The 944,388-nt window shown below is 43.4% G+C and overlaps 2 protein-coding genes across 4 annotated transcripts; both read right to left on the reverse strand.

The window, feature by feature from the left end:
* Nucleotides 1-21,566: 21,566 nt before the first annotated feature.
* Nucleotides 21,567-850,447, reverse strand: LOC137377143 (protein kinase C-binding protein NELL1-like). 3 transcript variants are annotated; one of them, XM_068046502.1, is made up of 20 exons: nt 850,292-850,447; nt 848,814-848,942; nt 846,271-846,421; nt 823,755-823,925; nt 810,322-810,418; nt 764,810-764,882; nt 732,208-732,290; nt 722,899-723,027; nt 719,753-719,855; nt 682,516-682,589; nt 669,760-669,859; nt 654,727-654,855; nt 449,499-449,624; nt 364,349-364,471; nt 240,312-240,407; nt 119,321-119,461; nt 53,541-53,734; nt 49,398-49,574; nt 31,528-31,752; nt 21,567-22,458 (listed from the first exon to the last, which is right to left on the reverse strand). In XM_068046502.1, the coding sequence occupies exons 1-20, from the start codon at nt 850,353-850,355 to the stop codon at nt 22,408-22,410; spliced, it is 2,436 nt and encodes an 811-aa protein (XP_067902603.1). In that variant the 5' UTR covers nt 850,356-850,447; the 3' UTR covers nt 21,567-22,407. The 3 variants fall into 3 exon arrangements, with proteins under 3 accessions (XP_067902603.1, XP_067902604.1, XP_067902605.1); XM_068046503.1 differs by lacking the exon at nt 364,349-364,471 and having other exon boundaries at nt 732,208-732,292; nt 764,809-764,882; XM_068046504.1 differs by lacking the exons at nt 364,349-364,471; nt 449,499-449,624 and having other exon boundaries at nt 732,208-732,292; nt 764,809-764,882.
* Nucleotides 850,448-852,918: 2,471 nt separating this feature from the next.
* On the reverse strand, nt 852,919-911,890 carry slc6a5 (solute carrier family 6 member 5). The gene is made up of 14 exons (XM_068046919.1): nt 911,824-911,890; nt 899,471-899,602; nt 898,960-899,133; nt 889,412-889,553; nt 887,317-887,449; nt 887,068-887,202; nt 876,349-876,452; nt 876,101-876,225; nt 869,608-869,720; nt 865,202-865,333; nt 862,697-862,796; nt 856,008-856,108; nt 853,193-853,360; nt 852,919-853,074 (listed from the first exon to the last, which is right to left on the reverse strand). The coding sequence occupies exons 2-14, from the start codon at nt 899,577-899,579 to the stop codon at nt 852,919-852,921; spliced, it is 1,692 nt and encodes a 563-aa protein (XP_067903020.1). The 5' UTR covers nt 899,580-899,602; nt 911,824-911,890.
* Between the last annotated feature and the right edge of the window lie 32,498 nt (nt 911,891-944,388).

The following is a 944,388-nucleotide window of genomic DNA, read 5'->3' on the forward strand; positions in this document are numbered from 1 at the left end:
ACATGGGCAGCAGAGGTTTGGACAACCTCAAATTTGCAGAGGGGGGAACTAGGGACACTGGCCATAAGTGTGTTGTAATAATCAAGTGTAGAGGGAACAAAAGCTGGATTGAGGGTTTCAGGAGCTGATAATCTGAGGCAAATGCAGAGTCGGGCGATGTTACAGTGGTGGAAATAGGCAATCTTAGTGAATGGTGCAGATGTGTGGTAGGAAGCTCTTTTCTATCACTTATCTATTTTTCATTAAGCAGTCTGCAAACTATCTGAAGCATTAACTGCAATTGATATATGAGTAGGTTGCTCTACCCGCCTCATTTTCCCCTCCTTTTTCTTTATATTTTCCCACCCTTAATGTCATAAATCTTCAGTGTGATGAAGGGTAAGCACACAAAAGTCGAAACCTCTCTCTTTTCTTTACACAGGCGCTGATTAGCCTACAGTGTATTTCCAGCATTCGCTAATTGTATGGTTCAGTTGAACAGGCCATCAATAGCAAGCAATGTAATGACATTCTCCACAGAAGTTAGCTGAACTACAAGAAAGACTTTGTTGAGGTCAAGCATTTCTTCAGATTAGAATATGAAAACTACAAACATTAGTATAGAGGGGAATGCCTTCCATAGCAACAATAACACCTTTTCAGATTTATACTTTATCCCTAATCAGAAACAGGCTAAAACTGGTGAATTTTAATTCATGTGTGGGTTATATTTTGTTCTCCCCCAGGCGTCGGGTTGAGTGGCGGGGGGATGGGGTGCCTGAAGATGCCTCTGGGAGAGGGCCGGCACCCCGACGGCCTCCCCCAACCCGCTGCTCAGCGATGGGACACCAATTGAAATATTTAAATAAATTACAATGAATGAATTATTAAAAGTCACATCGCCAACTGATGTCTCGCTGTGATCTTCAGCCCGGTGGCCAGCACTCCCGTGTATTCGGATCCCCATCCGGGGAAAAAAGGCACCATACAGGTGGGGAGCGGGAAGGAGGTAGGTTTATCAGTGTGGGGGGGGTGGGGGTGGGGGGGGAACGGGGTCAAATTAACATCATGGGCGTAGGGGATGGTGGGAAGGGTTGGAGTTGAAAGTGTTCCAGGAAGGAAGGTCAGATTGTAAAGGTAAGTGTTTTGGGCGGGGGGGGGGGGGCAGGTTGAAGGGAAGATAATTAATTAATTTTTATTGTGGGATGAGAGATAATCAGAAGAAATGTATTTATTTATTTTTATTCACTCCACCGTTGAATATTTAAATTTCCCAGTAGGGCTGACAGTCCTTTAAAAGTGGTGTCAGTGCATATGCATAGGCAGCTAATACCATTGGTGGCAACGGGCAGCCTGCCCCCTCCTAGTAATCGGTGGGGGGGGGGGGGGGTGGGTGGGGGGAGAACGGCCTGCCCCGGCTATTTAAATGAGCCGCTGCACGGAAGTTTGCGGTGGTTCTGTGACATGCGGCCCACACAGGCAGGCCGCATGTCACATAACATTCAGCCCATACACAGGAGCTCAGAAATACATTCAGAAATCCCTTCTCAGTCTTTTTTTTTTCTCTCTTTGATTGTTTTACTTTACTGATTGGCTTTAGTTTTCTCATCTCAGGCAATCAGGTTTATTTTAGCAACCTGCTCCGCCAGTGAGAAGAGATTTACCAGCTGTAGATTCTTACTTAAAGCAAAAATGATCAACAGTTTATTCATTGACAGAATGGTAGCACATTGGCAGGATGGCCAGTCTATGTGGATTTACAAAAGAACAACTGCTGTGATAGAAAAGTCCACATTTATTGTCAGATTATGCAACAAAGCAGATTAAAATGCACCATTCTTCAATATCCTGTCAAAGGCAGGTATCAAAGTAAATAACATTTAAATATTTTTAAATGGAAACATTCCTTCAATGTACAGATAGCAGCTCTTCATCACAGCACAATTCTACCAACACCACTTAATCTTTTATGTACATCAAATGTTTCAGACTAAAAACCTTGAAATAAGATTGAGATATCACAACTAATGTTTGAAATAGTTACACAAATAACAAATTAAAACATCGGCAATGCTGAACAGCTGAATTAAGTCACTTGTACTATCATGATGGGATCTATTAAACTTTTATTCATAGTTTACTTGAAACGCATGGGGGGTTAAGTTGATGATAACACAAGACTGTTTAAATCATTTTCAAATTATTTCTTGTTATTCTTTTTGTTAGAATGCAATACTTCTGGTGAAGAAATACAACTTACATCATGACAAATGGAACATTCTGAGAATCACATGATGGACAGATTCACAATATGAAGTGTACAATATCACCTCACTGGAAATGAAAACAAAACACACAGTGCTTCAACCATGACCTTAAGAGCCATCAAGAAAACATATTGCACATGACATGAAAATTAATATCGAAATGAAAACTAAGCTTTACCAATGCTTCAAATTTAAAACAAACATTTGATCACTAATAATGCATAAACACAACAGCAGACTAGTCTGCATGACAGCTGACAATACTCCTGCTATTCAGAACAAACCAACTCTTTTCCATCATAAAGTTTTAAAGCAGTAATACAGAAAAATCAACATTATGTTTAATACTATCCTTGAAAGATTATATATAAATCGTGTCTAATATTTTAAAATAGAAACAGATACTTGAGGATGGATTTGGTTGCAACATTGTTCTGTGAAAGAAAGGAATATTATTTACAGCAAATTAAATGTTGGAGAATTACAGTAGAATGTTTGCACAAAAATAAAAATGAACACAAAGTAATTTGAGCTTGCTCAGAACAATTATTGTCAGTGATCCAATATGCTTTAATGCTAATCATTCCACTTCATAATATGCAGCCCAAACCTTACTGTTCAGTTATTGAGCAGTGCAAAGGGAATCCAGAGTATTTGGAGGGTTAATCTTAGCTGCAATTACAAATAATTACACAAGCCATCACAAATACTTTCCAAATTAAAATAAACATCATACACTGAGACCTGAGCTGGAATATGGAGTTGTATTTTAGAATAATCCTCAATCATAAAATCAATTTGATTATAGTCAGAAATTAGCTATATTAATTTCTGTTTTATTGTTCACAAAATTATCTATCAAGAGACTACAAACGTGCTGCAAGTTAAATTGAATGCTTTTTCTCCTTCTCATGGAAAGTGATTTTTTTTGTCCTCTACATTTCATAATTGGAGCCATATTGTGCAATAATACAACTCAACTGTTTTCAGTTTTATTTTTCGTATAAAAAGTCACAGCGGGAAATGCTGAATGACCATTTTTTATTCCAAAGTTATGAGGAAGATATACAACAACCATATTTTGGGGCTGAATATCCTAATTTAAGAAAATGGTGCAAATTGATGAGATAAATGAACTGATCATGAAATCACAGGGGTTTCTGAAACATGCAATTGATTAATGCTTGCAAAAAATAGGAGATCGTGACCCGCTTGCAATAACAATATTTTATCACTTCACAAGATTTAATGAGCTATGATTGAAGTCAGACAGATCATCAATTCAGCTGTGAAGTGAGCAATTATATTGGAAAAGTAGCTCAAAGATGGCATGAGAAACTCTGTTCTGGATCAGCACTGGCACATTTCTGGTGAGTGAGAGTGAAGCCACCATATGCAGAGGAGACGGCAAATATGGGAGGACATGACAGTGATGGCGAATTCAGTGATGGTCCTGGGCAGGATTGAGTTACGCATGAGTATAACTAAAACGAAACAGCACAGAATGTGTATGCACATGATGTGAATGGTCGTTGTAAAAAAAATTAAAAACTGTATTCTGCATGCATTCAGCTGCCTAGGCTCTAAATTTTGGAATTCCCTCCCTATACCTCTCTATCTCTCTATTCTCCCTTAAGACACTCCTTAAAATCTATCTTATTGACCAAGCATTTGACCTCTTGCCTTAAAATCTCTTATGTGATTCAGTGACAAACTTGATTTGATAATTGTTCCTGGGAAGCACCTTGGGATGTTTTACTATACTTAAGGTGCTATATAAATGCACACTGTTATTGTAGAAGGAAAGGTAGCAAATATGAAATAGGTTTATGCACACATGGGGTAGGATTTTGTGGAGGAGGTGGGACTCCCGAAACTGGCTAAAAAGGTTGGGGATTCCCCGCCTCAGCCTTTTCGCTGCATCTCCTTGCCCATGCCCCCCAAACCCCGGAGTGAACTCCATTGTTCCGGAGGCAATGTTTCCGGTACTAGGATCCCCCTTTCTTTAAAGACAGGGAACCTGTCTCCAACAGCTGCCGGCCAATCACAGGACCAGTAGCTCAGCAGTATTGGCAGCGCCACCGCTAGTGGTGAGCACTACCGGTACTGCAGAGGCCTTGGACTCAAGCCCAGCGCAGGAACCCTGGACCTCAGTTAAGTGAGGCAGGATCACCAGGGCCACTTCAGACAGCCCTTGCAGAGGGATGGGGTGAGCGGGTGGGCATGAAGTCCAGAGGGAGAGGGCTCCAAGGTGGTGGAGGTTTTGCCAGCAGGAGTCCTCCATGGGCTATAGATTTCCCACGAAGGTGGGAACCCACACCCGCAAGTCCTAAGGGAGTTTTACAAGGTGCCCTCCCTGCGTGGCGGAGGCACCCCCTGCCGCTAGATAGAAGCCAGTGGCAGTGGGAAGAGGCCCCTAAGCGGCCTTTAATGACCACTGAAGGGCTTCTATTGGCCTCTGGGAAGGCTGTAGTTGGCTATCCCACCCCCAGCAAATTTGTTTGGCGATGGAGTGGTAACAGGCCTGCCCCCACCCCATCTGTCATGATTCTATGGGCACCCCCGTCACCTCCGACCCCATCTCGGGGGGGGGGGGGCCCATAAAATCCAGCCCATGGTGTAGTGTTTGATTAATCTGGGTTTGATTGTATTAGTTTGTCCAGTGTTCACTGTGTTTGATTGTTTAAGTCTAGTTGAAACTGAAACTCAAAGACATAGAGCCAAAATGTTCTACTGAATTTTATGCCACCCCAGTGGGTCGGATGGTGGTGTGGGGGTGGTGTAAAATTGAGCGGGAGGCACCGGGAGGCCTACCCGCCCCGCTCCTGCCTCCAGTGAACTTTACGCGGTTGGGTGGTGAGGGGGGGTGGGGAATGGCCCGCCTGCCCGAAGCCAATCGAGGCCCTTAAGTGGCCGCCCCGGGAGGGGCCAGGGCAGTCAGGCACAGGATGCCCGATTGAGGGCCACCCCCGTCTCCCAACCCACTCCCAGTAGCGCTTCTGGGACTAAGAGCTGCTGGCCCACTGATTGGCCGGCAGCTCACTGAAGCGGGATCTTCTCCCTCAAGTGGGTGGAAGTCCCGCCTCGGGCCAAGTAAAGCCTGGGGACCCATAAAATAGGGACAGATCCCCGGGCTAGGCTGAAGTGGGTTTGCCACCGACTTTTACCTCGGTGGCGAATTCCTGTCCGTCTAAGGTAAAATCCAGCCCAGGGACTTCTCTGAGAAAGGCATTGTACTGAAATCTTGTAAGTGCTGAGATATTTTAAAGTACTGTAAATAAGCCAGTTGGTGATTTAATACAAGTGTGATATTTGCATTGCTCTGAGATAAATCATATATTTATATATAACCCGGCGTAAACATAACACATTGTATTATGGGAGAAAAAGTGTTCTGCAGGAAGCAATTTTTATTCACCAAATCCATTATCTAACAGTTTATAATGAGCTCATGTTTAAAAGCAAAACATAGACCTAAAACGAATACAGGACTGTACAGGTAATCGATCCCCAGACTACAAACTGATATTCTTATTTGAACTTTCAAACATTTGAGAAGAAGAGTTTGGGATGCACGACCAGGGTAATGGTGTATATGTGAGTTGAGATTGGAGTGTATATCACATGATCCAGATATTTTAAGATTTGCATTAAATACTACATTAATCTGTCCACACAAAATGTTTCTGCCCAAGTGCGTAACAAAGCAAGTAATAGCAATGCTCTACCCAGATAAATGTGCTTAATAAAGGGGCACTATTTCATCCCTTTATAGAATAAGGAGATCAATGGTCGTCTCCAGCTGAATCCAAACACTACCATCATCAGACAACCACCCACCAGCTGAGATGTTAAAGAGGAATCACAGGGTGATGTGGTAGGAGTTGCAATGGTGCTGAATGATAATCAGGTGCAGGACTAAGCTCCAACATGCAGAATGTTCCGACTGAGTTATTTTTTTTAGATTTTTAGGTTTTAGAGATACAGCACTGAAACAGGCCCACCGAGTCTGTGCTGACCATTAACCACCCATTTATACTAATCCTGCACTAATCCCATATTCCCACCACATCCTCACCTGTCCCCATATTCTCCTACCACCTACCTATACTAGTGGCAATTTATAATGGCCAATTCACCTATCAACCTGCAAGTCTTTTGGCTGTGGGAGGAAACCCACACAGACACAGGGAGAACTTGCAAACTCCACACAGGCAGTACCCAGATTTGAACCCGGGTCGCTGGAGCTGTGAGGCTGCGGTGCTAACCACTGCGCCACTGTCGATATTGATTTTACACCAGTAGTAGCATGGTGGCATCAGATACCTGTGCATAAGTGACAGTGGAACAGCCTCTAGAAGTAGTCCACAGCTACTCTAGGAAAAGAAACAAGAGGTAGTAAATCCTCTATATCACCTGCAGTTTGATATAAAGTTGACTATACAACCATCTAATACCACTACACCCTCAACTAGGGGAAACAACTATTAGTACAACCAGTTCAGGGGAATTCACAATATCAGAAGATGAAAGCTCACACAGACCTGAAACATTAACTGTTTGTTTCTCCACAAATGCTGCCTGACCTGCTGAGTATTTTCAGCATTTTCTGTTTGTAGCCGGAATTTTACGCCACCCCAACGAGCTGGTTGGTGGCGGGGGGGTGGTATAAAATGGAGCGGGAGGCTCCAGGAGGCATTCGCGACCCAGTCCCGCCTCTGCCCCCCCCCCCCTTTACATAGGGCAGTGAGGTGGGTGGGAGGGGGGGTGAAAAACGGCCCGTCCGCCCCAGGCCAATCAAGGCCCATAAGTGGCCACTTAATGGCCATTTAAGGGCCTTCGCCCGCCTCCACGCCTGGGGAAAAGCAGGTGGCTTCCAGTCGTCTAGGGGAGCCACCCTGCTTATCAGGCAGTGCCCGATGGAGGGCCGCCCCCGCTACCCCAACCACCCTTAAGACTCAACATGCCCCTTCCCTCCAAACGACCACCCTTGCCTTGCCGGGGCCCGACTGATTGTCCCCAGCGAGGCAACCAAAACTTACCGGCCTTCCCGGCTCCCAGACATCTTCTGTGCACAATTGGCTGCTGATTGGTGACCTGCAGCTCAATGAGGCGGGACTTTCCCCCTCAAGCGGATGGAAGTCCCGCCTCGGAACAATTAAAGCCTGGGGACCCATAAAATGTGGAACGGATCTCCAGGCGAGGGGGAAGCGGGTTCGCCAGTGACTTTTACGTCGGAGGCCGGCTCCCATCCACCCACCGTAAATTTCCGGCCTGTGTTTCAGATTTCCAGCATCTGCAATATTTTGCTTTTGTATTACTGCACTGTACCATCTGCTTCACTTTTGTGAAGACACTTGAAAATTTGTGAGCTAACATCTGGCTTGAGCCAGTATAAAATACTCAATTTTGAATTTGAGCAGCTGTAGAATGCTGCAACTAATATCCATTAGTGAGTATGAGTTGCTTACATTACACTATGTTTACTGACATCGTTTTATAAATCAGCAAACTAAGAAATTTCAGCACCCATGTGAATTATTCCATCCAGTTACAACGTCTTCCTCACTCTTTGAATATGAAGGGTCTTTGTCACTGTCCTTTTCCTATGAATCTGGTACAAGATCAAATAGTATCTTAAACACAAGAAACCACCAGAATGGGCCCCCCCGCCCCACCTACCCAAAGTCAGAATTCCCATAGAGCTTATTGATGAGAAAATAACAGACTGCTTTAAAGAAAAAGTAAATTTGATACCTTTGGACTCGAGGTATAACTGGATGTAATTAAATTAACCACCACCTTTAATACGCACAGGCATGCAATGTAAAGGGAAACAAGACTGTGACAGTCTTTCAAGTCATGTGATGCAATATGACTTCAGTCCAAATCAGCTGAGGTTGCCACTCATCACTTACTACTCCCAAAAAAGGAATCAAAAGCAGTTAAAAGATGACCCCACAAACCGTGACTGTATTTATTATAAAGAACACACACTGCAGTGTATCTTCTGGATGTAACACAACTAAGGAGTCAGATGAGACTTACAAACTCCCTTGAGCTTCATTTTTGAAGTTGCAATCTCGCTGTTAAATGTGTTGCTGCATTTCAGGCTGTTGTGTTATTCTGGGGTGAGATCTCAAGGATCACTACACTCGGGCTTGTTAAACCAGTTGTCAAACACAAGTTGAGACTAAAAAGGCTCAAGAAAACTGTAAATTTACCAGAAGATACAAGCACATGTTGCTTGATGTTAGAATATCAAATTACCTCATCACTTCTCAATTTGGTTAAAGACTTCTGAATTTTCCTCACCTATGCAAGTAGCTTTTCAGGCCCAAAGCCTGCTTTTGCACAGATGGAAACAAATTTAAGCTAAAGCAAAGAAACCTACCTATATTACTATTCTTTTTGTTCCTTCATAATTGCTGGGCTAAGATCCTGGAATCCCTGTCTAGCAACATTGTGGGAACACATTAGTACAAGAATTACAGCATATCAAGTGAAAGTCACGTTCTTAGGGATCTAGGGATGTGCAATAAATGTGTTGCTTCCATCTTGAGAACAAATTGAAATGAAAACATTTTGCAAAGAGTTCCATGCAATCATCCTTAATAAAAGTGAAATAAAAATATGGCAGGGAAGGTAAAATAAAAATGCTTCACGTTTTAGGCAGTTAAGCATGAGTGTCAGGCCAGGATTTTGCTGATAGGCCCGAGGTCCCGCTGCTCGGACCGGTAGTGAGTGATGCTCCCACTTCTGAGTTCAGTGACCAGGAAGAAGTGATATTGAGCTGGCTGGCCAATTAACTGCCAGCAGATGGGAGGATTAACTAATGAAGCAATGGAGGTGGGCACTGAGGTGGCAGATGTAGCATCAGCTGATGCCGCTAGAGATCCTGGTGCCATATTTAAAGGACTGCCAACACTCTCTCAATGCTGCTGCGGCCGTCCTACTTGCTGGTACCTTTGGAGACCCTTTGAAGACTCCCTACTCACTGGTACCTTTGAATACGAATGTATTTCAATGTTACAAGCATGCCCAGTGCATGAAGACATCATTAAACATGTGATCTGGCAATCTTGGTGTCTGTCTTGCTACTAGTTCCTCCCAATATATATAACAAACACCTTTGAAGACCTCCTTACTCGCTGGTCACTTTGATCAGCATTTGAAGAGCCCCTACTTACCAGTGCTTTTGAACACCCTTTGAAGACCTCTTACACGCTGGTGCCTAGATTAAGCTTGCTGCCTTCCAACTGGCTTGCTTCCTTGGAGGACCCTGCTCCCCTCAGCAGAAACCCTAGGTCTGAGGAAGGAAACTTGTCTGAAGGCATGGCGGAAGGATTTTCCCGGGTGGTCCTCTCTGCAGACTCTCCTCCAGGTTGCTCAGAAAAGGTGGGAGGTCCTCTTCCCCAGGGACTGGAGGAGGAGACACTCAGCAGGTCTGGCAGCATCTGTGGAAAGAGAAGCAGAGTTAACGTTTCGGGTCACTGGAAGGGTCACTGACCAGAAACGTTAACTCTGCTTCTCTTTCCACAGATGCTGCCAGACCTGCTGAGTGATTCCAGCATTTCTTGTTTTTATTTCAGATTTCCAGCATCCGCAGTATTTTGCTTTTATTATACTGGAGGAGGAGACTGGGCCACCTGAGAAGCAAGCCTGGACAGAGGTTGCAGAGGAAGTCAGTAGCAGCCACGGGGCTATCCATAGAGACTGGCTGCTGTGCCGCAAGCAAGTGAATGACCTTGTTCATTCAGCCAAGGTGAGTAATCCACACCTCAATTCCTTTCAAGTGGCAACGTCTGAGGGTCAGGTTGGTGGAATGTGAATGCCCACCTATTTGGTAGCAATGAGGTCAGGCAGCAGCATTTCCTTGTGAGTGAGGAGGAGTGGCTGCCTTCTGCATCAAGGGCTTCTCTCAGGACACTCCCGGTTTGGACACCGGCTACACAGACCATCTGCCATGACACCATTGCCTTAAGTAGCCGCAACGACAGAGGACGGTCCTGAACTTGTTAAGAAGCTCCTGAACATGCCAGGGCCCTGACCCATCAAGATCATCCCAAGCCATGGGGCAGCAAGATCATCAGCCTACCTCCACCTCAGTTGCAAGTGCAGAGGGAGCATCCCATAGGAGCATGCACAAAAGAATTAAGAGAAACAACGAAATGCACTTGGGGTTCACAGGTGGGAACATTGTTAAAGATTTACTGTTTCAGTCTGTTTTTACGTGCAATAGAAGTCTACTACCTTCTGCCAATATCTCCTTTTCATTATTATCAGCCCTCTGGGACTTCAGGAGTACCAGAATTCGCCCCAAGGGCTGGTTGGGAGGAGCCATATAGTGTGTGGTTTTCGACTTCCCCATGTCAGAGATAGAAGTGTCACTGGGTGCAGGGCGATGGGCTGACGAATGAAGGACACAGCAACAGTGCAGCAGAAAGGTAATTGGAATTCCATTGGAATGGAAGGATCAGGTAGTAAGGGTTATCTGAAACATTCCTGTATTAGTGTGTCCCGAGCCTCCCTTGCGCCTATCTCACGGCACCTTTCCTGTGATCCCTGGGTCCGTCATAATGTATTCCCTGGTCACCAGCTTCCTCCGCATCCTCATCGTGCTCCACTATCGTCATTGTTCAATTATTGTCCCCTGTGTGGTGCCAGATTGTGTAGCGCACAGCAGATCACCACGATATGCGAGACCCTTGTTGGGGCATATTGAAGGATCAATCCAGGCACCTGATCGCATCTTCAGTAGACCAATGGCCTACTCGATGGTTGCTCAAGCCCTATGGCTTGTGTTGTACCTCTCCACTGCCTCTGTGCTTGGGATCCTCACAGAAGCAGCCATCTCTTTAGTGGTAGCTTTTGTCTCACAGAATTCATCCTTGAAGGCACATGGGGTGACAGGGTGGGGTAGTACAAAGCTCGGGAACCTGAGACTGCCTTAGTATGTAGGCATCGTAGCTGCTTCCCAGCAACTGTGCGCAAACCTGCAGGATCCGTTTGTGGTGCATGCAGACCAGTTGTTCATTGAGCAAGTGGAATCCCTTCCTGTTCAGGAAAGCTGCTGACTGGCCTGCAGGAGCCTCAATGGCTACATGCATGCAGTCAATCACACCCTGCACCTGAGGAAATCCAGCAATGGCCCAGAACCCAATGGCTCTCTCAGCCTGACTGTCCGGATCAGTGTGAAAATGGATGTATTTGCTGGCCCTCTTAAACAAGGCATCAGTCACCACCTTGATGCACCGATGTGTCACAGACTGGGAGATCTCACAGATGCCTCCAGTATGTCCCTGGAATGATGTTTAGTGCCACGGTGACTTTCAGAAGGACTGGCATGGGATGGCGAACACCACTGGGGCTCAGCTCATCCACCATCATGGCACACAGATCGTCGACGGCCTCCCTGGAGTGGTGCAGTCTTCTGTGACACCGTCGCTCAGACATCTGAAAGTAGCTTATCCTCTGACGGTAGACCTTACCTGCAGGATACTTTCTTCTGTGGGCAGGTGGCTTCTCACGCTCCCTGCTGCATCCTTCTCCTTCCTCCCCACCCTGGGACTGCTACTGTCCTGCAGCTATGGATGCAGCTCTCTCCCTTTCTGCTGCTCCTCCTCACCCGAGCTTCCACCTTCTGAGTATATGATGCCCCGGCAGGTGTGCACTCTGAGTTAACAGGGCCTATGACCCAGGTACCTCCTCCACTCACTCCATACCACCCCTTTTTTCTCCCCATTTCAAACACAGAAGTGCCGGTTCCCAGATGACACCCTGGCAGTTCCCACCAGCTGTGCAGGCACCTTAGCCCCCCAGTCCTGGCAGCAAAGTCCGATCGCCATGCTGCTCTACCCTCGCTTCAAAGACATGCTGGCCCATTCGATGGGCACCAAGTAAAGCCAGCCCTCACCTCCCACTTGCCTGTCACCTACATATACCTGCCGGGGCTCTGATGGCTCACGGACCCCGTGCACTTTTGGCAAAATTCAAAAAACCACTTCAAATCGCTGTCAATTGGAAAGTTAATTGCCTCAATTACCTGTTTGATGCGTCAAGGCATACTACCCTCTGGCCATGCATCCCGTCCATGGAAAACATGGACCTGACGTAAAAATGTTGGACTTGCATTCCAATGTCTTCCGTCACAATATTCTGGCTTCCCCCCATGCACCCACCCACCAACCCCCCCTCCACCCCCGCCAACTGCCTCTGACCCTGTCTTCAAAGAGCCTGGAAAATCCCAGCCAATGACTCTAGGACAGCCATTGAATCAACGGCCTCCAATTTAACACTGAGCACGGTCCATTTCTTGCTGGGCTTTCGCTTTTATGCAGGCATCACATATTTTCTTTCAAGCTGTATTATGGATTTCAAGCTTCAAATATCACATTTTCTTTTCCTTGTCACAGTATGTACAATCAGTGGTCTTGACTGAAATGGCACTTCAGCAGAGAGCAGCAGGTGTTAGCATCTACATGCTTTCTCTTGCCAAAACACTCTAAGGGTGCTATCACCAATCTGTGCTGAATTGCTGACAATTCTGTGATGTGAACCCGAGTGTACTAAGGACTGTTAGAAATCTAGCAAGATTCAATTTTAGTTAAGACTCATAGCCAGTGGAATGACGCAAGTTTGATTTAAGATTTAGGCCCTTGGGATTAAATAGAATTGGGTTATCCCACAATACTACTGTTTCTCCGATTTTTACAATGATCACCCCAAAGTTATTTCCTGTGGCACTTCAATTAATTTAAAATTTAAATGCATGTACTTGGTCTGGGTTATGTCAAAGATATCGGGTACAGAGCTCAGTTGTAGCTCATTGTTTTTCAGTTTGTATTAATTATCCAAGTAAGTCTGCAGAAAACAACAAAGCACACCCTGGATAAATGCCAAGGCTGCAGGCTAAAGCATTAGCAGAGTGCCAGGGGAAATTCTTCACTGTTGGTGTACTGGCCTCCTAATGAGCTCTGTCATTATTAAATCATAACATTTGGCAAAAAAAAAACTATTCCGTTAAAAGAAAGTGTAAAATAAGTCAGATCAAGTTTGCTGTTGACTACTAATTGTGCTGAAATTCAGTGAGTTCTTATTACCTTTCCCCCAGATCTAGTTCAGACTCTGAAAGAGTAGATCACAGCATAAAAAAGTGTAACACATTTATAGAGGTGTAATTATTTTTTCTAAAGCAGGAGACACCAACATCAGCAGCAACACCTCTTGTGTTGAAAGGTGTTAATGGACCTATGTAGTGCCAGGCTATGAACAGGTGCTAGTAAAAGACATAGAATCATAGAATCATACAATGGTTACAGCATAGAAGGAAGTCATTCGGCCCATCATGTCCATGGCATTCTCCGCAACAGCAAGACAGCTAGTCCCACTCCCCCACGGCCCTGCAATTTTCTTCTCTTCAGGTGCTAACCCAATTCCCTTTTGAAAGCCACAATTGAATCTGACTCCACCATAGTCTCAGACAATACATTCCAAATCCTAACCACTTGCTGCATAAAAATGTCTTTCCTCATGTTACCATTGGTTCTTTTGCCATACGGCTTCATTCGATTCTTCCACCAATAGGCACAGTTTCTCTCTATCTACTCTGTCAAGACCCTTAATGATTTTGAACACTTCTATGAAATCTCCTCTCAACCTTCTCTTCTCCAAGAAGAACAACCCCAGCTTCTCCAAGCTATCCACATAACTGAAGTCCCTCATGCCTGTAACCATTCTCGTAAATCTTGTCTGCACCCTCTCTAATGCCTCACACGCTTATTAAAGTGTGGTGCCAGAGTGGGACACAATATTCCAGTTGAGGGTGAACTAGTGTTTATAAAGTTTCACCATAACCTCCTTGCTTTTGTATTCTATGCCTCTCTTTATAAAGCTCAGGATCCTGGATGCCTTATTAACCACTTTCCCAACCTGCCCTGCAACCTTCAATGATTTTGCACATATACCCCCAGGTCCCTCAGCTCCTGCATCCCCTTTAGTATTCTACCCTTAAATTTATTATGCCTCTCCCCATTCTTCCTACTGAAATGTATCACGTCACATTTCATTGCATTAAATTTCATTTTCCATGTGTTTTCCCATTCCACCAGTCTATGTCCTCTTGAAGTCTATCACTATCCTCCTCATAGTTCACAATACTTCCAAGTTTTGTGTCATCTACAAACTTTGAAAGTATACCCTATACACCTAAGTCTAGGTCTTAACAGAGATCAAGAAAAGTCCTCGCATTAACCCTTGGGGAACCCCACTATATACCTTCCTCCAGTCCAAAAAACAACCATTTACCATTATTTTCTGTTCCTGTCACTCAGTCAACTTTATATTTATGAAGCCACTGTCCTTTTATTCTATGAGCTTTAACTTTCCTGACAAGAACAATGCACATGTTCCAATTACTGTATGACCAAGCAGCCATATTGTATCCCATTAGCTTCCAAATGATATAATGGCCTGGAATTTTCTCAGAGGTGCTGCTCCTGCTTGGTTGCTGTAATATCATCAAAAGCGTGGTGGAAACTCCAAACCGGGCTTCCGCCGATGTTACACTGATGGAGCAGTGGCAGCACTGAGGAAATTCTGGGCCAAAATTCAGCCAAATAGTACAGAGACAAATCTCATGTGCTGGTGTAAGTCAGTTCGAAATGGTTACAAACTGGTTCTAAGCATGTGCAGAATAGTAACGTGCCATTAGTGCTGAAATTTCATGGACAGTTTATTTGCAGGATTAATCACAGATCCAAACTTTGGCAGGAAGCATACTGGTGGTGGGAATGGAAAATTATATGTAAGTGAAATTTAAAGCAATTGGAGCAATTAAGGAAAGTGGTGCAATCAGGTGCCAAGAAGTCTGAAAGCTTTTAGCATTGAAAAAGCATCTGAATCCATTAGCACCTTTTGCCAAGGCTATAAGGGCAAAAGATTGCATTGTGTCATGTGACTACCAGGATGAAAGAAGGCAAATTTTCACATCTAGCAATCCTAAATACCTAAGATTAAGAAGTGCCAGGTAAAAATGAGGTGAAAGGAAACCTAAGACGCAGTCTGCAGTCATATGATATAGTAGCCTGGCCTCCTGTTTAATGGCTGCTGAATTGGAGGAGATACTGCATGAGGTGGCCTTTTTCTGAGCAACTCCAAAGAGACGAAGGAAAGTAAAAGAAGGAAGGAAGGAAGGAAGTAAAAGAAGGAAGTAAAAGAAGGAAGGAAGGAAGGAAGGAAGTAAAAGAAGGAAGGAAGGAATGAAGGAAGTAAAAGAAGGAAGGAAGGAAGGAAGGAAGTAAAAGAAGGAAGTAAAAGAAGGAAGGAAGGAAGTAAAAGAAGGAAGTAAAAGAAGGAAGGAAGGAAGTAAAAGAAGGAAGTAAAAGAAGGAAGGAAGGAAGGAAGGAGGAGGAGGAGGAGGGGAAGGAAGGAAGGAAGGAAGGGAGGGAGGGAGGGAGGGAGGAAGGAAGGAAGGAAGGAAGGAAGGAAGGAAGGAAGGAAGGAAGGAAGGAAGGGAGGGAGGGAGGGAGGAAAGGAAGGAAGGAAGGAAGGAAGGAGTGATGGTGTAGGATGGAGGGTTTTAGATTCCTGGGGCATTGGGGATGGTTCTGGGGGAGATGGGACCTCTACAAGCTGGACCGGTTGCCTTTTAACAGGGCAGGACTAATATTGTAGCGGGGCTATTTACTAGTTCTACTGGAGAGTGTTTAAAAAAAAAAGAAAGACTTGCATTTATATAGCACTTTTCACAACCATCGGACGTCTCAAAGTGCTTTGCAATCAATGAAGCACTTTTGATGTGTAGTTACTGCTGTAATGTAGGAAACGTAGCAGGTAAACTGCACACAACAAACTCCCATGAACAGCAATGTGATACTGACCAGATAATCAGTTTGTGTGATGTTCATTGAGGGATAAATATTGGGCAGGACACCAGGCATAACTCCCCCACTCTTCTTTGAAATTGTACCATGGGATCTAACAGGGTAGATGGGTGCTCGCTTTAATGTTTCATCCAAAAGGCTGCACCTCTGACAGTGCAGAAGTCCCTCAGTACTGCACTTAAGTACATTGTTCGGCTCAAGACTTAGACTGGGACCTGAATCAACAACCTTCAGACTCAGATGTGAGACTGCTACCAACTGAGCCAAAGCTGACACACAAGCTTAACAGGGGCATGGGAACCTGTGCATAGTTTCAGGAGGGAGTGAAGAGAGGGCGGCACAGTGGCGTAGTGGTTAGCACCGCAGCCTCACAGCTCCAGGGACCCGGGTTCAATTCTGGGTACTGCCTGTGTGGAGTTTGCAAGTTCTCCCTGTGACCATGTGGGTTTTCGCCGGGTGCTCCGGTTTCCTCCCACAGCCAAAGACTTGCAGGTTGATAGGTAAATTGGCCATTGTAAATTGCCCCTAGTGTAGGTAGGTGGTAGCGAATATGGGATTACTGTAGGGTTAGCATAAATGGGTGGTTGTTGGTCGGCACAGACTTGGTGGGCCAAAGGGCCTGTTTCAGTGCTGTATCTCTATGACTCTCTAATTTACAGGTTTTTATTTATTTAGAGATACAGCACTGAAACAGGCCCTTCGGCCCACCAAATTGAAGGCAGGAAATTAGTAAGCAAGAATGAAGGGCAGAGAAGTCAAAGGCTTGAAAATAAGATAATAAAGGAGTTGTTCAGTGATTAGTGGCATATACTTCAATGCAGGGAGTCTGGTGAATAAGGCAGATGAACTAAGGGTTTAGATAGACAATTGGAAGTATGATATCATCGTTGTCACTGAAACATAGCTTAAACAATGGCAGAAATGGCAGCTACTTGCAGGATTTTCAGATGAGATAGAGAGGGGGAATTGCAATTTCGGCTAAAGAAACAATCACAGCTGTGAGGAGGAATGATATAGTATCATAGAATCATTACAGCACAGAAGGCGGCCATTCGACCCATCGTGCCCACGCTGATTCTCCTAAGGAGCAATACATGTACTGCCACTCCTTCGCCCCCTCCGCACATCCCTGCACATTCCTCCCTTTCAAATATATATAATGTTAGAAGAATCATCAAATAAGACCATAGAGTTGAACTGAGGAAAACAAAAGGCACTCAGAAAACCCCTAGATGGCAGAGACCATACAGAGTAGGATAAAGCAAAAAAGGGAAGCTTATGTCAGATATTGAGAGCTCAATACTACAGAATGCCTAGAGGAATTTAGAAAGCTCAGAAGGGCATGAAAAAATATGGCAAGTAAAATTAAGGGAATCTCAAATATGTTCTAAAAATAAATAAATAGCAGGAGGCTAACTAAGGAAAGAGTAGGCCAATCAGTAGAAGTAAATTGTGTGTAGGGGTGGAACATGTGGGCATGGTTTTTAATTAATACTTTGTGTGTCTTCACAAAAGTGGAGGACAATGCAGATATTGTAGTTAAGGAGGAATGTGTAATACTGAATGGTATAAACATAGTGAGGGAGGAACTATTAAGGGGTTTAGCATCTTTGAACGTGGATAAATTACCAAACCTAGAAAAAAAGTATTCCAGACTGCTAAGAAATGCAAGGGACGAATTAGTGGAGGCTCTGACCATCATATTCTAATTCTCTCTGGTTACAGGAGTGTGCCAAAGAACTGGAGCACATCTAATGTTGTACCGTTGTTTAAAAAGGCAGGAAGGGATAGACCGAGTAATTACAGGCCAGTCAGCCTAAACTCAATGGTGGGCAAAATACTGAAAAAAATTCTGAAGGATAGTATTAATCCTTATTTAAAAAGACATGTTTGAATGAAATACAGTCAACATGGATTTGTTAAGGGAAAGTCATGTCTGACTAACTTGGATGAATTTTTTGAGGTGGGAACAAGGAGGGTTGATCAGGGTAGTGCATTTGATGTATACATGGATTTTAGGAAGGCTTTTGGCAAAGTCCAATTTGGCAAACTGGTCAGAAAAGCAAAAACCCATGGAATCCAAGGGGCAAGTGGCAAGTTGGATCTGAAATTGGCTCACTGGCAGGAAACAAAGTGTAAAGGTCGGTGGGTGTTTTTGTGACTGGAAGACCTTTTCTAGTGGGGTTCCACAGGAATAGGTCCCTTGCTTTTCTTGGCATATACTAATGATTTACACAAAAATGTAGGAGGCATCTTTAAGAAGTGCGCAGGATGGGTGCAGCTCCAACAACACTCAAGAAGCTCGACACCATCCAGGACAAAGCAGCCCGCTTGATTGGCACCCCATCTACAAACATTCACTCCCTTCACCACCGACGCACAGTGGCAACAGTGTGTACCATCTACAAGATGCACTGCAGTAATGCACCAAGGCTCCTTAGATAGCACCTTCCAAACCCGCGACCTCTACCAACTAGAAGGACAAGGGCAGCAAATACATGGGAACGTCGCCACCTGCAAGTTCCGCTCCAAGTCACACACCATCCTGACTTGGAACTATATCACCGTTCCTTCACTGTTACTGGGTCAAAATCCTGGAACTCCCTTCCTAACAGCACTTTGGGTATACCGACCCCAAATGGACCGCAGCGGTTCAAGAAGGCAGCTCACCACCACCTTCTCAAGGGCAATCAGGGATGGGCAACAAATGCTGGCCTGGCCAGCGTCGCCCACCTCCCATGAATGAATAAAACAAAAATTGGTCATATTTTTGATAATCTAGAAGAAAGCTGTAGACTGCAGGAAGATATCAATGAACTGGTTGGACAGAAGTGTGGCAAATGGAATTCAATCCACAGAATTGTGATGTGATGCATTTAGGGAAGGCAAACAAGGCAAGGGAATACACAATAATTGGCAAGATACTGAGAAGTGTAGAGGAACAGAACCTTGGAGTACATGCCCACAGACCCCTGAAGGTAGCAGGACAGGTGGATAAGGTGGTGAAGAAGGCAAATAGGATACCTTTCTTTATTAGGTGAGGCATAGAATATCGGGAGATTATGCCTGAACTGTATAGAACACTAGTTAGACTGTAGCTAGAGTGCTGCATGCAGTCTGGTCACCACATTTGAGGAAGAAAGTGATTGCATGAGAAAGGGTACAGAGGAGATTTATAAGGATGCTGCCAGGAATGGAGAATTTTAGCTCTGAGGAAAGATTGGATAGGCTGGGGTTGTTTTCTTTGGAACAGAGGAGGTTGAGGGGAGATGTAATTGAGGTGTATAAAATTATGAGGGGCCTAGATTGCAGTGGATAACAAGTCCCTATTCCCTTTAGCAGAGAGGTCAATAACCACAGGGCATTGGGCTGAAGGATTAGACGGAAGTTGAGGAATACTTTATTTTCACTGAGAGAGTGGTGGAGGTCTGGAACTCACTTCCTGAAAGGCTGGTAGAGGCATAAACCCTCATCGCATTTAAAAAATGCTTGGATATGCACTTGGAGTGTAACCTACGAGGGAAGTGGGCTGAGCACTTTTTCGTTTGGCAGAGACACAATGGGCTGAATGGCCTCCTTCTGTGCCGTGAATTTTCTATGTTTCTATGTTTTGTATGAGATAGCACTTTCCACAACCTCGGGATGTCTCAAAAGCGCTTTATAGCCAACGAACATATGTCATTATTACAACATGTCTGGCTGGAGTGGAAGCATACTTGAGGCTACAAAGTCGACCTGCACTATGCCAGTTATATGGTGCATGTTAACAACAGATGTCCTTTTAGCGTTTGGCATAGCTCTGCTGCTGGCCTCTCTGTGGGAGCTGTCTTCACAGCCTTCAGGCCAATAGTCTTTGGCAGATAGGTATGACAATCCTTTTTCATGTATTTCTAATTTTCTTTTGAAAGCTTTCATTGCATCTGTTTCCACTATCCTTTCAGGCTTTGAAACAACTCCCTGCTTAATAAAATGTGTCAGCATGTCACCTCTGGTTCTTTTGCCAATCTTTTGACAATCTGTGCCCTCTGGTTACTGACCCTTCTACCACTGGGAAAAAGTTTCTTTTTACTTACTCTATTAAAACTTTTCAAGATTTTGAAGACCTTTATCAAGTCTCCCCTTAAACTTCTTTCTTCTAAGCAGATCAGCCCTAGTTTCTTTAGTCGCTCTACATAACTGACATCTTTCATCACTGGTACCATTCTAGTCAAGTTCCGCTGCAGCCTCTCTAAAGCCGTGGTACCCTTAAAGCTGGTTTTGTATCTGAAACCACTTTGTATCAGCACAGCAGTAATGGTATAACTAGCAATTACATTTTTTTTCAAGAGTGACGAATTTATATGTGTTTGCCCTAATATTATGTTCTTTTAATATTTGATTATTTTATTAGAAAAGCAAAGCAGAAAGAAAAAAAACTTGCATTTATATAGTGCCTGTCACTTCCTAAAACACTTAAGAGGCATGAAGTACTTCTGGAGTACAGTCATTTTTGTAATGTAGGGAAAGGTGCAACTAATTTTCACACAGCAAGGTCCAGATTATCTGTTTATGTTGTTGGTTGAGGAATAACTATTGGACCAATGCTAGGAAGAACTCCCCTGCTCTTCTTCAAATAGTGCCATTGGATCTTTTACATCCATCTAAGAGGTCAAATGGGCCCTTGGTTTAACACCTCATCTGAAAAACAGCAGCTTCAACAGTGCTGCACTCCCTTTGTACTGTACTAAAGTATCAGCCTAGACTATGCACTCAAGTCTTTAGAATGAGGAATGAACCCATGGACTTCTGACTCAGAGGTGAGCACACTATCGCTGAGCTAAGGCTGTCACCTGCACATTTTTCAAATAATTTTAAAGCATTTGGTTCTTTTACATTAAATTGTCACAGTTGTGACTCATAAGGTAATTAGTATTACTTGTATTTATTTTTGTTGCTTCATAATTATTGGACATTAGATTAGGACTCCCTGAACTGAAATTATTTATTACTTAATCCTCAACAAATAGGTAAATTCTGGTCTGGATTCAGATGCAGACTGTGGCAATGAAAGGATATTATGGCCCTTAATTTCTGTGAGGTTCTCCCAATCTCCTCATGTAATGCTGGCGGAAATGTCCATTTTTAGCAGTCTAAGCCATATTTTTGGGGGTTTCTGCCTATTTCCCACTAGAGAAACCCCCATTTTTTTCGATACTCATTGCCCTTCATTTAGTCATTTTGCAACTGGACTGGCAAATCAATTAATGAATGTTTAAATTAAATGAAGCAGTAATATTCTACCTTTGAGCTTGAAAATATGCATCTGTTAGATCCTGCAGATATCCAAAATTAGAAATCGGAATGCATCAACAGAAAAAGATGGTACAGAAAGTACAATTTCAACAAACAACGTTACTTTTGAAAAATCAAACAGCTTTTGCACAAGCTTTTGGTCAATTGTTTAATTCTGATTCAGTGTTTTCGCATGATATAACAGCAAACTTCTGCTTTTTTTAGATATGTGTCACTATTAGCCTTGAGCACAAAACCACCAGAAAAGAGACTTGTTCTTAGACTTGTTCTACCTTTCAGTTGCATTAAAAGAGACTGTGCATCTTCAATTTGGTACTGAAGCTGCAGGTTATTCTACCTTTAAAAAAACAGCAGAACTTTAAACCTAGCAATAACTGCCATTGTATTTTTGCAATCAAAATTAAAAATGTAAAATTGTTACACTGCAACCACGCTGGGTTCATTGTCTTCAAAAACAAAAATTCAATTATAATATATGTTCCGTAGTTTCCTGTCTTTGTGCAACTTTTTCTTCATGATGTTCAACATTGGAGTTGAATGGAAGGTGATTTGTTGAGTTGTTTGACAGAGAAATGCATGAATTTTAAAAGCGGCAAAATACATTCAGTACTCAAAGGGTTAATACACAATATTACAGATAATTGATTTACTTAAAAACAAGACAAAAAATTTGGACAGATATTTAACTGTAAAGTCAGATAAAACAATCCAGTTTTCCACTTACAGCTACCAAAATGCTGTAAAAACTATAGAAGTGTTGTTTTCTAACAGCATGGTAATGGATGCTTCCAACCTTGAGTTGAAAGTGAAAGATTTTGAACTGGACAGCCACAAAAGTGCAGAGTAGTTCAACGACACACAAACTCTTGGAAATCTTGCTCCATTTGGTAGCTTTTGGTTCTACAATGTGAGGGCCTTTTTGCAGTATGTTTCAGCGATTACCTGCACCATCCGTACAGGAAGTAGACCAGTCCATAGAAAGAGCTTCAGTTGTTGTAGAGGCACTCCACATCAACCGAGCAGCAAATATTCCCATTCTAGACCGGAAGAGAAAAGAAAAGTTCACATTCCTCAAAATTTTCCACAGCACAGTTGAAAAAATAATCTTCATCCATCCACCTACCACCCCCTCCCAAAGATGTGTCCTTCATTTCCTTGGACTGGAGAGAAATGCATTCAAAACATTTTATGGAATAAAATGTGTGGATTATAAACATCAATAACGTACTATGCAAGAAACAAACTGAAAAGATGCACACAGCACATCAGTCAATGTTTTTGTAATGCACAGAAACACATCATGATGCTCAAGAGTCTCCAAACCTAATCAGAAATCCACACATTGAAGGTGAAATTGGTCTTTGACAATAACGAAATGGCAGCCTGTTTTACATGCCGTCTGATTCTCTTTATCACAGTTGTAATGACCGAGGTGAGAGGAGTACACTGTTTATTCTAGTTCCATTTCTCCAAGGGTCACAACATATATTTATTTTTTTTCCCACTTAAGAGTCATAGAATTATACAGCGCAGAAACAGACCCGTCAGCCCATCAAGCACCTATCTATTCTAATCCCATTTTCCAACACTTGGCCCATAGCCTTGTATGCTATGGCGTTTCAAGTGCTCATCTAAATACTTCTTAAATGTTGTGAGGGCTCCTGCCTCGACCACCCCTTCAGGCAGTGTGTTCCAGATTCCAACCACCCTCTGGGTGAAAATTCTTTTCCTCAAATTCCCTCTAAACCTCCTGCCCTTTACCTTAAATCTATGCCCCCTGTTTATTGACACCTCCGCTAAGGGAAAAAGTTTCTTTCTATCTACCCTATCCATGCCCTCATAATTTTGTATACGTCTAACATGTCCCCCCTCAGCCTTCTCTACTCTAAGGAAAACAACCCTAGCCTTTCCAGTCTCTCTTCATAGCTGAAATGCTCCAGCCCAAGCAACATCCTAGTGAATCTCCTCTGCACCCTCTCCAGTGCAATCACATCCTTCCTATAGTGTGGCAACCAGAACTGTACACAGTACTCCAGCTGTTTTATATAGCTCCATCATAAGCTCCCTGCTCTTATATGCTATGCCTCAGCTAATAAAAGACAAGTATCCCATATGCCTTCCTAACCACCTTATCTACCTGTGCTGCTGCCTTCGGTGATCTATGGACAAGTACACCAAGGTCCCTCTGACCCTTTGTACTTCCTAGGGTCCTCCCACCTGTTGTATATTCCCTTGCCGTGTTAGTCCTCCCAAAATGCATCACCTCATACTTCTCAGGATTAAATTCCATTTACCACTGCTCCGCCCATCTTACCAGCCCATCTATATTGTCTTGTAATCTAGGGCTTTCCTCCTCACTATTTACGACACCACCAATTTTCACGTCATTTGCGAACTTACTGATCAGACCTCCTATATTGACATCTAAATCAGTAATGTACATTAGAACCAGCAAGGGTCCCAGCACCGATCCCTGCGGTACACCATTGCTCACAGGCTTCCAATTGCAAAAACAACCCTCGACAATCACCCTCTGCCTCCTGCCACTAAACCAATTTTGGATCCAATTTGCCAAATTGCCCTGGATCCCATGAGCTCTTACCTTCTTAACCAATCTCCCATGCGGGACCTTATAGGGACCAGCTTTACTGACGTCCATGTAGACTACACCAATTGCTTTACCCTCATCTACACATCTAGTCACCTCCTCGAAAAATTCAATCAAGTTTGCTAGACATGATCTCCCCCTGACAAAGCCATGCTGACTATCCTTGATTAATCCCTGCCTCTCCAAGTGGAGATTAATCCTGTCCCTCAGAATTTTTTCCAATAGTTTCCCTACCACTGATGTTAGACTCACCATAGACTCCATACCATAGACTCTATTTTTATCCCAGAATAAAACACACCAACCAGGTTTATTTAATAAACAACAAAATTATCAGTTTATTATAAAATAAGCCTTAACCAGAGTAAAGCATAAACACCAGACTGAAGTATTGAAGTTCCCTTTTTACTTTAGCCCCTCACACTCACACACATACACACATACCAGTTAAGCGGAAAAATAAAGGGATTTGCGTTTTAGAGCTCTATTACAAAAAAAAAACAGACAAAGAACAACTGGATTAAATATTTGCTAATTCTTGAAGAAGAAAGAGAAGATATGGAAAGATGTCCTTTGTTTTAATTTTTTGTCCCAAATGCATATAGATGGCTGTCACTGGGATCTTCCTGGAACAGTTCTTTCCAAGTGATGTTGAAGATCAGTTTGGGTCAGCTCTCCCAGTGATGCAGCAACAGAGGTTTCAGATAGGCCTTACAGCAGAAATACGGCAACAAGAGTTTCAGTTCCCACACATTCGATATGTAGAGTTTCTTCAAATAGAGGAGGAAAGAGGAGACTGACACACAGGATATCCAGGTTTTCTTTCCAAGAGAGAGAAATTAGCTGGGTTTTTCTCGGCAAGCAAAAAACAATTATCTTTTGTAACAATTCAAAGTAAAACCAAAAACATTCCAGAAGTCAAGTCTCCTGACCTCTATAAATCTTGATCTGTCACTTCTTTGTAAACATCTCCCCAAGTCAAAACAACAAGCTCCCTGCTGGTATTTTATCTGAAAACAGGTGTCTTCCAGTAAGGGCTTGTTTATAAGCCAAGTCCAGGAACATTCTGGTGACTTCTTTTTTTAAAAAACACAAAGCTCAGCATCTCTTCAAGCTTCCAGATGAATCAATGTCCATAAAGCAACAATAAGTCCTTAAAAACATATTTTACAAAAAATAGAAGCACTCTCGGTAACACAGTAGAAAAGAAAATCAGGCAGGTTGTAAAGTGGGCTGCTAATTCACCATTGTCTGCTTCACACTACCATCCAAGACCAATTTGACCTCCCATGTTCCCTTTGTGCTCAATATTGAGGGCTTATTCTAGTTAAATAAACCTCAGATGCTTCTCAGCAAAAGCCAGGTCTTAGAGACTCTCAATTGTGTGCACAGAGCTTTTTATCCCCCCACAGATTAACTACCTATAGCAATTAATTCCAGACATGATATTGTGTTTTGTTTTGAAATTCAGATCCACACTTTAGCTCAACATAAAATAACTGGCTGGCGAGATAAGTTAGAAGGCAGGAAATAAGCTTTGTTAATTTATTGCAGACATTCAGTTTTTGCTAGAGCCTACTAAGTAATGCTAACATGGGCAAAATAGAACTGACGAAAGGTCACAGACCTGAAATGTTAACTCAGTTTCTCTCTCCACAGATGCTGCCTGACCTGCTGAGTACTTCCAGCACTTTTTGTTTTTATTTCAGATTTCCAGCTTCCACAGTATTTTATTTTTGCATAAATACAGGATAGCCACTAATAAATCCAATGAGGAATTCAGGGAGACTTCTTTAGTCATAGCGTGTTGAGAGTATGGAACTCAATGCCACATGGGAGTAGTTGAGGTGAATAGCATAGATGTGCTTAAGGGGAAGCTAAATAAGTACATGAGGAGAAAGGGTGAGATTAAGCTGGGAGGCAGCTCGTGTGCAGCATAATCCTGTTGGGCGAAAATGCCTGTTTCTGTACCCTGTAATTGTATGTGATACAATATATTGAAATTGCTAATATAGGACAGATATACGTGATGAGAGTGATGGGAGAGAGGAGTGTTGAGTAGGGACAGGAAGTCTATGCCTGCATCGTAGGCTATGAAAAAACATTTGATCATGAAAGATGGACAAAACTGCTCAAAATATTGCAAGATGTAGGAGTGGACTGGAGGGATTGAAGAAGCATTGTATATGAAGCAAGAGGTCAGCGTGAGGGTAGCAGATGGAGAGTCAGAACCAGGCATTGTTGGCAGAGGTGTGCGCCAGGGATGCTCATTGTCACCCCTATTATTCAATATCTATGCAGAGGCGATGGTGAAGGAGTCACTCGAAATGGTGCAGGCAGGAGTAAAAGTCAGCATTCATCTAGTCCAAGCAGTCCAATTTGCAGAAGACCAGGCAACGAGGACTAACACTATGGAAGGCCTTCAATGGATGATGGATTCCTTGAACAGGGTAGTGGAGGAGAATGGGATAAAGATTAACGTCAAAAAGACGGAAGTGATGAAGGTGGGAAAAAACATATCAGAGATAGACATTAAAGTAAATGGACAACAACTGGAATAGGTGTTGGAGTTCAAATACCTTGGTACCATACTGACAGAAGATGGGAGCTGCACGAGAGAGATAAGATTGAGAATTGCAATGGCAAAGAGTGCATTCAACAGATGAAAGGAGTTGTTAACCGAGGGGCTGAGCGTCAACCTGAAAGTAAGAATCGTCAAAATGGTTATATGAACTGTGCTCCTATATGCAACAGAGACATGGACCCTGTGCAAGGCATCAAGAAGTTAGAATCGTGTAAGATGTGGTTCTGGAGACGAATGTTGAAGATCGGTTGGTCAGAGAGGGTGACAAATGACAAAATGCTCAGGATGGTCAAGGAGAGTTGTTCCATCATCAAAACTATCAGAAGGAAAAATAACTGGATTGGTCACATCATCAGACATAAAAGGCCTGCTGAAAATGGTGATTAAAGATAGAATATAGGATAAATGCAATGAGGAAGGAAGAGACTAGCAATGCTAGATATGGTGAAGGAAGGATGATATAAGTATCTAAAGAAAAGGGCCACAGACAGACAGATGTAAGAATGGGGCAAGAACCTGCCTAAAGGCAGAATACCAATGAAAAAAAATATGTTGCATATCTTTCATGTTGTTTTGGCTGTATTTTATCATAATGTATATGCAGATTCCGGATGTGTCTACCAAAATACATTTCCGTTAAAGAAATATGGGTGCAGATGCTCCAGAAACTGAAACAAGCCTTGTGAACTGCCGCCAGCTGTGGCTGGAAATCTGTTCTAACTGTGATACAGATGCAAACAGCGTTTACAAAAGAAGCAGAAACTGCAAATACATTCAATATGTTGCAAATCTTTCGAGAATAAGTTCCCTGCTTTTACGTCACAATTAACTATAAATCACTTTAGGTTATAATCAACGCAGAAACAGTTTTAAAATCTAGAAAATGAATTGGACCTGATTATATCAGGGTTATTATTCATCAATTCTGATCTTCGACTTTATGCCAGTTTTAGACATTTGCAAGCATAATGCATATATTTGTAAGGTGGAACATCACAAAGATCACACCTTCAATTTTATGTTGTCTACATGAAATTCAGTTAAAAGTTAGTTACATTTCAAACTAGAATCACGATACACACATCAATATGTGAGCAATATACTCTTAAAGAATAAACAATGTACTCTCCCTAAAATTAGTAAAATCTATAGACAATAAACTCAGTGAAAGAGGAGAACCAATTAAACAATGAAAACATTACAATGGATTAAAAGTAGCATGTCAAAATTATTATTGCATGCTTCAACATTTCAATACTTGGATATTGTAATACAGAATAAAATTTCAAAATTTGCCACTGGCACCAAACTTGGAGGTGGAGCGAACAGTGAGGATGATAGCAATCACCTGCAACAGGATATAGACAGGCCAGCAGAATGGATAGACAAGTGGCAGATGGAATTTAATACAAACAAGTGTGAGGTGATACACTTTGGCAGGAGGGATAGGGAGAGACAATATAGATTTAATGGTACAGGGATAATGCAAGGATAGATGGATCTGGAAATTCATATGCATAGATCTTTGAAGATGGAAGGACATATTGAGAGAGTAATGAGCAAAGCATATGGGCTCTTGGGCTTCATAAATAGAAGTATTGAGTACAAAAGCAGGGAAGTTATGCTGAAGTTTATAAAGTCCAGGTTAGGCCCCAACTGGAGTATTGCATCTAGTTGTGGTCACCACACTGTAGGAAGGATGTGAGGGTTCTTGAGAAGGTGCACAGCACATCACTGCCAGGGCAATGTCCTATGCCCTACCATCTTCAGTTGCTTCATCAATGACCTTCCTTCCATCATAAGGTCAGAAGTGGGGATGTTTGCTGATGATTGCACATTGTTCAGTTCCATTTGGCACACCTCAGTTAATGGAGCAGTCCACACCCACATGCAGCAAGACCTGAACAACATTCAGGTTTGGGCTAATAAGTGGCCTAGTAAAATGTGCACCATACAAGTACCAGTAAATGACCATCTTCAACACAAGACAGCCTAATCACTTCACTCTGACATTACCATTACTGAATCCCCCACCATCACCATCCTGGGGGTTACTATTTTTCAGAAACTTAACTGGACCAGTCACATAAATACTGTGGTGACAACAGCAGGTAAGAGGCTGGGAATTCTGCAGCGAAGAATCACCTCCTGACTCCCCAAAGCCTTTCCAACATCGACAAGGCACAAGTCAGGAGTGTGATGAATACTCTGAACTTGCCAAGATGAGCCTAGCTCCAACAGCATTCAAGAGGCTCAACACCATCCAGAACAAAGTAACCCACTTGATTTGTGCCCTGTCCACCATCTTAAGCATTCTCTCCCTCCACCACAGGCGCACTGCGGTTGCAGTGTGCACCATATACAAAGTGCAATAAAAACAAGAAATGCTGGAACCACTCAGCAGGTCTGGCAGCATCTGTGGAAAGAGAAGCAGAGTTAACGTTTCGGGTCAGTGACCCTTCTTCGGGTCCTAAAACCTAATTTTAGAATGTCTTGAACAAATCTAATCAATATGTATGTGATTTAGTCACCGATGCAGATTTAAAAATATAACGCTGTGCTCTTTTTGTCTATTTGTGCTCAGAAATACAGAATTGAAGATTAAGAGCTTTTAGTGGATATGCTCACTTTTCCATTCACTTCTGCGATCTTAGTTCGAAGCAAACTCGAGACTGCCAGGATGAAAGCTCCCTCTCTCTGCTGGCTAAAATTATCCGACATGGATTGAGTTTGAACATTTTCAACCTAGTACCTGTGGTTGTGGACCCATAGCACATAAAGTTCCACCATTGTAAATTGGTAGTATCTGATTAAAAATTCTACCATACCATTCCCAGTGCCGGGTGCATAAATCGTAAAATTATGCCTTTAATTTATTTTAGCTGATGCAACATTGTGGATTCCAAGTGTGCAGTTTAGCAACATGCACAAGGGGCAGTGCAGCAAGGCATATACTTCTAAAAGAAGGGGTCGGTTGTATCCCTACCCACCACATAAGCAAGCAGATAAAATCATTGGGTGTTTTGCCCAATGATGTCCTGCCAGGATCCCACCGTCTTCAATTTTATGCTGCTCATCTGATCAGGCAGCAACGACACCCCCCTTGAAGTTGGTGGGGTCCTTCCTTAAATATGCAGGATCTGATGAGACTTTAACTGCAGCCTAAGCATAGAAGGCACTGCAGTTTCCCTGCCAGGTGAAGTCAAGGGAAATGAGGATCAAAGGCAGAAGAGATCAATTTCGGTAAGTCTGTTTTAACTTTCCTTTTGTGGGCCAGGAGGAGGAGCAGGAATGTCCATCCCCACACTTTACCTAGGTACTGCCTGAATTTCTGAGACCAGTAGCCCCTTCCTGTCCACAAGATGGTGACTGAACACATTGTCTATGCATGTAGCCACATTGCAATTCAAGCAATTGTCAGGTCTACCCAAATACTGTGGCAATTCATGGATAGCACTGCATGCATGTATGCAATGGGCAACATGTGGATAAATTGATAAGATTTCTATATTGATCAACATCAACACAACAGCTCCCTCACACACATATGGGCAATTATTGTCCTTTCACCTCTGGATGCTGGGTTTGATTCTAGCCCAGACTGTCTCTATTAGCTGTAACTGCATTTTCAACCTAGTTTCTGGTGAGCAATTGTAATTCCCGAGAAATAGAAGTTAAATGATTGTCCAGTAAGGGAGTGTTTTTCTAAAGCTAAAGCTCGGGCATATTTGTTTGGCTGTCCTGCTCTACAACTGAATCTGAAGTGCTTGAAATGGGATAGTTTTTCATTTCTAAGTTCTAACACTGTCTGCCTTGATAAGGGCAGTCACAGAAAGATCACAGTAATTTACTTGCAAATCTGACTCCTTACTGTAATGCTGTTGCGGGAACATGCTCTTTCTTTCGGGGACGAAAATAATTGTTTTTGAGGAAATGGGACATTTTCACTTCATGTGTATCTAATCTTTAATGGATTTATGATGATCAACAGCAATGTTTTAGAGCACCAGTAATTGCAAGCCCCACATGGACTTTATAATCATTACGGAAGCTCTGCTCATGGCTACAGTCCAAGTATAAGGATTGTTGATTTTAATGATATACTGATTGATATATAATGTAAACCAAATAGGGACTGATTGTTAGTGTGCTCGGCTTCAGTTAATTACAGACTCTGGTAGGTCCAATGCATGAGCCAAAGTTCTCACTGAAAAAATAGAACATGTGGTGGGAAAAGGGGACACAATTAAACCAGAATAAACAGAAAAGTGTGCTTAATGACTGCGCGGCAGCATCAGTCTGAAAATAATGTGTCACCCTGTGCTCAGTTTAATTGAGAACCACATTAATTACCTTTCAAGTTTATTATCTAATGATCAAGATCATCACATCAATTTATGAAAAATACAGCCGTAATCAGCTACAACATAAACTCCATCTGTGCACACCATTTTACCCAGCAAATAATGTTCAGAAGATGGTGCTAAATATAAACTTGGTTAAAGGGGAGAGCTTTTTGAACTGTTATTCTGAATAAGATGCAAATGCAAGATGAAACATAAAAAAAATTCTGTCATTTTCATATCTTCGCAATTAATAAAAACCCTAAAATATGAATCTCATGTCATTTAGGATTCTTTGAACAAACAGCTACAGATTCTAAATATCCTTAATGTTATTGGTTGTCTGAATTTCATTCACACAATTATTTAATAAATAGATTACAAACAGCCATTAAAAAATTTTGGGTGCATTCCATCACATTTAATGATTTTGTGCAATTTTTCCCACAAACTCACTGTAGCAAGATATTTCTATATCAGGGATGAGATGATAGCTGTACAGAGCAGCAATACAGTGGCATTGTTGGTGAGATGTGAAAAGACAGCATGAAATGCACACAGAGTACAGTACCTTGCACTTGCAAGTTGTGCAGGGGGATCCAGCCATAGTCCATATGGAGCCGCTCAATCGCGTTACTCCATGGTTGTCTATACACGTCTGTCGGATGTCATAGACCATGTTGTCAGCTAAGCAGGGATCACTCACACAGTGTGGGCAACACTCTCCCTCTGGAATGGTTGTATACTCACAGCTAAGAGTTGGGCAGGTTAAAGGCCAGCAATCCACTTCTCCCTGCTGCACACCCAAAATACACGTGATCAGGATTGCTCGAAAATCTCAGTGAAATATCCATTGTTATACAAGATTAGAAAGTGAATGAGAACCTGCAAATCACACATTCCCTGAGAAAATCCAATGGCAGATAGGTATTCAAGGTTAGATTATGCTGTTCTTTACAACTAAAACACATTTCCTCAGTGTATTCCTATCTAAATGCTTTTGTGCAGACCCAAAAGTACTCTGGTACAACATCCTTGTTTCTGTTTATGTCTATCACTCTGATTAAGAACAAAAGAAATATTAGTCTGGAACATTTTGATTATGATTAGAGCATTACAAATATCACCTCTGTAGTAAAAATCATCCTGATCTGGTATCAGGAACACAAAGTAAAATTTTCTTTTCAATGTACTTACAGAAGAGTAAGAAAGCTAGGTCACTTTTAAACACTTTATACATAGAAATACAGAAAAATTATAACACCTGCACAGTCTATTTCAGTGTTTATCCACCATGCAACCCTGTCCCTTCAATGAATCTAAGCTAATCTTGGATGTTGACATAGGGCGGGATTTTTCCATGGGCTTAAGGACCCCAACCCCAAATGAGGGTCCCAAGCCCGCACTTGCTAGGTGTCAGACCGGGGAAGCTCTTTTGCCGGAGGTGGCCTCCTAATTGGCCGCCTCTGAGCTCATCATCCAATTAAGGATGGCGGGCAGCCTATCTGTGCTGCAGGCCAAATCACAGGGATAGGTAGGTGCTGCTGAGGCAGGTAGGAGAAGGCGAGGATGTCTCAACATGGAGGTGCCCTTGGATGGGTCCAAATAATTAAATTTTTTAGAGGGGTCAAGCAGGCAGGCACCTCCGATCGGAGGTCGCAGCGTTTGGGCCACGAGTGCGGCTTTTGCTGCCAACAGCCATCTGTTCAGGGGATGGAGTCTCTGACCCCGATGGCTCCCTGGACTACTGCAGGAAGGCCACCACCATTAAACTGGCAGTCTCCGCAAGGGGAGGGGGGGGCAGCAAAATGCCACCAACACTCTAAATAACCACTAATTGGGGCCTTAAATACGGATATTGGCTCCCCGCTGCCTTGCAACAGGCCGCCGATCTTAATGGCAGCCCAATCCCAGGAAACCTCCCCAATGGCGGGGAGCCATCCTGACATGGTTCTCTGCTATTTTCCCAACATCCCCCATCTGCACTCCCACCACTCTGGGGCTGGGAAAATTCTTCCAGTTTTCTCTGCCTCAGCCACTAACCCTGGAATTAAATTCTACAGCCTCACCGCTCTCGATGTGAAGAAGTTTTTCTCACTCTCAATTCTAAATCTTATTTGTTTAATCTTCTGTCTATGGCCCTTCATTCTTGAACCCTCAACTACTGAAAAGTCTGCTTATACCAATCCTGTTCCATCCTTCCATTATTTGAAACACTTCTATTATGTTGCCTTTAATCTGCCCTATTCTAATGAAACAAGACTCAACTTTCCAAGCCTTTTCTTCTACCAGGCAGCATCCTATAGAATCTGTGTTGTATTCGCTCTACAGCCTCAATGACCTCCCTATAGTGTGGGGAAAAATACTGCACACAGCACTCTAACTGAATTCTTTTTAAGTTATTGCACAGGCTCATCATCACCTCTTGGCTTTCATTTTCTGAGATAAAATCTATAATTCTATTACTTTTATTACAGCCTTTAAAGTTCTCCCCCTCTTCTCTTTCACATCACAGAGCCTACTTCCACTCAGAGTATAATTACTGTAGTTACCGTTTTTTACCAAAATGCCTCACCTCATACTTACTGTTAGTGATTTCCATCTTTCAATTTTTAGTCCATTCCCTATCTTATTATTATCACTTTGCTGTTTCTTTCGGTCTTCTAAAGAATTAACTATATCTCCAATTTTGCTATGATCTGTGAATTTTGATACTGCTCCCTATCCTCTCCCTAGGCCTATCCAAATCAATGAACAGAAGTGGCCCCAGAAAGAAACCCTTAGGTATACCACCACCCATTTCCAACCACTCTGAAAAACTACCCAGCTCCTACTCTCTGCTTTCTCCATTCTAACCAATTTTTAATTCAGTTTACTATTCTTCCCCTAAACCTTCTCTAGTACTCTCTTACGTGGCATTTTGTCAAAGCCCTTCCTAAATTCCATGTACACTGCATCCAGTGCATTTCCCTCATTTACCATGTCTGTTACCTTCTCAAAGAATTATATCCTGTAAAAAAGGAACATTCATTTATCTAATACCTTTCATGATCTCAGGCCATTCCAAAGCAGGAACTCAGCAATGCATTAATGACTAGATAATCTTGTGATGTTGGTCGAGAATTAAATGTTGGCCAGCACACCAGGGAGAACCCCACTGTTCTCCTTTGAAATAAGGCCACAGGATGTTTAACATCTGCCTGAGAGGAAAGGCAGGGCCTTGGTTTATCATCTCATTTGAATGACCCCCCCCTCCGAAGCACAGCATATCCTCAGTACTACACTGGAGCATCAGCCTAGATAAGCTGCTCCAGTTCTTGGAATGTGACTTGAACCCACAACCTTCTCACTCAAAGGGAAGAGTGCTACCCACTGAGCCACAGTGGAACACCTTAAAGCACCCATTCCTTTTACAATCTGTGTTGGCTACTTCTAATGATTTTCTTCTTCCCCACCCAAGTATAACAGCCAGCTGAAAGCTGAACAAATTCATCCCTTATGTGGCAGCCCGATACATAAGCCTTAGATATGCAAATCTGTGTAGGAGGTAACTGGCCTTGTCTACACACCAGCACTGTCTCTCATGACATTTTTATCATCAATGAGATAGCGGCTCTTGTATCTTTTTGGCAGTGTGCTGTTCTTTGTGCATAACCACTACGCCTTAACTTGAATACATTAGGGAGTGATTGGTTCCCCCATCTCCTCAAATGGACTTTGAGTGGCTGCTGGCAGAACTGGTTCATTTTGAAGGTCAGGCCTCTTTAGAATTGGGCCAGTGAGCTGTGGTCAGAGATGAGTTCCCCAGCACAGCCCGCAGGCTCTAGGCCACTGCAATATCGGGCAGCCCAGCTAGCCGGGTCACAAGAAGGTAAATGGGAAGAGGGGCTATGATCTCTGCATGGCAGCGGGTAGGGGGGGAAGCCCAAGTGGTAGTAGTAACCAGGTTCCTTCCAGTCCCACAAAACTACTCGGAGGACCCCAGCAAAATGGCAGCTACACCAATGGACTGGTAAGTTCCTACACTCCATTTTCAGGTCACCACTGCCCTGTTTCTGTTGACTGGCAGGTATGAATATTCAGCCCAAGGTGTGTAATGTTAACCCTTAAGCTAAAATAGTCTAAGGATCCTACAATGAAATCTGTTTTTTTCTCAACAAGATGCGACAGTCTAACAAACAAATAATTACTGCCTATTACATATTTGCCAGGAAAATTACAAAAAATAAATCAAGCATGAGTAGGAAGGCATGTGACTTTGAAAAGGGTAAGATTATTGCCAAGATTAATTATACTCACCTATATACACAGATTTCAAGATATGAGTGATTAATTTTCCATCACATTAGTTGGAAAGGATGGATCTTTTATTCTACACAATACATGAAGCCTTAATATCTATCATCAGAGTTTTCAAACATGGTTGCTTTTGTTTTTCAGAATTACGATACTGGCATTTGAAATTCCTTTTGTCATGAAAAGTAACGTGAATTTATCTTCCTTTTCATAAGCTGACTGACCTGCCATTCAGTTCGAGTACTTCCTACTTTGTTCCCTTTTTGTCTCTGTATCACTCCTTTCCCAGGAAAGGCTGTTTTGAAGAAGTTCAGTTCCTCTCTTCATTGTGATTTTCATTTGTCTCTCTTCTCCATCTGCAGCAGTTCCTTCAGGCTGTGACATCTAAACATTCTCCCTCTACTTTGCCATTTCCATCCCTGAACTTGCAGATTGGGTGTCCAATTGGCAAATGAACTCCAAGATAGATAAGTGTGAGGTGGTGCATTTTGATAGGAAGAATGAGGAGGCTACATACGCCTTTGAAAATTAGTGTTTAAATGGGTAGAGGAACAGAGGGATCTGAGAATACAAATACACAAATTACTAAAAATAGCACCATAAATGCACTTATGCACTTGAGTGAGTAAGGAATAGAGGACATGTTGATGGAATTATATGAAGGAGGATGCTCATGTTGAGTATAAACACCAACATGGACCTGTTGGAACGAATAGCTTGTTTCTGGACTGTAAACACTTTGTAATACTTTGCAATCTCCTCTTTCCAAATCTTCCCAAAGGTTAATAAGGCCCTTAAAAAACAAAACAAAGCATTGGCGTTCATTTGTTAGACCACACTTGGCCTACTTTGAACAGTTCTGGCTTCCATATTATAAAAAGGATATAAAGGCACTGTAGATGGTGCAAAGAAGATTTACCTAAATGTTGTAGAGGTTGTACCTATCAGGAAAGATTGTACATACTGGGGCTCTTTACTCTAGAAACGTGAAGAGTGAGGGGTCAGATCACAAAAGGGTTTGATAGGGTAGACATAGAGAAAATGTATCCACTTGCGAGTGAGACCAGAAATAGGGACCATAAATATAAGACAGTTGCTAATAACGCCAATAGGGAATTCAGTAGAAATTTCTTTACCCAGAGAATGTTTAAAATGCAGAAACCACTACCACAAGGTGAGGTGAGTAGCACGGATGCATTTAAGGGAAAGCTAGATCAGCACATTAGGGAGAAAAGAAATAAAGGGGCATGTTGGAGTTAGATGAAGAAGAGTGGGAGGAGGCTCATGTGGAGCATAAGTACCAGCATGGAACTGTTGGGCCGAATGGACAGTTTCCGTGCTATAAATGCTTCACAATACTTTGTAATCCCCTCTTCAAAATCCTCCCAAAGGCCAAATTGTTTTGACTGCACCTTCTTGGATACCCAAATAATCTGTCACCCCCTTCATCTCCCTCACTCATTTTCATAAATAAAAACAAAAAGTGCTGGAAATACTCAGCAGGTCTGGCAGCAGCTGTGGAGAGAGAAGCAAAGTTAACATTTCATTTCAGTGACCTTTCATCAGAACTGGCAAAGGTTAGAAATGTAATCAGTTTAAAGCAAATAAAGCGGGGGTGGACTTTCATCTCTCTGTACGTGAAAAATGCTATAGAAATGTAACTTGTCCACAATATGTGTTATTTCTTTTCCTATCAATTTTGTCTGTATTCTCATCTCTGATAGAAGCTTTTATCTGAAACATTATCCTGCTTTTATCTCTCAGATGCTGTCTGACCTCCTTTCCACATCCATCATTTTCTATTAACCATTAATATGAATTATATTCCAACTTTGTGATTTCACAACAATGACATTTCAAACCAATTTGTCCAAAGTCTTTGGTTGCGTTACTTGCTTTAGAAGTGGGTAAAGATCTGCTAGTTTTCTGCAGGATTTAGCTTTCTTTCAGCTGTGCAACAAGAATTCTGGTTCTGACATGCATGTTGTTTTCAGATATCCAAACTTCAGGTCACAGCTTATGGCAAGAGAAGTACCTTCTACATAAGATATAAGCAGCCATCAATATGCTTTTTGGTTGAAAAGTTCCCTGTTGAGATTGGCCGTGCTATCTTGTCCTCCTGAAAAAATGTCAGCTTTCTTTAGTTGGTAGCCCTATCCGTCATTGACTGTACCTCGATTGGAGGATGATGCATATTCAAGGTCGCGAGAGTCTGCCATGGGTCTTCATGTGACTGAACAGGCCGATTCTCGTGCTGCAGATTTTTGGAAACATGGGGCAGGATGTTCCACAAGGTAGTAGGATCCGGAGTGCAGGATTTGCTTCCTTTTCTTTCCTTCTCTGCTGCCGCTCTGACTCATCATTAAGGCGTTAAGGCATGATGCAGCTTGACGGACAAGCTGTCGCCATTTTGAATGATTGGTAGCAAGCTCCTCCCAGTCATCAATATCAATGCTGCCATGCTTCAAAGAGAGCTTCAGAGTGTCTTTTGAAGCGTTTTCTTTGTCCTCTTGGAACACTGGCCATTTGAGAGTTGAGAAAACAGGACCTGGCAGGGAGATGTTTTTCGGCCATCCGGACACAGTGTCCAGTGCATCGAAGTTGGTTTTGCAGGAGTTTTGCCTGAATGCTTGTGGAGCTGACTTCAAGAAGGACACTTGCATTTATTTGACGGTCCTCCCATTGAATCCGGAGAATGCGGCGGAGGCATTGCTGATGGAATTTCTATAGTGCTCTTAGGTGTCACTGCTAGACAGTCCAGATCTCACTGCAGTACAGGAGTGTGGTGACAACAACAACTGCTCTGCACACTAGGATCTTTGTTGACTTGCAGAAGTCTTTTTTGTCAAACAGTCACTGCCGTAGTTTGTAGAAGGCTGAGCTGGCACAGCTGATCCAGTGTTGGATCTCCTCCTCACTATCACCACTGTGGCTGAAGATTGTGGGTTCAGACTGATCTCCAGGACTTTAGCACTTCAGTGGCTTCACTTGGCTCAAAGACGGGGAGGATTAGGAACTTAATATCCCTGGCTACAAGGTATTTAGGACAAAAAAAGGAAGGAGAAAATGAGTGGGCGTAGGTGGCAGCATTGATCAAAGATATTGTTCCAACACTAGAAAGGGATGATGTACTTGAGGATTCAAAGAAAGAATCTACTTGGTTAGAATTAAGGAACAATAGCACTGCTGGGTGTATACTGTAGGTTATCAAATAGTGGAAAGGAGACAGAGGAGCAAATTTGCAGGCAAACTGCAGAAAGGTACAAAGATAATGGGGACTTCAATTATCCTCATATAGACTGGGAGCAATTGGAAAATTCTAATGACATTATCTGGGTGTAGAATAGTTCTGGAAAAGGGCAAGGAAAAATCAAACCTGATGATAATCAACTGAAGAAGAGCTAATTTCAGCAAGTTGAAAAGGGACCTGGCTCAGGTGGATTGGAGTCAACGACTGGGAGGTAAAACAGTAAATGAGCAGTAGGAGGTCTTCAAAGAGGAGACAGATTGGGTATGGACTAGAAGCATTCCTATGAAGGTGAAAGCTGGAGCTCCTGGATGATTAAAGATATAGAAATGAAAATGAAAGAGAAAAAGGGGGCTTATGATAAGCGTCAGATTCATAATTCAGTAGAAATCCAAGCTGAATACAGAAAGTACAAGGGCGAATTGAAAAAGGCAGTAAGAAAAGCATTGAGGATGTATGATAATAGATTAGTGGCTAACATAAAAGGGAACCCAAAAGTCTTTTATAAGTATATAAATAGTAAAAGGATAGTCAAAGGAAGGGTGAGACATATTAGAGACTAAAAAGGACATCTACTTGTGGATGCAGAATGTATGGCTGAAACACTAAACAAGTACTTGCATCTGTCTTCACTAGAGAATAGGATGCTGTCAATATCACAGTAAAGAAGGAGATAGTAGAGAAATTGGATTGGATAAAATAAAGAGGAGGTACTTAAAAGACTGGCAACTTTCGAAATAGAAAAGTCACCCTATCTGTATGGGTGCATCATAGGTTGGCTGAGGGTTATAGAGGTTCTGGCCACAATTTTCCTATCCTCCTTGGATATGGGAGTGGTGCCAGAGGACTGGAGGATTGAAAATGTTGTCCTCTTGTTCAAAAGGGGAGAGGGATCAACCCAATAACTAGAGGCCAGTCAGTTTAACATTGGTGGTGGTCACTCTCATAATTGTGTCTACACTTCAATGTAACTCATTCTATGTTAATTTCTTTAGGCCATTTCTGAGATTTGATAAGGTGCTAAGTAAATGCAAGTTCCTTTCCTCTTTGTGGCTGCTTAAGTTCTTCTTAAATTCTCAGGATCTCCGAAATATGTGGTTGTGGAACAAGCAGTACAATATGGAAACAGAGCATGTCTTCAGATATTTGCAGAAGTTTCCTTACAGAGAAGAGGGCTACCAACTGAGGCAAGCTGGTACTTTTTGAAGAAGGGCCACAGCTTCAGAATCTCAAATCATTCATTCTCTTCCATATTTTTTAATTCTAGCTGTGCTTATTTGTGCTCTGTGGTTTGTATGAGGATATAAAACATCCATATCTTGACTTTGTAAGCCATGGTCCCTAAGCATTTTGTTGCAAGTCTATACATATATGATTTCATGGTTTCCACCGCAGACAGTTTTGCATTTTGACCGAAACATTGCTGCCCGGCCTCTACTGATTTGAATAGTGTTTCTATCTTCTTAGTGAAAGAGTACACATCGCTTTATCTATGTAACTGAACACCTGACTGTGCAATGCTAGGTGTTGTGTATTCACTGGGTAAATCTACATGAGGTCTTATCCCATCCTTAGCACCATCTTTCTGTTGTGAATTCACAGTAAATCTACATGCGGTCTTACTGTAAGCAGCCATTGTGGAACTTTATATTTACACCTCCCCGACAGAGAGGGGAGCAGCGAGGCAGTATAATTGTGTACAAATGCTTAGCTATCACAATACACTAGCTCAGCCACTTCAATACAATACACTACATTCCCTCTCCACTTAAACAACAACTTTTCCAGTAAATGGAACATGAACATAATTTCCCAGAATACAATAACAATACCCTGAAATTTAACAGGTTGGGCTGAATGCTTGTTACTGTAATCACAACTAAAACACATATAACCAAAATTTCCAGAGTAATTTACATGTAAAAATATATTCTTCCTTAACACCAGTATGGATTTAACAAAAATATAATCATTTGACAAGAAGTAATGAAAAGAACAACTTATTTCTTCTTCCTTCCGACATACTTTCAATTAACTTATCCAGCTTCTTTCTCTTTCTGTCTGGGTATCTTCTTCTATTTCCATTAGCTTGACTCTGCTCTCTCGACATCTCAGACTGTGCCAACCCTGAACTTTAATTTTGATTACCAACTCTATTTAATAGTTGGGATTGTGAAATTGACCCTGACTCACTTTGCTGTACTGGTGGATTCTGTGATACCGGTAAACTTTCAGTTTCTTTGTGACTTGCACTTTCTTTTTGACTTTCTCTTGGGATTGTAGGAACTTGGACTATAGGAGGTTGCTCATGCTCTCCATTTGTCAGATTTCCTCTTTCAAGCAAATGATTTATATGACACTGGTGGAGTCTCTCTCCAAGCTTCACTCGATATGTGAATGCACCTAATCTTTTCACAACAACTCCAAATATATATTTCTCCTCATCACCTCAGTGGTTTTTCACCAGGATCTTCTGATCAGCACTGAACTCTCTAAGTTTCATGGCTCGAGTATCATGATTCATCTTCACTGTGTCTTGCTTTTCTCTTACTTTACTATTGGCATCTGGCTTAAGCATACCAAACAATCTCCTAGACTGTGTGGTTATTCTGTAAGAGAACAGAAAATTGTCTAGCCTGTATTGAAGAGAGACATGGAAATTACTGCCGAGCTTGCCACCTCGCAAATACTTCGGCAAAGACCTCGTATCAATTTGTACACTTCTTTCTGCAGCACCATTCGATGCTGGGTGATATGGTGGTATTAGAGTGTGTTTGACTCCATTCTTACTCAGAAATATTTCAAACTCTAGTGGCGTAAACTGTGGACCATTATCTGACACCAACACTTCTGGCAACCCATAAGTTGCAAACCAACTTCTCAAAAGTCCAACAGTTTTGGCACTTGTGGTATTGAGCATAACCTCAACATTTCTTCACTTGCTATAGCTATCAGCCAAAACAAAATACTCTGTCCCTTCGACTTCAAAGAAATCAACATGTACTCATTCCCAGAGTTTTCTTGTGTTTGACCATGGAATGGAAGGAATCTTGGTTGGATCATTTCTCATTCTGAGACACGCTTCAGAACTTTTCACCAACTCTTCAATATCTCTATCTACCTTTGGATATCACAAATAGCTTCTTGCTACTGCTTTCATACAGGCTTCCTCTGTGTGCTCTTGATGAAGCTCCTCTAACAATCTGTCTCTAAACGTTGGTAGAATAATGACTCTTAAATCCTATAGGAGACAGCCTTGATCTACACTCAGTTCATTGCTATGTGTGAAATAATCCTACAATTTATCATCATCACACTCTTTAGACCCACCATTCATAACATAATTGAGCATTTTACTGAGCACCACATACTTGCGAATTCCTTTGGAAATTTCTCTGGCAAACACTGACATGTCATTTGTGTATGAAAAGTATTCACAGGTTACTCATTAGCTAAAATCAAATCAGTCTTCAGTTCCGCAATGTCAGACGTATTATTACTGATCCCTACTGTAAATAACTCTGCCCAGTTCAACTGTACTTTCTTAAGCCAATTTCTTCCCATCAGGGAGACTTTGTTCCCTCTGACTACTACAAATGGCAAGGAATAGGTTGCATCATCGTATTCCACCCCAACACCAACTTCATCTAATACTGGAATACTGTTATTGGAATAAATAGTCAGTTTCACAACAATTTTGCATAAGGGGATGTGACTTAAGGGACTTTTTGTACTCTCCTTCCAAGATAATAGACACTGCTGCAGCTGTATTAACAATGAAAGTAAGTTGTGAATCTCCAACTTTCATTTTTACTGTGGGCGCTGGAATTATATCTTCAGTTCTTTTTCTCTCAACTTCCATGTGCTGTTTTTCTTTCTCTCTGACTGAGTACAACTCTTGATCTTCCTGCTCGATTACATCAAACTTCTGTTTCCATATCTACCATATGCGCATTTGAGGACTTCCAGCCTTCTGAACTTGCTTTATGTCTACCACCTGCAGCAACCTGGAGCTTTACCACAACCTGGAACATTACAGTTTCGTCTACTCCTGCCATCTGGATATGTCCAACTTAGCACTTCGACTGGAAATGGGAGCATTTAGATTGTTGGTGGCTACTATGTCAATGGTAGCATCTAAATTTCTGACTCGGAGTTTGTGGACTTGGCTGTCTGGTACCTGCTGAAATCCGGCACAGGAAAAGAACTTCCTTGCAATCTGCAACTATCTCTTCTTGCCATTTCCATGGCTGTGGCCTCATCAAAGACCTCCCTCCACATTTGCTTATGGCCTTTACTCAAAAGCTCAGCTTGGATTTTATTGTTCTTTAGACCTCCAACAAGTGTATCTCTAAGGTTGACTTCCAAGTTCACACCATAACCACAGTGATGAGAGAGTTTCTTTAATTCAAGAATAGAACCTGCAATAGACTCATTTGGCAATTGCTTCCTTTCATGGAACTTGCAGTACAATTGCATTCTTAGGCGTATCATCATATGAGTCCAGAGTCTCATTAATTTCAGAATAGTCCAATGCACTGGGGTCTCGCAGGCAACATTGGTCAAACACCACCTCAAAATAAAGGCCTGCTTAGGTCAGGAAAAAGAACCCGACCTGAACCCGACCGATCCACAGCGGACCCGAGCCCAGCCCGGCCCGACCCAACCTATCCCTTTACTTACCTCCACGAAGCTGCAGTGCATGTGTGATGATGTCATAGTGACGTCACTCGCTCACTGCGCAGACTCAGTTTTGTCCTGGACTCCCAGCTCAGCTAAGGTTTTTTTTAAAATTTTTAATACTTACCGGCAGCACACTTAACGAGAGTGTCCAGCCCGGCCCGACCTGACCCGACCCGAGCTCGGCCCGACCTGACCGGAGCCCGAAAGCTGGACCCAGAAGAGGGGCCCGACCCGACCCGAACCTGACACATGCCGTCGGGTCCAGTCGGGTTCGGGTCAGGTAGCATCAGGTCAGGTAGTTACCTCAAAAGTATCTGGCCCCACATGAGGAGGAAAACATTCACTTTACCCTCCTCCCCTATTTTATTAGCTTGCAGCCAAATTCAATACCTTCATTTATAATTACACTATTCCTCTTTGTTAGGAATGAATTCTCCCATTGTCCCAAAATATGTCTTTGTGCCATTTTTTTTCAATTACGTACCGTGCTGTAGACACACCCAGAGCATTCTTTCAAATCACCCAAACTTCCTCAAAATCCACTTTAGGAGTTCCAAAAAGTATGTCACAATGTTCTTCAGACTGCAATCTCTCAAATGAATGTATGAAAAATTTAAATCCCATCCTTGTCACCTTCTTTCTGTTGTGTATTCACTGAATAAATCTGCATGAGGTCTTGCCATAAGTAGCCATTGTCCAACAAACTTTATTTACACCTCCCCAACAGAGGGGGCAGCCGAGAGGCAATATAGCATATACAGATGCTTAGCTATCACAATACACTAGGTCAGCCAATTCAGTACAATACACTACACTAGATACAATGTCCTCTAGGAATAGCCAATGTTAATATCGTAGTGTTCACTTGATTTTAGGACTTTAACAGTCAGGGGTGGTGAGTCGTTTTCATCCACTAAATGGCAGATATTTGAAATAGCGTCACAGGGAACACATTAGCATGGTTAGAGGATTGGTTGACTGACAGGAAGCAGAATGGGGATAAATGAGTGCTATTCTGGTTGGCAATCAGTCACTAGTGGTGTGCCTCAGGGATCGGTGTTGGGTCCGCAAATATTTACAATTTATATAGATTATTTGGAGTTGGGGACCACTTGTAGGGTGTCAAAGTTTGCAGATGACACTAAGATGAGTGGCAGAGCAAAGTGTGCAGATGACTGAAACTTTGCAGAGGAACATAGATACATTGAGTGAGTGGGCAAAGGTCTGGCAGATGGAATACAATGTTAATAAATGTGAAGTCATTCATTTCGGTAGGAGTAACAGTAAAAAGGATTATTACTTGAATGGTAAAAAGTTGCAGCATGCTGCTATGCAGAGGGACCTGGGTGTCCTTATGCATGAATCGCAGAAGGTTGGTCTGCAGGTACAGCAAGTAATTAGGAAGGCAAATGGAATTTTGTCCTTCATTGCTAAAGGGATTGAGTTTAAAAGCAGAGAGGTTATGTTGCAGCTGTATAAGGTACTGGTGAGGCCGCACCTGGAGTACTGTGTGCAGTTTTGGTCTCCTTACTTGAGAAAGGATGTACTGGCACTGGAGAGGGTGCAGAGGAGGTTCACTAGGTTGATTCCGGAGTTGAGGGGGTTGGCTTATGAGGAGAGACTGAGTAGATTGGGATTATATTCATTGGAATTCAGAAGAATGAGGGGGGATCTTATAGAAACATATAAAATCATGAAGGGAATAGATAAGATACAAGTGGAGAGTATGTTTCCACTGGCAGGTGAAGCTAGGACAAGAGGGCATAGCCTCAAGATTAGAGGGAGCAGATTTAGGACTGAATTAAGAAGGAACTTCTTCACCCAGAGGGTTGTTAATCTATGGAATTCCTTGCCCAGTGAAGTAGTTGACGCTTCTTCAGTAAACGTTTTTAAAGCTAAGGTAGATATCTTTTTGAATAATAAAGGAATTAAGGGATATGGTGAGAACGCGGGTAAGTGGATCTGAGTCCACGAAAAGATCAGCCATGATCTTACTGAATGGCGGAGCAGGCTCAAGGGGCCGGACGGCCTACTCCTGCTCCTACTTCTTATGATCTTATGAAAACCATTTAGCAATCTGGTACTTGGTAAAAGAACTTGTATGCAGAGGACCAACTACTTTGTAGTCAATAAGAACCCTCTTCCTTCTTAACACTGTCCTCTGTCAGTATTTCCTATACTGCACAATAGCAGTGACTAAAATGAATGTCTCATTCAGCTGAGACGTCTCTGTACATTGAAATAGAAGGCTTACAAGGACATTAATGGGTCAGGATAACTTCTGCAAGTGGCATTTCACTGTCAACAGTATCATATCCAATTCATCAATACATGTGCAGTAACTCAACCCCCAGAGTACAATTTAGCAGATCCATTTTTCACCAGTAAAGTATGTGGCTTTTAATGATCTCAGGACTGTAGTGATAAATTCATCTTGATTAATAGAACTCCTTAGTAACTGACTATTTGATATGCTCTTAGAAATTCATGTTGAACTAACACCATCACAGTTAACATTTATGGTCTTCCACACATTTTACGTTAGGGACAGAAATCCTCTCAAGATTTTGAGGAATTAAATCCTGACTTATCAAGAACTAAAAATGTAATCTTCCCCACTGAAGATCTTAGTTTTCTTATTACGTCATTCACAGGATTATGGGCGTCGCAAGCAGGTCCAGCATTTATCGCCTATCTCTAATTGCCCATGAGAAGTTGCTGGTGAGCTGTCTTCCTGAAAACTGAGTGGCTTGCTAGTCCATTTCAGAGGGCAGTTCGGAGTCAACCACATGGCAGTGAGTCTGGAGTCACATGTAGGCCAGAACCGGGTAAGGACAGTAGATTTCCCGTGGCTCTCAAACTTTTTTGTCCGCAGACACTTAGGTGGGGCAAAAGACTCCATGGACCACCTACTGGTTCTACCCTACCTGCATTGCTTGCCACCCCAAAAATCTCATCAGAATTAATGGGAACTTATGGAAACTATAAATATTTTTCTGCTTTTTCATGACTAAGTGTAATAAATTTATGTTGTTACGAAAGTGCCTCTGTTTTGTTAAATACATATTTTGAGGATTCATTTTTGAAAGATTGAAGAAATGTTAAACCTTGGCTTTTTCAAAGGGGGTCAATTAAAGGCCACTTGACTTTGAAAAACAGTCCCTGGAAATGTTTTTTAAAAGGGCATGAGGGGTCCTGTGAGGAAAACAAGCTTTGTCAGGAAACCACCTGATTTCCAGCAACAACAACAAGCCTTTCCGGGAAACGACATAACCTCCAGCTCAATAAACAACAGAGAACTTTGAACACATGGAGAATTTGTTTACAAAGAAGTGACAGGTCAAGATTGATGGATGTCAAAAGGTTGACCTCCTATTATCAGTTTTGCTTTTTAATTGTTTTAAGTTGGGGTTGAACTGTATAAAGAGAAAACTTACAAGGAGAGAAGACCACAACCCAGCTCAGCTTTCCAGCACCTCTCTAAAAGACCTTGAGAAGTCCATTATGTCAACTCATCTCGTCTCCTGTCTTTTAAGAAACGCCTGCTAAATTAATTCTCAATACCACCTGAAAAGAACGGGTCTAAAAGATCCCAGTGATCTGTCTACATGGACTCAGAGACCAGACCGTATGCCAGTTTTGGAACACAACATATCTCATCTGCTGTTTCTTCAAGAATAAGCAAGTATTCAGCCCAAGTGCTTTTTCTGTCTGTAATAGAGCTCTTAAAAAAAAAAATCTCTTTTATTTTTCCGGTTAACCAGTGTATGTGTGTGTGTGGGTATGAGGGGCTAAGGTAAAAAGGGAACTTTAATATTTCAATCTGTGTGTTTATGTTTTACTTCATTACTGGTTAAGACATGTTTTCTAATATACTGATAATTTTGTTATTTCTTAAAGAAACCTGGTTGGTGTGTTTTATTCTGGGATAAAAAATAGAGTCTTTGATTGACTGTATCGGTAACTGGCTATACATTTAAATATATGTTGTGACCTGTGGAGAAGTGGAACTAAAAAAAGGAATGCACTCCTCACACCTCAGTCGTTACATATAATTGGGAGCTCTGTGCGGCATAACCCAACGCTAATGACATGCAATTGTGAGTGGGGTAATAATAATTGAAAAGAGGAAAAGTAAAAAAAGACAGGTTTCTTGTGCAGAAGAATTAAGTTTACATGACCGGAATGTCTGTATTAGTTGCTACGACCTTTCTGGGGAAGGACTGTGCTCCTCCCACCTGCCTCGGTCATAACAATAGGCATTAATTTTTTTAATTAAATATCAAAATTAAATTATTAATTCCTGCCAGAAACAAACATATAGGCATTTTCATATGATAAACATTAATAACCACTATGCTACTGTTCCCATACAACTATTCAATGGTCCCCCTGACCTACACACAGCAGAAAGTCATGTTGTTTCTATTCATTTAATATATAACTGGATGCACAGATTTCTATTTAGGTAATTGCTCTAATTTTCATTCCTTTGCTTCTTTCCTGTTCCCCCCCCCCCAAGTATATAGATAATAAAGTATAATCCATGATCGAAGACATTCCAGGAAACATTGTCAAGGTTTTAGCTGTCTGATTTTTTTTTTTAGTCTGAGATGGATAAATTCATTGTCTTGCAAAGTAAGCATTTCACATTCTGGACCATTTGAATTATTTTTGAATTAGAGATTTTTATTAACAGTTATTTTATTCTTGACTTTTAAGACAAGGCCTCAGACCTCGGTTCAAGACCTCATTACAGTCTTGATCCAAACATGGACAAAAGAGCTGAATTCCAGAGGTGAGATGAGAGTGACTGCCCTTGACATCAGTTGATCGAGTGGCATAAAGGAGGCTAGCAAAACTGAAGTCAATGGGAATCAAGAGGCAAACTCTCCACTAGTTGGAGCCATACCTAGCCCAAAAGAATATGTTTTTCCTTGTTGTCACACACCATCCTGACTTAGAAATATATTGCTGTTCCTTCACTATTGCTGGGTCAAGTTTCTGGAACTTCCTCCCTAACAGCACTCTGGGTGTACCTACCCCACATGGACAGCAGTAGTTCAAGAAGGTGGCTCACCATCACAGTGAACAAATAAAAATAAAAAATTTTGGTATCTGCTGCTTCTTTATATTAGTCTGTTACATATTCCAAATCCCCTGACCCACCAAACCAAATAAATTCCCTCCTCACTGCTTGACTGATATCTGATGAACCATATCAAAATGGCACGTCACCAAGTCAGCTTTCGAAGTCATTTAAATATTAACAGAAATTCTTATGAGCAATATTATGGGTTTTTCCAATGCAGCATTTTGGCCTCCACTATGTATGTGCATGGGAAATCTTAACGAAATATATTTTAAACTTCAGATCATTAATTTCCTGGCTGAGATCTGAGTTCAGTTAATGCAGTGATCAGTTATTTTTCTTGAGTTTACAAAGCTCTTGGTGCCTGTCAGTTTGGGATTCATTGATCAATTTTACAGACAAAGGACATTGGATATGGTAGCAGAATGGTTATGTTACCGGACCAGTAATCCAGAGGCCTCAGACTAATTGTCCAGAGAAATCAGTTCAAACCCCACAACAGCAGACAAATTTAAATTTGATCAATTTAATAAGTCTGGAATAAAATGCTAATATCATGAAATTTCCAAATTGTCATTAAAAACCCATCTGGTTCAGTAATGTGCCATTCTTACTCTGTCTGGTATATATGTGACGCCAGACCTAAAGCAATATGTTTGACTCTTCACTGCTCTCTGTAATGGCCTAGCAAGCTACTCGGCTGTATTCAAAAAGGTGGTTTACTACCATCTGCTCAAGGACAGTGAGGTAAGCACATTGAGGGAGGACTGTACTTTCAGCGGTGCTGTCTTTTGGATGTTAATCCGAGGAACCCCACATATACCATGGCCCTGTTTTCGAGGAAAAGCAGGGGAGTTTTCCTCCGTGTCCTGGCCAATATTTATTGCTCAAACAACATCACTAAAACAAATTATCTGGCCACCATCACAGTTTGGTTTGTGGGTGTTTGCAGTGCACAAATTGACTGGCACGTTTCATACATTATGACACAGTACTACAAATGTACTTCACTAGCTGAAAAGCGCTTTAGGACGCCCTGAGGTCATGAAAGGTGCTATGCAAATGCAAGTCTTTTTTTCTTTGTGCTCATATGGGAATTACCCCAGAAAATTCAGACACGTACCAGACATCGGCATTGTTGACAGTTATAGGTCCAGACGTCTCCGCTGCGATAGACCAGGTGTCCATTCTGATGCAAACATTGGCTGGTCACTCTGGTGTCACATTCTGAACAGCAGAAGAGATCCACATTCGGATTGCGACAGTCACAAACAGTCCTTCTGCAGAAAATTTTCCCATCCTATTAGAAGGGGGAGAAAAACAGCTATGACTCTGAAGAGGGGTCATTAGATTTTTAGGCAACTACAAAAACAAACTCTAAATGACACTTTTTAAAATAAATTAGTAACAGACATATTAACAGCAGACTTGCACCAAAGCCAAGCCATTGATGCCTAGACTATGGAATGTGACAATGTTGAATGAAAAATTTGCTGGAAGATTTCAATCCAGCACTACTTTCTGGTGTTGCAATAGTCATCTAGAGATCACGATGAGAATGAAACTCCAGGAACTTGAGTTAATCCAAAGTATTTATGGTCAACCACAGTCTACATTGACAATTCTGTTCTAATGTTAGCATATCGCTCACCAAACCACATGAATTCCTGGTGTACTTTTTTGTATTTTTGGCTTCATTTTCATATCTTTGTGGCATGTGAAGATGCCTTTGTGTTACTGCACTTGCCTCTGCTCAGTGACTTAGCTCAGTGACAGTGTGCTCACCACTGAGACAGAGCTCAAGAGTACTGGCAACGTTGGAGGTGTTGTCTTTTGGATGAGATGTTAAATTGAGCATCTGCCCTTTCAGATGAACATAAAAGATCGCATGACACTATTCGAAGAAGAGGAGAGATGTTGTTTCAGTGGGTCTGAGGGGGCGGGGTGGTGGTGGCCAGTATGGGCTGTTGTATTTGAATAAGGTGTGGGAGTAAGTCAGGGGCTCATGCCAGGTACTCAGGTGAACTTGGCACTCGTCCCTCCAGGCTCATGCTCCTTGCTTGCTCTGTATCAGGGCAAACATGAGCTGGAATCTGGAAGATGTTTGATGCCTTTTGGCAGTATACTGCTTCCTTTATCATTTTACTTCTTATATACTAACAAAAGGCATTGCTATTTCCCTTTTGATGACTGCTAATCATCCTTCATTATCTTCCTAATGTCCTTTTTTCTTCCCCTCTGTTCTTCATATATTCCTCAATGGGACACAGTTGGGGACGGGGGAGGAGGTAAGTTGTTAGGGCGGGAGGGGGGAGTGGGCTCAAACTAAAATGATTGGTGGAGATGGTGGTGGGAAGGGGTAAAGTTAAAAGTTTGTGAACTTTGGGGAGGGAAAGGTCAGGTACACAAGGTAAGTATTTTGAGGGGTGGGGGCGAGAGGGCAAGGAATGAGTGTATTGCTATGTCGGAGGGGAGGTGGCATGGGAGAGGGGCTGGAAACATGTATGTAATTTTTAAAATCAATTTTATTGAACTTTCCCTTTAAAAATTTAAATGACATTGAAGGACTGGAAGCTTTAAAAATGGCGTCAGCACCTGCGCAATGGCGCCGAACGCTAGTGCTGGGGACGGAGCGCCACCCCCCCCCCCTGTACATGGGGGGGGGGGGGCGGTCCGCCCTGGCCATGTAGATGAGCCATTGCGTTTAATATCGCGGTAGCTGCGCGGAGTAAATCTCGCGCATGTGCTCCACCATCTTTGAAGCACCGCCGAGATTGACTGCGAGTTGGTAAAATTTAGCCCCATGAAGCTAGTCATTTTTAGCAATGCTTCACATGCTAATCTTCCTGATGGATATTCAAGTGCAGCTGGTTTCATAATATTTCTGATGTATGAAAATGGGAAATGTTCTCCTTTAGCTTGGAAAACTAAGAAAATAAAAAGAGTTGTTGACAGTAAATGCGTAAATGCTGGCTCTTGTGCAGGCAGTGGTTATAGGGTTCTATTTGTCAAATATTTTAGGTGAGATTCTATACAAGGGCTGTACTGAACGTAGCATACCCATGGAATGTTCTGTAGATAATCATTCCTTGTGGGATAATGTATACTCTACAAAAGGTGTGAATGAGAAAAGGATACAGATTGACCTTGCGGGCTTGAAGCAAGTGCTGGAGCAAAAAATAAATAACTAAAATTAAATGGGTAGATGCAAGTCATCAACTGTCTAATTGTTTTACAAAAAGAAATGCTTGTACAAAGAAATTGTTAGGGAGCCTAGACGAGAGGCATCTCGCAATGTAATGCTATGTACAGTATATTAATTTTTTTGATTTGTTTTGAAATGTAGTTTGTTAACTCTTAAGTTTTATTTAAAGCGAAAGTAGGGAATCTGTTAATTGCATATCAATTGTGTTTAATTACATGCCAGTGGAAGGCGTTAATTGGGGTCTTACTTGAGTGCATATAAAGAGACAGTAGAACCATAGAAGAATTATGACACTGAATGCCATTCAGCCCATCAACTCTGCACCGTCCAAAAAATCTAGCCGCCCAATCTAATCCCACCTTCAAGCACCAGATCCGTAGCTTGCAGGTTACAGCACTTCAGGTGCATGTCCAGGTACCTTTTAAATGAGTTTAGGGTTTCTGCCTCCTGAAACTGTGTGGTGGTTGAATTAGGAACTATATGCTTGTAATCTTTCACTCTGTAAATATAAGACTGAGTAATGATTGACTGCAGTATCACCCTTCACCAACTAGCTTTCTGAAATATAACACTCATTACTTGTAAAATTTTCATTACCATCAGGGAATTAAGAGTGACAGAAATTATGTCTGCTTGGGAAACTAAGTTTAAAAATGTAGGTCGCTGAAACATGGAAGAGTAATAAAGCGAGCCAGCTCATTCATATCAAAATTGTTAGAAATCTAGAGACACCTTTGTGTTATTTATTGCATCACCATGCTTAGAAATGTCTCAAATTAATCTTGATATACATGTTCTTGCCGCTTGCTCCTTGTGGCCAGAACTCATACAGTTTGCAAGGCTCTGCAATCCCTATGTTTAAAAAGAAAACTAAACCCAAGGAGTCACCAATGACAATTTGCATTCAACAGAATTTCCAGAGTAGTGCCGCTATCTTAGATCTGCGGTTCTAAAGACATAATTCCTGTTGGGTCTCAATACCAGTGGAACCATGCAATGAACCTTCAGTCTTCCCAAGCTAAAAAGGCCGAGACTCCCAGGTCAATATGGGAATGGGCCATTTGAACAAATAGGGAGGGTGCATTGCCCCATTAAGTTCAGCAGCACCCGAGCAAAGCACTCTGTCTCGCTCAGTCGAGCCAAATTCCATGTTACTAACTGTGTGTTAGCAAAACCTCCTATATTTATGCCAGCTGAAATTCCAGAGACCTGCTGACTGGGGAACCAGTTCTAACTAGCTACCTAATTAACTAACTGTGCAGCTAACAGTAGCAGGCAGCTTGTTTACCACTAAGACTGAAAGAATCTACAATTTAATGTTAAAGTTAAGTTAAATGCAAAATGCAAACTTGACTAGATTTTAGAAAGAGACCAACCTTTGAAATTCCCGAATGGGAAATTCCTGAATGCCAGGGCAGCACCGGGCTGCTCCAATGGAGAAGAGTAGGATTGCAGTGGAAGGATATAATGACTGAGTTTTCTCGTTATTTAGATCCAAATGAAGACTTGGAGTATTTTTTCAAGGTAGTCAATCCCAGAGAGGATCGATTACCTCCGGTTAGGGTCTCAATGAGACTCATGACATTTCTCGATTGGTGAGAGTTCCCAAGAAGCAGAATAAGAAAATTTTCTGCAATAGCTTGGATCTGCCCCAGACAGAAGGGACATCTGCCCACACTCCTGTGTCAAAAAATAAGAAATGTGGTGGAATCCCAGCTGAATCTGACTGCACCATTTTTACCTCCCTGATCTGAAGATATGCTGGGTTTTCACCTTGGTCTGGACTGGAATTTTAGGCTCTTTGTTTTTTTTTCTGTCACAGGAATGCCTGTGAAATAAAAGCCTCACATCACAAGTCCTCCAATTTAAACAAAAAATTAAAATATATTCAGTAGTTCTTTTTACAATAAGCAGAACTGACATGAAATGCTACTTAGTCATCTTGCAAAATGGTCCTACAAATTATGGAATTATCCATGAGAACTATGAGTTTTGGAGTTTTCTTGAGTCATAGTGAAACATGTTTCAAGTGATCCTTACTGTAAGATTGTACATACACACCTGACATAAGCAGACAGAACACCGATCATCTGTCAGGGTCCAGACCTGTCCATTATGCTTTAACCCTTCATCATGGGGACAGTCTCCAGTGCAGTGTTCACCAAAAGGACATCGGCAGTCAAATCCCCCTTCGAGATTCACACAGACTGAGTCATTCCAGCAACTGTGCATTCCTGTGGTACATTCATCGATATCTGCGAAGAATCAGACATGCGATTTCACATTGGCTTATGCGTTGGTCTTACACAAGGAAATTTTTACAATTGACTTTGACAACAGATCTCTTGCAATGCTGCCATTAGGCAACATTCACTTTTCCTCAGACCATATTGCATGCGTATCCTCAGTTGTGTGAATGGGAACAAGTCCCAATGTGTGGCAAGGACAAGTTCATACCATTAATTTGTCCTCTGGCTGAATTAATTAACTCATTACCATCAATAAGTCAAGGGCAAATTGTAATCAATTGCAAACTAAATCAAGTAATTAATGTCTTGTCAAGCACTAGCTAGAACAGGTATTGTACACCACTGTACAGATGTGAGCACGTAGCATAAAGTTCAGCTTGACTGAGTCCTGTGAGACACAGTGCTTAACTCAGGAATTTGGTAAGTGTGGGAATTTGGGGCAGTGAGGGAGGAGGTGCTTTCTGGTCTTTTATAGAACAAGGAGTGCTCCAAGACCGGGAGCTGGAAAGAGAAAGACAGACTCTATGAGAAGGATGCACCATCCGTAGCTAACTAAGGAAGTTAAGGATGGTATTAAATTGAAAGAAATGGGGTACAATGCTGCAAAGATTAGTGGTAGGCCAGCTTAGGAAAATTTTAGAAACCAGCCAAGGATGAATTTTAAAAAAACAGACAGAGAAATTAAATCATGAGAGTAAACTGGCAAGAAATATAAAAACAGACATTAAAAGCTTCTACAAATATATAAAAAGGAAGAGAGTAGCTAAGGTCCCTGAAGAGGATGAGACTGGGGAATTAATAATGGAAAACAATGAAATGGCAGAGATTTTGAACAAGTATTTTATATCTGTCTTCACAGCAGAAGACACTAAAAGCTTCCCAAAAATAGTAGAAAATCAAGAGGCAAAAGGGAGGGAGGAACTTGAAACAATCGCCATCACTAGAGAAAAAGTACTAGAAAAACTAATGGAGCTAAAGACTGACAAGTCCCCTGGAACTGATAGCCTGCATCCTAAGGCCTTAAAAGAAGTGGCTGCAGAGATAGTGGATGCATTGTTTATAATCTTCCAAAATTTCCTAGATGCTGGAAAGGTCCCATCAGATTGGAAAACTGCAAATTCAACATCTCTATTCAAGAAAGAAGGGAGACAGAAAGCAGGAAATTATACGCTAGTTAGCCTAAAATCTGACATTGGGAAAATGCTAGAATCCATTATTAAAGAAGTAGCAGCAGGATATTTAGAAAATCATAATGCAATCAGGCAGAGTTAACATGGTTGATCATGTTTGACAATTGGTTAGAGTTCTTTGAGGATGTAACAAGCAAGGTGGATAAAGGGGAACCAGTAGATGCAGTGTATTTGGATTTCCAAAAGGGATTCGATAAGGTTACTGCACAAGATAAGAGCTCCAGGTATTGGGGGTATTATATTAGCATGGGTAGAGGATTTGTGAACTAACAGGAAACAGAGTTGGGATAAATGGGGCATTTTCAGGTTGGCAAACTGTAACTGGTGAAGTGCCACAGGGACCAGTGCTGGGGCCTCAACTATTTACAATCTATATTAATGGCTTGGATGAAGATACTGTCCTGGATTTTTCATTGCCGCTGCCGTAAACTATGGTGGTCTGCATGTGCGGACTGCACGTCGCGGAGCCGCTGTGATATTAAATACGGCGGCTCATTTAAATGGCCGGGGCATACCTCCTTCCACCCCTACCTCCCCCCCCCCCCCCATGACATGGAGGGGACTGGCAGTCCGTCCCTGGCAATGGCATCCGGTGCCACTGCGCAGGCGTTGACGCCATTTTTAAAGGGTTTCCGGCCCTTATATTTAATTTAAATTTTTAAAGTGCCATGACCCTGTGTTTTTCTTTCCTCCACGGGACGTATTGCAGTGCGCCTTTAAGGCTGTAAAAGATCAGTACTTCTTTAAGGCAGCAAGCTCTGGAGACTGTAAGCCCAAGTGCATTCTGGTTGCCATGCAACAACCATTCAGAAAGGGAGAACAGGACTTCAATGTACCCATTTTGACATTGAAACTGGCTGGCAGAGACACACAGAGGACAGACTGATACAGCACGTGAAGGAAATAGGAGAACTCTCTCTTAGTCAGTTTAGACCCTGGGTAGTTTCTCTCTCAAACTTCTAAAAAGCTTCACACCAAATTAATTCCTTAAGGAAATAACAAATTATTGATCCGCTGTGTTCATTGCTGGAAAAAAGAAGAGTTAAACTGCCAAACTGAACTGTTGAACCCCTATCTCTGGAAGGACCTTTTTCTCATCGGACCTTGGAAGACTGCAAGTGAACTTGGACTCTGTTGAATTGGAAGACTGTTCATCAGGAAGGGTAATCTGCAAAGACTTTATTGTTTTTTCTATTTTTTCAGGCAGCTAATTAAAAACCAAACTACTGTTAGTCTGAGTATATGCACGCGAATGCGAGAGTTAGATATTTTTAAATAACAAGTTATAAGGTTTAATCTTAGTAGTGTTTAAGATTTTAGTCTTTTTAATAAATATTTAATTTGTTGATATCTAAAGATACCTGGTTTGGTTTGCTTCATTCAGGGGTTACTAGATTGTTCAATTCAGCTGCTGTTTTCTTCGATTTGGAAAGCTTAAAGAAATATGATGAGACCTGTGGAGTGACAGGACTGAATTGACAGTACGTTTCTCCCACCACAATCAGAATCATATATTTTGGTTGGGGGCTTTGTCCTAAGTGGTCATAACAAAAGGAATAGGCACTTAACATTTAATTTTAAAAATTAAAGAAATGTTTCTATCCCCTCTCCCATCGCACTCCCCCCCCCACCCCCCACCCCCCCCCCCCACCAATATCCCTTTAATTCTTTCCTTGCGCTCTCACCCCCCAAATTACTGACCTTGCGAACCTGACCATCCCCCCCCCCCCTCCACAAGATCATTAATTTTTTAGCTTAAACCCCTTCCCACCATACCCTCCACCAATCAGAGTAGTTTTACTCCAATCCCCCCAGCAGCCTTCCGCCACACTGAAATACTTACCTGCTCGCCCCTCCCCACCAGTGACCCGCATTAGATCTCCGAACAGAGATCTGAAGGCGCGGGAGTGCCGGCTGCCACCACCAAAATGGCAATGGTACGGACGGGGAGTGGGTAAGTATTTAATTCATTTATTTGCATTTTTTTGACTATGTTAACGTTGGTCCCGTCGCCAAGCGGTGGGGGGGCCGCCATGAGGCCTCGCCTCCACCGACAATATGGGGCCGGGCCTTCCCGACATCAAGGTCCATGGCGGGCCTCTCCTGGAGGTATTTCCTGGGCCCCCCCCGACACAACCCAGGACATCGGGGGCCCTGTAAAATCCATCCCACTGAGTGTATTGTAGCCAAGTTTGCAGATGATATAAAGATAGGTAGGAAAGCAAGTTGTGAGGAGGACATAAAGTCATAATCAAAATCATAGCGTTACACAGAACAGAAACAGGTCCTTCGGCCCATCGTGTATGTGCCCGCCATCAAGCACCTAACTATTCTAATCCCATTTTCCAACACTTGGCCCGTAGCCTTGTATGCTATGGCGTTTCAAGTGCTCATCTAAATACTTTTTAAATGTTGTGAGGGTTCCAGATTCCAACCACCCTCTGGATGAAAACATTTTTCCTCAAATCCCCTCTAAACCTCCTGCCCCTTACCTTAAATCTATACCCCCTGGTTATTGACCCTTCTGATAAGGGAAAAAGTTTCTTCCTATCTAACCTATCAATGCCCCTCATAATTTTGTATACCTCAATCATGTCCCCACTCAGCCTTCTCTGCTCTAAGGAAAACAACCCTAGCCTTTCCAGTCTCTCTTCATAGCTGAAATGCTCCAACTCAGGCAACATCCTGGTGAATCTCCTCTGCACCCTCTGCAGTGAAATCATACCCTTCCTATAGTGTGGTGACCAGAACTCTACACAGTACTCCAGCTGTGGCCTAACTAGCGTTTTATACAGCACCATCATAACCTCCCTGCTCTTGTCCCGGCTAATAAAGGCAAGTATTCCATATGCCTTTCTAACCACCTTATCTACCTGTGTTGCTGCCTTCAGTGATCTATGGACAGGTACACCAAGGTCCCTCTGACCCTCTGTACTTCCTCGGGTCCTACCATCCATTATATATTCCCTTGCCTTTTTAGTCCTCCCAAAGTGCATCACCTCACACTTCTCAGGATTAAATTCCATTTGCCAGTGCTCCACTCATCTTATCAGCCCATCTATATCGTCCTGTGTCTGCAAAGAGATATGGATAAGTTAAGTGAGTGGGCAAAAATTTAGAAGATGGAGTATAATGTGGGAAATTGTGATTGTCCACTTTAGCAGGAAGAATAGAAAAGCAGAATATTATTTACATGGAGAGAGACTGCAGAATGCTGAGGTAGAGGGATCTGTGTGTCCTTGTACATGAATCACAAAAAGTTAACATACAGATACAGCATGTAATTCGGAAGGCAAATGGAATGTTGGCATTTATTGAAAAGGGGATGGAGTACAAAAGTCTAGCTACAACTGTACAGGGCATTGGTGAGACCGCACCTAGAGTACTGCGTACAGTTTTGATCTGCTTACTTAAGGAGAGATATACTTGCATTGGGAGCAGTTCAGAGATGTTCACTAGGCTGATTCCTGGGATGAAGCGATTGTCTTATGAGGAAAGGTTGAGCAGGTTGGGCCTACAGTCATTGGAGTTTAGAAGAATGAGAGGTGATCTTATTGAAACATATAAGATTCTGAGGGGGCTGACAGGATAGATGCTCAAAGGGGAAATCTAGAACTATGGGTAAAGTTTCAAAATAATGGGTCTCCCTTTTAAGATGGAGATGAGGAGGAATTTTTTCTCTCAGAGGGTCTTTAATCTAGGGAAAATCTCTTCCCCATGAGCAGTGGAGGTTGGGTCATTGAATATTGAGTTAGACAAATTTTTGATCTACAGGGAAGTCAAGAGTTATCCAGGCAGGCAGGAAAGTGGAGTTAAGGCTACAATCAGATCAGCCATGATCTTACTGAATAACAGAGGAGGCTTGAGGGGCCGAATGAGCTACACCTGCTCCTATTTCTTATAATCTTATGTGTTTTAATTCTCCAGCCTTCAAATAATTAACACATTCTATATGTTGTGGCTTATAATACAATCTAATAGAATGTAGATTCACCCAGTGTGACAGTCTCATCTTGTTGTGAAAGGGACTGAAAAAGATGAAAACAGCAAGTTGCGGTGCAATTAGCATCACATTGTAAATATGAATAATCGATTTATCATTCCAGTCATCAATTTTGATTGCTTTGTGGAGCCCGAAACACTCTCAGTACTCGTACAGCCATGACTAAAACAACACAAACAACACAGGAGATGACATTCAGAAATCAGCACTGGGCATTCTGAATCAAGTGCAAATGAGCTGGTGTTAAGAGTGAAGATGGGTAAGGTTGCTTGTAGGAGCAGATAATTGTGCAGCAAAATTACTGTTCAACTCAGTGAGAAGTTTAGGGCACAAGGTTGAATTTATGATAGCTGCACAGCTGGTGCTTATTAAATGTACTGTGTAAAAATAAATACTGAGAATATTAGAGTGAAATTGCTGACATTCTTTCTTATCGACCTACACATCTCTACACACAGGGCGTACAACTGTCTTTCAGGATGTCATGCAGGAGAGAGCATATTTAAATGAATCTTTCCCTCATTTAGTTCCATTTTTAAGCAATATCCTGAACACTACCTCCATTTGCTGCACGAGATTGCATGACCTTTGTGATGCTTCTGAGGGGAATATGGTACTGTTTCAGCAACAGGCTATCATCAATGAAGCATGATGCATTGCCAGTTTTATGCAGCATCTCTCTGTGGAATTAAAGTCAAAGATACAAGCAGCACTCTGGCAGTAGAATTTTAGAGAATCATTCTGACAGTACACATCTGAATCCCAACATTGACTGCTCTTTACACTCAGCTATCAGATACAGACCAGTTTTGCTAAACTGTTTAGGCAAAACTTTGCATCAGGAAGTGGAAGCAGTGTAATGGGACTTTTCTCTTCATCTTAAGAATACCTTCTGCCCCCAGTGTGAAACTAGGTTGGCAGCAGCCAGAAAGAATTCTGCAGTCCAAACAGTTCTGCCCTACTAACAGAAACGATGCAATTGTAGAAGGAGCAAAACAGTAAACAGTAATAATATGGCATTTTTTAAAAAACATAGGAAGCACTACCTGCAAAGATTCATATCCTATTTGAACAACTTTTTTTCAGGGGACTGAAACCAGCATGCCTCAAACTTAAAATACCATATGCTTGCTTTCTTCTCTCAGCCAGCAGTGTTCAAATATTAATCCCATCTTGGAATCCAACATCACAGAAGGCGGCCTTTGGCCCATTGCGTCTGTGCCAGCTCTCTCAGTCCCATTCCTCTGTTACTTCCGATAACATATGGTTTGGCCAGTTGTTCTGAAGTGTGTGATGGTGTGTTTGTTCTACAAATCATCAAAAACTGTACTTGTGGTTAGTGCCATCTCCAGGCATGCTACAATGGCCAAAGCAAGACTAGACGTAAGCCATAACTGCTTTATTCAGCAAGTTTTTGTTTGGAATTTGAACAGCTGATGCATTGGGATGCGTGAGTGCTTTAATGAGAAGTTCTGTCATTGAAAATTAGATCTTGTTTCGTCTTCGGAACTCCAGATTGGCTAAACCATATCCCATGATGTGGAATTACTTGATCTTGGATACTGCTTGCAAGGAGCAATTTGAACTCTTGGAATGGAATCATTTAGTGCAGTTGTGATGATTTTGGGGGAATCACAGGGCGATTTTCAACTACTGGCCGCCCATTTCTCACCTGAAAAACGGCGATACTGCCCACCTGCTCGAGCCGCATTTCAGGACTGCCGCCAGCTGGAAGTTGATAGAAGCTGCCTGGTTCTGGGCAGGCATGAAATCAATGAGCTGCAGCACAGAACCTGCTGGACACTGCAGCTTGCCAGCGGCATGCTAAATGGCTGCTCTGCTGACTTTCCACCCATTTTGGCTGCTACTTGACAATCCCTCTCCCAAGAGATTGCATGGGAGGGGAGGAGAGGGTGGATCAATGATACATGTAGTTCCACCATGCTGGGGACTGGGAGGCCTTTACACGCTAATCTTTTCATATTTTATGGAATTTTTAAAAAATCTAAAAGTATATACTGATTAAATATCCAATACATCAGTTCCAACTTTCATTAGCTGATTGCACACTTCGGGCTGGATTTTCCTCATAGGCTTCTGTACCCAGCTGTCAGGCTCAAATGGGGGTCAGAAGCCCGCACTGTGTGGAAAACAGTCACTCATTAGGATTTTCCCTGGAGCGGCCAATTAAGGACCAGAGGACTGTCTCGCCATCCAGATAAGGGTGGTAGGTGTGCTCTCAAAGCTGGAGGGCCATATCAGAGGCCTTCCAGCTTGAAAGCAGCAGAAGGATGCCATGGACAGTAAATAAGGGAGAGGATGCTTCAAAATGGAAATGCTCTCCAACTTTTACAAAAATTAAATAACAAATGGTCTCTGCAGCTGGGCCTCCACTGTTGGGGAGAGAACACCTCTAAAGGGCAGCCTCTGGCTGCTGATGCATCCAGGCAGCTACCTCCAGCTAAGCTGGCTCCTATGAACCTGGAGGCCAACTGGAAAATCTCAGTCGGCCTTCAATTGGCCTTAAGTGGTTGTTAACAAGCGTAACTGGCTACCTGTCGCATGCAGGTGGGCAGTCCTGCTGCTCCCCCCCATCTCACCTCCAGGATGGCCTAGGGAACCGGCACGCAGGCTGGTAGCACTATTGTTTGTGCCCGCCTGCATCCCCAGCCTTGAGTGGGGGCTCAAAATCCTGCCCTTCTTGCTGTATGCCTCCTTTGTATGAGATCTCTTATATCTACCTGAGAGGGTAATGGTTTAATGTCCCATCTGAAATGCAGCATCGCCAACAGTGTAGCCGTCCCTCAGTACTGCATTGAAGTGTCACCCTGTCACAAGCACTCATATCTCTGCAGTGGGACTTGAAACCACAACCTCCTGACTCAGAGAAGCGAGTACTACTACTGAGCAAAGGCTGACATGCTCAAAAGCTTTCAGCAGTTTTGAACACCAGCTCTCCGGAGACTGCCCGCAGAATGTATGCAGCTTTCTTCAGAATTCCTACTTACTGCTCTGAGCACAGCATTTTGACATATCAATGCTATCTCTTATCACGAAAACAAAGGCAGAATACTGCAGATGCACAAAGCCCAGCTGAGGGAGGTCAGATAGGAACAGGCTACACTGACATTGGACAGAGCAGCCAGGATGAGCTTCAGCAGATGCAACCTCCTGAAAGCAGGAGGTCAGAAGAGCACAGGGAACGTCTGTCAGGCAGGTGGTGGGTGGGGGGGGGGGGGGGGGGGGGGTGGCGGCCTGCAAGGAGAAGAAGGTGCTATCCAAGACATCTAGTCTATCGCCCAAGAGTCAGCTACCTGCAAATGACACAGCGCCAATGCCGTAGGAGGCTGCGCCTGTCCAGGCAGATGGCATCGGGCCTGAGTACTCTGATCCACAATGACCAGAGGTTTCATGGCCCCCATGGCTGTCTCTTTCCTGCAGCCGTTAAGGTTACTGTCATGCTAAACTTCTATGCAACAGGGTCGTTCCAGGGATCAGCTGTGGACCTAGGTGGCATCTCGCAATCTGCAGCTCATCAGGCAGGTCACAGTTGCCATATTCCCGAGGGCGGGGGACCAGATACATTTTGATAAAGATGGGCCTGTGTAGGGTTTTGCCATCATCGATGGATTCCTCAGGTCCAGGGGGTCATCAATTGTACCCGTGTAGCCATCAAGTCACCAACAGACCAGGCAGTCAGATTCCTGAATAGAAAGGGCTACTACTCATTAAATGTCCAGCTGGTCTGTGCCCACAGGAAGTGAATCTTGCAGGTCTGTGCCCAATTCATGGGCAGCTGTCATGACGCCTTTAAATTGCGAGAGTCCCAGGTGCTGCACCTATTCAGGTCCCCATCCAGACTGCATGAGTGACTGCTGGGGGATAAGGGTTATCCCTTAAAGAAGTGACTGCTGATCCCTTTTCGAGACCCAGTCAGGGATGGAGAGAGGTGCTACAACCAGAGCCATCTCCTAACAAGGACCTGCATTGGACAGGCCATTGGACTCTTGAAGATGCACTTCCATTGCCTTGACCGGTTGGGTGGTACCCTCCACTACAAGCCAGCCAGACTGTCACCTATCGTGGTTGTTTGCTGCGCCCTGCACAATATGACACCGGGGAGGCACAGACCACGTGGGGCAGTGGAGAAAACCTGGTGTCATGCAGGCCCTCACCTGTCAAGAATGAGACGTTAATTTCACCACATGAACATTGATTTTTAAACTGTTACTGGAGTAAAGAAAGAGCTTGTTTTAAAACAAAAACGCCTGATCCTTGACTGGAAAGATATATTGCATAGTAACGGACAATACTTCAAAAGGACAAAGGAGCCACTCCCTGCTCCAATTTCATCCACAATGGACTTTTGATTACCAGACGTTGAAGGTGGAGAGGCCAGCCTTCCAGCTTAACTGCTAAGAAAGCCGAATACACAAACAGACATGGTCGGACCAGTTTAGTCACATGACTAACTGGTTGTTGGAGTGTTTTTGATTTCGAACTTGCCACAGTGTGTTTGAAACTGAGAAAGCTGTTTGCTCCTGGACTGAGAACATCTCTCTCCTGTCTGCTCCCATCTCTTTCTCACGGAAATGAAGACCCATTGAAGACACATGAACCACAAGAGAGAAAAGTCTCCTACAGTGAACAAGGTTTAAGAAGAATACTGGGCCCCAATGAAAAGCAAGACTACCTATAAAAGAACTACAGTGAGCTCAAAGCACAAGAAACTCTTCTGATATTGCCTCAAACCTCTACACTTTATTTTTTCTTCTGTTCTTTTCTGTCTCTATTTGCATGTGTATATCGTGTATGCATGCCAGCGTGGTCCGTGGCGTGTATTCGTAAGCGTTAACCAAATTAGAGTTTAAGTTTAAGTTTTAATAAATTTCACTTTTCTTCTTTAAAACTAAGAAAGACTGTTTGTGCTAATTTCTTTGCCTTATGATTGGAAAGTGGTGAACAGGATTCACCACGGAGTGTTTAAAAATTAAACCCTGTTATGGTAAGACCATGTGAAGGCTGAAAGAGACCCCTAGACACCTTTATCACCCAATCGTAACATCGGCACTGCTGGGGACAGGTGGTCCTGCTAAGCTGAACAGCAGGACCTCATCATCACACTTCCCACATTATGGCCTAATTAACAGGCTGGCTGGCTGCCGGATGGGATATTGAGTGGCAGGAGAGCACAGGCAAAGACCTTTCAGATGGTCCCTGGCAATCGGGAGCGGAGTAGGTGTGTAATCTGGGTATGGGGGGAGGTGATGTCAGCCACGATCACATCATGGTGAGGTCACAATCAGTGCTTGGGGGAAGAAAGACCATCACAGAAGGGTGGAAGTTAGCGATCACAGTAGGACAGAAAGAGAGGCCTTGATCGGCAGAGGGGAGGCCAAAGGCTTCCAAAAGGCAACTACCTTCTTGAGCTGGCAGCCCCTACCTTTCTTTCATTGCAAGGTTTCCCAGGGAGATCTGTGCAGCTTGTGTTAAATTTAAATTGGGTCCCCAATTGATTTGTAGCTTAATTTAAATATGCTAATAAAATGCCCTGCCTCTCTACATTGTGACATTTGGATGCTTCTAAACCCACTGCTGTAAAAACTGCAACCGGTGATGTGGTTGGTTGGAGTCTCGTTCCCTGTTTTTTTCATTTTTAACGTCCACCCCACCCTCTCCTGCTCATCATGATGGGGTTAGTATTGAAGCCGTGAACTATGGGTGGGGTTTCCCCTGGATACTTTAGATCCTAAAGAGCCTCTCAGGCGACCATGATGGGGTCATGAGCTGCAACGCCAGTTTAGCCTGACTTTAGCTCAAGACGCCATCTTTGTAAAGGAGATGAAGCGCGTGCTATGAACGGCCAGCCCGCGGTTCATTAAAGATCTAACAGATGAGTAAATTGGCTCCCAATGATCATTAAAAAGGACACACACCATTAAACTGGCAAGTAATAACCTCTCCTAACATGGACCAGCTCAACAGTAGTAAACTAGTTGTTGCTGAGGATTTCTCACACGAGTCATTTCGTAGTACAGAACCTGAGTATTGCTGAAAATAGAGACATTTTGTCGAAGCTTTTCGTCTTGTACTCATCAGGATGATTCACAAGAATACCAATGCAAGGGAAAGCATAGAATAGATTTCTTGCTTTCCCTCACATTGGTATTCTTGCGAATTGCCCTGATGAGTGCAAGGCGAAAATCTTCGACAAAATGTTTCTATTTTCAGCAAATTCTCACACTATTAAAAACAGTGTTCTGCTTTCACTGTTAACTCCCTTCTGGAAAGGGATTGTCTGCACCAGATTTTAAGAGGACTTTTGAAACACATCGTGAGTCTTTCTAGGACATACAAACTTACAAGCTAGGAGCAGGAGGCTGCTATTCGGCCCCTCGAGCCTGCTCCGCCATTCTATAAGATCATGGATGATCTGTTTGTGAACACAACTCCACTTTCCTGCCTACCCCCCGATACCCTTGGACTCACTTGTTTGTCAAGAATCTGTCTACCTCTTCCTTAAAAGATTCAATGACCCTGCCTCCACCACTCCGGGGAACAGAGTTCCACAGACTCACGACACTCTGAGAGAAAAAATTTCTCTTCAACTCTGTCTTAAATGGGAGACCCCTTATTTTTATACTGTGACCCCTAGTTTTAGTCTCTCCCACAAGGGAAAACATCTTTTCAACATCTACCCTGTCAGGTTCCATCAGGATCTTGTATGCTTCAATAAGATTACCTCTCATCCTTCTTAATTCCAATGAATATAGATCCAACCTGTCCAACCTTTCCTCATAAGATAACCCCCTCATCCCAGGAATCAGTTGAGTGAACCTTTTGGAACTGCTTCCAATGCAATTATATCCATTGTTATGTAAGGAGACCAAAACTGTACACAATACTCGAGATGTGGTCTCAACAATGCACAACTGTAGCAAAACATCTCTACTTTTATATTTCATTCCCCTTGCAATAAATGACAACATTGAATTTGCCGCCTTCTTCTTCTTTGGCCTCCTTGTCTCGAGAGACAATGGGTAAGTGCCTAGAGGTGGTCAGTGGTTTGTGGAGCAGTGCCTGGAGTGGCTACAAAGGCCAATTCTAGAGTGACAGACTCTTACACAGGTGCTGCAGATAAAATTGGTTGTCGAGGCTGTTACACAGTTGGCTCTCTCCTTGCACTTCTGTCTTTTTTCCCGCCACATGTGGCACATTGGCGCAGTGGTTAGCACCGCAGCCTCACAGCTCCAGGGACCCAGGTTCGATTCTGGGTACTGCCTGTGCGGAGTTTGCAAGTTCTCCCTGTGTCTGCGTGGGTTTCCTCCGGGTGCTCCGGTTTCCTCCCACATGCCAAAGACTTGCAGGTTGATAGGTTAATTGGCCATTATGAATTGCCCCTAGTATAGGTAGGTGGTAGGGAAATATATAGGGATAGGTGGGGATGTGATAGGAATACGGGATTAGTGTAGGATTAGTATAAATGGGTGGTTGATGTTCGGCACAGACTCGGTGGGCCGAAGGGCCTGTTTAAGTGCTGTATCTCTAAACTAAACTAACTGCTAAGTCTCTTCAACTGGCCACTTTAGCCCCGCCTTTATGGCTGTCCACCAGCTCTGGTGATCACTGGTAACTGACTCCCACGACTTGTGGTCAATGTCACAGGACGTCATGTCGCGTTTGCAGACGTCTTTAAAGCAGAAACATGGACGGCCGGTGGGTCTGATACCAGTGACGAGCTCGCTGTACAATGTGTCCTGCCATCTTCCATGTGGCTCACATGGCCAAGCCATCTGAAGCGCCGCTGGCTCAGTAGGGTGTATATGCTGGGATGTTGGCTGCCTCGAGGACTTCTGCGTTGGAGATACGGTCCTGCCAGCTGATGCCAAGGATTCTTCGGAGGCAGCGAAGATGGAATGAGTTGAGACGTCACTCTTGGCTGATAGACGTTATCCAGGCCTCGCTGCCGTAGAGCAAGGTACTGAGGACACAGGCTTGAAGCATTCAGACTTTTGTGTTCTGTGTCAGTGCACCATTTTCTCACGCCCTCTTGGCCAGTCTGGACATAGCAGTGGACGCCTTTCCCATGCGCTTGTTAATTTCTGCATCGAGAGACTGGTTACTGGTGATTGTTAAGCCTAGGTAAGTGAACTCTTGAACCACTTCCAGAGTGTGGTCGCCAATATTGATGGATGGAGCATTTCCTCCTCCTGTCCCATGCCGTTAGTTTTCTTGAGGCAGATGGTTAGGCCAAATTCGTTGCAGGCAGCTGCAATCCTTCGATGAGTCTCTGCAGACACTCTTCTGTGTGGGATGATAATGCAGCATCGTCAGCAAAGAGGAGTTCCCTGATGAGGACTTTCCGTACTTTGGTCTTCGCTCTAAGACGGGCAAGGTTGAACAACCTGCCATCTGATCTTGTGAGGAGGAAAATTCCTTCTTCTGAAGACTTGAACGCATGAGAGCAGCAGTGAGGAGAAGATCCCAAACAGTGTAGGTGCGAGAACACAGCCCTGTTTCACGCCACTCGGGATAGGAAAGGGGTCTGATGAGGCACCTCTATGCTGAATTGTGCCTTTCATATTGTCATGGAATCAGGTGATGATACTTAGTAGCTTTGGTGGACATCCGATCTTTGCAGGTAGTCTGAAGAGACCACATCTGCTGACGAGGTCAAAGGCTTTGGTGAGATCTATGAAAGCAACGTAGAGGGGCAGCTGTTGTTCACGGCTTTTCTCCTGTAGCTGGCGAAGGGAGAACAGCATGTCAATGGTCGATCTCTCTGCTCGAAAGCCGCACTGTGCCTCAGGGTAGACACGCTCAGCCCGCTTCTGGAGTCTGTTTAAAACACTATGCTGAACAGGGAGATTCCACGGTAGTTGTTGCAGTCACTACGGTCACCCTTGTTCTTATAGAGGGTGATGATATTGGCATCGCGCATGTCCTGTGGTACTACTCACTCATCCCAGCGCAGGCAAAGCAGTTCATGGAGTCCTGACAGTATAGCAGGCTTGGAACTCTTGATTATTTCAGGGGTAATTCCGTCCTTTCCAGGGGCTTTTCCACTGGCTAGAGAATCAATGGCATCACTGAGTTCCGATTTTGTTGGCTGTTTGTCCAGCTCATCCATGATTGGCACAGACTGGGCTGCATTGAAGGCGGTCTCAGTGACAACATTTTCCCTGGAGTACAGTTCTTGGTAGTGCTCCACCCAGCAGTCCATTTGCTTGCGTTGGTCAGTGATCATTTCCCCTGATTTAGACTTGAGGGGGGCGATCTTCTTGATGGTTGGCCCAAAAGCTCTCTTAATGCCATCATACATTCCTCTGATGTTTCCTGTGTCGGAGGCCAGCTGAATACGACTGCATTGGTATTGCCAGTAATTATTTGCACAGTGCCTGGCTGTTCTTTGTGCAGCGCTTCTGGCTACTTTAAGTGTTACGGATGTTAACTCGCTGGGGGCTTTCTTGTAGTTCAACAGTGCAGTGCGCTTAGCGGCTGTGACAGGTTCCAGCTCTTCAAAGTGAGATTGAAACCAGCCTGCATTTTGTTTCTCACGTTTGCCAAAGGTGGTCATTGCTGAGTCAGAGTTGGCATCTCTGATGTGGGCCCACTTCATCTCTGCATGCCCTGCAGGATTGTTTTGAAGGGTTTTTTCAAGTGAATTTAGAAACTTATGTAACAGCTGTGGATAAGAAATTCTGTTAATGTTGATGTGTGGGCGGCCCTTCTGCTTGGTGTGATGTAGCTTATTTGGTTTGAGTCTAACTTTGCTGCACACCAGGGAGTGGTCGGTGTCACAGTCCGCACTGTGGAAGCAGCGTGTGATTTGAACACTGTTTAAAGAGGCTCGCCTTGTGACGATGAGGTCCAGCTGGTGCCAACGACGTGATCTTGTGTGTCTCCATGAAACCTGGTGACAGTGTTTAGTGTGAAAGTACAAGTTGGTGATGCAGAGATTGTGATAGGTACACAACTCCAGCAGTCTCTGTCCATTCTCATTCATCCTTCCAATGCCATAGCGCCCAAGGCAGGAGGGCCACAAGTCATAGTCGGCCCCAACCCTGGCGTTAAAGTCCCCCAGCAGGAACAAATGCTTGGTATTAGGAATGCTACTAATGATATTATGGAGTTCTTCGTTGAACTGGTCTTTAACTTCAGGTGGGGAGCAGAGTGTTGGAGCATATATGCTGAGTAGTTGTACTTGGCCAGAGGCGGTGAGCAGTCGGATGGACAGTATGCGTTCCGAGCCATTTGATCACTTGCTATACCTACATACTAAATCTATGAGTTCCGTGTACTAGGATACCCAGATCCTTCTGCATCTCAGAGTTCTGCCATCTCTTTCCTTTTAAATAATATATCGATTTTCTATTTTTCCTGCCAAGGTGGACAAGTTCACTCTTTCCCACATTATACTCCATCTGCCAAATCTTTGCCCACTCACTTAACCTATCTATATCCCTTTTCAGACTCCTTATGTCCTGTTCACAACTTACTCTCTTACCTATCTTTGTGTCAGCAGCAAATTTAGCATTCTGTCCCTTTATCCAAGTCACTGATATAGATTGTATATAGTTAAGGCCCCAGCACTGATCCCTGTGGCAGGCCACTGGTTACAGCTTGCCAACCAGAAAATGACCCATTGATGCCTACTCTCGGTTTCCTGTTAGCTAACCAATCCTCTATCCATGTTAATATGTTGCCCCCTATACCATGGGCTCTTATTTTGTTTGGTAACCTTTGATGTGGCACTTTGTCAAATGCCTTCTGAAAATCTGAGTGCACCACATCCACAGGTTTCCCTTTATCCACCTTGCTTGTTACTTCCTCAAAGAACTCTAATAAATTAGTCAAAGATCATTTCCCTTTCACAAAACCATGTTGACTGCCTGATTGCATTGAGATTTTCCAAATGACCTCCTATAGCTTCCTTAATAATAGATTCCAGCATTTTCCCTATGACAGATGTTAAGCTAACTGGCCTGCTTTCTGTCTTCCTCCTTTCTTGAACAGTGGAATTGCATTTGCTATTTTCAATATGATGGGACCTTTCCAGAATTTAGGGAATTTTGGAAAATTAAAACCATGCATCCACTATTTCAGCAGCCATTTCTTTTAAGACCCTAGGATGAAGTCCATCAGGACCTGGGGACTTGTCAGCTTTTAGTTCCAATAATTTTCTCAGTACCCTTTCCCTGGTGATGGTAATTGTTTTTGTTTTTGTCAAGACTTCTCAACGCTCTATTAACATTTTTTCCTGGAAATTCATCTAAAGAGAGTGAGTGTTATGCTACTTTAATTTTTTTGGTGATTATATTGGAGTCACCAGGAGAGAGGGAATGTTTGGTCTTGCTAGAAGTCCCTTTTGGTCTGGATGTGGAATGGGAGGAGGAGATGTGGCCAGACTAGCTGCAGCAGGAGAGAGGGACGAGAGGGCAAGGTGGGCTCCTTCCTCACTGCAGGTTCAGAAGCTCTCTCCTCTTTCGAACCTCCTCCACCAGGACCGCCAGTGCCATATCCGAGAACCCGGGCATCCTCTCCTTCGGTCCCTGAGCCACCCTGAAACGTTCCATTGTGTGTCGGCCAGTGCACTCCACACCTTCAGGGAAAGTGGGTGTGTCAAAGTTACATGAAAGTTACACGAAAGTTGCTCCTAATCAGCGCTTTTGTGCTAAACCTGCAGGTGACCATATTAGCATCTGCAGGCAAGCTTAAATCATGGTAATCACCAAACAGACCCAGAATGAGTGCTGAAGGCACACTTTTAAACAGGCACATCTTATTAGCACAGCACCCACTTAGCACCTGATTGCATCCTATCCCCAAAATAAACTCCTCTTTCTCTCTCCACAAATACTGCATGACCTCCTCAGTGTTACCAGCATTTTCTGCTTTTCTTCCATCTCTCACCACTAGATAGCTGTACACAACTTTTTACATACCAGGACAATACCCAGTATAAATATTGGATCAGCAGAAATGGCCACCGCATTCAGTTTCAAGCTGAAGATTTCATTTAAATGTCTGAAGTACTGAGTGTGCAGGCTGGACCTTTGGGGGCATTGAACCATATAAATTTTATATGTAACTGGCTCTACTGGAAGTCACTAAGATCTTTTCCTTGATAAAAGCCGTGAGTGGTGTTTAAAATATAGTGGTATCCTTCCTCATTCTGTCCTTTCAAGCATTGAATCTCTAGATAATTTAAAATCAGGGTCTGAACACAAAAAGCTAATAAAAAATAAAATAAGGTTCAGCGAGTAGTCAGTGTTGCCTGGTCCTTCTGTGAGCCATGCAAAACAGTAAAATATGCAACAGATAACAATTATTGATTTGTCACCACAAAGATTTCTTTCCTCAGCACATTACATACATGTTAACTACACTTCAACCCATATAAAAATGCAAATTAGATGCAAGAAAATCTTCCTGACCAAAATAACAAGAGTTGAATTTGCCCTCGCTATGCCACTCCAAATTAGGTTGAGCAACAGGAAAAAAGATGATAAAATCAGGCAGCAAAGCCACAGCCACATTCTCTAGTAATCCAGAGGCAAGAGCTCGAATCCCACCAGGGCAATTTGAGAAGCTGAAAGCAGTTTTCTTTTTTGAAGTTTAGAAATAAAAAGCTGCTTTTCAGTTAAAGATGCCTGTGAAGCTGTCAGATTGTCATACAAACCCAACTGGTTCTTTATCCGGTCTGACTTAGATGTGACTCAAAACCGGCACCAAAGTGCTCCATTCTTAACTGCCCTTTGGAGGTCCAGCAAGCCATTCATTTGCCAATGATGCCCACATCCCAAGAATGAATTTCAAAAATTATGAAATGCTCTGATGTTCCGCTTACAAGTGCACACTCAAATTTATTTTTGAAACTATTGTCAGCTGCCATTTTGCCTTGCTGGTTACCTGAGGATGTAATACTAAGCATAGAGTCTTACTAAGCAGAGAGTCTTGAAGACAACATCCAACAACTTAAATGATTAGCAGAGTGGGCAAATTGGTGGTAAATTTAGTTCAATGCAGAGAAATGTGAAATGGCACATTTTGGGCAAAAGAACAGTGGTAGAATGTATACCCTAAAACAGATCAAAAATCAACCCTGCCAAGAAAAAAACTAAATCCTTGTGGGATGGTGGGGGAAAACAGCTTCCCCATGTATTATACTGCCTCATTTAATGTGGAGGGAAATCCTGTTCTGTTAGAAAAGAGGATACAAGAAAAGTGTCTCTAAATTAGAGAAACTGTCTTTGTTAAAGGTGAGGCAGAGATTAAGCAACAGCTAACTCAGAAAGAGTTGCAACATATACCAAATAAACAACTATAGTTTACACAACAGTTAGCTAAAAGACAATTGAGCAGGAAGTAGAATGCAAAAATAGTTAACAGATACTAACAAAAATTCAGGTTGAGTTAGACTGGTGCAAGGAAGCATGATGTGATACAGGAATAATCCAGAGGAAAAACTCAGAAGCTATATAGAACACAAGCTGAGTTAGAAAGAGAACAGTGCTAGAACAAAGGCAAAATGCAAACAATAGCTTGGCAAGAGCATGAGGTTTGAATCTCTGATTATGACCAGCTTAATGAAGGATTGGGCTTTATGGAAAGGAATAGCAAGAGGGCCTAAACTGATATGAATGAGTTAAGGAGTTCATAGAGCTATAAATTAGGCCCAGTTAAGAACTATTTCCAACTACAGTCACAAAAAAGACAAGTTAGATTTTACTCACCAGGCTTTGCCTTGTGAGAGAACAACTTCTTTCAGGGAGTTGGTGGGGAGTCAAATCTCCAATCCGAGGAGTACCAAGATAAAGATAGTAAGAGTGAATTCATTCAGATTGATGCAAGCCCACTCTCACCATCATTTCAACACAGAATTAGTCACCCTCTTAACTACCAAGAGGACATTTATCTCTCAGAAGTCAGGATGGTGAAAAATCCAAGTCATCCCCCATGTCCACATAATCCCAAGCTTTGCATTAGGGTCCACAAACTCTATCTACAGCAGATGGAGTTGGAACTCCAGTGCAGGGGAGAAGGTCTACAGAATAAGGAGCAGTTGGTAACAGAGAGAGAACTAGGCAAGAATTTTGCATTGGGTGGGAAGCCCCACTGACCAGCCAAAAAGTCAGGGGAGAGCCCGCCTCCGCTGGGCCTGGGAGTCACACTATGATTTTATGTGGCCCAGATCCTTAATTGGCCTTGGGTGGATCTTCTGCCCCACTTAGACAACAAGTCCCACTCCGAAGAGCTGCCGGCCCGCTGCAAGAGCTGCCAGCCAATTAGCGGGCTGGTAGCTCTCAGTCCGAGCAGTGGCCAGCGGGAGCGGAGCAAGGGGGACTGTTTTCTATAACCGGATGTCAGACTGAACAACATAAAGGGGACGATCCAAGTTGTTTTTACAACGGACTGGATTTTGCAACCAGTGCCGTACTAACAGCGCCAACTGGTTTTTAACGTTGCATTTGCCAATAGACTTTCAATGGGCTTTTGCACTGGAAGCTGTTCTCAGCCAACTATCAATGCAGTGCCCTCCACTGAGTATCAGATACCTATGTAAACAGGGAAAGCAATTGTTTATCTCCTTAACCAATCAGAATATTAATTCAATGTCAAATCTGGTACAGAAAGTGAAATGGAAAGAGGGAAAGAAAGTTTGGATTAAGAGAAAAAAAGACAGAAAAAAGTATAAACTATGTATTTGCATTTTTTTAAATCTCCAATAATTAAAATCTGAAGGAATCCATTTCCTGCCTTGTTAATGATTATAACAAAGAAAATGACTGGGGTCCCTCTTCCAGAATCGTAAAGGAAAATTCAGAATGCAAGTGCCCAGCTCAGACAGGGAGGGATGCTGAGCTAAATTATTTCCAAGAATTAAATATAAATGAAGTCTTGTAAAAATATATTGATGAGAAACCAACTGATGCATATTACTTTTTGAAATTGATCCAGATATCCTTAAATAAAATGAAGACTGCAAAAAATACATGCATGAACTTTGCTGCAGATGGCAGGCTAAGGACCAAGTTAATAGTCAGTTTGAAAAGTATTTTTGTTTGTCCTGCTTTTGAAATGATTAGCTTAATTACTGGTTGAGATTTAAATTTTGTGTGATTTCACTGATGTTTTTCTAATTACCAGTCAAAAGAGACTTGAATATTTTGCATTTAGCCAGGTCAATTCTATAATGCATTCATAAATGATTGCATTCATTATTTTACCAGATGGTAAGCACATAACAAAGGTTAGATCATACAGATTCAAAAGACAAATCGCTGAATGGATAGTAAATTGGCTAAAAAATAGAAAGCAGAGAGTAAGGGTAAAGGGTAGTTATTCAGATTGGTGCAAGGTAGAAAGCGGTGTTCTACAAGGATTCGTGCTGGGACCACTATTTTTCATGATTTATATTAATGATTTGGACTGAGAAAAAAATAACTATCAAAATTTGCAAATGATACCAAAACTGGAGGGTTTGGTTAACACCGAGGAAGAATGCAACATAATACAAGAAGACATCAGAAAACCAGAGGACACCGATTTAAGGTGATTGGCAAAAGAAGCAACAGTGACATGACGAAAAACTTTTTGCAAGTGGTTAGGATCTGGAATTCACTGCCTGGAAGAGTGGTGGAGGCAGATTCAATCGGGATCTTCAAAAGAGAACTCGATATTTATCTGAAGATAAATATTGTCGTTTGGTAGTACAGAACTTGAAAACTGCTGAAAATAGAGACATGTTGCCGAAGCTTTTCGTCTTGCACTCATCAGGACAACATGCAAGAATAACCAACGTAAGGGAAAACAACAACGTACACTGCATGAGAAGAGAGTGCTGATTGATTGGCAAGTGAACTCTGATTGGTAGAGGTGTTGCCATGGAGAATGCACCAGTTTGCGGTAACTGACAGTTAACTGCCAAGCTTTGTTTGAAATTTAAACCAGGCAGTTTGACTCTGGTCAAGGCATTGCCCTGAGGAATGAACCAGCGAATGGCTGTCACTTATTTTGTTCAGCTGAAACAGGCACAATGTGTGTACATGTTCTTTCCGTCTGTAAAGAACAGGGCCCTGTGCATTAAAATAGGCTGTGTTTGCTGTCAACGCAACCACTAGGTGGCGCATTACTTGCACATGCACAAATGCAGGCTCTTCAACTGGAATGTCAGTGGCCTGCGATGTTCATGCAGCTGCCAGGATTAAGGACGATGCTGGTCATTTTATCACAGGAAACACTTATGCCTAGATTGTTCTAGCAAACTAACTTTGCATTATATTGGATGGAAGCCCAGTAATATGCTACTATGTAGTTAGAGGATACTAACTGTAATCCTCAGATCCATTTAAGATTCCAATAATCCTATGAAATACAAAAGGAATTTTATGATTGAATTTCCATTGGAAGGTAGTGAATTGACACCCCGATCGATGGTAAAGAAAATTGGGCAGAGTATAAGATGTGCTGCCAATTCGTTACCGTGATTCGTTTATATGACTAACCAGGACTGATTTCACCCGAACGCAGCTACGCGCTCCCGCCCCACTGGCCGCTCTCCCCCTCGGCAACTCGCTTTCTCCCCCTCCTCTCTACCAGCTGCTTCCCGCCCTCAGCCGCTAGCTCCAGACCTCGCTGCTAACCCCCCAATTCCCTGGAGAATTGTTCCCCACTTGTGCCACCCCGCTCTCCGGTCGGTCAGTCGCTCCCTGCAGCCCCCCTCTCCAGCTACTAGCTATAGGCCGCACCGCTTCGCTCCTCTCGGCCACTCGCTCCCACGTTTGATCAGTCACCACGCGCAGCCTGAAGAAGCAAGGTGGGCCGCAAGGGGCGACGTAGGGGTGAGTGGCCGAGAGGAGGGAAACAGCATGGCCTAGAGCTGGGGGAAGCAGGATCAAGTGGCCGGAGAGCGCGGTGGCGCGAAGCGTGGAACAATCGGCCAGGGGAGCGGGGGGGCGGGGTGGGTGGGGGGTGTCGGGGAGCAGTGAGGTCTGGAGCGAGTGGCTGAGAGGAGGAAGCGTCAAGGCATGGAGTGAATTGCCGAGGGAGGACAGCAGCTAGTGGGGTGGGAGCAAATGACGGGGATCGAGCTCCAGCCTCAAAATCTCCCATTCAGCCACTTCCTCCAGCCGAGTGGGGGGCTGGATACCCGATAACGCTTTATCGCACATGCGTGAAGATGGATCAGGCATGGATACACAATGACGTAAACCCACGCATGCACCACTTAGTCCTGGCAAGATGTAGCTGTGCATGTGCGTTGCTTGACGCACTCTGATGACATCAGTGGGCTGCTGCGTTGTCAGGAATCACTTTGTTTAATATATGTAGCTTCCAGTACATGCAAATGCACCACACTGCGAGCCCTACTGACAATCTTAAATTGGTTGTCAGTGTAATTCTTAGTACGCTGCGGATTATTTAGCAAATGTTGTCCAATCGCGGAATCACATCTAATGTTGGACACTATTTTGAGTTTTGCAAGCAAAGGCTGGTTGGGTATGACCCGTTGCGAACAGCAGAAGGGACATGTTGTTTAAGACGATCTGCCAGTCTTTGGGACGTACGGCCTATATACCCTTCTTGGCATGGCCGGCTTCTACTGCTCTCATCAGGGAGCTTCATGGGCAGGCACAGCTGCCTCCTGGCCCTCCCTCCATCAGAGGTACTGCATCACACCATGGGGCTCCAAAAAGACAGGGTACATGACACCCATGGGCCTACAGAATGCTGTTGATGCCCCTGCCTTGGCAGCTGTGCCTTTGCTACTTCTCCTGGCAGACACCCCAATGGCCCTCAGTGCCCACCCTGGTTAATAGCCAACCCTCTCATCCAGCAGTATGGGCACTTAACCCTGTCACCCAACAGTTTGGACTCCTGATACAGCCACCCAAAAGCGAAACCCTGTTCAGCCGGCACTCCCACACAAGACCCTGCTCAGCTGGCACTCCCACCCGAGACCCTGCTCAACCACACTCCCACCCGAGACCCTGCTCAGCCAGCACTCCCACCCGAGACCCTGCTCTGCTGGCACTCCCACCCTAGACCTTGCTCAACTGCACTCCCACCCGAGACTCTGCTCAGCCAGCACTCCCACCCAAGACCCTGCTGAGCTGGCACTCCCACCCGAGACCCTGCTGGGCTGGCACTCCCACCCACGACACTGCTCAGCTGGTACACCCACCCGAGACCACAACACCCCTTTGCAGAGCAGCCGAGACCAGAAACTCCCTTACAGAGCACACTGCACTGCAGGATGACAATGGCCTCTGCTTCCCCCCACTTCCCCTATGCAGTGCTGGTCATGGTTGCCCACCCGTCGTGGCACTAGGGCCTCCCCTCAGTTCCGCCAGTTTTCAATGGTTGGGAATCTGAAAGCATGTGAGGGCCACCCATTGTCCACTTAATTCCAAGTCACCCCACTGAATTGCGATGAAAAGTGTTCAGTAATTTAAATAGCACTCCCGTTGCATCGGGGCACACCACTGCCTTGGTGCTTTCCCGCCGCTGACTAAATCCAGCACCGACTTCACATTTCAGGGCGGGCACGTCCAATGTGATTCTCTGCCCCCCCCCACTCCGCCGCCTGCTCCAAAAGGCCACACAAAATTCAGCCCACTGAGTGCAGTCAGTGAGGGAGCAGGCAGATTTAATGAGCTCAGACCACTCTATTGAACCCAGCAAGGAGCTCTGTATGTTTAATTTCTGCTTTTCTACAGAGGTAGCCATAACTACGGGTTATAAGTGACTTATTCAATTCAACACATGATTTACTTTTGAACTGCTACAATAGACATTCTAGCGTCTGAGAGCCATTTATAACTGCCATCGGCAGGTGCTGTCTTTTTCTTTTGGAAAACAGAAAGACCTTATTATTAAGGCTTGTAGTGTGTGAGTACCCTGCACAGAATTACACATTAGAGTTGCCTCTCAGAGTGAAAAATGTAAACTTTTGTTTTGTGCAATTATACAGTCAAAACCTCACACACTGTGGTGAAAATAATGCCAGTACAACCTTGCTGTCACTTGGCTGAAGACAGATGTTCGTGCTGCACATAGGGTGCTATTATTACCCTTCAATAAAACCTCTTTTGTTCAAGATGTGAACAGATCTTGGCTATTTCAGAGCTGTCACCTTTAAGGTTGTTTAGATTAGATTTTAATGGAATTTTGAGATTTAGCCAGTGTAAACTAGCAAAAAATAATGCTATAGCTTTAAATGTGCCATGAGTAAACAATGTACTTCTGCACTGAAGAGCTGCTTGAAATGCAAGATCTTGCTCTCTTGTGTTTTTCTTTTGATTATGTGTCTGCATTTGACAGCACTTCGACAGCAATACATAATGAGTTAGTTATTCCTAGAGAAAATGTTGGCAATTCCAGAAAACATGGGCCACTCTGGAAAACCTGTCCCAAATTACAACATCACGATGGGACCTAAATTTTTCATTTCAATTCACCTGGGTTTAAATATCTATTACATTCTGTTGATATAGTCTATACAAAACCTCACTGGCAATGACAGCTACTATTCCTTAAAGTTGAATTTCCTTTCTTCAATCTCTCTCGAAAGGGAACAAGCACGGATACTAAATAAAAATTACTTTCCTTTTCCTATCTATTCAATGAATAGTATTTTGAAGGAGGGCTCCTATTTCAGGCACAATAGCCAAGTGCTGTTTCCCTAGAGCAGGATTCAGAGTTTGAATGTACAAAGTTTCAAATTGTATGCAGTCTTCCAGTTCCAATAATGTTCTTGAGCACCAGCACGGTGAAGTGGCCTGTCCTGAGGCAGGCAAAATATCTTATGAATTGCCTTAAATTGACCTTAAAATGGAGTTAGTAGTCAAACTAGATGTTGGGAGAAGCTAATACTAATTAAAACATGAAGGCTCATACAAACAAAGCATTCCTTTTCCGGGACAGAAGATAAGCATATAAGACTACAGGCCCAGAGATGGCTTGTTAATGGATACATAAATATGTCTTGCCTGATTGGGACCTTTGTGCAACCTGAGAAGCTAGGGAGTATATGAGACATGGCATGACTAGGTGTCAGAGTTTCATTGATTTGAAGCTCATTTTGGGTAAAAACATGGCTGCATGAGGTGACTGACACCAAAAGGATTGAACACTTCTAATACGTTAGAAATTAAAGATATATAAAATGGTGTTTTTGACAATGAAGTCTTAATTGGTCAGCCTTCAGTCCTTAGTTTAGCTCTTGTTCTTTTAGTATAGTTCTCGTAGCAGAAGTGTTGGGCTTTTTGCCTAATATATGTAGAAGGGTATCTATAAAATTGGTAAGTGTATCTCAAACAGGGAAAGGAAAAAAGGTGCAGGAGTTAAAATTGTACAGCGAGACCAGCCAGATACAGACAAATATGGCGCTACATGTACAAGTTTCTCTGAGATCAAGGTAAGTGAGTTTTAAGGCAGCTGGCCCAGATACAGCTACTTGCTGCGAAGGCGAATTTACCCAGGAGCAGAGTTCCAGGTGGAACTGTAGCACCTCTACAGACAGGTTCCTAACCTTGTCATCTCATCCACCAGAGAAAGGCAAGGCAACAATTCATTCATGCTAGTTCATAAAGATGAGATCATATAATTTCTGGAAACACTGCTAACTAAGAGCATATAGGCGTAAAACTAAAATAAAAACAGAAAATGCTGGTAATACTCAGCAGGTCTGGCAGCACCTGTGGAGATAGAAACAGTGTTAACATTTCAGGTCCATGTCCTTTCATTGGTGGTTTGTGTGGATACTGAGGGAAGCCAAATTTAGGCATCGCTATTATTTGCAAACTCACTGTTTCAGTGCTGCTAACTATGATTATAAGTTGAATAAACATTTGTTAGTTCATGACTTTGTAGCCTGAATTTTTTGATAATTGGCAAGAAAAACTTAATTTACTCACTGAGTAGCTTGTGCGTATGCTGATGGAAGCCAAATTTAGGCATTGCTACCTCCTCGGCATAGGCTGGGTGGTAAACCCCAGACGACTTCTTGATGAGGCGGTAAGATAAAGGGGTTAAGAATATGTCAGTGCCCTTGTCAGGTACTCTCTTGTCAGTGTATTAATCACTGTGTTCTTACACTGTGTATATACATCTATGGGTACTGCTACTGAATGACTGAATCAGGGTGTAGGATAGCATAACATGACAGACTAAACAGCTTGGGTTAAGCAGACAGCCATGATAAGATAGTTAGCATATAATGTGTGTATGTGCAGGGAAGCACAAAAGATCAGCTAAACTTGACCGATAAGCAGATCAAGATAAAACACAAGGACAGCTGGTGGAAAGTGTAGCTAACTGCTTAAACTACTTGAGTATAGAAAGTGTAGGGCGGCACTTAAAAAAGTAATTAGGAGAGCGAAGAGGGGACATGAGAAAAAATTGGTGGGCAAGATAAAGGAAAATCCTAAGGCGTTTTATAAGTATATTAAGGACAAGAGGATAACCAGGGAAAGAGTAGGGCCCATTAGGGACCAATGTGGCAATCTTTGTGCGGCGCCAGAGGACATAGGTGAGGATTTAAATAATTACTTTTCATTGATGTTCACTATGGAGAAGGATGATGTAGGTATAGAGATCAGGGAGGGGGATTGTGATATACTTGAACATATTAGCATTGAAAGGGAGGAAGTATTAGCTGTTTTAGTGGGCTTAAAAGTGGATAAATCCTCAGGCCCAGATGAGATGTATCCCAGGCTGTTATGTGAGGCAAGGGAGGAGATAGCAGGGGCCCTGACACAAATTTTCAAATCCTCTCTGGCCATAGGAGAGGTACCAGAGGACTGGAAGACAGCGAATGTGGTACCATAATTCAAGAAGGGTAGCAGGGATAAACCAGGTAATTACAGGCTGGTGAGTCTAACATCAGTGGTTGGGAAAATATTGGAGAAAATTCTGAGGGACAGGATTAATCTCCACTTGGAGAGGCAGGCATTAATCAGGGATAGTCAGCATAGCTTTGTCATGGGGAGATTGTGTCTAACTAAAATGACTGAATTTTTCAAGGAGGTGACTAGATGTGTCGATGAGGGTAAAGCAGTAGATGCATTTCAGAAAGGCTTTTGATAAGGTCCCACATGGGAGATTGGTTGAGAAGGTAAGAGCCCATAGGATCCAGGGCTACTTGGCAAATTGGATCCAAAATTGGCTTAGTGGCAGGAGTCAGAGGGTAACGGTTGAGGGCTGTTTTTGCGATTGGAAGCCTGTGACCAGTGGTGTACCACAGGGAACAGTGCTGGGACCCTTGCTGTTTGTAGTGTACATTAATGATTTAGATGTGAATATAGGAGGTATGATCAGTAATTTCACAGATGATACGAAAATTGGTGGTGTTGTAAATAGTGAGGAGGAAATCCTGAGATTACAGGGAGATATAGATGGGCTGGTAAGATGGGCGGAGCAGTGGCAAATGGAATTTAATCCTGAAAAGTGTGAGGTAATGGATTTTGGGAGGACTAACAAGGCAAGGGAATATACAATGGATGGTAAGACCCTAGGAAGTACAGAGGGTCAGAGGGACCTTGGTGTACTTGTCCAGAGATCACTGAAGGCAGCAGCACAGGTTGATAAGGTGGTTAGGAAGGCATATGGGATACTTGCCTTTATTAACTGAGGCATAGAATATAAGAGCAGGGAGGTTATGATGGAGCTGTATAAAATGCTAGTTAGGCCACAGCTGGAGTACTGCATACAGTTCTGGTCACCGCACTATAGGAAGGATGTGATTACACTGCAGAGGGTGCAGAGGAGATTCACCAGGATGTTGCCTGGGCTGGATCATTTCAGCTATGAAGAGAGACTGGATAGGATAGGGTTGTTTTCCTTGGAGCAGAGAAGGCTGAGGGGGGACATGATTGAGGTGTACAAGATTATGAGGGGCATTGATAGGTTAGATAGGAAGAAACTTTTTCCCTTAGCGGAGGGGTCAAGAACCAGGGGGCATAGATTTAAGGTAAGGTTCAGGGGGGATTTGGGGAAAAGAATTTTCACCCAGAGGATGGTTGGAATCTGGAACGCACTGCCTGAAGAGGTGGTGGAGGCAGGAACCCTCACAACATTTAAGAAGTATTTAGATGAGCACTTGAAACATCATAGCATACAAGGCTATGGGCCAAGTGCAGGAATATGGGATTAGAATAGTTGGGTGCTGGATGGCCGGCATAGACACGATGGGCCAAAGGGCCTGTTACTGTGCTGTATAACTCTATGACTCTAAGTTTATCTAATTTGAATAAGAATTACAAAAGTAAAATATTACAGATGCTGGAAATCGGAGGAAAAAAAACAAAAAGTGCTGGAAATATTCAGCAGACCAGGCTGCAATGTTGGAGAGAGAAACAGAGTTAATGGGCCTGATTTTAACCCATTCAAAACCCACTCACTTGCACAGATGATGAAAGGTCATCAACCTGAAACATTATTGTTATTTCTCTCTCCACAGATGCTGCCTGATCTGCTGAGTACTTCCAACATTTTCTGTTGAATATGTGTTAGATAGGGCTAGAATGAATGTTACATAATCTTGGAATTAGGATGAAGATTGGAAAGATATAATGCCATAGCTAGCTAAATAAATAAAATATCAAGTAAAATAACACTGAAATGTGTTCAATACAAGGTAAGGAATGCAGGATTCATCAACCTTGAGTACTGGTGTGGATGCGAATTGGAGGCCCTAGTCTATGCCAAAATCAGTTATGTGACATTTGGTGAGTCAGCATGAGTGACAGACAAAAAAACAGTACAAGTAGCTGTGTTCTAAGAAAGGTATCAATATTCAATGAAACCCTCTGTTAGGTGAACTCAGCATTAGGAACAGCCTAGATTGGTGATGCTCCTAGTCCCTGATAAGCCTCCTACAATGAAGTATATAGACTTAGAACTTGCTTATATTACTCATGTGTGCTGTCTAATAAAATTATAGCTGATCTGAGTGTAACATCTCATAACTTATCACCAAACATCTGCATCAAATGCATTGCCTCAGCCCGTTAAAAATATGGAAGTTATTTCTTATATAGCCTTCCCACTGTAGAAAGATCTTTCACTTTTATATACAGTGTGCCCAATAGAAAATGTATTATGCTGTTTACTTACATTTGTGAAATAGGCTTTTAGTTACAATATCATTCATGAGTTACAAAGACTCACTCAGGTAAATAGCATATCACCCTTGCTCTGTTCATTTGTCCTCTATTTATTACAACATTCACTTGTATTGATCTGAATATTTCTTTCCATGTCTATGTAAATTGACATTCAATACATGAATTGCTGAGGATGAACTGAATTGATAGTTAACTCATTGGCAGCACAGTGAATATATGGCTTACATAGCTCTTCCTTAAGTTGCCCTGAAGCTTGCTGAATTTAACAGGCCCCTGGCAGAGTTTCTGCAGTTGTGGGAAAACTGATCTGGTTTGATCCGTATGCAGCAGAGACTGCATCTAATTCAAGCTCAATTTCTCACACACGCACGGATTCTAAAATGGAAATGCATGAAATGTAAACACAAAGAAAATTATACCAATGAACTCAAGAGCAACACTTACTGACACAGGATTTTTTCATTGCAGATCTCAATTTGGTGACTGAACACATCTACACACCACTCATGTAACACAATTCCATCTCCCACTGCTGGTGACAGCCTTTTTCCACGTGGAAAATTTTTCAATTTGCTGAATCCAAATTGGTACATACTCCCATGACAACAAAAATTGGCCTTTACTCAGCCATACAGTGAAGAAAACTTTACTTGTTAAAAACTTATCATCTATACCAGAAACAACATTGCTTGTTGTGCTTTTCCCAGAGAAATGACCTAGGGCTTGATTTTGCCATAAAAATAATGTTGGGGCTAACAGCACTCACCCTTACTAATGTGCAAATTGGACAGCAACTTCCAATGACTGCACATGCGCAGTTAAATGCGTAAATCAGGAGGTTGCTGTCTGAGATGCCCTGCTCCTCCAGAAGCTGCATGATAATAGTATAGATAATAGCTGAGAGAATCATCATTGCCGTGCATGGAATAGCTGGAAGTTGCTGTATTTACCTGATATCTACATATTAATTCACCATAAAAAGTTAGGTCTTGTCAGTGTAAGTACCCTTTTAACTCTGTGGTAAGTCCTAATTACTGCCAAACATCCTCTCTGACTTTGAAAATTAACTTTTACAAGGGTGGAGTCTCATTTTTTCAGATTTTAATTATTGTAAGAGATTTAAAAAATGTGAAAAATATTTTTTTCTTTTTAGTGTCAGCCTTGGCTCAGTTGGTAGCACTCTTGCTTCTGATTCATAAGGTTCTGGGTTCAAGCTCCCAATCCAAGGCTTGAGCACAAAAATCAAGGTTAATGCTCCAGTGCAGATGACACATTAAATCAATGCCCCACCTGCCTGCTTGGGTGGATGTAAAAATTCCCATGGCACTATTTCGAAGAAGAGCAGTCATCTGGTCATTATCACATTGCTGTTTGTGGTGTGCATACTGGCTGCTGCATTACAACAGTGACTACACTTCAAAAAGTTCTTTAATGGTTGTAAAGTGCTTTGAGACATCCAGTGGTCATGAAAGTTCTTCCTTCCTTCCTCTCTCCCTCACTACCTCGTTTTCCCTCCTTCATTTTCCATCCTCTTTCTTTTTTACCATCTCTCTTTCTTCTCTGTTCCTCTCTTTCACTCTTCCTCTCTCTCACTCTCTTTCTCCCTCTCTCTCATCCTCTCTTTCTCACTCTCTCTTTCTCTCTCAATCTCTTTTTCTATGTTTTTCTCTCTTTCTCTATCTCTTTCTTTTTCTATCTCTATTTATCTCTTTCACTCTTTATCTATCTTGCTCTATCTCTTTCTTTATCTATCTCTTTCCCTCTATTTCTCTTTCTTTCTCTCTTCATCTATCTCTTTCTCTCTTTCCTGCTCAGACACGATGAGCCAAGTGGCATCTTTCTGGGCCATAAACTTTCTCTGATTCTGTGATTCTTTCGTTCTCTCTCTCTTAATCCCATTAATCTTTTTCTCTCACTTTACTTCACTTTCTGCACCTGATTTTGCATTGAATTCACTATTCTAACATTTCTTGGTTCGGACTCTGTGCTGCTTATTAATAATTATTCAATTTGATTGGTTAAGGAGACACACAGTTATTTCCCCTGTTCACTCATGTCCCAGATGTCCTGTAGTGGGCACTGCACCTTTGGAAAGTTGGCTGACAGTAAGTTCCAGTGTAAACACCCACAGAAAGTCTATGAGCAACTGTAAGAATAAAGATGGGCAACTGCCATTCGTTCAGCACTGTCAGAAAAATCTAGCCTAATTGAGGCAAACAAATATCACAATAATCTTTTACTATTTCCATTCTCAAATGTTTTCATAATTTTTAATATTTCTACTAGATCGGCCTCTTATCTTCCATGTATATAACCCAAATTTTTTCAAGACTCTAATCAGAACTATTACCTCTTATTACTCACATCATTTTAAATCAATCTACATTGCACTTTTTCCATACTTCAATATTATTGCTATTAGTGGGGTGCCCAAAATTGCATCCAGTACGTCAACTGGTCTAACTGGTATCTTGCACAGATTCATCATTATTTCCTTGCTTGTGTATCCAATGCTTTGATATATAAAATCCTGAAGCCTGTTAGTCCTTTTATGGCTTTTTCCATTCCATGGATCCTTCATTTAAATTTCTGTGTATCTGCAGGCTATATCTTTTAATCCAGAATCATGGAATCACAGAGTTATTAGACTGCAGAAGGAGGCCATTCGGCCCATTGTGTCTGCACCTGCTGTCCGAATGAGCAATATACTTAATGCCATTCCCCTGCCTTCTCCCCGTAACCCCACACATTCTTCCTTTTTAGATAACAGTCTAATTCCCTTTTGAATGCCTTGATTGAACCTGCCTGCACGACACTGACAGGCAGTTCATTCCAGACCTTAATTACTTGCTGCATGAAAAAGTTTTTCCTCATGTCACCTTTGCTTCTTCTGCCAATTACTTTAAATCTGTGCCTTCTCGTTCTTGATCCTTTCATGGGTGGGAACAGTTTCTCTCTATCTACTCTGTCCATCCCCGTCATGATTTTGAATACCTCTATCAAATCACCTCTCGAACTTCTCTTCTCCAAGGAAAACAGTCCTAACTTCTCCAATCTATCTTCATAACTGAAGTTCCTCATCCCTGGAACCATTCTCTTGAATCTTTTCTGTACTCTCTCCAATGCCCTTGCATCTTTCCTAAAGTGCAGCACCCAGAACTGGATGCAATATTCCAGCTGAGGCTGAACTAGTGTCTTATATGAGTTCAACATAACCTCCTTGCTCTTGTATTCTCTGCTCCTATTAATAAAGCCCAGGATACTGTATGCTTTATTATCCACTCTCTCAACCTGTCCTGCCACCTTCAGTGACTTATGCACATATACACCCAGGTCCCTCTGCTCCTGAACCCCCTTTAGAGATGTACCCTTTATTTTATATTGTCTTTCCATGTTCTTCCTACCAAATTGAATCACTTCACATTTCTCTGCATTGAATTTCATCTGCCACCCTGTCTGCCCATTCCACCAACTTGACAATGTCCTACACTATCTTCCTCATCGTTCACAATGTGTCCAAGTTTCATCCAATTCCATCTACTTCATTAAGGATTTATCTTTTCAGATATATCTTCACAATCTGTTCTTTTTCAATAATTTCTTATTCATCAAAGAAGACACCAGTGATGAACAGACCAGGGAAACCTTTTGCTACATATTTGACCTCTTGCCTAACTTGTGTCCTGCATTTTCCTGATACTCTGACAATATACCCTGTACAAACATGTCTAAATCATTTATGTACACAGCTAAGAGAAGACAGCCCAACATGCCCTGGACATGCCACTAGATTCATTTTGCTAATCTGAGAAACATTCAGTTACTCCCACACTTTCCTTTCCATCCTTCATTCCTGTCACCACTTTATCTTTAATACCATAGACTTTAAACTTGAGAAGAGGGGCTAAATTCTCATCCTTACTGCCTGGGTGATAAGCATCAGCTGGATGGAGTGCAGAGAGGACAAACTGATGTGAAGGATTGCACATTCCTAAAAGAAGCCACTGGATTTTCCTTCCACTGATATCAATTGAAAGAAAATCCCGCAGGTTCTGGTACCAGTGCGGGACACTCCCTGCCCGATAATCCTCTCTGCCCTCCGCTCAACCGAATTGAATGGGTTAAGGTGGTCACAGAGCTTTAATCAAGCCCAGTTAGGAAATATTACCAATGGCGGTAAGGATGAAAAACTACTCCCAAGTCTCTTATGTGGCACATCATTAAACTCTACAAAATCTAAACATTCTGCATTGATTGCATCCTCCTCTAGTGACTACCAGTCTTTTTCCACACTCTCTTGGCTTTGCTAATCGTTTTTTGCTTCTCTTCTCAGCTCTTGATTACTTGTCCACATTTTATTTTATTTTACTAGCTTTAATTTTGATGCATGCCTTCTTCTTAGGCCCTTTTGTCTGAATCTCCTTATTCGTCTATGCAACTTTGACCTTTGATGCAGGCCCTTTATTGGTCTGTATCTAACCCCTGTTTTCCCCCCACCACTAAACTTTGTTGATCAGCCAACATTTCCATTCAGTTAACCTGGGAAAGATCCCCTTTCAGGATTCGGCTCAATTGGTGGAACTCTCACCCAAGGATCAGAAGGATTTAAATCCTGCTTCAGGGTTTGAGTACCGAAACTTGGCTGATGCTCTAGTGCAGTACTGAGGACAGTTGCATTGTTTGGAGGTGCTGTCTTTTGAATGAGGTTTTAAATTAAGACATTGTCTACATGTTCCAACAGTTCAGAAGGGTGTTAAACGTTCCCCTGGCACTATTCAAGAGCAAGTTTTTCCTGCTTCACTACAAAAATCGATTATTTATTTATCTCATTGCTATTTGTGGGACCTTACTGTGTGTAAATTGGCTGCTCCATTTCCTACATTACCACAGTGACTATATTTCAAAAGTAGTTTATTGACTGCAAAGCACTGTGGGATATCCTGAGCTTTTGAAAGGTGCTATATAAATGCAAATTCATTTTATTCTTTTGCCACGCACGTGCAGTAATTTAAAGGGGCCGACCTGTGCACGCCCTTGCAGTTTAGAGGGAACATTGCTCCTGAATAACCCCGGTTACTGAAATATGACTTCATGGTTTTAAGGAACATCCTTTTACTACATCAATCTTTGTGAGCTGGTGCTACGGAGGTTTTGACAGGCTGCATATCTTCCATCTTCTGTCTTCCAAATTGCCTGACTCACAATAATGATGAATTATTAATCTCAACATTTACTATTGTAAATGTTCTAGTCACTTGAAAAATGTTGAAGAATGCATAGGCAGCAACACAATGAACATGACATATGGGCTGTAATAGTCTATATACGTGACAAGATTTCCTTATAGTACAAGTCGCGTTCCGATGGAATAAATTAGGAGAACTTCCCTGGACTTTTGAAACAATGAATGACAACATAATATAACGTACCATAATTGGAGGAATCTGTTCATGTGGTCCACAGCTTCCTCATACAGTTACTGTCAAAATTAATGGTGCTCTTCATTCAAAAACAGTCCCGATATTCCCTGGGATGATATATCACTGGGCTTGGCCTTCTGATTCGTGTCTTTGTTATTACCTACTTTTATTACATACGTCACTCTTTCAAGGCCACTCTTTTGGCTATAATATTCAACAGCTTTACTGATAATAAGGGATCCAAGATTAGCTTCCTTTTAGAAATTGTTATGTCGATGTATGAAATTCTCTTTCCACGAAATATTGCATCGATTCCTGTGACCTTGGGCTTAAAGACTGTGTTCTGCGTGCTACCATCTATGTGCTATAAGCCATACCCATTAACAAAGGTTAAGTGGCTCATTAACAGTTATTAAGGGCATAAATTTACATAATGTCATTTCACTGGATGGTTCAACTTACCAGTGACACAAAGTTACATTGTAACAAAATGGTATTCTTACAACTGGTGGAAACCTGTGAAGTTACTGCTCATTTTAGAACTTAAGTATCTGAATGTCTGCTCTTCCAAAAGGTGGGCCCCAATCACTGTGTCCTTACCTAGGCCCTTTATAATACAAGAGACCACGGAATAGATTAAAACTACTGGATGGCCAACCAATGCAGCTCAGTGGCCTACCGGCCAACATTGCCACAGAGAGGTCTGTTCCATTTTCAGGGCCGTGTATTACCTCCCCACTGCCAGTAGGTAGTGGATGGCCCATTGCAACTCGATGGATGCAATATCGAGCATTCCAAGATCGGCTGGGAAGCAGCCCACAATATTCTTGTGGAGCATGGAGGAATACTCCTGCATCTCCTTCCCCCACAAAGAGGATCTTAAACTTACCAGCAATGATCACCTTTAGCTGTACCTCTGGGTAAAACCAGGAGGATTGAGTGCAGCATGCACTCTGTCTAGTTGCCTCCCAAATAGGCAACTGAGGACTTATACATGTCACTTGACCTTGATTTGCACATTTAACATAGGAACACAGGGACATGTTAAGGGCTGAAATTTTATGGGCCCCTGGGGGACAGGGTGGAAGGGGAGGGCCCCATAAAATAGTAATGGAAGGCGGGAAGTGGAGTGCCCATCAACTTCCCATCACCATGTGATTTTGTTGGGGGTGGCAAAAGCCACTTAACGGCCTCTTGCACCACGGCTGGTATTCAACCAATGGCGGGCAGGTGCCTCCACCACATGGGGAGGTTGCCCAGTAAAACAAGGCAGCCTCTCTGTGGACTTGGGGTGTTGGTGTCTCTTCTAGGCAATCTGCGGCCCACGGAGGGCCCTCAGCAGCAAAGGCCCTGTCCACCCTCAATGACCACCCACCCCCTGTCGCCGCGGCGACCCCGCCACACTTATCTGGGGTCCGGGGCTCCAGCGAAAGACCTGGTCCTGGGCTCTTGTAGTACCAGCAGTGGCCACCGCTCCTGGTAGCGCTGCTGATACTACTGAGCTACCTGCTCTCTTATTGGCCGGCAGCTCCAGGAGGCGGATCCCCGTCTTTAAAGGGACAGGGACCCCAGCGCCAGGCAGTTAATTGTCCGAGCACCATTAAATACAGCCAGCAGGGGTGTCTCCAAAGGGCTGAAGCGAGTTCCCCTCACCTTTTAGGCCCAGCATTGGGACCCCAACTGGCTCCATAAAATTCAGCCCAGAAAGTAACGGGAATGGGGCAGGAAGTTCTTCCCAGCTATTTAAAGAAAAAAGAAAAGACACGCATTTATATAGAGCTATTCACATCCTCAGGATGTCCCAAAGTGCCTTACAGCCAATGCAGTTACACAATGTGATACCTCACCTGTAAGATTGTTCTCGAAATCGTGTTAGTTAGTTGCTGGAATCCTTCTAATTCGCTTTTCCTATTTAATATTTTATTTTCTGTGCTTTTTCCCCACCCCCAGGTAAACACTTTCTACTGTCCTTTACCATAGGGAGAATGTACTAGGCGGTGGAGTAGTGGTATTGTCACTGGACTAGTAACCCAGAGACCCAGGGTATTGCTCTGGGGGCCTGGGTTCGAATCCCACCACAGCAGAAGGTGGAATTTCGAATTCAATTAATAAAAAAATCTGGAATTAAAAAGCTAGTCTCATGATGGCTATGAAACCATTGTTGATTGTTGTAAAAAAAAACCATCTGGTTCACTAATGTCCTTCAGGGAATGTCCTTACCTGGTCTGGCCTACATGTGACTCCAGACCCACAGCAATGTGGTTGACTCTTACATGCCCTCTGAAATGGCCTAGCAAGCCACTCAGTTGTATTTAACTGCTACGAAGTCAATAAAAAGGAATGAAACTGGACGGACCACCCGGCATCGACCTAGGCACCGGAAACGACAACAACAAACCCAGCCCTGTCGACCCTGCAAAGTCCTCCTTACTAATATCTGGGGGCTTGTACCAAAGTTGGGAAAGCTGCCCCACAGACTAGTCAGGCAACAGCCTGACATAGTCATACTCATGGAATCATACCTGACAGACAGACAATGTCCCAGACACTGCCATCACCATCCCCGGGTATGTCCTGTCCCACCAGCAGGACAGACCCAACAGAGGTGGTGGCACAGTGGTATACAGTAGGGAAGGAGGTGCCCTAGGAGTCCTCAACATCGACTCTGGACCCATGAAGACTCTGGACCCATGAAGTCTCATGGCATCAGGTCAAATATGGGCAAGGAAACCTCCTGCTGATTACCACCTACCGCCCTCCCTCAGCTGATGAGTCAGTACTCCTCCATGTTGAATAGCACTTGGAGGAAGCACTGAGGGTGGCAAGGGCACAGAATGTACTCTGGGTGGGGGACTTCAATGTCCATCATCAGGAGTGGCTCGCTAGCACCACTGCTGGCCGAAACCTAAAGGACATAACTGCTAGACTGAGTATGCGGCAGTTGGTGAGGGAACCAACAACAGGGCAAAACATACTTGACCTCGTCTTCACCAATGTGCCTGCCGCCGTGCATCTGTCCATGACAGTATTGGTAGGAGTGACCACCGCACAGTCCTTGTGGAGACCAAGTCCTGCCTTCACATTGAGGATACCCTCCTTCGTGTTGTGTGGCACTACCACCGTGCTAAATGGGATAGATTTTGAACCGATCTAGCAATGCAAAACTGGTCATCCATGAGGTGCTGTGGGCCATCAGCAGCAGCAGAATTGTACTCAACCACAATCTGTAACCTCATGCCCCAGCATATCCCCCACTCTACCATTACCATCAAGCCAGGAGACCAAACCTGGTTCAATGAAGAGTGCAGGAGGGCATGCCAGGAGCAGCACCAGGCATACCTCAAAATGAGGTGTCAACCTGGTAAAGCTACAACACAGGACGATCTGCGTGCCAAACTGCGTAAGCAGCATGCGATAGACCTAAGCGATCCCATAACCAACGGATTAGATCTAAGCTCTGCAGTCCTGTCACATCCAGCCGTGAATGGTGGTGGACAATTAAACAACTAACTGGAGGAAGTGGCTCCACAAATATCTCCATCCTCAATGATGGGGGAGCCCAGCACATCAGTGCAAAAGATAAGGTTGAAGCATTTGCAACAATCTTCAGCCAGAAGTGCCGAGTTGATGATCCATCTCGGCCTCCTCCTGAAGTCCCCAGCATCACAGATGCCAGACTTCAGCTAATTCGATTCACTCCGCGTGATATCAAGAAACGACTAAAGACACTGGATACTGCAAAGGGTATGGGCCCTGACAATATTCCGGCAATACTACTGAAGATCTATGCTCCAGAACTTGCCGCACCCCTAGCCAAGCTGTTCCAGTACAGCTACAACACTGGCATCTACCCTGGTATGTCCTGTACACAAAAAGCTGGCCAATTATCGCCCCATCAGCCTACTCTCAATCATCAGTAAAGTGATGGAAGGTGTCATCAACAGTGCCATCAAGCGGCACTTGCTTAGCAATAACCTGCTCAGTGACGCTCAGTTTGGGTTCCGCCAGGGCCACTCAGCTCCTGACCTCATTACAGCCTTGGTTCAAACATGGACAAAAGAGCTGAGCTCAAGAGGTGAGGTGAGAGTGACATCAAGGCAGCATTTGACCAAGTATGGCATCAAGGAGCCCTCGCAAAACTGAGGTCAATGGGAATCAGGGGGAAAACCCTCCACTGGCTGGTGTCATACCTAGCACAAAGGAAGATGGTTGTGGTTGGTGGAGGTCAATCATCTGAGCTCCAGGACATCATTGCATGAGTTCCTCAAGGTAGTGTCCTAGGCCCAACCATCTTCAACTGCTTTATCAATGACCTTCCTTCAATCATAAGGTCAGAAGTGGGGATGTTCGCTGATGATTGCACAATATTTGGCACCATTCGTGACTCCTCAGATACTGAAGCAGTCCGTGTAGAAATGCAGCAAGACTTGGACAGTATCCAGGCTTGGGCTGATAAGTGGCAAGTAACATTCGTGCCACACAAGTGCCAGGCAATGACCATCTCCAACAAGAGAGAATCTAACCATCTCCCCTTGACATTCAATGGCATTACCATCACTGAATCCCCCACTATCAACATCCTAGGGGCTACCACTGACCAGAAACTGAACTGGAGTAGCCACATAAATACCGTGGCTACAAGAGCAGGTCAGAGGCTAGGAATCCTGCGGCGAGTAACTCACCTCCTGACTCCCCAAAGCCTGTCCACCATCTACAAGGCACAAGTCAGGAGTGTGATGGAATACTCTCCACTTGCCTGGATGGGTGCAGTTCCAACAACACTCAAGAAGCTCGACACCATTCAGGACAAAGCAGCCCGCTTGATTAGCACACCATCCACAAACATTCACTCCCTACACCACCGACGCACAGTGGCAGCTGTGTGTACCATCTACAGGATGCATTGCAGCAATGCACCAAGGCTCCTTAGACAGCACCTTCCAAATCCGCGACCTTTGCCAACTAGAAGGACAAGGGCAGCAAATGCATGGGAACACTACCACCTGCAAGTTCCCATCCAAGTCACATACCATACTGACTTGGAACTATATTGCCGTTTCTTCACTGTCGCTGGGTCTAAATCCTGGAACTCCCTTCCTAACAGCCCTGTGGGTGTACTTACCCCACATGGACTGCAGCGGTTCAAGAAGGCAGCTCACCACCACCTTCTCAAGGGCAATTTGGGATGGGCAATAAATGCTGGCCTGGCCTGCGATGCCCACATCCCATGAATGAATAAAAAAAAAAATTCGTCCCTGCTCGCGAAGGCTTTTTTCTTTTCATTGGTGGAGCAAATAAATAAAGTGCCAGGCAAAGGTTGAATATATATAATATACAGAGGTGGAAAAGAATTCTGGCCTATTTCCGGATCCATAACCAGAGAACATGCCAACAGCCAACCAGGAGGTCCGAGATCACCCCAAAATTGATCCTCAGGCCTCATATTTTTGCATTAGCAGCTGGCACCTCTGAAGTCGGCTCACACATTTCACTGAAGAAAATTGGCAGTACTGGTAAGTAAAAACCAGGAGGAGGGGTTGGAGCGGCAACAGGACGGCTGTGTCGGGGATGGGAACATGTCAGGGTATGGTGGAGAGGGGAATTGGTGAGAATTGTGGCATTACAGGGAGCAGTCCTGCTTCTCTGAGCTCCACACAAACCTTTCTTCTTTAAATGCTATCTTTTCAAACTTACCTTTCAGTGGCAGTCGCTGCTTAGGCTGCAGCCACCATTAAAGAATCTGCTCCATTCAATCGATATTAATTTCTGCAAGGCGGCCTAAAACAGACATTTAGCCTTTCATCGATATACATAATGGGGCCCAACAACTGTTTAGGCAGCCACTCACGACATCTGCAAAACCACATTTACCAATATGGTAATGTTCGGAATGCAGGTGCAGATTGGACACGGGACGTTGTCCCCCGAAATTGTTCTTTTGGCTCCTCTTTTCTGCCTGGAAAATGGGCGCAATGAGAACCAATTTCTGCCTCACAGAGTAAAGCCAAACAGGTAGGGGATGGAGGAAGAGCAGCACAACCTAAACATAAGCTGGCAATGGAAGAACAACATGAACAAACTACACACCATGACCAAGTGTTTCTGCTTTGGGTGCAATCGATGATCCTGGCGCAAAGTGCACCCAAAATTTTGCCGGTTTTGAGCACTTTTTTTTCTTGAGCTCCTGCTCAACCTCATTTAAATATCGCTGATGCACAAATCTGCCATGAAACAGTGTAATCCGACAGAATTTTAAAATGTAATTTAAAAAAGTAGTTTTGCTTTAAAAAATATTCCTTCACATAATTAACAGTGGGAACTCACTGTAGTCTGATTAATTCAGCAGAAAATGAGTTTATCCCCAAAAAATAAGCATTTTTAATTACAGTGTCAATCCACCACCAATGAGTAACGATTTTAAATTACTGAAAATGACTTTAAAAAATATACGAGCCATATGCTGGTTATATTACGGTACAGTAGTTACTTTCTTTGAATTTTATTTGAAAAATTACTATCAAAAGCTTTTAAAAACAGACCTGTTACTGTTCTTGCACTTGAAAGAACCAGCACAATCTTTTGAGCCTCCTCAAATGAGTGCAATTAGTGGAAACTCCCAATGGAGATTAACTCAATCGGGAGCCCTGGCCAGTTATGTGGGTGGGGTCAGCTTCTCACACAATCTTTTTGAAGCTGCTGCAAAAGATCTTAGAAATTCGATTTACACTGAACGTAAGTTGCACTTAAAATTCTGCCATCATTTTTCGCCAGTTCTGCCAATTTTGGACATAATGTGCTGAAAAAATACAGGGAAATCTCTACCTCCAATGCTTTTTCAAATTAAAAGGAGAAGCCAATTCCAGCATTTCTTAATTCCAAGAATAAAAAGGCATCTGTAGCTTTCGCAGATGTTACGAAATATGAAAGCAAATATGAATTAATTTTAAACCGTAAGCAGCATTTCAGTAGCAAGAGATCTTTTTCGGAAAATGACTGCAGTGCACAGCACCATTGAAGACTCCTCAGATAATGAAGCAGTCCGTGACCGCATGCAGCAAGACTTGGACAACATACAGGCTTGGGCTGATAAGTGGTAAGTAACATGCGCGCCATAAAGTGCCAGGTAATGACCATCTCCAACAAGAGAGAAACTAACCATCCCCCCTAGGCATTCAATGACATAGTCATCGCTGAATCCCCCACTATCAAAATCCTGGGGATTACCATTGACCAGAAACTGAACTGGACCAGCCATATAAGTACTTTGGCTACAGAAGCAGGTCAAAGGCGGGAATTCTATGGTGAGAGACCTCTGGAAAGACAAGGGCAACAGATGCATGGGAACACCACCACCTGCAAGTTCCCCTCCAAGCCACACACCATCTTGATTTATAGTGCTGTTCCTTCACTGTCACTGGGTCAAAAATCCTGGAACTGCATTTATAACAGCACTGTGGGTGTCCCTACCCCACATGGACTGCAGTGGTTCAAGAAGGCAGCTCACCACCACCTTCTCAAGGGCAATTAGGGATGGGCAACAAATGCTGGCCTTGCTTATATCCCATAAAAGAATAAAAATGTTAAATAATCTTGCATTTACCGATATTACAACACCGATGCACTGCAAAATTAATTAATTGGCTGGAAAGCGCTTTAGGACAAGGGTTCTCAAACGGGGTTCCGTGGATCGAGGGGTCTGCCAAAAAATAACCAAAAATACACTGCACCGTACCTGCACACTGCCACTTTCACCATCCAAACAACAATTTGTCCTTTCCTCCCAGTACCACACCTGGTAAAATTAAACTGCTCACCAGATTTTCTTTTGCCTTCTTTTGGCCATTGTCTCCTCAGCCAGGCTGCACAATGGCAGCAGCAGTGCCGTTGATGTCTGACCGCTTTTGCGGCCCATATGCACTCTGCGTTAGAATATTAGCGGCGCTGGAGCCATACAACAGCCCTTGGAAGAGCAGGTCAGGCAAGTGAGGTGGGCCACAGCAGGGCTTAAGTGAAATAGTTTGGTGCTATGTTTAAGTTTAGAATGGGAAGACAGTGTGCTCCTTGGTGCTGGGTTTCAGGTGCTTTGATCCGCAGCCGGCTGGGCCATGCTCTCAGCAGGGAACGAGCAGTTAGAAAGGTTTCAGGGCAATTGTGGGCACCATGTTTATCATCAATTGGATAGAGGGCAGGTTGGGTGGCCAATTAGCAGCTGCGGGGGTGGGAATGGAGGTGGGGCTGAAAGGGAGGAAGCCTGATTTAAACAGACCACAGCAGCCATTACTGTGGCTACGATTTCATTGCATTCCTTCCTGGTGGAAAGATGTCTCAGGAGAGGCAGAGGCCTGGAACCTGGGGCAGGGCAGAACTTCATTTTATGGATGTGGACATGGAGGTCCTCCTCAATGCAGTGAGGGAGAAGATGGAGGTGTTCTTTCTGGAGTGTGGCAGTAGAAGGCCACCCTCCTAGACCAAGCTGACCTTCAGGGAGGTTGCCGACACTGTGAGTAAATGGAGTGTGGTGCGCAGGAACTGGGTCTGATGTAGGAAGAGGTTCAAAGACCTTATTCATTCTGGCAAGGTGAGTGCAATGCCAAACCCTCAGGACAGGCCTCTGCATATTTACCCTCCAGTAGACACACTGAGGAGCCTGAGGGCACATGCTGCTCCTGAACATGGGAGAAGCATGTGCCCAGGGTACTTACTGATCCCTCAGCAAGGCTCAGATCCATGGTGCTGTTCAAGACCTGCCAGCACGAAAACATGCAGCTTTCAAAGAGCAGGAACAGTTGATACTGGCCACAGAGGACAGTGGCGCCTTATCTCTCTCTCTCTCTCTCTCTCTCGTCCTTACAGGAGAAATGGGCACTTAATGCCTAAGAGAGGGCCCAGATGGGAGAAGGGTTCCATACCTGCACGCCATCACCACCATGGAGGAAGGTCATTGATCATGAAGCAGTCGGGCAAGGCGAGATGGGCATCCATGTTGGAGATGGATTAGCGAATATATTTGTGTCCATTAAGGCGATGTATTGCATTTCACCCTGTCCAACAGCATATTGAAGACTGAGTTACACTGGGAAGCCTCAGCACATGCAGAGGCGTCTGCTCTCCAAGGTTAGTGCTCATGATCTCTTCTTGTGTCTCCCACAGGTGCAGACATCGAGGCAATAAGACCAAATCCCTCATCATCACTGGGCCAAGTGCAGCTGCAGCAGAGCTTAGACCAAGCACCATCACAGCTTACAAGCGCACCCTCCACCAGCGCAGATACAGTCACTTCATCAGGTCCTCTTGTGCAATTAGATAGGCTGACACTGGGTGATAAGCACATCACACGTGAGCAGCAGGAGGTGCCAGAGGCATAGGCAGCTGTGGGCAGTCCACCTCAAAGGATGAAGGCCAGACACAGCCTTTCTCAGCTGGGCACAGATGCAGGGCCTTTAACCTAGACCAGCAGCAGCAGATATGCTCCCACATGTCGGAATTCCCTGAGGCAATGCGGGGTCATGGACCGAGAATGGAGGAGTTCATCCAGCTCATGTCCACCACCGTGGCTCAGGATTTTGAACGCATGAGCTCCTCCATTGAGAGAATGGCCAAACTCATGGAGAGACAAATGTGACACGGAGTGCATGCAGGAACTGCGCACTGATGTTCACAGGAACCATGCTACACAATGTAGTCTTGGCCGGTCAGTGGCTCAGTGCAGGGATATCTGGAGGGGATACCAGTTGTGACCCAGGTGGTGCTCTCCTCCAGTCATCTGGAGTGCCAGCCAAGGGCTGAGGCAGTTACCAAGGAGGATGAGGGTGCCACCCCTCATAGGGCACCATCATCACTATCGTTCTCCTTGGCCCCTCTGATGGAGGGAACATCTGTGCAGCAGGGCCCAAAGACAAAGGCTGCCCCTGCAATAAGGCAGATGCAGCAGCCTCTGAAGATGCCCCCACTCGCATCTCCATGATGAGGATGACCACCATGTGCATCTCAGCCGCAAGCCAAGCCAAGTGAGCAGGCTGCCTCCAACTCCTCCGAGGCCACAAGTGGAGCACCACATAGAAGTGGCCGACAGCAAAGTCCATCGTGGTTCACTGGGGTCTTTTTCATTTGTAAATGTGAACTTTTTGTCTTTTGAAGCTCCATGTAAATATTGACAAATGAAGTCAGACCTGTGAGCTTCCTTTTACTAATGGCAGTACAGGAGAAGTGGGGTGAAGTCATGAAGGGGGGCAAGGGTCCATGAATGGTGGAAGTGAAACCTCTGGACAGATGTCCTTCCTTCATTGGTGTTAAAAGTTGAGCTGTTCCAGGCTGCGTCTTCAATGGAAGTGTTCTCACAGGCAGATCAAAGGAGTTCCAGACCATGCCGTCCTACTGGGTCAGTGGGGCTCAGCTGAAATGAGCCTGAATCAGATGATCCCTGACGTTAATGGCATCCTGACAAGACCCTTGAGCCCCATGCTGGGTCCAACCACCTCCCTATGCAGCTGCACAGCACCTCTGTGTTCTGCATCTTCCTCCACCTCCTCTTTTTGCTCCTCTTCCACGTCTTTCTCCTCCTCTTCCTCCGATGAACTGTGCCCATTCAGCGCTTCACTGTTTTCAAAGTTCACACCTCTCTGGCGCGTCATATTATGGAGAGAGCAGCAGACCACCACCATGCATGAGACCCTTGCAGGAGTGTACTGCAGGGCGCCACCTGACTGGTCCAGGCACAGGAACTGTATCTTCAGAAGCCCGATGGCCTGCCCAATGGTGGTCCTTGTGAGCAGATGGCTTTGGTTGTGGCACATCTGTGCTTGCTTCAGGGTCACAGAAAAGGGTGAGTAGCCATCTCTTTAAGGGATAGCCCTTGTCCCCTAGAATTTTTATCCACGAAGTCTAGGGGGGTGGATGGGGTGTAATGAAGAGCGGCAGCACTCTGGACTGGTGGAGGATGAAGGAGTCATGGCAGCTGCCAGCAAAGTGACTGCACACATGCAGGAAGCTCTTGTTGTGGTCATAGATCAATTGAACGTTGAGTGAATAGAAGCCCTTCCTATTAATGAATCTCACTGGGTGCCTTAATGGCCACGTAGGTACAATCAATAATTCCCTGCACCTGGGGGAATCCAGGAATGGAGGTAAAACACACTGCCCTCTGTACCTGCGAAGCCCCATCTGTCAGGAATTGTATATGCTGCCCAGCCTTTGCAAAGAAGGTATCAGTGACCTGTGAGATGCAGTGGTGTGCTGCCACTTGTGAAACACCACTAGGGTGCACAGCTGATCCTTGGAAGGAGACAGGCATGAAGCAGTTCAATGCCACAGTGGCTTTGACAGCTGCAGGTAGGGCATGGCGAGTCGTGCTGCAAGGCAGGAGTTCTTCCATGACGAGGGCACAAATCTCTGTGACCATCTGCCTCGCTATAGGTGCAGTCTCCTCCAGTACTGGTTCTTAGTCATCTCAAGGTAGCTCCATCTTCGCCAGTAGGTCTTATGCTGAGGGTATGGCTTCCATTGCCTTCCTGTCCCTCTTATACCTTCTCTGCCCTCCAGATGCCCGGGGTTGTGCCCTTCCTGCAGAGGATGTTGCTCCTCATCACTTTTGGACACAAAATATGAGTCATGCTCCCATTGCCAGATGCTGCCTTCCTTGTGCAGTTGGACTTCCAATTATGTTTGGAAGGCTGGCCCCCTTCTGTTATTCCCCCATGATGTCAGGAGGGTGATGACCCCTGTGCTGTCTGTGCACTCACTGACCATCCTCCCTGCAACCTCCGCTGACCTCCTTTGTGGCAATGGCTGAGTCCCCCTCTGTGCAGATTTTAACTTTCATGGGGTCCACCTAATTTGTTGGGGCAGCCATGACTGGCTCCCGGCTGTGTTGACACCTCCATGCACCTGGTCAGTCCCATACACCGTGTGCAGCCCGTGTGCCGCCACCATGGCCTCAAATGAGCTCTTTATCTTAATTGGCATCTTTGCTGGATCAAGTAGATTCTCCAGGCTTCCATGTCCCCACCCTCGTGAAAGCTGCCAGCACCGGGAACAGCAACGGGAAAGCGGCATGCCAACTGCGCTGGTATTTTCATCCTCCACCCAGCTCGTTCCCGCCCCTGGTGGAACCTCAAAATCCTGCCCATTAACTGTATTTTTTCTCTGCCCAAAGATGCTGTCTGACCTGCTAGGTATTTCCATCACTGGAATTGAGAGTTGTTGCTCAGCACAGCAACAAGTTTCACATTAAATAAATAAAATATAAAATAATAATAAATATTGTTACGCCCAAGGTGGGAGTAATGCTTTGTTAATTCAGTCCCACTACTCCACAGATCACAGTATATAAGTAAAGTTTCTCACCTACTGGAAAATAGCCAAATTAAGCAATCTATTTGTTCCCCAGAATAAAGCACACCAAACCACGTTTCTTTAAACAACAAAATTAACTATTTATTAATAAACTAAGTTTTAGACAATACTGAGATAAATCTATATATAAATGAAAAAAATTTATAACTTCTTATTCTTCCTGACCTTCATGCACACACACATACATTCAAAAACCTGTTAACTGGGGAAAAAGGCTTTTTGGTGTTCACCTGTTTCTTAGGAATAATAAAATAATTGAATTTTCACAGTCTGGTAGGACGTTTCTGGATCAGTGACGTGTCCCAGAGTTGAATAGTTGGATGCCACTCGAAGTCTCTCCAGGTGAGATTGATGAACAGTCTGTGATGGGTAGTCAAGGCAATTCTGCACCAGGCTTCACATAGATCTTTCAGCAAAGCTATAGCAACAGGTCTGCTTAGGTTTTGAAGTAGCAGTCTAACAGTCGAAAATTTCTTCAGATTTCAGGATCTCCCAAAAACACAGGAGTAACAGGAATCATTCTTGAAGCAGGGATTCTTGAGAGACTGGAGGCAGTAGAAATCTATTACCTTTAAAATGCAGGGGCTTTCTCTCTGCAAAGCGGTGTTCCTCCACAGAGTATAGCAACTCCTCTTTTCCTGGGTCTTTTCTTTCTCTTCAGGCAGGTCAAAGCCATACATTAGATGTAGATTATTTTTCGAAGAGATGCAAGGCTTCTTTTGCAGAGAGTGGTAATACTCTTTTGGATCTTCCTCTCTTTCCAAGCAAACACAGCAACAAGGGTCCAGTTCCCATAAATTTAATTTGCAACTCCTTCAAATTTCTTTTAACTTCTTGAGAAATTAGAATTTCACTTGATGCAGGAATTATTTTCAAGAGAAAGATTCTGGGCTGTCTTCTTGGCAAGTCTTTAGCAGTAACTGAACTTAACCCAAAAGTGAAACTACCTTTTTCAACAGTGAAGTCACAAGACAGTCATAATTCTTGCTGGTTGCTTGGAAACAGGTCTTGCAGTCTGCACTCTTCAAACACCAAGTGTCAGCATTCAGTGTTCACAGAAAATTCCTTTTCTCAGCTTTCAAAAACATACAGAACTCCCAGCTTCCAACAAAATAAACAAAATTCTTGTGACAATATATATGTAGAATATAAATTTTATGTAGAAAAAATACTTACATTGTGCTACAGGGATTCCATGAAACGTTTATAACACAGAAGGCAGGGCCTCAGAAGCAAAAAGGTTGAGAACCCTGTTTTAGGACATCCTAGTTATAAAAGTCCCTTTATAAAGATCTTTCTTTCCATCTAGCACATATCTGTAGGGTGTCACATCTTGAAAAAGTGAGGCCTGGGGTCAAATCCATTATCTTAAATGTCCTCTTGATGTAAAACAAATGAGTCACTAGCTACATACCTGTAAGATTAATCAACAAACAAACACCTTCAATATGGACAGAAAGCAGAAAACTATAATCAGGAAGCATCAAGTACACAAAACTAATCAAACGACTCACTCATAAAACATTTACCAATTGCGCAATGGTAGGTGGGTGGACAGATGAGCTCAATGAGGTGAATGGCTTCTCACATCTATACTTTGTGAACTGCCTTCAGCAGCCTTGTTTGTTTTCACCCAGCTCAGCATATACTTGTCAACTCAGAGAACTTGCAAAATCCATTCACTCTCCATTTCAGAAAGAGGGCAGTGGGATAGCAACATGTTATAACTTAACTGTCAAGCATGCCTAATATTATTTCATTTGCTCTGCAGCAAAAAGAAACTCAAATGCACCAGAGTGCAGTTTTTGAAGTCATGAATTTAGGAAATTCATAGGAAGCCTTGAACATTGAAGGCATGAAATCTATTTGATAACAATCGCAGGAGGACACCTGAATTCCCCACGACATTTGGATTTTTAAAGATTTTTTTGGCATGCTTTCCAGCAGCTTGTAGTCTAGTTTCAGGCTGCCTTTTGAAGCCTGATGATGGTGAGTAGAGGAATAAAAATCCCGAGGTGAATCTGTCAATACCACAATGCTACCTGTAAAAAGGGAACATCGCACTGCTTTCAGAAAGGCCCAGATTAATGTAGAATATCAAACACGCAGAATGGTCTGTAATTCATGTAATCACTTAATGTACTATGGTTACCGCATATACAGTGATTGGAAAAAACATAACTGTACTGGCCCAAAGAACTCCTCTAGAAACTTAATTTACAGACACCTGAAGCAAACGTTGCAAAACAGAGACTACTACATGAAATCGAGGGGGAGATTTTTAACATTCAGCTGCCTGTTTCTGCCTTAAAAATAGGTGGACGGCAATTGAAAGTGAGGGGGCCACCCCATTATGCCCAAGACTTGCCTGATGCAATTTTCAGGCGGGTTTGTTAATACACGAGCACCCAGCATGCCTGAAGCAGACGTAAGGCATCTTAAATGTGCAAATAGGACATCCTATGCCCCAAATGCAATTGTTAAGAACAAATGGAGGTGGGGGGAAACTGTGGGCAGGATTTTGATTTTATGCTGCCCTTGGAGACGGGCATGGAAACTGTGGGGGGGGGGGGAGGGCAAACAAAATAGCAGAGGGTGTCATTCCCGACATTGTCCTGGGCCTGTGCCATTTTGGCTGGGGCAGGTCTCAGGCCAATTAAGGCCTTTAAGTGACCAATTAATTACCAGTTAAGGGCCTCTTCCAGCTTCGACTCCAATTTTGTGGAGGATGGAGGGGCCTGCTGCCATTTGCAGGTGGGGTCCTCTCCTTTGGGGGAATTCTGTGGCCCCCGGAGGGCTCCCTCTGGTGGCAATGTCCACCCCTCCCACCAAGACCCCTCCCCCACCCTGTCACTGGGGCCTGCCTGACTGGTCCCAATCACCCCGACCCCCCCTCACCTGTCCCAGGGTCTCAGAACTCTTCTGAAGGCCTTCAGCAATGCTAGCAGTGCCCACAGCTCCTGCTGATGCTGCCAGTACTGCAGAGCTGCTGGCCCTCCGATTGATTGGCAGTTCTGGAAGAGGGAGCATGCTCCTTAAAGGGATAGCAGGCAGTTAATTGGCGGCCTACCATTAAATTGGCATGATCGAATTGAAAGGCGGAGCAGGAGAGGGCCAAATGGTGTACTCCTGCTCCTGTGTCTTATGATCTTATGATCCTATGCAACAGGGGTCTGACGGAGGACGATTCCTCCCCCGCCATGCGGCCCACCACCAGAATAAAATCCAGCCCTGCACCGTACATGTTCCAGCCTGTTGGACTGGGCATTGAGTGGCCTTACCAACCATCCTTAATGACACCACTGCTGGCTGTTTGCAAAATGCCACCCTGGAAAAATACGATTTAATTTTTGGTGAGCCCAGATGTGCTCCTCCTGCACCCCTCCAAAAATAGCCACTGTAGGAGAGGCAGTGGCGTCGTGGTACTGTCACTAGACTAGTAATCCAGAGCCCAGACTAATGCTTTGGGGACATGGATTTGAATTCCACCAAGGCAGATGGTGAAATTTGAATTCAATTAATAAAAAAAGCTGGAATTCAAAGCTCATCTAATGGTGATCATGAAACCATTGTCGATTGTTGTAAAAACCGATCAGGTTCACTAATGTCCTTTCGGTAAGGAAATCTGTCATCCGTACCTGGTCTGGCCTACATGTGACTCCAGACCCACAGCAATGTGGTTGACTCGCAACGGCCTTCTGAAATGGCCTAGCCAGCTACTCAGTTCCAGGGCAATTAAATGAAAAAAAAAATTTGAGTCCCCATCCTGAATCGTGCCTCTCACCAGGCTCCACAGGCCAGCCAGCTAAGCATGGGAGGTGGCTGATTTCATGCCTGCTCAGTCCCACTGAGCTGTGAGGGGCGGTTACAGCTTACAGCTAATGAGGCCTTGGCCTCAAGATGGCTTTGACGCCATGCCATCCCGAATGCTCACTGCACGTGTAATGTTAGCGTGCGCCTATGTGGCAGGGTGCCTCAAAATCAATTTGTGTTGCCAATTCTTATACTCCGAGCTCTCTGTTATGATGGGCTGATTTGGTTATGTGATCTCTGTGGTGGTTCCACAATTGCCAGAAACCAACATGGATGAAAGGTATTAGAAATCAGTAGGATCTTGCAATTGTGCAATTTCTTTTTGATCTATTATAGGATCAGAAGCCAAAAGCATGTTGACTGTTCTGAGGTAATAGGATTTCATGCTGCATTTGAAGGATAAACTCCCACTGCCTGAATTCTGAAAGTTCCAAGTAATTGATTTACTGGTTGCACTGAAAGCAATTTATGTTTATATGTAATTCTACCCATGCAGTTTGCTTAAAAACCAGATGCTTATAATTACTGAAGATAACATTTCTTCTGTCTATTGGAGACTCAATTTTAATGTTCTGAGATGAGCAGTTTGCCTTACATGGGTAATGTTTTTTTACACATAATTCAAGATTTATGAATCTTCTCTCCCCCTCTGATATACTGACTCCAATTTAAATTCACACTTCATTCCAAGAAACAAGAGAAAAACAATACTGCCACAAAGACTACACAGCGTAGTCCAGTGATCATGTTATATAACTGTTCAGGCCTATCTGTAAAGGCAGTAATTATACTGGGATTAGTTTCACTGCATGTTGCCAAGTTGATGAGATGGAGAAGTTCAGGCACATGAGATAGTCCAGTGATCACACTATATAACTGTTCATCTCTGTTTGTAAAGGCAGTCATGATACTTGGGTTTGTCCACTGAATGTTGCTAAATTGATGAGATGGAGATGTTCAGACTTTTAGAGAAGATATCCCATCTCTTACATTCAATCAGAGTGCGTTGCATCTGAGGACCATCATTCACAGCCCCTGACACCAACTAAGGGAGTTAACACAGTTCACTGATTAGTCAACTAAATGAAATGTCACTTAGAAGTGAGTCATTTCACTTCTCACACCAATCTCGTGATAGCCTGTTACTAGAATCTGCAAAAAAAAACTCACATTCTTTGAGGCCACTAAAGATTTAGAATTTTCGAAATTCAGAAATTAAAGCTCTGGCTTTAATCTGATCAAATCCCTGCAGCCTTATCTCTCATTCACAAACTTAATTTATTTTTCTCATACATGTTTTGTCCCTTTTGACCTCCTGTTTGGTAGCCATCCATAAACTGACATCTTTATTCTGCAAGTGCTTCACCTGGCATTACACTGAAACACTGGGCTGGATTTTCTGCTCTCTCCCGCGGCAAATTTGAAGGCAGGGAGAGCATTTAATTGGGTGGGAGGGTGGCGGCTGGGGACCCCGTCACCATCCTGCGTTCACCCCAATTAAGTCCATGGCAGGAAGGCCTGAGGATGACCTTCCCGCTCCACCGCCAATTGGGGCTGTTAGTGGGCAATTAATGCCCAATTAAGGGCCTCATCCCACCACTGGCTGCATTAGCCCAGTGGCGGACAGGCCTATCGCCACGTGGGGAGCACGACAAGCAAACCCGTGTGGGTTGCCTGCCAGCTCCCAGGATGGCAGGGGTGGGGGAGTCTCTCATTTAAAGGCACAGTACCTGATCGAGAGACCCGACATCAGGAAGGGGGGTGGCCTTGCTGCCCATACCCCCTTCCCCGTGACCACCCACCCCCCCCCCACCCTGCAAACCCGTCCTGTCATGCCTCACCTATGGCCTGGGTCCCTTGACGATCCTAGGCCTCGGGTGCATGCATTATCTGTAACAGCCATGGCGTCTGTGGTGAGGCTGCTGAGTAAAAGAGCTGCCGGCTTCTGATTGGCCAGCAGCTCTCAGCAGGCGGGACTTCTGTCACCAGGTTCCTTAATGCCAGGGAAGGCCCACTGCTGCCCAGTTAAGTGCCTGATTGGCACGTGATGAGGCAGGTCTTCCTGCTCTTGGCAGCACAAATTGATTTTGAGGCACCCTGCGAGTTAACTCACCGCTGACCTTGAAGAAAGATGCCTATAAAGACTTTGCGATCTTTGTGGTGTGCATTTCTCCTTTCCCAATGTCAGTCTGAATCTGGTGCCCAGTCAAGAGGATCTCCAGGTGTTCAGCAAAAGTAGGGTGAGCAGCCAATCACTTTGAAGCATTCTCAGCAAACCAGGAAGTAAAAACCACTGATCCCTTCACTTTTAACTTTAAATTTTACAGATAGGGAAATAATTAGGACATGCACATGGGATTAAGATAGGAGATAAAATATCAGGAAAAACTTTGAAAAAAATTAAAATATGTGGATTTTTTTCGTCATTAGAGAATTTTGACATTCAACAAATATAAAATTACTCGTTCAGGGCCAGTAAGGCTCTTTGGCATCAATTATAAAATTAGTATACTATTAAAAACCGAGTTACACTTCATTCAACCAGATGTAACTTTTTCAAGGGTTTTACAGTGAGACAAAGAGTGGAACGTCTCATCAGATCAATAATTTCCAATTGATTGCAGTCTGGGGGCACCTCAATAGTGCACCTTCTGAAGAAGCCCAGAATCACTGACAGCAGCTCCTGGATTTCCCCATTTAACTGTGCACCCCATCCATAAACATTCACTGCCTCCACACTGATGCACAGTGGCAGCAGTGTGTACCATCGACAAGATGCACTGCAGCAATGCACCAAGGCTCCTCAGCAGCACCTTCCAAACCCATGACCTCTACCAACTAGGACAAGGGCAGCAGGTGCATGGGAACACCATCACCTGCAAGTTCCCCTCCAAGCCACACACTATCCTGACTTGGAACTATATTGCAGTTCCTTCACTGTTGCCGGGTCAAAATCCTGAAGCTCCCTTCCTAACAGCACTGTGGGTGTACTTACACCACATGACTGCAGCAGTTCAAGAATGCAGCTCACCACCACCTTCTCAAGGGCAATTAGGGATGAGCAATAAATGCTGTCCTATCCAGCGACATCTACATCCCATGAACGAATAAAAAAAAATGCGTGGACTCCAGAAGTTGCTGTCATTTTGGGAGGCGTAATGAAATGGCAATCCTTAGAGAGAAACAGCTGTCTTTGGCTTGTGAGTTCAAGGGCCAGATCTCAGGGACCCATCTAAGAAGATGTCTGATTCCAAAACTTAAATCTCATGATATGCAAGCAGTGGAGATAGTTTCCTCTCGTGTGCTCCAGATGGCGGAAACGTTGAAGGATTCCACAACTCTCATCTGTAGTACAACGTAGAAAGTATGGCATGACACGAGGAACACCCTAGTGGCTATGACAGTCCAGGAGATCACTGCAACCTCAAGACATTAGTTAGAGGTCCTGAGGGCAGTTAGCGCTTCTGGAGTGGCAGCAATGACTGCTTTCAAAGATTACCTGAAGAGCACCCAAGTTCAGAACTTATTTGAGACCTATTTTGGCCTGCTCTCATGCAGACAAATAGCCCAATTGAGTCCATGCATGGTACTAGCAGGCTGCAAGGTGTTTCTACCTTTAGTGGTGGTTACAATGCATCAGCATCAATTCAGCCCCTCCAAAGCCAGTGCCTGAGGAAACTCATATATTAGTTTAGAGATACAGCACTGAAACAGGCCCTTCAGCCCACCGAGTCTGTGCCGACCATCAACCACCCATTTATAATAATCCTACACTAATCCCATATTCCTACCACATCCCCACCTGTCCCTATATTTTCCCTGCCACCTACCTATACTAGGGGCAATTTCTAATGGCCAATTTACCTATCAACCTGCAAGTCTTTGGCATGTGGGAGGAAACCGGAGCACCCGGAGGAAACCCACGCAGACACAGGGAGAACTTGCAAACTCCACACAGGCAGTACCCGGAATTGAACCCGGGTCGCTGGAGCTGTGAGGCTGCGGTGCTAACCACTGCGCCACTGTGCCGCCCCATATGTCATGTGCTATCTGCGTGCATGAAGCTGCACTCTTCCAATTTCCATCTCTTCCTCCTCTATATCCTCATCATTCCATTTCCAAATCACAGAAACAATGAACAATCAAGGGGAAATCTGTTATTTCACAATCTGTTATTTTAAATGCTCAGTAATTTTCAGAAAGTATTACTGTCTTTACAGTAGCTGTGATTTGCCTGGTGCGGTATTGAAATGCAGGGAAATCCCATGGGGTACTTGACCACAATACCTGATTCATTTAAATACTTCCACTTGGCAGATCGGGGTCACAGTAGGGAAATTGTGACAACCATTTCTAATGCACAGTTTCAGCAGAGGCCTTTCTGCTTCCATTTTACTTGCCAACCCTCCCACAAATGGACTGTTTTATTAAAGAGAGTCCAAGGCGCTTGGTTATATTCTCAGTAAAAACCTGCCACCCATCGTGAATGCCAAACGTAAATGCAAATAAAAAGGCCTCTGAATATTGGCATCAGTGCAGGAGCAATATTTATCATACATTATGGCAGAAAATGTCACTTACTTTGCAGAGGATACACCAGCATTCTTTTCAACAGATTTTTTTATAAATGGAAATATGGTCAAATTTAAGAGAGCATTAGCAATATAAAGCATTGAGATAATACCGCCAGAGAAAAGCTGTTCCATGAATGATTGCCTTTGATATGTCAATTCAAAACACTGTATATTGGCACTTAGAGTTACAATGTACATTCTATCCTACTGATTGTTGTTTATCACAAAGACATTAAAATTTCACACGCGTGGGAGTGACTGATATACAAAATCATTTTAACAATACAAAAATATTGTACCACTTCTCATTCATCATGCAATTATTATTTTCTTTTCCTCGTTAGCTGAGCAAAACACATTGCCAATCCATTTCTATGAATCTCACCCCCCCACCCCCAGCCCAGTTCAGAATACACAGTTCAACAACGCCCTCAATCACATCTTGACATTGTCAAGTAACACAAATTACACATTTTATCAAAGGTCACACTGCTGTTCACCCAGGGGACAAGTGTCTGCTGACACATTGATTCTTGTTTCCAAATCAATGCCTTGAAAAGCTTCCTGAGAGCAGGAAAAATACCCCTTTTACATGCTTCATGCATGTTTTTTTGTTGCCAAAATATTTCTGCTCTGAATTTGTTTTGTTAAAACACTGCTGTTTAAATACAAGTAAACGCTTTTAATATAGGATAATGAAACAATGGTGGAAATAATTTTTCAGCCTAGCAGTTGCTAATAGGTTCTGCCGGTGGTTAAGTGACCAGCCAACCTCTTGGTATGTTTTGCAAAATGGTGACCAAAGCCAGATTAAAATATTCCAATGATCTCCAATAGTATTTATGTCAAAAAAGCTGTACAGAACCCTTAAGCAGTAAGTAAGCCCAGTCTATAAGCAATAAAAATAGGCTGCATATAGCAATACTATTCCCGGTCAGAATGCAGATGATTCCCCTGTCAAACACAGCAGGAAAACTTCCTGCTGTAAGTGACTGGGATCAATTTTAGACGCATAATTTGTATGTAGTTGTCCTCCACTCATGGCAGTTTACTGGAGAAATCACCTTGCTTTTACTGGGAGATGTTGCTGTAGATTTGGTCAAGAGTTTTGTTTGTTATAGTTCAAGTAGACTCTGTAGACTGTTTGCTGAAATGCAGACTTTAAGTAGGCTTTGGTTGCTGAGTAAATATAATTTGTTTGCTATAAAATAGACTGCTGAGAGTCTTGTTGTTAGTCCTGCTCCACCTCCAACTCATTGGCTGAGACACTGGTACCAATAGACTCTCGGTCAAAAATCCCCAACATGCCTGGCTGAGGTCTGCCTTGCTGAGTATAAGACCTCAACCAATTAATAAAAAATAAAAAAATTCCAAGGGGGAAATTGATTTTATATTTTCATATAAATATATATACAGCATTACCATCTAATCTCTTTGAATCTCAAGCTATTTATCTATACTGAAAATGGAAAAAATCAAGTTGCAGTTTTTTTTTAGAGATACAGCACTGAAACAGGCCCTTCGGCCCACCCAGTCTGTGCTGACCAACAACCACCCATTTATACGAACCCTACAGTAATCCCATATTCACTACCACCTACCTACACGAGGGGCAATTTACAATGGCCAATTCACCTATCACCTGCAAGTCTTTGGCAGTGGAAGGAAACCAGAGCACCCGGCAAAAACCCACGCGGTCACAGGGAGAACTAGCAAACTCCGCACAGGCAGTACCCAGAATTGAACCGGAGTCCCTGGAGCTGTGAGGCTGCGGTGCTAACCACTACACCACTGTGCCACCCCAAGAGAGAATGTTTGATTTTATGTTGCATCCCTGCAATAGTAACACGTTATCAGCAGGATCCATGGCAGTGAAAAATAGGCTGCCCAGTGGTTATGATAACTTGAAAAGATTGAAGCCTGACAATTACCACTGAGAGAACTATCTTCTCCCAAACTGGAGAGGGTTCATCAACATCTTGTGAAATCGGTGCTTTTGGCTTTGCACTACATGAATGACTGCAAGAACATGAGTAGCATCTTATATACCCTGCAGCTTAATGTAACATACTGACACAGCCAATAAGTCAACAGAAGAATATACAAAGCGGAGATAAGAAAATCCATTTGAAGAATGGATGCTCAGTTTTTAATGTTCTTGGAACAGGTCGGCGCAACATCGAGGGCTGAAGGGCCTGTACTGCGCTGTAATGTTCTATGTTCTATAGTGTAGGTCAGATGGTTTCACAGGTCGGCGCAACATCGAGGGCTGAAGGGCCTGTACTGCGCTGTAATGTTCTATGTTCTATGTTCTAAACTGAGTGTTGGAATGTGATCACAGATTAGATTACCTGAAATATCAAAGGAAGTGTACTGATCACTGACCTCTGCAGTTAGCTCCAAAAGATCTGTTGACAGTTGGGACACTTAATACAGAGGCAGGTTAGGAAACTAAAACAAAAATAAATCCCGATAAGATGCTTCCCTTACAGTAATATATGGTTGTAAAACAAAGATTGCCTATTCAATATAGTGGCCACCATGTCTTGATACAGATCTGTGAGTGCCTTCTCCTTGCAGAATCTGTTCTATTATCACTGGATCTATTCTGCGTATTGTGTCAGCTGTAGCATGCAACAAATTGAACTTTAATTTCTGAAGATAATAATTGGTAAAGGGAAGACTGCACAGTTTAACAGAATAATAATAATGCTGTTAATATCTAAAATGACTTTAATTTCGAAGGTAATAATTGGTAAAGGGAAGACTGCACAGTATAACAGAATAATAACAATGTATTAATGCCTTTAATGGTGACTTTAATTTCTGTAGCTAAAAGGAATTATCGTATGGTATAAAGGAATGGTCACAATGTTGCTAATGTGTTTAATGTTGAATAAATCCATTAACTAAAAAAAAACCTTTCGGCTCTGAGTCAGAAGTTTGTGGGTTAAAGCACAAAATCCAAGGTGACAGTCCAGTGCAGGAGGTGCCATCTATAGGTTGAGATGTTAAATTGATACCCCATCTTCCCTTTCAGGTGGATACAGAAGATCTCCTGGCAGGAGACTACTCCCTGGTGTTCTGACCAATATTTATCCCTCAATCAACATCACTAAAGCAGATAATCAGGTCATTACCACACTGCTGTTTGTGGGAGCTTGCAGAGTGCAAATTGGCTGCCACATTTTTTTTTTACAGTGACTACAATTCAGAAGTACTTAGTTGGCTGTAAAGCACTTTGGGATGACCTGAGGTTGTGAGAAGTACTACAAAAGTACAAGTCTTGCTTTTATCTCCAACCCAAAAAAATTTAAAATGTTCAAGTTTGATTTAATCAGTCGTACTTATTTTAACTTAGTTAAAAGCTTCACACAGCAGGAATCAGTAAAACTCATTAAAAAAAAAGTTCAATTTCACCCGAGCCATTCAGGCGAATGTCAAAAATAAGCCACAAATTTCGAGAAGTTAATGCTTTATGTGAAAGTAGTGCCACATGTGATTTAATGATGGATTAAATAGATAAAGGTGAAATCACATTCACTGTCGTGTGCCTTAAAGGCAGAAGTTAATTCCTCACAATATGCTCATTGTTATCTGGCACTTGGAGCACAGAAAGCAGTCAATCCTTCTCATATAGATTGAACCATTTAAATTAAATAAAAGGGCAGTAATAAAGAAACAAAAGGCAGACACTCTTATTTATTGGACTTTCACTTTTTCATCCACTTCTTTCTATTTGCAGTACATCTCCCTATAATCTATTCCCAACAAAGACAAACTGACTTGAAAAACTTCAGACCTTAATTATGCCTCCTATTTTCTCTATGGCAGTAGCTGCTGGCAATGCGGGTTGTGCCAGCATTTTTAGGGATGGGGTTAGTGGTGTGGATTGGCACATGGGGTGGCAAACCACTTCATCAGAAGCAATATACTGGCGGGGTGGTCTGAAACCTTGGAGTCGGGCTGCTTTTATCCTCCACCAGACTTGCGAGGAATTTGGCCAGTTTTCAATACTTCCCATGATACATACATCTCCTCTTTTAGCTGTTCTCAAACTCTCTTGGGTAAACCTTGATTTTGTGCAATAGTGTAAATCTGGTGATAGCCAGTCAGCAACCCAATTTACATCTCTCCTGATTTTTATTTCCTTTGGCTTCAATGGGGAGAGATGTAAAGTGAGCAGCTGAATGACTATCACCAGATTTACACTATCACACAAATATCTACCCCTCTATGTCTTGTATGTGTCTTTTATTTCTTTAGTTTCTCCTTAATGTGCCATCTTTTGTCTCATTTATATATAATTTCTGCCAGTGAACCATCTTCTGTTCTCCACATAAGCACTTCAGACATTCTGTTCCTTTCCCTGTGTACGTTACACAGCTTCCTTTCCCCCACCCATTCTGTTCCTTTCCCTGTGTGCGTTACACAGCTTCCTTTCCCCCACCCCTTAGTCCCCCCAATCTCCACCCCACCCAACCCTTTCTCTTGCTCTTTTTCTTTTTAAAGGTGATTCATTTGTAAAATCTTCCAATTCCAAGGAAGAGTTCCATACCCCAAACATCAACTTGTGTCTGTTTGACAGATGCTGCCTGAGCTGTTGAGTGTTTTCACCATTCCCTGTTTTTGTGAAATAAAAAGGGAGGCCTGGATCCCTGCTGATCATATAAATGATTATGGGCTGGGGAAGGGCTTGGGCAAAAGAAGAGATAACTTTTGAGTGTTGTGGGGAGTGTTGCACAAGGTATCACAGTTGTGTGGGGCAGGCTGGATGGATCAGTGGGTCTTTTCCTGCCCGTCATCATTATTATAGGACTTTCTTGAAAATGATTGCGTTTTTATTACACATAAGGGAGGAAAGAATTTCCCAATGTGTAAATGTGCTGAATGAAGAATCCTGCTAGTATTCACTAGGATCTGCCATCCAGGAAGCAAACATTTAAATCCCACTAAAGTTGGACAGATGAGGAGTTAGACCAGCTCGATTTGAGTCAAAATATTGTAGCTCAGAGCTAGAAGACACAAACCAAAAGCAGATTCTCTCTCTGCATTTAGACTCTACCGAATTCATTTCCCTGAAGTAATCTTTTGGTGTTTATTTAGTAAGAACACTTTGGGATGCCACAGTAGCTGAAAAATTTAAAATAACCTCAAGTTTACTTTTTTCAGTTGCCAGATTGCATCTATGTAGGTGAGAGATAGCAATGTTGTGACAGCTCTATTAAGATTGGAATTCTGTTATAGAAACTCTAGCCAGAAACTGCCATTGAGATGTCACGAACCAGCAGGTAGCTGCTCAGATCACTCAGTCTCAAAGCTATTGGAACTGAAAGAAACTGCAAAAGGTTTAAAACCAAATATTAAAAAAAAAAAATAAGATGTAGTTTCCTCCGTGATTCACAGCATAATCTTGTAAATAACTGGGCTGTATTTATAGGGTTGAACCTCAGACTGTGCTATGCCTGCTGATCTCAGCCAGATCAGCTAAAGGGACACAAACATTGAGCTCTGTCTTAGCAATATCCGTAATGACTGTCCCCTACTGGAAGGACACATACAGATGCCAGGTGACAAGAGGATCTGCCTGGACTGTGATGCCCTCCCACAGCCAAATAACCTTTCAACACACACTGGCATCATACATACTCTTCCATAAACGATAGCCACTGTATGATGAGGTAGCAGGGTTTGTCCTGCACCTGTGAGCAAAAGATTCAACATGTTGTGGAGGGGACAAAATTGGTGGAAATAAAGTGAAAGCCTACAATAAAATGTTTGCAAGATCCCAAGTATTAACAGCCTTGATGTGCTTCTCATGGGTTAGGCTTGCTCTAATATGAAAAATCTGTTGAAGAAATAATCATTAACTGTCTAACAATGACCATAAATCACCCCAGACACTTTGACAAAACAAAGTCCCTGGTTAGACAAATTAGATAAATTCCTTTAAAAAAAGAACACTTTTGAATACTGCAAATACACTGCAGATATGACCTGTGGTAAGTGCAACTCGTTTCAGAGAAAAAAGGTGAATTAAGGTTTTCCTGCTTTTATTTTTGGGTCTGTGTAGACTAATTTGTAGACAATTTGTTGCAGATTGATGCTAGTGGATGCACCATAGAAGAGTGCCAACTCATAAGTACTTTACAGTTCTTGCAAATTTCTCATTAAAACTGTCTTTTCCCCAAGGCGATTACACTTGACAGGGGATTTCAAGCCTTTGTGAGGGCAGTCTTTGGTAAGTACTATTTTCTCAGCATTTCCAAGTAATGAGAAGATTTCACTCTTTTTGAATTGCTGGATTTTTGTGCCCAAGGTGAGATGTGTCAGTACTTAATTTCAGGGAGCCAGTATGCTGTTTTGTTCTAGAGACAATTGAGTGCATTGGGTAGAGTCCAATCCACCAAAACAACTACAAACGTCCTTGGGAGGAGGCCATCAGCAGAACTGAAATCAACCACAATCTTTAACCTCATGGCCCAGCATATCCCCCATTCTAATATTACCATCATGCTGGGGGACCAACCCTGTACAATGAAAACTGGGGCTAAAGGCACTGGATACTGCAAAGGCTATAGGCCCTGACAACATTCTGGCAATAGTACTGAATACTTGTACTCCAGAACTGGCTGCGCCCCTAGCCAAGCTGTTCATTTACAGCTGCAACACTGGCATCTACCCAGCAATGTGGAAAATTGCCCAGATATGTCCTGTACACAAAAAGTAGGACAAATCCAATCTGGGCGATCGATCATCAGCAAAGTGATGGAAGGTGTCATCGACAGTGATATCAAGTGCCACTTACTCAGAAATAACCTGCTCACTGATGCTCAGTTTGGGTTCCGCCAGGCCCAATCAGCTCCTGACCTCCTTGCAGCCTTTACCAAACATGGACAAAAGAGCTGAACTCAAGAGGCGAAGTGAGACTGCCCTTGACATAAAGACAGCATTTGACCAAGTGTGGCATTAAGGAGCCCCAGCAAAACCGGAGTCAATGGCAATTAGAGGGAAAACTCTCCACTGGTTGGAATCATACCGAGCACAAAGGAAGATGGTTGTGGTTGTTGGTCAGTCATCTCAGTCCCAGGACATCACTGCAGTAGTTCCTCAGTCCTAGGCCCAACCATCTTCAGCTGCTTCATCAATGGCCTTCCCTCCATCATATGGTCAGAAGTGGGGATGTTCACTGATGAATGCACAATGTTCAGCACCATTCATGATGCCTCAGATACTGAAGCAGTCCGTGTCCATATGCAGCAAGAACTGGATAACATTCAGGCTTAGTCGGATAACTGGCAAATTACATTCACACCACACAAGTGCCAGGCAATGGCCATCTCCAGCAAGTGAGAATCCAACCATTTCCCCTTGACATTCAATGGCATTACCATTGCTTAATCCCCTACTATCAACATCCGAGGGGTTACCATAGTTCAGAAACTGAACTAGACCAGCCATATCAGTACAGTTGCTATAAGAACAGGTCAGAGGTTGGAATTATGCGGTGAGTAACTCACCCCCTGACTCTGCAAGGCCTGTCCACCATCTGCAAGGCACAAGTCAAGAGTGTAATGGAATACTCTCCACTTGCCTGGATGGGTGCAGCTCCAACAACACTCAAGGAGCTCGACACCATTCAGGACAAAGCAGCCCGCTTGATTAGCACCCCATTCACAAACATTCATTCCCTCCACCACCGGCGCACAGTGGCAGCAGTGTTTACCATCTACAAGATGCACTGCAGCAAAGCATCAAGGCTTCTTAGACAGCACCTTCCAAACCTGCGACCTCTACCAACTAGAAGGACAAAACAGCAGATACAAGGGAACACCAGCACCTTCATTTTCCTCTCCAAGCCACATATCATCCTGACTTGGAACTATATCTCTGTTCCGTCACTGTCGCTGGGTCAAAACCCGGAACTCCCTTCCTAACAGCACTGTGGGTGTACCTACACCACATGGACTGCAGCGGTTCAAGAAGGCAGCTCACCACCACCTTCTCAAGAGTAATTAGGGATGGACAATAAATGCTGTTCTAGCCAGTGATGCCCACATCCCAGGAAAGAATAAAAAATAAACTGAAAATGGGAATCAATAAGTTTAAATAATAAGCACAATAAATTGCACCAACTGAAGAGTCAATGTTTTGCAGTACTTGTGCATTGTAGAAAACTCTGAATCAATGGATACCGGATAACCATATTTCATGGTGAATATCATGGCAAACAGGTGGACAATCCCTCCTCAATAATATCAACAGGCACAGAGGGTTATTTTCATGTACTGGTAGTGAAATAATAAGTCGCCCCCATTGTGTCAACATCAAGTATTCCCAGATCAGTTATACTGTAGCCCAGTTCAAGACTAAAGTTATCTCTAATACATCCAAACAATTTGCCTTAACACGAATCACTCGGTGAATCACTCATTTTTCAGCACTGTAGATATTTTCATTTCCAACACAGAACATAATCTCTACAAGTGAGACTGTCACCTTATTAGAAATTTATGTCCAATTATGAGTTGTTTTGTGCTGTGCATCTTCATTCACTCAGAAATAGGACAAGACTGTCTAAACTCCTTTGATGAAGAACCTTACAACCAATAGAGAATGAGAGGAAGTCATGATCATTCTATATATTTCTTTACTCAAAATACAACTTAAGTAATATGTCCAGTTTTGGTTGATGAGGTACCTGGTCTGAGTTTTGAGGAACAACTGAATAAACCTGGACTCTTCAGCCTCAAAAGGAGTATGAGACAATTGTGTGTAAATAAGAGCCAAAACAAAGTTTTCAATTAAATAATCCAGCTGTTAATCAACACCCCTGTCAGGGCACTAGTTGAATAACACATGGGTCGGAATTTTTTATTTGGCGGGAGGCCCCGCCCACCGGCTGAAAATTCGGCGGCGAGCCCACTTCTGCCAGGCCTGGGGAGCCAGGTTGGCATTTTCCGCTCCCCAGGCCCTTATGTGGTCTTGGGCGGGACTTCCACCTCCTTGAGGCAGGATGTCCCGCCTAATGGAGCTGCCGGACAATCAGTGGGCCAGCACCTCTTAGTCCCGGCAGCGCCACTGGAAGCGGTGGCCAGTGCTGGGACTACACCCAGCCAACGCAAGCAAGGTGAAAGACAGCCCGGAAGACAGATCAGTTTTTAGGGCCTCACTGGGGACAATTGGCCAGGCGCTGGCAAGGCAAAGGGGGGGTCAGTTAGGGGGAATGTTGTGCATTGGGGGCAGTTGGGGCTTCGGTGGCGGCCCGCCATGGGGCACAGCTCGCCTGATCAAGAGATGCCCCCCCACTCCAGCCCAAAAGAAAGCCAACTGCTTTTGCTGTCCGGCCGCCGAGGGTAAAATACCCGCGGCGATGGGAGTAGGCCCTTAAGTGCCAGTTAATTTGCCACTTAAGGGCCTTGATTGGCCCGGGGACGGTGGTCCGTTTCTCACCACCGCCCCGCGGAAAATTGCAGCGGGGGCAGGAGGGGGTCAGGAACAGCCCCCCGCCTCCTGTTTCCACTCAATTTTAACCCCCCGCCTCCCCTCCGCCAGTAGCCAGCTTGTTTGGGGGCCGTTTCTTCAAAAGCAGGCAATATTTAATGGCAATTATTAAGGGCTGAATGCTGATTTTCTGGAGAAGGCTTTGCAACATCGAGATTTGAGGCGCAATTGACTCGATGTACTCTAACACGTGCATGCAAACTCTTTAGAATAATATTAATACGGTGATCCTCCAGTGAATTAGAGATGAATGAGACTTGGGCCTCCTTCCCCAGGCCCTCCTTTTCACATAACCCCCCCACCTGATAAAACAAAAGCTAGTTTCATACTATCATAGAATTATGGAAAGAAAAAGAATGAAAATCCGTCAACAATCAGACTGTGTGCAGAATGACTTTCAAGCTCAATTAAAATGAGTTACAACTAAACTCCCTCTGCACTGCATTATTTTCTCTCGAGAGGAAAATATCTTGAAGGCATTTTTTTTCAATTCCAACAGCAATTTAGAGAAAACACAAATTTCAGTGAGTTGTAATTTGATACACTTATCGTTATAAACAGAAAAAATATTTACTGGAACCATAGCAATTTTGTTTAATTGCTTACCAATGCAGGTCTCTCCGGTGAATGAATAGTTGCCGTTGTCATGGTAACCAGCCCTGCACTCACAATGATACCATCCCGGTAGGTTGACACATCGGGCGTGTTTGTAGCACAGTTTGATGCCTTCGGCACACTCATCAATATCTGTCTCACAAAAAATATAGGACACATATGAGGGGCAACTCTTTAATTTTACATCACACATAACTAATACACCTTATGATTTCTATGTCTCCCTCAGCATAAAATGTTGGCTATAACCAGGCTGTAACAGAATTACATAGCTTCACTAATTTCTTCGCTACATTTGCTTAGAGTAAAAAGCATATGTTGGGATACAAAGGACAAAATGGGGCCATTAAGCTACGATTGATGTTACAATGATTGAAACTTCCTTAAATGGCTATTTGTCAAAAAGTATTTTGAAGTATTAATGGTCCATAAAAGAACAGACTGTGACATTAGAACTCTCACCTTTCATTTCTGATTTCCTTATCTGTGCATGATCAACTGAGCTATAACTGTAAATCTTTTGTTTTCTGTCATTCAACACACCTTGCTCAAATCCTTCTGTACGAAAGCATTAAATCACAAATGAACTGCTCAGAGAAATGTTGGATTGTGTGTGACCTGGAAACCTAAAGCGGTGTCCTGGAAATGTCTAATCTTTCAAATGCAATATCAAAATTGTCCACTTTGATCCAAGTTCCTTCCTCAAAAACTGGGTGGACTTAGCACACACCGAGAGGATGACTAAAAAAAGCTAATGTGAACTTTAAAGTGATCCTTTTTAGCAATATAAATAAATAGCATCGAGATACACCACAAGCGATAGGCTGGAATTTTATGGCCCTCCAATGAGCGGGCTGCTGACGGGGGTGGAGGCGGGAGGAGAGCGTAAAATTGCCGTTCCCAACCCCCTTCCACCCCCCCCCTGCAATTTTATGCAGGGCAGCAGCAGCAACAAATGGTCCGCCCGCTCCAGGCCAATCAAAGCCCTTAAGTAGCCAATTAACCCTGTGCCCCCAGAGGGCCGCCCTCTCTGCACAACGGGGGGAGGGAGGGCAGGCGATGGCGTAGTGGTATTGTCACCGGACTAGTAACATGGGTTCAAATCCCACCACAGCAGAAGGTGGAATTTGAATTCAATTAATAAATCTGGAATTAAAAGCGAGACTAATGATGGCCATGAAACCATTGTTGATTGTTGTAAAAACACATCTGGTTCACTAATGCCCCTAAGGGAAGGAAATCTGCTGTCCTTACCTGGTCTGCCGACATGTGACTCCAGACCCACAGCAATGTGGTTAACTCTTACATGCCCTCTGAAATGGCCTGGCAAGCCACTCAGTTGTATCTAACCGCTACGAAGTCAATAAAAAGGAATGAAACCGGACGGACCACCTGGCATCGACCTAGGCACCGGAAACGACAAAGGCAAACCCAGTCCTGTCAACCCTGCAAAGTCCTCCTTTTTAACATCTGGGGGCTTGTGCCAAAGTTGGGAGAGCTGTCCCACAGACTAGTCAAGCAACAGCCTGACATAGTCATACCCACCGAATCATACCTTACAGACAATGTCCCAGACACTGCCATCACCATCCCCGGGTATGTCCTGGCCCACCGGCAGGACAGACACACTAGAAGTGGTGGCACAGTGGTATACAGGAGGGAGGGAGTTGCCCTGGGAGTCCTCAATATCGACTCTGGACCCCATGAAGTCTCATGGCATCAGATCAAACATGGACAAGCAAACCTCCTGCTGATTACCACCTACCGCCCTCCCTCAGCTGCGTCAGTACTCCTCCATGTTGAACAGCACTTGGAGGAAGCACTGAGGGTGGCAAGGGCACAAAATGTAATCTGGGTGGGGGACTTCAATGTCCATCATCAGGAGTGGCTCGGTAGCACCACTACTGACTGAGCTGGCCAAGTCCTAAAAGACATATCTGCTAGACTGGGTATGCGGCAGGTGGTGAGGGAACCAACAAGAGGGGAAACCATACTTGACCTTGTCCTCACCAATCTGCCTGCCGCAGATGCATCTGTCCATGACAGTATTGGTAGGAGTGACCACCGCACAGTCCTTGTGGAGATGAAGTCCTGCCTTCACATTGAGGATACCCTCAATCGTGTTGTGTGGCACTACCACTGTGCTAAATGGGATAGATTTCGAACAGATCTAGCAATGCAAAACTGGGCATCCATAAGGCGCTGTGGGCCATCAGCAGTAGCAGAACTGTATTCAAGCACAATCTGTCACCTCATGGCCTGGCATATCCCCCACTCTACCATTTACATCAAGCCCGGAGACCAACCCTGGTTCAATGAAGAGTGCAGGAGGGCATGCCAGGAGCAGCACCAGGCATACCTCAAAATGATGTGTCAACTTGATGAAGCTACAACACAGGACTATATGTGTGCCAAACTGTGTAAGCAGCATGCGATAGACAGAGCTAAGCGATCCCATAACCAAAGGATCAGATCAGCTCTGCAGTCCTGCCACATACAGCCGTGAATGGTGGTGGACAATTAAATAACTAACTGGAGGAGGTGGTTCCACAAATATCCCCATCCTCAATGATGGGGGAGCCCAGCACATCAGTGCGAAAGATAAGGCTGAAGCATTTGCAACAATCTTCAGCCAGAAGTGCCGAGTTGATGATCCATCTCGGCCTCCTCCTGAAGTACCCAGCCTTACAGATGCCAGACTTCAGCCAATTTGATTCACTCCGCGTGATATCAAGAAATGACTGAAGGCACTGGATACTGCAAAAGCTGTGGGCCCTGACGATATTCCGGCAATAGTACTGAAAACCTGTGCTCCAGAACTTGCCGCACCCCTAGCCAAGCTGTTCCAGTACAGCTACAACACTGGCATCTACCCTGCAATGTGGAAAATTGCCCCAGGTATGTCCTGTACATAAAAAGCAAGACAAGTCAACCCGGCCAATTACCGCCCCATCAGTCTACTCTCAATCATCAGTAAAATGATGGAAGGTGTCATCAACAGTGCCATCAAGCGGCACTTGCTTCGCAATAACCTGCTCGGTGACATTCATTTTGGGTTCCGCCAGGGCCACTCAGCTCCTGACCTCATTGCAGCCTTGGTTCAAATATGGACAAAAGAGCTGAACTCAAGAGGTGAGGTGAGGGTGACTGCCCTTGACATCAAGGCAGCATTTGACCAAGTATGGCGTCAAGGAGCCCTAGCAAAACTGAGGTCAATGGGAATCAGGGGAAATCCCTCCGCTGTTGGAGTCATACCTAGCGCAAAGGAAGATGGTTGTGGTTGTTGGAGGTCAATCATCTGCGCTCCAAGACATCACTGCAGGAGTTCCTCAGGGTAGTGTCCTAGGCCCAACATCTTCCGCTGCTTCCTCAATGACCTTCCTTTAATCATAAGGTCATAAGTGGGGATGTTCGCTGATGATTGCACAATATTCAGCACCATTCATGGCTCCTCAGATACTGAAGCAGTCTGTGTAGAAATACAGCAAGACCTAGACAACATCCAGGCTTGGGCTGATAAGTGGCAAGTAACATTCACGCCACACGAGTGCCAGGCAATGACCATCTCCAACAAGGGAGAATCTAACCATCTCCCCTTGATATTCAATGGCATTACCATCGCTGAATTCCCCCCACTATCAACATCCTAGGGGCTACCATTGACCAGAAACTGAACTGGATTAGCAATATAAATACCGTGGCTCCAAGAGCAGGTCAGAGGCTAGAAATCCTGAGGCGAGTGACTCACCTCCTGACTCCCCAAAGCCTGTCCACCATCTACAAGGCACAAGTAGGAGTGTGATGGAATACTCTCCACTTGCCTGGATGGGTGCAGCTCCAATAACACTCAAGAAGCTCGACACCATCCAGGACAAAGCAGCCCGCTTGATTGGCACCCCATCTACAAACATTCACTCCCTCCACCGCCGACACACAGTGGCAACAGTGTGTACCATCTACAAGATGCACTGCAACAATGCACCAATGCTCCTTCGACAGCACCTTCCAAACCTGCGACCTCTACCAACTGGAAGGACAAGGGCAACAAATACATGGGAACACCACCACCTGCAAGTTCCCTTCCAAGTCACACACCATCCTGACTTGGATCTCTATCGCCGTTCCTTCACTGTCGCTGGGTCAAAATCCTGGAACTCCCTTCCTAACAGCACTGTGGGTATACCCACCCCAAATGGACTGCAGTGGTGCAAGAAGGCAGCTCACCACCACCTTCTCAAGGGCAATTAGGGATGGGCAATAAATGCTGGCCTGGCCAGCGATGCTCACATCCCATGAATGAATTAAAAAAACACTTCCCGCCCTCCCCCCCACCACAACCGACCCTCCTCGCCTCGATAGGGTCCGGCCGATAGTTCCCAGCAAGGCCCCATAATCTTACCTTAGTTCCAGGGCCGTCCTTCTTCTTACTTCTGTTGGCTGCATGTAGTCTCAGCAGTGGCCACCGCTCCCAGTGGCACTGCTGGGACTAGCAGCTGTCAGCCTGCTGAATCGCTGGCAACTCCATTAGGTGGGACATCCTGCCTCAAGGAGGTGGAAGTCCCGCCCAAGGCCAATTAAGTACAAATAAGTGAAAAATCCCGGCGTGGCTCCCCACCCCCAGCTCGCCATCGACTTTTCGGTCAGTGGGTGGGGTCTCCTACCCAACATAAAATTCTGGCCATAATGTATGGTGCACTAAGCGGTGATCTGATCACTAATAAACCTCGCCAAATGATAATTTGACCAAGCAATTTGAAAGGACTCTCCTGATAATCAAACGCAGAATGCCGAAGCTCGGGAATTCGATTCTCTCATGGGACAGAATTTCGGGATTGTGACATCCAATGGGCTGGAATTTGGTCGAAATTTGGCTCTATCAGATCTCCATCCCTTAATAGCTGGAATACTACCTTTCAAAGAGTGGTTGGTGATAGCATTCCCCCCCCCCCACCCCCGATTTAAAACTGTTAATGAAGTGTTCTGATTCTCCATGATGGGACACTCTGATGTCTTGACACATGTTGCTGGTCATGTGGGCAGCTTGTTGGGGATGTGTTCCCATATTTAAGTCTGTAACTGCTGTGCTTCGCCTCATATCTGTCATGGGAGTGGTTAATAGCAAAGCCCAGGCAGCCAGGCTGGGCTGGGCCGGGCCCTGTGTAACCTCCATAAAGCCAGATTACAATGGCAAACTGGAGGAGTGCGAATTTAGGCCTCACCATTGAGGGAACTGCACTGAAAGATTTTCAATCTTTAGCCTGACTGACCTTTGACCCGCTTCCACAAAGAAACAAGCAGCCTTCTGACATCCCGCTATTTCTGCTGGTTTAACTACATTGTGGCACTGCTACTGCAGTGGGCACCCATTGCTTGTAGAGTGATGACCCTGTTTTGAGATTTGGGACATGGTCCTGGCAGAGACAGAGGGGCAGACCGAGGCTCTGCCCTGTGGCATTTCTGGTGGAATCTTTGCACCTGAGAGTTTCTACCCCTGAACTACCTATAGTTGTATTCACATGAATACATAGAATACTTTAATTGCTGAGGATACGCTGGCCAGTGACTGTTATTAATAATAATAATGTAAATAACTAGTACAATAAGGTAGTACCAACTACTGGAGGAGAATTTTTTTTTTTTACACAGCAAATTGTTATGATCTGGATTAAACTGCCAGAAAAGATGGTGGAAGCAGATTCAATAATAACTTTCCAAAAGGAACTGGATTAATACTTGAACGGGAAAAATTTGTAGGGTGAGAGGGAAAGAGACTAATTGGACAGCTGATTCAATGATCCAGCACAGGCACAATGGGCCAAATGGCCTCCTTCTGTGATATTTCATTTTATGATCCTTTGATAATCACCTTCCTAGTATAAACAATGCTCTTGATGGCAATCACTTTAACTATGTTCAGCAGGACTCCAGCAATGTTAAAGCTCCTTGATGTTTTTTCCTCATTGCCTTTAAGCATGGTACAAGTTCAAATCTCAATTCACTTCCTCTTTCAGCTCTGAACCACATGATGGATTACACAGTCCTAACTTCGTCTGCAATGGATAAAGTTCACTGCTTTTTTTGAAAGTTCATAAACATTCTACATCTTAGGCTCATCTCCTACTGCAACGCAATGATGTTGTGATTCTTGTAGGTCTTGTGGTGGGAGGAAAGCTGTACATTTGACAATCTGGCAACAAACTAATGACTAGACATCCACTAAATGGCTTTAAAAGAATGCAGTGGAATATCATCTGAGGAAGAATGTCTGCATTTTACTATGTGGTAAAATTGTCCTAGCGAGAACATTAAAAATTCTACTGTCAGGAACCACACCTACCGAAATGAGACATATTAATTTCGTCATATGGAACATCAATTTTAAACTGTTGCTGGACTGAAAGTGGCTTGGTTTAAAAGACCACTGGAGGCATGGCTGCATACATCTGCATTCTAAAAGACAGTTGTCTGGAAAAGACAATGGAACTGCTCCCTGATTCAATTAACCAGATGGATTTTGATCCAAAAACATTTAATGTGTAAAAAGCTAGCATTTCATTCCCCCACACACACACACACTGAGGGTGTCTGTTAAGATGGACAGTCCACAAACCTCGCCAGGCAGGTTGTTCCAAATAAGGAGTTAGTCACGTGACTAACCTGCTGGCCAACCTGGGGTTTTGAATTGTGCTCACAGAATAGTTGAAAAGAGACTGCAATTTGAAGACAAAGAGAAGGTAGAGAGAAGACTCCTGAAGCTAAACAAGTTTGAAAGTGTGCACTGGGCCCCAATGAGAACTGCAAGACAACTGCAATCCAAGAATAAAAGCTAGTAACTCCAGCTATTACTTTAAACCTTTATCCTTCTCTCTCCTCCTTTGTCTCTATTTGCGTGTGTGTTTATCGCGTATGCATGCTAGTGTGTTTGCGTCATGTATTTCTAGTAGTTTTAAATGAATTAGAGTTTTAAGATTAATAAACTTATATCTTTCTTGCTTAAATCTAAGAAAACCTGTCTGGTTGATTTCTTTGCTATTACAATTAGAGACCGGTGAATAAGGATTCACTGAGGGGAAGCTTAAAACACGGTGGTTTTAAAAGTTAAACCCTGTTACGGCCAAACCAGACAAAGGCTTAGAGGGAATCCCTAGACCCCTTTCTCATAACACTACCAAAAGGGGCAATTTTAAGCAGGTTGAAATTGGCTGGGTTACATACCTGCCAATGTCTTGCTTTGTTCTTGCAGTCTGGCATTTTAACCTACTTTTCTGAACAGGCAGCCCCACCAGAAACTGGCCCTATCCTTCTTTAAATATACAGATTGGGCTCCAATTGTGTCACTGAGACCAGACTGCTACATTACCTGGTGGCCTGAGTGCAGAAGTCAGTGTGACTATCTCAAAAGGTGAAGGCAGCAGGAGTCAGAAGAGGTCCTGAGAGTTATGTCTTTTTTACATTCTTTCTGGGGCCCGGGGAAGCAGGAGTCTTCCTCTGGATCTCTCAAGGAAGGTTTAGGCCCCCTGTCCTGGGATTTTGCACCCCCACCACCGCCCCCACCGCTCCACTGTCCCCAATCCATCCCCATTGCTACACCCTCTTAAAACACGCTTCTCCCTGCTCCCCTTCCACTATTACCAACAACTCTCTGTGACTTACATTACTGCCGTGGACCGTTCCTTTGGTCCCAGCTGATACCCTCCTGCCTATCAGCCAGCTGCTGCTTCCTGATGGTTTTGGCGAGTCAACTAAATGCATGCATGCAGTCAATCGCCCGGGCCTCACACTGACATACTCAGAAGCTTTGGTGCTCACCTCAGAACCTGCCTGTCCAATTCTTGTAGTGGGCTAATATCTGGTCTGAAAAGAAATTAATACAGACAGCTGACTAAACTGCTGGACCTCTGTCAGTATGTTGTATGTTGTCATCTACAGCTAATTAAAGATAATCAAGGAGCTGCAGGCTAACCATATACACAAATAGAGTACATTGCTTATCAAATTGGAAAACTATTTAGTGGAAAACTATTTAGCTATTTTGCGTGAAGGGTACCTCTTCCACTCAATTAATTGAGAGTTAATGAGCCATATTTTGCTGTCAAAATAATGATGAGGCTAATGGCGCTCGGTGTTATTTATGCGTAAATGGTACAGCAGCTTCAGGCAAGAAGAAAATGTATGGTTAAATGCCAATATTCAAACATTTCTGTCCAAGTTGCACCCCCCACCATTAGCTTTGTGAAAATGGCATCTCACTGTCTGCTTCGCCATTAACATGCATCTAATGTCATGAAGTTGTTGTACTTGACAAGCTGATCTGAAATGAACTCTCCACAGAAAGTTATATTTTGTCATTACAATTGCAAGTACTCTGTTAAGGATGTGATAATTGTTAACTACTGCCAGTCAACCCCTCTGGGACTGAAAATTAACTCATTCCTGCAGATTTAAATTGTTTTTGGAGATATTAACAATTTCAAATTTAATTTTCCTTTTCCTTTTTGTCTCTTTCTTCTCTCTCTCTCTTAATCCAATCTTTCTTTCCCCCTCTATTTCTCTTTCTGCACCTGATTTGACATTGAACTCACCCACTCTAATTTGCAATTCCTTCTCAGAGAAAAAGAAAGATTGGATTAAGAGAGAGAGAAGGAAGAGACAAAAAGAAAAAGGAAAAGCAAAATTAAATTTGACATTTTTAAAATCGCCAACAAAAATTCTGCTGTTTATTTCTCAATTCTTCAATCTGATTGCTTAGGGAGATGACCAGTTACTTTCCCTGCTCACTCAGCTCACAGATGCCCGAGCAGGATTTTAGTTCCAGGGTCGGCACCCCGTTGTCATATTTATTTCCGGGTCCCAACCCCACAATGCATTCGCAACACTCATGCGTTGCAATTTCAATTGAAAAAAAAACAATTAATTGGCCCAGACTCGCATTCGCCATCCAATTATCAGTAGTGAGCATGGGAAGGAAACAGGATACAGGAAGCAGCGGGCTCGATGTAAAGGGCTAGCGGCAGCTATTGCTTTGGTTGCCATTTGTTGCAATAATGGAAGGAGCAGCTGGACAGCGGACAATGAGTAGGGAGGGCCCCTGTTCCAGGGCAGACCCCATATCTCTGACACCTCACTTGAGGTGTTATTGGAGAGGGTGACATCACGGAAAAACATCCTATTCCCTGCCAGTGGCACAAGAAAGCCTGCAAGGCTGACCAAGAAGGCATGGCTGGAGGTGGCTCATGAGATCAGCAGCAGAGGAGTGGTGAGGAGGAACTGGGTCTAATGCAGGAAGTATTTCAATAGCCTGCTTAGGTCTGGCAAGGTGAACCCAAAGATAGATCCAGATGGCATGCCTCCTGGTCAGCAGTCACCAGAATGCAAAGAGCGACATCCTGAGGGGGCATAGAGTTCTCCTGACTATGGGAGAGATCAGCAGCATTGATAACCCATATGCATAGCTCATAAACCTAGCACTATTGGACAATAGGCTACAGTGTAGACCGCAACATCTTATGCGACCGAAAAGCTGCAACCGGTGAGAGAGAGAGGCATCGTCCTAACAGGATCTTTCTTCACCTTGCAGGCCAAACGGGAGAACAAAGCTAGGGAGAGCAAGAGGGCACGCTTGAGGCCACCCCAGCTCGCATTCTGATGCACTTTGAGGAGCTGCCCCTTGATCTGGCCAGAATGGCAAGGCCCTGGGATGTTGGAGAAATAAGAGTCCAACAGAGACAGGGTGAAAAGATCTCAACATCTCCAGGTTCAGGGGATGCACCATCACATCTTTCTTGCGCAGACTCCACCAGCACAGACAGTTGCACCTTGGTGGGTCCTCACATGGTATTAGAACAAGTGGCACAGGGTGAAGCGCACATCACTTCAGAGCAGAAGGAGACAAGAGTCAGCTGTGGGCAATCACCTTGACGGAATGGAAATTGTTGCAGCTCTGCTCAGCAGGACGGAGATGCAGAGCCTCGGGAGTCACAAAACAGTGTGAGATGTGTCAGAGTTACCTGAGACACTGCAGAGTCATGGAATGAGAATGGAGGAGTCCATTCATCTTCTGCACTCCACAGTGTCTTAGTGCTTTGAGCGCAAGAGCTCTTCAATTGAGAGAGTGGCCAACCTCATGGAGAGCCATATTGTGACATCACGCAAGAGTGGATGCAGAAACAGCGCATTGACATGCCCAGAATGCATGTTAAAGCCTGGCTCGGGTATGAAATTAAAACCTGACCCGACCCGAGCCCTTTCATTCTTTTTCGCGCCCAACCCGACCAGACCCAACACGAATCTCCTTCATCTGTTCCAGCAGCTGGCTATTCCTGCAGCTGGAGTTGTGGGGAATCATGGGTAAGCCTGATCCCATGACTTCCCGGAAGCAGTGTCCAGCCCGACCTGACCCGAGCCCGAATGCTGGTCTCTGAATTTCGACGTGACCCGACCCAAACCCAACATGTAGTCGGGTCTAGTTGGATTCGGGTCAGGTAGCCAGGCTTTAATGCATGTTGCCGTCTGTAACATTGACCAGTAAGTGGTGCAAATGGCACAAAGAAGCATGGAGTGGATGCCAGCCTGGGGGAGGTGGTGGCATAGTGGTAACATCACTAAACTTGTAATCCAGAGGCCCAGGCTAAATGCCTGGGGACGCGGGTTCAAATCCCACCACAGCAGCTGCTGGAATTTAAATCCAATTAATTAATAAATTCAATTAATTAATAAAAATCTAGAATCAAACGCTAGTCTCAGTAACAATGAAACTATCCCTAATTGTCATAAAAACCCATCTGGTTCACTGATATCCTTTAGGGAAAGAAATCTGCTGTCCTTACCTGGTCTGGCCCACATGTGACTCCAGACCCACAGCAATGTGGTTGACTCTTAACTTCCCTCTGAAATGGCCTAGCAAGCCACTCAGTTGTCAGGGGCAATTAGGGATGGCCAAAAATTGCTGGCCTTGCCAGTGACGCCCATATGCTATTAAAGAATAAAAAAATGCTGCGCCCCAGCTGGTGGTTCCCTCTAGCAATCAATGGCGCCATGAAAGGGCTGAGGAGGCGACAGATGGTGATGAGGGAGCCACCCCTCATGGGGCTCCATCATCATCATCTGCCTCCATGGCCCCTCTGACAGAGGAAGCATCTGTAGAGCTAAATAACAGAGACAGATGCAGTGATGCTGGTGCAGCAACCTTTGGAGATGCCAGGGGGGCACCTCCACAATGAGACTGACCGCCATGGGCATCTCTGTCCCAGACAGGCACTAGCAACCATCTCATCTTCAGCCACAGGGGGAGCAACTTGTAGGAGTGGAGGCCACTGCATCGGTGATGTCACTTTGTGGGTCACTTGGGTGTTGCTGTTGTAAATTATATCAAACTGTTATGTGCTAAAGCACCTGAGCATGTTGTTGCACTAAGGCAGACTTGTGTATTTTCATTCATCATAGTGAAAGGCAGAAGAATGGAAAATAAGGGTTAGCAAAGCAAAGAAGTGCATTGGGGAATAGTGTGTCAGATGGAGACTCTGGAGCCTTGCAGTGTTTGTGCCAATGGAGGGTTGCTGACTTTTGATCTTAATGGATGCTTTCTCTCACTCAGATGAAGGCGACTCTCTTCTCTGAATGCCCTGCAGATTGAGTCTTGCTTAGGTGAAACCTATCTGGATTACAGCATCCCTAGTTTCCCTGGCACCCTGATGAGCACTCCATCCCCAGCCTACCATGGGTGATATCCCTGCAAAGCATGGGAACTGATCTCCAGTTCTCCTTCAGCCTCTTCCTCTCTTCTTTCTCCTCTGAGGAGCTCTGCCATTCCAGCTCTTCTCCCTCTTCCAGGTCCACACCTCTCTGGAGGGCCATGTTATAGAGAGCGCAGCAAACCATTCCAGTGCACAAGACCCTTGAGGGAGTGTACTGGAGGGTACCACTCACCCGGTCAAGGCACCTGAAACTCATCTTCATGAGACTAATGGCCTGCTCAATGATGTTCCTTGTGTTTAGGTGGCATCAGTTGTAGTGTCTCTCACTGGAGTCATCATCCATCTCTTCAAGGAATAAGCCTTATCCACTAACAGTGATCCATGGATTTCCAATGGCTCTGTGAAGAGCTGCAGCACCTGCGAATGCCGGAGGATGAAGGTGTCATGGCAGCCTCCAGGATAGCATTCACACACCTGCATAAAGCACTTGCTGTGGTCGCAGACTAGCTGAACGTCCAGGGAGTGGAATCCCTTCCTAATGAGGAATCTCCCTGGCTGGTCAGTCGGTGCCTTGATGGCCACATAGCTGCAATCGATGATCCTCTGCACCTGAAGGAATCAGCGAAGGAGGCAAATCCCACTGCCCTTTTAGCTTGAGTGTTGCTATCCACCTTGAATTCAATGTAATCCCCTGCCCTCTCAAATAGAGTATCCATTACCTCCGTGATGCATGATGTGCTGCTGCCTGCGAGCTACCACTAATGTCTGCCTCTGCTCCTTGGAAGGAACTGGTTGCAAAAAATGCAAGGTCACAGTGACTTTTACAACCATGGGAAGACCATGGCAATGGTTCCTGTGAAATCTCGGATGACCCTCAATCGTCAGCAACCATCTGCCTGGACAGGCGCAGCCTCCTGCGGCACTGAGGCTCCAACACGTCCAAGTAGCTTCCCCTTTGGCGGTAGACCCTCTGCTGAGCGTATCACCTTTGTTGCCTTCCTCGTTCTTCACCCTTGTGCCCCTGTCATCCAGGGGTCTGCCTCTGCTCCTGCAGATTCTTCTCCTCATCGCTAGTCAATCCTATCTTGGACTAGCTTAATCCCATTTCTTGTTATGATCTTCCTTCCTTTCAAATGGAATTTGGAGTCTTCCTGAAGCCCACCCCCCGATGAACCCGTGAAGCTTTTATGCAGAAGGACTCGTCCAACCCCAAAATGCCCTTGTCCAGAGTGAAAAGATATTACATATAATTCTCCTGATGCTGTACAACTTGTTGCCTGTCAATGAGGGCCTTCTCTGAACTTTCTCCCTTCAATAATACCTTTTGCTGCTGTCCCACCATTCTGCCTCGCTCTCCGCTGTGACACTGCCTCTTCCTCCCTGTCGTGGTTGAGACCCTGCATGGATCCCGTGCCTTAAATAAGAAAATTCCAAACTGGCCCTTAAAAAGCTGACAATAAGCTTGTTCACCACCTTAACTGGCCATTTATTCATTTCAGGCGGATTGCCTCTTTCCGCTCCCCTCGTAGCCTTTTAAACGTTCAATATTTCGGTTTCGCATCGGCAAACTGGTACGCCAATCCGAAGGGCGAGTTTAAGTGTGCCTTCCCACCCTCGCATTTAAATAAAAATCATGGCCCCTGTTTCCCTTGCTGCACTTTCAGCAACTAGCTGTGCAAAAAATGTTAAAACCTAAGCGTGCATGAACAAGTCTAAATAACAGCAGACGCCGTTAAATGCTCTGCTACAGCAAAGTTTGAGCCAATATGTATTATCAATGCACAAACTCCCTGCAGAAGTACTGAACTCATAATGCACTAATGGGGAGCACTAGGGGAGCAGCTGAGTGGATGGGGCAATATCAGGCAACTGGTGTGAAAAATAATACCTTTTAAGCTGCATCTCTGTGGCTAACTAAGCACAATACAAGAAGCGAGGTTCCCTTGCAATCTCTGCAATGTTGCACCTGGGTGCTCTTTTCTGTCCTAAAAGATTTACAGGATGTTTCTATTAAAGAAAGAGAAAATTACATTTATATAATGCCTTTCACAAATTCAGGATATCCCAAAGTATTTCACAGCCAATGAAGTGAATGCAGTCAGTACTGTAAAGTAGGAAACATAAGTCAATTTATGCACAGCAAGCTCCCACAAACCGCAATGTGAAAATGACCAGATAATCTGTTTTAAGAATGTTACTTGTGGGATAAATATTGGCCATGACCTGAGGGTTACCTACCCTGCCCTTCTTCAAAATTGTGCCATAGGATCTTTTACATCCACCTCTGAGAGCTGATGGGGCCTCGGTTTAACATCTCATCTGAAGAAATGACCTCCGACAGTGTAGCACTCGCTCAGTACTGCACTGGAGTGTCAGCCTATATTTTTGTGCTCAAGTCTCTGGAGTGTAACTTGAACGCACAACCTTCTGACTCAGAGGCTTGAGTGCGACCAAGTGAGCTATGGCTTAATTCAGTAAAAATATTACATTTATTTTTAAAAATTTTAATCTGAATTGTGCCTCTAATTTGTTTTGAATCTATTTAAGTGAAATGCATGTGAAAGCAAAAATCAGTCAAAACAAAATTTGTGCATTAGAATTTTGAACAACTATGAAGAGGAATGATATAGGTCTGGACAGCACTGGGACTTAATATTCCTTATTATTGTTGTATATTGTCACCACTAGCAGATAAGTTTGATTCCTCGAGCTTGTAGAGATCACTGAGTCTTTGTAAGGTTTAGAACAATAACTCATTTATCACATTTCAGGAACTATTTACATTTTCTCTTAAGCATGTCTAACTTACCACTAACGTGATGCTATTTCTCCTTCTTGGGTCCCGACCACATGTGATCTCTGACATCATCACAGTGAGAGGTGTTACTCACACTGACCCAAACATTAACCCTTTCAGACTCTTATACTGCAATTACACTTTCAGGAAACCATAGGGAGGAAAAAAAGGTGATGGAGAGTTCGTGAAGGATTCTCATCATTGCACTGGAATGGAAGACAGAATGCAAATGGAATAAAATTTGTAGGAAGAACAATAGTACATTTTGTGGTGTGCAGTGCCAGCCACCAAACAGTGGAAATGAAGTAGACGGGTGATTTAAAGTATCACAAGATAGACTCGAATAAAGCAGACACGTGATCAAAGCGAGAAACACTTCGTAGAATTCAACTGTGATTGCAGTCCAGGTCTGTGTTTCTAATCCGTCAAGGAAAGAAGTATTCTTGATTTTGTTACAGGAAGTAAATGGAGCAAATAACTAATGTGGGAGTGGGACAACAACTGGGAAATAGTGACCACAACATAGTTAGGATCAATTTTAAAAAGAACATGAGATGAGATTGAAGATTTAAATGCAAAAAGCAAAGTTCATTGTGTTAAGAAGAGATCTGACCCCCATGAATTGAAGCAACAGGTCCACAGAACAGGCAATAGGAAATTATTTTTTTATTCGTTCAAGGAATGAGGGCATTGCTGGCTAGGCCACCATTTATTGCCCATCCCTAATTGCCCTTGAGAAGGTGGTGGTGAGCTGCCTTTTTGAACTGCTGCAGTACTTGAGGTGTAGATACACCCACAGTGCTGTTAAGAAGGGAGTTTCAGGATTTTGACCCAGCGACAGTGATGGAACAGTGATATAGTTCCAAGTCAGGATGGTGTGCAGCTTGGAGGGGAAGTTGCAGGTGGTGGTGTTCCCATGCATCTGCTGCCCTTGTCCTTCTAGGTGGTAGAGGTCGTGGGTTTGGAAGGTGCTGTCGAAGAAGACTTGGTGAGTTGCTGCAGTGCAGCTTGCAGATGGTATACACTGTGGCCACAGTGCATCGGTGGTGCAGGGAATGAATGTTGAAGGTAATGGATGGAGTGCCAATCAAGCATGCTGCTTTGTCCTGGATGGTGTCGAGCCTCTTGAGCATCATTGGAACTGCACCCATCCAGGCAAATGGAGAGTATTCCATCACACTCCTGACTTGTGCCTTATAGATGATGGACAGGCATTGGGGAGTCAGGAGGCGAGTTACGTGCCACATAATTCCCAGCCTCTGACCTACTCTTGTAGCCACAGCATTTATGTGGCTGGCCCAGTTCAGTTTCTGGTCAATGGTGACCCCCAGGATGTTGATAGTGGGGGATTCAGCAATGGTAATGCCATTGAATATCAAAGGGAGATGGTTAGATTCTGTCTTGTTTGAGAGCATCATTGCCTGGCACTTGTGTGGCACAATTGTTACTTGCCACTTATCAGCCCAAGCCTGGATGTTGTCCAGGTTTTGCTGCATATGGATACGGGCTGCTTCAGTATATGAGGAGTCGCGAATGGTGCTGAACATTGTGAAATCATCAGCGAACATCCCCACTTCTGACCTTATGATGGAGGGAAGGTAATTGATGAAGCAGCTGAAGATAGTTGGGCCTAGAACACTATCCTGAGGAACCCCTGCAGTGATTTCTTTGCCTTACAATTGGAGAGCAGTGAACAAGGATTCACTGAGGGGGAGCTAAAAACACGGTGTTTTTAAAATTAAACCCTGTTACGGTTAAACCAGACAAAGGCTGAGAGGGAACCCCTAGTCCTCGTTTTCACTTGGTCGTAGCAGAAATTTGGGGACTAGCATCCTGGATTTGACCCACAGACAAATGAGGAAATTAGAAGTGGGAAGCTAAATTGATCCCAATCAAAAAGAGAAAAGATTTCAATACAGGTTTTGTTGTGGTTGTGTGTGCTAGAATACTAGCATGTCTGCGACTGAAGCCAGTAACTCCCCAAGCCAGGGTGAAGTCACAGTTTCCCTGAATGTGTAGTGGATCAGGCCATGATCAAACCAGCTCCCCCAGAGGACTGAATTGGCACTGCAGGCAGATGACCATGAGGGCTGCCTGTCTGAGACTTTCTTTGGAAAGTTAGAAACCCAGGGAATGGATGAAATGGATCTTCACTAGCTGAGGCTCAGCAAGCCGACCCAGTATTGAGAGAGTTAGCACAGGCTACCCAGTCTGAAATTGAAACAGAGGGAGTCCCTGTCAGCTACTATTAAAGAATGAGGTACTGATGAGGAAGTGGAGTTCTCACAGACCTGCTGACAAATAGTAGACAGTAGTTCACCGGTTAGTGGTGCCACACAGGTACCAGAGAGAAATATTAAGCATGGCCCATGAGATTGCAGTGGCTGTACATGTCAGTATACGAAAAACCAAAGCCCACATAAAACAGCAGTTTGACTGGCCAAAACTCCACAAAGATGTGGTGGACTACTCTCGGAGTTGCCGCATGTGCTAGGTTGAGGGGAAACCCCAACCTACAGTGAAATCTGCACCCCTAAGTCCTTTATCGGTGTTTGGAGGACCCTCCAGTAGAGGGTTGGTGAACTGTAAGGGACCCCTGCCAAGAACAAACGGGGACAGGCTGGCAAAGGGATAGACAGGGAAGGGGAAAAAGAGACAAAGAGGGCAGGTTAAAGGAAGTCCGGGAGGATTCCCAAATGGAAACCCTTACTGTCCGGTCAGCAAACCCTGAAATGTTTGAAAAGCTAGACTCCACATCCTCCTATGTAAATGCCAACACCAGAGGCACCCCACCAGAGTCGCTAACAGCATTTACAGGAACCCACAGAGACAAAGAAAGTCCACAAGAGAGCAGAGAAACCGTTAGGTTGTTGCCTCATCTAGTCCAAGTGCCACAGGGGAGTGCAGTAGAATCTGGGCAAATACCTGTAAGCAGGAGTGTCCCAGGAATTCTCCTCCACAGTCAGGAGAAAAGGGAACCAACCAGCCCCTATGGTGAGAAGCTCTTGCATGACTGATCAAAGCACTGAAAGAGAATTCAGAGTGGAACCACCCATTGCCGAAGCCCATGAGCAGAGCTCCAATTTAAGGCTAATTAAATCTAACCCTCCCCCTGCAGACCTCAACAGGAAGAAAGACACCCTAGGCAGTCCTGGAAATGTGCAGACTGGAAAACTTCCCCAAAACCACATGTTCATTGGGATGCCAAAAAATGGCAGTTTAAAGCAGCACTGCCACCAAGAAAAGAAAGGTTATAACTGAGAGAGGTGCATGTGCATTTTCCTGTACCTACTCTTCTCTCTAGTCCCCTTTAATGAAATGTTGTTTAAAAAATAGCATTTCATTCCGCTGGCTGTGGAGGTGTCATGAAGACCCCACCTGCCAAGAATGAGGCATTTTAATTTTGTCATGAACAATAATTTTAAACTGTTGCTGGAATGAAGAAATGACTTGTTTAAAGAGGTCAGCAGTGGCTGAAAAATATTTGCATACTAAGAGATAGTACCTGGAGACAATAGAACGTCTCCCTGTTCCAATTAACCCAAATGGATTTTGATCACCAGACATTGAATGTGTAAAAAAGCCAGCATTCCAGGGTGTTTGCTAAGATGGAGAATCCACAAACGCAGGAGTTTGTTAAAACAGCTAGTCACATGACTAACCTGCTGGCCCAGGTTTTGTTGGAACTGCTCACAGCACAGTTCGTCAGATTGCAACTGAACTTGGAAGCAGAGAGCTTCTCTCCTGGTTAGCTCTCTCTCTCTCTCTCTCACTAATCTCTGGATCCACTGAAGTCACTTACACCTCAAGAGAGAAAAGACTCCTACATCGAAACAAGTTTTAAGTTTTAAAGCTTGCACTGGGCCCTAATGAAACGTCAAGACTTACCGGCAATCAAAGACTCTACATCGAACTCAAAGGACCATAAATAAATCCCAGCTGTTGCCTCAAACTTTTCCCCTGTATTGCTTCTACATTCTGTCTCTATCTGCGTGTGTGTTTATCGCATATGCATGTTAGCGTGGTCGCGTCGCGCATTTGTAGTTGGTAACCGAATTAGAGTTTAAGGTTAATAAACTTCCACCTTTCTTGTTTAAATCTAAGAAAACCTGTACGGTTGATTTCTTTGCCTTACAATTGCAGAGCAGTGAACAAGGATTCACTGAGGGGGAGCTAAAAACACGGTGTTTTTAAAATTAAACACTGTTACGGTTAAACCAGGCAAAGGCTGAGAGGGAACCTCTAGACCCCTTTTTCACCTGGTGGTAATACCTCCAACAACCACAACCATCTTCCTTTGTGCTTGGTATGGCTCCAACCAACAGAGAGTTTACCCCCTGATTCCCATTGACTCAAGTTTTGCCAGGGCTCCTTGATGCCATACTCGGTCAAATGCTGCCTTGATGTCAAGGACAGTCACTCTTACCACACCTCTGGAGTTCAGCTCTTTTGTCTATGTTTGGACCAAGGCTGTAATGTGGTCAAGAGCTGAGTGGCCCTGACGGAACCCAAACTGAGCGTCAGTGAGCAGGTTATTGCCGAGCAAGTGCTGCTGGATAGCACTGTCGTCGACCCTTTCCATCACTTTGCTGACGATTGGGAATAGACTGATAGGGCAGTAATTTGCCAGTCGGATTTGTCCTGCTTTTTGTGCACAGGACATACTTAAGCAATCTATCACATTGCCGGGTAGATGCCAGTGCTGTAGCTATATTGGAACAGCTTGGCTAGGGGGGCAGCTAGTTCTGGAGTACAAGTCTTCAGTACTATTGTGGAATGTTGTCACGGCCCATAGCCTTTGTAGTATCAAATGCTTTTGATATCACGTGGCGTGAACTGGATTGGCTGAAGACTGGCATCTGTGATGCTGGGGACCTCGGGAGGAGGCTGAGATGGATCATCAACTCGGCACTTCAGGCTGAAGATGGATGCAAATGCTTCAGCCTTGTCTCTTGCACTGATGTGCTGGGCTCCCGCATCATTGAGGATGGGGATGTTTGTGGAGCCACCTCTTCCTGTCAGTTGTTTAATTGTCCACCACCATTCACGACTGGATGTGGCAGGACTGCAGAGCTTAGATCTGATCCATTGGCTATGGGATCACTTAGCCCTGTCTATTGCATGCTGCTTCTGCTGTTTGGCATGCAAGTAGTCCTGTGTTATAGCTTCACCAGACTGACACCTCATTTCTAGGCATGCCTGGTGTTGCTCCTGACATGCCCTCCTGCACTCTTCATTAAATATTTATTAAATATGAAATGGATCGAGCACAAAATAAATTTCTTCCTGTTATGAAAAAGGAGGTGCATCAAAGAACAGGGTTCATAGAAAAATAGATTGCAAAACTAATTTAACACTTAAAAGAGAGGTACAGGATAGAATTAGCTATCCTTGAAGAATATAGGGAGTGCAACGAGAAACTGAAACAGAGTAATAGAAGGGCTAAAACGGAATATAAACGAAGTATTGAATATAAAAGATAGCAATGTCTTTTATTAGTGTGCAAAATGTTAAAGAATAATAGAATAGAGAGATGAAGGAGGGAGTCCACTTGTGACGGATGAAGATATGGCAGAAATATATTCAATAAATATTTTACGCTAGTTTTGCAAATGATCATGGTAGTGAGAATGTGGGTGTTCGACAGAAGATGAGTGCAGAAAAGTAATTTTTGTAAGAAAAATTAGCAGAATTCATGGTGAATAAATTACCAGTCCTAATGTTTCCTCAAAAGCAGAAAGAGGTCAGAGGAGATGGCAGAGGTTGTACTGTGGGACAGAAAGTAACCAATGTAACATCCTTGTTCAAACAAGGGAGAGAAGGTAACTGTAGACCAGTTAGCCTAATGAAAGTTGTAGCCATGCTTTTAGAATCCACAATTTGGGGAAAAAAAATTAGTAAACATTTAGAAATCCATGGGCTACTCAAGGACAGCCAGCATGAACATGATGAAGGCAAGTCAGGTTTAACAAATTTAATCGAGTTTTTTTTAAAGAATTGACAGATTGGATAGATAAAAGGAATTCATTAGTCAATTTGGATTTTAAATATGGTGTTCAATAATGTGTCTCATAAGAAGCTTCTTCAAAATATTGAGTGGAAATGCAGCAACATGGATAGAAAATTAGTTGACAATTGAAAACTAATGATTTAAGATAAATGGCTATTGTTCAGACTGGAGAACAGGTAGATATGATGTACTTCAAGGGTCAGTGTTGAGTCGAGTTTTGTTCTTGTGTGTATATATATATATATATATATATATATATATATATGTGTGTGTGTGTGTGTGTGATTTGCATTTGGGCATAGAGAGCACAATCTTAAAATATCTTGATGACGTTAAGGCAGGCTATTTGGCTAAGACTGAGGTGGACAGCAAAAGTGTTTAGGAAGACATAGCAGGATGGGCTGCCAGGTGGAATATAGAATTTAATGTGGCTAAGTGTAAGGTAATACATTTTGGGGGGGAGAAAAAAAGAATGGGCATATCTGTTCAATGGAAAAGGCATGGATCAACAGTGAGACTAAGGAACTCAAATACATAATACCCAGAAAATGTGTGTGCAGGCAACTAACGCCATAAAAAAGACCAAACAGTATTTTAGGTCTTAGAAATAAGGACAGTAAATAACAGTAAATAAGTCACATTAAATCTGTACAAAACATTAGCTAAACAACAGTTGATTCCATGTGTCAACTTTTGCAATCCCTCAGGGTATAACAACCACAATAAGTGCACAGCAGAGATTTATGAAAATTATTTCAGGGATGGGAAAGTATCATTATGGGGAAAGAGGCTTGACTTATTCGGACAATTTTCATTGCTTCAAAAAAGGGCTATGAGGAGATTAAACAGAGGTTTTCTTTACAATTATGAAGGGTTGTGATAGTGAATAGGGCAAGGTTATTTCCCTTGGTTTGGGAGTACATTACAAGGAATCATCAGTTTAAAATTGTCATTAAAAATGTGAGAAGAGAGATTTCATTACACAGCAGGTCGTTGGAGCGTGGAATGCTTTGCAACTGGGAATGGTTGGGATAGAAACCATTGCGTCTCTAAAGGGAAAATGACTATGTCTGAAACAGAGGAAGATACTGGGCTATGGGGAGAGAGAGGAGTTGAATGATTAGCTTTGAATTGCTCTAGTAAAGAGCTGGCTGTAAACACCTACGGTGCTTAATCTTTTAGACTCATCTTGGGCATTATACTGGCCTCATGTGCGTATCTTTATGGTATTGTTTTGAAGTTTGCAAATGTGTGTAATGATGGAACCAGCAGACGATTAATCATCTGTGAATTGTAATAACACAGTGTGGAGCCTGGTGGAAATGGTTTGGTACAAACAACATAGAAATTAAAGCCTTGAAAGCTATCAGGTTTTGGAGATTGACATTTGAGAATTACTTTTGTGTGATCACTACAAACTATGATCAGTAAAAGCACATTCTACTCTAACATTTTAAGGGTAATGTTAACCTAACATGCCCAGCGAGAAACCGATGGAAACAAATTGGCCACCCATGTTACACCCTGCCTGATTTTACTTTCCATTGAAAATATGATCCTGTCAGTTTATCACTTGCAGGATAGGTTAAAGTTACCCCCTTTATTTAAATTGGGACTCGAAATCCATTTATGAATAAAATCATATCACAATTGCCAGCTTAAGTTCTGATGAAAGGTCATCGACCTGAAATTGACTTCTTTTTCTCTCTCCTGACTTCCTGCACTTTCTGCTTTGATTTCAGATTTCCAGCATCTGCAGTATTTTCTTTTAGCTTAAATAAATAATTACATGTTTTCAGTTCACAAATTGAAGGTTCAGCTTCTTCACATTGATGTTCCCCTCCACTCACCATCCATTTTCCATCATTCGTTTGCAAATAATTCTACTCTACACTGATCAACTTTCTTAAAATTACAACTTCCTGTCCTCTCTCCAATAACTGCATTATTCCACCTGATGTTCGCTACGTCCTTCAGTGAGGCAACACATTATTTCCTCTTCAAACGCAGTTATGAAATTATTTTATCAGCCCAACATTCTACCTGTGCTGATATTAACGGGTTGAAATTCAACTTTTCTGGCAGATCAGAACAGGCATATTCACCCTCTCCAATTTTCTTTTCCATTGACTTGAACAACAACTGACTCCAACAAGCACTGTCTTCAACACAACTCCCACTGACTTCACTCGACTCCCACCGACTTCAACACAACTCCCACCGACTTCAACACAACTCCCACCGACTTCGACACAACTCCCACCAACAACGACACAACACCCACCGACTACGACACAACTCCCACCGACTTCAACACAACCCCCACCGACTGCAACACAACTCTCACTGACTACAACACAACCCCACCGACTTCAACACAACCCCACCGACTTCAACACAACCCCCACCGACTTCAACACAACCCCCACCGACTTCAACACAACTCCCACTGACTGAACACAACTCCCGTCCACTATACAATTTCTCCTCTCTATTGAAACTCTTTATAAGTTCGCCTCTTACTTTTTTCCTGTGAAATATGCTCCAGGTTGCTCAATCTTTCCTAATAGTTTTATCCTCTCACTTTTGGTAACATCACTTCTGTACTTTCTCCAATGCTTCAATATCCTTTTTATAGTATGGAGACCAGAACTGTGCGTGCTACTCCAAGCATGGACCAACCAAGGTTCTGCATAAAGGTAACATTACTCCCATGTTTTTAAATTCTGCTTATCTGGAAATGAATCCTAATGCTTTGTTTGCACTCTTTATGGTCTCAGTAATTTGTTGTTTTTTATCATTTATGCATCCGCTCTCCCAGATTTCTTGACTCCTCTATTCTAATTAGATTCCTATCCTCCAAGGAAAAGTGGTTTCCTTATTCCTCCAACCAACGCATTTAACAGCCCACTCTGCAAACCTATTTATGTCATCCTGTATATTGGTGCAATCCTGCACATTATTGGCGATACAACTAAGATTTTGCATCATCTCGAAATTTCACCATCATGGGCGGAATTTAACATCCCACAATCGGCAGGAGGGGGGCAGGTAAAAATGTCAAAAATCTGAAACCCACCCCGAAGGCACCCACTAGCGGTTTTAACAGAAGCAGGTTGGGGGGAACCAGGTGACAAACCTGTTCTCAATAAGCAGGTCATTCATTTAAATATATTAATGAGGCTGTATTCTGCAAATTTTAGCAGGATATTGCATTTAACAGCTGTGGACTGGGTTTTTCAAGGTTTGGACAACTTGACAGCTGAAGGGAAGTGCCAACAATTGCAGCCAGCAGCTAAGTGCCTTTCCGGCACTGCTTGTGGGCCTGGAGGAGCAGCAGTGCTTTCTCCTCCTATGACCCCAAGCTGACCTGCTGTGATTGGCTTCCCTGACTATGATCCATAAAATTCCCAACTTGCAATCCGAAGAGCCCCCCTGACCTATGATCTGAAGCCCTACCGACCCCCAATCTGAACCCACACTCCACCAACTCCTGCAAATCCACAATCTGAAGCCCGCCAGCGATCTCTTCCTCCCTTCTTTTGCTCCTCTCAATCTGGCTGGTTGCCAGCTGGGAAACAGAGGCAAAAATTCAAATTTGGCAGGACCTCCATGTTACCCACATCGGGGTTTCCCGACCACTGTAACGGTCCCCCTGAGAGTTCCCTCCTTGTAAATATCACCATATGTCCAATTTGGGAATCCAGATCATTTATGTATATGGTGAACAACAGTGGTCCCAGCATGGATTCCTGTGGAACATCAACTCTCACTTCCTGCCAATCTGAGAATCTTCCCTTCACTCTTACCCTCTGTTTTCTGCTTTTGTATCCATCTTGCAATGTGTGAGAAGACAGATCTCTTTGTTTACCAAGAAAGAGCAAGCCATATCTGATTTTAAAAACTTGGAGTCAAGGCCTTTTTACCAGCACTGGAGCCGCTCTAGTTCAAATATTAGCTCAGTTTTGACTTGCATGCCTAGAGGGTCACAATGGGCTTAGCCTGAATTGAAAAGGAAAGCCAAGGTGAAGTATTTTCATGACTGAAGAAAAATCCTTTGACTATTAATATTAAAACAGCTAACCTGAAAGCTTAGTGAAGTTTAGGTCACTCTATCAATTAAGAGACAACCAGCTAAGATAACATTTTGTGACAAAGGTCATATTGGCGTCTTTATATGAAAAGCAGCTACGAGAAAGCACTGTTAATTTTAAATTTCAATACATTAACAGCATAAAACCATCCCAAATTAGCACCTGCAGAGAACACATACAAGAATCATTAGTTTAACCTAGCAGCTTTATTTGTTCTTTATAAATGAAACCTACCTTTAATTGGAATAAAACCTCCTCCAAAATTAAGGGCCTAGAAATTTGATCATGCTGGAAAATGGGCACATGGAAGGCAGGGAGGACACTCCATGTGCCTCTTCACAAGGGCTCAGGGATCACAGGAAATTTATTTGGAGACCTAATTGTCAGCTGGTTAAAGGCTGCATGCCTGTTTAGGATAGCTTGAAAATCATGCATCTCCAATGCCACAGAAAGAGGAGGTACACTGTGGTTGCAGATAGTAGGGGCTGCTTCTGAACATGGAAATGGCTGCAAGATCGGTTGAACCAATGCCACTTAGGAGGCCCTGTTTCAGGTGGTGGACAGAATCAGAAAGGTCCTGTTTTCCCCCTTTCCCCATCCCAGGGGCAGAAAGCCCTCCAGGCAATCCTTCCGCCACCAGTGAGAAGAGTTCACACTATAGGTCAATACCAGGAGCTGAGATCCCAGGTCATGACTATGATGCTGGAAAAAAGTTTAATTACCTCACCAGTGTTCTCAAGGTAAGAATCTAAACTTTACATCGCTCTCTCCTCACTCCTGCAGCCTCATGACTCACAACACTCCTCTCCCGCAATCATGCACCACCTCACCTCACTCCACCTCCTTCTTCTCCTATTCACACCTTTTTTTTATTTGTTTTGGGATGTTAGCATCGCTGGCAAAGCCAGCATGTATTGCCTATCCCTCTCTGACCTTGAGAAGATGGTGCTGAGCCACCTTCTTCAACTGCTGCAGTCCATGTGGTGTAGGTACACCCACAATGCTGTTAGGGAGGGAGTTCCAGAATTTTGACCCAGCAAAAGTTAAGTCAGGATGACTTGGAGGGAACTTGCAGATGGTGGTGTTTCCATGTGTCTGCTGCGATTCTCCTTCTTGATGGTAGAAGTCGAGGGTTTGAAGGTGCTGTCGAAGGAGACTTGGCAAGTCGTTGCAGTGCATTTTGTAGGTGGTACACACTGTTGCCCCAGTGCGTTGGTGATGGAGGGAGTGAATGTTGAAGGTGGTGGATGGGGTGCCGATTAAGCAGGCTGCTTTGTCCTGGACGGTGTCAAGTTTCTTGAGGGTTGTTGGAGCTGCACTTATCCAGGCAAGAGGAGAGTATTCCATCACACTCCTGACTTATGCCTTGTAGATGGTGGGCAGGCTTTAGGAGTCAGAAGGTGAGTTACTCACCGCAGATTCCCAGATTCTGACCTGTTCTTGTAGCTGCGGCATTTATATGGCTGGTCCAGTTAAGTTTCTGATCAATGGTAACCCCCAGGATGTTTATGGTGGGGGATTCAGCAATGGTAATGCCACTGAATGTCAATGGGAGATCGTTAGATTTTCTCTTGTTTGAGATGGTCATTGCCTGGCACTTGTATGGTGCGAATGTTACTTGCCACCTATCAGGCCAAGCCTGGATGTTGTCCAGGTCTTGTCATATGCGGGCAAGGACTTCTTCAGTATTTGAGGAGTTGCGAATGGTACTCAAACCCTTGCAACCATGAGCAAATATTCCCAGCTCTGACCTTATGTTGGAGGGAAGGTCATTGATGAAGCAGCACTACTGGAACCCTCACTTCCTCACACCTCATGTCTTGCACACAATGGAGAAACTACTCAACTACGGCAGGAACATTCTCAAAACACTTGGGAAGACTGTCATTGACACTCTCCCTTCTTTCTTGTGGGAGAAGGTCACTCAAAACACGCACAGGAGACAGCGATCAAAGGAGGCTGATCTCTCCTGTGCAAACTTTCCCTTCTGGGGGAAGATATGTTGATCATTTCAGACAGAGGAAGAGCGATGGTCACTGCAAGGGTTTCTTCACACCTCAGTTAATGGAGTTAATGTGCATTATTAGGAAAGGAAGAGAATCCATCACTCAACCAAGTCTGCCCCGACATGGTTAATTTGGGATGAGGAATTTCAATTCCCCGTACCATCATACCTTTCACCTTTGTGCAAATATACACATGAAAATAGAAAGCACTTGTTACTGAATAAATTGACAATTACAGTGAACTTCTGAATGTCAGAGAGGTCAATAATCCTGTAGAATGAGAGAAAAAGTCTCATCTGATTTGTGTTGAATTAAATACAATCTAGTTTCTGTTGCAGATCAATCTTAGTCATAGAGTCATAGCATTATACAGCACAGAAACAGGCACTTCGGCCCAGCGTGTCTGTGCCGGCCATCAGGCACCTAATTATCCTAATCCCATTTTCCAGCACTTGGCCTTGTATGCTATGGATTTTCAAGTGCTCATCTAAATACTTCTTAAATGTTGTGAGGGTTTCTGCCTCTACTACCCCTCAGGCAGTGCGTTCCAGATTCCAACCACCCTCTGGGTGAAAAAATATTTCCTCAAATCCCCTCTGAACCTCCTGCACCTTACCTTAAATCTATGCCCCCTGATTATTGAACCCTCCACTAAGGGAAAAAGTTTCTTCCTATCTAACCTATCAATGCCCCTCATAATTTTGTATACCTCAATCATATCTCCCCTCTGCCTTCCCTGCTCTAAGGAAAACAACCCTAGCCTTTTCAGTCTCTCTTCATAGCTGAAATGCTCCAGCCCAGGTAACATCCTGGTGAATCTCCACTGCACCCTCTCCAATGCAATCACATCCTTCCTAGAGTGTGGAGCCCAGAACTTTACACAGTATTCCAGCTGTGGCCTAACTAGCGTTTTATACAGCTCCATCATAACCTCCCTGCCCTTATATTCTATGCCTCGGCAAATAAAGGCAAGTATTCCATAGGTGTCTAACTAACCACCTTATCTACCTGTGCTGCTGCCTTCAATGATCTATGGACAAATACACCAAGGTCCCTCTGACCCTCTGTACTTCCTAGGGTCCTACCATCCATTGTATATTCCCTTGCCTTGTTTGTCCTCCCAAAATGCATCACCTCACACTTCTCAGGATTAAATTCCATTTGCCACAGCTCCGCCCATCTTACCAGCCCATCTATATCGTCCTGTAATCTAAGGCTTTCCTCCTCACTATTTACAACACCACCAATTTTCGTGTCATCTGTGAACTTACTGATCATACCTCCTATATTCACATCTAAATCATTAATGTACGCTACAAACAACAAGGGTCCCAGCACCAATCCCTGTGGCACACCACTGGTCACAGGCTTCCACTCGCAAAAACAACCCTCGACCATCACCCTCTGCCTCCTGCCACTAAGCCAATTTTGGATTCAATTTGCCAAATTGCCCTGGATCCCATGGGCTCTTACCTTCTTAACCAATCTGCCATGCGGGACCTTATCAAAAGCCTTACTGAAGTCCCTGTAGACTGCATCAATTGCTTTACCCTCATCTACACATCTCATCACTGCCTCGAAAAATTCAATCAAATTAGTTAGACATGATCTCCCCATGACAAGGCCATGCTGACTATTCCTGATTAATCCCTGTCTCTCAAAGAGGAGATTAATCCTGATCCTCAGAACTTTTTCCATTAGTTTCCCAACCACTGATGTTAGACTCATCGGCCTGTAATTACCTGGTTTATCCCTGCTTCCCTTCTTAAATAATGGTACCACATTTGCTGTTCTCCAATCCTCTGGTACCTCTCTTGTGGCCAGAGAGGATTTGAAAATTTGTGCCAGAGCCCCTGCTATCTGCTCCCTTGCCTCACATAACAGCCTGGGATATATCTCATCTGGGCCTGGAGATTTATCCACTTTTAAGCCCACCAAAATAGCTAATACTTCCTCCCTTTCAATGCTAATATGTTCAAGTACATCACAATCCCCTTCCCTGATCTCTACAGCTACATCGTCCTTCTCCACAGTGAACACAGATGAAAAGTACTCATTCAAAACCTCATCTATGTCCTCCGGCTCCACACACAGATTGCCACTTTGGTCCCTAATGGGCCCTACTCTTTCCCTGGTTATCCTCTTGCCCTTAATATACTTATAAAACGCCTTAGGATTTTCCTTTACCTTGCCCGCCAGTGTTTTTTCATGTCCCCTCTTCGCTCGCCTGATTACATTTCTAAGTACCCCGCTACACTTTCTATACACCTCTAGTGCCTCCACTGTTTTCAGTGCTCTGAATCTGCCATAAGCCTCCTTTTTTTTCCTGATTCAATCCTCTATATCCCTTGACATCCAGGGTTCCCTGGACTTGTTGGTCCTCCCATTCACCTTTTACATCTTTTACAGGGAAAGGATAAAGAGACTAATATAGCCAAGTAAGACAGGTGCTCAATGGTGTGTGATTCTCAAAACCATTACAGGCAGATACTTTATTTAAATAAAACATGTCCTTGTGGTAACATAAATATTAAACACTCATATTCAAAAGGGGCTCTGAGGTCATACCATGCAATAGGTTTTAGGCAGACACAGTACAATATATTTTCCAATCAGGTTCTCCTGAGAAACAGGCATAACTTGGAAAATTAAGTGGAGGCCTAGAATGGTGTATTTCTAGTTCCTCAGTGTGACGCATGCTTTCCACCTATGAGAAAAATGGGGACTGGAGATCTGCCTGCGAACGTTAAAATGAAGGCTGGTAAAGTCATTTTGAAGTGACCGGGCACACCACTACCTTCCCAAGGGCAATTAGAAATAGACAATAAGTGTCAGGCCTTGCCAGCAAGGCCCACAACCTGAGAACAAATTTAAAAGGTGTGCTCTGACTGATGTTCAATAGATGTGCAGGGTATTAAATAAGCTTACGGTCCTAATATGAAGATTTGGTTGTCAATTTTCAGGCTATTTCTCCAGTTCTTCTTTGGATTACCTTTTTGTTTGCTGCTGCATTCAGATTTTCATGCGAATTTACTGCAGTTATTCTGCTGCTTTTTAAAAAATCTTCAGCTTCATTGACGCTGGAATGAGAAACTCTCAATATCTGAGCGTTTCAAAGGAAGAGAATGACCAGTGGAGGAGTTCATTGGAATGCCAGGCTGTACTATAGTTGTTCTGTGTACACCCTCTAGTACCCTTGACACCTGAATATTCAAATAGAGCTACACATCCTTACCTCTGTTAAGCAATTAGCACAGAGACTCCAATTCTGGAGTGTGTGATAGAAGATCTAATGATCAGATTGTTTGTCAATGCCTGTCTAACCTTAATGCTGGACAGATCTTCAAAAGTACCACAATCACGGTATATCATTCTTTACCTAATACTTATGAAGAAGACATTCCAGGGTAATCAATGGCCATGAAATGCCTACGCACAATGAAAAAGTAAAATACTGCAGATGTTGGAAGATGGAACATCACAATATTATCTCTGATTCTCCTTCCACAGAAGCTGCCAGACCGGTTGAGTATTTCCAGCATTTTCTGTGTTTATATGCCATGAAATGCCTGATTGTTTGTACCCACCAAGGTGCCAGCAAGCATATCTGTGAGCCCTGGCACACTTGCTTGACAAATACAGTAGGTAAATGGTCTTGTACAGATTCTGGGGCAGCAGAGAATCAGATGCAAGTCTCTTCTGTCTGCTGCAGCCTAAAATAAGCCTCCACATCCTTTCAGCCAGCAATGCTAACCTGAGTGATGGTCCCCTGGAGGGGCAAACCTGGCCATCCTCCTTGCAACCTCCAGACTTAGCACCACTTCCTCTTCACTAGCCATCAAAAAGGTAGCAGGGTGCTAGATTTCTCAGTCACTTGCTTTCAAGGTACATTGCATGTTTTCACACTGAACTTCCATTCACTTCACTTCAGACCATTACTTCCTACCTCTCTGCCCCCTTCAGCCTTGGAAAAGACCGTTTTTGTGCTAAAATGACATGAGGCTGAAGGAGCAGTTGGCCTCGTATTCTGCCATTTCTCCTTAAAGATCAAGGTGTTTGTCTTGGCTCAGTACTAGCACTCTTGCTTTAACGCAGAAATTTGTGGGCTCAAGTCCCAATGCAAAAATGTGAGCACAAAACCTAAGCTGATGCTTCTGCACAGTACTGAGGGAGTGCTGCAGTATCAGAGGTGTTGTGTTTTGGATAAGTTAAAACAAGGCGCCGTCTGCCCTCTCAGGTGGATGTAAAAGATCCTTTGGCACTAAAACTGATTATCTAGTCATTATCACTTTCCTGTTTGTGGGACGTTGCTGTATACAAACTGACTGTCATTTTCCCTGCATTGCAACAGAGACTACACTTCAAAAGTAAAAGGTACAATTTGCTATAAAGCTGGGATTTCCTGAGATTGTCAAGGGACACATATAAAAATGCAAACCTTTCTTGCATTTACGTTTCAACTGCTTTCTTTGCCACAATAACAAATTTAAGGGATTTATCAGGTGATAATACACAGAGGTATCTAACATAGCACCTAAGGCTTTTCTGTGAAAACTATTGAAGAACTTGAAGGAAAAAGATGTAGAATCAGAGATCAAGAAGAAGAACATGACTGAAAAAAACAAGTAACATCTTTGTTCATCCAAATATGATAAGAATGAATTTAAATGTCATGCTTTTCTCATTGAAAGGCTGGAATTTATTTTGAAAAGGGCAAGATGGAACAATGATTATTATGGCAGAAAGGTGTGGAAGATGTTGGCACATTTAATTTACAAAATAAGGTTCCAGGCAGTCATCGCTGAACCCAGAAAGAATGTTAGAACTCACTAAAAGGCAAATGATGGAGATAATTAGATTTCAAGAGACATTTATATTGGCTTATACAAACTGAAATGAAATTTAATGAGACCTTTAAAATAGTATGTTTTTAGCTTAGCGCTGCAGAAAAGGAATAGCCATATAGACCTACTGAAAGTGAAGAATTAGGCAATGCAATAGCAAACACATTGATTGCTTCAGTGCAAATGTTTTCTTATCTATCTTATGCCTTAGATTTCAAATGTCTTTTCGTCAAGCCATATAAGTAGAGCATCGACTTGAAATTTGCTATCTTATAACTTGATCTATTTGATCTAGAAAATGGATAGGTAGATGGCTTGGTGAATGTTAGAGTCATTCGTCTCCCAAATAAAGTTATTGACTGAAGTATTAATTTCCCAATTGCAAAAAAAAGGTCAGCTGGGTTTGTCAGGATCAATTGGACAACAGTATCAACTTATATTTATATAGCGCCTTTAACGTAAGACAATGTCCCATGGTTCTTCACAGGAGTATTACAAAACAAAATATGACACAGAGCCACATAAGGAGATTTTACGTTAGATGGCCAATAGCTTATTCAAAGAGGTAGGTTTTAAGGAATATCTTAAAGGAGAAAAATGAGGTAGAGAGGCAGAGAGCTTTAGGGATGGGATTCCAGAGCTAAGGGCCTAGGCCACTGAAGATGCGGCCACCAATCGTGGAGCAATTAAAATTGGGGATGCTCAAGAGGCCAGAATTAGAGGAGTGCCGATATCTCAGAGGTTTGTGTGGTTTGAGGAGATTACTCAGGTAGGGAGGGGCAAGGACATGAAAGGATTTGAAAACAAGGATGAGAATTTTAAAATCAAGATATTGTTTAACCGGGAGCCACTGTAGATCAGCGAGCACAGTGATGATAGGTGAACGGGACTTGGTGTGACTTAGGGCATGGGCAGATGACCTCAAGTTTATGGAGAGTAGAATGTGAAAAACCAGGCCAGGAGTGCATTGGAATAGTCAAGTCTAGAGGTAACAAAGGCATGAATGAGGATTTCAGCAGCAGATGAGCTGAGGCAGGGGCAAAATCCGGCGATTTTATGGTGTTTGAAATAGGCGGTCTTCGTGATTGTGCAAATATGGCGTTGGAAGCTCATCTTGGAGTCAAATATCATTCCAAGATTGCACATAGCTGGTTCAGTCTCAGACTGTTGGCAAGGAGAGGGATGGAGGCAGTAGCTGAGGACATGAGTTTGGAATGTGGACCAAAAACAATAGCTTCAGTTTTCCCAATATTTGTTTGGAGGAAAATTTTTACTCATCCAGTAGTGGATGTGGGATAAGCAGTCTGATAATTTAGCAACAGCGGAGGATTCGAGGGAGGTGGTAAGGTACTTCTGGGTGTTCTCAGCACACATATGAAAAGTAATGCTGTGCTTTCCGATGATGTCGCCGAGGGCAGCATGTAGATGAGAAATAGGAGAGGGCCAAAGATAGATCCTTGGGGGACACCAGAGGTAATGGTGTGGGAGCAGGAAGAGAAACCATTGCAAGCGATACTCCAGCTATGATTAGATTAGCAACTCACCAAGTCTCCTTCGACAGCACCTTCCAAACCCGCAACCTCTACCACCTAGAAGGACAAGGACAGCAGATGTATCTGCAAATTCCCCGCTGAGCCATTAACCATTCTGACTTGGAGCTATATCGCCGTTCCTTCAGAGTCGCTGGTCAAAATTCTGGAACTCCCTTCCTAACAGCACTGTGGGTGTACCTACACCAAATGGACTGCAGCGGTTCAAGAAGGCAGCTCACCACCACCTTTTCAAGGGCAATTAGGGATGGGCAATAAATGCTGGCCTAGCCAGTGAAGCCCATCTTCCATGAAAGAATTAAAAAAAGGATAGATAAGAATGGAACCAGGCAAGAGCAGTCCCACCCAGCTAAATGACCAGGAGTGGCATTTGAGGAGGAGGATGTGGTCATAAGTGTCAAAGGCTGCAGACAGGTCGAGAAGGACAAAGAAGGATAGTTTACCTTTGTCACAGTCACATAGGATGTCATTTGTGACTTTGATAAGAGCTGTTTTGGTACCGTGACAGGGGCGGAAACCTGATTGGAGGGATTCAAGCATGGAGTTCCTGGAAAGATGGGAAAGGATTTGGGAGCCTACAACACGTTCAAGGACTTTGGAGAGGATAGAGAGGTTGGAGATGGGATGATAGTTTGCAAGGATGGTGAGGCCAAGGGTTGTTTTTTGAGGAGAGGGGTAATGATGCCAGATTTAAAGGAGAGAGGGACAACACATGAAGAGACAGAACTGTTAACAATATTGGTTAACATGGGGACCAGGATGGGAAGTTGGGTGGTCAGCAGTTTAGTGGGAATGGGGTTGAGAGAGCAGGAGGTTGGTCCCATGGACAAGATGAGAGCATGAGTGGAGATAGAAGAGTAACCAGAGAAAGATGTGAGAGTTCAGGACAAAGGCGGGGGAAGCTTTAGAGGAAGTTTTGCCTCGCGGGCCAGTGAAAGGGAGGAGAATGGCAGAGGCAGCTGATCGGATGGTCTCAATCTTAGTGACAAAGAAGTCCATGAGCTCTTCACACTTACTGTTGGAGGTGATGGTGGAGAAGACAGAGGAGAGGGCTTTAATTCGATGGTTTGCAATAGAGAAAGGAAGCTGGAGTTATCTTTGCATTTCAGGATGATCTTGGAATAATGAATTGCTTTAGTTGATGAGAGCAGGACCCGATAGTGCTTTATATGATCTAGCCAGCTCTGGCAGTGAATGGCTAAACCAGTTGTTCGGCATATCCTTTCAAGTCTGCGTCCCTTGGACTTAAGGAGTGGAGATGAGGGCCATAGCAGAGGGAACAGCCAGGGTGAGAGAGGGTAATGTTTTTATTGGGAAATAGGACATCAAAGGTGGAGTTGAGTGTGTAGTTGAGCAAATCAGCAGCTACAGAAAAGCCAAACAGAGGACCAGAGGCTAGACAGTTGGGATATTGAAAGTGCAGTTGTAAGTGAATTGAGAGATAGTTTTTTCCAGGGGCCAATACAGAAGAAGGTAGGGTTGGGGCATGGAACAGGGATGTGGGTGGACAGTCACAGAAGGAAATGATCAGAGATGGGCTTATCTGTGATTGAGACAACATGACTAACAAGATCACATAGAAACATACATAGAAACATAGAAAATAGGAGCAGGAGCAGGCCATTCGGCCCTTCGAGCCTGCTCTGCCATTCATTATGATCTTGGCTGATCATCTAACTCAGTAGCCTGTTCCCGCTTTTGCCCCGTACCCTTTGATCCCTTTAGACCCAAGAGCTATATCTAACTCCTTCTTGAAAACATACAATGTTTTGGCCTTAACTGCTTTCTGTGGTAGTGAACTCCACAGGCTCACCACTCTCTGGGTGAAGAAATTTCTCTTTATTTCAGTCCTCAAAGGTTTACCCCGTATCCTTAGACTATGACCCCTGGTTCTGGACTCCCCCACCATCGGGAACATCCTTCCTGCATCTACCCTGTCAAGTCCTGTTAGAATTTTATAGGTTTCTATGAGATCCCCCCTCACTCTTCTGAACTCCAGCAAATATAATCCTAACCGACTCAATCTCTCCTCATACGTCAGTCCCGCCAACCCAGGAATCAGTCTGGTAAACCTTCGCTGCACTCCCTCTATAGCAAGAACATCCTTCCTCAGATAAGGAGACCAAAACTGCACACAATATTCCAGGTGTGGCCTCACCAAGGCCCTGTATAATTGCAGCAAGACATCCCTGCTCCTGTACTCGAATCCTCTTGCTATGGAGGCCAACATACCATTTGCCCTTTTTACCGCCTGTTGCAACTGCATGCTTACCTTCAGCGACTGGTGTACGAGAACACCCAGGTCTCGTTGCATATTCCCCTCTCTCAGTTTATAGCTGTTCAGATAATAATCTGCCTTCCTGTTTTTGCTACCAAAGTGGATAACCTCACATTTTTCCACATTATACTGCATCTGCCATGCATTAGCCCACTCACTCAACTTGTCCAAATCACCCTGAAGCCTCTCTGCATCCTCCTCACAACTCACCCTCCCACCCAGTTTTATGTCATCTGCAAATTTGGAGATATTACATTTAGTTCCCTCATCTAAATCATTCATGTATATTGTGAATAGACATGAGATGGCAAGATCAAGGGGGTGGCGATGAATATGGATCAGGGAGTTTACATGGAAACAGAGGTTTAGGGAGGATAAGAGGCTCATGAATTCAGTGGAGGGAGAGCAAGATGAGTTGGGGCTCTTAAAAGCAAGATGTGCTGTGACCATCATGTGAAGGGCATTAAATACTTCCACAAAACTGAATTCACAACCTTCAACCTATCTCAAGATATAGGAGCAGGAGTAGACCATACGGCCCATCGATTCAAAACAATCATGGCTGATCTTAGGATTCAACTGCACTTTCCCGCCCCCTCGCCGTATCCTTTGATTCCCTGAGAGAACAGAAATCTGTCTATCCCAGCCGTAAATGTATTCAAAGATGGAGCATCTACAACCCTCTGGGGTTGGGAATTCCAAAGATTCACAGCCCTTTGAGTGAAGTAATTTTTGCTCATCTCAGTCCTAAATGATCGGCCCCTTTTCCTGCGACTGTGCCCCCTTGTTCTATATTTCCTGACCAGTGGAAATAATCTCTCAGTGTCTACCCTATCCACCCCTTTAGAATCTTATATGTTTCAAAGAGATCCCCTCTCATTCTTCTAAACTCCAGAGAATACAGGCCCAGTTTACTTAGCCTCTCATCATAGGACAACCCCCTCATCCCAGGGACCAATCTAGTGAACCTTTGCTGTGAACCTCCTTTAAGGGTGAAGAAACTTTAAATCCACTAAGAAGGATGCAGCTCTAGTTCCACTTACAAGAACTGGGTGTGGGACAATGTTTACTGTGGAGGTGGCCCCTCCCTGATCAAGCAGTCACTGCCATAGACTTGCAAGCAAATGCATTTTATCCCTGATCTGTTACTCTTCAGCTGATATTTCTCTTTTGCAGTTTAAGACAGCAGTATCATTGATTGACTCTTATTGTGATCCATTACATTTTAACCAATGCTTTATGAAAGTAAAAAAGACTTGCATTTACATAGCTTTTCACAACCTCAGGAAGTCCCGAAGCACTTTACAGCCAATTAAGTACTTCTGAAGTGTCGTCACTGTTGTAATGTAGGAAACGAAGCAGCCAATTTGAGCACAGCAAACTCCCACTATCAGCAATGTGGTAATGGCCAGATAATCTGTTTTAATGATGTTGATTGAGGAATAAATATTGGCCAGGAATTTTGCAGTTAGGGACCCAGAAGAACGGTTTTCCCTCAGGTTCTGCTGAAGTTAATGTTGCCTGGCCCCACAGCCAGTCAGATTGAGAGGCTGTATGCCTAATGGGTGGCTAGGCCTATGGCAACAGGCTGCAGCCCGGGAGTGGAGAGGATGGATGGAGGGAGGGATAAGAATGGCCAAAGAAGGAGAAGATTGGAGGGCAGAGGGGAAATTGGAGGCCTGGATCAGGAAAAGATCAGTGTCTGGAGCAGAGTGGAGATGAAGACCAGAGGGTAGGTTGGAAAGGTTGGGGTGGGGAGAGATTGTCAGAATCACCATCTGATTTCCAGGTTTCGTGACCAACTAGAGCAAGTGGGTGTGATGACGTATTTAAAGAGACACTGCAAGGTGAAAGCTGAAGGATTGTCCAGGTGCCCCAACAGAAGCAGAAACTGCAGCAATGGATTCACAACATTGCAAGGCAGCACCTCACTTCACTGATGCCTCCCTAGAGCTGATGTTGTCATCTGTAAAGGCCTCAAGGGAGATTCTCTTCCCTGCCTCAGAGAGTAAGGAGGCATGGCTGGAGATTGCAGAGGAGGTTAGCAGTAGGAATGTGGTGCTGCATTCCTGGAAACAATGCCAGCTCAGGAAAAGTGAGTGCAATGGTACATTAAGTACATCCTGATGTGCATCTTACCCCAAATCCTACCTCCCCCCAACTCTGCCTTCCCAAGCCTATTTCTGCACATCACTCCTCATACAAACTTAATTTACAGGGACACCCATCCGACTCTGTCTAGGCACCTTGTAACTCCCCATCTGACCATCTACACTGACACTAACCCTCGTCTTAATGCAATGTCATACCTATCTCTCACAGTGATTCTCAACAAATGTTGCTCATCTATCCACTCAAAACATTTCATTATTCTCACTGATAGGTCACTTTTTTCGCTGCTTGCAGGGAAAGAGAGCACAGAACACCAGGGAGAGGCAGAGAACCAGAAGTAGCCCTCCAATCATCTCCATATTGACAGCTGCAGAGGAGGAGCTTGGGATAAGCCAAGTCTCTGCATTCCCGGCCATCAGAGATGGAGAGATGGGGGTTTCCCAGATATCTAGTGACAGAATTAAATACCACACATTGCGTATAACACTCATGCATGTTGACTCGATGTCAGCAGCCAATGAAATATAATGATGTGCATAATGATGACTTAACAGCTGCTTCCCTTGACAACTCTAAATTGTGTCTTTGCTCTCCCATTAGCCCATCAAGTATCCCACAAGAGGTGGTGCAGGAGGAGGATAAAGACCTCTCAGGGGAGATGATTCACTTTGAGAATGCACCGTCACAGGGCTTATGCAGAGCATCCACCAACTCAAAGACAGAAACCTCATTGTGACTGCCAAAAACCTCCAGGTTTTGGAGCCCGTGAAGGCCCCACACAAAGACCATCCCATCTGTACCTGTGCAGGGGCAGACTCAGACATCAGGACAGGGGGCAGCATGTGGGGCTTAGACTGGGGGATTCCGGTGAGAACTGGAAGTGCTTTGAGCAGAGTTCCCTTTTTCGTTCTCACAGCCCACCCACACTTCCCTGCTAGCAATGGGCTGGACAGAATTTTGCTGCACATTAGTGCATTGCTGAAGGGCCAAGGCTAGGTTTCCATCAATCTTATTTAAAGTGGCATTCACAGTGTGCAAGTCATTGGCAAGGGCCAGTATGCATTCTTTTGACTGCCACATTTGATGCTCCATGCAGGTGGCCAAACTTTTCATGGACAAAGACATCATCATGAAGGTCTGTGATGTCATGGCACTCATGCTTGAAATGGACTCCTCCAATTTCTCTCCAAGCATGCACAGTGGGACTGGAAAGGCTGCCAGCACCTCATTTTTGCTGCTGCTCCAGAATTATCTCCTTTATTGACGTCAAGGCTCAGCATCTGTGTCAAGCTCAGCAGAACGTGGAGCATTCTTCTGGGGACTGTCCACTGCTGTCCCTGACTCCGTCATCTGCTCTTGCTCACTGGTGACCTTTGAGACACTGTGTGAAAACCTAGAGGATGGCAGCTAAGACCATCGCGGCAGTCAAAGTAGTGTCTCTGCTTTGAGGTGTGAAGATCTGAGGAAGGTTTGATTTGCGCAGGATAAAAGTAAAATGGCAGCTTGCTGGGAATCTTACACAAGCATGAATGAGCATGAGCATGAGTTCTCCATAAGCTGCACATTGTTGGAATGGAAGCCCTTGTGGTTGATGAAGATTTCAAGAAGATCTGGAGGTGCCTTGATTGCCACGCCACTCTCTGGACCTGTGGGAAGCCAGCCAGAGTGGTGAAGCCGAGTGCCCACTCATTCTGACTGGCCTCATCAGTTGAAAAGTGCCTATAATTCCCAGGCCTGTTAAACATGGCATCGGTCACACAAGAGATGCATTTGTGGGCAGCAGATTGTGAGACTCTGTAAATATCTTTGGCAGATCAGAAGGAGCCAAAGACAAATAAATTAAGGATGGTGGTGAGTTTTACAGCCACTGGCAATGTGTGTCCACCAGGTCCACTTAGTAGGAAGGCTTCTTCCAGGAGGCTGCAAATGTCAGACATGACTTGGCATATCCCTTCAGCCTGCTGAGGCACTGGTGCTCAAACTTGTCCAGGAAACTGATCCTCTGCCTTTAAACAAAACAACAAGTGCTGGAAATACTCAGTGGGTCTGGCAGCATCTGTGGAAAGAGAAGCAAAGTTAACGTTTCAGGTCTGTAACCTTTTATCAGAACTGGCAAAAGTTAGAAAATAATTAGGCTTTAAGCAAGTGAAAAAGAGAGGGGTGGGGGAGAGAACAGGGCAGAGGGAGATTAAATAGCAAAACTGTCCTGGGGCAAAGGCAAACAGTATGTTAATGCTTGTGGTGAAGGACAAAGCGCTCGTCCAGAGAGAGTGTTAATAGTGGAATAATGAGCAGCTCTGACTACATGAAAAGCAGGCACGTGGTTAAAAAACAAAATATAAAAAAAAGGCCAGTCATGCTCTGAAGTTATTGAACTCAATGTTCAGTCCACAAGGCTGAAGAGTGCCTAATCGAAAGATCAGGTGCTGCTCCTCGAGCTTGCATTGATGTTCACTGGAGCAGGCCAAAAACAGAAATGTTGACATGAGAGCAGGGGTTGTTGAAATGGCAAGCAACCGGAAGCTCGGGGTCATGTTTTCGAACTGAGCGGACGTACTCAGCAAAGCAGTCACCGAATTTGTGTTTGGTCTCCCCAGTGTAGAGGAGACCACATTGTGAGCAGCGAATACAGAATACTAAATTGAAAGAAGTACAAGTAAACTGCTGCTTCACCTGAAAGAAGTGTTTGGGGCCTTGGATAGTGAGGAGAGAGGAGGTAAAAGGGCAGGTATTACATCTCCTGCGATTGCATGGAAAAGTGCTGTGGGAAGGGGATGAGGTGTCGGGAATAATGGAGGAGTGGACCAGGGTGTCGCGGAGGGAATGATCCCTTCGGAATGCTGACGGGGGGAGGGGAAGATGCGTTTGGTGGTGGCATCACGCTGGAGATGGCAGAAATGGTGCAGGATGATCCTCTGGATGTGGAGGCTGGTGGGGTGGAAAGTGAGAACAAGGGGAACCCTGTCATGGTTCTGGGAGGGAGGGGGAGGCATGAGGGCAGAAGTGCGGGAAATGGACCCGACATGGTTGAAGGCCCTATGAATCACATTGGGGGGAATCCTCGGTTGGGGAAAGAGGAAGACATATCAGAGGCGCTGTTGTGGAAGGTTGCATCATCAGAGCAGATGCGTCGGAGACAGAGAAACTGCCTCTGCCTTTAAACCTTGTTTGGGTGATTGGCTCCTGCAAGCTGCACCTCTGTGTTTAGCCCCTTTCTCCTACAGAATGGTCATGGGTGAGGAGGAGGCTGTTGCTGTTCCTGTTGCTGCTGCTGCTGCTCATCTTAGCCCTCATCTTAGGTCCAAAGTAAAGTTGCACAAGCGGCACCCATCCTGAACTGATGTATGACGGATAAGAAGTGTAGATAAGATGCACAAAACTTGAAGCTAGCAGAAATGAGATCCAAAGTATGAAAACACAACCTCAGAACAAGTCCTGTGAGCAAAAGTCTTTCACTTCGGCAAGGAAACAGGTGTGATGTCTGAGGACTAATAGGATTTTTTGCCTGTAATGTGCTCAGCCACCTCAATTCCCGCAACTCCCACCTTGCATTCACTGGTGAGTACCAGGAAACTTGGGAAACCCATGCACTCAGAGTTAAATTCAAAAAGCCTAGTTAAAACAGCTGTTAATTGCCTTTTAACATATTTAAACTGGCAACACTCCTCTTCCGGGGTGAGGTTTTCTTGCACGCAGCCGAACACACTGAAATTAAAAGCAAAAGTTGAGGGGTTGCAGCCAGCTTTCCAACGCGTCCGTCTATTTCAGCCCTTTTAACCAGCTACCCGTTCCCAAACACACTCCTTTTTCTAGGTTAAAATTCCCCTCAGCTCTTTCCAGATGGATAGACTAAGAGGGACAGAATGACCTTCCTCAACAACAATTAACCTATCAATTTCAAAAGATCTTATGCATATACAAATCTTTTTGATGTGCTAATTATTTTCAGTTTTGAACTAGCCACTATAGAAATAGAAGCAAGGCATAGGCGATGTTCTGGCCAAACTGTAGCCATAAGGGACTGGGCAGCCAGTTACATCTGACAGCTAGGACCTCTGACCGTTCAAAATAAACGAGGGTTAAGCACTTGTGATGAAAATGTGGCGGTGTACGCTTTGATGGCTGTAGTATTTCAACACTGAGGGCCCACTGTAATTTTGTTGGTGACATGTGAATACATACAACACCATTAAATGTAGAGGTTCCAGTTTCAGCAAAGCTTTGTGGCCTCCTGCTTATTCTACATTATGTGAAGAATTCCATCTGATGCACTTGTGATAGAATAGCAGATGGCTACTGATGAAATGTCCAGGCATATCTAGTCCCAAGTTAATTTTTCTGTCAACATTAATAAGGCTGTCAAAGTCCAAAATGAACAACTAACCACAAATACGTCTACTTCAACTCTAACAATCTGTTATTTATAATATATGCAAAGATTTTTTTTTTCTCATTGAAGATGACTGCATAATTGAAGAGAAAATGTTAATAAAGAACAATTGGCTGCAAATTAGACGCGGACAGGTGTAAAACGGGTGCAACAATGACTAATTTCAGGGACCAATATCTCCTGCATAAAAATGTCCAACTAAAACAGGTAAATGACAGGTCTAATACTCATGTTAGGCCCTGAGAATTTGGACATCACAAAGCAGGAGCCAGATATGCTTCGTACAGGATTCTTTGGCAGCTGCTAAGGTTTTTTTCAAAATTTAAATAAAAATAAACTTAAAGGAGCAGCTCCCTTGACTCAGCAGGGTGCCCAATTCATGGTAATGAGGTCCGAAATCCAGTTTCAACCTTGTCTCAGGCCTTCCAGTTGGGGTGCATGCCCCTTGCCCGCTGCCCATTTCTGGGCCAAAAATGGGCCTAAAGGAATTTCCATCCCAATGAATGTGTACTAGTTGTAGGTCGAAAGTATTGGTCTGATATTGGAGTTTTACATTTTTGAGTCTCTTTAGATTTCTTCCTCCAGATTACTTTGCTTCATATATTAGCTACTCTCCATGGGCAGAATTTGCATTCCCGAGTCCTGATCCCACCATCGGGATGAAATGTGGGTCGGGAACTCGTAAATGCTGATGGGGGACCCCAAGGGAGATATTGGCAGAGACGGCCAAATAAGTGGCCACCTCCAGAAAACGTTGAAGAATACCTTTAATTAAGCTCTCAAGGGCGGCACAGTGGTGCAGTGGTTAGTACCGCAGCCTCACCGCTCCAGCGACCTGGGTTCAATTCTGGGTACTGCCTGTGTGGAGTTTGCAAGTTCTCCCTGTGTCTGCATGGGTTTTCTCCGGGTGCTCCGGTTTCCTCCCACATTCCAAAGACTTGCAGGTTGATAGGTAAATTGACCATTATAAATTGTCCCTAGTATAGGTAGGTGGTAGGGAAATATAGGGACAGGTGGGGATGTGGTAGGAATATGGAATTAGTGTAGGATTAGTATAAATGGGTGGTTGATGGTCGGCACAGACTCGGTGGGCCGAAGGGCCTGTTTCAGTGCTGTATCTCTAAATACTAAATAAATACTAAATACTAAAAATTGGGCTTAATTAACTACCTGCCACAACTGGTTGAGTAACCAGTTCCATAGTCATCCCATCTCCTTGAGAATTCCTTGGAGGTGGGAATGTGTCATGGAGCCAGCCCGATGGGATTTCCCTATTTTCAGGACCCCGCCTCCGGGCCTGCCTCCACGGATCTTGAAAATTCTGCCCCATATATTTGATAATCTTTGCCTTGAGATCTAGATAGCTGTTTGGGAACATGCCTGGGACATTACCCGCAACTCATGTCTGAGAGTTGCTTTCAACTACTGGCCTTATCCTATGCCTTCATAAACTCTCGTTCTGGTCTTCGAAAGCAGTAGAGTGTGACACCAGCAATCACTTTATGTATAATTTATCAAAAAGTTATGCAGTCATGAGCCATAGTTCCAAGGCAATCAATCAACAAGCTGGATACACACTTAGGAGTAATGAGTCATGAGGGGACATGATGGATTGCCACATGATGAAAGTATCATGGTAGCTTCCAGGGTACCTGGAATTAATGTGCAGAATAAGTTAACTGGCATCAAAAACTGCTCTACATTGATTTGTTTGACTAAACATGCCATTGAATTAAATGCAGGAAATCATTGTGAAAATTGCCTACAACACAGGAGAATGATGCTTCTTCAACGACTGCTACACATTGTGCTACCAAGCAACTAAATAATGTTTAGAATGCTGGTTTATTTTTAATGAACATAAACTGTGAATACATTGAAACCACAAAGACTGTTATTAGCTGATCAAAGGTAAAACTATTATTCACCACTGCATTTGTCTTCAGATCATAAGTACAAAAGGCCTTAATTTTATTGAAGATTTGTCCCTCTAATATTTAATCAGAGAGGCTAGTGATGAACTAAAAACTAAGCAAGTTCAATGTTGATCCTACAAACTATATTATTTACATATCTAAAATATTCCTAACAGTAAGTCATAATGGTTTAACCTCGGAAAACTTCTAGAGGTGTGACAGTTTTAATGTGTTTAGCTTTATCCGAAGAGTACAAATACCCATAGAAATGATCATTGTATTCCAAACATTTTCTTCTGAATAGATTCTATTATATGCATCATGCTATTTTGACAGAAGATCAGGTTGTATCTGATGGGTATTTACAAGCAACAAAGGATCCCATTCTCAAAGAAAGGTTGCAATAAACACGCAGTGGTTAGCACCGCAGCCTCACAGCTCCAGGGACCCGGGTTCGATTCCGGGTACTGCCTGTGTGGAGTCTGCAAGTTCTCCCTGTGTCTGCGTGGGTTTTCTCCGGGTGCTCCGGTTTCCTCCCACAAGCCAAAAGACTTGCAGGTTGATAGGTAAATTGGCCATTATAAATTGTCACTAGTATAGGTAGGTGGTAGGGAAATATAGGGACAGGTGGGGATGTTTGGTAGGAATATGGGATTAGTGTAGGATTAGTATAAATGGGTGGTTGATGTTCGGCACAGACTCGGTGGGCCGAAGGGCCTGTTTCAGTGCTGTATCTCTAATCTAATCTAATCTAATCTAATCATAACAGCATTAATATGAATTATTAATACATAGAAGAACATTGTGTGGTAGAGGCATCTGTTAACTATTAAAGAAATAGACAAGTATGGAATATTCAATACATTAGGGACAGGAAATTCAGTTTAAACTGTGAAGGAGCAAAATTTGTATATAGAAACATTGAAAATAGGAGCAGGAGTAGGCCATTCGGCCCTTTGAGCCTGCTCTGCCATTCATTATGATCATGGCTGATCATCCAAAGCCTGTTCCTGCTTTCGCCCCATACCCTTTGATTCCTTTAGACCCAAGAGCTATATCTAACTCCTTCTTGAAAACATACAATGTTTTGGCCTCAACTGCTTTCTGTGGTAGCGAATTCCACAGGCTCACCATTCTCTGGGTGAAGAAATTTCTCCTCATCTCAGTCCTGAAAGGTTTACCCTATATCCTTAGACTATGATCCCTGGTTCTGGACTCCCCCACCATTGGGAACATCCTTCCTGCATCTACCCTGTCAAGTCCTGTTAGAAGTTTATAGGTTTCTATGAGATCCGCCCTCACTCTTCTGAACTCCAGCGAATATAATCCTAACCAACTCAATCTCTCTTCATATGTCAGTCCCGCCATCCTAGGAATCAGTCTGGTAAACCTTCGCTGCACTCCCTCTATAGCAAGAACATCCTTCCTCAGATAAGGAGACCAAAACTGCACACAAAAGGTTTGAATGGAAATAAGCTTTAGCTTAAAAAAACATATTATGGCTCTCCAAGGAGAAATTGCTGAAAATTGTATCTTTTGTTTAAAGATAAGCAACTGTCTAGAGACTTTGTTTGAGGTTGTGAGGTAATATTAATGACAAAATCAGATTCTAAAAGGATTGGCACCTAAAATAAGCAGTGAGAAGGTACAGATGAGAGTTCATCTTGAAAGCATAAACAGCAAAACTGAAATAAAAACAGAAAGTGCAGATCTGGCAGCATCTGTGGAGAAACAAAGTAAATTTTTCAGGTCTGTGAACTTTCATCAGAAGACCAAAACTGGACCTTAGCTCAACCCAGTAAGGTTGGATAAACATGGTCAGGAAAGCTGGTTGCAGTAAAAACAGAAAGTGCTGAAAATACTCAACAGGTCTGGCAGCATCTGTTGAGAGAGAAACAGAGTTGACGTTTCAGGTCTGTGACCTTTCATCAGGTTTATTACTTGTAGTCCTGTGAATCTTACATTAGTTCACCTGCCAAAGGAACAAATAATATTACACCTTGCACTTACAATGGGTTTCATGGCACAGTGGTTAGCACCGCAGCCTCACAGCTCCAGGGACCTGGCTTCGATTCTGGGTACTGCCTGTGCGGAGTTTGCAAGTTCTCCCTGTGTTTCCGTGGGTTTTTGCCCGGTGCTCCAGTTTCCTCCCACAGCCTTGCAGGTGATAGGTAAATTGGTCGTTGTAAATTGCCCCTAGTGTAGGTAGATGGTAGGGAATATGGGATTACTGTAGGGTTAGTATAAATGGGTGGTTGTTGGGCGGCACAGACTCGGTGGGCCGAAGGGCCTGTTTCAGTGCTGTATCTCTAAATAAAATAAAATAAAATAATAGGAAGCTGAGGACTGGGCTGAAAGAGCTGTGGGTATGCTGGCAAGTTTTGGTAGATCCCTGATCAAACAGGGAAAGCAATAAAGATAAGCTAGGTAAAAGAGCAAATGGAAATCTCGTCGGAGAGAACAGCAGAACTTCTTCAAGTTGGACATTGCTGTAGGAGAGGTGGCAGTGAATTAAACACTAGGACTAAAGCAAAATACTGCGATGCTGGAAAGGTCATCGACCTGTTTCTCTCTCCACAGACCTGACCTGACCTGCTGAGAATTTCCAGCACTTTTTGTTTATATTTCAGCTTTCCAATATCTGTAGTATTTTGCTTTATTATTTCTTTTTATGTATTATTGTTCAGACATTGAACAGTGTACAGTGGGGTAAATTTTTTATCTTCACTGCATGGGCAGTAATTTGGCAAAATGGATCGCCTACCTTTTTTAGGATTGGCTTAATTTTCTTAATATTCAAACTGCAATAGTGGAGCTCAAACAGGTTCTTTACTTCACATGGATTCTAAAGACCTGTTACATCTTTCAACCCTCATTCAACCAGGTATAACTTTCTTCATCTCTCCATTTGTCAAATTCAGGATTGGGCCTATGAATGAAGCAGCACAGTGATGCAGCATAATCCATTTGTATTCTACTAAGTTGTAAACGCATTTAGGTAACATGATAAAAAAATCCCATCAAGGACTCTGGGGAATGACATGTTTCCTTTCCCCACTACAGAAACCTGCATAGACTTAATTTTCTTTGCACCAGTTTTCTATTCCAAGCAGCATTATTTCACTACCAATATCTGACTCTACTTGTTTACAAGTGTCACAAATTATTCAGAGAGAAAACAGGGATTATCTACATCCAGTGTTCAGAAAGGCGAATGAGACACAAAGCTTGACACCGTAACTTCAATCCATGTTGGCTCAGCTGTGACTTCCCTTGGAGGTCACTTGTAAATGGATTTCCTCCTTTCTCATTTGTTTTCCCTGCCATCTTCTCTTTATTACTGGAGGTCAAAAAATGCACAGACCTTACAGGATCGATTGGGAGCTTCTAATAACTGGCTTCCCATCACTCAATCTTTGCATTCAGTTAAGCTCACAGGATCAATAAATATAAACAACCTCCCACCTAGTCTTCCTCCCTAACATCTTCTCTAAGTAAAGAGCACTTCTGGCTCCAGAAGTTTGTAAGAAAAATTGTATGGATTTTTTTTAAAACAAAAAGGATAAAATCAATAAGCAGAATCTGACTCCTTGGAAATGTTTACACAGTTCAACGGAGGTATATAGCTAAGGTGGAAAACAAACATACATCCATCAATAACATAAGTTACAATATCTGCCATATTTGTTGAAGTAAATTGAATGTGTAACTAGTACTTGGTGATGTCATAGTATTATTGTTTTCGTATCTTTGCACACTTCCCTTGGAGAATGGAATGAAGTAGTGTAAGTACTCACAGGCTGATTAACAGTCTGACAGTTGGCATTGTCACCACTCCTTCCATGTTCATAAGCATTTTCATAGCAGCAGATAAGGTGGTTCCCCCTATATCGTGACAGGGAATGATGGGCACCCCCACCCCGATGATGAGGAGGGTTCAACTACAGACGTGAGCATCCTACTCGTCACCTCAGAATTCAGAGTTAGAGCTCTGGTCTCCACTTGTTGGGTCTGTCTGAAGCAGAGTTTGAACCCTGAACCTGCTAATCCAGAGGCTACCACTAAACCAGAGGCTTACTCCGATTTCAAATTAAGTGCATTTGTGATGTTTCCATTGGTTGTGAAGGTTGTGGACTACACTGCAATTACTTTGGGGTGATTACATTCCATATACTGTACTACTAAGTGTTATGACAGAGGCAGGAGGAATGTACTATCTTTTCTAGTTCCATTTCTCGACAGGTCACAACATATATTGAAATGTTTCCCTGGTTACCGATACAGCCAATCATATACTCTATTTTTTATCCCAGAATAAAATAAACAACTAGGTTTCTTTAATAAACAAAAAAATTATCAGCTTATTAGGAAACAAGACTTAACCGGTAACAAAGCAAAGCATTAACATTATTATGGAAGTGATCGTGTTTTTTTTGTTGAAATAATTTTTGAGGTATTCATAGTCAAACTGAATAAATGTTGGACCCAGTTTTTTTTCAAGAGGGCACTGAAAGAACTAGTTTGGCATCAACATATTGTCATGCTAGGCCCAAACCTGCCAAGAATGAGGCACATTAATTTTGTCATGATCATTGATTTTAAGCTGTTACTGGAGTGAGGAAAGGACTTGTTAAACCGATCAGCCGTGGCTGGAAAATACATTTGCATATTAACAGATGGTGATTGGAAGGACAAAGGATCATTCCCTGACACATTCAACCCACAATGGACCTTGATCACCAGGTATTGTGTGTAAGAGGAGCATTCCAGAGACCGCAAAGGTGATACAATCCAAGATGTGATCAGACCAGTTAGTCACATGACTAAAAACAAGAAATGCTGGAACCACTCAGCAGGTCTGGCAGCATCTATGGAAAGAGAAGCAGAGTTAACGTTTCGGGTCAGTGACCCTTCTTTGGAACTGGTCACATGACTAACCTGCTTGGCAACCTGTTTTTTCTGAATTGTACAAACAGTTTGAACTCAGAAAGATTTTTTGCTCCTGGACTGAGAAGATCTCTCCTGTCTGCTCCCATCTCTTTCTCACAAGCCTCTGACTCCCCTGAAGACACATGAACCCCAAGAGAGAAAGGCCTCCTACAGCGAACAAGGTCTAAGAAGAATACTGGGCCCAACGAAAAGCAAGATCTACCTACAATCAAGGAGTCTACAGTGAGCTCGAAGAACCGCAATGAAAATTCTTCAGATATTTTACTACTTTATTTTCCTTCTGCTCTTTTCTATCTCTATTTGCATGCATGTATCCCGTATGCGTGCTAATGTGGGCGCATCGTGTATCTGTAGGCGTCAACCAAATTAGAGTTGAAGTTGAATAAATTTCAACTTTTCTTCTTTAAACCTAAGAAAACCTGTTTGTGCTGGTTTCTTTGCCATATAATTGGAAAGAGGTGTACAAGGATTCACCAAACAGTGTGTTTAAAATTAAACCCTGTTACAGTAAGACTAGGTGAAGGCTGAGAGGGACCCCCAGACACCTTTCTCACCTGGTCGTAACAGTATACTGGTTGTCACATGACTCAAGTTAAAAACAGCACAGACATCTTGACAACAGGGGAAGATGTGGGCAAAGAAGTCAGTTGCGCATTCCTTGATTGGACAAGCCTGGGAGCATCAGAGCGCACCTGAGAGGGCAGAAAACTCACAAGCTTTTGGTTGGAGTCTGTGTGTTTTTCTTTCTGCAGTGAGCAGCTGATAAAGTTAGCCTGCTGCTAAAGACGTGAACGGAGGACAGAAGACCACAACCCAGTTTGTTTTCTAGCATCTCTGAAAGACCCTGAGAAGGTCAATTCATCTCGTCTCCCGTCTTTGAGGAAAAGCCTGTTTGACAGGTTCTCAACGCTATCTAAAAAGAACTGTTCTAAAATATCTCAGTGACCCGTCTGTGTGTACTCGGAAGTTAGACTGTATGCCAGTTTTGGAATACAATATATTTCATCTGCTCTTTTCTTCAGGAATGAGCAAGTAATCATCCCAAGTGTTTTTTTTTCTGTAATCGAGCTCTGAACCAAAATCCCTTTTTTTTCCAGTTAACCGGTGCATCTATGTCTATGTGTGTGTGAATCTGAGGGGTTCAGGTAAAAAGGGGACCTTAAAATTTAAATCTGTGTGTTTATGCTTAATTCATTACTAGTTAAGACTTGTTTTATAATAAACTGATAATTTTGCTGTTCAATAAAGAAACCTGGTTCGTGTGCTTTATTCTGGGAAAAACAGAGAATATGATTGACTGTATTGGTAAGTGGGAAAATTTAAAATATATGTTGTGATCTGTGGAGAAGTGGGACTGGAATAAACAGTGCACTCCTCCCACCTCAGTCATAACAATGCACAGATTGAAATATGAACGTTCCCCTTTTAATTTCCCCAATTATACTCGCACACCCACTGGAAAAAACAGAAATTCTCTCTGCAGAGGTCTGTTACAAAAACAAATACAAAAAAGACTACTTCGGCCAAATACTTGCTAATTCTTGATTTAAAAAAAAAAGATATGGCAGGATGTCAGTTGTCCATTTTGGTCTGGCATCCTGGTATACAGAGATGTGTCACTGGGATCATTTCAGAAGCAGTCCATTCTGGAGATGTCGAGAATTATTCTAGTAGGCTTTCTAGGAAACATGGCATCAGGGTTTTCTGCCAGCACACACTTGAATTGCAGGATTTTTTTCCAGCATCTCAGAGCTGTGCAGCACCAGCGATTTTGGCTCTCCCGCACTGGATCTTTGCAGGATTTCTTCAAAGAGGTAGAGAAGGAGGTGAGCTGGGTGGTTTCTTTCTCCTTGGCAGGAAAAACACCAACTGTCTCCAAACAGTTCACACCCCAACTAAACTGAAAACAATGTCCAATCCCCAAATTGAGAGTCGACCTCCTGACCTCCATAAACCTTGACATGTGGCTTCTGTGTAACTATTTTTCCCCGGGTCACCAAGGGTTCTGTTGTTAACTGAGCCCAAAGCACACGACTTCCAGCACAGGTGGTTTTTCAAACAACATCTCAAGTGTTCTTTTGGTGATCTTGGTAAAAAAACACATCCATAGAATCTTTTCAGTTTTAACACAAGTCCTCAAAAAAATAAAATATTAAAAAAGTGGAAGCATTTCGTAACATAAGTGATAATTGATACATGAGGAGGGGCAGGGTTTTTGCAGATACTCACTGCAGAATCACAACAAGGCAGGGGAATTAAACACTTCAGATGCCAGATATATTTGTCCTTTGAGCATGATTTCAGCTTTACAAAGACTGGAATTCCATATGAAAATATATATGCTGTTTAATATTCTACAATTTAAGACAAACAAGGTATATTCACAAAGGAATAAATAATTTATTTGCTCACTAATAAATTTATGCTCTTTCACAATGACAATGTTAACTTTGCACCGTTTCATCCTTTCAATACTTGGTTTATATTCATTTCATGAAATGAAGATAACATACTATTTTGAAGAGAACAGAGAAACATCATGCTCTGTTGCCATAATAAATTGCGCTGTAAAATGGTTCCACAATGCTTCCAACTGCTCTTACCCGATACTAATTCCTGGTTGTTTTTTTAAACTTGGCAGCACTCTCAAACAATTCAAATCATACAACAAAGATCATGCTGACTGAAGACAGCGGATCATTTTTTTAAAAACTCAGTGGTTTGAATATTAGCTGAGTGAGCATCCTCTTTCATATAACGGTTTGCTGCTTTCTGCAGCTCTTAGCAAAGCCAGATGCAGTTAGCGAGTGTCACATCTATGGCCACTGATTTATGGTTTTCACAGACAGGCAAACCTGGGAGAAAATGCTGAATATGTTTTCTGGTATGCACAGAAGTGCCCAGGTTAGAGGACTCTCCTTTGAACATGTTCTGCCTCTTTATCCATGAAAGGCATGGTGCACGGATTGATTTCTCCCCTGGGCTTCTCAGGAATATAGCAGCAGCAAAACAGCTTTCTCTCTTCATTCTGCTTTTGCACGCTAGGTATCTTTGCAGTGCAACATGCTCAAATCATTTACTTCCAAATTCTGCTCCAACCATTGTAACCACCGCAAAGACCGAGGAGGGAGGTATTGCACTCACAGGAATTTTGTTTAAGGGGTTGAATGAGTAGCTGTAATGTGCATCACTATCTTCTGTTTGCTGTACAAGGCTGCCTACAACCACACAGGATGAGGTTCATCATACTTCAAGCAATTTACAGCATGAGTTATCAGCATTCCAAGGGCTGGATTTTGTGCTGGAGGCGGGGCTCCTGATGCCGGGCTAAAAAGGCAGGGACAGATCCCCCTCTGCCTTCCCCCACCGCCCACCCCGGAGCGATCCTCCACTCTTTTGGGGTCATAGTTTTAGGAGGTGGGATCCCCCATCAAGGATGGGGGATCCCGCCTCCAAGAGCTGCCGGTCAACCATAGGGCCAGCAGCTCAGCAGTATCAATAGTGCCACCAGGAGTGGCGGCCATTGCCGGTACTGCAGATGCCTTGGACCCAGGCCCAGCACCGGAAACCCAGAGAAGTGGTAGGTGAGGCGGGGTTGCCGGGGCCAGTCTGGAAGGCCCCAGCAAATTGGGCTGGGGGGGAATGGTCTTGTGATCCAGGGGGAGGGGTGTCCTGGGATGTCAATTGGTTGCCAGTGGGAGTCCTCCATGGGCCACAAATTACCCACGGAGGAGGGACCCTCCCCCCAAGCCCACAGGGAGCACACCTCATTTTACACGGCGTCCTTTCTGCACGTCGGAGGCCAACCACCACTGCCACTAGTAAGATCCCAGCGGTGGCGGAAAGAGGCCCTTAAGAGGCCACTTAAGGGCCTCAATTTGCCTCTGGGCAGGAAGGTCACCATCAGTCTATCCCCCTCCGGGAAGATCGCTGGACGATGAGCCCTGCACCACACCACTCCCCGGCCACCCGTCACGATTCTCCGTGCCCTCCACCCCCCACCGCCTCTGATCCTGCCTCGGGGGAGCCCTTAAAATCCCGGCCCAAACATTCTCCAGAGAAACAGTAGCATGGGGGATGTCAAGTTTAGAGGAATTCTTCCATCACTCTCCAAGCATCCTCTTGCTTTTCAGTCTTCCACTTCCCCTGTCCCCAATCGTCCAAAAATGCTGTATTATGCACATAGGGGCAGAAATTGGCCCTTATTGCACCCATTATCCTGCGCCCCAAAATTGCCTGAACAATGTTCGATCCGAAATTGGTTCCAGTCAGATTTCAGACATCCCGTGCGTACACCTAAAACAGGTATTAGGCTGGTTGCGTACGCTAATGAAGGACCGTATATCTGTGTTTGGACCCTTTCTCCAAATTGGACTGCCCTGACAGAGCAGGCCTCAATATAAAAACACCTCCAAATGATCATCCATAGGTTTGAAGAAGGTGTAGAAGTAGATTAAATTTTACTTAGTTTGAAAGCAAGACATATAACTATTCTTGAAATAGGTGATGTATGTACCATCTGGAAAAATGGTCTAACACAATTAAATGTAAGATTTTTTTAAAACTATGGTTACCCCTCAAAAGATAATCACAATAGCAACTTGTATTTATATAGCGCCTTTAACAAATGTTCCAGGGCTCTTGACATGGCCTGTTACCAAACAAAATTTGACCCCTAGCCACATAAAGAGATATCTGAAAAAATGACAAATGCTTAGTCAAAGAGGTAGGTTTTAAGGAGCATCTTAAAGGAGGAAAGAAGGTACAGAGGTGAATATATTTAGAGAGGGAATTCCAGAGCTTAAGCCCTCAGCAGCTGAAGGGACGGTTGCCAATGATGGAAAGATTGAAATCGGGGATAAGCAAGAGGTCAGAATTGGAAGAGTGCAGAGTTCTCGGAGGCTGTGGGGCTGGAGGAGGTTACAGAGATAGGGAGGGACGAGGACATGGAGGAATTTGAAACTAAGGATGAGAAAATTAAAATTGAGGCATTGCTGTACTGGGAGCCAATATAGGTCAGCGAACATTGGGGTGATGGGTGAACAGGACTTGGTGCGAGTTAGGATATGGGCAGCAGAGTTTGGATGATCTTAGGTTTATGAAGGGTGGAAGATGGGAGGCCAGCCAAGAGAGCAGTAAGGGTTTCAGCAGCAGATCAGCTGAGGCAGGGATAAAGTCAAGGAATGTTACAGAGGTGGAAATAGGCTGTCTTAATGATGGCGCAGATAGGTGGTCAGAAGGAGTCAAGTATAATACAAGGATTGCAAACCATCTGATTCAGCCTCAGACAATTGGCAGGGAGAGGGCTGGAGTAGGTGGTTAGGGAACAGTTTGTGGTGGGAGACAAAAACAATGGCTTCAGTCTTCCCAATGTTTAACTGGAGGAAATTTCTGCTCATCCAGGACTGGATGTTGGACAAGCAGTCTGACAATTTGGATACAGTAGACGGGTCGAGAGAGGTAGTGGTGAGGTCACATGGTCAGTACAGTAATCGCAACCAAGTTTACAAATTAAAATAATCATTCACGTTAACAAAACAAAATGAACAAATTATTAGACTAAATTCAAAAATGTGAATGCTTTAACAAGATGTCTACATGTCAAACAAAAAACTGAAAAATCCTGCCATTAGTGAGCAACTAAAAACTGACATGCTTGACACAGTGAACTTTTAATCACGAAAGCAAAGGAAGTCGAGGGGAAGAGAACATTTATTTCAAGGTAAAACATTCCTTTACCTGAAACATCGAAGGTGGTGAACAGCTCTGTAATAGCTGTATACATACACTATCAGTCATGCATAGGTGCCAACAGAATCACCAATTCTTGTTTTTTTTATGTGCTGGGTTAATGAACAGTAGGTACATTCATTAGAAGAATAAGATCCCTTGGCATAACATCAATCCCATTTACACCAGTCCAAATATTCCTTTCTTGGACAGTTAGAAGATCTGTTGACCTCCTGTGTCTCATCACTGCTCTGACTGCCAGGACTGAAAAGAGAGTCTGCTAATAGGCCTAAAAAGGACAATAAAAGTCGGCCTCAAGAATATCAATATGACATTATTGCACACTATTCCAGAAACCTTCCGGTCTGGAACTTGTCCACAGAGTGTATCATTCAACAGCAAACTCATTTTCTTATTCTTTCTAAACCTACAGGCCATTGCTTAAATCATATATCTGCAAACTGTGTGCAAGGCTATGAGATGTAACATCTGAACCCTTTATGTCTTACATGCACTGAAGCTGTACTTAAACGGTGACATGCCACGCATGCTTGACAGAAGGTATTTTTTCAAAAGCAATGAAAATAAAATGGAGCTGGAAACAAACAGAAAATAAGAGTGATTAAAAAAAGATGTGTGCCGAGATGCTCAAACTCAACCTGAAAAACGGGGATGAAGTCAGCAGATCAGTCAGCTGGCAGGTATGGTTGGAGAGGGAGAGCAGGGTCACTGGGTGGAATGGCTCAAACAGGCCAGAAAAGGACTGGAGGTATTTTGCTGAGTCCAGGAGGAGCATTCGTACAACTGACGTAAGATCCTGATTTGCATATTTACATAGCCTTATGCCTGTTTCACATGGGTGGGCTCCTTGCCCACTAACAGGCACACCTGATTATTATTTCAGTCAGGCCTTTGAAGTCAAAGGGTTCACCCTATCTTCAACTGCTGGCTTCCCGTTGCTCATGTGCAAAATTTCTCCCCCTCCGCAGACTGGACTTTAAATAAGGAGAGGGAATAGCAGCTTTAAAGATCATTTATATAAAAAAAAGATTAATATGAAAACATTTGCAATGTAATGAAAACGTTATTAAATATTAATAACTTTAATAATAGATGACTAAAGACTAAATAAGGGAATTGAAATATTAAAATTTATGAATAAAATTAACAATCCTTTGAACAGCATCAGGAACAAGAAATGTCAAGGTTAGAAGAATTTATAAAAATATAGCAGAAAGCTAGTGATAAGAAAAAGAAACAAGACTATATTGCTACTTATTGCCCTCCTTTAGTGGTTGCATTTCTTTAAATTACTTTTTAATAAGACTGTTTTTCTTTCGTGACCATTCTAAGTACTTCTCACTATTTGGTTTAATGATTTCATTTTCTTTGGCGCATGATGTTGATTTTCATTTTATTGTGTCCTCACTTTCATTTTTTTTCATTTATTGCTTTGTTCTCAATTCCTCTCTCTTAAATTCACAACAACATGACCTCCTCCAGTGAAGTGGCAAGAAATGATTTAGTTCCGAGACTTGAAACAGTCGTAATCAACAACAGCTTGCATTTATATTGCTCTCAGATGCAAATCCCAAGGAGCTTCACAGATATGTGCAGCAGACATGGTGGTGATGGTGGCATGGGTGTATTTACTACCCATCCCAGGATGTCTTTAAATCACTGCATTTGCTAGGTTGATGGAGCTTCCAAGATCAACAATGTGAACTCTATGGAGAGTGGGAGGCACAAATGATAACATTAGAATAGTTGAGACTAGAGGAAATAAAAGGCATATATAAAGAGGTTTAATGGGTGCTGAGGTAGGGATAAAAGTAGATAATATCTGGAGGGAGAGGTTTTTGGAATATGGGACTGCATTTTTGCCAGGGAGGCAGAAAACAGGAGCTATGCCTGTTTTTGGGTCAGATACACGGCTCCTGTGGGAAACTGATTAAAGTTCAGATTTATAAGTGGGAGAGACCTTAATTGATATGGAGACGGGTTTCCAATTAGACCCAGTGGGGTGGGAATGGAGGTGGGTCAGATGAAGTGTGAGACTCGATTAGACTCCCCACATCAGCCATCACTGAGGCTGCTGGTTGTCCTGGGGGAGAGATCAGCAGTTTGTGCCAAAGCCTTCCACTGCACCAGAGGGCAACAAGATGTCACAGGGGAGCCAGTGGCCTGGCACCCAGGGCAGACCTTCGCTTCATCAATGCGGACCTGGATGTAATACTGGAGACTGTGAGGGAGAGGAGGGAGGTCCTTTTCCTGGAGGGGGGCAGGAGTAGGCCACTTCCTCATGCAGAAGGGGCACCTCTCTGCTCAGCGTCGTCTCCCTCAGCCTCCAATTCTCCCTTCTCCCTTACCTCCTTCTCCTCCTTTCAGGGCCTCATTGTCCTCAATGTCCACATCTCTCTGGAGGGCCATATTATGGAGAGTACAGCAGACAACCACAATGAACAAGACCCTTGCTGGAGGGTATTAGAGGTGCCACATGATCAGTCAAGACACTGGAATCAAATCTTCAGATGCCCGATTGCCTGCTCAATGGTTGTCCTGCTAAGCAGGTGGCATTGGTTGCATCACCTCTGTGCTTCTCGCTAGGGGTCTTGTAGAGGGGGTCAGTAGCTATCTCTTCAAGGGATTTCCCCTATCCCCTAGGATCCATCCATGCATTTTGGGGGTTTGAGTGACGATCTGAGGCAGCATAGACTGGTGGAAGATGGAGGAGTCATGCCAAGAAAGCAAGCACACATAGGGAGGAAGGTCTTGTTGTGGTCACAGACCAGTTAGACATTTGAGAGAGTGGAAGCATTTCTGTTGATGGATCACACTGGCCGTTCACTGGGTTTCTTAATGGCCACATGGGTGCAATTGATGATGCCCTGCACCCGGGGGAATCCAGTGATGGAGGTGAGACCTGATACCCTCTGTCCCTGCGAGGGTGTGTCTGTCGTTTTATGAAAGTGCTGTGCAGCTCTGGCAAAGAGGGCATCAGTGACGAGCGAGATGCTGTGGTGTGCTGCCGTTTTTGGGCTGCCGCTAAGGTCCACAGCTGATCCTTGGAATGAGGCAGAACCAAAAAGGTTCAAGGCCACAGTGACTTTACAACTACTGGCAGGGCATGGCGATCAGTGCTGCGAGGTGCGAGATCTTCGATGATGAGGGCACTAATATCTGTGACCGTTGTCTGGAGAGTCGCAATCTCCTGCAGCACTGGTTCTTGTTCATCTCCAGGAAGCTCCGTCTTTGACTGTCAATCCTGTGTTGAGGATTTGACGTCCATTGTCTTTCTGCCCTTCTTTCCTCTCCCCTGCCCTCCTGATCCCTGGGGTTCTGCCCTTCCTGCCGGGTGTGTAACTCCTGATCGCCACTGTGCCTAAAATCTGACATTTGTGCCCCCATTGCCAGCTGGAGCTTTCCTTCTGGGCAGCCTTGCCCCCTGCTCCACTGCCCCGCGATGCCAGGTGGGTTCTGACCCCATTCAAAGTCTGGGTGCTGAGTGCCCATTCTCCCCACCACCTGTGCAGCACCAAAGGCGCACCCTTACCAAGTGCCCAGTCCCCTTTACACGCTGACCCTCATGGGGCTGGGTTGATGCCCTAGGGCAGCCATGACTGGCTCCCACTCTTTATCCACCTGCCTTCAGCGAGTCACTTTCTGAAGGTGTGGGTAAACTGTCCATCCCTTTAAAAATTAAAAGGTCAGCCTCTGACAAGCTCTTAATGAGCTTCTAAACTGTGTTAATTGGCCTCAATTGGAGGGAGAGTGGGATTTCTGTCCTGCCCTTCCCCTGCATTGCTCATTATTGTCGCCAAGGGATCAGCGCCTTGAAATTGACATGCAACCCGACGTGGATATTTTTGGGACTCCCCCACTTCGGTTCCCGTCTTGGTGGAGGGAGGGGGGTCCGAAAACTTAGCCCATGGGCTCTGAAGCATACCTGAAGACACCAAGGGTTGTGAACTATTTGGCTCAGTCCGAGAGAGTGGCCAAATAGGAAGCTTCAGTTATGGCAAATGAACAGAGTTTGTCATGGGAGCGAAGAACAATGGCTTTAATCATCTCAATGCTGAATTTCAGGAAGTTAAGACTCATATAAGACTGGATGTTGGAATCAAAGTTTGAGTGCACAGCAAGAGTCCAAGGGATCAGGCGAGGTAATAGAAAGGTAGAACTGGGTGTCAACAAAATTCATGTGAAAATTGATCCTGAAGGTATCACCAAGCGACAGCATGAAGCTGAGGATGAGGAAGGTGCCAAAGACAGATGCTTGGAGACTCTAGAGTTGATACTACAGGGGTGGGAAGGGAAACCAGAGCTGGAGATGCTCTGGCTACCATGGGAATAATTTGAAGTTAATCCATTCAAGGACAGTCCCACAGCGCTGGACAATGGAGAAGAGGCATTGGAGAAAAATGGCATGGTCAACCACATCAAACACTCGAGAGGTCGACGAGGAATAGGGAGGATAAAGCACAATGGTCACACAAGATGCTGCTTATGGCTTTGGTTAGATGATTTTGTGAAGTGAGAAGCACAAAAGCTGAATGAGATGGATTCCAATAAAGAATTATGAGAAAGGTAGGCATGAGGCAATGACATATTCAAGGACCTCATAGAGTCATAGAGTTATACAGCACAGAAACAGGCCCTTCGGCCCATTGTGTCTGTACTGGCCATCAAGCACCTATCTATTCTAATCCCATTTTCCAGCACTTGGCCCATAGCCTTGTATGGTATGGCATTTCAAGTGCTCATCTAAATACTTCTTAAATGTTGTGAGGGTTCCTGCCTCTACCAGCCCTTCAGGCAGTGTGTTCCAGATTCCAACCACCCTCTGGGTGAATTTTTTTCCCCTCAAATCCCCTCTAAACCTCCTGCCCCTTGCCTTAAATCTATGCCCTCTGGTTATTGACACCTCCACAAAGGGAAAAAGTTCCTTCCTATCTACCCTATCTATGCCTCTCCTAATTTTATATACATCAATCATTTCTATTCTTGGGGCGAAAGGGATCAAAGGATATGGGGGCAAAGCGGGAACAGGTTACTGAGTTGGATGATCAGCTATGATCATAATGAATTGCGGAGCAGTCTCGAAGGGACGAATAGCCTACTCCTGCTCCTGTTTTCTATGTTTCTATGTTAATCAAGACCTAAAAGAGGAATAGAAGGTTGGAGATGGGGCTGTAATTAGTGAGAATTGTCAGGGGTTGATTTTTGCGAGGGGATAATAATTGTAGCCTTGAAGGGCGGAGAAATGGTGCTGGAGTAGAGGAACGGGTGAGGGGAAATGGTATTTGCACAGTGGCAGGGTGTGAGTGAGGTGGTCATATGAGGAATGAATGGAGGGAGCAGGAATGGAGCAATTGAGCCCTGAGGAGCAGGCTAAATGATGGAAGATGGGTTATTCCTTTTAAAAAGGCAGTGGTTAGTGCCTTGATGAACCTGTCAGAAAATGCAGAGGGTGGCACAAAGGGCAGCTATGGCCTTGTTCAGGGGGATTAAAGCCTGAAATAGTTGCAGGAGGGAAGGTTGGCCGAGGAGTAATGATAGGTAGTAGGAGAGATTCGAGTAGCATTGGGGGGGCTGTGGGGGTGCACAATATTGGCGATAAAAGATGGCATGGCCAGATGAGCTCCAAGGTCTCTGACCGCCTGGCAGGAGTGAGGAGTCAAGTGGAAAAGGTAATCAATGTTGAATCCAAGAAGGACAAATTGGAATGTTTTCTTGATGGCGAGAGGCTAGAAACTGAAGGAGCAAAGGGATTTGGGTCTCCATGTACACAAACCAATAACAGCTACTGCAGTTGGAAACTGTAATTAAAAAGGCTAACATCGAGCTGAATTTTCAATGGCCTGCGGAGGTGGGAGGGAGGTTTGGGGGTGAGGGAAAACAGGAGGGAAATCCCATCAGGCCAGTTCCACGGCACGTTCCAGTCTCCACAGGATTCTGCAGGGGTTGGGGTGATGGCAGGGAATGGTTACCTGCCTGACTGCAGCAGTTAACCAATTAAGGCCCTTGAGGACTTAATTAAGGGTGCTCTCTCTCAAGGCGATTGAATTTTCAGCTGGCGTACAGGACACCTATCTGTGAAAAGTTGGTGTCCTCCCAGTGGCAGGCTGGGTAGGCATCAGAGCCAGAGACTCCATTCAATGTGGAAGGTGCCGCTTGAAAAATAGGCTGCAATGGCGACACTGCCCGTTATTATGTGGGGTTTTCCTCCCTATGTTCGATGGCCCTAAGTCTTGCAGTCCAATTATTTACTCATTTTGTGGCTGTCAACCAGGAATGGAGGCGAACTTGCCCCTTTCTACTTACTTCAGCAGCTGCCACCTCTGTCAGTGGGACTGCTGGATGGCCTCCTATTGGTCCTCTGGACACGGGAGCCTTAATTCCTTAATTAGATGAGGCTCCCAGAGGTGGCCACTTAATTGGCTGCCTCCTCAAAAATTGCCCTCTGGGTCCCACCGCCGGCATCTGTGGGTGGCCAACCCACACTTCATCCCAACAGTGCAATTGGGACCCAGGAATGAAAATCATGCCCATAATGTTAGCCTTTATTTCAAGAAGACTGGAATGGAAAGGGGAGGAAATTGTGTTTGGTTTGTATAAGGCCTTGGTCAGACCTCATCTGGAGTATTGCATTCAATTCTAGGCACCACAGCTCAATAAGTATATACTGGCCTTGGAGGAGGTACAGTATAGATTCACAGGAAAAATACCAGGGCTTAAAGGGTTAAGTTACAAGCACAGGTTGCATTATCTTGGGTTTTATTCCTTTGAGCTTAGACAGTTGAGGGGTTTAAAATGATAAAAGTATTCACTAGATTAGATACAATGAAGTTATTTCATCAAGTGGGAAATAAAGCAGAAGTGGGCATCTGCTTTAAATTAAAACTACACTATTCAGGAGTGAAACCAGGAAGCAATTTTCACACAAAGGGTAATAGGGGTGTGAAATTATCTCTCCTGAAAAGGCTGCTGGGACAATTAAAATTTTCTAGACTGAGATCGACAGATTTTCATTAGGTAAGGGCATCAAGGGATATGGATCAAAGCTGGGGAAATGGAGCTGAGTATAGATGAGCCATAATCTAACTGAATAATAGAATAGCTTGAGGGGCTGATTGGCTTTCTCCTGTCCATATGTTCCCAGATCACTATAACTAGGGATGGGCAATATGTACAGTCTTGCCAGTGTCACTGACATCCAAAGGATAAATAAAAGTGTACTTCATTTCTCTCAGAACGGAACCATTTTCATCAAGCAATGCTGTTCAGCCTAGTTTAGATTCATGTATGACTTAAGCATGCAAATTGTTAAATTCCAGACACCAAGATTAGCTACAGAAGATGTTCTAATTTGTTATGGTATACTGCCACGCGTGAAAAAGTAAATTGAATTGCTCTAGTTAAAGAAAGGATGTAGAAATACATATTCAAGAATAACCTCACAACAGATTCTAGTGGCATAAGAAAGTAAAAGCAATGCTTTTGTAGTCCTGTGTGCCTGTCTTGACAGGCTAGGTTTCCTGAAAAACCAAGAATATTCCTAAAGAACAGAAGAAAATCTGTCATTTTGGTTCCGAGAGTATGTTTGTATACCACAGGCATTTGATTACCATAACAAAACTTTCTCAATGCAATTTCTAACAAGGTTTCAATGATATTTAAAATTTGTTAAATAGAGTCAATCCCCCCTCAGAATATCACTCCCTGTTTGTGTATATTTGAGTACCACAAACTGAACCTCTTATTCTGCTTTTATCCTGTCAATTTCTTTTTTCCTCTCTGTTCTTTCTGCCAATCACAATATCTGACTGTTGACACAGTTTTCAAAGCCACAAAAACCAAACAAGCACACCCAAGGCAAGGTTAGTAAGGTTTAGAGAACCAAGGCGGGTAGATGGAGCTAAGGTATAGATCAGCCATGATCTAATTGAATGGCAGATCAGGTTCAAGGGGCTGACTAGCGTATTCCTGTTCCGACGTTCCTAATTGGAAGCTCCCAGAGACTCACAACGCTCAGGTTATAGTTTCTGTGTTCCCTTAATCCTAGTTTTAAAATTCAAAGTTATGTAGATAGTGGGCAGTACTGAAATTAGTTTGCATTGAGAAAGCATTGAGACAAAGCACAATCTGGGTTTTCAAAATACTGAAAGATATAGTTTTTTATTCATTCATTGGATGTGGGCATAACCAGCATTTATTACACATCCCCAATTACCTTTAAGAAGGTGTTGATGAGCCGCCTTCTTGAACTGCTGCAGTCCATGTGTAGGTACATCCCAGTGACAGTGAAGGAATGGCGATATAGTTCCTAGTCAGGATGGTGTGTGTCTTGAAGGAGAACTTGCAGGTCGTGGTGTTGCATACGTCTGCTGCCTTTGTTCTTCTAGGTGGTAGAGGTTGTGGGTTTGGAAGGTGCTGTTGAAGAAGCCTTGGCGAGTTGCCGCAGTGCATCTTGTAAATGGTACGCACTGCTCCTACTGTGTGCCAGTGGTGGAGGGAGTGATTGTTTAAGGTGGTGATCAAGCAACCTATTTTGTCCTGGATGGTGTCGAGCTTCTTGAGTATTGTAGGAGCTGCACCCATCCAAGCAAGTGGAGTGTATTGCATCACACTCCTAGGTTGTGCCTTGTAGATGGTGGACAGGCTTTGGGAAGTCAGGAGGTGGAGTTACTCGCTGCAGAATTCCCAGCGTCTGACCTGCTCTTGTAGCCACAGTATTTATGTGGATGATATAGATATAACCAGATTACTTAACCTTCATTGGAACAACAAGACCAAAGAATACAGAAAAAAAGTTGACGAGTTAAAGCAAAGCACTATTGCACACATACTTTATTGGACAGAGTTACATTGCAATAGGATTTATTGTCCTTGAAAATTCACTCCTTTACTTTCAGTTGTCAGTGCGTAATTTCAGTCTTCTCTTCTCAGTTATTTTCTCTGTGGTTACTTACCTCAACCAGAGAAGTAAAAGCAAGAACTTGTATCTATATAGTGCCTCATCACATCATTCACCAGCAATAAGTTATTTTGAAATGCCAACATGCAAACAAACACTGCAGCCATTTTGTACACAGCAATGCCACACCAACAGTAATGAGATTAAATAGCCAGTTAATTAGTTTTCAGTGGTATTAGTTGATGGAAAAATTTTGGCCAAGTCATTTGGAGAACTCCCTGCTCTGTTTCAAGAAGTGTCACAGGGTCTTTAATGTTAATCTGGTTCACATGGTTTAATTTTTCAACTGTAAGGTGGCAACTCTATGACAAAACAGCACCAGTACTGTACTGAAGTAGCAGCCAAGATTATATGCTCAGTTTTGGGGTGGGACTTCAATCCACAAGCTTCCAAGTGAACTAAGCTGACACTAATAAGTTACCTAACCCTAATGCTAACACTATCGCAGAGCCCTTAAACTGCCAATTATACATGGTCTGTTGGAATAATGGTTTCACTGTGTTGTATAGTCTTTCCTTGTTCCATGCTTTATGTAACTCATTATTTTGCTTTAAAAGTGTGCATTACTTCTCAGAATGTAATAAGAACCATCAATCTCTCTGCCAGGATTGGGCCTGAAATGAACATACAAAAATGACAAACTGGAAAGAATGGCCTGGTTCATCCAGCCTGTCCCACATGGTTGTGATGTTTTATGCATTAAAACACATATACTCCCCCACTCACCAGAAGCCATGTTATCTTCTGAGAGAGGCAAGGAGCCAGATACAAACCTATGCCAATTAGGGGGAAAATCCTGGAAAATTCTTTGCCAAATACTTTGGCAATCAAAACTAGTCTAGAAAATCACAATCTCTTCAGAGGTTCCTAAATATTACTCTGCCAACCTGTGCCTAAGTTCTCTGGACTTGGGTAAGCAGGGTGAATTCCTACAGAAACGGTGTGTGCACTCTGTAAGGGGCAGGGGATGAGGACCAGAAAATCTGCAAGTGTAGATTCACAGGAAAAGGAGTAGGCCATTCAGCCTTCAAGCCTGTTCAACTATTCAACGCGATCGTAACTCTATTTGAACTCTATCTATCCACTTTGGTTCTGTAACCCTTAATACTCTTGTGCTTCCCTTGCTATCTTAGGTGTCAACTGTGGCTCAGTTGGTAGCAACTCTCATTTCCGAGCTGGAAGGTCCTGAGTTCAGGTCCCACTTCAGAATAAAAATCATGGCTGATGCTGGAGTGCTACACTGTCAGAGGTGCTGCCTTTGGGGTGAGACTGTAATCTGAGAATCTGTCTGCTGTATCAACTAGGCATGAAATATTCCTTGGCACTATCTTGAAGAGCAGGGGCATTATCCCCAGTGTCCTGGTCAAGATTTATCTCTCAATCAACATCACAAAAATAGATTATCTGGTCATTATCACATTGCTGTTTGTGGGAATTTGCTGTGCACAAATTGGCAACTGCATTTCCTACACAGTGACTGCACTTCAATGGCTGTAAAGTGCTTTGAGATGCCCTGTGGTTGTGAAAGGTGCTATATAAATGCAAGTTGTTCTTTTCTTGCCCACCAAAATCTAGCAGTCTCAGTTTGGAAATGTTCAATTGACCCCTATCTTCAACACTGTTTGGCGGGGCGAGGCAGGGCGGGGGAGGTAAAGGTTCCTGATTTCCACTCCCCTTTGTGTGGAAGCAGAATTTTCTGACATCACCCCTAAATGGCCATGTTCTGGATTCTCTTGTTCAGAGAAACTTAAACATGGTGTTGGAGTTCTTTGTGCCTCAGTTACCTGACTAAACAAGATGAAAGAATAATTATGAATGCTGGAAATTTGAAATCAGAACAAAAATAGTGGGAACATACAAATGGTTAGTATGCATCTGAAAAGTGGGTCAACAGGCTAAAGCTCTCTGAATGTATTCACAAACAAGTCAAGAAATGTATTTTCCTGCCTGGGGCAAAGAAGTAAGCAATTCATCTTAAATTCAGGCCATATCCTCTATTAGGTTTTCCTCCTGACTAATTTCCATCCTGCTGGCAAATTTCCATAAAGACAGAGAGGAACCAATAGAGCACATCAGTGGCATTCCATCAGCTGGTGCTCCCCTCCACAATTCCAGCATTGATATATTTATGAGGCAACTCTCCCTCCCCAGTGCAGTTCCAGCTCACTGATGATTTTGAATCATTGCACCCTCTTGTCTATGTTGTTTGAGTAGTCTCCAATTGAAATTCAACAGCAGGCGGAGAAAGAAAAGATGTTGTACTGTGATATTGGCTGTGATGTTTCAAACGGCAAAGGAGGTTTACCACTGTGTGTGTATGTGCCTGTGTCAGAAATCATCAGCATTTCTTGTGAAACTGCTGATGATTTCTGACATTTTGATACTGACCAGTGAAATTACACAGGAGTGGCAGTCAGGTAGAGGAAGAGAGAGGAGCCTGTCAGCACAGACTTCCCACACCAGAAAGTAGATGGGCTACTGTGTGAGGGGCTGACATGATAAGATATGAGTTTAATCCAGCACCAGTCCTTGGAATAAATCAATGACATGGTTGAAAATAATAATGTTCCATCAGAAACAATTGATGACAAGTAGGGCTAGATTTTCCGCAACCATCCTGCCCCAAGTCAAGTAAAAACAGAAGCAAAATTGTGTGGAGGCCTTTTATTGCATCATAAGATCATAAGAAATAGAAGCAGGAGTAGGCCATTCAGCCCCTCAAGCCTGCTCCACCATTCAGTAAGATAATGGCTGATCTGACTGTGGCTTAAACTCCATTTTCCTGCCTGCCTCCCCACAACCTTTGACTCCAATGTAGATCAAAAATCTATCTAACTCAGCCTTGAATATATTCAATGACCCAGCCTCCACTGCTCTCCAGGGATGAGAACTCCAAAGATTATCGACCCTCTGAGAGAAGAAATTCTTCCTCATATCCATCAAATTTGCAGACGATACAAAGATAGCAAATTGCGAGGAGGACACAAAGTGTCTGCAAAGAGATATAGATAGATTAAGTGAGTGGGCAAAAATTTGGCAGATGGCCTATAATGTGGGAAAATGTGAGGTTGTCGACTTTGGTGGGAAGAATAGAAATGCAGAATATTATTTACATGGAGAGAGACTGCAGCATGCAGTGGTACAGATCTGAGTGTCCTTGTACATAAATCACAAAAAGTTAGTATGCAGGTACAGCAAGTAATTAGGAAGGCAAATGGAATGTTAGCATTTATTGCAAGAGGGATGGAGTATAAAAATAGGGAAGCCTTGCTACAACTGTAAAGGGCATTGGTGAGACTGCACCTAGAATACTGCATACAGGTTTGCTCTCTTTACTTAAAGGGTATACTTGCATTGGAAGCAGTTCAGAGAAGGTTCACTAGGCTGATCCCTGGATGAAAGGGTTGCCTTATGAGGAAAGGTTGAGCAGGTTGGGCCCATACTCATTAGAGTTTAGAAGAATGAGAGGTGATCTTATTGAAACATAGAAGATTCTGAGGGTGCTGGAAAGGGTAGATGCTGAGAGGATGTTTCCCCTCATGGGGGTATCTAGAACTATGGGGCACAGTTTCAAAATAAGGGGTCTCCCATTTAAGACTATGCTGACATCTCTCCCACCTTCCTACCCCTATCGGGGCTGTCACCAGTCACCCCTTCTTTGTTCATTGCATGAAATTGTTGGTACAGCGGGATGAGGGAAGGACCCAAGCATACTGGCCCTTATCGTCACTCCCCAGGACCACCAGGTGAGAGCTGGCAGTGTTCTTGGGACAAGGATGTTAAATCTCCAAATTTTGAGTAGAAGCCCTTCAGTTCACAGTCCCCACCAGCTCATACGCATGTAAGTCTCATTCCGTCGAAGCCTACAAACCTGGGAAATTTCTTCCTTTTCAGTGTTCCTGAGCCCCTTTATCATCCCTCGCTGCCTGTTTGGGTACTGCATTCGAGGTCCCACTACATCACCGCCACATTCTCCTCTTCGGCATTGGCATGCTTCCTCTCAGTGGCAAGAATCAAGTCAGGGAACCCAAATTGCATGCCAACTGAGCCCAAATTCAAAAAAATTAGTTGGGAGTCAGGACTGGATGGGACAGATAGGCAGAAGTCCCGCACAACCTCCAAGCTGTCCCAAAAAGGAGAATCCCAACCAGAGGGTCAAATTTTATCCAAACAGCCCTGCAAACAGTGGGGAGGCTGGTAACGGGTTGGGAGCCTGTTTGTAAATAAACTGGCTTTGCTGTGGCTCTTTAACTCAGTCACGGCATCAGTATCCTGTTTCTGGAGAGGACAGACAGGATGGTGCACCAAATTTGCCGAAGAAAGCATCCCGGCAGGCTGATCTGTACATTGATTCCTGTGGATTCAGCAAGCACAGGAATGGGAAGGAGACCTGGGAAGGCTGTCATCTAGTTCTCAGACTCTTATCTGGAGGTCCTGCTGTGGGTTCTGAGGGAGTGAAGGGAGTAAGAGGCCAGCCTCTCAAACCAAGCAGGCGTGAATGGAAGTGGGCAAGGAAGTGAGTAGCAGGAGTGTGGTCTCTCAAACCTGAAAGCAGTGCCCCAGGAAGTTCAAGGACCTCAGGAGGGCAGGAAATGTGAGTGGCATAACACCTTCAGGTGCCAAGCCCCATACTTTCCCAGCATTCTCCTGCATGACAGTCCTCAGACCAACACACTTTGCAGCTCTACTCATTCCTCTATCTCCAGGCACCTTCTCATATCCTCAGTTGGTGCTGCTACTGGTGTTGCCCCTGCTGTTGTTGCTTGTGTTGCTCCTCTTTTTTATTATTCTTTTAATGGGATGTGGGCATCCCTGGCAAGGTCAGCATTTGTTGCCCATCCCTAATTGCCCTTGACAACTCAGTGGCTTGCTTAGCCATTTTAGGAGGGCAGTTAAGAGTCAACCACATTGCTGTGGGTCTGGAGTCACATGTAGGCCAGATCAGGTAAGGACGGCAGATTTCCTTCCCTAAAGGACATTAGTGATCCAGATGGGTTTTTATGACAATCGATGATAGTTTCATGGCACCATTACTGAGACTAGCTTTCAATTCCAGATTTATTAATTACATTGATTAATTCATTGAATTTAAATTCCACCAGTTGCCATGGTGGGATTTGAACCCGTGTCACTAAGGCATTAATCTGGGTCTCTGAATTACTAGTTTAGTGACATTGCTACTATGCCACCGTCACCCCAATCCTCTTGTTCCTTATCAGAAGTGCAAGGTGGAGCTTCAAAAGTTGCTTTCATGCCGTGGTGAAGGCTGACAGCAGGGAAGTGCAGCTTCAGATGAATGAAGTGCAAGACAGAGGAACTTTCTTCCAAGAAGTTGGAGATCAACTGTCAAGCAGTAACAGCACACGCTCAGAAGAAGTGTTATAAGCAGCAGCCCCTCACCTAGGCATGATTGGAGCTCTTCCATTTCACTGTTCGAACCCTTCCCAATGTGCTTCACTGAAATAACACTCCCCACTGTGCTCTCACCTCATTGCCCCAGTGGGCTCTACACAGCTCAGAAAACCCATGTTCTGGCTGTCAAAACTAAAATGCTGCGTTAAATCCTGAGTTAATTGTCCCTTTGCATATTTTAATGACTTAGGCGGCAGCAACATCGGGATTCCCCGCTCGCCTGCAAATCCGCCTGCGTTAAACCCGGACGTTGGCAGGTTCATGTTGGGTTCCCGATCTGACACCACTTTTCGAGTCTCTAATTGTCCGCCCTACCTGAACCCATTTCCTCTTGGCAGCTAAAATTCTGCATTCAGGTGGAGTGTGGAGAATGTTTATTCAAGTATGTCAGCTGCCTATCCGTTTTATAATGGGGATGAGTTAAAATAAGGGGCGCTTCATCCCATCATACCACATAACTCCACATCTATAGGATCTCAAACCTTTTTTTTGCAAAAAAAACTTCATCATCTACTGATCCACCCAGCACTAAAAGAGAAAAAGGAAACCATGAGGGAACTCAAAACACAGTGTGTTTAAAATTAAACCCTGTTACAGTAAGACCAGGTAAAGGCTGAAAGGGAACCCCTAGACCTCTTTCTCACCTGGTCGTAACAGAAATTTGGGAGCTAGCATCCGGAATTTTACCCACAAATCAGAGAAATTGGAAGTGGGAAGTGGGAAGCCAAATTGTTCCCAATCAAAAAAAAGAGCAAGATTAATACAGGTTTTCTTGTGATTGTGTGTGATTGAATACTAACACGCCTGCAACTGAAGCTAGTAGTGCCCCAAGTCAGGGTGAAGTAACTTGGGATAAGGTAAAAGCACTGTCTATGGAGTTGAGAAAAATGGCTGAGCAGCGTGGGATTATGTGGCAAGGCTGGGAAGTCTGAACTCATAAGGCTAGTGGCCAACCATTTTTCTCTTGAATCTGAAGAAGCAGAAGCAGGGTTAGAAGCAGACCCAGAAAGGGTACTGCTAGCAAAGATACAATTGGAATAAAGGAAACTTGAATTAGAGGAGAGGGAGAAAGAGAGAGCTTTCCAGAAGGAACGTGAAGAAAATGAAAGACAGGAGAAAGAAAGAGAGAGGCAGGATAGAGAGAGATAAAGACTGGAGAAAGAAAGAGAGAGGCAGGATAGAGACAGAGAAAGTAGCTTCCAGAAAGAATGCGAAGAAAGAGAGTTGAAGTGGCTTGCGTTAACTAGAAGGCAACAGAGTAACGCCAGTGAAAGCATGGAGGAGCATAATTCAGTGCTGGGTTGTTAAAACGCGCTCAACTAATTCCAAAATTCAATGAGGACGAGGTGGAGGCATTTTTTGTGTCTTTTGAGAAACTGTCAAGGCAGCTAAAATGGCCAGCTGAGACCTGGTCACTTTTACCACAAAGCAAGCTAACTTGAAAAGCCCATGAGGTTAATTTCTTGTTTCCAGATGAAAGTTCATCAACTTATGAACTGACCAAAAATGCTATCCTCGGGGCATATGAATTAGTACCCCAAGCCTACCACCAAAAGTTTAAAACCCTCAAAAAGCAAGCTAATTAAACTTATCTGGAGTTTGAAAGAAGTAAGCAGCTGGCCTTTGACCAGTGGCTGAGGGCTCTTAAAATACAGCTGAGCTATGAGACTCTCAGAGAAGTAATTCTGTTACAGGCATTTAAAAACTCTCTCCCACTCTCAATAAAGACGCATGTAGAGGAGCAGTGGGTTCAGGGAGCCCAGCAAGCGGCCGTTCTGGCCGATGAGTTTGCTTTAATTTATAAGTTGGTTTCCCAGGGGAGAACCTTTCCTAGTCACCCCCACAAATCCAAAAAGGACAAAGGGTGGGAAGGTGATCTCCACCCAGGCAGTCCTGGGAGAGAAAGGAAAGCAGGAAACACAGGGAGGCCCTCCACCGTTCAAAAAGGAAGGTGCTGTGAGCAAGAGTGAGACCCGGAGACCTTTGTACTTCCAATGTAATAAGGCAGGGCATTTAAAAATTGACTGCTGGAAACTAAAGGGAAAACTGGTAGGGTTAATCAGGGCACACCCGCTCAGTGAAGAAGGGACCCAGATGAAATACACAGAGCAAGCTGAGGCTTCAACTGCAGTAAGATTGCAACCCAGGGAGCTTACTATGGCCAGTGCAGGAAAAGGTAAAAGGATCCTGAAGGTCATCAGGGTTTTGTGTCTGAAGGGAAAGTAACCCCGTACCCTTCGACTGGGGCAAGCAAGCCCATAGTGATTCTCAGGGACACAGGGGCCACTAGATCCCTTTTACTGGGAAAAGGCCTGACCTTTCCCCTAGAGAATGCAGTGAACACCACAATGGTGGTGAATGGCATTCGAGGGCAGTGTATGCCTATACATGTTCACCAGGTGCACCTGGAGTGCGACCTAGTTTCAGGACCGGTGACCGCAGGGATTTTTAAAATTTATTTATTTATTTTATTCATTCATTCATGGGATGAGGACATCACTGGCAATGCCAGCATTTATTGCCCATCCCTAACTGCCCTTGAGAAGGTGGTGGTGAGCTGCCTTCTTGAACCGCTGCAGTCCATGTGGGGTAGGTACACCCACAGTGCTGTTAGGAAGGGAGTTCCAGGATTTTGACCCAGCGACAGTGAAGGAATGGTGATATAGTTCCAAGTCTGGATGGTGTGTGACTTGGAGGGGAACTTGCAGGTTGTCCCTAGTTTGCCTGAGGGTGGGGTTGACCTGCTCCTAGGTAATGATCTGGCGGGGGTGAAAGTGCTAGCCCGCCCCAGTAGTGGAAAAAGGACCACAGACAGTAAGAGAGACAGGGCAGTGGCAGGAGATGGTTCCCTGCAGAGTCCCTGAGTGTAGTGGATCAGGCCATGATCAAACCAGCTCCCCCAGAGGAGACTGCATTGGCATTGCAGGCAGATGACCATGAGGTCTGCCTGTCCGAGACTTTCTTTGGAAAGTTAGGAGACCCAGGGAATGAATTAAACAGATTTTCCCTAGCTGAGGCTCAGCGAGCCGACCCAGTATTGCGAGAATTAGCACAGGCTGCCCAGTCTGAAAGTGAAGCAGAGGGAGTCCCTGATTGCTACTATTTAAAGAATGAGGTACTGATGAGGAAATGGAGTCCTCATCAGAAGTGGACAATAGTTCACCAGTTATTGATGCCACAGTGGTACCGGGCAGAAGTATTAAGAAGGGCCCACGAGACTACGGCGGCTGTACGTGCTAGCATACAGAAGACCAAAGCCGCATAAGACAGCAGTTTGACTGGCCAAATCTCCACAAAGATATGGTGGAATACTGCAGGAGTTGCCACATGTGCCAGGTTGAGGGGAAACCTGCACCCCTAAGTCAGGTGTTAGGAGGACCCTCCAGCAGAGGGCTGGTGAACTGTAAGGGACCCCCGCCGAGAACAAAAGGGGTCAGACAGGCACACAGCTGGCAAAAGTTTAGAAAGAGAAGGGGAAAAAGTGACGAAGAGGGAAGGTTAAAAGAAGTCCGGGAGGAATCCCAGCTGAAACCCACTACTGTCTGGTCAGCGAACCCCAGAAAATGTGAAATGTTAGACCCCACATCCTCCTATACAAATGCAGACTTTGGAAGCACCCCAACCAGAATTGCTAACAGCATTTACAGGAACCTGCAGAGACAAAGAGAGACCTCTAGGGGGCACAGTAACCCTGAGGGTGATGTCTCACCTATTCGAAGTGCAACAGGAGAGTGCAGTCAAGTCTGCACACATACCTGCAGGCAGGAGTGTCTCAGAGAACAAAAGGGTGACTAACAAACAATCCTCCCCCACAGTCAAAGAAAATGGGAACTACCCATCCCCTGAAGTCAAAAGTCTTTGCATAACTCAGTAAAGCACTGAAAGAGAGTTTAGGATAGACCCACCCACTACCAACTCTCCTGGAAAAAAACATTACCTTAACAGGAACCAAACCCTAGGCAGTCATGGCAACGGGCAAACTGAAGAAAAGCTTCCCCAAAGAACCACATGGTTACTGGGATGCCAAAAAAGGGGAAATTAAAGCAGTTCTGGCACCCAGAAAAGACAATTTTAATCAGCTTTAAGAATTATGAATGAATGGAAATGAATGCAAGAAAAGCATGGTTTTTCTTTCTGTATCTTATAATTCTCTCAAACCTTTTAATGAAATGTGCCGTTTTAAAAAAAATTGCATTTCATTTCCCTGGGTGTGGAGGTGTCATGCAGGCCCCCTTCTGCCAAGAATGAGGCAAATTAATTTTGCCACATGAACATTGATTTTTAAACTGTTACTGGAGTAAAGAAAGAACTTGCTTTCAAATAAAACACCAGACCTTTGACTGCATAGTAACAAACAGTACTTGGAAAGGACAAAGGGGCCACTCCCTGCTCCAATTTAATCCACAATGGACTTTTGATTACCAGACATTGAAGGTGGAGAAGCTAGCATTCTAGGTTGACTGATAAGATGCTCCCAATACACAGAAGAGACCTGGTTAAATCAGTCAGTCACGTGACCACCTGCTGGCCAACTAGGGGAATTTTAAATTGGAGAAACAGTGTTTGAAGACAGAAAGCTGTTTGCTCCTGGACTGGAAAAGACCTCTCTCCTCTCTGCTCTTATCTCATTCTCACTAGCTTTGGAATCCATTGAAGACAGATGAATCCCAAGAGAGAAAAGTCTCCTGCAGTGAACAAGGTTTAAGAAGAATACTGGACCTCAATGAAAAGCAAGATCTGCCTTCAAGCAAGGACTACAGCAAGCTCGAAGCAGAGTAACAAAAAACCCTCGTCAGAGATTGCCTCAAACCTCTACTTTATTTTTCTTCTGCTCTTTTCTGTCTCTATTTGCATGCTAACGTGTGTGCGGTGTTAACCGAATTAGAGTTTAAGTTTTAATAAATTTCACTTTTCTTCTTTAAACCTAAGAAATCCTGTTTGTGCTCATTTCTTTGCCTTATTATTGAAAAGCGGTGAACAAGGATTCACCAACGGGGAGCTCAAAATACAGTGTATTTAAAACAAAACCCTATTACAGTAAGACCAGGTGAAGGCTGAAAGGGAACTCCTAGACCTCTTTCTGAGCTGGTCGTAACACTGGTCACAACTTGAGTGCTGCAGTGATATCTAACTGTTCCCTTCCTACTGAAAGGGAAAGCCCTATGTTGCTAGAATGTATTCCAAGCTGTTGGCAGCAAGCCACAGAAGCCTGTTTGCTCTGTTCAGAGCCCATATAATGGAGAGGTCACCCTGCTGGTTCTTGTGTCTGTATTAAAAGCATCTTTTAATGTTGTCCCCAGAGGTTTATGTACAGCCCTTTGGTAGCTGATCCCATTACATTTTCACTTGCCTGCCTATTAGAAATTGTAATTCACTGCTCGACTGAAATATACCACAATGCTTTAACTCTGCTCTTACCTTCACCTCAATGTTCAAAATGTATTGAAAGAAAATTGATAGAGGATTTTACCAGGCATCTGCCAACACCTTTAATAGATGAGTATCGTGACAATGAAGCAAAAAGACTTTCTCTGAAATAAGTGAATGCACTGAGTGCTATAGAGTCAGCCATCATGGAGAGCATCAAAAGTGCTAGCAATTATATACAGACAAAATACTGCATAATCTGTTTTTCAGTTGAATGTTTTAATTGGGAGAATGTTTTTTTTTTACCAACATGACAATTAAGATCTCGCATGCTGACAGATACACACACATGCACACATTTCCCCTTGTCATGTATATTTCCGGTCTCACAATTTAGTAACACTTTGGTTACATTGGCAGTCGGATGTGAGTGATCATGTACCTAAAGCTTGCTTCTATTGTTTTTAACAGATAACGCTGTAATGCCAGCTATTCAGACCTCATATCAATTGTGTTTGATGATGTGCAAGTAGAGGCCATTAATTAAGGGTCTGACTTGAGCACATATAAAGAGGCACTTACTGAAACTGTGTGGGGTTTGAGTTGGAGGTATATGCTTGTAATGTTTCACTCTGTAAATAAATATATAAGACTGAGTAAAGACTGACTCTGGTATAATCCTTCATCAACTGGCTCTCTGGAATATAACAGGTCTGCCTCGCATTTTGGCCTCTTATGGCAAACACAGCTAAAAGACATACTTAAACATACTTACTTTCTACATTACAACAGTGAGTGCACCTCAAAAGTACTTCATTGGCTGTAAAGTGCTTAAGGATATCCTGAGGTTCTGAAAGTGGCTATATAAATGCAAGTGTTTCTTTCTCTCTATATGTACTATTACCTCTGATTAACAGTGAGCAAGTTCACAGAGATTTATCAAAAACATATCATATGCATTTCCTATACACTTCTCTCATTATAAATTCCAATGTCCATACTTATAATGGAATCTGCCTATGTAAACTTGTCATGCTATAATTATACTCTCTCACCAGTGATGGGATTACTGTGCTGTCCCAATTTTGCATCTCCCAGCTCCTCAGCCTATATTGCAGCAACCTAATAAGTTACAACAAACTATACTTGTCTATTTAAATATAAAGAACAACAGAAAAGCAAATAAAACCAAAATGTGTTGGAAATACTCAGCAGGTCTGGCAGTATCTGTGGAGAGAGAAGCAAAGTTAACGTTTCAGGTCAGTGATCTTTCATCAGAACTGGCAAAAGTTAGAAATGTTTTAAGCAATTAAAGTGGGGGTGGGGCAAAAGAGAACAAATGGGAAGAGGGACACAGAGAATAACTGACAAGGACGTCATGGGGCAAAGACAAAAACAAAGAGCATGTTAATGGTGTGGTGAAATACAAAGCATTAGTGCAGAGAGGGTGTTAAATGACAGAATAATGAAAGCCCTAGCCAAAAGCATAACATGCAAAAAGGTGGGCAGGCACATGGTAAAAAAAAGTGTAATGATGAAACAAACTAAACTAAAATAAAATGAAATAAAAATAAAAAATACAAAGTAAAACTAAAGCAAAAGGTAGAACTAAAAAAAAGGGAGGCCAGTCATGCTCTGAAATTATTGAACTCAATGTTCAGTCCGGTAGGCTGTAGCATGCCTAATCAGTAAATGCGATGCTATTTCTCGAGCTTGCATTGATGTTCACTGGAACACTGCAGCAATCCCAGGACAGAGATGTGGACATGAGAGCGGGGTGTGGGGGTGGGGTGGGGGGGGGGGGCGGGGGAGGGTGGTGTTGAAATGACAAGCAACAGGAAACTCGGGGGTCATGCTTTCGGACTGAGCGGAGGTGTTCCGCAAAGCGGTCACTCAATCTGCATTTGGTCGCCCCAATGTAGAGGAGATCGCATTGTGAGCAACGAATACAGTATACTAAGTTGAAAGAAGTATAACTAAATCGCTGCTTCACCTGAAAGGAGTATTTTGGGCATTGGATAGTGAAGAAAGAGGAGTTAAAAAGGCAGATATTACACCTCCTGTGATTGCATTGGAAGGTGCCGTGGGAAGGGAACAAGGTGTCGGGGTTAATGGAGGAGTGAACCAGGGTGTCACGGAGGGAACGATCCCTTTGGAATGCTAACAGGGGAGGAGAGGAGAAGATGCTTTTAGTGGTGGCATCACACTGGACGTGGCGGAAATGACGGAGGATGATCCTTTGGATGTGGAGGCTGGTGGGGTGGAAAGTGAGGACAAGGGGAACCCTGTCGCGGTTCTGGGAGGGAGGGGAAGGGGTGAGGGTAGAGGTGAGGGGAATGGGCTGGACACGGTTGTGGGCCCTGTCAACCACAGTGGGGGGGAATCCTCAGTTAAGGAAAAAGGAAAACGTATCAGAAGCGCTGTTGTGGCAGGTTGCATCATCAGAGCAGATGCGTCGCAGACAGAGAAACTGGGAGAATGGAATAGAGTCTTTACAGGAGGCAGGGTGTGAAGAAGTGTAGTCAAGGTAGCTGTGGGTGTCGGTAGGCTTATAATGAATGTTAGTAGACAGCCTATCCCCAGAGATGGAGACAGAGAGGTCATGGAATGGAAGGGAAGTGTCGGAGATGGACCATGTTAAGGTGAAAGAAGAGTGGAAATTGGAAGAAAAGTTGATAAAGTTTTCCAGTTCTGGGTAGGAGCAGGAAACGGCACCAATACAGTCATCAGAAAAACAAAGTTATATTGTATACAGTTTTCGATATATGTATGTATAAAACAGTCCACCCATTAACCATGCTTTATCTAAAAACTAGACTTTGTTTTGAGTCACCATGCACAACACAGAAGAATGAAATCAATTGGAATGAAATTTGGGTGGTTGCTATAAATGGCATGTTCTGCAATGCCAGTTGTATATTCCATCATACTGCATGTGGTTAATTATTATGGGCCAGATACTTCCATCTGTTTCTGAAGATATGCATTTTTTTAAATGAGCACAGAAATATCTCCCAAATAGGTTCCTAAATTATTGTGACCATTGTGCACTATTAGTGAAGGCATTTAAATATTCAAGTCATTACTATTCACAGTTTGCTAACAATTTTGTTCATATTACATGATGCATACTCAAAATAAAAGATCCCCAGCTTCTGTGCTCGGGGTTAGTTACTATTATAAGCTGCGAGCATAGCTCGTGAGGTATGAGAGGCTGTGAAACCCTTTCTTGCCTGGAAACAGCCTGAAACAATTCCTCCACTGTTATAAAGAACGCATATTTTCTTTTTAATTCTTCAACAGTTTTCTTGAAGGAATCCACATGTGTCCATTGGAGCAAAATGCACAGTGAAAAACATGGATCAAATAAAATATTTGCTATTCGGTAAATTAGTCAAGAAGTACAACTGGGAGACCTAACTTGACTTGTAGCCCATAATATTACAGAAGCATAATTAGATTAGATTAGAGATACAGCACTGAAACAGGCCCTTCGGCCCACCGAGTCTGTGCCGACCATCAACCACCCATTTATACTTCTTTTGGGCCTCCTTATCTCGAGAGACAATGGATACGCGCCTGGAGGTGGTCAGTGGTTTGTGAAGCAGCGCCTGGAGTGGCTATAAAGGCCAATTCTGGCCTTAATCCTACACTAATCCCACTAATCCTACACTAATCCCATATTCCTACCAAACATCCCCACCTGTCCCTATATTTCCCTACCACCTACCTATACTGGTGACAATTTATAATGGCCAATTTACCTATCAACCTGCAAGTCTTTTGGCTTGTGGGAGGAAACCGGAGCACCCGGAGAAAACCCACGCAGACACAGGGAGAACTTGCAAACTCCACACAGGCAGTACCCAGAATTGAACCCGGGTCACTGGAGCTGTGAGGCTGCGGTGCTAACCACTGCGCCACTGTGCCGCCCCAAATTAATATTCACAACAGGCCCATGAAACCTGATGATTTGATGATGCCTACAGGGGATACATCTATCCTGCCTTTTCTTTTTCTTATACCTTGAAATGCATCAACTTTTAAATCAGAACAACTTGTTAAAAGGATAGCACAGCGTACTCTTTTCTCTCTAATGCAAAAGGCCTTCTCGCCCCATTGTCTTTTTTTCCACTCAACCAGCTGTTCTCACTTTCCTTCACAGGGGAAAGAAGCATTTTATACTATAAAATGTTAACATTTCCACACATATTCTGCAGCTGTTTTAGTACCCTTCTCTTTTTTTCACACACAGGCATGTTATGTATCCTCAAAATCACTGCTATTTTCCATTCGCTTGAGCTGCATTAAACATATAAAAGCGCATAAACTAGATTGTGTTTATCTGTTTAAACTAAACTTGTCTTTCAATTCTAATTTTAACCATTAATATTCTGCCTTACAGTTCTTTCTAGCTTCCTAGTTAGAGGGAAAAAATACCATGTTTTGAGCAAATATAATACAATTCCTAATTTCTTTCCAAGTTTAATAAAGAAAGTCAATTCTACAGCTATCGCCTATAATATTGAGTAAGTATTGGGCTGAGCTAGTGTTTTATAGTGGGTATCAAAAGAAAAATTTAAGGAAGTATGAAATTAATTTCCATCTTTCCTTCTTCACTAAATATTTTTGTAACAGTACTTCATGACACTAACAAGATTCTGCTAGGACTTTTGCCTTTAAATTAACACATTTTTGTGTTATCTCTTCAATACCACAGTGATTGACAGAAAATGCAGTGGCACCAACTATTAAAAACATATTACCTCATCTAAGTGTTCATCATTCTTCCGCGAACTTTGAAAGTACTGGAGATTATACAACTATGGAGAAGATCACAGCCAAGTCTGAACCTGTCCTTGCTCTGTGTCTTCCTAGTTTAGCTATGGCTGTTTCTTCCCTTCCTTAACCGAGCAGCACTGCAACCAACTGCAGCACTCTCACTATTGCTTGAGTTGAGCTCCACTGATTTAATACAGCCCAAGGATCAAATCTTTAACCTTCCTGGCCTGTATGGTGTAGAGATGGAGACACTAACAATGTGATATGCTGATGGACATTGAGCTTACAAAGGACGTGAGATGCAAATCTTGTTAGATGCACTGGTACAGTGAAAATATACAGTGCAATTAAGCAATAGAGGATAGGCAATAAGCTAATCAGAAGCAACACGCTGGCATTAAATGAATGGAATAAAGGGGGAAATATGGCAGAAGGAGGAATTTCACAGAAATCAATAGACACTTACATTGTTTTAAGATTCACATGAGAGCAAAAACCAAATGTTGATTTTGAGGCATCAATGATTGCTCAACTGATTGAGACAGTGACTAGCTCTGCCATACAGTTCCGGAAGTTTCTGAATTTGATCTCTGATCTGTGACGAGCTGGACTGTTAGCAGAAGTGTTACAATTAGATTCAGCATTTCAAGGTTAGGTAAAATAAAAGTAGTCAAACTTGCCGTTGCTGATTTAATACAGTGACTTCTTACTGGAATGTGCCTTTGCAGATGTTGGAGAGGACAATCTATGATTGGCTGTAATGCCTCATTGGCAGATGGTAACACCTATGCATTTTTTTATTCATTCATGGGATGTGGGGGTCGCTAGCTAGGCCAGCATTTATTGCCCATTCCTAATTGCCCTTGAGAAGGTGGTGGTGAGCTGCCTTCTTGAACCGCTGCAGTCCATGTGGGGTAGGTACACCCACAGTGCTGTTAGGAAGGGAGTTCCAGGATTTTGACCCAGCGACGGTGAAGGAACGGCGATATAGTTCCAAGTCAGGATGGTGTGTGACTTGGAGGGGAACTTGCAGGTGGTGGTGTTCCCATGCATTTGCTGCCCTTGTCCTTCTAGTTGGTAGAGATCGTGGTGCTGTCTAAGGAGCCTTGGTGCGTTGCTGCAGTGCATCTTGTAGATGGTACACACTGCTACCACTGTGCGTCGGTGGTGGAGGGAGTGAATGTTTGAAGATGGGGTGCCAATCAAGTGGGCTGCTTTGTCGGGATGGTGTCGAGCTTCTTGAGTGTTATTGGAGTTGCACCTATCCAGGCAAGTGGAGAGTATTCCATCACACTCCTGACTTGTGCCTTGTAGATGGTGGACAGGCTTTGGGGAGTCAGGAGATGAGTTACTCGCCGCAGGATTCCTAGCCTCTGACAGGGAAGGAAGGATGAGTGAAGTATTGGTGGTCAACTGAGATCCTGGAACTGTACAAAAGGAAGTGCTTGCATTTATATAGCATCTTCATTGTAAAAGTGAATCCCAATTTGTTTCACAGAGGAGCAAGGGTAAAATGGACCCGAGCCACAAAATCAGATATTAGCAGTGACCTAAAACTTGGTCAAAGAGGTAAATTTTAAATTGGGTCTTAAAAGGAGAAGGAGGTACAGAGGTGGAGGGTCTTTTCAGAGTGGAGACTTCGAATTGGGGACAAATGCAGCTCTACACACAGTTGACAACCTGGGGCAAAGAAACATGGGGATGCATAAAAGATTAGAGTTAAAGGAACAGAAGATTCAGGAGCATTGTGGCACTGGAGGAGATTACAGAGATATAAAGGACCAATACCATGAAGGGATTTAAACATGAGGAATTTTAAAATTAATACTTTGGAGGACTGGGATCCAATGTAGGTCAGCAAGCACAGGGGTGATGGGTATTGTTATGACTGATGTGGGAGGAGTGCACTGTCTTTTCCAGTCCCACTTCTTCGCAGGTCACAACATATATTTTAAAATGTTTTACCCAGTTACCAATTCAGTCAATCATTTACTCTACTCTTTATCCCAGAATAATATACACCAACCAGGTTTCTTTAATAAACAACAACATTTGGTAAGCAAAATAAAGGTGAACCCAAAGATGTTTTATCAATACATTAAGAGTAAGAGGATGACGAAGGAGAGAGTAGGGCCCAAAAAGACGAAAATGGTAAACTATGTATAGGAGCGGGAGATATTGCTATTGTTCCTAATGAATACTTTGCATCTGTCTTCACAAAAGTGGGGGGTGATGCAGATATTGCAGTTATGGAGGAAGAGTGTGAAGTATTGGATGTGATAAACATTGGGAGAGAGGAAGTATTAATGGAATTAGCATACTTGAAAGTTGATAAATCACCAGGGCCAGATGAAATGTCTCCTAGGCTGTTAAAAGAAGCAAGAGAGGAAATAGCAGAGGGTCTGACCATCATTTTCCAGTCCCCACTGGATGCAGGTGTGGTGCCCGAAGATTGGAGAATTGCTAACGTTGTACCTCTGTTTAAGAAGGGAGCAAAGGATAGACCAAATAATTACAGGCCAGTCAATCTAACCTCAGTAATGGGCAAATTATTGGAATCTATTCTGAGAGACAGGATAAACTGTCATTTCGAAAGGTACAGGTTAATCAAGGATAGTCAGCAAGGATTTGTTAAGGGAAGATCTTGTTTGACCAACTTGATCCAATTTTTTGAAGAGGTAACAAGGAAGATAGATGAGGGAAGTGCAGTTGATGTGGTCTACATTGATTTTAGCAAGGCTTTTGACAAGGTCCCACATGGCAGACTGGTGAAAAAAATAAAATCCCATGGGATTCAGGGAAATGCAGCAAACTGGATACAAAATTGACTCAGTGGCGGGAAACAAAGGGGAATTGTTGACGGAGTTTTTGCGACTGGAGGGCTGTTTCCAGTGACATTCCGCGGGGCTCAGTACTGGGTCCCCTGCTTTTTGTGGTGCATATTAACGATTTGGGCATAAATGTAGGGGGTATGATCAAGAAGTTTGCAGATGACACAAAGATTGGCTGTGGTAAATAGCGAGGAGGATGGCTGTAGGCTGCAGGAAGATATTGATGGTCTGGTCAGGTGGGCAGAAAAGTGGCAAATGGAATTCAACTTGGAAAAGTGTGAGGTGATGCATTTGGGGAGGTCAAACAAGGCAAAGGAATACACGGTCAATGGGAAAACACTGAGAAATGTAGAGGAAGTAAATGTCCATAGATCCCTGAAGGCAACAGGACATAGAAACATAGAAAAATAGGAGCAGGAGTAGGCCATTCGGCCCTTCGAGCCTACACCGCCACTCAATACGATCATGGCTGATCATCCAAACTCAGTACCCTGTTCCCGCTTTCTTCCCGTATCCCTTGATCTCTTTAGTCCTAAGAACTATATCTAACTCTTTCTCAAATATATTTAATAATTTGGCCTCAACTGCTTTCTGTGGTAGAGAATTCCACAGGTTCACCACTCTCTGGGTGAAGAAATTCAGTCCTAAATGGCTTACCCCTTATCCTTAGACTGTGACCCCTGGTCCTGGACTCTCTCACCATCGGGAAGCTCCTTCCTGTATCTAGGCTGTCCAGTCCTGTTAGAATTTTATAGGTTTCTATGAGATCCCCTCTCATTCTTCTAAACTCTAGCGAATACAAGCCTAATCAAGCCAATCTCCCTTTATACGTCAGTCCTGCCATCCCAGGAATCAGTCTGGTGAAACTTCACTGCACTCCCTCCATAGCAAGAACCTACTTCCTCAGATAAGGAGACCAAAACTGCACACAATATTCCAGATGTGGTCTCACCAAGGCCTTGTATAATTGCAGCAAGACATCCTTGCTCCAGTACTTGAATCCTCTCGCCATGAAGGTCAACAACAGTGGTGCAGTGGCTAGCACTGCAGCCTCACAGCTCCAGCGACCCAGGTTCAGTTCTGGGTACTGCCTCTGCGGAGTTTGCTAGTTCTCCCTATGACTGTGTGGGTTCCCTTCAGGTGCTCTAGTTTCCTCCCACATGCCAAAGACTTGCGGGTTGATAGGTAAATTGGCCATTGTAAAAATTGCCCCTAGTGTAGGCAGGTGGTAGGAGAATTGAGGGAAGGTGGGGATGTGAGAGGGAAAAAATGGGATTAATGTAGGATTAGTATAGATGGTCGGTGTGGACTTGTTGGGCTGAAGGGCTTGTTTCGGTGCTGTATCTCTCTATACATACAATTTGCCTTCTTAACTACCTGCATGCTTACTTTCAGCAACTAGTGCACATGGACACCCAGGTCTCGCTGCACCTCCCCTTTTATCAATCTATTGCCATTCAGATAATAATCTGCCTTTCTGTTTTTGCCACCAAAGTGGATAATCTCACATTTATCCACATTATACTGCATCTGCCATGTATGTGCCCACTCACTCAACCTGTCCAAATCACACTGGAGCTTCTCTGCATCCTCCTCATAGCTCACACTCCCACCCAGATTTGTGTGGTTTGCAAACTTGGATATATTACATTTAATTCCCTCATCTATATCATTAATATATATTGTGAATAGCTGGGGTCCTAGCACTGATCCCTGCAGTACCCTACCAGTCACTGCCCGCCACTCGAAAAAAGACCCGTTTATTCCTACTCTTCCGGTCTGCCAACCAGTTCTCTATCCAATTAGTACTTTACCCCCAATTCCATGTGCTTTAATTTTGCATGCTAATCTTTTATGTGGGACCTTATTGAAAGCCTTCTGAAAGTCCAAATACACCACATCCACTGGTTCTCCCTTATCTATTCTACTAGTTACATCCTCAAAAAAATACCAGTACATTTGTCAAGCATGATTTCCTTTCCGTAAATCCATGTCAACTTTGTCCGATCCTGTCATTGTTTTCCAAGTGCTCTGCTATTACATTTTTTATAATGGACTCTAGCATTTTCCCCACTACTGATGTCAGGCTAACCGGTCTATAATTCCCTGTTTTCTCTCTACCTCCTTTTTTAAATAATGGGGTTACATTAGCTACCTTCCAATCTGTTGGAACTATTCCAGAGTTTACAGAATTTTGAAAAATGGCCAGCAATGCATCTACTATTTCTAGGGCCACTTCCTTAAGTACTCTGGGATGTAGATTATCAGGCCCTGGGGATTTATCGGCATTCAATCTCATCAATTTCCCTAGCACCATTTCCCTACTAATATTGATTTCATACAGTTCCTCCTTCTCACTAGACTATGTTCCCCAACATTTCTGGGAGGTAATTTGAGTCCTCCTTTGTGAAGACAGAACCAAAGTATGTATTTAACTGGTCTGCCATTTCTTTGTTCCCCATTATAAATTCCCCCGTTTCTGACTGTAAGGTCAATAAGGTGGTTAAGAAGGCATATGGAATCCTTTCCTTCATAAGCCGAGGTATAGAATACGAGCAGAGAGGTTATGCTGGAACTGTATAACTCATTGATTAGGCCACAACTTGAGTACTGTGTGCAGTTCTGGTCACCTCATTACAGAAAGGATGTAATTGCACTAGAGAGGGTACAGAAGAGATTTATGAGGATATTGCCAGGACTGGAAAAATGCAGCTATGAGGAAAGATTGGATAGGCTAGGGTTGTTCTCCTTGGAACAGAGAAGGCTGAGGGGAGATCTGATTGAAATATACAAAATTTTGAGGGGCCTGGATAGAGTGGAGGTGAAGGGTCACCTTAGCAGAGAGGTCAGTGATGAAGGGGTATAGATTTCAGGTGATTGGTAGAAATATTAGAGGGGAGATGGGGATAAACCTTTTCACCCAGAGGGTGGTGATGGTCTGGAACTCACTTCCTGAAAGGGCAGTTGAGGCAGAAACTCTCAACTCATTCAAAAGGTGTCTGGATATGCACCTCAAGTGCCAAAATCTGCAGGGCTATGGACCAAATGCTGCAAGGTGGGATTAGAATAGGTGGATCATTTTTTGGCCAGCACAGACACGATGGGCCAAGTGGCCTCATTCTGTGCCCTAAGCTTTTTATGATTCTATGATTATCAGTTTCTCGTCAAACAAGACTAATCTAGTAATGAAACAAAGCATTAACACACAGATTGAAATATGAAAGTTCTCTTTATAAATTCCCCACCCCCCCCCCCCCCACACAGACTGAAAAAAATACAGAAATTTTCTCTGCACAGGTCTGTTACAAAAAAAGACAAAAAAGAATACTTTTGCCAAATACTTGCTAATTCTTGACGAAAAAAAGAGAATATATGGAAGGAAGTCAGTTGTCCCTTTTGGTCTGGCATCCGGGTATACGGAGATGGGTCACTGGGATCTTTTCTAAAGCAGTTCTTTTTGGGCGGCATTGAGAATTAATCTGACAGGTTTTTTCCAGCTTCTCAGGAGAGATGCAGCACCGAGAAATTTTAGCTCTCCCACATTGGATCTTTGCATGGTTTCTTCAAAGAGGTACAGAAAGAGGTGAGCTGGGTGTTTTTTTTCCTTGGCAGGCAAAAACACCAAATGTCTTCAAAACAGTTCACACCCTAACTGAACTGAAAACAATATCCAAACCCCAAACAGAAAGTCAACTTCTTGACCTCCATAAACCTTGACATGTGGCTTCTTTGTAAACATCTTCCCCAAGACACCAAGGTTTCTGTTGTTTATTGAGCTTAAAGCACATGATTTCCACCACAGGTTGTTGTCAAACAATATCTCAGTGTCCTTTCAATCAACTGTCAACAACAAAGCAAAGTCCAGCATTTATAAAATCTTCACTTTTCCAGTGAATCCATCTCCACAATTTAAATATGAATCCTCAAAAAAAAAATTGAAAAAATAACTTACTCGCGTAACAGTATGTAGGATTTGATGCAGGATAGGATACAGGCAGCAGAGTTTTGGATTACCTGAAGTTTAGAAAGGGTGGAGGATGGGAGCCCAGCCTAGAGTGCATACAAATAGTTGAATCTGAAGGTGACAACAGCAACAACTTATATTTATATAGCACTTTTAATGTAGTAAAACAACTGAGGGTGCTTCACAAGGGCATTATAAAGCAAAATTTGACACCAAGCTCCATAAGGCAGATGGCCAAAGGCTTGGTCAAAAAGGTAAGTTTTAAGGAGCGTCTTAAATGAGAAAAGAGAAACAGAGAGGTTTAGGGAAGGAATTTTAGAGCTTAGGGCTTCGGTAGCTCATCACTTGGCCACCAATGGTAGATCATTGAAAATCAGGGTTATGCAAGAGGCCAGAATTACATGAGCACAGAGATGTTGGAAGGTTACGAATTAGGGGCAGGAGTAGGCCACTCGTCCCCTCGAGCCTGCTCTGCAATTCAGTAAGATCATGGCTGAACTGATTAGTCCACATTTCCACCTACCCCCAATAACCTTCCAACCCCTTGCTTATCAAGGATCTATCTAGCTCTGCCTTAAAAATATTTAAAGACTCTGCTTCCACCGCTTTTTGAGGAACAGAATTCCAAAGATTCACGACCCTCTGAGAGAAAATTTTTTTCCTCATCTCTGTCTTAAATGGGCGACCCCTTATTTGTAAACAGTGACCCCTAGTTTGAGATTCTCCCACAAGGGGAAACATCCTTTCCACATCCACCCGGTCAAGACCCCTCAGGATCTTATGTTTCAATCAAAGGTTGTAGAGCTGGAGGAGGTTACAGAGAAAGGAAGGAGTGAGGCCATAGAAGGATTTGAAAACTAAGATGAAAACAAAGGCACAGATGAAGGATTTAGTGCAAAATAGCTTGAGGTAGGTGCAGAAGCTGCTGAGGATGTGGGCTCGAAAGCTCAGCGATGTGAGCAGTTGACTCACCTGTACAGTACAACTGGACCTCAGATTCAATTGCCAGCCTCAATGTTAGAAACAGGAATGAAACTAAGTCAACCTTGACATGAATGACATGCTGCTTCTATATGAAACTTGCTATCACCTTTAGTAACTGTACAGATCCATTTCCATATCATGGTATACAAAGTTGAGAATGGGAAGGTGCATGATGATATCATTAGCAATTCTATATCCTTTGAATTGCGAGCCCTGAATCTTTGATCTCATGATGCTAAACTGGCTCAACATAGTGCTTTGATTTATAATCTATCCCAACTGTCCAATGTAAATTTGGTGAGGAACCACAGAAGCCCCAGAGAAATGACATAGACTCTTCTTTTCTGGGTCTTCTACAGACCTTCCACTGGGCTATTGGGTAAATCCCCACAGAGAGTCAACCCCTTTCTGTCAGCGTGAAACTGAAACTGTTTTTCACCTATTTAAACCCTGCAGTACAATCTTTACATCAAATTCTTGGACTGACTATATTTTGCATTTAGCAAGCAGCATGAGAGCCCTTGAGGAGTACAGCTACAATCCATATGAAGGAAAACTGAACAGCTTTTGGGAACTTATTCAATTTCGTAGTTAAAGTTTTTAATGTTTGCAAAGAGGTAACTGTCCTCTTTTTTATTCATCATGGGATGTGGGCATTGCTGGCAAGGCCAGCATTTATTGCCGATCCTTAACTGTCCTAAAAAGGTGATGGTAAGCCACCTTCTTGAATGGCTGTAGTCCAGGGAGTTCCAGGATTCTCACCCAGTGACAATAAAGGAACAGTGATATATTTGCAAGTCAGGATAGTGTGTGACTTAGAGGGGAAATTGAAGGTGGTGGTGTTTCCCAGGCACCTGCTGCCGTTGTTCTTTCAGGTGATAGAGGTCGTGGGTTTGGAAGGTGCTGTGAAAGAAGCCTTGGTGAGTTGCTGCAGTGCATCTTGTATATGGTACACACTGCTGCCACTGGACACCATTGGTGGAGGGAGTGAATGTTTAAGGTAGTTGATGGAGTATCAGTCAAGCGGGCTGCTTTATCCTGGATATTGATGAGCTTCATCCAGGCAAGTGGAGAGTATTCCATCACACTCCTGACTTGTGTCTTGTAGATTGTGTACAGGCTTTGGGGAGTCAAGAGGTGAGTTGCTCGCTGCAGAATACCTAGCCTCTGACCTACTCTTCTGGCCACAGTATTTATGTGGCTGTGCCAGTTGAAAATGTTATGTGAGCACTTCTATTTTTCTTTGTAAAATATGTTTTAAGAAATTATAGTTCAACTTTGGACATTGAGTCATCTGAAAATTGCTGAACTTTGTAGTTGTTTTTAAAAAGGAAGGCCAACAGAAGGTTCCTGTTTTGGCTAGTAAACAAGTACTGGAAAACATCTGATTTCAAGTAAACCCAGCAGGGGGTTCTGCTTGTGACTCTGAAAGGATGTTTGCAAGGGAATGACAGGCCAGGATTTATGGTTGTCATAGGACCTGTTTCTGGAAAAAGTTGGTTTCATTTTGAACTATTAAAAAAGCCAGTTTGTTTGACTAAAAACAGAAGGAGTTACTGCGTGCCTGCCAGGAGAAGACAGCTGAGATCTTTCTCTATTTGAACAATCCCTGCATCTTTAAATAATTCCTGCATCAAGTTGTACTGTTACCTCCTGTATTTGAAGACATCCTGCCTGTTCGCAGAAACCTTAAATCTTTGAAGAAACTTTGCATCGAATGTGTGAGAATTGAAATCTTTGTGGCTGGACATCTGATTCAAGACCTATGTGAAGCCTTCTGTAGCTGCATCTCTTTGAAAGCCTATCCAGGCTGGCCATTAACATCACCTGGAAAGAACCACTGACAGCTATTCGCCTTTGGGACACATTACCTAAACAAAGGACTTCCATACCTTCTCTTCGGACGAAATGTTTTTAAAAATTCCTTCTATTTCTTGGCAACAGCTATAAACAAAATCCTTTTATCCCCCCGGTTAACCAGTTGTGTATGTACGTGTGTGTGCATGAGGACTGGAATAACTAAGGGGCTTTAATATTTCCATTTATGTTTATGCTTTACTTCATTATTGGTTAAGATTTGGTTGATAGAAAACAGATAGTTTTGTTATTTATTAAAGAAATCTCATTGGTGTAATTTATTCTGAGGAAAGTACAGTATCTGATTGATTGTTTAAGTAAGTGGGAAAATTTAAATATATGTTGTGACCTGTGGAGAAGTGGGACTGAATTAACAGTGCACTCCTCCCGCCTTGGTCATAACATTGTGTCAACAGTAACCCCCAGGATGTTGATGGTGGGGGATTCAGCGATGGTAATGCTGTTGAATATCAACAGGAGATTTTTTTTTTATTCTTTCATGGGATGTGGGCGTCGCAGGCCAGGCCAGCATTTAATGCCCATCCCTAATTGCCCTTGAACTGAGTGGCTTGCTAGGCCATTTCGAGGGCATGTAAGAGTCAACCACATTGCTGTGGATCTGGAGTCACATGTAGGCCAGACCAGGTAAGGACAGCAGATTTCCTTCCCTAAAGGACATTAGTGAACCAGATAGGTTTTTACAACAATCGACAATGGTTTCATGGCCATCATTAGACTAGCTTTTTAAAGTCCAGATTTATTAATTGAATTCAAATTCCACTTTCTGCTGTGGTGGGATTCAAACCCATGTCCCCAGAGTAATACCTGGGTCTCTGGGTTACTAGTCCAGTGACAATACCAGTACGCCACCGCCTCCCCCATGGTTAGATTCTGTCATGTTAGATATGATCATTGCCTGCCACTAGTATAGCGCAAATGTTACTTGCTACTTAACAGTCCAAGCCTATATATTGTCCAGGTATTGTTGCCTGTGGACACGGACTGCTTTATTACCTGAGCAGTTGTGAATGGAACTGAACACAATGCAATCATCAGCGAACATCCCCACTTCTGACCTTATGATGGAGGGAGGTCATTAATGAAGCAACTGAAGATGGTTGGACCTAGGACACTACCCTCAGGAACTCCTTCAGTGATATCCTGGGGCTGACATCCATTTCATAATATTTAAAGTTAACTAGCATTTCAACTCTAGTGAATATGTAAGTGTGGAGATCCCCTTTCCCTGTATACTGACTGAGACAGAAAAGGCGATAAAACTGGGCTGTACAACTTAGCAAACTAATACTTAGGCCGGGATTTTCCTAAGCTCCCGATGTCAGGGCTCCATGGTGCAGGGTGCTGGGAGGGTGGGCCAGAAGATCGTTCCAGCAGTGGCCCACCACAGAGCCCGACACCAGGAGTGCAGGTCCTGATCTGCCCGGCAGCGGTGAGGCTACATGGCAGCCTCCCCCGCCGCTGGACAACGAGACCCGGATTAACATGTTTAAATTAATGAAATGAATAAATTTAAATAAAATCAACAGCGATCTTACCTTCGGGCCATGATCTTCTGAGAGACGGCCGGCACTCGTACGCTTTCACTTTCCCATCCAGGGGAAAAGTTAGGATTTTTAGTGCAGCAGGGGCGGTTTGGAGGAGGGGGAAGGTCAAGTATTGAAGATAAGTGTTTTGGAAGTGGGGGGGTGGAGGGCAAATTTTGAATTTAATTGTTATTGGGGGGGAGGGGCGGTAGATTTATCAGTGGTACATTGGGGTGGGGTAGCCCTTTGAAAATTTAAATGACCCTGCAGGGCTGGCTGCCCTTTAAAAATGGTGCCAGCACTTGCGCACTGGCAGCTGCCGCTTTTGCCCGCGTTGGAGAGCCCACCCCCTCCACGTGATAGGGGGAAGGGCCAGACTGGCTCATTATCCTGGGCCATTATCCTGGGCCGCCGCAAGGAAGAGGCAAGGCAGCATGGTGGCGCACGGCCCTTTTTTCCACCCACCACCTCACCCAGCGGCGGGAGAAGAAAATCCAGCGCTTGGAGTACGTTTCCACCCTTTGAAACCGTAACACGACATAACAGTTATATATTCGGATACTTTTAAATACATATTTCATTGTTTGTCTATTTCTGGCTATTTTCATTTGAATTGTCATCAGTCATTTCCGCCATGTATCGGGTTGCTGTTCCTCAGTTCTTTCTGACACTATTAGAGGAACCTGCTGGAATTGGTATTTAGATTGAGATTCATTACAGGCAGCTCGTCAACATCATATCATCCATCACGAGAAGCTAGGGTTGCTGCTTGACCATACATTAGAGGCAAGTTTTTACATTTTAGGAACTGATTTGAGTTCAACAATTTCAGATCATAAACACCATTCCCACTATCTCGGACAGCGGTTGCTATTATGATTCTGCTGTTGCCATTTATAGCTCCTCTAGACCAGTCTTTTGTTTTTCTACTTGTCCCATTACCACCCCTTTTGCCTAGCACTATCATCCCTTTTGTCATTTAAATCACTCCTGCCTTACACCTTATTACAGACCTATCCTTTTGTTCATACCTCCTACCCCTGCCCTCCCTGCACTTCTCCACAGATGCTGCCCAACCTGCTGAGTGGTTCCAGCATTTTCGGTTTACATTTCATTGTTTCAACGTCTGCAGCATTTTGCCTTACTGATTATTATGAGAGTGATTTTGTTATAAAGTTTAGGGACTTTTGAAGAGCAGTGATTTAACCTGCAACACGTAACAGGGAGAAACAGCAGCTGCTCCAGCAAGACCCAATCTGCAGTTCTGCAGAGCTTGATCGCCCAACTGTGAAAAGGTAACACAAAACAAGTTTCCATCACTTCATGAACTGTTAGTATCAAGCAGCTCAGTATTTGGAACAACATAGTCAAATGCAATTGAAATGCTCAATCACATCTCAAACTGCTTCTTAAAAAACAGCTTAAAATAAACCTTTTTAAAATACCGAATGGCAAAATTTTAAAAGGAGCAGTACAAACCCCAACCAATGAATGGAACACGATAACAATCGTTTCTTTGGTGTGCAACTACACTTTTAGGCTGGACTGCATCCCCCATTCGCTGATTATTAGAGCCTCAACAGAAAAATTAAATGATTAAACTGTCAAACCAAGTTTACAACTGGCCGCCTTACCAGAGATCATATGCTCTGTTATTCCGAAGTGTTAAAATTACATTGGTTTGATTTACTTCTGGGTCCTGACTGGACTCCCACCTACACCCTTCATAAACTTGAGGTCATCGAATACTCTGCTGCCCATATCCTAACACCAAGACTCACTCACACATCACCCTGCCAACCTACATTAGTTCCTAGTCCGGCAATGCCTCAATTTTTATTTTCTCATCGTTGTGTTCAAATCCATCATTGACCTCATCCTCAGTACCTCTGTAACCTTCTCCAGCCGTAAAATCCTGTGAGATTTTCCAATTCTGGCCTCATGCACATCCCCAAAGTTCATAATTCCAATACTGGCAGCCACGCCTTCAGTTGTCTAGACCCTTAGCTCTGGAATTCCCTCCCTAAATCTTTCTAGGTCTCTCTCCTCCCTCAAGATGCTCTTTAAAACCTACCTCCTTGATCAAGCTTTTACTCACTTGTTTTAAAATCTCTTCATGTGGTTCTGTGTCGAATTTTATCTGTTAACCTTCCTGTGAAATACCTTGGATTGTTTTACTATGTTAAAAGCTCTATGTAAGTGCAAGCTGATGTTGCTGTACCCTTGAGAATTCACCCGTATCCTAGCTTGATAGGGAATAGTGTCTGCCAAAGCCTTGGATATATTGTGCTGTTTCCATCTGCACTTCCAGCATACCTTCCTCATGCCCATATGAATAAGGAGGTAAATTACTTTTTTCTCTGTTATCTTGCCCAAACACAGATAGTGCTTGGACCTTGGCATCCACTGTACAGTTAGCTCCCCAATGTTCCTGAGATTTGGAAAAATAAAACTGGAAGGTTGGCTGGAATTTTACGCCAACCCAACAAGCCGGATGGCGGGGGTGGGGGGCTGGGGGGTGGCTTAAATGAGGCGGGATGCTTCGGGAGGCTTTCCCAGCCGACTGCCGCCTTCGCCCTCCTTTATGTAGGGCTGGGGGGCTGGGAGACGAATAACGGCCCACCCGCCCCAGGCCAATCAAGGCCCTTAAGTGACCACTTAGCAGCCACTTAAGGTCCTTTGCCCACCTCCACATGGATTTTACGCGTGCCAAGTGGGCATCCTAGAGCTGGGAAAAGTTGCCTGTAAAAACCAGGCGGCTGTGATCGTCCCGGGGGGTGGGCCCTGTTCATCGGGCACAGGCTGCCCCCGCTACTCCAACCACCCCCAGCAACCAACACGCCCCCCCTTCCCCCCAACCGACCACCCATGCCTCTCCGGGGTCCGACCGATTACCCCCGGCAAGGCAACCAAAACCTACCTGTCTTCCCGGTTCCGTGTCTTCGGCTGGGCTGCAGTCCCAACAGTGGCCACCGCCTGGTGGCGCTGCTGGAACTAAGAGCTGCTGGCCCGCTGATTGGCCGGCAGCTCAATGAGGCGGGACTTCCTCCGTCAAACGGGTCGAAGTTCCACCTCGGAACAATTAAAGCCTGGGGACCCGTAAAATGCAGGTCAGATCCCCAGGCGACGCTGAAGCAGGCTTGCCACTGACCTTTCAGTCGGTTGCCAGCTCCCGTCCGCCCGACGTGAAATCCCAACTGCTGCATCTGTTTCCCAAGCACACCTGCAGCTGATATAAAGTATTTGCATCTTCTATAATCCATCTGAGGAGCTATTTAATCAGAAAGGAATCCAGACAAAACCACAGCCTTGATGTATTTCTATTAGATGTTTAGTCAGGTAAAATTAGAAAAGAAACCTGGACCAAAAGATGCAACTAATTTAAAGAAACACAGAAGCTTTAAGTGATATTTGAAAAAGAAAAGATTTCACTTCAGGGATTTAGATTATTAATAATACATTGGTTTTGAAAAGTCTGTTTATTCTTCTTTAATTTAAGAACAGCAAGCTGATGCAACACAGTAGCATGTCTCTATCTATGGTACTGCACCTTATTCTGGTAATTGTGCACGATAATTGTTATGAATATTAAGTTTCTGGTTGACAACGAAGTTTTCTTAAATCAAGAACCTCAGCTGCATAGGTCTCACTTTTTCAACCAACAGTACTTTCACTTTTGGAATATAAAGGAACAGGCGTGGAATAGAAAAGGGGTGGAATTTATGTCTACAAATGGATATGGTTAGGTTAGGTGAATGGGCTAAAATTTGGCAGATGGAGTTTCATGTGGATAAGTGTGAGGTTATCCATTTTGGTCGGAAGAATAGAAAGGAAAATTATTATCTAAATGGAGAGAAACTTCAGAGTGCTTCGGTGCAGAGGGATCTGGGTATCCTCATGCATGATTAGCTGAAAACTATGCAGGTACAGCAGGTAATAAGGAAGGCAAATGCAGTTTTGGAATTTATTGCTGAAGGAATAGAGTATAAAAGTAGGGAAATGTTGCTGCAACTTTACAAGGCATTAGTGAGAATGCATCTGGAGTATTACATACAGTTTTGGTCCCCTTACTTGAGGAGGGATGTAGTTGCACTGGAGGCAGTTCAGAGGAGGTTCACTAGATTGATTGCAGAGATGGGGGGCTTGTCTTATGAAGAGAGGTTGAGCAGTTTAGGCCTTTACTCTCTGGAGTTTAGAAGAATGATGGGAGATCTAATTGAGGTATATAAGATGATTAAGGGGATTGACAAGAGAGGATGTTTCCTCTGGTGGGGCAATCTAGAACAAGTCGTCATAGTTTTAGGATAAGGGGTAGCAGATTTAAAACAGAGATGAGGAGAAATTACTTCTCTCAAAGGGTCGTCAGTCTGTGGAATTCACTACCCCAGAGTGTGGTGGATGCCGGGACATTGAGTAAATTTAAGGAGGAGATAGACAGATTTTTAATTAGTAATGGGTTGAAGGGTTATGGAGAACGGGCAGGAAAGCGGAGTTGAGGCCGAAATGAGATCAGCCATGATCGTATTGAATGGCGGAGCAGGCTCGAGGGGCTGAATTGCCTACTCCTGCTCTTAGTTCTTATGTTCCTATGTTACTGTCATATAAAGCTTTGGTTAGTTTCAATTTATAGTTCTTCTTCTTTGGCCTCCTTGTCTCGAGAGACAATGGGTAAGCACCTGGAGGTGGTCAGTGGTTTGTGAAGCAGCGCCTGGAGTGGCTATAAAAGCCAATTCTAGAGTGGCAGACTCTTCCACAGGTGCTGCAGATAAAATTGGTTGACAGGGCTGTTATGCACTTGGCATATTACGTACGATTCTGGGCACCACATCTTGGAAGGATATACTGGCCTTGGAGGAGGTATTGTGCAGATCCATCAGAATGATATTGAGGCTAAAAGGCTTAAATTATGATGACAGGTTGCATAGACAAGGCTTGTATTCCCTTGAGTATAGAAGATTAAGGGGTGATCCAATTGAGGTGTTTCAGATGATTAAAGGGGTTGATAAGGTAGCTAGAGCGAAACTATTTCCTCTGGCGGGGGAGGTACAAGCTTAAAATTAGACTAAGGCCATGCAGGGTGATGTTGGAAGCATTTCTGCAAAATTGTAGTGGAAATTCCAGAACTCTGTCCCCAAAAAACTGTTGGGTAGGTCAACTGAAAATTTCCAAACTGAGTTGATAGATTTTTGTTCGGCAAGGGTGTTAAGGGTTATGGAACCAAGGCCAGTAGGTCGAGTTAAGATACAGATCAGCCACGGTCTAACTGAATGGCAGAACAGGCTCAAGGGGCTGTTCTTTATTTCCAGTAGTGTTGCTGTGCAGAAAAAACATTTTTGAATGGCAATCACACATGTAGCTTGGTTCCACACCAACATGAGAGGAATAGGTCATCCTCTGGAAAACAGGTAACTGGAAGGTAACCTCTCTCAACACATTGCCAATTATTTTAAATTCTTATCCCGCTGTTATCCCAGATCTGCAATTATGCCTTTAGTGCGAAAATAATTCATTGTTGTGGTATGGACACACAGAATTTTAAAAGGATGAGGTTCTTGCTTCTTACACTTAGCCTGCATTTCATAGTTAAGCTGGGAACTTTCCTTCACATTTCAGTATTGTTCTTTCTATCTGGTAGAATACTGCTCACAGAATATTTAACTCTGCCATTCTGCTGTCTGGGAAAACATGTGGCAGCAATGTTGGCATCCCTGACCATCAACCCTTTATCCTCCATAGCACAAAAATGCTTGCTCAACCTTTTTGATCTGTCGTAATATCTATTCTCATAGGTTATGGTGTAGCAACAGGTTCCAAAATAACTGTACATCTGATTTCATAAATCATAAATAAATCTGTGAATTCAGCTGAACAATCACAAACTGTTGTACCCTCATAGACTCCTCCCGAGGCATCATGCTATTAATATTCCTGCTACAAACTCATTATTTCTCAAAATATGATTATCCCAGACATGTGATTCAAAGTGTACTGTGTCTATACAATGCTGAAAATATACTGTGCTTTCTAGCACTGTCAATTGTTTGATTGACTACTGAATGTGAGATATTATAGTATGCATATAAAGATAATCCTATCTGACAGGAAAAACACAAACAGAACATAAATATCCAAGTTTTGGAAATATTATTTCTGCATGAAAGGAGTGAATCTTCATTGTGGTACTTAAGTAATAACCCCAAATTACACGAAGGAATGACTACTACTGACAAGACCTGTCGGTATAAATGATCCCGAGTGACTAAAATTGGGCTGGGAGTAAAACCAGCAATGCGCCTGATATCATCAATTTCCTGACAGACAGGTTAAAACTGCCCCCCAAGACGTCCCGAGGGTAGACGGGAGGATGAGTTTTTTTCTTTGATAAAGTTAAAGAAAGGTTCTTATACTAAACTGTTCTTAAAAACCATAAAATAACTCGTCTTCCTCTTTATGGACAGAGGAAAATAGGTCACTTGGTGTATCACAAATGAAAATAAATGAGTTTACATTTCATTAGGGGACAGCAATGACGAATTTCTAACTCAAGATAAACCTGTAAATAGTACAATACATATAACTGGTATATAATATCAGCAGCAGCACAGAGAAAAGTCACAATCAGCTAACATTATCTTCATGGCCTTTAAGTCAATATGCCTTTCTTTCATTACTGATCATTTACAGACTGTGTAATTATCACAAAAAAGCCATGAGCAGTTTCTTTCCACTGCAAGTAGTAATGGGACAGACTGTTTATAGAGCACTATTGCAGTTCATGCCAAGCAGTAATAAAGATGGCAAATGAACAGACTGATGTGTTAACTAAAGGGAGAACTTAATTTTGCCCACAGGATTCTTATGTTCTATCAAGCATGACAGTGAGAATAGAGAACATTACCAACCTCATCAATAAATTGGGCAGTGTACTGTAAAACAAAAATGTTTTACACCTGATGCACTAGAATTTACATGACGACAATGACAACAACTAACTGGAAAAAATTTTGATCATGAAAATTCACATTTAAGCAAATTTATGATTAGGTGAATTTTTCACTTTCGTTCAACTCTTCCAATGGCATATTACATTCCATTTTGAAGAACTGAATCGTGCGGTGTTACTGACTATGCAGAAACAGTCAATCTGATCAGCCACAAGAAAACAGACATTATAAATGGATTTGACTTACCTGGGACAGCAGAGAGGCAGCGAACCTGTGAGGAACGTACCAGAGAGGGAGAGTATAAATCCAGCTTGAGGCTTGGGGCCTACACTTACTTGGGAGAGCGGAGAGGCAGCGGACCTGTGAGGAAATGCACTGGAGAGGGAGTGTATAAATTGAGCCAAGGCTTTGGGCCTAAACTTACCTGGGAGAGCGGAGAGGTAGGCTGGCTGGAAGTCGTTGCGCGCTGCTTTTGAAGAAAGAGTGAAAAAAAAATCTAACAGTGACATCACAGGAAAGCCATAAGTTGATTGATTGGTCTGGGTTTGTGTGTTGTTATGAAGGTGATTCTGTTTTTGTTAAAATATTTTTTGTTAAAATATTTTTTGAGGAATTCATAGTCAAACTGAAGAAATGTTGGACCAGTTTTTTTTTCAAAAGGGTCATCAAGAGGACACTGAAAGAACTGGTTTGGCAGCAATGTTTACTGGTTGTCACATGACTCAAGTTAAAAAATAGAACAGAAGCCCTGGTAACTGGGGAAGATGTGGGCAGAGAAGTGACAGTTGTACGCCCCTTGAAAGGACAAGCTCGGGATCAGCAGAGCGCAACCAGGAGAGCAGCAAACTCGCAAGCTTTTGGTTGTGTGTCAGTGTATACCTTCTGGAATGAGAAAAAGTTAACGCCTGCTGCTGAAGAAGTGTCACGGAGGAAGAGACCCGATTCTTGTTGAATGTTTAAAGAGTCAAGCCTGCAGAAGGAGAAGACAATTCCCAAGGTAGTAGAGAAGACCACAACACAGCTTAGCTTTCTAGCACCTCTCTGAGGCCCTGAGAAGTCCACTGTGTCAACTCATCTCACCTCCTGTCTTTGAAGAAAAGCCTGCTAAATTAATTCTCAACGTCGCCTGAAAATAACTGTTCTGAAAATTCCCAGTGGCCTGTCAACGTTTACTTGGAGACCAGACTGTATGCTAGTTTTAGAACACAACATATCTCATCTGCTGTTTTCTTCAATAATGAGCAAGTATTCAGCCCAAGTGTTTTTTTGTCTGTAATAGAGCTCTAAAAACAAAAATCCCCTTTATTTTTCTGGTTAATTGATGTATGTGTATGTGTGTGTGAAAGAGAGAGTGTGAAGGGCTGAGGTAAAAAGGGAACTTTAAAATTTCAATTTGTGTGTTTATGTTTTACTTCATTACTGGTTAAGACTTGTTTTATAATAAACTGATAATTTTGTTGCTCATTAAAGACACCTGGTTAGTGTGTTTTATTCTGGGAAAAACAGAGTCCATGATTGGTATTGGTATTGGTAAGTGGGAAAATTTAAATATATGTTGTGATTCGTGGAGAAGTGGGACTAGAATAAACAGTGCACTCCTCCCACCTCGGTTGTAACAGTGTAAATAGCTGGAAAATTATAAAAATGTAAAATTTTCTTTTAAAAATAACTCTCAAGTAAATACCTAATAAGTGCTAAGATTTATCAGTATTACTAAGGTTTAAATTAGTAACGTGAGTGATTGGTTAGTAGTGGCATTAATTAAAAAATTATTTTAAAAAGAATTAAATAAGTTAATTAATAAAATAATGAATCAAATAGTTAATTAAAGTACAATAAAGATGGCAGAGCAGGTGATGTGTTGCAGCTATAGCATGTGGGAGTTGGTGGACACCACTGTGCTCCATGGCAACCACATCTTCAGTAAGTATCTGTGGGTCAAGGAGCTTCGGCTCAGAGTGGATGCACTGGAGACTGAGCAACAGACACTGCGATGCATCAGGGAACAGGGAATGTTACCTGGTCACTTTGTTCCAGAAGGTAGCCACAACTCATAGGATAGCATCTTCTGGTTTGCTCAGTGGTCAGGAACAGGAGGGTGTGACTGTAAGTGAGGCAGGTAAAGGGATCGAGAAGAAAGAAGTAGAGGAGCCACAGCCCTTGTAATTGTCCAACAGGTTTGAGGTTCTTTCAGCTTGTATGGATGAGAGCGAAGGCTGCAGAGTGGATGTGCAAACTGACCATGGGACTATGGTACAGGAAGCCATTCAAGGAGGGGGAGTAAATAGGAATGTAATGGTAGTAGGGGACAATATAGTCAGTGAGATAGACACCGTTCTCTGCAGAACGGTGAGAGTGAGAGTCCAGAAGACTGTGTTGCCTGCCTGGTGCCAGGGTTTATGGCATCTGCTCAAGTTGGAGGGGAACGTACAGTGGGAGGGGGAGGAGCCAGTTGTCATGGTCCACATAGGTACCAATGACACAGATAGGACTGGGAAAGAGTATGAGCAGCTAGAGGCTAAATTAAAAAGCAGACCCCCAAAGGTAATAATCTCTAGATTATTACCTGAGCCATGAGCAAATTGGAGTAGGGTACTTAAGATTAGAGAGTTAAATGCGTGGCTTAAAGATTGGTTGGGAGAAATGGTTGTTGATTCATGGGGCACTAGCACCAGTACTGGGAAAAGTGGGAGTGTACCATTGGGACAGTCCACACCTGAACTATTCTGGGACCAGTGTTCTGGTGTGTCGTATAACTAGGGCGGTAGAGAGGACTTTAAACTAAATAGTGGGGACAAGGGACCAAGTGAGGGAAGATGTGATAATTTAGAGAGAGAGGACAAGGCAAGAGAGCAAAGTAGCAATAAGTGAATTGATAATCTGAGTGTTGCAGGAAAGGAAGGTTGGGGGGAAGCAAAGCTGGCAATAGGAAGTAGAAAAGTAGTAAGCAAAATTAGAAGACAGACGAAGCGAAGGCAAACATCAAATAGGATCAGAACGCGGAATAATGTTAAAAAGACAAAATTAAGGGCACTCTCACTGAATGCATGCAGCATTTGCAGCAATGTGGAAGGCACAAATAGAGGTAAATGGGTATGATTTAATTGCCATTACAGAGATGTGGTTACAGGGTGACCAAGACTGGGAACTGAATATTCAAGGATATTCGTCATTTAGGACGGGTAGACATAAAGGAAAAGGTGATGGGGTAGCGCTCTTAATAAGGGACAAGATCAAGAAGTAGAACCAATTTGGGTGGAGCTAAGAAACAGCAAGGGGCAGAAAACATTGGTGGGAATTGTTTACAGGCCACCAAACAGTAGTGGTAATGTTGGGCACGGTATAAATCAGGAAATTAGAGGCGAATCTAACATGGGCAGTTAATACAGTATTACTAATACAGTAATAATGGGCGTCTTCAATTTATATATACACTGGGTAAACCTAATCAGCACTAACTATATGGAGGATGAATTCCTGGAGTGTGTATAAGATGGGTTTCTGCAGCAGTATGTTGAAGAACCAACTAGGGATCGGGCTATTTTAGGCTTAGTATTACGTAATGAGAAAGGGCTAATTAATAACCTTGCTGTAAAGGAGCCTTTGGGAAATCACAATATGATCGAACTTTGCATTAAGTTTGAAATTGATACAGTTCATTTTGCAACTAGGATCTTAAATCTGAACAAAGGAAACTATGAAGGTATGAGGGGCAAGTTGGCTATGGTGGATTGGGAAAATACACAAAAAGATTTGACAGCAGACAGGCAATAACTAGTATTTAAAGAAGTATTACATGGTCGACAAGAAATATACATTGCTATTAGATACAAAAACCCAACAGGAAAGATGAATCAACTGTGGCTAACAAAAGAGGTTAAAGATTGCATTAGGTCAAAGGAAGTGGCTTATAAGATTGCCAAAAAAAGTGGTAAGCCCGAGGATTGGGAACAATTTAGAATCCAGCAAAGGATGACCAAGAAACTGATAAAGAAAGGGAAAAGAGAATATGAATGCAAGCTAGCAAGAAATGTAAAGGCGGGCTGTAAAAGCTTCTTTAGGTACGTAAAAAGGAAAAGATTAGCAAGGACAAATGTGACAGGCAGAAACAGAAGAATTTATAATGGAGAATAGGGAAATGACGGAGAAACTGAACAATTACTTTGCGTCTGTCTTCATGAAGGAAGATACAGAAAATCTCCCAGAAATGCTAGAGAATCAAGGAACTTATGAAAATGGGGAACTGGAAGGAAATTAGTATTAATAAAGAGGTAGTACTCAAAAAATTAACTGGATTGAAAGTTGATAAATCCCCTCGACCAGATGAGCTACATCCCAGAATATTGAAGGAGGTGGCTACAGAGATAATGGATGCATTGGTGGTTATCTTTCAAAATGCTATAGATTCTGGAAAGGTTCCTGCTGACTGGAAAGTTGCAAATATAACCCCACTATTTAAGAAAGGAGGGAGAGAGAAAACGGGGAACTACAGACCTGTTAGTAGTAGGGAAATGTTAGAATCTATTACAAAGGGTGTGATAACTAGACACTTAGAAAACAATGATGTGATTGGGCAGAGTCAATACGGAAATTTAAGGGAAATTGTGTTTGACAAACCAGATGAGTTTTTTGTGGATGTTACTTGCAGCATAGATAAAGGAGAACCAGTGGCTGTGGATTTTCAGAAGGCTTTTGATAAGGTCCCAAACAGGAGGTTAGTAAGCAAAATCAGAGCACCATGGGATTGGGGGGTAATTTACTGGTATAGATTGAGAATTGATTAACAGACAGAAAACGGGTCAATCTCAGGATGACAGGCTGTTACTAGTGGGATACCACAGGGATCAGTGCTGGGGCCACAGCTGTTCAAAATCTATATAAATGATTTGGATGTCGGAACCAAATGTAATATTTCCAAATTTGCTGATGACACAAAATTGGTAGGAATGTAAATTGTGAGTAGGATGCAAAGAGGCTTCAAGGGGATTTGGACAGGCTAAGTCAATGGGCAAGAACATGATAGATGGAATATAATGTGAATAAATGTGAAGTTATCCACTTTGGTAGAAAAAAAAGAAAGACAGAGTATTTCTTAAATGATGAGAGGTTGCGAACTGTTGATGTCCAAAGGGACCTGGGTGTCCTTGTTCATGAGTCACTAAAAGCTAGCATGCAGGTGAAGCCAGCAATTAGGAAGGCAATTGGTATATTGGCCTTCATTGCAAGGGATTTTGAGTACAGGAGTAAAGAGGTCTTCCTGCAATTGTATAGAGCCTCAGTGAGACCTCACCTGGAACACTGTGTACAGTTTTGGTCTCCTCATCTAAGGAAGGATATACTTACCAAACAGGGATTTTTTACAATTCATTCGGGGGATGTGGGTGTCGCTGGCTAGGACAGCATTTACTGCCCATCCCAAATTGCCCTTGAGAAGGTGGTGCTGAGCCGCCTTCTTGAACTGCTGCAGTCCATGTGGTGTATGTTATGAAGGGAGTTCCAGGATTTTGACCCAGCAATAGTGAAGGAATGACGATATACTTTCAAGTCAAGGTGTGGCTTGGAGGGGAACATGCATGTGGTGATGTTCCCATGCATCTGCTGCTATTGTCCTTCTAGGTGGTCAAGGTCGCGGGTTTGGAAGGTGCTGTCTAAGGAGCCTTGGTGCATTGCTGCAGTGCATCTTGTAGATGGTACACACTGCTGCCACTGTGCGTCAGTGGTGGAGGGAGTGAATGGTTGTAAATGGGGTGCCAATCAAATGGGCTGCTTTGTCCTGGATGGTGTCGAGCTTCTTGAGTGTTGTTGGAGCTGAACCCATCCAGGCAAGTGGAGAGTATTCCATCACACTCCTGACTTGTGCCTTGTAGATGGTAGACAGGCTTTGGGGTGTCAGGAGGTGAGTTACTCACTGCAGGACTCCTGGACTCTGACCTGCTCTTATAGCCACGGTATTTATATAATTTTTTTATTCATTCATGGGAAGTGGGCGTCACTGGCTATGCCAGCATTTATTGCCCATCCATAATTTCCCTTGAGAAGGTGGTGGTGAGCTGCCTTCTTGAACCGCTGCAGTCCATGTGGGGTAGGTACACCCACAGTGCTGTTAGGAAGGGAGTTCCAAGATTTTGACCCAGCGACAGTGAAGGAACGGCGATATAGTTCCAAGTCAGGATGGTGTGTGACATGGAGGGGAACTTGCAGGTGGTGGTGTTCCCATGTATTTGCTGCCCTTGTCCTTCTAGTTGGTTGAGTTCGCAGGTTTGGAAGGTGCTGTCTAAGGAGCCTTAGTGCATTGCTGCAGTGCATCTTGTAGATGGTACACACTGCTGCCACTGTACGTCGGTGGTGGAGGGAGTAAATGTTTGTGGATGGGGTGCCAATCAAGCGGGCTGCTTTGTCCTGGATGGTGTTGAGCTTCTTTAGTGTTGTTGGAGCTGCACCCACCCAGGCAAGTGGAGAGTATTCCATCACACTCCTGACTTGTGCCTTGTAGATGGTGGACAGGCTTTGGGGAGTCAGGAGGTGAGTTACTCGCCGCAGGATTCCTAGCCTCTGACCTGCTCATGTAGCCACGGTATTTATATGGCTACTCCAGTTCAGTTTCTGGTCAATGGTAGCCCCTAGGATGTTGATAGTGGGGGATTCAGCGATGGTAATGCCATTGAATGTCAAGGGGAGATGGTTAGATTCTCTCTTGTTGGAGATGGTCATTGCCTGGCACTTGTGTGGCGCAAATGTTACTTGCCACTTATCAGCACAAGCCTGGATATTGTCCAGGTCTTGCTGCATTTCCACATGGACTGCTTCAGTATCTGAGAAGTCATGAATGGTGCTGAACATTGTGCAATCATCAGCGAACATCCCCACTTCTGACCTTATGTTTGAAGGACGGTCATTGATGAAGCAGCTGAAGATGGTTGGGCCTAGGACACTACCCTGAGGAACTCCTGCAGTGATGTCCTGGAGTTCAGATGATTGACCTCCAACAACCACAACCATCTTCCTTTGCGCTAGGTATGACTCCAGCCAGCGGAGGGTTTTCCCCCTAATTTTCATTGACCTTAGTTTTGCTACGGCTCCTTGATGCCATACTCGGCTGTTTGTGTTCTCAGTGGAAACTCATCTTCATTGGGAAAACTGAGTTTCTTGGAAAATGCTCACTGTAGGATATTGTTGAAATGACAAGAAGTTTTGACTGAAAATTTATTTTTGCCTGTCACTAGAGTACCTATGCAAGATGTTGAGGAACATAGAAGTGTAAAACTGAGTAGAGATAAATAAAAACATCTGTAGTATTGAACATTTAAGAATCTTAAGAAAAAAAGCAATCTATTCAAACAAACAATTGCTTAAGGCTGTGGTTCCAAAGATCCAGAGCTTTTCTGGCACACTCCCGCCATAATTGTGGGTGGAATCCATCGGAAGGGCAGCAAATTAGACCAAGATCAAGGTACGTTGAATTGTGGCATTGCATCACAGTTCCCAATTAGCTTTTGGGAGCAGCACATCTGCCAGCTCCAAACAAGGCCTTCAGCATAAGAGAGGACAAGGACTCCTGATGTTGGGAATTCCCTTTTTCCTGAGCTTCATGGGGATCTCAGTGTAGAGTTGGTGGAGGTACACACACCTATACGCCACTTGGGGTTCAGGAAGGAATTCTAGATCATGGTCATAGGTAGCTGAAGGCACAGCCACCAATGCTCGGATGAAGGAAGATGCACAGGAACCAGAATTAGTAGAGGTCATAGCATTGAGGAAGTTACAGACACAAGGAGTGACAAAAGGAATGGTGATATATTTCCAAATCAGGATCGTTTGCAGTTTGGAGGGGAACATGCAGGTGGAGGTGTGCCCATGCGCTTGCTGCCCTTGTCCTTCTAGGGGGGAGAGGTCATGGGTTTGGAAGGTGCTTTCAAAGGAGCCTTGGCGAGTGGCTGCAGTGCATCTTGTAGTTGGTACACACTGCTGTCACTCTGCGCCTGTAGTGGAGAGAGTGAAAGTTTAAGGTAGTTAATGGAGTGTCAATCAAGTGGGCTGCTTTTTCTTGAATGGCATTGAGCGTCTTGACTGTTGTTGGAGCTGCACCCATCCAGGCAAGTGCAGAGTATTCCATCACAATCCTGACTTGTGCCTTGTAGATGGTGGACAAGCTTTGAGGAGTCAGGACAGAGTAACTCATTGCAGAATTCCCAGTTTCTGACCTGCTCTTGTAGTCACAGTATTTATATGGCTGGTCCAGTTCTGTTTCTGGTCAATGGTAACCCCCCAGGATGTTGACAGTGTGGGATTCAGCAATGGCCATTGAACACCAAGCAGAGATAGTTAGATTCTCTCTTGTTGGGAATGATCATCACCTGGCACTTGTGTGACATGAATGTTACTTGCCACTCATCCGACCAAGCCTGAAGATTGTCCAGGTCTTGCTACATGTGGACTGCTTCAGTATCTGAGGAGTTGCGAATGGTACTGAACATCATACAATCATCAGCGAGCATCCCCACTTCTGACCTTATGATGGAGGGCAGGTCATTGATAAAGCAGATGAAGAAAGCTGGGCCCAGGACACTGACCTGAGGAACTCTTGCAGCAATGTCCTGGGGCTGAGATGATTGGCCTCCAACAATAAAACCATCTTGCTTTGGGCTAGGTATGACTCCAACCAGTGGAAATTTTCCCCCCAATTCCCATTAACTTCAATTTTGCTAGGGCTCCTTGATGCCACACTCGGTCAAATGCTGCCTGATGTCAAGGGCAGTCATTCTCACCTCACCTCTTCAATTCAGCTCTTTTGCCCATGTTTGGACCAAGGCTGTAATAAGTTCTGGAGCTGAGTGGCCCTGGTGGAACCCAAAATCAGCATCGATGAGCAGAATATTGCTGAGTAAGTGCCACTTGATAGCACTGTCATCGGTACTGTAGAAACAGGCAAAAACAAACTTTCTTAGAAGTTTAACTTAATACTGCAATGAGGGCTTTCCAGTAAACTCACTTTCCCCAGTAAAAATAGAGGGGGCTAAATTTGCTTGCAATGCACGATTAACCCGCGCCCATCGAATGCAATGCATGTAGCATGCCAGCTTCTTACTGCCTGCTGTTTGAAACAATTTCAGCATCCAACCAGTGCTAACCGCACTGTTGATTGCTGGGACACATCAGGAGGGGCCCAATATCTTGAGTAATTAGCACCATTTAAAGTTAACTTGCACTGTTGAAAGCTGGCTGGCACCTCTTAAAGGGAAGGTGTATTATGGTTGGCAGTCATGCAGGAAGTAAATCTGACCTGTGAAACTTTGAATAAGGGCATAACATGGGAGAGAATGGGCTCCAAGGTTTTCAGATGCTGCACTGTAGGCCCTAGTGGAGGAGGTGTAAAGTAGGAGAGATGTCCTGTAGACACAGTCGGCCAGGATGCCCTCAGAAGCATGCTGCGAGGACTGTGGGAGCAGATAGCCATGGAGGTCAATGCCAGGAGTCAAGCCCTGAGGAGTTGCAGGCAGTATTGTAAGAGGTTCAATTACCTCATACAAATGGTCAAGGTCAGTGAATGCATCGTCAAATGCCCTTTCCTACCAACTGCACTACTAGTTTTAGACACGCCTATATTCCTCCCTCACACACTTAGCACTGCAGCAAGCCTCACACCCACATCTCACAACTTGCACGTACTACCACCTATTCAACCATGACAGCCACATCAGCCAAACCGATTGCACAACACTCACTGACACACTTCCCTCTCTCTTACAGGTTAAGATGGTGCATAATCGGAGGCAGCAGGTGCTAACAGGCGGCGGGGCCAGGCATGCCTGTCTTGCACCCATCACTATTGGAACACTCATTTCTGGCTGAAACTATCGAAGATGATTGTATCCTCATACCCAATCCTCCTTCTCATATCCAACCTTCCCCTCATTCCACATTCTCTTCTCAATTCTCAGCTGCAGATGCTGTAAATATTGCACCTGTTACTTTGCCCCTAACCTTGGACCACAGCCTTATCCTGTGATTTTCTCCTTTTAGACACCCAATAAGTGCAACTGCGCCAGGCAGTGGAATAACAGTAAAAAGAAAGTGATGATGAAGACACAGCACTGTCACTTGATTTCACACTCGCAGCCACCAGCTAAGATTGCACTAATTTAGAGGCTAGATTCGAGGCAAGATCTGTGAGACACTGGGCATGAGTGGGCTGCAGCCAGGGCAGGAGGCAAGGATAGTGCAGCTGCCAGCTAGCAGAGGTAAAGGTCTCACACGAGTTCTACTGCAGAGGATTCAGATGAACTATAATGGGGAAGCCTACTGAAGGAGGCTGATGGGTATACACAATGAAATAGTTGGTGCATTGCCAGGCCTGCCAGAAAGCCTGTGGTCAATGTCAAGGAGCATGGAGGAGTCAAGCACCAACTTGACACAGGGGTTCGCACAGAGCTTGAAGCCCATCCTTTCCAACAAGGAAGAGGTGGCCGACTTCATCAGCACTCTAGTGGATCCAACTAAGATGCAGCACGCAATTCCCAATGTCCCAGCTTCCACTGCAGCACAAGTAGCTTCCACCAGAAGTTTGATTGCAACTGTGACAGCTCAGACTGAAGTTATGTAAGATCAGCTGGCTGTCAAGCAAGCTCAGACTGTTGCCATCATGACTGTGGTTTAATGTGCAAAAGGGCTGACAGAGCATCACAGCAGTTCAGCAATCTGTTCACCAACATGTTACTAGGATTGTGACAGTGGCTCTGTGAGAGACAGCCCAGACTGCTGCAGCCCCTGCCAAGATGGTGCAGTCCATAGCCGAGCCTTCTAGGCCCAAAGATGCTCGCCGCTGTCGTCACGGCCATCTGCAGTCTCCTCCACTGAAAGTCAGCAGCCTTCCAACAGCTATGCTGCAGCCACTGGGGAAGCACTGCATAGGAGCACTAGGATAGGCAAATGTACATGGAAGACAATCACTAAGGGAATGAACAAGGGTGATTAGTTGACTTTTATGTGGAATATGAAATGATTTCATTTATAAATTTGGTTTGGAATGTTTATTTTGTGGTGCCTTTTATTTTTGCATTATGGTCAGATGCTATCATAGTCGGTAACAGAGGGAAGGTAAGGTGTGGGACTGTTGGTGAATGGTGAATTAGGACTGTGGTTACCAGTATTATGCTCAGATGAGTTCTTCACAGACAGCCCAGCCAGAAAGGGGCTGTCCAGGTTGCCCCCTCTCTTCCTATGCCTTTTCCTCCTCATGCTTATGCTCCTGAGCTGTTTGGTGTTTAGCCGGTGGCAAGTGCTGCCTGCTTATGCTGGGGAGATTGTGCAGCATGTAACAAATCATTACGAGACTTGACACCCACTCTGCCAAGTGCAACAGGCTGCTCCTTATGGTCCTGGCAGCGGATGTGTTGTTTCAGCGTGCCATTGGTCAGCTGTATCACATTTTGTGCAGCAGCATGGCTTTTATTGTATGCACGCTTGGCACGTGTGCATGAGTTGCGCACAGAGTCATTAGCCATCTTACCAGTGGATAGCCCTTGTCACCCAGTAGCCACTCTTTGGTTTACTGCGGTGGCTCAGATCCAGCTGGCACAGCAGGCTGCTGCAAAACGACTGCAGGATACCAGGCATTGACCTGCATGACTCAATGCCCGCGGTCATACACACCCGCTGGACGTTGAGTCAGTGGAATCCCTTTTGATTCTGGTATAAGGTAGAGTTGAAGTGTAGCACACACAAAGCAATGTGCATGCAGTAAATGGCACTCTGCAATCGGAGTGTTCGCTCCACCTGCTTCTCTCTGGAAAGAGAGAATGAAATGCAGTTAGCTGTCAATGAATAGGGAGCATCAGTGACCAGTCAAATTGCGAGGTGTTTCAACTATCTCCATCTCCAGTCTGGAAGGAGACAGGTGCATACAAGTTCATCAGAATGGTCACCTTCACAGCCACTGGCAATGTGATCTGTGCCTTACTCTAACGCTGCAGTTGTTGCTACAGCAGGTGGCAGATTACACTGAGGACATCCTTACTGAAGCACAGACATCTCACACACATTGTTCCTTGCTGAGGTTCAGGTAGAAACAACTGTTCTGTGCAAAAGCCTTGAAATTAGCAACAATGCCTTGAACCCTGCCACACCACTCACTGTAGACTCTTGCAACTTCAAATGACTACAGAAAGCATCAAACACTAGCAGAATTGAACTGTCATGCTCATGGAGGGAACAGTGATGAAATATGAAATGAACTGTAGAAATTATGAAATAAAAGTAAACTGCTGAACTAAGCTACAAGAAAATGAACACTTTGCTACCTGGAAACATGGAGGAAGAGGTCAGATGATTCCCTCCTGTACTGCCAATCAACATGTTTGTCTGTCAAAGACGGGACTATTATTAACGCTTGGAAATGCCTTGAGGAGGCACATTGATATGTAAAACAGTCCATTCCATGCTAAGGACTCCTATCAGTAAAAATTGGGCCAGCAAAGGCTTTTGCAGACAGACTAACTCTGAAGCCAAGGCTGAAATAATAGGTGTGAAATAACACCTATTTACCAAAATGGACTACATTCAGTCACCATTATGCAACAATGGTTCCCAAATTCTGAGACATTGTATGAACATCCCAAGAGACAGCATTTTGAGTCACCTGACTAACACCAAAACATGATAAGATTTTACCTAAAAAGAGGTTACTGCTCTGAGACAGAAAGCCATTCCAGCCAGAGAAGGTGTGTGATCAATCCAGCTAAGCAATAAGCCCTGCCAGCACCATCTTTAAACTACTGAAGCAGAGACATTGCAAGGTGACCTTGAAAACTCCCCATCTGAGAAATTGAAACCGGACTGCCACCACCAACGTCGGACTGAGTTTTAACAAAGGAATCTGCAACACATCAATTCGAAGACAAGGAACATTCAGGCCTGCAATGTTGTTCAAAAATCCTTCTAGAAAACCCAGAAGGTTTCAAAGTGAACTCTCTTTACAGAAATCTAATTCTAATTGTATGCTACCCTCTACTCTCTATCTTTTCCTATGTGTGTGAATGTGTGTGAATACTTGAGTGGGTGGGGTTGAAAACCTTTTCAGGTATTGTTTTAATAAATAGTTATCTTTCATTTCAAACCTATGAGAAAACCTGTTGTTTGCCTGTTTATTTGACCCTTAAACACACAGGACTAAAACATTATTTTTATAACACTATCAGTGAGAGGTGAAAAGTAGAAGCCATTTCCCATCTCTCCATAACAGATGCAAAAGTCAGATGAAATTAACCACCACCTAACATGTGCGTAGTTGATGATCCCATTAAATAGCACTGGTGGGGTGCTCCTTCCTATGCCTGAGTGTGTGTTCAGCTGTGCCAGGCTAAGACAGTGCATCAGCTGAAGAGTTGAGCTCCAAAATGACACAACTGGTGCAACAGGTTGTTTGACTTCATAATCTGCCTGCTCTGCATACTTCCGTCAGCCGTTCACTGAATGCATGCTTACACCTGCAACAATATGGATTCCACCCCAAACACAACTTTGGACATCAAACAGCACCTGTAGTGCCCAAATAATTGGTGCTACCGATCTCAATTTCACGCCGAGAGTTTCCACTTTGGACAGAATCGGCAATCCGGGCACAAACTACACTGAAAATTGTGCTGTTTACTGGCAACACCGATGCAGTCATATTCAGCTGGCCTCCGACACTGGAAACATCAGAGGAATGTATAACGGCATTAAGAGAGCTTTTGGGCCAACCATCAAAACGATCGCCCCACTCAAGTCTAAATCAGGGGACACGATCACTGACCAATGCAAGCAAATGGACCGCTGGGTGGAGCACTACCTAGAACTGTACTCCAGGGAAAATGTTGTCACTGATACCACCCTCAATGCAGCCCAGTCTCTGCCAGTCATGGATGAGCTGGATGAACAGCCAACAAAATCGGAACTCAGTGATGCCATTGATTCTCTAGCCAGTGGAAAAGCCCCTGGAAAGGACGGCATTACCCCTGAAATAATCAAGAGTACCAAGCCTGCTATACTCTCAGCACTCCATGAACTGCTTTGCCTGTGCTGGGATGAGGGAGCAGTACCACAGGACATGTGCGATTACAATATCATCACCCTCTACAAGAACAAGGGTGACCGCGGTGACTCCGTGGAATCTCCCCGCTCAGCATAGTGGGGAAAGTCTTCATTCAAGTCGTTTTAAACAGACTCCAGAAGCTGGCTGAGCGTGTCTACTCTGAGGCATAATGTGGCATTCGAGCAGAGAGATCCACCATTGACATGCTGTTCTCCCTTCGCCAGCTACAGGAGAAATGCCACGAACAACAGATGCCCCTCTACATTGCTTTCATAGATCTCACCAAAGCCTTTGACCTCGTCAGCAGACGTGGTCTCTTCAGACTACCTGCAAAGATCGGATGTCCACCAAAGCTACCAAGTATCATCACCTCATTCCATGACAAGATGGAAGGCACAATTCAGCATAGCGGTGCCTCACCAGACCCCTTTCCTAACCTGAGTGGTGTGAAACAGGGCTGTGTTCTCGCACCTACGCTGTTTGGGATCATCTTCTCACATCTGCTCTCACATGCGTTCAAGTCTTCAGAAGAAGGAATTTTTCTCCACACAAGATCAGATGGCAGGTTGGTCAACCTTGCCCGCCTAAGAGCGAAGACCAAAGTATGGAAGGTCCTCATCAGGGAACTCCTCTCTGCTGATGATGCTGCATTAACATCAAGGTAAGCAGCAGGTTAACATATGTGCAGGAGGGTTTAAGTTCAAGGCAGACAATGAAAGAAGCAGAAAGGAAGGATAACTCAGGAGTTATTATTAGAGATGTTGGAAATCATGAGGGTAAGAAAGCTAGCATAAAGGCACTTTACCTGAATGCTCGTAGCATTCGTAACAAGGTTGATGAGTTAACGGCACAAATCATCGCGAATGAATATGATTTGGTAGCCATTACGGAGACATGGTTACAGGTTGGCCACGACTGGGAGTTAAATATCCAGGGGTACCAGACTATTCGGAAGGACAGACAGGAAGGTAAGGGAGGTGGTGTAGCTCTGATATTCAAGGATGACATCAGGGCGGTGCTGAGAGATGATATAGGTTCTATGGAGAATGAAGTTGAATCCATTTGGGTGGAAATTAGAAACTCTAAGAAGAAAAAGTCATTGATAGGCGTAGTCTATAGGCCACCAAATAATAACATCACATTGGGGCGGGCAATAAACAAAGAAATAACTAATGCCTGTAAAAATGGTACGGCAATTATCATGGGGGATTTTAATCTACATGTAGATTGGTCGAACCAGCTCAGTCAGGGTAGCCTTGAGGAGGAGTTTGTTGAGTATATCCGTGATAGTTTTCTTGAACAGTATGTAATGGAACCGACGAGGGAGCAAGCTATCCTAGATCTAGTCCTGTGTAATGAGACAGGAATAATTAATGACTTCATAGTTAGGGATCCTCTTGGAAGGAGTGATCACAGTATGGTTGAATTTAGAATACAGATGGAGAGTGTGAAGATAAAATCCAATACCAGGGTCCTGCGCTTGAACATGGGGGACTACAATAGAATGAGGGAGGACTTGGCTAAAGTAGACTGGAAACAAAGATTTTATGGTGGGACAGTTGACGAGCAGTGGAGGACTTTCAAAGCAATTTTTCAAAGTGCTCAGCAAAAGTATATTCCAGTGAAAAGGAAGGACTGGAAGAAAAGGGGTAATCTGCCATGGGTGTCTAAGGAAATAAGGGAGGCTATCAAATTGAAAGAGAAGGCATACAAAGTGGCCAAAAACAGCATGAAACTAGAAGATTGGGAAAACTTTAAAGGTCAACAGAAAGCCACAAAAAGAGCTATAAAGAAAAGTAAGATAGAACATGAGAAAAAACTAGCACAGAATATAAAGACAGATAGCAAAGGTTTCTATAAATATATAAAACGAAAAAGAGTGGCTAAAGTAAACGTTGGTCCTTTAGAGGATGAGAAGGGGAATTTAGTTATGGGATATGATGAAATGGCCGAGGCATTGAACAGGTATTTTGTATCGGTCTTCACAGTGGAGGACATTAATAACATGCCAGTAATTGACAAAGAGACGAACGTAGGTGAGAACCTGGAAACAATCATTATTACGGAAGAGGTAGTGTTGGGCAAGCTAATGGAGCTAAGGATTGATAAGTCTCCTGGCCCTGATGGAATGCATCCCAGGGTACTAAAAGAGATGGCGGGAGAAATAGCAGGTGCACTGGCGGTAATTTTCCAAAATTCGCTGGACTCTAGGGTAGTCCCAGCAGATTGGAAAACAACAGATGTGACGCCACTGGTTAAAACGGGAGGTAGACAAAAGATGGGGAATTATAGACTGGTTAGCTTAACCTCTGTAGTGGGGAAGATGCTTGAGTCTATTATCAAGAAAGAAATAGCAGGGCATCTCGATAGAAATTGTCCTGTTAGGCAGACGCAGCATGGGTTCATGAAGGGCAGGTCATGCTTGACAAATCTTTTGGAATTCTATGATGACATTACGAGCAAGGTGGACAATGGGGACCCAGTGGATGTGGTGTACCTAGATTTCCAAAAGGTCTTTGACAAGGTGCCGCACAAGAGGCTGCTGCATAAGATAAGGATGCATGGCGTTAGGGGTAAAGTATTAGCATGGATAGAGGATTGGTTGACTAACAGGAAGCAGAGAGTGGGGATAAATGAGTGCTATTCTCGTTGGCAATCAGTCACTAGTGGTGTGCCTCAGGGATCGGTGTTGGGACCGCAATTATTTACAATTTATATAGATGATTTGGAGTTGGGGACCACGTGTAGGGTGTCAAAGTTTGCAGATGACACTAAGATGAGTGGCAGAGCAAAGTGTGCAGATGACTGTGAAACTATGCAGAGGAACATAGATACATTGAGTGAGTGGGCAAAGGTCTGGCAGATGGAATACAATGTTAATAAATGTGAAGTCATTCATTTCGGTAGGAGTAACAGTAAAAAGGATTATTACTTGAATGGTAAAAAGTTGCAGCATGCTGCTATGCAGAGGGACCTGGGTGTCCTTGTGCATGAATCGCAGAAGGTTGGTCTGCAGGTACAGCAAGTAATTAGGAAGGCAAATGGAATTTTGTCCTTCATTGCTAAAGGGATTGAGTTTAAAAGCAGAGAGGTTATGTTGCAGCTGTATAAGGTACTGGTGAGGCCGCACCTGGAGTACTGTGTGCTGTTTTGGTCTCCTTACTTGAGAAAGGATGTACTGGCACTGGAGAGGGTGCAGAGGAGGTTCACTAGGTTGATTCCGGAGTTGAGGGGGTTGGCTTATGAGGAGAGACTGAGTAGATTGGGATTATATTCATTGGAATTCAGAAGAATGAGGGGCGATCTTATAGAAACATATAAAATTATGAAGGGAATAGATAAGATACAAGGAGAGATGATGTTTCCACTGGCAGGTGAAGCTAGGACAAGAGGGCATAGCCTCAAGATTAGAGGGAGCAGATTTAGGACTGAATTAAGAAGGAACTTCTTCACCCAGAGGGTTGTTAATCTATGGAATTCCTTGCCCAGTGAAGTAGTTGACGCTTCTTCAGTAAACGTTTTTAAAGCTAAGGTAGATAACCTTTTGAACAGTAAAGGAATTAAGGGATACGGTGAGAGCGCGGGTAAGTGGATCTGAGTCCACTAAAAGATCAGCCATGATCTTATTGAATGGCGGAGCAGGCTCGAGGGGCCGGACGGCCTACTCCTGCTCCTAGTTCTTATGATCTTATGATCCCACACAGAAGAGTGTCTGCAGAGACTCATGGACAGGATTGCGGCTGCCTGCAACAAATTTGGCCTAACCATCAGCCTCAAGAAAACGAACATCATGGGACAGGATGTCAGAAATGCTCCATCCACCAATATCGGCGACCACGCTCTGGAAGTGGTTCAAGAGTTCACCTACCTAGGCTCAACTATCACCAGTAACCTGTCTCTTGAGGCAGAAATCAACAAGCACATAGGAAAGGTGTCCACTGCTATGTCTAGACTGGCCAAGAGGGTGTGGGAAAATGGCACACTGACATGGAACACAAAAGTCCGAGTGTTTCAAGCCTGTGTCCTCAGTACCTTGCTCTATGGCAGCGAGGCTTGGACAACGTATGTCAGCCAAGAGCGATGTCTCAATTCATTCCATCTTCGCTGCCTCCGGAGAATCCTTGGCATCAGTTGGAAGAAATGTATCTCCAAAGCAGAAGTCCTCGAGGCGGCCAACATCCCCAGCATATACACCCTACTGAGCCAGCGGCGCTTGAGATGGCTCGGCCATGTGAGCCGCATGGAAGATGGCAGGATCCCCAAGGATGCATTGTACAGTGAGCGCGTCACTGGTATCAGACCCACCGGCTGTCCATGTCTCCACTTTAAAGACATCTGCAAACGCGACATGAAGTCCTGTGACATTGACCACAAGTCATGGGAGTCAGTTGCCAGCGATCGCCAGAGCTGGCATTCAGCCATAAAGGCGGGGCTAAAGAATGGCGAGTCGAAGAGACTTAGCAGTTGGCAGGAAAAAAGACAGAAGTGCAAGGAGAGAGCCAACTGTGTAATAGCCCCAACAACCAATTTTATCTGCAGCACCTGTGGAAGTGTCTGTGACTCTAGAATTGGCCTTTATAGCCACTCCAGGCGCTGCTCCACAAACCACTGACCACCTCTAAGCGCTTACCCATTGTCTCTCGAGACAAGGAGGCCAAAGAAGAAAGAAGACAGTGGTTCAGGTTTCCACTTAAACTCATTTGCATAATCACAAATGTACAATCTTCTTTTCAGCATCATAATCAGGCAGTGTTTTAGAACATAATTGGTTATTATTTCGCTTTGCATTAAAAAATGTTCTTTGGTATATTTAAAAGTGTTAACCTGGTGCAGTTTTATTAATACAGCTGAAAAGGGGTTTATCACAAAAAATAAGAATTTTAATGAGAGTGTCTGGTCCTCAGCCTGTGAGGAACATGACTTCAAGTAACTGAAAATGACTTTAAAAAACTATACAGAACTATTTAGTAATTTGATTGGTGTATGCCAGTTAGTTTCTTAGTAAATTAAATCTTTTAAACTGTGTCTAAAGAAACAAAAGGTTAATTTTAAGAGCCTCAAAGTGTTAAAAATGGGCACAATTAGTGAAAACTCACCATCGTGATTAATTTGGCCTTTTTAAAAACAGGGAAGAAGACTGCGGCAAACTTTAAATGTTTTCACTTCACTGAAATATTGTTCAGTACCAGTGGGACTGTAATGACAGGAACTCTGATGCAGTCGTTGCATCCTAACAATTTCAAACAGTTACATGGGAGTGGGATGTGAGTGGAGGGATTGGCGGGGTTATAGTGGGGAGGGTCTGTAATGGCCAAGATAAAAGTCAGAGCAAAAAAAGTCAGGTTCAAATGGTAGTCTGGCAATGACTGCTATGCAGGCAGGGAACAAAACAGAGAGGGGCACTTTCTTCTCAAGCATTCCAAAATGCCTTGCATCTCCACTCCTGACAAAAATATGGTGTTCTTCAGGGATTTGCTGGAAAGAATAGGGTTATGACACTGGAATTGTTTCAAAACACGACTGGATTTTGTTGCTTCCTTTTTGAGAGAATCCGTTAAGTCCCTTGTGACAATGCAGTCCTGTGTTTTGATGATATGTAGAACAAGCCATTTGTTTTTGCTCAGTTATCAGCATTTTCACTACCTGTGGGGCTTTCCCACAAAACTGCAGTACTTAGGGCAGAAAAATCACACTACACATCAAAAGTGTGCAGATTTCTCAGATTCCTACAGAGAGATCACACTCTGCCAGATCACTTATTCTGATAATAAATTGTACTATAAATATGTCAAGGCACTTATGTAATAAATTGCTTGTTGCTAAATTGTCTTGTAGCATTTCAAATGGAAAAAATATTTTTCCCCTATATACTAAAAGTCACTGCATTCAAAAGTAACACATTGTTTGTGAAGTTTTTTGGGATGTTTCAGGAGAAATTTGATGAAGTACCATATGCATATGAGTTCTTCACTTCAAATAGGCCCGAAGTTTCCATTTGAATTGCCATTATAAGCATGGTCTCGGGCAAATCTAATTTAACATTTAACGGCCCATTTATTCTGCAGCTTTTCTTCTGAACTCTTGCAAAAACTAGGGTAGAATTTGAGAGTGCAGCCATCAATCTGATCATGCGTTGAATTCTGGCAAGTGATATGAGAGCTACAGAGGAGGTAGTTTTGAGTACATCTACGTCAGGCCAGCTGCACTATAACTGTAACCAGTACAAAGACTGGAAATTATTTAAATGTAATATTTGAACGTTTCTGCTTTCACCAAAAGGCAACTATTTTGTTGACTTTTTGATGACATAACTTGCTACCAGTGAGTAGTACTTTTCCTAATTAGAAAGCTATTAAAAGTTGACAGCATAACTTTGTCTTGATGGCTTATACCTAATAGATGTTTCAAATTGCTACCGACAGAATCATAACAGCAATTTGTTTCGAATATGCTACATGCAAGAATTTAAAAACCATATTTTAACTTAAGAATTTTCTAGTAATTAAGACAGATTTCAGTGGCACAGAAAAGCATTTCTCTGCTTTTTCATCAGCTCCCTTTACACTGCCCTCTACTACATAAATGTTATATTTCCATTTTTGTCCTCAGTTAAACTTGAGGACTCTCAATGAGATAATATTAAATAAGGGACAAGTCAGAATTCAATCTGCCCAAATTATGCACTCTGGTCAAGGCATTAATATATGTCGCTTCCAGTATGCGCAAATGCGTTACACTGCAAGCCCTACTGACATATATTAATAAACAGGGCCCTGTTCTTTGCAGACAGAAAGAACATATACACACATTGCACCTATTTCAGCTGAACAAAATAAATGACAGCCATTCGCTGGTTCATTCCTCAGGGCAATGTCTTGACCAATCAGAGTCAAGCTGCCTGATTTAAATAGCAAACAAAGCTTGGCAGTTAACTGTCCGTCACCGTAAACTGTTGCATTCTCCATGGCAAAGCCTCTACCAATCAGAGTTCACTTGCAACCAATCAGCACTCTCTTTTCATGCAGTATCAGTTGTTGTTTTCCTTTACATTGGTTATTCTTGCATATTGTCCTGATGAGTGCAAGACGAAAAGCTTCGACAACATATCTCTATTTTCAGCAATTCTCAAATTGCCAATTAGTTAAATGAGGTGATTGTCAGTGCTGCAGAGACCTGTGCCACTATGAGTCGGCATATTCTGGGTGAAGGAGGTTGGCACGAAGGCAAATGATTCAGGAATAAAGGTAAAACGAAAAAAGCCAAGTTCCAACAAAGGCTATGGCCGGAATTTTACACTGGGCGGATGGGAGCCGGACTCTGACGTCGATGTTGGTGCCAGACCCACTTCCGCACAGCCTGGGGATCCGTCCCATATTTTACGGATCCCCAGGCTTCAACTGGCCTGAGGCGGGACTTCCACCCACTTGAGGGAGGAGGTCCCGCCTCAGTGAGCTGCTGGCCAATCAGCGGGCCGGCAGCTCTTAGTCTCAACAGCGCCACCAGGAGCGGTGGCCACTGCTGGGACAGCAGCCAGCTGACCGAGGAGGAGACCAAGGAGCCGGGACTGAAGGTAAGTTTGGGTTGCCTCACCAGGGGAATCGGTCGTGCCCTGGTGAGGCTAGGGTGGTTGTTTGTGGGGGAAGGGGCATCTTGGATCCTGGGGTTGGGTTGAGAGGCGGGGGCGGCCCTCAATCGGGCACCCTGTGTCCAATTGCCCGGCCCCCTCCCCCCACCCCCGGGGTGCGGAAAGGCCGGCAGCTATAGCTGGGCAACTTTTCATGTCCCCGGTACACCCACTTGCCACGGGTAAAATACCCGTGGAGGTGGGCGAGGGCCCTTATGTGGTTATTAAGTGGCCACTTAAGGGTCTAGATTGGCCTCAAACAGGCGGGCCGCTTCTCACACCCCCTGCCCCCCCCCCCCCCTTGCTGGACCTCCATAAACTTGATCAGAGGTGGAATCGGGGCGGTTAGGCCTCCCGGAGCCTGCCGCTCAATTTTACGCCGCCCCCACTCCACCATCCGACCCGCTGGAGCGGCGTAAAATTCCGGCCTATATATTTAAAATGTCCATTAATGCATTTTCTATGTGGTGAAAAAAATCTTGTTCCTTTAATTCAAAATGTACGAGTTGCCACACCAGAGAATAATTAAGTTAGTTTAAAGGTTATGCCATGTGGTTGGCATTTCTGATATTTGTGAGATCTGCTAATAAATTATAACGTGTAAAACTATTTATCTTAAAAATACATCCTGCTGTTCTTTAACTGACCCCATTGCAACTGATGTTCATTCAATAGTTATTTACCTGTAACATTTTCCTCCATAATAGTTGATTATTCTTAAAATAGTAGGGCCCAATAGATTTTCTCTTTCTAATATTCCTTCTTATGCTTCCAGTAATAAACTATCAAACTTTTAACACTGTTCAACTAAAATAATCGACACTGACTGTGACATGGAGCCCTTAGGTAGTAAAGAAAAGAAAACACCTCCAATGGTAAGTTTTACATAGAAAGTTTAGCATCAAAAAGGGAGCAATGAGCAAACATAGTCGTGGATTTTTATGACAAATTATCTTGCTATATCCTGACCTTTCTCGTCAATTGTTGGAAGTTTTCAGTGAGCGTTCTTAAAATTTCTAACCATTGATGCAATATTATTATATTTACTGCAATAAATAGTTGTTTCACAATCTTTTGGTTCTTTTTTGAAGGTACATCACCGATCATTACCATTTCTTCATCAATATGAGTTCTTGATTAAACCCTTAGATCTGTATGGCAGTTGTTGTTATTTATCAATGGTAGCTTAACTCTTTCAAAGATTTTCAGTGATCAGCACCTGGGTGTCATTGGCCAGGAACTCCATCGCAGCTACTGTTGCTCCACTGCCGTAACTTCACCAGATGTATGGCAGAAACCCCACCTCCATGTGCCAACAGGGTTCCTGCTGCACTTCTGGTGAGATTATTGTGGCACAGCTGAGGAAATTTCAGGTTACTGTTTTTATTAACTTAATCCTGACTGGAGAGATTGAATATCAAAGTAAGTATCAAAATAAGATACTGGCTAGACCACTTCAGAAGTACTGTACGAAATCTTGTTCACTGTGCCATAGCAAACAAATTCTGGCACTTCAAAGGCTGCAGGAAAGGACTGGGAAGATAATCCAGTCACAGGAATCTGAGCTTTCCATGAAGGAAATAAGGTTTTTCTTGTTGGAAAACTGGAGACTGGAAAATAGGAGGTTTGGAGAAATTTGCAAAATAATGGAGGACTATTATTGGTGGTCCAGTAAAAAAAGCACAGTGACAAGGCTTTCAAAATCAAAAGGACATAACCAAAAATTATGAGTACAGAGGTAATTTAGATAGAAATATATTACACACAGGGTAACAAACTTAAGTTTAAAGAGAAAGCCATTGAAATGAACAGGGACAATTACATATTATGCCAGAGGGAGAAAGGTTGATTAAGCTATATATTGTAAAAACTGTGATGTTATCAAAAAGGGTCAAAGGCTTCCCAAGAGATCTGGGGAGAGAAAATATCCCAGCAATACCTTGTTTGGTGAAGGGTTAGGGAATATCTGATAAATGGCAGCAGGTAAGATCTAATATTAAAATTAGATTGATCATTGTCCTGCCTATGTTACAATAGGCCAACCTATTTCAGGTGCAGCCATAATGAAAGTAATTCGAAGCGATGAAGTTCAACCAACTCATGGTAAAATAAACTGTATCCATATAATATGTTATTTTAAGCTTTTTTCCCACTCAGGAGAATAACCATATCTGACCTAAATCACAGGTTATTTAACTTAAAAATCCAACTCCAATTTGCTAGTGTAAACTAAGTAGATGAATGAGTGTTAACCTTACCTGTTTGGCAACCACTTCCTGTGAATCCAGGAGGACAGGCACACATCTGTGGGGCAACACAGCTTCCACCATTCCTGCAGCCTTCCTCACAGAATGCTTGAAAGAAAAATAGCTTTTAAGCATCAGTACGGCTCAAACATAATCAAAACAACCAAATGACCAATGACAACCACAAAATCATCAACTAGTTCCTTGAGGTAAATGCACTAGCGACTCGCTCTAACTGTCGTAACCTAGTCAATAAAAACAATGTCCTTATTCAGAGTTCATATTAAGGTTGAAAATCTAAACACTCAGTATTTTAAAAAATAATCACTGCTTTTTTCCCCAGATGACATTAATGCATCCACATTATATTACATGCTGGGTAGATGGCATTGGCCCGGAATTTGAGGTTAGCGGTGAAGGAATAGTGCTCGCCATTCACCTCAATAAAAAGCTGCCCGCAAAGTTTTAGCAGGCTTTAGAACACAGACTTCCTCTTTTCTGATGTCAGTTTGAATTTGGCACCTTCTACAGGGGATCTGTAGTGTCTGTGAACAGGGCAGCATCAGACTGATCAGACAATCAGATTGAAGAATTCTCACAGATGGCACAGCAGGAAGTATAAATTACACTTAAATGGGACAAGCAGATAAGATGAAGGGAGACACTTAAACACCAAACCAGAAACTTTAAAAATTATATATTTTTAAAGTCTACAACATTTTTGTTTTCTGCTGAGGAAATGAATCATCACACTCGCAAAATTAATGTTTCAGGGCCAGAGAAGTTGTTCAGCTATAATAATGACTTAGTAAGTGATTAAAACTCAGCTACTCCTGATTGAACCAGCCTTACGCTTAGCATTGTTTTTTACAGTGGGAATAGTGGGTAATTAGGTTAAATTCAAGCCAAATCAGTGATCGTTGTGTTGATTCCATTGGCAAAGACTGCAACAGTACACCCTATGGAGTAACAGGGTATCTCTGACAGCAACTTTCAAATTTCTGCATTTAAGTGCATATGTGAAGAGGCAAGAAATTACTGTCAGTTTCACCCAATAATAATGGCAAGCACTGACCACAAATCCCAGGCTGCTATTTACAACAAAAGCAGCAAAGCAAAGATGACAGTTGATGATAGTTGAAACATTCAGTGTGAAAACTCAGGAAAATATATTTTAGACAGGATTACCTGGTAGATATGGTTTGCCCCTTTAAAAAATAGTAGGGGTGATTTTAACTCCCTCCACCTGGCAGAAATGGGGGAGTAGAGTTAATACTGAGGTGGTCGATTTTCCTTACCTGTTACCTGCAGTTCTGAGGGCGAAGCATGCACTGTGGTCACTTAGCTCAGTAAAACCTCATGGGCAACTCTAAAATTATTTGATTAGGGCAAGGAGGAGCAGGACTGATTATCTGCATTATCCAGTGGAAAACGAGTCAGCATCTGCACACAGGCAGTGAATAAGGTTTAGGAAGATAAAGGCCTGGCAAGTGTGCTATAACATTCTAGAAAGTTGACATGCAGGACATGACAGAAAGACAGAGTGTAAAAGTTGAGAATTCAAAATGTAACTTAAACTCGATCAAGTAATTAGCTAAAAAACTAAAAACTATAAATTAAGTTGATTGAATACATGGAATAATTAATTATATAAATAAAACAAGGTTATACAGGGATAGCAGTGCAGGTGGTGTGCCACAACTGCAGCTTGTGAGAGACTGTAGAGTGCATTGTGATCCCAGACAACCACATCTGCAGTGTGGGTCAAGTGGAGGGAAATTCATAAATCTAAAGAGAAAAGTCAAGGCCACAGAGCAGTGCAGCATTTCGGGTGGATAAGCAAACTGACCACAGCAACATGGTACAGGAGGCCTTTCAAGTGGGAGGAGTAGAAAGGAATGTGGTAGTGTTAGGGGACAGTGTAGTCAGGGAGCGGGGGATAGATAATGTTCCCTGCAGCTGCGACCAGGAGTTCCAAAGGCTGTGTTGCTTGCCCGCTGCCAGTGTTAAAGACATATCCTCATGGATGGAGAAGAACTTGGAGTGGGAGGGGGTGGATCCAGTTGTCGTGGTCCATGTAGGAAACTACAACATAGGCAGAACAAGGAATGAGGTTCTGCTGAGGTAGTTTAAGGAGCTTGGGTCCAAATACAAAAGCAGAACCTCCAAAGTAATCTCTGGATTACTACCTGAGCTACACACAAATTGGCATAGTGTCAAACAGATCAGAGAGTTGAATGCATGGCTCAAAAAGTGGTATGAAAGACAGAAGTTTTGAATCGGGGACACACACCAGTACTGTTTCAATGGGATGGGCTCCACAAACTGGCTGGATCAGTGTCCTGGCAAATTGTCTAACTGGGGCTATAAATAGGGATTTAAACTAGGAGAGGAAGGAGGGAGGGCTCAAGTGGAGGGAAATTTAAAATTCTAAAGAGAAAAGTCAAGGCCACAGAGCAACGTACAATTTTGGGTAAAGATAAGCAGAATGTGACAGGAAAGGATACAACTTTTAAGGGTAATAGAGCATCAGTGAAAAAGGTCAAATAAGGAAAAATGCTACAGTTCAAATTAAAGGTGCTTTATCTGAATTCATGGAACAATCATAACACAATAGATGAATTAATGGCAGAAATAGAGAGAAATGGGCTTGATCTAATAGCCATTATAGAGATCTAATTGCATGGTGACCATGGTTGGGAACGAAATATTCCAGGGTAATTGACATTTCAAAAAGACAGGCAAAATGAAAAAGGAGAAGGGGAACCTAGATAATACAGGATAACATAAAGACAGGAAGGATCTTGGCTCAGAATCAGTATGCATAGAGGTAAGAAATAACGAGTCAGAAAACCTGCTGGGAGACGTTTATAGGCCCCCTAACAGTAGCTATACTGTCAGATAGAGTATTAATCAAGAAAGTGGAGCTTGTAACAAAGGCAATGCAATAATTGTGGGAACTTTAATCTTCCCATAGACTGGTCAAAACAAATTAGCAAAAGTAGTTTGGAGGATGTGATCATGGAATGCATTCAAGACAGTTTCTTAGAATACATCATGACACCAACCAGGGAAGAGGCTATTTAATATTTTGTTTTCTGTAATGAGACAGGGTTAATTAGTAATCTCACAGTTTCACAGATCCTCTGGGAAAGAATGATCATAATATGATAGAATTGCACATTGAGTTTGGGAGTGATATACATAAGTCTGAAGCTAGACTAGTAACTCAAATAAAGCCAATTACATAGGTATGAGGGGCAAGTTTGCGAAGGTAGATTGGGAAATTAGATCAAACAGCATGACACTAGATGAGCAATGGTGAACATTTAAATTAATATTTTATAATTTTCAATGAATCTACATTACATTGAAAAATAAAAGCTCCATGGATAAAGAGATCAATCCGTGGCTAACTAAAGTGGTTAAGGTTAGTCTTAGATTGAAAGACAAGGTTTATAATATTGCCAAGAAGAGTATGAGGACTGAGGATTGGGAGTGCTTTAGATACCAACAAAGGATGACCAAAAACTTGATAAAGAGAGAAAAAATAGAATATGAATGTAAATAGCCAGAAACATAATAACAGATTTCAAGAGCTTCTACAAGTATATAAAAAGGTAGAGAGTAGCAAAAGTAAATGTGGGTCCCTTAGAAACTGAGGCAGGAGGAATTATAATGAGTGACATGGAAATAGAAGAGTCATTCAACACATATTTTGTATCTGTCTTCACAGTAGAAGACACAAAAATAATACTAGAAATAGTGGGGGACCAAGGGTCGAATGAGAGTGAGGAACTTAAAAGTAGCTAATATTAATAAAGAAAAGGTACTGCAGAAACTAATGGGACTGAAAGCTGACAACTTCCATGGACCTGAATGCCTACATCTTAGGGTTCTAAAAGAGGTGGCTGCAGAAATAGTGGATACATTGCTTGTAGTCTTTCAAAATTTCCTAGATTCTGGAATGGTCCCAGTGGTTTGGAAGGTAGCAAAAATAACACTCCTTCAAGAAAGGAGGGAAAGAGAAAATAGGCCAGTTAGCCATTTTTAATTGCCTCTTGGGATGTCAGCATCGCTGACAAGCCTAGCATTTATTGCCCATCCTTAATGGCCCTTGAGAAGGCCTGACATCAGTCACAGAAATCATAGAAATAGAATCATAGAGATTTACAGCACTGAAGGAGGCCATTTGACCCATCGTGTCTGTGCCAGCCAACAAGGAGCCATCCAGCCTAATTCCACTTTCCAGCCCCTGGTCAGTAGCCTTGTAGGTTATGGCATTTCAAGTGCAAATCTAAATACTTCTTAAATATTACGAGGGTTTCCGCCTGTCCCATCCTTTCAGGCAGTGAGTTCCAGATCCCCACCACCCTCTGGGTGAGAAAGTTTCCTCTTAAATTCCCTCTAAACCCCCTATCTCTAACCCTAAATCTATGCCCCCTGTTACGGACCCCTCACCTCGGTTATGGACCCCTCAGCCAAGGGAAATAGGGCCTTCCTATCCACTCTATCTGGACCCCCTCATAATTTTATACACTTCAATTAGGTCTCCCCTCAGCCTCCTCCATTCTAAAGAAAACAACCCTACCTTATCCAATCTTTCCTCATAACTAAAATTCTCCAGTCCAGGCAACATCCTCATAAATCTCGTCTGTATCTTCTCTAGTGGAATCATATCTTTCCTATAGTGTGGTGACTAGAACTGCACTCACTAGTTCAACTGTGGCCTAACCAGTGTTTTATACAGTTCCAGCATCACCTCCCTGCTCTTATTTCCTACACCTCGGCTAATAAAGGCAAGTATCCCGTAATCCTTCTTGAGCGCTTTCAGGAATCTGTGGACATGCACTCCAAGTTCCCTCTGTTCCTCTAGACTTCTCAGTATCTTACCATTCATTGTGTATTCCCTTGCCTTGTTAGCCTTCCCCAAATGCCCAAATTACCTCACACTTCACCTACGCAATGGTACAATGCAGTTGTCCTCCAGACCTCCGGCACAACACCTGTAGCCACAGAGGATTGGAAAATAATGTTCAGAGCCTTGACTATTTCGTCTCTTGAATTCCATTTGCCATTGTCCTGCCCACCTGATATCTTCCTGCTGTTTTCAACTTTCTTCTTCATTATCAACCACACAACCAAAATGTCTCAGACATTTGGTTGCCACCACTCCCCCCCTCCGCAGCAACCCCCCCCCTCCACCCCCGGATTTATTTAACACCACCTGGACAATTAAATGTCCAGCACTGGGGTCCCCGTATTCCACCTGCAAGAGCTGTGAGCCAATAAGAGGGCCGGCAGCTCAACAATATCGACAGTACCGCTGGGAGTAGTGGCCTCTGCCGGTACTGCAGGAGGCCCTGGAACCAGGCCGAGACTTGTACTCATGTTAAATGAAGTGGAGTCGCTGGGGCCAGTCCAGCAGGCCCCGATGGGGGGGGGGGGGGGGGGGCGCGGGAAGGGTGAGTATTGAGTGCAGGGGGAGGGAAGGGTTCAGGGAGTTAGGTTGTTGTCTGCTGGGGACCCTCAGAGGCGGGGACCACACACCCCCCGCAAGCCAGCAGGGAGGTCAACTCATTTTACTGGACAACCTCCCCATGTTGCGCAGGGCACTCCCCTGCCACTGGCTTAATTCCAGCTGCGGCGGGAAGAGGCCCTTACGTGGCTGATAATAGGCCTCTGAATGGCCTCAATTGGTCACTGGGCGGGAAGGCTGTCGTCGGTCTATCCCGCCCACGACTTAATTGTGGTGCAATTGTCACAATTCTCTGGGGGGCCCATTAAATCCAGCCCAATTTGTGCACAGTTAGGACTCATGGGCAGCAGTGTAATAATAACAGTTAATCTGTTTTTCAGTGATGTTGGTTGAGCGACAAATATTGGCCAGAACACCGAGGATAACTCCCTTTCTCTTCTTCTAAATAATGCCATGGAATCTCATACATCCACATGAGAGGGCAGTTTTTTTTATTTGTTCATGGGATGTGGGTGTCGCTGGCAAGGCCACCATTTGTTCTCCATCGCTAATTGCCCTTGAGAAGGTGGTGGTGAGTTGCCTTCTTGAACCGTTGCAGTCCATCTGGTGCGGGTAAACCCACATTGTTGTTCGGGAGGATGTTCCAGGATTTTGATCCAGTGACAGTGGGGGATAGGCAATATAGTTCCAAGTCAGGACGATATGTGGCTTGGAGGGGAACTTGCAAATGGCCGTGTTCCCATGCTTCTGCTGTCCATATTCTTCTAGATGGAAGAGGTCGCGGGTTTGAAATGTGCTGTCGAAGGAGGCGTGGTGAGTTGCTGCAGTGCATCTTGCAGATGGTACACACTGCTGCCTTTGTGTGTCAGTGTTGAAGGGAGTGAATGTTTAAGGTTGTGGATGGGGTGCCGATCAAGTGGGCTGCTTTGTCCTGGATGGTGTCAAGCTACTTGAGTGTTGTTGGAGCCACACTCATCTAGGCAAGTGGAGAGCATTCCATTACACTCCTGACTCGTACCTTGTAGATGGTGGACAGGCACTGGGGAGTCAGGAGGTGGGTGACTCGCCGCAGAAGTCCCAACTTCGACCTGCTCATGCAGCTACAGTATTTATGTTTTTGCTCCAGTTCAGTTTCAATAGTCATACCCAGGATAGTGGTGGATTCAGCAATCGTAATGCCATTGAATGTCAAGGGGAGATAATAAGATTCTCTCTTATTGGAGATCGTCATTGCCTCACATTTGTGTGGCACGAATGTTACTTGCCACTTATCAGCCCAAGTCTGAATGTTGTCCAGGTCTTACTGTATATGGATAGGGATTGCTTTAGTATCTGCGGAGCTGTGAATGGTACTGAACATTGTACAATTATCAGCAAACATCCCTATTTCTGACCTTATGATGGAGGGAAGGTCATTGATGAAAAAGCTGAAGATGGTTGGGCCAAGGACACTACTCTGATGAACTCCAGCAGCAATGTCCTAGGACTGAGATGATTGGCCTCCAACAAGCAGAACCATCTTACTTTGTACTAGGTATGACTCCAACCAGTGAAGAGTGTTCCCTTTGATTCCCATTGACTTCCAATTGGCTAGGGCTCCATGATGACACACTTGGTCAAATGCTGCCTTGATATTCAGGGCACTCTCACCTTACTTCTTGAGTTCAGCTCCTTTGTCCACACTTGGACCAAGACTGTAATGAACTCAGGAACCAAGTGGCCCTAGCAAACCCAAACTGAGCATCTATGAGCAGGTTAATGCTTTTTAAGTGGCGCTTAATAGCGATGTCGATGATATTTTCCATCACTTTTCTGATGATTGACAGTTGACTGATAGGGCGGTAATTGGCTGGATTTATTTTGTCCTGTTTTTTGTGAACAGGACAAAACCGGGCAATTTTCCACATTGCCGGGTAGATGCCAGTGTGTAGCTGTACTGGAACAGCTTGACTGAGGGTGCAGCTTGTTCTGGAGAACAAGTCTTCAGTACTATAGCTGGGATATTGTCAGGACCCATAGCCTTTGCTGTATCCAGTGCCTTCAGCCGTTTCTTGATATCACATGGAGTGAATCAGGTTGGCTGAAAACTGGCATCCGTGATGCTGGGGACCTCAGGAGGAGGCTGAGATGGATCATTCACTCGGCACTTCAGGCTGAATATATCTCAGTTTAATGTCTCATTGGAAAGACAGTGCCTCCAACTGTGCAGCACTCCCTCAGCAATGCACTAAAATGAGCAACAGGTGAAGCTAGCTGTTTCACGCTGCTACTGTGCAGTAGCAACACATGTGGTGTTCACCACTAACAGGATGCTGCTGTCAAGCTAAGAAGATGTTCTGCCTATCACACAAATGTGTAATGTGGTATATGAATTTCAATGCCAGTGTGATGCTAGGTAAACAGGCCGTATGTCCCAAAGACTGGCAGATTGTATCAAACAGCATGTCCCTTGCGCTGTTCGCAACGGGCAAGATACACACTCTACGCAACCAGCCCGTGCTTGCAAAACACAAAACACAGTGTCCAACATTAGCTGTGATTCTATGATTGGACAACATTTGCTAAATAATCCTCAGTGTGCTAAGAATTACGCTGACAACCAATTTAAGATTGTCAGTTGGGTTTGCAGCGCATTACACTGCAAGCCCTACTGACATATATTAATAAACAGGGCCCTGTTCTTTGCAGACAGAAAAAACATGTACACACATTGCACCTGTTTCAACTAAACAAAATAAAGTGACAGCCATTCGCTGGCTCATTCCTCAGGGCAATACTTTGACCAATCAGATGCAAGCTGCCCAGTTCAAATTTCAAACAAAGCTTGGCAGTTAACTGTCAGTCACCATAAACCGGTGCATTCTCCATGGCAACGCCTCTACCAATCAGAGTCCACTTGCCAACCAATCAGGATTTTTGTCTCATACAGTAAATATTTGTTGCTTTCCCTTACATTGGCATTCTTGCAAATTGTCCTGATGAGTGCAAGACGAAAAGCTTCACCAAAATGTCTCTGTTTTCAGCAATACTAAAGTGTTAACCTCGAATATGTGCTCAAGTTCCTGGGGTGGGACTAGACCCCACAACCTTCTGACTTAGAAATTATGGCATTACCCACTGAGCCACTGTAGACATGGGTGGGGCATAGCCATAGTCGACCCACTATTTTTATTTGAATTTAAGTGTTAAAAATTCCATGTCCTTTCAAAGTTTCCAGCTAAAGACAGTAAGAGTCTTTCTTTTGGTGAGATAGCTGTATGCAGGCTCCTGTTGCTCTCCAGGCTGATGAATCTGGCTAAAACCAGTTCAATCGCAATGTGCAAACTGACCTCTGTCTTATAAATTGTAGACATAGGGTTTATCTGTAATACTCAAAAGTTATGCAGCTGCATGTTCCTCTGTAAATCGCCAGTCCCTGACAGTGCCCTCCATGTTCTTACCATATAGCAATAAATTTATAATGAAAATATCAAGCCTTACAGAGCTACCCTTGAGATGTGATTGCTTAGAACAGAAACTCCTGCCTGTCATTGTAGCAGCCCAATCCAAAAATATATTATCGCAATTCTAAAACAGAGTGCAACCTGGTCAGACATTTTTCATATTTCTGCTTTGCTGACATCATTACACTAATCAGGTACACACTGCTTCGAATGAAATCCTGGGCTGAATGCGGTCACTTTAGAGGCTGTCAGGCTAGGCCCCCACCTGCCAACAATGAGGCACATTAATTTTGTCATGAACATTGATTTTAAACTGTTACTGGAGTTAATAAAGGACTTGTTAAACAGATCAACCGTAGCTGGAAATGATATTTGGATATTAACAGACAGTGTTTGGATGAACAAAGCAGCCATTCCTTGACACATTCAACACACAATGGACTTTCGATCACCAAACATTGAAGGTGGGGGAGCTCGCATTTCCAGATTGACTGCTAAAATGGATGATTACATAAACGAACATGGTCAAACCAGCTAGTCATATGATTAACCTGCTGGGCAACCTGATTTTTTTGAATTTGTACAAACGGTTTGGGCAGAAAGCTGTTTGCTCCTGTACTGAGAAGATCTCTCTCCTGTCTGCTCCCATCCCTTTCTCACAAGCCTCTGAATCCACTGAAGACACATGAACCCCAAGAGAGAAATGTATCCTACAGGGAACAAGGTATAAAAAGAATACTGGGCCCCACCGAAAAGCAAGATCTACCTACAATCAAGGACTCGACAGTGAGCTCAAAGAACTGTAGCAACAACTCTTCAGATATTGCCTCCAACCTTTCCACTTTATTCTTCTGCTCTTTTCTGTCTCTATTTGCATGTGTGTATCGCGTATGCATTCTAGCGTGGGGCGCGGTGTGTATCCGTAGGCATTAACCGAATTAGAGTTTAATCTTAAGTTTAATAAATTTCAACTTTTCTTCTTTAAACCTAAAAAAGCCCGTTTGTGCTGGTTTCTTTGCCTTATCATTGGAAAGCGGTGAACAAGGATTCACCAAGGGGGAGCTAAAAACACGGTGTGTTTAAAATTAAACCCTGTTTCAGTAAGACCAGGTGAAGGCTGAGAGGGAACCTTGGACCTCTTTCTCACCTGGTCGTTAACAGAAATTTAGGTGCTAGCATCTGGAATTGACCCACAGACAAACGAGAAAAACTGGAAGTGGGAAGCCAAATTGTGCCCAGTCAAAAAAGAGCAAGAATTCAATACAGGTTTTCTTGTGGTTGTGTGTGCTTGAATACGAATGTGTCTGCAACTGAAGCGAGTAGCTCTCCAAGCCAGGGTGAAGTAACTTGGGATAAGGTAAAAGCACTGTCGATGGAGAAGTTGAGAAAAATGGCTGAGCAGTGTGGGATCACTGTACGTGGCAAGGCTAGGAGGTCTGAACTCCTAAGGCTAGTGGCCAACCATTTTCCCCTTGAATCTGAAGCAGAAACAGGGTTAGAAACAGACCCTGATAGGGTATTGTTAGCAAAGATACAACTGGAACAAAGGAAACTTGAATTTGAGGAGAGGGTGAAGTCACACGGGATCAGAGGTGAGCTGGCAAGTTGGATGCAGAACTGGCTCGGTCATAGAAGACAGAGGGTATCAGTGGATGGGTATTTTTCTGAATGGAGGGATGTGACTAGTGGTGTTCCGCAGGGATCAGTGCTGGGACCTTTGCTGTTTGTAGTATATATAAATGATTTGGAGGAAAATGTAGCTGGTCTGATTAGTAAGTTTGCGGACGACACAAAGTTTGGTGGAGTTGCGGATAGTGATGAGGATTGTCAGAGGATACAGCAGGATATAGATCGGTTGGAGACTTGGGCGGAGAAATGGCAGATGGAGTTTAATCTGGACAAATGTGAGGTAATGCATTTTGGAAGGTCTAGTGCAGGTGGGAGGTATACAGTAAATGGCAGGACCCTTAGGAGTATTGACAGGCAGAGAGATCTGGGCGTACAGGTCCACAGGTCACTGAAAGTGGCAACGCAGATGGATAAGGTAGTCAAGAAGGCATACGGCATGCTTGCCTTCATCGGTCGGGGCATAGAGTATAAAAATTGGCAAGTCATGTTGCAGCTGTACAGAACCTTAGTTAGGCCACACTTAGAATATTACGTGCAATTCTGGTCACCACACTACCAGAAGGACGTGGAGGCTTTGGAGAGGGTACAGAGGAGGTTTACCAGGATGTTGCCTGGTCTGGAGGGCATTAGCTATGAGGAGAGGTTGGAAAAACTCGGATTGTTTTCACTGGAACGACGGAGGTGGAGGGGCGACATGATAGAGGTTTACAAAGTTATGAGCGGCATGGACAGAGTGGATAGTCAGAAGCTTTTTCCCAGGGTGGAAGATTCAGTTACTAGGGGACATAGGTTTAAGGTGCGAGGACAAAGTTTAGAGGGGATGTGCAAGGCAAGTTTTTTACACAGGGTGGTGAGTGCCTGGAACTTCCTGCCAGGGGAGGTGGTGGAAGCAGATACGATAGCGATGTTTAAGAGACATCTTGACAAATATATGAATAGGAAGGGAATAGAGGGATATGGGCCCCGGAAGTGCAGAAGGTGTTAGTTTAGGCAGGCATCAAGATCGGCGCAGGCTTGGAGGGCCGAATGGCCTGTTCCTGTGCTGTACTGTTCTTTGTTCTTTGTTCTTGTTCTTGAGAGGAAGAGAGAAAGAATATTCCGGAAGGAATATAAAGAGAGTTGAAATGGCTTGAGTTAACTAGAGGGGCGACAGAGTAACTCCTGTGAAAGCATGGCATTAGGGAGGAGCATAATTCAGGGCTGGGTACAAAATTGTTACAACTAGCTCCATTACTTCCAAAATTCAATGAGGAGGATGTGGAAAAATTTTCTGTGTCCTCTGAGAAACTGGCAAGGCAGCTACAATGGCGAGCTGAGAACTGGTCTCTTTTACTACAAAGCAAGCTAACTGGAAAAGCCCATGAGGTTTATTCCCTGTTGCCAAAAGAGAATTCATCAAATTATGAACTGACCAAAAATGCTATCCTCGGGTCATATGAATTAGTATCTGAAGACTACTGCCAAAAGTTTAGAACCCACAAGAAGCAAGCTAATTAAACTTATCTGGAGTCTGAAAGAAGTAAGCAGCTGGCTTTTGACTAGTAGCTGAGGGCTCTTAAAGTATAGCACGGCAATGATAATATCAGAGAAGCAATTTTGTTAGAGGAATTTAAAAACTCTCTCCCACTCTCCATAAAGACCCATGTAGCGGAGCAGCGAGTGGGTCCAGAGTCCAGCAAGCGGCCTGTCTGTCCGGTGAGTGTGCTTTAATTTATAAGTCGGTTTCCCAGTGGAGAACCTTTCCTAATCACCCCCACAAATCTGAAAGGAACAAAGGGTGGGTAGGTGATAGGAGCGCAAACAGTCCTGGGAGACAAAAGAAAAGCAGGAGACACAGGGGCCCCTCCTCTAGCCAAAAAGGTGCTGTGAGCAAGAGTGAGACCCGGAGACCTGTGTGCTTCCATTGTAATAAAGCAGGGCATTTAAGAGCTGACTGCTGGAAACTAAAGGTAAAACTTGTAGGGTTAATCAGGGCACAAGCGCTCAGTGAAATAGTGAACCTGATAAAACACACAGCAGAACAAGTTGTGGCTTTAACTGCAGTAAGAGTGAGACCCAGGAAGTCTACTGTTGCAAGTGCAGGAATATTTAATCGGGTTCCTTAGGGTTATCGGGGTTTTGTGTCTGAAGGGAGAGTAACCCCATACCCCTCGAGTGGGGCAAGCAAGCCCATAGTGATTCTCAGGGACACAGGGGCCACTAGATCCTTTTTACTGGAAAAAGGCCTGACCTTTCCCCCAGAGAGTGCAGTGATCATCAAAATGGTGGTGAATGGTATTGGAGGGCAGTGTGTGCTGGTACCTGTACACCGGGTGCACCTGGAGTGCGACCTAGTTTCGGGACTGGTGGCTGCAGGGATGTCCCTAGTTTGCCTGTGGACGGGGTTGACCTGCTCTAGGTAATGATCTGGCGGGAGGGAAGGTGGTAGCCCATCCAGTAGTGAAAGAAACACCGCAGGACATCAGAGAAACAGGGTAGTGGCAGGAGACGAACCCCTGTGGTTTCCCTGAATGTGTAGTGGATCAGGCCATGATCAAACCAGCTCCCTCAGAGGAAAATGCATTGGCACTGCAGGCAGATGACCATGAGGTCTGCCTGTCCGAGACTTTCTTTGGAAAGTTCGGAGACCCAGGGAATGGGTTAAATGGATTTTCCCTAGCTGAAGTTTAGCGAGCCGACCCAGTATTGTAAGAGTTAGCAGAGGCTGCCCAATCTGAAAGTAAAGCAGAGGGAGTCCATGATTGCGACTATTTAAAGAATGAGGTATTGATGACGAAATGGACTTCTTCTCACAGACCTGAGAGCAAGAAGTGCAGTAGTTTACCAGTTAGTGGTGCCACAGAAGTACCAGAGAGAAATATTAAGAAGGGCTCACGAAACTACAGTGGCTGTAAATGCCAGTATACAAAAGACCAAAGCCCACATAAGGCAGCAGTTTGACTGGCCAAAACTCCACAAAGATATGGTGGAGTACTGCAGGAGTTGCCACATGTGCCATGTTGAGGGGAAACCCCAACCTGCAGTGAAACCTGAACCCCTAAATCCTGTACGGGTGTTAGGAGGACCCTCCAGCAGAGGGCTGGTGAACTGTAAGGGACCCCCACCGAGAACAAAAAGGGACAGGCAGGCACAAGGCTGGCAAAAGGTTAGACAGAGAGGGGAAAAAGTGACCAAGAGGGCAGGTTAAAGGAAGTCCGGGAGAAATTCCGGATCAAAACCCCTACTGTCCAGTCAATCAACCCCAGAAAATGTGAAAAGTTAGACCCCACATCCTCCTATGTAAATGCAGACACTAGAAGCACCCCACCAGAGTTGCTAACAGCATTTACAGGAACCTGTAGAGACAAAGAAAGACCTCTAGAGGAGAGAATCTGTGAGGGTGATGCCTCACCTAGTTGAGGTGCCACAGGGAAGTGCAGTAGTATCTGCACAATTACCTGCAGACAGGAGTGTCCCCTGGGACAAAGGGGAGATAAGCAAAGAATCCTCCCCCACTGTCAGAAAAAAAAGTGAACCACCCATCCCCTGAAGTCCAAAGCCTTTGCATGACTCAGCAAAGCACCGAAAGAGAGTTCAGGATAGACCCGCCCACTTCTGACATTTTTTTAAAGAAAATTACCTTAGCAGGAACAAAGACCCTAGGCAGCCATGGAAAATGGCAAATGGAAGAGAAACTTCCCAAAAATAAGAAAAATTAAAGCAGCACTCGCACCAAGAAAAGACAGGCTGTAATAGGTTTTAGGATTTATGAATGAATGCGAATGAATGAGAGAAATGCATGGGTTTTTCTGTATCCTACATTTTCTCTTGGCCCTTTTAATGAAATGCGCTTTTCTCAAATTGCATTTCATTCTGCTGAGTGTGGAGGTGTCATGCTAGGCCCCCACCTGCCAACAATGAGGCACATTAATTTTGTCATGAACATTGATTTTACCTGTTACTGGCGTTAATAAAGGGCTTGTTAAACAGATCAACCGTGGCTGCAAATGATATTTGGATATTAACAGACAGTGTTTGGATGAACAAAGCAGCCATTCCTTGACACATCCAACACACAATGGACTTTTGATCACCAAACATTGAAGGTGGGGGAGCTCGCATTCCAGGTTGACTGCGAAGATGGACAATTACATAAATGAACGTGGTCAAACCAGCTAGTCATATGACTAACCTGCTGGGCAACCTGATTTTTCTGAATTTGTACAAACAGTTTGGGTAGAAAGCTGTTTGCTCCTGGACTGAGAAGATCTCTCTCCTGTCTGCTCCCATCCCTTTCTCACAAGCCTCTGAATCCACTGAAGACACATGAACCCCAAGAAAGAAATGTATCCTACAGGGAACAAGGTTTAAGAAAAATACTGGGCTCCACCGAAAAGCAAGATCTACCTACAATCAAGGACTCTACAGTGAGCTTGAAGAACCATAACAATTCTTCAGATATTGCCTCAAGCCTTTCCACTTTATTTTTCTTCTGCTCTTTTCTGTCTCTATTTGCATGTGTATCGTGTATGCATGCTAGAGTAGGGTGCGTTGTGTATCCGATGGCATTAAGCGAATTAGAGTTTAAGTTTAATAAATTTAAATTTTTCTTCTTCAAACCTAAGAAAGCCTGCTTGTGCTGGTTTCTTTGCCTTATAATTGGAAAGCGGTGAACAAGGATTCACCAAGGGGGAGCTAAAAACATGGTGTGTTTAAAATTAAACCCTATTACAGTAAGACCAGGTGAAGGCTGAAAAGGAACCCTAGACCCCTTTCTCACCTGGTCGTAGCAGAGGCGCTCTTAAATAACCATCAAGCAGTGATAGGCATTCAGATGGAGACAGTGCGTTTTGTATTGCGAAAGAGGTCACAAGGTTGCATGTATAGTGCTCCCCCACAGGCAAAGAGAATAAATCCAGCTCTACAATAAATCTTGTTCCTGCTGTCTCAGTTAAAGTCTCTTCATTTATCCCTGGCTGGAGATACCAAGCATTGCTTTGCTATCCTCTGTGAAGCTCAAATTACCACAGAAGCCGAGTGGGAACAGACAGCCGGAACACAAAAATGCAGCCTTCGGAACCTTGTGCTGAGAAGCTGGATGGTTAATAAAAACCAATTTGTAGAGTAGGTACAAGGGCTGTCGACATTTTAAATATGATTTATAACCACTGCAAGTCAAAGGCATTTTTATTCCCCCCATTTTAGCACAGGGAGCTGCACTTTTTAATAGAAGCAATGGTGTTTTATTTCATAATCCTCAGCAATTGGATTCCGATTGAACTCTTATGTTTCTCGTAGAATACGTGCCTGATGTTCGGTTTAATTAGGATACGGCACATTGAAGCTGTCTTTTGCTTAGCTCGGCATTGAGGGAAATCACAAGAGCCAAGATGGGCTTGGGGGAAGGGGATTGTAATCTGCTGGCATTCTTTGCATGGAATGAGCTGCTGCCAGCATGAGGCCTGCTCCCCTGAAAATGCTAACAAGCCCACCTGCCTAATTATCCTCCTTGCCGTTGATCACCGGGGACCAGTTACAGCAGACGGTGTGCGAGAAGGCAGCAGGTGAATGGGGAACCAGCCAGACAGCTGAACAAGCAATATAGAGTGGGCTGCGCTGATGTTCAGGGGCTGAAAGAACAGGTGTCGGCTAGTCATTTAGATGGAAGAGGAGGAGTAGTGAGCCAGTCAGGTGAATGAGTATAAAATGAGGAGAAATCTCTTTCCAGCAACCAACAATAAAGGTATTTTTGCGCAGAAAGAAAGCCATATTAATGGTAAACTAGACAGTATCAAAGGGAGCAAGTGCTTCAACATATTTGAACATACTTATGTGAGGAACAAGAGGATGGCCAGAGTGAGGGTAGGGCCGATCAGGGATAGTGGAGGGAACTTGTGCCTGGAGTTGGAGGAGGGAGGGGAGGGGAGGTCCTAAATGAATACTTTGCTTCAGTATTCACTAGTGAGAGGAACCTGGTCGTTTGTGAGGATAGCGTGGAACAGGCTGATATGCTCGAACAGGTTGAGGTTAAGAGGGAGGATGTGCTGGAAATTTTGAATGATATGAGGACAGATAAGTCCCCGGGATCAGACGGGATATACCCAAGGATATTACGGGAAGCGAGGGAAGAGATTGCTGCGCCTTTGGCGATGACCTTTGCGTCTTCACTGTCCACTGCAGTAGTACCAGATGATTGGAGGATGGCAAATGTTGTTCCCTTGTTCAAGAAAGGGAATAGGGATAACCCTGGGAATTATAGACCAGTCAGTCTTACGTCGGTAGTGGGCAAATTATTGGAGAAGATTCTGAGAGACAGGATTTAGGATTATTTGGAAAAGCATGGTTTGATTAGAGATAGTCAGCATAGCTTTGTGAGGGGCAGGTCATGCCTCACAAGCCTTATTGAATTCTTTGAAGATGTGACAAAACACATTGATGAAGGAAGAGCAGTGAATGTGGTGTATATGGATTTTACCAAGGTATTTGATAAGGTTCCCCATGGTAGGCTCATTCAGAAAGTAAGGAGGCATGAGATTCAGGGAAAGTTGGCTGTCTGGATACAAAATTGGCTGGCCCATAGAAGTCAGAGGGTGGTAGTAGATGGAAAGTACTCAGCATGGAGCTCGGTGACCAGTGGTGTTCCACAAGGATCTGTTCTGGGACCTCTGCTCTTTGTAATTTTTATAAATGACTTGGATGAGGAAGTGGAAGGCTGGGTTAGCAAGTTTGCCGATGACACGAAGGTTGCTGGAGTTGTGGATAGTGTGGAAGGCTGTTGTAGGTTGCAACGGGACATTGACAGGATGCAGAGCTGGGCTGAGAAGTGGCAGATGGAGTTCAACCTGGAAAAGTGTGAAGTGATTCATTTTGGAAGGTCGAATTTGAATGTGGAATACAGGCTTAAAGACAGGATTCTTGGTAGTGTGGAGGAACAGAGGGATCTTGGGGTCCATTTCCATAGATCGTTCAAAGTTGCCACCCAAGTTGATAGGGTTGTTAAGAAGGCGTATGGTGTGTTGGCTTTCATTAACAGGGGGATTGAGTTTAAGAGCCGCGAGGTTATGCTGCAGCTCTATAAGGCCCTGGTTCGACCACACTTGGAATATTATGTTCAGTTCTGGTCGCCTCATTATAGGAAGGATGTGGAAGCTTTAGAGAGGGTGCAGAGGAGATTTACCAGGATGCTGCCTGGACTGGAGGGCATATCCTACGAAGAAAGATTGAGGGAGCTAGGGCTTTTCTCATTGGAGCGAAGAAGGATGAGAGGTGACTTGATAGAGGGGTACAAGATGATGAGAGGCATAGATAGAGTGGATAGTCAGAGACTTTTTCCCAGGGTGGAAAGGGCTATCACCAGAGGGCATAATTTTAAGGTGATTGGAGGAAGGTTTCGGGGAGATGTCAGAGGTAGGTTCTTTACACAGAGAGTGGTGGGTGCATGGAATGCACTGCCAGCGGTGGTAGTAGAAGCAGATACATTAGGGGCATTGAAGCGACTCTTGGATAGGTACATGGATGATAGTAGAATGAAGGGTAGGTAGTTAGTTTGATCTTAGAGTAGGTTATATGTTCGGCACAACATCGTGGGCCGAAGGGCCTGTACTGTGCTGTACTGTTCTATGTTCTATGTTCTGTATTTGCATATATGCATTTTTATAAACAGACATTTGCCACTGATCCACAGAAGAATGAACAGAATTGCAAATCTTTAACCCACCAGTAAAGATGCTCGAACTATGTACAAGAAAAACAGAATTTAACTTAGTAAGCACAAAACAATGGGTTTTTAAAGAACACAATTGCAGAATGCAATTTCCTAATCACCGGTAATACTCTCAATATCCTTTGTAATAAAAATTGATTTTGACTTATAGCATCACTGTAAATCAGAGGGCTTGGAAATTAGGGGTTAGACATTTTTATGAAAGCTTCAAACGTGTGCAGACTGTTGGTTTTGATCTCTGAGGTTTAACTCAGGCTGGAACCCACTATATTCCTGAAGGAGTTCTCTGCAAGGTGCTTGCTCACACACAACTGCATTTTTGCAAGCTTCTAGCGGTTTTCATTCTTATTAGCTAAATTGAAAGTGTGGGAAATCCAATATAGCCATAAAGCCCCTGTATTCATTCCTCCCTTAACACTGCTGCTTTTTGCAAATACAACAGTGCAGCCTGGGTTGCAATTCTTGCTTATAGAAACACACCTTGTTATCAATTTAATTTGTCTAATTAGCAGCACCAACATACATGTCCACTGTCTCCCGGACGCAATTTAGGGGGTAAAATTGAGCTGCATATTGCCCGTCTTTCAGGCACACACAGTCTCCTAAGGCCCTAGGATGGTAGGCAGAAAGAGTGTGTATGCCTCCCACTGGAAATGCGCTGCCCGCCAAATCAAATAAAAAAGAACAAGAGGCATCCACATGAGGGGCATACCAGCTGTTTCAGGTCCCCGCTACAACATTGGTTGCATCTGGAACCAATACTAAACATCACGTAAGTTAAAGAAAAGTACTTAACATCACGATCCCACCATTCTTCTGAACCTTCATGCTCTTGTCACAGCACCACCCCCCACCCCCACTCCACTGGGTGTCCGATGCCCACCCCAATCATCACTTCTCCTATTGACTCTGAGGCCCCAGTCCTCCCCCCTACCCCAGCCTCGATGCTGACCGCCCGATCGCTTTCCCCGCCTTGCCACCCCACCAGCGTCCAGCTCCTGACTCACACCAGGTCCAGAGCAGCAGTTCAAGCCTGGAGAACTGATTTCCTCTCACAGCATCAACTTCAATATGATAAGGTCTGAGGCCCAATATCCGGAGCTTCTCGAAACTCACCATTCGTGCATTGCGCAATAATGCTGGGTCAGCAGCAAGGGTGCCCAAAAGTGAGTGCTCTCGAATTTAAACCCTTTAATCTTTTTATTAAATTATAGGAGCAAACTACAGCACTTGCCTCAATGGAATTGAGGATGTTATAAAAGCATTAACGCAGTGCAATATTTTGCACTGTAAGCAATAAGAAAGTAATGAAGTACATTTCTGTATCTGACTGCAACATGTAGCACTGAAGAAATTACTATAGCTTTGATTTACACTTCTTCCAAAATTTTGTGCTCTCACAATATAAACAAGAATATGAAAGAAAGCAATAAAGTAAAAGGTATTCCTGCTTACAATCAGAACATTGGCAGACCTCGAAGAAAGCTGCCTACAAAGATTTAGCAATCTCTGTTCCGTGGATTTCCCCTTTCCCAACTTCAGTTTGAATCTGCCGTCAAGTCAAGGGGGTCTCTAGGCATCCAGCTAATGTGATGTCATCAAGCAGGGTAAGCAGCCATTCACATTGAAGTATTCTCACAGACAGTAAACCAGGAAATAAAATGCACTGATTGTTATTCACTTTAAATTTTACAGATAGTGAAATAAATGATTGGAACACATACATGAAATTAGGGTAGAAGCTAAAATATCAAAAGAAATCATAAAAAGTTCCCATATTCTTTTTTTAATCATATTGGAGAAATCTGTCATTCCATAAATATAAAAACCCCATTACATTTCACGGAACAAAGTGTAACCTTTTTATGTGTTTTTACAACTAGGCTAATAGTGTAAATGAAGTTTTTTTTATCAGTTCTTGATTGCACTCTAGGGGGCCTTCAGCAACATACCCGATGGAAAGCACAGACTCACTGACAACAACTTCTGGATTTCCATGTTCAATTGTACATGTGTGGACTCCAGAAGTTGCTGACCGTTTCAGAGGAGTAATGAGGGTAAATGCCGACGGTCGTCATTACTACCACAAAATATGGGCTGCTGTAAACTGGAGGTCATTATTTTTCATGACCGTTCACAGATTTGAACCCTCAGAATCAGTACATGGTTGTCATGCAAAGAATAGTATGAAGTCATTTAAACCTAAAGCTTTGCATCTTTCAGCGCTCATGAAGGGCAACTACATTAGCAGTGATCAATTTTGGATGTCACAGATCAGGTGAGCTGTCAGTTATTCCAATTAGTAGTTAATTGGTGAGGACTTGCTGTACTGGAGAAGGAAGGCGTTACTCATCCAAATGATAAATGTTCACTTTGAGACTATATATGATTAAAAGGGGTGTGACTTGACCTGAACAATCTAATAGTGTACAAACGTAGAAAGCCCTTTTTCATTGACTATTCATAGGAAAATTAATATTGAGAGAAGATTGATGTATATGGCATTATCTCTCACACAGTTGACCGAGCGACAGATGTTCTCACTTAAATAGACAACTAAGACTGGATGTCCTGGCTGACTGTATACCCAGATGCCTAAATCTTTTGATCAGAGAAGTATGATGTTAAACCACGATACTAGCCACGTCAGGAACTAAATATTGTAACTGGGTAATTACCGACTCTAATTTAATTGATACCTTCATTCAAAGTTTATTACTGGATAGTTAAAATCTTGATTTGTGAATTTCTACACTTTGGATTAATAATTTATTTTGTAGCCTTTATCAGTTTAGTTGCTTCTATTCTTATCTGTCTACTTTACCAGCAAATAGCCATAGAACGGTGTAAATTAGTCATATTACATATGTATATTATTTGGGTAAGGGCTGTCACTTCCATTAACAGACTGCTCTTTTTTCATTCCAGTGAATTAATGGATCAATGGTATCCCAGCATGCCTGAGTTATAATTATTGGCTGTTCAGCTTAAAGTGGTGGCAAGGGACCTCATGTTTAGCTGTCTGGTCCAAATGCCTGGTATTCATCTGACTGTGGGAATGTGCTAATTTCTGATAATCCAACAAGATCTAAAACTGGTGTCACAAAAACTACCAGGAAAAGTTATTATGCCATTCTCTTGTGGCGAGAAAAATAGAGATAACATATATTGTCAAAATATTCCCACCAGCCCCTGAATAGGCAGCCTGTCTTATGGAGCAAAAGTGCAATGAGGAAAGTCCAGTTCCAGGATTTCTGTGCATCTTGTGTTTGTCTCATCAGCATTAATGATCACAGTGATATAGGATAGAACTTCACCCCCGCACTAAATCTCAGTTACTACCAAATACTTATTAAGTAAAGAAAATACAAAACAAATCCAAGCTCAGACTCCTTTATATTACGACCACATGTACTGAATCTACAAAGAAATTTGCTGCTCCACCACTATGTGACTATATTCTGACGTTGTACAATATTTACTCTTGAGTCTTTCTCTGTGATAGTGAAGCTGCTGTTGAAATTCAAATCATTTATATTCTCTTAACTCATACTCACAGGGATTGAAACCCTTCCAGTTTCATTTACCATCAGTTCAGGATTATTTACATTTTGGGGACCACAAATTATTTTCACATTGCAGTAATAATTTTGATGAAATGAATAGCAGGTGGACTACACAACTGGTGTCCGATCTGCTCTGATTACCACTCAGGCTCTGGTTTTGAATCTGGTTTCAAGTAAGGAGCAGGAACTCAAATCTGATGACTGTACAGGCGATCTCCAGTCAATTCTTATTAAGTGAGCTCGCAGCTTAATACTGGCACAGAATAGTTCATCTCACTAAAAGTGCAGCAAAGGTTGCTGGTATAAACGATTTCACACTGATGCAGTATGGTTGCTATTTCAAGGTAGAACATTTGTCGAGGCTTCTGGTCACCACATTACAGGAAGGACATAATTGCTCTAGAGAGAGTACAGAGGAGATTCACAAGAATGTTGCCAGGTCTTGAAAGTTGCAGCTTTGAGGAAAGATTGGATAGGCTATGGTTGTTTCCTTAGAACAGAGGAGGCTTAGGAGTGACTTAATTGAGGTGTACAAAATTATGAGGAGCCTAGATAGAGTAGACAGGAAGGACCTGTTTCCTCTAGCAGAGAGGTCGGTTACCAGGGGCACAGATTTAAGATGATTGGTAGAAGGATTAGAGGGGAAATAAGGAAACACTTTTTCACCTAAAGGGTGGTGGGTGTCTGGAATTCACTGCCCGGAATGGTGGTGGAGGTAGAAGCCCTCAATTCATTGAAATGTACCTGGACATGCACCTGAAGTGCTGTAACCTGCAAGGCTACGGATCAGGTGCTGGAAGGTGGGATTAGCTTGGGCAGCTAGTTTTTTTTCAGCTGCGCAGGGCTGAATGGCCTCCTTCTGTGCGGTAACTTTTCTATGGTTATATGTGGCAGAACAGTGAATTTAAAGCAAACACTGTTATTAATAACCCAGAAATATGTGGCAAATAAGAGATATCCTGTGAGTTGTGAAACGTTACAGAATGCTGGATGATTTGTGCCAGTGCATCATCAGCCCATGCAAAATAGAGCTTGGCATTAATCTCCCTTTGCATTTCAAGAAACTAATGGATTTGAGATTTAAAACAAATTAAATTCATTGCAGAAAGTTAGGGTTGGTAATTAACAATGCAAGGACCCCGCTCATGACGAGATTTACTCTCCTGCCATGGCACTCAACCTCCACGGCCCAGAATGGGAATAATTGAAACCATGGAATCACATTCCTGCAGGTAGTAAATGATCTTCAAGGTCTTTAAAATGTAAGATTTTTAAATGGTTTTCTTACTTTACCTCTCTGTCTCTTTTTTCTCTCTTAATCCAATCTTTCTTTCCCTCTCTATTTCTGTACCTAATTGGACTCGAATTCATTCTACTCCCTCTCTGTCATTCCTCTGTTCCTTAAATCTCATTGGTTAAGGCGATAGACTTTTGGTCCCATCATTCACCAAGGCCCTGTTGGCCCCATTGAGCTTGTTGTTAGATCACACAAAGTATTTTCAAACTGAAGGGTGAGGAAAAGATTCCAACTCTTGCTGCGAGATGACCCGATTCCAGCAAATTCTGGCCCATGTTGAACTTTGCTGCATGTAACCCTGATGCTGAAACTTGAAGCAAATTGGAATTGGGGGAAAACTCTCCGCTAGTTGGAGTCATACCTAGCACAAAGAAGGATGGTTGTCATTGTTGGAGGCCAATCATCTCAGCCCAAGGACATCACTGCAGGAGTTCCTCAGGACAGTGTCCTAAGCCTAACCATATTCAGCTGCTTTATCAATGACCTTCCCTCCATCATAAGGTCAGAAGTGGAGATGTTTGCTGCTGATAGCACAATGTTGAGTTCAATTCACAGCTCCTCAGGTACTGAAGCGGTCTGTGTCTGTTTGCAGCAAGACCTGGACAACATTCAGGCTTGGGCTGATAAGGGGCAAGTAATATTCAGGCCACACAAGAGTCAGGCAATGACCATCTCCAACAAAAGAGAATCTAACCATCGCCCCTTGAGTTTCAACGGCATTACCATTGCTAAATCATCCACCATCAACATTGTGGGGGGTCACCATTGAGCAGAAATTTAACTGTATCAGCTACATAAATACTTGACTACTAGAGCAGGTCAGAGGCTGAGTATTCTGTGGCAATTAAGTTACACCCCTGACTCCCCAAAGTCTTTTTGTCATCTACAAGGCATGAGTGTTTGACAAATGTTCGACTTTTTTGAGGGTGTAACAAGTAGGGTGGATAAAGTGGAACCAGTGGATGTCGTAGTCTTTGGATTTTGACAAAGCATTCGATAAGGTGCCACACAAAAGGTCATTACACAGAATTAGAGCTCATGGGATTAGGGGTAATATATTAGCATGGAATGAGGATTGATTAACGGACAGAAACCAGAAATAGGAATAAGCAGGTCATATTTGGGTTGGCAGGTTGTAACTAATGGGGCTACCGCAAGAATCAGTGCTTAGGCCTCAGCTATTTACAATCAATGACTTAGATCAGGGGTCCAAGTGTAATGTATCCAAGTTTGTTGATGATAGAAAGTTTGGTGAGAAAGTAAGGTATGAGAAGGATGCAAAAAGGCTGCAAAAGGGCAGGTTAAATGAGTGGAAAAGAACATGGCAGATGTAATATAACATGGGGAAGCTTTGTTTACTATTTAAATCAGGCAGCTTGACTCTGATTGGTCAAGGCATTGCCCTGAGGAATGAACCAGCAAATGGCTCTCATTTAGTTTGTTTAGCTGAAACAAGTGCAATGTTTGTATATGTTCTTTCTGTCTGCAAAGAACAGGGCCCTGTGTAAATAAGTGACAGCCATGCACTGGTTCATTCCTCAGGGCAATGCCTTGACCAATTAGAGTCAAGCTGCCTGATTTAAATAGCAAACAAAGCTTGGCAGTTAACTGGCAGTCACCGTAAATTGGTGCATTCTCCATGGCAGTGCCTCTACCAATCAGAGTTCACTTGCCAATCAATCAGCACTCTCTTCTCATACAGTATAAAGTTGTTGTTTTCCCTTACATTGGTATTCTTGCGGATTGTCCTGATGAGTGCAAGATGTACAGCTTCAATGACATGTCTCTATTTTCAGCAATACTCAAATATATCGCCATTCCTTCATCGTCATCGGGACAAAATCTTGGAACTTCCTACCTACCTACACCACACAGGCTTCAATGATTCAAGAGGCTCAAGGAGAATTAGGGAGGGGCAATAATTGCTCCCAATGCCAGCAATGCCCACATCCTGTAAAAAAAAACTTGGAGCATGGCATTCTTCATCTTGATCATACCAAATGTCAGTACAAGGTGTTTTAAATAACAGATGGCGACTATTCTTTCCAATATAGTAATTTCTTGCATTCTATTGATAACATTTTTTTTAATAAACTGTACTATGAAGTCCAGTCAATACATTTGTGAGAGTCATTCTCAATTGTTTGCATATGTAGTTAAGAGTTTGTCAATTTTATTGAAATTTAACTTGCCAATCAGTCAGAGAATATCAACTTACTTAAAGATTCCCTGACAGCTAGTTTATATGTGAAGGCTGCATGCTAATCACTGCACTGTAAACCAAATCTGTTTCGATGACTTTTAACACCATGTAAATATGGAGCTGCAAATTTTTGTCAACATTTTTCACAATCCAATTATTGACTTATTTTCAGAGGCTTCCTGATGTTGTTAACCAAACAGCAATTAAATGATCATCTGTCACCTCAACTTGTCATTTAAACAATTAGTCTCTCAAACATGAAAACTGGTCAATAAAGTAGTCAATCGCACATTTTTTGCTACATGAGTTGAGGCAAGATGGGTCACTGTTAGCAGTGCAGTTCTGAAGCAGTAAGAGCACCTTTAAAAATGTTAGAAATATAATGGGCTTTGAGCAAGTGAAAGTAGGGGGGAGGGGGGAAGAAGAACAAAAGGGAAGGTGTGTGATAGGGCGGAGGGCAGGAGAGATTACATGACAAAGACGTCACGGAGTACAACAATTTCAGAGAATGACTGTTTTTCATTTTTAAATTTTTTTTTAAACATGTGCCTGTCTTAAACTTGACTTTTCATGTTTTTGCTTTCACACGGAGCTATTCATTATCTTGCCATTAACACTCTATCTGGATTAATGCTTTGTCTTTTACGATAACTATTAGCACTCCCTTCGCTCTTTATTCCATGACATCTTTGTTATTTAATCTCTCCTGCCCTTTGCCCTATCACACATCTTCCCTTTAGTTCTTCTTCACCTCTCCCCGCCTTTTACTTTCTCAAACCTTTTCTAACCTTTACCAGTTCTGATGAAAGGTCACAGACCTAAAACATTAACTCTGTTTTTCTCTCCATAGACGCTGTCCGACCTGCTGGGTATTTCCAGTACTTGCTGTTTTTATTTCAGATTTCCAACATCCACAGTATTTTGCTTTTATTTTATTCAAAAAGAAAATATCAACTTTATGATGCGGCAGATGTAACAGCTGCCAGACAGCCAAATCTTGGTGTTTCATCAGTGCAGGCTTTTTTTTTGGAATAGGCTGTTCTTAGGACGAGGCTGCCAGAAAAGTCTCAAAATGTAGCAACACCACTTCATTAAGAAGTTGTAAAAATGTAGTGATTTAAGAACCCCTATGCATAAAATGAACTTGCGGATACTGGCAAAGATGGATTGAAATGACCTTGCAAGGCACCAACAATCGAGGGAGCTGCCAACACTCGGCTTTTGGGCTCAAACTCAAAAGACAGCCATTCGACAAAGTTACTGGAGAGCTGCCAGAAGACATGTAACTATGCACCAAGGCCAGTAAGTTTGGGCAGAATTACCTGTGATGGGGGCGCAAAACAGGCGTTAGTGGATCACCTACCAATTATACATGTGTATAACGGATCTACTAACATTCATTTTGTGCCCCCACTAAAGTTGAACTGACGGGACAGGGTTTATAACGGCGAGTTGATCTGCTAACGCCCATTTTGCACCCCTTACCCAAAGACCCAGGAATTTCACAATATCTTCACCAGACAGGGAGAAAACTGGGATCAAAATGCTCTTTTAAATGGATTAAAATCTCCATTGTCTCTGTGGATAGACCAAGTCCGAGAGGAGGACCAGGGGACATGTGTATACGTTATGTAAGCATAGAACTAGATTGAATCTCAGGAGGTTCTTCTTTTCACAGAAGGTCATTAACTTTTGTGCAGTGAGCATGGATTCATTTGAAGTTTCAAAATGGAGCTTGTGAGTGCCGAACTGACATCACAACACGTTAGGTGGGGTGTTGGGCAACATGTTTCCCGCTCGCGGCAAACTTCTGGAACTTGTTTGATAATTTTTGGTGGTGTTGGAGATGAATTCCCAAGATTTGTTTTCCTTGAATTGGCCTAGGTTGTTTTTTTTAGCTCTCCCAGGAGCTTACATGGGGGTGGAAAGTGATGAGGGTCATGGTGTGAAGTTACAGGACAGGCTTGATGGACCAGCTAATCTTTTTCTCTCTGTTATTTTCCTTTGCTGTATTTTCTGCCTGGTTCTAAAGTGATTGTTGCACAGTATCCTGGGCATTGTAGTTTAACAGGAGCAGGGTTTAAATCAACTCCCATGATGCATTTCACTCTCTCACACAATCTGTCAATGGCCGCTCAAAGGCCCAACATCCAAGCCTCAGTTGAAACAGTCCAACTCTGGAAGAGAAGCAGAACCTGCAGGTCTGTGTAGATGGCCTTTCCAGAAGGTACTTCACATGTTAAAATGACGAATGTTCCAGACAAGTTTAATGACTTTTTGCTTTCTGAATAACATCAAAACATGAGTAGGCCATTTAGCCCCTTGAGCCTGTTCAGCTATTCAATGAGATCATGATGTGTGACCTAATGCCATATACACATAAAAGACTACCCATCTCAGACTGAAATAACAATTGATCTAGCAGGGGAGATGGTGGCATACTGATATTGTTACTGAACTAGTAACTCAGGGCTAATGCCCTGGGGACATGGGTTCAAATCCCATCATGTAAAAATTCCACCATGAAACTATCATTGATAATTGTAAAAACCCATCTGGTTCACTCATGTCCCTCAGGGAAGGAAATCGGCATCCTTACTTGGTCTGGCCTATCTGTGACTCCAGACCCACAGCAACAGTGGTTGACTCTTAACTGCCCTCTAAAATGGCTTCGTGAGCCACTCAGTTCAAGGGAAAGTAGGAATGGGCAACAAATGCTGGCCTTGCCAGTGATGCCCATATTCCTTGAAAGAGTAAAAAAAAATTGCTGCTTGCAGAAGAGAGTTCCAAACGTCCACTGTCATTTGCATGTAAAAGTGTTTCCTAATTTCACTCCTAAAAGATTTGGCTCCAACATTTAGGCTATGTCCCCTCATCCGAGACTCCCCAAGCAGCAGAAATATTTTCTCTCTATCTACCCTATCTGCGCCCCTTGATATCTTAAAAACTTCAATCAAATCAGCCCCTTAACCTACTAAATTCCAGAAATACAAAACAAGCATGTGTAATCACTCCTTGTAATTTAACCTTTGGATTTAAATAACAAACTTTTTTATGCTTTTGTGATTTCTTTTGCATGTTACACCCTCAATCTGTGGAAGGAAGAAAAATGGTGGCCAAAAACAGTTTGACCAAAACGTTGCAATGATTTGACAGGTTTGTCTTGTGATTTGATTGGATTTTTGGAGACTGTTGGTTTGTGATTTAAATTACTCAGCGAGGATATTTCAATGGTAGATAATCAAATCAGTTGGGTAAGTGTACCTAACGCTGTTGAAGTGTGATTTACACTTTCTCACATACAATGGATGCATGGTGGATACTTTAAATTACACTAGGACCCCTTATAAAGCCATTGTCATGAGAGAGGCTGGGTACTCCCTACATTGTGACCGAGGTATGCCTGGCTGACTGACTGGCAGATGTTGGGACTGCCTGGGGACTTGGCCTAAAATTGTGACCGATACACTGGAAGATGTATTAACAGTTTTTAATTTTGAAAGTGTCCCTTTTTGAGAAGAGGCCATGAGAGACAGCTATAATTCTGGTTGGGGTGGAAGTGTGGGGGTAGTGGGGTGAAGGGAGATGGAGGGGACAGCCTGGATATTTAGGTTGAAACTTTCAGCTGGGTTTATATGGTGGACAACTACCATTTTCAGGCAAACTGGGAAACTTGTCATGACTCTGGAAAATTCACCGGGGGGCACCAACAGAGGTTCCCAGCAGATGCGATGACATATAAGTGTTGGGTTCAGTAGGCCATGGATATTCAAGACCACAGTTTTTTGTTATTAAATGGCTCATGGTAACAAATATCAAGGAAATAATTAATATAGATACAGCCCATTCAGCCCAACAGGTCTATGCAGGTGTTTATGCTCCACACAGGCGTCTTCCTATCCCTCTTCACCTCTTCATCTCACCCTATCAACATATCCTCCTATTGCTTGCTCCCTCATGTGTTTATCTATTTCCCCCGAAATGCATCAACGTTATTGGCCTCAACTACTCCATGCGGTAGAGAATTTGGCATTCTAAACTTTCTCCGGGTAGAAATTTCTCCTGTATTTAGAACCATAGAAAAATTTTGGCACAGAAGGAGTCCATTCAGCCCATCGTGTCTGCGCTGGCCGAAAAAACTAGCCGGCCAATCTAATCCCACCTTTCAGCACCTGGTCCATAGCCCTGCAGGTCACAGCACTTCAGGTGCATGTCCAGGTATCTTTTAAATGAGTTGAGGATTTCTACCTCCACCACCGTTCCTGGCAGTGAATTCCAGACACCCACCACCCTCTGAGTGAAAACGTTTTTCCTCATGTCCCCTCTAATCCTTCCACCAATCACCTTAAATCTGTGCCCTCGGTAATTGACCTCTCTGCTAAGGGAAACAGGTCCTTCCTGTCTACTCTAGCTAGGCCCCTCATAATTTTGTACAACTCAATTAAGTCACCCCTCAGTCTCCTCTGATCTAAGGAAAACAATCCTAGTCGATCCAATCTTTCCTCATGGCTGCTACTTTCAAGCCCTGGCAACATTTCCTATTGGGTTTATGAATGACTACCTTATATTTATGGCCCCTAGTTCTGGTCTTCCCCACAAGTGGAAACATCCTCTCTATGTCTACCCTATCAAATCATTACATAATGTTAGGTACATTGCAATCTGATGAATTTTACATAATGTGGTCGTACTTTAGAGCCACCACGTTCCTGATAGGGTACCCAGTTCAATGACTTTGTAAGAAAACAGTGTATTGAAATAATAACTTAATAGCTGCTGTGCAAAACCATTGAGAAATAATACAATACTGAGAGGAAAGTAGGTTATTTAAGGTCAAATGACAAAATGTTTGCACATTTGCTGTTAAAAAATTCTGTGTATACATTTAGTGTTCATACTGTTGGTTCATAAATTATTTTGTTTTCTAATCAGCTTAATGGTGATTTTACAGCTGGTGTCTGAATCACTGTAGACTTTGCAGCTGATATTGGGGATAAGAAAAACGCAGTATGAAAGCTCAATTGCATTGTTCTGTTACATTACTAATATGTTCTGAAAATGGACTGCAACAGAAATCACTGGTGACAGTTCAATTTTCTTCAGAATTTGTGTTCAAATTTAGCATTGGACAACGCAAAAACGTGGATTGCTTGCAATGTCAATTCTAAACCTGCTGTTCATCGCCATTTTCAACTTGTGCTCCATGCACTGGGCACCAACTGTCTACCCGCCAGATAATCAGGCTTTGATTGTCAGGGGTCTGATACATACACAGCCAGGAATCACAAGGCCAGACTAGTACATTAGTAAGATCATCGACCTGAAATGTTGGGCAGGATTTTCGGGCCCCGCCCTGGGTGGAAACGGAGGCCGGCTGGCATGCCCATTTCCTGACCCTGTTCCCGACGCCAGCCATGTTTGCTGAGGCAGGTGCGGCGTCGGCAAAGCGACCTGCCCCCACTTGGCAGGTAGCTGATTAGGCTCGTTAAGAGCTTTGTTGACTTCAATTAAAGGAGACCAACTGAAATTTTCAGGTCAACCTTCAGTTTCCTGAACCAGCAGGGGGCCATTTAACTCTGTGGAGGCGGGCACCCAGCAGCAGGTTGGGGGTTGGGGCGGGGCTGGGAGCAGTGCTCTAGGCAGCACTAGAGGTCTTCCCTGCCTGCCTGGGTGTGGGTGCAGCCAAAGTCTACCCTGTGGAGGGGCTATTTCCACCACCCCCCCCACCCACACACCGCCTCCCCAACTCAACCACCACCCCACCCGCACCCCCCCCCCCCCCACCCCCCGCTCCACCCCAGTGGTGGCCTGGCTGCTGTATGTGTTTTTTAATTAAACTTTCAAAAAGTCAGTGAGAGGGCACTATTTATTTATTGCAGGCTGCTGCTCCTCTCAAGCTGGAAGGCCTCTGATTGGCCCTCCAGCTTCAAGAGCCCATCTGCCACCCTAAATCGGATATGGAACCTGTCTCCTTTGCCAATTAAGCCACGAAAATCCTAAAGAGTGACTGTTGAGTGACTGTTTCCCCCCGGGGGCAGGTTCGGGACCAGAAACAGTCCACACTTCTGTTTCCCACCCCCTGGAGAGAACATCCAGCTTACTAACTCTGTTTCTCTCTCCGTAGTTGCTATCTGACCTGTCGCGTGTTTTCCTCCATTTTCTGTTTTTATTTTACAATATCAGACTGGCAGACATGACCCCAGCCAACAAGAGGTCTCCCTTCCTTTCCAGTTTCCCTGGAGTAAATTCTAATATGCCTGCAAATGCACTGCTTATTTGATCTGGTCAAAGATATATATAGGAAGGAATAGTAAACTCTGTAGCTGTCACCATATTGGATACTATCAAGCAGATGCAGGCCTTGGAATTACTCTGTGCCATACTAACTTACTAATGCTTAATATTTGACTCAAATTCATTCCTCTGCTACTTCAGTTAAGTCTTTAGCGCTTTTAAAAGAAAAAAGAAAAACAAAGACTTGCATTTATATAGCACTTTTTATGACTACCAGACATCTCAAAGTGCTTCACAGCCAATCAAATACTTTTGAAATGTCTCTTTTCCCTTTCGTTTGGGCCTCCTTATCTCGAGAGACAATGGATACGCGCCTGGAGGTGGTCAGTGGTTTGTGAAGCAGCGCCTGGAGTGGCTATAAAGGCCAATTCTGGAGTAACAGGCTCTTCCACAGGTGCTGCAGAGAAATTTGTTTGTTGGGGCTGTTGCACAGTTGGCTCTCCCCTTGCGCCTCTGTCTTTTTTCCTGCCAACTACTAAGTCTCTTCGACTCGCCACAATTTAGCCCTGTCTTTATGGCTGCCCGCCAGCTCTGGCGAATGCTGGCAACTGACTCCCACGACTTGTGATCAATGTCACACGATTTCATGTCGCGTTTGCAGACGTCTTTATAACGGAGACATGGACGGCCGGTGGGTCTGATACCAGTGGCGAGCTCGCTGTACAATGTGTCTTTGGGGATCCTGCCATCTTCCATGCGGCTCACATGGCCAAGCCATCTCAAGCGCCGCTGACTCAGTAGTGTGTATAAGCTGGGGATGTTGGCCGCTTCAAGGACTTCTGTGTTGGAGATATAGTCCTGCCACCTGATGCCAAGTATTCTCCGAAGGCAGCGAAGATGGAATGAATTGAGACGTCGCTCTTGGCTGGCATACGTTGTCCAGGCCTCGCTGCCGTAGAGCAAGGTACTGAGGACACAGGCCTGATACACTCGGACTTTTGTGTTCCGTGTCAGTGCGCCATTTTCCCACACTCTCTTGGCCAGTCTGAACATAGCAGTGGAAGCCTTACCCATGCGCTTGTTGATTTCTGCATCTAGAGACAGGTTACTGGTGATAGTTGAGCCTAGGTAGGTGAACTCTTGAACCACTTCCAGAGCGTGGTCGCCAATATTGATGGATGGAGCATTTCTGACATCCTGCCCCATGATGTTTGTTTTCTTGAGGCTGATGGTTAGGCCAAATTCATTGCAGGCAGACGCAAACCTGTCGATGAGACTCTGCAGGCATTCTTCAGTGTGAGATGTTAAAGCAGCATCGTCAGCAAAGAGGAGTTCTCTGATGAGGACTTTCCGTACTTTGGACTTCGCTCTTAGACGGGCAAGGTTGAACAACCTGCCCCCTGATCTTGTGTGGAGGAAAATTCCTTCTTCAGAGGATTTGAACGCATGTGAAAGCAGCAGGGAGAAGAAAATCCCAAAAAGTGTGGGTGCGAGAACACAGCCCTGTTTCACACCACTCAGGATAGGAAAGGGCTCTGATGAGGAGCCACCATGTTGAATTGTGCCTTTCATATTGTCATGGAATGAGGTGATGATACTTAGTAGCTTTGGTGGACATCCGATCTTTTCTAGTAGTCTGAAGAGACCACGTCTGCTGACGAGGTCAAAGGCTTTGGTGAGATCAATGAAAGCAATGTAGAGGGGCATCTGTTGTTCACGGCATTTCTCCTATATCTGACGAAGGGAGAACAGCATGTCAATAGTCGATCTCTCTGCACGAAAGCCACACTGTGCCTCAGGGTAGACGCGCTCGGCCAGCTTCTGGAGCCTGTTCAGAGCGACTCGAGCAAAGACTTTCCCCACTATGCTGAGCAGGGAGATTCCACGGTAGTTGTTGCAGTCACCGCGGTCACCTTTGTTTTTATAGAGGGTGATGATGTTGGCATTGCGCATGTCCTGGGGTACTGCTCCCTCGTCCCAGCACAGGCATAGCAGTTCATGTAGTGCTGAGAGTATAGCAGGCTTGGCACTCTTGATTATTTCAGGGGTAATGCTGTCCTTCCCAGGGGCTTTTCCGCTGGCTAGGGAATCAATGGCATCACTGAGTTCCGATTTGGTTGGCTGTATGTCCAGCTCATCCATGACTGGTAGAGGCTGGGCTGCATTGAGGGCAGTCTCAGTGACAGCATTCTCCCTGGAGTACAGTTCTAGGTAGTGCTCAACCCAGCGGTCCATCTGTTTGCGTTGGTCAGTGATTATGTCCCCCGATTTAGATTTGAGGGGGGTGATCTTCTTGATGGTTGGCCCAAGAGCTCTCTTCATGCCATCATACATTCCTCTGATGTTTCCGGTGTCTGAGGCCAGCTGAATATGACTGCATAGGTGTTGCCAGTAGTCGTTTGCGCAACGCTTAGCTGTTCTTTGTGCAGTACTTCTGGCTGCTTTAAGTGCTGTGGATGTTAAATCGCTGGGGGCTTTCTTGTAGTTCAAAAGTGCAATGCGCTTAGCGGCTATGACAGGTTCCAGCTCTTCATTATGAGATTGAAACCAGTCTGCATTTCTCTTCGCACTTTTGCCGTAGGTGGTCAAAGCTGACTCATAGATGGCGTCTCTGATGTGGGCCCACTTGGTCTCAGCATCCCCTGTGGGAGTGTTTTGAAGGGCTGTTACAAGTGAATTTAGAAATTTTTGTAACAGCTGTGGGTGAGAAATTCTGCTCGTGTTGATGCGCGGGTGGCCCTTCTGCTTGGAATGATGCAACTTCTTTGGTCTGAGTCTAACCTTGCTGCACACCAGGGAGTGGTCGGTGTCGCAGTCCGCACTGTGGAAGCTGCGTGTGATTTGAACACTGTTTAAGGCGGCTCGCCTTGTGACAATGAGGTCTAGCTGGTGCCAACGACGTGATCTTGGGTGCCTCCATGAAACCTGGTGACAGGGTTTAGTGTGAAAGAACGAGTTGGTGATGCAGAGGTTATGATAGGTACACAACTCAAGCAGTCTCTGCCCGTTCTCATTCATCCTTCCAACGCCATAGCGCCCAAGGCAGGAGGGCCATGAGTCATGGTCGGCCCCAACCCTGGCATTAAAGTCCCCCAGCAGGAATAGGTGTTCGGTGTTGGGGATGCTGCTAATGATGTTATGGAGTTGTTCATAGAAATGTAGTCACTGTTTTAATGTAGGAAACGTGGACAGCCAATCACACAGCAAACTCCCACAGACAGCAGTGTGATAACGACCATATAATCTGTTTTTCTGATGTTGATTGAGGGTTAAATATTGGGCAGGACACTGGGGAGAATTCCCTTGCTTTTCTTTGAAATGGTGATCTCTTACATCTACCTGAGCAGGCAGATGGGGGCTTGGTTTAACGTCTCATCTGAAAGACGGCACTTCCGACAGTGCAGCACTCCCAGTGCTCACTCAGCTGGAGTGCCAACTTTGATTTTTGTGTTCAAGCCCTCCAGTGGGACTTGAATCTGGAAACTATTTAAAGCCTCCCCAAAATATGGAGAGCAAAAGAATTTCAAACAAATGCATTAAGGAGTTATGGAGTAGTAGCTCATGACATAATTTCAATCTTAACAGCTGTCCATTTCTGACAAAACATTCCTTTTTATTTCTATATGAATAATGAAATCCACCTTAAAACATCAGTGTAAAGGACATGTATTTTTAATATTCCAGGATTAACTACTTTTTCTTCTGTTTCTTTCAGACTCTTCATCGGAAAATGTTCATATGGCTTGTAAAAACAAAGCAATATTTCTTTGTGATGCTGATATTCACATCTGTGTTCTCTCTTTATCCTTTTTACTTTATTCTTAAAATTTCTGTTATCAGTGTAAGGCTTGATTTCCTGCCTGGGAATTCCCAGTGTGAACAGGAAGTGCTGGTCTGAAGATCAACCCTATAATCTGCCATTAGAGCTTAATGCAATTACGCCACTTCATTTTCTTCAATTATCCTAATCCCTCTTTTTGAAGATACGTGCAACTTTTCTTAAAACACAGCCATTTAAAAGTTAGCTACAGAGTAGAAACCACTCCGGCCTCTGAAGCCTTTGTTTCAACCAACAAAACATCTCAAGACTCACTTGATCATGTAGTAAGGGGAGACAGTGGCATAGGGGTAATATACTGGACTAGTAATCCAGAGGCCCAGGCTAATTCCCTGGGGAACAAGTTCAAATCAGACAATGGCAGCTCGTGGAATTTAAATTCAGTTAATTAATAAAGATCTGGAATTGAAAGCTAGTCTCAGTAATGGTGCCATGAAACTATCATTGATTGTCATAAAAACCCATCTGGATCACTAATGTCCTTTAGGGAAGGAAATCTGCCATCCTTACCTGGTCTGGCCTGCATGTGACTTCAGACTCCCAGGAATGTGGTTGACACTTAACTGCCCTCTGAAATGGCAAGTCACTCAGTTGTCAAGGGCAACTAGGGATGGGCAACAAATTCTGGCTTTGCCAGCGACGCCCACATCCCATGAAAGAATAATAAAAAAAAGATATGGCCAGATACTGTTTGCCATGTGCAGATGGGAAGGACTGTTGACTCTATTCATCAATGCCTTCAGGAGAGTGCAGCATAGACAAGTTAACTGACCCCTTTCCGTGTATTCAATATACCCTCTGACCTCCCCCTCTCTGATGCTGAACGTTCTGTACTCAGCAAAGGTCTCAGTTTTATCCCCTTACACCCCCACCTCAATTAATTTCGCGCTCAGCATGACGTTGAGCTCTTCTTCCGTCGCCTCCGCCTCCGGGCTCACTTCTTTGACCAGGAGTCCTCCTCCCGACCAGCAGACCCATTCACCCGCCTCCAGCATTCTCCCTCTACCTAGACCCCTCCCCCTGGCCACTTAGCCGCTCTTGATCTCTTCATTGAAAACTGTCGGCGAGACATTAGTCATCTCAATTTCTCTGCCCCCTTCGCTCACTCTAACCTGTCCACTTCTGAACTTGAGGCACTCTGTTCTCTCAGGTCTAACCCCGACATGGTCATCAAACCTGCAGACAAGGGTGGTGCTGTTGTTGTATGGCGTACCGACCTCTACCTTGCAGAAGCTCAACCCCAACTCACAGACACTTCTTCCTACCTCCCTCTGGACCATGATCCCACCACCGAACATCAAGCCACCGTCCAAAGTACTGTCACTGACCTCATCTCCTCTGGAGATCTTCCCCCTACAGCTTCCAACCTCATAGTCCCGCAACCCCGGACAGCCCGCTTCTACCTCCTTCCCAAAATCCACAAACGGGACTGTCCCGGCAGACCCATTGTGTCAGCCTGCTCCTGTCCCACTGAACTTATTTCTTCCTATCTTGACTCTATCTTTTCTCCGCTGGTCCAGTCTCTTCCCACCTACATCCGTGACTCTTCTGACGCCCTACGTCATTTTGACAATTTCCAGTTTCCTGGTCCCAACTGCCTCCTCTTCTCCATGGACGTCCAATCGCTCTACAACTCCATCCCCCACCAGGATGGTTTGAGGGCTCTCCGCTTCTTCCTGGAACAGAGGCCCAACCAGTCCCCATCCACCACCACCCTCCTCCGCCTGGCTGAACTTGTTCTCACACTGAACAACTTCTCCTTCAACTCCACGCACTTCCTTCAAGTAAAAGGTGTCGCTATGGGTACCCGCATGGGTCCTAGTTATGCCTGTCTTTTTGTGGGATATGTCAAGCATTCTTTGTTCCAGTCCTACTCAGGCCCCCTCCCCCAACTCTTTTTCCAGTACATTGATGACTGTATCGGTGCCGTTTCCTGCTCCCACCCCGAACTGGAAAACTTTATCAACTTTGCTTCCAATTTCCACCCTTCTCTCACCTTTACATGGTCCATCTCTGACACTTCCCTTCCCTTCCTCGACTTCTCTGTCTCCATCTCTGGGGATAGGTTGTCTACTAATATCCATTATATCCTCACTTTCCACCCCATCAGCCTCCATATCCAAAGGATCATCCTCCGCAATTTCCGCCACTTCCAGCGTGATGCCACTACCAATCGCATCTTCCCCTCCCTTCCCCTGTCAGCATTCCGAAGGGATCGTTCCCTCTGCGACACCCTGGTCCACTCCTCCATTACCCCCACCACCTCGTCCCCATCCCATGGCACCTTCCCCTGCAATCGCAGGAGGTGTAATACCTGCCCATTTACCTCATCTCTCCTCACTATCCCAGGCCCCAAACACTCCTTTCAGGTGAAGCAGTGATTTACTTGTACTTCTTTCAATGTAGTACACTGTATTCGCTGCTCACAATGTGGTCTCCTCTACATTGGGGAGACCAATCGCAGACTGGGTGACCGCTTTTTGGAACACCTTCGCTGAGTCCGCAAGCAGGACCCTGAGCTTCCAGTTGCTTGCCATTTAAACACTCCCCCCTGCTCTCATGCTCACATCTCTGTCCTGGGATTGCTGCAGTGTTCCAATGAATATCAACACAAGCTCGAGGAACAGCATCTCATCTACCGATTAGGCACACTACAGCCTGCCGGACTGAACACTGAGTTCAATAATTTCAGAGCATGACAGCCCTCCATTTTACTTTCATTTTTAGTTGTTTTTTCTTCTTTTTTCTTTTTTACATTTTTTACAACTTTTTTTTTGCATTTATTTCATTTCATCTTAGTTTGTTCAGTTTGCTTACCCACTGTTTTTTTTCATGTTTGCACTTGTTGCTGTTCAATATTCAGTCCGTTAACACCTTTTCTGTACTAATGCTTTGTCTTTCAACACACCATTAACATATTGTTTGCCTTTGCTCCATGACCTTTTGGTCAACTATGTGGCCTTGTCCAATCTACACCTTCTATTTTGTTATCTCTTGCCCCACCCCCATCTCACTTGCTTATAACCTGTGACATTTTTAATATTTGTCAGTTCCGAAGAAGGGTCACTGACCAGAAATGTTAACTCTGCTTCTCTTTCCACAGATGCTGCCAGACCTGCTGAGTGGTTCCAGCATTTCTTGTTTTTATTAGACAAGTTAACTGTTCTGTGAAGCACAGAGTTAAAAGAGGGAAAATGCTTAATATTTTCCCCACCTTGACATACATCACTCAGTATATGTCAATGGTTTGATCCCTTCCTTTCTGCTGGATTATGTCAAAGTATTTCACTCCCCAACTACTCACTCAAGGCTGAGCCCATCAGTGTGAAACCTTGGTGTTCCACTTGATGAAGACCTGAGCTCCAAATCCCATATCTTATCCATTATCAAGGCAGCCTATTTAACCCCTAAGACAGCACCCTCCTCTGCTCTTACTTAGTCCATCATCACTTAAATGTTCATCTGTCGCTTCCAGGCTCAAGTGCACCATGGGTTTCCTAGCTTATCGTTTGAGCGCCATTCAACAACATCAACAACAGTATTGCACCTTTAATGTAGAAAATGTAAACAGACAAAAATGGACACTGGACCATTAGGATGGTGACTAAAAGCTTTGTCAAAGAGGTGGGTTTCATGGAGGGTCTTAAAGGAGTAGAGGAAAGTGAAGAGGCAGAAGGGTTTAGGGAAGGAACTACAGATTGTGGAGCCAATTTGGCTGAAGGGAGTGGAGAATGTACAAGGGACCAGATTCAGAGGGACATATTGTTCTTCGGGCTTGTAGCCCTGGACGAGGTAACACAGATAATTGAAGCTTCAAGCCAAACTTGAAGCTGAGGATTTTAAATTTGAGGCATTGGGAGGCCAGGAGTCCATATAGATCAGTGAGCGCAGGGGTACTGACATATGGGAGTGTGGGAGAGGACACAGGCAGCAGAATTTTGGATGAGCCGTAGTTTACAGAGGCTGGAAGATGAGAGGCTGCTCAGGAGACCATTGGAATAGTTCAGTCTGTGATGCCAAAGGCATGGATGAGACTTTGAGTAGCAGATAGTTTAAGATGGGAGGTGGACAATGTTAAGAGAGGTGTAAGTATTCAGTCTTTGTGATGGAGAGGAGATAGGGTGAGAAGCTCAACTTGGGGTCAAATAGGACGGTGAGACTGTGAAGAGTCTAGTTCAACCTGCTATAGTGATTTGGGCGGGGTGGGGAGGTGGAAAAGAAGGTGGTGGTGGCAGTGAATGGAATTGATGGTGAGGGTACAGAGTATGTGACTGGGGCTGTAAATAATAGTTTTAGTATTTCCAGTGTTAACTGGTGGAAATTGCGGCTCATCCAAGCCTAGAACACAGAAACCAGAGTAGGCTATTCGGCCTTTCGAGGCTATTCCACCATGCAAATGGGGCATAACTGATCTGTACCTTAACTCCACGTACTGAACTGTGGACAATTTCCTCCTTGGCCTTATTTCACATTACCACTACAACTCCTTCAGCCTGACATGGCAGTGCTCATTCCTGCTCGTGAGATCTGGTATCTGGCATGCCCACCCTTAAATACATTAAACTGTGATGGACTAGCCTTAAGGGTAATGATTCAGTGCTCTGGAACTCTGTTCATAAACCCCTCTGCCTTGCTACAACATTCCTCAGCTTCAGAAACTGCTCAAACCTGCCTCTTTGACCATGCCATCACCAACCCGAATTTGTCTTTTCCCATCACTGCATATCCTTAATGCTGCAACAGCTATCGCAGGTCCGAAATTGCCATTTTTTTCTGTACGGGATGCTGCTCAAACATGCTGAAACTAACTGAAAACATCTCCAGAGTGTTTTGCGATTCTTAACCTGAGAAAGATTTGCCCTATATTTGACACAGAATCTCAATTTGTTAAACCACTAACAAAAAAGGCACTGGCTGGAGCTAATCTATATCCTTTTCTTTGTCAATGAATTACACTTCGGTTGCTTGACAAGATGGCAGTTTTTTTGCCACAGCTTTCAGCCTGCAAGCTCAAATTGCAGCTCAGTATAGAGTCAGCACAATGAAAATGTAGCTTAATGCTTGCTTGCTGAATCACTAAGCTAAAGTGCTCATTTAACCAATACAAGCTAATTTGTCAGGGTATCCCAATAATACCAGAGGTTAGCAGGGGTCATGTGTTCTCATTTCAAGTCAGTCTTTACCGTTGTATCTGATTTTCATTCACAAAGAGGCTCAGAGAGTAAAGGCTATTTGTGGACCCCCGTTTTGATCTGCAGGGATTAATTCCATTCTTTGACTAAATGGATTTGTTTTCAATGTCTTTTGCCCCCACAATAGAGGTGTGCAAAGGAAACCCGACCCAAGTCTGAAACCTGGAAGCCCGACCCGAACCCGACACATGTCGTTGGGTCCCATCGGGGTCGGGTCAGGTAGCAGGCCTTTACCCATATACTGATGTAAAGGCCTGCCATCCGACCTGACCCCGACGGGTCCCGACGACATGTGTCGGATTTGGGTCGGGTTGGACTTCCGGGTGTGGAATTCGGGCTCGCGTCAGGTTTCCTTTGCATACCTCTACCCCACAAGAGAAATGTGGACATCTTATTTCATAAGGATATGAAATGTTCATCCAATTAAAGTCCACTGCTTAAATAAGAACACATAATCCCACAGGCAAACTTAATTAGCATTTATATAAAAATATTATAAGCCATTTGCAACCTAAATTCGCTGTACTAGATAAATATGAAAATAAATAAGTTTACACTATTTTGGTTGAAATATTCTCAGACTACCTTCCAATAATTACTCTCCTTTCAGTGAAAGTGGAACATATTGATTTCCAATCAAAATCAATCAGGACATTGGAAAAGAATGGCAATTATTAATAGGGTGAAAGGGTGCATTTGCAAAGAATAATGCAAGATATATTCATTGTGTCTGTGCTACATTATTGCACAATTAATTAGGAGATGCTGGTGTAAACAGAAAATATTATTTGATCATGTCATCTCCATGAAAGGAATCTACAGATTTTAATTTATTTTTGTTATGATTGTAGATATTACCTGGCGTTAGAATAGGTTATTTTTGTGTGGTTACAGCAATTGTTTTAATCAATTGTATGGTTCCTACGATTGGCAAAACTTAGCATTCAGTCAGATTCCATAGATGTACAGAATTATATAAAACATGGAAAGTAACATTAAGTTAGAACTGCATCAACATGGCACAAAGCTGAACAGGGGTCTCAATATAACTGCAACAGATGTTTATGTTTTCTACACTTCTAATCACCAAAGTATATGTAATGTATTCCCTGTAAATAATCAGATTATATGGGGTATTGGCCACAATAGAAAGCATTGGTTAGTCTTATGTAGAGAAAGTCTCATCCAGTGGTCCAAAGAAATGTTTAACAAGAATTCAAAGAAGTGACAAAAGAAGTGTAATAAAAGCAAAATACTGCAAATGCTAGAAATCTGAAACAAAAACAGAAAGTGCTGGTCAGGTAACTGCTTTGCTATTTAATCTCTCCTGCCTCTGCCCTATCACACACCTTTCATTTTGTTCTCTTCCCCACAGTCATGCAAGCCCCACCTGCCAAGAATGAGGCACATTAATTTCACCACATGGACATTAAATTTTAAAATTGTTGCTGGGAAGAAAAGAAGGCCTATTACAAGGGGTTGCCAAGCCCCTGGCTAGAAGGATACTATTACATATTATTAACAGAGAGTTCTTGGAAAGAGCAAAGGGGCTACTCCCTGCTCCAATTTAATCCACAATGGACTTTTGATTACCAGATGTTGAGGGTGGAGGAGCTTGCATTCCAGGTTGACTGCTAAGATGACCAAATACACAAACGGACATGGTCACACCCACTAGTCACATGATTAACCTGCTGGGCAAACTGAGTTTTTTGAATTTGAACTTACCACAGAGTTTTGAATTGGCAGAAAGCTGTTTGCTCCTGAATTTAAAACAGCCTCTCCTGTCTGCTCTCATTTCTTTCACCAGTTTTGGAATCCATTGAAGACTTATGAACCCGAGAGAGAAAAGTCTCCTACAATGAACAAATTTTAAGAAGAAGGCCCCAACGAAAAGCAAGATCTACCTACAAGCAAGGACTACAGCGAGCTCGAAGCACAGTAACAAAAACCCTTCTTCAGAACCTCTCCAGAGGTTATTTATTTTTCCCAAATTTAATAAAACACACCAACTGTAGGCTCAGCTATCAAATTCTGCCACAATCCTGATTCTGTTTAGTCTACTTCACAGAGCAATTTAATCCTACCAAGACTGAGGCACACATTATTTCGCCACACGAACATTAAAACTTTAGTTGCAAGCCCCTGACTGGAAAGACATTTGCATAGTAACAGACAGTGTTGGAATAATGAGGAACCAGTCCCTGCCCCAATACACAGAAGAGACCTGGTCAAACCAGTCAGTCACGTGACCACCTGCTGGCCAACTAGGGAAATTTTAAATTGGAAAACAGAACATGAACTCAGAATGCCATGTGCTCCTGGAATTGAGCAGAACCCTCTCCTGTCTGCCTGCTCCCATCTCCTTCCCACAGAACTGAGTCTTGTAAAAACACGTGAACATCAAAGAGAGAAAAGTCTCCTACCTGAACAAGGTTTAAGCAGAAAACTGGGTTCCAACGAAATGCAGGAATTACCTACAAAAGGACTATACCATGAGCTCGAATCACAGTAACACAATATTGCCTCAAACTGTTCCACTTTATCTTTTCTTCTCTTTTCTGTCCATATCTGCTTGTGTATGCTAGCGTGGGTGCGGCGTATATCTGTAGGCGTCAACTGTACTAGAGTTTAAGACTAGGTTTTAATAAATTTCACTTTTCTCCTTTAAATCTGAGAAAACCTGATGTGTTGGTTTCTTTGCCTTATAATTAGAAAGCTGTGAACAAGGATTCAAAAAAGGGGAGCTCAAAACACAGTGTGTTGAAAATAAAAATCCTGTTACAATAAGACCACGTGAAGACAGTAACAGAACCCTAGACACCTTTCTCACCTGGTCATAATAGAAGTTTGAGGGCTAGGATCAGTGATTTAACCCACAGACGAACAAGTGAAATTGGATGTGGGAAGCCAAATTGTTCCCAATCAAAAAGAGCAAAGATTAAATACAGGTTTTCTTGTGGTTGTGTGTGCTTGAATACTAACATGTCTGCAACTGAAGCGAGTAGCTCTCCAAGTCAGGGTGAAGTAACTTGGGATAAGTTAAAGGCACTGTCTATGGAGGAGTTGAGAAAAATGGCTGATCAGTGTGGGATCACTGTACATGACAAGGCTAGGATTTCTGAACTCCCAAGGCTAGTGACCAACCATTTTTCCCTTGAATCTGAAGAAGCAGAAGCAGGGTTAGAGCAGACCCAGAGAGCGTACTGCTAGCAAAGTTACAATTGGAACAAAGGAAACTTGAATTAGAGGAAAAAAAGAGAGGCAGGAGAGGGAGAAAGAGAGAGCATTCCAAAAGGAACATGAAGGAAATGAAAGGCAGGACAGAGAAAAAGAAAGACAGAAAAAGGAATGAGAGAGAGAAGTGAGAGAAAGAATATTCCGGAAGGAAAGCGAAGAGAGAGAATTGTAGCGGCTTGAGTTAACTAGGGGGCAACAGAGTGACCCCAGTGAAAGCATAGCCAATACGGAGGAGCATAATTCAGGGCTGGGCACAAGATTGCTAAATTTCGCTCAATTAATTCCGAACTTCAATGAGGAAGAAGTGGAAGCATTTTTCGTGTCTTTTGAGAAACTGGCAAGACAGCTAAAATGGCCAGCTGAGACCTGGTCTCTCTTATTGCAAAGCAAACTAATCGGAAAAGCCCATGAGGTTTATTCCTTGTTGCCAGATGAGAGTTCATCAAATTATGAACTGACCAAAAATGCTATCCTCGGGGCATATGAATTAGTACCCGTAGCCTATCGCCAAAAGTTTAGAACCCTCAAAAAGCAAACCAATCAAACTTATCTGGAGTTTGAAAGAAGTAAGCAGCTGGCTTTTGGCCAATGGCTGAGGGCCCTTAAAATACATCTCAGCTATGAGACTCTCAGAGAAGTAATTCTGTTAGAGGAATTTAAAAACTCTCTCTCATTCTCAATAAAGACCCATGTAGAGGTACAGCGGGTTCAGGGAGCCCGGCAAGTGGCCATTCTGGCCGATGAGTTTGCTTTAATTTATAAGTTGTTTTCCTAGGAAAGAACCTTTCCTAATCATCCCCACAAATCCGAAAAGGACAAAGGGTGGGAAGGTGATAGAAGCCCAGAAGAGAAAGGAAAGCAGGAGACACAGGGGGCCATCCTCAGCCAAAAAGGAAGTTGCTGTGAGCAAGAGTGAGACCCAGAGACCTGTGTGCTTTCATTGTAATAAGGCAAGGCATTTAAAAGCTAAAGGCTGGAAACTAAAGGGGAAACTGGTAGGGTTAATCAGGGCACACCCGCTCAGTGAAGACGAGGGCCTGATGCAAAACACAAAACAAGCTGTGGCTTTAACTGCAGTAAGAGTGCAACCCAGGAAGATTACTACGGCCAGTGCAAGAAACGTTAATCAGATTCCTGAAGGCTATCATGGTTTTGTATTTGAAGGGAAAGTAAACCCATATCCCTCGAGTGGGGCAAGCAAGCCCATAGTGATTCTTAGGGACACAGGGGTGACGAGAGCCCCTTTACTGGCAAAAGGCCTGACCTCTCCCCCAGACAGTGGAGTGAACACCAGAATGGTGGTGAATGGTATTAAAAGGCAGTGTGTGCCTGTACCTGTACACCCAGTGCATCTGGAGTGCGACCTAGTTTCGGGACCGGTGAATGTAGGGATTGTCCCTAGTTTGTCTGTGGATGGGGTTGACCTGCTCGTAGGTAAAGATCTGGCATGGGTAATGGTGGTAGCACCACCAACCCCACCCACCACCCCCCCCCCCCCCCCCGCCTCCCCACCCATAGTGAAAGAAAGACCGCAGGAGGTCAGAGAGACAGGGCAGTGGCAGGAAACGGTCCCGTGCAAAGTCCCTGAATGTGTAGTGGATCAGGCCATGATCAAATCAGCTCCCCCAGAGGAGACTGCATTGGCCCTGCAGACAGATGACCATGAGGTCTGCCTGTCCGAGACTTTCTTTGGAAAATTAGGAAACCTAGGGAATGAATTAAATGAATTTTCCCTCGCTGAGGCTCAGCGAGCCGACCCAGTATTGCGAAAGTTAGCACAGGCTGCCCAGTCTGAAAGTGAAGCAGAGGCAGCCCCTGATTGCTGCTATTTAAAGAATGAAGTACTGATGATGAAATGGAGTTCTCCTCACAGACCTGAGGGCAAGGAGTGGACAGTGGTTCACTAGTTAGTGGTGTCACAGAGGTACCGGGGAGAAATATTAAGAAGGGCCCACAAGACTACAATAGCTGTACATGCTGGTTTATGAAAGACAAAAGCCCACATAAGACAGCAGTTTGACTGGCCAAAACTCCACAAAGATGTAGAGTTGCCACATGTGCCAGATTGAGGGGAAACCCCAACCTACAGTGAAACCTGCACCCCTATGTCTTGTTCCAGTGTTAGGAGGACCCTTCAGCAGAGGTCTGGTGAACAGTAAGGACCCCCACCGAAAACAAAAGGGGACAGGCAGACACACGGCTGGCAAAAGTTTAGAAAGAGAAGGGAAAAAGTGACCAAGAGGGCAGGTTAAAGGAAGTCTGGGAGGAATCCCAGTGAAAACCCCTACCGTCCGGTCAACCAACCCCAAAAAATGTGAAAAGTTAGACCTCACATCCTCCTGTGTAAATGCAGACTCCAGAAGCTCCCCACCAGAGTTGCTAACAGCATTTACAGGAACCTGCAGAGACATAGAGAGACCTCTAGGGGGCACAAAAACCATGAGGGTGATGCCTCACCTAGTCGAAGTGCCACAGGAGAGTGCAGCCAAGACTGCACAAATACCTGCAGGTAGGAGTGTCCTAGAGAACAAAGGGGAGAGTAACAATGACTCCTCCCCCACAGTCAGAGGGAAAGGGAACCACCCATCCCCTGAAGCCAAAGGTCTTTGTAAAGCAGTCCTGGCACCCAGAACAGACCATTTTTAATAAGCTTTAAGATTGGTTAATGAATGGAAATGAATAAGACAAATGCATGGTTTTTCTTTCTTTATCTTATATTTCTCTGCAACTCTGTAATGCAATGTGCCGTTTTTCTTCAAATCGCATTTCATTCCCCTGTCAGGCAAGCCCCCCACCTACCAAGACTGAGGCACACATTATTTCGCCACATGAACATTAAAACTTAAAAGTTGCAAGCCCCTGACTGGAAAGACATTTGCATAGTAACAGACAGTGTTGGAACAATGAGGAACGAGTCCCTGCCCCAACACACAGAAGAGACCTGGTCAAACCAGTTGGTCACGTGACTACCTGCTAGCCAACTTGGGGAGTTTTAAATTGGAAAAACAGAATTTGAACTCAGAACGCCATGTGCTCCTGGAACTGAAGCAGAACCCTCTCCTGTCTGCCTGCCTGTCTTCTTCCCACAGAACTGAATCTTGTGAAAATACGTGAACCTCAAAGAGAGAAAAGTCTCCTACTTGAACAAGGTTTAAGTAGAATACTGGGCCCCAACAAAACACAAGAATTACCTACAAAAGGACTATACCATGAGCTCGAAGCACAGTAACAAGATATTGCCTCAAACTGTTCCACCTAATCTGTTGTTCTCTTTTCTGTCCCTATCTGCATGCTAGCATGGGCACGCCGTACATCCATAAGCATCAACTGTATTAGAGTTTAAGTCTAAGTTTTAATAAATTTCACTTTTCTCCTTCAAATCTGAGAAAACCTGGTGTGTTGGTTTCCTTGCCTTATAATTGGAAAGCTATAAACAAGGATTCAAAAAAGGGGAGCTCAAAACACACTGTGTTTAAAAATAAAACCTTTTTACAATAAGACCAGGTGATGACAGCTACAGACCCCTAGACACCTTTCTCACCTGGTTGTAAGATAGAAAAAGTTTTTTATAAGCTAATTACAGTGATGTCTATACATTAATGCAATACAAGTTTCAGTTCTAGCAGTACAAAAATTGCAGTGTAAATATAGTTTGAAGTTGCTGATCTGAATATGATCCAAATTTTGGGAAGATGCGTGAGTACACATGAGCCAGTTCAAGATCAAAAGCAACTTAATATCAAACCCTTGAAATAATTTCAATCTGTAGTGATTTAAGATCATCTCCCTACCTGAAGGTCAACTATTGTAATTTTGTTTTTATGTTATTGCGCGGGGATTTGCTGAAATAAAAAATCGTGCCAATGTGAATATTGGCCCGCAACTTGTGGCGATGAAGTGATACTCCATTGTGAATTGCCACATGATGCTGGATGTTTTGCAAAAATGGCATCTCGCACTTAACTCATCTGTGATTTTCATAAGTTCTGCATTTGCACATTAATTGGGCAAGAAACAAGTTGAGTTTAGCAATTAATGGTATAAGTTCTCTCTTAACAACATGGTAATTGTTAATGATTACCAATCAACCACCTTGACCCAGAAACTGAAAAAATAAAATGTGAAGTCTCATTCCTTCAGTTGTGAAATATTGGGGATTTTAAAATGTAGATGTTCTTTTATTTTTCCTTTCTGTCTCTTTCTTCTCTCTCTCCGAATCCAATCTTTCATTCCCTCTATTTATCTTTCAGTACCCTATTTTCGTTGAATTTATCCTCTCTAACTCTCAGTCTGTTCCTCTGTTTATTTCGCAATCCTTAAACCTAATTGAATCAAGAGATCCACAGTTGGTTCCGTCATTTACCGAGGTCCCAGGTACGAGCAGCACTGTTATCAGTTTGCAATTCCAGTGGTTGACAGGGCAATAACTGTTGAGCTGAAGGGTGCAGGGACAATTCCAACTAATGGGAAATGCTAACTAGCAGATGCCCTGTGTAATGAGTTCTTTATATTGTCTGATGCAACATAAATGAGATGTGTGGAGTCCAGTTTGAAGATCTCAAACAGCTTTATTAACAGCTAAACTATTATATACAGTCCAAGCAAACTATTTACAGAACCATTGCCTTGTTGTTACAGCTGCAAAGTGACTTTGGCTTCGAGTCACGTGACTTCATCCTGGTACTTAGCTCATTAGCATACTGAGATCTTAAAGGGCCATCACTCTTAAGGCAATCTTACAACACCATGCCCCAGAAAATTCCAGCCTATTACTTTTAAAGAATTGGTAAGGGATAGTATTTGTTGGGTAGATATTCAAGGCTAAGATAATAAACATGACAGTCTTTGAGGAATTGTTCAGCAAACTTCTTACTGTTTTACAAACCAGAAGATCTATGCATCTTTTTCACTGTACCTGCACAAGTGTATTCAGACAGGATTTAAAGGACTAAGTTGTGTGTTCACTCAGGAATCAGTGCTCTTTTCACATTTGTAATCAGTTAATTCTAGTGAGAAAACTCCTGTCACAGCTTAGCTGGTCATGTTTTTAGGTTGCTTGTTAATATCAGCACCCAATTCAGTTACTTTTGAAGTGGTGCAATATCCATTAATTGCCACTAGGTGTCTGGCACACTGAAAATTGTCTGCAATGTCATATTTAGTTGCTGAACTGGCGACATGTAATGGCAGAAAAGCTATCCAGAAAAGCTAGGGAGATTTGATAAGATTTTTCCTTTTGCAAATTACACAAACATAAATGACAACCGTACCTAATCATTAATAAGGTAGGTTTGCAACGTACACATTTTTCATGTTAAACATCCCGAATGCATTTGTCTGCCCTTGGAGACAACGCTGACTAAACATCAGCAACTGAGAACAGGAGACAATTGGCAGAATTTGATCATTAACCATGGAAATTCTAATCAGTTAAAACGTGAAAGATTCCATTAGAATAACATCTGTTCAGAGGCAATATGATAGAAGTGTTTAAAATTATGACAAGATGATACAGGGTCAACAGAAGCTGATTGTTGAAACAGGACCCATAGATACAAGACTAAATGTAACAGATTCATACCAGAAAGCAGGAGAAAGTTCCTTATGAGGCTTGTGAAGCTGTGGAATTCACTTCCCTGGTTAGTATTCGAGGCAGAAACTGTCAACGTTTAAGATTAGATTGGATAGGTGGACATAAAATAATATGGTAACGGGGTCGGTAATTACAATTAAGGCTATTTGCTCACATGGACTGGTTGGGCCAAATGCCTGTTTCCACATTATCTCATACGGAGTGACTTGATTTCACCACATTGTATCTACAAAGAGCACTGGTTTTGCAGTAAAATGTAGCATGCCAGACAGACTTCATTTCTGCTTTTTTTTGTGGCCTTAAATTTTTCATTACAGATAAGTCTAAAAATACCCTTATATTCAAAAGCATTTCAATCAGCCATACTGCTGCCATTACTGATAAAGAGGCAAATTTTAATGTTATAAAGAAAAGGACAGACGTCAGGAATATTTGACTGAAGCATTTAACACGATGAAGGAACTAGACTGTGTCCTTGTGGATAGATTACTTGAATTAGATAGATTAGGGAGGACTAGGGAGCCTGCATATAAGTTATGTAAGCACAGAACTAGGTTAGCTGTCAGGAGGTTTTTCTTTTCACATAAACACTTGGAATATGTTGCCAGCTTGTTCAGTGAGAGCATATTGTAAATGTTCAAAAGGATGCTTCTTGTGTACAAAAGATAGGTGGGATTTTGAGGTACATATCTCCTCTGGTCACAGTTACCTCTTGGAACTTGTTATTGATCACCCTCAGGGATCAGCGCTGAATTTCTCAGAACAATTTGCCAATAAGTTGGCCCACATTATTTTTATCTGTTTTTATGCTTCTCCTGGGAGATTACATAGCTGCTGGTAGGTGCATCATGCAGCTGAACTGCATCACAACCGACTGAGACAGGCTCAATGGTTCATTTTTGCATATGCTCTATAGAATCATACAGCACAGGAGCAGGCCATTCAGCCTATCGTGTCTGTGTCAGCTCTTTTGAAAGAGCTATCCAATTAGTCCTACTCTGCTGCACTTCCCCATAAACATGCAAATTTTTCCTGATAAAAACCAGTGTATTTGAAGTTTGGATGGAGAAGACCCCAATCCAGTCCAGGAAGACGGAAAACAGCACTCAGACTGAGCTGTAGAGCAATAAAATCTTATCTAGAGGAACTTGGCTTGTGGAAACATTCAAAAAAAAATTTTGTCACTGTGGGTTTCAACAACAACAGCAACTTGAATTTATATAGTGCCTTTAACTTAATAAGACATCCCAAGGCACTTCACTGCAACGCTATAAAGCAAAATCTGACACCAACCCACATCAGGCGATATTAGGCCAGATGGCCAAAAGTGTGGTCACAGAGGCAGGTTTAAAGGAGAGAGAGGTCGAGAGGCAGAGAGGTTTAGGGAGGGAATTCCGGAGCTTAGGGCTGAGGCAGCTGAAGGTAAGGCCACAAATGGTAAAACAATTAAAATCGGGGATGCTCAAGGGGCCAGAATTAGATGAGCACAGATGCCTTGAGAGGTCGTGGGGCTAGAGGAGATTAGGGAGGAGTGAAAACTATGGTGGGATTTGAAAACAAGGATGAGAATTTTAAAATCGAGGCTTCATATGATGGCAGCGTGAAGCTTCGAGGGACACATGTAAAGGTGGATTTAACTTCTTCTATCCAGCGTAAACAGTTCTGAAGTTGTCCATCAGTTCACTTATCACCCTGTTTACCCAGACACTATAGGCTGCCATAATAGTAAGGGTCCTGAGATGGATCACCCACCTGTTTCAGGCAGTAGGCTACTTGTAATATGACATATTAATATGACATATTAATATGACTCCCAATGGAATTTAATTTCAATTATTTAGTAAGTTCAATTAATAAAAAAACTGGAATTGAAAGCTAGTCTCAGTAACAGTACCATGAAACTACCATAGATTGTCGTAAAAACCCATCTGGTTCACCAATGTCCTTTAGGGAAGGAAATCTGCCATACTTTCCTGGTCTGGCCTACATGTGACTCCAGACCCACAGCAATGTGGTTGACTCTTAACTGTTGTCTGAAATGGTTAGTAAGCCACTCAGTTGTCAAGGGCAATTCGAGGTGGGCAACAAATGGAGGCCTTGCCAGTGATGCCCCCACATTGCATGAAAAAAAAATCAAGGCACAAGTAGGTGGTGTGTATGCCATTTGTACAAGGAAATGAATGGCTACTGGAGGCTGGTCCAAACCCAGCCCAGAAAATGTTAGCATTTCTTTTCTGGTGGGGTCAGAAAGAGTCCTCCCCCTGGGCCTAGAAAAAAAAACACTGCTGACACCTCCCATCAACACTCCAGGTATTGGCTGCTTCAGCATGGTAGCTGATTAATTTCCCACCCTCCCAGAAGGAGGAGCAGGGCACCTGTTCAGCTCCTGTGGAATATAAATGAGGCCCAGGCCTTATAGTAGCTTGGGCCTCATACTGTTAATCAATATTCCCAATAATTTGCAAAAACCTTCATATACTAACAGATGTTGATATTCCAATTTAGAATTATCCACTGCAGTATTAACAGAGCATTAAAATACAGATCTTTCCAAACTGCCAGGTTCAGAATTCAGCAAATAAGAACATAGGAATAGGAGGAGGCCATTCAGCCCCTCGGCCTGTTCCACCATTCAACAGAAGTTAAAGATTGCATTAGATCAAAGGAAAATGGCTTATAAGTTTGCCAAAAAAAGTAGTAAACCTGAAGATTGGGAGCAATTTAGAGTCCAACAAGGGAGCACCAAGAAATTGATAAAGAAAAAGTAAACAGAATATGAAAGTAAACTAGCGAGAAACATAAAAACGGACTGTAAAAGCCTCTATAAGTATGTAAAAAGGAAAAGATTAGCAAAGACAAATGTGGACCCACTGCAGGCAGACAGGAGAATTTATAATGGAGAATAAGAACATGGCAGAGAAACCAAACAATTATTTTGTGTCATAAAAGCAAAATACTGCGGATGCTGGAAATCTGAAATAAAAACAAGAAATGCTGGAATCACTCAGCAGGTCTGGCAGCATCTGTGGAAAGAGAAGCAGAGTTAACGTTTCGGGTCAGTGACACTTCATCGGATTATTTTGTGTCTGTCATCACGGAGGAAGATACAAAAAACCTCCCAGGAATACTAGAAAACCAAGGGACTAGTGAGAATGAAAAACTGAAAGAAATTAGTATCGGTAAAAAGGTAGTAGTGGAGAAATTAATGGGACTGAAAGTTGATAAATTCCCTGGACCTGATGATCTGCATTCCAGAATGTTGAAAGAGGTGGCTGTAGAGATAGTGGGTGCCTTGGAGATCAGCTTCCAAAATTCGATAGATTCTGGAATGGTTCCTGCAGAGCAGAAGGTAGCAAATTTAACTCCACTATTTAGGAAAGGATGGAGAGAGAAAATGGTGAACTACAGACCTGCTCACCTGACATCAGTAATGAAAATGCTAGAACCTATTATAAAGGATGTGATAACTGGGCACTTAGAAAATAATGACATGATTGGGCAGAGTCAACATGGATTTATGAAAGGGAAATCACGTTTGACAAACATGTTACAGTAAGATGTAACTAGCAGAATAAATAAGGGGAAACAGTGGATGTGGTGTATTTGGATTTCCAGAGGGCTTTAGATAAGGTCCCACACAGGGGGCTGAATTACAATCGCACGCCGCGTTCCTTGGCGGTACGCTTTCACCTCGATGACCTTCTGACACGGAAGGGCCGCTAAGGAGCCCCTGCGATATTTTGCGTGGGGGCTCATTTAAATAGTGGGGGCAGAGCGGCCTCCCCCGATGACGTGTAGGGGTGGCCGCTGCGTCCCTAGCAATGGCGTCTGCCGCCAATGCGCAGGCGCCGGCAAGATTTTTAAAGGGCTTTAAGCCCTTACAATTAATTTTAATTTTTAAAGGGACACAGTTGCAATTTTTATTAAATATAAAATTAAGCGATGGAGGCCCTTCCCCAACCCTCCCAATGGTCATTTCATTGCCTGAAATGACCAACAATTGATTTCTCATAGACCCAAACTTTCCCCCCCAACCTTCGATCTTTTGCCCTTCAACCCTTTCCCACCATCCCCACATCCAATCAAAATTGTTTTCCTTGCTCCTCCATCCCGCCCGCCCTGAAAATTTTATTCCTCCCCCTCCCTACCAGGTTCTTGCCTTGGAACTCCGTGTGGCGTTCCGAAGGCTGAATGGATGCTGTAAATCGGCGTAGGACAGCTGCCGCCTGCAGGTCAGTAAATTTGAATATTAATTTGAATGTTAATTTACATATGGAGATGAAGGGCCCACCGCCAGGCAGTTGGTGGGGGGGGGGCCACACCAAGGTCCCCCCGCCACTGGTACTGTGCAGCGGGCCCTTCTTGACATCACAGGTCGAGGTGGGCCTCTCCCCACAGAACACTATCGGTCCCCGTGCTGCAACCCGTGGCGTCAAGGGGCTGGTAAAGTTCAGCCCAGGAGGTTAGTAAGCAAAATTAGAGCACATGGGATTGGTGGTAATATACTGGCATACATTGAGAATTGGTTATCAGGCAGAAAACAGAGAATAGGAATAAACGGGTCATTCTCAGGTTGGCAGTTTGTGACTACCACAAGGATCAGTGCTTGGGCCCCAGCTATTCACAATCTGTATCAATGATTTGGATGTGGGGACCAAATGTAATATTTCCAAGTTTGCTGATAACACAAAGCTACGTGGGAATGTGAGTTGTGAGGAAGATGCAAAAAGGCTTCAAGGGGATTTAGACAGGCTAAATGAGTGGGCATGAACAAGACAGATGGAATATAATGGGGAAAAATGTGAGGTTATCCGTTTCAGTAGGATAAACAGAAATGCAGAGTATTTCTTAATTGGTGAGGGATTGGGAAGTTTTGATATCCAAAGGGACCTGGGTGTCTGTGTTCATAAGCACAGAAAGCTAACATGCAGGTGTAGCAAGCAATTAGGAAGGCAAATGGTATATTGACCTTTATTGCAAGAGGATTTGAGTACAGGAGTACTCAAAATTGTATAGTGCCTTTGTGACACTAAGTTTTGGTCTCCTTACCTAAGGAAGGATATATTTGCCATAAATGGAATGCAACAGAGATTCACCAGATTGATCCCTGGGATGGCAGGATTGTCCAATGAGGAGAGCTTGAGGAGACTAGGCATATAACCTCTCAAGTTTCAAAGAATAAGAGGTGATCTCATTGAAGCATACAAAATTCTTATCCGGCTCAACAGGCTAGATGCAGGAAGAAAGTTTTCCCCTGGCTGGTGAGTCTAGAACCAGAGGACGCAGTCTCAGAATAAAAGTTAGGCCATTTAGGACTGAGTTGTGGAGGAATTTCTTCACTCATGGTGAATCTTTGGAATTCTCTACCCCAGAGGGCTGTGGAAGCTCAGTCATCGAGTATATTCAAGACAGAGATCAATAGATTTCTAGATGTTAAAGATATCAAGGGATATGAGGTAGAAGATCAGCCATGAATGGCAGAGCAAACTCGAGGGGCCGAGTGGCCTACGCCTGCTCCAACTTCCTATGACCCTATGTTCCTATGAGGTCATGACTGATCTGTGGCCTAACTCCATATGCCTGATTTTCACCCCCATACCTTAATATTTGGGATAACAAAAGATCATCAATCTCAGATATCAAATTTGTAATTGGTCTACCATCAATTTCCATTGTCCAAAGAAAGTTCCAAATCTCTACCACCCTTTGGCCAGAATTTTACAGGCCCTGCCCAAGGTGGGATCGGATGTTGCAGGGGGGTGGGGGCACAGAGTATCGCAACTGGTCAGGCAGCGATCTTTCTGGGGGGGGGGTGGATAGGCCAACGATGGCAGTAAGCTTCACTATACGGGGAGGATGCCTTGTAAAATGAAGCACTCTCCCTGTGGGCTTGGGGTGGGGGTGGGGAGCGGTGGGGGGGGGGGGAAAGTCACTCCTTCATGAGAAATTTGTGGCCCACGGAGGAGCCCCACCGGGAACAACTTTACCCCCCGGGACCCCCCTCCCCCTGTACTGAATAACTACCCTCCACCCCCCTCGCTGGGGCCTTCCGGACTGGTCCTGGCAACCCAGCCTTACCTACCCCTGGTCTGGGGTTCCACCACTGGGCCTGAGTCTAAAGCCTCTGCAGTACTGGCACTGGCCACCGCTCCCGGTGACACTGCCGATACTGCTGAGCTGCCGGCCCTCTGATTGGTCGGCAGCTCTTGGAAGCGGAATCACCGTCTTTAAAGGGATGGGGATCCCGCCTCCTAAAACTTTGAATCAAAAAGACCAGAGGATTGCTCTGGGGGGGCGGGGGGGGGGGGCACGAAAAGGCAGAGGCACAGTTCCCCCCGCCTTTTTAGCCCAGTGCCGGGAACCCCGCCTCCAGCACAAAATCTAACCCTTTTTGTGTAGAAGCATTTCCTAATTTCACTCCTGTAAGGCCTGGGTCTAATTTTTAGACAATGCCCCCTAGTCCTAGACAGCCGAGAAATAGTTTATCTCCCCTATCTGTTTCCCTCAAATCGCTCCTTAACCATCTAAATTCCAGGGAATATAACCATAGATTATGTAATCTCGCCTCATAATTTAACCGTTGGAGTTCACGTCTCATTCTAGTAAATTTAGACTGCACTCCCTCCAAGGCCTATACATCCTTCCTGAGGCATGGTGCCCAGAACTGCTCACAGTAATTCCAGGTGTGGTCTGAACAGGGCTTTGTATAACTGAAGCATGACTTCCATCCCTTGTATTCGAGTCCTCGAGATATAAAGGCCAGCATACCTTTTTTCTTTTTGATTATTTACAACTATAAGCACCAATGGGACTGAGTTCTTGGGCTTCAAAAAAAGAATCTACATATATATAGCACCTTTCACAACCTCAGGACATCCCAAAGCACTTCACAACTAATGAGGTACATTTGAAGTATAGTCACTGCTGTCACGCGACAGCCAATTTACAAATAGCAAGATTCCACAAACAGAAATGAAATAAATGGTAAAATAATCCATTTTGTTTTAAATTGATATTGGCTAAGAGATGAATGTTAATTAGTCAGACTGCACTACTCTTCAAAATATGCCAAAAGATCTTTTACATCCACCTGAGAGGGCAGACGTTTATCTAAAAGACAGGTCCTCTGACAGTGCAAGGTGCCATCACTGCTATAATGGAATATCAGCCGAGATTATGAGCTCAAGTCTTGCAATGTGCCTTGAACCCACGACCAATGACTTGGAGGTGAGAATGCCAAGGCTGGCAGGGTCAAGGACTGGATTTCAAGGGCTCAGGGGTCACCGTTGGGATAACCATACTGCACAGCACATGCTATAATAATAAACTAAAGATCCACAAACTAATGATCCTGTAACCTAATTCATAACAAACCAAGGCTTGAAAATAGTTTCTGCTTTGGGTGCGATCGATGAAACGGGCAGAAATTGTGCCCAAAATTGTCCCAATGTTTATAGTTGATTACTTTCTCGAGTTTCTGCTCAAACTCATCTGCCTATCACCAAATGTAAAATCTGCCATGAACCATATTCCTTTATATGTTTAAGAGTGGTAACTTGGTGCAGTTTGATTAATACTTGTGAAATGGGTTTATCACAAAAAATAAGCATTTTTTTCTCGCTGTGTAACCTGATTTAAAATTACTGAAATATACACAACCATTTGCTAGTTATATTGGGTTACAGTGGTTTGTTTCTTTGTAAATTAATTTAAAAAAATTAAAGCTTTGAAAACATTCCTATTAGTGTCCTTTCACCCAAAAAGCTTAAATTTTGAAGCCTCCTCGATTGCTTGCAAATGAGCTCAATTAGCAGAAACTCCCAATGATAATTAATTCATCCTTGGCATCATTATCAGTTTGGTGGACCAGGGCCTGCTTCTAGTACGATGTTTTTAAACTAGCACAAATGATCTCAAAAACTCAAAGGGGAGATGGTGGTGTTGTGGTAATGTCTCTGGACTAATAACCCAGAGGCCCAGGCTAATGCCCTTGGGACATGGGTTCAAATCCCACCATGGTGGCTAGTGGAATTTAAATTCAGTTAATTAATTTTAAAAATCTAGAATTGAAAGCTACTTTCTGTAAGGGTGCCATGAAATTATCATGAATTGTTGTAAAAGCCCATCTGGTTCACTAATGTCCTTCAGGAAAGAAAACCTGCTATCCTTACCTGGTCTGGCCTACATGTGACTCCAAACGCACAGCAATGTGGTTAACTGTCCTCTGAAATGGCCTAGGAAGCCACTCAGTTGTCAAGGGAAATTAGGGATGGGCAACAAATGCTGGCCTCGCCAATGCCACCCAAATGCTGAATGTAATTTGCACTTAAAGTTCTATGATCTTTTATGCTGGTTACGTTGATTTTGGACAAATTGGGATTAGGAAACCAGCAGAACTAAGTGGAAACATCAGGCCATTACCTATGAAAAACAGGATGCTGGCAGAGCCACGAAGATGAAGCCATACTTTTTTTCCTCCTCATCCTTCTCAATCTGTCTGTAGTCTTTGACGCGGTTGACCACACTATCCTCCACCAATGATAATCCATTATAGTTATGCTGGGTGGGACTGCTCTCACCTGGTTCCCACTCCAGGACTGTTACCTCTGGTGTCCCCAAAGGGTCTATCCTCATCTACATGCTACTCCTCGGCGACACCATCCAATAGCAGAACATTAATCTTGATATGTACGTTGACAACACCCAGCTCTATCTCACCACCACCTCTCTAAACTCCTCCACTGTTATTAAATTATCAGACTGCTTATTTGACATCCAGATGAGCAGAAATTTCCTCCAATTAAATATTGCAAAGCCTGAAGCTATTGTTTTCAACCCTCGCTCCAAACCCTAGCTACTGACTCCATCCCTCTCCCTGGCAACAGTCTAATATTTATTTATTTAGAGATACAGCACTGAAACAGGCCCTTCGGCCCACCGAGTCCGTGCCGACCATCAACCACCCATTTATACTAATCCTACATTAATCCCATATTCCTACCACATCCCCACAATTCCCCTACCACCTACCTATACTAGGGGCAATTTATAATGGCCAATTTACCTATCAACCTGCAAGTCTTTGGCTATGGGCGAAAACCCACGCGGTCACAGGGAGAACTTGCAAACTCCGCACAGGCAGCAACCAGAATCGAACCCAGTTTGCTGGAGTTGTGAGGTTGCGGCGCTAACCACTGCACCACTGTGCCACCCTGAATATTAAGGTAGTCAGTTCACAACCTTGATGTTACATTTGACCATGAGTTGAGCTTTCAACTACTTATTCATGCCATCACCAAGACCGCCTATTTCCACCTCTGTAACATCGCCCAACTCATCTGCTGCTGAAACCCTCATTCATGCCTTTGTTACCTCAAGCCTGTATATTCACAAATTACATTTTATGTGACTGTGATCATGGTAAACTAACCCTCCTCATCTTTCTCGACCAGCCTGCAGCCATCGATACAGTTGACTAGACCATTCTCCCCCATGCCATCCTCCTCCAATATCTGTCCTCTGTCAATCAGCTGGATGAGACTGTCCCAGCATCATTCCATTCTTAGCCATCCAGTCTTCTTCTTCTTCTTCTTCTTCTTTGGCCTCCTTGTCTCGAGAGACAATGGATAAGCACCTGGAGGTGGTCAGTGGTTTGTGAAGCAGCGCCTGGAGCGGCTATGAAGGCCAATTTTAGAGTGACAGACTCTTCCACAGGTGCTGCAGATAAGATTGGTTGTCGGGGCTGTTACACAGTTGGCTCTCTCCTTGCACTTCCTGCCAACTGCTAAGTTGGCAGCCATCCAGTCACAGCCAGAGGATCACCTGCAATAGCTTATTTTCTTGCTCCCTCACCGTTACCTTTGGAATCTCCCAAAGAATCCATCCTTGGCTCCCTCCTATTTCACATTTACATGCTGTTGCTTGGCCATAACAGAGGACTTAGAGAATTGGGATTTTGTAAAAGCATTGAATAAGGTGCCACACAAGAGATTATTACATAAAATTAGGGCTCAAGGGATTGGGGTAATATATTAGCATAGATTGAGGATTGGTTAATCTCAGAAAACAGAACCCCTCCACACGATGACCTGCGGCTGTAGCTGTAGCCCCTCAGGCAATCATGGCCAGTGTAATGGTGGTGGGTGGGGGAGGCGGGGGGGGGGGGGGGGCGGGGGGTGGTGGATGGGTGCATTTAAATTCAACAAAGAGCTTCCAGGCCAATTGTCTCTTGACAGGTAATTTGCCAGCATCACATATTTAAATGGCACAGTTTTTAAAATGTCATAAATATACAGTATAATCTATTCTGTGGAACAAGACTCCCAGCAAAAGTAAAATTTGCTTCAAAAAATGTGCTGAGTAATTGTAATTTAGGAAAGGGAGGACTGAAGTATAGTCAAGTAAAATTACACTGGTACTCTGCTAGAGTAGTGAGTCGATTAAAACATTGTTTACTGCCTTGTGCTATAATCAATTCTATGTCCACAATACTGAATAAAGTTCATTAAGTTATTTGTGCTAAGGCAGTGTTTCTTTAAGAATGGCCCTATTTAGTTTAATGAGATCACAGAATGTGATACATGCTGCAGCCTATTAAGTGATAATTCACTACTATAAATTATCATATGGAGACAGTGGGATTATTGCTAATGGCTGTGGAATAAATACGACAACATGATTTATTTGGCTAGCCTGTATTACTTTGCCACCAAAAAGTCACTCCCTCAGGAATGCTACAAACTTAATGTAGAAATTTGTCCCGACATTTTAAAATCTAATATCATTAAAATGTAAGGTGACGAAAAGGAAATGATTAAGCTGATTCTATCATGCTTATTAATACTGGATAGAATGGTGGCATTCTGACTTTGAAAGAATCATTTTCCTTTCAAAGTCAAGTGATGAATGGCTTTGTCCTTGGATACAGAGGACCTTTGCAATAGGAACAAGCTCAAGACATCATTGACATTATTCCTTAGCAATCCTGAATCCTTTTTAGATTACCTTACAAAACTAAGAGTTAGTACTTGCATGACAGGATGTACTCAAATTACATTTACCTCAACATATGCATACAAACACCTCTGTCCTGGATATTGCTACCCCTGCTATAACCACTATTTCTACATCGCCTGTTTTTCTTCTTGTCATTGCCACATTTCAACTGTTTCGCACTGCTAGTTAATGTCAATTTCGGTCAACTGGCCACATCTCTATTTTCATAACATGCTTCAACAACAACTCATATTTATATAGCACCATTAATGTAGCCCCAAGATGCTTCACAAAGCATTATCGAACAAAATTTGACACCAAGCCAGATATTGAGGGCAGATGACCAAAACCTTGGAAAAGCGGTAGGTTTTAAGGAGTGTCTTAAAGGAGGAAGGAGAGGTAGAGAGGTGGAGAGGTTCAGGAATCTGGAAGCAATGCAGAGAAGAGCCATGAAACAGACCCCTAATGACAAAGAACTGAGTTATCAGAAAAGACTGCGGAAGCTTGGACTTTTCAATCATGAAAGGAGACGTTTAAGATTTGACCTCATAGACAAGATGGTAAATGATATAAAAGATATATCCAGAACAATATTTCTAATAAAACTATGAAAGTAGAACAAATATAATTTAAGAGTGCTGTTAAGATGTTCTTCTTCACACAAAGAGTGATGAACATGTACGTGGAATCGATTTCTGAGTAGGTTAATGGAAGCAAAATTTTTGGAATCATTTAAGAAATATTTGAGTGCTATAAATGTGAGGTTGTGTACATTTTTTCTTGATCCATCTTGTGATCTTATGATTCAATAGTATTGGAGCTCTGATGATTTAGATTTGGACAACTTGGACTTATATAGCATTTTGAACATAGTACAATGTCCTAAAGTGGTTCACAAAATCGGGGAGGGTAGAAACAGGAACATAGTAGTAAAATCAAGGCAAATGATCAAAGGCATTGTGGAAGAAGATTTTTAGTAGGCTTTTGAAGGTGGAAAGAGAGGCAGCAAAGTAAAGGTGATTAAGAAGATGAGTTCCACAGACAGGGTAGTAATACCTGATTTCTCTGCTGGGACAATATAAGTTGGAATTGGCAAAGCAAAGGGTTTGAACTGACAGCCAATCACCAATCAAGTAACATTGTTCAAACTGATTTCACAAAGGAGCTTTACCACATAAATCTGTCCACAACATAAACAGTATCTGCAATTCAGCAATAAGTTGCACTAATAGAGTCATAGAGTTTTACAGCACAGAAACAGGCCCTTTGGCCCAACGTGCCTGCGCCGACCATCAAGCACGCGTCCTAACTAATCCCATTTCCCCGCACTTGGCCTGTAGCCTTGGATGTTATGGCATTTCAAGTGCTCATCTAAATATTTCTTGAATGTCGTGAGTGTTCCTGCCTCTACCACCCCTTCAGGCAGTGTGTTCCAGATTCCAACCACCTTCTGAGTGAAAAAATTCTTCCTCAACTCCCCTCTAAACCTCCTGCCCCTTACCTTAAATCTATGCCCCCTAGTTATTTACATCTTCGCTAAGGTAAAAAGTTTCTTCCTATCTATCCTATCAATGCCCCTCATAATTTTGTATACCTTAATTAGGTCCCCCCTCAGCCTTCTCTGCTCCAAGGAAAACAACCCCTGCCTATCTAGTCTGTTTTCATAACGGAAATGCTCCAGCCCAGGCAACATCCTGGTGAACCTCCTCTGCACCCTCTCCATTGTAATCACATCCTTCCTATAGTGTGGCGACCAGAACTGTACACAGTACTCCAATTGTGACCTAACCAGCGTTTTATACAGCTCCATCATAACCTCCCTGCTCTTATATTCTATGCCTTGGATAATAAAGGCAAGTATCCCGTATGCCTTCCTAACTACCTTAGCTACTTGTGCTGCTGCCTTCAGTGATCTATGGACCAGCACCCCAAGGTCCCTCTGACCCTCTGTACTTCCTAGTGTCCTACCATCCATTTTATATTCCATTGCCTTGTTAGACCTCCCAAAGTGCATCACCTCACACTTCTCAGGATTAAACTCCATTTGCCACTGCTCCACCCATCTTACCAGCCCATCTATATTGTCCTGTAATCTAAGGCTTTCCTCCTCACTATTTACAACACCACCAATTTTCGTGTCATCTGCGAACTTACTGATCATGCCTCCTATATTCACGTCTAAATCATTAATGTACACTACAAACAGTAAGGGTCCCAGCACCGATCCCTGCGGCACACCACAGGTCACAGGCTTCCACTCGCAGAAACAACCCTCTACTATCACCCTCTGCCTCCTGCCACCTAGCCAATTTTGAATCCAATTTGCCAAATTACCCCAGATCCCATGGGCCTTTACTTTCTTAACCAATCTCCCATGTGGGACCTTGTCAAAAGCCTTACTGAAGTCCATGTAGACTACATCAGCTGCTTTACCCTCATCTACACATCTAGTCACTGCCTCGAAAAATTCAATCAAGTTAGTTAGACACGATCTCCCCCTGACAAAGCTATTCCTGATTAATCCCTGCCTCTCCAAGTGGAGATTAATCCTGTCTCTCAGAATTTTTTCCAATAAATTCCCTACCACTGATGTTAGACTCACTGGCCTGTAATTACCTGGTTTATCCCTGCTACCCTTCTTGAATAATGGTACCACATTCGCTGTCCTCCATTCTTCTGGCACCTCTCCTGTGGCCAGAGAGAATTTGAAAATTTGTGTCAGAGCCCCTGCTATCTCCTCCCTTGCCTCACATAACAGCCTGGGATACATCTCATCTGGGCCTGGGGATTTATCCACTTTTAAGCCTGCTAATACAGCTAATACTTCTTCCTTTTCCATGCTAATTTGATCAAGTGTATTACAATCCCCCTCCCTGATCACTACACCTACATCGTCCTTCTCCATAGTGAACACAGATGAAAAGTAATCGATCAAAACCTCACCTATGTCCTCTGACTCCACACACAGATTGCCTCCTTGATCCCTAATGGCCCCATTTTTTCCCTGGTTATCCTCTTGCCCCTAACACTTATAAAATGCCTTAGGATTTTCCTTTATCTTGTCTGCCAGTGATTTTTCATGCCCCCTCTTTACTCTCCTAATTACTTTTTTAAGTACCCCCCCCCCTACACTTTCTATACTACTCTAGAGCCTGCGCTGTTTTCAGCACTCTGAATCTACCATATGGCTCCTTTTTTTCCTTATACAATCCTCTATATTCCTTGACATCCAGGGTTCCCTTGACCTGTTGGTCCTACTCTTCACCTTTACAGGAACATGCTGCACCTGAACCCTCACAATTTCCCTTCTAAATGACTATCACTGGTCTGATGTAGCCTTTCCTATAAGAAGCTGCTCCCAGTTCACTTTGGCCAGATCCCGTTTTATCATATTGAAATCTGCCTTCCCCCAATTCAGTACTCTTATTTCCAGACCCTCTATGTCCTTTTCCATAACAACCTTAAATCTTAAAGAGTTATAGTCTCTATCCCCGAAATGCTCCCCCATTGACACTTCTACCACTTGTCCGGCTTCATTCCCTAGGAATTAGTCCAATACTGCTCCTCCTCTTGTAGGACTCTCTATGTGCTGGCTCAAAAAGCTCTCCTGAATGCACTTGAAGAATTCCGCCCCCTTTAAGCTTTTTGCACTAACATAGGGGAAGTTGAAATCCCCTACTATTATTACCCTATTATTATTGCACCGCTCTGAGATTTGCCGACATATCTGTTCCCCTTCCACTGCCTGACTGTTTGGAGGCCTGTAGTACACTCCCAGCCAAGTAATAGCCCCCTTTTTGTTTTTAAGTTCTACCCATATGGCCTCATTAGAGGAACCTTCCAAGATATCATCCCTCCTTACTGCAGTAATTGTCTCTTTAATCAACAGTGCAATGCCACCTCCTCTTTTACCCCCTCCCCTATCACGTCTGAAGATTCTATACCCTGGGATATTAACCTGCTAGTCCTGCCCTTCCCTCAATCATGTCTCAGTAATAGTAATAATATCATATTCCCATGTGTTAATCAACGCCCTCAATTCATCTGCCTTACTATTAAGACTCCTTGCATTAAAATAGATACAATCCAACCTTGCATTATTTGCCTGAGCCTGAACAGATCTACATTTACTCTGACCTCCAGACTGACTTAGCTTCACATTTATATTTGATTGTACATCACCCCCTACTGTGCTTCCACTCTGTATCCCATCCCCCTGCCAAATTAGTTTAAACCCCCCAACAGCACTAGCAGACCTCCCAGCAAGGATGTTGGTCCCGTTCTGGTTCAGGTGCAACCCGTCCATGTTATACAGATCCCACCTTCGCCAGAAACAGGCCCAGTGATCCAAGAATCTAAAGGCCTCCCTCCTGCACCATCTCCCCAACCATGCTCTAACCTCCTATTCATATACTCACTAGCCCGTGGCACTGTAAGAAACCCAGAGATTACAACCTTTGAGGTCCTACTTTTTAATCTGCTGCCTAGCTCCATAAATTCTTTTTGCAGGACCTCATCCCTCTTTCTACCTATGTCATTGGTACCAATGTGGACCATGACCTCCGGCTGTGCACCCTCACTCTCCAGAATACTTTGTAGCCGCTCAGTGATATCCAAGACCCTTGCACCAGGGAGGCAACATACCATCCTGGAATCAAGTCTGTGACCACAGAAACGCCTATCTGTTCCTCTAACCATAGAATCCCCTACCACTATTGCCCTCTTGTCCCTTTTTCTACATCCCAGCACAGCTGAGTCAGCCATGACATTCCGGTCATGATTCTCAGTGCATTCTCCAGAGGAACCCTCTCATTCATCGGTACTCAGAACTGTATACCGGTTAGAAAGTGGGATGTCCTTCAGGGACTCCTGCACTACCTGCCCTGACTTCTTTGTCAGTCCAGCATGCTCCAAGTCAACTCCCCGACTGTGCTCGCCTAGGCACTGCTTGACTACCTCCTGAAACGTGCCATCCATGTAGTCCTCCACCTCGCGGATGCGCCACAGTGACTCCAGCCGCCGCTCGAGCTTCTGCAACCGGAGACACTTTCTGCAGACATGCTCGCCAAGGTCACATGGCACTTCCACGACTTCCCACATTGCAGAGGAGGTACATTCCGCTTGGCCAAGCTACCCCACCATTACTTACTTTTACAATGAGAAAAAAAAACTTGCTAGTGTAATAACTTACCAGCTATTTACAGTCAACCTTTATCCCCTGTACCTTTGGGACCGAGAAAGAAAAAGAGCAAAGAGCACCTTCCACCACCCCCAGCCAATGAGAATATGAAAATCAGGGCGGCACAGTGGCGCAGTGGTTAGCACCGCAGCCTCACAGCTCCAGGGACCCGGGTTTGATTCTGGGTACTGCCTGTGTGGAGTTTGCAAGTTCTCCCTGTGTCTGCGTGGGTTTCCTCCGGGTGCTCCGGTTTCCTCCCACAAGCCAAAAGACTTGCAGGTTGATAGGTAAATTGGCCATTATAAATTGTCACTAGTATAGGTAGGTGGTAGGGAAATATAGGGACAGGTGGGGATGTTTGGTAGGAATATGGGATTAGTGTAGGATTAGTATAAATGGGTGGTTGATGTTCGGCACAGACTCGGTGGGCCGAAGGGCCTGTTTCAGTGCTGTATCTCTAATCTAATCTAATCTAATACCCATACTTAACTTACAGCCTCACTCCATGCAAACAGCACTAGAATAGCCAGTAAATATTAAAAATTTACAGGTAGCTATCCTAGGGCTTTCATTTAAAAGGAACCTTTATTTAACTCCAAATCAACCAGAGTTATCCCCAGGCAATAACAGGTGCTGCCCACTGACCAATCAGCCCCCAGAATTTCAGTGATGTCACTATTCTTATTTTTTTACTAAATCCAAACAGAGCGCGCTCAGGAACAGTCAGAGAGCCTGCCGCTGCCCCAGGTAGGTGAAGGGCCTCGAGCCCCGCTCTTTATTTATAGATTTTCAGCCCTGTTCCTTTCAGGTCTGCCGCCGCCCCGAACATCAGGTAGGTAAACTGATAACACCACTCATAGCCTATCTAATGGCTGATGTCTGAAATGGAAAAATGTCACATTGGTATATAGGGCGTGCTCTCCTGACATTTGGTGTAAGGCACATTGTCAAGGCAAAAACATGACAGCTTAATTCTGCATCGAAATATAAGATACTGACTTGGGAATATTAAATTCTAACAATAGATCCCAAGAAATGACCAGTATTCAATTCCTCAGCATGAAAATTCATCATCTGGAGAGCACAAAATTTTGGGAAAAAATTCATGAGAACTGTTAATAGGTGACATGAGGTACAAATGGCTGTCAACACTGCTGTCGTCCAAACTGTTAATGCATTGTATCAAACTCCTCTCTGCTATTTTAGTCGAGGTGTTACCCAATGGCAGAGAGAAGAATTTAATGAGCGTTTGTATAAAATACATCCCCAGCAGTAATATCTTCTACTTTTCAAGTCTAGAGACAGAAAGGAAAGAGACAGAAAGAAAAAGTTAAGAATATTAAAATAAACTGTTTAATTTGAAAATTGTTAAGCTCTTCAACAACAATTCACAACCTGAAAGAATGTGATACTACACTTTTAATTGTTCATTTTCTGATTCAGAGAGGTTGATTGCCCATTATTGATAATTATCACATCATTAAAAGGATATGTGAACTATTAATTACTATCCTTAACTTTTTGTGGTGAGTTTAATGGGTAATTAATGTGCAAATGAAAATTATAGGGAGGTTAAGCGCAAATCGTCCAGCAACTTGTGGCGATATACAATTCACAAGGATTCTCTTCCTCACCACAAGTTTCTGGAGGAATTACACATTAATATATATTTTTTTAATTCATTCTTGGCATGTGAGTATTGCCCATCCCTAATTTCCCTTGAGAAGGTGGTGGTGAGCCGCCTTCTTAAAGCGCTGCAGTTCATGTGATATAGGTAATCCCACAATGATGTTAGGGAGGGAGTTCCAGGATTTTGGCCCAGCAACTGTGAAAGAATGGTGATATAGTTCCAGATTAGGATGGTGTGTGACTTGGAGGGGAAACTTGCAAATAGTGGTTTTCTCCTGCGCCTGCTGTCCTCGTCCTTCTAGGTGCTAGAGGTTGCGGGTTTGGAAGGTGCAGTCGAAGGAGCCGTGGCAAGTTGCTGCAGTGTATATTGTAGATGATACACACTGCTGCCACTGTGCACTGGTGGTGGAGGAAGTAAATATTTAAGGTGATGAATGTGGTGTTGATCAAGTTGGCTGCTTTGTCTTGGATGGTGTCGTGCTTCTTGGGTCTTGTAGGAACTACACTCATCCAGGCAAGTGGAGAATATTCCATCACACTCCTGATGTGTGCCTTGTAGATGATGGACAGGCTTTGGGGAGTCAGGAGGTAAGTTACTCACCGCAGAACTCTCAGCTTCTGACCTGCTCTTGTAACTAGAGTGTTTATATGGCTGGTCCAGTTAAGCTTCTGGTCAATGGCAACCCTCAGGATGTTGATGGTGGGGGATTCAGTGATGATAATGTCATTGAATATCAAGGAGAGATGGTTAGATTCTCTCTTGTTGGAGATGGCCATTGCCTGGCGCTTGCATGGCATGAATGTTACTTGCCACTTATCGGCAAAAGCCTGACTTTTCTCCGTGTCTTGCTGCATGTAGGCACAGAATGCTTCAGTATCTGAGGAGTTTGCGAACGATACTGGACACTGTGTAATCATCAGCAAACATCCCCACTTCTGACCCTATGTTGGAGAGAAGGCCATTGATGAAGCAGCTGAAGATGGTTGGGCCTAGGACACTACCCTAAAGAACTCCTACAGTGATGTCCTGGGGCTGAGATGATTGACCTCCAACAACCACAACCATCTTCCTTTGTGCTAAGTTACAGCAGTCATCATTTTTTTCCGCAAATTCTAGCTGATTAAGTTCTGTTCTCAATACTGGAAAGCAATGCCTTTTAGAGGTAAAGCAAATGAAACGGATGACAAGAGAGGCAACATGAATCACTATCAGGGATAAGAAACAACTCATCCAGTTTTGAATTTTCTTGCAATATTAGTACTGCTTGCTTAATCAAAAATGGCAGGGCTATTGTTAGGATCATGGATTGAATATACAGTCTTATACAATTCAGGATTAAATTCACACTGGTGCAGGAATGTCAAGTCTTCTACACCTAGAAAGTCTAGGACTTGAAGCTGATGAAGTCCACAAAAGCTTAATTTTCCAGTACGATATACAGTCAAACAAAAGGAACAGCAGAACAAGGCAGCCATGAGAGCTTGTACTTAGAGATCAAGTTTTCTACAAACTGCAGTTAAATATAGACAGTTTGCAAACCTGAGCACCTCAAATCAATAGACTTCAGCAGAACAATTATCTATAATAGTTATCTATACACTCCACTTAAATATAACCCATTTGCAAACCTCAGCACTTCAAATCAATAGACTTGTAAGTAGAACAGTCAGAACAAAGTCAACAGAAACTATTTAAAAAGATGACTTACTTCAATACATTTTTAAAAACCTGTGGCTGTGTCTAAGTAAAATCTGTTGTTGAATTGACTTTTAACTTTGAACATACCACAAGCAACTGGGAAGCAATTCTGCTAGATCAGCTTTTTGAACCTGTGAGTTTTGCTTGGCTTGGGATTCTATCCAATGAGACTGCACAAGAAATAGATGACTATATTGGTTATGATATAATATACTTTGATCAAGTATACATTGATCTGACATTAACTATCCATTTGAAAAGAAAACCCTGACATTTAAAAGCTGCATTCTTATTTCAGGATTGCTCATTAAAACAATAAGTTCTAAAAGCTTTGAAGCATTTTCTGAATTTTCTAATCATAAATCACAATTATATCTTGACTGATTGATAGATTGACTATAGATCTCCTGTGCATATCTGAGAAAGTCAAATACCATGAGATACATAAATAAGAGGGTTGCTTGAGGGAAAATTGTGTTGATCTGTTCAGTGGTCACCCTTTGCTAAATAATCACACTGTCTCCTTTTAGTTGGCTCATGCTCCAAGAGCTCTGACATCAAAATTATGAGGGTTGAAATTGGTCAACGTTAGCAGCGCAAATTGGGCTCGTAGCAAATGGGCAGCTGATTTTTCATCAATCTTCTTTCCCAATCTTTCCACTGAAAGTTCGCACAGCGAAAGTTCAAACTCGTTTTGGAGACTCGTTTCCTAGTCTCACTGTCACTTTTACTTGGTTCGAAATTAAAAATCTTGGCAACATTTTCCAAAGCAATGGAAAATAAAACTGGCACAGCGTATAATAGGTTGCTGATTTGCTATGAGCCCATTTTGGACTACTGGCATAGACCAGTTTCACTCCCATGCTCTCTGACATGCAAACAGCACAAGCATAAGTGGTTAATCCATCATTTAAATACAATCACAGGCCAGGATTGAAATTTTTTATATTCAAACCTAATTCATGCTGGCCCAGATTTTGTGGTAGCAGTGATGGTGAAACTCTCAGCAATACTCCTCATTACTCTGGAGTCTGAATATGTGTAGTTAAATGCAGAAATCCACATGCTGCTGTCAGTGACTCTACACTACCCCACAGGGTGTGCTGTTGAAGTTCCCACAGACTACAATCAATTAGAAATCACTGAATTGACGAGAACTTGCCTTTTAAGCTATTAATCTCACTGTAATAAATCTGGAAAACATTAAACCTTGTTGAATGAGGTGCAACTGGGCATACTAAATTCATAATTACTGCTAAAAAGCCTCTCTGGACCTGGAATGTCAACTTTCTCTATTATAATAAAAAAAAATCATTTATTTGTAATTTAATTTTGAAAAGAATTTTATTTATGATATTTCATTTTCTACCTTAATCCTATGTATATGTTCTAATCATTTATTTCACTCTCTGTGAATGTATTAACATAGAAACATAGAAAATAGGAGCAGGAGTAGGCCATTCGGTCCTTCGAGCCTGCTCCACCATTCATTATGATCATGGCTGATCATCCAACTCAGTAGCCTGTTCCCGCTTTTGCCCCATACCCTTTGATCCTTTTAGACCCAAGAGCTATATCTAACTCCTTCTTGAAAACATACAATGTTTTGGCCTCAACTGCTTTCTGTGGTAGCGAATTCCACAGGCTCACCACTCTCTGGGTGAAGAAATTTCTCATCTCAGTCCTGAAAGGTTTACCCCATATCCTTAGACTATGACCCCTGGTTCTGGACTCCCCCACCATTGGGAACATCCTTCCTGCATCGACCCTGTCAAGTCCTGTTAGAATTTTAGAGGTTTCTATGAGATCCTCCCTCACTCTTCTGAACTCCAGCGAATATAATCCTAACCAACTCAATCTCTCCTCATACGTCTCAGGAATCAGTCTGGTAAATCTTCGTTACACTCCCTCTATAGCAAGAACATCCTTCCTCAGATAAGGAGACCAAAACTGCACACAATATTCCAGGTGTGGCCTCACCAAGGCCCTGTATAATTGCAGCAAGACATCCCTACTCCAGGACTCGAATCTTCTCGCTATGAAGGCCAACATAACATTTGCATTTGTTGCACCTGCATGCTTATCTTCAGCAACTGGTGTATGAAAACACCCAGGTCTCGCTGCATATTTCCCTCTCTCAGTTTATAGCCGTTCAGATAATAATCTGCCTTCCTGTTTTTGCTACCAAAGTGGATAACCTCACATTTATCCACATTATACCACATCTGCCATGCATTAGCCCACTCACTCAACTTGTCCAAATCACCCTGAAGCCTCTCTGCATCCTCCTCACAACTCACCCTCCCACCCAGTTTTATGTCATCTGCAAATTTGGAGATATTACATTTAGTTCCCTCATCTAAATCATTCATGTATATTGTGAATAGACATGAGATGGCAAGATCAAGGGGGTGGCTATGAATATGGATCAGGGAGTTTACATGGAAACAGAGGTTTAGGGAGGATAAGAGGCTCATGAATTCAGTGGAGGGAGAGCAAGATGAGTTGGGGCTCTTAAAAGCAAGATGTGCTGTGACCATCATGTGAAGGGCATTAAATACTTCCACAAAACTGAATTCACAACCTTCAACCTATCTCAAGATATAGGAGCAGGAGTAGACCATACGGCCCATACCCTCCCACCCAGTTTTGTGTCATCTGCAAATTTGGAGATATTACATTTAGTTCCCTCATCGAAATCATTAATGTATATTGTGAATAGCTGGGGTTCTAGCACCGATCCCTGTGGTACCCTAATAGTCACTGCCTGCCATTCGGAAAAAGACTAATTTATCCCTACTCTGATTCCTGTCCGCCAACCAATTTTCTATCCATCGCAATACACTACCCCCAATCCCACACGCTTTAATTTTACATGCTAATCTCTTATGTGGGACTTTGTTGAAAGCCTTCTGAAAGTCCAAATAAACCACATCCATTGGCTCCCCCTCATCAACTCTACTAGTTACATCCTCGAGGAAGGGAGGGGAAGGGGTGAGGGCAGAAGTGCGGGAAATGGGTCGGACACGGTTGAGGGCCCTGTCAACCACAGTGGTGGGTGTGGAATTCTCAGTTAAGTAGGCTATCACACAAGGATAAATAGCTTGCTTATATGTAACATGTTCCTCATGCATGTGAACAAGAATTACTTCATTGCACTCCTCGCCTACCTCCCAACTTCCACCGTCTGTAAAAATTGCCAACTTACTGTTGGAGGTTCACCATGTTCCAATTTTTGTGTGGAACTCAGTTTAGGTGATCAGCATTCCCTCTAGAAACAGGTGGTGTCCTCATTGATGTATTTCAATAGGTATCAAATGACACAGTTAGGACCGTGATGCAATTTTGGCATCAAACATCGTGACCACTGCGGATTCCTTAACACGCCCACAGGCCATGGGCTATATAGGTTGGATGGTGTTGGTTTGCAACACTATTTAGAAGGATCATTAGCTGCAGTTGGGTAAAGTGGTAGGAAAGTCTGGCAATGATTTTTGCTTCATTCTTTTTTGGACTTTTTAATCTTAATGGTTTCTTTAAGTTGAACTCCTTGCTGCTTGGTGTGCATTATAAATTTTCCTGCCAATTAAATCTGCTACTCCAATGTGCCCTCACATTTAAGGTGCTGCTGTAGCCGCACGTCAGTCTATGTGCCACCAGATTTTCCACCCTTCCAAATGGCGAGAGGACGATATGCAGTGCAGTTCGGTCTGGCAGCCAAACTTAAATGAGGCCTGACCATGAAAATCATAGTCACCTTGCCCATTGCCCACCTGATGTACACCAGATATTAAAAAATTGACCCTGTAGTAACCTAAAACTTCATTAGAAATTGATTTAAATTCGATCTGGACACAATGTAGGCACTGTACACTGCAACCCTGCAAAATGCATAATGTGGGTAATTAGAGATACAATAAAATGCATATCAGGGCCTTTTGTGCTTACCTGAAACATATAGGTTGCAAAAGTGAGTTGCGTGCCACAGGTAACAGATTTGCATGGGGGTGGGGGGGGGGGAGGGGGACGAGACTAAATCTATGTGCATTACTATATATTATAAATGCTGCAAACAGTAACATGGAATGACAGCTTAGTGCGCTAATGCACTGTGCTACTGACTAGCAGAGGATGGCTTCACAATGGCCATTTCCAATGACCAATGTAGGGGACGTTATTCCCTCTGGTGAAATAGGGAAATTATGGAAGGGAGTATAACCTGAGCTGATCTCACATATTTTGGGAAAGATGTTATCAGCCACCAACACCAAGACTCGTATTTTAAAGATCCCTCCAGGGAAACCACACAGAAATAATGGCCTGGATTTTATAATCTCTCCGCAATCTTGGCGGCGAGATGAAAAAATGGCAGCCAGCCCATGCAGGCCACAAGCCTTAGGGCTGCCGCAATCTTCCGAGCAGCAGCTCATTTAAATAGCTGGGGTGGGCCACCCCCTCCGATCATGTGGCGGTTGCGGGCTGTCCATCCCCAGCAATGGCGGCAGCTGCCTATGCATAGGCACGACGCCCTTTTTAAAGGGCTGTCAGCCCTACCAGCTAATTTAAATATTTAAAGGTAAATTGAATTAAAATAAATAAATACATTTCTTTTGCCCCTCTCCCATCCCCCTGATAACAATTAAATTCATTATTTGCCCTTCCCCCCACCAAAGCACCTCTACCATCGGACCTCCCCCCCCACCCCAAAACTGCACAAACTTTCAACTACAACCCTTCCACTATCCCCCTACACCCATGATGCGAATTTAACCACGTTCCCTCCCCCACCACCCACCGCACTGATAAACTTACCTCCCCCGCCTACCCACCTGTGCCTTGTTTCCCCGGACCGTGATCCGAAGGTGTGGGAATGCTGGCCGCCGGGCTGAAGATCACAGCGGGACATGAGACGGTGACATGAGCTTCATTAATTCAATCATTTAAATGTATTTAAATATTCAAATTGGGGTCCAGTCACTAAGCAGCGGAGGGCCGCCACGAGGCATCGCTGCCGCTGATAATATCAAGCCGGGCCCTCCCGGTATCGGGGTGTGCGGCAGCCCTCCCCCGGAGGCATTTTCCGCCCCCCCCCCGCCATGTTGGGGGGGGTCGGTAAAATCCAGCCCAATAAGTATGAACCTCTATTATTGAGAAATGTAAAAGAACTGCTTGCTGGGCTGGTTGTCTAGTGCTGAACTGATTATTTTTCATTTAGCACCCAACTGAGTGCCAAAGAGCAGCAGAATCAAACTCCGGCAATTCCTAAGTTATTAGGTTATTTCCCGGTGATGTAATAACCAAATGACCAGGACAACAGTTAGCATTTCTCCCAGTTTTGTGAAACAGGGATTTCAATCCCATTATTGCATCCCAGGTAAGCTGAGGCAAACACATCAAAGTTGTTGGAAAAGTTATCTGGGCTGCACATTTTAAGGAATTTCCTTTAATTCGACTGCATCGTCAGGTCCAGTGCAAATCTCTGACACTGATGGAATATTGTCGTCTGATTTGACAAAGAAAAATCCCATCTTGTGCTCCTGGGTAATAAAGTACCATGAAAGCTTTGATTTGTAAATGTCATGGTGGAAGAACAGGTTGAGCTTCACTGAATAAAATTGGGTGGGAGTGGGGTTTGGAATTAGAAAACCATCAGGAGACATCTTACTGCATCATCGTTGTAACTGTCTGGTTAAACGTGTTTATTGGTAACCCAGGATTGTCAGATCATATATAAAACCACAAAAAGGCTCTGAACTTGCTCTTTGGCTCCACAGCACAAATGGCCATGGATTTTTATGTTCTCAGCAAACTAAGGGATCAGTTTTTATGATATGTGCTAGAAGTAGGGTTCTGCCGCACTCTGTCATTTGCTGCCAAACATACCTTAAGAGAGTCACCAGGATGTTGCCTGGGCTGGAGCATTTCAGCTATGAAGAGAGACTGGAGAGGCGAGGGTTGTTTTCCTTAGAGCAGAGAAGGCTGAGGGGGGATCTGATTATGAGGGGCATAGAAAGGGTGGCTAGGAAGAAACTTTTTCCCTTAGCAGAGGTGTAAATAACCAGGGGGCACAGATTTATCATAAGGGGTAGGAGGTTTAGAGGGGATTTGAGGAAAAGGTTTTTCACCCAGAGGGTGGCTGAAACCTGGAACACACTGCCTGAAGGGGTGGTAGAGGCAGGAACCCTCACAACACTTAAGAAGTATTTAGATGAGCACTTGAAACGACAAAGCATACAAGGCTACGGGCCAAGTGCTGGAAAATGGGATTAGAATAGATAGGTGCTTGATGGCCGGCACAGACACGATGGGCCGAAGGGCCTGTTTCTGTGCTGTATAACTCTATGACTCTAAAAGAATTGAGAGGAACAGGCAGGATATACACAGATAAATTGTATCTCAATCCTAAGTTTCAGTGCCCAATGAAAGTAGCAAATTAATGTCATTTCTAGGCCTAACGCAGTTCAAATAGACTATCTTAACTGAACTGGAGCAGGAACATATCCAGTTCATTGCAGAGTAGGGTGGAGATTTCCCTGCAGTGACAAAAGGGGACTGAGAATTAGATCAAGACTAACCCATACGTAGCCCAAACAAGCCCAGGCAACTTGCCTACTCCCTGGTTTTGTCCTGTTTAAATTTGAGGTTGGAAAGAGCTGTTCTTACACAGGAACAAGAATAGGCTATTCAGCTCTTCGAGCCTGCTCTGCTATTCATTGTAGCTCCATTTACTTTTCTTTGCTCAATATCCCTTAATACCTTACCTAACAGACATTTATCAATCTCAGTTTGGGATGTTTTTTAAATTGACCTTGCCTCAACCAGCTTTTGAGAGTTCCAGATGTTCTGTTGCTGTATTGGTAGACAAATCTAAATTAGAATAGCAAGATCTGCTAGCATCCACATTGCAAATGCAATTGATTTAAACACTTATGTTACTCCAAGGGCTCCATGCTTAGAATCTCCTGCCCTAAACAATTTGTATAATTACCTTCATTCTTTGATATAATGCGAGGATTGTGTTGATACTTAGTATGTATGCAGGTTGGCAGGTCTGTACTAAATTGGAGCTGATGTTTGCTAACCAATACCCAGCCTACTTCACAGCAGCTGATGATCTACAGGCTGAATTACCTGAGGTACAGCGAAAATGGATTACAGTTCAATGGCTGTTTCTACGAATGTCGTCTTCTAATTAATACGACTGTGCTTTTAGCACCTAATTTTCACTGGACTTTTTTTTAACCAATTATAGAATACAAAGAGACAGGCAACTCACATAAAAATAGTCAGATGACTTATTAAACTGGCATTCCAGATGACATTGTATAATCAATGTAAAATAATTAAAATGTCTTTGATGATCGTAATGGTATTGCTGTACCTGTATGTTTAACCATATCCTATTATGGAGGCATCTTAAGTCCCTCAGAATGCAGCAGCTTTGTTTTAATTTGGTCTCTTAAGGGAATTAGTTTCTATAATTATTAATCTTCCCATATAGCAAAGATTCAGCATTCACTCATATTTTCCACAGGATAAACATAATGTTTTAATGAAGGCCGATGGCTATTCACAGAATCTATCACCAGACTGGCGCTGTGCAGTACAAGTTGGGTATTCCATTAGCTTTGAGCTTTACATACTTCATTTCACAAAAAAGTGATTATTTTTCTCCAGTGTTAATAAATTGATAACAAAATCACAGAAACATGCAGCTTTCAACGATGTGATTTGTGAGAAAGTAACGCAGTGATAAACTAGTACAACACAGCTGGAAAAACATAGCATCAGCATTCTCATTGTGCCCCCTGTGAATAATTGATTTACCGATGAAACGAACGATGCAGCCAGCAGACCCAATCAGAGAACCTTCAGATCTGGGCCAACCAGCCAATAATCGCAATGGCAATTCTCCCAGCCAAGTAGGTGGATTCTAAGCTCAGTGCAGTGAATCCCACAATATAACATTGAGGGGCTTTCAATGGAGAAGCATTCAATCATCAGCACCCTCGCTATCCGTCACCAGGTCAACATATACTGCTTTGAATAAACCCGCATTGCAACAGATGAAGTTGGTCATTTTGCTATTGTTGGAGTTGACTTGGCATGGCACCCGCTTAATGCCAACCATGGCCAAGCAACTTATGTCTGCAACAACATCTTTTAAATGCAACTCAGGTCTTATCTACTAATTATAGTGATGTCATACAGATGAATGGTTCCAAGACTGCAAACATTCATTCGCCACCAAGTGAGACCAGAGGGTACAATCTATTCCCATCTCTTTCTCATCCACCTCTCTACATTGGTGACTTTAATAGCCACTGTACTGACTGGGGTTACTCACAATCCAAAGAAGACATTGATCAGTTACAAAATTGGGCATCCAATAATGACCTTGCCCTGTTCCATGACCCTAAGCAGCGTGGCACCTTACGCTCAGCAAAATGGGGATCAAGCTACTCCCCTGACATTTTCTGGGTCATATTAATCAACAGTGACCCACAAGCAGCATCATACACTGTTTTTAACAGTGTTCCGCACAGTTTACATCAACCATCACATAACCTTGGTGGTCTTTGTTTATCATGCGTCAGAAATACCATTTAAAACCTCAATGGAACTTTAGGAAAGCCAACTGAACTTTGTTTACCAAGACTGCTGAATAATAACTGTTCCTATCCACAACAGCAGATGCTCCTATAAATTATCATATCATCTTCAACCTGAGACCATCAACCGGGATTCAACTGGCCATTTGTGATTGGACGCTTCCCAACTAAACAGTGACAGTGCACTTCAAATTTTCTATTAATTCATTCATGGGATGTGGGTGTTGTTGGCTAGGCCAGCATTTATTGCCCATCCCTTGAGCTGCCTTCTTGAACAACTGCAGTCCTTGGGATGTAGGTACCCCAACAGTATCGTTAAGAAGGGAGTTCCAGGATTTGGACACAGCAACAGTGAAGGAACGGTAATATAGTTCCAAGTAAGGATGGTGTGTAGCTTGGAGGGGAACTTGCAGGTGGTGGTGTTCCCATGTATCTGCTGCCCTTGTCCTTCTAGGTGATAGAAGTCATGGGTTTGGAAGGTGCTGTTGAACGAGCTTTGGTGAGTTGCTGCAGTGCATCTTGTAGATAAATCTACCTCAAGGGGCCTTCATGACAATGACAAATGTCCTTGCAGACAAATGCAAGCCATGTCCCCCATTGTTGTAATATGTCCACTTACTAAACTGTCTGGTGGCCTCCAGGATGCTCATGCTGGTGATGTCAATGCACTGAGATACTGCAATTAGGTGCCGAGCCTGCATATGCTAAAAAAAAATTGATGAAGTTAATGAGTCATTTAACCACTCTAAATATGGGAAAGTTCAATAATGCAATTGGTAAAGAAGTGGGCAATTGTTAAAGACAATATCTGAATAGAAACAAAGAAAGAGACTAGATATGGCACAAAAGCCCAAGTATTGGTACATCCAGTAATGGTGCAATTTTTTGTGTGAGGCAAGGATAGTGTTTGAACAGGCAAGAATGTAAATACATGGCATTATGTTACAGAGAGTCAATGCTATTTCAGCCACTTGGAGGGTCTGCAAGAAGTCCAAATGAAGTTGAATTATATGAAGTTGAACAACTTATAAAGCAGGACATAAAAACATGAGTGTTACTGTAAAATAGGAGCACAGGGCATAAATGCACACTAAAGAAAGCAGTAAAGAAGGCAGTACTGAGATGCCTGTTAAAAATATGCAGCAAAGTTGGCTCTATTATACTGCTCTGCACTGAAATAAAATGATGCTGCTTCAGTGAGTGGTAGAAGCCAGATTAATTTTTAATGTACAGTCTATAAACAGACATGGAAAATAGGAGCATGACCAGAGGTGGCAACAAAGTCTCCTCTCTCACTTTTGCTTAAACATGATCCAGATAACGTACAAACATACGAACATATGAATTAGGAGCAGGAGTAGGCCTCTCGGCCTGTCGAGCCTGCTCAGTCATTCAATAAGATCATAGCTGATCTGATTGTAACCTCAACTCCATATTCCCGCCTACCCCCAATAACCTTCCACCCCTTTGCTTATCAAAAATCTATCTACCTCTGCCTTAAAAATATTCAAAGACTCTGCTTCCACCGCCTTTTGAGGAAGAGAGTTCCAAAGACTCACAACCCTCTGAGAGAAAATATTTTTCCTCATCTCTGTCTTAATTGGGTGATCCCTTATTTTTAAACAGTGACCCCTAGTTTGAGATTCTCCCACGAGGAAACATCCTTTCCACATCCACCCTGTCAAGACCCCTCAGAATCTTATATGTTTCAATCAAGTCGCCTCTTGCTCTTCTAAATTCCAGTGGATACAAGCCTTGCCTGTCCAACCTTTCCTCATAAGACAGCCCGCCCATTCCAGATATTAGTCTAGTAAACCTTCTCTGTACTGCTTCCAGTGCATTCATATCTTTCCCTAAATAAGGAGACCAATACTGTACACAGTACTCCAGATGTGGTCTCACCAATGCCTGTATAACTGAAGCATAACCTCCCTACATTTGCATTCAATTCCCCTCGCAATAAATGATAACATTCTATTAGCTTTCCTAATTACTTGCTGTACTTGCATACTAACCTTTTGCGATTCATGCACTAGGACACCCAGATCCCTCTGCATCACTGAGCTCTGCAATCTCTCTCCATTTGGATAATATGTTTCTTTTTTATTCTTCCTGCCAAAATGAACAATTTCACATTTTTCCACATTATACTCCATTTGCCAGATCTTTGCCCACTCACTTAACCTATCTATATTCCTTTGTCACCTCCTTACGTCCTCTTCACAAGTTACCTTTCTACCTATCTTTGTGTCATCAGCAAATTTAGCAACCATACCTTCAGTCCCTTCATCCAAGTCATTTATTTAAATTGTAAAACGTTGAGGCCCCAGCACTGATCCCTGTGGCACACTACTTGTTACATCTTGCCAACCAGAAAATGACCCATTTATGCCTACTCTCTGTTTCCTGTTAGCTAGCCAATTTTCTATCCATGCCAATATGTTACCCCCTATACCATGAGCTTTTATTTTCTGCAATAACCTTTGATGTGGCACCTTATCAAATGCCTTCTGGAAATCTAAGTATCTATACATCCATTGGCTCACTGTAGGAAGGAAATTCGATGGTAGTCTTTCGATTAGTGTTCAGCCTCCAGCCTTTCCTCTTGAAGTGAAAACCTTTGCCAATTTAAGATCAATCTGTTTTTTTCTAAACTAGTTTTATTTAAGGCAGGGATTTTGTCATGCTTGCTGGATTTTAAGAATGCAATAATCTCTCACCGTTATCCATTAGAATGGATCGTGCTCTCCACACACACTGCAGGCAACGGTGCCTTTATACTCTCGATCCCTGCTGACTGCGCAGAGACAACTGTTCATCCTATTTGTAACTATCTGGTATCGTACCTAGCCTGTAATGAGATCTACCTTTCCATCTTCTGGGGCACGTCCAACCAGTCCTGACATAACAATCTAATTTCTGCAGTGGGGCAATACAAGTGGCTTCAGTTTCCCTGGGGAAGAAACAAAATCACAATTGTTTCTGCTCCTGACAACTGTCCAAACACCGTTACTACAAAAGATGATCAGATGAGAACTGGGTAAGGCACAATCAAGCAGACAGCTGACACTCACTGTTCAGGCTTGTATTTAATGGCCCACTTATGAGCCATCAAATTCAGCACCATGAAAAATCTTTTTTTTTGAGGTCTCGCTAGCATTATCAGCAGCCTTCTCTTACCAACTAGTTTAAGTCAATCTGAAACAAATTGATCCCATGACAAAATCAGAGCTTTCTTTTTCAACATTCCTACCTTATAAGTGACTACATTTCAAAAGTACTTCCTTGGCTGTAAAGCGCTTTGAGATGTCCAGTGGTTGTGAAAAACACTATATCAATGCAAGTCTTTCTTTTCTCTGTAACTACCTATTCTATTCATGTTGCTCTCCCACACAAAATAGATGTGAAAGAATTTGATGGCCTGGCCTTTGGGAGTTGGTTTCTTTTGTGAAAACCATGATACTGAAGATATATTGAGGCTCATGTCTCTGCTACAATTGGAGGACCCAATCCGAGATTCTGCTCTCTGGCCTGATTGGAGTGGCTGCTGCAATCTAGCCCCTGCAAGGTCCAAAAGCTCAGCCATCTGCTACCGTTGCACAATTTCCCATTGTGAGAGAAATTAGAATGCAGCAGGAGGAGTTTGGGTGTCCAACTTTTGACAGAGGACAATGAGGAAGAGGAGGAAGAAATGGATGAATGTGATATGCAGCCAGTCACTGATTGTCCAAAATCCTACTGTTAACAATGCAGAGGCCTGTTTTAAAAAATGCCCTCTATTATCATGATGTAGTGTATCTCAGCTACCACACATAGCAATCAATCCATCTGCTCCTACCTTAATGTGCCCTATCTCAATTAATCTCTCAGGGCTGCTATTAAATTATCTGTGGCACTGATGTTTCAAATCTGCCACTTTGTGATAATATACTGTGTGTCTTCTTGAATCTAATCAACTGCTCATTCCACCCAGTGCTCCAATACCTACCCCACATGGACTGCAGTGGTTCTAGAGGGTGACTCACCATCACCTTCTCAACAACAATTAGGGATGCACAATAAATGCTGGCCTTGCCAGCAATATGTGCATCCCATGGAAAATTTAAAGAAGGCAGGAGTGTCAGTAATTGCAGACTGCTGATCCTCACTGAATGGATTCAAGGGATGGCCCTGTATTCCTAAGGCTAGAGCATAAGATCACCCTGGAATGGTTAGAAACCCTTCTCATACTGCATGGGCTTCCTGCACCACACTTTTTCAGTCTTTTGAAACAAGGGCCTGGTTTTTCCCTACCAGGAAGTGGAAGTTGGGACTGTTTCCGGGTCCTGAACCCACCCCCAGGGGAAACAGTCACTGATTGAGATTTTCACAGAGGCGCCCCTGAATTGACAGTTTCCCTGTCCAATTAAGGGCGGCAGATAGGCTCTCAAAGCTGAGGCCTTCCAGCTTGAGAGGAGTGTTGGCAGGTAAGTAACAGAAAGGCTTCCTCAACATGGAGGTGTCCTCTCACCAACTTTCTTAAAACTTTCATTAAAAAATGGTTCTTGCAGCATGGCCACCACTGTGGCAGTTGGTGGGGGAACCCTCTACAGAGTGGCATATTGCTGCTCTCATACTCAGTCAGAGAGGGAGGGCCTGTAGGGCTGCCTGGAGTGCTGCCCCCACCTTCCTACCTCTGCCAGCCTGCAACCAGGTGCCTGCCTCCAGGCACCTAAACTGGACCCCACCGGTATGGGAAACTGGAGGCCAAATGGAAAATTCCAGTTGCTCGCCTTTAATTGGCCTTAACAAGGCTCTTAATGAGCCTAATCTCCTACCTACCCGGGGGGGCGAGTACCCCTGCCATCCCCAATTCTGCCTGTTTAAAAATGGCTGGCTCCAGGAACTCCAGGCTGGCTTTGGGAAACTGGCATGCCAACCGGCACCAGTATTTTTGGGCCCTGTCACCATTACTGCCACCAGCAGGGCCCAAAAATCCTGCCTAAGGTTACCCTCAGATACAGTTTCCTCATCTGTGCATCCGTCTGCCAGGAGAATGAAACAGGGCAACTTTCCTAGGAGTAGGGGGCATGCAGCCAGACATTTCAGGAGTAAAATTAGGAAACAAGACATTTCTACACACAAGGGGCTGAATTTTGTTGTGGTCCCAAAGTTGGGATCCGTAGCCGGGGCCGGTAGGGTGGGGGGCAGAAGGGCCGGGAAATCATACCAGCAGTGGCCTACCACAGAGCCAGGAGTGCTGGACTTGATCTTCCCAGAGGTGGCAAGGCTCCGTGGCGGCCCCCCTGCCGATTGGCAATGGGACCCGACTTTGAGTATTTACATGAAGTACCTGAATACATTTTAAAAATTCACAGCTATCTTACCGGCTGCCCAGGATCTTCTGAGCACCACCGAGGTGGGGGAGGGTGCTTAGAATTTCGAGTATAGTGGGGAGGGTTTCCCATTAGCATGTGTACTGTAGGGGAGGGGTGAAGGGGATGACCTCTGCACTTTGGACAATAGTTGGGGGAATGTCAAATCTTCAATGGAAGTGTTTTGGGACGGAGGGGAGAGGGCAACTATTATATGTAAGTGTTTTTTTGGGAGGGAAGGGGCAATTTTCTTTTAGCGGTGTACTGGGGGGGGTACAGGTTTAAATATTTAAATTTAGTGGCAGGTCTGGCTGCCCTTTAAAAATGGCGCTTGTGCTTGTGCAGAGGCAGCTGACGCCTTTGCTCGCATCGCAGAACCCACCCCTATCAGGTGATTGAGGGGGGTCGGCCTGATCGGCGTATTATCGGGAGCCACAGCGGCATGGCGGCATGCAGCCTGCACATGCAGGCTGCCAGTTTTTTCACCTGCCACCACTCCTGGTGGCGGGAGAATAAAGTTCAACCCAAACGGTGGTGGAAGTTTGGAACTCTCTTCTGAAAATGGCAACTGATGCCAACTCAATTGCCAATTTTAAATCTGGGATTTGAGATTTGAGGCCATCTCTAAAAGGGGTTTCTTGTTACTGTTTGTGTTTCCAGATCGCCGTAGAGTCCTTGATTGTAGACAGCTCGTACTTTTCATTGGGGCCCAGTATTCTTCTTTAACCTTGTTCATGTAGGACTTTTCTCTCTTTGAGTTTACGTGTCTTCAATGGTTCTTCAGTTCCGTGAGAAAGATATGGGAGCAGACAGGAGAGAGATGTTCACAAACCAGCAGCCAGGAGCTGAAGGCCTGCTCGGGTCTGCAAATAAAACTCGACCTGAGTCCGACAGAGTCACATCCGACCCGAGCCCGCTCCAGCCCGAGTCCTTTCATTTTTTTTCCCGTGCCCGACCTGACCACCATAATAATGTTGATTGTATTAAAGAGGTTGAGCTCTGCCTTGGATGGAATCGCTCACTGTAGTCCAGTGCGGAGTGTTTCCCGCCTTGACGTCCTGGCTGTCACTGTGTCCGACCCGGCCCAACCTGACCCGAGCCTGAACGCCGGACCCGGAAGAGCAACCCGACCCAACCCGCACCTGACACATGCTGTCGGGTCCCATTGGGATTGGGTCGGGTAGCCATGCTCTACCAGGAGCTTCCTGATTTCCAACATTGTTTTCTCCAATTTAAAACTCTCAGTTCAAACCTCTGCAACAGCCAGTTAGTCATGTGACTAAAACTAGTCTGACCACTTCTTCTGTGTATTGGGGAAGCAACGACTGGGTCCCCATTGTTCCAACACTGTCTGTTACTATGCAAATGTCTTTCCGGTCAGGAGCTGGCAATTTTAAGTTTTAATGTTCATGTGGCGAAATAATGTATGCCTCAGTCCTGGCAGGTGGGGGGTTTGCCTGACACCTGCCCACTTATTTTCCTTCTCCCACCCCGCCCTCCCCCATCATGTGGCCATTCCACCCCTTCAGTCTTATTTTGCCCCTTCATACAGCCTTTAGAAAGGCTGACAACTAAGTAAAAACCAATACAGAAAGACTCAAATATTTCTCCCCCATATACAGCCACTTGCCTTAAAGTCGCCAAATTGATTTTTGGTGAGCTCCAGCCCTTAAAAGTTGCTCACAAGATTCAGTTGCCCTTCATGTAATCATATTCCCCAAGGGAGTCTCACGTGGTACAAGGAGGGCATTTAAATTTTATCCATGAGCTGTCCTTGCAGCATCAACTCTGTCATACCGCCAACATGTCGCATGGGCCTCACTTGGTAGGCCTGGTGACTTTTTGACCAGAACCACTGAATTGGCCCCAAAATCCAACTTAAAATGAACAGAGTACAGAATGAGTTCTGGAAATTACATTTTGTTTCCTAATTGAACTTTACCATCTACAAATGTCTTCATACTTAGATTTATTTTTTTAAATGAATTTAAAATTCATATTCCATGATGAAGAAGCCAAGGATATTAAAATTTGTTTGGGCTTTTAATTCATGCTCACAATTCAAGGGAAAGCAGAAAATGTTTTTTACTTAATGCCAAGTAGGAGGAGGCCTCATAATACTTTGCAAATTAGGATCTTTATCGTAATTTCTTTCCTCTCATACATGTGGTGTCACATGGAAATTCTTTCAACCCCAAAGATAAATAAAGCTTTCAGAAATCATAAATTCAGGGGTTTTATTCAATCAGTTTTATAATGATGAGATCAGACAAATTAAAATAATTAGGCAGCTTTTGGTTTTACAATGATCTTAAACTCAAACACCACCCTCACTATTCCTATGTGGATTAATTTGTTTCAACGATGAAAGAATGATTAGCATCACATTTAGCCCCAGAATTTTGCAAAGGAAAATAGTAGAGTTGCAAGATGTCACAATAAGTAGGAAACAATTAACAATTGCAGGGGCTGAATCTTGAATGGATTATATTGGTATTGCTTCTGTATGAAGTATGAATGTAAAAAGTGCAGAAACGATTTGCTCTGATTGTATGTGAATGTCTCTTTTGTAAAACACACCAACATACATTATATAGTTTGATATAAAAAGAACAATTCCATCCCCAATATATGTACAACCCTCAGATAATGATGAAGGCCAACAACATAAATCTTCCACCAAAATTCTCACTCACTTGTTGGCTGGCATCCACAAATACATCTTCTCGCTGTGTTTTCTAAATTTCAGTCAGTGCATTCCTAACAGTTACTGCCATCTCCTATTTTTTCTCCAATCTACCCTTCCAGTGCTATGATATTTAAATGGCAATTTCTCTCCAAACTTCAAAATGTGGCTGCTGCTGATTTGAAATAATCTTCTAGTATATCCATCCTGCTGAGCCGTCCTCAATTTGAAATCAGCTTCAGAAAAGGCCTGGACTGAGGTCAGGAGAAGGAGTTGGCATTTAAATATCACAGCACTGGAAGAATGTAGTAAGAACTAATAGAAGTGCACTCCAATCCGCTCCTCTAGTTTTCTTCCTCTTCATCTGCTGCCTGACTGATCCAGCATAGAACTGAGAGAGAAAAAAACATTCAGTTCATCTGCAGTAGGCAAATTATCTCCAATCACAGTCCTTGAACTTGAACCCACTGTTCTATAGTTGAGAAGTCTTTGAAAAAGTTGAGCACCAGCTTATAAGCAGCATATCACTTCCTGCTACCCCTGTGCTGTGATAGGTAAATGACAAACTGACGACGTTGCAGACTCCCACTGCTGATTCTAAATCTTCTGTCTCTGCGTCTATCCTGCTGGATTATCTCTGCTTTTAAATCTTTTCTATCTAGACAGTTGTACTGTCTCTGGTTTTAAAGCTTCTCTCAATTTTTTACATCCACTTGGGTATTGCTGGAGAAACCAACTTTTATTGCTCATCCCTAGTTGCCCTTGAGAAGGTGGCGGTGAGCTGCCTAATTAAATCTTTGCCACCTGTGTGGCGAAGGTTCTCCCACAGTGCTATCAGGTAGGGTGTTCTAGGACTTCGATCTAGCAACAAACAGCAATGTACGTCCAAGTCAGGATGGTGAATGAATTGGTAGGGAATTTGGAAGTGAAGTTGTCCCATGAACCTGCTGCCCTATCTCCTTCTAGTGGGGAAGGTTGTGGGTTTGGGTAGTGCTGCCAAAGAAGACCCAGCGAGTTGCTGCAGTGCATCCTGTCAAAAGAATGGCAGCCACAGTACACCAATGTCAATGTTGTAGCTATGAGCACAGCTAGTTCTGGAGCCGGGATGCTGTTGGAGGTCTGTAGCCTTTGCTATGTCCAATGCACTCAGCTGTTTTGTAATGTATGCATGGAGTGATTTCTAATTGACTGAAGACTCATCAATCCTCTTGTGTTCTCTTTCATTTTTAATCCTCTGTTTCCATCTCGATGTGCTATATCTGATTTGAAATCAGCAGTGATGGCAACAATTAGTGGGGGGGGGAGGATGTGCAGTGGGCGGGGGAAGAGTTGCCGTATAGGTATCACAAAACCAGAGGAGTGAAGCACATTTTATCTCAGTTCTTCCCTCTCAAATCCAGTCCATGGTCCATTGCAGGTTTAAAATTGAATCCAGACATGACAGATAGTACCCACTCTTAAAATGGCCTTCCTCGTTTTTCATCCTAAACAGATGCATAAATCTCTTGCCCTATATAATGCTGTTGAAAGAATGTCACTAGAATTGTACCAACAAGTATAAAATATCAGGTAATAATATAAAATTGTGGTTTTATTGGTTGTATTTCCAGTCTCAGCCTTGAGAACAGATGTCGGGGCCAACTCTGGACAATATTACAAGGGTCACCTTATTAAAAATGGAGGAGAAGGACGGTTGTGTGGTATTTGCAACTTTGGTATAAAATAGCAACAGTATTAACTGAGAAAAAAAAGATTGCGTGCGCTCAGGCAGTCCTAAATTTCCGGCTCAAGGATGCTTTGATGTACAGTAATCCACTGTCACTCCATGTTACAGTATTTGTAATTCAGCCAGACCCTTGATGTAACAAGGAGCATACTATAGCTGAGAATCAATTTTTAATTCTCTGTCATTATTGTGCTGTTTCCCTCAGAGCTCCAACAGGCCCATCACAAAAACATCTCTCGTCTGAGCTTCAGTCTGTGCAATCCTTGTTCTCCTAACGCAATGCAACATAATGTGCTGCAGAGCTTTGCAAAGAGGAGTTTTATGATCCACTGGAATTGAATCTAGGATTTTGTTTGTAAGGTAGCACAAAATACCCAAATCACTGCCAACTGCCATGCCATGTAGATTAGATAGTGGCAAATGTCTCCTTTGACAAGATTATACAGATGGGACAGATCCTGAGGAAGCTGTTTTCGTATCATGAGCCTTTATCACATTTTGACAAATAGGTATAGGATAATTAAGTCAGACAGCTAGAAATTTACACTAGTTGGGAGAATGAAAAGTAAGTTTTAAATACAGTGTGTAAAATTCTCCCAAAAAAGGCACTCTGCAATAAATTTAGATTTGAAATGACACTGTATATCCATTTTACTGGTGATTATGTTATTTATAGCACCTGTCAGAACTGACAGACTTATAGCCCCAAGGAAACAGCCCCAATTCCCAGAGTTCTTATCATCATGATAATGAAGAAATTAAACATATGTGAAGGTTTTGATTTTGAACAGCAGCAAATGTAACTCACCACCGTGTTAGCAACATCTTGAAAATATTGCTGCCTTCAGGTTGCAGCGTATTCTCTGCCATTGCAAAGGAGATTAATGGTCACTCTTTAACAAGCATACTTAAACTCAGATACGGTATGTTGATTGTAACCAAAACAAACTCTCTTCAAGTTAAAATGACAATCAGTCCTGTTAGTAGATTGTAAAGTGCACATGCTGAAATGTTAACATATAAATATTAATTAGTATAGCATTTGTGTGGTTACTCAATACACAGTAATGCAGTGACTGCAGCCACTACTCCTGCCAATGAATGTGGCCAGCAGGAATGGGGCAGGGTGGGACCTATTTTGCACTGGTAATGTACCCCATTTTGCATTTGATGGTCTGGCTACACTGGGATCTCCCTGATTACAAGCAAGAACGTTATTAAACCAGAAAAAAAGTAACATTGAATCGGACAATGATTTCCTGAATTTGTCCAGTCAGTGCGCAGGTGGCACTCGGGGCTCCATCAAAGACCTTTCCTATCCTTTTTAAAGTTTTATTTTCTTTCACGCTCCATGAACTGCTTTTAATCAATTGAGTTGGTCAGAAAGAAATGTTCCAAACTTTCTTTTCCCCTTATTGACCCTTTTTTGCCTCTCCGAGGAGACTGCATGGTTGTGCTGGGGTGTTGGGGCGGGACAAAATGTCTATCGTGATGTCTCACTCCAGCCATTATGAGTGTGGAACAGGCTTGACGGACCAGCAGGTCTGTTCCTGCCCATCAGTTTTGCATGTTCATATGCATGACGCTGGTTCAGAACTGTTTCGCTCATAATTGTTTCTTTTACTTTTTGGGATCGTTCTTTGCATTTTGTTCAGTCATTTTTGTTTCCTCTTTTTAACATATCGTAACAACCCAGCATCCAAAACCATTATGATTGATGTTCCTTTGGGAATTCCGCTTGGTTCAAGGAGCTTGAGAATGAGGAGCAGTTAGGGAAAAAGATCTGAAAGAGATCTGCCTGTATCTGAAGGGGTTCCACAGACCCACACTCACTCAAGTAGATGGACTCACAGACTTCACCACAGCTACTTGGCTGTGTCAGAGAAGCTGTGCTTTTGGAAACCATGTTTCATGAGGGAGCCCTTTCTTTAGGATGGGATCGTTTTCTGAATGTGTTGTGCAAGCTTAAAAATGCTGTAATTGAAAGACGATATGAATAGTGACAGGTGCACAACTTGGAGATGAACATGGATGTCAGCAACTGACTACTGGATGGATTTCCATACCCCCACCAATGGACTTTGGGCAGCTGACCTGTGGAACTGATCTTTGGCCTCCTTGTCTCGAGAGACAATGGGTAAGCGCCTGGAGGTGGTCAGTGGTTTGTGAAGCAGCGCCTGGAGTGGCTATAAAGGCCAATTCGAGAGTGACAGACTCTTCCACAGGTGCTGCAGATAAAATTGGTTGTCGGGGCCATTACACAGTTGGCTCTCTCCTTGCGCTTCTGTCTTTTTTCCTGCCAACTGCTAAGTCTCTTTGACTCGCCACGCTTTAGCCCTCCCTTTATAGTTGCCCACCAGCTCTGGCGATCGCTGGCAACTGACTCCCACGACTTGTGATCAATGTCACAGGACTTCATGTTGCGTTTGCAGACGTCTTTAAAGCGGAGACATGGACGGTCGGTGGGTCTGATATCAGTGACGAGCTCTCTGTACAATGTGTCCTTGGGGATCCTGCCATCTTCCATGCGGCTCACATGGCCAAGCCATCTCCGGCGCCGCTGGCTTAGTAGGGTGTATATGCTGGGGATGTTGGCCGCCTTGAGGACTTCTGTGTTGGAGATACGGTCCTGCCACCTGATGCCAAGGATTCTCCAGAGGCAGTGAAGATGGAATGAATTGAGGCGTCCCTCTTGGCTGACGTATGTTGTCCAGGCCTCACTACCGTAGAGCAAGGTACTGAGGACACAGGCTTGATACACTTGGACTTTTGTGTTCTGTGTCAGTGCACCATTTTCCCACACTCTCTTGGCCAGTCTGGACATAGCAGAGGAAGCCTTTCCCATGCACTTGTTTAATTCTGCATCGAGAGACAGGTTACTTGTGATAGTTGAGCCTAGGTAGGTGAACTCTTGAACCACTTCCAGAGTGTGATCGCCGATATTGATAGATGGGGCATTTCTGACGTCCTGTCCCATGATGTTCGTTTTCTTGAGGCTGACGGTGAGGCCAAATTCATTGCAGGCAGCCGCAAACCTGTCGATGAGTCTCTTGAGACACTCTACAGTGTGAGATGTTAATGCAGCATCATCAGCAAAGAGGAGTTCCCTGAAGAGGACCTTCCATACTTTGGTCTTCGCTTTTAGACGGGCAAGGTCGAACAACCTGCCACTTGATCTTGTGTGGAGGAAAATTCCTTCTTCTGAAGACTTGAATGCATGTGAGAGCAGCAGGGAGAAGAAGATCCCAGTGTAGGTGTGAGAACACAGCCCTGTTTCACGCCACTCAGGATTGGAAAGGGGTCTGATGAGGCGCCGCTATGCTGAATTGTGCCTTTCATATTGTCATGGAATGAGGTGATGATACTTAGTAGCTTTGGTGGGCATCCAATCTTTTCTAGTAGTCTGAAGAGACCACGTCTGCTGACAAGGTCAAAGGCTTTGGTGAGATCAATGAAAGCAACATAGAGGGGCATCTGTTCTTCACGGCATTTCTCCTGTAGCTGGCAAAGGGAGAACAGCATGTCAATGGTGGATCTCTTTGCTCGAAAGCTGCACTGTGCCTCAGGGTAGACATGCTCAGCCAGCTTCTGGAGCCTGTTTAAGGCGACACGAGCGAAGACTTTCCCCACTATGCTGAGCAGGGAGATTCCACGGTAGTTGTTGCAGTCACCGCGGTCACCCTTGTTCTTATAGAGGGTGGAACTGATAGTCGCACAGGAAGACCTGGTCCATTTGAAGCTTGTGTGATGACATGACATCATGGGACAGTAGAATCATGGAAAGCTTAAGGTACAGAAAGAGGCCCTTGGCCCATCGTGTCTGTGCCGGCCGTTCCACCCATTCTAATCCTACCTTTCAGCATTTGGTTCATAGCCCTGCAGATTACGGCACTTGAGGTGCATATCCAGACTTCTTTTGAACGAGTTGAGGGTTTCTGCCTCAAATACCCTTTCAGGAAGTAAGTTCCAGACCCCACCACCCTCTGGGTGAAAAAACTTTTCCTCATCTCCCCTCTAATCCTTCTACCAATCACTTAAATCTATGCTCCCTCGTCACTGACATCTCTGTGAAGGTAAATAGGCCCTTCACATCAACTCTATCCAGGCCCCTCTCAATTTTGTACATCTCAATCAAATCTCCCCTCCGCCTTCTCTGCTCCAAGGTGAACAACCCCAGCCTATCCAATCTTTCCTCATAGCTGCATTTTTCCAGTCCCGGCAACATCCTCGTAAATCTCCTCTGTACCCTCTCTAGTGCAATTACATCCTTTCTGTAATGAGGTGTCCAGAACTGCACACAGTACTGAAGTTGTGGCCTAACCAATGATTTATACAGTTCCAGCATAACCTCTCTGCTCTTATATTCTATACCTCGGTTAATAAAGGAAAGGATTCCATGTGCTTTCTTAACCACTTTATTGACCTGTCCTGCTACCTTCAGGGATCTGTGGACATTTACGCCAAGGTCCCTCACTTCCTCTCCACCTCTCAGTTTTTTCCCATTAATCTTGTACTCCTTTGCCTTGTTTTACCTCCCCAAATGCATCACAACACACTTCTCCAAGTTGAATTCCATTTGTCACTTTTCCGCCCATCTGACCAGACCATCAATATCTTCCTGCAGCCTACAGCTATCCTCTTCGCTATCTACCACACAGCCAATCTTTGTGTCGTCTGCAAACTTCTTGATCATGCCCCCAACATTTACTTCCAAATCATTAACATATACCACAAAAAGCAGGGGACCCAGTACTGAGCCCTGCGGAACGCCACTGGAAACAATCCTCCAGTCGCAAAAACACCCATCAACAATTACCCTTTGTTTCCTTCCACTGAGTCGATTTTGTATCCACCTTGCTGCATTTCCCCAGATCACATGGGATTTTATTTTTCGAACCAGTCTGTCATGTGGGACCTTGTCAAAAACCTTGCTAAAATCCATGTAGACCACATCAACTGCACTACCCTCATCAATCTTCCTTGTTACTTCTTCAAAAATTTCCATCAAGTTGTTCAGACAAGATCTTCCCTTAACAAAGCCATGCTGACTATCCTTGATTAACCTGTGCCTTTCTAAGTGACAGTTTATCCTGTCTCTCAGAATAGATTCCAATAATTTGCCCACTACCGAGGTTAGACTGACTGTAATTATTCGGTCTATCTCTCGCTCCCTTTTTAAACAGAGGTACGTTAGCAGTCCACCAATCCTCCGGTACCACACCTGAATCCAGTGAGGACTGGAAAATGATGGTCGTACCTTCCGCTAATTCCTCTATTGCTTCTTTTAATAGCCTGGGGTACATTTCATCCGGCCCTGGTGACTTATCAACTTTCATAGATCCCATTAATACTTCCTCTCTCCCTGTTTTGATCACATCCAATACTCTTTTGTGAAGGCAGATGTAAAGTATTCATTAAGAACAATACCAACAGCCTCCACCCCTACACATAGGTTACCTTTTTGGTCTTTTATGGGGCCTACTCTTTCCTTCGTTATTTTCTTACTCTTAATGTATTGATAAAATATCTTTGGGTTCATCTTGATTTTGCTTGCCAATTTTCTTTCATGCCCTCTCTTAGCTTTCCTAATTTCCTTTTTGATTTCACCTCTCCACTTTCTATACTCCTCTAGGCTTTCTGTAGTGTGTCAGGCATCAGCTTTCCTTTTCTGCCTTATCTTACCCTGTAAGCTCCTTGATATCCATGGGGCTCTAGATTTGGCCATCTCACCCTTTATCTTTGTGGGAGCATGTTTACTCTGAACCCCCTGAATCTCCTCTTTGAATGCGTCCCACTGCTCTGACACTGATTTACCTTCAAGTAGCTGTTTCCAGTCCATTTTCATTTAATCACTCCTCAGTTTAGTAAAATTGGCCTTGCCCCAGTGAGAACTTTAACTCCTGTTCTATCCTTATCCTTTTCCATAATTATGTTAAAACTGACTAAATTATGATCACTACCACCAAAATGCTCTCCCACTGCCACTCCTTCCACCTGCCCATCTTCATTTCCTAAAACTGAGTTTAAAACTGTGCCCTCTCTTGTTAGATTAAAACAAGAAATACTGGAAATACTCAGCAGGTGTGGCAGTATCTGTGGAGAGAGAAGCAGAGCTAACGTTTCAGGTCAGTGACCCGTCTTCAGAACTGACAAATATTGGAAATGTAAAAGGTTTTACGCAAGTTAAGCGGGGGGTGGGGCCAGAGATAACAAAAGAAAAGGTATTGATAGGACAAGGTCACAGAGAATAAATGACCAGAAGGTCATGGAACAAAGGCAAACGGTATGTTAATGGTGTGCTGAAAGACAAAGCGTTGTACAGAGAGGGTGTGAATTGATTGTAAAGCACAAAGCACTCCAAGCACAAACATATAATTTTTAAAAATAAAACAGAAACAGTGGGTAGGCATAGTAGAAACAAACTAACCAAACTAAAAAAACTATAATAAAATAAACAAATAAAAAACAAAAAACAAAAAAAAACTAAACATGAAAAGGGCGGAGCCCCGTCATGCTCTGAAATTGTTGAATTCAATGTTCAGTCTGGCACGCTGTAGCTGTAGGTAAATGAGATGCTGTTCCTCGAGCTTGCGTTGATGTTCGTTGGAACACTGCAGCAATCCCAGGACAGAGATGTGAGCATGAGAGCAGGGGGATTGTTGAAATGACAAGCAACCAGAAGCTCGGGGTCATGCTTACAGACTGAGTGGAGGTGTTCCACAAAGCGGTCACCCAATCTGCGTTTGGTCTCCCCAATTTAGAGGAGACCACATTGTGAACAGCGAATACAGTATACTAAATTGAAAGAAGTACAAGTAAATTGCTGCTTCACCTGAAAAGAGTATTTGGGGCCTTGGTTAGTGAGGAGAGAGGAGGTAAATGGGCAGGTATTACACCTCCTGCGATTGTAGGGAAAGGTGCTGTGGGAAGGGGACGAGGTCTCTTTTTGGACTTGCTACATACTGGGCAAAAAAGTTCTGAATGCACCTCAAGAATTCTACTCCCTCAATTCTTTCACACTAAAACTATCCCAGTTAATATTGGGGTAGATAAAATCCCCTATTACAGCCTTATTTTTCTTGCACTTCTCAGAGATTTGCCAACATATCTACTCTAATATCCTCTTCTGAATGTTTGGGGGGGTCTATCGCACATTCCCAACAGTAAAAGTGAAACTGGTTGACAGGCAACACTTTGTGACATGCCAGCATAGACTGTGACAAATGAAAGGTTGGGTAGTCTTACGCTGTCAGGTTAAACAGAATTATTTTTAATTTACTACACAGGAACAGGTCATTCAGCCCAACTGGTATGTGCTGGTGTTTATGTTCCACACAGCCTCCTCCCACCCTCCTTCATATTTCATACCCCATCTAACCCTATCAGGGGAGATGGTCATGTAGTGGTAAAGTCATAGGACCAAGTTAATACTCTGGGAACATGGGTTCAAATCCCACTATTGGTAGTTGGCGGAATTTAAATTTAATTAATAAACTCAATTAATTAATTTTTTTAAAATCTGGAATTGAAAGCTAGTCTCGATAATGGTGACCATGAAACAACCATTATTTGTTGTAAAAACTTATCTGGTTCACTAATGTCCTTTAGGAAAGGAAATCTGTCATCCTTACCTGGTCTGGACTACGTGTGACTCCAGACACACAACAATATGGTTGACTTAACTGCCCTCTGAATTCAGTTCTCAAGGGCAATTAGAAATGAGCAACAAATGCTGTCCTTGCAAGTGACACTCACATCCCATGAAACAAATAAATAAAAAAATGGAGTGACTCCTGACAGCGCAGTGATCACAGACGTCATCAGTACATGCGAACATTTGCCAGCTTGCCAGTATGAATGCGTGTGTTGACACCACCATGCAATAACATCCTCATCCTCAATCGCTGCCTCCATTCCACGTAACAGTATCTCGCTCCCTCCCGCCATCCCCATCTCAATCGTCACTTTCAATTTCCCGCTCCCGACTACTCGTCGCTTCCCCCCCTCGGCCGCTCGCACCTGGTCTCATTGCTTCCCCACCTCGGCTGCTCGCCTCCTGCTCCTGCCGCTTCTCTAGGTGGCAAGGCGGGGAGCAAGCAACTAAGGAGAGGAGGCGGGGAGCGAGCAGACGGTTGGCAGAAGGAGCAGCGAAGAGAAGCAGAGATGGCGGGATAGAAAGGATACTGTTGGGGGTGGGATGGAGGTGGGGATCGCAGCCATTGAGGGGGTTTGGGTTTAATTTGTTCTTTGTGTTAAATTGAGCAGCGGCAATTTTATTACTGGTAGCTGCCCGTGACATCGCAGACAGTGATGTTTCAGTCGATGGGGCTGCATTTGCACGTGCCAGTACTGCGCCACCTAGTGGTTGCGTTGTCAGCAAATGCAGCCATAAAAAGAACACATCCTTCTATTCCTTTCTCCCTCATACACTTATCTAGCTTCCCCTTAAAAGTATCTATTCTATTTGCCTCAACTACTTCATGTCAGTAAGTTCCACATTCTAACCATTTTCTCAGTCAAGTAGTTTCTCCTGAATCCTTTATTGGATTTATTCATGATTATCTTATTTTTATGGCCCTGAGTTTCACACTCTCCCACAAGTGGAAATATCTTCTCTATGTCTACCCTTAAAATTTTAAATTTAGATTCTTTTAAAATGTGCCCTCTTATCCTGCATCTGTTTACAGATAGTGTAAACAATGTGTTGAGGATGATCATGACCAGCTGCCAACAGCGTTGCACCACTGTCCTCTGGGAATACTGCCTTTTAGTTCCAAACAGGCTAACTAGCAGCTGCATACCATTTTGCCCGCCGTCAAGCAGAGGAATGCGTACTTTATCATTCTGTCTCTTGTGCGGACAATCCATTTCATGCCTCCACATTGGCTTGCTTTTCACTTCACATTTTTGATTGTCACTTCTTGCAAAAGGCAGATAATATTACATTTTAGTTAGAAAGCTGAATAACGCTCAGCCAATATTTACTCCTTCTGCAACCAGCCCCCCTTAAGTGCGTACATCCTTTGAAACTTGAACTGCTGCCCAGGTTTTTCGCATCCCCCATCAGGATTGTACCCAGCACAAACTGAAAGAAGTGCAGGAAGCTATGAATTATTATTCAACTGAACTGATAAACAAAACTCTTGCCTGGCTAGTCTTGTACCAGCAGAGAAACAAAACGCTGAAACTTGGGCCGGACAGCAAACTTAGACCACATAATCCAGTGGAAGTTTATATAAGATAGGTGATTCATGCTCCTGCACCCACAGCCGAGAAGCCATGCCTACAAAGTTGGAGTTACAGTTCCATCACTGACATCTTGATCCTCGAACCTGTGCTTCCTGCTAAAGCATGGGATATCTGTATGGTTCAGAAATAAATCTGCAAGTCCAATTAATATATAATTATCCAAACCATGAGACTGTAAATTTAACTTGTATCTTTTACATACTATACCCAAAGTTCTTTACAAGTGAAGGAATTACTTTTTTTTCAATGTTATTAGTTGAGCAAGGAATGTGAGGTCGGACATTGGGAGATAGGATCAAATGAAGTCAGGTGGGAGGAGGCTCATGAGGAGTATAAACACCAGCAAAGATGAATTGGGGCAAATGGTCTGTTTCTGTGCTGTACATTCGATGTAACTTCCTGCCCTTTTCTGAATCGTACTATTATGTTCACCTGAACACATAAGGCTTCTTTTAACCTCTCATCTAAAAGATGGTGCTTCTGACCTGTCAGCACTCCATCAGCAGTGCACCTAAGTGTCAGCCTAGATTATTTGCTCACTTGAACCCATGAACTCCTGAATCAGATGCAAGAGTGTTAACAAATTTGCCATGGAAGTAGAAAGCAACAGCGTACACTTTCACAAAGGGGAAGCACTGGGATAAGCACATCTGTGCCATACATTTTTAAGGCTAATGAAATTTGAGTTGATTGGTGTACTAATATGTCACTAAATATCTTCGAATTTGGAATGTTTTAAAAAACGTGAAAAAGGATTTTTCAGTGGATATTGACACCTGCAAATAGCTGATTTTTTTGGATGTTGACTTTGGACACATGAACAGGAAAGCAGGCAGTTTCAAGGAAACCAGCTTTGATCTCCTCAGAGCAACACTTTGAATGACAGGGGAGAATCTATGTCTGGTCATGTGATCGGCTCAGGAAGGTTTTGTTTTCACTTTGGACCCTTTAACAAACCAGTGAGTTGGGCAAAGAGCAGGCATTTGAAATTTGGCTTTGATCTGCCTGGAGATGAGAGAGAAAGACCCAGAAAAAGTGTTACCTCTCTCTGTGAAGGCAGCCTGCATCTCTTATGAAGAAACCCCTGTATGTCAGAGGTAGCAGATTCTTATTGAGGCCTGGCTCTGAAGAATCCCTGCATCAAGTGTGGTTTCTGTTGCCTCCTGTGTTTTAAGAAATCCAAAAATCTGAAGAAGACTGCTAGACTGCTGCTTTAAGATCCAAGCAGACCTTTTGCTACACCCCTGTTGAAAGACCAATGTGAAGCTTGTTGCAGTTAAATTGCCTTGAACGCCTACCCATCAAAGATTGTTCATCAATCTCACCTGGAGAGACTTCGAGTGGCTATTCGACTCTGGGACACCTTACCAAATCAAAGAATTTCCTAACAGAACGTGACAAACTGAATTATTTTATTATTCCTTCTATTCCTATGAAACAAGAGTAAACACAAAATCCTTTTGCTCCGGTTAACTGTTTTCTTTTTGAATGTATGTGTGTGTGCCTGAGGGCTAGGGAAGTAAGGAGCTTTTCGTATATAGATTTATCATATTATTGGTTAAGACTTATTTTATTAATAAATAGTTAATTTTTTTGTTGATTAAACAAATCTTGTTGGTGTGCTTTATTCTGGGGAACAAATACAGTATGGAATTGGCTATTCTTCGGTAGGTGGGAAAATTTATTGATATGCTGTGACCAGTGGAGAAGTGGGACTTAATTAACAGTGCACTCCTCCCACCTTGGTCGTAACATCATGAACGTTTGTTGTGTAGGATTAGATAGTTCGGTTTTAATGCAAGGGCAGTTGTGGGGATCATTTTTTTTTTGCAAATATGCCGTTGCCTAGAGTACAGAGAATGGCATGGGCACTTAACTAAAGCTGCTATCTATTAAAGACTGCCTTAAGCTTTTTACTGACTGAATAGTTGGTTCTGCAGATATCACTTTTGGGTTAATGCCAATGTCCTCTTCTGTTCCTGGCTGAGGCTGGCTCTGTTCTACTCCCTGTTCCATGGAAACACTGTATTTGCGGGGTGCAAGTTCAGAAAGGTGCAGCAGACTACAGTAAATGTTGAGAGTTTGGCTGAGCTATATTCCAAGACTCTCCTTGATTGGTCAAGGCAGCTGAACCCAATGCCTGCTCCACCAAACATATGGTAGTTACACACACATCACTGCATCACTCTTCAGGTCTTGCCTGTGGCTATCTCAAAGGGGTCATGAGTCATTGCTCCAGTGGCTAGCCTTGGTCCCTGAGCAGCCATGCAGCTGTACTTTCCGACCCTTGAAATAATGCTGAAACACTGACTCCATAACTTGAAGGTGGAACAGCAGGGTGGTGGTGGGAGCAACAGGGTGGTGGTGATAGGAGATTTTAATTTTCCCAACATTGACTGGGATTCACTTAGTGTTAGAGGTCTAGATGGAGCAGAATTTGTAAGGAGCATCCAGGAGGGTTTTCTAGAGCAGTATGTAAATAGTCCAACTCGGGAAGGGGCCATACTGGACCTGGTGTTGGGGAATGAGCCGGGCCAGGTGGTTGACGTTTCAGGAGGGGACTACTTTGGTAATAGTGATCACAATTTCGTAAGTTTTAGAATACTCATGGACAAAGACGAGAGTGGTCCTAAAGGAAGAGTGCTAAATTGGGGGAAAGCCAACTATACCAAAATTCGGCAGAAGCTGGGGAAAGTAGATTGGGAGCAGCTGTTTGAAGGTAAATCCACATTTGATATGTGGGAGGCTTTTAAAGAGAGGTTGATTAGCGTGCAGGAGAGACATGTTCCTGTGAAAATGAGGGATAGAAATGGCAAGATTAGGGAACCATGGATGACAGGTGAAATTGTGAGACTAGCTAAGAGGAAAAAGGAAGCATACATAAGGTCTAGGCGGCTGAAGAAAGACGAAGCTTTGAAAGAATATCGGGATTGTAGGCGCAATCTGAAACGAGGAATTAAGAGGGCTAAAAGGGGTCATGAAATATCTTTAGCAAACAGGGTTAAGGAAAATCCCAAAGCCTTTTATTCATATATAAGGAGCAAGAGGGTAACTAGAGAAAGGATTGGCCCACTCAAAGACAAAGGAGGAAAGTTATGCGTGGAGTCAGAAAAAATGGGTGAGATTCTAAATGAGTACTTTGCATCGGTATTCACCGAGGAGAGGGACATGACGGATGTTGAGGTTAGGGACAGATGTTTGATTACTCTAGGTGAAGTCGGCATAAGGAGGGAGGAAGTGTTGGGTATTCTAAAAGGCATTAAGGTGGACAAGTCCCCAGGTTCGGATGGGATCTATCCCAGGTTACTGTGGGAAGTGAGAGAGGAAATAGTTGGGGCCTTAACAGATATCTTTGCAGCATCCTTAAACACGGGTGAGGTCCCGGAGGACTGGAGAATTGCTAATGTTGCCCCCTTGTTTAAGAAGAGTAGCAGGGATAATCCAGGTAATTATAGACCGGTGAGCCTGACGTCAGTGGTAGGGCAGCTGCTGGAGAAGATACTGAGGGATAGGATCTATTCCCATCTGGAAGAAAATGGGCTTATCAGTGATAGGCAACATGGTTTTGTGCAGGGAAGGTCATGTCTTACCAACTTAATAGAATTCTTTGAGGAAGTGACAAAGTTGATTGATGAGGGAAGGGCTGTAGATGTCGTATACATGGACTTCAGTAAGGCGTTTTATAAGGTTCCCCATGGTAGGCTGATGGAGAAAGTGAAGGCGCATGGGGTCCAAGGTGTACTAGCTAGATGGATAAAGAACTGGCTGGGCAACAGGAGACAGAGAGTAGCAGTGGAAGGGAGTTTCTCACAATGGAGACGTGTGACCAGTGGTGTTCCACAGGGATCCGTGCTGGGACCACTGTTGTTTGTGATATACATAAATGATTTGGAGGAAAGTATAGGTGGTCTGATTAGCAAGTTTGCAGACGACACTAAGATTGGTGGAGTAGCAGACAGTGAAGGGGACTGTCAGAGAATACAGCAGAATATAGATAGACTGGAGAGTTGTGCAGAGAAATGGCAGATGGAGTTCAATCAGGGCAAATGCGAGGTGATGCATTTTGGAGGATCCAATTCAAGAGTGAACTATACAGTAAATGGAAAAGTCCTGGGGAAAATTGATTTACGGAGAGATTTGGGTGTTCAGGTCCATTGTTCCCTGAAGGTGGCAACGCAGGTCAATAGAGTGGTCAAGAAGGCATACGGCATGCTTTCCTTCATCGGACGGGGTATTGAGTACAAGAGTTGGCAGGTCATGTTACAGTTGTATAGGACTTTGGTTCGGCCACATTTGGAATACTGCGTGCAGTTCTGGTCGTCACATGACCAAAAGGATGTGGATGCTTTGCAGAGGGTGCAGAGGAGGTTCACCAGGATGTTGCCTGGTATGGAGGGCGCTAGCTATGAAGAGAGGTTGAGTAGATTAGGATTATTTTCATTAGAAAGACGGAGGTTGAGGGGGGACCTGATTGAGGTGTACAAAATCATGAGAGGTATAGACAGGGTGGATAGCAAGAAGCTTTTTCCCAGAGTGGGGGATTCAATTACAAGGGGACACGAGTTCAAAGTGAAAGGGGAAAAGTTTAGGGGGGATATGCGTGGAAAGTTCTTTACGCAGAGGGTGGTGGGTGCATGGAACGCATTGCCAGCGGAGGTGGTAGACGCGGGCACGATAGCGTCTTTTAAGATGTATCTAGACAGATACATGAATGGGCAGGAAGTAAAGAGATACAGACCCTTAGAAAATAGGCGACAGGTTTAGTTAGAGGATTTGGATCGGCGCAGGCTTGGAGGGCCGAAGGGCCTGTTCCTGTGCTGTAATTTTCTTTGTTCTTTGTTCTTTGTGGAGCTGGACCACATCCATCCCTAAAGGTGAACTTTGAAATTCAGCAGATATCTAATTCACTTCCGGCTTCCATAGAAGGAAGCATTTAGAGGAAGTTTATGGTTGGAGCAGTTGGCATTAATGTGCATGATTCTGTACCTATCGACATAGACCAGCTGCAGTTTTATGAAACAAAACCCATTTCTGCTCATGAAAGGGGTGACATTGGATTTACAGGCCCATATAGCCACATACCCTAAATTTTGGGGTAAGTTGTCAGACATCAACAATAGCAAAAGCAGCTTGCATTGATATAGCACCTTTAAAGTAAAAATAAACCCAAGGCCCTTCAAAAATGAAAATGGACACAGCAAGCCTTGGAGGGAGAGATTTGGCGGCACAGTGGCGCAGTGGTTAGCATCGCAGCCTCACAGCTCCAGTGACCCGGGTTCAATTCTGGGTACTGCCTGTGTGGAGTTTGCAAGTTCTCCCTGTGTCTGCGTGGGTTTCCTCCCACATGCCAAAGACTTGCAGGTTGATAGGTAAATTGGCTATTAGCAATTGCCCCTAGTGTAGGTCGGTGGTAGGGAAATATAGGGACAGGTGGGGATGTGGTAGGAATATGGGATTAGTGTAGCCTTAGTATAAATGGGTGGCTGATGGTCGGCACAGACTCGGTGGGCTGAAGAGCCTGTTTCAGTGCTGTATCTCTAAAAAAAAAACTAAAAAAAACTAATGGACTTTAAGGCTACTTCGAAAGGAGGGGTGGGAAGTAGAGATGAGGGTTTCGGGTGGTAGTTCCACAGAGCAGAGCAAAGCAGTTGAAGATTCTGCCACCAATGGTGAGGCAAAGGGAGAAGGGATTGGGTTGCACAAGAAAACAGAATCAGAAGATTAATAGGTGTGTGGGGAGAATAAATACTAATGAAGAAATACATTTTAAATAGCCAAAAGTGGTGTGCTATCTCAAATTGCTGACTATTCTCAATGGAAAAACATTAAAATCTGAGCAAACAATATAATGATCATCTGGCTGTAAACTGCTGGTTGGGGAGATGTAAAAAACACTTCCTGTTGTTGCTGGGAAAGAACCAGTGACAAAAATATTCACTGTAGCAGCAACTGACAGAGCAATCCCTCCTCTCCTGTGGCATCAGGTGACCACTTAGTTCTGGCACAGCCTTACTCATGAGATGTAATCTCCATACACAGATCTCCTTGGGCACGTCCAGGGACAATAGCCTTTGGCTCCATATATAGGTGGTAAAGACAACTACATCTCCAGTGCCAACCGTGTAAAAACACATATGCATTGCACACCTCCTCTGATCCTCCATCAGAATCAGCATCCAGAGTGGTGTGGAATACCCACGGGTATGACTGAAATTCTAAACAATTAGAGCTTCTTTTCCGAATACCCAAAGATGGAAGATGAAAGCAGCTTTCAGAAAACAATAATGGCATTCGTGGTAAATGCAAAATTTGAAAACAAAAACTGAATTAACTGATAAACGTTATCACTTTGTAGCAGTTTTATTCACACTTCTACCTAGCAGACTTCCTTTTTGGCCTAAAAAGCAGAACGGGTCTACCAATCAGTGCCACCTTTAGAAGGGTATTGAGTATTGAAATGCACTTCAGTCTATTTGGCACCACTTATATAAATTCACTGGCCTTAACAGGTTTTGAGCATGCCAGGTGTAACGATACACAGTACCAGCGCAAATCTTAAGCCACATGATGGCATGTTAAGTAAATACAGCCTGTCCAGACACTCACACTTGATGCCCATTTGCACTAACAGCATCAAACCCAACAAACTAAGCCCCAGTGCACCTTTGGAAGCTGGGGACTTTGAGACAAATCACATTTTTTGCATGCAAAGATACTGATGTCACCTCAATCTAAAATAAACATTCAACTCCATTTAGAAATAAGCTTCAAACTGGCTTTTTTCCCATCTAAAATAATCAGGTGAAAATCAAATCTCAGTGGATTCATGCAATGGGAGCACACCATAAACCTGGTCATGTACCAAATGTCAAAATTAATTCTCGCTATTGTTGGCTGGAAGACTGATTAATAAATCAGCAGCTTTAAAAAAATGTGAACAAAGACAAAAGAACAAAGATAATTACAGCACAGGAACAGGCCCTTCGGCCCTCCAAGCCTGCGCCGATCCAGATCCTCTCTCTAAACATGTCGCCTATTTTCTAAGGTTCTGTATCTCTTTTCTTCCTGCCCATTCATGTATCTGTCTAGATACATCTTAAAAGACTCCATCGTGCCCGCGTCTACCACCTCCGCTGGCAACGCGTTCCAGGTGCCCACCACCCTCTGCGTAAAGAACTTTCCATGCATATCCCCCCTAAACATTTCCCCTTTCACTTTGAACTCGTGTCCTCTAGTAATTGAAACCCCCACTCTGGGAAAAAGCTTCTTGCTGTCCACCCTGTCTATACCTCTCATGATTTTGTACACCTCAATCAGGTCCCCCCTCAACCTCCGTCTTTCTAATGAAAATAATCCTAATCTACTCAACCTCTCTTCATAGCTAGCGCCCTCCATACCAGGCAACATCCTGGTGAACCTCCTCTGCACCCTCTCCAAAGCATCCACATCCTTTTGATAATGTGGCGACCAGAACTGTATGCAGTATTCCAAATGTGGCCGAACCAAAGTCCTATACAACTGTAACATGACCTGCCAACTCTTGTACTCAATGCCCCGTCCGATGAAGGAAAGCATGCCGTATGCCTTCTTGACCACTCTATTTACCTGCGTTGCTACCTTCAGGGAACAGTGGACCTGAACACCCAAATCTCTCTGGACATCAATTTTCCCCAGGACCTTTCCATTTACTGTATAGTTCACTCTTGAATTGGATCTTCCAAAATGCATCACCTCGCATTTGCCAGGATTGAACTCCATCTGCCATTTCTCTGCCCAACTCTCTAATCTATCTATATTCTGCTGTATTCTCTGACAGTCCCCTTCACTATCTGCTACTCCACCAATCTTAGTGTCGTCTGCAAACTTGCTAATCAGTCCACCTATACTTTCCTCCAAATCATTAATGTATATCACAAACAACAGTGGTCCCAGCACGGATCCCTGTGGAACACCACTGGTCACACGTCTCCATTTTGAGAAACTCCCCTCTACTGCTACTCTCTGTCTCCTGTTGCCCAGCCAGTTCTTTATCCATCTAGCTAGTACACCTTGGACCCCAAGCGCCTTCACTTTCTCCATCAGCCTGCCATGGGGAACCTTATCAAACGCCTTACTGAAGTCCATGTATATGACATCGACAGCCCTTCCCTCATCAATCAACTTTGTCACTTCCTCAAAGAATTCTATTAAGTTGGTAAGACATGACCTTCCCTGCACAAAACCATGTTGCCTATCACTGATGAGCCCTGTGGGTGCACCATAGCAGTTTTATTTCAGTGCTGAACTAGAAGAGATAATCTTTTCAAAGCTTTCCTTCTACCTGTCAGTAGAGCTCTCCATTGGACAATCATGTTTTTTCTGCGATGCTGAATTTTGGATTTGGAATTGGAATTCCTAACTGTGTTTTTAATTCCAAGTTATTCAGGGCCTGAATGAAACCCTTATAATTGTATTAAAATGGGAATGGAATGATCATCTGTGTATATGCCTCCTCAAACATATGATATTTTTCATTGAATGTTCACCATACTTGATGACTAACCTCCTTTCATCACAGTATGAGTTAATTTTTACAAATGGTCATGCTGGAAACCATCTGCTTGTCCTTGTGTCTCTGAATACTAATTTATTTAGCATGAGGAAACAGGCCATTCCAATTGTACTGCAGACAATAAAATTACTTGATAAAATGGCCTTGTCACGTTATAGATGAGGGCAATATTTTTTACCCTCTATAGGTGGTGCATGGAGTGCCAATAAAGTGGGTTGCTTTGTCCTGGATGGTGTTGAGTTTATTGAATGTTGTTAGTGCTGAACTCATCCAGGCAAGTGGTTGCAGAGTCTCTCTGTGAAAAACAAGCCTTCAGAGTGAGCATTGTTACAAGTGTTTCGTTATTTTTAAATATTTTTTTGAGGACTCATGTATTTTAGAGCTGGATATTGGTTTATTTTGGGAAAACTGAAAAGACTCCATGGATGGGTTTTTAACAGGATCACTGAGAGGCTGAAAATAAACAGTTACTGGAAGGCACCTGTTTTCAAATAATTACCCAGCAGGAGTTATTTTTGACTTGGGTAAGATGTTTACGGAGAAATGACAGGTCAAGATTTATAGAGGTCAGGAACAGCTCTGGGGAGTCAGAAGGTGACTCACTCACCACAGAACACCTAACCTCTGACCTGGTCTTGTAGCCATGGTACTGATGTGGCTCGCCCAGTTAAGTTTATGGTGACACTGGCAATGTGGTTGCTTAATAAGAAATGGTCAGACTCTCTCTTGCTGGTGATGGTCATCAGGCCAAGACTGAACGTTGCCCAGGTCTTGCTGCTTGTGGGCACAGACTGCTTCATTATCTAAGGAGTTACGCATGGAATGGAACACTGTGCAATTGTCAGCGAAAATCCCCACTTCTGACATTTTGTTCGAGGAAGGGTCATTAATGAAGCAGCCAAAGATGTTTGGGCCGAGGATACTGCCTTAAGGAACTTCTGCAATGATGTCCTGAGGCTGAAATGATTAGTCACCAACAACCATAACCATCTTTCTTTATGCTAGGTATGACTCCAACCAATGCAGGGTCATTCCCTAATTCTAGCTGACTTCAATTTTGCTCGGATTCCTTGATGCCGAGCTGCCTTGATGTCAAGGGCAGTCACTTTCACCTCAGCTCTGGAATTCAGCTCTTTTGTTTGTAGGAACATAAGAACAGGAGTAGGCCATTCAGCCCATCGAGCCTGCCCTGCCATTCAATATGATCATGGCTGATCATCCACTTCAATGCCTTTTTCCCACACTATTCCCATATCCCCTATGTTTGGACCATGGCTGTAATGAGGTCAGGAGCCGAGTGATCTTGGTGGAACTCAATCTGAGCAACAGTGGTCAGGTTTTTGGTGAATAAATGCCGCTTCATAACACTATCAACGACAGCTTTCATCACCTTGCTAATGATTGAGTTTAGACTGATGGGGTGGTAATTATCTGGATTTGTCCTGTTGTTTGTGGCAATTTTTCACTTTTTCAGTTAGATGTCAGTGTTGTAGCTGTACTGGAACAGCGTGGCTGGAAGCAGGGCTAGTTCTGGAGCACAAGTCTTCAGCACGACAGCAGGTATATTGTCAGGGTCCATAGCCTTTGCTGTTTCCAATGCTTCTTCTGTCAAGCTGCTTCTTGATATCACCTGGAGTGAATCAAATTATCTGAAGACTGGTATCTGTGATGCTGGGAATCTCGGGAGGAGGCTGAGATGGATCATCCACTTGGCACTTCTGGCTGAAGACAGTTGCAAACACTTCAGCCTGTTTTTTGCACTCATGCTGAGCTCCACCGTCATTGAATATATGGAGAGTCATGGAGTCTCCTTCTCCCGTTAGTTGTTTAATTGCCCACCATCATTCATGACTGGACGTAATAGGGCTGCGGAGCTTTAATCTGATCCGTTGGTTGTGGGTTTGCTTAGCTCTGTCTACAGCATGCTACTTCTGCTGTTTAGAATGCGTGTAGTCCTGTGTTGCAGCTTCACCAGGTCGGCACCTCATTTTTAGATATGCCTGGTGCTGCTTCTGCCCTGCTTTTCTATGAACTTAAATAATTTACAGGCTTCAAGCCATGCTTGTATTTGTCCAAGAAACTGAATTTATGCAACAACTTCATTTAATAAGCTAACCTGCGACAGTTATATAATACTTATATACGAGACCTGTGAAGTTTTAGAGCTAATTATACGATGCGATGGAACAATCCCAGTTACTAGGGCAATCATTTCAGAACGGCCCCAAGTCTGAATGCTTCAAGGTGCTATGTTCAACATCTGAAATTCTACGACACACAGAGCACCAAAATATGTCAATGATAATATTCAAAAGAGAAAGAGATATAAATGTTTGTTAAAATATGCTTAAAGGGTTTAGATAATATCATAAACCAGGGATGGAAAGATTCATTGCCAGCTGTATTCTGCTTTGTTAGGTTGTGTTTACTATCAGCGTGCTCATCTTCTTATACTACATGTCTGCTTGCCTTTCTAGGCTGCCTTTGCACTGTATGGCAGGAAGGTGGTGTAATTTCCAACATTATGCCATTGCACTGCATGTACACTACCAGTCAGCTGGTAGGAAGAAAAGATTTCACTGAGACATCATATAATTTAATGGATATAACACTGCATATACTGAATTATAAGAGACATTATACTGCTGTATATAAAGTCATAAGTCAATTCAACTGAACTTGATCTTTCATCTGTATTGATACCTGAAATGTGCAAGTTTCATTCAAATAGATTCGGTTAAATATTATAGGAATTATCTTTGCTGAACATACACACTCTCAGCAGAGTGCACAATCAGTAGGATTTGACAGCACACATTCACAGAACATTAAAGGTAGCACCGCAGGGTTATAAGGCTGTGAAGAAAGCTAATAGAATTCTAGTTATATCCCAGAGGTACAGAATTTAAAAATCAAGAGGTAATGATGAAACCATACAGTGCATGCAGTATTGGGCTCTGGACTCTGGATTAAGGCTTTAGAAAGGGTTCAGTATTGATACAGTAGAATGCTGCCTAGGATGAGGTAATATAAATACACAAAGAAACACTTAAAAATTGTTTTTTCATTAAACAATGAAGATTACAGAATGACATAGTCGAAGTGTTTAAAATTTGAAAGAACATAGCAGGTATATAGAAACTCTCTACTTCCAGCAGTTGAGGGATCAAGATTGAGAGGCCATAGACATAAGATTAAATGTAAGAGATGTAGAACTGAGGGCAGGAGAACTTCTTCACAAGGAGTTGTAGAATTCAATTCCAGGTTTAGTAGTCAAGGCAGATAAGATGTCAACATTCAAGATCACATTGGATGGGTCGATGAAGTAAAAAAGGTTGAAGACATATGCGAACAGGATGGGTTAATATGATTAGAATTATTGACTCATGTAGACAGTAAGTGTCCACACAAACTGGTTAGGCCGCATGTTTCTGTTTTGTAATTTCTATGTATTAAAACAGTGGCGAACTTTTATTAGTCTCCAGAAGAATATTTATTTAGCTGATTCAAGCATTAGTTTCCTGCTTCATTGCAGATCTTTTGCAATTCCTTCGATTATGGCAAAACTCTGCATCAACTATTCCTGTTAGCATTATTTCCTATGTAATACCGTCCAACAATTTTACAGGAAATATTAAATACACAAAATAACAGTTGCAAATTAGAGTTTCCAGAGAGAATTATTGGAGCCTTTATTGTTCAGGGAGATACGGTTGTTGTTGACCCCAGGAGCTGGAAACTCTACTCCATTTCAAATACAGTAAATGCTAATAAGGGAGAAACAGAGGACTCTGAAATAGTCATTGATTTGGTGATGAGTATTTGCGTCAGAGGCAGCAGTTTGCCGGCATTCAAATCTCTTCAACTTCACGTGATCTGTTCAGAACATATACCTAATTATTCGGGCAGAAGCAAATTCTTCTGTCTTTAACTTAGTGCCACTTCTGTTGGTAAGATAGGATGGGTATACTGGCACCTCCGGGATGGGACAGGCAGCAGGTTGAGAATTTCCCCACTGGCTTACAGTTGATGTGGGCCATCTGTACCCAATGTCAGCCTTCCTTTCTCTTCCACCAGACTAATGGAGCACTGAAGCTTATTTTTCACACTTTCCTCTCCACTTAGCCATCCTGCTTTAACCATTCACACATTCTCTGATCTTGTATATTGTGTAATTTCTCAGCGTGTCTCATTACCTTAAACTATCATTTCTGTCATCTCCTATTCTCCACCTAAACGATATTTTCACTTGCCAATGTGAAATTTACATCAATCTACCCAAGGAGAAGCAGATCTATTGTATTGCAAGTTACAGCACTTCATTTAAAGCTCATTTAGCACTAAATGCCAGGATAAATGAAAGCACTGCCAAATCTTTACATTTCATGGGCGATTTAATGTGATATCCATACCCAGGAGATTAGTAAAATCATCCTAAGTATTATGTCAGATGGGATCACATCCTTAGGTTCAACTCTTTATCAGTGTCCCAATCTATTGGACAGAAGTGATTTCTTTGTTTTAATCTTCTACTGGCCATGTAGGATGGGTGCACCAGCCCTTCAGGGGTAGGGGCAAGGAATGGGATGGTGCTTGGAATGGGGATGAGTGCACTGCTGAGAAACTGTACAAGTATGATATCAGAGAGGATTACATCCTCAGGATCAACTTTTTCATGGTCCAAATCTACTTTCTGTGAAGGCTTTCGTCTAAAATATTTGCTTAGGATCTACTTTTACAGGGCAAACTGGAGCTATTCTGTGCAAGTTTTAGGGACATTTATCTGAAGCAGTCCTACCTTGTTGCCATAAATGAGCATTACAAGCATTGTTTTGGACTGAAATTTTATTACAGCTAACAAGGAGGCTAAAATCATGATAAATTGAACCTCCAATAAGAAAGTTAATTTTTTTATAGTAAGATGGTTGAATTACTTTTCATCAACCCTGACCTTTATCTTTAAATTAAAAAAGGTTCAACTCTACTTACCCTAAGCTACAGTTTGATCACTCCTGGGCATACTACGCACCCAGACATTGTCAAGGGGCTCAGATTATGAGGTGCCACTCACATACAGCATCATGCCACTTCCTCATGACACCATGCCACTCACTGATAATATAATGACAAGCTTCCTTTTTTGCCCAGAGACTCCTTCATTTGTGCTGCACAAACTCAGCACTGTGGGATGAATTCCCTCGCTGCTTCTGGTGTACTTTCTGTCGGAGCAACGTTGCAGCAAATCTTTTGCAGTGAGGAAATTCAGTTTCCGTGCCTTTAGAATGCTGCCCACAGCCACACACATGTTCCCCACCCCCCTCCCACCACCCCTCTTGCCCCTTGAGCTCTGTCATACAAATCCACATGCCGAGTCACCACTGGCTATATTTGTATCTATCAGAGCAGGAGTCTGGCAGCTCCAAGTTTCCAGGGTTTGCGCTGTTATTGCACTCCATGTGGCTTAGACCAAGCCAAGTGAGGTCTAGTCCCTGACAGGATCACCTGATCTAGGTGGAAGTGAGCAGTTTGTGAGCTTGAAGACTCTAGAAACTTTACTGAATGATTTCTGCAGTTTGGGAATGCTTTCTCAACTCTTTTTTTCGTTTTTGTATTCTATTTTCTACAAAGACCTGCACTTGATTCTTGCAGTCAGTCCACCACCACCTCCCCACACGCCCCCATCAACACGCCCCCCCTCCCCCACATCCCAACCCATGAAGTCCAGTGAGGGCATTTCAGAAACAGCAATGGTGTTTCCTATAAGCAAAGCACTCTATGCCATTATCGTGGTAAAGGAGGAGCAAAAAAGGATGAAGCTAGGGAGAGTGAGGCACCAATCAAGGACGATGCAGCTTCTAGGTACTAAGCATCTCAGCACCTCTTCTGAAGAGTTCTGCATAAGGGCTGAATTTAGTAAGCCCATCGCACAACCCGAAAGTGGATGCCGTTCGCACCTGTGACACAGGCGGCTGGCGGACCGCGATCAAGCGGCAGGCAGCCATTTTACATAATGGACGCATGGGGCCCGTCCAATCATGTGACGGGGGGCTCTGAGGTGGTGCATGCAGCGTCAGATGACTGCAACGCAGATTCTGGTGCCATATTTAAAGCACTACCAGGCCTGCTTGTAATGGTGACCTTTACTGAATCAATGATTCTGGATTGCTGGTGGACCTAGTGAGCAGCTGTTGGAACTCCTGAACTCCTGGAGGAACGACGTACAAACGTTGGTACATAGCGGGAGCTACTGGGCACTACAGCTGAGGCAAGACACGGTTTAGCGATGCCTTCCAGAGATTCTCCTCCAGGCTGCAGTGGAAAGGCAGGAAGTCCTTTTTCCAAGGGCTGGCAGGAAGAGGTCCTCCCGCCTGACCAAGCAAGCCTGGATGGGGATTGCAGAGGAGTTCAGTGGCCATGGGGTCATCCAGTGCAACTGGGTCCACTGCAGGAAGAGAGTCAATGGCCTACTTATTTCTGCCAAGATGAGTGCTCTACCCCTCTCTCCTCTTTTGGGCTTGCAAGTGGCTACGCGGGAGGCAGCACGACATGGGGAGGGAGTCACCACAAAAGCAATGGCAATGGGATTGGCATCACCACATCCTGGCAGATGCATGGATGTATCTTGGCGACAGGCCACGTTCTTTCACAGCTCAGCCCCATGACGTCCCCTCAGAGCAGACATGGGGAGGAACCCATTAGGAAACTCCATCAGGGGACGAGGGGCTGCCACTAGCAGATCTGTTGCTCTCCCTGCGAGATCTTACTATGTCCCTCTTTCCACTTGCAGGACAAAGTGGCCCATAACGCCAGGAAGATCCCACGGACTGGTGGAGGAATAGCCGATATCCGACCTCTTTCCACGTCTGAGGAGGCGGCACTGGAGCCAGCGGGGCCCCAGGGTAGCCGCTCAATAGCGGATGGTGAGACTGGTGTCTCCACACAAGAAATTGGGGATTGTCTTCGTTCAACATCCACCACACTTCTAAAGATTCACATCATGTATGGTTGGCATGATTTGCACAGCCGAAGCCACAGATGTTTATTAAAAGCAAATTACTGTGGATGCTGGAAATCTGAAATAAAAACAAGAAATGCTGCCATTTCAACACTTCCCCCTCCCTCCCCCACTGCTCTCATGCTCACATCTCTGTCCTGGGATTGCTGCAGTGTTCCAGTGAACATCAACGCAAGCTCGAGGAACAGCATCTCATCTAACGATTAGGCACACTACAGCCTGCCGGACTGAACATTGAGTTCAATAATTTCAGAGCATGACGGGCCCCCCATTTTACTTTTATTTTTAGTTATTTTTTTCTTTTTCCTTTTTTTATATATATTCTTTTGTGTTTATTTTATTTTATTTCATCTTAGTTTGTTCAGTTTGCTGACCCACTGTTTTTTTCATATTTGTACTTGTGGCTGTTCAATTTTCAGTCTGTTAACACCCTTTCTGTACTAATGTGTTGTCTTTCAACACACCATTAACATATGTTTGCTCCATGACCTTCTGGTCAGCTATTCTGTGACCTTGTCCTATCAACACCTTCTCCTTTGTTATCTCTTGCCCCACCCCCACTTTACTTGCTTATAACCTTTCACATTTCTAATATTTGCCAGTTCTGAAGAAGGGTCACTGACCTGAAATGTTAACTCTGCTTCTCTCTCCACAGATGCTGCCAGACCTGCTGAGTATTTCCAGCATTTCTTGTTTTTATTACCACAGATGTTTATCTTCTCTCATGCAGGTCGTTATCTGCAGGAGGCTCCAGCTGAAGGGGGACAGCTGTCGACCTCTGAGGAGGAGCAGCCAGAGGATGCACCGTCACATGACGCTCCTGCATTTTCCACCAGTGTAGATACGTTCACCTTGGTGGGTTTGCGCTCGGCCTTAGATTCATGGTCACAAGCTGGTGAGAGCACTGCACACGCGCCCGAGCAGTTGGCTGAGGCGGTGACAGCCAAGGCCACTGACAGTCAGAGGTCTGTGGATCACCGGGTCCACACCGAACCCCAGGCTGATGATGAGCCTCTGGTGTTGACAGCACAGGGCATGCTGGAGTTGCAGAGAGAGTTAAGGCAACATCTGGCGGAGATGCCCGAGGCAATGTGCAACCATGAGCAGACGATGGAGGAGTCCATCCATGTCATGAGTGCTGCCATGTCTCAGGCATGTGAGTGCATGGCTTCCTCCATCGAGAGGAAACCTTTACGGAGAGCCAGATCTCACAGATTCAGCAGATCTGCAAACCATCTCCTTGGCCATGAGCTCAATGCAGCAGTGGCGAGGCGAGAGAAGGACGAGGCGCCTGGAGTCTTCTCCAGGTCCTCATCCTTCGCTGGAGAGCAGGGAGGTTCAAGTGAGCCTTGATAGGGAGGAGGAGAGCTGACCTCCACAGCTGGGGGCTTCCCTCAGGGCAGTCTGAGTGTGGGCACCAGCTCTTCAGTCCCTTCACCAGTGAGCCCAGCTCCACTAGACCTAGACACACTTGGGGTTTCACAAGTGTTTTACATTTGCCAATTGTCTTGTTTTATCCCGTTATTACAGTTCACATTCATTGTTGTAAAATACTTGTAAGATGCTGCCTTCATCCTTGCTCCCTTATTGGGCTGCCAGTGTAGGCACAACCCTCCTTCCAGGCTGCATAGTTAAGCTGGGCGCTCGGCACGGAATCCAGATAGAAAGGACGCAACAGATTGAATCCATTGAAGTGAATCTTTATTGATTTCACTTTGAGAGGCCATCATGGTGGCTGCAAGTGGGTAAGTATGAGATTGTCTCTTGCCACCCTTGCCCATCACCGAATGTGTCTGGTCTCTGCTGCAAGGGATTCAAGATCCAGTGCTGCCTGCTCATTAGCCTCCCCCACATCCTCCTCATCAGTTGAAGAGTGGTGTTCAATCATGTCCTCTTCATGCAAGGTCTCCCCCGCCCCTCTGTAGTGCTATATTGTAGAGAGCACAGCAGACCACCACGATGCACGAGACCCTCGCTGGGTCATACTGCAGGGCTCCACTGGATTGATCCAGGTGCCAGAATTGCATCTTCAGCAGCCTAATGGTTGCTCAAATGGAGCCATGGCAAGTGCTGCACCTCTCCTCTGCTGCAGTGCGAGGGTTCCTCACAGGCGTCAGCAGCCATGTCTTCATGAGTAGTCCTTGTCCCTGAGAATCCATCCCTGAAGGCGAGCAGGGGGATTGAAAAGCTGTGGCGCCTGGGAATGTCGAAGTATGTGGGCATCGTGGCTGCTTCCCGGTAAGCGGGCAGACACCTGCAGGAAATGCTTTCAGTGGTCACAGACTAGTTGAGTGTTGAATGAGTGGAAGCCCTGCCTACTAATGAATGCAGCTGGCTGGTCTGTTGGAGCCTTGATGACCACATACCTGCAATCTATCACACTTTGCACCTAGGGGAATCCAATGACGGCCCCGAAGTCGATGACCCTCTCTGACTGACTGTCAGGGTCCATCCGGTAGTGCACAAAGTCGCCGGCTCTCTTGAACAGGGCATCGGTCACCTCCCTGATGCAGCGGTGGGGCTACTGCCTGGGAGAGTCCACACATGTCCCCGGTGGATCCCTGGAATGATCCAGGCGCATAAAAGTTGAGAGCCACAGTGATCTTCAGGACCACTGGCATAGGGTAACCACCGAATCCCATAGGTCACAACTTGTCCTGCAGCATGGTGTGTAAGCTGGTGAAGAGCTCTCTAGAAAGCCGCAGTCTTCACTGGCACTGCCGCTCGGACATTTGGATGTAGCTGAGTCGGCTCCAGTACACTGCCTGGTGCAGGCATGACTCCTTGGCGTGGCCGGCAACTGTTTCTCTTGTCGTGGAACTTCATGGGCAGGTGAAGCTGCCTCCTGGCCCTCCCTCCGTCGATGCGGTGCATCACACCACAGGGGTCCACAAAAACAGGGTGCACGAGACCTATGCCAGCTGATCTGTCGGCCTCCAGAGCACTGTCTTTGCAAAGACGAACTTGTCTTGGCATCTTTGTCTTTGCTGCTCCCCTCGGTTTACGCATTAACAGCCCTCAGTGTCCACCCTTGCTGAGAGTCAGTCCAGCACACAGTAGTATAGCCACCCGACCCTCTCACCCAGTACTATGGCCACTGGAGCCTTTCACCTGAGACCAAGCCCACCCAAGCAGAGTGCACAGCTCTGCAGGTCAATAATGGCCTCTGCTCCCCCCTCTTCCCCTACCCACTGCTCATAATGGCTACCTTCCTATTGTGGTACTGAGACCTTGCCTCGGTGCCGCCATCTTTCAACAGCCAGGGATCTGCAGGCGCATGGAGCCCGCCCACCATTCATTTAATTCCAAGGTCCTCCAAAGGCAAACCCATTGCGATGCCACCTTGGAGCTTTCCCACCACTGACTAAATCCAGAACCAACATCACAACATTGGATTTCCAGGCAGACACCTCTGTCACTATTCTTCAGCCCTCCACGCCTCCATTCCCGCTCCTAATGGCCTCACTAAATTCCATCCGAAGAATGCAATTTAGCAAATAGACAATGGCAGAAGTCTCTGATCTGAAGCCACGCTCATCTACCTGCACTGCTCTCTCAGTGGCTGGGAAGGTGATCAACATTCACCCCTTCAGGCAGCCAGAGATCTTACACAGAAAGTACAGCAGAGAAGCAGGACATTCAGCTCAACTGGTCTGCACTGGCATTTACGTTCCACATGAGCCTCCTCCCATCCAACTTCATCTAACCCTATTTGCATATCCTTTTATTCATTTCTCCCTCATGTACTGATCTAGCTTCCCTATTAAGGTTATCAATGCTATTTGCCTAAATTATTCCATGTGCTAGCAAGTTCCACATTATAACCACTCTTTGGGTAAGGAAGTTTCTCCTGAATTCTTTATTGGATTTATTAGTGACTATCGTACATTATGACCCTGAATTTTGGACTCCCCCACAAATGGAAACACCTTCTCGACACCTACTTTATCAAATCCCTTCATAATTTTGAAGATGTCTATTAGGTCAGCCCTCAGCCTTCTCTTTCCTAGGTATCTGCAACATCAGCCAGGCAGTAATATGCCCTTTATATTCAGGAAGCCCAATTTTTACATCACAAAGGCAGCAGAGAGAAAGAGCCAGGCTGTTCTATTGGACTAAAGCAGAAATTGTTGCGAACCCTCATGCAGCATCTGTGGTGAGAGAAAGAGGTCTGCAATGTTTTGCTTTTGTTTTACTGATTAATTCACTGCCACTTCACTTCCACAAATTCCCATCCTGAAGAAAAGCTACTCTTTCTCTCTGATGGAATTTTTGAATTCCGAAGAAAGGTCATCAACTTGAAATATCAACTCTGTTTCACAGAGACTCGCTGACCTGCTTAGTGCTTCCAGCATTTTCTGTTCTAATTTCAGATTTCCAACAATTGTAGTATTATAGAATCATAAAATGATACAGCACAGAAGCAGACAATTTGGCCCATCATGCTTCAATTGCCTCTTTGGTAGAGCTTCCAATTATTCCACTCTCCTGCTCTTCCACATAGCCCTTTCATTTTTTTCCATGCTTATCCAGACCTCTTTTAAATGTTACTTTTGAAAGCTGCTAAATTGTCAGCCTGCTCATGCAACACCCGGTACTGGATGAGCAGAAATTACCTCCAATTAAATATTGGGAAGACTGAAGCCACTGTTTTCGGTTCCCACTCCAAACTCTGTTCCCTAGCTACTGACTCCATCCTTCTCCCTGGCAACTGTCTGAGGCGAAACCAAACCGTTCACAACCTTGGTGACACATGTAATCCTGAGATGAACTTCCGACCACATATCTGCGCCATCATTAAGATCGCCTATTTTCAATTCCATATCATTGCCTGATTTCATCCCTGCCTCAGCCTGTCTGCTGCTGAAACCCTTATTCGTGCCTTTATTTACTCTAGATTTTGTTATTTCAACAAACTCCTGGCTGGTCTACCATATTCTACCCGCCATAAACCTGAGGCCATCCAAAATTCTGTTGCCCATGTCCAATCTTGCACCAAGTCCCATCCACCTATCACTCCTGTGCTCGCTGATCTACATTGGCTCCCGGTCAAGCAAAGCCTCAACTTTAAAATTCTCATCCTTGTTTTCAAATCCCTCCATGGCCTCACCCCTCCCCATCACTGTAACCTCCTCTAGCTCTACAACCCTCCAAGATATCTGCAGTCCTATAATTCTGGCCTCTTGAGCATCCCCGATTTTAACTGCTCCACCATTGGTGGCCATGCCTTCAGTTGCCAAGCCCTAAGCTCTGGAATTCCCTTCCTAAACCTCTCTCCCTCTTTACCTCACTTTCTTCTTTTAAGACACTCCTGAAAACCTACCTTTTTGACCAAGGTTTTGGCTAACTGCTCTAATATTGCCTGACATGGCTTGGTGCCAAATTTTGCTTATAATGCTCCTGTGGCGCAACTTAAGATGTTTTATTAGATTAAAGGTACTATATAAATATAAGTTGTTGCTTCCACTACCTTTTCAGGCAGTGCAGTCACGATCACAACAACTCACTGTGTAAAAAAATGTTTCCTCATGTCACCTCTGGCTCTTTTGTCAATCACCTTAAATCTTTGCGGTCTGAATAATGACCCTTCTGCCAGTGGAAACAGTTTAGCTTTACTTGCTCCATCAAAACCATTCATGATTTTGAACACATACATCAAATCTCCTCTTAAACTTCTCTACAGGAGAACAATTCCAGCTTTTCCAAGTCTCTCCACATAACTGAAGTCCCTATTCCCTCGTACCATTCTAGTGAATCTCCTCTGCACCCTCACCAAGGTCTTGACATCCTTCCTAAAACGTTGTGCCCAGAATTGGAGACAACTCCAGCTGAAGTACAGCATGGCTACCCGATCCGAACCCAATGGGACCCGATGACATGTGTTGGGTTCGGGTCGGATCGCAGTTCCGGGTCCAGCTTTCGGGCTCCAGTCAGCTTGGGCCAGGTCAAACATGTTCTATCACCACCTCCGGTAAGTGGCTCCAATGTTAATGTATTTTTTGGACTTGAAAGGTTGTTTAGTTAGTTTTTCTAAGCTTGAGCAGATTAGCAACAAGTGAAAAATGGAAGGTAGGTTAACTGATGGTCAGGTCGGGTCGGGTGCGGGAAAAAATGAAAGGACTCTGGCCGGGTCTGGCTCGGGGTCAGATGTGGTTCTGTTGTGCTCAGGTCAGGTTTCATTTGCAGACCTGAGCCGGCCTTTAAGCTGAAGCCTAACCAGTGTTTTCTAAAAGGTTTAGCATAGCCTTCTTGCTTTAGTATTCTATTCCTCTATTAATAAAGCAAAGGATCACATATTCTTTTCAACAGCCTTCTCAACTTGTTCTGCCGCCTCGCAGCAGAGGGCGCCGGCAGCAGGTCAGGAACCTGTTTGTTCAGTCAGCAGGTTTTGCCATGGTTGTTAACACATCCCCTCTGGGTTTCCCGACCAATCACAGAGTGCGAGTGCGATGATGACCAGCACTCTGTCAAAGGAAGGAATTCTACTTAATGGGACCCCAGCAGGGGTCAGAATCTCAATTCTACATTGCTTCCTGAGGCTTCAGCAACCACAGAAATGGCAGGGAGACGTGGAAAGGCTGCCCTGCCGGGTCTCAGACTCTCACCTGAAGGTCCGGCTGCTGGATCTGAGGGACTGAAGTGAAGTGCCAGCCACTCAAACCAAGCAGGCATGGATGGAAATGGCCAAGGCAGTCAATAACACAAATCTGGGGAATGTGCCCCAAGAGGCTCAAGGGCCTCAGAAGGGCAGGAAAGATGAGTGGCATAACAGTTCCAGGTACCAAGCCCCACACTCTGAACTCCTATGCATTCCCCTGCACAGTACTCCTCATCCCTGCAAAATAATTGCAGCTCCATTCATTCCTCCTACTCCAGGCACCTCCTCACGTCCCTCAATGAATAGCCAATGCCCACACTCATGTTCATCTTGTTGACATCTCGCACCCATACCTCACAGTCAGCCTCCAAAAACTTTGTAATTTTCTTCTCTCCGCATAATCCATTTCTCTCAATTTTCACCGTTTTCTCTCCTTGCAGAAGACAGTGCACAACTCCAGGGGGAGGCAGAGAACCGGGGAGGGCCCTCCAGTTTTAGCGATCTTGACAGCCACTGGCAATGCATATCCGCTTGACCCACTAGGAAGGAGGTCTTGTTCCAGGAGGCTGCTGATGTCAGCAACGATCTACCATGAAACCCTGAGCCTCCTGAGTCACTGGTACTCAGGCATGTCAAGAAAGCTGCTCATCTGCTTGTAGGCCCTGTGTGGAGGTATCACCTCCTTCGGGTTAGATCTCTGTGTTCATCCCCTCTTTCCTATGAAGCGGCATGTGGCTGAGGAGAAGGCAGCTCATGTTCCTGGTGCTGCTGGTGTTGCTCGTGCTGTTCCTCATCAGTGGTCCAAGTTAGAGCTGCATAAGCTGCTCCATCTGCAGTGAAGGTTAAATGCAGGGAACATCAGATCAAAATGAGTGAAGTCCAATGGAGGTGAAATGACTTCCAAAAAATTGGACGTCACCTGTGAAGCAGTGAAAGCACACTCTCAGAACAAATGCTGTGAGCACAAGCCTTTCTCAAAGGCAGGCCAGCATCTATTGAGTTTCACAACTTAAAGACTTATAAGCCTGTCAGTTTCGTTGATCAAAAACTGAACTGGACCAGCGACATAAATACCGTGGCAACAAGAGCAGGTCAAGAGGCTGAGAATTCTGTGGCGAGTAACCCACTTCCTGACTCCCCAAAGCCTGTCCACCATCTACAAGGCACAGGTTAGGAGCGTGATGGAATACTCTCCACTTGCCTGGATGAGTGCGGCTCCAACAACACTCAGGAAGGTTGACACCATCCAGGACAAAGCAGCTCACCTGATTGGCATGCCATCCACTGCCTTAGATGTTCACTGCCTCCACCACAATTGCACAGTGGCAGCAGTGTGTACCATCTACAAGGTGCACTGCAGCAACTCACCAACGCTCCTTCGACAGCACCTTCCAAACCCGCAACCTCTTCCATCTATAAGGACAAGGGCAGCAGATGAATGGCAACAATACTCTCTGGAACTTCTGCTCCTTGGAACTATATTGCCATTCCTTCACTGTCGCTGGATCAAACTCCTGGAACTCCCTTCCTAATGCACTCTGGGTGTACCTGTGCCCAATGGACTGCAGTGGTTCAAGAAGGCAGCTCACCACCACCTTCTTAAGGGCAATTAGGAATGGGCAACAAATACTGCCTTGCCAGCGATGCCCACATCCAATGAAATCAATAATTTAAAAAACTGATCAATGGTTTCCCGTTGTGTTCTCACCTTGCGGACCCTGGTGAGTTCCACACAGCTCGGGAAGCCCATTCACTGGCTGTTGAAGTGAGATTTCAGAGCTTCAGTGAAACCCAGATGTGAGCAGGATCATGTTGGGGTTCCAACATGCCGCCATTTTGGGGGGTTTTAACCTGCCACCTGTACCTAAATCCGCCATCCCCCCACCCGCTTGGCAGTTAAAATTATGACCCTTGTTTCTCCTTTCTAATGTTTCATCCTGCTGCTCATCCCCCAGCCAAATTTTTAAACTCTCCCTTTGCTTTTGTTTCAGAGTTACAAGGAACCTGGCTTCTGCAAGGTTCTGCTGGCACCCACAATGTATTAAAGAACCAACTGAATACCTGTCAGCTGTACCTGTAGCAGGAAGAGATTTCATCCCCTCAGTGTTCAGGTACAGTATGACAACAACAGCTTGCATTTATATAACGCCTTTAAGATGGTAAAACATCTCAACGACTTCACAGGAGTGTTATTGAACAAAATTTGCCACTGAGCCACATAAGATGATATTAGGACAAGTGACCAAAAGCTTGGTCAAAGAAGTAAGTTTTAAGGAGTGTCTTAAAGAAGGGGAGAGAGAGGTAAAGCAGTGAGAGATGTTTAAGGAAGGAATTCCAAGGCTTAGGGTCGAGGCAGTTGAAGGTACGGCCACCACTGGTAGAACTATTAAAATCAGGGATGCCCAAGAAGTCAGAATTGGAAGAGCTCAGTAATCTCAGCAGATTGTCGGGCTAGAGGAGATTACAGAGATAGAGAGGGGTGACGCCATGGAGGGGTTTGAAAACAAGGTATTGAGGGACTGGAAACCAATGTAGGTCAAGGGATACAGGGGTGATAGGTGAACAGGACTTGGTGCAAGCTAGTAAGATGGACACCCATGTCAACATCCAACATGATGAAAGTTGCCATGATGCCTTCATCCTTTTGATATTAAGCCCTTCCTGATCTTTTCAGTGAAGAGAATTAAATCCAGCAATGGCTTCAGGCCAATAAAGCCCATCCCCTGCTCCCATGGCTGAAGACTGGAATCAGATTTTCACCCTGTGCTTCTGTAGAGCTGCTCCTTCTCATACCTGTTTGTCCTACAGTCTGCTGCTAAAGATGGCTGGCCCAACTTTCTAAAGACTACACAGGGCTTTCCAGGTAGTTCAGCTGCTTCCCCAATTTTACACCAACAAGTGCACCAATGCGAATGCAAATGAGCAAGATTCCAGTGAGTGCAATTTTATTTTTTAAAAGGAGCATCAGTGGTTTCAAGGAAATTGAAGGCCTGTGTCTGAGAACTAGTTCAATTCATTTATGTACTTCACTAATGTGCGTGGTGCTCTCAAACTCCAACAGTTACACAGAACCTGATAATTCCAGGCTTCTGTCAACTACAATGCCCGCATTATGCAAATGCTGTTTATGAAACTGACAACAGATCCAAATAAACACCTCGTGTGTAGCTATCTGCCAGAAGATTCATGAACAGTCCTATTGACAGCAATCTGATCACCCATGAGCATGTGAAAAGGAGTGACAACATCTCTTTCTCCATCTGTTCCATCTACATTCCAGTCTTGCAACACCTCTTAAAGTCACAAATTTAGCTTTTTCACACTCCCAATGTTGTTTGTATTACCAACATCACTTAGAATATACACTTAACATAGAACAGCCTCTTAAGGGAGCAATGTGTTTTGTTCTGCTGTTGATTTATTTTTTTCTAGCCTCCTTTCCTAGTTGTACCTCGAAGAATTTTTTTTATAAATATATGCTCCTTAGGGAAAGATTGTTCTGATTGCACTCGTCAGTCGTACAGATACAAGCTAAAACATTTAAGACATCGTGGAATGTTCAGCAACCATGCCTTTTATCAATAATCGATTGAAAGTATAAACAACAGAAAGTTCTTAAAAGATTGAGTTGTGAACACTGTAAAGAAATTGCTTTTCTGCCAGCAACCCAGAATGTGTAGGAGGTAAAAGCTTCTACTTTCATCGTGCTATTCCTGTTCAGAGCTGACTTATAAGCATTTTTACTGTGTTGTTCCTAATAGGAATCAAAGCATCAAACAAAGCTCATCTTATTAAGTTCTTTACATATATATGGAAGGAAAATACATCAGGCGATAAAACAAAGGAAGGACATCGCAACACTGGAACATAGGAACAAGAGCAGGCCATTCAGCCCTTTCAGCCTTTCCCCCATTCTGTTAGATTGTGACTGATCTGTTCCTGAACTCCACTGGCTCACCATTTTTTCCTTTTCCCTTGATACCCTTACCTAACAAAAATCAATCGATCTCAGCCTTGAAAATTTCAATTGACTGGTTTTTCAGCTAAATGGCCTAGCTCTAATTTTAAGACTGTGCCCTGTTTTTCTGGATTCCTTCACCAAAGGAAATCTTTTCTCTGCATCTGCTCAATCAAATATCTTTACCATTTTAAAATCCTTGATTGGATTGCCCTTTGACATTCTAAACTCAAGGGAATATAAACCAAGTTTATGCAGCTTGTTCTCATAATTTAGTCCTTTAAACCTAAGTTTTATTCTGCTGAATTTGCACTGCACCAACTTGAAGGCCAATATATCCTTCCTGAGGTACAGTGCCCAAAACCGAACACAGCACGTCAGGTGGAAATCTGAGCAAAGTCCGAAACTTAACTCTTTAAAAGCTACCTCTTTGACCAAGCTTTTGGTCCTCTGTCCAGATATCTCATTCTGTAGCTAAATGTCAATTTTTTATTGACTGGCAATGCTGTTGTTAAGCGCCTTGGGACATTTTGCTCGGTTAAAGGTGCTATGCAAGTGTAAGTTGTTGTTATACAACTGAAGCATCACAAGAAATAAATGAGATTACTGAAGCTCCTCAAGAAAGCTGGAGTAACTGACTCAAAAATAGGAATAAACTAGATGTTCAACTCGTCTTCTTTTCCCAGGGAGTAGTGAACCTCTGGAAGATGTTGCCAATTTGTGCTGAATTCTCCGCATTCCTTCAAGAGGGAGCTGGACTGCTTCTTGGCTGCAGCAAAGATGATATTATATAGAAGGTAAGTGGATTAACTGTTAACGTACGCATTGTCAACATGATTTTCTGGAGTGCCTGACGGGGTTGGAGAGGAATTTTAGAAGTTTTTTTTTCTCCTATTGGCCCTGTTTTATTTTATTTTTTTTGCTTCTCTCAAGAGAATACATGGATGTGGAGGCGGGGAGGAGGGGGGAGCAGGGAAAGAGTATCTTGTCACACTGCTCCCAGCATCATGAGGGTGGGCAGACTTGATGAACCAACTAGTCTTTCCCTGCACATCATTTTCATACAGGTTAAAAACTGCCCTTCAGGAACGTAACTGAAGCACTGATGCCGAAGCTTTCAGAACTTGACAGCTTCCAGGATTTTTAAAGTTACAGAAGTTGTGAAGCTATCAGCTTCCCAAGACAGGGAAAGGAAAAATAAGTCAACTGAAAAGAAAATTGTTTTCAAGTTTGTGTACACTTTTTAAGATAATTTCTTTCGGCTCAGGTACTGTGACGCCACTCAGTACTGTATTCTCCTGGGCGTGGATGTACATGTCAATGTTTTTAAACGTGCGTGTAATAAAAATTGTGCTTCGTTCCAAGCCAGCTGCAGTTCCTACCTCGACAGATGGTTCCATTGCCCACATAGCCAGGCTTGCAGGTACATCGGTGGCCTCGGACTGCATTCGTGCAAATTGCCATCTTGTGACAGCTGTGCTGTCCGCTTCCACATTCATCACGCTCTGGAGGAAAGAAAGGATTCTGCTCAAGTGTGATGATCGACAGCTCTGCAGATTGCGTTAACAGGAGTCAAAAAGGGAAAAGAATCAACTGGAAGGTGTGCCGTACAAGTAAATCAGTTGTGGATGCCCAGTTTACCGAAACTTAGTCCCTGGGGTTGAATTCCGAAAGAACAGCAGAACAGGTAGTCTTTAAGTTTTAGAATTAGAGATGCTCATGTATACCACGTTTAATATATAGATCTTTTACTTCAACTTCAATCTTTGCTGAGAAAGAAAAAACACTTCCATGCAATTACACTTTGGGTACAATGTGTCTCCTCTCAATTTCCTAGGCCCAACCATCTTCAGCTGCTTCATCAATGACCTTCCTTCAATCATAAGGTCAGAAGTGGGGATGTTTGCTGATGATTGCACAATGTTCACAACTCCTCAGATACTGAAGCAGGCTGTGCTGAAATGCAGCAGGACCTGGATAATATCAAGGCTTGGGCTGATAGGTGGCAAGTAACATTCATGCCACACAAGTGCCAGGGAATGACTATCTCCAACAAGAGAGAAACTAACCATCTCCCCTTGATATTCAATGGCAAGTTCAACACCATTCAGGACAAAGTAGTCTGCTTGATTGGCACCCCATCCACAAACATTCACTCCCTCCATCCCCAAAGCACAGTGGCAGCAGTGTGTACCATCTACAAGACGCACAGCAGCATGCACCAAGGTTCCTTCAATAGCACCTTCCAAACCCGTGATCTCTACCACCTAGAAGGACAAGGGCAGCAGATGCATGGGAACACCACCACCTGCAAGTTCCCCTCCAAGCCACACACCATCCTGATTTGGAACTATATCGCCGTTCCTTCATTATCGCTGGGTCAAAATCCTGGAACTCCCTTCATAACAGAACTGTGGGTGTACCTACCCCACATGGACTACAGCGCTTCAAGAAGGCAGTTCACCACCACCTTCTCAAGGGCAATTAGGTGATGGGCAATAAATGCTGGCCTAGCCAGCGATGCCACATCCCATAACGAATAAAAAAAAAACTGTCAGCATGAAACTAAATGCAAGGCTTCCATTATAATGTAGCTCATGTGCAGCTTATTTTGTGCAGATTGTCCCACAACACTTTAGCAATTTGGAACTTTGCAATTTAACTACATAGCTTACATTAATGTGAAGCCAAAACCATTTTGCACCAATGTAGACTGTGCTGTACAGCAAGTTTATGAAACACTGGCAATGCTGTACATTAGATACTGTACCTTAGATAGTGCTGTTAAGAAAAATATAATATTGCTTTGTTCACTTCTGTCATAAAATAATGGCCTAGAAATTGTATGGTACATTTTTTAAGGCTCAAAGCCTCCAATATGGCATGCTAATTCCAAGCCAGATGTGAGCCACCTACCATATTTGTGTAGGCACTAAAAAGGTATCCAGGATCTGCCTGAAACAGGCATTAGGCCATTTCCATCTTGAAGTACAGGGTTTAGTACCTGTTTGGAGGTGCCCTCTACAACACTGAGTTACCCTGAGGCGGCAGCAGCCCGCTGTGTTCAGGAAAACCAGGAAAAATGCAGAACAGGCAGTCCATAAAGGGATCACTGCATGCTGCAACCAGCAAGTTAAGTGTTTAAAATATATTTACCACTGCTTCGGATCACCGTCACTACTTTCTTGATCCCAGACACTACTGCCTTTGATCGTAAACGACGACTACTTATCCTGCCCAATCCCAGCCACTGTTCCCCATTCTAACGAACGCCCTCCACCCCTCTTTCAATCATCACCCCTTCGTTCCGATTAGAAGCAAACACATTTCTTCTTAGGTATTTTTTGATGATACACACTGCTGCCATTATGCCCCAGTGGTGGAGGGAGTGAATATTGAAGGTGGTGAATGGGATGCCAATCAAGTGGGCTGCTTTGTCCTGGAGCTTCTGAAGTGTTGTTGGAGCTGTACCCATCCAGGCAAGTGGAGAGGATTCCATCACACTCCTGTCTTGTGTCTTGTAGATGATGGATAGGCATTGAGGAGACAGGAGTTGAGTTACTTGCCACAGAATTCCCAGTTTCTGACCTGCGTATTTATGTGGCTACTCCTGTTCAGTTTCTGGTCAATGATAACCCCCAGGATATTGATAGTGCGGAATTCTACAATGGTAATGCCATTGAACATCAAGGGAAGACGGTTAAATTCTCTCTTGTTTGAGGTGGTCATTGCCTGGCACTTGTGTGGCACGAATGTTACTTGCCACTTATCAGCCCAAGCCTGGATGTTGTTCTGGTCTTGCTGCATCTGGACACGGGCTGCTTCAGTATCTGAGGAGTCGCGAATGGTGCTGAACATTATGCAATCATCAGCGAACATCCCCACTTTTGACCTTAGGTAATCTATCAATACTAAACCCGCCAACCTGTAAGATCCTAGAAACTCATCACGAACACCTTATGACTGCAGAAAAGAGAGCATTGCAAAAACACAGACACAGGATTTTTTTAAATTAAAGAATGATACATAATAACTGTGACTTAAAAGTATGCATAATACTGAGAGGGATTTCCTAAAGGTGAATATTTGCTTCGTTCCTTTGTCTGACAGCAAACAGATTAACCCTGTCCATACACACTAATCGTCTGATAATGTGACAGTTGGTGTTAATAAATGCCCACTTGCTAATTAGGCAGGTATTTTATATCAATGCTTCAGAGAAGCAAAATAGCCCATTAAAATCTGTTAAGTGAAAAGCAGAATACTATTTTGCAAGTGGCAATGAGTAGTTAGTATAGGAATATGGCATATTTCTTTGCTCTTTTTGGCTTGTTCTTATCCATCTAATTGTAGCCAGAGAATCACTTGCAATGGCCTCCCTTCCTGCTCCTGCACCATTACCTCTGGTCTCTGAAGGAGCTATCTTTGCTCCCCTCGTATTTCTCATCTGCATGCTGCCCCTTGGTGACATCATTCGAAAGCACAGCTTTAGTTTTCACATGTACACTGACGATAACCTGCTCCACCTCACTCCCACCTCTCTCGACTCCTCCACTGTTGCTAAACTATCGAACTGCTTTCCTGACATCCAGTACTGGATGAGCAGGAATTTCTTCCAATTAACTACTGGGAAGACTGAAGTCATTGTTTTTGGTTCCCACTCCAAACTCTGTTCCGTAGTGACGAACTCCATCCCTCTCCCCAGTGACTGTTTGAGATTAAGCCAGTCTGTTCACAATCTTGGTGTCATATCTGACCCCGAGATCAGCTTCCGACCACAAATTCGCACCAATAAGATCACTTATTTCCAGCTCTGTAACAGAACCCGACTTTGCCCTGTCTCAGCTCATCTACTGTTGAAACCCTCATTCATGCCTGCTTTACCTCTGGACTTGACTATTGCAACACACTCCTAGCTGGTATCCCACATTCTACCATCTGTAAACTTGAGGTCATTCCAAACTCTACTGACCATGTCTTTAACTCGCACCAAGTCCCATTCACATATCACCCCTGTGCTCGCTAACCTACACTGGCTCCCAGTGAAGCAACGTCTTGATTTTAAAATTCTCATCGTTGTTTTCAAATCCCTCCATGACCTCACCACTCCTTATCTCTGTAATCTCCTCCAGCCCCAATACCCTCCAAGATATCTGCTCTCATCTAATCCTGGCCTCATGAGCATCCCTGATTTTAATCGCTCCACCATTGGTGGCCATGCCTAGGCCCTAAGCTCTGGAATTCCCTCCCTACACCTCTCCGCCTCTCTACTTCACTTTCCCCCTTTAAGACACTCCTTAAAATTTACCACTTTGATCAAGCTTTTGGTCATCTGACCAGCATCTCCTTATGTGGCTCAGTGTCATATTTTGTTTTATAATGCTCGGGTGAAGTGTCTTGGGACATTTTATTTTGTTAAAGGAGCGAAAAATATAAGTTGTTGTTATTGCTGATCCCAACAGCAGCATAAAATTTATTTCAGTATATATGGGGCAAATGTATATTCTGCAGAATTTGCACATTAAATAAATGGCTAAGACTTGATATTGTGTTGATAAGCTTTTCCAAGAGGTGATTTCCCGTTCCCATGCTTGGAATGTAAAGCAACTAATAAATGGCTATGTAGGATAGGTGTGAGTTCCTACCTTACCTTTTCCCCCAACAGTAACACTTATATTTTAAGTATCCTTCCTAGATAGTAACATAGGGATGAATTTTCGCCATGGAGGTGGGAAACAAGAGTCGGGTTTGTTTCTGAGTCAGGAACCCGCCTCCGGTGGGGAACTGATTAAGATTAAGATTTGCACATGGGTGAGCTCTTAATTGATATGGAGACAGGTTCTCTATCCAATTCGTACCAGTGTTGGCTGAAACGGAAGTGTGTCAGCTGAGGTGTGCAACCGACTTAGACTCCCCATGGCAGCGATCACTGAGGCTGCTGGTTGTCCTAAGGGAGAAATCTGCTGATTATGCAATGCCTCTTGCAGTACCAGAAGGAAGCGAGATGTCACAGGACAGCCAGAGACTTGGCACCTGAGGCAGGGCTGTCCCTCGCTTCATCGATGCCAACCTGGATCTAATGTTGCAGGCTGTGAGGGAGAGGAGGGAAGTTCTCTTCCTGGAGGGTGCCAGGGGCAGGCCACCGTGTCAAGTGGAGCACTAAGCGGGTCACTGGGGTATCCTCTGACTGTCTCTGTCTTCTGTTTTCCTCCATTTGCACTGTATAAATGATGACACTTTAGCCACACGCCTGGGACTCCTTTGATTGCTGCCATGACAGGATAAGTGGTATGAGGTGGTGAAAGGGATAACGGGATCCTCCAAGGTGAGGGCAAAACCTCTGGGAAGATCTGCTTCATTCATTGGCGATAAGCGATTAGATGTTCCAGACTGTGTCTTCCATGCATGTGTTAGCACGGATATCTCAGACTCCCTTCTATGCCATGACCCTCAACCTGGGTCAGAGGGGCTCAGCTGAAGCGCTCCTGGATCAGGAGATCCCTGACATTGATGGCATCCTCACGAGCCCATCGTACCCCGAGAGGTGCTCGGCCACCTCATTGTGTAGCCAGGCACCTCTATTCAGCGTCACCTCTCTCCATCTCCACTTCCTCCTCTCTGACCTCCTGCTCTTGCTCTTTCCCCAATGAGCTTTTGGGCCGCACTGTCCTCAAGGTCCACATCTCTTTGGAGGACCATGTTTTGGAGGATGCAACACACTACCACAATGACCGAGATCCTTGTAGGAGGGTACTGGAGGACGCCACCCAACCCACCCAGACACCAGGAGCACATCTTCAGAAGCTGAATGTCGTGCTCACTGGTTGTCCTACTGAGCAGGGGCCATTGGTTGCGTTGCCTCTGTGCCTCTGACTGGGGCTTCTGTAGAGGGGTGAATAGTCATACCTTCAAGGGATATCCCTTTTCCCCTAAGATCCAACCATGCACTTTGGAGTGAAGATCTCAGGCAGCTTGGACTTGCAGAGGATGAAGCAAGCTTGGCAGCTGCCAGGAAAGTGAATACACACATGCAGGAAGCTCCTGTTGTAGTCACAGACAAGTTGGATGTTGAGGGAGTGGAAGCCCTTCCTGTTCATGAATCTCACTGGCCAGTCACATGGATGCAATTGATGATGTCCTGCACCTGGGGGAAATCCAACATTGGCGGCAAAACCCAGTGCCCTCTGTCCTTGTGAGGCTGCGTCTGTCATGAAATGAATGAGCTGTCCAACTGTGGCAACGAGGGCATCAGTGACCAGCAAAATGCAGTGGTGTGTGGTTTGCGAGATGGCACTAAAGTTTGCAGATGATCCTTGAAAGGAGCTGGAACCGAAAGGCCACAGTGACTTTGATATCTACTGGCAGGGCATGGCAATCAGTGCTTCAAAGTGCGAGGTCTTTGGCGATGAAGCCCCTTACCTTCCGGGAGTGGAGCGGAGAGTAGTCAAACCTCTTGCAGCGCGCCGGAGTTTTGAAAAAAAAAGCCAACAGTGACGTCAGAAGGGAGCTGCAAGGTGATTGGTTGGTGAGTAGCAGCTGTTAGAATATCTTAAAACATAAGGGGAGGTTGTTTTTTTTGTTGGAAAAAAAAATCTCTGGTGATAAGGTGAGTACTACTAAAGTGCTTTTTTTTTAAGCACTTTAGACTGAAGTGGGTAGAACAAGGCCCTTAGTGTAATTAGTATTTTTTAATTAAGGGAGTAACTAATTAACCTAAGGGTAAGTCATGGCAGGAGAGCTCAGCCTTGTGATAGGCTCCTCCTGCGCTATCTGGGAAATCAGGGACGCTTCCAGTGTCCCTGATGACCATGTGTGCAGGAAGTGTATCCATCTGCAGCTACTGGCTACCCGCGTTATGGAGCTGGAGCTGAGGGTGGATTCACTGTGGAGCATCCGCGATGCTGAGGATGTCGTGGATAGCACGTTTAGCGAGGTGCTCACACCGCAGGTCATGGCTGCACAGGCAGAAAAGAAATGGGTGACCACCAGACGGAGCAGTAGGCGCAGGCAGGTAGTGCAGGAGTCCCCTGTGGCAATCCCCCTCTCAAACAGATATACCGCTTTGGACACTGTTGGGGGGGATGGGACCCAAGGTAGTAGTCTCTCAGATGAGATAGTTGAGGCAAATGTAGAGGTTAAAGCAAGCAAGTCCAGTAGGCAGGCCGGGCAGGGGCAGGACAGGGAGCGTGGAAGGTCTGGTAGGCTAAACTGCATTTACTTTAATGCAAGAAGCCTTACAGGTAAGGCAGATGAACTCAGAGCATAGATCGATACATGGGACTGTGATATTATAGCTATTACAGAAACGTGATTGAGGGATGGGCAGGACTGGCAGCTCAATGTTCCGGGGTACCGATCCTTCCAGCATGACAGAGGTGGAGGTAAGAGAGGAGGAGGAGTTGCACTATTGATTAGGGAGGACATCACGGCCGTACTTACAGAGGATATCCCGGGAGAAATGTCCAGTGAGGCCATATGGGTAGAACTTAGAAATAAGAAAGGGGTGATCACTTTGATGGGATTATACCATAGGCTCCCCAATAGTCAGAGGGAAGTGGAGGAGCATATATGTAGGGAAATCACAGATAGGTGTAGGAATTATAGGGTTGTAATAGTAGGTGATTTTAACTTCCCTAATATTGACTGGGACTGCCTTAGTCCTAAGGGATCAGACGGGAAAGAATTTGTTAAGTGTGTCCAGGATAGTTTTCTGAAGCAGTATGTGGATGGCCCTACTAGAGAAGGGGCTACACTCAACCTCCTCTTAGGAAATGAGGATGGGCAGGTGATTGATGTGTCAGTGGGGGAACACGTTGGGACCAGTGACCATAACTCAATTAGCTTCAAGATAGTTACGGAAAAGGATAGGACCGGTCCTCAGGTTGAAGTCCTAAATTGGGGGAAGGCTAATTTCAATGGCATCAGACAGGAACTCTCAAAAGTTGAATGGGAGAGGCTGTTTACAGGTAAAGGGACGTCTGGCAAGTGGGAGGCTTTTAAAAGTGAGATAGGAAAAGTTCAGGGCCAGCATGTTCCTGTTAGATGGAAGGGCAAGGCTGGCAAGTTTAGGGAACCTTGGTTGATGAGGGATATTGAGGGTCTGGTCAGGACAAAGAAGGAGGCATATGTCAGGTATAGGCAGCTGGGATCGAGCGAGTCCCTCGAGGAGTATAGAGGATGTCGGACTACACTTAAGAAGGAAATTAGGAGGGCGAAAAGGGGCCATGAGATTTTCCTGGCAGATAAGATAAAGGAGAATCCTAAAAGATTGTATAAATATATTAAGAGGAAAAGGGTAGCTAGTGAGAGAGTAGGTCCCCTTAAGGATCAGTGTAGCAATCTATGTGTGGAGCCACGGGAAATGGGTGAGGTCTTAAATGAATATTTCTTGTCCGTATTTACCGTGGAGAAGGTCATGGAAGCTAGTGAGTTCAAGGGAGAAAACACTGATATCCTGGGGCATATCAACATTACAAAGGAGAAGGTGTTGGAGGTTTTGAAGCGCATTAAGGTAGATCAATCCCCAGGGCCTGACCAGGTGTATCCGAGGATGCTATGGGAAGCAAGGGAGAGATTGCTGGGGCCCTGGCAGAGCGTTTTGTATCAGCGTTAGCCACGGGTGAGGTACCGGAAGACGAGAGGATAGCTAATGTTGTGCCTTTATTTAAGAAGGGCAGCAGGGATAAGCCTGGGAACTACAGGCCGGTGAGCCTTACATCAGTGGTAGGAAAGTTATTGGAAGGGATTCTGAGAGACAGGATTTATATGCATCTGGAAAGGCATGGTCTGATTAGGGATAGTCAGCATGGCTTTGTGCGTGGGAAATCATGTCTCACGAATTTGATTGAGTTTTTCGAGGAGGTGGCCAAGAGGATTGACGAGGGCAGGGCGATGGATGTTGTCTACAGGGACTTTAGCAAGGCCTTTGCCAAGGTCCCACATGGTAGGCTGGTCCAGAAGGTTCGAACACATGGGATCCAGGGTGAGCTAGCAAATTGGATCCATAATTGGCTTGGTGAGAGGAGGCAGAGGGTGGTAGTGGAGGGTTGTTTTTCAGATTGGAGGCCGGTGACCAGTGGTGTGCCGCAGGGATCGGTGCTGGGCCCTCTGTTGTTTGTCATATATATTAATGACGTGGATGTGAATGTAAGGGGCATGATTAGTAAGTTTGCAGATGACACCAAAATTGGTGGCATAGTGGACAGTGAAGAAGGTTGTCTAAGGTTACAACAAGATATAGATCAACTGGGAAAGTGGGCAAGGGAGTGGCAAATGGAATTTAATGCAGACAAGTGTGAAGTGATGCATTTTGGGAAGTTAAACCAGGGCAGGACATATACAGTGAATGGCAGGGCCCTGGGGAGACTTCTTGAGCAGAGAGACCTTGGGGTGCAAGTACATAGTTCCCTGAAAGTGGCAACACAGGTAGACAGGGTGGTGAAGAAGGCGTATGGCATGCTTGCCTTCATTGGCCGAGGCACTGAGTACAAGAGTTGGGATGTCATGTTACAGTTGTACATAACGTTGGTTAGGCTGCATTTGGAGTACTGTGTGCAGTTCTGGTGTCCGCACTGCAGGAAAGATGTGATTAAGCTAGAGAGGGTGCAGAAAAGATTCACAAGGATGTTGCCTGGTTTGAAGGGCTTGAGTTATAAAGAGAGATTGGATAGGATGGGTCTGTTTTCCCTGGAGCGAAGGAAGCTGAGAGGGGACATGATAGAGGTATATAAAATTATGAGCGGCATAGATAGGGTAGATAGCCAGAGTCTGTTTCCCATGTAGGGGTGACTAAAACTAGAAGCATAGATTTAAGGTGAGAGGGAGGAGGTGTAAAGGGGATCAAAGGGGTAAATTTTTCACATAAAGAATAGTGGGTATCTGGAATGAGCTGCCAGAGGAGGTGGTGGAGGCAGGAACAGTAGCGACATTTAACAGGCATCTGCACAGGTACTTGAATGAGCAAGGCATCGAGGGATATAGGACTGGTTCTCAGACATTGCCAGGTAGCTCCGTCTTCAGCGGTCGATCCTGTGTTGAGGATATGGCCTCCGTTGCCTTCCTGCCTCTCTTTCCTCTCCTGTTCCCTCCTGCTGTTCAGGGTTTTGCCTTTCCTACCCCTTATCGCCACTGGTTCAGAATCTGACAGTGTGTCCCCATTGCCACCTGCAGCCTTCCTTTTGAACAGGTGGCCACCCTATTGTGATTGGCAGCCTTGCCCCCTGCTCTTCTGCCTCCACCATGCCCGGTGGGGTGATGACCCCACTGATGGACCAAGCACTGAGTACCCACTCTCTCCACCACCTGTGCAGCACCAAGGGTATCTCCTTTCCAAAAGTAAAGTCATCCTTTACCTACTGACCCTCTTATGGGCCTGGGCAATGCCCTGGGCAGCCATGACTGGCTCCCCGCACTGTACCCGTCTCCTTTTAGCTGGTCAGCAACAGAGAGCTCCTGAAACACGTGCATCCCCTCCAAAATTGCAGCCTTCACCTCGAACAAGCTCTTAACAAGCTTCTCAAGTATTTTTGCCATCCCCCCACCATCTCCATTCCCCACCTCAGCGGGGGCCACAAATTCAGTGTGTCAGCTGTATGACTGACCTGAGTTCTGGGATAATATAATGCAGAAGTTAACATTGTCCCTAGATCATTGCTGTCAATGCCCTTTTCTATCCAATCTTTTATTGCAATTTACCGAGAAAACTTAATTGGAAGGGTACAGAATCTTCATGGTGACCTCATCACCATTCCACATCTAAAATAAGGCCTGCACTCACTGGAAGCAGTGTCAATTGCAAATTAGTTAGAACTGCAATGTTTCAGTGAATCCTGAAATCACTACGTTCGGCCAATTAGGGAGACACTCACCTGCTCAGCATTCAGTACACAGTCATAATTGAAACAGATGCTGGGGATATGTCTGCGGATCTTCTGCCTTAACCCCTTGTGGTCTACCACATCATAGATTGTCAAACAAACGCACACTATCCATAACTGGACAGCTTTCTTTTATCATTTTGATGTCAGGCACTCAAATAACTTGTTTGGAAGATAACCTGGCTTGATCTGTTTCAGGGATATCCTATTCCTGTCAATTCTGGTTTAGGTTTTAACCATACACCTGTTGTGATCATTATTTGAAACCAGTTAGATTTATAGGACTTCCCCACCTATATAATTTTTACATCGAGAATTAACGTTACTCATCTCCTTTCCGCTCATTAAAGATATCTCTGTGGTGTAATCAAAATATATACTTCAAAGCGACTCATGCTTGCAAGCCTTGCCACAATATATCAATGGAACCATTAGGATTCACCACAGCTTTATATCATTGAGCCAGATTTCTCAGTCAATGGTAAAGCAACGACACTCACTGCTGAGCTCAAAGAAAGATGCCTGCAAAGATCTAGCGATTTCTGTGGCGTGGATTTCCCCTTTCCCGACATTAGTTTGAATCTGGCGCCAAGTCAAGGGGATCTCCAAGCATCCAGCAACAGTGATGTTATCAAGCCAATCACATTGAAGTTTTCTCAAAGACAGCAAACCAGGAAGTAAAAGTCACTGAATCCCTTCACTTTTAATTTACATTTTACAGATAGTGAAATAAACGGTTGGGACATATGCATGAGATTAAGGGAGAAGCCAAAATATCACAAGCAAACTTTAAAATAAAATACTACTTTCAAAATATGTGAAATTTCTTTTTATCATAATGGAGAAATCTGTCATTCCACAAGTATAAAGTTAGGCTTTCAGGGTTAGTGATGCAGTTTAGTGGTCTTTATGAACTTAGTGTGTTATTAAAAACTCAGTTACACCTCATTCAACAACATGTAACTTGTTCAAGGGTTTTTACAGCGAGACTAATGGCGCAAAAGTGGAAGTTCATGTCAGTTCAATGATTTCTACTTGATTGCAGTCCAGGGGGACTTCAATAGCAAACCCAATAGAGAAGTGTAGACACGCTGAATGCAACTTATGGATCTCTGTGTTTAACTGTTCATGTGTGGACTCCAGAAGTTGCTGTCAGGCTCAGAGGAGTGGGCCGGAGTCTTTCCAAGTCTCAGGTTGCCCCACCTGTTGGGACCGAAAGTGGGTCCTGAGCCTGCGCGGATGGATGGCAGGACTCTGGATGGAATTTTACTGGCGGCAGCCAATTAAGAGGTCATCGTGAGGGCCACTGTCCAATTGGGGAGGGCAGACCACCTCTTAAAGCTGCCAGCCCAGTCAGAGTGTCGGTAGCTCAGCAGCGCCACCGACAGAGTTGACCACTGCTGAGGTTGCAGGAAAAAAGAGGGTACCACCACGTTGATGTGCCTTCAAAGGCCAGGTAAGTTTTTGCTCACTGTGCCAGGGATAGTCAGCCATGCCCGGCAATTGGAGGGGTGAAAGCTCCGACGTCAACATTGAAGCCACAGGGCCCTCCATGGGTCATGGATCAGTCATTAAAGAAGGCCCCACCCCCACCCAGGAACCCACTGGGAGGCCACCTTGATGTATCTGGCAGTCTCCCCATTTGGCAGGGGCCTGTACCGATACTGGTAAAATGCCAGCAGGGGCAGGAGGTGGCCGTGAATTGGGCAGTTAATTGGTTCCCACAGTTGAGAATATCCTGTGGCAATGGGAAGATGTCGGGCTCCCCACCCAACGCCTTTCGTCGCCATTTTATGAGGCTTTCCACCTCCCAGCCTGTCTCCAGAGGGCTGGTAAAATTCAGCCTGTAAGAATAGCAAAAACTGACAGTTTCACTGTCATTGCTACCTCAAAATAGGGACCATTATTTTAAAACACTAAAGTCTATCTAACGTACATATTAATACAAAATAATGCAACCAGTTTGAAGCTCAAAATGTTATCTGACGTTTTACTAATTTCATGCAGATCTCTCTCTAACCAGAGAGTGGTTACATCATGGAAATTGCCAGCACATGGCATAGTTGAGGCAAATAGCATAGGTGCATCAAAAGGGGAGGCCAGGTGCATGCATGCAGGAGAAAGGATTAAAAGGATCTGCTGACAGATGAAATAAGTTAGAAGAAGTAGGGTGGGAAGATCAGTTGGGCTAATTTCGGTGCTGTCAATTCTAACTAAAATGTAAGAGAAGTAAAATGACCATGTTATGTACAGTTATGACCAGCAAGATAAAGGGTTCAAAAATATTGTATGAGTATGAGATGGCTGAGCACATAAGAAATAGGAGCAGAAGTAGACCATTCGACCCCTCGAGCCTGCTTCACCATTCAATACCATCATGGCTGATCTTCTACCTCAACCCACTCCCCATATCCCTTGATTCCGTGAATAAGATGATCAGAAGTGCATCCAGGTGGGTACTTTGGCCATGACATTGCTCGAAATATTCTCAAGACAACATGCTTACAATGAGCCAAGATTCATATATTTTTCACTTCATCTTAGTAGTTTTGAGCAATCTCCAGGAATGATTTTGATATTGTCACGCAGATCCCACCTGCCAAGAGTGAGCCGTATTAATTTTGTCAGATGAACATTAATTTTAAGCTGTTGCTGGAATGAAGAAATGACTTATTTAAAGAAATCAGCAATGGCTGGAAAATATTTGCATACTAAGAGACCAGTGCATGGAGACAATAGAACAGCTCCCTGATCCAATTAACCCAAATGGATTTTGATCACCAGACATTGAATGTATAAGAAAGCCAACATTCCAGGGTGTCTGATAAGATGTAGAATCCACAAACACAGGAGTTTGTTAAAACAGCTAGTCACATGACTAACTTGCTGGCGAGGTTTGGTTTGAACTGCTCACAGGACAGTTTGGGGCAGATTGCAACTAAACTTGGAAGAAGAGAGCCTCTCTCCTGGACAGCTCTCTCTCTCATGAATCTCTGGATCCACTGAAATCATTTAAACCTCAAGAGAGAAAAGACTCCTACATCGAAACAAGTTTTAAAGCGTGCACTGGGCCCCAACGAACAAAGAACAGTACAGCACAGGAACAGGCCATTCGGCCCTCCAAGCCTGCGCCGATCTTGAGGCTTGCCTAAACTAAAACCTTCTGTACTTCCGGGGACCGTATCCCTCTATTCCCATCCTATTCATGTATTTGTCAAGATGCCTCTTAAACGTTGCTATCATACCTGCTTCCACCACCTCCCCCAGCAGCAAGTTCCAGGCACTCACCACCCTCTGTGTAAAGAACTTGCCTCGCACATCCCCTCTAAACTTTGCCCCTCGCACCTGAAATCTATGTCCCCGAGTAACTGACTCTTCCACCCTGGGAAAAAGCTTCTGACTATCCACTCTGTCCATGCTGCTCATAACTTTGTAAACCTCTATCATGTCGCCCCTCCACCTCCATCGTTCCAGTGAAAACAATCCAAGTTTATTCAACCTCTCCTCATAGCTAATGCCCTCCAGACCAGGCAACATCCTGGTAAACCTCTTCTGTACCCTCTCCAAAGCCTCCACGTCCTTCTGGCGACCGGAATTGCAGGCAATATTCTAAGTATGGCCGAACTAAAGTTCTGTACAGCTGCAGCATGATTTGCCAATTTTTATACTCTATGCCCCGACCGATGAAGGCAAACATGCCGTATGCCTTCTTGACTACCTTATCCACCTGCGTTGCCACTTTCAGTGACCTGTGGACCTGTACGCCCAGTTCTCTCTGCCTGTCAATACTCCTAAGGGTTCTGCCATTTACTGTATACTTCCCACCTGCAATAGACCTTCCAAAATGCATTACCTCACATTTGTCAGGATTAAACTCCATCTGCCATTTCTCCGCCCAAGTCTCCAACCGATCTATATCCTGCTGTATCCTCTGACAATCCTCATCACTATTGCAACTCCACCAACCTTTGTGTCGTCCGCAAACTTACTAATCAGACCAGCTACATTTTCCTCCAAATCATTTATATATACTACAAACAGCAAAGGTCCCAGCACTGATCTCTGCGGAACACCACTAGTCACATCCCTCCAATCAGAAAAGCACCCTTCCACTGCTACCCTCTGTCTTCTATGACTGAGCCAGTTCTGTATCCATCTTGCCAGCTCACCTCTGATCCCGTGTGACTTCACCTTTTGTACCAGTCTGCCATGAGGGACCTTGTCAAAGGCTTGACTGAAGTCCATATAGATAACATCCACTGCCCTTCCTTCATCAATCATCTTCGTCACTTTCTCAAAAAACTCAATCAAATTAGTGAGACATGACCTCCCCTTCACAAAACCATGCTGCCTCTCGCTAATAAGTTCGTTTGTTTCCAAATGGTAGTAAATCCTGTCCCGAAGAATCCTCTCTAATAATTTCCCTACCACTGACATAAGGCTCACCAGCCTACAATTTCCTGGATTATCCTTGCAACCCTTCTTAAACAAAGGAACAACATTGGCTGTTCTCCAGTCCTCTGGGACCTCACCTGTAGCCAATGAGGATGCAAAGATTTCTGTCAAGGCCCCAGCAATTTCTTCCCTTGCCTCCCTTAGTATTCTGGGGTAGATCCCATCAGGCCCTGGGGACTTATCTACCTTAATGCTTTGCAAGACACCCAACACCTCCTCCTTTTTGATAATGAGATGACTGAGACTATCTACACTCCCTTCCCTAGGCTTATCATCCACCAAGTCCTTCTCTTTGGTGAATTCTGATGCAAAGTACTCATTTAGTACCTCGCCCATTTCCTCTGGCTCCACACATAGATTCCATTCTCTGTCCTTGAGTGAGCCAACCCTTTCCCCAGTTACCCTTGGGATTATCCTTAATCCTGTTTGCCAATGACTTTTCATGACCCCTTTTAGCCCTCCTGTCTCCTTGCTTAAGTTCCTTTCTACTGTCTTTATATTCCTCAAGGGATTCGTCTGTTCCTAGCCTTCCAGCCCTTACGCATGCTTCCTTTTTCTTTTTGACTAGGCTCACAATATCCCGTGTTATCCAAGCTTCCCGAAACTTGCCAAACTTGTCTTTCTTCCTCACAGGAACATGCTGGTCCTGGATTCTAATCAGCTGACGTTTGAAAGACTCCCACATGTCAGATGTTGATTTACCCTCAAACAGCCGCCCCCAATCTAAATTCTTCAGTTCCTGCCTAATATTGTTATAATTAGCCTTCCCCCAATTTAGCACCTTCACCCGAGGACTACTCTTATCCTTATCCACATGTACCTTAAAACTTATGGAATTATGGTCACTGTTCCCGAAATGCTCCCCTACTGAAACTTCGACCACCTGGCCGGGCTCATTCCCCAATAACAGGTCCAGAATGGCCCCATCCCTAGTTGGACTATCTACATACTGTTTCAAGAAGCCCTCCTGGATGCTCCTTACAAATTCTGCCACATCCAAGCCCCTTGCACTAAATGAGTCCCAGTCAATATAGGGGAAGTTAAAATCACCACCACTACAACCCTGTTACCTTTACATCTTTCCAAAATCTGTCTACATATCTGCTCCTCTACCTCCCGTTGGCTGTTGGGAGGCCTGTAGAAAACCCCCAACATTGTGACTGCACCCTTCCTATTCCTGAGCTCCACCCATATTGCCTCGCTGCACGACCCTTCCGAGGTGTCCTCCCGCAGTACAGCTATGATATTCTCCTTGACAAGTAATGCAACTCCCCCACCCCTTTTACATCCCCCTCTATCCCGCCTGAAGTTTCTAAATCCTGGAACATTTAGCTGCCAACCCTGTCCTTCCCTCAACCAAGTCTCTGTAATAGCAACAACATCATAGTTCCAAGTACTAATCCAAGCTCTAAGTTCATCTGCCTTACCTGTTATACTTCTCGCATTGAAACAAATGCACTTCAGACCACCAGTCCCGCTGTACTCCGCAACATCTCCCTTCCTGCTCTTCCTCTTAGTCTTACTGGCCTTATTTACTAGTTCCCCTCATTTATTTCACTTGCTGTCCTACTGCTCTGGTTCCCACCCCACTGCCACACTAGTTTAAACCCTCCCGAGTGACACTAGCAAACCTCGCAGCCAGTATATTTGTGCCCCTCCAGTTTAGATGCAACCCGTCCTTCTTGTACAGGTCCCATCTGTCCCTAAAGAGATCCCAATGGTCCAGATATCTGAAACCCTCCCTTCTACACCAGCTGTTTAGCCACGTGTTTAGCTGCACTATCTTCCTATTTCTAGCCTCACTGGCACGTGGCACAGGGAGTAATCCCAAGATTACAACCTTAGAGGTCCTGTCTTTTAACTTTCTCCCTAACTCCCTAAACTCCCCCTGTAGGACCTCATCACTCTTCCTGCCTATGTCGTTGGTACCGATGTGTACCACAACCTCTGGCTGTTCACCCTCCCCCTTCAGAATGCCCCCTGTCCGTTCAGAGACATCCTTGACCCTGGCACCAGGGAGGCAACATACCATCCTGGAGTCTCTTTCACGTCCACAGAAGCGCCTATCTGTGCCCCTGACTATAGAGTCCCCTATAACTATTGCTGTTCTGCGCTTTGTCCCTCCCTGCTGAACAACAGTGCCAGCCGTGGTGCCACTGCTCTGGCTGCTGCGGTTTTCCTCTGATAGGCCATCCCCCCCAACAGTATCCAAAACGGTATACTTGTTAGAGAGGGGGATAGCCACAGGGGATTCCTGCACTGACTGCCTGCCCCTTCTAGCGGTCGCCCATCTATCTGCCTGCACCTTGGGTGTAACCACTTCTCTAAAACTCCTGTCTGTGACACTTTCTGCCACCTGCATGCTCCTAAGTGCATCCAGTTGCCGCTCCAACTGATCCATGCGGTCTGTGAGGAGCTGCAACTGGGTAAACTTCCTGCAATTGCAAGACTTATCAGCAACCAAAGACTCCACATCGAACTCAAAGGACCATAAATAAATCCCAGGTATTGCTTCGAACATTTTCCCTTTATTCTTTGTACTTTTCTGTCTCTATCTGCATGTGTGTTTATCGTGCATGCATGCTAGCTAGCTTGGTCACGTCGTGTATTCGTAGTCGTTAACCGAGTTAGAGTCTTCCACCTTTCTTGTTTCAATCTCAGAAAACCTGTCTGCTTGATTTCTTTGCCTTACAATTGGAGAGCAGTGAACAAGGATTCACTGAGGAGGAGCTAAAAACATGGTGTTTTAAAAATTAAACCCTGTTACGGTCAAACCAGGCAAAGGCTGAGAGGGAACCCCTAGACCCCTAGACTCACCTGGTCTGAACAATATCAAAATTACTGATTTAACTATGAAAAATTAACTTGTTGGAATGCAAAACTGTGTCGCATACTGGGCTGCCTCAATTATTGCAGTTTTGGTGGTCCTTTTGCCGAAGACGTCAGTAAATTGTTTTCTGAAAGTGCTTCTGTTTTTGTTAAAAATATTTTTTTTGAGAATTCATAGTCAAACAGAAGAAATGTTGGACCATTTTTTTTTTCAAGAGGGTCATCAACCGAACACTGAAAGGACTTGTTTGACAACAATATTTGCTGGTTGTCACACGACTCAAGTTAAATATAGAACAGACACCCTGCTAACTGGGACAGATGTGTGCAGAGAAGTGACAGGTCAGAAGGTGCCCTTTCTGTATCTGGTTTGACTTTTGAATTGTTTGGAGTTGGGAATGAACTGCTTAAAAGGGATTGGAGTTTTAAAAAATAAAACTGAAGGACAGAACCCCAGCTCAGCCCACATTGTTCCATCTCTTTAAGAAGGCTGCAGAAGAAGAGGAGAACTTCCAAGGAGAAATAAGAATTCCCAAGGATGGAGAGAAGACCACAATCCAGTTCAGCTTTCCAGCACCTCTCTAAAAGACCGAGAAGTCCGCTGTGTCAACTCATCCCATCTCCTGTCTTTGAAGAAAAGCCTGCTAAATTAATTCTCAATGCTGCCTGAAAAGAACTGTTCTAAAAGATCTCAGTGACCCGTCTATATGTACTTGGAGGCCAGACTGTATGCCAGTTTTGGAACACAACATATCTCATCTGCTGTTTCTTTAAGAATGAGCAAGTATTCAGCCCAAGTGTTTTTTGTCTGTAACTGAGCTCTAAACAAAAATTCCTTTTATTTTTTCTGGTTAACCGGTGTGTGTGTGTGTGAGAGTGTGAGTGGCTAAGGTAAGGGAACTTTAAAATTTCAATCTGTATGTTTATGCTTTACTTCATTATTGGTTATGACTTGTTTTCTAATAAACTGATAATGTTGTTGCTCATTAAAGAAACCTGGTTGGTCTGTTTTATTCTGGGAAAAATGGAGTACCTGATTGACTGTATCGGTAAGTTGGAAAATTGAAATATATGTGTGACCTGTGGAGAAATGGAACTGGAATAAACAGTGCACTCCTCCCACCTTGGTTTTAACAATTGGAAAGCATGCTGCGGGCTAGCTTCATTATAATAACAGCTGGGAAATTTGAGACCCAGGTATCGCTAAGAGCACATGCATCAGTTGAGTTCAATAAGTATGTAAATTATCAGGGTTTAAATTCACCGTCATCATATATGTAGTGCTACACTGCCACTGGATACGAGTGAAATAAACCCAATAACTCAAACTTGAATCAGACACTCAAAAAAAAAAGAGCTTCAAGACAATTTAGGAAGTGAAATTAATCTCTTAAGATTACTATCGCCCATTAAGATCTTTTTTCCTGTCTGCGGGTATCTGTGCAATCAGTCAGCACACAGCACTGCCATTGGAAGAATAGTAATCTACTCCAGTAGACTGGCATTTGATGATTTATAGCTGAGGATTCTGAAAGAGAATGGGGGAAAATTAATGGATGCTCTGACTATAATTTTCTACAATTCTGTAGAAAGCATAATAATCCCAGAAGACTGAAATGTGACACCCTCTTCAAGGAAATGATAGACCAGCCAGTCTTACTTCATTGGTGGTAACTTGCAGAACATTGCCAGTGCATTTCAGGATCCCATCCTTAAAGAGCAGAATATGCAAAATCACACAGGCAACTGTCCGTACTCTCATGTTATGTCCTATATTTCTTTTACTCTGCAATTCTGAAATGCTTTGAACCAAGTTCTTCAAAAAAAAAACCTTCCCTGCCACAAGACTTTAACAATCCAATTCAGAAACAGCACAATGGTTTGCTTTGCTCAAATGCAAGCACAATCAATTGTGATAATTGATCAGTTTACACAAATGATCTTGTAACAAATGACATTAAACACATCAGTGCTTTCATACCTGTTTTAAGGTAAAATGTTGTCCTTATTGAGTTGAAGGATATCAGTGCTAAGGAAAGGGACCAATGTCATCAATAAACAATCTCAGGCTAGGCGTGACAATGGTCAGAACAATAAGATCTCTCTTGAAAAAAAAACAGCAATCAACCTTAATCCAAAAGTTCAGAAAAAACACTCCCTTGCTGCACAAATCTGGCTTTCCATTTCCCAGGCCACCCTTCCCTATAGAGATTACTAAAGTTAGTGCCAATTAATGAATTATGGGCTGTCCCCCTCTGAGTTGAATTAGCACTGCTCAAACTAATTTCACTTGAGACTCATACAAGCTATAAGATTATAAGCAAAACTTTCATCACATCAGTCCGAGCTGCACTGAAGCTCATTTTGTCGATGTCAATCAACGTTGCTCTATCCTGCTATGTTGCCCAGTAGGCTGTCAAATTACTAAACACTGTTATCAGCAAAATGATACATTGTGAACTTTTACTTCAGACGACGAAAGCAAAGGGTTTTGGTGAAGGAACTGCTAAGTCACCTTTTCACAGGAATTGACAAAAGTCTTCGCTGTAAATTTGAGCGTGCAAGATAGCAGTAATCTGAAAAATTCAACTTGCAACGGAGGGGTAGATAATTCAGCCTCTCTGTGTTCTCCTCACAGCTTACCTTTCCACCTACCTTTGTATTATCAGCAAACTTAGATACATTACTCTCTGTCTCTTTGTCTAAGTCATTAATATAGGTGTGCTTGGTGTTGCTCCTTGCAAAATCTTCCATACTCCCACTGAACCAAAGTAGGTCATGTAGTTTGATGGTGTTTGAGGACAGACAGATATAATGGGCCATGTGGTTACAGATTGTGATAGCATACAATCCTGGGCCATGTAGTTACAGATTGCGATAGCATACAATCCTACTGCTGTTGATTCCCTTCAGCATTTTATTGACGCCAAATTGCGGGCTGCTAGATATGCTCTTAATGTGTCCTACTTAGCATGGTAGTAATACCACAGTACATATTGAGGATCTTTTCACTGTGGAGACATGACTTTGTTTTCACAAGAGCTATGTGCTGTCATTTCTACCAATGCATCGTAAAAGTGCAATTTATTTCTGTTACATTCTTTCCTGACTGCGAACAGAACAATGCCACTGAGACAAATGACGCACTGATCTACAAGACAGTGATGCAGATAATCACATGTACCTCCATTACATATAAACATACGAATTAGGAGCAGGAGTAGGCCACTCGGCCCTTCGAGCCTGCTCCGCCACTCAATACGTTCATGGCTGAACTGATTACTCCACATTTCCACCTATCCATGATAACCTTCCACCCCCTTGCTTATCAAGAATCTATCGACCTCTGCCTTAAGAATATTCAAAGACTCTGCTTCCACTGACTTTTGAGGAAGAGAATTCACGACCCTCAGAGAAAAAATTCTCCTTATCTCTGTCTTAAATGGGTGACCCCTTATTTTTAAACAATGACCCCTATTTCGAGATTCTTCCATATGGGGAAACATCCTTTCCACATCCGCCCTGTCAAGACCCCTCAAGGCCTTATATGTTTTAATCAAGTCGCCTCTGACTCTTCTAAATTCCAGTGGATACCAGCCAAGCCTGTCCAATTTTTCCTCTTAAGACAGCCCGTCCATTCCAGGTATAGTCTGGTAAACCTTCTCTGTACTGCATCCAGCGCATTTACATCCATCCTTAAATAAGGAGACCGGTACTCCTGATGTGGTCTCACCAATGCCCTGTACAGCTGAAGCATAACCTCCTTACTTTTGTACTCAATTCCCTCGCAATAAATGATAACATTCTGTTAGCTTTCCTAATTATGTACTGTACCTACATACTAATCTTTTGTGATTCATGCAGTAGGACACCCAGATCCCTCTGCATCTTAGAGCTCTGCAATCTCTCACCATTTAGATAATATGCTTCTTTTTTATTCTTCCTGCCAAAGTGGACAATTTCACACTTTCCCACATTATACTCCATTTGCCAGGTCTTTGCCCACTCACTTAACCTATCTATATCCCTTTGTAGCCCCCTTATGTCCTCCTCACAAGTTACTTTCCTCCCTATTTTTGTGTCATCAGCAAACTTAGCAACCAAAACTTCAGTCCCTTCATCTAAGTCATTTATATATATTGTAAAAAGTTGAGGCCCCGCCACAGATCCCTGTGGCACACCACTCGTTACATCTTGCCAACTGGAAAATTACCCATGTATGCCTACTCTCTGTTTCTTGTTAGCGAGCCAATCTTCTCTCCATGCCAATATGTTACCCACTACACCATGCGCTTTTATTTTCTGCAATAACCTTTGATGTGGCACCTTATCAAATGCCTTCTGGAAATCTAAGTATCTAAACATCCACTGGTTCCCCTTTATCCACAGCACATGTAACTCCCTCAAAGAACTCCAACAAATTGGTTAAACATGATTTCCCTTTCACAAAACCATGTTGACTCTGCCTGATTACCTTGAATTTTTCTAAATGCCCTGCTGTAACGTCTTCAATAATAGCTTCTAACATTTTCCCTACGACAGATATTAAGCTAACTGGCCTGTAGTTTCCTGCTTTCTGTCTCCCTCTCTTTTTGAATAAAGGAACTACATTCACTGTTTTCCAATCTAACCGAATCTTCTCCGAATTTAGGGAATTTTGGAAAATTAAAATTAACATATCAACTACCTCACTAGCCACTTCTTTTAAGACCCTAGAATGAAGTCCATCAGGACCCGGGGACCTGTCAGCCCACAGCTCCAACAATTTGTTCAGTACCACTTCCCCGGTGATTGTAATTTTCTTGAGTTCCTCCCTCCCTCCCTTCCATTTCCTGACTTACAACTAATACCGAGATGTTACTTGTATCCAAAATAGTGACAACCGATGCAAAATATCTGTTCAATTCATCTGTCATCTCCTTATTATCCATTATTAATTCCCCAAACTCACTTTCTATAGGACCAATGCTCACTTTGTTAACTCTTTTCTTTTTTAAGTATCTAGAGAAACTCTTACTATCTGTCTTTATATTTCTGGCTAGCTTTCTCTTATACTGTAATTTTACCTTACTTATCAATCTTTCAGCCATTCTTTGCTGTTTTTTATAAACTGTCCAATCTTCTGACCTGCCTCCCATCTTTGAGCAATTATAGGCTTTTTCTATAAGTTTGATACTACCTTTAACTGTTTTAGTTAACCACGGAAGGCGGGTCCCACCCTTGGAATTTTTCTTTCTCGTTGAAATGTATCTATTCTGTGTATTCTGAAATATTCCCTTAAATGTCTGCCACTGCATCTCTATTGATATATCCCTTACCCTGATTTGTCAGTTCACTTTAGCTAGCTCTGCTTTCATGCCCTCATAATTGCTCTTATTTAAGTTTAAAATACTAGTCTTGGACCCACTCTTCTCTTCTCAAACTAAATGTAAAATTCAAACATATTATGATTGCTGCTACCTAGGGGCGCCTTAACTAATGAATTAATCCTTATTTAGATGAAAGATAAAGATCGAATAATGTTAAGGAATCATAAACCTATACTTCAGATTTGAGGAGATATGCATCCTTTATTTCCTATTGCCATTAAATATCCATGAATAAAATGTTATATTAGGCAGTAACGACCAACAATAGCACCATTCTAGGTCATAATTTCTTTGATATGTGAGAGAGCATCTAAGTCTCGTCAAGAAAACTAGATAGACTTATTTCAAAGCTTACTAATATAATTTGAAGGGCATATATTCATATTGGAGCTTGGTGCCTTCACCTGATTGTTACAACAATGCAATAATGGTTTAAATCAGTAGATCTAGAAATGTCTAAAACACTCCTCATTTCATCTTATGTTTGGATAACCTTAACTCAAAAATACCAGTTATAATTTGCAATGAGTAGAGAAAAGGGAGCGGGTGAGACTATGTATGTCCAATCATGGAAAAATTACTAGAGACCATTCTCAAAGACAAAATTAATTCTCACTTGGAGAAGTATGCGTTAATAAAGGACAGATAGCATGGATTTTTTAAAGGCAAATCATGTCTGACTAACCTGATTTGAGTTCTTTAATGAAGTATTAGAGAGTGTTGATGATGGCAGTATAGTAGATGTTTGCTACATGGACTTTCAAAAGGCATTTGATAAAGTACCACTTAACAGGCTGATTCAGAAAATAGAAGCATATAGTACTTAATTGGAAAGTGGTAACTTGGGTATGTAATTGGCTAAGGAATAGGAGGCAGCAAGTGTGGTGAATGGATGTTTTTCTAACTGAAGGGAAGTATGCAGTGGGGTCCCCCAAGGGTTGGTATTAGGATCATTACTTTCTTGGTAAATATAAATGACCTGGACTTGGGCATATTGAGTACAATTTTGAAATCTGTGGATGGTAATGCAGTAAATAGTTAGCAGGATAGTTGCAGACTTCAGAAGGATATAGAGACAGGCCGTTGAAATTGACAGTCACACTGCAGATGCAATTTAATGTGGGGAAAAAGTGAAATGAAGTGATGCACTTTGGGAGAAGCTAAAAGGAAAGGCCTAAATGGTGCTATTTTGAAGGAGGTGAGAGAGCACAGGGACCTGGGGCTGCAAATTCACAAATCCTTGAAGATGGCATAGCAAGTTGAGAAGGCTGTTAAGAAAGTGTATAGGATATCTGACTTTGTAAATAGGGACCATGAGTAGAAAAACAAGAAATTCATGTTAAACCATTACAAATTGCTAGATCATCTGTGGGGGAGCACTTGGGTAAGAGTGATTATTGTATCATAAAGTTTCACCTCGTAATGCAGAAAAGCAAAGAATGATAGAAGGTACAATGGCGAGATTGGAAGAGGACTAATTTCGATGCGATGAGAAGGGATCTAACCAGAATGAAATGGAATCAAAAACTGACAGGAAAAACTGTAACGGAACAATGGGTGATCTTTAAGGAAGAGAAGCTTCACGTACAGGCGAGGTACATTCCAACAAGGGCGGAGGGTAGGGGAACCAAAAACTGTGCTCCTTGAATGACAAGGGAAATAGAGATTATGAAGAAACAAAAAAAAAGAGGGTGTATGATGTATATCAGGTGAATTCTTCAAGTGAGAACCAGGCTAAATGCAATAAGTTGAAAAGGGAGTGAAAAGGAAGATAAAACTGGCAAAGAGAGAACATGAGAATCGAATGGTAGTCAACATAAAATGAAGCCCAAAAATCTTCTACTGGCATGTAAATAGATAATAAGAGGTGGAGTGGAGCCTATTGGGGACAAAGAGGGTAATGTATGCTTACAGGCACAGGACAATACTAGAATAGGTAATGAGTATCTGTTTAATATGGAAGAGGAATCTGACAAAATATCAATAGAAGCTGAGAGAGTTGAGGCAATGGATAAGGGAAAAAAATTGAGAGGAGGTGGTACTGGAAAGGCTGGCTATGCTTAGGGTAGATAAGTCACTTGGTCTAGATGTCTTGCATCCCATGTTGCTAAAGGAAGTGGTGGTGGAGATAGCAGAAGGGCTTGCCATAATCTTCCAATCTTCCCTGAATAAGGGGAGGTGCCAGAGAATTGAAGAGTGGGAAATGTGACCCCCTAATTTAAAGGGTGTAAGGACAGTCTTAGCAACTACAGGCCAGTTAATTTAATATCAGTGATGGGTAAGGTTTGAGGAGCAATAATCAGGGAAGAAATCAATAAATACTTGGAGAGTTTTGAATTAATTGAGAGCCAGCATGGATTTGTAAAAGGCAGATCATGCTTGACTAATCTAATTACATTTTTTGATGAAGTAACAGAGAAGGTTGCTGAAGGGAATGCAGTGGAAGTCGTCTACATGGATTTTAAGAAAACATTTGATAAAGTACAACATAAAAAGCTGGTGAACAATATTGAGGCTTTGGAATAGGAGGGTTTTTCAGACTTGATGATGGTAGACAGTGGTGTTCCCCAAGGGTCAGTGCGAGGCCAATGCTTTTCTGGCTATATATAAATGACTTGGATCTTGGAATACAGAGTAAAATTTCAAAATTTGCTGATACCAAACATGGAAGTGTGGCAAACTGAGGATGATATGATCCGCCTACAACAGGACATAGATAGGCTAGCAGAATGGGCAGACAACTGGCAGATGGATTTTAATACAGACAAGTGTGAGGTGATGCATTTTGGCAGAAGGCATAGGGTGAGGCAATAATGGTGCAGTTCTAAAGAGCGTGCAGGAACAGAGGGACCTGGGAGGGCAAGTGCATCAATCTTTGAAGGTGACAGGACATATTGAGAGAGTGGTTAGCAAAGTATATGGGATCTTGGGCTTCATAAATAGAAGCATAGAGTACAAAAGCGTGGAAGTTATGCTGAACCATTATAAAGCTCTGGTTAGGCTCAATTAGAGTACTGCATCCAGTTCTGGTCACCACACTTTAGGAAGGATGTGAGAGTCCTTGAGAGGGTGCAGAAGAAATTTACCTGAATGGTTCCAGGGTCAGGGGATTTTAGATACAAAATTAGGTTGGAAAAGCTGGTGTTGTTCTCCTGGAGCAAAGGAGGTTTGATAGAGGTATACAAGATTTTGTTTTATTTGTTCATGGAATGTCAGCATCACTGGCTAGGCCAGCATTTGTTGCCCATCCCTAATTGCCCTTGAACAAGATGACCTGCTAGGCTATTTTAGAGTCAACTACATTGCTGTGGGTCTGGGGTCACAGATGGGTCAGACCAGCAGATTATTTCCTTCCTGAAAGGGTGTTAGTGAATCACATGGGTTTTTAAAACAAGAGAAGAGAAGAGAAGAGAAGAGAAGAGAAGAGAACAAAGAACAGTACAGCACAGGAACAGGCCATTCGGCCCTCCAAGCCTGCGCCGACCTTGATGCCTGCCTAAACTAAAACCTTCTGAACTTCCGGGCACCATATCCCTCTATTCCCATTCTATTCATGTATTTGCCAAGATGCCTCTTAAACGTCGCTATCGTACCTGCTTCCACCACCTCCCCCGGCAGCAGGTTCCAGGCACTCACCACCCTCTGTGTAAAGAACTTGCCTCGCACATCCCCTCTAAACTTTACCCCTCTCACCTTAAACCTATGTCCCTTAGTAACTGACTCTTCCACCCTGGGAAAAAGCTCCTGACTATCCACTCTGTCCATGCCGCTCATAATTTTGTAAACCTCTATCATGTCGCCTCTCCACCTCCGTCGTTCCAGTGAAAACAATCCGAGTTTATCCAACCTCTCCTCATAGCTAATGCCCTCCAGACCAGGCAACATCCTGGTAAACCTCTTGTGTACCCTCTCCAAAGCCTCCACGTCTTTCTGGTAGCGTGGTGACCAGAATTGCAGGCAATATTCTAAGTGTGGCCTAACTAAAGTTCTGTACAGCTGCAGCAGGACTTGCCTATTTTTATACTCTATGCCCCGACCGATGAAGGCAAGCATGCCGTATGCCTTCTCGACTACCTTATCCACCTGCATTGCCACTTTCAGTGACCTGTGGACCTGTACGCCCAGATCTCTCTGCCTGTCAATATTCCAAAGGGTTCTGCCATTTACTGTATACTTCCCACCTGCATTAGATCATCCAAAATGCATTACCTCACATTTGTCCGGATTAAACTCCATCTGCCATTTCTCCGCCCAAGTCTCCAACCAATCTATATCCTGCTGTATCCTCTGACAATCCTCATCACTATCCGCAACTCCACCAACCTTTGTGTCATCCGCAAACGTACTAATCAGACCAGCTACATTTTCCTCCGAATCATATATATATATATACTACAAACAGCAAAGGTCCCAGCACTGATCCCTGCGGAACACCACTAGTCACATCCCTCCATTCAGAAAAGCACCATTCCACTGCTACCCTCTGTCTTCTATGACCGAGCCAGTTCTGTATCCATCTTGCCAGCTCACCTCTGATCCCGTGTGACTTCACCTTTTGTACCAGTCTGCCATGAGGGACCTTGTCAAAGGCTTTACTGAAGTCCATATAGATAACATCCACTGCCCTTCCTTCATCAATCATCTTCGTCACTTCCTCAAAAAACGCAATCCAGTTAGTGAGACACGACCTCCCCTTCACAAAATTATGCTGCCTCTCGCTAATAAGTTTTTTTGTTTCCAAATGGGAGTAAATCCTGTCCCGAAGAATCCTCTCTAATAATTTCCCTACCACTGATGTAAGGCTCACCGGCCTATAATTTCCTGGATTATCCTTGCAACCCTTCTTAAACAAAGGAACAACATTGGCTATTCTCCAGTCCTCTGGGACCTCACCTGTAGCCAATGAGGATGCAAAGATTTCTGTCAAGGCCCCAGCAATTTCTTCCCTTGCCTCCCTCAGTATTCTGGGGTAGATCCCATCAGGCCCTGGGGACTTATCTACCTTAATGCTTTGCAAGACACCCAACACCACCTCCTTTTTGATAATGAGATAACTGAGACTATCTACACTCCCTTCCCTCGGCTCATCATCCACCAAATCCTTCTCTTTGGTGAATACTGATGCAAAGTACTCGTTTAGTACCTCAGCCATTTCCTCTGGCTCCACACATAGATTCCCTTCTCTGTCCTTGAGTTGGCCAACCCTTTCCCTCGTTACCCTCTTCCTCTTTATATAAGTATAAAAAGCCTTGGGATTATCCTTAATCCTGTTTGCCAATGACTTTTCATGACCCCTTTTAGCCCTCCTGACTCCTTGCTTAAGTTCCTTCCTACTGTCTTTATATTCCTCAAGGGATTCGTCTGTTCCTAGCCTTCCAGCCCTTACGAATGCTTCCTTTTTCTTTTTGACTAGGCTCACAATATCCCGTGTTATCCAAGGTTCCTGAAACTTGCCAAACTTATCCTCACAGGAACATGCTGGTCCTGGATTCTAATCAACTGACATTTGAAAGACTCCCACATGTCAGATGTTGATTTACCCTCAAACAGCTGCCCCCAATCTAAATTCTTCAGTTCCTGCCTAATATTGTTATAATTAGCCTTCCCCCAATTTAGCACCTTCACCCGAGGATTACTCTTATCCTTATCCATAAGTACCTTAAAACTTATGGAATTATGGTCACTGTTCCCGAAATGCTCCCCTACTGAAACTTCGACCACCTGGCCGGGCTCATTCCCCAATACCAGGTCCAGTACAGCCCCATCCCTAGTTGGACTATCTACATATTGTTTCAAGAAGCCCTCCTGGATGCTCCTTACAAATTCTGCCCCATCCAAGCCCCGAGCACTAAGTGAGTCCCAGTCAATATAGGGGAAGTTAAAATCATCCACCACTACAACCCTGTTACCTTTACATCTTTCCAAAATCTGTCTATATATCTGCTCCTCTCCCTCCCGCTGGCTGTTGGGAGGCCTTTAGAAAGCCCCCAACATCATGACTGCACCCTTCCTATTCCTGAGCTCCAACCAGATTGCCTCGCTGCACAACCCTTCCGAGTTGTCCTCCCGCAGTACAGCTGTGATTGACAATGGTTCCATAGTCACGATTAGACTAGCTTTTAATTCCAGATTTTTATTAATTGAATTCAAATTTTACCCATTATGGCGGGGTTTGAACCCAGATCATTGGCTAGATCACAGAGTTACTAGTGCAGTGACACTAGCCGTACACCACCACCTCCCCTATTATAACAGACTTAGATAAGTTAGAAAAGGAAAAACTGTTCTGATTAACTGATGGTACAAGGACTTGGGGGGGAAAGATTGAAAGTTTTGGGCAAGAGATGCAGGGGAGATGTGAGGAAGAGCTTTTTTACACAGTGAGTGGTAATGACCTGGAACATGCTGCCCACGACAATGGTGGAAGTGGAGACGATCAATGATTTCAAAAGGAAACAGGATGAACACGCGAAGGAAATAAATTTGTAGGGCTACAGGGATTGAGCAGGGAGTGGAATTGACTGGATTGCTCTGCAGAGAGCCAGCATGGACTCAATGGGCCAAATGGCCTCCTTCTGTGCCATAAACGACACTATGACTCTCTAAACATCAGCTGGAATACTGCACACAATTCTGGATACCACACTTTAAGCATTGGAAAAGATGCAGAGGAGGTTTAGCAGGATGATACCAGGGAATGAGGGACTTTAGTTATGTGGAGAGATTGGAGAAGCTGGGAGTGTTCTCCTTAGAGCAGAAAGCTTAAGGGAGATCTAATAAGGGTATTCAAAATTATGAGGGCTTTTTGAGAGAGCAAATAGCAAGAAATTGTTTCCTCTGGAAAGTGAGTCAATAACCAGAGGTCACAGATTTAAAATAATTGGCAAAAGACTTAGAGGAGAAATGATTTCACACAGATGGTTGCTGTGATCTGGAACACATTACCCGAAAGGGTGGTGGAATCTAATTCCATGGAAACAAAGGAATTGGATATGTATTTGCGGGGTTATGAGGAGAAAACTAGAGTGTAGAACTAAATTGGACAGCTCTCTCAAAGAGCTAGCAGCATGATGGCCAAATGGCCTCCTTCTGTGCTCTATGATTCTATATATGTTATTTTGAGTTGTCAGATATTTTATAGCTGGTTGTCAGCCTTTCTGAGTTTTGCAGTTTGCTGTCTATGATTCTATTCTATCCATATGAGGCACAGAGTTAACACCACACAGGTTTTTTTGTACTTAATGTAAAATAGAGTGTACATTAAGTGTGCATTCTAAAATCAAGGACGAATGTATCAGCAGTGTGCAGTATCTAAAATGAATGATAGCCACACCAACACACTTCATCATCACTTCAATACAACTGGAAAGAAGTGCAAGAAATAAATGAGTTTCTGAAGTGATTCATTTCACATGTAGATTAGAACTGATCAGGAAAGCTGAGAATTGATATTCATCACCTCAAAGCACATAAAAATAGTCACATGGGCATTTCTTCAGTTTAAAATATATAACTGCCAGATAGAGGGGTCTCTCAACAACAGCTGCATCAGTGTAATGACAGTATTCATTTCGCCAGTGGAAATATTCCACCACAAGTAATTAGAAGAAACATTAATATCATAAATATTTAGTAAATTAGACCACAAGGATTCCATAGTCTTGCTTCAAACCAAACAGCTTTGATCGACAAAAGTTTGCTGTCTGGCTGAGTTCCACATACTGCAACTCCAACACAATAATATGGCTTTTTGTTTCCATAAGAATCATTTGCTGTCAAATGGACACCTTAAATCATATTAAAGTCTGAAGCTGCTGACAGTTTATTGCTCAGGAATAATAAATCCAGTCGCCGCTTGCAGACACAAACAGATGTCAACATTTAGAAATTAGGTTAGGGACATGATGTCTGGGAACAAACTCAACTGTACTGGACAAGCTCTTTGTATCTGCTGCACACAGATGCATGAGGATAGAAATGCAATTATCTTAAGCAGCCCTTCAGTGAAGGAAAAAAAATGCAGTTGTTTACAAAACTGATCCACTGCCATAAGTGGGTTCAAAGGTTGGCAGTGTAAATAAGCAATAGTTTTCCTCTTCCTGAAGTTGCTTTAGATGTTCTTCACATATAAAATGTAAATAATGTTTGCTTTCATATATAGGCAGATAGTGCTTGGCAAGAGCTTGATCTATTGATGTGAACTGTACCCGAGTGTACCTCGAGGCACCTAGTTTAGTTTAATGATGTAGCAAAGAACTGGGAGCCTGCACACAAGCCGTAAGCGAGGCATGTTGCCCGGCCCCGCCCCCAACAACTTTCATTGAAATTAGCAGCTATTCAAAAAAGCGTTTGCAGCAACTGAGCAACATCCCAGCTACACAGATCCCAAATGGAGCTGCTGGTGAGTGGAAGTCTTTGACTAAAATAAACATCTGACCCAATATGTTTCCCTGCCTTGTACTCAACTCACATCCCATGCTGGTGCCCTTTCCCAGATCCTGGAAAATCACCCAGCCCTTCACTGACTACTGATATGCAACATTCCGGGCATGCCAGGATTAGGCAAATGAGTTGACCGTACATTATCCACACAAGTCTCCTGCTGTCTGCGCACGTGCACGCAACATCTGTCAGTGCAGTGCAGCAGTGTGCTGGATTATCAGCCCTACAGTGGGCTGAATTTTACCAGCTCCCTGACATTGGGAGTCGTGGCGGGGTGGGGGTGGGGGGCCGGAAAATACTTCTGAGAGAGGCCTGCCACACTCCCCATGCTGGGAAGGCCCCGCCCCATTTTACCTGCGGTGGGACCTCAGAGCGGCCCTCTGCCGCTCAGCGGCGGCACCCCAATTTAACTATTCAAAGCGCTACTTACCTTGCCTCATTATGCATCTGCTGCCTGTCAGTCCACAGTTCCGCATTTTCCTGTGAACGGGCGTCTCTCATGTGCTGTCCCATTCACAACTAAGAAAAGCCGGTGGGACAGCAGAAGTAGCACTCATCGGAGCCTGTGCAGGTAAATCTTGCGATACCGAGCTCAACTCTGCATGCGTGTGTATGCAGGTGGGAGGGGGAATGGCATTACCGGGGGCACAACTCTGCAGGCATGAAGGGATCAACTGCGTAACCTCCCTCCATAAAGAGGGTCACTCAGTGCCATTGAATGTTTTTGTGAGTGAAGGAGCAATGGCATTCTGGGAACCATGTGTGTAGGGAGGGTGCCATAAACAGTAGGGGTGTAAAGGTAATCTGGCTGCTGGGCCAATCTATGCAGCTGCTACAATCTGAATGTGGTCATGCTGTGCCACTCTTAGTGGAGGCTAAGATGGGCAATGCAATGCCACGCCACATAGTTGCTGCATGAAAGCACCTGCTGTACCAGTCAACATCAATCTCTGCCCTGTTAGGTACCTTCGAAGAAGTGAAGGAACCAAGTTTAATTGCAACTTTGAGATGGGGATGATACACCCGATATTCATTGATCCGCTTGTCGTGAGGAGCTATATGTGTCACAGGCAAAACCAAGAGGCAGCTGCAGCCCACGTAGAAGCCCCCTGGTTGTGAGCAGCAGCAGCCTCCAAGGGGAGCTCGCTACTACAGAACGCCGCGCATCTACAAGTCCTGCATGGCATACCTACAGATGTCAGAGCACCAGTATCAGAGGCGACTGCAGATGTCCAGAGAGGCGGTAATACATCTCTGTGCCCTGCTCAAAGATGGGCTTCTGTGGACATCCTATGCCTGTGGCCCTGAAAGTGACAGTGGCTCTCAGATTCTATGCCTCTGCATCATTTCAGGAACCCACTGACAACCGATGTAGGGTCACACAGTCAGTCAGCAGTGCACTGCTACATCACAGAGGTCACCAATACCCTGTACTGGAGGGCCGATGACTATGTCCATTTCAGGATAGAACCATCGGGCTATTAGATTTGGCTCCATCGCAGGATTACCACAGGTACAAGGGCTCATAGACTGCACCCATGTGGCTGTCAAGGCTCCCGCCGGTCAACCAGCTGCATACCTCAACCGAAAGAGCTTCCACTCCCTCAATGTGCAGCTCGTATGTGACCACCATAAGCACTTTATGTAAATCTGTACCCACTTACCAGGCAGCTGCCATGACACCTTCATCCTGTGCCAGTCCCAAGGGGCCTTTGCTGTTCACTGAACTGGCTCAGATGGAGGGGTGACTTCTTGGACACAAGGGCTACCCCTTGCAGACATGACTCCTGACACCGGTGAGAAAACCCCACCAGTGATGCAGAGGAGAGAAACAACGCCAGCCACGGAGCTACAAGAGCCACCATTGAGCAGGCAATCAGCATGCTGAAAAGGCGCTTCTGCTTCCTGAAAAGATTGGGTGGTGCCCTGCAGTACAAGCCGGAAAGGGTAGCTCGCTTCGTTGCTGATTGCTGTGCTCTGCACAACTCCACATTCAACAGGGGGGAGGCCTTGCAGGATGTGGAGAGATGTGAGCAGGACATCCTCGGATGATGAGGACGCAGAGGACTTGCAGCACGAAAGGCGCATGGGAGGAAGGAGAGCATCCAAGCGCCGTATGCAGGGCGAGCAACGAGCAAGGGATGCACGACAACACCTTATTGACCAACGGTTCTCTCAGCCATACAGACCACCATGGGCTCAGCAAGTCACACAGCACCCTCAATCACCTGTTGTGCAGCAGTCCGCATCTGCAACATCTTTGTCTCCAGCACTACTGGCAGCAGCAGACTGAGCCATTGTCCATGTTACTGCATCCATGGAGACGCACATGAGTAATACTGGCATGGCAATGATGTTAATCCATACATTGGCAGTTCTGAAAGGCCAATGATGTAATGGGAGGAGACACAATCGGTACATGCTGGTACACTTCATTCACACAGTAAAAGCAACACATATTAGTGAAGAACATTTAGTGATTAACTTTTTACAGTGTTGTGTCACCCATGCAGACCCCTTTGTGTAACGGTGTTTTGCTGAAATGCATGCGGGTGCTCCTTTACGGTGCCACTTCTGCACTAGCAGCCTGACTGGAGGAAGACTGCTGATCAGAGTGTTGTGGATGACTTTGGCAGTCATTCTCTGTATGCACGAGGCCTGGAGGGCCCCAGCTGGCTGGGGGAATCCTGCATCGGCGCAGAACTCTCCTCAGATGTCACGGCTGTTGGAGCTTAACTTACCGGAGGAGGGACAGAGGGGCCAGTGTCCACAATAGAATATGGCTCATCAGGAGGAATGCCATCATCTCCATAGATGAAGCCATGTGCTCAAATGCCTGGAACATGGCAGCTTTAAGGCCTGGATAGATTCCCCCATCGTCCACTCAAGGCTGCTCATGGTTTGTAGCAATTCCACCAGATGTTGCCATGGCTGCTGCAGCAGCTCCAGCATGTCCTGTGCTTTCAACAACAGTGGGTCATCAGTAGCCTGGGGCTCAGCATGGGCCTGGTCACTCACAGCCCTCCGACTGTCAGCGGCATTGCCTTTCTCAGCCTCAGTCAGCTGCTCGGGTGCTTGTGCAGTGCTTTCACCAGCTTGTGACCCAGACTGTAAGGCTGACTGGATTCCCACTGAGCTGACTGCAGTTGCGCTGGTGGAAGGTGCGGGAGTGCCATGGGATGCTGCTTCCTTGGAGGATGTCTCTTCCTCAGAGGTGCAGGAGGTGATCTGGGCTACTCAGAACATTGACCTGCAAGATACAATGAGAAGAGCACACTGTCAGTCTTTATGGTGAGGATTTGATGATTATGACCGTATTGGCTCAAACAGTAAAATTTTACAGTAATCATTGTGTATATCAAATGACTGCATGTTCACCCAGGACCCTGAGCTCATTATCACTAACTGCACGGTCCACATGTGTTGCAGCCAGTTTGAGGGCCTCCACCTCAGCCTGTGTCAGCGTTCACATATCTGGAACTCCTGCACCAGTCCGACTTGCCTCACAAGTATTGGGGGCATTCTTTGCCTGGAAGAGCCAGGAGGCAGAGATTAAGCATGACAAGGCAACAACCCGACACATGTCACAAGAGGGGTGCTGGGCACAAAGGCGGGGAAGGCTCAGTCTGCACTACTGATTGAGCCACTCATATAAGTGCCATGCTCTGAGCAGCAGACAAGGGTGGGATCTTTCATACTTTCATCTATTCACGTCACGTCATTCCTCCCTACCCAACCTCCCTGTCTTTGGCATGGCAGGGGTACACATGTGCCACTCTGTGTAGGGACACCCAGATTCCATGGGGCATTATACAAAGTGCCACTTACTTTTGCGGTGTGAAGCAGATCATTCCTCTTCTCCTGGGCATTGGACTCATTCATAACAGATGGTCCCATTGCTACTGGCCTCTTCTGCCACCACCAGCCAGGCTGCCTTGGTCAGGTGGGGGACCTCTTCTTACCATCACTGGGGAAAAGGATTTCCCGCCTTGCCCGCACAGCCCGGAGAATGAGCAGGGAAGCATCGCTGAACCATGGGGCCAACCTGGGGAGCCCCTCTGCCATCTTCGGATTTTTGTCTGGTCCTTTAAATGCAAAGGTTATTCCATAGTCTAATTGCTCTAACTTTTGGTTGCAAGGTATTTTTTTCAGGTTTTAAAACTAATGCAGGACGCGTGAGGAAATCTGTGCTGTTGTACTAGTTTTTCATATATGACAGATAGACACAGATATAGATGTTGACGTTCACTTTGCTTCTCCACCAGTTTATCATAATTATTGATTTAATACTTCAGGTTTGCAATGCAGCTACAAGAGAAACATATTTTCCTGGATCTTTGAAAAATAGTTCTACTTCTAGTTACATCTATTTTCAAATACAATTTTAATGAAAAATGAGTCCAGATTCCAAATGCATACTCGTCTGCAGCTGTTTACATTCAGGAAATGGAAAGCCCATAATATGTTGATATTATTGATTGATGCTTTTATTTCTGAGGGTACTTTCCTTTTCTGATGTAATTCAATCTCACTTTCACGTATGTGCAAAATTAAGATTATGCACCCAGATGCAGTAGCTCTATAGGAAAAAAGGTTGCAATTGGATGGAAGAAGAGGATCTCAACTGCACAGGACACTGGGACAAAGCAGAATAAGTAGCTGTGAGTTGGCAAGAAGCAGGTGCCTGGGCGCTTTAAATAGGCAACTTCACATAATTTGTGGAGGGACAATGCGTCGCGTCACTGTTAATGAGCCACCGTGCTGAACATCGTGACGGCTCCGCGACGAGCCACCGCATGGGTGGACTGCCATTGAGCACAGTGTTTTTCATACCACAACATTTCAAGGTGCTTTCCACAATCACTTACATTGTAACGCCATTCTGAATGCTTACAATAACTGAATAAGATTTTATATTTATTATGCAGTGAATGACAACTGTTCTTAATGGAGCGTTGGAAATATTGGAATTATTTTTAAGTAGTTCTTAAGTAATCTACATTTTATATTTAGCAGGATGAATGTGTAACACAAAATAACTAAAGAAAATAATATTGTTTGGAAATACAAAAAACATTGCAAGTGATTCTTCACCTTCATCGCCTGGGCAGTAATCTGGTGAAGCGGTTTGCCCATCTCTTGTAAAATCTGCCCGATTCTCATTCCATTGATTTCAATAGGATTAAAATCGGGCACTTCTGCAACAGGTGGATGATGTATTCCATTAGATTTGCACCCAGGCAGTGAAGGTGAAAATTTAATACATATTGATTTTATCTTTTGCATGCAGAGTCCTCTTTACATTGCAGTTCTATGTCAAATATGTCACCTCCCCAGTCGCAGCTTGCCACCTTCTCCACTAATCCACTAATCCCTCATTTCACAGTGAATGCAAAATCTCACACATCCTCAGTTGCACACACATTGTACATATTGATTAGCAAACAACCCTTCTCTTAATTTTGCATGTTACTTTGATCCTCCAACTCAGAACTACTTCTTCTGTAATGTCACTCCCTGCCAAGTTGCTGGTGGATCCAAGAACCAGTATCTTTTTGCCACTCCATCTTTAAGAAAGCTTGGAATGAGAATCACACAAACTCCCTCTACCACTTAGAAGGACAAGGCAGCAGGTGAATGGGAACACTAATACCTTCAAGTTCCCCTCCAAGTCACACACCATCCTAGCTTGAACATGTATCACCATTCTTTCATCGTTCCTGGGTCAAAATCCTGGAACTCCCTATCTAACAGCACTGCATGAGTACTTTCACCACATGGACTGCAATGGGTCAAGAAGGTGGCTCAGCATCATCTTCTCAAGGGCAATTAGGGATGGGCAATAAGTGCCCATATCCCAAGAATGAATACATTTTTTAAAACAAAGACAACATTTGGACCCCTTGTCATGGAATCTGTCCCCCTAAATTAATCCTTTTACAGTACTTGCAGCCACAAGGAATCCTGTACTCCTGTGACTGGCCATATCGTCAAAGATTTCAGCTCATGCAACGTGAGGCTGGAATAACACTATTAAAATTCCAGGTGCAGTGTTATTACTGTCCTCTTGTAATATTAATAATATGAATTTCAAATATGACTATAAAGAATTTTTAAAACTTCTGCTCGAAACAATCTTTTTCCTGTTCCTGCTTACTTCAATATTTATTAGTTTAACTTTTTTTTTTACCCATACTGCCTAATTTAACCTATATCCTACCTTATTTCTTACAATTCATTAAACAGAAAATCGTATCTATTCCTCTATGGTTCTATTAGTGTACCATCCATTATGGAACTTGGAACTGCGAGAGTAATTTCAACCCAAAAACGGGTGGGTTTGGGCTGGGTGGGAAATTAAAATGTTAAAAATTTCAAATCTAGCCCAACTTGTCTCAAACCCGCCCATGTCCATTTTTAACAGAGGCAGGAGTAGGGACAGGCAACCAAACCACTCTTAGGAGGCAGGTCGATGCTGACTTCCATTTTAACAAGGTTTCTATTTTTAATGGCTGTCAGCCAAATAAGAGGAGATGCGAAGAACTGGATACATAATGTAAATGCCTTTACAGCACTGCCTGTGGACCAAAAGGAACAGAGAAGTTGCCTTCAGGCCCAGGAAGCTAACCCTGCAAACCCTACCCCCTCCCCTCACCCCACGATCTGTCCCACCCCCAACTCCCACAATCTCCCCGATTCCCCCCAATCACCAAATTTCTGCCCCGAAATCAATGATACTCCCCCCAGATATCACTGCTCCTCCCAACTCCATGATATCTCCACTCCCCACCTCACCTCTACACACTCTGCAATCTCTTCCCCACTCCTCACCACCACCGCATCTATCTGCAGTCTTTTTCACCAGATAATAAGCCTCTCAAACAGGGTGGGAGATTTGGCAACAAAGATTCAAAGTCACCCTGGAGTTTAAGAAAACCCGCATTTCCAGGTTTCCCAACCATAACTCCTGAAACCAACACTTTCAGGTTTCCTGAAACCTGTAATTCCAGGTTTCCCAACTATAACTCTTGAAACCTACGCTTGCGGGTTTCCAGACTATAACTCCTGCTCCCCGCTCCAAGATCGCACTTTGACAAAAACTGGATCTGTGTGTATGGCATAAAAAACTTGAATTTATACAGCACCTTTCACATATTCAGAATACTCCAAATTGCTTTACAACTAATGAATTACTTTTGAAATGTAGTTATCCTTGTTTTCAAATCCCTTCATGGCCTCACCCCTGCTTATCTCTGCAACCTTCCCCAGTCCGACAACTCTCCGATGTCTCTGTACTCTTCTAATTCTGGGGGTTGAACACAAAGCTTTCAAATTCAGAGCTGAGAATGTTAACACTAAACCAAGCTGACACTTATGACATACTGTGAGACATTCTTAAGATATGATAAGGTGCTATATGAGAGCAAAGTAATTCTTTCTCTCGTACAATCCACTCCTTCTCCTCGCTTTTACTGAAGCATTGTCAATCCTTTAGGCTCCATGCTTTGGAAATCCCTTGTTAAATCCCTCCACCTCTCCACCTCCCTTTCCTCCTGTAAGACCCATTTAAAACCAACTCTTTGACCATCCTTCCTAACACTTCCTTTTTTGGCTTGGTATCCATTTTTTGGTTATGCCTCCGTGAAGCACATTGTGATAAAAACAGAAAGCGATGAAAGGTCACAGACCTGAAATATTAACTCTGCTTCTCTCTCCACAGATGCTGCCTGGCCTGCTGAGTATTTCCAGCACTTTCTGTTTTTATTTCAGATTTCCAGCATCTGCAGTATTTTGCTTTTATTTAAGCATATTGTGATGTTGTTTTACTTTATTAGCATGACCTTAATGCAAGTTGTTGTTATTTCATTATCCATTCTTTGTCAGTTGCTTTCCAAAGATGAAACTTCCATGATCCCAACAGCAGGGAAACCATAATGTTCCATGGAGTTTTGGAAAATGCTATCTGTGCACATCCTTGTAAACTTTAATCCCATTCATAGCCAAGTGTTTATCATTTTTGTTTGAAGCAGTTAATCAACACAGTAGTAATTGCTCTCGCTCGAAATCCACGATACATATCCATTATTTTGTGGGGTAAAATACCATCTTCTAATCTCCAATCTTATTTGAAGTTTGTTCATTCTTTTATTTGTGTTAAAATATTACACTCATCTGGTACTTGTAGACTTAATTTGAGACTTCATCCTTTGACAGATAATAACTGTGCAAAGTAACGCAAAAAAGATGATTAAATTGTGACTTCTGTGCTTATCCCGTTTAATTGGATGTCACTCCATGACAATAGCATATGATGGTATTAAATCAGCTTTTGCTTGCCTTGGAGATACTGACTTACTTTATTGTTATCAAGCAGTCTGAAAATAGACTCGCAAATAGGAAACACTGCATATGAACTGCGTTTCCTTCTCACAATGTGCTGTTGGTTTTTTTCTTAAGCTGAGATATATTGGAAATGTCTGGCTTCAAAATATAAACTGGAAAGCATTTAAATACAACAACTTGTATTTACATCATGCCTTTAACATAGCAAAATGGCCCAAGGAGCTTCACAGGAGCATTGTCAAACAGAATTTGACACAAAGCCACCTAAGGAGATAACCAGAAGCTCGGTCAAAGGGGTAGATTTTAAGGAGCGTCTTAAAGGAGGAAAGAGAGATAGCGAGGCAGAGAGGTTTAGGGAGGGAATTTCAGAGTCCAGGGACTTCTTCTTTCTTCTTCTTTGGCCTCCTTGTCTCGGGAGACAATGGGTAAGCGCCTGGAGGTGGTCAGTGGTTTGTGGAGCAGCGCCTGGAGTGGCAAGAAAGGCCAATACTAGAGTGACAGACTCTTCCACAGGTGCTGCAGAAAAAATTGGATGTCGGGGCTGTTACACAGTTGGCTCTCCCCTTGCGCTTCTGTCTTCTTTCCTGCCAACTGCGAAGTCTCTTCGACTCGCCACACTTTAGCCCCGCCTTTATGGCTGCCCGCCAGCTCTGGCGATCGCTGGCAACTGACTCCCACGACTTGTGATCAATGTTACAGGACGTCATGTCACATTTGCAGACGTCTTTAAAGCGGAGACATGGACGGCCGGTGGGTCTGATACCAGTGACGAGCTCGCTGTACAATGTATCCTTGGGGATCCTGCCATCTTCCATGCGGCTCACATGGCCAAGCCATCTCAAGCGCCGCGAACTCAGCGGAGTGTATAAGCTGGGGATGTTGGCCGCCTCGAGGACTTCTGTGTTGGAGATGCGGTCCTGCCACCTGATGCCAAGGATTCTCCGGAGGCAGCGAAGATGGAATGAATTGAGATGTCACTCTTGGCTGACAGACGTTGTCCAGGCCTTGCTGCCGTAGAGCAAGGTACTGAGGACACAGGCTTGATACACTCGGACTTTTGTGTTCCGTGTCAGTGCGCCATTTTCCCACACTGTCTTGGCCAGTCTGGACATAGCAGTGGAAGCCTTTCCCATGCGCTTGTTGATTTCTGCATCGAGAGACAGGTTACTGGTGATAGTTGAGCCTAGGTAGGTGAACTCTTGAACCACTTCCAGAGCATGGTCGCCAATATTGATGGATGGAGCATTTCTGACGTCCTGTCCCATGATGTTTGTTTTCTTGAGGCTGATGGTTAGGCCAAATTCGTTGCAGGCAGCCGCAAACCTGTCGATGAGACTCTGCAGAAACTCTTCACTGTGAGATGTTAATGCAGCATCGTCAGCAAAGAGGAGTTCCCTGATGAGGACTTTCCGTACTTTGGTCTTCGCTCTTAGGCGGGCAAGGTTGAACAACCTGCCACCTGATCTTGTGTGGAGGAAAATTCCTTCTTCTGAAGACTTGAACACGTGTGAGAGCAGCAGGGTGAAGAAAATCCCAAACAGTGTAGGTGCGAGAACACTGCCCTGTTTCACGCCACTCAGGATAGGAAAGGGGTCTGATGAGGTGCCGCTATGCTGAATTGTGCCTTTCATATTGTCATGGAATGAGGTGATGATACTTAGTAGCTTTGGTGGACATCCGATCTTTGTAGGTAGTCTGAAGAGACTATGTCTGCTGACGAGGTCAAAGGCTTTGGTGAGATCAATGAAAGCAACGTAGAGGAGCATCTGTTGTTCGCGGCATTTCTCCTGTAGCTGACGAAGAGAGAACAGCTTGTCAATGGTGGATCTCTCTGCTCGAAAGCCACACTGTGCCTCAGGGTCGACACGCTCAGCCAGCTTCTGGAGCCTGTTTAAAACGACTCGAGCGAAGACTTTCCCCACTATGCTGAGCAGGGAGATTCCACGGTAGTTGTTGCAGTCACCGCGGTCACCTTTGTTTTTATAGAGGGTGATGATATTAGCATCGAGCATGTCCTGTAGTACTGCTCCCTCGTCCCAGCAGAGGCAAAGCAGTTCGTAGAGTGCTGAGAGTATGGCAGGCTTAGCACTCTTGATTATTTCAGGGGTAATGCCGTCCTTCCCAGGGGCTTTTCCGCTGGCTAGAGAATCAATGGCATCATTGAGTTCCGATTTTGTTGGCTGTACATCAGCTCATCCATGACTGGCAGAGACTGGGCTGCATTGAGGGCGGTATCAGTGACAACATTTTCCCTGGAGTACAGTTCTAGGTAGTGCTCAACCCAGCGGTCCATTTGTTTGCGTTGGTCAGTGATCATGTCCCCTGATTTAGATTTGAGGGGGGGTGCGATCTTCTTGCTGGTTGGCCCAAAAGCTCTCTTAATGCCATCATACATTCCTCTGATGTTTCCGGTGTCTGAGGCCAGCTGAATATGACTGCATAGGTGTTGCCAGTCGTCATTTGCACAGCGCCTGGCTGTTCTTTGTGCAGCGCTTCTGGCTGTTTTAAGTGCTACGGATGTTAACTCACTGGGGGCTTTTTTGTAGTTCAGCAGTGCAATGCGCTTAGCGGCTATGACAGGTTCCAGCTCTTCAAAATGAGATTGAAACCAGTCTGCATTCCGCTTCACACGTTTGCCATAGGTGGTCATGGCTGACTCATAGATGGCGTCTCTGATGTGGGCCCAGTTGGTCTCAGCATCCCCTGTGGGAGTGTTTTGAAGGGCTTTTTCAAGTGAATTTAGAAATTTTTGTAACAGCTGTGGATAAGAAATTCTGCTCGTGTTGAAGCGCGGGTGGCCCTTCTGCTTGGAGTGATGCAGCTTCTTTGGTTTGAGTCTAACCTTGCTGCACACAAGGGAGTGGTTGGTGTCGCAGTCCACACTGTGGAAGCTGCGTGTGATTTGAACACAGTTTAAGGAGGCTCGCCTTGTAACAATGAAGTCCAGCTGGTGCCAATGACGTGATCTTTGGTGCCTCCAAGAAACCTGGTGGCAGGGTTTAGTGTGAAAGAACGAGTTGGTGATGCAGAGGTTATGATAGGTACACAACTCAAGCAGTCTCTGTCCATTCTCATTCATCCTTCCAATGCCATAGCGCCCAAGGCAGGAGGGCCATGAGTCATGGTCGGCCCCAACCCTGGCATTAAAGTCCCCCAGCAGGAACAGATGTTCAATATTGGGGATGCTACTAATGGTATTATGGAGTTCCTTGTAGAACTGGTCTTTATCTTCAGGTGGGGAGCAGAGTGTTGGAGCATAGAAGCTGAGTAGGTGTACTGGACCAGAGGCGGTGAGCAGTCGGATGGACAGTATGCGTTCTGAGCCATTTGAAGGTGGCTCTATCATGCTGAGCAAAGAGTTTCTGATGGCGAAGCCCACTCCATGCTGTCTTGGTTCTTCAGGATCCCTACCCTGCCAGAGGAAGGTGTAGTCTTGCTCTGTTAGAGATCCGCTCGCAGGGAGGCGAGTCTCCTGAAGTGCTGCAATGTCCACATTGAATCTACTGAGCTCGTTGTTAATGATGGCGGTCTTCCGAGAATCGTTGATTTGTGTAAGGTCTTCCGACAGGCCAGGACACATAGTTCTGACGTTCCAGCTTGCAAAACGAAGGGCTGGTACCTTCTTTCCTTTTTTCGTGCTCTTTGGTGCGGTGTTGCAGTCTGCTTTTCGGGTAATGACCCTGAACTCCAAGCACCCATTGAAGCAGGTGGACTGTGGTGGGACAGAACCTTATTGACCGGGGGCTGCCCAGTTTGAGGTGGCGGTAGCTGTCCAGTGAGGTGCAATGACCTCTCCCACCGACAAAGGCAACCCGTGGCGCCCAATCTCTACGCCAATTGAGCTGGATTTATAACCCGTAACTGCTGCCTTCTGTTTTGTTTCGGTCGCTGTGAGGCGACTATGGAGTGACCTCTCCATGGCGCATACCTGGGCGAATGTATGGAGGTTGTGAGTTGCCCAAGCGTCAAAACCCCCTTCTCACCCTTACTAGTGAGGTCCAAAGGAGTGCAGAGCACGAAGTTTGGCGCCGGTATGGCTGCAGGAACTGCCGGAAACATGCCAAAGGTGACACATGACCGCCTACAGGGTTCCGCTCTGGATTTTCTGTTTGGCTTTACTCCCTTAGCCTTGGACTCTCCCGAGGCGCCCACAAGACCAGGGACTAGGCAGCTGAAAACACAGCCACCAATGGTGGAGTGATGGAAATCAGGGATACGCAAGAGGCCAGAATTAGAAAGGTACAGAGACATTGGAGAGTTGTAGGGCTGGAGAAGGGTTACAGAGATAAGCAGGGATGAGGGCATGAAGGGATTTGAAAACAATGATGAAAATTATAAAATCAAGGTGTTGTCAGATTCAGATCAGCAAGCACAGCAGTGATAAGTGAATGGGTCTTGATGCGAGTTAGGATACAGGCAGCTGAGTTTTGGATAAGTTACTCATAGTGAAAAATAAATGACTTAAAATAGGTTAAGTTTTATTTGGAATCTGTGGAACAGTTCTTTACCTCATAATAAATAGGCTTGAATAGAACAGACAGACTGAGGTGTCTTGTGCTGAAATAATTTAAAAATTGTTTTCCTTCAAACTTTTACCTGAGAGATGCTGTCAACAGTACACAATACTTAAGAGCTGTGCTACTCTATCTGAGTCCCCAGTTCAATCTAAAAGCCTTCAAAGATGGACTCCGTTTGAAGATTGCCCTTCAGATGTCCATCAGTCTCAGTGCAACAAGCCACCTGAAACTGCAAATAGAATTGAGGTACCTTAGACAATAAATTTATTTACATTCAAGGAAACTCAGGCCCAATTAAAGTAATGAGTGATCAGAGGACACTTACGTTTAGATATTTATTAGTGTCCCTTACCGGAATGCTGCTTATGCTATAAGCACTGATAAAATCTTTAAGCGTGTTCACATTGGCTTCATTTTCAAGAACTGTAATATTTTCCTTCCAATCCATTTATTTCAAACCAAAGGTGAGAAACCAGGGTTCAGGGTGCAGGGCTCCAACAAGGTTGAAAAGAGTAAAAGCGAAGTGTAAATCATGATGTGGCGTTTGGGTAACATTAAGGCCAGGTCTTAAAATGCTTGAAGATTATAGGAGATATGAAAAGAAAGTTATGGGGAGAGAAACAGTGGAGGTTAGGGGTAAGAAAAAGATTACCAATCAAATGTCAACTTTTTATCTGTGCAAGACTTCAAGAAGATTTTCTCCAGGACTGGATGCAGTATTTAAGCCTTGGAAGGACTGGGTACTTCTAGAGAATTAAGAGATATTGACAAGAAAATAAATGTTTAAATGCAAAGAAAACTGAGTTTCTTGATAACAACTTCAATGGAAAAGATTCTGGACTTTTATTCAAGGTCGGAACAGATTGTGAGATCAGATCACTGATGTATGAAATTCTAAAGATGGAGCCATGCAAGATAGAGCTGATAGTTACTAGTTAGATTATGGAGAGACATGAATAAACCATGTCATGGAAGAACTAAGACAAACAAGAACTGAAGCATACATGACAAGTGTCAACATTTCATAGAAGCAGCATTTCTGAGGATCTGTCAGTGGCAGGACTTCCTAAATCAAACTTTTGTTGGGTGAGGAACTTTTATTCCAATTTGCCTCAGACTGTCCTGAAATTTCATTTGAATTCTCAAGTTGTGCACATGTCAGTCATGAACACAAATCATCAGCTTTCACAAATGCATACAGCTCTGAGAATTTGGGCATGCCATCTGATCAAAGATCCATACAGCACATAATGGGAGAACGACCAGAACTCAATGCACGTGGGATCCAGCACTGGATCTCGGGTTGCTAATTCCGGTTGGCTATTTTCCATGAGGTTTCATCACATGACCTCCCACCTCCAACAGCCCTGCCTGGTCAAACTACCCTTTTCCTCCTCCTTCCTCAATATTTAAATGACTAATAAACTAAAGTGTTCAAAGAAGATGAAAAAAAACTCAACTTTTTTTTTTAAAAGCCCCTGTAATTTTTTTCTCCCAGATTGATTGTAGAAATCTCCAGGATATTAATCTTTAACTCCTGGAGAATCCTGGACAACCCTAACTGGGACTCCAACAAACGTGGGAGGGATTTATCTCTTAAGCTTGAAAATGGCCTTTAAACAGAAGCCATCCCATTTACAGAATGTGTTGCAAGTACTTAATTTTAAACTGAGGAAACGAACCATGCAAACAGTAGTTGATGTCCGCAGTTAACTCAGGGAAGGCATCAGCAGAAGGGTTAATTCTGCTTCATTTGTTTTTATTGCAATTTTCTTTCTATCGAAATATTTTAGTTTGAATCATGAACATTTCACACCAATGGTCAGTATTTCTTCAGCCTCTGTCACGAGCATCCCTCTTAAATCAGTGTTTCGGAATTATTTTACAAGTGGCACAAAGGTGCCCAGAAATGTTACTTTGCGCATGCACATATCAGTGCAAAATTGAGCAAATTAACCTCAAGAGCCACCTTATTAATGAGATTCCAGGTAGTTTCCAGGTCTATGGGAGATTGAGAAACAAGAGGGTCACTCGCTGGCACAGTGGCAAATAACAGCAGACAATTAGGGAATTCATATCTTTGGGGAAAATATTGCACATTCCCTGAACGTGGTTAAGGTTTTGTATCTAGCTATTGGAAAAGCTAAAAGCAAGCATTCCAGCAATTTAAAACTTAGTTACACCAGCATGAAACATAGATAAGGATTTGTACAACTACACATGCAGGCCCCCACTACTGCATGCAGTAACAGACTTTTGACCGTCTCTCAATAGCATAAACGTGAAACCTCAGCATGTGACTATTGCTCTAGGTGAGGCAGAAAAGAGTGATGGTCTTGGAGAACAGAGAAAGGAATCACTGACTCACCTTAGAGCTGCCTGCCACTTCTGAAGCCATTGAAAAATATCTGTTGGATACATGTATATCCTTGGTATTCCAGAGCACAATTTGTGTCTTCTATCCACAAGTCGGGGGAGATCCTAATGAGCTTGAAAGCTGGCTGGAATTTTACTAGTATCAGTCACTCTTGCAGTAATTCCTCAGTTTGTCATTGCACATGGGTGTCAGATACAGCATATTTGAGGCATTAGGGGCATACATAAGCAAAGGAAAGGAACATTTTGCTCTTGTGGGGATGCGTAAGATTGTCTGTATCTATATTCGCATGAAGCCACAGAAGCTCATAAAACTGGAGGAATCCACTTACACTGCTTTCCATCATATACTCTAGCTGCATGATCCATACAAGGGAAGATAAAAGACATTCTGAACTTATCACTCTTGAACAAGAAGCAAAGCAAGATTGCACGCTGTCACTCATTCTATTTGACTTCTTCATCAGGGATGAATGAGACAGTATTGTGAGGAAGGCCCTTGAAATATATATTCTGAGCATCTCTGCAACTGGTTCCTATTTAAAGCTGATATTGTGTCATTTCCAGACTCACCCTGGCAATTAGAAATATTCTATTTTTCGCTTCAAAAGCAGTATTATAGCCAACTCTAACATGCTGCAATGTGTTCCCAGATTCCATGTTAGAGTCTGAGGTTCTGTTAATGGATGATAAATACCTGGTTGTTCAAGATAATAGGGTGAATAGATGTTGGGTGTTAATTAGTTAATTGTATTCAAGTGTATATATAAAGAACAACCAGCTAGCACTGGCTAGGGCTGCTGTTTGGATAGCAGAAGTAAGCTCTGTGGCAAGCAATAAACAATGTCCACCACAGCATCCCAGTCTCAGTGCCTTCTTCACAACCAGGCTTGGAGAACAGAGAAAGGAATCATTGACTCACTTTAGAGCTGCCTGCCACTTCTGAAGCCGTTGAAGATGTTTCTCTAACATTTCATACGAGGCAATTAAGTATTGCAGCAGTGTGCACCACCCTCTCGCAACCCCCCCACCCCACAAAGACAATCACCACTGCAAACAAAAAAATGCACTTGTGTGTATTTTTTTCTGTAAAGAACAGAGGTAACAATGAGTCTGACTTAAGTCATGCTAAGCTCATGTCCCAATCCACAGCCTACTTTTCATATGTTGTAGATGAGATTGTCTACAATTTCAGTTTTCACAGAAAAGCCAACTAAAATTGTAGAAATCCCAAAACAGTAATGAAAATTCCTGAAATTCAGTGCAATAAATGGAATTTGACTTTTTTAGGGGAAAAGGGGGGAAAGATTTGCAGGGTTGCAGGGAAGCGGATCTAGATAAATTGCTCTTGCAGAGAGATGGCACAGACTTGTGAGGCCGAATGGCCTCCTTCAGTGCTGCAAACATTCTATGATTCTACGACTTGGTCAGCCACCTTGATTGCGGGCCTTTGTCTGAGATTATGGGCTGGGCTTCTAGGTCCTGCTGGGCAGGAACAGAGACAGGCAGGCACTGAAAATAGCGGCGCCAGCCAGCATACTGGTTTCCCAACACCGCTGCTGGCAAGTGTCATCACGGCGGGGGTAGGCCGGCCCAGAAAACGTCCCCCACACACCACAACCATCCCCCACCCCCCCCCAGCCCCCCCCACAGTTCACAATAAGGCCAAGTAAGGTAGATAAAGACCTCAATAAGAGCTCACAGAAGGCCAGCTTGAGATTTTGCTGGGGGCGCAGGGGCTGCACACTGAGTCAGGGGTAGACCAGATGCATGGAGGCGGCAACACAGCAGGGAGCCAGTCATAGCTGCCCCAAGGAATTAGGTGGGCTCATAAAAGGGAGCATGGCTGAGAGGGGCACTCAGCCATTGGCACACAGGTGCCATCGGGTGTGCACAGGTTGCGGGGAGAGTACTGATTATGTACTCTGGCAGTGCAGGGGGTCGTCACACTACTGGCATTGCAGGGGCATAAGAGGAGTGGGCAAGGCTCCCAGACACAACCAGAAGTCCACCTGAGCACAAGGCAGCACCTGGCTTCAGAAGCTGCAGTTCCCATGCCTGGACTGGTTGGGTGGTGCCCTGCAGTATACTCCTGCAAGAGTCTCACGTATTGAAGTGGTCTACTGCACTATCCATAACATGGTCCTCCAGAGAGGTGTGGACTTTGAATAGGGTGAAGCACTGGATTGACACAGCTCATTGGAGGAAAAGGAGGAGCAAGACATGGAAGAGGAGGAAGAGCAGCAGGAGGAGTAAGATGCAAAACACAGAGGTGCCCCAGCTGCACAGGGAGGTGGCCTGGCCAGCGTAACTCAAGGGTCTCATCAGACTGCCATCAGGGATCATCTGATCCAGCAGAGCTCCTCTATCCCAAGAGGATAACATGGTCTGGAACTCACTTTGAGCTGCCTATGAGAACATTTCCATTGAAGACGCAGCCTGGAATAGATCCACTCTTACCGCCACCGAAGGATGCACATCTGTCCCGAGGTTTCCCTGACCCCGTTAAAGGACCCTTGCTTCCCTTCACCACTTCATTCCTCTTTTCTTGTCTCACCATTAAAAAATGGAAGCTCACACGTCTGGCATCATATTTACATGGTATGGAAAAATGGCAAAAGTCCACAGTTACAGATGAAACAGAGGAAATAAACTCCAGTGACACGGTGGCATCCACTCCCCTCTATGTAGTGCTCCCCTTGTGGCCTCGGTGAGGTGGAGGCAGCCTGCTCACTTGTCTCTGCTGGCGGCTCAGATGCACATGGCAGTCATGCTCATCGTGGACCCGCCAGTGGGGGTGCCTCAGGAGGCTGCTGCACTCATGTCAATTCCTCCTGCTCAATCATGACCTCTCATCACTCAGTGCCACCCTATCTGTGCATGTGCCAGGACTCATTGAGGTGACTGCATCTGAGCTGGTGGAGGGTGGGCTTGTAAGATATGATGGTGCTTGCTCTGATGTCTCTGCTGGCCACAGGAATCTGTCCTTCTCCCTTGACATCTGAATCTGTGGGAGACACAAGAAGAGATCATGACAGCAAGCCTTGGGGAATAGAAACCTATGCAGTGCTGCGACTTCCCAATGCAGCTCACTCTTTGGCACGCTATCGGACTGGGTGGAATGCACTACACACCCTTCATTTACACATTGCAGTTTCTATTCGCCCTCTCTACCAGGGATACCTTCCCTCACTTGCTCAAGGTCAGCCACCCTGGCAATCTCCATTGCTCCCTCCTCCATGGTGGTGACAATGTGTAGGTTAGGCACTCCTCCTCCATTCTGCACCCTTTTGCAGGCATTATGTACCCTTTTTTTTACTACAAAGACAAAAGAGAGATAAGGCACTGCTGGCCTGTCTGGCCAATGCCAACAGCTCATTGGCATAGGAAACTGCATGTATCAGTGCTGGCAGCTCAATGGCTCTGAGCCTTACTGAGCAGTCAGTAAGTACCTTAGGCACACATTCCTCCCATGTTCAGCAGCAGCATGGGCCCTGAGGCTCCTCAGCTGGAGTGTGTCTGCTGGAGGTTGAATTCCCAGAGGCCTGTCATGAGGTCTGGCATTCTATTCATCTTGCCAGAACAAATAAGGTCATTGAATCTTTTCCTGCACAGGACCCAGTTCCTCCTGACCACACTCCTTCTGCTCACGCTCGAAGCCATCTCTATCCATGCCTGCTTGGTTTGGGAGGGTGGCCTTCTCCTGCCACCCTCCAGGAACAGGACCTCCATCCTCTCCCTCACTGGCTCAAGGAGGAATTCTAGGCGTCTATGAAGTGAGGAACAGCCCTGCCCCGGATTCCAGCCCTCTGTCTCTCCTGCTCCATGACTGTTGAGCTTAGTTGTATTTGCATTTGTAGCGTTGTAGGGCATTCTTAAAACAGACTTAGACTCTGATAAAGGTTAACTAACAACTCTTTATTATTTAGTTACGATATACACTCTCCGCAAGCTACGTAAGCAAGCATCCTTCATGCTGCTATACCTTCTTTTCCTCAAGCCTACCTCATGTGACTGTTACATCATTCCTCGTACAGTGGAAGGGGTCTCTCTAATTGTCTTCGGTATGAACCCTTTACAACCTTATACTACGTCTCCCCCAAGTCTTTATCCAACATTTTTCTGAACAAATATACATTATATATTTGTATAGACTTATAGTCTATAATAGACTTATCTACTAGTCTCTCCTCCTCCAAGTCTCTGACTTTAAAAATGTAGTCTCATTGGGGGTTTGACAACTCTCCCCGATCCTTGTAATCTGTCTGGGATGATCAGTAGTCTTCGTAGGAAGTCCGGGTTGCTGACTTGGTTTTTCGTTTCTACAGGTTGTAATATTCCATTTGGTTTGAGTTTGTTCCTCTTCATCTGCATCTTGGAGGTGAATTACTGGCTGTTGCTTCTGTGGAATAGGAATGATATTCCTCTGATTCCTGCATATGGTCCCTTTGTTTATTCATATAACACATGCTTGCTGATAATCCTCATATTTTTATGGATTACTGTATCTTCTCGTTCCAGGTCATGTATCCAATCTTTTTTACCATTGCTTAATTTGGGCAAGCTTCTCTCTTGAAATCTCTTATTCTAATTCTGGGTTTGTTTCCTTCTGTAGGGGTTTTTTCTTTCTCAAACTTTCTCATGGTCTTGAGTCTTCAATCCAGTAATTAATTGTTGAGGCAATACTGGAAGCTGTGTTCTTAACTTCTTTCCCATTAGTATTTCTGCTGGTGATAATCCGCTCAGCAGTGGTGTTGAACAATAAACTAAGGGTGAGATAGGAAGATCTTCATTTTTCTTGGGTAAAGATTTTATGGTTCTCACACCTGGTTCTGCCTTGCCATTGGACTGTAGATACCTTGGTTAGCTTGTAAGATGCTGAAAGCCCATCTTCATGGCAAACTGGGTAAAATATTTGATTGCAAACTTTTCCACTTCAGATTTTGTATGGCGTTGCAAAGCGATTCTAAACCTTAGGAACCTTTTTTCCCGTTATAGCCAATTTTGAATCTGATCGGGTCCTTCTTGATTCTGGAAACTCTTGGGAATTCCCAATTTCAGATCCATAGTGCTTTCTTAATAGACTTCTTAGGGTTTTCCCCTTTGCTTGAGAAATTCACTTAGGTTTTTTATCAGGCTTGGTTTCCTTAATGGAGGTGTCCCAGCTGTTTGAGAGTTCCCTGCTGTTTAAATAGGCTCTTTTTAAAGGGTTTTCCCCTTTGTCTAAGAAATTCATTTTGTTTTTTTTTCAGACTTGCTTAACCCTCTATAACCTGATACAACAACGACTGATACTGCAATTGAATCAGTAAAACGGCAACCATTAAATCAGGCCTGCACTCGCTCAGTCTCATCTCCATTCTTGCCCCTGCGGTCATTAATTGGCCATCCAATCCGTCCTCCAGACAATTAACAGACTGTCCCTGTGAAAATCAGGGCCTGAGACTGCCTCCCCCTAAGGGTGGGATCAGGACCTGGAAACAGTCCCGACATCTGTTTCCCAAGCCCAGAAGGAAAATCACACCCTATCTTTCAGCTGTATGTTGTTTTTTGAGTTGGCGGCTTGTTTGAAACTTTCAGTTTCAGCAAGGTTTGAAGATTGGCGCATATTATAAAGGATATGAAAGGGATCCAGATCTAGTGATTCAGCCTAGTGAACATGACCAGACTGGATGGTGAGTGCATTGATTCCTGGCAGAGGTCACTGTGGTAAAGAAGCAAAAGAGTGGAAAAAAGGACAGAGCCTTGGACCCATGGAAAAGTCACCAGAGTTCTCCCAGTAGGAATCTTACCTCTCACATCAATTACTTCACTCTTTGCACTTTCATCAACTGGAGCCCCACTGCTCAGAATACTTCACATCTCCACTGTACGACAATCACAGCATCACACTTCTCTTCTTACTCACACACTCTGCACTTCTTACTATTGCCATGGTCATGTTTATTTTTCTCCAGGGAATATGTGGTTTGCCTTTAAGGTTTGCAGAGGATCAGTATTGTTTTAAGAACTGGAGGGGCACCAATATCCTGGGCAGGAGGTTTGCTAGAGCTCTTCGGGAGGGTTTAAACTAGTTTGGCAGGGGGATGGGAACCGGAGCCACGGATCAGTGGATGGGGTAGCTGTTGGACACGCAGATACCGAGTGCAGAGAGTCTGTGAGGAAGGTTAGACAGTTGACAGGGCAAAGTTGCAGCCAGTATGATGGGTTGAAGTGTGTCTATTTTAATGCAAGAAGTGTCAGGAATAAGGGTGATGAACTTAGAGCATGGATCAGTACTTGGAGCTACGTTGTTGTGGCCTTTACGGAGACGTGGATATCACAGGGGCAGGAATGGATGTTGGATGTTCCAGGGTTTAGATGTTTCAAAAGGAATAGGGAGGGAGGTAAAAGAGGTGGGGGAGTGGCATTGTTAATCAGGGATAGTATCACAGCTGCAGAAAGGGAGGTCATCGAGGAGGGTTTGTCTACTGAATCATTATGGGTGGAAGTCAGAAACAGGAAAGGAGCAGTCACTTTGTTGGGAGTTTTCTATAGACCCCCCAATAGCAACAGAGACATGGAGGAACAGATTGGGAGGCAGATTTTGGAAAGGTGCAGAAGTAACAGGGTTGTTGTCATGGGTGACTTCAACTTCCCTAATATTGATTGGAACCTCCTTAGTGCAAATAGTTTGGATAGAGCAGTTTTTGTCAGGTGTGTCCAGGAAGGTTTCCTGACTCAATATGTAGATAAGCCGACTAGAGGGGAGACTATGTTGGACTTGGTGCTTGGCAACGAACCAGGCCAGGTGGCAGATCTCTCGGTGGGAGAGCATTTCGGTGATAGTGATCACAACTCCCTAACCTTTACTATAGTCATGGAGAGGGACAGGAGCAGACGGGATGGGAAAATATTTAATTGGGGGAGGGGGAATTACAATGCTATTAGGCAGGAACTGGGGAGCATAAAGTGGGAACAGATGTTCTCAGGGAAATGCACGACAGAAATGTGGAGGTTGTTTAGGGAGCACTTGCTGTGACCGCTGGACAGGTTTGTTCCGATGAGGCAGGGAAGGGATGGTAGGGTGAAGGAACCTTGGATGACAAGAGATGTGGAACAGCTAGTCAAGAGGAAGAAGGAAGATTACTTAAGGTTGAGGAAGCAAGGATCAGACAGGGCTCTAGAGGGTTACAAGGTAGCCAGGAAGGAACTGAAGAATGGACTTAGGAGAGCTAGAAGGGGACATGAAAAAGTCTTGGCGGGTAGGATTAAGGAAAATCCCAAGGCGTTCTACACTTATGTGAGGAACAAGAGGATGGCCAGAGTGAGGGTAGGGCCGATCAGGGATAGTGGAGGGTACTTGTGCCTGGAGTCGGAGGAGGTAGGGGAGGTCCTAAATGAATACTTTGCTTCAGTATTCACTAGTGAGAGGGACCTGGTTGTTTGTGAGGACAGCGTGGAACAGGCTGATATGCTCGAACAGGTTGAGGTTAAGAGGGAGGATGTGCTGGAAATTTTGAATGATATGAGGACAGATAAGTCCCCGGGGCCAGACGGGATATACCCAAGGATATTATGGGAAGCGAGGGAAGAGATTGCTGCCCCTTTGGCGATGATCTTTGCGTCTTCACTGTCCATTGGAGTAGTACCGGATGATTGGAGGGTGGCAAATGTTGTTCCCTTGTTCAAGAAAGGGAATAGGGATAACCCTGGGAATTATAGACCAGTTAGTCTTACGTCGGTAGTGGGCAAATTATTGGAGAGGATTCTGAGAGACAGGATTTATGATTATTTGGAAAAGCATGGTTTGATTAGAGATAGTCAGCATGGCTTTGTGAGGGGCAGGTCATGCCTCACAAGCCTTATTGAATTCTTTGAAGATGTGACAAAACACATTGATGAAGGAAGAGCAGTGGATGTGGTATATATGGATTTTAGCAAGGCGTTTGATAAGGTTCCCCATGGTAGGCTCATTCAGAAAGTAAGGAGGCATGGGATTCAGGGAAAGTTGGCTGTCTGGATACAAAATTGGCTGGCCCATAGAAGTCAGAGGGTGGTAGGAGATGGAAAGTATTCAGCATGGAGCTCGGTGACCAGTGGTGTTCCACAAGGATCTGTTCTGGGACCTCTGCTCTTTGTGATTTTTATAAATGACTTGGATGAGGAAGTGGAAGGCTGGGTTAGCAAGTTTGCCGATGACACAAAGGTTGCTGGAGTTGTGGATAGTGTGGAAGGCTGTTGTCGGTTGCAACGGGACATTGACAGGATGCAGAGCTGGGCTGAGAAGTGGCAGATGGAGTTCAACCTGGAAAAGTGTGAAGTGATTCATTTTGGAAGGTCGAATTTGAATGCGGAATACAGGCTTAAAGACAGGATTCTTGGTAGTGTGGAGGAACAGAGGGATCTTGGGGTCCATGTCCATAGATCGCTCAAAGTTGCCACCCAAGTTGATAGGGTTGTTAAGAAGGCGTATGGTGTGTTGGCTTTCATTAACAGGGGGATTAAGTTTAAGAGCCGCGAGATTATGCTGCAGCTCTATAAGGCCCTGGTTCGACCACACTTGGAATATTGTGTTCAGTTCTGGTCGCCTCATTATAGGAAGGATGTGGAAGCTTTAGAGAGGGTGCAGAGGAGATTTACCAGGATGCTGCCTGGACTGGAGGGCATGTCCTACGAAGAAAGATTGAGGGAGCTAGGGCTTTTCTCATTGGAGCGAAGAAGGATGAGAGGTGACTTGATAGAGGGGTACAAGATGATGAGAGGCATAGATAGAGTGGATAGTCAGAGACTTTTTCCCAGGGTGGAAAGGGCTAACACCAGGGGGCATAATTTTCAGGTGATTAGAGGAAGGTTTCGGGGAGATGTCAGAGGTAGGTTCTTTACACAGAGAGTGGTGGGTGCGTGGAATGCGCTGCCAGCGGTGGTAGTAGAAGCAGATACATTAGGGGCATTGAAGCGACTCTTGGATAGGTACATGGATAATAGTAGAATGAAGGGTAGGTAGTTAGTTTGATCTTAGAGTAGGTTAAAGGTTCGGCACAACATTGTGGGCCTAAGAGCCTGTACTGTGCTGTACTATTCTATGTTCTATGTTCTAAGCAGCAAGCCTCAGGAGTTATAGAAAGATGCATTTTCGGTTGCCATTAGAAACAGCCATTTGGAGACTGCGATTCAAAGGGTGCATTCCTGTGCAAGCCTGTGTCCTGAGTATCTTGCTCTACGGCAGGGAGGCCTGGACAACGTACATCAGCCAAGAGCAACGTCTCAATTCATTCCATCTTCGCTGCCTCAGGAGAATCCTTGGCATCAGGTGGTAGGACCGTATCTCCAACACTGAAGTCCTCGAGGCGGACAACATCCCCAGCTTATACACCCTACTAAGCCAGCGGCGCCTGAAATGGCTTGGCCATGTGAGCCGCATGGAAGATGGCAGGATTCCCAAGGACACATTGTACAGCGAGCTCGTCACTGGTATCAGACCCACCGGCTGTCCTTGTCTCCGCTTTAAAGACGTCTGAAAATGCAACATGATGTCCTGTGACATTGATCACAAGTCGTGGGAGTCAGTTGCCAGCGATCACCAGAGCTGGCGGGCAACCACAAAGGTGGGGCTGATGTGTGGCGAGTCGAAGAGACTTTGCAGTTGGCAGGAAAAAAGACAGAAGCGCAAGGAGAGAGCCATCTGTGTAACAGCCCTGTCAACCAATTTTATCTGCAGCACCTGTGGAAGAGTCTGCCACTCTAGAATTGGCCTTTATAGCCGCTCCAGGCGTTGCTTCACAAACCACTGACCAACTCCAGGCGCTTATCCATTGTCTCTCGAGACAAGGAGGCCAAAGATGAAGATGATTCTTGTTACCATAGATACAGCCACTGGGAGTGAGTAGCATGTTACAATTTGTTTCCATTTGTAACAATTACATTTGTTACAATTCAATTTTGAACTGGCTTTGAGTTGAAGACAGTTTGTTCTAATAGAACACACAGACAGAGGACACAGCTGTGGTGTCAGCACCTGGAAAAAGAGCTCTCAGCCACTTCAAGTGAAGGAATAGGAATTTAGTCTGTTTAATTATCTTTCAAAATTCTAAAACATCAAGTCAAAACAGAGATCTCTGGCAATTTAAATTGAAGTAAGGGAAGTTAGACGGTGACAATCGTTTATCCCTCAAAAACTCTAAAGTCAGATTGATTCTGTTGAAAGTGTTTGCGTCGTTAATTGTTGAAATCTGCTAGAGAAGGAAAACAACATTCTGTTAGGACTTCAAGTAATATTCTGAGGACTTCAATCAACATTCTGTGAGGACTTCAAGCAACGTTGGACTGTAAATTTGCAAGGACTCTAATTTTTTCTATTTTAAATGTTGTTTATATCTTCATATTGTTTAAGAACTAAGTTCTTCCAATTAAAGAGTTAATTTGTTGATTTAAAGACACCTGCTTTGGTTAGCCTCATTCGGGGGGGTGAGTTAACAGATGGTACAATTTGGCTGGGTCTTTAACTTGGAAAGTTTTAAAATGATATGTCAGGTGATCTGTGGAGCAATGGGATTGAATTATCAGTGCATTTCTCCAACCACAATCAGAATCGTATATTTTGATTGAGTGCTTTGACTGGAGCGGTCAGTCGTAACACTCTTGTGTCAGCCATGGCTCAGTAAGTAGCAGTCCCGCCTCTGAGCGGTTTGTAGGTTCAAGACCTATTCTAGAGACATGAACATAAAATCTAGGCTGACACTCCAGTGCTGCACTGCTGGAGGTGTCATCTTTTGAACGTGATGTTAAACCAAGATATCTTCCCTGTCAGGTGGATATTAAAGATCCCGTGGCATTATGTCACCGAAAAGCAGAGAAGCTATCCCTAGTTGCCTGGCCAATATTTATCCCTCACCCACCATAATTTGGAAAAGAGATTATCAGATCATTATCACATTGCTGCTTATGGGAGTTTGCTATGTGCAAATTGGCAACCGCGTTTCCTCCATTACAACAGCAATTACAATTCAAAAGTACTTCATTGGCTATAAAGTGCTTTGGAACATCCCATAGACCGCACTATAAAAATGCAAGTCTTTCTTTTTTTTCACCACTATTGTAATCCACACTCCCAACACCTCACATCTTACACACAACCTATGAACTATTCGAGCACGACAGGCACATGCTCATAACACTTCACAAAATGGTCGCTAACACACTCCTTTCTTTCTTGCAGGAGAAGATTGTACCCATGAGGCAAGAGGCAGCGAATGGAGGAGGTTAAGCCCAACTGCCCATACTCTCCCCTGTGGAGGAAGGCATACTGGCCCTCAGAAACCGGGGGGTCGAGTCATAGTTGCAGCAAGTGGAAATGCTGGTGAACACCCCGTGCAAAGTGCCTTCACCCCATAACCTCTATTTCCCTTCTTCCTTCCATCTCAGCCTACACACTCTGCATGGCAAACTTCTCTCTCCACCACCAGATCCCCCCACCACCTAACCCCCCTCCTCCTTTGTTCATGGTAATGTACTGGTTGCTGTTCTTTGTTTCTAGTTCCAAACATTTTATAGCCATCTTCGATTTACAGCTAATCTCTTCAAGTCCCTTGCTAATTCCTATGCTTCTACACTGTCAACTGCACACTCTAGAAGTCTTCAACTGCGTCCCAGTTTTCCTCCATACTGCTCACTGCTCAACAGATTTTGTGCCTGTTTTCCAGCACTTAGCACTCCAGTGCCTTCTTCTCACTTCCTTAATGGGTTGTGGTAGGTACACGCCCCCAATGCTGGAATCACACCTCCCCAGAGCAGGTTTGCTGACATGCTGTCAATGTTCTGCTTCAAAGTCCCGCAGGCCATCCTCCTCTTACTCATTCCTCATATCCAGTCCCTTTTATAGAACACCTGCAACTGTCAGCATCAGCACCATCGCTTCCCAGATTCACTGACTCTCAATTGCAAGGGAGCACATTTATCTGAATCACAGTACTAATCTCGAGCTCCCACTGGGTCCTGGAGGCTGACAGTCTACCAGCAATATTTTTTAACAAACACATGCACTTGTAAAAAAAAAGTTAATTTTGACAATGTGCATCTAGAGGCTGTGGAGCAAACCTATTGCAAAGAGGCTGGGGATTAATCAATGTGCCAGCATCTCCCCCAACATTTTCACATGAGCCATTCAAGTCAAGGGTAGGAAACATTGGGCAGAATTTTCATTATGGAGGTGGAAAACAGGAGCCTTGGTCTGGTTTGGGTCTGAAACATGCCTCCTCTGGGAAGCTGATTCAGATTGCAATTTTCAAGTGGGTAAGCTTTAATTGGTCTGGAGATAGGTTTCTGTCCTCTTAGAGTCAGTGGGATTGAAAATGACAGTGGGTCAGATCATGTAGACTCCCATGGCAGCCTCACTGAGGCTGCTGGTTGTCCTGAAGAAGAGACCAGCCTTCCACTGTGCCAAAGGAAAATGAGATGTCACAAGGGAGCTGGAGGCCTGGCACTAGGGGCAGGACAAACCCACTCTTCATCAATACCCACCTGGATCTAATCCTGGTGGCTGTGAGAGAGACGAGACAGGTCCTCCTCCTGGAGAATGGCAGGGCCATCACTGTTCAGTGTTATGCCCCTCTTCCTCTTCCTCTCTTACCTCCTGATCCTTACCCACTGAACTGTCTTCCTCCAGGGCCTCAAGGTCCACAAGTCTCTAGAGGGCCATGTTATGGAGAGTGCAGCAGACCATGACAATGACTGCGACCCTTGCAGGAGGGCACTGGAGGGTGCCACCTAAGCAATCAAGGTACCAGAATCACATCTTCACAAACCCAATGGCCGATTCAATAGTTGGCCTGCTGGGAAGGTGGCATTCGTTGTTTTGCCTCTATCTGGGGCTCCTGGAGGGGGGTTAGTAGTCATCTCTTCAAGGGGTTTCCCTTGGAACCAGACATGCACTTTGGGGGATGGAGTGAAGGACTGAGGCAGCCTGGACTGGTCGAGGATGAAGGAGTCATGGCAGCTGCCAGGAAAGTGAGTGCACACATAGAGGAAGCTCTTGCTGTGATCAAAGATCAGTTGGACGTTGAGGGAGTAGAAACCCTTCCTGTTGATAGATCTCACTGGCCGGCCACTGGGTGACTTGATGGCCACATGGGTACAAATGATGATGGCCTGCACCTGGGGGAATCCAGCGATGAAGGCTGAACCCAATGTCCTCTGTATCAATGCAGGCCCATCTGTGTCAAAGTGGGTGTAGTCCCTGCCCTCCTGAAAATGGCATTCGTGACTTGCCTGATTGCCTAATGAGATGCCGACTGTGAGATGCCACCTAGATTCACAGCTGATCCCTGGAACGACCTGGTTGCATAGATGTTCAGGCAATGGAGACCTTGACAGCTGCAGGTAGGAGATTGTCATTGTGGATCAGAACACACAGGACCAAGACCATCTGCCTGGATACACGCAGACTCCTATGGCACAGGAGCTCTGCCATTTTCAGGTACCCGATGTCTTGGGTAGCGCCTTCCTCCCCTTGCAACCACACATTGTGCTCCTCTGGCCGCCTGCTGTCCAGGAGGTTACATTTGACACAGCTCATCTTGGCTGCTCTGTCCGATGCCAGAGTAGCCTGTTCCCATCTGACCTCCCTCAGCTGGACTTTGTTTGTTCACCAGGCCTTCCTCAGCCAACCCTAGTTGCCCCTGTGATGCCTGCATCACGACCCTCTCCCATTTCCAGCCTTTTACCAATGACAAATTAAATTCTTCCAGCTGTAACAATGGCTACGCTGAGGCACATCTGAAGCAGCTGAGCTTTATTTGCTGCCTCTGCTTTATTTCAATCAGCCCTTCCCATAGCCCTCATGGCCCTCCACAGCGCTCATGTCTTCATAACCCTCTCGTACTCCCCCCATGGTGTCTTCCCAGTTCCCAGCGTTCAAAAGTTGCTCACTGATACTAACAAGTCCGTTAATGAGCTCATTAGTGAATTCAACAAGCACTTAATTGGAGGCGTGTGCCCGACCTGGTCCCTCGCTGTCAGTGTCCCCATAAAAATGGCGTCGTGTTCCAGAGGCGGCGGCTCCCTGTGCGAATCTCCGTGAACACAATCTTCAAACCGCGCTCGCCCCCGTTCTTGCACTCAGCGGGCTTTGAAAATCCAGCCCATTATTTTAAAATGATTATTTCAATTAATTCTATTTTAAAAGTTGACAAGGAAAGGGATATTAAATTAAGATTTGGTTCTATTTCCAACTTAGAATTCAACCAAAGTATTTCAAATAAGACTAGAATCTCCTGTGCATTTACATCTTCTTGAGACATTGTGTCATTCAAGTCGTCAGTGCTCTTGTTATTCAGGTTGCTCAGAAATTAAATGATTTCACTAAACATCCCATAACCATGTTAGCAAGGTTTGATGGCAGTCACTGCTAGCTTGAGAACATGCCAATTAGACACTGAACCAAATCTGGATGTTAATGCACTATGTGTAAGTTTATAATCACTCATTAATCTTTATTCACTCTGGTGTTTATTTATTTAGAGATACAGCACTGAAACAGGCCCTTCGTCCCACCGAGTCTATGCCGACCATCAACCACCCATTTATACTAAGCCTGCATTAATCCCATATTCCTACCACATCCCCGCCTTGCTTCAATTTCCCTACCACCTACCTATACTGGGGGCAATTTATAATGGCCAATTTGCCTATCAACCTGCATGTTTTTGGCTGTGGGAGGAAACTGGAGCACCCGGCGAAAACCCACGCGGTCACAAGGAGAACTTGCAAACTCCGTACAGGCAGTACCCAGAACTGAACCCGGGTCGCTGGAGCTGTGAGGATGCGGTGCTAATGACTGCGCCGCTGTGTTCTTAGTTCAAGTTATCAAATCACTCAGGGAAACATTCTACTTTCCCAAAAACTCTGCTACAACCACTAATGCCATAACAATGATATAGACTGTACCTTATTATACAAGAAACCTGGTTCTTTTAATTTTTTTGTAATTGGTGTCAGATTTAGATCCCAACAATCAAGTTTCCATTTGATAAGATCCCAGTCTCGAGAGCAATTAATAAGATGCCAATCGCAGGACCCCAATTTAAATATGTTATCCCAGAGATGAGTAGTTACTATGATTCCAAATGTGAGCCCTCCAATTTTGTCTGATTCTGATCCCAGATACGAGCCACCAAATTAAATATGATTCAACTGCGAGCAAGCCCACAATTAAGATATGATTCAAATCCCAGAAAGGAAACCCAATTAATATGTGATTCAAATTGCGAGTGAGCCCCCAATTAATATGTGATTCAAATTGCAAGTGAGCCCCCAATTAATATGTTATTCAAATCCCGGACGAGCCCCCAATAAATATGTTATGACCGACCGCTTCAATCAAAACCCCCAATCAAAATATACAATTCTGATTGTGGTGGGAGAAACGCACTGTTAATTCAATCCCGTCGCTCCACAGATTGCCTAACATAGCAGCTTGTTGACCCTCTTATGGCACTGGATCCATGTTCTTCTATTAACTGACTGCAGCAGCTACCTCAACTCAGACCTGTTTAGTTTTGGTGGGTGGCTTCCTCCTGCGACCCTCCGGGAAGGTGACCTCCCTCCTCTTCCTCATGGTCTCAAGCATCACTTGCAAGTTGCTATTCGAGAACTGGGGGTCTGTCTTGTCCGGCCCTGGGTGTCAGGCCTTCGACTTTCCAGTGACATCTTTGAACACTTCAGTTCAATCCAAAGCTCACAGAAGGTCTCCTGTTTACTCCCTTCAAATTTAAATGGCTGCCATGGGGATTTAAATTGGGCCCACACTTCATCTGGCCCACCTCCATTACAACGTCACTAATTGGCTGCCAAACCTGACTCCAATCCAATTGGGAGGTTGCCCCGCAAAAATCGCCACTTTAATCTACGTCCTCCCAGAGGCAAAATCGGGAGTCGGAAGCAATCCCAACTTCCATTTCCCGCCTCCATTGCAGAAGGGCGGCACAGTGGCGCAGTGATTGGCACCACAGCCTCACAGCTCCAGGGACCCGAGTTCAATTCTGGGTACTGCCTGTGCGGAGTTTGCAAGTTCTCCTTGTGACCGCGTGGGTTTTTGCTGGGTGCTCTGGTTTTCTCCCACTGCCAAAGACTTGCAGGTGATAGGTAAATTGGCCATTGTAAATTGCCCCTAGTGTAGGTAGGTGGTAGGGAATATGGGATTACTGTAGGGTTAGTATAAATGGGTGGTTGTTGGTTGGCACAGACTCAGTGGGCTGAAGGGCCTGTTTCAGTGCTGTATCTCTAAATAAATAAATAAGTTCAGCCCATTCACTGTACTTCTAGTTCTGTCAGGGTAATAGAATCTTTCACTGATTCACATCTACAGCACCAAATAAATGAAAATTTGAGGTGGATTGATGAGTACAACTTAAAACTTCTTTAATCTGGTCCCTTATTAAATATTCATCGATAGTAACCATCTTAAATTTATATTTTCAAGTAACATCTGAGCTGAGTATTTAGGCAGCTGTTGAAATCAATGCTGGAAATTGAAAACATTTTATTTTAAATCAATGATCTTATGGCATTACATGAGAGTACTCTTGGGCATATATAACATATTAACTGGGCAGCTAAATCTAAAACCAGAAGTGTTGCATTACATATTGGATATTCTCCATTTGCCCTGTGGATCTCAAGATGCATGCTAAGTGCGCCCTGGAAAACTTTAGCAATTTATTCAATGGTATGTGACCGCATCTTCTTCTTCTTCTTCTTTGGCCTCCTTGTCTCGAGAGACAATGGGTAAGCACCTGGAGGTGGTCAGTGGTTTGTCGAGCAGCGCCTACAGTGGTTATAAAGGCCAATTATAGAGTGACAGACTCTTCCACAGGCACTACAGATAAAATTGGTTGTTGGGGCTGTTACACAGTTGGCTCTCTCCTTGCGCTTCTGTCTTTTTTCCTGCCAACGGCAGCTTGCTGTACAATGTGTCCTTGGGGATCTTGCCATCTTCCATGTGGCTCACATGGCCAAGCCATCTCAAGCGCTGCTGGCTCAGTAGGGTGTATATGCTGGGATGTTGGCCGCCTTGAGGACTTCTGCGGTGGCGATACGGTCCTGCCACCTGATGCCAAGGATTCTCTGGCGGGAGCGAAGATGGAATGAATTGAGACATCGTTCTTGGCTGACACACGTTGTCCAGGCCTCGCTGCCGTAGAGCAAGGTACTGAGGACACAGGCTTGATACACTCGTACTTTTGTGTTCCGTGTCAGTGCGCCATTTTCCCACACTCTTTTGGCCAGTCTGGACATAGCAGCAGACGCCTTTCCCATGCGCTTGTTGATTTCTGCATCGAGGGGCAGGTTATTGGTGATAGTTGAGCCTAGGTAGGTGAACTCTTGAACCACTTCCAGAGAGTGGTCGCCAATATTGATGGATGGAGCATTTCTGACGTCCTGTCCCATGATGTTTGTTTTCTTGAGGCTGATGGTTAGGCCAAATTCGTTGCAGGCAGCCGCAATCCTGTCGATGAGTCTCTGCAGACACTCTTCTGTATGGGATATTAATGCAGCATCGTCAGCAAAGAGGAGTTCCCTGATGAGGACCTTCTGTACTTTGGTCTTCGCTCTTAGACAGGCAAGGTTGAACAACTTGCCATCTGATCTTGTGTGGAGGAAAATTCCTTCTTCTGAAGACTTGAACGCATGTGAGAGCAGCAGGGAGAAGAAGATCCCAAACAGTGTAGGTGCGAGAATATAGCCCTGTTTCACACCACTCAGGATAGGAAAGGGGTCTGATGAGGCACCGCTATGCTGAATTGTGCCTTTCATATTGTCATGGAAAGAGGTGATCATAGAATCATAAAGCACAGAAGGAGACCGTTCGACCCATCATATCTGTGCCGGCTCTTTGAAAGAGCTATCCAATTAATCCCACTATTTTGCTCTTCCCCCACCCCTGCTTTTTTTCCTTTTTTAGTATAAATCTAATTTCATTTTGAAAGTTACTATTTAATTACTTTCCACCACCCCTTCAGGCAGTGCATTCCAGATAACAGCTTGCTGAGGAAAAAAAAAATTCTTATCTCCTCTTTTGTTCTTTCGCCAGTTATCTTAAATCCGTGCCCTCTGGTTGCTGACCCTCCTGTCAGTGGAAACAGTTTCTCTGAACTTACTCTATTGAAAATCGCCATAATTTTGAACACCTTTATTAAATCTCCCCATACATCTAAAGAGAGCAAATCAAGCTCCTCTAGTCTCTTCACATAACTGGACCACCCCCATCCCTGATATATTTCTAGTGGCCTACCACTTAATGGATCACTTCACATTTTTGAGCTTTCACCAGTGACAGAACTGCTGATTCCAAAAAGATGGCAACTGGCAGGGATTTAATCAAAAAAATCCTTGACTGGCGACTACACAAAATGTCCTCATTTTATTAATACTAAATGCAAATAATCGAAACCTTGATTTGTGGTCGTCATGCAGAATACAATCTACAAAACAACAGTCAATATCCCAAAATTCCATGAAATAAAAATGCTCCAGTTCAGGGGTGTTCAAATTATGGGCTGGATACTATGGCAAGCTGACCCAGGAAACCCAGACATCTCAGTTTGATTTGTTTCTCTTTATCTCTTACTTGCAGGTTTGTCCTTTTGAATTTCTGGAGGTTTGCAGAGGACTGTTGGTGCTGTTTTATTGCTGGATAATTCGTAAATGGTACCACCCAGCTGTTGGCATTCAAGTTTTATGGAAATAAATGGGAAAATTAGATATTGAAATGTGGTCTGTGGGAATCCATCATATGAATCTTAAGGAACCACAAACATAAAAAAGCTTAGACACATCTGCTATAAATCAATGTCCCAAATGCAAAAGGAACAAAGTCCAAGATTGGATCTCCAAAATGCCAGTAGAAGTGCTGGAATTCTATATAATAAAAACATAACCTAATGTAATCAGTCATAATAAACCACTGGCATGGTGCTAATTGTTTGGATAAATGAGGTTTCATAATTTTAATTTAAATTCCAACCTGTGAAGAGTGACTGATGGGTCAAATTACCTAAAGTAATATTTTAGTCTTGATTAGTTAAAATGAGTTTTTATTAAGCAGACGTCAAAAGCTAATTCAGAAGTACAAAACATTTCTTGAAAGAAATAGATGCCTAAACAATCATAGCAACCCTTGGGAGCACTCTCTGAATAGAATTTTTTGAAGTATAGAATAATAGTAAACACACATTTGAAATATAAGCTGAAGTTAGAAAACAAGAAGACACCAGGATAAAAGACAACTCTGGAATCAATGCTTTACAGAGAAACACAGACCTATTTTGACATAATCGTTAAATTCCTACAATGAATGTTCATGTTTATAAAGCGGCCAAGATACACAGAAACAAGAAGAAATGATTGTCATCTCATAATTAATTTTATTCACTGAAAAAGACCTAACTTTGTCAAGCTACAGAAAAGACAAATAAGAATAAAATTGAATGCATCATCCGGCATCGACTTGGACACCAGAACTGACAAAGGCAGAGCAAAGTCCTCCTTACTAACATTTGGGGGCTTCTGTCAAAATTGGTAGAGCTGTCCCATAGACGAGTCAGGCAACAGCCTGACATAGTCATACTTACTGAATAATACCTTACAGAAAATGTCCCAGACATCACCATCACCATCCCTGGGTATGTCCATTCTCACTGCCAGGACATACCCACCGGAGGTGACAGCACAGCGGTATACAGTCAAGAGGGAGTGGCCCTGGGAGTCCTCAGTATTGACTCCAGACACCATGAAATCTCATGCAGCATGTCAAACACAGGCAAGGATGCCTCCTGCTGATTACTGTTGTATGTTTGGTTAGTTTGCCACAGTTTGAATATTTGGTTAATCTAGCTAGGAGACGTTGTCTTCAATAATTTTAATGTTAACTCATTTATTAGATTTTAACTATATACAGCTTTACATAAGTCTGTGTGACTCCTCTGAAGGCATGCTGTTTCTCCCTCCAGTCTCTCTAACATGTGATCACTTACATCATCATGGTGGGAGGTATATCAAACATTAGCCCTTTCAAATGCTTTTACAACAATTACCACCTACTTACCTCCCTCAGCTGATGAATCAATGCTCCTCTATGTTGAACACCACTTGGAAGAAGCGTTGAGGGTAGCCAGGGCACAAAACATACTCTGGCCAGGGGACATCAATGTCCATCACCAGGAGTGGCTCCGTAACATCACTATTGACCAAGCTGGCTGAGTCATGAAGGACATATCTATGGGACTGGGCATGCAGTAGGTGGTGAGAAAACCAACTGGAGAGAAAAAGACTACTTGACCTTGTCCTCACCAATCTATGTGCTGCAGATGCAACTGTCCATGACAGTATTGGTAGAAGTGACCACCATACAGTCCTTGTGGAAACGAAGTCCCATTTTCACACTGAGCACACCCTCCATTGTGTTGTGTGGCACAATACCGTGCTAAATGGGATAGATTTCGAACAGATCTAGCAATGCAAAACTGGGTATGCATGAGGTACTGTGGGCCATTAGCAGCAGCAGAATTGTATTCCACCACAATCTGTAACCGCATGTACCACTGTACCATTACCATCAAGCCAGGGGACCAAAACTGGTTCATTGAGGAGTGTAGGAGAGCATGCCAGGAGCAGCACCAGGAATACGTAAAAATGAGGTGCCAACCTGGTGAAGCTACAACATAGGATTAAATGCATGCTAAACAGCAGAAGCAGTGTGCTACAGACAGAGCTAAGTGTGTTCACAACCAACAAATCAGATCAAAGCTCTGCAGTCGTGCCACATCCAGTCGTGAATGGTCTTGGACAATTTCACAACTAACCAGAGGAGGAGGCTCTACAAATATTCCCAGCCTCAAAGATGGGGGAGCCCAGCACATCAGTGCAAAATACAAGGCTGAAGCATTTGCAACCACCTTCAGCCAGAAGTGCAGAGTGAATGATTCATCTCGGCCTCCTCCTGAGGTCCTCACCGTTATAGAAGGCAGTCTTCAGCAAATTCAATTCACTTTGCAAGTTATCAAGAAACATCTGAGTACACTGGATACAGCAGGAAATATGGGCCCCGACAACCTGGCTGTAGTACTGAAGACTTGTGCTGCAGAGCTAGCCACACCCGTGGCCAAGCTGTTCCAGTACAGCTACAACACTGGCATCTATCTGACAATGTGGAAAATTGTTCAGGTATGTCCTGTCCACAAAAAGGAGGACAAATCTGATTTGGCCAATCACCGCCCCAGCAGTCTACTCTCAATCATCAGCAAAGTGATGGAAGGTGTCGGCAACAGTGCTATCAAGCCGCACTTACTCAATATTCACCTGCTCAGCGATGCTCAGTTTGGCCACTCAGCTCCAGACCTCATTACAGCCTTGGTCCAAACATGGACAAAAGAGTTGAATTCCAGAGGTGAGGTGACAGTAACAGCAGGCGGCACTCGACTGAATGTGGCATCAAGGAGCCTAAGCAAAATTGAAGTTAACGGGAATCAGGGGGAAAAATCTCCACTGCTTGGAGTCATACCTAGCAGAAAGGAAGATGGCTGTGGCTGTTGGAAGGCAAGAATCTCATCCCCAGGACAATGCTGCTGGTGTTCCTCAGGGTAGTATCCCAGGCCCAACCATCTTCAGCTGCTTCATCAATGACCTATCCTTCAACACAAGGACAGATTTGGGGATATTTGCTGACAATTACATAGTGTTCAGTACCATTCACAACTCCTCAGATACTGAAGCATTCCATGCCCACTTGCAGCAAGATCTGGACAACATCCAGGCTTGGGTTGATAAGAGGCAACCAACATTCACGCCACACAAGTACCTGGAAATAACCATCTCCAACAAGAGAGAATCTAACCATCTCCCCTTGACATTCAATAACATAATCATTGCTGAATCTCCCACCAACAATATCCTAGAGGCTACCATTGATGAGAAACTTAACTGGACCAGCCATATAAATACAACATATAAATACAAAAGCAGGTCAGAAGCTGGGAATTCTGTAGTGAGTAACTCATTTTCTGACTCCCCAAAGTCTGTCCACCATCTACAAGGCACAAGTCAGGAGTGTGATGGAATACCCTCCACTTGCCTGGATGGGAGCAGCTCCAACCACACTCAAGAAGCTCAACACCATCCAAGACAAAACAGCCCATTTGATCGCCACCCCATGCACCATCACTCCTTCCATCACCAACGCATAGTGGCAGCAGTGTTTACCATCAACAAGATGCAATGCAGCAACTCGCCAAGACTCCTTTGACAGCACCTTCCAAATCCACAATCACTACTAATTAGAAGGATAAGGGCAGCAGACGAGTGGGAACATCACAACCTGCAAGTTCCCCTCCAAGTTGGAAGGTTCCCTCCAAGACGCAAGTTCCCCTCCAAGACACACACCATCCTGACTTGGAACTATATCACCATTCCTTCACTGTCGCTGGGTGAAGATCCTGGAACCCCCTCCCAAACAGCACTGTGAGTGTACCTACATGACATGGACTCCAATGGTTCAAGAATGCAGCTCACCATCACCTTCTCAAGAGCAATTAGGGGTGGGCAATAAATGCTGGACTAGCCAGCGATGATCACATCCCAAGAACAGATAAAACAAAGCTTTACTGTCATGCTCAAAGCTGAAAATGGCTGCTTTACTTTATTAATTTGTGCTCAGATAAGGATCTGGCACTGCAATTCTCAACTGAGCCATGCCATGTTAAACTTAATATTGCGATGCAATTATGAAATCAAGGACAGGGTTTTGCATTTTGGGCCGGGACCCCAAAGTCAGGGTCCCTTGCAGTTCCGACCCCACAGTCTCCAAGCAGTGATTTTCCCTTGATTGGCCAATTAGTGACCAGAAGATATGCTCGCCATCCAATTAAGGATAGTGGGTGGGCTCTGGAAGCTGGAGGGCCAATAGGAGGCCCTTTAGCATGAATGGCGCTGTAGCCTGCCATTGCAGGTAGGGGGAGAGAGGGCGCCTCAATTGGGGTGTCCTCTCAGCAAATTCAACAGATTTGAAATAAAAAATAGCCACAGCTGCCTGATCAATACTGTGCAGCTGTAATCCCTCCACAGGGCGGCCTGTAGCCCCAGCTGTGACCAAATTAGGCAGGAGGGATCTCAAAGGCATCCTGGAGCACTGTCCCCCTTTCACCACCCCCAAATATCCCATCTGCCAACTGGAGGCCGTCTCCTGGCAGCTGCCATGCTCCCACGCCATGGGGGGGAGGGGCCTGCAGGCCAACTGGAAAATTCAGTCAGCCTCTGACAATTGGCCTTAATTGGCCATCAAGTTACTCAACAAGCTCTCGGCCACTTGCGGGCAGGTAGCCGTTCCACCCCTGAATCGGTCTCCAGCAAAATGGCTCAGGGGACGGATGGTGCTGGCAAACCGGCATGCCAACCAGCAGCATGTAATTACACACTCACCTACCTCGTTCTTGCCCCCATGTCAATCGCAAAAATTCTTCTCCAATTGTTTTATCCTTAACTCCAGAGAAGGAGCACAATATCAAAATTGTTGGACATCAAGCTCTGTCATGTTCAGTCCTTGATAACTTTTGTTCCTTTTCATCGTAAATTGGGTGTCTCAAGAGTCAAATTGAGATTTATGCATGAAAACCCTTAGAAATTTGGGATCAGGGCTGTAGGGATCTAAGTTGAACACACATTCTACCCTCTGTAAACTTGGGCCGGAATTTTACATTGGGCGGGAAACCCTGCCCACTGGCTGAAAAGTCAGGGGCGACCCCGCCTCTGCCGGGCCTGGGCAGCCACGCCAGGATTTTTCACTCCCCATGCCCCTTAATTGGCCTTGTCCGGGACTTCCACCTCCTTGAGGCAGGAAGTCCCACCTAATGGAGCTGCCTGTCAATCAGTGGGCCTAGTCCGAGCAATGCCACTGGGAGTGGTGGCCACTGCTGGGACTACATCCAGCCATCTGAAGCAAGAAGGGACGATGGCGCCCAAAAGATGATGAGTTTTTGGGGCCTTGCCGGGGACAATCGCCTGGGCCCCAGCGAGGCAAGGGAGGGTCAGTTGGGGGGAGGGGGCCGGGGAGAGTTGTGCGGTGGGGGCGGTTGGGGCTTCGGGGCAGCCCTCCATGGGGCACAGAGTGCCCAATCAGGAGGGACACGCCCCCCCAACCCGCCCTCAAGAAGCCCACCAGGTTTTATCTGCGGTGTTCTTGGTGCCTTTGTCATCCCGCCGCCGCAGGTAAATACCAGCGGTGGTGGGAAAAGGTCCTTAAGTACCAGTTAATTGGCCACTTAAGGGTCTTGATTGGCCTGGGGCGGGCAGGCCATTTCTCGCCACCCCGCGTAAAATTGCAGCAGGGGCAGGAAGGCGTTGGGAACCCCCTCTCCCACCGCCAGCAGCCCGTTCACTGGGAGACTGTAAAATTCCAGCCTTGAGGTCATCCAAAACTCTGCTGCCATGACCTACATTGGCTCCCAGTTAAGCAATGCCTCGATTTTAAAATTCTCATCCTTGTTTTCAAATCCCTCCATGGCCTCAATCCTCCCTATCTCTGTAATCTCCTCCAGCTCTACAACCCTACAAGCTATCTGTGCTCCTCTAATTCTGACCTCTTGAGCATCCCTGATTTTAATTGTTCCACCATTGCTGGCTGTGCCTTCAGCTGCCTCAGCCCTAGGCTCTGGAAATCCCTCCCTAAACCTCTCCGCCTCTCTACATCTCTTTCCTCCTTTAAGACACTCCTTAAAAACTACCTCTTTGACCAAGCTTTTGGCCATCTGCCCTAATTTCACTTCATGTGGCTCGTTGTCAGATTTTGTTGTGAAGCCCCTTGGGACATTTTATTGCATTAAAGCTGCTATATAAATACAAGTTGTTGTTGAAATGATGTCAGTGAATTCTGTTTTCCAGACAGTTGCTGGAGTGGTACTTATCTGTTTTGTATCAATCAGTCGCCAGTATGAAAAGACACAACATAAAATTTGGGTGGTGTAACTTGTGGAAATTTCACTTCACTCACTGAAAACCTTTGTGCAAAACTCTTATGTTGCCTGCTAAGACAAACTAGACCATGCAACTCATGCAACAAGCACTGAGCCACTCTAGTCCACCAATTGCAGTATCAATACTTGATAAGCCGCAGCGAATTTAAATCGCACTGACAAAGATTTGACTGTTCATAGTGTTACAGATATTTCTAAAACCATTAGACATTGTGCTGAAAGGGGAGAATTTGACAAGCATTGTCAGATATCTGAATCACAACACTTACAAGTTTAATTAAATAAACTTTTCCTTCGGAAACAAACTAATAAAAAGGGTCTGGCAGCCACATCAGAAGCAACAACTTATATTGATCAACTCAAAATGAGAGAAGAGAAAGCCTTTATACTAACAAATTAGTTTTTTTCTGTATCTACTGCAGACATGTGCACAGAAGAGGGAAAGCCTGCCTGGAATTTCTGACTACTTGAAATCGATTGGATGGAAACACGACAGTTTTCAATAAGAAGGCACTCTACATCACTGTATAACTTCACAAATTCCTTAAGGTTTTCAGCCTTCAGTATTGATTTCATTAAGAGCTGTTGTGCTGAGCCTTGCTTTTTCTTTTAGCAAGATTATCCAATTGTGAATTTGTAGCTCAAAATTGCAATGGCAAAATAGATGGTCATCACCATCCTTTTATTTTCACTCAATCTCGGGATATGGGCATCCCAACAAGGCCAGCATTTAGTGCCCATCCCAAGTTGCTCTTGAGAAGGTTGTGGTGGCCTTCTTGAACCACTGCAGCCAACATGATGAAGATACACCCACACTGCTGTTAGGTCGGGAATTCCAGGACTTTAACCCAGTGACAAAGGAGCGGAGATATATGTCCCAAGTTGGGGGTGGTGTGTGACTTGGGGGGGGGGGAACTGGGAGGCGATGTTGTTCTTGTGCACCTGCTACTCTTGTCCTTCATAGTTTTGGAGGTCATAGTTTTGGGAGGTTTTATCCTAAATAAAGTCACTGATCCAGGAAGTTCATGACAGCATAAAATAAACTTGTAAATCATCACCAAAGACAGTGGGAAGTTTACAATAAAATCCAACAGAGTAAACGGTGTGAAGGGTTGCAGCTTAAAGGTTCCACTGCATCTTTCTGTATTAGAAAAATACAATAAATTACACATCAATTGCAGATGATGAAGCCATTTTTTCCTATTAGGTAATGTTCAGGTTATTATATTTTGAAGAGCCTCAGGGTTTTCTAATTTAATGGCTCTTAGTAACTGCAGGCCAAAATTGAAACCAGAAAAATTAGTATCATTGGAAGGAAACAAGCTATTAAACTACTTTTCATTTCTCTGGAAGTCTATTTATCCCAGGTGTATCAGAAATTATATGAATGTGAGGGCCTAGTAACTGTAACTCAAACTCTCAACTCTCACATTGCAAAAGGGGTTTAAAATTGCAACCTCAACTAAAATGTGACCTCAGTTACCTCAAATGATTTGAGTTTCAGCCACTATTGGAAGGGCTGTCACAAAAATAATCCTCCAATGACCAAGTGGCTCACTTCACAGGGCTGCAGGGAAGTCCATGGTTCCAGATTATCATCTGCCCCCAACTGAGCGAGGAATGCAAGAGATATGCAGAATAACAAACACACACCCTTTAATGAATTTTGTTTGTATTTATTTAGCAACAGTGGCAGGATTTAAGCAACAAGAATAACGCAGGAAAATACAGTATACATTCAAGAATTCTGCCACAGGCTCCAGCTATTGACATTAAACTGTACTTATTCATGTTCTGTCCAAAAGCAAAACTCATTTACTTCCCACAATCCTTGGTGGGCAGCAACTTCACAACATCTGACAAAAATGGCCACCAGCTGTCTCCATAGCAACTCTATCTAGTACCACAGGAACCAGCCAGCAGCCAATCCACTTGGCTGTGGTATGTAGGTCCATTTTCTACTTGAGGTTGCACATCTCCCTTCATCCAATAGAAATGGAACTGTCTTATTAGTCACCAATCAGGCAAAGGAACAATAAAAACAAGAGTCGGATATGCCCACTGAAATCAAGTGAGCTCCTCACCTATTCCAGCCTGGTTTTTTCCCAGGATGGAGCAGAAGACAACACACCTAAATTTCTGCGTGTTCTCGAGAGGGTACTCAGAATGGTTAATGTCTTCCAGGAATAAAGAAGGAACCCACTGCCATGAATGGTGAAATTGATAAACAGCAAATTACCAGGGCAGCCAGAGAAATGTTACATCTGGCCTGTTACAAATACACATATAGAGACCACGTTTGTAATAATATATGAACTGAAGTACGAGTATTTAGGAATGAGCACTTAACTAATAATGGTTTAATTAAATGACTGATTGGATCCTAACCAGAGATATCAGTCAGTCTGGAAGATGCAATTTGTAAAGTGACAGTGAGATGTTGAATTCTTATCTATATAAGAAAGAAAGACCTTGATTTACATTGCACTTTTCATAGCCTAAGGATATCCCAAAGTTCTTTACAGTGTTACGACTTGGTGAGAAAGGTGTCTGGGGGTTCCTCTCAGCCTTCACCTGGTCTTACTGTAACAGGGTTTAATTTTAAACACACCATGTTTTTAGCTCCCCCTTGGTGAATCCTTGTTCGCCATTTTCCAATTATAAGGCAAAGAGACCAGCACAAACAGGTTTCCTTAGGTTTAGAGAAGAAAAGTTGAAATTTATTAAACTTTAACTTAAACTCTAATTCGGTTGAGGCCTACGGATACACGATGCGCCCACACTAGCATGCATATGTGATACACACATGCAAATAGAGACAGAAAAGAGAAGAAAAATAAAGTGGAAAAGTTTGAGGCACTATCTGAAGAGTTTTTGTTACAGTTCTTCGAGCTCACTGTAGAGTCCTTGGTTGTAGGTAGATCTTGATTTTCATTGGGGCCCAGTATTCTTCCTAAACCTTGTTCGCTATAGGAGACTTTTCTCTCTTGGGATTCATGTGTCTTCAGTGGATTCAGAGGCTTATGAGAAAGAGATGGGAGCAGACAGGAGAGAGATCTTCCCAGTTCAGGAGCAAACAGATTTTCTGAGTTCAAATTCTCTGTGGCTAGTTCAAAAGACCCTGAAACAGCCAGCTAGTCATGTGACCAGCTGGTCCAACAGGTCCTGGCCCCTGTGGATTGTATCACCCCAACAGGCCCTCGAATGCGCTTCCCCACCCCCTCACTGTCTGGTGATTAACATCCATTGTGGGTTGAATTGGATAACGGAAGTAACTTCTCGAGTCCCTACTGGTACGCTAATATCCTCCATCCAAGTCTGGCAGCCCTTGTAACAGGCCTTCTCTTCTTCCCAGCAGCAATTTGAAATTTAATGTCCAGATGGCAAAATTAATATGCATCATTCTTGGCAGGTGGAGGGTCTAGCATGACAACAGCCAATGAAGAACTTTTGAAGTGTTGTCACTATTGTAATATAGAAAATGCAGCAGCCAATGTGTGCAAAGCAAGGTCTCACAAAGAGCAATTGGATTTTTTTTAATTCATTCATGGGATGTGGGCGTCACTGGCTAGGCCAGCATTTATTGCCCATCCCTAATTGCCCTTGCGAAGGTGGTGTGAACTGCCTTCTTGAACCGCTGCAGTCCATGTGGGGTAGGTACACCAACAGTGCTGTTAGGAAGGAAGTTCCAGGATTTTGACCCAGCAATAGTGAAGGAACGGCGATATATTCCAAGTCAGGATGGTGTGTGGCTTGGAGAGGAAATTGCAGGTGGTGGTGTTCCCATGCATCTGCTGCCCTTGTCCTTCTAATTAGTAGAGGGTGTGAGTTTGGAAGGTGCTGTATAAGGAATGACTGGATAATCTGTTTTGGGATTAGAGGGATAGATATTGGCTCGGACATAAATAAGATTGTTATAAGTATAACATTTTCTTTTCTTGATACTAAATTTTAAGAACCTTGAAAAGAACAAAAATATATCAAATGTGCAATAAGATATGTGAGAGTGAGGTATCACTGTAAATTAGATTTTTTTCCACTTAGTTTACTTAAACAAATGTATAAGTGCAAAGAGGTGGAAATTCCTTTATGTACTGTTTATCTATTAAATGTGTTAATAATCTCATTAAAGTAGTCAACACAGCCAATGTCACAAACTCCTCCATCACCATTCCTGGTAATGTCCCATCCCACCGGCAGGACTGACCCACCAGAGGTGGCGCACAGTAGTACACAGTCAGAAGACAGTGCCCTGGCAGTCCGCAACATTGACTCCGCATTCCATTAAGTATCATGGCATCAGGTCAAACATGGATGAGGAACCCTCCTGCTGATGACCACCTACTACCCTCCCCCAGCTGATCGGAACATAAGAACAGAAGAAATAGGAGCAGGAGTAGGCCATCTGGCCCTCGAGCCTGCTCCATCATTCAATAAGATCACGGCTGATCTGATTGTACCCTTAACTCCACTTTCCTGCCTGCCCCCCCCCATAACCCTTAACTCCCTTGTCAATCAAAAATATGTCTAACTCAGCCTTGAATATATTCAAAGACTCAGCCTGCACTGCTTGTTAGGGAAGAGAATTCCAAACACTAATGACCCTCTGAGAGAAGAAATTCCTCCTCATCTCTGTCTTAAATGGGAGACCCCTTAATTTGAAACTGTACCCCCTAGATTCCCCCTTGAGGGGAAACATCTTCTCAGCATCTACCCTGTCAGCCCCCTCAGAATCTTATATGTTTCAATAAGATCGCCTCTCAATCTTCTAAACTCCAATGAGTATAAGCCCAACCTGCTCAACCTTTCATCATAAGGCAAACCCCTCAGCCCAAAAATCAGCCTAGTGAAACTTCTCTAAACTGCTTCCAGTGCAAGTATGCCCCTCCTTAAATAACACGGACAAAATTGTACACAGTACTCTAGGTGCAGTCTCACCAATGCCCTGTACAGTTATAGTAAGACTTCCCTAATTTTATACTCCATCCCTTACAGTAAAGGCCAACATTCCATTTGCCTTCCTAATTACTTGCTGTACCCGCATGCTGACTTTTTGTGATTCATGTACCAGGACACCCAGGTGCCTCTGTATTGCCGCATTCTGCAGTCTTTCTAAATTTCAGTAATATTCTGCTTTTCTATTCTTTCTTCCAAAATGGGCAATCTCAGATTTTCCCACATTATACTCCATCTGCCAAACTTTTGACCACCCGCTTAACCAATCTATATCCCTTTACAGACTCTATGTCCTCCTCACAACTTGCTTTCCTACCAATCTTTGTATCGTCAGCAAATGTGGCTACAATACAGTCAGTCCCTTCATCCAAGTCATTAATATAGATCATAAATAGTTGAGGCCCCAGCACTGATCCCTGTGGCACCCCACTAGTTACAGTTTGCCATCCTGAAAATGACCCATTTATCCTGACTCTCTGTTTCCTGTTAGTTAACCAGTTCTCTATCCATGCCAATACATCACCCCCAACAAGACCATAACCTCTTATATTGTGTTAGTAACCTTTTATGTGGCACCTTATCGAATGCCAAATACATTACATCTACTGGTTCCCCTTTATCCACCCTGCTCATTACATCCTCAAAGAAATCTATTAAATTTGTCAAACACAATTTCCCCTTCACAAAATGATGTTAACTCTGCCTGATTATATTGTTGTTTTCTAGATGTCCTGCTGCTACCTCTTTAATAATGACCCTCTATGTTGAACACCACTTGGAAGAAGCGCTGAGGGAAGCAAGGGTATAAAATGTACTCTGTGTGGGGGACTTCAATGTCCATCACCAAGAGTGGCTCCGTAGCACCACTACTGACCGAGCTGGCTGAGTCCTGCAGAATATATCTGCCAAACTGGGCCTGCGGCAGGTGGTGAGAAAACCAATAAGTGGGAAAAAAACTACTTGACCTCGTCCTCACCAATTTACCTGTTGCAGATGTACCTGTCCATGATATTATTGGTAGGAGTTACCACCGAACAGTCCTTATGGAGAGAAAATCCTATCATCACACTAAGGATACTCTCCAGCATGTTGTGCAGCCCTATCATCATGCTAAATGGGATAGATTCAGGACACATCTAGCAGCTCAAAGCTGGGCATTAATGGAGCACTGTGGGCCATCAGCAGCAGCAGAATTGTATTCAGTCACAATCTGTAAACCTCATGGTCTAGCATATCTCTCATTCTACCATTACCATCAAGCCAGGGGACCAAAAGCATGGTTCAATGAGGAGTGCAAGAGAGCATGCCAGGAGCAGCACCAGGCATACCTAAAAGTGAGGTGCCAATCTGGTGAAGCTACAACACAGGACAGCATACATGCCAAACAGCAGAAGCAGCATGCCTTGACACAGCTAAGCAATCCCACAACCAATGGATCAGATCAAAGCTCTGTAGTCCTGCTGCATTCATGCCAAACTAGTGATAGACAATGGCCATCTCCAACAAGACAGAATCAGATTATCTCCCCTTGATGACATTACCATTGCTGAATGTCTCATCATCAAAATCTTGGGGATTACCATGGACCAGAAACTTAACTGGACCAGCCAAAAAATACTGTGGCTAGAAGAGAAGGTCAGAGGTTGGGTATTCTGTAATGAGTGACTCTTCTCCTGACTCCCCAAAGCCTGTTCACCATCTACAAGTCAGGAGTGTGATGCTCTCTGCTTGCCTGAATGAGTGCAGATCCAATAACACTCAAGAAGCTCGAAACCATTCAAAACAAAGCAGTCCGCTTGATCGACACCCCATCCACCACCTTAAACATTCGCTCCCTCCACCACCGGTACACAGTGGCAGCAGTGTGTATCATTTACAAGATACATTTCAGCAACTCGCCAAGGCTCCTTTGACAGGACCTTCCAAACCCGCGACCTCTACCATCTAGAAGAATAAGGGCAGCAGACGCATGGGAATACCACCAACTGCAAGTTCCGCTCCAAAGTACACATCAGCCTGATTTGGAAATATTTCACCGTTCCTTCACTGTTGCTGGGTCAAAAGCCTGGAATTCCCTTCCTATTAGTACTGTGGGAGTACCTACACCACATGGACTACAGCGGTTCTAAAAGGCGGCTCACCATCACCTTCTCAAGGGCAATTAGGGATGGGCAATAAATGCTGGCATTTCTAGCAACGCTCACATCCCATGAACAAGTAAAAATAAATCACCAAAATGTGTTAACCATATGTTAAAAGTAGCCCTCACAGCAATTTCTACTGTTATGACTAAGGCAAGAGTAATGCAGTCCCGCTACTCCACAGGTCACAGCATATTAGTAAAGTTTCCTACCTACCAGAAAATAGCCAAATTAAACAATTTATTTATCCCTCAGAATAAAGCACACTAAACCAGGTTTCTTTAAACAACAACAAAATTAACTATTTGTTAATAAACCAAGTTTTAAACGATAATGAGATAAATCTATATGTATGAAAAGATTTTATAATTTCTTATTTTTCCTAACCCTCATCCACACACACATACATTCAAAAATCGGTTAATCAGGAAAAAAGGGTGTTTTGAGTAGTAACAGTTTCTAGGAATAATAAATATTTGGTTGTCACAGTTTAGTAGGATATTTACAGATCAGTGAGGTGTCCCAGAGTCGAATAGTCAGATACCACTCAAAGTCTCTCCAGGCGAGATTAATGAACAAGCTTGGATAGATAGGCATTTTAGGCAATTCCCCTGCAGCAGGTGTCACACAGATCTTTCAGCAAAAAGGTGTAGCAACAGGTCTACTTTGATTTCTAAATAGCAGTCTAACAATAGAAACATTCCTGAGATGTCAGGATCTCACAAAAACACAAAAGGCACCAGGAATCACTCTTGAGACAGAGATTTTTCAGAGATTGGAGGCAATAGGAATTTGTTACCTTTAACAATGCACGGCTTCCTCTCAGCAAAGCAATGTTTTTCTACAGAGTGCAGCAACTCCTCTTTTCCTGGGTCTTTTCTGTCTCTTCAGGCAGGTCAAAACCACACCTTAAATGGAGTATTTCTTTCTAACAGATGCAAGGCTTAATTTGCAGAGACAGTAGGTCTTTTCTCTGGTCTATCAACAAATCACAGCCACAGTTCACGACTCGCTGCTCTCTGCTCCCTGATCTGTTTCACTCTGCTAAACTGAAACTAAAAGCTTTCAACAACCAAGTCACAAGACAGTCATAAATCTTCCTGTTGCTTGGATACAAGTTTTAGAGTCTGCATACTTCAAACACAAAGTCAGCATTCAGTGTTCACAGAAAGTCTTTTTTTCTCGGTCTTAAAGGCACATGGACCTCTTAGTTTAAAAAAACCAAAACTCTTGTGACTCTACTCAAAGTGTCTTGCTGTTAGATGTGATCAGTTGTGACTTTATCCAACCACAGGGGAAGAACACAGGTCAATGTTCTTATGTTGTTCAAGCTGCTGTGGAACTACTCCCCTTCCAACAAGATCTGTGCACCACAACCTAAGCAGTATTGCAGAACCTCAAGCAGGTTTACAATAGAAACATATCATCATATATTCCCCATCTCCTTGAACATCCATCAGGAAATTGCACTACATGAGTCTACTCAAACATTAGGCCAGAGTCAGGATCAGTTATAGACTAGAAAGTGAACTGGAGCAATTCTAAATGATAGAAACGAACTGATGAACTAAACTTCGAAAAACTGACACATTTTGATGCAGACAAGATGGACTAAAAGGTCAAGTGACCCCTCCTGTACTGCAAATATACATCATATACATTGTGTCTGTTGAAGACGAAACTCATCATCACATCTGGGGAAGGCACATTAATATGTTAAACAGGCCTTCAATGTTAAATGGCTCCTATCTTTAGGAATTGGGTTGACAAAGACCTTCACAAACAGAGTGACTTTAGGATGCAAAGCTAAGACAATAGGAGCTAATAGAGATAATAACACTACTTTTATCAAGATAAGCCACATTCAAACCCCTTTGTGTAACAACAGCCATGCGTACAAAGACATTATATGAACACACCAGGAGAGACCATCCATGGTCACTTGACTAAAAAAGAGATTTCTCTGAAAGACAGGCAGAAAGAGAGAGAGAGAAAGCCAGAGGTTGATAGATCCATTCCAGCAAAGAAGAGGACCCTGTCTGCAACATCTTTCAACCACTGAGGCACAGACTGCAGAATTGACCTTGAAAACTCCCCATCTGAGAAATTTTAACAAGATTGTCCATCGACTTTGAGCGGTTCTTAATCAAAGGAGTCTGCAATACTTCAGTCAACCAAGACAAGGATCAACAGGCCTGCAATGCTGTTAGAATTCCCTCCGGGAGTACCAAGAAGGTTTCAAAGTGAAATCTTTACAATAATCAGTCTTAAATGCGTGCTATCCTCTAATCTCTATCAAAGGCCAGCTACCTGACCCTCGGGTCGGGTCAGGTTGTGCTTCCGGGTCCGGCATTTGGGCTCGGGTCAGACCGGGTCGGACACGCTCTATCACAGGTAAGTGGCTCCAATGTTAATGTAATTTTTGGACTAGAAAGGTGGTTTCGTCACAGTTATTTTAAGCTTGTGCAGATCAGCAACAAAATGAAAAATGGAAGGTAACCGATGGTCGGGACAGGTCGGGTCGGGCGAGGGAAAAAATGGAAGGACCCAGGCCAGATTGGGCTCAGGCTCAGATGTGGTTCTGTTGGGCTCGGGTCGTGGTTTTTTTTGCAGACCCGAGCAGGCCTTTAATCTCTATCTTTTCTTATGTGTGCATGCTTATGCATAAGTGAGTGGGTAAGGTTGCAAATATTTTTGGGCATTGTTAAATAAATAGTTTTTTTTTTAACCTATGAGAAAACCTGTCATTTGTCTGTTTATTTGACCAGTAAAACACTCAGGGACTAAATACACTATCCATGGTCAGTTGAGAGGGGAAAAGTGGAAGTCATCTACACTATCTCTCATCTATCTGTGACACCAGGAAATGTTTTCCTTATTTTCTACTGATGTTGACAGTTTGCACTAACATTAGCAAACAGAAGAAAACACAGGAAATCTAACACGTTGTACAACAGTGTGTGGCAACTCATCAACATCACACCTTAAACTGTATTTCCCCACTCTTCTTGTTTGTCTTGACTATTTTTTAAATTCCTCATTCCCTTTTTCTTCATGTAATGTTTGAGGTTCTTTTTCCTACACAAGTTGTTGTTGTTACTAAATTCTATTCTAATTTACATATGCAGCCACAAATGGGAGGGAGGATTGGCTGGAAGGAAGGAAGGAAAGGAGTTGCATCTGCATTGTGCCTTATTGTGTTCTAAACACATCATAAAATGTTTTACAACAGGGTTGTACAACCTTTTCAGGCAGAGGGCTGAATTACAATTTTTGCTTGGCCCGACAGGGGGTGGGGGGAATGGGGGCGGTGAGAACATTTTGAAAGATAAAGGCATTAAAAATTTACCTTACTAATAAAAACAACAACAAATGTGCATTTTTGTGAAGAAACTTTAAATGAGAAGGTTTACTTTCTCATCACTATATTGAAAGCTGATTTAGTGACATACATAGAATTGTTTTTGCTTGCATAAGTAGTCAATTTCTGCCCGCACAGTTGATGTAGTGATGCAGAGTATTCCGGATAGATTTTCATCTGTCAGGAGAGACCTTGATCTCTCTCCCCCCTCTCCCCGTGCTCTCTCTGTGCGTGTCTCTGTCTCTCTTTACCCCTCTCTCCCTCTCCCATCTCTAGGACTATGGGACACAGATTGAAAGTTTTGGGCAAAAGATGCAAGGGGGATATGAGGAAGCACTTTTTACACAGCGGGTGGTAGTGACCTGGAACTCGCTGCCCACAGGGTGGTGGAAACGGAGATGACTAATGACTTCAAGAGGATGGCCACCTGAGAGAAACAGACTTGCAGGGCTATGGAATTGAGCGAGGGAGTGGAACTGACTGCATAGCTGCGTGGAGAGCCGGCATGGACTCAATGGGCTGAAGGACCTCCTTCTGTGCCTTAAGTAAATGGCTCTATGACTCTCTTTCTCCCCCCCACCCCCTTCTCTCTCTGAACCTCTCTCCGTCACCAACCCCCCCGTCTCTCTCTCCCCCTTCTCTCTCTGTCTCCTCCCATGCCTTCCGTGTTCCCTGCACCGTGTTCCCCAGTCCCCATTCAGTGTTCCCCACACCCTGCTCCATGTTCCCCACTCCCCGCTTAGTGTTCCCCGCTCAGTACTTCCCGTTACCCGCTCCCTGCTCAGTGTTTCTCACAGCAGCCATTCCCACAACTGGTTACTTACCATGCCTTTATTATTTATGTTGGGGCGAGTGGAGATTGAAATCTGCCCAGTGTGCAGGATACAGGACATTTACTAAACCACACGAAAGCAGCAGGGCGGCCGTTCCCAGGGCGCCTATGCCGAATTCCACCAATCAGCGCTAATGCTGCCTGGGCAGCCCCTGTCAGTCACAGGGAGTGACCAATCATAGAGGGGGTCCCCCAGCCCGTGAAACATAGGTTCCGCCTACATCCTCTGTCTGACATACATGGGAGTGGTCAGTCAGAGCTGAGCAACAGGCAGATTGGCGGGCTGGATGGAAACCATCAGATGGCTGGATTCTGGCCCGCAGGCCATATATTGGACAACCCTGTTTTCCAACCAACAGACTGTTTTTGGTGTAGTCACTATTGCTATGCAGGAAACATAACAATCAATCATGCAGAGCATGGTGCAGCAAACATCAAATGAATGATAATCAGACAATCAGTAATGATACAAATGATATCATTAAAAGCACTTGTGACATGTAACCGCCAGTTGTGTTACCATCCTCTTTTAATGGGCACAAATTCTATTATACAATCTCACTCTTCAAGCTCTAAGTGGTATTGAGAGGTGTGACTTGCAATAGTGTTATTGAACAATCTGATTGTTAAATGTGCCAAAAATCTATTTTGAGATACGTATAACATCTTCAGTAATTTACGTAAATGTTAATCATGTACAAGTACACTTCAAAGATGGTTATTTTATGGAGAAAACAAAAAATGGTAACATGTCCTGCATCTGACATTAATGAGATTCTGTGGCTAATGTTGTTAAAAAGTTTATTTTCAGTAAAGTACCTCTCCTTGTTTCTTATATCAGTCTTTTTATTTTCAATGGGGGTGAATGGAAGGAGGAGTAGTGTGTGAGGGTGTGAGTGTGTGTATTAATGTGTGTGTGTGTTTGAAAGTGTATGTGTATGAATCTGTGTGTATGTATATATGAGTGTCAGTGTGTCTGTGTGTGTCTGTGAGTGAGTGAGCAGGTCTTTGAAGATTGAGATGTGAGGAGGGGTGTCTCAATTCTCATGAGGATTACACCTCATTACATCCTCTTCACTCAAGGTGACAGGATTCGGTGGGGGGAAGCCATGATGAAGTTGCAATGAAACGCGATGAAAGAAAATATTTTAAACTCTGTACAAACAGGAAGGTTTAGTGTTTAGTTTTCTAGTTTCATCTGGTTCTCAAATGGAATGCACTATAGAGGAGCCATTGCTGGGAACAATTTGACCATTTTTTTTACAGATGTGGCAAATTCTTTTTGTGGCATGTTACTAATACTAAGATCTTACTCCACTAAACTTGCAATGCACATCTCACATTTTGAAAGATGAGTAAGGTGTAATTTAATGTTCAACACATCAGTTTTCAAATGCTGAGAATGACAGAACACTACCCATGTGTAAACTTCTCAACTAACTGAGTCAGCTACACGCAGCAACAGAAGACTCTGCTTCTTCCAGGGCAACATATAAATGGGGAGAAGAAGCTGATGATTCCCTGGGGCTCTCTGCTGCCTTCTGATAACAGAAATAAGAAAGTTATATTTGCGCAGCTAAAAGCTGACTTCCCTCTACATTTGAGTCACACGCTATCCCTGAAAGAAACCTAAGTTAAATAAAACACCCCACAGCTCACCCAGACAACCAACAGTAGGGCACTTTATTTGAAACTGCTTATTTCTTATTTAAACTTGACCAACATTTACTTAGGAATGGCAAATACAAATTCTAAAGCACGGATATGTGTTCGGTATCACAACTGAAAGGCAACCATAGACAGAAGACTCTCAGCATTAGCAGGAGTCCAACTCCCTCTCTGCTGGGTCACATACTGCTCTGATTTACTAAAGAGCAGGAATAGGGAACCATCTATCTTGGGCTTTCTTGTGCTGCTGCTGGAGAGAATGCTTAATTCTCCCCAGCTGGGCTAGTTTCCAAAGCATATTCATCAATGCCTTGCCATTTTGAAACTTATCTGCTCCGTAAACCCTTAGTTTTCCTAGACTGCTCTTACTTGTACAGGAGTAGTCATCAACTCTGGTGTATCCTGGGAGACAGTCACAGTGATACGATCCAGGCAAATTCACACACACAGTGTTTGCATGGCAGTAGTGTGTGCCATTCGCACACTCATCTTTATCTGTAACAAAATGGAGAGCAGACAAAAGTTAAAGATTACAAGTTGAAGGGTGATGGGTACAATGTAATAGTACATGTGGCTATCAGCAATTAAGTTATTGAAGATCTGTCAGCAGGGTTGCAAATTCTGTGTCACTGTAAATAAGGAGACTTGAGTGTAGTGGCACCAGATTTTCTTTTAAAGTATAATAAGAAGGCAAGGCAAATTAAATCCGAGTCTTTGACTTCGATAATGTCAAAGCACACACAGTGGGACATCTTGCTGGCTTTGCTCTGATCGCCTTTATAGCCTGTAAATTACTGTCATCAATATTATTGTACAGCATTAAATGTGCTCTTCTCACATTCCTCTCTATTATTTTAACAGAGGCAGTACCAGTTTATTCCAAATGGATTAATGTCTCCTTAAAAACTGTAGAGGAGGAATTTGATACCAGCACATTAAGTGGCTTCAAAATGACATCACTCAGAGTAATTTCCAGGTGTATAATTCATGTGCTTTTGCTGCTGGCAGCTGAAAGTAAACTGACAGAAAGGGGCTCAGGAGTATTTTGTGAACAGTTTTCTTTTGCATCTTATGTTAACATATCTGTCAGATTCATCAGATTTCTCCTATGGTTTAGCAGCAAGTGTCTAAGGTGTTTGTAGCAGATACTTGCACGCAATGCCAGGTTGTGTGAGTGGACTAGATAAGGTTCCTATCAAGCAGCTTTAATCCTATCCTAAATTCTCATTGTCACTGACCATTTGCTGCATGGCTGATATTTTCACTTTTAATTCAGATAACTTGGAACAATCCACATTCGTAGAGGGAATGGGGGGGGGGGGGGGGAGGGGAAGATGGCAAACAAATAAGTTTTTTACATAAAAATACATTAGTCATGCATTTTGCACTCCGATTGTGTTATGGAGCATGACTTCCAACTGTCCAAGTGAACCACCACAGATCCGGTGAACTTCCTGGGGTCAACCATGATTGCATTTTTCAGCAAGGTTCATACCTGCACTGGGAAAATAACTGTTCCTGACGGTGATAGTGTTTTTTTTTTGGGGGGGGTGGTTGGCAGAAAATGGTCAATGCTGTAAGGATCAGATGCCTGCTGCAGCTTAAAGGAGACAGGGAAGGGAAGCCTCCGTCGTTGCATATATTTTGTAGCTTCCAATGTATTGGCCAATTCTACTGACATTGAACTGCTGATCCATTGTCTTCCATTCTGTTTTGGATCCTGCTTAGAGCACTGGAATTGTTCCTGGCATTGCCCCTCTCCTGGCAACGCTGGGCCCCTACTGATTGCTGGTGTTTTTAACATCAAACATTGTTCAAGCTCCAATGATGGAAAATGTGACACGTGCTTTTTTTTTTAAGAGTACCCCAACCAATATTTGGAGCAGGCCTCCCTAGTCTCAGACAGAAATGACACTGGAATATTGCTGCATGTGCAGAAATGAATGGGATATCTGGTGCTATGGGTCCTCATCCAATTCTGCTCTCCTGCCTGCCTTATTACATTAGAACATTGGCAAAGACAATGACAATCCTACCTACTGTATTCCTTGCAATGTAAATTCATCATGATCAAAACAAAAGATCTTCCCAGCTGAATGTTCCCATTCAAGGCCTGCTACCCAACCCGACCTCGATGGGACCCGACGACATGTGTCGGGTCGGGTCAGGTCGGATCGCACTTCCAGGTCTGGCATTCGGGCTCGGGTCGGGTTAAGCCAGATCGGACACGCTCTATCACCACCTCAGGTAAGTGACTCTAATGTCAATTTACTCTTTGGACTTTAAAGGTGGTTTTGTTACATTTATTTTAAGCTTGTGCAGGTAAGGAACAAAATGAAAAATGGAAGGTAAGTTAACTGATGGTTGGATCAGGTCGGGTCGGGCGCGGGAAAAAATGGAAGGACTCAGGCCGGGTCGGGGTCGGGCTCGGGGTCGGATGAAGTTCTGTCGGGCTCGGGTCAGGTCTCATTTGCAGACCCGAGCAGGCGTTTAGTTCCCATGAATGTCAGGAACCTGATGTCAGGACCACTTCCGGGTCTCGATTCCATACATTTCAGATATATACCCGAAGGCCTCATTTTACAGGAGGCAGACAATTATCAGGCCGTCGCCCTATTCACTGTCCAATTAGTGACAGTGACTGGGTTACAGAGGCGGGAGCGCAGGACAACATAGCCGACTACAATGGAGGCCAGCAGCTCACACTGAGACTAGTGGGAGCACTGCTGAGGGCCAGATTGATGGAGAGGCAGGGAAGCACTGAAGCCACCATCCACATTTGTGGAGCGGCTGAAATGTTAAATATATATGGCCATCAAAGACATCCATCTCCACTATTTCAGAACTCAACGGCAAGACTGCAATATGGGCAGACAGCAGCCTTGCCATTTGCTACTGATGAGCTCTTCAACGGCCATAGAGGTTACGAGGCTCCGATCTCGCGCTGTGGAACTGCCTCTTCTTGCCTACTGGGGAGCAGACAAAGCAGGGGGCCCATGCACTTTTCACAAAATTTCAATTCTGTCCAAAAATAGGACTATTTTCTCTTTTAAGTGCCTTAGTTGGTTACCCATGACTGCTATGTGGATTAGCCACTGCTCCTGGGAGCCCACCTCCCGGAAAATGCTAGTAGGCGAGAAGACGTTGTGGAGTTGAGCCGCCGCACGTCACTACAAATTTCCAAGGCCCCCCCAAACTTTCGGCCCCCCCCCCTTCTTCCCCAACCTCCAAAGCCACCTCCACAGGGCTGGGAAAATTCAGTCCTCTGTCTCTCCAAACAATTAAAAGAAGGCAAACATGTTGTGAGCAAAATTTGTACCTCGCTGTGCCATTTGTACGAACGTTAGCAGGGAAATAAGGCCCAATTTCAGGGACCAATGTCCTGTTCCCCAAGCACATCTGAAATACCTCCGATTCAAAATTGGCCATTTTCAAGCCATTTTCCAAGTGTTAAAACCCTTACATATGTAAATGAGGGCCACAAAAGTTGTTTAAGGTCCCTTCACAGACATGAGCAGGGCAGGAGTGTAAAAATATTCTTCAAATCCAGACCAAAGTAAGGAATCAAGAAGCAATACTTCATTCAATGAATCTTTCCTAGTATTGAGTTATGACACTACTGACTTTCTGTATGCCGCAAACAAAATGTCCAAAGCTATTTACTGATGGTCTTTAGTTCAAGGACCCCACTTTATCCAATGAACAAAAAAAACTCTTCACTGATTTATTACTATGACAATTTATAAACAGACAGCTTGTACAGCAGACAAATAAATCCTTCCATTTCTGGTGGACTACTGCTACAATTACAATCAGCTATCACATGGTAAATGCATCACTGCACACTCAAAAAGAACTGGCCTTATCCTATGGGGTTTTACTTTTAAGATGCCAGGTTAATTGTCATCAAGTTACAATGGTTGAGGTTAACCGAACATAATTAATACTTTATTTAAGGGCACGAGGGTTAAGCATAATCAAGTTACAGTGACTAACATGATTAATCTCCTGTTTGCTGTTAAAAGAACATTTAATACTTAAGAAGTTATATATTCATCAGTTATGACATCATTACTTCACAAGACAGATTCTGAAATAATGTTTTACATGTCACACTGGGAACAAATCTGTCCAGATCGTACCAGTGCTATATCCAGTAATAAGTGCAAGAAGAGACTGGGTCTCGGGGAGTGGCGCAAAACAGGTGGTATCGGATCGGCTGCCTGCTATATTCAGTTTCATTGCAGTCAATGGAATTAAATATCAGGCACTGCATACAAGTGACTACTAATCCAAGAGCACCTGTTTTACAACACAGCCTAAGGCCAATTTCAACCCCATTACATCTGGAACATATTTTACTGGGTTTTCGACAATTACAATGATTTTTAATTGCAACTTGCTGTACATCCTGAACTTAAATGATAGTTGTAGGTCTGTTCTGTTCTTGTATGCAGCTTTGTTGTACCATTTAGAGTTTATAACATGCATATGTTATGGAACAGTGGGTGATTGTGTGGCTGGTTTCCACTGTTCACCTCCCAACTGATCACAGACAGTATTTCTGTTTAAATTAGTGCTTCAATCCCTGTATTTTGTTGGCCAAATAAACAGACAATGACAGGTTTTCTCATGAGTTTAAAACAGAAGATTAAATATTTATTCAACAATAATCACCCAAAATGTTCGCAACACCACCCACATATGCATTCACTCTCTCACGCACTCAAGAACAGCTAGATAGAAGGTAAGAGATGTTAAGCGGCCAAGGTGTAAAAGCCTGTTGTTTCAAGAAAACCTGTGGGATCCTGTCGGAAGGTGAATTTTAAAGTTACAGGCCTGTTTGTTGATTGTCTGATGATTGCTGGGTTGCTGAAGACTTTTGGCGGTTCACTTCAGTTTGAAGATGGTACTGATATTCTTAGTTCAGTTGTCACAGGTGGAGGAGTAGTTTAAAAGGCACTCTCTTTTCTCTGCTACACTAGGCTTTCTACTTGTCTCAGCAGGGTGCAAATGTTAGCTGGAACTAGTCTCTCTCTCTCTCTCTCTCTCAGCCTTGTGCTATAATTCAAGATGGCTTTCGATGTTGACCATGTGGCTGGAAAGTCCAGACTAATATTGATGACTTGACAACTGAACTGGAAACTGTTCTTCAAAACAATTACCTTTAAAGGTAAGCTCATTAAGTGTTACTTTTGCCTATGTGACTTTAGGTTTCAGTTCCTGATGGGCTGTATGATGGCCCTATTTTGAAACTATGAGGGCTGTTCACTCTCTATTGTGGTGAAGGATAGCTGGAGATGTAGAGTTTTGGAGTGTTTGTTTTAGCTCGTTTTGTGCATCGCTCACATCCATGTAGATGGAGTTTTAATTGGTTTAGTTGTTGCAGACATGGATGTGTACTTTAGTGCCGGAGGTGGTATTTGTCATGTGACTGTGTCCTCCATCTTGTTGAAAACAAATGTAACAATTCTTTTTAAATTGTTCTAATTTTTTGACTCTTCAGTTTATTTTCTGTACTTTTGTCACTGCACTTCTTGTGAGAGTGACACATACCTCGGGGGTCAATTACATAATTCTCCAGAAGTGTGATAAAACCATAAAAAAGGCCAATAGTATTTTAGATTATATAAATGAGGTCATGAAGAAGAAGATGACCAGTATTTATACAGCATCTTCACAACCTCTCGACTCCCAAAGTGCTTCCTAGTCTATTAAATACTTTTTTATGTATGTAATGCAGGAAAAACAGCAGCTAATTTTCAAGCAGCAAGCTCCTACAAACAGGAATCAGATGATCGGAGTATCTGTTTTAGTGATGTTGGTTAAGGGATAATTATTGCCCAGCACACAAGGGAGAATTCCCCTGCTCTTCTTCAAACGAGTGCCATGGGATCTTTAGTGCCTACCTGAGAGGGAAGACAGGGTCTCGGCTTGACAACTCATCTGAAAAATGGCACCTCTGACAATGCAGCACTCCATCAGTATCCCTACAAATTAACAGTCTCTTTTCTTCTTTTTTTCCTTTTTTCTATCAATTTTCTGTTACCTTTCACTGTTGTTCACCTTCGCCCACCCTCACTCATGAATCCTACTTTTGCTTAGTCCAAGGCTTTGTTTTCACATGCACACATCTAATCCCATCTAAGATGCCCATTTTTCTAACAGAAATACAATCAGAAAAATAATGACAGTATATCTTCCCACCTTAACTGGTCAGAATATCCCTCATTTCCACATACAAGATAGAACAAGCATGAGACAGAATGGGACTTGATGATGCACAGAAGAATATTGCAACATTAAGCCCAGAACAAAATGTCACTCAGCAATTTAACTTCTGGTAAACCACTGCATCACACAATATATCTTTTATACCAAGCCAATTAAGATTGATAGTTAAAAGTTGAAATAGCTTAGAATCATTGTATGAGTTGACTGAAGTATTTTGCATCTCACATCTTTCACAGCGCATCAAACGTAAACATGCAAGGAACTGTCAAGAGGATATAAACTTAATCAACGATAACTGAAATGATTGTATGTACATAAAAACTAAAGCAACACAATAATGAACAATTTTAAAATAGCAATATGTTAGGATAACAGAGTAAGTTAACACAAATACCATGGCATTTTGCAGATTTGCTTTTGAATATTACCATTGTAATTTTTCTAATGTTTCCACTTTATACCACAGAATCTAGATCAATTTGATATGTGTGTCTGTATCTCAAATGCAGTTATCCTGGATTGCATTTGTGGATGTCTAAAGACAGTCGTTATGATTGAAAATAAAGATAATTCAATAAGTCATATTTTCTGAAATCAAAAAGGAAGGTGTGTACCAGTAGCTGTGCTGAGTGCAGCATTAGAACAAAGAACTGTACAAAATATTATACAAATTGCGAAATTCAATAAATAAAAATTTAATGACTCCTTGCTATGTTGCACCCTGTGAGATCAATACTAAACCACAGTGATATGATATGGAAGAAAATCACAGCAATTTTGGAGGGAGCCAGTTACATTGTAACAGAGACTGTCATGTATTTGGTGCACTATAATATATGCTCACTGTGTTTTTCTTTAAAGATTAAGCATCTGCATTGTAGCATTTGAGGAAATGTTTATTCTGTTTATCCCGTCCTTTCCCGAAGGTAGTGACTGTATTTGGACTATGGTTCTACATGATCTGGCAGCTCCCAAACAAGCCAACTAAGTGGTCATTCTTCAGGTATCAGACGAGATGAAAAATGTAGACACAATCAACCATGAGGAACACTGTACCTTGTCCTCATCTGACATCCACTTTCCAGCTGGAGTCACTTAATAACTAGTTGGAATTGGAACCCAAACTGTTTTTCTCCCCTTTCTTTTCCTATCCCAAGGCACGATTACCCATTTCAGCACCCTTAGCACCCATATAGATTTATAAATAAAATGAATACATGTGACAGCCTTGGCACAGTGGTAACACACGTGCCTCTGAATCTAAAGGTTGTGGCTTTCAGTCTCACTCCAAGGACTTCAGCACATGATCTAGGCTGACACTCCAGTGCAGTACTTAGGCACTGTTGTACTGTTGGAGGTGTCATCTTTTAGTGTGTGTCTGTCTGCCCTCTCAGGTGGGCAAAGAAGATCCCTTGGCACTATTAAAAGAAAAGGAGGGGAGGTCTGCAGGTGGCCTGCCCTATATTTATCCCTCAACCAATATCACTAATTAAAAAGCAAATGATCTAGTCATTTATCTCTTTGTTATTTGTGGAACCTTTCTGTGGCTAAATTGGTTGTCACTTTTCCAACATTACAACAGGGACTGAACTTTCAAAAGCACTTTGGGATGTTCTGAGGATGTGAAAGGTGCTATAAAAATGCAATTTCTTTCTATATTAAATAAAATCTTACTGTACATACGTTAGACTGGTGGTATCTATGTTCAATATATAACCATAACCTCCGAAGTTTCAGATAATGCACACAAATGATTTGGCTTTTGTTCTTGTAGTTCATAATCTGACCCCTTAACTAGACTACTGTTAGATACAGACAGTTATTGTCCATTAATCAACTACAGGCTTCCATACCTAACAGTACAAGAGGCAGAACATTTTTCATTCAGCATATTGAACCCTGGGTTGCTTCCATAATAAAGCCCCTTTTTGCAGTGACAGTTCATTAGCCTGACTGAGCTACGAAGAGAACTGGCTTGCTTAAATGGGCGGGGTCACCACTCCATTCCCACTGGACGCGAGTATCATTTTCAATCCAGTAGAGACCAGAGTTCTGGTTGAATATGAGTATCTCACTGGATGTCAACTCAGTAATCTAGGGCTAGATTTTCAATTGCTTGCGAGTTCAAGATCGGGTGGGGTCGTGCATTGAAAATCGCAATCTCGGATGACATCACTGGTTCCCTCCGCCTCTGGGACACGATGCGATTTTCAAAAGGAGGGTGGGAGGGGGCAGCGGGCAACCTGCATGCCTCCAATTAACAGATTGTTGAACTCGTTGTGGAGCTCATTAACAGTCTTTGGAGCAGCAGTTTGAAATTTTCAATTGGGAGGCAGTGGGAAAACAGAGGGTCTGGAACATATTAGGGTGCAGCTATCATGAATACAACGATTGCCATGTTCAACAGTTATGAGAAACAGGAGTCTTAAACTCAGCTGCTCAACCAGTGGCAGAGTTGCTGGTGCTGAGAGGCTTGCATTTGTGAACAGTGAGTGGTTGGACTCTTGAGACTCTGACGTTGGACAGGGTAGCAAGGAGGAGCTTCAGCAGATACATCCTCCTGGTCAGAAGGAGACCAGAGGAGCAGAGTGGGGGGATTGCAAGGGGAAGAAGGCGCTACTCAAAACATCGGGAGTACTGCCCAAGAGTCAGCTACCTGCAAATGACAGAGCACCAGTGTCATAAGACACTGCACCTATCCAGGCAGATGCTCTTGGACATTTGTGCTCTGGTCCACAATGACCTGATGCCTCGCAGCCCTCCACCTTCAGCCATCAGGGTCACCGTGCGCTGAATTTTTATACATCCAGGTCGTTCCAGGGATCAGCTGCAGACCTGAGTGGTATCTTGCAGTCAGCAGCTCATCATGTCATCAGGCAAGTCATGGATGCCATCTTCCAGAGGGCAGGGGCCTACATTCATTTTGAGACAGATGGGCCTGCGCAGGCCCGGAGGACTTTAAGCTTTGTCGCCATTGTTCGATTCCCTCAGGCCCAGAGAGTCATCGATTATACCCACATAGCCATCAAAGCACCGACAGACCAGCCAGTCAGATGCCTGAACCGAAAAGGCTCCCAGTCAATGAATGTCCAGCTAGTCTGTGACCACAGGAAATGAATCTACCAGGTCTGCGCCCAGTTCCCGGAGTTGTCACAACTCCTTTGTCCTTTGAGAGTCCCAGGTGCTGCACATCTTCAACCCAACAGCCAGACTCCGTAGGAAGCTGTTGGGGGATAAGGGTTTACCTTGAAGAAGTGGCTCCTGACTCCCAACCAGTACCCAGCCACAGCTGCAGAGAGATGCTACAACCAAAGCCATCTACTAACACGTACCTGCATTGAACAGACCATCGTCATCTTGAAGATGTGCTTCCGTTGTCTTGACCAATAGGGTGGTGCTCACCAGTACAAGCCAGTCAGGGTGTCTCATGTTATGGATCTCTGCTGCACGTTGCACAACTTGACTATGCAAAGAGGTCTGGAGCTGGGTGAACACGAGGACCTGGTATGTCACTCTACCTCGGGGCAAGATGGGGAGGAGGAACAGGAGGATGAGGGGGACGCTCCAGAGGAGCCCGGTGCCCAGGCATTGGTAGATATCTGCTGAGACCATTCCAGGGCTCATGGCAATCAGCAGGCTGGCATAGCAGCAAGGACCAAGCTAGTTCAGCAACATTTCACTTGCGTGGCTCCTAGCCCTTATGATAGGTGACTCTGTAACTGACTTTCCATCAGAAGAAAAATTATCCAGTAAGCACACACATCTGAATAATCACTTCGCCACCCACATTGACTGAAAATGGGATCTCCACCACCAACAGTCTCCAGCAACACAGACCATGTCACTTCTTGTAACCCAGCCAGCCTGCTCCACACCCCCAGCCCCTCACGTTATGGCCTTTTGACAACAAACAATGATAACGCACAAGTCTGCTTGTTGGCATAATGAACAATAAACAAAAAGCCAATGAACATACAAACTCAAAAAACATCACCCAAGTAATCCATAAAGTGCATCTAACAACATGGTGCCTTGCATTCATGCCCGGTCCTACAGGATGCTCCCACTGTGGCTGAGAATGAGGTGGAGGCAGCCTGCTCTCTAGTCTCTGCTCGCGGCTGAGATGCCAGTGGTTTCCGTCCTCATCGTGGAAGTGCCCGTGTTGGCTCCTCCATGGTTTGCTGGGCCTGTGTCATTGCATGGGCAGCCACTGTCACAGGGTGGGGTGGCATGGATGGTTCTTCTGTCAGAGGCGTCAAGAAGGCAAAGGATGACGCTGGTGCACCTTCAATAATGGGTCCCTTATCAGCCTCTTGACAGCTTCAGCCCTGTCACAGTGCTCTTGCATGCTGGATGAGGCCTCAGCTGGGATGCAGCTAGCATCCATTCCATGCATCTCTGCGCCATCAGTAACACTGAGTAGTCAATACTGCAAAGAATGTCACTCTTTCCGTGCATATCAGCGTGCTGCTCCTGCATCCACTCAGAGTGATGCTACAAATGACTCTCCAAGAGATGGGCCACTCTTTCCATGGAGAAGTTCATGCACTCAAAACCCTGAGAGATAATGGAGAACATGTGCCACATAGGCTCCTCCATTGTCTGCCCATGGCTCCGCAATGCCTCAGGGATCTCTGACATGGGGGTACCCATCTGCTTCTGATGCTCCCGAAAGACCCCTCTTTGTGTGTGACACCTGAAGCCCGGCATCTCCATCCCTGGAGATGGCTATGATTTTCCTCCATCCTCTGAGGGGACTGCCCACAGCTGACTCTGCCTCGCCTTCTTCCTCATACTCACTCGTGAGGTGCGGTTCACCCAGTGCTCCCTGTTCTAAGCTAGATTGAGGCTCAACCAAGGTGAGCGTGTCTGTGCTGGTGGAAGGTGCAGAGGAATGATGTGACAATGCTGCCTCAGGGACATCTCTCCCTGCTGAGACTGGGCTGGTACATTCTGCTCCCCTTCCGCAACTAGCCCAATGGGAAACACAAGAAGGTGCTGATGAGAACTCGGACTATGCAGCAGGTGCCTCAGCACAACCAATGCCATAGATGACAGCGGTTGTATAGTCACAATGCGCATTCGGCAGGAGTTACCTCCATATCCTTCATCTCTAGATTGAGCTATCAAATGACCCTGCTTTGGATGACCTCCCATCTCGCCATCACTTATGGCTTGACAATGATGGCACCCTTGCAATCTCCAGGGTTGCCTCCTACATAGGGGTGAGTGTGTGGAGCTGTGGCATACCTCCACCACGTCTCTCTGGAATTATGCGCTCTCTTCTACAGGATGAAGTGAGAAAAATTTATGAGAAGGCTGCACTCCCTCACCCATTCCAGCATGACATTCACGTGAGATGTTGCATTCCTCAGTAAGGCCCCCTGCTCCACTGCGTTCCATATGTGAGAATGGCTGATGTGTCATTGATGCAACTTGATATTTGATCTGACAATGTTAAGGAGAACTACGGGCACTCAGTCTGCTCAGTTTGTGCGTATGTTAGTTTATACAGCATTAGAGGCCTGTCACACAGATGTTGCTAGTTACTCACCTTTGCAGACCTTAGCAGATCACTGAAATGCTTTTTGCAGTACACCCATGTCCTCCTAATGACTATCCAGCTGCTGACCTCCGCAGCCACTTCCAACCATGTCCTCTTGGTCTGGCAGACAGGATTTCTTCTTCTGGATAGCAAGAACAGCACATCTCTCCTCTAAGACACAGTGGCCGTCAAAGCCTCAAGGGAGGCATCTGAGAATCGTGGAGCTGCTCGGGGACATCTGCCAAGACAGTGCTGGGCCTCTAAACATCCTGCTGCTCCATCCCACCAGGCGACAGCAAGCCCAGTCATGGCTGCCATTTGCCTTTAAAGATCACCCTCCATGACAAGGTCCCACCTCCAGTCCACTCCCAGTGCTGTTAATTGGACACCGAACTCGCCTCCGAGCCAATTAGGGCCCTTGCATTTAAAAACTGCGTCGCATCACTGATGCTCATACAATGCAGGGTCAGGACCCAGAAATGATTCAGCCATCGCATTCCTGACCCTGGATGCAAATCCAGCCCCCAGTCTCTCCTTGCCAGAACTGTCTGGACTGTGGCTCGAACCATAACCTTCTGACATGGCTGGAAGTAGGGCGGGGGTCGGTGGGGGGGAGATGTTGTGAGATTGTAGGTTACCACTAAATAAATTTACAGTGCTCACATCACAATGATTACTTTGTCAATTTGGTATCGTCACTCAAACTGTACCTGCTGCATCAATGTTTGCTGCAACATCAGCAACCAGCAGGAAAAAAAATGGGTTAAAATTAGAAGAGGACTGTCTGCATGTGTCTCCAGGTTATTACAAAAAATAACGGATAAATGGGAGTGATTTCCAGGCTGCAATCATATCTTGGGTTTCAGATAATAATCATGAAATGTGAGGGCCAATCAGTTGAACTCTTCAATCAGATTGCTACTTGGAAATCATTCCCAAGTATTTCATTTTCTATGTACTTCCCAAGATATATCTTTTGCCATCATGTAAAGAATGATTCAGGTTCGTTGTGCAATCCCATCAAATGAGAGCCATTGTGTATGTGTATGTGATGTGAAAAATGTTAAATAACAATCACAAACATTAATCTTTATACAGTACATACAATACTGTTATTAGTTTGTATATCTATATGGGCTGCTATGCTGCCATTTCCATTTATATACATTTTGAATGTTGAATGTTAACCATATATTGTCATTTTGTTGCAGATGTTTTCTGCTGCTGTCCACAGCAAACCAAACAGTGTTAAGAAATGGTATAGTGGCAAGTCTATAAGCAGGTATACTATAACCCTGCATACAGGCTCTTCCCAAGTAATCGCTCAGTTCCCACTTCACTGATTGTTGGGCAGCTCCATTCATGATCTCACATCTCCGATGACATTGTCACTCTCACCCTTTCCACAGCCTTTCAGCTGTCAGATAGCTTGCCGAACATCTCGTCATGGATGAGTCTTAACTTCTTCCAACTAAGCATTGGGAAGACTGAAGCCATTGTGTTCAGCCCCACCGCTAAATCTGCACCTTCATCCCTGATTTTATCCCTCACCATAGACATTGTCTCAAATTAAACAGAACTGTTCACAAGGTACTCAGCATCCTATTCAATCACAAGTTGGATTTCTGAACCCATATATTCTCCATTACAAAAGATGCACTCGGAGAAATTTCCTAAGAATTGCCTTAAATGTGTTCTCAAAATTGAGTCAGTAGTCAGACTGAATGCAAGGAAAGGACAAAAGTGAATTAACCCATAAAAACTTGTCCAAGGATAAAAGTCAAGCTATCAAGACCACAGGCCCAGAGATGACTCATTAAAGATGTCCTACACTATCTGGGCCTGTGTGACACTCTTTGTAAGGAACACCCTGAAAAACTAGGGAGTAAGCAGGTGACTTAACACGTTTAATGTGCTGGAGCTTTGTGTATTTCAATGTCACTTAGATAGGTCAACAGAATTGAGGCGGTTTCTTTAGAAATTAAAGATATATAAGATTGTGTTTTTGACACTAAGGTCTTTGCTCCTTATTCATCATTTAGTTCTAGTTCTTTTAGTCATCTTTGTAATAGAATATATAGAAGTTCTATGTCTAATACAAGTAGACGTGTGTCTCTGCAAAATCAGAAGTTAAGATTGTACACCTCTATCAACCAGATATAGGCAAATAAAATTATGTCATTTAGATATACAAGTCCAAGATCAATGGAGATGAGATTTTAATCAGCTTGTCCAGATACATCCAATAGCAAAAGAAGTGAATTTACCAAGGAGCAAAGAATCCATGATCTGCATTCTGCAGATGGAGGCTCATTATTCTGATGTCTCAGAAGGTTAGCATCATCCTCCCAGAGAAAGGTGAGGCAATCTGTTCATTTATGCCAGCTCATAAGGACAAGGTCATAGAAGTTCTGAAAACATTGCTAATGACAAGCATGTAGACTTCAACTAATTGGTTGTGAGGCACTTTGGATCATCCTGAGGTTGCGAGAGCTGCTATATAAATGCAAGTTCTTTCCATATTTATTTCTTTTAAATCTCTGCCATAGACTGGCTATTGAATGCAATTAACTTTTCAGCTACCTAACAAGTCTAATCCTAAATTAATCTCACCAATTTAAATCAATCTGTCACTGATCTCACCTATAATATTGTAATGAGAAAGTAGTTAATTATGAATTACTATGGCATAATAGAACTGCCTTTGTAACTTTGTATTTATTTTGTCAATGAATCCTATCTAATTATTCCATACATGGTTAAGTGCTGCTTAGGTGTCAGCAGTGGCTCCATGGGTAACACTTCTGCCTCTGAGTCAGAAGGATGCGAGTTCAAATCCCATGCCAGCGGCTGGATTTTCCCTCGAAGGGCAGGAAAAAGAGGTCAGGACCGTTTCCAGGTGCCAAACCTGCCCCTGGGGGAAACAGTCACTCATCATGATTTTCACGAGGCCACCCCCTTAATTGGCCTAGAAACAGATTTGTCATCCAATTAAGGATGGTGGGTGGGTTCTTGAGCTGGACGGTCAATCAGGGGACTGCCAGATTGAAAGGAGTAGCATTGAAAGGCAGGTAAGACAGAATGGATTTGTCAAGATGGAGGTGGCCTCTGTTACGACAGTCTTGCTTGCACTGTGTCTTTATTGAACTGAACTCATGATTGCTGCCTGCAGTGAATGCCTTATGGTAGGGGTCACATGACTACGGCAAGCCAGGAAGTACATTCGCTCAGTATTGCATTTCTATATTAGGGCGGCACAGTGGCGCAGTGGTTAGCACCACCGCCTCACAGCTCCAGAGACCCGGGTTCAATTCTGGGTACTGCCTGTGTGGAGTTTGCAAGTTCTCCCTGTGTCTGCGTGGGTTTCTTCCGGGTGCTCCGGTTTCCTCCCACAAGCCAAAGACTTGCAGGTTGATAGGTAAATTGGCCATTAGCAATTGCCCTGAGTATAGGTAGGTGGTAGGGAAACATAGGGACAGGGTGGGGATGTGGTAGGAATATGGAATTAGTGTAGGATTAGTATAAATGGGTGGTTGATGGTCGGCACAGACTCGGTGGGCCGAAGGGCCAGTTTCAGTGCTGTATCTCTAAACTAAACTAAACTAAACAATCCCAAACATCCCCCTTTCATACAAAAAAAAATTACGTGCATTATCATTTACTCTGTGAGTTGCCCCTGTTACCCCCTATGCACACAACTGTTCTCATGCATTAGCAGCTCGTTATCCTTTCAGTCTCTGCACATGCATTGCACACATAGTCTTTAAATCGTGCCAGTCTCTTAATGGTGCACGTGCACATTGTCATTAGCTGTTCATCTGGGTGATTTTCCTTCTCCAGGTAGTGTCGTTCCCATGTCACTTGTTGTTGCCATGGTAACTGTTGTTGTTTAATTTCCGTTGTTGGGGTGCTGCGGACCTCTGGGACTGATGGTTGATCTGCGGTCTGTGCAGATGGAGAGTTCACATCTTCCTGATCATCCGCCTGCAGTGAAGGAACAGCTTCTCCAGTTGTGCGCATGTGCCTGCAGTTGCGACGGTATATCTGGTTGTTCACATCCACTACATACGATCGAGGCGACAACCGATCTATGCAGGTCCCAAGTTGCCACTTGGCCTGACGCTTGTTGAGAGCGTTGAAGGTTTTTACTCTGACTGGCTCTCCAATGCTCAATTTTGACAATGGTTTTGCAGTTGTCAAAATCAAATTTGGCTTGTCAATTTATCTCTGCATGCCCAATACACTATTTTAACCACAAGAGTGTCCTTGATATCTTCAGGCCATCCTTTCATCACTACTTCTTGCAACACTTGGGGAGTTGCATCTTGTTGGGCATTTGTTTGATTTGAGCAAGGTGCTTGTCAATCATATTCAATGCCTCTGATAGGTTGATGACTTCCAGAGCATGTTGAGCTGCAGCTTCACGTTGGATCTGGAAGATTTCACACTCTGTCATTGCATCCTCTACTTTCTTCATAGAGCGTGCTGTTCTCGACACCATGTCAGTGATGTACATCTGTTTCCCTTGCTGTATGTCACATTCGGATGATATCGCTGTAACCGAGTAACATTCTTTGCAGATGCTTTGGAGCAGATAGTAGCGGCTTGAGGAAAATACTTTGAAATGGCTTGTGGTCGGACTCGACTGTCACTTTGTTTCTTTCAGGTAGCTATTGATGAAAATGTTCACAAGCAAAGACAATGGCCAGGCACTCTTTCTCGATCTGAGCGTAGTGTCATTTCATTTGCATTAACGCCCTGGATGCAAAGGCAACTGGTCGTTCTTGCTGCATTAGGGTTGCTCCAAGTCCTGTCTCGCTGGCATCACAGTTCAGGGTGACTTCATCTTTTACATCACAGTATTTCAGCACTGGCGTTGCCATCACTAGTTGCTTGATTTTAGTGAAAGCTGCTTCTTGTTCTGTGCCCCAATACCACTGCACGTCCTTGGCAGTGAGTTGGTGTAATGGTTCACACTCCAACAACAAATTGGGCAAGAATTTTGTTAAATAGTTGATAAATCCAACAAATCATTGCACTGCTTTTACTTCTGTTGGTCGCTGCATCGCTGCTACTGTTGTCACCTTTTTGAGATCTGGGCGAAGACCTTTTGCTGTCAGTACGTGACCTATGTACTTGACAGCGGGCATCTTTAATTGAAATTTTTTCTTGTTTAGCTTCAGGTTCATCTGGCGAGCTCTGTCTAGCAGTCACACTAGATTTTGATTGTGGTCAGCAATGGCTTCTTCCATTGTGTCCCTGCATCCATAAACTAGCAGATCATCCACTATAGCTTCCACTCTGGGAAGATCATTAACTATCTCATGCTGTCTGCATTGATACTCCTCTGGAACCGTGGAAATGCCAAATGGCATGCATAACCATCTGTATTTCCTGAACGGTGTCCAGAATATAGTTCTGATATATGCTGCTTTCATCCAGGTTTCCTTGCCAGAAACTATCCTTCGCGTCTATCACAAAGGATATCACAGCTGTGCTGAAGGAAGGCACTATGGAGGACTCGAGCTGTGAGGCAATATGGGCAGAACTCAGAAATAGGAAGGGTGCGGTAACAATGTTGGGGCTGTACTACAGGCTTCCCAACAGCGAGCGTGAGATAGAGGTACAAATATGTGAACAGATTATGGAAAGCTGTAGGAGCAACAGGGTGGTGGTGATAGGAGATTTTAATTTTCTCAACATTGACTGGGATTCACTTAGTGTTAGAGGTCTAGATGGAGCAGAATTTGTAAGGAACATCCAGGAGGGTTTTCTAGAGCAGTATGTAAATAGTCCAACTCGGGAAGGGGCCATACTGGACCTGGTGTTGGGGAGTGAGCCGGGCCAGGTGGTTGACGTTACAGTAGGGGACTACTTTGGGAATAGTGATCACAATTCCGTAAGTTTTAGAATACTCATGGACAAAGACGAGAGTGGTCCTAAAGGAAGAGTGCTAAATTGGGGGAAGGCCAACTATACCAAAATATTCGGCAGGAGCTGGGGAATGTAGATTGGGAGCAGCTGTTTGAAGGTAAATCCACATTTGATATGTGGGAGGCTTTTAAAGAGAGGTTGATTAGCATGCAGGTGAGACATGTTCCTGTGAAAATGAGGGATAGAAATGGCAAGATTAGGGAACCATGGATGACAGGTGAAATTGTGAGACTAGCTAAGAGGAAAAAGGAAGCATACATAAGGTGTAGGCGGCTGAAGAAAGACGAAGCTTTGAAAGAATATCGGGATTGTAGGCGCAATCTGAAACGAGGAATTAAGAGAGCTAAAAGGGGTCATGAAATATCTTTAGCAAACAGGGTTAAGGAAAATCCCAAAGCCTTTTATTCATATATAAGGAGCAAGAGGGTAACTAGAGAAAGGATTGGCCCACTCAAGGACAAAGGAGGAAAGTTATCCGTGGAGTCAGAGAAAATAGGTGAGATTCTAAACGAGTACTTTGCATCGGTATTCACCGAGGAGAGGGACATGACGGATGTTGAGGTTAGGGACAGATGTTTGATTACTCTAGGTCAAGTCGGCATAAGGAGGGAGGAAGTGTTGGGTATTCTAAAAGGCATTAAGGTGGACAAGTCCCCAGATCCGGATGGGATCTATCCCAGGTTACTGTGGGAAGCGAGAGAGGAAATAGTTGGGGCCTTAACAGATATCTTTGCAACATCCTTAAACAGGGGTGAGGTCCCGGAGGACTGGAGAATTGCTAATGTTGCCCCCTTGTTTAAGAAGGGTAGCAGGGATAATCCAGGTAATTATAGACCGGTGAGCCTGACGTCAGTGGTAGGGAAGCTGCTGGAGAAGATACTGAGGGATAGGATCTATTCCCATCTGGAAGAAAATGGGCTTATCAGTGATAGGCAACATGGTTTTGTGCAGGGAAGGTCATGTCTTACCAACTTAATAGAATTCTTTGAGGAAGTGACAAAGTTGATTGATGAGGGAAGGGCTGTAGATGTCGTATACATGGACTTCAGTAAGGCGTTTGATAAGGTTCCCCATGGTAGGCTGATGGAGAAAGTGAAGGTGCATGGGGTCCAAGGTGTACTAGCTAGATGGATAAAGAACTGGCTGGGCAACAGGAGACAGAGAGTAGCAGTGGAAGGGAGTTTCTCAAAATGGAGACGTGTGACCAGTGGTGTTCCACAGGGATCCGTGCTGGGACCACTGTTGTTTGTGATATACATAAATGATTTGGAGGAAAGTATAGGTGGTCTGATTAGCAAGTTTGCAGACGACACTAAGATTGGTGGAGTAGCAGATAGTGAAGGGGACTGTCAGAGAATACAGCAGAATATAGATAGACTGGAGAGTTGGGCAGAGAAATGGCAGATGGAGTTCAATCAGGGCAAATGCGAGGTGATGCATTTTGGAAGATCCAATTCAAGAGTGAACTATACAGTAAATGGAAAAGTCCTGGGGAAAATTGATGTACAGAGAGATTTGGGTGTTCAGGTCCATTGTTCCCTGAAGGTGGCAACGCAGGTCAATAGAGTGGTCAAGAAGGCATACGGCATGCTTTCCTTCATCGGACGGGGTATTGAGTACAAGAGTTGGCAGGTCATGTTACAGTTGTATAAGACTTTGGTTCGGCCACATTTGGAATACTGTGTGCAGTTCTGGTCGCCACATTACCAAAAGGATGTGGATGCTTTGGAGAGGGTGCAGAGGAGGTTCACCAGAATGTTGCCTGGTATGGAGGGTGCTAGCTATGAAGAGAGGTTGAGTAGATTAGGATTATTTTCATTAGAAAGACGGAGGTTGAGGGGGGACCTGATTGAGGTGTACAAAATCATGAGAGGTATAGACAGGGTGGATAGCAAGAAGCTTTTTCCCAGAGTGGGGGATTCAATTACAAGGGGACACGAGTTCAAAGTGAAAGGGGAAAAGTTTAGGGGGGATATGCGTGGAAAGTTCTTTACGCAGAGGCTGGTGGGTGCATGGAACGCATTGCCAGCGGAGGTGGTAGACGCGGGCACGATAGCGTCTTTTAAGATGTATCTAGACAGATACATGAATGGGCAGGAAGTAAAGAGATACAGACCCTTAGAAAATAGGTGACTGGTTTAGATAGAGGATTTGGATCGGCGTAGGCTTGGAGGGCCGAAGGGCCTGTTCCTGTGCTGTAATTTTCTTTGTTCTTTGTCTAGTGTAGTGAAGATTTTTGCCTTTGCAAGTTGTGGCAAAATTCCTTCGATAGTTGGCATGGAGTAATGCGATCTCTTCAGAGCTTTTTTTAGATCCTTTGGGTCGATGCATACTCTCAGCTTTCCAGGTTGTTTCACTGCTACCATGCTGCTAATCCATTCTGTAGGAGTTGTCACTTTCTCGATTACTCCCTTGTTTTCCAGCTCTTCTATCTTCCAGGCTGGCCTTAAGGGCAACTGGAACTTTCCTCAGCAGATGCTGAACTGGTCTTACTCTCTCATCTACTTTGAGATGATATTCTCCAGAAAGACATCCTAAACCTGTAAACACATTGTTGTACTCCTCTAGGATCTGTTCCGCGGTCAATGATTTAGTGTTCTGCGGCACATTGCAAATCTCTCTTTGCATGTCAAGTCTCCTCTTACTCTTCTAAAATCCAGCGGATACAAGCCAAGCTTGTCCAATCTTTCCTCATAAGACAACCCGCCCATTCCAGGTTTTATTTTAGTAAACCTTCTCTGAACTGATTCCAACGCATTTACATCCTTCCTTAAATAAGGAGACCAGTACTGTAGACAATACTCCAGATGTGGTCTCACCAATGCCCTGTATAACTGAACCATGACCACCCTACTTTTGTATTCAATTCCCCTTGCAATAAATGATAACATTCTATTAGCTTTCCTAATTATGTGCTGTACCTGCATACTAACTGTTTGTGATTCATGCACTAGGAGACCCAGATCCCTCTGCATCACTGAGCTCTGCAATCTCTCACCATTTAGATAATATGCTTCTTTTTTATTCTTCCTGCCAAAATGGACACCTTCACATTTTCCCACACTACATTTGCCAGATCTTTGCCCACTCACTTAACCTATCTCTTTCCCTTTGTAGCCTCCTTATGTCCTCTTCACAACTTACTTTCCTACCTATCTTTGTGTCATCAGCACCTTTGGCAACCATACCTTCAGTCCCTTCATCCAAGTCATTTATATAAATTGTAAAAAGCTGAGGCCCCAGCACTGATCCCTGTGGCACACCACTCGTTACATCTTGCCAACCAGAAAATGACCCATTTATGCCTACTCTCTGTTTCCTGTTAGCTAGCCAATTTTCTATCCATACCAATATGTTACCGTCTTATCCAAGAGCTTTTATTTTTCGTAATAACCTTTGATGTGGCACCTTATCAAATGCCTTCTGGAAATTTTAAGTACAGTACATACACCAGTTCCTCTTTATCCACAGCACATGTTACTTCTTCAAAGAACTCCAATAAATCGGTTAAACATGATTTCCCTTTCACAAAACCATGTTGACTCTGCCTGATTACCGTGAATTTTTCTAAGTGCCCTGCTATAACGTCTTTAATAATAGCTTCTAACATTGTCCCTAAGACAGATGTTAAGCTAACTGGCCTGTAGTTTCCTGCTTTCTGTCTCCCCATCCGCCCCCCCCCCCCCCACCCCGCCCCCCCACCTCCATTTTTGAATAAAGGAGGAACAGTGGCTATTTTCCAATCTAATTTAAACTTCCCTGAATCTAGGGAATTTTGGAAAATTAAAACCAACACATCAACTAACTCACTAGCCACTTCTTTTAAGACCCCAGGAAATCCATCAGGACCCGGGGATTTGTCAGCCCACAGCTCCAACAATTTGCTCAGTACCACTTCCCTGGTGATTGTAATTTTCTTGAGCTCCTCCCTCCCTTCCATTTCCTGATTTTCAGCTATTTCTGGGATGTTACTTGTATCCTCTATGGTGAAGACCGATGCAAAATACCTGTTCAATTCATCTGCCAACTCCTTATTTTCCCTTATTAATTCGCAAGACCCACTTTCTATCGCAGCTTCCTGAGGCTGTGCCCCTGTGTTCTAGATTCCCCAGCCAGGGAAAACACCTCTCAGTGTGTCTACCTTGTCAAGCACCTTCACAGTCTTGTATGTTTCAATGAGATCACCTTTGATTCTTCTAAATTCCAGAGAGTAAGGGCCAAATTTACTCAGCCTCTCATCATAGGACAACTCTGTCATCCTAGGAACCAATCTGGTGAACCTTTACTGTACTGCCTTGAAGGCAAGTATATCCTTCTTTAGATATGAAGAACATAACTGCACACAGTACTCCAATGTGGTCTCACCAAAGCCCTATACAATTGTATCAAGACTTCCTTACTCTTATACTCCAATCCCCTTGCAATAAAGGACAATAAGCCATTTGCCTTCTTAATTGCTGGCTGCACTTGCATGCTAACCTTCTGTGATCCTTGTATGAGTTCGCCCAAGTCTTTCTAAATATCAACATTTAAAAGTTTCACGCCTTTAAAAAAAATTCTGTTTTTCTATTCTTAGTACCAAAGTAAAACCTCACACTTCCCCATATTATACTGCATCTGCTACCTGTTGCACACTCACTTAACATGTCTAAATCTCTTTGCAATCTTTTTGTGTCCTTCTCATAGCTTACATTCCCACCTAGCTTTGTATTGTCAGCAAACTTTGTTACACATTACTCTCGGTCTCTTTGTCTAAGTCATTAATATAGATTGTAAATAGCTGAGGCCCCAGCACCAATTCCTGTCGCACTCCATGAGTTACAGCTTGCTAACTTGAAAATGCATCATTTATCCCTACTCTCCACTTCCTGTCTGTTCACCAATCCTCCATCCATGCTAATATATTACCCCCAACTTCATGAGTCAGTATCTCATGAATTAACCTTTTATGTGGCACCGTGTTGAATGCTTTTTGAAAATCCACGTATATAACGTCTATTGGTTCCCCTTTATCTACCCTACTAGTTATATCCTCAAAAAACTCTCAATATATTTGTCAAAAACAAATTCCATTTTGTAAATAAAAACAAGAAATGTTGGAAATACTCAGCAGGTCTGTCAGCAGCTGTGGAGAGAGAAGCAGAGTTAAGGTTTCAGGTCAGTGACCCTTCATCAGAACTGGCAGAAGCTAGAAATGTAATAGGTTTTAAGCAAGTAAAACATGGGTGGGCAAGAGATAACAAAAGAGAAGGCGTTGATAGGACAAGTTCACAGAGAATAACTGACCAGAAGGTCTTGGAGCAAAGGCAAACAGTATGTTAATGGTGTGGTGAAAGACAAAGCGTTAGTACAGAGAGGGTGTTAATGGATAGAAAACTGAACAGCCTGGCCCCAAGCACAAACATGATAAAAACAGTGGGTAGGCACAATAGAAACAAACTAAACTAAATTAAACACATTAAAAAAATTAAAAATAAATATAAAAATAAAAAGGGGGTGCCGTCTATTTTATTTTGTGTTTATTTTATTTTAGTTTATTTAGTTTGTTTCTAGCCTTGGCCAGTTCTGATGAAGGGTCACTGACCTGAAAGGTTAACTCTGCTTCTCTCTCCACAGATGCTGCCAGGCCTGCTGAGTATTTCCAGCATTTTTATTCTTTCTTTTAGATTTCCAGCATCTGCAGTATTTTGCTTTAATTCCATTTTGTAAAACCATGTTGACTTTGCCTTATCATACTATGATTTTCTAAGTGCGTTGTTAAGACTTCCTTGATAATATATTTGCCCTACTTTCTCCCCTGTTTAGTGTCATTAAAGCTTGTGAGTGGACTTGTGGTAGGAGCTGTGCCATCTGAAATTAATTTTGATTCTCCACTTCCAGCTGAGGTGGCTCGTCAAAGAAGACACTGCCTCACCTGGAATACTGAGTCTGCAAGTGAGTGAGAAGTCAACATTGCTATTGCTGTAGATGTGTAGAACTACCTTATACACTGCATGATAATTTGTAACTGGAAAATCTGAATTACAGTCTTGGATAGGGTTTTGTTGTCAGAATTTAATTCTGCTGTTCTGACCCCTCATCAACTTTCTGCACACAACACTATCTTGAAGTAACATTAAGAGAATCCAAGAGAACTGTGGCTAACAGAATGCAGAACAATTCTTCCATTCATTGTTTGAGTAATGCACTTATTTGGACACTTAACATCAAAAAATATGGTTTTCCATGGGAAGGGGCCATTGCCATGGTAATATACTGTCTTTGTAAGGCTGCGCCCTGAACTGCCAGATCACTAGCTGCCACTGATATCAAGGTATATATACATAGAGGCATTGAGGATTTTGAGCACATTTTACTTCAGAACACAGAGTGTTTTAGCTCTTCCCCTTTGTCTCTCAAAAAAACTGACATCAGGTTGCACTTCCTATAGATTTAGGATTCTCAGCATCATTCCATATTTTTAGATTGTGGATTATTTACCTGGATGTTGTCTCCCTATATGCACTTCTCTTGTTTAGTGACAACAGATGCTGGGCAAACTTACCCACTTTTTTTTAACCATATCTACATGTATGAACCAGGGAAAATAGCTTAATTTATCTTCAAGATCATCTGCAACATTAATACTGAATTGAGTTCCCAACCAGAATGAAACTTAAAAGCTTAAGTTCTTAATAGATGTCGGTGATTCTTCTGAAATTAAGTCGATAACGTTGCAGTAAGATGAAAGATGCCAGCAGTGATATGATCTTATGCTGTATCATTATTTCTTAAACCATTAACTACCATTTAGTTCTGAATGAAATATGATGCACCATTTTATGTAAGTGAGCTGAAAATTACATTTCATGAGGTAAATGTTACAGTTCCAGTAAAAGGTGCAGTTACTCTGCCAATGAGCATTTGAGATTAGATTCTTATAAAAAAAATTAGCATTCAACAGAACTGCTTAGCTGCAGGGCCAAGATGCCCTGAGCATGTACCTTGTAAAATCTGAAGTCCAAGCGCCCAGCTTTTTTGGGAAGTACACTCTTACAGAGATGCAATTGTCTCAACTCTTACAAAATTAGATGAATGTGAACACACTTAATATTGCACGTCCTCCAAATGACACCTGCGTGCCTGGAAAATAATCAGTGATTTTACAATAATTCCATGATTTTTGGTCTCACCTGTAGGATTCAACCCAAGAAAGAAAATGCTAATTACGGAGGTCAAAAGGGTTAAGGTGACAGCTTTATGTCATCAGAGTTGCTGCAGCAGCTCAGAGCAGTGGGGCTTCACATAAAGCAATCAGTCACACACGTGACTGGAAGCAAAACATTACAGCAGATGAAAGAAATGAAAGCGGACTTTTATTTCTTAATAGAAGCAATTTATAGGGCCATAAAATACTCAGAAATGTGATTGTGAAAGGTGAATTCTCTTCAATTTCCTCCAGTTACAAGGCTTTACATGTGCCTCTGACACTGTCTCTCAACTGTCACACAAAATAATGAAAAAAAACGAATGTCAAATGAATGTTTCTTCCCTTTCATTATACGATTAACAGCTTTCGTTCTGAAAAAATGACATTATATGCTCTAAAATAGTGATTTATATACCCGGTTTAAATGTTTGGTTTGAAAGAATTAGATTTCGACCCATCTTGGCCTTCTGGGATGCAGCAGAGGATGTTCCATGGGAGATTTATGCTTTAGGGGTTTGTTTTCTTCCTATGTGGCTATACTTATAGATTTTTAGATGAAAGCTGACAGCAGAATGAACTTTATTGGTTGTGCTATGCATTAAAAGATGCAACAAGTACAGAAATTGCACTTTTTATCAGGCCTTGAGACAGCACCTTCACCTTTGAGGAACACCTTCAAAGCAGGTTGGTTAGTGCCCGAAAAGAGTATAAAAGACTAGTGATCAATATAAAGCAAAGACTTCTGTACCAAGTCTGAAGAGGATACTCAAAGAAGACATAAAGGAAAGACATGGATTTATATAGCACCTTTCGCAACCTCAGTGCGTCCCAAAGCACTTTACAGCCAATGCAACACTTTGGAAGTGCTGTCAATGTTGTAATGTAGAAAATATTACAGCCAATTTGTGCATAGCAAAGTTTCACTAATAGCAGTGTGATAATGTTTAGACACCAGGGACAACGGCCCAGCTCTTCTTTGAATAGTGCCATAGAACCTATACGCCCACCTGAGAGGGCAGGCAGACTTTGGTTTAAAGTATCATGCGAAAGACAGCAACTCAGACAATGTCACACTCCTGCAGTATTGCACCGAAGTGTCAGCCTACATTTTGTGTTTAAGTAGCTGGAGTAATGCTTAAACCGACAACCTTCTGACTCAGAGGCATGAGTGCTACCATTTGAGCAACTGCTGACACACATGGCTACTGAGGGAGGAAAAAGGCAATTTATATTCAGGGATGAAGGAATAGCAGAGATGGTTAATAAGTGTTTTACCTCTAATTAAATAAAGACTTTATATTTACAATTCAGATTCTGAGAGTCTGATTCTGAGGTTTGGATTCTGAAGGGCAATATGTGATTTGGAGAGCTTCAACTAAGCTAGTTTTTCTCATTGATGGCTGAGAGTTTCGGCAACACTTAATACGGAAACGAACCATGCAGACTGAACAAAGATGAAATCCCTCAATTGGTTGTTCACTTCTGGGATTGCTGTGGAAGTGATACAATCAATGCTGGAGTTTACTGAGGTGGGGGGAGGGAGGGGTGGAGAAACAGGAATATTAGTCAAGTTTCAACCTGTTGATTTCTATTCATTGACTAATGAAAAGAGTGTGTGTGAAGATACCAGGCAAATCTTGCTGCTGAAATTTAAAATTAGGGTGGGAGGAGGTTCATATGGAGCAGAAGAGGCCAGTTTGGCTGAATGGCCTGTTTCCAAGCTGCAAATTCTATATCATCCTATGTAGAACTCCAGCTGACACTTGAAGACTAGCCAGTTGGGCAGTTTACTGCAGTGACGCTGCCACCTTAGCTTAAATTAACATGTTCAGGAGAGAAGGAGGTAGTAGATGATGAATCTGGTTTCATAAATATTGTCACCCCCTCATGGGCAATAAGAGATCAACAGCTGAACAAAGGCTCCCCATCATCTTTGTAATTGCAGCTGTGTTGCATTTTAAAGTCCAAGAGTGCACAGTAATTGAAAATCTTTCGAAGACTATGAAGAGATTTCTTTTCTGTTGGAAGAAATGAGATTTTTTTTTAACAATATATATGACATACTTATTTTATTTATAGCTTGGCTTTCAATATTGAGAATGCTCATTAAAATAATGAGCTCTTGGGAGAGTGATAACATTGATTCAAATTTTGAAGATGGATGATCTGAATAGAACATAAAAGTGTTTTATTCTGTGTTAATGTACCATGCCATTACAAACAGAATCTAAGCTTTCCGAAACTTAACTTTGAGGCACTGAAAGGGTTCTGAAGATGTTTTTTTCTCAAATCGCTGATAAGTGAAACATCACAATTGTCAATCCTCTCACATGAATGCTATCAGGCACCAGCTACTTGAGGTGAGCAGGCAGGTAGCACTGGTAGTTATCAAAACCGACCAAGACTTCCAAACATAATTAAAAGCACACATCTATTATATATTATTGTAAACCAAGGAGTAACTTCAAGACTGAAATCTAATCTCAGGATTCATGAGCTATTTATATGCTGTTCACTATTTATTTGGGGCTAAACCATTGTGGAACATCTCAGTTTTGACTACTGTGTTGTAAAAGCATTTAGAATTAGAATTTACTTAGGAACCTAGGAATTACTGGACCAAGAAAAAATATCCAAGGTCCATCTAAGTTTGCCATCTACCATCCTGAGTCATGATACCATGATAATGGAGTTGGTGACATCGTAGCATATCTGAACACCCTCATTTCTTATTTCTGTATCTCTTAGATCATAAAAATGTACATTCTTTGCTTTAAGTGGTGTATGCTCTTGACTTCTCTGGCAGATTGGCCAGAGAGGTTGTTGAATCTGAGTCCTGGATTTTATTTACCTGACCTGCGGGGAGAAAAGTGGGGCTGTGGGTGTTGGGGGGGTGGTAGTGGTTGGACAGGCATGGGAAACCCAGGAATCGGGATTCCCTAGCCCGCTATAGAGTTCTACTTGCACAGCATGCGTGTGATGTCACCGATCAGATCACTGCCCAGAAGCCAGCCTGATTGATTGGCTTACTTTCCAGTCAGATGGGGAGCCAGTCGATGAAGGCCGTAGGACAAGACAGTTGCATACCAAAGGTGCGATCTCAATGGGGAGTGGATTAGATGCCAAGGGGAAAGGGGGATCGAACGAGGGGGTCAGGTCAATGAGGGTGGGGTGGCAATCCCAGGACAGCTGCCAATCCTAAGGTCCTGGGGGAGGTGGGGGGAATGATCAGAGGCCTGTGGGGGTAAATTGTGGGGGAAGGCTAGAGGTGGAGTTCAGAGGTCGGAGGCCTGGGGGCAACAATTCTTGGACCTCAGGCTGGGGTGGGGGGGGTGGAGTTGAATGCCTCGTGGGGTTTGCTCAGGCTGGATCCAGGAGGTAGGTATAAAGGCACTCACCTCCTGAATTTGGCACTTACCTGGATGTAGCTGCCAGGTTTCCTGAGGCTCGCAAAACCCAGCTGAGCAGAGTTAATGTTGAAAAGTAGAATGAAAATGAGACTTGCAGCCTCATTATCCTATTTAAAGTGCCAACCCACCTCCTTAGCATGGGTTGGTCGCCGTTCACCTTCCCGCCTCGGTTAAAACTGGAAGTGGGTCAATTGGAGGCAGATTTGGGTGGGGAATCTGGTTTTTAAAACATTAACCAACCCCCCATCCCCGTGCACAACACAACCCAAACTTGCTCACCACCCCAAAAAGTGCCAAGGACCTGAAAGTGAGTTGACGTACATAGGGCTCAAAAATTGTCTGCCAAATATTTGGACGCAGGGGTCGTAATTCGTGGCCTGCCTGTGCCCATTCAGATTTCAGATGGAGGAGGGTAAGACACAAAATTTGTGTATCCACCTCATCTGTATGATGTCAGTGCTGACTGGTACGCCTCCAATGCTGCTCTCACCGCAACGCTGCTGTAATTGCTGCACACAGCAGGAGGCCACAGCAGAATTGTTGCAGACCATGTGATACAGGCAGCATGCTTTTTCTTAAAGGCAGGCTGCCTATTAAAGGGAAGCTGCACAAAAAAAGATAGCCACAATGGAAATTCTTGCCAAGTGAACACCAGACAGAGGGATCCCAGACTGTCAGATACAGCATTAGAGGCAATAGTGTGCAGGTGGAGATCAGGGAGGAGTGACACCCTGGTCCCATAGTGGGCCAGGAGACCCTCATGGACCGCCCTCAGAAGGGAGTGAGAGCAGGTGGCCAGGGAGGTCAACTGCTGGAGTCTGGACCCGAGGAGCTGGCAGCAGCAGCACACGACGTCTAACGACCTCACACGAGTGGTCAAGGTCAGTGATTGCATCTTCACATGACATCTCTGATCCACTGCTTCACCAATCCCTCACTCTGCTCAATGTATCATTCCCCCATCACTCACCCAACAGCACTCACTAGCAATCAGGACTCAGGCCCAGCATCCAGACACTCCAGCTCATTCTCACATACTTAACAATGCTGCCAGCCTCACACTCACCTTTTTCTACCTCCACATATCTCCAGCTATTCAACTATGAAAGGTACATCACCCAAACACAGCACCTCTCAACCACTGACATTCTGCCCTCTCTCTTGCAGGACAATAGAAGAGAGTAAAGCAGACCTGGCAGAGGACAAGGATGTCTGCATCTCCTGAGCCCCATTGATGCCCTTGCCCTTCTAGTTGATAGTGGCCATGGAGTTGGAAGGTGCTGTCAAAGGAGTCTTGGTGAGTTGCTGCAGTGCATCTTGTATATGGTACACACTGCTGCTACTATGCGCCGGTGGTGGAGGGAGTGAATGTTGAATGTGGTGGATGGGGTGCCAATCAAGTGGCCTGCTTTGTCCTGGATGGTGTTGAGCTTCTTGAGTGCTGTTGGAGATGCACCATCCAGGCAAGTGGAGAATAGATTTTTTTTTTAGATTTAGAGATACAGCACTGAAACAGGCCCTTCTGCCCACCGAGTCTGTGCCGACCATTAACCACTCATTTATACTAATCCTACACTAATCCCATATTCCTACCACATCCTCACCTGTCCCTATATTCCCCTACCACCTACCTATACTAGTGACAATTTATAACAGCCAATTCACCTATCAACCTGCAAGTCTTTTATTGGCTGTGGGAGGAAACCGGAGCACCCGGAGGAAACCCACGCAGACACAGGGAGAACTTGCAAACTCCACACAGGCAGTACCCAGACTTGAACCCGGGTCGCTGGAGCTGTGAGGCTGCGGTGCTAACCACTGCGCCACTATGCCGCCCACCACACTCCTAACACTCCATCACTCCATCACACCACACACAATACTCCATCACACTCCTGACTTGTGCCTTGTAGATGGTGGACAGGCTTTGGGGAGATAGGAGGTGAGTTACTCACCGCAGGATTCCTAGCCTCTAACCTGCTCTTGTAGCCACGGTATTTATAAGCCTAGTCCATTTCAGTTTTTGATCAACGGTATCCCCAGGATGTTGATAGCGGGGGCTTCAGTGATGGCAATGCCATTGAATGTCAAATGGCAATGGTTATATTCTCTCTTGTTGGAGATGGTCATTGATTGGCGTGAATGTAACTTGTCACTTATCAGCCCATGGCTGAATGTTGTCCAGGTCTCGTTACATTTGAACACAGACTGCTTTAGTAACTGAGAAGTTGTGAATGGTATTGAACATTGTGCACTTATCAGCGATTGAATTTTGAGCGCTACAGTTCAAGTAATGCATGCCGGGTTAATAACAATCCTTTCTGTTGGTAAATCATCTTCTCTTACACTTTTGTACACAATGATTTTTCCAAAATGAGATCACATCACTGACCATTTTTTTAATATATATATATGTTTCACATTTGACTGTGAGCTTCACCCTTTACGTAAGGCGATGACAGGGACACTCACTTTCAAAGGAAGTAAAGAGTCAGCTGGGGCTCTAAAAATTAACAAATATGCAGAGATATTTTTTCCATATGTCTTCACAATATGATATCTAATTTAATTAGTTGCCACACCTCTTATTTTATACTTAACAAATATACATTTTTCCAACCAGACATCTGTTGATTCTATTGGCATAAATAAAAGAGACAGCTCACTCATGTTAAGCTTCAGGTAGCCACAGGCAATTGTAATTTCGAAATGGCATCCTTAAATAACTTATATTTACTTCCATTAGGCAAATTAAGAATAATAACTCGCAATTTCCTTCAAAAATCTTTTTAAAAGTATACAGAGTGCTCTGTAATCCATGAAAGTGATGCATTTGCAGAAGAATCGAGGAAAGGATATTGCAGTTAAAATATGGCAAATATGAATAATAGTGTAAGTCAAAGCAAAGGTATGTGATTAAGTGAAAGGACATGTTCTTGGATAAGACGTTACTGCAGAATCTCTTGTGTCTGAATCCAACCTTAGCCCAGACAAACTGGTGTTTTTTTCCACACATTAAATCAATTTCTGGCATCTGACCCCAATTAATGTCAAGAAGCCTTTACATTCTGCCAAACTATATACCAAAAATAGTAATAATAAGTTGTGAAGAGGAAATAAGGAGGCTACAAAGGGATATAGATAGGTTAAGAGCAAATATTTGGCAAATGAAGTATAATGTGGGAAAGTGAAATTGTCCATTTTGGCAGGAAGAATAAAAAATAAGCATATTATCTAAATGGTGAGACATTGCAAAGCTCTGAGATGCAGAAGGATCTGGGTGTCCTAATGCATAAATCGCAAAAAGTTAGTCTGCAGGCACAGCAAGTAATTAGGAAAGCTAATAGAATGTTATCATTTATTGTGAGGGGAATTGAAAACAATAGTAGGGAGGTTATGCTTCAGTTATACAAGGCATTTATGAGACCACATCTGGAGTACCATGTAAAGTATTGGTCTAAAATAAAAGCAAAATACTGCGGATGCTGGAAATCTGAAACAAAAACAAGAAATGCTGGAATCACTCAGCAGGTCTGGCAGCATCTGTGGAAAGAGAAGCAGAGTTAACGTTTCGGGTCAGTGACCCTTCTTCGGAACCAAAGAAGGGTCACTGACCCGAAACGTTAACTCTGCTTCTCTTTCCACAGATGCTGCCAGACCTGCTGAGTGATTCCAGCATTTCTTGTTTTTGTTTTAAAGTATTGGTCTCCTTATTTAAGGAAGGATGCAAATGCATTGGAAGCGGTTCAGAGAAGGTTTACTAGACTAATACCTGGAATGGGCAGGTTATTTTATTTTTTTTTTATTTAGAGATACAGCACTGAAACAGGCCCTTCGGCCCACCGAGTCTGTGCCGACCAACAACCACCCATTTATACTAATCCTACATTAACCCCATATTCTCTACCACATTCCCACCATTCTCCTACCACCTACCTACACTAGGGGCAATTTACCTATCAACCAGGTTGTATTATGAGGAAAGGTTGGCAAGCTTGGCTTGTAGTCTCCACTAGAGTTTAGAAGAGTAAGAGGTGACTTGATTGAAACACATAAGATTCTGAGGGGTCTTGACAGGGTAGATGTGGAAAGGATGTTTCCTCTTGTGGGAGAATCTAGAACGAGGGGTCACTTTTAAAAATAAGTGGTTGCCCATTTAAGAAAGAGATGAGGAGAAATTTTTTCTCTCAGAGGGCCGTGAGACTTTGGAATTCTCTTCCTCAAAAGGTGGTGGAAGCAGAGTCTTTTAATATTTTTAAGGCAGAGGTAGATAGATTCTTGATAAGCAAGGGGGTGAAAGGTTATGGGGGTAGGCAGGAATGTGGAGTCGAGGTTACAATCAGATCAGCCATGATCTTCTTGAATGGCGGAGCAGGCTCAAGGGGCTGAGTGGCCTACTCCTGCTCCTAATTCGTATGTTTGAATGTTCAAATGTAAAATAATCTTGAATTATAGAAATACAGTAATTTTTCAGGGATTTTAGCAAATACTTTACCTTTCACAGATTATTCACATGTGCAGAATGCTATTTGGATCAGAGCATGTCATTCGGCTATGAAACCTAAAATCAAACACTTACATCTATACAGGCTTAATTAGGTGTAGTGAATTCAAACATTCAGTTAACACATTGTACAGTAAACATTCAGGGTAATTCCCACGTCTAGCAATACCACATGGATCCAGCAGATAAATGATTGCTCATTGATTTGGATGTTTGATTAGTCCACATGAAAGGATAGAATGGAGAAGATTAAACTGCCATGAGCTTCAACCTGAGATATCTGCCATGATATTGCTTCCAGCACACTATTATATTGCAGACGCAAACATGAGATATTAATCCAAAAGTGCAAACTCAGCAACCTATAATCACACCACAGGAGGGCAATGGCAGTGGTCAGTTAATAGAACCCACTACTAATTCAAATGCTTCCCTTGTCAAGAACAATGTGCCACTTCACAGACACAGCATGTTAATGTATCTCATCACCCCTTTCCTCCTGCACCATTTATCTTTAACAAATGAAAACAGCTTGAGGTTTCACTGCAACAGCAACAATCAAAAGAGTTCATTTGAAAGAGAAAGTAATCAGAAAATCACTTTAAAGTCCTGTAACAGGGACATAAATCATTTCCAAAAGGCTCTTTATTTTAACTAGTAAACATAGTGGGTCAATGGAAAAGGATTTTTAAAACTACCACAACACTCTTGTGAATATAGACAGGGTGAAACAATTGTAGGGAAATACTGTAGTTAAGTCTGTTTACATATCTACTGGCCAAAAAAAAACAGGATCTGGAATCCTTATAGACAATTTATTTATTTACATACACTCAACAGTCTTTCTTCTGTGCATTAAAATAATTCAGTTTTGTACAAGTCCACTTGGACAGATACACAGGTTCTCCCACATCATCAAGCTGCTTCCAAAGCAAAGCTAAACATCAACTCTTCCTAAACAATTTCAAAATTCACCATCTCCCATGTTTTCTGTTAATATGCAGGTACGTACAGCCAGATTGTGTCTGTCACTCAACATGAAACTTCAAACAAGGTTGTTAAATTTATTGATAGTGAAAAAAAAACACTTTGCATTGGCAAAATCTGTCCTGAAGACATTGGTAAAACTGCAACAGGATTCTTTTGGATACTTTGCCAGGTAACATGCAACCCAAATAGCAGATCTCTTCCATGGATGTGTCCATTGAAGTAGCAATAAGCAACACTTGTCAAAAGTAGAAAACATGTCATTCCTTGGCATGAACAAACTTGATAACCAGAAAAAGACCACCAGAAAGGAAAAAGCAAGACACTGATTATCCTGCCCAAGTCCAAGCTGGCTTCACTCAAAGCCTCACCAATCTGTGCTATTTCAATAATCAGCAGTACTTGTATGCGTTCAATTCATGACTGAATCAGTGAATATTTTGATACATGAAGTGTACATTATATATTGTAGATTTTCTTTGGAGATGATCAACCTTTATTGTAGAATCACCTACTTCCATCTCCATAACATCACTCATCTCCACCCCTGACTCAGCTCATCTGTGCTGAAACCTCCATCTTTGCCTGCGTTACCTCCAGACTCAACTATTCCAAAGCACTCATGGCCAGCCTGCTATCTTCCACCCTCTGTGAAGTTATGCTCATCTAGAACACTGTTGCCTGTATCTGAACTTGCACCAATTCCCATTCGTTCTTCACTCTTTGCTTGCTGACCTACATTGACTCCCAGTCTGGCAACCCCTCAATTTTAAAATTATCATCCTTATGTTCAAATCCTTTTATTGCCTCGCTCCTTCCTCTCTCTGTAATGTCCTCCAACACTCCAATGCTCCAAGATCTCCGCACTCCTCCAAATCTGGCTCTGCAGGAGTGTTGTCAGACAAAATTTGACACCAAGGCACAGAAGACGATATGACAAAAGGTGACCAAAAGCTTGGGTCAAAGAAGTTAATTTTAGAGTCATAGTGTTATACAGCACAGAAACAGGCCCTCCGGCCACTGTGTCCACGCCAGCCATCAAGCACCTATCTATTCTAATCCCATTTTCCAGCACTTGGCCCGTAACCTTGTATGCTAGGTGTTCCAAGTGCTCATCTAAATACTTCTTAAATGTTGCGAGGGTTCCTGTCTCTACCATTCCCTCAGGCAGTGTGTTCCAGATTCCAACCACCCTCTGAGTGAAATTTATTTTCCTCAAATCCCCTCTAAATCTTACAGAGTTATGGTCACTATCCCTGAAATGCTCCCCCACGAACACTTCTACCACTTGTCCTGCTTCATTCCCTAGGATGAGGTCCAGTACTGCCCCTACTCTTGTAGGACTTTCAACGTGCTGGCTTAAAAAGCTTTTATTAGTAGGGGGATCGAGTTTCGGAGCCACGAGGTCATGCTGCAGCTGCACAAAACTCTGGTGAGGCCGCACCTGGAGTATTGCGTGCAGTTCTGGTCACCGCATTATAGGAAGGATGTGGAAGCTTTGGAAAGGGTGCAGAGGAGATTTACTAGGATGTTGCCTGGTATGGAGGGAAGGTCTTACGAGGAAAGGCTGAGGGACTTGAGGTTGTTTTCGTTGGAGAGAAGGAGGAGGAGAGGTGACTTAATAGAGACATATAAGATAATCAGAGGGTTAGATAGGGTGGATAGTGAGAGACTTTTTCCTCGGATGGTGATGACAAACACGAGGGGACATAGCTTTAAGTTGAGGGGTGATAGATATAGGACAGATGTTAGAGGTAGTTTCTTTACTCAGAGAGTAGTAGGGATGTGGAATGCCCTGCCTGCAACAGTAGTAGACTCGCCAACTTTAAGGGCATTTAAGTAGTCATTGGATAGACATATGGATGAAAATGGAATAGTGTAGGTCAGATGGTTTCACAGGTCGGCGCAATATCGAGGGCCGAAGGGCCTGTACTGCGCTGTAATGTTCTAATTCTAATTCTAATTCTAAATCTCCTGCCCCTTACTTTAAATCTATGCTGCCTGGTTATTGACACTTCTGCCTGTTGGGGGGGTGGGGGGGGGGGGTGGCGTTTAAACTAATTTGGCAGGGGGATGGGATACAGAGTGGAGATACAGTAGGGGGTGATGCACAGCCAAATATAGAAGATAAATTAAGTCAGTCTGGAAGCCACAGCAAATATAGACCTGTTAAGGCACAAGCGAATAATGCAAGGCTAGATTGCATCTATTTTAATGTAAGGAGTCTTTCTGGTAAGGCAGATGAATTGAGGGCGTTGATTAACACATGGGAATGTGATATTATTGCTATCACAGAGACATGGTTGAGGGAAGAGCAGAACTGGCAGTTCAATATTCCGGGGTACAGAATCTTCAGGCATGGTGGGGGGTGAGGTGGGGAGGTGTAAAAGAGGAGGTGGCATTGCACTATTGATCAAGGAAGTCAATTACTGCAGTAAGGAGGGATGATATCTTAGAAGGTTCCTCAAATGAGGCCATGTTGGTAGAACTTAAAAACAAAAAGGGGGCAATCACTTTGCTGGAAGTGTACTTCGGGCCTCCAAATAGTCAGAGACAGAGGAGCAGATATGTAGGCAAACCTCAGAGAGGTGCAAAAATAATAGGGTAATAATAGTAGAGGGTTTCAACTTCCCCAATATTAACTGGGATAGTCTTAGTGCAAAAGACTTAAAGGGGGCAGAGTTCTTAAAGTGGAGAGCTTTTTAAGCCAGCACGTTGAAAGTCCTACAAGAGTAGGGGCAGTACTGGACCTCATCCTAGGGAATGAAGCAGGACAAGTGGTAGAAGTGTTAGTGGGGGAGCATTTCAGGGATAGTGACCATAACTCTGTAAGATTTAAAGTGGTTATGAAAAAGGAGAAAGATGGACCAGAAATAAAGGCATTGAATTGGGGGAAGGCCAATTTCAATACGATAAAACAGGATCTAGCCAAAGTGGACTGGGAGCAGCTACTTGTAGGAAAGCCTACATCAGACCTGTGGGAGTCATTCAAAAAGGAAATAGTGAGAGTTCAGGGCCAACATGTTCCCGTAAAGGTGAAGGGTAGGACCAACAAGTCCAAGGAAGACAGTGATGAAGAGGAAGCACCATCACTTGCTCTCCCACTTGCAGCCATCAGTTCAGATACTGACACGGCGCCTAATTTAGAGGATAGCTTAGAATTGGGATCTGCATGTAGTGAGACACTGGGCAAGTATGGCCAGCAGTCAGAGCAGGGGACAAGGGTAGCACAGATGCTACCCCACTGATTTCCCCCCACTGTGGTTGACAGGGCCCTCAACCGTGTCCGACCCATTCCCCGCACCTCTACCCTCACCCCTTCCCCTCCCTCCCAGAACCGTGACAGGGTTCCCCTTGTCCTCACTTTTCATCCCACCAGCCTCCATATCCAAAGGATCATCCTCCACCATTTTCGCCACCTCCAGCGTGATGCCACTACCAGTCGCATCTTCCCCTCCCTTCCCCTGTCAGCATTCCGAAGGGATCGTTCTCTCCGCGACACCCTGGTCCACTCCTCCATTACCCCCACCACCTCGTCCACGTCCCAGGGCACCTTCCCTTGCAATCGCAGGAGGTGTAATACCTGCCCATTTACCTCCTCTCTCCTCACTATCCCAGGCCCCAAACACTCCTTTCAGGTGAAGCAGCGATTTACTTGTACTTCTTTCAATGTAGTATACTGTATTCGCTGCTCACAGTGTGGTCTCCTCTACATTGGGGAGACCAAGCGCAGACTGGGTGACCGCTTTGCGGAACATCTCCGCTCAGTCCGCAAGCAGGACCCTGAGCTTCCGGTTGCTTGCCATTTCAACACTCCCCCCTGCTCTCATGCTCACATCTCTGTCCTGGGATTGCTGCAGTGTTCCAGTGAACATCAACGCAAGCTCGAGGAACAGCATCTCATCTACCGATTAGGCACACTACAGCCTGCCGGACTGAACATTGAGTTCAATAATTTCAGAGCATGACAGCCCCCCACTTTACTTTCATTTTTAGTTATTTTTTCTTCCTTTTTTTTGCATTCCTTTTTACATTTTTTACAATCTTTTTTTGCATTTATTTCATTTCATCTTAGTTTGTTCAGTTTGCTTACCCACTGTTTTTTTCAGGTTGTTTTTCTTCAGGTTTGCACTTGCTGCTGTTCAATATTCAGTATATTCACACCTAATCTGTACTGATGCTTTGTCTTTCAACACACCATTAACCATGCCTTTGCTCCGTGACCTTTTGGTCAGCTATGTGGCCTGGTCCAATCTGCACCTTCTCCTTTGTTATCTCTTGCCCAACCCCCACCTCACTTGTTTATAATCTGTGACTTTTCTAATATTTGTCAGTTCCGAAGAAGGGTCACTGACCCGAAACGTTAACTCTGCTTCTCTTTCCACAGATGCTGCCAGACCTGCTGAGTGAATCCAGCATTTCTTGTTTTTGTTTGTAGCACAGATGCTTGCTATCCAGGGGGCGAGGTCGCGCATGAGTTCTGCTGCAGAGGTTACAGATGAGGAATTCAATGGGGTGGCATATGTAAGAAGACCGATGGATATGCACAATGAAATGCTTGGTGCCTTGGCAAACCTGCCAGAAAGTCTATGGTCAATGTCAAGGAGCATGGAGGAGTCTGGCACCAACTTGGCACAGGGCATTTTCAGAGATTGAAACCTGTTCTTCCAGTGGTGGCCAACTCCATTAGCACATTTGCTGTCCCAACCATGATGCAACTTCTGATCGCCGATGTCTCAGCTTCCATTGCAGCACAAGCAGAAGCCACCCAACTTCTGGGTGCTGCAGTGGAAACTCAAACTGAAGACATGCAAGCTCAGTTATGCTATTATGGCTGCAGATGCCAGTGTTCAAAGGGGGGAGCAGGGTGTCACAGTAGTACAACAATCTCTCCTCCAACACATTATTCAGATCACTGAAGCGCTGCCCCAGGGGAGAGGCAATGTCACCTCTTACTGCTCCAGCACTACCAGGTGTCCACTCTCAGGATGTCAGCATTTGTTCTCCCACCTCTACTACTCCACCAGTTCCCTTGCTGTTGCCTGTCAGCCAGCCCTCCAGCCCAGACTGCTAAAATAATACAAAAGCAAAATACTGCAGGTGCTGGAAATCTGAAATAAAAACAGAAACTGCTGGATGCACTCAGCAGATCTGGCAGCAACTGTGGAAACAGAAACAGAATTAATGTCTCGGATCTGTGACCTTTCATCAGAAACCAGACTGCTGCTGCCCATGCCAAGATGGCACAGTCCGAAGCCAGTCCTTCTAGAGCCAGAAATGCTCGAGGTCATCTTGCACAGCCACCTGCAGTCTCTGCCTCTGAAAGTCAACAGCCTTCCACCAGCCATGCTCAGCCACTCAGGTTGCATTGCATAACAGTCCCTAGCCAAGCTGTTCCAGTACAGCTACAACACTGGCATCTACCCTGCAATGTGGAAAATTTCCCAGGTATGTCCTGTACACAAAAAGCAGGACAAGTCCAACCCAGCCAATTACCGCCCCATCAGCCTCCTCTCAATCATCAGTAAAGTGATGGAAGGTGTCATCAACAGTGCCATCAAGTGGCACTTGCTTAACAATAACCTGCTCAGTGACGCTCAGTTTGGGTTCCGCCAGGGCCGCTCAGCTCCTGACCTCATTACAGCCTTGGTTCAAACATGGACAAAAGAGCTGAACTCATGAGGCGAGGTGAGTATTTGACCGAGTATGGCATCAAGGAGCCCTAGCCAAACTGAGGTCAATGGGAATCCGGGGGAAAGCCCTCTGCTGGTTGGAGTCATACCTAGTGCGAAGGAAGATAGTTGTGGTTGTTGGAGGTCAATCATCTGAGCTCCAGGACATCACTGCAGGAGTTCCTCAGGGTAGTGTCCTAGGCCCAACCATCTTCAGCTGTTTCATCAATGACCTTCCTTCAATCATAAGGTCAGAAGTGGGGATGTTCGTTGATGATTGCACAATATTCAGCACCATTCGTGACTCCTCAGATACTGAAGCAGTCCGTGTAGAAATGCAGCAAGACCTGGACAATATCCAGGCTTGGGCTGATAAGTGGCAAGTAACATTCGTGCCACACAAGTGCCAGGCAATGACCATCTCCAACAAGAGAGAATCTAACCATCTCCCCTTGACATTCAACGGCATTACCATCGCTGAATCCCCCACTATCAACATCCTAGGGGCTACCATTGACCAGAAACTGAACTGGAATAGCCATATAAATACCGTGGCTACAAGAGCAGGTCAGAGGCTAGGAATCCTGAGGCGAGTAACTCACCTCCTGACTCCCCAAAGCCTGTCCACCATCTACAAGGCACAAGTCAGGAGTGCGATGGAATACTCTCCACTTGCCTGGATGGGTGCAGCTCCAACAACACTCAAGAAGCCCGACACCATCCAGGACAAAGCAGTCCACTTGATTGGCACACCATCTACAACCATTCACTCCCTCCACCACCGACACACAGTGGCAGCAGTGTGTACCATCTACAAGATGCACTGCAGCGATGCACCAAGGCTCCTTAGACAGCATCTTCCAAACCCGCGACCTCTACCAACTAGAAGGACAAGGGCAGCAAATACATGGGAACACCACCACCTGCAAGTTCCCCTCCAAGTCAGACACCATCCTGACTTGGAACTATATCGCCGTTCCTTCACTGTCGCTGGGTCAAAATCCTGGAACACCCTTCCTAACAGCACTGTGGGTGTACCTACCCCAAGTGGACTGCAGCGGTTCAAGAAGGCAGCTTACCACCACCTTCTCAAGGGCAATTAGGGATGGGCAATAAATGCTGGCCTGGCCAGCGACACCCACATCCCATGAATGAATAAAAAAAAGAGAGACAAAGTCATCAGCTAGACAGGCCGTAAGGGTGGTTTCTACGCAATATAGCATGGCTTGATTTATTAATTTGGTTTGGTCTGTTTATTTTGTGCTCGCTTTGATTTTTGTATTGTAGCCAAGTGAACAGTGTGATGGCCAGTAACAAAGGGAAGTTAAGATGTGTGTCTATTGGTGCGTGGGAAATTAGGATTGCATTTACTGTTATTAGTGGATGAGTTGATTGTGGGCAGGCCAGCCAGAAAGGGATTATGTTGCTTTCCTCCTCTTTTCCTCCTCCTCAGCTGGTCACTGTTTACCTGGTTACAAGGGCTGTGCCCTCCTGATGACGATGTTATTCAGCACGCAGCAGACCACCAGGAATCTTGACACGTGCTCTGCCATATACTGTAGGGCACATCCACTTTGGTCCAGGCAAGCAAAAGCATTGTTTAAGCACCCCAATGGTCTGCTCTATCATCTTTTGTGTCGTTCAAATGCAGGTGGCACAGCGGACTGCCATAGAATGAAGACATCATGACTGCTGCTAGGATACCAGGCATTGGCCTGCATGACACACTATGTATGGTGTTATGATCAGGTGAGGAAGGGTCAAAGGGCTCCCCTGTTTTCCCTCTCCTTGTTTTTTAACTGGATATACTTGCCAAAATCAGTGAGTGTTTCACTATCTATGTGCTGTGATCATAAAAAGAGCCAATTGGGCAGGTTTTCTCGAGTTTAACAAAAAAAAGAGGCTAACTTTATTGTACTTAAACCGATCTAAGTTAAAATGATAAAATACACTCCCACTTTCATTCACACACACATACACACACCTAGGTTACAGAGTGAGGAAGGATAGTTTGGTCGAATTAGAGTCCAGAGAAATAAAAGGGGGATACAGTCTGTGGAGGTTTGTGGCTCGGCCGGCTTCAGGCTGAATTTGATGGTCACACGACTTTCCTTTGGTGATCCTGAGACTTTCTGTATGAAGACATGAATGCTGATTCGGTACTTCCCCAGCTTCCAGTTTGAAGAAGTGGATGCTGATTCAGTGGTTCTTCGGGAGATAGCAATGTGTCTGAATTCCTTCAAGGGAGATCTCTGTCTGCTCTTTCTAGAAAGTCCTCTGCTCTCTAACTCCCCCGTCGGGCTTAAGTCATGAAGCACAATGAACATCGATTGATGAACAGACTCATACAATCAAACACAGATCAATTTAACCACTGAACACGACAGTCTGCAGCAGGGAATATGTCTCAGTGCTCACAGTCAGCAGACAGAGTTCAAAGCTTGCAAAGTTTGAGTGGCTTGTTTCCACCAGTTTAATACATAGGTTTCCAGCCGGTGAATTAAAAATAAATCATTCGATCTAGCATGTTTTCGTGACAATGGTCACACACCAGACAGACATTGAGGGAGTGCAACAGAGTCATCTGACACACTGGGCTGAATTTTACACAGCTGGTGGGGACCCTGATGCTGGGTCAGAAAGGTGAAGGGAACCCCCACCTCAGCCATTCTGGGGAACTCCAGCTGCATTTTACAGCGCAGAGGCAGTTAACTGCACGGCGCCAGGGTCCCTGTTCCTTTTTAAAGGCAGAGATCCCGCCTCCAAGATCTGCTGCCAGCCAATCAGTGGGACAGCAGTTCAGCAGTCCCAGCAGTGCCACTGGGAGGGGTGGCGACTGCTGGTACTGCACGAGGCCCAGGACCTGAAGCGGCATTGGAGCCTTGGAGAGGAGGTAAGTGGGGGAAGCCTTGCAGGGGCCAGTCAGGCAGGCCCTGGCAAAGGATGGGAGGGGTGGCTTGTTGAGCGCAGGGAGGGCTGGTGGGTTTTGACATAGGGGTGGCCTTTGCCGCCAGGGGCCCTCTGTAGGCCACAGATTGCAGGAGGGCCACCCTAGCTCCCAGGGAGGCTGCCTGGTTTTACTGGGCCACCTCCCCAGGTGACAGAGGCACCCCTCGCTGCTGGTAAGATTCCAACGGCGACAGGATGACGCCCTTAAGTGTCCATAGTTGACCACTTAAAGGCCTCAATTGGCCTCTGGTGGGACGGCCATTCTCAGCCTTCCCCACTCTTGACTAAATTGAATGGCATTGGGAAGGCAACAGGCCCCCCCCACCCTCTGCCCATCCCTAGAGGGCTGGTAAAATTCAGCCCACTCTTTGTCGTTGTGGTTCAGATAGGAGAATTGATCTCTGAACACCCTAAGCGGATACGGTCTTCATCAGAGAGCCCTTCTCCCCCTCCTCCTCCCTCTTCCAGCAGACATCATCACTGCTCATTCCCCTAACATGCCATAGGCCAAGGGGTGCACACAACTGCACCATGTCTGGGAGCAAGTGACTTGTACAGAGTCCTTGAAGTTAGGAAAAAGTCGCACAGCACGTGCCAAACTATTCCCTGTAGACTTCAGCATCTTTAAACAAGTCGGGAAGCCACCAAACACTTCTACAATCACAACAAAAGCCAGTAGAAATCAATCAGTAACCAACCTGAAAGTAGTTGATCATCCCTTTAACTGGCATTGGTGGAAAAGTGGGGTAGGTGGAGTTGGGGTCCTCATGCTGTTGAACATGTGTGGCGGATGCTCACTGCTTGCACATTAATGCCCTCGCCAAAATGGCGTCCAACGCGGCTAGCACCAGAAATGTGTGCCATGCTGCAGTTACCAGTTTGGAGGCAAAATGGCACTGGTAACACCAAAAAATTGAGTTTTATGCAGCCAAATTTCACAGCCTTAATTTCTTCCAAAGCAAAGTGCTAAGATAACTGATGATGTGAGGATGCTGTGGGACACTTAGAATATTAATACTTGAACTCATAAGTTATATTCATCATAAATCTCATAGGGAATGCATATTATATAATAAAATGTATCCAGCTTTCAGGGAATGATACATGATTTGCAAGAAAATGCATCAGAATTTCATATAATAGAATGTGCATACACCAGATAATGAGGTTATATGGATGGCATAGCCCAGTTCTATACTGAGTCACAGATACTTAAAGTAAGTTTTTTACACAGAGAGAAGCCACTGCACCTTTAAATATGAATGAATGCTTTGTCAAAGTTGATAACTATACTTTAGATTTTATCTTTGTGAATAAAACACTGATTTTATATTCTGTAAAGCTTATTAAGAAATGTCGCTAAGCTTCACACATAGCTGCATTTAGGGGAAGCTAGCCAAACATGAGAGAGAAAGTTACGAGGGTGGATTTTAACTCCTGAGCAGAAAGCTGGGGATGTCAGTGGCCCTCCCACATGGTAGTCATTAATAGCAGGGCCAGCTGTCTGCCTGCAATGGCATAGAATGAGCTTATTCACAGGAATAGGCAGGTGCTTGGACAAGGTAACAGCACTATCGCGAGTGGCTGTCAGCAGAGAGATGTTCAGAGGAGCTAGGTATTGCAGAAACCAGCCCCAGACATTACCTGAAGATGTCAGCTTCTCCATGGATGCCTTTGAGCAGCTTTGACTATAGTGTGTCCATTTAATTTGAATCCATGAGGTGCTCTTTGCAAACAAGGTGTGCATGCTCAAAATGAGACTCTGTTCAACATTTTGAACAGATTATGGGGTAAGGCCATTGGCAAAAGCTTCTCCAGCCTAAAGTTTAGCAGATGCCAGTCATTGTGGTACAGGCCAATTGTTGCTTCAATTGTACAGAACCTTGGTTAGACCATACCTGGAGTACTGTACGCAGTTTTGGTCCTTTAGGGAGGATATTATTGTCATAGAAGGAGTGCAACGAAGGTTCACCAGACTTGTTCCCGGGATGGTGGCACTGTCCTATGAACAGAGATTGGAGAAACTGGGCCTGTATTCTCCAGAGTTTCAAAGAATGAGAGGTAATCTCATTGAAACCTGCAAAATACTTAAAGGGAGAGACAGGGTAGATGCAGGTAAGATGTTTCCTCTGGCTGGGGAGTCTAGAACCAGGGAACACAACTTCAAAATAAGGGGGAAGCTACTTAGGACAGAGATGAGGAGAAATTTCTTTACTCAGAAGGTTGTGAATCTTTGGAATTCTCTACCCCAGAGGGCTGTGGAAGCTCAGTCATTGAGTATGTTTAAAGCAGAGATTGACATATTTCTAAATACAAATGACGTAAGGGGATAAGAGGGTCTTCTTCTTCTTTGGCCTCCTTGTCTCGAGAGACAATGGGTAAGCGCCTGGAGGTGGTCAGTGGTTTGTGAAGCAGCGCCTGGAGTGGCTATAAAGGCCAATTCTAGAGTGACAGACTCTTCCACAGGTGCTGCAGATAAAATTGGTTGTCGGGGCTGTTACACAATTGGCTCTCGCCTTGCGCTTCTGACTTTTTTCCTGCCAACTGCTAAGTCTCTTCGACTCGCCACACTTTAGCCCCGCCTTTATGGCTGCCCGCCAGCTCTGGCGATCGCTGGCAACTGACTCCCACGACTTGTGATCAATATCACAGGACTTCATGTCACGTTTGCAGATGTCTTTAAAGCGGAGACATGGACGGCCGGTGGGTCTGATACCAGTGACGAGCTCGCTGTACAATGTGTCCTTGGGGATCCTGCCATTTTCCATGCCGCTCACATGGCCAAGCCATCTCAAGCGCTGCTAGCTCAGTAGTGTGTATAAGCTGGGGATGTTGGCCGCCTCGAGGACTTCTGTGTTGGAGATACGGTCCTGCCACCTGATGCCAAGGATTCTCCGGAGGCAGCGAAGATGGAATGAATTGAGACGTCGCTCTTGGCTGACATACGTTGTCCGGGCCTCGCTGCCATAGAGCAAGGTACTGAGGATGCAGAATTGATACACTCGGAGTTTTGTGTTCCGTGTCAGTGCGCCATTTTCCCACACTCTCTTGGCCAGTCTGGACATAGCAGCGGAAGCCTTTCCCACGCGCTTGTTGATTTCTGCATCGAGAGACAGGTTACTGGTGATAGTTAAGCCTAGGTAGGTGAACTCTTGAACCACTTCCAGAGAGTGGTCTCCGATATTGATGGATGGAGCATTTCTGACATCATGTCCCATGATGTTCGTTTTCTTGAGGCTGATGGTTCTGCCAAATTCAGTGTAGGCAGCCGCAATCCTGTCAATGAGTCTCTGCAGACACTCTTCAGTGTGGGATGTTAATGTTAATGCTAATGTAGTGTGGGAAAAAGGCATTGAAGTGGAAGATCAGCCATGATTGTGTTGAATGGTGCAGCAGGCTCAATGGGCTGAATGGTCTACTCCTGCTCCTATGTTCCTATGCCAATGAAGTCTCAGTGAACAATGCCACAAGTTCAGAATGCATCTCATCCTGCAAGTCCCAAGTGACAAAATGGCAAAAGGTACACGGGCCGGTTTTGGATCATTAGAAGCAAGATTGTAGATCAACCTCTGCAAAGCAACTGTTGCAATTCCTGTAGGTGCCTGATTCCATGCTCCAGGCATCCAGCCTCCTGCCGGGTGCCCATTGTTTCTCCTCCACGATGTAAACCACTTTGAAGATGTCTTCCTGCATGTCAGGGCCATGCTAGAAATGCAACTTGTTGTAAATGACTCTGGAGTTTTACCAATGTTTTGAGGATTGCATTATAATTAGATCCATTAGTTTATGGTGACTAAATAAGTCAACTTCTATTTTTATTATGTGACATTACTGGGATTTACCAGTATTTTGAGGATCATATTCCATGATTCCATTCATTTTTCCATGAAAGCAAGTAGCCTGGTTACTCTCTGGAAATGAGGCAGTAAATAACCCTTAATTGGGGTTATATACCGTTTGAATATCAAAGAATACTAGTAAAACAGTCCTCTGACAATGCCAGGGCTATTTGCCTCATCTTTCACACCCGCCCCCACCCCCTCCCCCATTCCAACCCCACCCCCTGCCCACTTTAGTGCCAACCTCCTTAATTGCTAACTGTAAAGCACATACCCAATTGAATGAATTCATCTTGGCTAAGAATTTTATCAGCAGTTTAAAAGAATCATTTGAAATAGCTACTATCATTATCATCAAAATTGCCACTTTAGCAAGTATTATACAAGGATATTCTTTTGGGAGCCAGATTGTTTTAACAGAAATAGATGTCTCTCAACAACCAATTAATCACTAAAGAACCCAGCAAGATTATTCTAAAATACCAGATCTTATCAGCGTGCATCTTCTGCCACCCCCCACGCTTTAACTCTCGCTGGCCTATTTTTATCTGGAAGTGTCAATGCCCAGCTTTGCTCTGTCCTTCCACAGTTCTCCAAATGATATTGACTAATTCTGCCTTTCAATTCCACACAGATGCTATCTCCAAATAATAAATTATTCCAGGCTGCCCATTCAATTGATCTGCAGTGTCTCTGCTCCAGGCTTCTTTTCCACACTGGCATTCTTAAGGACCTGCTCAGAGTTTGTAAACTGCTAGCATTTTAAGATTTTTATCTTATTATTATTAAGGACGAATGCCAAAACCTCGAGATTTGGAAGTTTCAGATGTCGGACCCCTTGAATTTGAACTTCCAAATAACGAAGAAAATTATCAGCAGGAGTATAGGATGCACCCACAAGAGCAAGAACAACAAAGTGCATTTATATAGCGTCTTTAACATAGAAGGTGTTTCAAGAGGCATATATCCATATTAAACATTTAAAATCCGATACCTAATCTTCACTTTTATCTCCAGTAGCTGACTTGGGAATTTAAAAAAAACATTAAATTGCCAAGAATACAGTAAAACAATACTTGAATAGAGTGCCAAGTTTTTACCTTAAAAGTAAAAAAAGATATACTGAAGCACTGGAAGTGGTGCAGACAAGAATAATCAGACTCATCCATACCAACAGAGGACTGCATTATGAATAGATACTGCTGAAATTTAAAACACTTCAGCAATGTAAGGCAGTTACTAAGAGGTAACTAGATGGTAGAGAAAAAGTAAATCCAGGCCCTTACATTTAGCAAGAAGGCAAGGGGGCACAGATTTAAAGGTAAATTTAGCATTGATATGAGGGAGTCATTCTTCACCCAATGATGGAGCACATGTGGAATAGATTTCTGGGTAGGGTGGTGGAAGCAAAAACATTGAAATATTTAAGAAATAATTCACAAAGGAAAGACATTAGTTTTCTTTCTGGATGTATGATCTAAGATAAACTAAATGGCCTTTCCCATCCTTACACATCTTCTGAACAGATAATAACCAACAAACAACTGAACAATTTGAACCCATTCCAGTTACTGTTTGAGGTTTGAAGACCCTTAACATGAGCATTCACTTGTTTGTTTATTATTAGGCTTAATATTTGGATATTTGAGAAACCAGAGCATAATCTTAACCTGCCAACAAAAAAAGATCAGATTCCACCACCTCACTAGATGGCAAGAGATTAGGTGCACATTTACTTGACCCTTCCCTGGGACATCTACACCAGCAGAAAACACAAAAACATCTGCACCAAGTATCAGCCCAGCCAACCTTCTACACCAGAGAACAGCACTATCACCTTGAAATTTGACAAATCTTTGAAAACCTGAAATTCAATGAAGAAAATTTTGTTGAAACATATAACCTGTCATTTGTAAGTTAGATCATGACTAAAATGGCACATGGCTTTTATAGCTCTTGTTTCTGCCCACGTTAAAAATAACTTGCTCTGGACATTTCTTAAAAAGGTTGTACATCTTTAAAATTATAAAGTGGGGAAATATAATAATTTTAAACAAAAGCAGAAACCACTTGCTTTGCAATTGTTGTCAATTTTAGTAAATCATCAGATCTCCTGATAAAGAACATTTTAGCGACGTTGATTGCAAAATAAAGTAAGAGCTGGTCATTGCAAAACTTGGATTGGTAACACCTCTGTTTGGGCGCTACAGGTGGCATTTGGTGCCCAAAATGGAGTCCGCAGCACGCACGTGCACACTTTTGGGGCAAGTTGTACTGGACACCATATTGGTGAGGCTGTCAGCATGTGCATAGTGAACAGCTGTTGGAAGTATGCAGAGCAGGCAGATCATGATGTTAGTCAGTGTGTAACACTGATTTGACACCAGTGGTGCCATTTTGGAGCTTGACACGCCAGCTAATGACCTCTTTTAACCTCACATACCTGAACACGCATCAAGTTGAACCCAGCACAAGCAATATTTGCAGGGATCATCAATTACTTACAGGCGAGTTGCTGGTTAATTTTGTTTGGCTGTTGCTTTGCTTCTGTAAGTGTTTGGGACGTTCTATAGTTGTTTCAAATTGCCAAAGTCTACATGGAGTGGTGTGGCAGGTGCTGAAGTACTTCTTGCTGACTTCAAGACTTATGAATAAACCACTTGCTCTCAGATATGGGTGCACTAGTAGGTATTCCCCTTGGAATACAGTATGATAGAGAGAATGAGCAGAGATGAAAAAGAGCTGCTAGAAGAGGAAGGAGGAGGGGAGAAGGGTACTCAGCAGGAGGCCATATGCACCCAGAGTGTTCAGGGAGCAATTGTCCCACCTGAACCTCAGTGAGGAACAATGTGTGAGACGTCTGTGCTTCAGTAAGGATGTCCTCACTGAAATCTGTCACCTGTTGCAGCCACAACTGCAACCTCAGAGCAGGGCAAGGACTGCATTCCCAGTGGCTGTAAAGGTGACCATGGCGATGAACTTTGCTGTCCGTCGCTTCTTCCATGCTGGAGCTGGAGATATTTGCAACATCTCGCAGTTTGTTACATGAAGGAGGTCACTGATGCTGTCTTTCATTCTCTCTTGCCAGAGAGAAGTAGGTGGGGTGAGCACGTGGCTTTGCTAGGATTGCAGCATCTCATGGTGCAAGGTTCTAAGGCAACCTTGCCCTATACGATAACCAAGAGGGGTTTCATTCCCTCAACATTCAGCTGGTGTGTGGTATTCTGGCAGCTTCATTCAGCAGTCCACTATGCCAACTGCATTTGATCCACCGGGAAAACCCAAGGGCAGCTACTAGGCAACAAGGGATATCCACTGACCATGTGGTTGATGACTCCGGTGTGCAACCCATGCACACATTCGCAGCAAGCATGTGATAAAAGTCATGATGTCATTGGTTTTGTGCTGTAAAATAGGGATGGGCAATAAATTCTGACCTTGCTAGCAATGCCCACATTCCATAACTGAATGAATAGAAAGCCCTGAAGTAGTCGACAGATCTGATGTCAAGATTCAAGGTGGTCTGCATGTTATACCACCTTGACGTCATGAGGAGGACAGCCCTTGCCACTAGTTGCACAGTGAGCAGCCAAGGTCCAGGAAAATGAGGAGGAGGAGGAAGAGAGGCAATCTAGACAATTGTCTGTGAAGAACTCATCCTAGTGGTATACCAGTAACCGCAACCCCAATTCCTCATTCATCAATAGCCCCATACATTCCCTTCTCTCTGTCACTGTCCGCTTAGCCATAATGCAAGAATAAAAACCACAAGTAAACATTCCAAAACAATATTATAAATGTAATGATAAAAAGTCAACTAATTACCCTTGTGCATTTCTTTAGTGCTTATCAACCATGTGCCTTTGTCTGTCCTGGTGTTCCTACACAGTGCTCCCACTGTGGGTGCAGCATGGCTGATGGAAGGGGACTGACTTTCAGTGGAGGAGACTGCAAATGGCCTTTTGAGGACCACCTCGAGCAGTTTTAGGCCTAGAGCACCCGGCTGGGGACTGCACCATCCCGTCTTGGAGCCATTGCCACTGCCCCAGAGCAATCTCAGCAATCCTAATAACCTCTTGTAGGATAGATTGCTGGACTGCTCTGACACCCTGCAAGCCCCTTTGAACACGATAATCCACAGCCATGATGGCAGCAGCTGACTTTGCCTCATCGCAGTCTGAGCTTGCATGGCAGTAAGCTGACCTTGCATGAATTCAGTCTGAGCTTCCACTGCAGCACTTAGAACATATGAACATACGAATTAGGAGCAGAAATAGGCCATTCAGCCCCCAAGCCTGCCCCGCCATTCAATAAGATCATGGTTAATCTTAGGTAGACCTCTGGAGGAAGCTGCTTGTGCTGCAATGAAAGCTGAGACATCAGTCATCAGATGCTGCATCAAGGTTGCATGCACAAATGTGCTGATGGATTTGACCACCACCTCCATGCTCCAAGCTCTGTGTAATGTCCTGTGCCAAGTTGGTGCTGGATTTCCATAGGTGGCTATAGAGATAGTGGATGCATTGGTGGTTGTCTTTCAAAACTCTATAGATTCTGGAAGGGTTCCTGCTGACTGGAAAGTAGCAAATGTAACCCCATTATTTAAGAAGGGAGCAAGAGAGAGAAAACAGAGAACTACAGACCTGTTAGTGCAACGTCAGTAGTAGGGAAAATGTTAGAATTTATTATAAAGGATGACATAACTGGACACTTGGTAAATAATGATATGATTGGGCAGAGTCAGCATGGATTTATGAAAGGCAAATCATGTTTGACAAATGTGTTGGAGTTTTTTAAGGATGGTACTTGTAGCATAGATAAAGGAGAACCAGTGGATGTAGTCTATTTGGTCAAAATTCACTTGCTTCACCCTCTCAAATTCCAAATATGTCTGCCCAGTCAATCTCCGTAAATTCCTAATCTTCTAACGGTAAGTTTCAGGGACTAACTCATACACAAGCGATAATAGCCTCTCATAATCTGCAGAAGCCTCTTCAGAAAGCATGGCATAAGCTTCATGAGTTCTGCCTATGAGCCTGCCCTGAATAAGCAGTGTCCAGCTTTCTTTCGGCCATTTCACCTGTTTAGCCATTTTTTCAAAAGATATGAAAAACACCTCTACGTCCCTTTCCTCAAACTTAGGAAGAGCCTGTATAAATTTGAACAATTTCTCGCTAGGTCCTGATCTAAATTCAGATTCCTCCTGACCCGAATTTTCCCTGGATTTAAGACTACCCCTTTGTCTTAGTTCAATCTCTTTTAATTTAAATTTCCTATCTTCTCTTTCACTCTCTCTGAAGTTCAAATGTTCTTATTGCTATTGCTTTTTCTTCTTCCCTTTCCTCTTTTTCCAATTCAAGTTTTCTTAATTCTTTTTCTGCCTCAAGTTTTTTGTTTCTTTTTCCTGCTGAAACTCCAGTTTTTTCATTTTTAACTGAATCCTAGACAATTCCACTGCATCACTCTCAGACCTACCACCCTCTTGTCTTTCATATTCGTTTTCGTGTTCCTCGTATTGGCCCTCATCTGTATTACCCTTATCATCTTCTTCTACCAATTCCAGATCTTCGGCCATTGTTTCAATTATCTCTGCTTTTTATGGAACCTGATTTCAATTCCAACCCCAATTTTACTGCCAATTATTTTAATTTGTTCTTAGTTAAAATTATCAAGTCACTCAGGGAAACCTTCTGTTTTCCCAAAAACTCTGCTACAACCACTAATGCCATAACAATGGTATAGACTGTACCTTATTATACAAGAGACCTGATTCTTTTAATTTCTTTGTAATTGGTGTCAGATTTAGATCCCAACAATCAAGTTGCCAATTGAGAAGATCCCAGACTCGAGAACAATTAATCTGATGCCAAATGCAAGACCCCAATTTAAAAATGTTATCCCAGAGATGAGCAATTACTATGATTCCAAATGTGAGACCTCCAAATTTGTCTGATTGTGATCCCAGATGCGAGCCACCGAATTAAATATGATTCAACTGCGAGTGAGCCCCCAGTTAAGATATGATTTAAATCCAGAAACCCAATTAATATGTGATTCAAATCTTGAGCGAGCCCCCAATTAATATATTATTCAAATCCCAAATGATTCCCCAATAAATATGTTACGACTGACCGCTCATGTCCAAGCATCCACTCAAAATATACGATTCTGATTGTGGTGGGACCAATGCACTGTTAATTCAATCCCGTCGTTCCACAGATCGGCTAACATATCATTCAAAAACTTTCCAAATTAAAGAAAGACCCAGCCAAATTGTACCATCTATTAACACCTGAATGAGGCTAACCAAACCTGGTGTCTTCAAATGAACAAATTAACTCTTTAATTAAAAGAACTAAATTCTTAAACACTATGAAAATATAAACAACACTTAAAATCGAAAAAATTAGAGTCCTTGCAAATTTACAGTCCGAGGTTGCTTGAAGTCCTCACAGTCATCCGATGCGGGAAAAGAGGTTCTTCCACAGTAGAACAGTTCATAGTCTAACTTCAGTAGGTGGTGCTTTCCTCCTCCAGTGAATTTCAACAATTAACAACTTGCAAACACTTTCAATGGAATCAATCTGACTTTAGAGTTTTTTAAGGGATAAAAGATTGTCACAGTCTAACTTCCCTTTCTTCAATTTAAATTAACAGAGATCTCTGTCTTTGCTTGATGTTTTTAGAATTTTGAGCGATAATAATAATCAGACTAAAATCCTCTTCCTTCAGTTTAAATGGTAGAGAGCTCTTTTGCAGGTGTGCTCATCACAGCTGTATCCTCTGTGTCTTCTCTGTGTGTGTTCTAACTGTCTTACTAACTGCCAGTTCAAACTGAATTGTAACAAATGTATCCCATCAGGCTCACTCCCAGTGGCTGTTTTCATGGTATCGAGAATGCACCCTTTGAATCGCAGTCTCCAAATGCCTGTTTCCAAGGCAACGAAAATGCACCTTGCTATAACTCCTAAGGCTTGCCGGCTCTTAAAGCAATACTGATCCCTTGCAAGCCTTAAAGGCAAACTGCACATTCCAAAAAAAAAAACTACAGGACCATGACAACAGACAGAAAGCAGAGTAGGAATAAATGTGTCATTCTCAGGATGGCAGGCTATTTCTAGTGGGGTACTGCAAGGATCTGTACTTGGGCCACAGCTGTTCACAATCTATATAATGATTTGGATGTGGAGACCAAGCGTAATATTTCCAAATTTGCTGTTGACACAAAACTAGGTAGGAATGTAAGTTGTGAGGAGGATGAAAGGAGTCTTGAAGGAGATTTGGATAGGTTAAGTGAATGGGCAAGAACATGGTAGATGGAATATAATGTGAATAAGTGTGAAGTGATTCGCTTTGGTAGAAAAAAACAGAAAGGCAGAGTATTTCTTAAATGGTGACAGGGAAGTGTTGATGTCCAAAGGGACCTGGCTGTCCTTGTTCATGAGTCACTAAAAGCTAGTATGCAGGTGCAGCAAGCAATTAGGAAGGTAAATGGTATTTTAGCTTTCATCGCAAGAGGATTTGAGTACAGGAGTAAAGATGTCTTGCTGAAATTGCATAAAGCCTCGGTGAGAACGCACCTGGTGTATTGTGTACAGTTTTGATCTCCTTACCATAGAGGGAGTGCAACGGACGTTCACTAGACTAATCCCTGGGATGGCAGGATTGTTTTATGAGGAGAGACTTCAGAAACTGGGCCTGTATTCTCTAGAGTTTCAAAGAATGAGAGGTGATCGCATTGAAACTTACAAAATTCTTACAGGGTGTGACAGGATAGATGTGGATAGGATATTTCTTCTGCCTGGTGAGTCTAGAACAAGGGGAAATAGTCTCAGAATAAGGGGCAGGCCATTTAAGACTGAGATGAGGAGGAATTCCTTTACTCGGAGGGCGATGAATCTGTGGAATTCTCTACCCCAGAGGGCTGTGGAAGCTTAATTATTGAGCATGTTCAAGACAGAAATCAATAGATTTCTGGATACAAATGACATCAAGGGATATGGGATAGTGGGGAAAAATGGCGTAGAGGTAGATGATCAGCCATGATTTGTTTGAATGGTGGAGCAGGCTCATATGGGCCGAATGGCCAACACCTGCTCCTATTTCCTATGTTCCTAAGTTCCCCTTGACATTGACTGCAAGCTTTCAGGCAGGTTTCCCAATGGAGCAAGCATTGCATTGTGCATACCCATCAGCCTTCTTCTGTAAGTTGTCCCATCAATGTGCTCAGCTGAGTCTTCCGCTGCAGAACCCATGTGTGAGCCCACCCTCCGATGAGCTGGGGCCTGCGATATCCTTGCTCCCTGCCCTGACTGTAAGCCAGTCGTGCCTGGTGTCTCACCACATGCAGATGCAGCCTCTATGCTATCCCTTAAATTACGTACAGTATCTGTATCAATATCAGTATCTGAGCTGGTTGTTGCAAGTGTGAAATCGACTGACGGTGCTATGTCCTCATCACTGCCTTCTTGCTGTTCCTCCACTGCGTGGCCAGGTTGCAGCTTTTTTGCCATCTGAAAGGAGAAATGCACATGGTATAATGTGACAGGGCAGGCGGGTGGAGGGGTGGGGGGGAGTAAAAGATACATATTTACAGCATCTGCAGCTTGTAAATCAGAAGAGAGTGTGGGAGGAGGAGGTAGGATGTGAGAAGGAGGATTAAGTCAATGGTTCCAGCCCCTCCACTGGCCACGGCCTCAGCAATGGCCAGCACCGTTGTCTCCACAGGGTCAGGATATGCAGGCGTGCCTACCCCCCCTCGGGTTAGCTTCCTGCGCAACCTTGTCCTGCGAGAAAGAGGGAGCTTATCAGTGAGTGTCGTGTGATCTGTTTGGCTGATGTGGCTGTCCTGGTTGAATAGCTGGCAGTGTGTGCCAGCTCTGAGATGTGGATGTGAGGTTTGGAGCCGTGCTAAGCATCTGAGGATGCAATGGAGCACATGAATGTCCGGAAAGAGTCCTGACTGATGCAGATAGTTGGTCGCTGAGTGATGGGGGTGTGATGATTTATGCAGTGTCTGAAGCTCATGGTGCAGTTGGTACAATGCATTCACTGAGCTTGTGAGGGCATTGAACCTTTTTGTGGCACTCCATCCAAGTTCTCGGATCTTGACTCCTGGCATTGACCTCCAGAGCTATCTGTTCTCACTGCCTCCTGAGCGTGTGTTTGGAGGGCTTCCTGGTCCTGTGGGTACAGGACATCTCACCACCTTTGCACCTCCTCTACCAAGTCCTTGGACCCCACTGTCTTCCATGTTGTGCCATTAACCACTGTTGCCAAGATCAGATTCAGGTTACAAAGCACCTGCTCCACAAAGTGCCTCCCCTTTAAGAGGTGCAGGCTAGCTTTAATTAGTTCTAGCCACTCACAACATTAGCCCCCTTCTCAGGCGCCCAGACCAATAAACGCACAGTTAATTCTGGCTGGATGCTGCAATCATTTGAAACAGCAGGCAGCACAAAGTTGACAAGCTGCCTGTTTTACAGCCAAGAGGCCCGGGTTAGTCGTGCATCAAGATCCCCATGCCTGGTTTTTACGGCGATCGAATTTAGCCCCTTTTCTCTCTAAAATGATCGCATGTGAACCAAAGTCTACATAGGGCCAACTTCAAATGTGTAGCTAGTTCATCTGAACTAACCTAATTTCAGTCAGTGTGCCCACTAAAGATACTTGTTAGAGAAAACAGCAATATGAATATGAGGACTGTGTTCGGTCAATAAAAGGCCCTTCAAATGAGAGACAGAATATCTCACAGAGCACAGTGCCAGCTGGGTATTGTGAGTGACAGAATCTATAGCTTTCACACAGTGAGATATTCTTTTTTGTATTTTTCTGCTACATTCCCTAAAATAAAATGCAAACACTACGTAAGAAAATTCAATTCGTTTCAAATTGAAATGCCTGGGTGGTGCATTAGGTAAAAAGAATACACTGTGTTAGATAAGGAAGCACAAGCCAGAAGGCAGAGCTTATCTAGTTCACATAACAAAATCCAATGCGGTGCCTTTCGATAAAACCAATTAAGCACTCAATGCAACTTGAGGATATTTGATGAAAAGTCAAAATTAGTTTTGTAACCTTGTACAGATCACTGGTCTGGACACATCTGGAATGTTAAATAAAAGCAGAAAATGCTGGAAATATTCAGAAGGTCAGGCAGCATCTGTGCAGAGAGAAACAGAGCTACTGTCTCAGATCATCGACCTAAAACATTGGCCAGAATTTTACTTTTGGCAAGAGGCCCCGCCCACAGACCAAAAAGTCGGAGGCGAGTCCGCCTCTGCTGGGTTAGAAAGCCACGCAATGGTTTTCTGTGGCTCAGGCCCTTAATTGCCCTCGGGTGGGGAGGGGCGGGGGAATTACGCCCTTCTGAGGCAGGCAGTCCCGCTTCCAAGAAATGCTGGCCAATCAGAGGGCTGGCTGCTCTCAGTCCCTGCAGCGCCACCAGGAGTGGTGGCCACTGCTTAGAATGCACACAGTCAGAACAGTAAGAGGGACGCTAGCCCCATAATGAAGGTAAGTGTGTGGGGCCTCGCCGGGGACAATCGGTCAGTCCCCAGCAAGGCAACGGAGGTGTCGGTTATGGGGAGGGGGGGACAGAATGTAGTGCAGAGGGGTTGACTTGTGCCGCAGGGGGTGGCCCTTCCTGGGGCAAAGAGTGCCTGATCAGAAGGGCCCACCCGCAGCCAACAAGGAGACCACCAGGTTTTACTGAGCGGCTTCCTGGGGGTCCTGAGCCGACACCTGCCACTGGTAATATACCAGTGGCGTCAGGAGGAGGCCCTTAATTGGCAGTAATTGCCCACTTAAGGGCCTTAATTGGCCTGGGGTGGGCAGGCCACTTCTCGCCGCGACTGCCACTTGTAAAATTGCAGTGGGGGCAGGAAGGTGACGGGAATGGCACCTTCCCGCCTGCCCGCCTCCGCCTCCCACTCAATTTAACCCAACACCCCCCCAAAACCCGCCTCCAGCCCATTCCTGTGAGGGGGGGGGGCGTAAAATCCCAGCTGTTAACTCTATTTCTCTCTCCACAGATTTATATTTTATATTTAGAGATACAGCACTGAAACAGGCCCTTCGGCCCACCGAGTCTGTGCCGACCATCAACTACCCATTTATATTAATCCTACACTAATCCCATATTCTTACCACATCCCCACCTGTCCCAATCACCTACCTATACTAGGGGCAATTTATAATGGCCAATCTACCTATCAACCTGCAAGTCTTTGGTTGTGGGAGGAAACCGGAGCACCCGGCAAAAACCCACGCAGACACAGGGAGAACTTGCAAACTCCGCATAGGCAGTACCCAGAATTGAACCCGAGTTGCTGGAGCTGTGAGGCTGTGGTGCTAACCACTGCGCCGCCCTGATGCTGCCTAATCTGCTGAGTAATTCCATCATTTTATGTTTTTATTTCAGCTTTCCAGTTTCCACGATACTTTGTTTTTGCAGATCCGGAAAATTGTTTGTAATACCTTGAAAGGGCATTGATGGATGGATGAAGGATTAGCGAAGAAGAGAAAGAACAAAAGAAAGACTTGCGTTAATAAAGCAGCTTTTATTACCCCAGGTTATCCCAAAGTGTTTTCCAGCCATTAAAGTACTTTTGAAATACAGTCGCTGTTGTAATGTAGGAAACGTAGCAGCCAACTTGCACATTGCAAGTTCCCACAAACAGCAATGAGATAGTGACCAGATAATCTTTTATTAAGCGATGCTGGTTGAGGGATAAATATTGGCCAGGACACCGGGGAGAACTCTCCTGCTCTTCTTCGAAACTTGGCTAGATGGGATTGAGGTTCACAAGGAGGAGGTGTTAGCAATTTTGGAAAGTGTGAAAATAGATAAGTCCCCTGGGCCAGATGAGATTTATCGTAGGATTCTCTGGGAAGCCAGGGAGGAGATTGCAGAGCCTTTGTCCTTGATCTTTATGTCGTCATTGTCGACAGGAATAGTGCCGGAAGACTGGAGGATAGCAAATGTTGTCCCCTTGTTCAAGAAGGGGAGTAGAGACAGCCCTAGTAATTATAGACCTGTGAGCCTTACTTCGATTGTGGGTAAAATGTTGGAAAAGGTTATAAGAGACAGGATTTATAATCATCTTGAAAAGAATAAGTTCATTAGCGATAGTCAGCATGGTTTTGTGAAGGGTAGGTCGTGCCTCACAAACCTTATTGAGTTTTTCGAGAAGGTGACCAAACAGGTGGATGAAGGTAAAGCAGTGGATGTGGTGTATATGGATTTCAGTAAGGCGTTTGATAAGCTTCCCCACGGTAGGCTATTGCAGAAAATACGGAAGTATGGGGTTGAAGGTGATTTAGAGCTTTGGATCAGAAATTGGCTAGCTGAAAGAAGACAGAGGGTGGTGGTTGATGGCAAATGTTCATCCTGGAGTTTAGTTACTAGTGCTGAACCGCAAGGATCTGTTTTGGGGCAGCTGCTGTTTGTCATTTTTATAAATGACCTGGAAGAGGGTGTAGAAGGGTGGGTTAGTAAATTTGCGGATGACACGAAGGTCGGTGGAGTTGTGGATAGTGCCGAAGGATGTTGTAGGGTACAGAGGAACATCGATAGGCTGCAGAGCTGGGCTGAGAGATGGCAAATGGTGTTTAATGCGGAAAAGTGTGAGGTGATTCACTTTGGAAGGAGTAACAGGAATGCAGAGTACTGGGCTAATAGGAAGATTCTTGGTAGTGTAGATGAACAGAGAGATCTTGGTGTCCAGGTACATAAATCCATGAAAGTTGCTACCCAGGTTAATAGGGCTGTTAAGAAGGCATATGGTGTGTTAGCTTTTATTAGTAGGGGGATCGAGTTGCGGAGCCACGAGGTCATGCTGCAGCTGTACAAAACTCTGGTGAGGCCGCACCTGGAATATTGCGTGCAGTTCTGGTCACCGCATTATAGGAAGGATGTGGAAGCTTTGGAAAGGGTGCAGAGGAGATTTACTAGGATGTTGCCTGGTATGGAGGGAAGGTCTTACGAGGAAAGGCTGAGGGACTTGAGGTTGTTTTCGTTGGAGAGAAGGAGGAGGAGAGGTGACTTAATAGAGACATATAAGATAATCAGAGGGTTAGATAGGGTGGATAGTGAGAGTCTTTTTCCTCGGATGGTGATGACAAACATGAGGGGACATAGCTTTAAGTTGAGGGGTGATAGATATAGGACAGATGTTAGAGGTAGTTTCTTTACTCAGAGAGTAGTAGGGGCATGGAACGCCCTGCCTGCAACAGTAGTAGACTCGCCAACTTTAAGGGCATTTAAGTGGTCATTGGATAGACATATGGATGAAAATGGAATAGTGTAGGTCAGATGGTTTCACAGGTCGGCGCAACATCGAGGGCCGAAGGGCCTGTACTGCGCTGTAATGTTCTAAATCTAAATTCTAAAGAAACAGTGCTATGGGATCTATTACATCCACCTGAGAGGGAAGAAGGGGCCTCACTTTAATGTTCCATCCAAAAGCCAGTACTGCCAGCAGCGCAGCACTCCTGCAGTACTGCATTGGAGTATTCCCCTAGAGTGGAACTTAAATCCACAACCTTCAATGCTACCAACTGTTCCATTGTTTTCACCAAAGAAGAAACAACTAAGAGAAGATGTGATGCAGGTCTTCAAATTAATGATGGGAATCAACAGTGCAAATAAGTAATTGGGGTCATGTGTGCCAAACTAAAGGCTATAAATTCAAAAATACAAGGCAAACTAGAAGAAAGTTGTAACCACAGAGCAAAGGATCAGAATCTTCGCAAAACTGTAGGGAAGAGGGTGACTTTCCTTAGAACATCTCCCACTTTGGGCCGTAATTTCAGCAGGAACTCCATTTACACATCGTAAGTAGAGTTTCTGCCAAAACTTCTATCAAAGTTAGGCCAACGTGGCAGGAGCAATGAAATAAATCCTTAGCATAAATGTTGTGCTGATAAACTTATTTCAAGTTGGATAAATAAGGGCTGGGGGGTAAGGGGAATCTTTTAACTTCAAAGGGGAAGCAACATGAGGGATAGTGAATCAGGGTGGATAACAGACAGTGAATCCATTTTGCATCCTCTCCAAAGTTGATGTTTCTGCCCACAGTACCTAGACAGAGACGGAACTGAAGGTTATAGGGATAAGCACAAATAGGGAGGATCAACAATGATGCTGGAATTTTTGATGGTTCCTGTGCTGCTGTGACAGTGGAAATGTCATGCATTAAAGACGGTTAGATTAATATTCTGCAGTTTTGCTCGATTACTTTTGGCGATCAGCGAATCAAACTGCAAAACTTTCCTTCACTCTAACTGCATCAGGTACCATCTGTGACAGGGCAAATTATTCTAAACTTGTGGAAACAGTGTGCTTGATGGGCCGAATGACTGTGTCTCATTCAATACTTAAATGTTCTTAAGAAAGAGGTCTGCAGTTTAAGCCAGAATTGATGTAAGAATCTAGAATAAGCATCAGTTTCTGCCACAACCAGAGGGAATATAAGTGGTAAATATTTAAGGGGCTTTACTGTGGTTTTGGCTACAAATTTGCAAAGGTATGTATTAATATTTTTTGACATTCTTGCGGTTCAGTTAAAGTTTCAAATTGTTCCATTGCAGAGATCACATGGCACTTGAGACTTTCCCTGCTTCAAACAAGGCTGTGCTGATTCCATCACCTCAGAAACAGCCATTGTGCAACTAATCCTTTAAGACTGTACAAACTTGTACTAAAGGATTTCAGGCAACAAGATGGACTTTTCATTTTCCCTGATTATCCTAGTTCTAGTCCAATGAATTTTCCTCCACACACGATCAGGGGGCAGGTTGTTCAACCTTGCCCGTCTAAGAGCGAAGTCCAAAGTACGGAAAGTCCTCATCAGAGAACTCCTCTTTGCTGACGATGCTGCTTTAACATCTCACACTGAAGAGTGCCTGCAGATTCTCATCGACAGGTTTGCGGCTGCCTGCAATGAATTTGGCCTAACCATCAGCCTCAAGAAAACGAACATCATGGGGCAGGACGTCAGAAATGCTCCATCCATCAATATTGGCGACCACACTCTGGAAGTAGTTCAAGAGTTCACCTACCTAGGCTCAACTATCACCAGTAACCTGTCTCTAGATGCAGAAATCAACAAGCGCATGGGTAAGGCTTCCACTGCTATGTCCAGACTGGCCAAGAGAGTGTGGGAGAATGGCGCACTGACACGGAACACAAAAGTCCGAGTGTATCAGGCCTGTGTCCTCAGTACCTTGCTCTACGGCAGCGAGGCCTGGACAACGTATGCCAGCCAAGAGCGACGTCTCAATTCATTCCATCTTCGCTGCCTTCGGAGAATACGTGGCATCAGGTGGCAGGACTATATCTCCAACACAGAAGTCCTTGAAGCGGCCAACACCCCCAGCTTATACACACTACTGAGTCAGCGACGCTTGAGATGGCTTGGCCATGTGAGCCGCATGGAAGATGGCAGGATCCCCAAAGACACATTGTACAGCGAGCTCGCCACTGGTATCAGACCCATCGGCCGTCCATGTCTCCTCTATAAAGACGTCTGCAAACGCGACATGAAATCGTGTGACATTGATCACAAGTCGTGGGAGTCAGTTGCCAGCATTCGCCAGAGCTGGCGGGCAGCCATAAAGACAGGGCTAAATTGTGGCGAGTCGCAGAGACTTAGTAGTTGGCAGGAAAAAAGACAGAGGCGCAAGGGGAGAGCCAACTGTGCAACAGCCCCGACAAACAAATTTCTCTGCAGCACCTGTGGAAGAGCCTGTCACTCCAGAATTGGCCTTTATAGCCACTCCAGGCGCTGCTTCACAAACCACTGACCACCTCCAGGCGCGTATCCATTGTCTCTCGAGATAAGGAGGCCCAAAAGAAAGTCCAATGCAGAAAGTGTTCTCCTTTTGAATTTTATAATGAGCAACAAAGCAGTTTTTCCATTCCCCTGGCTTTTTACAGCTGCCTCTTCTCTGGTGTGCTCATGTACTGTATTCTCAGTAGCTTGCAGAGTTTGGAAATGACAGAACTCCAGTCTTCCTGTTCAGATAGCTGGATGTTTGCCAAATGGAAACGCTACCACATTAAGCCAAAGAACATCATTTTGGGTACGATAGCATAGTGGTTATGTTACTGGACCAATAATAGGGCGGCACAGTGGCGCAGTGGTTAGCACCGCAGCCTCACAGCTTCAGCGACCCGGGTTCAATTCTGGGTACTGCCTGTGTGGAGTTTGCAAGTTCTCCCTGTGTCTGTGTGGGTTTTCTTTGGGTGCTCCGGTTTCCTCCCACAAGCCAAAGGACTTGCAGGTTGGTAGGTAAATTGGCGATTATAAATTGCCCTTAGTATAGGTAGATGGTAGGGAAATATAGGGACAGGTGGGGATGTGGTAGGAATATGGGATTAGTGTAGGATTAGTATAAATGGGTGGTTGATGGTCGGCACAGACTCGGTGGGCTGAAGGGCCTGTTTCAGTGCTGTATCTCTAAAACTAAAACCAAACCATTCCCATGAATCTTTTCTGTACTCTCTCCAATGCTCTCACATCTTTCCTCAAGTGCGGCGCCCAGAACTGGACGTATTACTCCAGCTGAGGCCTAACTAGTGTCTTATACAAGTCCAACATTACCTCCTTGCTCTTGTATTCTATGCCCCTATTAATAAATCCCAGGATACTGTATGCTTTGTTAACCACTCTCTCAACCTGTCCTGCCACCTTCAATGACTTATGCACAAATACACCTCGGTCCCTCTGCTACTGAACCCCCTTTGGAATTGGAGACGTTATTCTATATTGTCTCTCCATGTTCTAGGGGTCACGAGTTCAAAGTGAGAGGGGAAAAGTTTAGGGGGGATATGCGTGGAAAGTTCTTTACGCAGAGGGTGGTGGGTGCCTGGAACGCGTTGCCAGCGGAGGTGGTAGACGCGGGCACGATAGCGTCTTTTAAGATGTATCTAGACAGATACATGAATGGGCAGGAAGCAAAGAGATACAGACCCTTAGAAAATAGGCGACAGGTTTAGATAGAGGATCTGGATCGGCGCAGGCTTGGATGGCCGAAGGGCCTGTTCCTGTGCTGTAATTTTCTTTGTTCTTTGTTCTTCCTACCAAAATGTATCACTTTACATTTCTCCACACTGAACTTTATCTGCCACCTGTCTGCCCATTCCACTAACTTATCTATGTCCTTTTGAAGTTCTACACTATCCTCCTCACAGTTCACAATGCTTTCAAATTTTGTATCATCTGCAAACTTTGAAATTGTGCCCTGTACACCAAAGTCTAGGTCATTAATATATATATTAGGAAAAGCAAGAGGCCCAACACTGATCCCTGGGGAACTCCACTACAAACCTTCCTCCAGCCCAAAAAATATCCATTAACCACTACTCTTTGTTTCCTGTCACTTAGCCAATTCCATATCCATGTTGCTACCGTCCCATTCATTCCATGAGCTATAAATTTGCTCACAAGTCTGTTGAGTGGCACTGTACAAACGCCTTTTGGAAGTCCATATCCACCACATCAACTGCATTGCCCTCATCAACCCTCTCTATTACTTCTTCAAAAAATTCCAGCAAGTTAGTTAAAAATGATTTTCCCTTAAGAAATCCATGTTGGTTTGCTTTAATTAACCCCCATTTGTCCCTGTGACTATTAATTTTGTCCTGAAATATTCTTTCTAGAATTTCCCTCACCACTAAAGTTAAACTGACTGGCCTGTAGTTGCTGGGCTTATCTTTACATCATTTTTTGAACAAAGGCGTAACGTTTGCAATTCTCCAGTCCTCTGGCACCACCCCGAGTTTATGGAAGACTGAAAAATTATGGCCAGTGCCTCCGAAATTTCCAATCTCACTTCCCTCAGTATCCTTGGATACATCTCATCCATTGCTGGCGCCTTATCCACTTTAAGTACAGACAGCCTATCCAATACCTCCTCCTAATCAATTTTAAACCCCTCTAGTGTCTGAATTTCCTCCTCTTTCACCATTGCCTGGGTTGCATCTTCTTCCTTAGCAAAGACAGATGCAAAGTATTCATTTAATACCTCAGCTGTGCCCTCTGCCTCCATGTGCAAATCCCCTTTATGGTCCCTAATCGGCCTCACTCCTCCTTTTACCCCTTTTTACTATTTATATGTTGATAAAAAACTTTGGGATTCACCTTTATGTTAACTGTCAGTCTCTTTTCATACTCTCTCTTTGCTTCTCTTATTTGCTTTTTCACTTCCCCTCTGAACTTTCTATATTTAGCCTGGTTCTCAGTAGTATTTTCTACCTGGCATCTGCTACAAGCAAGCTTTTTCTTCTTTATCTTAATCTCTACCTTTTGTCATCCAGGGAGCTCTGGATTTGTTTGCCCTACCTTTCCCCTTCAAGGGAACATACCTTAACTGTGCCCGAACTATCTCTTCTTTGAAAGCAGCCCATTGTTCAGCTACATTCTTACCCCATTGAAGTTGGCTTTCCCCCAGTTAATTATCCTTACTCTGGATCATTCTTTGTCCTTTTCCATAGTCAATGATTACTGTCCCCTAAATGTTCTCCTACTGTTACCTGATTCACTTGACCCACCTCATTCCCAAGAACCAGGTCTAGCAGTGCCTCCTTTCTCATTGGCCTAGAAACATACCACTGATGAAAATTTTCCTGAACATACTCCAAGAACTCTTGCCCTTCACTGCCCTTTACACTACTACTATCCCAGTCTATGTATGGATAATTAACGTCCCCCATTATAAGTACCTATATTTTTTGCAACTCTCTGTAGTTTCCTTGCAGATTTGTTCCTCTACATCCTTCCCACTATTTGGTGGCCTATAGACAACACTGAGCAATGTAACTGCACCTATTTTGTTCCTTAGCTCTCGCCAAATAGATTCTGTCCTCAACCTCTCTGGGCAGTGCTCTTCTTAATCAATACTGCCATCCTTGCCCCTTTTTTCCCTTTCCTATCTTTTCTGAACACCTTGTATGCAGGAATATTTAACATCCAGTCATGCCCTTTTAGAGAGATACAGCACTGAAACAGGCCCTTCGGCCCACCGAGTCTGTGCCGACCATCAACCACCCATTTATACTAATCGACACTAATCCCATATTCCTACCACATCCCCACCTTCCCTATATACCCCTACCACCTACCTATACTGGGGGCAATTTATAATGGCCAATTTACCTATCAACCTGCAAGTCTTTGGCATGTGGGAGGAAACCGGAGCACCCGGAGGAAACCCACGCGGTCACAGGGAGAACTTGCAAACTCCGCACAGGCAGTACCCAGAATTGAACCCAGGTCACTGGAGCTGTGAGGCTGCGGTGCTAACCACTGCGCCACTGTGCCGCCCCTTCTTTGAGCCAGGTCTTTGTTATAGCCACAACATCATAGTTCCACATGTCAATCTGCACATGTAACTCACCAATCTTATTAGCAACACGCCATGCATTCACATCATGCACATTAACCCTGATTTAGACTTATTGCTTTCTCCCTTACTGTGACCCCACCTAATAACTTACTATTCCCTACTCTAGTGCTATCTATCGCTCCCTGTATTCTGTGCACCTTGGTATTTCTCTCTAATATTTACTCCTGGTTCCCATAACACTGCCAAGTTAGTTTAAACCCAGACCCACAGAAATGTGGCTGACTCTTAACTGCCCTCTGACATCCTTAACAAGCCACTCACTCAGTTGTATCAAAACCCAGATGGCTCACCAGCACCTTCCAATGGGAAATTAAGGATGGGCAATAAATACTGGTCTTGCCTATGATACCCACATGCGATGAATGAATAAAAAAATCAGGCTCTACACTAAATCACAACTGAAAGCATTTTTCAATCGAATCACCTGTTCCAATCACTTCTTTATTTGGCATGCAATGACGAGACTATCAAGAATACTTTTGATTACTTCAGAAATATCTTTGACATGAAGTTGAATCCTGAAAGGAAGCGTCATCTCATCTGTTCCATGAAGTATGTAGGTATTCCACTCAAAATGCAGGAAAAGATCACAAAATACCAACATTTCGGGGACACTTCAGAATCTTTCCTTGGCTTAGAAAGAGTCAGCACAGTTATCAACTGGAAAAGAAAGATCTCATCTATCAAAGCACTTAAAATGCACTCAAAAACATTTAAACTAGTCACTGTCAGGCCAAGAATGTAAAACAGGGCTCAGGCTCAGCTTGACTATTCTGTATAAATACCAAAATGTAAGTCCAAATATACAGCAGCTCTGTTCATCTTCCAGATATTTTCCTTTTCTAAAAAAAAGCTAACAGATGTCCTGCACTGTTGTGCATGGTAGGAGAGAAAATGTTATGCCATGTTACACACAATCTATTATCTGGGTCATTGATTTACACTGACTGAATGTCAAGCTCCATATTTATTGCAAGGAAAAACACTGGGCTATGGGAAAAGGCAGGGGAATGGGATTAATTAGACAGCTCTTTCAAAGAGCTGGCACGGGCACAATGGGCCGAATGCCCTCCTTCTTTGCTGTATCATTTTATGATTCAATGAATCGTGGCATTTTAACCCTTGATATGACAACCAAATTCCATGGCTCTGCCCATTTTTCTTTGAAAACTATAAATGAGCTGCATTGATTATCTTATTTTCTCTTCCACATGTACGTTTTTATATTTCATCCTGCAGCAGTGATGTGCCTCCCGAGGAGTATTTTTATTGTTCCAATCGAGGCTGGAGGAGTTCACTGTCTTTCTCTAGTTCCACTTCTCCACAGGTCACAACATATATTTAAATGTTTACCCAGTTACCGATTCGGCCCATCCTTTACTTTACTTTTTATCCCAGAATAAAATACACAAATCAGGTTTCGTTAGTAAACAACAAAATTATCAGTCTATTATAAAACAGGACTTAGCCAGTAAAGATGCAAAGTATTAACACATAGTTTGAAATATGAATGTAAATAGATATTTCCTTCTAGATACTCAACACACACACACTCACTCACACACTGGTTAGATAAGAAAATTGTTTTCTCTGCAGAGATTCTCTTTACAAAAAGAAAAAAAAATACTTTGGCCAAATACTTATTCATTCTTGAAGGAAAAGGAGAAGATATGGAAAGATATCAGATGTCCTTTGGTCTGGTGTCCAGATACATGGAGACGGGTCACTGGGATCTTTTCTGGAGCAGTTCTTTTGAGGCAGTGTCGAGAATTAATCTGGCAGGCTTTCCAGGAGTTTCTCAGGAGAAATGCAGCATCAGGGATTTTAGCAATCACACACTGGATTTTCCAGCGTCTCTTAGAGAGGTGGAGGAAAGATGAGCTGGGTCTTTCTTTCAGCAGGCTACAAACCCGACTGCCTTCAAAACAGTCCACACCCCAACAGCAAGTCAAAACCTCCTGACCAGGTAAGGATGGCAGATTTCCTTCCCTAAAGGACATTAGTGAACCAGATGGGTTTTTACAACAATTGAAGATAGTTTCATGGTACCATTACTGGGACTAGCTTTCGATTCCATATTTCTATGAATTAATTGAATTTAAATTCCACCAGCTGCCATGGTGGGATTTGAATCCATGTCCCCAGGGCATTAGGCTTGTCCTCTGGATTACTATTTCAGTGACATTGCCATTACACCACCATCTCCCACTTACAATCTCATTGAAGAATGCTGGGAAACTGTGTGCCTTACTGACTGCAACAACTGACTGAAGTTAGCACTGTGAAAGCTGTTGGTCACAATATTAACTTCAAGACCAGACTTTTTATGAAGACATGTAAAAATATTAATAGAACTACAGAAAAATACAAAAGGCAACTTTAATCATGTAATTGTGAAATATTTCATTTTAAAAAATTTATTACATAGCAAATTCACCACTTAATAGGGAAACACAGTTGCAGGGAGTTAAAGGACAGCAGCATCAAATCACAGGTGTGGTTTGAACAGATCCAAGACAGGTGTCGTAGGAGGGCAAATGCATGATGCCACCAACTATTTTGGAGACTGTGCTGCACCAAGAGAAGATACCCCACTGAAATGTATTGTTTGCTCCGTGTCCATCAGCTTTCATAGATGGAAGAATGCCAACCAACCTGCTGGAAAGAAATTACACAAGAGCACAAATAATCTTGCAGACCAAGAATAGAGCAGCTAAAATTTTAGCAACAGATGGTGACGGGCCTGGCAGGAATGGTGCGAGATACTATGATGCAAATTTGTATCACAAGAAGAGCGCTAAAGGGAATGAGGCGTAACACCAAATATATTGCAGTTAGAGATCACACATTGTAAGTGGTACATGTAGAGCAGCCAGTTGCTCATGACTTAAAATAATCATGAATTTTGATGTTTTTGGACTGCTGTTTTATGAAGTAACCAATGCTTTAGCAACTTGTTCAAAAAAGGGCCTAAGGATTACCCAGCAACTATAGGCCAGTCAGTTTCACCACGGTGGTGGGAATGCTTTTCGAAACAATAATCTGGGACAAAATTAACAGTCACTTAGACAGTTTTAGATTAATTAAAGAAAACCAGCATAGATTTGTTGAACTAAAATTGTGTTTAACTAACTTGATTGTGTCTTTTAATGAGGTAACAGAGAGGGTTGATGAGGGTAATGAAGTTGATGTGGTGTATATGGACTTCCAAAGGCATTTGATAACATGCCAGCAAAGTGGAAGCCCATGGAATAAAAGGGACAGTGGCAGCATGGTTCAAAGATGGCCGAGTGACAGGAAACAGAGTGTTGTTTTAGGACTGGAGGAAGGTATACAGTGGGGTACCCTAGGGGTCAGTACTAGGACCACTGCTTTTCTTGATATATATTAGTGACTTAGACTTGGGTGTGCAAGGCACAATTTCAAAATTTGCAGATGACACAAAACTTGGTGGTATAGTGAACTGTGAGAAGGAGAGTGAAATAATTCAAGAGGGTATAGGCAGGCTGGTGGAATGGACAGACACATGGCAGATGAAATTTAACATGGAGAAGTACATTTTGATCAGAAAAACATGGAGAGTCAATATAAACAAAAGGGTACAATTCTAAAGGGGATGCAAGAACAGAGAGACTTGAGAGAATATGTGCACAAATCATTGAAGGTAGGAGGCCAGGTTGAGAAAGTGGTTAAAAAGGCATTTAGAATCTAGGGCTTGCAAGGATGTTATGACGAACCTTTATAAAATACTGGTTTGGCCTCATCTGTAGTATTGTGTACAATTCTGCGCACTGCACTTTAGGAAGGATGCTGAGGCTTTAGAGAAGGTGCAGAAAAGATTTACGAGAATGGTTCCAGGGATGAGGGGCTTCAGTTATGTGGATAAACTGGAAAAGCTGGGGGTGCTCTCCTTAGAAAAGAGAAGTTTAAGAGGTGATTTGATAGAGGTGTTCAAAATCATGATGGGTCTAGAGAGTCAGACAGAAATTGTTCCCATTGGCAGAAGGGTCAAGAAACAGAGGAAATAGATTTAAAGTGATTGGCAAAAGAATTAAAGGTGACATGAGGAAAAGCTTTTTACACAGTGGGTGGTTATGATCTGGAATGCACTACATGAAAAGATGGCAGAGATAGATTCAATCATGGCTTTCAAAAGGAAATTCGATGAACACCTGAAGGGAAAATAAATTACAGGGCTACGGGGAAGGGACTGGAGAGTGGGACTAGCTAAATTGCTCTTGTAGAGAGAAGGCGCAAGGGGCCGATTGGCCTCCTTCTATGCTGTAACTATTCTATGATTCTACGTTTGGAATAAATAGTAGTCAGGTTAATATCCTGTCAAATACTTTACACTTAGAAAATTGGACTATTCTCTGGTTCATTTTGTACAGTAGGATATGCCTTTGTAGAATGGTAAATGCTTTCATTTCCAGTTTAGCCCCCCTGCAACACCACCCTCTTACTCCACACATATGTTCATCTTCAAGGTGTCAGCCTTGGCTCAGTGGTAGCACTTCCAACTCTTAGAAGCTTCATACTGATGTAATTGCACATTTTGCCTACATAGGATTTGCAGGAGCATACAAACTCTGTCAGTTACTTCATTTTTTAACACCTGAATCTTTGAGTCTCTACTTCACATTGCAACAAGCTGAGTGATCAAAGCAGTGTTAGAGATGAATTAAGTTCAATAGACTTTAACAGAGTAAAACATCCCAAGGCACTTCACAGGGGCGTTATCCAACAGAGTTGATACTGAGCCACATAATAAGATATTAGGGCTATGACCAAAAGATTAGTCAAAGAAGTAAGTTTTAAAGACTGCCTGAAAGGAGAATTGAGAGATGGAGAAGCAAAGAGGTTTAGGGAGAGAATCCAAGAGCTTGAGGCCTAGATGACTGAAAGGCAAGGCCACCAATGGAACGACAAAGGAATTGAGGAATTGTGAAGGAAACCTGGCAAAAGGTAACTATTTTGTTTGAACGTTTCTGTTGTTCAGAAAGTAGTTTGTGAATTGCCCCTGATTAAATGGTGCTGAAAATGAAAGGGTAATAATGGCTTATTGAACAACTTGGTAATTTAATCAGCAACTGAGCCATATGGGCCAGAAAGATCCAAATTTAAACTAATTCTGTGCTAAGTTAGCCAGGGATCATTTTTAGAGGTTAGGTTACTAATTATTACAAATAATTATGGGCTACAGTGACCCATTGGAGGCTTGCCTGAACACATTAGCGAGTCAGAGAGGAATTGCCCATACTTCTCCCTGAATTTAGCTATGGATCTTTTGCATTTTCAGGAAAATGGAGTGGTTAGGGAATGGGTCATTGGTGTACATGGGCTGCACAATGCCTGGATGAGGTGGGTTTGTTGTATCCAACAATCTTTCCTCATCATTTGTTATATTCGTATGTATCCCAGGTCTGTACTGAGTCTTCACTGGACCAATGCTGGGGCAATATCACCAGCTCAGAGATCCTGGGTTAAGAAGGAAAACAAAACAGGTAGGAATTTCATTACTGATCGCTTTCTGGCAACCATCATTGGAAGTGTGTATCTGTGGAGGTGAGAGAAAAGAAATGTAGTATATCATTTTATTTTCAACATTCACAGGATGTGGGCGTCACTGGCTATGCCAACATTTATCGCCCATCCCTAATTGCCCTCGAGAAGGTGGTGGTGAGCCGCGTTCTTGAATACCACTGAGTGGCTTGCTAAGGCCATTTCAGAGAGCACTTAAGAGTCAATCACATTGTTGTGGGTCAGGAGTCACATAAAGGCCAGACCGGGCTTGAATGGCAGATTTCCTTCCCTATAGCACACTTATGAACCAGATAGGTTTTTAACGTGAGTAAGACAACTTTTACGGTTTTACACCGTGTGAATTTGCTCTAAAAAGAGCAGTTGAACTCCTTGAAAAAGGAGTTCTTAGAAGAACTGGCAGGCCTCGACGTTTCAGGCAACCTACTCTGCCCATCGTCTGCAAGAATAACTGGAACGGGTGGAAATACTTGCACATATTAGCATTGAAAGGGAGGAAGTATGTCTTAGTGGGCTTAAAAGTGGATAAATCCCCAGGCCCGGATGAGAGTTTCCCAGGCTGTTATGTGAGGAAAGAGCGGAGATAGCAGGGGCTCTGACACAAATTTTCAGATCCTCTCTGGCCACGGGAGAGGTGCCAGAGGACTGGAGAACAGCAAATATGGTACCATTATTCAAGAAGGGTAGCAGGGATAGACCAGGTAATTACAGGCCGGTGAGTCTAACATCAGTGGTTCGGAAACTATTGGAAAAAGTTGTGAGGGACAGGATTAATCTCCACTTGGAGAGGCAGGGATTAATCAGGAATAGTCAGCACGGTTTTGTCAGGGGGAGATCGTGTCTAACTAACTTGATTGAATTTTCCGAGGAGATGGCTAGATGTGTCGATGAGGGTAAAGCAGTTGATGTAGTCTACATGGACTTCAGTAAATCTTTTGACACGGTCCTGCATGGGAGATTGATTAAGAAGGTAAGAGCCCATGGGATCCAGGGCAATTTGGCAAACTGGATCCAAAATTGGCTTACTGGCAGGAAACAGAGGGTAATGGTCGAGGGTTGTTTTTGCGAGTGGTGTACCGCAGGGATCGGTGCTGGGACTCTTGCTGTTTGTAATGTACATTAATGGTTTAGACGTGAATATAGGAGGTATGATAAGTAAGTTCGCAGACGACATGAAAACTCATGGTGTCATAAATAGTGAGGAGGAAAGCCTTAGATTACAGGATGATATAGATGGGTTGGTAAGATGGGTGGAGTAGTGGCAAATGGAATTTAATCCTGAGAAGTATGAGGTGATGCATTTTGGGAGGACTAACAAAGCAAGGGAATATACAATGGGTGGTAGGACCCTCGGAAGTACAGAAGGTCAGAGGGACCTTGGTGTACTTGTCCATAGATCACTGAAGGCAGCAGCACAGGTAGATAAGGTGGATAGGAAGGCAAATGGGATACTTGCCTTTATTAGCCGAGGCATAGAATATAAGAGCAGGGAGGTTATGATGGAGCTGTATAAAACACTCGTTAGGCCACAGCTGGAGTACTGTGTACAGTTCTGGGCACCACACTATAGGAAGGATGTGATTGCACTGGAGAGGGTGCAGAGGAGACTCACCAGGATGTTGCCTGGGCTGGAGCATTTCAGCTATGAAGAGAGACTGAAAAGGCTAGGGTTAGAGCAGAGAAGACTGAGGGGGGACATGATTGAGGTATACAAAATTATGAGGGGCATTGATAGGTTAGATAGGAAGAGACTTTTTCCCTTCGCGGAGGGGTCAAAAGCCAGGAGGCATAGATTTAAGGTAAGGGGTAGGAGGTTTAGAGGGGATTTGAGGAACAATCTTTTCACCCAGAGGGTGGTTTGAATCTGGAACACACTGCCTGAAGGGGTGGTAGAGGCAGGAACCCTCACAACATTTAAGAAGTATTTAGATGAGCATTTGAAACATCATAGCATACAAGGCTACGGGCCAAGTGCTGGAAAATGGGATAAGAATAGTTAGGTAGCACAGACACGATGGGCCTAAGGGCCTGTTTCTGTGCTGTATAACTCTATGACTCTTTATATGTGTGGAGAATGAGAATGTGGTGGGATCTTACTGCTGATAGGTTATTACATACTCTTGTTCTTGCTGCTACTGGTTGGCTAATTGTGTTCCGTGATAGGTCAGTGCATGCTATTGTTCTTACAGCTGATTGGTCAGCTATGTGTCTCGTGGTCAGTTATGAAGAATGAAGTGGAACTTCTTGGATGACTTATGATGGACTTCTATGTCCGCTGACTTAAGTATGCATTGTAGTCTGTTTGAGGTGGAACCATGTATGGGAGGCTGACTCTTTTCTTGTTTTGGTTGAGGTAGTTGTTGCAGTGTGAGTTACAGGTGAATGTGTGTTGATCTCGTGGGAAGGAAACCCATTGAGTTGAAGTGCAAACTTGATATGGTGTAGCTGTTGTTGTAAATGTTTCATATCGCTCATGTAATAGGCTCTTCTGATGAGGGTGTTGGAGACTGATTGAAGAGTAGAGGGATGATGAAAAGAATGGCAGCTTGGGTATCTATCAGTACAAGTAGGCTTGCTGTAGACTTGGAATGGCAGTATGCCATTATGAGATGGGGTAATGTGAACAAAAAAATCATCTTATTCATCTTACTCAACGTTACTGAACTCACCATGAAAATCTTCAAACAACTTTTGACAACCTGACAGTTTCACAGTCGCTGTTACTGGTTCTAGGGGCTGAATTTTCAGGACCCCCCCCACCACAAGGTCAGGAACAGAGGCTGGAGGGGGGGTCCCGAAGATGCCAGCGCTGACTGTCATGTCAACTTCAGGACATCATTCCCATCACCGGCAATGTTAATCAGGGTGGGGGTAGGATGGGACAGAGATCCCACTCCCCTCCCTATTAAGGCCAATTCAATAAGTTAAAAAGCTTGTTAAGAGCTTGTTGGAGAGGGGTGGGTGGAATATTTGAAAGGACGCACAGGTTCCAGTTTCTGACCAGCTGAAGGGAGGTGGGTACAGGGTGGGGAGCCAGTCAAGGCTGCCCCAGGTCCCCACCCAGGTTCCATAAGAGGGTCAGCAGGGCAAAGGGAGATTTGGAATTTGATAAGGAGGTGCCCTCGGCACTTTGCAAGTGGCAGGGCAGGTGGGCACTCAGCGCTCAGGCACTGAATGGGGTCATCACTACCCCACCCCCCCACCCCAGCAGAAGAGCAGGAGGCAAGGCTGTCAAGGACAATTGGACAGCCACCTTTCCAAAAGGAAGGATAGAGCTGGCAATGGATTGGGCAATAAATGCTGGCCTAGCCAGCAATGCCCACATCCCACGAATGAATTTTAAAAAATGGGGGCACAATTGTCAGATTTTGGGCCAAGTAGCAAGGAGGGGCAACACCCTCCCCAGGAAAGGTGGAGCCCCTAGCAGAAGGAGGGCATGGGAGAGGAAAAAGGAGTAGGCTGTCAACAGAGGCCATACCCTCAACAAAGGATCTAACACCGAAGACGGCACTACCTGGGGATGACCGAGACCCAGTGCCACAGGAGATTGTGACTCTCAGGGCAGATGGTCACAGACATCTGACCTCATCACCAAAGACCAAAGACCACTGATCGCCATGCCCTGCCAGAGGCCATCAAAGGTACTGTGGCCTTGAACTTCTTCACTACTGGCTCCTTTGAAGGAGCTGTGAACTTTAATGGCATCTCACAAATGTCTGCCCACCACTGCATCTCGCAGGTCATTGACGCTGCTGGATTCTCCCAGGTGCAAGGCATCATCAATTGCACCCATGTGGCCATCTAGCTACCCAGTGACTGCTCTTTCAGATTCATCAACATGAAGGGCTTCCACTCAACGTTCAACTGGTATGTGATCACAACAAAAGCTTCCTCCATGTGTGCACTCACTTTCATGGCAGCTGCCATGATTCCTTCATTCTCCGGCAGTCCAGGCTGCCTCAGATCTTCACTCCAACCCCCAAGGTGCATGGACGGATCAGTTATGAACGCTAAACTTTGTAGCATGACTAGGGTTTAAAAAATGTGATTTTTAATGTAGTGTAAGATGGAGTCAGAGAAGTCATGTGACCTCACATCAACTCTGCTTAAAGGCAAGACAGGGATCTTGGTTACCTGGACAACAAGGAGCCCAGATCAAAGACTTTTTTGAAAAGCAGAAGGCAAGGTTGTAACACCTGAAGAACCCTCCCAAACTTTCAGATCATAAACAAGGAGCCAGTGGCTCTGAAAATGCAAATACAAATTGCAATTGCTAAGACCTAGAAACAAAGGAAAGTCCAGGTGGCTCTGCTGTGGCCAGATTTGTGGACTCTGCATATTGAAAAAAACACAAATGGCTACTGACCTTCTGATTCTGGATAAATTCTACGCACTTTGAGAAATGTGCAGGTGGTAAGGGAGACAGTGACCAGTGGTGGCAGCCTCAAGGGAGAGAAAGAGGTAACACCTGCTCTCTGAAGACTGATACAGTGCAAGGCTGCGAAGGCTTGAACCTGATTTGAAAATTGAGGTTTTCAGAGAAGGAAAAGACCAACAGGATAACTAGAGAGCACCCTATTCAAGGAAGTTCAGGTCCAAAGTGCTCGGAAGAAGTGAGCAAAGAGGACATTGACTTTGAGAAAGGTCTGGGAGATCCTAACCATTGCAACTGGGAGGAGTTTGGGACTTTTGCCTGCAAAGATTTCACCATCAAAAAGGACTGTGTAACGTTTAGGTGTGGTGTGAGGTTTTCAAGTGTGTTCATAAGTGAAGAAAATACCTTTCTCTGTATTTTAGTGTATTAACCACTTACAAAGCACTATTTAGTTAATGGGAATTTTTAATTTAGTTAAAATAAAAGTCTTAAAACATGAAATCTTGTGTCATTCTTTAAATTGGTCTGGGGAGTTCATACCTCGTGTTTTAATGTTAACGGTCTCAGTGAGGTCATAACAGGATCCCACAGGACAAGGGATATCCTTGAAGCGATGGTTACTCACCCCTCTAAGGAAGCCCAGACAAAAGCATGGAGGTGATACAACCAATGCCACTTGCTCAGTAGGAAAAATATTGACTAGGCTATTAGACTTCCAAATATGGCCTCCTCCTGCCACCCTCCGGAAAGAGGACCTCCCGCCTCTCCAACATGGCCTCCAGCATTAGATCCAGGTCGATGAAGCAAGGGGCAGCCCTGTCTCAGCTGCCAGGTCTCTGACTCTCCTGTGAAATCATGCTTCCCTCAAAGGAAGGCTTTGGTGCACTTAGCAGATCTCTCCCTTAGGATGACCAGCGGCCTCAGTGATGGCTGCCATGGGGTATCTAAATCAGCCCCACATTTCATCTGACCTGCCTCTGTTCCCACCTCTACTGGCTCTAATTGGACAAGAAACCTATCGCCATACCAATTAAGGACTTACTCACATGAAAATCTTAACTCTAATCAGTTTCCCACGAGGTGGGTTTTTGACCCAAAAACAAATCTGGCTCCTGTTTCCCACCTCTGTGGTAAAAGTTTAGCCCTAGATTTTTAATTCAGATTTATTTAATTAACTGAATTTAAATTCCTTAGCTGATTTGATGGGATTTTAACTCAAATCATTAGACCAGGTCTCTGGATTACTAGTCCAGTAAATAACCACTATGTTACGTTAATGCTGCCATGGTCAAATGGCTTAATCATACTCACACCAAGGCTCAAGCTTGAATAATAGCCAGCTAAGCATAATGTCAGAGGGGATTATACCCTGGGCCAAATTTCCAGTGCGGAATAAACAACTGCAGGAAATGAAGAGATGGGAGAAAACTGGTGATAGAAAAAAAAAGAGAAATCCATAAAAGCAGCAGCAGAGTAGGGTGGGAATGGGGGCTTGGACAGATGGGGGCAGACTTGGAAAACAGCTTTTGTGTACTGAACTATTCTTGTTACTCTACAATTGGAGGAGGCAACTGGCATATGAGTGTGACATTTTATATACTTTGTCAGCTAGTATAACAATTTATTACACCATCATAATAACTGATTTATAGAATTGAGGGCAAGGGGTTATAAAGCAGTTTGATACTTTTTTCTGCATTATAAAATTCCGAGGCTAAATTCTGGTAAGCACTTGCAGTTTTAAAAGTACAAAAATGAAAGCTTTCTGTGAAGCCTTGGGATTATATGCAGATAAAGACTAAAAGTGATTTGCATTCACCTATAAACATGCAGAGATAAATGAATGCAACATGAGTCGAGAAACTACTCAGCGAACACTTTGTTTTGTTAAACTCATGTACAAATTAGCCTTTCAGGAACTGACCTGTGTCATGGATCTTTATTTACTAGCAGAGTGGATGGATGCCACGATATTTTGACCTATACCTGCTGTGAACTCTTGTCAAAAGTTAGAAAATGAAGGAAACTAGAAAAAAAAATCAAAGCTGTAAACCAAAGCCCAATTTGTTCATTGGAATCCTTGACTGTAAATTAGCTCATCAGTCACGATTTGACACTGGTCTATCTTTCCAAAGTACTTCAACTATAATATTATCCTGTGCTACTAAATCATGTGCTACACAACTCCAAACATAGAAGTAAATTCATCACCATGACACTCCCACGTTCCCTTTTAAAACCATTAGGCTGAACAAAAACTGATACTATCTATCTAGTGCTATCCCAGATTAAAAAGTCCTTTATGTTATTATGGATATTTTTGCAACAAGCTGAAAGATTAAGGATCAAGTGAATGGATTAAGTTATTCCCAGTCTTTCTCCCTCCTATGCATTTGTCTGAATTCTCTTTGTGAATCCCGTACCAAAAGAAAATCCCTATGTTGTCATTTGAACATGTTTGCTGTAAAAAGCAGGATAGATAGCGTAAATGAAAACCTTGTGAGATACTGATTAATCAACATCCAGTTTTATTTCTAGAAGCAGTAGGATGATCTCACAATGAGGCTCTGCGCTCTCATTTTATCAAATTGTCCAATTTAATAGAACTGGTTTTCAACAGAACTCATGTTGTTTCAGTGCTGCAGCAGAAGTTAAAAGACATAAAAACATAAGAACATAAGAACTAGGAGCAGGAGTAGCCAATACAGCCCTCGAGCCTGCTCCACCATTCAATACGATCATGGCTGATCTCATCTTGGCCTCAACTCCACCTTCCTGCCCATTCTCAATAACCCTTCAACCCATTTCTAATTAAAATTCTCTCTATCTCCTCCTTAAATTTACCCAATGTCCCGGCATCCACCGCACTCTGGGGTAGTGAATTCCACAGATTCACGACCCTTTGAAAGAAGTAATTTCTCCTCATCTCTGTTTTAAATCTGCTACCCCTTATCCTAAAACTATGACCTCTCGTTCCAGATTGCCCCACAAGAGGAAACATCCTCTCTATGTCTACTTTGTCAATCCCCTTAATTATCTTATATACCTCAATTAGATCTCCTCTCATTCTTCTAAACTCCAGAGAGTAAAGGCCTAAACTGCTCAATCTCTCTTCATAAGAGACAAGTTTCTACTTTGGAACTGTGCTTCATAAATATTTGGCTCAGTTCTGAGCCTGTTTCATGGAATCTGTTTGTCCATACATTACAACAGTAACTTCCTTTCAAAAATACTTCATGAGTTGTAAAGCCCTTTGGGTCATCTTGATGTTGTGTAAAGAGCTATATCAATGGAAGTTCTATCTTTCATGCTTAGTAGAAAATAGTAGAATGGTACACCACAGAAGGAAGACATTCAGCTCATTGTGCCTGTGCTGGACCTTTGGTAGAGCTATTCAATTTGTCCCATTCCCTTGCCCTTACCTCAATAACCCTGTTTCCTCATGTCACCTCTGGCTCTTTTGCCAATTACCTTAGACTGTGTCCTCTAGTTACTGACTCTTCTGCCACTGGAAACAGTTTCACCTTATTTACAGTACCAAAACCACTCATTATTTTGAACACCTCTATCAAATCGCCTCTTGGCATTCTCTAAGGAGAACAACCCCAACTTCTGCAGACTCTCAAAGCCCTCATCCCTGGTTCCATTCTAGTCAATCTCTTTTGCACCCACGCTATGGCCTTGATATCCTTCCCAATGTGAAATACCCATAATTGGCCACAATACTGCAGCTGGGGCCTGACCAGTATTTTATAAAGGTTTAGCATAAAGTTCTTTGTACTCAATGCCTCTATTAATAAAGCCAAGGATCCCATATGCCTTTTTAAAAAAGTCTTCTCAACATATCCTGCCAGCTTCAAAGATTTATATGCATACACCCCAATTCTCTGTTCCAGCACCTCTTTAAGAATTGTATCATTTAATTTAAATTGCATCTCCTCATTTTTTTCTACCAAAAGGTATCACTTCACACTTTCCGCATTAAATTTCATCTGCCACACGACTGCCCATTTCACCAGCCTGTCAACGTCCTCCTGAATTCTGTTACTATCCTTCACATTGTTTACTACATTCTGAGTTTCAAGTCATCTACCAACTTGGAAATTATGTCTATATGCCCAATTCCAGGTCATTAATATATATCAAAAAGAGCAGTGGTTCAAATACCAACCCTTGTTTCTTAATGTTAACCGAACAGACTCTGAGTTTAGCCTGTCAAACACATCTCTCTCCAGTGCTATAATAGTTCTATTGACCAGTCCTTATGTACAATATCCTATACATTTATGAGTTGTTGTAGCCATAGTCCCAAAGGACTATAGACATCCCTTCCCATTAGGAGAGGGTTGGTAACATATAGATTGAGGGTCACCACTCCTCAAGTAGGGGGCAAGGCAAGGAGACAAGCCTCCATGAACTACCACAGCCAGTACAGGGATTGAACCCACACTGTTAGCATTTTTCTGCATCATACTCTAGCTGTTTAGCCAATTGAGCTAACTGAGAACACACGCACTAAACTAATCTTAGACTGCTTTACATTTGTCCACTGTCTAATCCCTTCTTTACTCTCATGCTATTTGCCTCTCCCACTGTGCACCTTGTTTCTCCTCTCATGTTTCAGCCTGGCACCTATGCCCATGCCAAATTAGTTTGAACCCTCACATCGTACCAGTTAACCTCACCACGAGGACATTGGTCCCAGCACTGTTGAGGTGCAACCTATAAACCTTGAACAGGTCCCTCCAGCATCCTGCAGTGACTCCAGCTGCTCCTCAAACTCAGAATCCCTGAGCTTGAGTTTGAGCAACTGGAGGCACTTGCTGCTCATGTGGTTATCCATGACACATGAAGCATCCTAGAGATCCCACATGGCACAGGAATTGTAGGCAACAAGTCTCAGCTGTCCCATCATTTTAATTAAAAGTCTCCCGAATTAACATTTTATATACACATGTATGTGTGTGTGTTAGGTCGATGCTGGTCAATCTTCAGAAAAAGCACTTCAATCTTCAAATACAATATAAATAGCTTCCCTTTACATTTCCCCCACCTTGCTCTGTATTTAAACTCTTGTATAAATACATCCTCTGTTGTTGATCTGGCAGAGACTTTATAAGGCTGTCACTCAGCCAGTTCCCAATAATGGGGAAATGAAGCTGAGTATCAGAGATCCACACCTTCCTGGTTAAAGCAACAGAATCCTATTGAAAAACATGGTTGATCATTAGCTTTTTCATTCTTTTCTAATTTTAAAAAAGGTTAACAGCCAGGTTTGATTCATTGTTAATTTAAAATAGTTTCTCTTAAGTGTTATTACTGATAATACCACCAAGTTCATTAAATCATATTATGGTTCAGCAGAGCTTCAATGATGAAATCCCTGCTGTATTCTAATGATTACAGCTGCATAGAATATAATTAATCCTCTTTGGCAGAAAGCTACTGTTTTTGATTTTAACAGACACTTCTAAACAGGCGGCTAAGATATCCACCCAAGGCCGACGGGGTCGTAATTCAATTATACACATCGGGGGCTAATGATGCCATCGGGCATCTATAGTGATCTTAACTTCGCCCTGCAGGTGAAAGCAGCATAAAGGAGGCCAGGAGCAGAGTGGAGCAGCATAAAGAAGGTGCAGAGCAGAGTGGAGTGGAGCAGCGTAAAGGAGTTAAGTAAACCATTTAAGTTAACACGCTATAAATAATGTGACGTGAAACAGCTGATTGGTGAGTCTTTATTTATTGAAGTCTTAAGTTTATTTCTGTTAAGTCAGTTTATAGTCTAATAAATAGAGGTATGGCAGGACATCTCAGTCCCATGGAATGCACATTCTGTTCCATGATGGGAACCCTAGGATATGTCCCGTGTCTTGGACAACTACATGTGCAGGAAGTGACATGAGCTGGAGGAGCTTGAACTGGTGTGTAGCTGGAGAAATGCTGCAGGAGGATAGTTTTACATTCCTGTGACACTGTGACCAGTTCTGGGGGTGATGGGACCTGTAAGTGGATGCCGTGCTAGTAGGACATGCCTGTTTGAAAGTCTGGTTTTAGTTTGCAATTTTGGGACTAGTTGCTGCTAACCATGATTTAAACTTGCCTGGAGCCGCTTCTAAACAGGCACCTGCAGGTTTACCGTTCAAGTGCAGATTAGAAGCAATTTTCATGGAGCAGTATCTTTGGGCTCCTCACCCCCACTTCCACTGAAGTGATCTGGCTGGCACGCAGTGGCATATCTCAGAACGACTCAGGGAGCAGCTGCACAGGTTCTCAATGTAGCATTGAACGTGCTGGTGGAGGAGGTCCAGACGAGGAACGATGTCCTCTACTCGTTGAGGGGAAAGGGTCCCATCTTGCCCTCCTGGCCCTCTCTCCTGCAGCAGCTGGCGCTGCTCTGCCTGAACACATGCCTCCGGACCAAGGGGTACCCCTAGCAAGGTGTTCATGGCCAAGTACTCATTTCTCCAGGTGACTCCTACAAGGCCAAAAGCAAAATACGGCGGCTGCTGGAAATCTGAAATAAAAACAGAACACGCTGCAGATACTCAGCAAGTTAGACAGCACCTGTGGAGAGATGAACTGAGTTAACAGGCAGAATTTTCAATTTCTGTCGGAGGTACGAAAGCCTGAAAATTGGCATCGGTGAGCGACGTGCCAGGTTGTTGGCATGTTCCCGCCTCCGGGCCATTTTCATTCCAGGATGGGGGGTGGGGGGTGGTGGTGGTGGGGGGGAGGGGGGGGGAGGGGGAGAGGGGTTGTCGGCTATGGGTTGTTTATTAGAACAATTAAATGGCCTATTAAGGCCACTCAGCAGAAACCAACTGGAATTTTCCAGTTGGCTTGCGGGCCTCACATGGCCAGAGGATGGATACGGCTTCTTGGCTGCAGACCAACAAAGGGGTGGGTGGGGTAGCACTCCATCCCACTGGGTACACTGTTCCCCCCAGCACCCGTCATGGTCGTTGAGCCACAGAGGTAGCTTCTGGCTGTCCAGAGGAGGGGCTGCGTCCTCCAAGATGACAGCCTAGGCAGCTGTGGCCTTTTTTAAGTTAAAATGTTCTAACTTCTCTTCAGAGGGTGCCTCCATCATGGCAGCTCCCACCTCAGATGGCGGCACTGCCAATACGACATTGCTGGAGGGCCTCCTATTGGCCGTCCAGCCTCAGGAATCCACCCGCCGTCCTCAATTAGCCACTAATTGACCATCCCTACAGAAATTGCATCGGGCATCTGACACCAACACAACACAGGGTCGGGATCTGGAAATTCATCCAACATCGAGGTTCCAACCCCCAAAAAATCCAATAGTTTACTTCTGATGAAAGGTCACAGACCTGAAACATTGGATTGAATTTTACCAGCCCTCTGGGGGCTGGGCTGAGAGGCAGGAGGGTGTGTAAAATGGTGAGGGAAGGTGGAGGTGGGGGGGCGGAGTGCCTATCGTTCTACCGCCACTATGCTATCTTGCTAGTGGCAGAGAAGGTGGAAGTTGGCCCTCCCGCCCAGAGACCAATTGAGCCACTTAGGTGGCCAAATAAGGGCCTCTTTCCACAGCTGCTGGCATCTGACCAGGAGATGTGGATGGGGGGGCCTCCACTGCTTGGGGAAATCACCAGGGAAACCCTGGGGCCTCCCAGCATGCATTGGTGGGTGTGGTTTAACCTCCTATTTGAGTAATCTTTGGCCCAAGAAGGGGACCCTAGCAGCAGTAGTCACCCTCCCACCAGTAATGGCGCCACCTACCCTCACAGCCCCATCTGCCCCCTCACCAGGGCCTGCCTGACTGGCCCTGGCACCCCAAGACGCCACTTACCTGGTTGTGAGGGCACCATCCATCCACGTCATCTTCTCCAGGTACAGTCCCACTCCCGGTGAGGTTTCTGAACTGACGGCTCTCCCATAGGCTCATAGCTCCTGGGGGCAGACGGCCATCCTTAATAGGGATGACCGCCCCAGCGGCAGCCAATTAGTTGGCTGCCACTTGACAAATTGTGACCCCGGTTCCCGCAGACTGCTGAAGGCCCTCATTTTTGAGCCCATCAGCGGGACCCCTCAACGCAGTAACAAAATCCAGCCCATTAACTCTGTCTATCTCTCTGCAGATGCTGCCTGACCATGCCGAGTATTTCCAGCATTTTCTGTTTTGACTTGTATAAGGTGTCCAATAAAAGGGAGTAGCACCGTATTTACACTTCTTTAGGTGAAGTCCTCAGAGAATTTCCAGAATAAATGTGATAGAGTGTTGGTGAAGTCATAGAGTTATACAGCACAGAAACAGGCCCTTCGGCCCATCGTGTCCATGCCAGCCATCAAGCACCTATCTATTCTAATCCCATTTTCCAGCACTCGGCCCGTAGCCTTGGTAAAGTATTGTAAAGTCTTGGCAAAGTATCCCAAACATGTCTAGGACATTCAGGGGTGATGTCAGGAAACACTTCTTCACATAAAGGGCGGTGGAAACGCGGAACTTTCTTCCTCCAAAATACTGTTGATGCTAGGCCAATTCAAAACTTAAAAACTGAGCTTAATAGATTTCCATTAAGCAAAGATACTAAAGGAAATGGTGTTAAGATACAGATCAGCCTTGATCTAAGTGAATGCTAGAACAGGTTCAATGGGTACCAATGGCCTACTCCTGTTCCTATATCCCTCTATGCTTCCATTTACCTGATATGAGCCTGGATCTTAACTGGACCGGTGCAACCAGGAACCAAGGCAGGCAGCAAACCATTGAGTCCTCAGCAGGAGGCGGCCCAGGAAATTTCATTCCTCATGCCCTATTTCAAGTTTGGAAGTGGGACTCCTGCCTGAACCCAGAATCACTACCTGGCTGGTGGGCAGGTTATTGTTTCAGACTACATTATAGGTAGCTAACCTTACAAATCAATTTAGAGCAGTTATGCCACTCCTCCTGTTGGCAGACCATTGACTCACCACCATCAGTTCCCTTACCACCTCCTCCCTCTCTTCATCACCTCCAGTGCCCAGCTGCTCCTCCTTAACCTCTCATAATGCACATACCTAGATAGCTCTTCATTCTCAAAAACCAGTGCCGACAGCGTCTTGCACGGCAGGAATTCCACAAATGTGTCAGCTAAGCTGTGCTGGTTCCAAGATGAAAGAACATTTTTGTTTTAACAGGGTCGAGATGCTTTTAGAAGCTGGGTGGTGCACCATCACAGTGGGTTGCAAAGGAGTGTCAGATGAGCACTTTTAATGTATAATTTATACAAATACAGGCAGTCCTAATGACAGTTCATCTTGGCAAGCTGTTATTTGTTTAATATTGAAATGATTATGTAAATTTGCCAAACCTCTTCCCTTTCTGATTCTTTTAAAAACAATTTTCCTTTTGCTTACTTTGGCATTCCAATGTTTTGCCATTTATTTCTCAGCTTTAATAGCCTTCAGCTCCTGCATCATAAATATTTGCATCTTATGTTATTTAATTTTCTCTGGCAATTTTGACAGTACAATATTTAACTGCTGCAAAATGGGGGCTGAAGGGACAACAATCGCTCTTTTCTATTCGTGAACAACTAAGATGACACAAGTGCTAATCACAGCACTTGTCATGTTATCTGCAAGGGGTGCTTAATTTGTAGAGGAAATGCAAAGTAGGATTGTCTGTATATTTTTTTGGGGCCACATTTGCCAATTCTGCACAGGTGCCATTTTCCATTCATTGTGGATGGAAAATCGGGACAGGACACGTGATTTTTCTGATAAGCTGCCTGGTGCATACAAGGCTTTACCTGTGATACAGGATCTCAAAAGATTTAACCTATGATGTTTTACCTGATGAGAAACAAGGAACTTCTTTCCACCTCCTCTTTATCAGACCATTTGTGTTTAAACAAAAGCTGCTACTTCTGCATCGAATTGAGACAGAAATTCAGGCAGCTGGGTTCTAATAACTCCTACAAATGAGCCTGCAATAAAAGGTTTTCTTTTCTGTGAATAGTTTCATGTACAGATCACAAAGAAATTTAGACACAAAATTTCAGTGATACAAAATGCCCTGAAGCCCCTAATCCAATTCTCCATTTATGCCCATAAAAGTGATAATAACTCATGCTATTGAATGAACTACTGTACTCGAGTTTGTTCCAAGTGTGCAGCACTTCAATGATATTTTATCCAGTAGGAAAAACAGCCACAGTTCTATAAGACAAAGTCTATCGATACCTTCTACAAAAGTATTGATTAACCAATAAGAAATGCAATAGGATGTATAATCGTAAATCTTCTGCTTCAATGAAGATGCATAAACAAAGCAGTTTACAAAATTAACATTTGGAACATTTCCTTACAATTTATCAACACTGGGTTAAAACAAGCAGACATTTTACTGTCACCAAATTTTCCTGAGAAACGTTGTGGTTCTCTCCCTCCAAATTTCCCCTCTTAACAGTTTTTTTTTGATGTGCCAGCTGTGACTCAGTGGTAGCACTCTTCCCTGAATCAGAAAGTCATGGATTCGAGCCCCATCCCAGAGACTTAGGGCAGGATTTTCTGTCTCGGGTTGGGACCCCAACCATGGCAACAAATGCAGGTCCCAACCCCATACGATGTTGGGAGCAGCAACTTGACAGTGAGTTTGCCTGGATTAGCCACAGTGGCCAGAGGGCATGCGCATCGTCCAATTAAGGACTCAGGCGGGCTCTCGAAGCTGGACAGCCTTCGAGCATAGAAGGAGCTGCAGGCTGCTGTTGCAGGGAAGGGAAAGGATGCCTCCATCTTGAGGTGCCCTCTCAGCAATTTAAATAAATTGAAATTAAAAATGGCCACAGGTGATGGGCCACCATTGTGGAGAGGCAGCTAAGATTGTGTCCCGCAAAAACACCTGAATATTGCAATCCTTTGCTCCTGTATTCTTAAATGGAATCTGCGGAGGTGGACAACTGAGTGGAGCGATAGCATGTTCAATAGTCTAGGGGCATCCTCAAATTTCATTCTCGAACTGTCATCTCTATTATTCGCCGAGGAGCTTGAAAATCTCACTGAGGGATTTGTTAAATTTATTTATTTGCAGTCCTCACACCAAACGTGTGCACGCATTTTTTCACATGTTAGCATCTATGCTGTTATTCCCTTGGCAAAGCAGTTGTGGTCTTAAAATATTTACCAGTTTATACATAAATATAACTGGCTTTAAATTGATTTCCATCCCATTCACCCATCACCCCTGTGCTCGCAGATCTACACTGGCTCTCAGTTAAGCAATGCCTCAATTTTAAAATTCTCATCCTTTTTTCAAACCTCTCCATGGCTTTGCCCTTCCCTATCTCTGTAACTCCTCCAGCCCCACAACCCTCTGAGATTTCTGATCTCGACTTCTTTAATTCTGGCCTCTCGCACACCCTTATTTTAATTGCTTCACCCATAGAGGGTATGTCTTCAGCTGCCTGGGCCCGAAGCTCAGGAATTTCCTCTCTAAACCTCTCTGCCTCTCTAACTTGCTTTTCTTCTTTAAGACACTCTTTAAACCTTATATCTTTGCCCAACCTTTTCATCATCTGTCCTAATATCTCCTGATATGGCTCGTTGGCATATTTTGTTTTATAATACCCCTGTGAAGTGCCTTGGGATATTTACTTACGTTAAAGGTGCTCCATAAACACAAGCTGTTGTTAATTTGAGTCGGGTCAGCAGTGTGCCCGTACACAAACACCAGTGTCAGTGGTAAAAGTTTTGTGGTCCGTGACTGGTAATTTCAGGAATTAGAAACTTCCCACTGACTTCTTCTTTCCAGACCAGACTGACTTTAAAAAAATTCGCAGCCATCAGTTTCATAGCTGACAGGTGACAGCAGATTCCAAACTCAGGACAAGTTCGGGGTTTTCCAGTGGGTTCCAATTTATTTATAAAAAGCCCACCAAAAACCCAGAACTTGTCCTGAGTTCGGAAGTCACTGCTCCCGCTCCCAGCACCAGTCAGCTGTGAAACTGAAACTGACAGCCAAGAATTTTTTTTAAAAAACTAACCAATCACAAAGCTGCTCTGGGAGAGTTCCCACTCTCTGCAACTGTTACAGAGAGGGAGAGGGGAGAGACAGAGAGGGGGTTAGAGTGAAAGAGGGAGAGAGAGAGAGCCAGAGAGGGGGGCAGAGAGAGAGAGGGAGGGGGACAGAGGAAAAGAGAGAGGAGGGAGAGGGAGAGGAGAGAGAGGAGGGAGAGAGGGGAGAGTGATGGACACAGAGGGGGGGAGAAAGAGAGGGGGGAAGAGAGAAAGGGCAAGAGGGAGAGGGGGCAGACAGAGAGAGAGAGAGAGAGAGAGAGAGAGAGAGAATGGAGAGAGAGAGGGGAAAGGGATGGACACAAAGAGAGGTGGGAGAGAGAGAGGGGAGAGAGGGAGAGGGAGGACAGAGAGAGGGGAGAGAGAGGGGGGAGAGAGAGAGGGGAAAGGGATGGACACAAAGAGAGGTGGGAGAGAGAGAGGGGGGAGAGGGAGGACAGAGAAGGGGAGAGGGGGGAGAGAGAGGGGAGAGAGAGAGGGAGAGAGAGAGGGGGAGAGAGAGAGAGAGAGGGGGGGGAGAGAGAGGTGGGAGAGAGAGAGAGAAAGAGAGAGAGTGAGAGGGGGAAAAAAGAGATCAAGATCACACCTAACAAATGGACATCTATCTGGATTCTTCCCGTCGCTACATCAAGTGTGTGCAAGCAAAAACAATGCCAGGTATCTCACTAAATAGGGAGGAATGTGTTTTAAATGGGGCTGTGTTTTGATGGCATTAGGTTGGCTACACAGTTTATATACAAATTAATTGCCGCCATGTCTGTGGCTGAGTCAATAATCCGCGTTTTGAGTGAATAGATGAGAGTTCATCAGAAAGTGAAGTGGCCATTGCGACTAATTCCAGGAATCATTTGGCAGGTGCCACAGATATATCAGGCATGATGTAAAGTTTTCTCCATGGGTTTTCATCGTCTGGCTGAGAGTGATAGAAATCATCAAATACATTTGGCAACTTTGTAGTGTCCCTTGCCCTCCAAGGATTTAAGCAGAGCTTGTAGAGCTTATGATGAACATTTTGCTTCCATTATGGAAATTGTACCATTCTGATAATATTTAATAGAATTTTCTTTTGCTGTACCACTTATGAGCAGGATGAGTTGGAGAGGGTGATAGTTACTCTGATGAATGAGCAATAGAGAAGACAACTCTGCAGCAAAATATGGCAAGATTCTCTGATGGGAATTAGCGGATAGGTCCAGAATAGATAGCAATGGTAATGCTAATAAAGTGGACATTCATGAAATGGTTGTGCAGCATAAATAACTTCTGGATGGCAGGTGCATCCAGCCTGGGCGGGGAAGGAATAGAAAGCTGACTGGTAACTAGGAATTGCTAATAACTGATTTGCAATCAGGATTACTGCAAGACACATCTCAACGCAGAAATAAAATACAATGTGAATATAGTTAATTAATTTGTAGCTGTTTTTCCAGTTCATGCACAGAGAGAGATTATATTAGAGCTATCTTTTAAAGTGACGTTCTTTTTAAGAAGTCATAAGGGTTGTATCAGATGCAGAAGCTGAGATGATCTGGAACTAGGAAAGTGTGGTGCTGAAAGTAGGACCTGAGAGAAAGGATGCCTGGGTCTGCTGCACAGCAGAGCTGAGCATCAGGGCTATGGCTGGTGCTGCTGTCAAATGTGGATGATGGAGCAATGTAGGGAAAAGAGGAAACAGCAAAGCTTAAAGGGTAGTCATTTGCTGGGTTGTGCAATGCTGTTGGAAGGTCTTCTATGCACCCTCATGCCATAGAACCATAGAAAAATATTGGCACAGAAGGAGGCCATTCAGCCCGTCGTGTCCGTGCCGGCCTAAAAAAACTAGCCGCCCAATCTAATCCCACCTTCCAGCACCAGGGTGAAAAGGTTTTTCCTCATGTCCCTTCTAATCCTTCCACCTTAAGTCTGTGCCCCCTGGTAATTGACCTCTCTGCTAGGGGAAATAGGTCCTTCCTGTCAACTCAATCTAGATCTCTCATAATTTTGTACACCTCAATTAAGTCATCCCTCAGCCTCCTCTGTTCTAAGGAAAACAACCCTAGCCTATCCAATCTTTCTTCATAGCTGCAATTTTCAAGCCCTGGCAACATTCTTGTAAATCTTGAACACTTGGCTTGAATACTTCCAAATGCACAGGTCTGAGAAGTAACTGCCACAATTCAATCCACTTACTGTAGTGCAGCACTTTAGAACTTGAACTGTGGAGCAGCTGTATCCTAATAGCTAGAGTGGCAAATTGATTTTTCTTTTGTTATTAATGATTTCTGTTAATTTTAAAGCCCTTACTAAAACCCAGATGATGTGTACTGGGCGATATAATCCTACACTCCCTTAGGAATCTATAGGAGATGAATGCTAAGGAACTGCTCTCATTGCTTCTGCAAGTAGTGTTTGTTTTAAATGCTACTGGGAGGATGTTCACAATCAAGTGTTAACAAAGATCTGTATACCAGAACCACAAACCTCCAGAGCACTCTCGTGATGCTAACTTTAATGATTTACATTGGCAGCAGTCTGAAACTGCAGCACAGAAGACGGAAGACCTTGACCTAAATGTAGAGAGGGTACAGCCAGATTTTCCACTTGCTCAGAATGCCTTTAGCAGAAGCAGATACTGCTTTAAAGCTCATAAGCTCAATGAAAATCAATGCCATAATTGTTTACACGTTCAAAATGAGTTTTATTTAAAAGTGTCACATGTAGAATACAAACTGTGCATGTCTACACAATGAAGAGAGGTGGATTTGGATCCAGTTCAACTTAAACCCTCCTTTTCTTGTTTTTTTTTACTGCTTCTGCTAACTTTTTTATCCTTTCTTTTCCTTATTTATTCTTTTCACTCTTTCGTCTCCCTTTTCTTTCCCTTACAATTTTGTTGACCTTTCTCCATACTACAACACAACTACAAACTTAATGGGGCATGTCCTCTCCACCTTGTGATCAACAGCTAAAAATGTAATGGCGCCATTTGAACTGAGCCGTACAAAATACTTTTGAGTCTAATACGTGATTTTGGACAGAATGTAAGATGATTGATGTTAACACAGTGCTATTACAGTCTCATTGAGCTGCAATGTGTCAAATGGTGACACTTCCCAAGATAGTTGATCAGCATGTGGGTTTACTCTGCAAATGTGTGTGTTGGGAAGATTAGTTTTAGAGATGTGAGCCAGAATTACTAATCACTGGACCACTTGAGCTGTGCATCATGGACTAATAATATATCCAAACAGAAGTATGACTGCTGTAATATAAGAAAACATGGAATGAAAAATGGCAATCCATGCCATGAAGATTATTCCTTCAACATTTCAAGCAGACTCCAGCCTATGATGGACAACCCGATTCATTTAAACTCCTAAGTCAAAGTTTTGCACAAGTCCTCTCTTATCCACACAGTTAACTGACAGTACTGTACACTGTTTGCACTTTCCACAGCCCCGTTGTTGACTGTAGACTGCTTCCTTCCACTGCTATCACCACACTTGTAACCCAAGCGTTGCAAGAGTCTGCAATTCCCATGGGTACCAGCTAATACCTATCCCAACAACTTCCAAACAGTTACATATCCAGTTCATTTTTGAAGCAAGTAATTAACACAATTCAGCCGCTTTTATTCAATGCTAGTTCCACAAATCTATCATTCTAACTTCAGGCGAAAAGAAACCTTTCACTTTTTTAGAATCATGAATTTGTCTTGTTACGACTAGGTGAGAAAGGGGTCTAGGGGTTCCCTCTCAGCCTTTGCCTGGGTTGATCGTAACAGGGTTTAATTTTTAAAACACCATGTTTTTAGCTCCCCCTCAGTGAACCCTTGTTCACTGCTCTCCAATTGTAAGGCAAAGAAATAAACCAGACAGGTTTTCTTAGAATTAAACCAGAAAGGTGATGTTTATTAACCTCAAAACTCTAATTTCATTAAAACGACCACGAATACGTGACGCGACCGTGCGAGCATGCATACACAATAAACACACACACAGATAGAGACAGAAAAGTAGAAAGAATAAAGGGGAAAAGTTTGAAGCAATAGCTGGGGTTTATTTACTGCCCTTTGACTTCACTGTAGAGTCTTTGATTGTAGGTAAATCTTGCCGTTTCGTTGGGGCTCAGTGGACGCTTTCAAACTTGTTTCGATGTAGCAGTCTTCTCTCTTAAGGTTTAAGTGTCTTCAGTGGATCTGGAAATTCAAATTCATGACAGAGAGAGAGAGAGAGAGAGACAGGCAGGAGAGAGGCTCTTTCTTCAAGTTCAATTGCAGTCTGGCCCAAACTGTTCTGTGAACAGTTCAAAACCAAACCTGAGCTGGTAGGTTAGTCATGTGACTAGTTATTTTTTTTAAAAACTCCCCTGTGTTTTTGTGGATTTCTTTCATCTTAGTAGACACCCGCAGTGGGAGGGCGGGGGGAATGGAATGCTTGATTGTTCCACATTCAATATCTGGTGATCAAAATCCATTTGGGTTAATTGGATCAGGTAGCAGTTCTGTTGTCTCTCTAGGCAACTGTCTCTTAGTATGAAAATTTTTCCAGCCACAGCTGATCTCTTTAAACAATTCATCTCTTCAGTCCAGCAACAATTTAAACTTAATGTTCATATGACGAAATTAATATGCCTCATTCTTGGCAGGTGGGGTTTTCATGACAGGCTTTCAGATGAGACATTGAACTGAGATCCTGTCTGCTTCTCAGGTGGATGTAAAGGATTCCATGGCACTACTTTGAAGAAGAGTAAGGCAGTTATCCCCAGTTTCCTGACCAATTTTTATCCCTCAATTAACATCACAAAAACAGATAATCGGGTCATTATCACATCGCAGATTGTGGGATCTTACTGTGTGCAAATAGGCTGTCACGTTTCTTACATTACAACAGTGACTACACTTCAAAAGTACTTTATTGGTTGTAAAACACTTTGGGACATCCGGTAGTTGTGAAAGGTGCCATATAAATGTGTGTCTTTCTTTTTTCTTTTATATATTGATAACTGTAATGCCATGGATGTTGTCATCACACAAACCCAGAGATGGAATCTCTATAAGCCAGCAGTATGCCGCCAATTATAGCAACCAATTGGCTGATTAATTGACCAACTTGAGACCTGGTAGTTTAAAGTCCAGCTGAAATGTAGGATGTTTTTTTAAAAAATATGAATAATCATAATTTTAGGCATTGAGTATTTCAGAAAATAGCTTAGTCGTGCGCTTCCGCGAGCCATTTTACTTCACCATCTATACTTGCGTGCCATGAGAACAGAATCATCAAATATTTCTGTAAAAATGTTGGGAACATCCAGGCACGTTGCATTAGCTTTATTGAAAAAATTTACGAAGCAATTTGATGCATTCGTTAGCAACCAAAAGCACACCAAAGCAAAGGAAGGAAAATTATAAAGATGAAAAGGAACAGGAATTCAAAAGGAATACTTGATGTAGCTGAAGAAATGCAGTCCACTCAGCTGACAACAGCTAAAATCAGGTAAATTGCAGCATTCTGAGACATGTTGTACACATAAATTTCTTCATAAAATGGAGCAGCTAAATTGAATTATATTGCCAAAAGATACTGGGCCGAATTTTACGAACTCCCCAACATCAGAGGTCGTGGAGGGTGGGGGGGCGGAAAATGCCTCTGGGAGAGGCCAGCCATGGACCTTGATGCCGGGAAAGCCCAGCCCGATAGTGCCAGCGACGGAGAGACCATGTGGCGGCCCCCCTGCTGCTCGGCGATGGGAGCCCCATTTAAATATTCAACTTAATTAGAATAAACAAATTAATTACCGTTATGCTCCCGCCGTCTGCCCCTGTGTGATCATCGTGCCAGTGGCCGGCACTACTGCGCCTTCGGATCCCCGTCTGGGGAACCGAGGCAGAACACTGGGGAGGATAGGGGAGCAAGTAGGTTTCTCAGTACGGGGGTGGGGGGAGCAGGGTCAAAGCCATATCATTGGTGTAGGTGATGGTGGGAAGGGTTGTCGTGTAAAGTTTATGCACGTTCAAGAGGAAGGTCAACTGGACAAGGTTTTTGGAGGGGGAGAGGGCAAGTAATTAATTCTGTGGTTATTGGGGGGCTGGAAGAGGGGCAAGAAATGTTTTTTTATTTTATTAAATTAATGTTTCTTTAAATATTTAAATGGAACGATAGGGCTCAAAGCCCTTTAAAAATGGCGTCAGCGCCTGCACGCAAGCAGCTGATGCCATTGCTGGGGACAGACAGCCTGCCCCCTCCACGTCATGGGGGGAGGGGGGTCCACCCTGGCTATTTAAATGAGCCACCGCGCTCCGCGACGTGTAGCCCACACCAGCCGGCCACCATAGTTTTCACCCGCCGCCGAAATGGAAGCATAAATTTCAGCCCACTGTGTTCCATTTACATTCTGAGAAAATGCACAAAGTATCCAGATATAAATTGGCTCTGTTACACTAACTCTGCACAGCAGCGTGTTCTCTAACAATGGCCTCCCATATATACCCTTATTTCAAAATTATCAAATTGCTTTACGATAAATATGCACATTATAATGCAAATCCATGATATAACCCTAAACACATTGACTAGATGTTGAAAAATATGTGTGAGGCTGAGAAGGCATATTGACACCATTTCAAATGCAGGTTATTTTTATACTCTGCAGATATTCATTTTATGTTGGTATAAAGCCCTAATCAAAAGAGAGGAATTCATATTCAAAAGTTCATCGTTGTGGCCTAGAATTCCCCTATTCATGTTAAATGAAGGAAATCCAGTTCCATTGGTTTATAGTGACAGTTTTATATCAGTACTGTTTCAATAGCTGCTACCTTACACCAGTGTTAAACTGCCAGGGGATGAAAGATTCTCAACTACAATGAAACACAAGTCAACATAGACAGACAGTTCACTTTTTTATTTTTTTTTTATTTAGAGATACAGCACTGAAACAGGCCCTTCGGCCCACCGATTCTGTGCCGACCAACAACCACCCATTTATACTAACATTACAGTAATCCCATATTCCCTACCTACCTACACTAGGGGCAATTTACAACAGCCAATTTACCTATCACCTGCAAGTCTTTTGGCTGTGGGAAGAAACCGGAGCACCCGGAGGAAACCCACGCGGTCACAGGGAGAACTTGCAAACTCCGCACAGGCAGTACCCAGAATTGAACCCACAGCTCCCCAGAGCTGTGAGGCTGCAGTGCTAACCACTGTGCCACTCTGCGTATCACTGCTCTCTCTACTTACCACAGGTATGATAAAAGCCCTGCAGGAAAAGTACGAACTCAGGTGGCGGGTGGGGGATGGGGAGGGGGCTCACCACCCAGGTGGAGACGGGTATTCCTTATCTCTGAGCAGCCAGCCTTTGGTTCTTGCAGGCTCAAAGACGGCAGGAACGGCAGCCTGTCTCAGGAAGAAGACATCTCGGCTGCTGCCAGAATAGCAGGCATTCTTTGAAGTGAGAGCTTTTGCATCGTTTCACACCAACTGCACAGTGATGGAACCGTAGCTCTTGCGGTTCCTGTATCTCTCCCCATTCGGTCTGCAGAGACACATGCGTGCAGTTGATGGCTCCCTGCACCATTGGGTATCCAGTTATCCTTGCAAAGCTATATGCCCTCTCATCCTGCATCTCCCTGCTTAAAGAGAATATGATGAAATCACCTCTCTTCTCATATAGAGTCTTCTTCACCTCCGGGATGCAGCGATGGATGGCGTACTGGAAGATGCTTGCTATGTTGCACGTAGAAATTTAACTTGAAGGTGACTTTTATGGCCATTGGCAGCGCCATCCTTGCACTGGTGTGAGGCGGCAGGTCATTCTGAAAGAGGTGGCACAGTTCCGTAGTCACCTCTTTGTTGAACCTTAGTCGCCTCGGGCATTGCCGCTGACTGAAGTGGAGGTATGAAAAGTGCTCTTTGAAAACCCGTGGTGGGTAAGGCCTTCTGTGGAGAACCCTCCTCCTTCCTCTGCAGAGCTTCCCCTCTCTGCAACCTATGCTACACTACTTGGTCCCACTGCAGACTCAGAAGCACTGCAACTACAACCCCCATACCTCTTGCAGACTTGGATGGGGGGAATTTTATGGTCTCCCCTGCAGCGGGTTTGGAGACGGTGAGAGCATGCAATCAAGTGGGATGGTGGTGGGAGGCTGACCCTGCCATCTTCCCGCCTCCACCAAAATTAAGTCCGGGGCGGGAAGGCCTGTGAATGGCCTTCCTGCCCCACCACCAATTGAGGCCCTTAAGTGGGCAATTAATGCCCAATTAAGGGCCTCATCCTACCGCTGCCGCAATTAGCCCAGAAGCGGGCGGGCCTGTCACTGCACGGGAAGCACGGCAAGAAAAACCATGTCGGTTGCATGCCTGCTCCGGGGTGGGGGCTTTGTCATTAACAGGCATTTCGTGCCTGAACGATGGACCCATCATCGGGGAGGGGGAAGGGGTCTGCTGAAAGCCACACCCCTGCCCTTGCTGCTGATCCCGCTACACCTCCCTCCCCCTTGCGATTCCAGCCCACGAGACCCCTCCTGCCCTGACCTACCCATGGACTGGGTCCAGCGCCACTCCTAGGCCTCCACTGGCAGCAGCTACTGGCACCTCTCAGAGGGTGGGACTTCTGTCTCCAGTGTCCTTGATCCTGTGGCTCCTGTGGCAGGCCCACTGCTGTCCACTTAAGTATCTAATTGTCACGTGATACGGCAGGCCTCCCACAGAAGGGACAACACTGGGTTCTCAGTGACGCTTTTGCCAAAAGTCGAGACCCCGTCGCCCGGATAAAATCCTGACCTTGCTGCAAATCCTCTATCCTCACTGAATGAATGTACCAACTCTCCCAAAGATTGCCAAAAACAAACCACAATACTTTCACAAACTTTGACATAGAAGAAGTAAGTCAAAAGCACCTCACCGACAAGTTGGATGGCTGCCCTTTAGATAGCACTTGTGAAGGGTCTCTCATGCAGCTGAGCGCATGTTCAGCTGTTAGTGATTAGCACAGATGTTCAATTGACCACATGGTGTAGTTTCAAAAATATGTGTCAAATCAGCCACAACGGCTATTTCCCATTACAATCCAACCATTCCCAATGCTTCTGGTACATTCGAGGCATGTCCACTTTAGCGCCCTTCCCAGTATGGGGCAGAGCTTGGGCTGCGCGGGAAGTGGTTGGAAGCATGACACACGCCATTTACAGACTTGGGGCTTCAGGCGCTACGGAGCTCAATTTCGCAGCCAATGGGTGGATGGCATTATTGACTAAGCTCCTGAGGACCTAAATTCCTGAGATGGGAGAGGGTGTGACATCATGGATTGCCCACTGAGGATAGGGGATGGAAGTAGGAATTTGGAGCCGATCCCGGAACCACTAGCTTTCTACTCTGCTTCCTCTCCATCCCAAATCCTGGTCAGTTCCACCAGTGACTTTTGTTTGCTTCACTTTCCATCCAGCAAAGGCTTTGAACGATTCATTGGCTACCCCAGGAATCTGCCCTGTAATCAGCTTGATTGGTTTTTGATCAATAGGTCTCATTATCCCTCTAACATAGCTGAAGTCATATAATCAATAGGGCAAGATTTCCACTGTGTGCCTGAACTATAATTTGGGGTAGAAGAATAAATTTCCCTTGTTGAAACCCAGCTCTGGCTCATGGCTCAAGTCTTCGTTGTGCCTTGTCCTTACCATTGGCCATACTTAGGTAAATTTTCCATCATAGCTCAGAACATTGTTGAGCAGTCATATCAGTATTTTAGTTAGCTACTCCCAATGCACCAAATATTAGTTAATTGAATCTACCATCAATTTTCTGCCCACTTACTAAGTTATTCAGGCCTGGATTTAGCAATAACTGTGAAAATGAAATGGTTTCCATACCATAGTATCTGCATTGTAAATGGTCCTGCACTAGAAATACAACCTAACTACAGCACCAATGTAAGAACTTGTTTTGAGGTCTTTTGGCCCATTTGACACTGTAAATATATTGAGGTTCATTATTTATCCTGTAGTAACTCTTAACATGGAGGAATTTGAAACAGAACCCAGATCCACTGTGTTTCTGCCCTGCTTCTGCTCCATCCCAAATTCCATTTGAGGGGAGGAGAGTCAACAACCTGTTCTTCCTCTGTCTGGCAAAAACATTTGGACCATTCATCGACTCCTCTGGGAATTCTGACCAATAAGCCATTGTAACTGGACTAGTGCCAGATTTACAACCTAGTGTGTAGCTCGGTAATACAGTGAGTTGGATTTCATGGATGGTTTCAAGAGTTTGAATCCAATCTAGGTTCCTTCTGACAACTGTAATAAACCCAAGTGAAATAAAGTTAGGCAGTTCCAATCTCACGGCCTTGAGTGTCAGTGGATGCTAGACCACAGTTCAAAGCGGCCCACAATTCAGAACTCATTAGAAGTCTCTTTCAAAATCGGACTGATGCTGTAGGTTCTGTATTTGAGGTTAGATGGTATTGCAGCATGTGCCTCCCTTTGAATGATTGATGCAGATCTCCATTCAACACAAAGTGTATGGGATGGGTGAAACATAAGGCAGAGAAATTCTGTTGACTGGCAAGCCACCTCACTGCTCCATTTTAATGGATAGTAGGTAAATCCTAAATCTAATTACAGTTAGAAAGTCAGTTGAATAAAAAAAGGTTTGAAAGCAAGTTCCTGTAGTGCTGTTATCATAAAAGGCGTGAAATTATTTCATTTGGAGGAATTGGTGTTGTGTCAATAGGACTTTGACATATATTAATAGATTTTTGGCTGTAAAAATTCATGTTGTCTCCTGATATAGGATTAATAAGACTTAAGTCAATTACATCGAGCCTGATATTTCACAAGTAAATGATGTCTTTTCAGGTCACTTCAGAACATGTCTGGAGGCTTCAGTTTATTAAAGGTTACAGCAAAGGCTGAAACATTATATAATTAATATTTCTCATTGCTGCAGAGTTTTATTTAATTTGAAATTGGCAGATCCTGCTGTCACAATTATAATTATTATTCGGATATTAATAGGAATTCCCTGAGGGCATTAAGTATTGCTCAAAGTAAATAGTATTTAAAGACAATGACAGTGACAGATTATAGGTAAAGACATATTTAAAAAAGCCTTCAGTGAGGTCTACAACTTGGGTACAGCAATTGGATTTTTGGAACAGCTCCTTGAAAAAAATATCTTCAGTACTACAGTAGAGGCCCCAGGAGCTATGCACTATGTTAAAATTATGCCCACATAACATTCTGTCAAATACCATTAGATTAGATCGCACAGAAGTAACTCCATTTTCCCAAGTGTTATTCTGACAACCTGGAGAAATTTTTTAAAACGCCCCCACTCTCTCTGCTCTGATAACTACACATAGTGCTTTGTGGGAATGGATTTATCTCAAGGATTTTTATTTAGTACCAGGTGTAAACTATACATCCACTGTGTTTACCTTCCACTGCTGTTCTTCCATCTGCAACCTTCAGGCTTTTAAAACCAAAGGGCCATTTAATCACAACTCCCTGATTTGCCTCACCTCTTTCACTCTTGTCAATCTTGGTGGTGTCCTCCACCATGAATACTGTTCTTTCATCTACTTTACTTAAGAATAAATAAAAATTAGAGGAATACTTTGTGGATCTTTGTGTAAATCCACAATAATACAAGCATACCCCACCACGTGACTTAAGTGACAAAATCATCAATGTTTTATATCCACTCTAGTCTCAGAGATGCATAATTCTGGATGCCGCATGCTGTTCTATTTGTACACGGATGCAAGGTGACCTCCTATGGTGTTGCCAAGTCTAGTATTCAAGTGAAATGGGGTTAGAGGACAGGGATAGTTGGGTCATGACATGCAAACATAATTCAGTCATAAAATCATACAACACAGAAGGAGGGCATTCAGTCCACTATGCCTGTGCAGGCTCTGTGAAGGAGCTATTAGTCCCTTTCTCCATAGCCCTGCAAATTGTTCCCCTTCAAGTATTTCTCAAATTCCCTTTTGAAAGTTGTAATTGAATCTGCTTCCACCATCCTTTCAGGAAGTGCATTCCAGACCATAACAACTTGTTGTGTGAAAATAATTCTCCTCATCTTGCTTCTGGCTCTTTTGCCAATTATGTTAAATCTGTGACCGCTGGTTATTGACCCTTCTGTCACTGAAAGCAATTTCTCCATATTTACTCTATCAAAACCTTTCATGATTTTCAACACCTCTATCCAATCTCCTTGTAACCCACTCTGCTCTGAGAACAATCCCAGCTTCTTTAGTCTTCATTTTAAAGGTGCACATTCTGTCTTTTTTTTAAATACTTTCATTTCATGCTGTTTACAATAAAAAAAACTTCAAGAAATTTAGGAAGTAGAGTTGGTTGGAGTTTCAGTGTTTTTCTACAGTTCTCTTCTCTGAGCAGCTGCAATAGAAGTGGCTATATAGATAATGGATGTATTGGTTTTAATAGAGTTATAGAATCATTTATGGCACAGAAGGAGGCCATTTGGTCCATCGAGTCTAAGTTGGCTCTCCATGAAGCAATCCAATCAGTCCCACCCGCCCACTCAATCCCCACGGCCCTGCAAGTTTATTTCTTTCAATGGCCCATCCAATTTCCTATTGAAATCATTGGTTGTCTCCAGTTCCACCACCCTTGGGAGCAGCGAGTTCCAGGTCATTACCACCCGCTGCGTAAAAAAGTTCTTCCTCACATTCCCCCTGCATCTCTTGCCCAAAGCTTTCAATCTGTGACCCCCAATCCTTGTACCATCAGTTAATGAGAACAGTTTTTCCTTGTCTAACTTATTTGAGCTTGTCATAATCTTGTACACCTCTATCCAATCTCCCCTCAATCTTCTTTGCTCCAGGGTGAACAACACCAGCTTTTCCAACCTAACTTTGTAATTAAAATTCCTCTTCCTAGAACCATTCTGGTAAACCTCCTCTGCACACTCTCAAGGACTCTCACATCCTTCCTAAATTGTGTTGACCAGAACTGGATGCAATACTCCAATTGGGGCCTAACCAGAGCTTTATAAAGGTTCACCATAACTTCCCAGCTTTTGTATTCAACACCTCTATTGATGAACCGCAAGATCCCATATGTTTTACTAACCAGTCTCTCAATATGTCCTGCCACCTTCAAAGATCAGTGCACATGCACCTCCAGGTCCCTCCGTTCCTGCACATTCTTTCGAACTACGCCATTAAGTCTACATTGCCTCACCCTATCCCTTCTGCCAAACTGCACCACTCACACTTGTCTGCATTAAATCCCATCTGCTACTTGGTTTGCCCATTCTGCTAGCCTATCTATGTCCTGTTGCAAGCGGTTGGTATCATCCTCACTGTTTGCCACTCCTCCAAGAATGGTATCATTGGCAAAATTTGAAATTCTACTCTATATTCCAAGGTCCAAGTCATTTATATATAGGAGAAAAAGCCGTGGTCCTAGCACTGACCCTTGGGGAACACCACTGTCAACCAACCTCCAGTCTGAAAATCAACTATTTATCATGACTCGCTGTTTTCTGTCCTTAAGTCATTTTTTCCATCCAATTGGACACTGACCCTCCTATTCTATGAGCCTCAATTTTGTTAACCAGCCTTTTATGTGGTCCTTTATCAAACACTTTCTTAAAATCCATAATCTTCCAAAATTCCCCAGATTCAGGAAAGGTCCCAGTAGATTGGAAAACCAAAAATATAACGCCCCTATTCAAGAAAAGAGGAAGACAGAAAGCAGGAAACTATCGAGAAAATGGAAAAATGTTGGAATCCATTATTAAGGAAGTCGTAGCAGGCCACTTGGAAAACTATAATACAATCAAGCACAGTCAACATGGTTGTATGAAAGGGAAATCATGTTTGACAAATTTATTAGAGTTCTTTGAGGTTGTAATGAGCAGAGTGGATAAAAGGGAACCAGTAGTTGTAGTGCATTTGGACATCCAAAAGGCATTTGATAAGGTGCCACATAAAAAGTTACAACATAAGGTAAGAGCTCATGGTGCTGAGGGTAATATATTAGCACGAATAGAGGATTGATTAACTAACAGAAAACAGAGAGTCAGGATAAATGGATCATTTTCAGGTTGGCAAACTGTAACGAGTGAGGAGCCGGAGGGATCAGTGCTGGGTCCTCAACAATTTACAAATTATATAACTGACTTGGATGAAGGCACCATTGCTGACAAAATGCAAGTTGCAAGGAGGACAGAAAGGGCTGAATTTTACCCTGTTCTTCAGGACCCTGACGTCACGCTGAAAAGTGGATCCCAAGCCTGAACTTGCCGGTAGCAGGAATGGCTCGGTGATTTTACCACAGGCAGCCTCCTAATTGTCCACCTGCAGGCCAAATCGGGACAGTGGACGGGCTCCCGATGCTACTACCTAATCAGTGGGCTGGCAGCTCTGAAGGCTCAGCTGCACTGGAAGAATTGGGTGCTGCTGAGGCAGTTCACAGACTCAGGGCATCTCAAAACGGAGGTGCCCTCAAATAGGGAACTACAAATTAAAATTTAATGGGCCTAGGGCACAGGGCCCTGTAGGACGGAGGGGAAGCCCCTTTGGGGGAATCGTTGGGGCCACAGGGGCTGCCACAGGGCGGACACCTCCATGAAGCTGGTGGCCCCGTAAAAGAGTCTGCAAAAGGATACAGATAGGTTAAGTGAGTCGGTAAAAATTTGGAATATGGAGTTTAATGTGGGAAAATGTGCAGTTATCCACTTTGGTAGGAACAATAGAAAAGCAAAATAATTTTCAGATAGACAGAGACTACAGAATACTGCAGTACAGAGGGATCTGGGTGTCCTTGTACATGAAACACAAAGAGTTAGCATGCAGTTACAGTAAGTAATTAAGAAGGCAAATAGAATGTTGGCCTTTATTGCAAGGAAGGTGGAGTATAAAGGTAGGGAAGTCTTGCTGCAACTGTACAGGACATTGATGAGACTACACCTAGACTACTGCATACAGTTTTGATCTCCTTATTTAAGGAGGGATATACTTGCATTGGAGGCAGTTCAGAGAAGGTTCATTAGGTTGATTCCTGGGATGAAGGGGTTGTCTTATGAGGAAAGATTGAACAGGTTAGGCCTATATTCATTAGCATTGAGAAGAATGAGGGGTGATCTTATTGAAACATACAAGATTCTGAGGGGGCGTGACAGGGTGGATGCTGAGAGGATGTTTCCCCTCGTGGGGGAATCTAGAACTGTTGGGGTTGGGGGGGGTGGGGGGGAAGGTCTAGTTTCAGAATAAGAGGCAGAGGTTCATGAATCTTTGGAATTATTTACCCAGACAGCAGTGGAGGCTGGGTCATTGAATATATTCAAGGCTGAGTTAGACTGATTTTTGAACTACAGGGGAGTCAAGGGTTATGGGAACAGACAGGAAAGTGGAGTTGAAGCCAAGATCAGATCAGCTCATATCTTACTGAATGGCGGAGCAGACACAAATGGACTACTCCTGTTCCTATTTTTTTTGTTCTTATACAAAACACTGAGATGCTACAATGCCACAATTGCAGGGAGAGTGTAATTACAGCATGACAAGTTTGCATAGGCGGTTTCTCTGTTAAATGTGGAGATAAGAGTTTCTAATGGGAAAAAGTTGACCTAAAAGTGTGACAAGATGAATGTGATATCATATTTATATGATAAATATAAATTCTATTTATACAGTTCTATTTATATACGGTGAATCCTGTAAATTATGGACTCGTAAGGAACTAGCGTAAGGTGTCCTTTTGTTGCAGGTGTCCTTATTTTCAAAATGGTGATTGTGTGCAGTGTAAATATTTTCTCAGCAATCTTGAAGAAGCAGCTGAGATTATAATCAATTGCAACAATAGTAAGAAATTAGGTTTGGGGAAGCAGATATGACAACAATACTGATGTGCCACGTACATTACCTGTACGGGGAAACATGTTCCTGACAATTCCCTCAGACGACAGACAACCATACCACTTGGAGTCAGGTGTATGCACATCCTCAGGGCCTTTGTAGGGTCGGGTGCTTGCATATCGTCTAGGTCCAACTGGGGTTGGGTTTGTGCGCATCTTATGGGTCCGTGTAGGATCAGGTACATGCATATCTTCTGGGTCCACATGGGATTGGGCAGGTGCACATCTTCTGGATCCACTTGGCATCCTGTGCACACACATCTTCTGCCATTTCACTGTTAACAACGCTTAGATGCTGGGACCTCGGCTGCAGGGTGTGATTCAAAGCCTGCTACTGGCATTGACTAAATGGAATCCAATAACAATTCATCGGTCATCAGTATCTACTTTGAATATTATGAAATGCGACATCAAGCTGCATCCTGCATTTTAATGTGGAAAAAGGCTTGGTGCACAGAGGCTGTCCATAGTTCATAATTTGTAAGTATCCAGCAGCACAGTAGTGCAGTGGTTAGCACCGCAGCCTCACAGCTCCAGCGACCCGGGTTCAATTCTGGGTCCTGTCTGTGTGGAGTTTGCAAATTCTCCCTGTGACTGCGTGGGTTTCTGCCGGGTGCTCCAGTTTCCTCCCACAGCCAAAGACTTGCAGGTTGATAGATAAATTGGCCATTATAAATTGCCCCTAGTGTTGGTAGGGGAATTGTGGGGATGTGGTAGGAATATGGGGTTAATGTAGGATTAGTATAAATGGGTGGTTGTTGGTGGGCCAAAGGGCCTGTTTCAGTGCTGTATCATAAAATAATTTCAGAGTGTCTCTTGTATATTTTACAAAGCAAGTTATTTGGAGTTGTCAATAAGTGTCCATTTTGAAGAAGAGTCCATTTCTACAGGTTTCACTATAATGATATATTCACATGCATTCAACTTTAGGCTGGGTACTTGGTTCCATTGAGAATATGATAATGTGGTGTGTTACTACCGAGGCGGGAGCAAGCACTGTCAGTTCAGTCCCATCACTTCACATGTCACAGCATATTATAAAAGTTTTCCCGTAACCCCCTTATATAAAACAGACCAAACCAGGTATCTTTAGACAACAACAAATTAACTATTTATTCAAACTAAATCTTAAACACTATTACGATAAACCTATGTCTAAAGACCTTATAACTTCTTGTTTTAAGCTAACTCCCCCATTCACACACATCCACTCAAAAATCAACAGTTAGCCTTTTTTTAAAATGATATTTTAAAAATCATCTGTTTTTTAAGAATAAATAAATAACTGGGTTGTTATTCTTTGTTGGTTACGTTTCTGATAGGTGAGGTACCCCAGTGTAAAAATAATCAGATGCCACTTGAAGTCTCCACGCAGACTTGATGAAAGTCTTTTCTTGATAGACACTTCAGCTGCAGCAGGCGTCAAACAGTTCTTTCAAGACGGGGTATAACGACAGGCCTATGTTTGGATTTTAAAATTGGTAGACTTCAGTCAAAGCTTTACTGCGAATTCCAGAAAACATCAGTCAAGAGAGATTCAATCTTGAAGCAAAAACTCCTTCCATTAGAAGTAAAGAAAAAGGAATTTTGCTACCTCCAACAATATGAATGTTCTCTTCAAAAGGGATTTTTTTTCTTCTTAGGCAATTAACACAGCCTGTGGCTCATTGTAGAATTTCTGCAGAGAGAATTCTCTTCTTTCAAGGCACGCACACTTCACTGGTGTCTCAAAACTGGCTTTAGCTGGTTTTCACCCACAGTTAAAAGTTACATTACACCATATGACCTCTCCACTCTCCTGCTGTTTCCTAGGTAACTGTGGCACACTGTGTCTCTTCGACTTTAAAACACACTGTTTTTAAGCAGAGTCTTAAAGGCACACTGTCTTAATCAGATGAGAAAAATAAATAGTTCCATGACAGGTGCAACACCCACCATTACTAGGATTAGATTAATGAAGTTAAATAGGTTCTTTAACTTTGTTCCTCTTGGTCATTCTTTGGGATTCCAGTAATGTCAAAATGTAAAGTTAAATTGTATTAAACTTTATGCAGAATTTGTATGAGGCCCTATTGTATAATTTTGAACACCTATGGTCCATAGTGTAAGAGTCTGGCTATTAACTAAATATATTTGCATTAATTACAGTTAGATCCCTTGTCCAAAATTATGACTTAAACTCAAGATTTCAAATGGAATAGACAAAGCATTTCAGTTCATAACAAATGTGAGATGTATTTAATTGTAGACGAGTTACTGTAGAATGCAGAGCTAAAAAAAATCTAATTTCGGGGAGCGGCGAACACAAAAAGGAGTTTGCATTTATCTAACACTGCATCACATGCTAAAGAATTACACAGAATGTACAGCACAGGTACATGCCCATGTTTATACTACACAAGACCCTTCACTATCCTTCTTCATTTCAAGATAGGCTTCGATTCCTTTCCCCGTCATGTGCTTATCTGGCTTCCCCATATAAACATCCATGTCATTTCCCTCAACTGCTCCTTTTTGTAGTGAGTCCTACATTCTAACCACTCTCTGAGTAAAGATGTTTCTCCCAAATTCCCAATTGGATTTATTAGTGACTCTTTTATAGTCCCTATTTCGGTCTCCCCCACAGCAGGATGATCTTAGATCTAGTAAATTAATTTTTAAAAGTGTAATCACTGTTATGTAGGCAAAAGCCACAACCAATCATTGGCAAATGCTGACCCACAGGGAAGGAGAGTAAATTTAGTGCACCACTGTGTAACTAGCTGGAGAGTAAATGTAGATAAAACCTGGGAGCAGGTTGTGTCCTCTTCCATCTGGGTAGGGGATGGTGTGTGACATGTGAAAAGCCCATAAAGAGAAGGAAAGGATTTATCAAAAGTTTACATAGAGAGTCTACACCCCTGCATTATTAATTACAATGGAAGCTTAAAGTTCAAAATGTTCATGGACTCTTCAGTTTGTGGAGGAAATTTGGCTTCTGTCAAAGTCTATTTGAATCAAGTGTCTCAATGTTAAAAAATGAGTTCTTATGCTCAGAGCTAATGATGGTACCTAATATAATTTTCCTTTGAATGAAGTACTGTACTATTAATCACAGTTCTATGGATATTTATCTTCAGCATAAAACAATCATGAGTTGCAGGAAACTGGAAGACTGAAAATTATACCCTTGATAAACAACCGTTCGGAATAGGAACATAGGAGCAGGAGTAGGCCATTCAGCCCATCAAGCCTGCCCCGCCATTCAATACAATCATGGCTAATCATCCACTTCAATGCCTTTTTCCCACACTACCCTCATATCCCTTATGTCATTTGTATTTAGAAATCTGTCAATCTCTGCTTTAAACATACTCAATGACTGAGCTTCCACAGCCCTCTGGGGTAGAGAATTCCAAAGATTCACAACCCTCTGAGTAAAGAAATTTCTCCCCATCTCTGTCCTAAATGGCTTCCCCCTTATTTTGAAATCAATTAAAATATGGTGTTTGATTTTCATTTGTCTCATTGTTATGTACTTTTGCAAACATATGCCAAATGAGATTATCTCTAAAATGTTGCCACTAAGTGAATGGGTCTTTTGGAGAGCTAGCATAGATATACTACACCAAATGGCCTCCTTCAGGGTTGGAAAATTCGATAAGTAGTCATTGGGTCCTTTTTTTTAAATTTGTATTCTACATAACCTTCAAAATAATTACTGGAATAATTCATTCTCACAAATTCTGGCTACAGACAGTATAAATATTGCAACACAGGAATGTGTGTGTGTGTGTGTCTGTCTGTGTCTGTCTGTGTGTGGTGGTGGTTGATGGTAGAACTGAGATTTGGTCACAAAAAGAACATCTCTTTTCCTTTGTACCTTTTGTATAATTTCATGGACAAACATAAAGAACAAGCTAAGCTCCAGTTCTCATCATCTTCAGGGACATAACAGAACGCTCCAGTGTTTCAAAAACTCCCCAAATGGCTTTGATTCAATCAAAAAATCCTTTAAAAAGTAAACAGCTCCAGTCACAATCTGACTGGAAATGCATTTTGTTCCTCAGATGTTAAAAATAGAAAGTATGCCACATTAAATTTAGAGTTGTTACTTGTTTTTGCTATGCTGCTCACATTAAGACCTTTCAATCAGGGAGATAATCACACTGCCCATCGGGGTGTAGAACCAATTAAGTGTTCTTTAAAAACTTAATCAAGACCACCCTTCGTCATTTTTGCTCTATAATATCTGGAAGGAAGAATAAATGACTCCAGGGCTCCTGTACATTAGAGAAAGTAAAATGTTTCTGAATGTTTTAAAATAACAGCTTTTTAGAGGAAATATATTTAAGTGGCGACTTGTCACTTTTGAAAGACTGAATGCTGACTTGAGTCAAAATAACTGCAGAGACGTGCAATGTTAACCTGTTCCGAATGAACACAGATGTGAAATTACACATGACGAAGCATGAGAACAGGACAGCTGACCCTAATGGAGGTAGCTAGCAGTATCTCCCTCTCTACATACGTAGAAATACTCACCCGCAGTCTTTGTGATGTCTTTGCCATAAAGACAGGGCTAAAATGTGGCGAGTCGAAGAGAGTTAGTAGTTGGCAGGAAAAAAGACAGAGGCGCAAGGGGAGAGCCAACTGTGCAACAGCCCCGACAAACAAATTTCTCTGCAGCACCTGTGGAAGAGCCTGTCGCTCTAGAATTGGCCTTTATAGCCACTCCAGGCGCTGCTTCACAAACCACTGACCACCTCCAGGCGCGTATCCATTGTCTCTCGAGATAAGGAGGCCCAAAAGAAAAAAGAAAGAAGTCTTTGTGCTCCCTTCTCCTCCTCTGTGTTCAGGTAATAGGGCAAATTGGCTGGCAGTCGAGAAATGCAGTATTGGATAATTGGATGTGAATGAGAAGCTGACAGTGGTGAGATGTGGAGGGAAGATACATGGGATTGAATGTCACGAATATGCAGTCAATAACTTAACATTTCATTACCGCCATATTAAAAAGGATCCAATTAAAACACCCTGGGGATGGACTATTACAATGAGAATATTTAATTGCAATTCTACGTAGCATTAGAACCAAATCAAGCATTCAAGTGATATAAAAGTAAGTATATTTCATTAAAAAGTATACCCCAGGCATATGTCTGATACAGGTAATAATGATAAACGTATTTTATAAGTCCTTTTCCAAAGCACCTCCAAATAATTCGGAGCAAATGTTTTTGAGGCTAGTCACGCATGAACCTCCACGGAAGGATTTTGTTTATACAAAGCAATTTGTTTTAAATATTTAACTTAAGATAAGGATGAATTCTATTTTATATTATTGATAAATGATATTCAACAACACACACAATGGCAGAGGCAGGTGGGAAGGGTACACAGCCCAGGGCCAGTTCAGGAATGCTACCTTGATTGAGCAAGGCTGCAGGCCCAAGTGGAGTGAGAGGCACAGAGCAGGGAAGCCCAATACCTAAATGCAGAGGTCTTTTATTTTGAGAAACTGGAAAACCACCAATCATCCTTGCTACAGAAAAACAATGGAAATCTTGAATTCAGTGCAACAAGGATTCAAAACATCTTCTCGTCATCCACATTTGAATGCACAGCTAAAATGGGAATCTCCCTAAACATACACAGCAACATAAATCACAACAAAAGAGCACACAACTTATTCATTCTCCTCACACCACCACAGGTTCAAAAAACTAACAACTTTTCAGGATAAAAATAAGTTCCCATAAATACCAAATCAAAACAATATATATGATGATACAGGTCTATCACTAACAATGCTGGACGTCTAGTGTCATGTTGTGGAGTTTACAAATCATGACCTAGAAAACACTGCCACCTGCCCTCCCATAACCCATTCCTCCTCCCCAACCTGGGGTTTGGGGCAGCGGGGGGGGGGGAGGTGCAGGATGGTGAAAGATAGTTTGGCAGTTTGGGAAGAGGGAGGCCCTTTGTCAGAACATGGTGCTGCCTCGCTCTGTTGATCTGTTCTTCATCTTGAAGGTGAGGTGAGAGTGACTGCCCTTGACATCAAGGCAGCATTTGACCGAGTATGGCATCAAGGAGCCCTAGCAAAACTGGAGTCAATGGGAATCAGGGGGAAAACTCTCTGCTGGTTGAAGACATACCTAGCACAAAGAAAGATGGCTGAGGTTGTTGGAGATCAATCATCTGAGCTCCAGAACATCACTGCAGGAGTTCCTCAGGGCAGTGTCCTAGGCCCAACCATCTTCAGCTGCTTCATCAATGACCTTCCTTCAATCATAAGGTCAGAAGTGGGGATGTTCACAGATGATTACACAACATTCAGCACCATTCGCGACTCCTCAAATACTGAAGCAGTCCATGTAGAAATGCAGCAAGACCTGGACAATATCCAGGCTTGGGCTGATAAGTGGCAAGTAACATTTGTGCCACACAAGTGCCAGGCAATGACTATCTCCAACAAGAGAGAATCTAACGCTCTCCCCTTGACATTCAATGGCATTGCCATCGCTGAATCCCCCACTATCAACATCCTAGGGGCTACCATTGACCAGAAACTGAACTGGAGTAGCCATATAAATACCGTAGCTACAAAAGCAGGTCAGAGCCTATGAATCCTGCGGCGGGTAACTCACCTCCTGACTCCCCAAAGCCTGTCCACCATCTACAAGGCACAAGTCAGGAGTGTGATGGAATACTCTCCATTTGCCTGGATGGGTGCAGCTCCAACAACACTCAAGAAGCTCGACACCCTCCAGAACAAAGCAGCCCATTTGATTTACACACCATCCACAAACATTCACTCCCTTTACCACCGACGCACAGTGGCAGCAGTGTGTACCATCCACAAGATGGACTGCAGCAACGCACCAAGGCTCCTTAGACAGCACCTTCCAAACCCGCGACCTGTACCACCTCGAAGGACAAGAGCAGCAGATGCATGGGAACCTCACCACCTGCAAGTTCCCATCCAAGTCACACACCATCCTGACTTGGAACTATATCGCCGTTCCTTTACTGTCGCTGGGTCAAAATCCTGGAACTCCCTTCCTAACAACACTGTGGGTGTACCTACCCCACATGGACTGCAGCGCTTCAAGAAGGCAGCTCACCACCACCTTCTCAAGGGCAATTAGGGATGGGCAATAAATGCTGGCATAGCCAGTGATGCCCACATCCCATGAATGAATTTTAAAAAAAATCTTCTTGGCTTTGGCAACCCCTCAGTACTGCCAGCATCATTTGTTTTAAGGCCCAATTGTAACCCAGTGCACAACAGGCCAGAGGGGTGGTTAAAATGACAGTCACGCCCTTCCCGCTGCACAACACACACCTACTTGCTGCCATTTTAACCACACAATTTTTGGACTTGGGAAAGGTGCTCACCACATATTGGCAGCGGCCTCATTAATATGTAAGTAGCAGGGCTCTCTGATGCAATGTGGATCCCAATGCGATTGTGACTCCTGATCACACAGTGGTGCACCCTCCAGTGAAACTCAGTGGCAAGGAACAGCAGTGCCAGAAGCTTACTTGTTAAGGTTTCCTTGTGGGCCAGGAGAAGCAGGAGTGATCCTCCAGACCACACAAGGAAACTTTGAAGCTCCTCTGCCCCAGGCCTCCCTCCTTTTACCCCGACTGAGATCTCCTCCATACCGCCCTCCCCCACTCCAATTTTATTCAACTTAGGGACGGGGGTCATTCCCTTGGATACCAGGCAGCAGCCTCCTCTCAACCAAAAACCCGCCCCGCCTGCCAGGCAGGTAGTATTTGCCATTAGATTTGCATACGAGTCAGACATCCAAGAAGGAAGTGAAAGGTTAGAATCTCGCTGAGTTCAGATGGAATATTTTATTAATAACAGGGTTGGTTAGCCAAATATTTGAGACACAGACATAAAGAAAAGATAATGAAAGCTAGAACTTGCATTTTTATGTTGCTTTTCATGACCTCAGGAAGCCCAAAGTGCTTTACAATGGCATGCTTTTGAAATGCACTGTTGTAATGTAGGAAATGCAGAAGGCAATTAGTGAGCAGGAAGCTTCCACAAACACCAATGAGATAAATAACAAGATTATATGTTTTAGGTGTTGATTAAAGGGTAAATCTTGGCCAGGTCAATAGTACCAGAGGATCTTTAACATCCACCTTGGAGGGCAGATGGGTTTAATGTCTCATCCAAAAGATAATACATCCAACGGTGTAGCACTCCCTCAGTGCTGCACTGTAGTGTCAGCCTAGATTATGTGCTCAAGTGTCTGGAGTGGGACTTGAACTGCTGACGTTCTGACTCAGATGCGAAAGTGCTACTAATGATTGACGGCTGACACCGATAATTGATCCATTGTACTCCCCACAGTAAGTCAGTACCTCTGAAGAGGAAAAGGGGGAAAAATTAACAAAAAAATAGATAATCTCAAGAGCTGTTCCTAACCAGCTCCTTCTCAGGAAATAGAGCTTATTGATGAAATATTAATTGCCTTTCTTGCAGATGCATTTGATCTGTATCCCAAGCTTGCAAATCCTATTACTGGCCACAAATTGTGATGCAAATACATCAGCGTTAACATTAACATCTGAGTCTGAACCTTAAGGTTAGTAGACTGTTCAATCACAGAATCCATTTCTCAAAACAGTTCAATAACCTGGATCGTGTCTCCTCTCAATTTTCTCTTCTCCAATCGTAGGTTGGCCAACTGGAACTTACTACTGGACCCTGCACTATCAAATCACGGCTGAAGAGATGTTTCTGCAGCCTGTATACCATTGAGCCCCAGCACTGACCATCCTGGCAGGAACTGACAAATAGTCATGGAAAACCTGCAAAATGTAACACTGCCTTTCGAGTTGTGGATTAGATTGTGAATTGCCCACCAATGAAATAATATTTCGACCATTGCAAACACAAGTCCATATGTTGTCAGTAATTCTGCCAGTTTCAACATTTTCAGATGGTTCTGTGCAATCCACAAAACTGCAGAAAAAAAATCTGTAATTTGATTTTCCTCATTACTGAAAACTGCATGCTCAGCACATTCTCCCATCAGAGAGAAACTCATTGACTAGTTCTTGTCCCTGAAGATTTATTTGCAAAAACATCATTATTCTAATTTCAATGCCTCCAATACTTTTGATCAAATGGTGAGTGAGAACAGTGAGCAGAGCACAGGAAAGCAATAGCTGATTACGGAAGGCTATATAATGAGGTAAAAACTATTACCTTTTTAGAAAAGATAGTACTGTGTTATGTCAAGTACAATATGAGTTGGAACTACTGTAATGTCACATGCATCCACACATATGCACAAGTGCCTTAATGTGAAAAGTCCTTCTGATTGTGAGTTAATGAAGTTTTTTTAATGAGGGTAAATTCAACCTGTCAAGTGCTATGAAGATGAGCCCTTCCAATAAACGAGGATAAATGAAGTTAATAGAGAGAGATGCCTGAATAGCAACATCTCAAGGTTACTCAGAATCAAATAAAATGCTCATTGTGATGGACAGCACATCTGGAGTAACCTGTCTCTATAGAAACAGCAGAAATGAATTTCTACATGGCTTCAACAAAGGCATCACACACAAGTTATCAAAGGACTGGGTAGAAAAATGAATTTGAGCCACTTCAGTTAATTAAAATCATCCAATTCCATTTGCTATACCACTTGGACCTGCATTGTCTCACCAAACCTTGAAGTTCGAAGAGAATATGAAACAAAGTTTCAAACACTGGAAGAAAATACTTCCATGTTTCAGTCTAATGAATCAGGAGTGAATATGTTTACAGCTTTCATGGACTGTGAGCCCAGCTTCCCAAACATGTGATTTAAAGCACAATGCATTATTATTCAGCTGGTTACAAACAGAAACAAGTCAAATGGTCATACTTCAGTCTACTTACATGGGTACTTTTAAGATTCAGATTAGGTTGTGCTTCAAAATGGAAAATAGATAACCACTGAATAAAGATTCACACAATGAAAAACAGGACTGCAATGATACTTTTTGGGGAGCATACTTGTAGCTCCACTGAGAAAGCAGAAACAAAAGCAACAAGAGAGGGTTAGATCTCAGCAAACTGGGCAGGAATGGTTAATAATTTTATCAGGTTATAATATCTTTAGCAGGGACAGAATAGGTAAGAAAGAAGTGTGGTTTTTGTTAAAGGAAGGAATGCATGCTATGAAGAGTTGCATACACATAAAAGAGGTTCAGGCAAAATCCAGGGGCTAGATTTTGTCAGACAGGCAGCCTATTGGACATGGCTGCAGGGCTTCCTCAGGGTAGTGCCCTATGCCCAACTATCTTCATTTGCTTGATCCATGACTATCCCTCCATCACAAGGTCAGAAGTGGGGATGTTCGTTGATGACAATGTTCAGTACCATTTGCAACTTCTCAGATACTGAAGCAGTCCGTGTCCATATGCAGCAAGACCTGGACAACATTCAAACTTGGGTTGAAAAGTGGCTAGTAATATTCATGCCATACAAGTGTCAGGCAATGACCATCTCCAACAAAATAAATCTAACCATCTCCCCTTGACATTCAATGGCATTGCCATCACTGAATTCCCCCACCATCAACATCCTGAGGGTTAGCACTTGCAGTTAAGAAACTTAACTGGACCAGCCATATAAATACTGTAGCTACAAGAGCAATACAGAGACTAGGCATTGTGCAGTGAGTTACTCACCTCCAGAATCCCCAATGTCTGTCCACCATCTACAATGCATAAGTCAGGAGTGTGATGGAATATTCTCCACTTCCTGGATGAGTGCAGCTCCAACAACACTCAAGAAGCTTGACGCCATCCAGGACACAGCAGCCTGCTTGATCCATCCACAAACATTCACTCCCTTCACCAGCAACACACAGTGGCAGCAGTGTGTACCATCTACAACAGGGTTGTCCAACCTTTCCGGGCAGAGAACCACATTATGATTTTTGCTCGGCTCAGGGGGCCGGTGAGCAAATTTCAAGAGATAAAGGCATTAAAAATTTATCTTACTACTAAAAACAACTACAAGTGTGCATTTTTGTGAAGAAGCTTTAAATAAGAAGACTAATTTATTGAGTTAAGTTCTCGTCACTATATTGAAAACTGATTTACTGACATACCTGGCATTGTTTTTGCTTACATAAGTAGTCAGTCTCTGCCCGCACACTTGATGTAGTGATGCAGAGTATTCTGAATAGATATCCATCTCTCTGTCGCTGCCTCCCTCCCTGTGTTTCCCCCTCTCTGTGTTGCTCCCCCCTCTGTGTCATCCTCGCTCTCTGTGTTCCTCCCCGTCCACCCACCTTTCTCTGCCTCCTCCTCCTGGATCCCCCCTCTCTGTTTTTCCCCTCTCTCTCTGTTCCCTCCTCTCTCTCTTTGTTTCACCCCCTCTTTCTCTTTGCTCCCCCCCCCACCTCTCTCTCCCCCTCTCTCTGACAGTTGCACTGAGCGGAGGCGCTCAGAACAGCAGCTTTGTGGTTGCTCAGTTTGTTTAAAAACATTGCACTGAGTTTCACAGTTGACAGCTTCAACTGTATAGAACCTTGGTTAGACCACACCTGGAGTGCTGTGGGCAGTTTTGGTCCCCTTACCTTAGGAAGAATATTATTGCCATAGAGAGAGTGCAATGACGGTTCACCAGACTTGTTCCCGGGATGGCAGGATTGTCCTATGAAGAGAGATTGGGGAAACTGGGCCTGTATTCTCTAGAGTTTCGAAGAATGAGAGGTGATCTCATTGAAACCTGCAAAATACTTCAAGGGATAGACAGGGTAGATTCAGGTAAGATGTCTCCCCTGCTTGGGGAGTCTAGAACCAGTGGACACAATATCAAAATATGGAGGAAGCCACTTAGGACAGAGGTGAGGAGAAATTTCTCTACTCAGAGGGTTGTGAATCTTTGGAATTCTCTACCCCAGAAGGCTGTGGAAGCTCAGTCATTCAGTATGTTTAAAGCAGATTTCTAAATGCCAATGACATAAAGGGATATAAGGATAGTGTAGAAAAAAGGCTTTGAAGTTGATGATCAGCCACAATCGTATTGAAAGGCAGAGCAGGCTCGATGGGCTGAATGGCTTATTCCTGCTCCTATGCTCCTATGAAGCAGGTACGCGCTTCCCAACATCGGACAGATTCGGGCTTTCCGCCAGGCTTTTTAAAAAAGTTAGTAAACCTCAAATCTGTCAAAATTGGGAAGCTGCTCCTGCTTCAGCAGCTGTCGGCTGTGAAACTGACATTGCAATGTTTTTAAAAAGGCCGCTCTGCAAGAAGACAACAATGGGAAATTTCCCATCTCCAGTCACGAAGCCCTGCAAGGATGAGGAATGGCCCTGGGAACAGTTTACACCCGCGGGCTGGATGGAAACCTTTGGCGGGCCGGATCTTGGCCCGCGGGCCGTATGTTGGACAACCCTGATCTACAAGATACACTGCAGTAACTCGCCAAGCCTCCTTTGGCAGCAACCTCTAAACCTGTGACCTCCACCACCGCGAAGGACAAGGGCAGCAGACGCATGGAAGACACCACCACCTGCAAGTTCCCCTCCAAGTCACACACCATCCTGACTTGGAAATATATCACTGTTCCTTCACTGTCGCTGGATCAAAATCTTGGAACTTCCTTCCTAACAGCACTGTGGGAGTACCTACACCAGATGGACTGCAGCGCTTCAAGAAGCTGGCTCACCACGACCTTCTCAAGAGCAATTAGGGATGGGCAACAAATGCCGGTCTTGCCAGTGATGCCCACATCCCATGAAAGAAGAACAAAAAAGACCACCAGCTGGCCATCTCATAGTGCCAGTGGGAGGCTTGGTCCATTTTGTATTGGCAGCCCAGGTTATTTAATGGAGCCCACAGGAGCATCCCTGCTCCTCCTGGATTCCAAAAATAAACAACTTACTTTTAGGATATTCTTTGAATTGGTCACCAGCTGAAACAAGTCAGCGAGTGCATAGGGAATGCTGCACCTCGCTTTGCTGTAAAATGACAATTGGGAAACGATGTGTAGAATAGGACTCAGATTTGCATATTAAAAGGGCCAATTGATGGAAGCAAGCATGCACTTTGGCTGAACAGCAGTAGGTCCCTTTGAAAGTGGGAGTAGCCATAACACCAGTGTAAGCAGGAAAGTAAATCATTTTTGGCCAATTACCATCCAGTTTATCCTAGATGCCCATGGTAAAATTTAACCAGTTATGATTAGGGATTAAAGATTTAGAAGGGATTGTCACATCGGACGGGATGTAATACAGAGGCGATCTGCCGACAGATCATGAGATACATATGAACATATGAGTTAGGAGGAGTAGGCCATTGGGCCCCTCGAGCCTGCTCCGCCATTTGATCAGATTGTGGCTGATCTGATTGTGGCCTCAATTATACTTTCCTGTCTATCTACTATAATCTTTGACTCCCTTGTCAATCAAGACTCTATTTAACTCCACTTTAAAACTAGATGAGTAGGAGTTCGAAAATTATTGCTCTAGCGTATTTCAATTCCCCACTTATTGACTGGGACAGGGAGGGAGTAAACAGAGAAAAACGAATGGAGTTTCTATATGGGAAGGTCTCCTTTATTTGAGCAGTGTTTACAAGGCAGAAACATTGTGAGAGATATTTATGCAAAAGGAAATAGATCAGGTAGTTGAGTAAAATATATGAGAAAAACTATTTAGTTGCTTGGGGAGTCCAGGACGAGAGGGAATAGTCTATAAATTCGAGCCAGGCCTTTCAGGAATGAAATTAGGGAACATTTTTACACACAAAGGGTTGATTTTTGTTGCAGTCCCAACATTGGGCTCTGTGGCGGGGGGTGCCGGGAGAGGCTCTGTGGTGAACCCCACCACCCACCCCCCCCCCCACCGCTGGGCGATGGGACCCGACTTTACGTATGTAAATTAAGCACATGAATAAATTTAAATAAAATTCACACCAATCTTACAGGCTGCCGAGGATCTTCCCTGCGGCAGCCAGCACTTCACTTTCCGTTCCAGGGAAAACTGGCATCAACGAGGTGGGGAAGTGGGTACATAGGTTTTTCAGTGTGGGGGGCAGCGGGGGGGGGTGGTGGTATGGGGTCCAATCAGCATGTGTAGTGTAGGGGAGAGGAGGAAGGGGTGACCTCTGCACTTTGAGTTGGTGGGGGGGGGGTCAGGGGGAAGGTCAAATCTTCCAGCTAAGTGTTTTGGGGTGGGGAAGAGGGCAACTATCATATGTGAGTGTTACTGGGGAGGTGAGGAAGGGGTGATTTTTTTTTTCTTCACGCTGTACTGGGGGGGATACGGTATTAAATATTTAAATTTAGCAGAAGGTCTGGCTGCCTTTTCAAAATGGCGGCAGCGCCGTCACAGAGGCAGCTGACACCATTGCCGGTGTCGCGGAGCTGCCATATTTTCCACCTGCTGCCACTCCCGGAGGTGGGAGAATAAAATTCATCCCAAAGTGTGGTAGAAGTTTGGAAGTCTCTTTCGCAAATGGCAATTGATGACAGGTCAATTGTTAATTTTATATCTGAGATTGCTGGATTTTTGATAACCAAAGTATTAAGAGATATGGGACAAAGGCGGCCATATGGAGTTCGACTGCAGATCAGCCATAATTGAAAGGCAGAAAAGGCTCGAGTTACCAAATGGTCTCCTCCTGTTCCGATATTTATATGATATGGTTAAGATCCAAATAGAAAGGAAAATATATCCATACAAAAAAAAAACAAGGGCACCAGATTGAATCAGGGCAGATTTTAGAAAGACTTGGAGTAAGCTATCTGAAATCAGGTGGAAAATATATTGGTATACAGGGCTGCAGATTAGCAATGGGGTGTCTTTAAAAAAGAGGTTGCATAGTTGCAGAATAAATTCATAGCAGTAAAAAAAGGAAACTGATTCAAGTTTCAGAATGCTGCAGATAAATAAGGAGCTGAGGAAAGAACTAAAATTGAAGAGGAGGGCATGATAGGTATAATAAAAATTATTAAAGTAAAAGAGACAACAGGAGAAAATAAGACATTCAGAAATGAATAAGGACAGCAAGAATGGAGAATATCTGAAATATATAATCATAGAGAGATACAGTACTGAAACAGGCCCTTCGAGTCTGTGCCAACCAACAGCCACCCATTTATACTAATCCTACATTAACCCCATGTTCCCTACCACATCCCCGACTTCCCTCAATTATCTTACCACCTACCTACACTAGGGGCAATTTACAATGGCCAATTTACCTAGCAACCTGCAGGTCTTTGGCTGTGGGAGGAAACAGGAGCATCCAGCAGAAACCCACACGGTCACAAGGAGAACTTGCAAACTCTGCACAGGCAGTACCCAGAACCAAACTGGGGTCGCTGGAGCTGCAAGGCTTCGGTGCTAACCACAGCTCCACTGTGCTGCCCAAACCAGTCATGTAATCTCTAAATATATCAGTTAAAAGAGACGGAAAGAAGAGTGAGTTAGTGGAGGATAGGTACAAATTGGCAGAGTTATTTAACAAGTGTTTCACTTCAGTTTTTACAAAAGGAAGGACATTGAGGAATACTGAATCGATTAATCATGAGGTGTGAAATATTACAATCAATAAAAGGGAAGTATTAAGGGAGTTACCAAAGCTAAAGAAGAACAAAGTATTGAGATGTGAGGGGATACATCCAAGGATCCTGATGGAAATGAAGGTAGAAATAGCAGAGACTCTAGAAAGTATCAGCTGAATATTCCCAGCCAGTTGGAGATGTGCTGGGAGGCAGGAGAGCTGGCAATAGGCTTAATCTTCGCTTTGGGGGTGGGTAACAGGAGCAAGGACTGTTTCCGGTTTCCGTACCCACCGCTGGGGGGAAACAGTTGCTCGTTCAGATTTTGACTGGGGCGCCCCCTTAATTGGCATGGATACAGGTTCCCTGTCCAAATAAGGACAGTGGGAGGGCTCTTAAAGTTGAAGGGCCAATCAGAGGCCTTCCAGCTTCAGGCGAGCACACAACTGCAGTAAAAGGTAAGTAACTGAGAGGGTGCTTCAACATGAAAGTGCTCTCACAGCTACTTTTTAAAAAATGTATTTAAAAAATAGAGAAAGCAGCCAGGACAACACTTTGGAGGGGGGGTGGAGCCTCCCGAACAGGATGGCCTTTGGCTGCAAACTCCCCCCCCCCACCCAGGCAGACAGGACCTGTAGGCCTACATGTAGAGCTGGCACCCGGCCTGCTGCTGGGTGCCCGCCTCCAGGCAGTTGATCTGCCCCCGTAGTGCTGGGATTCTGGGGTCTGACTGGAAAATCCCAGCTGGCCTCCTTAATTTACCTTTACCAAGGCTCTTACTGAGCCTAATTGACTGCCCGCCTCATGGGGCAGGCAGCCTTGCTGGCCCAGAGCCCACCTTGGCCAAAATGGCCGATACCAGGAACGGGGTCGGGAAACCGACAGGCTGGCCAGTTCTAGTATTTTCGGGCCCTGTCCACCTCCGTCCCAGACCTCAGCGGGGCCTGAAAATCCTGCCCAATGTAATCGCCATTTTCAAACGGGAGACAGAGCTAACCTGGGTAATTAGTTCAATATCTGTGGGAAAGAAAATTTTAAAATCTTTCGTGAAAGATTAAATTAATGAATACCCAGTGGAAGTCAAAATAATTAGAAGAAGTAGCATGCAGTTCAGAATGGAAAACCATGCTTGACCAACTTGATCAAGTTCTAGGTCGAAATGACAGATTTGGCAAAAGGGGGAAATGCAGTGAGTTTGCAATATTGGAAAGTCGTTGACAGGGTACCACTCAGGAGACTATTAGTGAAAATTAAGGCGAGTGGAATCATAGTCACACAGTCATTATGACAGAGGAGAAAGCCATTCAGTCATTGAGTCCATGCTGGCTCTCTTTGGATCAATCCTGTCAATCTCATTCACCCACTATCCCCTTGGCCCTGCAAGTTTATTTCCCGAAGAGCCCATCCAATTTCCTTTTGAAATCATTGATTGTCTCCGCTTCCACTACCCTCGTAGGCAAAGAGTTCCAGATCATTATCACTTGCTGCGTAAAAAGAATACTTCCTCACCCCCCGTGCATCTCTTGCCCAAAACCTTAAATCTGGGGATAGGATTTTGTGTTTTGGGTTGGGATTCTGATATCGGGGTCAAAGGGTGGGCCCTGACCCCGCACTTTGTCGAGAGCAGTCAACCAGCAGTAATTTTCCCTTGATTGGCCAATAGACGGCGTGCTCACCATCCAATTAAGGACGGTCTCGCAAAGCTGGAGGGCCAACAGGAGGGGCTCCAGCATGGCAGGAGCAGCAGTCTGCTGTTACAGGTAAGAGAGAGAGAGGGGAAGCCCCCATCTTGAAGCGCCGTCTCTGCAACTTTCACAAATTTCACCATGTGGACAGAAAGCTCCTCTGCATGGCAGTCTGTGGCCAACAACTGTGGCCAGGTAGGTGGGGAGGACCTCAAAGATATCCTGGTGCTCAGGGATAGACACCAACATGTTGCGCCACGGACATTTGACAAACTTATTGACTCGGCCACAAACATGGGGGCAATTAACCTGTATATAATGTGTATAGCAAACCAAATGCCATCAAAACACAGTCCAATTTAAACACATTTCTCCCACGTGATATAACCGGCATTGATTTTGCTTGCACAAGTAGTCAATGTCTGCCTGCACACTTGATGTAGCAGTGCAGAGAATTTGGACAGATGGTCATCTGTCAGGGGTGATCTTGATCTCTTTCTCCCGCCTCTTTCCCCCCTCCCTGTCTCCGTCTCTCCCACCCGTCTCTCCCCTTGCTCACTCTTCCCTGACCCCTCTGCCCCCTCCCTGTCTCTCTCCCTTCTCCCCCTCCCCATCTCTCCCTCTCTCCCCCCCCCCGACTCTCTCTCTCTCCCCCCGACTCTCTCTCTCTCTCTCTCCCCCTCCCTGTCTCGCTCTCTCTCTTTCCACCCCCCCATCTCTCTCTCTCTCTCTCCTCCTCCGTCTCTTTCTCTCTCTCCCCCTTCCTGACTCTCTCTCTCTTTTGCTCCCTGTCTCTCTCCCTCCCCCGTCTCTCTCTCTCTTCCCCTCCCTGTCTGTCTCTCTCCCCATCCCTGTCTCTCTCTCTCTCTCTCTCTCCCCTTCCTTGTCACTCTCTCTCCCCTTCCCTGTCATCTCTCTCTCTCCCTTCCTGTCTCTCTCTCCTGCTCCCTGTCTCTCTCTCTCTTTCCCCCCTCCCTGTCTCCGTCTCTCCCACCCGTCTCTCCCCTTGCTCACTCTTCCCTGACCCCTCTGCCCCCTCCCTGTCTCTCTCCCTTCTCCCCCTCCCCATCTCTCCCTCTCTCCCCCCCCCCCCGACTCTCTCTCTCTCCCCCCGACTCTCTCTCTCTCTCTCTCCCCCTCCCTGTCTCGCTCTCTCTCTTTCCACCCCCCCATCTCTCTCTCTCTCTCTCCTCCTCCGTCTCTTTCTCTCTCTCCCCCTTCCTGACTCTCTCTCTCTTTTGCTCCCTGTCTCTCTCCCTCCCCCCGTCTCTCTCTCTCTTCCCCTCCCTGTCTGTCTCTCTCCCCATCCCTGTCTCTCTCTCTCTCTCTCTCTCCCCTTCCTTGTCACTCTCTCTCCCCTTCCCTGTCATCTCTCTCTCTCCCTTCCTGTCTCTCTCTCCTGCTCCCTGTCTCTCTCTCTCTTTCCCCCTCCCTGTCTCTCTCTCTCTATCCCCGCTCTCTGTGTCCATATCTCTTCCTGTGTCCCAATTAGTGCTCATCCCGCCCAGGAAGCCTGCTGTCAGTCACAGACAGAGACCAATTACAGACAGGCGGCCGCTGTCAGACCAAGGTCTCCCCTACCCCTGTGCCTGACATACACTTTAATATTAGAGCCGTCAATCAAAACCGAGCCACCGGCAGCCCGCTGTCAGTCACAGAGGATTCGTGGACCGGATGGAAACCACGGAACTCAAAATTTTTTACCATGGAAACTGGTGTCCATGCACAGACACATTGCCGACCCCTGGGTGCACTGGCCCCTGGTCTGCTACCAGGAGGTCACCTCCAGTCAGCTGGATTGTTTCTGATACCGCGGGGACCTGCAGGAAAATTCCAGTCCGCCTCTAATAATTGGCCTTAATTAGCCTTTAACTCATCTCAACTGCACTTGCCCTCAATCCCGCCTCCAGGAAAATGGGGGTGGGGGTTGGGATGGTGCCAACTAATTGGCACAATGCCAGTAGCGCAAAATTACATTCTCGCCGCCATATCATGGTGAAAATTCTGCCCTGTGTCTCCTAGTCCTTGTACAATCAGCGAATGGGAACAGCTTTTCTTTGCCTTGTCTAAGCTAGTCATAATCTTATACACTACTATCAAATCTCCCCTCAATCTCCTTTGCTCCAAGAACAGCCCCACCTTCTTTAATCTAACCTTGTAGCTAAAATCTCTCATCTCTGGAACCATTCTGGTAAATCTCTTCTACACCCTCTCAAGCACCCTCACATCCTTCCTAAAGTTTGGTCACCAGAACTAGATGCAATACTCCAGTTGTTGCCTAACCAGTTCAAGATGGTAGAAGATTATATTAAAAGCTGATTAGAAAGAAGGAAAGAGTGATAGGAGTTAAAGGCAGTTTCTCAAATCGGTTGGAAGTGTTTAGCAGTGTTCTACAGGGTTCTGTTCTGGAACCACTCCTGTCCGTTGCCTGCATCAATAATTTGAATGTAGGGCTAGAGGGTTGTTATCCAAATTTGCAGATAATGCTAAAATAGGAAGCATAGTAAATAATTATGAGGATCACAGGAAGCTGCAATAAAATATTGATAAGACAGTAGAAAGGCCAGAAAGGGGCAGATGGAATTCAATATCAGTAAATGTGAAGGAGCTTGGCCATGTGAGCCGCATGGAAGATGGCAGGATCCCCAAAGACACATTGTACAGCGAGCTCGCCACTGGTATCAGACCCACCGGCCGTCCACGTCTCCGCTTTAAAGACGTCTGCAAACGCGACATGAAATCCTGTGACATTGATCACAAGTCGTGGGAGTCAGTTGCCAGCATTCGCCAGAGATGGCAGGCAGCCATAAAGGCGGGGATAAAGTGTGGCGAGTCGAAGAGACTTAGTAGTTGGCAGGAAAAAAGACAGAGGCGCAAGGGGAGAGCCAACTGTGCAACAGCCCCGACAAACAAATTTCTCTGCAGCACCTGTGGAAGAGCCTGTCGCTCTAGAATTGGCCTTTATAGCCACTCCAGGCGCTGCTTCACAAACCACTGACCACCTCCAGGCGCTTATCCATTGTCTCTCGAGATAAAGAGGCCAAAGAAGAAGAAGGAAATGTGAAGTACATTTTGGTCACAAAAATAAAAGCTGAGTGATGTGGAAGGGCAAAGGGATTTGGGGATTCACATTCACAAGATATTAAAAGCAGAACCTCAAGCCAATCAGACCTAATGGAATACTGGGTTTTAAAGCAAAAGATGAAGTAACAATGAATCTGTATAAAATCTTAGTAAGACCACAGTTGGCGTAGTCTGTGCAGTTTTGGGCTCCACAATATAAATAGGACACTGAGCATATCGCACAGAATCACTCAGTTGCTGTATGAGGAAATGAAGATTAGAAGAAAAACTTGAAAAACTGGGACTGAATTCTGACGAAAGGTCATAAACCTGAAACAGAAACCCTGTTTCTCTCTCCACAAGTACTACCGGACCTGATGAATATTTCCAGCATTTTCTGTTTTTATTTCTTGATAAACTGGGAGTGTTTTCTTGAACATAAGATATTAATGAGTGATCGAGGTGTTTAAAATTATGAAGGGGTGCAACAGAGTAGATAGGAATTGACTATTTCCAGTAGGGTTTGGAACAAGGGGATATAAATGTACGACTAAATGCTAGAGATTTAGGAGCGATCAGGAGAAACCTTTTTACATCGAGGGTTGTGAGGCTATGGAATGCACCATCAGAGCTTGAAGCAGAGACCATATCAACTTTTAAGAATAGGTTAGATAGTTGAAGGAAAGGAGAGTTACAGAATATGGTAATAGAGCATGGTATAGGACTACTGCTCATGTGGAGGATAAACCCCAACATGGACTGGTTGGGCCATGTGGCCTGTTGCATTGCTGTAATTTCTACATAATCCTACATAAGTACCTTGCTTATTTATCTGCTGCTACCCTCTTTTTTAAAATCCATCACTTGTTCAGAGATAGGACATGGGCTTGTGCTTGCTATTCCTCATGCAGAGTTCCTCATATCACTTGGAGTACCATAGGTTCAATGAAGCCCATCTTTATTTGGTTAGCGTTCAACTTACTGTGCAATGACCTACAGTAGACTGACAGAGAGATAATAATGACAGATCACAGTATTATCATTAGCGCAAGGCAGCTAAGTAGGAGGGAGGCCTTTTATGTTGTGATTCATATCGCGCTGTGGGATAGGGTGATATTTAGACAGTCATAGCAATACCTTTCAGTGAGAATGGCGAGAATAATGCTCATTACCAGACCTCACTTGGTTACATTGATTTTGTTTACAATGCAGATCCATTGTCCCCTTCAATTCATTTACCTTGGATCAGCAAATTTGTTGTCTTCGAATTTGTAAAAAAAAAGGATAAAAGTAACACTCGTCTGTCAGGCAGAAAACAGAGCAACCAACAGTCCATTATCTCATAGCTTTGATCCAATTTTCCCGAGAACATCTGTTTTTTCATTGCAAAATGCCAGTGACAGAATGAGGTGGCAGTTTCCTAATCAAGATAACGAAGCCAGTGACCTTTTCCTGCAAGACTCTAATATAATCTGTGAGAAGAGAGTGCCTCTGTTTTACCTATTAGTGTATTTAAATGATTCACATTCTGGTTATGCCAATCTGCTAACTTTGCATGATCCATTAACATGATCTGACACTGAGGGAAAGGTTTTCCATGTTCGCACATGGTGGTGAAATGGCAATAGACAACCTGTTTTCTCCTACTGTCCCAAGAAAGGGGACGGCAACACGAAACATTACATGCACATATGTACCACATTCAGGGGCTTTTTAAAGTGACAGGATAATCTGAGAGTTGCAGTGCATTTTCGTAGAATGGAAAGAAATCATAGGCAAATAGCAAGGTGTCCCTCTTCTAAGTCAGAAAAGAATTATAAAAACCCATAAATCGGAATGATTATTTTTGATTTCAATTAGTCCAAGTCCACCTTTTCAAACAATTTAGGGTCAGCGAGAAAAGATTGTGTAATGTCAATCATTAGACAATGAACGCTGATTTGGGAGTTATTAGCTACCTGCACAGGTTAATAAAGCTCGACAAGGATGAATGCACTCAAAACTCCAATGGCTAATTTATTACCCTGTATTGTGGTATCAAGCATAATAAACCGATAGACTACTGCTTGAGTACTGAGCATACTGATATTAAATTATGCTGGTTGTCTTTTCTAAATAACTAAAATCCTTTTTGTTAAAGAACAATTACAGATTGCTTGCCTGATGAAAGGTTGTCTAGCTATCACTGATTGCACATTCTCATTTAATAAAACCTCTGCCAAAAAAGATGTTTGTCACTCTTAACACTATGATAATTGACAGCCGGATTGAATTGGACATTCTTCAGAAACTGAAACCATCTGCATAGAAATAACACTCCAGAGCAGTTTTGGCAAGTTGGAGGTTACAGGCAGAGATCAGTCATCGTCTGCTGGTCCAGTTTTGATGCAGTTGTTCTAGGGTCTTGAAATTAGGCTGTGGGATAATCGGTCTGAATTCATACTGGCCCAGATTTTGCAAGGGCTCAGTGTTCAGGAGGGTGATGGATGGGTGGCGGCGGGGTGCAAGGAGGGGGGTCTTGACGGCAAACTGTCAGCATATACCACAGGATGCACAGTGGACATCCCCCACCACCCCTCCCCATTCCCCACCTCTGCCCCCTGGAGCCAGCAATCACTGGAATCAGTTGATGGAGTGAGAACTTCTGCCTTATCACTCTCTTCCCACAACACATTGCTGTTAGAAACCCCATAAAAAGTTTCACTTTTTTATTCAGGTGTAACTAGGATTTTAACAGCAATACGAGCAAAAACTATTGCTGAACAACAGATCTGGCCCTGAAAAGAATCATTTTAGATTTATTGCATGTCGTTAAATGTCTCCATTATGATTAATTACGAGATTTTTTAACCTTTTTTAAAAGAGATTTTTAAAAAAGATTTTTCAGAATATTTCAGCTTCCAGCTTCACCCCACGTATATGTCCCAATCTTTATTGTGCTCTGTGTAAAATTTTTTAAATGTGATTTTGGTGTTTTTCATTTCCTGGTTAGCTGTCTGTGCAAATTCTTTAATGTGATTGGCTGCTTGGACAGTTTGATGATATCACTGCAACTCCACGATGGGAATCCCCATTAAAGAATGCTGCAATCAACTGCATGATGAGCAGAGGTAATGTTCACACCACGGAGATCGCTAGATACCTCAGCGAGGCTTTCTTCATGGTCAATGGCGAGTGCCCCTGTTTCACCACTGACCACACACTCCAGGCCAATGTGTTAGCCGTGGCTCAGTAGGACATCATCCATGGCTCAGTTGGTAGCACTCTCACTTCTGAATCAGGTACAATAATCTCGGCTGGCAATCCAGTGCAGTACTGAGCCAGTCTTGCACTGTTGGAGGTGCCATCTTTCGGATGAGACATTAAACCAAAGCCCCATCTGCCCTTTCAGGTGGATATAAAATGTCCGATGACATTATTTTGAAGAAGAGCAGAGCATCCACAGTGTCTGGGACAGTATTTTTTTTAATTCGTTCTTGGGATGTCAGCGTTGCTGACAAGGCCAACATTATTGCCCATCCCTAATTGCCTATACAACTGAGTGGCTTGCTAGGCCATTTCAGATGGCAGTTTAGAGTTAACCACATTGCTGTGGGTGTAGACCAGACCAGGTAAGGGCAGCAGATTTCCTCCCCTGAAGGGCATTAGTGAACCAGATGGGGTTTTACGATAATCCAGTAGTTTCATGGCTTCTAAGACTAGCATTTTAATTCCAGGTTTATTAACTGGATTTAAATTCCCCCAGCATGGTGGGATTTGAACTCATGTGGCTGGAACATTAGTCCAGGCCTCTGGATTACTAGTCCAGTGACATTACCACTATGCTACCACCCTCTCAATCAACATCACAGAAAAGATTAGCTGGTCATTAACACATTGCTGCTTGCGAGAGCTTGCTGTGTGCAAACTGGCTGACATGTTTCCTACATTACAACAATGACTACAGTTCAAAAAACACTTCATTGGCTGTAAAGAGCTTTGGGGCATCTGGTGGTTGTGAAAGGCACTATATAAATGCAAGTATTTGTTTCTTTCTTTCCTCTCTTTGCCTTGAGGATCCATCAACCCGTTTAAAATAAATGTTTCAGTGTCTCTGCTAAAATAGCGGGGAGAGAAAATTAAGATAAATGCAGTCAGGATGTATAACTATTATCTCAGCATGTATTTCCAAGGCCTAAGTCTTTTAGCATGTGCAAGGGGATTATGTTTCTGACACAAGCAATGATGAGCTCGAGCAGAGAACATTGTTATGGAATTAATCAGCTTTGCCAAACTAAACAAAATGGTTCTGTTGCTTTGTGCTTTGAAGGTCAATTTTCATGTGTAAAGCAAACATCCTCAGTTTACCTTCAAATTTAAGATCTGGCGTGCTGTAAACACAGAACGATTAGAAGGAAAATGTAGAAAACATCTTGAATGTTCGAGCATGACATTTGCCATCTATAGTCTGCAGTGTGTTTTTCACATCCTTGTTTCCTGTTTCATTTTGTATGAGTTGCAAGGAGCAGATTTGACATTTGTCTGACTTTCAAAGACCTTCTTAATCAAATCATATCCAAATCTAAGTTTAATTAAAGACTCTCTTGATTGACAGTTGGATAATCCAAACTGCTCTTAAATTTTTAGAATCAGTAAAGCGCGACATTTTTCTTGACAAAAAATGTCAAGAGAAATGCCCAAACCTCCATCATTAATAAACAGCTGACAAAATTGCAGCAATATATAACTTCATAAAATGCACCCTCTGAGAATGTCATCTTGTTACTCTCAATCAAAAATCAGCAGTCAATCATGACAGAGCTAAAATAACTGTCCTTTAACACAAGCCGCTGTTGAGCCTTTTGTGTGGTACAACTGTCCATAGGGTTGGTAAACCAACTGTGAAAATGTCTCCGTGCCAAACGAAAAACATTTAGCTTAACAATGAAGCCATGCAAGTGCTGGTAATCTCTGCAATGGAACAATGTGAGCAAATTTGCAATGGAGCAGAATAACTTAAATGTACAAATATCACACTGCACAAGTGTAGTGCTGTACAAAGCCAAAATCACTTTGCGCCAACATGACACATTGAATGCAAATTGGATGCAAAGGCATGAACTGACTCCAAAACAGGGTAGAGGGAGACAGCCCTTTCCAGGGAGTCTTCCTTAACACTATCGGAAGTGTCAGGTCGATCAGTGATGGATGATTCAGGCTGCATTTGCACAGTAACTGTAGTTATGATGCAGGGCCAAACCACTTCACACCACCAGTTTAGCTACAGTATCAATGAATCGGAGGGCCTAACTGGGAGTGGAGAAAAAGCTGCATAACTGACCAAAGATCACATGTTAATGCATAAACTTTATTATAAAGTAACAGAACAGGATATATACTGATAACATAGGAAGGTGGTAATTGTTAAGGATGTATGTAAGAATAACAACAACTTGCATCTACTTATTCATTTCAACATTGCGGTGGTATTATTTCCACATCTCTCTTCACATCCAGATTGAATGCTTGGCCTCCCATGAGATAAAATATGTACCTTTTCAATTTGTGGAATGTTTCACAAGTTTAACATTAATGACCTTTTAATATGGACATAGTACCAAAAATCAAACTTTTTCCCTCTCATTTCTCAAGCATTCCTGACCCTTTTCTGGAAGGGTGTGAATGCGCAGATCTGTGATAAATATGGTTGAATAATCGGGAGATAATTTCCCTCTACAGTTCACTAATTTCTACTTGTGTCTACTTTTTTTGATAAAATGGCAACGTTGGTCTCTATATCTTTCAGGACTGTAATTAAAATAAATAACACTCTGTTGTAGGGTATTCCCAAGCGCTGAGGCACCTGCAGTAAATACCATACTGTTTAAATATTATTTGAGTAACCAGTAACATATAATATTAGTGAACAGTGAGGAGGTTGCAAAGCACCATGGGGCTCAGTGAACTTGACCACATTCCACAGGAGCTGAGTAATCCAATCTCAAACAAAAGGCTAATTAAAATGAAAAGCAGACACCCTTGTGGAATGCAGACAAAGGTGCTAGCCTGTAACGAGGTGAAAACATTATGAGTAGTCTCCTATCTATGTATGGGCCGGTAACAAAGTGAAGATAACGAGGTGAAAACATCATGAGTAGTCTCCTATCTATGTATGGGCCGGTAACGAGGTGAAGATAAGGTGGTATGGAAAACATCATGAGTAATCCCCTATCTGTGTATGGGCCGGTCATGCAGCCGAGTAACCGCTTCTATTGGCTCTAATAATCAATGTATATAATCGATAATCATTGTGATTGGACCATGTCTGGCCGGGATGGGCTGAGTAACTGTTTGAAAATGTATAAGTATGGATGATTTTCCTTTGTTCAGTGGAGAGGCACCTGGACAGCCCAGTGACCTGCTCCCCGCTGGTGTAACTAAATAAACTGTTTGACATTGGAGCAGACCTGAGTGTCGAGTGATTCTTCTAGATTCATTCTCGCTAACAATTGGCGTAGTCAGCAGGATCAGGTGTAAGTCAACTCTTCTGCGACCCTGATATCCCAATCACCCAGCCTGAGCCGGAAATTAAGAGGACTGAGTCGCACATTAAGGCCAGGAATTTAGTGGGCGAAGGGAACGTAAAGGGGCAAGGGGGAGTTGGCTGAAGCCTGATCCCGAACTTGAGAACAGGATTCGGCAGTCGTTAATGCCATCAGGAATACCGGGTGAGCATCTTTAAAGCTTATCCCGGGGCCGGGTGGTGTTTCGCGACCGACGAATGCCAAGTTTGTGAACAGGATCTGAACAGTGGTCAAATGGTGGTAGGTAGTTCGTTAAGAGATGTAGGCACTGTCAAGGAGGGTTTGGAATATATGTATGCGTATATATATCATAAGCTTGTTGTATGAAATACGGACAGACTTGTGACCCGACAGTTAGCCAGGAGACGGTCTACTACAAGTTGCGCTAGGTTAAAAGCGGACCTCTGAGAGTAGATTCTAATGGTTCTAATCCTACCCAAGCCTGGCCAGTAAAAAGATAGAGCTCGAGCGGGGACCAGAGGGGTCCCTTACCTGCCACCTGGCAGAGAAACATAAAATGTTGATCGATAAGATGATTAAATCTAATTGGAATCTCCACGACCCTGCCGCAAAACAAAGGGAGTGGTGACAAAAAGAAGAAAAGCATTCACTAAGTTTATGGCAGAGCGACATAAAAGACTATGTTTTAGAGTAAAAACAAGTTACTGTCTTTGATTCGACTGTGAGATTGTTGGAAGCGTCCATGAATGAATTGAATGTCTGGGATGTACAGCTTGTGTTCTGTGGAACTTGTGTTCTGTAGAACTGACTGTCGTTAACTCTTTGATGCTTTCAACATTAAAGCCAGACAACAGTCTATTAAGTTGTTTGGAATTGAATGAGTGCGAAAAGTGATTGTTGAGTGTGTTCATTTCGATTTAAGATTGTGCACCCAGGAATGGGATATAAACTTGAATTATATTTTAAGTTAAAGTTTTATTATTTTAAAAGTTGGTTTTGCAACTGTGAAAAAGCAATGAACAATTTTCTAAGAGATAAGCTTCAGCCTTGAAGGTCTGAAGATGTTTGGCAGAAATCCAATTTGAAGTTTACAACTCCTGCTTTAATTGGAGTTCCAGTTTAAAATCTGTTCTAGTTTTTTTGGCGTTTAAATTAAAGACATGTTTTACTGACTGTTTTAAGGAGCAAATGTCAGGAATTGGATATTGGTTTTAAGGGAGAGAAGGATAAGCAAAAGAGGTAATGGGAAAGATTAAAGTTTGTGTAAGGAGCTGGTGTTAAGTCTTTTGTTGTAAGAATGTTAAATAACTTTTTCTTTAGTTTTTGGTTTTATTACAGTCATTTGAAAAGGCGCCCGAAGAACAAGAAAAAAATGACGTAACTTACCTATCTTTAAAAAAAAAGCACGTGCTATTCTGTTATGTGTGTAGTTAATAAGTATTATAAGTTAATAAGTCTGAATTAAATTAATACTGTTAAGGTTAATTGACCTGTTTAGTTGAAAAAAAAACTGGAAATGTCATTTGCAACCACAATGAACTTTCAAGTTTAGCATGTCGATTTTTGGGGGAGTCTTAGGTTCCAGACATAGGACTCACTCATATAACATCGGCAGTTTTGATTTTTAAATATTTATTGCAGTGAATTGGAATTTGGAATCATCTTTGTTATTAAAAAAAAAATCCTTGGATTAGAAACCTCTTACAAAAGATGCTAAAAGTTTGGAAACAATTGAAATTTAATCTAAAATGCTGTCTTTCCTGATGGAGATGGTTTCCTTTGAAGTTGATAATGTTACTAAAGATTTTGTTGTTTGAAAATCCTAAGGATACCAAAAAACATTTAAAATGGAGTTTAGTTCTTTTCCATTAAAAAAAAGGCTTACGTAAAGCGACGCAGCGGAGAATGCTTTGCTCCGCCCCCTTGGAGACAAGCAAGAAATTAACCTTGCTGCAACTATCTTTATCAATGAGACAAAGTGCTTGAGAAGGAGAAATAGTTGCAAGCACTTCTGTCTTTACTAAAAAAAAATGCAATATCACCAAGTCTGGGCATAAGAAATTGGAATCGATAAACAAAATTAAATTGATATGAGTGGTTAATTAAAGCATTCAAAGGGAAATTTACTGTTATTTGAAATTGGAATAATCTGAGATGTCGAAAATCCAGTTTAATTTGGCAAGTTATTTAAGGAATTAAAATGTCATCTAAGGTAAAAAAAAAAACAATACATAGTAATGCCTGGAATCAAATAGAAATGTTTGATTTCTGTTTTAAGGAATTATGAATATTGATTGTAAAGGTTTTCCAGGGCTCAAAATGAAATAGAATTATAATTAATAGGAATTGGCAATTAGATCTGGCTGATGCAAGAGCTAATAAAGGAATTCTGGGTATAAACAAATGGTGAAATTAGAATTCAAACAGCTAAAATAATATCGTGTGAAATTTCCAAGAAGACTAGAATTTTACAGTGAAAGTCAGGAAAGTGTAGATAAGACTGGCAATTGTTAGTTTTCTCTTGGAGATATGAGTTTTTAGGAGAGCTACATTTGAAAGTCTGGCCATTTTTGATCTTTTGATAAGATCACCTGACGAACGGGTCTCAAACATGTTTACTGACTTGAGAAACAGCATGGCATGAAATGTTTAAATGTTTAATGCAGCCGGTGCAGTGAGACAACTCACATAGAGAAAATGACTTGATAATAATCAGGATAAATTAAACACCTTAATAATGACAGGAAGGGCAATGAGGTTGCCAGGGGATGTCATAGCAGGTAGTGAGGAAATAGGACCCGCAAGAGAAAGGGTTGAAAGATTTTTGAAGGAGTTGTGCAGACAACTGCACAAGGTGAGGCAGGAGGTTCGATAGAAACATGATAGAGGAACAGACAAAGGTGCCTGTTGTGGGAGACAAAGTAATGGTAAAGGGAAGGGCCGATGGAAACATTGGTCCCAACTTAGTTTAGTTTAGTTTAGTTTAGAGATACAGCACTGAAACAGGCCCCTCGGCCCACCGAGTCTGTGCCGACCATCAACCGCCCATTTTTTTTTACTAATGCTACACTAATCCCATATTCCTATCACATCCCCACCTGTCCCTATATTTCCCTACCACCTACCTACACTAGGGGCAATTGCTAATGGCCAATTTACCTATCAACCTGCAAGTCTTTGGCATGTGGGAGGAAACCGGAGCACCCGGAGGAAACCCACGCAAACACAGGGAGAACTTGCAAACTCCACACAGGCAGTACCCAGAATTGAACCCGGGTCACTGGAGCTGTGAGGCTGCGGTGCTAACCACTGCGCCACTGTGCCGCCCGTATATAAAGACAACAGCAAATGATAGCCTCCAAAATAAACACCACCTGGTACGCAAAGAGATACCGGGAATGGTAGAATACACTTGAGAATGGACTCCTTGGGGGGGCTGGGAATAATGGTAGTGTTGATAGGCATTTGGATTATTATTAGATGGGCTACTAACTGGGCAAGGATTGTGGGGAACGAAGCCCGAGCGTGACGGGATCATATAGATAATTTCGAAAGAGTAGAGATGATAAGAATATAAATTAACTCCTGGATTCCCCAGGACATGTTCGGTCCCCACAGGTAGACATGTATCCCTCATCAGGGGATACTCACAACATGGACAAGTACTAACACCTGGTGACCACCAGGGCAGTGTGTTTAAATTACAGATATAACCACTAGTGGCGAATGGGAAAGAACCGGACTGCAGTGGCTGTGGGGCCTGATGCTAATATCCGGAGAGGAAGAACAAAGACCCGGTAATGGATGCACACGGATTAATGAAAGGAGTATTAATATGGACTATATGAACTATGGGGCATTGCACAAAATGTTGGATGGGAAGTGTATAACGGCGAGTAAACCTACTTGACTGCATGGCTTACGGTGAATCCGGGCAAAGATGCTGTATGTGTACGGTGTTCCACAGATGACTGCGTGACCAGACAGAAAGGGGAAGGGGTAACTGAGAGCTGTGTCTTTGGAATTGTTTGTGCCCCTCCCATTGGGCAACAGATGATAAGGAAAGTTGAAAGGAACATGGATGTGTGTGGGTACATCGAGCCCAGGGGAAGCGTTGTATGATAATGTAAAACATGAAATTGTGCCTGTCCTGGTCAATATCTCAGGGATGCAAATGCCAGGATATTGTACGGAACAGGCAAGAAATATGTATAGTGTATTAAGGAAGATTGTAATGCAGCAGGCTGCCGATGCCATGGGTGCCACTAGATTTAGAGGCCAGGATCAGCTTTATAGAACAAAAAGGGGGATAGTTAATGATGTTGCTACCAGATTCAATGCCGGTGCCTCCATAATAAACTCATTAGATATACAAGGTCTGAATGAAAAGATGGAACACCTTAAAGGAGTAATGAAGGGACTCTTAAAGAGAGCAGAGAAAAATCAGGAGTATCAGACCAATCTGGGAGAAGAGGGCACGGAGACACAATTAGACGGAAATACGATATTAGAGGCACATACCAGAACCATCAACCACGTCATAGATAGAGAACGGGAAGATGCCACAAAGGAACCCCACATCTGCATGCGTTATGGCCACCGGGCCGCGGCTGCCGGCTGCCCAGGGGAGCGGTTACCCTCCACAATCACAGCCTGGCAGCTGTGGCCAGCTTTAAATCAATTTTCTTTACCTGGTCTTCAGAGGGTGCCTCCATTGTGAGCATCAGATATAAAACCCTAGACATGATGTGTTGATGAAGGATGAAGAAAGGAAGATTTATTTGTCTGTTATTTGTCTGGTGAGTGGAGCACTGTACACTCATTTAGATGAGCATGCTGAGAGGTACAGTTTCTCTGAACAGAGGGCAGTGTAGTGTTGCCAACCTTCCAGCATGCCCTGGAACCTCCAGGAATTAAAGATTAATTTCCTGGACACTGCTGCTCTACAACCCAGGGGAAAGATCGTATTGTACTTTTCTTGATTTTGTTTGAACACTTACATTTAATAGTCACAAAAAGGTTAGTACATGGGACAAAATGACTGAGTGGGCGGGGCAATTGGAGACGGGAGTTCATGTGATGAAATCTCCAGGAATGCATCCAACCAGAGTTGGTAACCCTAGTGCAATGGGAACAGGCTATTATAACTCAGTCTGCAGACTGACGCCACTCTGAAAGCAGATTCCAGTGTCAAATAGAGCCTGCAGTATTAAATTGACATGTTTTAAACTTTATCATTAGAGGAATTGCACTATCCTGCTGGGGGGAGAAAGTTATTTTTGCCTGCCAGAGGAAAATATTATGAATACAGTGTGGCAACGCATTTCTGCTTATGCCCAGATGTGCGATTTTTATCAGAAAAATTCACATCACCTCAGGGACACTATTTAATTAAGCATGAAACTGGTCCCCGTGCTGTGACTCCTGATAAATGAAAGAAATAGTTATCTGTATTTACAAAAGCAAAAAGAAAAACTGGCCTCATTTGCTTTCAATAAAATTCTCTTTTCAATTTTTAAATTGAGGAATAACAGTCAGGAATGACACGCGGCAGATTTTTACTGTCACGGCTCAATGTGGAACCCCGCCCAATGTTCACTTCATTGAAATTTCTGTCCAGTACATGCGCGATTTTTAAAAGAGGTCTGTTCCGTTGTGTTTTATGAGTGTTGTGTACACATTACGTATCTTAATCATACAATAGACAGTTTCAAAGCATTTATGTAAACAGAACAGCACTGCTCAAACTCTTGTGACTTTTGGCAGTGCCAGAAATCAGGCAGTAGTGGATCGGCTAGTGGAGCAAAGTCAACGGAAAGATAGGTGGGCTGTATAATGAGCAGTCAGTCAGCTCAGCATCTTAACAAACAGAGCAACATCAAGCTGGTGGCTCAAACATTTCTGGTATGCAGTTGAAATGGAAAAGGACAAGAATAATATGTCTTGCCTGAACTAGCATTTTCACTATTATTTTTCACAATGCTGTATTCTGTTGTTTGTATTCTTGAAAGATGTGAGCCTGATTGACTAAGCCTTCATAGATGGAGGTATTGTTGTACCTAGCTGGCTAGGTGAACTTGTTCCACTGTGTTCAGCATAAGGGTTGAATTTCTACAAGGACACCAGCAACCATTGGGTCATTGAGTCATAATGGCACAGAAGGTGCCCATTCAACCCATCGAGTCCATGCCAGCTCTCTGTAGAACAATCCAATCAGTCCCATCTATTGCCGTAGCTCTAAGTTTATTTCCCTCATGTGCTCATCCAATTTTCTTTTGAAATAATTCATTGGCCGGAGTTTTACGCCCCCCACCCCCCAAAGATCGGGAAGGTGGTGGGGGGCGTAAAATGGAGCGGGAGGCTCGGGGAACCCTTCCCGACCCACTCCCCCCGCCACTTTACGCAGGGTGGCAGCGGTGAAAAACGGCCCACCTGCCCCAGAGTACTCAAGACCCTTAAGTGGCCACTTATTGGCCACTTAAAGACCTCCGCCTGCCGCCACGGGGATTTTACCTATGCTTATTCGGGCGGCCCAGGTCCACGAAAAGCCATCTGTCTAAAGCAGGCGGCTCTCTTACGGCCTGGGTGGGGGGCCTCATGATCAGGCACCCTATGCCTGTTGGAGGGCCGCCCCCGCTGCCCCAACCACCCCAGCATCATCATGCCCCTCCATCTGCCCAGTCGACCACCCTTGCCTTGCCGGGGCCCGACCGATCACTTACCTTGGTTCCAGGGCTCCCTGACATCTTCTTTGCGATGGCTGGGTTGCAGTCCCATCAATGGCCACCGCTCCCGGTGGCGCTGCTGAGACAGAGAGTTGTCAGCCCGCTGATTGCCCGGTAGCTCCATTAGGCGGGACTTCCTGCCTCAATGAGGTGTAAGTCCCGCCTCAGACCAATTAAAGACTTGGGGACCGCAAAATGCAGATCAGATCCCCAGGCCAGATGGAGGTGAGTTTGCCACCGACTTTTCTGTCAGAGGATTGTTCCTGTCCACCAGGGGTAAAATTCCAGCCATTGTCTTCACTTCCACCAGCTTCATAGGCAGTGAGTTTCAGACAGCATATCCATTATAAGTAACAGTTAGCTGTGACCTGAAACCTCGCTCCGGATCACTGCAGGTATTTGGCAATGCTGTCCTTCAGGATTTGTTGAATGGTTCATGGTTCACCTCCCTCAGATCGACCACACGTACCACCAACTTCACTTCAGCAGACATCAAACAAGGGGGTCTGAAGCTGAACTCCTCTAGCACTGGCCTGACATCTCATGTCTACATCTTCAGTTTCCTTTATCTTCTTTTCAGCTTGTTGATGGTTAGTACACTCCCCACAGCCTTGGCAAAGCATGCCAATGGGTGATATTGGCTTTCGAGCCTCTCCAAAGACTTTAAGAAATGTTGCCCCTCCATTCTATTCTCCCCTTTAAATTTCACTTACCGCAATTTTCCATGTCACCACTAGCGTGCTCCCTATACTTGAAGCTCGGAAAATGAGCTATCCTTGCAAAATTGGATGCTTTGGGCAGTGTTTTATGCTCTCCCCGTGGCAAGTTTGGAGGTAGGAAGGGCATTTAATCAGGCCTCTTCCCACCGCTACTGGTAATAACCAAGCAGCAGGCGGACCTGTCGCCACTCGGGGAGTATGACATGCAAACCCATGCAGGGATGTTTGTGGTTTCCCGAGGGGTGGGGGGGTGGGGGGCGGTCACTCATTCAAATGCACACAGTGCCTAATCGAGAGACCCGGCATTGGGAAATGGGGGAGCTCGCTTTGCTGCTGACCCCCCCCAACAGCCCCCTCCCCTCTGACCCCCACCCCATGAAACCCCTCCCATCATCACGCACCTCTGTGTTGAGTCTCTTTGACTACAAGCCTGCATCACACTACAACTGTAAAACCCAGAGTATGGCTCTGTAAATAGTTAGCTCTGTACTGTATAATAGTTCAGCTATAATAAACCTGTTTGAGATCTTCAACTGGACTCCATGCATTTATGCTGCATCAGACAACATAAAAGAACTCATTACATGGTGGCATCTGTACTGAGAAGACAAAGTCTGAGATTGAAGACCACAGGTAAAACAGCTTTGAAAATTACTTTCCTACAGCCACTGGAGAGAAATTAAAAAAAAATACTGGCTCAAACAGTAAAAAAAAAAATACCTCAAGCTGGAGAAGACAGCACAGAACAACAGGTTGCAAGTAAATTGAGTGAGTCATTGTTCCGATGGTTATGGGATACTGCCTTAAAAAAATGCTTTGAAATCCTTGGACAGATCAATTTTTTTTCATAAGCTCTGTGTCAAAAAAACAGAGAAAACCTGACTCCTCTCCCAAGCTGATCGAGATTAGCATCATGACAGGAGACGCCCGACAGCAAAAAGCGTGGGGAAACCCAATCACTGCAGAGCCTTCATCCGCCAGCCAAAGTTTTAAAAACAAACATAAAACGATTGGAACCTTAAAGAACATAAACAAACTCTAAAAAAAGGCTATTGAACAGCTGTGTAAACAGAACAGGCTTAAGTGCTGGAAGCAAGGTAAATGCATAGCACTAGCAAACACCTGCTCTTGTCAATCAAAGCAGCTCGTCTAAATAATAGTGTTTCTTAAAGGGAAACAGTGCTGAGTCATAGAACAAGTCTTAAAGCAAGTTTCTAAGCAAAAGAACAGCAGGAAGATGGATACCAAATTTCCCAGCATGAACTGGAATGCCTTGCATATCCTATCCGAGTTCCAACTGTTCAAACAAAGAATGCATTTATGCTTCACAGACCAAGTAATGGTCGAACAAGAGAAACAAGCTCTAAAAGTACTGATCGCAATTGGAAATAAGCGATTATACAGAATCAACACCTCTGGATTATCTGACGTGGACCAGAAAGATCCTGCAAAGATATGGAAAGTGCTAGAAGATCAGCTTCAATTAAGAGTGAATTTTAGAATTCACCATCTGGAATTGATGTCCTGCAGGCAACAACCACAGGAATCAATAGACCAGTTCATTAGTAGATACCATAGTAAGAGCAACGAATGCGATTTCTCAGAAGCTGAGCTGTCAGACTGAATAACGGTGCTGGTGTTGTATCAACACCCATTGAAGCATTTCAGAAAGACCTCTAGGGGAAAAAGAAAGGTCACAGCATTGATGCACTGCCGGAAGATGTCAGGAAATACGAAGCCTTTGTAGCGGCCAACATCCCCAACATATACACCCTACTGAGCCAGTGGCACTTGAGATGGCTTGGCCATGTGAGCCGCATGGAAGATGGAAGGATCCCCAAGGACACATTGTACAGCAAGCTCGTAAATGGCATCAGACCCACCGGCTGTCCATGTCTCCGCTTTAAAGACGTCTGCAAACGCGACATGAGGTCCTGTGACATTGATCACAAGTCGTGGGAGTCAGTTGCCAGTGATCGCCAGAGCCAGCAGATAGCCATAAATGCGGGGCTAAAGAGTGGAGAGTCGAAGAGACTTAGCTGTTGGCAGGAAAAAAGACAGAAGCGCAAGAAGAGAGCCAACTGTGTAATAGCCCCGACAACCAATTTTATCTGCAGTGCCTGTGGAAGAGTTTGTCACTCTAGAATTGGCCTTTATAGCCACTCCAGGCGCTGCTTCAGAAACTACTGACCACCTCCAGGTGCTAACCCATTGTCTCTCAAGACAAGGAGGAGGAAGAAGAAGAAGAAGAGGAAGAAGAAGAAGATGAAGAAGAGGAAGAAGAAGAGGACGAAGAAGAGGAAGAAGAAGAACAACAACAACAGCACCGGCAAGCATTAGGTGCAGCCAACCGTATCGGCATGATAACCAGGTCAAAAAGGGGAAGCAAGCTGTGTGGTAAGTGTGGTTGATGCCAAGCACCACAAAATTGTCCGACATTTCGAGACCTGTGCAAGGCGTGCAATACAAAAGGACACTGGGCCTCCCTGTGTAGGAATTCGGGCTCAAAAGACACAGCCAGAAGTCACAGTAGGACAAAAACAAACAGAAGACAGGCTCAGCAACAGGGCAACAGCAGCAAAGAGAGCATCAGAGACCTGCATAAACGCAAGCCGATACACAAAGCCCACAGCAAAACAACCTCAAACAAGACTCAGAGAGAAGACAAACGGGCATTTCACATTGTGAACCCGACACATCACATTGATGAAGTCAAACAACTGGTAGCTTTCGTCATTATTAACATTACGTGCCCAAAGAAAGCTGGCAAACATACAAGTAGGGTCAAGACTGACACCTGCACTAGTGCAAATATCCTACCAGTCTGAATCTGCAACGTGTACTGGAGTCATTGGAAATCAATGATACAACCGACAAATCCAAAGTTATCTGCATACAACGGGTCACCCATCCCTTGCAATGGTACACTGACAATGCAATGCAGATAAGTAAAGTCGGCACAGAAACCACAAACGTTCTACCTAGTAGGCACGAGCAGACCAGTAGTGGCAGAAGTACCATCATCTGAGAACATCAACATCATAACTATCTATGAGAGCAATTCCAAGGGGGAATCTCCAAGGACTGGAACCAGCTTGCAGACTCTGGCCAACATTAAATGGTGCAGTCCAGAAATCCAGCAACAGCACAACTATGCTGCTCCTTCACTTCTGCTCCGTAGAGAACCACCAGCACCACTAAGAGCCATAACAGACAGGTACTTCCATGAGGCCAAGTACTCCTCCCCCAACAAGTCCTCGACCTTGAGCCCCAAGCCTTCAGACACGGAAGATGAGGTGAGGCGAAGGACACACAATCTCCTGAAGAAGCAGAGGAGGAATGAGTTGAAGCATTGTCTGTTAGCTCTTTGAGATGAGGTGCCGGAACTTTCCAAGAATGACAAGGCCTCAAAGGTGGTCATCTTGAGAAAAGCAACAGAGTATGTTAGCAGGCTGAAAGCAGAGCAACAGAGACTGAATGCAGAGAGAGAGAAACTTCAGAAAGAACAACAAATGAGATGCATACTCCCCAAGCAAGAGTTATCAGGCCACTGAAACGATATATGAACTCTTAAGCTTCTGCATATGTAAAGTTCATAATCTCCATACCTGTGTAAATAATTTTGATGTTATCCAATATTATATATTTTTACTTTTAGCATATGAGACTTATCTTCGGAAAGAAGGGGGATGTTGTATGATTGCCTTTAAGAGTGAGCTAAGTACCAGGACACAGTCATGTGACTACAAGCCTGTTACTCTGCAACTGTAACACCCAGAGTAAGGTTCTGTAAATAGTTAGCTCTGTACTGTATAATAGTTTAGCTGTTAATAAACCTGTTAGAGATCTTCAGAAAACTGGACCCAACGCATCTCACATATGTTGCATCAGACAACACAAAAGAACTCATTACAGATTGGCTCGTAATGTGGTGAGCCTTTCCGGGAGGAGGCAACAGGAGTCTCTCACTGGCTCTCCAGCCGGCAGCCGCGACTGCTGCCATCTCCAAAAAATTCCCCCCGATGAACAGCTCCATTTCAGCCTGCCTAAAACCCATCACCAATCTTTCGGGCCTAAAGTACATTCCTTGTATTACAAACGAAAGCAAAAAAGTAGATATGAATAACAAGTAGTGAAGTGCTGGGTGGAGGTGTCACTGGACGAGTTTAGCACTGAGCTTTTTTTGTTTTTTTTATTCGTTCATGGGATGTAGGCATCGCTGGCTAGGCCAGCAGTTATTGCCCATCCCTAATTGCCCTTGAGAAGGTGGGGGTAAGCCGCCTTCTTGAACTGCTGCAGTCCATGGGAGGTAGGTACACCCACAGGGCTGTTAGGAAGGGAGTTCCAGGATTTTGACCCAGCGACAGTGAAGGGACAACGATATAGTTTGAAGTCAGGATGGTGTGTGGCTTGGAGGGGAACTTGCAGGTGGTGGTGTTCCCATGCATTTGCTGCCTTTGTCCTTCTAGTTGCTAGAGGTCGTGGGTTTGGAAAGGTGCTATCTAAGGAGCCTTGGTGCGTTGCTGCAGTGCATCTTGTAGACGGTACATACTGCTGCCACTGTGCATCGTTGGTGGAGAGAGTGAATGTTTGTAGATGGGGTGCGAGTCAAGCGGACTGCTTTGTCCTGGATGGTGATGAACTTCTTGAGTGTTGTTGGAGCTGCAACTAGGCACACCAGGACAGGCTTTGGGGAATCAGGAGGTGAGTTACTCACCACAGGATTCCTAGCTTCTGACCTGTTCTTGTAGCCATGGTATTTATATGGCTACTCCAGTTCAGTTTCTGGTCAATGGTAGCCCCTAGGATGTTGATAGTGAGGGATTCAGCGATGATAATGCCATTGAATGTCAAGGGGCGATGGTTAGATTCTCTCTTGTTGGAGATGGTCATTGCTTGGCACTTGTGTGGCGCAAATGTTACTTGCCACTTATCAGCCCAAGCCTGGATATTGTCCAGGTTTTGCTGCATTTCTACACGGACTGCTTCAGTATCTGAGGAGTCGCGAATGGTGCTGAACATTGTGCAATCATCAGCGAACACCCTCACTTCTGACCTTATGATTGAAGGAAGGTCATTGATGAAGCAGCTGAAGATGGTTGGGTCTAGGACACTACCCTGAGGAACTCCTGCAGTGATGTCCTGGAGCTCAGATGATTGACCTCCAACAACCATAACCATCTTCCTTTGTGTTAGGTATGAATCCAACTAGCGGAGAGTTTTCGTCCTGATTCCCATTGACTTCAGTTTTGCTCAGGCTCCTTGATGCCATATTCAGTCAAATGCTGCCTTGATGTCAAGGACAGTCACTCTCACCTCACCTCTTGAGCTCAGCTCTTTTGTCCATGTTTGAACTAAGGATGTAATGAGGTCAGGAGCTGAGTGGCCCCGGCGGAACCCAAACTGAGCGTCACTGAGCAGGTTATTGCTAAGCAGGTGCTGCTTGATGGCACTGTTGATGACACCTTCCATCACTTTACTGATGTTTGAGAGCAGGCTGATGGGGCGGTAATTGGCTGGGTTGGACTTGTCCTGCTTTTTGTGTACAGGACATACCTGGGCAATTTTCCACATTGCAGAGTAGATGCCAATGTTGCAGCTGTACTCGAACAGCTTGGCTAGCTGCGTGGCAATTCTGGAGCACAGGTCTTCAGTACTATTGCCGGAATATTGTCAGGGCCCATAGCCTTTGCAGTATCCAGCGCCTTCAGTCGTTTCTTGATATCAGGCGGAGTGAATCGAATTGGCTGAAGTCTGGCATCTGTGATGCTGAGGACTTCAGGAAGAGGCCGAGATGGATCATCAACTCGGCACTTCTGGCTGAAGACTGTTGCAAATGCTTCAACCTTATCTTTCATACTGATGTGCTGGGCTCCCCCAGCATTGAGGATGGGGATGTTTGTGGAGCCACCTCCTCCAGTTAGTTGTTTAATTGTCCACCACCATTCATGGCTGGATGTGGCAGGACTGCAGAGCTTAGATCTGATCCGCTGGTTATGGGATCACTTAGCTCTGTATATCGCATGCTGGTTATGCAGTTTGACACGCAGGTAGTCCTATGCTGTAGCTTCATCAGGTTGACACCTCATTTTGAGGTATGCCTGGTGCTGCTCCTGGCATGCCCTCCTGCACTCTTCATTGAACCAGGGTTGGTCTCCTGGCTTGATGGTAACGGTAGAGTGGGGAATATGCCGGGCCATGAGGTTACAGATTGTGGTTGAATACAATTCAGCTGCTGCTGATGGCCCACAGTGCCTCATGGATGCCCAGTTTTGCATTGCTAGTTCTGTTCGAAATCTACCCCATTGAGCACAGTGGTAGTGCCCCACAACACAATGGAGGGTATCCTCAATGTGAAGGCAGGACTTGGTCTCCAGAAGGCCTGTGCGGTGGTCACTCCTACCAATACTGTCATGTATCTGCGGCAGGCAGATTGGTGAGGACGAGGTCAAGTCTGTTTTTCTCTCTTGTTAGTTCCCTCACCACCTGCCGCATACCCAGTCTAGCAGCTATGTCCTTTAGCTGAGCATTTGTGAACCTCCAATTAAATGAGTCAAGTCCTCATTAAAAGTCATTAATGACAGATTCTCATAGGTCTAGACTAGTTTAATTCTATGAATTTTTGGCATTCAAAATGCTGAAGCAGGCCTTAATTTTATTGGTATCAGCAAGTGATCTCATTGCTGATCACTGAAGGCAAATTGTACTCAAGTTAAAAATATTTACATATCAGTGAGCTGTTGTGCGTTAAGTTTAGGCTAATATAAAGACTAACAATTAAAGCTGGTTATCGTCAAATCATTAGTACAGATGGTTTTGGCAATTGTGTGAAATTGGAAGTTGCAAGTCCAAGTTTCCTTGCATGAATAAAAAAAAAGCTGTATGAATGTGTTAAAGCTGACAACAAAAAAAATACTGGTAGCAGACAGAACGTTAAATAATGATTATTGTTTATGGGTTGAGAAATCTTTCACATAAGTGAAGCAAATAATTATTGATTGTGGCTGGGGAAAAAAATTACACACTTTATGGGCTATTACTCCAGGTTAATCAATCCAAAGAGAGGGTCACTGAATAAATAGTTAACATTTGCTATTATCCGTCATATTAATATAGTTGCCAATTCCAGAAATGAATTTCACTCATTAAAGATCAAAGTCGGCTGAACTCTTATAAATACGATTGGTACCTTACAGTTCGACTAAAATATGTGAAATCCCGCTAACAAATCCATGCTGTCTCTATTTTAATGCTGCACAAGATGAGTTGCAAGAGGCGGACAAAGAGAGAAGGTGGCCAGATAGGTACACCTTGCCCTGAGCTGCAGTTTGACACTGAGGTGCAGTTGGTTTTCTAACTCCATCCAGTATGATAGGGCATTGGATAATGACTTACTTCGTGGTACTGTGGTGTTGTCAGTCATTTCACTCCTTTGTGTTTCCATTCTTGTTTGCATTGTAGGTATTTAGCACTGTATACCTATCAAACAATTTGAGACTCCCAGGAGTTTCCCTGCACTGGCTCCACCCGAGTGCTCCCATTTTCCTCCCTCTGCCCTTCTGTACTAGCTTGAGGGCAACCAACTCTTGCAACCCATGTTCTCTTTTCCTGCAAATTTTATAGGCGTGCACTTGAGTTCTATTATTCTCAATCTTTTAAAAGGAGCAATAAAAGTGGACAGATCCTCAATCATTTCCCCTCCAAGCCTACACTTCTCTTAACCAAACAGCACTAACTCTTCAAACATTTCCTCAAAATTTAGAGCTCTGAAAATAGGTATCATTCTGGTCATCCATATCTGCAACTTCTCCAGAGCCATGATATATTTCATTGTGCATGGGGGACCAAACCTGGAGACAATATTCCAAGTCCAGATGTGCTAAAGCTTTATCCAGCTCAAGTATACTGTTGTCATTTCATAACAAATAGTCTCAACAATACCCTTATATGCGGTCCCTATTGGGTATATCACACTACCTGATGATCAACTGCTACCCACAAGTCTTTTTCTTGATTTGTTGCACTTAATAAATACCTGCTACTTGCCATAAGCAGAAAGGTATTTCTCAACCCCAAACTCATGACACGTGACCTATTCTCATAATTTGTCTAAATTGCTCTGCATTCTCCGAATTTCGTCTAAATTACTCTCACTGTGCACATTTTCATGTTGCTCACAAATTTAAGGAATGTTTCACTTATGCTCACATCTAAATCATTAATAATAATTATGAATGGCAATGGGCCCATCAAACAGCCTGGTAGAACTCTATTTATGGGCAGTTCCCATTCAAATCCATTCTGCTTTATAATAATCCTCTGCCAAAGCGATTTTCAATGAATTAACTATCCCGCATAACATCTGTCCAATAATGTCACATTATCTAATTTTATCTAATATCTTTTTACATGGGACTTTATCAAGTGCTATTTTGAAAATCAAGGTATTCAGCATCAAGTGGAGTACTATCAACTATACTTGTAATTCAATCAGGTTAGTGATGCAGGGCTTACATTTCCTGAAGCCATGCTGGGAATTCCAAATAACCGCTGAACTTTCCAAATGATCATAAATCACATCTCATTTAATACGTTTCATCAGCTTCCGTAGAACCATTGTCAGACTGATGAGCCTATAATTCACAGAATCTTATTTCATCCCCATAAATTCTGAGACCACATGAGCCTCCCTCTAATCCATGAAGCACAGCACAGACCTCAATAAATGATTGAACACATGAGTCAGTTCCCTTTAACACTCTACGGTAAATGGAATTGGGTTCAGCTACACTATTAAGTTTAAGTGTTTTAACTTCGCCAAGACCATTTCCATAGTTGCTTCTATTGAAGCAATTTTCGTTGCACACCTTTTGTAGGACTGCCTCATTGTATTCATATGTAAAAACTAGTGTAAAAGCACTGACTTAGATAATCAGCGATATTTCACTCACAAACCTAGTCTCCATTATGGCATAATTGTTTTCTTAGAGCAGATGGGAGAGGGGACAAGCAGAAGTATCATGAAAAGGCAAAGGAGACTTAAATTGCAAGTTCAGAGAGGGTACAGAGACATACTTTCGGGCAAGCAGGAGATAGTAAAGGTAAGAAAAAAGAAATAAATCAGAGTTGCTTGTATTTATAAAACGTTTAAAACATTAGAAATTGTCAACATATCTAGGCTGCAAAAATATTCTTCATGATTCAGCCAGAAATTTGCCTTTAGCCAGCATAAGACCAGGAACTAAATATTCACCGGAATAAATTTTTCAGGAGCAATAAAGAAATTGGGCATATACTTGAAAAGGAAAAACTTGCAGCACTATAGGTGTAAGAGTGGGGGGGGTAGTGGAATTAATTGGGTAGCAATTTCAAAGCGCCAGCACAAGCATCTTGGGCCAAATGGTCTCCTTCTGTGCTGTATGACTCTATGAAAACAGGGAACCATGATTTCAGCTAGAGAAAAGAAAACTCTTATTGATGGTAATGTTCAGAATCTATCTGCATAGCAAGGAATCTATCACCATACTGGCTGGACATTGTAGACAAATGAAGAATGGGAAGGAAATTGAGGATCAAATCTGCAAATAAATTTGGAAAGGTCTGCAGCAGCAACAAGGTTGTAATTATTACGACTGCAGCAATCCTAAAGTAGACTAGGATAAGATAAAAGTTTGCAGATTGTATTTTGTTCAGTCCATTACGCATTGAATAAGGAAGGATGCAGTACGAAGTCTAATGTTATGTGTAGAATGAGGACAAGTAAGCAACCAAAATGTAAGTGAACACTTTCAAAATAGTGACCATAATTTAATCCAATTTATTCTGAAAATAGATAAAGGGACTCCAAGATAAGGGTGTTGATTTGTGGAATGAAAGGCGAACTGACCCAGTTTAATTGGTAGGGAAGAAACAAATGGCAGATCAAACAGCAGGCTAGCAGTGGAAAATATTTAAATACAAAATGGAGAAGATACAATGAGGAATAAAGAGGGCACATAAAAGGAGGATTTATATCGCTAAACAGAGAGGTTAGATGAGATGTGGATAAAAGTAAATACCTGAAAAATATATGCAGAGAGTACGGCAAAAAAACTACAGGCAATATAAAAATGTATAGAAAGGGGAGATTATGATTTCCAAAAGGGTCTATGAAAGACAACATAAAGGGGAATAACAAGGACCTTTATAAGCACGAGTGGCAAAGAAAGGGTAGGACTGCTTAGAGACAAAGGGAGTTAAAGTGAACAGTCAGAGAATGGTAAGGAAGCTTAATATTTCACATCAAGTTTTACTGTCGAAAATGAAAATAAAGCGAGAGGAATATCTGAGAAGGCTGTGGAAGAACCATTACTGGAGATAAATATTCAAAAATAAGTTACTGGGATGAAAAATAGAAAGGTCACTGGACCCAGAGTGTATGCACTCCAGATTACTGAGGGAGATTTAAGAGAATTGCAGTAACCATAATGGGAATTATACCAAAGAACTGGAGTGTAACAAATGTCACACCCTTGTTCAATAAAGGAAGATGAAAGGGGTAAGCCAGGATCTTATAGGCCAGTTAATTTTACCTCAGTTGTTGATAGATGTCTAGAATACAAAATAAAATCAATGAACCCCTGAAAAGACATGGGCTAATTAAGAACTGTCAGCATCAATTTGTGAAAGACAAGTTGTTCTTGACTGATTGTAATTGATTTTTTTTAGGACTCCGTAGATGCTGGCAATGTGACAAATGTATATATGGATTTTCAGAAGGTTCAAGGTGCCACCGAAGACACTAGTTATGAAACTTAAAGGCCAATGTAAGTGAATGGAGCCAGGAAGCAAACAGTCGGGTAAATGGATGTTTTTTCAGGTTAGCAAAGTGTGGATAATATGTGCTGGGACCTTGTTTGTTTTTATAAAACATAGAACAGTACAGCACAATACAGGCCCTTCGGCCCACGATGTTGTGCCGAACCTTTAACCTACTCTAAGATCAAACGAACTACCTACCCTTCATTCTACTATCATCCATGTACCTATCCAAGAGTCGCTTCAATGCCCCTAATGTATCTGCTTCTACTACCACCGCTGGCAGCGCATTCCACGCACCCACCACTCTCTGTGTAAAGAACCTACCTCTGACATCTCCCCGAAACCTTCCTTCAATCACCTTAAAATTATGCCCCCTGGTGTTAGCCCTTTCCACCCTGGGAAAAAGTCTCTGACTATCCACTCTATCTATGCCTCTCATCATCTTGTACCCCTCTATCAAGTCACCTCTCATCCTTCTTCGCTCCAATGAGAAAAGCCCTAACTCCCTCAATCTTTCTTCGTAGGACATGCCCTCCAGTCCAGGCAGCATCTTGGTAAATCTCCTCTGCACCCTCTCTAAAGCTTCCACATCCTTCCTATAATGAGGCGACCAGAACTGAACACAATATTCCAAGTGTGGTCGAACCAGGGCCTTATAGAGCTGCAGCATAACCTCGCGGCTCTTAAACTCAATCCCCCTGTTAATGAAAGCCAACACACCATACGCCTTCTTAACAACCCTATCAACTTGGGTGGCAACTTTGAACGATCTATGGAAATGGACCCCAAGATCCCTCTGTTCCTCCACACTACCAAGAATCCTGTCTTTAAGCCTGTATTCCGCATTCAAATTTGACCTTCCAAAATGAATCACTTCACACTTTTCCAGGTTGAACTCCATCTGCCACTTCTCAGCCCAGCTCTGCATCCTGTCAATGTCCCGTTGCAACCTACAACAGCCTTCCACACTATCCACAACTCCAGCAACCTTCATGTCATTGGCAAACTTGCTAATCCAGCCTTCCACTTCCTCATCCAAGTCATTTATAAAAATCACAAAGAGCAGAGGTCCCAGAACAGATCCTTGTGGAACACCACTGGTCACCGAGCTCCATGCTGAATACTTTCCATCTCCTACCACCCTCTGACTTCTATGGGCCAGCCAATTTTGTATCCAGACAGCCAACTTTCCCTGTATCCCATGCCTCCTTACTTTCTGAATGAGCCTACCATGGGGAACCTTATCAAACGCCTTGCTAAAATCCATATACACCACATCCACTACTCTTCCTTCATCAATGTGTTTTGTCACATCTTCAAAGAATTCAATAAGGCTTGTGAGGCATGACCTGCCCCTCTCAAAGCCATGCTGACTGTCTCTAATCAAACCATGCTTTTCCAAATAATCATAAATCTTGTCTCTCAGAATCCTCTCCAATAATCTGCCCACTACTGACGTAAGACTGACTGGTCTATAATTCCCAGGGTTATCCCTATTCCCTTTCTTGAACAAGGGAACAACATTTGCCACCCTCCAATCATCCGGTACTACTCCAATGGACAGTGAAGACGCAAAGATCATCGCCAAAGGCGCAGCAATCTCTTCCCTCGCTTCCCGTAATATCCTTGGGTATATCCCGTCTGGCCCCGGGGACTTATCTGTCCTCATATCATTCAAAATTTCCAGCACATCCTCCCTCTTAACCTCAACCTGTTCGAGCATATCAGCCTGTTCCACGCTGTCCTCACAAACGACCAGGTCCCTCTCACTAGTGAATACTGAAGCAAAGTATTCATTTAGGACCTCCCCTACCTCCTCCGACTCCAGGCACAAGTTCCCTCCATATCCCTGATCAGCCCTACCCTCACTCTGGCCATCCTCTTGTTCCTCACATAAGTGTAGAACGCCTTGGGATTTTCCTTAATCCTACCCGCCAAGACTTTTTCATGTACCATTCTAGCTCTCCTAAGTCCATTCTTCAGTTCCTTCCTGGCTACCTTGTAACCCTCTGGAGCCCTGTCTGATCCTTGCTTCCTCAAGCTTAAGTAAGCTTCCTTCTTCCTCTTGACTAGCTGTTCCACATCTCTTGTCATCCAAGGTTCCTTCACCCTTCCTTCCCTGCCTCATCGGGACAAACCTATCCAGCAGTCACAGCAAGTGCTCCCTAAACAACCTCCACATTTCTGTCGTGCATTTCCCTGAGAACATCTGTTCCCAATTTATGCTCCCCAGTTCCTGCCTAATAGCATTGTAATTCCCCCTCCCCCAATTAAATATTTTCCCATCCCGTCTGCTCCTGTCCCTCTCCATGACTATCGTAAAGGTCAGGTAGTTGTGATCACTATCACCGAAATGCTCTCCCACCGAGAGATCTGCCACCTGGCCTGGTTCGTTGCCAAGCACCAAGTCCAACATAGTCTCCCCTCTAGTCGGCCTATCTACATATTGAGTCAGGAAACCTTCCTGGACACACCTGACAAAAACTGCTCCATCCAAACTATTTGCACTAAGGAGGTTCCAATCAATATTAGGGAAATTGAAGTCACCCATGACAACAATCCTGTTACTTCTGCACCTTTCCAAAATCTGCCTCCCAATCTGTTCCTCCGTGTCTCTGTTGCTATTGGGGGGTCTATAGAAAACTCCCAACAAAGTGACTGCTCCTTTCCTGTTTCTGACTTACACCCATAATGACTCAGTAGACAAACCCTCCTCGACGACCTCCCTTTCTGCAGCTGTGATACTATCCCTGATTAACAATGCCACTCCCCCACCTCTTTTACCTCCCTCCCTATTCCTTTTGAAACATCTAAACCCCGGAACATCCAACATCCATTCCTGCCCCTGTGATATCCACGTCTCCGTAAAGGCCACAACATCGTAGCTCCAAGTACTGATCCATGCTTTAAGTTCATCACCCTTATTCCTGACACTTCTTGCATTAAAATAGACACACTTCAAACCATCATACTGGCTGCAACTTTGCCCTGTCAATTGTCTAACCTTCCTCACAGACTCTCTGCACTCGGTATCTGCCTGTTCAACAGCTACCCCATCCACTGATCCGTGGCTCCGGTTCCCATCCCCCTGCCAAACTAGTTTAAACCCTCCCGAAGAGCTCTAGCAAACCTCCCGCCCAAGATATTGGTGCCCCTCCAGTTCAGATGCAACCTGTAACTGATTTAGGTCTGGCTAGATGAAAAATGACATTGAAGTTTGTCAATTATATCAAATTAGTGAGCATGGCAAACTGGGGGGAGGATTCAAACGGTAGAACAGGGTTGTCCAACATACAGTCTGCGGGCCAGAATCCGGCCCACCAAAGGTTTCCATCCGGCCCGCAGCCATTCCTCATCCTCGCCAGGGCTCCAGGAGTGGAGATGGGAAATTTCCCTTTGTCTTCCTGCAGAGCAGCCTTTTTAAAAACATCGCGCTGTCAGTTTCACAGCTGACAGCTGCAGAAGCCGGAAAGCGCTTCCCAACATCAGACAGATTTGGGGTTTTCCGACTTTTTTTTAAAAGCCCACTGGAAAATCCCAAATCTGTCCGAGGTTGAGAAGCACGTTCCTGCTTCAACAGCTCTCAGCTATGAAACTCAGTGCTATGTTTTTAAATAAACTCACAAACTGACAAGCTGCTGTGCTGAGTGCTCCCGCTCAATGCAACTGTCAGAGAGTGAGTGAGGGGTGAGGGGAAGAAAAGGGGGGGAAGCAAAGAGAGAGAGAGGGGGGAAGTAAAGAAAGAGAGGGGGGAAACAAAGAAAGAGAGGGGGGAAACAAAGAGAGAGAGGGGGAAGCAAAGAGAGAGAGGGGGAAGCAAAGAGAGAGAGGGGGAAGCAAAGAGAGAGAGGGGGAAGCAAAGAGAGAGAGGAGGAACAAAGAGAGGGGAGGAGGAACAAAGAGAGGGGAGGAACAAAGAGAGGGGAGGAACAAAGAGAGGGGAACAGAGAGAGAGAGGGGGGAACAGACAGAGGAGAACAGAGAGAGAGAGAGGGGGAACAGAGTGAGAGTGGGGGAACTGAGAGAGAGTGGGGGAATAGAGAGAGAGAGAGAAGGAACACAGTGTGAAAGGAGGAATAGAGAGAGAGTGGGGGAACAGAGAGAGAGAGAGGGGGGAACAGAGAGAGAGAGGGGACAGAGAGAGAGGGGTACACAGAGAGAAAGGGGGAATAGAAAGAGTGGGGGAACAGAAAGGGGGGACAAAGAGAGAGGGGCAAAAGAGAGAGAGAGAGAGGGACAGAGAGAGCTGGGGGGACATAGAGAGCTGGGGGACAGAGAATGGGAACAGAGGGAGGGGGGACAGAGGGAGGGGGGACAGAGGGGGAGAGAGAGAGGGGGGACAGAGAGATGGGGGCAGAGAGGGGGGTGAGCAGAAAGGGGGTGGGACAGAGAGGGGGTGCGACAGAAAGAGAAGGGAAAATGGAGAGGAGGAACAGTGAGAGAGAGTGGGGAAGAAAGAGAGAGGGGGTAACAGACAGAGAGAAAGAGAGGAACAGAGAGAGGGGGGCCAGAGAGAGGGGGATCAGACAGCAGGGTGGACGGGGGGGTGCAGAGATGCAGGACAGAGTGGGGGGGACAGAGCGGGGGGGAGTGTCAGAGCAGGGGGGAAGAGAGAGAGAGGGAGGAGAAGAGAGAGAGGGGGCGGACAGTTGGAGGGAGGACAGCAAGGGCGGGACAGGGTGTGGGGGGACAGAGTGTGGGGGGACAGAGAGAGGGGGGTACAGAGAGAAAGAGAGTGGTGGAAGAGATGGGGTGGACAGAGAGGAGGGGGGACAAAGAGGGCGGGGGGAACAGAGGGCGGGGGGAACACAGAGAGGGGGGAACACCAGGAGAGACACAGACAGAGAGAGAGATCTCATTCCTGAAAGATGGACATCTATCCAGAATATTCTGCATCGCTACATCAAGTGTGCAGGCTATTTATGACTATTTATGTAAGCAAAAACAATGCCAGGTATGTCACTAAATCAGTTTTCGATGTAGTGTCGAGAAAGTAAGTCAATAAATTAGTCTTTTCATTTAAAGCTTCTTCACAAAAATGCACATTTGTTGTTGTTTTCATTAGTAAGATAAATTTTTAATGCCTTTATCTTTTGAAATTTGCTCACTGGCCCCATTGGGCCGAACAAAAATCGTAATGCAGCCCTCCGCCTGAAAAGGTTGGACAACCCTACTGTAGAAGGGTTTAGGTTAGCAGAGTGGGCAGATACAGTTCAGGGCAGAGATACATAAGAGAACATTTGGGGGGGTGAAAACAGCGAAAGTGTAACCTAAATGGTAAGATTCTGAAACTGTAAGAACATTCGATATCGAGTCAGAGAGTCATTTACAGCAGAGGAGGTGGCCATTCAGCCCATCGAATCCATGTCAGAACATTCAGGTGTAGCTGTAACATAACAAAAAATATTTTTAAATACACACACTTGTAAGAAAGGCAGTACAGAGAAGGTTTACTAGACTAATACCTGGAATGGGTGGGGTGTCTTATGAGGGAAGATGGGACAGGCTAGGCTGGTATCCACTGGAATTTAGAAGAGTAAGAGGCGACTTGATTGAAACATATAAGATCCTGAGTGGTCTTGACAGGGTGGATGTGGAAAGGATGTTCCCCCTTGTGGGAGAATCTCGAACTAGGGGTCACTGTTTAAAAATAAGGGATCACCCATTTAAGACAGAGATGAGTAGAAACGTTTTCACTCAGAGGGTCGTGGAATTCTCTTCCTCAAAAGGCGGTGGAAGCAGAGTCTTTGAATATTTTTAAGGGAGAGGTAGATAGATTCTTGATAAGCAAGGGGGTGGAAAGTTATCGGGGGTAGGTGGAAATGTGCAGTAATCAGTTCAGCCATGCACTTATTGAATTGCGGAGCAGGCTCGAAGGGCCAAGTGGCCTACTCCTGCTCCTAACTCATATGTTCATATGTAATTTGAATTAAAGGTGATGAATTAAAAAGAAAATGCTGGGCAGGTTTTGGTCCATTGACTGTCAATAAGGCAAATATTGGCTCTTGAACAACATTAACCTTGTTTTCTTAATTCATTTGTGGGATGTGGGCGTCACTGGCTAGGATTTATTGCCCATCCCTAATTGCCCTTGAGAAGGTGGTGGTGAGTTGCCTTCTTGAACTGCTGCACTCCTTGGTACACCCACAGTGCTGTTAGGAAGGGAGTTCCAGAAAGTTGACCCAGTGACAGTGAAGGAACTACGATATAGTTCCAAGTCAAGATAATGTGTGGTTTGGAGGGGAACTTGCAGATGGTGGTGTTCCCTTGCATCTGCTGCCCTTGTCCTTCTAGGTGGTAGTGGTTGCCGGGTTTGGAAGGTGTTGTTGAAGGAGGTTTGGTGAGTTGCTGCAGTGCATCTTGTAGGTAGCACACACTGCTGCCACTGTGCAATCGGTGGTGAAGGAAGTGAATGTTGAAGGTGGTAAATGGAGTGCCAATCAAGTGGGCTGCTTTGTCCTGGATGGTGTCGAGTTTCTTGTGTGTTGTTGGAGCTGCACCCATCCAGGCAAGTGCAGAGTATTCCATCACAAACCTGACTTGTGCCTTGTAGATGGTGGACAGACTTTGGGGAGACAGGAGGTGAGTTACTCGTCACAGAATAGCCAGCCTCTGATCTGCTCTTCTAGCCACAATACTTATGTGGCTGCTCTAGTTGAGTTTCTGGTCAATGGCAATCCCCAGGATGTTGATAGTGGAGGATTCAGCAATGGTAATGCCATTAAACGCCAAGGGGAGATGGTTAGATTCTCTCTTGTTTGAGATAGTCATTGCCTGGCACTTGTGTGGCGCAAATGTTACTTGCCCCTTATCAGACCAAGCCGGGATGTTGTCCAGGTCTTGCTGCATCTGGACATGGGGCTGCTACAGTATCTGAGGAGTTGCGAATGGTGCTAAACATTGTGTAATCATCAGCGCACATCCCCACTTCTGACCTTACAATGGTGTGAAGGTCATCGATGAAGCAACTGAAGATGATTGGGCCTAGGACACTACTCTGAGGAACTTCTGCAGTGATGTTCTGGGACTGCAGATGATTGACCTCCAACAACCACAACCACCTTCCTTTATGCTGGGTATGACTCCAAAGAGCGGAGAGTTTTCCCCCTGATTCCCATTGACTTCAGTTATACCAAGGCTTCTTGATGCCATACTCAGTTAAATGCTGCCTTGATGTTAAGGGCAGTCACTCTCACCTCACCTCTGGAGTTCAGCTCTTTTGCCCATGTTTGAACCAAGGCTGTGACGAGGTCAGGAAGTGAGTGGTCCTGGCCAAACTGAGTTCAGTGAGCAGGTTACTGCTGTGCAAGTGTGCTGCTTGATAGCACAGTCGACGACCCCTTCCATCACTTTGCTTATGTTCCAGAATAGACTGATAGGGCAGTAACTGGCCAGTTTGTATTTGTCCTGCTTTTTGTATCCAGGACGTACCTGGGAAATTTTCCACATTGCCGAGTCAATGCTAGTGTTTGTAACTGTACTGGAACAGCTTGGCTAGGGGCACGGCCACTTCAGGAGCACAAGTCTTTAGTCCTATGGCCGGAATGTTGTCAGGGCCCATAGCCTTCAGTCGTTTCTTGATATCACATGCAATGAATCGGGTTGGCTGGTTGTCTTCTTCTTCTTTGGCCTCCTTGTCTCAAGAGACAATGAGTAAGCGCCTAGAGGCGGTCAGTGGTTTGTGAAGCAGTGTCTGGAGTGGCTATAAAGGCCAATCCTAGAGAGACAGACTCTTCCACAGGTGCTGCAGATAAAATTGGATGTCGGGGCTGTTGCACAGTTGGCTCTCTCCTTGCGCTTCTGTCTTTTTTCCTGCCAACTGCTAAGTCACTTCAACTCGCCACTCTTTAGCCCCGCCTTTATGGCTGTCCGCCAGCTCTGGCGATCACTGGCAACTGACTCCCACGACTTGTGGTCAATGTCACAGGACTTCATGTCGCATTTGCAGACGTCTTTAAAGCAGAGACATGGACGGTCGATGGGTCTGATACCAGCGACGAGCTCGCTGTACAATGCATCCTTGGGGATCCTGCCATCTTCCATGCAGCTCACATGGCCAAGCCATCTCAAGCGCCGCTGGCTCAGTAGGGTGTACATGCTGGGGATGTTAGCCGCCTTGAGGGCTTCTGTGTTAGAGATACGGTCTGCCATCTGTTGCCAAGGATTCTTTGGAGGCAGCGAAGATGGAATGAATTGAGATATCGCTCTTGGCTGACATATGTTGTCCAGGCCTCGCTGCCATAGAGCAAGGTACTGAGGACACAGACTTAATACACTCGGACTTTTGTGTTCTGTGTCAGTGCGCCATTTTCCCACACTCTCTTGGCCAGTCTGGACATCGCAGTGGACGCCTTTCCCATGCACTTGTTGATTTCTGCATTGAGAGACAGGTTACTGGTGATAGTTGAGCCTAGGTAGGTGAACTCTTGAACCACTTCCAGAGCGTGGTCGCCGATATTGATGGATGGAGCGTTTCTGATGTCCTGTCCCATGATGTTCGTTTTCTTGAGGCTGATCGTTAGGCCAAATTCATTGCAGGCAGCCGCAATCCTGTCCATGAGTCTCTGCAGACACTCTTCTGTGTGGGATGTTAATGCAGCATCGTCAGCAAAGAGGAGTTCCCTGATGAGGACATTTCATACTTTGGTCTTCGCTCTTAGACGGGCAAGGTTGAACAACCTGCCATCTGAACTTATGTGGAGGAAAATTCCTTCTTCTGAAGACTTGAACGCATGTGAGAGCAGCAGTGAGAAGAAGATCCCAAACAGTGTAGGTGCTAGAACACAGCCCTGCTTCACGTCACTCAGGATAGGAAAGGGGTCTAATGAGGCACCGCTATGCTGAATTGTGCCTTTCATATTGTCATGGAATGAGGTGATGATACTTAGTAGCTTTGGTGGACATCCGATCTTTGCAGGTAGTCTGAAGAGACCACGTCTGCTAGCGAGGTCAGAGGCTTTGGTGAGATCTATGAAAGCAACGTAGAGGGGCATCTATTTTTCGCGTCATTTCTTCTGTAGGGCGAAGGGAGAACAGCACGTCAATGGTGGATCTCTCAACTCGAAAGCCACACTGTGCCTCAGGGTAGACATGCTCAGCCAGCTTCTGGAGCCTGTTTAAAATGACTTGAGCGAAGACTTTCCCCACTATGCTGAGCAGGGAGATTCCACGGTAGTTGTTGCAGTCACCGCGGTCACCCTTGTTCTTATAGAGGGTGATGATATTGGCATCGCGCATGTCCTGTGGTACTGCTCCCTCATCCCAGCACAGGCAAAGCAGTTCATGGAGTGCCGACAGTATAGCAGGCTTGGCACTCTTGATTATTTCAGAGGGAATGCCGTCCTTCCCAGGGGCTTTTCCACTGGCTAGAGAATCAATGGCATCACTGAGTTGCGATTTTGTTGGCTGTTCGTCCAGCTCATCCATGACTGGCAGAGACTGGGGTACATTGAGGGCAGTCTCAGTGACAACATTTTCCCTGGAGTACAGTTCTAGGTGGTGCTCCACCCAGCGGTCCATTTGCTTGCGTTGGTCAGTGATCGTGTCCCCTGATTTAGACTTGAGGGGCAATCTTCTTGATGGTTGGCCCAAAAGCTCTATAATGCCATCATACATTCCTCTGATGTTTCCAGTATCGGAGGCCAGCTGAATACGACTGCATAGGTGTAGTCATTTGCAGCGCTTCTGGCTACTTTAAGTGCTATGGATGTTAACTTGCTGGGGGCTTTTTTGTAGTTCAACAGTGCAGTGCGCTTAACGGCTATGACAGGTTCCAGCTCTTCAAAGTGAGATTGAAACCAGTCTGCATTCTGCTTCTCATGTTTGTCAAAGATGGTCATTTCTGAGTCATAGATGGCGTCTCTGATGTGGGCCCACTTGGTCTCTGCATCCCCTGTAGGAGACTTTTGAAGGGTTTTTTCAAGTGAATTTAGAAACTTATGTAACAGCTATAGATAAGAAATTGTTCGTGTTGATGCGCGGGCGGCCCTTCTGCTTGGAGTGATGTAGCTTCTTTGGTTTGAGTTTAACTTTGAAGAACACCAGGGAGTGGTCGGTGTCGCAGTCCGCACTGGGGACTTAATGTAGGACTTAATCCTGGCATGTTGGGAAGCAGCTATGTGGTGAATGGATAAAGGGGCCAACAAATCTCAATTCCCAGGTAATACCTGAAATTCTTTAGGTTTCACAGATTAGCTGCAAGAGTCCTATCACATCTCATAAAAACTGTCGCATAAATAGGATGTGAGCTGTTTTAGCTGTTCTCGAGTCATAGAGCGATACAGCACTGAAACAGGCCCTTCGGCCCACCGAGTCTGTGCCGACCAACAACCACCCATTTATACTAATCCTACATTAATCCCATATTCCTTACCACATCCCCACCATTCTCCTACCACCTACCTACACTAGGGGAAATTTACAGTGGACAATTTACCTGTCAACCTGCAAGTCTTTGGCTGTGGGAGGAAACCAGAGCACCCAGCGGAAACCCACACAGTCACAGGGAGAACTTGCAAACTCCGCACAGGCAGTACCCAGAACCGAACCCGGGTCGCTGGAGCTGTGAGGCTGCGGTGCTAACCACTACCTCTTTTTTTTAATTTATTAGTTATGTAACTAAAATTGAATTAAAGTTCGGGGCTCTTTTTAAACAGCTCTGGTTCTTGCTCCTTTATTCTGCTGTGCTCTTTACTTTTGTTTATCAGATCCTTTATCTCATTCTTTACTTCCCCTTACTTATTGTCAGATCTGAATTTAAGACACATTCAGATTCCTTTTATGGCTGTGCCATCTATTTAGTTAATTTTAAAATGATCCCCCTAGATCTGTTTAATAAATTATACACATTTCTTTTGTACATTTTTGTTCAAGTGGTTTTCTTTCCCTGCTGGTTGTATCTGTATATATTATGAAATGTCTTCCATCAGGGACAGTATAATATTTGCTTCAATCACTGAGCTGCACGTGTGAGTGTTGTTCCTGGTGACCCTTGTCTGAGCCACAGCTTTGCATATTGCCACTTTAGTCCATAAACCCCCACAGAAGATAGCCCAGAAATGTTTCTCACATTGAATTTTCAACATAGCAAAACCTTGTAGATATTTGGCAATGAAGTGCCAGCACATTCTTAAAAGTGAAAAGTTTCACTTTAAAAGTGCAGCAGGTGGTGTTTGCCATCAGCCCAGTCTTCAATCTGAAAGAGACAGTGATTTGTGGTAGGTGCCTGTTCTTTGCATGCTCCAATTCACACAGACGCATATTCCCGCTGCCAGGCAGTATATTTCTGACTGATAGGATGAGATGAAGAGGGATGGGAGGAGGTTCATCTGGAGCATAAAAGCCAGCACAGGCCAAATGGTTTGTTTCTGTGCTCTACGCTCAATGTAAGAATTGAGAATTGGGAATGCAGAAAGAAAAGACTATTTTTTTGAAAGGCAAATGGAATCTTGGGTTTTATTCGTAGTGATACAGAGCATGAAACCAAGAAAATGAAATGGCACCAGATGTTGGTTCGGCCATAATTGGAACCCATTTGGGTACGCCATTACAGGAAGGAAAGTGAACAAAACTTTGACAGCTGGAGCTCAATGTGGAGAAGTATCAGGTCATCTACTTTGGGTCTGAGAAAGACAAATCAGAATATTTTCTAAATAGTGAGAGACTAGGAACTGTGGAGGAACAACAGAATGTTGGTGTCTGTGGACACAAATCAGAAAATGCTAATGCACAGGTACAAAAAAGCAATCAAAAAGGCTAATGCAATGTTGGCCTTTATCATCTCAAGGAGGTTGGAATATTCAGGGGAGGAGGTTATGCTTCAGCTGTACAGAGCCTTGGCAGAGCACATCTCGTGTATTATGTTCAGTATTGGGCACCAAATCTCAGGGATAATTTATTGGCCAAAGAAAGATGATGATGATCATTAAATCGTAGAAATTTACAGCACAGAAGGAAGCCATTCGGCCCATTGTGTCTTTGCCAGCTGAGAAACAGCCACCAGCCCAATCGCACGTTCCAGCTCTTGATTAGGGCGGCACAGTGGCGCAGTGGTTAGCACCGCAGCCTCACAGCTCCAGGGACCCGGGTTCGATTCCGGGTACTGCCTGTGTGGAGTTTGCAAGTTCTCCCTGTGTCTGCGTGGGTTTTCTCCGGGTGCTCCGGTTTCCTCCCACAAGCCAAAAGACTTGCAGGTTGATAGGTAAATTGGCCATTAGAAATTGTCACTAGTATAGGTAGGTGGTAGGGAAATATAGGGACAGGTAGGGATGTTTGGTAGGAATATGGGATTAGTGTAGGATTAGTATAAATGGGTGGTTGATGTTCGGCACAGACTCGGTGGGCTGAAGGGCCTGTTTCAGTGCTGTATCTCTAATCTAATCTAATCTGTAGGTTACGCTACTACATGTGCATACCAAGTACTTTTTAAATATGGTGAGGGTTTCTCCCTCTACCACCCTTTCAGACTGTGAGTTCCAGACCCCCACCACCCTCTGGGTGACAAAATTTCTCCCCAACTCTCCTCTAATCCTTCTACCAATTACTTTAAATCTATGCCCCCTAGTTATTGACTGCTCTGCTAAGGGAAATAGGTCCTTCCTATCCTATCTAAACCCCTCATTATTTTATACACCTCAATTAAATCTCCCCTCAGCCTCCTCTGTTCTGAAGAAAGCAACCCCAGCTTCTCCAATCTTTCCTCATAGCTAACGTTCTCCAGTCCTGGCAACAGTCTTGTAAATCTCTTCTGCACCCTCTCGAGTGAGATCACATCCTTCATGTATTGCAGTGACCATAACTGTACACAGTACTTTAGCTGTGACCTAACTAGTGTATTATACAGTTCTAGCATAATCTTCCTGCTCCATATTCTATGCCCCAGCTAGTAAAGGTAAGTATCCCTTATGCCTTCCTAACCACTTTATCTACTTATTTGGTATCTTCAGGGATCTGTGGACATTCACTTCAAGGGTCCTCTGTTCCTCTCCCCTCTCAGTATCCTACCATTTATTGTGTATTCCCTTGCCCTTTTTGTCCTCCCTAAATGTATTACCTCACACTTCTCTGGATTAAATTCCATTTGCCATCTTCTGCCCACCTGACTAGTTCATTTATAGCTGTAATGAGTTCTTTTATGTTGTCTGATGCAACATAAATGAGATGCATGGAGTCGTTTGTTGAAGATCTCAAACAGGTTTATTACAGCTAAACTATTATCTAGAGTACAGAGAAAACTATTTACAGACTTTCCTCTCAGTTGCAGAGTGAACCTGGCTTATAGTCACATGACTGTGTTTTGGTCCTTAGCTCATTAGCATACTAAGATCTTAAAGGCACATCACACTTAAAGGCAAATATAGAGCAGTCTACAGCTTTCTTCTCCATGATCAAACATACAAACAAATTTTGTATCCGCAAATTTCTTAATCACGCCCCCTACATTTAAGTCTAAATCATTAGTCAGACACGACCTTCCCTTCACAAATCCAAGCTGACTCCCCTTGATTAAGTCATGCCTTTCTAAATGATGATTAGTACTGTCCCTCAGAAATTTTCCAATAACTTGCCCACTGCTGAGGTTAGGCTGACTGGTCTGTAGTTAAGGGTTTATCCCTTTCTTCCTTTTGAAACATCATGACAATATTAGCAGTCCTCCAGCCTGCTGGCACCACACATGTAACCAGAGAGGATTGGAAAATGATGGTCAGAGCCTCTGCTATTTCAACCCTTGCTTCTCTAAACACCCTGGGATGCATTTACTTCATCCAAGCCTGGCGGTACCATGGCTCAAATAGTTAAATTACAAGGATGGGTTGCATAAACTTGGGTTGTATTCCCCGAAATCTACAAGGCTGAAAGGTGAGCTAATCATGGGGTTTGAAATTATAAAGAGATCTGATAGGGGAGATGTGTGAGAAATGATTTCCTCTGGTGAGGGAATCCAGCAAAAGGAGGTATAAGCTTAAAATGAAAGCTAGGCGATTTACTAGTGAAATCAGGAAGCACTTTTTCCACACAAAGGATTGTGGAAATCTGGAACTTTCTACCCCCAAAGGCTGTGGCTGCTGGGCCCATTGAAATTTGGAAAACTGAGATTGTAAGATTTTTGTTAGGTAAGGGCATCAAGGGATATAGAGTAAAGGTGGGTAAATAGAATGGCAGAACAGGCTCGAAGACTGAATGGCTTACTCCTGTTCCAATGTATTAGCTGCAAGTAATTCATTTTTCTCAAAATTGATACACAGAAGCTTATTCAGCATAACTACACAATTAGAAGCAGCAGCATATAGCCCTCCATCACACTGAATTTTCACTGTGACTAATCCTACTCCAAAGGGATCTGAACAAATCAGTTTAAATGGTTACAAGATTCAGCAACGCTTTTTGTTCAGCGCCTACTTTGAAGCCACTTACGCTGCATGCACCACACCACACCACCCACTGTTTCTTAAATTGCTCAGGTCATTTTAAACAGTTCGACAAATAGTGAGTCCCCACAGAAGCTCCCGATGCAACTCACCTTACAAAACAGTAGGTGGGTGTGCTGAGAACACTATAGACAAGGAATCCAATACAAAGTATCCCTTAGTGCACTGTCAACAGTAAAGACGCAAAAGTCTCAGTCACACAGTTGTATTTTGCTGTCATTTCTGCCAAATTGTGATCTGCATTTCAATTTAATTATCGTAAAAACAGCAGCCCTCAAACGCAGATTTAACACACATGATAATACAGGCTAAGTATATTCCGGAACTGGACACAATGTCTGAACACAAATGTATATTCTGGGTAGGCACAGAGTTAGGTCTTTAGATCATATCCTTCATACTTCACAATAATAGGAGATCCAACTAAGGCAGCTACTCCAGATGGTTTCAGTGGGGGGGGTTATAGAAATAGGAGGCTACGACAGGGAAGAGTTAATTGTCTGCATTCTCATCTAGATAGAAACAGATTAGAATAGGCACTTTCAAACTCACTAATTATCAGATCTAACAAATTAATCCCTCGTTTGCCACTGTTGCTGCCTTTAGGAATTGAATTGGACTTTTCAGGCTCAAATTGTCACTCTCCTGTGCTGTGCTGTGGTTAACCACTGGCTAGCTAGTCTGATGTAAGGTAGGCACAGTTAAAGTTCTTTAATGCACCAACTACACTAACCGAGATCAGTCTGGTGGAAATAGGGTTATTTCCAGCTGAGCATATTTTTATCTCAATCGACGCGGAATCGCAGCTAACCAGGTGCTATCTCGTGTGTTGGTCTTGTCATCTTGGTGTAAGTACCACCTATACCACAGTGTGTGCTGACAAAGTGATCAGTAGATACTATGAGACCTGCTCTTGCATTGAAATCAAATAAGCCTCCTGTGCTAATGATGCCTTCACAGTGAGTGTGATTAAGTGGGAGCAGTGGCAGGAAATCACAGGGATCTGCAAAACTTAAAAGGTTGCAGCTGTAATTTTAAAAAGATTGGTGGTCATTTAAAGAAAAGCGGATCGAGGCACAAAATACAGTGAGTCTTTATCAAATGCTAAAATATGGTTACAAAACATTGAAAGCCTTTGCAAAAGATGCATAGAATTGGGGATGGGGCAAGAAAATGAATAGCCAAGTTGAAAGGATGGAAATTCTGACCTAGAGACATAGGGCTGTATTTTCACAACAAAGGCGGGAAACAGGAGCTGGGTTTGTTTTTGTGTCAGAAACCTGCCTCTTGTGGGAGACTGATTAAAGCTCAGATTTTGATATGGAGATGAATTACCTGTTCAAATAGAGCAGGGTGGGGGGGAATGGAAGTGGTTCAGATGAAGTGTGGGACTCATTTAGACTCCCCACAGCAGCCAACACTGAGGCTGCTGGTTGTCCTGAGGGAGAGATCTGCAGTTTGTGCCAAAACCTTCCATTGTGCCAGAGGGAAGTGAGTCACAGGGGAGCCAGAGGCCTGGCACAAAGGGCAGGGCTGCTCCTTGTTTCATCAATACCGACCTGGATCTAATTCTGGAGGTCGTGAGGGAGAGGAGGGAGGTTCTCTTCCCAGATGATGGCAGGAGGAGGCCACCTCATCATGCAGCAGGGAACTTCTCTGTTCAGTATCATCTCCCACCGCCTCCTCTTCCTCCTACGCTCTTATCTCTTGTTCCTGCTCCTCCCACAATGAGCTGTCCCCTTCCAGGGCCTCAGTCTCCTCAAGAATCACACCTCTCTGGAGGACCATGTTATAGAGAACGCTACATATGACCACAATGACCAAGACCTTTGCAGAAGGGTATTGAAGCACATCATCTGACCAGTCCAGGAACTGTAATCACATTTTCAGAAGCCCAATGACCTGCTCAATGTTTGCCCAACTGAGCAAATGGCATTGGTTGCATCTCCTCTGTGCCTCTGTCTGGGGCTTCCATAGAGGGGTTAGTAGCCATCTCTTCAAGGATATCCCTTGTCCCCTAGAATCCATCCACACAGTATGGGGACTGGAGTGAATATCTTTGAGACAACGTGGACTGCTGGAGGATGAAGGAAGAGATGCCACTAAGGCCCGCAGTTGATCCTTGGAAGGAGCCAGAAGCAAAGAAGTTCAAGGCCACGGTGACTTTGACAGCCACTGGCAGGGCATGTCAAGCAGTGCTTAGAGGTGCGAGGCCTTCAGCGACAAGGGCACAGATGTCTGTGACCATCTGCCTGGAGAGTCACAGTCTCCTGCAGCATTGGGTCTCAGTCATCTCCAGGTAGCTCCATCTTCAGCGGTCAATCCTGTGGTGACGGCATGGCCTCCGTTGCCTCACTGCCCTTCTTTCCTCTCCCGTGCCCTCCTGCTACTTGGGGTTCCACCTTTCCTGTGGAAGATGTTGTCCCTCATTGCCACAGGACCCAAAATCGGACAGTTGTGCCTCTATTGCCAGTTGCAGTCTTGCTTCTGGACAGGTGGTTGCCCAATTATCCTTGGCAGCTTTGCCCCCTGCTCTTCTGCCCCTGCAATGACAGAGCACTGAGTGCCCTCTCTCCCCGCCACCTTCACAGTGCCAAGGGACCTCCTTACCAAATGCGAAATCCCCTTTATAGGGCTGGGGTGCTGCCCGGGGCAACTGTGACTGGCTCTCCACTCTGTACCCATCTCCCTCCAGCAGATTTGCAGCAGAGACCTCCTGAAACCCATGCTCCTTTCAAAATTCTATCCTCCCCCTCCAAATGAGCTTTTTAAATACTTTAATTGGCCTTAAGTGGGAGAAATGTGCGATCCCTGCCCTATTTGCCTCTATAGGGTTTGTCCTATTTGTGACTCAAGGCACTCTCTCCAGAAGTAGGTAGATGACCCAAGATTCTCTACCAGAAATTGTTACCCATCAGCCTGTTCCACGTTTATTGCTCATCCATGGCAAGCCATTGTACAAACCTACAGCTCTGTTAATTACCCACATCTCAGCAGGGCACGTTCAAGATCAAGGTACAATTCACAATCTTTGCACATTCACATCTTCCATGGGTTTCAAACATCAAAATATTCGAACAAAATGCAAGCTACAGGATGCATTACTGACATGGAGCACATGCTCCTTCAACTTACAGCCTCTCAAGACTACTTTCAATCTCGCGTGACGCGACAGTGTAAAATTGAAGTCCAAATTGGCAGCACCATACAGAATCCTAAATCAATCATCCCCTGCAGCAAAGTTTGAAACCAGCAATACAGCTATACACATCTCAGAGTTTGTGAGTTTGATGAGGTAAAGCTGGTTGAGGAAGAGGAGTGGTAACAAGTGGTAATGAATGGCACAGGAGGAGCCTGCTGGCCAAATCGGCAAACTACGATGCACTATGCTATTGGAAACCTTGCCAACTAGGAAAACTTCTGTATCCTGTTCAGACGATGCCTGTTTTCCACAGGGAAAATCATGAACTTTTGCCCTGGCAAATACGGCTTCTGTTGATTACTTGATGCAGCGTGAGAGCTGGCTGACTGTTTTGGAATACATCATTGGGTGCTGCCTTTTAAGGATCGAGTAACATAAAGATTTAATGCCGTGGTGACCTATACGTCCATAGAATGAGACATCTCTGAATTACAACATGTATGCAGGTCAGACTCGAAGAGATGCCACATAGCTCTGTAACCATCTCAATTACTAAGAAGTACAGATGGCCTGTAAAAGTGAGTCTTGTGGTCATAGCGTATGCATGTACAATGCCTGAGGTGCAGTCATATCTGCCTTTTCTTATCCTCTTTTCTCTCCTAACAAGACAGTTTGCATTTATATGGAGGCGTTAACATAGTAAAACATCCCAAGGCACTTCACAAAAGCATTATCAAACAAAATTGGACAGTGAGCCACAGTGGAGATATTATGATAGATGGCCCATATTATGATAGAACCCTGAAAATAATTCTCCTCCTTTCCTGTTTCCTTGCAAGACTGTTTTTGGGAAAAAGATTTGTAAAAATAAAGACTTGCATTTATATAGTGTGTTTGTGGCCTCAGGATGTCCCAAAGTGCTTTACAGGCTGTTGAAGGGCAGTCACTGTTGTAATGAGAGAAGCATGGCAGCCAAAGCAAGATTCCACATAGAAAAATCCAGGCTAGTACTCTAGTGCAGTACTGAGGGAGTGATGCACCGTCAGAGATGCCATTTTTCGGATGAGACATTCATTGGAGGCTCCATCTGCCCTCTCGGATTCAAAAGATCCCACAGCATTATTTTGAAGAAGAGCAGGGGAGTTATCCCAGGTGTCCATCATTACCTCTCAACTTGACTATTCCAAAGCACTCCTGGCTGGTCTCACAATTCTACCCTCTGTAAACTTGAGGTCATCCAAAACTCTGCTGCCCGTGGTCTTAACTCGCACCAAGTCCCAATCACTTATCACCCCTGTGTTCATTGACCTACATTGGCTCCCAGTCAAGCAATGTCTTAATTTTAAAATGCTCATCCTTGTTTTCAAATCCCTCCATGGCCTCATCCCTCTCTATCTCTGTAATCTCCTCCAGCACCACAACCCTCGAAGGTATCTGTGCTCCTCTAATTCTGACCTCTTGAGCATCCCCAATTTGAATCGTTCCACCACTGGGGATCGTGCCTTCAGTTGCCTAGGCCCAAAGCTCTGGAATACCCTCCCTACACCTCTCCACCTTGCTTTCCTCCTTTTCACACACTCCTCAAAACCTACCTCTTTGACCAAGCTTTTGATCAACAGACCTAGTACCCCTTTAAGTGGCTCGGTGTCATACTTTGTTTTATAATGCTCCTGTGAAGCACCTTTGGACGTTTTATTGCATTAAAGATGTTACATAAATGTAAGTTGTTGTTGTTATCCTGGCCAATATTTATCCCTCAATCAACATCACAGAAAACTGATTATCTGGTCATTATCACGTTGCTGTTTGTGGGAGCTTGCTGTGAAAATATTGGCTGCACATTTCCTGCATTACAACCGAGACTACACTTCAAAAGCACTTCATTGGTTGTAATTTGGGACGTCCTGATGTTGTGAAAAGCTATATAAATCAAAGTCTTTCTTTTAGAATTTAATTCTTTTTTTTAGAACATATCCTAGCAGTTTAAACCTGGAGCCACCCCCACTCCTCAGCCCCCCCCCCCCCACCTTTAAATCTTACTTTCTCCTTTTATTAAATGGAAATATTTAACTGGAACATAGTACCTTTGCACTCTTTTGAAGTGAGTGGCTCACAAAGCAAAGAACATGACAGTCAATATGTTCAGTGAAACTGTGAATTTGCTTGAGAGAGCTGTTGTAGAAAGACCAACCAAACAAATACGGGATGGATAGAGGCTCCCCTGACACCAACCTTTGAAGTAGAAACTCTTCTGGCTAGGGAAGGCTACATTCAGGCAAGTAACTTCAAAAGTGATAAAGAAAAAAAAAATACTTGTAAACAGGATTCTCTCTTTGAAAAGCGATAAACCAAACTTGGAATCAACAAGAAAGGGCACTGCATAAGGGACACTAAGGTAAGGAAGGCCTTCACAGACTCAGGTAAAGTTCAACAATTTCTTGAAGGTTGTTTTGAACAATCTGCTTTATTACCATAGATTGAGTGCAGAATTTTATTCCTTGTGAGTTTCTGTCTGACATTAGGAACTCTGCAAATTTTCTCCTCAGTTAATATTGGCAAGACTGAAGCTATTTTCCACTGCAATTTTCCTCTGCTCTTGATTCCATTAACCTCCTTCTTTGCCTCAGGTTAAGGATAAAGGAGCAAGAGCTTCTTGAACTGTTCAATTTGGAGTTGAGATTTCTTCCCAATATCCATTCCTTTATCAAAACCATTTTCTTTCATCTCCGTAACATTGCCCACCTCCATTCCTATAGCTGCCCTACTGCTTCCAAAACCCTAATCATGTATCATCTCAATGCTCAACCTGTTTAGATGCTTGCCTTAACCAGCTTCTATATCTCCATTCTTTACAAATTACAATTCATTCAACATGTCACAGCCCACCTCCTCACTAGCATGAAGTCCCACACACCCGCATTCACATTGGCTGTGTCTCAACAAATTGATTTCAGTATCTTCGTCCTTTGCACTCTATACTCTCAAATCCCTTTTCTGGCCTTGGACCATGATACTTCAAGTCGTTAGAATGTGGAACCTGCTGCTATGTGCAGTAGTTGAGATGAAATTAAGGGGAAACTAGATAAGCACATAAGGGGAAAAGGAATAGAAAGATAGGCAGATAGGGTGCGGCGAAGTAGGGTGGGAGGAGGCTCATGTGGAGCTTAAACAGCAACATGGGCCAACTGGGACCAAATGCCACGCTTCTGTGCTGTAAATTCTATGCAATTTTATGTAATAATCTCCTCCAACCAGACAGTAAATTACTCCTTTTCCGTCCTTCCTCTGTTCCACTATTAATAGCTGTTATTTTTAGCCACAAAGGCCCTCAGGAACTCCCCCAAGCCCTACCCAATCCCTCTGCTTTACCACCTCCCTGTCTCTTAAAAACACTTCTCTTGACTGTAGCTTCTCCTAAACTCTTCACCTGCCAAAACCCATTTTTTTCCCTCTTCTCTTTTGTCCTCCTGTTCACCACCTATTGCTTCTTTCCACTCTGTAATCACTTGGAGATCTCTTCTTGTACAAGAGGGCCACTTTGGAAATTATTGCTGCACTGATCTGAGGTTTGGTAATATGAGCTAGGCAGTGGTTGGGGTGCGACATTTGGTCTTGGTATTCTTCAGTAAACTAAAGGAAATCATCCAGGATTCACATTGGCAACTTCTGTTCAGTTACCTCCGCTGCCAAGTGTAGATGCGTGGACAAGATCAGGTTCACTGGAATCCTGTGACATCTTCCCTGGTTATACAGTCCGTTGACACCAATAGTCTAGACTCTCACAAAACTAATGGTTACTTGGGCTACCAATGTACTTGGAACATGCCTATCCTTCTATTCCTTTTCCCCTTATGTGCTATAAGGGTGGGAAGTGAGAACATTGGAATTGTTATGGGCAGGTGGGTGATGGCATGGCTGGTTTTCACTGCTCACCTTCCATCTGACCACAGACAGTGTTTTAGTGTTGCTCATGTTTCAACCCCTGTGCTTTACTTGCCAAATAAGTAGGTTTAAAAAAGATTAACTATTTATTAAATAATGTTCATTCCTCAATGTTCACAACACCACTCACGTATGCATTCACTCTGACATGCACTCTCAAGAGATGATACATTGAAGGTAAAGGTAAGAGTTCAAGGTGTAAATGTCTGTTGTTCCAGTGAAAACCTGTGGGATGGTGAATTTTATAGTCACAGGCCTGATTGCTAGTTGTCTAGTAATTGCTAGGCTATTGCAGCCTTGTGGCAGTCCTTTTCGCGTCGAAGACGGTGCTGATGGCTTAGTTCAATTCTCACAGGTAGAAGAGTAGTTTTTACAAAGGCATTCTCTTGTCTCTACCATAGCTGGCTTCCAAAGTGTCACAGCAAGGTTCAGCTGTGTTGACTGGAACTGATCTCTCTCTCTCTTGCTCTCTCTCTCTCAGCCTTGCTGGAATTCAAGATGGCTTTAGCTATTTTTCTGTGTGGTTGAGAAGAAACCAGCCTGATCTTGATGTCTGAAACTGGCAAGACCCCACTTTGCTCCTCAAAATGATTACCATTAAGGTGAACTTACAAGTGTTAGTTTTGCCCATGTGACTTTAGGTTTCAGCTTTTGCTGGGCTGCGGAATGGCCTTTTGATGGCCCCAGTTTGAGAATATGGAGGCTGTTCACACCCCATTGTAGTAAATGTTAGTCGGAGATAAGAAGTCTGGAGAAGGCCTTTGTCTTAGTTTGTTTGAATATAGCTCATATCCATGTGTGATTATCTGTCTTATTTCCATGCAGACAAGGTTGATTGGCTTTCAGTCTTAATAGACAATGGTTGTGGGTTACAGTGCAGCGGGTGGTATGAGGCATGACTTGTCCTCCATTTTGTTGCCATCCAATGTGCCTATCTTTTAAAATTGTTCTAAATTTTATAACTTTTCAGTTTGTTTCTGTATTTTCATTCTTACACTTCTTGTGAGCGTGACAGAAGGCAGCTTAGCACAACTTTTCTGGATGTATTTAGCAAACAAAAGAGCTTCTGTCACTGCCACGATTGCCTTAGTTTGGCCTGGATCCAGTGCAACTGCTAAGACTAATATAAGATTCATCAGTTGAAGTAAAGGATCCAGTCAATAGGCAATGAAGCGTTGACAAGAAGGAAGGGACTATTGGCTGTAACTGGAAAGGGTTTTACAATATAATGACACTTCATCTTCTGTGCACTGATGTGAAAAAGCAATCTCAATTGCAGTTTATTCCCTTTTTTTTAAAATGTTTTTCACACTACAGCACAAAGCCATACACCATTCTGACTTGGAACTACATCGTCGTTCCTCACTGTCACTGAGACAACAACCTGAAATTCCCTTCCTAACAGCACTGTGGGTGTATCTACCCCCAAATGAACTGCAGTAGTTCAAGAAGGAGGCTCACCACCACCTTCTCAAGGGCAACGAGGGCTAGGCAACAAATGCTAGCCTAGCCAGTGACGCTCATCACCTCCACCCCCACACCCCCGCCTCCCACCAATGAAAGAATAATTTTAAAAGTCTACTTTTGTTACAAGGGAATGGCATGCTGTTATGTATATCATATCCTTTCCAATCAATATTCAGGATGTAGCTTGCAGCTCCCCTCTTCCTGCAGGAACTGGGTGTACAGGTCCACAGGTCACTGAAAGTGGCAACGCAGGTGGATAAGGTAGTCAAGAAGGCACACGGCATGCTTGCCTTCATCGGTCGGGGCATAGAGTATAAAAATAGGCAAGTCCTGCTGCAGCTGTACAGAACTTTAGTTAGGCCACACTCAGAATACTACGTGCAATTCTGGTCGCCACACTACCAGAAGGACGTGGAGGCTTTGGAGAGGGTACAGAAGAGGTTTACCAGGATGTTGCCTGGTCTGGAGGGCATTAGCTATGAGGAGAGGTTGGATAAACTCGGATTGTTTTCACTGGAACGACGGAGGTGGAGGGGCAACATGATAGAGGTTTACAAAGTTATGAGCGGCATGGACAGAGTGGATAGTCAGAAGCTTTTTCCCAGGGTCGAAGAGTCAGTTACTAGGGGACATAGGTTTAAGGTGAGAGGGGCAAAGTTTAGAGGGGATGTGCGAGGCAAGTTCTTTGCGCAGAGGGTGGTGAGTGCCTGGAAGTTGCTGCCGGGGGAGGTGGTGGAAGCAGGTACCATACAGACGTTTAAGAGGCATCTTGATAAATACATGAATAGGATGGGAATAGAGGGATATGGGCCCCGGAAGTGCAGAAGGTTTTAGTTTAGGCAGGCATCAAGATCGGCGCAGGCTTGGAGGGCCGAATGGCCTGTTACTGTGCTGTACTGTTCTTTGTTCTATGTTCTTTTGGAACACAGCAAGCTTCGGATGACCAATTACTTGGAGAAACAGGGATCTCTTATGTCATCCAAGCTGTCAGCTCAGCTTAGTTGGCAACACTTTCATCTCCCAATCAGAAAATTCATTCATCTAATTTACTGTTTTTGGGACCTCACTGTGCACAAATTGGTTGCTACATTTGCCTACATAGTAACAGTTGGGATCAGCGCCACTTAAATCGGGCTGGGATCACTGTCGTGGCAAATCTTATAACTGTGGATAGAGCTTTAAGTTAAAAGCGGGTGTGGGAGGATGGTGTGGGGAGGGTTCCGGTGAAGTAAGATTTGGAAATCTAAAGAGAAAGGTCGAGACAGGAGAACATTGCAGCAATTTGGATAAAGGCAAGCCGAGTGGGACAGGTCGGGACAGAGAAATTAATGGTCATAGTTCATCAGCACATAAGGTCCATGCAAAGAATAGTACTTTAAAAAAAGTATTAAAGGTTCTTTATCTGAATGCATGAAACATTTACAATAAAATAGATGAACTAGCGGTACAAATATAGATAAATGGATAAGAACTAATCACCATTAGAGATATGGTTACAAGGCGACCAAGGTTGGGAAAAAATATTCTAGGTTACACAACATTTCAAAAAGACAGAGAAAATGGAAAAGGAGGAGGAGTAGTAGCCCTGATAGTAAATTATGACATAAGGACAGTAGTGAAAAAGGATCTGGCTTCGAAGATCAGGAACTAGAACCAGTATAGGTGGAGATTACAAAGAACAAAGAAAATTACAGCACAGGAACAGGCCTTTCGGCCCTCCAAGCCTACGCCGCTCCAAATCCTCTATCTAAACCTGTCGCCTATTTTCTAAGGGTCTGTATCTCTTTACTTCCTGCCCATTCATGTATCTGTCTAGATACATCTTAAAAGACGCAATCGTGCCCGCGTCTACCACCTCCGCTGGCAATGCGTTCCATGCACCCACCACCCTCTGCGTAAAGAACTTTCCACGCATATCCCCCCTAAACTTTTCCCCTTTCACTTTGAACTCGTGTCCCCTTGTAATTGAATCCCCCACTCTGGGAAAAAGCTTCTTGCTATCCACCCTGTCTATACCTCTCATGATTTTGTACACCTCAATCAGGTCCCCCCTCAACCTCCGTCTTTCTGATGAAAATAATCCTAATCTACTCAACCTCTCTTCATAGCTAGCGCCCTCCATACCAGGCAACATCCTGGTGAACCTCCTCTGCACCCTCTCCAAAGCATCCACATCCTTTTGGTAATGTGGCGACCAGAACTGCACACAGTATTCCAAATGTGGCCGAACCAAAGTCCTATACAACTGTAACATGACCTGCCAACTCTTGTACTCAATACCCCGTCCGATGAAGGAAAGCATGCCATATGCCTTCTTGACCACTCTATTGACCTGCGTTGCCACCTTCAGGGAACAATGGACCTGAACACCCAAATCTCTCTGTACATCAATTTTCCCCAGGACTTTTCCATTTACTGTATAGTTCACTCTTGAATTGGATCCTCCAAAATGCATCACCTCGCATTTGCCCTGATTGAACTCCATCTGCCATTTCTCTGCCCAACTCTCCAGTGTATCTATATTCTGCTGTATTCACTGACAGTCCCCTTCACTATCTGCTACTCCACCAATCTTAGTGTCGTCTGCAAACTTGCTAATCAGACCACCTATACTTTCCTCCAAATCATTTATGTATATCACAAACAACAGTGGTCCCAGCACGGATCCCTGTGGAACACCACTGGTCACACGTCTCCATTTTGAGAAACTCCCTTCCACTGCTACCCTCTGTCTCCTGTTGCCCAGCCAGTTCTTTATCCATCTAGCTAGTACACCTTGGACCCCATGCGCCTTCACTTTCTCCATCAGCCTACCATGGGGAACCTTATCAAACGCCTTACAGAAGTCCATGTATACGACATCTACAGCCCTTCCCTCATCAATCAACTTTGTCACTTCCTCAAAGAATTCTATTAAGTTGGTAAGACATGACCTTCCCTGCACAAAACCATGTTGCCTATCACTGATAAGCCCATTTTCTTCCAGATGGGAATAGATCCTATCCCTCAGTATCTTCTCCAGCAGCTTCCCTACCACTGACGTCAGGCTCACCGGTCTATAATTACCTGGATTATCCCTGCTACCCTTCTTAAACAAGGGGACAACATTAGCAATTCTCCAGTCCTCCGGGACCTCACCCCTGTTTAAGGATGTTGCAAAGATATCTGTTAAGGCCCCAACTATTTCCTCTCTCGCTTCCCACAGTAACCTGGGATAGATCCCATCTGGACCTGGGGACTTGTAAACCTTAATGCCTTTTAGAATACCCAACACTTCCTCCCTCCTTATGCCGACTTCACCTAGAGTAATCAAACATCTGTCCCTAACCTCAACATCCGTCATGTCCCTCTCCTCGCTGAATACCGATGCAAAGTACTCATTTAGAATCTCACCCATTTTCTCTGACTCCACGCATAAATTTCCTCCTTTGTCCTTGAGTGGGCCAACCCTTTCTCTAGTTACCCTCTTGCTCCTTATATATGAATAAAAGGCTTTGGGATTTTCCTTAACCCTGTTTGCTAAAGATATTTCATGACCCCTTTTAGCCCTCTTAATTCCTTGTTTCAGATTGCGCCTACAATCCCGATATTCTTTCAAAGCTTCATCTTTCTTCAGCCGCCTAGACCTTATGTATGCTTCCTTTTTCCTCTTAGCTAGTCTCACAATTTCACCTGTCATCCATGGTTCCCTAATATTGCCATTTCTACCCCTCATTTTCACAGGAACATGTCTCTCCTGCACGCTAATCAACCTCTCTTTAACAGCCTCCCACATATCAAATGTGGGTTTACCTTCAAACAGCTGCTCCCAATCTACATTCCCCAGCTCCTGCCGAATTTTGGTATAGTTGGCCTTCCCCCAATTTAGCACTCTTCCTTTAGGACCACTCTCGTCTTTGTCCATGAGTATTCTAAAACTTACGGAATTGTGATCACTATTCCCAAAGTAGTCCCCTACTGAAACATCAACCACCTGGCCGGGCTCATTCCCCAACACCAGGTCCAGTATGGCCCCTTCCCGAGTTGGACTATTTACATACTGCTCTAGAAAACCCTCCTGGATGCTCCCTACAAATTCTGCTCCATCTAGACCTCTAACACTAAGTGAATCCCAGTCAATGTTGGGAAAATTAAAATCTCCTATCAGCACCACCCTGTTGCTCCTACAGCTTTCCATAATCTGTTTACATATTTGTACCTCTATCTCACGCTCGCTGTTGGGAGGCCTGTAGTACAGCCCCAACATTGTTACCGCACCCTTCCTATTTCTGAGTTCTGCCCATATTGCCTCACAGCTCGAGTCCTCCATAATGCCTTCCTTCAGCACAGCTGTGATATCCTCTTTGACCAGTAATGCAACTCCGCCACCCCTTTTACCTCCCTCTCTATCCCGCCTGAAGCATCGGTATCCTGGGATATTTAGTTGCCAATCATGCCCTTCCCTTAACCAAGTCTCAGTAATAGCAATAACATCATACTCCTTGGTACTAATCCAAGCCCTAAGTTCATCTGCCTTACCTATTACACTTCTTGCATTAAAACAAATACACCTCAGACCACCAGTCCCTTTGGTTTCATCATCTGCTCCCTGCCTACTCTTTCCCTTAGTCACGCTGACTTCATTATCTAGTTCCTTACAGGCTTTAGTTATTACATCCTTACTCTCCACTGACCTCATTTTGTTCCCATCCCCCTGCCACATTAGTTTAAACCCTCCCCAACAGCGTTAGCAAAAGCACCCCCAAGGACATTGGTTCCAGTCCGGCCCAGGTGTAGACCGTCCAATTTGTAATAGTCCCACCTCCCCCAGAACCGGTCCCAATGTCCCAAAAATCTGAACCCCTCCCTCCTGCACCATCTCTCAAGCCACGCATTCATCCTGACTATTCTTTCATTTCTACTCTGACTATCACGTGGCACTGGTAGCAATCCTGAGATTACTACCTCTGAGGTCCTACTTTTTAACTTGGCTCCTAACTCCCTAAATTCTGCTTGTAGGACCTCATCCCGTTTTTTACCTATATCATTGGTGCCTATGTGCACAACGACAACTGGCTGTTCACCCTCCCCCTTCAGAATGTTCTGCAGCCGATCTGAGACATCCCTGACCCGTGCACCTGGGAGGCAACATACCATTCGGGAGTCTCGTTTTCGACCACAGAACCGCCTATCTACTCCCCTTACAATCGAATCCCCTATGACTATAGCCCTTCCACTTTTTCTCCCGCCCTTCTGAACAGCAGAGCCAGCCACGGTGCCATGAACCTGGCTACTGCTGCCTTCCCCTGGTGAGCCATCTCCCCCAACAGTATCCAAAACTGTATACCTGTTGTGGCGGGAGATGACCGCAGGGGACACCTGCGCTGCCTTCTTGCTCTTTCTCTGCCTTTTGGTCACTCATTCCCTTTCTCCCTCAGCAATCCTAATCTGCGGTGTGACCAATTCGCTAAATGTGCTATCCACATTAGGAACAGCAAGGGTCAGAAAACACTGGTGGAAGTAGTTTATCGGCCCCATAACAGTAGTTATACTCTTGGACAGAGCATTAAGAAAGAAATTATTCAAGCTTGTAACAAAGGCAATGTAATAATTGTATGGGACTTTAATCTTCATATAGACTGGACCAATCAAATTTCCAAAGGTGGTCAGGAAGGTGAGTTTGTAGATTGCTTTCATGACAGTTTTCTGGAACAATACATTGTGGAACCAACTAGGGATAAAGCTATTTTAGATCTAGTATTGTGCAATGAGACACGGTTAATTCGTAATCTGAGACTAAAAGATCTGCTGGGAAAAAGTAATCATAATACAATTGAATTCCGTGGCCAGAATTTTATGCCCCCCCCCAAAGAGTGGGAAGGTGGCAGACGGGGGTGGGGGGGGATCGTAAACTTGAGCAGGAGGCTCAGGGGGGCCTTTCCCGACCCGCTCCAGCCTCCGCCGCCACTTTACACAGGGCGGCAGCAGCGAAAAACGGCCCGCCAACCCCAGGCCAAACAAAGCCCTTAAGTGGCCACGGAATTCTGGCCATGGAATTCAATTGTATTATGATTACTTTTTCCCAGCAGATCTTTTAGTCTGAGATTACTAATTAACCATGTCTCATTGCCATGAGGATTTTACCCATGGCTGGTCGGGTGGCCCAGGCCCAAGAGAAGCTGCCTGACAAAAGCAGGCAGCTCTCTGACGGCCTGGAGGGGTGGGGGGAGGGGGGCCCTCATCATCGGGCACCATGTGCCCGACGGAGGGCCACCCCCTGCTGCCCTAACCACCCCCAACACGCCACCCATCCCGATTGATCACTCCAGCGAGGCACCAAAAACGTACCTTTGTTCCGGGCTCCCTGACATCTTCTTCTCGAAGCTGGGTTGTAGTCCCAGCAGTGGCCACCGCTCCCGGTAGCGCTGCTAGGACTAAGAACTGCCGGTCCACTGACTGGCCGGCAGCTCTATTCGGCAGGACTTCCTGCCTCAATGAGGTGGAAGTCCCACCTCAGACCAATTAAAAGCCTGGGAACCGCAAAATGCGCATCGGATCCCCAGGCCAGGCAGAGGCGGGTTCGCTACCGACTTTTTATTCAGTGGACAGCTCCCATCCGCCAAAGGAAAAATTTCGGCCCATGTTAAGTTTGAAAGTGACATTAGCCAATCGCAAACAGGAATCTTAAACTTAAACAAAGCCAATTATATAGGTATGAGGGGAGAGCTGGCTAAAGTTGATTGGGTAAATAGACTAAAAAGTATGGCGATAAATAAACAGTGGGAGACATTTAAAGAAACAATTCAAAATGTTCAACAAAAATATATTCCATTAAAAACAAAAACTCAGCAAGAAAGATGCATCCCTGACTTACTAGGGAAGTTAAGGATTGTTTAGATTAAAAGAAGAGGCTTATAATGTTGCAAAGAATAAGAATAGTAGTAAGTCTAAAGATTGAGAGTGTTTTAGAATCAGCAAAGGATGACAAAAAAGTTGATGAAAAGCGAAAAAATAGAATATCAGCCAGGAATATAGAAACAGATTGCAAGAGCTTTTACAAGTTTAAAAAAAGGAGAGTAGCTAAAGTAAACCTTGGTCCCTTAGAGGCAAAGACAGGAGAAATTATCATGGGGAATGAGGAAATGGCAGAGATATTGAACAAATATTTTGTGCCTGTCTTCACAATAGAAGACACAAATAACTTACAAGAAGTAAAGGGTAACCCAAGGGGCTAATAAGAGTGAGGAACCTAAAGTAATTAATAACAGAAGAAAAAAAGTATTGGAGAAACTTAAGAGACTAAAATCTGCCAAATTCCCAGGACCTGATTTCCTACACCCTAGGGTTCTAAAAGGGGTAGCTGCAGAGATAGTGGAAGCGCTGGTTATGATTTTCCAAAATTTCCTAGATTTTAGAACAGTCCCAGTGGATTGAAAGTTAACAAATGTAGCACCACTATTCAAGAATGGGTGACAGAAAACAGGGAACTACAGGCCAGTTAGCCTGACATCAGTCATCAGGAAAATGCTGGTATCCATTATTAAGGAAGTCTTAACAATGCACTTAGAAAATCATAGCATGACCAGACAAAGTCAACATGGTTTTATGAAAGGGAAATGATGTTTGACAAATTTATTCGAATGTTTTGAGGATACAACTCAGTAGGGTAGATAATGGGGAACCAGTGGATGTAGTATATTTGGATCTCCAAGAGAATACGATAAGGTGCCACACAAAAGGTGAATATGGAAGATAAGAGCTCATGGAGTTGGCGTATTAGAGGATTGATTAACAGACAGGAAGTAAAGAGTGGGAATAAACAGGGCATTTTCAAGTTGGCAGGCTGTGACGAGTGGAGTGCCACAAGGATCAATGCTGGGGCCTCAGCTATTTGCAATCCATATTAATGACTTAGACGAAGAGACCAAGAGTAACGTATTTAAGTTTGCTGACAATACAAAGTTAGATGGGAATGTAAGCTGTGAGGAGGATACAAAGTGGTTGCAAAGGGCATAGACAGGTTAAGTGAGTGGGCAAAAAGGTGGCAGATGGAGTATAATGTGGGAAAGTGTGAGGTTATTCACTTCAGTAGTAAGAATAGAAAAGGAGAATTTTTTTAAAAGGTACGAAACTTGTAAATGATGTTCGGAGGGACCTTGGTATATTCGTACAAGGAATACAGAAAGTTAGCATGCAGGTACAGCAAGAAATTATAAAGGCAAATGGCATGTTGGCCTTTATTGCAAGGAGATTGGAATATAAGAAAGTCTTGCTACAATTGCACAGGGTGAGACCACACCTAGACTACTGTGTATACTTTTCGTCTCCATAGTGAAGGAAGGATATACTTGAATTGGAGGTGGTATCAGTGATGGTTCACTAGATTGGGTCCTATGATGAGAGGCTGAGTAAATTGGGCTGATACTCTCTGGAGTTTAGAAGAATGAGAGGTGATCTCATCGAAACTTACAAGATTCTGAAGGGGCTTGACAGGGTAAACACTGAAAGGTTCCCCTGGCTGGGGAAATCGAAAATATGGGAGCACAGTCTCAGGATAAGGCGATTCAGGACTGAGATAAGGAGAAATTTCTTCACTCAAAAGGTTGTGAATCTTTGGAATTCTCTACCCCAGAGGGTTGTGGATGCACCATCATATTTAAGGCTGAGCTCGACAGATTTTTTGTCCTTCACTGAATCAAGGATATGGGGAGCAGGCGGAAAATGGAGCTGAGGCAGAAGATCATCCATGATTATATTGTATGGAGCAGCAGGCTCGACGAGCCATATGGTCTACTCATTCTCCTATTTCTTTTGTTCTTAACAGTGACTGCACTTCAAGGAGTCATTCATTGGCTGTGAAGCATTTGGTGCAGCTTGAATAGTAAGGAGTGATAAAAATGCAAATTCCTTCTTTCTTGAATGATATACATCACGAAGCGAAACCACTCAGCCCATCATGCCTATGCCACTTCATTTATTTTCATTAAAAAAATCAAAAAGAGCATTGGCGCATTGGGAACACCGCTGCACATTTCCATCCAGTCTGAAGCAAACCATTCATCAGTACTCTCTGCTTTCTGTCCCTTAGGCAATTTCATGCCAAACAGCTATTTCCCCTTTTATCTCACAGGCTTCAATTTTGCGAATAAATTTATTATGTAGGACTTATCAAACGCCTTTTGAACGTCCATATTACAAAGCATTGATGACACTACCTTCATCAAAGAACTCAATCAAGTTAGTCAAACATGATTTGCCTTCAACAAATCCATACTGATTCTCATTAACCCATATTTTTCTAATGTCAATTAATTTTGTCCCAGGTTATTGTCTCTACAAGTTTCCCTCCAACCACTGATGTTAAGTTGACTGGTGTGTTGTTGCAAGGTTTATCCCCCTCCTCTTCGATGAACAAGGGTGTAACATTTGCAAAGTCTTGTCCTCTGGCACCATTCACATATCTAAAGACAATTGAAAGATTGTGCCCAGAGCCTCCACAATTTCCACCTTCAGCAACCTAGGATGCATCCCCTCTGGACTGGGTGATATTTCTGCTCTAAGTGCTGACAATCTTTTAAGTACCTCTTTATTTTTATCCGATCCAATTTCTCTACTGTCTCCTCCTTTACATCTACATTAGTAGCATCCTCTTCTTCAGTGAAGATAGATGAAAAGTACTCATTTAACGGCTCAACCATATCCTCTGGCTCCAGAAGTAGTTCTCCTTTTTAATCCCAAAATGGCTCCACCCTGCCTTTGACTATTCTTTTACTATTTACATATCTACAAAACACTTTTGTGTTTCCTTTTATGTCACGTGCTCATCTATTCTTCTACACGCTCTTTGCCCCCGATTTCCTTTCTCATTTGTCCCCTATATTTTTTTTTTATTCAGCTTGTTTCTCTACTGAATTATGAAACTGACGTTTATCATGAGCCTCCGTTTTCTTTTTCATTTTAACTTCTATATCTTTAGTCCTCCAAGGAGCTCTATCTGTGGATACCCTACCTTTCACCCTTGTGGGAATGTGTACAGTCTGTGCCCAAACTAACTCCACTTTGAACCGTTGCTCGTTTAAAGTTTAACCTGCCAATCCTTGATCCCAATCCACCTGTGCTGCAAATCCCTTTTCAACTCACCTCTTTCTCAAGCAAAAGCAAAATACCATGGATGCTGGAAATCAAATAAAAATTCTGTTTCTTCCTCCACAGATGAGTGTTTACCACCATTTTCTGTAACCTGGGAACTACCTACCTTTCTCCATCACATTCCCGGGCCACAGGAGCCTTGTTCTCATTGCCAGATTGTAACCACTTACCTTTGGACCCATCCATTGTTTCTTTACTTGTACCATTACAAAGCAAGAGAGAAAGGTATTAATATCGGAAATGATAAAAAGACTGTGACATCAAGAGACGGAGCATACAAATCTAAGAGTAAATCAATAGATAAGGCCAGAGGTTACAAAAATAATAAAAGTACAAAACTAAAGGCTCTATATCTGAATGCACATAGCATTTGAAAGAAAGCGGATGAACTGAAAGTGCAAATAGAAATAAATAAGTCCAATCTGATAACCATTACAGAGACATGGCTGCAGGATGACATAGATTGGGACCTGAATATTAAAGGGTATATGGCATTTAGGAAGGACAGGAAGCTAGGAAAAAGTGGAGGGGTAGTTCTGTTAATTAATGATGGTATTAGCGCAATAGAGAGGGATGAACTAAGTTCAGGACACCAGGACGTAGAAGGATTTTGGGTAGAGAAATCATAAAGGCAAGAAGTAACTTGTGGGAGTGGTGTACAGGCCACCTAACATTAACCACACTGTAGGACGGGGTATAAAGGAAGAAATAAGGGCAGCCTGTCAGAAGGGTACGGCGATAATCATGGGGGATTTTAACCTACATATAGACTGGAAAAATCAGATAAGCAGAGGTAGCCTAGATGAGGGGTACATAGAATGTTTTGGGGATAATTTCTTGGAACAATACGTTCTGGAGCCAACCAGAGAGCAGACTATACTAGACCTGGTATTGTGCAATGAGATAGGATTAATTAATGACCTCATAGTTAAGGTGCTCCTACGTAGCAGCGATCATAATATGATTGAATTTTACATTCAGTTTGAGGGAGAGAAGAGTGGGTCCAAGACTAGTATTTTCAACTTAAATAAGGGCAATGAAAGCAGAGCTAGATAAAGTGATCTGGCAAATCAGGTTAAGGGATAGGTCAATAGAGATGCAGTGGCAGAAATTTAAGGGGATATTTCAGAATGCACACAGTAGATACATTTCAACGAGAAAGAAAAATTCCAAGGGTGGGACCCACCATCTGTGGTTAACGAAAACAGTTAAAGATAGTATCAAACTTAAAGAAGAAGTCTATAATTGCGCAAAGATGGGAGGCAGGTCAGAAGATTGGACAGAATATAAAGAACAGCAAAGTATGACTAAAAGATTGATAAGGAAGGTAAAATTAGAGTACGAGAGAAAGCTAGCTAGAAATATAAAGACAGATAGTAAGAGTTTCTATAGATACTTAAAAAAAAATTAACAAAGTGAGCATTGGTCCTGTAGAAAATAAATCTGGGGAATTAATAATGGATAATAAGGAGATGGCAGATAAATTGAACAGATATTTTGCATTGGTCTTCACTGTTGAGGATACAAGTAACATCCCAGTATTAGCTGTAAGTCAGGAAATGGAAGGGAGGGAGGAACTCCAGAAAATTATAATCACGAGGAAAGTGGTACTGAACAAATTGTTGGAGCTGTGGGCTGACAAGTCCCCAAGTCCTGGTGGACTTCATCCTAGGGTGTTAAAAGAAGTGGCGAGTGTTGGAGTTAGTTTTCATTTTCCAAAATTCCGTAGATTCGGCGAAGGTTCCGTTAGATTCGAAAATAGCGAATGTAACTCCTTTATTCAAAACGGGAGGGAGACAGAAAACAGGAAACTACAGGCCAGTTAGCTTAATATCTGTCTTAGGGAAAATGTTAGAAGCTATTATTAAAGACATTATAGCAGGGCATTTAGAAAAATTCAAGGCAATCAAGCAGAGTCAACATTGTTTTGTGAAAGGGAAATCATGTTTAACCAATTTATTGGAGTTCTTTGAGGGAGTTACACATGCTGTGGCTAAATGGGAACCAGTAGATGTATTGTACTTAGATTTCCAGAAGGCATTTGTTAAAGCGCCACATCAAAGGTTATTGCAGAAAATAAAAGCTCATGGTGTTGGGGGTAACATATTGGCATGGATAGAAAATTGGCAACTAACAGGAAACAGAGAGTTGGCATAAATGGGTCATTTTCTGGATGGCAAGAGGTAATAAGTGGTGTGCCACAGGGATCTGTGGTGGGGCCTCAACTTTTTACAATTTATATAAATGACTTAGATGAAGGGACTGAAGGTTTGGTTGCTAAATTTGCTGATGACACAAAGATAGGTAGGAAAGTAACTTGTGAAGAGGACATAAGGGGGCTACAAAGGGATATAGATAGGTTAAGTGAGTGGGCAAAGACCTGGCAAATGGAGTATAATGTGGGAAAGTGGGAAATTATTCACTTTGGCAGGAAGAATAAAAAAGAAGCATATTATCTAAAGGGTGAGAGATTGCAGAGCTCTAAGATGCAGAGGGATCTGGGTGTCCTAGTGCATGAATCACAAATGGTTAGTATGCAGGTACAGCACGTAATTAAGAAAGCTAATAGAATGTTATCGTTTATCGCAGGGGGAATTGAATACAAAAGTAGGGAGGTTATGCTTCAGTTTATACAGGGCATTGGTGAGACCACATCTGGAGTACTGTGTACAGTACTGGTGTCCTTATTTAAGGAAGGATGTAAATGCATTGGAGGCAGTTCAGAGAAGGTTTAGTATACTAATACCTGGATTGGGCGGGCTGCCTTATGAGGAAAGATTGGACAGGCTAGGCTAGTATCTGCTGGAATTTAGAAGAGTAAGAGGCAACTTGATTGAAACATATTGGATCCTGAGGGGTCCTGACAGGGTGGATGTGGAAAGGATGTTTCCCCTTGTGGGAGAATCTCGAACTAGGAGTCACTGTTTAAAAATATGTGGTCGCCCATAAGGAAAAAAAAATTTCTCTCGGAGGATTGTGAATCTTTGGAATTCTCTTCCTCTGAAGGCGGGGGAAGCAGAGTCTTTGAATATTTTTGAGGCAGAGGTAGATAGATTCTTGTTGAGCAAGGGGGTGGAAGGTTATCGGGGGTAGGTGGAAATGTGGAGTAATCAGTTCAGCCATGAACTTATTGAATGGCGGAGCAGGCTCAAAGGGCCGAGTGGCCTACTCCTGCTCCTAATTTGTATGCTCGTATTACCCCACCCCACGTTTGCCTTGCACCATCATCACTTTTGTCATTTACTCACTCCTGCTCTCCATCCTCTAACAGACCTTCCCCTTTGTTCTTTCTTTTCCCACGCCCTCACCCTTCCCTCGTTCTTACTTGCTTAAAAACTATTAGTCTCTGACAGCTTCCAGTTTTGAAGAAAGGGCATCAACCTGAAACACTGACCCCAATATTTACAGTGTGGATGTTGAGGAGGCCAAAATCGGCTAAAGAACCCAGCAAGGCTAGGAACACAGAGGCCCTGCTGAACTTAGCGGCAGGATTGCTATCGTTTTTTAAATCCACTTCTCACCTGGCAGCCAGCCTAATTGACAACCTGGCCTATGGCCATTTGGGAAAACCCGTGGTTGAGGACCGCAGGCAGGGACCCTTGGGGCCGGTTCCCAGCATTAGGGAGGGGAGAAGATTGGCCATTGCAGCAGAAGGGAAGCTAAGGCAGTGGGGCTAGGGGAGGGCAGGAAAAAGGGAATTGTGGTAGGGGGAAGAGAAAGGAAGGTCATCGGGCTAGGAGGAGTGGTGAGGGGAGGCTGCCTATCGATAGAGAGAGACAAAGACCACAATAGGCAAACAGAAAGCACTCCTGCTTCTCAAGAACTGGTGGAAAAAGCACTTACTTTATGGAGCTGGGAGTTCCCACCTCCCTTTTAGTGCCAGATTTCCTGATCCCTGGGAAGCCTAAGCAGCAGCATTGATTTTTAAATTGATGGGAACTCAATTTAAATATGATAATGAAAGACCTGTCTCTCCATGGAGGGATATGCCGATGTCCAAATATCCTCTACCATAAAAATGACAACGGGCGGGTGCGCAGCGGGTCATGGTCACATTTCACATACTTGATGATTTAAACCCCTCCCCTGTTCCAATCCCGGACTGTCATAGGAGATTAATATCGAGGCTGTTAATTCTGATTCTCTCTCCACAGAAGCTGGTTTACTGAGTGTTTTCCAGCATTTTCTCAATTACCTTCTTTTATGTTGCACAAACCCAGAGCAATTTCACTTTAGTTTGGGTGATCACCATCTAATTTTTTTTTTAAGTGCCAATTTCAACTCAGTGGTAGCAATCCTGCCTCCAAGTCTGCAGGTTGTAGGTTCAGGTCCAATTCCAGACATTTGGGGATATAGGGCTGAATTTTAGTGGCCCCTCGATGCCACGGGTTGCGGCACGAGAGCCAGCAAAATTCTGCGGGCAGAGGCCAGCCTCGACCCGCGACATCGAGAAGGGCCCACCACATATTACCAGCGGCGGGGGACCTCGTCTCCACATGTAAATTGACATTAATTATAGTCAAATTATCTTTCCTGCCGTCCCAAGCCCATGTTACGGTCTCCGTTCGGCCTTCACGCGCCTTCGGAAGTCCTGGTGAAGAGGGGGGAGTAATAAAAATTTCAGGGCGGGAGGGGTAGAGGAACAGGGAAGTCAATTTTTATTGGATGTGGGGACGGTGGGAAGGGGTTCTAGGCTGAATGTTAGAAGTTTAGGTGGTAAAGTTCGGGTAGTGAAAAAGGCACGTGTTGGTCATTTCGGGCATTGAAATGACCATTGGGAGGAATTGGGGAAGGACCATCCACATCTTATTTCTTAATAAAAATTTAACGCTGCTGCACCTTTAAAAATTAACAGCAATCCTAAAGGCTTAAAGCCCTTTAAAAATGGTGCCCGTGCCGGCGCGGTGACACCATTGCAGGGGACACGGAGACCGCCCCTACACATCATCGGGGGCGGCCGCTCAGCCCCCACTATTTAAATGAGCCCCACCCGAAATATCGCAGGGGCCCCTCGACGGCCCTTCCATGTCGGAAGGCTGCCGAATTGAAAGTGCACAGCATGCGATTAAAATTCAGCCCATAATCCAGAATAACATCTCAGAGCAGTACTGAGGGAGTCTGACATGGTCAAGATATTGTCTTTCAAATGAAATGTTAAACCAAGGTCTCTTCTGGCCTCTCACCTGGGCATAAAAGACCCCACGTCACTAACGTGAAGAAGGGCAGGGGAGTTCTTTCCGATGTCCTGGCCAATATTTGTCCCTCTACCAACATCATTAAAAACAGATGATGTGGTCATTTATTTCGCTACTGTTTGTGGGAGCTTGCTGTGTGCAAATTGGCTGCCACAGTTCTTAAATTACAACAGAGACTATGCTGCAAAATACTTCCTGGTTGTAATGCACTTTGGGAAGTCCTGAGGTTATGAAAGGTGCTACATAAATGTAAGTTCTTCCTTTTTTTTTATGAGAAGAAAGAGGAGGAAAATTACTGAGAAAAACATAAAGGAACTTTAATAAAATGCAGGAAAAGCCTGTTACAAGATAAAAGGAAGAACTGGCAATGAGCATAACTGTAGATGATAAACGCATTGTCAAGAAACTCTGTCAGTGTTCTGACAGTAAGCAAGTTATCAGAGAACGAACCAAATCCCTTAAGGATGCCAAGTGGTAGGGGAAGGAGGTGTCTGCAACTGAGGATGAACTAAAATAGTTAGCAAACCAGATGATTCATCCCGAAAGTAATCACCGAGATGCTCGTTACGCCACCCATCACAAGAGGCTCCTTAACTAAATGCAACAAAATCAATATCACTGAGATGGAGATCCTGGACCAGCTCAAACGATTGATATAGCACGTTTAACATAGAAAAAACATCCCAAAGTGCTTCAAAGAGGCATAATGAAAAAAATGGATGCTGAGCCTAGGAAGGATATACTTGTGGAAGAGTGAGATTTTAAAGCAGGAGAGGAATGATGAGAGGCAGAGGGGTTTAGGGAGAGAACTCCAGACCATGGGACTTGAAGGACTATAGGCACGGCCACAAATCATTGAGTGAAGGAAAAAGGGGTGCACAAGAGACCAGAGTCAGAAGATTGAAGAGCTTGGTGGGGCGTGGGGAGGGAGTGAGTAACAGAAATAAGGAGGGGTGAGAACATGAAGATGAATTCTTTTTTTATTATTCATTTCATGGGATGTGAACATCAATGGCTAGGCTAGCATTTATTGTCCATGCCTAATTGCCCTTGAGAAGGTGATGGTGAGCTGCCTTCTTGAACCGCTGCAGTCCATGTGGGATAGGTACACCCACAGGAAGGTTGTTCCAGGATTTTGACCCAGTGACAGTTTAATTGGAGAAAATTGCGACTCACCCAAGGTTAGGGACAATGGCATCAAAGGCATGGATGAGGGAGTAGTTCAGCAAATCAATGGCTGCAGATGTATTATGCTAAGTAGAGACCCAAAGGCTATGCAGTTGGGAGTTTGAAAGTGCAGTTATGAGTGACTTGGGGGAGGAGTTTTTATCCAGGGATGGACATTGAAGGAAGTTAAGTTGAAAGTGGTCGGGGAATGTGGATGGTGAAAGACACAAAGCAGTGGATGGAAATGGCTGCATTAGTGAAATACAGCAGTATATACAGGAAGTCCAAAGTAGTCGAAACCTACAACCTATTATTAGGTAGGGAATAAATGAGGCAGGTTCTACTGATACCTGTTTGAATAGTGAAAGTAAATCCAGAGCACTAATTAAGTTAAACCATGACAGGTTTGGGCAGCACAGTGGCACAGTGGTTAGCACCGCAGCCTCACAGCTCCAGCAACCTGGGTTCAATTCTGGGTACTGCCTGTGTGGAGTTTGCAAGTTCTCCCTGTGACTGCGTGGGTTTCCTCCCACAGCCAAAGACTTGCAGGTTGATAGGTAAATTGGCTATTATAAATTGCCCCTAGTATAGGTAGGTATTGAGGGAAGGTGAGGATGTGGTAGGAATATGGGATTAATGTAGGATGAGTATAAATTGGTTGATGGTCGGCACAGACTTGGTGGGCTGAAGGGCCTGTTTCAGTGCTGTATCTATAAATAAATAAATGACTGTAGAACAAAAAGACATGGGTATAAACTGTTCACATTGGAACTGATATGAAGGAGTACTTCTCCCCACAAAACATGACCAAAAGCAGGATTAGCCCTCTGGGTAAGATAACAGGATCAGAATCTCTGAAATTATTCGAGATGCAGTTATAGGTTGTGATCAGGAGGACTATAAGATGAGCTCAATGGACTGCAATCTTTCCCTGATTTGTATACAGCTTTGTGAGAACAGCCATCAAAATGGATCACATTCCTTTACTGTTACAGTGAACACTGTTCTGCTTAATTCTTGACATTAATCTTCTCTGCACAGAGTTTTCTAAAATTCTACTTAGAAATAAAATGCAAACCAAAGCAAGTGTTCTAAAAAGGAGTCAAACAGCTGCCTCTTATCCTGTCATTTTGGTCTGAACAAGAGACACAGCAACCAGTTTACTGGTTTGCATTAAAGTGACGACAAACGAGGGCTCAACAGCAGCTGCCAGCAAACATTAAATATAGATTAGACATTTAATCCCAATTAACATCTCGTATTCACTCTCTCTTTCCCCCCCCCCACCACCTCAGACACTCACATGCTAAGTTCCCGTCTCGCTGTAGCACTTCCCACACACACCTGCACTCTCGCTTTAGTGAATAGTCTCCGAACGTCAAGAATTTAATTGACCGTGCACCACCACAAAAATGCCATGGGGTCGCAGAAAGAACCAGCAAACCAAACGCATGTCAACGGCAGTGCCAGCCATGAGAAGAGGCATGAGTACCCACACTGCACCTCAAGGGACTCCTTACATTCTGTTTACCGAAGGAATTAGTGCATCAGCTTTTTGACTTGCATTCACAACTTCTTTGCCATTCTTTCTAGGTATAGTGTGCAAGAATTAGTCTTTGAAATAGGTAATGTTCTCGTGTTATTCAGATTATGTTACCATGATTCTTCAATACGTTCACAGCGTCACCTTGAAATAAAGATATATTGTCTGTGATCTGAAAGCAATGAAATCAGAAACAATCTTTTCAGATCACAGATGATATTAAAGTCACTATCCCTCATTTTATGGGATAGCAAATCCTGTTCCTTAAGGAGAAATAATAGCATCATTAAAGTCAAATAAATCTGGCAAACATAGGGAATTGCATCAATTCACCCAGTTAATTTTTCAAATAGCTTCCTACTTATTCTATACTGAAATGTGTTGTCTTTGCCTGTGGACTATTCACTTCTGGGCGAATTCAGCTTACAATGAGAAGTTATTTTCTTTGCTGGCTGTGTGTGACTTAGAAATGAAGTTAAGCAATCTATGTGTAAACACCCAATTTCTGGAACAGAACTGTAATTTTTTAAGTGTGGACATAAGAGATAATTCCCTAGTCAGACGCTGCCGATGAAGTGTGGGACTCAAGGAGAGCTGATTGGGAAACCAGAGGCCTGCAGATCTCAATTTTCCACCCATATGAATTGATAAATGAAAAATCCAGGACTGCAGGCCTGAAATGTAATGAGCACCGATGCCAGTGACCAGTGATTTCCCATGAGAGAACCCATTATAGAGTCAGCCCAATAGTTCCGGCAATTCAATAAAAACATTGGCAGAATTTTCTGGGTCGTTTGGGACAGGCTGGGAGGTGGGAAGGCTGGCAAGATGGCACGGGAAGTTGTTGGGGAGGGGTGGTGCTCGACATCTTTCTGCCGCCATGCCAGTTTGCAGTGGGAAAGTTGGTAGCTCAGATGTCTACCAGGAGGCCAATTGAGTCACTTAAGCCAATTAAGGGCTACTTCCTGCCTCCACATGGAGTGCCCACCGCCACATGGGAGATGGCTCAGTGAAAGCTGGTGGCCTCCCAGCGGGGTCTGGTGGGGGGGGGGAACCTCCTTTATGGGCACTGCCTGGCCCACAAAGAGCACCCCCTCAGCCTATTGGCAACGTCCGCTCTTGTGGCAATGGCACTGCCGATGCTTCATGACCCCTCCCCTACCCTCCGATCCACAGGCGTGGTTGCCTGGCCCGAATTACTCCCATCCCAACTTACCTGTCTCTGAGGGAGCCTGGCCATTGAGGCTCCCTCTCCCTGCAGCTGCAGCCTCAGCAATGGCCACCTCGGCAGTGCCGCTCTGAGGCTGTTGAGCTGCCGGCCCTGAGTGGGCTGGGAGCTCTTGGGAGCAAGGTGCTGGTCCCGAATTGGACGGCAGCCCCGGCAGTGGCTTCTTAATTGACCGCTGCCGGCAGTATACCATCCCAGGTTTCACTGCCCTTCAAGCATGGTCGCCTCCCGCTTCTGTCATCTCCTGGAAATCCAGCACGTTATCTTTCGGAGAGAAAGGGAAAACATTTCTCAGGCTTCCACTTTTCCTATAACCTTTGCCTGTGCTAATTAACCAGATTGGACAGAGGCCCCAATCATGCAAACTGTACAGTACTGGATGAAGCACATTTAATGGTTTCGATATCCCTTTTCCTTCTGATGCTGATTATCTTCTATTTAAATGTATTACAGCATCACAACTGCCATTTGTTAAGTTGAATGATGATCACTGAATTATGGTCCCTACTAAGCAAAAACAATTCATGTTGATTCAAAATACTGGAAGTACTTTCCCTGTAAAGGATTCATTAGCCAATGTTTTCTAGCAATAGTACTTGTATTACTATTAACAATATTGCTTTATGAAATGAAATTGGATTTGGATGCGAGAGAATTTGTGGGATGTCGGTACAACCTTAGAATTTAGAGGATTCAATAGAACCTGGATTACCACTGTTCCCCAAGGTCATTACTGTGGCAGACATGTAAATCATCCTTCTGTTTCATTCCTATTCAAAGCACATCACTTTTCCAAAATGCTCTCTGTGCAAGTTCGTTTTTTTTCTGAACACATGGGCTGACCATCAATAAGCCAAAAGAAACAAAAATATTGACGTGATTATTCTTCACATCCTTTTCTATTTATTTTCTCCTATATTTCTCAGCACCACTGTTAGTACTGGCTAGGAGAAGTTTCTGAGCCCGACAGTGCGACAAAGATGAATGAATGCCCACAATTAAAATAACAAGGTCACTGAAGCACCTCAGCATTTAACAAGTGTATCTGCTGAAGCTAATTCAGCTTTCACATTGCCAGAATGCATAACTCCAACCAGCTAGTTTCCACAGGAAGGGCTGTGGCACTTGTTGTCAGTGCAAAGACATTCACGAGATCGACAAAAATAAATATGGTCCAAAGGAACCTGCACATTCTAGCTGCAGCTAAGCAGGCTCTCCCATTTAACTGCAGTGGAATGCAGTGAAATATTGTTTGAGAGTCACTCCTCCTCACCCAGAGAGATAGAGGGCCACATAATGGGCTGAATTTTAATAGCTCTTGCACGAGACGTGCGCCGCGGAGCCGCTGTGATATTGCACACAGCGGCTCATTAGCATGGAGGCGGCAGAGTGCCCACCCCTGATGACGTAAAGGGGGTGAACCCTCCATCCCAGGCAACAGCATCCAGTGCCACTGCGCTGGTGCCATTTTTAAAGGGCTTCAAGCCCTGACAGCTAATTTAAATTTCGAAAGAGTACTGCACTTTTAATTTCAAATGTAAACAGTCAATTAAACATTGAAGTCCCTCTTCGACCCCTCCTCCCCCCAATGACTAAACAAGATATTTATTTCCCTCTCCCCCTGGAAAAAACATTTTTGATGGTCCCAACCTTTCAGCCCCAAACTTCAATTATCTTTGCCCTTCATCCCCTTCCCAACATCCCCTCAGCCAATGCAAACAATTTTCCCCACTCTCCCCCACCCCTCCCACCCTGAAAATTTCACTCCTCCTCCATCCCCACCAGTGTCACGCCTCGGACCTCTGAACAGATGCCAGGTAGAAAATACTATTGAGAACCAGACTGAATATAGAATGTCCAGAGGGAAACTGAAAAAGCAAACAAGAGAAGCAAAGAGAGAGCATGAAAAGACTCTGGCAGCTAGCAATAAAAAAATCCTAAACTTTTCTATAGGCATATAAATAGTAAAAGGGTGGTGAAAGGAGGAGTGGGGCTGATTAGGGACCAGAAAGGGGATTTACACATGGAGGCAGAGGACACAGCTGAGGTATTAAATGAATACTTTGCATCTGTCTTTACCAAGGAAGAAAATGCAACCCAGGCAATGTTGAAAGAGGAGTTAAGTCAGACACCAGAGGGGTTTAAAATTGATAAAGAGGAAGTATTGGATAGGCTGTCTGTACGTAAAGTGGATAAAGCACCAGGGCCAGATGAGATGCATCCAAGGATACTGAGAGAAGTGAGGGTGGAAATCGCAGAGGCACTGGCCATAATTTTTCAGTCTTCCTTAGACTCGGGGATGGTGCTAGAGGACTGGAGAATTGCAAACAATACACCTTTGTTCAAAAAAGGGTGTAAAGATAAGCCCAGTAATTACAGGCCAGTCAGTTTAACTTTGGTGGTGGGAAAGCTTCTAGAAAAAATAATTTGGGACAAAATCAATAGTCACATGGACAAATGTGAGTTAATTAAGGAAAGCCAGCATGGATTTCTTAAGGCAAAATCATGTTTAACTAACCTGCTGGAGTTTTTTGAAGAGGTAACTGAGAGGGTTGATGAGGGCAATATGTACATGGACTTTCAAAAGACATTTGACACAGTGCTACAGACTTGTGAGCAAACATGTAGCTCATGGAATAAAAGGGACAGTAGCAACATGGATACGGAATTGGCTGAGTGACAGGAAACAAAGAGCAGTGGTTACTGGATATTTTTCAAGCTGGAGGAAGGCTTGTAGTGAAATTCCCCAGGGATCAATTCCTGATATATATCAATCACCTAGGCCTTGGTGTACAGGGCACAATTTCAAAGTTTGCAGATGATATGAAACTTGGAAGCATTGTGAACTGTGAGGAGGATAGTGTAGAACTTCAGAAGGACATAGACAAGTTGGTGGAATGGGCAGATAGGTGGTTGGGTCAAAATCCTGGATCTCCCTTCCTAATAGCACTATGGGTGTACCTACCCCACATGGACTGCAGCGGTTCAAGGAGGCAGCTCACCACCACCTTCTCAAGGGCAATTAGGGATGGGCAATAAATGCTGGCCTAGCCAGCGATGCCCACATTCCATGAATGAATAAATAAACTAGAGATGAAGTTCAATGCAGAGATTTGTGAAATGATTCATTTTGGTAGGAAGAACATGGAGAAACAATATAGAATATAGGGTACAATTCTAAAGGGGGTGCAAGAGCAGAGGGACCTCGGTGTATATGTGCATAAGTCATTGAAGGTGGCAGGACAGGGCGGCGCAGTGGCTAGCATCGCAGCCTCACAGCTCCAGCGACCCGGGTTCGGTTCTGGGTACTGCCTGTGCAGAGTTTGCAAGTTCTCCCTGTGGCCGCGTGGGTTTCCTCCGGGTGCTCTGGTTTCCTCCCACAAGCCAAAGAGTTGTGCTTTGATAGGTAAATTGGCCATTGTAAAAATTGCCCCGAGTGTAGGTAGGTAGTAGGAGAATTGAGGGAAGGTGGGGATGTGAGAGGGAAAATGGGATTAATGTAGGATTAGTATAAATGGGTGGTTGATGGTAGGCGCGGACTCGTTGGGCAGAAGGGCCTGTTTCGCTGCTGTATCTCTCTATGACTCTATGACAGGTTGAGAGAGCAGTTAATAAAGCATACAGTATCCTGGGCTTTATTAATAGGGGCACAGAGTACAAGAGCAAGGAAGTTATGTTGAACTTGTATAAGACACTAGTCAGCCTCAGCTGGAGTATTGCGTCCAAGTCTGGGTGTCGCACTTGAGGAAAGATGTGAGGACACTGGAGACAGTACAGAAAAGATTCACGAGAATGGTTCCAGGGATGAAGAATTTCAGTTATGGAGATAGATTGGAGAAGTTAGGACTGTTTTCCTCGGAGAAGAGAAGGCTGAGAGGTGATTTGATAGAGGTATTCAAAATCATGAGGGGTCTGGACAGAGTAGATGGAGAGAAACTGTTCCCACTCATGAAAGGATTGAGAACGAGAGGGCATGAATTTAAAGTATTTGGTCAGAGAAGCAAAAGTGACATGAGGAAAACCTTTTTCACGCAATCAGCGGTTAAGGTTTGGAATGCACTGCCTGAGAACGTGGTGGAGGCAGGTTCAATTGAAGCATTCAAAAGGGAATTAGACAGTTATGTAAAAAGGAAGAATGTGCAGGGTTATGGGGAGAAGGCAGGAGAATGGAACTGAGGGAGTTGCTCTTTAAGAGAGCCGGTGTGAACACGATGAGCTGAATGACTTCCTTCTGCGCTGTTAGGATTCTGTGATTTTTCATTATTTAAAATTTAGTTCTTGGGTTCAGTGGCATCAGACACTCCCATGAATGGTCTAAGCATCTTACTTTCGTAAGAATAAAAACAAGAAATACTCAGCAGTCTGGCAGCATCTATGGAGAGAGAAGCAGAGTTAACGTTTCAGATCAGTGACACTTCTTATCCTATTTTGCTTTTATATTACTTTCATAGGAGTTGACTTGTATAGTTCTCTGTTTACTTGTGCAATTCAGAGAGCAGGGAATAGGGTAACAATGGAACTGAACTGGAGTAGCCATATAAATACTGTGGCTACAATAACAGGTCAGAGGCTAGGAATCCTGTGGTGAGTAACTCACCTCCTGACTCCCCAAAGCCTGTCCACCATTTGCAAGGCACAAGTCAGGAGTGTGATGGAATACTTTCCACTTGCCTGGACGGGTGCAGCTTCAACAACACTCAAGAAGCTTGACATCATCCAGGACAAAGCAGCCCACTTGATTGGCATCCCATTCACAAACATTCACTCCCTCCACCACCGATGCACTGTGGCAGTAGTATGTACCATATACAAGATGCACTGCAGCAACGCACCAAGGCTACTCAGGCAGCACCTTCCAAACTCACGAACTCTACCACCTAGAAGGACAAGGGCAGCAGATGCATGGGAACACCACCACCTGCAAGTTCCCCTCCAAGCCACACACCATCCTGACTTGGAACTATATCGCCGTTCCTTCACTGTCGCGTCAAAATACTGGAACTACCTTCCTACCTACCTCACATGGATGGAAGCAGTTCGAGAAAGCAGCTCACCACCACCTTCTCAAGGGCAATTAGAGATGGGCAACAAATGAAGGTCTAGCCACAGACGCCCACATCCCATGAACGAATTTTTTAAAACTCCCTGTAACCTGAACTGAATATCTTTGACTGTTGTTCATGTATTTCTTCAACATCTCTGAAGTCAGACACAGCTAACATTACATGAGGGGATGCTAGGTTTGAATCACTTTCTCATAGTAAGTAAGCAAACAGAACAAGTGAAAATCAGGTTCACTCAGTTCTGACGATACAATCTAGCTCCACATAACAGCAAATAGGAATGGGCTATAAATGATGGCCTTGCTAGCAACGACCACATCCTCAAAATGAGCAACAAAATAGATGAACACACATTATCCCATTCAGTGAATCATCGCGCTTGAATTCCGAAAATTATCTTCTCTGCATTTTGTCCTACAGCCCTGGGCAGAAATACTTCTCCCTGTCGTCTGTTATCTTTTGCAGCCTTTTGACTGCTTGTGCAGTGTCCTCGTTCTAAAGGCCAGACAGCCTTATATATGTTTTACTTAATTACCCTTTGGCATAAACAAGTGACTCAGCAACTCTCGTATTACCAAAAGAAACCTGCACTAAATAAGGAACCTGTACTAAATAATAAACATCAGTGAGGACTACTTAGTATTCGGAATGTAGTGAGACACCTTTTCATCCAAGGTGTCCTATTGGGAATCACACCAAGAATGCCAAGAACCTGGGACTTTCAGTAAAATTCTACCTGCATCAGTCCATTAATGGATGAGGATAATGGTAAACCAGAAGTTTTGAAAATGTTATTCTGCTCAGAAGATGTAGCAACTGAACTGAGGTTACAGTTATAAATATTATTCATGGACTCAAAAAATTACAGCTAGGGGAAGGCTATTTGACCCCGTGGGACTGTGCCCATATGTTTTTGTTTCGGCTCATGGGCAGAAATTTTACACCCCCACCCCAGGGGCAGACTGGGAAGTGGGGGAGGGGCTAATTGAGGCCCTTAAGTGGCTAATTAATGGGCACTAAGGGACCCTTCCCGCAGCCTCTGTTATTTTACCAGCAGAAGATGGGCACTTTACCACCTCGGAAGGCAGCCCAGTAAAACCTGGTGGCCTCAGTGGGGAAGTTCCGCCTGATTTGGCAATCTACCACACCTTCCCCCCACCCCCCACCCCACCCCCACCGAGGCCTGCCTGATTGGCCCAGGCAATCCCCAACCCCATGTACCTGCACTCTGGGCCTCCTCAATGGCTACTGCTCTGGGTACTGCTACAGTCCCAGCAGTGGCCACCACTCCCAGTGACGCTGCTGAGACTGAAGAGCTGCCAGTGCTCTGATTGGCCAGCAGCTCTTGGAGGCAGGACATTCTGTCTTCAAGGAGCAGAAGCCACAAAGACAGGGAGTTAATTGCCTAAGAACTGTAAAATATAGTTGTGGCTTCCAGGGCCAGCGGAGGTGGGCTCACCCCCAGAATTTCCACCAGCTCCACATTAAATCCTGGTCATAATCTCCCTTTGATCTATACTAAACATAATAAATGTTCAGCTCTACTTTTTTTGTGGCATTTTATTGATCATAGATCCTGCAGAGTAGTCTATTGTTATTTGTTATATTGTTGTTATTTGTCCATTCGACAAATGACCAGGTCATTTCTGCTATATACATATATATGCAGGATTAAGATTTGGTTTAATCTCCATGATTAAAATTTCTAGTTTCTTTTTACTGAATGAAGTGGTTAAAAGTTGTTCATTCCCAGGATTCCTTAGGGTTTAATGTATCAGGTTACAATTTAGCTGACAATGTGGTTGAGGTGTTTGCTGAAATGACAATAAGATTCATGACTCTTGACTTGTTTTCTTGGTCACATTGTGAAACAGTTAGCCAAGACAGTTTTAAGATAAGAAATGGAACAATGGCTACAGGACGGGAAACAGTTGGCATCTGTTGTTTTGAAAGAAATAATTCCTTTCTCGGGGTCATAATAAATTATCCCTGACAGTATCCATGAGAAACAGTGTATAAAGATCCCTCGCTTTCTTAACAAGTTGTAGAGAGAGAGCTGGATTCAAAATGAAACAATGAGAGCTACATTTCTACCCAAGAAATATAGATGGGGTAATACTGTTTATTTCTCTGTATTTCTACTGCTTAAGCATATTGTGTACATCTGGACTTAGTCGATACAAATAAACAAATAATACTGCAAACCGCATCTAGTGTCAGAAACAAACTGTTACAATATGGGCTTAAGGAATAATTCAACACCGGACTGAAATAATCAAGATGCATGTTCTTCACTAGCGGTGATAATTCATGAGAAAGTCAATCCTAATCAAATAATGCTACAACATAAGCCATCAAAATGACATGCAACAACTGTGATGGCTAAGTTTGATTTTGATTTAATTCAAAACGAGACTAAGAACACCAAACATTCCACCGTTAGTTACAAACCCCAACTCTAAACAACCTGCTGTGAAAAAGAAAGTCTTACGTTTATATAGCACTTTTCACAACCTCAGAACGTCCCAAAGCTCTGTACAGCTGATGAAGTAATTTTGAAGTATAGTTACCATTGTAATGTAGGAAATGTATGGCAGCAGTGAAAATAGCAAACAGTTTCCCTCATGTGCTCACATTTACAATGAAAGAACAGGTTATAGTCTAAGAACGGCCTTGTATTCTTTCAGATCGAACCATACTTCATCAGAAAAAAAGCCTGGCCTCCAGAAAACCTCCCTACTTCAGTAAAAATCCATGAAGCTGCTGTCAGTGCTATTGTTTTAATCGTTTGTGACATAAACCTAAGGAAAGGCAACAAAGAAAAAACTTCAGAGGTGAAGCCAACTGCACAGCTAATAACACACAGATTATAACATAATCAGAATTATCCAGCACAGATTTCACATTTTACAAAACAAGGAAAACATTTTGATGTAAAAAAAATAGATTAACTGCATAGTTTAAACACACAATTACCTAGCTCGGTTTCCACATGTCAAGTGATTAGAAGGTTCACTTAAAATGTAAATTTCTGTATTTTATTATAGTAAAACTCATACTTGATTTTTTTTTTAATTGGACACCAGTGACACACAGGACTGGCCTGACAACACTTGATTGAATGAGACCTCCTGTGGTAAAATGCTATGAGCTTTGCACTTGTAATAAACGCGGTTAGTGAAATGGAGTCAAGGTTCAGGCGACAGAAACCGTGTGCTCATTCGAGTCTAATTAAATTAGTGAACTCCTGATCTAATTCCCAGATTTTAACCGTAGACATCGTTAGAATAATTGAATATAAATGCAAAAACAAGCGACTTAGGATGATAATTACACAACTGAATGAACCACAGTATTATTTAGTACACAATAGCATTTTCAGAATCTGGAACACAGCACACGACGGGCACCATTGTGTATTAGCCTGCTGCACTTATATCATTTTTATCTTCACGTAGTTCATTCTCGTGCAATGTCTCTCATCTCCAAAGGCAAACCCATATTTTATCTGAGCCCTGACCCAAAATGGAGATTAGAAATATTTGCTATTCCAACAGGATTTCTATGCTACCAATAAATGATCAAAAAGGCTGCAGATATTCTCTGAGATGAGGTGCAATCTTGCATATCTTCTCAAGCCATCTGATTCACCACTCTTGTTTGACATAGTCATTCTCAAGATGTGGGCAATGCTGGCAAGGTCAGCATTTATGCCCATCCCTAATTGCCCAAAGAAGGTGGTTATGGGCCAACCGAGTGGTTTCTTAGGTCACTGCAGAGAAGAGTTAAGAGTCAACTAGGTTGGTATGCAACTGGAGTCAGATAAACACCAAACCAGTTAACAAGCTAATTTACAACCCAGTTGGATGTTATAATAATCCAACAGCTTTTTGGGCACTTTTAACCAATACTAGTTTTTTTAATTTTCAGGTTTTTTTTTTAAACTGAATTCATATTCTCAAACTGCTACAGTGGGATTTAACTCACATTCTCTGGATTATTGGTTCAGCCCTCTGAATTATACCAGTCCAATACACATAACCAATACACTACCATACCCTGCAAGAACAAAGAAAACAGGCACCAGGAAGAAAACGAGAGGGGCCACGACCAGCTACCAAAACTTTTTGGAGGCAAAGTAAGGCACTGGGAAAAGATGGAGCGGGAGGGGGAGTGAAGGAGATCAATGTTACCCGGAAACAGAAAAAGAGGATCTATTGGAAATGTAAGCAATCAGTCACAGAGCTGAACGATTTAGACAAACATAGATACAAGTGATAACATTCAAAGCAGGATTTATTTTACTGTTGTACCCTTCTCTTGGACAAAACTGTTTATTTTTCCCAATCTCTCATCTTAGTTCTAATCTGTGCATTAACAAAGGTGTCAAAAAGTAGACCTTCTTAAAGATGATTGCCTGCACACACAGTATTGTACAAATTCACTTATCAGATTTTAGTCACATTTATAAAGAAGTTGCATTCTAAGAAATTAAAATGTGTAATGTTGTAAGATGGATTACATTATCTGGTCAATTTCTTTCCTCTCCTTTTCTGTCAGATGACCGCTTTCTATTAGTTTGTCTAGTATATCTGCATCTATAGCTAACAGGGCAAGATTGGTTTTAAGGCTCTTTGTTCTGATCCAGCCTGAGAAAGTCAGAGTTGCATTCATCTAGCAATATAGTCCCGATTATATGTAGCATGAAAAGCCAGAATGGACCAAAGCCAGAGCTTTCTTGGAAGGTTCAAGTTGACACACTTATCTTTACACAATTGTAACCCTGGAACGATGGCAAAGGAATGCATCACCTAACCCCTATCAGCAGATCCCTCTAGGATATGCTGATAGAGTTAAATGTGTAATGAATTCTTTATGTTGTCTGATGCAACATAAACGAGATGTGTAGAGTCCAGTTGGTTGAAGATCTCAAACACGTTTATTACAGCTAAACTATTATGAACAGTACAGAGCAAACTATTTACAGAACGTTACTCTGGGTGTTATAGTTGCAGAGTGACTCAGCCTTATAGTCACATGACTGCATCCTGGTACTTAGCTCATTAGCATATTAGGATCTTAAAGGGACATCACTCCTAAAGGCAATCATACAACAAAATGAAGGAGGGTGTGTTGGACGCTCATGTGGAGCCTTCTCACTGGCATAGATCAGTTGGGCCAAAATGGCCTGTTTCTGTGCTGAAAATTCCATGTAGTTCTATGAATGAAAGATGACAAAGAAGTAATAATGGGGCTACAGCAGTTGAGATCATAGTGAATGGCACATCTAATGATTGGTTACAGGTGAGTTTATCCCCTGGTACCAACTAGTTTATAATATTAAATTGTTCCCTGAGAAACCTATTCTGCTGTATTTTTCCCCTCGCTCAAGATCTTTTTGAATGTTATGCGTTCCATTTTCTCTCCTGTTTCTTTGCACTGAACTTCCTGTGCATGAGGATTGTTAATAAAACAAAGTTCATCCGCAGATAATTGTGTCAAGTTTTAGTATGACACTTTTTGAACAAAATAGAATTTTAATATATTAATCAAAATGGCTATAAATATTGGTAAGAGGTAGGTTATTCATATAAATTTGTTCTGATTAGATTTTGTTGACATTTTTCCCCTTTTAAAAACATATTTGGAGCTTTCCCAATAAAAGCAACCAGGCGAGGCCAATTCAGGAACCTCGCTAACTGGTGGATTTATTCAGGGTTAATTTACATTTTTCCTGGTTACATAATTTAATCACATATTTGAATCCCTTTTTAAAAAGTTGACGATGGGTCAGTTGTTGTCGTGGTTAGCATAAATAGCTATTTCATCCTTGATTTCCTCAACATGAAATTACCTTGAGATTGCCAGTGTTCAAAAATTCAGCAGGAATATTGAAATCAATCCTAAATTATGAATTGCATTCCAACTAGGGGCATCTTCATTGACTAACTGGCAATTAATCAATGCTTAAAATAATGATTTCAAAATCAATTGCTTTCATTTATCTATTGTTGTCTACTTTTGCTTGGTAAATGAATTTCGACAGAGAGAGTGCTTATTATCCATTAGTTTGTCTATTTTCCTCCCATTATTGTTGATGGTTTCTAATATAAACCAGATCATGTAGAAACATGATCCACAAAAGCTCATGGCCAGCTGCTGAGTTTCGAACAGATGGTCGTTTCCAGATATAACTGTTTGTTAGCAATTAGTTCCTGAAATGAATGTAATTGTTTTACATTTTGATTCGGTTTACTGGAGGACTGCAAGATCAAGGATGTAGATTAGTCCCTCAAATGACCTCACTGTAAGTACTAAAGCAAAGTCTTCACAGCTGACAGCATCTTGTCACTTCAAGGCCAAAAAGATTGCAGAAATACGTTTGTTTCAAAGGAAATAGGTTTAAGGTGAGAGGGGCAAAGTTTAGAGGGGATGTGCGAGGCAAGTTCTTAGCACAGAGGGTGGTGAGTGCCTGGAACTTGCTGCCGGGGGAGGCGGTGGAAGCAGGTACGATAGCAACGTTTAAGAGGTATCTTGACAAATACATGAATAGGATGGGAATAGAGGGATATGGTCCCCAGAAGTGCAGAAGGTTTTAGTTTAGGCAGGCATCAAGATTGGCGCAGGCTTGGAGGGCCGAATGGCCTGTTCCTGTGCTGTACTGTTCTTTGTTCTTTGAACTAGCCTGAGACTCTCTTTGTAGTACAATGGAGATCTGAGCTACTTGGACCACAGGCTTCAGTCACTGGGTTGACTGAAATCAGCAGAATGAAAATAAGGGCGTTTCAAGTTGCAACAGGGTCAGCTGAGATAAACTTAATTCCTAGGCCATTTCTCCTGCTGGAAGGTGCAAATGGATGAGGGCAGGTTTAGGATGAATCGTGGTGCTCCCATGGTCACTTGCCCTGCCAACACCCACTACCTTAGTTCACACATGATGAATGGCGACTTGGGAGAGGTATCAAAGGAGGCTTGAGGGCCTATAGGACCTTAGTCAGCATAACTCAGTGCCTTCAGGGCAGGAGGGGAAGTAATTGGAAGATAAAGGAAAGAAGCTGCTACTGTCAAATGTCATATCTATTCTTAAAAAAAACTCCATGAAAATTAAGTACTGGCTTTCCAGCATGCATTCAACACTCACTCTTACTAAAGATAAGTGAAGATTCCATTCTGGCAGGTCCCAGAAGCATTTACAGTCAACAGCTCTGTGACATGAAGCACTCATCTTTTGTATAACTAGAAAGAGTGACAATTATTCCAAATGGCAATTACTGTCATCTTTTCCCTGGTTCACAGGAAATGTTTCATCTTAAAGGAACACATACTAACCAGAACGGTTCCAATCCTAACAACACTCTCTCCCGCCATGCCTCAACCCCAGCCACCAAGAGCACCCATAGAAGTCTCGATTGAAGAACAATGTGAATTAACTGAAAATTGATTCATAGTAGCTCAATGTAAGATAACTGTTAAAAGCACTCAAGGTGTGTGCGCTCCTCTAATTCTCTGGTATTTTGCACATCCCCAATTTTAATTGCTCCACCATTAACTGCAGTGCCTTCAGATGCCTAGGCCTAAGTTCTGGAATTCACTCCCTAAACCACTCCTCTCTCCCCCTTGAAGACACTCTTTAAAACCAACCTCTTTGACCAAGCTTTTGGTCATCTTCCCTAATATCTCTTTATGTGGCTCGGTGTCAAATATTGTTTCATGACCCTCCTGTGAAACATCTCAGGGCATTTTACCACATTAAACGCTCTAGATAAATACACGTTGTTGTGACATCACAGTTCCTCAGACCACTAGACAGTCAAAATATCTGCACTGCCTTTAAAAAGCACAATCAACACTCCCCAACCCTCCCTTCACTTTTTACAATCCTAGTGACAGAGTGAAGGTAATATCACAATGAAATAGTTATACAGAAATCAACAGCAAAATTAAATTTGCCAACCATTAAAATCTCCACCTCCACCAGTGCTAATGCCCCAAAGAGGTGCTCATGATATTTCATCACTGGAAACAGTTAGTTGTGCGCTGTCTTGTCGACTCGAATTTATGCATACGCAAAAATAAGTGTGATCAAAGTAGAATAGATTGTTAAAAACGATCAGTGCTGTGGGAATAAACTCCTTCACTGATTTCCCGTTGCCATGTCAGTGTAAATATATCGGTAACATTTTCCCCAATTGCTGATCATTAATGGATCTGCAGTGCTACCTCTCGGTTCTGTATTTTTAACTTCCACTTCCTTGAAATTGTTATTGCTTTTTTTTAAAAAACACTCATCTTTCACTGATTTTATTTTTGCTACCATTAAAAATGCTTTCAAAACTGTTTAGACCGTTTGGGAACATCCCAATTCCCTGTATAGCACCTATCAATTAGTGCCACAGTGTCTGAGATCACAATTACTATTACCACAAAATGTTGTCATTTTTATTCCCACCATTACTTATCATTTATTAAGTGCAGCATTATTACTCATGTTTAGTTTAGTTCAGAGATACAGCACTGAAACAGGCCCTTCGGCCCACCGAATCTGTGCCAACCATCAACCACCCATTTTTACTAATCCTACACTAATCTCATATTCCTACCACATCCCCACCTGTTCCTATATTTCCCTACCACCTACCTATACTGGGGGCAATTTATAATGGCCAATTTACCTACCAACCTGCAAGTCTTTTGGCTTGTGGGAGGAAACCGGAGCACCCGGAGAAAATCCACGCAGACACAGGGAGAACTTGCAAACTCCACACAGGCAGTACCCGGAATTGAACCCGGGTCGCTGGAGCTGTGAGGCTGCGGTGCTAATCACTGCGCCACTGTGCCGCCCATGTTTCAATTTTGAGCAGCTGACAGCACACACACTTCTTAAACGCAAGGCAACACTTGGGATCAGACACAACTAAGGCTTGTATATATTTTAATAAATGCATCCGTTTCTAAGGGAAAAGTACCATTGTACAATATGGCAGCTTATGATCTTAAATCGAAAAATCACCGATGCAAAGCAGCAAAACTTGCAAATACGTGGGTAATTCACCTTGAGACAAACTTCAACATTTATCTTCAAACACTTTTGTACTGATACCCCTGATAATTCACAACAGCTTGCCATCTCACAATGCACTGAAAAATTCTCCCAAACTGTCCCTGAGCTGTTTAACAGCCAAACATGCATGCAAAATTTTATCAATTGTACAAGACTTCAAATATACTTCTATCTTTTGCATTAGCCTATCTCAAATATATTACTGACTACATAATGAATAAAAAATATATTGTATACTTCACAACACTCATCCTATACAGTGGTAGTGTATCAGCAGACAACATCAATGTTATGATCAGGTCCATCATATTATGCCACAAAAATATGCTGCATTCAGGAAGAAAGCTCACCACCACCTTCAAGGGCAGCGAGGGATGGGCAATAAATACTCGTGATGCCCATATCCTGAAAATGAATTCTTTAAAAAATCCTTGAAATACAAACAAATTGACATTGACTACTTGATGGTCTGTCACATCTTAAAACCACTAATTTAACACTACTTCTTAAAACTGGGAGGTAGTATTGATACCCACTATTTTACTTCTCCATCAAATGATTACCAAATAAAAAGACTGCCTCCCTTACAACTCAGTTTCAGAATGCAACTAGCTGCAGAACTCCCATCTGTTTGAAAGCACAGCCAAATCACTGTCTTTTCCAAGCCACAATGAAAAGGCTCTATCACAGTCAAAAGGGCCCATGAAAACCACCTCCTACCTTCACAATGCGCAGTGTCGCCCTGTATGGGAATAAAGCCATTCTTGCACATGCATATAGCTTTTGTGTTCAGATTCCAGCATTCAGAGTTTTCACCGCAGTGATGCCCCTCCGCACAGAAATCATGGCCTGCAATGTAAGGGCATGGTTAGAGCACAACAGAGCTGAACCTGACAAAAAGAGATCTAAATCATTTAAATTTATGAACACGCTGCTCTGTATTCCAAACCAAAATGCAGCTATTGCCAACATAAAACGCATGTGGTTAACTAAGAGTTTATCAAAGAACTGGTATCTGTGATTGATATCTGGGCTTTGAACTGGTTCAATTTATTTATCCAAGATTTAGTGCAACTTGAAGAAATGGGGACTAGAGAATCAGATACAAAGGTCAGCATATCCAATTTATGGCACTCCCAATTTTAGTTATTAATTTAGTTGATTGCGATTTCAGGCCTGAAGTGGAGTGTCCAAAGGTTTAGCATTTGGTGTTACGAGCCAAAATCACTTGCAACATTCTGAACTCTGTAACTGTATTAGACAAAAGGTCTGAATATCCTATTAGGTTGTTACTGCTTGAACATTTTCATCTTGGAATTTTCCTTCTGCTGCTGAACATATTAAAATATCAGTGCCCATCAATTAAAGACTGATTGACACTGCCTGGATAATTCAGCATGGAAAAATTGTAAGTGAGTCACAGTTCCATCATCAAAAATAAGTTGCGTATTTCACTGGTAAGCCTTTGGTTTTCTAATAATTTCATATGCTTTGTTTAGAGTATTTGAAAAGAAAAGGATATAAAATTGTTGTGACTGAGCACCTATGGAAATATAGAAAATATTTTGGAAATGTGCAGCTTACAGAAGGATGGAAATTATATCTGTTAACATTATTAAATGACATCTAAATGTATAAATTTGCTTCACAGGCAGTTGGAATGCTGAGATCATGGGCTGGATTTTAAAAGCAGCTCAGGGTCGGGATTAGAGGTGGGTAGTACCGTCCATCGTGCCTGTTCGGCACCGCAATCCCAATCCTGAGCCATTTTTGGAGAGGCTGGATCGGGGTCAGAGGCAAACAGGGTCAGTTACAGGGCCTATTTATTCCCTGTTCCTGCGCCAACTGGGATTTCCAATTGGCAATGCGGGCCAGAGATATCTGCCTGGACCATGGCCAAGCAACCATGGCATGCTCACATCAGGAAAGGGGGGGTGGTGAGGCTGCGCTTCATCGTGCGAGGGACACTCCCGACAATCCGCACCAGTCATGGCTGCCGGGCCACAGCTGCAGCTGTTGGCTGTCCCATGAAGGGGTTGCCCCTCCATGATCATGGCCAGGCAGCTGTTGTTAAACTCCAGAAAGCTTGTTAAGGAAGGATAATGCTGGAGCCTATATTTACTCAGTTTCACATTTATTGTGCAGAGTAAAAGGATTACAAACATGTAGCTCCTCACTCAAAACCCTCTCCCACTCCCTATGTTTGTCTGCTTTTAAGTGCTCAACTAAATCCCCAATTAACTCCCTTCACCTGCATATAATCACACAATTAACAGCTGTGGCTATTTCATATTAAGAAAAAACTGATCTTTTCTTCAGAGGGCACCTACATCCTGAGCTCCACCTCTCTCTCTCGCTCCACCACAAATTGGCAGGTCCCATCTCGGCCAGTGGGGTTGCTGTTCTGTCAGTGCTGGACGGCCTCCCATTGGTCCTCTAGCCTCAAAAGCCGGCCCCCCCCCCCCATCCTTAATTGGACGGCAAGCCTACTGCCTGCCATTAACTGGCCTGGCCCTTTAAAAATCCAGTGGGGCATGTCTAAAACACACGGGGTTGGAACCCGGAACTGGACCGATTTCCATTACCCGATCCTGGACTGAAAATCCGGTCCCAGAGGTCAAATTTCAAAAATGTCTAATGTGTTTGGATTAACCCTTTTCCTGTTAATTACTTACATATATTCAGCCAGATATTTGGTTTGTTAATTCTCTGGAAGTGAAATCTCTGGAGGTATTCAACATTATATTTTACACAACGGTCATTCTTGGCTATTGTTGAAGAGATTAATTATTCCCAATGGCATCTGATGGTGGGCGGTGTGAACATCGAGGATAGGAGCTTCTGACTAGTAATTGCAATTAATAATAGAAACGCAACAGGGCCCTTATTACTGTTGGGCCTGGCGTTTTGCTGTTGCTGGGGTGTTAAAGCAGTGGAATAACCTCTCTAAAATTCAACGAGAAGATGTTCAGTGATCAGGACAGAGAGACCTAGGGTTCATATATACAAATCTTTGAAGATGGAAGGACAAATTGATGAGGCTGTTAAAAAAGCATATAGAATCATTGGCTTTCTAAACAGAGCCATAAGTTAAAAAGCAACGATGTTATGGTAAACTTTTATAGATCACTGGTTACTTTAAAATACTCAGAGTATTGTGTCCAATTGTGGGAACCACACATTAAGAAGAATGTCAAGGCCTTGGAGAGGGTGCAGAGGAGATTTACCAGAATGGTACCATGGATGAGGAACTTCTCCTTAGAGCAGAAAAGGTTAAGGAAGAATTTAATAGAGATTTTCAAAACTAGGAGAGGTTTTGATAGAATAGCTATGGATGAACAGTTTTCACTGCTAAGAGCGTCGGCAACCAGAGGATAAAGATTTAAGGTAATTGGCAAAAGTCCAGGGGGAAAATTAGGAGAATTTTTTTTTAATGCAGCGAGTTGTTACGTTCTGAAATGTACTGCAGGATTCAATAGCAACTTTCAAAAGCGAAATGGATATATACTTGAAACGGAGACATTTGCAAGGCTATGGGGAAAGGTGAGTAGGGTAATTGGTTAATTCTTGCACAGGCATGTTGGGCCAAATGGTTTCCTGCACCATATGATTCTATGAACAGTAGCCACTGTCTTTATGTTGACATTTCTTTTTGAGAAACCAAGAATACCTCATGTTTCTATGATTTTCTAAAACTCACTTTCTTTCTTCTGCAACTAGCCTCTGCCAGCTCTCTGAGGCCCACACTTCACGTCTTTGACCTGAGAAATGCGTCTCTTAAACTATCTGTAATTATGCACAAATTGCATATTCCAAATTATTTATTGAATAAGCCTAATCAACACAAGTTGGGGACATGTACAAGATTAGGCATTTGTTTCTGCTAAACCTAGTTAAGTGGTTGCCAATTCAATGATGTTGGTCACCAAGTCGATAACCCTACTTTCTATTATTTGTGTTATAATTTTATCCCCACTGCATTTAATTTCAGCTACAAATGAAGAGGTTTTGCAGAAGTTCAGATATGAAATGGACATCTGTACTGAAGCATATAAAAGTCTCATCACACTACGGATATCAGGAAACTGAAGAGAAACATTTCATTCAAGCCTACATGTATACTCGAGATGGGCCTATGCAATGAGAATAATATTACTTGATCCTTTGGTGTGTGATGTATTGTAAGACTCACAGGATTACAAGCAATATCCAAAGAAAATGTGGATTTTACTATAGTTTAACTGGAACATTGTGTGTGTATATATATATATATATATATATATATATATATATATATATATATATATACACACACACAGTTATTGCATGAGTTACATCTAAACACGTCTTGATCTGTCGGGCTCCACTCACAACTAATTGGTCATGTGTGAGACGACATCACTTCCTCCAGTAATCTTCACTTACAGCTCTTTAAGGTGGTCCGCGATTAAGGTCGGCACACAACATACCCATTTTTTCAAAAGATAAAAACGTACGTAAAATAAACAATGATGTTGCCGTCCGGACTAACTATACATGATTAAAACAAAACGTTATTTACAGCTCAGCAAATTTAACACTCCCAGAAATGTAGAGGAGGTTTGTTTATTCATCCCGATCTTGTCATCATGAATCCTTTCTCACAGCTGAACCTGTCTTGATGATTCCTCTGTACTCATGGCCTCTGTACATTCATCATTAGATTTTGTCTTTAAACATGTCTGCGATGCCACAGGGTTGTCACATGTAGTGTTGTCATACATCTCTCTGAGTTGACTTCGGTTCCATCTGAGAATCACACCATTGGGTGTCTGGACCTCGTATGATCTGGGCTGGTCGCACAACCTCGTAACCTCTGCAGGATACCAAGTTCCTGACGATGATTGAGGACTCTGACCTTCTGTCCTACTCATAATCATGGCAATTCCGGTCCTATATGCCTTTCGTACGATGCCTTCATCTTCCCTTGTATAGGCAGAAGTATATCCTTTACTGTCGAAAACTTAGACAGATGATGACTGGGCAGGATAGTTTTTACTTGCCTTCCAAACATCAACTCTGCAGGCGACTGTAAGCCCATTTCTGATGGAGTGGCTCGGAGGTGCAGCATTGCAACCTTGAGATCTTGTCCCGTCTGCCGACACTTTAAAATTAGCGATTTGATGTTGCGCAACATACGTTCAGCCATGCTGTTGGACTTTGAATAATGCAGCAACAGTATCACGTGACAGACTCCCCACTTGGCCCACATGTCTTAGAATAGTCTTCTTACATATTGTGGCCCATTATCGGAGATGATCTTTTCTGGCACACCAAATAAGCTGAACAGAGCACTGACTGTAATAGCAACCACTGCACTTGACGTATCTCATAGCAATCTGATGATCGGAAACTTGGTGAAGTAATCCATGACAAGGAGGAAATCATCACCTTGAATGTGAAATAAATCTGTGCCGATCTTCGACCATAGATGTGAAAATATTTCATGTGGGATCAAGGGTTCCTTCTGTTGATTTGGCTGACAACTTTGACATGCCTCACAGGATTTCACCACCATCTCAACATCATTGTTGATTCCTGGCCAGTAGACCATCTCTCTGGCAAGATGTCTGGTACGTTCTATTCCTAAATCTCCTTGATGCAGTTGACCTAGGATATACCTAGGGTATCAGGACTTGTTTCTGTTTGAAAATCAACCCCTGTGATATACCAAGTTTGTCTCGATACAACCAGAAACAGCATAGACGTTCAGTTACTTCCTGTATGGTGTCAGGCCATCCTTCCATAATCATCTTCCACAACAATGATAGGGTAGGGTCATGTGCTGTCTCATCTATTAGTTGCTGGCATCTGTGGGGTCCAAACTCATAAGGTCGATTTTTAGAACATCTTCAATCTCAGTATCGACCCCCTGGACATGAAAATCTAGCGAGGCATCTGCATTTTTATTTGGGTTAGGCAACCTGCTCAGTGTGTTCGATAAGAGCATTTTGCTGCCCGGTTTATATCAGACATCACAATCATAGCCTTGGACCTTCACCAAAGGTCACTGCAACCACAGAGAAGCACTCGTGAGCAGTCCACACCATATTGTTTCAAGTGGCTTGTGATCAGTCTCCACAGTAAAATGCTTTCTGAACAAGTAGGTGTGAAACCTAATGATACCAAAAACCAGAGCTAACGTTTCACGTTCAATGTTAGAGTAACTGGATTGGGTTTACAACAAACTCTTTGACACGAAGGCTTTCCTTCCTGCTTGATGCAGGCTAATCCCTTCTGGGACGCACTGACCTCAAGCGTGGTCTCTTTGGTCAGGTTGTAATACTGTAGCACTCTGTCTTGACTTGACAGAGCTTACTTTACAGACTCAAACACCTGTTGGTGGTCTTCCTGCCACAAGTAAGGGGTATCTTTATGCAGCAATTCCCTAAGCAATGCTGCTCGCTCAGCAAAATTGGGGATGTACGGGGCCAAGAAGTTGAACAGCCCTAGACACCGTTGTAGGTCTTCCTGGTCCTGAGGAGTTGGCATGGCTTTGACATCTTCAATCTTATCTGGGTCTGGGCATATTCCTGTGTTGGAATATATCGACCCGAAGAAGTTGATGTGTCCAACGTTGACCTGACATTTCTTACTATTAAACATAAGGCCCTCACAACGAGCAGCCAGCATTAACAAATGCAAGTTTCGGTCATGCTCTGCCTTGGTTCGCCCCATCACCACAACATTGTCGGCTATACAGATACAGCCCAGGACACTTTCAGTTATCCTTTCCATGTATTGCTGACACACAGACCAAACGGTAACCATCTGAAACAGTATCTCCTGAATGGGATTCTAAAAGTTGTGAGTAGCTAGGACTTTTTGGCTAAGTGGACAGACCAGGAGCCATGCTTCACATCGAACTTTGAAAAATACTTAGCACCAGTAAACTTAGGAATCAGCTCCTCCAGGGTTGGGGTTTTGTCCGGACATCTCTTGAGGGCTAAATTCAGTTGTTGCCGTCTAAGCAAATCCTAACATTGCCATCTTTCTTCAGCATGCAGGTAATGGAACTGCATCAATTTGTTTGCTCTTTGTTGGTGTGTTCATCAGAAAAATCCAATGTTGCCACAATGTAATTTGTGGTGGTCTTCAGAAAAAATATATTCCAAACACTGACACCATATAATATTACTTGATCCTTCGGTGTGTGATCTATTGTAAGACTCACAGGACGACAAGTAATATTCAAAGAAAACATGGGTTTTATTATTCTTTAACTGAAACCTATATATACACAAACAGTTATTGCACGAGCTACATCGAAAAACATCCTTCTCTGTCGGGCTCCACCCACAACTAACTGGTCATGTGTGACATGATACCACTGCCTCTGGTGATCTTCACTTATTGCTCCTTAAGTTGGTTCACTCTTTAGGTCAACCCACAACAAAGTACAGAACTTTTAAGCATAATGCTTTGGATATTTATCATATTTCTACATTAAAATTAAATACAAAACAATTGTAATTTTAGACATTTATTATTCCAATCAATTATAAGAATCTAAATCGAGTAGAGTGCTCTGGGAATATAGATACATAAATTGCTACATGGTGTCAGCACAGCTCAATTAGTAGCATTCTTGCCTCTGAGTCAAAAGGTTGTGGGTTTAAGTTCCACTTGAGCACAAAATTCCCGGCTGACACTCCAGTGCGGTACTGAAGAAGTGCTACGCTGTTGGAAGTGCCAACTTTCGGATCAGACATTAAACCGAGGCCCTGTCTGCTCTCTCAGGTGGATGTAAAAGATCTCGTGACCCTATTTCAAAGAAGAGCAGAGGAGCTCTCTCCAGTGTCCTGGCCGATACTGTCCTGTGAATCATCACAAAAGAGAGATTATCTGGTCATTATCACGTTGCTGTTTGTGGTAGCTTGCTGTGTATAAATTGGCTGCCGTGTTTCGTACATTACAACAGTGACTGCAAAAGTACTTCATTGGCTGCAAAGTGCTTTGGAATGTCCTAGAGTTGTGAAAGGCACTATATAAATGCAAGTCTTCCCTTTTTTTAAAGGAGCAACACAAGTTGATAAAGCTGTAAAAAAATACAAAGCACTGACTCTCATTTCTAATGGAATTGAATCTGTCTTCAGGGAGCTAATGGAAGGTCATCAACCTGAAATGTTAACTCTGTTTTTCTCTCCACTGATGCTGCCTGACCTGCTGAGTATTTCCAGCATTTTCTGTTTTTGTTTCAGATTTCCAGCATTTTGTTTTTGTATTAGTCACGAAACAACTGCTCTACTTCGAACTTTGTCATGGCAAGAGATTCCCAGGACAGAGAAAACGATTTAGAGATATTCTCAAACCATCCCAGAAGAGATCCAACATACCCACTGATTCATGGGAATCTCTGGCCCACAACTGCTCAAAATGGAGAAGGAATATTCGGGAAGGCACCGAGCACCTCGACAGACTTTGAAGGGAGCATGCGGAAATCAAGCCCAGGCAGTGGAAGGAGCGCACAGCACCCCCGCCCCCCCACCCCACCCCACCCCCACAAGGCAACTCATCTACTTGATCCTTCAAATACCACCCGTCTCACATGGGTAGAGTCTGTGGATCATGAATTGGACTCGTTAGCCATCTTAGAACGCACTGAGCCAGAGTGGAAGCAAAGCATCTTCGATCCCGAGAGATTGCCTAAGACGACTACTTATGTGGAACATTCTGGGGTGTTTTCTATGTTAAAGGTGCAATATGAATGTAAGTTAGCCTCCATCTGGCATGTCAATGTGAAATGTGTAGAGAGGCTGCAAGGGGGAAATCTAAACGAACAGGTCTTACTCCAAACGAATTAAACTTGAACTCCACAATTAAGGAGTAAGTGAAAAGGACAGAATGGGAGTTGAAGAAACATTTCAACATGGAAGAATAATTTGGTTATTTCTTACAATTTATTGGTTGACTTTGTGGAAGCCAGCATCCTAAGAATAGCCAGAAGGATATCTCAATAAATGTAGGAATTTGGTTACTGTACTAAGAAGGATTTGTGTCCAGGAGACTGCAAAGTTGAATTGGCAGGTTTTACTGCTGTGAAGCTAAAGACTGCCTGTGTAGAAGAAGCCAGAAGCTTACTTAAACATTAGAGGGTAGATTTTATGAAATACTGCTGCTGAGGTGGAGCTTTGTGCTATGGAGCACATATTGAGAATTGGGATGTGGAGTTCAGCAGACCCTACACAATTTTCCATCCATTAAAGCTGACCTTCATGTCTGAATTCCTGGTTTGCCTTCCTGTTGCATGAAGCTCTAACTCACAAAATCTAGCTCTGTATGGCTTATGGATGTTTAACCATCTATTATGAATAATTCCGTTGATTTGCGTTTGAGTGGAACTGCGGGAACATTACTTTGGGGATATTTATTTACTTACGTTAGAGTTTATTTTCTGACTGTTTGCTTTGGTTGATTGGTTGTGCTACTGAATGCTAAAGAAGGTAGGGGAGCTATGCAGCAATCTGATGCTTTACATTGCATGAAATGAAGATTAGGAGTGTGGTTCACAAACGATTCTTTTTCAGTACAACGTGGAAACGACGTCACACCCATGCTGTGTGGGGTAAATGATCCCTTAATCAATTGCAGCCAGCTCAGTAATTAAGCAAATAAAAGCAAAATACTGTGGATGCTGGAAATCTGAAATAAAAACAAAAAGTGATGGAAATACACAGCAGGTCTGACAGCATCTGTAGAGAGAGGAGCAGAGTTAACGTTCCAAGTCTGTGACCTTTCATCAGAACTGCCAAAGGTTAGAAAAGAATTAGGTTTTAAGCAAGTGCTGCAGAGGGGGTGGGGAGAGAACAAAGGGGAAGGTGTTTGATAGGGAAGAGGGCAGAGAGATTAAATAACAAAGCTGTCCAGGGACAAAGGCAAAGAGTGTGTTAATGCTTGTGGTGGAAGATAAAGCATTAGTCCAGAGTGAGTGTTAATGGCAGAATAATGAGCAGCTCTGACTACACGAAAAACTTGGTTAAAAAATAAAATTTTTAAAAAGGCCAGTCATGCTCTGAAGTTATTGAACTCAATGTTCAGTCCGCAAGGCTGTAGAGTGCCTAATTGAGAGATCATGTGCTGTTCCTCGAGCTTGCGGTTGATGTTCACTGCAACCCTGGAGCAGGCCAAAGACAGAAATGTTGGCATGAGAGTAGAGGAAAGTGGTGAAATGGCAAGCAACCAATAGTTCGGGGTCATGCTTTTGGACTGAATGGAGATGTTCCGTAAAGCAGTCACCCAAGCATGATCCCGTCCGCCTATGATAAAATCCAGCCCTAAATCTCTCCTGCCCTCTGCCCTATCAAACACCTTCCCCTTTGCTCTCTCCCCCACCACCCCCACCCCTCTCCTTCACTTGCTTAAAACCTAATTCTTTTCTAACTTTTGCCCGTTCTGATGAAAGGTCACAGACCTAAAACATTAACTCGGTTTCACTCTCCACAGATGCTGCCAGACCTGCTCTGTACTTCCAACACTTTTTGACTTTATTTCAGTAATTAAGCATCTGGCCCACTGCCCAAAAACTAGGAGTGATGTTATGAACATATCTGGCAGATAAATAAATTTGTTCCTAACTCTACTGGGCTTGCATTTTTATTCAGTTAAGTCCAAACGTGAAGAGTGGTACACTGTACAAGATGTAAAAGACAAGTAGGGAGCCTTTTTGCAGACTGCATTGTAATTTTCCTAACGAAATGCACTTATCAAGTCTCGAGTGTGTGTACCTTACTGCATTTCCCATTCAGACAGCTGACTCTGGAATCATGGAGTCACTCTTTTGGAACCTTTATTATTACAGAGAATTACACCAAATTGACGGCACAGAAACAGGCCATTTACTTCTCCTGGACTATGCTGGTGCTTAAGCTCCAAATGAGCCTCCTCCCACTCAGCAATAAGCAAATATTAGGCAAATAAAAATTCAGGAAGCATATAACTTCATTCACAACACTGTGAAATCAAAGCATAAGAAAATAAAATTAATAAGCAATGAGAAGCAGCGTAAAGTAATAATTGGCAGAATCTAACAGAAACACCATTTGTGCATGAGTAGTTTGCCATTATCTTCTTCACAAGCCCTGAGTTTATGTAAACAGAAATTCCTTGGAAGATGCCAAGAATATCTCCAAGAAACCCTGAACTCTTAGTTCTGTTTCATGTCCGCTCCAGTGGCGGGACTGCATCATATTCACAATTCAACAGGCCATTTGGAGGAGATGGTAAGTGAAAATCAGGGGTTTCTTCATGGGATCAATGGGCGGGGGAGGAAAAAGTTATTTTTGAAAAGACCACAATATTAAGGAAATAGGTAAACTATGCACAAATACAGTTGTACTAGAGTATTTATGACCACCTCTATTATGGTTTTGAGGCACAAGAGAGTGCAAAACCTTATGGAGAGGCTTGCCATATTCAGCAGAAAAGAAGTGTAGGAAAATAGGAAAACCATGCAAAGTTTGGTCACTAGCTCATTTAAAAAAAAACAAAGAAAGCAAGAGTTTGGGCTGGACATAATGCCCCCCCCCCCCCCAGAGACGGGCTAGGAGGCAGGGTGGCCCACAGAATTGCGGCAGGAGGCAGGGGACGGAGGGCCCGTCGCCTTCCTGTTGTACCTCAATTTGGTCGGGGGCAGGATAGGCTAAAGACAGAGGCCAATTGAGGCCCTTCAGAGGCCTATTATCAGCCAATTAGGGGCCTCTTGCTGCCGCCGCTCCTCTGTCATGTGAAAAGGTCACCCAGTGAAATAAGACGACCTCCTGCGGCTTGAGGAGGGGCCCTCCTCCATGGGCAATCTGTGTCCCATGAACGGCCCCCAGCAGAAACCAACCCACCTCCCTGAACTCTGCAATCCATGCCCACCTTCCCTCCCTCCATCGCCAGGGCCTGCTGGACTGGTCCCCGCGACCCCACCTTACTTACCGTGGTTCCGGTCTCCAGTGATGGCCTGCTCCCAGGCTTCCTGCAGTACCGGCAGTGGTCACTGCTTCCAGTGGCGCTGCCCATACTACTGAGCTGCTGGCCCTCTGATTGGCCAGCAGCTCTTGGAGGCAGGATCCCCATCTGTAAAGGGATGGGGATCCCGGCGTTGGCTATTAATTGGTTTGGCGTCATTAGGTTGAGCCAGGGGGTGGGGGTCCGAAAGGCTGAGGCTGAGTTCCCATGGCCTTTTTAACCTGGCACCGGGAGCCCCGCCAGCTCCACTAAATCCAGCCCTTTGTGTGGGTAAGCATTACCTTGGCTACTTTCTATTCAACACTTAATTATTAATGGCAGCAGTTCGTACAAATATAACAACTTTCATTTAGATAGCGCCTTTAGCTTTGCAAAAAGTGCTTCACAGATGTGTAATCAGACAAAAATTGACACAGAGCTAAGGATGAATTAAATGTTTGGTCAAAGATGTATGTTTTACGGAGGTTCTTAAATGAGAAGACTGAGGTGAAGAGGAAGATAGGTTTAGGAAGGGAATTTCAGAGCTTAGGGCCTAGACAGGTGAAAGGTATGGCCACCAATGGTACATCGGAACAAAGGTGCATAGGACAGGAGCATAGTAGGCCATTCTGCCCTTCGAGCCTGCTCCACCATTCGATAAGATCATGGTTGATCTGGTTGTGGACTCAACTCTACTTTCCTGTCTGTCCTCCATAACCCTTGACTCCCTTGTCTATCAAAAAACTATCTAACTGCTCTCTGAGGAAGAGAATTCCACAGACTAACGACCCTCTGAGAGAAAAAGTTCTCCTCATCTCTGTCTTAAAAGGGAAACCCCTAATTTTTCAACTGTGTCCCCTAGTTTTAGTCTCCCTGATGGTGAAGTGAAGGGAGTAGGGGATAGCAAAAGAGTTGGAGGAACACAGTTCTCAGAAACATATGAGAAAGAGATAGTTTGTTAAGGTACAAATACTCTACCCAGTCACTGATACTCAGTTAATATACAGTCATCTACAAGCCAAATCACAGTGAAGGAAAAGCTGCCACCTAGCCTACATTTGGCAAGAATCAATGAATTATGAGCATTAGCCTTGTAACAGACACATATAGATACTGTCTACATTTCGCTTCATTTGTACATTCATAGGGGACTTTCCTGTTAACACAAACGTCAGCATTCTCAGCCAGAAGGGTGATAATCTGACGAATGTCAATGTGACCCAAGGCATTGGGGAAGTCAGCAGCTCAAGACATCATCCTTTTGGTTTGCTGCGGGGATGCCACGTCCTCCTGAACACAGACAGCTACGAGTTTCAAGGAGTAACTTCAGATATCAGTAAGTGGCTGATAGCCACAACTGCTCTAGCAGGTGCCTCAAGGTCAAAGTGAGCACTGTACACTGACACCAATGAGAAATAATTGGTGCGAGACTCTCCAAATCCTCTTAACTCATCATGCAGCATTTTCTTATTAAAACTAATTCTCCAAAAATAAAGCACTTGTCAGATCAATCAATAAAACTAATCATCTATAAATCCTGAGGGGTGCCTTTCTTCCTGAGTTCCAGCAAGCTGGCACCAATAATCGTCATTAGCTCCTTTCAAATCCATTACAAAAAAGAAAATTTGCCAGCTACTCTATACTGTGTCTCATCATTTACTCTGTAACAGAATTGAGCAAACAATAACACAAGCAAGGGTTTTGGAGGTGATTAAATGCTGGCAAAAAATGGCTCAGTTATATGGACAAAACATTAACACAATGTTGTGTAACAATGGCATAGATTGTCTTGCTCTTTGAACACACTGCAATGTATACTAAGGCATGGAATAGACTGCTCCTTTACTGACATATTGGGCTGGATTTTGTGTAGGAGGCAGGGCTCCCGGTGCCCGGCCAAAAAGGCAGGGGGATCCCCACCTCTGCCTTTTCACACACACCCACCCCCGGAGGGATCCTCTGGTCTTTTTAAATCAAAGAATCACGAGCTGGGATCCCCATCCCTTTAAAGATGGAGATCCTGCCTCCATGAGCTGCCGGCCAATCAGAGGGCCAGCAGCTCAGCAGTATCAGCAGCGCTGCTGAGAGCAGTGGCCGCTGCCAGTACTGCAGAGACCTTGGACCCAGGCCCAGCGGAGCAACCAGGGCCAGTGCGAAAGGCCTCGGTGAGAGGGTGCGAGGGGATGGTCTTGCACTCCAGGTGGACGGGGGCAATTGGTTCCCAGTGGGGGTCCTCCCTGGACCACAGATTGCCCATGGAGGAGGCCTCCCCTCACCAAGCCCACAAGGAGTGCGCTTTGTGTTACAAGGTGACCCCAACGTAGCAGAGCCCCCCGCCACCCCACAACCCCACCACCATGGGTAAAATCCAGCAGCAGCGGGAAGAGGCCCTTAATTGCCCATTAATAGGCTACTTAAGGGCCTCAATTGGACTCTGGGCAGGAAGGCTATTGTTGGCCTTATCCACCCCCAGGAAGATAAATTGGCAACAGGCCCGCCCCACCATGCCCCCGCCACCCATTGTGATACTCTGTACCCCCTCCCCCATCCCCAACCCCTCCTCTGAGGGCACACAAAATATAGCTCATCAAAGTACTGAACTGTATAAAAGTCTGTTCATTTACAGTCTTGAGATAAACCAGCTAGAAAATCTGAAGTTGTTCTTTATTTAAGGGGGAAACACTTGAACTTTTATCATAGTTAGAAATTTAGACAAAAAAAATCAATTATATAGATGCTATGTAAAAGGGAAAAAAAAAATCACAGATTAAAACCATTAAAACAAATAAACGGATATGGAGGAAGAGACTAATTACTTTGTTTAACGTCACGTATTGTAGTCTCCTACTGTCATCCTCTCTTCTTCAGGCATGAAGGCAGGTTGTTCAGGGCTGTGGAAATCTCCACAATCCAACTTAGTGTCCATCACAGTCTTTACAGGCAATATTACTCCTGTCAGCAACCCCTCCACTCTTCAACTTCATGTTTCTATTACAATCAGGTGCTTCTATTACAAATTTCTCTCATAGTGCCATTTCCTGGTCAACATTTATGATTCAACTAACATATTAAAACAGTTAACTGGCCATTTTTCTCATTACTAGCTATGAAACCTTGCACTGTGCAAATTGGCTGTCACAATTGCCTACATTACAGCCATGTCTATGGAAGTCAACTTCAGCAGAGGTGCAAAATGCGTGGTAGTGGATCGTCCACCTATTATACACCCTGTGTGATTATAGGCAGACAAACTGCTCTCACCCATTTTGTGCCCCACTAATGTTGAATTTCACCTCCTATGCTGTGAAGCACCTTGGGATGTCCTGAGGATATGAAAGGTGTGATGTAAGAGCAAGTTCTGTCTTTTTAAAAAAAGTCTGAGGTGCAGACTAAAGGATCTTAAACCCTGCATATTCATTTGAAGATGACTGGGGCTCAGTGCAGTGGAAACAAAACTTAAAAATAGCTGGCATATGTCCAATTTTTTCTATCATGCAGTTTAGGGTAATGGTAAATGTGCTCTCAAGTAGAATATGTTCTTGAGTGGCACAGTCAGAGCTCCAGTCACTGCATGGCTGTGTGACATGGCTATAGTTAGCATGCAATGGAAATCTCAATACTTGATGGGGGTTATTGGAGAAAGCTTTGTTATGCTGTCTGCATGCCACTGCAGCCCAAAGCATTTCAAATGCTGTCAAAATAATTGGATCCTAATAAACATCTGAATTTTAAACTGCCTCAAACTGGGTGACTGGAGTGATAAGTTGAAGCATTTATACTTACCACGACATACATTACAGCACTTGTTTTCAGGCTGAATTTGTTCAATCAGTGGGCAATCCAGAGGTGGACACGGCTCATGAACAATGGCCATTGTTCGGTTCTGTCAAGCAGGAATAAGAGCTATTATTAGAGCAATACACTCTCACACGGTAAGAAGTGAAACTTTAATGCACTGTATAGAAATTCTTGCACAGTCTCAAACAGTCTCTGTGGAGATCCTTCCATGAGTACTGAATTCCTGTGCAACTTAAAACTTAAAAGTAAAGCTGATTTGAGTTATTGTCATGTCATTATAGTTAACACTTATAGAATTTGCATCCATTTTCAGGTAATAACTGATATTCTAAGTCATTTTGTCTCTGGTAATATTCTGCAAAAGCAGATTTTTAATAGCATATTGGGCTGGAATAAAGTACAGATTGTGATGGAGCCCAGGGTTTGCGAGACCAGTGGAGGAGCTTGTGGAAGCTGTTGTCTGAACAGATAACTTTTTGAATTCTGTTAGGTGCACTAACTCTGGTTTCAAAGCTTGTTTTTTTTGGGAGACATTCCCCAACTAAAAGTGAAACTAAAAACTTCAGGATTCTGAGAAGACAGAATCTGGTTATCTGCTTACCTAGTTGGAAGCAAATAAATCAGACTCAGAGCCATCCAAGCTCAGATCACAAGACTGCAGCATGCAGGCAAGTTGAAGAGAGTGGAAGCTGAATCCAGGAGCTGGCCCTAGGCAATTATGAGCGACTAGCGTTGTTCCGGTTACTTAAGGTAATACAGGTGGATCTATGTCATCAAGACTGTCGTGAGCAGGGCTGAGGAGGTTCAGGAGTTGTGCACCTTTTTTGGTGAAGACCGTACCCGTGGAGTTCAGATTGAAGAATAACTGATGTTGGAAGAGAATCGATGGTTGCATCTTGAAAGAAAGGAGATCTACGTGAGGAAGTTCAGAGCTTTGAAGAACTTAGTGGGTTAAGTGTACCATATATGCTGAGTGGACTGCCCAGTAAATCCGTGAGACCTACCTTTGTTGTATCTAACAGTTAATGTGTAATTCGGAAATATATATTGACTGTGATTTGTCTGTTAATTCATGTTTAATTTATTTTACTTTTGGTTTGATTGTTAAAGTAAAAGTTATAAAAGTGAAATCTTGTCCATTTTGTTTTTCTATTGGGGTTGTTTGGTAAATTTGGTTATTTTAGTTTGTTGATCTCCACGGGAATCATAACAAGATGGATAGAAAATGATAGATTCCTTAGTATAGGGGATGACTTGTTCTGGTTGCTAAGTGTAGACATTGTAAACATGTTCCTTTTGAAGGCATTTACCATCTTGCTAAATCTATCAACCAGACTAATTGTTAATCCACCCCCATCAGTCCAATTTTACCAATTCTTCAAATGTGGTCCAGTTCATACACACTAAGTGCTGGGTTTTGTGTTGGAGGTGGGGCTCCCGGCGTCAGGCTGAAGTGGCAGGGGAGATCCCCGCCTCTGCTTTTTCGTGACGCCCACCACCACCCCCTTCCCCCCCACCCTCCCACCCCCCAATCCGAGCAATTTTCCAGTCTTTTTGATTCAAAGTTTTAGGAGATGGGATCCCTGTCCCTTTAAAGACTTTAAAGGGGTGGGGATCCTGCCTTCAAGAGCTGTCAGACAATCAGAGGGCCGGCAGCTCAGCAGTATTGGAAGCACCACTGGGAGCAGTACTAGAAAGGCCTCGGACCCAGGCCCAAAGGTGGAACACCAGAACAGAGGTAGGTGAGGTGGGGTCGCCAGGGTCAGTCCAGAAGGCCCAGTGCAGAGGGGGAAGTGGGGGGTGCAGTCAGAGGGGTGGTTGTTCAGCCAGTCCAGGGGGATGGCGGGGGCGGGGGGTCCCAGGGGGTACCGTTGTTCCCAGTGGGGGTCCTCCATGGGCCACAAATTGCCTACGGAGAAGCGACCCACCCCACCAAGGCCACAGGGCAGGCGCCGCTTTTTACAAGGCATCCTCCCCATGCAGCGGAGGCCCACCACACCCCCATTCCCCCCCACCACCCCCCCCCCCCACCCCTGGCAAGGAAGAGGCCCTTAATTAGCTGTTAATAGGCCACTTGAGGGCCACAACTGGCCTCTGGGCGGGAAGTCTGTCATTGGCCTATCCCGCCCCAAGAAGATTGCTGGGCGACGGGGAGGTGACGGGCCCTCCGCCCTGCTGCCCACCACAACACGATATTCCGTGCCCCTCAGCCTCCAATCCGGCCTTGGGGGGGGGGGGAGGGGGGAGGTGTCCAGTAAAATCATTGCCAAACTCTACAATTGGTCATTTATACATAATCAACTGGGCACGTTGGAGGGAAACATACTGGGGAGAGATTTCCTCTGTCCACCATGTGCAAAAAAATTGTAAACTTTCTCTTTTTAACTGGGCTTATAATTTTGTTACACAAGGCACAAAGAGGACACCTTCTCCCAGTGTTGCTTACACAGCAATTGCACACCACTCAGCTGCATGTACAGATCCACTCAACACTTCCACAGCACCTTCAGCCAAAATGGGCAATATCAAGAATATTAAATACATTTCCAGTCAAACAAATATAGTTATGTGAATACTGATTCCATACAGGCCAATTCCGACAAGAGTTGATCGATTGAATGGAGCAGGAAGATTGTATCTCATTTGAAGAATGAGAAAGATTACATTCAAGGTGGATAAAACATAATTATCCTTATTTTCTAAACTTCCATGTGCACACAGGCGTAAACCAAAACAGTACCAGAAGAGGGAACAGTATTCTATTCATAGGCCAACTTGGATTAATCATGCTTCAGGTAAGCATACATCCTACTTGAACCTAATCTAAACTTTTTCACAACTGAACTTGCAACTTAATGCATCAACGTCCTCCTCCCCCGCACCTCCCCCTCCCCCAGTCTGACAATATTATCGAAAATGTACAGTGGTGCCTGCCCACAGTTTTTTTTTCACGTTTGTACTTTTGGCCAGGCCTGTTCATTATTTGGTCATTTAACACCTTCTCTGCACCAATGCTTTGTCTTTCACCACACCATGAACACACCCTTTGCCTTTGCTATATGACCTTCTGGTCAGTTCTTCCCTGTAAACCTCTGTCCTATCAACACTTTCCCTTTTGTTATCTTTTGCCCCACCCCTGCCTTATTTGCTTAAAACCTATTACATTTCTAACCTTTGCTAGTTCTGATGAAAGGTCATTGACCTGAAATGTTAACTCTGCTTCTCTCTCCACAGATGCTGCCAGACCTGCTCAGTATTTCCAGCACTTTTTGTTTTTATTTCAGATGTCCAGCATCTGCAGTATTTTGCTTTTATTATATAATCCTCTAATAGTTTTTTTTTCTTTTACCCTTTCGTCTGGTTAGACAAATCACCGCTCAAGAAACATCAGATGCAATCTGCCCACCCAAGTGGATCCAGGGACCAGTGACAGGAGGCTACTTTGATGAATCATTGCTGTGAGACAGTTGGAGAGAATGCAGAAGGTTCCTTCTTGTTAATTTTCTCTACTCCAACTCTCTCTACATTACCCTCTTGTCTCCTGTGATAATTAGCACTTAGCAGAAAAGAATTGTCATTTCATTTTTCCATGCACTCTAAGAAAAAGGTCAAGGCTGTTGGGCTAGGTTCAAAATACACCATGCTGAATGTCTACTGGGCCTGTTGCTAGCTGAATAATGTAGAAAGAAACCGCCTGTGCGAACAGAAATACAAAACCATTGCCCTTTGTGAAGAAAATATGTATTTCTCAGCCAGGAAAACCTGCACAGAATGATCCCTTGAGCTTCTGTTCTGTCATCTACATTAGTCGCGTCTCCAACTGATTGTTGCAATAATGTCACTGTCTTTTCAATGTTCTTCACACTGGAATAAGTCATGCCTAGTGACTAAAGAAACTTGAACCAAATCAAATGGAGAAAGTTATTGTGAATGAGCTTTATCCAGTGCCTTCAGTCCCTTGAGCATGTAGTCATTTTCTTTTTTTTCTTTTCTTTCTTTCTTTCGGGCCTCCTTATCTCGAGAGACAATGGATACGCGCCTGGAGGTGGTCAGTGGTTTGTGAAGCAGCGCCTGGAGTGGCTATAAAGGCCAATTCTGGAGTGACAGGCTCTTCCACAGGTGCTGCAGAGAAATTTGTTTGTTGGGGCTGTTGCACAGTTGGCTCTCCCCTTGCGCCTCTGTCTTTTTTCCTGCCAACTACTAAGTCTCTTCGACTCGCCACAATTTAGCCCTGTCTTTATGGCTGCCCGCCAGCTCTGGCGAATGCTGGCAACTGACTCCCACGACTTGTGATCAATGTCACACGATTTCATGTCGCGTTTGCAGACGTCTTTATAACGGAGACATGGACGGCCGGTGGGTCTGATACCAGTGGCGAGCTTGCTGTACAATGTGTCTTTGGGGATCCTGCCATCTTCCATGCGGCTCACATGGCCAAGCCATCTCAAGCGCCGCTGACTCAGTAGTGTGTATAAGCTGGGGATGTTGGCCGCTTCAAGGACTTCTGTGTTGGAGATATAGTCCTGCCACCTGATGCCAAGTATTCTCCGAAGGCAGCGAAGATGGAATGAATTGAGACGTCGCTCTTGGCTGGCATACGTTGTCCAGGCCTCGCTGCCGTAGAGCAAGGTACTGAGGACACAGGCCTGATACACTCGGACTTTTGTGTTCCGTGTCAGTGCGCCATTTTCCCACACTCTCTTGGCCAGTCTGAACATAGCAGTGGAAGCCTTACCCATGCGCTTGTTGATTTCTGCATTTAGAGACAGGTTACTGGTGATAGTTGAGCCTAGGTAGGTGAACTCTTGAACCACTTCCAGAGCGTGGTCGCCAATATTGATGGATGGAGCATTTCTGACATCCTGCCCCATGATGTTCGTTTTCTTGAGGCTGATGGTTAGGCCAAATTCATTGCAGGCAGACGCAAACCTGTCGATGAGACTCTGCAGGCATTTTTCAGTGTGAGATGTTAAAGCAGCATCGTCAGCAAAGAGGAGTTCTCTGATGAGGACTTTCCGTACTTTGGACTTCGCTCTTAGACGGGCAAGGTTGAACAACCTGCCCCCTGATCTTGTGTGGAGGAAAATTCCTTCTTCAGAGGATTTGAACGCATGTGAAAGCAGCAGGGAGAAGAAAATCCCAAAAAGTGTGGGTGCGAGAACACAGCCCTGTTTCACACCACTCAGGACAGGAAAGGGCTCTGATGAGGAGCCACCATGTTGAATTGTGCCTTTCATATTGTCATGGAATGAGGTGATGATACTTAGTAGCTTTGGTGGACATCCGATCTTTTCTAGTAGTCTGAAGAGACCACGTCTGCTGACGAGGTCAAAGGCTTTGGTGAGATCAATGAAAGCAATGTAGAGGGGCATCTGTTGTTCACGGCATTTCTCCTGTATCTGACGAAGGGAGAACAGCATGTCAATAGTCGATCTCTCTGCACGAAAGCCACACTGTGCCTCAGGGTAGACGCGCTCGGCCAGCTTCTGGAGCCTGTTCAGAGCGACTCGAGCAAAGACTTTCCCCACTATGCTGAGCAGGGAGATTCCACGGTAGTTGTTGCAGTCACCGCGGTCACCTTTGTTTTTATAGAGGGTGATGATGTTGGCATCGCGCATGTCCTGGGGTACTGCTCCCTCGTCCCAGCACAGGCATAGCAGTTCATGTAGTGCTGAGAGTATAGCAGGCTTGGCACTCTTGATTATTTCAGGGGTAATGCTGTCCTTCCCAGGGGCTTTTCCGCTGGCTAGGGAATCAATGGCATCACTGAGTTCCGATTTGGTTGGCTGTATGTCCAGCTCATCCATGACTGGTAGAGGCTGGGCTGCATTGAGGGCATTTGTAGTCATTTACCCCACAAGTTTCAATATTTGGCTTTCTCTCTGTATACATGTCATGTTGCATTGGACATTGCCGATACTTTTTTTTACAGCTAGAAGGCCACTGGAGAAGCAGCAAAACAGCTATAAACAGGGCTTTCACTGTTACTATAGAAACATTATACAACTTGCAATGTCTTATTGTTGTTGCCGCTGAAGCAATCTGTGCCACTTTTTTAAGTATTCTTGTTGCTGTTCATATAAAAGGAACTGAAAGGCAGAAAATGATTATACAGATAACGCGCATCTAGCAGATCCCTGATAGAATCTGTATATCTGAATGTTCAACTGGACAGTAACAGGAGAATTTTATTCCTCAGATGAAGAATTAGTAATGCAAGTTTCCAGCAAACCAAAATTGGGGTTCATCTGGGCCTTCAAAGAGCATATTCTTGCTACCTATGGTGTACAAGACACATATTCAAACAATTCTGCTTCCTGTTCCAGAATGACTAGGCATGCAACAAAAGGCACTCCTTTAGCTCATAACCAAGATGTGAGATGGATTTAGGGTGAAAAGGGAACCAGTTTCAGGGAGGGAAGACTCCAATGCGCACTGATCTGCTATTAAGGACTAAGAAGAAAGGGTTTAGCCTCTTAGAAGATCATTTTGCTAAAGCCCCTCAATTGAAGACCTGGAATAAGCAAGTGGTGACGAGCAAGCCTGGTATGTGACACTTGTCCAAGACATCTGGAGCGTCAATATAAATTTAACTAACATTGCATTTTCAGAGCAGGAAAGTCATTTTTTACCATCTAGGCTTAAATCATGAACATGCGATTACTATTAATTGTGCTGTTATACATGTGTAAAAGACCACACATGGTGCAATTCTTCAAACCATATTCTGCACTGAAGCATATTAACCTGAACCCAACTAATGCTGTGTGTGTGATGCTGTATGTCATAAGTTAAACCAAGCTAAGGCTGTACTTTTATCATTCTGAAACTCAATTATTAAGAGACTATTAACAAAAATTGAGAATGCATGGAAGCAACCTATTAACATGGGTAGGCAATAGATTAGAAGAGGCAGAGTAGCTATTACAGGCATGCACTCAAGTTGGGCAGAATGTTTATGTTTAGAGATACAGCACTGAAACAGGCCCTTCGGCCCACCGAGTCTGTGCCGACCATCAACAACCCATTTTATACTAATCCTACACTAATCCCATATTCCTACCGCATCCCCACCTGTCCCTGTATTTCCCTACCACCTACCTATACTAGGGGCAATTTATAATGGCCAATTTACCTATCAATCTGCAAGTCTTTTGGCTTGTGGGAGGAAACCGGAGCACCCGGAGAAAACCCACGCAGACACAGGGAGAACTTGCAAATTCCACACAGGCAGCACCCAGAATTGAACTCGGGTCGCTGGAGCTGTGAGGCTGCGGTGCTAACCACTGCGCCACTGTGCCACCAGTGGTATCCCCCAGGAATCTGTACTGGGGCCTTAGCCTTTCACTACATTTATAAATGACTTAGATGAAGGAATAGAGAGCCGGATATCAAAGTTTGCAGATGACAGCAGGTTAGACAGCACAGTAAATATTGTGGATGGGAGCAGAAAGTTGCAAAAGCACATTAATAGATTAAGTGAATGGATAAAATTGTAGCAGATGGAGTTCAATGTGGAAGAGGGTGAGGTCATCCACTCTGGACTAGGAAAGATGTTTGAGTATTTTCTAATTGGTGAGAAGCTAGGAACTGTGAAGGAGCAGAGAGATTTATTGGTCCAAGTACAGGAACCACTAAAAGCTAGAGAAAGGTGCAAAAATTAAAAAGACTACTGAAATGTGGGCCTCTCTCTCTGGAAGACAAAGGGATGGAAATTATGTTAGAGATTTATAAAGCTCTGGCTGGACCCCATTTAGAGTATTGTGTTCAGTTCCAGGAACCTCATTTCAGGAAGGACATATTAGCCTTGGCAGGAGTGTAGCACAGATTCACCAGAATGATACTGAGCTTAAAAGGATTAAAATATTGGGACAGTTTCCATTGACCAGGCTTGTAATTCATTGAGTACAGAAGATTAAATGGTGATCTAATTGAGGTGTCTAAAATGATGAAAGGATTTGTAGGGTGGACAGAGAGAAACTGTTTCCTCTGGTGGGGGAGTCCTGAACAAGAGGACATAACTTTAAAATTAGAGCTAGCCTTGTCAGGGGTGATATCAGGAAGCAGTTTTTAAGAGTTATAGCGTCGTAGAGTTATACAGCACAGAAACAGGCCCTTTGGCCCATTGTGTCCGTGCTGGTCATCAAGCACCTATCTATTCTAATCCCATTTTCCTGCACTTGGCCCGTAGCCTTGTATGCTATGGCATTTCAAGTGCTCATCTAAATAATTCTTAAATGTCGTGAGAGTCCCTGCCTTTACCACGCCTTCAGACAGTGTGTTCCAGATTCCAACAACCCTCTGGGGGAAAACATTTTCCTCAAGTCCTCTCTAAACCTCCTGCCCCTTACCTTAAATCTATGCCCTCTGGTTATTGAACCCTCCGCTAAGGGAAAAAGTTTCTTCCTATCTACCCTATCTCTGCCCCTCATAATTCTGTATACTTCAATCAGGTCCCCCCTTCTCTGCTCTAAGGAAAAAACCCTAACGTATGCAGTCTCTCTTCATAGCTGAAATGCTCCAGCCCAGGCAACATCCTGGTGAATCTCCTCTGCACCCTCTCCAGTGCAATCACATCCTTCCTATAGTGTGGCAACCAGAACTGTACACAGTACTCCAGCTGTGGCCTAACTAGTGTTTTATACAGCTCCATCATAACCTCCCTGCTCCTATATTCCAAGCCTCGGCTAATAAAGGCAAGTATCCCATATTCCTTTTTAACCACCTTATCTACCTGTGTTGCTGCCTTCAGTGATCTATGCACAAGTACACCAAGGTCCCTCTGACCTTCTGTACTACCTAGGGTCCTACCACCCATTGAATATTCCCTTGCCTTGTTAGTCCTCCCAAAATGCATCACCACACACTTCTCAGGATTAAATTCCATTTGCCACTGCTCTGCCCATCTTACCAGCTCATCTACATCTTCCTGTAATCTAAGGCATTCCTCCTTACGATTTACGACACCACCAATTTTCATTTTTCATACAAAGGTTAGTGGAAATCTTTTTATTTATTCGTTCATGGGATGTGGGTCTCGCTGGCTAGGCCAGCATTTATTGCCCATCCCCAATTGCCCTGGACTATCTCTCCAAAAAGCTGTTGAGGCTGGGGGGTCAACTGAAAATTTCAAAACTGAGATTGCTAGATTTTTGTTAGCCAATGGTATTAAGGAATACAGAACCAAGGCAGGTGAATGGGATTAAGATACAGATCAGCCATGATCTAATTCAATGGAGGAACATGCACGAGAGAGGGGTGGGGTGTTGAAGGCCTACTCATTTTCCTATGATCCTATTATTATACTATTTATGATAATTACTCAATAAACAAGACACCTTTGCACTCAAAGAGTTCAGGAAAGAACGTAATGTTAAAGATGCAATTCTGTTGCCATTCTTTTCCTGATCTCTGATGACCCAAGTTAAATGGTTTTCAACTAATGTCACGTTTTATCATTGCTTTTGGAAGAATATAACCTTACTTAATATTATTTACTTTGGCTAACAGAGATCAACTCAAATGAGCCAAAGATGACTTTGCATTTTAAACCCTAAACATACAACAGTAAGTTCTCCTATATTTCTTACATTGTTTGTGAGCATGTAATGATGGAATTTTCCAGCTAATCAACACCACATTCAGTGTATGCTTGGGTCCAGAATTTGAAACTGTAATCTGAATGGGGTTCAAGTCCAAGACAAGCATTAATCATTTCTATCACTCTGGGATTTAGCAGTCTTGCAACTGATGCTAAAGCAAGTGACTTGAGTCATGAAGGACTCTCGGCTCAAGTTATCACAGGGCATTGCTCAGTTTATACCTTTATGGTAGGTCATTCACAGGAATAATTCCTGTCTCCAATCACTTCCCCATTTGGCCTGGAATGGAAAGGGTACGTTCTTTAGTGTAGCTCTCAAAGTCTCCTCGCACCTGTGGCCATCAAGCTCAGACATTCAGCAAACAAAGTTGTCACACCAAACCCTCTTGCTACACTTGGAACAAGCTTTGCAATTGTTTGAAGCTCAAAACATCAGAAAACTGTGGAACAGATGCTGAGCTGGATCCAGGACATTCAACACAAATCTTGAATTAAGAAGTCAGCGTTGATCAGGAGAGCAAATCAGACTAAACAAAACCAAAGCCCCACAAGCAAGAAAGCATGAAGGGCACCCACCATATCAAGATAATTTCAAAATTCAATAGAAAATGGACAAAAAAATTTGCATAACTATACACAAAGAACTAGTATAGAATGGGAATCAAAATCCTTTAAGTGCTGAGCCAGTGCTAACTGTGCAGTCAGCAACAGAAGAAACAACTGAGGATATATCTTGAATATCCTGGCAACAGCCTGAGATTAAGCCAGTCTATTCGCAACTTTGGTATTACACTTGACCCCAAGATGAGCTTCCAACCTCATATTCATGCCATCACTAAGACTGCCTATTTCTACCTCAGTAGCATCACCCAAATTCACCCCATCTCAGCTCATCTGCTGCTGAAACCCTCACTCATGCCTTTGTTCCCTTTAGATTTGACTATTCCAACGCACTCCTGACTGCTCTCCCAGATTCTACTCTTTGTAAATTTGAGGTCATCCGAAACTCTGCTGCCTATGTCTTAACTCACACTAAGTCCCCTTCCCCTATCAACCCTGTGCTCGCTGACCTATGGTTGCTCTCGGTCAAGCAACGTCTTGATTTTAAAATTCTCATCCTTGTTTTCAAATCCTTTCATGGCTTCGCCCATTCCTATCTCGGTGAACTCTTCCCGCACCACAACCCTCCGAGATATCTGTGCTCCTCTAATTCTGGACTCTTGTGCATCCCTGATTTTAATCAGTCCACCATTGGTAGCAGCGCTTTCAATTGCCTAGGCTCCAAGCCCTGGAATACCCTCCTTCCACCTCTCCGCCTCACTTTCCTCCTTGAAGTCACTCCTTAAAATCTATCTCTTTGACCAAGCTTTTAGTCATCTGTCATTCGTTATCTCCTTTTGTGGCTCAGTGCCATACGTTGTTTTATAATGCTCCTGTAAAGCGCCTTGGGAAATTTTATTGCATTAAAGGCACTATATAAATATAAGTTGTTGTTGATGTTGTTGATGATGTTGTTGAATATTTCAACATATATAGCTGAGACAAGTTGTAGCAGAGGTGGTAAGCATGAGGGCAGGATAGGGGAGCCGAGCCGAGCATAATCCAGACTTGCAATAGTTCAAGGAATGCGAGGCATCTGCTGAGAAACAACAAAAAAAGGAAGAAAAGCAGGGACAGTATTGGGGGTATCTAGCAGGTTACATACTTTCTAATTGAACCAGAAACAAAACTAGCTAAGCATTTAGAAGCAGTGGAACGAATTTTACAGACTCCCTGACGTCGGGGGTCATGGCAGGGGCAGGGGGATGGAAAATGCCTCCGGGAGAGCCTCGCCACAGATCCCGATGCTGGAAAGGCCCGGCCACATATTGCCGGTGGCAGCGAGACCTTGTGGCAGCCTCCCAGCCACTTGGAGACTGGAGCCCAATTTATGTATGTAAATTAATTTAAATAAATGAATTAATTACCGTCACGCTCCCACCCGGAGCGATACTGGTGCTGGTGGCCAGCATTCCCACACCTTCGGGGATCTGAGGCGGAACACTGGTGGGAAGGGGGGAGCAGGTCAGTTTTTAAGTGCGGGGTGGAGTGGGGTCAAACTCATCTCATTGGTGTAGGGGATGGTGGGAAGGGTTACAGTGCACAGTTTATGAACTTTGCGGGGGGAAGGTCAGGTGCAGAAGGTAAGTATTTTAGGGAGGGGAGTGGGCAAGGATTTAATTCTATGATTATTGGGGAGGTGGGAGTGAATCAAGATCAATTTATTTAATTTTTTAAAATCAATCTAGCTTTAAATATGTAAATTGAAATGTAGGGCTCACAGCCCTTTAAAAATGGCATCAGCGCCTGCGCAAAGGCAGCTGGCGCCATTGCCGGGGACAGACAGCCCACCCCCTCCATGTCATTGGGGTGGGCAGTACCCCCAGCTATTTAAATGAGCCGCCGCGCGTAATATTGCGGTGGCGGAAGTATAAGTTCCAGCCCAGTATTCTCTGCTGACTTCCTCCCCATAGTTGACGGACTATTTGGTTTGTACAATGGAGTTCTGTTCATGAAGGTGAATATCTGTACGCAATACACTGAACAAAAATTAGTGCAACTTTCACAGTCAATACAAAATTATTGCTCCAGTCCTCCAATAGTGACCAGACGTAAAATGCTGTGACCATTAAAGCAAGTGCTGGTGATGGTACATCCTATTGTTCTTTCACAAGTGTCACAGATCTGGTGTAAGTGTGTTACAAAGGTCCTTCCAAGGAGCCAAAGGCATCAGCGCACACAGCAATCATCAGGATGTCAGGCCACAGTTTGACAGTGCTCCAGAAAGCAGCAGGCTAAATGGGTTATTTTGTTTCACACATGATCATTTTTTTTGCTTTGGTAGTGGTGTGAAATATTGTCATCGGTGAAAACAATGCCTGTTAGGTGAAAGCAATTTCAATATGGTCGAGTTTTGTCTGTGTGACTGGAACCGGAAACTGGTTGCGGTGAATGAGCTTTTCCTTGCGGTCACATCCTGTTCTGGATTGTTAGTGTTAAGTTTTCAAATGGTCCCCACCTTTAGTAAATTCGATTAAATTTGAAATAATTTGATGGTGTATGGCAGAATCTGGTTACAAAAAAAACAAGTTCATACTTACTCTGCACTCCCGACAGTTGGATTTCAATGCTCGCTGCCCTTCAGCCAGCTTCTGACCCCCATAGAGACATATAGCTGCAGAATCAAATAGAACAGATTCCTGTTATATGTAATCTGTCAGTTTGGAAGAAAAAGCTGCACATAATCACTCCAGCACACTGTCAGAAATGCTTGTTACAGGTACTGAATGAGCAGTTAACTACTACAGTGTATTAAATACAGCGTTCAAAAAAATGAAATGCAAGGCTTTAATATGAACAAAAATTGTAAGAATATATTCTCACAGGAAATGATTTATGAAAGGAACTCTCCAACACTCTGTTTCAACGCAGTACATCAGATTTTCAGTGCTGTGTGTGTATAGAGATCAAATCGTTCAACTGTGCCATGACTGAGTTCAAATCCCAGTCCAAATGGACATTCACATCAGACTTCCTCTGAAAGTGGCTTGCAAAGCTCAACTGTGCTGGGTTGCATAGCAGTGAATAGAGTAGGAGCTCCTAACTAACAGGAAGCAGGGAAATATAATTACAAAACATAATTCATCATTAAGTCAGGCCATGTTTCAGTACTCCCTCCCTAGCAATTACCTGAGGAACTCCTTTAACAAAGACCAGAGAAATCTGCAGTCACTTAACCTTTTCACTCAGTCAGAGTACAAAAGAATAGACAGAAATAACAGAAACCTTGATTTTCTATCACCTCTCCCTAAAACAGTTCTGAAATATGGCCGATGCCGCCCAGGGATTTTGGGACCTGCTTTGGGTTAAATTTCAGAGCAATTCCAAAGCACTATAACAACACACAAAAAAAAAAGCTCTGTTTATGATTTTACTTTCTGGTTGCCCTACCAGCCTCAATGACTTGGAGAAGTCCATAACAGCCAGTAAGTGAAAGTAAAAAACTTTTGCTGATCTCTACTGGGTGATCATGCTCCAGGTGTTAGCATCAGGAGTACTCCGTAGAATTCTGCTCACTGAGACATAAAGGGGCCAGTTTGGCCGAAGATCTACCACAGAGGGGAGAAAGTTATAGGGCAGTGCTATGGAGAATAATTTGATGAGCCAAGTTCCTCAGACTCGAAAAAGAAACATCTCACTGGAGTCCTATAGATGTGCAAAAGCTATTTCCTGGAATAGATAAATTAAACAACAATGTCTTGTATTTATATAGCACCTTTAACATAGCAGAATGTCCCAATGCACCTCGCCAGAGCCCTATGAAACAAAATTTGACAATATGCCACATAAGGAGATATTGAGACAGGTGAAAGAGGTAGATCTTAAGGAGGGCTTAAAGAAGAGAGGTAAAAAAAATAGTGAGGTCTAGGGAGAGAATTCCAGAACTTAAACCTGAAATAGTACTTCTACATAGGACAGGATAAGTGAGCACAAATTCAGGGTTGTGAATGGCCAAGTTAGGACAGTATCAAATAGTGATTTTTTTTTTACACAGAAGCTGATGAACAACTTGACCAAGTTGTAAGGAAATCTGGATGAGAAAAGGATACCAAACTCTTCTAAGAAAAAGCCAGATTCTGGAATGAGAACATGATAATTCTGGAAGGATGAAATTAAATGTGATAAAGAGCTAACTTCATCCAAACCTATCTTGTGATTTCATAAAGAGACTGCAACCTCTGTCTTCATTGGCACAGTTTATGTTGCTGCTGGGAACGATATTGCATCCTGAAAGCATCAGCAAAACTTAACAGAGTTGACACTGATACTTCAGCTCAGTACTGAGGGAATGCTGCATTGTCAGAAGTACCATCTTTTGGATGTCAGCCTATTCAGGTGATGTAAAAGATCCCACAGCACTATTCAAAAAGAGAGTTCTCCAGGTGTCCTGGAAAACATGTGTCCTTCAACCAATAAGCACCAAAACTGATCAAATAGTCATTTATTGTTTGTGGGACTTCTTGTGCAAATTGGCTGCTGCATTTGCCAACATAGCTAACTACACTTCACCAGTTTTGGAACATTTTGCAGACAGTAAAAGAAACTATATAAATATAATCTTTTTCTTTAACTATCAACATTTAACATTTCAGTCACTGGAACATTAGAAGAAAATCAATAAACCTTGCAAGAAATGTCACAGTTATGATTTCATTCTCATGTACAGACAAACCATGATGTAAGTTTCACACTCATAAGATTCCAATAGTGGCAATTTTCCATGAGATTCTATTATCCAAAAATTAATCAGTTAAAGTTGATGCTAAGAGACTGGCCGAATATTCACAAAAAGCACATTCATTGAAGTCAAAAGTATTAAAGCAGTAAATCACAAATTAAATTGCAAAATGAGAAAAAAATCATCTTTAGGACAGACAGAAGGTCTGATATTGCTTTTAAATGAGATGAATAAAATTGGAATAGTTGAACACAATAGAAATATTAATGTTAGAAAAGTACACTCAAATGACCATTATGAGAATTCAAATTAATCAACAATAAATCCAATCACTTGAAAAATATCATACAGGAGCATAGAAGGATAATCATTGATGTAGGAATGGACAATGGGTTGCTGCTTTATCTCCTATGCTTGTGTTCTGTGCCTCTTTCATTCTCTGTGAAGCCTTCCAACAAAAACTGCCAATCAATATACACCACACACTAAGTGCTGCTACCTCAGTATTTCTAGTTGACAGCTTACTTTTCACAAGGTGAAAATATGAAACATGTGTCCAACTGGATTGCTTTTGAATTAAACCGGTGAAATCTAGTCACTGCAGAGGAGTTTTGGCTATATCTCTAAACAGACCTGGGGAGTAATCTATAAACTAGAGGAGTTCATTTATTGTGTGGTTACTTAGAAAGCCATCAATACTCCCCACAATAAAAGTAAATGGAGGAAGCTCCACTTAATGATCTCAACAGATTCTATTAGTCAACTCGAGTCAGCTGCTGAAAAGTGACTGTAATTTTGTAACAATGATGACTGAAGTTGAAAAAGACAGCAAAGGTGCAGCTGAACTTATCATAATTAAAGACAAATCACTTAATTCTGTAAAGATATGATTCCAGATAATTCTAACAGTTCAATGATGAGAAAAGACAGCTGATCTTTAGAAAGGGGATACTTTGCAAAGTTCCACTTCCACCATGGAGCAGTGATAAACAGCAGCATGGGTCACCAAGTGTGTCCTATAATGGTCTAGCCCTATCTCAACATGCACTGCTGACTAGTGAGTCTTCAAGTCAGGAGTAGAACCTTTCCAAACCACCCCTACAGATTCTAAGGAGGTAAATCAATGAAGCGGAGCAAATGAGATTAAATGTAGAAAGCAAATTGTTACTCTTCAAACTAAACTTTAAAGCTTCTATAATGCATAGAATGCAAACATTATCAAATAATAAATCTGATTACTTTGAGAGCATTTGTGCCAGTGCTAGATTTGATTGTTTATCTGTATAAATATTAAAGAGTGAATGGCATCAGAACTTCATCACTGCCTGCCTAAATATGACCAAACGAAGACACATGTCTTTGGCTGGTGGGTTTGGAAATTCTTCCACCACATCAAACACCATACTGTAACAATAATTTCCATAATTTCCTTCCCTAAATCTCTCTCCTCCTTTAAGATGTTCCATAAAAGCTACTTCTTAGCTCAGCTGTCCTAATATTACCTTATTTGCCTCAGTGCCAAATTTTGTTAGATAACACTCCTGTGAAACACCTTGGGACATTTTACCACACTAAAGTGCTACACAAATGCAAGCTGTTGTTTCTTTTGGTGTAATGAGGGAAAATAAAATTGTGCATAGGTAAAAATGTAATTAAAATATGGTGTAATCTTTATATGTTGCTAATATCAGTGGTATGCCAGCTATTGTATGGTTTAGAGATTTATAAAACTACTCAGTTTTTGTCTGCCTGGGCTTTTTTAAGAGGCGCATCTGTTGGTGAGTTGATTTGGTGGAAGGTGCCCGGTGCACACCGAGGTATGTGAGGTGTGCAGTGGACTGAATTGCATGACGCAATTGCTACTGCCAACAGTTGGTGGCTGCGGTAAACAGGGTGGGGGTGTTGGTGTAGAACAAAAGCAGAAGAAGGAATGGGGAGACCAACAACAAAGTTACCCTGGCTGGAGAGAGGGTTGGGACAGGATGGATGGAAGGGATGAGGATGGCAAGAGCAGGATGGGAATGGCATGGGAGGGATGGAAGGAATGGGATGGGTATAGCATGAGAGGAATGGCATGGGAAGGACGAAATAGCATGGGATTGGGATGACCTGGGAGGGAGAAGATGGCATGAGAGGGGTGGATAAGATGATGGAATTGGTTAAGTTGGTTAGAGCAGGGACAGAAGAAGAACATATGATTACCCCAAACTATTTTCCATGTTCATGCCTTAAAACTGTACACAGCAAGCTTATTAAGTAATGCTGGTTTACTAGTGTTTCTGCAGGATTATTGAATTGCCTCGTGCTTCTTCATGGTGTAAGTATAGGGTTACATTAAATGTCCATTTAAATTCAGTGTCAATAGTTGAAATCTTATATGATTTTTTTCTCCCTCTAAGCCCATTGGTTCTGAGACAATTATAGTGCCCTTATTTCTGCTTCCACTGAGAGGTCATCTAACTCACCATTGACTAGTGGGAAAATCAGGGACCATCCTCTTCTGAATGACTCAGCTACTCTGGATCAACAGTCTAAGCTGTTGAGGGAGCTTCTGATCTACCTCTTGACTGACGAATGTGCAGTGATGTACTGCTACAGAGGCAGAGGAGATATGATATATAATCTAAGGTCCTGGTAACCTTCAGGAAAGCTCATTGAGGAAATAGATCATTTGTGTCCTGGGCCTTGTCCTATTTTTTCCCCATCCCACAGAGAGTAATAGTTCCTGTTAATATCGAATTTTGCATTTCTGTGTGAAATAATTTGATTTTGATACGTGCACAGAAGTGCCAGCCAGTAGCTTGCTAGGCCCTGATCGATGCCCTGATCAAATGCAATCATATGCAAAACATATCCCATGTCATAGGTCAATTTGCAGATGATTATGTTTGTAAAAAGAACTAAAAGCTTTCTCAGTGCAGTAAGCAAGAATGGATTTTCATGTTATACGTAATGAAAAATCAAGTAACATCAATAAACAGTATTGATTGATCAAATCAATTTATATTACATTCTATTTTACCTAACATTTTATTTTTACTAATATAAAACTATAGATATAACAAGATTACAAAAGGAAGTTGGTTGAAACGTTTTGAACATTTGAGCACAACACCACATCAAGCTTTCCGATGGGATGTTCCCAAGGAAATACAAAGCAGATGATTTTACAGGTTCTTGTAAATTTAAACAGGCCTGCCTAGCGGTACTCTATAGCAAAACTGGTAAAACATAGTCCTTGCTGGGGGTTTATTATGACTGCTGAATCAGTTACATTGCAATGGTCAGGATAATGCAAAGCAACCGCTTGTTTGACCACTGACAATCTCAAACCTAGTTCCATCTCGAGCGATCTGCTTCCTCACCAAATTTAATCATTGTGGATGAAATATTATGGCACTAATATTGTCAAGACAATGTAGTCCTGAATCTTTACAGTCCTCATTTAAAATAAAATATAACATTTATCAATTCTTCTTTCAGTTTCAGTTTGCTTCGTATGATTTATCATAGCAATTAATTAATAAAAATCTGGAATTGAAAGCTAGACTCTGTAATGGTGCCACGAAACTATCATCGATTGACGTAAAAACCCATCTGGTTCACTAATGTCCTTTAGGGAATGAAATCTGCTATCCTTACCTGGTCTGACCTACGTATGACTCGAGACCCACAGCAATGTGGTAGACTCTTAACTGCCCTCTGAAATGGCCGAGCAATCCATTCACTTGTCAAGAACAATTAGGGATGGGCAACAAATGCTGGCCTTATCACGTGCCCACATCAATGAAATAATAAAAAAAAGTGGCAAAATGGCAGGGATAATTATTTGATACAACTTATTAATCGAAAGCTGTACTAAAAATGAAGATTCCCTAGATTTGAACAAAAAAGTTTTAGAAAAGCTGTCAGGTGAATGAAAAGAATACGTCAGTGTTGATTCTATAAAGAAGATACTAACAGTCTATACCTGATTAAATTTGGTGAGGAAGCAAATCGCTAGAGATTAAACTAGGTTTGAGATTGCCAATGGTCAAACAAGCGGTTGCTTTGTATCATCCTGACCATTGCAATGTAACTGATTCAGCAGTCATACTAAACCCACAGCAGAGACTGTGTTTTATCAGTTTTGTGATAGAATACCTCTAGGCAGGCCTGCTTAAATTTACAAGAACCTGTAAAATCATCTGCTTTGTATTTTCTTGGGAACATCCCATCAGAAAGATTGATGTGGTGTTGTGCTCAAATGTTCAATTTATTTTCATAATCTTGTTATATCTATAGTTTTTATATTAGTAAAAATAAAATGTTAGGTAAAATAGAGAGTATTATATAATAAATTGATTCTATCAATAAACACTGTCTATTGAAGTTACTTGATTTTTTTTATTACTTACAACATGAAAATCCATTCTTGCTTACTGCACTGAGCAAGCATTTGGTTCTTTTTACAAACATAATCATCTGCAAATTGACCTGTGACTTGGGATATGTTTTGCGTATGATTGTATTTGATCAGGCCATTGATGTCTGTGGCCTAGCAAGCTACTGGCTGGCACTTCTGTGCATGTATCAAAATAAATCAAACTATTTCACACAGAAACACAAAATTCAATATTAAAAAGAACTATTACTCTCTGTGGGATGGAAATAAAAGGACAAGGCCCAGGACACAAATGATCTATTTCCTCAATGAGCTTTCCTGAAGGTTACCAGGACCTTAGATCAATTAAGGGTTCATGTCATATCTCCTCTACCTCTGTTACAGTACATCACTGCACATTAGTCAGTCAAGAGGTAGATAAAAGTAATAAGAAACTCCCTCAACAGCTTAGAAGGTTCACAGAATCACAGAATTGTTACAGTGCAGAAGGTGGCCATCGGAAAGAGCAATTCACTCAGTTCCATTCCCCTGCCTTCTCCCCAAAACCCTGCACATCCTTCCTTTTCATATACTTTTTTTATTTGTTTGTGGGATGCGGGTATCACTGGCTAGGCTAGCATTTATTGCCCATCCCTAATTACCCTTGAACTGAGTGGCTTGCTAGGCCATTTCAGAGGGCATTTAAGAATCAACCATGTTGCTGTGGGTCTGGAGTCACATGTAGGCAGACCAGGTAAGGATGGTAGATTGCCTTCCCTGAAGGACATTAGTGAACCAGATGGGTTTTTACAACAATTGACAATAGTTTCATGGTCACCACTGGATTGGCTTTTAATTCCAGATTTATTAGTTGAATTCAAATTCCACCATCTGCTGTGGTGGGATTCAATCCCATGTCCCCAAAGCATAAGCCTGGAGCTCTGGGTTTCTAACATTACGACTACGCTACCACCTCCCCTTAACAGTCTAATTCCCTTTTGCTTCAATTGAACCTGCATCCATCACACTCTCAGGCACTGCATTACAGACCTTAACCACTCGCTGCATGAAAAAGTTTTTCCTCATGTCACTTTTGCTTCTCTTATAAAATACTTTAAATCTGTGTCCTCTCATTCTTGATCTTTTCACGCGTGGGAACAGTTTCTCTCTATCTACTCTGTCCAGACCCCTCATGATTTTGAAAACCTCTATCAAATCACCTCTCAGCCTTCTCTTCGAGGAAAACAGTCCTACCTTCTCCAATCTATCTTCATAACTTAAGTTCCTCATCCCTGAGACCATTCTCGTGAATAAATCCAGTTGATCCCGAGTAGCCAAGACATTCAGAAGAGGATGTCAGATTTGCCCACTAGTCACTAATGGAGAGTTAGTTGACCTCTCAATAGAAGCAGAAATATAATTGTCTCAGAACCAATGGGCTTGGAGGGAGAAAAAAATCATAAGATTTCAACTATTGACACTGAATTTAAATAGACATTTAATGTAACCCTATACTTACACCATGAAGAAGCACGAGACAATTCAATAATCCTGCAGAAACACTAGTAAACCAGCATTACTTCATAAACTTGCTGTGTACAGTTTTAAGGCATGAATATGGAAAATAGTTTGGGGCAATAACATGCTCTTCAGTCCCTGCTCTAACCAACACTATTCCGACCACAGTGATCCAAGAGAAGGTTAATAGCCTAAGAATTGCCATGGCTCAGGCAGCATGGGGTTTCTTGGGGCAAAGTGGCTAAAGAGAGGAACATTAAGAACAGGAGTAGGCTATCCACCATTCAATGGCAGATCTGCACTTCAACTATTATTCAGCCTTTACTCCATATCCCTTGCTACCCTTACCTAACAAGGTTCTAACTATCTCAGCATCCATTGCCCCTCTGTAGTAAACTTACAAAGTTAGAGGTTGATCAAAAACAATGAGTGAAGTTGGCCACCACTAGACAGTAAGGATCATAGATCTGCGACAGTTCTGTTTAACTTTAAAGAAATTATAAGAAACGTAGACTATCAGGCTGTATTAAGTTTTTTTAAGCTTTCATTTTTGTCTGCAATGTATTTACGGAAAAATATGCTAATATATTCAGAGACATGTCAAGTGTAACTTGTTTTGTTTACTTATTAAAAAGACATCATCACAGATTTCAATGGCCTGTAAACCAGAAAGTTTTGCTTCAAACATTCTAGGGTAGAAATTCATCACTGATGGCGGAAAAAGGTCGATATCGGATCGGCCGCCCGGTATACGCAATGCCTGATATGTAATACCATTGACTGCAATGGAACTGAACGACAGGCGGTAAATCCCAAAGCACTGTTTTGCCCCATGGCCTGAGACGATCATCTATCCTTCTTATTTATATATCCTAGATCGTCACGAATCATTTTTGAAGCTTTTCCAAAATCACACTGTTATACACATTCTGCCAGCTCATATTCTAGCACCATCTTGGACAGTGCTAAGCCAACATCTCTATGGTAACAGCTTAAGGTTGTTAATTGTCGAGATAACACTAACTTCTGCAGCACTTGAGCGAGGTTAATTCCAATGGTTGGTTTTCAAATCCTTATTGAATTTCATCTGTTTGCTATTCATATAAGCCCACATGAATATGAAGTTTTATTCATAACAGCAAAATTGGAAATCACAATATAAACCTGCATAGAAGCAATATTCATTTAAACCTATATGTAGGTCAAATTTGGTAATAAGTTCGATTTTCCTGAATTACAATTAATGTAAGCCAACAATATGTATGTGTGTCTCTCTCTTAAGTGTCCTGGGTAAAATGAGCTTTGACAGTCTCAATATGCTATGTTGTGCTAATTGACTACTAAATGGAGATCTTACTCAGGCACAATGGCAGCTGATGTGCAAAAATAAGAAGCTACAGGTCGGGAGCGCTCTTCATAGGACATCTTTGAGACATATTACTTTGTCCTGCTCTGTGCTATACTCAAGTGGATGGGGGATTTAAGAATTTTCTGTCCGAGTTACACCAGCTCCCTAGCATAACAGAAGGGGACTTGAGGTTGGGAAGGGGGAACGCAATGGGAGCCAATCCATCACATTCCCACTCTTCTTCACCACTTCCAGGATTTCCTGCAGGAAGTGATGGGGACACGCAATAGACTCACTTATTTATGAATAGGCATATTAAGATAACATGTAATTGATGCAAATATGCCACCCAATGTATTTTCCATCAGTAAATCCATAGCAATACTGGACAACAGCATCCACCTGGTTACCCTTGATAGCCATCTTTGACGTGGGCAGTACAGGGGGCATTTGAAAACCTATGCTGCAGCAATTGATTACACAGGCTTAGATACCAAATTCAAAATCCATATACACTTTTGAACTTACACTGGTAGCACAGTTTTCCATCAGTTTTACATTGGGACAGGCCTCCCACTGCTCAGCTCCACCACCGTCCCCCCATCCCATCTCTGCGGCATGCAGAAGTTCTACCATCTCGAATATAGACCCTGATTTACAAAACCAGAATATATCAGGGATGTCAAAAATGCAGAAGTGTTCCAATTTCTTGCCCTGACATTTCACAGATTTGCTGGAATTTACTGAAGAGGAATGCAGCTTAGTGGATGAAACCTGGTAGCTTGACATGATACTTTATGTGCGAAACTTTCAAAGAGTAAGGATCATGGAATTAACAGCAAATTTGCAAGTTGGACTGAAATCAGGTTTGGCAATAGCAAACAGTAGGTTGATATAAATGGTCAAATCATGCTTAGATACAGGTGGGGACTGGTGGACTACCACAGGGGTCTATTTTGTGTCTCTATTGTCTTTAAGACAATGGGAGGGCCTTTAACAGGGAGCAGGTTTTGGATAGGCAGGGAGTGGGACAAAGGTCAAGCAGCACCCATTTCATCAATTCCATGCTACTTTAACTCCCAGGCTTGCTACCAATGCAAAATGGGCATTGGCAAGAGACTGCCAGGATGAGGCCAGCTCCCACTGAGCAGGGTTGTTGTCTCACTCATGTTGGCAGTTAAAATGTCATGAGGGTCCCAGTGACATCATAGGACCCCAATATTCATGTATTAATCAGGCTCCTACCTCAGGCAAGTGGATGCTTCAGTCACTTATAAAAAAGTGCTCAGTAGAGATGGCAACAGGCTGGAACAGGGTGATAAGCTCCCGAAGGCAGTTTTAACTTGAGTGAGTGTTTTGTTCCCACCAGCTGGATTGGGTTAAACTTGCCCCCAACATTTCTATTTCAATGGTTTCAGTAGATCGCTGATGAGAAAAACCATACCTTTCATGCTCTGATAGTCTGGGTCATAGCCCCGAGCTAAAATTACCGTTTTCAGTGCTAATATTGTAAGTATTGCTTTTTATGTAAGGATCTCAAATTGTTCTTTACATCTGATTAGTGTCAGTTCCTTTAAATGCAAAGATTGGGAATTTCCTTGGAGTTACTCCCGTTCTGTCACTTGAAGTGCAGCAGAAACCCCATTGTCATGTGTACCATTGGCTGCCAACCCTCCAGAATTATCCTGGAGTTGCCAGGAATTAAAAGATTTATCTCCTGCGTACTGCTACAAGCAATTAGGGAGAAAAAAAAATTGGGGGGAGGGGGAGATTAAAACAAAACAATTGAGCGTCTCTGTAAATTTCCTTTTAATTTTTTCTTTATTATTTGTAACTGCATTGCGGATGGGGAGAAAGGTTGTTTAATGGGGCAGCTAGAAATGAGAAATCTCCAGGAATACTTCCAACTGGAGTTGGCAGCTCTACTGTCCCAGAGATGTTATCAGAGGAAGCACCTCTGAAGAAATGCTTAGACTTAGTCATAACCAGCTTGTAACGTTGAACCGATATAGGCTTCGTAGAGGAAAGCTGAAGAGTCATTGGTGTCCCAACGGTTAAGAATGTCAATTGGTGTGTTGAGATCTAGCTAAGCTTTTAGGAATACAAACAGGCCATTCAGCCCCTCCAGCCTGTTAATTTTCTTGGTTTCAAGGCAGTGAGAAATAATTCAATTTTGAATAGTGCTGTCTGATTGGTTCGGCTTGTATATGGCTGATTACTTTGTAAGATTTTCAAAGCCAACTTCACAAACCATGTTCCACGAAATGCAAAAGGAACCATTATTTTCAAATCAGCCAATTTGAAAAGAACCAAATCAGTTTGAAAGTTATGAAAGAAAGAGAAAGGTTGGTTTGAATTTCCTAAAAACAAGTGGCAATTAATTAGGCTGCTACAATGGTAAAAATTCAAGCAAAAGAAACACTATTATTTAAAAGTTATTTATAAAATTTAAGTTCGCTTAGCTTTTAAGAGTTGTAATCTTGTTACTATTTTACTTCACTCAGTTACCTGGAAAGGTGTAACTGTAAATATATATTACATTAATACTTATTCATGTTTTAATAAATGTGTTTCATTTTTCAATTAAAATGAGATCTGATGTAATGATCTACGACTTTTGATGAATGGATTGAAATCTAATGCTTATACAAGTCACGGGGGTAAGAGCAATTACCATACAGGGTTTGCTGTTTTGGCAGGTATCTCACAAAAAGGATATTTGACATTGGAAGGAGTGCAGTGCAGACCCACCAGAATGTTATCAGGGCTTCAAGGGTTAGAGTATAAGGAGAGATTACATAAACTAGATGATTGGTATTCCCTGGAAAATAGAAGGTTAAAAGGTGATTTGGTTGAGGTTTTTAGGATTTTGTCAAGAATTGACAGGATGAAGAAACCTTTTCTGCTGGTGGAGGAGTCCAGGACAAGAGAACATAACCTTAAAATCAGAGCCAGGCCATTCAGGAGAGGAATTTGGAAGCACTTTTTTCATGCAAAGGGTGGTAGAAATGTGGAATGCTCAATCACAAAAAGCAGTAGATGCTAACTCAATTAATAATTTTAAATCTGAAATTGATAGATTTTTGCCAGCCAAGGATATTAAGGGATATGAAACCAAGATGGGTGGATGAAATAGGGATATAGATTGGCCATGGTCTCACTGAATGGTGAAATAGACTCAAAGGGCTGAATGGCCCATTCCTGTTCCTATGTTCCTAAAAGCTTACCTGGATCTCAAAACAACAAACAAACGTAAATGGTGGGAAATAGGGACTCGCTCATTTAAGTGACCTAAGATACAAAAGCAAAATAATCTAGAAACCAAGAAGTTTGGGGGTGAGAGCGAGAAGAATCCTAGCAGTAGGTGTCCCACTATATCTTGCGTCTCTCAAAACATGGAAAATATTACACTCAGGACCCAATTGGTACAGGCTAAAGCTACTGATTGAATTTATTCACACAAAACGAATTACAGAAGCAAAAGATCTCACAAAGTACAATGAATGCATATAAAAGACCTAGAAAGAGTCCACATGGGATTCATTTCCTTTTCCTTCAAGCTTCAGACTTTCTTCAGATCAAAGAGTCCAGAAAGAAATACTTCTTCCACCATATCCAGCACAACACTCTGATAATGATCCTCCTTGCACCAGAAGGCTGAGCTTCAGTGAAGACTCTCAAAGGATCTCTCCTTACGGCAGAATCTTAGTTATTTTGTATATATATTTTCCTTTGATGTCCTTTGAAGAAGTAAAGCAAAGTATAATTTTAATAGTCTTAACAACTTAATGGAGAACAGCAAGATGCCTTGTGACAACCATATCCCTTCACCATATTTTCATACACAGCAGCGGGCCTGTTTTAATGTGTGGCAATAATTGGAAGTTGCACTTCTGTCTGCCATTAAACCAGGAAGAATGTACATAAATAATTCCTGAGGAACATTCTGTGGAATGCTAATGAGAAGGTAATCATACATTAACTGGAATCCAAGCACCACAGCACCTGTTGACAACACAGTTCATGATAATTAAATGTGCATAATCCAATTCACATACAGATCAAACAAGTGAGGCAGCTGAAGTATTCCTGATCAGCCATTTAAGCTTTTTAACCAAGTGGAATCCATCTTAGATCTGTGTTACCGCCATTTTCAAAATAAATGATTTACAAGATATCAATGCCCAACAGGACAAAAGTCAATTTTTTATCACATCATTGCATATGTGATATTGGGGAAAGTACACATTAAATGCACAGGTGATACCTAGCTACGTAGCAAATAGTGAAAGGGAGATGAAAGCATTCAAAGGGATTTGGATCAAATAAGCACATTCAGATTCAGAAATTCAGATTAATTTTAAATACAAAGTCATGCACGCTGGAAAAGCAAACATGAATACAATGACAGAGTCCATTAGGAAAGTTTTGGGTGATTTTAGGAAGAGGAGGATATTACTTAATCATTCACTTCAAAAAAAATCCATTCACCATGAAACAGTTATCAAGGCCAAGTACTGGAATACATCTGAAGGTCATTTGGCTAAAAGAAATTAATTTTAAATTGATATAACTGATAATCACATTTGGAACATTATGTACAATTCTAAGTATCAAATGGACATTGGTGCATTAACAAGAGCTTAGAGCAGACCGATTGACATTTTGAGCTCAAAATTGTCAAAGCTGTCTGAAAGAATAACATACATTTTCTTTGAAAATACCAGTCTTGATCAGAACCATAACGCTTTGGAACTATCTCCCTACACACCTTCATTAATTCTCCCCTTCTCCTGCCTTCAAAAACCTCCACTTTAATGTGCTTTCAACACCTGCACCACCCACTCCCCCCCCCCACCACATGCCATCATTTTATTCCTTCCCAATGTGATATCCATTTTTGTCCTCCATTTTGTAAAAGTGCTCGGAAAGACTTTTCTGCTCATGAAGAGTGCTACAGAAACCTAAACTGTTGTTATTTTTCATGCATCATCTTTAAAATACAGACGGAATCTAGATTTGTAAAATATTAGAAAGTACGCGTAATGTTGGTAGAAGCAAATTATTTAGCTTGAACTATAACTGTAAAATTAGAGCATGTGCAAGCTAAATTAACCAGCCTCAAAAGTATCTAGAATTTATATAAGAATCTTTTACCCCTCAGTAAAAGAATAAGGCCGCAAAATTTGGCTCCTTAGCGCCGCTTCCGGTCACTTACGAGGCATTGCACTATAACTGTAAGAGTGCTCATGCAGGTGTGCCGTGCAAGCACTTGATCCATGCAGAGTGGGCACATTGTGATGGCAAACAGAGTCTAATGCTATTTGGAACTTCGATCTGCCATTTTGGACCTTGCAGATACTATTGACACCCTTTCTCAAACACTCACAGCTGAACACGTGTTCAGCTGCACAACAAACACCAGCCCCCAACCCAATCCCAACTAGTGCTATTGAAAGAGACCACCATAGGAGTTTAAGGTGATCTGCTTTTGACTTTCTTTTGCAGCTGCAGAGTGAGCGAAAATACTGTGTTCGGTATTGGAGGAGTTTGAAGAAGTTTTTAGATTCACAAAGGAGTGGTGCTGGACTTTGACCAAGGACATCAGAGGAGTTAGAATTTCTGTCAGGAGAAAGTCTGGTTTCACTAATGGGCTCTATAATTCCAGTCTCTCTTGGGCTGCAGCATGACAGAGACATGGAGCACAAGCAGCAGAGAGCAGAAGCTGTGCACAGAGGGAGGAGGACGGCTCTCAGAAGAAGGCTGAACCTTCAGAGAAAGTCTTCAGAGAACACGCCTCCTATCTCTACTTCAGCCAGTAGCAGCATCGGAGGCGGCTACATTTCATGAAGGACGTGGTCACAGGTGGCCTACAACTAGACCTGCGGCCACACAGCAGGGCGAGGAAGGTGCTGCCAGCAGTTTTGAGGATCAAAGAGGATTTACATTTTAATGCCAATGGATCCATCCAGGCAGAAGCAGGTGAGATTGACACAGTTTACCACACATCACTGCATCAGGAAGGTGACAGAAGCCCTGTATCCCAGGAGAATGGACCTCAGTCTTCTGTCTAACCAGAGAGAAACAGGAGGTGTGGGTATGTAGCTTCACCAAGCTAACAGGATTTCCAGTGATGCAGGCAATCATGTTACAGCCATCAACTGTACATACGTAGTTCTACGGGCCCTACATATTAATAGGGAGATGCACCGCAACTGCAACGGCTGCCACTCCATACACATGCAGCTGGCATACAACCATGCACAGAACATCCTGTTGGGGAATTCACGACAATTTCATATTACAGCAGTCATTCCAGCCAAATTTGAGACATCACAATGAACCAGAGGCTGGTTGCTTGGTGATAAGGGCTACTAGCTCTACACATGTCTCATGGCTTGTCTCCACTACCTGATCACGTGTGGACAGTGTGCTGTTACGACTAGGTGAGAAAGGTGTCTAGGGGTCCCTCTCAGCCTTCACCTGGTCTTATCAGAACAGGGTTTAATTTTTAAAACACCATGCTTTTAGCTCCCCTTGGTGAATCCTTGTTCACTGCTTTCCAATTATAAGGCAAAGAAACCAGCACAAACAGGTTTTCTTAGGTTTAAAGAAGAAAAGTTGAAATTTATTAAACTTAAACTCTAATTTGGTTGACACCTATGGATACACAACACGCCCATGCTAGCATGCATACGCGATACACATGCAAATAGAGACAGAAAAGGGAAGAAAAATAAAGTGGAAAAGTTTGAGGCAATATCTGAAGAGTTTTTGTTACGGTTCTTTGAGCTCACTGTAGAGTCCTTGATTGTAGGCAGATCTTGCTTTTCATTGGGACCCAGTATTCTTCTTAAACTTTGTTCGCTGTTGGAGACTTTTCTCTCTTGGGGTTCATGCGTCTTCAGTGGATTCAGAGGTTTGTGAGAAAGAGATGGAAGGTGACAGGAGAGATCTTCTCAATCCAGGAGAAAACAGTTTTTCTGAATTCAAACTGTTTGTACAATTCAGAAAACCCCAGGTTGCCAAGCAGGTTAGTCATGTGACTAACTGGTCTGACCAGGTCTTGGATTGTATCACCTTAGAAGTCTCTGGAATGCTCCTCTTACACACGATACCTGGTAATCAAGTTCCATCGTGCGTTGAATATGTCAGGGAATGGTCCTTTGTCCTCCCAATCACCATCTGTTAATATACAAATGTCTTTTCCAGCCACGGCTGATCTGTTTAACAAGTCCTTTCTTCACTCCAGTAACAGTTTAAAATCAATGTTCATGACAAAATTAATCTGCCTCATTCTTGGCAGGTGGGGGCCTAGCATGACAGTGCCTACAATGAGAGCCATGCTGCCACAGGAATGTTGTGGAGCAAACCATCAGTGTTGTGAAACAGCACTTCAGCTGCCTGGACGGCACGGGGCGGAGCCTTCCAGTACTCGCCAGAGCGTGTCTCCAAATTCATGGCCACCTGCTGCATCCTGCACAACCTCACTCCCATGACGGCACATCCCTGGCCAACAGGCCTTCAGCTGCACCTCAGGGAGGAGGAGTTTGGGGGGGGGGGGGGGGGGGGTGAAATGAGAGAGTGAGAGAGTGAGTGAGTGAGTAAGAGTGAGCTGGAGAGAGCATCCAAGGTGACTACCAGCTACTCAGACTCTGCTTCCACTAACACCTCATCGCCACTCTACAATTCCACACCTTTCCACCCTTCTGCTATGGACCATCTGTTGGCCAAAATCCTGAAATATAAGATGCTGCAAAAAAAATTCTGTAACAACTTTATCCAACAACATTTCCAATAATACATACAAAACTGAACTATTCACCCTTGTACATTCTGTTAGTGTCTGTCTTGTGTGTGCCTTTGCCTGGTCTAGTGCTCCCCCAGTGACTGCAGTATGGCTGGTGGAAGGCTACTGAATTTCAATGGGAGAGATTGCAGATGACCTTGCAGCTCTGGACCTTTAGGGCCCGTCTTCAGATTGCACCACCTCAGCATGGCAGCAGCAGCTTGGGCTGACTGCTGACAGTTAAGATCAAGGTCACTGCTGGTGTGGGAACACAGGTGCTGTCATTTTTCATCATGCTCCATGGAGCCACTGCCACTCCCCAGTCCTAGTAATCTGCTGGAGCACAGATTGCTGGACTGCTGAGATGCTGCATCTCCTTTGAGCACTGGTACCTGCAGCCATGATGGTAGCAGTCTAAGCCTGCATGGCACCAAGCTGGGCTTGCATGGAACCACACATGGATCTCATGACCTCAGCTTCAGCTTCCACTGCAGCACTGAGATGTTGAGTGGCTTCAGCCTGTGCTGTAATGGAAGCTGAGACATTGGGATCAGATTGCATCAAGGTTGGGTTTGCAAACTGCTATCATGGAGTTAGTCACCACCTCCATACTGCAAAGGATGGGCTCCAAGCTCTGTGAGAAGTCCTGCACTTAGTTGTAGCCGGACTCCTCCATGCTCCATGACAGTGACAACAGACTCTGGTGCGGACCTCCCAATGAACCAAGCATCTCTGTGTGCACGTCCATCAATATTCCCCTGAACGCCACCCCATCCAAGCCCTCATCAGAGTCCTCTGTGACCTCACCCTCCAGGGAGCTGATACATAGGCTATCTTTTCCCCCCTGCCCTGATGCAGCCCACTCATGCCTGGTGACTCACCACGTGCTGATCCCAACTCAATACTATCCTCTAAGATGCATGCAGTGCCAGTATCTGAGTTGCCAGTGTCAGATCAAATGACGGTGCTTCTTCATCAGACATTTGCTGTTATTCGTACCCTTCATGCTAAGGCCGTACTGGTTGGCCAGGTGGCAGGTCTTGGGTATCTGAAAGCAAAAATGCAGAAGAGGGCAGGAGTGAGAAAAGGGGAGTTGTGTGGAAAGTAGGAGGTCCATGGTCACTCCAGCTGCAGCTTGCACTTCTTGTCAGATAGCAGGATGAGGTGAACTGGGATTTGAGAAGGGACAGAAGGCAGGAACATACAGTCATCCTGGTTGTTCTTGGCGCCCCTGGATGCAATGGCCTTAGTAACTGCCGGCCCTACAATGAAGAAAACTGCCTCCTCTAAAAGGGTCAGGAGATGTAGGCATGCCCGTCCCCTGCTACTTCCTGCAGTTATGCACAAACTGGTTCTGCAAGAGAGAGGGACGGATGTCAGTGAGTGTGTTGCAATAGGTTTGGGTGATGTGGCTGAGAGACTGTCAGCATTGGTAAGTGTGTGAGGTTGAGATGGAGCATCTGAATGTTAGGCATGACAACTAATTGCTGATTGCTGATGGGATTGTGGTGCATTGAGCAGCATGAAAGGTGGGTAGTGCAGTGGGTAGAAGATGCCAATTGAATATGCATTCACTGACCTTGACCACCCTTTGCCAGTAATGCAGCCAAGTCCTTGGGGCCAGGGAATTGACTTTTGTGGCCATCTGCTCCCATTCCCTTTTGAGGGTATGACTTGAGGGTCTCCTGGCCCCCTGCGGAAATATGACCTCTCTCTTCCTTTTGATCTCCTGGACTAAGGCTTCCAGAGCTGCACTAGAAACCCTGTGTGCCCTCTCTCTGACATAATGCCCCATTTGCAGTCTCCTTCCTTCCCTCAAATGCTTTCTGACACAGCTCCAGCAGCTGCAGTATCATCGCCTGCAGCGACTCAGCTTTGTGTTTCGTGCTGGGCTGCATGCCACAATATTGAAATGAACAGGAAGTTTGTGTGCTGTTTGCCTGAATTTGACCAGGCACGAGGTCATCAGGCATCACAATCCCCACATCCACTAATGGGTCTAATCCAATTTTTAGCTCTAGATATATCAGTAGAAAGTTCTCAACAAAAAGAATCAATTCTATGTCAATAGACGTTAAAAGCAATCTGAATGAATATATTATGTACAGGACTGAAGGCTGTGAAAACAAGCCCAGACAAAATTGATCAACTTCCCTATGGAATGCCATGCTTCCTGGGCTGCTGGGATTCTGAAAATACCATATATGGATTCCAACTGGCAACAGGTATCTAATACAGTGCATATCCTTCAGCTTCACCCAATCATTTTAACAGGCATGGAGAAATGTGTGTGTGATTATTTAACCTCCTGGGCGAGGTGAATAATTTGGTTAGAGTCCATGGGCTGAATTTTCGCTTTGGAGGTGGGAAACAGCAGCCAGGAATGTTTCCGGGTCCCGAACCACCCCACCCCCACCGGGGGAAAACATTCACATTGGAATTTTGACTGGGGCACCCCCTAATTGGCATGGAGACAGGTTCCCTGTCCAATTATGGGCAGTGGGGGTGGGGGGAGGTGGGGGGAAGCAGGGGAAGGCTCTCAATGCTGGAGGGCCAATCAGAGGCCTTCCAGCTTCAGAGCAGCACCTGGCTACGGTAAAAAGGTAAGTAACTGAGAGGGTGCTTCAACATGAAGGTGCCATCTCAGCCACTTTTTAAAAAATTTAATTAGAAAAGAGAAAGCAGCCTAATGGCCACTGTGGAGAATTGGGGGGGGGGGGGGGGGGGGCAGAGAGGCCCTTTTGCTGTAACCCCACTCAGGCAGGCAGCGAGGGCCTGTAGGCCTGCCGGGAGAGCTGGCAGCCCAGCCTGCCGCTGGGTGCCTGCCTCCAGGCAGTTAATCTGCCTCCAGTTGTATCGGGAAACTGGAGGCTGAATGGAAAATCCAGACAGCCTCCTTAACTTATCATTAACAAGGCTCTTAAGGAGTCTGAAACTTCTGCTCCATGATACATTATATTGCCCACCATCTTTTCAAATCAACAGACTTGATGGATCTATTTTTCATTCTTTGCTCTGTACTTCACATTCTAAATTGCACAAACACAAACATCAGTCCAAAACTAAATAGAAGTGATAGGCTGAATGTCTTTGGTGCATTTAAATGCATTATTTTGGCTTTCCTCAATGATTAAGCAGGTTTATCTAATGAGGAACTAAGCCCCACAAACCAGGAAAGCTTTGTTCCCAATTTTATGCTGGGTTAGTTGCCTTCAGCCAGGACAGCAGTCAGGCAGCTCCAATTGGGCTCAGTGCTGCTGGTTTAGGAGGGGGATAATTGGTTAACCAGATGACCCGACTGGAATTGCACACAATCATCAGATGAATGCAAGATTAGTGGTAACAACTCAGCTGTCAAGACTTGCGCACAAATAATGGCTCCTTCAACAAGAAGCACTGCCACTGAGCAAATTTTGTATCCAGCATGCTACATTCCCCTGGATCCCATGGGCTTTTTTTTTTTAAAACCTGTCTGCAATGTGGGACCTTGTCAAAAGCCTTGCTAAAATCCATGTAGATCATAGCAACTGCACTACCCTCATCAATCCTCCTCGTTATTTCCTCAAAAAATTCAATCAAATTAGTCAGACACGACCTTCCCTTAACAAATCCCTGCTTACTATCCTTGATTAATCTGTGCCATTCTAAGTGTCGGTTTATCATGTCTCTCAGAAATGAGTCCAATAATTTGCCCACTACCAAGGTTAGACTGACTGGCCTGTAATTATTCGGTCTATCCTTCACCCCCTTTTTAAACAAACGTACGAAATTAGCAGAGCCCCAATCTTCTGGCACCGCACCTGTATCCAGAGAGGATTGGACAATAGGGGTCAGACCTTCCACTATTTCCTCCCTGGCTTCTTTTAATCCCCTGTGGTAGATTTCATCTGAACCTGGTGATTTATCCACTTTCAAGGATGATCATCCCCTTAATACTTCGTCTCTCCCTATGCTTATCACATCCAATACTTCACACCCCTCCACCTTAACTACACTGTCTGCATTGTCCCCCTCTTTTGTGAAGCCAGATACGAAGTATTCATTAAGAATCATACCCACATCTTCCGCCTCTACATATAGGTTATCTTTTTATTCTTTTATGGGCCCTTCTCTTTCTAGTTATCCTCTTACTTTTGATGTAATGATAAAACATCGTTTGGTTATCCTTGAATTTACTTGCCAATATTCTTTCATACCCTCTCTTTGCTTTCCTAATTACCTTTTTCATTTCATCCCTCCAATTTCTTGACTCCTCTTGGCTTTCTGTGGTATTAAGTTCTTGGTGCCTGACATAAGCTTTCCTTTTCTGTCTTATCTTACCCTGTAAGCTCCTTGACGTCCATGAGGCTCTAGATTTGGCCATCCACCCTTTTTCTTTGTGGGCACATGTATACTCTGAACCCCCTGAATCTCCCCTTTGAATGCCTCCCACTGTTCGGACACTGATTTACCTTCAAGTAGTTGTTTCCAGTTCACTGTTTGCTAAATCGCTTCTCAGTTTAGTAAAATTGGCCTTACCCCAATTTCAAACTTTAACTCCTGTTCTATCTCTGTCCTTTTGCATAATTATGTTAAAACTAATTGAATTATAATCGCTACCACCAAAATGTTCTTCCACTGCCACTCCTTCCACCTGCCCAGCTTCATTACCTAAAACCAAGTCTGGAACTGTGCCCTCTCTTGTTGGACTTGCTACATATTGGCAAAAAAAGTTCACCTGAATGCACTCAAATTCTGTTCCCTCAATTCCTTTCACACTAAGACTATCCCAGTTAATATCGTGGTAGTTAAAATCCCCAACTATTACTGCCCTACTGTTTTTGCACTTCTCTGAGATTTTCCTACATATTTGCTCTGCTATCTCCCTCTGACTGTTTGGGGTTCTATAGTACACTCCCAGCAGTGTGACTGCCCTTTTCTTGTCCCCAAGCTTACTCCATATGGCCTCAATTGATACTCCTAACACATGATCCCTACTCACAGCTGTAATTGCTTCTCGAAGAAAAATTGCCACCCCCTCCATTTTTAACCCCCTCTCTATCTTGTCTAAAAACCCTGCAACCAGGAACATTGAGTTGCCATTCCTGTCCCTCTTTAAGCCATGTTTCTGTCATAGCTATATCATCATACTGCCACATATCTATCTGTGCTCTCAGCTTATCTGCTTTATTTGCTACATTCCTTGCATGGAAGTAGATACCTTTGAGCACTGCCAAACTCTTTTATTTTCTGTCCTTTGTTTCCTCTGCCTTCCATTTCCGATTTTGCCCCATCTGAGTCTACCCCCAGGTCCCCATCCCTCTGCCAAAATAGCTTATACTCTGCCCAAAAGCACTAGAAAATCTTCTGGAAATGATATTGGTCCCAGCCCTATTGAGATGCACATCACCCGATCACCCGGCTTGTACAGGTCCCACCTGCCCCAGAACTGGTCCCAATGCCCCAGGAATCTAAAGCCCTCCCTTCTGCACCATCTCTCCAGCCACGCATTCATCAGCTCCAACCTCCTATTTCCATGCTCACTAGCACGTGGCACTGGGAGAAATCTGGAGTTTACTACCTCCGGGGTCCTGCTTCTTAATGGCTTATCTAGCTCCCTAAAATCTGCTTTCAGGACCTTATCCCTCATTCTACCGATCACACACATGTAACATCATAAGTAGCAAACAAGGGGCTTGACTGAACTGGGTATTTATCAAGACACACAGTGGCTACAAAAGCATCAAAAATAGACCATCCTACCTGCTCCACATTATGAACCTCTCAATTGTAATTTCTTTGAACAATAAGGTACCTTAGTTCCTATCTTTTGGTTTAAAGTCTAAGGTAGGGCAACCATGGCTCCGGAACTGCATGCAGCTCTTTAACATCTCATTTGCAGACCCCATTTTAACAGTGTTTATATTTCCAATTTGTAATTCTGCGGTAACATTTAGTGATCAATGTTTCTGCTCCAATCGGGCTATTTTTCAACTGCGTTTTTAAATATAACAAGGAGCAGTATTTTATACGACTCATTCTTTCTCACGGGTGTGTGCAATTCAATTCACCCCAGCAACTAAAGGAAGACTTTCTACCAGTTCTCGTCATCATTGCCTTAATTAATCCGAGATCTGGTTTAACTGTAATCCAGGTATAGCGTCTTTCAAAGGCCTTACATCTTAATGAAATGCAAAATTTTAAAATTCAAAATTTTCAAATCATTCAATGCTGTTCAACTCACTGTAGCAAATCATGGGAAGTGGAAATTATGCAAAAATAGATATTGACTGGGTAGATTTTGTCATCCAATTCGCGCCTCGTTCTAAACTCAGATTTTTGAACATGCTTTAGGCTCCAGTGCATTAAGGTCTTTCCTTTGTAAAAGCTTCACTTCGACACACTAGTTACATCCTATAACAAGTCGGATTGGCAATAAAATAGACTACAGGCTTGTTAAGATATCAATACTGCAACCAAACTCCTCGCAAGTTAGTAACCCCAAGCAGATGGGATGGTTGAATTGAATTTTAGTGTGTATCCAATTCCTTAGCTCACCTAACACAAACCATAGGGGCAGTGCTGTGAAGGTTCACCAGACTAATTCGTGGAATGGCGTGATTGTCCTATTAGGAGAGATCGGGAGGCTGGGCCCATATTCGCTAGAGTTTAGAAGAATGAGAAGTGATCTCATTAAAACATACAACATTTTTTACAGGGCTCGACAGGCTAGATTCAGGAAGGATGTTTCCCCAGGCTGGGGAGGGCTAGAACCAGGGGACACAGTCTCAGAATAAAAAATAAGGATTGAGATGAGGAATTTCTTCAGTCAGAGGTTGATGAATCTTTGGAGTTCTGTACCCCAGAGGGCAGTGGAGGCTCAGCCATGGACTATGTTCAAGACAGAGATCAATAGGTTTCTAGATATTAAAGGCATCAAGGGATAGTGCGGGAAAATGGCGTTGAGGTAGATGATCAGCAATGACCTCACTGAATGGCGGAGCAGGCTCGAGGGGCTGAATGGCCTACTCCTGCTCCTATTTCCTATGCTCCTGCCATCACATCATTGGATTGAGAATTGACTTTTGTTGGGTCACTGGAGAAGCCACCATTTCTGAATATAATTCTCTACAAGCACAAGGTTCAAAATTAAAATATTTATATTCTGTGCCAATGATTTTTAATTTTTGAATGGATTCGTTGTTTTGAGTCGATGCATCTCGTTATGGTGTTTATAATGTGTTAAAATGAAATATAAAACTTTTTAAAATTTAATTCAAGAAAACTCTACAAAGGGTTTCGGCTATAAAGTTGACAAAAAATTGAATTCTGCTCAGCAATTGTTAGCAAAGCTCAAAACGTTTGCTGAAAAATATCCACCCAGAAGTGAAAGAAAACATGCCGTTATGATTATCCAGGATAAAGCCAAAGGCAAATTTAAGATTTGGGTAGCTTCAAAATTCAACTTTGAAAACAAAAATAATGGTGTTTGCCTATTGCTAGGACGTATAAACTGGACTTTTTCCCGACTTATATTTATGATTGAAATTACACAAAATTCAGTAGTAATTGCAGGCATTCTGATAAGCGTCAGAGAGAAGTTAAAGCAAATGACTTACAGCATTAAATAAGGACATAATATTCCTCAGATCCTCAATAAAAAAATTCCTCTTAAGGTATGTTTATGCCTTTACTCCATTCTTTAATTTTTTTTCATCTCGTGGCACTGAATAGTTTCTATTATAAGCATTAATTTTCAAAAAAGGCTCTTCAGATAAAAATGGTGGCTGACCCCTGTTCTAAGCTGTTTTAAGACAATTCAATTTTTTTTAAACAATTGTCCCAGAATAACGCAGGAATAATCTAATTCTTATTTTTAAAGGCTGTGGTCCAAAAAGATATAAAATTAAGTAGGCACCATTTTGTAAACTGTGCAACTTCCTTCTCTCCTGAGAGTAACTCGTGCTGTTGTTACCAGATAGTAACCAATATTGGAATTCTGTGGAATAAGTTATCAGGACAGGATCACTGAAATTGGCAATACAAAATGGGCTTATTTACACAGTTCAGCAGAGAAAGTAGATTGACAGATATAGTAGGAAGATGGGTAGGTGGAGCTGCTCCACAAAAAATCAACCATCTTATTTGGTTAGAGGGTCTTTTCCCGTTCCTAAAAAATTTAATATTTCAACTGTGACTGATCTATTTTCTTCTTCATTTCTGTTCTAAAATGAGCTGCCAGACAATGAACAAGAGTGCTCCAAACAACCGTGGTGCGCCAATTACTATCTGGCTAAGATCAACTAACTCAGTGCAGACAAGGAATCAAACACTGGGTCTTCTAATCTGTAGCATTAAGATATTTATTCAAATTCTTCCTCTTCTCCTGAAGGAAAGTGCCTGACACTTCACCCATTATCGCACCATAGTAATGGTGCTGAAACAGAGAGCTCAGGGCATTGGAAGATAATAGCATAGTCAAAGACAAATCCCACCACTCAATGGCACTAGTACGCCACTCAATGGCAACACTACGCTAATGGCCTTTCAACTAAATTTCCAATCTTCAGTCCAAGTCTTCTTCATATAAATGCACAATTACAAATATATAAAAACAAAACATGTGAATGCACAGATCTTTTTAAAGCTTTGGTTTACAGTGGCAAAGTGCAGCTGTGAAAAACACTCCAAGACCAGCTGAAGATAGAATGGCAGACGCCACTGGTTGAATTGCAGAGCCCTTGGCATTGACACTGGTGGGAATATTTGCATTTAGAGAATTTGGAAGAAACCAGATCAAGCAAAAGATTGGTCAGATTTTATTCCAAATGCTCCACATTAATGAGGTTTCTAATTATATATGGGAGTCAAAGTTTGGCTGTTTCAAATTCACAGAGTTTGGTACAAAGAACAAAACAGTAAAGCATACATCTCATTATAATACACACAGCAGTTGGTGTTACAGAAAGCTTGGATTATACCCAAAATGTAACTGTAACAGACTGAAGTGCTCATTAGCAGCTAATAGGACATGAGCGACTGATTTTCTGAAGGGAAAAAAAAAAATCCCCATTTGTAAAGGGCACGACAATAGGAAGCAACATTGCTCTAAATTTTCCTTTTTGAAAAATTGGAGCATTAAAGAAGGTAAACATCAGTTAATGGACACAGGATTAATGGAAACATTCATGTGAAAGCACCATTTGTTCAGAGACTATTTCACTCCCATGCAGTCTAATGAAAACTTATGGACTTATAAGAATGATGAGTTGGGTAGAAGGGCAGGTGTTGATGATATTTCTGTACAATTCCTAGTCAGCACTGTGACACATCCATTATTAGGTTTTGCACATAACCAACTGTCATAATATGTCTCCACGTGATCCAAACAGCATATTCCACTCCATGTGCTCCATCCCTTGGCAGAAGCTGTTGCTATATTATAACTATGCTATGAAGACACAAAAAAGGAATGAGTTTTCACAATAAGCTATACATTTGGTAATGCAAAATATACAAGAATGTGCCAATGGGTATTCTGCTTGCAGAAATAACCAATTCTGCAACAAATACTCTTGGAACACTCCTTCCTGTTTCACTCACTCATTTCAATACTCCTGCTTTAATTGTTTTATCTACAGTTACCAGCATATTAAATAGAGACACCACACTGAAAATTACAGATCCTTTAAACTGAATGAAGTATATAACCAGAAAATATTGGCTTCATTACAAAAGAATGCAGTTGTTTCACACCAGTGGGTAAATTACAATGGATTAAATCCACATACAGCACATTATACTGACTTCATTTTTCTTTCAGAATGATTGCACTTGGAATGTAATAATTATACAATTTTTAAATCCAATAAAACTGCACTGCGGACAGGGCCAAGAAAGGGAATTAGAATCAATTCATCCTGTTTCTCCCTTCACTCCCCATCAAAAGCTCATAGTGACTATTGAGATCCATATTGAAAGACAAAGCCTAGAAGATGCACTGTGTAGCTTTTATTCTTCAGGCTTCTCTGTTAATTAGAGTATGCTCATGTCATTACACACTTAACCCTTGCTGCAATCACAGCCAAACTCCCAAACGGTCAACTGGAGATAATGGTACTGCTACAGTTCCTGATGAGATACCTTACTAAATAACAATAGGCCTCAATTTAGCAGCTGAAAATCACATCAAGGACTGCATGAGATGGTCATGTCAATCTCCTTGATTGGCTGAAAAATACCTGTGGAGCCATTTCCCAGGCCTTCAAAATCCAACATTTTAAAATTTGGTTCCTACCTTCAAAATGAACTATAGATATTTAGGCAGAAACTGAAAGTAAAATTTCCCCTTACAAAAGTAATGTTAACAAGGTTTGTTATGTCTATAGTTACAGTAGTTAACAAAAATAGAAAAGAGATGGAATGTGGCAGAAGCAAGATTTGAAAAAAAATGGGAAGATGAGCGAAAACACAACTTTTAATTTTGTAATTTAATGCCTCGTGCAAGGGCTTTGAGGATAAGTTTCTGTCTCTGAATGATGCAGACCAGAAAGGTTCCAAGCATGAACCCCAGTCTCTGCTGGGTTAGTGGACCTCAGTTGGGAAGGTAGTAGAGGTTATTACAACAGGCCACAGCATCTCAGGGTTTGAGAAGAGCCAGGATTGAACATAAGGACACAAGAAATAGAAGCTGGAGTAGACAATTTGGCCCTTCAAGCCCACTCCATGATTCAACAAGATCATGGCCGATCTTCTACCTCACCTCCACCTTCCCGAACTATTCCCATATCCCATAACTCCCTTAATACCCAAAAATCCATCAACCTCTAGCTTGAATATACTCAACAACTGAGCAGCCACAGCTTTCTGGGGTAAAGCATTCCAAAGATTCACAGCCCTCTGAGTGAAGAAATTTCTCCTCATCGGAGTCCTAAATGGCTGACCCCTTATTTTAAGATTGTGACCCCCTGTTATAGATTCCCCAGCCAGGGGAAAACATTTTCTCAGCATCTTCCCTGTCAAGCCCCTTAAGAATTTTAACTGTTTCAATTAAATCACCTCTCATTCTTCTAAACACCAGGGAGCATAGGCCTAGTCTACTCAATCTCTCCTCGTAGTACAATCCTCTCATCCCAAGAACCAGTCTAGTGAACCATTGTATACTCTTTAGAGAGCAAGTATGCCCTGCCTTAGGTAAATAAACCAAAAATGCACACAGCACTCCAGGTGCGGCCTCACCTGTATAATTGTAATAAGACTACTTTACTCTTATACTCCAATCCCTTTATAACAAATGCTAACGTACCTTTTGCCTTCTTAATTCCTTGCTGTACCTGCATGTTAATTTTTTGTGATTCATATACAAGGACACCCAGGTCCCTCTGAATGCAAACATATCCCAGACTCTCACCATTCAAAAATACTCTGCTTTTTATAAAAAAATTCCTACCAAAGTGGATAGTTTCACACTTTGCCACATTGTATTCCATCTGCCATGTTCCTGCCCACTCACCTCTTTGCATCCTCCTCACCACTTACTTTCCTACCTAACTTTGTATCAACGGCAAACTTAGATGTGTTATACTCAGTCCCTTCGTTAATATAGACTGTAAATAACTGGGGCGCAAGTACTGATCCTGGTCACTCTCCAGTGCCCCTTCTGACAATCCATGTCAAGTATAGTCATGATTGAGTTCAGCTGCAATGTCTCTCATCCTCCATGTGACCATTATCCATATGTAAAGTACAAAAGTGAGAAACGATACCCCAGGGTAGGTGTCACTCCCTTCGAGAATGAAGGGGAGAAACTTAAAGAGAAAGTATTGTATATTATGAGAATGATTGGTTGAGTTCTACACCCCAGGCAGGTCCTGGGTTCACTCCCTGCTCTGTGCTGGGTTATCTAATGTCAACCAGGATGACAGTAGGAATTTCACATTTAGCTTCACCACCTACAGAGTAAGTTGGTGGGGAAGTTAAGTTTTTGCTGCAGATCCCTATTCAATGCCCTGTTGGAAGTAAGTGTGTGAGGATGTCAATAGAGGGCAGCATTGAACTTGGCTGTGATATCACCACCACCCATAGGTCAAACAGAATGCAGATACCAGCAAGGCTCATGAAGGCAATGGCCGCTTGCCAAGATATCAAATGTCATTATAGACATTTACAGCAAAGAATGAGGCCATTCAGCCCATGATATCTCTGCTGCCTCTTTACTAGAGCAATATAAAACTAATGCCACAGCCTTGTTCTCTTCTCCAAAGTCCTCTATCATCATGTGCTTCAAGTGGTTATCCACTCTCCCCTGAAAAGATAAAAATGGTCTCTGCCTCAACTACTTCTTGTAGCAAAGCGTTCCATGTCCTTAACAACTTTGTAAAATATTCTCCTAACCTCTTTCCTCACTCTCAATGACAATTTTAAATCGATGACCCCTCCTCATCTATTTCCCAAACACAGGAAATAGCTTTTCTAATTCACCTATTCAAACTCCATTAATTCACCCATGGAACTATAAGCCAAGCAAGGAATCAACACCTTCAGAAGAAGGGCAAAGGGAAAACTGGTGGAAAAAGGCGGACAATTTGTATCTTAAATGTACATTTTAGGAATACAGGGTTAGGATAGAAAAATAAAGCCATGCCCGATGGTTTATTACTGTAATATTACTATTTGTTCCATCACAGGGTGAGCAATACAAACCAACAATATTGGACTGACTCAAGGGGCCTGGAATTGACGTGAATCTGCTGCCAATCTAAGAACGTTTTTACAAAATCAACAATGATACATTCAGAATTCAACTAGAGCTAGAAATACTGTGAGGCATTTTGCAGCAACAGTCTCAGTGTGGTCTGTACACCCTCAGTGAATGTGCGAAGACAGGTGAATTAGACAAAATATTGGAATAGTTTTGTTGTTACTGTTGTAATGGAATGCTGTGAAAGTATTTCGCAGATCTGAGCAATCAGGACTACATATCCATCTCGCTGAAGTGGCTAATGGATAATTAGAATGATGGACATATATAAGAAAGAGAAATAAGGGAGGAGAGAGTGAAAGACAAAAAGAAAAATAGAGAGAAAATGAAAGAAAGAAAAGCAAAATACTGTGAATGCTGGAAATCTGAAATAAAACCAAAAAGTATTGGAAAACAATAGAACTTACATTTAACTAGTGCCTTTTATCTCCTCAGGACGTTCCAAAGTGGTTCACAGCCAATGAATTACTAAAGTTACAGAGGCATATGTGGCAGCTAATTTGCACACATAAAAGGTCCCACCAGCAGCATTGCAATAAATGATCAGCTAATCTGTTTTTGGTAGTGTTAATTGAGGCATAAAATGTGGACAGAAACTCAGGGAGAACATATCTTCGAGTAGTGCCATGGAATCTTATGTCCATGTCAATAGGCAGAGAGTGTCTCAGTTGAATGGCTCATGCAAAAGACAGCAACAATGACAATACAATATTTCCTCAGTACTACAGTGAAGTGTCAGTCTAGACCATACTCTCAAGTGATGGAGCAGGACTTGAACCTGCAATCTTGTGACTCAGTGACGTGTGTTCTCACTGAGTCAAGTTTCCACTTAATAGGAATTATGAGAGGACTATTTTGAAATCAAATTCAAATACAATCAAACTAGCACATAAATGCCTTCTGATTCTCTCAATATGCCAGTGTATGTGGCACCATAACAACAGCCAGGGCTGATCCCACCACAGCGACAGTATAACTTTAAACTAACATTAAGCTTTATTTTGAAAGTGGACAGAAATGACTGAGCTGATAAAGCCAAAACAAAACAGTATTTTTCTTTAATCAAAGCAAAATACTGCAGATGCTGGAAATCCGAAATAAAAATAGAAAGTGATGGAACTACTCAGCAGGTCAGGCAGCATCTGTGGAGAGAGAAATCGAGTTAACATTTCAGGTCTGTGACCTTTTATCAGAACTGTATTTTTCTTTCCCCTCTCAGAGGGAAATCTGCAAGTTAATTTCTCTCAATGCACAAACTTGAAATTATTGCAGACAATATTTGAAACTATTGAAGAAATCCAATATACATGCACAGCTTATTAATGATGCTTATACAGAAGTCACTAACAAGTTGTGCGTTTAACCAAGCATGGTGACCCCTTATAGGCTGTGTTTACCTTTAAAATGTATGTCTAAAATGTTGAAGAATGTTTTGAGTTCATTTTTCATTGACCCTACCATCAGTATAATGGATCTAATCTGGGTGGGGAAATAGGTCAGCCCTTAGTAGCATTTAATGCAAAGCTGCCTTTAAAGGTAAACACATTACTCTGAGCTCTGTTTTTCTATTGGGGTTTTAAGACACAAATTAGCATCAGCAATAATGTATTCCTGACAGTGAACAGGTGGCGGTCAATTTCCCACCAATTTTGAATTTTCACTACTGTCAATACTTTATGCCAAGGTCAGTAACAGCCAAATAAGAACACAACATCCTGAAATTTCAGTGCTCCCATCTCTATAAAGAATTTCTACATTTACAAGATCTTGCACTAAATATGGAAAATTTTGAAAAATCTGCTCTCTTACTTCCAGAAACCAAACCCCTTGCTTTCCTATTTCTGCTATTTGTTAATTAAGTCCATTGTTCTGGCTTAAATCACCCTTTCTAGCACCCTGTTCCAGCTTTTTTATTCGTTCATGGGATGTGGGCGTCGCTAGCTATGACAACATTTATTGCCCATCCCTAATTGCCCTTGAGAAGGTGGTGGTGAGGTGCCTTCTTGAATCACTGCAGTCCATGTGGGGTAGAGGGAGTTCCAGGATTTTGATCCAGTGACAGAGAAGGAATGGCAATATAGTTCCAAGTCAGGATGGTGTATGGCTTGGAGGGGAACTTGCAGGTGGTGGTGTTCCCATGCATCCTCTGCCCTCGTCCTTCTAGGTGGTAGGGGTCACAGGTTTGGAAGATGCTGTCTAAGGAGTATTGGTACAATGCATCTTGTAGATGGTACACACTGCTGCCACTGTACGTCGGTGGTGGAGGGAGTGAATGTTTGTGGATGGGGTGCCAATCAAGCAGGCTGCATTGTCCTAGATGGTGTCGAGCTTCTTGAGTGTTGTTGGAGCTGCACCCATCCAGGCAAGTGGAGAGTAATCCATCACACACCTGACTTGTGCCTTGTAGATGGTGGACAGGCTTTGGGGAGTCAGGAGGAGTGTTACTTGCTGCAGGATTCCTAGCCTCTGACCTGCTCTTGTAGCCATGGTATTTATATGGCTACTCCAGTTCAGTTTCTGGTCAATGGTAACCCCCAGGATGTTGATAGTGGGGGATTCAGCGATCGTAATGCCATTGAACATCAAGGGGGAGATGGTTAGATTCTCTCTTGTTGGAGATGGTCATTGCCTGGCACTTGTGTGGCAAGAATGTTACTTGCCACTTATCAGCCCAAGCCTGAATATTGTCCAGGTCTTACTGCCTTTCTGCACGGACTGCTTCAGTATCTGAGGAGTTGTGAATGGTGCTGAACATTGTGCAATCAGCGAACATCCCCACTTCTGACCTTATGATTGAAGGAAGGTCATTGAGGAAAGCAGCTGAAGATGGATGGGCCTAGGACACTACCCTGAGGAACTCCTGCAGTGATGTCCTGGAGCTGAGATGACTGACCTCCAACAACCACAACTATCTTCCTTTGACTCCAACCAGCGGAGAGTTTTCCCCCTGATTCCCATTGACTCCATTTTTGCTAGGGCTCCTGGATGCCATACTCGGTCAAATGCTGCCTTGATGCCAAGGGCAGTCACTCTCACTTCACCTCTCGAGTTCAGCTCTTTTGTCCATGGTTGAAATCAGGAGCTGAATGGCCCTGGCGGAACCCAAACTGAGCGTCAGTGAGCAGGTTTATGGTAAGCAAGTACTGCCTGATAGCACTGTTGACAACACCTTCCACTTTACTGATGATTGAGAGTAGACTGATGGGGAGGTAATTGGCCGGGTTGGATTTTTCCTACTTTTTGTGTACAAGACATACCTGGACAATTTATCCACATTGCCAGGTAGATGCCAGTGTTGAAGTTGTACTGGAACAGCTTGGCCTGGGGCACAACTTGGCCTGGGGCACAACTTGGCCTGGGGCACAGGTCTTCAGTACTATTGCCAGAATGTTGTCAGCGCCCGTAGCCTCTGCAGTATCCAGTGTTTTCAGTCGTTTCTAGATATCACGCGGAGCAAATCGAATTGGCTGAAGACCGGCATCCTTGATGCTGGGGACTTCAGGAGGAGGCCAAGATGGATCATCCACTCAGCACTTCTGGGTGAAGATTGTTGAAAATGCTTCAGCCTTATCTTTTCCATTAATGTTCTGGGCTTCCCCCATCATGGAGGATGGGGATATTTGTGGAGCCACCTCCTCCTGTTAGTTGTTTATTTGTCCACCACTATTCACAACTGGATGTGGCAGACTGCAGAGCTTAAATCTGATCCGTTGGTTGTGGGATCACTTAGCTCTGTCTATCGCATGCTGCTTATGCTGTTTGGCATGCAAGTAGTCCTGGGTTGCAGCTTCACCAGGTTGACACCTCATTTTGAGGTATGCCTGGTGCTGTTCCTGCCATGCCCTCTTGCATTCTTCATTGAACCAGTTGTTCAATGTCATCTAAATAAAGAAGTACTTCTCGACATCTATCCTAAATTTTCACTTCATAACTTGAATCAATACTTTTTCTCCTGTTGACCAGGCATACTTGACAGTATTTCTTCAGTTGTATTTTCTCTATTCCATTAAGGAACTTATTTTACCTCTTATAATGTCCTACCTAAGGCATGACTTTTCAAGACAGCTGAACTCCTTCAGTTTATCATGTCAGTCCTCTGAGCTCTTTCCTTGGATACCAAGGAGCAGCTCCCCTATGTCACAGAGACCAGCAACATACAACTTCTGCATGGACCCTTTTTTAAAATTCATTCATGGGATGTGGGCGTCACTGGCCAGGCCAGCATTTATTTCCCATCCCTAATTGGCCTTGCGAAGGTGGTGGTGAGCTGCCTTCTTGAACCACTGCAGTCCATGTGGGGTAGGTACACCCACAGTGCTGTTAGGAAGGGAGTTCCAGGATTTTGACCCAGCGACAGTGAAGGAACAGCGATATAGTTCCAAGTCAGGATGGTGTGTGGCTTGGAGGGGAACTTGCAGGTGGTGGTGTTCCCATGCATTTGCTGCCCTTGTTCTTCCAGTTGGTACAGGTCGGGGCTTTGGAAGGTGCTGTCTCAGGAGCCTTGGTGAGTTGCTGCAGTGCATCTTGTAGATGGTACACACTGCTGCCACTGTGCATCAGTGGTGGAGGGAGTGAATGTTTGTGGATGGGGTGCCAATCAAGCGGGCTGCTTTGTCCTGGATGGTGTCAAGCTTCTTGAGTGATTATTGAATTCATCTAATTTCGGTAAAAGAACACAGCACCTATTTTGATTTCTTTATTGTTGCTTCGGTATTCTAAGCAGCAAGTCAAACAACACCAGAAGACTCAGCTTCCCATTCGATTCAGAGCACTCATGCTTCATATGATTTCCAACATGCAGCACCTTCTATTTGTCTGAGGCTCCTTTGCAAACTACAGATTCTAATGTACTACCTTTTATAAGACATTGTCTATCTTCTCAGTCTATAGCTTGGTTACATGCAAGAATTTAACTAGCTTACTTAACTATTGAAATTCAAGGTTAGTTATGGACTCGGATCTGAAGGAATCCCTGCTCCACCTCTGGGGAACATCAGTAATATTTTCCCCACTATGAGCTAGTTTCCCTTCCAATTCTCCTCTGCTTCCTTCCCTCTCGACAGCTAATAATCCATATATATGTTAGAGTCAAAGGATATGAAGCAAAAGTTGCTAAATGGGGTTGAGGTACAGATCAGTCATAAACTAATTGAATGGCAGATGGCCAGGGACTGAATGGCCTCTTCTTGTCCCTATGTTGTTATTTTACCAATGTAGTCTCCCATGTGGTACTTTATCAAAGGCCTTTCAGAAATCTAGGTCCAATATGTCATGTGATTCTTCTCCCACTTCTCCACCTCTCCCACCCTCTCCAACCTTTCCCAACAGCTTAAAATGTCACCTCCTCAAAAAGTCTGAGGTTTGTCAGGCAATATTTATCCTTTGTAAATCCATGTTGGCCATCACCTGCGAGGCACTTTAATACAGGTACTGCTCTTTTTTAAAAGAACAATTATTGACTCATTTAGTTTTCTGACTACTGAGGTCAGGCAGTCTGCAGTTGATTGGTTGGAGACTTTGTCTCCCTTTCTCAATATCGGAACACATTTGCTCATTTCCAGTCAGTTGGATCTTTTCCCGGTCTTCACCACTCCCTGATGATAACAGTTACTGTTTCACAAATCTATTCCTTTGTTTCTCGAAATACACTGAGGTATAGTCAATTTACACAGAATGAACAGCACTGAGATAGATCATTTAACCCAACACATCTACACTCCACACGAGCCTTCTCCCAGTCTATTTCTTCTCACTCTATCAGCATATCCTGCTATTCCTTTCTCCCTCATGTACTTATCAAGTTTCCTCTTAAATGCATCTACACCTCAACTATCCATGGGATTCATTGGTTTTCACTCCTTCAGCCCATCTCTACTACATTAATGCCAAAATCCTGGAGAACAAATGACATGGATTTTTTGCTGGATAGCATATCATTAGCTTCTTCCCGGATCAGGGAAAAAAATCTTCAAAGCAGTTATTATTTAACAAGCTAACAATTTTCAGTTCAACTGCATACTGGTCCCTAAAGGTTTTAATTTTCTCCTGACTATCTCTTGATGTGTAGTATTGGAAGATTTTTGGCGGCATTATGTTTTCCATCTGCTGCTGTGCCCATTATTAATTCTGTTTCAGCATCTTGTTTTTGATCCGCTTGCATACAGTCTTATGCTCAGCCCAATTGTCACCTTCTCCCTTTTACCCACAAGCTTGATTTTTCTTTTGTTTTTCTAATCTCCCTTTAAATTTCCTGCTGATCCAATTTGGAGCATTTTTATTCACCAAATTATACCAAACTTTATAGCACTATGATCACTATCATCTAGCTACTTCTACTCCCTAAATAGGGTCACACGCAAGAACCAAGTCTAGAAGCGATCCAGCTGCCTCTTACATGCTTTCTGGTGCACCGAGATGGAAAGTGTGCAGACACTCGGTCAGAGTTTTTCCTAACTGTTTGCATTTTCTGTTGGGCTAGTTGAAGGCCCTATCAGTGCCAGCTTTCTTTACATGGTACCGTTTTAATTACGGCGTGAAGTGTCATTCTGCACATTTTAACCTGCAAGTCTACCGTTATGTTGTCCTGACCCCTTTCTTGAACACATCTACCCAATGAACTTCGACATTCCCCAGGATGCAAACTCAACTACCTTAATTTTCCAGATGTCCCTCAAATAAAATAACCCTTCCCCCCACTCCCATTTCCTTCTTGTATCCTTCACCATGTTGTCCTGCGTTCACCATCTCTCCAATTCCACAGCAGCATAATTTCCAGTTACCACTAGTTCCACCACTTAATTTCAAATATTTCTGACATTCATGTACTTGGATCTAATTTTGGGCTATGCCCCCTCAGCCTCCGTATGGTTGGTTGGTTTTGTTGTCTACAATATGTATAAGTCATCTTCAAAGCAATGTCATATCCAATGTAAAACAGCAGGAGCAATCAAAATAGTTTTAAGTCAGCAGTTATGAAGGAAGCATACTTAGTGCCCAAAATTCACTTCAGAAAATATAAAGTCTTAACAGCAATTTTGTTGTGGTGCGTCATGTGAGGACAGCTTCAAATCCATTGTAGATAGGGGACAGAATAGAAAGCATAAAAGTTAAAAAGCGAGTCCTCTTAGCATCTTGCCCAAAATAGTCACATTTACAAAATGGAGGCTTCAAGTGACAAGTCGTCCTCGAACCTCATCACCCTTTTTATATAATAACTTTATAACTAGAGTGTCTTTTACAAACTGTAATGAAGGCAATGTAAAAATGAAAGAATTGTGCTTATTTGGTAAACCAAGTATGAAGCATCGTGAAATGCTAAGTAGTTATCAGTTTCCTTACTTACGTCGACATTCTTTGCAGCATTTGCCCACTCTATACACTGGACGAAAATCTGGTGGGCAGTTTAGAGGAGGGCATGAAACGCGCCTGCACTCAATGGCTCCATTCTGAATAAGAGAGAAAAGATAGCAATAAGGAATCAGCTTTTACATCTAAATGGTTCATGAGAGTTTATCCATCAAGTTATTGAGCCATACAGACAGGAAGGACTCAAGTTCTATCCATCATATGTGCTGACTTAGGCGTTCTGTGCTAGGGAAGCAGTAGGAATTCTACAATTAGCCTCAATACCTCAGGGAAAGTCAGCCCAGGTTCCTTCTCCTGATCTATCCAACACTTCAGACTGTAAATGTATGGAAGCACATTGGATAAAGATAGGATTGGATCCAACTGTGCTGTTAACTCCTCTTTCCATCCTCACACACCATACCCACAAAATAGTTGAATGGCTTGTTGACTCTCCCTGTTAAGGCACAGAGATGAATAATGGTCACTTGAGCAAGGTGCCCATTGAAATGTATTCCAGCGAGCCATCAGTACCTTTGGGAGAGGGTTTAAAGAGCAGAGGAGAAATTCAGTAGAGAAAATTGCTGAAGAAAAATACTATATAGATTTTATAGGTACCAATTCTGGAAACTATATCCACTCCAAAGCTGCTCTGGAACTAATTCCACAATTATATTCTAAACATTTGAAACAAGTTATCACAAACAAGTGGCTCATTTAACCAGTTTTACAAAATATATTGAAATGTATATTATCCAAAAATTTACAGATTGCACAGGTTTTATATATATAGTTGCTGAGGGTTTTGAGTGTATCTTTTTTGGCATCCAATGCCTGTGGTAAGTGCAATTAATGCATTTAATGACACTGATTTATGTACGAGTAGAGATTGAAACATTATATACAGTTAGAATCTTGGATTTGTGTGTTTTAACTGCACTAAATTGGTATTTGCAGTTTTCTCTAGTAATGCATCTCATTCAGGGTCTGTAGTTTTGGCAGTGCTGCACAATTTACACATATTCACTGCAATCAATCTTGTGGCAGGTTTGGATGCCAGCACAGTATGATTTCAAACTATCAAACTGGTAACTTTTGGTGCCAGGAGACAGATGGAAAGATCAAAAGCTCCCTTTGGCATAAAATGAGACACCAGTTTTCATTACGTGCATCATGTTAATATGAAACCAGGTCAGAAAGGCATGCTGTATCTGGGCAGAGGAAAAGAGCAAAGGAGGAAAGGTGATTACACTGCTGTAGTCACTGCAAACATTTGTACCACTCAAGTGACAACCACACTCCACATCTGGATCATAGGACTTTCACATTCAAACAGCGCAAGGTTGGCTGAGTACCAGAATATCTTTAGATCTATGAAAGGGCAGGAGGACTGCGGGGCTTGAGCACAACATCGCTGCATCACCAGAGCACAGCAGTACAGAGCCGTTGCTAATGAAAATGGAGCCAAGAAGCAAAGCATCCAGGGAAAAGACAGCAACTGGGACTGGCACATCAAAGCAATTGCTGGTAGGGTGAAGCATGACCCGCAACCTAAACTGGCCAAGCAGAGAGCAGCAACTTAATCGCTACTGCACAGTTATCGGGCTTCTGTGGTTCTCGATCAGAGGAGCATCACTATTCTGTTGAAGTGAGTTGCCTGTCATTTTGATAGATTTGTACAGCAGAAATGGACACTGATTTTATGATTAGTGTTGTGGTTCATGTGCAGGTGACAGGGACTGAACCAACTTTCTATTAACGGCACATGAAAAATAGAAACAACAGCTATTTCCTATTTAATAATATTAGAGGAAAAGGTAACTGCAGGCACCTTTATCATTAGGGGACTGAATGAAGTTATCACTGATAAATACTTAACCTTTCATCCATATATTTTATTTAAATAGATGCACATGGCATCCACTGGCAGTATCCTTCCAGATCAGTATCCACCTTCACTGATGGCAGTGGACTGGTGCCGTATGCGTTTCACCACTCTGTGCCATCAGACTTTGATGGTCCAATATGTTGCCTTTTTCCAAGACCAAAACCTATTGCCCAATTCATAACCAAACAACGATGGAGCAGCTTCCTTCACTTCAAATTGACAGGTGGGTAATATCATGGCCAACCTTCCCTAATGAAGTTATTGACTTTATCTTCTCATTATACAGGAGAATAAAGCACTTTTACTTCCATAAAACAACCGGCCGTTATATCAGTATGATCATGGGATAGCTTTGAAACAGGAAGTTAACCACTACGTAGACTTGGATTGACTAATTTCTGGCAGATTGTATTCAACAGCAAGTGCCATTTTTTCCACTACACTACTTAGATTCCAGACTCCAAACTTACAAACATTAGCCCTGCAATAAAGGATTCACTATGGCCTGAATCTGGTAGTATCAACTGGGCCTTGTTTTACCTTGAATGAAATAACACCATACGTTCCCTGGTATATTAAGATGGCCCAGCAACATCCGGAAGACATCTCATACAATCTGGAACAATGATGTCGATTCTAACCCCACCTACCCAGCAGAAATCTGGCTTGTGGGCGGTTAAAATTGAACAGGTTGGTGACCCACTGAGCACTAACTCCTTTCACACGGCCTGCAGCATTCTGTAGGCCTCATAAATTTGTGTAAATTAGGGACCAATTAAGATTTAATCTGAGCGTGTAAGCCATGGCAATTTACCCAAGTGAAAGCAGGTTGACAATCATCCGGAGGGACTAAGAGGCACAAAATATCAGTCAGAAACGTTCCTTTGTGGAACAGTAGTGCTCCTCTGAAACCCCACCTGGAAGCCAGAGCGTGGCACTTGTCCGCCCATAACTGTGGTAGCCAGCAGCTGCTCCACATCATTGTTCAATTTGTTCAGGGAAGGTAGCACACCCCCAGTTAAAGTGGCCAACCGCCTTCTGTTGCCACTGACGACCAGGAAATTAGCTTGCTGGTGTAGGTTCCCACTGGAAACCTGCTCTTAATTAAAATCCCCTCTTACTTCCTTCCACCTCCAATGCTGCAGTATAAAGAAATAATTCTGTTCATCCTTCACAACGGAAAAGAAAAAGGCAATTAAGACCTCATGCTTCAAGCTCCAGACATTTTGACAGCAATCTCTCCGTGAACCACGCACCTTGCAGGTGCAGTTTTTGCACTTTTCAATCCATGATTCCATGCTGCGGTGCACTGCTCTGTTCACTTTACAAGTCTTCTCACAGTAACAGCTCTCCAGCTCATTCAGTCTGGCCTCTGCATAGTTTAACTGCAACAGAAAGGTTAGCAGTGAGATTATATATATATTACATATTATTACACTGAATTTACAGGCCGTTGAGCCCAACTTGTCTATGCCAGCATTTATACTTCATATGAGGCTGCTCCCAACCTCCTTCATTTCACCAGATCACAATAACCTTCTATTCCTTTCTTCCTCATGATCTTACCTAACTTTCTCTTGAATATATCTATGCTCTTTGCCTCAATGATTCCTTGCGGTAGCATTAGGAGCACAGGAGTACAGAAATACAGGAACAAGAGTAGGCCATTTAGCCACTCAAGCCTGTTCCACCATTCAATGACATCATGGCTGGTCTGCGAACTAACTCCATATCCCCACGTTTGCCCCACATCCCTTAATACCTGTGCATAACAAAAATCTATCAATTTCAGATTTAACATTCACAAATAGATCTAGCATCAGTTGCTGTTTGCAAAAGAGAGTTCCAAACTTCTAACACGCTTTGGATTTAGAAGTGTTTCCTAAGTTCACTCCTGAAAGGTCTGGCTCTAATCTTTAGACTATGGCCAGAATTTTACAGCTTCCAAATGAGGAGACTGGTAGGTGGGGGGGGCGGGGGGGTGGTGGCAGTGTAAAATTGTGAGAGGCGGGTGGGGAGGGGCATTCCCGACCACCTCCCACCCTGCTGCAATTTTACGCAGGCCGGCAGCGGCAAGAAATGGCCGGCCTGCCCCCAGGTCAACCAAGGACCTTAAGTGGCCAATTAGCTGCCACTTAAGGGCCTCCTCCCACCGCGGCGGATATTTTACCCTCAGCGGCCGGACAGCAAAGGCCTCAAGAACCCCAGCTGGTAAAACCAGGCGGCCTTCTTGCGGGCTGAGGGTGGGCCATCCTGATCGTGGGAAAGGGCCGCTCCCAAATCCCCAACCAGCTCCAACGCACCACACCCCCCCTAACCGACCACCCTTGCCTTGTTGCAACCCGGCTGATTTTTTTAGGGCCTTGCCGGGGACACTTACTTGTCTTCCAGGGGTATCCTTCACTTCGCTTGCGATGGTAGGGTGTAGTCCCAGCAGTGGCCACCGCTCCCGGTAGTGCTGCTGGGACTAAGCTGTTGGCCCTCTGATTGGCCAACAGCTCCATTAGGTGGGACTTCTGAACTCAAGGAGGCGGAAGTCCCGCCCAAGACCAATTAAGGGCTCCCCAGGCCTGGCGGAGGCGTGCTCACCACTGACTTTTCAGCCAGTGTCCCTCAGTCCTACACTCCTCAACCAACAACAAATATTTTTATTGCTATAGAGTTTACCATAAATTTGCTATATAATGTCCTAAGGTGCTTTACAAACGCATTATAAAGCGAAATTTGACACGAAGCCACATAAGCAGATATTAGGGCAGATGACCAAAATTTTGGTCGAAGAGGTAGGTTTTAAGGAGTGTCTTAAAAGGAGGAAAGTGAGGTAGAGCTGGAGAGGTGTAGGGAGGGTATTCCAGAGGTTAGGGCTTAGGCAAGTGAAGGCACAGCCACCAATTGTTGAGTGATTAAAATTGGGTACGCTGAAAAGGTCAGAACTAGAGAAGCGCAGATATCTCGGAGGGTTGTAGGGCTGGGGGCAATTACAGGAGATAGGGAGGAGCGAGGCCATGGAGGGATTTGAAAACAAGGGAGAATTGTAAAATTAAGACATTGCTTCACCGGGAGCTAATCCAGATCAGTGAGCACAAGCAGTAAGTTTCTCTCTCTGTACCCTATCTATTCCCCTTAATAACTTGAAAACGTTGATCAAATCACCCTTTAACCTTCTAAATTCTAGAGAATACAACCCCAGTGTATTTAATCTCTCCACGTTACTTAACCCTTGGAGTCCAGCTATCATTTCAGTAAATCTACCCTGCACTTCCTCTAAGGCCTATAAAACCTTCCTATGGTGTGGTGCCCAGAACTACTCACAGTGCTCATCTTTTTTTTTACTGGAGTCAGCTTATCATTTGCTTGAAAGAGGAAATCTGACAAAAGGGACAGCACGAGAAACCTCCTATAGTTCAAATTTCTACTGTCCCAAGTGAAAGTTAGAAAGAAAGTGCAAGTCACAAAAGAAACTGAAAGTTTGCTGGCATCACAGAATCCACCGGTAGAGCAAAGTGAGTCAGGGCCTTTGATTAAGACTAATCAATCAATTTCACAGTCCCAACCATTAAGTGCAGAGTTGACAAAGTCTGAGATGGAAGAAGATACCCAGACAGAAAAATAAAGTAGTCAGATAAGTTAATTGAAAGTATGTAAGAAGGAAGAAGAAATATGTTGTTCTTTTCATTACTTCTTGTCAATAATGATATTTTTGTTAAAGCCATACTGGTGTTAAGGCAAAATAAATTGTGTAAATTACTCTGGAAATATTGGTCATATATGTTTTAATTATGATTAATTATGCTGGCGGGCAGCCATAAAGACAGGGCTAAATTGTGGCGAGTCGAAGAGACTTAGTAGTTGGCAGGAAAAAAGACAGAGGCGCAAGGGGAGAGCCAACTGTGCAACAGCCCCAACAAACAAATTTCTCTGCAGCACCTGTGGAAGAGCCTGTCACTCCAGAATTGGCCTTTATAGCCACTCCAGGCGCTGCTTCACAAACCACTGACCACCTCCAGGCGCATATCCATTGTCTCTCGAGATAAGGAGGCCCAAAAGAATGATTACAGTAACAAGCATGCAACCCAGTTAAATTTATTGTATTCTAGGAAATGTTTCATTTTAACGTACAAGTTTTTTTTTAAGTGGGGAGAGAGTGTAGTATATTGGCATAGCTGAGCATTTTGTTCTACTGCCCTCTCTGATGTCCTCTCTGTTGGGGAGGTGTAAATAAAGTTTGTTATATACTTGCTGAGAGTCCACTTGTAGTCTCGCTCATTGAAATACACCCCAGTCCTTACACCCTTTCTTAAATAACGGTGTCACATTTGCCACTCTCAAATCCTTTGACACCTCCCCATATCTAGGGAAGATTGGAAGATAATGGCAAGCCCTTCTGATATCTCCACTCCCATTTCCTTTAGCAAACGAGGATACAAGCCACCCAGACCAAGTGACAACGTTTAAAAAAGAGAAAATGTCAGGAGGACTTAGTAATTTTCTAATTCTGCTTTGGGCAATTGCTAAAACACCATATAAAATTCATTCCTCCAGAGATATACATATTCTGAAAAGTGGAGTGACAATTTAGGGCTCAAAGTATCAATCCAATCACCATACATCACTTTCATAGCGGAATGTGAAATAGGAAGAGGATTGCATGTAGATCTGAAACACCTCTTAAGATTAATCACAAAATAAATTGGTCCACCCTGTGTGCAATTTATTCATTAAAATAGATGAAAACTAATGGAAAATCTTGAGTTGCTTAGAAAGCCTATATCGGATATGTTCAGGGACAATCACAGTTGACTGCAAGGCTTAACTCTTTCATTATCTTTTCTCTGGACTGCTGCGGATGAATGTTCAGGCCCTGCCAAGGGCAGGAACGGAAGGAGACGGGGCCCGAAAATACCGGTGTCGTCCAGTTTTCTGTTTTACGACGTGGGTAGCCAATTGGGCACGTGAAGAGCCTTGTTAACTTGCCAATCAGCTTCCAGTTTCCTGCACTGGCAGGTAACAGTTTAGGTGCCTGGAGGCAGGCGCCCAGCAGTCGGCTGGGGGCAGTACTCCAGACAAGTCTAGAGTCCCTCCATGCCTGCCTGCTTGGGTGCAAGAGTAGCCACATCGCCCTGTAGAGGGGATCCTCCCCCACACTCCTCCCGCCACAGTATCCTGGCCTGGCTGCAAGAACCATGTTGAAGCACCCTCTCTGTTACTTACCTGCCATCACAGTCTGCTGCTCTTCTCAAGCTGGAAGGTCTCGGATTGGCCGTCCAGTTTCAAGAGCCTACCCACCACCCTTAATTGGACAGTCTCCATGACAATTAAGGGACACCTCCGTGAAAACCCTAATTAGTGACTGTTTCCTCCTGGGGGCAGGTTCGGGACCCAGGAACTGTCCTGACTTCAGTTTCCAGCCATCCCCCACCGCACGCCCCCCCACCATAGCAAAATCCAGCCTGTGCTGTCTGTTGCATTCTGGTTTACAACACTGTCAACACCATCACTGTATTATTAATATTCTTCACTTAAGAGTTTGATAATACTCCTTTAAGCATGAAAGTAATTATTAGTAAAATTGAAACCAGTTAATCTCTAATTTTTTTTATATAAACATAGAACAAAAATAAAAATGCTTTCTTTCTCCTGCTTCTCCCCCAGTCTCTTAATCGCAGTCTCATTTTTTTTTTTTTTTTTTTAAGTCCTCCCACCCAGTGGAAAGTGTCTAACATACCTGTCTTCAGGCACAAGAAGGCTGCCCACCCTAAAGAAGTGGGGGTCTAATTTAAATGGCAACGTCCAATGCCTTCCTGGCCAACATTCCATTCTCCACCCTCCAGAAACTTCACCTCATTTCCATAATTCTGTTACCTGTAACCTATCCTGCACTAAATCCTAACCACTCCTGCCTTCCCTGACCACATTCGCTCCCAGTGCTCCAAATCACAAAAGTTTAAAAAAGGTTAAATCCTTCCATATAATCATTCCTCCATTTCTCGGTAACTATCTCCATTGTTAACCTCCGTACCTAAAACTCTCCGCTTCTCGGTTGCTGACCTCTTGTGCTGCACCTCTCCCACTGCCCTACCATTGGCAGTCATGCTTTGAGCCAGACTGTGAACATACCTCCATAAACACTTCCACCTCCTTTCTCCTCCTTTACGATCCTCTGTTAAATTTTTGACCAAGCTTTTGATCACCCCTTCCTAATCTCTCCTCCTTTGGCTCACATCCTTTTTATCTTACACCTCTGTCAAGAAACTTGGGACATTTTTCTTACTAAGGGAACTATGTAAATTGGTGCTGAAATCAAAGGCTGATTTTTTTTTTTGCATCCACCAATGATTTAAGTACTCAAACATATTAAAAGAAATAGTGTGTGTAAAGATAAAAATAGCAGCTCCATTCTGTGAATTTGCTCCAATATGTAAATATGCATTTTTAAATTCCAAGATCAGATTTAAAGCCGAAATTGTTGCACCTCTTGTACTGAATTTTTATTCACCTGATTATTATGCAGTGCTGAAGAAATCGTTAATTTAAAAGGCTCTGCATGAACAGTTTCTAATCATCTCAACCCCAGAATTAGATTACAGCCTTGAAGTTCCTCCCTAGAGTTGGATTATACTCCCACATTACGCACAATTTTATTTGGCCCCCAGTTGCCTCCCTTATCCGCATCCACCTGCAGCTTCTGTTCAAGGGGTGTTTCTCTGGGGACTGTGGTAGGAATGAGTGGTGAATCAAAGTAAAAGCATGATAACATTGGAATCTAACTCTTTCAGGCTTCTTGATAAACACACAGTGTGTCCAATATAAATCATGGAGTTTTGGACCGACTCCAAAAAAAAATGTTAGCTATGGGTGGTGATGGGTACAAGAAAGGCAACACTGCAGTTGCTAACAAACTGTCTGACTGACAAGAGTCGAGTAGAAGGAGGGCAAGTAGGTCTAGCCAGTGTGTGAGCTGAAGTCAAAATGGATGTAACTTATACCAATACTGCTTAGCACACGTGAAACTGCCTTATAGAATATACTGCAGTTGTAAAATGCTAACGTGCATTTTTGAATTCAGCTCCACGATACCCATTCATAAAAGCTTACAGATCTCTTGGACTGTCAGTGTACTTCTATTTTTGTTATAAAAATTATCCTATAGTTCATCATAACCTTTTAAACAATTATTTATAATCTATAGTAAAAATTAGAACATACTGTGATTATTTGGGAACCCTCCCAAATTTTAGATATGACTATAAATAGGAAGGATAAAAAGGTTTCAGAAACAAGTAGTTAAGATGGAAGCCATCTATCCTTACCCAACATCAATGTGGGAGCAGCAGCATGACAATGGCTGCAGGACTCCGAAGAGAAGGCCCATCACCACTTTTTCAGGGCAACTACTGATAGGCAATAATAGGACCTTACCACCATCACCCACATCTCAAGAACACAGTCATTTAAATTTCAAAATGGGGATCAAAGTGAGATGCCTGCAAAGGGCAGATGGATTATTGGTCCTTTCAAGGTCAATGGATCATTTATTTGTATATTTCAAACCATGATAATTAAGACACAGAATTTTATTTTATTTTTTTTAAAGTGTTAACAAGATATATGAGAGCTGGCATCCTAGAATGTTGAACCATTGATGAAGCTTCATTCTAAAAATTCAAATATGTACTTTTTAAAACATCACCAAATTATGGCTAACAGATAGCCTGTTTATTACCATTTCCCATCATAGTTCTTCCTCAGATTCAAAGACATTATCAATCAGTGCTGACCATGTGCAGTGTTGCATTGTTTGGTATCAGGCCCAGTGCGAGAAATACATTGTAGGAAACAATGGGCTGGATTCTGTGCTCCAGCCAGCCACTCCTGGTGCCGGATCAAAAAGGCGGGAGAGACCCCATCTCAGCCTTTTCACATACCCCTGGAGCAATCCTCTGATCTTTTCAATCATAGTTTCACGAGTCGGGATCCCCATCCCTTTGAAGACTGGGATCCTGCCTCCAACAGCTGCCAGCCAATCAGAGAGCTGGCATCTCAGCAGTATCAGCAGCACTACCAGGAGTGATGGTCACTGCCGGTACTGCAGAGGACTCAGACCCAGGCCCAGTGGAGCAACCCCAGACAAGAGGTAGGTGAGGCAGGGTCGCCAGGGCCAGTCAGGAAGCCCCCGGTGAGAGGAGGGCTGGGGAGTCGTCGTGCAGTCTAGGAGTGGGGGGGGGGGGGGGGGGGGGGGGTTCTCCTGGGCCACAAATTGCCCACAAAGGAGGGACCCTTCCCCAAGCCTGCAGGGAGGGCACCTCATTTTACAAGGCATCCTCCCTGTGCAGTGGAGGCACCCCTGCCGCTGATAAGATCCCAGCGGCAGTGAGAAGAGGCCCTTAGTTGGCTGTTAATAGGCCAATTAAGGGCCTCAATTGGACCCCGGGCAGGAAAGCCATCGTCGGCCTATCCCACCTCAGGAAGATCACGACGGGGAGGTAACGGAGAAAACCTGAATTGTAACTATATCATTTCGTATTCATATAGTGAAATGATTATTGGGTAATGAAAATTGTGCCCATACAGTGTAACAATTATCAATGTTTATTTTGGATGAGAATAGAAAGCTAGGGTATAATAAAACAAAAGGAAGTGGGGCTAATTTTATGGCCTCCACACATGGTGAGAGCAAGCAGACAATGGCAATTCATCACATCCCACTCAGTTCCTGCTCCCGCTCCAGCCACCATTATCATTGGGCAGTCCAGGCACCTGTCTGTTTAAGGCAACAATCTTTCCACATGTGAATCAGAGCCCAGGCGTGGAGAAGCTTAAAAGGAACTATTGCAGGTCACTCAGAAAAAGGCAAGTATACGTTTTTTCTTTCAAAGAAAGTAGATTTTTATGGGGCCAGAAATTCTCTTCCTGACTCCACAGAACTCTTCCAGCCCATTGATGACCATTCCCCCACGACTGTCTTATTACTTACAGCTCAGCTGTAGGGAGGAGCTGCTGAATTTCTCACTCACTCCTGGTGAAAAGGTGCTGGTGAGGGTTCATTCACTGTTTGCAGCTGGCTGATCAAATGTTAATGAGGTTTGGCTCTCAACATGGGTTCAGTCCTAGGCCCGAGGTTATCAGACAGGCAGCATAATCACAACACACACCCTATGGGTTTAAGATCAGTCCCAAGTCTTTCGCTTCATTTCCCTTGATCTGGCCACTGCCCACTTTATTGGAAAGGTTGTTGTATGCTGAATGCTTTCTCTTTGTGTTCAACAGCAGTTAATCTTCACTGGGAATCTCTCATGGTCATGAATATATGATAGATGGAATTTCATCTCTTCGAAAAATATCACTAAAAGGGTCACCACTCTGATAATGCAGTTGAATATTGAATTTTCTTTGCCAGAAAGTTCCATTTGCTTGAAGAGATTAGATTAAGATTGACCTGAATCCTGATTTCGATTCGAGAAAGGATCAAAAAGTCACCATTAAAACACAAGTTTCATTATGCTGAAATCATTCTCCACACTGAAAATGAATTACAGTTATCAATGAAATCTGCAATGTGTCACTCTGCATTGCTGAATCCTGTTACTTAAGCTAGTTTTGTTGATTTTTTTTTTTAAGAATTGTATCGCGTCTCCAAGGTAAAATGAAGGACAATTAAACCTGCCAAGCTTTCTCTCCATCATTCTTGTCAAGTTCAATTTAATTCAGACATCGCTACCTGGAATAAGTCACTGAATATACTGGAGCCCCAATGAACTATCCAACATCCTTTGAGTTTGATATGTTTGCATATGGAAGATTAAGGGGTGATAAAATTGAGAGGTCTTAAGATGATTAAACGAGTTGATAGGATAGAGAGAAACTATTTCTTCTGGTGGGGTGCCAGACAAGGGGGCATAACTTTAAATAAGTGTTAGGCCATTCAGATTGCTTTCAGGATGCATTTCTTCGTACAAAGGTTAATGGAAATCTGGAACTCTCTTCCCCTAAAACACTAGGGTCAATTGAAAATTTCAACATGGAGATTGGTAGATTTTTGTTGGACAAAAGTATTCATGGTTATGGAACCGAGGCTGATAGATGATCGATACAAATCAGCCATGATCTAATTGAATGGTGGAACAGGCTCCAGGGATTGAATGGCCTGCTCATGAAACTCGATAGATGGTCATATACTATAATACAAACTAGGCATTTATTTGACCCTTGAATGTTGTGTTACTCCATAGCATATTAATTTTTAAATAGGGCTAGCGCTTTCATGAAAGAAAAAAAAAAATCAGGAAAAGAAAATCTATTTAATTTTGGAAACAATGCATTTCAGTTCAGCGCCTTCTGTCGCTAGTTCATTTTCAACATTATGAAGTCTCCCAAACTAAACCACAAATCCATTCTTCCACAAAAACAAACTGCAAGCTCTTTCTTTAAATCTGACAGTGGAAGGATCCATCTGCTTACCCATTTAACAAAGGCTATAATGAAAGCCTAAGAAATAAAATGGAACCAATGTTTAAAAGTTTTTTTAAAAATCGATTAAAAAGAAGACAGCGTTCTGGTAAACTCACTTTTGTCGTCATTTTAGCGAGAAGCTCCTGTAGATCCATAATGCCTTGCACCAGATTAAGGAAGTCACTACATGTTGGGCATGCTCCAAAAAGACAAAAGTAAAGAAAGGACAAAAGTGTAAGAATCTCCCAACTGAGAGAAATATGCAATACAATGCATATAATCCTATGGGTGATCATGTAGATTTACTAAAAGCATATTTTCATTTTTGTTAGTTTCCATGGTAATGGCAAGAGGTCTTAATTTGCTTTGCATCACCTTCAAAAACAACAGAAAAAGGAAAGTTGACACACATAACATAACACTACACTCTTTCAATTTAGATGGCCATGATTTCCATAGCAATGACTAAATAAGTCTTCAGTTATCACCATGGAATTTGTAGCAAACCTGCATGAAAGCAGACATTTCATGAATCTGCATTGACACATCATCTCCAATCATTCCCTGGTGTGATTCATCAACAGAATGTTATTTAAATGCAGCTGTTGATTTATTTGCAAATTGCATTGTGTTCTCATGACCACAAAAAAGTATTTCTGAAAAATGTATAGTTGTATCGACTGTGGTTTTCATATACTCTTGGTATTTTCGAAGCAATTGAATTTGCATAAGTACGGTTATCCGATTTGTTGTTGTCGCATTCAGATGCACTTTTCAACAAAATTTTTCAAACACCTTTATCCACACAAATCAAATCTGCTCATAATTTTGTTGAAATAATGCCAAGTTTTTTTTAATTAATTTAACTTTGACGTATCTTGTTCTGACAAGTAGAATACAATAACAGCACAAGTCTCTTTTGGCAATTATTAATGTTTACAGTAATACAATGATACACATGTAAGAACAGCAAAGAAGGACAAGAACACCTTCATATGAACATCACCATCTGAAACGAGGAATTAAGAGGGCTAAAAGGGGTCATGAAATATCTTTAGCAAACAAGGTTAAGGAAAATCCCAAAGCCTTTTATTCATATATAAGGAGCAAAGAGGGTAACTAGAGAAAGGATTGGCCCACTCAAGGACAAAGGAGGAAAGTTGTGCATGGAGTCAGAGAAAATGGGTGAGATTCTAAACGAGTCCTTTGCATTGGTATTCACCGAGGAGAGGGACATGACGGATGTTGAGGTTAGAGACAGATGTTTGATTACTCTAGGTCAAGTCGGCATAAGGAGGGAGGAAGTGTTCAGTATTCTAAAAGGCATTAAGGTGGACAAGTCCCCAGGTCCGGATGGGATCTATCCCAGGTTACTGAGGGAAGCGAGAGAGGAAATAGCTGGGGCCTTAACAGATATCTTTGCAGCATCCTTAAACACGGGTGAGGTCCCGGAGGACTGGAGAATTGCTAATGTTGTCCCCTTGTTTAAGAAGGGTAGCAGGGAAAATCCAGGTAATTATAGACCAGTGAGCCTGATGTCAGTGGTAGGGAAGCTGCTGGAGAAGATACTGGGGGATAGGATCTATTCCCATTTGGAAGAAAATGGGCTTATCAGTGATAGGCAACATGGTTTTGTGCAGGGAAGGTCATGTCTTACCAACTTAATAGAATTCTTTGAGGAAGTGACAAAGTTGATTGATGAGGGAAGGGCTGTAGATGTCATATACATGGACTTCAGTAAGGCGTTTGATAAGGTTCCCCATAGTAGGCTGATGGAGAAAGTGAAGTCGCATGGGGTCCAGGGTGTACTAGCTAGATGGATAAAGAACTGGCTGGGCAACAGGAGACAGAGAGTAGCAGTGGAAGGGAGTTTCTCAAAATGGAGACGTGTGACCAGTGGTGTTACACAGGGATCCGTGCTGTGACCACTGTTGTTTGTGATATACATAAATGATTTGGAGGAAAATATAGGTGGTCTGATTAGCAAGTTTGCAGACGACACTAAGATTGGTGGAGTAGCAGATAGTGAAGGGGACTGTCAGAGAATACAGCAGAATATAGATAGATTGGAGAGTTGGGCAGAGAAATGGCAGATGGAGTTCAATCCGGGCAAATGCGAGGTGATGCATTTTGGAAGATCCAATTCAAGAGTGAACTATACAGTAAATGGAAAAGTCCTGGGGAAAATTGATGTACAGAGAGATTTGGGTGTTCAGGTCCATTGTTCCCTGAAGGTGGCAACGCGGGTCAATAGAGTGGTCAAGAAGGCACACAGCATGCTTTCCTTCATCGGACGTGGTATTGAGTACAAGGGTTGGCAGGTCATGTTACAGTTGTATAAGACTTTGGTTCGGCCACATTTGGAATACTGCGTGCAGTTCTGGTTGCCACATTACCAAAAGGATGTCGATGCTTTGGAGAGGGTACAGAGGAGGTTCACCAGGATGTTGCCTGGTATGGAGGGCGCTAGCTATGAAGAGAGGTTGAGTAGATTAGGATTATTTTCATTAGAAAGACGGAGGTTGAGGGGGGACCTGATTGAGGTGTACAAAATCATGAGAGGTACAGACAGGGTGGATAGCAAGAAGCTTTTTCCCCCAGAGTGGGGGATTCAATTACAAGGGGTCACGAGTTCAAAGTGAGAGGGGAAAAGTTTAGGGGGGGATATGCGTGGAAAGTTCTTTACGCAGAGGGTGGTGGGTGCCTGGAATGCGTTGCCAGCGGAGGTGGTAGACGCGGGCACGATAGCGTCTTTTAAGATGTATCCAGACAGATACATGAATGGGCAGGAAGCAAAGAGATACAGACCCTTAGAAAATAGGCGACATGTTTAGATAGAGGATCTGTATCGGCGCAGGCTTGGAGGGCCAAAGGGCCTGTTCCTGTGCTGTAATTTTCTTTGTTCTTTGTTCTTTATCACCTCTTTGTAATGGGGTAAATACTAAAACATTCTTCAAAATAAAAAGCACAAACCTTTTATTCAGTGTTCCAGGCCATTCCCGTAAGCAGACTGTGAAGATCACTACGCTATTCTGGAGGCCATCTCACTGGACAGACAGACTACCCTTTAGCCTTACACCAAGCCCACTAAGGTCAGGGATCTCCTGCAATAAGCAATCCATTGGCCCCAGCTCCACCTCACTTTGTGTCAAGAGGGTTGGCAGAGGCTCCAGCCCTAAAAAGGCCAAGCAACGGAGGCTGGGAACCCAGCATATCTCACTCCCAGTCCACTTCCAGGACATAGCACTGCACTCCAGCTGGGTTGCAGAAATGTATAAGGAGGGCTAATTAAATTTATCCCAGAAAAAATGTGATCAAAAACAAAGGCGTGGGGGAGAGGAATATTATGTATGCTGCCATATTAATTCACAAGGGCACATCATATTTAAAAAGAAAAAACATTACAGATGGGGTTGCATTGGCAGCACATGACTTTCGCACAAAGCTTACATTTCTATATTGTCAATGTACTTGGCCTCGATTTGCTGCTCGTCCAAAGTCAAAACAATATAATTGAAGGAGAATAACAATTGACACATTTGATGTCATTTCAAAATGAATGTATCATTTAAGGCAATGTGGAACTATGTCTAAAGGCAGGGAAAGCAATCCAAATGTAAAAGGGAAGTAAGAAAGAATTGTCTTCTCTCCGCATCTTTGCTATTATTAAATATTTAAAATTGTGAATCACAATATCTTAATTTTGATAACTGGTTTAAAAATTCATGTTTGCATTTGTACTCTTGACACAAGACTCGGATTGCAGCAGATGCTGTATTTTTGCAGCTGTTGAGGCTTTGTATCTGCATTAATGAGATGCTTTTGCATGGTAATATGTCATCTCATTTAGTATCCTTTATGCACTGTTCAAATTTCTGCACAAATCTGTTAGTGGGAATGGAGATGTCAAGAAGTTGCTCATTAACAAAAAGACACTTTGCACCTGCAGACCTGCTAAGCGCTTCAGAGCACCCACAAGTGGACAAACACAAGATTCCAGTATTGCTTGAGAAATGACTGAAAACTGCTAAAGATGCGAGTGAACATAACGGCCTCCAAATAATGCATTACTCAACCATGCATAATGTCATGAAGCAATTTCCACTCACTCTCTGTGCCGAATTCTTAATCCACCCATCAAACTAACCAAACATTAAGTGTTCCTCATTTATTTGGTTTTCAATACTCATCGATCAAATGCCAAGAGCCAGAGAGGTTTAAAAGGTAAGGTTTTAGAAAATAAATAACTGGTACAAAATAATTACTTCACTGTGTTTTGTGTTTCAACTTAATCATTCGTTCAGAGTTCAAGTGGTACAGTGCAAAGGAATGGGAGGGGCTTCCATTATGCCTGCCCCTGATTTTGGTATTTAGGCTACCTGGCAGATCACCAATCAGGCACAAGTGGCAAATCTAGTGAATCCTCTGCGGAGCTGAGCCAGAGGTGTGTCATGAAAGGGAGGGTGTAGAGGGCTGGGGAGGGTGGGGGGTGCGGGGGGTAGAACAAAGGCTAGCAGCAAGTCTAAGGTTTCTGTGGGGTCAGGAGGTGCATTCCTGCTCTTCCTGACACACAATTCAGTGAAAAAGCTTTCTGCAAACTAATCGCTGCTGCAGTTTACAATGATCCATTTAAGGGCCGCTGCCCTGGCCACTCTAACAGTGGTAGACCAAAATTGCACTGCGGCACTGAACGCATTGTGGGAAACCAGATATAAATATTTCAATGAGGCTCCCTGCTGTGTTGGGTTAGAGTACTGGCCGCCTCGAATACCGAGGCCTGATCAAAAATGGCATTGTGTATGGTAGGGAGGTGGTTATGTTACTGGGCTAGTGATCTAGAGAATGCAAATTCGAATCCCACCTCGGCAGTTTGAGTATTTAAATCCAGCTTTAAAAAAGGTGGTACCAGTAAAAGTGCTCAGTTCTCTTGGAGACCAAAGTCCTGTCTTCAAAAGAAGACACTCTACATCGTGTCATGTGTCAGTACCCCCATGATTATTGCCATAGATTAAAGCTCAGATCAAGCAGCCAAAAGCAGCAGCAAAATTATATACTACCAGAATCAATAAAGTCATGGAATGGCATATCCCTTACTCCATCACCATCAAGCCAGATGACTAATCCTGGTTTAATGAGGAGTGACCCAACAAGAGGAGGAGCTTCCATGAATGTCCCCATTCTCAACAATGGTGGAGCCCAGTGCTCGAGTGCAACAGCCGCGACTGAAGCAACCAGAAGTGCCACTTGAACGACCTTTCTCAGCCTCCTCCCAAGGTTGTGACCTCTACCATCTAGAACAAGGGCAGCAGGTTCCTAGAAACATCACCAGCTCCAAGTCACATGCCATCCCAACTTGAACACATATAGTCATTCCTTCATTGTCACTGGGCCAAAATCCTGGAACTCCCCACCAAAAGCGCGATGGGAGCTCCTTCACCATGCAAACTACAGCCGACCCTGTCAGCGATACACACACGCTGAGAATTCATTACCCCCCAAAAAAAAAATCAGTGTTCAGCGCAAGAAATCATATGGAGCAGTAAGCAATGGAGAAAAAAAAATCGCCTCCATTAGTTTCAAAACTGGCTACTTTAGATGGAATTTATACAAACTATTTCAAGGCTTATTTTCCTGATGTGTTTCCGAGCAGTTGCCAAGTTTCTTCTTTACTGGTAAAATGACATCTGCATTGATAGCTTGCATATGAATAAAGAGCTGCAATCTCGAAAGAATGGCACTAAAATTGAAAGAACATTAACATTTAAATTGAAAATGTTGACCATGCTTGTATTCAAGCAAAAAACAAATCATTTTCAGGTTATGAAAAGCATCAGCATCATCCAGTTGTTTGCATCAATGGGTGAGATAAGACTTTCTTCACTTGGTACTTGAGACTAGTTCAATTGCAGCACATTTTAACATCTCAGATCACTGACAAACTCAGAGCATTGGTTAAAAACAGTTACTAGAAGGCCAGTTATACTAAGCAGCTTGTGTGAATGAAAAAGAGTGTTGGAACTCTAAAGCAATGCCAACAGGATTGAATTTTGACAAGCATTGAGAGGCCATTAAGCAAGTTATTCTCACACGATATTAGCTTTGCACCAGTTTCAGTATAGCTGCAATCGGTGCAAAGCAAATTAGAAGTCTGAAGGTGGTTATTAGGGCATTCTAAAATGCACATTTTTAACTGAGCCATTGAACTTCACCCATGTTAAGGTCCTGAAATTTCAAGCCTGGTGAGGGTGTAAATTTCTATCACTGGCAGTGGAGGGAGGGTTAATTTAAGTGTCCCTGGTTACTGTCCAAAATAAGATAGTCCACAAATTATATATGGATGCTTTTTAAACCAATTCCTTTCATGTCATGTATTAAACCTGGGGGCATCTGTGACGCTTTCCTGGGGTATCCCAGGAATTCACCCAGCTCATGCCTGATAGTAGGCATGAGATCCACTGGGCCTGACAACATGCCTGGGTTCCACCATGGGTCTCCTGAAGGCCGCAGAGAAGTAAAGGACTAATGGTAATCAATCAATCGCAGAGGGATTGGAACAACTTCAAAATGCTGCCCTACCTTTTCTTCAGGAGAATGAAGCCTCCTTTTAATTCCTTCAAATCTTTGGTCCAATAAATGATCACTTCTGTGGCCTCTATTGCAGCGCCAGAGGCACAAAACACATGTCCTGAATATTAAAATGATTCCATCTCCACAGTTTGGGATGAGGTCAACAGAAGGCTAAAGCGATTAGTGGAAGTTCTGGCACATTGCATTTCCACTCACTTCAAAAAGGCCTGCAGAATTTTGAATTCCAAGCATCTTATTAGCCAGGGGAGGCAGTGGCGTAGTGGTATTGTCACTGGACTAGTAAACCAGAAACCCAGGGTATTGCTCTGGGGACATGGGTTCGAATCCCACCATAGCAGAAGATGGAATTTGAATTCAATTAATAAAAAAAAACAATCTGGAATTAAAAAGCTAGTCTAATGATGGCCATGAAACCATTGTCGATTGTTGTAAAAACCCATCTGGTTCACTAATGTCCTTTAGGGAAGGAAATCTGCTGTCCTTACCTGGTCTGGCCTACATGTAACTCCAGACCCACAGTAATGTGGTTGACTCTGAAATAGCCTAGCAAGCCACTCAGTACAAGGGCAGTTAGGGATGGGCAATAAATGCTGGCCTAGCCAGCGACACCCACATTCCATGAATGAATAAAAAAAAAATCTGGATTCCAGTAAGCTCCACTTAGAGTGGCTGGGAGTGATGCAGAGCCAGTAGTATAACTAAAGTTCTGTTAATGTTACATGTCAGTCTAAACAGGGACCTGTCAGATCGATACCTGTATTGTAACATGAAGGCTATACTGCAAACAATACTGACAACTACTGGAGAAACACAAATGTCTAAACTAGTAAATCAGTATTGATCTCTGCCTTGTACAAGAATGTGAATATACCAAAGGCTTAAGCAGAGTGTTTACAAAAATGCATGTACTTCTAAGTTCCAACCAGATGATGGAGGCTTCTGTGGCTGTACTGGGGAAACAGCAGAATGTTGGAATTAGCTTTGGGTTCTCTAGCAAAGAGCTGGCACAGTCACAAATGGCCGACTGGCCCTTTTCTTGTTCTGTTACTTCTTTGGTAAGATGATTTCTGATGAAGACAAAAAGACAACTGCCCAAATGCCATCTGTAGGAATAGCAGTATGATTTTACATTGCTTTTGGTTTTAAACAGACACAAAATTGTAATGTGGGAATGATTTGTTTGAACCATGTTCTCAGAAGCTGTTATCGATACGACAGATGAGAAAAGCTTTTCAAACACACGCTTTTGTCACCGCAGGGGGTGTTATGAGTGCGTGCATCAAAGGTTATTTTACAACAGAGCCATGGTTTAGGTAAGCAATAATAGAAAGCAGCATTCTAGTGTGAAAAGGCTATGAGGCCACTCATCTCCTTGACAAACTATTTGAAACAAATCGATGGTTGGAAAAACACCAGATAGGGTTGCATGCAGCAGGAAGAGAACCATAAAATGAAAGGGATAAGCCATGTTTTACTTAGTTAGAAAGAAAAGCTGCATTCAAAACACTGGGGTCTGAACAGTCTTGGAGAAGGCACCTTCACAATTTCTCATCAATATCTATCTATCAAATCAATCTACAAGAGTCTCAGATGTGGGGCAAATGTAAGTTATTCTATCTGGTTGGTTAAGGTGTTTAAGATTAATGTTTTGTTCCTAATAAATTAAGTGAATTATCAAACATATGGGCTTAAAATTGATTATCGCTTCGTGACCCGTGCCCGTTGCCTTTGAGGCAGGCAGCACTCAAACTTGGTGCTGTCTCCTCAATTACCTGACTGTAGCACTGGTCCTAGTGTGACCCATGCTGCTGGCTGCCTGAGCACTCAGCAGGCGGCAGAGAATCATGCGCTGATAGTATGTGGTACAGTCAGCCTGCTCTTCTCGAAGACAATCTGTCCCTCTTAAAGGGAAACTGCACTGAATCACAGGAAGCTGTTGCTAAATGCTTTTTCTACAATTTTAAACAAGGGAACTAGGCAGATAGAGGGCTGTCAGGTTCACAGATGCAGCATTGGAGGCCTTAGTGATGGAAGTGGACAGGAGGAGAGAGGCCATGTTTCCGCAGGCAGCCAGCAGACCCTCAAGGGTCACCCTCTAAATGGAGTGTGAGTAGGCGGCCAGGGAAATCAGTGCAAGGAATATGGCTCTGAGGACCAGGCAGCAGTGCCACAAGAAGTTCAGCCCCACCCAGTTGGTCAAGGTCAGCAAATGTATTTCATCATGACATCTCATACCAACTGCACCACCAACCTCACACTGCTCAATACACCACATCCCCAACAACAGAACCTGGTACTCAGGACTTGCATCTAACATCCAAATACTCCACCTCACCCTCACAAACATTCCAATGATGCCAGCCTCACGCCCAACTCTTGCTGCTTTCACCGACTTCCAGCTAATCAGCTGTGGCAGGGACATCACCCAAACCAGTGCAAGACAATCACTGACATTCTTCCCTCTCTCTTGCAGGACAAGATGGCACATGATAGAAGGGAGCAAAGCAGAACCGGTGGGGGCAAGGTCGTACCTCCTGAGCCACAAGGAAGTGATGGTTCTCCGCATCATGGACTAGCTGCGACATAGCCCATGGCATCAGTATCGCTGAGAACATTAAGGATTTTCAGTATGCTCCTGTCTTATGCACCTTCTCAGCCCCCAGCACACCCTCATCCTGCTATCTGGCATGATTGCAAGCTGTGGATGGTGTGACCATTGACCTCTTGCTGTCCACCCCACAAGACTTCCCTTACAACAACCCTCCTCCTTCCTGATTTTCTGCTTTCAGATACTCGAGAACTGCTGCCTGTCCAGCCACAGTGCACCCATGAAGAGAGAACACCGCCACAGCACTGAAGAAGAGGCCCCATCACTTGATCTACCAGCTTAGACACTGGCACTGCATGTACCTCGGAAGTTCAACAGAGTCAGGATCAACATGTGTTGAGTCGCTAGGCATGAGTGCGCTACAGCCAGACCAGGGGGATGGGATAGTTCATGCACCAGCTTCATGGAGGGCAAGTTCTGCTACAGGGGACAGATGAGGGCATCAATAGGGCAGCATACAGGAAAATGCTGGGTGCATTGGCTGGTCTGTCAAACAGCCTCATGTCACTGTCAATGAGCACAGAGGAGTCCAGCTTAACTTGCCGGAAGGCATTGCACAGAGCTTCCCCTCTCAACAATCTCTGCTCCATTGACCGGTTGTGGCTGCAGGCGCAGAGGCACTGCAACTGCAGTCTCCATATCTTCTGCAGCCTTTGTGTGGACAGGTCACCAAATCTTCTGCCCTCCCTGTGAGGATACAGCAACACTCCCTGACAAATCCAGCAACTCATCACAACACCTCAAAAACACTCCACAGTACTTCCAGAACCTTGCGTTAGCAGAGGTTAGTGTCAATCAGCTTATCTGCAAGTTGGTTGCCTGGCGCTTAAAATAACACTAGCGGCGGATCACTCTTGCAACTGTACAAATGTTCTTTGGTGAGTGTCAAGCGAATATGTTAAGTGGGCCTGCATGGTCTAATTTTGTAAATAAAGCATCAAATCAGACGGTACGGCTGTTTCATGTCTCAGTCTGGCCAGTTGGGAGGCTTCTGCCGCATGCAGAGTATGCCCACAGGAGCGCCCTTCTCAGCATGGGATGCCATATAGACTGCGTCGGAAGCACTGCGTACCCCACTCAGAAGGCCACGGGCTTCTGTCACATCAGCTCCAGTGGCATTATGGATCTGAATTTGGTGTCCATTACCTCTAGTTGCACAAACCTATTTAAAAAGGATAAGGAAAGAAGTATCCAACACCACTTTTAACATTATGAACTTCATAAAGCCCAAGGGATGCAGTGTAAATCTTGCTCCTTAAGATGGACTGCATGAATTACTGATGTCCCTTGTTCTTTAAAATGTTGCCTGGTCAAGCAGAAATAATCGATTGGATGAAAGATGGCCAAGAGATTAAGGATCCTGTTCCCAATACATGCATAACTCCGAAAACCCCCATAACTCCCATCGGTTGGGGCGGCACAGTGGCGCAGTGGTTAGCACTGCAGCCTCACAGCTCCAGCGACCTGGGTTCAATTCTGGGTACTGCCTGTGTGGAGTTTGCAAGTTCTCCCTGTGTCTGCGTGGGTTTCCTCCGGGTGCTCCGGTTTCCTCCCACATGCCAAAGACTTGCAGGTTGATAGGTAAATTGGCCATTATGAATTGCCCCTAGGTAGGTAGGTGGTAGGGAAATATAGGGACAGGTGGGGATGTGGTAGGAATATGGAATTAGTGTAGGATTAGTAGAAAATGGGTGGTTGATGGTCGGCACAGACTCGGTGGGCCGAAGGGCCTGTTTCAGTGCTGTATCTCTAAACTAAACTAATATACATGGTACCCAACCTTGATAGAAAAGCCAAAATAGCTATAAGATTGAGAGTGATTGCTTGAATGCCTGTCAGCTATCAAGTTCACTGACAGCACCAAACAGTAATCTATGAACAATTATGACATGCATTAATGTTAGAGTCCCTAATATATGGTATTGGGCCTGATATTTGCTTTAATCTTCTTGAATAACCTCATGTGGCACATTACTTCTGGGATTAATTCTTTTATATAGAGGATAGTATCAGCAGAATTTGTAAGTCTATCGACCAGATAAAGATGTTCAGTTGGATACTAAACAAGTTGTTTACTCTGGTCCTAGATCAGTTGCTCAGATAGATCACTTTTTTTTTAGGGAGGCTGAGCTGGGATAAACACATCCTGCCGATAGTCAAGAAGGTGCAAAAAACAATTTGGACTCATGGAACAAAAACAGAAAGTGCTGAAAATACTCTGCAGGTCAGGCAGCATCTGTGGAGAGAGAAGCAGAGTTAACGTTTCAGGTCTGTGACCTTTCATCAGAACTGGCAAAAGGTTGGAAAAGAATCAGGTTTTAAGCAAGTGAGGGAGGGAGACAGGTTTGGTGGAGAAGAGAACAAAAGGGAAGGTGTCTGATAAAGCACAGGGCAGGAGAGATTAAGTAACAAAGATGTCATGGGACAAAGGCAAAGAAAATGTTAATGCTAGTGATGAAAGACAAAGCATTAGTCCAGAGAGAGTGTTAATGGAAAAGTTGAGCAGCTCTGTCCAAAAGCAAGTGAAAAACAGGCACATGGTTAAAAAAATAAAAAGGAATTAAAATTATAAAAAATATAAAAAAGGCCAGTCATGCTCTGAAATTGTTGAACTCAATGTTCAGTCCACAAGGCTGTAGGGTGCCTTATCGAAAGATGAGGTGCTGCTCCTCGAGCTTGCGTTGATGTTCACAGGAACACTGCAGCAGGCCAAAGACAGAAATGTGGGTATGACAGCAGGGTGATGTGTTGAAATGGCAAACAACCGGAAGCTTGAGCTCAAGCCTTTGGACTGAGCAGAGGTGTTCTGCAAAGTGGTCACCCAATCTACATTTGGTCTCCCCAGTGTAGAGGCAACCACAGTGTGAGCAGTGAATACAGTAAACTAAATTGAAGTAAGTACAAGTAAATCACTGCTTCATCTGGAAGGAGTGTGTGGGGCCTTTGATGATGAGGGGAGAGGAGTAAAAAGGCAGGTATTACACTTCCTGTGATTGCATGGGAAGGTACCATAGGAAGGGGTCGAGTCGTTGGAGGTGATGGAGAAGTGGACTATGGTGTCGCAGAGAGAACGATCCCTTTGGAATGCTGACAGGGGAGGGGAAGGGAAGATGTGTTTGGTGGTGGCATCACGCTGGAGGTGGCAGAAATGGTGGAGGATGATCCTTTGGATGTGGAGGCTGGTGGGGTGGAAAGCGAAAACAAGGGGAACTCTGTCGTGGTTCTGGGAGGGAAGAGAAGGGCTGAGGGCAGATGTACGGGAAATGAGTCGGACACGTTTGAGGGCCCTATCACCCATAGTGAGGGGGGAATCCTCGGTTGAGGAATTGACGTTTGCTTTTATTGGTCTCATGGAAGCTCAGTTTTCAATGCAACATGGCTCTACAGTGCTGGCCAATGCTCCCTCTAAGCTGTGCAGCCACGCAGCAACCTGAAAGTTCCCACCCAAAAAGATTTAAAGGGGCCACGCACTTAAACAAATTGCCCATGCACTCAAACAAAATATAGAGGGGGCATTGAATCTAAACCACTGCATGGCAGTGGAATGCCTTCATCTTTGGATCTCAGTTGGACCCAGAAATGAATGTTCTTGAAGACAATATCAACAGAAGAAACAAGGATTATCCAACTCTGTGGTCAGACACAGAAAACTGAATTACCCTCCTACACTTTATTTGATGCCCACATTGAACACAGCTGACACCTTCTGCCATACTGTCATGCTGTACACCATCCCATACACTAGAACTTGCCCAAGACCCATACGATTTAATGGAGCTACAAAGCGAAGATTACCGATGTAGTTTGGAAAAAGAGGAGGCGAGCTAAGCAGCCATCTAGATGCAGTCATCTGCATCCCACCTTTGGCACTGCTGTTCCTCCAAAGCTTCAAGATGACATAATGTCACTGACAGCTTGAGTAGTATCAACCCTTTGGATCCAACAGTCTGATGTAATCTGCAATTATTTCTTCCTTTATTATTCGTTCATGGATGTGGGTGTCACTGGCTTGGCCAGCATTTATTGCCCAATCCTAATTGCCCTCAAGAAGGTGGTGGTGCTTCAACTGCTTCAGTCGTTGGGGCGTAGGTAGACCAACAGTGCTGTTGGGGAGTTCTAGGATTTTAACCCAGTGACAGTGAAGGAACGACGATATAGTTCCAAGTCAGGATAAAGTGTGGCTTGAAGGGAAACTTGCAGGTGGTGGTGTTGCCATGCATCTGCTGCCCTTGTCCTTCTAGGCGGTAGAGGTCGCAGGTTTGAAAGATGCTGTCAAAGGAGGCTTGGCGAGTCGCTGCAGTGCATCCTATAGATGGTACACACTACTGCCACTGTGCATCGGTGGTGGAGGCAGTGAATGTTGAAGGTGGTAAATGGAGTGCCAATCAAGCAGGCTGCTTTGTCCTAGATGGTGCCAAGCTTCTTGAGTGTTGTTGGAGTGCACTCATCCAAGCAAGTGGAGAGTATTCCATCACATTCCTGACTTGTGCCTTGTAGATGGTGGACAGGCATTGGGGAGACAGGAGGGGAGTTACTCGTCGTAGAATTCCAAGCCTTTGACCTGCTCTTGTAGCTACAGTATTTATATGGCTGGCCCAGTTCAGTTTCTGGTCAATGGTAACCCCCAGGATGTTGTTCATATGGCCTTATTCAAAAGGAGCAGAAGTGGCCATTTGGCCCTATGAGCCCGCTCCACCATTCAATACAACCATGGACAATCTTTTCCATCTTGCAATTCTCCAAATCTGAATACACCTGGTTGCGTTGATGCTTTAATATTTGATTATGGAATCTAGAAGCGATTCCAGAAAGGAGGAACTTTTAAGGTTACAGAACATTTTGGAAGTTTCACATTTTTGAGTATTGCTGAAAAGAGAAACATTTTGTCGAAGATTTTTGACTTGTACTCATCAGAACAAGTCACAAGAATACCAATGTAAGGGAAGCAACAAATTTATACTGTACGAGAAGTGTGCGCTGATTGGTTGGCAAGTGGACTCTGATTGGTAGAGGTGTTGCCATGGAGAATGCACCAGTTTATGGTGACTGACAGGTAACTGCCAAGCTTTGTTTGAAACTGAAACCAGGCAGCTTGGCTCCATTGGTCAAGGCATTGCCCTGAGGAATGAACTGGCGAATAGATGTCACTTATTTTGTTTAGCTGAAACAGGTGCAATGCGTGTATATGTTCTTTCTGTCTGCAACAAACAAGGCCCTTTGTATTAACCTATGTAGCTTCCAGTACGGCACAAATGCGCCATACTGCAAGCCCGACTGACAGTCGTAAATTGATTATCAGCGTAATTCTTAGCACACTGAGGATTATTTAGCAAATGTTGTCCAATTGCAGAATCACATCTAATGTTGGACACTGTGTTTTGGGTTTTGCAAGCACGGGCCGGTTGGATACGGTCTGTACCTTGCCCATTGTGTACAGCAGAAGGGATATGCTGTTTGATACAATCCACCAGTCTTTTGGACGTACGGCCTATACACCTAGCATTGCACTGGCATTGAAATTCATATACCACATTACTCATTTGTGTGATAGGCAGAACGTATTCTTGGCTTGACGGCAGCATCCGGTTAGATTGTCAGTAGGGCTCACAGTGTGGCGCATTTGCGTGTACTGGAAGCTACATATATTAATACACAGGGCACTGTTCTCTGCAGATAGAAAGAGAAAGTACACACATTGTGCCTATTTCAGCTAAACAAAATGAGTGACAGCCATTCGCTGGTTCATTTCTCAGGGCAATGTCTTGACCAGAATCAAGCTGCCTGGTTTAAATTTCAAACAAAGCTTGGCAGTTAACTGTCAGTCACCATAAACTGGTGCATTCTCCATGGCAACGCCTCAACCAATCGGAGTCCACTTGCCAACCAATCAGCACTCTCTTCTCATACAATATATATTTGTTGCTTCCCTTACATTGGTATTCTTGCGAACTGTCCTGATGAGTGCAAGATGAAAAAAGTTTCAACAAAATGTCTGTGTTTTCAGCATTACTCAAGTTCTGTACTACCAAATGACTATTTCACATATTTGTTTTAACCACAAAATCACAGGAAGACTTAATAACTGTGCCATCATTTTGGGATTATATGCCTTTTCAAAGCAATTACTTGGCATTCCAGAAACCTGGGGTTCAGGTCAGGATTTTTATATTTTCTTCAAAATCTTGGATTTCATCATCAACAAATGAAATACTGCGGAACTTCACCAATGTTTCAGTGAGTTAACCCAGTGATTAGCTGGGCCATTCAGGTTAAGAAGGTCCCAGTCCAATCCCTGGTCTATGCTGGATGCGGAGATGGAACTCAGTTGGACCGCAGTTGAGTTGCTGCCCTAGCTACTGAAGACAAAACTGTCTAACATTCCTGCTTCAGACTTCTGCCCAGTGATGCCTACTGAAAATATGGTGTGTGAACTATCAGATTGTCCTCAGCTGTGATGCCCCTGCTGTTGAACAGGCTTCCACTATCAAGGCTCATACATGAATTGTAGCCAATACAGTGAGGAATTGAAGGATGCCAACTGCCTCAGGAAAACATGAGAAAAGGGACAAAAGGAGTAATAAAGTTATCAGCGAAAAATAACTAAACTTCTCGGCTGTGATTTTGCTATGAAATTAGTACTTTTTGAAAAAGATTCACGTCTCCAAATATGCACTAAGTGCCCAAATATAGAAGAATTTTACATACTTACATCTTCAGGTCCTTTTTTGGAATATATCATTTCATTATCTACTGCAAATTACATCTTAGATGCCACTACAAAGCCTAGAAAAAACTGTCAACAATGTTATTGTGTGTACATTCAGTGCACGGATATCAAATTTTTCTCTTTAACTGAGATATTATCCCCTTTGTTTTGAATGAGTCAATGCCCACTGTTAAAATGGTGTAAAGAGGCATTTCATTTGAACATAATCCAAGGTCTATAGAATAGCACAGCTCTCAACAATTCCCTTTGCAGAGAGCTCAATCACCGAAGGGCACAGATAAAGTAATTAGAAGTAGCATTAGAGGGGTGTTGAGGAGTATTTTTCTCACCTAGAGGGTGGTGGGGGTTTAGGACTCTCTGCCTGAAAGGGTGTTAGAGGCAGAATTCTTCGTTGCATTAAAAAAATACTTGGATATGCACTTGAGGTGCTGTAACCTACAGGGCTACGGACTAAGTGCTGGAAAGTGGGATTAGACCGGATAACTTTTTGTCGACCGAACAGGCACAAAGAGCCGAATGGCCTCCTTCGGTGCTGTAAAGTTTCTATGTTTCGATAATTCTCAGGCTGTAATCTTGTGAAGCTCATTGTGCAGGAAAGAGCTTAACAGTTAGTTGTAAAATTTTAATACGTCTGATACTCTCAAAATAACATTGGGTATAAATTATTCTGTTGAAATCTATTAATAGATCACCAGCAATATGTGGCTGCCCATTTTCACATATCATTTCAATTCAAACTATTTGTCAAAATGTAAGACTAAGAATTAAGAATGAAATCATTTGGTGGGGGGGAAGGGATAATTTTAACCCCAAAAACTACATTTGTTCGGGTCAGGTGAGAAGTTAAAATAAAAGCCTGACTGGTGGGCGGGAAATCCGAAGAATTTTTTTCAAAAGGCATCCTGCGGTAAATACCTGTAGGACATCCAGGAAATGTAGAAAACGTGGCAGCCAATTTGTGCACAGCAAGCTCCCACGACATCAACATGATAACCTCTTTTTGTAATGATGTTTGAGAGATAAATATTATTTAGGACACTGGGGAGAATTCCCCCACTCCTCTTCAAAATATGTAGTGGGATCTTTTACATCCACCTGAGAGAGCAGTCAGGGCCTTGGTTTTAATAGCTCATTCTTCCTCAAAACTACACTGGAGTGTCAGCATAGATTTTTCACTCAAGTCCAGAAGCAGGACTTGAGTCTACAACTTTCAGGCTGAGAGGCAAGCGTGCTACCCACTGAGCCACAGCTGACAAACCTTTCAAGCTAACACTTTCTTGGGTTTAGTAGAATGCTTAACTGATGTCAGAAGGCTGCAATGTCCAAACCACAACCCAGGAACCACATGTAGCTCAGAAGTCCTGGTGAAGCAGGTTGTATTCGTGCTTACATATTCTACCATATTTCTCATTCCCCTAGTTTTGCCTGTTTGAATCATCTGGGTCTGGTGGATTGAGAAGGTCTGTTCTTATGTATAAGCTCTCATTGGTTGATTAAATGTTATCGACCAACAAGCAAGATCAATCTTTCCAAACCTCCGGGCCCACACAATTCAATTTTTTAAAATTATTATAAATGAACACAATTGTAATCTGAAGTTCCTAGCGTGTTTACTACAAAGGAGCACAAGAAAATGAATAGATAGCAGTGCAAACTCAGGATCACATTAGACATCCAGGGTGGGGACTTGAACAAAAGTGCGTCTAGCTATAGCTTTATCTGGTTTCATCGAGATCAGACTTGGACTTTTTTCAGGGAAAAAAAATCCAGGCTGACAGTATACCATTCCGAACAATATTACACATCACTGTCATTATAGTAATACATCAGGATTTTTATGCTCCAAAATTGCAGTACAGTGTTCCCAATTTTACCAATTTGCGTGCGAAGCTGGCAATTGAACTCAAAAGGAATAAAAACTATGGTTTGAACTTTGGGCAAAAATTGAATTAGGAAGCAAGAACACACCATGGGAACAGAGAAACACCACGAGAGAGAGAGAGAGAGAGACAAACAGAGAGAACACAAACAAAGTGGCATTTACATAGTGCCTTTCCCGTCCAAAGTGCTTTATTTCCAATGAATTACCTCTGAAGTGTAATCACTGGTATTTTGTCGGTAAGCGCAGCAGCCATTTTTGCATACAGCAAGGTCTAACAAACAGCAATAAGATGAATGACCAATTAATTTGCTTTTGGTGGTGTTAATTGAGATAAATGTTAGCCAGTGCCCTGGGAAAACTCCTTTCAGTGCTACACTGCAGTCTCTGCCTAGATTATGTGCTCAAATGTTGGAGTGGATATTGAACCTGTAATCTTCTGAATGAGACACAATATTAGGCCATAATTTGCTGCGGCAGGGCACCTAATGGCATCAGATTTTTTGAATTTTTGCATGACAAGTTGCTGAAAGTGTGAGCTGATAATGTCATAGGTGAGGAAAACAGAGCATCTGGGAACTGGGTGAACAGGACAACCAACTGTGTAACTTCTTAATCCATCAAATTGAAGGATTATGAAATTAACAGCACAAGGACTTAGTGGAAAGTGTAAGTTAGAGTGGGTGAATTCAGGTAAATCAGGTAAAGAAGGAGAAATAGAGTGAGGGAAAGATGACTGGATTAGGAGAAAGAGTAAAGAGACAGTAAGGAAATTTAAAAAAGAATCACATTACAATTTCTAAAATCAGCAACAATTAAAACCTCAAGGAAAGAGACTCCATACTTGTAATCGTTAATTTTCTGTGCCAGAGATTTATATGGACACGACTTAACTTTGTGTGGCTAGTTTAGCTCATATCTACTGTGACAGAAACCACACCTGCCAAAATGAGACATATTAATTTCGTCACATGGAACATTATTATTTGAACCTTTACTGGACATTGACATAATTGGTTTTAAAAAGACCACAGAACAGTGGCTGAAAACATGGCTGCACATTTGCATTCTAAAAGACAGTGGCAATGGGAGTAGTCCTGGATTCAATTAGCTCGATGGGTTTTGTCAATAGTGATGATCAAGAGACACTGAGAGTCATTGAATGTGTAACAGCCAGCATTCCACCCTCTCAGAGTGTCTGGTAAGATTGAAGGAAACCACAAACCTCACTGTTCCCAAACAAGGAGCTAGTCACATGACTAACCTACTGACCAACCTGGAGCTTTTTGAATTTTGCCCGACAGAAAGGAAAAGACAGCAATTGAACTTCAAAAGAGCACTCCCTCTCTCTGTCTCTCCATCTCTCTCATGCAAAGTTCCAGAGACCCACAGATGTAACAAGCCTCAAGATAGAAGACCAGCGAAACAAGTTTGAAAATGTATACTAGGCCCCAACGAGAACTGCAAGACTTAACTTCAATCAAAGACTTTACATCCAACCCAATACCAGTAACTGAACTCCATCTATTACTTCAAACCTTTCCCCTTTAATTATTTCTCCTCCTCCGTCTCTATTTGCATGTGTGTTTATCACGTATGCATGCTAGCGTGGCCACGCTGCATATTTTTTGTAGTTTTTAACAGAATTAGAGTTTTAAGGTGAATAAACTTACACCTTTCTTGTTTAAGAAAGAGAAAACCTGTCTGGTCGATTTCTTCACAATTACAATGAGAGAACAGTGAGCAAGGGAAGCTAAAAAAAAAACACTGTTTTAAAAGTTAAACCCTGTTACGGCCAAACCAGGAAAAGCCTGAGACGGGAGCCCTAGACCCCCTCCTCACCTGGTTGCAACACTGCCATGCAAATACAAAATTATCACACCATTCATTCAATGCATTTCAAATGCTAAGGGGCATAGTAAAAGAGTGGAGCGGTGCATTTCTAGCAAAAACATTTTGATAACCACATTTTGCCGCATATTTGCCCTTGCCTGAAGTTGCTGTATAAATAACGGAAAGTGCCAATAGCCTTGCTGTTATTTTGACAGCAAATTATGGGCCATTGCAACCACTGGAGATTAAGGAGAGAAAGCACATGAGGGGAGAAGAGACAGCATTCGTGCAAGGCAAAAAGAGAAGAAAGGCAGACTTGTATTTATATAGAAAAGCAAAATACTACGGGGACTGGAAATCAAATAAAAACAGAAAATGCTGCAAACTCAGCAAGTCTGGCAGCATCTGTGGAGAGAGAAACAGAGTTCATGTTTCAGGTCAGTGACCTTTCATCAAAACTGGAAAAAGTACAAAAGGGAAGGTCTTTAATTGGGCGGAAGATGGGAAACATTAAATGACAAGAGTCGGTGAGGCAGACCCAAAGGGACTAAGAATGGGATAAGTAAAGAGACAAAAGATGTGCCCAGAGGAGGTGTAACGGTGTGAAGGATCATTTTTTTTTTCCCCATTGTAAATCCCATGTAATCCCATGAGGTGATTGGAGGTTCGAGTACAACTTTTAAAGAACAAAGAACAGTACAGCACAGGAACAGGCCATTTGGCCCTCCAAGCCTGCACCGATCTGGATGCATGTCTAAACTAAAACCTTCTGCACTTCCGGGGACCGTATCCCTCTATTCATGTATTTGTCAAGATGCCTCTTAAACGTCATTATCGTACCTGCTTCCACCACCTCCCCCGCCAGCAACTTCCAGGCACTCACCACCCTCTGTGCAAAGAACTTGCCTCACACATCCCCTCTAAACATTGCCCCTCGCACCTTAAACCTATGCCCCCTAGTAACTGACTCTTCCACCCTGGGAAAAAGCTTCTGACTATCCACTCTGTCCGTGCAGCTCATAATTTTGTAAACCTCTATCATGTCGCCCCTCCACCTCCGTCGTTCCAGTGAAAACAATCCGAGTTTATCCAACCTCTCCTCATAGCTAATGCCCTCCAGACCAGGCAACATCCTGGTAAACCTCTTCTGTACCCTCTCCAAAGCCTCCATGTCCTTCTGGTAGTGTGGCGACCAGAATTGCACGCAATATTCTAAGTGTGGCCGAACTAAGGTTTTGTACAGCTGCAACATGACTTGCTAATTGTTATACTCTATGCCCCGACTGATGAAGGCAAGCATGCAATATGCCTTCTTGATTACATTATCCACCTGCGTTGCCACTTTCAGTGACCTGTGGACCTGTACGCCCAGATCTCTGCCTGTCAATACTCCCAAGGGCTCTGCCATTTACCGTATACTTCCCACCTGTATTAGACCTTCCAAAATGCATTACCTCACATTTGTCCGGATTAAACTCATCACTATCCGCAACTCCACCAACCTTTGTGTCGTCCGCAAACTTACTAATCAGACCAGCTACATTTTCCTCCAAATCATTTATATATACTACAAACAGCAAAGGTCCCAGCACTGATCCCTGCGGAACACCACTAGTCACAGCCCTCCATTCAGAATAGCAGCCTTCCACTGCTACCCTCTGTCTTCTATGACTGAGCCAGTTCTGTATCCATCTTGCCAGCTCACCTCTCATCCCATGTGACTTCACCTTTTGTACCAGTCTGCCATGAGGGACCTTGTCAAAGTCTTTACTAAAGTCCATATAGATAACATCCACTGCCCATCCTTCCTCAATCATCTTCGTCACTTCCTCAAAAAACTCAATCAAATTAGTGAGATACGACCTCCCCTTCACAAAACCATGCTGCCTCTCGCTAATAAGTTTGTGTGTTTCCAAATGGGAGTAAATCCTGTCCCCAAGAATCCTCTGTAATATTTTCCCTACCACTGATGCAAGGCTCACCGGCCTATAATTTCCTCGATTATCCTAGCTACCCTTCTTAAACAAAGGAACATTGGCTATTCTCCAGTCCTCTGGGACCTCACCTGTAGCCAATGAGGATGCAAAGATTTCTGTCAAGGCCCCAGCAATTTCTTCCCTTGCCTCCCTCAGTATTCTGGGGCAGATTCAATCAGGCCCTGGCGACTTATCTACCTTAATACTTTGCAAGACACCCAACACCTCCTCCTTTTTGATAATGAGATGACTGAGACTATCTACACTCCCTTCCCTGGGCTCATCATCCACCAAGTCCTTCTCTTTGGTGAATACTGATGCAAAGTAATCATTTAGTACCTCGCCCATTTCCTCTGGCTCCACACATAGATTCCCTTCTCTGTCCTTGAGCGGGCTAACCCTTTCCCTAGTTACCCTCTTGCTCTTTTTATATAGGTATAAAAAGCCTTGGGATTTTCCTTAATCCTGTTTGCCAATGACTTTTCATGACCCCGTTTAGCCCTCCTGACTCCTTGCTTAAGTTCCTTCCTCCTGTCTTTATATTCCTCAAGGGATTCGTCTGTTCCTAGCCTTCCAGCCCTTACGAATGCTTCCTTTTTCTTTGACTAGGATCACAATATCCCACGTTATCCAAGGTTCCCAAAACTTGTCAAACTTATCCTTCTTCCTCACAGGAACATGCTGATCCTGGATACTAATCAACTGATGTTTGAAAGACTCCCACATGTCAGATGTTGATTTACCCTCAACCAGCCGCCCCCAATCTAAATTCTTCAGTTCCTGCCTAATATTGTTATAATTAGCTTTCCCCCAATTTAGCACCTTCACCCGAGGACTACTCTTATCCTTATCCACAAGTACCTTAAAACTTATGGTCACGTCTAGTTGACAATTGCAGCAAGCAAGCTAGGAGAGCAGCAGGTAAGTAGGAAAGTGGTTCTATCACTGAGTTCGGTGTCAGGTAGCTGCACCGAATGACTCCACTGGAGGATCTGGCATAGATAGACAAACGAGGGTCAAAGGGAACTGCATGGAGGAACAGAAAGAAAGCTCACAATTTCAGTTAGTCTGAACCCATCACAATCTGGATATTCAAAGGGTAGAAACACTTTCTGCTGAACAGGTTGACAGTAATCACTAAGCAAGGTAGGCGCCGATTTGCATATTAAAAGTGCCTATTCTGGCCACTCAGCAGAAGATTGCTGCAGCCATACTAAGAGCAAGAGTGAGATGGTAAGTCATTTGCTACGACTTCTGGGACGCAACCTAAAGGCCTGGCTCGAGTCTCCAAATGAAACCCGACCCGAGCCCGACAGAACCACATCCGACCTGAGTCTGAGTCCTTTCATTTTTTCCCCGTGCCCAACACGACCAGAGGAATAAAGTTGATTATATTAAAGACCTTGGATGGAATCGTTCACTGCAGACTCGTCCGGAGTGTTTTCGCCTTGACGTCCTGGCTGCCACTGTGTCCGGACTGATCCGACCCAACCCGAGTCCGAATATTGGACCCGGAAGAGTGACCTGACACGACCTGAACCTGACATGTCGTCGAGTCCCGTCGGGTTCGGGTCGGGTAGCCATACTCTGATGCGACCATCCTGTTTTCGCCATGCAAGAGACCTCAAAATCTCCCCCTACCTATTTTATTTTTAAATTCTGAATAGCAGCAAAGTACTACACTGATAAAGCCTCATGGGAGGATCATTGTATCTCCATGGTAACTCGAGGCACATGTCTCACTTTTTCCAAAATTATACAAGGATCGCAAAGCCAGATTTTGCTTCAGTGATTTTAAGGGAGCTGCTGGAGATTTACCGGAACAGAGAGCTTATAGCAAGAGAGGGTTTGGAGGCCTGTGTCAGTTTTGCATAGCACAAAAACGTGAGAGAAATCTTCATTCAAAGGCTAACAATAGTTTAAATTAAAATAAATAAAAATTAAACCAGCGCACTGTTCACTTCTTTAGACTGAAGCTGGTACTAATTAGATCCCTGGACCCAGAGTGGTGTGGCAGTTGCCTCCGGAGAGCTTGATACATGATGCGTTGCCCTTTTACCTGCTATTGAAATGTACCCAACAGCAACCAGCCAATTTAAAAGCTAAAAATGGAAAATATCCAATCCCACTGTGCTCACCTAGTCATCCTCCCCTTGAATGGAAATAAAATGAGAAATGTGACAGGATTAACCCTTACACTGCTCAACAGGCCTGACCAAATGCTTAATAAATAACATGCTCACTAACCTGCACTGCCTCCTGCTTAAAAAATAACGATTTTAAAACTCGGAGTGTTTCCTAACAATGGAGAGAATGCGCAGAGCGATCGCCGACACCATCAGTGCAAACAAACATTTGCCAGTATGAATCTACGCATGCAGGCACCAACGTTACCACACAATGACGTCGGAGCATTGCCTCACCCCTCAATGGCTACAATCATTGCCTCCATTCCCCTCCAACAGTACCCGGCTTCGGCCACTTGCTTCCCGCCCGCCTCGCCGCTCCCTCCTGCCACAACTCTTTTACCATTCCCTCCCGGCCTTGCCACTGCCCCCCTCAGCCAACTGTCCCTGCCTCTCTGCTTTTCCCCCACCCGGCCACTCGCTCCCCGCTTCAGCCGCTCGCTCCCAGCCTCACTACTTCCCCCCTTGGCCTCTCGCTCCCGGCCTAATCGCTTCCTCCCCCTCGGCCTCGCTGCTTCCCCGCCCCTGGCCGATCGCTCCCTGCCATATCATCTGAAGAGGTGGAGTAAACGGCCAAGCAGTGACGGGGCGATGTGCCACCAAGGGGGCCGGGGTTAGGGGTGGTAGGAGAGAGGCGGCAAGGCCGGGACTGAGCAGCCAGTGGTGGAGGGGTGGGGAGCAGGGAACAAGCGGCCGTGAGGAAGGCAGCAGAGGCGCGGGGAGCAAGTGGCTGAAGGTAGGAAGAGGCGAGGCTGGGAGCAAGCGGCAAGCAGACGGGTGCGGGAGAGAGCGGCAAAAGAGAAGCACGATGGCGAGAGGGAGCAGGGTACTTTTGGGGGTGGGATGGAGGTGGCGATCGCAGCCACCAAGGGGTTTGGGTGTAAATTGGTTTTTGGTATTAAATTGAGTAGCGGCATCTTGATTACAAAACAGCTGCCTGTGATGACACAAACAGTGACATTTCAGTCGATGAGGCTGCATTTGTCCATGTGCCAGTACTGCACCACCTCGTGGTTGTGCTATCAGCAAACATAGCTTTTAAAATTCTCCTCTTGGTTTCAAATCCCTCCATGGCTCGCCCCTCTCTATCTCTAATCACCTCCAGCACCACAACCCTCTAATATCTGCGCACCTTTTATTCTGGCCTCTTGAGCATCCCTGATTTTAATCACTCCACCATTGGTGGCCTTCAGCTGCCTAGGCCCTAAGCCCTGGAAATTCTCCCTAAAACACTCTATCTCACTTTCTTCCTTTCAGACACTCCTTAAAAACTACCTCTTTGACCAGCTTTTGGCCATGTGCCCTAATGCCTCCTCATGTGGCTTTGTGTCTTTTTTTAATATAATGCTCCTACAGAGCACCTTGAGGCATTCTATTACATCAAAGGCGATACAAAAATGCAAGTTGTTGTTGTGGTTTGATCTGTACTGGTCAGTTGTGCTTTAAGGATTATACTCAAAGAGATTCTCCAGAACAGTGAGTTAAATCCAGCCATTGCTGTTATGGTCTGATAAGCAGGTACAGGTACAAGGAGAAGGCTGGTCAAAGTCAAGCACTCACACAGAGAAAAGAGAAGGTCATTTGCGAAAAAATTGGACTGATTTCAGTAATGCGAACAGTGCAAGAAAGCACAGGTCTGAGCTATTGCCGCAAATTGCAAAACAATACCCATTGTGTATCCTGTGCAGACCTAACAAGGAGCGTGACATGGAACTGTAGTGGATTTTAAAAACCAGCAATATTTCAATCTTGGTATGTGCACATTTCCTTACAGCGGAGAGGGTTCAGTTAATTTTTTTATTTTTTAAACGCCAATAGAATTCGAATCCTTCGGCTGCCTAGGCCCTGAGCTCTGGGATATACATCTCCTCCACTTTTAAGACACTACTTAAAATCTGCCTCTTCGGACAAGGTTTTGGTCACCTCTCCTAATAGCTCCTTATGTGACTCAGTATCAAATTTTGTCTCGCAGCAATCCCGTGAGGTGCCTTGGGATGATTTGCTGCATTAAAGGCACGATATAAATGAGTGTTGTTGTTTAAAATCGTAATGAACTTGAAGGAGAAAAAAATTTGCAGGGATAGGGGGAAAGATCTGGGGAGGGGAACCAACTGGATTGATCTTCGAAAAAGCTAGCACAGACTCAGTGAACCGAATGGCCTCCTTCTGTGCTGTACTATTCCATGAGTCATGTTAATGGCAACTTTCCTTCTATTACTCTAGAGAGACAGTGTTAAAAGAAGGGTCACTCACTGAAAATGGCCCCATTTGTTTTACTACACAACAATATCTCTGCCAGCTATCCAGGGATGGGCCAAGCCATTCAATTCAAATACAAGCATCCTGTCTTATTGGCAGCTCTCAGAGTCAGAGAGATACAGCACTGAAACAGGCCCTTCGGCCCACCAAGTCTGTGCCAACCATCAACCACCCATTTATACTAATCCTACATTAATCCCATATTTCCTACCACATCCCCACCTTCCCTCAATTCTCCTACCACCTACCTACACTAGGGGCGATTTACAACGGCCAATTTACCCATCAACCTGCAAGTCTTTGGCAGTGGGAGGAAACCGGAGCACCCAGCGAAAACCCACGCGGTCACAGGGAGAACTTGCAAACTCTGCACAGGCAGTACCCAGAACCAAACCTGGGTCACTGGAGCAGTGAGGCTGCGTGCTAACCACTGCGCCACTGTGCTGCCCCATCTTCTGTTTAAGAGATGATTATTTTAAATTTCCTTTGTAACAATCAGATTTAGAAAGGATAGGTCAGCTTATCTAGTACCGCTTCAGTATTCTGTCTGAAGTGAGAGAGATAATGAGAGCCCGGAGAGATTCCATGGAAGGTCAGCAGCAAACGATAACCATCCTGCAAGGTTAAATATTTAACTACCTTGCACCAGAATTAGTTCCCATTGAAGTTCAGCACAACAGATGTGCCTTGATTATTTTCTATTAGGCTGACGAGGAATAATTAAGTGCCTACATCAGTGCTGGCCAAAATAGTAGCCATTGGCTACAGGTGGCAACTCCGAAACCCAAATGTGGCGAGTTGCTGTTCTGATTATAAAATAATAACATAGAACATATTGGGCATGCGATCTCAATAACATTCACATATGTACATTCAACCTTTGTTTTCTCCATTGGTAAAATGGCATGACGAAAAGTAGAGTGTGCAGTTGTTGCAATTGCTTTACTTCCTTTATTATTGGCCAGTGGTAGATGTTCATTAAACAATTATACAACTGTTAAATGCACTTACTTGTGTGCAAGGCATTTTTTTTTTTAACTAGTGCATGTGGCTACAAAGGCATCACCATAATCACATCTCTGGCTAGTCAATGATTTCTAATGGACAATACTGATGTAATTACAACATGAAAAAACAGGAGCTGCCACTTGTGAGCATGCAACATGAAAGAGGTTAAAAAAAAAGAGTTAAAGGATATGGAGGAAGTCACTGCAGTCTGGTCCATTAAAACATGCGCGTCTGCTCATTTTGACCAAACTACATGGAAGGAGGAAAGAAAATCAAATTCTTGTCCTGACGAAAGAATGTCAAAGTATTGACAGTGCCCATGAAGATGTTTATGGGTTTCATTGCTCCAATCTCACTAAGGACAGGGAAGATGTGGGGAAAGGGAAAAAATCAATGGTTAGACCCATGCTTGCGCATGGTATCCAACACATTTTAGATAGGATGGCACAGCCTTGGATAAAGGTGCAGAGGATATTTCCCAGAATGGAACCAGGGATGAGGGACTTCAGTTATTTGGAGACAGAAGAAGCTGGGATTGTGCTCCTTAGAGCAAAGAAAGCAAAGAGGAGATTTAAGAGAGGTGCTCAAAATTATCTGCGATTTTGACAGAATAAATGAGCAGAAACTGCTTCCATTGACAGGACAGTCAGTAACCAGAGGCTACAGATTGAAAATAATTGGGAAAAACCCCAGGTGGGAGATGAGGAGAATTTTCTTTTAAACTCGGAATGCACTGCCTGAAAAGGGTGGTGGAAGCAGATTCAATAGCAACTTTCAAAATGGAATTGGGTATGTACTTAAAATCTGCAGGGCTTTGGGGGAAAGAGCAGGGGAGTGGGACTAATGGAATAGTTCTTTCCGAGAGCCAGCATAGGCATGACGGGCTGAATGGCCTCCTTCTGCACTGTACGATTTTAAGATTTTTTTTTAAAACTACACACTACATTTTTTCAATCATCCTGCCAAACAAAGAAGCACCTGTCATGTCCCATGATTGGCACACCTTCATTTTCGTTTGAGCATTCAGTAAACACCAATCACACTCAGTTTGATACTGGAAGCTAGCTGACAGAGGTATTTTAAGTCTACTCAGTGAAATAAGGATAGGGGAGTTGACAGACATAATGGATTTGCAATGTCACAATTACTTGAATCACACAAGTCAATATCTGTATCGTTACTGATGGGGGGAAAAAACAAATAGAACAAAAAAAAAATGTAGAAATCTTCAAACGCACATCTAATTTTGCAGGTATTGAATGACCAAACTGAAGCCATGATCATAATGAATGACGGAGCAGACTTGAAGGGCCGAATGGCCTACTCCTGCTCCTATTTTCTATGTTTCTATGTAAGACTGATTCCTAAAACACAGACTGCTTTTGATATTGTCATTTGGTGATCTGGTTTTGAAAGTCAGAACGCATGGAACACCGTTTCTTAATTTCTATATTTTAGAATAAAGTAACTGATCAAGGTGAATAAATCCTTTTAAAAAAGGAGTTACAAAGACTGAGAGCACTATCTTTTTAGGCATATAAACTGGTAGCATGCAATGCTCTCTTTGTAGAGCAGCTTATTTGGATTCAATTTGCATTGTACAGCTAGCAGACTGCTTGATCCCAAAACTATATTTCGCACTGGGTGACTTGCTTCATCACTGCCAGAATGCAAGATCTGATAGATACTGGCACTACGCATATTTACTAATTCTTATCAGTCACAAAACTCCCACCACTTCTCATTTGGTTCACTACGATGAGTGATATCAAGGGGCACTTTTCAAAGCCTGCTGGGTAACTGAATATAAGAAGAAGAGGTGTTTGGCTCCAAGAACATGTTCTACTGATTTGGTACCAATTCAACCATCTGCCATATGACTGCTGAGACTGATGTAAATTTCCGGCAAAGTTGAAATTGCTTTTGCAGTTTAATTTGCTCATTTCAGCTTAGCACGCAAGAAACCACTGGATTTGAAAATAGGGTCTGTGGGCATGTCAACCGAGAAAAAAAATCAGAAAAAGCTGACCAACAGTTTCAAATTAACCTGCAAAGTATGCCCCATTCTACCTCCCAAAAAAGAAAATGGACAACTTATGGATGGCACTGTTTACAACATGCCGACAAGCTTTGTAACTTTAGCTGTGGGCATGGACATTCATTCCTTTCCTTGCACTAGGGACAGGGAAGGGGAAAACCTAAATACATGAAAGCCTGAAGGAGCCAGTACAAATACTGCAGGCAGAAAACAGGCAATGCATTTCCTTTTCAGTTCAGAAAAACTTGCCCCCAAGAAATATTGCAATTTTACATTAAAAATTATGCATACATTTTAATGCATCATAATTGCTATTTTTAAAAAAAATTATACATCTGATTGTTAAACATCACACCACCACTTCAAGAATTGCCTAAACAGTCACTCTCCCAATTCCAACCTCACTCATTTCCTAATCAGAGAGGCACCCTACCACCTCCAGACCAAATTGAGACTGCACGCGAAAACTTTCACAGTGACATCCTCACCTCGTTCAATTTATGCTGACGCTCTTCCCACCTCACATTCAAGCTGGTACTCCTTGCCCCTTCAACCACTCAGTTCAAGCTGGCACTTATTCCATCCCTAGTTAGTACTGGCCCTCCCCCCACTCGACCCCCACTCTCGCACCACACTCTTTGGTTATTGTTGGCACGCTTAGTCCTCCCTACCCCAAAGTTCCATGCCAAGTTTCTGCCCCCGTCTCCCCGAAGTACTACTGCTAGCTTCGGCTCCCTGCCCTCTCCCATTCTTTGCCAGCCATTTCATCCCTTTCCATCTCCATTTCACTGCCCGCTAATTTCTTCTCCTTCATTGCCATCTATTTTTTCCAGTAGCTTTCCCCTTAGCACCGCTCCCATCTGGTCATGTTGCTAATGGGAGAGATTCTGAAAACAGGGCATTGCAGGTGGAAATTCCTGTTCTTGTGAGAATTCCTATCTACAGTACGCAGGAGACAGAATCACTTTCATTAGCAGGAAGACTCAGGCAAGAGCCGTGCCAAAGGAAAGGGGTGCAATACATGTCAATTTTTGACAGCTAACTCTGGCACGTGAAGCAGCCCCTAAAACACTGAGGGTGATGAATGTGCAGCGAATTTGTCTGAAATTCCTCTCCAATAAAATGAGAGCGAGGTGAGAGAGAAATGCAGATAAACATCGGTATGCCAAGACTCAATACCATAATTTCAGAACCACTCTACGTACTGTCTAGGTACAGAACTATGGTGCAGAGCTTTGGTACAGGCTAAAGTGCCTACTTCAAGTGAGGTCACTCTTCTTCCACAATGGCTGTCCCCACCAACCATCTCTCCAAATCTCAGTTCAGACTGTGACAATTACATTGATTCAAGAAATATAAATTCACTAGAGTGAAAATTCATGATGTGAAAAACTATACCCGGCTTTACTTTAGTGGGCATTTTGATGAGAACTGGAAAGGTATGCTTCACAGCCTTTACACAATTTCAATGAGCTGAAAAAAGCTCAGATAAAAAAAAACATCCAGTCTAGTTTCTCTTCTGGGACCCAATCTAACAACTTCATATTTTTCTCAAAAACCGTACAATGTGTCAAATTCCCTTCACAGTCGTCGTTTGATTTGGCAGCAACATGTTTCATACAACTCCAGAAACATTAAAAAAACTTTACTAATTGGCTTGTTTTTGCACATGAGTATAATCCCTTGCTTCTCCTATCCCCTTCCACATTATTAATTTGCTTCATTATTTTTAAGATTAGCTTCTGAGTTCTTTCAAATCGTTTTTGCTATTTTCAGTGAAAATATATCATCCTCTGTAAAATAAATGATCTACTTAGTTACAACAGTGACTATATTTCAAAAGTATTAGATTGTCTGCAAAGTGCTTGGGGCATCCTGAGCTACTGTGAAAGGCACTATATAAATGCAAGTCTTTCTTTCTTTCATTATCTTTGGAGGTTAGCTTGTGTTTGATCCTGTAAGCACTACTATTGATGTCATGAGAACATGGCGATCTGAATACAAAATCCGGGTTATTTATTAAATTGCTTGGCATTTATGTTTTTCAAGAAGATAGCCAGAATGACTTTTTTTTTTTTACATTGAACCATCTTCAGAATGATAAATAAACCCACTCTATGAGGAAGATAAGAAAATAACAAGCTTGCCATTATATAGCAACCGCTCACATCCTCAAGATGTTCCACAGCATGTCACAACCAACTAATGTTTGGAGTGCAATCAGTGTTGTTATGCAAGGTAATACTGTTGCCAATCTGAGCACAGCAACAGCGCATGAATAAATTTACTAATTAATCTGTTTTTAGCAGTGCTGGCTTGAGTCTAAGTTTAACGTCACTAAAAGATGGGCTGAATTTTACTAAGCCTCTGACGTCGGGGGTCTTGACAAGAGGGCCCAGAAAATTGTTCCGGGAGAGGCCTGCCACAACCCCCGTCGCTGAGAAGGCCCTGCCACATTTTACGGCAGCGTCGAGGCCTCGGTGCGGCCCCCCGCGGCTCAGCAGCGGAGACTTCATTTCAATAAAGGTTAATGCATGCAAATAAATTTACCTTGTCCCGACGGCCATCCCACGCTGACATTCTGGCCGCTGGCCGGAACTCCCGCACCCTCGGATCGCCGTTAGGAGACCCGTGGCTTGACTCCAGTGGGGACGGGGGGGAGGTGAAATCTTCAGGGCTGGGGGGAGCAAGGAAAACTCTTTCGATTGGTGGAGGGTGGGGGAGGGGGGGGGCTGGTGGTGGGAAGGGGTTGAGGGTTAAAGTTATTAAAAGTCAGGATCTGCATGAAAGGTTTTTGTGGGGAGGAGAATTGGCTATTAATGAATCAATTATTGCTTGGGGGTGTGGGTGAAGGGAGTGAAGATGTTGCTTAATATGTAACTTTAAATTTTAAATGTTCATTTCTTTTAAAAATTCAAATGCTAGTGAAGGGCTTGAACCCTTTAAAAATGGCGCCTGCGCAGTGGCACCAGACGACATTGCAGGGGATGGAGCGGCCGCCCCCTCTACCTCATCGAGGGCGGCCGTTCCGCCCCCTCCATTTAAATGAGCCACCGCGCAAAATATCGTGGGAGCTCAGCAGCGCACAAGTTGCACACATTCATTGCGTCTTAATTCAGCCCAACATGTCCAACAATGTAGCATTCCTTCAATACTGCAAAGTGCCAGCCTAGCTCAAGCCCATGCTATGTGCTTGAACCCACAACCTTCTGAATGCGAGTGTGAGAATTTTACCAACAGAGTCAAGCTGATGCCAATAACAAAAACATTTTATAGAAATTTGAAATGCAATAGTCTTGGTCATGTGCAGTACTTGACATGCCATCTGGTCAGAAATAAAACATTTGAAACTAAACTGATCAGTTGGTATTTCTATCCAACATGATTAGTGCACACAGCAGGAAATCTCAGTTGGGAAAAAACTGAAATTAAAACGCTTTGAAACGGCATATTGCAGAGTTCCCATTTTAATAATTACTCTTTTTATGTACAAAACTTAGGACATGTGACATGAAATTTGTCTGCCTGCACTCACTCATATTTCCAGTGTTCATTTGCTTGGTAATGCATCTCTTCTGATAGGTATTATTACGGTAGGAACATACTTAGTACTTACTGCGATTAAGATTTGGGCACTGTATTATATATCCATTAGGTATCAAGATGATTTTGACATCTTGCAAAATGCCCTAAAAAAAAAACACACATAGATTAGGGAAAAATTAGCATACGTCACAGCGTGACACAAATTTAGAACATCGGTATTCATGTGGCTGAAGTCACTCACAAATGGCTGGAACAATTTCTGATAGAGAAGAGTCAGACATTTCAGGAATACATTTTGGTTCACAGTATGAGAGCAATGTCAGGCATGGTGTGCTTGATTAAGTCGGACAACAGTAATGAGCTGCTCCAGCCTTGTGGAAAACTTTTGTCCATTTTTCAAAAATATTTCCCTAGCACTCATTGTAAGGTTGCATATTATAGTTCCCTTTATTAATGCATCGGTCTATTTGGCAGGTCTCTGCATCAGGTTCCAATTAGGTTGAGGACATCCACATTTCATTATGACATGCCTATTTTATAACAAAGTCAGAATGCACAATGAACACTTGATACAGTTAATGGTTCAAATCACTAATTGAGAAACATTTACACACCTGTTCATTCATTCACAAAGCAAAAGGGAACAAGCTACTGTAAAATACTGGTACTATGGGCTGGCCTTTTTAAAAAGGTTGGATCGGAGGCAGTGGAATCAGCAATTTAGTGCCGCTGGCCTCCGTGCTGTTTCCCCGCCATGATCACAACCACGAGCCATTTGAAGGAGCCCGGCTCAGGGTTGGATTGGATGCCTGTCAGCAAACAGCAGGTAGCCAATTTAGGTTAAACTAGACACGATTAAGGGGCCTAGTAAGGCCCCATTTCTACACAGACTGAGATTTCCATTCGGCAATGCAGGCAGCCCAAAGAGCCTGGATATGGGGACCACCGGGCCATAGACTCTGAAGGGGTTGCCCCTCCATGGCCAGGCAGCTGTGACACGTTAAAAATGAAATAAACTTACCTGCCCTGTCCCTCGCTGTCTGCATCCTCACAATGGCAGCTCCCACCTCGGCCGGTGGGGGTACCAATCTGAGTGCTGGAGGGCTTCCCATTGGCCCTCCAGCATCGGGAGCCCACTCGTTGTCCCTGGCCTTTAATTGGCTGAAGATTTGAAAATTGTGGTGCGTGTGTCTAAAGACCCCCATGTCCAGTGCCTGACCCCTGATTAAAAATTCAGCCCTCTGTATAAAAATTAATATCAGCAGTTATGAGCCAAGTTTCAGCTGAGATTATTCCAGATGTTTGATATGGATAATAAAGATAGTTAATCGCTGTTGTCCAAGATGATACACTTTTTAAATTTTAATTTTGCTTACAGATTTTTGTGCTGCATATTGCAAATCAAGATTAGCATCAAACCGGGCGAGAGAATCAAACACATCAGAACTTGTTCAGCAAGCTTGGCTAAAGCCAATTACAATCCTTTACCCCCAATTCAATTCTCAAAAAATCCTAAAACTGCATGTAGGTGCAAAAGAATTAAAGCTGCACAGCACAGTTTTCGGATGGGGTGGGAAAGAATATCATTCCATTCAGTGACCACTTTTCTGTATGTAACAGATGACTTGGTGTTATAAACCACCAAAGCTGCACATTAGTTGGATTATGAATTCTTGAAGAAAGCAGGAAACTTGCCAACTCAGATCCTGCAAGTTAAACCCACAGTTTCAAAAACAGTCATATTTATTGTGGTGATCTTTTTCAAAAAAAAAATGTAAAATATGCTACTTTGTTTTTGACATAAACTGCTACCTTAAAATACAAGAGTCACAAAAAATGAATGCAGTCATACTTTAATTACTGAAATTCTATTGTATAAATCAATACAAGGCTTAAGTTGAAGATTGCAACTTTGAATGGAACTGTGTAACAGCTATAAGGATCAGTGAATTTTAAATGCAAAAATCAGATTGGAGCACCATGGGCTGATGATTTGACCCCAAAACAGATGCACTAGGATCACTGCACATAGGGCACTGCGTGCATTAGGAGCAAGAGGTTGGGCTTGCTTGATAATACGGATCAGTTAAATTAAAAGTTCTTAGAGCTTCCAACGCTTAATAGAATCAGGGAATGTTTAAAGCACAGAAGACGGCCATTTGGCCAGTCGCATCCTTTCCAACTCTATCCCCCGCTCTCCTGCCTTTCCCACGTAGCCCTGTTCTATCAGGTAATTCTCCAATGCTCTTGTGAAGGCCACGATTGAATATGCCTCCAACACACTCCCAGGCAGTGCATTCTCGATCCGAGCCACTCGCTGCGTAAAAGAAGTTTTTCCTCATGTCACCGTTGCTTCTTCTGCCGATCACCTAACTTTGGTGTCCTCTGGTTCTCGCTCCTTCTGCCAATGGGAGCAGTTTCTCCCTATCTACTCTGTCCAGACCCCTCATGATTCTGAACACCTCTACAAAAATTTCTTCTCAACCCTCTCTTCTTCAAGAACAGCCTGCTCATGGACAGAGAAATGAAAGGAACTGGCAAGAACACCACCAACATAACGCCACAACCGAGTCTCCTTGTCACCGCACTTAAATTGTTGAAAATATTCTTTGAAACATAGTGACTCATGCAGCCACGAGAAGATTTGCTCTGGTGCCCTTTGCAGTCACGAACAGTCCTAGTACCAAGAAGTCAGCCATCTCTATCCCTGCAATACAATGACATGCAGCAGCCATTCACGCCACTGCTTCTGCACACTTGGGAACTTTCAAATAGAGCAATTAGGAAATTGAAGACACAAACTACATGCTTCACTAAGGAAAAGTGGCAAGGCAGAGTTCACCTACACCAAAGAAGAGAGTTAAGAAAAATCGACGAGCTGAATTTTTCCATTCAGGGTTAAATCCCACCGCTTGGGACAAAAAGCGGGAGCTGACCCCGCTCCAACAGGCAGTGGGAACAGCGGGCAGCATTTTGCAGGTGGCAGCCAATTCACAGGCTCTCATCCAATTGAGAACAGCAGCTCACTTCCCACCCCCCACCCCACCCCACCCCCAGAGTTGCTGGCCCTATCAGCAGTGGCCACTGCTGAGGCTGCAGCACGAGATAGTTTAGTTTTTTGGGGAAACCAGGGCCAGGCAGTCAGGCAGGCCCCAGAGATGTGGAGGGTGGGGGGGGGGGGGGGGGCGCGCTGGTGAGGTAATGTTGCTCCAGAGGTGACACCTTTGGCACAGGGTCAGCCATTGTGCCACCAGGGGACCCCCTCCATGGGTGATAGAGTGCCCATCAAGGAGTGCCTCTGCTGGGAACCTGCTGAAAGGCCACCAGGGTTTATCTGGCAGTCTCCCCATGCAGCAGTGGGCTCTCCCAACACGGACAAAATGCCCGAGGCAGGAAGTGGCCCTTAATTGAGCCTTTAAGTGGCTCAACTGGCTGCCCGGTGGGCAGCCATGCCACTGGCAATATGCCATGGCAGTGGTAAGATGTGGGGCTCCCCCTCCCGATTCCTTCCCCCACCATATTGCCAGCTATCCCACCATCCAGCCCAGCTCCAAAGGGCTGGGAAAATTTGACGCAATGTGACCAATGGTTGAGTAGGCTCCAGGGCCCTGTGGCCTACTGCTCCTATCGCTCCTGTTCTTATGCTGAAATGTGGCCTGCTAATTCTTTTAATTTGAGGTACATTAATGTTTTTGTGGACGTATAGGGCTGAAATTTACACCGCCCCAGCGGGTCGGTTGATGGCATGGGGCAGCATAAATTGTAAATTGAGCGGGAGGCTTCGGGGGGCCTACCCACCCCGCTCCCACCTCCAGTCGACTTTACGACAGTCGGGCGGGACTGGGTGGAGGGTAACGGACTGCCCGAGGCCAATCAAGGCCCTTAAGTGGCCACTTAATGGCCCGTGTCCACCAGCACAGGTATTTTACCCATGGCAAGCGGGTTTGCTGGGGACGTGAAAGGCCGCCCAGCGATAGCTGCTGGCCTTTCCTCGCCCCAGGCTGGGGTGGGGGGGGTGGGGAAAAGAGTCCATGACAGTTGGGGACAGGGTGGCCGATTGAGGACCGACCCCACCTCCTAACCCAACCCCGGGACCCAAGACGCCCCCCCCCCCCACTCCCCCCAACAACTACTCCAGCCTCACCAGGGAAGGACCGATCTGCCTGGTGAGGCAAGCTCAACTTACCTCGTCTCCTGGCTCTATCTGGGCTGCAGTCCCAGCAGTAGCCATCGCTCCCGGTGGCACTGCTGGGACTAAGAGCTGCCGGCCTGCTGACTGGCTGGTAGCTCACTGAGGCGGGATCTCCTCAAGTCGGTGGAGTCCTGCCTCGGGACAATTAAAGCCTGGGGACCCGTAAAATGCGGAACGGATCCCCAGGCTAGGCGAAAGCTGGTTCACCACCAGTTACGAATTACATCGGTGGCGAATTCCCGTCCACCTAAGGTAAAATCCAGCCCATAGGGTGGTATTCATGGGTGTTGATTTGCAGCTCAACCCAATCATAAGGATAGCAGGCAGATATGGAGATAATTATTGCGCGGTGAGTTTGCTGAGGGGACCGAGGTAATATATCCAAGGTTACTGATGATACAAAGCTAAGTGGCAAAGTAAGCTAGGAGGAGGATGTAAAGATGCTGCAAAGTGATATAGATCAGTTAAGCGATTGGGAAAGATGGTGGCAGATGGAGTAGAATGTGGGGACATGTGAAATTCTCCTCTTTGGAATAAAAAATAGAAAAGCACTTCTCAAAAAAAAAAGACAGGTAAATTTTGAGATTCAGAAGGATTTCAAGGTCCTTGTACATGAATCACAGAAAGGTAACATGCAGGTACAGCGATAAATTAGGAAGGCAAATCATATGTTAGCCTTCATTGCAATGGAGTTGGAGTAAGAAACTTGCTGCAATTATATAGAGCTTTAGCGAGACCACGCCTGGCGTACAGTGTACAGTTTTGGTCTCCTTACATAAGGTAGGATATACTTGCCTTAGACGGAGTGCAATAAAATGTTCAATAGATTGATTCCAGGGAGGTCTTCGAAGTGAGATTGCGTAGAACAGGCCTATATTCTCACATTGAGGAGAATGAGAGGTGATCTCATTGAAACATATAAAATTCCTAGAGGCTCGACAGGGTAGATGTAAAGAGACTGTTTCCCATTGCTGGGATGTCTAGAACTAGTATGATTTCAGGATAAGGCATCAGCCATTTAGGATGGAGATGAGTCAAAATGCCTTCCCCCAAAGGAAGGTGAACCTTTGAATTTCTCTACCATGGAGGGCTGTGGATATTAAGCCAATGAATATATTGAAGACTGAGAAGGATAGATTTTTGAACTCTAAGAATCAAAGGATGTGGGGATTGGGCAGGAAAAATGAAGTTGAGAAAGATGATCAGTTATGATCTCATGGATAGTGGAGCAGGCTCAATGGGCTGCATAGCCTACTCCTGTATTTTATGTTCTTAAATTCTAACTTAAAGGTTCTTGTTAGAATTGCAATACCATCTGTCCCATAGTTGGCATCATCATAATTAACTTCTCTAAGTTGTTGCCCGTCATCTCCTGACCTAAAGGTTAGGTGCCTTTACAGAGCAAAGCTGTACACAGGAACTTAGGAACTGCAGTAGACTATTCAGCCTCTCAAGCTCATTCTACCAATCAATACAATCATGGCTGATCAGTGATATAACTCCTTATACCAGCCTTTGAAGCCGTATCCCTTAATGCTTTTAGTTAACAAAGATCTGTCAATCTGAGATTTACAATTAACACTCGACCTGTCAATTGTCCTTGTGGAACAGAGTTTTGCGTTTTGAGTGTTTCCCAACGTCTCTCCTAAAAAGCGGAGCTCTAATTTTTCTGTTACAACACATGGCCCTGGATCCCCAAACCAGTGGAAATAATGTCTCTCCATCAACCCTATTGGTTCCCCTTAATATTTTAAGCTTTGATCAAATTACCATTTAACCTTTAAACTTGCAGGGAAGTTCAGTTGTGTGGATTGATTGGAGAAATTGGAGCTGTTTTCCTTGGCGTGAACACTAGTTTGTGTAATCTCTCCCTGCAAATTTAACTGTTGGAGTCCATATATAGAATCATAGAATGGTTATAGCACAGAAAAAGAGGCCATTTGGCCCTTTCTGTCCATGTAGGCTCTCTATAAGAGCAACTCAGCCAGTCCTGTTCCCCCTCCCTTTTCCCATAGTCCTGCAAACCTTTTCTCTTCAGATATACATCAAATCCCCCTTTAAAGGCCAGGATGGAATCTGCCTCCACCACATTCTCAGCCAGCACATGCTAGATCCTTAAACACAAAATATGTAATAAGGTTTTTCCTCATGATGCCTTTGGTTCTTTTGTGATTCACCTTAAAATCAGTGTCCCTTAGTTCTTGACCTTTCCACCAATGGGAACAACTTCTCCCTAACTACTCTGCCCAGACCCCTCATGATTTTGAACACCACCATCAAATCTCCACTCCACTCTCTCTCCTCCAAGGAGGACAGCTCCAATTTTTTTGTTCATTCATTCATGGGATGTGGGCGTCGCTGGCCAGGCCAGCATTTATTGCTCATCCCTAATTGCCCTCGAGGTGGTGGCGGTGAGCTGCCTTCTTGAACCGCTGCAGTCCATGTGGCATAGGTACAACCATAGTGCTGTTAGGAAGGGAGTTCCAGGATTTTGACCCAGTGACAGTGAAGGAACGGTGATATAGTTCCAAGGCAGGAGGTGTGTGACTTGGAGGGGAACTTGCAAGTGGTGGTATTCCCAACCATTTGCTGCCCTTGTCCTTCTAGTTGGTAGAGGTCGCGGGTTTGGAAGGTGCTGTCTAAGGAGCCTTGGTGCATTGCTGTCGTGCATCTTGTAGATGGTACACACTGCTGCCACTGTGCATCAGTGGTGGAGAGAGTGAATGTTTGTAGATGGGGTGCCAATTAAGCGGGCTGCTTTGTCCTGAATGGTGCCAAGCTTCTTGAGTGTTGTTGGAGCTGCACCCATCCAGGCAAGTGGAGAGTATTCCATCACACTCCTGACTTGTGCCTTGTAGATGGTGGACAGGCTTTCGGGAGTCAGGAGGTGAGTTACTCGCCTCAGGATTCCTAGCCTCTGACCTGCTCTTGTAGCCACGGTATTTATATGGCGACTCCTGTTCAGTTGCTGGTCAGTGGTAGCCCCTAGGATGTTGATAGTGGGGGATTCAGCGATGGTAATGCCATTGAATGTCAAGGGGAGATGGTTAGATACTCTCTTGTTGGAGATGGTCATTGCCTGGCACGAATGTTACTTGCCACTCATCAGCCCAAGCCTGGATATTGTCCAAGTCTTGCTGCATTTCTACACGGACTGCTTCAGTATCTGAGGAGTCACGAATGATGCTGAACATTGTGCAATCATCGAACATCCCTACCTCTGACCTTATGATTGAAGGAAGGTCATTGATGAAGCAGCTGAAGATGGTTGGGCCTAGGACACTACCCTGAGGAACTCCTGCAGTGATGTCCTGGAGCTCAAATGATTGACCTCCAACAACCACAACCATCTTCCTTTGCGTTAGGTAAGACTCCAGCCAGTGGAGGGTTTTCCCCCTGATTCCCACTGACCTCAGTTTTTGCTAGGCCTCCTTGATGCCATACTCGGTTAAATGCTGCCTTGATGTCAAGGACAGTCACTCTCACCTCACCTCTTGAGCTCAGCTCTTTTGTCCATGTTTGAACCAAAGCTGTAATAAGGTCAGGAGCTGAGTGGCCCTGGAAGAACCCAAACTGAGTCTCACTGAGCAGGTTATTGCTAAGCAAGTGTCGCTTGATGGCACTGTTGATGACACCTTCCATCACTTTGCTGAAGATTGAGAGTAGGTTGATGGGGCAGTAATTGTCCAGGTTGGACGTCCTGCTTTTTGTGTACAGGACATACCTGGACAATTTTCCACATTGCTGGGTAGATGCCAGTGTTGTAGCTGTACTGGGACAGCTTGGCTAGGGGCACAACTAGTTCTGGAGCACAGGTCTTCAGTACTATTGCCAGAATATTGTCAGGGCCCATAGCCTTTGCCGTATCCAGTGCCTTCAGTCGTTTCTTGATATCTCGCAGAGTGAATCGAATTGGCTGAAGTCTGGCATCTGTGATGCTGGGGACTTCAGGAGGAGGCCGAGATGGATCATCAATGCGGCAATTCTGGCTGAAGATTGTTGCAAATGCTTCAGCCTTATCTTTTGCACTGATGGGCTGGGCTCCACCATCATCGAGTATGGGGATATTTGTGGAGCTACTTCCTCCAGTTAGTTGTTTAATTGTCCACCACCATTCACGGCTGGATGTGGCAGGACTGCAGAGCTTAGATCTGATCCGTTGGTTTTGGGATCTCTTAGCTCTGACAATCGCATGCTGCTTACACAGTTTGGCACGCAGATAGTCCTGTGTTGTAGCTTCACCAGGTTGATGCCTCATTTTGAGGTATGCCTGGTGCTGCTCCTGGCATGCCCTCCTGCACTGTTCATTGAACCAGGGTTGGTCTCCTGGCTTGATGGTAATGGTAGAGTGGGGCATATGCCGGGTCATGAGGTTACAGATTGTGCTGGAGTACAATTCTGCTGTTTATGGACCACAGCGCCTCAAGGGTGCCCAGTTCTGCAAATCTATCCCATTTAGCACGGTGGTAGTGCCACACAACACGAAGGAAGGTATCCTCAATGTGAAGGCGGGACGTCGTCTCCACAACGACTGTGCAGTGGTCACTCCTACCAACACTGTCATGGACAGATGCATCTGTGGCAGGCAGACTGGTGAGGACGAGGTCAAGTATGTTTTCCCCTTTTGTTGGTTCCCTCACCACTTGCCGCATACCCAGTCTAGCAGCTATGTCCTTTAGGACTTGGCCAGCTCAGTCAGTAGTGGTGCTACTGAGCCACTCTTGGTGATGGACACTGAAGTCCCCCGCCCAGAGTACATTTTGTGCCCTTGTCACCCTCAGTGCTTCCTCCAAGTGCTGTTCAACATGGAGGAGTACTGAGTCATCACCTGAGGGAGGGCGGTAGGTGGTAATCAGCAGGAGGTTTCCTTGTCCATGTTTGACCTGATGCCATGAGACTTCATGGGGTCCAGAGTCGATGTTGAGGTCTCCCAGGGCAACTCCCTCCCTACTGTATGCTACTGTGCCACCACCTCTGCTGGGTCTGTCCTGCCGGTGGGACAGGACATACCCAAGGATGGTGATGGCAGTTTCTGGGACATTGTCAGGTATGATTCTGTGAGTATGACTGTCAGGCTTGACTAGTCTGTGGGACAGCTCTCCCAACTTTGGCACAGGCCCCCAGATGTTAGTAAGGAGAACTTTGCGGGGTCGACAGGGCTGGGTTTGCCCTTGTTGTTTCCGGTCGCTAGGTCGATGCCGGGTCGTCCGTCTGGTTTCATTCCTTTTTATTGACTTTGTAGCAGTTGGATACAATTGAGTGATTTGCTAGGCCATTTCAGAGGGCATGTAAGAGTCAACCACATTGCTGTGGGTCTGGAGTTACATGTAGGCCAGACCAGGTAAGGACAGCAGATTTCCTTCCCTAAAAGGACATTAGTGAACCAGATGGGTTTTCACAACTATCGACAATGTTTCATCATTAGACTTTGGCCATCATTCCACTAGCTTTTTCATTCCAGATGTATTAATTGAATTCAAATTCCATCTTCTGCTGTGGTGGGATTTGAACCCATGTCCTCAGAGCAATAATATGGGTCTCTGGGTTACTAGTCCAGTGACAATACCAGTACGCCACCGCCTCCCCTCAATCCATGCAACTGAAGTTCCTCATTCCTGGAACATTCTTGTAAATCTTTTCAGCTCCCTCTCTAAAGCCTTTGCATCCTTCTTAAAGTGTGGTGCCCAGAATTGGACATAATACTTCAATTGAGACCGGACCAGTGTTTTATAGAGGTTCATCATAACAGTCCTGCTTTTGTACTCAATACCTCGGTTTATAAAGCCCAGGATCCTGTATGCCTTTTTAGCCACTTTCTCAACTTGCCCTGCCACCTTCAACAATTTGTGCACATATACCCCCAGGTCTCTCTGTACCTGCACTCCTTTTAGAATTGCACCCTTTATTTTATATTGCCTTTCCTCTTTCTTCCTGTCAAAATGTATCATTTCACACTTCTCTGCATTAAATTCCACCTGCCATGTGTCAACCCATTCCAGCAGCCTGCTATGTCCTCTTGAGGTCTATCACTATCCTCCTCATAGTTCACAATATTTTCAAGCTTTGTGTCACCTGCAAATTTTGAAATTGTGCCCCGTACACTCAAGTCTCGGCCATTAACATAGATCAAGAAAAGCAGTGGTCCCAGTACCGACCCCTGGGGAACCCCATTGCACATGTTTCTTCTGTCAGAAAAATAATCAAATCAATCATTCACCACTATTCTCTGTTTCCTGTCACTCAGCCAACTTTGTGTCCATGCTGCCACTATCCCTTTTTTTTTTCCATGGCAAGTCTATTAAGTGGCACTTTATCAAACGCCACATCAACAATATTACCCTCATCAATCTGTGCTGTTACCTCATGAAAAAACTCAATCAAGTTAGTTAAACACGATTTGCCTTTAACAAATCTGTGCTGACTTTCCTTAATTAATCCGCACTTGTCCAAGTGACTGTTTATTTTGTCCCAATTATTGTTTCTAAAAGCTTTCTCACTATTTCCTACATTAACATTCATTTGCTACAGTTTTGTTTTGCCCATTCATTTAACCTATTAATATCTTTATAATTTTATGCTTCCATATACTCTCTTCACAATGCCGCCTCTCTGTCAATTTGGAAATGTGGCTATCCCATCAACTAAATTGTTAATAAATAGTGAATGGTTGAGGTCCCAATACAACAAACAATAATTTCAGAGACCTTGCTGGGCTGCAATATAATACTCTGTTAAGTCCGAGCAATAGACTTGAGGCTTAAACTTGTTAAAGATATGTCCCATTATGACCCTTTCAGAAGCATGGGCTGCATTTTATTTCTCCTCAGGCCTTTTTCTTGGGTGACACTGCATTGCCTGGCTCCAAGACAAATTCTTGACCCTCCAGCAGCCATTTCTACAATATTCTTGACCCTTCAAATATAGTGTTGGCACCATCAAGTGCAGCAAGATGAAGTAGTCATGGGAGCTGCCAAGCAACAAGCATTCACAGGCATAATTTTACTCATGGAATGGTAACCCTTTCTATTCATGAATGGGGTTATACGTATAGTCACGAGTGCAGTAAATTAAGCCCTGGAAATCCTGCCACACTTTTGAAGGAAAGCTTCATCTTGCTGATAAGTGCTTTCCAGAGGAAAGCTGATGAAAACAGTGGCCTTGGCAAACAATGATCTGAAGGAAGTTGGGCAGCATGACAAAAGAACTCTTGGAACATGTAGCATTGAAATTCAACACAGCTATAGACCGGATTTAAAAAAAAGAAAAAAAAAGTGCATAAAGAATTTGCCTTTAATAATTGACCTTTCCTTCAACATGACCCTCCTGGCCAGGCCACAGAGCCTCCGGAAAACAAGGCCCTCCACCACCACCCCACCCCCAGGAAGCCACTGGGAGTCTGCCTCCGTGCATCTGGCAGCCTCAGCACTCAGTGGGGGGGCTGCTCTGAAAATGGCCTTCAATTAGCCCTTTAATTATGTAAATTGGGCCCCGCCTTCTTGCATGCCACCCAGGGTGGGGCAAATCCCAGCCCACGTCTTTATATTTACTATCTCTTTATGGCCTAGAATCAGGCACTTTTTTCATAAGTTCAAAGCAGTCCTCCTAGATCTGATTCTGTTGCAAAATACCACTGCACACAAAAATCAAAGCTTGAACTTGCATTTTCACTGATGATTTGCCATTTTTTTGGAGGTTGCAATGCCAAGCCATCATTATCTAGCAGGAGACTGACCAGACTGACCAATATAATGCAACTGAGGAAAGTATTTAAGAGAAGCATACAGCAAATCTCATGTCGGGGAGTCGCAATTTATTAAGTATACCATTCTGTGGTATATAGGAATCTCTCTTATATGGAGGCATGTTCTATGGGGCAACTTGGCTGAAAGGAATCTAACAGACAGGGTGCGCAGAAGCTGCCAATTTATTTATCCTACTACAGTCGGAGAACACGGAGGGGAAGCACTTAGGTCCATATTGCCAGAGGCTACATACATCAATGTGTAATATATCAATCAAGATAAAGTTATATTGCAATATGTAGAGCTTTCTTGTTGCAAAATGTTCACTTCCTCTAGTTAAAATGCATACGCAGTCTGACTTGCAGTGCTACAATGTCAACATAGAAGGTTCTAAAGGCAATTTTGAGGTGAATGTTAAAGCATCTAATACATTTTGCCCTAAAGCGACTGAAGGAATTTTCCAATTAAGATTGCGGTTTGTGGCATTGTTAAGATCAGAGGAAATTAACTCAGATGCCAAAAATGCAGACAGATGTACCTGAAACTCTGCAATGCTTCGGACACAACAGACCTATGTTATTACAGTGGAAGCATGAGGCCTATCTCTATCCAATGCACAATGCAAACAATGATGTAGTGAAAGCACTTTGAATGTTTTCTACAACAGTATGTTGCTAGTCCAACGAGAAAGGAGGCATTGCTAGACCTGGTTCTTGGGAATGAGGTGTGCCAAGTGGATCAAGTATCAGTAGGAGAGCACTTAGGGTACAGTGATCATTGTATCATAAGGTTTAGGCTGACTATGGAAAAGGACAAAGAGCAATCCAGGGTAACAATAATTAACTGGGGGAAAGCCAACTTCAATGGGATAAAATTGGAGCTGGGCAAATAAATTGGAGTCAAAAACTGACAGGAAAACGGATAGATGAACAATGGGCTACCTTCAAAGAAGATAGTTCGGGCACAGTCAAGCTATGTTCCCTCGAAGGGGAAAAGTAGGGCAAACAAATCCAGAGCTCCCTGGATGGCAAAAGAGGTACAGATTAAGATAAAGAAGAAAAAAAGTGTGCTTACGACAGATGCCAGGTAGAAAATACTATTGAGAGCCAAGCTGAATATAGAAGGTCCAGAGGGGAAGTGAAAAAGCAAATAAGAGAAGCAAAGAGAGAGCATGAAAAAGAGGCTGGCAGCTAGCATTAAAAGGAAATCCTAAAGTTTTCTGTAAGCATATAAATAGTAAAAGGGTGGCAAAAGGAGGAGTGGGGCCAATTAAGGACCAGAAAGGGGATTTACACATGGAGGCAGAGGGCATAGCTGAGGTATTAAATGAATACTTTGCATCTGTCTTTACCAAGGAAGATGCAACCCAGGCAATGTTGAAAGAGGAGGTAAGTCAGACACCAGAGGGTTTAAAATTGATAAAGAGGAAGTATTGGATAGGCTGTCTGTACTTAAAGTGGATAAAGCACCAGGGCTGGATGAGATGCATCCAAGGATACTGAGGGAAGTGAGGGTGGAAATTGCAGAGGCACTGGCCATAATTTTTCAGTCTTCCTTAGACTCGGGGGTGGTGACAGAGGACTGGAGAATTGCAAACAATACACCCTTGTTCAAAAAAGGGTGTAAAGATAAGCCCAGCAACTACAGGCCAGTCAGTTTAACTTTGGTGGTGGAAAAACATCTGGAAAAAATAATTTGGGACAAAATCAATAGTCACATGGACAAATGCAAGTTAATTAAGGAAAGCCAGCATGGATTTCTTAAGGGAAAATCATGCTTAACTAACTTGCTGGAGTTTTTTAAGGAGGTAATCGAGAGTTAATGAGGGCAATGCTGTTGATGTGGTGTACATGGACTTTTAAAAAGGTGTTTGATACAGTGTCACATAACAGACTTGTGGGTAAACTTGCAGTTCATGGAATAAAAGGGATGGTAGCAACATGGATACGAAATTGGCTAAGTGACAGGAAACAAAGAGTGTAATGGTTAATGGATGTTTTTTGGGCTGGAGGAAGGTTTGTATCGGAGTTCCCCAGGGATCAGTGTTGGGACCCTTGCTTTTCCTGATATATATTAATGACCTAGACCTTGGTATACAGGGCACAATTTCAAAGTTTGCAGAGGATAAGAAACTTGGAAGCATTGTGAACGGTGAGGAGATTAGTGTAGAACTTCAAAAGGGTATAGACAAGTTGGTAGAATGGGCAGACAGGTGGCAGATGAAGTTCACTGCAGAGAAATGTGGTGCTTCATTTTGGTAGGAAGAACAAGAGACAATATAAAATAAAGGCACAATTCTAAAGGGGGTGCAGGAGCAGAGGGACCAAGGTGCATATGTAATTGAAGGTGGCAGGACAGGTTGCGAGCACAGTTAATAAAGCATGCAGTATCCTGGGCTTTATTAATAGGGGCACAGAGAACAAGAGCAAGGAAGTTATGTTGAACTTGTAAAAGACACTAGTTTGGCCTCAGCTGCAGTATTGCGTCCAGTTCTGGGCGCTGCACTTGAGGAAAGACGTGAGGGCATTGGAGAGAGTACAGAAAAGATTCACGAGAATAGTTCCAGGAATGAGGAATTTCCATTATGAAGATAGATTGGAGAAGTTAGGACTGTTTTCCTTGGAGAAGAGAAGGCCGAGAGGTGATTTGATAGAGGTATTCAAAATCATGAGGGGTCTGGCAGAATAGATCAAGAGAAACTGTTCCCACTCGTGAAAGGATTGAGAATGAGAGGGCATAGATTTAAAGTATTTGGTAAGAGAAGCAAAAGTGACATGAGGAAAAACTTTTTCGTGCAGTGAGTGGTTAAGGTCTGGAATGTTATGCCGGAGATCGAGTTGGAGGCAGGTTCAACTGAAGCATTCAAAAGGGAATTAGAGTGTTGTATGAAAAGGAAGAATGTGCAGGGTTATGGGGAGAAGGCAGGGGGAATGGAACTAAGGGAATTACTCTTTCAGAGAGCCAGTGCAGACACAATGGGCCAAAATGACCTCCTTCTGCAGGCTGAATTCAATGCGGCTGAGGGGAAATTAAAATAATGAGATCTCGAAGCCTAAACAGCACTGGTCAGTCTGAGTGTCCACATAAAATGGGCACTGCAAGGGAGGCCTTTGCAAATCTCAAAATTTTCCATACCACTGAATTGGAAAATTCCTTCAGCCATGTTAGGACAAACTGTTAATGGGTCCTTGTTCTTTAAAGCCCAATGCTGTACCTTCTGTATTTCTTAGCAACTCCCGGTTTCTGCATTATTTCAGATTTGTTAGACAAAATATGTCAAGGGAACTTGGAAAATTCTTGACAGCTGTTTAAAACTGTACTGCATCTTTTAAATTGGTAACTCTGCACTGCCAAAGCTGCTAATGAGCTTTTTTGCTTGCAGTTATTCATGTCCCAATGTGCAAACTTTGGGAGAATATGAAGATACGAGGAAGCATATCAGATTGGTGCATTTGCAACTTAAGACTCTATCTAAATACACTGTTGCATTAATGCTCATGTACAGGGCAACATCACTTGCCCAAAGACACCACCTCATGCAAATTAGGAATCCTGATGAATGACATTTATAACTGTGCACAATCATGAAGATGGACTTGCAAACTTCTTGGCATTTCTTCACGGACTAAGATTTTGAGAAGATTGTAGTCATAGGTTGCAGGCCCACTGGTGGCTAGTCAGGCCGATGCGTGACTGGCAGATTCTCCCACTGCGGGTACAAGTGAAGGTGTAGTCGCTGCTGGGGACAATTGGATCTATCCTTCTCCTCCTTTTCTCTTTCATGCTGGTTCTTCGCTCAGTCGCAAAGGTGTCTGTAGCCCTCCTGATGTAGCATCTCCAGGCATCACAATCTATGGTCTGTGCTTCCCATTGGCGATAGTTGATGTGGCACACAGAGAGGGACTTCTTCAGGGAGTCCTTGAAATGTTTGCATGGGGCTCCTCTGTTCCTTTTACCCGTGGTCAGCTCTCCATACAACACGATCTTGGGCAGGCGACTGTTGTCCTTCTGGGCAACGTGACAACCCAATGCAGTTTGCTTTGCAGGAGGATGGCCACGGTGCTGATGTTGGCTGTTTCCAGGACTTCAATGATTGAGATGCGGTCCTGCAGCGGATCTTGAGGATGCTCTGGAGGCAGCGCTGATGGAAGTGCTCTAGAAGGCGTACATGATGGCGGTATAGGACCCATGACTTGGGGCCGTACAGAGGGTGGTGGGGACTATGGCTTTGGACACTGAGTTTGGTCTGTGCTCTGAGGCTGTGCTTGCTCCACACACATTTGTAGAGTCTGCCGAATGTACTGCTTGCTTTTGAGAGCCTATTGTCCACTTCCTTGTCTATGCTGGCATCAGACGGGATGACGCTCCCCAAATAAGTAAATTGCTCGACGGCATTCAGCTCGGTTCCATAGATGACCATGCTTGATGGTCTATATTCTTTTTGGGGTACAGGCTGATGCAGGACTTCAGTTTTCTTTAAACTGATTTTTAGTCCGAACAGTTGTTCCACCTCAGAAAAATGTGTTGTTATATGTTGCAGGTCTTACTGATGGTGGGCCAGGAGAGCACAGTCATTGGCGAAAAGAAGTTCACAAACGAATTTTTCTTGTGTCTTTGTATGAGCTTGAAGACGCCTGGTCACAAGGTGAAAGTGCTATAGCCATGGTTTAGTCAAGAAAAAAAAAAAATGGAGCTCTTTTGTTGCCAACGCCAAGATATCCAAGGTCTATTTATCCTGCAGGTCACCTGATTCTCTTACAGCAGTTGACAATCGGAATCACAAGCGTAAGGGAGGAAAATATCCAAGCACAAATTCTGACAAGAGTTTACATACGAACATAAGAGCATGGCTACCCGACCCGAACCCGATGGGACCCAACGACATGCGTCGGGTGCGGGTGGGGTCAGGTCAGACACCATGGCAGTGCTGCCTTTTGGTCAGGGAGGGAAGTAAGAGTAAGAGTAAGCGTCATTAATTTCCGGTAGTCGAGTCGGGTTGGGTCAGGCGCAGGAAAAAAAAACAAAGGACTCAGGCCCGGATTGGGTTCGGGTTAGATGTGGTCGGGTTGGGCTTCAATTATATACCCAAGCAGGCCTTTAACGAGCGTACGAATTAGAAGCAGGAGTAGGCCACTCGACCCCTCAAGCTTGCTCCGCCATTCAATAAGTTCATGGCTGAACGGATTACTCCACATTTCCACCTACCCCCGATAACCTTCCACCCCCTTGCTTATCAAGAATCTATCTACCTCTGCCTCAAAATTATTCAAAGACTCAGCTTACAATGCCTTTTGACGAAGATCATTCCAAAGACTCACGACCCTCTGAGAAAAAAAATTCTCCTCAACTCTTTCTTAAATTGGCGACCTTATTTTTAAACAGTTACCCCTAGTTCCCACAAGAGGAAACATCCTTTCCACATCCACCCTGACAAGACCCCTCAGGATCTTAAATGTTTCAATCAAGTTGCCTCTTACTCGTCTAAATTCCAGTGGGTACAAGCCTAGCATGTCCAATCTTTCCTCGTAAGTCAGCCCGCCCATTCCGGGTATTAGTCTAGTAAATCTTCTCTGTACTGCCTCCAATGCATTTACATCCTTCCTTAAATAAGGAGACCAGTACTGTACACAGTACTCCAGATGTGTTCTCACCAACGCCCTGTGTAGCTGAAGCATAACCTCCCTACTTTTGGATTCAATTGCCATCGCGATAAACAATAATATTCTATTAACTTTCACAGTTTCAGAGACATCTTCTAATTTAAGGTTCAAAACTGTTTTTCTCTCTCATATAACCTGTTGCTGAATTGAGAGACTGTTGCTTGAGGCCCAAGACCTAGCTGCAGTTCAGAAGCAGTTCATTGATAGTAAGTCCAATGATATGCCAGAACTTCTGAAGCAAGTAACAAAGAACAAAGAAAATTACATCACAGGAACAGGCCCTTCGGCCCTCCAAGCCTGCGCCGATCCAGATCCTCTATCTAAACATGTCGCCTATTTTCGAAGGGTCTGTATCTCTTTGCTTCCTGCCCATTCATGTATCTGTCTGGATACATCTTAAAAGACGCTATCGTGCCCGCGTCTACCACCTCCGCTGGCAACGCGTTCCAGGCACCCACCACCCCTCTGCGTAAAGAACTTTCCACGCATATCCCCCCTAAACTTTTCCCCTCTCACTTTGAACTCGTGATCCCTAGTAATTGAATCCCCCACTCTGGGAAAAAGCCTCTTGCTATCCACCCTGTCTGTACCTCTCATGATTTTGTACACCTCAATCAGGTCCCCCCTCAACCTCCGTCTTTCTAATGAAAATAATCCTAATCTACTCAACCTCTCTTCATAGCTAGCGCCCTCCATACCAGGCAACATCCTGGTGAACCTCCTCTGCACCCTCTCCAAAGCATCTACATCCTTTTGGTAATGTGGCGACCAGAACTGCACGCAGTATTCCAAATGTGGCCGAACCAAAGTCCTATACAACTGTAACATGACCTGCCAACCCTTGTACTCAATACCCCGTCCGATGAAGGAAAGCATGCCATATGCCTTCTTGACCACTCTATTGACCTGCGTTGCCACCTTCAGGGAACAATGGACCTGAACACCCAAATCTCTCTGTACATCAATTTTCCCCAGGACTTTTCCATTTACTGTATAGTTCACTCTTGAATTGGATCTTCCAAAATGCATCACCTCGCATTTGCCCTGATTGAACTCCATTACGTTAAATGCAACGGTGTTCATCTGTAAACGACGGTAATATTATTTTTAATTGAAATTTGTGGTTGAGATTTGTGAGGTTATCCAACCCAGGAGCATCGATAATTTAAATGAAATACAGGAAGCTATTCTGTATACAGGCGTACAGAAAACTGACTTAACCTGACCAGCATGCACTGTGACGGCCAAAAGGAGCTAAAGTAACCTGTTAATAGCTACAAGCTGTTTTTATTATAAAAAAGCAGAGTCATTGATAAAAAAAAACACTTTAGGGCTATGGAATGTTTAGCAAAAAGCAGACAAGTCATAGCAATTGAGGCAAAACCAATTAACAAACTATTTCAAAGCTAGGTTTCGCTTTTATGCTGAGTTAGAACTTTGGAGAAGTTTCACATACACAAAAACATGGAGTCATAATGTTTGAAAACACAGAAATGAAAGAGACTGAACGTGTTTTAAGAAATGCTAATTCAGCTGCCTAGGTGGTCCAAAGTGTTTTTGAAAAGTTGCGAGTGTGTGACACAAACTGACGTTGATTAACGAGGTCAGTTTGCCTTCTTTGAAACGCAGAGAAAGTAGAAATTCTCCAATGCAATAGTTTGTAAGAAGTCAGTAATTTAAGGGACTTGGATTATTTAACTGTCCTGTGGTTTTAAAATCTGTGCGAAAGGAATCTGCTATTGTATTTACTAATTATGATCTTGACGATATCTGTAACATCCACAAGAGGTGGTGAAATTACTGAAGGAAATATAATCATATGCTCACTATCAAGGCAGTTTCTGATACTGTAGTTTTAACAATGAATTAGATGCCTCATTGGACAACTGCAGCCCAAGGTGGATTTTGATAGGACAGTATGATCTTCTCAATGAAACATCCTGCCCACCTTGGAAGAAAGACATAAAAATCCTTGCAAAGAGTGATTCAGTGCATAAGCCAAGAAACTTGATCAGTTGCTGAAGAGTACGATCAACGGGAGGTAACCACTCACTGGGTGATTGTATGTATAACTCCATGTTACACATGGAGATGGTAGCGTAGTGGTAATGTCATGGACTAGTAATCCAAAGCACAGGCAAATGCCCTGGAGACATGGGCCCGAATACCACCATAGCAGCTGGTGGCATTTAAACTCGATTAATTCATTAAAACTCAATTAATTCATAAAAATCAGAATTGAAAGCTAGCATCAGTAATGGTGCCATGAAACTATCACCAATTGTTGTAAATACCCATCTGGCTCACTAATGTCCTTGAGAGAAGGAAATCTGCTATCCTTTCTTGCTCTGGCCGACATGTGACTCCAGACCCAGAACAATGTAGTTGACTCTTAACTGCCCTAGCAAGCCACTCAGTTGTCAAGGGCAATTAGCAACAAATGCTGGCAATGCCAGCAATGCCCACATCCCATGAACAAATAAAAAAATTGTGTAACTCCATGTAACATATGTGTGACTAACTGGTGTGTTACATTTTTAACTGGTATTCCTACCAAACCTAGTAGTCATTAGTGTTTAATTTGGGCTTTGTGTGTTGTCTCCTTATTTCTTGTAATTTTCATGATTGAAACGTACAGTAACCAATAATGAGTAAAAGGTTACATCTTACATCAACACAAGGATTCCATCCAAATTAGTTTGTTCAACTGTCTGGGGAGGAGGTCCTGTTCAGAGGAGGCTGTTCATATTAGCGCCATGTTACGCTCACGTGAATGAAAATAAAAGGAGAACCCAAACTGAAGAGTTATAAAAATTGACTTTTCATTTAAAAAGTGGACAATGTGCTGTAAAAAGGCTGCCAAAGGTGCAAAGACTTGGCCCTGTATATTCAAACTGTCTTACTGTCTGGTATGAATACAGGGATACATTCCAAGCTAAGAGGTGTCAATTACACAGCATCCTAAACCCATCAAGACATTCTGGAATTGAATAGACTCTTCTGAAACAAAGAAGGTGTGAAGTAGCCACATCCTGGTCCATTGTTGGTCACCACAGAGGATGTTGGTGACTGGTGTAGTGACAGTCGGGTCATTCTGTGTTTACCAATGCAGGAGATCAACTTATTGCTGGACAATGGCTTGGCAGGAAGCGCAGTATTGCATTCAGAGGGCCCAGAACAGTCCACGGAGATAGGAGAAATTGAGGAGAACAAATAAAACTCTGCACAGCTGCAGAGGGCTGAGGAAGTTCCAAAAAATCCCATAGAGGGCAAAAGAGGACAAAGAAAAGCCAGTAGAATTTTTTAAAAAGGACAAAATAGAGCCAGAGGAATTAAAAGGAGCTTAGATAAAGGCAACACAGGTTGAAGGAAAAGCACCAAAAATATGGTTAGCCAAAACTTTTAAAGATTTAATTAGGGACAGCAAAAGTTTCCAAAACAGGCAAGCCAAGAAAGAGAGATGCCTCACCTAGCTAGCTAAGTGCCACAGGGGAGTCAGTGGAAGCTGGACAACCATATCTGAGCAGTAGTGTCCCAGAGGACAAGGGACAGATTAGGCAGAAATCCATCCCTGGAATAAACGGAAAAGGGAAGGTAAAATACCCTCAGGTAAGTAACATTTGTGAAAGCCACAAGAAAACTAAAAGTGAGGTCAGTGTGGACGTGCCCACCTGAAAATCAAAAGGGTCAGGTTCTAAATGCAGAGCTAACTGAATCCAGCAAAACAAATCCAGAAGTCACTAAGGACATAGTGCAGAATAACCCAGATGCCTCACAGGGGCTAAAAAAAAAACTATCACCTAGAGATAAGAATTATCAATAATCCAGCACCTGACCTATTAAATCCATGTGTTGCAGAAACAGCAGTTAAGGGGATTAAAACCTGTACAGGCAGTGAAATTTGAAAATAGCTTGGAGCTATGCAGTAATGGAAATCTGCATACTACAAGCCTTGGAACAGTAAAAGTGGGAAACTGATTACGAAAAAACCTTTCTAAACAGAAGTTTTCCTGGGGCAAAACTTCAATGCCCAAAAAGGAAATTCAATTAAGATTGTGCTTCGTCCAAAGAAAGGATGATGTAAAACACAAACTTGAACAAGAAATGGCTGTTACAGACAATGCCAGCTGCAGCAGTTGTGAGATTGAGGTGTGGGTGTCATGTGTGCAGTGGTGTGACCCCTACGCCTTCCCACTTTTTCCTTCTAAATGAAAACATAAAAAATTAATTCCAAGGAATTTCACTTTTCTCTTTTGGCAGATGTGTTGGACGCACTTGAAGTGCAGCAATTGAAAATACAAGAACCCAACCTGAAGAGTTATAAAAATTGACTTATCATTTAAAAAGTGGACAATGTGCTGGGAAAAAAAAGGCTGCCGTAGGTGAAAAGACCTGTCCCTGTAAATTCAAACTGTCTTACTGTCTGGTACAAATAAAAGGATACATTCTAAGCTAAGAGGTGTCAATTACACAACATCTTAAAACCATCAAGACATTTTGGAATTGAATGGGTTCTTGTGAAGCAAAGAAGGTGTGCAGTAGCCACATCCTGGTCCACCTTTGGTCACCACAGGGAAGGAGATCTGCATCTCCCAACAGAGGCACCATTTTGACCTTAAAGTTAGCTCACTGATAAGTGAGACAGACCCAGGACAAACATCACAAAAGCCTGCCCAGTTGACAGCTGGGAGAAATCTAGCAAAAGTGATAGATGGTGCCCTGTTGAGCTCTACACTTCAACTTGTGCAGCAGAGAACTGAAAGTGATCCCTGTCTCAACTGAAGTTTCGGCTACCAGAGAAATCTACAAAACCCAGGCCTGCAACTTAAAAGAGAAATTGTTATCGTGAAGATTCAACAGGTTTAGCGTGAACCCCAAAAACCTACCTCACTTCAAACCACCTACCCCTTTTCCTCTCTATCAATCTCTTCTTAGGGGGGGTGTGTGTGTGTGTGTGTGTGTGTGTGTGTGTGTGTGTGTGTGTGTGTGTGTGTGTGTCTGCACGTGTGTGTGTGTTTTCGCACGAGCAAATGCGGTTGCGGCCATTTCAGGAATGAATATTGCTCAATAAAAATAGTTAATCTTTTGTTTTAAACCTATAAGAAAACTTGTTGCTGTCTGTTTCTTTGACAAATAAAACACAGGTTAAAACCCTAGTAACAAAAACACTTGCTGCGGTCAGTTGGGAATTGAACAGTTGGGACCACCCACAAGCCTTACCCCTTGGCCATAACAGCCATCAAATTTAATTCGAGCATAGCACTGGCCTTGTAATAGCTTGCTCAGTGTGTTTAATTCTGACTAGCTATGTCCAGACACCATTCAAACTGGCTAATTAAAGAACATTTGCCTGAAAGAACTGGGTAAAGCCTTTGATACACAAGCATTTCCTGAACCTTTCTTTTAACTTAAGTTTCTGAAAGTTTCCACAATGAAAGTTGGCACATTAGACACATCCTACTTGTGGCATGTTTCTTTGGTGTTCAGCAGTAGCATTCACCCCACGTTCCATACTATACCTACTCTTCCACATAAACTAATCAATAAAACCAGCAAAAAAAAGCGGATGGATAGCTTCAGAAAAGCTCACCTAGCCTCATAAAAAGCTTAGAGACCAGAAACAGCCATAGGTATAGGCTGTATGACATGGGAAGAGGTGTTGTTGGACTAAAATAGTCATAACTTAAGCTGCAGGTACATCCAATTTGAACCTCAAGTACACAAAGTTCAATTTGCAGCATGTTGGAATTAGAATTTACTGAAGGGAGATGAGGGTGCTGAATAAGACTTATTTTCTCAAAGGACCTGGATGCAACCCCAGAGAATTTTTGGTTCTTCATTTGGGGCACTCTCAGGTATTCTGTGCTCACTGCAATTCCTCCAGCCAAGCCAAAAAGTAATTTCTCCTCCAAGTGTTACAGATATTTGAAATGTGATGAGAACAAAAATAAGAGTAGCTGTTCTGACTTCAATACAACTTTACAGGCCCAATATACATGAAAGATCATGTAAACTGAAAATATTACAATTCACAACTACAATAATCACAAGCAACAGTGCATTACACATGCAACATGTTGGCTTCTTTGACAGCACCTCCCAAATCTGTGATCTCTTCCCCCAAGAACAATGCAGCAGGCACATTAGAACACCAAGTTCCCCTCCAAGTCACACATCAACCGGACTTCGAAATATATCACCATTCCTTCATTTTCGCCAGGTCAAAATCCTTGAACTCCCTAGTCAATAGCATTATTGGAGTACCTTCACCACATGGACTGCAGTGGTTCAAGAATGCAGCTCGACACCAACTTCTCAAGAGCAATTGGGGATGGGTAATAAATACTGGCTGTGGGAATATGGGTTTGAACTACCTGTGTAACTCAATTTCTTGGGCTGTTTGTGGGATCAACACATGATGAGTTAAAACAATTTTCTGCTGAACAGGGATGCTTTGTGAAGCAGGCTGAAGGCAAGGATGAGGAACTGAAGGAATGCGTGAAGGCCATTCTTCCATATCTGGGGAGGAGATGTCTGAGTCACTGTGTTTATAGTAATAGAGCAATTGAACAGCGTAAGTGGACCATATAACTATGGTAACAAGATGACTAAGAGGTTGAGATGAGCTAACTGTATTTTCCTCACATCATGTTGTTAATCTGATGCCACATTTGTGTGCCTTTTGATGTATTGTGATTTCGTGGTAATATGCATGAAATGTAGAGATCAAAAGGTAGAATTGTTAGAAGAGTTTTGAGAAAGCCACTGCATGCTGCAGTCACACTGGATTGTGAAGTATTGGAAGAAACAGCCATTGCACAGCACAACCATGAAAGAATAAGTATGCTGCACAGAAATATGGCTTGCGGGAATGTGGGGAAAACGAAGCTGAATTTTGCGCTCTTGAAATGGGCTTCACTAACTGCCTTCACTCTGGGGTCTACAATCTATTATAAACATCTTCTTAGCAATTAATGTCACTCCTCACATTTCCCTGTGAATGTTGACTGCTCGAATATGAACAGTGTAAGCTCTCTTTGGTTACTGCATCACAACAAAACGGACTGCCACTATGAGCATGGAAACAGACTGAAAGTCATTGTCAAAGTTACAAAATGCAGTCAGGCACCACAAGTCACCCACAAACAAGCAAGTGTCTTATAGCACAGTAGCAAGATCCAAAATATGGAGATCTCAGTATAATTCTTTAAATGAATAAAACTTGTCAGCATCCAAACCCATTTTATTTCCAAGTCCTCAATTATGCAAGGGCAATGACAGAGATGCTCAAATAAAGCTCGTTAAGGTATTCATTCCAAGCAGCTTCATCTCAAATTCAGGGACAAAGGCTAATTTTTCTTGCAAAACACCAATATTCTGACAGATGGGTTAAAAAGCTGACAGTTGCTCGTCAACTTGCTACTAGTTACTTACCAGTCTTTGTACAACTTCCCTCGCTGTTCAATTTTGCACCAGTGGTCTTGCCTCAGATATGAATCTCACCCTATTCTCATTACTCTCTTGGGTTTCCTACTTTACTGCTTGTGGCTACTCTGGTTTCATTTTGCGGTGCTCCCCAGTCTAAGTCACGGATTCAATGACCACAGAGAGTTCCCAAAAGCACTGCCTGTCACTGAACTGAAACAACTGCTAACAATCCCATTCCTGCACAATACAGGATAGCACAATTACTTTTGAATTGTAAAAGCAACTTTAAAAAAGTTACACATGTTTTTGGGTCCATTTCTGCTCACTTTCTCCTGCTTTTTTTCCCCCACTTAGAAAAAAGTAATGCTTTTTTCCCCCAGGGCTTAAAGACTGACAAGACACTCAAGTATAGTTTAGGTGCACAATTGTGTGACTATGAACAAAATACACACCAGGATTACTTCTGGATAGTAAACAATTCATGATATGGATCTGCCTCACACATATGTCCCAACAGTTACACCTTCTACTGGCATGAAAAATGTGCTGAAGATCACCATGAGCATGGTGTAGTCTTCGCTGTGGCCACCAGTAGGAACCTTGGAGCCTCATCTCTGTGGTTATCATCTGATGGAGGGACAGTCAACATCATATGCGCCTATGCATCAGCTCCGTATGTCAGAATCTCAGATAAAAAGCACTTCAATGACTCCTTATGTGATGTTCTGAGGAACATACCAAATGGCAAGAGGCTATTCATCCTGGGTGACTTCAATGCACGTCTTGGGGCAGACAGCGATTCATGACCAACGTTCTTCAGTCATCATGGGGCGGGCAAGATCAACGACAACGAACAATGCCTTCTTGAGGTTTGTGCCCTGAATGAACTCTGCATCACTAACACCTTCCAGGACAGACATTGGCACAAGGTATCATGGTGTCACATTAACACCAACAGGACCTAGTCATCACAAGGAGGCACAGGGAAGGTGGTGGCATAGTGGTAATTTCACTGGACTAGTAATCTAGAGCCCAGGCTAACGCTCTGGGGACATAGGTTTGAATCCCACCACGGCAGATGGTTAAATTTGATTTCAATTAATAAATCTGGAATTAAAAGCTAGTCTAATGGTGACCATGAAACCAATGTCAATTGTGGTAAAAACCTATCTGGTTCACTAATGTCTTTAAGGAAGGAAATCTGCCATCCTTCCCTCATCTGGTCTTCCCTCGTCAGCGACGCTCACATCCCACAAATGGAAAAAAAATCTGTCCAGTGGTCTTCACATCCACACCTACCAGATTGCAACACCGACCGCTCTCTTAGCAGCAGACTGAAAGTGCACCCCCGAAAGTTCCACAGCTTCAAAACACGACGGCCCGCCGCACATCAACATCCTTTGCATAAACAATGATACCAATACCAGCACTTCGCTAGAATTCTTGCTACCCACCAAAGCCTTAATGGGAAGCACAGATGCTGACATCTATGAAGCAGCAGAAACATCATTTAGTAAAGGCCGAACACACAAGAAGGACTGGTTCGAGGCCTACTCAGTTGAGATGGTATCTGTCATTGATGCAAAAAACAATGATGCACAATATAAACCCAACAGTTAAGACACTGCATGACCTGAAAGTAGCCAAGACAGCCATGTAAAAGATAGGGAGATACTGCATAAACAAACACTGAATCAGCTTATGTCAAGCGATCCAAACCGCATGTGACAAAGCAAACCTACAATCTACATATGAAGGGATCAAGTGGGCACTTAGCCCTGCCATCACCAAAAGTTGCTCCCCTGAAGAAGTTGGCAGATGGTGAAGTACTCACCGATAGAAGTAAACAGTATCCTGCTGAGCTGAACACAACGGTCAGCTGTATTCCTGTGAGTTGAACATCTCCCAGTCTGCACTTGACGCTCTCCCACGACTTCCTACCATGGATGTGTTAAATGAAGAACCCTCATCACTGGAGCTCAAGTAGGCCATAGACCAGCTAGCGAACAGAAGGGCACTCAACAAGGACAGAATCCCAGCCTAACTGTTCAAGCACGAAAGTCCCACCTATTGCCATACCTTTATGACCTTGTCCTCCTCTGCTGGAAAGTCGGCTCTGTCCCACAGGAGATGCACGATGCCAAAATCATCACACAATACAAAAACAAAGGTGACAGAGGAGACTGCAACAACTATAGGGGCATTTCATTCCTTGACATCATGGTGAAGGTCTTTGCTAGAGTCATACTTAAAAGACTCCATTTACTTGCAGACAGACGTGGGAGCATAGTGTGATTTCTATGCCGACAGATCTACTATGGATACAATCTTCTCCATACACCAGCTACAAGAGGAGTGTAGAGAACAGAGCATACCCCTTTACTGCATTTTTGTAGATCTCACTAAGGCATCCAATACCATCAGCAGAGCAGGGCTCTACAAGATTTTGGGAAAAACTGGCTGCACATTGAAGCTTCTCAGTCTTGTCATTTGTATCACAATGTCTCTACATTGGTTCAAATATGAAATCCACCCCAGGTATAAAAGGCGTATTTTTTTTAATTAACTTCGATGGCACATTTCGGCAACTATAGTCCAACAATTCAAGATTAGACTTGGGCTGGTACAGGTCCACCAAAGTCAATGATGCTGAGGATCAGTATGTAAGGATTCTTGTTGTGCATCCTGAACACTGCTGTGTTGTGCTTTACTCATTAACAAAAAATGCTCACTTTATCATTTATTCCTATTTCCCCGCACCCACCCCACCCCACGACAAAGGAGCTTTAAATAGATATTGATTTTATTGACTGATGTTACAAATTAATAAAAAGGATTCACAGACAAGATGTGTGGCTTCTTTTACCATTTTATCCTAGGGGGCTGATGGTCATCTTTACAGCAATTCTATTCCATCTTACATTGCCTTAAGCCCCACCAGAATCCCAAGAGCTGATAACAATCATTCACAAATTCAGATGCAAACACTGTTGGTTCTATGCTGGACAGAGATGAAAACCACAAGCAAGTCAAATTTAAAGAAATAAGGCCAACATTTAACAGGGAGTGTCACAATGAAGGGGACAAAAATTTTTTCGAAAGCTTCCACAAAAAGACATCTCAACCTATCATCCATCTTTTGCCAAGGCTAAAGGAATAGGGCATTTTGAAGTGGCAAGTCAGAATGAAGCAAAGGGACCAGTAGGTGCAAGAACAAGTCTTCAGACAATTGACAGTACAGCCCAGTACAGCACTTGGCCCCCTCTTTGATGATGCTGAAGTTAGCTTAGTGCTGCATCAGATGGGTGCCAGGAGGGTTGTCATCTACAGCACCATCCGTAAGTCAGCACAGCAGCATGCCCCTGCGAGCAGGTGCAGCAAAGCTTCAGGCCACAACCAGTCATTATTGTTGTACTCACGTGTACAAGCTCCATGCCACTTGATAGCCACTGGAATCCAAGCTGGCAACATCCCCTCTGCTGAGAAGACGGTCATTACAGGCGAGTTTGACTGTCTGGCAGAAATGACTGCGGCATCACGACAGGTGCAGGTAAGAAGGCTTCAGATCACCTTGGCATGCCATCTTTCATATTTTACATGGTGTTGCATGACATGCTGTGATAGTCAGGCTTCAGGAAAACCTTCCAGCAAAACAGTTATATGGGCATTCACAGCTCATGGTGATGCCACCAGTTGGCACAGTTGCCATTGAGAAATGGCGCCTCCATAAACCATTTTTGCCAAAGTGAAGCTTGCTACCTCTCTGCAGATAGTGGGAGTGTGGGTGCAGGCAGGAGGGCATAGAGCACCCCTTTGGCAGCGTCATCTGCCTGGCATCCTACTGCTGGTCCACGTTTCCTTCCAATATATCACCTCAAAATGTTTGCTAGTGGCAAACCCTCTCATGCCAAAAAAAAGAAACTCAAGGCAAAATAAAGCCTGCAAACTGGGACTAAGGCTCATGAAAGCCATCAGGCAATAAATATTGAAAAAAAAATATAAGAAAGCCTGCCTTGAAAGCCTGCACAACTTTTAAATGCCTCTGCAGGTATGCTGGAGCTCTTTTCCCCTGCCTGGCTTCCCTGGTATGCTGGAGACTCATTCTCTGTACCACTACTCTCATTTCCTTGAGATTGCTCCATAGTTAGACCGAGCATTTCTTACAATTAAGACCACATACATTGCTAACTGAGATATACTGTCCCCTGGCAAAAGGTCACAAGTCCAGGCATTTTGGCTTAGGAGAGATTTGACGCACCATGAAAAGATCATTTGACATATGAAGGAATCCGATGTTCACTATCCAATTCATTCTCATTTGAATTTCTTGTTTATTTTAATTGGAAACAACGGTGCATACTTTCAGCTTGAAGTTGCAGCCTCTAATCGAGTATATGCAGAAAAACAAAGAGCAAACAGTTTTTGTTTGAATACTTAGAAAACAACAGTGATGAGGCTCACTGAGAAAGAACGCGAGAGACAGCATGTAAAGACAGAATGCAGAACTCAATTAGAAACTAATTCCCTTCATTGTGCAAGACTTTAATAGGTAATAGGCTCAGGAACATTTTTGTAAAATAAAAAACATTTGTCAAACATCAACATTAATAAGTGTCATCCGATTCAGGTCAGGTACACTGGGAACCAGGTGTTCTTAAAATTTAAGTAAAATACTTCATAATTTTCTCTTAATATCATATCGCATTTCTAATTTAATACTGTGCATAAATTACAACCATTTTGCATATTTAATATTGTCTTTTATCTATGACCTTAAACATATGGTAACCATCTGTGGGCGTGCAAGAGTCAGTCTCACTATAAGTAACAGCTGTTTTCAAGAACAATATCATCATCAATTTTCCTTCTAATTGACAACTGAGCTAGCACAATTAGTAATAGATACCAGGTAGAGATTTTAGTCCTGGCACATTTTGAAGTTAAGGATTATGATAATTGGCTGTTTTGCACTGTAGTGATTCCTCTGCAAGAGACAGTGCAGCAACTGTTTCCATAATACTTTTATTATCTGTGGGAGTACGGGAGCAAGATTCTGTATAAATAACAGCTGTTTTAAAGAACAATATGATCATCAATTTTCCTTCTAACTGACAGCTGAGCTGGCACAATTAGTAACAGATTTTGGGAAGAGATAGATTGGTCTGGCACATACTGAAGTTGTGAATTATAGCTTTTGGCTAGAACTAGGGGGCAGCGTCTCAGGGTAATGGGGCGGTCATTTCGGCCTGAGATAAGTAGAAATTTCTTCACTCAAAGGATTGACAGTTTTTGGAATTCTCTGCCCCAGAGGGCTGTGGATGCTCAGTCACTGAGTATATCCAAAGGTTGAGATCAATAGATTTTTGGGCTCAAGTGATATGGGGATCAGGCAGGAAAGTGGAATTGAAGTCAAAGATCAGCCATGGCAGAGCAGCTTCGATAGGCATATGGCCTGCTCATGTTCTGATTTTGCACTGTACTGCTTCCTCTACAAGAGACAGTGCAGGAACTGTTTCCATAATACCGTTAACAAAGGCTGTTCTGACAGAGGAAAGAAGAAAAGGAATAAACTTCACAGTCAATGAAGTATTTTTAAAGCAAAGGTACTTTTGAAATGTAGGGGAACACAACTGGCTACGTTACAACAATAATCAGATAATTCTGCTGGTGCTGATTAAGGGATAGGTGCTTGACCAGGACACCTCCCCAGATCTTTTGAGTAATGCCATGGGATTTTTACATGCACCCCATGATGGCAAATGGGGTCTCAGTTTAATATCAAATACAAAAGAATATACCTCTTGATGGTGCAGAACTCCCTCTGTACAGAAGTGTTTAGATTCTGTACTCAAGTTTCTGCAGTAAAGTCTGCACCCATGACTTTCTGACTTAAAAGCAAGAGTGCCAACACTGCAGCAAGTCTGACACCTTAAAGACATATTTGTGATTAGCATTTACATGCTTGACTCTTCTCTACGAGAGCTTGACTTTCATTGCATCTGGGTACTGTTATGACCAAGTGAGAAAGTTATCTAGGTGTTCCTCTCAGCCTTCACCTGGTCTTACTGTAACAGGGTTTGATTTTAAACAGTGTTTTGAGCTACCCCTTGGGGAATCCTTGTTCACCGCTTTCCAGCAAGGCAAAGAAATGAGCACAAACAGGTTTTCTTAGGTTTAAAGAAGAAAAGTGACATTTATTAAAACTTAAACAAACTCTAATTTGGTCAACATCTACGGAAACACGCGGCACCCCACGCTCGCATGCATACGCAATACACACAAGCAAATAGAGAGACAGAAAAGAGCAGGAGAAAAAAAATAAAGTGAAAAAGTTGAGGCAATCCCTGAAGAGGGGTTTTTGCTGCTGTGCTTCAAGCTTGCTGTAGTCCTTGCTTGTAAGTAGATATTGCTTTTTGTTGGGGCCCAGTATTCTTATTAAACCTTGTTCACTGTAGGAGACTTTTCTCTCTTGGGGTTCATATGTCTTCAGTGGATTCCAAAGCTGGTGAGAGAGAGGAGAGCAGACAGGAGAGAGATGTTTTCAATCCAGGAGTCAGGAGCTTTCTGCCAGTTCAAATATCTGTGGCAAGTTCAAATTCAAAACCTGCAGCAGCCAGTTAGTCATGTGACTAAACTGGTCTGACCATGTCTGTTTGTGCATTTGGCCATCTTAGCACTCAACCTGGAATGCTAGCTTCTCCACCATCAACGTCTGGTAATCAAAAGTCCATTGTGGATTTAATGTCTCAGGGAATGATCTTTTGTCCCTTTGAAACACTGTCTGTAAATATGCAAATGTCTTTCCAATCAAGGGTCTTTTTTTTTAAAAAAAAAAAACAAGTTCTCTCTTTACTCCAGTAAGAGTTTAAAAATCAATGCTCATGTGGCAAAAATAATGTGTCTCATTCTTGGCAGATGAGCGCCTGCTTGACAGTACAAATACCAGATCATACTCCACTCCATAAGGGTAACTATCAAGAGAAGTTAAAAAATACTATTTTGAGGAGAATCTTAACCAGTAACAATGCAAAGAATTAACACACAGATTAAAACATAAAAGTTCCCTTTTTACCTTCGATATCCAAACGCACAAATACATCGCAATTCAATGGGGTCTTGTGATTAAGTGGATGGCAGGCAGCACTCACGTGCCTTCGTGTTTACGACCATTAAAAGCTGGTAGCATCGAGGCAAGAGGCTTCAGTGTCACGATGAGGAGGGAGCCTTGAACAGCGCCACATAGAGGAAGCGGGGGAGCGGAGGCCATTTTCAGACAGCAGTGCTGTGTGCTCTGCAGGGGGGTGAGGGTAGGGAGAAACCTTCAATTCTTTTAAAAGGAACCTGGACATATACCTGAAGTGCTGTAACCGGCAAGGCTAGGTGCTGGAAGGTGGGATTAGATTGGGTGGCTTTTTTCCTCAGCCAGCACAGACACGACGGGCTGAATGGCCTCCCTCTCTGTCGTAATTTTTCTGTGACTCTATGGTTCTAAAGCTCAGGTGCCAGGCCAGTATCAGCTCTGCATCGACAATGCTCTGTAGGCCCACTGGTCACCTGGCATGGGTCTCATACACCCTGTCTTTGTGGACCCTCATGGCATGATGCAGCACCTCTGACAGAAGGATGGCCAAGAGGCGGCTGTGCCTACCCATGAAGCTTCACAATGAGAGCAGCAGCTGGCCATTACAAGAAGGGCCCACCTGTGCCACAGAGTGTACCAGGCTCGAATCAGTCAATTCCAAATGGCCGAGTGGCATTGTCAGCAAAGACTATGCCTCTCCAGGGAGGCAGTCACCAACTTATGTGTCCTGCTGCAGGAGGAGTTCCAATCTATGGGGTTTCTGGGGTCACCCTATGCCAGCGGCCCTGAAGATCACAGCGGAACTAAACTTTTACATGTCTGAATCTTTCCAGGAACCCGCTGGGGACATGTGCGTAGTCTCACAGGCAGCAGCCCACCGCTGCGTTAAGGTGACCAATGCCCTATTCAAGAGGGCCAGCAACTATGTGTGCCATCAGACTGACCCTGACAGGCAGGCCCAGAGGGCCATCGGATTCAGGGCCATCACTGGATTTCCCCAGGTGCAAAGCGTGATATATTGCACGCACATGGGCATCAAGGCTCCAATGGACCAGTCAGCTGCCTTCATCAACAGGAAGGGCTTTCACTCCATCAACGTTGAACTGGTCTGCAACCACCATAACCATTTCCTGCAGGGGTGTGCCCACTTCCCAGGAAGCGGCCACAATGCCTACATACCTTGGCAGTCCCAGGTGCCACAGGTTTTCAGGACACCCCCGCCAAAACTGCACTCACCTTCAGGGATGGGTTCTCAAGGACAAAGACTAACCATTGAAGACTTGGCTACTCACGCCTGTGAGAAACCCTCATAATGCAGCACAGGAGAGGTACAACCAAGTAACTGTTGAGCAGGCCACTAGGCTGAAGATGAGCTTCTGCTGCCTAGATCGATCTGCCGGGGCCCTGTAGTATGTCCCTGCGAGAGTTTCATGTATTGTTGTGATCTGCTGTGTGTTGCACAATCTAGCACTGCAGAGTTGGAGGGGGGGGGCTTTGCATGACAATGAGATGCTTGAGTGACATTCCTCCACCAAAGAGAAGGATGTGGAAGAGGGAGGAGATGAGCAAGCAGCACTTCATGTTGAAGCCCTTCCACCAGAGGTCAGGCAGATTGAGCGACGAGCCAAGAAGGCAAGAGACAGTCTCATACTTACCCTCTTCCAATCACCCTGATGGCCACTCAGAGTAACCAATAAAGACTGACCTCAATACATGCAGTCTGTCGCCTCCTTTCCAGCTGAAACAAGTGCTAGTGCCCATGAGAGATCATATTTAAATGAGGGCTGTGCTTACATTGGCAGTCCACTAAGGGGGAAAGGGTGAAGTCAGCAGCTCACAATTAAGGCATAATAGAATAATCACTTTTACATAACGATCATTCATGGGGACCCAGTGGGGTCACTGGACATGTAATCCAGAGGCCCAGGCTAATGCCCTGGGGACATGGGTTCAAATTCCACCACAGCAGCTGGTGAAATTCAATTAATAAATTTTTTAAAAATCTAAAAATGATCAATCAGTAACGCTGAGGGTTAGGCTGTGCAGATATCATCATGCCAACCATACGTGATGGAAGCCAATCCTCGCTCTCTTGCGTGGAGACTCTAGTCTCTTCATCTGACACGGCACAACCACCCTGTGCCACTGACAATTCTAACGCCTCTTCATCAGCTGTGGTGAGGGGCCAAAGAGGGGGTATGCCTCCCTCCCTTTATGCGCCCTCTTGTCCTACAAGTGGAAATTGGAGATAGTCATACTTCAGAGAGATCAATATGACAGTTCTGCTTTTACATATAGCTCATGCAGCTGTCCGCTCTCAGGGGAGTTATAGGGGGGCGGGGGGGGGAGGGAGGGGATGTTGTGGGATGGCCTTAAGAGGACCACCTTCAGGTGCAAATGAATGAAAGTCACCAGAAGAAGAAGTGATGTTGTGTCACACATGACCAGGGAGTTGTGGGTAAGAGTAGGATTTGTGTTGGTGTGGCTTGCGCAATAGCTCTTTATTAGTTAATGTTATAATAAAAACCCACATTTTCTTTGGATATTACTTGCAGTTCATAATAGTTCACATACCAATTAAAGAACAAGTAATATTACATGGGGTGAGCTGTGAAAGAAGGTGGCCTGTGGCTGAGATACAGCCATGCATCTGTCAGGATGAGGTGATGCCATCGCCCTTGTAGTGCCTCCCGACCCATGTCCCACTTCCTCCTGCGTAGCCATTTGCAATCACTAAAAAGAAGACAGGTGAAGAGCAGTCAGCTTGGCAGAATGAAGGAGGTCGTTGACCCTCTTGCGGCAATGTACCCAGTTCTGGCTGGTGACGCCATGGCTGCTGACCACCTCAGCGGTCTCCATGCTGGGTCAGGCGGGAGGACCTCTTCTTGCCATCACTAGGGAAGAGGGCCTCCTGCCTTTTCCTTGCAGCTTGGAGATGAATCTGGAGGGAGGCATCACTGAACCGTGGGGCCACCCTGTGTCTTGCCTCTACCATCCTGCAAGGTCTGCCTTGGGAGGTTCGGGGGTGGGGGGGGGGGGTGGTGTCTAGAGCCTCTGCATAATGGGTCACAGTTTTGAGCAGCTAGCTGCAAATGAGCTCTGGGAAGCAATGCAAGCAGGTACTGGCAAGCCTTTAAATATGGCGCCAGCACATGCTCCAGGGTCATCTGACCCCTATTCAGTGTCTCACATCCCACTGCTGTCACGTGATTGGCAGGCCCACGCCTCCATTATGCAAAATGGCCACCTGCCACATGATTCCAGTGGGGTGAGCACCCATGTGACAAAGTGGGAACGACGCCCATTACGGTGTCCACTGCGGGCTCACTAAACCTGGCCCCTTCACACATAAATGAAACATTTGCATTAAACAAGTACTGAATACTAATCGCAATGTCTCTAACAGCTGGCAGTTGCTTCCCCACCCCCAATTCCCACCTTCTTTACTCCATCCCCGACAGTTATATCAAGCTCTAATCTGATCCCATCTAGAGTACTGCATTCAGTTCTGAGCTCCACACTTCAGGAAGGATGTACTGGCCGAGAGAATTCTGTGCAGCTTCTCCAGGGTGATACCGGGACTAGGGACATTAGATTAGACTAGGCTTGTATTCTCTTGAGTATAGAAGACTAAGGGGTGACCTAATTGGGGTGTTTAACATGATTAAAGGATTTGGTAGGGTGGATAGAGAGAGACATAAAGAGAAACAGTCTCCTTCGGTGGGGGAGTGCAGAACAAGGGGGCATAACTTTAAAATCAGTACTGCAACAGCTACCATGGAATCTCCCTGCTCAGCATAGTGGGGGAGGTCTTTGCTCGAGTCGTTTTAAACAGACTCCAGAAGCTGGCCGAGCATGTCTACCCTGAGGCACAGTGCCACTTTCCAGCAGAGAGATCCACGCTGTTCTCCCTTCGCCAGCTACAGGAGAAATGCCGCGAACAACAGATGCCCCTCTACGTTGCTTTCATAGATCTCACCAAAACCTTTGACCTCGTCAGCAGACGTGGTCTCTTCAGACTACGAGAAAAGATCCACCAAAGCTACTAGGTATCACCACCTCATTCCATGACAAGATGAAAGGCACAATTTAGCATATCGGTGCCTCATCAGACCCCTTTCCGATCCTGACTGGCGTGAAACAGGGCTGTGTTCTCACATCTACACTGTTTGGGATCGTCTTCTTACTGCTGCTCTCACATGCATTCAAGTCTTCAGAAGAAGGAATTTTCCTCCACACAAGATCAGATGGCAAGTTGTTCAACCTTGCCTGTCTAAGAGCGAAGACCAAAGTACGGAAGGTCCTCATCAGGGAACTCCTCTTTGCTGACGATGCTGCATTAACATCCCACACAGAAGAGTGTCTGCAGAGACTCATCAACAGGATTGCGGCTGCCTACAACGATTTTGGCCAAACCATCAGCCTCAGGAAAACCAACAACATGGGACAGGACGTCAGAAATGCTCCATCCATCAATATTGGCGACCACTCTCTGGAAGTGGTTCAAGAGTTCGCATACCTAGGCTCAACTATCACCAGTAACATGTCTCTCAATGCAGAAATCAACAAGCGCATGGGAAAGGTGTCCGCTGCTATGTCCAGACTGGCCAAGAGGGTGTGGGAAAATGGTGCACGGACACGAACACAAAAGTCCAAGTTTTTCAAGCCTGTGTCCTCAGTACCTTGCTCTAGGGCAGCAAGGCCTGGACAACGTATATCAGCCAAGAGCAACGTCTCAACTCATTCCATCTTCGCTGCCTCCGGAGAATCCTTGGCATCAGGTGGCAGGACCGTATCTCCAAAACAGAAGTCCTTGAGGCGGCCAACATCCCCAGCATATACACCCTACTGAGCCAGCGGCGCTCGAGATGGCTTGGCCATGTGAGCCGCATGGAAGATGGCAGGACCCCCAAGGACGCATTGTACAGCGAGCTCGCCACTGGTATCAGACCCACCGGCCGTCCATGTCTCCGATTTAAAGAAATCTGCAAATGCAACATGAAGTCCTGTGATATTGACCACAAGTCATGGGAGTCAGTTGCCAGTGATCTCCAGAGCTGGCAGACAGCCATAAAGGCGGGGCTAAAGAGTGGTGAGTCGAAGAGACTTAGCAGTTGGCAGGAAAAAAGACAGAAGTGCAAGGAGAGAGCCAACTGTGTAACAGCCCCGACAACGAATGTTATCTGCAGCGCCTGTGGAAGAGTCTGTCACTCTAGAGTTGGCCTTTATAGCCACTCCAGGCGCTGCTCCACAAACCACTGACCACCTCTCGGCGCTTACCCATTGTCTCTTGAGACAAGGAGGCCAAAGAAGGGGAAGACGTACTTCAGGGGTGATGCCAGGAAGCACTTCACGCAAGTAGTGGAAATCTGAAACTCCATCCTCCAAAAAACAGCAAGACTGGGGTCAATTGAAATGGGATTGATGGATTTGTGTTAGTCAGGGACATTAAGGGTTGTGAAATCAAAACAGGTAAATGGAAGCAAGATACAGATCAGCCACCATTGAATTGAAAGGCAGAACAGGCTCAAGGGGCTGAATGGCCTACCCCTCTTCCTATGTTCTCTCAAGCCTCTGAGCTACAACGGGTTACAATTCCACACATAGCATATGCAAATTTTTCATTAAAAATTGAGAAAACATACTGAAAAACAGGCAACATGAGGATGACAAAAGCCAGAACTTTCTGGTTGATTGAGGAATCAGAAATCGTCAGACCGGTATAACATGAATCACCATTTTGTGGTGCAATTATGTGTCAAGTATTACTGCTCATTCTTCATTTGGGCTCTTAGAGCCTTTTATTGAAGCTGCACGTCATTGAAAAGTTTGCATTTTCAGACAATTCTCTACAATAGTCAGCCAGTGTTCCTTCAAAACATTAACAGAGCTGGCACAGTGCCAGTGATGATAACTGGATTTGAAACGAGCACATTGTTTTGAAGATGGTACAGACTACAAAGCTTAAAAGATAAGCAGCACTGGGAAACTTTGTTCACACTTATCAACACACACCCATTACAAACCTAAATATAGTGCGATTACACCATCCTATCACAAATGGACTCAACACAAGAGCAGCAGGATAACTGCTCGGTGGTAATGTGGCAAGTCGCTGCCACATGGGGTGGTTGAGACAATTAGCGTTTAAGTACATGAGGGAGAAATATCAATCGGGTGAGATGAAGCAAGGAAACTCTTGTACGGCATAAATTCCAGCACAGATTTGTTGGGTCAAATAGCCTGTGTTTGTTGTAAAATTCTGTGATAAATTGAGTTACAGGTCTATGGGACCTTTGATCAGTTCCTGGCCAGATTGCCAGGAAGATCACCTTATGTCAGAGAAAAGTTGGCTCTAACAGCTCACAAATTAAAATGTTCATCTCACTCCACAATTGTTTTGCATGTTAACCAACCATTCAGTGATGTAAGCAGAAACCTACAAGGTTTGCAACCACAACCACATCTTCCTTGGCACGGGTGGTTGTCATGGACACAAAGCAGTACATTGAAGGAAAAAAGCAGGAATCCAAAATGGGAGGAGCAGCAGATTTATGATTAGTGCTAATATGCAATAAATATTGCAATTCTGAGAACAGGTCAAGCTATTCGAGCTACATGCTACTGCAAATTGATAGCAGAGTAAGATATTACAGTTGTTATGGTATCGGGCTAACAACCTGGAGGTTAAAACTGTAAACCACACAAAGACAAGTGGTAAAATTCAATTCATTACATCTGTCATGATATTGTCTTTTTTTCCTCTCCAGGAAATATGTGGTGTGTCTTTAAGACAGCAAAGAATCAGTATTGCTTTAAGAAACAGCAAGCCTCAGGGGTTAGAGATACAACCATTTGGAGGGGGAACCAACCAGCTTCAAAGAATGATTCCTGGTTACCCGGTAACAGCCAGAGACCCAGAACCAGATATACAATGTTGCAATTATCTTTTGAACTAGCTTTTTAGTTGAGACAGTCTGTTCTAACAGAAGGCATAGACAGACAGCTGGCGTTAGCACCTGAAAGTAGAGCTCTCAGCCATTTAAACTGAAGGAAGGGAAGTTCGACTGTGACAATCTTTTATCCCTCAAAAATTCTAAAGCCAAATTGATTCATTTAAAAAGTGTTTGCAAGTCGTTAATTGTTGAAATTCATTGCTGGAGAAGGAAAACATCACACTGCTGGAATTAGACAACGGACTATTCTATTGTTGAAGAACCATTTTCCCCCATCGGATGGCTATGAGGTCTTCAAGCAACACTGGACTGTAAGTTTGCAAGGACTCTAATTTCTTCTATTTTAAATGATGTTTATATCTTAGTAGTTAATTTGTTGATTTAAAGACAACTGGTTTGGATAGCCTTCTTCGGGGGTTAATAGATGGTACAATTTGGCTGGTTCTTGCTTGAATTTGGAAAGTTTTAAATTAAATGTTAATTCAATCCCGTCCCTCCACAGATTGCCTAACAGTGCGTTTCTCCCACCACAATCAGAATCGTATATTTTGATTGGGAGGCTTTGACTGGAGCAGTCGGTCCTAACACATCTGTCACCTTGTGAATGGCTGGTGCTTTGCTGTAACTATCCACTAATTCAACCAATGTCCCACAGGAAAGAGAATGTGCCACTCCTCTTTGTGGCCTAACCTGTACATATTAGTCACAAATGACATCCTATGTAACTGCAACAAATGTAAACTTTCCCTCCTCGTCATTCTCAACCTATCTGCAGCCTTTGACACGGTTGACTACATCATCTTCCTCCAATGCCTCTTCACGGTCATCCACCTGGGTGGGACTGCTCTCACCTGGTTCCATTCTGATCTATCGAATTGTAGTTAGAGAATCATCAAAAATGGCTTTTCTTCCCTCTTCTACACCGTTACCACTGGTGTCCCCCCAAGGATCTGTCCTAGGCTCCTTCCTATTTCTTATCTACATGCTGCCCCCTGGCGGCATCATCCAAAAACACAGCATTAACTTTCACATGTACGTTGATGACACCCAGTTCTACTTTACCACCTTTCTCAACTCCTCCACTGTTGATAAATTATCAGACTGCTTATCCGTCATCCAGTACTAGATTAGCAGAAATTTCCTCCAGTTAAATATAGGGAGGTCCAAAGCCATTGTCTTCGGTTCCTGTTACAAACTCGGTTCCCTAATCACCAACTTGATTGTTCACAAGGTAGGTCTCATAAGTGATATCTGACGTTGAGATGAGCTTCAGACCACATAGCAACACCATCATTAAGGCTGCCTATTTCCACCTCCATCATCACCCAATCCTGCCCCTGCCTCAGCTAATTTTCTGCTGAAATGCTCATTCATGCCTTTTGTTATCTCCACACTTGACTATTCCAACGCATTACTGGCCAGCCTCCCACATTCAACCTAAACTGGAGGTCATCCAAAACACTGCTGCCCATGTCCTTACTCATACCAAGTCCTACTCACTGACGTACACTGCTTCCGGTTAAACAATGCCTCGATTTTAAAATTCTCATCCTTGTTTTCAAATCATTCCATGGCCTCGCCCCTCCCTATCTCTATAATCTCATCCAGCCCCACAACCCTTTGAAATACCTGCTTTCCTCTAATTCTGGACTCTTGAGCATCCCCACTTTTAATTGCTCTACCATTGATTGCCGTGCCTACAGCTGCCTAGGTCCTAAGCTCTGGAATTCCCTCCCTAATCCTCTCTAACCCTCTATTCTCCTTTAAAACTTCTTAAAACCTACCTCTTTGACCAAGCTTTTGGTCATCTGCCCGAATATCTCCATATGTAGCTTGCTGTCAAATTATGCTTTATAACATTCCTGTGAAGCTCCCTGGGACATTTTATTACATTAAAGGCACTGTCAGGCAAGCCCCCCACCTGCCAAGAATGAGGAAAATTAATTTCGCCATATGGACATTGATTTTAAACTGCTGATGGTGAAGAAAGAACTTGCTTTAAAAACACAATTGGAGACTTTGGCTGGAGAAAAACATTAACATATCAAAAGACAAGTACTTCAAAAAGGACAAAGGAACTATTCCCTGCTCCAATTTAACCCACAATGGACTTTTGATTACCAGACATTGAAGCATTCCAAGTTAACTACTAAGATGGCCAAATACACAAACAGATGTAGTCGGGATGGTTTGGTCACATGATTGTTGGAGTTTTTTTGAATTTGAGCTTCCAACAAGGAATTTGAAATCAGAAAGTGGTTTTCACCTGGACTGAACACCTCTCTCCGTTCTGCTCTCATCTTGCGCTCACCTGCTTTGGAAACCATTGAAGACACATGAACCTCAAGAGAGAAAAGTCTCCTGTAGTAAAAAAGGTTTAAGAAGAATACTGGGCCCCAACAAAAAGCAAGCTTACTTACAAAAAGACTACGGTGAGCTCTTTTTTTTGTTCATTCATGGGATGTGGGCGTCGCTGGCTAGGGCAGCATTTATTGCCCATCCCTAATTGCCCTTGAGAAGGTGGCAGAGAGCTGCCTTCTTGAACTGTGGGGTAGGGACACCCACACTGCTGTTAGGAAGTTTTAGGATTTTGACTCAACGACAGTGAAGGAATGGCGATATAGTTCCAAGTCAGGATGGTGTGTGACTTGGAGGGTAACTTGCAAGTGGTGGTGTTCCCAACCATTTGCTGCCCTTGGCCTTCGAGGTGGTAGAGATCACATGTTTGGAAGGTGCTGCCTAAGCAGCCTTGGTGCGTTGCTACAGTGCATCCTGTAGATGGTACACACTGCTGCCACTGTGGAGGGAGTGAACGTTGTGGTTGGGGTGGCAATAAAGCGGGCTGCTTTGTTCTGGATGGTGTCGAGCTTCTTGAGTGTTGTTGGAGCTGCACCCATCCAGGCAAGTGGAGAGTATTCCATCACACTCCTGATTGTACCTTGTAGATTGTGGACAGGCTTTGGGGAGTCAAGAGGTGAGTTACTCGCTGCAGGAATCCTAACCTCTGACCTGCTGTTGTAGCTACGGTATTCAGTTTCTGGTCTATGGTAGCCCCTAGGATGTTGATAGTGGGGGATTCAGCGATGGTAATGCCATTGAATGTCAAGGGGAGATGGTTAGATTCTCTCTTGTTGGAGATGGTCATTGCCTGGTACTTGTGTGGCATGAATGTTACTTGCCACTTATCAGCCCAAGGCTGGATAATGTCCAGGTCTTGCTGCATTTCTACACGGACTGCTGCGGTATCTGAGGAGTCGCAAATGGTGCTGAACATTGTGCAATCAGCAGCAAACATCCCCACTTCTGACCCTATGATTGAAGGAAGGTCATCGATGAAGCAGCTGAAGATGGTTGGGCCTAGGACACTACCCTGAGGAACTCCTGCAGCGATGTCCTGGAGCTGAGATGATTGACCTCCAACAACCACAACCATCTTCCTTTGCGCTAAGTATAACTCCAACCAACAGAGAGTTTCCCCCCGATTCCCATTGACTTCAGTGAATTGACCCATTGCTAGAGCTCCTTGATGCCATACTCAGTCAAATGCTGCCTTGATATCAAGGGCAGTCACTCTCACCTCACCTCTTGTGTTCAGCTCTTTTGTCCATGTTTGAACCAAGGCTGTAATGAGATCAGGAGCTGAGTGGCCATGGCAGATCCCAAACTGAGTGTCACTGAGCAGGTTATTGCGAAGCAAGTGCCGCTTGATAGCACTGTCAACTATACCATCCATCACTTTACTGATGATTGAGATTAGACTGATGGGGTGGTAATTGGCCAGGTTGGACTTGTCCTGCTTTGTGTGTACAGGACATACCTGGAAAACTTTCCACATTGCTGGCTAATACCAGTGTTGTAGCTATACACGAACCGCTTGGCTAAGGGTGCAGCAAGTTCTGGAGCACAGGTTTTCAGTACTATTGCTGGAATGTTGTCGGGGCCTTTGCAGTATTCAGTGCCTTCAGTCGTTTCTTGATATCATGCGGAGTGAATCGAATTGGCTGAAGACTGTCATCTGTGAAGCTGGGGACTTCAGGAGGAGGCCGAGATGGATCATCAACTCGGCACTTCTGGCTGAAGATCGCTGCAAATGCTTCAGCCTTATCGTTTGCACTGATGTGCTGGGCTCCCCCATCATCGAGTATGGGGATATTTGTGGAGCCACCTTCTCCAGTTAGCTGTTTAATTTTCCACCACCATTCTCAACTGGATGTGGCAGGACTGCAGAGTTTATATCTGATCTGTTGGTTATGGGTTCACTTAGCTCTGTCTATCGCATGCTACTTACGCAGTTTGGCACGCTGGCTTGAGGCTTCACCAGGTTGACACCTCATTTTGAGGTATGCCTGGTGGTACACCTGGCATGCTCTCCTGCACACTTCATTGAACCAGTGTTGGTCTCCCGGTTTGATGGTAATGTTAGAGTGGGGGATATGAGGTTACAGATTGTGGTTGAGTACAATTCTGCTGCTGCTGATGGCCCACAGCGCCTCATGGATGCCCAGTTTTGCATTGCTAGATCTGTTCGAAATCTATCCCATTTAGCACAATGGTAGTGCCACACAACATGATGGACGGTATCCTCAATGTGAAGGTGGGACTCCGTCTGCATAAGGACTGTGCAGTGGTCACTCCTACCAATACTGTCATGGACAGATGCATCTGTGGCAGGCAGATTGAGGAGGATGAGGTCAAGTATGTTTTTCCTTCTTGTTGGTTCCTTTATCACCTGCCGCAGACCCAGTCTAGCAGCTATGTCCTTTAGCACTCGGCCAGCTCAGTAAGTCGTGGTGCTACCGAGCCACCTTTGGTGATGGGCAGTGAAATCCCCCACCCAGAGTACGTTTTGCACCCTGGCCACCCTCAGTACTTCCTCCAACTGCTGTTCATAGAGGACTACTGACTCATCAGCTGAGGGAGGGCAGTAGGTGGTAATCAGCAAGAGGTTTCCTTGCCCCTATTTGACCTGATGCTATGAGACTTCATGGGGTCCGCAGTCAATGTAAAGGACTCCCAGGGCCCCTCCCACCCAACTGTATACCACTGTGCCGCCACCTCTGCTGTGCCTGTCCTGCCAGTAGGACAGGACATACCCAGGCATTGTGTTCGAAGCACAGTAAACAAGAAACTCTTCTGATATTGCCTCAAACCTCTCCATTTTATTTTTCTTCTGCTCTATTTGCATGTGTGTCTCGCATGTGCATGCTAGCGTGGACACGTAATATATCCATAGGCGTTAACTGTATTAGAGTTTAAGTTTAAGGTTTAATAAATTTCACTTTTCTTCTTTAAACCTAAAAGTCTGTTTATGCTCATTTTGTTGCCTTACAATTGGAAAGTGGTAAACAAGGTTTCACCAAAGGGGGACCTCAAAACAGAGTGTTTTGGACACCTTTCTCACCTGGGCGTAACAGGCGCTATGTAAATGCAAGTTGGTGTTATTAGTTTTGACCTAAACAAGCGAATAACAATTGCACCACTAAATCAAGGACCTCAGTGGCCCACAATCAGCAACCAAGGCCAGCTAGAAGATCAGCAATAAATGTAGCCTTACCAGTATTACCAACATCCACAGAATATTTGTTTTGAAATGATGAACTAATTTCTTATCATCCAATCCTCTCACAATAAGTTGACAGATAAAAGTCATACGGAATAAGACAGTTATAAAATATATATTTCCAATGGGCTTCAAACAATTTTGCCATAATTTCCACAACTCTCTTTGGGCTTCAAAAAGGTGGAAATCTTCCACTTTTTTGCATGACCTCAAAGCCTTCCTTCATTATTCAAAATCGCTATGAAGTACACATATCAAAATTCTTACTTTCAATCTTTTCCTTAAGCTCAGTTAAACAGCAATTTCTAAATTACTTAGGGGCAGAATCAGCTTTCCTGTTGCACATTTTTAACACCCTAATATTGCGAGTTTTGTGATGTTTAATGCACACCCTTTGCACCCATTAATTGACAAAACACGGCACTGAGATTCAAGATTACAGCAGCACGTTTTCTTGCCAAAACAAACACTTGGCAGGAATGCAAACACTCCCCTCGCTCCCTCCGCAAATTAATCCACATTTTCCATTTTTGAAAGTATACAAGATACAGAAGAAAGCAATTTCACAATACCGAGGACAAATAATAGACTAACTGTCTCATTCCTGTAAAACATAAGAAAACATAATGACATCAGATAAATTGTTTCCCGTTCCAGAACTCATTTCTCTACTTCCAATTATATTATTTTGGATGATAATATTTGTCGATTATCCAAATGGTAAACATAGTTTTCAACTGAGAGAACAGCCACATGAATATTTGCAATAATTGCCATGAAATATTATGACATGTGAAATAAACATAGCTTAATCAACTAACTATCAACATTCAACATATTAATACTGGTATTTTAATCCATTTATGCTGCTGTACTGTAATCAAAGTGTTTAAATAGACTTCAGAATTCTACTGCCAGGCAGTTATTTAGCTCAATTAAATTAGTTCTATTCGCACTGCTTACCTTAAATAGCCCATGTTTACTGTTCCGTTGGCCGAGCCATAAACTGATTCCTGGATTGAAATTGGTCTGTGGAGGATCTATGACACGTTCATAAATCCTGTGGAAAAGAGCACATATTTCATTCAGTTCAAAAGTCAAAGCGAAGGGCTTTAACAAACCACCTTATAACAATAAATTTTTGAGCCATTAAATATTCCACATGAACAAGTGAATGACAAGTCAAATTTTTTCACTTATTTCAACTGTGTGGTTCAATGTGGAGGTGTCATCTTTTCAATCAATCTCCTTTTCTTTTTTTTAAAAATCACTATCCATTTTTCACAGTTGCTCAAATGCAATCTTTCTCCAGCCAGTGTGTAGGTGAGCAGATGATGGGATTCTTTCAGAACTTCACAGTTTTCATCAAGTTAAAACTTTCAGTAAATTACTTTCACAGGTCCCAAGTACCGCCTAAGTTTTTAAAATTTGAAATCGGAAAGCTACTTGAAACTTTTTCCAGATTGAAGTATATCTTTTTTTTTCCCCCAAATAGTCCTCATTCATCTTCAACTGACAACACCAGTCTTTTTAATCAGCTATTACAAAGCAGCAGAGCACAACGAGGATCAAATCAACAAGTACAATGAAAGCAAAATACTGCGGATGCTAGAAATCTGAACTAAAAACAGAAAATGCTGGAAATACTCAACCAGTCAGGCAGTATCTGTGGAAAGAGAAATAAAGTTAACGTTTCAGGTCTGTGACCTCTCATCAGTCCTGAAATGTGTTAATTCTGTTTTTCACTCTACAGATGCTGCCAGACCTGTTGAGTATTTCCAGCATTCTCTGTTTTCATTTCAAATCAACCAGTAGATCACATGAGCTGGTGGTCCTGAAAGTCACCAACCTTTAAGAACTAGGAGCAGGAGTAGGCAATTCAGCCCCTCGAGCCTGCTCCGCCATTCAATACGATCATGGCTGATCTCACCTCGGCCTCAACTCCACTTTCCTGCCCGTCCTCCATAACCCTTCAACCCATTAATAATTAAAAGTCTGTCTATCTCCTCCTTAAATTTACTCAATGTCCCAGCATCCACCGCACACTGGGGTAGTGAATTCCACAGACTCACGACCCTTTGAGAGAAGTAATTTCTCCTCATCTGTTTTAAATCTGCTACCCCTTATCCTAAAACTATGACCGAGAGGAACAACTCTTGTTTCGGGGAAAGGATATGTAGAAATTCAAAGTGGAAACAACTCAGAAAAAATCCTAGGTTCTAGGGATTAGAATATAAAGTGTTATTAACCAAAACAATGCAAAACACTGAAATAGCTATTCATAAGTAGAAATTAGTACCGCTTAATAGCTCTTCCCATATCCCATTCTAGGCCCATCATTAAAAATATTATGATAGACATTGAATGATAATCCATCGCAGCTTTCCAGGAATGTAATTTTCATTCTTAGATTTGAAAAGAGAATTAAAAAGGAATGAAGAACAAAAACAACATGTATTTCATAACATTCTGATAAAACTTTCCAAAACTGTATATATTTTTTATTAATTCTCAGGATGTAGGTATTACTGGGAAGGCCAAAATGTATCACCTGTCCCCAGTTTCCCCGAGATGGTGTTGCTTGGCTTTCTTCTTGAACTGTAACTTTGAAAAAGGCTTGCATTTATATAGTGCCCTTCACAACCTCAGGACTTCCTGAAGTGCTTTTGAGGTGTACTCACTGTTGTAGTGTAGGATGCGAAGCAGCTAATTTGCACACAAACTCCCACAAACAGCAATGTGATCATGATGGGTTTTTTTGTGATGTAGATTGAGGGATAAATATTAGCCTGGACAACAGAAATAACTTTTCTGCTCTTCTTCAAAATAGTATCATGGGATCTTTAACATCCACCTTAAGAGAACAAAGTCTCATCAAATAAAATGGTACCTCAGAGTGCAGGACTCCCTCAGTACTGTAGAGGAACAGAGAAACTTCGCAGTGCATGTCCACAGATCTCTGAAGGTAGCAGCACAGGTAGATAAGGTGGTCAAGAATGCATATGGAATATTTTCCTTTATTGGTTGAGGCCTAGAGTTTAAGAGCGGGGAACTGTACAAAACATTTGTTAGACCGCAGCTAGAGTACAGCATACAGTTCCAGTCACCACACATGTTATCGCACTAGAGGGTACAGAGGAAATTTGCAAGGATGCTGCCAAGAATGGAGCATTTTAGCCATGAGGAAAGATTGGATAGGCTGGGGTTGTTTTCTTTGAAATTAAGGAGACTGAAGGGATATTTAATTGAGGTGTATAAAAATATGAGACACCTAGATGGAGTGGATAGGAAGGACCTATTTCCCTTATCAAAGGAGGTCAACAACACCAGGGGGCATAGATTTAAAAGTAAATCAATAGAAGGATTAAAGGGGAGCAGAAGTTTGTCTTCAGCCAGAGGATAGTGAGGGCCTGGAACTCACAGCCTGAAAGGGTGATAGAGGCAGAAACCCTTGTTACATGTAAAAAAAAAAATCTGGATTATTCATTTGAGGTACTGTAACTTACAGGGCTACTGACCAAGAGCTGGAAAGTGGGATTAAGCCAGATAGCTCTTTTTTTAGCCAGAAGACATGATGGGCCAAATGGCCACCTTCTTTGCTATAAATCTTTCTATCTTACTGCACTGCAGTGTCAGCCTAGATTATTGTCAAGTTCCTGGAATGGGAATTGAACCCACAATCTTCTGACTCAGAGGCAAGAGTGCTACCACCTGAACCATGGCTGATATAACCATGTGGCTTATCAGCCACTTCAGAGGGCAGGTAAGAGTCAACCCCATCCGTGTGAAACTGGAGTCCCATATAAGGCAGATCAGGTAAAGAAGAAGGTTTCCTTTCCAAAAGGATATTGGTGAATCAGCTGTGGTTCTTTTTTTTTTACATCAATCCAATAATCTCATGGTCACTTCACTAGTACCAAAAAACTAAATTCAAATTCTCAAGGTGGGATTTGAACTCCCATGGCCTAGTTTATTAGTTCTGGACTCTAGATTACTAATCCAGTAACACAGCCACTACACTATCATACCATTACTTATTGAAGAAAAAGACTTCTGTTATTCTCAACAGCCTTGTAAGATATTGCTGAAGCCCATTATTTTCACTACTTAATCCCAGGGATAGATAGTACAACTTCTGCGTGGGAACATAGTCTCAGCAATATTTATTCACAGTTCTTTGCAAGAACATATGCGACAGTAACCCACAAGGCTTAACTAATTGAGCACAGCTTGCTCTGACACAAAGAATAAGAAACAACGGAGAAAAAGGCACCTGTAATTAAATGAACTCAACTGCAAGTCATAGTGTTGTTTTTTTCCATTTGTGTTTAATCTTCATTCAAATTGCATCTGCAGTAGAATTTGTGTTTAGTTTTCCTTTAAATGACAACTGTACCCTAACTCAGTATTAGCTCCACATCATTCAATTTGGAGCCCAACAGTCACAATCTCATTAACAACCAATAATTCAGAGTGCCAGGTACATTAGTTATTCATTATGTAACTCCACAAGGGTGAGAGTTGGCATGAAAATCTACTTGCACTTTATAACCTGTCTCTAACAAAGTGTACATGTTGTTCATCTCATTGCACAATAGAGCACTGGAATAAGGAAGAGTTCGTCTATTTCACTGTCCCAGCACATCATTTTAAAGGCCTTCCTCCCACAACCCACCTCCCCAATTATCACAGAATCATATAGGACAGAAGAAGGTTATTCAGCCCATCATACCTGTGTCAAATCTCTGAAAGAGCTGCCAATCGGTCCCACTCCCCATTGCCCTGTGAAAATGGGATTGATTTTTTTTTTCAGAAAGAAAGAATCTATCATCCGAATGCTGAAAATTTTCAACAAATAAAAAAAACCAAAAATTCTACAATTTAGTGCCATAAAACCACAACTTGATTTCCAGAATTCTAATACTACTTACAACAACACTTGTATTTATGTAGCAATTTTTGTACCGGAGGCACCAGCGCCAGGCTGAAAAGGCAGAGGGGGATCTCTGCCTTGACCTTTTCATGCACCCGCGCTCCCCGACTCCCAAAGCAAACCTCCAGTCTTTTTAAATCTAAGTTTCACAAGCCGGGCTCCCATCCCTTTAAAGACAGGGATCCCGCTGCCAAAAGCTGCCAGCCGATCAGAGGACCAGCAACTTGGTGGTGCCAGAGGGAGCAGTGGCCACTGCCGGTGCTGCAGAGAGCTTGGACACAGGCCCAGTGCTGGAACCTCAGACCTCACGTAAGTGGAGCAGCAATGCTGGGGGCCAGTCCGGAAGACCCCGGCAAGAGGGGGTGGTCGTGTAGTCCAGGGCGAGGGAGTCCAGGGGATAAAGTGGTTCCCGGCAGGGGTCATCCGTGGGCCATAGATTGCCCATGAAGGAGGTACCCCACCCCATGCCCACAGGGAGCACACCTCGTTTTACAAGGTGCCCTCCCCATGTGGCGGAGCCAGCCCATGCGGCTGTCAAGATCCCAGCAGCAGTGGGAAGAGGCCCTTAATAAGCCACTTAAGGGCCTCATTTGGCCTCTGGGCGGGAAGGCCATCGTCGGCCTATCCCGCCCCTGGTAAGATCGCATGGCGACGGGAAGGCGACAGGCCCTCCACCCCTGCCACCTGTTGCAATTCTCTGTGCCCCCTGCCTCATACCCCGCCTTGGGAAGGCCCCATAAAATCCAGCCCTTAATGTGGGTAAATAACCCAAGGAACTTCACAGAAGTGAAATCAGACAAAATTCGATGGCCTGATTTACAAACTCCACTTCCAGTTTCATGGGGAGCGTTCTGGAGTAGGCCACAGGACCAAGTAGGCCTGCTTACCAACCACGGTGGCGGGAGCAGGATCAAATCCTGGGGAGCTATCTATTCCCTGACTTCAAGGGTGGGTGGGGGGAGGGAGGGGTTGGAGGTCTGATCCCTGACCCTGAAGGCCTTTGCATGCAAGGTTTATAATAGAGATGCAGCTTGGGGTTTTGGGGGGAGGGGGTGTGGATCAGGGTAAGCACTCCTGCTCCTCATGGCCCATAAGCAGTGCTGTGAAAGCACTTACCTTCTCCTGGACGCTGTCCTCGCCTCACCTATGCTGCCGGGTTTCCAGAGGCCCAGGAAGCCCGGCTGCCCACTGCAAACCCTGCAGCAAGTTACATCAGAGGCTGCCAGACTCATTAAAATATTTAAATTGCCAACCCGCTTCCTGGGAATGGGTTGACTGCCTGCCCCTTGTCCCGCCTCCTTAAAACCTCGTAGTGGGCAGGTTGGGGGTCAGGGTTCAAATAGTTTAAATTTTAATATCTAACCCAAACTCAACCCACCCAGTTTTTGTATGCTAAAGTTTAGCCCACAAGATTTAGATAGCTGGAGGAATGGCTCCCAGTGGTGGGTTGAAGAGAATGGGGTCAGAGAAGAAATCAGAATTGGAGAAATGCAATGTTTTCAAAGGGCTCTAGGGCTGGAGACAGTCTCAGTATCAAAGCAAAATTATCCCTTGCCCACCCCACCCCACCCCTAATAAATTGAGCTCCATTGCTGTGCACCAGCTGTAGGAAGAAAGAAAAAGAACTCAGTACTCTTGGATCTCTGCCAGTCCTCCTTTAAGCCTGTCACTATTGCCAGATCATAACCAGCAATCTCTTAAAACTGTCACTTAAATGCATGAATGGATGCGTCGAGAGGTCATCCCTTCAATTTTCCAACCTTATTGGGAATTACCTAGCCATTGCTTAGCCTGTGAGTTGAAATCAGTACTCCTTCAGGTAGGGAGAAATTCTTACAGCACAAGATGCTGAAATATCAGCTCATTCTACAACTTCATCAATATTGAAGACTTTAAAATACAAACAGACTTGCGACCTCAGGATATTCCAAAGCACTTTACAGATAATGAAGTATTTTTTTTTGAAATGTAGTCACTGTTGTGACATACTACAGCCAAATAATGCCCAGCAAGGTTCTTGAAACAACAAAGTAACAGCATGGTCAGAGTACCCGCACCAGATGGACTGCAGCGTTTCAAGCCAGCAGCTCACCACCATCTTATCAAGGGCAATTAGGGATGGGCAACAAATGCTGGTTTTGCCAGCAACGCCCACATCCCATGAAAGGGTAAAGATAATCTGTTTTTAGTGATTTTGATGGAGGGATAAATATTGGCCAGGGCTACAGAAGAAATCCTTCTTCAATCGGGGCGGCACAGTGGCGCAGTGGTTAGCACTGCAGCCTCACAGCTCCAGGGACCTGGGTACTGCCTGTGTGGAGTTTGCAAGTTCTCCCTGTGACCGCGTGGGTTTTCGCCGGGTGCTCCGGTTTCCTCCCACAGCCAAAGACTTGCAGGTGATAGGTAAATTGGCCATTGTAAATTACCCATTGTAAATTACCCCTAGTGTAGGTAGGTGGTAGGGAATATGGGATTACTGTAGGGGTAGTAGAAATGGGTGGTTGTTGGTCGGCACAGACCTGGTGGGCCGAAGGGCCTGTTTCAGTGTTGTATCTCTAAATAAAAATAAAAATAGGGATTGAAAGCCACATCTACAAATTTGCTGATGACACAAAGATAGGCGGCATTGTAAGCAGTCGAGATGGAAGCATAAATTTTTTTTTTTAAAAGAGATATTGATAGATTAGGTGAATGGCAAAACTGTAGCAAATGGATTTCAATGTAGGCAAATGTGAGGTCATCCACTTTTGACCTAAAAACGATAGAACTGGGTACTTTTCAAATGAGGAAAAGATAGAGTCATAATGGGAACACAGCAACTGAATGGGTGGGAAGTAATGGTGGACGAAAAGCATAGCACAAGCGGTAATAAGAGTATCAGGGCAGGGTGGGATGAAACCATGGAGGGGGCCTGAAAGCATTCAATCATGTACAGTGTTTATGGGTTTTTTGCATAAGCATTACTTCCATGGGATATTTTCAGGAAAGAGCACAAGTTTTTGAGAAATTTGATTGCTTGGTTTCCGTTTCCTGCTTGTATAGTATTGACAGGTTTGGAAAAAATATATAGGGCATTTTATTGCCTGATTTCTGCCTAGATTCCTTCCTCACTGGTTGGGCTGAACTTTGTGGCGTCGGCAAGGATACCAGTTCCGGGCCGAAAAGCTGGGAGGAACTCCGCCTCAGTCTTTCAGAGCCTCCCAACACAATCTAACGACGCTCCAGCACTTAAATGCCCAGTGCTGGGATCCCCATCCTTTAAAAATAGGGATCCCACCTCCAAGAGCTGCCGAACAGTCACAGGTCTGGCAGCTCAGTAGTAACGGCAACACCACCCAGAGCAGTGGCCACTGCTAGTACTGCAAGAGGCCTCAGACCCAGGCCCAGAACTGGAGCCCAGACATCTCCAGGGGGCAGGGGGGTGGAGAAGGAAGCAGGGGTTGGGCATTTAGTGCAGGGGAAGGGGTGTGTTAACATATGTGGAGTTTTTCCTGGTGAGGGCCCTCCGCTCTCCATGGGGCACAGATTACCCTCAAAGGAGGACCTCACAGCACCCCAAGCCTGCAGGGAGGTCACCTCATTTTACTAGGCGACCTTCCCCACATGGCAAAGGTCCCCACCACCGTTGGTTAAATCCCAGCGGTGGCAGCAAGAGGCCCTTAAGTGGCCGGTAATAGGCCTCTGGGCGGGAAGCTGTCATCAGCCTATCTGCCCCTGACAAAAATACATTGCGACGGGCCCTCTTCCCCCATCGCAATGGTATGGGTCCCCCACCTCTGAATCTGTCTCGGGGGGCCCATAAAATACAGCCTGTAGTTACCAACTGAAAGAAACTGCTTTTGATTTGTTTCTATATCATCTATCCAATATTCAATTGGTAGCTTAACAGGGACATCCTAATTTCAGCAAATCACTGATTGTTACCCTAGGATGTGACACTCGGCATGTGATGAGGTGCAACAGTTCTGAGGCATAATGGTCAATGTCTCTTTCAGGTGTGATGCCTTTAAACAGCATGGTATAATGTAATGTGACAGAAAAGGTGACTATATTCAACAGATTATGTAGGTTGCATGGTGATTATCAGATTTGTTAAAAACCAAAGTTGAAATCCTAAATGCAAGTTGTTTCTGCAGTGTAACTGCAGATAACATGGAAAGGAAGAACTTGCATTAATATAACACCTTTCATGACGTCAGGAGATCCCAGTGCACTTCACAACCATTAAAATTACCTTAAGTATATCCACTGTTGTAATGTAGGGAACTATAGCAGCCAGTTGGCACAGAGCAAGGTTCCACAAACAGCAATAAGACAATGACCAGATAATTTGTTTAGTGATGTTGGTTGAGGAATAAATATTGGCCAGGACACCACAACTCTTCTATTCGTTAAATAATTTCATGGGATCTTTTACATCTACTTGAGTGGGCAGACAGAACCTCACTTTGACATCTCATCTGAAGGACTACACTTCCAACAATGCAGAACTTCCTCAGCACTCAATTGGAAAGTTAGCCGAGATTACAGGCTTGAAGTCTTTAGAGTGAGGCTTGAACGCACAACCTTGTGACTCAGAAGGGTGAGGATTATTGATTTAGCCAACACTAAAGCCTCAGTGCTAGACTTTGTACCTGCAAAAGAGATATAGCAAAAGCGTGATGTAACCCTCTATACTAATCAGAGCCCAGCTAGAGTACTGGATGCCCATAAAAAAAAGCTGAAGCATTATATTCTGTATATAAAGAGTTAATAATTTAAATCGGTTGATTTAGTTGTCTGGGATAAGAAATATGCAAACAAAAAAAAAACAAGGGGCTTATTCTGGTTAAACAGAGGGAAGAATGAGTGATTTATGAATCTGTCTACTAGATGATAACCTTTAGCTGCTCTTCACGGAAATTGAATGCTATGTATGTGGAGAAACAATTTTAAAACACATGGTTATCCTTTCAACTGTGTTGATACTGATTGACCACTTTCCATCACATACATTCAGCACTATCAACACTAAATTATAGCATCATAAGTTAGAATAGATTTCCATCCTTGCATGACACAAATACTAAAAGATTTCTCGGTCACACATTAGGTAGACATTTATCTGCCACAAACTCCTACATTATTCATTGTAACTTACTTTTCATAGTCAGATTGGAAGGTAGATTTATCAGTAGTAGACACACACACAAATGTTACCAAGTAAAAGCTCCAACATGAACCACACTGACAGCTGTCCCTTTGGACAGAGTAATCTTCTACAATATCAGATTTTAAACCTGTAGAGGTCTCTATTTCAAATTAAATGCTCTTATACTACATTCTCTCCCCGATGAGTCTTACAATGATTTGAATTGAATTCTAATTTATAGGGTCCTTATAGGCCAAATGCTTGAGGTTAACCTCACCATGGAAAGTGGTGGCCCATACATGTCCTTCATTAAATTAATTATTTTATAATGCCATTCTCTTGGTTTCCACTTACTCATTTCAAAGGTATTGTGCAATACAGGCAGCACATTGAGAGATCAGGCCTTCTACTTTGCAGGCAATTATCTACTGCCAAAGCTCCAGCCAAGGATGCATTCCAGTACAATTCAAATCACTTCAACCACAGTTTCCCAAGCCACATAAACTTAAATTAATGACAACAATGTATATATTTGGTGCTCAGATTCTCAACAGCTGTTCTCTTAGTCCAGCTAAACAGTCTACCGGCCCCTACTTTGGACCAATAATTAGTTGCAAGTGTCCCCACCCATCCTTTAAAGACATCAGCAGTCCTTTGTGAGAGGGGTTTCTTTGAACAGGTTAAGTCCAAAGACGAGGCTGGTCTCAAAATAGCTTCACAGCCTCTCGGAAAGCTTTAAAAACAATACAAAAGGAGTGGTGTTGGAGCTCTGGTATAAGGCTAACAACTCATGAGTTTGGATCTCACATGGCAAATTGTGAAGTTAAAATGTAATAAATCTGGTAATTTGTTGTCTGGCATCAGAAAAGCTAAGATTCTTCAGGGAAGGCAGCCTATAACCCCTATCTGGTCTGGCCAACCCGTGGGTCGAGCTCACACTACGTGGTTGACTCTACAAAGTTGTTCAACTATACAATGCTACAAATGAAGAAGGTAGGCCTACCAACATCTTCTCAAGGCAACAAGAGATAGGCAATTAATGTGACCTTACCAATGTTGCACACACCTAAAAACAAAAAAAAAAACTGCTATTTGATTTTTGCAGGTTAACTTACATCTCTTGTAAACACACATAGTTGAACAAGATCCTTCAAAAGATTTAAGTCAGGGAAGAATTTTCTGCTAACATTAGAAGCTCTATCACATTATTATTAAGAACTATTTCATACCACATTAATATCGGCTTGGCTGAATTGGTAACGCTTTCACCACTGACTCAGAGATTGTGAACTCAAGGATCTGACCTCATAATCTAACGTGATATTTCAATACAGCATTGAAGATGCTGTCCTTTGAATGAGATGTTAAAATCAATGCATCAGTTCTACTACCGCAGCAATGAGATTACTACTGACAAAGAAAAGGTTTCAACTCAAAAAGTGTGCCACATTATTGGACAGGAATCCATTGGAAAAATATGCTGGGTAAGGTTTTGATTGAATTGTAAAGCTTTCTCGTTCACTATTTAACTAACTGAACTTTCCATTTGATTACCAAGAATATTTATTAGCTCTCCTAAGTTCCTTGGGTCAGAAAATCTATTCACTCCTGGAAAAAAAAGTAATGCTACTGCTGACATTGAAAGACATTCAATTAAACAGGAGATCCACCCAAGCACTGAGAAGATAACTTGCATCGATCGGGCTGTTTTCTACAGGATGCGTGGTCAACTGCAATGATAGTTGCATGTTCGCTGTCATGCAGTCCCCCACCTGCCAAGAATGAGGCATATTAATTTTGTCATATAAATATTGATTGTAAACTTGCTGGGAAGAAGAGAAGGCCTGTCACAGACACTTAGCTGAAAAACATCTGCATACTAACAGACGGTGCTTGTGGGGACAAAAGGACCATTCCCTGACACATTCAACCCACAATGGATTTTGATCATCAGACATTGAAGGTGTAAGGAAGAGCATTCCAGAGACTGTGAAGGTGATGCAATCCACAAAAGCCAGGACTGGTTAAACCAGCTGGTCACATGACTAACTGGCTGGTCCAGGGTTTTTTGAACTAGCCAGAGAGTTTTTGAACTGAAAAAAGACTGTTTGCTCCTAGAGTGAGAAGACCTCTCCTGTCTGCTCCCATCTCTTTCTCACAAGCCTTTGGATCCATTGAGGACACACAAACCTCCAGAGAGAAAAAAGTCTCCTACATCAAACAAGGTTTAAGAAGAATACTGGGCCCCAACGAAAAGCAAAACCTACCTACAATCAAGGACTTTACAGCAAGCTCGAAGAACAGTAACCTAAACCATCTTCAGATATTGCCTCAAACTTTTCCACTTTATTTCTTCTGCTCTTTTCTGTCAATATCTGCATGTGTGTATCGCATATGCATGATACGTGACGCACCCACGCTAGCTGTAGGCGTTAACCCAATTAGAGTTTAAGTTTAATAAAGTTCAACTTTTTTTCTTTAAACCTAAGAAAACCTGTTTGGCTTGTTTCTTTGCCTTATAATTGGAAGTAAGCGAACAAGGATTCACAAAGGGGGAGCTAAAAAAAAAAGCGTGTTCAAAATTAAACCCTGTTACGGTAAGACCAGGTGAAGACTGAGAGGGAACCCTAGACCCCTTTCTCACCGGGTCGTAACATCAGAAATAAAAACAAATTTCACAGGTTGTGCACAGACTGTACAAAAAATAAGCTAGTCAAGGGTTAGTATTTGCTAGACCCTTTAACTGGCATATGTGAGCTTTATTAAAACAAAGTACACTTATAAACTGTCAAAGCATACTGAGAAGCAGCAGGCAAAATATTAGGTTGAAAAGTTGGATTAAGAAATCACTCAAGCTTCATGTTAAGTTCTTCTGCATTAAATGTCAAATTTGTATTTTAAAAATCATTGTTCAAAGTGGGTTTAATAGGGATTCCTGCTTCAAGTCAATGTTCAAACTGGTGTTAATACAGATTGTTGCATAAAATCACTGGAATGCAAGGATGAAGTTTTCAATTTGTCCAATCAACAGTACATAAATGATTTGTATGTAAGCATTTGCTATTGGTGAGTATTTATTTTGCCTAAATCATAGCAAAAGTGAAAAACACAGTCTGTCCTCCAACCTCAGGGGCATCTGTATCATTTACAACTCCTGAGATACTGAAGTAGTCTGTGTCCATATGCAGCAAGACCTGAACAACACTCAGGCTTGGGCTGACAAGTGGCAAGTAACATTCATGCTACACAAGTGCCAGGCAATGAGAATCTCAACAGGAGAGAATTCAACCATCTCCTCTTGACGTTCAATGGCATTACCATCGCTGAATCTCCCACCATCAACATCATGGGGTCATCACTGACCAGAAGCTGAACTGGACCAGCCACATAAATACTGTGGCTACAAGAGCGGGTCAGAGGCTGGGAATTCTGTGGTGAGTAACCCATCTCCTGACTCCCCAAAGTCTGTCCACCATCTACAAGGCACAAGTCAGGAGTGTGACGAGTGCGGCTCCAATAACACTTAGGAAGCTCAACACCATCTAGGACAAAGCAGCCAGCTTGATTGGTATCCCATCCACCACCTTAAACATTCACTCCCTCCACCATTGTGGCAGCAGTGTACCATATACAAGACGCACTGCAGCAACTCACCATGCCTCGTTTGACCAAACCTTCCAAACCCGTAACCTCCTCCACCTAGAAGGACAGGGCAGCAAAAGTGTGGGAACACCACCATCTGCAAGTTGCCCTCCAAGCCACACACCATCCTGAATTGGAACTATATCACTGTTCCTTCACTGTCGCTGGATCAAAATCCTGGAACTTCCTCCTTAACAGCACTGTGGGTGTACCCGCACCAGATGGACTGCAGCAGTTGAAGAAGACAGCTCGCCACCACCTTCTCAAGGGAAACTAGGGATGGGCAACAAATGTTGACCTTGCCAGCCACGTCCACATCCCATGAAACGAATAAAAAAAAAATGTTTGCCTGGCTTAATGTTTTTACCTATCATCCTCATCCCATTATTGACTTTAATTAAACGGTTTTCTGGTATCAATGGTGAGTAATTTTCTCAAAACAGGATGGTTTAAAACTCAAGATTATTAAAAATTAAAGCCAAGTAATGTGATTCAATGGAGTTGGAGGATGTGGACTTTACAGCATCCAATATCAATAATTCCGTACACCGTAAGAACATAAGAAATAGGAGCAGGAGTAGACCATACAGCCCATCAAGCCTGCTCCGCCATTCAGTACGATCATGGCTGACCTTCGGCTTCGTGCAAAACAAACACCTACAACCATAGATGCAGTATTCCCAGGCTTACCTGTTGCAGTCCACATGTAACAAGAGATGGGAAGCACTGACTGAGAGTGCAATCTGGTGCCACAGTCCATCAGCTAGTCGATATGGGAACACCTCAGTGCGGGGTTTATCGTTGAAACGGTAGTGATATCTGATCTCATCCCTTTGGCCGCTGCTCTCCAGTTCAAAATACCTGCGTTCAGTACAACAAAAAATAAGATCAAACTATTAAACATGAAGATACAGTGCAAACTATATCAACATTAGTGCATTGCAGTCACAATGTATTTATTAAAACACTGATATATTATGCTAGACTTATTCTATTAACTGTTTTGAGAACAATTCGATTTTCTTTGCAAATTTCATATTCATGTCTTACTTTCAAACAGGAAAATACTGACATGCCCGTTTTTTTTAAGAAATTTCAGGACAGAGCTCCCTTTTCTTCCTCAAATAAAACTACTTCATTAAGTGCTAATCTTCAGTTCCTATCAACTGGACCAAGCAACTAGTTTACAGTTGAGTGACAAGACAAGACATTGTCCTTAAAAGATATCCTCCTGCGTATACCTTTTACGCAATAGCACAAGTGCATACTTTCTCCAAAAAAAACTAAGGATTTTTGGTGTGGAGAAAGTATGCACTTGCGCATACAAGAGAAGGGGCAGTACTGGACCTAATCCTAGGGAATGAAGCTGGACAAGTAGTAGAAGTGTCAGTGGGGGAGCATTTCAGGAATAGTGACCATACTCTATAAGATTTAAGGTAGTTATGGAAAAGGACAAAGACGGATCGGAAATAAAGGTACTGAATTGGGGGAAGGCTGATTTCAATATGATAAAACAGGATCTGTCCAAAGTAGATTGGGAACAGCTACTTCTAGGAAAGTCTATATCAGACCAGTGGGAGTCATTCAAAGAGTAAATAGTGAGAGTTCAGAGCCAACATGTACCTGTAAAGGTGAAGGGTAGGATCAACAAGTCCAGGGAACCCTGGATGTCAAGGGATATAGAGGATTGGATCAGGAAAACAAAAGGAGGCTTATGGCAGATTCAGAGCACTGAAAACAGCAGAGGCACTAGAGTATAGACAGTGTGGGGGGGGGGTACTTAAAAAAGTAATTAGGAGAGCGAAGAGAGGACATGAAAAAACACTGACAGGCAAGATAAAGGAAAATCCTATGATGTTTTATAAGTATATTATGGGCAAGAGGATAAGAGTAGGGCCCATTAGGGACCAAAGTGGCAATCTGTGTGTGGAGCTAGAGGACACAGGTGAGGTTTTAAATTATTACTTTTCATCTGTGTTCACTAAAGAGAAGGATGATGTAGGTGTAGAGATTAGGGAGGGGGATTGTGATGTACTTGAACATATTAGTATTGAAAGGGAGTAAGTATTAGCCATTTTAGCAGGCTTAAAAGTGGATAAATCCCCAGGCCCAGATGAGACGTATCCCAGGCTGTTATGTGAGGCAAGGGAGGAGATAGCAGGGGCTCTGACACAAATTTTCAAATCTCCTCTGGCCACAGAAGAGGTCCCAGAGGATTGGAGGACAGCGAATGTGGTACCATTATTCAAGAAGGGTAGCAGGGATAAACCAGGTAATTACAGGCCGGTGAGTCTAACATCAGTGGTTGGGAAACAATTGGAAAAAATTCCGAGGGACAGGATTAATCTCCACTTGGAGAGGCAGAGATTAATCAAGGATAGTCAGCATGGCTTTGTCAGGGGGAGATCGTGTCTAACTAACTTGATTGAATTTTTTGAGGGGGATGACTAGATGTGCAGATGGGGGTAAAGCAGTTGATGCAGTCTACATGGACTTCAGTAAGGCTTTTGATAAGGTCCCGCATGGGAGATTGGTTAAGAAGGTAAGAGCTCACGGGATCCAGGGCAATTTGGCAAATTGGATACAAAATTGGCTCAGTGGCAGGAGGCAGAGGGTAATGGTTTTTGCAAGTGGAGGACTGTGCACCACAGGGATCAGTGCTGGGTCCCTTGCTGTTTGTAGCGTACATTAATGTTTTAGACGTGAATATAGGAGGTATGATGAATAAGTTCGCAGATGACAAATTGGTGGTGTTGTAAATAGTGAGGAAAGCCTTAGATTCCAGGACGATATAAATGGGCTGGTAAGATGGGCAGAGCAGTGGCGAATGGAATTTAATCCTCAGAAGTGTGAGGTAATGCATTTTGGGAGGATTAACAAGGCAAGGGAATATACAATGCATGGTAGGACCCTAGAAAGCAGGAAGGTCAGAAGGACCTTGGTGTACCTGTCCATCGATCACTGAAGGCAGCAGCACAGGTAGATAAGGTGGTTAGGAAGGCCTATGGGATACTTGACTTTATTAGCCGAGGCATAGAATATAAAAGCAGGGAGATTATGATGGATCTGTATCAAACGCTAGTTAGGCCACAGCTGGAGTACTGTGTAGAGTTCTGGGCACCACACTATAGGAAGGATGTGGTTGCACTGGAGAGGGTGCAGAGGAGATTCACCAGGATGTTGCCTGGGCTGGAGCATTTCATATGAAGAGACTGAAAAGGCTAGGGTTATTTTCCTTCGAGCAGAGAAGGCTGAGGGGGGACATGATTGAGGTTTACATAATTATGAGGGGAATTATAGGTTTCATTGACAGGTTGCGGCTGCCTGCAATGAATTTGGCCTAATCATCAGCCTCAAGAAAACGAACATCATGGGGCAGGACGTCAGAAATGCTCCATCCATCAATATCGGCGACCACACTCTGGAAGTGGTTCAAGAGTTCACCTACCTAGGCTCAACTATCACCAGTAACCTGTCTCTCAATGCAGAAATCAACAAGCGCATGGGAAAGGCGTCCACTGCTATGTCCAGACTGGCCAAGAGAGTGTGGGAAAATGGCGCACTGACACGGAACACAAATGTCCGCGTGTATCAAGCCTGTGTCCTCAGTACCTTGCTCTACGGCAGCGAGGCCTGGACAACGTATGTCAGCCAAGAGCGACGTCTCAATTCATTCCATCTTCGCTGCCTCCGGAGAATCCTTGGCATCAGGTGGCAGGAACGTATCTCCAACACAGAAGTCCTCAAGGCGGCCAACATCCCCAGCAAATACACCCTACTGAATCAGCGGCGCTTGAGATGGCTTGGCCGTGTGAGCTGCATGGAAGATGGCAGGATCCCCAAGGACACATTGTACAGCGAGCTCGCCACTGGTATCAAACCCACCAGCCGTCCATGTCTCCGCTTTAAAGACGTCTGCAAATGCAACATGAAGTCCTGTGACATTGATCACATGTCATGGGAGTCAGTTGCCAGTGATCGCCAGAGCTGGCGGGCAGCCATAAAGGCAGGGCTAAAGTGTGGCGAGTGGAAGAGACTTGGCCTTTGGCAGGAAAAAAGACAGAAGTGCAAGGGGAGAGCCAACTGCGAAACAGCCCTGACAACCAATTTTATCTGCAGCACCTGTGGAAGAGTCTGTCACTCCAGTATTGGCCTTTATAGCCACTCCAGGCGCTGCTCCACAAACCACTGACCACCTCCAGGTGCTTACCCATTGTCTCCTGAGACAAGGAGGCCAAAGAAGAAGATTATAGGTTAGATAGGCAGAAATTTTTTCCCTTAGCGGAGGGGTCAATAACCAGGGGGCATAGATTTAAGGTAAGGGGCAGGAAGTTTAGAGGGGATTTGAGGAAAGATTTTTTCACCCAGAGGGTGGTTGGAATTTGGATCGCACTGCCTGAAGAGGTGGTCGAGGCAGGAGCCCTCACAACATTTAAGAAGTATTTAGATGAGCACTTGAAACGCCATAGCGCACAAGGCTATGGGCCAAGTGCTAGAAAATAGAATTAGAATAGTTAGGTGCTTGATGGCCAGCACAGACACGATGGACTGAAGGGCCCATTTCTGTGCTGTCTCACTCTATGACAGGATCTCTAATAATACCTGAAGCAGTTTCAATCTATTCTAGCCAGGCCACAATTAAAGACTGTCCAAAAGGGTTGAGAGCATTAAGAATAGTACAGAGTATACTTTAAATGTGAAAGCAAGGAATGTTATAGTTGGCAGTTGGTACAGAAAATTTCTTTCATCTACTCTACCCCAGGTGTGGCGTACATGACCCTATGCCACAGTAGTACCATAGACCGTCCAGCTTCTTGGTGAATATGTTCAATAACAGATAGCATCCTGATTCATTTCAGCACTGCTATGTGAAATCTCACCCATACATTATCCAAAGGTTCCAAATAAATGCAAAAGTCAAACTGATGCAAGTCAGATTGAACTATATCTTCCTCTACTGACCGCTGAACCACAACCATTCTTGCCCTGCCTGCTGAATAAAACCTACCCCACATAGCATTTTCTTATACCCCTTTATATTCTCTTGAATATTTAATACAATCTAACTTTCTTCCCGTCAGGTACATGGTACTTGTTGTATGTCTTAGAGAATATGAAGCATGGGTTAGGAATACTAATCATTTCGAGCTTCATAAAGCAGAAGCTAAAATTTGAATTAGATATGAAGGAAACTAAAGATGGATTAATGGATTAAAGTTGTGGAGTATTGACAAGCATTCGATAGGAATGTTATAAATCTGCACTAACAATCCCATTACTTGCAATAGGAAAGTCCTCAACCATCAAACAATTCATACAGCAGATTTTAAAAATAAATCATATGTTTTAAAATAATCAATGTTAAATTATCCTTACCAAATTCCAGCTGAATGATAGCCATAAAGTCACATTGCCTTTGCAGAAGCCTCGTTTAAAAAAAAAATCAGGGTTGCAAACAGTACCTAAATGAAAGGGATGTCAAAGTGCTCCAAGCAATGATCGTGGAGGAGTCTTACCAAAGTAATATCTGAATCAAATTCATTCAATGATCATTTAACTTCAGTCAGGGTGGGAGAATAGCCAGAAGAAAAGCATGCAGTCTGTACTCAGCAGTTCTCAAATACAGAATACTTGTACAGAAAGGCTGATCTCTGTGCCAGTGTTAAAAGTCTGGAGACTAGACAAGCTGAAGATAAAACATCAGCAGTTTAAGTCAGGGTATACTTCCAGCTCAGAAAATTAGACAAGCAGCATGAACATGAAATGATGTGGGTAATAACACAGTGGGTAGAAAGTAAACCTTATAGCATAATTTATAGCTGTAAAATGGGTACAAGACACAACTTCAGGGACCAATATCCTGTGCTTCAAGGATGCCTGAAAAAATGTCCAACCCAAAATTGAGTCAGGCCATCCAGGCATCTGGGGTGGGTGCCTAAAACAGGCATTAGGTCCCTTGCATATGCTAATGAGGAACCTCATGTCTGTTTTAGAACCATTGTGAGCAACTAGGCTCTCTTAAGCAGGGCAGGCATTGCACCTGATCCACTTAGGTTTTCTCAACGTGGATACAGCCATGAGAGTGCCGCCACCAAAAAGGTCATTTAATTATTTTTAATTTATATGGAGCCAGGAAGAACCAGAGTGTTCCTCACTGACCCACAGCAGTGCTGCTCCTCCTGCCCTCTGTAGTATTGTGCTGTGTTCATAGGCCTTCTTTAAATGACAACCATAGGCTTTATATTCAGATTCAACACAAGCACTATTTATTGTCTTCCTTATTTACATTGCATGATATCAGGTACAGTTCTTTCCTTGGTGGTGTGCGTCTGCCCTCTGTAAATCCATATGCTGAGTGAGTCTCTCAAAATGGTGTCTCCTTCCTCTGTATGCCTGATCGTATCATCAGTTGCATCAGTGGCCTGACCTCTTAAAGTTACGGTTTCTTAAAAGGTGAAGTCATGACTGCACTACATTACACCCTCCTTCCCCCTTCAGGAACATAGCTGAGGGCTATTTCTGGAGAGGCAGGTAGCCCAAAATAAACGCCTGCTCGGGTCAGGAAAAATAAAACCCAACCCAAACCCGACTGAACCACCTCGGACCCAAGCCCGGCCCGGCCCAAGTCCTTCCATTTTTTCCCGCGCCCGACCGACCCGAGCCCAACCCGACCACTGGAATGTTCACTTTACCTCCCTTCCAATTCCAAATCCGTTTTTCACTTTTTCAGTTTGTGCAGATAAGCAACAAAAACTCCCACCCTGACTGAAAGGTTGTTTAAAAAAGATGAAGATTGTAGCCACAAAGTCAGTGATTGTTTGGTCACGAGTTAAACAGAAACCCATGGAGTTGTGCCCAGACAGGTTGTGTCACACTGTACCAGTATCTGTATTGCTTAAAATGAACACAGCGATTGCCCAAAGGCTCAGAAAATATCACATACATTACCTAGACTAGAGTCCTGACAGTGATCATTTTATATTTCTTATATAAATACTGTATATTTTATAATAATTAATCACTCAGGACCTTTCTGGTCTCTGTATCGCAGCTGCTCACTGGATAAACTTGCAGCAAGTATTTCAACCTGTAAAGCAAGTGTCTCGGTAATGTATAATGATATTTTCTGAGCCTTCGGGCAATTTCTGTGTTTATTTTAAGCAATACAGATACTGGTACAGTGTGGCACAACCTGTCTGGGCACAAGTCCATGGGTTTCTGTTTAACTCGTGACCAAACAATCACTGACATCGTGGCTCCAATCTTCATCTTTTTAAACAACCTTTCAAGTCCAATTAATACTGTGTGTGTCTGACCCGGACCCGGCCCGAAACGAACCCAAAAGCCGGACCTGGAAGAGCGACCCGACCCGACCTGAACCCGACACATGTCGTCGGGTCCCGTTGGGTTCAAGTCGGGTAGCAGGCCTTCAGCCCAAAACTCGTATCTTCTGTCAAGTGAGTTGCCTGTGGAGGCGCCACAGATGCCAGCAGCTCGCTACATGTATTTAGATGACACCGAAGGCCAATTTCGCGTTGTGCTTGGGCCCCTGACTTAATGTACAGGGATCATTCCCTGTGCCCATTTGGCACTTAAAAACTGATCCAAATGAATTTCTGGGTCAAGCTGTTTATCCAAACAGTACAGAGACAATAAGAAAATTCAAAAAGCTGATCTGTCAAGGCATTTATCACATACAAAACTAAAAATAAAATGTGTTGTTTCTTCATGCAAACAACACTCTGATTATGCTCCACTCCAATTCATTGATTTCCTTAACTTTGCATTCCACTCTCCTTCATTCTATATAGGAATAAGAGAATTAATCTGGTCTCTACAAGTTTCTCTCAACTGTTCTGTTGCCCTCTTTTTCTAGGCCTGCTCTTACCTCTATCTTGTCTCTTTTCTCTAATTATTGCACTTTCTCTTCACCTATTTATAGCTTGTGCCTCTTTGCACATGTTTCTCCTTACGTTCTTTGTCTTCCAATTTGAATGCCTGTGGCACAATTCCTTCATTTTTAGTACTTATTTTGTACTTTTCTTTGACTTTCTGACTCGTGCTTCATTTTGTTGCAAATCCATTTCTTCTGAATTGTTCAGTGTTTGAATTCTCAAGCCCAGCTCTGCTGCTGTGCTCTGAGGGTGATGGTGGGGGTGAGGGAGTGGGGGGGGGGGAGGGGGGGGGGGGTGCGAGTGACGTGGCAATATGGATAAGCTTTGCTATAAGAGGGATGCTGAGCAGGCCACGATCTTGCAACGTAACAAAGCACACAGGGGAAAAAAAATATTCAGGTCAGGCAAAGAGAGACTAAACACCTTGGGGGGGAAAAAAAAAGTATTAAACTTTTACATGGAGAATGCTGAAAATAATTTAAAACTGACAACTAAAAAGCAAGCTCAATAATTAAAAAAAGAGAGGAAAGTAGGGCAAAAGATAATGGGAATTGTGTGCTGAGAATAAATTATATATTTACTGAGTCATATTTTCCCAAGGAGTTGAGTGTTGGGAATTTGATTTTTGTACACACTGATCAGATAGTCATTGCAGATCAGCAGCACTGTACAATCTACAGACATAATTATAATATTACAGGCACATAGATGCAAAATCTTGCAATTATTTATACAAGTGTTGCATGTAGCGCTCACTAACGTATTCCAGAAAAATAAAATGGACACTGAAGCTTGCAATGCAGCGAACAATTGCCTGCTGAACAAATATTAATTTGCAAGCAAGTACAATTATTTGTGCTTGCCTATTCAGACCTCTTTCCCACAAAGGGCTGGATCTTGTTGACCCGCCACCGGGAGCAGAAAATGGCGGCCGCCCTGCACGGGACCCGCGCTGCCATGGATTCTGCGGCGGGTTGCCACTTAACATATTGACGGCAACTGTCCCACTGCCCAATTATGTGGCAGGGACTTTGAAATTTGGCATTTTTGTGTCTGTTCTCAAGAGTGCAAGACAAAAAGCTTTGACAGCAGGTCTTGTTTTTCAGCAATAATCAAAATAATTTCAGAAAACCCATTCAGCTACCATTTCTTGCTGAGAAACTGGGAGTCAAATTTGTAGTACAATAAAAGGCTTACAAAAATTACAAACATTACAGGAAAATGGTCACATTTCCTTAAATGTTGCCACTTATGTGTTTGTATTGTCTCAAAGTTTTTTTCTGCTGGAAGACTGGTGCTGTCTAAGCAGCTAGAGATTTGAGGTAATGGGGCTCATGTCATTTCAAAGGAAGACCTGGTCAGTAGCAGACTACAGCGTGCACCAATATGTATCCATCATATGTGAAGAAAGCCTCCAATATTCACAAAAAGCACCTTCCCTCTGAGTCTAATGAGTACAGCTTCATTTTACCTGAGGAGAAAGCATTATCCACCTGTAGTCACTAAGGAGAACATGGTTTACTTATATTCCAGGAAACAATGAACACTTGTATCACACTCTCTTTCAAATATTTTTCTAACATCTTCCAACAGCAGTTTGCACCCCTCCCCGCTACAGCATAACTTCAAACTCATCAGCAATACCACTGGAGTACTGCCAGTATGAGCACAAGTACTTCACAAGACTATATTTCCTTAAACATCCATTCAGTAACCAAGGAAGTAAAGCACTCACACCGATCAAAAAACACTTGCGCACTCTGTTCTTCATCTTATCATTTTACCAACCAAAGCACAAAAAGGTTAAGTACACATGCATACACTGTGCGAATATATGTATTGAGATCACATGCCCAATGAGTATCTATTACTCAGCTTTTATATACTAATCAGAAGTGCAATTAGTCACATCTAGGTTTCCAAATTAGCCATATGTGGTAAGTTCAGATGCTCCGTTAGCCCTTCCTGATCAAGGAAGGAATTACTTAGGATTTACCCAGATATCTTGTTTGCTCCAAAATGGGTTTGACCTTTGGAACTTGTTGCCTTACTTTGGGACTTCAATTGAGTAAACTCCACCATCATCAGTAAACCAAACAACCCTAATTGTATGAGGAGTATAGAAGAACATGCTGGGAGCAGCATCAGTCATACCTGAAAATGAAATGCCAACCCGGTGAAGCTACAGCACAGGACTACATGCATACTAAACAGCAGAAGCAGCATGGCTATAGACAGAGCTTGGGAATCCCACAACCAATGGATCAAGTCAAAACTCCACAACTCTTCCACATTCAGTCTTGAAAGGTGGTGGATAATTAAGCAACTAATGAGAGGAGGAGGCTTCATGAACATCTCTGGCTTCAACGATTGCAGAGCCCAGCATTTAAGTGCAAAAGACAGGCTGAAGCACTTGCAACCATTCTCAGACTGAAGGCTCATCTCCCAACACCTTTTCACCACCTACAAGGCACAAGTCTAGAGTGTGATGCCTGGATAGGTGCAGCTTCAACAAACTCAGGAACTTAAACCACCATTCAGGACAAAACGGCCTGCTTGATCAGCACCCTATCTACTAGTTTAAACATCCACTTCTTCCATCAATGGCATACCGTGGCTGCAGCATCTACAATCTACAGGATGCACTGCAGCAAGTCGTCAAGGCTTCTTCATCAGCACCTCCCAAACCTGTGACCTCCACCACCTAGAACTACAAGGGCATTAGGTGCATGGTGCATCATCACATCCAAGTTCCCCTTTAAGTCAGACAGCAACCTGACTTGGATATATATTACTGTTCCTTCACCGTAAGCGGGTCGAAATCTCGGAAGTCCCTACCTAACAGACTTGTGGCAATTCCTTCATCACATGTCCTGCAGCATTTCAAGAAGAATGCTCACTACCACCGTCTTAAAGGCAACTTGGGATGGCCAACGAATGCTACCCATGCCAGTGACACCCAGATTCCAGAGAATGATGTCAGATAGCATGGCCATCTTAAATTGTATCTTTGATAATTTGTTCCAATTTATTGGGCACAAAAGGAAAACTGGAGAAGAAAAATTCAAAAACACAAGATCTCTTCTCTTTGTCCCAAGGCATCACAACAACCTAGGAGCACACCAAGCTCTCTAACCATGTCTAAATTACAATCCAAGTTAGTATGGTTCCTTCAATAGGGTCAAATCTGATGCCTCAAATCTGGGATTTGACTTTATCCTGGTTCTACTGAACCCCAAAACAGTGTTTGTTGTTGTGAATATCACCTTTAAGGGAAAATGAGTATCACTAGGTGAGCTTGCTCTATGATTATACCCTCTCGATGTAAGACATGAAGTGCCCACCTCACAGCCTAAAGTATTGTGAAGAGCAAATATGTGCCAAGAAGAGTTGGTCCTATCTGGCAGAAATAAAAAAATACATTTGTGTCTTTGCTATATGGGTGGTAATCTGGTGGTTTGAAATGCCTATTATAGAAACCAACCAATTTTCATTCCATTTAAATCAATGGAAGGTTTACTCCATCAAGTATTTGAACTGGGTCCAAGGCATAGGCATTTATCATCTACAGAAGTTTTGGTTGTAAAAATAGTTCAAAATGTACTCCACCCATGACTTTTGTTTTTATATCTATGGCAAGGCAAGGTTGTCTCTGGTAGAATTCCTAAGACCTTTCAATTCAAAAGGATCTCATTTTTTTATACAAAAAGATATTCATTGGATAACAGCCTTACATTCAGTGGATATTTAGCCTATCAGGTCTCTGTGATCTAGGTGGTGTGCTGGATTGCTCAAAAGGATGAGAAGCCAAGGAGCTTATTCTGTATCCTGGTCACAAGCAGACCTAACCAAGGATGTCTAGATCCTTGATGTGCATCTTGTTCTTTTCATTAGATCAATTATTTCTTTCCAGCTCTTGACAAATTGTTATCTAACATTCTACATCTGATTAAGAGTAAAGGTTTTAAAGCTTTTCATTTATTCCTGCCTATTCAGCTGGAAGTGCTGACAAGATTCACAGAAGGCAATGTCAAGGTTGGCAAGAAGGCATAATCCTTCCACTATCTGAAATTGTCCATAAGTTAATCTTAATTAGAAGACACTTTATTGATAGAATTAAATATCTTGCATATGGCATGCATCCAAAGAGCAGGAAGTTCAAGCATGCTGATCAGTTTAAATATCAAATTCAATAAAAATGAAAATTTTGCTAAAAGAAAATCACTGTCTTTTTATAAAACAGGTCCATTCTAAAAACCAACCAGCAACTGTAACAATCATCAACCGAACAAATTCCTTTGGTTCCTTTCCAGTCCATAATATGTCCTAAACTTGAAATTCATCACAGAATAGGACATAACAAGTAAGAATTCTGCAAAATAAATGAATTTACCGATTCCATGTTACAAATACTTTCAAATGATTAAGAAACAAGTTTGTAGGTGACAATATACAAAAACCACTGTTATGAGTCATTAATTTGTTAGACGCAGATGTGCATGGTAAAAGAGAACATTAAAATTCATATGATTTAGATATTCTGATTCAAGTAGATATTTTATCGTCTCTACCTTTCTGGACAGGTGTCAGCAACAGTTCTGGACAGATTCCCTGGTACAGTTTTTGTGGAAGCAAATTACCAGTCAGTTAGTGTTCAAAGCAAGTTTGGAAACGTTAACAACATTTCAGATTTCCTTTTGTGATAAACACTAAAATGCTCTCTTGAAGATTATATTTTTGCAATGTCTGACACAAAAGCCACACTTTTTTTTTTAAATTAGTAAGGGCTCCACAACCTCAAGTAATGAACAGATTTGTTCAACTCTAGCAGAAACTTGCAACAGCTCATTATAATACAAGTATGAGCTGTTACTGTCAGGGTCCTGTGTTTTTTTCTCTCTCTCCTCAGGAAACATTGTAGTGCGCCTTTAAGACTGTAAAAGATTAGTACATCTTTGAGGCAGCAAGCTCTGGAGTCAGTGAGCCGAAGTGCATTCTGGTTGCCAGGCAACAACCATATAGAGAGAGAGAACACAGATTCAATGTATCAGTTTTGACTTTTGAAAACTGGCTGGCAAAAAACTGGTTTGGTCAGTTGACAAACTGTTCTAGCGAGTGAAGGAAGGAGAGCACTCTGAAACAATTTAAAATCTCAAAATTCTAAAAAGCTTCAAGCCAAATTAATTCCTTAAAGAAATAAGAAAAAAGGCTTTTTTCTTTCACATTGATATTTGCTGCATCCATCACTGGTGGGGGGGGGGGGGGGGGGGGATGGGAAAGAGTTTAATACTACAACTGCCGAACTGAACTGTTGAACCCCGATCTCTAGAAAGGCCCTTTTCTCATCGGGCCTTGGAAGACTGCAGTTGACTGTGTTGCATTAGAAGACCATTCATCGGGAGCGTAATCTGCAAAGACTACTTTTTTTCTATTTTTTCGGTCAGCTACTTTAAAACCGAGTATATGTATGCAAATGCGGGAATTAGTTTTTTTTTAAATAAGTTATAAGGGCGTTAGATATTGGTTTATCTTAGTGTTTAAGATTTTAGCTTTTTTCTAATAAATAGTTATTTTGTTGATATCTAAAGATACCTAGTTTGGTTCACTTTATTCGGGGGCTACTAGATTGTTTCAATTCGGCTGCTGCTCCCTTCCATTTGGAAAGCTTAAAGTAATATGACGTGACCTGTGGAGCGGCAGGACTGAATTGACAGTGCATTGCTCCCACTGCAATCAAAATCATATATTTTGATTGGGGGCTTTGTCATGAGCAGTCGTAACAATACTTAAAGTCAGCCTAACTCATGCTTGAGCAGTTTCATGTTTTCCCAGGTCCAGCCGCTCCTAGTCGCTAGCTAACAGGAAAGCAACCCTGATCCATCCTTCTTCCACTCAGCTCTTACACCCCATTTCAGCTCCTAACTACCCCATTCCCCAGACCTGAACTTCATTCCCTCGCTGACTTCTATGCTTCACAGCCCCATGGTCCTTCCTTGCTTGGCTGCTCTACTTTCTTGCCCAAGCCCTGAGAGTCCAGTGAGCATTCACACCCTTTCACATTGGAATGACCTATCCATTTGTTCATTTTAACTCATCTGAATTGTTGAGAATCCATGCTGTAGTGGACAGTCACCAATTTTACTGTCAAGCCTACTGACGAATCTCTGAATGGGGAAATAGGCAGATGAACAGACACTTCCAATAAGCACAGTCAGAAAAAAAATGCATATTAAGTCAAATCAGTCCAGTTAGGTCTGGGAAGAGAGCTGGCCTCAAGGGGAAACTCACTCCTCATAAGCCCAGTACCATTCAGAACCAGAAAACCTACTAGGAAGAGTTAAACTCACCAACAAGGATACTATGGTTATTTAATTTTTTTGTTGCTTTATGAGAAGGAATCTGTAGTTATTTGGATTAAGATGAGATTTAGTTATTATCACTCTGCGTTCACTTGTTGTCTGAGAGATAAAACTTCAACATCAGGCCCTGTGTCACTAAAGAGTTTTCAATCCACCTACTGAAAGATTGGGAAAGGTCACATGAGGGGCAATGCTAAAGATATCAACTAACAAGAGCTTCCTATATCATGGTCCCAGGTCACCCACTATTACATAACTAGATATTGGACAGTGTGGGCTCAATCCTCAACACATGACACAGGGAATACTTATAGGACTGACTAACACTAATGAGCTCGAGAATATTTAGAACAACTAGCACCAAGCACCTTTAAGTCAGGTAAAGCAAAACCAGCTATAATACAAAAGTCTCCCTACTCTACCCTACTGGCATGCCTTAACCCTAACCTCAGAGGGTCCCTCCTACTGCAGCTCTGAGAATTTCTTTTATATCCTTACTGACAGTCTCAACCTTTTGGAATTTAGGTGGTTGAGGTCATCTTAACCAAAAAGACAAACATGGGACTGAATTTTGTGGAGGTGGCAGAGATCCTGCCACCAGAGCCGAAAGTGTGAAGCAACCCCGCTTCAGCTGGCAGCGGGACCCAGGGAAACATATTACAGGCAGTGGCTCATTAACTGGCCGCCATCCCATTAAGGATGGTGGCCTGCCCCAAAGAGCTGTTGGCCCAATCAGATGGCTAGGAGCTCAGCGGCGCCATTGCTAACAGTGGCCATTGCTGAGGCTGCAACACTAGGGAGAGGGCGCCTGGAAGAAAGGTCAGTGGGATTGGGGGATGCCGGGACCAGGCAGGCAGGACCTGGCGACCAAGGGGGAGGGGGCGGCGGATTGCTGAGCGCTGACGGCATTGTTGCTGCGAGCAGCCACTGCCACCAGGGGACCCATCCGTGGACCATCGAGTGCACATAAAGGACCGCCCCCTACCCCGCCCCCATCACACCCTGTTATCTGCTGGGAGGCCACCAGGTTTCACTGGGCAGTTTAGGTTTCACACAGTGGCCTCCCCACATGGCAGTGGGCTCCTCCGATGCAGGCTAAATTCTTGGAAAGGTGGTAAGTGGCCTTTAATTGGCCACTTAAGTGCTTGGATGGTCTTCTGGCAGGCATCTGATCTACCAACTTTCCTGCCATTGGTGAAATGACATGGCATCGGGAAGACATCAGGCACCCCTCCTACCTCCCGATACCTTCACATGCTATTTTGCCAGCCTTCCTACCTTCCAGCCTGTCGCCAAAGGGCCTGGAAAATTCTGGCTACGATTTCTCCAAAACCCAGTCAAAGACCCATTAGAAGGGTGAACCTTCCCTTCTACTCCTCCTTCTGCTCTGCAATTCAGATTGAAACCTGAGGTTTGATTCTTAAGACAGTAATAGTCACTTGCAGATTGTTCATTCCCCGATCAGCTTTTTGTTCCATACAAATACTATCCTTCTTACCGGTTCTTTTGAAAAGAAGAGCCATAAGTGTGGCCACTTCTTTAAATTGGATTTTTTTTTCATTCATTCATGGGATGTGGGCGTCACTGGCCAGGCCAGCATTTATTGCCCATCCCTAATTGCCCTTGAGAAGGTGGTGGTGAGCTGCCTTCTTGAACCGCTGCAGTCCATGTGGGGTAGGTACACCCACAGTGCTGTTAGAAAGGGAGTTCCAGGATTTTGACCCAGCGACAGTGAAGGAACGGTGATATAGTTCCAAGTCAGGATGGTGTGTGACTTGGAGGGGAACTTGCAGGTGGTGGTGTTCCCATGCATTTGCTGCCCTTGTCCTTCCAGTTGGTAGAGGTCATGGGTTTGGAAGGTGCTGTTTAAGGAGCCTTGGTGCGTTGCTGCAGTGCATCTTGGAGCTCAAGAGAAATGTCATGGGTGTGAGTTTAAGGAATCTAACTAACTCCATTCAGAATTAGGGCAAACTGTGGTATTGGACACTTCAGAAGTTATTTTCCAAAGTTGCTATTCAACTTAAACATCGGGGTCCCAATCGCAGAGTTCACCAAAATAATAAAAGTCGATTGACACACTTAGAATCATAGAACTGCACAGCATAGAAGGAGGCTTTACGGCCCGTCATGCTTCTGTTGGCTCTCTGAAAGAACTATGAAACAACTACTCCTGCAAGTAAATACCATTAATTCTAAACAACTGCTGAATGTAGCCAATCTCTGTAGCAGACTTTACTTCTATATGAAAATAACTTTTCCATTCAAAAAATAGAAAAGCCGTGGTCTCACGAGACAGACGCATGACATATCAGTCTTCATCATGTGACCATGCTCCACTAATCATGTTGACCCCAAGACCTATTTTTGTGAATGGAAATAGAAGACCACCACAGTTATAGCAACAGTCAAGTTATCTGTACATGTACGGAGTAACTGAACTGGTATAATTGTAGATCCATTTTCTCCATAGCAGCTTCAGGACTTCAGTTTTTGCTGCTGCTTTGCATTATGCAGACAAACAACCATGACTGTCCGACCACTGGCTGCCCTTTTCAGAGAATTGTCCAAGAACGTATGTCCCAATTGTCACCCTTCAAATCCAGCCCTGAAAATGTCATTTTACGAGACTATGCTCACTAGAAACTGGATGAAGACAATCTAAACTCATCTCACATTAAATCCCTGCAGCTAGGAGACAATGCCATCATTTTGTGCTAGATTCCTGTTCACTCATCATACCTATGCAGGTTGACCCACGTTGCTCACACTCCGGCAACATTTTTTGATTTTTATCATTTTCATCCTTGTTTTCAAATCCCTCCATGGCCTCACCCCTCCCCATCTCTGTAACCTCCTCCAGCCCTACAACCCTCCAAGATCTCTGTGCTCCTCCAATTCTGGCCTCTTGCACGTCCCCGATTTTCATCGCTCCACCATTGGTGGCGGAGCCTTCAGCTGACTGGGTCCTAAACCTCTGCAATTCCCTCCCTAAACCTCTCCATCTCTCTCTCTCCTCCCTTAAGATGCTCCTAAAAAAAATCACCTCTTTGACCAGGTTTTTATTCACCTGTCCTAATATCGCCTATGTGGTTGGTGTCAAATTTTGTTTGATAACGTCATGTGAAGCACCATCGGACATTTTCTTACATTAAAGACGCAACTGCAAATGTTGTCATTGTTTATTTTGCATCAAAACTCCAGATATGAAAGGGCACAGAAATAACTCATGTTTCATTTCCTCTCTCTCCACACAGTCACTAACCAGCTAGAAAATAATGGCCAAATACATGTTAGCTTACCTTCTCTTACTATCACAAGTTATTTTACTATTGACACTTGCAGTCCCACTCACATAAATCTCTGTCTTCATTAAATTTATTTTTCAGGTTTGGCGGATCACTTTGCAGCAGCTTCTACACACCCTTGTGCAAGCTGGCAGATATTTTATTTAATTATTTCTTCCCTTCTGTTCTGTTGCTATTTGTCAGTCAAACTCTAATTGGACTCTTTTCTCACTGAGTACCATATACAGAGTCTCTGCTTCTTTCCAGGTAAATAATGATCGACCCTTGTTAGAAATTTTACACACTCTTTCATCTCATTGATACTGTGACATTTTGCTTTAGATACAGCTATGTGCCAAATAATTAATTCAGTCTCATTTGTGACTAAAATAGTTGCTGCGGGTAGATGGTGAGGGGCAAGAGAGAAATAACTCTTTATAACTGGTCGCAGAAGAGTTAACTGGGTGGTTTCTGGACAGAAGTCTCCTGAAAGAGCAAACATCCCAGCAATTTTCCTAGTTGGAAGATGCACACACGGTTGGGGGGCTATTTTAACTTAGCCCGCCTTGTGGAAAAGTAATGGGAAATAAAAACAAAAAAATGCTGGAAATACTCAGAAGGTCAAGCTTCACATTTCCAGCATCTGCAGTATTTTGCTTTTGGAAAAGTAATGGGATTTGATTGGCCACTTGTTTTAAATCCCACCCAATTTTACTTTAAGGCAAGGTGTAAAATGGACGGCTGATCTGATCCCAGAAGTTTCCTGTCAGGCGAGTGAGGTTAAAATGAGGCCCAAAATTTCTGTCACAAAAGCAATTATCTTCTTAGTGACACAATGAAAATCCATGGTGTTTAAGAACACAACAGTAACTCCCTGGTAGTATATAGTTTCAATCCTAACAATTAATAAATATCATGCATCAGATTTCTCAGTTACTACACCAATTGAGCAAGATCGTCTAAGAATAAAAGCACCACCTTGCATCTAAAGCCCTATTAAAAGCCAGGGCGGACTCAAATCCCAAGTTTAGAATGATAAACTCTACGTAAATGTCTGGAAAGTAGAGTCTGGGTTGGAGTGATTGATCATAACTGTCAGAAGTGATCTGTTGCTTTTGTGCATCCAGACTTGGTCCCTTGCAAATGCAAAACTGCGGTGACCTACAAGTAATGCTAGACGAACACATACTCAGGTAATGGGTTCACCACTGGAGGAAACCAAGCCTCTTATGCAAAACATTGGGACAGATTTTAACCTAAATTGAAAAAGAATTGAGCTAAGAACTGCTTGCCTGCTTTCTGAAATTAGAGATACTTTCAAATATTCTGGAATCTTTGACAAGTCTCTGACTGCACTCTGATCTTCTGGTAGCTATCATTCAGACCTGTGTATCATAGACACACCTATGTTTTAACAGTCAAACTCCTACGATGTGTGTCTCAAATCCAGTAAACACTGCATGAAACTAAGTCGCTCACACAAGAGGCCATTTTATTAATCCATCAAATAGTTAACAATACAACAATATCATCAGAGCAGAGTTTTGACCAACTGGCCTCAATATATTATCTGTCGCTACCAAACAGGCTTTAGACATGCACAGCGAATTCTCCCAGCCTTCATTAACAAGTTTGGATTTTCATGCATGAATTATTAAACTTTCTTTTTTGCGTAGAACACTGTGAATTTGCTATTCCAGTATAAATATTCTGCAAAATTTACACTTACCTTGTTACTAACAAATAATGACAAGTAATTAATTCTCTGTCACTAATCACTTGGCGTCATGCAATGATTATAACACAATCTCTAGTCCTTCAAGCCTGGACAAACCACATATCAACTGTAGTCACTTCTACATTGATACAGCACAACCAGCAGCAGATGTATGCACTCCAATAGAAATTACCCAACTTCAGTGACCTTTATGGCACTGGTGCCCCAAATCTTCCTGACCGCGCTGACTGCAACAACTACCCTGGAATCTCCCTGCTCAGCATAGTGGAGAAAGTGTTCGCTCAAGTCATTTTAAACAGACTCCAGAAGCTGGCTGAGCATGTCTACCCTGAGGCACAGTGCTACTTTCGAGCAGAGAGATCCACCATTGACATGCTGTTCTCCCTTCCCCAGCTACAGGAGAAATGCCGCAAACAATAGATGCCCCTCTATATTGCTTTCATAGATCTCACCAAAGCCTTTGACCATGTCAGCAGACGTGGTCTCTTCAGACTACCTGCAAAGATCGGATGTCCACCAAAGCTACTAAGTATCATCACCTCATTCCATGACAATATGAAAGGCACAATTCAGCATAGCGGTGCCTCATCAGACCCCTTTCCTATCCTGAGTGGCGTGAAACAGGGCTGTGTTCTCGCACCTACACTGTTTGGGATCTTCTTCTCACTGCTGCTCTCACATGCGTTCAAGTCTTCAGAAGAAGCAATTTTCCTCCACACAAATCAGATGGCAGGTTGTTCAACCTTGCCCGTCTAAGAGCGAAGACCAAAGTACGGAAGGTCCTCATCAGGGAACTCCTCTTTTGCTGATGATGCTGCATTAACATCCCACACAGAAGAGTGTCTGCAGAGACTCATCAACAGGACTGCTGCTGCCTGTCACGAATTTGGCCGAACCGTCAGCCTCAAGAAAACGAACATCATGGGACAGGACGTCAGAAATGCTCCATCCATCAATATCGGTGACCACACTCTGGAAGTGGTTCAAGAGTTCACTTACCTAGACTCAACTATCACCAGTAACCTGTCTCTCGATGCAGAAATCAACAAGCGCATGGGAAAGGCGTCCACTGCTATGTCCAGACTGGCCAAGAGGGTGTGGCAAAATGGTGCAATGACATGGAACACAAAAGTCCGAGTGTATCAAGCCCGTGTCCTCAGTACCTTGCTCTACGGCAGCGAGGCCTGGACAACGTACATCAGCCAAGAGCGACGCCTCAACTCATTCAATCTTTGCTGCCTCTGAAGAATCCTTGGCATCAGGTGGCAGGACCGTATCTCCAACACAGAAGTCCTCGAGGCGGCCAACACCCCCAGCATGTACACCCTACTGAGCCAGCGGCGCTTGAGATGGCTTGGCCATGTGAGCCGCATGGAAGATGGCAGGATCCCCAAGGATGCATTGTACAGCAAGCTCGTCACTGGTATCAGACCCATCGGCCGTCCATGTCTCCGCTTTAAAGACATCTGCAAACGTGACATGAAGTCCTGTCACATTGACCACAAGTTGTGGGAGTTAGTTGCCAGTGATCGCCAGAGCTGGCGGACAGCCATAAAGGCGGGGCTAAAGCGTGGCAAGTCGAAGAGACTTAGCAGTTGGCAGGAAAAAAGACAGAAGTGCAAGGGGAGAGCCAACTGTGTAACAGCCCCGACAACCAATTTTATCTGCAGCACCTGTGGAAGAGTCTGTCACTCTAGAATTGGCCTTTATAGCCACTCCAGGCGCTGCTGCACAAACCACTGACCACCTCTAAGTGCTTACCCATTGTCTCTCGAGACAAGGATGCCAAAGAAGAAGAATAGAAATTACCCAACCTCAGTAACCTTTCTGGTGCTGGTGCCCCAAATCTTCATGAGTTCTCTGAGTACAGATCAGCAGTACAGAAAACAAGCACTCACTCTGTGTTTGGCTTCCAATCACTGGAGCACATTGATGCAAATAAAAAGTTGGAAAGCACCACTTGGAGGTCTTGCTGCTTACCCAGTGCCTGAGCAGTAATGTAAAAATGCCATATACAAGCACCCTGACACTTGCCACTTCTGCAATCTCCGTTGCAAATCAGCGATGTCTGGATGTCAACCCACTTCATTTGCATCACCACGATCAGCTGCCTTATCCAGATAGCAGATAAAAAATATAGATCTATTGTTATCAGTCATGGCTCAATGCTATAATAAAAACAAGAAATGCTGGAACCACTCAGCAGGTCTGGCAGCATCTGTGGAAAGAGATTTTCTTGTTTTTATTTCAGATTTCCAGCATCCGCAGTATTTTGCTTTTATTATGGCTCAATGCTAGTTATCTCACCTCTATGTCTGGAGAAACCTGAGCAAGTATTCTACTCTGATACTGCAGTGCAGTACTGAAGGAGTACTACGCAATCAGAGGTGCCGTTCTTTGGATCAGGCATTAAACCGAGGCCCTGTCCTCCCTCTTTGGTGGATATAAAAGATATCATGGCATTATTTTAAAGAATAACAGGGTGTCTTGGCCAATATTTATCCCTCAACCAACATCATAGGAACAGAGGAACATATGAAATAGAGCAGGAGTAGACAATTAACCCCTCGAACCTGCTCCGCCATCCAACTAGATCATGACTGATAGTCTACCTCAATGCCATTTTCCCGCACTATCCCCATATCCATTGATATTTTGAATATCTAGAAATCTATCGATCTCTGTCTTGAACCTACTCAATGACTGAGCCGCCACCCAGGTCTCTAGGGTAGAGAATTCCACAGATTTGCCACCCTCTGACTGAAGAAATGTCTCCTCATCTGAGTCCTAAATGGCCTACCTCTTATTCTGAGACTGTGTCCCCTGGTTCTAGACTTCCCGCCACCCCCGCCCCCCCCCCCCCCCCCATCCATCCTTCCTGTGTCAACCTTGTCGAGCCCTGTAAGAATTTTGTATGCTTCAATGAGATCACCTCTCATTCTTCTAAACTCTGGAGAATACAGGCGCAGTCTCCTCAATCTCTCCTCATAGGACAATCCCATCACAGGGATCAGTCTGGTGAACCTTCATTGCATTCCCTCTATGGCAGTTATATCCTTCCTTAGATAAGGAGACCAAAACTGTACACAATACCCCAGGTGCAGTCTCACCAAGGCTCTATACAATTGCAGCTTTTGTGGAAGCTTGCTGTGCACAAACTGGCTGTCGTGTTCCCTACATTACAATAGTGACTACACTTCAAAAGTTCTTCATTGGCTGTAAAATGCTTTAGGATGCCCTGAGGTTGTGAAAGGCACTATATAAATAAAAGTGTTGCTTCTTTCTTTTTTCTATGCTACAGCTATCTGGAAGTATAACTGTGGGGAGACTGCTTATGGATGCCACTATCCTGCAACAAACTAAAGAAATGTTGAATATAAAAGCATTCCGTCGATTAGGTGATTCTGCTGGGATATTCATCAGCAGAAAATCAACAGATAGAAAATGGAATCAAAGCACCCCATAACACTACAGATACATAAATAATTATTAAACAAAATAGACAGGAACAATTTCAGTGGCAATCAGCCCTCAGGATTTAGATGGAAATGATAAATGGCTGCAGCTATACTGTGCAGTTTATGGCAACATCTGTAACCTCTGCTGGATTACCAGCTTGCAATCCTCCCAGAGACAACCCATTATTTTGCATTTTGATAAACTCATACACACGGTTAAATAAGATAGGATATCAATCCAGTGAGCTATACTGATGTATCAAAAGGGTTACCTCGTTGAAGCCAAGACTAATAAATTACTTTGGCGCTTAAACCCTGGAAAAGTTTCCAATGGCCCATTTCGCCAAATTTAACCCCAATTTGAAGAATACCATTAGACTTATGAAACTCATGGTGTTAACCAATTGGTCGCAGGCTTGCTTGTAAAAATTATTATTCATGCATTCACAGGGTGCGCTGCACATTACTCTACCTGAGATCAGACTCATGGATGGACAAGATGACCCCAGAGGTTAAACTCTTTTGTTGGATCGTGGCTACAATTGTGAACTCGCTTTTATTTCTAAGCAGTTGGATCACTTTCTTGGCAATGTGTGGAGCCGCCTGTATTTGTCTCTCCACATCTGAGGAACACAAGCACAATCAGTCACAACAGAACCCATAAGACAGAATCTTCCAATACCATTCCATTGACATCCCCCCCTGCTGATCTCCTAAGAAATCACTGAGTAAAGTTCACTCCATGTTTATTTTACCACTTCAATATGGAAAGCATTAACATGTGTATTTTTTAAAGACAACAGTACCTACATACGCATTTATGAATATATTGTGCACAGTTCAACAGCCTCGACTTAGAATAATAAAAGCTCAAAGACTTTTTCATGAATCTATAAAACAGGTGCACAGAATGAGATGAATTGATGAATCAATTCTCACAGAGATATTCAGGCCACAATGCACAATGGAGGAATATTTCTATCTTTCATTAAGATTGTCGGGAAATTACATCTTCATGTGTTGCTGTCAGGTCAAAGTCTGTAAATCTGTTCACTAATAATACCAAGTCAATTTTCTTTCTGCGGGGGTTGGGGGGAAGGTGTTCATTTTAATTTTGAAATCAAGAGTTCCTTTGGTAAACTTTGGTTTAGTTTAAGCTGTTTTATGCACCTTGCATCCACTTGCTTAAAGATGGCACGCCAGATTCTCATCTGTGTCAGCATGGAGAGAAGACTGGGAAACTCAGATCTATCGACTGTTTGCTGTGGCATCAATGCAAGGTGATGAATGAAAAAAAGGCTGAACTAAATCCCTTGAAGAGTAGGTGCCCTTTGCAACACATTGGCAATTACATTTTAGATATTCAGCACCTGGGATCAGGAATGTCACAAGTGGGTTTTCTCTGTTGTTCTTTCATGCTTGCATGACTTCCTTTGACATGAAATCAACACAGAAGAGAGCAAAGGCCGACCATTCAAATGAAAGATGGCCTTGACATCTACTCAATCACTGTTAATGTCTACTGCTAATAATAACTCCAATCTAGATTACTGATGAGCTGTACAGATAAATTAAAGAAGGGATTTGTATTCCAGTCATCAAACTTATTGTATTAATATAAGCCTGCTGGATGAATATTATAATTAGTTGAAAGGTGATGAGTTCCTAGTGTCTTGTCCTCAGACCCTGGGGATGTTCAATCAATCCAAAAGACTCAATGCATCAGGTTGAAAGGACATTCATGTTTTCCCTGTATTATATAAATCAAGGCCCTCCTAACTGAATGAGGCCCCTGAGCTGTTAGGACATTTCCAGCCTTTTTCAAACAGTCCCAAGTATTCATGAATTTAAACATTGCACACACTTATATTTCAGATTTTGAAAACATCCGTCTAATGTACTTAAGTAAAATTCGACAAATGTCAGAAAGATAACTAAACCAAACCCAAAGACAGCAGCTATGGGTAACTGTAAAGGGATAAAGACCCTAAAAATGCCACAAGAAGCTTTCCTAAGTGGAGGTTCCATCTCAAATCTTAGGGCGTTAATGTGGTCACATGTCTCGGTTTGTATTTGGTTTATCATTCATTTACATGAACATATCCAGATGATCATAGTGTGCAAAATAAGCTACCTGTTTTCCACTGGACTCATAGCACACTGTGAACTGGAGTTAAGCAGCCAAAGAAAGTCAAATCAGTTGTTGTACTTGTGCACCATATGGTACTTTTGGACAAGATTATACCTAGAGTTAAACTGGGTCCAGACTGCCAGGCTGGAAATGTAAAATCTATGCAGTTTCTGTGCAATGTGATTTTGACATAGGTTGGTCTATTTTTTACATGGTGCAATGTCAAAAGCCATGGTAGAAGTACTCATATGCACTGCCAAAATCTCAATCTTATTAGATCGTCCGTAAATTCAAAAAGAGCACGAAATTAAAACAAGCAAACAAAAAGTTGGTCTCACTTCCACCTGCTATTGGCAGAGCAGAACATTCCCAGTTAATCCATCAATTCGTTAATAACCACGCGGGCCCAACGCATAAGACTGCATGTCCAACAGCCTCAGGGACTTCTTATCCTTTTGTTAAAAGTTCATAATGAGTCTTTAAATCACAAACACACGCTGCAATTCTTTACTCTTTCGCACAATAGTGATTTTTTTTTTAAACTCTCTGCCTTTTGCTCGCTTCAGCGAAATATCACAAAAGTCATGAATAAAATATGACGAATTTGATGGCATTCATTACAGAGGTTTCACCCGTGACCACCAACGTGCTTTGGAAGCTAATGGCTCCACTCGCTCCTTGTTTCTCAAATATGTGTGTGTTTGTATGTTTGTCTATCCATGAAAGATGCTCCCTTTTACTGCTTAACCATTCACCAGAAGAGCAAACTAGCTAGAAGAGGTTTATTGGCACTGACTGAGAGAGAGAGAGAGACCAGCTGTATGGATAGGTGGTTTAAGGCTTAGGAGGTGAAGGAAAATGATTGATTTTGTTGTCCTATTTACCTTGAAACAAATACGCTTTGCTGTTATTATATAATCCTGGTACCTGAGCAACTCCCGTCGTTGTATTATCAAGGTCCAGTTCTGTGCTGACATCAATTTGCAAGTCAGGGTCCATTCCAAACCCTAAGACTACATAGATAAAACAGTATTAACAAAACGACAGCAGCATTCGCCTGCACTACAAAGTTTAAATAAAGCAATAACAAAAAAATTCCAGCTACCAATAAAGTCCAATTTCCTAACTATTTAATTTGTAGGGGTATTCGCTGAGAATGCACGGCGAATTGAAACAGACTTCATTCCATACACCCCTCGAATCATCCCTTTTTTATCAATGAATTGTTGGTGCAGCTTTCAAAACACTTAAAGGAGAAGTTAGCGTGAAGTTTAATATGAACTCGGTTTGAATGCACCGAACAGTCACATCTAATACTAATCCTAATACTTCCCAATGAAACCACACACACAAGGAAACGCAACCCTTGTTCTGTTCAACCTGGAGCAGAAGCGTGCTACAAATGGTTAACGGTGTCACACACACCAACAGCGGCGCGATATTGTATCTAATCCAGTTCTCCCCTCCACACGTTCTGTTAGCGCCTATCTGCTTTACAGAGCAAGTGTTTCAAGTTCCACATTATCGTTTATGAAAGTAATAGTTATCAATACGTATTTCTGAAGGGCTACATCATGTGTGGCTTGCTACTGAATGAGTCGTACACTTATAGCGTTTAAAAACCAGCCTTCCCGCAGCAGATTCGCAAACCGAGATGCTGCAAATTCGCATGAAGTTTTTTTTTAAGTTATTAAGATCGACCTATACATTACTTCAAATCTTAGCATCAAATTGACTTCGACTCCGATCAATGTTGAATCTCGACATGATAAATAGTTTCTGAACTTTAATTTTACCTAACAATAAAACTGTTGATGGGCTGTATTAAAGTCATATTTTAGCAATGCCTGGTGGTCTAGTGCAATGGAAGCAGTGTGAAGAACATGCGCACTTTCAATCGGCACAGCTAAAATTAATAGATGAAATAACAAGGGTCCCGGGAGGAGCGGAAAGCGTGAGCTTTGTATGCAGCAGCAGTCCCCAGTTGCATTGTTATGAGAGCTTGTTTTCAAACATACTCCAAGAATCAAGTCAAGCTCCATTAAGCTTGTAAGCTACTGACCCATGCAAAATAATTTAATTCCTCGAGGCAAGGGGGGGGAGGAGGAAGGGGTATAAGCTCGCCTTTGGTTTAAAATAATTGTAATGGTGCACTGCAACAAGCTTCTTTAGAAAGCCATAAAATCTCAAAAGGGAGATTGTGTTTCATCGCCCCTGACACTGTCCCAAAGCCACAAGGCGGTACCTAGAACACAGCAACTTGACAAAAAAAAAGCAGCGATCTCTGTAACTGTACTAGACCCAGCAAGTCAATTCATTCCTTCCCTTGTAATTCTGTGCACTAGAATAATTACCGCCTTACCTGGTTTTGCGGAGATCATGAAAGCTAAAATCACCGGAATTATATCCATTTGCTTCTTCAGCATTTTTCCCCCGTTTTAATATTAAATTTCTGCGACAAGGCGACCTGATTCACTTTGTTTAATAATGGGCACAAACTCCGACTGCTGTGACTTGTGAGCTCCACCAGCGCTGGATGTTTCTCCGAGGAGCAGTCCACCCTCGTTGGGAAAAGGGGGTGTCCAAGTTTTGATGCACACGCATAAAGGTTCAAAAATGGAAACCTGCCGAGGTTTGCGAACTGTTCGCCGCGCGGATTAGCGTGCTACTGCCGCCCGCTATCTTCGCCGAGCAGGGACTTTTGTCATTTCACGTGATAACGTTGCCTCGGTGTGTGCCGGCAACCCCTTAAGGATCGATCGAGCAGTCGAGCATTGAGAAGCTCGCTATTAACAAGCGATAGAATACATCGGAGGAAAGGATGGACCAGATTAAACTCGCCCGTGTGAATAAACGTGTGATTTTCCCTGGAATGTTAATATTAAGCTTCGCTCCAAATGCATTAGTGAACATAATCAAGCAACGATGTGATGAACAGCGCGAAGGAAGGGGGTGCTTTGAAGGACAGTGCAACTGAGTGCAGTTCTGAGTCCAGTGTATTGCATGCATCCTCTGCAAATAAACACACCATTTCCGTACTAATTGGCCCACATGTGACATTTAAAACATTTATTTCGTGTTTCTTCATATTACATTTTAGGATAATCTCTAATTTGAACATCATATAGGCAAATATATAATGCATTAAGTCGTATTTATACACATAGATACAAAATCTGAGGTAGGGCCTCAAGAATGATGATCTTTTAAATGAATCATGTACATTACGTATGCAAGATAGCCATCAAGCATAAGTGATGCAACACTCATTAACTTAGATGTATGTTGGTGTGTGTGATCATTAGATGATTCTGATGGCCTGATTTGAGGCACACATCTATATCCATAGGCAGCAGTACCCCATATAGAATGCACAGAAATATACATGACATTACGTAAGTAATTAGGAATTAACCTATACAGAGATAGGTCCACTTAAAGTGCCTGAAGACACCACTTATGTTACATACAAGTGACTTACTATATATGGCAAAGTACAGGTTACTTTATATATGTTTCATCAAATACACCTTTTATTTCTGATGCTGGGACACATCAATAAGGCCAATGGTCAACCTGATGTGTTGAAAGACAATGTGCAAACTTAATAAGAAAAATGTACTTCAGCAGCTTTCAACAACCTTCATTCAACTATCACAGACACAATCTGTCTTTGGTACCCACTGCTTGAAGATGGCTTATAGGAGGATAGTAAGACTGGGAAAAGTATTGCAATTAACATTAAGGTGCAAAATGACTATATATTTTATACATATATATAAAGATAACTATCAGGATGCAGTTTCTGGTTAAATCATAATTGATATTTCCACAGCAAATGCCAGGGGAAACAAATATATAAATGGGCTTTGATGGGTTTCAACACTGAGGCACATCTATTCTCTATATGGAAATTAATGAAATCATTTATATGACGAGGATTAGTCATATCCATAAAGGAAACAAAAAATGAACATAAAATTTACCTGAGACCCTCTTAACACGAAGACAGACAGACAGAAATATTGACGAAAAATCCCTGGAAGACAACTACTGTAAATTTCAGACTAAACTGTTTTAAGAAAGTTTTTTTTTGGTTGAAACTACACTATGCTCACCATCTCTACATTTTTCATAAGATACTTAGAGGGACGTGACACCACTACTACGCACTATATGAACACTGCTCACTTTTTAAAAGCATGAACACCTAGAGGTTACATCATAGAGGGAAGGAAATATAGTTTGGCCAATTATTGGGAGCAGGAACAGCCAGTATTGCCTTGGTGTTGCAGAGGCTGGAGTTATTAACCCCAACCTATGTTAAAAAGAAATAGAACAGCAAGACTGTACAATGCATTAGTTTTACAAATTCTTCCAGTATTTTTGCGATAGAATAAGTAGAATTGCACAATTACTTTTTTTTTCAGCAGTAGATAATTTAAAATAGGGAAACTAGGATGTTCAGACAGAGACTACTGGTAGGCACAAATCACAGGACAGATTTTGTAGGAAAAACACATGTTAGTGAGTGGAAGAAAAGGGATGGTGTAAAAGGGGCAGGTGAAACTTGGATTTGGAGGGTGGCTAAAAGAGGCGGGATAAGGGTAAGAGACTGGAGTAAGTGATAAAAGAAAAAGGAAAGAGGGAGAGATGACAAGGATCATCAGAACTGAAGAGCTCTGGATTTGAATGTGATAAGGGGCGAGGGAGTAGGAGATGGAAGCAAAGGAGAGTGAGCAAAAGAATGAAGGGAAGAAATGAAAAATAGAGGATGTGGAGAGATGATAGGGAGCTAGAGGTGAATGGTCAAAACCCAAGAAAAAGAAATGACAGTATTACAGGGAAATGTGAATTGGAAAAGTAAGTAAAATGATTTTCAAAGAGATGAGATCATAATGTGGGAGGACAGGTATGCTAAAAAAACAAGAAATATCCAATTAAGAAAATATGTTAAGCCCATATATTAATGCAGAGAGATGGGTAATACTAAAACTGAGATCCTAATTCCATGTCTTTTGGTGGCAGTTTGAGTCCAAGAGAAGAGGTCCCGAGAGGGTCTATCATATTCTTGTAGCGCTCTCCACGGTGCTGAGTTAAGAAAGGACCCCAGTCAGGTTGAGGGCTGCACACCAGCTTAAGCCTCTGAAAATACAAAACATAATTTCAGAACAAAAAACATTCACATAATGCTCATTACAGTCAAATCATTCATTTACGTGCATGAAGCTCAACATTCAAGATTTGAATCTAATCATTATACCTCTATAAAGCAACCAGGGGCCAGATGCATCTTAATCACAAACATGATAGGGATCCATATGACAGAGCAGGCCAGCATTAACCATCCCATCACCATCGACCAGGCTGGGTATTTGTAATTTTCATATGTCAGGGGTTCCCACTGGTAAAAGCTGAAGCAGAGGATAAACTAGAAAATGAAAGAAATATAAATATGTTTATGGTAGAGAAAATGTGCTCTACATCAACTGTATAAGTCATTCTAATTATTGTAGCTATACTCCAACAAATGTATAGATGACAGAAACTCCAGCTATAAACATACAAACCAACGTAAGAAAGAAGCATCAGGCCCCTCCATGCTCATCCTATTGGACTTCATGAGAGGCACTAAACCTGTTACCTCAACATCCTGCTACCCGACAAAGAACGTACTTATACTATTCCACCACTCCACAGTTCACAGGTAACATCAACTATATGAGAGAACAATTTAGCAGTAAATCAATGTTTGTAGACATAAGACAATGTCTTACACTATGCATAGAGAGGAGTGTGAACAAGTATGAAATGCCTATTTATATTTCAAACTGTTGTATTTCACTCATAATGTATGCGATACACTTACTCATCATCTATTCAATTTTCACTAATAAATAAATAATTTGTATTTATTTAGCACCTTTCAAGGCTTTAGGACATCCCAAAGCAATTCATAGCCAATTATAAATTGTGGTCACATACAATGTAAAAAAAATACAGCAGCCAATTTGCACATAGGAAAGTCCGAAAGCAACAATGAGATAAATAATCAGATAAACTATTTTAGTGATGTTGGTTGAAATATAAACACCAGGAATACTTTGTTATTTTTCTATGAATAGTGCCATGGGATCTGTTATGTCCACCTGAGAAAGCAGGCAGGGCCTCTGAAAGATGATACCTTTGAGAGTGCAGCATTCCTTCAGCGCTGCACTGGAGCATCAGCCTAGTTCAAGGAGCGGGGCTTAAGTGTAAATTAATGATTTTTGTAAAACATTACTTTGAAAGCTTTGATATTTTAAAAATAGAAGGTGGATATATTACCATATGATGTGCAGCTACAAGGGTATCAGGCTACTTATTATGATACCATGAAGACAGTCTCAGATTAACTATGCATACTGAATGATCAGTGTGGTATGTTCCATTGCTAAAACTCATCGTTGGTCAGGTAAATTATATAAAATAGCGATTGGTTCAGTTAGTTCAAGAGGTTGTAACACAATTTCAGGATTTTTTATATCTCAAAGCAATTCAGTTTTGTTTTGGCGGTTCATGACATAATTGAATCCTTTTCTGATGATATTGTGGCCTTATGTTTCAATATACTCAAGGTGATATGTCACATTGTTCTGTCAATATAGGCCCTAAACTCTGGAATTCCCTCCCTAGAACTCTTTTCCGCCTCTCTCTCTCCTCCTTTAGGATGCTACTTAAAACGTACCTCTTTGGTGAGGTATTTGGTCACTTGTACGAATCTCTTTTCTTTGGCTCATTGCCAATTTTTGTCTGACTATGCTCCTGTGATGCACTTTGGGACATTTTACGAAATTAAAGCTGCTATAGCAATGCAAGTTATTGTTGTAAAAACGCTATATCCTTGTAAATTGAAAAAGGAAGCATGATAATGGAAGACAACATGAAAGATCTAAAAGGGGAAGATGAAGAGTACTAAATACTGAAAACTACAACTGAATTGTCCAGCATCAGACATGTTCCCTATACCATCACTAAAGTCTGGACTAATAACCCTAATGCTGAGTGTATCATACTTGGGAGAAACAGGTGACCTTGCCAAATCTCTCCACCACTGGAGTTTTCCTTCCATCTTATCTGGGTCTGCTGTAGAATAATTGATAAGGATTGATTGCTTATGATTAGTCAACAACCGCATGAGCATTGTATCATGCAACTACCAAGATGGTAGAAGGTAAAGTAGATTGACCTTCAGGGATCAGCAACATGTCAGTGCATGGAGACCAGTGTCCATGGTAAGATATTTTGGGGTCCATGACTGCTAATTTCAGGGACGAGAAATTTCCCATTGGCTTCTTCAGACGGGCTTTTTCTAAAAATCAGTTTCACAGCTGACAGCTGACAGGTGCAGAGAGAGGGAACAGTGCTTCTGAACTTCAGGCAGATTCGGGGTTTTCTGGTGGTTCCGATTATATTTTAAAAGCCCGCCGGAAAACCCGAATCTGTCTGAAGTTCAGAAATTGCTGTTCCTGGTCTCAGCAATGGTCAAAGAGAGAGAGAGCGACAAGGAGAGGGGGGAGTGAGAGAGAGAGGAGAGAGAGAGAAGGGTTAGAGATGGCTATATAGAGGGGATAGGGATTGGCACAGAGAGGGAGAGAGAGAACGAGAGGGGATAGAAAGAGATCAAGATCACTCCAGACAGATGGACACGATCTGGATTTTCCATATCACTACATCAATTGTGTGGGCAGACATTGACTACTTATGCAAGCAAAAACAATGCCAGATATCTCACTAAATAGGGAGAAATGAGTTTTAAATCAGATAGTGTTTTGATAGCTATACACTTTATATACAGATTAATTGCCCCCATGTCCATGGCTGAGTCAATAATTTTGTCAAATATCCAAGGTGCAACATGTTGGTGTCTATCCCTGTTGACCTTAGTCCTTTTTTTTTAGCAATTCCTATTTTCCTATATCATGTAGACTTCTATACAGCACAAAAAGGGTGCAACATTTCAGCAAGTTATTTCTCAGTGTCTGGTATTGAAATTGGCTAATGAAACACATGGCAGTATTAGAAGATGTGATACATACTGTAAGGATTGTAGGGGTGACAAAGGCCCAGCAAATTCTCCAGAAATAGCTAGGCTGAAATCCAATCATCATCTCAATATCTTCACAAAATCGGTTCAAGCCTGTTAGCATAAAAATACAATATTAACTGTCATCCTTTTTTTGGGGGTGTGGGAGGTGTGTATGGAAGGGGGGTGGGGAGGTGTGGGATTGGTGGTGCGTGGTGAAAGCAATTGTCAATCATTACTTTTTCATGTATTCCTGCCTCTCTGAATTGCTCTCTGTTTGGCAGGAGGCAGGAGATAATATAACAAGGGGACTGCTTTAGTGAAACAAAAATTGCCCACCAGTATGAAATTCAAACATCTTACATACATTGAATTTTGGCAGCTACACTGCTGCCACTTTGGGTTGCTGCATAGTAGCAGCTTCAAAATGATGCAAATATTCAGTGTAATTGCAGTCAAACCAGAGTCAGTCCAGTATTAGATATTAGGTGCAAGACTGCCTCCGAGTAGTACCACATTATTTCACCACTGTAGTTGCTGCAGTAGAATTCCAACCAGTATAAAGACAACTTTTGAAGCTTTTAAACTGAGGTCTAAAACAAAAAGCCAGGCAGTCCCCACCAGAGTGTATTTACTGCTTTTAATTGTCATTTAAAGACCAGTCAAGTCAGTTTATTCATTGATATCTTTTAAAGCATTTCACTGTTCTATCTGTGCATTTAAGCATGGAGCAGCCAAGCTGCACTTCCCTCCAACAGGATGTTATGAGTGGGGCAGCGTAATTTGGTGCTGTCCCTTTTCGATACTGCTATAGGCAACTGCTGGTATATGCGGTATGACTGGAATATAGGCCTGTTCTATCTATAGGCATGTGGCTGTACTTATTGCATTTCTAATATAGAGAATGGAGGCTATTGCTCCATGAGTGATGTCTTATTGGGTTTATTTCACAAGTGTAAAAGAACTCATAATCCGTGTGTGTTTCAGTTGTGAGTTCTTTCTCGGTGGAGAAATGAATCCAGTGGCGAGCCAATATGTATTGATTAAACATCTGCTTAAACGTGTGAAAAGCAAGTTTCTTGTGCTTTCAATAACATGACTATTGGCCAGTTTGTACAGTGCTAATGTGATTACTGTAGGATTCCTGATTCAGGGCTGCAAATATGATTACTTTTCTCTTCATCTTTCAGAAGACTTTTCCGGATTGAGCTCCAATTCTGTACATTTGTCATTGCCTTCTGAAGAGCTCTGAGTTCAAATGCTTTTATGCCCTGAGATATAAATAGCTTGGCCATGGTGCAGATGCTTTCACAATGATAGTGGTCCTTGTTGAGAGTGCAGCAATATGGAGAGGGATTTACACATATCTAAATTCATTTTCATTTTTGCTACAGTGAAATATCAGTGTCTCATCTGCAAAAATAACTGCTATGTATATAATGTAGGGTGATTACTATAAATTGCAAAAACCTATTTAAATATCTAGGCCTCGGTTGTGAATGTCAGTTTGTTACAGTTTCATTGTTTTCCCTATTCTCCAAGTCAGTCTCCAGCTTTTGCAGTTCAGGATAGATGTTTGCATAAAGAGCACCACCCTGTGGTACACAGTGCCATGTCTCCCTGATTTACAATTTTGAATAAACAGGTGCATTGCATCCAATAGAACTGAATATCGGGTGCTGTGTATAACAGCCAGCCCACCTGATATCACCAATTTTGCACCACCATGCAAGACAAATTTCTAGCCCATTGTCTGCTAATTCTGCTGGAAACTACAGGGGATATAGTAACCTCCCCTGCCCGTGCACCCCTCTACACCAACCTACATTCCCAACACTTTTCCGCACCACCACCCACACCCCCACCACCGCCAGCCGCACGTACTCCCCCCCCTCCCCCCCAAACCATTTTAGTCAGTCCTAGATGAGCTGGGTCTAATTTAAATGTCAAAGTCATGGCTTGATAATTTCTTCAGAATGGGCATACCATTTTAACCATGAGTCCAACGAAGCACTACGCTGTCCCCACCCCCTCAACAAAAGCTGACAGTAACCAGGGTCCTTCCTACAGGTGCAGGTAAGTTTAACCTTTTTCTTCATATCTAAAGGTGCCTTGCAGGCTAGCAGGATCAGCAGGTGCACTTCCTGGCACCCTAAGGATATCTTGGACCTGTCCTACTCCAGGCTTCTCCAATCCCTGATCATGGAGTTTCCCAATTCCATGCCATCTTCCCCTCACTCCCACAGTTCCACACCCCCAACAACTCCACTGACACCGTTCCCCAGCCCCCCCCAATTCTTTAGTTACCATCCAGAGACTATTTCTGTGGGCCGCAGCTGTGACCTGTCTCCCCCACCAATTCTGACTCTCTCCTACATCATGATCACCAGCTTTGAGTGGGCTCAGTTTCTAACATGTTAATGAGATCCAAGAGCTAGCCCATTTGTCACCCACCTCAGACCACACATCCCGCCCGAATTCCCAGCCCAAGTTAAAATCAAGGCAATGTGTTACAGTATTGCCTAAACACACACTTGAAACTTGCTTCATTTAAATTATAACATTTTAACATTGCATATATGATTAAGACTAATATAATGGGGGAGGCGGTGGCATATTGTCACTAGGTATAAACCCGGGGTATTGAGCTGGGGACATGGTTTCAAATCCCACCACAGCAGAAGGTGGAATTTGAATTCAATTAATAAATCTGGAATTAAAACCTGGTCTGATGATGGCCATGAAATAATTGTCAATTGTTGTAAAAGCCCATCTGGTTCACTAAGGCCCTTTAGGGAAAGAAATCTGCTGTCCTTAACTGGTCTGGCCTACATGTGATTCCAGAGCCACAGCAATGTGGTTGACTCTTAAATGCCCTCTAAAATGGCCTAGCAAGCACTCAGTTGTATCTAACTGCTACGAAGTCACTAAAGAATGAAACCAGATGGACCACCTGGCATCGACCTAGGCACTGGAAACGACAATGGCAAACCCAGCCCTGTTGACCCTACAAAGTCTGCTTTACTAACATCTGGGGGCTTGTGCCAAAGTTAGGAGAGCTGTTCCACAGACAAGCAACAGCCTGACATAGTCATACTCACGGAATCATACCTTACAGACAATGTCCCAGACACCGCCATCACATTCCCCAGGTATGTCCTGTCCCACTGGTGGTGGCACAGCGGTATACAGTCAGGAGGGAGTTGCCCTGGGAGTCCTCAACATCGACTCTGGACCCCATGAAGTCTCATGGCATCAGTTCAAACAGGGCAAGGAAACCTCCTGCTGATTACCACCTATCCCCCTCCTTCAGCTGATGAATCAGTATTCTTCCATGTTGAACACCACTTGGAGGAAGCACTGAGGGTGGCAAGGGTGCAGAATGTAATCTGGGTGGGGTACTTCAATGTCCATCACCAAGAGTGGCTTGGTAGCACCACAGCTAGCCAAGTCCTAAAGGACATAGCTGCTAGACTGGGTCTGTGGCAGGTGGTGAGGGAAAAACATACTTGACCTCGTCCTCACCAATCTGCCTGTCGCAGATGCATCTGTCCATGACTGTATTGGTAGGAGTGACCACCGCACAGTCCTTATGGAGACGAAGTCATGCCTTCACATTGAGGATACCCTCCATTGTGTTGTGCGGCACCACCACCGTGCTAAATGGGATAGATTTCAAACAGATCTAGCAATGCAAAACTGGGCATCCATGAGGCACTGTGATCCATCAGCAGCAGCCAAATTGTATTCAACCACAATCTGTAACCTCATGCAATATCCCCCACTCTACCATTACCATCAAGCTGGGAGACCAACCCTAGTTCAATAAAGAATGCAGGAGGGCATGATAGGACCAGCACCAGGCAAACCTCAAAATGAGGTGTCAACCTGATGAAGCTACAAGCCAGGACTACTTGTGTGCCAAACTGACTAAGCAGCATGCAATAGAGAGAGCTAAGCGATCCCAGAACCAACGGATCAGATCTAAGCTCTGCAGTCCTACCACATCCAGTCGTGAATGGTGGTGGGCAATTAAACAACTAACTGGAGGAGGTGGTTCCACAAATATCCCCATCCTCAATGATGGGGGAGCCCAGCACATCAGTGCAAAAGATAAGGCTGAAGCATTTGCAACAATCTTCAGCCAGAAGTGCCGAGTTGATGATCCATCTCGGCCTCCTCCTGAATCCCCAGCATCATAGATGCCAGTCTTCAGCCAATTCGATTCACTCCGCGTGATATCAAGAAACGACTGAAGGCATTGAATACTGCAAATGCTAAGGGCCCTGACAACATTCCAGCAATAGTACTGATAACCTGTGCTCCAGAACTTGCCGCACCCCTGGCCAAGCTGTTCGAGTCAGCTGCAACACTGGCATCTACCCGGCAATGTGGAAAATTGCCCAGGTATGTCCTGTACACAAAAAGTAGAACAAGTCCAACCTGGACAATTACCGCCCCATCAGTCTGCTCTCAATCATCAGTAAAGTAATGGAAGGTGTCGTCGACAGTGCTATCAAGCGGCACTTGCTTAGCAATAACCTGCTCAGTGATACTCAGCTCCTGACCTCATTACAGCCTTGGTTCAAACATGGACAAAAGAGCTGAACTCAAGAGATGAGGTCAGAGTGACTGCCCTTGACATCAAGGCAGCATTTGACTGAGTATGACATCAAGGAGCCCTAGCAAAACTGAAGTCAATGGAAATCAGGGGGGGAAACTGGTTGGAGTCATACCTAGCGCAAAGGAAGATGGTTGTGGTTGTTGGAGGTCAATCATCTCAGCTCCAGGACATCACTGCAGGAGTTCCTCAGGGTAGTGTCCTAGGCCCAACCATCTCCAGCTGCTTCATCAATGACCTTCCTTCAATCATAAGGTCAGAAGTGGGGATGTTCGCTGATGATTACACAATGTTCAGCACCATTCGCGACTCCTCAGATACTGAAGCAGTCCATGTAGAAATGCAGCAAGACCTGGACAATATCTAGGCTTGGACTGACAAGCGGCAAGTAACATTCACACCACACAAGTGACAGGCAATGACCATCTCCAACAAAAGAGAATCTCACCATCTCCCCTTGACATTCAATGGCATTACCATCGCTTAATCCCCCACCAGCAACATCCTGCGGGTTACCACTGACCAGAAACTGAACTGGAGAAGCCATATAAATACGATGGCTACAAGAGCAGGTCAGAGCCTAGGAATCCTGCGGCGAGTAACTTATCTCCTGACTCCCCAAAGCCTGTCCACTATCTACAAGGCACAAGTCAGCAGTCTGATGGAATACTCTCCACTTGCCTGGATGGGTGCAGCTCCAACAACACTCAAGAAGCTCGACACCATCCGGGACAAAGCAGCCCGCTTGATTGGCACCCCATCTACAAACATTCACTCCCTCCATCACCGACGCACAGTGGCAGCAGTGTGTACCATTTACAAGATGCACTGCAGCAATGCACCAGGGATCCTTAGACAGCACCTTCCAAACTTGCGACCTCTACCACCTAGATGGACAAGGGCAGCAAATGGTTGGGAACACCACCACCTGCAAGTTCCCCTCCAAGCCACACACCATCCTGACTTGGAACTATATCGCCATTCCATCACTGTCATGGGTCAAAATCCTGGAACTCCCTTCCTACCCCACATGGACTGTAGTGGTTCAAGAAGGCAGCTCACCACCACCTTCTCGAGGGCAATTAGGGATGGGCAATAAATGCTGGCCTAGTCAGTGACGCCCACATCCCATGAATGAATTTTTAAAAATGTTAAATAAACAAGCAAGTAATTTCATTTAGATAGTGCTTTCTTGTCCTTCAAATGCCTTAAATCATCTCACAGTCACTGAAATGCTCTGGAAACGCAGCACCCATTTGCACATAGCAAGATCCCACACACAGCAAATGTGTTAAGTGAACAGTTAATCTATTTTGTTATGTTGTAATAGGTTAATAATTTGATTAAGGCAGCAGATTTGCTTTTCTTTAACACTATCAAGGGATCCTTTATGTCCACCTATATAGGTATTCAGTTTAATGTCTCATCTAATAATGCAACCTCTTTTCTTCCATAATACACTAAACTAACAGCCTAGGTTATGTGTCCTAGTCTCCAAAGTAGGGCTTGAACTTATGTTCGTCTGGCTCAGAAGTGAGAGTACAACCATTGAGCTAAGCTGACGTACACAGAAATATCGTTTCAACTACAGCTCCGAACAGAAGAAAATCAGTGCAATAATTCACCACAACCATTACATTATGCACAACATGATTCCAGCAATCAGTTGTCAAAAGTCAAAACTGCTTTGCCTTCAGATAGAGGATTAAGTGAAAGTGTGTGGGTTGATATATTATAATTATGATGTTAAACAGTAAAACAAGCATTATCTGGGGCAATGTGTCATTAACTGGCTTTCTAATGTGGATTTCTCTCATAATGCTACTGAAAAAGTTATCAAAGTATCTAATTAGCCAGCATGGGATGTGCCACTCATGCTGGCAAAAGGAAAAACTCTGAGCAAAATGCTAAATCGACTAACTTTGCGTTATGTTATGGAATTATGCTCAATTCAATTACCCTTGTGTAAACAGATGTATACAAACATTGATATGGATTTCACAAAATATTGATTGAGGAAGCTTAATGGTTTTGCAGGAATTGTACCAACTAAAAATAAAACTCAAATAGATTGGTCTTACCGTATATATATGAAACTCCGACCAGTTCAAATATTGCAATAATGACGAGGGAATAGGAGGCTGCGTATGTGTCTACCAGCTGCAGCATGTAGATCCCACTCTAATATCACAAAATAAATTAGTAAACATTTTGGATTGTGCAAAAGTTTAACTACAATGTTAAAATTAGAGTCATAACGTCATTATGGCACAGAAGAAGGCCATTCGGCCCATCAAGTCCATGCTGGCTTTCTGTAGAGCAATCCAATCAGTCCCATTCCCCTGCTTTATCCCCATAGCCCTCGAAGTTTACTTCCCTCTAGTGCCCATCTATTTTCCTTTTGAGATCATTCATCGTCTCCGCTTCCACCACCATCTTAGGCAACGAGTTCCAGGTCATTATCACTCGCTATGTAAAAAAAGCTCTTCCTCACACCACCCCCTGCATCTCTTGCCCAAAACCTTATGTCTGTGTCCCCTAGTCCTTGTACCATCAACTATTGGGAGCAGATTTTCTTTGCCTACCTTATCATAATCTTGTACACCGCTATCAAATCATCCCTCAATCTCCTTTGCTCTAAGGAGAACAACTCCAGCTTCTCCGACCTAACCTTGTAGCTAATATCTCTCATCCCTGGAACCATTCTGATAAATCTCCTCTGCACCCTTTCAAGGACCCTCACAGCCTTCCTAAAGTGTGGTGACCAGAACTGGATGCAATACTCTAGTTGTGGCCTAACCAGAGCTTTATAACAGCTCAGCATTACTTCCCAGCTTTTGGACACAACACTGCTATTTATGAAGCCCAAGATCCCATATGCTTTGCTAACTACTCCTACTACCTTCAAAGATCTATGCACGTGAACCCCCAACTCCTTCTGTTCTTGTACTTGCTTTAGAACTGTGCCATTAAATCTATATTGCCTCTTTCTATCCTTTCTGCCAAAATGCATCACCTCACACTTCTCTGTATTAAATTATTAAATTCCATCTGCCACTTGTCTGCTCATTCTGCTAGCCTATCTATAATCCTGTTGCAGTAGATTGGTATCATCCTCAATGTCTGCTACACCTCCAAGTTTGGTATCATCAGCAAATTTTGAAATGTTACTCTCCATTCCAATATCCAAGTCATTTATATATATCAAAAAAGAAGTCATCTCAGTACTGACCCTTGGGGAACACCACTGAATCTGAAAAAGAAATTTACCAAGATTCATTGTTTTCTGTCCTTAAGACAATTTTTTACCCAATTGGACACTAACCTTCCTATTCCATGAGCCTCAATTTTGTAAACCTGCCTTTTATGTGGTACTTTGTGAAACGCTTTCTTAAAATCCATATATACAGCATCCACTGCATTCCCTTCATCAACCTTCTCTGTTACTTTATCAAAACATTCAATTAAATTAGTCAAGCACAAATCTGCTGGCTATCCTTAATTAACTCATACAAAATCGCTAACATTTTGAGTTACTTGATCTTTAGGTCTCTTCGATAAGAGCACCTTATCACTGGGTGCTAAAGCCTTTTAACTACAGGAAGATGGGCTGAAAGTTTAAGCATCTTCACCCAAGTCTGTTTGTATTCCTCCTTAGCGTGTCTTCAGTCAGCTTAAAATGAATCAGTAATCAATGAAAATATGAGTGCTGCACAAATATGTCTGAATCCTGAACAATATAAGGAAAAGCAGTGCTCTGGTTGCTAATGTATACTGACACTGTAACCAGAATAGAGGGAGCAAGGTACCACAAAGGTATGCACTGAAAGCACCAACTCAGCATCAGCTGATGTATGTGAATAAGGAGATTTATTCTCAGCATGTCCAGCTCATTTGTGATGCAAATTAGGTCATGCCTCACTTGTCTTGGCCAGGGGCATCAGAGGGTATATACTGCAGGTTGCCATCTTCAGCTGATTGCCCGGAATGACAGCATGGCTTCTTCTACACACTCAGCCAGATGACACAAGAGCCCATCTCTTTGGCCCAGCAGGACCTTGCCAGGAACTGTCACCTGTGTGTGGATGTCTGAGCCTACTGAATGGACTGTTTTATGACTTACTGTAACGTTCATAACTAACAAATCATAAGACAAATCACCAGTGTATTTCAAACCATTTCTTTGATTGCGAACTAGGGCTTGAAAGGTTGTGTGTGTATGTGGCGGTAAGGCTACCAGTTAAGGAGTGTGTGGCAATTGTGATATGAAAGGCAAAATGAAAGATGTGAGTGTTTGAGGATGTGGAGGAAGATGTTTTGGGCTTAACAGTGCAATTGGATATGCGTTAGAGGAGTTGTAGGCACTCTTTCCAAGAGTGCAATGTGAAGGCTTAGCAGTGTAAGGCTTGCTTTAAGAGGATGAAGGATATGGTGATGCCCAGGACATAGTGGTATGTAACCATTCCCTGACCTCGCAACATGTTTTCACTTCTTGTGGTGCTCAAAAAGGAACAAATTGAGGAATTTCTGGCTGCTGAGCTTTGGTGTAAACATCATTATTCCCTGGAATTAGAACGATATCTTACCTGGGTTACCATGGGAATGCCCATGAAGAAGAAAACCACACAGCAGACTAACGTGAACAGTGGCTTCTTAGGTCGCAGGTATCCAGGGAATTCATCCACGACTGAAGTCACAATAGTCTCAATGGTTGCAAACTTGAATTTAATTGGAAAAATAGATATGTTATACATATAATTGTAAAATTCTGACCTTTACTGTTATTCAATTTTGGACATTTTCTGCTGTTTAGAGCCAATCAAATCTGGCATGTTTGTACTTGCTGCTGTTCAATCTTCAGTCCATTAACACCCTATCTGTACTAATGCTTTGTCTTTCAACACACCATTAACATATTGTTTGCCTTTGCTCCATGACCTTTTGGTCAGCTATGTGGCCTTATCCAATCTTTGTTATCTCTTGCCCCACCCCCGCCTCACTTGCTTATAACCTTTGACATTTCTCATATTTGCTAGTTCCAAAGAAGGGTCACTGACCCGAAACGTTAACTCTGCTTCTCTTTCCACAGATGCTGCCAGACCTGCTGAGTGGTTCCAGCATTTCTTGTTTTTATTTCAGATTTCCAGCATCCGCAGTATTTTGCTTTTATTTTAGTGTAAAGACAACACTCACTTAGACCATAATCTCTGAAGGTGACACTTGGAATGGTTAAAGTAAAATTAGATGAAAGTGTAAGGTCAATTTTCAACTTGCCGCCTGGTTTTAAATCTGCATTGCAGATCGGCATTATGGGAATCATTGAAATCAGTGGAAATGAAAGTTGTGCAATTACTGTAAAGTGCTGGTGATCTCACCGCCAGGTTTACATTCACTGGGCACGTAGAAAATCTACCCCTGTCTTTTTGTCAGTGTTTTCCTACATTGTGACAGTGACTGCACTTCAAAAGTACCTCATTAACTGTAAAACGCTTTGGGGTGTCCTGAGGCTGTGAATGGCGCTATAAAATGCAAGTTCTTCCTTTCTTCTTTCTCTTATTACAAGATTGCTTCTTTTTTTAGTAAAATATGTTTTAAGGACTTATAGTTGAATTATGGGCATTGATTCATCTGGAATCCTGAAGAGATGCTGAACGTGTTTTTTTTTTAAAAAAAGAGGTCACCAGAAGGTTCCTGGATTTGGCTTGTAAACAAGACTTACTGGAAGGCACCTGCCATGGATAATCACCCAGCAGGGTGTGTTTTGACTTGGGGAGATGTTTACGAAGAAGTGACAGGTCAAGATTTATAGAGGACAGGAGGCTTGGCTTCTGACTGTTTTCAGTTTCAGGTTGAACTGTGACAACGAATAGTTGTTTTTTGCCTGCCAAAGAAGGCCCAGCTCTCTCTCTCTTGAAAAGAAACCCTGCATACAGGGTGTCAGTTTTCTATTTCCAACTGCATTTGAAGAAACCCTACATATTGAATGTGTGGGAATTGAAACCTTGTTGACACATTTCTGCTGTAAGACTTATCTGAAGCATCTGTAGCTACATTTCCTGGAAAGCCTACCCAAACCGATCTTCAACATTGCCTAGAAAGAACTGTTCTAGGAAGATCCCAGTGACAGCCATTTATACGCATTTGGGATGTCAAACCAAAACCAAGTATTCTGTCTAAATGTTTTTTTCTTTGTAACAGTGCTATAAACAAAAATCCCTTTTAATTTTCCAGGTTAACAGGGGCATATATATATGTGGGTGCGTGTGAGGGTCTAAGATAAATAAGGTGCTTTAACATTTCAATTTGTGTGTATATGGTTTATTTCATTATTGGTTAAGACTTGTTTTATAATAAACTTATAATTTTGTTGTTTATTAAAGAAACCTGTTTAGTGTGTTTTATTCTGGGAAAAATAGAGAATATGATTGACCGTAACGGTAAGTGTGAAAATTTAAATATATGTTGTGACCTGTGGAGAAATGGAATGAGAAAAAACAGTGCACTCCTCCTGCCTCTGTCGTAACACTTTATATATACAATTCAAATGCTGCTTCTGTGGTGAGGGTAATATTGAGAACTGGGACAAAAAGGCACAAAATTGGGCGGCACAATGGTTAGCACCGCAGCCTCACAGCTCCAGTGACCCGGGTTCAATTCTGGGTACTGCCTGTGCGTAGTTTGCAAGTTCTTCCTGTGACCACGTGGGTTTTCACCGGGTGCTCCGGTTTCCTCCCACAGCCAAAGACTTGCAGGTTGATAGGTAAATTGGCCATTATAAATTGCCCCTAGTATAGGTAGGGGAATTGAGGGAAGTTGGGGATGTGGTCGGAATATGGGATTAATGTAGGATTAGTATAAATAGGTGGTTGATGGTCGGCACAGACTCGGTGGGCCAAAGGGCCTGTTTCAGTGCTGTATCTCTAAATAAAATAAATAAAATGCTAGAAACACTTGGGCTGATCTGGCAGCCTTAATGGACAGATAGGAGTTGATGTCACCAGTGGACCCTTTGTCCAAATAGGCACATATTACTGATGAATGGCAGCCTGAGCAGCTGAGTGTTTCCATCATTTTCTGCTTTTTTGCTTCTGATTTCCAGTATTGTGTTATTTGTTGACATTGAACCTAGATTTATAAATGTGCTAACTCCCCTTTAGACCTTCGATGCACATGAGAGGATGGAGACTGTCCCCTCATCCATGAGTGTAGGGCCTGAACCTGAATGCATAGTGCTGACCATAAGGCATTCAAAGTAAATGGTGTAAAATATGATGATAATGCCTGTTAATCAATTGATTTGGTTTGTGCTACTTGTCTGACAGAGGTGGATGCCTGTGATAAGTGTGCACAGTGTAAGTGGAGTCAGTCAGCCAGCCAGCCAGCCCTGGACCACAGCAATTCACGTCTGTTCCAATGCTGGAAGCCTCCTTGGATTGCACTACACCAATACCATCTTCAGCAAGAGCTATAGAACCATTGTAATCATTTGGTTACCATTCTTCTTTCCGCTCCAAAGACCTCCTTATTTTTCTCAGTTATTTTATGATTATAGTTGAAACTGGAGACAATTTTAACCGAACCCATCCAACAGGAAGGGGTCAGGTTCAAGTCTGATGCCTGCTTCACATCCTGTTCGATTTTACACTTCATTGACTTCAGTGGAGCTTGAAACCGGGAAGGGTGTTAAAGGGGTTTCTGCCCCAAACCCAATCCATTCCCACCAGCCAGATTAGGTTAAAATTACCTCCCGTTTTGCCTCCTATAAGCCTCTGCAAATCTACTGTGAAATATCTGAGTCAGTGTCAATTGTTGCCTGACTACACTATTGTAAAGTGCATTGAGACATTTTACTACGTTAAAGGCGCTTATTTAAATGCAACTTGTTGTTGAGCAAGAAATAAAATACAAAACAAAATCGGAGATAAGTGGTTACAGAGAGAGAAGAACACAGTTACTTATATCTTAAACAAATGTCGCAATGTGGTAGATAAATAGTGTTGTAACTGGTAAATCTGTGACGCCTATACCTTTCAGTATCAGTAAGTTAAATAATATTTTTACCTCAATTCAGCCATGTGATGTACTCCTTCAGTAAGCTTGCTGTATTGCAATAGCTGATTCATTGTCACAGTTAGGCAATAAACCACATTCCAGGCCCTAGTTTGTCCCGTCAGCAATGCCACAGGTTTCTAATGGTTCTAACACCATACTTCAAATTGCCCAGAATTTGGCATTGACTGGAAATTTACTAGTAATTTAAATGTGCTTTTCATTTAAATCTTAATTTAATCAGCTGAATACAGTATGCTATATTATATATTGTTTTTGTTATATTGTTATAGTTTCATATTGATACAACTGGTGGTGCAATGAGTCAAAACAGTGGCCCTTCATCTTTATGACCTGAATTTCAATGCAGCCCAAACTGCTGAGGTCAAAATGGTAAATTCACTGATCCTCTACTCCCAGCAGGACACCGTGTTTGAAGGAAGCTCAAGTCAGTGAATCACACTCTCTTCAAACATACTTCCTTGCTGTGATTGTTGCATTGGTGAATTTATTCCAAAGTCTCTTATCTTAAGCATCCCCAAGTTAAATGAGCTTGAGCGGTGTGAGTTTCTAGTGGTTATTACATTGTATGGCAAATTGCCCAGAACTTAATTGGCATTAATTGGAAATTTTATTTAGAAAGACCGCAAGAATGGTTGTTGAGCGAAATAAAAGTGTGGCAGGGATGCATTAGAGGGCACGGACACCCTTCATCTTGGTGTGCACAAGAACAAAAGAGATCACCACAAAACTCAAATAAATTAGTAGAGGAAAAAATACAATAAAAAGAAAATGTCGAAATGATGCCCTGTGAGCAGAGTCTTGGTGAATTTCATGCATTTGATGCTGTCTTCCACTAACGTCTAACCCTAGACTCAGAACAGCAATTCATACAGAGCTTGGGTAAATGAAAAAGGCCCATCCTGTGTGGGCTGAGACTTACCATTGTGTCCAGTCCAAGTGTTAGAAGCATCAAAAAGAAAATTATAGCCCAGAATGGAGATAAAGGAAGCCTGGTTAAAGCCTCTGGATACACTACAAATGCAATACCTGGACCTGGAACACACAAAGAATTGTACTTGTTGAACATAACCTCAGCAACACATGATGAATTGGACTTTCCACACATGCTTCTCCACCCACTGGGGCACACCACCACTGGGGCAGAACCTCTGCCTGTCATTGTGATGCCCTTCTAACCTTGGCTATATTTCTGTTCCTAAGGTCACTAATGCACCAGGTGGGAGTTGTGCCTATCTGCGGTATAGATCTAAACTTTTCAACCAATTCACACTTCAAGGAAAATATTTGATATGTGGAAAAAAATTAATTAGTCTTGCAGATCAGACATACGAACATACGAACGCATAGCAGCAGGAGTAGGCTACTCTGTCTCTCGAGCCTGCTCCACCATTCAAGATCATGGATGATCTGATTGCAACCTCAACTCCACATTCCCGCCTACCCGTGAGAACCTTTCACCCCCTTGCCTAGCAAGAATCTTTCTACCTCTGCCTTAAAAATATTCAAGGACTCTGCTTCCAACGCCTTTTGAAGAAAAGTGTTCCAAAGACTCACGAACCTCTGAGAGAAATAATTTCTCATCTCTGTCTTAAAAGGGCGATCCCTTATTTTTAAACAGTGACCCCTAGTTCTCGATTCTCCCACAAGAGGAAACATCCTTTCCACATCCACCTTGTCAAGACCCGTCAGAATCATATATGTTTCAAACAAGTGGCCTCTTACTCTTCTAAACTCTAGCAGATACCAGCTTCGCCTGTCCAATCTTTCCTCATAAAACAACCCGCTCATTCCAGGCATTATTCTAGTAAACCTTTTCTGAACTGCTTCCAATGCATTTACATCCTACCTTTAATAAAAAGACCAATACTGTACACAGTACTCCAGATGTGCTCTCACCAATGCCCTGTATAGCTGAAGTATAACCTTCCTACTTTTGTATTCAATTCCTCTCATAATAAACAATAACATTCTATTAGCTTTCCTAAATACTTGACACATACTAACATTTTGTGATTCATGCACGAGGACACCCAGATCCCTCTGCATCTCAGAGCTCTGCAGTCTCTCACTATTTAGATAATATGCTTCTTTTTTATTCTTCCTGCCAAAATGGATAATTTCACATTTTCTCACATTAGAATCCATTTGCCAGATCTTTGCCCACTCACTTAACCTATCTATATCCCTTTGTAGCCTCCTTATGTCCTCTTCACAACTTACTTTCCTACCTATCTTTGTTTCATCAGCAAATTTAGCAACCATACCTTTGGTCCCTTCATCCAGGCCATTTATATATATTGTAAAAAGTTGAGGCCCCAGCACTGAACCCTGTGGCACACCACTCGTTACATCTTGCCAACCAGAAAATGACCCATTTATGTCTACTCTCTGTTTCCTATTAGCTAGCCAATCTTCCATCCATGCCCATCTGTTACCACCCCCCACCCCCCACAATGAGCTATTATTTCCCACAATAACCTTTGATGTGGCACCTTATCAAATGCCTTTTGGAAATCTAAGTACAGTACATCCACCAGTTCCACTTCATCCACAGCACATGTTACTTCCTCAAAGAACTCCAATAAATTGGTTAAACATGATTTCCCTTTCACAAAACCATGTTGACTCTGCCTGATTACTTTGATTTTTCTATGTGCCCCGCTATAATGTCTTTAACAATAGCGTCTAACATTTTCTCTATGACAGTTGTCAAGCTAACTGGCCTGTAGTTTCCTGCTTTTTGTCTCCCTCCCTTTTTGAATAAAGGAGTTACATTCGCTACTTTCCTTCCCCGAATCTAGGGAATTTTGGAAAATTAAAACCAACGCATTAACTATCTCACCAGCCACTTCTTTTAAGACCCTAGGATGAAGCCCATCAGGACCTGGGGACCTGTCAGCCTGCAGTTCCAACAATTTGCTCAGTACCTCTTCCCTAGTGATTTTAATTTTCTTGAGTTCCTCCCTCCCTTCCATTTCCTGATTTACAGATATTTCTAGGATGTTACTTGTATCCTCTATAGTGAAGACCAATGCAAAATACCTGTTAATTCATCTGCCATCTTCTTATTTTCCATTATTAATTCCCCAGACTCACTTTCTATAGGACCAACACTCGCTTTGTTAACTCTTCTTTTTTCAATATCTATAGAAATGCTACATCCATTTTTATATTTCTGGATAGTTTTCTCTAATTTTTCCCTCCTTATTAATATTTTAGTCATTCTTTGCTGTTTTTTATATTCTGTCCAAAATCTTCTGACCTGCCACCCACCTTTGCGCAATTATATGCTTTTTCTTTAAGTTTGATGCTATCTTTAACTTTTTTAGTTAACCACAGGTAGTGGACCCTCCCCTTGGAATTGTTCTTTCTAGTTGGAATGTGTATTCTGTGTATTCTGAAATATCATCTTAAATGTCTGCCATTGCATCTCTATTGACCTATCCCTTAATCTACTTTGCCAGTTCACTTTAGGTAGCTCTGATTTCATGCCTTCATAATTGTCCTTATTTAAGTTTAAAATACTAGTCTTAGACCCACTCTTCTCTCCCTCAAACTGAATGTAAAATTCAATCATATTATGATTGCTGCTGCCTAGGGGTGCCTTCAGTATGATGTCATTAATTAATCCTATCTCGTTGCACAATACCAGGTCTAGTATAGCCTGCTCTCTGGTTGGATACAGAACACATTGTTCCAAGAAATTATCCCAAAAACATTCTATGCACTCCTCATTTAGGCTACCTTTGCCCATCTGATTTTTTTCAGTCTATATGTAGATTAAAATTCCCATGATTATCATGGTACCTTTCTGACAAGCTCCCATTATTTCTTCTTTATACCCCGTCCTACCATGTGGTTGCTGTTATGGGGCCTGTACACTACTCCCACAAGTGACTTCTTGCCTTTATCATTTCTCATCTTGACCCAAATCGTTTCTACATCCTGGTTTCCTGAACTTAGGTCATCCCTCTCTATTGTGCTAATACCATCATTAATTAACAGAACCACCCCTCAACTTTTTCCTAGCTTCCTATCCTTCCTAAATGTCATGTACCCTTCAATATTCAGGTCCCAACTATGTGATCGTGCAGCCATGTCTCTGTACTGGCGATCAGATCATACTTATTTATTTCTATTTGCACTATCAGTTCATCTGTTTTGTTTTGAATGCTACATGCATTCAGATACAGAGCCTTTAGTTTTGTCCTTTTATTATTTTTGTAACCTCTAGCCTTATCTGCTGATTTACTCTTAGATTTGTACTCTCTGTCCTTTCTGTCACGGTCTGTTTATCTTTTCCCATATTAATACCTTTCTCTCTTGCCTTGTTTCTATTCTTTGATTTACCACATCTTTCCAGGTTTGATCCCTTGCCCCCACTATTTAGTTGAAAACCCTCTCTACTTCCCTAGTTATGTGGCTCACTAGAACACTGGTCCCAGCACGGTTCAGGTGTTGATCATCCCAATGGTACAGCCCCCACTTTTCCCAGTACTGGTGCCAATGCCCCAGAAACTGGAACCCACTTCTACCACACCAGTCTTTGAGTCATGCATTCATTTCTCTATTCTTATTTGCCCTACTCCAATATGCACGTGGTTCAGGTAATAATTCATAGATTATTACCTTTGAACTTCTGCTTCTTAATTCGGTGCCTAGCTCCTCATACTGACTCTTTAGAACCTTTTTCCTTGTCCTGCCTATATCATTGGTACCTACATGGATCATGACGACTGGATCCTCTCCCTCCCACTGTAAGTTCCTCTCCACCCCTGAGTAGATGGCCCGAACCCTGGCAATACAGCCTTCTAGACTTGAGCTCTTGGCTGCAGTGAACTGTGTCAATCCCACTGACTATACTATCCCCTACTACCACAGCATTCCTATTTACACACATGGCTTGAATGGCTTCCTGCACCATGGTGCCATGGTCCGTTTGCTCATCCACCCTGCAGCCCTTGTTCTCATCCATACAAGTTGAAAAAATACTTTGTGTCTGTCTTCATAAAAGAGGGGGAACGTTGCAGATTTGTAGCTAAGGAAGAGGGATGTGAAGTATTGGATATGATAAACAAAGGGAGAGACGAAGTATTAATGGGACTAGCATCCTTGAAAGTTGATAAATCAGTAGGGCCAGATGTAATGTACCCCAGGCTGTTAAAAGAAGCAAGAGAAGAAATAACGGAAGGTCTGACCATCATTTTCCAGTCCTCACTGGAAAAAGGTATGGTTCCGGAGGACTGGAGAACAGCTAACTTTGTACCTCTGTTTAAAAAGGGAGCAAGGGATAGACCGAATAATTACAGGCTAATCAGTCTAACCTCAGTAGCGTGCCAATTATTGAAATCTATTCTGAGAGACAGGATAACTGTCACTTAGAAAGGCACAGGTTAATCAAGGACAGTCAGCATGGATTTATTGAGGGAAGATCCTGTTTGACCAACTTGATTGAATTTTTTGAAGAATTAACAAGGAAGATAGATGAGGGTAGTGCAATTGATGTGGTCTACATGGATTTTAGCAAGGGTTTTGACAATGCCCCACATGGCAGACTGGTTAAAAAAAAAGCCCATGGGATCCAGGGAAATGCAGCAAGGTGGATACAAAATTGGCTCAGTTGCAGGAAACAAAGGGTAATAGTTGATGGGTGTTTTTGCGACTGGAGGGCTGTTTCCAGTGGCATTCTGCAGGGCTCAGTACTGGGTCCTATGCTTTTTATGGTATATATTAATGATTTGGACATGATCAAGAAGTTTGCAGATGGCACTAAGATTGGCCATTTGGTAGATAGCGAGGAGATAGCTGTAGACTGCAGGAAGGACCTGGATAGAGTGGAGGTGAAGGGCCTATTCACCTTAGTAGAGCGGTCTGGTCAGATGGGCAGAAAGGTGGCAAATGAAATTTAACCCGGAGAAGTGTGAGGTGATGCATTTGGGGAGGTCAAACAAGGCAAAGGAATACATGATTAGTGGGAAAATACTGAGGAGTGCAGAGGAAGTGAGGGACTTTGGAGTGAATGTCCACAGATCCCTGAAGGTAGCAGGACAGGTCGATAAGGTGGTTAAGAAGGCATATGAAATCCTTTCCTTTATTAGCTGAGGTGTAGAATATAAGAGCAGGGAGCTTATGCTGGAACTGTATAACTCATTGGTTAGGCCACAGCTTGAGTACTGTGTGCAGTTCTGGTCACCTCATTACAGAAAGGATGTAATTGCATTACAGAGGGTACAGAGGAGATTTACGAGGATGTTGCCAGGACTGGAAAAATGCAGCTATGAGGAAAGATTGGATAGGCTGGGGTTGTTCTCCTTGGAACAGAGAAGGCTGAGGGGAGATCTGATTGAAATGTACAAAATGTTGAGGGACCTGGATAGAGTGGAGGTGAAGGGCCTATTCACCTTAGTAGAGCGGTCAGTGACTTGGGGGCATAGATTTAAAGTGATTGGTAGAAAAATTAGAGGGGAGATGAGGAAACATTTTTTAGGGTGGTGGGGTCTGGAACTCATTTCCTGAAAGGATAGTTGTGGCAGAAACCCTCAACTCATTCAAAAGGAGTCTGGATATGCACCTCAAGTGTCGGAATCTGCAGGGCTACGGACCAAATGCTGGATTTATGGTGGGATTAGAATGGATGGATCGTTTTTCGGCCAGCACAGACACGATGGACAAAGTGGCCTTTTTCTGTGCCATAAACTTTCTATGGTTCTACTCTATGATTCTATGAATCTCAAACCTGTTGGACAATTGCAAGGGCTGAGGCTCCTCCACTTCTGCTTTCTTGATCCCCTTACCTGCCTCACTCACAGGCACGTGAGACAAAAAATCAGAATTTCGTTTAAATGTGACTGAAGGTTCAGAAGTTATCAGGATTGGCAGAGAGTGAAAGCAGAGACTGTTTCAGGCTGCACCCATATGCTATTTAACCAGAGTGCTGTATTTTATTTAAAAAAGTAAAACAAATGTTTAACCCCTTAAAGGTCACCATTACTGATACCAGCTCTTTATTCCAGATTTATTTAACTAACTGAACTGAAATTCCCTCGCTGCCATAGTGGAATTTGAATTTGTGGTTCTAGATAATAAGTCCACACTGCTGGATTACTAGTCCAGTAACAAAAGCCACTATAACCTGCTGCTTGTCGTCTGCATGTGTGTGTTGGATGTCGGGTGAGGATGGGATTGGACTAAGCCATGGTACCCCTCTCGATGCCATAGCTGCTGGCACTTTCTGTCACAGTGACCACAAGTGAATGGTCATTTCAATACTGGGGGGTGGGTGGGCGGGGGATTGATACATGTTGAACCGATACACCTGCAGGGGGATATATGATAGCCTTTGAGAACTGGAAAAGAATAGCACACAAAAAAAATTTTTTTTAAGTACTTGCAACATTGAATTTTTAAATTACCTTCATCTGCAACCTCAGTGATTGGTACTTTAAGTTCCTTGGCCATGAAACCAATGACGGAGAAGATGACAAAACCTGCAAAGACGCTTGTGGCGCTGTTAGTACATGTCACTAACAGAGTATCCCTGGAGGAAGGCAGAGGGAAACAGCAGTCACAAGAAGGGCATCACCCACAGGCAGAATAGCATTACTACTACAAACTGTAACCCGCCGAGCAAGGAGATAGGAGATGGATTCCTCCTGCATACCTGTAAATGTTATTGTGGAACTTGTTGTATGAGGAGAGTGTTATCAGTCCTCCCCAGGCAGCAGAGAGTGAAAAGAAAATCTGAGTCGCAGCATCCTTCCACACCTATTGAAGCAGATAGAGACAGAACAATGATTTTTTTTTTAAATAAGCTTCTATTCTAACAAAAACTTGGATTTATATCGCGTAGTAAAATGTCCGAAGGAGTGTTATCAGACAATTTAACACTGAGCCACATAAAGAAATATTGGGCCTGATTCTGCGATCAGCGACAAACGAATGGTTTTTTGCACTGCAAGTTCCTGTCAACCAACTATCCAAAAAAGTGTAACATCATCTATAGAGCACGTGGGACCAATGTGAACTGGGCAAGCAGCTATGTATCTCCTCAACCAATCAGATTGAAGAATTGTAATGAGCAGCCTGGAGTGACCAGGAAGTGCCAGTTGGAATACTGACTTCAATGTAAAATCAAGTACAGAAAGTAAAATAAAGAGAGGGAAGGAAAGATTCGATTCAGATAAAAGAGACAGGGAAAAGGTAATAAACAATTACATTTTTTTTTAAATCTGAAGAAATGAGACTTCACAATTGTAATAGTTAATTTTTAATGCTAAAAAGGTTGTTTGGCAATAATTAAGACTTACCATGCTGTTAAAAGTTTACTTACACTGGAATGGACAAGCCCTAACTTTTTCTAGCAAGTATACTTTGTATATATCAGGTACGTACAGCAACTTCACGCCATTCAATGTATTTCAATGGTGAGCCTCTCGGTATCATGCAGCTTTTGGAGGAGCAGGAAATCTTGGACAGCAACTCCCTGATTTTTGCCTTTAATTGCACATGTGCAGATGCTGGGAGTTGCTGTCTGATTTCCACATAAATAACTGTGAGCACTTTTAGCCTCACCATTATTTCTAAAGCAAAATCCAGCCCAACTGGACTCGTGAGGTCAGTTTTGAGGAGTGCCTTACAGGAGGAATGAGAGATGGAGAGTTAGGGGGGATTAAGGCAAGAATTGCAGAGCTTTGGGCTTAGATTCTTGAAGGCACGGCCATCAGTGGTGGGGCAAAGGAAATCGAGGATGTACAATATTTTGTGTACAATACTGGGGCCTAAATAACATTTAATCTTGATAAACACACAACTGATTGCCCCATTATTTTATGCTGGAAGCAGGATTTGTAGCACATCTGCATAAAATTAGCCTTTTTGGAAATTTTTGCACCACAGTCTATTTAACCATAATGAAATGAAAATCAGAACAATTGTAAAAAGGTGATGTAATGTACAGCCATCATCAAATTTATTGAGCAGTGGTTTAGATTTTGAGGAATTCCATGAGGCCATTGGGAGAGATGACATGTCAAAGGAAAAACTACAGGACATGCTGCCCCTGAACATGCACTTTGGAGGTGGGAGATGGGACACATCATTCAACTAGGAGGCGGATAATTACAACTCCTAAAGGGGAAAATAAATTAGAAATGAGTCACTGAGAACCCCCAAATTCTTTCAAAAGAAAATATTTAAAGTTTACAAATTTGGATCAAAAATTCCACTTGATGGGAGCGAAGCAGGAATGGTCTGATGTTGTCGGATTGCAATGTTTAATCAGGTATGAGTTTATCCTGAGCCTTGTGTACTTTCATACGAACATACACTCGAATTTGGAGCAGGAGTAGGCCATTTGGCTCCTCGAGCCTGCTCCGCCATTTGATAAGATCATGGCTTATCTGATTGTGGCCTCAATTCTACTGTCCTGTCTACCCGCTGTAACCTTTGACTTTCGTCACTGTTATTGGCACGGAATACATTCTGAAAATGTGAAGTAAAGAGATGGTCCATTAAAAAAGAACAATTCCAAGTCAATGGCAAACAACTGCACTCCAAACAGCAAATAAAAGGACAAATAAACTATATGAGAGAAGCTGGCATAAGACATTGACAGAGGTTCCTTAGCCAAGTTTAGACATCTCTTGCACAAATCACCTCTTTTCTGCAACTGATCTCCTCAGCCAAGACACTCTTACTTTGTATTTGTCTCATGGCATCACATAACACTGCGATTGGAAAATTAAATATTAGAAGGATGCTGAGTGCTGTTTTATATTTCCAGTGAACAGCATATTATACTTATTTTATTCCCTCCAATTTAAAAACTACTGCTGCTCAGCTGTCGGTGAGGTACAGATGGAGCACTGATTAGTTGAAATCCCTTCTAAATTGAAACAGATGATATAAGATTCTAATATCTTTTGAAAATACAATGTTCTGTGTTTTTTCTATTACTTAATACTTTTTTTTAGCAAGGTTCGAGTTCACTTTTATCTTTTAACGATTTGATTTGTGGAACAGAAACTATTATCTAGGTTTGAAATGAAACAAGAAAGCTAAATTTCAGTTAAATGTGCGTGGATGTTCAGAAGTTATTGGGTTTGGCAGTTCGTGAAAGCACAAGCTATTTCAGGCTGCCCCCATGTGGTAATTTACTCAGAGTGCTGTAGTTTATTTTACAAAATCAACTTGAATGTTTAACTTCTTACAGGTTGTTTTACATTGAGCTGGGAGACACAGAGGAGAGCACCAGTGCCAACGTCACTGAAGGGAGTCTACCTCATTTTAAAGTGAAACAACATCACATTAAGCAAAACCTCTGATGTCTGTCCCACCTCTGCTGTGATGCATTCTCTCCTCCCAATGTCACTGAGAATCCTCCAGTTACAACATCAAGGGGTGAGGAAAGTTCAGGATAAAGCTAAAGGGAAAAGTGTGGATTGGAAATACAGAGCAGTGTAAGAAATATAAGGAAGTACCAGTGAGATATAGAGGCTGCAGCATGCAGGGGGAAGCACAGTTAAGGAAATGCAGTGGATCATTGGAGGAAGAAGATGCAACAAAGCAGGCTGCCCTTACGAACAGAGCAACATCTTTCCTCTACCTTCACAAACTTTCTTTGAAACATCTGTTCCAAACAGAGACATAATGTCTGAGTGCTGCTCATCAAATTATGAGGATGCACACCCCTTCCCCCACCCTCCACTCCATCTAGTTGTGGTAAATATATGAATGAGAATTTCACATATCGGGTGTGAAGGTTCCCAGAATGCTGGCCAGTTGCACTGCGGGTGTACTGAGCACATGGAGGAGGCATCAGGCCTCCATACCCGATACTATTATGGTCTACCCACCATCATAAGGTCAGAAGTGGGGATATTGGCAGATAATTTCATTCAGTTCCATTTGCAATTTCTCAGATAATGAAGCCGTCCATGCCCACATCCAGCAAAAACTGGCTTTGCCTGATAACATTCATGCCTCAGAAGTGCCAGGCAATGACAGTCTCAAACTAGATAGAGTTTAACCAACTCCCCTTAACACTCAATGACATTATCATCACTGAATCCCCCACCATCATCATCCTGGTGTTACCATTGACCAGAAACCTAACTGGGCCAGCCACATAAATACTGGAGCTACAACAGCAGGCCAGAAGCTGGGAATTCTGCAGTGAGCGACTCACCTCCTGACAACCCAAAACCTTTCCATCATTTACAAGGCACAAGTCAGGAGTGTGATGGAATACTATCCACTTTCCTGGATGAGTGCAGCTCTAACAACACTCAAGAAGCTCGACACCATCCAGGACAAAACAGCCTCTTAATCAGCACTCCATCTGCCACCTTAAAAATTAATTCCCTCTACCATTGGTGCACCATGGCTGCAGTGTGTACCATTGAAAAGATGCACGGCAGTAACTCACCAAGACTGCTTCGACAGCCCCTCCCATACACCTGTGACCTCTACCACGTAGAAGAACAAGCGTAGAAATCCATTGGAACACCACCACCTCCAAGTTCCTCTCCAGTCACATATGATCCTGACTTGGAAATATATCAGCAGTCATCTGTCATCCGTCATTGTGAATCAAAATCCAGAACTCCCTACCTAACATCACTGTGAGAGTACCTTCCTCACATGGACTATAGTGGTTCAAGAAAGCAGCTTACCACTACCTTCTCAAGAGCAATTAGATATGGGCAATAAATGCTAGCCATGTCAGCGACGTCCACATCCCATGAATGAATAAAAAAACCTACAGGGCACCAGGGTTAAAGTGCGTTGGGCATCTGTTATTACACCAGAACCTCTTCGTGCCACACATGCACACAAGCTTATAAGGACTAGCTTTCCGAATGTGCACTGCCAGCAGGGACTCGCACGCTGTTATACATATCAGGAAATTGTGGGTACACTTACTGCAATTTACATTCATTTTAATGGATTGAAACTCATGGGGAGCACAGTCATAATTTTCCAGACATGTAAATTCTCACGGTTGATACTGCACACTGGGAGCACACATTCAAACAGTTTGTTCGATAGTAATACACAAACAGGCACATGTATAGCGACAGTCACCTGCACGTATAGTTCCATGCATAGGTCTGCACGTGCATAGTGGCCCAGACAAAACCATGCACATATATAGTGGCACCTAGGCACATATGCACAAAGATAATAATGCATCCACAGGCACATAGTTGCAAGCATATAGTGACACACATATGATGTCACACAGGACTACATACATACAGCATGTATACTACATACATACAGTTCCAAACACGTTTATGCACCATATATAACATGTTACACAGGCAAAGAGCTGCCGGATTTACAGCAATTAATGATAAAACATTCTCATTGTTATAGAATAGGGACAGAGGCAATTGAATTCAATGATCCCTCACCAAGTTCTCCTTTTAGTTACAATTGCATCTTTGTATTGAATATTGATGCTCCCTCTTATCCTCATTTTAACCTGTCAGAAAAAGTTAGGGAATTCCATTGGGAGCTAAAGTGACCCCAGCTTTCTTCATGGTGTGAATCAGTTTGTTAGAAATTGATGTTGGTCGACCGTAAGAGTAGACCACCTTAAGAAGCTGTCAGTGAAGGTCACCAAAGGAAGTGACGTCATGTCACACATGACCAGTTAGTTGTGGGTGGAGCCCAACAGAGTAAGACATGTGTAGGTGTGCTCATGCAATAACTGTTTATGTATGTTCTAGTTAAGCTATAATAAAACCTACGTTTTCTTTAGATATTACTTGTAGTCCTGTGAATCTTACAATAGTTCACATACCAAAGGAACAAGTAATATTACATAGTGGCAACATTTAGGATATATTGGCCGGAATTTTACGCCCTCTGGTGGTGATGGTGGGTGGCTATTCACGACCCCCTCCCACCCCAGCTGAAATTTTACGCGGGGCGGCAGCAGTGAGAAACGGACCGCCCGCCCCAGGATAATCATGGTCCTTAAGTGGCCAATTAAGGGCCTCTGCCTGCCACCACGGGTATTTTATTCTTGACTGGCAGGTGGCTGAGTCCTTGAAAATCCCACCTGGTGAAACTGTGTCCCATGGAGGGCCACCCCTGAAGCTCCAACCACCCCTAATGCACAACACTCCCTCCGCCACCCCTAACTGACCTCCCTTGCCTCACCAGGGCCCGATTGATTCTCCCCGGCGAGGCCCTAAAAACTTATCTTAATTCTGAGACTGTCCTCCATCTTCCTTGCAATGGTTGGGTGCAGTTCCAGCAGTGGCCACCGCTCCCGGTGGGCTGCTCGGATTAAGAACTGCTGGCCCGCTGATTGGCCGGCAGATCCATTAGGCAGGACTTCCTGCCTCAAGGAGGTGGAGGTCCCGGTCAAGGCCAATTAGGGACCTGGGAGCATAGAATCCCGGTCTGGCTCCCCAGGCCCGGCTGAGGCGGGCTCGCCACCGACTTTTTGGCCGGTGGACGGGGCCTCCCGCCCAATGAAAAATTCTGGCCATTTATTCTGAAGACATCCAAATATTACATCGTAGCAACATTTGATTTTTTTTTTGAAGAACACACCAAGAGCAATCAAAGTACAGCAGGTTGCCTACCTGGAGTAGCTGAAGACCTGGCAGGAGAGCAGTTAGCAGGAGACCCCAAAACACTGCAGTGAGCTAGGCTACAGACAGGACCCTGGGAGATGTTGAAACTCTGTGAATAAGGCAGGCAATCTGCCAGGAGGTCGGAGCTTTCACCTAATCTGACAGCGGGTGTAAAATTTGAAAAGCAGTATCTGAAGCCATTACTGTTTTAGCTTTCCCAGTTTTCTTTTGCTTCGTGGGCAGGGCCTAAGCCAAAATGAGTAGAAAGAACTCGACAGCGCCACTGGATGTCCAGCACAAAGTAAAAGGCTATCTGTGGTAGCTGCCGGTACTGCAAGCCGCAACTCTCTCAAAAAAAAGCTCTTAGTTTAAGAAAAAAGCTCTCAGAGTTTGAAAAAAGTTGAACAGCTGTGCAAACAAAGAGCTGATCTCTGGGTTTTAAAAAAAACCCAAGATATCATTACGAGTGTTTCCATTTTTTGTTAAAACCTGAGAATCTATATTTTAAAAACAGAAGAGGCTGAACTTTGGGTGTTTTCTTAAAAGGAAGATCAACAGAATGTTGACCAGTAAACTAATCATACTGGAAAGCAACTGATTTCACGTAAACACAGCAGAGGTTTGTTTGACCTGAAGAGCAATTTAAAAGGAAATGACAAATCAGGATTTATGGTGGTCATAGGACTTGCTTCTGAAAAAAGTTGGTTTCATTTTGAACAGTTAAAAAAGCCAGTTGGTTTGGCTACAAACAAGCAGTTGGAGTTTGCTTATTGACCTGCCAGGAGAACAGAAGAAAAGCCAGACAGCTGATATATTTCTCTCTTTGAAGAATCCCTGCTCTTGAGATGCAAATCCTGCAACAAGTTGTACTGTTGCCTCCTGTATTTGAAGAAATCCTGAATGTTTGCAGAACCATTGCATCTTTGAAAAGCTTTGCATCGTATGTGTCAGAATTGAAACCTTTGTTGCTGCACACCTGATTTAAGACCTATGTGAAGCCTTCTGTAGCTGCTTCTCTTGAAAGCCTACCCAGACTGTACATCAACATCGCTTGGAAAGAACTGTTCTAGGAAGATTCCTAGTGACAGCTGCTTATTTGCCTTTGGGACACCTCATCAAACAAAGAACTTCCATGCCTTTTCAGTCTAAGCTTTTTTTATTCCTTCTATTTCTTTGCAACAGCTGTAAACAAAAATCCCTTCTCTCTCCTGGTTAATCGATTGTGTATATGAGTGTGTGTGAGGGCTAGGATAAAAATAAGGAGCTTTAATAGTTCAATTTGTGTGTATGTTTACTTTATTATTGGTTAACACTTGGGGTATAATAAATGGATAATTTTGTTGTTTATTAAAGAAACCTGTTTGGTGTGCTTTATTCTGGGGAAAAATAGAGTATCTGATTGTTTCACTAAGTGGGAAAATTTAAATATATGTTGTGACCTGTGGAGAAGTGAGACTGAATTAACAGTGCACTCCACCCGCCTCAGTTGTAACAATATGTGAATGATGAAAGCTGTAGTCTCTCACTCTTAAAAGGAGCAGGCCTACAAAAAGAAATCTGTCTTAAAAAGCCAACAAAAAGAAGTGTGCCTATGAAAAAGAAAATCTGTAAGAAGTCCTACATTTATATAAAAAAGCATGATCACTATGACAATGGCTGTCAGATATCCAGTTATAATTGGTAGGTGTCAGACATAGCATCTGAATTTAAATTGGTTTCAATAGCAAATGGAACTGTGTTTCCTGAATCAAGAAGTGAGCGAACGAGAGAAACAAGCTATCAAGATTAAGATCGCACTGGGCAACGAGGACCTGCAACGGATCAATACATCAGGATTGTCAGTTGAGGATCAGAAGGACCCTAACAAGCTATGGACATTCCTGAACGTAAAGCTCAACTTCTGAGTACATAGGTTTGATCTTATGACCTACCGGCAAAGGCAAGATGAGTCCATTGACCAATTTGTTGCAAGGTGCCAAGACTAAGCTCAATATTGTGACTTCACAGATATCGAATTGTTGGAACGAGTTATAAAGCTAATAATCATGTCTAACCCAATAGAGGCCTTTCAACAAGACCTGCTAGAAAAGAAGAAAGGGCACACCATAGATGCAGTACTTAATAATGGAATGAAATTTGAAGCCATCATGACTGAGCGCCGACAGTTACAAGTGTTGAGGGCGCCTATAGTAATTGGTATGGTAACCAAGGCTCAGAGTCTGCTAAGCCTTGTGGCAAAGGTGGTGTGAGTCACTCAATTCACAGGTGTCCAACGTACCAAGACCAGTGCAAAGCTTTTGGCATGCGAGGACATTGGACAAGGCAGTGCAGAAGGCTGAGAACAGATACTGCGCACAGGAATGGTGGCAGATCACATGCAGAGAGAAGATCTGCAAGACAGGATGGCAAATACAACAAAAGGTGTGCCAACACACAACAAAAGCCCAAGTAGGTATATCGGGTCAGCAATGAGACACATAGCCAGGAGGACATGGATGAAGAGTGCACTCGTATGAGCAGCGAGCAAGCATTTCACATAGTTTGGATCAAAATGTCATGATTCGCCGTGATTGGGATTATATGTCCGGAGAAGAATGACAAGCATAATCTCAGAGTAAAAATTGACACTGGAGAAAGTGCAAGCATTCTGCCCATCCATATAATGAAGGACGTGTACTTAAAGAAATGGGAATCTATGGGACAACCCACCACAGCAAGGCTGACTGCCTACAATGGTTCTCCAAACCAGTGCATTGGAATGATAATCTTGCAGTGCAGCTAAGGGAGCTCTGACTGGCTACCACAAATGTTTTAAATTGTAGACAGAACTGGACCAGTTGTCGCAGGACTTCCAGTAAGCCGAGGTCTACGAATTGTCACAATATATGAATTCATTAATGCACTGAAGATGGTAGGAAGTATCCAGGGCAAGTGTATTGGGTCCATTTATGTAAAGGACAACACAAAGGCTGGGAGTCTTGACACGAAGAGGTGATATGACCGGGAGTCTCTCCTCAGACTTCAATTCATTGCAGCAAATACTCAGAGGCTAGAGGGATTGCAGGTGATTGGTGAAGTTGCCAGTCATCATTTTTCTAAGCTTTCTAAACAAGGTAAGATGAAGGCATCGTATGACAGGCAAATAGGGCCAGAATTAGCTCAATTGTGAGCAAGACAGAAGGTCAGAGTCCTCAATCATGCAGAGGTTGCGAGGATATGCAACCAGACCAGATCGTACGAGGTCCAGACACCCAATGGTGCGATTCTCAGATGGAACCTAAGTCAACTCAGAGTGATGTATGACAACACTACATGTGACAGCCCTGTGGCATTATGGACACGTTCAAAGACAAAGTGTGGAGATGAACATACGAACACAGAGGAAGAATATGCCAACCAGAGTTCTGAGTCACCAGAGTCTCAGAGGAGTCATCAAGATGAGCTCAGCTCTGTGAAGAGGCTCGCAATAACAAGATCAGGATGAATAACCAAACCTTCTCTACATTTTAGAAAGTGTTAAAATTATTCACTAGTAAATAGGGTTTTGTTTTAATCGTGTGTAGTTAGTCCGAACCACAACATCATTGTATATTGTAAATATGTTTTTATCTTTGGAAAAAAATGGGAATGTTGTGGGATGACCATAAAAGCGGACCACCTTACGAAGCTATAAATGAAGCTCACCGAAGGAAGTGATGTCCATTCACACATGACCAGTTAGTTGTGAGTGGAGCCTAATAGAGTAATATGTGTTTTGATGTGGCTCGTGCAGTAACTGTTTGTATATATATATATGTCCTAGTTAAGTTATAATAAACCCACATTTTCTTTGGATATTACTTGTAGCCATGTGAATCTTACAAAATTGCATATACAAAAGGGACAAGTAATATTACAGAAATAGTGACAACAAATACAAGAGATGTAGACGTAACTTGACTGTGAGCAGTATTCCCTGAGTTTTTCGTTCCTAAGGAGGGGCAACATTCATGCCTTTTTTTAATTGTTCTTGGGATGTGGGCATCGCTGGCAAGGTCAGCATTTATTGCCCATCCCTATTGCCCTTGAGAAGATGGTGGTGTATAAGATGGCAGGGTTGGGGAGTCAGTTAGCTGGGAAAGGCATTCTAAGAATGCAGTGGCCTTAAAGAGGCATCAGAGGCACAATGGTGAACCGGGCATAGTGTGCAAGAGTAGTATTGAAAGCAAGTGGCAGAAAGAAGTGAGGTATGAAGAGGTTGACAGGGTGGGGAGTTAAAAACAATGGGGTGAAGAGAGAAATTCTGTCCATTCCACAGAAGCACCACCATTCGCCATGAGTTAATGAAGTATTACCCACTATGTGTTTAGGCCTGTCATGTGATGATTGTAATAGTACTACAAATTGTACTAAAAACTTAAGAGACTCATTCTAATGTATTATTCAGGTCACTTTCTTTTAACTGATGATTCTTCTGCATTTCTTCTTTCTCATTATCTTCACCTATTTACTCCAGAATTATTTGTATCTGAACTCCACTTAAAGGCTACTTTACAGCTGTCTCATTTCTGATGAGTTATATAGTTGATGCATTTTAAACAAAAAAACGTCTTCCTACAGCAAGATCAACAACACTCCAAAGAAAAATGTGTGTGAAGGGACTGAGGAGCACGGGAATGCTCACCTGAGGGTTTGCTCACCTGAATTCATTTGTTCAGAGTTAAACATTCGTGAAACCATGCATTCCTACCTCCCATACTCTATACAATTGACCATAGCTATTTTGTAGCCTTGATTAATTTGCTCACCTTTGCATCTTTAAGCTTTTCCCAATTGGGCGTAATGAAGTACCAGATTCCATCTCCAGCACCTGGCAGAGTGATCCCTCGGATCAGGAGGATAACAAGGACAACATAGGGGAAAGTGGCTGTGAAGTAGACAACCTGCATATAAAAGGGGAAAACTGCATTCACTCATTTCTTGACAAAAAAGGTGGCTATCAATGCTGTAAAATTAAAGAACAGTAAAGTGTTAAATGAAAGAATGATGATACCCACCTTTCCTGATGATTTTATTCCTTTTGCTAGGGATAAATAAACGATTATCCAGGCCAATAACAGGGTCATTGCTAACTCCCACCTTATTTCCCCAGGATGTTCGATCCCAGCAGAAATTTTTAACACAAAGTACCTGTGAAGAAATAATAGCTATCGTATAAGCACTGCATGAATTAGAAATAAGAATGAAAGCATATAGAGACTGAGGGTAAATCCTGACATTGTGTAATAGTCTAAAACAGGTGATAGCTAGTGGGCAATAAAAACAAGGAATGCTGGAAATACTCAGCAGGTCTGGCAGCATCTGTGGAGAGAGAAGCAGAGTTAACGTTTCAGGTCAGTGACCCTTCTTCAGAACTGGCAAATATTAGAAATGTGGAAGGTTATAAGCAAGTAAAGCGGGGGTGGGCAAGAGATAACAAAGGAGAAGGTGTAGATAGGAGAAGGTGTAGATAGGACAAGGTCGCAGAATAGCTGACCAGAAGGTTGTGGAGCAAAGGCAAACAATATGTTAATGGTGTGTTGAAAGACAAAGCATTAGTACAGATAGGGTGTTAACAGACTGAATATTGAACAGCCGCAAGTACAAACATGAAAAAAACAGTGGGTAAGCAAACTGAACAAACTAAGATGAAATAAAATAAAATAAACACAAAAAAAACCCCAAAATAAATAAATATATATATAAAAAAGAAAAAAATAGCTAAAAATAAAAGTAAAATGGGGGGCCCGTCATGCTCTGAAATTATTGAACTCAATGTTCAGTCCGGCAGGCTGTAGTATGCCTAATCAGTAAATGAGGCGCCTAATCAGTAAATGAGATGCTGTTCCTCGAGCTTGCGTTGATGTTCATTGGAACACTGCAGCAATCCCAGGACAGAGATGTGAGCATGAGAGCAGTGGGGAGTGCTGAAATGGCAAGCAACCAGAAGCTCGGGGTCATGCTTGCGGACTGAGCAGCGGTGTTCCGCAAAGCGGTCACCCAGTCTGCGTTTGGTCTCCCCAGTGTAGAGGAGAACACATTGTGTGCAGTGAATACAGTATACTACATTGAAAGAAGTACAAGTAAATCGCTGCTTCACCTGAAAGGTGTGCTTGGGGCCTGAAGAGTGAGGAGAGAGGAGGTAAATGGGCAGGTATTATACCTCCTGCGATTGCAGGGGAAGGTGCAATGAGAAGATGACGAGGTGGTGGGGGTAATGGATGAGTGGACCAGGGTCTCGCGGAGGGAATGATCCCTTCTGAATGCCTACAGGAGAAGGGAGAGGAAGCTGTGTTTGGTAGTGGCATCATGCTGGAGATGGCAGAAATGGCGGAGGATGATCCTTTGGATATGGAGGCTGATGGGGTGGAAAGTAAGGACAAGGGGAACCCTGTCGCGGTTTTGCGAGGGAGGGGAAGGAATAGCTAAAAGAAAATAAAAATCAGAACAGATGCACAATGCACAATGAATTGCTGATTTTCTATCACCCTGCTTTACACTATCACAGAAAGTCAAGATCTATCCCTATGATTTTATACTATAGATATAACAAAATTTGATGGTATTATTTTACTTTTATAGTCTTGTCACTAGTTTCTTACAACTTTGAGCATCTCCTTCTCGCCTTTGATTAACTTGACAACTTCATGTAAATTTCACCAATTAAGAGTCAATCTGATGACAAGGAGGTATACAGATTACTGAAATAGAATGAAGTGTCAATTTTTAAAAACCTCTTTTGTTAAGTTTCCAATATTAAGGTTGCATTGTCAGAATTAAAATGGTCATACAATCATTATTTTGTGGAGGGACTTTACATTTGAAACAATCTGCAGCTTTTGTTCATTTCTTCCACCTCCCCCATCTTTTAGTCATTTCTTTTGCCTTTGTGCCAAATGCGATCCCTCAGTCAACATGAACGTTATCAGCCTTCTGTTTCCCAGGTTTCTGCCCATGTGGTTTTTAAGGTAACCACTCAGAGACTTGTGATGGTAGCCCAGATGGATAGTCCTTCAGCTTTCCTCCCTTACTGTCTTGCTTCCATTTATTATTCTGATTATATTTTGCAATTTAAAAATAAATGACAGCTTCCACAATAAGCTGTCCTCTTACTTGAAGTATTCTTCACTCCCGCTGACAAATGTTTTGTTTATTGGCCTGGTGTAATTCACCATGGTAACGTTGGGAAAGGCAGAAATGCAAAATGTTGAGTTTTTAATCTGCACACTGTTAGTATTTCCCATTATACAAGAATCTGTTGGAACAAGAAACGTGACATTAACATATTTAATAATTTCAATGATTTTTGCCATTGCTGTTGAAATTCCAAATCACTTGCGAACATTTGAGTTCCTTGAGACTTTAGTATTTCTCACAAAACTCTGACACTGAAGACAAGAAATGCTTAAAGAGAATCCTGACTGTTCAAAGGATTTCCTTTACATCAATGCACTGAGAAGTATCTTCTTAATTGAATGAAAGTTAACATTGCATGCATTAATATAAGGCTTGTTCAAGTTATTAACAAAACTAAATGACTACAGGATTGTACTTCCATGAAATATCAGAATGTAAAATCACTCTTGTACCAAATACAATTAATTTTATGTGAAATATTGAATTGAAATAAAAATCATTTGTCCCTGATGCACAATTGCACATGCATAGGTTAGTGTACGGAATAACATGGTATGGTATTTACTGTGTAGCTATACAAGACCTACCTCTCCATGAGACGTAGTACCCGCTACATGGAACTTCAATGAATTATTTGGAGTCAACATGTAATCAAAAAAGAACTGATTGCTTTCCTTTTTCATGAGGAATGTATGGGTCAGGCTGTAGTCTTTTACTAGTCTGCAGAAGATCAGAAGATTCAATGGAATACCCACTTATCATGTTTTCATGAATCTAGTAGCGGCTCATGCTGCCCTTATGGAGAAGCTGTGAGTTATGAGCCTTCATGGTCTAATATTAGATTTTATTCAGGATGTGTTCTCCAACTCCAAGATCCATGTGAGGATTGATGGAGAGCCACTGAGCCTGTCTCACAAATAGAAGCGTGAGATAAGATTGTCCATTATTCTATTGATGCCTTCATCAATGATGTGTTGGATGGTGTAATAAAGGAAGATCTTGGAATGGAAAGTGTTTCTAAAAGAATTATGGCACTTCTTTTCACAGACTGTGTTGTGCTGTTGATGGACATACCTGGAGTTCACCATCCTGAACCGTGGCCTAATCAGTGAATGGATGCTCCAAATGCCCCAACTGCAATATTACAGCTCTGCACAGTTCAAGAAAATTCTTGAAGTTATTGATTGGAAGTAGCACAGATATTTGCCCCAAATGTTAATTTATATCAGTACCTGGGGGAATTTTTTGGCTGTGAACTCTAGTGTCGTCCTTCAAGACCACACTTAAAAAGAAAGATTGCTCTACTCTTTCTCATCTTTGTTAGCAAAGTCTTGATGTCAATCAAGCTGGGGGCAATATGGCACATGTCCAGATAGTTTCCTTAATGTTTCAGAGTTTCAAGGCATGTGAAAGGCTTCCTCTGTCTGCAAGATCTTTGAATATGTGAGTTGGATTTATGACAACAAAGGGTAATTGTTGCAGGAAGGGTTCCGGGTTCAGCCTAAAAAATCTTGCTACTTGTCAGGGCTCATGGCTTTTAAATGGGGACCTGCATTCAGCAGTTGTTGCTGAGTAAGCCCAATCCATTGCATTATACATGAATGCCTGTAGCATAAAGGTTACTGGGATGTTAGAAGCTGTCTTACTTAGGTCCTTCCAACATGTCAAAGAGAGCCACCCTATGAATAATAAAAAAAAATAAGAAAACACTGAGTCTTGGAATGACAACTGCTGGAAGCATTACCCGGAGTCCAGAGATGCAAACGTGTGCCTAGGGATCAATGCCTATGTTGATTAGGTTGCTGAGAGGCAAGCAGTTGCTGCTGAAGCTCTACAGCTCCAACTGGTGGGGTATGGCAATGTGTATTTGCTGTGAGGAGAAAATTAGTAGCAAAGCATTCAGACATTTAATTGTGAGCTATGCCATTCGAGAGCAGTTCCTGGTGCCTGTTCTTCATAAGCTCAACCCTGCATTGTCAACTATGTTCCTTGTAGGGAAGGGGAAAGTAAATGGGGTTTCTTTGAGTTGAGTCTGTTCCAAGATGCCAAACCTGGTGATGGGAAATTGGAACCCAATTGATTATCTGTGGCAGGCTCAGTGATCGGATACTTGAGGAAGGCAGATCTGCTGCATTTCAGGATAGAGACCTGGCCATTTAGGCTAGCTCAATGATGAGGGTTGGCAGTATAGATCTGTAACAGGGATCTGGTACTCTCCTGCATAACTGCAGATAACCTTATAAGCCACCACCCTAACAACTAGGGTGATCCTAGCTGGAGAAGCAGTGGGGAACTTGCAAACATTCTGTGCTGGTAAAGGGGTGTAGTTTTATCCAGTTGAAAGCAGTAATACTCTTACACATTCATGAGGTTCACAAAACCTTTACTTTTGGCAAAATTATATGTGGACTTCAAGGGTTAAATTAGGAGGCGGGATTACACAAACTGGGCTTGTATTCCCCAGAATTTAGAAGGTTAAGGGGTGATTTGATCAAAGTTTTCAAGATATTAAGCGGAACAGATAGGTTAAATAGAGAGAAACTATTTCCGCTGGTTGGGGAGTTTAGGACTAGGGGGCATAGTCTAAAAATTAGAGCCAGACCTTTCAGTAGCGGAATTAGGAAACACCTCTACATGCAAAAGGTGGTTAACAAAAATCTAAGAGATATGGGACAAAGGCAGGTATATGAAGTTGGGTCGCAGATCAGCCACAATCTCATTGAATGGTGGAACAGGCTCAATGGGCGCATTAGCCAACTCCTGTTCCTTTGTTCCTATGTTATAATCTTATACTTAAGTTCTCCAGGTGTGTCCTAAAGGAGTAAAATATGCACTCTACATGAAGCAAACATGAACTGTACTTAAATACATTCCTTAGCAGTTCTATTTGCAATTCTCAAGCATGGTGATCAGTTTCCATGCAGGTCAGCCACACAGTTGACTGGAACAGCACTATTTTGCGTGCACTGTGTAATGCACTATAGTAGAGATTGTGCATCACAGTGTGTTTTGTATCATATAATGCAGTATGGTTTGTACTTTTAACACATTGTGGTATGTTCTATGTAAAACAATGGGCTGGATTTTACCTTAGGTGGACAGGAATTCACCACCGACGTGAAAGTCAGTGGCGAACCCACTTCCGCCTAGCCCAGGGATCCGTCCCGCATTTTACAGGTCCCTGGGCTTTAATTGTTTCAAGGCGGGACTTCCACCCACTTGAGGGAGGAGGTCCCGCCTCAGTGAGCTGCCGATCCATCAGCGGACTGGCACCTCTTAGTCTCAGCAGCGCCACCAGGAGTGGTGGTCACTGCTGGGACTGCAGCCCAGCTGACACCAGGGAGCCTGGAGGGAAGTTAAGTCGGGGTAGCCTCACCGGGGAGATCGGTCCTTCCCTGATGAGGCTGGAGTGGTCATTTGGGGGGAGGGGGCATCTTGGATCCCGGGGGTGGGTTGGGAGGCAGGGGCGGCCCTCAATCAGGCGCCCTGTGCCTGACTATCATGCCCCCCCACCCCAGGGCATGGAAAGGCCGGCAGCTATCGCTGGGCGGCCTTTCATGTCCCCAGCACGCCTACTTGCCACGGGTAAGATACCCGTGGAGGCAGGCGAGGGCCCTTAAGTGGCTGTTAAGTGGCCACTTAAGGGCCTTGATTGGCCTCAGGTGGGCGGGCTGTTTCCCACCCCCCCACCCGACACTGTAACCTTGGCTGGAGGCAGAAGCAGGGCGGATAGGCCTCCTGGAGCCTCCCGCTCAATTTTACGCCACCCCCACGCCACCAGCCGATCCCCTGGGGCAGCGTAAAAGTCAGCCCCATGTTGTATATACTTTCACAGTTTCAAATGTACTCTGCAGCACAGTGTGCTTTGTATCATGAAACATGGTGTGATAATATACCATGTAACATATGCTATGTTATACAGTATGACATGTACACAGATTGTTTAAAAACCATTTAACACATTGTGTTAAATACTGTGTACCACATGTATTGTATCACAAAGTGTGGTATGTACCGTGTATAACAGTGTGGTATATAACTTGAATGCACTGTGTAACATAGTGTGGAAAATTCCATGCCACACAGTGTGGCATATACAGTATGACTAATACCAAGTAACAACATGATATGTACCGTGTAACACAGTTTGGACTACTGTATAAAACAGGGTGTATACATGGAGTAACACAGTGTGGTATCATGTAATATTGTAGTACTTACTGTGTAACATAGCATGATAAATAACATGTAGTACCTCACTATGCTATGTATTGTGTCATGGAGTGCAGTATGTATTAAGTGACATCGTATTCTATTAGCATCTTTTCCTTATCACTGTTTTCTCTAGATTGAAATCTGATCATGTACTTGTAATTAACTCTACAGCCTGGCAATTACTGATAGCAATGTATGACATGAAGACTTAACACGTTCATATTGAATTTGCTTTTCTGCTATTTTAACAGATGCATCAACCAATTGAAACTACTATATGGAAAGGAATTTGATACTAGCCTGTTAAGTGTTTGTACAATAATATTGCTAACATTATTTAACAAGTTTATACATTTACATCTGAAAAAATATTAATTGCAGGGATTTTTTTATCGCATGGAATCACCAAAATCAAAATCCCTGTAAAAATGAAACATCATTACATTCCTGATTTAATACAGACTCTCAGTTATCTGTCTTTCTCTTCAATAATCTGAGAACAATTTTAACAACCTAGGCAATTAAGACTTTCTCATTAGAATTTGGAAATATTTTACAAGCTTTGTAAAAATGGAAGCTGATCAACCAAAGAAAGACTTGCATTTATATAGCACCATTCAGGATGTCCCAAGGAACTTTGCAACCAATGAAGTACTTTTGAAGTGTAGCCACTGCTGTGGACAGTCAATTTGCACAGAGCAAGATCCCACAAATAGCAATGTGGTAATGACCAGATAATCTGTTTTAATGATGTTAATTTTGGGATAATTATTGCGAAGACACCGAAAAGAACTCTCCAACCCTTCTTCCAAAAGTGCCTTGGGAACTATTACATCCACCTGAGAGGGAAGACAAGGCCTCGGTTTAATGTCTCATCCAAAAGACAGCACCTCCAACTATGCAGCCGTCCCTCAGTACTTGACTGGAGTGCCAGCCTTGATTTTGTGCTCAAGTCTCTGCAGTGGGACTTGACCTGATAGTGCTACTACCCGTCCATGGCTACCATACTTTATATTAATAGAATCACATCATCCCAAAGTGCTGCCTTTCTCAAAGCAGAGATGCAATCATGAGACAGGACAGTGCAGGTTAATACAGGGGATTTTGTAAAGCTGATGTGCAGTTCAATTATGTTAGTATGTAATAAGGTATAGGCATAGCATGATGCATGCATTAAATATATATACTATACACAAGCATTGCATTTCTAGATATGCAAATATGTATTAAAATAATACCAAAGACATTCTGCATTACCTTTGAATTTCAAGCATTTGTTTTGGAGATGAGTGTAAAACGGAATGCATTACTGTCTGCTGTTATCTGCCAGCTGTTAGGTTTAACCCATATTAGTTTTATATTACACTGTGATTTTCCAAAGTTAGCAGCCTTCATTTTCCTATGGCTTAAGATTTTGTTTCTGTGAATAAATTAATGAGATGCATCATTAAGATTTCAATAAGGTTAAGAAAAACTGTAGGATCATTAAATGCAGTTTTGGTTTTGCTAAATCTTTGTGTGTAGCGCAGTGCCATCCAGTTTAAAGAGCAAGCATTTTCAAATCAGGAATGGCATGGATCAAGTGCATGGTAAAGCTTCCTCTACTTTGTTCCAACAATGTGCCTTAATTCAACTTCATAAAATCACCCCCTACTGGGCCAATGTAAATAGGCCACGTTTCACTTTTATGGTGCCCTTTCAGTAAGACTGTTAATTTGTATCATATTAAAGACAAAATTTGTATTATGGATCCAAAATCATTTGGAGTTAGATCGAGATTACTGAAATGAATTCCACAGGACCCTACCACCTGGTAGAAAAAGACTTTCATCTTGCCATCCTTGGCTGGTTTCAAACTCATGTCCTGAAATGAAGCAATATTACTCTAATTCACAATGCCTGTAGAGGCATTTAGAGGTGATAAGAAGTTATTTATTCACCATAGCAATCAAAATATAATTATACCGTAATTCAACTGTACCAATTCTGTGACCAACACTTTCTCCAAGCATGGTCCCCCCACTGGGAGTGTGTGAATTTACCCCCCTATTCAATGACAAATTTTGGCATGACAGCTTTTTTGAGATCACTACTGTGGCAATTGATGTAACAACTTTTCCATTGCAATATTACTGAATAACTTTCTGGTGCACTAGTCATCATACACACTAGCCTCAATATAAGAATTTAAGAATACCAAAAGCACAGAATTACTATAGAATAGTGACAAAGATAATCTAATTTTATAGAATAGTGACAAAGACAATCTAATTCAATTGTTCAAATGACGCCATGAAGCAGAAAGGTAAATTTCTAACAAGTGTATAACATTATGGCCCAGATTTTGTGATCAGTGGCAAAGTGACAACACTCTCTGCTGACCTCGAAGGAAGCTGTGCACAAAGATCTAGCAATCTCTGTGGTGTGGATGTCCCCTTCCCCGACAACAGTTTGAATCTGATGCCAAATCAAGGGGATCTCCAGATGTCCAGCAACAGTTATGTCATCAAACAGGGTAAGCAGCCAATTACATTGAAGTATTCTCACAGACAGGAAGTAAAATGCACTGATTACCTTTCACTTTTAATTACATTTTACAGAGAATAAAATAAATGATTGGGGCATACAATGGGATTAAGGTAGAAGCTGCAATACCATAAGCAAAACATTTTTTAAAAATTGAAAAATAAGTGTTTTTTTTATCAAAATGGAGGAATTTGACATTCCATAAATATTAAATTAATTTTTCAGGGCCAGTGAGGCTGTTCAGCAGTAATTATGAATTTAGTATGGCAATAGCAACACAGTTACACCTCATTCAACAAGGTGTGACTTTTTCAAGGGTTTTTACTGTGAGACTAATTGCATAAAAGGGCAAGTTCTCATTAGATCAGCGATTTCTATTTGATTGCAGTCTGCGGGGACCTCAATAGCACGCCCTTTAGAGAAGGGTAGAATTACTGACAGCAACATCTGGATTTCCACATTTAACTGCACATGAGCAGACTCCTGAAGTTGCTGTCGGTTTCAGACGAGTAATGACAACGAATGCTGACAGTTTTGCTGTCATTACTACTGCAAAGTCCAGGCCATGTGAACCAGAAGATAAGATTACACACCTTGGTATCTTCTGTTATGATATGCACTGTGCATCACTTTTGTCAGGCTTCTTGCTGTTTTTGGAGTGCTGGATAATATTAGTTTAAGTGTTTTATACTCCTCAGTGACATTACTGTAGGTTTGTGAATTAATTTACAGTAGACTACAGGCAAATTCTTTACACAGTTAATACTTGTCAGAAGTTAATACTTAACTCATGCTTGTCTCAAAAATTTGGCTGAACTAAATGTTTACAGTCTTAAGCGTTGCTTAATTTTTATCCAAGGCAAAGATTAGAATTAATTTAATATGATTATAATTTCATTTTATTGCATTCCATCACTGAACCTTCAAAACCATTAAATGTAATTGTATATTGTTCTAGTTCTACTCGAATCTTAATGGTACATCTCAGTAATATTATAAATGAGCTGGGATGTTTTAACCAATCAAGATGCTCACTGTGGTGCTGAGAATGTGGTTCTCCTGTTGTACCAAGCATCTCTGTGTATCTAAATGTGTTGATAATGAGTGGATGGAAGCAATTGTAACAACTGAAAGATATACTGCTCGTGGAAGCCAATACACATGGTGCTGTGAAATGATGAGGATGAGCATTCAACCATGACCTGCTCCCAATCTCTGAGCAGAGCACATGGAGCGATCAATCAGAAGTGAGATGTCTCCATATGGTGAGGAACTATCCAATGAGCATTTCTACTGAGCCATTTTGTATCCCTATACATGATTGACTGAAAGCAAGACTAGCATTGGTTTGGAAAGTAGTTACCCACCCTCAGAGACACAGGGGGTAAAACTAGGTGACCTGTAACAAACAAAATGAGGGAAAAAGACAGTGCTTAACCTTATTGGAGGGTTATATAGCTTTAAATGAAAATTGTTGTAAAATTCGATTTTACACAGACAAAATGTTGACATTCAAAAGGTTAATAATACAGGCCTGTGTCCTCACAGTCTTGTGCAAACACTGAAAAATGTTATATTTTCTCACTTGCATTATAAACACATCTGAGACAATCCAATTACTGAGCATTATAGAGAAATATGAATCATTTGACATTTGAAAGAAATTTCTCAACATGACTTCGGAACTTGTATCCATAGTGTTCAATATTATCTGGGCTAAATTTATGCCCATTTATAGTCAACAGGCAGGATATCCTAAACTGGAGTAGTCAATTTCTGATATCTACTAAAAAATAAATAAGGCACCACTGATCTAGCCCAGTGACAATGTGGGTCCTCTTGGCTGGCATCACTAATTACATCCATTCTAATGTTCTTGGGATGAAAAGGAAAAATATTATTGCCTCAAAAGAGCTCTGTAAAATGAATACCTTGAAAAGTAAAAGATTTCTAAATTAACCAATGAGGATGAAAACTTATCACTGACAGTAATTATCCATACAGTTAGCTTCTTCAGCTAGTATCATCTTCAGACACAAATTTATGAGCATCAAAGAACAGTGGGGAGATTAGAAGAATGCCTTGTATACTTAGGACTGTTAGGCCATGGAATATCCTACCAGAAACAATGGTAGAAACAGAATCCATAATAGCTTTTAAAAGGGATTTCAATTAATATTTGAAAAGAAATATTTAAGGAGATTATGGAGAAAGGGCAGAGGATGGATAAGAGATAACTCTTTCGCACAACCAGAATAGGCATGATGGGCCAAATGGTCTCCTTCTGGTATGTAAAATTCTATGAATCTACCTGACCATCTTGCTTTTTAGATAACTTATAAATCATCAGTGATAAGCCAGAAGATCCATTCACAAATTGCATCTCTTAAGGGTCACTGTAGTTGCTTGAATCTATTTACCCTCCAATAAGGCAACATGGTCCTATACAAATGAAGGAACAATGTATTTAAAATCACACTGCAATTCAAATGATCATAACAGCAGCAGTAAAATGACTAGCAGTAATCTCCTTCCCAATTCCCACTAGTCAGCGAAGATGGATGAAGGTTAAAAGTAAATAAAAACAACTATATTGGAAGATGCTGTGTTCCCTGGTGGATTTTTTGATGACCGCTTGTAGTTTTAGGTATTTTATGTTGCACAGGTATCCATGTCGATCCCTGCAAAGCAAGCGCATGTCTTTTTTTTCTGTTAAGAAAAAAAACTCTTCCAGTAGGTAAGAAGATTGGGTCAGTCCAAAGAATAGGTTCTGCAGTGGTTACCCAATAACAGCTTGTTCTTGTCTCTACAGTTTTCAGTGTTCCATCTATTTTCGCAGGATGCCCAGGGAAGGACGGGTATACACGATGCAAAAAGGTAGAAGAGAGTGTAGCATATGATGATGTTGTAGTACACAGCGATCAGAACCGAGATGATTAACATAGCGATTCCGCATCCTACAGACAGAACGAGAAACAAGACAATAAGACATTTTTTTAAAAATTGTACCACCCATTATATGTAGAGGTGTTTCCTAATTTTTCTCCTGAAAGGTCTGGCTATAATTTTTAGATTACATCCCCTAGTCCTAAACTTCCCGACCAGCAGAAATAGTTTCTCTCTATCTACCCTATCTTTTCTCCTTCATAGCTTGAAAAATTTGATCAAATCACCCCTTAAGCTTCTAAATTCTGGAAAATACAAGCCTTGTTTGTGTAATCCCTCTTCCTAATTTAACCCTTGGAGTTAAAAAAACTAAATATCAGAAGTAGCCTGTGAGCTTGAATGCTTTACCTTGTAAGGCAGGAATAGCTTTCCACACTGATATAGGTCCCTGACTGGCAAACTGGCCAAGTGCTGTTTCAAGTAAGAAAATGGGGACTCCAGCGAAAGCCAACATCATCAGGTAGGGGATCAAAAATGCACCTAAAGGGAGGAACAATGAATAAACACATGGCTTAGAATATATTGATCTACTTACAGAATTTAAGATGATTTTAAAAAAAGATTGAAATTATGTTATGAAAGTTATGAATCCAATACAAGCTATATTTTATTTATGATTGTAACGCTGCTTCAAAAGTGTATAAAAAAGAATTAAATTCAGTTGACTTATCAGTAAGTAACGAAAGTCTATTGAGAGAGACAAGTTAGGCAGAAGCAAAATTTGATACACGATGTAGAGCCAAAGACAAGCACTAGGGGACACTACAGACTCAGCAATCAAAAACAACACTCTGGGGACTGTACCGAGAATCGGGGACAGGAGAAAAATGTTTTCTGGCACTAGGAATCAAAAGATCCAAATCAAACAGCAGTCACATCATTTCAACTCAGTCGATAAGGTAAAACTATCTGTTACAACCTCCTGTCATTTGCAGAATAGTCTGACTGCTGAATGTAGTTGGTAATCTCTACACTGATTCAATGCAGTGGGTGAACCTGGGATGAGTCCGGTTTTGTTCTCAGTTCACTTGAAGTGATTTACGCAATTTATAGCAGTTGTACCTCCTGAAACCAATAAACTCACTTAAAATAAACTGGTCAATAAAGTTTACACAATATACACCAGGGGATAAATTTTATGCTCACCCTCACGGTGTGTTTGGAGGTGGGGAGGGCATAAAATCAGGTGGGATGGTGGCAGGAGGGGGCCCTCTCATCTTCCCTCCTCCGCTAAAATTAAGTCTGGGGCAGGAAGGCCTGTGAACGATCTTCCCGCCCCACCGCCAATTGAGGCACTTAACTGGGCAATTAATGCCCAATTAAGGGCCTCATCCCACTGCCGCTGCAATTAGCCATGCGGCAGGCAGCACTGTTATCGCATGGGAAGCATGGCTGGTAAAACCATGTGGGCTTTTTGTCAGCTCTGGGGTGGTGGTAGGGGGGGATGGGGGGTTCCTCATTATAAGGCACTTAGTGCTGAGAGCCACCCCCCTGCCCTTGCTACCAAATCCCCTACATACCCCTTCCACACTACCCTCACCCTGCGAGACCCCTTCCGCCCTGACCTACCTGTGGCCTGGGTCCAGCGCCGCTCCTGGGCCTTGGGTGGCACTGCTAAGTTAAAGAGCTGCCAGCCTCAGTTCTTGGAGGGTGCTGGATCCTTGATCCCGAGGAAGGACTGCCACTGTCCACTTAAGTGCCTAACTGGCACTAGATTCGGCAGACCTCCCACAGAAGAGGTGTCATCAGGTTCTCAGCGTCGCTTTTACTGAACGTCAAGACCCCCGTCGCCCGGATAAAATCCCAGCCCAGGTCTGCAATGTAGCGAGATGATAAAGCATGGATCAAGAAAATTAATTTTTGATCATTTACTTCCCTCCCTTCTGCAGACAAGATGCTGTCTGGTGTATCATGGATTCTATTCAAACCATCTAACCTCCTGAGGAACAATGCTGCAAACAAAATCTCAATAACCATACACGCGATAACATACATATATGATTGGATGCCTTCCTTTGCATGACATTTCCTACTTCCCAGCAAATATATCTATCTCCATATCCTTGCAACTCTCAAATCTTTTCCTAAATCAGATATCACGTACTCTTTTTAAGTTTGTTAACTTACACAACAGTAACTGCTTTCACTAAATGGGGGTAATTTTGATTTTGGCCAGCAGTGTAAAAGACAATATTGATTCAGCCACTTGTTATACATCTGGCCTTCCGACCAGCAGACCACACCACTTACCATAAAGCGGACATCTTACCCACTCCATTCCCACCCCAATCTGGCCACCTGCAGTTTTAAATCACAAGAAGCAAGGCAGTGCCTTTCTTTAAACATGCATATTGGGCTCTGATTAATTCACTGGGGCCCAGCCCTGTGCAAGGGAACAGTAATGGCTTTTCCCTGGCTGACCAAAGCTTTTGGGATCGGGATTCAAGGCCAGAAGAGGCCCAGGTAGGTGTAATTTTTATTACAGCTTTCCTCATGGGCCAGGGGAAGTACAAATACTTCTACTGGCCCCTCAGGAAGCTTTGGACCTCTCCTTTCTGGGGTTCGCCCTCCCCTGCCTACAATTCTCCTCCCCGAGCACTCCAAACTTAACGTGTGCCAAAGGACAGAATTTAAAGGGTTGTAACATCAATGAGCATGAATTAAGAGAGTTTGATTTCCAAATAACTTTAATTTTGAGGAATGGTAGATGTAATGATGTTAATAGCTGCTGCAATTCAAAGGATGCAGCATCAATCAGTCTATTCATAAAGCCAATGCAAACTATTTTTTTGGGCAGCAATGTTACCATTACTGTATATAAAAGCAGGCAGATACACCAACATACAACGCAGTAAGGACACTGAAGCTGCAATAATATAGGGGGTTGGATTTTACCTTAGGTGGACACGAATTCGCCACCGTCCTGCATTCTACGGGTCCCCGGGCTTTAATTATCTCAAGGCAGGACTTCCACCCGCTTGAGGGAGGAGGTCCCGTGTCAGTGAGCTGCCAGCTATTCAGCCGGCCGGCTGCTCTTAGTCCCAGCAGTGCCACTGGGAGTGGTGGCCATTGCTGGGACTGCAGCCCAGCCGACTCATGGAGCCTGGTGATGAGGTAAGTTGGGCTTGCCTCACCAGGGAGATCTGTCCTTCCCTGGTGAGGCTGGAGTGGTCATTTGGGGGGGGTCTTGGGTCCCGGGGGTGGGTTGGGAGGTGGGGCAGCCCTCAATCAAGCACCCTGTGCCCGACTGCCATGGTACCCCCCCCCCGCCCCCCAGGGCACAGAAATGCTGGCAGCTATCGCTGGGCGGCCTTTCACATCCCCAGGACACCTGCTTGCCATGGGTAAAATACTCATGGAGGCAGGCCACTTAAGGGCCTTGAATGGCCTCAGGTGGGCGGGCCGTTTCCCCACCACCACCACCCACCTCCCCCACCGCTGTAAAGTCGATTGGAGGCGGGAGTGGGGCGGGTAGGCATCCCGGAGCCTCCCGCTCAATTTTACACAGCCCCCACGCCACCATGTGACCCGCTGGGGCAGTATAAAATTCAGCCCAGGAGATACGTATCTCAGAACAATATTTCCAAAGTACAACATTTAGCTGCCAGACTTGAGTTATTCTGCCAAGTCTGCATTGCATTGAATATGGTGACCACTCATACTTTGATGAATGCACAAACTCCACTTCCCAATCAGCTCATTTCTAATGTAAGATCAGACTGGGCAGAGGATTTGCTTTCCCTGAACACTAACAAACTGAAAAGTATGTTTTTTAAAATTCTTTCATGGGATATTGGCATTGCTGGCAAGGCCAGCATTTGTTGCCCATCCCTAATTGCCCTTGAACAACTGAGTGGCTTTCTTGGCCATTTTACAGTTTAGCATTGCTCTGGGTCTGGAGTCACGTGTAGGCCAGCAGATTTCCGTCCCTAAAGGGCATTAGTGAAACAGATGGGTTTTTATGACAATCGATGATAGTTTCATGGCACCATGACTGAGACTCGCTTTCAATTCCAGATTTTTAATTAAATTTAAATTCCATCAGCATGGCTTTGTGTGTGGGAAATCACTCTCAAAAATTTGCTTGAGATTTTCGAGGAGGTGACCAAGAGGATTGACGAGGGCAGGGCAATGGACGTTGTCTACATGGACTTTAGCAAGGTCTTTGACAAGGTCCCGCATGGTAGGCTGGTCCAGAAGGTTCGAACACATAGAATCCAGGGTGAGCTAGCCAATTGGATACAAAATTGGCTTGGTGATAGGAGGCAGAGGGTGGTAGTGGAGGGTTGTTTTTCAGATTGGCGGCCGGTGACAAGTGGTGTGCCGCAGGGATCGGTGCTGGACCCTCTGTTGTTTGTCATATATATTAATGACTTGGATGTGAATGTAGGAGGCATGATTAGTAAGTTTGCAGATGACACCAAAATTGGTGGTATAGTGGACAGTGAAGAAGGTTTTCTAAGGTTACAACAGAATATAGATAAACTGGGAAAGTGGGCAAGGGATTGACAAATAATAAAGAAGTGAATATCACCGCTGAGCCCTAGCATTCAGCAAACCCCGTTGAGACTGACATCACGAAAACATTTATTATTTGCAGACAAGTGCAAAGTGATGCATTTTGGGAAGTTAAACCAGGGCAGGACATATACAGTGAATGGCAGGGCCCTGGGGAGTGTTGTTGAGCAGAGAGACCTTGGGGTGTAAGTACATAGTTCCCTGAAAGTGGCAACACAGGTAGACAGGGTGCTGAAGAAGGCATATGGCATGCTTGCCTTCATCAGCCGAGGTATTGAGTACAAGAGTTGGGACGTCATGTTTCAGTTGTAAAAAAACGTGTGTTAGGCCGCATTTGGAGTACTGTGTGCAGTTCTGTTTGTCGCACTACAGGAAAGATGTGATTAAGCTGGAGGGGGTGCAGAAAAGATTCACAAGGATGTTACCTGGTTTGGAGGGCTTGAGTTATAAAGAGAGATTGGATAGGCTGGGTCTGTTTTCCCTGGAGCGAAGGAGGCTGAGAGGGGACATGATAGAGGTATATAAAATTATGAGAGGTATAGATAGGGTAGATAGCCAGAGTCTGTTTCCCATGCTGGGGTGACTAAAACTAGAGGGCATAGATTTAAGGTGAGAGAGAGGAGGTTTAAAGGGGATCAAAGGGGTAAATTTTTCACACAAAGAATAGTGGGTATCTGGAATGAGCTGCCAGAGGAGGTGGTGGAGGCAGGAACAGTAGCAACATTTAAGAGGCATCTGGACAGGTACTTGAATGAGCAAGGCATAGAGGGATATGGAATTAATGCAGGCAGGAGGGATTAGTATAGATAGGCATTATGGTCAGCATGGATGCGGTGGGCCAAAGGGCCTGTTTCTATGCTGTACGACTCTATGACTCTATGAACTACCATGGTGGGATTTGAACCCATGCCCCCAGGGCATTAGCCCAGGCCTCTGGACTACTAGTCTAATGATATTACCCCTACACCACTGTCTTCCCCGTGTTTAAAATAATGCTATGACAGGTAGCTTTCCATCACCTAGTGTGAACTCCAGGTTTGAGGGACGAACTACTTAGGTTCAGGAAGAAGATCCATTGCCATCTGTACAGGACAACTAGGGATGTGAAATAAATGCTGCCTTCCCAACATTGTCCATGTATTATTAACAAACTATGAGGGGTCTTGATAGGGTAGATAGGGAGAAATTGTTTCCACTGGCAGGAGGGTCAGTAACCACAGGGAACAGATTTAAGATAATTGGCAGCAAAGCCAGAGTGGAGGGGGTTGAGGGCTGGGGGTGGGGGGTGGGAGAGGGTGAAGAAAAATTATTTTACATTATGTTCTGGAATTCACTGCCTGCAAATGTGGCTTAAACAGATTCAATTGTAACTTTAAAAAGGGAATTGGATAAATATTAAAAAAGGAAAGGAGTGGAACTAATTGGGAGCCCCTTCAGAGAACTGGCACAGACATGGCTTGGAATTAACATATTTTGACATAATATCATGAGACACGCACTGGAAGTTTCTTGTGGGTGTAAGTATCTGGGCAAGGTGTAGGGCCCAGATGGGTTGGGAAGCAAATGCTACCTTTGTCCTTCATAAACAGAGGCCAGAATCAGCAAAGCTATGAATGAGAGGCTCGGGTGCCTTGGGACTGGAATTTCCTATGTACTTGCACCTTCTAGAGATAAGTGTAATTGGGGCGAAAAGCAAATACGCAGCCTAAAAGATCACAGAAAATTGGATATGAGTTACATGTGTATGATGCGCCCCCTGTCCTTTATAATTCCTATACAGAAGAGCTTTAACTGTTGAAATGAAGGCCACCGCAGCCCTCAACCTTTACAGGTTTGGATCCTTCCAGGCATCCACAGGGGGATCTGTGCAGGATTAGTCAAGGGACAATGAGGGCCCGCAGTTAGCAAGCGTCATAAGAAAATAATAGTAGCAGGAGTAGACCATACGGCCCATTGAGCCTGCTCTGCCATTCAGTATGATCTTCTGCCCTAACTCCATTTTCCCGCCCACTCTCCATATACCTAGATTCCCTGAGAGATTAAAAATCTATCTATCCCAACTTTAAATATATTCAATGACGGAGTATCCACGACCCTCTTGGGTAGAGAATTCCAAAGATTCACAACCCTTTGAGTGAAGAAATTTCTCCTCATCTCAGTCCTACATGATTGGCTCCTTATCTTGAGTCTGTGTCCCCCATGTTCTAGATTTCCCAGCCAGGGGAAATACCATTACCTGCAGTCCTGGCTCCATGTCCTCAGCTGGGCTACAGTCCCAGCAGTGGCCACTGCTCCAGGTGGTGCGGCTAGGACTAAGAGGCGGGACTTCGCCCCTCAAGCAGTTGGAAGTCCCGCCTCGGAACAACTAAAGCCTGGGACCAGTAAAATGAGGAATGGATCCCCGGGCTAGGCAGAAGCCGCTTAGTCACTGACTTTTACATTGGTGGCCAGCTCCCATCCGCCCGATGTAAAATCCAGCCCACAATCTCTGTGAGAACAGAAAGGTCTGAGAAAATGAAGGTTCTCTACTGGCCAATTTAAATCGCCCTGCCACTTAACCTTGTATTCCACAGCATCACTCTGAAGGCACTGCCCCCCTCTATTGTAACAGTGCTCCACCCTAACATCCTTGAAGCCAATTAGATTCAATGCTGGTCTTTATGTTCATTTTACATTTCACGTATGCTAACGAGATTGGCCGGAAATTTTAGTGTAATTTGGCATAGGCAGATTGGGCGTACAAATGGAAGTCATTTTGGGTGCATGTTCCGGCTTATACCCCCACCCCACAGGAAATTCCAGGCCTTATAATGTGCTCATCCCAATATGTTGTAATGAGAATGACCCTTGGGAAATCTAAACTGTAATTAATCCTGGATTCTTTGGAACAGTAGCACCTCGTGATAAACAGGTTTAACAGATTGTTGATAGCTCTAGGTGAAGGTAATTACTGCAGCACTCATATATCCGTGTGAATACATATCAAAACAGCCTCCTAAATGTAAGATTTTAAAAGACTGAATTCCCTGATGCATGAAAATGTTAGAGATGATCCACACACGCAGTTTGTAATCTCGGAGTCTGATGATTTCACTACTAAATTTAACGAATATCACACGATTAATGCTGGTGTCTTAGAACTTATAGAAACTCTTGCACGAAACACATCGCCAACTCGAACTGATACATTTTGAAAATAGTATAAAAGGAGGAAATGACTGCCTTTGCCAAACCAAAAAATAAAACCGCTTGTACTCTCCGAGATTCCATTATAATTCAACCCAAAGACATTGTCTTAAGGAAAAATCGTAACCGCGTTTTCAAAAATATCTGTTCTAAGTTACTGGATATATGAATTTTTTGTTGTATTATCTGTTAGATTAATTTGAACACATGTCCCTTAGACCGTCAGTTGTCCTGGTATTCTTGATTATGATTCATGTAACTCGGTAAATACTTTTTTTGTTGGCATGGGACTACTACATTTCGACAGTTTGGGGGTTTCATTTCCCGTTGTAGTCAGTTAATTAGGCTCACTGGTTTATCGTACCTGAAGTTCCATTTTATTATCCTCAATTAGATTTTCTTTTCTTGAGACAAGTCTAAATCCGTTCATTTCCTTCGCAATTCGAGAATCGTTGGCTTTGGTTATAGGTGCAAGGTGGCATCCAAATGTTAAATGTACGTATGCTATAAAATCATGCCACCCTCCACATACTGAGCATCTTGAGTTGACGTTTTAATGTTACAGGGAAATGAGCCAGTTTGTTAAAGCATGCCGAACTTACAAATTCTACGAAATTCTAACGTAGTGTGTTCGATCATTCTAACTAAAATTACGTTTTCTTTGAAACCAAGAGGGCTAATTATGAAGGATGTTTAAATGCTTTACTGAAGCCAAATGTTTAATGTTTTATAGTCGTGTAGTACTAGTTTACAGTGCAGTGTTAACAGACAGGTCACCACTAAACTGATATTAAGGGCTGCCTACTTATCATGCTTTTTGGAACTGTACTTAATGGATTTTATTTCAATCGTTTCCAGCTGTGTCGGTAAAATTGCTAAGTGTGAAATTTTCCAGCCTTGCTGATAAAAGGAATGCAATCCACCTGATCTATGCAACATGTTAAAGGCCTCTCACCTGCTTCATGCCGGCAGTCACTGAAGTAAAGCCTGCAATCTCCATGTTTAGCAAATTGTGCTTTAATTTGAGGGAAATCTCGGAAACACAGTTTGTCTCCAGTTTTATCAGAATTTAATCATAACCCAATTGAATTTGTTCATTATGAATTAGGCAAGTGTGCCAGGTTAACTGGGAGTCTGGCTCTGTTATTTTTGCACATCAGAAATGCCGGAGTAGGACTGCAATTTCGATTGAAGTTTGATAAACTGGACCAAGTTAATAAAGAGGCGTGGGAACCGTACAGTAAATATATATCAGTACTGGACGCGGCTGCCGGCGTCTTTGCTCCATCACAAAACAAGTTTAATTGGGTAAATGCTTTTTAAAAATGTAGATCGAATTCTGAATTGTGGAAAGTTTACCTTTCTTAAAGGGATACTAAAATACTAAATATTAAAAATACTAAAAGGAGAACGAGAAGATTCTGTGATTGGATTTTGCCACGATCAAGTCACACCAATATACCTAATGGAAAAAGGGTTAAAAGTTGATAGATGTGATCAGTAATTGTGTAGGCTGCAGAAACTCGTTTCAAGTAAACTATGTGGGCACCGCACACTAACAAACTCCAACTCGAGCTCTCCATTATTTGGATAAACTGATTGTCACGGAGCAGCAGTTAATTATAATTTAATTGCTATCTTTTTTTTTCCAAATATGCATTGTATTCTTGTTTTAAGATTGCTGGAATCCTTTTTTTTAAATGATGGGTATATTGTGCCAGGTGATTTTAAATGTACGCGCTAACGGAGCTACGAGCACAGGAATTTCTTTCCCAGATATCCTGTTTCGAAAGGACTGCAAAGGGATATGATTAACACTGATATAACCATAAGGCTTAATATAATGCTGCCTTTCATTGAATATATAGGAAAGAATGGTTGAGCACAAGCTTTGGAACAATTCTAATTCCAATTTGTCTGTGAAATGAATTAGCTACCGACTGAAATATAATTTTATTAGTTAAAGGGATGGAAATAGTGACTTTTCTGACCATCTAAATCCTTTTTTGAATCATTTCTCACAAATAGCAAGTGAGCCCCGACGGAATTATCGAAAATCTATTTATATGTCCTATGTAATCCTTGAAAAAAATCCGACCGCAATAAGGAACTATTACAAGCGGATCCAGTTGTGACATCAAGTTACACTTGTAAAGTTATTCCTTTTGATGTAATCTCACAGTAATAACAAACAACTTTCTCCAGAACACTACGTTCCTAATCAGTAGGGAACGACCACCATTAAAATATACACCACTGTAAAACTTCATCCAAAATCTGCTCAAAGGCTTTGTCAGTTAGGAATTTGGACTAAAGTCGTTTAATGAGAGCAAAGATTAGCAGATGAATGGAAAAATATTTAAAAATCATTGTAGGTTTGTTAATCCATGATGCTTTCCTGATAATACAGTTATATGTATACAGTGCCTTTAACATAGGAAAAGCTTCCCAGAGGCATAATGAGAAAATCTGAAAATGTGCTGTTTGTTCACGGCGTTCGTCTAAACTATGGTAATTTCATGTCATTTAGCACAACTGAATTTGTGTTCATTGAAGGACCATAAACACAGAATATTGCACAGTCTCTTCAATTGTACCACGTTATCACCACATTTCAACCAATGTATACGTTGACAGATTATTGACGCCCAACGTCCTATCAAAGTCAATACCCTTATTTTGGTATCTTGTGGGCCACCCATTGAAATTTATCTCGATGAAAATGGCCCAATTCTTGGACACTTTTAACACTTCCTGACAGTGCCGCCAACTAATCAACCCACTGCTTGGAACTTTACTGATTGGTTGAGCAATTGCGCAATTTTTGAGTAGCTGGTTGGAAAAACTGCATCCGCTGCGCTTAAGTCCAGTGGTCCAAAATGTAAAAAAAAGAGGCTTCACAAATGCCTATCGTTATTACAGAAACCCAAACTAAAATTTGCTTATTGGGGAGTCGAAGTGTTTCTGGTAGCGGATGGCTGAGTTGAATCGTCACGCAATGCGTGGTATTGCAGTAAATTTGGTAACCTGAGTGTAAAAATGGCGCGTCTTTCCACGTGGGATCAGTACAACAATAGGCGCCAAAATAATTTGCGCAATATACTTTCAGCAAAATCAACTGATCAAACTAAATTCAATCTTATCTTACCTACACAGGTATCGTGTGAACTGTGATTTACTCTACCTTATGGATTCAGAATTTATATATCAACTAATAACAAAGGCTTCTTGAGACTGACAATGCATAAAGGAGCAAATTCCATTACCAGCTGGGTAATTCACTGTCATGTTTTCTGTTAGTGTTTCATTTGATTGATATCTGTAATATGATTCGAAACATATTACAGTGTTGGCCTGATCGGTGACAATGCAGAGGAGAGTGACATCTCTTCTCATATTATTGAATACTTCTCAGACTAGAGTACAAGAGAAAAGAGGAATCGAATTTACGATGTATTGATTCAATGTAAAACCATTCTATTTAAACTATAAATAGACGTTAAATAAACGAACGTATAAGATGATAACATTTGTCAGCACAATTATGTAACACTTGCATTGATGCGCTTTATGCTAACTTATTTTATATCTTTGTTATTTCTGAGATTAACTCCTTCAAAATGCTAAACCCGATACAATTGTATATATGGCTTAAAAATTGACACACTTTTAAGCCAATTCATAAGCTAAGAGTAAGTCAATCCCACACATATTGTACAGAAATCCAGAACTTTGCTAATACATGCAGTATTTACATGCATGATTTATTCTTTGTGAAATCCATGTAAAGCCATTTATTAATTTGTCAGATGCCTACGCATGAATGAGCATGTATATATGAAAGCATATATAGCATATGCAGACTCAATAATGTCCAAGTGGCATTTTGTATTCTGATGCAAGCAAATCCCTGCTAAACTGCTGCTGCAAATATTTCCATTTCATCCCATACCCAAGTTCTTCTTGGTTCCGAGCATGTTCATTTAAACAGAAACGTAGCCCCCTCTCGATTATTTCGGACCAATCTATATGCGTGAACCCTTCGTTAAGTGAGTGAGTGTTTCTCTGACATTTCCCAAAGATTTAGATGTACAAAATTTAACAAATTAAAAATTTACCAAAAAAAACCTACTTCAGTGACATTGATGCTCGCCGTGAGCAAGTCATATACGGCACGTCACAAATTGTCCTACTTAAATAGCATGTTTTGTGAATGATCATGTAAAACGCACTATTGCAAAGTGGGGTTCACAAAAGAAAGGTTGACATTGCCATAGTTTGCTAGTTTAACTTAAAGGGGTATTTATGCTGAAAAGAAATCTAACATATAATACTTTTTGCCTTTTTTGACTTTATGTAATAGGTTGTTCCTCGTTTGAAATGTGTTGTGGGATCAATGGGACGCACCATTAACATCGCTCAATCTGTACTGGTCTCTATCGCAGTGCTCACTGCTGCTTATTCAGCTCAGCAGTAAGGAGCACTGCCGCAGAATGCAGATTGCAACATCCTCGAGGTTCACGGATTAATGAACCATGAAAACTCGGCTTGCTCTCTCCAACTCCATCTTTTTATGTGCTGAATCCGTGTTCGTCCACCCCCCCCCCAGTTCACTGTTTTTCTTTCATAATCTTTCAATTTATTTTGAATTGTCTTTTCGACAACAGCGAGAGAAAGAAATGTGTCACTGCCTTCATTTTTAAGCTTTTGTTTGACTTGTATATTTAGCTCCCGATTGATAGGTCAGGCCCTCTGAGGTTTAAATCTTAGAAATTCTGATTTATTCACTGCGTTGTGTGTTTCGTATACGTTTACATCATTATGCTTTCGCTTCTCTATTGTCCATTACGATCCTATATACATGCAAACATTTACACCCATTATTTCTGCCCTACCGATTTCCTTTGCCGATTCTATGTATGTGTTTCTGCTTTCCTCTTTTCTGTGAGCTGTAAATGCTGTTCTTCGCAGTTTGACGCCAAGCGTTGGAATCTTACCTCCGCCGTTTTGAAATGCGAGGTAGGGAAAGCGCCATACATTTCCCAGTCCTACCGCATAGCCCACCATGGACAAAATAAAATCCAGCTTCCTAGACCAGTTTCCTCTGGCTTTATTCTCATCTCCTTCATCTTCCTAAAGGAAACATAAAATGGAGCTCAAATCTGGAAATAATACCTGTAATAATGGCGACTGATTATAATATCGATTTATCATTATTTATCATAATGACAAATGCCACCTTTATTAAGACGGGAATGATGGAACAATCGTTCAACAAATCACAGGACTTTAGAACTAAAAGCGGGGTTAATATTTTGAACAGCAAGTGAGCTGCATTGGCTATTTTATATAAAATCGGCCTGTCAACGGTCATGCCTCGCTGAATAAAGTGCAATTGGAATATTCAACCCATTAAGTAGCTTTTTTCTTCCTGGAGCATTATATTCTCGAATCTAAAATAAGGCAAAAAGTTTATCCAAAACAATTTTCAACATAAGTGGACCTTTTATCTGGAGTTCCATCGTTTTCGCTTTTTCAGTTTAACTAATTTCAATACAGGATTATCGTCTACACTTACCCCGTTGACATTGCCAGGAAGTACAGCAGTGTTACCATCTGTTCCCAGTACAACCGTACTCTGGCTTTTCGTGACCCAGCTGCTTTTGGCGTTGTTGTGTTCCGTTGTGGTTATCCCAGTGCCGCGGTTAACTTCCACCTCGGCGATCTTACAATAAACCGTGTTTGGGTGATCATTGCTCTCAGTCGAAGTATCCTTGTGGGGTAAAATTTCGATAGAATCCTGATGGACGGTGGAATTGGGTTGAATGGAAGCATTCTTACAGATCTCAACCTTTGCCCCCTCAGAGTCGTTAAATTTGGCTTCTTTGAGAGCCAAGCCTTTGCCTTCTGTGGTCTGAGAGTCGAACACAGCGGCCTGCTGTCCTTCTGAAGGTAGGTGCGGTTCAGTTTCCGGGCTATTTCTAGTTACCCCATCACCTTCTGTTCTACTGTCCTGTCCTGACAATTTGCTGGTCATGCCTTTCTGATCAGTGCAGTCCTGTGAAATTCGAAATAGCAATTAAAACCACCGTCAAGCAGCGATTTCAAAATATTTTAGCAGTGGTATATATTCAACCGATTTGAATGGCAGAGCAGAAGCGGAAGGAATGTACACATTCGGAATCTGGAGTGATGTGCAGGTATTTTGTTCAATTTAAAATGCTCCATTCAACGCAGTTGCCGAACTGCACCATGATCATATACTTTTCCCCCATCTGCGGCTCTAGTACTAACGCGTTGGCTTTCTGCTCACGGATTGCAGGGTGCTCGTCCCTCTCTTCCACAATTACGATACGAATCTTTAATTTAACGCCCCATTTGCTTCCTGTCACTCAGCCCGCGCGTTGGGTTATTTTCTTGGGAATGCACCCCGGGTAGGCACTAGCCGCTGGCAGACCATCACAGTCCCCTGTCCACAGATGGCAACTTCGAAATAGTGCTTTTGGGGGGTGGGGGTGGTGGGGGGGGGGGGGGATCTGGGGAGGGAGTTGGGGTGCATAGTTGATGTAACCGCTTTAGAAATAGCCTTTCCAGTGTTATAGATAGACTCAAGGGGAAATTTGACTTTATGTTACAGAATATCAAGTTAATTCAAAATAAATCATTCAACTATCTTGAAATTCTCAATCCAAACTTTTCTTTGGTGATGTTGGGGGAAGGGTACGTTATCTTGGAATGTTGCAAGGTCCTTGATCCTTGCAACAACAAAATATTCGCGGTGTCGCTTTCCGCTTATCAGCTTCAGCACCACGGACAGCTTCAGCACTACGGACAGCTCCACCAGCAACTCACAGCAAAAAGAAACCTTAACGTTGATCCTGACATTATCAGAAAACTAATTTGAATCATATTTTTAGACAGCAAGCAGATCTTTTTCCCTTCTCTAGTCTTCACGTATATAAACTAAGTCGAGAAGATTTTAAAAAAAACTGTCACTCACCATGTTTCGCAATGCAACAGATTTGAAGAGGGGAAAAAAACGGTGGGAAACGCCACTTAGAATGCTTTCCGCTCAGCTCCGAGCAAGCGCTTTCTATACGTTCCTGTACAGAATGGGTGTGCGTCAGTGAATACCAAGGTGCCCTTCGCCTGACATTTTACTTGATAATAAAAGTTTGATAAATCATTACTCCTGGATTCTGATTTTAAACATACAACAAAAGGCGCAAACGTTAGCTCGCTGTCACTCAAGTACGCATGTGCCCCAAAGATTGCGTGTTTGGAATGACTCACATTTGCGAATTAATAAACTGAAGCGGTGCTGAGCATAAATTCATTACTCGCAATTAAACAGTGTACTCCTACATGTTACAGTACAGCTGTTAATACCGTGCTAAGTAATCTTGGCAACTAACAGTGGATTGCAACTTCACGTAATCTGTTAAATTCTACAACTTTGCATTGAAGATACCGAGCTCAAATTTAAAATGTGCCATTTTGATGTTAAATTCTACTGTCTTAAAGAAAAGAGAGGGAGTTGGTTTGTTATTTTAAACACATAATTTCCAAGGAGAGATGAAACATTTTGAAAGGGAGCATTTTCTTTTAAGAGGAGGATTTGTTAAATTGGTGAGGGGAGGGGATTTCGGAAAGAAAACTTGGGTGCATCCGATTTACGTCAGATTTACCGGTCAGTTGATCAAATGCCAAGTGTAAAAATAGATCGGCGTTTACTGCAGCTTTTAAGAACAAAAATAGCTTTAAATGGAGGACTGCATACCGCCCACACTTAGACACAGGGTGTATTTTCATCCGATATGTAATTTTTTTAAAGTCAGATTGGGAGTTGTGATTTCAATGATTTTGGCAACTTGTTATCTCCAGGTAGATCTCTATAGAAGTCACACTCAAAGCATACTCTAATCTTTGGCGCAATGCACTCATCCCACTGCGATGCACAACACGTTCTGTTTTACTACGTGAGCCCAGGCTAAATGGTTAACTCCATAGTCTGACGGGTGACATTGTCCACTTTTTAACCTATAATAATAACTTTAACACCCTGAGTACATGTTTTTGTGCACGATATTAGTTCATCATAGTGGGGTTATGTAGTGAATCTCTGTTGTGCCCTTGTATTACTTCGACAACATTTAATATGACTTGAGATCAAAACATTTCACCAACAGAAGTTTAAAGAGATCTTTAAGATTCTGATCTTCAGACTATTGTGTTTTCGAAGGCGGCCACTCATCATCCACATCGGATCCAATGCAGTCACCTTGGGTTTCACTTTATAGCCCTGCGTTACAATTTGGAAATCAGCCAGCGGCGCAATCCCATCCCTTCGCTTCGTGATGGCAAGACATCCCTTGCAATCTGCATTCTAGTTAAATTCCTGTTAGCACTCAAATACTGTGGATTTTGTCTCTGGGCATGTGGGGCTACCCTGGGTGCAGAGACTGGCATTCAAACAATGACAAAAAGAGCGAGTCATGTGTGTTTATCTCTCCTAAAATACTTTAAATGTATACACCGCATAAGAAGACACAAGTCTAGTCCTGTGTGCAATAAATACAACTGTAGTCCCTTAACTTTGTATGGGCTTTGCAAAGGCACAGATGATAATATAATAACCAAGAAGTTTTTTAACCTGTGTTTATTACAATTTATTAAAATTATTGCAGCGTACACTTCGGCTTTAAGATCTTGAGTTCATGTTGGAGTCTAAACTTTGATTCCTCTGACTAAGTTTCTGCAGCCCCCATCCCCTCCTAAAACTGCCGTATTGCTGCATGGCGTCCTATCATTAAACAAAGTGCGTTCTGATATATATATATACACACAACCCAGACTCTCCACAGCTGCGACCCTCGTGTGCTTCTTCTTAACTCTCGAAGACTTTAGTAGAGATTGCACACTGTGTGCCAACAACGATATTTCAAATATTCAATTTTCTCGCCCTGCGTTAGGAACACATGTTCGATAGAGAGACATTTGGGTGGGTGCATTACTTTCATTTCGATTTTTTGTGAGGGACCATTTTAGGAAACGAATTCAGTTTGACAAACGAATGCAGTCACTGGGTGAACTCATGCGCACCTTCAGATTTTCTCTGAAGAACTCTTTCCCAACATGCCTTGAAGCCAAAAACGCACCTTCCGAATGCCATCCCAGCAGATATTATTCCTCCGTTATCAAATAAGTCTTTTTTTAACTGCTATATAATCACCTTGCAGCAACCAAGCAGAACGGACTCCAGAGCTGAGGCCGTCACTAACTTGGCCGCTCGACAGTGAATTAAGCAGCCTCTCTGGACGTAATTACTTTGTCAAAAATGAGTAATAGTCATTGATTTTGTCGGAATCGCTTTGTCCGCTGTGTTCTTTTACCAGCCAACCCTAGCCGAGTAGGGCGACCTTAAAGGGTTTAAAGCACCGGAGGTTATCTGCACAGGAATCCTGACTAACTCAACATTATCTCGGACAAAATCTAACAGATAGAAGATGCGCAGTTCACCAAATTCTATATCATTTGAAAGCATCAGGCAAATTTTCTTTACACGGAGATATTTCATATTTCAGAATCATTGGTTTGAATTACTTCTATTATTTGGCATGAAACAGCACGAACAGAATTACAAGTAAAATCATTTAAAAGTAAGCTGTCACAATAGCATTAATATAAAACTAATGAAGACAATTTTGTATTTAAAAAGAATCCTGTAAGCTCAATATATTTTCAAGGTATCAGAAAATAGACGTTGGACATTTGTACATTCAACATAATTTTCATGTTTGCAAGATTCAAAAACACCCCAACTTTTGTTCCACTTCCAGTTACAGTCAAAATAATACATCTCTTCCTTTGTAAATGTGTGTTTGGTGGGAGGGGAAGGAGCACTGTGATGTTATATCTTGTTACATCACTGGAGTACAACTATAGCTGACTTTGAACTGATAGTTGGAGTAGTATGCAGGGCAATTATGAATAGTCAAACTACCCATTGTAGGGAAGCAATGTTCAAAATGTACCAGATGCAGTAAAACAAGGAACTGTTATTAAACCTTAGTTTGAAAGCGCCATCCTATTCTTTAGACATTGAGTCATTCAGCGTTTCTCCAGAATGAAAATGATACTCCTACGTTTGGAAGTGTGGCTAACGCTCCGTGAAACGCCACAATGAGCATAACACTTTAGCTTACAACAATTGCAGTGTTATAATAATTAAAAACACGGTATTAGCGATTTGCCTTTCAAACAAAAATGTCTAGTTGCAAATTCAGAGGTCGAGAATATGAACAGACGTCTTTAACAAAATAATAGTTAATAATGAATAATTCTGTAATATTCGCAATTACTCCGTCAGTATTCTGCATCAGGACATATTTGATTTTTCATATCTACTAAGCAAAATAAATTGGGATTGCTTTTCAATTTTTTTTAACCTGAACACTGACGTATAAACACTGCCCATGTGTCCATTTGTGGAGAAGCAATTGTGATCGTGTCCGTTTGTAGTTTGTCCTCTGTGAATTCACTAAAATGTTTAATCGAATGAGATAAACACTGGTCTATTCGCTTCTTTTTAGGGAAGCAATAGGACTGGAAACATAATTGCACAACACTACACAAGTCATTAGCATGTGTGCCATCATCAGGGCCACCATCTCTCAGTCCCTTAACTATATCTGTTAACTTCAAACGCTTGTGGGACATTTTGCTCTCACGTGATTCGTAACAAACAGCTTTCCTAATGGGTTGTGTATTAATTACACAGCATTGCACCATTCACCTGCCCATTGCCAAACTGAGCCCAACACAAGGCGATGAACCACTTAATTGTTTACCTTGTATAGATAATTAACATTCGCTTTTCAACGAATGTATCAATTTAGACAGATTTTGCATTCACGTTAACCATTAAAATACCATATTAACAAAATCAGTAAATCTGCTAAATAATTCAGTTTTTACTTTTCTGTATTGTGTTTACATAGATATATAGTAAAATATCAGACACAAATTAAGTTTGTTTGAAGGAATTTTTTAGGCCATACAAAATCAACATATACCCGAATGATTTCCCTCAGTCCCGCTGCTTTGTTTCGCTTACAAAGATTCAAGCATCAAGAAATGTTATGAAACGATGATTTTACAGACAAGTGGTTCCACGTTTCGTTAAAAGCGAGTAATGTCATAAATCCTAATTAAAATAATATCTCAAAGATTGGATTACAGCGAACTAAGTGATACACATTTCATTATTTTCGACTACTGAATCCAATCAGGAGTGGAACTGGAATTATATCTTTTGGTAAAGAAAATAGGAGTAACTTGCTTTATTTGTCAATCTAAGTATTACGCTCCACTGCTGATGGAACAAGATACACTTTTTTATAAATTTCCTTCTAGGTGACATTCATTCACAAATGTTATTGACATATGAGCGCCTAAGAACGAAATGTATCGTTTGCAAATTTCTACGTACGTCCAGAGAATTTAACTGAACTGAACTCAGACTCAGTTCTGGTGAAATATTTACAAGCAATATTATTTGCAATGGATTAGTACATGAGAGACTCAGGATTACGGACCACTCATGGATGTTCTCTTTACCACATGTGATTTTCACTACATAACGGTTTGGTACTAAAATTAGGTGGTCAAACAAAGCTTCATAACTTTGAATCATACCTCCAACTAGATTTTAACGAGACAATATATTCTAATTATTATTACCCCAGATCACAAGTAACGGAAATAATACTTCTCAATTTGGATTTAGGTACCATGTAATCTCCTTAACTCCTTTCTGGAACTGTGTTCTAACACTACACGTAAAGCAGCAAGACCTGACATTGATATACACAACACATAATGATAGTAAATCTTAGTAGCTCATTGATAAACAATAACATTCATCTGATTCTTTCCGCCCTACTGATCCGTGGCTGCATCTTTTCAAAACACACCGCATATCTTGTATTAGCATTCAGAAGTGTATTGCATAATGTACCTTTGGTGTCTCTGGGTGTGTATAAGTGGGTGTGGGGGCGGCGGTGGTGGAGTGACGAATTTGTTCTCTGAACCACCAAGGAATGTATATTCATGTCGAATTTCGAACTGCCCCCCATCCAATCCATTGTCCTTAGCTATGTCGCATAAACCCTTTAATACGGTCCAATCGTTTGAAGTTCTCCGAATACATTTCTCAACTTAAGTTTGGTTAACAGGTTAACTTTGCTCTTTGATTCAATTTCCTTTGGGAAATGTTGGCCTGTCAAGGAACTAGCCGCCTGAAATAAATGTGGATACATAGCAAATGGACAGACCTGACTTACTGAGTTAACAGGCATCCGTTGCAGTGTTGCAGCATAGCTGGCTTCCTGCAATGTTGCTTCCTGCCAAACACACGCTGACACTCTATTCCGTGCCAGGAGCAGATGATGCAATAGAATTACAGTGTCAACTTAGTACATGACAAATGATGATCCGGCTATAAACAGCAGGGCAAAATAGTCTGCAAGTTTTAGTTTTAGTTTTTAGTTTTAGAGATACAGCACTGAAACAGGCCCTTCGGCCCACCGAGTCTGTGCCGACCATCAACCACCCATTTATACTAATCCTACACTAATCCCATATTCCTACCACATACCCACCTGTCCCTATATTTCCCTACCACCTACCTATACTAGGGGCAATTTATAATGGCCAATTAACCTGCAAGTCTTTGGCATGTGGGAGGAAACCGGAGCACCCGGAGGAAACCCGCGCAGACACAGGGAGAACTTGCAAACTCCACACAGGCAGTACCCAGAATTGAACCCGGGTCACTGGAGCTGTGAGGCTGCGGTGCTAACCACTGCGCCACTGTGCAGTGTGGAAGTGTGGAAAAGAACTTTTTTGTGGTTTATAATGTGTGGATAATTGGATCTGAATTGGATTTGAAATTGGACTAACATTTGCTATCTGCATTTTATTGATGAAAACACGGTTGTTTGCTCCACATGGGTGTTTAATGAACTATTTACAGTTCCTGAGTCTTGCAGCCTCAGGCCTTTCAAGCGGTACTGGATTTGTTCGCTGCCCCCAACTGGACTGGCCTTCAGGGGAAGGACATCACTTCACAGCTGACTCCATCTGCGACCCGGAGTTCTGTCCTTGCTTCTTTGAGAAGTGGAAACTCTGGAGGCATCAGCCCTATTAGGTGCACCTGTGTCTGAGATTGTACTGAGGGCGAAGGGCAGATCCCACTGCACACAGCTTTTTAGAGGATTCCTGCTTACCTTCTGAAACTTCCTACATTGAACTCACCTACTCAGACCATCATCGGTTTTGCTTCATAATCACAAATTCCAGGACTATTTATTATCCAGGTTGCAGTCACACTGCAGCACGATTCTGTCTCCAGAAAAGATGGACCAGGATCTCACTAAGCTCTGACAAAGGGTCGTTGAAAAGAAGCAAAAACAGAAACTGCTGGAAATACTCAGCAGTTCTGGCAGCATCTGTGGAGACAGAAGCAGAGTTAACGTCAGTTCTGACGAAAGGTCACAGGCCTGAAACGTTATCTGTTTCTCTCTCCACAGAGGCTGACAGACCTGTTGAGTATTTCCAACACTTTCTGTTTTTATTTCAGACTTCCAGCATCCGCACTATTTTGCTTTTATTCGTTGAAAAGACCTGTAACATTATCTTATCAATTTAATACTTAAACTGCTTAACAGTTTGTAGCATAAGTAATGATCTGCTGCCTTATGATACTGAGAAAGATATGAGAGAGCAGTTGTTATAACCAGCAAGTTCATGTAAAAACTGCTTTTAGTCACTATAAACATAAAGCAAAAAAAAGGGCAGATGCTGGAAATCTAAAACGATAACACAATATTCTGGCAGCATCTGTGGGAACAACAGATGATTCACATTTGACGAAAATTTGACAAAACTGTTCTGACAAAATGTCTACACTTGAAAAGTCAGCTCTTCTCTGCAGATGCCAACTCACCTGCTGAATGTTTCCACTGGTTTCTGATTTTGTTACAGAATACTTATTTCTTGCCCCCTGACTGGTGGAACTGTTAAGAGTTTTGTACAGGAGAGAACCTGGATCCAAGCATCAGCAGAATTCTCTACAACGGTTGAAATCTAAAATGTTTAGAAAATTGGAAGGAGTTGAATTACTGCTCTCACAATTTTTACTTAAGGTTAGCTAGGCTCACAAAGTAAACTAGTTTTGGCATTGCACTGATTTCAAATGGAAGTGCTGAGATGACAGACACAGGGGAGTCTTGCTTTGGAGTTAGGTCAGTCTGACCTCCAGTTTGTACTCAATTTCGAATCTATGCAAATCCCAAGTTGCTTCCTGCCAAAGTTAAAATGCAATTATTGTGGGTCATAAGTGCAACCATGCACTTTCTACACAGAGTCAGTGCAGAAACAACTGGAGCCAAATACCATGTAACTGAATATATGTGCTGCCAAAATGGGATTTAACACATTTCATATCAAGAAAAAACAAAGGGAACTCAAAGTGTTATATAGTTCTGTCTGAAATTACTTTTCTGAACAGCACATTATTCAGTAACTAAAGTCAGCACAATCATTCAATTCATTAAAACTATATCACAAGCAGGAGCAAGACTAGGGTCATTCTCTCTTCAGCTCATTTTGCACCTATGCAATTATATTGAAAATTAACAATTGTATTAATATATGCCAATGGCCTTCACAAAGGTTTCTTAGCTCTCAACTCTGCTGCAGTATTAGAATTGCAGTTAAAATTTGATATTAGTTATGTTAAAAACACGATTGATAATTCAAAATAATCAAGACTTGTACTTACTCGGTGTCTAAATAAAACTGTTGTAAACATTTGTATGCTTTAAGTGATTCTAGTACTAATAAAACAAAGTTATATGAGACTTTGGTTTTAGGGTATCTTTGTCTGTCACATCAGTTGATACCCTACTTGTCACTTGTGGCTGCTGGGTTGGTAATTCGGATGCGGGGGTAACGGTGGTGGTTGATGCTTCTTGCCCCCATGCGCCCACGGTACAGAGCCAAGGGGCGTCAACGTCATCTTTTGCAACACAATAGAGCCAAGAGTCCCCAATGTTGAGTGGTTTCACACACGTTGATCAGTTTCTACAGTTTTTATCATCGCACTGCCATACGGGGAACTCGGGGCTCCCATCTTTGTCAACTCATCGGCCCTCCTATCTCCTTCGGGGGTCTCGGTCAAACTGTTTCACACGTACATACTGTCAGAATATATATATCAACCGGTGGGGGAAACATGTGTGGTTGTATCACCACAAAAATGACCGCAGCTAGTTCTGCACCCTGCGCACTTAGGCTAATCCTAACCCTAACCTGTAAGGCAAGGTCTTTAAAAGATTTTACACAATGATCCTGGACATTAATCCACACCTTGTCTCTCTAATCCTGTTCTCCACTGTCGAGGAACCGCCAACAAAATTTTTGTAGTGCTGGTTTGATTGCTGGTTCCTTCCCTTGTACACCCCCCAATGATTTTGACACAAAAGGTCCCTTGAGGGCTTTTGCTGTCAAAACCTGACACTCATGGGTTTTGCCCTGGTAGATTAAATTGTCCGCCAAGCACGTAGCAGTTCTTTTTCAGGAAATCATATAAAGGGGCTGCCTTTAAGGCAAATCCATCAATATGGTTCCTGCAAGACCCAACAAAGCTTAAAAATGATCTCAGAGCCTTAACATCTTGCTGTAGGGGGAGTTTCAGGATTATCTGTACTCGCATTTGCTCTTATGTCATGTTTTCCCTGTGTTATTACTATTCCCAAATAGGAAACCTTTTCTTTCAATGTCTATGCCTTTTTAGGGTTAACTTTCACTCCGACCTCCCAGAGAAGTTGAAGGAACTCCTCCTTATTTGTGCCAACCACTGGTGGAATATCGACAGACTATTATGAAATCCTTGGGGGAGACACGTCCAGGTGTACTATTGTCCCTGGAATGTAAATGCAAATTTATATTGGCACTCTTGTGCCAGCAGTATGGACCAAAACCCATTGCTAATGTCCAACACAGTAAACCACTTAGACTGGTTTTTTTTGTGTTTTCTAAAACTTTGCATGTCCTCTTAAAAGTCATATAAATTTCCCTTTGAGTGCTTTAAATAACCATTCATATCAATTCAATTTTAGAGGTTTAGAGTCATACAGCACTGAAACAGGCCCTGCGGCCAACCGAGTCTGTGCCGACCATCAACCACCCATCTAAACTAATCCTACATTAATCCCATATTCCCTACAACATCCCCACAATTCTCCTACCACCTACTTACACTAGGGGAAATTTACAATGGCCAATTTACCTATCAACCCGCAAGTCTTTGGCTGTGGGAGGAAACCGGAGCACCTAGCGGAAACCCATGCGGTCACAGGGAGAACTTGCAAACCCCGCACAGGCAGTACCCAGAACCGATCCCGGGTCGCTGGAGTGTGAGGTGCGGTGTTAACCACTGCACCACTATGCCGCCCAATAAACAATAAAATTGTTTATCAATTCCAATTTCTTATGCTCAGACTTGGTGGTACTGCATTTCTTTTTTACATTAAAGACAGAAGTGCTTATAACTATCTCTCCTTTTCAAGCACTTTGTCTCATAGATAACAGATGCTGTGACATCAGAATCCATTGGGGCTCTGCCCTAAAGCCCAATGGGCTCAATTTACTCTCAGCAATGCAAAAGTTGTGTTGTGGATTCAATGAAAAAACAATAGCTGTAGCAAAGTTAATTTCTCTGCTTGTCTCAAAGGGGGTGGAGCAAAACATTCTCAGCTGCGTCACTTTACGTAACTTTGATTTTCTGATCAAAAAGAACTACACTCCATTTTAATCTGTATTTTTTTCAATTCTTTTGGTATCCTTCAGATTTGAAAACAACAAAATCATTACTAACATTATCAACTTCAAAGGAAAGCATCTCCATCAGGAAAGACAGCATTTTAGATTAAAGTCCAATTGTTACCAAACTTTTAACATCTTTTGTAAGAGGTTTCTAATCCAAGGATTTTTTTTATACAACAAAGATAATTCCAAATTCCAATTCATGGCAATAAACAATTAAAAATCAAAACTGTCAATGTTATATAAGCGAATCCGGAATTAAAGACTCCCCCAAAACTTGACATCATAAACTTGAAAGTTCATTGTGGCCACAAATGAAATTTCCAGTTTTCTCACCTTAACAGGTCAGTAAACCTTAAAACTTAAACTTAACTCAGACTCATTAACTACACACAGAACAGAATAGCACATGCTTATTTTTAAAGATAGGTAAATTACATCATTTTTCTTGTTCTTTCTTCAGGCGCCATTTCAAATGACTGTAATAAAACCAAAAACTAAAGAAAAAGTTATTTAACATTCTTAAAACACAAGATTTAACACCAGCTTCTTAAACAAACTTTAAATAGACAGAATCTTTCCCATATCTCCTTTGTTTATCCTTCTCTTCCTTAAACCAATATCCAATTCCTGATATTTGCTACTTAAAACAGTCAGTAAAACATGTCTTTCATTTAAACTCCAAAAGGAAACAAGAACAGATTTTAAACTGGAACTCCAATTAAAGCAGTGTTTTAAACTTCAAATTGGATTTCGGCCAGACATCTTCAGACCTTCAAGGCTGAAGCTTATCTCTTAGAAAATTGTTCATTGCCTTTTACAGTTGCAAAACCAACTTTTAAACTAAAAATAAAAACTTTAATTTAAAATATAATTCAATTTTATACCCCGCTCCTGGGTGCACAATCTTAAATTGAAATGGACACACTCAACGATCACTTTTCACACTCATTCAATTCCAAACAACTTAGAAAATTGATTCCGTAATGATGAATTCAAAGTACCAAAATATGTGTCAAATTCCCTGTCCTGATTGAAATGAACACACATAAGTTCAACTAGTTCACAACCAAAACATGTCTCAAGGTTCCCACAAAATATACATGTGTAAAAATAGAACAAGTAACAAGCTCATGCTTGCATCATTAAGGACAGACAACAAAGAGTTAACAACTGTCAGTTTCACAGAACACAAGCTGCACAATCCAAGGACATTAATTTCATTCATGGAAGCTTCCAACATTCACACATTCGACTCAAAAGACACAGTAACTTGTTTTTACTCACTTGAAATTTCACTAACACATAGTCTTTTTATGTCACTCGGCCATAAACTTAGTCATGGAGCCCTCTGGCCCGTGAGGATTCCCTGAATCCTCGATTAACAGTCTCTAGCTCTCTTTAACATAATTCTCTCGTGCAACTAGCTATTGCAGTGGCCACTTGAAGTTTGCCTGGCTTAGCCGGGCTTCTTCCCAATGTTTCTGACCGATGGGTCCTGGACCCTCTAACGCCTTATTGGCATATTCAATCCATTCGGGCCACTTACGGTTTAAGAACTCTCTGAGCACTGTTTCCCATTCCGGCCACCTATCTACCATTTCCTTGTTCCTTTTTAGTCGAAGGCACGGGAAGTGACTGTGGTTGGGGTCCGGTGACAGTGCCCCACGGAAGGGAGGTGTATTGACTGCCTCTTAAACCTTCCGTGGTGGTCTGTTGTTCACTAAATTCCCATCCAGTCCCTCCGAGTCAATGCTCAGGAGGTATGCAGAACACCCTTCAAGGCTGATTTTCAGAGTTTACCCTTACCTATCAACTGGTTAACTTTAACTCCCTACCGTTATGATTTTTGTTTGTAACGTCCGTGACCTGGACACCGTGAGATTTAAAGCAATCACTTAACCGTGACCACCCTTTTTCTCTGTAGGGTATCAACTGATGTGACAGACAAAGATACACTAAAACCAAAGTCTCATATAACTTCACTAGAATCACTTAAAGCATACAAATTTATTTAGATACCAAATAAGTACAAGTCTCACTTCTTGTACAAGATACTACCTGTCAACACAGAGGTGATCAGTCTCTTGTCACGGTTGATCACTGAGCCACCAGACTCAGGGTTCTGCCTTCGAGGGTTGTTCCCGGGTTCTCGCCGAGAATACCCTCCAGTGTTAACCCTTATATATTCTTTGAAGGCTCCTTGCTCAACCCATGACTCACATGATCTTGTTTTGCACAAATCTTCAAGCATTATTTCATCATTGGCAAGCATTAGCCATTTAGCCACCGAGACAGAAGACCACTATTCGTTCCCCTATATCTGTTCCTCTTTTATCTATGCTTGTTCAACACTCTAGTCTAACGGTCACATATCCCTAACCACAAGCCTATTAGCTTACGTCAGCAAGGTCTGCGCTTATCTTTAGATACCTTAGAGCATGCTGGGTATAAAGCATTATTTGACAAACCTTTCAGGGCCTACACTTGCATAACACTTTTCAGTTGGAACAAACTGTCATTTGTCTATCTGTGACTATTTTTACCCATATTTCTCTCTTCCCTATGCTTTCATACTTTTCAGACTGGGAAGACATTTTGGGGCATTCGGTGGTCTTCTTAAGATATTAGCTGGAAAGTTCTCGATGAACTAGCAAACACAGGAAGACCACGTATAAGTTGTCATTAACTGCGGAAGGCGATTTACCCATGACCGCCACCCAAAATACCCGTGTGTCACTCTGGAAAGAACTCTCATCTCTTGGCCTCACCTCATCATCACTGACCAAAAAGTAAAAACCAGGGTGAACCTGGTCCAAAACTTTGCTGGAATGGCATGGGAGAGCACAGCCAGAACACTATGCACCACGACAGTGGCCCCAGTCTACCCTGCAGCAGAATGCAGCTCTGCTTTATGGTCCTGCAGCCACAAATAATGATTGTGAAGGTGCAGCTAAACGCTACCATGAAGATGGTGTCAGGGACATTTAAATCTATTCTAACTGAGTGGCTCCTGGTGCTGACCCACATTGTCTTGCCTGCCATTCCTTTTTTTTAATTCTTTCATGGGATGTGGGTATTGTTGGCAAGGCCAGCATTTTGTTACAGCCAGGTGAGGAGAGGTCTCCCGAGACAAGGAGACCAAAGAAGAAGAAGAAAACAGTGGATGTGCTTACCACTTCAGTGAGTGTTTTACCTTTTACTTTTGTTGTTATTGTAAAAGAACCAGACAGGTTTTCTTGAATTTAAACAAGAAAAAGGTGAGTTTATTATACTTAACAATCTAAACCCGTTCTAAATAAAATAAATTATGCTACACATTCAGATGAGAATCTCACACACACAATTAGATTACAGATTGATAAGGAGCAGATTTGTGGTTGGATTAGAGTCCAGAACAAATAAAAATTACTACACAGTCTGTGGGGTTGGGTGACTCTGTTGTCTTATGCCTGAAATTGTGTCTTGAAGTCTTTGGCTGGTAGAAGTGCACTTTGTGGCTGGCCCACTGGTTCAGTGTTTTGGCTTCCTTCTCAGTGTCTTTGTCTTGGATCTAGCAACCAGCAGCTAGGTTTCACATGCCCCAACAGGCCTTTTGGAGAGAGAGAGAGAGAGAAAGAGAGAGAGAGAGAGCCCTTCTGGCTTCTGCACAGTTTGAGTCTTTGTCCAAGAGAAACTCCCAGCTTTCACAGAGATGGACAGATGGTCACATGACTGTTTCAGTGTATTCTCTGGTATCTTCTAATGAGAATCAAGTTTAGGAATTTCAGTCTCTGAGGCCTCAGGATGTCAATGTTTACACCTGGAGGGGTTTGCCCTCTCAATGTTAATACCTCAGGATGGCTTTGAATGTCTTGCTAATGAAGGCAATCTCAGGTAGTTCGATCAATAGAGCAAGCCATTGGTTTGGGTACAGACTCATCAGACATGTGTCTCCAATTTGATGTCTTGGAATGTGCAAGGTGCTCAAATGTAAATGGTGGTGGCCATTTTTAGTTGTGGTCAAGTCTTTGTAAAAATTGTCTGTAACATTCCAGATTTCCTTTCTGTTCAAGTTTAATGTAAGTTTACAATTGGTGAATTAAAAATCCTCAAATGGCATAGTATGCTTTCTTGCCACTTCCGTACTACACGGAATGAAATGTGATGATAGGAACATTTCATTACAAGGTTGTTTTAAAAAACACATACATTCATTCTCAAGCACTCACTTCTCAAGTTCACAATCTTAGAATTTCTGCAGCTGGCATTATCTGCAACAGCTATTCTGGTCTAATTTTTCGGAGTTTTGTCATCACCCTTCCTTTAGATGGGGTATCATTAAGAAATTGCATTTCTTTTGGGTTATGTGTTGTCAAATGGGGTTAACGTTTCTCTGGCATCAATTTGCAATACCCTGGGAGTAAGCAGCTCAATAAACATGTGGTTGTTGGTGAAGCTTGGGGTGTGCAAATTTCCATCACTGCTTGTGGAAAGTCTTCCTGTATGTACAAGCTTTAACCCTTCAACTGCTATTTCTGCAACAGGTGGCTTTAACCATTCATGTTCCAGCACCTTGATAATTTTTCACTCTATCGTGACAATGGGTAGTAAATTGTTTTTTAGGCCCACTGAGATGCCTGAGATTTCCTCTGGACATTTGTTCTTGCCGAGTTCTGAATTACAATTGTTGGGTATGATTAGCTTTGGCTTTGCGACCTGATCATTGGGTTCTTCAGTGGGTAGATCCACACTGACCTCATGTATAGTTTTCTGGTGAGTTACACAAGCGTTGTTTACTTTAGGGCATTTTTCCTTCCCTTTTCCCTTTACTGTGGGGAGGGTCTTTTTTCCTAATCTGCCCATGTTCTCTGGGAATGTGCAAGGTGTTCAAATGCAAATGGAACAAAAAAGGGGAAATCACGCTGCTGGGAGTATGCTACAGACCCCCAAACAGTCAGAGGGAGATAGAAGAGCAGATATGTAGGCAAATCTCTGAGCAGTGCAAAAACAATAGGGCAGTAATAGTAGGGGATTTTAACTACCCCAATATTAACTGGGATAGTTATAGTGTGAAAAGAATTGAGGGAGAATTCTTGAGGTGCATCCAGGAGAACTTTTTTGCCCAGTATGTAGCAAGTTCAACAAGAGAGGGTGCAGTTTTAGATTTTGTTTTAGAAAATGAAGATGGGCATGTGAAAGGAGTGGCAGTGGGAGAGCATTTTGGTGGCAGTGATCATAATTCAGTCAGTTTTAACATAAGTATGGAAAAGGACAAGGACAGAACAGGTGTTACAGTTTTCAATTGGGGAAAGACCAATTTTACAAAACTGAGGAGTGACTTAGCGAAAGTGGACTCGAAACAGCTACTTGAAGTTAAACTAGCGTTAGAACAGTGGGAGGCATTCAAAGGGGAGATTCAAGAGGTACAGAGTAAACGTGGTCCCACAAAGAAAAAGAGTGGGACAGCCAAATCTGGAACCCCATGGATGTCAAGGAGCTTACAGGGTAAGATAAGGCAGAAAAGAAAAGCTTATGTCCGCCACCACAAACTCAATACTACAGAAAGCCGAGAGGAGTATAGAAAGTGGAGGGGTGAAATCAAAAAGGAAATTAGGAAAGCTAAGAGAGCATGAAAGAATATTGGCAAGCAAAATCATGGTAAACCCAAAGATGTTTTATCAATACATTAAGAGCAAGAGGATAACAAAAGAAAAAGTAGGGCCCACAAAAGACCAAAAAGATAAACTGTGTGTAGCGGCGGAAGATGTTGCTATTGTTCTTAGTGAATACTTTGCAGCTGTATTCACAAATTAGGGGGATCAAGCAGATATTGTAGTTAAGGAAGAGGGGTGTGAAGTATTGGATGTGATAAACATCGGGAGAAAGGAAATATTAATGGGATTAGCATCCTTGAAAGTTGATAAATCACCAGGGCTGGATGAAATGCACTGTCTGCGAAAAGAAGCAAGAGAGGAAATAGTGGAAAGTCTGATCATCATTTTCCAGTCCTCACTGGATACTGGTGTGGTGCCTGAGGATTGAAGGACTGCTAACGTTGTATCTCTGTTTAAAAAGAGAGCGAGGGATAGACCGAATAATTACAGGCCACTCAATCTAACCTCAGCAGTGGGGAAATTATTGGAACAAATTTTAAGAGACAGGATAAACTGTCACTTAGAAAGTCACAGGTTAATCAAGGACAATCAGCATGGATTTGTTAAGGGAAGATCTTGTCTCACCACTTGATCAAATTTTTTGAAAAAGTAACAAGGAAGATAGATGAGTGTTGTGCAGTTGATGTGGTCTACATGGATTTTAGCAAGGCTTTTGACAAGGTCCCACATGGCAGACTGGTTAAAAAAAATAAAATCCCATGGGATCCAGCAAATGCAGCAAGGTGGATACAAAATTGGCTCAGTGGCAGGAAACAAAGGGCAATTGTTGACGGGTGTTTTAGCGACTGGAGGGCTGTTTCCAATGGCATTCCACAGGACTCAGTACTGGGTCCCCTGCTTTTTGTGGTATATATTAACAATTTGGACATAAATGTAGGGGGGCATGATCAAAAAGTTTGCAGATGACACAAAGATTGGTTGTGTGGTAGATAACGAAGAGGATAGCTGTAGGTTGCAGGAAGATATTGATGGTCTGGTCAGATGGGCAGAAAAGTGGCAAATGGAATTCAACCTGGAGAAGTGTGAGGTGATGCATTTGGGGAGGTCAAATAAGGCAAAGGACACAGGATAAATGGGAAAATACTGAGAAGTGTAGAGGAAGTGAGGGACCTTGGCGTGAATGTCCACAGATCTCTGAAGGCAGCAGACAGATCAATAAGGTGGTTAAGAAGGCATATGGAATCCTTTCCTTTATTAGCCGAGGTATAGAATATAAGAGCAGGGAGGTTATGCTGGAACTGTATAGATCATTGGTTAGGTCACAACTTGAGTACAGTGTGCAGTTCTGGTCACCTCATTACAGGAAGGATGTAATTGCACCAGAGAAGGTACAGAGGAGATTTACGAGGATGCTGCCAGGACTGGAAAAATGCGGCTATGAGGAAAGATTGGAGAGGCTAGGGTTGTTCTCCTTGGAACAGACAAGGCTGAGGGGAGATCTGATTGAAATGCACAAAGTTTTGAGGGGTCTTGATGGAGTGGAGGTGAAGGGTCTATTTACCTTAGCAGAGAGGTCAGTGAGTAGGCGGCATAGATTTAAAGTGATTGGTAGAAGGATTAGCGGGGAGATGAGGAAACATTTTTTCACCCAGAGAGTGGTGGGGGTCCAGACCTCACTGCCTGAAAGGGTAGTTGAGGCAGAAACCCTCAACTCATTTAAAAGGATTCTGGACATGTACTTCAAGTGTCTTAATCTGCAGGGCCATCGACCAAATGCTGGAAGGTGGGATTAGACTGGGTGGATCGTTTTTCAGCCGGCACAGACACAATGGGCCAAGTGGCCTCGTTCTGCGCAGTAAACCTTCTATGATTCTATGGTGGTGATCATTTTTAGCTGTGGCTAAGTCTTTGTAAACGTTGTCTGCGATATTCCAGCTTTCCACTTTTTTAAAAAGTTTAATGTAAGCTTCCAACTGATGAATTAAAATTCCTCTTTTGGCACAGCATGTTTTCTTGACAATTTGTTGTCCATCCCTAATTGTGGAAAGTGGAGGCAAGCTGCCTTCTTGATCCGCTGCAGTCCATGTGGTGTAGGTACACCCACTTTGCTGTTCAGAAGTGAGTTCCAGGATTTTGATCCAGAGACAGTGAAGGAACGGCGATATAGTTCCAAGTAAGGATGGTGTGTGTCTTGGAAGGGATCTTGGAGGCGGTGATGTTCCTATGCATCTGCTGCCCTTGTTCTTTTAGGTGGAAGAGATAGCGGGTTTGGAATATGCTGCCAATGGAGCCTTGGTGTGTTGCTGCAGTGCATCTTGTATATGGTATACAATGCTGCCACTGTGCGTTGGTGGTGGAAGGAGTGAATGTTGAAGTTGGTGGATGGGTGCAAATCAAGCGGATTGCTTTGTCCTGGATGGTGTCAAGCTTCTTGAGTGTTGTTGGAGCTGCATTCATCTAGACAAGTGGATAGTATTCCATCAAACTCCTGACTTGTGCTTTGTTGATGGCAGATAGGCTTTGGAGAGTCAGGAGGTGAGTTACTCGCCTCAGAATTCTCAGTCTCCGACCTCCTCTTGTATTTAGTATTTATATGGCTGGTCTAGTTCAGTTTCTGGTCAATGGTGAACCCCAGGATGTTGATAGTAGTGGATTCAGCGATGGTAGTGCCATTGAACATTAAGGGGAGATGGTTAAATTCTCTCTTGTTGGAGATGGTCATTGCCTGGCACTTGTGTGATGTGAATCTTACTTACCACTTAGCAGCCAAGCCTGAATGTTGGCCAGGTCTTGCTGCATATGGACACAGACTGCTTCAGTATCTGAGGAGTTGCGAATAGTGAACATTGTACAATCATCAGTAAACATCCCCCCTTCTGACCTTATCATGGAGGAAGGTCAGTGATTAAGCAGCTGAGGATGGTTGGGCCTAGGACACTACCCTGAGGAACTCCAGCAGTGATGTGTCAGGGCAGAGATGATTGGCCACCAACAACCACAACCATCTTCCTTTGTGCAAGGTATGACTCCAACCAGTGGTGAGTTTACACCCCCTCCCCACCCCCAATTCCCATGGACTTAATTTTGGCAGGGCTCCTTGATGCCACATTCAGTCAAATGCTGTCTTGATGTCAAGGGCAGTCATTCTTGCCTCCCCTCGAGTTCACCTCTTTTGTCCATGTTTGACCAAGGCTCTACTGATGTCAGGATCCAAGTGGCTCTTGTGGAACCCAAACTGAGCATCAGTGAGTAGTTTATTGCTGTGTAAGTGCCACTTGATAGCACTGTTGATGACACCTTCCATCACTTTGCTGATGGTCGAGAGGAGGCTTATGGGGCGGTAATTGGCTGGATTAGATTTGTCCTGCTTTATGTTGATAGGACATTCCTGGGAAATTTTCCACATTGTCAGGTAGATGCCAGTGTTGTATCTGCACTGGAACAGCTTGGCTTGGGGCACGGCTAATTCTGGAGCATGTCTTCAGTACTATTGCCGGGATTTTAAAAAAATTCATTCATGGGATGTGGGCGTCGCTGGCCAGGCCATCATTTATTGCTCATCCCTAATTGCCCTTGCGAAGGTGGTGGTGAGCTGTCTTCTTGAACCGCTGCAGTCCATGTGGGGTAGGTACACCCACCTACCCATTGTCAAAGCCCATAGTATTTGCAGCATCTAGTGCATTCAGCAGTTTCTTGGCATCACATGGAGTGAATTTAATTGGCTGAAGTTTGGCATCTGTGATGCTGGGGACCTCAGGAGGAGGCCAAGATGGATCATCCACTTGGCACTTCTGGCTGAAGGTGGTTGCAAATGTTGCAGTCTTGTCATTTGTCGTGACACATTCGTGCTCTGTGAGATGGAAAAATTCATGAGCAGCATGAATCTTCCCATTCATGAAGACTTGAAAAACCCACCAAGAAAGTGCTTAAAATTGCACCTGGAACAGCACCTGGAATTGTGTGACCCAACAACAGAACTCCCATGAAGACAGTGGAAAGTGCTCAACTGAATCCACTCTGGGCAAGGATGATGCGGTCATCTGCCCCATAAGTGGAAGATGAGGAATGGCCCAAAGTGTAAATGTGCCATTAGTCACAGACCATGGAACAAATCACATTAACCTGCCCACTAAGGTCTGTTGTGGGAGACACTTCATTTCTCCACTTTGCATCTCAGAAAGCCATCAAATGGATAGCCAAACTAGAGATCACATTATAAGCTTTTCCCGTCAAAGGAAAGTAGTAGTCTATTCCTTATTTCTGTAACATCCTCCAGCCCCACAACCCTCTGAGATCTCTGTGCTCCTCCAATTTTGGTCTTTTGCATAATCCTGATTTCAATCGCTCCAACATTTGCAGCAGTGTCTTCAGCTGCCCAGATCTAGGATCTAGAAATCCCTCGCTAAAATCTTCCAGTCCCTCTAACTCTCTTCTTTAAGACGCTACTTAAAACCTTCTTTGATGAAGCTTTGGTCATCTGTTCTAATATCTCCTTATATGGCTTGGTGTACAATTTTGTTTGAAGCCTAGGAATATTTTACCATGTTAAAGGTGCTATATAACTGCAACTTGTTTTGAATTCAGTATTAGTTTCAAAATGAAAGAAAACCACTCAATATTCCAGATAGTAGCACTGCAGTCTCACCTCAATGAATATGCTGTTGCCTGTGGTTTGATATGACCAACTGCCCCAGTCAAAGCCCCTAATCAAAATATAGGATTCTGATTGTGGTGGGAGAAACACACTGTTAATTCAACCCCTTCCCTCCACAGATCACCTCACATATCATTTTAAACTTTCCAAATTAAAGAAAGACCCAGCCAAATTGTACCATCTATTAACCCCCGAATGAGGCTAACCAAACAAGGTCTCTTTAAATCAACAAATTAACTGTTTAATTAGAAAAACCTAAATTCTTAAACAGTATGAAGATATAAACAACATTTAAAATAGAAAAAAATTAGTGTCTTTGCAGATTTACGCTCCCGCCGGATGTGGAACAGTCCAAGATTGCTTGAAGTCCTCACAGCCGTCCGATGGGGAGAAAAAGGTTCTTCAACAGTAGAACAGTCTGTAGTCTAAGTCAACAGTAAGTGATGCTTTCCTTCTCTAACGATGAATTTTGACAATTAACAGCTTGCAAACACTTTTCAATGAATCAATTTGGCTTTAGAATTTTTGAGGGAAAAAAGATTGTCACAGTCTAACTTCCTTTTCTTCAGTGTAAATTATCAAGAGATCTCTGTTTTGGCTTTTTTTTTTAGAATTTTGAGAGAGAATAATAAATAAACAGACTAAATTCTCTTCCTTCAATTTAAATGGTCTGAGAGCCCTCCTTTCAGGTGCTAACACACAGCTGTCTGTCTGTTTCTCAGTTAGAACTGTCTGTTTCCACTATAAGCCAGTTCAAAATTAAATTGTAACAATGTAACTCTCGATCTCTGGTCCTGAATGGCTATATCCCAGGCAACGGGAATACACTCTGACTCACAATCTCTGAATGGCTGTATCCTGGGGTAATGAGAATGCATTCTTTGACTCAGTTTTTAGAGCTTGCTGCCTTAAAGCAGTCCTGCTCCTTTTCCAGCCTTAAAGGCACACCGCATTCATCCTGAAAAAAAACTACAAGATCATAACACTACACATATATTTAAATTTTTTTAAAATGATTTGCGTATAATGAATGCACAGTTGAATACTTTGAATTAAAACCAGCACCATTTAAATCTCAGAGGCAAAATTTTCTTATGGCTATACATCATTGGAGAACTTTTATCTTTCTAAAAGTTAATTATCTGCCTCTGGTTTGCTCTTTATTCTTTGATTAAAGTTCATCACGTAATAAGGTATTAGCTATTTTCCCACAGGAGAATGTAACTTGGATTGCATACCTTCTTTAATGAAAGAAGACATAACAGTCATGGAGCGATTAAAATCAGGTATGTTCAAGAGGCCAGAATTAGAGGAACGTGGATATCTCAGAGGGTTGTAGGGCTGGAGAAGTTTACAGAGATAGGGAGGGGTGAGGCCATGGAGGGATTTGAAAACAAAGCAGAGAATTTTAAAATGAAGACGCTGCTTGACTGGGAGCTAGTGCAGGTCAGTGAGCACTGGGGTGAACCAGCAGCAGATGACCTGAGACAGGGGCAAAGTCAGGTGATATCACCGAGCTGGAAGTAGGTGGCCTTAGTGACGGCACGAATATGAGGTCAGAAGCTCATCTTGTGACACCAAAGTTGCGAAGAATCTGGCTTAATCTCAGACAGTTGCCAGGGAAAGAGATGGAGTCAGTAGCTGGGGAACGAGTTTGGAAAACGATGGCTTCAGTCTTCCAAATATTAATTGGTAGAAATTTCTGCTCATCCAGTACTGAAGGTGGGATAAACAGTCTGATAATTTAGCAACAGTGGAGGGGTTGAGAGGTGGTGATGAGGTAAAGCTGGGTGTTGTCAGCATATATGTGAAAACTAATGCTGTGCTTTCAGATTATGTCACCAAAGGGCAGAATATAGATGAGAAATAGGAGGGGGCCAAGGATAGATCCTTGGGGACATCAGAGGTAATGGTGCGGGAGCAAGAAGAGAAGCCATTGCAAGTGATTCTCTGGCTACAGTTAAACAGATAAGAATAGAACCAAATGGGAGCAGTCCCATCCAGCTGGAGAAGGATGGGACTGACAACCATGTCAAAGGCTGCAGACAGGACGAGAAGGATGAGGAGGGAAAGTTTACTTTTGTCACAGTCACATAGGACGTAATTTGTGACTTTGATAAGGGCTGTTTCGGTACTGTGGAGGGGGATGAAACCTGATCGGAGAGATTCAAACATGGAGTTCTGGGAATGATGGGAAGAGATTTGGGAGACAACTCATTCAAGGACTTGGAGAGGATAGGGTGGTAGTTTGCAAGGATGGTGGGGGTCAAGGGTTGGTTTTTTGAGCAAAGAAATAAAATGACCTAAGAATCTACTTTTAATGGTGTTGTTTAATGGATAAATACAGTAAAATGACCATGAAGCTGTCAGAGTGCCTTAAAAACCCAATTGGTTCACTAATGTGCTTAAGGGAAAGAAATTGGTCATCCTCACCTGAACTGACCTATATGTTATTCCTGTCCCACTCCAATATGGTTGACTATTAACTGCCCTCTGAAGTGGTGTAGCAAGCCACCAGCAACAAGAAGACGACCCAGCATCACCTTCTCAGTTTGCCATTAAAATTTCTATTAATATTTCTACTATTAAACAGAAATCTTAGTAATATGATAAAGCTGAACTATATGAATTTAATATTTTTAACCCATTACTTGTTGATACTGTTGTTTTCTGCCCTCTTGTTTTTCGTCAGGTTTTCCCAGCTTTTGAAGTGATTGAATTGCGCACAGTTCCTAACAACTTGTATTCATGTAGCATCTTGAAGATAGGAAAACATCCCAAGGAGCTTCAAATGAATGTGATAAGACAAAAATTGATGCTGAGCCAAGGAAAAAGATATTAGGGCAGCAGATTAAATGCTTGGCCAAAGAATTATGTTTAGAATGAAGGTCTTAAAGGAGGAGAGAGAGAAGTGAAGAGACAGAGGTTTAGGCAGAAGAGCAAACTACTGCAGATGCTGGAAATCTGAAATAAGAACTGAAAATGCTGGAAATACTCAGCTGGTCTAACTCACCTGCAACTGCAGAGAGAGGCACAGATCTTGACAAAGGGTAATTGACCTGAAATGTTAACTCTGTTTCTCTCTCCATAGGTTTAGAGAGAAAATTCAGAGCTTATGACAGAGACGGTTAGGAAGTATGACCACCAATGGTGGGGCAAAGTGAGCGGGGTGGATACACAAGAGCCTAGAGTTCTCAGAGGGTGGTTGAGCTAGAGGCAGTTACAGATATTGGGAGGGATGAGGGCACGGAGGGATTTGAAAGCAACAATGAGAATTTTAAAACTGAGGTGTTAATGAACTGGAAGTGAACACAGTGGTGATACGTGAGGGGAACTTACTCTGGGTCAGAATGAGAGTTTTGGATGAGCTCAAATTTGTGGAGGGTGGAGATGGGAGGCCAATCAGGAGAGTATTGGAATAGTTGAGTCCAGAGGTAACAAAAGCATGAATAAGTGTTTCAACATCAGATGGGCTGATGCAGGGATGGAGATGGAATAGGCAGTCTTTGTTATGGAGAGGACAATATTTTTAAATGGCCTTACTTTGCTCCAGAGTCCCATATTGCACTTTTGTACACATCAGCAATGTTTGCTTTTAAGTTATCACCATTTTATCAGTGTTCTTTCTTCCCACTACTTAACATCTAGCTTGTAGTTCCTTTTAATTTTTCATGGTTTTCCTTACATTCTGTTTTATGAGTCCTACTACTGCTGAAAATAACCAGTTCGACCAAGTCCGCCAGTGAGATGGGGAATGATGGAGTTCTCCCAATCACAATTTAATTAGTAATTCTGAAAGAATTTTTAAAAAGATGCTATATTTCTTTTTCTCTCATTAACAATATAAAAATATTTGTGAAATCATTCAAAAGAATACGATCCATAAAGCTTATCACATGCAGTTTAAGAATCCTGTTATACTTTTAATGATAATTTTTCAACAACCACCAAACTTAGATAAATCATTCAGCTTTCAACTCCATATATTGGTAAATATTAAATGAGTGTTGGCAACTTGCGAATGCTGTTGAGCAGTATAAAAATCTACACTACAAATAAGAGCAGGTGGACTGGGGTTGTTACTTCAGTTGATTTCCCAAATCTCTTCCTGGTTATTCCATTCTGATCAGAGAAAAGGTTCTCACTTTTTAATGTATTTTAATCAATTCTTCCTTCTCGGGTATCTCTATGTCATACATCATTGCCATTTCCACTCTAACACAGTGTGTCAGTACTTCCATGAGGGAAGATAGGATTGTTTTTCCTTCCCTGTGGAAGGCTTCTCCATGATTTTGGAACCTTACCATTTTCTATCTTATTTGTCAATTGGGACACCATGTTTACCCAGTGCCAGATTTCCTCCCTTGCTTAAATTCCCACATATTGTTTGAAACTGTCTCTGGTCTCTCCCTTTGGCATTAGGTAATGGTTTCTTGTTATTCCAAAGTTCATGGGATATGTGGTCAATAACATGTTGGCAAATATATAGGGGCAGAAGAAGGCAGTTTCACACATATTACTCAGCAACTACAAAATCCACAACTGTTACCCTTTAATTTATCAAAGGTTAAAGCATCATCATATTTTGCTCAACTGCATAGTTCAATTTATTTCAATAAAACATCCGACACTACCATTAAACACAGTATTCATTGTCAGCTGTGGCTCAGTTGCTAGCATTCTCGCCTCTTTGTCAGGAGGTTGTGGGTTCAAGTCCCATTCCAGAGGCGTAAGCACAAAATCTAGACTGATGCTTCAGCTCAGCACTGAGTGAGCACCGCACTGTCAGAAGTGCCGCCTTTTGGATGAGACGTTAGACTGAGGCCCTATCTGCCCTCTCAGGTGGCTGTAAGAGAGCCTGTGGCACTGTTTTGAAGAGGAGCAGGGGAGTTCTCTCCAGTGTCCCCCCCAAGACTTTTCTCTCAACCAGCATCACTATAACAGATTACCAGCTGATCATCATCATGCTGTTTATGAGATCTTTCTAGTTGCGTTTCCTACATTACCACAGTGACTAAACTTCAAAAAAGTCTTTCCTTTTTTCTTTCATGCAAACAAAATATAACTGGTTCTTTGTTCCATTTTTCACCTCTACATGTTCCTGGCTTGAAACAAAATTGACATTATGTACACCAAACATCCCTGCCTATCTAGTGACGGTATTTGCTTTGTCTCAGGAGCTACAGTGATTTAGGCATTAACATCCTGGGGGTTACTACTATCCAAAAACTTAACAGGACCATCCATTTAAACACTGTAGCTACAAGGGCAGATCAGAGGCTGGGAATAGGAAATTTTGCAGCAAATGACTCCCCTCCTGACTTCCCAAAGCCTGTCCACCATCTACAAGGCACAAGTCAGGAGTGTGATGGAATATTCGCCACTTGCCTGAATGATTGCAGCTCCAACAACACTCAAGAAACTCAACACCATCCAAGACAAAGCAGCCTGCTTGATCAGCACCCCATCCACCACCTTAAACATTCACTCCCTCCACCACCAGCACACAGTGGTAGCAATGTGTACCACCTATAAGACGCACTGCAGCAACTTGCTAAGGCTCCTTTGACAGCACCTTCCAAACTCGTGACCTTTACCACCTAGAAGGATAAGGGCAGCAGACGCATGGGAACACCACCACCTGCGAAGTTCCCTGCAAGTCACTCACTATCCTGACTGGAACTATATTGCTGTCCTTCACCGTCGCTGGATCAAAACCCTGGAGCTCCCTCCCTAATAGCATTGTGGGTGCATTTACACCTACATCACATGGACTGCAGTGGTTTCAAGAAGGCAGCTCACCACCACCTCCTCAAAGGTAATGAGGGATGGGCACTAAATGCGTTGCCAGCAAGGCCCACATCCCAAGAACAAATAAAAAAAAGCACCAGTGAGGTATGACATCAAATAATGCATCACATGAAGTGAAGGAAGCAGTCCATAAGTGGATTTAAAACCAAGAGGATAACTGATACCAAATATAAAGAATACTTGACACTTGATCATTCTTACTGCTTTTTTTGTAAATTCTACATACTTTTTCCAATCCAAATGGAAACAGTGATGTATAACTAACTATGGGAAAGCAAAGCTGTATATAGACTCTAAATGTTTGCAGTCTGATCAATGATGAACGGCTGAAATCTTCAACCACTTCTGAGCTTGTCAGTTAATAAAATACATCATAAATACCACAAATGTATAAATTAAATACATTTCAATTCAAAGTATAACATTAAAGTGTGAATAAAAACCCAGGATACTGTAATTTTCTCTGTAGAAAATATACACCTTCAACATGCAAAAGATGAGTTTAAAGGTTCAATGTTTAGACCTTTCTTTTGCACTGTAGTGTGCAGCAGAACTGAATAAAATTGTTGTTTTAACCTCTTAACCTCAGTAAAATCACGATTGAAGAAGATTCAGTTAAAAGGGTAAAAACCAACAGTGAAGCCTGTTGTTCAGTGTAGTTCACCATTCCACTTTGAATTTGCAGCTCTCAGAATGGCACTATGTAGTATTTTCAGTGCATGCTGCTTAAAACAGTTTCAATTTCCTAAAATTCATATTTAATTGCACCCATTTTACACACAAATTGTGTTGTTGAAGTATTATTATATAAGCAAAAACACATAAAATGACAGCAAAGCAAAACAGAGCCATTAGTCATGAGTCCTGAGTGTACTTCATTCAAGTTGTAAAAATCCTGACAAGTATAAATTCCAAGCAATAAATATCTCCTATCTACTGTGTCATCAGAAAGCAACTTTCAGTGTCTATAATTTAAATAAAATGTGCTACTTTAACAGAAAACATTAAAGACTAGAAATTAGACAGCCCCATTTTTCAGGTGCGGGGGTCACGATTTGTGACCTGCCCATTCAGATTGAGATAGAAGACACATGCATTTGGTGTACGCACCTCATCTGAATGAGTATAGTACTTGCCCAAGAGTCTACCGCGTTGCTCTCATCTCCTAAACTCTGCTTGCAGCCTCTGCGCTCAACAATGGGTCCAGGCAACATTGTTTGAAAATAATGTGGTACAGCCAGACAGCCCTACTTAAAGGTAGGCTCTCTCTCTTAAAGGGAAGCTGCATTGAAGAAAATTGCTTCAATTTAAAACATCAGAGAAGTGAACACCAGGACAGAGAGTGGGTTCCATTCTGTCGAATGTGATGCTGGAGAGCAGGAGTAGAGACACCATAGTCCTATGGAAGGCCAGGGACCTTCAAGGACCACCCTCAGAAGGGAGTGGGAGCAGGTGGCCAGGAAGGTCAATTCTGAGACTGGACTCAAGGACCTGGCAGCAGCGTCATAAGAGGTCTAATGACCTCATGCGGGTGATCAAGTGCATGCATCTTCACATGATATCTCCTATCCACTGCACCACCAACCTCCCATGTTGCTCAATGCACCACACCCCTATCATTCACCCAGCAGCATTCCCTGGCTCTAAGGACTCATACCTAAGATCCTGATACTCCACCCCACCCTCATACACCTACCAATGCTGCCAGCCTCACACCCACTTCTTGCTGGCCTCACATCCCTTCAGCTATGGCAGGCACATCACCCAAAAACAGGACAATACAATCACTGACATTCTGCCCTCTCTCATGCAGGACACATTAGAAGGCAGTAGAGTAGAGCTGGTGAGGGACAAAGACGATCGTATCTCCTGAGCCATATATAGACTCTAACATATTTGCAGTCCAATCAATGATGAATGGCTGAAATCTTCAACCACTTCTGAGTTTGTCAATTAATAAAACACAAATGTATAAACCGAATATATTTCAATTCAAAGTATAACACTAAAGTGTTATGAAAAATCCCAGGATACCGTTATTTTCCCTGTAGAAAATATTAGTTTGAAGGTTCAGTGTTTAGACCTTTCTTTTGCACTGTAGTGTGCGGCAGCACTGAATAAAATTATTGTTTTAACCTCTTAACCTCAGTAAAATCATGGTTGATAACCAGTTAAAAGGGTAAAAACCTATTGTGAAACCTATTGTTCATCGTTGTTCGTCGTTTCACATTGAATTTGCAGAAGCTCTCAGAATGGCACTATGCAGTATTTTCAGTGCATGCTGCTTAAAACACTTTCAATTTCCTAAAATTCATATTTAATTGCACCTATTTTATCTTGACCTGCTCATCTCACAGAAAATTGGCGCAATATAATTGCAGTTGGTGAATTTCTAAATTGAAAACATTGTAGTTAAAGAAGAGGAATGTGAAATATTAGAGATGATAAGCATAATGAGAGAAGTAGTACTAGAGGTTTTTTAAAAATTCATTCATGAGACGTGGGCATTGCTGGCTAGGCCAGCATTTATTGCCCATCCCTGATTGCCCTCGAGAAGGTGGTGGTGAGTTGCCTTCTTGAACCGCTGGAGTCCATGTGGGGAGATACACCCACAGTGCTATTAGGAAAGGAGTTCCAGGATTTTGACCCAGCAACAGTGAAGGAATGGGGATATAGTTCCAAATCAGGATGATGTGTGGCTTGGAGGGGAACTTGCAAGTGGTGGTGTTCCCATGCATTTGCTGCCCTTGCCCTTCTAGGTGGTAGAGGTCGCAGGTTTGGAAGGTGCTATCTAAGGAGCCTTGGCGCATTGCTGCAGTGCATCTTGTAGATGGTACACACTGCTGACACTGTGCGTTGGTAGTGCAGGAAGTGAATGTTTGTGGATGAGATGCCAATCAAGCAGGCTGCATTGTCCTGGATGGTGTCGAGCTTCTTGAGTGTTGTTGGAGCTGCACCCATCCAGGCAAGTGGAGAGTCAGGAGGTGAGTTACTCGCCGCAGGATTCTTAGCCTCTGACCTGCTCATGCAGCCACGGTATTTATATGGCTACTCCAGTTCAGTTTCTGGTCAATGGTAACCCCCAGAATGTTGATAGTGGGGGATTCAGTGATGGTAATGCCATTGAATGTCAAGGGCAGATGGTTAGATTCTCTCCTGTTGGAGATAGTCATTGCCTGGCACTTGTATGATATCCTTGAAAAATGGATAAATCACCAGGGCCGGATGGATTGTATCCCAGGCTGTTGAAGGAAGCCAGGGAGGAAATAGCAGATGCTCTGAGGATCAACTTCAAGTCTTCACTAGATACAGACGAGGTACCAGAGATTGGAGATCTGCGAACGTTGTATCATTGTTTAAAAAGGGTGCGCGGTATAGACCAAATAATGACAGGCCGGCCAGTCTGACCGCGGTGGTGGGCAAATTATTAGAATAATTCTGAGAGATAGGATAAACTGTCACTTAGAAAGGCATGGATTAATCAGGGATAGTCAGCATGGAATTGTTAAGTGAATGTTGTGTCTTACTAACTTAATTGAATTTTTTGAGGAAGTAACAAGGAGGATTGATGAGGACAGTGCAGTGGATGTTGTCTACATGGATTTAAGGAAGGCATTTGACAAGCTCCCACATGGTAGACTGGTCAGAAAAGTAAAATCCCATGGGATGCAAGGGAATGTGACAAGTTGGATTCAAAATTGACTCAATGACAGAAAACAAAGGATAATGGTTGACGGGGGGATTTTGCAAATGTAAGTGCACAAAATTATGAGGGGTCTAGATAGACAGGAGGGGCCTGTTTCCCTAGTGGAGAGGTCAATTACAGGGGGCACAGATTTAAGGTGGTTGGTAGATGGATTAGAGGGGAGATGAGGGAAAACTTTTTCACCCAGAGGGTGGTGGGTGTCTGGAATTCACCGCCCAGATCGGTAGTGGAGGCAGAAACCCTCACTCATTTAAAAGGTACCTGGACATGTACCTGAAGTGACATAACCTGCAAGGCTATGGACCAGGTGCTGAAAGGTGGGATTAGATTGGGCGGCTAGTTTTTTTCAGCCAGTGCAGACACGATGGTCTCTTTCTGCACCGTAGCTTTTCAATGGTTCTAAAGTCTTACAAATCCACATTACAGAACAACAATTATTTTAGCTCTTTCCTAATTCTAGAAATTCACCAATAGTTGAAGATTGGTGAGTAATGTTGCACACATGCAATGAAGGAGCTTTGATGCAAACCATCAGCCCACTTACATTGCTGTCAGACATCATAGGGTCATGAGGGAAGCCATTAATCCCCAGCAGTGGTACAACTGAATCACAACAGCATGAAAAATAAAGTCTGTAATAAATATATGCTTATGATTATTATTTCTTTGTCTTCTTTCAATGTTCTCCTTTGATTTCTCCCCTTATGCTGTTGCTTCTGAAAGTGCCTGCTTTTGCTGGGGTACAATGCAGGAAAAGAATTGAAACTCTGATCCATCGCAAGAATTCCCATTCTTCATATATGAATCTGGATAGCTTGCATCAGTAGTAGGGAAAAGGGGCACCATGACAGGAACCAAAACTTTTCCAACCCATGATCTGTATACATGCATTTCTAGCAGCAGT

This window comes from Heterodontus francisci, chromosome 14, assembly GCF_036365525.1.
Source record: "Heterodontus francisci isolate sHetFra1 chromosome 14, sHetFra1.hap1, whole genome shotgun sequence".
NCBI classification, from domain to species: domain Eukaryota; kingdom Metazoa; phylum Chordata; class Chondrichthyes; order Heterodontiformes; family Heterodontidae; genus Heterodontus; species Heterodontus francisci.

Coding starts and splice junctions, on each gene's coding strand:
- LOC137377143 (XM_068046502.1), bottom strand. CDS start 850,355: ATGCTGAAGAAGCAAATGGATATAATTCCGGTGATTTTAGCTTTCATG. Junction 654,856..669,759: donor GTGCTGTAATGTATGTCGTG/GTAAGTATAAAT, acceptor CTTACATTGCAG/GCCATGATTTCTGTGCGGAG. Junction 364,472..449,498: donor TGATGACTACTCCTGTACAA/GTAAGAGCAGTC, acceptor TCTTTCCTCCAG/AGCGTGATGAATGTGGAAGC.
- slc6a5 (XM_068046919.1), bottom strand. CDS start 899,579: ATGATGTTGGCTTTCGCTGGAGTCCCCATTTTCTTACTTGAAACAGCA. Junction 887,203..887,316: donor GAATAAAATCATCAGGAAAG/GTGGGTATCATC, acceptor TTTTATATGCAG/GTTGTCTACTTCACAGCCAC. Junction 853,075..853,192: donor CCCCTGGTTGCTTTATAGAG/GTATAATGATTA, acceptor TTGTATTTTCAG/AGGCTTAAGCTGGTGTGCAG.